General features: G+C 39.5%; 11 protein-coding genes and 2 long non-coding RNA genes across 25 annotated transcripts; 6 read left to right on the top strand and 7 right to left on the bottom strand.

Annotated features, from left to right (window-relative positions):
- Window positions 1-1,425: 1,425 nt before the first annotated feature.
- LOC134537529 (dnaJ homolog subfamily C member 3) lies at window positions 1,426-22,076 on the bottom strand. The gene is made up of 11 exons (XM_063378051.1): window positions 21,847-22,076; window positions 21,553-21,663; window positions 18,694-18,818; window positions 18,212-18,286; window positions 17,362-17,502; window positions 15,761-15,942; window positions 14,687-14,837; window positions 13,722-13,914; window positions 10,539-10,707; window positions 9,556-9,665; window positions 1,426-7,709 (listed from the first exon to the last, which is right to left on the bottom strand). The coding sequence occupies exons 1-11, from the start codon at window positions 21,923-21,925 to the stop codon at window positions 7,576-7,578; spliced, it is 1,470 nt and encodes a 489-aa protein (XP_063234121.1). The 5' UTR covers window positions 21,926-22,076; the 3' UTR covers window positions 1,426-7,575.
- A 358-nt stretch (window positions 22,077-22,434) lies between these two features.
- LOC134537527 (proline-, glutamic acid- and leucine-rich protein 1-like) lies at window positions 22,435-47,285 on the top strand. The gene is made up of 12 exons (XM_063378049.1): window positions 22,435-22,694; window positions 24,175-24,326; window positions 28,538-28,641; window positions 30,986-31,057; window positions 32,028-32,234; window positions 33,670-33,797; window positions 34,383-34,565; window positions 36,457-36,567; window positions 37,574-37,718; window positions 39,127-39,315; window positions 40,899-41,111; window positions 42,265-47,285. Exons 1-12 carry the CDS (start codon window positions 22,549-22,551, stop codon window positions 44,248-44,250), a joined length of 3,636 nt encoding a protein of 1,211 aa, XP_063234119.1. The 5' UTR covers window positions 22,435-22,548; the 3' UTR covers window positions 44,251-47,285.
- Window positions 47,286-47,415: 130 nt separating this feature from the next.
- On the bottom strand, window positions 47,416-68,079 carry LOC134537528 (carboxylic ester hydrolase). The gene is made up of 10 exons (XM_063378050.1): window positions 67,720-68,079; window positions 64,838-65,132; window positions 62,050-62,235; window positions 60,612-60,802; window positions 59,595-59,790; window positions 57,289-57,375; window positions 55,875-55,993; window positions 53,501-53,687; window positions 50,528-50,681; window positions 47,416-48,096 (listed from the first exon to the last, which is right to left on the bottom strand). The coding sequence occupies exons 1-10, from the start codon at window positions 68,050-68,052 to the stop codon at window positions 47,517-47,519; spliced, it is 2,328 nt and encodes a 775-aa protein (XP_063234120.1). The 5' UTR covers window positions 68,053-68,079; the 3' UTR covers window positions 47,416-47,516.
- A 4,362-nt stretch (window positions 68,080-72,441) lies between these two features.
- LOC134537525 (large ribosomal subunit protein uL2) lies at window positions 72,442-80,359 on the bottom strand. 4 transcript variants are annotated; one of them, XM_063378045.1, is made up of 5 exons: window positions 80,252-80,359; window positions 79,378-79,522; window positions 79,071-79,212; window positions 77,291-77,509; window positions 72,442-72,768 (listed from the first exon to the last, which is right to left on the bottom strand). In XM_063378045.1, the coding sequence occupies exons 2-5, from the start codon at window positions 79,513-79,515 to the stop codon at window positions 72,491-72,493; spliced, it is 777 nt and encodes a 258-aa protein (XP_063234115.1). In that variant the 5' UTR covers window positions 79,516-79,522; window positions 80,252-80,359; the 3' UTR covers window positions 72,442-72,490. The 4 variants fall into 4 exon arrangements, with proteins under 4 accessions (XP_063234115.1, XP_063234117.1, XP_063234116.1 ...); XM_063378047.1 differs by having other exon boundaries at window positions 79,378-79,545; window positions 80,252-80,298; XM_063378046.1 differs by having other exon boundaries at window positions 80,182-80,295.
- A 3,244-nt stretch (window positions 80,360-83,603) lies between these two features.
- LOC134537524 (ATP-dependent RNA helicase DDX3X) lies at window positions 83,604-129,832 on the top strand. 4 transcript variants are annotated; one of them, XM_063378044.1, is made up of 15 exons: window positions 83,604-83,726; window positions 98,479-98,575; window positions 100,413-100,517; window positions 100,988-101,111; window positions 101,439-101,763; window positions 106,137-106,352; window positions 107,435-107,559; window positions 109,381-109,506; window positions 111,019-111,163; window positions 112,739-112,898; window positions 117,743-117,924; window positions 118,398-118,515; window positions 118,895-119,057; window positions 120,541-120,635; window positions 122,722-129,832. In XM_063378044.1, the coding sequence occupies exons 1-15, from the start codon at window positions 83,682-83,684 to the stop codon at window positions 122,814-122,816; spliced, it is 2,121 nt and encodes a 706-aa protein (XP_063234114.1). In that variant the 5' UTR covers window positions 83,604-83,681; the 3' UTR covers window positions 122,817-129,832. The 4 variants fall into 4 exon arrangements, with proteins under 4 accessions (XP_063234114.1, XP_063234113.1, XP_063234112.1 ...); XM_063378043.1 differs by having other exon boundaries at window positions 120,535-120,635; XM_063378042.1 differs by having other exon boundaries at window positions 106,137-106,361.
- A 7,330-nt stretch (window positions 129,833-137,162) lies between these two features.
- Window positions 137,163-153,331, bottom strand: LOC134537523 (adenylyltransferase and sulfurtransferase MOCS3). Its single transcript, XM_063378040.1, has 8 exons — window positions 152,864-153,331; window positions 152,001-152,076; window positions 150,102-150,194; window positions 146,334-146,454; window positions 145,089-145,390; window positions 143,978-144,204; window positions 142,785-143,019; window positions 137,163-142,281 (listed from the first exon to the last, which is right to left on the bottom strand). The coding sequence occupies exons 1-8, from the start codon at window positions 152,960-152,962 to the stop codon at window positions 142,130-142,132; spliced, it is 1,305 nt and encodes a 434-aa protein (XP_063234110.1). The 5' UTR covers window positions 152,963-153,331; the 3' UTR covers window positions 137,163-142,129.
- Window positions 153,332-157,212: 3,881 nt separating this feature from the next.
- On the top strand, window positions 157,213-170,165 carry LOC134537521 (zinc finger protein 771-like). The gene is made up of 6 exons (XM_063378039.1): window positions 157,213-157,788; window positions 157,977-158,048; window positions 160,378-160,482; window positions 161,978-162,135; window positions 164,806-164,858; window positions 165,829-170,165. The coding sequence occupies exons 2-6, from the start codon at window positions 157,983-157,985 to the stop codon at window positions 166,485-166,487; spliced, it is 1,041 nt and encodes a 346-aa protein (XP_063234109.1). The 5' UTR covers window positions 157,213-157,788; window positions 157,977-157,982; the 3' UTR covers window positions 166,488-170,165.
- Window positions 170,166-177,539: 7,374 nt separating this feature from the next.
- Window positions 177,540-305,096, bottom strand: LOC134537519 (transport and Golgi organization protein 2 homolog). Of its 4 annotated transcripts, none has more exons than XM_063378035.1 (7): window positions 305,019-305,084; window positions 299,335-299,481; window positions 294,091-294,322; window positions 292,131-292,361; window positions 289,911-290,021; window positions 260,743-260,825; window positions 177,540-178,321 (listed from the first exon to the last, which is right to left on the bottom strand). In XM_063378035.1, the coding sequence occupies exons 2-7, from the start codon at window positions 299,474-299,476 to the stop codon at window positions 178,233-178,235; spliced, it is 888 nt and encodes a 295-aa protein (XP_063234105.1). In that variant the 5' UTR covers window positions 299,477-299,481; window positions 305,019-305,084; the 3' UTR covers window positions 177,540-178,232. The 4 variants fall into 4 exon arrangements, with proteins under 4 accessions (XP_063234105.1, XP_063234104.1, XP_063234107.1 ...); XM_063378034.1 differs by lacking the exon at window positions 305,019-305,084 and adding an exon at window positions 302,578-304,774; XM_063378037.1 differs by lacking the exons at window positions 177,540-178,321; window positions 260,743-260,825 and adding an exon at window positions 281,235-282,305 and having other exon boundaries at window positions 305,019-305,096.
- Window positions 256,265-280,117, top strand: LOC134537520 (uncharacterized). Its single transcript, XM_063378038.1, has 3 exons — window positions 256,265-256,450; window positions 270,794-270,913; window positions 278,664-280,117. Exons 1-3 carry the CDS (start codon window positions 256,362-256,364, stop codon window positions 278,806-278,808), a joined length of 354 nt encoding a protein of 117 aa, XP_063234108.1. The 5' UTR covers window positions 256,265-256,361; the 3' UTR covers window positions 278,809-280,117.
- Window positions 305,097-307,894: 2,798 nt separating the features above from the next.
- Window positions 307,895-833,749, bottom strand: LOC134537515 (stAR-related lipid transfer protein 13-like). 2 transcript variants are annotated; one of them, XM_063378028.1, is made up of 23 exons: window positions 833,481-833,749; window positions 743,186-743,325; window positions 663,145-663,380; window positions 659,783-660,182; window positions 651,993-652,189; window positions 647,426-647,619; window positions 644,394-644,875; window positions 639,597-639,639; window positions 351,699-351,770; window positions 336,687-336,829; window positions 331,139-331,265; window positions 328,334-328,535; window positions 325,928-326,054; window positions 325,232-325,519; window positions 324,104-324,269; window positions 322,677-322,800; window positions 320,340-320,626; window positions 318,226-318,540; window positions 316,047-316,393; window positions 314,754-314,905; window positions 313,581-313,862; window positions 311,352-311,531; window positions 307,895-310,228 (listed from the first exon to the last, which is right to left on the bottom strand). In XM_063378028.1, exons 2-23 carry the CDS (start codon window positions 743,279-743,281, stop codon window positions 310,114-310,116), a joined length of 4,575 nt encoding a protein of 1,524 aa, XP_063234098.1. In that variant the 5' UTR covers window positions 743,282-743,325; window positions 833,481-833,749; the 3' UTR covers window positions 307,895-310,113. The 2 variants fall into 2 exon arrangements, with proteins under 2 accessions (XP_063234098.1, XP_063234099.1); XM_063378029.1 differs by having other exon boundaries at window positions 651,993-652,186.
- On the top strand, window positions 530,686-535,467 carry LOC134537518 (uncharacterized). The gene is made up of 3 exons (XR_010075998.1): window positions 530,686-531,097; window positions 531,847-531,946; window positions 533,537-535,467. It is a non-coding gene; the product is annotated as an uncharacterized LOC134537518 (long non-coding RNA).
- LOC134537180 (uncharacterized) lies at window positions 692,805-693,704 on the bottom strand. The gene is made up of 2 exons (XR_010075967.1): window positions 693,603-693,704; window positions 692,805-693,511 (listed from the first exon to the last, which is right to left on the bottom strand). It is a non-coding gene; the product is annotated as an uncharacterized LOC134537180 (long non-coding RNA).
- LOC134537517 (proton-coupled amino acid transporter-like protein CG1139) lies at window positions 766,684-780,889 on the top strand. Of its 3 annotated transcripts, none has more exons than XM_063378032.1 (9): window positions 766,684-766,965; window positions 768,977-769,066; window positions 770,821-770,971; window positions 771,568-771,689; window positions 771,949-772,033; window positions 772,662-772,934; window positions 774,714-774,892; window positions 777,275-777,389; window positions 778,831-780,889. In XM_063378032.1, exons 1-8 carry the CDS (start codon window positions 766,895-766,897, stop codon window positions 777,378-777,380), a joined length of 1,077 nt encoding a protein of 358 aa, XP_063234102.1. In that variant the 5' UTR covers window positions 766,684-766,894; the 3' UTR covers window positions 777,381-777,389; window positions 778,831-780,889. The 3 variants fall into 3 exon arrangements, with proteins under 3 accessions (XP_063234102.1, XP_063234101.1, XP_063234100.1); XM_063378031.1 differs by having other exon boundaries at window positions 777,242-777,389; window positions 779,381-780,889; XM_063378030.1 differs by having other exon boundaries at window positions 777,242-777,389.
- Window positions 833,750-886,563: the final 52,814 nt, after the last annotated feature.

Genomic DNA, 886,563 nt, shown 5'->3' with positions numbered 1-886,563 from the left:
TAGTATTGTATCAAGTTGCAGCTCATGTGATTCCCACTCTCTTCCTTCTGCCAATTTCCCTGAATTTTCAGTTTTCCCTGTCCCATCTAATGTTCTCCACCCACCCCCCTCCTTAATCAGTCTCTCTCAAAGGTTAAAAAATATATTGCAATATACAGTTAACACTGTTATTTTTTTACACAACCAACACTATCAGTCTGAAAAACAAAATAAACATATTAGTTTCATCAAACTTTCATATGTTGTTTCAAATTAATACACAGTTGTTTACATCCCTTAAGTTTGTTAAGGACTATTAAAAATATATGAGTTTGACATTAAGATACTAGATAATTACCTAATTAAAACTACTGATAGCTACTGTTATACAACAAGGTTTTTTTTAAGACACTTTTTTTGTTTTTTACAGCTTCCCTGTCTTCACAAACCCTGAGCTCATATATAGCAATTGATGAGTATACTTTACAAATTGAAATTTTTGCAAGAACGAGCATAGCTTGCTCGACTTCCTTTCAAAAATGGCACATGAGTAGGGACAAGATTGTATGATGAATTGTAATAAAACCAAAATAACCCTGAAAAGCATGTCAAAACACAGGATACCACCAAAATGCAAATGTAATAAGACCATATAGCACCTAAATGCAAATTAGATTTTTGGAATTAACTAAGAAGAATTTAACAAAACTTAATTGAAATCATAAAAAAAAATATTTTAATGTTTCAAATTCAAGGATGCTCATTTTTGGACAAAAAAATTGTATTAGTATGTGCAGGAATCAGAAAATTTAAAATTTTCTGGTTTATTGCGTGTCTCTTATTGAATCACTTAAAAATTAATTAGCGAGCATTTGTGGTTTATTTTTCTGAATGAATCTGTTTTAAAGCAATTTATTACCAATGTTTTTTTCCCATAAAAATGCAGCCAATAAATTGATCACTATATTAGTGATACAACTTTTATAAAAATAAAAACAGTACATCAAAATCTTTTGATCTAAAAATGAAATTGGACTAAAAAGTAAAACAATAAAATCTTGTCTATCCGTGAGCCACTGGTTGGCCCGGACCAAGGTCCAGTTGTAACAACTGCAGGCTAACTACCTCAGGAGTGAGTACAACGGCTGTACCAGTGATAGTACTGACATGACTCCAGCTGTAAGCCCTTACTGCCAATTCTGCTTTTTTTCATTTGATCTGATACTGTGACCTGTTTCAGTGTAGTCACGAGACTTTTCAATATTTGAAGTTTCATTTCACTTCCCCAATTCCTTGACTTGTTCTCTCTTTCACCATAAAGCCATAGATCTTAAATCAAGTGGATTGCATGACTGTGCTAGTCTTGAAGCTTTCGTGTCTAAATAATAATAAAAAAAAATATATATATAAAAATTCACAAATGCTACAGGGAAAAAGAAAAAGCACTTCAACAATACAAAATATGAATTTTTATTCAACAAAATATTTAATATAATATTTACATAATGCTACATCATGCACAACTTCAAACATAACGGCAACACAAGCTTTCCAACACACACCATTATAAATATCACACAAGTGAAGCATCCGTCCTGACGGATACTCGTATTAGTCGCAGGAGACTAGTTCATAGAACCATTTCAAAGACGGTTCACTCGTTACGATAAATAGTAAGTTTCAAGTTTGTACATTTCACACTTCTCAAGTCCAAAATCGAAAATCCCACACGTCGACCAGATTTTATGTCAATTTGTTGTTATGGCACAGAGTCAAATTAAAAAAAATTCATGAGTGTTGGAAGTAACCAATTTAAATACTTACACTTACACAATTCTAGCATAATTATAATAAAACACTGTTTCATCCATAATAGACTGTCTTACCAGCAGATACAATAGACAGGAATATGTATATATTACATGTACAGCACTTACTTGTGGTAGTTGGTAACCTTGTGGATTTTAGGATATGTAAATATGTATATTATCATATTTGATGTAGAACTATGATTTTGGAGAAGATTACGAAAGAAAATAAACCTACCAAATCCACATTTCTATGCTGCACATGAAACAATTAAAAGTCTTGTATTCCAAATACTTGAAAATATATGACAAATATTAATTATATAGGCAAATTGATTTCTGTGGCAGTGCAGTTTATAACATCCAGTAAAAAATATACAATGATTGGAAATAAAACTAATAAAATACACAGGGGTTCAAAAAGGTTAAAATTGACACAATTATTAGTACATGTTTTTTTAGTGCTTCTTATATTCATAATGGTGATAATAATAAACAATAAAAAAAAAATTTTTTACAAGTAGTAATTTTGCTAAGAAAGTTAAAATCAGCATGTAACTTTCAACATTTTTCAAATTTAATGACAAAAAAAAATTCTGCTCAAAACACTTTTTAATATTGCCATGAAACTATGTATGTCAAAAGCAGATGTATATTTTACAGTAATCACTTGCTACTTTACTGTGAAGTCACACAAACTTGCACTAGCACAAAAAAAGCCTAAGTTAATTCAATGTGAACTTCTGTTGTGGTTACAAGCTGGACCAGTTATTCCGTAAAGAGTGACTGTGGCTACTGAGCTCAAAAACTACAAATAAAATTACACACTAAGTGCTTAATGGATACATTGAAAACAGAAAGTGTAAGTTGAGGAAGTGCTTGAATTCTGCAAGAAACTACTGCATCCACCTTTTAAGTGTGAGCTGCACTTAGCATAATCTCTGTATATGCATAAGAAATCAGATACGAACATTGGAATATTGTCATAACCTTTCTGAAGACACACATGAAAAATCCCTCTGGAAAAAAAAAAGTTTCACAATCACATGAAGGTATCTTACAAACTAACATATAATATTTAGGCTCTGTCTCAAAAGCTATGTTGATTTTTTGTTTTCTCTTCATTACTTTTTTCAAGGGAAATTTATAAAATTTTTACATGATACCTCCCTTGCATTTGATTTTGGGTCACAAATATTTTCAACAGATATTTTCACTTAGCGTAATATTGTGGGTTTAAAAAGGTGCGTGATATCACACTATACTATGTACATGATATTACATTAAGTAAATATCTGTTGGGAGGTACTGAGTTAAACATTTAGAAACAACCCTCTGGAAAAAAAAAGCAATGAAAAAAAAACAAATAATCAACATTGCGTGCAAGACCGAGATTTAAAACTAAAATGATATTTACATAGAATACGGTTAGAGGTGGCACCATCGTAAGACATTATACTTGCATTACAGAGTAACCGGGATTGTATCCCAATTTGGCCGTCCTGATTTCCGGGAATCATTGCAGGCCAATGCTGGGATGTCCTTACTAAAGGCTATCATGGCTGATTCCTTCCTAAATATTCTTGGTCCATGTTATTGTGTGTTCCTGTCTCAAGCAACCTCGCTAAGAGACAGACCATGGGAAAAAGTGTGTGTGGGGAAAGGGGGTGTAGTACATTATGTTCATAAAATATGTCCCATTTATAAAATTTAATATATCAACTATGAGCCTTGTATTGTGTGTGTTTAAGGTCACAATTATAGAATAACTCAAACAGTTTTACAAAAGCGCATGCACAAATACTGCTTTGTTGTTTTCTCACTTGCAGCACAAAAGAATGGCTCTCTCCCCAATTAGTAGACAGTGAACCTTTAAACATTACTTGGCAACAGGATGGAGTCCCTCCCCATTGGAATCTCCTTGTACGAGAGTGGTTGAACGTCTAAGTCCCCGACCGTTGGATTCTGTGTAATGGTCGAGAAGACACAGCTCTTTTTCATTGGCCTCCACGTTCACCTGACATAATGCCATGCAATTTTTTCCTTTGGGGCTTTATAAAAGATTGTATGTACGTTCCGTTGCTACCTAATGAGTTGTCAGATTTGAGACACATAATTGAAGAATTCCATTACTCTGGACGTGTTAACCAAAGTGTTGGATGAACTGGACGTTATATTGGATGTGTGCTGTATAAGTAAAGGTGCACATACTGAACATTTGTAAGAAAACCTAGGTTAGTTCCTTCAATTTGATGTATTATTTGTTGTAAATAGTCTAAATTAAACTGTTATAATATACCATTGAAACTGTCCAGCCTGTATTATTAGATTATTACCAATCTTAATGCAATTTTCATGTTAAGAAACAAAAATATAATGATGTCCATAACACATTAAAAAAAAATGTGGTTTACAAAATATTCCCAAAAATACTACTTTGGGTAGTCTGTGGCTTAGTGTATATTTTATTTTTAAAACTATTCAATTAATTTCCTAACATATTCTTCCATCACAAATTAAGAGATACAGTATTTACATTACACTTTTCCAAGTTCGAAGTGCAAGTTTGAATTTATGAATTTTTTGTTTTGTTTTAAATTACTTTCCAGCTTGAAACACACACAAAACAGACAATTCATTATTCCATACACAATATAAACAAGACCCCACCAGGAAGACTGCTACAATTTTAAAATTTGCATATTCTGGTTTTGACTTTACAGAAAATTCTTGTTACAGATGAAAAATTACATTATACCTGTAAAAACCATTATACAGAATGGAAGCAGGAAACAGCTAACAGCTCTGCAATAAACACATCAACTTACAAAAACCTCAAAATTAAAAATCTTTCAAAGGATAGAAACATTCATCATTAGACCACAGAACATAATATGAAATAAGATGTTAAAATTTTTTCTAATATGAGTTTGCAATACCTTGATATTCAGTTTCTGATTGGAACCTTTACTGATTGGTATTACTGGTCTTGGCACTCAATTAAAAAACATTACAGTAAAAATCTCTTTAATCAAGCGCTTTGAAAACCACATCATTGCTGGATAAGCAATTTTGCCGGATTAACAAAGGTAAATATAATTTTACTTGGAACGTCAAAGAAAAATTGAAAATGTGGGCTAAAGAAGTCTAACATAATGTTGCATCCCTGATATGGATCTCCTTTTCAAAAAATCATTATGATCATTAAAGACATAATTTATGAGTTCTTCAGAATTTTAGTTGGGGGGGAAATAAACTTGTGGGCAGTGCAGTGGCACAACTTGGCAGTCGAAGTAAAAAAAAAATGCCAGAATCTAACCGAAATAATCTGAACACAAGTGGCTCTGATCGGCGCCAAATTAAAGAATGCGCAGAACCGAAGAATGCCGGATTATAATGTGCCGACTGTAAATTTGAGATAAATTAAAAGAAACCACAATGTGCGACATTTGTACAAAAATCTGCAATACTGAGCATCGCTTTACTATAATAGTAAACTTCTCGATCAAAAGATGGCTGGTTAATACTAGTAAACATATGGTTTACATTTTTTGGACTGTTGTATGTGCAGATGAAACCTATGCTACTCGGCCCCCACACCGACAAGCAATTGATACTGACGCTACTATGCATGCACCAACCAGACCACAGCTGCAGGTGGCTAGAAATGAGACACCAGTTCAACACATCACTGCAGCTTGCATTGTGTGCTGCCTTTCACTATCTTCGGAGTGAAAATGATCGAAACGTTATGTTGAAGTCCAACAGCAATTGGCACAAATAAATAATATTATCAGTACAATATTCTCGGACCAAAAAGGCACTTACAATTGAACATTAATAATTTATAAACAGGTTGTGCTGACTACGAGGTGGTAATACATGCTGTGTTTCGTATTAAGTCCCCACTTAAATTTTTAATGAAAATATATTGGGACTATACATGTGTAAGTAGGTATAGTAGGTATTATCTTTGAAAGATTTGTGCAATGGGAGTGCATGACTTGATGAAAGTTTTTGGACATACGCCATTGCAATGGCGTATGTCCAAAAACTTACATCAAGTCAGGTATAGTAGGTATTTAAGCATAAGTTATACCTATTTGAAACAAAATACATTTATAAATGTCTATAAATTACCCATATTTTAGACTTGAAATTTTAATATTTGACATGTATAGAGACCATAACATTTAATCCATTAGGTTATAAACCGCCTGGTATTTAAACAGATACAAGGAAATTTCAGGTACATGCACATTCCTCATTTCCAATTTTAAAAGATATAAATTTTTGCACATAGTATATAATGAATGCTTAGTCACAAATATAAATTTTGTGATGCTTTAGTAATTACTTCAAGTAAAAATGCCTAAAATAAAATAACCATATTTTCTATATAAAAAAAAGAATAAAGGATTATACATATGAAAAACTAAAATCTGTGATGATCAATTTCAGAATACAATACAAAAAATAAAAAAAACTGCTGTGCCACAATAAAATACAATCAGACAAAGTCAAATTTGTTATAGGTTTAAGCGTTGGGTCGATTCCATAAATTCCAACAGTATCAAAGTATTCTGCACCCATTGGTTGTGGGATAGATGCTTGACAATTACTCTACAGCAAAATTTTGAAATTCGGACTAACATGTTTGGTGGGGCACCAAAGATGGTATGTTTAAACCGTAAGTGAGGATTTTCACAGGAGTATTTGGGAAATTTTCCATTAATCGAGCAATTCCTTATTAAACAAGATTTTACATCTAATATTGTTTCCATTGGCCACTGGGCCAATTTTATGGATTCTTGTTCAATTTATTTTATTTTTTTAAATATTTTATTTAAACAGAGTCTTGGGTAATGAATATCGATTTTTGGTTAGTCAAGATTATGATGAATTAATTAGCCTGTCACATAACTATAAAATTATTTGAAATTTTTTTTATATTATTTTTATTTTTTATTTCCATTTGATACACTAGGATTGTCTTTTGTCAGAAAAACATGATTCAATTATTAGGATTCATTTAAAAACAGATTATCAAAAGCTATAATTCATAAACTAATGAACACTGACATCACAATCAGCCAATTTATGTAATAACAAAAGTTATTAAAAATAAACACTGTCTTACTACACGTGTCATTGCCACAAAATTGCATTCATTAAGTTGTGAACAAGGTACCTCCCAATTTTTAATTTAGTCAATTAAAAAAATGTGTCACAGAGTAAAAAATACAGAAACTTTACTAATATTTTTATTAATTTTAATACATATTTTTTATTAACTCCAGTGATTTAAATTTTAAGTCTTACTGCACAATTTAATTTATTTTGTAGCTCTGTGGTACTTAAATGAAATTAAAGTGCTGTAAGTAAATAATAAATATAATTTGTAATTACATTAGTAAATAACAAACAGGTTTATGTATCTTAGCATACACAAATAGGAGGAGCCAGACATGCATGATCATAAAGAATATGGAATCTGATGAATCAGAATCTAAATCCAGAATCGGAATTCTTTTGGAACCGACCCGACACTAATTTGTGAAATTTCTGCACGGTTGGTCCAAGTAGTTGGACCATTTGGTAATGCTTCTCCGTCAGCGGCATGATTGGTCGGTAGTGAACTCACGACGAGGGGACAGCTCGGTCTCGACCGCTCATCGAGATGTGCGCAAACGAGCTCCGTGCACACGCCGGACACTCCCTCCAGGGTCGGGAGGGGAGGGAGAAGTACGGTAGTTAGTTGCCCACGAGCGCGCGGGGGCCGGCGCCCTCAGTTGAAGTGGAACTTGAACTGGAAGGGGCTGCCGTGGAAGTGGTGCTGGGCGAAGGGGTTGAACCCCTGGTTCTGCTGCTGGGACTCTGGGTCGAGCGGGTCGTCGCCCCGGTCGAACTGCTGCCTCTTCTCTGTGAACAATGAAAGCTACTTCAAGAACGACTCTTCCGCAGGAACGTCATGGGCAGTAGACAACAGTTAAAATGCTGCAGTCATATTCCTCCGTATACTCCTATGATTACACAGAGACAAGATTACATGGTGAACTGGGAAGAAAAAAAACCTACAACAACAGCGAAATGAAATATTATCTTTGAAAGATTTGAGTAAATGGGAGTGCATGACTTGATGTAAGTTTTTGGACATACGCCATTGCTAATTAATTTTGTGTTTTTTTTTTGTCTTTTTTGGGTATTTTTATTTATTTCTTTATTTTTTATTTTTTAGTTTTTCTTCAACAGAAAAAGTTCTTAGCAATGGCGTATGTCCAAAAACTTACATCAAGTCAGCGAAATGAAAGTTAGTACACAGCATACCACATAAATGCAAGGCAAAATCTCAAATCTAAAATTCAATTCGTAATATTCGTAATATCAGGCTTTTATTTAAAAACGTCAATAATTAGTTACTATGTGCAAAAAATTATTATATATTATTATTATTTAAAGTAAATAAAAGCAGTCTACAACTGATGTGATAATACACAGACGTGGTTAAAGGCCTCAACTGCATGTGCACTGCCTCTACGTGAGCATAAGGCAGTGGCGATCAGAAAGACATTATGTTTCAAGCGGTCAGTGTATGTCAACATGGGTGGATGTAAGGATGAGACAGAGTGCCGTGCCCATACGGTGCGTGAAGTTGCTAGATTTGTTGGTGTTTTGCACTGGACTGTTCTGTGTGTCTACAAGCAGTGGTGTACTACACGTGGCCACGAAACACTACGTCAAAATTGTAGTTGGAAAAAGATCCTGACTGAGAGGGACTGGAGAAGCGTTTCACGGCTTGTGAATCAAAATCGCTTTCAAACCCGACAGGAATTGCTGCAGTCAGCGAATGAGGTCCATCCCCGCTTGTAACTGAGAGAACATTGCGATGGGAACTGCATGCAATGAACATTTATAATCAGTCACCTCGCAAGAGGCCATTGCTCACACAGGCACAGAAAGCTGCATGTCTTCAATGGACAGTGGCTGACTCGCAGAACGTAACATGGTCAGACGTATCACGTTTTTGCCTGTATTCCAATGACGCACGTTGTCGAGTGCACCGAGGGCCAAATGAAGCATTTCATCCTGGATGTGTGCAAGGTCAGGTTCAAGCCAGAGATGGGTCTGTGATGTTTTGGGGGGTGTTTTTCGTATCATGGATTGGGCTCGCTCAAAACGGTGACCACTAACATGAACCAGCATGTTTATTTAAACATTCTAGATGATCAGATGTTGCCTTTCACTCAACATCTGCATAAAGAGTATACCCCGATTTTTTAAGATGACAACACCAAAGTTCATCGGGCTGGATGCATGTGACTGGTTTTCTGAACACTCCCCCACTCTATTACATATCGATTCACCTGCAAAATCACCTGACTTGGACCCCATTGAAAATCTGTGGGACATGTTGGAACTGCGGGTAAAATGCTAACATCACCATCCCTGCAATTTGGTGCACTTGGCAATTGCATGTTCAAATCCTCAGAGAGTGGCTTAACCTGGATGCGACATATCTGCATAACTTTGTGGACTCACTTCCTAACCGAATCCAGGCAGTTATGTCGAGAGGCTAAGTTATATGATATATGGTATTAAATAATGTTTGTATGATTTCTCCAGGGGTGACTAATTTTATGTCTCATGAGCTTATATGAGCTCTTTTTTGCCACTACCTCACAAATAAAGTCTTTTTCTTAAGCAAGGTCTAACCTACGTTCTTGCCATCAAACAACGCTGGAGCAGAACTGAGCAAGGCGACACTCACCGGGGTCCGTGAGCACTTCTTTGGCCGCTGCTATGTCTATGAACTTCTTTTCCGCTTTCTTCTTCTCCTCGCCCCGGTAGTTGTCTGGGTGCCACTTCTGGGCAGCTTTTCTGAAAGTTGCACACACTATGCTAGTTATGTACGTCTAAATGAACAATTTTGTGCCAAAATTTACAACTATGAAACCATAAAAATTTAACAAAAAAATTCCATTGTAAGGTTTTTCCCAAGAGAGAAAGTGAAGTTTTTAATTCAATACGTTTGTGACCACAGTCATGCTGGATTAGCAATTTTTCCAGATTACTGAACATCAAAGAAAATTTACTACACAGTGGTCACTCAATTGGCAAAACCGAATTACAGGTTTTTCCCCCAGAATTTTTAAGGTTTTCATAAAATGTTACTACGTTAATAAAAATATGTGTAACTTAGCTAAAAAAAAATGATAGTTGAATCAGAGCTGAAACCAAATTAATCATTTAATATTAAATACCAACCATTTAATAGTTATTGTATGATGTTTAAACTATGACACAGGAATCAACAGCAAAATTTCACAAAATAAAACAAACCATAAGGACACAACTAAAATTACTTCAGCAGCTGCAAGGGATGAAAACAGTTTATAGATTCAAAAAATAATTAGTATTAAGATGAACAATTAAAATTCTCAAAGTAGTTTTGTTAGCTGAGTGCTGCAAAAACACATTGTTTGAAACTTATGTATATGCTTGTATATGCTGAGCTTAAGTTTAATGGATTGAAGCCTTTTGGATGGAATTTTGTGAATGTCTTTCTTCATTACTTACAACAGTGGCTGATCTGTTTGAACGACAACCTCGCGTCCATATACGTATTGATGGAACTTTTTGCAAGCAAATAAAATTGCTAAAAACTCTTTGTCGATTTGTCCATAATTTAAGTTTATGTTTGAAACATCCTTGTTTAAAACTCTTCGCAGAGAACTTGCGACACAACAATACCTGTACGCCTTGATGATTTCCTGCTTGCTGGCACTGCGTGTGACACCAAGGATCTTGTAGTAATCCCGCCTCTCCGACTGCTTCTGGAGCTTCTGTGCTCGAGTCATGCCGTCCTTGGCTCGCGCAAAGTTCTCGTCTATCTCCATGGCCTCGTGGTAGTCCCTGATTGCTGCACGCAACAAACATAATTCACAGCTCAGTTTCACACAACAAGCTCAAACACAGCATTCCAAACACAGTGTTTGTGGATTTTTTTTTTTTGTTATGTCGAGTTTTAACAGTTTCACAGGTAAGTACTAAACAGTTGGTCCATTGATGTTTTGGTATCAATGAAAAGCATACTAAAACAAACTGTGTGCAATTCGAATTGCACACATCTAAGTATGAAAACGTTCTGATCTTGAATCTGAACATTTTACTTCAAATAGGTAGGTAATTAAGGATTTCTACTCGGAACAAGTTGTACAATAATCCAAGTTCCTCCCAACTATTTTTTCATTAGATTGCAAAAAACATCAGTGCATTCTACCCAAGGTACCTTAAAGATTGGCTGCTCATGAATTATTTGTAGGTTTAACTACAAAATCACCCTAACATACAATGATCTCAAGATTAAAATAAGCTTGTGTATATGTGCTATTTACTTTTCCACACTTATTTAACCGACATTGAAAAGCCATGCGCTTTGGATTTTTCTGGCAAAGTAAGGCATTCTTTAATGATTCACTATTACAATAAATATTTATGATCTCGTGTTTTTTTACTGTGTTGAAATACAGAAGCTGATACAGGATTGAGGGGCACAGGAAGTCTGTAAAATTGGAGGAACGAGACTTAATATTTAGATACTAATAACTGAGTCAAGATATTAGATCGGAATAATCTATTTACAGTTAAACATTTGTCTTTGCTAAGTATTTAATATAAAAATAGTAGGGATGTGCGAAAGTGACTTTATCCACACGAAATGAAAGTGAAAGAAAATTTATCAAGTTTCGCGAAAGTGAAACGAAAATGAATTTTTCTATGAGATAAATATATTCTTAACGAAAGTTAAGCGAAATTTTTTAATTAACAAAGAAAAAAAGTGCCCCAAAATTTGCTCTTCAGTAATAAATTCTATTACATAAATCATTTTGGTACCTTTTGATGTATATATAAAAATTACTATTTAATATAATCAACATCCGCCCTAGACCACACAACACAGCCCCATGTCACTCGTAAATTTCAAGAATCAATCCAGATCTTTCAGCGCACAGACTATTTCCTTTACAGTCGTAATGTCGCAGTCTATGATAATATATTTATCACGTGCATGGTACTGATGAAAAAATACGTGACTACTGCGGAACGGCCGCCATCTTGCACCACTGTCACACATGGCTAGCTCAGGAAGCTGTAGACCAGGCAAGGGACATGGTCAAAACAAAACATAACAAATGGTTGCTGCCAAGTGGTCATTACACGCAGTGACTTGTTGACCTTTTTGTCTAATTGGCTGTATATTATGAGGATTTTATATGCCAGTCAGAGTAAGTAAAATTTAAATAAAGCAGACGACAATGTTTTTGTTTGGCTGTGCGCGAATAAAAGTAGGTACGTTCTTTGTTTATGTGTATACGGTAAATACTAAATAGTGTACTAACAGTTCTGGAATGTATGTTTTACGAATATAGTACCTACACTACTGTTTGAAAGCAAATGAATCAGGTAATTTTTCAAATATTGCATGATTTTGTTTTGATACCTAGGCCTACTGTAATCACGGTTGAATTTTGTTTACTTTATCTGCCATGTTTGTTCAAATTATGATTTTACCGTATTTTCATTAACATGAGTTTTTTTCATCACCACGTAAATTAATCTTAATGGAAATCTTTTTTATAATTAATGTCTTTATATGATTTGCATATGTTATTACATTATTAGTAATAACAAGCAAATCATATAAAGACATTACAGTAGAATCTTAGTGCTAAGTACTTACAGGTACCTCAAGTTTTTGTACTTAGTACTGAAACATGCATACATATCTTTACAAAGAGAAAAATATATATAAAAAAAATAGCTACAGGAGAGCCGCAATGCCATATGTATTCGCAACTGCGACTTGGTTTTTTCCCCTTGTCTAGTTCTCTGAGTATATCCACTTTTTCCTTAAGCGTGAATTGCTTTCGTTTTTTTTTATCTCCAGGATCATTCATATTGTTGCACAAATACAATGCGGTGTCTAAATAACGTAACCTGATAATATACTCAACAATAACAATAAACAATCCCGGCACAGACATCAAACAGTATTTTTAGCGTAGCGTAACACTTTTGTCTAAATAATTAATACTTCTCTCAAACCTCCGTTTTTCGATGTATCGAATGGTGTTGTGTTGCTCACGTCGCATACTACGTGCGGTATAATCTATGGTTGTGCGCGAAACTGTTTGTTCACTTTGTTTTGAGAATTTAGAGGTTAGAAAATACGTTGCGGTGGTATTTGTGTATCTTTGTTCTACTACATTAATCATTTAGCTGGAAATTTATTTACCAGTTTAAGTAAATTTTGGTGTAGTAATGCCACGCTACTAGTAGAATTTATACGTTATAGTGAAAATATTATACTTTGAAACCGTTTTGCATGGCGAAGATACGATTTTTGGCGGGGACTTAAAAAAAATTCGTTAAAGTGAAATATACTTTATAATAAGGTACGTTATTGTACCGGTATTCTACTGTACATTTTTATTAAATTACGAGTTCTTTTTCAACTAGAACAAACGAACTTCGGTAAGCTATTGAACTTTCGTTTGGCTCGAAATATTTCGCTAAAAACGAACTTCGACAGATGAAATTCTTACCGAAATCGAAAATGAAAGTAGCAAAATTTCGATTTCGGTATCGGTATACCGAACATTCGCACAACCCTAAAAAAATAGCCTAAAATTTACTTCAGAAACCTTTTTATCCATTCCATCTTTTATACTTCTGGTGAAGGTTGAGGGTGGAGGGAGGTCAATGTGTCTCATGTCTTCCCTCTGAATACATCTCTGTTGAAATATAAGGTAATATTTTCCAGAAAAATAGTATACTCCAAACAGGAAAAAACACTGTCTCAACTTTTATGAAGAAATAAAAGGATATAATTCAAATACAAATTTCCGGGCGGGACACGGCTCGAAGACTCACCGTCGTCGAACTGGTCGGAGTTGATATAGGCCTCGGCGCGGTCGCACAGCACGTCGGGACTGCGGCTCAGCTGGAGCGCCTCGGTGCAGCTCTGCACGCTGAGGGACAGCTGGTCGCCGTGCAGGTAGCAGTGGCACAGCTTGCGCTTCGCCTCGAACACCACCATCGGCACTTTGGGCTCCACGACCAGCACCTGCGGCCGACCACCGACCCCAACGTGTTTCCCCTGCCTCCGAGACTGGGACTGCCACGTTATCCTTTCCCCGGGTGACCACAAGAACCAATACGCAATAAGCTCTAGACTTTAAGTCATTTTTAATACTAATCGACACCAAAATGTTTTATCGCAATTTATAGATAATATACGACCAATACCACTTTGCCCGTCCCCATCCGGAACGTAGGTAAAAAAAATTAGATTTACCATTAAAATCAATTGTCAAATTACGTGTCTCTATATGAGACTGTCAAATACACAGCTCAAAAAAAAGAGTTACTTTGCACCTTAATTTTCAGAGGCAGTGGCCGATTACTTCAAGAAGAAATACTTTCCATGTAAAAACTTCTCACATTGCTAGAAAACAAAATTCAAATCAAATTTCAAAATACAAATCACAATGTTAAGGCTCAGTTTCACATGCAGAGTTGGTAATTCTATTTTTTTGTCCCTACTATGTATTAAGGGAGTTTCCTGCAAATTTATTCCGATAGTATCTTGCACTTGTTAGGTCACTAATTTTTATCACAAGATATTTACTAAAGGTTATTTTCAAACTGTAAAAGTTCATGTAGGTGATCATAATTATTATATAATATTTATTAAATGGATATCTGTTGAAAACAATTAAGAGAAGACAAGTCAACAGAGATATCGTAAAAAGCCTTCAAATGAAACAAAGACAAGAAAACGGAATCACCAACTCATCGTGAGAGATGGAGCCTTAAAGTGGAAACTGCTCCAACACCTTCTTGGCCGCATTTATGCAGCTCTGGAAGTCCTTCGCCTCGACTGCTTGCCGGCAGTCCGTGAGATGCTTGTCCACCTTCTTCACCTTCTTGTAGTGCGGGAAACAGTCCTTGTGCTCCGGGTCCAGCTTCAAGCACTCACGCACTTCCCTGAAAGAAAATACATTTATAAACTTTGTAGATGTGTGTGTAGAAATTTTTTTTAAAAAAAAATCTGAATTAAAAACAGCCAAAATTACACAAAGTTTGAAACTCGTATTTCTCTCCCTTCAGTCCCTTTTACTAATCTGGTCCTTATACAAAAAAAAAAAACATTTTGGATCAGGAACAGTGCAATGTACAAACGACATTCCTGAAACGAGTTGAAAATAGTGAAGTCATTGAAGTGTGTAACTTATTTTTCTGCTATTACAATTATTAGTTTATACCAGTTTAAGTTAACAAAGGGCACAGAATGAATACATAAATGAACTGAGAATGAATACATAAATGAACTGTGAATGAATAAAGGCATCTCCTCAACTACCTCACGGTAACATCTGCCATGTTTCCTCCTAGTGAAAAATCTGGGCCTGTCACTGTCAAGAATCTAACCTGTATCACCTTGGTAGGAGACAAGTGATCTGATCCTACTAAGGGCACCTTTGTTTAAAAAAAATTTATTTTTACAATTTTTCAATCCCTGCAAATGTACCATTCCAACTTAAGACTCAGACTCACACTCCATAAGTAAATTGATTTAAAAGCTATTGCACGGTAAGTTTATCATGATAACTCTCTTTCATTTTATGTTTCGTGGCAACTTCAGCAGACATTTACGTACTAAGCGTTGTCTAATCGGGGTGACTAAAAATTCAGGCCAGTGTTCACAATTTTGATTACTTGAGCGACACTTCTCAGCTCGATAAATAACGTTCAGCTAACAACTGGTGACAAAAAAACTGCTACCAAGAACAAATGCCAAAGAGATATCGAGCTTGATTTACAGGAATAGCCTTTACAAGGAAATGAAAAAGGCCAACATGGCAGTGAACCACTAAGGTCGCCGGAGCCCGGAAGGGGCGGGGGCTCACTTGAGACTCTCCTCGGCGTTGCCCTGCTGGTAGTGCAGGGTCGCCAGCTTGAAGTAGCCGACGGTGTTGTCCGACTGCAGCTTGGTGGTGGAGCGGATGTCCGAGATGGCGGACGGGATGTTGCCGAGCGCTGCATGGCAGTCGGCCCGAAGCTCACGCAGCTCCGATGACCACGGGCACACCTGCAAACAAGAGACGCGCGTCACACAGTTGCGAGGCGAAGTGGACAGGGCTCTCGAGCTGCCCACGCGCTGGTCGCGGAATGCGGTGCGTGTCGGCAAGTTCTCGGGGGCAAAGCTCTGAACCCGCGCCGCAAGGTAAACGGCCCGCGGGAGCAACGACCCTTGGCAAATGCTAATGTTGATGGTAAATCCAGGTAACGCACCGGGAAAACTGAGGTCTTAGCTGCTGCCACCACAGGCCAGAGGCAACAAATAGCCTCCCAAGAAGATGCTGCAGCCCGACATCAAAGCCCGGAGGGAGAAGTGTGCGATCGTCAGTCGATATCCCATCGAAGCTGCAGTTAAGATTCATACGGCGCGTGCACCGTTGAGGTTAAGCCGTTGTTCCGATATGGAAGTAGTGATACTTATAATGTGATCAATGTCGATGATGCACCATCGCAGCTTAGTTTTACTGTAGTTTATGTAAAGAGCCATCTTCTGTAACTGTTGTACTTGTTAAACAGTCAAATTTTTATACAAAATTAATAAATCCAAGTTGTTGGCTCTTTAAACACCTGTCAACATTACATAATCTACTAGAATAATATATCTTAAATTAACAAGCTGTAAAAACTTGTATATTACTGGTGCATCAGGAAAGTAAGTGAGAATCTTTATGTGCTCATGACTTCAATAAGTATCCAAAAAGGGGGGGAAAAATTACCATCATAAATGTGCTATAATGAAAACTTTCTTTTACTATCAAAGGACAAAGAAATTGTGTTCAAAAAATTATACAGTGAAATGGAAAATGTGGGTTAATGGTGTAAAACAAAGTGTTGGAGATAACATGGTGTGAAATGATAAAACTAAGATAGATATGATTACATGAAAATTTAAACCTGTAGTTGCGACACAAGTAATGCAATTTTAAAATACTCAGCTCTAAATAATGCAAACCTTTAATAAGTCCCAAGCAGGGTTTCTAACAACTTGACTTTACTGTTTCAAGTTTTCCAGACTTGTGATAAATTTCCTTGATATTGTGTTACTTTAAAATAAGCAATTAAGCAAATCTTGGTAGATTGGGTAGGTATATATTATTTTGTGACCAGATACATTTTTATATCCCTTTCTAAGGGATTTTTATTAGAAAGATGTCTACCAAATAAAATTATGCCAGATGTTCATACAAGACAGTGAAAATAGACGTTATACATGAGCATCTCTTAAATTTGAATTTAGGCATTGCTTGGTGTTCCCGTCTTCTTTTTTTGTTTTTCCGGGACAATTTTTTGTTTTCCTTAACATTTATAGTTTTCTATTCTTGCGGCAACCCTGACCAAACTAACTTTTCACTGCACTTCTGCCAGTGATTGCAACTTTTGAATAAGTTGTGGATTGTCCAGTGGAGGTCTGATGGCAGGAGTGACTCACCTCTATGATTTTGGTCAGCAACTCGACGGCAGCGATGAAGTCTCGGCCCCTGATGTACGCCTTCGCCAGCTCGATGTCGTGGCGAGTGGGCGTGACTCGCATCAGGTTATGATAAGCCTCGTCGCTCTCTTCCATGCTGAGCTGCGAGAAAAGAAGAAATGGTTCGTATCCTCTTGTGCAATAGAAAATTAAGGAGTTAAGGTAGAAAACCATTTGTAATATCAGAAAATACCTCACAAAAAAAATGTTAAATAGTTAACCAGTTTACCAGTTCAATTCTTACAGATAAGCTCCTATTATTATCCAGTATTATCTCTGGAACAGATGTAAATCGAACCCAAGCATAATGTATCTGAAATTTACACCCCTAACATTCAATTTGATCACTAACTTAATTAAGTTTATAAATTATAAGTAAGAAATAAAACACACCTTTTAAGTTTTAAAGTGAGATTCTAATAATTATGAAAAACAAATTCAAAACTTTTTTAAACATAAAATTTGCAAATTGTACTGTGCATGCATTGTTTGCTGCCAAGCATGAAAAAAATAACATTAAAATATTTGCATTTATCAATTATTTGCACACGATCTGTCTTTGTTTAAGAGTTTTTACAGATTATACCTTAAATTTAAGGTTTTTTTAAGGGCCCTGTGAAAGACTTAACATCGACAGTAACCTTCGTTTTCTAACTTAAATGTTTTTTTTTTTTTTTTTTTCAGTATTCAAACCAAATCTTTTCAAGTGTTCATGTATGTGCACTCTAGAAACAATAATGGGCTAGCCGGAGGTCTCGAGTGTAACCACGCTAACGACATAGTTGTTCGGAACAACGAATGTGACACTCACCACCGCGCTGAAGTCGCGTTCCGCTTCGTCCAGCTGAGCTTGTTTCAAGTGAACCACTCCTCGCTGAAGCCTAGCCTAGAACAGCAATGTCATTCCACTGCATTTCAATGTCAAAACTAAACAATTTGCTGGAGGTTCATGCTTCAATCAGGCTTTAAACATCCGTGTGAACATATTATGAATTCTTAAATCAGGCATATAAATTAATCTGTTGGCCTGTTTATTTCACAAGTAAAATAATCCATAATTCCAAGACATCACTAACACTTTTTTTTCTCACAAATAATTAATAAACAAAGCTGGGAAACTCAAGCGATATAACAAGAACATATGATGTGCTGATTTCTCAAAGAAAAAAAAATTATGTTTATATACACCTTTCATTTTCACTAATTTTTATTAATAATGAATAGGAATTAACAGTTGCATTGGATGTTAAAAATTGGTGAGATGCAGTTGGCGTGTTAAGTAGAGCTACTTACTGCAGTGAAGTCTGGCTTCAGTTCCAACACCCTGTCTAGGTCCTGAAGCGCAAACTTTGATTTTCCAAGCGCTAGGTACACAGTCGCTCGCTTGAAGTGGGTCAGGTAGTTGTTCGGGTCGCCCTCTGCAAAGACGTCGAAGCACTATTACGGTCTCTCACACAACCTGTTCACTTTCCCTCATGTAAATTTCATTGTGAATCCCCCTCATGTTGAACCATTTTAACTGGGCTTTTTTTTTATTTCGGTACCCTGAAAGCTGACCAGCATCCAAGGCAGTGATTGAAACAGTTATTTAGGTACAAAACTTATAAAATTACAAAGTTGAATATAAAAATATTTTCGAGAAGCCACACAGAAGCACGCCATTTCCTATACAGCTCCATAACATTGCCTCATGTTGTTTTCCAGCCTAGATCAATTGAACTGACACATTCACAATAAGACAAAATTAATAGGTACTGATAGTTTATTTCCATGCACAACCCACTAAAATTCATTAAATGAATTTTGATCAATTGTCAGAATAACAAACATCAAAATAATAAAGACACAAATTTGTGTACAACTCCAAAGTTCATCACACGTAGCACTGGTACACGACACAAAGCTGATAAAAAAACATATTCACAATTAAGTTGTTTAGGCTTAAAATTATGTAGTGGAACGAACTGAGTAATAACATTAGGATGGGTAAAAAAAACCTATGTTTTGAGTACTGAATTCTAATAGTGTGGAGAAGTTGCTTATTTTGCATTGTAATAAAAGAAAAAAAAATTGAATAAAATTCTTAAATTTAATCTTTACTTTGCACGGGCCTTTTTAGTCTAGGTGTTTTTAAGTGGGACATTTCTCTCTTACAACTTTTCCCTTGCAGATTCAAACCAAAAATAATTAAGGTTATTTAAATTTGCAGCTGCAAGTTTTACAACATATCATAATTAAAGTATTTTATGTGATGCTGTATATAATGCACTATTTTGAATTATTCAATTCTGACTTGGTCATCTCTCTTAAATATATTTTGTACCATACCATACTCCAATTTTGAACTTAAGTTGCTTGCTATACAGTACATACTATATTGTGTAAAATGTGAACAATAACAAAAAATTAGTATTTTGGCTATGGCAACACTGTTATGTCACTCCTGGCAGTTGTTTTGATTGCAAATCATAACCTTACGATAGCCATTATTTACTGCTAAAAACCTATTCAATTATAATATTTTCTTTTTTTAGTTTATTTGCCAGATCTCAATCCCATTGAGAATTTGTGGGTGATCTGCAAGGCCAGATTACAAAAGATGGATAGTACGATGAAAATCAAGATGGTGGAAGCAGTAGTTCAAGTATGGTTTCGAGAGGAGGCAATCAAGAGAATTATACAAATTTAGTTGACTCCATTCTGAACCGAGTTCAAGCCGTGATTAAAGCAAAGGGAGGACATATTCCTTATTAAATAATAGTATTTAAGCCATGGTTATAGAATTTTTTATTTCGAATAAACAACACATACGAAAAAATCATTGTCACATTATTTCGCACAATAAATTGTGTTTAAATCTCAGAACAAAAGAAAATAACCAATAGAAATATTTACCTACTGTCAAGTTAGAAAATATTAAAAAATTAACCTGTACGAAAAAAGTACATTAGTCTAAAAATTGAAATAATTTTTAAATATGCTGTTGGTACATAGATACTATCAAAAAGTTTTAAATCTTAAGTTTCCTTATCAATTAAATTAATTCTTGAAAATAAAGTGTTTAGCACTTTTAACATACAACTAGGTATGACCGTTATTAGTGTTAAAGAATACGTGGGTCTTTGTCTTTCACTGTCCCAAGCATATCTTCTTTGAGAATTAAGAGGCGATGTAGATTCAATGAAGAGCAGTAATAAATTAAATAAGTAATTTCAAAAAGCTCACATACTTTCCTCTTATTTTGCGAGTTATGGATGATTTTGTGAAAATTCTCAACAGGGAACTGTTTTATTATCCAGGGGTGTGTATGTCAAAGAAAAAAAACAGATTTTTATTGAATGCAACCAATTAAAACCTTTGTTTTCATTTGTTATAACTTTAATAGAGGATATTACATACAATTAAATAAAGAATTTCAAAACAAATTTCAAATAAACCCTATTAGGAATAAATTTTCTTAATGCATGCATGCCTGTGCACAAACTTATCAAAACCAACTTCTTAGCTAAACAAAGTGTTTGTGGCTGACTGTAACAAATTCAGAAGCCAAAAACTTTCCTTATTTGCAAAATTTGAGCATTAAGGTAATATATATTTTTTGCAATGTTTTCGAACTTTAGGCCTATCTGTTACCTATCATGCAAATAAGCACAAAATCTGCACTATAAGAATTTTATCCTTAAAAATGTACTCTTTTGATCAACCCTAGTGAAATTTAAAATACTGTAAATTAAGTTAACACTGAAGATACTAAACCCCATTTTAAGGGCCAATAAAGGCATGTTAGCTAAAAAATTCCATTTTCAGAATTTTATATCGCTGCATTCTCTAACGCAGCAGTTCCCAAAAAGTATTACTTAGCAACCTGAGGTTCCATGGCAGGCTCACAGGTGTTCCGTGAGTCAGGACGAATGCCATATAAAGCAGGCACAATTATTGTCAAATAACTTTCTTTGAAGGAGTTGGGGTTCGCTGAAAAGAAAAGTTGATCATGAGGTTCCCTGCCTTAAAATAACAAATTATTTTGTACTGACATGACAATAGTATTTTAGTCCTGTTAATTACAGCTGTTATTCTTGAATGACACATACAAATATTCTAGCAAGCCCTTTTGAACATGACATGACCACCAACAATTTTTTATAAACTTACCTACTGCTGCATGATAATGAGACAATGCATCCTGAAGCTGACCACGACTCAAAAAATCTCTTCCCATTTCGAGGTGTTTGTTGATTTCAGCCTGAGACGCACCCTCCGACCCTAAAAAAAAAATTCAGAGGTTACACAACTTCCTTACATCTCCAAAAGTAACCTAGGCAGCCTTCTAATTATGTCGAGTGTTTTGACAATTTTTTTTGTACTATATAAAACTACTACAAACATAACATACATAGGGAAAATTATGAATAGAACCGGTGCAATGAGAAAAACCAAACCACTTACAATCTAATTTCAGGTCTAAAATCATCAAAACAATCCATGCTGTACAAACACGCAGACTCGATTGCTGATAGCAATCCATCACGCACACATCCAACTGACACAACACTTAAGTCACAACTATGACAATTTTACTCTCGTAAACACTTTTTTTTAACAAAACTCATAAGTCCTCCCGTTCATGGTGATCGTGGTCTTTTGTGATTGGATACGTGGTGTTACGTATCTCTGGTTTGTGTTTTGTGGAAACATCACAAAACTAAATTACCTTAAATAAGAGTTTGTGTGGTGACACTGTCACTAATCAATGGAATGGAAAAATCGAACGATCGCTAGAATCGAGCTTTAAATTAAAAATAAGAGCAGAATCAGTTTCAAGTGAACACTTGTAATGTGCAAACAAGCGAAAACATAATTAAAATGAAAGCCAAATAAATGCACTTGCATGAGAGTAAACGTAGAAAGTGGTAAAAATGCAGAAATAGGAATTTTACTCTACTTATAAAAGAATGCCAAGAAGAAAAATAAAAATTAAGTGAACAATCGAACTGTAACCTAGTGCTCGATTTTAACAATCGAATGGTTTTTTGTTCTATTCGTTTGTGGATTGTTTGTGCGTCTTTTTAGACAGTTTTCAACACGTGGGAAATGTTGAACATGCCAATGTAATTTTAAGGAAACGGTAGAGAAAACATCTACGGCAGAATGGACGTATATGAGGTCGGAACGCTTGATGCCAACTTTCTTCGATATGGTCTTCATAATGCGCTTCAAAAGTGTCCGCTTGTCGCGAACCGGGAAAATTGGAATGTTGCACGTATCAATGAAAAGTTGTCGGCGCCGGCAACCAGGTACCGTGTATTTTTGATGTTTAGTATGACAAATATTATGATAATGATTTAGTTTACCTATTTTCACATACTTTACTCAGAATATTCCACTGTATGTAACTGACCGTAACTACTTTTGACGTAGTGTTGCAACATAACCTAACTTTTGGTTACAACAGGTCCACTGTTCGCTGGCGTGGCAGTTTGCCTCCGACTTACACCTGTGCATGGTTGATGGAGTGGGATACTACCGTCTCCCCTTCTCTAACCTTTAGCATCACACATACACTCCCCTAATACTTATTAAAATATATACATAAATTGTTGAGACTATTTTGAAAACATGTTTTAAAATCTTATAGCTTTCTAGCAAAAAAAAATCGGCACTTTGTTATTATGTTTAATTTTAATTATTTTATAAGGTAATTATTCCGTATCACGTATCCTTTTTTTACCTAATTTTTACCTAATACCACGTATCCAAGTTATCCCTTGAGCCTGATAGCATTGATCCTGTTTTACATTATGCTTGCTGTCTTAACTCTGTATGCTGAAAGATCCTGGCCAAACAAAAACTCAAATATTACTATACTTAAACAACTTATGTCAGGTCTTTGGAAAGTTTTTTTTTATATATATTATAAAAGGTAGAAGTTTTGAATTGCCACTATCGCTGAATTGGCCAGGATAGATAGCAAAATGAACAGGAGATTTCTTTCGGAGATGATGCAGAGGGTTAGAGTGGGGAATGAAAGTTCTGAGATTGGGATTTGTGATGTCAGTTGTACCACAGGGGAGTATTCTGAAACCCCTAATGTTACAATCATGATGAATCACTTGGGTAGGGAGATGAAATGCATGTTAAGGTTGTTTGCAGATGACTGAGTGAGCTGTACAGGGCTGGGAGAAGGGACGGTTTGGATCGCTGGGCAGAAGAGAATGGAATGGGTTTAAAAGTCAGGAAGGCAAGAATCGGGTCACTGATCAGGCTGATGCTGTCGTATGTGCTGCGATATCAGTGATGGAGGTGCCTGAGTTAAGGTGCAGCATAAGGCAGCAATTGGTTCAGGGGATTGGTGTGATGGTGACGTAGGGTGGGGAAATCTGTAGGGGAAGGGAGGGGATCAAGAAAGGCTGTTCGGGGTGGCTACAGTAGGTGGTTCACAGGGACAAGAAACCATGGGTGAAAGCTCTAGTTTGGAGGACAAAGAAGGAGACATGCTTTCATGGTGAGTTATGAGTCGGAATATAACGAGCTTGAGGGAAAGGTGATATGAGTTGGAAGGAATGTTAAGCGTGGGAAAATTCACGAGGAATCTGTGATTGGAATATCTTTGCCACCGGGCTGATTCACAATTGCTGTAACATTAGATAAGCCGTGTATCAAATTATTAGATGATTACAGAAGCTGTGAATATTTATTCCCATCGTCTAGTTTGTAAAAACGGCCACCATTATTATGGTGGGCGCGCTGGTTTCGTAAACCACGCCAAACTTGCAGGCTGCAGGGGTTGGCCGTGCTGGAGGCGTTCCTGCCGCAGTGCCCCGACGACCTGTTCGGCGAGCACGCGGTCTCCTGGATGCAGCAGTGCCTGCACACGCTCGAGGCCCACGGCCGGGGTGCGGCCGTGCCCCTGGCGTTCCACGTCCTTGGTGAGTTCCCGCACCCAGCACGGCAACGTACCTGCTGACTGTCGATGGCTTAGAATGAAAACCTTGTATCTCATACCGAACATACGAGGTTTTCTCTCTACAATGTGGTGTGCTACTGATATACGTGGTTTCTTTTTTTTCCCCGATAGAAAGCATTATGATGCATATTTTATTTCTTTCAGCCAAACATTTAGTGAGATACGAGGTTTTCCAGCCAAAAACATAAAAAAACGTATTTTCGTCCAAAACTTGAGATACGAGGTTTTCATTCTAAGCCATCGTTGTGTGTTCTGCTCCGTGGCGGATTAAACTTTGGTGCGGACATAATGATTTGTACTGGCACGTGGGTGGGGTGAAACAGCTAGAAAACATTCGTGTGGATTGTCATTCCGCTTCAGATTCTAATCTCAACAGATAATTTGCAAACAATGGCACGGTAAGTAATTCTTGGACCCACGTTTTTTGGTGCTCTACCAACCTAATATTCATTCTCAGCGAAATACTCTTATTCAAGTTAGTGTCAGTACAGTGTGCAAATTTCACAACCCAAATGTGGGCATTCCTTTGTTACACAAATGACATTTCTTATTGTTAGTTTGTGCTAATTTACTGTTTACAGTTAATTATGTTTTTTGTTTCATTAGTGTTTGTTAGTGATGAGTAAAATTATTTTGTTCTGGTGACAATGGCTGTGATTGATCAAACTGATATTTTTGGCTTGGGGGTTCAGAACACGTGCCATTGTGTGTGTTTGGGCCTCATATTGGCATAAAAGTAAAGTAACGATAAATCGTGCACGAGGCTACAAATGTTTCTGTGTTTACCTTTCTATAGGAATCATCATGCATATGGTGTATTCCTGTCAGTATTCTACTTAAATGATGTAAGGCAAGTAATAATTTGTTAAAAAGCCGTTTTTTTATTTTGATGGTACTCTGCGGTTTTACGCAAAAGTTTGTTTCTCTTTTCCTTTCTTTTTGACTTTATTACAAATTAGATTGCTAGGATGAAAGATGACCTGACTTGAATATTCATAAAGCACTCTTCAAAAAATAAATTCTTAAAATTTTCCAGAAAATGTTCATATATATTTTGGGTTTCTACATTACATTTAAATTTGTTTAGATGGTTTTTATTGAAGAAAAAGATTATTAGAACATTTATGTAGATTTATTTTCAGTTCACCAGAAAAGCAAAACATCATCAGCCATTACATGATGCACAACAGTTCCACAAGTTTTCCATAGCAACAACACACATGAATTACCTGCTCGAAGAAATATCTACTTTGGTTGATTTTTTAATATAACCAAAAGCTTTCTAAATACTCATATTTAATCACATCTCGCAAATAAGTCCCAAGGTCTCTTGGTGTCATGGTACAGCCAAGCACAACCGTGTCCTCGGGATGGCTGCTTTTTCAAAAGGAAAAAAAAGAAAATGTGGGTTTATTGTGACGACTGTGGTCGTGAGATATTCTAGTTAATAGTTCTGAAAAGGTTTATTGCCTGTGAGCCAGGACTACTGTTGTTAAATTTGTCATTTAAAACATAGTCTTGACGTGAGCCACTGGCAAAACGTGACCTGCGTAGTCCACATCAATCAGAGAAATAACTATGTGACGCAGCTACATCTAACCACATGGGTGGGTGAGGGGGGGGGGGGGGGGGAGTAGCTGAGTGGCTCCATTGACCAATCAGGGTGTCGACAAATCTGGAAAACAGGGAAATGTCAGGGAATTATTTTTGTCTGGAAAAGTCAGGGAAATGTCAGGGAATTTTAACCTAGCCTCATAAGTCAGGGAAATTCTCAAGGCAATTAATAATTATTTTACTAAAATTTACAATTACTGCTTACTTGCGCATCAGTATTTTCTGTTGCGGTTTTTCTAGGACGTTTAACAAAATTAGTTGCATAGTACCGTACTTTCCGGTAGGGTGTGCTAGTGTGTTCCTTTTGTTCTGTGCCAGAGGCAGTTTCTTGTTATGTTTTGGTAATGGCTGCCGGCCGGATTCGTGTGTGTGGATGTTATTACCCTACAAAAATTGATAGTTTCAAAACTCTCTCTGCTGCTATTAAAGATCCCCTACTGGAAGCAAAGCTTGCATTCTTCATAACCCTGGCCAATCATGTTGAATCTTTTCTCACTGAATTCCAATCAGATCTACCTTTGGCCCCTTTTTTGCACAGTGCTCTCACACCTGTTTTGAACAACCTAATGACAAGGTTTGTAAAAGAAGAGGTACTTAAAACAGCAAGTAGTCCTAAATATATAGATGTAAAAGATACTAAGAATCTAACATCATTTGAAAAAATTGATATAGGGTTTGCATGTCGTGCTGCACTAAAGAAGTTGCCGAAATCCGTGAAAGACCTTCAGATTATGGAGTTCCATCGTGAGTGTTGCAATGCATTAGCGAAAATGGTGTCAAAGTTGTTGGAACGTAGTCCTTTAGGTTATCAATTGACAAGAGCAATTACATGCTTTGATCCTTCTGTCGCAGCTGATCCAAAACTTCGAGCACGGTGAATGACTTCTCTGCTTGACATTCTGACGGAAAATCGTTGGCTTTCTGGTTCAACTGCTGACGATGTTCTTACAGAATTTCAGCGCGTGTGTTCTCTTCCTTCTGTAACAATATCTCTTAAGAAGTACACAAGAAGTACAGTGCGATTGGATTCATTTTGGAATAGCATTTTTCAAGAGAATGGTAGTAATCCATCAGTTCTAAGAGTAATGAAGATGATCATGATTCTGTCACATGGAAACTCGAACGTTGAACGGGTTTTTCTGTAAATGCTGAGTGTTTAATGACGAATCAGAAGGAGACCTCATTGATTGCACGGCGTATCGTCTATGATGCTGTCCTATCCTATGGTGAAGTGAGAGATGTCCCTATCACCAAATCTCTTATTCATGCGGCCAGAAATTCTTGAGCGAAGTATGCAGAGGTGAAAGCTAAAGAGTCCATTTATGCTTGTTCCAAGGAAAAAGAACGGTGGAAAAAAAGGTATGCTGAAATTGCTGTGAAAGACTTGGAGGAAAAAAAAGCAAAATTGCTGGAAGATGCTGCAAAGGAAGCAAGTCGTTTGGAAGCTGAAATAGACACATTGAGGAATCAGTAATTTTTCTGCGTAGTGCTGTGTTATTTCAGTGTGGTCATATGTTTGTGTGTGGATTAGTACAGATGTTGGGATTACATTTAAATGGTATTGTTTATCTATATGCATAATATTTTATTGCTTGAAATACTTAAACTTATTTTGAAAGTTAAAACCTTTGTATTGCATGGTAAGTACACAATTGTTTACTTTGCCTTTAGTTTAAGTTTTTCATTATTTGCAAACATGTTACAATGCACCGAAGGTCTGTTCAGTTAAATATATAAGGGTTTTTTGTTTCCGTATAGATACTATTATGCAATCGCACACGCACACACACACTCCCACACCAAAACTAGGGAAACAGAATTAAAAAAATAATCTTACAATTTACAAGAAAGGTCAGGGAAAATCACAAATTTTGATCTGGAAAACAGGGAAAAGTCAGGGAATTTTGTAGAGCTGGTTTTGTAGACACCCTGCCAATCACAACATAGATCTTCACATATCAACCAATTACAGTTTATTTCACTGCCAAAAAACTTCCAGAAATCCTTGCAGGTTCTACAGAAGTACACTTTTTTTTTCCCTTTTACCATAGGCCTATCTCTCCAGCAAAGTGATAAACACTGTGAGAAATACACGAGTTGAGCTTTCCTATCATAAGAATACATAACAGAGAGCGTCAGAAAGTTTCTGTAACTGATACTGTATTTCTGTTTGTGTCAGAGCGTTGCACATCTGTCATTCCTTTACCAAAATACTATCTAATATTCTATTAATGTTACAGACACACTATGAAATGCACACGTAAAAATTATAGCTATAAATGAGTCATTTAAATAAAGTAAAATACAGAAAATCAAAATTTCTTACATAGCTAAACTCTCATCATGTATTTGGTATTGCCAAAGCAGTTTCACTTTTAGACTAACCTTCATTCACAGTTGCATTTTCACGACGTTTGCTTTTCTGCCAGGTTTCAAAAAGAATGACTAAGTTAGAGATACCAACTCTTTCTGCCTCAGGTTCATTTGTTCTCAACGCTCACAACTCCTGAGAAAAAAAAAAACCTGGCAAAATTAATGTGTTTTTCATTTGTTTTGCAGAGATGCTGTTGCAGATGTCGTCTCACTTTTCGGAACTGACCAAAGTGATATCCAGCACTGTTGTGTCGAAGGCTCTTGAGAAGATTGTGATCAGCCTGGATGCGGTATGATATTTTAATTTGAGATGGGCCAATAAAATCCTCAAATACAATAAAATCCTTAATATTCAAAAGATTCAATATTTGAGGAAAAAGATTTGAAGAAAAATATTAGCGGAAATAAAATAAATTTAAAAAATTTTACACTGATCACCTCAAACATTTACTGGGTAAATATTTTTCTTAATACTTATCCTGTTAGGATTTGCCAAGATATTTTTTTTAAACATGTAACTATATAAATAAAATTACAATATGAATTGGTTATGGGAACTTAGTTATTGAATAAAACATTTGAAGGATTAAACATTTCAACAATCATAGTTATTAATTTTCATTTTGTGTATATTATTTTATTTTTTCTCATAAACTTAGATTTGGATTCAAGGGGAATATTCAAAGTACTCTTTGCAATTCGAATTTGAGATTTGGATTCGAGAAAATTGGTATTAGACCCATCACAATTTAATATATTAAAGTGGTTAAATTATTTTGGTGGTCAAGCAATGTCTGGGTATATTTTAATGTGCAGTGGGCTGATTTGGCAAACTAATATCACTTCGTAGTACCTTTTTTTTTTGAATTGGTGGTTAACTTTTGAAGATCTAATCACTCTGCCTTTACAGAATTTGTCTTGTGACACATCTTAGATTCATTACTGGAGGAAGAATGTGTATTTTTGTTCTTCGTAATATACATGTTAAGAAATTTCACGAGCATTGTTACTCTAGGCTAGTGGTTGGAAGTCTACAATAATCATATACATCCCATTTCCATAAGTCTCTGTGCATGACGAACACAAAACATTATAGTTACAGTTTTATTTATACTGTTTGAGTTTTTATTTCTATAACAGTGTACACTACTTCCTTAGGTGACCTAGATTTTTTTATTATTATATGTGCATTATTTTTTTTTTTTGTTTTAGTTTAATTTTGTGCATTCTCTATTTTTTTTAGGGATAATGTGAGGCTTTGTAGTCAGCATAAGTGATTGTAGGCAATGAATATGAAAACTGTGAGCTAAATGCTACGTGTATTTACTGAGCTTAAAGGGACACTAATGTTTACAGATACACACTTTCCATCGTAAGAGCATAAAAATTAATTTTTTATTTTAAGCATTTGGTCACTAAAAAAACTTCAAGAAACAGACATTCATTCCAAGTTGTTTTGTAAACTGTCTCAAGTGTTTGCTACAATTGTACTGTCTCTAGTATGTGCGCCAGTTATTGTTAATGTTCTGGACATGAGTTTGTGTGTAATATCTTAAGCGCAAGGCAGCACACAACTAGACTACTTTCAAGTAGGAGTTCGTGAGTCAAACCGGCAGTATGCCTTAGTGTTGGTAAGGGTTCAACTTAAAACTAATTTTGTACTGTGTTTCATTACAGACACCAAAAATGTAGGCGAAATTCAACCCAAATATTTTTAAAGCCAAGATGAGTGTCTGACTCATTCACTGTATCATTTGCAGGACAATGACGTTGCCACGATTGTCTTCTGTCTCCATTAATAATGTAAAATAAAAATACTTTTAGTACTGTCTTGTCAGTAATAAATTGTTTGTATTGGTTGTTACGTAATTTTTTTTTTTTTAGTTTGCCCTTTTTTTTTGGTGTAAAATAGAGAATTATTTATTTTCATCTTCTTTTATTGGAGGTTTGGTAAATAATTGGGCAGTCTGAGTAGAATCACAAGTGTTTTTATATAAGTTTTAAGTTTTAGGAATCTCGGTTTCTAGTTATATGGTAATTGACTAATTTGATTGTGTCCGTTGGAGTTGAATGCACACGAGAAGTGTATCTTTTTTTAGTGGATAGGGCTACGTAATGTGATCTGGTGCATTTTACAGTGATATGAAGAATTTTTGTGTGATCATGCATATTAAGGTGCACTGTAATTAGTTTTTAACCCTTGCTAATGTGTGAGCTAGTGGAATATTGAAAGTGTATTGTTTCTCGCAAAATTGATTTTTTTTTGTACAGACTAGATTCAGAAAATTTGGTAGTTGTTAAGGGTTTTTAATTAGAGAAAAATTGTGTGGTTTACAAAATTAAAAACAAGCATGTATTAATGGATAAAGATTAAAAAGACAATAAATAATATTTCATAGCAATTTAAAAATTTTTTGCATTAAATATTTATTAGTGTTAGAGATTTCCCTGGACTTCATCCGCTTACCTGCTATTGTGTTTTTTCATAACCCAATTGGAACTCAAAAATACTGGTATGCAGAATAAATAAACTATGTTAGTAGTACTATAAAAACTCAATTTTTTTTAATAAGCTACGACTATCAATATTCGTCTGACAGTGTTTATATAACTGTGAACTGTTCACCCCTACAGGACTCTGCACCAGCTCTGAAGTGTCTGCGTGTTCTCATGACTCACTACGGCGGTGCTTGTGGCGTGAGCAAGGTCAGTTACGCTTCTCACTAAAGATGGTGAGAGGGAAATTTTTCTGGAGAAGTAAGTATAAGCACATATTTTTCCAGAAAATTTTCCTTTTTTTCCAATACCAACTCAGATTAATGATAAGTTGATATACCAGAAATGTAGTACAATCTTTCTATGCTTTTGTATTGTGTGTGTGTATAGTGTTCAGTATTTATTCTCTATTACAAAAATTTTATACAATTTGTAAAATTTTACGTTCCCATTTTAGTACTGTGCAGGTGAAAAACATTGAAGTTAAAAAGTATGTATTAGTGTTCATTTTGTCTTTACTAGATCACTTTTTTTTTTTGTTTTTCAATGTTTGTATAAAACAATTGATAACATTTATTTGTGTGTTTCTGTTTGAGTATAATTCCGAATTTTTTTTGTAAATGACTGGAAAATTTTCCCATAAACTTTTTTCCGGAAAAAAAAAAGTCTCCAATTTTCATGTTTGTTGCTTTGCAATTTACCTATGTTTAAAATAGTCTCTTGTTTTAAAAATAACTGAAGCCATCCTTGAACTGTGTTGTGTATTTGTCTCTTAATAACCTCACTGTGGACGAGAGGCTACTCTTAATAATGTGTATTAAGAAGAGAGTATCTTTTTTATTTTTTTATTTTTTTACACAAATCTGCATTTTCACTCTTGAGCTTGAAATAACCACCTTCACCCCTCTTTCCTATCCCTTAAAGCAGAAATTTGTTACTTCATGATGAAATTATGAACACTTTATGTTCAAAATAAGAGGAACATTTATGTCTACCTCTGATTTCAGAAAAAAAATCCACCCCCGTGTTCCTTAATGAAGACTCTTCGCTCTTGAGTAAAGCCCGGGCAAAGCCAGGGTACTTGTTCTGGTCCAAGATATTCCCCTGAACGCAGGCAGTGAATGTTCGAAACACAGTTGATTGCAGAAGTGTTGAGCGGAACGTGGTGTGGCGTGCGCAGTCTCTCCTGGAGCAGGCGCTGCTGCGCAGCGTTGCCAACCCGCAGCGAGCGGCACGGGCGGCCGGCTGCTGGGCGCTGCTGGCGGCGGTGGGCGGGGCCGGTGGCCAGCGAGCCAACCACAAGCAGCGGTGGGCGGACCTGCAGCTGCGGCTCTGCAACACGCTGCACCACCTGTTGGGGCGGCTGCTCCGTCGATACCGCGTCCTGGTGAGGCCCACGGGGCGCTTGCAACCGTCTGCCGACAGATTACTGCGATACTCAAACCACACTACGAAAATGTAGCCCATGTTTTTTGACGTGATAACGTCCTATAAATCGATGAACGCCGGCTTGCACGCGCGAAAAAAGCATGACTCATTGTCACGTTCCGCCTGAGCCGAGCGTGCGAGAACCTGCCAACCACCGTGCGAGAAAATCTTCTGTAATATCAAACAGGTTAAGGCGGTCTTTCTAACTAATTGTTCGTAATTATATTTCAACAAATTATTTAAATTAATTTTGCAAAAACTGTAAATAATATTTGAAAATTAAAAAGTATGCAATTTTCATCAATTTTTTCTTATGACGTTATCATGTAAAATTATCGTCCACAAACTGACTTTACAAACAACCCCTTTTTTTTTCCATGTAGTATTAGTTGACAATACATCCCAATATTTCTCACTCCTGTGACTACAACCCTTGTTTGAGGCCCTCCAGGGGGCGGTAACGAAATGCATAGGGGTATAGAAATTTATTTGTTGTGTAATATTGCGAAATAACACAAAAATTCACCTCAAAGCACAAAAGTAATTACTATGACCATTCAGTAAAGAGTGACAGGTTTTATGTTACAGATAATATTCTCACGTGCAAGTTCTGTAATTGCTGATTAGAACATGAAAGTATGGATACATTGAGAAAACATTTGGAAAGTGAGGAAAAAAAACTAAAACCAAAATATGTGGGAAACCTGGGAATATATACACACACACACACACACACACACACACACACACACACACACACACACACACACACACACAGACACACACACAGACACACACACACACACACGCGCGCACACACGCACACACACACACACACACACACACACACACACACACACACAGTGGTGTCTGTCAACTAAAGACCAAGTGACATTTTGCCATTTACCAAACTGCATTTTTAATTGTGTTTTTATTGTATTTTACCCAATGGTACATGGTAACAAAGTAGGCCTCTTATAAAGTAATTTTGTTAACTTCTTTTAATGCCATATTTTGAAGTTTGCAATGTTGTGCAAAAGCAGTTTAAATTTTTGATTAGAAATGGTTTGTTATTTATTGAAATCATGCACATTGTCACTGAAATAAATTTCAGTTTTCTTGATTGAGTTTAATATTTCTCAAGTCATTAAAAAATATTTATAACTTGAAACAAGAAAATATTGTGTAATAGCAAAATAAAACCAAAATGCTCTTGTGCATTATTGTTTATTGTGTTTGGAATAATTTTATTAAATGTTAACTTTAATAGTTAAGGTATTTCAATTAATTATAATTTTAACAAATTACCATAATCATAATTTATTTTATTATGATTATGAGTTTTTATTTATTTTTGGAAAGTACCACCTGCAACCTCTGCTTGCTTTTTTAAGCATTCGTGGACTGAAACTGATGACATACTCCCGTTGCCTGAAGTGAATGAAGCAAACCCAGTTGCTAGCTCGCAGCAACTAACGAAGCAGTTGTGCAGTGTTGCCAAGTTCTTGCAAGCAATGCTCAGGTACATCTCAGCCTTAATAGAACCAGGACTTGGTGATTTAGAATTTATTTACTGCCCAAACTATGTGTTAAAACAATTTTTCTTGCAAACTATAGACATTAAGGTGGTTTGACTATGTCTGCCTTGGATTTCCTAATTTTTTTTTAAAACTATTTTTGGGTGTATAGTATGTATAACTGTTTCTGTTACACGTAGTGTCATAGTACAGTGCTTTTCTTGAAAATATTTACGAAGGATTTTCCATGTTGATCCATAAAATTTTTGTTAACAGTAAAATATAGCAAAACCGATCCATTTCACAAAATACGTGATTTGATCAATTTTTTTTTTTCAAAAAAGTCATGTACAATTTTTTTATACAAAACTTTGGTACTGTTATTTTAAGGTATTTGTACATATGAATGTATATAAAATGTAAGTTTTAAATAAGTGCACGAAAAAGATAATTTTTTTTAATAATAAATGCTAATTTTTCCAGCCTCTGTTAATAGAACAATTTTGATAAGTCCAGTTGGTTGTACGATGTTCCGAGAAGGCGCAACAAGAGTACGTTGACTGATTGTTGCTCGCTGCTGCCGTGTCAAGGGGCGTGTTCCCGGCCGTGAAGAGCGTGTCGGCGGGCGAGATAATGGAGGTGGTGTGCCGCGGCCTGGCCGTGAACTGCTTCACCCCGCCGAGCAGGGACGCGGACAGGGACGTGGTGGTGGCGACCTGCCTGCCGGACATCCACGTCGCGATGCTCGGCGTCCTGGAGGCGCTGATCGCTTGGTGAGACTGCTGGTCTTCCGCCGAGCTGACTCGGGTCCGGTTCCTGGCGGGAGGGGTGTGCGAGTGTCACACAAATTTTGAATTGAATACCGTTCAATATACAACCCAATCATTAGTATCAATTAATTTTTTTTTTTTTTTTAATTATTCCTTACGATAGTCAGCTGTCACATCTGTCCATAGCATTGTCATGAGAGGTGAATATCATGTTACAGGTCATTATTTTATTTTTTATGTTTAACACAGTAAATATTATAGACTTTTTTGAGTGGCCGAACTTAAACAAAATTTTAAAAAAATATAAAGGGCATACTTTTTTCCCCGCCATTTTGAATTATGACGTCACCGTTGCAATTTCCGTTTCGGCCGCCATCTTGAAAATCTTCATTTATTATCCGATTTTTATGAAAAAAATTTCAAAATTAAAAAAAAAATTAATTAAATTTTAATAAAAAAAATTAAAAAAAAACCTTTTACGACATGGAGCTCGAAGTCCTCGGTTGGAACCCGGTGAGGGAAAAAAATGGTGACCGATCATTCCCTCACTGTGGTTGCTGGCAGACTGACCCCCACCATTTGTTTCAAATTTCAATTACTTAGCTGGCAAAGTGGAATTTTTAACATTTTTGTGCAGTGTGGCTAAGGAGAACCAAATAGGACACAGTGTTTTATCGTATAATCGTTGCACGTGCATAATCATTGCACCGTTATTTTAGGGCGTCAAAATTTGGAGGGAAAAAAATTCTTGCATAAAAGTTGCTTGATGTTTTTGGTCCCGATGTTAGATTCCGAGCACTTTGTGTGGGTAGTTTTTCCGTAAAAAAAAATGTATTTTAAAGTTAAAATCTTAATATTCATTAGGATATTACCGCTTATTTATTTATCAGAAATATGAAGTTGTCTGATGTGTAAATTTTGTTTTAAAGACTTTTCAAATGTTATAACCTTTATTTGCTCGTCTTAGTGTGCACGTAGTCGATTGCACTCCTACTTTCAAACATGATTTTAGTATAAAATGTTCGATGATAATGCAATATCGCGGCAAATTACTGCACATTTTTGTGTTTTAACGCAATGCTGATGGCTACTGTGTGGTATGGCTTCAAATTCATTCAGAAAAATTTAAGTTTACTTTGTCCTTTAATGTCATAGCAATTCTTATGATTATAAAAGGTCAGGTAAAATTAAATAAATTTTTTTCTGAAAGAAAATAAATCATGTCACATAGCAGGCTAGTAAAATTTATTTTATACATAAAAAGTTCCTGTTATATATTCCATTTCATTCTCCTTATCAATACTGCAAAAAAATGTTAAAAATGCAACTTTGGCATCTCACTTGCAAAAAGTATATTTCATTTTGTGAAAGTTCAGCCACTCAAAAAGTTAACAATTTCAACAGCGTGGAACGTTAGTTTAAAATAATTACCTGGAACAGGACGTACACCTATAAACACTCTTCGTCAGAAATTTTGATTCATATTCTGCAATGTAGTATAAAAAAAATTAAAGTTTAAATGGTTTAAGTAAATGCATTGCCAGTTTCTTCATTGACTTTCCTTTTACATCACACAATTATGGTTCAATATAAGGTTTTTCTAATAAGTATACATTTCTCTCCTTTTTGTTATACTTACTTGTTGTGGATAATTTTATGTATTTGGACTACTACCGTCTCAAGTTAACAGATTTTTGGAATAAAAATTTCAATGAAACATTTTATGGTCTATTAGTTTCTGGAACAGTGCTTAGTGAATTTTAAGAGTGTGATTTAGATAATGAAGTAAAGATGAGATAATTAAAAAAACAGATACATAACACTTTCTTGATCTTAAAAAAACAATGTTAATTAATAGCTGCACTTAACTATGCTTTTTGTTTCCTACTTGCAGCTGTGGCAGAAACCTAATTCCATTTTGTGGTGTGATTTGCGAGTTGGCACTACAGGAGCTGAAGTGGACGGCAACAGAGAGCTCGCACTACGCCTCGGAGAGGCCTTTTGGGTAAGTCTTGCTTCGTGATCCAATCCCAGAAGATGTGGTCGAGGACTGAAGTTAGAATAAGGTTCATTAATCCTCTTATGTTGTTGGATTCAATTTCTACAATGCAACAGCCAACTTCTGCTTGAGAGTTTGTGGGTTTGAATCCTGCGTGAAGCATGGATGTATAGGACTTTTTAAAGTAAGTTAAGTTTTGTATATTTTATCATCTGCTACATCCATCTCTTTTTTCCTGATTAGTTGTAAGCATAAAAATTAAAAAAATAAATAAATAAACACTGTTACACTTGCCTCAAACACGTTACATGTATTGATGCATGTATATTTAGCAACAAGAATATATTATTGGCATTATTGCTAGTCTTTGTTAATGCTGTGTACAATAAATTGTGTCTTCCAGCAACACACAATGCTTAGTTATAATTCCTGTCGTTTCATAGACGGCTTCTTAGTAGTTCAACTGAATATATTGTAGTAGTGAAGCTCATTCAAGATGAAGTGCTTCCGTCTATATCAAAAGCAAGACCCTGTGTTCTAAACGAAAATCTTTCAGTCCAAATTTTTTTTCATGCTAATATATTCCTAACGTAACAGCGCTCATAGAGCAATACATTACACTATCAAGAATTATCATTTTGCAAAGACAAAACGCCTTATGAGTAAACTACGTATTTACAAACTCTGGTTGAAGTTAAATAAAAAATCAGAAGTGATCATTTTTCTGTATAGATATTTCTCCACAAAACTAATACTGTGCAGCTGTGTAATGAAATGAGTGACCAAGGAAAAAAGAACTTTGCTACAAATTAATGAGTACACTAGTTATATTAAATTTTTATAAATAATATTATATTAAAATTTTTTATCTTCTTTTCCCACTGCATATATTTTACTTGGGGTATTATTTTCGTTTTATATGTATGAAGTATTAGGTACATATATTTTAAGTGTGTAATTTTGAAGCCGGTGAAAGGTGCGACCCGCTGTGATGTTGGGGTGATGTTGGCAGGCCTGTGAGGATAGCAGCGTGTAGGGCGCTGACAGCCTGGTGCGGCGTCTCCAAGGCTGCCAGCCTCGTAGAGAAGTACGCCGAGCAGCTGGTGGTCGTCTTGTTGCCGGATGTCCAGAGCAGCAAGCCAGGCATCTCGCTGTCTGTATGTCACAACTGCCTTCATTGTAGCGTCCAGATGTTCACGTCTCGTGTAGCGATACTGATGGGTTGAGTAGGTTCTTCTATTCAACTTATCATTAGTAATCACAATTGAATAATCAAAAATGTTAAGGCATTGATTTCAACTTAAAATATTTACCTGCAAATAGGACCTATAGTCAAAGAAAATTTTAAATATCACACATCCTCGATTATAAGATGTTCAGTAAACTCTCAATTATCCGTGTTAATTCGGACTTACCAAAGCCCGGATAATCGAAATACTGTAAACGGATAATCTGTTTCACGGTAAGGACTGCCCTCAAATTTTGATTGCGCCATATATTTTTCTTCAGTAGAATTCTGAGCATTTTGAGTACTGTGTCTCAGCTTATTGGAACGTAAATAATATGGCACTGTGTTGCCATGGGGTCTTTCTCCGTGGAGAGGGGGCAGTAACCCACTCTTCCTCCTTCTCGAATAGTAGTGTTCGGAATACACGCATACTGTGTCACAAAAACCTGTCAAGGTAGACACAAAGATTGTGTGTGTTGCCTGCTGTCTGACATAACGCTCAAACAATGTGGTCTCACATACACAAACAAACACGCACACGTGCAACGCACGCGGAAGTGCCAACAAGTAAAGTAAGCACTCATTATAACCAGTTTAATTTAGTATGATTTACGTAGTCAAACTGATGGTGCATTACAAAACTGTCATAATTTTGAAGGTCTCATAGTATCCCGTACTCATAATTACGAGGTTCCCCTGTGTTACAAATTTTTGTTCGTGAAAATGAAACAAATAAATTTCACTCCTATTTTGGTGGAGTTAGTACTACAAAACAGCTTTTATTAAAATAAAAACAGTAACACTGAAATCTTCTGGTTTTAAAACGAAATTGGACTAAAAAATAAAACCCTAAAATCATGTCTGTACTAATTCGACATGGGCGTAGTTCTGAATGTGCTGAATTGAACACCTTTTATGGTGTGATCTTTCTAGTATACTAGTGTATGATCTATTGATAGGGGCATGCAGATTTTGCGAAAAGATTTCGAGACTAGATGAAAGTTAAAACACTATAACAGTCTGTGTTTCGTGATTGGGTGAGTTTCTCCTAGGTACATATTTATTGTAACAACACCAATCGCAGTGATTCATCGCGGAAGTAAACAAGTCCTCAGTGGTCCGGTCAAATAAGGCAACGACTTCTCTCGCTAGACGGCCGCCAATCACAAGGAAGTAACCAAAGGTGCGGGTATACCTTGTTGAAGTCAAATAAGTGTTCAGATCTTTTCGCGAAAAATGCCTGCCCCTATCTATTGACCCTAACGTTAAAAAAAGTGGATATGTCTGGGAAAGTTAGGAGTGCTAATTGTGACTGACATGTGTATGTGTCTCGGGAGGTCCCCGCCAGCAAGGGCAAGGACAGCTCCAAGGAAGCACCCAAGGCAGACAGGCCCGGTGGCTCGCCGTCCCGGCGCTCCAAGCTGCGCGACAGCCGCGCAAACAGCGAGGTCTGCGCAGCCGCGCTGGAGCTGCTGTGCGCCATGTTGAGTTCTGCCGCGCCGTTTGTGCCAGCGAAACTACACAAGGTACCGTCTTCATCGCCTGTCACCTGCAAGACTGTCAGCTGATGAGTAGAGACGAGATTGTATGGTGAACTGCGACAGACAACACTGAAGATCATGTCGATATGCCACATTACACCATAATGCAAGTTGATACACATTTTCGCACAGAAATGCAACCAAAATCATGAAATCAACCAGCATTTTGACAACATCTAACTCAAAACACAAAAATATAATCTTTTATCATAGTAATTCCAATGTAAGTAATTTATTAAGAATGAAATATGTGCCAAAGGAAAAAAATAAAATTAAAAAATTTTAATTTTGTTGATCTTGCATCTTTTATTAGAAACCCTTTTTACATTAATGACGGCACATTTTTCGAATAATCAAAATTTGCTTATTTATTTTCATTTTTTCTGGGGATTTCTTTCTCAGACGTGCTTAGTATTACAATTTTTTTTAAGTGCATCATGTTTTCATGTATGTATCACGTAGCTGTATTCATGCAACATTTTTGTTGAAGTAAGTTTTGAAAAATATTTAATTTAATATTTTTTAAATAATACATTTATCTTAATGACTAAAGATAATGCATAAAAATAAATAACACAGAAATCTCCACTTATAAATACGAAATCGACCAAAAAATATAACTATAAAATCTCGTCCCTACCGAAAACCATAGCAGTATAAATTTGTATTCTAATATTGCATTGTTGATTATATTTAATATTTTTTTTTGTATTAATAAGTGTGTTTATGGTTAGAAATTCTTTGGCTACCTATTTGGTGCTCCTAAACCAATTTGATTAATGCTGAAGATGAACTATGAATATTTTTTGCAGTTGTATGTGGAATATAAACCCTGTTTTTATGTTTTATGCATTCAGTGAAAGGTGGTACGGAATTTACAAAATAAACAGCACTTCATACAAATAGACAGTTTCCTAAATATGTTCTTGTTGGGATCTCTTTGTATGTCAGGATTTTTTTCACAGTAACATTCCACTGTATTGCAGACAATGCCAACAGCCAGTTGTTCTTTCTTATGTAGAAATAAACTTTTTACTGCGTGGATTTAACTCTTAAACTGCGTTGTTTGACTTATCTCAGATTCATGAAGTATCGCATAACTTGCGGCATGTGACTTTTGTTGAGTGGCATGTTTTCCTTAGCTGCGATTTGTGTTTGTGGTTAACAGTTTTTATTTGGTAGTGCCAGCTGTAAAACCAGTACTCGAAGTGGTGTCTTTTTTTCTTTCCATAAGAAAGGATATTTTTACATGTTATTCTGTATTATAGGGTTATTTATTTGTGTTATTATTCTTGGCAGCAACTGCTGAATTTTTTTCTACACTTTCTGGGTTAAAATTGCATTTTATTATCTGCAAAAAAGTACGTAGTAAAGTATTTGAAAGTGACACGCAAATCGGTCAATTACTTTCGGAGTTACAGCTCTTGCCGACCAATTCGATGATCCCCACCCGCTCATTACGTCATCGCCTTCCAAACCTACGAATGGATGTAGCGAAACACACAATCTTGTATTGAGACGTGTACAGTGTACTTGACTGTTGCCTCGTCTGTGCTCTGCGCTCGCAGGTTCTTCAGGAAGCTGCGGCGACGTTGGTGCTGGACATCCAGCGCAGCGGTGAGCCAGGGGAGCTGCCCGTCCCGTACAGCGTCCCCGGGTGTCGACTGGGGCTCTACCGCCTGCTGGAGACGCTGGCCATGTGGCCCCACGGCGAGCGAGCCCCCCCCACCCACTTTGCCCTCGTCGCCTTCTCGCGGGGCCAGGCCGACAACGACAGTCAGGTCAGTCCAACACCGTGCACCTCTTCCCATCATGTTTCAGCAACACTGTGTGTTAATAAGCAATATTCATTCACTTAATACCCTCTTAAGAAAATCCCACCAAGAAAATTTCCTGCGTTATAAGTTTTAAAATTTTTTCCCATGAATTATTAATACATACAATTTGACCCTGTTAATAGGTTTTTCCTGATAGCAATTTTAGATTTCAAAGTGCAGTAAACTCCAGATTATCCATGTCAATTGGGAACCACTGATGCCCTGACAATTGAAATCCTGTAAAAATACCCAGATAATCTCTTTCACGGTAAGGTGCCGCCCTTGAATTTGGGCCACACCTTGTATGTGTCCGCAGTATAATTCTGAGCACAAGTGAAGTCCTTTTATGAACCGTGTCTTAGATTATTGGAATGTAAACAATACGGCACTGTGTCGCCATGAGGTCTTTCTCCGTCTGCTGGAGAGGCGGTAGTCACCGACTTCTTTCCCCCCTCCCCCCTTCTTTTATTTATTTTTTCTACCCCTTTGCAGAAAGTTATTCTTTCCAGATCCTTGTCCTTTCATAAAAGTAGCATGCAGGGAAACTTGTGCCAGGCTGGAGTAATATATAAGTAGCACTTCAATGCACCAACTCTCCGAGGTGTGCTTTTCATGGACCCAATGCAGGAAAGTTTTCATAAATTAAAGAGGGATGCAGCAATACTTGCGCATCTTGCAGAGCTGTGGCTGCAGCATCCGTCATGTAATGTTGCAGTTGCAAGGGTGGGAAATAAATAGCGCGAGAAAATGATATTGTTGGCGTCATGGAAACCTATTATTACCAAATACACAGAAAATCTTAAGTGTACTGTTTTTTTTGTTAAGTATTTAGCATGTAAAAAATGTCAAAAAAATTATAATGCTCAAGGTAATTGCAAAAATTCTATCAGTCAGCCTGAATGATAAAAAAAAAAAAAATTAAAACCGTAGGTGCTACGTGCTCGGTTAGCTCTGATGACAGTTTTTGTACTTGGAGAAGTTTCATTAGCTGTTAACTTCGTAATGATGTGTGATTTATTAAAATTGTTGCTGGTGTGAAACAGCTGTAAATGTGTTGGTGGCATTGAAAACTAGTGCAGGTAGTCAGTTTTCTTAACTGTGCATGTATTCTTAACAGGTCAGCAGTTTCTGCACCACAGCACTCTGCCACATGGAGAAGATTGCCCATCCTGCTTTTGCCAGCCTGCAGTTCCCAGTTGCTGCTCGTTCCGAGGGGCCAACAAAAGAATGGCGCTCCGAGATGCCTGCATCACGATTGGGGCTACAAAGCAGTCAGGTTGATGTGTCATCTTTCACAGAGGACAAAGGAAACACCATCTCGACAGACAGAGTTGAGCCAGGCCTCGACATCACCGAAGTGTCCAGCTCTGAAGACAACGTCGAGGAAATAGCGGTGGAAGCAGTTTCTCAGGAATCGGATAGCGATGATGTTGATGATGACGACGATGGCTTGCGCATCACCTCAGAAGTTTTGCCTAAGACCAAGCAAATTGCTCTTGACTCAAGTTCCTCATCTTCCACTCCAGTGCTTGTGGATATTGACGAACATAGCATGAGCCAGGATGAGGACGGCAGCGTGAATGTAGAGGACGTTGTAGTTCTCTCGGACGAAAGCAGCGACGGCATTGAAGGATGGACTGTAGTGGAAAAGGCAAAATCAAAGAAAATGAATTTGAAGGAAAAGGCAATGCAGAAAGCCGTATCCAATAAGGAAGTTGCGAATACTGCGACTGCTGTCAGGCAGGGTAATTTGACTGAATCATTATGTTTGAGTTCGTTTAAAGAACACGAGGGAGAGACTGATCATTGCTGGACTGCTGAGGAGGCTGCACTTGTGTCAGACATTGTCAAGGATTTTGAATCTGAGGTGGACAAGACAATCGACAGTCATAACAGTAGTGAGGCAATGTCAGAGGATGAAGGTGAAACCGAAGAAAGAGTAGACGTACCGGTTGCAGCCATTGCCGCCTCGAAATTCGAGGCCAGTCAGTCCAACAGAGCCGGTGAATGGGTGGCAAATAAGAAGAACCCTCAGAAACGTGACGCTAGTCCACTTCCGTCTTCAGCTCCGAAGAACAAGAAACAGAGAACAGACAGACATCAACTACGTGAAAATAAAAATGTGCAAGGTATAGATAGTGATGTGGAAGAGGTTGCACAAGTGGCCTCAAAGGAAATGGGAGAAGAAGATGAAACAGCTAAGGTAAAAAATAAGCATGCGAAGCTCAAAATGAGTACAAGTGAAGATCAACATGTGGAAAGTTTGGAGCAGCCAAAAAAAGTAGTGAGTGCATCGGAACAATTGGAAGAAGTAAAGGATCAAGAAATTCATTCATCACAAATGAACACCGAGAATGTAAATATTGAACATATCAAATCACAGGAGAGCATGCATACGGAGGAAAAACTTGACCCTGTTAAACAGTGTTCAGCACCGTTAGACACCAGCAGGGAGAGTGTTGAACAGGTCGAAGTACGGGTAGATGGCGAAACAGAGAAGGATAGTGATTCTGTTCGGAATCATCCTGCACTGTCAGAAACTAGTGAACAAGATTGTGTTCTTGTTGTCCCTGGACAAGGTTCTCCAGAGCAAATGGAAACTTGTGATGGAGATTCCGAACAGGTCACGGAACTAGAGCGTGAACGAACTGGGAAAGGAAGTGACTTAGTACAAACGTGTCTGACAGAAGTAGAAACAAGTGACAAAAATACGGACCAGGTGAAAGCACTGGAAGACGAAGGAAATGAGGACGGCAATGACAGTGAGCAAATGAGTTCCACGCCAATGAAGCCTGTTGAGATACAGGAACCTGAAGGTCCGGAGAACGAAGATGGCTTGGTACAAGCCCAGCCAGCGCAAGTGGAAACTTGCGAAGATAATCGCTGTCAGGTCATTGGACAGGGGTTAGTTGGAAGTCCAGAGTGTCACAGTCCCGAAGTTCAACTTGTGAAACAAGCGACACATGTTAACACAAATGACAGGGAAATTTCTCTTTGTGAAGGAAATGAAGAAAATTCAAAGATTCCAGAAGAACAGAGGAATGGTCATCCCGCAGTTCAGCTTCCACAAACCGTAGAAGAGAGTGCTTCAGAAAAAAATTAACTCATCGAGGTGACGTAGAGAATTGTTAAAAACAATTTGGGCTGAAAATCAAGCAGAGACTGCTATGTAAAGTCTTCTGTTGGATATATAGTAGTACTACTATAAATTTAAGACTGTTGTTGCCTTACATGCTTCTGAAAAGGTTATCATTTTGGAATGTACTTTATAAAATCTGATTTCATTTTTTTTTTCCCCTTTTTTTTTTTTATGAATGCATAATATGTATTGAGTAATGATAATTAGAGACAGTATGGCATAAGAATAATTTTTACTGACCTGTGAGAAAAAGAAACCACTGTTTTAGTAAGTTTCTCTTTAAAAGACAAAAGTAAAAAGGACGTACTACATACATACAGTAAATGCAATTGTTACAACCTGTCATGGTTCCTAAGAATACGTGTCTGAACCTGTAGGTCGAAATATATTAATTTAGTAAGTTTTCAAAAATAAAATATAATATTATTTTAATTACGTACATCTTCCAAAAAAAAAAAGTAACCAAGATTCATATTTGACCACATACTGTCTTCAAAACAAGCACCAACACAGTGAAATGTGCAACGCAACTGTATCTTTTTAACAAGTTCTAAGTAAATTTGACACTTTTCAATTGGAAAATGATTTTTCACTCTAGTGATAATTTATTAGTCAAGGTTTATAGATTATGCTCTGTATTAACACTTATTTTAGAAAGTACCGGATTTATTTTAAATAAATAATTGGGCTCTATATATAACATTATACCATAAAAATTACAAAAATAATCATGCATAATATTAATATTTAGTTATTTAGCATAAAAAAAACAAGCGGAGTGCCTTTTTTTTTGTTTTTGGTAAGTTACCAATTTTATTCAAGATAAGCTTATATAACACAAAAAACAAAATTAATTAGAAACTGTTTAAAAGCTTCATATCTGACGTGAAGCTTTACATCACAACTGAAGCTTCAAATTAAATGAACAGCATTTTTCCTTGCGAAGTCAAATTGAATATTGAAAAGAGCTTCGATTGATTCTCTTAGTTGAAGCTTTGTACAGGCCTAGTACCAATGTAATGGTAATGCTAAATGCGTTGGCTTACTATTAGATCAATGCTTATTGTGTAGACAAAATGTATTTTTTTTCCTATCCCTTTTCCTATTAATAATTTTTTGGAGATTACATCATTTTGAGGGCTGGAATTATATATTCACCCAAAATGTTATCTACGCTGACTGTGTAAATCAGCTGTTACTTATTATTTATTCACGCCATTTTTGTGGTTAATAAATACTCCTGAGGTCGGGTGTAAGAGGTCTTGTGCTTTTTTTTTTTGTGCTGATGTGTGTTGAGGGAAAGATACTTTTGAAAACAAGTCACGGAGTCACCTTGTTTCTGCAGAGCTAGCACATGAACATCGCTGGTGCGGAAACATTAATAAAGGTATACAAATATGAGCAATAGGACCCGCTTTTCAAATCGGTGGTTATTCACTAACTTGCTACAGCTGATTCTTTTGGGTGGAATTTTACAGATGTGGATGTTTTTATCAGGAGTGTAGCAGACATTTTAAGGATGGGAGGTATCTGCACTGTTTTTGTGTTGATAAACTGTTGGCACATTCTCCTTGTCACCAATTCCAATCTTTCGTCAGGAAAGATTTAGGTCATGTGACTACAACAGGCACCAGCCTAGAGTGAAAAAAATGTGCAGATGTTTAGTGCTTACCTTTAGTGCTTATGTACTCTTGAGAGTTAGATAGGATCAAAAAGTATCTTAGCAGAAAATGAACTCTCTTATGAAAAAAAAAAAAAGACAGGAATGCATTATTCTGTGGGGGAATCCTTTATTTGAGCAGCAGTGTTGACGTGTTCGTAATTACAGCTGAATGAGTCTGCAAAATTTGGGTGAAGTCAAGTCCAATTATAATAAGGATGGGCCAATAAAATCCTCAAATACCATAAAATTGGTAGTATTAAAAGGATTCAATATTCAAGGAAAAAGATTTGTAGAAAAATATTAAGAGAAAATAACGTACACCATAGATGTAGATTGTTTGAATGGGATTGTATGCAAAAACCAAATGAAAGTGTGCCATAACACTAGCGCTACATGACAGTGCTGGCTGAAGCTGTGTATTCGATACATCAAAGGTACATAACGTTCGTACCATACCATAATAAACACTTGTAGGAAACATAACTTACAATTGCAAAGTAGAGGCATTGGTTTTTATAATGCAACATTTTTATTCAAATCCAAAAATTTAGCAAACATACATTTTCAAGGGGGAAAAAAAAAAATATTTTTCACATATGATCTTAGCCAAGTTTGAATTGTCTTACATAAAAGATATCCTTCTGTTTTAAAGTCATCTTACAGTGGAGATGGTCTAGTGTTTGAGGTAGCCCTACATAATATTGTCCTATGGCTGGATTGATGTGATGCTTAACATTGAAGAATTGAAACTGACAGTTATAATTTTTTTTTCTATTAGAGAACAAAATATTTATTTGACTTCCAACTAATACAATTATTTTATGTAAGTAAAGTTAATACTCATTTGACATTTAAATAGACATTGATATTCTTAATTTTTTTTTTAATTGAAATCTAAAACGAATGTACTATTTGTAGAAACTGGATACTCACACAACCACAGAGAAATAAAAATCAAGAAAAATAAACCAATTCATATTGATGTTTCGAGTGAAACATTAGGAAAGCACGACTGGAAGCATACAGAGCAGGCTGGTACATAAAATCTATTAGTAAGAGTAAAAGGAAAACATTGAAGTCAATGTGAATCAAGGCTATGCAGTTCATCCCCGTGTGCCTAAGGACAAAATATGTAAGCTTATTAAGCCAGGGGAGTGTACAAAAGCTAGTTAATAAGCTAGATAAATGATTATACACATGCATAAATACTTCCTTAGTAGAAAATGTTCTTCGTATAGTCGAGTGACAAGACAACTGTAGTATTTTAATGTAGTTAAAAAGATCTATCATCACAGCGTTAGCTAAGTGCAGTTGAGCTCATGATAAACGTGACATTTCCCACCCATTCAGATAAAATTAAAAATTATGGCTATCTATGTGCTTCGGTTCTGAAAACGTTACATTCAACAAGTTTTGGCATTACAAACTTCCTCAAAAAAAAAAAAAAAAAAAAAAAAAAAAACAAATTAAAAAAAAAGGCAGTAAATATTTTATTCATTGTCAATGCTATAACAGTGTTTCTCCATAATGTTGTTTACTTTGAAGTAATTGTGCAAGTAGTTACAATCTAAGGGGGCCCCAGTAAGTCTCCCAGAGATATTTTTCTGGGTCCTGGTTTGGGAGGCCATGTCTGGACAGAGCCTCGTGGTCTGGCCTGGGACGCGCCCTGTACCGGCTGCAGCAAGGGTATGCTGATCGGTCGGTTACCGCCTGGCAGGATGTTGGGCACCCCTCCTCCCGGCAGGATGTTGGGCACCCCTCCTCCCGGCAGGATGTTGGGCACCCCTCCCGGGATGAGGTTCGGCACCCCTCCTCCCGGGAGGAGGTTCTGCAGGCCTCCGCCCGTGAGGATGTTCGGGAAGCTCGGCAGGAGGCCCGTGAGGTTGGCGAGGCTCGTCACGGAGTCGAAGATGGTGGCAGTGGTGCTCCCCAGGACCGACACGAAGTTCTGCGCGATCTTCTCGACGCCCTGGATGCCGGCGCAGGCGGGGTCCTGCAGGCGGGACACCAGCCCCGTCCACAGGGCCATCTGGCAGTACCGGAAGCCGCCGAGGACCTGCGGGCTGGGCGAGATCCTGAGGAAAGCGCTGGTCGAGTCCTGGAAGCTGGGCCACGCCCCTTGCTGGCCGCCCGGGAGACGCGGCGAGCTGCGGCGACGACACGAGTTCTCACCGTGGCCATTTGGAGGCCGTACGAAGGGAGGGGTTTACTTTGCGTGGCCACGCAAGGTGGAAAGGAGGTGCATGTAATTTTATCGATATAGAACTATTTCCTGAATACATACACTTAACATCTAGAATTTTGGCACAGGTAATTTGCACTAAAAATAAATAGGCTTATAAACACTTTTCCACTTCGACATTTCAACCCAGAATGGTTTTGTAATTAACTGAATCTCTATAGACCTGAAATTTTAATGCATACTAGTTTTCCGCCTGCAGAAATAGAAGCACTATTATTATAATGATTTTTATTAAATTTTTTGCTCTTTTATTCATGCCAAATGATAAGGGATAAGATTATGTGGTGAACTGTGATAAAACCGAAATAACACAGTAAAACATGTATATACACCAAATGCACACTGGAAGAGTAACCCTACTCAGTCGGTATTTCAAAAGATAATTCACAAGATGCGATAAAAAGTTTAGATGTAATATTCAAGTATTTGAACTGATTAATTTTATTTATTAAATGGTTTGCATTACTTTTTTATTTATTACGTTTCTCTAATTTATTGTGTTCTATAGTGTGGTTTAAATACTTTAAATGTCTAGTATTACTCTGATATTTTATTTTTGTACTTTGTATTTAAATGAGAAAATTGTAAACTGGCTTAGTGTTGGCTGAATTTTGTTTGAGTATAAATAATTCAATAAATAAATTTAAAAATTTTTGGTTTCTACCAAAAATATGTAGTACTTAATAGATTGAAATTTTTTTATGATTATTTTAATCCTGAAAAAGAAATTCGTAACTCATTCTTACATGATAGTAACTTTTTTAAACATATAAATTATAGCTGATTTATTTCTGAGAAATTATAACATTCTTATCACAAATTAATTATATTGTAAAATTGCATCACATATCAGTAAAATTATGAATTAAGAATCATTAAACATTTAAATGTCATATTTGTTGAATAATATGCTATCTTTATGAATAAATAGAATTAATAAATAACAAAAGCAATAACCCAGAAATCTCCTGTTTAAAAAAAAAATTGGCTTAGAAGTAAAACTGGAAAAACGTGTATCTTCGAATTGATAGAATTTACACTCTCAGTTTTATGAGTACTGAATGATGAATGAATACATAATTTAGGGCCCATTGCCTCATCAACGTCCTGGTCTGAAGATTTTGTGAATGTTGATAAGTTGAGAATGGATCATTGATGGCATGAATGGGAATCTGAATTATTGCTTACAGCAACATCAGCCACATTTCCCACTTTGAAAAATTCCAGATTTGCCAGGGGATAAACCCACATCGCCTTGGCAGGATCCTAGAGTTCTGAACGCCTGACCACTGTGGCACCTTTGTAAATGTAAATTTTGTATTATAAATTAAAATTTTTGATGATTTAAAACAAAATAATAGCTCACAAAGCTGTCTTACGTTGTCTCAGTCTCATGTTAATAAATAAGCTGGAGATTTAATCTACCGATAGGAATTCATAAATTCTTTATGGGAACCTTAAAAATATTATTTGAACTATTCCTTGAATAACACTTCTCACAAAATACATTTGAACCAAAAAATTAAAAAACATATGAATATATTGTTAAATTCTCTTTAAAGGTACAGAAAAGGTTTCAAGAATAGCAGCCATAATGGATGAAAGAGAGAGAGAAAGAGAAAAAGAGAGAGAGAGAAAGAGAGAAAAAGAGAGAGAGAGAAAGGGGGGGGGGGGGGGGGTATCTGAATTATGTATAAACAATTGAAGTGGTTGCTAGGAGGGTAGTGAGATTCTTGGAAGCCACATACCTATATCACACTTTAAAATTAACAGTAATTGATGAGAGACATGCGAAACAAATATTTCCACTTATATTTTATCTTCATAAAGACAACTACATAGTACAAGTACTTCAATTAGACATTAAAAAAAAGGATTGATTAAAGTTTACTAATTTTTATCTTGCAACTGTTATTAGTTAATCATTTTTACATTATGACCTTAGAACATTTCTCAAACACACAAATACTTATCAGATTTATTTCATTTGTTCTGAAAGTTATGCATGCTTATTACAAATCATTATATAAAAAAAAAAAAAAAAAAAATCAGTCAAATGACACTGTTTTGGAGAAATTAGTATCATGGAACCTTTATGTAATCTTACAATTACAAATAAATAAATAAATAAATAAATAATTCATTCAATAATATGCTATCTTTTAAAACGAAATTGGCCTGATAATAAAACCATAAAACCTCGTCTCTATCACACAGCCCTAGTTGCTGGCCGGAATCAGTAGGGGCAGTGATGAATCACGTGTGCTACCTATTTTGTACTAAACGGTTGGCTGCAGTGAGTGACCCCCAAGCTGAAGCGGGGGGATGAGACGTACCCAGTCTTCACGAACTGCGCGACGAGGTCCGTGTAGATGTCTCGAACTCTGACGTCGTCGGGGTGGGTGAGGTTCGTCGGGGTGGCGGCACCGGACCGCCCCGTCAGTGGCAGGGCATCGAACAGGTAGAGCAAGTCGTCACCGTGGGCAGGCCCTGCGGTAACCGGCGGCACAGTTTCAAACATGTGCCGTTTGCCCTGACAAGCAACTGGTGCAAGAACCAACATCAGTTTATACAGTTCAAGCCAACATGGGCGTCGCAACCGGGGGGGGGGGGGGGGGGGGGACACGTCCCCCCCCAATAATAAAAGTCTTCAACTTCGTCCCCTCAAATAATATATTTAGTTTCGTAGTTATATTAAAAATATGATTTCTGTGATACAACCCATATGTTGCGCATGGTGCATTTAGTCCAATCGTGGTAAAGTGAGCAATTTTTAATTCGATCTTCGTGTATAAACCAAAATCAGGTCCGATACTGAATACAGATATGTTAACTGTGTTTTTACAAATTTGTTCTCTGAAAATATTTTTTATTAAAAATAAATTATATATTGCAACCAACTATAATTATAATATTTAGGAAAGAAAAATGCCAAAAAACCACCTTTTTTGCACCTTCAAACCCCGAATTTTCCCGGGGGAGGACCCCCGGACCCCCCCCCCCCTTTTTTTTTCCCCAGGGGATGGATATTTTTCAACACTAAATCAGTTGAAGTCCTCCCCCAAAAAATATAGTATCCTTGTGACGCCCATGCAAGCCAAACATCTTGGCGCTATTGGCCCAGTCACAAATCGTTGGTACGGCACAGATCATCCATGCAGACTGCCACTGAAACACACGCTGATGGTAGCCTCTGTGATTTCCTGCAAAGGTGCACGGCCTGAACAAGAATTTTCACGCACAAAAACATTTAGCGCTGACAGTATAAGGCCTAGGATATCGTGGCGGGAAAGGGGAATAAAGAGCATGGTGCAATTTGTGAGCCAACAGCCATTTAGCTATATGTCTAAAATACAGCAATCTTTCTTTGTGTTACATTAACATCCATTCTCTGAAGAAGAATCATGCAAGATAATAAAAAAAAACATATTTAAATAATGCACTGTATAAATTCCAAGTACTTAAACACAAAAAAAAAGCATCTGAGAGTTGGGCTCATGCAATACACATTTTGTACAATACATGAAGGTTCCCCTTCACTTGAAAATTACTTTAAATGAAGGTACGTTTCTTGAAATGTGTTTTTAAAAATATTATGTCCTATTAAATACCAAATCCAAATATGTACCTATCATAACCCAATTTTCAGCTGGTCTTAATAGCCAAATTAGATGATTTCTCTTATCTTTACGATAGCTTGCATGGCATTGTAAAATAATTCTGACAATCTTTCACATGCCTGGACTACATTAAAAATAAACATTACAAACTATCAAACACAGTTTTATTTAATAAGTCAAAGAAGTACTTGAATTTTATTCATAAAAAGTACACAAGTGCTAATATTTGAATTTATAAATCTACCTTCTGCAAATATTTTAATCCCATTCTTTTTCCTTGAATATCAACTATTTTGAATGCTTAAGATTTGATGATATGATTAGCTCATTCCTAGTATTAATCCATTAAGTTTAATGAAATCCAAGGTTTTTCTGTATTGAAAAGGTAACAAAACACATGAAAATCATGTTTCATATTGCAAGATTGTAATTTTAATCTGTACTTTTTCTTAAATATATTTGGAAGAGATTCTTTAATGTTTTTTTTTTTTTAATAATCTAAATTTAAATATCAGTTTCGAAAAATACCTGTACAATCTTTTGGCATGTTTTTCTTCTTTTGAAGAACTGTGCTCAATGGGATATTTTAATCTAATTTGTTTTATGAATTTCACATAACTCTTTACAATGTTATTTTAAAAAGCACAATAATCCATCACATATGTCATGTCCATCAATCATGTGACCTGCATGCAGCCAGTCAGATAGCCTGAAAAATTCAATCCGTCCATCAAAATCTTCCAAATCTTTAACTTTCGGCAGATGGATGAAATTGTAGCCTCAAAAATGTCTGATAAGCATTGCCTTATTTTAAAAGGTTTTTAAATTGTTTATTTGTTTAGCTACTTTCATATTATGTTTTTAACTTGCGCTTGAACACGTTTTAAAGATTGATATTTAAAAAAAGGAATTAACGGAGACACAAAAGCGTAATTAATAACATACTACAACTATAAAATATATTAAAATAAATATAGAGCAGAAAAATTAGTTTTATAACTTATAAATGCTTAACGGTAACGAACATGATATTCAAACTAATGAACCTTTGTGAAAACTACTCACTTCACAAGTCAGAAACTAATGCACTTCTGTGAAAACTACTCACTTCACAACTTTGACATCCCACTCGGAGCAACTGTTGTGTGTTTCGAAACCAAATTAAACTTTACCAAACTACTCGGAACCACACACGTACTTATTACCTTGCCCTACCACCGGCAGGATGTTGAAAAAATAAAGATGTTATGATGTAAACAAACATAAAGTCGACGAAGCCGTAAATGTAAGGGCTGGCAGCAAAAAATTTTAAATATTATTTGTACTTACTATGCAAATTCTAAACTTTACTACAAATATTTTCACAAACGAGGTGGCAGTATCAAAGCTCTTTAATGAATAATTAGTAGAGACCTGAAAAATTCGCGGATTCATTTCGTGATAGTCTAGAATCCAAAAACGTTTGCCTTTTTACTGCATCAGTGATTGGGCCACAGTTTATCTGAATGACACTCGGCCAATGAACCAAAATAAGTATTGAATCACTAACGTCCCAGTTAACAGGTGTCACGAGTCAGTAGCCAATGGGCAGATGTAATTTTTCAGAGTGCATATAGGATCATGGAGTATATCCTACAGGTCATTGAAATCGCGAATTTTTCCGGTCTCTAATAATTAGCAAAGACGGACCGCGACTGGCGGGCTGCCCGCTCGAGCGGCCCCCTTGTGCGACCAGCGGCAGGCCTGCCAGGAACAACGGCCCGCCCCTCTCAGCCCCTTGGTGGTCGAAGCTGTACAGGTAGGTGCGCTTCGACTTCTTCGCCCAGAACTCCGCCATCTCGAATGCTTGGACGTTGAACAGGGCATCGCCGGTAGCCTGGAAGAAAAGATTCGGAAGTAAAGTTCACATTCCTTTGTTACGCCCGTTTAATAGTCGTTTAACTTCCACTTTATGTACAGTTAACAGAAACAATGATCTTATCTTTAGGCTGATAACCAACTTTAATAAATTTGATAAAGACTTTAATTTTTTTCCTTAGTTCTTAATGATCATGTGTGTTTTAGTTCTGTGTTGTCTAAATTGTAACATTTGAATTTTGTTTTATTGTCTTTGTTATGTGTGTTTTGATTTTATATTATATTCTTTTGTGTTTTTCATTTATGTTTATTATTTTGAGTGTATTTGTGTCTAATTGTGTGCCTACCATTAAAGGCTTTGTCCTGTTAGTTGGCATGTTACAATTATAAATAAATAAATAAATAATAACTATTTATATTGAAATGTATGGTGGTTTCGGCTCACTAGGTTGCTGGAAAGTAATTTAATAAAACATCAAGCCAATTTTTTTTTTATTTCTGCGTAATAATTTTGTTTTAAAATCATTCCAATAGGCTGTAAACCATTTACTAAACTCTGATTGACAGATAGCCATATTTGTTTCCGAGATGTAAGTGGTCATTCTTGATATAATGATACGGTGGTTTTGATATCTTGTGAAATGATTCCTTAAAAAAAAACACGCACATAATTATGTAAGTAGTTAAAGTTATCAAAGCTTACAAAATTAACTTCTGATGGTGAGTTAGAAAAGAATGGGAAATAGAAGTGAGGAGCCAACTCTAGTATTTCGTTGATTCCAATTCCTTTACTTTTTGAGGCGCCCACCAAAGCTATCTGGATTCAACTCCAGGTGGGGCCAAACCTGGATTGTTCGCAAGTGGATACATGGCTGACACCGTGGTGTGCCAGTGGGTTTTCACAAAGTACTCCCTTTCAACCACTTATTGATTTTGCCAATGCTACATTAGCATCTCATTACCTTTCGCTGTCTCTAATAACCTCAACGAGGCATTAAGCTGAATCCTTCTTCTTTTCCATTAGTTTATTTTGAGTTAGGTTTGCAGTCACACAAACTCATTTGATTAGTAAGTACAAACTTAAGTTTTTAAATCTAATACACATTATTGATACTTAATATTTTTACTGTTGTCTTCAAGGTACAGTAGAACCTCGCTGACCCGGATCAACTGTGGCCGGGTCCAATCTGAGCTAACGAAAATCCAGGTTATCCAGAGAATGAAGTAAAAAAACGATAAAAAAGAACATGTAAGTACTTACCAAAAACATTTCTAATGAAGTTTAAAAATTATTATCGGCACATTTTCACCTAAAAACACATAATTTGTATTTGCACTAGCCACAATAACAAAGTAGTCGGTGGTAAAAAAAGCAATTTATCGTATGTAAAACAAGTCTTCATTTACTAACAATTTTTTTCCTCTCCAAAACTGGTCTGGGTTATCCGGCCGTCCGTGTTTAAGAGGTCCCGGTTAACGAGGCTCTACTGTACCTGTTTCTCTCTTCCCCCCCCCCCCCCCCCATAATTAATTTTGCATCTCAGGTCTAATTTTGTATCTGAATACATCCTGGGTTGAATAATAACATGTTTGATTTAATTCTCACATTTATTTAAATATGTATTACATTTCAAAAATTGTCTTACATGCCAGATAAAATGTAACCTCATTGCTCATTGTAAAGTACCACTTTTTAAAGTGCCTACATATAATGTCTAACATCTAATTATGTACCGTAAAACGGGGTGAATAGAAACAGCTGTGTGAATAGAAACGGTCCATTTAGAGATTCAGAAAAAATAAATCTTCAATGAAAAATCATTCTTAACAATGTTGGCAAATTACTTTAAAAATATAAGGATTAAAAATTAATTGTTTTATTCATAAATACCTTCTTAGCAGACTGTTTCTATTCATCCCGCTGTATCTATCCACCCCGTTTTACGGTACTAACAGTTCAGCATAAAGTACTTTTTTTTCATTAAGTAATTTGGTTTTTTTTTTCCAGGTACGCTTAAATAAGATTTTGCTGTTATCTCACATCCTGGTAGATACGGTACTTGCCTGACGTTTTCAATTTTTTTTAGTAAATAGTTTAAAGTTCCAGTTGCTTGGCTACAAATTTCCCTTGGCAGAACAAAAAAGAATTCTAATCACTGACGAAAAGAAGAGACGAGGTGAAGTCCTGCGAGCGGGCGCCCCTCACCTCGATGAGGCGGGACAGGACGTCCTGGCTGCCCTGGCCGCCCCCTTGCAGGATGCTCTGGTAGCCCGTCGTCCACGTGCTCAGCCAGTCGTTGTTCACGTTGCTGAACAGCTCCACCCCTGCCACCACAACGCCCGCATTCGCACCTTTCATTCGCGTACAGGAGAATTCTGTTACAACATTTATTTGCTACGTGGAAAAGAAAGAAGAAAAAAAAATTTTAAATGCAGCAAAATGATACAACCAGGAACTAAATTTTAAGGAAGACGGTGGTTAACCACAGCAGAATCATCTCACTTAGTCATGTCACAGACATCTCCTAATGTCGATGAGTAGGGGTTAAAAACTGCCTCAAAGATGATCAATTTATCATCATCATTGTCATCATTGTTGTCTGTCGTCCATCATCAATCATCCATCATCCATAACCCTTTCATCCATCATCAACCATCATCCATCATCCTCCATTATCTATCATCTATTATCCATCATCATCATAAATGACAACACCACTATCACCATCATCAATTAATCCCAACAGTCCATTGTGCTAAAACAAAAATGTTCCACCCCCTATCTAATGAAATTCATTTCCGCTATTAGGATAAAAAAAAAATATAATGAAAAAGGTAAAACTGTGTTTCATGAAGGGATATCCATGTCTACCGGGCTGTGGGACATAAGGAGGTGTCTGTTTTAGGCATAAATTTTAGTGTTTGTCTGCAGTAGTTTGGTTAATTTTGTCTGGTGGTAGAAGCGTAATAGTTAGACTGAAAATAAACTATATTATGCAAATAAAAAAACAGAGACTTTAAAGCAAGGATGTAGTGCAAGCAGATAGTCTTTTCTATTCCTAAAAAAATACCACCAATTGGTAAAACATTTGAGTGATTTTTGTTGTATTTTTTATTTTTATTTATTTTTTGTTAAGGATCTAATAATATTGTTATATTGTATGCACTATATTGCATAAGTTATGAGGTTTTCATGTTAAATCTTTTGTTATCTGTAAGATGTAATTTTTTTTATTATTATTATAGTTCTTTCCTTTTTGTGGGTGTTTATTTTCTCTTTAGTATTATGATTATTCTGTCTTTGTCATTTGTGTATTTGAGTTAGTTGTATCGTGCCTACCATCCAAGACCTTAAGCCATAGGTAGGCATGTAACAAATGTTAAATAAATAAATAAATAATTTTTGTGTTGTCTCTTTTAATGTTTGTACTATCGTTATCATACATAAATTGTATTACCTCAATGGTATTCTTCTATTTGTGAAACAAGTGATTTGCTGTGAAGGAACTCAAGTCGTAAGACTCCTTGACGAGTGAAGGGAGACTGAACCATGACAGAGAGAAGAGGCCTGGTCGATCGTGAAGCTGTGCAACAAGGTAACAGTTGGCAGTCCTGCGAACCTGACTTCTTGGTGAGGCCCTGCAGCGCACTGCTCCAGAAGCCTGGGATGCTGCTGCTCTCGGCCACCACTTCATCTCGGTACTTCCCTACAACGTAACAAATGCAACAATCTTATAAATATCATGGTAGTACCTAACAAGTGACAAGTAAGTAATGCCTGAACCAAAAGCTACTTGGAGAAAGCAAATAGAGTGTGTATTTTATTATTTAAGTGAAAAAAAAACCTTAGCAGAAATTTTTTGACTTTCCACACAAATAACAAGTTTACTCAAATATAAGATGTCTTCAAATGTGTTTTTTTACGCTTCAATTCCATAACAAATTAATGATGACTCATAATCGAGAGGATTCAGAAAATGAAGGGTGTCATTGATTGAAACACAAATCCCATTATTAAGTACAAAGAGTCACAAAAAGGGTGCATCTTAAAACAAGTAAATTTGGTAGATTTGCACTTTTAAAGCCCTCATCTGTTTTTTTTTTTTTCAGGCACTAAGTAGGGACAAGTGTACATGAAGAATTGTGATAACATCAAAATAACAAGAAAAAACTTTATAATGCACCATATAACACCAAAATTCAACTAAATATCACAAAATTAGTATTTTAGCAAAAAATTAACTCATATCATAAAAAATGTGTTGCGGAAATGTAAATCCAATCATCGTCTACATAGATTGTAAAAAATTAATGTTGCTTTGTTGGAGCATGCATCTGTTATTAGTAACTCAAATTACATTCCTGACATTGGTACATCTTCCAAACACACAAAAACTTGCAAAATGATTTTTTAATTTGAAACAGCTCTTTCCTGGACATGCTTACTACAGGTTATTTTTAGGGATGTGCGAGTACCCGATATTTTCGGGTAAGGTTCGAATCCACAATTACCCGAACCCGGAATCGTTGTACGTACATGGATTCGAACAGTATTACGAATATTCACAAAAGTTTTAAATTAATTTAATACGGCTCAAAAATACTAGCAGTGAAAAATAAAATTAGGCTACTATTACGTAAGTATTTATAATATGATGTAACAAAGAAAGATATGTAAATTAAATAATTAACACAGTGACATTTAAAGAATTTCGAGATTCCAAAAACAACTACATACCTACAAGAAAAAAACATGTGGGCTATTTATTGGAGAAAAAAATGGTTTCATTTGCTGAAACGTTTATAAAACTGAGATTTCCCTGTGGCGTGCAGTTTATTACGATTGAGTTGGAGAATTGAATATGTTTTGGTTTTCATATTTTAAAGTGTTTATTATTAATTAAGTTTACATAATTATAAACATTTCAATCTCAGTGTAATAAATAATTGCCAGTAGTTACAGTTAGAAAAAAGAGAACACACATTATTTTTAATTATTCTGTGCTTAATATTCGGAATCGGATTCATATCTCAAATATTGCCAGGGATTCAAATCGGATTCGAACCGAACTGAAAATCAAGGATTCGCACATCCCTAGTTATTTTATTGTAAATGTGCATCATGTATGAATCAAAATAGCACTATTTTTTGTGAAGTTAGTTATTAACAAATATCTTAGCGTATTATTTGTTTAAATATCCTCCATTAATGAACTAAAAAAAAATTTCGCGTGCTGTTCAACAACACGTCACGTGCCAGTATGCTGGCGGGAGGTTAGAATGATGGGGGTTGGTGGATGCAGAGACAAGAGGATGACGGAGGGGCAGATCGGGCTCACAGGAGGGGTGTAGCCCCTGGTCGACGTCAACCTTAGGTGTTAAGGGAACGAAACCAACTTCCCAAATACATATTGTCAAATAGAACAGCAATGTTGTACGTCTGAGGTCTACAGATGGATTAATTCAGTAACGTAGCCAGGATTTCTGTATGGGGGTTTTAAGAAGCATCCTCCCCCCCCCCCCCCCGTATTAAAGTGGGGGGTGCGGGGGCCCCCCCCGGGAAAAATTAGGATTTTAAGGTGTAAAATAGTGCTATTTTAGCAGTTTTCGGTACTTAAATTTAAATATTGTAATGGTAAAAATTTTATTAATTTTAATACGAAATTTGTTTGACTGATGAATAAGAAATTAATTAAAGATTTGGTTCTAAGGGGGGGAGGGGGTTAAACCCCTAACCCCCCCCCCCCCCCCCCCTTGGCTCATCCCTGGATTAACTAGCACCTGATGTCTCGTCCAAACACGAGCAGGGTAAAGTGAGTGGGGGCAAGGAAACCTACAGACTCGATGGCAATGACCACCACATTCCCCACTTGAGAAAAAATATGGGTTTCAACCCCACGGGGGTCCACGTGAACACGAAAGCTACCGGAGATGGCGGTGCCGGTCTCGGCAGCGGTGACGCCCGTCAGGAGCGGGATGTCCGGGTACTCGGAGGACCGCAGGGCGTCGAGGGGCGACATCCTGACGAGTCCCGGCAGGGAGCGCCTGTCGTCTTCCCCGTCCACGACGGGTGCCGAGCCCAGCGGGTCTGCCAGGCTGTTCACGATGCCTTGCTCCAAGTCCTGCGCCGGGGCGACAAGTACCTTACCACGTTGCAGCATGTGACGAGACTGCTGTGGTCGGTTCACGGTATCCTAGTACCGATAACTAGAGACCGGAAAAATTCGCGGATTCATCCGGCGATAGGCTGGAAGTCAAATACATATACCTTTTAGATGATTTTGCTATTGGCTTACTGTTCATCTGTACGAATCTCAACCAATTATAAACCCTCAACCAAAGAAGGAACGAATCACAGACAAACCAGCTGAGACGACTACAAGTCAGCAGCCAATGAACTGGCGTTATTTGCCCGAGTGTACAGGGGCATGTGCAGTCTATCCTGAAGGCTATTGAAACCGCCAATTTTTCCGGTCCCTACCAATAACTCAAAAGAAATTCCTTCAGTTTGTTTTCTGCCTTAGGTGAGGCCAACAAATACGAGTACATACCACAAAAAATTTTTTTGCCACAGCTTATTAAAATAAAATTGGAAACAGCAGACTGTAATTTTATACGGAAAAAAAAAAAAACTTTTTGACCAGTTGTAAGCAGACTCAAAATTAAGAAGTTATTCCATACCTTAAGGTCAAAAATGTAAAGTTGTTAATGCTAAATCATTAAAAGTTAACGCTGTTTCATTTTTTTTTTAATGATTAAATAGCAAAGGGTGAAATAGTTAGATTAGTTGTATTTGTAATAGTGAAAATTTTCACAGTTGCCTGCGATTGATGCTCATACGGAATCTCAGTTGAAGGTCTGTGGCGATTTCAATTTCGCCACGTGAAAGAGAAGGAAGAGTCGTTGATCAGCCAAGCGCGTGACTGGCGCGCCGTCGACCCACCTGGCGCAGGGAGTCGGTCCGGACGAGCTTCTCAACGGGCAGCGCCTGCAGGCAGCGCACCATCTCGAGGGCCGGCGTCTCGGGGCAGCCGTTGCTCTCGGCGACGGAGCGGCCCGTGGCGGCCGGGCTCTTGTCCACGGCGAAGGAGGACAGGGGCGTCCCGCTGAGGGCGGCCACCCGGCTCACGCTGCCTGCCGCCGGGAGCGTCGAGCGACAATGAGAACACGGCGTTTCACGCTCCTCGCTGTGCGCAGAAGTGCTTGGAGTGATAGCACAGCGAAGAACATGAAGTACGCTCTGAAATACTCCGGGGCAAAAAATTTTAACCAGTTTTTTTTTTTAAATTTAAAGTGGGCGGGTGGTTGATTATGGTGATGAGTCGAATCACAATTTTCTCAAATCTGAATGTTGATCTCACAAAAGAAAAAAAGAAAAAAATACTAACTATGGTGTTGAAACAATCAACCCTTCTAATGGTTATTTTAAAACTAAGGTTCTTGAAACAATTCAAATTGTAATTTTATTTACATAATTAGGCCTACATACTAAAAGTACAATAAATGTTAGAAAACTGTAGTAAGACTTCCAGAGTTGTGAGTGTTGAATTTTTTGAATAAATACATAATATCCTATGATGTTTTTTCTTTAAATCTTTTAACTCGCTTATTAAATCTTTAGAATAATAGATAAATGATTGTTTTGAAGTTTTGATTAACCCATCCCTATTACTTAGTATACTGTACATGTTTTTTTCCCTTTATTTGCCCATCCCTTAACACTCGGCAAAATCAATTAACTAAAAGGTAATAAAATCCCATTACTAGCAAAACATGTATAAGTTTTCAAAAGAGAAAAGCTAAATAAGTAAATATTAATTTAGTAATTTAATTTAATGTACACATTCATTACTATTAAAAAAAAAAAAATTATTTTCACATTGGTATTTGAAATAATATTTAACTTACTTTTCAGCTTTTTGAGTTATTTCTATTTTATTGCTGTCAACCTAACAGTCTTGAGTTTCTTTGAAGTAAATCAATAACCTCCACAACACCATTCAATAAATATACTTATTAAAATATTTACAAACTAAGAAAATTGTACGATGTTTGACACAATATTTAAATAAATTATATTTATAATATTACTTGTAACATATATTAAAATATGTAATCATTTGAATTAAGAAAATAAATTACGATGTGTGAGTCCCTCCAGGGAGTGCGAAGCTTTAATGAGGAACCTCGGTGCTGATAGGTTCGAAACCAACACCTTGGGGTGACATTCACTCATCAACCCAAATGTTGGAAGCTGATTTTAATTTCGGTGGTTCTAACGTCTTAGGCGTCCGCGCACAACCGTGACCGACAAAACAAACGAGCTCCGCCAGTGACGGAGAGGCGGGGGGGCATAAAGGGGGGGGGGGGGGGAAGCTCACCGTTGGTGAAGGAGGACAGGGTCATGAGCGTGGCGATGCTGCCCCCTGACCCCTGGCCGGCGAGCGTGATCTGCCGCGGGTCGCCGCCGAAGTGGCCGATGTACTCCTTCACCCACTCGACCGCCAGCGCGATGTCGAACAGCCCCATGTTGCCCGGAACCTCCCGGTTGGCCGAGCTCAGGAATCCTGTGCAACCCGTAGCTTTTGAGAGCCTCACACCGCCGCCTCCTCGTCTTTTTTCACTTTTTTCTTTAATTTTCGTCAAGTATGTACTTTATCATATTTTCTGATTAATTTTTTTTTTTTTGTTTTTAGCATTTTGCTTGAACGTCTAATTTATTATTCAACTTTACAAGTTTTAAATTATTAATTGCTGCTGTTTGAATTTGTTTGCTACTAACAGTTTCTAATGTTTTTAGCTCAACTATCCTATTTTTTTATATATTTTTTATGTTGTACTCATAATCTAAATAGTTTTCATTTCAGTACCCTTTTGCTATTTGGTATCACTGTCTTAAAATCTTAGAACACTTTTTTCTCTGCGATTTGGAATTTGACCATGTCTTTGCCAATCTGCAAGTTCGCCCGCTCCAATCTACTATCTTTTACCGCCCCAGCTTTGTCAAGACAGCTTTTACTATGTCACAGAGTTGAGATAACTGATGCTGTAACTATGAATCAGTACTTTTGAACTTTTCATTTAACCATGGCAGTAAAGTATTTTTTTCCCGCCAAGGAGTTAGCAAGCCTGCATTTAGTACTTGTAAGTTTACTATACCCTATTTGACTGTCATTATTGCAAACTCTTACGTGTTAAAAGTCACTACTATCTGCCAGTGACACTTTGAATTTTGAAGTTTTTAAAATTTTGGTCTAAGATACAGTTCATCTTTAGAATACATACATTTAAAGTAGTGTATTTAAGTTGGGACTTATCAAAAAATTTCCAATAGAAGAGACTTTGATTTGCAGTTAATTTTTACGGTCTGACGGTACTAATTTTGAATTATAGTCATTCAAAGATTGAGCATAAACAAACTGGGTTTACTGGCATTTAACCTGAACTTTACGGATGCTATTCTCCAACATTTGCATTGTGGAGACCTAACGTGTCTGTTATGCCTATGACAGTGTGGTTCGATGTGCCGAAGTCAAGTACGCTTAAGTGCTTATGTAATGTGTTTGCAAGTCAGACGTTATGCACACTCACATTCAACTATTTGCTACATGAACTTAAGGTCATTTTCCCCTTTTGCAACCTGTGGAACTTTGCCCAGCGTACAAGTGCAGAAGATGTAGACTTTTTTTCAGAAACAGATGACACTTGTTAATGCTCGCCACACATTAAGTTTTTTTCATTGAGACTTGTTAATGTAATTTTTTTTGGAGTGACTAAAAAATTATGATTTTAAAATTGCAGGTCAGGGATTTCCCACTTGCGACAAGATTCTTTCTTGGTTTCAGGCCCGAGTGTTGTTTTGTTCCTTCACCACCATGACGCGGAGGGCAGCACAGAACCACTGCGGTATCATCTCGCTTGGAAAGACCCCGTCATGCCACGGCCATCTTCCCCCGGCAAAAGGCAGTTATGCTAAATGTCTCCCCGCCGGTCAACCCACCATCATGTGCCATTACATAATACTCGTTTGCAGTAAACTCATCAATGTGATTATGCAATAAATGCATAAATGTAAAAATAAAAATGAAATAAATAAAAACAAACAATACAGAATCACTATAACAAAATTTTTTGCAGAAACGCCTTCAGGCACCGTCTTAGACGTTCAAATATTAAACAAACCGGAGCTAACCGACAAAGCTCAGTGCATTAGATGCACAACAACGGTTTCGCTCTGCCAATCTCCACAGTAGCAACTAGCATATATGATGATGACACATATAGCATGTACAGAGTTGTTCACACAAATCTGTAGAAAAAAATTTCCTTGAATTTTTCCATGACCAAAATAACAAATATTCCTAACAGATTTTCACAAGTATTTTATTCTATTTTGCAATTACCTGAAAGAAATAACGACAATCCAGCTTCAGCGAACCCTATAGCTGTACTATATGCACTAACACAACATCTGGGAATAAAATGTGTTGAAAATCTGGGTGATGGCATACCAGAGCATGACATTTCCCCCTCAAATGAATATCACTGAAGCCCACCGCACACGGTACAATATTTTCTACTAGTTTGCTTACTAGAATGCTTACTGGTTTCTGTACTGTGTAGGCTACAAGCTGAAACACTAGGTGGGCTACAAGTTTCTGCTGCACACGATTCTAGCTGCCTTACTAGTTTTGTTAAGAGAATATTCTCCACAACAAATTTTTATTATGATAATTCACATTTTTTACTGCATACAAACAAGGCTCTTCTTTGTATGCATTTATTAAAACGAGGAGTTGGTCACTATTCCACTTCTTTCCGTCCATGTATATCACGACATGTGCGCTTAAAAGTGTAAACAACCCCTCATGCTGTTTTCGTGAGTTCTGATTGGCCACTCCTTAAATATTGGAACACACCAAGCAACGAAAATGTGACGCAGTCTATTACGCAAAACCAGTAGCCCAGCTAGAGTACAGCTACTAGTATCCAGTTTGAATTCGAGTGAAGAAACTAGTAGTGGAGCCAGTACGACTCCTAGCTTACAATATTGTAAGGAATATTGCACCGTGTGCAGCGGGCTTGAGAAGTCCCCGTTACTTCTCCGGGTCTGAAAGCGAATGCGCCGACTCGGGGGGGAAGGAGGGTGCAGAGGGGAAGGGGACTCACCGAGGGAGCCCAGGCGGTACTGCACCGGCACCAGCACCAGGCCCTTGCGGACGAGGGGCCCCGGGCCGTACTGGGCCGCGGAGCCCCGCCGGAACCCCCCGCCGTGGATCCACACCATAACGGGCAGGCCCGGGGGCGCCTCGTCGCCGGGGGCCGACCGGGGGGCGTACACGTTGAGGAGCAGGCAGTCCTCGCTGCCCACCACCTGGTCGCCGCCCGCCGGGCCGGGCTGGGGGCAGGGCGCTCCAGGCCGAGTGGCGTCCACCTCTCCTTCCAGCCTCAGCCTGCGCGCTCGCTGCGGGCCGTCAGAACACCCCTCACCACTCACGCACGTTCACACGTTACCTTTAGTGTAGTTCCTCCCGTCGCCTAGCAAGAGCTCAGGGTATTATCTTTGAAAAATTTTTGTGCAATGGGTGGGCATGACTTGATGTAAGTTTTTTTGGACATACGCCATTGCAAAGCACATTTTCTGTAGAAGATATCTAAAAAATTAAAAATAAAAATAAATAAAATACCCAAAAGACAAACTAAGCAAAATTGACCATATTCCTGCTACGGAATATTTTGTGGTGTTTATACCTTGTTGACAAATGCAATTTTTGCTTAATTTGCGTTTTTTGTCTTTTGGGTATTTATATTTATTTTACTTATTTTTTTTTCTACAGAAAAAGTGCTTAGCAATGGCGTATGTCCAAAAACTTACATCAAGTCAAGAGTTCAGGGGCCTACCAATTTGAATGGTAGTTGTAGCATTCTCAGTAAGAAATTGGCACAGACATTGAGGCCACTGGTGATAGTGCATGCATGCGATCAGCAATTTATATTACATCATCCAGCTGTCTGGATTAAAAAAAATAAAAAATTAAACAAAATAACATTTATAAGTGTCATAAAATGCAGGATCTGGATTAAGCCTTCTAAAATAATAGAGTAACTTCCCTTTAAAAAAAAAAGGTTTTTGCGTATTTTTTTTTTAATTCTTGGTGCTTTTCCCACAAAAAAAAATGTTTTTTTCCAGTTCTAGTACATACATACTTTGTTTTACTTTCTGTTTGGCAACAGGCATGAATAATCAATAGCTGCATCTAATGGTTGGTATCTTGATGTCAGAACACCCCTCATCAGTCCGCACTCACGCACGTTCACACGCAACGTTCTCCCAATTTTGATTTTAGGTCAAAATATTTCAACATTATTATTTTTAATTTTATGAATTCTGTTTTGTAATACTCATCCCACTGAAATAGTTTAATGTTCACGTGCTGCGTTTTAAGGATAAAATAATTTGTGATAAATTTGTATAAAACGGATACATTTAGAACAATGATAATAAATCAGTGAGCATTCGTAGTTTAAATGTGATTAAAAAAAAAGCTGCACGATCAAAGAAATGAAAACATTTATCATGCATTTAGGTACAAATTTTGCCTGAATAATAATTATATTTTAAATTTCAAACTCTAAAAGTTTTTTTTTTTTTTATTTGAATTAAGTTTTAGTTGAATTCAGCATAATTCCACAACATAAATTACATTTTGGTGTTATGTGATGTATTGGCAATATTTTTGATGTTATTTTGGTTTTATCGAAATTCACCATATAATCACGTCTCTACATATCGCGCATCAAACATTATTAGATTACTAGAGTATGATTAGAGTAGCAGGTGCCGAGGAATGTAAAAGTGTAATAATAGGTACCTATTAAGGTTGGCCTTCTGTCTTTTTTATAATAAAAATGACCAAAGCCATTGAGAACCTCTTAGAGATCAGCAATCTTGTCAAAGTAATTAATTTAATTTTAAGCTGTCATATCTAGTATAAACTTAAAATCACACCAATATGTAACAGAAGCTATACTTATTAATTAATTATTCGTAAAATTTTACATCTTGTAAATAAATGACTTGCTTGAAGTGCATACCCAACCACAAGTGTAAGGGGAAAAAAATTATCATCCCACGCAAATAAAACTGCTATCTCTTTCAGATAGAAACATCCGACTTGCTACTGATTAACAGACAGTGCTTCCGGGCAAACTGCCAGAATGTAGCCAGTCAAATTCACGCAGTCACAGTCACATTCATCCGGTGCACATTTTAAGTTGATAGCATTACACGGAAACCAATCTGTACCCCGAACGTACAGGACTCCATGTCACACAATTGTAATAATTCAGGAAAGTAAGTTTTCGATTAATTTTAAAATTTATTTTCAGGTTCCTTAGCTAGTTATAGGAATTGCTTTATGTAAAATTTAACACATTATTCTAGATATTCTTTATATACTAGATGATTGTTCAATGTTTTAAATATGTCTCAAATGGTTATTTTTATGGTAAATTCATTGAATGTAAATTTGATAGTGTGAAATTTGCATAAAAAATTACGAGTTAAATGTATAGAAAAAAAAACATTTTACATTGTTTGATCTTGCATCGCATTAGGAACACATTTTTGAATCAATGACATTGGAACATTCTTCAAACACACAGTAAAATTTGCATTTTTATTTTTTTTCTGAATAGTTATCTTCTAGACATGGAAATTTCACGGATTCATTTAGTCGCAAGCTAGAATGCAAACCTTCACACTCTCGCACTGTGCTCGTGATCGGCCCGCAGTTATCTGGACGCGCCCGTCTACGACCGTGAGCCAACGATGTCCAGTTAGGAGAGAAGTACCCAAGTGAATCAGGTAGTGCCAAATAACAAGGATAAAAATGTTCTCGCTAAGAAAAATAACCAATGGGAAAGTAAACATGGGTCGAGCACACCTATAACTTTGGATTCTATCCTGAGGCCAGAAGAATCCGCGAAATTTCCGGGTCTCTACTTATCACTAATGATTCAGAAATGCTATCCTAAGGACGGAGTCTCACCTGGAACCTGTACTCGCAGACGGGGGGCTCGGCGTATCGGATCCCCTCGAAGGCCACGTAGCCGTCCAGCCTGGTCCCGGTGACGGCCGCCACGTACTCCCCCTCCTCGTACACCAGCACGGCGGGCGGCGCTTGGGCCGGGGGGTCCGCCTCCGTGCCGCCCACGATCCTCTTGACCCTCCGGTGCGGCACGGGGCTCGCCAGGGCCGCCAGCGCCGCCAGCACCACCAGCCGCGCCAGTCCCATGGCCGCCAGTGGGCTGACGCGCTCGCCTCCCGCCCCGCGGCTATCTGCCCTGCTGCGATAACACTCCCCCGTATCCGCCCCCAACATCCTTCACAACCATCCTCACACCATCACTACTTGCCCGGCTGTCCAGATATTCCCGTTATTTCGGGAATCACTCTAAGCCAGTGCTGCAAACTCTATTCAAAAGACTAGTCCCAAGAAAAAAAAATTAGTACAAAAAAAATTTTAATTTTTTTTTTGTTAAGATAATAATACTCTGCCAATACAAGCACGTGATTCAATGAGAAGTCCAAAGATACAACTGAGTGTTTTACAATGCACTGTCCACCTGGCTGCATGCTTCGTCGCGAATTTACGTAGTACTGGTCGTGTGCCCAAAAAGATTTTCTCAAACTTTCATCCCCGATTCAACTCCCTTTAGGGGAACGTATTTTCAGGAATCCTTTCTTAAGAGCTCACGCTACGTCATACAAGAAACTCCTGCGCAAGGTTTCGCAGTGCCAGACCCACCGGTTCAAGCTGTGCGTTGTCCGTCGGGACAGTCAGTCAGTGTAGTGTTGGAGTTTTATCAAGAAGATTTACAAGAGTTTAAGTGGTAGCAGTTGATAAACACAGCCTCTTTCAAAACAGCAAGCAGCAGTCAGCTGAAAGAAAAGCGAGTTTGAGTCGTTCACCACATGTAAAGAATGCAATAATAGTGTGATGGTGCCAGGGAGGGCTGCCGTGAAGAGAAGGGAGGGGAAAGGAAGAGGATGAAAAGGGGGGATGGGGAGGGGGGCCACAGCCACAGGGCAGAGGAAGTCAGAAGGACCCACAGACTGATTATAAATTAATGACATCTAATAGCAAGCGATCACTGAATAATTAATGTGTTTGATCCATTAACTATTTTGTCAGTAAAATATGACCTTTACTATTTTACTGATAACTACTGTAATGCTTATTTGTAGTATTTTATCATATTATATTGTTATATTAAACTATAACTAATTTTGTGACTACATATTTAAATTAAGTATGCAGTAGAAAAGTTGCTCTCATTGTTTTTAACTGTGTGCATTGCCAAAACAAACACCAAACCATAAAATAACAACAAAATAAGAGTAAAAACAGAAGAAATTTGACAAATTCTTTGCTAAGAAATTATGTGCAAAGTAATAATTATATTTTTAAAAAACTAGTACACATTATAGAACATGTGTACTATATTAACATTATTTGAATTTGATTTAAATGTTGAACAAAAATCATGATAAAATTTTGTAATAGCTTTGTTAATACAAACTTTATTGCAAAGTTTGTATTATTGAGGTTTGACTATACGTTGAAAGAAAATCATGCTACTAAAATTTCAACCTATTTTTGCAATTTTCTGATAGAAATAAAGACAATCCAGCCTCCAACATTCCCACATCTGGCATTGTTCAAACATAGTCTTGCATACACCATTTTACAATGTGTACGACTATGCACTATAACACTATCAGGGGGGAAAATGTGCTCAAGGTCTAGGAGATGGCATACCGGAGCATGACTTTTCTTCCTCATATTACTATCACTGAGAAATTTACATGTCTTTTCTGGGTTTTAAAGCAAATTCCCTGACTTTCCAAAATGTGGACTCAATTAACTTCCTATAACCATTACACACATGGAAAGTAACATAGCAAATATGTGATGAATACCATCCAAAATGTGTGTTCACATTCGGTTATGGTACAGTCCGTCACATCAATATTATTCAGAATTCCAAAAAAACTGTTGCGTTCGTACATGTGTAGCTTCTTTCTCTGGTAATCTACATTACATTAAGTGTTTTTTAAGGTCTTGTATCGCAAAACATGTGGAAATGACCATCCTGAAGACGACAAACACCAGGTGGGACTTCTTTACTATCTCCCATTGCATTCCCGGGTGTTAGCAATGCTCACACCTTTGCTAGATTATTTTGTTTATCAACATAACTGTTTCAATTACAGGTGTGTGACTATTCCTACAAGTGTATTCTATACTTGTAAACATAGGTGTACCCAGGATTTATTTTCAGGAGGGAAAGGGGAATAGGGGAGTGGGGGTGGATTTAGATTTTTAATAAAAACTCCATAGACTGCAAAAATGAATTTTTACTATAATATATACCCTAGACTTTTCATCTGTAACTTTTCTTTCTCCCCATATTTTATTCTATAACAAAAAGCATTACTTATTATTTAAAAATAAAAAATTACAGAACCTAAAAAAAAAAAAAAATTAACCAGGAACTAGGGGAAATGCGATATTTTAGTTAGGTTAGTTTATACAAGCAAAGCGGTCCTTGGCTGACCTAGCTAAAAAAAAACAATTACTAAAAAAAAATTAAACTGGAACAAAACTTAACTTAGTAGAAAAAAAATCTCTTCAACACTTGGTTTTAATGCAAGTAATTTATTTATTTAAGTAAATAAATAATATCTGCAAATTTATTTGTTAAACCTGGGCTATTATACGTTTGAATGCAGGGTCTTTCAATTCACCAATACAATATTTAAATAACTACAAAACCCTAATAAAAAAATTTACACAAAAGAAGTAAATTGCTACTAGTTACCAAAAAATTAATTAACCACCTGACAGACATAAGTAGGCACTTCAGAAACTCATCCCTAATAAGCTGATGTTGGCAAGACAACACAATTGATGTATAATTTGATTGTAGGGGGCTGTTTAAGTGCAGCAAAACAGGATTTAAAAAAAAATAAGTTTTGAACCCAACCTCTCTTTCATGGGTTGCAATTTAGAAAGATTTTAGCAAAGGTGAGCCAAAGATGTATTTACAATCACAGGGCCAAAATTCTTAACTTGTTGCTCGTAGAAGATAAAAAAATATGTGCACTCCATTTAACCACCTAGCTATGATTGATCTACCGAATATGAACACCTACACATTGAGCTAAGGCCACTGAGCTACTGACGCAAACACACCACACCACACTCTCGCTCAATATGGCAGTTTCATCTGAGGGAAACTCAAGTTTCAGTTTTCCAATGTCTGTAACAGTCGTTTAAAATTACACATCTCACAATCATCGAACATTCATCTTCATGTTTTAAGTACAATACTGAAACGACTGAATCTGAATTTATAAACATAATGACCAAAAACAGTTTTTTCATGTTTTAAGTTTTGTGGAGTTTTGTATGAAATTACGTTCACTGCAGCAATCACTACTGCTACATAATGCGCACTTATGTTGAACAAAACAAAAACATAATGGTAGTTGAATTGTACTGATTAGTCCATAGACCAACCACCATGATTCAAAAATTTAGACTAACCGATCACAAACCAACCACTTTGTTCATGTTTGCTTACCAATTGGGCTGCTTGCTGACGTAATCTCACTCGTCACTCGGTGCAAAACTTCAATGAGCTTTAAATGACATGAGCGTTCACAATGTTCTTGAATATTGGAAAAGTTTGGGGGGTTTGAACCCCAGAATCAACCCCCCTACAACTATGCTTGTAATTACAAATTTTGATATATCCAATCAAACATTTTTAAAATTCATTACCAAAAAGATACTGCATGTGGAACATTCATAAAACTTTTTAATGATCAGTGTTAAATGTATAATGCTAAGAACATAAGGTTTATAGAAAAATATAGATTTGTTTCAAACGTAGTACACACACTTTTTGTTTTTAACAAATTTTCTGGAGTAAAGCACAAACAATATTCAAAATACTAAATTTTTGTGTACAATAGTTATCAACCAAACAGTAAAACCTTTCGTTAATTTCCTGCATGAATGAAAAAATTTCAGAAATTGACCCACAAATATGTACAATAATTACTTTTAAGTAGGTAACTTTTGAGTAGGTACCCTTAGAATCTTCTTAGCAGGGATTTACTGAAATTTCAAACTTACAATTTTAGCGATTCAAGAATATGCATTGCCAGGTTTTTAATTTTCTTTAATTTTACTAGTTAGCATTAATTATTTATGTACTCATTTAAGTGCAAAAATAAAGTTTCACTGTGTCCATGTTTAAATTTGATTAGAATTTTTTTTTTAAATTAAAACAAAATAAAGAAATCATCATTCACAGAAGCCTAGTTTCCACACCAGAGAATATATAAATTAATATGACCATTTTTTTATCTTTAAGTTAACCATAATTTCCAGTTTATTTTCCAACCATTACATAATATCCTTTGCACAATTTTGCAAGATACACAATTTTTCCAGATACGACCTGGCATTTTGACTTTCTGAAGGTGCGGGAATATAACTTTCGCCTCACGAATTCCACCAGTGTCAGAACTCACCGATACAACTTAGCTGCGATGTTCCACCAAATTCAGTTTCCTTCACTTCTATCTCGAAACTACATCAACGGCTGGCTTATTTTAAAATTGGGGTTTGATCATCATCGTTACTGAATCCCCGGGGTTAGGAAGGGCTGGGAGAGAAGAGAGAGAGAGACTGCTGTAGGTTTAGAAGAACTTTATTAAACACGGCGGAGGACAGCCGGAAAGGTCTAGTCGTCGCTCTTCTTGGTGTCCGTCTTGCCTCCGCGGATGCGGCCGGTCCTCCTGGCCGCGATCAGCCCCACCTTGCGCCCGGCGCTGGTGCCCCGCTTCACCGTCGAGGCCTTGCCGATGTGCTGGTGGTTTCCTCCGCCGTGGGGGTGCTCCACGGGGTTCATGGCCACTCCTCGCACCTTCGGCCAGCAGTTGCGCTTCACCTTGTACTTGTGGTAGGCGCGCCCCGCCTTCAGGATGGGCTTGTCGATACGACCGCCCCCGGCCACCACACCTGCGCACGGTCGTCCTCACTCTTTCACTTACTTGCCCACGAAACATTATTAGCGGGCACCGCACAGATTAACTCTCCCTGTTAATAAGTCTTAAATACCTCAAGAATATTCTTAGCAGGGATTTTGCAAATACAGCGAAACCCCTTATTTACGTTACCGTTATTTACGTTTTCCCGTTATTTGCACTATATTCTTCAGGTCCCGTTTGGTTCCCATATAGTCCAATACAATACTTTCCCGCGAATTACGTCTCAAAAATCGAATCAATCCCGCTATTTACGTCACGTAACAACCATAAACAACCAGAAAATACCGTGGAGCTAGTAGGCAATGAACATTTTAAATAGCAAAATATACATATTTTATAACATGAAAAGTTGCTTTTATTTCTAAACATGTAATAATTTAAGCCTAGGCGTGTAAAAGTACGAGTAATTATAGCAAGAGACAATCTAAAATGCACGAGGGAAAAACGTAAACTCATGAATGTACAAACATGGCTGCTTGTAAGTTCTGTTACTGTATTTATGTCACAACTTAGCCGAAATACTGGTACGAGACATAAACTTCACAAGATAAAATGAGCGGTGTCTTGGTAACTGTTTTATACGTCTTTTATAATTTGGGAAGTATTGTACAGTTGACGCCATATTTTTTAAACTAACCATTTATTTCTGGGGATCGTAAATAATTAATTATTGGTATCAAGACATCATGATAAACGTAAACTTGAACATGTCACGGCAGCGAGAAAACTGGTGCGTATACCAATAAACTGGTATTAGAACTGGATAAAATTGGTACACGGGAGGTGGAGCTTATATTTTTTTCCGCTAAGCTCGCATCTATTGGTTGGCGGCTGATGGCGTCATGAGTCTGGGCGGAGCATAGAGTGCGCATGCGCCGCCGCGTCGTTACAGCAGCTGACCGAGTACAATGACCTTTCTCCGCGTTTGGCGCGCTATTGACGGTAAATATTCATCAATTTGCGGCCTTTTCTTAAAAAATTTTTTTACTGTGAGCAATGTGTATGTAGCCCGTATTTGTTATAAACCCTGCCGGTTGCAACTGTATTTATAATTTGGAGAGGCAAATAATCTCCTTGAACAGCTAAAAAAGCAAGCAGAAGAAAATTTCAAATTTATTTTTTAGGAAGTAATCAGAAAAACATTTTGGCTTTCATTCTTTATTTATTTTTGTCAAATGTGGTAAATTAATAATTGATTAAATACTAAAGTAAAATTTGTTGTTAGTGTGTTTGTACCTGCATTGTAGTATGTGCTATTAAACAAAAGGAAAAAAATTCTAAATAAGGTAAACTGTACTCCTTTTTATACTTTTCCCTTTATTTACACTTTCCCGCTTTTTACACTTTTTTACTTTGTCCCCATGAATAGTGCAAATAAGGGGTTTTGCTGTACAAATACAATCAATGGGATGACAACTAGATATGTAACACAGACAAATAAAAAAATTGGAATTATATCAGATACATTATTATAAAGCTAATTACACTTAAATAGATTTTTTAAAATATATTTTAAGAAAAAAACTCTTTAACACACATTTTTATTACGGTTGGAAGGTAACTTATTGCTACATATTTTCTATAGAGATCACTATCTTTGTCTAATTAATTTGAAATTAAAAATTAATCTATAAATACTTTTTTGTTTTGTTTTGTAGAGCACAAATAATGGTCTGTAAACTGAGGTACTCTTAAGACCAGTATTTTCTAGAATATATTAGTGATTAATTTATTATATTAAATTCTTCCAATTCCTAACTATCTGAAACAAAAATATTTCACATGACAAAAGAAAGCTTAAGATTACAGTGCATTCCATAACATTTGGGTACATACATTACTATGAATATAATTACCACAAATCTAATCTCGAAGTAAAAACTGTTAGTTTCCTCAATTTTCTTGCAAAACATTAACAAACACAAACAGATGTCTCATCCTACATCATTTATTTTCGATTTCTTTAGCATTTTGAGAAAAGTTTTTCTTAAAAATCATAGTACATCGTGGGCACAGAAGTTCAGAAAGAGCCTCTAGAATGTTTTAACTTCACAGCATTCAGTTTTGAATCTAGAATCATCATGACTTTGTGGCCCACACATAAAATGAATAAACAAGAAGAATGATGGTACTTAAATCTCAAAAGTTTAAATTTAATTTCTCTATCACCCCATAAATGAAAACAGCAATTATTTTACAACCCAGCATAAAAAAATAATATAAAAAATAGTGTTTACGTAGTCGCTCTAGGCGCCAATGCAGACATTTTAAACCACCTTACATGAACTTTCACCAATCTGTTAGTTCATATTCTAACAGACCCTTGGTCAACCAAAGAAATGAGGGACTGACTTTCCTACCACTACATTAAAATTGTTACCATAAAGCGTAGAAGTTCAAGGACATTCAGAAAGAGCCTCTAGATAACATAACATCATGGTACTAGTATGAATCTAGAATCATCATTATGTCCCAGGGCTTACATCAACATACAACCATTAAACTTGACATCACATGAGCGTAGCAGTTTAAGGTAATGCAGAAAGAGCCTCTAGACAGCATAACATCATGGTAACGTAAATTCTCTATTTAACGTTCCCCCCATATACTTCAAATTCAACAACAGGTATAAAACGTCTCCTGTAAGTGCTTGTATAAATCAATGGGTGTGTGATATATTGTAGGGATTTTGCCATCAATACTCATATTACCTTGCTAGTACAAACATATTATCATATTGGAATGATTTTATTGGTGATTCAAAATATGTTGATGTACCTATTGAAGTTATACTTCTAGTGCAACTTCCAACAAGGTAGCGTTAAACGTTTAACGCTACCATGGAGAATTATTTGCATGCAATTAAAAACTTTTTCTTTTTTAATGATGCCAAAGAAGTATAACTTCTCATGCACGTACCTAAGTACACACACACATTTGTCTTTTTACAAATAACAGAAAAATATTCAGCTTATTTACAAGATTCAATGCAATTTTTTCTTCTTCAGTCAAAATAGGGGTTGCATACGCATGCAGTTATGGATAGTGATAGGAACCAAACAATGCCATCTTGGTTTAAACGGTCTTTAGCCTATCTAATTCTGTTAACAAAAAGTAACAAATCAAAAAATATGTAAAGCATTCTTCTCTCACTCAAAAAAAGTCTAAATGAGAACATTATGTTCTTATGATAGTAATTTTATGCATACAAAAACAAAAGACCAAAGTCAACCTAAACAGCAATAATAATTTGCCTGATATTTGCTGTAGGATGTTCAGAAAGAGCCTCTAGAATGCATAACTTCACAACATTCAGTCACCTCTAGAATCATCACAACATCCCAGTCCTATCAAGACAATACTTCAACAAGTAGTCCGGCAATGAATGCAACATGCATAGTTATTATTTATAGTCAAATTCAGTTAGAATGCTTTAGAGGGAGATTTAAATTTACATGTTTTAATAGAGCATGACCAATAAAATTCTCAAGAACTATTAATTCTATAGAATTAAAAAAAAAAATAGGGGAAAAAGAAGTAAGTAAATAATTCAACAAAAACAACTACTACGAAGTTCCCCAACATTTCGTACTTTTAGTAAGTACCTAACCGTGTCAACAAAATTACAATTTATAGTGTTTCTAAAACTTGGTTCACAATACAAACATTTAAAGGGTTAAATGTTTCAACACCACAAATAACATGTTTTATAAAATAAATATCACACATTTTATACTATATACTAAAATCAAGTTTTAAAAGTAGGGATGCAATTTTTAAGAGGAAAATAAAACAACTTTTTTTTTGTGTTATTCATAAAAACCTAACCTATTCACTGAAGTACATTTATTTAAAAAGTAGAGTATAAAAAAGCATGTAAACAATTTAATAAATCATACAACAAAAACATTTTGTTCAAACTGTATATATAAAAAAAAAAAAAAACTAAAACCGTGACCCGAAGGTGAACCGGAACTACCCGCATTACCGTCGTCGTCGCACACATCGACCGCGAAAGAGTGCGTGCTATCAAATGTAGTTAACTCTGCTCTAGACAGAGTGCACGCGTTGCATGCAATCGGTGAAATATCGATATTCGACAACGAGCGCGCGCTCTACACGGGAAGCAACACACGAATGATGCCAACCAGTGCTGGCTACATTTTTATACGGGGTGCACAGCGCAACACAGACGAACAGATGAAAATTTTTTGAAAACATTTAAAAAAGAAAATTTACCATCAGATAGTGAGAATGCGCTTTTCCTAAATTGTTCACCGAAGAGAACGCAGACATGTCATTTTTTTCCGATCAGAGGAAGCGTTTTAAAAACGCTTGTAGTGTTAAAAAAAGAAGCCAAGTCGTAAACAAGTGCTGCAAGTTCCTGAAATCCGGATATATATATATTTTAACTAGTATGCTAGTTAGTTTTTTTCCGTATATTACGAGTGATATTAGTAGTATAGTTTGGGGGCTCCGGGGACGACACTGACCGACCATGGCCCGGTTGTTGGAGGGGATGACCTTCTTGGCCCCCGAGGGCAGCTTCACGCGCGTCTTCTTGGTGTCCGGGTTGTGGGCGATGACGGTGGCGTAGTTGCCCGAGGCGCGCGCCAGCCGGCCGCGGTCGCCCGTCTTCTCCTCCAGGTTGCACACGATGGTGCCCTCGGGCATGGTGCCCACCGGCATCACGTTCCCGATCTGCAGGTTGGCTGCGGGCAGCACACACACACGCGCACTTACAAGCACGCCCGAGCTCACTGCATTATTTACAGGTAAAGGGGCCCTCGCACTGGCAAAAATTTCGTTCAATATTTTGTGCAAAATTGTTGAGCTCATTTTTGTACAACAATATTGAATGGTCTGGACCCCTCACACTACACAAAAATATTGCGCCAATATTTTGTCAGCCCCCTCACACGGCACTCTCGTGCTATAAAATATTGACGGGCCCGCAAAACTTTTCTATACTTTCAGAAAACTTTTGAACACGCCACAAAATATGGAACACCCCTTTTTTTGCGCAATATATTTCCTCACACTCTCAATACTTTTGTAAAAACATGACACCTTCAAAATATTGAGTAAAATTTTAGCCAATGAGAGGGCCCCTTAAGTTTCATTTTTAAGAAAGGAAGAATTTGGCTTTACTGTGATACTTATTTAATTTTCATGTAACAATAAAATGTTACTCAATTATTGAATAAATTTTTTTTTCTTAACAAATACATTCTAAAATTATACAAAAAAATTATAAACTTTAAAACACGTGAACTTGAACGTACCAACATCAGCAATAAAAAAAAATACAGTAAATATGTGGTTACAACCCATAATGTTTACTGAGAATAAGGTCGTAATAGAAAAAAAGGGAGGGGGGAAGAAACATTTTTAAACTACTGACTCATCCCCCACCAGCAATTGGCAAACATTTTAGGAGAGGGGGGCCAGGTGAAAAAAGAAAACTAACTAGGTAATATTCTTATGTCATGGCTTTTCCGTAATAAAAAATTAAATTCTGAAAATAAGTCTCTTTTAACATTAAACTCATTCCTCTACTTACCATGAAAACAGCATTTATAAATTTCTACTGGTTTCTGAAAAATTTACTTTTACCACACTGGTAAAAAAAAAAATCTGTATGCTTGGCTTTAATGCACAGCAGGGACTTGCATAATTTTTTCTTTACATTATTATTAATGTTCCATTGAGTCACAACGTCCAAACACAAAATATACACATTCCTATGCAACGCAATTAAACCACACGATGACAGCTGCTTCATTGCATAGGCTATCAAACGTGACCTACAAACAGTAATATCTCCGAAACCGGTAGGAATTAACACTGTTTACAGAGTAAATAGAGAAACTCCTGTGTGTGCGTGCGTGTATGTGTTGAATTTGTGAATAAAATATTTTGATTTTAAATCTTTTTTTAACATCCAAAGTTCAATGCAGAGATTTTTTATAATTTCAATATTCGTATGTTCGTAAGTATTGTATAAATATAAACTTTGCAGAACAAAAACTTATTTTTTTGTTTGAACATCGCATGTAATTGTACGCAAGAAATCTTTGCAAGTCTATGTACATCTATTGGTGGGTGATGAACTAGAAGTTAAAAGATGGAAGTTATAACCAAAATCATTAGGACTAAACCTAAGCATTTCCACCTGTTAACCATAAGTAAAATATTAAATTCAGAAGAAAAAAAAACTGTCTCCTAGTTCAACATTAAAGAATGACCAACATTGTACAAGACTGTGCTCACCTTTCTTGCCACAGTAGAGGAACTGGCCAGTGTACATTCCCTCAGGGGCAATAAACAACTCCTTGCGCGTCTTAAAGCGATACGGATCCCGGAAGTGGACCATGGCAAGTGGCGCCCCCCTACCAGGGTCATGGATAATGTCCTGCAAGCAAAGGGCAACAATGCACCACTTGCTCCTTTGCACTCTAATCTAGCACTTTTCCAAACATACATTCTTGTTCCGTCAGACTCAAAAAATTTCTATACCTAAAGAAACAACTGGAATCACAAAGACTTTATAACCTGCCTGTGCGAAATGAGTACTAACCTTCACAACTCCTTTGATGTACCCATGCCTCTCAGCATAATCCAGCGAACGCAACTTAGGGGCACCTTTCCTATGCTTGGTGTGTGACCTGAACACACTCCCCGCGCCCTTACGCTGTGCACGGATCACTCGCCCCATCTCGAGTCTGTGAACACACACCTCAGACACCTGTTCAGGTGACCAAGGAGCAGGGGGGGTAGGGAAATCTGAGAAACAGGATATACAAAAAATGAAACAAAATGGAGAGACCATGAGTGGAAGATACAAAGAGTGCATAATAAAACACAAAGAAAGAATTTATTTACGGAGTGGAATGAACTTAACCGGGTAAAAATAGTGAGAAGGGCGAGGGCAGTAAGGAAATAAAAAATCATAACTGTGGAAGATTAAGTAGGAGAGGACTCATACGGGAGCTTGTAATAAAATAAGTAAAACCTAAGCAAAAACTTTGCAGGTTAATAAGATAGTGACATCCCTTAGTTTACTTGAAGTCACGACTGTGCAAGCGGCCCGTCACGTAATGGAAGCCCAATTACAGGTTGAATAAATAAGAACTAACCTACATTAAAACAATGGCGTAATGACAATACATATATATTTTTTTGATTTAACAAATAGTATAAACTAAAATAACTTTCCCATATAAAACTCTTCTTACGTACGTAATAGAAAAAATATTTCGCAGTGAAATACACTTATGAAAACATTAAGGTTATATCATCCAAAACCAAGTATATCGTAATAATCATATTGCAAATACAATAGCTAAAGCAATCAAAGCCACTAAACAATTTATAATAATACCGTTTATAAAAAAAGAAGATACGTCACGTCTAGATGAATTCAGATTCTAGTTTACAAATAATAAACTTACGTGATCTACAACTTCAACAACAGGAAACTTGCATTATAAAAAGAAAAGAAACTTCCGGTAAGGGGTACTCTTCCGAAAAAAAGATGAATTTGTATCTTACTGACAATTTTTTTTCTTCCTAATCATTAGTGTATAACTTTTTCACAATAATAAAGGGGGTAGATATTTAATAGTCATAATATTAGCGTTCTTTTATAAATTACAAACCTATATATTCTTCTAAACCAGAACCACTCACATTACTACACTAATAGAGCATGTAGTATCTTATTTCAAATATTTTCTGAAATTAAAGAATTCGCTGGGATATCAGTTCAGTAACTCTAAATATTTATACAATTTTACTGATAAACACACACCCTGTGCAAAGTTAGATGGAGACTAATTCGCCTCTAAAATGAAATTGTATTACCCTCTGTCCATTACCATCTGTGTGCTTCGTTTCTTTATGCCCTACAGAGGTCTGAGCATCAGAGAAATTGTTTAAAATTAAAATTCTCAGGGTAGCAGAGAAGGGTCAGTTGTCTTCGTAAAATAAAGTGTGATATATTTTATGTTGATGTGTACCTCCATGATACTTAATTAAAACCAAGGTCTCAGACCTATCTGTACTGCCCACATTGTACAATGCTAACCCCCCCCCCCCCATCAAATTTAAGCATAGCGTTTACACAACAGTGGTCAGACATCAATGTTGTGTTATTAGTCATAGTTTGTTTAAAGACTGAAATAGGAAAGATGGCCAGATTTAATGTTCTATGTTATGTTTCATTATAGGATATTTAAGACAAATAATCTGAATTAATATTGTAATTTAGTTCGTGATGTCACTTCTGCTCTGTGTATATTGAAGTGGCCTCCCGGGGTCCTAGCCTCGAATCCAGTCCAGGCCACTGCCAAGAACAGATGCAGTCATGGGTGAATAAATGCACCTCTCAACTAGTAATCAAAGAACTAGTATAGGTGGTAGTGGAGCATATCAGGCCAGTTAAAGGGGAACTGGAAACTAGAACACTACTAGAACCTTCTACAGTCATTTATTAGTTTTAATTATTTGTAGTCAGGAATCAGCGCAGTATGCTGGCTAGGAACTGTGAAACCACACTTAGTTAGATTCTTACCTTTCGAGTGACACACTGGGGTCATTATGCTGGAGTTTTTCTGGACAGTTTCAACTATCCAGAATGTGTGACATCCATAGGCGTGCGCAGGACTTCAGTATTGGTGGTGCCAGATTACACAACAGCCCTGTCATTCACGGACCCCGAGCCTAAACGGGGGGTCCGGGGGTCCTCCCCCGGAAAAATTTGGATTTGAAAGCGCAAAATGGTGCTATTTAAGGTGTTTCCGAACAAAAACATTAAATACACAGATGTACAATTTTTAACATTTTTTATGACAAATAATGGCTTTGAACGTTATAATCACCAGGAAAACTACTAAACTATTTACAGTTTAAAGCTTTGTTGAGCCATAAAGTAAATTGCACAAATTGTTTGCACGGAATTCATGCTGGTGGCTTTGAAAAACCGTACTTATATGTTTTCTGAAGACACCAAATAAATGCTAGAAAAAACATTCTCAAATGTTAAGTTTTAAAGTCAACAAATTAAGGGAGTTTTTGTAACATACCTAAAATATGTAAAATAATAAAATAATAAAAATACACAAATAGGAGTGGGCAAAAGTTTTAACTTTTGGAATACAACAAAAATGTTTTGTCGGCGACTGCATATAAGTCATCGAGTAAGCCTATCCTTTTAACTAACTAAACTCTCTTTTTTAAAATAAACCCTGGCGGACGGCGGCTATTATTCCGCACGCCTGCCGAGTGGAGTGAACAGTGGACACCGAGCGCGCATTCTATGTAATTCGAGGAGGACTATGAGAAGTATTTACATTTCAGAAGTTTCGTAGCCGCGGCCCGCGTTTACAACACAAGTAATAATTGCAACTGGCTTGTTTCCGTGTGTATAGTTGGTTCGATTGATAATTTATATACTGATAGTGTTATGAGCACAATCTGTAACTCGACACGATTGGAAAACATATTTTTGTGTAAATAATACGGATCTTTGTAAGTATGTATTATTTCTGCTTGTAAAAAACAAAATAACGTTAACCCTAATGGTGGTGCCAAGGCACCTGTGGCACCTACTGTGCGCACGCCTATGTGACATCAGTATGGACACCCATTGTTTTTATTTCCAAAACATATATGATTACAACTGAAGAATGGTATGTAGTTAAATTTTTACAAGAATACAATGGCTAGAATAAGGAGGAGGAGGAGGAATATTTTAAAGGTACACAAGAGGTAAATTAGTATAAAAACCTGGGGGTGGACCTTTAAAACAACATGGGTTTTGTGGAAGCAGGTCCAGCATGTATTCAAAAAAGAAAATGGCTGGAGCTGATTGGCAGAACATTTAACACAAAATGGAATAGGGAAAAGGTAAAGGAATATTCCACATTGGTAAGAGAAGTGCTTGAATATGTGGTGGTGGTTTGGGACAATTAAATGGTGATGGAGATAAGAAAGCTATAGAAGATACAGTGCAGGTTAGAGAGATTTAACATACACTGAATGTTTTAATAAATGATTGCATTGCTGATTTTGATTGTTTCTACTTTCTTATTATTTACTTAATTGTAGCATTAAATTACTTTCTAGCAAATTTTTAAGTAATTGTATAAACAAGACAGAAAAATTAGAATCAAATAACATTTTTGAGTAATTTACGTAGAATGGTATTTAGTTGAATCATTTTTGAGTATGATGCATATTGTTTATTTTTATAACTTTTTAGACTAAATAAAATAATTGTTTCCCCTGCGGAGACGAGCCCGCATCATAATGACCTATACTGTCGAAACCAAGACAGCGAGATTTAGTTTCTATATCTTCCTTCAAGAAATAGGAAGTTCAGTTTATATTATAAAAAATACCTAAATATATTATATTGAATAAGTCTCCGTAGGACCTGTCACACGGTCTAATTTTTGTTTTTATCACCTTCCAATATGTTATGTCAAATACAGTTGATTGCTTAATTGTCTTAGATACTATTTTCTTTGCCTTGTTTTATAATTGAAAATTTATTTGTAGATTTGAACAAATAGTCTTAAATTTCTGAAAATTAATTTTGTAGTTTTCTGCCGATTGAGGCTTCCGTATAACTATATAACCTAAATGTGTTTATATTAATAATAGAAAATTTAAGAATGTCGTAAAATTCATTATTATTTTCGTGGTGCTATCTATTGAGGATATTCTCTAAACGTTTCTGTCATGAAATTTTTCCGCTGTTCGGTTGTTTTAGAGAACTGTTTAGTCAATGTAAACGTCCTTTTTGTGGACGTAAGATTTTCTTGCAGAGGAGACACTTGAAAGAAGTGCTCTAAATAAACGAACTGATTGTTTTGTACTATGAGTAATGTACCCAACCAAAATGGATCAGGTCTAGAGCAGCAGGTAATAATACAATAATTTTTTAATTTATACTTATATTTGTGGCATGTGTACGTTATTGGGACAAAGGAAGTGGAGCATTTCAAAAGTTCATCTTGACGGAATTGTTTTTGTGAACTGAAGTATTTTGGACTTAAATTTGTATTTCCGAGTTTGTTTTAACTTTAACGAACAGTTAATTTCGCTGGAGTTAAATTTTTTGGTTTGCAGTGACTAATTATTGATCATATTTTATTGGTTGCCTTATGTGCTGCAATGGCGATTCGGTCATTAGTTTTATATTTAAAAGTGTTTTTAAGGCTTGTATTATTGTGGCTTCGTAATGTAATGTATTTTCTGTAAGATATGTTTTACTTTAAAGCAAAAAAATCATTTATGCCTAATGTATGGAGATTTGTCAACGCATGTCCCGTTAGCTGCCATAGTTTTATGTCGACGTGAGTTTACATCCTGTTACACTTCAAAGTTAAAAAAAATTTCTGTATTGTAATTAATTGAAATCTAGATTGAGTGTTCCGAATTAATCATGACCCATAAAAATGTCTAAATTATTATATTCTTACCAATAGTAAAGTGTGTAAACCGAATTTTTATGTGCTGCATGGGCTTATATTTTTCATGTTTTTTTGGTTTTGTAATTTCTGAAGTGTAGTGACGTTTCTATAAATATATATAGCTATATTTATTGCTCATGTTGGTTTATATTGAAAATGAGAGAATGATATAGATAGACTGGTGAGCAGAAATAGGGAAGTGTTCATTTTTAGTTAGTAACGGTGGGAGTGGAATAAGCTTGAGGGAAAGGCAACAAGAAATTGGAAAAGCCCAATTGCATGTGTATATTATTAACAATCTTAAATTTAAAATCTGTAAAAATGTAGTTGGGTGTTATTTGCGAAAAAAATGTAAAAAATCTGAAAATACCTTTATTATATGCTCTTCAACTTCCTCTTTTCATTAAAAGCGGCGGAGATAATAAATTCCAAATACTTTAGGAGATATCGAATTTTTAAATTTCATTATATGTAGTTGAGCGGTATTTGCGAAAAAAAAATGTTAAAAATCCGAAAATACCTTTATTATATGCTCTTCAACTTCCTCTTTTCATTAAAAGCGGCGGAGATAAGAAATTCCAAATACTTTAGGAGATATCAAATTTTTAAATTTCATCATATGTAGTTGAGCGGTATTTGCGAAAAAAAAAATGTTGAAAATCCGAAAAATACCTTTATTGTATGCTCTTCAACTTCCTCTTTTCATTAAAAGCGGCGGAGATAAGAAATTCCAAATACTTTAGGAGATATCAAATTTTTAAATTTCATCACAATACCAGTGCCGTGATGTGGCGGTTAACGTTGTTTCTTGTTTACGTACGAGGTACGAGTATCTACTTTTTTTATTGGATAATGATGTCGCGTGATTGTTCGTGATAGGCCAGAATTCAAACGAACCAATACGTGATTATGTAGTTCATTTATTGTTTAAAACGGTGTTTAATTACCGCCTCCAATTTAGGTGAGTTTTTAACGTTTCTAATTTTAAAGTCTTATTTGTGTTTTTGATATTGTTGCGCAAGTAATAAGTAACAAAAAAAAATTTACGTGAGTTGTTACTGTGCATACTTTGTTACGGGTTTGTTAGGTAAGGTCATTTACATTATAAATAATTTAAAACTAAAGAATAATTAAAATTAATTCACATTATTTTTAATGTCGGCTTAGTTTGAAAGTATTAATAATGTAACTGACCTGACCTAATCAACCATTTTATTAATTACACATTGACGATTCACGTATTCACGAACACACGGTAAAATAACAAAAATGGTGTCGCTCGAATGGTTCCACAGGTCTTGTATTGCAAAATTAAAAAATTCGATATCTCCTAAAGTATTTGGAATTTCTTACCTCCGCCACTTTTAATGAAAAGAGGATGCTGAAGAGCATAAAATAAAGGTATTTTCGGATTTTTAACATTTTTTTTTGCAAATACCGCCCAACTACATATTTACCTTAAAATCTATGCAATTTTCCCTTGGTAAGTGCAAGCATGCTGATGTTCCCAATTGCATTTTATAAATTAACTGATCAATTTGTGTTGTGTCTATTGTTTAAGTTAAATGTGCGTAACTGTTGGTAGGCATGTAGCAAAAGTAATTATTAAATGAATGCTGCAGGAAGTAAGCCAGATGCTTTCTGCTCCCCCTACATTCAAACTTGTAGGTAATAAAGTGGCACAGGTTTACAGTTAAAGACTGCAGAAAGAAAAATATATAATAAAACTGTGCTTTGGTGTAACTATCAAAAAAAATTTGTAATACCAAATAAAAAATAATTTAAATTCTTTTATTTTCTGAAAAGCCTTTAAATTTTACGATTGGGGGATTCCATATCAAATCAAGCAATAAAATAATTTTAAACCTTGAGGTTTTCAAAATTTAATATATTTGGTGATTGTGTTCTACTCATCAGTATGACCAAAAATACAAAGTTTAATTTTTTTTTGATCTTTCGTTTTTGGTCTATAAATTTTTGAAAAATTAAAAAAAAAAAAAATATAGATTGTAGGAATGTTTTGAAATATTTAAATGCATGTAACTCTAAAACTGTTTGTCCTAGAAAGTGCTCAAATTCGTACCATTCTCTTAAAAATGTCAAGGGCTTTAATTTTACCAATAACTTGGGGGTATCTATCACTTTATATTTAAAAAAAAGTTTTATTATAAAATAAAAAAATAGGAATTATTAATTTTGATATATGTAATACATATATGTGTATATATGTATATATTATACCAAACCTCATAAGTAAGTTGTGTGCAAAGTTTGATTGTATTCCAATGGTATATTGAAATAATTTATGAATGCTGCAAATTCATGACTTGTTACATCATAAAAAACTTATCTAACTTTTTTTATTTAAACTTGTCTTAGTAATTGATTCTCCATTATACCATAAAAATTTACATTATAAAAGTTAGGTTTAAATAGGGTTAAGATAGTTTCTTTGGTAAATATAATTGGGCCAATGAGTTTCTTTCCTGTCTCAACTTGCAACCCTTGGTCAGCTTCTCCTACTAGGGCTCTTGCCTTCATTCATTGTGTTGTGAGTTGTCCTGAGCGAACAGTTGCTCTACATAAGTTCATAATAGACAAATGGATAAACAGTGAGATAAATATTGTTGCAATCCTTTTTAATAAAGACGGGAATTGGGTAACTTAAAAACCTAAGGAGGTAACTTAAAAACCTAAGGAATGTCACACCATGGATGAAAAAGCTAAATGATATTATTGAAGATGGAATGAAAATTTGCACTTCTTGTCGCTTAGAGTTAAAAAAACAATCATACTCAAGTTCTGATAGTGATAAAAATATTCATGATGAACCGTTGGCTGAAAATGAAAATACAAAATCAGGCTGCAGCAAAGATGAACCTAAGTATATGGATATAGAATCAGGTATATATTTTTTAGATGCCTCATTGACATTAATAGGAGAATCTCCTGTCAAAATAAAATTTGTATCAAAATAAGAAATCTTGCATAGAAAAACTTGACAAAGTTAAATTAAGATTTAATGAAATTTTTTTCCAACCTGGCAACATAGAAGAGGATAACAAAGAATCCATCATTCAACTAACAGACAGTAATTCTGAATCAGCTGAAAGAAAATTTTGCAACAAAAAGTAAGAGTGTAAAACTTCAGATTTAACAATTTTACAAACCAGTTGATCTTGTGCAAGAATGGAATGTGATTTTGGTATTAGTAATTATATGGCAAGGAAAGCAAGTAAAACTCTTTTCTCACCTGATTCAAAAACCTGGGAAAACTCTACCTCGCAAAACATGTGTGTTGGTAACTCAATTTTATAATTCCTTATTTAAGAAATTGCCTCTTAAATGTTTGCAGAACTGAAGCCCAAGAACTGCATTATTACTGGTACCAGTGGCACTCATTCTGTCTTGTGTTTGCACTGTACACCAGAATATGAAACTCATGTTTTTTCTGGAGGTATTTTAAATAAATTGACACTTCTTGTTTCTGAAAGTTCTTTATCCAGTTACAAGGAATGTATGGCCTAAGTTATATGTGCTATCCACCATTACAGGCATGCTTCCTAAATGAATGTGAATACCGTCCCAGTATTGAGGACTTTAATGATGCTTTAACCGGGTTTTTCGAGGAGGAAATGATTGAAAACATCACTTTCAAACAATGGTTTACCGTTGACCGATGCAATTTCAAAACATTTACCAAACCATTTGATGAGCTCGTTAAAGAATTTGGCAATCAGTTGAGTAACCTTTTAAAAACATGACTTTGTTGCTAAACCATGATCAAGGTTTTTGTTTTCTGAAAAAAAAAATCTTTGTTGCAAGAAAGTGAATCTGTAGTAACATTGGATTTTGCCAAAAATAATTTGTTCTACAAGATGTGAGGCTCAAGGGTTTCATTGAAACAATTCTACGGCTGCTGTGCACCCTTTTGTAGTATATTTCAAGAAAATCAATCGAGTAACAGGAAAACACGAGCTAGTTCACCAATTTTTTTGTATTTATTTCACACTGCCTAACACACAATACTGTCATTGTGCATGCTTTCCAGAAAAAAGTGTTCCTATTTCTGAGGAATTATTTGCCAAGTTTGAAAAAGCTATACTATTTTTCAGATGGTTCAGCAGCACAGTACAAATATTGTAAGAATTTTCTGAACCTTTGCTATCACAAAGAGGACTCTGATTGTCTTGAGTGGGACTTTTTTTTCTACATCACCTGGGAAGGGATTTTGTGATGGAGTTGGGGGTATGGTAAAAAAGGCTTGCTGCCAAATCCAGCCTCCAAAATCCATTAGAAAACCAAATTCCAACACCTTTTCAGATTTTTCAGTGTTGTAATCAGGTTTCAAACACAAAACATTTGTTGTGTCAACAGACGAACGTAACACATTTATCAGCTAGAGGTGAAAATAATTGTTACTTTCTTAAGGCAATCGGCTTGATTACATCATGGTCAACTCTTTGGAGCATAAATATAAGTTCTGAAAATTAAATTATACATACAGGCGTGGTAGAATAAATTTGGTTTTATTATATGTATAATAAACATTTTAAACCCAAAAAAAAAGTGTAAATAATGGTATTACTATAAATCTAGTGTGCCACAGAATTCAGCAATTTATGATTTGACTAGAAACACACTCCAGTATTAAATAATTTTTACAGTGAAACAAATAATCCTGATATTAAAGTTATTGCTAATTACCAAACAAATGCAAAATAAATTAATGATAGGTACTTAAGATGCATAAGATGGACATGTCACAAATTTAATTAATACTTAAATAAAATATTTGTTTGAATTTTAGAGATATTTATTTCAATATTTATGATTAATATAATTTTTATTACTATTTTTCAAAATTATTAAAATATACTGATTCTCTGCACTCCCTGATCTAGATAGATGTAAAATACAGTTGCCTGAGAGAAGAGCTTTCATTTCTCAGATCAACACAAACATATTTGTATGTTTGAATCTGAGTTTTGACAGTAATCAAAAATTAAATTTTAACTGGAAATTGTAGTCACTGACATTTAAAAAGGTAAAAGTCGGTCGGGATTATGGAAAAAAGAGGAATTTGCACCATTCGCCAAGTTGCTGTTCCTGTGAAGATGATGGTTTCAATCATGTTCATGAGTGCTTTTGATTTGCAATCTTGTCCCATTAGCATTACACATGTTTGGAGGGTGTAGGTTACGCAGCAAAATAATTGGAATTCCAACTTTTATTTTTAGACAGTAAGGTGGAGGGGATTGAGATATTCATGTTTGTTATAGAAACACATGTTATCTAAACACATGTTATTAAATTCTGTCAAATGATAATGCACTGTGACATTGGCTATACTAGCAATTGCAAAAAAGGAGTAACATATTGCCAATGTTTTTTCAATCAATTTTTTTTGTTTGCATATTGGCTACATTTTATAACTACATTATATTTATAACTTTTTACACAGCATAAGCTTGCAGAGCTCTGGTTTTAGTTACAAAAATTGTTATATCTTACGAAACCATAATTGTTTTTAATATCTAAAATGAAATACAGCCTATTTCAATTTCCTTACCTCAAGAGAAAGATAGTAGAAACAAAAAAGGCAACAAAAATTAGCTTAAATCATTGAATATACATATACTTATAGAAGTAGCCAAGCCATAACAAAATTTCATTGCACTTTTGAACACTAGTAAGGCTGCCCGACACGAGATTGCATTGTAATCCCCTCGAAACTGGTGGCGCCGTTGTGAGAATTACCTGAGAATATCTCTTTCTCTGTCTACAGAACACACAAGCAGAAAAATAAAGTGAAAGTGTATTTTTACAGAAGGTGAATAATAATTAATATTTTCACCGTTCTTTTTCTATTTTCTGCTGAAACATTTTAAGAGGGTATGGAAGTGATATCTAACATCAAGGCTAATGTTTTGAAATAGTAAAAATTAAATGGGGTCAAAAGCTGTTTGACAGAAGGGTATGGTAGAGTGAAAGTTGTTGGTATAGAGGCCATACACGGAATTTGTGCGTACAACGGCCTTCTTGTGTTCCTGCTAATGCTTTAGATTAAGTTCTGCATGACTGTTTACACCCAAAAAAAGCCTATAATGTTGTGTCTGGCAATAAAGCCATGAGATGTTTTGGACGGGATGCCTGAGGCCCAAGATGGTGGCTGGGTTCGATTAATGGAATTAATAAATTATGATTTATATTTATAACATCTTGCTGGCATGAAGTCTTTAGAGACGGTTGAAAGATACCACCAGTAAGGTGAAGCGGTGATAGAATGCATTGGTGGGGAAAACAGGAATACCAAATATACCCACAAAAAAAAACAGACAGCCAGACAAAAACCTATGCATTTTTTATAAATGTGAGGGGAAAAAAAAGGCTTCATTACACCATAAGTATCTTGGTTGAGATGGACTCTTTTTAGGAGCTGTCTTTTCGAACTCAAGCTCATAATGTCTAAGCATCAAGAAGCAAAACCATGTGGTTTATCGCTAGCTCCAGCCGCCCACGCCAGCAATACAGCAGAGCTGCACAGCTACACAGCGGACTGCAATTAGCCAATCATTACCCAAAAATAAATAGTCAATGAATGACCAGCCACGTCTTCATTGCCACATCATGTTATATTTTTATTACTGTTGCTCAAATCTCTGGGTCATTCCATGTCAAATCAACACACTTTTAATAACATTTTTACCCCACCATCTCAGATTTTGATGAAATTTTGCACAGATGTTACCTCCATATAGACTAACAAAAATATAAAATTTTAGAATGATATATCCATCCGTTTTGAAAATATTGCTTTGTAAATTTTTGAAAAAACACTCAAAAACGCACAACAGGCATATTTTAAAATTACCATAACTTCTCCAAATTAAGTTAGAAAGGTGAGACAGGTGTCATTCTGCAGCATTTTTTTTATGGCCTTTCATGTGATATGTAACACAATAATGTCTAGTACAAAAAATAATTTTCAAAATAATTTTTAAAATTTAAATTTAAAATTTTGAAAAAGTGCATTTTTAATTTTTTATGAAAAATTCTATAAAACTTTTTGTACGAATATAAATTGTCTACAAAGTTTCAAAGTGGAGAGTTAATAGGTTCATAGTAAAATTAATTGGTAATTGTAACCATATTTATACTTTACTTTATCCAATTATGATATTTAACCATTTTTTTTATAATTAGAATAAGTTATGTTGAAAGTATAAACACATAAAATTGATTAAAAATTACTAATAACACAATTGTAATTAATTGTAGTGCTACACTTTGCTTGTCTCTGATACAAGATTTTAGAGATTAGTTCAGACAAGCATCCAGCTACTGGGGATTCCCCTCAATTTGCTTTGGGATTTCCCTAGCTTTGGGATTCCCCTTACTTTGGGATTCCCCTTACTTTGGGATTCCCCTTACTTTGGGATTCTCCTTGCATTGCCTTGGGATTCCCTTAGCTCTGTGATACCCTTGCTTTGCCCTGGGATTCCCCCTAGCTCTTTCAGAGTACTGTACAGTAGTGGTTTCAGCTAGTTTATGCTAGGAGTCTGTACTTGCATGTCTGCATTTTTGAAGTTAAGGTAGATGTACCAGTAGTCGTCATGCTAAGAAGAGTTTTATAAAAAAAAAATTGTGTACATAACCTTGTAGGTGTATTACTGCCCCTACATGTTTGTTTTTAACCTCAAACTTTACTCTACAATGCTATCCAACACTCTTCGATAAACACAAATTATTTTTGTAGATTTATAATTTTGAAAAAAGTGTGATTTCGAGCCAGTAGTCATCATGCAAATTTTCGTGTTTGCCAGTGTTCGTCACATGTTTGTGCCAGTAGTCGTCATGTGCGATTTCGGCTGCATTAGTTTTAATTCATGGATCCAGAATGATAGTATTGTACTATTTGGGCTTCAAATTTTATTTGGTACTATATTTTAAACATCAAAATGGCATTTCATAAAGATCGTTCAGTAATATAATGAATAATCCTCATTAAATTTTGAATTTACTTACAGCACTCACGGAACAAAGAGGGACAGCACATAGAGCTGTAGCAAACCGAATGTATTCGTTACTGAGTAACGGGTGTGCCGTCTAGTAACGAGTAACGAACCGTTACACACGGCTGCATTTTGTTACTCGCATTTATCGTATATTTTACGCATGCGCGCGCATATTCAATGAATTTACGATACAAAGAACGATGTTTGTTTATTAATAAAGTATAATTTGGAAATTCCTCGTCTAAGTTTTTTTACTGTTTATTAAAGGTATTATGTGTGTAGACAAAGTTTGAGATTGGAACAGAAACAACGTAACAAAGTATTTTTTTACAAATTAGAAATATGTATGTTTTTGTTTTTCACTATCACGTATTTTCACGTTTTTTTTGTTCTTATCTTAAAAGAGATATAATAAAGCCGCTCTAATGAGATTTAATTGTTTCTTGGTTAACAAAAACTGTTTAATTATCAAATATTGTTAATTGTTTATATTCTATTTATTATTATTTACACGACGTCATACTGTACGCGTATGCAATACGACTCAATTCGTTGCTGCAACATAACATAGCATGTTATGCGGTATCACAAGTAAAATATAAAAATGAATCAGGGCCCGCCCATCTTCCTACCCAAGGGCGATTTGCCTTTGTGTTTATCGGACAATGTGTTCCTTGGCACACTATTTTTTTCCGCTGCTCATTTTATACTCATACCATTCGCTACATCTTTAAGAGCAGCTTCCATGGCTGACTCTTCATACAACAGTATTTTCCGTTTTGGCATTTTGCCCTGTAATTAAAGAACGAGACACATTACAATGTTTAGTTTACTTATTAATGTCAAAATATATATCGAATGACCCCTAAATTAATGTAAACAACAATGCCTACACAATTTTTGCAATCAATAAAGTAAAGTAATTTCCGACCCAGAAGTCGTCATACACATGCATCGGAAGTCGTCATAGGTGACGACTACTGGATCTGATCATAATAACGTACTTTGTCTATTAACAACAAAGAACCAATATTATTTAAGAACTTTAGGGTGTAACTTAGCACAACTTTAAATAAAATATTAAATGTACCAGTGCTCGTCAGGTATGACGAACACTAGCAATACAAGGTTTTTATTGATCCAGTTTTCGTCACCCTAACTAAATCATACAAAGAAAACAAATTTTTTTAAATAAACACTTTCACCTCTTCAAGAACATTTAACTAACACATTCAGCACAAAACATCACGAATAAACATGAAAATTTACAGAATTAGAAGTAAAAATGTGCACTAACGTCCTTAGTGTTTTAGTATAGGAATTCCCCTATTTATCTTCACTGCTCTACGAACTTTTGATGCACGGACTTTTTTTGATTGAAAATAGTGTTTGTTCCGAAAACTATTGTGGTAATTTCAGCTAGAACGTCGACCAAATTTTTGTCAATATTTAAGTTGGCGATATATTGAGCTACTTCTCTATTATTTACATTTGAAGTTGCTAGTGACGACCATTGGAGCAGTGACGAGTACCGGTGCACTTACCTTACAGTGTTTTAATCCGTTAAAAAAAAGCAATCACAACATTAAGGAAAAAAGAAAATTAAGGAATGTTACTAGTTGGATGTGCAGTTTGTTTTCTGGATCGCCAAAGGGAGCAAAAATTTGTGATAGCTGTAGAAGAGAAATTACAACATTACAAACTGCTGCTTCTTCTTCTTCTACTCACCAGGATAACGAATCAAGTTCAGATTCTGATAAAGATTCCAGTTTTTCAGCATCTTTTGAGGTGATTGGTACATTAAATATTTCACTACAAGGGCTAGGAAAATGATGAAGTCAGTAGAGCGATGCCTGGTGTTAAAGACTAACAGTCACTGAACCTAATAAAAATATATCAAAAAGACTTATTTTATGCAATCTGAAAGAGGGGATACACTTTATTCAAGGAGAAATTTCCAAATATTAAAATATTTTTTTTTCAAAATTTGCGTAGCTTCGTCCAAAGCTTTGTATTTTAGCGGGTTCTAGTGGGACACATGCAGTGTGTGTATGTACAATCCATCAAAATGTCAAATTGATGATTGAAAATGCAAGATTATGTGATTTAACAAATGGAGAATTCAAAACCTACAAACATTGCCTACCAAAAATGGTATGCAATCCACCAACAATAGATTGCAATATTGGACATTGTACAAATTGTCCTGGTACCTACTGCAGCAATACGGACCGTCCTTGAGAAGTCATTTGAAGAGCACCTGATACGAAAGATCACATTTCGGCAGTGGATTTCAGTTGACCGTTGCAATTTAGAGACACTGCAGAAATCATCAGCAGATTTCATAGATTTACTCTGTGACAAGCTGTCACTCTTAGTCCGCCATGACTTTATTGCAAAACAACAGACCTCTTTCATGAATCACTTAAAGGAAAATTTAAAAGAATCTGAATTTGCCATCACACTCAACTTTTCAGAAAACTACAGTATGGTTGTACAAAATGAAGCCCAGACTTACCACTGGACTAAGGGACATGCCACAGTTCACCCGTTTGTGATATATTATAAAGGAGAAAAAAGAATTGAACATTTGAACTACGTTGTGATTTCTGACTGCCTAGAGCACAATGCAGTTGCTGTTTACACATTTCAAAGAAATTTGGTTGCTTTTTTGATTACAAAATTTAAAAACGTTCCTCATAAGTTCTTTTACTTTTCAGATGGGTCTGCTGCCCAATATAAAAATAAGAAAAATTTCATCAATTTGTGTTTTCACAAGCAAGACTTCAACATATCAGCTGAATGGCATTTTTCAGCCACAGCTCACGGTAAAGGGCCTTGCGATGGAGTTGGAGGTACGGTTAAGAGATTAGCAGCTAAAGCTAGCTTGCAACGGCCCTACGAAAACCAGATCTTGACACCTTTCCAGCTTTATGAATGGGCAGTAGAAAATATTTCTGGTATTAATTTCACTTTCAGTACACAAGAGGATTACATAGTCAGAAATATTTTTAAAAGATCATTTCAATCAGGCAATTACCATCCAAGGAACTCAGCAATATCATGCATTTATACCTGTTGACTCGAGCACATCAAAATTTACTGTGAAAATATTTTCTGCAGCTACACATTCAACACAAGTAACTGTTACAAGATCACTACACAAACCACAAATAGGAGATGTAAAGGGCTATACTGCATTTGTATATGACAATAACTGGTGGCTAGCTTATGTTATGGAGAAAAACGAAGAAATTGATGAAGTGAAAGTAACATTTCACCATCCTTTTAAAAACTATTGAGGAATTTTTCAAGTATGTACTGTAATTGAAAATTGCAATCAAACATGTGAGTGCTAATTTCCTTTCTTCAATTTATTTCTCATTTTAAGTTATTGTGCAGGGGAATCATGCATATATTGTACTTCAGCATAAAGTATTTCTCATTTTAAATTAAATTCCCTGTAAAATTCAATTAAAAAATTGTTCAGTTTAAGATACTTTCAGTGTACAGAATATAAATATCTGATTTTTTTGGTGTATTTTACAAGATTTTACTGTATTCTGTTATGCTTTCCTTTGATGCCAACATTTAACCTGAGGTTTGACAAAAAGGGCCTTTGTTTTCAATTAATTTTACTATGAACCCATTAACTCTCCACTTTGAAACTTTGTAGACAATTTAATATTTGTACAAAAAAATGTATAGAATTTTTTGGAAAAAAATTAAAAAATGTACTTTTTCCAAAATTTTAAATTTAAATTTTAAAAATTATTTTTTTCTATACATTATTGTGTTACATATCACATGAAAGGCCATACCAAATGCTGCAAAATGACACCTGTCTCACCTTTCTAACTTAATTTGGAGAAGAGTTATGGTAATTTTAAAATATGCCTGTCGTGCGATTTGAGTGTTTTTTTTTATTCAAAAATTTACAAAGCAATATTTTCAAATGGATGGATATATCATTTTAAAATTTTATATTTTTGTTAGTCTGTATGGAGGTAACATCTGTGCAAAATTTCATCAAAACCTGAGATGGTGAGGTAAAATGGGTGTGTTGATTTGTCATAATGACCCCTCACTCTAAAAATCAAACAAATATTTTATTTTAAGTTTTATTTAAATTTGAGACATTTCTATCTTATACATTTTAAGTACCTATCATTAATTTGTGTAATTTATTTTGCATTTGTTTGGAAATTAGCAATAACTTTAATATAAGTTTTTTGTTATTATTCTTTAAAAGATTAGTTTTGCTGTTAAAAATATTTATCTCCTAGAGCGTGTTGCTAATCAAATCATAAATTGCTGAATTCAGTGGCACACACCATTTATAGTAACACCATTATTTACACTTTTTTTTCCTGGGTTCAATATGTTTATTATACTTATGATATAACCTAATTTATTCTATGACCTGTATGTATAATTTAATTTTCAGAACTCATTTGTATACTCCAAAGAGTGTCCATGATGCTGTCAAGCAAATTGTTGATTATGAATACTTGCCTGACTCTTCACCAATAGCAGTTAGCGTGCAGCATATGTCTGGCAAGAAAACATTTAATACTGAGATAGTTAGAATTCGATTGGCAAACTTTTGCTGCAGGTGCTTCATGAGGAAATAAAATGAAAACATCTATACTACTTATGTTCGAAAGTGCTTTCCAATGCTTTGAATTTAGTGGAACAAATTTTTTTATCAAGTGTAATAGAAAAAGTATTTAAGTTGGAACACTTGAGTAACTGAATAAATTTAATTGAACACACAACACATCAGAAAAAATGTATATGTTGTTACCCCCAATTATTTTAGTGAAATCGTTTTATGACGACAAAGTTTTGCAATAGCTTTAAAAAAATTTTGAAGTGAATTTTCTTTGGGCGTTTTTGGGAGTAAAATTTCAAGGCCGATTTAATGCAACATTTTCATGAAACATTGTTAATACTTTTCTGATGGAAACAGATGGAGAATGGGTTGCAGACGGTGCAGAAAACATGTTCCCTTGAGCGGGCTCCACGTGGTGGCGTGTGGCTCAGGTTCAACCCTGTATAGGTGGGTCGCGGGTGTAGGGACCCGCTTGCGCCTGACAAACAATGTAGGTAATTAAATAACTTAACATAAGAAGCTATTATAATATAAAAATTGTCTTAAACCATGCTATAAACTAAAATTATTACAGATCTTTAACCTGTGAGCACCCACAAAAATACTCATTAAAAATACACAAGGAAAAATACTAAAAATAATATAACAAGTTAAATACATTGCTAATGACTTGGGCATGCATCTCAAAGAAGTATTAGCTAAAATTACCAAAAAAAAATTTAATTATAAAAATGTTTTAAGCTACAGTTCATCTAGAAACTTTACTCTTTTACCGGTGTTTTGTCTAGAGACGTACGAGACTGTAAAATCCAGATAAAACGACACAATTAATGACGATGCACTTGCAAACAACTCGATTGGCAGCAAGCGTGCACGATAGCACAACTTACAGCCACAATGGTTCAACGACAACTGTTGCTTCGTTGCCGGAAGCTGCAGGGCTACCCACCTCGGCAGGCAGCCAACTGGCAAGCAGCGCTGGAAGTTCAAATTCAAATATTTCAAACACTATACACTAAATTACACACAATATTTACAAGTCCAAACAACCGGTAGCTTAAAATTTCGGTAAAACCAAATGTTCAATGGGACGCATGTCACTCATTTATACCTGTACACTTAAAATACATTTGATTTACGAACCAGTGCACACTGGAGGCCAGGGTTACAATATAACTTCCTTGACACACTTATTAGTTTCTTCTTGTAGTAGAAAAAATCAGCTATGATAACAGTTCAATAGAATTTTCAAAATTTTTATTTTTTAATGTAACTGACTTTTATTTAGTTAAATAGGTCCATTTAAAACTACATCAATCAGTTAGCGCTCCTCTCAGTTTGCCTGTCCCTAGACCATCTCAGGTTGCCTTGGTTAGAGTGAATCACTCTAGTTGTCACATGATTTTTTTTTTTTTGCCTGTTACTGTTTCTTTGTGGGGTGCACGTCGCCCGAAATGCCTGGTCGTGTGGCGCGCGTGACGAGGGGCTGGAACACGGCTGGTAAGCACTGCGAGGCTGGGAGTGAGCACCCGTGCTCACCGCGGCGTGTGGCGTGTTGCGTGTTGCAGTTTGCTGGTCTGGACTTGGAAGGTGGCCACCAGCAGTCCGGTGGCCGCTACGTACCTCCTCATCTTCGCAACAAGGCTGCGCCTGCCGCACCAACCGGTAAGCCCCGTCAGCTGCTGCCTCGCCTCGCCGTGCCTGGCTGCAACACTGGGTGTCTGCTCATTTTGTGAAACATTATGACTTCAGTACGCATGCCCACATGTTTTTGAAGTGAAACTTCTTTTGGGAGCGATGGGTAGAGACCTGCAAAATTCGCGGATTCATTCAGTGATAGGCTAGAATTCAAACACATATACCTCTTAGATGATTTTGCTATTGGCTTACTGTTCATCTGGACGAATCTCAACCAGTTATAAACCCTCAACCAAAGAAGGATCGAATCACAGACAAACCAGCTGAGATGACTTACAAGTCGGCAGCCAATGAGTGTACAGGGGTATGTGCAGTCTATCCTGAAGGCCATCGAAACTGCAAATTTTGCAGGTCTCTAGCTATGGGGGTAAAATTCCAAGTCAGAATCGTCATGCAACGTCTTCGCGAAACATTGCTGTGAAACGTTTCTGACGCGAAAAGAAAGCGAATGTGTTGCGGACGGGCCTCGTTCCCTTGAGCGGGCTCCACGTGGCGGCGTGCGGCTCAGGTTGAACCCCGCCACGCTGCAGGGACAGGCGGGTCGCGGCGGTAGGGACCCGCCTGTGTCTGACGCCACCCTGACTTGCTAGCATCTAGTAAGGAAGTATTTGAGCAGAGGACAGCACAACGGCTCTTGAGCTTATCTTGAAGTGAGTAATCACTTTGTTAATTCATGTTTATTTAGAAAATTGCCTTCTCTTTTTCTCTCTCTGCCATTTTACCCCTTACAACATACTTACGAGTCGAGGTTTGAATTGTCAAAGAAGTTTCACTTCTATCATGTGTACTTTTTTTTAAAAGATTAAATTAGTCAAATTTTACGTCGGCCAGAGAAAGTAAATACTTTATTCATGTGATGGCCATAGTGTTTGTATGGTTATAACTGATTACTGTGTGCTGTAGAGTACCAATTATTTTTCGACATTAAAATAAAAATATGGGTTTGTAGCAAAACTGACAAGATTTTATTTTATAAAAAGTTACCACAAATCCTTTATGTATTTTTTTTTGTAAGCAGTATATCTGAGGACTTTTTTTATTAGTGTCAATAAAAGTTCTGTTGCAATTATAAAGTGAAATTTTTTGATTCCACGATGACTAAAAGTTTATATCTAAACAAATTGGGTTTCTAGAATGCTTTATTAATTAAACTTGCATATTTTTTTTTAGAAATAAATTAAGTATTTGTAATAAATGTAATTTAACGCTCGGTACTCAAGTTAAGGTGATTTATAATCCATCATTTGGTAAAATGAAGTGGCTTATAAAAATTATTTTTATGGAGGTGTCTACAGGGTTATTCCATTGTCTCGATTGTGATGCATGAAATTAGACATTAAAAAAAATCAATATTCTCATTATTATTTCTACATTACTAGCTGAATCACATATTTTATTTTAGTACATGGCTTTATTGTTTTTAGTTATCAAACAAAAACTGTGTATTATGGATGTGATAAATATTGAAAGTTTCTAGTGGCAGTTATGCTATAATAGTTTAAGGCAATGATATTTTTACTAATTTTTAACATATTTACCCATTGTTTTATGTAAATTGTATCTAAATAAGTGAATTAGCTTCCCGGTGAAAGGAAAATGTTGTTTGACTGAATTTCTTTTACATTGCACAAAACGTCAGTGACCATTTTATTTTTTATGGAAATTCTGTCCGTGTCCCATTTTCATCTCATCACGCCTCGTCTTTAAATGATCACGATGTTGAGATGTTATGCCTTATTTTATTATTCATTCATCTGCTGCTCCTTTCACCAAATGTCTGTCTATACCCATGTGTTTTCCCCAGGAGATTACGAGGGCCGTGGCGGAGATTCGCAGTACGACAGACGAGACGCTCGGGACGACCGTGACCGAGACTTCCGCGGTGGCCAGAGCCGAGGCTTTTCCAGGGGTGAGTTATGACACAAATTTTTTTTTTTGTTCAAGGAGTATACATTGCATTTTATCCATTACTGGTACTTGTGTGGGGGACTTTGAGTATTAAAATTTGCTTCTCTGCAAATATGTTGTTATAAGTGGGATTAATTTTTTTTATATATAATTGCAACTAGTGACATGAGAAACAACTGTGCTACTTGGAGCTAGGTTGCTTGTTTGTGGTCTAATTATGGTTAAAGGGGGCTGATAAGTCCTGTTATCACACACACCATTTATTAGGGCATACCGTATCTTTGGTGTGACTTGAAATTGTATGGAGGTTAACCTAAAACTGAGAACCGAGAACAGAGAACCAGGGGAAAAAAAATAGAACGGACACATCACTAGTATGTACCTCCCTACCTTTTAAAACTTTCATTAGACAGTTGTTTTAGTGGTTTGTCCAGCACAAGTGTTCTGAGAGAGGTGTGTGCGTGTTGCCAGGTGGTCCACCTAGTCGCGACTATGGTGGCGGCGGCGGCGGCGGCGGTGGCGGAGGTGGTTTTCGCGGCTGGCGTGACTCGAATGGCGTGGAGCAGGGCGGAAGCTACCGCTCTGGCGGCAACAGGTGAGTGCGAGCCAGCAGGCCACTTGGTATCATGAGTCGTCTTTTTTTATATTTCAACATAACTAAAACCTTATTTCTTTTTTTTTTTTTTCTCGTGTTACTAAACATAGGTGGAAGTGTGGCGGTTGTGTGGTTAGAACACTCTCCTATCAATGGGTTTTGATTCCCGGCCAGGTCGATCCAGGAATTTTCGATAGTGGGAAATGTGGCAGACTTTGCCGTGGGCTGTGGGTTTTCTGAAGGTACTTCACAGTTTTCCCCACCCTCCACACCCCGTCTCACCCCATCTCCGTGTGGTGTGCTGATCGCGCCTGTGTGGGGCTGCAGGGACCGCGACCGGGACGGTGACTGGGGCCGTGGCGGCGGGGGCGGCGGCGGGGGAGGAGGGGGCAGGTGGCCGGACCGCAGCGACCCTCCCCCCGCACGCAACGACCGCTGGCAGGAGCCTCCCCCGTCGGGGCGGGGCGGAGGCGGCGGAGGGGGAGGGGGCCGCTCGCACGGCGGGGAGGCGGACTGGACCGTCCTGTCCGCTCGCGACGAGCGGCTGGAGTTCGAGCTGTTCGGCACCGGCAACACCGGCATCAACTTCAACAAGTACGAGGACATCCCCGTTGAGGCCACCGGGGACAACGTGCCTCAGCACATCTCATCTGTGAGTACAAGTGCTGAACTTCTTGGAAGTTAGACAAGTAATACTGTAAAGTAGACACCTGCGAGTACTCGAAATTCGAGTTTCGAGTCGAGTTTTTTAGTAATACTCGAACTCGAGCTCGTGTCTTTTCAACAACTCGAAATTCGAGCGAGCTCTACTTGCACTGTGCCTATAAAAAAAAAGACTCTCATTATATCGGAATAAAAGTCTTACAACACTATTATCCTTTACTTTATAATGTAACATGATCGACCATTTACATGAACACATCATTTTTACGTACCCGGGATTTACGAATTTCCGTGATTAATTTTTTTTACTTCTTTAATTTTCCGCATAGCATTAATGTATCACTTTACTGCTTTATGCGGAAGTATTTCCCGCTTTATGCGGAAAGATTTCCCGCATTTTACTGTAAAAAGCGTTTAAATTGTCCGGGGTCTCATCATTTACGCCATTAAATGTGTGATATAAAGTCCCGTTTAAAATTTTTATGAAAGTTCCTGCCAGTAATGGCGCACGTAAATATAAATATGAAGAAAAGACAAATGAACAACAACTTACGAATAAATATGGATGATGTACCATAACTACAGTACAATTCCAATAGTTATCTTAAGATAATTACCATAAAAAGAACTAAAGATTCTTTGTAGATACCATAACTACTGCAGAAGCATGATAGTTACCACATTTGCACTATAGTTGCCGTAATAACCGAGATGTGTATTTACCGTGATGGTAATGTATTTATTTAGGACATATTAAAATTAAAGAACATTATTGAAAAAAAAAAAGGATGTTAAATATTGATTTGTACGGTTGGCACATGTTGCTAAGAAATAATGTGATCTGAAAGAATGCAGTACTACTACGAAAAGTGAAAAGGGTACTCGTGGATTTTTAGGTTATGGCAGTCTCTTTCGTTTTTTAGTAATATCGGCCGAAAATTAACAAGAGTATTGGAAGTTGGCAGAAATGCCGATTCAACTAAATATTGGCAAAATCGGCTTCTTCAGTACAGCTCTACATTTGATGACATGAGTAAACATATTTCAGACTACAGGACATTGAAAAAGACTTTAATTTCCATGTAGGTTTATTGTGCGTAAGTTTTTTTTGCATGTGTAAATTGAATTAAGTAAAATGCTTCTATTTTTATTACTTTAAATTGATTAAACTTAATGACAAGTTACAGATATTTGACACTAATTTTGAGGTTAAACAATTTGGTAAATATGTAGAGTAACGGTATATGCGGAAAAAAATGCTAAAAATCCGAAAATACTTTTATTCTATGCTCTTTCACTTCCTATTTTCAAATCAACCGGCGGAGATAAGAAATTCCAAATACTTTAGGAGATATACAATTTTTTAATTTTGAACATGTAGAGTAGCAGTATTTGCGAAAAAAAAATTCTAAAAATCCGAAATTACTTTTATTATATGCTCTTTCACTTCCTCTTTTCATTAAAACCGGCGGAGATAAGAAATTCGAAATACTTTAGGAGCTATAGAATTTTTTAATTTTGCAATACAACACCTGTACAACCATTAGACCGACACCATTTTTGTTATTTTGCCGTGTGTTCGTGAATGTTTAATAAATAAAATGGTCGATTAGGTCAGGTCAGTTACATTATTAATACTTTCAAACTAAGCGGACATAAAAAATAATGTGAATTAATTTCAATGGTTCTTTAGTTTTAAAGTATTTATAATGTAACTGACCTGACCTAACAAACCCGGACAAATGATTAACATTAACAACTCACGTAAAATATTTTTGTTACTTATTACTTGCGCAACAATATCCAAATAAATAAGACTTTAAAATTAGAAACGTTAAAAACCTACCTAAGTTGGAGGCGGGTACATTTCCTTTGCCATTAGAAGGAAATGATGTAGTCGTTCACCTACGTCGCGATACCTCCGACGGAACATTAATAAATAAATAAATAATCACGTATTGGTTCATTTGAATACTGGCCAATCACGGAACTGTCACGTGACAAAATTGTCCAATAAGAAACATAATAGATACTCGTAAACCAGAAACAATGTTGATCGCCGCATGAATACCCAGGTATTGTGATGAAAATTTAAAAATTCGATATTCCTAAAGTGTTTGGAATTTCTTATCTCCGCCGGTTGATTTGAAAAGAGGAAGTGAAAGAGCATAGAATAAAAGTATTTTCAGAATTTTAGCATTTTTTTTCCGCTTATACCGCGACTCTACATATTTACCAAGAATTTTACTAAAGAATTCCAGCCACACAGGTTGCCAGCGAGAGACGCTTCTGTTCTGCTGTAAACACCATCTCCAATCGTAGAGCTAATTTAACTCCTGAACGTGCAGAACAAATTATTTTTCTGCATGATAGATTGAAGAACAGAATTTTATACTCTATGACAATCTCTCTCAGAATTTTTGTGCCGAAAAGTGGAAATGTTGAAACAATGTGAATGTACTTTTCAAACAACATGATTTTTGGTGCTCAGTTAGTTGAAGCTCAGTAAGGACTCCAGAAAAATTGACAAGGATGAAATTATTCCAAAGATATGTTACATTTACACAAACATATACGTACTTGTAAACTGTGGTTATGTTAGTTGGATGATATCAGTTACTAATGAACCAATGGAAACAGGTTAGATTCAATGGAAAACATGTTTTTTTTCCTAGCAGTGCAAATTATAAAAGCACTCTGTAAATAGTTACCCAAAATTAATAAGCCCACTTCATTTTAATACTTTATTCAAACATTATACCTACTAAGTTTAAGGTAAAAATAATTTCCCAAAAGTGTAACTGTATCACAAAAGCTCAAGCTTCGAGAACTTTCAAGTAGGCTCGCTCGAGCTTGGCTCAAAGTAAAATTCTTAGGCTCGCAGACCTCTAATGTAGGTCTATCTATTTAGTAGGCAAACAATGATAATGGTTTCTTTTTTTATTTCCATATTTTTCTCAAAAGTTCTCACATTTTATTACTCCATCACAGTAAATTTATGTGCAATAAACTTAAAAAAAAAAAAAACTCGAACTCGACTCGATACTCGCGAGTATTTTAGCAAACTCGCTCGAGCTCGACTCGAAGTGAAAATCTTCTGCTCGCAGACGCCTACTGTAAAGTGATAAGTTGGTTTGGTTACCGTATATACCCGAATCTAAGATGACATTTTTTACCATAATTTATAATTCTAAACAAAGGGGTCGCCTTAGATTCAGATACACTGATTTTTAGGTTAACATACCTATTTTAAGGACAATGTTTTTGGGTTGTGCAGTAGTTACTGACTGCAACATGTTATGGCCGATGTTTTTGGAATGTTCTATAGCACAAGATGGCGCCCATCTTATAGACTAGTTTCTTGTACAAAAACATGCATCAGCATAATGAAACTCAACAGTTTCCAACAGTTACAGTACCAGCCATATAGGTATTTATTTCTGTTTGTACACAAAACTGTTAACAGTATTTCAAAAGTGGTGGTTGAAATCCTTTGTAACATTCACATTTTCAATTTTATATCTAATTTGTTGGCATGTGTTTAATACAATAAAAAATTTTTTTCCTGAAAACATGAGGCTGTAAATTGGGGGTCGTCTTGGATTCAAGGTCGTCTTAGATTCGGGTAAATACGGCAAGTCAGCTGCATACTTTTATCGTTCAATTTTTTGTCCTGTTCTTGTGTTTTTATGTCGTGCACACCCCTTGAAGAAAGTAAAGGGTTTGTAACATGTTTTTTTTTATGGAGGGGGGGGGGGGGGGTAATCTTTTAATGTAGCTAACCTAGCCATCATTTCTTTTCAGTTTTTATTTGCATTATTTTCCATATCAAGTTACTCTTCTTAATGATCCAGAAAATTTTTGCTAACTGCAATTTTCAGAAAAATCCAATACATTGTGTGTGTAGCCTAATAATGCGTTCCCGTTGTTGACGACAGCACTATTACAAACGCATTTCTACTCGTTTACTCTGGAATCTGAAATGTTTGTTCATTTGTTTTTCAATCAAAATGAGTTGCATAGTAGTAGAGCGATTGCGACTATTTATTTGGCCACAACGGGTTACATTTGCTTGGCCTAATGTTTGCTGATAACAGGAAGCATAAATAAACTAGTCATGATAGTACAAATGTTCGTAAAATTTAGCTTAAACTATAATTTCTTCCTAGAATATGATAGAATTAATGGATAAATAATTTTAAAAAAATTGTCCTTAAATAGAATTAACATATTCCAACTTTTGAACATTTTTTTTTTTACAATATAGGTAACAGTTTTTAGGGTTTTTGCTAGTAATATATTTAGTTTTGTTGGCGGTAAGGAGGTTTACTTCAATGGTTAAATTTTTTTTCTCGCTTGCAGTTTGATGACATCAAGATGACTGAGATAATCTCGAACAACATAGCGCTGGCACGCTACGACAAGCCGACGCCCGTGCAGAAGTACGCCATCCCGATCATCATGGGGCGGCGCGACGTGATGGCGTGCGCGCAGACGGGCTCGGGCAAGACGGCCGCCTTTCTCGTGCCGATCCTCAACCAGATGTACGAGCGCGGTCCGCAGCAGATCAGCGGCAAGGTCAGCAATGTATGTGTTGCGGAGCTCACGGTAGTGGGTGTTTGACCAGTGGTAACACACTTTACTCTGCGGTCGAGTGGGTCAGATCACTCGCTGATGCAGGATCGTTCTGGGTGGGGTCATTTTTATAATGTTCAGAGGTGGGAAAGGTGGCAGAAATGCTGTCAGTGGTTTTTTTTTTTCTCGGGGTACTTCCTTACCCTCTCTTTTCCCTTTTTTTTATTCCATCATTGCTCTATTCTCTTCTCTAAAGTAACAAACAGCTTGATAAGCTGTTTTAGATGGTGAGGTAGAAAATTAAGTGCAAAGTCCCCCCCCCCCCCCCCCCCCCCCACCTATCTGTTCCCTTACACTAAGACTGGTTAATGGCCCGTTCGTATTACATCCAGATTTCAGTAGTACTTTTCAAACAAGTTTTCATAAACAAAAGAGGTAAAATCAAGTTCAACTACCTAAGAAATAGAAGTATTGATTTAGATAATGAATCTTCAAAACAATTTTTAAAACTGAACAACTGTTTTAAATATTTATTAAAAAATAAATAATAAATATTAATTTCTAAATGTTTCCATAAAAAAAATTCAAAGCAGTAATATGACTATGCAAAATTCTGCCATGAATATTGAAGATTGCTATTAAAGTAATGGCAAAATGGACAATAAAAATACATACTTATCTTAACCCTTGTAAACTTAAGTGATTAATATTTGGCTTGCTTCTGTAAGAACAAGATTATTTTTACAGGATGTGTTATAATTATGCTTGATGACACAATTTAATGGCAGGGTTGCTGCATTACCATTATGAATGTAAAAAAGAAGATAAAAATTATTTTCTTTCTAAATTATATTGCCGTTGCAAAAAATATTTTGACAACTATTTGTCAGGTGATCATGTTCATAATTATATGGGGTTGTGCCCAGGAATAGTAGAAAAGCTATATTTTTAGTAGCCTTGTTTTGCTTCTCTTTGAGTATCACTTCTCTGTATTAATCACAAAATTATTTAGTCTGTGCAGTGTACTGGGCTCAACAAGTTTGGAGCATTTGGTTAAGTTTTATGTGCTTTTGTTTTTTCGGCAGGGATATGGCCGACGTAAACAGTTTCCCCTGGGTTTGGTGTTGGCACCCACACGAGAACTCGCCACCCAAATCTTCGACGAAGCGCGCAAGTTCGCGTACCGCTCACGTTTACGCCCCTGCGTTGTGTGAGTATACCCGCTGACTTGCTATTAATGTTTCATAAATAGATGTTGAGGAGGTAATAATTTAACAGCATTGGAAGAAGATATTGCCAGTGCATTCTTCATCCATGTGACATTTATAATTAAAATATTTTTTGAGTGTTTGAAGTTAACCTATTGGAATTTCATTTCAGTAATTCTGGAGTAGTATTTAGCTGTTTTTTTTTTATAAGGATAATGTACCTATAATAAGCAGAATAATTATACAGCAAAACCCCTTATTTGCACTTTTCATGGGGACAAAGTAAAAAAGTGTAAAAAGCGGGAAAGTGTAAATAAAGGGAAAAGTATAAAAAGGAGTACAGTTTACCTTATTTAGAATTTTTTTCCTTTTGTTTAATAGCACATACTACAATGCAGGTACAAACACACTAACAACAAATTTTACTTTAGTATTTAATCCATTATTAATTTACCACATTTGACAAAAATAAAAAATAGAATGAAAGCCAAAATGTTTTTCTGATTACTTCCTAAAAATAAATTTGAAATTTTCTTCTGCTTGCTTTTTTGGCTGTTCAAGATTATTTGCCTCTCCAAATTATAAATACAGTTGCAACCGGCAGGGTTTATAACAAATACGGGCTACATACACATTGCTCACAGTAAAAATTTTTTTAAGAAAAGGCCGCAAATTGTTGAATATTTACCGTCAATAGCGCGCCAAACGCGGAGAAAGGTCATTGTACTCGGTCAGCTGCTGTAACGACGCGGCGGCGCATGCGCACTCTATGCTCCGCCCAGACTCATGACGCCATCAGCCGCCAACCAATAGATGCGAGCTTAGCGGAAAAAAATATAAGCTCCACCTCCCGTGTACCAATTTTATCCAGTTCTAATACCAGTTTATTGGTATACGCACCAGTTTTCTCGCTGCCGTGACATGTTCAAGTTTACGTTTATCATGATGTCTTGATACCAATAATTAATTATTTACGATCCCCAGAAATAAATGGTTAGTTTAAAAAATATGGCGTCAACTGTACAACACTTCCCAAATTATAAAAGACGTATAAAACAGTTACCAAGACACCGCTCATTTTATCTTGTGAAGTTTATGTCTCGTACCAGTATTTCGGCTAAGTTGTGACATAAATACAGTATCAGAACTTACAAGCAGCCATGTTTGTACATTCATGAGTTTACGTTTTTCCCTCGTGCATTTTAGATTGTCTCCTGCTATAATTACTCGTACTTTTACACGCCTAGGCTTAAATTATTACATGTTTAGAAATAAAAGCAACTTTTCATGTTATAAAATATGTATATTTTGCTATTTAAAATGTTCATTGCCTACTAGCTCCACGGTATTTTCTGGTTGTTTATGGTTGTTACGTGACGTAAATAGCGGGATTGATTCGATTTTTGAGACTTAATTCGCGGGAAAGTATTGTATTGGACTATATGGGAACCAAACGGGACCTGAAGAATATAGTGCAAATAACGGGAAAACGTAAATAACGGTAACGTAAATAAGGGGTTTCGCTGTAGTCTTAAAAATTATGTAATAGAAGGCCAAAACTTTTAATTACCACAAAAAATTTAAATATTTAAAATGATACTGTTAAGTAATCCCTAAAAATTATCAATGTGGAAATTTCCGTGTAAAATTGGTTTCATTTATTTATTTAGGGAGGTCATGTCAAATTTTTTTTTTCTGCTGAGTGATTTGTCTCCCCCGAAGCCCACTCTAAGCTACACTAGTGATACTGCCTGTTGTAACGGTGTCTGAGCCGTGCATGAACTGCTGCCGTGGCGTGAGGCACGTGAGGGGGTTGTGCGCAGGTACGGGGGTGCCAACGTGGGAGACCAGATGCGCGAGCTGGACCGCGGCTGCCACCTGCTGGTGGCCACCCCCGGCCGTCTGGTGGACATGCTCGAGCGAGGCAAGATTGGCCTCGACAACTGCTGGTGAGTGCACGTCGAACACACACAAGTACGCTCGTATCTATCTAAACGGATATTAACTTTTTTTTTTTTAGTTTTTATTTAATAAGACCACAACGAAGCAAAAACTATTATTAGAAAATTAGCATGCTTCGGACCCTCTTTTATCCCATAATGGTCGCACTCGCGTAATCGTCGCACCCATATTTTAGTCCGTCAAAATTAGGATGAAAAATCATCTCGCGTAAACTCGCATGATGTTTTTGGTCCCGCTAGTAGATGCAGAGCGCTGTGTGTAGGTATCTTTTCCGTATAAAATTATGTATTTTAAAGTAGAAATCTAATATTTATACGTAGTTGTCTGAAGTAGGGGGAGCGTGCCGGTTTTGGGACAGTGTAAACAAAGAAACAGGTGGTTGTCTGAGCGCGTGGCACCACGGGGCTCCCGGCAACGCCCACCTCTTGCCACACCCACCCCGGACACGCGCTAGACAACCACCTGTTTCTTTGTTTACGCTGTCCTAAAACTGGCACGCTCCTCCTACTGTCTGACGTGTAAATTTTATTTTAAAGACGTTTTTAAACGTTATTTCCTTTATGAGATCGTCTGCGTCGCCACGTTGTACCGCTTATAGAACTGTAGCCAGTGCATCATTCATGTTTGGTTAAGTTGCATCCCGTATAGAGCGCGCGCACGTAGTCTTAATATCGGTATCTCACCGATTGGATGCAACGCGTGCTCTCTGTCAGGTGCTGAGTTATCTACATTTGATAGCCCACATTCTTTCGTGGCAAGTGTGTACTATGACACGTTAGTTCACGTCAGATTCAAGTGGCTTGCGTTCACGTTAAGAGTTTTGATTTTTCTATTTAAAGTTGAAGAAAGGTTTCTGTTTAGTGAATAATTAATATAAATTGTTTGGCGTGCTCTTGTATACTCCACCTTTTTCTTTAAATAAACGTACTTTCCATGAACGGGGTTTTTTTTTTTTATGAATAACTTTACCTAACAAAAAAAAAATTTCCGCATAATCGTCGTTGCACCCCTACTTTTCAAACTTGATTTTAGAATAAAATGTGCGACGATTATGCAAGCATGTAGCAATCATGAATAAAGCAAAAGGTTTATAAACCACCTACAAAAATACACTTTTCTTCAACCTACATTGGATGAAATCAGTGGCATCAGTATTATTTTAGTTGCAACTTAGTGTTTGATTACATTATTATGGAATATTTGTATTAAATAATTAACAATTTATAGTATGTATTAAACAAATTAATTAGCAGTATAACCTATGTAATTTCTAGGGACTGTGAAAATCCTTTTGTTTTAATGAGAGTTTGTATTAACGGGTTTTTTATTAATGAGGTTTCAGCGTAGCAGGTACTATTAAAAAAAAAAAATCTTGATGAGGAATTTGTTTGTACGAAACCATTTTTGTGAAATATAGGTTTAACTGCAGACGTCAATTTAGATTCTGTTTTCAGCTAAACTGCTATGGATTTCATGACGAGCAATGCTTGTGCCTGCAGGTACCTAGTCCTGGACGAGGCAGACCGGATGCTGGACATGGGTTTTGAGCCGCAGATTCGGCGCATTGTGCAGCAAGACACGATGCCCAAGACGGGCGAGCGGCAGACCCTCATGTTCTCCGCCACCTTCCCCAAGGAGATACAGGTGCGAATATCAGTCGTGTAGTTCATGTTAGGGAGGGGCATGTATAATGAGTGGCGCAAGAATGATCTACCTGTGGACCGCCGTAGCGAAGTACGGTTACATCAGTTGTACGTTGCGTGCACGAGTCGGGAAACCATCGGTGCTATTCATTTTCTCTCCGGTACATTATACAGCGTTGTAATAAATTTTCACTGAATTTTTTTTTATTTACCATTACTGTAAATGGGAGATGTGGCTTAATTTTTTTCCATTAGTATAGCCGTGCGAAGCCGGGTCGGGCAGCTAGTGTTGAATAAAATGCAAATATTTAAGTACTAGACCTGTACAAATATATCAGTTTTTTTAGTTAGAATCTGATACAAATATTGAATTTGAATAGGAAGAATGAAAATTAGAATCCTAAAAAATTTTTTTTTGCTTCAGGTAACAACTTCTGGAAAATTAGGCAAATATAACTAAAGTGAAAGGTTGTTCAAGTTAAGTCAACTACAATAATTATACGAAAAGTGTTTGTTAAAATGATTAAACTGTTAAATAATTTTTTTTTATCGTGCGGCTAACCTAACTTAACCTAAATAACCAACCTACCTTTCATATCAGTTGAGTTACTGTTCACCTTATTTTTCATAACCTGCTACTCTGTACATATTGATCCAAAAAAAATTTGTGAACAGCAAATTTTTGTGAAATCAGTTGCAAACTATTTTATGAAAAACTTGATCCTTTTTTTTAAATAGTGCATTTCCAAATTAGTGATAAAAAGAGCTATTTATATATTTAAAACCTAGTTATTCATGAGTTTTCGTTCTTAATGGCTGCCAGGTAAATTGTATTTTTAGGTCAGCAATATTATACACACAAATTTTTCTGATTCCAACTGGAATCATAAACCATTATTTACGTTTTTTGAAAATATATTTTGTTCATTTTATCGTGACACCAAATAAGCTTCTACTGTATCACATGATGTTAGATCAATTGGGACTATTGGTTTGTACACCGTTTAAACTATAATTACTTCTTTTAATGCACATCTCAATGGAGTGTCCGTGTTTTGTGATGTTGTCCGTGGTTGTTGACATTTATTTTTACCACTTCTGGTGTGTAACAAAAAGAATACAAATATTTTATTTTCAAATTTGGAATGACAAATATGCCTTTTTTTTTTTTAATTGTTTATGCTATTCTTTTCCGTTGCTGTTTAGCTGGGGGGAAAAATTCCAATGCTTGTTGCATGTTTAAAACGTCGCTTATTCGTGTTTTTGATTATGAATTCCAATTAAACATCATAAAAGGGTATTTACATTGCACAAATGACTTAAATCTCTGCAGTGAACGTTGGTGTAGCAAACTCACGAGGTATGCTGTCTTAAGTATTCGTAAGCATACGCATATTCGTCATTTGGAAGTGTTAATGTTCGAGGTCGAAACAGCAGTTCTTTGCAGGTGTCCCACTCGTAAGACGGGTTGCTCTTCTTTAAAAATGTTTTTTTCCCCTTCTCTGCACGTGGGAGTTTGGAAGAAGGCTGTGTTGCTGGGCGGTGTGAGTGGCAGTGGTGTGCCTTCTCGCTGCAGATGCTGGCACGGGACTTCCTGGACAACTACATCTTCTTGGCGGTGGGCCGGGTGGGCTCCACCTCCGAGAACATCACCCAGAAGGTGGTGTGGGTGGAAGAGCACGACAAGCGCTCCTTCCTGCTGGACCTCCTGGCTGCCAACTGCCAGCAGGAGTCCCGTACGTATATGTCGCCCCCGTCGTCGGCAGGAAACACAAGACATTCCTACCTGTTGCTGATAGCATGGTGTCATAAAGAAGCAATTTTTTATCACAAAAATTGATAGTTTTTGTTTTTTTATCATCGTTGAAAAATTGAAACAAATGTAATAAGTACCGTATATACAGGGTGGCCACCAAACCGGGAAAACGGGAAAAACCGGGAATATGTCGGGAATTTGAAAGGGCCCGGGTAAAACCGGGAAACTGTCTGGAATTTTATTTCTTTCCTGGGCAAATGCTGCGGTGTAAATGCGCACAACTTATATAATATGTACATCGCGGCGTCTGATAATCACGCGGCAAATCTGTACAGTGTCATGTTGGCAGCGACTGTAGTGTTCCCAGGCGTGTCATGTTTCTTCTTTCCTCATAGACGCAATACGTCACTAAGAGGCGGAGGGGGAGGGGGAATATGAACCGCACTACGGCGTGCAACACGGGGTGTTGTTCTAATTTGTTCTGTTCAGTACAAGTCTTCGAGCGGTTTTAGTCTTACGCTGTGCAGTTTGTTAGGAAGCTATTGCTGCAATGTATACTAGGTATTCCTGTCGTTATGAGTCTTGAGATTCCATGGGCTACTGAGGATGCGAAAGACAGAACTTGTGCGAGATGCAAGATATGCAATAAAAGTTTCAAGATCGATACGATGGGTAGGGGAGCATTTACAAGCCATGCCAAATCTAAGAATTACAATAGAGTTATAAATAAGTTAACCAATCAAGAAACCTGCAAGTTACAGAATTTTGTTTCCACTCAACCTGCTCAGGATGAAGCCCACACTTCCTGTAACAAAGTTTTATTAGTACTTTAATTTATACTAGTAGCTTCCAATGGTTTAGCGGTGTTATAAACTACGACGTCTTGTAATCCATCGCTTATCAATAAACTGTCAAATATGTCCAGTAACTAACGACACAACACGTTTTTTTATAAATATTCTCAGCGTGTTGAGGCCGGCCGATAAACCTTCCGCATTAACTTACCTTTAACGTCGGTAATGCTATGTTCACTTACAATTTGTAAAATAATAATACTAAACATATAATTATTATGTACACCAGAACCCCGATTTCACGAACACCGGATTTAACGAAGCAGTGATTTTACGAGTACATTCTCGGGAACCATAAAAAAATTGGAAATTTTGACCAAAATGTGAAAAACAGAAAAAAATATTTAAAAAAAAACGCAATGAAAGATCATATATACCGAATAAAAGCATGTTGGACCTCCTGCGGTCACCAGCAAAGCATAAACACGACCCAATGCGTGGTGCAACTGCTACATCGCTTCGTTATTGCTCGCGCGAGAGGCGGGACGTGGAATGTTAGAAGAAATGAAGGGGGAAATGCGGGGGATGACAGACAGCAGCCAGTGTGTTTCCTGCGTGGGGAATAAGTGGCGTAGCTCCTTTTTTTATGCTGTGTGAAGCGACCTTTTTCTATCAACTCACGGGAAAAGATAATTGCTTGAGCTGTCAAAATAAACATCGCTGCGACAGTTAAAACAAGACGCGGGCGAGCATCCGGTAGGTCGATGTGTATATCTACTCGAAAAACATATCTCAATTCATGACACTAATAAGATTCCTTATAACTTACACGTGTAGCCTGATGTTTTCAGCTTGATCCATGCAAGTTCTTTAGCCACGTTTTGAATGAAAACAACCACCAGCCGGCCAGTGTTGTGCCCTGTTTAATATGCACAAAATATACCAAATATATTTGGTTAAAAAAAAAAAAAAAACAGAAAAGAACCAAGGCAAAAAGAGTTAAAATAATGAGTGATTCCTTAAAACAGACCGCTCTCATAGACGAAGAAATTTTAAACACAAAAAAGGTTAAAGTTATGTGGCAAATATATATTTAGTAAACTGCCACCTGTTTTTTTTAGTTGGGTATGTATCACATTTTGTGCATTTTTGTTTTATATTTAGTACTATACAGTTCCGTGTTTTAAAATGTGTGCTTTGTATAATGTATTACATAAATAAAAACATGTCATTTTGTATATATATTGCAAAACCTGGAAAATCTTGAAAATACCTGGAAAAACCTGGAAAAAACCTGGAATTTTTTATCACAAATGTAGTGGCCACCCTGTATATACTCGTGTATAGCACGCCCTTTTTTCCCCTCGAGTAAAGGAAAAAAATAAGAATGCGCGCTATACAGTGTGGGGGGGGGGGGAAGAGGAGTGGAAGTCGTTAACTGCCAGGTGACGTTTCTGGCCAGCCCCTACACATACGCACAAGCAACAAGGCCTCTCTTTCACACACACACGTGCGCGAAAAAAAGCGCAGCAGCTAGTAAAATAAAAAAGAGAGAGAAAGAGAGAGAGAATGTTGTCACCAGTCCCCCTCCCACTCCCTTTGCTTCCTCGCCCCAGCAGCTACCGGTGAGTCATCCAGTCCTCCGCGCCAGCTTAGCAACGTAGCGTGGCACGCTTCATTTTGCGGGTCCCTAAAAATATCTTTGCTATCAGTTGAAATATCTATGTAGAAGCTACGTGACGGGAGTGGTGGTGTTTAGTTCTGTCAACTGTCAAGGTTACTTGATGGTCATAGTCACGTTCCTGCCTGCTTCCCCTCCCTCCCGTCCACGTACCAGTTGTGACGATACAGCGCTTCATTATCTTCCGTCTACACAGCAGAGTTTAAGTATTTTCCTGACGCATCACCACACATCAATTTAAATAATCATTTGTTTCATATGTAATTACTTAACAGGTACCACAAAATGTTAGTAAAATTTATTTTTGGGAAAAAAAATTTAGGAAAAAAAAATTACATTTTTTTTCTTTGGAATTTGTTGCAAAAATCGTGGTGCGCGCTATACATGAGTAAATACGGTACATGTTAATAGGTGTTTGCTGAGACAATTTTTTTTTTTCAATTCCAATTAGTCGAAGTTTTTGGATGGAAGATGAATTTGAATTTTAAGATCACTTTGATGCATTAAAAAAAATATCCTTAGATACTACTTTGAAAGCTGGAGTAAGGTATTTTATCAGCATATTCTACATACCACACACTGAATAATATAAATGTGGGAAACATAATAGCAAGTTTCTCCAACTGTCTGCTCGTAAATAGAAAGTTAGATTTGTTCTTTATTTCAACAAATTTCTTCCGGAGGACCATAAATATATTAAAAGTCTGATTTAGTGAATACAAATATGACAACGAAACGATAGCCAAATACAAAACAAAAGACCCGACTGCATGCGGCCCGCCATCTTGCAGAACTGTTTATACGACACACAAAAGGGGCACAAGTAACACTTCACACAACAAGGACATAAGTCACAAAGTCCGAACAAGATTGTAAAACCAAAAAAAAATTACATATGTAATTGATTAACTTAAGACACACATTTGAAATAAAATTTATGTTTGTTGCATTTAACTAAGCATATTTTCATATACAGTACAACCCTGTTATAACATTCTCCAAGGGACCAACATAAAAAAATGTTATAAGCAGGAAATCATCTTCACTTTGTAAAAATTACACGTGGATTGATTAAATTAAAAAGTATAGGTAAAACAACACAAAATACAGGAGTATTACACTAAGTACAGCAATAGAGTGGAAAATTGGTTAATTTTATTTATAGATAATACCTAATAATATGCTAAAGAAAAAAAAATGTTTTGTACGATACAGTTCAGAGTCGAAACAGAAATATTCAACTCTTTTGCAATCACAACACACGTTTTGTTGGGGTTCCTGTCCACTTGGTTAATAAACTGAATTTTTTCAGCTACAGAATATATTTTCGCTTATATTTATCGGCCATCATAACCGTACAAAAACCTGAATAAAATTTCAATACGGCGTATTTTAATTAAATATGACCGTGACTACAATAAGTAAAAAAAAAAAAAAAAAATAATTACGGTAAAGGTTAACCACAAACAAAAGCCGTGAATATATCCATAGAACAGTTAACCATCTCAAGGTGTTAAACCTTTGAAACAAAAACCAGCACCATAGACTATAGTAGCACTGTTTCCGACCATGTATCAGTGCACAAAATGCGCATCATAAGTATAAAGGAACAAGTCATAGGCCAATAAGAGCGAACAGGACGCCATATTGATAGTCGATCCGGTGCAAGTTGTGGAGTGCGTGTGTACCACGTCTATGGTGAAATACTCAAATGTAAACATCTGATGTTTGTATATGCGTGCTGTATTTTCTAGCTATGGTTTCGCTCTAAATTATGACTTTGAAGGAAGGGATACTGCAAATTGTGGCAGTTATCAAAGCAAATTTGAACGTTAAAGGCGGGAATGTAGAAATTTTAATATTGTTACAGGCGGGAAATTAAAGCATTGTGATAAATGGAGAAATGACGGGACCATGAATAAATGGTGTTATAGGCGGGAAAATGTTAAAAACGGGAATGTTATAACCGGGTTGTACTGTATAGCTTGAAAACTGGCTATTAGGCAAAAACTAAAAAACTGTCAGAAATTTTATATTTCATGTTTGCTCAGATTTAACTGCTGTTATTAATAGTAAGATGTAGTGCTGTGTAAATTACATAATTATATTGTTATTTTTGTTAAATTTGAGGTAAATGTGCAAACTAAATCAGGAATCAACACTATTTTTGGCTTAAAAATAACACCACTTACACAAATGTATGTCTGTACGTCATACAGTGAAAATATCCATCACTTTCAAACTTTTTCTTTTTTTTCTTTTCTTCTTAAACATATTTTCTAGAGCTCTTAAAATGTAAGAATAAGCTCAAAACACGTAACGCTGTTCAATTTTTACTATGTTGTTTAGCTGAAGAATCTCTGACGTTGGTGTTTGTGGAGACCAAGAAAGGAGCAGACTCTCTGGAAGAATACCTGCACAACGAAGGGTACCCCGTGACGTCGATACACGGTGACCGCTCGCAGCGCGAGAGGGAGGATGCCTTGCGTCGCTTCCGCTCTGGACAAACTCCCATCCTGGTTGCAACTGCTGTAAGTATCGTGTGCACGTGGCTCAGGTAGTGGTTTATTCTTTGTGCTATCAACAAAATTGCTGTTTTTTCTGGTTAATCAAGTATGTTTCTTTAACTTTACTTTAAGAAATACATAAAAAAATCAAAAAGGGGACTTCACTCTTTTTTTTTTTTTTTGTGTGTGTGTGTGTGTAAGGTAGATGCACTTTCATAGTAAGGTTTATGTAAGATTTTCTGTGTATTATTTAGTTAAGATTTCTCATTTTGGTGAAATGACAAATAAGTTATTTACATTTTTTTCTCTCCTGTCTTACTCTTCAATTTATTCTCAGATTCCATATCTGTGAACTTTAAAAGCTACATGTGCCTGTAGGCCTAGCCGAAAGGGAGTTTTGTAATCATACTAGTGAAATTGTACCTTGATTTAGGAGAGGGGAAAGAGTTTATTTTCAGCCATTTACTCACTTTTACTGTCGCTAATGTGTTGTCCAGGTTGCAGCACGAGGCTTGGACATCCCTCATGTGACCCACGTAATTAACTTTGATTTGCCATCTGATGTGGAAGAATACGTGCATCGCATTGGTCGCACAGGGCGAATGGGTAACTTAGGTGAGTACGTTAAATGCACTAGATCATAGTTTTGTTTTTAAATGTGTTATGGGTAGGCATGTAATGACATGTATGGCCCCCAGGCAACTGCTCTTGTTTGTAGTGCGCGGTAATAGGGGTGAGGAGTGAACGCGGGACTCCCCACAACCCCCCCTGCAGCCTAGAAATATAGCAGGATACGGAACAGACCGAAGGACCTGCGATATCTGTGTCGTGTTTCTTACGTGCCAGTAACCCGAGTCGTGATACACATAAATTTTCCTTTGTTTCTTCCAAGCAGCTTCAAACTTGTGTAACCTACATCTGATGTTAGTTTTAATTTTACCGATAGTCGACATCGGGCCGTCACCAACTCACAGGGGCCGTCGTGCGATTGCAGGTTTGGCAACGTCGTTCTTCAACGAGAAGAACAGGAACCTGGTGCGAGACCTGATGGAGCTGATCGTGGAGACGAAGCAGGAGCTGCCCAGCTGGCTGGACGCCATGGCCTCCGACCAGCGCATGCCGCAGAGCAGCCGTCGCGGCGGGGGGTCCAGCAAGAGGTGTGCCTTCCCCTCCCCCTGGCTCTCCTCACACGTCGTCTGCCTTGCCACGTTCCGTGGTCGGCACTAGTCCCTTGCAGCATTAGCTCGGGGAGTTGCTGCTTTCAGCCACTGTGCTACTGGCTCGCTGTAGGAAAGGTTTTGATGGAGATTAAAAACTGACGAAAACTAGCTTCTACTGCGCTGCTTAGGTTCCCCCCCCCCCCTCCTTCTTTGCGACAGAGAGGGGAGTGACGGAAATTCTCTGTCGCTAAGAAGGGAAGGGGGGGGGAGGGAACCCCAAGCTGCGCAGTAGATGCTAGTTTTCGTCAGTTTTTAATCTCCATCAAAACCTGTCCTACAGCGAGCTAGTAGTACAGTCAAGTCGATACAATGTGCTGACTGCCGAGAACATTTTTTGTTACACGATAGAGCTTCCGTCACATCCAAGTTGTGCTTCATCGTAATTTCCAATGCCTATGCGTGAATTGTTTATACACACGAGAAAAGGAGATGGCTGTTAACTTGGATACAGTAATGGTGATGATTATCATTGATTTATTTGTTTATGCGTGAATCATTTCACCATTTCATTGTGTAAGTTTGAAAATCATGAGATCTGTAATGTTGTTTGTTGTGCTGTTAAAATGTTTGCTGTATTTTCTTTACTGTATTTTCATTTTTTATCATATGTGTACTGGATATAAAAACTAATTCCATTAAGCATGTTCTAAATTTGAGGATTTAGGATTTTTTTTATAGCTTGCATATAAGCACAATATCTGCACTATGAATACTAATCCCAGATCTCAAAATTATTATGGTCCTAACTGTCATGTTGTCAAATTAGAGCCTAATATTCGTTAAGTTCTTGGTGTACAAAACTTAACATACCGGTATATTTCTTCACTTGTCTGTTAGGAAGTCCAAATTAATTAATACACAACTTCAGCAAGTCTTAACATTATCCTCGATAATAATTGGTCTAAAAGATCATGTGGTCTGTAGATGCGTAAAATACAAAAGTAATGCATTATGAAACTTTCCTTCTGGTAACTACACGCTTTTAAGTTTTATATTTTATTTTGGCTCAAGATGAATTTATATGTTCGGCTATATGTGTCTGGTAAACTTCTTACTTTTCACTTGTGAAGACATTGTAATCCTGGCCTTACTAGCTGTGCAACATGCTCTTTAAAAACACTTCAAACAGCTGCTCATAGACACTCACTTAAGGCGTCAAGTTGTGAATTGGGCTGAATGATCACAACCATAAATCCTTCATTTTTTTATCACAATTCTTTTCTTCTTTTTTTAAAGAAAAAAAGATGTCCCCAAAAATTTAACTGATAGAAACAATATTTTAGTGAGTAAATGTATGTGAATGAACATAAATTACCATCCGCCATTGGTATGTCGAGAATTTGAGATGATGGTGCAGGAGTAGTGTGTCGTTTCAGTAGTACTGACAGAAGATTATGAGTGGGACTGCTTCCAGATTCAGCGGAGGGTTTGGCTCACGAGACTACCGACAGCAGGGCGGCAGTCGTGGCAGCATGTCCGGCGGGGGCCGTTCCAGTGGCTACGGTGGCGGCGGAGGTGAGCATTTGCCAGTTCTATGGACATTTAGATTAGATACAAATTTCCTTAAGCCGGTTTAGTTGCATTGAAATCAAGAAGTGAGAGGTTTTACCATACAAGTTTTTTAAGGTTTCTGGTTAATCAGTCTCTCAGGGTATGAATTAGGAGTAGGCACCCCAGAAAATGATACAATGATTGACCAAAACCGGGGTTGTAATAATGCAAAAGTGGTGCAGTAAGTCGATATTAAAACATAAAAACAGTACCAAATTTTTTTTTTTTTTTCTAAAATTTGGTAACAAAGGTTCATTTTTACTTTTATTCTTGTACATTTGTATTCTATGTATATGCTACCAGTTGAAACTTGCATATTTTTGTTTTGGTAATTCTGAGGAAAGATTCTGTTCCCCAGAAAGGAGTTAACAAATCTCAAATGCTTTTGTTTACATCTTAATCATTCTCTAAGAAGGTGTTTAGGTGCATTAAAAATACTATGAAATTGTGGTAACAGTTGGTTAGGTTTATACATAAAAATAGACTGTGAACTAGTGTTAACGGTTGGTTAGGTTAGTAAACACTATGAAGTAGTAACAGGGTGGCAACAGACCGGGAAAGTCAGGAAAAGTCAGGGTTTTTGATGGGTCAAGGAATTTTTCGAGATATAAACTTGTTTCAGCATTGTAATGGTTTCTTCAATGGCCGTTCGTTATTAGGGATGTGCGAATCCTTGATTTTCAGTTTGGTTCGAATCCAATTCGAATCCCTGGCAATATTTGAGATATGAATCCGATTCCGAATATTAAGCACAGAATATTTAAATATAACTGATTAATTTAAAAATAATGTGTGTTCTCTTTTTTCTAACTGTAACTACTGGCAATTATTTACTACACTGAGATTGAAATGTTTATAATTATGTAAACATAATTAATTATAAACACTTTAAAATATGAAAACCAAAATGTACCTATTCGATTCTCCAACTCAATCGTAATAAACTGCACGCCACAGGGAAATCTCAGTTTTATAAACGTTTCAGCAAACTAAACCATTTTTTCTCCATAAATAGCCAAGATGTTTTTTTCTTGTAGGTAGGTAATTGTTTTTAGTTTATAGTTTGCTATACGATGAAATTCGTAATTATAGTTTAAGATCTTGAAATATTGAAATTCTTTTGTCACTGTATTAATTATTTAATTTACATATCTTTCTTTGATACATCATATTATAAATACTTACGTAATAATAGCTTAATTTTATTTTTCACTGCTAGTATTTTTGAGCCGTATCAAATTAATTTATAACTTTTGTGAATATTCGTAATACTGTTTGAATCCATGTATGTACAATGATTCCGGGTTTGGGTAATTGTGGATTCGAACCGTACCCGAAAATATCGGGTACTCACACATCCGTATTCGTTATAAAAGGTGAGTTAGCTGTATCATTTTCAAAATTGTGTTTGCATAATCAGTCAATAATAATTCACTTGGATTCTGACCAAATTTTTGGTTATGAGCACTTTGAATTGAGGGTTTCGTATTGTACCTATGTTTCGTATAGGGTTTAGTGGTTTTTGCCACTTTGTAGAATTTGTCTTCTCATATCTAGTTACAGTAAACTCCCTATTATCCGCAGTGCATGCTACAAAAAAATACAGCACATATGTAAATTTGTATTTTATTACAAGTGAGCAAATTTGAACTCTACTGACAAGTGTGTTGTGTGCAGTATACAGTAAAACGCCACAGGCCTTCTCGGAACTCACACAGTGTCTAATGAAGTCTCTGAATACGTACAGTACTGTATTCTTGTTACGAAGCAAGTACCGAGCACTTTTATGTTTACATTACTAAAATTTTAGCATCATTTAAAAAAATTTACTTTTAATTGTAACTTTTACTGTACATAAATTTTTAGATTTTAAAGTTGAAACTAATGTTTCCTTTTTTGTTTCCCCATTTTCAGCTCTTTTGCGGATTATCCGTGATTTTCACTATTCGCGGTGGCCCTGCCACCTCATTTCGCGGATAATCGGGAGTGTACTGTACATTGGTTTTCAGGATCAAGATGGTGTGATACTGATAGTGTTTTCTGCTTGCAGGGTTCTATGGTGGTGGCAGTGGCGGGGGCGGGGGTGGAGGCTACGGGGGGTCGTACAGCAGCGGGAGTGGCACCGACTGGTGGGGGGGGAACTAGGCGCTGCCCCTTGCTTGCGTCGTTTCAACCAACTTCAAAGAAAAAAAATTGGTGTTTTTTGATGATTAGAACAGCCCCTATATTAATAGTCCAAATCTGAAGGTACATTGCACTTATATTTTAGAATTGAGGAAAGAAACTTGACCATTTTTAGGAAAAGGTCTCTTCGAAAAATTCTTCTGCAAAAATCTGTGTCAACTATTTATAAATAAAGAAGAAAAATAGTATAATTTATGAGTAATAGTTATATTTAAGGTTATTACCAGTTGTATTTAGTGATGTACATGTGTATGGGAATTTTTTTACTTGAGAGTAATAATTTTGGGCTAATCTTTTAATGAATTTTGTAGCTTGGAGCATTCATTTTAATGTATTTAAACATTTTTTTAGACTTTGTGTGAAAATGAACAACTTTTCAAATTGTTTCCAGTTGTCATTTGTTGCTGTTTTGTACATCACTAGGTGCTTATTAAGAATTTCAAGAAAAATACAGAGAAAACAAGTAAATAATTTTCAGTGATGCAATGAAGGGAGATAAAAATTGTTAGCAGCACCCCCTGCCTGCCAGAAAACTTTATATGGATCTGGTTTTAAAAAAAAATACATTTGTTTGGGGTACACACAATAAGTGTATGATGGCAGAAAATAAAACGTCTGCAGTGTCTTTAATTCGCTGGGACCATTCCTGTTGCGCCTCCCAAAGGCTGGTGCCGTCCACATTTGCGACACTCGTTTCCAACTGGCCAATGGACAGGTAGTTTTGTTACTTGTCAGGTGCTGAGGAAATCTCTTATGCACTTAGTACACAATTAGGCTTTCAGGAGTTTTTCGCAATTGACGTGCGACCAAACTGTTTACGGGTTCTTAACTTCGACTGGACTGCTCGAGCAAAGTCCTGCGTCGATCCTCGGTTTTCTGTTCCTTTTGTGACGGCCGACTCGCACGGCAATCGATTTTGCCGGTGGGTGTTGGCCGTGGAATGCAGGAAGAAAATAATGAGTATTATTAATTTAGGTCCTGTGAGGAAGTTCAAGTTGTTCAAGTTCAAGTTCATGTTCATGTTTTTACTAGTACCTAAGACTCATGTGATAGGCACCTACAGTAATGGAGAGTGCAATACTTGGAACATTTTAGTATCAGTATGAAAGTTTGTATGGAAGTGTTTGGCCTAACTTCTTTGTGTCAAAATGAAAAAATAAATAAATTAGAAATTAAACACCATTCATTAAAAGGAGTTGATCAAAAATAGCATAATTATCGATTTTTAACTTGGGCTTTTTTATTTTGTGCTTTTCCACTTTTCGTTGTGGACACACGTGGTACCCCAAGCGTTGCAAGTTATGTCGATGGCGTAGCAACTTTGCGTGGCCGAGAAGTGTTGTTTCATGATGCAGGACATAAAGTTGGGCAATCGGGGGGCTGTTGCGTGCCCTGAATGCGTGGCTCTGCCTCGCTGTTCTAAGAATTTCCCTTTTTAAAGTTTGTGATTGTGTATGATTATTTTTTTAAGGGGACTGGTGCAGGTAAAATAATTAAATGGATTTCAGCCTAATTTAACAGTTGATGTTCAAGATGTATTTGTTTATGCTCGTTTCTTGGATGCATTTGATGAATCACTGAATGGTAGATTTTGAAATTATTTATCTGACCGACTGTATCCTTTCAAGTGTAAAACAGAACATTGTTTTGCTCTGATATTTCATCCAAAGAATCAAGTGTTTTCGGTTAAGCAGCATGAGGTGTGCAGTAATTTTTTCTGGACAGAACAATTTATTTTCTAAAAACTGCAATTTTCCAATCTTTAAAAATTATTTGCTTTTAAAATGATATAAAATTATTGCTATTGAAAAAAAAGTGCTTAATTGCAGTTTGCGAAGCCTAATATATAATTAGATTTATTTTAAAAGAAACGTTTCTATTATTAATTTAAATTGCTTTGTATCTCTTACGTTTTCCAGGAATATAACTTTGAATTGGCATGATACGTTTAACATTTATTAAATCTGGCAACAATCGTAAATATCCAGAAAGGTGATGGACATAAAAATTAGTTTGTTTGAAAGAGTCACATTTCATGAAATAAGTTTATTGTTCACCTCATTAAAGTACTTGTGTACCTTCAGTGGCCCATAAAGGTAACTTTACCAGTCATTTCTCCAAGAAATAAGTGTTGATAATGTGGAGACCATCTTATATAATGGTAAGTATGATACTGAACATTGCACTTCAGTTTCAAGTGGTATTCAGTTTAGCTAGTTTTCAATTTCGAATTTTTAATTATTCTCGTGCCTCTAACAACTGGCATACTTTCTAAAGTAGCATGAAATAATTATTCTTATAGTGTTTTTAGAATATTATTTTAATTTACTTTGAAAGTATTTACTTTTAAAGTTATTGTTTGTTGCTAGCTTTATCCATGAGAACAGAAATGGTTAGCACTGTAATTAAGGTGATTGTATTTTCATGCACCATTCCTCTTGAACACTGCAATGCCTGGGATAGTGTTAAACTCTAAAGTGACAGTTAAGGTTTTTTTTTCCGGTGGAGAACCAATGTCTTCGTGCCTGGATAAAGGTTTGCGTTTGTGAATTGTTTTGAGTGGTGGTTGCCCCAAAAATTAGTTCTTTATAATTTATGCCCGGGGACTCTGCATTTGCTTAAGCAGCACACAGGTAATGTTATTGGTTCCAACATGAGTCATTGCCGCAACTTTCATTCGAATATTATTTTACACTGGGGTTACTTTATTCCTAAACGTGTCACCCAATGAAACTTGTTTTATTTTGTATGCAACATCATTGGAATGTCTGACATTTTGACATATTTATGCAGTACTTGAGTACTCCGATAGCGGTTTAGAATTTTAAAAATTCAAACTCTTTCTGAATGTTTTTGAAGAGTAACATTGGAACAAATAAATATCTCAACAAAAATTTTGTGACTGTGTATTCTATTAACCGTTTTTTAAAATTACTGATTGCAAGACTATGTTAGTTTATTTGAAATGTGTGTTGGCAAGCCTCGTGGGCAATGTTCGTCGTGCTTTTGTGATTGGCAGCACGTAAAGATGAGTAATTCTTTGTGAGAATGGGCAATGTGAAGTGTTTTGAGTATGGTTATATTTATCCTATCTTATTAGGCCCTGCCTTCAATTTTTTTTATGAATATAAATATTAATCCAAAGCTTGCATTACAGCTTTTTGTGGTATATTTATGGACTAATGGCTCTTCAAGGCATGGAACCTAGCTTTGGGCACTTATTGATGTTAATAGTCGTGGACTCGTGTGATGATCATCATAGTTTTAGTTTCTTAGCGAAATGTGTAATTTTCTCAGCCCACTGTAAATAAATAACGGGCTCTTGATTATAAAAAGCCTGGGAAGATTTTATTTATGCCTTGTCATGCCAGAAATATTGATATGTTAAATCAAGATTGAAATTACATCAAAAAGGAGTAAAAAGCCATTACGACGAGGCCGAATCCCCTGCAACGACTTAAATAGATCAGTTTTGAGTTTTGCTTATAGCAAATGCAGAGTCTGCAAGCGTAAGAGCAGGCCAAAGGCCAGGTACAACTTACAGTTAAAAAGAAAATATGCCTAAAAAAATTCAGACGTATGATAAATTGATGAATGTTAATTCGTAATATGGGCACCAACCTGGTATGGCCAAGTCCTGCAAAACCATAAATAAATTAGAAATGTTTGCCTGATTTTATTTAACTTCTTTTTCTTGAATACATTTGTCTTGTAAGAGACTATCAAACTTCTGCTTTGAGGTGGGCACAAATTAACCATAGACCTATTTATTGAATTTAAGAATGTTTTCTTTGCTGAAAAATATCTCTTATAAATAGTAGCAGTCCTAAATATTTATGTACTTTTTCTTTTTAGAAGTTTACTATAACTGTAGCAGGGGGAAATAAGACAGTAGTGAAGATGACAGGAAGATCTGATGAAAAAAAGAGCTGAAGTGTGCTGGATGAAGATTTCTATATTCTAAGACTAGTGTACAAAATAAATGAAGAGTGTCCATCTTATGTTTGTTAAGAATGAAATTTATTTGCTATGGCATATAATTTGGCACTGTTTTACTTTGTGAGACATTTCCTAATGTCACTAGGAAAAAAAAAATCATCTTAGAATTTTTTCCACTGATCTTAAATTCATTGTAATTTTGTACTCTGAATATATAATCACTAATGGGATTGAGTTTTTAGAAACATCAAGGAGGCAAGTTTCTCAAATATTAAGGAGTGAAGCTGTCGTTGAGGTGCAGTGTCTGTACTATTTGATTGTGGAAACCTTCATCTATGCTAGGATGTTTTCATGGTTACTTCAACATGAAAGTAGTTTTGTCATGGTCAGCAGGCTCATTTGCAGAATTTTTTTGCTTTCAATTTCTTTCCTTTTGTTGGTGGGAATGATTGGTAAATTTTTTTGTTTTAGGTTTTTAGGAGGTGGGGATATATTGCCCCTTATGGTCAGATACATAATGTCTGACAGAAGTATTGACACAGCTGCGTAACATTTTTGAGCATTATTATTTAACTAAACAGTTTTGACCAACCTGGTGTAAAATAAATCTGTGACATGTAAAGTGATGCACAACTGTGGTGAAAATTATAGTTTCATTACACTTTACCCACACATGTTAGTCGTGTTTGTGGGATTTATTTTAGTTCTGCTTTTATTTTGTTTGTGTAATCTAATCTTTTCCTATAGTGTAATTTCCTATGTAATAGATGTTTGTTATTTCTAATTGTTTTAATAAAAAAAACCAAAAGAAATGGGAAGTCACGGCTCTTGTTAGAAATATATTAAAGTAGTTCTGTTTCATTTCATGTTATCGCTTCGAAATTCAATTTGTCTCGAAACCAAATTTTCTAGCATGTTACATTTAGCTGCCGATAATTTTAGCGCCACTGATCAATGGTTCTTCCAAGTAAATGGAATTGTTGCAGATATGCTGATATTACATAGTGTTTGTGACAAGATGTTACACTAAACTACAGTACATTAGACAGATGAAATTGTTGTAATAAATTTAGAGAGGTCTATGTTATTCACATGAACCTAAGTTGTGACACCACTTTTTGAGTGCTTTATTTATTATGCAAGTCTTCTGTAATCACTTGTGAAAGTGCTCCGTTTTTAAAAAGGTTGAAAAAAATATTTTTCCTCCTTTTGCCGTCCCTACGGAACTATATACGTATAAAATAATTTAAGAGGAAGGTGGTGTTGGGGTTAGGATGGTGTGTAAAACAACGTGATAAGATAGTTTGTGACCTGCATAGTTTTTATTTCTATGTTGGCTGGGTTCTACCTTGTCAGCATTTATGTTTGTTCAAGATTTACATAGTTGGCACATACAAAAGTAGATCTAACTCAGTGATATTCGGTACATATTTTTGTGTTAAAAATTTGTGTCTGGTTCTTAGTAACATTTTGTTTGGGTGAAATCACAGTATTGTATTCAGATAGTAAACTGGTATAAAGGAAACTTTCTAATAGTTCATGTGATAAGTTACCTGGATAATTAAAAATAATTTTGCACCTTATCTTCAAAGTTCCCCAATGACCCGTTTAAGGTGATTTCCTGGTTAATTAACTTTTTTTAAAAAATAATATAATTATTTTGGGAGTGTCAAAAGTAAGAAATTTACATTTTAATCTGTATCCACACGTGCATTATCAATTTTGTTTTATGTGGAATTATCTGTTTCGAATGTCTAAATGACCTATTTCTTATCTTTTTGGTTCAGCCATATCTTATTTATTTATGTATTTAACAGTTAACACACTATCTATATAATTAAAAGTTCCTTTAATTAGTGCTGCCAATCATAGAAAAATTTTTATTATTAGGGCTATGATTACTACTATAGCATTGTAAACATGTGTGATTATTTTTTGTTTAGTAATTTTCTTCATTATTAGTGTATGTTATTTTTTAATATACAATATCTTTTTTATTATTAATTTTACAATTTTTTTTGTACCTTTGCTGGTTGAATGCTAAAGTATAGATTTTTCTCCATTTCCGCTTTTCTTTCGCATTTTCATAGGTACGAATGTGTTATGGTAGTTTGTGTGAATGAGTTTACAGTGTGCTTTAAGTTAATGCTTAAGTGTTGCTTTAAATATATTCTCATTACAATGAGAGGTTGGTAGCACTGTTTTGTGGAAAATTAATTTAGGCTATAACCAGTTGGGGATCCCGTGGTTTAAGGTAGGACTTTGAAAGTATTTGGAAGCAGTGAAGAATTACTGTGATTTCAACCTGATGCAAATCATGGTGATGTCACAGGTACAACACTTTGATTAATATTATTTATATATAGCTGAGAAATGCTGGGGTAGTATGTGACAGTTAACTTTTGTACTTTTTTTAATATAAAAATGTCTTTTTAACAGTCACTGCCATTGAATGGTGTGGTGTCTGTGTGGATTGTGTCTCCGGGAACTGTCGAATGTGTGTGTGCATGTTGTTTGTTGTATTAACTTGTGTGGACGAAAATCGTCTCAGCTATGTCGCATACTCAAATCGTGTGCAGATGACGTCATTCTTTGTACCTGTGATAGTCGCTCGCTCGTGGCAGCGAAGTGATTTATGGTGAGTTTTTTTAATTTTTTTCCTCCCTTTTTTTACTTAGAACACTCTTAAACCCCTTTTCTTAAACATAATTTTATCACCTGCTGCTAAAACGCGGGAGGCTAACTGGAATTTGTTTTATGTGCTGGTGGGACTTCTGAGGTTGAAACGTTGCCAGGCGTCTTCAACGTATGTCCCGGGAATTTACTCCGGCACCTTGCGGGTAGCATTGGAGTGCATTCGGCAGCCGCAGCTGTCGTTTGCCATGTCGACTGTTAACTCAAAGGGATGGCAAAACTTGGAGCACAGTTTTGCTCTTTAAAGGCATTGCATTTAACGTTAAAGGAATTACTTGAATTATCCTGTATTATTTGTAGAGTTGTAATTTTTGAATTATATAAATAAAACTACTGTAAACTAAGTTGATAGTTTTACTTTGTATGTATTAGCTAATATTCTTCCTGTATTAAGAATCTTTCTTAAGGAAGTAGGATTAATACTGGGTACTGCAGCATGTTAAAAAAAAAACTTTTTTGTGATTTGTCCCTAGCATGTAATCTCACCATACTCCTTAATTGGTGCTAGAATACTGCAATAATGGTTTAGTCTCACAACTATCAATATGTGAAAACCGTAGAAAGTTTTTAAAAAGTTGCTTTTACAAAAACAAAAGTGTTTACCTTAACTGAAGTAAAATCTACTAGAATAACAAAAACCAATTAGGCCAACATAAGGATAAATAAAACAAGCTGATTTTTTCATAGAAAGTTATCATTTTGTAATTATAAATATAATAACTAGTTTTTAATGTAATATGTAAAAGAATTCAGGCCATGTTGCACAAGAATTTGATTACATGTGTAATTAGCAATTTATTTTTAATTCAATCAAACAAATTTATGTCAGTTTTTGAATTAAGTTTGTTTAGGCCTAGAGTGCATCTCATTCTTAAAATTGCAGTGTGCATTTGAATGGGCATTAACTTTCTCTTTCCAATGCTTTATTTGTGCCATTGGTGCTATCCTTGTTTCGGTCTGCTCTGTTGCCAGATATAGAACACTATACAACACACATTAGAAACAACTGTATAAGGTAGTAAAAATGTATTAAAATATGTCTGATACATTGTATTTTGTAAAGGAAAAATAGGAATTAAAATTTTGCAAATATATTTTCTTGTATTTCACAAAGTTCTTAATCTTATTACATTCAATTTTTGCCTCTTAAGTTGATTTAACTGAAAGATGCCATTTTGGTTTCAACCATTTTGGACAACGAATTTGTTTGCAAGATTTATTAAAAAATTTTGGCTCTTGTTTGAGCACAGCACACAATTTAATGGAATGCCTTGTTGCTAGAAATAGATTTTTCCTGAGTAATTTCATTCTGGCAACATTGGTTGCCATTTACTCTGCACTGCAGTCTTAAGCATGAGAAACACTACAAATAAAATTCATTGATGGACACTTGCATAGCTTTAGCCAAAAAAAAAAAAAAAAAAAAAAAAAAAAAAGTGCACTACACTTTGTGCACTAGCTAAACATTCATTTCATTGCGTAATGCAAATCAAAATTTTTACAATGAAAAATTTTCACAACTATTTTGTCACTTATGTCAAAAATTTGACATTAATTTGATTTATATATATATGTACGTACATATGTATATGTATTTTTAGTTGATGGATGGGACCATAGCTATGTTTGGTAAGTTTAAAATATTTTTCGAAGCATGCAATGCACTTCAACATAAGTTTATTTAGTCACGTGATCAAAAATGCACCATTTACAGAACTTCAAAATCAAATCAAAAAATGATTGTGTAAAAATGTTAATAAGTACAATCAACAAACATTTAGACACTTTATTTTAAACATTCAAGTCATCAAATTCTGCTGTCTCACGAGATTGTAGCAGAAAAAAAACTGGCAATTTTTGAAATTTGATATAGAAAACCAACAATTTTTTAGCAATTTATATTTATTTTATCACATGTACAAGTAGTATGAAAAATAAGCAAAAGTCTATGACCTATGGACTACAAGAAGACAGAATGACCACTTTACCATGGACATGTGTAAAAATCAAGAGTTAGAATTGATCTACCACCATGTAGTAGCAGCCCTCTCGCTGCATTAACTATGACGAAAGAGACTTTACAAATCAAACCAAATAAATGTAAATAATGGTTCAAGATTAAAGATTATATAAGAAATTTGCAACAAATGTATTTGTAAAAACTCTGAACCAAATTTCAGTTAACTTTCACCTTTAATATCTAAACTAAAAAAGTTAATAAGGTGTTAATATGAGCTGATGCATGGCAAGGGTCAAGCTACGTATCTTGAAGTAGGCAATCAAATCATACAACAGTACCAAAATAGTATTTTTCAGTGTCAAATTGGCAGAATGTATCGCTTGACGCAATCCACAGTATGCAGTATTATAAAAGATTTCATTACAACTTGAATATCTGTATGGAAAAGGCTCCCTGTAAGAGGCGAAATTTACTGATCAGGAAGTACTCCTATTTTGTCCACAATCGAACAATGGACACTTTGTAGTCTCAGACATAGTTACATGGTCAAGACAAACATTTTGGAAAGACTATCTCTGAAGGACCTATGCAACAATATATCAAATGGCTACGCATTCTATAAAGCGAGACTTAAGCCATTTTCACTTCATTGTATAAACGGCACTTTGCGTGGGCCAAATCTCACCTCAGCTGGACTGCATCTCCGTGGAACAAGGTACTGTGGACAGATTAATATATTTTTCATGTTTCATATGGAAGTATTGGTCAAAAGGTTATTAGGAAACATGTGGTTCTTAAATCAAGCTCTGTGATGGTGTGGGTTTGCATGGCAGCAAATGGGGTTGGCAATCTGCATTTTATACAGGTATGATAAAGTCTACAGACTATATGCTGGTTCTTGATGTGAATCTATGTCCATTAGTGCAGCTATTGTTTGGCAGAAAACTACATTTTCCAACAAGATAACGCAAGGCTACATGCGGCGAAGGTAATTGAAACATGTCCACCTATGAAAGCGTCCATGTATTAGTGACCAACAGTAAGTTCATATCTATCTCCTATAGAGAATATTTGGAGAATTCTTACGAGGAAGATGGCCAAATGTTATCCTTGCAATGTACAACAGTTACGGGGTTATCTGCAGGAATAATTGGGAAAAATTCCTTCAGACACGTTGAGCTGTTTGGTATGGTCCATGCATCTTACTGTGTTTATCGGCTGTAAGTGTAGTCACCTCTTGGTAATTAAACTGAACTAATGTTTTTGACTATTGTGCAAGGGACACTTGCATCATTTTTCATAACTAGATGTTTTGCTGTAAACTGACACAGCTGTTCTGATGTTATATTGAATATATCAAATATTATGACATCGTCCGGGCCTGCGGCCCTTTTTAAGTCCGATTTGCCACCGCCCAAACACCACTTACCCTCCATTCAAATCTCCCGCCTACCCGTGCGTGTGTTTTCGCCTGGCAAGAGGGCGCTGTCGAGTCAGTGCGCCGCACCCCTAAAACATAATTAAATGTAATTGTATAATTTGTTTTAGTGTTTCCCAAGTGCAACGTGATGGCAGATCGGCCGGGAGGGTTTTATGTACTTTTAATTAAAATTTATGTATTAAAATATAATGTTTCCGTACATTCCCGAGGAAAGCCGAAGCCAGACATTATTTAAATGTAATTCTTAATAATTGTAATTTGTAGTACCATCAATGCTGGTGACTTTGTACCACTTAAGGCATGTTTACATGTATTTCTAGAACCTAATTTATTTAAAACTTATTTATTAAATACGTGTATGGAAGTATTTTTAACGGGCTTTCTGTAGCAATATAGAACTTAATTTTCTGTGTAGTTTTAGAAAATTAAAAAATAGTAATGTTGTGGTACAAAGTCACCTACATGTGTTGGGTGACTTTGTACCGTGTTAGTAGGTAATTGTCGCATAAATAGTGTTGTATTGAGAACAGTTGTACAGCAGGTGAATTTGTTCCACTTTAAATATTAACTCCACACACAATATTAATGTTTTGGTTTAATTTGACTTCAATTTATTGTAATGGTAAAAATTTTATTAATTTTAATATGAAATTTGTTTGAGTGATGAATAAGAAATTAATTAAAGATTTGGTGCTAAGGAAGGGGAGGGGAGGGTTTGAACCCCTAACCCCCCTGGCTACGCCCCTGTCTGTGGCTAGCTGTGCAATATCAAAAACCAACAAATCATTTTCAAAGCCTTAAAATTGAAGCGCCGAAAAGATTTGTAGGGTGGAGTATCGATGGACTTTTCATTTCCTTCCCCGTTACTTTTATTACTCTTTATTTATATGATATAATAATATAATAATAAAAATAATATGAAAATATTTATAATCCATGATGTAACGTTTCAAACATGTCTTCGCTTCTACTAAATTATTTACGTTTTATAACACTATCATCATCTTCTAACAATACATAGTGGCTAGATCTGCATTTACATGCAAAATAATTTTAAAATAATAAGAATATACTACTTACATAATTGTACACATGAGAGAGGTCTCGAAATTTGGCAGCTATGAAGCAGATAAATAATAATTATTTTTTCGCAAAAAGATTTCGAGACTAGATGTGCATCGAAACACGTTAGGCACAGTCTGTGTTTCGTGATTGTGATAAGCAAACGCATCCTGAAAAGGATAAGGCGTGGCTTCTCTTGCACACAGTTGCCAATCACATCAAAGATAGTGCTGGCGCGGGCATAAATTGTTGCAGAATTTTCAGGATTTTTTTTTTGTGAAAAGTACCTTCCCAAATATTAATATTTCAACTACACGTCCATTGCAGATAAATTAACAGTTACTGCAGAACAAACACACAGCTATACACAGCGTGAAATTTGGATACTTATTTAGTCAAGAACCACATGAATGGCAACCCTAGATGAAGTAAAAAAATTATAATAATTTGTAAACAAAAATAATTTTATTTTAAGTAGTATCAACTCTCTAAACAAAAAAAAAAGCATGCTCTGATCACAACTTTCATTGGTTTGTTTTGTATGCAAAGTAAAATTTAAATTTACTGTAAATCCCATAGTAACAAAACACAACAAGCAATACATAAGAGTTGCACAATCTCACAGAGTAGTGCAACCTTAATTTTTCTATGTTTGTGTGAATTGATTCCGTGTCTAATGACTTATGACCCAAAGGTTAGTATAATAGGAAGGGCAGAGCAAGAGCAGAGCAAGATGCATTGTACATGCATGTCTGATTAGCCTATCTCTCGGTGATCACAAATATGTTGCCGGGAAGATCAAGGCATTTATGTAGGAATGAAATCTTCAATTATGTTGGCCGCTGAGAGAAGAAACAGGTTTAGGAATTGAGCAAGAGCTGAAGTGTAGGACTTGAAAAATTTAAATAAAATACGTAACACCACTGAACAAGCACATACGGTCAGATTCTGGAGATAAGAAGGATGAGGACTAGGAGAAGACCCCACCCAGGGGGGTGAAGCAAAAAGAAGACAAGCTTCCAGAGAGAGAGAGAGAAGAAAAAATTATGTCGTCGTCTTCTCTCCCAATGTACCAGATGAGCACACTCAGAATGAAGTTTGCTGTGGAAGACCAGGAACTGTGATGTGCCGTGGTTGCAGACTGCCCGACGGAGCCCACTTGAGCCCACTGGACGGCACGCACGCAGAGCTGGTCAACTCCCGCTGGACGTACGGCGCTCGGAGGACCCTGGGCCCTGGTGAGGGACGTCCCGCGGCTGAACCCCAGCGGGGGAGTGTTCCCGGGCGACTCGCGGCAGCCGGTGGCGTGGTGCCTGAAGGCAGAGCTGCATGTTCCGGCAGCTGGGGCAGGAGGAGAGGGGCAACACGACGGCTCACCAGGGTGTCCACAAGGAAAAAATATTTCGTACCAACTTAGGCGAGAAAAAAGTACTAGATATGAAAAAAAAAAGTACTATATTATAATTTGTTATGGTTTTAACAATTTAGGAAGATATTATGACATTGCAATGCTCTAACTTAAATATATCGCACCCAATACACACATACATTCCATGGTTTTTAAAAATAATCACGCTTAATAATAAAACATATTGGAGTTATTGTAATAATATTATATTAAAGAAAAAAGTACTAGATCTGTACTTGACCACTAAAAAACTTATAAAAGTACTAGATCTGTACTTGACCACTAAAAAACTTATAAAAGTACTAGATCTGTACTTGACCACTAAAAAACTTATAAAGGTACTAGATCTAGTACGAAAGTACTAACTGTGGACACCCTGCGGCTCACCGGCTCTTCCGGGCGCTGGGGTGGCTCTCCACGGGAGACGTCTTCCGGACCGGACTCACGCCCAAGCCCTCAGCTGCTCGGTAGCGAACTACGCGGAGCTTGCCTTAGCATGGGTCACGATCAGCAGTCGCAACACGCCACTGCCTTTGTCGCTCGGGTAGTTGAATTTTACAAACTATATTACTTTCAGTTGTATAAAGATCAATGTTATAATAAAATCAAAACTAAAAACTAGAACCAGTTATTTGTAAACAGTAGGTTTTACTATTTCCTGCACATTAATATCACAAGGGGTTCTCGACGGCTGCTATCTCCAACGCGTTACGCTTTTGTGGCGAGGATTTTGGGTGCCCTCCCAACACTCGGCACGACTCTAGAGCACACAGCTATCAGGCTTCCACACATTTCCTACCAACATCGATCCAATGGGCAAACAAACAAAAAAATTATCTAGGAGTGCAGCTAAAGGAAACTATCCTATGATGATGTAGTAGGCTAGAACAAAACCTTCCTAACCCAAAATGTGTTAAAACTAACGGTAGGAACTGAAAATAAAAAACACCCTTAATTTTGGGCAAAAAAACTTAACATTTTCACCATAATGGTCGCCCTCAAATATGAGTTGCACCTTATAACTCTCTTCAGTAGAATACAAGTTTTGTCTTTATGTTATGCGTCTAAGCTTATTGCCACGTAAGAAACGGCTTTGATGTCCTTCGTCTTTCCCCTCTTGATCTTCCTTCCCCCTCCGCCTTCACCCTAACACTATCTAACAAAAAATCTAAAGGAAAAGGATGCTATTTTTTGTACCCATGTTTTCCTTCCTGTCTTCCCCACGAGAGAAAAGACCGCAGGCTATTTCCTTGTCAATTTTTTTTTTTTAGTTTCTTCAATAAAAAAAAAGCACGCCCTTTACAGCACTTTTGTCATGAATGAAATGTTGCAGTAGAAAGCGTAGGAGATCTCACGCAAAAAACAATCTTTGGACACAAATGCGTCACAAAAACCTGTCAAAATAGACGTGATAATTATTGTGTATGGTGCTAGTTCACAACGAAGAGTGGGGGAGGGAGAACCATTAAACACTGCTGCGTGGCCACACGAACGCGAACACACATGCACACACTCCCTTTCCCTCTTTATCACTCTCTGGCTGGTTTATTTTCAGATTCCTCCTTTCGCCAAGCAACACAGCCCGGCGGCAGACTTGTCAAAGTCACTTACTCACTCACCGGTGCCTGGAGGAGGCAGACGTAGCTTAACGGCACAGTTCATGATGCTTTACACTCACTGCTGAGATTTTTTTAACTACACAATTTTTTATTTGTTAAAATCAACACAGGCAAGTTAGCAAATAGTCAACCACAACAGTGCAATGTTAATTTTTTTTTACCCAAAATTAAAATTTTTGGCATATGGGTTGCAGTACATTTTATTAAACAAAAAATCAGCACAAAATTTGCGATCCATATGTGGTAAATACGATACAAACATTTCTTGAAATGAAATATACTAAAACTATCCATCAGAAGTAATACTGATAGTAAAACAAACAATAATAAATATAACTAACAAAAAAAGTACTGGGCAAGTTTATAAACCATGATAAATATATAACATACACAAATAAATGCAAATAATTGGCAAAACATTATTAAATACAGCAATACAAGTAAAATAACTGCTGTAATTAGAGCCAATGCTTGCATTCGCTCATTGGCACCAGAATGCCAAATTTTAACATAGCCAACAACATGATCTATCTCACACACAAAAATACACTTCAAAATCGCCCGAGCATGTGTCCACACTATCCACACTACGAGGTAATTGAACGTCTTAAATGAGAGCAACATTTCCTGCACAGATGCCAAAATTATCATCTTAAAATAACTGACAGAGCAACAGACAGGACAGAGAGAAAATACCGTGGTGCATCTAGCCACCAAAAGGTGAACGTGGTACGGCATTCCCTTAAAGGTGAACTTTAAGCTACACACTGTGCTCTCAGCTGAAATCCACACCTAATACGTAGGTCATGTATATTTGCCAACAGATTTCCCGATCAGCTGCATGTTAAAAACTTAGTAGCATTGTCTGTATTTCGTGGTTGGCTGGGTTTATTTCAGACGCATGTCTACTGTCAGCACACCAATCACAGCCATCCAGTGCTGAATGGCCCGGGCTAAGTAGGGCAATGGCTTCCCTTGCAGACGACAAGGGAATAAATACCTTACTGCAGTCTAATGAGCACACAGATTCTTTTTTTCACGAAAAATACATGCTCCTACTAATACGGAAAAGATAGAAACTACATAAACAGCTCAGGAACAATAAGTTGACGTCGACCGGGGCTTCACCCCCCCCTGCGCCTGGTAAACTCGGCTCCCTTCCCAACATTTGTACTGCCGAAGTACGTGAGCTAGTCAGTTTTGAAACAGCACGTCACAACTCCGGTCATACAGTGCTATGTCTAATTAAGTAAATTAATCGTTACGTATCTTTCTTTTTCGCAGACTGGCTCGAAGCGCCCCGTTTTAACATAATTTAAGTAAATATGCAGACTGGACAAAGATGGAGCCAAACTCTCCCGAGCGGACCCAAACTTGGCCAAAGCAGGCATTTAAAAATAATAACTATTAAATTGGTGTATGTTAATAGTTAGCAAGGGTGTGAGAGGACATGCCTCATTTATGTGTTGTTTTTTCTATGTTTCTTTTCAACTACCCATAGCAAGAATCGAATAATCGTAACGGCTTTCCTGTCCGACAAGAAGGCACCATGATGCTTCGGAGGGGCCCAGTCTGACATCACCACTGGCCAAGGTAGGACTCGCCAGCACCCCAGGGACTTCATCCTCTGCTATCGCCAAGCTGGTAATTCTGTTTCATGTGTTTGATTATCTGAACCACTTTCTTACTGTCCTCGGGCGGCAGACTGTTTAATGAATTTGTTTTAACTTAGCACTGAGACTTTGAAACCAACCTACGTAAATCTTCTGTGCAACCACGGAGGGTGGCTCGTAGCTCACTTGAATCGACTGGTGCTATAGTTATTTTCCACCAGTTTAATGTAGATGTGTACGAGGGCATCTAGTGTTTTTCAAGGGAAACTGAAAACACTGTTTGAGAAACCGTGTTACTCTCAGGACCACGTGCCGACCAACCGCAGGTAACGGATGCGTGGCATGCCTTAAGAGCCCACATCATCTTCCATCGGTGTAAGCATGCCCGATGCTGAGAGTGGGCCAGGCCCTGGTAATTTTTGGCTAATTAAGGAGGGTCTGAATCGTGCTTCCACATGGGCAACGTTTCACCCTGGCAGAACTCTCTGCCGGGTACTTGTGCCCTTAAACATACGGTGGCGCCCACACAGTAACTTGTCATATTAAAACCACTTTCTGAACTTGCAACAAAGTATGGTTGTCCTTCTAAAGTTTTATGTATATTTACTGTATCTCATTTTCGAGTGAACAACAAAACTAACTTTTACATTCCACAATCATATTTCAAAATAATGGTAGCCTAATAACTTCTAATAATGCTGAAAAGTTGCAATGAAATGCATATAAGTAATATTTTATTTCTTTATTGTGGTTAAACATTTGATACCGTCAATCAAGAACTGATGACATAACAAAATCTAAGTATTATTTGGTACATCTTTACTACAATACATAAAGGAAAACTCTTGGGTAATAACACACTGTAAATAAAAATGTTTTGCAATAAACAAAAAAAGATCCAAATGAACTCTTTTACGTATTATGTATTAAGAATGCTACAACACTATCATAAACAAAGTAATACAAAAAATATGTATATATATTTTTAAATTCTACACATAACTACTACTACATTCAATCAAATACTACATACACAAATTTCATTCAACTACAAAATTCAACTCTAAACTGAATATTTTTAAAATGTTTTTACTAAACATGTAAACAATTTTCAATAACAGCTTTGTTTGTGATAAAAACATATTATCCTTTTTGGGATTACATGGCAAATAACAAGGGTGCAAAAACAGTGACTGCTAGGAGCTAAAATACATAAGCAAATCAAACTACAACTAACTTCAATCTTGTAAAGTTTCAGTCAACCTCGACTCCCTCTTTAAAGATGGGCAACTGAGAAGAACCTACCTGGTACTCTTTCACCTACCAACATTGGCTACAATACAATTGAAAACATACTACCCACTTCAATTTTACCCATGAATAAATTTTAATTGTTCATGCTTGAGTTTTTAAAAATGTTTCGATTAAAAAAAAATTCCTAGGACTTACAACTGAAGTTTAGTTTGCGACACCTGTGCCTATCACTTGCACGTCACTGAAAAAGTTTTAAACGTGTAGCACTTTACCTACCGACATAGAGCCAAAAAACCCATTGGCACTCTCTCTGCCACTCCCCTCTCTCCGCATTCCAAAGTATTATCTTGTTTCATCTGTCACACCCCTGACAAGGTTCACGAGGAAGTGTAACAGCAATCAAAAATGGCATAAATGTCGCAGTTTCGATTATGAAACGAGCAGTTTTCCCCCTTTTGTTGTTCCATCTCTGAACATACATCTACACATTTTTCGAAGTTGTGGGAATCCAACTTAGTACTTAGTATCTTATCATTACTCAGCTGTTATGAGTACTCGTTTTGAGAAAATCTTCTGCCATCATCAGCTGTCGTAGTTGCAAGGCTCCACTTTTAAGTTGTCACATGTGATACTCATTTATTGCTTCATCCGACTAAGAATGGGTTTGGCAAGCATTATTCCTGCACCTTCTTTTTTTACTCTTTTAAAAATTTATCTTTGTTACTTAAAAAAAAAAAACTGTACAAAACCAAAAGTTTTGCTGTATACTTAATAAGTTAGTTTTAATGTTGGAAATAAACTCCTTTTGCAGGCCTGTCAAGTGTTTCAAACTAAATTATTCTTCCTTACTTTAAGCCTTACAGGTGCACAGCTAGCATTTGCAATAGCAGACATGCAGCCACATGAATGGTTCTCGACGACTGACCGTACTTTCACCCTAAATAGGAACCAAGAGTGGCCCGGTATTGACTGGCAGCTGCAAAACTGAGAACCAGCTGTAAGAACGGAGCACGTCATACAGCTAAACAGTAACTAATGTTTGGTTATTATTTCACAAGCTTACATCACTTGGGAACTCCAACCCCTTCATACCGAAAACACTCTTGCCTTTATTTTAACTTAAAAATTATGTATGCTAATGATATTACATACATGTGCGCTTGAACCCAGACACTTTCTGTAGAGGGGTCTTGCCAGTTGGAAAACCATCAGTAGGGCCTCAATACACCTGCCCATAGAAGTAATACCGTAATTCATTCTTGGAAAACAGCAGGCTAATCAAATACTTTTTTTTTATTAAGTGTGCATCATAATGATTGCTGACTACTATTTTAATCAAGACATTACTCCCGTTAAAATCAGTTTACAGTACTACTATAACTATATGTCTAAATACATTTGAAGTAGAAATAAATAAATGATGAATAACATTTAGAAAATAAACAACCTGAATTAAATTTGAAAATTTCACGGACTGCATTGTTTTCATAATAGGGTTTGGGCATAACATTCCTAAGTAGGCACTAACAAGATTTCTGAGTTACAAAATAACGATGTATTAATATAAGATATATATTTTAGTTTTAATGAAATTTAAAAAAGCAATTTAACATTTCTTGTTATTAGAAAGATTATTTAACGTAATAACGTAATTCACAAACTGTTGTTTGCGAAATGTGTGTCTGCCATGATTTACCACTAGCGCATCCTAGTAGGTGCAAAGTAAACTAGCTATGAAAGCTACTGCTCTATAGAGCTGCTGCTGAGATAAGGAATGGAGTACTATAAAATTTGGCTGAACACTTGGGCGTCGTCGGAGATAAACACATAATGAAGGAAGCACATACATGTAGCTATCAAGGAAAGAGCAAAATATTGTTTGCTGCTTCGTCACATTATTAATTTATTGCATTGTATTTAATGCTACATAAGTGCTGTTGCAATTGTGCGCCCACAGAAATAAAAAAAATTGTGTAAACGAAAAAAAAGCGCTACCTCAAATCATGCCGTAATTTATTGTTGTCGTTTCTTCAAAACCGTGCAAATCGAACAGCGCTACTTCGAGGGGCGGGTGTATTAAGTCTAGCTGTCCCACACCAATGTTAGCACTCCAAGCAGTTTAGAGTGTTAATTTTTTTCTCTGGCTCGATTGATATATATATAAAACAAGACATTAATATATATGTTACAAGAAACATACACCTGACAAAACTAAGGATACAATATACAAAACTCGCAAGTGGCAAGCAGCGGAAGGCACGAGAATGGCTCGCGGTCTCCGACGCTAGTAGACGGGGAAGTGTGGGTCCACGGCTTTGGCCCAGGCTTGCAGCCCGCCCGCCACGTCGCGCACGGAGACCGACAGATCGCTCAAGGATGTCCTCAGCTCCTGCACAGCCTTCTGGGAGTCGTTGCCTCGACGACAGACCACCAACACTGCAACGCATCGCAGCCCGTACAGTAACACTGCCGTGCAAGTCTGTTTAGAGTTTAAGTGCATATACCACTTCTGAACCAATTTTAACCACACACTAACGAGTATTGATACAATGTAAACCCATTTTTGTCTTCTATACAGTGGGTCAGCATCTGCTTTCAATTTGACAAATTCATCTGATGTGTTTGTTCACTAAACAAATCATGTTGATGAGACGGTTAGGTCGTGTAAGTTTTTCTCGCAAGACGTTTGCTTACGAAAATTAATTGATAACCAAATAAAACAGGTAAGTCATTTTCGTGCTAGAAAAGGTTGAACAGGGACTTCACTGTAAAAAAAAATGTGATTTTTTTAGTTTTGGGTGTTTGGGCCAAAAATAAGTTCAAATTCTAATGTAAGACAACTTTAAAATAAACAAACATTTTCCAAGAAAACCAGTGAAGGATCATAGACCCGAGAGTGTAATGCATGGCCAAGCAGGGTTGCCAGCGTACGGGCTCACCGGGGAACTCCGGGTCGCCGCGGTGCTGCCGGATGTACTCCCGGAGGGCGTCGAGGCAGGCCGGCCGTCCCAGGTCCTTCATGGGCAGGTTGGTGGCGCCCGGGATGTGGCACAGCTCGAACTCGGTCGGCGTGCGCACGTCCACCAGCAGGTGCTTCTCCCCGCCTAGCAGCATCTCGCTGAGGGCGCCCGCGGAGATGCGGTCGGCGTCTGACAGCAAGTGCAGGCTCTCCTCCTGTGAGCCCAGAGAGCTCCTTTGGATAGCAACACTACAATACACTTTTTGATTATGTCTTGCTGGCCTAAACCATAACCATCGCCATGAAGATGATGTTAATTGCATAACTGGGATGAACTAGGCGAGGTGAAACTGCCTTCTGCAATTTGTCTTAAACCCGGCAAGGAAATCTTCCACAAGTGAAAATTCTCCGGGCCCGGCCAGAAATAGAACCTGTAAATATGTTTTAAAAAAAATTAACTGAAAACTTAATTAGCTGTGGCAGTGTCTGGAGCAACAAACAAACAAAAAAAATTATGCATATACCTAAGACTTTGCAGTTATTTTTTTTTTCCCCGGTGCGACGTTCGATAATATGGAATATTATATGAGTGAACGTTGGATAAACGAGACACTACTGTTCACACTAATCATTTAAAAAAAAAAAAAAAAAAAAAAGGTTACATCTTGCAAAATGCCAGGTATCTCGAAAACATAATTCTCATCACTCATTTATGTTAAACCCACTGCCTCTCAAAATGAACAAAACTGAAGGTGTACTCACTGCTGGAATAAGACCTTCACACCTACATCCCCGAGTATTCCTCACGTACATCATTCACTCAGGACCAAATCTTTTGCGCAGTCTGGAGGCAAGAGACGCACGCATAATTAAATTTCAGGAAGGTTGGGATACAACCACTTTGCCTGTTGTTTGTTTTCAAATTTTTTCTATTTTTTTTTTTTAGGATTTCAGAAGGGGAAGGGGCAGTGGCGTAGCTAAGGTGACTGGCGCCCCTGGCCAAACTTGACAATGGCGCCCCCTCATGGATTAAGAAAGAGGAGGGAGGGTTCAGTAACCGCGGTGGCCTCCCCCCCCCCCCCCCGGCGGAGCTTGCTACGCCACTGGGAAGGGTAAGGGGAAGGAGGAGGAGATAATGTCCCCCCACACAGAGAGCGAGAAGCGGGGGCCGACCTTGTCGCAGGCCCGGGACCGGCAGAACTGCTCGTAGTCGACCAGGCGGGTGACGCTGGGCTGGTCGCCGCAGGCGGCACAGCCGGCGCTGCGGCCGCGCAGGCGGATGCTGCGGAAGGAGCAGTCGGCGGCGTCGAACACCAGCAGGCGGCCGCTCAGCACGCCCGGCAGGCCCAGCACCAGCTTGATGGCCTCCAGGGCCTGCAGCACGCCGATCGTGCCTGGAACTGGGGGCCGTCGAGAGTCAGTGACGGGCCAGGCCCAAATTATGTTAGAGAAGCGCCCCCCCCTCCTCCTCCTGAGCTTATGACTGGATTTGAACCACACCCCAAACTAAGATGAGGTGGTGGTTCTGCCAACACAGCCACGCAAAAAAAAAAAAAAAACATCTAAAAACAATTTTTGTCCCATCCTATCCTGAATCAGATCCCCCCCCCCCCCCCCCCCCCACACACACACAAAAAAAAGTAAAACGTTTTCATGGTGAGAGTGAAAATAAAATATTAAATTAATAAAAAAAAATTTGAAATTTTACAGAAGCTAATCATCACAACTTGCATATTCTCTTATAAACATTCCTACAAAGTTAGATTTTAAATGTTAAGTAATATGTATTCCTGCAACACAAACCCAGCCTTTTTATTATTTACCATTAAGAAATTTTTATATTTACTCAAATCATTTTCCATTCACATCTTTGAGATGTCAAGAAAATGATAAAATAAACAAGTCCAAATAACAAGCCGGCTATAAATAAATTTACCAGTTAGAAAAACTAGTTATTTCGTGAATGAAAAAAAATTTCATGTTTAAAATTAATAATATTTAAACCAGAAGACGGTATGCCGGACATTGCTGTTTTGAAACTGTCCGCGGCATGACCACTCAAATCATTTTCCATTCACATCTTCAAGATATCAAGAAAAGGAACAAAATAAATAAGTCTGAATAAATAACTAGCCGGCTATCAACAAATTTTTCAATTAGAAAAACTAGTTATTTTGTGAATGAAAAAAAATTTCATGTTTAAAATTAATAATATTTAAACCAGAAGACGGTATGCCGGACGCCCGCAGGTCGGGCCGGGAGGAAGGACCAGCGGGGGGCTCACCGACGCCCAGCACGCCCCCGTCCCCGCAGGAGGTGACGGCCCCGGGCGGCGGCGGCTCGGGGAACAGGCAGCGGTAGCACGGCCCGCCGTCGTGGCCGTACACGGTCAGCTGGCCCTCCAACTGCAGCGCGCTGCCCGACACGAGCGGCACGCCCGCCAGCACGCACGCGTCGCTCAGCAGGTAGCGCGTGGGCGCGTTGTCCGTGGCGTCCAGCACCACGTCGTAGCCCGCCAGCACGGCCGGGGCGCCGGCGCCGTCCAGCACGGTGCGCACGCAGTCCACCCGCACCGCGCCGTTCAGCCTGCGCGGCAACACGCCTCGCCGCTGTCCCAGACTGCCCTGGCCGGTGGCTCAGTGGCGTAGCCAGGATTTGTATATGGGGGGGGGGGGTGGTTAAGAAGCATGCCCCCCACCCCCCCACCCGCCGGTATTAAAGCGGGGGGGTCCGGGGGTCCTCCCCCGGGGAAAATTTTGGATTTTAGCAGTTTTCGGTTCTTAAATTTAAATATTGTAATGGTAAAAATTTTATTAATTTTAATATGAAATTTGTTTCAGTGATGAATAAGAAATTAATTAAAGATTTGGGGCTAAGGGAGGGGGGGGTTAAACCCCTAAACAACCCCCCCCCCCCCCCAAGGCTACGCCCCTGGCTGTGGCTTGGAGCCTCAAGTGGTGAAAATCTGTACCTGATAGACACTTATTTATAGAGAACATAATTAATTTCCAAAATTAAAAGTTTAATTAATTACAGCATTTATAAGAACCACATGACATGAAATAATAATCAAGGATTAGAAAAAAAACTATAAATTTAGAAGTATAGCTGAGGAAAATGTAACTTCTACATGCGTACTGTGATGGAGGAAATGAGGATATTCTTGTTACAATATTTTATGAAATAAAACGTCGGCTTACTTCTAAAACCTTGTAACTCCATTTCAGTCAATTTTACAGGAGAACTTATGATCTTTTGGAGCACGGTTTTGACTCACAAAGATACGAGGTTTTATAATTTGTGAATAGAAAAGAGACTAAGTAGTGTTGACTTACGAGGTTTTATCAGGATATGCACTATGAAAAAAAAAAATGAAAAAAAAAATACACCAAACACATCCGGAATATAGAACTGGGAAAATCTGGACTTAAGAGGTTTTAGCAGTAAGCCGACGATAACAGGGTGTCTACCAAGTCCGAACGGCAAAAAAATCAGTGACTTTTTGAGTGAGTTTCGGGGACTTTTGTACCTGCGCAGGCTGTCGGCGGCGGACTGCACCTTGGGCTGTCCCAGGCTCGCCTCCGAGTGCAGCACCTGGCGGTGGAGGTTGCTCAGCTCCACGCAGTCGTAGTCCACCAGACCGATGCGACCTGCCGTGCGTACACACACACAGGGGCGTAGCCAGGGTTTTTTTTTTTAAGGGGTTCAAAACCCCCCCCTTAGCGCCAAATATTTAATTAAATTTCTTATTCATACACTCAAACAAATTTCATATTAAAAATTAATAAAAATTTTACCATTACAATATTTAAATTTAAGTACCGAAAACTGCTAAAATAGCACTATTTTACACCTTAAAATCGAAATTTTCCCGGGGGAGGACCTCCCGCTTTAATACCGGGGGGGGGGGGGGGGGGGGGGAGGCATGCTTCTTAACACCCCCCATACACAAATCTTGGCTATGCCACTGCACGCACACGCACACACCCACACCAGGATACCTACAAATACCTCGTCAACCAATTTCACAAATTTTTCAATACATATTAAAAAAAAATTTTTAGACTCCTTGTTTTTAGACAGGATGACTTTCATACTCAAGTAAAATTGAACACAAGATGTTATGGTCCTATTTTTTAGCTAATTACATTTTTAAAACAGGAGATATCGGTGTTATGGTTTTTTATGTTTTATGAAATCTGTTTATTCATAAAGATAGCAAATATATCAAACAAATATGACACTTGAATATTTCATTATAGTTTTTTCACCAGAACAGTCTCATTTTGACTGATAAATGATCAATTGTAACAAATATGTCTAAATATTTAATGTGCGACAATAAACTGAAGTGAGGCATAAAAAAAATGCAAGTTCGAAGAAAGCTGCTGGAGATAAAATTTTTTGTTACTTTCAGCATAGTTACCATTTACTTTGGGAGTTTTTCGTGACTTTGGTGACCTATAGTCACCCTGCACACTCCAGCCTTTGGAAACCAGTGCATCGCCTACTGGCATGAGGGGGACGGACCATACCCTGCCACAGTTCGCAGTACCAGATGCTTTATTTAATTTCACGGCTCAGCAAATCACATGAACACTTTGTTGAAGCCAAATTTCTGGGCCTAGTGTAGCTGTTATGTCACCTGCAGTGCCCGCTTGAACCAATCAGTTATTTCTTCCCGACGATTTCTGTTTATTAAGGGGCCCGCCGGGTCGCTACCACAACGTTGAAATACCATAACGCCGAATGTCAAAATTGACCACAACGCCGACAGCTAGAAAACTGCTGTGTACCACAACGCCAAAATAACAACTGAATTAATTTGTGTGTGTTTATAAAATGTACCTTAATGCCGAAATACCACAATCAAACCTAACCTTACCTAACCTAACCTAACCTAGCGTAATATAACCTACCCTAACTTAACCTAGCCTAACCTAGTGTAACCTAACCTAGTGTAACCTAACCTAACCTTTGTGGCAGTCCTGCAATGACATTATTCAACGTTAGTGTATTTCGGTGTTGTGGTAATTCTGCGTTGTGGTACACAGCAGTTTTCTAGCTGTCGGCGTTGTGGTCAAATTGGCATTTCGGCGTTGTGGTGCGTCCCCGGGCCCGCCTAGTCAGAGGGGTATCTGTGTTAGTGAGGCGGGATGATAAGTGCGATGCTCGCTGGTGCTTCCTAACAAGGTAAGTGCACTAGGACAGCCACGAGATTTGAGAAGTAACCATTCCATTACAGCATAGAAATTAAGATAAAGGTGTAATGCAACTCCTTGAGTGCTTTCAAGAATCTATTCTGGATGTTTCATACTTTATTCATTTTGAAAAGTTTTAGCAATTTTAACTCTTCTAAAAATACAGTTTATATACTAAATACAGAAACAGAAACTAACTATCTGCCCTTAGCACATTCTTAAATGCTTTTCATAAACAAGACACCACTCAATCTAGGGTATTTTAAAATCAAGTAGTTTTTTTTCTGAAGCTCTGCACACAGTATGTATGCTAGGGTAGGCAGGGCCATTAATATGAGAGTATAGTAACGCAGATAGGATTGGAAATATTTTAGTTATGCTTTATTGAGCCAATAATTTATCAAAAACCCATTCAAAAAATTATATAAATCTAAACTGGCAAGATATATTCCCTTTTAAGGGCGCGGTTACACGGGAGTCTGAACTACTTCAGGTGAACATGTTCAGCTGTTGAGTGCGGTTACACACAGTCTGAACATGTTTCGTTCGAGGCCATTTCTCATTTAACTTAAACAGGTTGGCAAAGTAGTTCAGATCGACATATCTTCTACATTAGCCTCTGATTGGCTGGTTAGAATATAAACAGTCTTTTGCAGAAAGTCTAGATGGAAAGTGTTTCTGGCACAAGTTCGAGTAATATTTTACCGAATGCAACAAAAAAACCAACAGATAATTATACATATTTTTTAATTTATCCTGACCTTAATTTTCTTAAAACTGAGATAGGTACTCTCGCTCAGAAAAAAATAAAAAATAAGTTTAAAAATTTTACTGTGCATGTTTGAATTCCCGATTTGTAAAAAAATATTGAGCAATATGTAAACACATTTCATTTCTGCTGATAATGCTGTATAAACAAGTGAGAAAATCCCGCGTTTTCTGGATGCAATTAAAAAATAGAGATCAACAACACAGTCATTCGTTGACAGTAGACAATCGGTTTTAGAGCTAAACACACTTTTCAGCAACTACCGTGTAACCGCACACTTTCGCGTTTGTAAACGTGTTTACTTAAACATGTTCACCTGAAGTAGTTCAGGGTCCCGTGTAACCGCGCCCTTAGTCTCTGTTTTAACCCGCATGTTTTGATCTAAATTAATCCTCAAAGGATGTTTCGCCATATATAAGTACTGCAAATTACATATGTAGTTAAATGTTGTCACCAACTAAGATGCTCTAGTGAAACCTCATTATAAAGTACTTGGATTATTCAGAAATAAAACTTTGTGTTTTTTTTCAGGTACATAATGATTAGATTTCACTGTGCCGCCTGCTATTTATAGTCAGTTAGATAAGCATTTTTTTTGTTTGACTAAATATGTTTTAGTTTTTTATTAAAAATTTATTTTCTGTGGTTCCATAGCTAGATTATCATACAAATTAACACCTACAGTCCAATTTTCCAAATAATTAATTGTAAAAACCTAAAATGATCAAATATACAGAAACCTCCCCAAGACTAAATTACTTCTGAAAAAGATACTCTACGGAATAAATGTCTAGTTCACCAAAAACATATTGCATATCAAAAGGACCGAAATAAAAATGTATAGTAAATATATTGAGGCCAACATTGACATGTTAAAACATTTTAGTGGTATTTCTGTTCAAAGTTATCCTTAAATATTAATCATATATGTATCTTTCTATTACAAATTTAAAATATGAATGTTCAAAACAAAAACAAAATAAAATATATTGTAAAGCTACTATCACCAAATGTTGGCTAAAACTGTGTAATCGAAACAGTAGTAAAAGTGACGGTAAGGTAAGGTACCGAGGTTAGCTACATGCATCATGTAATACAGTCTTAATACATCTCAATCATAGGCAGATCCAAAAGGAAGTTAAGAGAGGCTGAACGCAACTTATATTAGTTAAAAATAAGTTTTTTTTGTGTGTGTGTTGGGGGGGGGGGGGGGGGGGGGGGGGAATTATTTCTGCACACGCCCTCATTAGCTCCCGGATCTGCCACTGATATCGATAAAACTAGTTTCCCCTGCCACAACGCCCTCTGGTTGGCGGAGGGTACCGACCCACGCCGGCCCCGGCGAGGTAGAGCGCGGCCGGACAGCCCAGACCTCCCACCCCCACCACCAGCACCGATGCCGCCTTCAGCTTCAGCTGCCCTGCAACAAGGTGGCCCGGATCGTCACGCCTCTTCCAGGGCGTACACAAGCACCAGCGCTCTTTCAGCACTTTTAAATAGTTCCAACAACTTTTCCATTTCATAGAACCATTTCTTTATACATTGTCCCCCGTGACTCAATGTCAAGCCAAGTATAGTTGATGGGACAATTAATAACAGTTTTGAATTTAAAAAAAAAAAATTAAAAAGTGTTTTAATTTTTAGAGTCATAGACATTATTTCATAAGTTTTAAAATCCCAACTTCACCCAAATTATAGGGGCGTAGCCAGGGGGGGGGGGGGGGGGTTAGGGGTTCAAACCCCCCCCTTAGCACCAAATCTTTAATTAAATTTCTTATTCATCACTCAAAAAAATTTCATATTAAAAAATAATAACATTTTTACCATTACAATATTCAAATTTAAGTACCGAAAACTGCTAAAATAGCACTATTTTACACCTTAAAATCCAAATTTTCCCGGGGGAGGACCCCCGGACCCCCCCCCCCCCCCCGCTTTAATACGGGGGGGAAGGGGGGGTGCTTCTTAACACCCCCCTTACACAAATCCTGGCTACGCCACTGACTGTGACTACAAATTATTTTTGCTAAGTAATCATGTTCGTTCTTGTTTTTAAAAGTATAGTACCTTTTGTTTGTTGTGTGTTTTGTAGTCCCTTCGGGTGTGGAATACCTGCTAGTGTCAGGTTGGCTAACTGCAGGTGGTGTCTACCTGCACTTAGTGTACGGCATGCCTATAGAGCCCACACCGTTCTTTGTACCGTTTATTTGTATGTCGGCCCAGGTACAAATTTCACAAACTGTTGGTGGGCAAGTTACAAATTTAAATAAATAAAATAAATGACGAAGTCTTGTATGCCGTTGGACTACATTAAACAGCAAGTTCCACATTTACTTAAAAAGGACCGGTAAATTACTACGGTACTTCAGTTCCACTCTTTGGGTAGTTTTACGCTAATTTTAAAATTATTTGAGTTATGTTTCCAACTGAAATCAAAGCATAAGTATTTGCTAAAATCAAGCACAGATATCAATAAAAAAATATTCAACTGAATCCCATAAATTTTCTTTGAATCAAAGGTTTAAAAAACCTGTTGTTTCCTGTCACTATCAAACTGTTTACTATCTATCTGCTGGATATATAAAGCAATATGATATATTGTTTGCGTGTGAAAATGAGTTTCTTCTTCTTCTTCCAATGACATTTTTTTTTTTTTGGTTGGGCTCAGCACTGCAGTCATTAGAGACTACACACTATAAATGAGGGAAGTTAAACAGAAACGGTAACGTTCCATCCCAGCATTTGCCTGGAGTGATGTAGATAAACCATGGACAACCAAAAATCTCTGAGATGCCAAACTGGGATTCAAACCCGGGACCTCTGGAACACAAGTTTTACATCTTAATACTGGGTCACCCTCACTCCAACCCAATGACTTAGGACAATCTCGAGTCAAGAAGTACAAAACCCGAAAACACTACAATTTTATTAGAGGATCTACTGCAATTCCTGCCTGATGAAAAAGGTCCTCACGGACTAAGTATGTTCTCCAGATACAGGTTTCGATAGTGCAATTGTAAAAAAAAAAAAAAAAAAACTGTAAGCAAAATGCAATACAAATGAATCATGAGGTACCGAATCAAACAAAGGAACAGCAGCTCACATAGTGACAGCTTGCCTTGTGTATACGTGTATGTAAGGAACACTAAAGTCTCGCCCGATGCCAAATAAATTTGCAAAATGTGCAGGCTATTTTCAGGTCACCCAAAGCCCTGGGCAAACTCACCCCTAGGGCCAATCTCCGGCATTATGATCTGCCTGCTGTACCTCGATATCTCCTCGTTGGTCAGGGCGTCGCCCACCTGCAAAACAGTATTTAATTGTATTTATTTATTTGCATCCTTGTACATGTATGGAATAAGTCAAACATCAAATACATTAAAGGGCATCAAGGTGATGAACTGAATAGACTTCCTTGGGGATAGGAGACAGTGGGTGAGGTTGAGTAAAGAAATACCAGAATCAGGGGAAGTCCTCAGGGGTCCCACAGCAGAAGTAACATCAAGTGTAACGCAGGGGATTGTTTTGTGTTTTAGGGCCCCTGTTGTTCACCATATGATGGCGATATGATGGAATTGGAAGTTAGCTGCCACCAATTGTTACAGATGACTGTGTGATATATGATACTGAGGGGGAAGGGGGACTGCTACAAGGAGATCTGAACTGGAGCATTGGTAGATGATGAATGGTAAGAGTTTAATCTTAAAACAATTGTGGTTAGGTTACAATGAAGAAGTTTATTGATGGAAGGAGCAGGAGATACTAAAGGCTTAGTAGTACAAGTATCTAAAGGTAATCCTATTAAAATAAAATCAGGGATGAGGGGAAACAGTTCTAGCAGGTGGTCAAACTGGGAGGGCGCTATGGCTGATTGAAAGAGAATTTAAAGGAAACAGAATTCAGGGTAAGGTCTTCCCCACCAGGTGTAAGACCAACTGCAAATTTACATCTTAATGTAATACAGATTTTAGATTTAAATCGGAGGGATCCATCAGAAAACCATTGTATTGTGATTAACAACTTAACACAGTACTGTAACGGTTAATTTTACAAGAAACCCAACGAAAATATACAATATGCGTCTTTAACCTTGCATTCTGCCACCTTTAACTCTGCCAGAGCTCTTTCTTTCTCGTTCAACTGCTTCCTAAGTAAATCTATGTCTGCTTGTAAGCTCTCGACGCTCATTGTGCAGTGTATTTATAAAAATTAAAACTGATTACGAGACAAGAAAAGAACTAGCCGTCAATTCGGCAAGAGGACTTATATAATATTTGTTTCTGGCGGCTTAAAGAAACTAATTTTCGAATGGATGAAAGCCACAACCATAACACGAACAGTTCCGAAGATTACTTAAGTATAAGGTTAAGTTCGGTCAGTGTAATAAATAGTTTTTTTTTTTTTTTCGGAGGGTATGTTAGGCTTGGTTATCGTTATTAAAATGAAAGGTTGGTTGCTTTAGATAAGCATTTTTTAAAATACTCTATGACAGTAAAATATACATCCTTGCAACGGTTATTTTTAGGAGCGATCGGCAAATTTGGGTGAACTTCGGAGATGTTCGGAAGTTCGAAGTTGCTGGTAGGCATAGATGGGTGGAGTGGATCCACACTATAAACAATAGTTCCGGAGATATATTTGGACCTTTTTCCAAAACGTTGCTTTAGTGCTATGATCACAACCAGTGTTACCAATGTAACTTCTTTGTCGCTAAAAAGATGACATTTGCTTAAGTTTTAGCGACAAAAAAAAAGAATGACTTGATTAAAGTTTTTGGAAATACGCCATTGCTAAGCAATGGCGTATGTCCAAAAACTTACATCAAGGGCGCGGTTACACGGGACCCTGAACTACTTCGGTGAACATGTTTAAGTAAACACGTTTACAAACGCGAAAGTGTACGGTTACACGGTAGTTGCTGGAAAGTGTGTTTAGCTCTAAAACCGATTGTCTACTGTCAACGAATGACTGTGTTGTTGATCTCTATTTTGTAATTGTATCCAGAAAACGCGGGATTTTCTCACTTGTTTATACAGCATTATCAGCAGAAATGGAATGTGTTTTCATATTGCTCAATATTTTTTTTTACAAATCGGGAATTCAAACAACATGCACAGTAAAATTTTTAATCTTATTTATTATTATTTTTGAGCGAGAGTACCTATCTCAGTTTTAAGAAAATTAAGGTCAGGATCAATTAATATATATATAATTATCTGTTGATTTTTTTTTTGTTGCATTCGGTAAAATATTACTCGAACTTGTGCCAGAAACACTTTCCATCTTGCATTTCTGCAAAAGACTGTTTATATTCTAAACAGCCAATCAGAGGCTAATGTAGAAGATATGTCGATCTGAACTACTTTGCCAACCTGTTTAAGTTAAATGGGAAATGGCCTCGAACGAAACATGTTCAGACTGTGTGTAACCGCACTCAACAGCTGAACATGTTCACCTGAAGTAGTTCAGACTCCCGTGTAACCGCGCCCCAAGTCATCCACTCCCATTGCACAAATCTTTCAAAGATAATAATAAAAAAAGAATGTTTAACGACAAAAATGATTAAGCTGCTTATCTGAAGACTTTGAAGTACAAATCAAAACAGTTTTAGACAATGGATACATTTTTGTCAACTTGAAAAAAAGGGGTGTTGTCTGTAAAGTCGGTTTATGGACGATAATTTTATGTGATAACGCCATAAGAAAACATTGATGAAAAACTGCAAACTTTTTAATTTTCAAATATTATTTACAGTTTTTGCAAATTTAATCTAAATAATTTGTTTAAATATAATTACAAACAATTAGTTATAGAAATAAACTGAAATCAAATCAATGTCAATAAATTGATAATTTTAAATGACGAAATTGGACAAATAAACAAATAATTTTAAATTGCTGTTTTTAATGCATTTATCCTGTTGAGAGGTCAGTTGGAAAAAAAAAGATTGTGCACCTTTGAAATACCATCGGAAATGCTGCAACACATTGGAACAAATAAAAGTTATTCCTTTGCAACAATAACCATTGAACTGCATCATCCTTTGAGCGACGTTCAAACCTTTACTTTGACGTCGTCCGGCTGACGACCCCCCCAGAGCCCGACCTGCACCCGCCAGTATACGCTCCCGCTAACGGAACACACCCCTGGCCATGACCCACCCGAGTCAGGCGAGCCGAACAGCGATTAAAGGCAAACCCGCGAAAACCTGAGTAGACAAGAGAAGAACCGTACCCATTCCTCCTGGAACATTAAATTAGGATTTTAGCGACAATAAAGTCTCTTCCAGACACACCCATTTAGAGTCTAGCGTAATGAGGTCAAACCTGGCGCAAGAGAGGCCGAGCCTCCCTCGGACGCCATGCCAGTTCGGCAGTTCAGCACAGCTCACGGACCGGGGCGGACCTACGTCCCACGGAGGGGCAACAACCTTTGTCTTCATCGAAAGTAACGTCCGGTAAATATAGTCACTAATTAACAGAACCCCTTTTTTTACTTAACCTCTCCGTGAGTACCCGGTCCCCCTTTTCGGTCCAGGACCTAATCCGACCCCATCAGTTTAAAGACACCCCGCACCACACTTGGCCAGCGGGGTTGATCTTCAGTATACGGCACGGGCCGCCTCCCGCAACTCACAGAACTTTACTTAAGGTCACGCGCACGGCGCTGACCACAAACCCGCAAGGGAGCTTGGACAAACTTAATTGCGGTGCGTGTTTCACCACAGTGGGCACAACACCCGCGCAGAGACATTCGTATACGGGATTGGCCGTCTCCAACCGCCCACCCCTTAACTCAGTGTATTTTTGTGTCCCGTATTTTGTATTACTAACTTACATTACCCGAGTAACGAGTGCCACGTAACTTGTGCGCGCCCCTTAATTCTGTGTATTTTTGTGTCCCGTATTTTGTATTACTAACTTACGTTACCCGAGTAACGAGTGCCACGTAACTTGTGCGCGCCCCCCTTAATTCAGTGTATTTTTGTGTCCCGTATTTTGTATTACTAACTTACGTTACCCGAGTAACGAGTGCCACGTAACTTGTGCGCAACCCCTTAATTCAGTGTACTTTTGTGTCCCGCCTTTGTGTTACGAAATTACGTTACCCGCGTAACCAGTGAGACGTATGAGACGTAACAGCGTCCGAGGCCCACGTAACGCGGAACACAAACAATACGGCGCCACGGAATAACGAGTAAACCCCCCCCCCCCCCCCCGGGGACCTCTGTAGAGTGTTGTATTGTGTACGACTCGCTCCTATGAATAAAAGGTACGACACCACCACCTCAAATCCACGTCTCTTATTTAAACATCATCTCACGCAACACCGCCGCCGGCCCTAGTGGGCCACGCAGGGGCACATACATCCACGACCCCAAACTCACGACTAGAGCCGAGCTAGTCTGGCGCCCACCCGGACAATACGTATCAAGAACCGCCTTTTCCCACTAGGAGCCACACCGGGACTCGAGCCCGAGACCCCGGACGACGGCAACTTCAACTACGGCCGTGTCAGATGAGCATGAGACCGAAGAATTATTTGATTTATTAATTAAGTGACAACGATGGATAACTTACATATATTTTTTAATCTGATTATATTCTTGTTACTGCTTGTTAGAAATGCAATTGCATATTTCTAGTATTTTTGGCTACTGTAATTTTAACAACAATTTATGTGATTGACACAAGAATGATAATATACTTAATTAAACATTAGCATTTTTGTATGTATGTTGATGCACAATATACATGATTTATTTATATTTTAATTGCTTACCAACAATTTTTTTTATTTTTGTTTCACAAACTCCTCCCCCTTTTTTTTCTGACCACCGCTGGCCTCTTGTGCCCCTCCCAAAACCAAATTCTGGATCTGCCGACCTCCATAGCGTAGTCGGATGCACACCGGCTTACGGTGCGAGGGGTCCTGGTTTGGAGTCCCGGGTAAGGCATGGGTGTTCATTTACGTACAGATATTTGATTGATGATATGAAAAATAAATAGGCTCCGGATAAGGAAATGTATCTAGTGCTGGTTGCGGGCGAAAGCCGATAACCATTCAATCAATTAAAAAAAAAAAAAATGGTAGTATCTGTTTTAGCGACTAACGTCCTTTTTGATATTGAGCCCACGGTCTTAGAAAACGTGATTGAGCCTATTGACTCGGATTGTTTTGAGTTGGCCGGCTTACGGAGCGAGGGGTTCTGGGTTCGAGTCCTGGGTAAGGCATGGGTGTTAATTTACAGTAAGAGATTTGATTGCTACGATATGATAAAGATTGGAATGATTTCGTTCTGGTTGTGGGCGAAAGCCGTTAACCATACAAAAAAAGAAAAAAAAAATTTGAGTTGGCATCCCTGATAACGACCAGCGAAGACTCTCATAACGACCTGGGAGCAGAAATATGTGTCCAATCGAACACAAAATTTAAAAATTGACCTCAGGCTTTCAGTCATATGATTTACCTTAGAAGTTAGAAACACACCAAACACAGTAATGTTTATTTACCTTAGAAATAATGACAAATAGAAGAAATACCTGTGTTTACGGCGTTGTAGTTGTAGAGACATCTGAGCTTATGATTCAAAAAATAGTATACATGATGAAAAAGTGTTGGAAGTGTCAGTAATAATATTTTATGTACAAGTATGATGAAAAAGAAGTACAAGAAAGGCAATTTTAAGATAAACTTGTACCAACTAATTGATGTTTAGGTAACATGTTTTAATAAGCAAAAGACGGTAGTTGTGATACATACTAAATGTTTTAGTTAAGTTTTAAATACACGGAAAGACTGCTGCAGTGTTATTGGAAGCATTTTATCTTTTAAATGTTTTAAAGTTAGGATATAGTACAAGTCTGTAGCAATGTGCTAATTGTTATATACTATGCTACGTGACAGTATGACCAGGAGGGTGAGAACGAAGAATCTTCATGTAGCAGGTGTAATATACTCGGACCACAGCTGACAAAAATGCTGTAAAGCAGGTGCTTAATGTCTTTTGTAAGGTAAATAAATTTATAAATACTTAATATTTCATTGTAGTTATCTAATTGTAGTTCATAGTGGTCTTAAAAGATGTAGTTACTAATGTAGTAACACTCACTAATTCACTAACACATAATTTATAAGCAGTTACCAACATGTAGCCATTTTTTTTAGTATTCGGTGACTGGTTTGTGGTTTACGTGCACAGGAAGCCATGGACTCCGGAGAGCAGAGCGAAATATCACAGCCAGCAACAGAATCTGATGCCAAGGACGAGGAGGTATGCTACACTTGTCATTCATCACGACCCTTCCAAGAGAGTTGGGTCAGCTTACGCTGGGGTCTGTGCACTTGATGTTAGTGTATTTACAAGTTACCCTGGCGGTCGGACTTCGCGGCGGTATCGCCTGGCGAAGCATCAAGTCCGAGTCTCTCTTCCGGTGCTCCACGGGTACAGACTCTCTTTAACTCTGTGTGATGTGGGTTCGAAACCCCCCTTTGGACACGTGTGTTTCTACCTCAAACTCGGGTATTGACCAGTATTTGAGTGCTGGGCCATTAATGTAACCGCCAAACAGCGATTAGAGCACCAGATGTTAATGGGCCAATTACAAACTTTTCACGATCAAAATAATATCTTTTAAGAGCCATTTAATATTTTTTTTAGGACAGCTAAAGAGGTTAAAACAGTTGTTTTCATGTATGTGTTGGTACACAGACATATGATGTGCAAGCCAGTGTTACCTTTGCGCCCCCTCATAGTCAGACATGCACTTAGCCAGGGTGCCACCTTAATTTCTGACGTCCTGCTATTTTGGTTTTTTTCTGCGTGTTTCTTTTCTTTTGACTTCTCTGCTGTGGTGGCCAGTCTATCACATTCTCCAGAGAGAAGTATAGAAATTGTGATAAGGAATAAGTATAAGGAGTGACGAACTGATGGTTGATTAAATTCGGCATCATCTAATGAAAGATTTGACTAAATTATGTGAACACAATTTTTTTAACTGACAAAAGGTATGTTATTAACTTTTTAACGTCTCGTCAACATTGGGGTCATTAGAAACAATGAGTGTTGTGATATCAACGGATAGAATGAATGGCTGGGGAAAACAGGAGTATCCCGAGAAAAACCACCGATATACACCAAAAGTCCACTCATTTATCACTTGCAAAAAATTAGTGTTTGACGCCATCAGGTATGACCGAGATTGCCACTCACCCATTAGGTATCCACATTTCTAAAAAGTCAGAGAAGTTGAAATTGGCCAGTTAAAGTCCAGGAATTTACTTCAAAACCTGGAAAAGTCACGAAAATTTCACAGTGATAGTAATTTGAGTGGGAAATGTCATGCTCCGATATGCCATCACCCAGACTTGGAACACACGTTTTTTTTTTTCAGATGGTGTTTTAGTGCATATTCACACACACTGTCTAATGGTGTATGCAAGGTTCTGTTTGAACTAATACAGCTATATTTAGAGCCAAGATTTGATGGCGTTAAAAGAAAGCAAATTTTGTCATTAAAAATAGTGGATTCCATCTTTAGTGTCATTAAAAATTATAACACATGTAAGCTAATAAGTACATATCAAACACAATTTGGTTGATCAATTGCTTCAAAATTTCATGGTTGGATACTTAAAATGTGTTCATAAAACAATTATGCATATACTTATTGATGAAAGTTAAAAAAACAAACTGCAACTAAAACATTCATAAATTCTTTAGTTTATGAGAAAGTTATGAATATGAAAATTAAAAGTACAGCTAAACTTAAAAAAAAAAAAACTGCAATGTATAAAGCCAAATTTTTATTACTATTAATATGAATAAAAAAATCACTATGCAAAGTTAAAAAGCCCAACTCATTATACTTACATGTTTACTTGTGATATTTCTCTGTAGGTCTTTAGCCACATCTGTATAGTATCAGCTTTGGACTTGCTTTTATTTACTTTGACAAAACCATAAATATAAACTAAATTAATATTTTTAGTTAGGACATGATATTTTAGGTTTTTGAATAAAATCCTAAACTAAAGATGTGTATGAAAATAATTCTATATTAAGAAAAAAAAAAGAGTTAACTGAGGTGAATTTTGCCTGAATTGTCTTTATTTTTTCAGAAAATTGCAAAATGAATAAATTATTTTTAAAAATTTGTCAGGGAAATATGTAATTTTTGGTAATTAAATTTTTTTATCAGTTTTGTGTGAATATCCTGTAGATGACTTGACTAGGAGTAAAGTGGCTCTTAATACTTGTAGTGAGGGAAGATGACCGGGGAAAGTGGTCTTGAAAAAACTAGTAACAGTAAGGTTGAGGATACAACTATGGTAAAGGCTTGAGAATATTTACTATTGAGAATGGAAGTGATCAGCAGGGAGACAGTGCTGCCCCACGGAAAAAGCACTAATAGTCAGTTTGTTTTGTTTCATCGACATCTTGCATTCGATTGCGTAGCGCAGAAGAATGTCAACAGCAGAGATGCAGCATAAACTTTCGGTTTTTCTCGTCAAGGAAATGTAAGAAAGGGTGCATATTCATCTAGAGTGAACTGACACATAAATTTTTATGAAAATTTGTGTAATTATGATGTCTGTTTCAGGAGGCTGCAAATCCTGAGACATCTGCACGAACCAGAAATCACAGCGGCTCACAAGACTCGCTGTTGGTGTACATCCCAAACATCAAAGAGGAGTTGGAACTTGATGTGAGGAATCACGTCTTTTGCACGTCTTCGTTAAGTTCAGTTTTTTTTCTTTCTAAACATTCTTTTACCTGGTCCTCAGTGACAATGATTACAGTGTTGACATGTTTGCGAGTTGACGAGACCAAGTACATAGATGATGGCAGATATCTGCTCGTGACAGGAGTTTAGTGTTTTTGAGAGCCTACCAAGTGATTCAGATTCATTATATCTTGTCAGTAAATTCTGTTTTTTTTTTAAAGTGAATCTAGGTTGTTTTTAAAGCATTAAATTTAGTTCAGGTTATCAGTTCTTCATGTGAAATGCTCAGGATTTTTTTTTTGTTCTAGAATTTTTCCATTTTAAACACTAGCAGATTTTTCATGGTAATCCATTTTTTTTCCCTCATATGCATCCCATCACTGTTTTATAGGGCTTTTCATTTCATTTTCCATTCGGGTACTACAAGCCTGTACAAGATTCTCCTTCAAAGCCTTTCATTTTGTGACCAGTCACAATCATGCCCGGCTAAGACGACGATTGTTCCTTGCAAATGCACAACACTTGAAAATTAATCAGGAGTTTCAGGTGCTTAGTTTGTGTATTATTGTTAAATGACTCGAAATTGTTGATGGTAACTCTCAAATGAAAGAGTCGAAATGAATTTAGGTAACTTATTCTTCTCACGCCGCAAAAACTTACATGTCCTTTTACAAGATAGCTGCTAACAAAAATACTCATTTACTTTCGCCGATCACTACTCACAGTCCTGTGCCTCAACGAAATACTGTCTCTAGCGACTCTGACATGTAGGTATGAATAAATGCAGGAAACTATGTGCCGTTGAACTAACGGACCACCCGGGCTGCGCAGCTATTCTGGGATCTAATTTCTAAATAAAAATGTCTGAAGGAAAAAAAAAATAATTTGAAGGTTCAAGATTACTCGCGGCATGGCCCCTGGCACCTATACGTGAAATTTTCTGCCTCTATGCACTCATATGTCGTGTGAACCACCCCCCCCCCCCCCCCCCCCCCCACCACATTCTTTAGGCACAGTTCTTGAACAATGACTGACGAGACAAAGCACAGAACAAAAAAACAGTCAAAATCTGGAGAAGACTTACCCGGATAAGCTGCCTTGCCGATTGGCTACAAAGATTATCCTTACAAATATTATTTTTTGATTTCCAGGATCCTGGTGAACGTCTGTCTCCCTTTTTAACACGGGAAGCGATAAACTACAGTCCATCATTTCGGCACCTCATTGTCGCGCATATTTTTTTTTTCTTTCTCAGAAACCATTGTACAATGTTCGTTACTCCACATTTTATGAGTGTCTTCAGAAAAATACAATTTTTTGTTATTTTGTGAAGTGTTGCAAAGTGGACAAATACGTAAAATCAGTGGCAGATATTGGGTACACTTGCATGTTCTCACCTGTGATGTCAGAGAGTTGAAAGAAGAGTGGGTAGTCTGCTGGCAAGCGACGGGGCTGACTGGTGGGGCGTGTGCGGCAGGAGGAGAGGCGGCCGGCAGCCGGGGTCCAGGGGGCCGCCCCGCGGCCAGGCGGGGAGGAGCCCCTCAACCTGGTGGTGCGAGGGTGCCCCGCCGGCCAGGAGTCGCCCGCCCCGGAGGACGAGGCCGGCGACGCTGACTACTGCTCCCCGCTGGCCGTGTGCGTCCGTAGCTCGCAGCAAAATACGTTACAGAACAATACCAGAAATTTTTGTTTTGGGTCCTCCTCGGCTGTGATCGCTCAGGCTTTACGCCCGTGAGGCCAAGGTCGTGGCACCCTGGCATGACTCACCGGTTCCGATCTCATTATAATCTCGGTCTCTTCGCATTAAGCCTCTATGCACAGCTCTGTGACGTAAAACTCTATTTAAAAGAAATAACAATCATTTTAATAGATGGCAGATGTGTGCAGTAAGAACACTATATTTTTGTTTGGAATTTACGATTTTAACGTAATGATGATGATAACCACTTTCTTCTTTTCTCTTAACGAAACCTTTTTTGTTTTTATTGTTATACAATTTATCTTTAAAAAAAAATCTCCAGTGCTTCAAATGTTCTAATAAAAAAATATCATTAAATGGGGTGAATAGGTACAGAAGGGTGAATAGGATCAAAAGTTGATAAAATACAAACAACATAACAAACAGTGAAAAACTGCAATGGTGTCTGTCCAAAAAACTGCATTAAATTGATAACATATTTTGAAACATAATATAGCAGAAAATAACTATACTTAGAACTATGTGTTATAAAAATCATTAGAACATTAAAGCAATATGTACTTCTTTTTTGTTTTATTTTTATTATTATTTGTTGTATTATTTTTATTTTATTTTTCTTATTTTTGCATTATATTGTGAAACATAATATAGAACAAAATAACTGTACTTAAAACTGTGTGTTATAACTATCATTAGAACATCAAAACAATATAAAATTCTTTTTTCTTTATTATGTTTCAAAATAAAATGTTACAAACTTTTGATCCTGTTCACCACTCTAGACCTATTCATCCCATTTTATGGTAATGATTGTTATCAGTTAGTAAAACATATAATTTAACTGTTCATTTATAAAATTGTATCATAAGGTGGTTTCTCACTTTGCTGCTAGTTTAAGTTTATTTTTCACAATCTCTTCTTGTTTTGACATAGTATATAGCTTCTCAGTATTGGTTTTTTTGTAATTGCTGTCAGTTCATTCACTATTATAGTCTTCTCTTGGGGAGCCCATTATTTTTTGTCAGCTATACTTTCGTCTCTTTGTGAAGGGCCACAGTGTTTGAGTTGTGAGGTCATTCACTTCCCATCAAGGGTTCAATGTCCGGCGAGGGTCAAAACTTGATTTTTGATGATTGTGGAAACGTGGCGGATGTTACCGTGAGCCAGTTTTTTTACTCCCATTTTTCATACCTATTCATTATATCTGCTCCATTCTCATTGAATCACTCATTCATTTATACAACCTATTTCCACAAAAACTTTTTTTTAGTACGATATTAGTTTTAAGGAGTCATTTTATAATTTAACATTTCCCCACTTCCCCCTCCAACTAATAGTTTTGACTTACAATAATATTTTAAAATGTTCAATCATATTATAAGATTTTCTGAGACAGGAAGTGACTGACATTATTTTTATTACACTTGTAGTCAGCCCTAGATTGGAATAAGCCTATTTAACTCAAAAACATTGACGGTGAAAAATATATGAGCAACAATCACTATCATTTCAAGAAGCTCCATGAAGTATTTTTTTTAATACCAAAACTAGCAACTCATAGATGGTGTTATTTTATCATCTTTCAATAAACTTGAGCGATTTGTTACTGTAATAAATACTGTGAACATTTTTTGTCAGAGAGTTTAAGTATGTGATAATTTTAAATGTGAAAAAAAAGGGAAAAAAAGATATTTAAAATAATCTTTGTAAGATAACAGTAATATTATATATATATATATATATATATATATATATATATATATATATATATATATATATATATATATATATATATATATATATTACAAGTGTAGCGTTAAGTGCAATAGATTTATATGTAAGATTAAATGTTAATACTTGGAAGTTCACATTAATTTGACAATTTTATTATTTTTACTTCTATATCATTATCAATTTTATATATAAACTTTGACATAAATAAAACATGATCACTGCAGAAGATAACTTAATGAAATATTTAAATATTATTAGCTAGCATTGCCTTTAACAGTTGGGCGCAAAATATAAGTTAAATGTTCTGTAAAATATATCAAAATTGATAAATTTTTGTCCGGCTAATTTGTAACTCGGTTGGAGTCATGAGTTCTTATTTCTCTACCACTGGTATTATGTCTAGTTGTAATTACTTATATTTGTAGCACACATACCTTGATGAAATTTCATTTCTCAATACATGTACATATAAATTATATCACAATCTCAACACTTATTCTTCATATATAATAGGTACCCGTTTGCTGATTTTATTTCAACTTAAATCACCTAGTTCTGGACATAAAAATTCATTAATCATTTCAAACAGAAAACCATTTTCTTCTTTTTTTTTAAAAAAACTATTTTATGCTCCTAGGAAGCAAAGATATTTCAATAATTTGCAAAACAAAGCACAAAAATTAACATTTACTCAGAGTTCATTCAAGTCCAAAGACAAAATAAACAATATTCAGATTCATAGTTGTGTAAATATTGCATATTTACAGATTGACAAACAAACTCTGTATGTGTCTTGATTGCATAAACAATCATGGTTGTGCCGTATCATTGGTGGTAGTTGTTTTATAAAATGAAGTAAATTTTGTTTCCAGGTGTTCTGTAGAACTGACTGAAGAAGAAGTGGCGAATAACATCAACTTGAATGGTATGCCTAATAGTTGATAGAATTATGATTGTAAATTTAACTAATTTCCATCTCATAGTTTTGGGTGTGTGAAAGCACCAAGAAGTTGATTTGCATAGGTACAGTATAACTTTATTTAACCAACACCATCTGGACCAGGGTTTTGATGGATAACGAAATAGTCTGATACCAGAAATCTATTCTACATATCGGATAGTCAGTCTTGCCACTTCACCTTACTGACAAAACTGCAATTCTTTGCTTGTCCCCCCCCCCCCCTCCTCCCAGACTGCTTTATCCGCCATCTCGGGTTGTTACATTTTCATGCCGTTATTTTTTATTTAGGGTGATTTCTACCAGGAGCGTATGCAGAATTTCATTTTAGGAGGAGAGGAATAGAACTACTTTGCCTTGTTTGCTTTCAAATTCGTTCAATTTTTTGGTGGGAATGATAGATTTCTTTTAGTGTTTCAGGCAGATGGGGGTTAACTACATAGTCATTGCATTTTGATTTTTTTTGCAGCAGATCTTCTTGCTTTTGCTAAATTAATTCATTTTGTATAATGGCATTAATGGCATGCTCATAAGTCATTATATCACGAAGGTATAAATATATTTTTCCACTAAGTTTTGTTTCAGCATATGTATATCCTTGAGAATTTTTTTTAGATATTAAACGTTTGGTGAATCAAAATCAAACCGTTTTTCAACATGGACCGATGCTCCTGTTATCTGCTGTTGTGAAAAGTCACAAACAAATATTCATAATTAGTAATTTTTGCTTAACTGCTGACGTAGTGGTCACTCACTAGAAGTTAATTTTTTTGCTGTTGCACAGCTGAGTAATGCATACAAAAACTCTTATGTAAACTAATTTTCTAAAACTTGTTAATAAAAATCTGAAATCAGCACATAGCTAAAATTTTAACATGGTGTGTGAAATAGAGTGTTAAACTTTTATTTGTGCCACACTTGGTTATGTTGGTTCCAGAACTGTTCAAGCCTGAGCAGAGGCAGTCGAAGTCTCCGAGCGCGGCGCCGTGCAAGTGCCGGGGCGCGAGGGGCGCGAGGGGGAAGAGACGGGCGTGCTGCCCGCGGGGCCCCAAGGCGACGGGGGGCCCCGCGGGCAAGCAGTTCGGCTGCCCCGCGTGCCCCGCCCAGTTCACCCAGAAGTGCCACGTGAAGCGGCACATGCTCACGCACACGGGCGAGCGACCGTTCCTCTGCCCCGTGTGCGGGGCCAAGTTCGCGCTCAACTGCAACTTCAAGAGCCACCTGCTGGTGCACTCGGGGGAGAAGCCCGCGACCTGCGCCGTGTGCGGCGCGCGGTTCGTGCGCGCCGGCGGCCTCAAGGAGCACATGCGGTTCCACAGCGGCGCGAGGCCCTTCCGGTGCGGGGCGTGCGAGGCGCGGTTCACCCTCAGGAGCCACTTGAGGCGGCACGCCTCCACCCACACGGGCGAGAAGCCCTTTGCCTGCGCGGTGTGCGGGGCGCGCTTCTCCCGCCGCGGGAACGTCAAGGACCACATGAGGACCCACACCGGGGAGAAGCCGTTCGGCTGCGCCGTGTGCGGGGCCAAGTTTGCTCGCCGCAGCCACGTGAAGGAGCACATGCTGACGCACCGGGGCAAGGCGCTTGCGGGGCGCTGACCGACTCCCGGGTCCCGCCTCGCCTTGCGCCCGACTGAGCCGTGGTGCGGGCTTGCAGGGCTGCGGAATGAACCTGGCTACTGCAAGGTGTATTCACTATGTCTTTTGTTCCTCTGATGGCCCTGTAAAACCGCTAGAGCCAAAACTGCAATTGCGTGTGGAAACCAACAGTGTTCAGCTGTAGCGTAAAAGGAGATTATTCAAATACATCAGAATAAATAGGTGCACTGTAACTGTATGGTAAGGGTAGGTGTTGTGAAAATGGCCCAATTCAAAAAAGTAAAATTTTCAGTTTTAAAACCCGTGTTTAATGATTTTACTTAACCTGATTCTTCAATGCTTTGAGGTACGATTAATTAAAAACTGATAAATAGTATAATTTTGAGGTTCAGTACTGCAGTATAGATATATGTAGAAAGGTATAAATTTATAAAGCACGTAACTAATTTTGCTATGCTTCACGTTAAGTTTAACAGTGAGACGTGCAAATACATTAATATTCATACCATTATAATCTGTTGAAATTTCATTTTATATATAAAATACTATCCATAAAATTTTTAAGGGGGGAGAGATAATAAAATTTATTGTATACTACTAAATTTTGTTGCTATATATTTTTTACCAGTTATCAATTGTTCTAGTGTTTTTAATGAAGAGCTTTCAAGGCTTTTATTTAATCTCAAAATGGTTTGTTACTGGACTGTAATAGGTTATTGATCTGTTACTAAAGCCAGATTCACACGTAATCTAGCCCCACTCAGAAAAACTGAGCAGAAAGCTGAACAACTTAACGTGTTTTTATCGCATAATCGTCACACATTTTATAAGAAAATTGAGTTTGAAAAGAAGGGGCGTGACTTATGTGCGAAAAGATTTTTCTTGAGGTAAAGTTCTTAAAAACGAAACTAAATGCATGGAAAGTATGTTTAATAATAACCACGAAAGAGTGCTAGCTATCAAATGTAAGTCAAAAGTCAAATGTAATGTCGGGTACGACATGAGACATAGCGCGCGAGTTGCATGCAATTGGCAAGCTATCAATATTGATATTTGACTATATGCGCGCACTATATATGGACATCAACGTAACCAAACATGAATGTTGCCAACTAGCGCTGGCTACATTTTTGTACGCAGTACACAGCAGTGACAAAGACCAACAGATAAAAGATAAAGGTTATGTTATAACATTAGAAAATGTTTTAAAAGAAAATTTACACATCAGACAACTTTGTATTATCTGTTAATTAGTAAATTAGTAAGCTGTATGTAATGTCCGAACAAATAATAGTTTTCAACTTTAAAATACATTTTTTATTTAGGAAATTAAGTTACTGTGCAACATCTTACATGGAAAATAAAATTCTTATTGAGAAAATGGTTGGACTGAAACATTTGACCATATTGGATGGGAAATCGTATTGTGCAGATACATCTTAAATGAGTTTTATTATAATTGTAATTACTGTATTTTCCCATTATAACTACCACACTGCCTGACAGCAACTTGAACACCAATTGCTATTGCACTGTGCTTTATCCTGTCGTATACTACCTACACAAAAGTGCTCAAAATCTAACAGCGGGACCTTAAAATAGTAATGGTGCAACAATTATGCGAGTGTGACTTTTATGCGATAAAAAATGGTATCAGAATGCCACCTCGTCGTCTGCAGAGTATCAAAGAAGAATATTTAGCATATTTTTGCCAGAAACGGGTAAATAATATCTATGACCAACACATATTAAGTATGCACTTTAAAATGCATTGACTTTATTGTATGGGGATAGCATAAACTGTGAAGAATTTCACAGAATGTGTCAGGCCTGTAAGTTTCATCCTAAGTAAGCTTATGAAGCAACGTTTTACTGAAGACTTCATTATACAACCTGAAATCTTATTATGTTTGTACACTTGCTGTTTGTTCCCAGGGGCAGCTTTAGGGCAGGGCATGCCAGGAAATCGCCTAGAGCTCCACGCCCATGGGGCCCCATGCTGGTGCTTTTAATTTTTTTTTTACTTGTTTGTCTAGTGTCTAGTGTCCTGTTAAAATATAGACATTAATGGAAAAAAGAAAATTAAAATTTTACTAGTGTGTAAATTAAAGCAGTGGTCAATAACATTTTCAATTTACAATTTCACATTTGAAAACTTTTAAAATTTTTTATTTCCACATATAGTTACGCAATTCCTCCAAAATATGATCGTAAGAATTTATGAAACTGACACGAAGATAATTCATTACGAAAGAATATTCAAATTATTAAGATTAATTAGCGATACCATTGTCGAAATTTATGTTCCTTTTTTGGCTTAAAAGATTGTTTGAAAGAGTTAATTTTTCAAATTTTCCAGGGCAGGGCCTCCATAAAAGTAAACAGTCCAGGGCCTGGCAAAGTCTAGGGCCGCCACTGTTTGTTCCTATACAATTGTGTGCAAATGTAGGAAAATTATTGCATATAATTTTTTGTAGTAATTATTTAAATTTATTACAATTCTAGCTTGCCTTCTGTGGGAAGTAATTCTCCAGCCAAGACTTATGATATTTAGTAATGAGAATAAGAATTTGTGATATGTATGGCTTCAAGTTTACAGCTGTGTATTTATATGTGCAGTCCTTGGTAACTTAAACCTGTGAACTATTTTTAGCTGTTTGAATTACTTGATAACAGAATCTGATGCTAATGGACTTTATACTTTAAAGTACCTTCCCAAACTCACAAAATTAATTTAATGAAACGTTTTGAATGAGTAAAAAATTATTTAAAGTAGATGTCTGACCAGTAAATATTGTTACAGCATAAGCATTATTTTTGCACTGATACAGTAGGTATTGTTTTCTTCACCATACTGGACGATGTCATGTATTCTGTAAATCCAGAACTAAAACATTTTATAGTTTTAAAAAATAACTATATTTTAATTATTTGCTATAAAATGTATTTTACCTGTCTACAGTATGTACTATAAAAATAAATAAATATGTCTAGAATTGTGATATACATCATTGTGATAGCTATTTTGTAATTTGTAGTAGTGTGAAAATATTTATTCTGGTTTTTATGTTTTATTTATTGTGAACTTTGTTATAATATGATTCAAAAATGAATTTATGTGATGTATTAACTGTTTTCTTATTTACATAATTGTTTTGAAAATTTTTTTTTATTAAATGTGTGTTGTGTAGGATGAAAATAAATTACACAATATGTTTTCAATTCATTTTGTATTTGATTTATTCATGGTTGGACATTCATTGGAAGATTAGTTAGACTAATTTTTTTTCATTATTACCTATGTTGGAAGTATTGTGTTTTTTAATATTGTTACTTTCATCTGTTCTGATTACTAAAGGTAGCTGGTGTTAGTCAAGAAAAGGAATGTATATAAGAATGAAAAGTCTGGTGAAAGACATTGTAGAAGAGTACAGTTTTTCCTAATAAAGGAGTGGAATAGAAATTTTACCATACTTTACCATTTTTGATCTGTCAGGGTGTCCACATGACATAAAAGTAACAAAAATGGAAGACTGGTCACAAAAATATCCTGAAGTAAAACAGGAACAATGCTTCAAGTCACAAAACTTTAATTTCAAGCGACATTTTGCTAACTTGAATTTTTTTATATACCTTCTGTCAGTCATGTCAAATTATATCAAAAAACCTATTTAGTTGTCTTAACACAAAAATCTGCATGTTCTTGGGAATAGTAGATCATCTCCATTAATGTTTAATTTTGCTTATCTACACTATTTTAAAACTGTAACAGAAGTGTGGACGATGTATCACATATTCACTGTAGCATGTCACTCGATTAACAAAAAAATATTCAAGTCCCTTTATTTTACTGTGGAACAAAGGTACAAATAAACCAGTGGAAAATATCCCGGGAGGGCGACAAATGTCACCCTGGGTCGATGCCGATGACTGTGGTCAAATTTTAAGTACTGACCAATCATCACAACACAGATCCAGAAGAATGGCCATATAAGGATAAATACTGGGAAAATTTATTTCTCTGAAAGTCTGGGAAGACACATCACACCACCTCAAGGCTCGCTCTGATTTTTTGTTGAGGCAGCGCCCAGTGAAAGTTCTGGTTCATTGCAGCGCAGTCATGCACTCACGTGTTGGGTTTTCCCAATAATTTGAGTTTTGAAATCTAACTTGCTGGCGACAGACTGTCACACCCGTGTATTCCTTTTTCTTTCATTTTTCTAAATCTTATAGAATATACAGTCTTACTACTCAGAATATGCTTTAAAATTTTACAAAATGTAATTGATACACACGTTAATTTTAAGTGATTTAAGTATATTACAGTGAAACAAATAATAAAACACACTACATTCCATTCAGTTTTATAGAACCTAATCCCAATCAATAATAAATAATATAATAAAGCACAAACAAAATGACTTAATTACTTACTATACATAATAGAATAAACATGAGTACAAAAAAAAATTATGAAACATTCAAAAAAACATCAACATAAAACTATTGGTAGAAGGGGGACGAATTCTTCGATGTTTTTTAGCACGTTTCAATTTCAAGGCTAACTAAATATAAAATAAAATAAATGCCAGCTCAGCTGTCCCGCACGGTTAAGACACCGCAAGTATCAGGCAGTCATGACCAGCAAGGAGGTAGCCAGGCCGCCCTCTTGCAAGCTACCTTCACGCCTGCTTATAAGCGCCTGATACTTTCTGTTACTTGGGCATCGCCGGCTAAAATTTTTAATGGCGGCGGTCGCTTTTCGTCGCCGGGCTTAACACGCTCTTTCGTAACCGGGTGTACATCATGCTTTCACACGACGAATCCTAGGGTGCAGTGTGGCCAGGAACGTCAACTAATTTCTGGTACACCCGTTTATTGACGTGGCTCGCGGCAACAAACCGCTGCCACTCCGCTCTGGTATCAGGCGAACATGTCGCGGCAGGAGGTTGGTTCGTTTCCCTCCGCGCCAGAGCGATATTCTGGTGCGTGCGCAGTAAGTATACGTGCAAGGAACTATTTAATTACTGTACGAGTGCAATATTTATGCTACACGTCCACCATTTTCTTTGTTTTACTCTTAATCGTTATTTACCTTACTATCCTATAAGTGGATGTGTATAATGTGTAATTATTTTATTTTGTCTACAATGTAAAATACATGATATTTGATTATACAAATTAATTAAAAATAATGTTTGTTTGGGTGCCATAGTTAAAATAACAACTAGTTATGTAAATTCTATATACTTATATTCATGTGTGATTAGACACTAGATACATATAGTAATACATAAAAGCTAGTGACTAAACTTTTATAACTATAAGTGTATTCCGGTTTTGCGGACCAGGTACACACTATACATTCATACTTCAGACACCATTGATATAAACTAGGATTTCGAGAAATACCAGGTTACTCTCTAGTTAAGCACAATGATTACAGTATTGACACTGATTATGTACATGTAGAATATCTTGGTACTTTTGGTAATAAATAATTTTTAATAGGCGACACTCGAATACTTGTAGACTTCATTACAGATTTTCGATTAATGTAATTTGATAACAAAGTTCGTTTACCTTTACCTCTAAATTAGCTGTCTTGCTTGAGAATTTTCATAAGGACCTCGGTTGTGTGTTATTTTCAATACCTAAAGACTTACAATTTAAACTAATATTTTAATTTAATGTGCCTAGATAAAGTTTATATCACCAAATGTATAATTTATTATTCTTTATATGTTTACTGTTCAAACATTTAGAATTTACATTGGAAAATATATGTCTTGCGACCAAAAGACATAACTTAGACAAAATGAGTATGATGAATACTTATCTTAACACCCATGCCTAACTTCTCAATAGTCGCTAAATGTACTGATGTCACTATCCATACAAAACTTTTCCTTCTTCTTATACCAATTAAATAACTATTTTCTACTCTTGTTACAGAAAATAATCGAGATTATTACAATCTCACCTTTAGATTCCTTAACTTTACAATATGGCGCAGGAAAAAGCCCTATATCAACTAACTGTTGTCCTTAGTCACCCATTTTTCGAAACCTCCCGCCAAAGACCAAACATAAAAACTTTACATTATACCTATCCAATATAAATTCCAAGGAAAACAAACTATTATAAATATGAAACACTTATAATACGAACTGCACTTTCGCGTAGACAAACAAAATACTTTAACTACTTGCGTGATCACCATAGTATTGTACTGTAGGTATCTAGCCTATACATTAATATTATTTTGTGAAAGAACTTTTCCCATTTGAAAGTAATACATATTTAATGACCCTATGAAATGAACGCCAGGAAATTATTCTATTAGTTTTTTTTTTTATGAAGCTTCGCGTTTGATTTGAAGCTGGTCGTATGTTGCAGAGCTTTAAAACATGGAATTCTAATAAGATTTGCTCATGAGAGTGTTAAGTTTATTTTTTTTTACATATGTTCTGCACAACTTACGCAGTGAATCAAGTTCACGACTCAAGATCTGGCGAAAGATGACAACAGAAGAACTTCAACTCATGAAAGTGTTAAGTTTTTTTTTTTTTGCATATGTTCTGCACAACTTACACAGTGACTCAAGATCTGGCGAAAGATGGCAACTGAAGAGCTTCCAGCGCGAATGCGAGAAGACCGGCAGACAGGCCCACCACGAGGAGCGCGAGAGGCATGGACACGTGCTCCAAGGTGATGGCGCTGGGTCCGGTCATCCTGCTGGAAGCCGTCTTCCTCGCCGAGTCTCCGTGGTCAAGCCTCGCCTTCCAGACGACCCCGGCTTCAACCAGCCGCACGGACAGGGCGTAGATCCTGTGCAGGAACGGGTTGGACGAGCTCCGGGCGAGGAAAGTCAGCGGGAACGTCATGGTGCAGACGTCGAGGACGTGCAGCAAGGGGAAGCCGTCCCGACTGTACTCGGGGCGGGAGACCTCGCGCATGGCGACGAACCTGTCCGACGTCCTGCTGACGTTCCTGTACGTCGCCATCATGCCGAAAGCTTCCTCGTCGTCGGCCATGTAGACCACCCTTGCAATTATCTCCAACAGGTCGTCGTCCATCTCGATGTTCTCGGCCATCTGAACTGAATGTTCGCTCGCCGGAGGTATCGTCGCGGCCATGTCCGTGGCGAGCAGCTCGTCCAGGGACTCCAGGTCGGGGTAGAAGACCGGCTTGGTGAGGCCGCTGCTGAGGCAGCCTTGGTACAGGCCGCTCATGACCAGGTTGCACACCAGGCACCAGAGGACGAACAGTCTCTGCACGACGGAAGCAGGAGCGTAGTCTGTGGCGCCCAACAACATCAAGCGGGCAGCGTCCGCGAATCTCGCCTTTCCCGCCTCGTCGCGATCGTAGCGGGAGGCCGCTTTCCAAATTCCGCCGATGATGACGGTGCTCGACCAGTACAGTATCCACGTGCCGGGGGAAAACGGCAAGATGATCTTCATGTAGTCGGGTATCTGCCTGGCTTTGGGAACGATGAAAGTGACGCAGGCTTTTTCGAACGGGTAAATGGCGTTCCTCAGCAAAGATTTCATTAGGTAGTGTTCGTTTGCCACGAAAACTTTTGAGTTGGTTGGACTGTCCATAAAGAATTCTTTTATCACTGGAAATTCCCGCAGTGTGCCGTTCATTTTCTCGAAGATTAAATTAATAATTTTTCCATTTGGACCATCAAAATATTGCCTCCCACTCGAATCGCTGTGGATATACAAAAGTGGATGATATGATGTCACGGACACATTAAAAACGTAATCATTTGTGTTGTACAGTTTTTTCTGACACAATTTTTCACTGGTCTCCGGAGTCAATGTTTCCAGTTTGTCTTCCGACGTGCTGCCAATTTTGAATGGATTGAAAGAATAAACTTTAAAATTATGTTTCTTGCTTGAAATCGCGCTTTCGTTGGGTGAAACAGTGTAGTACATTACAACGACAGTAAAAAGGTTATAATATTCCCAGCAATGGTGCAGCATTTCAGATACTCTTGCACGCATATCAGTAAGAGGAGATGTAACGATTAATATGAATAATGTTCTGGAGTTCCAGGAATAATTTGTTGGCGCTGACTCCAAGAAGCACAATTCAGTCAGAACTTCACTGATGAAAATATAAGCAATACTATTTTCAGTTGTATCAGATCTCTCGAAAGATAAGAAATTTTCACCATCAAACGAATTGTTTGTAGCTAAAACTGGAATAATCATGTCGTGTATGTTTTTAAAATGGACATCTTCAAATTCTCGTTGTCTGGAAGAATTTGTATGTATCTGAATCAAGTTAACATTAGTAAAATTATTTCCATTAAGGAGGGAATATATAAACTCTGTTTCATGGGAAATACAATCTTGATAGTCAAATACATTACTGTAAAATGTTTTTTCCGAAATGCAATTCACAAAGAGTATTATAAAGGTCCAAAAAATATTCATTTTCAAAGTTTTACCTGAAAGAAAAAGAACGGCAATCAAAACATTAATGTGATAATACAATTTTGGTACACATTCCATTGTTGGAAAGAGAAATTTCGCGGCGCGTAAAAGGCAAAGTCACATTAACTGTCAAATACTGTGTCACACAGTCTTCTGAGATTCGAACGAAAATGCAACAACTATAGCACAAAACTCTTTTTTTTAACGAAACAGTAAAATACATGTGTAAAAATATTATGTCCACTACATGAAACATTTTAAGAATTCTATACATATGGGTAACTAAGTATACCTAAGATGCACTTGTCAAATCTGCCTCATACGGACATAATGCTGCAACTAGTTTAGAGACATTACTGTTTCGTCGCTCATCGTCATCGTATAAATTTTCGAAAAATAATTTGAACGGGCCCGACAGGTTCATTCGGCAGTTAGACCTTCTGGCTGCTGAGACTAGGGTAGGCGATTTGTCAAGTGTGCAGAACGAGGGATATTAGCTTCGTTTGGTCATTAAAAAAAGGGTGTTGTCTGTAAAGTCGGTTTACGGACGATAATTTTACGTGACAACGTCATAAGAAAACATTGATGAAAAATTGCATACTTTTTAATTTTTAAATATGATTTACAATTTTTTTAAATTTAATTTAAATAATTAATTTAAATATAATCACGAACAATTAGTTAAAAAGCCCGCCTTAACCTGTTTGATATTATAGAAGATTTTCTCGCAAGGTGGTTGGCCGGTTCTTGCACGCTCGGCTCAGGCGGAACGTGACAATGATTCATGCTTTTTCGTGCGTGCAGCCGGCGTTCATCGATTAATAAAACGTCATCACGTCAAAAAAGTAACTCGTGAGAAAAAAAGAAGTTTTTATTGGCAGTTATAGTTTTCTACATATCTAATTCACATTTTCACATGATCGCGATTCAGTTACAAACACTTTTCGTAATGTTGTGCCAGTTTCTTTAACCCTCTGCGTAGAAGTTCGCAGCCTGCGAATGGAACGGACTCCTCGGCTGTAGGCATCACGCACTTCGAATACGCAATGCGTGTAGCCTAAGTACAGGCGCTTAGTAAACATCTCCGTACTCCGAGTCGAAAAATGATGGCTACCGTTTTTATTTAATTTTTTTTTTGGGGGAGGGGGAGGGACGAAAAGGGCGCCAGTTTGGTTGATTTAATGAACGTGGGTCAAAAATTTGAGCAAAAAATTACAAAAATTACGATTTTCAACTGGTTTAATTTCCAGGAACTGTATGGCGATTATGTGCAAATGTTAAATAGATATGTAGTAAACTAAAACTGTCAATAAAAAACTTTTTCTCGCGAGATAATTTTTTTAATGACCAAGCGGAGCTTACTTTACGAACAGCCCTCGTATTCCCTTACCGGGGCCGGATCTTTACTTCTGTATAACGGAAGGCAACGGCCAACCGTAGCGGAATCATCTCGCCCAGTACGTTCCAGCCACGTGAACACGGGTAAATATCCCCGTGCCGATGATTGAGAAGTCCACCCGGGACAATCCACCCATCATCACTAGAACAGTATCACAAGGCAAGCGTCTCTGGTACGCCATTACCGAAGCGCACGTAGTATGCCTGTATGGGTGACAGTAATCAATTTTTGACATGGTATCGTAAGAGCACGAGGATCAAAGACGAAGGTTCGCCCACTTAATATAGTATTTCGCGTCCTTGAATGTTAGTTTCAGGGTAAATTATATGTTTATTACCCTAAAATTTAACAAATCATCAATACTTGTTCTTTGTCGTTTTATTTTTAACAATGTAGTTTATGTTATTTTGAATAATCTTAATCATTGTTGTGTCGAATAAATTATTTTTTTTCTTGTATCTTTCTGAATGCTTTAGCATAAAGCTGGTTTGAGACCCCGTTTTTTTTTTTTTTTAACTGCACATTTTATTTTTGTTCTGCCAAAATGTTACGTCTAATATTTTATGCTGGAATGAAATAATTAAAAACTGGTACGCGTAAGAATTTTTCCTATTGAAAATCTTCTCCCACAAAAATAAAGTAGCATTCCAACTCATATTTGAAACACATGACAACAAAACTTACCATTGCGTTATACAGCTTCTCCTAACGTGCTAGGTTTGTGTGATTCTGTTTCTCTCTGGCGCGAAAATGGTAGCATGTGAAACATATATAGAAAGGGCATAAACAAATTTTGGTTAATTTTGTGTGTTGAATACGACTTGTTTTTATGGCAACGAATTTTCTCCATACTGTAAATGTTTTATACACGTGAAGTCAAAATGATGTTTTTGATAAAGAGGTACCGCAAAACTGTCAATTTTCAGTTTCCTGATGCTTCGTCGACGTCGAGGCAAAATTAAAGTTGATTGTTGTTTATCCTTCTAGTTGCAGAGATAGTGAGAAAATCGTCGTCTGTTATAGGTCATTTCATTGAACATGCGTATACAAATCAGTGTGTTTGTCCTCTACTCGGTATTATCCCCGGACAACAGGAAAAGTAAACAGTTCCACAGATTACTGATGGCCTGTAGTTCAAAACAATTATCTCTGTAGTGAACACGGATGGCTATAAAGCCAGGAAACAAAAGGTATCCAACAAAATAGTTAGGCTTTAACTGGCTTTACTGGTACATATTACCTATAACAAGAATATATTCTATTTTTAACCTTCCGATCATTAAAAGTTACATTAATAAATAGTTGTACTTATAAATCTCCAATCACAAGTCACTAGCACTTAAAAATGCTTATCCTCAAGTCACTCAATGTCTGTCAAGTTCCGCAGTTCGCACTCCTCGCTGGAGCTAGGCTCGACAGTGGTTCGCCCCTTACCACGTGCCTGTCCACACACACAGTCTCGCGCCACTCAAGTCGCCGCACTATGGATCCCGTCGCTCAGCGTCGAGGGGTGTCGCACTTCTCCTCGCTCGGGATCCGCTCGGAACTCACCGCGGAACTCTGTCACCAAGCTCCGTCGCCGAACTCTCGCCGCACTCGCGACACTCACCGGTCCTCACCGTCGCGAGGGACTGTCACCCCGCAAAAACTCCCGCGGAGAGGCCCGGCGTCCCTGCTTGAGTGGTCTGTGGCGTCATTCTATAGAACCGACGAGAGCAGCTGCGACGAGTCGCGTCATTCCGCGCCGAACTCTCGACGCTCGAAGAGTCGAGAATAGCGCGTCGCTCTTTAACGCGGAATTCCCGAGGCCGCTCAGCGATAGGCAGGGCGACGCGCGGTGGGGGGGGGGGGGGGGGTAGCGACGACCCTTGTAGTCCGGCCAGGCGCGCGTGGCATGCCTTACCGCACGCATGGCGCCAGTGGCCAGTGGCAGGACCGCCAGGCATCTCCGAACATGGCGCGCGTAGCGGTCCAATACTGTTGTAATTCTGAAAGCAAAAGAAATATCACAATGTTTTAAACACCAATATTATTTCACAGGAAAAGATTTGTCACTATTAATAACCAGCTATTCCGTTAAATTATATTCTACTCTTAAAAAGAAACAAATGTTTTATATAAAATTTTGTAAACAAATTTGTTGTCAAAAAGGGTTGAAACCAAGATGGCGCCTTTCAGTTTCCTTTACTTAGAGGTAAAAAATTGAAAATAATAAGATTATGCTCTTGATGAGATACAAGAAAATATATTTCAAAAATATGAATTTCTAATTTTACTATACAAATTAAAATGTTTCAGATACATTTTAAAAAAAACATTAGCAGTACATTATAATGTTTTTGAAACCTTTGTGTTCTTGGCGTATATCAGGCAACAGAGCGCGCCGAGACGACAGCGCTAATAGCAGATATCGTGTATCGGAAAGAGAGAGAGCACACACACTGCAATCTGAGGATGAGAACACGGATCAGAGTTGACCCAGCTGGTGCGGCGAACACGAGACACCAGTCCGTTATCGTGCCGACCGCCATCTGGACCCTAACCCCCCCCCCCCCCCGGTGCACCCACGCGAGAGTTTTTTCTGATAGCAATGTTTGAATAGCACGAGCATGATGGTTTAGTCATAATTGCGCGTGTGGTCAGTGATGATGGGTTGGTTCCAAGGAAGAAAAAAAAGGGTAAGGGGTGGGGGGGAGGAAATTCTCCTTCTGGAGTATAAAAGACTTTTTCTGTTGCTTTTTTTTTGTTGATTCTGGAATAATCTATAAGTAAGAGCGTTTGTAGAATTTCATTTCGTGTGGCAAGAGGGAAGGTTAGAATCCCTTTTAGACTGCTATATGATTTCAAAATCATTTCTCCTGTTGGTAGGAATGACATATAATTTTTTTTTAGGATATCGATTTAATTTTGATTTAATTTTCTTCCGAAGAGCTTAACATCGGTCGTTAATAAATACGGGTTAAAACAGCTGATACAAATAAAAAAGAACAAATTCCACCATTTTGATGTGTGAAAATCAGAAAAAAATGGGGGGGGGGGGGGGGACGGCTTCACGTCTGACGGCTAATGCTCCATCTGTATCCTTGTCTAATATCTGATAAATATTTCACCGCGTGATACTGTAAGTAGTTTTCGGCAAACTTCGGAAAACTTCGGAAGTGTTCGGGCGTGGCTCTGATCGTGGCCGCCGCTGCGGTCACGCGGAGGTTGGCGGCCCTGCGTCACGGGAAGCCTTCTTTTCACAGACGAGACAGCCAAACTCCCGATCGTGCATCTTCGGTTTTTTTATTTATTTTGGACAACTCATGATAACTAATGGTCTATTAGTAGAGACCTGAAAAATTCGCGGGTTCATTTCGTGTTATGCTAAAATTCAAATAATTATACCTTAGTGCTGCTTCTGCCATTGGTCCACTGTTAATCTTGGAGGACTGAGGGCCAATTAGAGACCCTCACTATAGAAGTGTCGAATCACAGACCACCCAGTCGAGACGACTCACAAGTCAGCAGCCAATGAACAGTTGGCATTTGCCCGAGTGTGTAGAGGATATTGGAGTCTATCCTGGAGGTCATTGAACCCGCGAATTTTTCCGGTCTCTATCTATTAGGTTAGGTTAGCTACATTATAAATACTTTAAAACATTGTGGACGGTTGATTTGGTTAGGATAGCTACATTAAAGATACTGTTAAATCATGTAAACGGTTTCCTAGCCCTGGATAGCTACATATTAAAAAAGTTATTTGCTAAGCAAGCTTCGGGGAACTTCGGGTGTGGCTCTCTCGTCTGTGAAATGAAGGCTTCCCCCGCGTCACGGCCACGCAAGCGGGCGGCGCTGTCGTCACACCCCGTGCGACTCGTGCAAACACGCTGCGATACGGAACGTGAACATCACGGCGGCGGCGGCGTGTCAAAAGGTCTGCCTAAGGCCCCCTCCCACCCGGGCATACACGCGGTGCGCAGAGCTCCCTGAAAAAAACAACGCGATTTCAAAACTGCCCAAGATATCCGATTGAGTTTCTGTTTACGAAAAGTATTTAGGTATTTGCTGAGCGCCGAAAAGTATTTTTGATTTCTGATTAAGTTTTTAAAATAAGTTTTTTAAAAGAGTTAATTCAAATGGCTAAAAGGGCGTGCTTTCAGGGTAATTTTTAGGAGTAAAACAACGGGTACATATTCTTGAAAGCACTTAAAGGACTTGCATTACACCTTTACCTTCATTTCTATGCAATACAATGTTACGGTCACCGCTCAACTTTCACAGTTGTATGGACGACGAGAAGACTGCGCGCCAGTCCACAGCCTTGGTCAAATATAAACACATTACGGCATTTCTTTTTTTTGATAAATTTGTTTTTTTATGTTCGCGCATGCGCAGAACAATGCAGCCATCAGACAGTCTGATCGCGCTCGACTTTTTTTGTGGCGTTGTGCCGCGTCTGATCAAGTATGCGTTGCTTTCATGTGGATACACGGAAGTAAAAAACTACAATCAGTCAAAATGTCACGCCGTGTCGTGTCGTGCCTCTTTCTGTGTGAGTTCGAACGAAGTTTTTAACCTACGTACTGATGCAGAATAAACAAAACATTCGGACAGCCGATGACCGAACTAGCGGTGGACTCTGCTGTAATAATAATAATAATAATAATAATAATAATAATAATAATAATAATAATAATAATAAATTTTAAGAAATAAAATGGCTCAAAAATTCTAATAATTACTATCACATTTTATTTTTCCTTCTTGAACAGAATGTATAAGGAAACGCGTTTTCATTCACAAAAGCTCCGCGACTCTAGAGCGTGGCGTGTTTCCTTTGACGTTCGAGATATCTCGCGAGACGACCAATCGAGAGCTCCTCGAGGCCTCGCGGGACGCATGCAAATATGTCGGCCATGTTTTATTTATCGCCGGCGCCGCGAGTACGACTCCAGGCACGTACCTCCTCCGCTTCCCCCCCCCCCCCCTCGCCGGTCCCGTCGGGCGTGTCGTTCCCGCCGCTGGCCTATTCGACACAATCGACGCCGCGAATATCGATAACCCGACGCCGCCGGGGGAGCGCGAGTCAATTTCCTGAGGCCGGGGTGCAATCGCAGGCGCACCGAGAATAGCTGAGTGAGGGCTGCCACCAGCACGTCTCCTTCCAAAGAACAGGATTTCTGGAATTGGATACACCTGGACCCGCACTTGGGCCGAGCAAGCAAGGACAGGAAGAAGAAAAAAAATATATGTGAGCCGAGTCTTTCAGTACCCGCCAGAGATATGTAACATGTAACCACGGTAACGAGCAAATTCATGTGTTCTCATGTTGCTAATAAGCTTATAATACAAAACTGACACGAAATTTAACGTAGAATTCTTTAAAATAATGCCGAGCGTGATAAATAGACGCAAATCGTTTTTTCTACTACTTTTCTGGAAGCGAATCACACGTAGTTTCCGCACCCGCCGCTAGAATTCGCTGCCGGAGCAGCTGCGTCGAATATCGAATCATTCCATTTGCAGACCAAAAAATTAAAGTGTATAAAAAATCGGCTCCGATAAAAGCGAAGAAAACTTGAAATTTTTTTTTTCTAATCCCCGGCTCTGGACCTGATTTTCTACAAGGAATATTAATATTACATATTATAATACCGTCCATTGATAGAATTCATTAAACAGTCAATAATACAGTTTCCCTTCGGCTTTGTGAACTTTGGTTTTCGCCATCAATCACAGATGGCAGCATCGTAGTTGGCACACATTTCCGTTCCTTAACTTCCGTCGCAATCACGAAATTGCTCTCACCGAATGTCGTATACCGACCGTTCAGATGTTACACAGCGATTTGCAAATGAAAAAAAAAATTGTTTGTCTGTAAAGTCGGTTTACGGACGATAGTTTAACGTGACAACGTCATAACAAAACATTGATGAAATGATTGCATACTTTATGAATAAAATTGAATTATTTTAATTTTAATAATAAAAGTACAAATACTTGAAATTATACTACTAATCAGATTTTTAAAATGCAAGAATAATTAACCTTTATTGCCGAAATTTTTGTTGTAATAAGCAATGAAAATCACATTAACTTTTCACTTCACTTTATAAACAGTCGAGTGGAAGAGAGATAGGCTACATGCGGCGCAAGCGTACAATGAGCGTAACGGGACACAGCGTAACGGAACAATGTGCGTAACGGGACACAGCGTAACGAAACAATGTGCGTAACGGGACACTTTTTCGTGCGTGCAGCCGGCGTTCATCGATTTATTAGACGTCACGTCAAAAATCAGTGAAGGCGTTGTGTTATTTCGGGCGATGCAAGGTGAGATGTTACAAAACTGCGAGAGTAGCAACGTCGCGCTACGGTTACTTCTGCAGGCCATATGTCAGTGCGTTAGTGCCAATAGTAATGCAAGTTTTTTAAGGCACGTGCTATAGTTCATTCTGTTCTCTTCTTCTTTTTTTTTTTCAATTCCACCCCGGAAAAAAAAATCACGTATACACTCAGCCCGGGGCCGAGTGTATTTATTCACGCGAAGGCTTGCAAATGTCTTTCCGTTACTTTCCCACGAGTATTTTCACACAGAGTGATACCAGAGTCACCACAGAGTGACAGGCTCGAGAAAACCTGCGTGACGCGAATATATATATTACTTTAGTAGCCAATCACGTTCGACGTCAAAATTCGCAGGCGCGACAGATTTGATATTTTCATCGCGTCGCGGGCACGGCCGTTATCGAAATGAGCGTCAGAATCTTGCTTAAAAAAAAAAAAAATCTGATAGACTGCTGAGTTGATATTATTATTATTCTATTTCAAATTCGAAATTTCGATTAATATTTTATTTCAAAGTTTTTAATTACTTATTTGAGTTGAAATGTGTATACGCACAGTGATTTTTTTTACGAATGAACGTTAATTTGGGATTGAGCGTATTTCTCTCAAACATGTCGATTGAAAAAACAAAAAAAAAACTTTTGACTATAGAGGACTGTCGTATCTGTGGTGCGTATGCAATGATAATGAAAACTTTATATGTAATAGTTTATTGTTTGTCGTGCAGGATAATCCATCCGCATGCTCAGAAATAACACACGCTATTGTGATTCCAGCGCGGAATGGTTGACGTGGCGTGTTGTAAACAAAATGGAGGGTGTACACACCAAACTAATACTTATTCCCTGATGTTTTGCGATCACATTCGACAGTTACTTTGAAAACCTAGAATTCCCCCCCCCCCCCCCCCGCCCCAACATTTTCCCCCATGGGTAGGGACACCTGTATTTCGAGAATACATTTCGTGTCAAGGTAGGCTATTTCACAAAATACTGTAGCTTCAGTGTTTTGTGAAATACCTTGACATGAAATGAAATCGCGAAATACAGGTGTCCCTACCCATGGGTCGTTAATCCCAACTTAGACAATAGCCTACATAAGCCAGCTAACCCACGCATGGGTATCTTCCCCGCATGCAGTGCTTGAGCCGTGTGACGTCAGCGCGTTAATTGCTTGAGCTCCAGACCACGTGGTGATGTTGTTGCACGCAGTTAGCTGGAAGCAGAATGACGTCAGCTGTTCACCGAGGCCCGTGTGTTGACATTCGAGGTTGTAAAACTACCTCATTTGCTCTCGCAGTGCGCACGTTTCAAGTGACGGTACTTAGAGCCCAATTCAAGGAAATAGCTCTGCTACTACTTCTCCTTCTTCATCTTCATCTTCAGATTCTGACCTTCTTTCGATCTTCAGACTTCTCTTTATTTTATTTTCCATTCTTCTGGGTGCAGTTTAAATTATGTCATTCTTGTACCACCGTCATTTCAATTCGCTTCTTGTCTACCTTTTTCTTCTTCTGTGGTTGCCATATCATCATCTGTTTCTCCTAATCAATTACACGTTCCTGTATCCTCTATGTTATGCATGATAACAAGCTTAGTAAAAATATCCTCAGTAACGGGACTGAAAAATAATAAACACGGGTGCGTGGTTACCACGTATGTTAGAAGTGAAAATTCACATATAAGAGGAATAGGACATTTTTAGGGTGCTATAATATTGTATACACACGTAGGTAGTCATGCTGAAAATATACCTTTATTTACTAGTGTCTGTCCTTGTCTTCAGTGGAATCCAGTAATGAATTAACAGATTTATGATAGCTAAAATATAATACATGGCCATGTTGGAAATGTCTGCGTAGATTTTCAATGCTAACACTGGATCCAACCTCAGAATCGATAAATTAAAGTTGCGAATTACAAGTTAAGAAAGTATGCGAAAGTACGCATAAGTATGTGAAAGTATGCGAAATTATGCATAAGTATGTGAAAGTATGAGAAAGTATGTAAATTTTTTTCAAAAGTATTGGAAAGATACGAAATCGTTCGCTCATGCTGCCATCTGTAACCGGCAGTAAATATGCTTCAATTCAAAACCTTTCTTTAAACCCCGCGCTATAGAGCAATATTCGTTACATACGTTACACACGTTAGCGTTTCCTCTTCATTTACGTTACCCCGTGGTTCTGATATTACATTACCGGCTATAAAAAAGTTTGACTTCAAAAATTTTTAAAGGAAAAAAATTCCCAGAATATTTATTTTATTGTGCGCTACAGCCTTCAATTCCTACCCATCTTTTTTTGTAATTGCCAGTTTAGGTTGAAGCGCCTGCAAGATGTTGAGCCGCAACCAGCAGTACAGCGGTGTTAGCGTAGGCAAACATTCCTACCAGGAGCAAGGAGCCTAAAGTTGAATAGTCAAACCCACGGTATATGAACACTATTCCGAAACCAAACCAGCAGCATTAATCTATACTTTACATCATTCTAATAATTTGAGATTTCAACGTTTACTAAACTGGCCGCATCAAGACAAAAATAGCATTGCCACTTTTTTTTTAAAATATATTAAAATATATTTTCATGCATTAAACGATCATGAAGAGTAATAATTGTACATGTTTTGCTTGGATAAATATCAGATGTCATTCAAACTATGGTGACATCAGAAAACCAGTTAAGGTAATTCCATTTTTCACCAAAATCTTTGCACGTGTAGATAAACAATTTTTTGACAGAGCAAATAGTCTTTTAAGAAGCATTGATATAAAACTGATTCATAAATTAATGCCAATTAATATCGAACTATCGATATTAAAATAATATATCACTGTTCTTCGCGATGATCTCTCGGCCTGCTGTCATGGAACAGGCGATACAGAATGGTATTTCACGGACGGGTATGAGGGAACATAGCGGACGTTAACTTGGAGATTTAATATACTGCAACAACATTTTTAATGTATAATACAGTCAGTTTGGAAGTTTTTCTCAGATTTGAGGACAAAATATTGCCATTTCTTAATAAATTTTCAATAATGTTAATATAAAACATAGCCGATGTCCAAATGGAACAATATAGCTTTATAAAAAATTAAAGATTCTTTGACATCGATCCAGTGATTTTCGAATTTACTACTTACAAACAAAAAAAAAAAAAAGCACATGGGTGCGTTAGAAGTTAAACTTCGCAGATATATAAGAGTGTATAATAATGTCACCTCGTATGCGAGTGCGCACATTAACGTGTACGCAAGTGCGCAATTATACAAGTGTGTCATCACGAAATTACGAAAATATGCAAGTGTGCCATCGAGCGCCACACTCCCGAGCCCCCTCGCCCTCTCAATCATCGAGTGCCCCACTCCTAGTCGTTTGAAATTAACCGTTGTCCTCTTGGCGTTACAGTTTCGTTACGTTGTGATGACGTCATCGCCTGGCCTTACCCTACGGTCTTTGAAGGAATTTCATATCTAAAATGCATAATTTATGACGTGACGTCTAATAAATCGATGAAAGCCGGCTGCACGCACGAAAAAGTGTCCCGTTACGCTGTGTCCCGTTACGCTCATTGTACGTTTGCGCCGCATCTCTCTTCCACTCGATTGGAACAACTATCGATTTGACTTTTTCGAGGCACATAAAACTTGAAACACACCCATTCGTTTCCTACTTTTCCTATCATCGTCCTATCCTTAACAGAATAACACAGATTGGAAGAAGTTAAATAGCAAACATGTATACAATTTATAGTTAAAATAATCTCTCCGTTAAAGTAATAAACATATTTGGATTAATGAGTGCAAATAAAAGTAAATTTATCAATTAAATTGTAGATTTCATTTCACTCCTTTGTATCCATACAAAATAGTGATAATTCAATAAAAATTATTCAATTTTATTCATAAAAGTATGCAATAATTTCATCAATGTTTTGTTATGACGTCACGTTAAACTATCGTCCGTAAACCGACTTTACAGACAACCAAATTTTAAAATGTAACTTATAAAACGGATGCAAAGACGTATTTGATATCTCCGCCTATGGTTCACGACTTTCATTGGCCAGGCGGGCGTACATCGACTCCTGACATAGAGCGCCTCTCTCTTAGTTTGCAGTACAGAGTAAATGGCGCGCGCTGTTGCCAGATATCTCAGCGACATGGATAATTTGCATTCCACTGATTAATCACATGGCTTATTTACACTAAAAAAAGTATTTCGTAAGCCAATGTAAATTATACAATATTTCATTTTTTTTAAGACTAACAAATATTATCTACGACAGTATCTAGCATTACGGGTGTACTCATTATTGGAAACACTAACTGAAAAAAATAACATTTTTTATTTGCTCGTATGTATGCGCTTGTAATAATGTAGAATTTGTGTAATCAATAATGTTTGTAAAAACTGTAATGGTAAAATGTCAATGAATGCAATATTTAATTAAATTAATATTTTAAGCCTTGATAAATTTTTTCTTTGAATAGAAAGGACCTCACACGATCAAATGAATCACTAAATTATTAGGTATAATACTTTTATTATTTTTAGAAATTTTTAAATCTTTTATTGATAATTTAAAATTTTAAATATGATGGCCAAAATGGCCGACAATATGGCGAATGCTACGACAGTCTGGTGATTGACGTTAGTGTGCTCTAACTGGTATTAATAAAACCAATATGGCGTCAGCGAACTCTAGCAAACAAAAACCAAATGGCGGCAGGCAATATGGCTACCATGACGTCATACTGGTTGGCGTTGTATATCTACACACAATTTCACACACACCTTTGCATTAGTGCTGGCCTTGAGTCTGATTTAGAACATCGATGAGGAAGGACCTGTCACCATTTTTAATCGAATGAATTCTTGGGGATTCAAACGGAGGACTCCAAGGCCCATGATGAAATTGCGTCTTTTTATAAAATGTATTTTTAACAGTAATTAAAATTTTTTAAAGAATTTCCCCAAAATTTTTATGTACAAATTAAATGTTTACGCTTGCCGGGAATCGAACTTAGAACCGCGATCGATGAAGTTATTAAATATTGAAAAAAAAACATTCTGTAATTTTTTACGGTGGTTTTGGTTTTCAAGTTTACGGTCAAGGTATATTGACTCACGATGGAGCTTCTGAGGAAAATTGGCCTCAGATTTTTTTTTTGTGTGGCAAAATATCAGATAGTTACTTTAACAAATACGAATTCTTCAAGTAAATTTTGAGGAAATTTTTACGTTAAGATGGCCGCCGTGACGTCCCGATCCAAGATGGCAGCCGGCTCCACAGCTGCACAGCATGAGGCCTGTCCTCGGATCGGCCAGGAGATACTACTCACGTGACGGCGTGGGCGGCCGGCGTGGAGCGACAGCAGCGCTCCCCGCGGCCGCGGCGGGGACCTCGGCTTCCCGGGAACCGGGGCGCCCCACCCGGGGCCCGCGAGGTCTTTTCCGGGAGTCACCCGCCTCGCTCTCAGGCGGGAAAAAGTAACGCCAGTATTCCCCAGCGGCGTAAAGCGAAACTGGGATCTCAAGGTCCGAAACCACGCAATCAAACACTGAGCTAAAACTCACACATTAAAAGCATGCGGAAAATATTTAGCTATCGACGTCAGAAACCCACGTAGAATTTCATTTCGGGTCAAGGGGAGGGAGATCTTTCCTTTTTTGGTTGAAATGATAACTTTAATAGATTTTTTTTTTTTTTTTTTTTTTAGGTTTTCAGGGGAAGGTGGGGGTGATATATCTCCCATCCCCATTTTTTTTTCCTTTGCCTATTTTTGTTACATTCCAGAATAGTTTTGCTACCACCACACCGATACGCTTGGTACGTCCCCCGATGCTCACGTAGAAAAATATATACATACTAGATAATGCCCGGCATGCGTTACAATGCCTCAATCAATTTTTTTTGTAATTTTTTAAACGTATACTAAGCATCTCTCTTTATCTCTTTAATTCTCTATATCTCTATAACTCTCTCTATCTTTCTATTTATATTTCTATCTCTCTATATATCTTTCTACATGTATCTTTCTAGCGGACCCGACAGACATTGTCCTGCCCAAATGTACTTTTTGTGAGATATGGATATGGCGGTAAGTATTTCTACGCTGGACATTTTGTATCTTCTCATTAAACCCGGCGTAGATAAAAATTCCATATATATATATATACATATATATATATATATATATATCCTCTTGGGCACGCCACTGCCGTTACCAAAAACCTTTCCCATGGTTACGCAGAAGGCAACAACAATGCAAAAGCCCGTTGCCATGGAGGCTAATTATCAACAATGCTTAGTTTTTTTGCTTTTAAAGCGTGTTTTTTTCGTTTTTTCTTAACTCAGAATCGAGATAAAATATCCAATTGTGAATCTAAACCATCCTCGAATACCCGTGAACTCTCACAAAAAAAAAAAATTATTAAAAATCGGTCCAGCCGTCTAGGAGGAGTTCAGTGACATACACACGCACACAAGAAATATATATATATATATATATATATATATATATATATATATAAAGAAGATATACGAATTTGGCTCGTGGCACAGCAAAAACGTGCGTGCGCTTTTGATTCCGTCGTGTGAAACTCCCGTCTACGATGCGCGCGCACTTGATTTGATTTCAGTTGCCTGCTAAAATGTTTGTATCCGCAAAGCGCCTTAACTAGTATAACTTTAAAAAAATCTACAATACATGGCTGAACGCACATTAATTATGGTTTCCAACGCTACTGTTAAAAGCAAAGTAAATAGTTGGTTGATTGGTTGTGGTAACTTTTATGGTCTACTGGTTTAGTGACCGGTATTTTCCGGTCAGAAATCAGACCAGAATATTGACCTGCATTGAAAAAACTAGTATTTTATGTTATTGATTAATAATTCATTTATTTTATTTTAGTTAGTTTCATTTAAAATAGTCTCTAGGTTTAGCCAGTTTAAAACGGTTCACTTATAATATTAATAGCTGTAGTGTTTTATTATTTTTCTAGTAATTAAATGTATTTTCCAGTGGTTAAGGGTGATCAATGCCTTAACTTCGCCACGTGTAAAGATAAGACGAGGAAATAAAATTATATAAAATAAACCGTTGCTGCATAGAGACGATACTGCATTACTAGCAACAGCGAGCGTCGCACCTATCAACCCGCCTCACAATCGCTATCACACCAATATATGTATAGGAAAGCGCTCGGTCTAGTCAAGATTTGAAAGCCTTACATACACAGAAGGGAGGAGGGGGTAATTGCCAATAGATACTACTGAGCCCAGCCTGACAAGCATTCTCCCTCCTCCCCTCTTTTTCAACAGGAAACGTGAATATAGCAAAAGGGGGGGGGGGGGGAGGAGGAGATTTCCAAGCAAAGAAAGCGGAACTAACAACAAAAAAATATACATTAAAAATCCCAGCGGCACAGGGAGTTAATTAAAATATTCCCTGACGTCCACAGCACGGGACTTGTTCTGATGTGTATCTAAATGATTACGTGTAATCTCTCGCGCGCAGCCTTTTATCGATTATCCTTTGAGTCGATTGCGCTGTCGTCGACCATAAGCTGCTCCCAGGGACAATGGAGCGACTACTGCAGTTGTGTAATGGGGAAAACAATGAAGCCAGCTTCCGTCCGACTCATAAATTAGTATGCGTCCATAAAATTGTGCTTTTTTTCTTCTTGTGATTTCAAATGAATTCAATATAAAAGGTACACAGTTAAACTTCGTCCGCAAAAAAACCTTGTTACTAATAAAACTCTCATTAATACAAATTCTTTTCAAGTTCCTAGACATTTCGTAGGAGTTATAGCGCTAACCAGTTTGTTCAAAAAAAAAGTGTGATTATTATGTGATATAAGGTTTCCTTTTGTCTCACAGGTAAAAAAATACATGTATATATATATATATATATATATATATATATATATATATACAATATATATATATGCAAAAAAAAGGAAAAAAATCAAGTCGATCCATTGCTCCGTTGCTGCGTGATGTATGCACGAACAGAAAAAAAACACACTTTCGCGTGTATAATGTTAGTAGGGGTTATTGTGACTGATATCGTTAGTTCATGGGTTATCTGCAGGAACTGGAAACATTCTAGGTTTCAATTACCTTCAGGATGGAATACACAGTCCTCTGTTATCCAGGGCAGATAACGCCAGTTCATTGGCTGCTGACTTGCAAGTAGTCTCAGCTGGTTTGCCTGTGATTAGATACTTCGTTGGTTGAAGGGTTCTTATTGGCCCAGAATCGTCCAGATGAAAATTGAGCCAATAGTAAAAGCAGCTTAAACATATATGCATTTTGAATTTTATTTTGTCGCGAAAGTTTATCTGACACCACCTGAAGGACTGGAAGCTGATGAAGGGTAGACTGTGGCAGCAGCCAACCAACATTACATTACAGATTCTCCTCTGGTGATGGATAGGGACCGGAAGAAGTGGTGGGTTCGTTGACCTCTAGGATAGAATTCACAAGCCTCTGTTCACTCGGGCAAACGCCACCCGATCATTGGCTGATTGTTTGCGGGAAAGTGTGATTCGATACTTGTTTGGTCGAAGATCTGTAAACGGCCCGCAGTCCTCTGTGCTAGCCGCGAGATATCAGCAGAAACAGCATGAGCGTACAAGTTTTTTTGACGTGATAACGTCTTATAAATCGATGAACGCCGGCTGCAAGCACGAAAAAGCATGACTCATTGTCACGTCCCGCCTGAGCCGAGCGTGCAAGAACCGGCCAGCCACCGTGCGAGAAAATATTCTGTAATATCAAACAGGTTAAGGCGGGCTTTTTTAAAAGCAGCATTTTAAAAAATTTGACTTATTTGTCCAATTTCGTCATTTCAAATTAACAATTTATTGACATTGATTTGATTTCAGTTTATTTCTATAACTAGTTGTTCGTGATTATATTTAAACAAATCATTTAAATTAAATTTGCAAAAAAATGTAAATAATATTTGAAAATTAAAAAGTATGCAATTTTTCATCAATGTTTTCCTATGACGTTATCACGTAAACCGACTTTACAGACAACCCCCCCTTTTTATTTTTTATTTTAACTCATCGCGAAGTGTATCCGCAAATTTTTAGGTCTCTGTTGGTGGAAAATGACACGGATTTCTCAAATCTGTACTTTCTGGTGGCCGAGGCTTCTTTTTTCCCTTCTGTGACGCAAAATGCAGCGCGTGATAGCTGGAAGTTTCTTTCATTTCCGTCGCACAACAGCTCCATTGTAGCAGCTGTAGGATGACTTCAGTGGGAAATGTTGTACTCCTACTGGCGTGTACACACAAGCGCTGCACACAACCAGGATGTGCCGCTGCAATCTGAAGCAATGGTTGCGTCACGTGACTTCTCAGCTTGGACAGAAGACGAGCACAGTCATCTAACAGGATTCTGAGAAAACCTTTCCTTCTTTTTTTTTTATTCGCGACTTTAGGAAGAGGTTTTGGTGAAAATGGTTAGCGGTTAGCTCGGATTTGCCTCAGTGGTTTAATTTTTTTTTTTTTTTCGTCTACGCCTCCTCCACCCGTCAGCATTACTCACCACTGTTCGTGAGGTGGGACGTTAAGTGCGACGTTCGCTGGTGCTTCTAGCGCGGTAGCTTCTAAGCGCGAGGCTGTGGACTCGTGCGTAGTCTTCTAGTCGTGCATATGGCAACTATGAGATCTGAGCGATATGGCGTGTATTGGTAAATGAAGATAAAGTTGTAATGCAAGTTCCTTGAGTGTTTTCTAGAATATCAAAGAAATTTTTCTCAAAATCACGCGTTTTAGTCATTTTCACTCTTCTAAAAATACAGTTTAAAAACGAACTACGGGAACATAACTACTCATCTGCCCTTAGCGTATTATTAAATACTTTTCGTAAACAGACACAACTCTGATATCTTGAGCAGTTTTCGAACCGCGTTCTTTTTTTTTTTTTTTGTTCTGAAGCTCTACACACCGTATGTGCGCCCAGTATGCGGGAGACTTAAGCAGTGAAATGTTTTTAACACACAAAAAAAATTGGTTGTCTGTAAAGTCGGTTTACGGACGATAGTTTAACGTGACAACGTCATAACAAAACATTGATGAAATGATTGCATAATTTTATGAATAAAATTGAATCATTTTTATTTTAATAATAAAAGAATAAATACTTGAAATTATACTAGTAATCAGAGTTTTAAAATGCAAGAATAATTAACCTTTATTGCCGAAATTGTTGTTGTAATAAGCAATGAAAACCACATTAACTTTTCACTTCACTTTATAAACAGTCGAGTGGAAGAGAGATAGATGCGGCGCAAGCGTACAATGAGCGAAACGGGACACAGCGTAACGGAACAATGTGCGTAACGGGACACTTTTTCGTGCGTGCAGCCGGCGTTCATCGATTTATTAGACGTTGTCACGTCAAAAATAATAATGTAAAAATACAATTACTTAACATAGAACGGTGAGGTAGGCCCTTAAAGCAATAGAATCCAACGCTGTAGAGTACTGTTATAGTGAGCTTGAGATGTCTCGTGCATCTGCCACAGTATGAGTGTTAGGGTTTTAAAAAAATTTTATAGGCGAGAGTTTAAATATACATCGGACATCTGGAATTAAGCTGTAGTTATTTGTACTTCCCAGCCATCTGGGGTTACGCTGCGCTGAACAAAGAAAACGCACGCCGGAATGACGACATGCAACCTGCAGTACACGCGTGTGGCGAGGCTTGCATCTCGAACCGCCTTTGGCGAAACTTACGTGCGACTCATGCGAACAACCAAGAATAACTTATTTGGGTGAAGTTAGAAAACAGAAAATGAATTTATCTGATGGTGAGGCTAGACTGAAAGACAAACCTTAAAAAAATATTTTTATGAGAAAAAAAACAAACATGTCCTCCATCGTTAGCACATTTTTTTTTTTTACTTTGTAACCTAAGTTGTTTTTGTTTAAATTTTTTGAAGTTTACGGGAGTAAGATTTCGAGGGTGAATTTTAATGGAACGTTTTCGTGAAACAATGTTGTGTAACTTTTCTGACACTAAAAGGGCAGGAGTAAGATTTCAAGGGTGAACTTTAATGCAACGTTTTCGTGAAACATTGTTGTGAAACTTTTCTGACGCTAAAAGGGCATTGGGATATGTTGCCGACGGTGCATTTTGTGAATCCAAATATTAGAGGCGGCATGATAGGGGCGACGCTCGCTGGTGCTTCTAGCGCGGTATCGCCTCTAAGCGAAGTATTCTCGTCGTGTGCACAAGGGGAAACCGTGATAATTCAGCGGAGAAATGAAGATAAAGGTGTAATTCAAGTCCCTTGGGTGATTTCAAGAATCTCTACCGGGCGTTTCACGTATAAGAATTATTCTGTGCACAGCCAATGGGGAATCAGCTTGTCTGCCATTGGCTGAGCAAGATGTAGTCCGTTCTCTGATAAATACCCTCATTTTTCCAGCCCCTACTCAGTCGCACCTGTGTTTTCGTACCATGTGCGTCTCTGCCTGAGGACGGGAGCAGATAGCAGTTCCCGAAACGTCGCTTGTTTCTGTTTTAGAAAACTGTTGTGTTTGTTTCGTCTTTTCGTTTTGTCGTGTTTTTTGTCTCGTTTTGACTGTTGTGCTGAATTTGTTGGGTTCGGTATTTTTGTGCTGTCATCATTTGTGAGTTTTTTTTTTTTCGTTCTGTTAATCCATTTTTCTTTGTTTTTCTTTGTTTGTTGACCATATTCCTGTTGTGGAGTATTGTGTGGTGTTTATGTCCTGACAACAGCAATTTTCTGCTTAATTTGTGGTTTTTTTTTGTAGTTTTCTTCTACAGACATACATGTGCATAGCAATGGCGTATGTCCAAAAGCTTACATCAAGTCACGCGTTTTAATCAATTTTCCTTCTCCGAAAATTACAGTTCAAAATTGCAGTCCGCCCTCGGCGCATTCTTGAATGGTTCTCGTAGACAGACGCCGGTGTGGTTGGCGCGCTTCCTCCCGGAGCTGGGGGGGATGGGGGTGGGCGGGGGGTACTCGATTAGCGAGACTCGCCGAGGTGTGAAAGCGCCGAGTCACCCGGTGACGCGGGTTTCGCGGTACAGGGACCGAACCCGTGGCTTCGGACGGGCAGAAGGGGGAGGGAGGGAGGGAGGGAGGAGGGTGCGGACCGCGGCTCTCGCTTCGCGCTAAAGTCGTTGGAAGCCCCCAGAGATGACGCCGTGACGGATAGCTGGCTCTCTTCTCGGGGCGCGGGGGTGGGGGGAGGCTGTGTTTGTCTAACCCGCCGGAGCAGGCGGTATAGTGCTCCCACTTCCCCCCTTCCCACTCGGTCGTAAACACGGCCGCGGCCCAGTCGACGCGCGCGGCTGCTTCAAAGGGCAGCCGAGTGACGTCACGACCGCCTGCCCACGTCTCGCCAGGGACAGACGAGCCCTGGTGTTCCGAAAACCCGAAATACAAGTTTCCACAAGGAACTGCTGAAGTCATTCCGCAATAACTGTAAGAGACCTGAAAAATTCGCGGATTCATTTCGTGATATGCTACAATTTCAAATAATTGTACCTTAGCCATGCTTCTACCACTGGTTCGCTGTTTATCTGGGGTAATGAGGGCCAATTAGAGACCCTCACTCATAGAAGTGTCGAATCACAGGCACTCGGTCGAGACGACTCACAAGTCGGCAGCCAATGAACAGGTGGCGCATTTGCCCGTGTGTGTAGAGTATAGTGAAGTCTATCCTGGAGGTCATTGAACCCGCGAATTTTTCCGGTCCCTAGCAATAAGGTTTATGAAGAAAACGTCAAAAAAAAGTTTCAAACTACGCGATAACCCTACTTTCAAGACATTTGGAGTTTGGTAAAAAATGAATTCCTAGATCTTAAACATGGCCTAAAAAAAATGCATTTTCACTGCTGTCTTATAAAAAAAACCTTCCAAATAAACAATTCAAGGAGTGTGAATCAAACTCCGTTGCATGCTTTAAAAAAACATATATGTAATGTCATGAAATGTAACTTTACATAGATTTTTGAAATAAAAGTCTTTGTGAAAGCAGAGACACGGTTTCGCACATAAACGGTGTGCATAGTTTCAGGAGAAAACACGCCATTAGAAAATTGTTTACGAAAAGCATTCAAGAACGCGCTGAGGGTAGACGTGGTAGTTCAGTTTCCGATTCTCGTTTCTGAACTGTTAGAGTGAAAATGGCTACAACGCATGTTTTCAGATTAACTTTTCGGTACGAAACACCTGGTACCAGAGTCTTTAAAGCACTCAAGGCCTTGCATTACAACTTTATATTAATTTCTTCGCCATACAATGTTATGGTTAGCGCTCAAATTTCATGGTTGTCCTATGCACCACCTATGTCCACAGTCTTGCGTTTAGAGACGACACCGCGCTAGAAGCACCTGCGAGCGTCGCACTTATCATCCCGCCTCGCCGACACAGATACACGCCTGAATCATGCCGGGATGATGGAATCGAAACTATGTACGACCATCGACCACGTGAGATTGCGTATTTCGTTAGCGATAACTAGCACCTAAGGCTCCTCCGCTCCATTTTGGATTTTGTGATTTTCATGTCATAGTTGATTCTATTTCTTTTTTTTTTTTTTTAAATCCATGGAATGTTTTAAAGGACACGTCGAAAATGTTATTTCGTAAAATTGGCATATTATTGTTACGAGGAGGCCAGAGATGGCCGGACCGGCGCGCTTATATATATGGGGAATACCTGCTGCGACCAAGTAATGCCCTCCATCTTCCCCCTCTCCCGACTTCTTCCAAAATAGTCTGGTACGTTCCGCGTGCCCCGAGAGCTCCGTCGCGTAAAGTGACGTAACTAGAACGCCATTGTTCTAGCAGCTTCGGGCGTTGAGGCGACTCTTGAGGACGCGGCACCTCGGAGGGCGGAACTTACCGGGGGTGTAAGACGACGCCACCCTCTCGCCAGAGGGTGTCAGAGGCTGGCAGAGGAGTGAAGTGAAGATGGCGAGCTGTGTTAGAAAACGCGAGCAAGGTTGCGCGGTGGACGGAAGAGTATTGCAAGGCAGAGTGTTGGAACCGAGGTGCGTGGTAAGAGACAAACGGGAGAGAGAGAGACAGACAGAGAGATTCACTGCCGAGAAGTTCCAGTGTGGCGAGTAATCTGTGGACTCATGAAAGTGCGACGATTCATTTGTGGACAGACATTTATATCGTTGAAATTTAATTAATAGTGTAAATACTAACTAATAAATTAAAATATATCCCGTCGCTGTTTTTCCCAACATGTAGCAATAAGTTTTGTTGCGTTTACATCATATATATCATACAAGTTAGTTATATGATATTCTTGGAATATTGGACATTAAAGCTTATTAATAATTAATTTTTTTTGTTTACTTATTGGGTCGTGACGTTTATATCCGTCGAGATATGGCACTGAAGATGGTAATGATCAACACAGGACACTATTAGGTTTATTTTTTTACAGTTTTTGACGAAAATTATTTTTAATTTAATTATGTACAATTTTTATGATCCATTGTGAAACAAAGTAATTTATATATATTATTTTCCAAATTAATACCCTTTTTTTACAGTACTGAAGTTATGGAAAATGATTTGAAATACAAAATAATATAACTGCTCAGGAATTTAATAAAATTTTATCTCATGCTTTTTTTGCACAAAAGTATCAAGATTTTAATTTTTTTTAATTAAATTTTTTCAAGACAAGAACACGCAATTACTACAATTTAATCAAAAAAAATTATTCATAAACTAGTTGCTAAAGCATTTCTTTATAACACTTGAAGTATGGCAGCAGAAATGTCATTATACATTGCTGCGAAATGTAAAAATCAAAATGTCAAAACATAAAAAAACTTAAACTGTGTATTTTCATTACACAAAATACTTGTAAATCTATGATATTGTACTTACGATTACAAATAGTTTTTTTTTTGTAAAACATATGGCAGAGGTTTGCTGTACGCGTAAAATTGTTCGTGGAAGCCATGAATTCGTATTACGGAATAAAAAAAAGGGGGGGAGGAATATGATGTGTTTCTTCCCAGATTAACTAATCTACTAATAGCAAATGTGAAAACGACACGTTTGCAAGCGGGAAAAGCTGGGCCTTCGCACTGCCCTCTCGTTATCGGCCGCGATAAAGCGACTGCACAAAGCACTCCGCGGCGCAAACAGTGCGAATGGACAATAGGTGCATTGGTGTGAAGCAGGAGTGATGTCGCCCGCTCTGTAGCGAAGTTAACCAAAAAAAGCTTTCATCGCGGGAGGAAATAGAGACCCCGCAGTGGACCTCGCGTCTGTCGCTTCCGAGAAGGCGGCGCGCTATCAGTTAACGGTCAATTAAAGCCCCACGGTTAACCTTGTGCTCCGGCGGCGCGTCCTAATGGACGATCGTTTGCTCGGGCCGTGTCTCGCCGCCTGGTTCCTCGGTGCTCGGGGATTTCCCTCGCGCGAAGTTTGCACCACTGCCACTTCCTGCGCAGAAGCTGTGCGCTGTCTGCGAGAAATCAGTACTCGCCAAAGACGTGTAACAGCTAACCTCGGCCACGACCAAATTCATGTGTTCTCACGTTGCAAAAAAAAAAAAAAAAAAAAAAAAACTCTTATAGTACGAAACACGGACACGAAATTTAACCTAGAATTATTTTAAATATTGCCTGCCAAATATGTTTCGAAACCACATTTCTGGACGCGAATCACACGTAGTTTCCGCATCCGCCGCTAGAATTCTCTGCCGGAGCAGCTACGTCGACTGTCGAATCATTCGATTAGCAGAACGAAATTTTAAAATTATACTATGAAAAGGCTCCGATAAAAGCGAAAAAGCCTTCAAAAAAATGAGGGTTGTCTGTAAAGTCGGTTTACGGACGATAATTGTACGTGATAACGTCATAAGGAAACATTGATGAAAAATTGCATACTTTTTAATTTTTAAAAATTATTTACAGTATTTGCAAATTTAATTTAAATAATTTGTTTAAATATAATCAAGAACAATTAGTTAAAAATCACGCCTTAACCTGTTTGATATTATAGAAGATTTTTATCGCACGGTGGTTGGCCGGTTCTTACACGCTCGGCTAAGGCGGAACGTGACAATTTTTCGTGCGTGCAGCCGGCGTTCATCGATTTATCAGACGTTATCACGTCAAAAAAAATACTAAACCACGTCCTGGGACCTGATTTTAGACTAGGAATTTTGTTAAAACACTGCCAATCTTGTTAAAATTCATTAAACCGTTAATACTTTAAAGTTTCACTTCGTCTTTGTAAACTTTGGTCCGTGCTATCCACCACAAATGGCAGCACCGTGGTTACACATTTCCGTTCCTTGACTTCCGTTGCGTTCACGAAATTATTCCAACCAATTGCCGTATACCGATAGCTAAAATGTCACACATCAAAACTGTGGAAACTATTCGCCAAAAATTAACATTTTAGTAGCAGTGCATGTGGTGTTTTCACCGCAAATTTACGCAGAATACTGATTCGTACGTTTACGGATATCTTCGAAAGTTTACGAGTGCAATGTTGAAACGAGAAAACTGCTGTGCTGAATTTTTTTGGGTTCAATATTTTTGTGCTGTCATCATTTGTGTTTTTTTTGTTCTGTTAGTCCATTTTTCTTTGTTTTTCTTTGTTTATTGACCATATTCCTGTTATGGAATATTATGTGGTGTTTATATCCTGTTGACAACATAAATTTTTTGCTTAATTTGTGTTTTTGTCTTTTGGGTTTTTTGTAGTTTTCTTCTACAGACATACGTGTGCTTAGCAATGGCGTATGTCCAAAAGCTTACATCAAGTCATGCACTCCCATTGCACAAATCTTTCAAAGATAAAAGAAAAGAAAATCAACATTCAGTAAGCAACTCAGCGAGAAATCAGGTCAAAAGTTGTAATCTGGCCAACTACAGAAGGGCGCAGAGAAACCTGCACGTGCTTGCAAGTCCCTTATCGACCGGGAAGACTACACACATAAAAAAAAAAACTTTTTTGTGCGTTTACAAAAGATTCCTTTGGAAACCAGTTCCCAAGACATAGTACTTATGTAATACTACAAGAAATATATCAGAGGTGCCCCCCCCCCCCAAACACTATGACTCACCCCCCCTAACCTAATGATGCGCACTCCCCCCCCCCGAATTTTTTTATGCTATTTTCTCAATGATTTACTCAATTATTTTATAATATACTTTTTTAGTATTATATTTTATCACATTTTGCATTAATTAAACCTGATTTTCTAATAATAATTTTGGTCATATCAGGTAATATTTCCATCCTGAACCAACAGATGCCAAACTGCTTTTGTTAAGGAAAGTGCGGGGTTTTCAATTTGATTTACAAGATCCCTTTCAATTATCAAAGCACCAGAAACGTATTTTCACATTATAAGCTATAATTATGTAAATAATATATACATTTTTCTCGTATTTTTACCACCCCCCCCCCCCCCCCCTGAAATTTTAATGACGCAGTCTGCGTCGTTACCCCCCCTTGTGGGCACCCCTGAATATATTGTAACTTTGCACAGCACTATGTTTGCGTATATGAAATACTTTTTTTTTTAAAGATAATGCTGAGTATTTCTTACGAAAATTGGAGAATTATTTTATCATTTAACTGATGTTTCATTCAAGCACCAAGAATATGATCAGCTGTAATTTATTACAGGCAGCTGTAATGTATCGCAGGCAGGAACAGTTACACGGTTATCTCCAACACAGTTTCACGTGGTGCCTACAGTGGAGAGTTGTCTGCACACAATTTCGCTCTCGGCGCAGCAAGGCACGAGGTTTCCGAGCTGCAGTGACGAGGCAGGAAGACAACAGGCAGATAACCCGGGGGAAGTCCAGGTAATATGGCCGAGCTGCGGATAAGCCGCGTCATGACGTGTCTGACACGAAACACGGCCGCGAGAGACAGCCCGTGATGAAAAGTTCGGACGAGTCGTCGGGGTCAGCATGGATGGCGTGATTCTGGTGATGGCTCCTCCTCTCTCTCTCTCTCTCTCTCTCTCTCTCTCTCTCTCTCTCTCTCTTGCACAAACCTCAATGCACTTGCTCTCGTAGGGGAACCACACATAACTTAGAAAGTCACAATTAGAACTGTCATAACTTAGAAAACTTGGAAAAATCCACGTAACTTAAAAACACACAACTTAGAAAGATCATAACTTAGAAACACACAACTTAGAAAGATCATAACTTAGAAACACACAACTTAGAAAGATCATAACTTAGAAACACACAACTTAGAAACACACAACGCAGAACCACACAACTTAGAACTGTCATAACTTAGAAACACGTAACCCAGAAACACGCAACGCAGAACCACACAACTTAGAAACGTCATAACGTAGAAAGTCACACCTTGGAACTATCACAACTTAGAAACACACAATTTAGAACTGTCATAACTTATAAACACGTAGCTTAGAAACACGAAACGCAGAACCGTACTACTTAGAAACGTCGTAACGTAGAAAGTCATAACTTAGAACTGTCATAACTTAGAAAATTCTAACTTATGTGTTTAGTGGTGTGTTTCTAAGTTATGACAGCACCCCCTCTCGTAGAAATTCTGGAGTGTCAAGGAGGGCGTCCAAAGTTTACAAGTTGACTCGTTATTTTTTTGTTCTGGTCGCCAATGTTTGTGAGCACCGAGCTTGTACCCAAGTGGCTAGATGTCCACTTTGGTGCACCCCCCCCCCCCCCCATATCTGATTTTCAAAAAAAAAATAATTTGCTACAGCGTGCAACGCAAATTCCTTTAATTAATTTCTAAGCTCTACTAAGCTTTGGGCTCTCGTGGAAGTGAACATCCGTGAACTGGTGTCATTATTTTATAACAGCTGTGTAGTCGCCCGATTGAAATATTCCGTTATTACCTCCCGCGAATTGGTCAACATCAGATTGTTACAAGGTACAAGAGCTTGGTGAGAAGTGGTTAACGCCTTTCCAAGACAAACATTTCGATAAATACTTCAAAATTGAAATTATAACAGAAAAATTAAAAAAAAATTACAATTGTGAGGGAAACAGTGAGACACTTTACGTTTCACAAGTCATTGTTTACATTACCTGTTTGTTACAGATTTCCGTACCTTCCTATCTTTCGCTAATCATTTCATCTTCCCATTGCTAGCAAAGTTCTACTTCTGCAAGTGTATAATATGTAATCAGGCGTTCTTCATTTCTTGTTTATTACTTCCCTGACCAAGTAAACGAACCCTGGCTGCCTTCGAATATCCTCAACAAGTTCAACTCTTTAATTTGATCACACACCGCCAAAAAATGTCTTCCATTTATTGAAACGTGAACTTCGTCTCCAAGCCATTTCTTTCGCGCGTTTTTAATTTCCGTTTCTAGACAGAACGTAAAACTTCACACAGGATCTACAACTGTTAAATTTATTAGTCATTAAATTCCGCCAGTTTTTGACGTGACAACGTCTAATAAATCGATGAACGCCCGCTGCACGCACGAAAGTGTCCCGTTACGCACATTGTCCCGTTACGCTGTGTCCTGTTACGCTCATTGCACGCTTGCGCCGCATCTATCTCTCTTCCACTCGATTGGAACAACCATTGATTTCACTTTTTCGAGGCACATTAAACTTGAAACTCTCCCATTCGTTTCCTACTTTTTCCTATCATCGTCCTATCCTTAACAGAATAACACAGATTGGAAGAAGTTAAATAGCAAACATGTATAAAAGTTATAGTTAAAATAATTTCTTCGTTAAAGTAATAAACATATTTGAATTAATGAGTGCAAATAAAAGTAAATTTATCAATTAAATTGTAGATTTCATTTCACTCCTTCTTTGTATCCATACAAAATAGTGATAATTCAATAAAAATGATTCAATTTTATTCATAAAAGTATGCAATCATTTCATCAATGTTGTGTTATGACGTTGTCACGTTAAACTATCTTCCGTAAACCGACTTAACAGACAACCCATTTTTTTTTTTGGGTTGATTTACTTGGAGACAGACACAGAGTTGCCAAGTAGTGAAACATGAACGCGCCACGAGTTTCCTCTGAACGAAGCCGTGGGGCGGGGCGCGCTACGCGAAAGGCCCCCTGGAAGGGGAGGGGGGAAGGTGTACCGGGAACACGTGGTGCCGTCTACTCGCGCGACCCGCTGCGTGATAAGGAGCACGCCGAAGTCTGCAGCGCGGCAGGTGGGCGCGTGCCTTATCACCAGCTGCGACGCCGCCACGTTCGCCAATCCACCGCCGAAGCAAGCGAAACATTTCCCCTCGCGCGGCAACTTTTTTTTTTTTTTAATGATCACTGGCTTGGTTGGCGGCTCAGCAAACAACGCTTCCTCGCCTCGAAGACTCAGGCGTAACTTCCCGACGCAGCGTTTCACCTCAAAAATAACGAATTTTCAGTTTTTTTTTTTTTGTGTAAAGAAGATTTTCGTTCGCTAAAAGAATTAAATAACTTAATACTAGTTGGAATCTATACTTTTTTTTTCCATTATAAACTTTATTCCCAAATTTTGTATCCGAACATTTAGCACTACGTTGCATAGTTAACTTTTTTTTTACATACAACAAACAAATATATACTTCCGAGAATAAGTTTTTACAGAGCCCAGTTCAAATGATACTATTCATTATTTGCTTACATAACAAGCATTCAAATGCAATCGTTCATAAAAAACCAAAATTTGGCACAGATGGAAAATATTCGTCGTGCAACCCCGAATAAATTACGAATCATACAAGTATGCACATGAGCTATTTCACAAGGAAATGAATGTTTGCTATGCCGAGAAACACTCTCCTCCCGTTTGCGAAGTTTCCGTATTAACCGGCTGTGGTTGGTGAGAGAAACTCTAACCAAGTTATCCTGGGCCAGTTGCTACTCACAGAACGAACGATCTAACCTCGTCTTGAAGTACACAACTAATCCTTGATAAAGTTAACTCTGGTCACACCAGGAACTAGACTGAGCTGCGAGACGGTTGGATAAACATTTTGACGGAAGACAGCTGACTGGAGATTCAAAAGTCGAAACAAAAAGTACCGGCCTTACGACGACGGATAAATTTGTAATTGTTTTACAAAAAAAAATTACAGTCGCCAAACGTTGGGTTGTACCAAGGCAAGAAGACTGAAGTGATATTCAGTCACATAAAATACATTATCATAATTTGATTAATTAAAAAATCGCTAGTTATATAATTCATTGCGACTGTTTTGGCAACACGGCAAAGGTTACGATTATGTATTTTGATCAATTATGTTTCATGACACCTGTTACTGCTCGAAAAGGACGAATTTTCGGATTTGCTAAGGCTCGAAAAGTGTTGATTTTATTTGCATCTCCCGGCATACTCACGACTGTCATATCGCTGATTTAACTCACGGATTTAATAGTATTTATATTATAATGTTTCGATATTTAGTTCTGATAGTGTAATACATTGATAATATATATTTTAGAGTACTTGACACAACACAGGATAAATATTTACCACAATTTTCCTATAAAATAAGTTACTCGTAAATACACTAATAAGAAAACATGGTATGGATGTTAAGAATACTAAATTTCGTGGGAATCAAATAAAGTTAAAAAAATTAAATATAAATTCATAAATGCAATATTGTCTACCAAGTTTTGTTTTACAGAAAACAAAGTGTTCTTTAAAGATAAAATACCTTTAAAGTGCGCATAATTGTAACAACGCAATGCGCAAACAATTTATAAAATAGTCGATTTGATACGTCGTAAACTTACCTTGGCTGGTTTATCGGAATATCGTAATAGTTCCATTATACTCCATGTGCATTAGGAGTGACTTACATAGCTGGCTTACCATACGTACGAAGGTTTAATTGGAGGAAAAAAATCAATGATGTTTAAAAGCATGTGTGTTATATGTAAACGTTATCGACGCGTTGAACTAGAAAAACTCAATAGTAATGTACGCAGCAAAAACTGAATAGTGTATCAACTGGTATCGTAATAAACTATAGAGTAGTGTAGAGCTTGATGCAGGGTTTTGACTGCGAACTAGTAGAAAAGTTTATTTTCTGCGAGTCTTCAAAGAGAGCCAACTATCATATACACACATAATAGTTCTAGCAAGTTTGTCATGAAAATGATCATTTCTCATACGGCATTTCGAATTTACCTTCAAGTACACAATGATATTCTAACTGTTTTCGAAACACCAAGGAAAATAATATTTTGTTTAAAAAAGGCCATCATATTGGTTTAGTAAAAAAAAAAACGCACACATGGGTGAGAAATAATAGATTGGATGAAAAAAAAAAGATCATGAAGGTTCGAAGTTTTACCATAACGTGCACGAAAACTCGTTAATCGACACGAAATGAAAAGTCACTGGCGAATTTATCGCCTATGGAGAAAGGTATGCCTATCATTGTTATTATTACCGTCAGTACACTATTCTCTCTCACTGGGTATTTTAAACATTGTCAAAAGTGCTGACATATCAAGAAGGGATTTATTACTCAGCTACAATGCCTAACAACAATACCCTAATACCCTAAATCCTGCTTAATTTTTTTCTTTCTTCTTACTTAATAAATATAAGAAACTGCTTGACATATCATGTCTGGGTATGTATAAAAGAAATAATGTAATATTTGTAATTCAGATTATCTGAAAATTTTTTTATCAATGTTTGTTTTACTTCAAAGTTATATGTTTGTAAAACTAAACATGTATGTGTATTTAAAACTGTGTATGTAAAACTGTATGCATATGTATAACTGTAAATGTGTAAATGACATATTCCATAGCCTTATGCGTTTCCACCAAAAGAAGGCTCAATGGAATACGAATAAATAAATTAAATAAATAAATATGCGTGTTATATACTGGACAAAAATTTTTTTTTAGAGGGAATTATTTTCTTGTGAATGAAGCAGATGAGTATGATGCGGTTCTCAGGTGCACGCGTGGCATTGTTGTTGGAGTCCCGGTGGTGAACGTGCGCGTGTCGGACCGCGAATAGCGAGTCCGTGCGACGCCCACGGACGGACGGACAACCACGAGGCCAGCGTTGGGTGCCTCACCCGGGTGTCTGCTTCGCCTCGGAGGACCGGACTGGACTGGACCCCCCAGGGCCTCTCTTCCTGCTGGTCGTGACGAGCCCGGACAGGGTCAGCGACGCGCAGCTGACGGACATGTTCCGCGACCGCTGGGACAACTACATACGACGTGCTCCACGTCGTGCTACTCTTCGCGGGAAGAGAGCGGAAAAACGCAGAACGCACCCGGGTCGTCGGTGGCCGATTACAACCCCATTCAGGGAGACCCGGCCAGAGATTACGCAGGATTCAGATTTCAAACGACGACGACGACGACGACGACGACGACGACTTCATCGACATCGGCAGGCGGAAACTGTCGTGGCTTGAACAACTACACGAGATTCCTTTCAGGGCTCAGTCCGACGCGTACCATCATTCGCTGTGACGAATGATTCGTCAGGTCACGCCAAGCTCGAGGGCCCCGAGGCGATGACAATCGGAACCGTCGCCGAGTTCCTGAATGCCACGCTGGCCTCCCAGTTCGTCGAGAAGGCATATTTTTTTTTCAATCAGATGCCAAATCATCGAAGGCCATTCGAGGCAATTCATATTTGGGATATTCAGAGTTGTTCAAGACGATAAGATGCTATTTGCTCACGACAAATTTTGTTTGACATTTGTCGTGCCCAAAGCCGGCCAAATTCCCGAACACTGGAACATAATTTTGCCTTTTTAATGCTGACACTTGGTGTCTGTATTTATCCATGAATATATTTTATTACTATCAGCTGGAAGTCCATTTCTCTGTTCGACCAGTTGGAGCACAGATCCTGCAACGCGAACCAAGAAACGCTTAGACCGATAGTGCTGGGTGGGACGAACTTTCTCTCCGAAGTTCTTCGTGCAAAGATTTTTCATCCTCGTTTGCCTCGTGTAGAACCTCGCGCTCAGCAACTCTTACCGAAGGCTCCCAAGCGAGCTACCTTACGATCCCCCCATATATTACCCGGACATGATGTCGTAAGTACCTAGTTATTTTAGTTATTTTGGGTTAGTATTAGAAATATGAAAATACTATAACTATAATTCTGGTATTAAATTGTATTATAAGCATAAGGTGAATAATGAGTAATGTTTCAATAGAGTGTTTCATGTCTTGTGTATCGAACGATGAGTATGCCTGTCGAAGGTTTACAAGCCTTCTACGTCAGTTGGCTAACCAAATGTTAGTTATGTGTGGTGGTTCAAACAGACTGTTTACTACAGAGGAAACTACGCATCACAAGGTTAAACAATGACTGAATCCTTGGACTGAACATGAAACGAGTGTGTAAATGAAAACGACGAATCACGAGAAAGGGTGGGGGGAGAGTGCGCTCTGCCCCGGCAGAAGGAAGCGGATGGAAGGGAGGGTGTGTCGGGAGACTCCCTAGGAGGAGGTCCTAGGATGGGGACTGAGAGCTTTGTCAGAAGGAACAGACTTGTAGAATCTTAAGTTCGTACTTGTAATTTCTATGTATCAAGAAGTGGATGTAAAAGCTTTGTAGAGTTTAATACTTGTAACGAGCCAAGAATGAAGAATAATAATAAGAGTTGTCCTGTCTGCAGTATTAAGTTATTGCTTTTAATCGCTCCGCTGCCCCACATAGCCTCACCTATAAGGAACCAGCCGCTCGGTCACGACAATGAAGACCGTTCATGAAATTGCTGGATTCGACACTGCCGGTGTCCACAGCCCGTTTCGAACCAAGACTTTGGAATACTTCAGCGAGTACGTGAACCTCGAAGACTAGCTCGCCAAAGACGTCCTGCCGGAAGTTGATCACGACGGGGGAACTTGCGACAGGCCGTGGGGAATGGACCCGCCGCGAACAGGAACTCGAGCGTGGCGTGGAATCGCTACGACGCCGACTGCCTGGTCGGCGGACCGCTCTGGTTGAATATATATATACTGTATAGAAGTCGCGAGTGGATAGGATTTACTCTACGTTTTTCAGAAGCGTATGATGAGCAGCTTGGGAACTTCCACCGCTGCAGTGCGCTGCCGTAACGCCCTGTATCGTCTTAGGTTGTTATTTACACGTTAGAGCGCAGCACTGTCACCCGCTGTCATTTCCCCGCACCCCTCCACCCATCTATCACTGCAGCTCAAGGTCGTTCAACGGGAGGGGGAAGGGGTGTTTGAAGAGTTCAACACTTGTCCGCTAGGGACCACCACAAGTCGATGCCCTAGAGATGGTGGCGATTGCGGCGGTGAATTAACCAACTACCTCAAAACCGTATTGGAAATGTTAACCTGGGCTGGCGACTTCTATACAGTATATATATATATATATTCAAAGGTCCCACGCTGCACGTCGTCGACGACGGCTGCATGATCGCGGCGACGTCCCCCCCCCCCCCCCTTCCCGGCGAGGTTCAGCGTGCTCGTGGCCGGGCTGTCGGCCGGGTGGAAGGACGATCACTGCCGCGAGATCCTTGCGCGGGTGCAGGACACGCATAGAAAAGAAAGGGAAGGATAGAAAGGCCACTCTCTGAACAACAGCTAGAACGCTATTTGCAGCGCTGTTGCGGCCGTGCACAGTACTAACCGTATAAACATTGGTGGAAGAATGACCTAAGTAGCTATTTATGCTAAAACCACCTATGTCACAAGCTAGCATTACTATTGAAGTTTGCAATTACATCTACAGCATTAAGAGGGTGGAGAGTTTTCAGCTTCTCGACGTTTATTCTTTGTATCCATTCATTGTATAACCGTTTCTTTGTAAACTGGGAAGCGGTGTCTAACAGCAAATTTATTATCGCAACCAGGCACACAGCATTTTCGTACACGTGGCGGCATTGTATTTTACTTAATACGTAATTTTATACTCAATTTAACAATCTTACCTCAATGAAAATATGACCACAAAATAATTGAATAAATAAACGCCAGATATTTTCCAGTTTCCACCTACGAAGCAATAAGAAAGTAGCACGCGAATAACCTAAAGTCCTAAACAAAAATACGAAAGAAAAATTGCCGCCATTACAATTGGGCCTTGGCAACGAATCGTAAACAAACATTGAGCAGTGGGCACACTAGCGCTCTTACGGCCGTGCACACAAACAAAACGTTGTTCAGGCATCTCTCTAATGAGTGCACATCCCGTGGCGACACGGTACCCCTGGCAGTCAACCACCTCCGGACCCCTCTGACCGCGCTCCTCGTCTGTCTCCTGCTGAGCGTCCTGGTCTTCGCGTCGGAACTCTGCAGGAAGTACGCGCGTGCTCACTTGATTTTACACCTGTTTCGGAACTGTTTGAGGCCTAGTTCCAGGTCGGTAACACTGAAGCATTTGTTGAATACTAGTTTTTGTTTCAAGCTATGTTAATAAACTGGGAAAAAAATAATGATTAACTTATCCTCTTAAAATTATTAACCCAAACAAATAATTATCGTTTTAAAAATACTAAGAGAGTATTCAACACAAAACTGGTCAAACATAATTTGCAAATAACCTCCAACTACACCCCTTCACACGGAAAAGGCCAATTTACATGGAACATAATATTTAGCATACGATTGTATGACACCTGTGTTTCGGATCCCTCACCATTTCCATCCCTACAACCAATCGGGAACATAATATATTGTTACGAACGCGAGAGACAAGACCGTCAGGTTCGGAGCGGGCTGACAGAGGCCGCCGCGGGGAGTGGGGTGAATGAGCGTCGCTGTTCTGGTTGTTTCGGGCGTTGGGTCAGCCCGGGATGACGCGACACGTCACAGCCACTCTCGTCCCTGCGAAAAATCGAGAAGGACGTCATGGGTATTTAGCAACGACGCCGGCCTCCGCAGAAGTTTCGAGGATTGGGATAGTTCTGAGAGCAGCGGAGAGATTCTCCCCCTCGGGGAGTGATACTGGCAATACCCGTGCGATCAGCGAGAGGTGAAGAGGGCAAGTGGCCCTTGCATAGCGAACCGGACCTATCAGGAGGCGATACTAGCGAGCCAGTCGGGTGCGACGAGCGATAGTTGAGGCATGTAGTGCGGCGCGGTGTGTGCGAGTGTGCGAAGGAAGCGGACAGAGGCGGACAGAAGAGCGAGCCACTGTCGAGCCAAGCTCCAGAGGAAAGTGTTAGTGTTTCAATGATCAGTGTAAGACTACTTGTTGTTGACAGAAATCTTGAGTGCAGCAATTAAATTTATGGTGTAGAAATTAGTAATAATAAAACTGTACTAGCTAATTGGGATAACCATTTTGAACGTTATGGATTTTAGCTATAACTTAAATTTATGTTAAGTTCACGAGGTATAATTAGATGTTCATTTATAAATCGCACCGCAACGAATCATTTACGCAGGTCATGTCTTTTTTTTGTAAAATGTATCTGCAATAAATATTACACAATTCGTAAATGAAACCTGGATGTAACATTATTAATCCCCAGCGACATTTCTATATACATACATAACATCCTCGAAAGACTTTTCATGATAACTATGCTGTATTATGCTAAGATCTCGTTTATTTATTATTAAATTTGTGTAGCAAATGTAAAACCCGCAAAAATACAGGTCTCAGTTCAGTGTTTAGTTTAGAAGTAATCTAGTTTGACTCATTTGAAATCAGTGCTAGAATATTTATTCTGCCTTTAATGTCACAACTTCTAATAACTCGTAGTTTAACGTGTTTTCCGTGATATTTCATCAAAACCAATGTTTCCCAGGCATTTTCTACAGTGCGGGAGAATTTGGAGACGAGAACTCGAAGACATGTGCGGGAAGGTAAGTGTTACCCGATTAGAAAGTACGCAGATGCAACAGCATGACTCCCGTTTAAAATCCCAGTCAGCTGACGGCTGTCAGTTCGTGGTCCGCGCTGACGTCACGGGCAAAGCCACTCCATTGTTCGGTGAGAGCATGACTGGCGACTGGCCTTCATTGGGGACGATAACCATACTAGGAGTGACGCAACCGCTCGGAATGACTCCTTTCCACCTCACCAATACCGCGAGCAGGAACGATGAATGAACGAACTAGGGCTTAACGTCCCGTCGACGATAGGCACGATGAGAGGTGATGAGATGCGAGAAGAGTTAATTGAATGAATTAGTGGGTAGAGGGGATACAGGAGTACACAGAGAAAATCCACCAGTTCAAGGAAACGTGGATCGATTTGGTGGATGAGTGTTATGACCACTCGACCACCCGTCGTCCCAGGGGGAGCAATATGAGGCCAAAGAAAATTAAATTCACACAAGCTAAGTCGTGTTACCTTTGATGTACCAGTAATCGATCGCTTATTGTATGTGCACGGCTCTGAAACAAGGGCAATGTGTATAGATTGGTCACCAAATGAGCTAAACGATTGTCAAACTGTTTAAGTTTTACCATATTTCGGGCCAGCACCGTAACATTTAATGTAGAGAGAAGCTAGAAAACGAGATGCATGCAAAATGTTCAGATGTGAATTTTTAAGTATTCTGTGCCGATTATGGACCACGAACAGCAAACATAGCAGAATTTAATAGGACAAAAGGACATGCCCGCCTGAAAACAACCCGATGCTTATAATGATTTGACGTGTATGGCCTGCAGACCTGCAATTCCTTCCGGCCAGAAGTGCATCAGGAAGATGGGCAGAAATAATCTGCGGCATACTTATATATTTTTTTAAACATATATTCGTTAGTCAAGTAATTAGGGATGAAAAAATACAAAAAAATTTTTTTTTGGGGATAATTAGCCTTGATATTTATTAAGGAAACATTCCAGAACTTTCAAGCACTAGCCAATAAAACCAAACGAAACGAGTTTTAATTGGCTTTTAATATAAAACTGTAGTTCGGAATAACGTACAACATGAAATACATTTTCGTTTATTGCCACCAAGTTTTAATTTATTCAAGAACAACAATCTAAAACTAAACAGTTTTATCATACAGGCTACACACAAGTGGTTCATTAAATTGGCATAAAGGTGATTAAATGATCTCAGTTCATGCTAAGATTAAAATATAAATTGGTTTTTAGGTTCTAAAAAACATTAAATAAGCACTCATTTGATAGGTGAAATCATTCATTGACAACTTAAGAATGTTTTATTATGACTTATACACAAATAATGAAAAACACAAAATTATGTAATTAAAATAATTTAGAAAGTCAATGCCAATTCTCAAGTATATCTAATGACATACAGCATTATATATTTGATTATGCAGAAGCAAACATCAGATAAAACAAAGTGAAAAGCATCAATAATTTACAGTTTCAAAAAAACTTCAGCTAAACCTCAATAAAATTTATAGAGTAATTTTACCATAGGTGATTTAAATATTAAAGTAATAAATTTAATAATTAAACTAACAAGTTAATTATTTCAATATCCAGTTCCACCACCAAATGAATTGACTACAGTTAATTATTTCCTTAATCATTACGTGGAAGTTGTTCCTAATTTCAAACACCCCCTGCTTTGACCAATTAAAGTATTGCATTTTAACATTTTCAGAAACATCTAGCTCGTAAAGAATAATTGACATAGTTCTATCACAAACACCACAAGACTAAAAAACAGACCAAACACAAGCATAATTAAAGGAGTCTGGAGGTGATTCACAGCAATAGGTATTGTATCGTAAACTTGGGTGATTTTCAGGGATTGCAGACGAATCTGGCGTATATGGTCCTTCTTCCATTTCGCTGGCATTCCGGCTTCAGATAACCTGGAAATGAGGACACTGAACCTGGCGAGAAACGGAGATGAAGCAACAGAAGCTGAAAAACCATAGGGCATTGCGAACAAACAACTTTCATCGATGATGTGTATTAGCGGACGTCCTTTTCTAAAAAAGAGTGGGTTGCTTGCCAAGCAAACACCTACGTAATGAATAACCATCGTTGTTGCATTTCTGTAGAATGCAACCCATTCAGTGGCTTGTTCGTAGCTCTTTACGTAAGTGATCTTTTCTACGAACTTTTGGATATCTTTGTCTTCCGAGTCAATATATTCGCTAAAAATTTCTAAATCGCCACTGGAAAAGTACATAGCGATCATCAAGTCTGAGTTGTACATATCATCTATGGTTTTCATGTCTGGGTAGAACTGGGGGATGGTGAGGAAACTTGTCAGAGAACCTTGGAAGGAGTTGCTGAGCAAGATGTTGTAAACGAGACATGTGAGGATGAATAATCTCTGTACGAAGAATTTTGGATGGAAAGTCGTCCCACCAAGCACTACCAGTCGCAGTGTTTCTTGAATCGTGCAGAACAAATTTTGCTCTGAAAGGTCAAAAAGTGAAATGCCCTTCCAAATGATTGATATGAAAAGGTTCATTGCTAAGTACAAAACCCACACATCAGAATGGAAGGGCATAACAATGTTCCAATACTCGGGAATTCGACCTGCTTTAGGCACAGCAAAAGTATAGCATACATGGTCGTGAGGAAACGTCATTTTGTCTTTGAGGTAGCGTGAATAGGGTAATCCGTTTCCACGCACCGTTTTTGACGAGTACACATCCGGTATGAAATATCTTTTCTCGATATGTTTAAAGGTAAACGATGCATTCAAGAACTCAGAAATGGTATACATGATATTAGCTTCAGGGCCTATGAACTGTAGGTCACCTGAAGAATAATTTCTTAATGTAAATAACGTGTGTGTCGGACTCAACTTGAAAGGAATTCGGTAGTGGTTCATACTTGACAATTTCTGTTCTTCAACACTTGATATGTCGTTAGATTTTGAAATTTTAACTTTCTTTAATCTGTTACCAAGTTCCCTGAAAGGATTGTAGGTCACCATAGATACACCTGAAACACTATTTTCGTTTTTCTCAGTGAGTAGGAGCACCATGTGGAGAATGTTATAGCTCTCCCAGCAGTCGTGGAACATTTCGATCAAGGACTGGTCGCTCACTGTTTCGGGGCTCGTCACAACCAGCAGGAAAAGCGCCCTCGGGTTCCAGATTTTAGAACTGATCCAGTTTTCAGACGCGAAGCACTGTTCAGAGTGGCTGTGTCGCACCACGAGGTACCCGACACTGGCTTCGTGGTTGTCCCACAGAGCGTGGGCCGCGTACATGCTTGCATTCCCACCTGCTATGTCGTACACATTCATCACTGGGACTCCAACTGTCGAGTGAATGCACTGGAGAAAACCAGATGACATCTGTGTGTCATCAGGATCTAGGACGTTCACGATGAAGTAATACCTTCCGAAATGCTTGTTTAACGTACAGCATGCGTACTTGAGCAGTAATTTCCATTTTGTTTGAATTGTACTTCTGCTGATGTTGGCAGTACCTTCCGAGAGAGAATACTGCAATGGCATTAGTAATAACAGGAAACTTAATCGTCCCCACATTTTTACAACTTATTATCAGGTTCAGAACTTTCTATAGTATGAAGTTGAAATATAAATTTTTGGCTGCAAATAGTTCTTGTGATTCTAGAGGAATACTTTCCGAAGTCTCAACATTCATAACAGAAAATATTAAACGGTTATGTAGTTGCGAACTAGTTCATACTGTCCACACTGCCTTTCAGAAATGCATCACTCGCGCCAATTGTTCTTCACCACAGAAGTAAATTTTTCCGATGCTAAGTAACAAGTCAATAATGCTCTGATGCATCCATTAGACGCATAAACCTAAACGCGAGTTTTTATTACTCTGATAAAATAATTCACTCTGGTAGTAAAACATGCACGTCATTTGCCGCTAAAAGAAGGTTTATACTAAGTTGTATGCATCATGATAAAGCTAATGTATTCCAGAAAAACCAATTTAGCAAACGTTTCACTACAAGAAAATTTGATTATTTTGAAAGCTTTTGTGCACTTTTTTGCTATGCAAAAAAATTTTTGTCTTAGAGTATTTTTTCGATCAAATGGTATAGCAAAAAAAGTGTGTGTATTGATTCTTGCTGATTAGGTATCGATAGAGATAAATTAATAGTATTTTGTATCAAACAAGAGTAAACTGAGAAATATACTGATCCAAGTAATGAAATGATTCCAATCAATCATTACTTTAATAGGTGGGGTTTTTATATGACTTTTAGTGGTGGTTTTTTTTTCCCGAATTTCTAGGCTAATTATTACGAATTTACAAGATGGCTGTCAATATGATATCATCAACTTACTGTAGTTTAGCAGATGAGGAATTTAAGCAGCTTTTAGGATTTTGACCATGTTTTATTAAATAAGCGTTCTTTACCCAGAAAAAACATTTTTGGATCGAGCAAGAAACGTACCAAAGACAGGAATCGATCGAATCAATCAGTAAATTAATGAGTGATTTGGTTATGATTTTGGAATTTTCTCTGAATATAAAGTTAAAAAACAACATATTTTTAAGATGGAGGTCAATATGTGATTGTCGACTTGCTGGAGGCTGTTACTAAAGGAAATTAAGCCTCTTATACGACTTTTCACCATATTTCATGTAATTAATATTTTTTATGTAAAATAATTTTTTTTCATCGATCTTGTATCAAACCAAGGACATGAACAGATGCAAACAATCAGTACTTAATGAGTGATTATTATGATGAATTTTGTAATTTTTCATGAATTTATAACTAATAATTACGAATTAAAAAGATGGCGGCCAAGACAGCCGACAATTTACTGTCATATAAATGTTTGTAGCGTAGTGACAATATACAAAGCTATATTGTTAGACTCAACGCAAAATAACAATATGTGCATTCAACTGGCACTAATACCTATATAAAATATTAAATTTAAACTTAATATTTTTATGACCTATGAAGGGAGAACTAGGTTCGTTAGGGATAGCCCAATTAAGTTTTCCAATTAAGTTTTATTACAATTTTATTAATTAATAATATTTAAATGAATAATAAATAATCGTACTTAAAAAATCCGATCAAAATTACTGACATTTATAAATGTTTATTCTAAAGTCACTCAATGTATGTCAAGTTCAACAATTGGCACTGCTTAACTCCTGCTATGCTCAACAGTGGTTCACCCCTTACCCCGCACCTGTCCACTCTAGCAGTCTCTAGCCACTCAGTCGCCGCACTCTCACGATACAGTTGAACTCCGCGTCACACAAATCTCAAGGGAGGGAGGGTTGACTCTCACTCTCTTGCCTCGCCCTCCACTCGTGAAACTCACGGAACTCTCGGAACTCTGGAACTGTGCGGGACTCGCTCGGCAGAGGCCGGCGTCGCTGCTTAAGTACTAGTGGGTCATCTTTCCAGAACCGACGAGAATAGGGATGACGAGTCGCGTCAACCCGGGCCGACCCGACATCCGAACAGTCCAGAAGGGCGGCGTCCATTCACTCTACTCCGCGCGGCAGCCCGCAGAATTCCAAAGGCCGCTCAGCGATAGACAACATCGCAGATGAAGGACGAATCGCGGGTAACTCCTCCTGTTACCAATTAATTATTTTTATTAACATACTAACAATATATTTAACACAAAATTGGTCAAACTGAATTGAAAATAACCTTTAACTAAACTACTTCACACGTACAAGACCAATTTACATGAAACATTAATATTTAGCATACGATTGTACAACACCTGTGTTTCGGATCTCTCAGAATTTTCATCCCTACAACAAATAGGGAACATAATATATTGTTACGAACTTGAGAGACAAGGCCGTGATCTGCGCCAGGTTCGGAGCGGACTGGCAGCCACGCACGCCAATTACATTACGTGCCATCCATTGACCTAAGGCATGGCCGGAACACGGGTCCTAACTACCCCCTCCCCCTCCCGCACCCCCGCGCACCATCATGCCTTGGGCTGCTGTCACATTTAGCTGCCTGGGGATTACGGGCTTACAGAGGCCGCCGCGAGGAGTGGGGTGAATAAGAGTCGCTGTTATGACGCGACACATCACAGCCGCCCTCGTCCCTTCGAGAAGGACACAACAGTTATATAAGCGACGACGCCGGCCTCCGCAGGAGTTCAGAGGGTTCGGAGAGTTCTGAGAGCAGCGGAGAGAGTCTCCCCCTGGAGTGATACTGGCGATACCCGTGCGATCAGCGAGAGGTGAAGAGGGCAAGTGGCCCTTAGCTGAGCGAACCGGACCTATCAGGAGGCGATACCAGGGAGCCAGTCGGGTGGGACGAGCGATAGTTGAGTTGAGGACTGTACTGCGGCGCGGCGGGAGTGACAGAGGCGGACAGAAGAGCGATCCACTGTCGAGCCAAGCTCCAGTGGAAAGTGTCAATGTTCCATTGACCAGTGTAACACTAATTGTTGTGGACAGGAATCTTGAGTGAACTAATTATATTTATGGTGTAGACATTAGTAATAAATAAAACTATACTAATTAATTAGGCTATCCCTTTTGAACCCAGTAGTTCTCCTCACATAAATCATAACTATATCAATATATAAACTGAAAGCTCATTTGACTGCGTTGAAGCTAGTTTGCTTTGCCAACTTTGTGAAGGGGAGGGAGAATATACTGAAAATGTAATTTATTTTTTCATACCAGAATTAAATTTTTTATTTGCAATCAAAGAGAAATATTTTTTAGTGCAAAAAAAATATTTTATCCGTAAATTTGGTTTTAGAGATATGTGATAAATATTAGCTATAATTTAAATTTATGTTAAGTGCACAACGTATAATTAGTTGTTGATTTATAAATAGCACCACAACGAAACATTTCCATAGGTAATGTGTTTTTCTTTGTGAAATGTATCTGCAAGTAATATTACACAATTTGTAAAATAAGCCAATATGTACCTTTATTAATGCCCAGCGACATTGCTATATAAATACATAACATCCTCGAAAGCTTTTTCAAGATAAACATGCTGTATTATGCTGAGCTCTTGTTTATTTATTGTTGGATTTTTTGTAGCAAATGTATAACTTACAAAAAAAAGTCCGTAGGTCAGTGTGTGGTTTAGAAGTAATCAAGTTTGCGTTGTTTGAAATAAAGCTATAATATTTATTCAGCTTTTAATATCAAAACTTTTAAAAACTTATAGTTTAACATGTTTCCTATGAAATTTATACAAAACCATTATTCCCAGGCATTTTCTACACGGCGCCGGCGGGAGAATTTGGAGACGAGAACTCGACGGTATGCTCGGGAAGGTACGTGTTAATCGATTATAAAGCACGCCGATACCAGGAGACTTACAGCAGCATGACTCCCGTTTTGAACCCAGTCAGCTGACGGCTGTCAGTTCGTGGTCTGCGCTGACGTCACGAGCCAAGCCACTCCATTGTTTGGTGCGTGCGTGACTGGCGACTGGCCTTCTCTGTGGACGATAACCCGACTAGGAGTGATGCAAACGCTCAGAATAACGGGCGTATGGGTCAAGATAACTCCCTTCCACCTCACCAATACTGCTACCATGAACGATGAATGAACGAACTAGGGCTTAACGTCCCGTTGACGAGAGGGACGATGAGAGGTGATGAAGATGTGACGTGATGAGATGAGCTAATTGAAGGAATTGGTGGGTAGAGGGGATACAGGAGTACACAGAGAAAATCCACCAGTTCAAGGAAACGTGTATCGAATAGGTGGATGAGTGTTATGACCAAACTACCACCTTGTCGTCCCACGGGGAGCGATATGAAGCCAAAGAAGGTTAAATTCGCAGAAACAAAGTCGTGTTACCTTTGATGTACCGACAATCGGGCGCTTATTGTATGTGCAAGGGCTCTGAACAACGCATTGTGTATCGATTGGTCACCAAATGAGCTAAAATATTTTCAAACTGTTTTATTTTTAGCATATTACAGGCCAGCACCGTAACACTTAATGTAGAGAGAAGCTAGAAATCGTGATGCATGCGAAATGTTCGGATGTAATTTTTAAGTATTCTGTGCCGATTATGAACCACGAACAGCAAACATAGCAGAATTTCATACCACAAAAGAACGTGCCAGCATGAAAACAACCCGATGCGTATTATGATTTGACGTGTATGGCCTGCAGACTTGCAATTCCTTCCGGCCAGAAGTGCATCGGAAAGATGGGCAGAAATAATTTGCGACAGACTAATATATTTTTTAAACATATTTTTTTAGTCAAGTAATTAGAGATGGAAACATACAAAAATAATCACGAATTTTCGGAAATAATTAGCCTTGATATTTATTAAGGAAACACTCCAGAATTTTCAAGCACTAGCCAATTAAACCAAACGAAATGAGTTTTAATTGGCCTTTGATATAACATACACCATAAAAATATTTTTAGTTTATTGCCACAAAATTTAATTTATTCAAGAACATTTTAAAACTAGTTTTATGATTAAGGCTACACACAAGTGGTTCGTTAAAATGGCATACCGTGTGATTAAATGGTTTTTAAGGTGCTTAGACACATTAAATAAGCACTCATTTGATTAATGAAATCATTCATGAACAACTTAAGAATGTCTTATTATGATTTATACACAAATTATGAAAAACACAAAATTATGTAATTAAAATAATTTAGGAAGTCAATGCCAAACCCTCAAGTATATCGAATGACATACTGCATTATATCTTTGACTATGCAGGTAAGTATACTTGCGAAGCAAACATCAGATAAAACAAAGTGAAATTCATCAATAATTTACAGTTCTAAAAAAACTTCAGCTAAACCTCAATAACATTTATAGATTAATTTTAACATAAGTGATTTAAATATTAAATTAATAAATTGAAGAAGTAAACTAACAAGTTAATTATTTCAGTATACAGTTCCATCACCAATGAATTGACTACAGTTAATTATCCCTTAATCATAACATGGAAGTTGTTCCTAGTTTCCAACACTCCCTGCTTTGACCAACCTAAGTATTGCATTTTAACATTTTCATAAACATCTAGCACGTAAAGAATTAATGACATAGTTCTATCACAAATACCACAATACTAATTAGCAGACCAAACACAAGCATAATTAAAGGAGTCTGGAGGTGATTCACAGCTATAGGTATTGTATCGTAAACTTGAGTGATTTTCAGGGATTGCAGACGAATCTGGCGTATATGGTCCTTCTTCCATTTAGCTGGCATTCCGGCTTCAGATAATCTGGAAATTAGGACACTGAACCTGGCGAGAAACGGAGATGTTGCCACAGTTGCTGAAAAACCATAGGGCATTGCGAACAAACAACTTTCATCAATAATGTGTGCCTTTGGTCGCCCATTTCTAAAAGAATTTGGGTTGCTTGCAATCAAAAGACCTTCGTAACGAGGAACCAACAGGGTTGCATTTCTGTAAGAACCAACCCAATGAGCGGCCTGCTTCCAATTGTCCGCAAAATACATCTTCGCAAAAAACTTTCGGACGTTATCGTCTTCCGCTTCCATGTATTCGCTAAAAATTGCAATATCTTCACCGGAAAAGGGCACAGCGATTCTAAAGTCCGAGTTTAAGACCTCGTCTATTGTTTTCATGTCTGGGTAGAACTGGGGAATGGTGAGGAAACTTGTCAGAGAACCTTGGAATGAGTTGTTTAGCAAGATGTTGTAAACGAGACATGTGAGGATGAATAATCTCTGTACGAAGAATTTCGGTTGGAAGGTCGTGCCTCCAAGCACTACCAGTCGCAGAGATTCCTGAGTCGTGCTGATACAACACTGCTCTGATAGGTCATAAAGAGAAATGCCCTTCCAAATGATTGATATGAAAATGTTCATTGCTAAGTACACAAACCACACATAGGAATGGAAGGGCATGACAATATTCCAGTACTCGGGAATTCTACCCGCTTTAGGCACAGCAAATGTAAAGCATACACGATCGTGAGGAAATGTCATTTTGTCTTTGAGGTAACGTGAATAGGGTAAACAGTTTCCACGCAATGCCTTTGAAGATTTAACATCTGGTATAAAATATCTTTTCTCGACTTGCTGAAAGATTAGTGAGGCATTCAAGAAGTGAGAAATTGTATTCATGATGTTAGCTTCAGGTCCTATGAACTTTAGGTGACCGGACGAGTCATTTCTCAAATCAAATAACACATGTGTTGGACTCAACTTGAAAGGTATTCCGTAGTGGTTCATACTTAACAATTTCTGTTTTTCAGCACTTGAGAGGTCGTTATATTTTGAAATGTTAACTTTATTTAATCTGTGACCAAGTTTCCTGAACGGATTGTAGGTCACCATAGATACACCTGAAACACTATTTTCGTTTTTCTCAGTGAGTAGGAGCACCATGTGGAGAATGTTATAGCTCTCCCAGCAGTCGTGGAACATTTCGATCAAGGACTGGTCGCTCACTGTTTCGGGGCTCGTCACAACCAGCAGGAAAAGCGCCCTCGGGTTCCAGATTTTAGAACTGATCCAGTTTTCAGACGCGAAGCACTGTTCAGAGTGACTGTGTCGCACCACGAGGTACCCGACACTGGCTTCGTGGTTGTCCCACAGAGCGTGGGCCGCGTACATGCTTGCATTCCCACCTGCTATGTCGTACACATTCATCACTGGGACTCCAACTTTGGAATGAATGCACTCGAGAAAACCAGATGACACCTGTGTGTCATCAGGATCTAGGACGTTCACGATGAAGTAATACCTTCCGAAATGCTTGTTTAACGTACAACATGCGTACTTGAGCAGTAATTTCCATCTTGTTTTGATTGTACTTCTGCTGATGTTTACAGTACCTTCCGAGAGGGAATACTGCAATGGCATTAGTAATAATAGGAAACTTAATCGTCCCCACATTTTTACAACTTTTTAGCAGGTTCAGAACTTGCTATAGTACTAAGGTGAAATATATATTTTTTTATGTATTCTTCTACTACTTTACAACATTTATAACAGAAAATATTAAACGGTTATGTAGTTGCGAACTTAGTACTGCTGTCCATACTGCCTTTCAGAAATAAATCGCTCGCTCCAATTGTTCTTCGCCACAGGGATAAAAATTTCTAATGCTAAGTAACAAGTCAGTAATGCTCCGATGCATTTAGTTGACGCATAAACATTATAGCGCATTTTTATTTCTCTCATAAAGTTATTTCACTCTGGTTGTAAAACATGCACGTCATTTGCCGCTAAAAGCAGGTTTATACTAAGTAGTATGCACCATGATATAGCTAATGTAATCCAGAAAAATCAGTCTTTTAAAATTTTAATTACATAAAACTAGATTATCTTGAAAGCTTTTGGGCAGTACTTTTTGGGGCTTAATTATTTTATGAATAGCAATAATATTTAATTAGCGCAGAATAAGAAGCATTCACATTTCATACTACATAAATTAATGGTAGAACAGAAAAAGGTAACACGAAATTTACATATTTGATTTAATTTTGTCATATAAGAATTCAATTTCTTTCATAAATTTTTATTCTAGGCTAATAAATAAAAAAATTACTAACAATATTTTATTTTTTGAAATTATTTTGGTCTTAAGAGTATTTTTTTTTCGATCAAATATAACAGCAAAAAAAAAGTGTGTGCCTGGAGTATTGCTTATTAGGTGATATGTAGAGATAAATTAATAGTGCGGGTGTGATCTCAAGTGAGAAACAAACAGTCCAATCGTACATGAATGCCACTTATAAAATCTGTCTCGCATTTGTCTTCTGGCGAATGGAACCGTGGCGGAGAACCACACACCCGCTCCGCGGCGTATCTCGCGTGGCCCGGCCTTAATTAAGTGGGAGAGAGATTGAGAATATTTACACATTCATGGCCTCAAATACTTTTATTTAAAAGTTTCAAATTACTTTTGACGAAAGGAAAGTTTAACACGTGAATTAAATCACTTAAGTTAACATAAATATACCGTTCAAAATAAAATTAATATATATAATTTGGGCTCGGAAGGGAAATCTCTCCCCCCCCCCCCCCACCACCGTGACACCCCACCCCCTCCCACCCTAGCCAACGAGAAACGCTTGTTTTGTACACGAGGTCACTGTTTTTTGAAGTCCGTAACATTTACTAACAGAATAAGTAAAGATTTTCCAATAATTAGTACAGTGTTCCCCTTAAAACAGCACAGAAGACTGTACGCAATTGTAGAACTGTTTCCGATGCGCAATGTTTTACTTATTTAAATTCATCGAAGTAGCATAGTATTTCTGCGGTGATGTATAATTCCAAGTAGATTATATTTAAGAATTCGATATTTTAACTGGAACCCTCGGGCAATGGTATATAAAACGGTAAGTAAGCAGTAATGGTGTTTGAATAATCACACGGAAACCTGGCCAGTACGACTGAGTCCATACAGTGACGACACGAATGTGCCTCTGAACATATATCACTTTTAGCGTTTTTACTACTATTTTCATGCTAACCACGAAAGCTATGCTAACCAGCTTAGCTTTACCTTCACCATGAAGTATGGATTTCCTTCCATGCAAGAACGAAACAAACAACAATACTGCCGAGGAAATAATTTAGTTGCACCCCATTTAAAATTATTATTTAAAGAATGACATTTACTTCAGAGTCGTTTGAGTTATTTTTTAGATAGTTTATAAATATATATATATATATTGGAACTACAATTATTTCCTTATATTAAAAGTACTGTTAGGCTACAATTTCATGATGAGCATAATAGTTTGCTTTAAATGTTTGTGTAGGAATTAAAAAAAAAAAAAGGTTGAACATTGTTAAATTGAGGGTTATTGCATATACATTAAGTACGTGCACGAAATGTTAATGAGACTGCGTGAGAGTTTCGTTTTTGTTTTTGCATAGTGAAGTCAATTTATAAACTTATGTCAGCAAAGTATTTTTAATCAAGATCTATAATAAGTATTATAAGTTAATTACAACAGCCCAATTAACTTTATCTGGTTTAGATGATTTAAATAAAGTAACTTTTTTAAGTGAACGCAAATGTAACGGATATTTGCTAAATATTTTGGCGGAAATTCTTGAGAGCTTTTCACATTATTCCATACACACACACGCTTCTGTCTCTAAGTGGGTTTACGGATACAGGCCAGTTTTACGACCGTCCGTCGTCTTGGGCCGTGCGTCAGGTTGGCCATTTGGCAGACAGATCTCTCCCTCGCTTTTCCCCCCTACAGCGCCCACTCAAGTCATTTGTTCCCTACGAGTTTTCCCATAGAGTTGGGAATTGCTAAGAGATGCTGTGTCGTAGTTGAAATCACTTCCTACCTCACCGTCGCCATATTGCAACATCCCAAAAAAAAAAAATTGCGGTAAATGTACCTTGAGCACGCCTGATGATACCAAGCATTGAATTATAATTACTGTAACTAAACACAGTCAGTTCCATAAAATACGTGCCTTTGAAACTATTTACACAATGCAACACTACACTTCACCACGTGCTGGATTCCCGGGGCCCTACACTTTGAAGAGCGGATTAACTGACGGGTGGGATAAGGTTTGGGGGGTTAGAATATCTCTTTGAAACAACATTTTCAAACCAACAAAGAACTTTTGTGCAACATGCGTTTATAAATTTGGTAAGAAGTATGTCTTGTGTCCTTGATAAAATTGTAGTAATTTGAAACGTCATCTTCATAAGTTGTAGGGAATATGGAGAATGAGTTTGTACAGTAAAAAAATTGTGAGTGAGTCTTTTAGCAATCGCTTGAGATATGTAACACCTAACCTTGGTAACGAGATAATTCGCTGTTCCTCATGTTCCAAATAACACTCGGACACGAAATTTAACGTAGAATTCTTTAAAATAATGCGGAATCGTATGGTGTCGCCTGGTATGATTCTGTGTGCGCCCTGCCTAAATTGCAACTACATTTCTTGACGTGAGCAGCTACGTCGACTACTGAATCATTTGATTAGCAGACAGAGATTATAAACTATATGATGAAACGGTTCTAAATAATGCGAAAAATGACTTTTAAAAAAAACTAAACCCCGGTTTTGGGCCTGATTTTAGACAAACAGTTTTTATTAAAATACTGCCCATCTCGTTAAAATTCATTAAACACATTATACAATGTAGTTACCCTTCGGCTTTGTGAACTTTGGTTCGCGCCATCCGCTACAGATGCCAGCACTGTGGTAACACATTTTCGTTCCATGCGACTTCCGTTCCATTCTAAATTACTCCTTACCAAATTCTGTAAACAGAGAGCTAATATGTTTACACATAAATTAAAAAAAAACAACCTGAATAACAAAAATAATTACAGTGAAAAATTTATATATTTAAAAGAATTATATGTTATTTAACAATTTCTGTGAAAATATGGTTATATAACGGTATACAAGCTTAAAAATTACAGTATACCTAACAATATTTATAGTATGATTATAATTGATAAGATTTCTTTGTTAAAAGGTCTTCAGGCGGTCCGTGGGTCGGATGTGGTCCGCGGGCCACCAGTTGGCTACCACTAGCCTTAGTCATTCAATGACCTTCAAGCCAAGATTCAGTAATTGACGTTAATGTGAAAGTTAGAGCCTATAAGAGGTAAATAAATAACTATTATGAGGGAACTCCGCTTCGGTACATACCGGATGTGAACTAGAATTGAATTCGTTCAGATGGTACAGTTAATGTTTAGCTTTTTTTCCCCTTCCACACGAACATTTTTTAACTGTTTTGAAACACATTTTTAGCGATCTCTTACTTGAAGTCCACATACAGGCAAAGCAAGACCAAAGGTACGGTTAAAACCTTCTGGAAAACTTTTCATATTTTGAAGGAAAAAAAATTATGTCAATAATATTTGTTTTAGTTAAGATTATTTCAAATACTTGTAGGTTGATATTGCAACTAACTTAGAGATAAGAGATAGAAACATACTGATGCCATCTTGGAGTTCCTAGTTTTTCAGTAATCCCTAAACTGAGTTGTATTTCAACTGCCGTTAAATGATTGCTTGCGTACATGACCACCCGCAGATCATGTTCAAGTTAAAATGGGAAAGTTTTTCCATTGTAAGAAACGATAAAACTACGGCGGGAAATTGGGAGTTGTGACACAGCCGCTAGTTTTCTTCTTATTCTGGTTGCTTTCTTAGAGCTTGCCGGGCACACACAGAAAGTGGCACGACACGACACTAAGTGACATTTTGACTGGTAGTCGTTTACTTCCGTGTATTCGCATGAAAGAATTGCCCACGGGATCACACACGGCACGACGCCACAAAACTGTCGCAATCAGACACGAGGCAACATCTAACGACTACTCCAACTTCGTCGCGAGCAGACCGTCTGATGGCTTGCGGTGTTCTGCGCATGCGCGAACATAAAAATATCTCTGTCATCAAATACATGCCGTAGTGTGTCTGCGGTAGTGTGTTTGTAGCTGAATACTTAGTTACTACTTATCATCGTTAATTTAATTTAAGTAAATATTCAATTGCAAAGTATTTTATTTGATTTTTTTCCCCCTCGTCGCGAAGCTTTGTCAAGTGCAGAAAGAACTATTTCATATAAACCATTTTGACGTGACAACGTCTAATAACTCGATGAACGCCGGCTGCACGCACGAAAAAGTATCCCGTTACGCTGTGTCCCGTTACGCTTATTGTACGCTTGCGCCGCATTTATCTCTCTTCCACTCGATTGGAACAACCATCGATTTGACTTTTTTCGAGGCACATTAAACTTGAAACACTCCCATTCATTTCCTACTTTTCCTATCATCGTCCTATCCTTAACAGAATAACACAGATTGGAAGAAGTTAAATAGCAAACATGTATAAAAGTTATAGTTAAAATAATCTCTTCGTTAAAGTAAAATAAACATATTTGAATTAATGAGTGCAAATAAAAGTAAATTTATCAATTAAATTGTAGATTTCATTTCACTCCTTCTTTGTATCCATACAAAATAGTGATAATTCAATAAAAATGATTCCATTTTATTCATAAAAGTATGCAATCATTTCATAAATGTTTTGTTATGACGTTGTCACGTTAAACAATCGTCCGTAAACCGACTTTACAGACAACCAATTTATTCTTTCCTCGTCACGAAGCTTTGTTAAGTGCAGAAATGAACTATTTCATGTAAACCATTTTTGAAGGAGTATCACGACAGCAATTCGATTCCACGAATGCGGTAAGGAATAACGCAGCGGAGTACGGTGTTGAGCCGTCGCGTGGCATCGCGTCGCGCCAAGTCGCGTCGCGTCTGATTGTGTGTGCGCCCTGCCGAAATCTAAACCTCAATGTGCCGCAACACAATAACATTTTCGTTCATCTCATCGCTCCGATGGGAAGTTTAACAGTGTTTTCCCTCACACAAAAGTAACTGGCCTATGGAAGAAATGCATTAAAGCCAAGACTTCGTGGTTTTATAGTTTAAACGGTTTCACTGTGAAAAAAAAAGTAATATGAATGATGTACAAATTTCATTAATACTGGGCATCCATTTAAAAAAAAAAACGCAAATTGTGACATGTATCAAACACATTTTTTTTATACGTAGACAAGAAACCTTGTTATTGGGGACTTTTAATATACTGGCATAAGTTTTATTAGCAGTAGGAAAAAAGTGTTTGAAGAATTGCTTGATTTTTATTCCTTTCTGGTGCTGACTTAGTTTCAGATTGGGATTTGAACTTTAATGGAATATTATTGCAATTTTAAAAATATAAATAAAAATGCAAGTTGTAAAACCCATTTTTGTTTTATTTTTCATTGACATGTCTCGGAAGTCCTTTAGCCATATCTGTATGACATCAGATATTGAATTATTTTATTTACTTACTGTTTATAAGGTTTTTGAAAAATATATATTATTCTTTACTTTTTTTGCTTTAATTAGCAAGATAATTTGTAAAACTTAAGATTATCAAACTAAAATTTAAAAGTTATTTGACAAATTGGGGTAATTTAGATTAGTTTCGTTGATGCTTTACTTTGCATCTCGGTGCTACGTGGTGTATTAACTTCCATTTAGAATTATTACTGTGTTACCGCTATCCCTCGTATGATCTAGAAATGTATTGGCTAAAAGCTTTTAAGGGAAATGCACTTTGCTTGTAATGAAATCTCGTTCGACTGATTTTTTTCTTTGTTATAGTTGCTATCAGTGATATAAATAAAATATGAGTAAATTATATACTTAATTAATCATCGAAGAACATAACATTACTTTTAAAAAATCCCATTGTCAAACCACAAGTTATTATCTAAATTCAGTTCTCGAAAAAATTATTATGATTTGCAGGGTATCTCAGTAGTAATATAAAAGGTATTTCGTGTAAATTTCATGATACATCTTCCTTCCAATAAACCTGTTTTGGGAGCCATTAACATTATTCTTTATCGCCCAGCGTTAAAGTCTGTCAGAGAAATAAAACCGTGTGGTAAAATTTATGCGTCCACTGCATTTATTAGATCATTATCGATACTTGCCACTTGTTGCATAGAGTTAAAAATTTTTACTCGTGTGGTAGAGAAAGCTTGAAAGGTAAGACTTACGGCAGTATAGACCGAGGTGCTATGATCAAAACCATTAAACTATTTGTAATTTTCTGTTAGGTTATTGTGAATTAGTGCTATATTTTCTTAGACGCTCTCAATAATATTTTTATAGCCATTTATTTCTATTGCGGCATCGAAATAAAAAGTACTGAGTCTGCAGGCAAATGATAAAATGAGGGTGACAAATATTATAGCATTTTTACTAATATCATTGCAGTATTCTCTCTCGGAAAGTACTGTCAACATCAGCAGAAGTACAATGAAAACAAGATGGAAATTACTGCTCAAGTACGCATGCTGTATTTTAATCAAGCATTTCGGAAGGTATTACTTCATCGTGAACGTCCTAGATCCTGATGACACACAGGTGTCATCTGGTTTTCTCCAGTGCATTCATTCCAAAGTTGGAGTCCCAGTGATGAATGTGTACGACATAGCAGGTGGGAATGCAAGTATGTACGCGGCCCACGCTCTGTGGGACAACCACGAAGCCAGTGTCGGGTACCTCGTGGTGCGACACAGTCACTCTGAACAGTGCTTCGCGTCTGAAAACTGGATCAGTTCTAAAATCTGGAACCCGAGGGCTCTTTTCCTGCTGGTTGTGACGAGCCCCGAAACAGTGAGTGACCAATCCTTGATCGAAATGTTCCACGACTGCTGGGAGAGCTATAACATTCTCCACATTGTGCTCCTACTCACCGAGAAAAACGAAAATAGGGTTTCAGGTGTATCTACGGTGACCTACAATCCGTTCAGGGAACTTGGTAACAGATTAAAGAAAGTTAACATTTCAAAATTAAACGACCTCGCAAATGTTGAAGAACAGAAATTGTCAAGTATGAACCACTACGGAATTCCTTTCAAGTTGAGTCCAACACATGTATTATTTGATTTGAGAAATGACTCGTCCGGTCACCTAAAGTTCATAGGACCTGAAGCTAACATCATGAATACAATTTCCCACTTCTTGAATGCCTCATTAATTTTTCAGCAAGTCGAGAAAAGATATTTTAACCCAGATGTTATATCTTCAAAGGCATTGCGTGGAAACTGTTTACCCTATTCACGTTACCTCAAAGACAAAATGACATTTCCTCACGATCGTGTATGCTTTACATTTGCTGTCCCTAAAGCGGGTAGAATTCCCGAGTACTGGAACATTGTCATGCCCTTCCATTCTGATGTGTGGTTTGTGTACTTAGCAATGAACATTTTCATATCAATCATTTGGAAGGGAATTTCTCTTTATGACCTATCAGAGCAGCGTTGTATCAGTACGACTCAGGAATCTCTGCGACTGGTAGTACTTGGAGGCACAACTTTCCAGCCGAAATTCTTCGTACAGAGATTATTCATCCTCACATGTCTCGTTTACAACATCTTGCTCAACAACTCCTTTCAAGGTTCTCTGACAAGTTTCCTCACCATTCCCCAGTTCTACCCAGACATGAAAACAATAGACGAGGTCTTAAACTCGGACTTTAAAATCGCTGTGCCCTTTTCCGGTGAAGATATTGAAATTTTTAGCGAATACATGGAAGCGGAAGACGAACATGTCCAAAAGTACTTTGCGAAGATATATTTTTCAGACAACTGGAAGCAGGCCGCTCATTGGGTTGGTTTTTACAGAAATGCAACTCTGTTGGTTCCTCGTTACGATGGTCTTTTGCTTGCAAGCAACCCAAAAAATTTTAAAAATGGTCGACCAAAGGCACACATCATTGATGAAAGTTGTTTGTTCGCAATGCCCAACGGTTTTTCAGCAACTGTGGCAACATCTCCGTATCTCTCCAGGTTCAGTGTCCTCATTTCCAGGTTATCTGAAGCCGGATTGCCGGCGAAATGGAAGAAGGACCATCTACGCCAGATTCGTCTACAGTCCCTGAAAATAACTCGATTGTATCACACGATACCTATTGCTGTGAATCACCTCCAGACTGCTTTAGTTATTCTCGTGATTGGTTTGTTAATTAGTAGTGTGGTATTTGTGGTAGAACTCAGTATAAATAATATACGTGACTTGTTTATATATTAGATGGTTAGGACACAAACCACTGATTGGTCAAAGAAGGATGTGTTTTAATTTTTAATCTATTTTATGTTTTAAGAAATAACTTACAGCACTGAATTCATTGTGGTACTGGAATCGTATAGTTACAAAATCTTTTCTTATTTCCTTATTTAATCAAAATCAATATATGAAAATTTAAACTTACTGGATGTAGTTTCACGGTTTCGATGATATTGTACATTGTTGAAGCAATACTCTTTATTTAATGCGATTGTTGTCTGCAAGTAAACACATATTATTTGTGTTAGTCCTAGTTATTAACAGATTTAATTTGAATATCAGTCAAATTTATTTCAGGCAGTCATTTTCTCTTATTATTTTTCTTCTTTAAGTTCGTTAAACTATAGTTCTTATACTTTTAAACTATAGTTCTTATACTTTTAATCTAATATATTTTAGTTTTTATAAATATTATTGCTTTAATAAGCAAATTATTTATTTAATGGATTTAATAACCATAAAATCTAAACTTATAAAATAAACTTTTGCATGATGTCATGTGGGATACTTGTTTTAAGTAACTATTTGTATGTAGCTTTACTCATAAACTCTTTAGTTTTAGGATAAGCCTACCATTACTATATTAATAAAAATTGTGTGGTAAATAAGGAAATATTTTTATTATTTTAATTACATTTGAGGTGAATTTTAAAAAATACAGAGATTTGAAACAATTTTCTTCTAGTCTAATAGAGTATGTAAATTGTATCTGAATTTTGTTTTAACAAAACAATGTTATTTCTAATATTTTCTCAGCCTCGCGCTATCAATTGGTGTATGGGAATCACCAAGCCCACGAAGCAGGGACTAACCCAGGAGGGGGGGGGGGTGAGATGTACGGGGGAAATTACCCCTCCTCCCTCTTACGTAATACTTAAAAATATCATTCTCCCCATTAAAAGGAAAGAACTTGAAAGAAAGCAGCGGGCAATAGGTCAAAGGACAACTCAAAACATGCAACTGAGTCTTACGGAAATAATCTAAGTTAGACCGTTAAATATCTCTCAAAACAGTTTTTTTTTCTGCTGAGAACACTCGCATATGAGGAGCATTAGATATTGGAAACATTTTAAGCGCTTCAGAAAATTATTTTATAAAGAATTGTCTAGGTTCTTGTAAGTATTCTATCGAGGAAGAAACTATAGTATTCTTTCAGAACAAGTTTACTTTTAACAGGAAGTTACGTTCTGCGGACTTCATGCTGTTGATTCCGTGGTGTAAATTCCTAGGCGAGAAGTGGCCCGTTTGCCCAGGAAACTAAAGCCTTCTATCCCCACACGTTAAAACTTCTGCGGTTATTCACCGCTAAGGTCACAGGGCATTTTTCTCTGGTGCCTGCTGACATTTTCCATCGCAGCCCAAATTACCTTTGTCGAAGCCACATCCAGGAGGCGAGCCAGACACCCGAAAATTTCACAAATTCATTCGGCGTGTAAAACTTTAAGGATTTTTTTTTACACGCCTGTAGCTTTAAAATTTTCTTTAATATAGCCTGGAACTATTTATGGATTATTCACGACAAACTTGATTTATAATGACCCAGTTACTGCACCAGTTTGATCGCGGCTGATTCAGCGTACCATATAGGGCTCTTTTTTTAAAAAAAAAAACATAACATAAAAAAACCCATATGCAATACTGCATAGAGACAGTAAGCGACCGTTTACTTTTTTACATTTCCGATTCGTCCCTAATTGGGGAGGCTTGCAAAAAAAATTCAAAGTCTTCCGGCTGTAAGTATGCATATATATCTTATATATAAAATTCTCGTGTCACAGTTTTCGTTGCCATACTCCTCCGAAACGGCTTGACCGATTTTGATGAAATTTTTTGTGCTTATCCGGTATCTATGAGAATCGGCCAACATCTATTTTTCATCCCCCTAAATGTTAGGGGTAGTCCACCCCTAAATTTTTTTTTTATTTCCAGTTTTTGGTCGGAAATCACCATGGCAACGGCTGTAGCATTGTTGATGCTTCATTCGTCTCCATGGCAACGACTATTTCATTGTTAGTGCAGTCCTCATCACCGTTGAAATTTTGCGGGTACTTTAAATATCAAAAATTGCCCTTTTTTTTTCAAGTATATATATTTTACAGACTTGAAACTTCACAGTAATGTTCCTTATGTTACGCAGGATGACATTTTCCGAAAATTAGATCCCATGGGTGGTTAAAACCAGGCAACAGTGGGTACTTTGTCTGCATGAGAACAGGATTTTCAATTGTTCATGCCTTCTGCGTCTCCATGGCAACGGACATCGCGCGGCAGTGGCGTACCCACAAGGAGGGGCATGTATAATGAGCGGCGCAAGAGTGATCTGCCTGTAGACTGCCGTAGCGAAGTACGGGTACATCAGTTTTATGTTGCGTGCACGAGTCGGGAAACCATCGGTACATTATACAGCATTGTAATAAATTTTCACGGAATTTTTTATTATTTACCATTACTGTAAATGGGAGATATGGCTAAATTTTTTTCCATTAGTATAGCCGTGCGAAGCCGGGTCGGGCAGCTTGTATATATATATATATATATATATATATATATATATATATATATATGTGTGTGTGTGTGTGTGTGTGTGTGTGTGTGTGTGTGTGAGTGTGCGCGCGCGTTTACAGTCTGCGCGTTGGTGGCGGTGTGGCGACAAGATAAAGTTACTTATAGCTGGTTCGCAACTAACTAAATAATTTCGAAATAAAATATTTCAGAAAAAAAATTATCCATGCACGTCACTGAAGTAACGCATCAGTGCTGAAGCCCAGATGTTTATTTCTCTTTGGAGTGCAACGGGGATAAATACATGTTTCAAATTTCAGCACTTTTAAAGAAGTGAGTTTGATAACAAATTTATCACACCTACAGGTGTGTTTGCTTACCAAAAAATAATTATTAATATTGCATGCAATCTATTGCATATCCTATCGTTTTAACCACTATGTATACTCGTGAAAGTAGGTGAGGGTGCTTGTCATTAAATCACGGCTTTACTACTGAACCGATTTCGATAAAAATTTGTTGCAAAGGTGGCCATCCAACTAAATTAACACGTAGGCTATTATTAATTACGAAATTCCACCCCAAGGAGGTTAAAATGGGGTAAATTAGGTTTTATAAAAAAAATCATTAGGCGGAAGGATATTATAAATGTGTACGCCAATTAAAAACGCGTGTGAATAGGAGTTATTCTGTTGTTCGCAGGAAGACACAAACTATGTGGTCGATCGGACGTTCAAAACATTAGGATTGTCATACGATTGAATGATTAAAAAAGGTGACTTCCACATTTATATATTTTTTTATGAATGCACGAATAACGTGTCTTCTCTTAAACTGTGATTGACTAGCGTTCAAAAACTGTAGGTGATTCGCAAAAAAAAAGGGGGGGGGGGGCTGTGTTATGGACACGGCCTTGTGTTGTGCGTGAATACATGTAAGTAAAAGGTAATATTTTCTATACAAAACATAAAATACGCTATTTTTTTCATTTAACACCATATATATTCACTGTAATAATTTACTATAATGTTTTATATAAGCAATCGATAGATTTTGACGAGGGCTGACAATTGAAACTCAAACGAACGTCGTAGCTTCTCCGAGCCAAAGCTATAGTACTAAATAGAAATCTCGAAACGCAGCAAAATGACCTTCTAAATGGCGGCGCTTCCCCCTCCACCGCGCGCGATGCCACAAAGTCTTCACTTAGCGTAACGAATTCTTTGATCCTTTAGCTATCCAGTGGTGTAATTAAATTTTGGATGGAGATGATAGATATGTAGCTGCAACACCAAACTGTATCCCTCGAATTTGTTTATCATTCGGTTTTTGAATTGCCTCCCACTATGGAAGCAATTTTGAAGACGTATTCCCGTAAGAAACCAAGGAAGACTACAGGCGCTCGAAATTCGCCTGGAGGAAATGAGCGACGTGCCGATGAGACGGACAATAAGGCGACAGGGAAATCCCCGCGCTGATTGGCCGACAGCGCGCGTGGCCTTGCATTGTGACCGCCCCAATTGCAGGAGGAGTGTGGGATCGCTTCAGCGAACAGGGCGCGATGTAAGAATTATTGCTCGCACGTCGGGTGGTTTTCTTTTTTTTCCTCCTCTGGAAAAGAACTGCACTCTCTCTTCGCGTGGAGGTCTCGGGGTCGAGTGAAGAGGCTCAGTCTGTAGTGAAACGTTGGTCAACGTCTGCAGATCCCCCCCCCCCCCCCCCCCCGATCATTCTGTGGGCCCCGTTGCTAACAGAGATAAAAAATTGTTTTTTTCCTTTATGTATATTGTCTTAGTTATATATATATATATTTAACCTTTTCACAATTATTTTTAAAACACATTAAAACTAGTTTTAAGTCAAGTGTTTCGATTGTCAATGTAAATTGATTTATAATAATGGCAAATAAATGAGTGTAAGTGTTCTGCACTGTCAACATGGTGTCACCTCACGTCAATTGATGGTGGTTTTGTTACTCACAGTTGTAGATTCAGACACGTTCTGAACGCACAGCATATTCTGAATAATATTACTTTGGTGTAATATTTCATCGGTCATAAATTTAGGCCTTACTGTTTAATTGTTTTCTATGATTTATTTAAAATTGTCTATTTTTTTTTTGTTTTGAGTTTTTTTTTCTTTCCTTCGCAGGCCCCCTAGACCCATGGGCCCCGTAAACAATAGCCACGGTAGCACCGGCCATGTGGGGGCCATGAACGTCTGTGCCGTGTAACTTGTTCTCAAATTTCTAACAGTTCTTGAGAGAAGTACCGGCGGCTACTCATTTCCGAAATGCCACTTGCAAAGCAACACACGTTACGTTTATCATTCCCATTTCACAGTTGCGATTTTGCGAGCACAAGCGGGCCCCCTCAGAGAGTATTTTTTATTCCTAATCCGGGGGCCCGGGGGGGGGGGGGGCTCCATGGAAGGAATAGCGATTTTGCGTAAAATATTTATTTAGTCGGACAGTTGTCTTGTATAGAATCATTTTTCGTAGCGAGTGTGATGAATGAACTCGACGAAAGATAATGAGAAAAAAAATTAAATAATGATTTTTAAGTTTTAATTACTCTCAGAACTAACAAGAGATCAAATCAAGGAAAACATTCGATCAATTCTATCAATATATAAATAAATTTTGTAATAATTGTTATAATTTGTTTCCATATTTTTTAGATTAATAATTACATATTTTCAAAATGGCTGCCAATATGACATTGGCGGCTAGTAAATGGGGAATTTTAGCAGCTTTGGGGACTTTCGCCATATTTTATTAAATAAGTATTTTTAGGCCAAATTACCATTTTCCCACAAACCAAGGATCAAACCAAGGAATAAAATCGATTGAATCAATCATTATATTAAAAAGTATTTTTTAAAGTGTTTTATAATGTTTAAATGTCTGGGATAGTAACTGAATATTTTTAATATGGCGTAAAATATGGGCAACCATCTGGTAATTGGCACTAATGAACTCTAGCGGATAAAAAATAAACCAATATGGCTTTAGCGCACTCTTGCAGACGATGTGAGCACTACGCGACACTAGTGCTCCTAGTAGCAAGTATTGAATACAAGATGGAAGCAGCACACTCTTACAGATGATGATGTGTGCACTACGCGACACTAGCACTCCTAGAAGCAAGTATTGAATACAAAGATGGAAGCAGCACACACTTGCAGATGATGATGTGTGCACTACGCGACACTAGCACTCCTAGAAGCAAGTATTGAATACAAAGATGGAAGCAGCACACACTTACAGATGATGATGTGTGCACTACGCGACACTAGCACTCCTAGAAGCAAGTATTGAATACAAAGATGGAAGCAGCACACTCTTACAGATGATGATGTGTGCACTACGCGACACTAGCACTCCTAAAAGCAAGTATTGAATACAAAGATGGAAGCAGCACACTCTTACAGATGATGATGTGTGCACTACGCGACACTAGCACTCCTAGAAGCAAGTATTGAATACAAAGATGGAAGCAGCACACACTTACAGATGATGATGTGTGCACTACGCGACACTAGCACTCCTAGAAGCAAGTATTGAATACAAAGATGGAAGCAGCACACTCTTACAGATGATGATGTGTGCACTACGCGACACTAGCACTCCTAGAAGCAAGTATTGAATACAAAGATGGAAGCAGCACACACTTACAGATGATGATGTGTGCACTACGCGACACTAGCACTCCTAGAAGCAAGTATTGAATACAAAGATGGAAGCAGCACACTCTTACAGATGATGATGTGTGCACTACGCGACACTAGCACTCCTAGAAGCAAGTATTGAATACAAAGATGGAAGCAGCACACACTTACAGATGATGATGTGTGCACTACGCGACACTAGCACTCCTAGAAGCAAGTATTGAATACAAAGATGGAAGCAGCACACACTTACAGATGATGATGTGTGCACTACGCGACACTAGCACTCCTAGAAGCAAGTATTGAATACAAAGATGGAAGCAGCACACACTTACAGATGATGATGTGTGCACTACGCGACACTAGCACTCCTAGAAGCAAGTATTGAATACAAAGATGGAAGCAGCACACTCTTACAGATGATGATGTGTGCACTACGCGACACTAGTGCTCCTAGTAGTAAGCACTGAATACAAAGATAGCCGCTCGGCCTCCAACAGGTGATATTATTCCTTCATATTAAGGATATCACAATCCGAATATGTGTTATTTATATATATACCTGTTTTAATTCTTAGTGTGGTATTTATGTCTTGGTGGCTGAGTGGTCAAAGGCGTACTTTTTCCGTTTCAGAGGTCCGAGCTGTCATTGTTCTAATCACCTCGCTTCCAATGTAAATAAATTTAATATGTTTATAAGGGTCATATCAACATTTATAGGCTTTGGAACATCGAATTTACATGCATGTATCAGAGCGATACTGGCGCACTCTAGGAACAAACAGAAGAAACAAATACGGCGAACATTATGTCATCCAAGATTGCAACTTCCAGCAGACGGAAACAAGATACCGGCTGTGATATCATAATCCAAGATGGCAAAATGTTTTATAAAACAAAATGGTGGATATGACATAATCCAAGAGGGCGGACATGAAGTCATAATCCAATATAGCAGAATAGAAGATTGTGGATGTGATGTCATATTTCAAAATGGCAGCTTTCAAGATCGTGAACGTTTAAAAAAATTAAAGTGCAGTAATTTCTAAAAAAAAAAAAAAAAAAAATTGCGGCCGGTATCAAGGTTATTCAAAATGGCAGCCGTGGCACATCCTATTGAATCCTGTTCCCAGATAGGCAATATTACACTACTTCCCAATTACCCTGAGTGCTCCCGTGTTGAACATCGTTGAAGAAACAAAATGGCGCGCATCCGCGAACTCGTAATCATGAGGTCGGAAGGTAACGAGTACGCGAACGCCTCTCTTGAGGTTCGCATAGTTTTATGAATGAAACTTTTAATGGTCTCTGACGTATTCTCGGATATGAAGGCGCGCGTTTTCCGTGTGACCTTGGCAGAGAAGCGATTACGCGCGACGAAACCAGGTTCGGGCGATTGACGTCACGGGAGCCACAGGTGTGACGACAGGCAGATAAGGCGGCGTGAACCGGCGCCGAAGTGTTTGAACTAGAAGCTTCTGCTTCGTGTCGCGAGACTCGCGTTGATTTCCGCGTGCGTGTATCGGCACGCCACGGAGCATACACTTACTTCGCTTCACTCTCACCTTTGAATATATATACTGTATAGAAGTCGCCAGCCCAGGTTAAAATTTCTAATACGGTTTTGAGGTAGTTGGTTAATTCACCGCCGCAATCGCCACCATCTATAGGGCATCGACTCGTGGTGGTCCCTGGCGGACAAGTGGCGAACTCTTCAAACACCCCTTCCCCCTCCCGTTGAACGAACTTGAGCTGCAGTGAATGATAGGTGGGGGGTGCAGGGAATGACAGCTGGCGACAGAGCTGCGCTCTAATGTGTAAATAACAACTAAGACGATACAGGGCGTTACGGCAGCGCACTGCAGCGGTGAAGTTCCCAAGCTGCTCATCATACGCTTTTGAAAAACGTAGAGTAAATCCTATCCACTCGCGACTTCTATACAGTATATATATTCAAAGCTCTCACCGTTTCCCCCCTCCTCATCGTCCTGGAAGGGTGTATACCATTTGTCCGAATGTCCACTTCTCCGAACGACCACTTCTCCGAGCACTCCCCTCCCCACCCAGGCGTCGAACCAGAACCTTCCAGGTGGGATGCAGTGCCGACGTTTCTGTGAAGCGGTGGCTCTTCTCTTGCAGTGTACAGCGCAGGGGGAGGGAGAATGGTTGGTTATACGGTAAATTCAACACCCACATTCCCTGTTTCTAAGTTGGCAAAATATGTACAAGATTACAAGCGTGCCTTTGTGCCTTCTGAATGTACGTTTTAAACGAACTTGTACAATTAGACGTGTTGGTTACAAGTTTGAACTTGTGGCCACAGGCGACGGGCGCACCTCTTCCACCCCCTTCCACCCTCCTCCCCCCCCCCCCTTAAGGCTCTCCTGTGGTGAGAGCGATGCCCTGTCGAGGTCGTCTTGTCGCCCCGCGCATGGGCGGAGGAAGACGTATCTCCGCGGTGACCGAGCCACCAGCCACCGAGAACAACACAACTGGAGATCTGTTGCGACAAGACAGATGAAGAACGAAATTAACACCACCACCACCTAGAGCAGCGATGGCCAACCTCGCTTTCTTTGAGACCCAGATAATACCGTTTTCTTTAATTAATTTGAGTGCTAGACGCAAACTGACATTGCAATTTTTACAACTTTACTTTACGTATTATATCATGTCATGGGCAGTGACAAAAATTAAATACGTGACACGTGTTGAAGTGACGGGAAATAAGTGATTAAAAGTAGTATTTTTAACACTCTAAATATACACACATAAGTATTATATAAAAATATTATTACATGAATATAAGTTATATATATATTATTTCCGTGTGAATACTGTGGCTTCTGAACTCTTGTCTGCTGACGACTGCATTCTACATGCATGCGAACAAAGACGGCTAGTGTCAGGAGACGTCATGCTTTAACGTACGGTTGAATTCAGTTTCCAACTCACCATCGCCATGTTTGCAACACCTAAAACATTGCGGAAATGGTGCTCGGCCGTGATTGGTGACAGGTAATGAGCATATGAATTATGAATTCGTGCATTGAACACAGACCTTTATAACTGTTTCCCCGGTGTGTTCCAGAAACATGGCTCAGATCATTCCGCAACTGGGCATAAAGTAGCTTCATGCCGTAAGTTACATATAGCAATGCACGTATTTGCACCGTCTCGTTAAAAGGGCAATGAAGATAGCAATCTTGTATGTGTCAGTTTTTTTTTTCTCTCGTTAATTTTTATTTTGAGATTTCTACCCAAACTATTAGCAGAAAAAAAAATAACTTCAAGACCTGTGTTTAGGATTTTTTTTCTAACAGTCCCAGACTGCGTCTGCTGGAATGACGTGAATTATTATACGTCTGTACCACAGCTATTACAGTAGGTCACAAGTGTTTGGATTTCAACACGTGTCAGACGCTAGGGTGCTGTCGTTCGTCGAATCACAAGATTAAAGAACATCTGTGTTGTGCATAACTGCGATAGTACAAAATGGAAGATGTTCGAAAAAAAAAAAATTCCCGCTGATGACAACGTCCGCCACGTTTCGCATTTGCGAACAAGACTTGGAATCGACCCAGTCGGCAATCCAACTCCAGATCGACCCGGAGGCAGGCGAGTGTTCTACGGGAAGCCTACGATTCACTCATCCTTCTGGACATACCCGAATACTCACGTTGGCAAGCCTTCTTTTCACAGACGAGAGAGCCAAATCCGATGTTCCCCGAGTTCATGCTCGCTTTTTTTTCCGTACCACAACAGATGTATTTATTTGGGGAAAAAAAAAATTCGCGGGCATGTATTCTCCAAATGCGCGGGTTTAAATTATAAGATGTCATTCTTAAAATTAGCAAGAAGTAATTATAAATACTTTAAAACATTGTGGTTGGTTGGTTATATTAGGTAAGTATAGCTACATTAAAAAAAAATGTAAAATCATTTTATGGATGCTTAGCAAATAACTTTCTATTATGTAGCCATCCAGCGCTAGGAAACCATTTCACAGTATTTTTAATGTACTATCCTAACCAAATCAACTGTCCACAATGCTTTAATGTATTTATAATGTAGCTAACCTAACCTAATTGATCATTAGTTATCATGATTTGTATATTTATTTACAATAAACAAAAAAAAACCAAGATGCACGATCGCGCGTTTGCCTCTCTCGTCTGTTGAAAGAAGGCTTGCCAACGTGAGTATTCGGGTATGTCCAGAAGAATGAGTGAATCGTAGGCTTCCCGTGTTCTACCTCCTCGACCACTGGGAAGCCTGATGTACATCGAGCTCTGTCCCTGCCCGAACACGCCCGAATATTCACCTTCGGCCAACCTCGGGTTTATATATGTATATATTTATATTTCTCTGTTAATTTTAATGTAGCTATCCTAACCTAACTACCCGTCCATAGTGTTTTAAAGTGTGTTAATGTAGCTAACCTAACCGACCACTTTTAATATTTGAATTCATTTTTCCTGCGCAAAAATAAAACAAATCCCGAGGTTGGCCGAAGGTGAATATTCGGGCATGTTCGGGCAGGGACATAACTTGATGGACATCTTAGGCTTCTCTCGACCACCGCGGGCGTCCCGCGTGTTTCAAAGCAACCCTCCCCCTCCTCCCCCCCCCCCCCCAAAAAAAGGGAACGCCAGAGGCGGAGCAGACCTGACCTGTCCCAAAGGCCGGGCCGGCGCACGAATACACCCGCGCTATAGTCCGTGCCACGCACCTTGTCTCAAACCTGGCCCCTTCTCTAAAGTAGTACATACCAGTGGCACCAATTTCCCAAATGACACTCGCTAAGGTCAACACGTTCGCTTCCGACGCCTTACAATATGTATGTTGTGTCAAATAAAGTTTGATGGTTGTGACGTCACCGAAAAAGTCACTGGCGAAGCCATTTTGGTTTGACAAGTTTGATTACTTTCGTTTTCATGACATATTTTGTATTTAGGACATGTTCTTTAACATGTTAAATGTTGGATGTAATCAGTCAATCAAAATCGTGCATATCGACCCCCCCCCCCCTTTTGCAAACCCTGTTGAGTTAAACTGAAAAAAAAAAAAAAAGATGAATTCAAAACATATACAAATTCTTGCGCAACTAAACTGTTAACAGTACATTAATTAAATAATGTTCTGTTGCCAAATATTGTTAGTTACATGTGTTAAAACTTCTACACTTGTCACACACAACCAAAACCTTTTACTAGCTAGTGATAATTTTATACACTCTTTGTGAAATGCCTCTTCGTAACAACTTGTGATTACAAATGCTTATTTCTTACAATTATTACTACAAGACTTTTGACTTCTCAGACCGTCTTCTTGTATGAAGGTGTAAGGTCGGGTTTATAAAATACTCAAGAAATGCAACACCGCAAGAATCGAAAATTCCAGAAAGTTTAAAAACTACGTTTTTAAAAATATTTGTTTATAAACTACGCAACGCGCAACTTTCAACTTCTTGCGTTTCGGCTTGCGTTTTCGCCTTCCGTATATTGGAGAGCAGTGTTCCGAAAACTTTTAAAGACGCCACTTTGTGTGTGTAGAAGGCCACGATTTGTTTTATATAAACATGGTGTTTTTAGCCTACTAATTAAACTTTCGCAGAGAGAACGAAAAAATAATTTATAAAATCAAATGATTGACAATTTTACATATATTCGTGATAAACGTGAATTAACAAAAATAAACCATGGAGAGAAACTGGTTTTCTACTGTTTTACAATTTCAAGTTGTCGGGTTGGTGACATAATGCGACTGGCGTGCTTTATAAAAAGAGACCGGTAAAATTCGCGGATTCATTAGATGATTTTGCTATTGGCTTACTGTACATCTGTACGAATCTCAACCAGTTATAAACCCTAAAGAAAAGAAGGATTGAATCACAGACAAACCAGCTGAGACGACTCACAAGTCAGCAGCCAATGAACTGGCGTTATTTGCCCAAGTGTACAGGGGAATGTGCAGTCGATCCTGAAGCCTATTGAAATCGCGAATTTTTCCGGTCCCTATTTATAAACGACGTGATTTTCTTGCAATCTTTTCGTAGTTTATAAACCTGTTCTAATCCCGGCAGTGGCGGTCGTATGGGAGGGGCGGTGGGTCATTCGTTCTCCCTCACCTTCACCCATAACATTTGAACAACTAAAAAAATAAATAAATAAAATACTGTAGATTTAACTAAAGATAACCTACTCCAGTCCACGCCTGACCTCTAAAGTCGGTTCAATAGTTTTTTTATAAAAATTTATTATTTTACAATTTTTTTTGTTGCTTCTGTCTTGTGTTCTTTTAATTAGTACTCTTAAAGATAAAATAAAACATAGTTATGATAATGACTTTACAAGACTTCAGAAATGAGTTAAGAGTAGTTGTTTAAGGGACTTCATTATTATTACTCAATATTTCTGACTTCACATTTAACTGCCAGGCAGGGGCGCAACAACTAAATTTCCAAAAAAGGGGGGGGGGCAATATACCTTTATATAAAGAATCATCGATCCCCCCTATTGAAGCGGGGGGTCCGGGGGTCCTCCCCCGGGAAAATTTGTATTTCAAGATGGAAAATGGTGCTATTTAAGCAGTTTTATTATATAAAAATTGATTACACAGCACACTTTCTTTGCCCCCGTTTGCCCCCACTTCAAGGTTTCAGAGGGGGGCAAAATACCCTTCCCCCCCCCCTCTGTGTTGCGCCCCTGCTGACAGGTATTCCTTACCAGCTGAAACTCTTCGGACATTCGCCCTCCCCTGGAATAGCAACCTTAAACCCGGGCGCGTCGCTGAACGCTGGCGTGCGTGCCGCACAGCCCGCACAGCTGGCGCGTATCAGACGGGACGTCTTGCGTCAGCCGCCCTCGCCCCGCGCCGACACGAGACCCGCGCCTGTTCCTGGAAGAGGGGTGGCACTCCCCCCCCCCCCCACACTCACACACACACACCTAACCCACGCGCGGCACCTTCTGTGATCTGCCGCCCGTCTACCCCGCCCGCGTCCGCGGGTTTTGGCTCTCGGTGTACGTGATTACGTGAACGGAACGCGAATGCGTAACAACGGTGCGCCTGCGCAGAAGTCTCAGAAACCTCGAGAATACGGCTCAAGGGCGTCGCCAGCCGATGGACTAGGAGGGGGGGGGGGAAGGCAAGTTGTGGGTAAAGTATGTATTTTTTATGAATTTGGCTACATTTTTTGGAATCACTAATGATCTAGGGGGGGGGGCGGGCAACTACCCCCCCCCTTCCCCCTTCCAGGCGACGCCCTTGGCCGTGTTAATTCATTCGTATACATATGTAAAAGTGGATGGGATTCCGATACTCGGGGTGTAAGAGTCGGGAAAAATACCGTGGCCTAGGATAATAAAAAAATTTCCTCCTCGGGATGATACCTCGGGGGAATTTTTTCTTTTCTTTTTAATATTAAGAACCTCCGGCAGACACATTGTTATACCATAAAAACAAATTATGCCGTCACCATCTCCGTCACGTAACAAAACCGCAACATGTATTGGACAGACAAAGCACAAAGATATCACAAAACCACGCATAAGAATTACCTGTGATAAGTTAATTCAACACTCGTTCCTAAACGCCGTTAAAAATTAAACTCTTGATTAAATAAAGTATTGAATGTGATCTAACTATATATATTTTTTTTTTTTAGTTTCGATTAACGTAAATATCTTTACAGTATTTTTAGGTTATGTTTGACAACGAACTTCACGAGAGGAGCAATGATCAATGTTGCCAAACGCGTGACATTCGAAACGATAACAAACGCAGTTTTTAAGGAAGAAACCGAACGACACCAACTTGGTTTCAAATATGTCATGTTCAATTTTTAAGATTTTGCAGTTTATAATCGCGTATGAGCAAAAGTAAATCACGGGAAATGAGAATATGTTTCAAAAAGGGACATGATAATTGTTTACGGTAAATTTTAGGAAATAAAATCATCATAACTGCATCACAATGTTCCGAAACTACCCGAAGCGCATAACAATTGTGGAAATAAATAATAATTAGCCTAACCTAACTGGAGTTCGATTCAGTTCACACAAAAGCACCGTAGTTGAGGTTATTAGCAACTTGTTAAACATAATTATAGCTAGGTTTTAAAAAAGTGAAATTTTTTTTACCATTTTACCCTCAAATGAATACCTTTTTGTATATTTATCACGCTCGGCATTATTTTAACGAAATCAGCCTTCAAATTTCTTTCGTATTTTCTATAGGCAAAAAATTTAACAGTTACATTTCCATAATGAATTTTTGAAAAATACAAACACAGATATGTTTTTTTTTTCTTTGCATAGTGGAGATTATTACAACCTGTTTAAAAAACATTTTACCGTACGTTCATTAAACTTTGGAATTCCTGTTTAAACTGTATTGACGTACGATAATCCGACAAAATCGCTAATATGGCAAGGCCGTGATCACGAATCTCTCACTGTAGTAGAGACGCTATCATTTCGCGGTACATTTCACCACCAAGCTACTCTCGAAATATATGTGCGCTTCTTCGTCTTCATTGGTTAATTTTACACGTTCTAGAAAACCTCTAGTCAATGATTTGATAATCATTTAGCCATAGTGCTGGCAAAACACACGTGGGTAAATGAAAGACTAAGATGGCGTCTAGAACAACCAATGAGTTCTCTTCAATGCTTCAAGTATAACTACAGGATGGTCAAATATACCGCGAAATAATAGGGTCTGTAATTTGTAGACATATTTCGGAATATTTGGCAAACAGGTTAGACTTCACATGTACTCGCTGATGGTAAACTAACTTTTCATTGGCTGACAATATTGTTCAAGTAGGAACAGGGCAACTGAATATGCTTGAATGTGTGTGAATTTTAATTATTATTAAAAAATTTTTTTTGTATTTTTTAAAACGTAACTTGGTTGGCTGTTATAAAATGTTTTGTCATGATAATTTAACTGTAGTTAGTATTATAGCATAATGTTTATTTGTTTTGTAATAATGTCAATTTTTAATGTCATCTATAATTTCTTAAACGTTAAATTTTATTTAGTATCTTATATGTTGAATTTTTATTTTATTTTAATACTCAGTAGTAATTAATTTTTTTTGTAATTTTTTTGTTTATTCTCTTGGCTATAGGTCATCTAGGTTAGATTTTTTAAAAGCCTATTAACGTGTACCTAGTTTCTATAAGTTTATGTGGTTAAGTGTAAGACAAGGCGGCTCGCCTTAACTTCGCCATATAAAATAGGTCCATAAAATAAAACTAATGAACAAATCAAATCGACTGAGGTACGACTGCGACAGCAGTGGCAACAGCATGTAGTAGTTCCGGAGTCCTGGCTGTTTGCGCGATGCATGATCTTCAGGGCGTCCATAAAGGAATGTCCCAATTTCAATGTCATATTACAAAAGTTTCATTTTGACTGTTTACAACAGATCATATATAAAATTGAAGGTAAACTAACCTAGTTTTTCTTACCAATGTTCAAAATACGGCACATACAATCCAACCTAAAGTCCAGTTCTTCACACACTTTGGTTAACAAGTCCGGAGTTCTATAAGCAATAGCCTCTTCATATCTGTGTCTCAACTGTGGCAGATCATTAGGTAGCGGCGGAACGTAGACACGATCTTTTATAAAGCCCAAAAGGAAAAAAAAAATTGCATGACGTTATGTCAGGTGAAAGTGGAGGCCAGCGAATAAGACCTCTGTCATCTCGACCATTACGAAACGCACGTTGAACCGAAATTACAGATTCACTCACTCTTTGCAAATTGCGGAACACAAAATGTTTTACGCTCTTGAGTCGCCATTTTGCGTAGGTGGCGCTGCAAGCGAGGAAAAAAAAAATTGGTTGTCTGTAAAGTCGGTTTACGGACGATAGTTTAACGTGACAACGTCATAACAAAACATTGATGAAATGATTGCATACTTTTATGAATAAAATTGAATCATTTTTATTGAATTATCACTATTTTGTATGGATACAAAGAAGGAGTGAAATTAATTCTACAATTTAATTGATAAATTTACTTTTTTTTTGCACTCAATAATTCATATATGTTTATTACTTTAACGAAGAGATTATTTTAATTATAACTTTTATACATGTTTGCTATTTAACTTCTTCCAATCTGTGTTATTCTGTTAAGGATAGGACGATGATAGGAAAAGTAGGAAACGAATGGGAGTTTTTCAAGTTTAATGTGCCTCGAAGAAGTCAAATCGATGGTTGTTCCAATCGAGTGGAAGAGAGATAGATGCGGCGCAAGCGTAAAATTAGCGTAACGGGACACAGCGTAACGGGACAATGTGCGTTACGGGACACTTTTTCGTGCGTGCAGCCGGCGTTCATCGATTTATTAGACGTTGTTACGTCAAAAAAAAACAAAGCCGTACTCGCGCATGCGCTTATCTAAAACTGTTTTGAGTTACTCTTTAATAAATTGTCACCGTGAACCAAAACTCTACAACGCTTACAGTTGATACTATTGAAATTTATAACCGGGGCATTCTTGTATGGAGATATGTATTCCACTCCCCCTGGCACGGAACAGAAGGGAAACACCAGAGAAACATGCAACTCAGCCATCAGCAGTCCGCGAGTCTTATCTCGGCAGTCTCCGGGTCTGGAGAGGCAGCGATTGTTCTTGTGTTTCTGTCGCCCCTCAAGTGTGCAGGCAGGCGTGACTGATAACATTCACGCCGGGGCCCGCCATTGTTTCGTGGAAGCAAATCGCGGACAAACCCCGAAACGAAGAAAGGCCGGGGATTCCCGCCAGCAATGTTGAGGTGGGTTAACGATTGATTAACAATCGAGAATTAGTGGTGTGACTCATGCAATCTAAGGGGATGGTTTTTGATCGTCGTGTATGAATTATGACGATTCGTCTGCGAATTATATGTTGACTTAAGATGTAACCGAGATGGTTATACGTTTATATTTTTATTTCCCTTTAATAATTATGGGAATAACCAATCAGAGCATATTTTGTTGGCGCGAAATAATGTTTCCTTGGGGAAAGAAACAGTAAGAATTAAATAAGGTATTATTATCATGTCAATAAAGACATTTTTATCATAATAAAATTCCACAAAATATTTTAAAAAAATTTTCTGATTAGAATCTTTAATTATTTTTACGTGTTTATGGTTATATTTTGCTATTGCATGAGTCTACAAAAATGTCTTCACAATTAATGAATATTTTTCTTTAACTGTAGGTATAGCCATTTTGTGTTGGCTCCAAATAGATTATATTGGCATTACTTGAAATAGTATTTATATATTAAAGTTGGATATTTGTGATTCGTATTTGAGTACGAATTCTAGGTTACTGGACGAAAGACTTTATCTTATGTCAGTATTGAGATTAGTGTGTATATATATATATATATATATATATATATATATATATATATATATATATATATCTTTACGTAAGTAGCTGGAACTTGTTCCTTCTGGAACAGGCTTCAAACTGGGGATCACGGAGCAGGCTATATATTATTATTTTTTAAGAATGCCAATTTGGCAGGTGGTGTCAAGGTGCTCATTGACTCAGATGGAGCCTTGTGAGAATGTAGGTCCCAATTTGAGGAATATGGCCCCTCTCCTAAGAAAAAACGGGAAAATTTTCCCTAAAGAAGGAATTTTTTTCTTCAAAATAGGGAAATATTGTGAATTTTCGAGGATTTATGAGTCATTGTTGAGGAACAACTCCCCGCTTCCAAGCCTGAAGCCTGTCTCAAAGGGAACCAATTCACACAACTCACAAGTCATTTTAGTGATCATAGGGAGGCGTACCAAGCGTGTTTGTGTGCCGAATGAAACTTTATGATAGCGAAACTATCCTGGAATACATTCTGTACACTTTAACGGCCATAACTTGAGAAAATTAGAAAGGCGGTTCTATTTTTGTGCGATGGTGCAGCTATCTCTAATATTTTTGCCGTATCGTTGGTTGAGAAACGTCCGCTAGAATGCGTTGCAACCAGTTTCTAGACCCGAGCAGGGGCACCGGTTGCCGATTTGCTTCCTTGACGGGAATCGGTTTGGACACGTTTCTGGAGTAGGTACGGCCCGCGAGTTAGGTTACGGTTGTTGTCCCAACGAGACATTGCTCATTCACTACCTCGCCCCTATCTTAACTCTAGATCAGGGGTTCCCAATTTTTTTTTTATTCTGCCAGGGAAGCCTATGTTCGACTTTACTTTTGGCGGAACCCCAACTCCTTCGAAGAAATAGCTTGGCTTATGGTTTGTAGCCGTGTCCTTGGCGAATAATTCACCGACCTTTCGGTAGACATTGCAGTCACCGTCATCAGGGAGAAGTTACCTACTACAGTAGTAGGTAACTGCTCCCTGATGATGGGTAGTAGGTACCTACTACTGTAGTAGGTAACTTCTCCCTGATGTATTAGGTACCTACTTCTGTAGTAGGTAACTTCTCCGTCATGATGTATTAGGTACCTACTACTGTAGTAGGTAACTTCTCCCTGATGATGTATTAGGTACATACTACTGTAGTAGGTAACTTCTCCCTGATGATGTAGTAGGTACCTACTACTGTAGTAGGTAACTGCTCCCTGATGATGGGTAGTAGGTAACTGCTCCCTTATCATGGCGACTGCAATGTCGACCGAAACGTCGGTGAATTATTCGCCAAGAACGCTGCTACAACCCAGAAGCCAAGCTACTTGAGACGATGGCCGTGAAAGCGCGCGACCATTATTCCTTCGAAGAAAGTTGTTTGACGGTAATCGCGCCCGACTTACGGAACCCCTGCGACAGGGTTCCGCGGAACACCTTGCTGGGGACCCGCCCCAGCCTCGATCTGTCGCCTGCAGTTTCCGCCCGGAGCTGAAAGTACAGGGGCGCGTGACGTCACCGGCGGCCTTGAGGATCACCGCGCCGCGACCCCGCGGGCCAATCACCTGCGTCCATATTTGGAGCTGTGGTGGGGGGGGGAGGGAGTGCATACCCCCCTGCCATAGCCGCATTCCACTGACACCTGGAGGCCACCGCGGGCCCGGATGTTCTTGGTGCAGATGTCGTCCGTAGCCAGTGGCGGATCCAGGATTTTGGTTTGGGAGGGGCTTGGCCCAGCTGAGGCTAGGCTTTATCAAGGCAAACACCAAAACAATAGTGGACCCAGATGCTTTTGGAGGGGGCTTGAGCCCCTTAGCCCCCCCCCCCTCTGGATCCGCTACTGTCCGTAGCTGGTCATTCAAAATGCTAATTTCCTACAGAAGTCGTTCTGAAATAAATTCAAATTTTGAAATTTTTTTTTCCAGTACTACTTGTCTCGTTATCTGTTTAGACTTCGTTAGGTTTTTTTTTACATGTCACTAACGTAACTTAACCAACAGTTTTCACCAATAAATGGCAGCCATTCTTATTTCATTGCTACCAAGATAATTCAACATTACCAAAAAAATGTTTCCAAAGTGTGACATACGCCACTCCGTTAATGCGCCGTTCCAAAAAAAAATCTGAACTAAGGATATTTTTTTAAATTACATTTTTTTATTTATGTAATTATGTCTAAGAATTTTATAAGTTTTCTTTACATTTAAAACTTAATTTTTGATGTTGGCATTTCTGGACCGCGCAGCGGCGCTCTGCTGGTTCCGCCAGCCGCCACCAGGGCCACATGCCTGGCATAGCTGGTCTCAGCCCAGCAATGACGTCACCAGGGACCGGCGCTTCGCATCCTTACTTCGTCGTCCGGTGCGCGGCTGAGATACGTGGACATTGACGGCCAAAGAAAAAAAAACCGACATTTCATCAGCGCGTGAACTAAAGTGCTGGTCACTACCAATTTCAATTCATGATTTCGCATTAGAAAAAAAATACTCGCAGTCGGTCAACTTAAGTTGTATTAGGTCCCGCTAAGTTGGATTTTCCCATATTTTTTTTTCTGTGATTTTAAATTTGAATTATTCATCCCAATTTTTTTGACCTGTCAAGGCATAAATCATACCTCACATAACTACTAGAGGTACCTCGTTGCAATCACATATCTACTAACAGGCTTAAGTCTGTAAGCGCCGCGATGACAACTGTCATTATAACCACGCCAGTTTACACATGTTAACTTCAGCAAGCAGCCAGAGCTAAGTCCTATGTCACTACAAAAAAAAAAAGCAAGGACGCTTTATGGCAAGTGGTATCAAAATATTTGTAATCGCGAGATGGCGAGGCATAATCCCCCTTAAAGCTCGGTCTAACACGCCATTTTGATTTTTTTTTTTTTACATTTTCTTGTCAATACTATTATCATTTAACGCCTATTTCTGAAATTGTTATGTCACAAACATTTCCAACAGATGTTCACTAACTGCAATGTAACGGGTGTAAAAAAAAAAAAAAAGTCGCGCAAATCGATCATTGGGACGATTCTCTACACCCAGCATATTGCACTTACTTATAACATCTGTATATATAATGTTAGAGACGGAAGCACAGATGCGAGGGAGGTCCTGAGTTGCTGTTAGCGCTCATTCCTCTGAGAAGCCCAAGATGTACATCAAGTTCTGTCCCTGCCCGAACACGCCCGAATATTCACCTTCGGCCAACCTCGGCATTTGTTTTATTTTTGCGCGGGAAAAATGTAATTCAAATATTAAAAGTGGTCGGTTAGGTTAGCTACATTAAAACACTTTTAAAACACTATGGACGGTTAGTTAGGTTAGTATAGCTACATTAAAATAAACAGAGAAATATAAATAAACCCGAGGTTGGCCGAAGGTAAATATTCGGGCGTGTTCGGGCAGGGACAGAACTTGAAGTACATATTAGGCTTCCCCATTCCTCTGTGGGCGCCGAGATGGAGTCGCGGAGGTTGGCACCCCTGCCGCGCGCGCTTCCGAAAGTAAACAAATCCGCCGGAGGGGTTAAAGAATAAGAGGGGGCAGCGGGGAAGATCCGATGACGAATGCGCATCGTAAACTCGGCTCGACGTCACGTCAGCGTGACTTGGCGGAAAAAAAAATTAGTGGCTAAATGTGGCGCTTTTCGAGGAACCGTAACGCTATATACTATTTGCAGCGATAACAACGGGAATAAGAAGAAAACGAACTATAAGAATACTTCTCTACAAGGACTGAACGTCATCCCAGCATATGCCTGGAGTGATTTCGGGAAAATAATCAGGATGGCCTGACCTAATTCGAACCCACGTCCCCTGGAATGCCAGACCAGTCCAGTGGGGTCTTTGGAATACCATGTACCTCAACACCAATTCGCGAAAGAAAACTAAAAACTAAACTGCTGAGAACGCCAGGAAAAATCCAGAAAATTCACGAAAATATTTTGAAAGAGTAAGAGCTTCCGGACAGTTTTCAAAGCTTAAAGCGCTCTTTGAATGACCAAGACAAAGGTGATAGATGGATCGACATTTCCAGTTCAGTGAGTGAAACATAGCCTAAGTTAACATACAAATCCACCCACTGATATGTGATGTGGACAGTAAGCCATTCACAAATTACGAAATGTGTCGATGATAGACAGGTAATAACGTTGCTTTTAAAAAATAATAATAATAATTTTTGTGAAGGCCAATACAAGAGAAGGATGATTATAGCAGAGCACCCACAACTGAGCCATTTTATTTTGCCTGGGTAAAATTACGATACCTACTACGTTGCTAACAAAGTTTCACTTCATAAAACTCACTTTACTGAAAAATTCATTTTCACGGTGTAACTTAATTATTTAAACTTCGAAACAGCTAATCTGCTTGCAGAAATATAAGTAGGGTCATGTAGATTTCGCGAAATGATTTTGAGACTACATGAAAGTTAAAAAAACTATAACATCGTCTGTGTTTCGTGACTGGGTGAGTTTCTCCCAGATACATATCGATTGTTACAACTCCAACCACAGTGATTCAGTGCGGAAGTAAAAGGATCCTGAGTGGGCCCCGGTCTAATAAGGCAACGACTTCTCTCGCCAGACGGCCCGCCAATCACAAGGAAGAAACCACAGGTGCGGGTACACCTTGTTGCAGTCTAGTAAGTGTACAGATCTTTTCGCGAAGAATGCCTGCCACTAAATATAAGCATCACACGGCGCGCAGCTATCAGTCTCGTCACATGAACGTAACGTGATGCAATTGCGGCTTACCGTTAGAACATCATCAGGTGTGTCAGCTCTGCTCACGGAGTATTGTGGCGCCTACCTTATCGGACCAGCTTATCGGAGGTCACCTGGCCAGATGGCTACACTGTACCGTCACAGAGGTGCTCTTGTTAGGAGTGCTTCGAGCCAGACAGCCGTCACACCGCAGTTGTGTTCAGCGGGAGTTTTCATACTCGACACACACGCGAAACTTCGTTTATCCGGCCCTCGTCGATCCAGATCAGATTTGTACACATTTTATTTATACAAGTTTTTACCTACGCTAGCAAGAACGTTAACTATAAGTACGCCAAATATTATCTTCTTTTTTTTTTTTGACGTGATAACGTCTTATAAATCGACGAACGCCGGCTGCACGCACGAGAAAGCATCACTCACTGTCACGTTCCGCCTGAGCCGAGCGTGCAAGCGAGAGCGCGGAACAAGCGGTAGAGAGGCACGATCGGCTTGTGACGGCATCTATCTATCTTCCACACCCATCGGCCGATGCGTCCGAGTAGAAGAGAGACAAGCGGCAGCACACAACCTACATCTACACGTGAACTGTTTTGTCAACTGTTTATAAAGTGAAGTGAAAAGTTAATGTGGTTTGCACGCAAATTTTCATCAATGTTTTCTTATGACGTTATCACGTAAAATTATCGTCCGTAAACCGACTTTACAGACAACCCCCCCCCCCCCTTTTTAGTTTGATTCTATATACAGTTCCTGCATAGATGGCAGAATCATGGTAGTAAAATTATTTTTTTGTTGAGTTTAAGAAAGCGCACCAGCTGAAAAACATCATGGCGTACGTGTCAGTCAGCCTGACACAGATAAAACGTTTACGTCAACGTTCGTCAATCACACGTCATACATGTTTGAAACAGAAGAAAGTGGACAAATTATTTGCTAAAAAAAAATGGCGTGTAAAGTTTTTTTAAATTATTTTTAATGTATTTTAAACAATACAGGGCACGTATACTATGTATTTTTGTTACAAAACTTAATTTTTTATCGTAATAAACGTAAAGTTGGCTCGGATTTTATTTTGCTTGTCACCCATGTCACACGGGTTTTCCGGGTTTCGGCTGTCCGGTCGGTCTTTGGCCCCAGTTGGTCCAGATAAACGAGGTTTAACTGTACCTGAACGCACTGCTGCTTCTCTCTGTTCCTCTGGTTTGTGCAGTCGAATGACAGACGTCTAAAAGAACAGAAACCGCGTCCTCATTGGACAAGTCATGTGCGGGATGAAATTCTCAAGTTCACAGCCAATGAAGGAAAAAAAAAATAACTCTTAGAATTATGAATGAAGTTTAGAGGTTCCGATACCAATCAAAATTGTCCGCGAAACCAGCAGTCTATATTAGAGCACTCAAGTGGGAAAGAGAGCCCTAAGTACAAATTTAAAAACCTTAAAAGTGGAAAAAAAGGGCGGGGGGGGGGGGGGGAGCATTTTTCTGAATTCAACCTCTTTCATGGCGAAGGCGGGTTTATGGTGCCATACAATAAGAAACAATAACAACAAAAAAGAAATAAGCTATTAAAAAAACTTAACAATGCTTTCTAAGGATGAGTTACAAATTTTCTAACTACAGCTTTTTGATATATATATATATATATATATATATATATATATATATATATATATATATATATATATATATTTTTTGCGAAAACGTATTGGTGGTGATGCTTTGTTCGACTAACCTAATTAACTTTCTTTCAAAAATAGTTCATCTAAACCATGTTTCAATACGCAATATCAAAAGGAAGAACACCAGTTTCCTACTTCTTGAAGGAAAAAAAAGGGGGGGGGGGGAGTAGTTCACTTACCCCTGGGCATGACATTTCATGTGAGATTGTAACTAGGCCTTCACATATCAAAGCACACATTTACGTGGTTTCAGATTGCAATGGACAAGGTTCGCAAGGTTAAGTCCTCAAAAAAGCCTATGATCCCTGTTCTATCACTATCATTCATTCAAAAACATACAGGCTTACTCATAATTATTTCATCCAAAAAATCATTTTAAAAAAACTTTTATAATTAAGAAACTTATATCAGCCATATAAATTAATTTTTGTAATTATTCTATATTTAACAAAAAAAAAGTACTCAGAATACTTTAATATAAAAATTTATATTTATGTGCAAATTCGATGCACCGAAACACACATACACACGCATATTCTAATTACGTCAGTATTATTTCCAAACTGACCAACACTTTCTTCAGCCTCAACTGCGCACTTGCAACTCCTTGGACACCTCTGTAGTTATGGCGAAGGATACTTCTTCGCGCAAGTAAAAACTAAATTTTTTTTTGTCCTGTCGTTTAAATTTGTCATCATTTCGATGCAAAATATTATTTTTTAAAATTTCATAAACGCCCAACAGTCCATTGTTTCCTAAAAGAGTAATTTAATGCAAATAAAAACCTTAAAAATCACGCCAAAGTTTACTAAAAACATTTTTGTGTCATAAACTGGTATTACCACAGCATTGACCTTCGCTAAGTTTGCAGCGAAAAACACTATTGGTACGTTTCACTTGATTTTTCAATAAGCCATGGCGTTATTTCTCACTTTTATTGCTAAAATCACTTTCAACTTAAACCCTATAAAACACTTATCTAGGATGGGAAAAGAAGATAATATAGTTGTCATCTTAGTTTCATTAGCTTTAAGCAATTTTTTATATTTCTGAAATTTTAAAAAATTTATAATTTAGTGGAATGCTTGAAGTTAACGACTGTTACAAAAGGTTTCTCCTATGAAATCAGTGGTTTTTAATACTGAGTTCATTTCTGATTATGACTACAGCTAATACTGTCAATATACACTATATTATAGTATTTTAAAATCTCTTAATGTGTGAGCTCTGTCTTAGAGAATAGAAAATTTTTAATATTAAAAAATAATCAATGGCATAAAAAAACTGTAAAAACAATGCTGGTTTTTCGAGTCTAAAAAAAGAACTCCGGAAGCTCCAAGTTGGGCTACTGGATGTATGCCGCGCGAGGTTCTTGCGCGCTACGCGGACTGCCTAACTCTCAGGCGTGGAAAAGCAGTTTGGAAACTATGTCCGGTGGACTCTACCGAGATCGGCTGATCGGTTCTCCAACGAACTTCGGTTCCTCGCCATCCTACCAAACAGAACGGCAGCACCGTCTTTACACATTTTCCGTTACACGTGACTACCGTTCCATTCACGGAAGGAGAAAAAAAATATAAAATCTCCCACCAAATGCTGTATACCTAGAGACCCGCAAAATTCGCGGTTTCGATGGCCTTCAGGATAGACTGCACACACCCCTGTACACTCGGGCATTTAACGCAAGTTCGTTGGCTGCCGACTCGTAAGTCGTCTCAGCTGTTTTTTGTTTCTGTGATTCGATCCTTCTTTGGTTGAAGGTTCGTAACCGGTCGAGATTCGTCCAGACGAACAGTAAAGCCAAAAGCCAAAATCATCTAAGAGGTACGTGTGTTTTTAATTCTAGCCTATCACCGAATGAATCCGCGAATTTTGCAGGTCTCCATAGTATACCGAGATCTTGAGATGTTCTTTTACGCGGCAATAGAAAAAACTGAAGGTGGAATGAATGAATGGCGGATGACGGGGGAGGGGATAGGAGTCGGGAAACCCGCGCCGCCGCCGAAAGTCACTGAACACTGGCATGGAGTGGGGGGGGGGGGGGGTTGTGTGGAGGGGAGTGGGAGAGACGTCGGCGCGTGGTCGGGCGGGTGTCGCGCCGTGGCGTAACTCCTCCATCCCCTCCACTCCACCTAACACCCGGTGGGGGGAGCAGGCGCGCGAGTATAAGTACCGGCGGGGCCCGGGTACCAGAAAGTCACCCGACGTCCACGAGACCGCGACCACGAGATAGCTGTCCTCGACACGAGCAGCAGAGCAGCAAGACAAGAGAGAACATGAAGACGTCGCTGGCGACCCGGGCTGTGGCGGCGGTGCTGGTGCTAGCGCTTCTGGCGGACCAGCGAGCACACGGCCTGCCCTACAGGTCAGTCCCGGCGACCACCCCGCGTTCTCCACGTCCAGCATATCCAGTGGCGGATCCAGGATTTTGGTTTGGGATGGGGCTTGACCCAGCTGAGGCTAGTCTTTATCAAGGCAAACACTAAAAACAATAGTGGACCCAGATGCTTTTGGAGGGGGCTTGAGCCCCTTAGCCCCCCCCCCCTCTGGATCTGCTACTGAGCATATCTGTGTGCACGCATGCCGTGTGCAGATTTTTTTTTTTTTTTTTAACCTACGTGAGCAGTCCAGTTTTCGATTTTCGTTTTCAAACTGGTAGAAAAGTGAAAAAAAAAAAAAAAAAATTGTTAGAACTCACGTGTTTATTATATTGTTGAAAGCACTCAAGCACTCTTCTTTTCTCCGCCACATAATGTTACGGTTACCGCTTCATATCCCCGTATTTGCCCTGTGCACTGCGCTAGAAGCCCCAGCGAGCGTTTGTATATACCCGTGGCTGTGCAGAGGCTTTTAAAAGGAATACACGGGATTCTTCTTCGCATTTTCGGACAACTGCGGGTCATCTTCGTGGAAGCAGTACCGCGTTCAGACCTTGGAGCTCCGGGTTAACGTTCATGAAACTCGGCAATCAGGCGCGTGGGAGGAAGAAGCGCGTAATGTTCCAAGACGGCCCTTGCGAGTTCATGTTCGGAGTAGGTGAACCCCAGTGCCAGGTGAATATTGACGAAGATGTCCATGAATTGACGAACATCCCTGGATAGTTTGTAACCACGACCACCCAGGACAGCGCCTAGCACCGCTACTGTTCTTCTGCTGCCGACGCACCTGTAATATCAACATTTCTTAAGACAAACTAGCAAGGCCATAGTCGAAATTTAATTTTCTGATTGGCTTGGAATAACTTGTTTCCAGTATTTTATTTTGGTTTTTTGAAGTCTAACAACTCAGCTCTCTATATACAGCATTTGGTAGGAGTAATTTCGTGAATGGATCGGAAGTCACAAGGAACGGAAATGTGTAACCACGGTGCTGCCATCTCGTGCGGATGGCGCGAACCAAAGTTCGCAAAGCCAATGGGAAACTTTAAAGTATTAACTGTTTAATGAATTTTTTTACAAGAAGGGCAGAATTTAAAAAAAAAAATCATTGTCGAAAATCAGGTCCAAATCCGGGGTTAAGGTTTTTTTTTTCAAGGTTTTTTTTTTTTTTTTCGCTTTTATCGGAGCCGTTTCATTACACAGTTTAACATTTCGTTGGTTTGCGTCAAAAAATGTAGTCGAAAACATATTTTGCGCATATTTATAACGCTCGGCATGATTTTAAGGAATTTTTTTGTTGCATTTTGTGTCCTATAGGTTCGTATTATAAGTGTGTTTGCAACACGTGAACACGTGAATTTTCTCGTTACCGAGGTTAGTACAGAAAGACTCTCCCACATTTTTTCCTTGGTTCATATTTTCTGAATGAGGGCCCTTTTTTTTCTCATGGGTTATTCCATAACCCCTCGGTAAGCCCCCTCTACAAAATATTCCAGCCTCATAAATGCACATGGTCCAGGACCCCGAAAAGTCCATGGCCGCCTCAGGCTACCAGTTTTCTTCATTCTACGGGTGAGAATGTTTAACAGGGTACAGTGCCAGGAGTAATATCTTGTACAAAACGTTATATCTGGATACAGGAGTCTATAGACAACGGTAGGAGGCGTTTCCCTTCGCTCATGCATGTAAAAAATGGCTTAAGAGGACAGTACCTGCAATATTATAGTATGTACTAGCGAACCAATGGCTTACTGAACTGATGATCAGAATTTGACATCTCCCGGGGCCTAGAATCGGACCTCTTTTAGTGATTACGGCCACCAAGTACTTCTCTCGCATCGGTAATGAGTAGCCGTAGGGGCTTAAGTAAGATTTTTCCAAAGTATAGTGATAATTATCTATAAAAAAATAAATAAGTAATAACAGTCTGACCATTCACTCAGGATATACCTATTTGATTTGTCAGACTTAGCCCAACAAGTAGATAAACAAGTTGTTTATCATGACAATGCATTTATTTTTAACTTTTTATTAACCTTTATCTCGCCATATCTCCGTTTGTGTGCATGCGTGTTCGTCTGTGTCTTGTACGGGCTGAAACATCGACCCTTAATTGTGCCACCTTTAGCTTTACCGATGCACTTCATGAAGCCTCATTTTTAACTTTCATCTTTATATAACTAATGTAAAGTTTCTTAGGTTATATTTTATATATTTATTTCTCAGCTATTATAAATTTACAAATGTTTACAATCGTCAAAATACCGCATGTAATTTGAAGTGACTAGATGCACTCACATACAAGCTTGCTTCCGTGAGTGCTAAATTGCATGGTTAATTAAACGAATATTGTTAAAAAAGTGTAAAAAAATGGGAAATAAATTATTATATATTATTATTTGGCACCACCTTAAGGCTCAGTTTCATACGTCGATTTCGCTGTTTTATTTTACAACCGAATTTCCCTGCAAATTTATTCTGATAGCGGTCTTGCACTTGAAGTTGGGTCGCGAAATTTTCTCGCCGCATCATTTCTAATCTGCGTTCTATCGGCGCCGTATCTGCGTCCGATGCGTCCAGTACGTCGAGTACTGCCAGGTACCTAGTGGTTGTGGGGAGGGGGGGGGGGCATGTGACGCGCGTCCATCTCGATAGCTATCGAGAGTGACGCTGGCGTCATATAGGCATCGGCGTCGCGTGTTAATCCAACAGCAGTTTCTTTGTATGCGACTGAAAAAGACGCAGCGCCCGAGTACTTTTTTTTTTGCAGCAAGCGTGCGCCGGGCCTGAACGTTATTGCACGAGCTCTACAGGATCGTGAACACTTGCGCGACTTTTTCTCCCCCGCTTGTCAAATGTTTGGGTCGAAAAAAATAAATATGCCAGTGAAAGATACTTTAACGTAAAAAAAAACATAAACATTCAAACATAGCAGCGACAAGGAAGTAAAATAACTAGCATGTCGTGTCAAACCGTGTCTTGACGCTGAAGAACTTTAGGTAATGTCTTCTAATTATTTTTTTTTCATGAAGTAAAATAAAGACTGTGTGTGGAACGATGTGGTACGCGTATCCTGCTCGGAGTAGATGGTCCCGCGGCAATCCTAACATCGTTCAGCTGCCCTGGGCGGGGAAGCCTCCTCTATTTCACAGACGAGAGAGCCACATCCGAAGTTCCCCGAAGTTCATGCTCACTTTTTTTTTTTCGTTCTATCTCATTGTATAAACCGGCGTGGCATTAAATTTTTCGGTCGATTAGGATAGGTTAGCTACATTATAAATACTTTAAAACATTGTGGATGGTTGGTTACATTAGGTAAGTATAGCTACATTTAAAAATACTGTAAAATCATTTTATGGTTGCTTAGCAAATAACTTTTTTAATATGTAGCTATCCGGGGCTAGGGAAACCGTTTACATGATTTCACAGTATCTTTAATGTAGCTATCCTAACCAAATCAACCGTCCACAATGTTTTAAAGTATTTATAATGTAGCTAACCTAACCTAATTGACCATTAGTTATCATGATTTATAATGAACAAAAAAAAACCGAAGATGCACGATCGGGCGTTTGGCTCTCTCGTCTGTGAAAATAAGGCTTTCCCCCCTGGGCGTGGCCTGCAGTCTAGTCTGCGCGCGCAAGGGAGAACAACCCCCCCCCCCCCCCGGGGGGGGACCTTAAGTCTCCCACGCACCATGTTGATTTTTTTTGACGTGAATACGTCTTTAAAATTGCTTCCATAGTGGGAGGCAATTAAAAAAAACGAATGATAACAGAATCGGGTGATTCAGTTTGGTGTTGCAGCTACATTATCTTATCATCTCCATCCAAAATTTAATTACACCACTGGGTAGCTAAAGGATCGAAGAATTCGTCACGCTAAGTGATGGACTGTGACGCGTCGCTCGCGGTGGAGGGTGAAGCGCCGCCATTTTGAGATCAACTTTCCAGTGTTTCGAGTTTTCCATTTAGTGTAACTTTTGACTCGGAGAAGCTACGACGTTAGTTTCAATCGTCAGCTCTCGTCAAAATCCATCGATTGCACATATAAAAGATTAGTGTAAAATATTTACAGTGAATATATATGATGTTTAAATAAAAAAATAGCGTATTATATATTTTGTTTGGAAAATATTACCTGTTACGTACACGTATCCGCGTACAACACACAGCCGTGTTCATGCCACAGTCACACCCCATCTTTTGCATTGCTTTTCTTATTGATTTTCTCCCCTGGATATTCGTTGTGCCACACATATTCTCAACAGCTGCCTTACCTGTACCAGGGGTGACCAGACCGCGGCTCGCGAGACACATGCGGCTCCTTTCGTGGGAATGTGCGGCTCTACAACTCACTGCGCTGCAAAAAAAAAAAACAACCTAAAATAGAGAAAATCATAGTATTTTAAACGTGGAATAGTCTTCCTGCAAACTATGACACAACAAAAACTACACAACAAAAAACTAGCATTTGCTAGTCTAACAATATTTGGCTCTACATATTCATGTGAACAAACATTCTCATCAATGAATTAAGATAAATAAATCAATCAATCAATCAAGAAGGAAATTACCCGACGACAACTTAAAATCATGCCTAAAATTATGGAAAATAAGTAGTTACATGCCAGACACAGCTAAGCTTTCGAAAGCGATACAGGGTTCCAACTAGTAATTAATTTTATAAAACCCAGTTGCTTTTTTTAAATTTTAATAATTAAATAATTAATATATTTTAGGTATTCTTGTTTTATCAGTAGAAATCTACTGATGACTATCAGATTTTTTACATTTGCGTTTTTTCCCCCTAAGTATCCTTTATTTTTTAAGACTTTATGTTTAATTTGTGAATACAATATTTTCTATTTTATCTCGTTTTTTTTATTGTCTTACCATGTACATATATAGGAAATAAATATTGCTGCTCTCTAAACAATTGGAGAATCGGTTTATATATATATATATATATACACACACATATATATGGCTTATCTGACTCGAAAGTCTTTCGACCCCTGACCTAATGTCGTATCAAGTGTGTAAAATGTCACGCAAATGATAATTAACGAATTCTTGCACGCCTTTTTACACCCGTGACATTATAACGAGTGATTATCTGTTAAAAATTTTTTTACAAAAGGGTGAGAGTTATTTTCTACCATGAAATAACACAAATTTTACTCTGCTACCGACTGAACCTTCCTACCCCTCGTGCCTCTAGCTGTGGTCCAGCCACTCAGTGAGAAGAAGCGCAGGAACAGGGCCGCTGAGAGAAATCTCAGATTAATGTATTTAATGTACAACTTGTTAAACCTCACAAATTTAAAAAATAATAATAATGTGCGCTAGTCCTTCCGTACTCGTCAGAGATGTGTAACATCTAACCTCTGACGAGCAAATTCATGTGTTCTCTTGTTGCAAATACACTTATAATACGGAACTCGGACACGTAATTTAACGTATAATTCTTTTTGAAAAATGCCGAGCGGGATAACTATACTGTAAGAAAATTTCTGGACGCGAATCACACGTAGTTTCCGCAACCGCCGCTAGAATTCGTTGCCGGAGCAGCTACGTTCGCCCATTGAATCAATCGATTTGCAGACCGAAATTTTAACCTATTTAACGAAACAGCTCCGATAAAATCGAAAAAAAGACTTAAAAAAAATATATATACTAAACTCCAGCTTTGAACCTTATTTTCGAACAGGAATTGTATTAAATTACTGTCCATCTTGTTAACATTCACTAAACAATCAATAGCCAACTATAAAGTCTCCCTTTGCTTCTATTAACTTTGGTTAGCGCCATCCGCCACAGACGGCAGCAACGTTGTTACACATTTCCGTTACATTCACGAAATATCTCCTACAAGATGCCGTACACCGAGAGCTGTTGATGTTACACATTAAAAAAATATCTAAAGACTGGAAACGTTACCGCGGCCCATATCTGTACAAACGTGATCTGCACGTTTCACACACTTGTAATAATTTCGTTAGCAGCAGTGCGTGATTTCCCGTCCTATCAGGATAATGGTCCTGAAAAAACTCGATAAGGGGTTCCGGAAGATTTTTAGAGTTGGCGCGCGGTTTTTTAAAAGTTGCAGTCTAGTGACAGAAAACACCGCGAGATGGCAGTGAGTGTTCTGCGCCGTGTGTATCAGCAGCTCGTCCTTCGTCGGCGAGAGAGAGAGAGAGAGAGAGAGAGAGAGAGAGAGAGAGAGAGGCCGACACCCGGGCGTCCCTGATCCACTCGCGACGCCGTCGACGGAAGCCACCCCGAACTGAGAACTGAGACCATCAGCGTCGTCGTTCCTCGGCTGGGCTCGTCCGCTCCACGCCCGGCCGACATCCGTCCGCGGGCCAACCAATCACAGCTCTCAATTAAAAAAAAAAAAAAAAAAAAAAACTCCCGCAGTTTCAGAGTTATCGCCATTTTTCATTAACTTTTTAAAAACCCCACTCTGCGCCAAATTATTAGACACTGCGACTACAAATTTCCAAACACTAATATTCTTTTTTTTTTCCCCTTCTTCACAATCCTGAATAACCCTATTATTGAAAAAAATTCAAAATAATTCTAGATAAAAAAATGTCTTGTGTACGTACGTCTTATACAAGATTTGTTTTTCAATCGGGTAACATCTACTATATTCATACAGAAAAAAAATGATTTAAGCAAGATTTAAAAACAGTAGCCACTTATTTTTCCTCCAAAATTTTTGCATGTTTGATTTTATTTTCAATTATCAATAGTAAAGGATTGCGTAGCAAAAAAAAAAAAAATAGTGTAATATGGAAATTTGTAGTCACGGTATCTAATTGAATCTTCAAGCTATCTAAAAATAATTTGACTAGTTTGTATAATCGAAACCAAGTAGTAATATTATGTTTTCGAACAAATTGTTCGTCCATCAACAATGTGAGAAGCTTGAAGCAATTTAGGTAGGCTATTATTTTAATCATTGCCTATTTAATGCATACATTAACCCCTAGGGCATCCTATATTCAATATAAAAGGTAGAGTATAAGTCATTAACTTTAGTAATCAGAAAAGTATTTTGATTTTTAACAACTTTAAACTCATAAATCAACGAACGATGCATATACAGATAAATGTCACAACTGTTCAAAAGTCAAACGTGGTCTAAGTATAATTAAATACTCTTAATATCAGTATTCTACATGCAACATTTGAGTTATTCGTAAAGTAAAACTTGTATGAACCAAATTAAGCCAGCATGCAGAAATACTTCCCGCAAGTCAGCGACGGTTACGTAAGCTAATGAAACACCAAAATCTGCCCAAGTGGGTTAAGCTAAACGATATTCGAGTACCGAAAGCTATTAGTGCGTGCGCTGTTGAGAGTTTTGTAAATGATAGGTTCACTTTAGATAACTTGAATTGCGCAACTCGCATAGAATGGTGATGGAGTCACACATTTTCGCCTGTAAAGGACCATGGATAAAGTAGTTACGTAACTGAAGTCCATGAGGAGATAGCCTTTTTTCCTTCAGTGCGTTGAATCAGTGATTGTCTTCGGCACCACGACCAACATAATTCGATTTCGAACAAGCAATCTTGATTTTTTTTCCCCCACTCTGTACGAAAGTGCTGCTGAGACCGTTACCATCGTATGTGATTTTAACTGGGCTGAGAACGCAACAAATTTACACCAGAAGGGTAATCGAGGAGCGACTGTGAACATTCTGAAAGTAGTTCCAACCGTCGGGCTTAGCTGGCATTCAAACCCGGAACCTGATTTAAAAAAAATTTAAGTCACAGTTCCCTCAGCCAAGAAGAGTTTCATGATAAGAGCTTCCAACGACGTCGTTTTTGCAGTTGCAAGACCTCAAATTTCTCAAAGTCAATTAAGTTAAGCCTATATTGCCCCGCTGCTAAATTTTGGATCCATGATCCTGTCGTATTGTTGCGCGTAGGTTCGTTTTACTCTAAACCAGGATGACCAACCTTTGAACAGTGAAAAATTCGCGCGTAAATTAGTTTCTTGTACTTTTTTTTCTAAAGTGAAACTTATTTACAGAATGTAGGGTAAGGAGAGGCGATGACGTCATCAGAGTGTAACGATTATTATTACTTATGCACTCTTCTGTACGCTTGTGCACTCTTCTGTACACTTGCACAATTTCTGTATCGTACATATTACCTATTCCTCTGTGCTGTTTTCGTTCGCGACGGGAACACAGGCACCATCAACAGGGCGTTGCATCAGCAAAGATTCACAGATCGCATCCACAGCAATGATTAGAAATTATTATTTACCAATATAAATTTTGGAAGGCTACTGCATCATCTCATTTTTATATATATTTTTTTTGTTTTTATTTAGTGGTCGAGAAGTTATTTCGTGTTTGTACACGGCGGTGAGGGGGGTTGACGGATTCCCCTCCCTCGGAATTCTAAAAATAATCTATCATTTCCACCAACAAATGGAAACAAAATTTCGAAAGCAAACAGCGGACAAAGTGGTTTACGATATTGGTGTGGCGTAGCCTCTTACAAGGCTTTACCAGGCTATACCAGGCCGGAGATAGCCAACTGACCACATGATGGTCACCGCTGCTCCAAACATTCCCCCCCCCCTCCCCCATAATTTTCCCTTTTCCGTTTGTTTTCCACCCGACAAACCCCGCACTTGACCGCTCCCACCGCGCGTAGGGCGAACTCCAGTTGCGAAAATAAACACTCATGAACTCCCGTGACATTTTTAGTTTTTTTATCATCTGTCCGCTCGAGAGCGGTCTGTGCTTTGTTAGCGTCCAGCACACGAATCCTCGAGTACTTCCCCGGACGGATACTGTCAACTCCAATTTCAAAACGAATCATCGTTTGAATAATAATAATAAAACATTTTTGCGTTTGCGAGTTTACCTTGAGCTTGAAAAAAATAAAAGCTTTGTTATCTTTCCTATTAAAGGAGGGGGGGGGGGGATACCGTGGGACATTGCTATTTCACTGCGTCATTTCCGAAACAACCCGAGAACAGAAAACATTTCAAACACCGGTTCCGTTGTCATTTTTTTTTTTTTTTAAGAGAGATGCTATTTTCGTGACAAGTGCGCTTGAATGTCATCCTATCTAGTAAAGACTTGGTGTGTGCTAACGACTCGTCCCGGCTTCCCACGGATGCGATCTACTAGCGTGACGTCATTTAGATTTAGATCATTTAGTAAATACTTTTAAGTATCAAGTTATCTTAAGTGCCCGGTGTTTTCAAGAATTACAGACATGGTTGGTTACTATTCGAGGTTTATTTCCGAATTTGAAGCCATTAGTGCTCCGCTTAACAAGCTGCGTAAGAAAAACGTTCCTTTTGTCTGGGGAGATGAGCAAGAAAGCGCGTTATCTAGGCTTAAACAGTGTATGTCTTCACCTCCTGTTCTCATCCTTCCCGATTTTGATATGCGCTTCGCCCATTACTAAAGAATTTCTTTTGCAAACAGTGTTGACAGTTTTTTTTTTAATGAGGCAATATGTGATTCTTCTATTATATTCATTTAAATGAAATGGCGTAGAGGTACATTTTGATATAAATTAGTGCCCAAGGTAACTAACATATTTAATTGGGGGGAAAAAAAAGGAATAAAACTATTTTCGGCGAAAAAAGCTTCGAAAATTATTTTTGAACCAATTTTGAAAGATAGAAATGGTTAGGTCCCGAACGACAAGAGCTACATATTGTGGACTTTTCTGAAGGTATTTTTAACGCCTACAATTCTATAGTTTAACGTATCTTTCCGCGTAGGGAGACCAAAGGTGCACATAAAGTTCTGCCATTCCCGATTACACCCGAACAATTCACCTTCGGCCAACTTCGGGATTTGTTTTATTTTTTTGCGCAGGAAAAAATGAATTCAAATATTAAAAAGTGGTCGGTTAGGTTAGCTACATAAAAACACTATGGACGGTTATTTAGGTTAGTATAGCTACATTAAAATAAACAGAGAAATATAAATATATAAATAAACCCGAGGTTGGCCGAAGGGTGAATTGTTCGGGTGTAATCGGGAATGGCAGAACTTCCCGTCAGCATAAGCCATGCAAGGTCCCTTAAAGTGTTATTTTACGACTCGATCACCAAACATCGAGATGACTCGACTATATTTAAATGCAATATGGACGTTTTACACGAGCAGGGGCAGGTATAACCAGCTGTGCGAGTGTCCTGCCTGAGAACTGCCGAGACGAAACACGGCCACTCTGGCTAGTATCAACTGCTTTAACTAAGCCAAATTTAGATAGCTAATTAATCGATCGAAGATTGTTTTGAGCTAAAAAAAAACCTATTGGAAGCAGGCCATTGGTTGCCTAAAAGTTTGAGACAGGACAGGACAGGACAGGACAGGCATGGAATAGTCCCGGGTTTCGAGGTCTTTTTTTTTCTTCAGAAAAATCTGAAGGAAAAAAAAGTTCTTTAAAACGAATTCTTAAGCCAAACAGAATTTAAATTTTGACGATGTATTTATTTGTTAGTTAAACTTTTAAATTTTTTTTTTTATAAAATTCGACAACAATTAAGTTTACGTTACATACCAAATACCTATGGGTGTTAAATTGAATGACAGACATTTAACACTGCAAACGCACCGCGGCTCATGGAGCCTGGCAGGCAGTAAGATTACGAATGTCGGTTTATATCCGCCCTGCTGGAGTGGCCGCCCCCCCTCCCCCCCCCCCCCCTGCTGATCAACGCGCGGAAGGGGTTCCTGCGCCACATCTCCCTCGACCATCGCGGGCCGGATGTCCGGCGACGCAGGTATCGCAGCGAGACCCCGGCTCTCCCGGGACCGAAACTACTTTCGATACAGCACAAGAACCGGCGAATTTTATATCGATTCCCGGTGCTTTCGGGATTCCACGTCGACAGCATAAAATTCCTTTTTTTTTTTTTTTTTGACGTGACTACTTCTAATAAATCGATGAACGCCGGCTGCACGCACGAAAAAATGTCCCGTCACGCACATTGTCCCGTTACGCTCGTTGTACGCTTGCGCCGCATCTATCTCTCTTCCGCTCGATTGGAACAACCATCGATTTGACTTTTTCGAGGCACATTAAACTTGAAACACTCCCATTCGTTTCCTACTTTGGTTGTCCTGTAAAGTTGGTTTACGGACGATAGTTTAACGTGACAGCGTCATAACAAAACATTGATGAAATGATTGAATACTTTTAAGAATAAAATTTAATCATTTTTATTGAATTATCACTATTTTGTATGGATACAAAGAAGGAGTGAAATGAAATCAACAATTTAATTGATAAATTTACTTTTATTTGTACTCATTAATTCAAATATGTTTATTACTTTAACGAACAGATTATTTTAAACTATAACTTTTATACAAGTTTGCTATTTAACTTCTTCCAATCTGTGTTATTCTGTTAGGGATAGGACGATGATAGGAAAAGTAGGAAACGAATGGGAGTGTTTCAAGTTTAATGTGCCTCGAAAAAAGTCAAATCGACGGTTGTTCCAATCGAGCGGAAGAGAGATAGATGCGGCGCAAGCGTACAATGAGCGTAACGGGACAATGAGTCATCCTTTCTCGTGCGTGCAGCCGGCGTTCATCGATTTATTAGGTGTTGTCACGTCAAAAAACCCACGCAGCTTGTTCTCGGAGTGGTATTTCCGCGTACCTGACGGTTGGGCGTGTGAGTTTGAACCGCGCGGCCGGCGCGAGAAAGTGCCACAATCACGCACGCGGCGCCGTCGCCCGAAAGAAAGCTGACGAAACGACTAGGAAGCGTTGCGTCCCAGCGGCGAGGTCACGTGGCAGCCGCCACAGAGACCACCAGTCACGACGAGATGAGACGAGATGAGATGAGACGAGATGAGACGGCGTAATAGCGCAGCGGCTGCTTGTCGTATCACGTCCAGCATCGCCGCGCGGCGTCTGGGCCGCTGGCCGCCACACACAGCCACACACGCAGGAACTATTTTAAAAAAAATGGGGGGGGGGGGGGTTTAAAGAAAAATATAAAAATTGGTTGTCTGTAAAGTCGGTTTACGGACGATAGTTTAACGTGACAACGTCATAACAAAACATGATGAAATGGTTGCATAGTTTATGAATAAAAATGAATCATTTTTATTTTAATAATAAAAGAATAAATACTTGAAATTATACTAGTAATCAGATTTTTAAAATGCAAGAATAATTAACCTTTATTGCCGAAATTGTTGTTGTAATAAGCAATGAAAACCACATTAACTTTTCACTTCCCTTTATAAACAGTCGAGTGGAAGAGAGATAGATGCGGCGCAAGCGTACAATGAGCGTAACGGGACACAGCATAACGGAACAATGTGTGTAACGGGACACAGCGTAACGGAACAATGTCCGTAACGGGACACTTTTTCGTGCGTGCAGCCGGCGTTCATCGATTTATTATACGTTGTCACGTCAAAAAAATTCCAATTTGAACAGCTGTATTTAAAATAAAACGCATTACTATTGACACTGACCCACTGGCCTACAGTAGCAGTCACACAGTAGCATACTGTCCTCACAGATATACATTTTTTCCCCATAACTTCTGGGGGATGGATATTTCCCCTCTATCATCCCCCCTACCCTCAAGTGACAGCCACTGCTACCAGGGCCGGTGCAAGGTAAATTGGCGCCCTTGGGAAAAAACCTTAATGCCGCCCCCCCCCCCCCCCCCCCCATAACCCGCCGGACACCCCAAAAAAAAATTTCCTTGCCTCAAAATGCATCACGTAAGCCTAAGATTTTGTCAACAATCAAATGTAAGCAGGCTTGTGGTTTTTTTTTTTACTTTTTTACTTATTACAAATTATAAACAGGTCACCGTGGACTTTAAATAATTACTTATATCAATATAAACATTCCAAACTGTTACAAAAACCCATTTTCATCTAGTTTCAATAATCGTTAAACTTATTATATGAGCTGTTATGTGTCGTGCTGCGCCGCCCCCAGCTACTTGGCGCCCTAGGCGGTTGCCTAGTTCGCCTATATGGACGCGCCGGCCCTGGCTGCTACTATTCACTGGCACCGAATCAGAAACCCGAATAATCTGCGTTCATACATCTTCGGCAAGTTTTTTTTACAGTAACATAAGACCTACAAAGTTCATTAAGTATTATAATTAATATATATATTTTTTTAGGATGGTAGGTTTTCGTACGTGATCACCACTACAGTGAAAAATTGTTTAGGTTAGCGACATTTAAAATACTCTTAAATCGTGAAATTGTATAACGAATTCGTGCGAAATGGTTCACAGAGTCTTCAAAATTTCTACCAAAACTGAGATTTTTTTTTTTAAGGGACAAAAGTTAACTGTCAACATTTAGGTTGGAAGTAACATATTTTAACTATTCCGTTAAGTCATGGAGCTGTTATAAACTACGGTTTGGTTATGGACTTTCTGGATGTTCTGTTGCTGGTACTGAAATTCGGTCAGTGTTTTCTTGTACACATGTTTCCATTTCTCTGCTAATTCTTTTCAGTGCAAGTCCAAATTTAGACGAAAAGAGGGGTACATGGTATTTGTTCCCTCTCCTCTAAACAATCAAACCTATCACCAGACATGTATTGGGCGCCAGGACATGAGACCAAAATATTTAAATACGGATTGATTGATTTATTTGTCTTATTTTACATGTGGTAAGTAAAGACGTAGAAATAAATAAAAAAACACTATTATTATATTAGAAAAAACAAATAAGTGATCACTAAAAAATTACTAAACTAAGAAAAGCGAACACTTATACTACGAAAAAAAAAAGAAACCTAATCACGCAATTAAATAATTCAATGTGTGCTTTTAAAAGGTGGTCTGATTTCTTACAGAGAAAAAGTGCACAATATGAATATAAAATTAAAAAAAAAGATAAACAAGGAAAAAATATAATTACAAAAAATAAAACTTGTAAACTAAACTACGCAATATTCTGAAAACTAAAAAAATATATATTATTTGACCATGCATATTAAGCTAGTTATGTCATCACATAAAATGTAAGATAGCTGTAAATCAGGGGCGCAACAACAGGGGGGGGAGGGTATTCCCCCCCCCCCTCTGAAACCTTGAAGTGGGGGCAAACTGGGGCAAAGAAAGTGCTGTGTAATCAATTTTTAGATAGTAAAACTGCTTAAATAGCACCATTTTCCACCTTGAAATACAAATTTTTTTCCCGGGGGAGGACCCCCGGACCCCCCGCTTTATAAAAAGGTATATTGCCTCCTCTTTGGAAATTTAGTTGTTGTGCCCCTGCTGTAGATGATAATGGTGCAAGTGAAGCTAACCCAGGTGGTTGTGTTGGTGTGTCCAGGAGGAAGCGAACGTCCGACCAGCGAATGGCCGAGCTGGAGGCGTACCTGGGCATGTCCAAGCTCAAGGGACAGATGATAACCGTGCCCATCGGCTTCGGGAGAGTCAACCTCGACCAGATGTAAGTATCGATTACAAACATCGACTCTTCGAAACACACAACTATAGCTACAGCTGAAGGGTGCGGGATGGGAAGCCTACAACTCACGTAGTTTCGGTTTCCTACCACGTTCGTGCAACTTCGGATTTCTCTCAAAAATTGAAATTAAAAAAAAAATCGAAGGGTTAGGATAGGTTAATCACAACATGCTTGTTTTCATTGGAAACTTTTGATTTAGCGGCTGAAGTGGCGTTAATACCAAAACGCAAAACTTCGGAAATCTTCGGAAATTCTTGTAGGGAACCTAAACTACGTGAGTTGTAGGCTTCCCGTGAGGGATACGATCCGAAACACGCCATAATGGTTTAATTTTTTTTTTAATGTGCAGGTAACATTTTAGATCTCGGTACACGGAACTTTGTGGGAGTATTTTCGTGAATGAAACAGAACTCGCAAGTTACTTTCGAAGTTCATTTTGTAACCTTTATGTTCAAACCAACATTTGTTCTAGGATAATTCTGAAGGATCAAATCGTACATTTTATCATATTCCATTCAGCCAAAATGTTTTTTTTTCTTTCTAGCTAATGCAGCCAGTATTTTAGTAGGATTTCTAGAATTCTTGATAATAGTATGGCCATGACCTTGACATTGACCCGGCGCAGATAGGTAGGTTATTTGGTGTGCCGCAAGAGAAAATTTACACGAAGATAACATGCATAATATTATGAACTGTCATAAGCTATGCATTAAACAAATTTATTAGCATTTTCCCAACAAACCTGTTCCATTTCTACCCTCTTGGTTTCGATTTTGCTCATAAATAAACTCGACTGAGATTTTTCATCCTTTTAATAAATTGATGTAGGTCTATCAATCTGAAAGTTATCGCGTCCACCTACAAAATTTTGAGTCGAGGATGGTTTTGGGGTCTATGAACCGCACGAAACGATAAATTACGTAGGAATTTTTCCGGAATTCGCGACATGGCAACAGTCTTTTTTTTTTTCCAGAGATCTTCCTAGAAGCATGTTCGTTTTGACCTCGTCTGGTGATGCGTGATTATTTTTATCTTTGGGCTGTCTTGACACTTCCCATCGTGCAGTTTTACGCCCTTGGGGGCAAGTCCAGAGAAACATTAATCTCCAACGTCCCAATTAATTAGCTCTCGCCACTGTAATTGGCATTTGAGACGAGCTCCTTAATTCCCATTTCTAATTTGCCCTCCCCCTCCCCCCCAGAGCGTGTCACCTTCGTGCGCACGTGACTCTTTCTGTCTTCAGCGGCTTGAGTCACCCAAGCCGTGTTCACAAACTACTCTGGAAACCATGGACGCAACAATTTCAACAACGACGTTTCCAAATACTTGCTTACAAACCACGCAAGACGCATAAACGCAACAACTTCCAACTCTTGCGCGTCTGCCTTCCTTATTTTAAGACAAGAGTTGATTAGTTTTAATGATGAACATGAAACATCAAAAAAAAAAAAAGTCCGGAGAAGACAATTTTTATTTTACCGTTTCACAACGTCAAGTTGTAGGTAATAATTAATGTTCGCAGGCTTTCACGGCCATTGTCTGAAGTAGCTTGGCTTCTGGGTTGTAGCCGTGTTCCTTGGCGAATAATTAACCGACGTTTCGGTCGACATTGCAGTCGCCATCATCAGGGAGCAGTTACTTACTTGTTAGAAGTAGCTTGAATTCTGGGTCGTAGCCGTGTCCTTGGAGAATAATTAACCGACGTTTCGGTCGACATTGCAGTCGCCATAATCAGGGAGCAGTTACCTACTTGTACTGCTCCCTGATGATGGCGAATGCAATGTCCACCGAAACGTCGGTGAATTATTCGCCAAGGACACGGCTACAACCCAGAAGCCAAGCTACTGCAAGTTGTAGGTAGTTGAAATCTTGGGACTATTGTGCTTCTTAAACAACCCTGGTTTTATTGAGATACACTGTAATTATTTCTTTGTGAATGGAACAGAAATATTCATGTGAAATATTAGATGATTCTTAACTTGTACATTTACATGAAGAAGAAAAAACTGTGTCACTACAAAATATAGGTAGTTGGCAGTAGTACTGGGCTCGGGTGTTTGTGCCGTGTGTTGTGCCGGTACCTACGAGAGTTAGAGGTATTTATGAATCGTCGTTTCTGCCGGTGGTTCCCCCCCCCCCCTCCCTGGTCGTCGTGGAAACTACCCGTCGCTAAGTGGTTTGTTTGCGGGCGGGGGCGGCGCTAATCACGAGGACCGGGTCATTAGCATTGGTCGCGGTGACCCACCTGTCTTCCACCCGGGTTTGTTAGTGACAGCAGACGCGTGTGATTGCAAAATGTCAAATGCCTCAAAACTCTTTTCTATGAGCAACTAAATCTGTTTTACCAAAGCACGTTTCGTCTTGAGCTCATTTGCAAATTTGGATTATCATTTTGAACTGGGATTCAACAATTTAGTGCTAAAAACACTATTTTTTTTAACCATTTAGGAATGCGTGCTTCGCTTTTAAACTTTATTTTCAGGCGGGTGACAAGGGGCTAACACGCGTGTTTTTCAGAGTACCTTATTATTATTATTATTATTATTATTATTATTATTATTATTATTAGACTTGAAACGCTTGGAACGGATTCTCGGGACTTGCACATATCTTCATTTCTCCACCAAGAAATGTTACTGTTACCGCTCCCTTATGTTCGGTCTCAACGCCATGTTAGTTTTCTCTCTCTCTCTTTTTTTTTAGTCATTAATTTCTTTAAGTGCAATTTCTAAAATTCCAACTCTATTCCTCTTTTGCATTTCGTTGATCTGCCGCAATTTTTTTTAACAGATTAGTCACTTAGTGTTAACATATTAGGTGAAACAAGACATTAACGTCAGCTTTATTATTTTTATTATTGCAATGGTTCCTGTGGATGCAAGGGTGCAGGCAGAGGGGGGTGGGGAGATACACAATTCCCCTGATGAGAGGGGGGCCAGACCCCCCCGGTACGGTCCGGGCCTACCCTGGAGTCCCGCCCCTGCTGAAGCAGCGTGTGAAGCTTGCCGCGGCCGCCGGAGGCCACGCGGCCACGTGACCATGTGACAGGCCCGGCCGCAGATCAGATAAGCCCCTCGGCGGGTCCTCTAGACCGCGCGGGGCGCTGACGCAGACGGTCGCGATGAAGGGTTCCTTCGCCCCGCGTGTCTGGGGACGCTCCAGCAGAGACTCCACGACCGGCCCCGAACCCGTCCTTTCCCAATCTTTCTATCATCCCCTCGTTCGTTTGGTTTTCCAAGTGCCAGGTACGGAAATAAACGAAGAGTTAAAACTGTTGTTATCGTGAATTCAAAAGTGCTGGTCAGTCAATGCGCGTCGATTTAAATTTTGAACTTTCGTAGTTTCGAATCAGAACAATTTTTCAAAATATTTTATTGACTCGTATAGTGACGCAGTTTCACTGAAATTTTATAATTAACAAATGTAAAACTTCTCCGAGTATATTTTTTATAAATTATAAAAGATAAATTAGCAAAACCAGTGTCAAAATTCGTGTTCCAAGATGACTTTTTTTTTTTTTTTTTTTTAATTTTCCAGGGGGGCCCCTTTCTTTAGAGGACTGTTCTGTATCTTTATCCACTACCCCCTTCCTCATCCAGAGCCGCCAGTTAAGCCTCTCATAAGCAAATTGTTTGATATTCAAATGTTAAAAACTTGTTATGGCATAGAAAACTGTTTAAAGCCAGTAGGTCATTTTGCGGTCTATATCTCTACCGTTAAGCATTAATTAATTTGAGTCTTATTCTCCAATGATCCCGTTTTAGACGAGGCATATAGCCAAGTAAAAACGCATAATCCACAACTAACACGACACGACAAATCTGAATAGCCGTCGAACATCGTTCCAGCACGACAGAGAGAACAAACAATTAGTCACATATTGCACAAAATGCGATTAAGTTCATTTCAGATACAAGGAAAAAATCTATAGATTTGTTAATAAGGGACAGAAAATAATTCCGTTGTAAGCTATGCTAAAAATAAAAAATAAAAAGAACGTAATAACAAGTTGAAGTCACACTACAAATTTGTAAGTGTACCCAAACGTAAAACTAATTTTCGTTTTTGAGCATAAATATTAACCAAGTATATATACATATATATGTGGTTATATATTTATTTAAAGTTTAGTTTTGCAAAGATTCCGTTTCGCTTTCCGTCGTGAAATAGAATCTACTTCTTTCTGGCCGCCGCGCCGGGGCGCGTGTTCCGTCGTGATGACGTCACGTTGACCTTGTATTTCATTGGCTGCTGGCATGTCGGGTTCGTCGTGTGGCATTGCGACCCCAGCTGTGGGCTGCCACCCTGTCGACAGCTTCCACGTGGGAACCAACTCGGGGAGAACTTAGGGCGCTATGACGTCTTCTTGGTGCCTTTAGGAAGAGCGACTGCTCTTCAGAGACTTGAAGGATGAAGGGAGGGAGGGCGGAGGAGCACGCCGTGTTTAACCACAGTCGCGTATCGATAATTCAATATCGACACTCGACAGCCGGCACGAGTGCCCCGCGGTCCTTGGAAAAGGTGGGGGGTGAGAGAAATTAGACTAGCCGGCGCGAAGATGAGGGGGTGAGGGAGGGAAGTTGAGCGCGGCGTTCGCCGAGGCGGAGGACTTGATAATCGCGTTAAGGCGGCGAACGCCTGGGAAGGTCGTCTGGGTCGAACACGTCGCCCCCAGGGCGCGACGCGGACTGACAATCGAGACCCGCTCGAGATATCGTTCCGCGCCGAGCGCGCACGAGCCACCGCCTTACCGACGCGACAAATGGATTAACGTTTACCACAGCCCCGTTCAACAATGACGCAGGAACGTAAATGGATCAGAACCCGATCAGCACTCAACACTATACGGAAACGTAACGAAACGCAACAAAAAAAAAAGTTTTTTTTTAAAATGAAATTTGAGATAATAAAACAAAATAAAGTCAGGTGTTATATGAGAATTTAAAACAAACCACGAATTAATGACAACAATGTATATTCTTGCACTTGAAACCATTTTTAACGTATTTAAAACGTACAAAAAAAACTGTGTTAAAAACATTTTTACTCTCTTTTTGACCATGTTAAAAATTTTTAAGATATTAAGTAAACAATTATCTTACGAGTCTTTGGAATACTAAAATGTTCGATCAAACATAACCTACAAAAAACGTTTTTTTTTTCAACATGGCGAAGTTTCTTAACCTACGAGTACGTACGCAGAGCCCGTGTTGCCACGTCGCCGAGAAAGGCGGTGTGGAAGTATCCGCCGCGCGGTCATGGCCTCGTGACGCGGCGCCCACGTGTGCCCGCGATGTGTACTCACGCATTGCACAACCGAAGATGTGGGGCTCCGCGCGACGGGGGGCTATTTTTAGAACCGAACGCCAGCTGCCGCGACGAACAGGCTTGAACCTTGTTGCGTGAGTTGTCTACACTCGAACTTTTCTCCAACTTCCTCGATAAGGCAGTGACTGGCAACGGCTATTTTTAACATCGAATCCGTACAGAAGTTGTCTCCATGGAGACCCATTTCATATTCGGAATGCGCGAACTCGCGAGTTTATTGATTTTTTTATTCGTAAAAAAGTACCATCATGCACTGGAGTGTACACAGAATTTTGTTTGGAGGTTATGAAAAGGGTGGGGAGAGGAGGGGGGAGTGTGGTATATATTTGACTGCTCTTTACTTTCAAATTCTTTACTTTTTGTTGGGTTGGGGGGGGGGGGGGGGTAATAAACACATTTTTTTTAGGATTTGGGAGAGAAAAAAAGGGGGGGGGGGGTAATAAACACATTTTTTTTTAGGATTTGGGAGAGAAAAAAGGGGGGGGGGATATATTTTCCCCAAATCTTCCCCCCTTGTGTATGAACACATGCCCATGAAACAGTTTCACTAAAACCTACACACCATATTATGCATAAAAAATTCAAAATAATAACTTTTGAGGTAAAACTTTCAAAAGCTTCTTATATCAGCTAAATAATTTACGTATCTTTTCAGCATCAGAAATTTATTTTGTACTTTAAATTACTTTTTAAAGCTTAATCTAAAAGAGCTTTTATATTTTACCTGGAAAGCCAAAAATCTATGACAGCTGTGTTCCATTTACTTTCCTAAATATCAAGGGATGGCCATATAGGTAGAATCTGGAGAGATCAAAAGCAACATAGCCATATCAGGCCGCACAAAAAAAAAATGTGATGATTAATAATAATCCCTTCTTCCACCGTCGGCTCAGTGATTCAATCTTCTGGCTTGTTCGATTCCCGGCAGGGTAGAGGATCTTTACAGTGTGGAAATTTTCCACACTGCAGAAGACAATGTTCAACCACTATAGAATTATCTTGCTTGGTTCATCTGTCACTCCATGGTCACCTCCCGGCGATATCTGAGCGCGGCACTATCAGCCTCCGGCTGATCACCCCACATCACCAATAATACAAATACCTTAAGCTTGCATTTATGCTCCTTTAACACATCAATCTCTACAGCATTCCTCTCCTTGGCCCTTATTTACTTTATAAGTACCTAGCATTTCTCTTTGGGCCTCTTCCTTCCAAAAATAAAAAGTGACAATAAATGTGATTCAACATGGTAGAGCTACGTTAAAATGGGATCTTTAGCGGCCCTATATTTTGCAAAGCCATGGGCTATTTTAGTTTTTAGAGCCCCCCCCACCGACACTAGAAAATTGGAAAAATTCACTCTTTCAAACATTCTTAACCCAACCTGAAACTTAAATTTTGATGATAATTTTTTTTTGCTAATTAAGCTTAAGATATTTTGATATTCTCCTGATAGTTTATCCTCAGGTTGGTTTTAATAGGTATTGACCAGTACACTATGTTACAATATATTAAAAATTAAATTTTCCTTTTCCAACTAATGTCTATATTTTTAACAGAACACTAGACAACAATAAATACAAATTAAAAGCATCGATGCGGGCCCTAGGCGATTGCCCTGAACTGGAGCCGCCCCTGAATGAGATAACAGCCTGCGAGCGAGATAATAGGCCTATTTATGTGAGATTGACTTTATATAAACATTTTAGCCAGGTTGCTTTAACCCCATGCCCTTTTTTTCCTGACGGCTCCATAGTAACTTCAGTAGAATTATCATCACGTTTCAGTCTTCAAGACAATATACTAAATGTTGCAATTGAATGACTATTCAGTTTCCTAATCAACATACATCACTTGACTTTGCACTGTGACATAAAAAAAACAAAGCATTATACAACCATGTTTGGAAAACACATTTTTCATTCATTGATATGGCAACAGCCTTACATCATTAGTTGGGATAAAAAAAATTTTTATATGATACTGCTCATTTCCAACTTTTGAGCTGGTTCGCAAACAAACATGCGCTGATCATCCGCTTTACATTTCTTCTATGACAAGCATGCCAACCACATAAAAGCTAACTTAAATATTACGGTTTATTAAATTACGCAATTTTTTGTTGGTCACTGTAGTTTTTAGAACGCTTATGGCTACACGTCTATTTTTTTTTGGGCTTTGCGTCTTGACGACATTGGGGAGGTAACACAAATGAAATACTTGAAGGTTCTGGAGAAGGAACTGGCCGAGGTCTATAGCAATGAAGCATTCCAGGGAACCGCGGAGAACTGAAGTCAGGTTGGCCATACTGGGATCCGAACTCTGATTCTCTGAAATGGGAGCCCAGGGTCCTACCCCTTTGCCGAGCCACCGACTGGACGCGCTTGTCCCCCGCTTGTTGCAGAGGCCGCCGCCGGCGCTCCGCGATACCCCACGGCCTGCGAGAGCTGATGGACTCGAGCCGGCCGCACGACGCCAGCGACGAGACGCTGGGCGACCTGCTGCAGGACGTCGAGAAGTCCAGGCCGTACCAGTGGGACGCGTACTGACGCGCTGGCCCCCAGCCGCTCCTCTGTCCCCCGAGAGTCAGTCCCTAATCTCCCCCTGTCGCAGGTCGCCTGCCAAGCTCTGTGTTCCGTGTGTACCTTCCCCAGTGCTGTCCTTCCATCTCGAACAACGTGCTCGACCTGCAAGTACCCTCGCTTCACGAGAGTGCTCACAGTTTACCATCATCTCATTTTCTGTAGTTTCATTCCAGTTGTTCTTTAAATGTTATTCATTACTTTGTAATGAGGTGATAGTACTTACACAAATGGCACATATTATTTTAAAAAAAAAAATCCTTAAATTATTTTATAGAATTATTTATTTCCTCTCTATGTGAGAAGATATTAATTGCTCTCTGGTTGAATGTCATTATAATGTATTTTATATGTCTTAAATAATTCAGTATTATCATTTTTGAAGTTTCATCAGACAGTAAAAATATATTGCATTACTTCTATCATTCTCCGAGGGATAAAAAAAAGAGCATCGTAGTGTTAATTTTTACCAATAGCAGCATCTATCAAAATTTTTTTTTTTTAATGGATAATACCAGTCAGAATTAAGTTCTGTATTCTGCACAAGTAAGAGGCCAATTTAAATAATTCCAGCAGTACAATACATGTCAACAGTCTGCACTGTATTGATTTTGTACCTTTGAAATGAAAAACACAGTAAAAACAAAATAAATATCTAGCATGATAATGTAAGTAAGCTCTTCACTGTTGTTCCTATTGTAAGATGTGAATTAGATGTGTAAAATCAGTCATCTTAAGATAAAATATTCTTGTATTAGCAATTACTTATAAAACATATTATGAAAATTTGTTTAAAATTAAGAAATGTACTTCTTAGAAAGCTTGTGTTCAAATTATGTTACATGTTTTGGAGAAAACTGCATTTGTACCACTACAAACACAGTATTTTAAGTGTCGCCAGTATTTCAATACAAAAGTTGTGAATTTGCAAAGTATTTTAATTGCAGGGCCGTAGTATGTCAAGCATTTAAATGGTTGAGGTTAAAAATTTTAAAAGGAAAAAAAGACTGAGCTACTAACTAAAAAATAATTATATTGTACTTGTCACAAGTTATGGAAGTATGTATTAAAATGTAAACTATCAGTATTAATTATGTTAATTTATATGTTTTTTACATAATTTAAATGTATGTATTTATTTAAGAACTGTATGTGATTATTTATTGACTATTTAATTTTCTTAGACTTTTATTATAATTTATTATGTATGTATTTATTTTAAATTTTTAAATGTACTATAAAACTAATGTTATATCAATAAATTATAAAACAAAAATTATTTAGTTTACTTTATTTAACACTATTTCTTTAATAACTGTTTATAAAAAAAATCTATGGGATATCCACTATAGATAAAGGCCAAGGGAACCGAAAAATGAAGAAAACCTTACGAGAACATTTCAATTGCCATCAATTCCACACACACACCTCTAAATTATTTGTTTACGGGATCTACTGTTCTTTCTGCAGGCATGTGAAATAATGTTTTTTACATTCACAAAAAATAAATTTTAACAACACCCAAAAATAATGTTAGCTTTAAACATGCTACTTTTAAGTGTATAAAAATATGTTATTGAATGATGACAGATAAAAGTCACAATGTCCAATTAACTAAAGCTATGTATGTCAAAAAGAAAATAATTTAAAATTATATTACAAAGCTTACATCAATGACTAAACAATTTTTAAAAATGGAATTTTCACTAGTCTGAGACTTTACTTAAGAAGAAATTTGTGTACACCATATCTTTGACTGGTTAGGTATGTTAATTATTTAATTAATGGTATGTAATCAATGCAGTTTGTGTAGGTTTCATTTTAACTTTCAATACCCCTGCTATTAACAGTTACAACTGTTATCCTAGCCCTGCTGCAATGTGCCTACCGAAGAAGAAAAAATGAAGCACTATAGTCATAGTGTATAGTGTTTTATCATTCTTGATAACCTTAACGATTTTTTAAATCAACCAGAAAAGTGTGAGCTGGGCTCAAGGATTAAAGTTTTGGTATTATTTCAGACCTCTCACAAACAATATAACAAGAAAAAATTAATCCTGTTTTTTTTTGTTAGTGAGTTCTAAAAACAATCACACTTAGCTAGGAGAGAGGAGGGGAAGAGAATGGGAAGTAATTTTTTCTTACACGTTTACACTTTTTGCTTGCATAAAGTCACTCCCAAGAAAAAATCTACAAAATGGAGTTTTAAGACAAAATTTCATGTTTATATCCTATCTAATTCACAAGCCAGAATAGATGGACAGCGTAGCAACACTAACAGTTTCTTTCCTCTGAGTAGACTTTTTAACAAACTTTTACCAAAATGAACTAAACGTACACTCTAAAACTTTTCATGAAGACCTTAAGTGAAAATATAAACTTTTCCCATCAAATGAGCTAAAATATTTTATTTGAACTTGACAACGTAATAATGAGAACAAGGATATATAATTTTTATTTACATATATACTCTTACTGTACAATTATCACAGATACTACACACATTAACTTACGGTTGGTTCAGAAAATCAAACAAAATTGTTATTCATTATAAAATTATTATAATGTCACATACTTTCAAGAATCTGCTGTTTGAGAGGAAACCAACTAGCAGTTGATTTACCTCTTTAATACTATCCTTAGCTTCCCATCTGACCTCCAATGGTAAACTTTGCTAGTTTTAACCCACGGAAACAGGTTCAGCTAGTAAGATCTTGCAACCATTTATTAGCACCTGTAATTGTACCCTTTTAGTAGTTAAGCAGCAGCCTATTATTCTTATTTATAACTAGATTAGAAAATTATAATTTTAATTAGTAATCTTGCTAAGTAGATTGTCAAATTTGAGGTAGTATTTAATTCTAACAAATACTGTACACTATACGCTGTACCTACATGACGGACACTAATTTACTTGGTAAATATCTTTCAACATAAAATTGTAAATACCTAAATACAGTATAGCTTTGATTAACAGTCAATGTGGACCAAGGCAACCTCAGATGAGCAAATTCTCTGATAATACATAATTTTGTGGGGTGATTTTATTCAATCCTTTCCTCAGTGTAGATTCTTTTTCGCCAGTCCATTATTTGCCCAACCAGTAAATGGCATGTTTGAGGTTAATTTTCTTTAGGCTTTCGACAACAGTTTGATAATTTTCAAGGTCCTCGAGCAAATGTTTGAACAGTGTCTGCCGGTAATGACTCTTTAGGTCGGTTTTGATAATACAGAAACTTGGTTATTCGTGACTCTACTGTATGTTATTCCTTTCTTTGCCCGTATGATACATCACAGCACATTATTCCACTTACGCCCCACAAAGGAACTAATTGTCATAGTCCAGCTGGAAGGTGTAGTGCTGTTTCTCCCACTGGGGGTTGTCTGGCTGTATTGGCTGTGCCATTGTCCATTCGAAGAAGTCAACTTTGTCGTTATAGTCAATGAGTACTACGGTGTGTGTCCTGCGAAAATTGAAACAAAACAAAAATTATTATTTTTTTCTTTAAGTGACTGATTATTATTCACAAAAAAAAATTATAATTAAGATCTAGTGAAAAGATTAAGTTTGTAAACTAAAAAGGCTTAACTGATCACACATAATCAAGGATTTTGGCAATAGTTTTAGAGAGTCCAGAATTTTTTTTGAACAATGTCATGTCTGACTTTTCAATATTTTTGCAAAATGTTTACTTTTTACTTGCCTTTCTCGACAATATACAACTAAATAATTTAATAAAAATACAGAGGAGATAGAAAAAAATATGTTCAAAACACTGGATTAATTCTTGACAGCCATAAAGTTATTAGTACCTATGTATAAATAAAGTTTCATATAAGCACACTAGTACTGCATCTCCTCGCAATATGTTTATAATTCCCCAATTAAACTTTCAGAATATAAAATGAACTTAGAAGATACTGGAAATAACAGCATTGCTAACAGGTGTTAAAAAATCCACATAGAAGAGAGGAAGGAACCAACACACAGCGAAATAGCAGAAACAGACCGGAGCAGCTCAGCATATGATGATTAAGATGTTGATGAAAGATGCTGTTTTCAAGAGGTAGGTAACCCATGGCCCAAGAGCCATTTTGGGCCCCTGAAGGTTCAAAAAATTGCCCACCACACCGACAGGAAGTCACTACTTGACCACTAAATACAGTTAATTTGAAAAATACATGCTGTCTAAAGTTCTATTTTAAATTATATTTTGAAATAACTGTAGATGAAGCTATGGTTTTTAAATTTAATGCTTGGTTATTTTTATTTATGTTCTTATCACAAATCAAAATAACATTTATAGATAGAGGAAAAATGAAATGAACACCCTGCTTACAAAAATTAGCCCAATATCTTTTTAATTTTTTTATAATTGTCCCTCAGAATTAAAAAGTTGGTCACCCCTGCGGGATGATTACCGACAATTGAAGAGACTGTACTCTCCACGCACCACCGAAACACGTACCACATTGGACGATTATGAACTAACTTGTGGTGTTGTGTTTAGTTATTGTCCATGAGACTTGTGAGCCACGACAAATACTATCTGTTGTTTACTGCCCCTAAGCACGCTCATGACTGTTTCAATTCCAATTAATTATGGTAACCGTTGTTACACATTCATTGTCCGTTCCCATCCGAATGTACACATCACATTGTTAGGGACTGGAAAAATTTGTGGGTTCAATGACCTGTAGGATGAACTCCATAGTTCTACGTACACTCGGTCAAATGTCACACACTCATTGGCTGCTGTCTTGTGAGACGTCCCAACGTAGCAGCCTGTGATTTGATAAAGCTTTGGTTGGGTGTTTCTCATTGGCCCAGAGTCATCCAGGTGAGTTGTGAGCCAATAGCAGAGGCAGCACTGACGTATAACTATATGTATTTTAGCCTATCGCGAAATTAATTCGTGAATTTTTCTGGTCTCTACACATTGTGCATAAGGAAAACAACATACGTGCCAAGCGTACTCTCCAACAGTGGGAAGGATGATATAGAGGTGAAAATACCGTCCAGATTCCATTTCTCTTCATAAATTTTGCTACTTCTTGTGATCTGAAATACACGTATGTCCCGTCGTCTGCTACTACCACATCGGGCAAGTCACGGCAACTAAACATGTCCCGTAATTCGTGCACAACTGCGGCAGCCGACATACCCACTATTTACCCACCAGACTTCTGGCCACTCTGAAAATGTGTCTATAACAATCATTACGATCATCCCTTGGAATGGCCCAGCGAAGTCAATATGCAGTTGTGACCATGGCTTCTCTGGGGCTGGCCATGATACCATCGTCAACTTGGGGGGATTGTTGTAACAACTTTGACAAGTAACACATTCCCTTACTACTTCCTCAATTCTTGCATCAAACTTGGGCCACCAAAAATAGCTTCTGGAAACTGCTTTCATGCGGACCATGCCATCATGTTTTGCGTGGAGCATTTTTTTCAATTATTATCAGAATAATTTTTATATGACTAACCATTACTGCAAGCGGAGAATAAACAAGGATTGAAGGACAAAAAAAATCATAACTCCCTTTCTAGGCAAAACATCAAATTCGTATGAATTGTGTATTAATCTTATAATTTTTATCTAAAACTTTTGTATGAAAACATTTTTGATTAGACGAACCATTGCAGCAAGGGGTTAAAAAAAAGGGCAGATTAAAAAAAATTCATAACTCCCTCAAATCCATTCAAATAGTTTGTAAATCTTAAAATTTTTAATTAAAACTTTGTCTGAAACAATTTTTAATAAAATGAACCATTGTTGCAGGGGGTTGAAAAAATAAAGGAATAATATTTAAAAAAAAATATCATCATTTACTTACCATGTGCACTGTTAAATCTGTTCTGTTTTACTGTTAAACCTTAAATTATTATCTACAATTTTTGTCTAAAATAATTTTTTATGTGGCCAAACATTACTGCAAGAAGTAGAGTGGTGGAGGGCTAAAAAAAAATCATAACTAGTAACTACCCTTCAAAAGACATAACATCTAATTTGTTCTGATTGTGTATTAATCTTATAATTTTTACCTAAAATGTTTGTCTGAAATAATTTATAATAATACAAACCATTACTGCAAGGGGTGGAAATAACATGGGTAGAAAAACAAAATGTCATTACTTTTGTTTTAATACATTTACTTTCATTTCTATTATAATTTATTGTTAAATGCTTAAATTTTATCTAAAACCGTTGGCTGGAACAATATTTGATGAAACGAACCATTACCATAAAAACTAAAAACAGGAGTTGAAATTTAAAAAAAAAAAAAAAAAAAATAGTATCAAATTTGTCAGAATTTATTAATAACTATCTTAATATTACCTTTAACCTTTGTCAAAAAACATTAATATGACCATGTATTAGTCCAAGAAATGTAAAATAGTTTTTGAAAATCAAAAATAATGTCATGACTACCTTACTAGGAAGATTATGAAATTTTTTAAGACATTGAATGCTGGATGCATTAAGTTAAAAAACATTCAAAATATTTTTGCTGCATGAATATGAGAAAATGTTAAATCAATATTTTTTTTTTAATATGGACGAACATATAGGATGTTATGTCAGCTAAATTAAGTTCTTAAAATGTTCCAGGAGTTTATAAAAGTTTCCAAAATATTTCCAAAAAAATACGTACATACTTCAAAATCTACCTACGCCTATGGGCTATAGGCTGTGCCGAAAGAGATGTTTTTATTAGAATTCATACACAAGCTTTTAACAATAATATTTCTCCCAGCCGTAAGTATTTATGTAATTTCCCTTCACTTTTCTAAACAAAGTTATACACAACTCTCGCAAGGCAGCACTAATGTCCATGGTTTCCATGTTTCTCCATGCTACACAGGCCAAGTGCCCAGTATTGAGTTCCGTAAAACGGGGGTGGATAGGATCAAAAGTTTTTAACCTTACATTTTGAAACCAAATATAGCAGAAAAAATTATACATTGTTCTAATAGTTCTAACGATAGTTCCAATACATAGTTCTATTAACCCGCCAGTGCACGGGTTGGGTCTGTGAGACCCAGCAGAATGTAATTCTTCGAATCGCCAAGAGATGGCAGAAGCTGTTTACTTGTGCAACCTGATAGCTTCCTATCCAAACCTGTTTAGTATCTCTGTGGACTTGCAGCAGAGTGGCAGTTATAGTTTCTGAAGTACTGTGCATTTTCTCGACTGGTGGGTCTGTGGGACCCAACCCGTACGATTATGTAAGTTTTTTTTAATGTATGATTTGACTGTTTTTTATTTTTCTTGCTTCTCTACACAGGATTTGAAATTAAATACATGTGTATTAAAATAATCTATATATGATGATGATTTTCTATTCTAGGTCCCGTAGGGAACAGTTGTAAAATTTGAGTAATCCATGCGATGTGGAACAAGTTATGGCACTTCTAGAAGAAACGTTGTCCGATGATGATATTTCTGACTGTACAGACACTGATGCCGATCAAGATTATGCAGTTAGCAGCGACCATAATAGTTCTTCAGAAAATGATTCAGATGAAGGAAAAATACAATCAAATAACACTGAGAACAGTTACTTTTTAGGGAAAGACAGGAAGATAAAGTGGGGAAAAAGTAGACCAATGCAAAGTGTTCGTACTAGAAGTCACAATATTGTAAAAAAGCTTCCAGGTGTTACAGGGCTAGGAAAAAAAGAAAAAAGTGTCAGTGGATGCTGGAGTTTGTTTTTTGACAACAATATGATTGAAAAAATTGTTGTGTTCACAAACAAATACATTTTAAAAATTTCTTCTGGTTATAAAGATCCTAGTGACTGTAAACCAACATCACTGACAGAAATAAAATCTCTCCTTGGACTACTCTACGGAATGGGTTTCCTGCATGGTGGAAGAATGAATATCCAAGACTTTTGGTCTACTGATGGTTTAGGAACGGAGCGGTTTCAAGCAACCATGGCTTTCAGACGCTTCCGATTTCTTCTGAAATGTATTCGCTTTGATGATATCGAAACCAGGCAGCAGAGGAGAGAGAGTGACAAACTGGCAGCAGTGAGGGAAATTTTTGAATCATTCAATGGAAACTGTAAAAAATACTATTCCATGGGCGAGTTTATGACATTGGATGAAATGCTTCTTTCTTTCAGAGGACGGTGTGGTTTCAGAATGTATATTCCGTCGAAACCAGGGAAATATGGTATAAAAGTTTTTGCACTGGTTGATGCTAAAATGTATTATACATACAATCTTGAAATATATTGTGGTAAGCAACCTGCAGGGCCATATCAAGATGTGAGCTTTAAACCGAGTGATATTGTTGAAAGAATGTGCTTACCTGTTTCTGGAAGAGGGCGTAATTTGACGATAGATAACTGGTTCACATCGTACGATATTGTTGCAAAAATGAAGAATGAACACAACATAACTATTGTTGGAACTGTCAGAAAAAATAAGAAGGAGCTGCCACCACACTTTATTACAGCTGCAAAACGGGAACCTCACAGCAGTGTATTCGGCTTTCAAGAAAACATGACTCTCGGTTCTTATGTTCCAAAACGAGGAAAAACTGTATTGTTGTTGTCTATGCATGCCGATGATAAAATTGACGAGAGCACAGGAGAAAAAAAAAACCAGAGATCATCACATTTTATAATTCAACCAAAGGTGGTGTGGATTGTGTCGATGAGAGGATTGCATTCTATAATGTTGCTCGAAACACTAGAAGATGGACAATGGTAATTTTCTACGCAATGCTCAATATTGCAGGTGTCAATGCTTATTTGGTTTATCGAGCAAATGATCCCACTTCCCAAGATGGAAAAAATAGAAGAACTTTTCTGAGAAAACTGATGTTCAACCTTAAGGAGGAGCACATCAAAGAGAGAGCCATGTGTAAATTTCTTCCTAAAAGCATTCGCAGTGCTGCAAAAAGAATATCTGGGTTGCCAGAAGAAGAAGAGCAAACAAGTGATGGAAACAAAAGAGGACGATGTGCTTACTGTAAAGACAGGAAAACTCGCTACTCGTGTTGCAAGTGCAGAAAATATCTGTGTTTAGAGCACAGTGCCATCATGTGCAGTGACTGTAAAAATGACATGTGAAGTGAAAAGTCATGGCAAAACTTTCATATCAACAGTAAATTTGTATTTTTATTCCATAATAGGTCTTGTGTGCAATATTACAGTGATTTGTAAAATAATGGCTAGGAATTGAGCAAACAAGAGCGCGAGAAAATTGTGTGTATTAGTGTGTGTGTGTGTGTATATATATATATATAATTTTTTTTTCAAACATTTTGTATTGCTGCAAAGGTATTATACAAGTTGGATGGAGGAATATTGAATCGAATAAATTTCATAAATGGGACGAGCTGTGAACTGTAAAGACAGGAAATCTCACTACTCATGTCGCCAGTTCATAAAAATTTATATATCTTTTTAGAGTAAAATGTGTTTATGTAATGACTGTAATGATCCTGTGTGCAGTTTAGTTAGTTATTGCTTCTCCCATAAAGGTGTGACAGAAGTTTCAAGTCAATTGTAATTGAACATTTCTGTTTTTTATGCTTTAGTGAAATATTCTGCAAAATAATGTAGTCTTTTACAAAAAAAAAATATCTGAAAATTTGTACTCCATTTTTTAAAAGTGTATGATTGCGTATATAGTACGTCAATTGTATCACAATTACTATAACAAATATTAAAAGACATAGTCAAAATAATAACTTTTTTTCAGCATATTTATTTATGGGCCTGAGAGACCCAACCCGATCAATTATGTAACTTTTTTTAACCCGTGCACTGGCGGGTTAATAATGTTCGCAGGCTTTTATGGCCATTGTCTGAAGTAGCTTGGCTTCTGGGTTGTAGCCGTGTAATTCACCAACGTTTCGGTTGACTTTGCAGTCGCCATCATCAGGGAGCTGTTACCTACTGTACAGTACTCTACAGTACAGTACAGTACAGTACAATAGGTGATTGCTCCCTGATGATGGCGACTGCAATGTCGATCAAAACATTGGTGAATTATTTGCCAAGTACACGGCTACAACCCAGAAGCAAAGCTACTTCACATAGTTCTATTGATAATTCTTTTCTACTGTATTATGTTTTAAAATATAATATTACAAACTTTTGATCCTATTCATCCTGTTTTATGGTTCTATAGTATTTGACCACAATATAAATCAGTTCTGTGAAAAGAGCACACAAATAATGAATAGTTAATGTATTTGTTGAATAAATTATTTCGTCAGTAAAATGAGACAATTATTTTTCACTGATAAATTAGACTATCGCTGATCTGTTTTATAATTATTTAAGATAAAGATACATTAAAATACATTAGTGTTATAATGTTGCAATACATGTATAATTGCAATAGCAAATATGAAACCCATAGATAAAATTAATAGAGTTAACAGTTCCTAACCACAATCATTGTTTACTTTAAACTTCATTGTAAATAGGTTTGGCTTCTTGACACACTCAACTGTTTTAAAAGAAAATCGTGCCACCAAAATTTTTCACATTTATTGTAATTAAATTACATCTCTAACCTCTTAATCGTTTCATACCACTAACTTATAACTACATGTGACAAAATGTAGCAACGGTGCAATAATTGCCATCCGAAATGTGTGTTCATACTCAAAGGTTAAAGTATGTACCTTTGCAACATCAATTTTGGGCGTTTAAATGAAAAGGTTGTGTTTGTGCTCATGTAGCTTCTTCCTGTGGTAATCTCCGCAAACTTCGTTGTTTACCGAGTCTCATGTGGGGATAATGTGTGTTCGTAATCACTCCGCTGTCCCAGACGCCAATTTTGTTACCCCGGCCATCAATGTGGTGTGTTGGCCACGGCATACATACTCGACATACGCGGAACGAGGGTGAAGGGACAAAACCTTTCATTAAACCCCGAGGAAGCAAATCATCCACAAGAGGAAAACAACTCCACTCAGCTGGGAATGAAACCCAGTAGCTCTAGGCCACCGGCCAAGCAGTCCTGACGCGTCCCGGCACAGGACTAGAAGACTGGCTGGAAGCCACGTGGCGCGACGGTGCAGGTGAACTAACCGAGTGCCGTAGGCCGCTCCCGGGAAGCTGATGAACACAGAGCTGAGAGCTTGCCGTTTCTCGGGGGAAGAATTCGAGGCCAACGACTCGAGCACAGGGTCAGGGTAGTGCCTGTAACAGTCGGTCCGTTCCATACTTGAGCAAAGACGACATGGTGGGTAGCTGTCAAACAGAAACCCAACCTGAAATGCAAGATAATGTTAAACACTACTGACACACTTGGAGAAACAATTAAATTGTTAAACTAAAAATATTAACCTTTGAATGTTAGAATTTCATTAATGGTCATAACCATTATTTAACTTTCAACTCTAATCAGTCAATTTTTTTTCAAAACCATCTACTTATTTTTTAAGCGAAAAATTTCAATGCCAAATTTTAATGCAACGTTTTCGTGAAACATTGTTGTGAAATATTTCTGATGTGAAAAGAAAAGTGAATAGTTTCTTGGCGAAAGAGATATAGAGACAGCTCTATGCTATATACGTTGCTGGGCGCGTTTTCGTTCCCCTCTTTGAGCAATGATTCGCACCCTGCCCAAAAAAAAAAATAGAACTGAGCGAGATAGATTAATGAAAGAATAAGACTGAGTGTGTGCACATGTGCGTGTTTCAGAAAATAGATATAGGTATCCTATACAGTCATCTGTGAGTGCCTTGAAATTTATATTTGCTACCAGCATGCTCGCGTTCCTCCTTGTTCAACCAGCAGCGTAGAGAGCAATGTTGAGACAGTCCCTGCATTTCCCACATTGATAGCGCTACCTGTTCTGAATTCCATATTTTGTTCGGAGATTTGGCATGTTTTAAGTGGCAGATTTGTTTGAAGAAACAATAACACGTACAGTTTTTCTATTGGTGTATTTCAACAAGGAGTAATATTTATTGTTAACTAATCATTACTGATTGATCAATAATTATTGATATTCTGAGCAGTTATTTTGAAGTGAGTAATAATATTGTTAATTCATATTTATTAATTATTTTTATTTTAATCAAATTTCTAATAAATACAAAAATTTAATTTTTTTAAATTATTGAAAAAGAAATGAAAGCTAAAAAAACCACACTGTGTTATTTTTAGAAAATTGTTTTCTTTCTCTCTCTGACATTTTACTATCGAGGTTTTAATTACCAAAGAAGTTTCATGTCTCTCATGTGTACTGAGTTACACGTGCCCTTTTTTTAATTAGATATTTTTGTTAGTGTATCCCAAGTAATAATTGAAAACATGCAAATATCACACCATGATATAGCAGATAGTTGTTAAAACCATAACTCTAATATTTGAAGAATTATTCCAAATTTAACCTAAAAACAAATCGGTAGGCTCCCAAAAAAATAACTATTGAACGGTAAGCACACGGTCACTTTTCATTCACTAAAGACTGATTCAAAAGACAGGGGCTCAGTTTTTTATGTAGTTATTTCTTTCGAAAACATTTATTCATATATTAAAGATCCTATTTATTGAATTACCCACACACTCTAAATGACTTATTTTGTATGTTGTTTTTAGTTCATTGGATGTTTGTCTATTTTGTCAGAAACAGGAAATTTTAAGCCTTTAAATAGATACAATTATTTCAATAGAATTTTTGCTTGAATTGGTTTCAAGTGAAATTGTCAGAAACAAGTTTTTTAATTAATCAAAATTATACAGGCATAGTATTTTCTTCAAATTTCACAGGAGCCCAAAAACAATTAATGCAAAATATGACAAAAAAAAATTAAAATTAACAAAACCTAAATAGTTTCTTAAGGCAGTTAAACTTTATTTTGAAATTAATTTGTTTATCTGATTATACATATAAAAAGAGAGTATTTTTAATCAAAATCACAATTTTGTTGTACAAAATGTGTGTACATACTATTTGCAAAAAACTAATCTTCATTTCACAATTAATCTACTTGTCTTTATTATTTTAGGTACACTTTTTTCATTAAATTTTTTTTTGTGAACCAGTCCCATAACTAATAATCAAAAACCATTAGTTGACTTGAAATAGTGATTCAAATATCAAATTATGTTTTGAATACTCAAAGCACCTAGGAATTAACATAATTGCTTATTTTTATCTTGTGAAGGAAGCGGCACATGAAAGAACACCCCTGTCACGTGGGAGAATGCTCCCAGCAAGGAGAAGGGCGTACGACCAGCAAGCAGGCCGGGCCACAACCAGGGGGGCTGTCAGCCGGGCGTCGCGGCCTTGGGTATTACTTCTCGTCCCACTTGAGCAGCGCGAGCAGCCCGTCGACCAGCTCCTCCTTGGCCGCGGTCGCCCGCCCCGGGCCCTCCACGACGCCCGCGAAGCGCGACAGCCCCGCGGACACCTTGCGGGTGGGGCGCCCCAGCCAGTGGTTCCCCACGCCGTGGAACCCCTGGCCGGACGCGTGCGTCCTCCCCACGTCGCCGGTGTTGGACAGCTGGTGCACGTCGATGCCGTCTCTCCTGCCGGGCAACACACGCCTTCCAGGTGCACTCTGGCATCGACTTAGCAGTGGTTTCTCCACGAAACCGGTAACAATTTAGAAGGGTGGCACTGTGACATTCCCACCCCCCTCCCTCTCCCACAGGGCTATCGAGAACAATTCGAGGGCCTGGGGGCAAATAATAAAGTTGGCCTCCTCTCCATTTTATAGTGTACTATTACTCAAAACCAACAATTAAAAAAAATAATCCTAAGGCTGTAAATGTTACAGTGGCTGTGACCTGATCGTAGCATTTAAGTTGTACGTTCACAATTAATTCCATAAGCAATGGACTTGTACTTTCATCCTAGTCTCAGGTAAACGCCTGCATAAAAAGAATTTTGAAACTCTACGGAACCCCCTCCCCCCTGGTGCCTGGCCCCCGGGCATTATGCCCCCTCTGCCGCTCCCTCTCAACACTCTAACAACTACAAAATACACTACCTGACCACCTAATACACAGTATATGAATGTAAATTAAAATGGCCACTTTGGTTTTAAATGATTAAATTGTGAAAATTTGTCACTCTGATTCACCTCTGCAACAACAAATGAACAAATTTTTACGCAAGAGAGAGGGATAGTTTCTAGGCCATAGCAATTTTTTTAAAAATTTAACTTCTTTAAGGCAGAGATCACATAAGAAGAGATACTGAAAAAACTTAAAAAAAAAAAAAAAAGTTTATTGACAGTATAACAATTACAGTCATTCCTGAGAATTATATAATTCAATATTAAATGCCAATGACTTCATAGGGGAACCTATATGTACTTTACAGCCACTATTAACTAAGTGTAGTTCAATAAATTATATACTATGCTTTAAAGAAAACAATTTGTGAAATTTGAACAATAGAAAAATGTTATGGCCAGAAAATGTTTAAGACATAAAGGCTTTTGCTTTCTGCCTTAAAAATAACCAGTGTTAAACATGTTTCAATTGTTAACAAATTATGACACGTAGCTTTAATATTTAAATGCCTTATTCACTAAAAGAAAACCATATAACAATTCGACAGACATATGCCCTTGCTCGTTTACGCTGAATGCCATAGAAAAACCTCAAAAGTCAAGTTAACAAATATTCAAGAGTGTTCAGATTAGCTGGAATGTAGGTATGTACTACATATTGCAGCTTTGTGAATGCTAGTTTTTTTTGTTTATGCAAAGAAAATATCAAATTTAATGTTTAAAATATTCACTAATCAAATCAAATTCCTATAAAAAAAACTGTATTACAATTATTTCATAAAATACAGGATTGAAGTTAAAAAAAAAAATTTGCTAAGCATGGCCTCAAAAGCAAAGTATCTGTATACGGGGTGAGTATTAATAGGTACAGGTATCCCTCTCTCCCCTGCAGTGGCGTAGCCAGGATTTGTGTATGGGGGTGTTAAGAAGCATAACCCCCCCCCCCCCCCGTATTAAAGAGGGGGGTCCGGGGGGTCCTCCCCCGGGAAAATTGGGATTTTAAGGTGTAAAATAGTGCTATTTTAGCAGTTTTCGGTACATAAATTTAAATATTGTAATGGTAAAAATTGTATATGAATTTTGTTTGAGTGATGAATAAGAAATTTAATTAAAGATTTGGTGCTAAGGGGGGGAGGGGGGTGTTTGAACCCCTAAACCCCCCCCCCCTGGCTACGCCCCTGCTCCCCTGGTAATGCCCCTGATCCTAATGCAGGCAGACGGTGGAAGGCGCTGCGCACCTCACGTCGACGGCCAGCAGGTTGAACCTGCTGTACTCGTGCGCTCTGCTATGCAGGCCGGACAGGTGGGCCCCCGCGTCGCACCCCGCAGCCAGGTACTCCGGCACGAGGCTCCCGCGGCCCTTCGCGTGCGCCGAGGTGCCGCCCATCACGTTGAGCAGGGCTGCGAGCCTGCCCTTCCTGGACATGGCGAACCAGGTGCCGCCTTCGCGCCCCGGCTCCATGTCCCGGCCTGCGACACGGGGACCCCCGGGCTACACAACCCACTTACAGTGCGAGAATCGAATTGGGAAATGCTTCCGTAACCCAAAGTGTAACGTAAAAATCCAAAACAGCTTTATGTCCCACCTGCGCAGTAGCGTAGCCAGGATTTGTGTATGGCGGGGGTTAAGAAACATGGTCCCCCCCCCCAATTAATGCGGGGGGTCCTGCCCCAGAAAAATTTGGATTTTAAGGTGTAAAATAGTGCTATTTGAGCAGTTTTCGGTACTTAACTTTAAATATTGTAATGGTATAAATATTATTAATTTTTTAATAAAAAAATTGTTTGAGTGATGAAGTAATAAATTAATTATAGATATTTTAATCAATCCAAGTGCCTTGTCCACATCCACTCAAAATCATAAATCATGCTCGAAGCTCGACAATACAAAAAAATGGAATAAAAATGGTTGGGTTTCGGCAGAACTGGCCTATTCCTGGAAAAAATTAGCTTTAGCTTGAAGAATTACCCAGTCACCATCTGCTTATAATTACCGCGCTGGCGCTAGTTAAATACAATCGGTGTAAGATATTTGTAAACTTGGGACCCGTCACGGTGTCACAACCTTGTAGCTTCTGCTCGCGACAGGGGTAGGGGAAGGGAAGGAGAATCGGTAGGGCTCGCTTACTCTATCCCCTCCAGTGCAGTGGCCGGTGATAGCAGTAAGACACCCAGGCTTATAGCTAATCTGCTTTCAGATAAGAAAAAAAATGGTGGTTAAGTGGGGTGTTAGAACCCCTAAACCGCACATCCCCCCCCCGGCTACGCCCCTGCACCTGCGACACTAATTCAGTTGCATTTTCAAATGTAAATGGAATTCCATGAATAAACATAGACGATGGAGGATGTCAAACATTATAACAACTTATAATTATTCATACACCACAGTAAATCTATGTAACTAACTGAAAACAATAATTTATTCTTTGAATATTCAAACTCATGGTAAAAGTTCCATATCACGTATCCAAGTTTATTCCTTCATCTTGATAGCATGCAAGGGCGCCCATATGATAATTTGTAGGGGGGGGCCAGACTTAGGGGTATGAAGTATTTTTAATATTTTGGAAGACTTAACTGCGGCTTGTTACTAGCCATAAAATAGTTCCAGTTCTGACCCTGTTAAAATTTTTTGTCCTGTTACTAAAATAATAGACCACAGTACTCATTCGCCATAAAAAAATCTTTATTGGCTACTTTATTAATTAAATATTAACTATTTTATTGAAACAAATGAATTTTTAGAAACACAAATGCAGGAATAGAGTCCTTATACTTTTGAAGCGTCTCGGGTACACGGATATCAAGAATACAGTCCTTCAACTAATTGCTCTCTTTACCCCTAAATAAATGTCGCGTACAAATTAAATTAAAATAATTATAAAGTTTAAAACGTGTTGATCAAAAGATTCAACTTTGGGAGAGAAACGATTTGAGTATGTTATCACAGTCAGAAAACAGTTGTTTTTAAATGTAACACCTGAACTACGCTTATAATTACAGTCAAAAATTGTTTCACAATTAAATGAATATTACTATGTTTCGATATGAATCATAATTGCTTATCATTTAAAATTAGCACAGATGGATTCAGTAGTAAAGCACAGAAAAAATTAGTTTATTATTAAACTAGACTATTTAACCAAACAGTATTTAGATGTTAAGGAATTAAGTGACACCAAAACCAATGAAAATAATCGAAAATTTCTAAATGCTGACATAACTCATATATCAGCTTTCCACAGAAGAGTTTAGTTCGGCGCAATTAATCCACACAAAACAACTGGACATACTATGTCGACGCGTATTTTAAGAATATAAGAAGATCCACATCGCAGTATAATTTTTTTTTTTCGTGTCGTGTGGTGCGGGCCCCCATTTGTGGTGCGGGCCCATAGGCTACAGCCTAGATAGCCTGCGCGTAAATACGGCATTGATAAACCCTTAAATAACATGTTCAGAACTTAACTTCAGAATTAAGAGTACATTAGAACCTCGATTTTACGGAGCCCGGACTGAACGAAGCCGCGATTTTACGAATACATTTTTTTCAGGAACCATCTAAAATTCGGAAAATTTGACACCAAAATATATTTTTAAAAAAATTAAAAAAACACTATGAAAACATATAAAGATATTAATTTTTAATGCACAGCGTATTCATATTTTAAAGCTAATACAACAGCCATTTACCGTTAGTGAATATTGTATAAGTTATTGCGGCATCAAACTCAAAATCGAAAAGAAAAAATGGACTAGGTACACTTTATTTGTCGCAAAGTTCGAAATTTCTTAGATTGAAAAATTATGCCAAGGCTGTAAAAATATTTATTTTACCGCAAATGAACTATACTCAACATTCCTTACCCATTCCAACATTTCCAGCTCGTGAACATAGCAACTGAGCTTGAAACCTTGAGAAGCGTGAGAGAAAGAAACGATATTGAGTAGCTACTTCCTCTCCTTTCCGCTAATATCCAGCAACCCAAGCCATTAGGCATTATCTTGACAATTTTCGCATTAATTACCTTCGCTGCATCGGTTTCCCAGTAAAAAACGCTCAAAAATGGTATAAGTGACGCAGCAAGTAGACGTGACGAGCGGATTTTCAACTAAGCTTTTTTTTAACTTACTATACAAACAAATAATTCCCTATGGCTATCACAAATTCAAGGGCTTCTCGCACTAAAATGTACTGTGTTTTTAATGAATGTCTGTCGTTAAAGAGCAGCGTTTTTTTTCACCAAATAAGCCTATGATTAAAGACCGTAAAAATTCGCGGATTCCTTTCGAGACAGGCTGGAATCCAAACTCGTTTAGCTTAATGCTGCGTCAGTGATTGGACCGCAATTTACCTGAAGGACTCTGAGCCAATGGCAAACACTCAACAAAAGAAGTATCGAATCATAAGAATCGCAGTAAACAGTTTCCCCGAGTCGGTAGCCAATGACCATGTGATAGTTGCCAGAGTACATAGGAGAATCGTTTAGTCTATCCTAGTGGTCATTGAAACCGCGAATTTTTCCAGTCCCTACCTATGATCACTTTTATGAAACAGTACAGGTGTACACTGAACTGTGTGCTTGTTCTCCTCGATTATGTTACTAAAAGTGCGTTCATTAATATTTTTCAAGCTGATTTGTTAAAGATTAACTGATAAATATGATAAGGTGAAGTCCATAAAAATGCAAGGCAGGGAATTCTTCCAGCTCATCAACCCGACCCTGGATAGTCTCGTCTGTGTTCAGTCGTCTCTGGCAAGGAGTGGACAAGTTTGCAAACTCAAATATAAATTTATTTTAGTAACACGCGTCTTACGAAAAGGAAAGATATCCAAGAAAGGCATGTCGGACAACCTACTGTCACCACACAAAAGTTAACATGATGCAATGCGTGGTGCAACTGTGTTTAGTCGCTGTGATGTCGCTTTTATATCACTCGTGCAATGAAGCAAGTTGTGGAATGTTAAAAAAAAAAATAAGGGGAGGGCAGAGGGCAGACAGCAGTCATTGTTTTTACTATTTAATATTATATATATTCCGTTCAATAAATTATAACATGTATCTTCACAGGGTGGGGTGTTTGAAATTTTATGAAGATAACGATTTTACGAATGCAATCCAAGCGACTGTGAGCATACGTAAAATCGAGATTCCAGTGTAAATTGCTTTCGAGTCTACTGAAGGTAGCGGAATCCTTATCCCTTTAAACACTTTTGAAGGGAAAAAGTGGTTTTCCTCTAAATTAAAAATTCCAACATAAATTTTACGTTGTAGACTTTTCTGAACAATAATTCTTATTTGAGTAACTTTAAAGGTGTTAGCTTACCTTAAAAATTGTGAATATTCTGAGCGGATGTGACGAATGAGGAAAACTAAGAAACACTACATAATAACAATGGTTTTTATCTTTACACTTTTCACTTATTTATTTGCACTTAAGTTATTTATACTGACTGAATACACTAAACTAAATCTAGACCAGATGCATTAAACTGTAGGTAGACCTAAAGACTATTGAAAAATCTCTGTTTTGAGATGTTATTTGTGAACATACACATTATTATGACGAAAAAGTAGCAAAACATTTCGCCGTCTACAAGCACATGTCAACTGTCGCGTCGTCTAACTCTGACTGGTCTAAATCTGTTGTGTTGTGTTATCGCGCGAGCTTGGGTAGGAATACGAAGGGGAATGACTCGCCACGGGCGTTGCGCTTGAACAGCGTTTTCTCCCTGTACACAACACCTTATATCGCAGCAGCAGAAACTAATGCTTGAACTAACATAACAAATGAAATAGACATGTAAAAAACGATATACAATAATATCTTCGTGTTGAATCACTTCTACATAATACCGAATTTAAATAATTTTCTTTAAAGTAAAACACCTGACTACACTATATTTTTTTCCTTCCCTGAAAGCTAGGGGGGGGCCACGGCCCCCCCCTGCCCCCGGGTATGGGCGCCCTTGATAGCATGATCATTTAGGTATACACTGATCCTTTGGTACATACAGTTGCAGTTTTAATTTAGTAAGTTGAAAGATGCTGGACATAATCTTAAGTTGAATTCAAAAAGAGAAAAAAATCTTCACAAAACCTGAAATTGTGATATAACAGTACGTACTAAGTTAAAACAGCAAGCATCATGTAGGCCTACCACACAATCAATATATACACGATTATGTCATCAGGATCAAGGCATAAATTTGAATACATGCTACAGAACTAGGTATTACCATAATATTTTATTAAAAAGATTTTTTTTAATGATTTGCTGTAGCCTACATTATAAAAATTATTTTTAAAAAATATCCATTCACATTAATGGTTACTAATTTCATATTTCACACTTGGTCAATTTTATTTTCATTTCAAAAATTTAAAAGGAGAAATAACTACTTTAACTAGTACCTACAGTATGCTATAAAGTAATGAGTGCAATTCTCAAAGAAGTAAAAAAAATTTTCATGTAGGTACCTCCAATGATGGTAGGAGATTCATCCCAAAAATGGGCTTGCTTGGCTGGTCGTTTGTAACTTTCATCTCGGTTGGTGGCTAGAATCAGTCGAAACTGACCGGCTTCAGCGTCAGGGTTGGTGTAAAGAAATATTACGCACATATCACCTGAAAAATGTCAAAATATTAATAATTAGGTTTGCAACACAAAAAAAAATTGTAACTATTTATATATTTTTTTAAATATTGTATAACAGGTTTTAAAACTTTATACAACCTACAGAATCCAGAAATAAATAATAATTTGCACACTGTATTTATTCTTAAAAGTTTGATTATGTACCTACCGTACTGTTTCATTTGGAATGCCTTGGTTAAAACTTAAAATTGGTACGCAAGGAGTTGAAATAAGATTGTTCTTATAATTACTGGTAATTGAATTCAAATGTGGATTTTAATTTAAAGTTTATTTTACTCAAAATAATTAAAGAAATTAAAAAATAAAAAAAAGTAGGATAATCCAATGCACTAATAATATGAAGATTCAGAAATCAACCATTATTTAAAGAATGTTTTCATAAATTTTACTTGGCTGCCTTACCACAAAAAAAATCTGTTATGTAAGTTATAAAAACCGAGTTTTAGAGTTATTAAAAAATATTTTCAGTCTTTTACTCATAAATTGCTCTAATATTCATGGCTTGGCTACATTTGAAAAAAAAAAAATATATTGGTCATAATTGAGTTTAAATAAAATATACTTAACTTTATTTCAAACATAATAAAATTTTTGAAGCTACTGATTTTAATCAAAATAATAACCCCAATAGAATGCGTTCGGGAGGAGTTAAACTTATCAGGCCCGCAACTTTCAAATGTGTGTAAAAAAAAACCACACACACCTCCCTAGTGAATACAGGCATAGAGTAAATAAAGTACTAATACAGTAGACTTGCTCATAATAGTTCGCGACCGGGAGCGCTCCTTTTAGTTCGCAGCTCCTTGGCGAACTAGGTCGCTCTTTTAGTTCGTCCGCTCCCATCTCGAATTCAAAGAAGACAGGTCACAGATAGTTCGTTCGCTTTGCCACCGCTACTGCAGGCGATCTTCTTTGTATGTTATAATAGTTATTTTTTATAATGATCAGTGTTGTGAACGCCTAGATTATTATCCTTTTTTGGGTTATTATACATCAAATGAGTAAATAAAACAATAATTTACATAATTGGGTAAAATGGCGTATATAACAGTTCTGTTTTTATTCTTCAATAATTAACATACACTATAATCGAAAAATTTTAACTTATAAAAGGATTTATTTTATAGCTAGTTTAAGAAATATTATTTATGAAATACGTTCATTTTAGTGAATAAAATACCGTTTTTTGAATATACAAACTATATTTTTTTTAAAGAAATAATCAACAAAAAATGCGTTATTATGTACAGGCTACAAATTTACGTAAATTATTAAGAAAAAAGACCCATTAGTCTTCTAATTTGTTACCTTACAATTAGACATAGAAAAACTAATAAAAACTCTTAGGTAAGATTGTATGCTAATATTGCTTAAGAATGTGTATGTTCATTAGGACCTTTATATAATTCACTAAATTTAGCAAGTTCAAAACACTTAACATACACTATAATCGAAAAATTTTAATTTCTAAAATAATTTATTTATTAGCTAGTTTAAGAAATATTATTTATGAAATGTGTTTATTTTAGTGAATACGGTATCGTTTTATGCCTATAAAAATACAAATTTTAATTATTTTTTTTAAGTTTTAGAAATAATCAACAAAAAATGGTTTGTCTGTCGGTTTACGGACGAAAAGTTTAACGTGACGTCATAACAAAACATTAATGAAATGATAGCATACTTCTATTAATAAAATTTAATCATTGTTATTGAATTATCACTATTTTGTATTTATACAAAGAAGGAGTGAAATGAAATCTACAATTTAATTGATAAATTTACTTTTATTTGCACTCATTAATTAAAATATGTTTATTACTTTAATGAAGATATTATTTTAACTATAACTTTTATACATGTTTGCTATTTAACTTCTTCCAATCTGTATTATCCTGTTAAGGATAGGACGATGATAGGAAAAGTAGGAAACTAATGGGATTGTTTCAAGTTTAATGTGCCTCGAAAAAGTCAAATCGATGGTTGTTCCAATCGAGTGGAAGAGAGATAGATGCGGCGCAAGCGTAACGTGACAATGTGCGTAACGGGACACTTTTTCGTGCGTGCATCCGGCGTTCATCGATTTATTAGACGTTGTTACGTCAAAAATAAGTTTTTTTAACAATGGTTTTATATAAGTCAAAATTTTAATATTAAAGTTATCAGCTGTCAAAATTATTTTATGAATATTGAAATCATTTTGTAAACACTGATATAACTACCTAATGTAATTATGTCTGACTTGTTCTCAGTATACACCACGGTTTCCCCACCGCGAAGTTACCGTGCTCGGACACGAGTATAAAGCTATCATCTGAAAATGTTTCATTGCAGTAAACATTTGCAGCGATCAAGAGTCAACATTTTTGTAAAGTCAGTATCCATTAGACGTCCGAAATTTCAGCTATCCGACCCGAGCAGATAACGATAGCCAGCCAAAAAGACCAGCGACAAAGCCGTAATTAATACCCGAAAGGGAGAACGAGTGACGACTTTTGATAAGAGCCAGATCATGTGCACAGAACTAAAAGAAGGAGATCGGAAAAAGAACGAACTAATGAACTGAGGAGCGAGGGATCTGGGAACTAGTTCGCGTAGTTCGTCTGTGGGAGCGCTCTTCCGAACTAGTTCGTTCGCGAACTACACAAGTCTATAATACAGGTATAAGTATTTATCGCATGCAGTCGGTGCGCCAGTTTAGGCGATATTAAAAGTGACAAGTCTTAATTATTATTTTATTTATTATTTATTTATCCATCAAAAAGTAGATAGGAAAAAGAAAACAGCATTACAGAAACAAATATGGCCCAAAAAAATGCTCTTTGTGTGGTAGAGAAACTTCTCCGAATGATAAGCACGTAATTAGTAACGGGATACAGTCACAATTTTAGAAAATTTTGTAACCACATTACATTTCGGAACACGCACCCTGCTCTTCACTCTTATGTAACATAACCTTAAAAAACATGTTACTACCTAGAGAGCGATATTTAAAACAATGTTTCTACGGTTTCTCAGCCGTATTTAGTAAGGCAATGATATACATAATATCAAACAGTTCTTACCTCATCAACTACTCCGCAGTACTTTTCAATAAGTCTTTGAAGGCGAAACACTCGCCAAATATGAAACTGATCACGTGTGAAACGAACGTAGAGCTGAACTGAACTCGCAGATATGGTGACTGCGTTACGTCTACGTTACGTGTGATATTTGCGCTACCTGTAGGAAGTGTACATTAACTAAACTTCAAAATCTCCGCCATATTTGAAGTCAAAAGGGTTAACAAAACTTTTGAAATGCAGTCCTCGACGTGTTGGGTTGTGACACGTATGAAAATGACTGTCAATGTGCACTTTAACCTGTAGCGTTATCAGTTACAATCTGAAGGATGCTGTCTGGCAGGTGTTTACCAGACTTTTTATTGCGTAATTATAACAAGGACGCATTTAACTACGATTTACAACTGGTCGTTAATTAAACAATTAAATCTTTGTTGGAACAGCTAATCTGTGTAGTTATTTAAGCTAATGAAATTCCTAGTTATTAGTTCATGCTGCAAAAATTAATAGTTCTGTTTTTGAAACATTTAATTAAATACACTCATCACCTTAGTGAAATAAAAAATATTTATCATTAGGTACCCACTATGCATGAACTGTTAGTTGTACCTGCAATCAGCCTAACATGGACGTACCGGTGTTAAGTTTTGAACTAGTTATGTTAATAGTGGTTGCCACCACGTGAGGGCACGTGGACCCGGCTAGAGGCTCTTACTCAAAGCGTTACGTGGCCCATGTGAGGCGAGATATTTGCCCTCCTGATCTCGAATTTAGCACCTGTTCCTAACCCAGCCCGCTCTCAGTGTCGGGCACGCTTCTACCTAACCGCAGTGGGCTCTTAGGGCGTCCCACATGCCGCTGGCTGGGTTAAGGACCCACGTGGCCCCCCGAACACAAAGACACGTGAATTAATTAAGCTGTATTTTTATTGATACATTACACGTCCTCATACAATCCTCCCTTTACACAGTTAAAACGCCCGAGGCACGAATCTGTGAGGAGGCGGACCACACACGTGGCCGCCTCAAGCTTTTACGTAAAACGCAGGTGGTGAAAAACTCCTGAGAGTATAAAAATTAATAATCACACAGCCCCACCGACCGAGAGAGGCCCCGAGGATGAGAAAGAAAACGATTTGAATTATTTAAATTAGCAGAACTACTTATCGGTGAGACAACGGTGATGTCCTCCGGGTGTCTGCAGAGACGTCAGCTCTCGGCCGGCTGTAGAAGGAGACTAGGGCGAGACAAGGCTCGCGGCAGGAAACATGGCGCCCTTCGCGCCGAACACAATTACCGTTAACATCTTTGCGACTGCGTGCCCCGGGTTATTATAGAAAATAACAGGAACTCTTTATAAATTTAACATACACACATCCACGACCCGACCGTCTGTAATAATTACTTGTGCATGAAATTAGTTTGAATAAAGTTATATATTAGTTCCGTCGTCGCCCGCTAGGGAGCGTCCTTGGCCGTGTTTGCACTTACTTTATTAAAAGAATATTATATTAGAAAACAAAAGACACTCACTTGACTGACCTGTCGTGACACTGTTTAGGGGTGAAAAGAAAATTATGGTTATGTTGTAAGGGCTGATTATTCATCAATAATAATGATCGCTGGCTTTCGTAGCCCTTGTTCGAAGCTTTTGAATTTAATTGAACCAAACCCTGTGCTGCTATTGGACACAAACTCGGTACCAAGCATGCCCCCTACTTTCCTTTTTCCTTCCTGAATTATACAACATTTCTTCCAACACAGTGCTAATTTATTTAATCCCCCAGTCATTCTTGTGACCAGAGTTTTTTTTTCCCCTTTTAGTCTCCTTCTCTAAAGTGTTTTCTGGAGTTCTCCCTCTCTCTACTACTCTAGATGTGTCAAAAATGAAGAGTAAAAGGATAAAAAAAAACAAAAATGTGAAAATATGAGAATAAAAAAACATGACCAAGCATCATTTATAGAACCCATTATCACAATTTAGTATTCAGCCTCACCTCCATTCCTTCACCTCCTCCATCTTGAATCAAGTAAAAAAAAAAAATGTATGTAAATATTCAACACAATTATCATCCAAATCAGCCTTCACTAATTTCTCAAATCACTTCAACACATGCTAAAGCTATGAATCAGCCCAGCTACATTTAACATAAAAAAAACAAACTTAAATAATCATTGATAGTGATAGAACTGCATACATTCAAAAACGAGAAAATGCATTAGCCACACTATTGGAAATTTTTTTACCTGCACATACTAAATAATCGTGGAACATTTTAACATGCATGGCTTTTTAAGTATTCTGATGTTGTAGTCTGCAAATACCTATATGTAAGTATATTTTACATAGATAAGTATTTATAACTTAAGCACAACATAAAAATAAAAATTGGCATGCTCAAAAAAAAAAATTGTAAGCGAAATAAATTAATGCTAGCAACACACCTTGATTCTGGCAACGCTAGTACTTGGACGGCTGAGCACACAATCATAACAGTGTTAGAGTGTATCGAGTGTCCAAGTGATGTGTTGAGCTTTTTTCCATAAGACTTCTAAGTGCAGGGAATCAAGTTTCAAGGATTTCTTTTGTTTGTGTTTGTTATTATCACTTTATGTTGAGCAGCACCTTTGACTGTTGATAACAGTCGGGTTGTTAAAGCGTAACGCTGCCACATTGTGTGATAACCACAGAGTAAATTAAACAACAGTAAACGAGAATCCATTGTGATAAGCTGCAAGTATATAATTTCACCCATAACTTACATATTGTGTTATACTACTGTATTATGGCTCACGAGTTTCACTTCAGATCTTTGTACTCAACATTTATGGTGCAAACAAACCTTGAAGTATGGAAATGTGTGTGAAAGGCCCTTTGAATTGTTTCTTGCATGAAATGCAGCAAATATGTTCATCATGTAGTAGCTGCAGATGCTTCATGCTTTAGATTGAAAAAAATGGGTGCGTGTACTAATGTACGTGCGTGATAAGTTATATTTCTTTGGCATCATCAAAAAATAGTTTTTAATTGCATGCAAATAATTAATTACAATAAAAGTATAAAAGGGCTGGAAAAAGATAGTCAACACAGTCAATTAAGTTCAGTTTAAATTTGAAAAATTAAATAAATATAATTTAGAGAATAATAAACATATGACATAGTTTGAACTAAATATTAAAGATTCTTAATTTTAAAAAATATATAATTTTTTTATAATTTTAAAAGAAAATAAATAAATTTAATAATAAATTCAAAAATTTAATTTAAGTTTGATCATTTTTTAAATATTTATTATTCTCTAAATTTTATATTCACTTTTAATTTTTATCAAAAAGTTTTCATTAAATTTGTTCATTTATTTTTATATATATTTACTATTTATTCAAATTAATAATAAAAATGAAAATTGAATATTTTAATTTTTATCACAAATGTTTTATTAAATGTTTTATTAAATTTATTTCTTTATTTTGTAAATATTAAATAACCAATAATAAATATTTAACATTTATAATTTAATAATATTTAGTATTTATTATATTAAAAATATTATATTAATTTATATCCATTAATCATACACACAGATACATAGTTAACCTCAATTCTATTTGAGCACTTGAAAAAGTATATAAGCACAATTTTTTTTACTAATATTTATGAATAGTAAATAATATTAATCAAAATATTTAATTTAAATATAATTTATTAGCACATATATAATTCGCACTTGTATGAAACTAAAACACGTGTTATGAATGTAGAAAACTAGAAACATGTGGATAAATATTATAAATATGAAAACAGTGATCAGAGGCGACGAGCGTGCCAACATGCGCGACTAATAGAGGTTCTATTTCTATTTTGTTGGTAGCTTTTTTTCGAGACTTAATGAGCGGTTTAGCGGGCAGCTTCAACCTTTTAATTTTGTGTTACAGTGATGCGCGCACATCTTAAAATTTCACTCTCATAATTTTTTCATAACACGCCTAAAGAAGTATGACTTCAAAAAATGTAAAAAAAAAAAAAACACCGCTGAGTTTTGAACCACGGCCCTTCAGCATATTAACCGTGCAGTATAACCACTGCTCTGACAGAAGGTTATGAGGAAAATGTGTATTATATTTGATGTAATACCAAAATAATGTGTTTTTTTTAAACCTTAGAATTTACTCTTTACTATGACTATTTTAGTTTACCTAAATAAATTCATGGTAATTTCACTATCATAAAGTTTTTATTTGGCATACCAATACGTTTGGTATGTCCCCTAATGTGGGTTTATGTTCATACACGCGGGTCTGCCATTTTCCTATGAAAATGTCGTTACATGGTGCACATGCAGCTTCAACCTGTTAATATTGTGTTACAGTGATGCGTGCACATCTTAAAAATTCATTCTCATCATTTTTTCATAACGTGCCTTAAAAAGTATAACTTCAAAATAAAAAAATAAAAAAAAACCTTAATTTTTGTAGCTTCTGAACTTTGGTTCTCGATAATTTTCGTAAAACTTTGGAAAGCAATTTTGGGTCAACGCCATTATGAAAGGAGATGATTGATTAATAGAGACAAGTTTTTATGGTTCCCTCATTAGTGGAACAGTGGCAGAATGAAAATTACAAGGAAATAGGAGAAAATTCCCCAGAGCTGCACCATTTTCACAGGGGCAGTTGGTACCTAAAACCTATTACAGGAAACCATGTAGTTAAATGTTGAATTTTTGCTGAGGAAAATTTGGTTAGTTGTATGTATTAGCTGAAAGGCTGTTGCCTGGTTTGCCCCAGGTAAGTATACAAACCATAAAGGAAAATCAATGTCAAAAGAATTTTTTTTTTTTTTTTTTTTTTTTTAAGAAATTCAGTATTTTTGGGAATTAAAGGAATATGCTCCTTAGAAGATAGAACATTAAATTCACTTACTAAAAGAGACTAATTTTTTTCCCACTCGACAAACTAAGATCACGATCATTTTGTACTGCTACTAACTCATTCCTTATCTTAACTCTGAAGAATATTAGGAAGAAATGGACAGTACATTAGTATATTATGATAGATTTTCCTTTATTACTTGCATGAACATTAATTTCTTTTATTACCATGTTTTTATCTGTTTTCTTTTAACACACACAAAAAAAAAGAATGATTGAAAATGATAACAATTGCAATAACTAGAGTAGTAATAGATCCGCTGGCATTACGAAAATATTTAAGTTATTACCTTACCTTCAGTGAGTACATACTGACAATCCTTAAGGTTGTTATTTTATTTCAGGAAATTTGGTTAAAGTAATGGCAAAACATTTGGCATAAAATTTTCAATATTTTTAAAATTGTATGTACATATTTATTAACAACAAATTTTGTAACATCACTTTAACATTTTATATAGTAATTTTTATATATATTATGTATATACACACTTCAACAGTACAGTGCAATGTATACATAGAAAAATATTTTAATAACTGTGATACATATGTCCAAGAAAACATATACATCCACCTTTCAACGAACATGTAGAATATATTATATTAAATTGGTTTATTTCTGTTTGAATATCATAACTGTAAATAATTATCATTGACAAGTAACAGACAGTTTAGTTTTCCATAGACTAAGGACACAAGTAATGTGATGTAACATTCATATCTTGCCACTTTACAAAAAAAATACAAAATCCCATTATTAGGGAACAAAAATATTATGAACATCAAGACAACATTTAGTTAGTTTATTTATTTATTTATTTTTTTTTTTTTTAGATAAGTGATGATCTTGTGAGTTAAGCAACAGGAATGGAACAAAGTAGATTTGACAGTGTAAGGGAAAGGTATTTTTATCATATAAATGCACTCTTCTTCTGGGTTTTGGATGCAAAGGTTAGGTACGTTTTACATTACAAGAGCCAAACTCAGGCTCATTAAATCTAATAAGTTGACATTTAAATACAATTAAATAATTGAGTATGTTAAGTCGATAGTAAACATAATGTAAAATAAAATACCCTTCTTTGAAAAATGAATGTCATATCTTTTGAAGCAAGATTTAACTTTAATCACGTAAATGGTAAGGTAACATGAAACCACCCATTAACATAGTAACAACACAAAGTACTGATAAGAGTGGCTACATATTGATACACAAATACTTCACAAATTTGATAGTTTTGATATAAATATCAATTTTAAACATGAGCTGCAAAAATTGCTTTAAAAATACCTGATATGACCTACATAATCAATTGTAAAAAATAAAATTACACTGTTTGCTTTCTTCAAAATTCCCCAAATGTTGATAGTAAAAATAATGGAAGCAGGCTTTAATTTATATTAGTTTTGTCTGTGTTGTAACCACAACAAAGGCACCAATTTTAATAAATAGAGTTAAACTAACAATTTTACACTCTTTGAACAAAAAAAAATAGTTATATTAATGATGGCAATTTTTATTCATGAATGTAAGTAGGGGAAGAAAAAATTAAATTTTGATTTTTCATGTAGTTCCTTTTGTGCACAAAATATAAAACTACTTTTGTTTTAATTCTGCTTCCTTTAATTTTTTTTATTTATAAATTCTTACGTGTATGTCAATAATGTATTAATGCCACTGATATCATATTTCCTAATATTCGGCCAGCAATACTATCAATAAATACCATTCTACCAACTTCAAAAAAATAACAACCAAATGTTCTAAGGGTATCTGTTATTAAACAAAAAATTATAGTGTGATGTATTTTTCACACATGTAACAGGCAAGGTAAACTACATACCCTAGGTGCTTAAAAAAAACAAAACAATTATGGTATATGGTAACGATTGGCCCCACTTGTAAATATATCAAGGAATAATTTTCCTCTTGACTCAAATTAAGGCTTGCTATTGAACATGTACATCTCTGCTGAGGCATTTTATAAAAAGTTTCAAAAATGCCTGGGCTTAAAATTAACCTTATTAAATTCATTACTTATGAAGAAAATTTCACAAATAACTTTATACAACACACATCTCTTACGAACACTTCTCTCACAGAAATTACATCAACTCGTTTAACATTTTAAACATACAAAAATACGTCACAAAAAAATTGACACAAAATCTCATAAAATTCCTTTATAATTATAAATCTTTGGTTGCTTCCTCCTATGCAATGACGATCATATAGGTACAGAAAATGCAAAGTCTTGCCTCATTCGACTCATCTGCGAATCGAAATATTTTAAAAGACTTTTCCTGGATGCGCTGTTAAGGCCTCACGCTAAATAAAAAAAAATTTGCGGTTTGGACCGTCATGACTATTGCGCCGGACGCTTGATCTAATGTGGAAGCCAACTGCGGTGATTGGTCGGTAAGCGAACCCAGCACGGTTTCACGGCATCCGCACTCGTCTGCGATACCGGCCGCAAACGTTTCTCGGGCGTGGGACCGTCCTTCCGGCCGGCAGCCTTCAGCGGCTGGCGCCGCACGGACCGAGTGAAGCGATGCGTTGCGCGCTAGCGGTGTTCCCGCGGCGAGAGCGTGCCGGCATCGCTCGGCTGGCCTCAGACCTTGCTCTCCGGGCCGTCTGCGCTGTGCTTGAAGGAGGTGCGAATCCGCGTCAGGTAGAGACCGCAGATGTGGCCGTAGCTCTTGTTGTACCACTCCGGAGTGCGGCCCCTAGGAACACGTCCCAGAGATCTCAGTTCGCACGTTGCGTTGCGCAAGAGATTCAATTTCCAATGCCACGAGCCAATAGGAAAATATCATTAAAAACACTAACAGTGTTTATGGCCACAGCCAAATAAAATAATTCAGTGTGCTGCGGAGACTTAAAAACACATTTCACAAGATAAGTTGGATTCACAACATCCACTCTGTAAACATATTTACGTATCTTTCTTTCATACATTCATACGAACACGTAACCACTTAACCTAAACAATCTAAAAAAATAAAAATAGTTTTCAAAATAAGTTTAGTTGAACGCATCTACTATTTATTATTTTGGTTTTTGTATGAAAAGGTGGTCAAACTCAAATATTTGTGTAAAAATGGTCTTTACATTCATATGCGAGATGTTCGTGGGTATGCGTGGAAGCACGTAAAAGTCAAGAGCTAAACCAACATCTAGGTACAGGATTATATGGTGAATTGCGATTAAACCGAAATAACACCACAAAGCACGTCTATAACACTGAAATGCAAGTTGATACACCAATTAGCACCGAAATTTGATCAGACATGAAATCAGCCCTTTTGCAGAACTTAATTCAAATTACAAAAACTTAATATTTTATCATGGTACATAAAATCATTGAATGTAATTTATTTTGCATGAATTTTGTACTAAAATGGATTGAAAGAAAAAAAATATATATTGTATTGTTTGAACTTGTACGTCTTACATTAACGACAGCAGATAGGCCGTAGGCTGGAATTAGTTGAAGATAATGATTAGAGACCCGTGAATTTCGCGGATTCATTTCGTGTTATGCTAAAATTCAAAGAATTATACCTTAGTGCTGCTTCTGTCATTGGTTCTCTGTTAATCTGGAGGACTGAGGGCCGATTAGAGGACCCTCACTCATAGAAATGTCGAATCACAGGCCACCCAGTCGAGACGACTCACAAGTCAGCAGCCAATGAACAGTTGGCATTTGCCCGAGTGTGTAGAGGATATTGGAGTCCATCCTGGAGGTCATTGAACCCGCGAAATTCACGTGTCTCTTGACATGTGCTCTAGCCTCTAGAACCACGGGATCGTCAAGTACACGCAACGGGGCTGGAACTGTGTACTCACTTGGTGTCGACGCGTGACAGGTGCATGATGCGGGACTTGCCCGAGCCGCACGGCTCAATGAGGTACCGCGACGCCAGCACGATGCCCCGCACGCCCCCCAGCATGGCCGGGCCGTCGGGGTGTTCCACTGAGGTCTCCACGATCACGCACGCTCCCTTCGGCAGGTCCGACCGCCACGATCTGGACACACGCACATGCACATACACGTCTCCGCTGCGGTTCCCCCGAAGCAGAGCTGGACTGTCAATGATCCGTCACATCCGTCTGCACGCCATCCCGTCTATCCGTCAACAAAACCAGTGATTCACAATGATTCGCATAACTATTGTAGTCAGGGGCGCAACAAATAAATTTCCAAAGGGGGGGCAATATACCTTATTATAAAGAATCATCAATCCCCCCCTATTGAAGCGGGGGGGTCCGGGGATCCTCCCCCGGGAAAATTTGTATTTCAAGGTGGAAAATGGTGCTATTTAAGCAGTTTTATTATCTAAAAATTGAATACACAGCACTTTCTTTGCCCCCGTTTGACCCCCCTTCAAGGTTTCAGAGGGGGGGAAAATACCCTTGCCCCCCCCCCCCCTCCCCTGTTGTTGCGCCCCTGATTGTAGTAGTTTTCCACTCAGATGCTGCCAACTAACTATAAATCCATGATAATTTTGAGGGTTGGCATACCTAGTTAAGTAATCTTAACTAACTGCATTATTTTTTTTTATACCGAGCGACGTGAAGCCGTGACAATCAACTGGAACTGTGATTGGTATGTAGGTATTATGAAATTGTTTTGTCGGAAAGTGACCGGACAGCTTTAAGAACGCTCTTACTTTGGAAAAAATAAACTTTACCAATTAATGAATTTTGTTCAGAAGACTGTGATTAATACCATATTTAATAGTTAATTTTTTTTAAGTTTAAAAACTCTTTATTTTTCACACTAAAATCTCTTCCGAGTAACTTATTTTTGGGTGAGAGTCGTAATTTCAAAATAACTTTGAAGTTACTGTATAATAAACATCAATTTTTCCTTTGTTAATGTTTTGGGTTGTCTTGCCTGGCCAACCTGGAATGTAACATTGTAAGTTAGTTTAGTAAAGAAAAAAAATATGAGAAAGTAAGTATGTCAGCCATTTCCCATCCAACCAATCAACATTGAAAGCAATCTAGACATATCAACCACGTAAAAAGCTAGGGACTACTTTCCCGTATTCATTTCAGTTTCCTTGACAAAAAAAAAATTCCATATTTTATTTAAATAAAGTAGTTACTATTTTTTTAAAAATAGACAATTTAACAAAGAAAATGTTAAAGCCAATATGTCCATAATGTTCCCATAAATATTTATAGCATAAGCAATATTTTATTTAATAACATTATCTTGTATTCAAAATTATTTCAAAGACACCTACTAGAATGGTTAATACAATTATTATAAATTTTTTTTGAAGATAAACACGAACTATAAATTTCCTAAAAGGAATTTACTACAGACAAGTAAGTTAACATAAAAGAACACACTACTTAAAAAAAAAGTTTTGGCGCCAATCAGTCATCTCTCAAGCATGATATGCACAAATTCCTTATTTTCGGCTTTGTTTTGGTTTCTGGACACAAGAGTATATATTATGGTGTAATTAAAAATGTGCACTTTTATTAAGTGTTTGCAGTGTTGGAAGTGTTGGTCATGTGCTTGCACAGATAAGGGAAGCCTACGATTCACCCGTCCTTCTGGACATACCTGAATACTCACGTTGGCAATCCTTCTTTTCACAGACGAGCCAAACCCGAAGTTCGCCGAGGTTCTTGCTCACTTTTTTTTCCGTTCTATCTCATTGCATAAACCGGCGTGGTATTCAATTTTGCGGTCGATTAGGATAGGTTAGCTACATTATAAATACTTTAAAACATTGTGGATGGTTGGTTATATTAGGTAAGTATAGCTACATTAAAAATACTGTAAAATCATTTTATGGTTGCTTAGCAAATAACGTTTTAATATGTAGCTATCCTAACCAAATCAACCGTCCACAATGTTTTTAAGTATTTATAATGTAGCTAACCTAACCTAATTGACCATTAGTTATTTACAATGAACAAAAAAACCCGAAGATGCACGATCGGGTGTTTGGCTCTCTCATGTGATGAAAGAAGGCTTGCCAACGTGAGTATTCGGGTATGTCCAGAAGGACGAGTGAATCGTAGGCTTCCCCACAGACAACGCTGCCCACCGACCTGAGCACGCAGAAGTCCTTGGCGGCCAGCGGCGGCATGCTGGCGCACACGTACTGGAACACCTCCGCCTGGGCGTCGAGGCGCGCCACGACCCGCCACTTGAGCAGCGCCGTGTCCCAGGCGTGCCGCTCGCGCAGCACGCGCTGCATCACCTCCTGGGGCGGGGCCTCCACCTCCGTGGACACCCGCCACAGCCGCAAGGGGTGGCCGTCGCCCACCTTCTTGTAGGCGATGTCCACGTGGGCGTCCCCGCCGCTCGGCACGCCGACCCACCCGCGGCTCCTGCGGGCCGGGACAAGCGGCGCCGTGACTCCCGACACAGGCCGGGGCCTCACACCGTGATCACAGCATGGAGGCGGCGGGGGAATCACAGAACCACTTTGACTGCTATTTGCTTTCCCAACACAGGCCAGGGCCTCCATTCGTGATCACAGCACGAGCAGGAGCATGTGGAGACGGCGGGGGAATGACAGAACCACTCTGACCGCTATTTGCTTTCCCGACACAGGCCAGGGCCTCCAACCGTAATTACAGCACGAGCAGGAGCATGTGGAGACGGCGAGGGGATGACAGAACCACTTTGACCGCTAATTGCTATCAAATTCTTTTCATTTGTTGGTGGGAACAAAATTTTTTTTAGGATTTCAGGGAGGAAGGGGAATATCCCTCCCCCCTGCCAGCTAAGTACGCCTGTGAGTGTAAAAAAAAATGGTCATTTAAAAATTACTTTTCGTGCTTTGTCGTAACATGACTGTTCAAGCTGGTTTGTTTTGAGGCTTATTTTAGTAACAAAAATCATTGGTACAGTGAAAGGTTAGAAAGCTAAAACCTTTTATATTTAGTGGCCGATTTATGAACTGAAACGAGGCATTAAGAGTTATAATGCATGTTAGCAAAAGGCTGCTGAATATATTGAACTTTAGTAACTTCCAGCAACATTAATGTTTGTATCAGGATTTATTCGTGACTGTCATTACCGCAGACTCCCCGTTATTTAACAGTTCTTGGTGTAAAGAATTTTTCCCTGACTTAAGGGCAATGTGGCTTATATTCCTAAACTTTCCCAGAATAGAAATTACTGTCTGACTCTTCCCTGTCTGCCAGACGTGCAGACACCCTGAACGTAGCATGCAAAACCGGAAACCCCCAATGAACACAGAGGATGGTACTCACTTCTCGCGTGCCTCCTTGAGCAGCGCGGTGGTGCAGGTGTAGAGGTAGCCGCGCCAGTCCTGGTGGAGCTCTGCCCCGAGCTCCTCCAGCGCCACCGGCACACTCTCCTCCATGTAGTTGAAGTGGCACTGTGTCATCATCTCCTCCGGCACCTGCGAGTTCACCACTTCACTGAACCCAAGCACTCGTGAGTTCACCACTAAGCTACTACGAGTTCACCACTTCACTGAACCCAAGCACCCGTGAGCTCACCACTAAGCTGCTGCGAGTTCACCACTTCACTCAACCCAAGCACTCGTGAGTTCACTTCACTGAACCCAAGCACTTGTGAGTTCACCACTAAGCTACTACGAGTTCACCACTTCACTGAACCCAAGCACCCGTGAGCTCACCACTAAGCTGCTGCGAGTTCACCACTTCACTCAACCCAAGCACTCGTGAGTTCACTTCACTGAACCCAAGCACGCATGAGTTCACCACTTCACTGAACCCAAGCACCCGTGAGCTAACCACTAAGCTACTGCGAGTTCACCACTTCACTCAACCCAAGCACCCGTGAGCTAACCACTAAGATGCTGCGAGTTCACCACTCCACTGAACCCAAGCACCCGTGAGTTCACCACTAAGCTACTATGAGTTCACCACTTCACTGAACCCAAGCACCTGTGAGTTCACCACTTCACTGAACCCAAGCACCCGTGAGCTAACCACTAAGCTACTGCGAGTTCACCACTTCACTCAACCCAAGCACCCGTGAGCTCACCACTAAGCTGCTGCGAGTTCACCACTTCACTGAACCCAAGCACCTGTGAGTTCACCACTAAGCTACTGCGAGTTTACCACTTCACTGAACCCAAGCACCTGTGAGTTCACTTCACTGAACCCAAGCACCTGTGAGTTCACCACTTCACTCAACCCAAGCACCTGTGAGCTCACCACTAAGCTGCTGCAAGTTCACCACTCCACTGAACCCAAGCACCTGTGAGTAAATTTTCTGAAGGAAAAAAATTGACAATGTAAGTGCAAGCTTTCGTCGAGAACTAGGAAAACTCATAAAATCCAAAACAAGAGGACGTCTATTACATAGAGGAAGAGACGAGCATGCTCGTGTGGTGTGTGGCTAGCGGGGCAGTGCGTAGAAAATGCTCACCTAGGGCAAGTCCGCTAGTGCATACTCCCATTTTCCCGCAACCATTCAGTCCATTTTATTCATTCATTCATTCATCAAACAATCCGTGCTGTCTTAGCCTGAAGAGGCACGCAGCCCTTGGAAGAGCAGCGCGGCGAACTCACCACGAACAGCTCCTTGTGCTCGCGCACCAGGTAGAGCAGGCAGTCGTGGGCGGCCTTGTTCTCGCTGAGCTCCCGCGGGTCCGGGATGCCGACGGTCTTGCGGCGGCGGGGGGACGCGGAGGCGGAGCGCACCGAGGCGGCGGGCGAGGGGGAGGGGGCGTGGTGCAGGTGGAAGAGGGAGGGCGCCAGGCACACGGCCAGGTTGCTGGCCGTCATCTGGTTGCAGGCGGCGCGCGCCGACACCTGCCCCAGGAACTCGAGGAGCGTCTGGAGCGCCTCGCGGTGCTCGTCGGGCAGGAGCAGCAGCACGCACTGGACCGCCTCCTTGCGCAGCTCGGCCGGCACGTCTGCGGCACACGCACGTTCCGCTAGCTTAGCAGGTTACGAGTCCCCTTCTCTAGATTACTGCTCCACGCGTGCAACATCTCAGCTCCCGTACACGGCATTCGGTAGGAGCAATTAAGTGAATGGAACGGAAGTCGCGTGGAACGAAATGTGAACCTCTGTGCTGTCATCTGTGACGGATGACGCAAATCAAAGTTCACAAAGCCAAAAGTAAACTATATAGTATTAACTGTTTAATGAATTTTAACAAGATCGGCTGTATATTAATAAAATTTCTTGTCGAAAATCATGTCCAAAGCCGGGGTTTAGTATTTGTTCAAGTCTTTTTTTGCTTTTATCGGAGCCATTTCATTATAGAAGTTTAACCTTTTGCTCTGAAAATCGAATAATTCTATAGTCTATGTAGCTGCTCCGGCAGCGAATCCTAGCGGTGAGTGCAAAAATTACATGTGATTCCCGGCAATAAGGGTAGTTCAAAACACAATTTGTGCATATTTATTACAGTCTGCATTATTTTTAAGAATTATACGTTAAATTTTTGTCCGAGCTATTTGTAACATGGGAACATATGAATTTTCTCGTTACTGAGGTTTGATGTTGCACATCACTGGCTAGTTAATAAAGTTAAAGGTTCTTTATTCCGGCATTCTATTGTTCGGCACTTTCTGTAACCCAGCACCAATTGAGTCGCTCGCGTCGACCTTGGCTGCCTGGTCACTTTAATGCACTGCCTGCGTTTTTAGTTCCCTCACAGTTAATCGTAACTGTCTGTATTCATTTCAGTAGTGTTTTCTGTTTTCTAGCGGGTTAAATTTCAAAATTTCACACTTGGTATTCCTATTCAAACTAATTGATGTTTGATAATCTGGCATGGTCGTGGTCCGTAAAGTGCCAGATTAATAACATTTCACTTTATAGTAATATGATCAGGGTTGTAGAAATACCAGGTATTTCAAAAATTTACAATTCACTAAAGAATTTAATTTTTGAGGCGTATTTAGCTTAATATAATTGGCAACTTATTCAGATGATTTAAATGATAAGATCCTGATTAGTATATAATAATTTGTTGCCGTAAATCACAAGAAACAGTAATTAGCAAACTATTATTGTTATTAAGAGTGGGATTTGACCTTTCATTAAAATGTATTAAGATATTCTATTTAAAAATACATTAAAAAAAAAAACCTTTTTAAACCATTTGGGTTTGAATCAGCCAACTCTGAATTAAAATTATTCTGCTTTTTCCATGGGTACCTGTTTTTTTTTTTTTTTTTTTTTTTTTTTTAAAAAGAATTGGTTGGAAAAAATTATAATCAACATCAATAAAATTGGGAATATCTGTGTTTACAGATAGATACTGAGAGGATCACATCGGTACATCACTAGTAATATAAGTGCTGTCTGTTTGAAAATAGTTTACACATGTCTAATTGGAATAACATAAACGTGCATGGAGTACATTTACATATTGTACGCATTCATAAATATATTTCTTCAAGGGTACACGTTTGCAAGATACGTGAATAGTTTTATAACGTTTTTGCCGTCATAATTGAACACTTAACCTGAAACCACTATGTGTACATAGACGATGAACGAAAACAAAACACATGCGCGATCCAACCTTTTCGCCAAAGATATAATAAATACTAGACTTTCATTTCGTAACGAAGCGTAACCTTTCTCATTACTTAATAGCAGTGGCGATGTAGAGAACTGTATTAGCACTGTGAAAAATGTGAAATCACGTAGTTTTACACCACTGCTCAAGAGTATTTACACATCTATGATTTTGCTTTGGGAAAAAATAAAATAGTTGTTTAGCACTCACGCTGGAAGATGGCGATGAAGGTCTCGGACAGCTTGTTGGTGAGCAGCGCCTCCGGCAGCTCGCGGAAGTACTGCTTCACCATGTCCGCCACGTCGTAGGCCTGCTGGCCCTCGTAGCTGACGTCCCCACCGCCCTGGCCCTCGGCCGCCGCCTTCAGCTTCTGGATGCGGGAGCGCACCCCGGACTTGCGGAACAGCCCCACCTGGTCGAGGGCGTTGGCCCGCAGCCAGCGCAGCGCCGCCTGGATGCAGCGCGGCAGCGCCTGGCCGTCCCGCTGCAGCGACAGCAGCAGGGGCACGCCGAACACCGTCTTGTCTGCCGGACCATTACAATAGCACCGCTGTCACCGCTCGGCCCCCGGACCCGAGGAAACAAGGGCTCGCGACAAATCACTTCATCGGCCCCCTTCACTAATACCTTTGAATATATATACTGTATAGAAGTCGCCAGCCCAGGTTAAAATTTCCAATACGGTTTTGAGGTAGTTGGTTAATTCACCGCCGCAATCCGCCACCATCTCCAGGGCATCGACTCGTGGTGGTCCCTGGCGGACAAGTGTCGAACTCTTCAAACATCCCTTCCCCCTCCCGTTGAACGACCTTGAGCTGCAGTTAATGGTTGGTGGGGGGGTGCGGGGGAATGACAGCGGGCGACAGAGCCACGCTCTAACGTGTAAATGACAACCTAAGACGATGCAGGGCGTTACGGCAGCGCCCTGCGGGGGTGAAGTTCCCGAGCTGCTCATCATACGCTCCTGAAAAACGTAGAGTAAATCCTATCCACTCGCGACTTCTATACAGTATATATATTCAAAGCTAATACTTAGGGACAATATTATACTGTGAATTGCAATAGAACCGAAATAACATGTTAACACCATATAACACCAAAATGTAAGATAAACACCATACAGTACAGAAATTCATCTACTATCATTAAACTAATCAGCATTAGTTCAAATCACAAAAACATAACATTTAATACCTATATTAAATTCAAATAATGTAATGCATTCAGCATTAAGTTTTTACAAACATGATTGTGCTAAGTATATTGTGATCTAACAACTGTTAATGGTAACTCATTTTTTTACATTACGACATTGGTACATTTCTCAAACAGGTACTTATAGATTTATTTTTATTGTTCCGAGTGCATCGCCCATCTGTCAAAATGGAACTGTTTTGGTGAAATAAGTATCATAAACATTTGTGTGTCATGTGGTTTCAATAATATACTATCTTTAAGATTAAAAATTTTTTTTAAAATAAAAACAATAGCACCGAAATATCCTGTTTTATGAACGAAAATGGCCTACAAATAAAATCATAAAATCTTGTCTCTACTAATATTTAATGTATAACTTTTCAAACCCCAACTAAAGACTGTAAACGTTGATGTGGCCATAACTCTAATATCATAATCTGTGCATATTTCATACTTGTAAGGTTTCTTAAAATTACATTAATAAACTTGTAATTTTCGTCCTATCAGAATAGACCCAAGCATTAAAGCAATCTCGAAACTGAACCGGGGCCCCTCTTAGTACCCGGGCCCCGGGGATCCCCCTCCTTCCCCTCCTCTCTCTCTCTCACTCGACAGCCCTGACTTACAAAATATTCCCAAATGTCACACTACCGTTATTTGTTTTTATATAATACTTGTTTTGCCCTAGATTATACTTGCAATAGTACTTGTCAGGCTACCAAATTTTAAAAACGTAAGTATGGTAGTAACCATTTTAAAGTACATAAATGTCTGGCAGACCTCACAAAAAATAGAATCCCGGTTACATGCCACACATTGTGTTCCGACTTGTTGTGTACGTATATAGTTTGAGCGTGTTTAGTGTAGCGTATAGACTTTGAACATTTTAAACTTCCCGCCCTGCAGGGCATTGTGGTTGGTCACTCTGGAGTGGGCCAGAAAGTAGGTTGGTGCACCTGCGCACAGGAAGAGGACAGTCTGATAATCAACACAGTGATGAGTGGACGTTGGCTACTATCGCGACATCGTTTTTAATCGAACTATGGTTGTTTACAAATGTTGCACATCTCTTCGTGCAACACATTGTGTGTGATCGCGTTGGCGTGGAGCTCGAAAGCCTGCCTCACCTTTGTAGTCGGGGGCCTTGATCTTGCGGATGAACTTGGGCAGCTCCCAGTTCCAGCCGGTGCGGTGCGTGGGGCAGTACCTCTCCATGCACGCCGTCAGCTTGAGCAGCGCGAGCTTGCGCAGCACCAGCAGCTGGCCGCATGACAGCGAGCTGACGGCCAGGGGGCAGGCGGCCCCTTCCGCCCCGCCCCCTCCTCCCCCCCCGCCGCCGCTGTCCTGCCGCACGAGCAGCGAGTCGGGCCGCGACGAGCCCCGCTGGAAGCTGTGCCACCGCACCACCACGGCCCTGCCGGCACGCGCACGCCACGTCAGCGGTCTCGTCTCGGCGCGGCCGTCCGTCAACCACGTGCCGGGCTTAAACTCTCGACGGGCGGACCAACGAAATAAAAAGACCTTCAAAATAAGTTATTTGGAAAGTAATGCCAGACCACTATCGTTTTCTTGGCAGGCTTTGAAGTGTAATATCCCGTTTAACTCTCCGCCATGACATGATTTAAAACATATATTTGGGTGCTGAAACACATTTTGAAGTTCATGCCAGACCACCATCGTTTTTCTTGGCAGGCTTTGAAGTGTAATATCCCGTTTAACTCTCCGCCATGACATGATTTAGAACATATTTGGGTATTGAAACACATTTTTGAAGTTCATGTTTGGAAACCTAAAATCTATTGAAATATGTATTAATATCTGAAATATATTAATTAATTAGTAACGGGATTGCAGTGCCCGTCAATAGCTGGCCAGTCAATCACGCTTAATCGTACGTAACCTGCTTGTTCGCCGAATTAACTTTCCTCGATATTCAGGAACCCGTCCTTTTCTCCGCTACGCAGAGAGCGGCACACTTCTTACGTCTTGCACGCCTATCTCACTTTCTCTGGCCATGGCGACGTCCATCAAAGGACTTGCAGACGCGCCTCGAGCCTGCTACGCTCAACTTTCTGCAGGGCCACGTGACCGCCGGGCGACACCCAAAGCTTGGAGCATATACTGAGGTTCACTGAACCCAGCTCCATCACTGCTAGACTTTGTCTGGTCACTGTTGCATCTCATCGCTGCCTGCTGCCTGCTGACACCTACTTGAAGCTGACATCCAACTTAAGTTATTTGAGGGATACTCTCTGTTCACAAAAATATAATTCTTTTAGCATTAGGTATATTTTCGTCAGCTACTGTTGCACCTAACAGTGGGAATTCTTTTGTCTATTGCCACTTCTATGTGTGAATAAAACTCTCTTAGCTTACAACATTTAATTTCTTTTAAACATTACACAGCCATGCCTCATCCCAGATTCGAACCCACATCATTTTCCTCTATTTCTGAGAGTCTTGTGCTTTGGGGTATTAAATCACTTAAATCTTTCTATTTCAACAGGCCCCGATAGAATACTGAATTTTATCTTAAAAGGGCTGTTCTCATTTACTTCTACCTTTGTTAAAATACATTTTTAATAATAGCATTAAATACAATGTTTCTCCTACGAAATGGAAAATAGCAAAGGTCATCCTATCCACAAAAAAAAAACTATTTGCAGTAGAATCCTGTCAATGTTCCTGCTATAATATAAACAGGTAAAATTTTAAAGTGGTACTCGACTACATACAGTCATGCACTGAGGTGTTTTAAGAAACAGTCTGATGCTGACAATATAGTCAAGTAAGTTGTTGCCAATCAAAAGAAACACAAACAATGAAGATCACTATATGTATATAGTAATTCTGAAGGCAAACTTTCAGGTACCATTATCTGAACAGAGAGTGACAGCTTAACATTTTGCTAGGTTTTTTTTATAACTGATGGGTTTCTTTCTAATCTATGATAGTATCGACAGAATTTATTTAAAATGCACATCGAAACTCTGGGTACGTATGCAGGGCATGTAGAAGAGGCATAAATATCAGTGAACATCGATTTGAAAATACTTCTGTTTATCGCATGTACACTGAGCTACACTGGACCACGGTTATGTGGGATGCCATATCGGCAAGATACCAAAATGTGTTTTTACAGCGCACATCATCACTGGACCTACGTACATTATTATTTCTGCCTCCTCTGAATTTTCTGCATGCATAACCACAATTTTGACATGTATCTCAAATATATCCTGTAATATTAACAAATTTAACTTGTACTTCTTATCATATCACTTCTCATGTATTTTATGTATTCCATTAGTTTAGTTTATACTCGTTTTGCAAATTAAATCTAATTACACATGAACCAGAGTATCCGCGCACATGATACAAAAAACAGTGCCGATAAAAGCAGGCCTAAGAGAACAACCATGAGCTCCGCTGCAGTGGTTCCGGGTCGTAACGTGTTGACTTACTTGTGACGGGGCGTGACGTCGACCTCGTCATGGTCGCTGTCTGGCTGCGACGCCAGCGTGCTGCTGGAGTCCTGGCTGCTCGCGTGGTCCGGGGAGGCGGACTTCTCCCGGTACACGGTCACGTCTGCGACCACACACATTCACGGATCAGCTTCGCTCAATCATCTCTATGTGTCTGTGCATTCCTGATAGCCTGTCCATTAGTTTGTGGAAATGGATGAAAAAAAAAAATATATATATATATATATTCAAGAAAGAACTGATGCAATTTTTCAATTTTAGAGATATATTCCAAAAAATTAATTTTAAACCACATCAACTATATTTGTATAAAATATATTTGTATAAACTAATTGTAAATGTAAACCTCAAACAATAATTTTTTTCTGGAGATTAAAGCCATCGATGGCAGAAAACTGTTTACAGGAGAGCTGAGAGTCAGATTAAACCTTTAGATAGGAACAAATGATTGGTGTTCATACAAAGCAATGTACCTTAGTGAAAGCAAGCAGCAATTTTTTTTATTTTCTAGTTTTTGCTACTTCCAGATATTTATTAAGATGTATATATTATAAATAAGAACGTAGAAGGAATCTGGTAAGTGTAATCTACATTTTAAAAGTCAAAAAAATTACTTATAGTCAATGATCACAGTGCAGTTATTCAGACAAACAAATTTAATTACAAATATTGGCCGGAACTTTCCGGAACTTTTAATAATAGCAGAAAACATGTAGCATTTTTTTAAGCTGGTGACATTGTGCAGTAAAGTGTTTCCGATGGGGGAAAAAAAAAGACATTGTGACAGCTGACAGTCCAGGGTTAGAAAATATGGAGCGTTACATGAAAGAAGAACATGTTTTCAGTGTTGAGCAAAATTTTAATCATAATTTATCTTTGGCAGCTACGGTTCACAATTACTTCTTGCGTGAATTTTGGGACCCCTTTTATCGCTAATCTGAGTCCCCTGTCAGGATAGAGATGTTACGTTTTCCAGAGAAGTATTTTCAGCAAAATTTTTTTGAAACAAATTAAGGCGTTACTTCAAAGGGGCGAGTGTAATCAACTTTTTTTTCATAATAATGCAACCAAATAAAAAAATACCTGTTTGTATATCTTTACCATCTTATGCCTCTCTTACCATTAAAGGATAAGTTAGGACCCATGCTACCCTCTACCAAATGATGGGAATAAAAAAATTGTTGTTTAAACAGCACCTACCAATCTGCAGAAAATAAATTATTGTGTAACAATATCAACCTAGCTATAAAAAGGAAAATTTTTTTCAGAAAAAAAAAAGTACATGGTTATTATTTTTCTCGAAAATTTCCCCACTCACATCTCTACGTGTCACCGTCTCCAAAGACCTTGCTTTCAAGGAGACGCTAAGCCCGGGTGGGCGTCGCGGGGCACAGAGGAGTGCCTACCTTTCCACAGGCTGTGCTGCAGCTTGTCCCGGTAGCGCTGGCTCTCCTTGCCCAGGTTGAGGCTCCCGCCGCGGCCGGGCGGCAGGGGCTTCCCGCCCCCGGACGCCCTCCGGCCGGGGTCCTGATCCCGCGGCCCTCGGCTGCTCCCGTCCACGAACTGCAGAACCTGTCGTGGGCACGCACCACAACGTGAGACAGGCCTCGCCGTGAGGGTCCCGTGTTACAGATGTCCATCCTGCTCAACTTCACCTGTTAGCTGTCTCGGTGATGCTCAGCTCCTGTCACTCCCACACGATCTGCGTCGCCTGTTATGGCTTTATATGTCTCCAAAGTCATGAAAAAGTAACTAAATCAAAGTACTTTTCACGCAAGTCACCAGAAAGTCCCCCAAATCATCGGTAGTGGTCACAAAAAACTTAAATTTCCTTAATCCTTTTACTGGCTTAACTTGCATTTTCAGTACTCATCCATTTAGGACTGGAGGGCCATCGACGGTAATATATAATTGAATTTTATGTTAATTGACACTTAACCATGTAAATTAATATTAGTAATGTGATTGCTATACTTCAGTTTTTAACTGTATACCTGGGTTTTAATTTTAATTTTACAAATACAAGCTGCTATATAAAAAAAAATATTGTTCAAATTTTTAGTTTTCAATATAAATCCTGCACTGTGGCACTCGGACTGATGCTTCGGGGAGGGCACTTTTCTCCTACGCTCTTTCCCCCCCCCCCCCCCCCCCCGATGGATCCTCCACCCAGTGGCGTAGCCAGGATTTGTGTATGGGGGGTGTTAAGTAGCATGGCCCCCCACCACGTATTAAAGTGGGGGGGGGGGGGGGGGTGTCCGGGGGTCCTGCCCCGGGAAAATCTGGATTTTAAGGTGTAAAATAGTGCTATTTCAGCAGCTTTTCGGTACTTAAATTTAATTATTGTAATGGTAAACTTTTTATTAATTTTAATATGAAATTTGTTTGAGTGATGAATAAGAAATTAATTAAAGATTTGGTGCTAAGGATGGGGGGGGGGGGTGTTTTAACCCCTAACCCCCCCCCTCCCCCCGGCTACGCCACTGCCCTCGCTGGACCACAGAATGGAAAGAGAGGGTAGTTGTTTTGCGAACCTTGGTGTGGTTGCTGTTGGCGTCCTTGAAGTACTGGTGCCGCCAGCTGGTGGGCTGGCACTCCGAGTCGGAGAGGGCGGCGGCGTCGGCGGGGCGCCGGCGGCCGTGCAGGCTGCGGCGGGTGCGGCTGGACTTGGGGCGCGCCCAGGCGTGGCAGCTGGCGTCCGAGCAGTAGCTGGAGCTGTCGTCGCCCGCCGGGAGCCCCGAGGGGGGCGCGGGGGAGGTGGGCGACACGTCCACGCAGTTCAGCTCCTTCATGCGCTGCTGCATCGCCATCACGTCCAGCACCTGCCAGGGCCAGCGAACACCTGTATGCCCTGGGGCACGGGTACCTAGGGGAGCCCGACCGAGTAACGCATGTTTTTTGGAATAATTTTTACGCAATGGTAACACCTGGTACAGGTTCTTGAAATCACTCAAGGGACTTGCATTACAACTTGATCTTCATGTTTACGCCATAAAATGTTCCGGTTACCATTAGATCTTCATAGTTTCCCTGTGCACTACGAGAAGAATGAGCCTCAACATCAAAAATACACCCTCAGACTAAATTTTAAAAATTTTACAGTCTAACGAATGCGTTAGTACACAAATCAATCATGTGGTCAACTAATTCATCATCTTTATCTTGGCAATATCCCGGGAGGTCTCGTCCCTGGACCGAAGGCCCGGCGCACGGACGAGCGTGAGGCTGACCTGCGGTCCGCTGATGACCACGCCCTCCCTGTTCTGCCGCCGTCTCCTGCGGGACTTGAGGCTCTCCATGCGCCGGAGCAGCGCCTTGGCGCCGTCCCTCAGCCGCTCGCTGCCGGTGCGTCTGAACCTGCGGGGCAGCGACACCTGGGGATCAGGCCTCGCCACCTTTGTGATCTCAAGCACTTTCATACCGCTCGCAAAAAAAGCTTCCGTGACAGATATTTCTGAGTAGACATAGCCTAGACCTTAGCTACGGCTACTTTTTGAATTCAACGCTTCTAAAACTGGTGTGATCATCATGATAGTTGTAGTCGCTCACGTAAAATAATAAGTAGGGACCGGAAAAATTCGCTAATTCAATGACCTACAGGATCCTCTATGCACTCGGACAAATTACATATGCTCATTGGCTACTATCTCGTGACAACTGTTAACTAGTGTGCTTTTGATTCGATACTTCTTTCGTTGAGGACTATTCATTGGCTCTGATTCCTTCAGACAACCTGTGGTCCAATCACTGAAGCAGCAAAAGGTTAAACACATTTGGATTCTAGCCTATCGCGAAACAAAACCGCAAATTTTTTCGGTCTCTAATAAGCTATTTATTACCTCACAGCGCGTACAGAATAGACCCTGTTAGTAAATATGTGTATAGATGGTCTGGAAAAGATGATTTATGCCTTGACATGCCAAAAATTAGGATAAATAGTTCAAAACTATAATTATAGCAAAAAAGGTTGGAAAAATCCGAAAGCGCGAGGTCTAAATACCTTTTCAGTCAACTGAGAAAAAAACCACCAAGGTAACTTAGTAGGGTAAAAGTTCCATATCACGTATCCAAGTTTATCCCCTCCCCTTCATCATGATGGAATGATCGTGTATACACTGACTTGTGGTACCTCATGCTTGCTGTTTCAATTTGGTACGTCGAAATATCCTAGACATAACAAAAACTTTCTAAGTAACAGTGAATTATGATCACAAGTTGAATACGAAAAAAAAAAAAAAAAATTGCATGGGACCTGACAAAAATTTGTTGGTATGTGTGTTATTCAGATTTTTTTAACCAAAATCTTTATACATACTATATTATAGCAAGCATCACGTACCATAAGACAAAATATACACTGTCATGTCATCAGGATCAAGGGATAAATCTACACATGTGATACCGAATAATTACCAAATAAAAAAAAACTGAGCTTGCATTCAGGAGAGCTCTGATATAATTTCTGATTTCTGTTTTTCATGGTTTTCCAAAATCACTCCAAAAAATTGCTGGATGGTTCTAGTTAATGGGCGATTCGTCCCCAATTTCTCTGACTTTAATGGATATGACTCTCTTTAAGCCTTTGTTGTAGACAAGATGTGAAATCAAATAATGATAAAAATAAATTGAGAACCTGGGTGGACTAACAACTACAGACGGCTTGAGTCATAGATCCACCAAATGTATGCTCAGACCCCCACATTTGTCATTCATCCTCCCTACAAAAATAGTTTTCTCAGACAGTCATAGATGGAGCTAAAGGCAAATATTTCAATCAGTGTGTCAAGTCGTTTGTCTAGTTTAAAAAACTTTATCTTTGAATATCTCAAAAAAAAAAAAAAAACTTAAGGCACGAAGTCTGCGGCTGTCATGGTTTTGTTGCGAGAAGTTCAGTCGACGCTAGAAACACTCAGTAAGACTCACAAGAGCTGAGTTTTAACCTCACAGGTCCCCGTCTTAAACACTGCTGTGTATCGCCGGATGATGTTAATATATTTTCTGGAAGGTGGAGCAGTTTTTTCAAAGCTAACAACAGTGCGAACGCACACACACGTTATGTAATTTAATGTACCAGCTACCAGCAGAGTAGTTTTAGGTACTCATCCTTGAGAAGTGACTGTGGGAAATGTTTAATCATGGACACACATAAATCAAAAACATAACTTTTCAAAACGAATATTCCTCATCAAAACCCAGATGATTGTTTTTTGAAAATGCCACGTCCAACACCACGCTCTGCAGCACTCAAGACGTAAGTTCAGAAAACACCAGGGGCGCAACAACTAAATGATCAAAGGGGGGGGGGGGCAATATACCTTTTTTTATAAAGAATCATCTATCCCCCCTATTGAAGCGGGGAAGGGGGGGGGTTGTCCAGGGGGTCCCCCTCCCCCCGGGAAAAATTTATATTTCAAGGTGGAAAAATTGTGCTATTTAAGCAATTTCATTATCTAAAAATTGATTATACAGCACTTTCTTTGCCCCTGTTTGCTACCACTTCAAGGTTTCAGAGGAAAGGGAAAAATACCCTTGCCCCCTCCCACCCTGTTGTTGCGCCCCTGGAAAGCCGCTCGAGACGGTGGCCTGGACCGCGGGAGAAGGGAAGGGAGACAGGTGAGACAGAGGAGTGGCCCCACCTGACGGTCAGCAGCTCAGGGTCCCCGGGGCCCGCGGCGCAGGGCGGGAGGCTGCCGTAGCGCGCGCCCAAGATCACCGGGATCTCCTCCGGGTCGTAGTCCTCCTCCTCCTCCTCGTCCTCCTCCTCATCCTCGCCGTCGTCCTCGCGCACCCTGGCGGGGCGCGCCTCCTCGTCGGACTTGTCCTGCCCCGCGCCGCCCGCTGCAGCACACACCACGTCTCTCGTGCAACACTGCGCTCACCCACTTACCGCTCACATCTCACACACTGAGGTTGTTTCGTCTTCTTGCCATTATTATGCTTGACGGACTATACTCACAAATTCAAAAGAATAGCATTTTTTTCCCCCCCGCAAATTTTTGTCATCAGTTACGTACCAAGTTTTACATAATAGTGGTGTAAAGTCGTGCAATCAGTTGTGTGACTTACAGCTTGAAAATAATGTATAGGTAGTAACTATCAAGACAAAAATTTGCAAGCAAAGGACTCATGCAAAAGTGCAAACCTAATTAATTAATTCACATAAAGAAGCTTCAAATGATAGAAATTAGAAGAAAAATAAACTAATCATGCTGTATGAGAACACGCCTTAATATTTGCTTACAACCGTACCAATAAGGTTTATGATAACAAAGCCACGTTAGATTTTTTTTTCTCTTGTGATATGCTTTCATGAAAAGCTATAATTTGACACAACATATTTAAGTGCACTAGTACTTAATGAGTGACTAAAGTGTGGAATTGAATTAAATCACTGTTTGAGCAAAACCTGTTGAGTGGTTCAAATAACACACAACAATGATGTGTTAGCAAAAAAAAAAGAGTGGTATATCCATGATTGAATGGTATAATAGACACTTCTGCCAACTTCAAGGCACACCCATCAGTAATCACAATCATGCATAGTCTACACTAAAACATGCGTAAAACAAATGCAATAAAGTTTACACCTAATACTACTCTATGCCAAATAATCAGCACTCACTCCTATACATTAATAATCTAATCCATCCATTAATTAATTTAAAAATCACACATGTTTGCAAACCACTTAATATATATATATACACACACACACACACACACACACACATATACATATGTTTTAGGATATGTTAAGTACTCTTGTACTTCTTGTTAGATGAGAAACTTGAACGATATTTATTATAAGAAAAGCTGATAAACGCAGTATTTAGAGAGAGAGATCTTTAAGTTTCTCTGTTTTTGTAGTCCATAACACTTTGTAGTTCCTTACCAGGAAGTCTTATAATAATTAAGGAAAAACAATAATCCTTAGCAGCACTGAATAGAGTAACTATATTTATGTTTTATCTTAACAGATGTTTCCCTGGAATACCACAGGACACACCAGTGTGCCCCGCCATCCGCCATTGCAGTCCATTGCCAACAGTGGGCCATCTTGAATATTGTCTCCACGCCCCAGTGGTCATAATAAGATGAGAATGGAGCATTGATGGGGAGGGGAGAAGGGAGGATGGCAACCCCGAGGAAAACCCAAAGGCTCATTGCAATGCCAGCTCTGTCTTTTCACTTTAGAAAGAAAAAAAAAATTGTGAGTGAGTCTTTTCATTACTTGCCAGAGATGTGTAACATATAGGTAACCTCAGTAACAAACAAATTCATGTGTTCTCACATTGCAAATACACTCATAATATGAAACTCAGACACATAATTTAAATTAGAGTTCTTTTAAATAATGCCAACAGTGATAAATATAAGCAAATTGTGTTTTTAACTACATTTCTTGAAGTAAATCACACGTAGTTTCTGCACTCGCCACTGGAATTCGTTGCTGAAGCAGCTACTTCGATTGTCAGATCACCTGATTTGCAGACAAAATTTTTAACTATATAATAAAATGGCTCCGATAATAGCGAAAAATATTTGGAAAAAAAAAATTCCCCGGCTTTGGACCTGATTATCAAAAAGGAATTTTATAAAATACTGCCCATGTTGTTATAATTAATTAAACAGTTAATACCATAAATTTCCACTTTGGCTTTGTGAACTTCGGCTTGCGCCATCCGCCACAGATGGCAGCGCCGAGGTTGCAACACATTTCCATTCCTTGACCTCCATCGCATTCGCGAAATGACTCCCACCAGCTTTTATGTACAGAGAGCTAATATGTTACACATCAAAAAGATCTCTAAGAGCGAGTTAAGATGTTAGACATCAAGAAGATCCCTAAGACGGAACAAAAATGTTACACATCAAAAAGACCCTTAAGTCGGAACTAAGATGTTACACATCAAAAAGACCTCTAAGACGTAACCTCTAGGAGCAATCTAAGATGTTATACATCAAAAAGACACCTAAGACGGAGCTAAGATGTTACACACCAATAACACCCCCTAAGACGGAGCTAAGAAGTTACACATCAAGAAGACCCCCTAAGACGGAGCTAAGATGTTACACACCAAGAAGACCCCCTAAGACGGAGCTAAGATGTTACACATCAAGAAGACCCCCTGAGACGGAGCTAAGATGTTACACTTCAAGAAGATCCCCTAAGACGGAGCTAAGATGTTACACACCAAGAAGACCCCCTAAGACGGAGCTAAGATGTTACACACCAAGAAGACCCCCTAAGACGGAGCTAAGATGTTACACACCAAGAAGACCCCCTAAGACGGAGCTAAGATGTTACACACCAAGAAGACCCCCTAAGACGGAGCTAAGATGTTACACACCAAGAAGACCCCCTAAGACGGAGCTAAGATGTTACACACCAAGAAGACCCCCCCCTAAGACGGAGCTAAGATGTTACACTGGGAGCTCACCAGTGAGCGCCTGCAGCCTCTCGGCGTGCTGCGCTACGTCGCACACCCTGGACCAGCGGCGGATCTCCGGCTGGAAGGTCCAGTTCTCGCTGAGCGCGCAGCTGTCGTCCTCGTCGGAGTCGTCCACCTGCGAGCAGGGGGTCAGGGGTCAGGGTCACATCCACGAGGTCTCCACAAACACAGGCCCCTCCCAAGTACCCTGATGATGGCGACTGCAATGCCAACCGAAACGTCTGTGAATTATTGGCCAAAGACGCGGCTGCAACCCAGAAGCCAAGCTACTCCAGACAATGGCCGTGAATAGCCTGCGAACATTATAGGCCCATCCCTCCTACTTAATACACATCTCTTAAAACTCCTCACCATTTGAAAAAAAAAAAAGTCTGCAAATATTTAATAGATTATAATGCTAAATAAATAGGACAGCATCAAGTGGTTTTTAACATCATTTTAAGGAAAAAATTTAAATTTTCATCCCTTTGTACCCTATGTATAATTTTTTTTATTTCAATTTAACAATTTACATAATACTGAACAACTTAAAAACAAATTATCCTAATACCGAATAATTAAAAGTCATTAATCATTTAAAATTAGTTTTTCCAAGCTTTCATATTAGCCTACGTTTCAATAGTAGAACAAAAATGCAATGTCTTCGCAAGGCTTGATTCAATGCATAATGTTCCTACGATCAGAAAGAATTTTTTGACCCACTGAAACAACATTTCAACTTAACTAACAAATTCGGGGAAAAAAAAACTTTAAGCCATTAGTACAGATTAGGCATTTACCAAGCAAGCACCCAAAATAATGAAGAAAAAAAATAGTAATCTGGGAAAAAAATTTCAAAAGTTGAGAAGTAATCAGGACTATTACCATATTTTTACACGAAACTATCATTTAACACAATGTTAAGTATGTGTACAACTACTACTAGCGTCGTTAGTTTCGCAGGCCGCCGCGAGCTTCACTGAGCCGACGAGACACGCCAAGACAAAACGACAGGAAGTTGCCAGACCTAACTACATGACCGTGGTTGTAACGGCATGATGGGGAGACGGCAGGGGAGAGGTAGAAATGACGCAGCAGTGATGCTACAAAATTATCGTAACGTTGATTGTGTTTGTCTACTCCTAGTTTTTTTATTATTATCATCTCTTGTTCAATTAATAAATACTAATAATTCTTATGTCTATACATAATAAACAATAAGTTTCACTTCTGTCGCTGGTGCACCTCACACGCATACTCACATTTTCTTTATATTAGTGGGTATATTTATTAACTAACAAAATGAAACCAAAACAATCTAGAAGCAGGTCATGAAAATGGCCTGCTCCTGCTGAGAGTGTAAATATACAGAATGAATCTGGGAACATAAAAAAAGAATTTAAAAAAACATGGGTGCGTGACCTCCACGCACGTTAGAATTGAAATCACAAGAGAGATAGGAGACGTGTAATCATGCGTTGAAAATAGACAGACCCTTTATTACTAGTGTCTGTCTATGGCATCAACGGGATCTAAGAATAAATCAATGGGTTTATGACAGCTAAAAATATGATACAAAACCCTATTGTAAATTTATGTACGAATTGCCACAATTCTAATGCTAAAGCCGTGCCCAACCTCAAGAGCTAAGAGTTTTTTAGAGTTGCGACAGTGTGGAAACGTTTACAAAAAAATTAGAAAGTATACGAAATCATGCGCTGCTGTTGCCATCTGTAAATGGCTGTCAAGTCGTTTCGAATAAAAAAACTTCCGCGTTATCGAGCAAAAATCCGTTACATACGTGCGTCGCACCACGTCAACTCCACTCACTTTCGTTACCCCGTGATTCCAATATTACTCCAGCGGATGTAAAAGAGTTTCACTTCTAAAAAAAAAAATTGGTTGTCTGGAAAGTCGGTTTACGGACGATAGTTTAACGTGACAACGTCATAACAAAACATTGATGAAATGATTGCATACTTTTATGAACAAAATTGAATCATTTTTATTGAATTATCACTATTTTGTATGGATACAAAGGAGTGAAATGAAATCTACAATTTAATTGATAAATTTACTTTTATTTTCACTCATTAATTCAAATATGTTTATTACTTTAACGAAGAGATTATTTTAACTATAACTTTTATACATGTTCGCTATTTAACTTCTTCCAATCTGTGTTATTATGTTAAGGATAGGACGATGATAGGAAAAGTAGGAAACGATTGGGAGTGTTTCAAGTTTAATGTGCCTCGAAAAAGTCCAAATCGATGGTTGTTCCAATCGAGTGGAAGAGAGATAGATGCGGCGCAAGCGTACAATGAGCGTAACGGGACACTTTTTCGTGCGTGCAGCCGGCGTTCATCGATTTATTAGACGTTGTCACGTCAAAAATTATTTTGCAACTGTAAGATTTTTTTCTCTCTTTGCAACCGCTGCAGCTCCCGGGACCCCGTGTCTGCCGGTGCGACCTCGCGGCGGGGAACAGAACACGGCTCGCTTTCACGCGCGCCGCGGCTGGAAACAAGGCCGGCGACGACCTTGCAGCGGCGAGGCGCGAGGAATTCGCCAGCCGTGGCGTTGGTGGAGGGGGGAGGAGGGGTGCGGCTCGCTCGCCAAACATCTCCCACTGCTGCCCGGCGCTCCTCGGGGCAAGAACTGCGCAAGTGGCGCCTACCCGTAACCCGGGCGCACGTGCGCGCGCGTATATCTCTAGGGGGAAACAACGCGATCTGAAAACTACTAGAGACATCCGAGTGGGGCCCTGTTTACGAAAGAAAAAAAAAATTGAGAATTCGCTGAGGGCCGATAAGTAGTTTTGATTCCGGATGAAGTTTTCAAACTGTATTTTTTTTTAGCAGAGTTACAAAATGACTAAAAGGCTTGTTTTCTTAGTAATTATTTAAACGTGAAACAACCGGTGCAGGTTCTTGAAAACACTTTAGGGACTTGCATTACTCATTTATCTTAATTTCTCCGCCATATAATGTTACTGTCACTGCTCAAATGTCTCATAGTTGTCTTGTGCAAGAAGAGAGGTCTGCGAGCCAGTTCAGAGCTTACCGCTTAGAGGCTACACCGCGCTGGAAGCACCAGCGAGCGTCGCACTAATCATCCCGCCTCACTGACACAGATACAGCCCTGACTTAAGGGGATTTTGATACCGCTTGCAATCAACTTTCATGCTGAATTTTTTTAAGTCGCGTGGCACAGAACTTAGCTTGCGTTACTTGTTCAAGTCAACACACTTGTAAACTGGTGTGATTATCATGATAGTTGTAGTAGCTCGCGTGAAATAAGTTAAGTTTCTCGCGGCGCTTACAGACTGGAGCCTGTTAGTACATATGTTGCCGCAACGAGGTATAGAAGGTCTGGGAGATATGATTTATGTCTTGACACCCAAACCATTGGGATAAATAGTACAAAATTAGAATTATAGCAAAGATGGAAAAATCCAAGATAACAGGGCCTAATCCCTTTAAGATGAGAGGACTTGGCAACACAGCATTATGGACTCCTCGACATATAAAAACTTAATTTAAAAAAACGAGAATTTTTTGTAAAATTAGGTTATAATTTATTTTCTTTTTTTCCTAACACGGTAAAAACTTAAAATGCTTTGAAGCACTGCAATTAAACTAACACTAATTATGAATTTTTTTTTAGGTACTGAGTAAACCCTAAAGTTTTTTTTGCAAAGACTTAGAATGTTTGTTTCAGTTTGAAAATTATTGATATTAATTATCTCGTACAGAGAAAAGTTATTTTAATACTCAAATATACGTACACTATAAATATTGCAGTGAAATTTCTCAATTAATACAATTAAAAGTAAACGATAAGTGCGCTAAAAATTAATAATTGAGTAACGTTTTATCTAACTTCATTTTCATGCATTTTATTTCATCAGTTCACCATTTTAACTCGATAGTTAGGTCGGTGTCGCGATAAGGTGACCGTAACTTTATCCTTAAAAAAACCTTAAAGTAAAGTTAGTTGTGAGTAACTTATAAAAACACTAACCACAATTTGCAGTACAAATTTATATAATTTTTGTGGGTTGGCAGAATAGCTTCGGCCATTTGTTGAATTAAACATTGTGGCCTTGTGTTAACATTCACGCAGCATCTGCAATCGCCCACAGCCATCAAGGACGTAGAGAGAAACTTAGAGTCAGGGTGCAGATAATTTTGTCCCCCCTCCCCGGTGCACCTTCCCCATTACTTTAAGCACAACTTATCTAATCCCATCATTTAAAAACAATTCAATGACTGTTAACTTTACCGGTAAACGTGATCTGGACATATCGTATAATTTGTAAGTTTTATAATAACATACTAACAATAATAGAATCGAGATTTTTCGTCCTGCTATCGAGGTGAACTTACGTACTGAAAAAATATAGAAACTCAACAAAGTCCATGCATGAAATAATCAGTTATTCCCTCCTCGGGGATTGCTTAATTTGTTTAAGCTTTACACATCCTCATCTCGAAAATAATTTTTTTTTTCCACTTTCTGAATCACAAAAACACATATATAACTAAACTTACGAAAAGCGACGAAATTAATTCAGTGACTTCCAGGTCTCCAAAAACTATTGTGAGGAGAAGCCAATGAACATATTTTCAAAATTTGCATTAGTTCAATCATACTATATAATTTAGTGAAATACACGAAGTTAATACTGACTGGCTGCAACAATTAGTTTTCTGTGTTACTGTTAAGTCATTGGCATTTAAAATTCAATTATATAATTTTTTGTCTATAAATGCAATAATACTGTTAACAAACGCTATGTTGTGGTCACTGGAAATCTCTTAAACTGAATTATTTACCTTAATGACAGCAAATTTTAATATAAAAAATTGGCTGTCTGTAAAGTAGGTTTACGGACGATAGTTTAACGTGACGTCATAACAAAACATTGTTGAAATGATTGCATACTTTTATGAATAAAATTGAATTATCACTATTTTGTATGGATAAAAAGAATGAGTGAAATGTAATCTACAGTTTAATTGATAAATTTACTTTTATTTGCACTCATTAATTCAAATATGTTTATTACTTTAACGAACAGATTATTTTAACTATAACTTTTATACATGTTTGCTATTTAACTTCTCCCAATCTGTGTTATTCTGTTAAGGATAGGACGACGATAGGAAAAGTAGGAAACGAATGGGAGTGTTTCAAGTTTAACGTGCCTCGAAAAAGTCAAATCGATGGTGGTTCCAATCGAGTGGAAGAGAGATGGATGCGGCGCAAGCGTACAAAGAGCGTAACGGGACACAGCGTAACGGTAAATGTGCGTAACGGGACAATGATCATCCTTTTTCATGCGTTAAGCTGGCGTCCATCTATTTATTAGACGTTGTTCACGTCAAAAATTAGGAGATTGTCATTGTTGGAACCAATGTGGTGTCCGGATCCTACCACTTTCACATAACAAAATTTTATTTAAAACAATTTAACGTTCCTTCAAGGTCGCAGAGACATGTCCACAGCAGTTGTGCTGCGGCTGTGCTTGGGCGGAGTCCAAGAGACCCACCTTGTTCTTGGGCACGTTGTCGACCTTCATGTTGGCGCAGCGGTTGAGCGCGTGCAGCCGGCGGAACAGCGACTGCAGCGAGTCCGGGTCCAGGAACGGATGGTCCTTCTGCACCCCGCTCACGTCGATGGGGAACTGCAGGTCTGCAACAAGCCCGCCCCCAACCTCATAGCGTCGTAGAGTTGGCCTGCGGTAGAGGGTAACTCCACGTGTGTGGTCCCAAAACTTAAAACATGGTCCTTCTGAACCCCGCTCACGTCGATGGGGAACTACAGGTCTGCAACAAGCCCGCCCCACCGTCAGAGCGTCGTAGAGTTGGCCTGCGGTAGAGGGTAACTCCACGTGTGTGGTCCCAAAACTTAAAACATGGTCCTTCTGAACCCCGCTCACGTCGATGGGGAACTGCAGGTCTGCAACAAGCCCGCCCCCACCGTCAGAGCGTCGTAGAGTTGGCCTGCGGTAGAGGGTAACTCCACGTGTGTGGTCCCAAAACTTAAAACATGGTCCTCGTGCACCCCGCTCACGTCGATGGGGAACTGCAGGTCTGCAACAAGCCCGCCCCCCACCGTCAGAGCGTCGTAGAGTTGGCCTGCGGTAGAGGGTAACTCCACGTGCGTGGTCCCAAAACTTAAAACATGGTCCTCCTGCACCCCGCTCGCGTCGATGGGGAACTGCAGGTCTGCAACAAGCCCGCCCCCACCGTCAGAGCGTCGTAGAGTTGGCCTGCGGTAGAGGGTAACTACACGTGTGTGGTCCCAAAACTTAAAACATGGTCCTTCTGCACCCCGCTCACGTCGATGGGGAACTGCAGGTCTGCAACAAGCCCGCCCCACCGTCAGAGCGTCGTAGAGTTGGCCTGCGGTAGAGGGTAACTCCACGTGTGTGGTCCCAAAACTTAAAACATGGTCCTTCTGAACCCCGCTCACGTCGATGGGGAACTGCAGGTCTGCAACAAGCCCGCCCCCACCGTCAGAGCGTCGTAGAGTTGGCCTGCGGTAGAGGGTAACTCCACGTGTGTGGTCCCAAAACTTAAAACATGGTCCTCGTGCACCCCGCTCACGTCGATGGGGAACTGCAGGTCTGCAACAAGCCCGCCCCCCACCGTCAGAGCGTCGTAGAGTTGGCCTGCGGTAGAGGGTAACTCCACGTGCGTGGTCCCAAAACTTAAAACATGGTCCTCCTGCACCCCGCTCGCGTCGATGGGGAACTGCAGGTCTGCAACAAGCCCGCCCCCACCGTCAGAGCGTCGTAGAGTTGGCCTGCGGTAGAGGGTAACTACACGTGTGTGGTCCCAAAACTTAAAACATGGTCCTTCTGCACCCCGCTCACGTCGATGGGGAACTGCAGGTCTGCAACAAGCCCGCCCCCACCGTCAGAGCGTCGTAGAGTTGGCCTGCGGTAGAGGGTAACTCCACGTGTGTGGTCCCAAAACTTAAAACATGGTCCTTCTGCACCCCGCTCACGTCGATGGGGAACTGCAGGTCTGCAACAAGCCCGCCCCCACCGTCAGAGCGTCGTAGAGTTGGCCTGCGGTAGAGGGTAACTACACGTGTGTGGTCCCAAAACTTAAAACATGGTCCTTCTGCACCCCGCTCACGTCGATGGGGAACTGCAGGTCTGCAACAAGCCCGCCCCCACCGTCAGAGCGTCGTAGAGTTGGCCTGCGGTAGAGGGTAACTCCACGTGTGTGGTCCCAAAACTTAAAACATGGTCCTTCTGCACCCCGCTCACGTCGATGGGGAACTGCAGGTCTGCAACAAGCAACCCCCCACCGTCAGAGCGTCGTAGAGTTGGCCTGCGGTAGAGGGTAACTCCACGTGTGTGGTCCCAAAACTTAAAACATGGTCCTTCTGCACCCCGCTCACGTCGATGGGGAACTGCAGGTCTGCAACAAGCAACCCCCCACCGTCAGAGCGTCGTAGAGTTGGCCTGCGGTAGAGGGTGACTCCACGTGCGTGGTCCCAAAACTTAAAACATGGTCCTTCTGCACCCCGCTCACGTCGATGGGGAACTGCAGGTCTGCAACAAGCCCGCCCCCACCGTCAGAGCGTCGTAGAGTTGGCCTGCGGTAGAGGGTAACTCCACGTGTGTGGTCCCAAAACTTAAAACATGGTCCTTCTGCACCCCGCTCACGTCGATGGGGAACTGCAGGTCTGCAACAAGCAACCCCCCACCGTCAGAGCGTCGTAGAGTTGGCCTGCGGTAGAGGGTAACTCCACGTGTGTGGTCCCGAAACTCAAAACATGGTCCTTCTGCACCCCGCTCACGTCGATGGGGAACTGCAGGTCTGCAACAAGCAACCCCCCACCGTCAGAGCGTCGTAGAGTTGGCCTGCGGTAGAGGGTAACTCCACGTGTGTGGTCCCAAAACTTAAAACATGGTCCTTCTGCACCCCGCTCACGTCGATGGGGAACTGCAGGTCTGCAACAAGCAACCCCCCACCGTCAGAGCGTCGTAGAGTTGGCCTGCGGTAGAGGGTAACTCCACGTGTGTGGTCCCAAAACTTAAAACATGGTCCTTCTGCACCCCGCTCACGTCGATGGGGAACTGCAGGTCTGCAACAAGCCCGCCCCCACCGTCAGAGCGTCGTAGAGTTGGCCTGCGGTAGAGGGTAACTCCACGTGCGTGGTCCCAAAACTTAAAACATGGTCCTTCTGCACCCCGCTCACGTCGATGGGGAACTGCAGGTCTGCAACAAGCCCGCCCCCACCGTCAGAGCGTCGTAGAGTTGGCCTGCGGTAGAGGGTGACTCCGCGTGTGTGGTCCCCAAACTTAAAACGTGGTCCTTCTGCACCCCGCTCACGTCGATGGGGAACTGCAGGTCTGCAACAAGCCCGCCCCCACCGTCAGAGCGTCGTAGAGTTGACCTGCGGTAGAGGGTAACTCCACGTGTGTGGTCCCGAAACTTAAAACGTGGTCCTTCTGCACCCCGCTCACGTCGATGGGGAACTGCAGGTCTGCAACAAGCCCGCCCCCACCGTCAGAGCGTCGTAGAGTTGACCTGCGGTAGAGGGTAACTCCACGTGTGTGGTCCCGAAACTCAAAACGTGGTCCTCCTGCACACGTTAATGGAGAAATATTTTTCTGCAGTAACCACCGTGAAGGGTCGGCGCCATAGTGTGTATGTGTGGTAGAGTAAAAAAAAAAAAAAATGTGGTAATAATATTTTTAATTGTCTGTAAAACGTTCAATGACGAAATCATTAAATCGCATTCGTTAAATTACTAATCTGAGTAATCTCACACTTGACATTGTTACGAAATGTTCCTGCATGTATTAAATCACTTATAAATGTGTTTGTAATTGTTTCTTATTGCGTATTCCGTTGTACTTTAAAATAAAATATTTAAAAGCAGAAAGGAATTGATTGTGTTTGTGATGCAAAGTTGTAGGATTTCAAAAATAGTCTTGATTTTGAAAATATGTATATAACTTTGAGGAAAATTGTTCCCGGTGGCAATTATTCTGTATAACATATTCAATTGTATTTTAGCGTAACATATTAAAATAACGTAAGCAATTGGATGTGTTTGTGATTTGAAACTCTGCAATTACCATTTTTTTTAAGATATTGATTCTATAGCTTTTATATTAACTGGATTAAAAATGAGGAACAATTAACCAGTATAATCAGTTACTTCCCCAGAAAGTAGCAACAAAAACTTTGATGGACGATATGTGGGGTCGCTTCAACCCCCCCCCCCCTATCACCCCTTCCTCATCAGGGTGGGAGGAATGGTTATCACAGAGCCCATTATGTTTTACCTTAAACGTGCCCCTGAAAGCTATACAAGCCTTGGGCGAAACTAAAGTGAGTACCCGTCAGAACACACAGAGACCACGCCTTGAAAAACAAGAGTGCTTGCAATAAGCTACGCAGACTTGTACTTCTGGAAGCCTGCCTTCCAGGGGCAAGAGATTTATCACCGGAACATTGGCACCGTAAACTTATTTTGAGTACGGAGGTGGACATCAACGACCAATTAATAACTACTTTTTTTATCTTTATCCGCCATCTTCCTTGCCACACTTTCACACATTTGCGTCCACTGACCCAGTTACACAGGTTATATACGCAAACACGTTCAGGCGGGGCCCGTATGGTGATTCCAAAGTTTAAAACGCTTTGTTATATTACGACAGTTTAGCGTGAGGTAAATAAAAATCACTACATATCCAAACAAAATACCAGGACCTTTATTAAACACATTTATAAAAATATTATTTACTAATTTCAAATACAAGTTGGTGCCAAACAAAATTTAAAAAAAAACTCAATTACGTATGTATAAAATCACGACAGTGATTGAATTTATTCTTTTAATATCTCCGAGAAGACTGCATTCTAATCGAACTAAAAATAATTATAATATATATTGGTGATGCGTCGAGATTAAACGCAAATCAAACACTGAGCCTCAAAACTTCACAGGCATCGAACATGATTTTGTGCAATTGAAAGTACATTCGCCCATGAAACTATCTGCTGACAATAATTTCAGGCACCGAACGCGTACGCGAAATACGACTTACGTGACGGATGTTTGCAGGTGCGTAACACCACTTTCGGCGAAGTGCGGATTGTCAGTTTCGAGTTCTGGGTAAAGCGTGGCCGTTATGCATATGAGTGTCGAATCAGCGCCTCAAAGACAGCCTTTAAGCATACCACGAAACCTCTCCGCATCTGCACGTTTACTTTTTTTTCTTCCCTGGTACAAAAAAAAACATATTCGTCGTAATGTGCGCTGGGGAGGTTACATCGACATGAGTTCCTGTCAACGAAACAAAGCAATTTTCTAGTCACAGATCAAAAGCAACTCTAAACAAAGCCCAACAGATAGACGATGGACGGATGAGGCGTGTGTAGCAATGCGGCTGGCATGATTCTCCAGGCGGTAGTTGGTTCAAATTCACAACTCGAATTAGAATTAATACAGCAAAATTGTTTTTTTTTCTTTTACAAGTATATCTTAAATCGTCTAACAAACTAACTTACAAAGTTCCAAGAAAAATTTCATCTCGCACACTCCTCAAGACAAGTAATTTATAAGTCTAGCACTATTTTTTTTTAAGAAAAAAAAAAGTATACAGGCAATAAAAACTAGCACGTTGCGAATAGTAAAGCTTAAAAAAATAGCGACCGGTTTTACATACATGTCTTACCTTAGAATCAATGTTAAGAAAAAAATGGATAAATAACTGAAGGAATGCGGGATTCAACGCAGCACGCTTGTGCAGAAGAGAAACCACCTGTTGCAGACTCGACCGGGCCAGAACCAACGACCCCACGTCTCGAAATGAGACTGGCGCGCCAGTAACCAACGATCAACAGGTGATCTGGGTTTAACTTTCGCTTCTAATCCCACATTCCCGGTGATTCCTTAAGTCGTTGTTGCGTGTAACGCACTCAGTTGTGGAGCTGCGCTATCAATGACACGGTTTCACGGGCGAATAAAAGGGCTTTTCTCACCAACAATTAATAAAATTACGATTTCTGAAACCCAGCCGCCGCCGCCCCCCCCCCCCCCACACACACCTTCCCGGCCCCTTCATTACACAACTCCACCACAAGCTAAGATTTTTCTACTAGGATAAAAATTGTCACGTGTGAAGGTGGCATTCTTCGAATGATCCTCGCAACGGAGAAGATAATTTAATACCTCGGACATTCGCCACTGCTGGTTTTGCACTGGCTGTTCCGTGCACTGATGACGGGGAACGTAGCCGACAGTTTCTTCACAAGAGACTCTACTGCTGACGTAGTTGTGTCGTCATGTTTGTCTGTGCGTCGCTGAGTTGTCCGGAAGGTTTTTTTTTTTCCGTCTGTATTTATTGTTCTTGTCGCAAGTGATTCGTCCGTTGTCAGCATACCATGCTCGTCTAACATGTCAGTGTTTTTTTTACCCCCCTTGCTAAATCCCTCGTACGTAACGCGATATTGGCTTGTCCTCCGAGCTATTCGCTCTTGGGGGGTTTTTACCAGAGAGTTAAAACCAGCACCGGCGCATGTCCGAGACGAAGAAGCGGTTGTCACTCACGGAGCGCAGTCGGTCCGTCGTGGACCATCTCGGAACGAGCCAGGCGGGCGGGGGCAGGAGACCTCCGCCAGCCTCTGCCGGTCGCCGTGGAACACACCCCGCGCACACGCTCACACACCACACGCGACCTCTCCCCTCCGCGGCCAGCCACCTACTGGGCTCCGCTTCGCGCCTCGCGCGTCACGGGCCGGCGGGGAGTGGTGGTGGTGGCGGTGGAGGGGGGAGCTCATTGACGTCACCCGCGCCAGCAGGCGGGAGAGGGGAAGGAGGGGAAGGGCCCGGCGAGCGACGCGTGGGGGACGAGGCCGGCGCTGCGTGGCCGGGGTTGAAAGGTCGCCGCCGTGTGAATCGCGCTTTCCACGCTCCGAGCGTTTTGACGGCGGGTGAGGCTGCGCCGTTCACACGAGGACGCTTCCTGCCGTGGTCCCGTTGCACTGCGCGGGCGACACGCCAGCTTAGCAACTCGTCCTGACGTCTGCCGTAAAAACAACGACGCTGGTTGTGCTGACAACTTAAGATGATAACTGGGACCAAAAATGTGTCAGGAATCACGAAAAAAACCTTGCCAAGTCTCAGTAAGCAAAAGTCTGTCTGTGCCTCGACACGGTAACAGATTCCGACTACCGTTTCCAAAAGGTAAACAGAAAAAGAACGGGCGAAGTGGTAGGAAAGGGGAAACCAAGAACACCAATACGAAATATTAGTTAGTGCTGACCGTTTGCGACTGGGGCTTTTCAAAGGCAAAAACACACTTCATGTTAGCCTTACCGAATAACTAAATAGTATTTAACTCTCGCAACTTTCACAAGTTAAACTAATATTCAAACCTAAGCTGAAAACTCATATTCAACGCGTAAAAAAAAATAAAAAAACTCTCGATAAACACCCATTTTGGTGTTCTATATTTACTGCGCTCTTGTGACTTAATTAGAAATAGGTGGATTCGGACATCGGACATCGAAAATGTAGACAGAACAGTTTTTTCCGTGCGAAAAAGTGACTTGTCATTCGCATTCGGATGGCAGCGACCGCCCAAAGAATCCGGTCTGTTGCAGACGTAGGTAGCCTTTACCGAGATGCGACAAAGCACAGCATCTTAGAGTCTAGCCTGCGGCGCACTGAACCAGCGAGATACTCGGGTCCCCACTCGTCGCGAAGGGGTTGCGACTTTCCCCCCCCCCCCCCCCCCCACAAAGCAGGGCACAGCCAGTACTCTGGGGTCACGTCCTCCTCCGCGGTCGACAGCCCTCGTTAGCGCAGTTTCCCCTGGGAGGAGGACGGGGTTGGGGGGGGGGGAGGAGACGGGTTGCCGTATATGCAACGCGCGGAATAATAAAAAAAAATCCGCCATTCCGCGAACTTGAAAAACAATTTTCACTCTCCGAGTTTCCAAAAGCCGCAACTGCGGTTTCGTTAAAAAAAAAAAAAAAAAAAAAAAAATCCTAGCATCGCCATTTTTCGTAGAAGTTTTTTTTTTTTTTTCCCCTGTTCCTGCTATCGGTAAAAGGTTACCTGTCATGCCGAATCCGCAATAACCGTACCAAAAGCCCAACGAATAGACTCGAAACAAAGTAACTTATAAATTTATCTCAGTAGTACTAAAAGATACATCGAAAAGGTATCATATTTACCAACGAAATGAGCTAACGTCTACCGAAAAGCTTTCAGCCAGCAGGGTTTAGGTCATTATTTTATAATTACGTTAAACCAGTATATATTTCGCATATCGAAATACGTATAAATTGTTTGCATGGTTAGCGGCCAAAGCTACGTTTTTTTTTTGGCAGTGCCGATGAGGCTTACAGAACTGGTACTTTTTTGGTTTAAAAGAAATGCTATTGGCTACTTCATTAAATGGTTGAAAAACAAAAGTACCCAGTTTTTTAAAATATTAAGAATTATGAAAATTTTCACAGATAAGTAAAAGAGAATGGAAATTTCTACCAGCTCTCCACGACTGTGTTCTGCTCGGTTGCCTACCAGGAACCCGAAGGAAAAAAAAAATGCATCTTACTGACCCCTAAATAATAAGAAAAAACTCTGGAGGCCACAAATTACGAACGGATGAATGATAAACTTAGAAATCCAAAATTCACCAAATCTCAATGTTAACACGTCTATTATTTCTTTTCTATTTCAGTGTTATTACAGAGAAGACAATCATGGCCCTTTTTTTAAAATATTATATTGATATTCCAATTATCCGTGCATTGATCATCATCACATAGGTAGGGGCAGGCATTTTTCGCGAAAAGATCTGAACACTTATTAGACTGCAACAAGGTGTACCAGCACCTGTGGTTTCTTCCTTGTGATTGGCGGCCCGTCTGCGAGAGAAGTCGTTGCCTTATTTGACCGGGGCCACTCAGGACTCGTTTTGCTTCCGCACTGAATCACTGCGATTAGTGTTGTAACAATCGATGTGTACCTGGGAGAAACTCGCCCAATCACGAAACACAGACGATGCTGCAGTGTTTTAACTTTCATCTAGTCTCGAAATCTTTTCGCGAAATCTGCATGCCCCTACGACATAGGGTGTAGGAGTGCCCAAAGATCGCGTGCTCACTTGTGTTGCAAGGCTTCTGGTTTCTGGTCCCGTGTCCACGCGAGAGCCGCCGGCTAATTCTGGACTTCGTCCCTGAGTGGCTGTGCCGCCGACGTTTTGAGATATACTCTCGGTTCGGGGCGATCTCTCAACGTGAGAGATGCAAATCGCACATGCAGGCGTTCCTTTTTTTCTTCTTCATCGTCTCTATTCTCGGCCCTGGCTCACTTTCAAAGAGTGTCTTGAGTTGGCTGCGTGGTCCGGCCCGCCTTAAAGACTGTCTAAGTTTTGGCTGCGCTTTAACTCTCGCGGGAGCTTCTAACCGTCCCTACTTTCCTTCCAGCCGGGCGCAGGGTGCAAACGTAACAGAAATACACATTCACGCGTATCTGTACTCTTACGTACGTGAAAACAAAACTGCATCAACACAGAACAGTGTCCGCTGGAAAGACGGCACACTGATTCTTACCCGGGCGTTTAGTGCTAACGGACCATTCATTTGGCCCGTGTGGTACATTCCCTTGTTTGCTTAATGCAGGCCGAGTCTGCAGCCCGCTTGACCCAAAAATCAAGGTATTCCTTAAAGTATATGCAGGTTTCACAATTGAATCTAGACTTATAAAAATAAAAGAGGAGTTCGTCACAGCACCATTCGCTGCTATGGCTGGCCATCTAAACAGAGCACACGATGTTTTGATACCCTTCCCAAGGGTTGTACCTACACCCGAATAATTAGGTTATATTTTTAAGCCAGAGACGTACCTATGTCCTTATCTAACACGGAAGCCACATCATTCACCACTACACTATAGTTTTAAGTTAGGTTGGATAAAACAAATCTGACAATTTTATAGTTATTAAATTAACATCTTATAAAAAAAATTTTAAAAAATGTAACCTTCAGTAGGTATAGTTCTAAGGTAATACAGCCACAGTAATTGTTACAAAAGAGAAAAATGAGATAATAATTATATAACGAAGCATGTCGCGTGAGACAGGCCTTTAACGACGTCGGAATTATCTCTACAAAAGCAATTACGTGATTGGGTCAAGTGAACATATTTGGCTCGCCACACACAAAAAAAAATTAACATAAAACGAGTTTAACGAGATCAGGTTTACAAAGGATACCTTTCAGGTAAAAATCACTGATCATACAATAATCGCTACTTGTGGTCGTTAGGAAAACAAGCCAATTTCCGAACCCCGGGATGACTAAAATATTCGTAAAGGCGTTACTTGTAAGACAATTTGGTTACTCTCCACTTTAATGTAATTACACGTGACCTCGTCGTTACAACGGGAAAGGAAATAGCATCTACGGATATGGGCATCAAGAGACGCTCGATATAATGTATCCAACACGTGAATACGTTTATGTGTGATATGTGTATGTGTGTATGGAGAAGGAGAGGGGAGGACAAATATTACGGCTGTAGAAAAAAAGGTCATTAAATGGCGTGGAATGATAGGTTTGGTTCTATGATGGGAAACTAGCGGTCTTACGTCTTACGATGACAATGTCAATAAATCCAATTACAGTTGGTTTTTTTTTTGGCCGGTGTCATGAAACCGTGCGTAAGAGAAGGGGAGGGAGGGGGAGAGAGAGGCAGACAGAGAGAGAGAGAGACTGGGCTAATGAGAGAAAAAAAACACGAATGGACTGATGCACGCAAGATTTTCGGATCGCCACGGTTTTTTTTTTTGTGAGTTCCTGCATCGGGCTGGAAGATGTACGATGCTTCGAGTGCAAGCGGGAAATTTTTTTCCCCTCCTCCCTCGTCCGTTTGCAGGAATGATAGCCTGCCACTTGGCGGAGAGGGAGGGGGATTGTTACAGTTCCGACGAGCCTGATTCCCGATTCGCCGAACGCTTCCGGGGTAGGGAGGGGGGGCAGGGAGGGGTATGGGATGAAGCGATGGGCGAAAATTTACCGCCACTGCCTAGTGCGAAACTGCAAAGGCGTACTACGTCCCAAGAAATAATTGTATTAAATCAAAATTCCCCATTGCATAAATCAGTTAAACAAAAAATAACTCTTGGTTTTTTCAGTTAATTTCTTTGTTGAAAAGTCTTCACATTCGCTGCAATTTGTAACAGTGTAGCTGTGGGCTGAAGTGCTGTGTTCCAACCTATGGTCGGGACCGTCCACCTGTCCTCCTAAGTATGCGCCCTTTAGGGTAGGTTGGGAGTCGGCTTGCAGATATTTTTTTTCTTTTTAACATTCCAGAACAAGTAACGTAAAATCACTCGATACAATACAATAGAAATAAAGTGATTTGTACCTAAATGTAATAAAATATAAAAAATGAAAATAAATTACATGAAAAACCACCAAAAGAACCCATTTATAACGAAATAAATATACTTTACTAGAAACTAATTTCAATGATTAAATGCATGAATGGTAACGAAATAAATAAAAGGAAAGGACTAAAATGTGTGGAAATGTTATCTACTGAACATATTAATGTGAAATAACCGAAAGGATCTTAAACGATACAAAAGGAAATGAAATAATTCCACATATACCGAAATAAGTCGGAAACCTAATACATCAAACAAAATCACTCGATACAATAGAAATAAAGTGATTTGTACCTAAATGTAATTAAATAAATAAAATGAATTAAAATTACATGAAAAAGCATCAAAAATATGTCTCGGACACAGACAGAACAAACACACGACCATGGCCTCCACATTAGATAACGGACGAGCCCTAGACCCAGGATCGGAGGACAACCCCCCCCCCCCCCCCCCCGGGCATAACTCACACACACGCGCACAATTTTACAACCACGTGCTACATTATGATCGCATGGTCATTTCTTACCTGCACTCTTTTTAGAATGTTATTTAACCTGGAAATACAGGGGTAAAATTATGGTTTACTATTTTATAAGTCCAAACTAAGCTCTATTTTAAAAAATTATTTTACTTTCAAATGACACACAGCGAGTATGTATATTTATTTCACACACTGAGATAAAAATGAAAATAGTTACAAAAAAAATAAAATTAGGATCTATGTAAATCATAGACACTGGCTACAAAATAAAGACTACTTAACTTTAATAACAGTTTTTCGAGCTTTCTTCGGCCTAAAATCATAAATTACAAAGTCAAGATTCGTGGCCCATTCATTCTCAACTGCTAAAATGCTAAATTATGATAGTTAAACATTAAAAAAATAAAATAAACAGGGCTGGGGTCCGGGCCCTGGATCCAGGGGTCCACCCAGCTCCACCCTTGTGGGGGCCATGCACACGACCCACCTTCGTACATCTGCGCATACTGGGGGAGACACAGACGGAAACAGACGGACACACGACTCACCTCCGTACATCTGCGCATACTGGGGGAGACACACACGGACACAGACAAACACACGACTCACCTCCGTACATCTGCGCATACTGAGGGACACACAGACGGACACAGGCGGACACAGACGGACACACGACTCACCTTCGTACATCTGCGCATACTGAGGGACACACAGACGGACACAGACGGACACACGACTCACCTCCGTACATCTGCGCATACTGAGGGACACACAGACGGACACAGACGGACACACGACTCACCTCCGTACATCTGCGCATACTGAGGGACACACAGACGGACACAGACGGACACACGACTCACCTCCGTACATCTGCGCATACTGAGGGACACACAGACGGACACAGGCGGACACAGACGGACACACGACTCACCTTCGTACATCTGCGCATACTGAGGGACACACAGACGGACACAGACGGACACACGACTCACCTCCGTACATCTGCGCATACTGAGGGACACACAGACGGACACACGACTCACCTCCGTACATCTGCGCATACTGAGGGACACACAGACGGACACAGGCGGACACAGACGGACACACGACTCACCTTCGTACATCTGCGCATACTGAGGGACACACAGACGGACACAGACGGACACACGACTCACCTCCGTACATCTGCGCATACTGGGGGAGACACACACGGACACAGACAAACACACGACTCACCTCCGTACATCTGCGCATACTGAGGGACACACAGACGGACACAGGCGGACACAGACGGACACACGACTCACCTTCGTACATCTGCGCATACTGAGGGACACACAGACGGACACAGACGGACACACGACTCACCTCCGTACATCTGCGCATACTGAGGGACACACAGACGGACACAGACGGACACACGACTCACCTCCGTACATCTGCGCATACTGAGGGACACACAGACGGACACAGACGGACACACGACTCACCTCCGTACATCTGCGCATACTGAGGGACACACAGACGGACACAGGCGGACACAGACGGACACACGACTCACCTTCGTACATCTGCGCATACTGAGGGACACACAGACGGACACAGACGGACACACGACTCACCTCCGTACATCTGCGCATACTGAGGGACACACAGACGGACACACGACTCACCTCCGTACATCTGCGCATACTGAGGGACACACAGACGGACACAGGCGGACACAGACGGACACACGACTCACCTTCGTACATCTGCGCATACTGAGGGACACACAGACGGACACAGACGGACACACGACTCACCTCCGTACATCTGCGCATACTGAGGGACACACAGACGGACACTGACGAACACACGACTCACCTTCGTACATCTGCGCATACTGAGGGACACACAGACGGACACACGACTCACCTCCGTACATCTGCGCATACTGGGGGACACACAGACGGACACAGACGAACACACGACTCACCTCCGTACATCTGCGCATACTGGGGGACACACAGACGGACACAGACGAACACACGACTCACCTCCGTACATCTGCGCATACTGAGGGACACTCAGACGGACACTGACGAACACACGACTCACCTCCGTACATCTGCGCATACTGGGGGACACACAGACGGACACAGACGAACACACGACTCACCTCCGTACATCTGCGCATACTGAGGGACACACAGACGGACACAGACGGACACACGACTCACCTCCGTACATCTGCGCATACTGAGGGACACACAGACGGACACAGACGGACACACGACTCACCTCCGTACATCTGCGCATACTGAGGGACACACAGACGGACACAGACGGACACACGACTCACCTCCGTACATCTGCGCATACTGAGGGACACACAGACGGACACAGGCGGACACAGACGGACACACGACTCACCTCCGTACATCTGCGCATACTGGGGGACACACAGACGGACACAGACGAACACACGACTCACCTCCGTACATCTGCGCATACTGAGGGACACTCAGACGGACACTGACGAACACACGACTCACCTCCGTACATCTGCGCATACTGGGGGACACACAGACGGACACAGACGGACACACGACTCACCTTCGTACATCTGCGCATACTGAGGGACACACAGACGGACACAGACGGACACACGACTCACCTCCGTACATCTGCGCATACTGAGGGACACACAGACGGACACAGACGGACACACGACTCACCTCCGTACATCTGCGCATACTGAGGGACACACAGACGGACACAGACGGACACACGACTCACCTCCGTACATCTGCGCATACTGAGGGACACACAGACGGACACAGGCGGACACAGACGGACACACGACTCACCTTCGTACATCTGCGCATACTGAGGGACACACAGACGGACACAGACGGACACACGACTCACCTCCGTACATCTGCGCATACTGAGGGACACACAGACGGACACACGACTCACCTCCGTACATCTGCGCATACTGAGGGACACACAGACGGACACAGGCGGACACAGACGGACACACGACTCACCTTCGTACATCTGCGCATACTGAGGGACACACAGACGGACACAGACGGACACACGACTCACCTCCGTACATCTGCGCATACTGAGGGACACACAGACGGACACTGACGAACACACGACTCACCTTCGTACATCTGCGCATACTGAGGGACACACAGACGGACACACGACTCACCTCCGTACATCTGCGCATACTGGGGGACACACAGACGGACACAGACGAACACACGACTCACCTCCGTACATCTGCGCATACTGGGGGACACACAGACGGACACAGACGAACACACGACTCACCTCCGTACATCTGCGCATACTGAGGGACACTCAGACGGACACTGACGAACACACGACTCACCTCCGTACATCTGCGCATACTGGGGGACACACAGACGGACACAGACGAACACACGACTCACCTCCGTACATCTGCGCATACTGAGGGACACACAGACGGACACAGACGGACACACGACTCACCTCCGTACATCTGCGCATACTGGGGGACACACAGACGGACACAGACGAACACACGACTCACCTTCGTACATCTGCGCATACTGGGGGACACACAGACGGACACAGACGAACACACGACTCACCTTCGTACATCTGCGCATACTGGGGGAAGCCCGCGGCTCGCAGCCACTTGCACGCCTCGGCCGCCTCGATCTCTGCAACAAGCGAGAAGGTGCGCCAACTGTCAGGACTGAACACCGTCCGAAGGCTGGGGTACGATCTAGTGCTAGGGGAATCGACAGTAACAACTGTTCCAGTACATGAAAAATACACGAGTGTGATCTCGTGGAGCAGCGGTTCGCAAACGGTGGGTCGCGACTCGATCCTAAAACTATCAGAAACCATCGAATAAACCACCAGAAAATATAAGAAAAATCGAAACAAATCGAATTGTGTGCAAATACATATCTATTGTTAAACAAATAACTTTTTTTGCCACAAAATGTTAATATTTTGTCAACCATTTTCAAATCATAACACAAATTGTTTATCAATAATCAATCGGTATCTTTATATATTATATATATTTGCAATATTTGATGGTAAATCATATATACATAAGGAAAAGATACGATACAAATAAGGTTGTTGTTTTTTTTACTCCACCATGGTCCGATGGACCGTGGAGGTATTCCTATAACGAAAGGTGGGTCGCCAGCTGAAAAAGTTTGGGAACCACTGTCGTAGAGTATGATTGTAAATCATAAACAGTTCAGCCAGACTAGCAATGATCCGTCAATCCGTCTGTTCGTCAACAGGCTGGGCGATTCACAATGATCCACACCTTAAGTCATTATATATTTTTTTAATTGGTTGCTGCCAACAACTATTAAGGCTTATATTTTCGAGGAAATTCAACTTGTAGAGGTTCGCCAGTCATGTACGCTAAGCATTTACAAAAATGATTAAACAAACTCTGAAATATTTATTCAAATATGTTTCCGAGTTACCGTTCATTATTAATTTATTTTGTGCCTCGGACAATTGTTGTTTCAAATATCAAACTTAAAACGTGTTCTTAGGCAAAATTTTAGAACGTAATCGAAAGCAGCTTAACGAATAAACAAACCAAATAAATATTTTAAAATAAAGATAATGCCTTTCAGACGTTTTTGTGGTTATGAATTGGATGAAATTTTTCGGGCCATCTGATTGGCTGAATGTCACGTAATTGACTGGTGACGGGCGGATGAGACGGATATTTGAGTATCCAGTACACTCGTACACACAATAGTCATATTTAGGGACAGGACTAGTTATCACTACGAATGCTAAAGTCCTCAATAGTAAATAAGTCGTACAGAAATATAGTATTTTTTTAACATGACATTCGTATGAATAGCATTGCAAATGAGTGTGGCTACCAAAATAGTCAATTCTCACTGGGTTTTTTTTTTGCCTAATAATAGCTGATGCACTACTTTTCGCAACCAATGTATCAACATTAGAAATAATGTTCGCAGGCTTTCACGGCCATTGTCTGAAGTAGCTTGGCTTCTGGGTTGTAGCCGTGTCCTTGGCAAATATGGCAAATAATTCACCGACGTTTCGGTCGACATTGCAGTCGCCAATCATCAGGGAGCCATTACCTACAGTAACTACAGTATGTTACCTACAGTAGGTAACTGCTCCCTGATGATGGCGACTGCAATGTCGACCGAAACGTTGGTGAATTATTCGCCAAGGACACGGCTAAAAACCAGAAGCCAAGCTACTTCAACGTTATTAATATATAATGAAAGCTGCTATCTAGCAGGTGGACCCGCAACTACATCAACTAGGGTCTCGGTCTCGGCAGTTGTAGGAGTTTCTCCCCCGTGACTGGAAGGGAAGCCTAAGATGTACATCAAGTTCTGTCCCTGCCCGAACACGCCCGAACAATTCACCTTCGGCCAACCTCGGGTTTATTTATATATATTTATATTTCTCTGTTTATTTTAATGTAGCTATACTAACCTAACTAACCGTCCATAGTGTTTTAAAGTGTTTTAATGTAGCTAACCTAACTGACCACTTTTAATATTTGAATTCATTTTTCCTGCGCAAAAAATAAAACAAATCCCGAGGTTGGCCGAAGGTGAATATTCGGGCGCGTTCGGGCAGAGACAGAACTTGATGTACATCTTAGGCTTTTCTGGCTGGGAGGTACCCACCGACGCAGCGGCGATAAGGTCGAGGTATCGACCCGGAAGTCGACCCTAGCGCACACACGCGCGCGTAAACAACGCCCGAACTAGGTTACGGGCTGTTCGCCCGTCGCTGTTCGCTCGAACGAGCCAACCACTACTCACCTTGCACGAAGCGCGTACACCCGAACCCAACACGCCAAGCAGGAACGAACTTTCTTCTTCTCGCTATTTTGAGGTGATATTTACTCTAGTCACTTTGCTCTGATAGTAGCCTACTGTGGCTGCTCAGATCACTTGCAAGGTATGCCGCAGACTGTAATGTCGTCATCGAATCACCACCCCAAATGGGTAAATGGAACAGAAATGTCTGTGAAAAATTAAAGATATTTGTACATTTGTACACGCGCGTGAAAAAACAACTGTTTACCACTACATAATAGTGTTCGCAGCAATACTGGGTTTGGATTCTCACCCGGGCATTTATGCTTTGTGTTGTCCCAGTACCTCCAATGGTTAAAAGTTATTTTAAACTGTACCCCGAATATATTTCCAGCATTAACTAACTACGCACATAAATAGGCATAAAAAAACCGAATAAAGTCAACGGTTTAAAACATTTATGCTTGAATGAACCATCAAATAAAATATAAAATATGCACCAGTTTTCGTAAAAGACACTAAGTATTAACTAGAAAAAAAAAACATATTTCATACATGCAAAAATTAAAATCATAGCCATGTGTTGTACGAAGTTAAAAAAAAATGTTTCTTGTAGTATCGAAAACTATTTATTGGCAACTGGATTCCAAAGTAATCTGATGTAAAAAAAAAGTACAGGAAATGTTTTTTTTTTATATGAAGCGGGACTTGTGGTCCGAAGGAGGCCCACCCACTACTGTCTCTGTGAATCACGTGATCTGAGTCTGACTGCGGTGAAAAGACAAGACGTTAAGATATATTATTGATATATTTTTTTTAATTCAATAAAGCTGGCAGCACTGGGGGGGGGGTCTAAAATCCGCGCTGCGTGTGTTCCACACATATCAGTATCACTTGTAAACCGCCGGAAGCGAGACGAATGAGATCCTGAGGGGTGTGGGGTTCGGATCCCAGTGGAAGAAGCAGTTTAAACTGTGCTGTTGCCTGTCCGGGCGGCCTGTTTTGCCTGTGATCCTGAATTCACCTGGCCGCTCGTCGGTAAAGGAAAAAAACAAAGGGAGGGGGGGAGGGGGGGTAAACCAGGAGAGCCAGAAGTGGAGGGGAGCTCGCGCCTCACCTTGGTTCAATGATATCTCTCTACTTACTTCTTGTCTTTTTTTTTTTACCGCGATCGTAACTCGGATCATGTGCATCACAAATAAGAGGCAGTCAGTGGGAGATTCTTCCTCGCTCGGGAATCTCCGTGGTTCAACGCTCGGATCAGGCCGTCCAACCACGAGTCACGCAACACACACACACACACACACACACACACAAAAAAGTGTTCTTTGAGTCCACGCGTGACAGAAGTGAAACTTCTTGCTTATTATATTATTATGTGTAGGAAACATAATTATAATTATCTTTAGCTGAGGTCGCAGATAAAAAAAAATATATATATATATAGGCTATACATGCGAGTAAACGAGCGCTAAATTATGATATTGCGCAGGTGTACAAGTGTACAGCGTGTTTGCTGCAAAGAATCTCATTCTGTGGTCGGAATGTTTGTGAAATTTGCACGAATTTAATATGTAATCGTGTGTAATACCACAAGGGCAGAAGACCAAGAAACAATGATATGCTTTCCCATCGTTTCATTAGTAGGGGCAGGCATTTGTCGCGTAAAGATTTGAATGCGTATTAGACTGCAACAAGGTATACCCGCACCTGTGGTTTCTTCCTTGTGATTGGCGGCCGTCTAGCGAGAGAAGCCGTTGCCTTATTTGGCCGAGCCACTCAGGACTCGTTTGCTTCCGCACTGAATCACTGTGATTGGTGTTGTAACAATCGACATGTACCTGACAGAAACTCACCCGATCACGAAACACAGACGATGCTATAGTGTTTTAACTTTCATCTAGTCGCGAAATCTGCATGCCCCTATTCATTAGCTAAATGAAATTTTACAAAACCATTTAAAATGTAATTCAAGGTTTACAACTCGACATGCTAACTAAAAAAAAAAAAAAAAAAAAAAAAAAAGTTTACGTGGAGTCCACGAGCGACAGAATTGAAACTTCTTGCTTGTTAGGTATAGATAGAGATAAATTATTATTATTTTTTTTAAATTGAACAATATAATAATTAAGAACAGTAAGGATCTCAAATAAAAAATAAAATGCCTTTTCCCGCGCGCTGTACTCTCGCATAAATTCACTGGCAATTTTTGGGCGCCTCTTTTGGCGGTTTATTCCCTCTTATTTGCTTCTGCCTTTTTATTATTATTATTATTATTATTATTATTATTATCATTATTATTATTAGGCATGATGTTAAATCACGATCTCCAACTGAATAATATGAATGAACAAGAAAAAACACCCATTGAAAACAAATTACACTTATAATGTGTATCTCACATTTTTATAAGTCCTTTAGACATTTCAAATCAGTGTTTCCATAAAAAAATATACACTTATAAAGCTAACCTCTTAAGTCTATGCGTATTTTTTACATTTTAAATCACACTTTCCACATAAAAATGAATTATACTTATAACTCTTTAAATAAAATAAAATAAATATGGCAGCGTCAATCGTCAGCCGTTAAGAAAACTGAGGAGTAAACAAAAACAAGCTGCGCTACGAGAGCTCCGTAGGATCACTGCTGCGTCATTTGTTCCTCTCCCCTGCCGTCTCCCCTTCCGGCCGTTACAACTAGCATACAGCATACTACGCTACGTACCTATCCCCCCTCCTTTTTTTCATCCCATTCGACCGCTAGTGCATGCGTTGGAGTGGCGTCGCCGCTGACGCACTCTCCTCCTCTACCGGTTCCCTCTCCACGTACCCAACTATTTCCCCTCATGCGATCGGAATTTTCGTAAGCTTAAGAACTGTAGCCCCTCGGCAAAAAAGTTTCAATGCAAAAATTCCTTTATTGCATACTTAAACACTGGACATTATTCAATTTTAACATACCTCAATTACTGGTCCGCGATCTTTATCGTATTAAAAAAAAATGACAAAACAGCTCTCGTGTTCGTTAAGCTTGCGATAACAAACAAAAAAAAAACAATAATAATCAAACCGCGAATAGCAATGAGTGTCCACTTTGAACTAGTAATTTATTTACTTTCTGTGCTTCTCATTTCCCACTTAGGGAAGGGCCACTCCAGCCACTATTGTTTGCTCGGTGATAAGAACACGCCTTATCTCTCCCCGCTACCGAGCGCATTCCACTCCACCCACCCGTCCCCCCACCACAGGCTGAACCCAGGGGTCGTTATCTCATTGTCCAACATGCCCCACATTGCGGCGCCACTGAGCCAACACCACCGAGACTCGGTGGTGTTGGGCATACCCGGGTACCAGGTCTCTAATGATCGCACTCACTAGGCACACACGCGTCCAATACGCGGTCACGTTCATAAGCACGCACCTGGAGAGACGCCACTCGAGATCTAACTACCCGCAGGCCGTTGCATATATTATATGTAGAGACCGGAAAAATTCGCGGGTTCAATGACCTCCAGGATAGACTCCAATATCATCTACACCATCGGGCAAATGCCAACTGTTCATTGGCTGCTGACTTGTGAGTCGTCTCGACTGGGTGGCCTGTGATTCGACACTTCTGTGAGTGAGGATCTCTAATTGGCCCTCAGTCCTCCAGATTAACAGTGAACCAATGACAGAAGCAGCATTAAGGTATAATTATTTGAATTTTAGCATAACACGAAATTAAACCCGCGAATTTTTTAGGTCTCTAATTATATGTCGAGGCCGAGTCTTTTTCGCGAAAATACTTCGAGATTAAGTGTGTGTCAACGTCGTTCGGGTTTCGTGATTGGCCGAGGTCTTTCAGGTGCATGACTACTTCCGACACACGAATCACTGTAGGGGCAGGCATTCTTCGCGAAAATGATCTGAACACTTATTAGACTGCAACAAGGTATACCCGCACCTGTGGTTTCTTCCTTGTGATTGGGCCGTCTGGCGAGAGAAGTGGTCGCCTCATTTGACCGGGGCCACTCAGGACGCGTTTTACTTCCGCTATGAACCACTGTAATTGGTGTTGTTAAAACCGATGTGTACCTGGGAGAAACTCACCCAATCACGAAACACATACGATGCTATAGTGTTTTAACTTTAATCTAGTCTCAAGATCTTTTCGCGAAATCTGCATGCCCCTACGAATCAGACATCCGGTGCGGAAGCAAACGCGTCCTGAATGGCCCGGCTGAATAACACTAAGACTTCTTTCGCAGACGGCAGGCAATTACAAAGAAGAATGAAACCGTTGGCACTCTGCATACATACCTTATTGCAATCCAATGAGCGTCCAGATTTTTTTTTTCGCGAAATATACGTGGCCCTACATACAGGTACAGACTCGGAAATTTCGCAGATTCGTTTGACGTCAGGCTAAAATTCATAGCCTTATGTTTGTTCTATGCTAACGTTTGCTTTTACATTGGGTGATTTATTAGCGAATAGCGTTTATGTTCTAATGAGCCGGCACTACTTGAATCGCTTTTCTCCTAGCTGGGCGTCGCTGGTCACGATCGCAGTAAGGCTCGTCCAAAAACTTGCGGTATAATTACTGTCTGGAAAAAATCGCGGTTTCAATGGCCTCTAGGATCGAATCCACAATCCCATACATACCTGCTCATTGGCTACTAACTTGTGAGACATGTCAACTAGGATGCTTGCGATTCGATACGGTAATCCATTGGTTTAAGATTTTTCACTGGTTCAGAAGTCCTTTTTAAGGACAGGAAAAATTACGGGTTAATGACCTTAGTGATGGACTCTGAATTCCTATGTACACACGGTGGCAAATGCCACCGTTCATTGGCTGACGACTTGTGAGACGTCTCAACAGGGTAACCTGTGATTGGTTGCCTCTTTTATAACTGGTCCAGTGATCTCCAGTTGAACTGTGAGCCAATAGCAGAAGCAGCACAGCAGTATAAGTAATTTGAATTTTAGCCTATCGCGAGATTAAAACGCAAAATTTTCCTGTCCCTAATAATCACAAACACAGTGGAGAAGTATGAAAATTTGCATTCTAACTTGCGACCAATTGAATTCTACTAAATTACCGTACCTCTGCAAACAGGTTTTGAAAAAAAAAATGTTTGCAGGCTCAGTGAAATTAGTGCTGGACTCCACACAGTATTAAGCGTAACGACGGAAGCTTAACTGTTAAAAACGTTCACGTCGTAGTGAACGTGAGTCAGTTGGCTGACGTGAGGGAAGTCGCGTAGGAATTCCGGAACGACATAACGGACCGTTCTGGAGACAAACACCGGACATTTATAATAGAACTAGCGGTGGGAAGGGTGCGGTATTTGGTGATGAGAGGCAAAATGGTGAAGGGGGGGGAGGAGGGGGAGTTAACGCAGCTCCAGACAGACGGTAGTTATCGGCTAGGCACACACGACGGCGATAGCGGGCACAAACACCGCTACTGCGGCGCTACGTGACAAGTGCACGCAACGGCCAATCCTGCAGCCTCTAACCTCTCCCTGACCTTCACTCTCGACCCGGTTCATCTGCAGAGCTGATTTCCAACACCTCTTAAATTTGTTTGTTTTAATATAAAAGTTTACTAAACTATTTTATTAATATTGACGTTACAGCGTCTAATAAATCGATGAACGCCGGCTGCACGCACGAAAAAGTGTCCCGTTGCGCACATGGTCCCGTTACGCTCATTGTACGCTTGCGCCGAATCTATCTCTCTTCCACTCGATTGGAACAACCATTGATTTGACTTTTTCGAGGCACATTTAACTTGAATCACTCCCATTCGTTTCATACTTTTCCTATCATCGTCCTATCCTTAACAGAATAACAAAGATTGGAAGAAGTTAAATAGCAAACATGTATAAAAGTTATAGTTAAAATAATCTCTTCTTTAAAGTAATAAACATATTTGAATTAATGAGTGCAAATAAAAGTAAATTTATCAATTAAATTGTAGATTTCATTTCACTCCTTCTTTGTATGCATACAAAATAGTGATAATTCAATAAAAATGATTAAATTTTATTCATCAAAGTATGCAATCATTTCATCAATGTATATCTACTACCCCACTTTCGCGGCGACGTGGCTAGTAGTAAGTGCAGCAGACACATTAAGCATCAAGCTAATGCTAACACCGAACATCTTCGGAACAACCCTGGCCACAAAAGGTGGACTGATTTTGAGCTTTAGACAGTTTTGTGAGTGATCGTTTGGTTATGTTGTGTCTACTGACTGGAAGAAAACAAAATTAACATGTTAAATAATTAAAGTTTTATCTAGTCGGAACAAAAAAAAAAACACATTGAAAATTCACTCACAACGACACGTTAGGATATATTTCTCTCTCGCTCTCTCTCTCGCCTTGATGTGTGTGTTAAACAGTTTCTTGACATTTGTCCTTTAACCGCTGCCATTTGACAGGATAGGTACAATTAATGGGTGCTCTCCTTAAAAGAAAAACTATTGCAGGTGATTTTTAATTTTTATTTGTCATTTCAGAGAAAATTATGCTCTCAGCTGTATACCTAGGGGCATGCATATTTCGCGAAAAGATTTCGAGACTAGATGAAAGTTAAAAAACTTTAGCACCGCCTGTGTTTCGTGATTGGGTGAGTTTCTCCCAGGTACATATCGATTGTAACAACACCAATCACAGTGATTCTGTGTCAACGTAAACGCGTCCTGAGTGGCCCCGGTCAAATAAGGCAACGACTTCTCTCGCAGACGGCAGCCAATCACGAGGAAGAAACCACAGGGGCGGGTATGCATTGTTGCAGTCTAATGGTCGTTCAGATCTTTTCGCGAAAAAAGCCTGCCCCTATCTAGGTATACCTAATGTAGGTTCTATCCAAAGCAGACTCTATGCCGCGGAGCGGACAGCTGTGGGTACTTGGCGGGCTCCTAACGGCGAGACAGGCATCTGGCCTGGTGGCCTCGTCAGCGGCCGGCTTGTGGCTTGCGCGGTAATTGGGGGAGGGGGTTGGAGGGGCGGGGAGAGAGTGAGAGAGAGAGAGAGAGAGAGAGAGAGAGAGAGAGAGAGAGAGAGAACATTTCCCGCCCAGCGGAAAGGCAACTGCACCCTTGGATGCGATTATTAGAGCCACGGAATTTTCGCGCATTCATTTAGTCGCAAGCTAGAATGCAAACCTCCACACTGTCGCACCGTGTTCATGATCGGACCGCAGTTATCTGGACACGCCCCTCTACGACCGTGAGCCAACGATGTCCAGCCAGGAGAGAAGTAAGCGAATCAGGTAGTGCCAAATAACAAGGATAAAAATGTTCTCGCTAAGAAATCAACCAATGGGAAAGTAAACATGAGTCGAGCACACCTATAACTTTGAATTCTATCCTGAGGCCAGAGGAATACGCGAAATTTCCGGGACTCTAGCGATTATTTATCTGTCCACAGTTGCGGATACGAGACCACGCCCTTCCCCCATACCCTTTACATTTTTCTGATCGCAACTTGTAGCATGTGCCACACCAGTTGCCAAGAAACGGTACGTAAAACTACAAGAAAGATATTTTAACTTCGTACAACACATAGCTACGGTTATTTTTTTTTTTTGCGTTTATGTAGTACGTTTTGCGATGTATTACCGAGTATTTCTTACGCAAATTGGCGCATAATTTTATATTTCAATTGATGCTTCATTCAAGCATATTGTTTTAAAACATGACAAAAGATAAACGAATTTTCAATAATTGGACTTTATTTGGATTTATTATATTATTGATGTGCGCAGTTAATACTTTAAAGCTATTCAGGGATCGGTTTACAAAATTTTAACTATTGGAGGTACTGGGACAACACAAAGCATAAATGGCCGGGTAAGAATCCGAACCCAGAATTAGGTACTGCGAACACTATTTTGTAGCGATACAGTGTTTTTATCAGTAAATGTACAAATTTACAAATATCTGTTAATTTTACACGAATTTTTTTCTATCGCCCTTTCGAAACTCTTTAAAACATAATGTTGGCAACACTAGATGAATAATTACAAAATTGATATTTAAAGTAAAAAAAAGAATAATCTGTCCACATTTTATTCCAAAATAAGCATACCATATCCTTTTTTTATACCCCTTAAAGCAGACTCATTGTACTAACAGAAAATGTTTGTCAAATTTGACATTAAAAATAAAAGAAAAATTGCTGTCTACATCTGATTTCCAAAAATATATCTCTCTCACCAGACATCCTGTACGGAATGACGAACCTATTCACTTCGATCCTAGGTACATTAAAGTATTTTATTAAGTTAAGAGGAATTATGACTAATGCCGTTCGCAAATTAAATTCCAAGCGAGTATGTCCTGAGTTACGGTTTCTCCCCCCAATGAAGTTGAAGAAAACTCATTATAGTTTTCGATGTATTTAGTTTGGTCATTTGAATTGGTAGATTTAATTTTGACTGAATATTTATTGAGCTATTTTTTTTAATAGATTTAAACCCCACGCTTGTGTGTGTGTGTGTGTGTGTGTGTGTGTCCATGTGTGTGTGTAGCGCAAAAATCACGAAGCTGCTCTGTTGTTGCGGTCTGATCTCCGGTGTATTCGGTTGCGCGGCAAGCCACAAGTCGCACACGAAACAAAAGAGAAACGAAAACTCCTAAGTGGCTGTGCCGCGACCTTGGAATGTAAATAGGCACAGGAATGCACTCGGGACTGTCTTTCCGTCTGCATTCCTTCACAGATCGCCCGAGACACTTGTCGCATAGCAACACTTCCCGTTCAGTCCGCACGACGCGCTGACAAGTCGATTCCCTTGCAATTGGTATCATCCGAGGGCTTTCACTGTAAGTTCACCAAACACTTCTGCATTTTTTGACGTGACAACGTCTAATAAATCGATGAACGCCGGCTGCACGCACGAAAGAGTGTCCCGTAACGCACACTGTCCCGTTACGCTGTGTCCCGTTACGCTCATTGTACGCTTGCGTCGCATCCATCTATCTTCCACTCGATTGGAACAACCATCGACTTGACTTTTTTCGAGGCACATTAAACTTGAAACACTCCCATTCGTTTCCTACTTTTTTAAGTTGTAAATTGAGGACATTGATTCGGATGTCATTGTGAAGAACTGCGGAGCACTGCTAGGACGCAAAGATAAGACAGTAAAAATATTCGCCGAATATAAGTGAAAATCGACTACTCTGACTAGCCATTGTATTAAAAGATAATGATAATTTTATTACGTACTAATACTTGTTATGATTTTATCACGAAGTTTTCACGAAAAAAAATTTACGGCGCCGACCCAAACTGCATTTTTCGAGAGGCCTTACCGGGTTGACCTATGGGGAGGGGGGGGGGGGGCATGGAATAACTCCCAGTGACAGACTGTGCTCGTTCAGCGCCCCCTTTCCCCCTCCCAGGGGAATTTTAAAAGTAAGATTTTTAAAACAATATTTTTAAGCCAATCTGAAAATTAAATTTCGACGATTTTTTAAAATCATTATTAAGAATATGCGATATTATTTTCCTGATAAATTACACTTGGATTGATTTTTATTAATTATAACGATTGAAATCCTGTGCAATTACGTCATTATATACCAGAATATAAATTTTGGAATTTTTTTAAAATGTGAATTTATGAAAATTCTATTGAAATCGAAAGGTATTGAGCAGCACTTGAAATTATATGACAAAAACAATCCAATTCTTCATTTTCCCAGCAATGCCCACAATATTTTACATAAAACAAGACACAAAAAAAATTGAAAGGCTGCCCCCAGGTACGGCCTGTACCACGCGACTTGAGTCAAGAATGTCACTTGCAAAGCAACGCATGACGTTAGATTGCCAACATGTTTACAAACAGTGTCGAGGTGCGCGATGCAGATAGTAGCGCCCGTCCCTCTGTTGCCGCTACACGGTAATCCTAATTAGCAGCAGCGCCACTCCGTCCCTCTCGAAGGTTCCGCAAGTCCCCAGAGCCCTCTGTCGCAAGAAGTGGCGTAACTGGGACGCCACTGTTCTAGCAGCTTCGACGTGTTAAGACGACTCTCATGACGCGACACTTCAGAAGGGCTTGGGACTTTCCCAGGGCGGGACTCGGCAGGTATGTGAGACGACACCGACCGACAGAGGCTGGTGAATCCTCGGAGAGACGAGAACAGTTGAAGTGAGGAGGGGAAGTGACCACTTGGCGAGCGATAGCGGGCGACGAGAGACGGGCTTCCTGTGTGAAGATCTGAGTCACTGCACGGACGAGTGAGTAGTGCGAGGCAGTGTGTTGGGACAGAGGTGCGTGATAAGAGACGAGCAGTAGACAAGCCACTGTCTAGCAGAGCTCCAGTGGGGATATTAAATAATGGACTTAATGAAGTTGCGATTCGTTGTAATTTAAGAATTAGTGTAGCTATTGGTAAATAAATACAAATGAAATAAATTAATTAGGCTATCCTTGCCGTACCTGTATTCCCAACATGTTACATTAGTTTAAGAAATACATTACTAGGAAAAAAAAAACACTGTATACACTTATAAAGCTAAATAATTTACAAAGATAATTTCCGTGTGATACAAGCGAACAGTTTCCAGATAGTGGCGTTTAATGTGTGAATACACGCCGAAGTGGGGCGTCGAAAAACAAAATGCAAGTTATCGAAAGACCGTTAGTATCGGTACAACTTTTCGAGAAACTGTCAGATTTGAGACAAAGTTACGTGAGACATGCCATACCTGTTTGTTTCCCCCCCACCCCCTAACAACAGTTCAGGGAATCACCGAAGAGTCGTCCACGGAAGCGCCGCGAATATTTATCTCGTCTATTACAATGCCAAGCGCTTGACTGTCAAAATTCTTTCGTGAATACGTGAAATTAGCAGGACGAGAGACTTGAGTGTATTTTTGTTTATCGTGTCCCCAGCGGGAGGGCATCTTGCTGCGGGTCCCCTGCTCTCTCAGGGTCCCCCCCTCCCCCCCTTCACGGGGTGCGGGGAGGCCAGACCACCCTATACTGTTAAAAATGTTCACCCTAAATTTACGCAGAACACTCCTCACGAATTATCCAAGGAATATAAGTAAATGAAATCGTTATCTTCGTAAATTCACGGGTACTAATATCCACGAGAGTAGCTAATCTTGGTATTCAAGCAAAACCTTCAAAAACCTGTTAGGATTACTGCGGGAAACACACATGAGTTTAACCTGTTTATAAAAACAACAACAACAAAAAACGTGAAGTCGAAATACGCCGTTGTTTTTACGAGGGCCCAGTTATCTTAACATACGGAGAACTCTTTAAGTTTATTCAAGGTGTATCAACCGTTGTGAAGTCCGTAAATTGACTGTGGTTTACGACGGTGTCGGTTGCCGCCTGAAACACACCAGGGTGCATCGTGGGAGCGGCAGGGGCTACACGACTGCCAGAGTTATGACTAGTTCCAACCCCCGCAACCCCCTCTTCGCGCGGAGGCCCTGGTGTCGCCGGCGGGCCACCGACCATTGTGCGGCGACCTCCCGCCGACGAGCGGAATGCAGTTCGCGACGACCGTGGGAGAGTCGGCGCTGCCTCATTTGTCCGTCTCCCACCCCCTGACCAGGAGATGAGGCACGCGTCTTAAGGCCGGTCCACGCGCAACGTTTTTTTACACAGTTTTGACTGCGCAGGCAAAACTGTGCAAACAAAAGGTTGCAGTTTAGCCGTGTCCACACAACACAGTTTGCAGCCAAGTTTTATCCTATCAGTTGCGAGAATTCCTTACTTTGGCCAATTCTCTCCGGTATACCGACCTCAAAGAATTAATGTTTTTTTTTTTTTTTTTTTTTTGTAATTTTATCTCTGTTAGCCGCGATGTCAACCTCTTTGTATTTTTGCACACGTGCTTCATACTCTTGACTTTTTTTGTCTCTATCGCTATATTCTTTTGATTTGACCCGCCACAAACACGGAAAGGACTTGTATACAGACCAATGAACTCTGTTAGAAATTCACGTGAACACTGTAGCAAATCGGTCATCGCGTTGAACAGATTACACTGTTCCGGCACAAATACCGAGGGAGAACTGAGCCCCGTGTACGGAGAAGACGGAGGAAGTATCCACACGCTACGACAAGTCTGTGCAGGTCGACTAAACTGCGCGGACATAAATGCTCTTGGCCACTGTTTTCCTTCTCCGTGTTCCGTCTCCGCGCAGTTCACAAAACTACGCAGTTTTCCTGTCTACACGCTACGTCTTGTCTACAATGATGTGACCTGCGCAAGTAAATCGTTGCTAAAAACGTTGCGTGTGGACCGGCCTTTACTTTACGCCCCAATCCACCCGGACACGTAGCATTACTTCAAAAATAATAAAAAAAACACGCGATTTGAAAACTGCTCCAAGATATGCGAGTGGTGTCTAGATTGCGAAAAGCATTTAAGACTACGCCAAGGGCAAATGATGAGTTCCGTTTCCGCATTTTTTTTTTTTTTTTTTTTTTTTTTTTAACAGAAACGTGTTTAAGCGTGAAACGCCCGATGCAGATTCTTCATCTCTCCGCCATGCAATGTTACGGGCACTAACCACTCGAATATCACAGTTGTCCCATGCACGACGAGAAGACTGCGCGCCAGTCCAGAGGAGATACCTCGCTAGAAGCACCAGCGAGCGTCGCAACATAATCATCCCGCGTCACTAATGGCCAATCTGTTATTCTGTTCTCAGCCCGATAATGATCTGAGGATCACTCCTCTGAACGTTGCGCCTACGCATACCTGGGACTACATACACGACCTTCGCTCGCGTGAACAGAAGTTGATACGTAATACACAATCTGCGCCAACCAGGCAGCAGCAGTGTTGAAGAAATGTTACGGGCATTTCTTTTGGTGAGCGGGAACGATTTGAGGTTGCTACAATCGATTGTCACACGGCGAGCAAACAGTTGATGAGTTTGCCACAAGATTGAAGCACTTTATTGTAGCTGCCTAACTTTTGAATTTTTATAATAACGACTGAAAACACGTACTGGTATTTTTATAATTTTATAAGAAACGAAGCAGTTGGAAGAAAAGGTCGTAACACTATAATAAGTAAACATTTTCGTGTGTTAAATATATGATCTGGAAGTATGTAAATAATACTTAAATATTTACATCTTACTAAATTTGCATGCAATGAAAATGCCGGCCATGTCAGCTTGCGCATTGTCGATCCGAGATCACTGCTATGAACCGACCCGGGAGTAGGTTCACATCGAAGAGTTACACATGATCATCGCTCAGCGCTCACTACGCGATGTAACAGAAAATCTGTACAAACGATGATCAAACTAGTTAATGACAAGAGATTACGCCTGAACTCTAATGGTGCAAATATCCTTGACTGGGCGGGCAACTTAATAATGGTATGTCAGTACCAACTAGATCGGATTAAAAAAAAAACAATATTTTTTATTAATCTTATTTATTGAAGATAAGCTTTTAATTATATTTATCCACATCAAAAGATTATCTGCCATTACATTACACATTTAGAAAAAAACTTGAAGTATGCCTAAAATAGATTTATCGACGAAGTAGTTAATATGATAGGAAAAAAATCACGAATGCTTACTAGTAGTGTATCATAGCCGATTCGGGGACAAAGCTATTATTATGGGACTATGGCTTGGTGGCTTACACAGTTGTGGCTTGCCGATGGTAAGGACTCTTGTTCTGTTAGATATTTACGCATGGATGTGATCGTCTGTGCTGTCTTCGTTGTGTTGCCCATAATACCTGTTTAGGTACTTCGTTGGGTTTACTTTGTACTTGTACTTTAAATACTATTTTTTATTGAATTATATTTTCATTTATTCATGTAAAAATGATATAATTTATACGTTTTTTTCTTTCGATATTGCTTTATAGAGTCTAGATTACATACAGACCAGGTAAATAACTATAAACTGGCAGAACAACGTCTGTCGGGATCTGAAAGTGATATAAATTATTTTGCACACTTGACATTCAAATTAAGAAGACAAATACTAACTACATCTGATCTCTAAACAGTTCCCCTTCACCCTGTGTTCAGCCCGGGCAACGCTGGGTACTGCAGCTAGTATTTTATATATTTATTTCTCAGTTATTATACATTCATAAATGTTTACATTTGTCAAAATACCGCATGTAATTTGAAGTGACTAGATGCACTCACATACAAGCTTGCTTTCGTGAGTGCTAAATTTCCTGGTTAATTAAGTGAATATTGTTAACAAAGTGTAAACAAAAGGGGGAAAGAAATTATTATTATCATCATCATCATCATCTGCTCGACAGCAAAGGAGGTTGTAATAAATGAAAGATGTGTTCGGTCCCGGGAGTAGCTCGCCAGCCAATGAGCGTCCGCCGCCTCGCGCGCTCCCAGTCCTCGGACGAGAACTTCAAAAACCCAAGGTCATCATTCAATGGCCCATAAAACCTCGATAACAATGGGCTTTTCTTCCTCTCAAACACCGTTCCACGCCTCGGAGGAGACAAGGAGAGAAAGCCAAAGAGAAGAGAAAACACATAAGTGTAGCGAGCGCAGATGATATAAAAAAACAACAATGGCCCAGGAAATATGAATGGCCCCCACACGTTGTTACATAAGCGCGCCACAGGTTAGGACGAACAGCCGATCAAGTTACTTATTTTAAATATCCGTCGGATCCAGTCCCGGTATTTTTTTTGTGGTAAATTATTTCCTAGTATTTTGAATATTCATCACGCTGACGAGAGAAGAAAAAAAATGATCATGACAAACTAGTTGTTTCATTAGACAAAGGGTTGTGTTGTCAGTGATTCGTGGAGATGTTGCTCCAGTTATGGCATGTGCAATTGTTTTACAATATTCCAAGTATAGCTAAAGTATTTTTTTTGTACCAAAAGGTTTTGATGCATTCGCACAGTGTCATATCCCGTGTACCGTCACGTCCATAAATGATCCTCTGGTGCAACTGGCCAAGAATGGGGACGACTCTCAACCGAAAGACGAGTAGCATTTCACTTGGCAAAGTAAGTCCCCTTGTTGTCGATGGTGCATTAATGATGGTCAAAACACCCGCGAAACAAGTATATTGTTACGAGGAGGCCAGAGATGGCTGGAGCTGCGCGCAGGCGCGCTTATCTCTGGGGGAATACCCGCTGCGACCAGGTAATGCCTGTCCCTTCCCCTAACAGTATATGGACCCCATTAGCGGGCTGCTTCCTGAAAACCACGCCTCTGCCCCGTGGAGTCCGAGGGGGGGGGGAAGGGGGGTGTCTTACTGCCTCGTCTGGTACACAAAGCAAGGTAGATAAATAGTCGCAACTCAATGCTATAACTAAAGCTCTTATTTTCTTTGGAAATCTGCGGAACTGTGAGGTATTTATCGGCAACCCAACAACCTAAAAGTCGTTAACGATTCAAAAGAAAAAAAGTTGGCTAAATGGATTTTTTTTGTCGTTCTTTGCTGGGAATATTCACCATAAATGTTACATATTATCTGTCTTTCCAATACGGAACAACCATAACACCATGTTTAAAGTGCTTTCTTCATCTTTTGTTTAAAAAATTAAAAAAAAAAAAAAACTGCACAGCCGCACAGATCAGTGTTGAAAATCGTAACTTCAGTTCCAATTGCAAAAAAAAATACACACGAGCACACACCTGCACCTGTGCACATGGCAGCCATGCATATTTCATTACTACCAACATAATTCAACTTTGCCAAATATTTTTTTCCTAAGTATAATACTTTGCAATTATACTTAATACGCCACTCCGTTAATACGCCAATCCATAAATTCTGAACTAATAATTTGTGTAAAATACTTTTTTTATTTTAAGGTATTATGTTTCAATAATTTCTATGTTTTATTTATATTTAAAACTTAATTTTTTATTTTGAAATTTCTCAACAGAACAGGTTTTTTTTTGCACACCCCTGGTCCCGTACATCCCCTGAGCCAGTGGTTGTGAGAACGATAGGCCGAGTTTGTCGCGGTTTTGTGTCACAATTATTTTATTTATTTCATACACAAAATTCCAGTTTAGCGCAATGGAAATTCATGAAACAAAACCCCTGGCGGCTGTAATCCAAAATACAGCATACCGAGGATTTTTTTTAAAGGTTTTTGTAGGTATTAGTCTATGGAGTGGATGCCTTTTCTGAAGTTGAATTCAACTAGTTAGCAATTTGATAAACAAATCGTAGCTGAATAAGATTTACATGGTATATAAGTTTCTTTAATAGCTTGAAAGGAACTCTTTATAATAAATCGTAAAAATTCCATCATGTAGTGAGACTTGATGTAAGTTTTTGGACATACGCCATTGCTAGCAATGGCGTATGTCCAAAAACTTACATCAAGTCATGCACTCCCATTGCACAAATCTTTTAAAGATAACATGTAGTGAGAGTTGTTAAACAAACACTATAACAATACATCTGCAAGGTATTAGCGTTGAACTGCCAACAATATGTTTGCTATCCAGATGGGAAATGTGAGGGTAAATCGTTTTCATTTTGACATCAAGTGTTACCATGGCAATCATTGCACGCACCACCTTCCTTTCTTATTATATCCATTTCTGAGCCACACTTTCACAAAAGGGTCCTCTTTCTTATGAGGGGAAAGAAATTGAAATAACTTTCTTCAGTCACAAATAAATGTAAGGACCATTCAAACACCAGCACCTTACGGACAATGTCGAAAGACTATCTAGCTACCTCATCGCGAGGGTTTGCAACGCACTTGTAAAAACTAAAAATACACAATATAAGTTGTAACTAAATTTTTAATGTATCTCGGAGACCAATCTCTGCCTATCATCTGAAAATTAGAACATAATATGGCAAAAATATATGCCGTAAGGCAGTTTCATTAATAATATAAGCGTGAATGAGTTTTGTCTTATTCAACCCCACCTTTAAAAAAATTCTCATACACAATGTACCTAATTTCGAGTTCAACGAAAATTTAATTGAAGCTTAAACATTGATTACATTTTCTACCGCAGATTGATTGATTTGTTTGTATATAATACTAGTTCACTCTCAGGCAGCAGTAATTACTTTTTCACTATAATAGTTATAAACTTTACAGACTTATAAATTCGTACGAAATTTTTAAATCATTTAAACGAGTATTTTAAAATTAATCACATTTCTAGGGAAACTGCCATTTTGTTGATGCGGTTTTTTGCTGTAATATAAACTCAAATACACCCAACCGCGTCAAAGGAAGAGTTAAATATAAAAAGCTTTAAAAATAGGAATAAAAAATATTCGGAGGTACACGATATTTTGAAAGCAAGCGTCATATCACTAAAATATCTTGAAAGCAAAATTAAATTTTTGGAACCTCGCTTTTTGTTTACCTTGATTACATTCATGTATTACAAACACACAACTGGCAACACCCACCAACCCCACCTTTTTTACATAACAGCATGCATCAGAAAATAATTAACTGTGAAGTAACAGTCAGTCAGTGTTTCAAGAACTAAAAGGAATTTAAAATACAGTTATTTTACGGAACTTCCAAGAAGATAAAGTGTACACGAGAGTTACTATCGATTAACGTTGAGAGAAAGTTACTGGTGATGCCTGATGTGTAAAACGTGTTCTACATTTGCCATTACTTGACAATTCAAGAAGGCTTCGTAGCTAACTATGCATGTTATGTTAAAATATTAACTATATATATTTATTTAAGTTTGTTCATTATGTGAATTTTTTTTAGAAAAAGTAATTTTGATGTGTAACAAATTATCTCTCGTTATTCGGCATTTAGTGGGAGTGATTTCGTGAATGCGACAGAAGTTAAGGAACGGAAATGTGTAACCGCGGTGCTGCCATCTGTGTCGGATGGCGCGAACCAAAGTTCACAAAGACAAAGGGAAACTTTATATAATTAACAGTTCGATGAATTTTTAACAAGATGGGCAGTATTTCAATAAAACTCATTGTCGAAAATCAGGCCCAAATCCGGAGTTTAGTATTTATTCAAGTGTTTTTTTCCCCTTTATCGGGAACGTTTCGTCATAGCTTAAAATTTCGCTCTGCAAATCGAATTTTCCGATAGTCGACGTAGCTGCTCCGGCAGCGAATTCTAGCGGCGGGCGCGGAAACTACGTGCGATTCGCGTCAAGAAATGCAGTTGAAAACACAATCTGCGTATATTCATCACGCTCGGCATTATTTTAAAGAATTCGACGTTAAATTTCGTGTCCCGAGTTTTGTATTACAGGAGTACTTACAACATGAAAACATATTAATTTTGCCCGTTACCTAGGTTACATGTTACACATCACTGGCAAGTTCTGAAAGATTCACTCACATTTTTTTTATTCCTGTTTGTCTATTAGTCGGTTTAAGTAAGACATGCGCCCATGAAACGCGATAGATATGGTTGCCGCCAAGAAGATTCTACAACTAAGAGTTTTTCTCACTTACGTGGTTACGGCAACAGGCTTCAGGAATGTTCAAATGCAGACAAAACTCACCTGCAACAATAAGAAACAAACAAACGCATTAGCACACGCATTCGCCCATTCAGGAAGTATTACATTCCAAATCAGTGTTGGTCAACTAGATGACAACTTCAAGAATCTTTCAACAAAGAAATATTAAGCATACAGAGGTGCATTAGCCGTCTTTGTAATTCTAGAATAATACCAATGTCAGAAAACACTGATCTAAAGCCGTGATACATAAACATTCAAACAAATATTATTTCTATTTTTGTAATCTATGTCATATTATGTATTTATTTTAAATAAATATTGTAGAAAATATTAAATGTGCCTGGCCCTCTGATTAATTACAAAACTGATTTATGGCCCTCGAAAAGAATGAAGTTGGCCATACCTGGTCTAAATTACGAAACAACAACGAATACACGCTTCCTTTTCAGTTTTTAATATAATCGAATTAGTCAATATTGCATTCATTTAAGAAGCATGTCCCTGCGATTGTATGAATTTAATTACCAGCATTGCTAGTGAATGCAGTCTGCCCAAATCGATCGAAAGTATGAAACGCTCAAATTCATTCAAGTGATTAAATATTAACAGGGTCGTAAGTATGTTTCATTCTCTCCTACGATACAAAAACGTTATTTCAACCTGAAAAAAAAAGTTGCTGCTTGTCAATACAGTTCTCACAAAATTAATTTTAAGATGGTAATAAATTAACTGTTGACAAATGTCTACAATTCGCTACAAAAAAAAGTATATCACAAATTACACAATTTTGTAGATTATATATTTTTTGTTCATTTACTACGCATGAATTCTGCGATAGTAATTTTAACAAAATACACAGTAGTTACGACAGTTCATATTATTTTCAGTGTGTTCAGTTTTATTCTGTTTTCCTGTCGCAAAAACTGCTGCGGTATATGCAGAACAGGAAAGAAAGTTGTACTACACAGTGAAATAAAAACATTTGCCACGCGTCTGTCAGAGTTAGAGTTAGAGTTAGTTTTGCTTCTTATTTCTACTGCTACAGAAATCGCGTGGCCTACAAAAGAAAATATGCAATTTCCCGGCTTCTTCTTAAAACATTCTGTGGTGAAATTTCAAAGGAAACTTTCCGAACTTATTAATTAGCAACGAACATTTCGAGTTTTAGTAATTAGCGTTTTCGAAGACGCACAACGGTTCTCGTCGCAGAAATGTTTCGAAAATCAAAGACTTTGGAACACGGTGCATTCAAAATTAAGTACGAAACAAAATTGTAGTTGTCATTTTCCAACTTGGAGCGCGAATGATCGTTAAAACTTGATAATTCCGCGAAGACTTTGAAAACATCGCGAATGAAAAATTTGATTCGCAGAATACGACAGCGCAATCATGTCTGTGCTTTATGCCAAAAATGGGACAGGATTCTGAAGCTGCTTGACATTTTGCTGCTTTTTTTCACCTTGTAAGTTATTATCGCATACGGAAAACAACATTCTCTGATCACCCAGACCAAAAAAAAAAAAAAAAAAAAGACAGCTGAAAAGAGGCAAGCTGGTAAAAAGATCATTTAGATGAACAGTTTACTATGAAAAATGACATGCTACCGGGGGAAACGTTTTCCGATCCATGTCCAGTATCCTAGGTAACATGTAGTCGGAATATAGATGAATTTGTGGAAAATATTTGGCACCACATTGAAAATAAATATTTTTCTTTTTTGTTTTTGTTTGTAAGAAAGCACTGACAACCGCCGTATTGGGAGGAGAAAAAAATGGCCTGTCGTTGCCTGAGAATGGTCCGGTTTGTTTGGCCTGACTTTCGCTAGCACATGCTCGATCTGGACTGTTCCAATATCCACGTTCCCATGCCGTTTCCCATCGGACAATTCTCCTGAGTTAAACCAAAGAGGATGCAAACGTTATTACATACAATTTCCTTAGGACGGAACTGATATTTTGGGGCACGTAGTTTTATAACTGCGTTCAAAAAGACAAGAAAATATATATGATGATACAATAGGGGATAAAAAAAAACTAGCACGTATGCAAGAGTAAGAGAAACGAATATTGTGTATACCAGTTTAGAGTACGATAGAAGTTTCTCAAAAAAAAAAAAAGAAGTATTCGGATGTCAACAAAGTTGAAGTTATCAGTTTTTCCCAGCGGTTACACTTTTTTTTTTGTAAATTAATAAAAAATATTCATGAATATTGACAGATATATGTAAATTTGTAAATACACACGGAAACAACTACATCACTACAAAATAGTGTTCGCAGTTGTACTGGGTTGTTCAGATTCTTACCCGGGCATTTACTCTTTATGTTGTTAAAGTACCTCAAATAATAAACGTTATTCGTAAACCGTTCCATGAATAGATTTCCAGCATTAACCGCGCACATAATAAGCACGATACAACAAAATAAAGTTCAAGCTCGAAACAGTAATTAAATCATATAATTATGCACCGATTTTTCGTAAAAAGAAAATACTCAGTATTACCACCAATTTTTTTTTATTATTTATGCAAAAATAACCATAGCCATGTGATGTATGAATACAAAATCTTTCTTGTAATATTATCCACTATTTCTTGGCAACTGGTTTCCAGATGAATCTTATGTAAAAGAAATATTGTTGGAGAAAAAAACATTCGTCAAGGTATAAAGTGGGGAACAAGATATTTCACAGGGCAGAGCAATAACAAAACACTAGAGACTGGAAAAATTCGCGAGTTCAACGACTTACAGGATAGATTACACGATCCTCTGTCTACTTGGGCAAACGGCGCCCGTTCATTGGGTACTGAATTTTGAGGCGTCTCAATTGGGTAACTTGTGATTGGATACTTATTTGATTGATTGTCTCTAATTGGCCAAGAGTCCTACATATTAACAGTGAAACCAATAGCAGAAACAGCACAACGGTACAATTATTCGAATTTTAGCATATCACGAAATGAACCCGCGAATTTTTCCGGTCTCTACAAAACACTAATGAATGTAAGATGTAAATCAAAGAGCGGCGCCGGGAACAGTTTCCCACGCGCGGCGAGTGAGGGCGCGCGTCACCGGCTCAGGTCGGGAGCTATAAGCGGCGAGGCGACCCAGTTCTCCGGGGGGGGGGGGGGGGGGACGTGATCAAAGCACGGCTCGTGTAAACCAGGCCGCATCTGGCCGCCGCGGCCCGCACAATGCCTTCCCGCGACACCGCGCGGCCAGCCGCTCAGGGTGTCCACAAGGTAAAAAAAAATATTTCGTACCAACTTAGGCGAGAAAAAAGTACTAGATTTGAAAAAAAAAAAAAAAGTACTAAATTATAATTTGTCTATGTTTTAACAATTCAGGAAGTTATTATGACATTGCAATGCTCTAACTTAAATATCACACCACACACATACATTCCATAGTTTTTAAAAATAATTACGCTTAATAATAAAACATATTGGAGTTACTGTAATATTATTATATCAAAGAAAAAAAGTACTAAATCTGAGCGGTAATGTACTAGACCACTAAATAAACTTATAAAAGTACTAGACCTAGTACGAAAGTACCAACTGTGGACACTCTGCAGCCCCTGCGCGGCCGAACACATTCCTCCTCCTCCGTCTCACACGGTCACGTATACACCGGGCTAAACAATTACGGGAGCAGGCAAAAAAAAAAAAAAAAAAAAGTGTGTATACAGCGGAATTTTTTTTCTCTTTCTTCCGTGAATGAAACAGAAATATTCATTTAAAATTTGCAGATATTTGTAAAGTTTTGAGTTTACACGAAAACAAATGCATCGCAATAATACTGGGTTCGGATTCTTAACACGAACGTTTAAGCTTAGTGTTGTCCCAGTTACCTCCAATAGTTAAAGTTATTTGTGAACCGTTCCCTGAATAGCTTCCCAGGATTAAAACCGCTCACATAATAAGCATGATAAAACGAAATGAAGTCCAATTATTGAATATTAGATTATCTTTTCCATGGTTCAAAAAATATATATTGCGGTTCACTTTTTGTCGGACTACGGAACGTGCAGAAACATACAATGCCGGCTTAGACATACCGATTGTATTTTGAAATTAAGTTTTAAAACAAAGAAATGAAATTGTCCTGTTCGTGATGCAAAGCTGCAGAATAACTGATTTTAAAGGTATGTTTTAAAACCTTGAGGAACATTGTTCCCGGGAGCAATAGTTCTGTGTAACATATACAATTGCATTTTAACGTAAAATATTTAAATAAAGTAATCATTTTAATGTGTTAGGAACAAATATCCTTTTATTTCACTATAAAAACCAAACACGTGACCCGCCCGTTGTGTATGCAACCCGTCACTCTCGGGGATTAGTCATTTTTTTCGTTGCCTACTATCACCCCCCCCCCCCCCCACCCATCAACTATCTCCAACTGACCAACCCCTCAACTCGTTAAACCGACTCGCCACCCTCCTCCATCAAAGGATCAATATCGACTGGGCAATTTGTAGCAAAGAGTTTCAATTAGGACAGCCATTAACCCTCAACCCCTAAAACATTCCCCCCTTCCCCGACGCAATTTCGCTCCTGAAACACCGCAATTAATATCTTCATAGCGAACTAATTGGCTGGTCCTGTCGAGGTGACCCCTGCGGTGTGAGGGGGGAGGGGGGGAGGTTCGTGGTTTCACCCTACGAATGCCGGTTCACGTGTGGTTGAACCTCATGATGATTACACATAGCAGCCACAGTGCTGCGGTATAACTAGATCAGCCTCCATTTCCTGGATGTAATGAACTTTCTTTTTTATATATATATACGCTTTCAGTCCCAAATTAATGGACACTTCTAAGCGATGCAGCAAATGAACTTTTGTTTGATTAACTTGGCCGGTTTTAAATTCGACTAAAACGGTGTTTCAGCTGGGCTACTTTTTTATCTGTGCACACACCACATCAGCAGCAGATATGATCTGTACAATTCAAAGATGAACAACGTTCTTTTTTTTTAATTCATGATATTGCAAGGCAGTGGATGCTTTGCAGTTAATCATTTCTAATCGTCAAAAACGAAACGGCAAAACTTGAAAATTTCGACAGAAGTAAATGACGCTACGTTGCGAATTTACCGAACATTAACACACGAAATGTAGTCTGCGTAAGTCGTTGTAGGATGATTTCGTTCAAAAGTCCCGGTTTAGATTCTCAACTGGTCGGCGATTTTTCATCAGAAAAATTTTTGACGTGACGTCTAATAAATCGATGAACGACGGCTGCACGCACGAAAAAGTGTCCCGTTACGCACAATTATCCGTTACTGTGTCCCGTTACGCTAATAAATTGACTGAAAAATTATGGTGATTCATATAATTGATGATAGATATTTGATTACAGTTTATCTATATGAAAAATTGTTCATAATTATATTTAAACTTTATAGCTAAACGCCAGTTTTTAAAATTAATTACAAGTCATCTACACGTGAACTGTTTCGTCGACTGTTTATAAAGTGAAGTGAAAAGTTAATGTGGTTTTCATTGCTTATTACAACATCAATTTCGGCAATAAAGGTTAATTATTCTTGCATTTTAAAAATCTGATTACTAGTATAATTTCAAGTATTTATTCTTTTATTATTAAAATAAATGATTCAATTTTATTCATAAAAGTATGCAATCATTTAATCAATGTTTTGTTATTACGTTGTCACGTTAAACTATCGTCCGTAAACCAACTTTACAGACAACCAATTTTTTTCCTAGTTACACAACTGGATGTTCTAACCTAATAACTTAAAACTAAAGTACATACATTATAAAAGTCTAGAGAACACAAACCAAACATAAATAATACATATAATACATAATAAGTGTAATAAAATAACAGAACAGAAAGGAAGATACACACAATACACATTGTCTATTTCAACGTCTCTCAATAAATTAATAAATCCGGTGTGGTTCTTGAATCATTGGCGACACTGAACGATGAATTCGCAACCTCACGTTCAAACTCAATGAGTGTGTTCTTCTGAGGTCTGAGCCCTGCAAATCTGAACACAGCCTGCGCCTGGCCAGCTGGCGATGCGCAGTGGGTTTCTGCGCATGATTCGCAGCGACGGTCACGTGACGATGGGGGGAAGGTGCGTGTTGTGTGCGCTCATGCTATTGGTCGGAGGGAAAAACAGTCTAGGGGAAGGAGGGTGGGGGGAAACAACGGAATGGTTAGAAGAAGAGGGGAGTGGGGAAACAGGAAGTTGGTAACGATTGCCATCCGGTGTTCGGAGTGTGTGTTCCTCGGCTGCCAGGGCCAGGCGACGCCCGCGGCACGCAGCGGACAGAAGCAGAAACAACGGCCGCGCATGCGCGCAGAGTACCAAGCTTGGCCCAAGGGAGACCTAAGATGCACATTAAGTTCTGCCATTCCCGATTACACCCGAACAATTCACCTTCGGCCAACTTCGGGATTTGTTTTATTTTTGCGCAGGAAAAATGAATTCAAATATTAAAAGTGGTGGGTTAGGTTAGCTACATTAAAACACTTTAAAACACTGTGGACGGTTAGTTAGGTTAGTATAGCTACATTAAAATGAACAGAGAAATATAAATATATATAAATAAACCTGAGGTTGGCCGAAGGTGAATTGTTCGGGTGTAATCGGGAATGGCAGAACTTTATGTGCATCTTGGGCTTCCCTTGGTCCAGCGGCGGCGCTGCCAACCGCACGGCAATTATTTAATTGCTTAGGAAGACCCTGGAATTAGGGTGCGTTTATAAACTACGCGAGAAACGCAACCCACACTAAAAAGACACAGTCACCAACCTAACAACTTAAAAATGTAATAAAACCGTAGAAAACATTTTTTATCCCGGGCTTCTGTTGATAATTCATATTTATAACGAAAAAAATAAATAAATAATTTGTTTTAAAAAAAATCATTTTATATCCCTGCGTGAAAGTTAAACACGTGTGAATATGAAAATTTATAATAAAAATAACACCGTGTTCTTATATGCACACAACGTCTGCGTCTTTTGGAGCACTTCCCTTAAAATATGGACGCAAGCCAAATGAAAGTTAATTGCGTAGTTTATAAACCAGTAAGCTCAAATGTGATACATGAATTATTTTACATATTGTGTGTCTTGCGCTCTTACGGTTTCTTGCGTAATTTACCAACACGACCTCGGTACAAAAAGCTAGACGAAGTCGTAGAGTGAACACAGGCTACGTTCACAAACTGATCATGCATAGACCCAATACTAAATTAGTTATTTAACAATGGAAAACTTAGAAAAGCGTACCATTAAAGACACAAATAGTACACTGTTGATGTTATAAAATCTCATGGCAGTAAGTTACTGAAAGTTAAAATACGTACTGCGTCAAATTCCTGTTCAAGTTTTAAAATCTTAAAAAGAGCACGGTTCTGATTCGAGTACCTACCACATGATTGTAAATAAACACATAAGTAATCATTTTACATGAATTTCATTGATAAAAGTAACGAAAATAGTATTCCGTTGGTTCCAGACTGAATACAAATCATTATTAATGAACCATACACAGTAAATTTGACAATGAGCATTTGATAACTAAATTACATTTTTCTATTACGGGCAACGCATTTTATTCTCGCGTGTGTTTGGCCTAGAGTTAATTCAATGATTGAACAAGAATAAAAAAAACAACGAAAATCAAATAAGTTAATTATTGGATTTAATGTATAGTCTTTTTCACGCATATGTTGTAGTACAAAGCAAATTGCATTCTCTGTCAGCAGATTATTACCCGTCTAGTTAACATTAAAATTCTTAATTTCAATAATAAGTTAATTATGATGTTTTAATATTTTTCAACTTAATTTTTTTTTTTGTTTTTATGACAAAAAATAGTGTCTTTTGATATTATTATTAAAGTTTAAGATATACATTCTGAATTAAAAAAATACCAATTCTAAACACCGATTATTATTGCATGGGAGAAACTATTTGTAACAGACGGTCACTATTAAAAACAATGCATTCCTTTAATTATATAACATGGTCAAAAATTCAGAATTTTAAATACTTTATTATATTTAAAAAAAGAAGAACGATTGAAACCAAGTTTCCGTTATTTTAGTTATGTTTTATTAAAAGTAAGAACTGAATATTTTTGAATTGGGCTCTTGATTAAATACAAGAAAATGCATTTGCAAAATAATCATTCCAAATTTTCCTTTTAAAAAATATTTTTTTATTTTTTATTACATTATAAAGCTGTGTATAAAACTGTTGTGTTCTTTGGGTATATATGGCAACACAGCACACTGAATAAAAAAAGGACAGCGCAATAGCAGATATCGTTCGTTGGAAAGAAAGAGTAAATGCCCACTAAAATACACACACGATTTCTGCTTGTAAGAGAAATCGATCGAACCTGACTTGTCGCAAACTTTGAAGTCGCCTGAGACAACGAGAGGAGACGCGGTGGGAATGGAGCAACGACGAAGTCAACTGGTGGGGGGGAAACGGGACTACCACGAGAAAAAAAAACCCTCAAGTGTCACGGCGACGTCCGTCACGTTTCCTACTCGCGAAAGGAAAAAATAAAACGTGGGTTCGACCCCGTAGGCGTAGGGAATCTAACCCGGATCGTGAATCTTCCAACAAACTCAACGTTGACCAGCTTATATATCTACCGCCTCCTCTCCTAAGTTAAAACGGAAAAAAAAAAAAAATGCACAGATTTTATTTTTTGCACAGCCGACATGTTACATAAAGCACCTAACCAAGAACGAGAAACCTTATCTGCAGATCACAGACACGTAGTCTGAAATAGGTTCTTCCGCGCTATTCATGCAAATTTCTTGTCTGCACAGCGCGTACACACTTCCTGTTTGGCCGTCCCCCCCCCCCCCCCTTCTCAACCATAACCTTTTTTTTTGTAGAGTTGGTATCACGCGTATCGGATGTCGGCGCGCGAGCAGCTGTGCAGATCTCCAGCGCTGAAGTGCTAGACGTAGTGCGTTGAAGGAGGGGGGGGGGGAGGGGGGCGTGCTGGAAGGGGGCAGTGACCCACATATCTGCGCGCGCACGCACGCACGCACGCACGCACGCACACACACACACACGCCTCGTCGTTGAACGCTAGGGCCGTTGGTCTCCGGCCGCGATGCCAGCCGGCCGGCCAGTTATTTAAATTACATCAAGTATTTCACAGGTGGTACTGACAAATTTAATGGTCCCGTATTTTCATTTACGTTATTTATTTATTTATTTACTGCCCTTATTTTAAGTGGCGAAGTTAAGGGGCCGTCGTCTCGTCAGGGGTGTATGTGCGTCAGTGAGGCGGGATGATAAGCGCGACGCTCGCTGGTGCTTCTAGCGCGGTGTCGCCTCTGGACTGGCGCGCAGTCTTCTCGTCGTCACAGGATAACTGTGAAATTTGAACCGTAACATTATATGGCCGAGGAATGAAGATAAAGGTGTGATGCAAGTCCCTTAAGTGCTTTCAAGAATCTGTACCGGTTGTTTTACGCCTAAAAATTACTCTGAAAACATGCGTTTTTGACATTTTAACTCATCTATATGTACAGTTTAAAAACTTAATCCGAAATAACAAGTATTTTTCGGCACTCAGCGAACTCGAATGCAATTCGTAAACAGATCCCCCTCAGATATCTTGAGTAGTTTTGAAATCGCGCTGTTTTTCCTGAAGCTCTGCGCACCGTATGTGTGCCCGGGTAGGCGGGGATCTTGTCTTACATATTTACTAACTAGGTACATGCATAATAAACCTGATAAATATTATAGCCTAGACATGACAAAAATTGTCACAAATGCATCTAAATAAAAACTGAATTAACATATCAGTACAAATATGAAAATAACAAAAAAAAAAAGCATATAAGGTACACATAAGCTACCTAAAATATAATCTCTGTTATGTGTCTATTCTTATTCTCATATTTTTCAACAGCATGACTTTACTTTGTTGTATCATGCTTATTCATGTAAGTTACGCAGTTAGTACTGGAAAGCCATACAATGAACAGTTTGCAAATAACTTTTAACCATTGGAGGTACTGGGACAACACAAAGCATGAATGTTCGGGCAAGAATCCGAACCCAGTATTGCTGCGATACAGTTGTTTTCATGTAAACGTAAAACCTTACAAATATATGCAATTTTACATGAATATATCTGTTCCATTTACATTTATTTTTTTAATTTTAAAGCATAGAAAACGGTTTCTTTTATGTTTGTCAAGCTGGTATTTTTCATAGCGACTACGAAGGACAAAAACGTTGAAGATTCAACCGGACTTTTGCCTGGTCGAGTTCTCTCGCCCCCTCCACCCCGAGGTTGCTGTAGGAGTGGGGAGTGGGAGGGGGGGGGGGGGAGTGAGGCTGCTGAGGCGAGGCCGCTGCCCCTGGAGTCCTTGGAGCGCATCTCCTGCCTCATGAGGCATCTGTGATACCGGCAGCTCCGCGTAGCACCCGCCTCACGACCTCACCACACGTCACCACCTCACCACACGTCAGGGGCGTAGCCAGGAGGGGGGGGGGTGGTGTTCCCCCCTTAGTCACTTTTTTTTTCTTATCTGAAAGCAGGTTAGCTAAAAGCCTGGGTGTCTTACTGCTATCACCGGCCACTGCACTGGAGGGGAAGAGTAAGCGAGCCCTACCGATTCTCCTTCTCTTCCCCTACCCCTGTCACGAGCAGAAGCTATAAGGTTGTGACGCCGTGGCGGGTCCCAAGCTTTCAAATATCTTATACCTACTGTATTTAACCAGCGCGGTAATTATAAGCAGGTGGTGACTGGGTAACACTTCAAGCTAAAGCTAATTGTTTCCAGGAATAGGCCAGTTCTGCCGAAACCCTACTATTTTTATTCCTTTATTTGTACTATCGAGCTTCCAGCATGATTTATGATTTTGAGTGGACGTGGACAAGGCACTTGGATTGATTAAAATATCTTTAATTAATTTCTTACTTCATCACTCAAACAATTTTTATTAAAAAATTAATAATATTTTTACCATTACAATATTTAAAGTTAAGTACCGAAAACTGTTCAAATAGCACTATTTTACACCTTAAAATCCAAATTTTTCCGCGGGAGGACCCCCGGACCCCCCCGCTTTAATAGGGGGGAGGGGGTTACCATGCTTCTTAACCCCCCTCCCCCATACACAAATCCTGGCTACGCTACTGCCACACGTCACTACCTCACCACACGTCACTACCTCACCACACGTCACCACCTCACCAAACGTACACAAGATTCCTTTGGAAACCAGTTGCCACGAAACAGTCTGTAATAATACAAGAAATATGTTGTAACTTTGTTAAACACTTGGATATGGTTATTTTTGCATATATGAAATATGTTTTTCGAGATACTACTGAGAATTTGTTACGATAATTGGCGCATTAATTAATATTTTAATGATGTTTCATTCAAGAATACTTTTTTTTTTAAGTCATGGAAAATATAAACGAATATTTAACTACTGGACATCATTTTGTTCTATTATGCTTATTAATTTACTCAGGGAACGGTTTACGAATAACTTTTAACTATTGGCGGTACTGGGACAACACAATGCATAAATGCTCGGAAAAAAATCCGAACCCATTATTACCGCAAAATCTTTTTTAGTGAGTGATACAGTTGTTTTCATATAAATGTAAAAATTTACAAATACCTGTCATCTTACGTGAATATTTCTGTTACGTTTACAGAGTTGCTAATTTTTGTGTCTACTGTTCTTGTTGCAACTGTCTCGTCGTTGTCAGAATTTCTTTGTGCTTTCCAGGCATGTAGCATTTGACCGTAGCTAATATCGGCTTTTTCTCCGCGTATTTATGTATTGATCTTTGTTGTCCGTTCCAGAAGGGTTTTTATATTCTATGACAAACCGGCGTAAACCAGACATTTTCTGTCGTTGTACAAGAATAAATACAATCGTTGCCAGGCTTTCGGTTGTACTGCATGTAGTGTGGCTGTAAACAACAGGGGTGACGAGAGAAACCAAGAGCCGCGAGGCAAAAAATAATTTCGTCTGGCCGCCTCCCTGTTATTTAACGTATATATGTCTCTTCAAAATGTCACAATTAAAAAAAAAATTAAGGACTGTAAACGTTATCTGCGCGTTTCGCATACTTATATGTTTTCTATTAACAATATATTTGGGCAACAGACCTAGGCTCAGAAACACTCTCCAAAGTTCAAGTGTGAGGTTGCGAAATACGTCGTTCGGTGTCGCCAATGATTCCACAACCGCAGCCGCTTACGTGTATGTGTAACGTTTGTAACCACACATCTGTTGCATATCCTGTTTGGGGTTCTTTTGATAATTAACGTAATTAACTTATGTTTGTTGTGCGTTTGAGTAGTCCAAAATGTCCGAATTTTAATTCTTCAGCTATTAGATTAGGTTAGTATATTATTATGAGTTTATGAAATATGAACTTTTGTGTAGTTATGTGGGTACTCTCGTAAAACGCTTTAACTTCGCCGTTAAGTCAATAAATAAATAAACAAATAAAACATAGAAAAAAAATACATCTCGAAATTCAACCCCCTACTGTCCAGGGCTAAGGTATTTTGCACTCCTTCTCCTGCTTATTTCTTTTCTCTTTCTTTCTCTCTCTCTCTCTCTCTCTCTCTCTCTATTTCTCGAAGGACGCGGACAGAGAGAACTCGGCGACAGGAAACGCAGCTAACTAGCGAGCGTGTGGGAAATGCGAGTCGATACGGGCACTAGCGTTGTTGCAGGAGAATACATGCGTAGACCGTGCGTTAACCTACGTTGCCGGCAGGGAAGGCGGTGGTTGTGGAAGAGAAATAACACGGGATGAAGAAGAGGGGGGGGGGAGGAAGGCATGGTTAGATAGGTGTAGCCGGAAACACGAGGGAGCACGATGGTAGAAGGGGGTATGAGACGAAACAAAGAGGAATGTGTGGGGGAAGGGAGAGGAAAGGGAGGATAAATGTCGGGAGGCGAACTCCCACAGCTCTCCCTGCGTGCGAAGCACAAACCAATCCCAAGCCAGCACGAGAACCAATTACTAGAAAGAAAGAAAAAAAAAACGTTTCTGGGGTTCTATTCCATTAACTCTTGTAGCTATTTATTTTAGGCTTTGAAATTCATCTTCAGCGCCCTCGGAATTCAGATGTGTACGTTGGAACAAAAACACAAACTGGTCTTCAGAACTGAAGTATTGGAAGGTTATAAGAGAAAAAGGAACCGCGATGGTAAAATATAACTACCTATGTACCGGAATGTAATGGAAACGTATGTGATCGTTATCTTCACTTGTAAGGTACTTACTTTAAATAACGTAATTTAACGAAAATTCCCATCTTTTGCCACATAGTTAACAGTGAGTGTCTCACTTTAAAAAAAATGACGAAAATGAAGTTTTTTGTCGGATGATATAAGTCCCGACAGCCTAAGAACGATAGAAACGTAAGACTATAAGAGCCCTTCTACAATAGTCCGAACCTGTGCGTGGTCCGTGTCCTTATCCGAATGTGAGTGACGTCACATTGTCTCACCGAAAACTGCCCTGTCCAAAATTGCGATGTCCGATGTCCGAATGTATTGATTTCTAAAGTTGTCACCAGAGCGCAGTAAATGTGCCAAACCAAATGTTTTTGTTTATTGTTTTGATGCTTTGTAGTTTGAGATTGAACTTATGAAAGTTATGTAAGTTATAAGTGACTTACAACACCTTCCATTTCCTTCAATAAAAAGTTTTCAAACGGGAACAGGAAATTCAAATATCGTGAGTGTTCTGTTCTTTTTCTGTGTTCGAAGTACACAGGTCGGGACAAAAAGTTCAAATTGACGAATTTCTTCGGACCAGGTAGGTTTTGGACCTTCGCCCATTCGACGCATGACGTCAGAGGGTCACGTGGACCAATCAGCGACGAGTGTCCTTCGGACACAGTTCAGGACATTGCTATTGTAGACGGGCCTTTTAAACTCGCATGGGGGACCCCCGTCGGAAATCCAACCCACGTCCCGGCTCAGAATGTCCCCCCCCCCCCCCTCCCCGTCACCGAAGCATCCCAAGGCCGGTCGGAGACAAAACAAGAGCCCCAAATACGGCGCAGAGAGACCGCGAGAGAATGTTTTCTGCGCGGTAATTATAACTGTCCTCGGCACAAGGTGGAAGGGGGGGAAGGGGGGGGAAGGAATGAAAAGAATCGGGAGGGGACTAACGACTCAGGAATGCTCCCTGGGTCGACGCCGGCCAAGCCGGGAGGCCGTCGTAAAGGAACTCAGCTCCGTCCAAGCGCAGCGCGCGCGCGGCATCTGTCACGGTACCACTGGCCTCCCGGGGGTAGAGGGGGGTACGTCCCGATAGGAATCTGACCTTGGTGGCTAAGAGAAGGAAGTGACAAGGAGGGGAGAAGGAACAGACGAATAACCCAGTGGAAAGACGTTTCGTGAAAAGAACCGATCTCCTCGTGGCGCGGACAGTGGCCGTCTTTGTGCCGGGTCGTCGGGGCGCGTCTGCCAACAACCCCTTCCCCTCGCCCTCGTCCTCCTGGTTGTCGAGACCACGGCGCTGCCCTGTGGTCGCCGTGGAGGGGGAAGTGAGGGGGGGGGGGTGCTGAGGGGTGACGCAGCAACGAGCAACGTAAATACACACGAATATTCTCTTAGTCACATCGATGGCAGGCCGTGTCATGGCCGACACAACCACGATCTGACCTCGTGGTTACAAAAAAAAAAAAAGCTTTCTTTGTGGCAAAGGAAAAACTATTTTTTTTTTTTGGTTCAAACAAAACCAATTCAAAAATTACATCAGCTGTAATTCAATTATTGCTCGTAAAATTTTTCCTCGCTATGTTTCGTCTATTTAGGTGTTAATATGTTATTTTAGGGTACGCTAGTTTGGATTGTAACACAAACATTTCTTTAAAGAGTATACACACTAAATCCGTTATTAATATAGTTCACGCACTATAGGATATGTGAAAAAAAAAATTAGTCAGTAGCAACATAACTTTGCTGTGGCTCATACTAAAAAAAAAAGTTGTTGTGGTAAAAGGCGCTTTTATAGTGTATTTTCAGTTATTCTGGTATTTATTTGCCTTCATTGAGTCGCCAGAACTAAAGATAAAGCAATTCAAGTAAGTGTTGGTCCTTATCAGAGATGTCTATTCAGCCTGTTCTGCATCTTAAAGATCTTTTTCGATATTTAAGTGATATGATGGTCAAATAGTGAAATTTTTGTTTACGGAATTCAATTAAATTAAAGAATAAAATTTCTCTTTTTTTTTTGGGGGGGGGGATAATCAACTTTTAAAATTTTAAGGAGAACTACTGGATTAAGAAACTTAATCTTCTCAGAGGATAAAAGGCAACACTACTAACTACTTCATGGAGAATTTATTATTCATCTCGGACATTTTTTTTTACTATCAAAATTCTCTAAAGACAATCTGCCACATTTGGAAAGTAAGAAGGCGCTTAGCATGTGTAAAATATTTTCGTCTCTGATTTATCGGACACCAGCCGGCCCAGCCTGTTACCAAGCGAGATTACAATCACGTCCGATCGTGACTGGGAGATGAGTTCCTCCTTTGATGCTGTATAAATAACTGGCTGGTGTCTTTTCCTCGTGACTCAGCGGCGAAAGTCGCCGGCGAGTGATTCGTTTATGGTCCGTCCCTAGATGGCCGGCCAGGGTCAATAAAAAAAAAAAGGCAGCATCACTCAAGAGACGAGATCCACAGAAGGGGGCAGGCCGGCTGGCTGTTTTTCAATCTCGTATAATTTTAGCGCTGACTGATGTTATGAAATTCCGATACGGAAGAGAAACTACTTTGTTGAAAAACCCATTGAAACGTTACTTGGAATTTTCACCGATGGATGGAAACTGTTAGAAATACGCGAGTTTGAAATTCATTATTTAAAAACTGGAGTTCTTGTAAATAAGTTTAATTTCAAAATTTTCAAAGAAAATTCCAGTTTTAGAAGATTTTAGGTAGTCGTGAAAATTAAAAAAATTAAAAAAAAAAAAAAAACATGCGACCATCTTTCATTACTCGCCAGGAGATCTGTAACTAACAAATCCACGTGCTCTCATGTTAAAAATACACTTACAATACGAAACTCGAACACGAGATTTAACGGAGAATTATTTAGAATATTTCCAAGCGTCAATAACATACATACAAATTGTGCTTTATAATACATTTCTTGACGCGTTACACACATAGTTTCATCGCCCGCCGCTAGAATTCGCTGCTCTGGATGCCGTGTACCGAGGAGCAGGGATTTTACACATCAAAAACATGCGCTTTGTGTCTGCACCTAATCTAAAAACAAAAAAAAAAATTGGTTGTATGTAAAGTCGGTTTACGGACGATAGTTTAACGTGACGTCATAAAAAACATTGATGAAATGATTGCATACTTTTATGAATAAAATTGAATCATTTTTATTGAATTATTATTTGGTATGGATACAAAGAAGGAGTGAAATGAAATCTACAATTTACTTGATAAATTTACTTTTATTTGCACTCATTAATTCAAATATGTTTATTACTTTAACGAAAAGATTATTTTAACTATAACTTTTATACATGTTTGCAATTTAACTTCCTCCAATCTGTGTTATTCTGTTAAGGATAGGACGATGATAGGAAAAGTAGGAAAAGAATGGGAGTGTTTCAAGGTTTAATGTGCCTCGAAAAAAGTAAAATCGATTGTTGTTCCAATCGAGTGGAAGAGAGAGATAGATGCTGCGCAAGCGTAAAATTAGCGTAACGGGACACAGAGTAACGGGACACTTTTTTTCGTGCGTGCAGCCGACGTTCATCGATTTATTAGACGTCACGTCAAAAAGGTTCGGAAATGTTGGATAGGAACGTGCAAATGCAACTGTCATCGTTCACATCGTACTGTCTAATCGGAAAAAAAAAACGCAAGGCTTTCGCTGAATGGTCTCTCGTGTCCCAGACGTCGTCGTTTGACTTTGTGTTGTCGTAGCAGTCCCTGCTGGCGAGTGTCGCACTCCCCCTGGCGCCGGCGTCAACAGGCTAGTGGAGGGAGGGAGGGGGGGGGGGGCAAAGTCGCGAGTTAAAAGTCACGCGGGAAACGGCTTTCACCTGTCGCGCGGCGACAGTGATTGCACCCTCCTCATTCGCTCCTCGGGCAGACAGCGACTCCGTGATTGCGAGTCATTGCAGCCATTTACGAGAGAGAGTGTGTGTGCGCGCGTGTGTGTATGTTGGGAGGGGGCCCTTCGTGATGCAGGAGTCGGCGTTGTCTGGTTTCATCGAGCAGAGCCGACAGCGTCGACCTTGGTAGGACAATGCTTGTCTAGGGAGGCGAGACTTGTGCGTAGACGCCATCACCATAGAGACAAAAGCACATCATGCGTTATAGACAAAATAAAACCAGTTTTATGTGCAGTGACTACATTATTTTAAAAAAATGTGTATATATATATATATATATATATATATATATATATATATATATATAAATATTGAAGTTATACTTCTTTAGCCTTATGAAAAAATGATGACAGTGAAATTTTAAGATGCGCGCGCATCACTGTAACACAAAATAAACAGGTTGAAGCTGCCCGCTAAACCATTCATTAAGTCTCGAAAAAAAAAAACTACCAACAAAATAGCATTATTTATGTGCTAATAAATTATATTCAGTAGTGATTTAAATTGAATATTTTCATTAATATTTTATACTATTTGTAAGTATTAGTAAGAAAAATTGTGCTTATATACTTTTTCACTTGCTCCAATATAATTGAGGTTAACTATGTATCCGTAGGTATTATTTATTGATATAAATTGAAATATTATTATTTAATATAATTAATACTAAATATTATTAAATTATTAATTTTAAATATTTATTATTGGTTATTTAATATTTACAAAATAAAAAAATGAATTTAATAAACCATTTAATAAAAAAATTGTGATAAAAATGAAAATCGAACATCAAATTAAAATATTAATTTTTAATATTTATTATTAAATTGAATAAATAATAAAATTTATAAAAACAAATGAACAAATTTAATGAAAATGTTTTGAGAAAAATGAAAGTGAATATTAAATTAAATAATAATAAATAATTGAAATTAGTAAACTTAAATTAAAATTTTGCATTTATTATTCAATTTATTTATTTTCTTTTAAAATATTAAATAATCAATAATAAATATTTAAAACTAAGAATCTTATAATATTTAGTACAAATTATGTCATATATAGTTATTATTCTCTAAATTTTATTTATTTAATTTTTCAAATTATACTGAACTTTATTGACTGTGTTGACTATCTTTTCCCAGACCTTTTATTATTTTATTGTAATTAATTATTTGCATGCAATTAAAAACTATTTTTAATGGTGCCAAAGAAGTATAACTTCTCACACGCGTACTTAAGTACACGCACTTATTATTTTTTTTTTTTTTACTAATCTTGGTTCTCGCGACGCAATATTTCTAAATTAAATCTACAGTTGTTGCTGTAATTAACCCTGTAACATGTGGTAACACGCAAAATGCACCTCTATCGAGTGATTGTAATTTAATTAGTCCAGGCAAAAAGTTTTTAATTATGGATACATAATGAAATTCTACAAATAATAAACAACATGTACTGTACAATGTGGCCACAAAATGAGTTTTGTTTGTTTTATGCACAATGTTTGTGCGAAGAAAAATAGTAAAATTACACTAAAACAATGGTTTTCAGGTTTTCACATAACAGGGTCAAAATAAAACTAATTGGCGAATGATGCTGGGATTGAAGTCATCGTCTGGTAAAAAAAGAAGTCAAGTTTTTCATTCTGGAAAACAAATCGTGGAACACCGATGGATTGTGTGAATCTTTTCATACTAAATAAAAAAAAGAGCGCGCGTAACTCCGTACACATGATAGAAGTGCAACTACTTTGGCAATTAAAACCTCAACTCGTGAGTATATCGTAAGGGGTAAACCAGTAAAGAGTGAAAAAGAGAAAAAAACCATTTTCTAATAATTACTAATAAATTAATATTACTCACTGTTGAAATAATCACACCATAAGGAAAAACTGTTCGTGTTACGGTTTCTTCAAACAATTCTGTCGTTTGGAACACGCCAAATCTCCGAACGAAATATAAATATTCATTATAGGTAGCGCTATCTATGCGAGAAATGCAGGGAATGTCTCAAGAGCGTTCTCTCCGCTGCTGGGTTGAAAAAGGAGGAATGCAAGCATACGAGAAGCAAATAAAAAATTCAAGACATTCACAGCTGACTGTAAAGGATATTTTTTCTCTCTCAAACAAGCGCATTCGTTTACTCTCTGTATTATTTTGTTTATCTCTCTCGGTTATATATATATTTTTTGGGGGGGGGGGGGGAACGTATATAACATAGTGATCTCTTTATATTTATATGGCCAAGTACCTATTCTCTGTCCTTTTGTAGTCAGAAACGTTTTACAATTGTGTTTTTTCAACATTTCAGAACCCTAATCACGCGTAGATTCCGCACCCATCGCTAGAATGCGCAGCCGGAGCAGCTACGTCGACTGAAAGTGTATACTATATAATGAAACGGCCCCGATAAAAGCGAAAAATACTTTTAAAAAAATTACCAAACCCCGATTTTGGACCTGATTTTTGACAATGAATTTTATTTAAATACTGCCCATCTTATTAAAATTCATTAAACATTTAATACTATAAAACATTTTCCTTCGACTTTGTGAACTTTGGTTCGCGCCATTGCCGCAGATGGCAGCACCGTGTTTTCACATTTCCGTTCTCTTCACGAAATTAATCCTACCAAATGCCGTATCCCGAGAGATAAGATGAAAAATGTTGCATCCTTAATTGATACCGAAGTTTAAATTTGTTACATTTATTTAGCAACAAATACAATTTAAATTTTTTTTAACGATGGCAGTGCCGATTTTTATTCAATGATAAACGTTTTAAATAATGATGATGAGCGTTTCACAATATGACGCTCCTAATACTATACTGCCCGGTAGCTTCGGCGCGGAATGTATAAAAGGGAATGTGCGACACGCATTGCTAAGCAGGAAGTCCTGGACTTGAGAGCGACAAGGAACCAGGCCTGACAACTGAGCAGCGAACGATGACCTCCGCCGCCCGCCATGTTTTCCACTCGCTCGCCTCGGCAGGTAGCTTTGTGTCAGCTTAATTCCTAAGCGAGGCGGCTTCTCTCAGCTCACATTAAAAGCTTTAAAGTTTGCTGAGCTGCTTGCGCATGAATTGCGCGCAAAGCTTCCCAAGACGTTTATTCAGAAATAAATGTCCGTTACATCTGAATTGTGTTTCCTTACCAGCACTTCAACAAACGTTCGAAGAACGTGTCAAAAAACACAAATCTCGAAGCAAAAATTAATTGTGTAATCATACGTAGTTGCAATACAATAACATACTTTCATGTCAGTAAAAAAAAATACAAGAACTAAAAGAGTTTCAATCCTCGTAAATCTCGTAACAAATAATTTGTTCAACGCAATTTACATAATAACAATGAATCTTAATATTAACAGTTGTTTACACATTAGTTTATGCCACCTAATCTACATTGCGATCTTTTTAGTTTTTGTTTTGGGAAAGTGTAGTGCTTGTGTATATTTTGGATGCATTTAAAATGTAGAAAAAAGAAAAATTCCTATAGTTTCACGGTTTGCTGATTTCTACATTTCGATTATTGCACTGAAACAAATCACAAGCTCAAGCTCACTAGATGCGTGGCGTTGATCCTTCGCTGGTGCAACCGCATCAGCCGCAGAGTGGACCAGAACCGACGTGCTCCCACTACTAACACAGGGTTGCGGCGCGGCATGACGCACACTGTGCGGGTTTGTTCTCGCGCCGAGGAGGGCCGGAAATGATGCGGCGGAGCGAACGAGCTGCCGACAGCAGCGTTCGGGGTGACGGGACCAGGCGTCTCCCTCCTCTCCCCGCCGCCGGCGAGATGCGCCCGACGAACCAATAGCGGGCCTCGGGAGACGGTCATCTGGCGCGTCCCGACCCACGTTTATCGCGAGCTTCCATCGCGCGGCTGAAGCTCCCGTCTCCAGCGGTCAACCGATGTAATGCGTCTTCCACTTAACCACGTTAACGTTTTAAAAAAAGAGGGCGGGGCGGCTTATATACCCCCGAAAACCTATTAATCCATAATCCAAAAAAAAATATTTGGTTGTCTGTAAAGTCGGTTTACGGACTATAGTTTAACGTGACGTCATAACAAAACATGGATGAAATGATTGCATTCTTTTATGAATAAAATTGAATCATTTTTATTGAATTATCACTATTTTGTATGGATACAAAGAAGGAGTGAAATGAAATCTACAATTTAATTGATAAATTTACTTTTATTTGCACTCATTAATTCAAATATGTTTATTACTTTAACGAAGAGATTATTTTAACTATAACTTTTAAAAATGTTTGCTATTTAACTTAGTAAGAAACGAATGGGAATGTTTCAAGTTTAATGTGCCTCGAAAAAGTCAAATCGATGGTTGTTTCAATCGAGTGGAAGAGAGATAGATGCGGCGCAAGCGTACAATGAGCGTAACGGGACACAACGTAACGGGCAATGTGCGTAACGGGACACTTTTTCGTGCGTGCAGCCGGCGTTAATCGATTTATTAGACGTTGTCACGTGAAAGCAGACAGCTGGAAAAGTGGTTCTTTCCCCCCCACCCACCCAACCCGTGGTTGAAATTCAGGGTACACACGTGGTGCATGGTGTATCCAACCCACTCCCGCGCACGAACGCCGTGCGCATGCTGTTGCCAAATGCAGTTACGGAACAGACAGCCAACGCGTACCGCAGTTGGCCTCAGGGGGGGGGGGGGGGAGAAGAAAAAAAAAAGAAAGAACGTCTGTGCCGCCAGGCGCGCAGCGGTTTCGAAAATTTAATTAGCCATCGCCGATCACTGCCGGGAAAAAAGACATCGGCGGTAGGGGTAGATTAATAACATGGACGTAACCCGTCAGTGGCGCGTCGCGGACAGATGCGCGGGAGGGGCCGGTGTAGCAGCTGCTGCGGCGGGAGAGATTTGTTTTGCACTACAGTCTGTTTCACGCTCGGATTGCAGCACAGAATAAGTGGCGAACACTGTTCCCGGATCGATGCTACCCAAGTTGTTAAAATTTAAAGGCTTATTTTGTATACAATCGTTAATCATAATAATTTTTTTCATATATATTTTTGAAGTTATACTTCTAATGCGACTTCCAACAAGGTTGCGTTAAACTTTTAACGCTACCATGGAGAACAACGCTACCATGGAGAATTATTTGCATGCAATTAAAAACTATTTTTTAATGATGCCAAAGAAGTATAACTTCTCACGCGCGTACCTAAGTACACGCACCCATTTTTTAATCATACTATTTCTTGATTTTATAAAGCCATTAAATAGTGTCTACTGATAGTATAACTACAGTTGTAGTCATTCTAACAGAGAAAAAAATTAAATGCTCAACTCCAATTATTAGTTCACGGGATAAACTATTTGTAACAGTCAGTCATTAGAAATAACAAGGCATTCCATGGAAGTATGTGCAATTCTGAAAAAAGCCTAACTTCTTAAAATTAAATGATATCAACGATATGTTAACAAAATACTGTTGAAAACAAATATGGCGTCTTTCATTTACATATCCTTAGAAATAAAAAATTTAAAAAAATTGAAATTATCACTTGGTGATAACACCAGGAACGTGTATTTTCACGAATCTCATTCCAAATTTTACCTTACAAAATACAATTTTTTTTCCGAAACATTAAACAAACTATCATTACGTTACAAAGTTTGTGTCTGAAACTTTTGCGCTCTACGGAGTGCATCTGGCAACAAAACACGCCGAAAAAAAGGACAGCGCTAATAGGCGAAATCGTTCATTGGAAAGAGAAAGTAAATGCCAATTTAAATGCACGCTGCAATCTAAGGATACATACTGAGCTATAGATGATGTAACCGCGCCTCGATGGCGCGAAATAACCTTTCCCGGTGCTGCTACATGAACTACGATGAAACCTATGTGCCTATGTTAGTTATATAAGCCATACAAGTGATAGGTCAGTGAGTGAGTGAGAGGGTTTTGGGAGTTCGCAGTTTGCACGCATATCTTCGTAACGAACACGTCCTTATTGGTAACATGGTCTCGAACGGTATTTCTAACAGAAATTTCATTTTATCGGTTTTGCAAAAAAAAAAAAAAAAAATGGAAAACAAGAGATTACTGTGTTTATGCCTTCGACCTTAACCGGGACTCGAACCCAGAATCCCCCTTCCCCTTCCCCTCACCTATACCCGGGGGGCAACCTTCTGCGTTACGAAGGTCGGCCGGCACCTGCGCCAACTCGCTTCCTAGCGGGAGTCAATCGACGAGCGAACGTCTGAAGTTTCCATTGGTGTTTGTAATTCAGTTAGCTTTGTTCAACGAAACCGAACATGGCCGCAACATGATGTCGCAACTGAAACTGGCTTCGCTCACGTGGGCTGTGACTTCTCACCTTCAGCGACTTCGCCAAACAAAAAACAGTGACTCGGCGATCTCGTCGTCAGATGTAGTGTGGTCTCAAGTTGCTATACGAGCATATTATAATCTTCCTGCTGGTCTGTGTGACAACGACTTCAGCGCCCGGGTGCTAACACCTGGTACACCAGCTCAAGAGACAGGGCAGAACGAGCAATTTAAATGTGAGCGGGCAGGAATGAAGCATTGTAACTATAATATTTCTAGAAATTAGACAATGTGGTGATTATAATATTGTTACGACAATACTGGAGATGGGGGAGCCAGCAGGAAACTAAGCTTTCTTATCCGTTGGCCACCGGGTGGGGCGCGGCCCATTGGTGTTATATCCCTCGTTGGATTAGCGGCAGCACTTCGCTACACACTCCTTACCCCGCTTCTACTTCCACGTCGCTTTCTCGTCGAATTCGCTATCCCTCTGTAGGGTTTCTGCGTGGAGTGGCGTAAGTAGAACGCCATTGTTCTGGAAGCTTCGGGTAGCAAATCGACCCTGATGACGCGACGCTTCAAAGGGGTGCGGGAACATTCCAGAAGCGGGCTGAGGGGTATATAAACGGCGACTCCAGCCTCTGAAGCAGTGAAGTGAAGAGGGCGAGTGAGACCTTGGCGAGCGGGCAACGGACATTGTGTGCGGAGACTGGAGCATCGGGCCAGTGTTGGGTGTGAGGCCTTGTATTGCGATGGTGGTGAGAGGTAGGAGGCGAGCAGTAGGGAGAGACACTATTTTGTCGATATCCAGTGTGGTTAGTAAACTGTGGACTAAATTAAATAGTGATTAATATGTGGACTTAAATTTTTAGTGTTGTAATTTAAATAATTGTGTAAGTAGTAGTTAATAAATAAAAGTGTACTTATTTAATCGGGCTATCCTTTTAGAATCTGGTTTCCCGCCCGGAACAATAATAAAACAAATTTTAATGGAAACAAAAAAAGGCTATAAAACAAATTACATTTTTTTAAATTTTTTTATAAACTTACAATACTTAAAAATAAATGTAAATTTAATTTCATAGTTGCAATGTTTACATCAAATTAATGAATATTTAAAATTTAACTGATAACAATTCTTCCTATTATTCGCGTTTTCTACTCCCGCGACTTTGTCATGCGCCTGCATACACCACACACCTTGGGTGCAGAAGGTGCAGAAGGTGCGGGCAACCCGAACGGGGCCTGGTCACGTGCCGGCGACCCGCGGCGTGAGAACTGAACGGCTGACAAGCTTCAGCGACATCGCTTTCGACCGAGCTGACGAAGCGAAACAACCACGAACCGCAACGAACGATATCACTCGAAGTGACTCACCAGAAATTGAATTTCTCCTCTTCTTGTGCATCGACGGAACGCGAAGCTGACCCGATTGCAGCTGCAGATGTATCTTGACAAGAGCGACTTCGCAAATACACCTACCACCAGGACTGACCGACAATGTCGCATTATGGTGTTTGGAAAAAAAAAACAGCTTATTTGTCGTACACACGTGGGGCAAAAGTGGTTTTGTTGAAGTTCACATTGCAGGAAAAAAAAATTAAAAAAAAAATATTTTTCGTTCCTATGCGGGATACCTAAAATAATATTCGACGCCGATGAGTAATTTCGTAGAGACCTGCAAAATTCGCGGATTCATTGACCTCTAGGATAGACTCCACAGTCCTTTAAATACTCGTGTAAATGACACCTGTTCATTGGCTACTGACGCGTGAGACGTCTCAACTAGGCTGTCCGTGATTCGGCACTTTCTTGGTTTAGTGTTTCCCATTGGCTCACAGTTCCCAGGATAAAATGTGGGCCAATCGCAGAAGCGGTACGAAGGTCTAGTTGTTCTGATGCTAGCCTATCGCGAAATGAATCCGCGAATTTTGCATGTCTCTAGCTAATTTGCTATAAAATAGGCCTACTTCCATCGTCAAAGAGAAGCAGTGTTGGTGGACATACTGGCTGGGACGACGTGGCTTGCACAACCACCGTGTGTTTAAAAAAATAAAATTTTAAAAAAACCTGCGCCCGTGTTGGTCTGCCAGAGAAGCGCACTGACGTTCACTAAAGCCCCACAATAAAGATAACGTTATCAGCCGCCGGCACAGCAGCACACGGATTGGCCCAGGTTCGGGAACTAATCCACCTTCGCTGCTCGTCAGCAGATGTCTCGCATGTCTCGCGGAAAAATGGTCTCACATTTAAGACACTTTTCGAAATGTATTGCCAGTGGTACAATCAACATTAAAATATTAGCATTATACTTACATACTGAAAGCTAAAATTAATCACTTTTATAATGGAGTAGCTTGGCTTCTGGGTTGTAGCCGCGTCCTTGGCGAATAATTTTCGACGTTTCGGTCGACATTGCAGTCGCCATCATCAGGGAACTACGACTGCGAAACGTCGCCAACGACGCGGCTACAACCCAGAAGCCAAGCTACTTCAGACAATGGCCGTGAAAGCCTGGAAACACTTCTATAATGGCACAAAAATTTCTCTAGAAGGGATGATATTACAAGGGAAATATTGTCATTCAGGGCCTACAAGAATCCCGCTATTTAATAGTGAAGTAATGTTTTATTTTGCCACGATTTAAAAATTAACTATGTTATTTTGCATGTGAATACACGATAATTAACTACGTGGTTTGGTTGGATATTACATAAGTGTTTGGATGATATTGCATTATAAGTGTAACTAATATAAATGCATTAAAAAAAACTCACAAGCTTACGACACCTAGGTCACAGTAATTTGATGTATCAGTCATGTATAAGTCAACGTAAGCCATGTAACTGCCCTAGAGATGTCTTTTTACTACTTGACTACAAAAACGTCGAGATTTCTCTAATATCTTTAAATATAATATGAATTTATTATAGACATAAAAATTCCAGAAAAAATTCTCGAATTGATGGCGAAAACCGCATCATAATACATTGTGTAGTTTAGAAAAAGTAAGCTAACAAACAAAAATACTCGGAAAGCGACATTGTTTTATACTATTAAACAATTAAGCATAGTTAAATTATGAATTCAGTTAAAATAATGGATGAAAACACGACACTATTACAGATGCACGATAACTTATAATACCATCCCTAAACGCAATAAAACCCTTAATGGACCATTAGACCAGTTTACATACTGACAATAATTTACTAACAGTCCAAAAGCCTGCATCGACTGTGCATTATCCAGGTACTGCACTCCTAATACCCTCAGACACGTTTGTACACGGGTATCTTTAGGACCAATTTCTCTCTCTCTCTCTCTCTCCCCCCCCCCCCCCCTCCATTTTCAACCGGGAAACCATCCAGAAAAACACATTAGCCTTAATATTTTTCTCAAATAAATAAAATTTCCGCAAATAAGGTAAAACAAATTCGTGTTATTTTTTTCTTTAAATGACATTCTTGAAAATTTCATGACCCAACTGGGCAAAAACGCCACACGCCAAATTTTTCAAGAAATTACAAGCTGTATTCTAAACAGCCCAAACGAATGAGAAACCACCGCTAAACTTTTAATGAACACGTTTCGTGACTCCGGTAGGCGGAAGAAACTTGTGCGTGTGTTACTTTTTTATTCCCTTCGCAGGATAATTCATAAAGTTGTAAGAAAAATAAAGTTCTGTACGCATAATATAGCAACAGCAATTCAGAGTACTGAAATTATCAAACCTTCGTTATAAAAGTATTTCGTTTTCGTCAAGCGAAGAACTGAACACATTTTTTTTTACAAAATAAATTGGAATACATAATTCGATGTTTATTTTTTTAGGTGAATCGATAATGTATCAAGTTCCGAGTACACTTGTGGTGTAACAGAACTGTAATGCCTCTTTGAGAAAATGTTAGAAATCACAAGTTTTGAACATTACTTGAGGAAATTTAAGAAAAAAATATATTTAAGTTATTACTTTTTTTTAACTTTCGTCTAGAGTTAAAAGAAAAATAACATAAATCATATTTGTTTATTGATTTTTAAATAGTATAAACAAAACTTGTTTTCAGAGACATTATGATCCATGACAAGTTAAAATATTGTGGAATAGTTGTTAATACAGTTACGAAATTTCAAATGTGTTGATAGCTACGCTACCACAAACAAAATAGGAAAACAAAAATTATCCATATGCTCGAACAATATATAACAAAACACACTGCGATACCAACAAACGTTTCAAAGTATGTTTAATGATTAATTGGGATGAAAAGCGCTAAGAATTTTCGCGTGGCGATTAATTTTTATCTCGTTACTCAAGCATGATACCTTGCTGATATCGGAACGCACACTCACAGCTTGATCCAATAGATATCCTTTAAGATAAACATGATGGCGTTAAAGGTAAAAAAAAAATAATACAAATGGAGTTGAAAAGGCAACAGTTACCAGCAACAGAATGGGCTGTACACAGACCAGTACACGCCAAAGTTGGTAACAGTTATATTTGTTGAATAAAAGGTCATGCAGTACAAACAACCCATCAGATCAGAATCAGATTTCGACCATGGAGGTATTAACTAGTCCACGGAGTGGGTGTACGTTCCGAATATGCAGTCAACTGGTTAGCAATTGAATTTTATGGCAAAACGTATCGTAACTCTATAAAGTCTTAATGCCAGACTTTTCTTTGATGGCTCAAAAGTAACTGCTAGGCATAGCGGTAAAATCGCCATCATGTAGTGAGTATTGCTATATAAAAAAAAACATGGCAACACATCTACAAGGAACTAACGTAATAATTCATTAAAATAAAAAAAAATTGTTTTGCTATGCAGATATGAAAGGCTGATTTGAGGGTATTGTATGTACATAGGTACTGTGACAACAAGAAGCATACATAAATTCCCGGGTAAGAATCCGAACCCAGTTTTACTGCGAACACCAGTTTGTAGTGACACAGTTGTTTTCGCGCAAATATCTGTAAGTTTACGTGGATATTTCTTCTGTTCGATTAAGGATACTAACCCCTTTAAAAAAAATTGATTGTCTGTAAAGTCTGTTTACGGACGATAGTTTAACGTGACAACGTCATAACAAAACATTGATGAAATGATTGCATACCTTTATGAATAAAATTTAATCATTTTTATTGAATTATCACTATTTTGTATGGATACAAAGAAGGAGTGAAATTAAATCTACAATTTAATTGATAAATTTATTTTTATTTGCACACGTTAATTCAAATATGTTTATTACTTTAACGAAGAGATTATTTTAACTATAACTTTTATACATGTTTGCTATTTAACTTCTTCCAATCTGTGCTATTCTGTTAAGGATAGGACGATGATAGGAAAAGTAGGAAACGAATGGGAGTGTTTCAAGTTTAATGTGCCTCGAAAAAGGGGTATTGTATGTAGGTAAACAACCCCCCCCCCCCCAACCCCTCACCCCCACCCAGCCCTTTGTTTTTCTTCGCCGGTCTCTCGACGGCTGTGGTTGCATGTCAGACTATAGAAAGGTGTCCTTATGTGCCGCGGAGGGCGCGACAGATGTCCTCAGCTCCTGGGAACAGGTCGAGGGGAGGGGAGGAGGTTAATGAGGGAGTGACCACGCAACTCTCTCCGGCGGACAATCTCCGGTGTCGCCAGACAGCGCGGCGGGTTCGGCGTCACCTCAACAATATTCCTCCAGGCCCCCGTCACACTCGTCAACAATCTCGCTTACAAACACACATCCGGTGAAGCTATGCGTAACGCACAGAGCAAGGAGGGACATGCAGAAGTGCGACTCTTTACAGTGGAAGCTGAAACCGTGTTTCGCGCGACATGTGGCGCCATCTGTTGGGTGCAATGGCGGATCCAAAGGGGGGGGGGGGGGGGAGGAGCGCACCAGGGGCAAGTGCCCCCTCCCAACCACCCCCGATAAACCAGTTGTCTGCTACATTAATATTGCCGACAAAAATGATTGTTTCTGAAACCAATAACATATTTAATATAATTAATGAATTTCTTGTAGAATCATAAAATCTGGTGGTTGGATGTTATGTGTAATGTGAGTAGATTTAACGCAAATTTAGTAATTTTAAGACTTTTTTTTCTCTGGCTACTCTGAAATCCTAGAGTGAACCTCTGGATCCGCCACTGGTTGGGTGGGCCCATAACTACTAGCAAAAAAAAAAAAAAATCGGGCTAGATGTTCCAATAGAAAGTCACAGGCTAATAATGTTAATTTATTTACTTGACGACTAATTGCTTAGTAAAAGTGATCTTAACTGTGCGAAAAAAACACTTAATTCTTTATTTTTAATAAAAAAGTAATGTTATATATATAAATGAGTGGGAGATGCAAAAAATATCTGGTGGCTACCCCAATAGAGTGAAATTAATTTTCACTGATTTGTTTGTCCGATAATAGCTTATGCATTACTTCTCAGAATCAATGTAACTACGTTAGAAATATATTATGAAAGCTGCTACGAAACCTAAAATGTTACAAACACAGCTATGCTTGTTTGACAATGAAGAATCATTAACTACTACAATGACGAATTTGTTTCGCAGACCCCTTTACGCTGTCATTAGAGCGAAACAGTGAATTAAATCGTTTTAAAATATTACAAATTAATGATCAGGTAGGTGTCACACTTCATGATCTTTTTTTTTATGTTTACGCTTTCACATTTATTTAATGGATATTTTTAAAATTTAAACTCGATACCTCCTGCATTTGTTGTTCTGCCACAAATATATTTTTTTTTTAACAAATGTTCTCTTCGTGTAATGTAACGGAAGTAAAACATCGCGCAAGTGATAGTAATTACGAAGACTTACGCGACTTTTTGCAATCACAATATTACAATAAGTGAATTAATGTTGCAAACATTTGTTGAAAAACAAAAAAATTCAAGGGAGGTCCCCCGATAACATTTTATAATCAGCCCTTTAAAAATATGTGCGTGAACTTATGTACACGCATTAGAAGTTACACTTACTTGGAGTAGAAAGTGAACTTCCCTTGGCGTAGTAAAAAAAACTAACGTTAATTTTCCAAGCAAATAATTAATAGAAATAAGATAATAAGAGGACTGGAATGAGATTATAAATACAGTTGGTAAAATATAAATGAATAAGGTTAAAAAAAATTCAAACAAATACTCAGTATTCAATATTATTATAAACACATTAATAAAATAATTATTTAATTTAGTAAAATAATCGAGATAATTTTATTTTTTACGTAAATCAATAATTTTGCTGAACGTTTATTCTAATTTATAAATTTTAATTATATATTAAAGAATTATGTAAACGTTGATAATGCAAGTAAATTATAGATACGGGAACATAATCTATATACACTTGAAAAAGATTATAAACACAATTTCTATCACTAATATTCAATATAAATATATTTTTGAGTGATATGGACCAGTATTCAATATCAGTGACTAAGTATAAGATTTAACACCACATGTATAATTTTTAGTTGTATGTAGCCTTTTTTTGTCATCCTATGAAAATTACGTTGCATGGTGTGCATGCATCGTAAAAATTCACTTTCATGATTGCTTCATAACGCGCCTAACGAAGTATAACTTCAATAAAAATAATGACGAAAAAATTAATAAAAATTAACATAGCGTGAGTCTTAAAAATATGAGTTTCAAACTTTTACAAACACGTTCTTGTTATAGACCTACTTATTGATTTTTTTTTTTTTAAAAAGTATAGCGGGCGATTTAGAGGGAATATTAAACTAACTAAAACAACTTTAAAAAAAAAACTTTAAGTTCGTTTGGCATCAACAGTACGAAGGCAAAACGGTAACTTAGTCACAAACCCACACAGAAAACGAGGAAAAGAATGACGACGATTGTTGAGTGAAAAATTAAAAATACGGAAACAGCGAAAAGAAGAGCAGAAGTAGGAGTAATAAAAAGGTATCATTACGTGTAACTTGTAACGGCGTCCGAAACTCAATACACTTCCCGTAACAATTTGTATCTCAGTCTCGTACCGACAGTAAGGAAAAAAAAAAAAACAGTCGAGGAATGAAACGTGTTTTTATTTCAAAATAATTCTGTCGGAGACCAGACACAACCACACAACCGTGTTCGTGATATATTCTATACGACTCGGTTACGTCTAAGGAAAACGGGAAGTTTAGACTCGGCAAGAGATTAAATTTTATTAAATGAATGTTCGGAAGTACGACAATGGGTTCTCAGAAGAGGAATCGGAGAGCAGTTCCAAACTAGATACTTGAAAGATAATTAAACTTAAACTTTACGAAGCAAAAATAAGAAAGAAAAAAATAAATTTTTAACTTCCTTTGAGATAGAAAGAGAGAATGTGGAAAAATCGTAAGTAAATAGAACACTACGAAAAGAGCGAAATATGAAGAGGTAAAAATAATAACACATAAGATACTGTTTTTTTTATAATACAGAAAAGGACGCGTTAAAAAATAATAATGTAAAAAAATATGTTTTATTTTAATGATTACACTAGTTTGTAGGGTGAAGTACATAATTATTATAAATAAATTAATTGGATTTGTAAGTGAAAAGTTCAGATGGTACCTTTGACGTGAGTATTGGCTGATCCAGAAACGCGCGTTTTGTCTCGTTACGTGATACTGCAAGCGCCTCCTGCGAAGTGAGACGGCATTCGCACTTGAAGCTGTTTCACGTCTGCACGGAGGAACTGTCTGTCAATCCTAGGGTTTCTCCACACTCCAAAAAACTAACCATTTCAGACAGAATTTTCCTAACTATTTGGAGTGTAAATATTGAATACGTCCAATATTGGAAGTGTATCTCATTTCTATAGCTATTGTTCTTTTTAAAGAGTGCAAAACCAAACCAAAATCACTCACACTACTTGCCAATTTCGATCGTTTTAATTCATTTATAAATACTATAAAATAAAAACATACCGCCATGTTCTACTTAACAGGCTCTTAACAAACTATTAGTCAAATGCGAGCGTATGAATTTTTTTTCCGGATTTGAGTCTTCACAACATTATGTGAAAATTAAAATACAATTTTAAATTTTTGGCAACTTTTCGATTTTGACAGCCATTCCCGTTAGCAATGGCACATTTGTAAACCGATCCCTGTATATCTTTCCAGCATTAACTACGCGCGTTAACAAGCACGATAAAACAAAGAAAAATCCAACTACTGAATATTCGATTATATTTTACATGCTTTAAAAAAAATTATGCTTGAATGAAACATTAATAAAAATATGAAATCATGCCTGCCTTTCCATCATAAATGGTCAGTATTATCTAGAAAAACGTAATTCATATAGATGCAAATTCTACAAAGTTACAATATATTTTAAGTAGTGTAACAAACTATTTCTTGGTAACCGGTTTCCAAAGGAATATTTTGTAGAAGTACAGGAAATTTAAACCAAGAGAACGCATTTCCGTTCATATCACTCCCTCTTGAAAAGGGCTAAGAACTGGCGTTTACGAATATGTTTTCAGACAAAAAATATTCAAAATTCTAAACATAAAATCATTTTCAGGTGTTTGTTTGTAGCGTGCAATAAAAAACTACATGTTCAATGCACTATGAAAATACTACACACACCAAATAATTTATACTAGGTAGCTTTCCCAAAAATTCACACGTGATCTTCTCACGCATACTTTCTCTGCCAACTTGTAGCCCCACAAGACACTCCATGCACCCACGGTGAAAGCGTTGGATGTTGTCCTCCAGATGACGTCACTTTGTTTACTTTACCCCTTCCACGCCCGTGGCACACACGTGCGAGACCGACTATTCACTTACTCCGAGTCAGCTGACCGAATAATCTGACTTCGTGCACAATAAGTATTTTTTATGTTGAAAAAAAAAAATATAACTACGTCAGGTTAGAAGTGCTACGTGCATAAAATTCCTAAAAAAAAAAAATTGTTTTTTTGGAGAGTAGTTGGTCGTAACTAAAATTAAAGTTAGATTAGGTTAAGTTCAGCTACATTAAAACTATTCAAGAATCGTTAAAAAATGTTTGCAATCTTGCATAATGGTCCTTTTTAATTGTGCAAACATCTAAGCTTTTGGTTGGAGTATTTTCGTGAATAGAACGGAAGTCAACTGGAAAGGAAATGTGTAACCACGGTGCTGCCATCTGTGGATGTCTCGAAAATTACGAAGAGAAAAAAGGACCTGCGTGTTTCATCCGTATATATTGCCTTCGTGAACATCGCGGAATTTACATCGCGCATAGGTATTTAATTAATTAAACTTTATAATATCACAACTATCATTTATGTTATGTTATAATTATGGTCATAAAAATTATTACAACTTAAAAAATAATGCTTTAATGCTGGCACTACAATCCTTAATTAACATTTAAATTCGAAGATATCGCAACGTTCATCATGCAGAAGAGACACAACATATCGTTAGCCTACACATATTCGACGCCATGAAAAATAAAAATTTCGTGATGAAAACTTTACCGTTAAATCCTAAATGTTGAAACAGCTCAATAAGGTAAAGTTTTGTTTGTCGTTTCAGCAAAATTGAAAAATTCGTGCACACATACAAAATTTTTACTTTATTTTAAATATCACAGATATAGTAGACACAAGTATAACACAATCAGATTTCAGCCTTTTCTGACTGTGCCAAAATTCTTCTATTGTCCTGGATAAAGCTCTTGCCACTTACGAAGCTCCTTGGTTGGCTGTTCGTCGCTGGAAAACAAACGGAAGTATTACTATTTTCAATTAAGTTGGTGTGTTTAATGATAAAAACCAATTTGAAATTTTTGAAATGATGCAGGTTAATAGATTATTTTTAAGAATTCTACGTGAAACATCGTGTCCGAGCTTCGTATTAGTGTAACCTGCAACATGACAACACGTGAGGTTAGCTGTCACACATCTTTGGTGAGTACGAGTGCTGAAAGACTGGACCACGTGTGTTTATTATTATTTCTTTAACTCCGCCCGCGCGGGGACTGATCAGGGGTCGGTGAACGCACGCGCGAAAGGAGGACTGATCAGGGGTCGGTGGACGCACGCGCGAAAGGAGTCGGTGCAAACAGAAAGGCGGCGAAAGCTGAGCGAGGCGCTCCCTGACGCGTGGACTCGCAGACAATCTCCGAGGCGGATGTGACGTGGTCGTGCGGAAACAGGGCGAGAGACGACAAAACTCGCGAAACTGGAGAAACTGGCCGGTTGCAATGTACTACGTACAGGTCATTTATTCTAGTATTTTTCTTAGTATCTGCAATGTTTTTTTTTTGACCTGACAACGTCTAATAAATCGTTGAACGCCGGCCATAACGCACGAAAAAGTGTCCCGTTACGCACATTGTCCCGTTACGCTCATTGTACGCTTGCGCCGCATCTATCTCTCTTCCACTCGATTGGAACAACCATCGATTTGACTTTTTCGAGGCACATTAAACTTGAAACACTCCCATTCGTTTCCTACTTTTCCTATCATCGTCCTATCCTTAACAGAATAACACAGATTGGAAGAGGTTAAATAGCAAACATGTATAAAAGTTATAGTTAAAATAATCTGTTCGTTAAAGTAATAAACATATTTGAATTAATGAGTGCAAATAAAAGTAAATTTATCAATAAAATTGTAGATTTCATTTCACTACTTCTTTGTATCCATACAAAATAGTGATAATTCAATAAAAATGATTCAATTTTATTCATAAAAGTACGCAATCATTTCCTCAATGTTTTGTTATGACGTTGCCACGTTAAACTATCGTCCGTAAACCGACTTTACAGACAACCAATTTTTTTCCCCCTGTGTAGTCGCGCCAAACAATAAGGAGACTGTGTCAGGTTCAGAACTGTTCCCCAGATGGCGACACAGACAGACAGCCCGCAGCAAGGGGTGGACCGGGGCCTATTTGCGGCGCCTCGCGGTGGTCCAGAGCATCTCTGGCGGGAGCGAGGCTGCGAGGAGACGGAGGCAACTCACGACGGTCATCGCAACACAGGCGCGCGCGCCTGCCGTCAGGACAGGACAGGACAGGATCGCCCGAGACGAACGCGCGGTCAACGTCCTTCTCCACCCATGCAGCAACATTTACGAGCGCTGGGTTCGCAGTTTCTTCAAAACTGCAATTAGGCGTTGTGCTATTCCCTGTTTACTGAGTTTCATTTGTAAAGAAAATATTATTTTGAAGGGTAACTTTTTTTTTTTCGAGCGTTACGAAAATTCCCATCGCATGAGGGGAACAGTTAGGTACGTGGTGGGGGGAACGGGTAGATGAGGAGACGGCAAGGGAGATATAATATCACGCAGCATATAGTTGCATACTTGCATACTTTCACTACTCGCATATTTGCGCAATAGAATAAATTACCACTCGCGTACTTGCATAAATATTAATTGAAATACTACCTATTGTAGTAGTTACCTTGATGCGTCTTTCGAAAAAAATTTATATACCTAGTTTTTTTATTTCACGGTTCATAGTTCCCAAAACCATCGTCAACTCATATATATATATATATAGATGTATATAACATTTTTATCAAGAAAACTGAATTTTAGGTAACACAGTAAAGATGACATACCATTTATTTCTCCGTTGCTGAAAGATGTAAAAAAATAAAAAAAGCAGGCACAAATATTTGAAATATGTTGTCTCAGTATGTTTGAAGTGCTCGTGAAGCCGTAAAGGAAACCATGTCAAAAAAACACTACTGCTACCTCGCCGGACTGACGCCAAGGCTTTTAACTATTATTGTAAATATTGAGTCAATGTTAATGTGTTCGAAGCGAGCGAGGCCGCTTTTAGCATGAGCGGTCTTTTGTTCGGGTCTACACATTGAACTACGCCATTTGTAAGTAAACGCCAGTGACAATGTTTATTTACATCGGCTCAGTTTTTTTTGACAAGAATATATAATCGCACATCGAAAACAGTACTGCCACAACTCAAAAAAAAATGTCAGATTTCAGTTACCAAAACGTGGTAGTAGCATTGAATATATATATATTCAATGGTAGTAGTTACCAAATGGTCTATGCATATATTTTCTGCCACTGCCTAATCTGTCTGTCTGTCTGTCTGTCAACAGTGGCTGTAAACAAATTCACGTGGTTGTCACCGTTCGCAAACAAACATCTGGAAAGCCTTCTTTTCACAGACGAGAGAGCTAAACACCCGATCGTGCATCTTCTTTTTTTTTTTGTTCAAATTACTCATGATAACTAATGGTAAATTAGGTTAGTTTAGCTTCATTATAAATACTTTAAAACATTGTGGACGGTTGATTTGGTTAGGATAGCTACATTAAAGATACTGTAAAATCATGTAAACGGTTTCCTAGCCCTGGATAGCTACATATTAAAAAGTTATTTGCTAACCAACCATAAAATGATTTTACAGTATTTTTTAATGTAGCTATACTTACCTAATATAACCAACCATCCACAATGTTTTAAAAGTATTTATAGTGTAGCTAACCTATCCTAATCGACCGCAAAATTAAATGCCACGCCGGTTTGTACAATGAGATAGAACGGGAGGGAAAAAAAAGCGAGCATGAACTTCGGGGAACTTCGGGTGTCGCTCTCTCGTCTGTGAAATGAAGGCTTCCCGTCTGTCAACACAGATGGCTGTAAACAAATATCCACGTGGTTGTCACCGTTCGCAAACAAACATCTCGTTCCCGATGGTCGTACTGTTGTGTTCGCGACGTGCGAACATCTATTGCTGGCGAGTGCTGTAAGCACCGGCTCCAGGCGCGGGGGGAAAGGAGCGGGGACGGAACACCGCGCGCCTAGGCGTCTCGGCGCGGCCTCGCCCGACGCCGGGTTCCCCTACAAGGAGGCGTCCAGGCGCCGCGCGTCCAGGGGAACGCGTTAGTGACGCAACACTCCTCAGCCACGCACCAAGACACGCAACTTCCCGCCGAACTAACATAGTTTCTGGCGTGAACAACGTCTGCTCCACTCGTTAACGGGAGCTAACTTTCTTCTGCGTCAGAGATCTGACCCGCCGACAACTACCGAGACCATGCAGATTTCGCGAAAAGATTTCGAGACTAGATGAAAGTTAAAATACTGTAGCATCGTCTGTGTTTCGTGATCGGGTTGAGAGTTTCTCCCCAGGTACACATCGAATGTTACAGCACCAATCACAAGTATTCAGTGCGGAAGCAAACGAGACCTGAGTGGCCTCGGTCAAATAAGGCAACGACTTCTCTCTGCATACGGGCCGCCATTCACAACACGGTGCTAGTATATACCTTGCTGCAGTCTAATAAGTGTTCAGATCTTTTCGCGAAAAATGACTGCCCCTACCAATAACGCGACGACAACACTGTTGAGCCCACAGCAGACAGATCATGTCTGTACTTATTTGTAGCGCCTGTGACGTCATCGCACTAGTTTAGATGCATTGTTACGAATTAGCTTTTTTGTAAAGTTATAAATTGGCGTAGCGTGGGAACGCGTTCAGCTGGGACATTCGATTCGGGTGTCGCATGCGAACTTGCGGAGCACTGCTAGGACCCAAAATTACACAATAATTAAAAGATGTCGTCTCGTATGACTCGTAAATGTGCTCGGAATCATAGAAAACGCAGGTCGGAGGAAAGCCCGCGTTGAAAGGAAATAAAAAAAAATCCAGTGCCGAGCGAATGCGAGAGCTGTATCAGCGTCGAAAAAAAAAATTAGTTGTCTGTAAAGTCGGTTTACGGAAGATAGTTTAACGTGACAACGTCATAACAAAAAATTGATGAAATTATTGCATACTTTTATGGATACAATTGAATCATTTTTATTTTAATAATAAAAGAATAAATACTTGAAATTATACTAGTAATCAGATTTTTAAAATGCAAGAATAATTAACTTTTATTGCCGAAATTGTTGTTGTAATAAGCAATGAAAACCACATTAACTTTTCACTTCACTTTATAAACAGTCGACGAAACAGTTCACGTGTAGATGTCAGTTGTGTGCTGCCGCTGTCTTTCTTCTCCTCGGACGCATAGGCCAATCGAGTGGAAGAGAGATAGATGCGGCGCAAGCGTACAATGAGCGTAACGGGACACAGTGTAACGGAACAATGTGCGTAACGGGACACTTTTTCGTGCGTGCAGCTTGCGTTCATCGATTTATTAGACGCTGTCACGTCAAAAAACGGCGCAAAGCGGAAGTGAAAAGTTAATGTGGTTTTCATTGCATATTACAACAACAATTTCGGCAATAAAGGTTAATTATTCTTGCATTTTAAAAATCTGATTACTAGTATAATTTCAAGTATTTATTATTTTATTATTAAAATTAAAATGATTCAATTTCATTCATAAAAGTGTGCAATCATTTCATCAATGTTTTGTTATGACGTTGTCACGTTAAACTATCGTCCGTAAACCGACTTTACAGACAACCAATTTTTTCCGAAATAAATCTTCTTTACAGCCGGTAGACTTAGTTGATATCACACGAGAAGTGCCATGACTTGGGAAAAAGGTGATGGGGGAGGAGAGAGGATAAGTAATCAGACAACTCTCAAGACCTCTTTGCAGGTTTTTATTAGACTTTATTTTTCATCAAATGTGATTCTTCAATTTTACCTCCACTGTGTACTTTCTTGGAGGCGAATTTGTTTCATATTTTAGCTGTCAGGTGACGTCGAAAACACACATGTCAGCAGCCGCGCTTGATGGCATGATTGCGTTACATCACGATTTGCATACTCGGCGCACTTGCGTCGTATCGCACTCGGGTACATACTTGCGCGCGTTATTATCCACTCGAATACCTGTTCGTTTGTCTGGACGCTTGTACACTTGTACACTCGTACGCGTGGTTCAATTATTTGTGTACTGTGAACATTTACCTATCTTAATACATGTAAAGTTTCTCTCCTAATGAACGTGGCGACCAGGCAACCATTTTGTTTATAATACTCAATACCTCTAGAAAGGTACCTGTGTATTAGATTTCCCTGTACAGTTTCTAGTTCTATGCCATAAAAATTAATATTGTGACAGATAGCCTGAAAACCACACATTCAAGAACCTCCGAGGTCCTGGTGCACACAGTAGGGAGGTTGTCTCACTAAATAACAGTTATTTTGTAGTAAACACGCGCAGAAAGGTACCCATGTATCATGTTATACGTGTGACCATGATTCCGTGGAAAATAACACAAATTTCAACGTGCCCGGTACCAGAATTTCGTCTCCTCCATCTGGCAGCACTGTGCTGTGTAAGTATGACGAACAGCCAGCAACTAGCGTACAGCCACCGCAGAGGAGGCTTGGGAAAAGGAGGGGGGAAATGCGAGTGGGATCGAAAATGACGGCAGATGAACAGGCGAATGAGAAGGAAAAGCAATTGGGGGGGAGGGGGGGGGGGGGAGTCGTCTGGTGATGGATGAAGCGGACCGAAAGAGAAGAGGTCTCCTATGTTGCGGCGGGAGAATTACAGCGCGAATAGTAAAAGAAGCAAAATGCGCAGGCGCGCCTGGTAATATTTCTACTTATTTCCGGTCACTCGGTAACTCACTCATACCGCCATTTTTTTTTCCTGTCCAAAGACTATTTATAACCGTGAATTATCTCAAGTCTTTCCTTTCCTCCTCCCCCCCCCCCTCATCTTCCCCCCCTTTTTTTTCCAGCCTGACCATAGTTATTCATCACGTTCCCTTCTGTGCCTCGAAGAGAAACGCGAGCTAGAAATTAAACAGCCTAGGATCGAAGGCGAGGTAAACCAGCGAAAATTACTATTCATTGACCCCGAGTCATGTGTCCGAATAATCCGTTCTCGTGAATCCTCGTTTATTTTTCCGTTGTAGAAGGAAAAAAGACATGTTATGTTATGTTAGGTATGGTACATAAATAAAATTCCAGCAAAAAAAATTTTTTTTCTCTCGGGAAAACACATTTTTTCTCATCTAAATTACCGTAAATGAAATAAAATTTTGGTCAGGATTGGTCAGCGATTTTTTTTTGTTCCACCCGCAAAATTTCGCGAGCGAGTAATTAACTTCGGATGCGTTTGGGAATTATCGGAGAACAGTGATACTTAGAATATAATCGCTCCCCCGGTATGCCTACGTAACTAACCAGTCTAAACAGGAAGCAAGAACAGGCTTGGTTTTAATGTTGTGCCAGACAAGTCTTAACACTCAAAGATTGGGTAAAAAAAGTGAAAACTGTTCAATCTAAACTTCTAGAATCAAACTAATTGGCTAAGCGAACGAGTATAATTTTTATTCATGCCATATTTATATCCTGAAATTCCTATTTATACTTAGCTATTCAAAATTATCGACTTGTCAAAGCATGAAAATAACGTATTAACAGACTTTTTAAACATTTTCTTTTATTATTAGGCCTCCTATTATTAGGGATTAGGCCTCGTCATCTTGCAATTTCAAGTATTCTGATACTGCCTAAAATAAAGCTTCCATGATAATTTTTTTTCTTTGTTTGAAAAGGCATAGGACATAGCCTAGGCTATTTTTTGAGGTCAACACTTGGGAACTGGCGTGATTATTATCATGATAGTTGTAGTCGCCCGGTTGAAGTAATAACCGTATAGACCTGTAAAATTCGCGATTTCAAATCCCTAAAGGATAGACTCCATGATCCTCTATGCACTCGTGCAAATTACATCTGCTGATTGGTTACCGACTCGTAACACCTGTTGACTGGAATGATCGTGATTAGCTCATTCTTCTGTTAAATATTTTTCATTGGCCCAGAGTCCTTCAGATAAACTGTGGCCTAATCACTGAAGCAAAATAATGTCAAAAGTATTTGGACTCTATCCTATCGCGAAATGAATCCGCTAATTTTACAGGTCTCTAGTAATAAGTTATTTCCTCGGGGAGCTTACAGACATGAGCCTGTTGGTGAATGTGTGGTTGCAACAAGGGATATCGGCAGTAGGTCGTGCTCCATATCTTCGTCTTTAATTATGGAAAGGGACACGTATTTTTCGTGGAGGAAAAAAAAATCTCACATTACACTGAAATAAGGATTGCCATTTATTCTAGGGATTGTTTCCTTGTGATTGGCGGCCGTCTGCGAGAGAAGCCATTTTTCCCCTATTTTTCTTAGGCCAACCCCTAAACACGGACGAAGCTACAAAGTGTCAACACACAGCAGGTCTTAATATATTTTCTCAAAAAAAAAAAATGCACGGCTCCAATGATGAATGACAACGATGGTGATAATGAAGATTATGGCTCAATGACGAAACACGTTAACGGAAGATAAAAATGTTGCTGCTGCTAATTTTCACACACACACACACACCTGTTAAAATAAATTGCAACAGGTTGCTATTCCAAAACCGAAATCTCTAAATGCGAAGCATTTCGTTTGATAACACTTGGAGCTCAGCCAGAGAGAGAATGAGAGAATGAGAGAGAGAGAGAGAGAGAGAGAGAGAGAGAGGTGCAGTTATATATATATCACGAATGTTTTGGGCAGGTTGGCAGGTCGCCACTTCTAAAAGGCGCAAACAGAAACAGCCACGCAGGAGGAAAACACCAACAAACAAGAGGGACGACCCCTCCACCTGACTCCGTTTCCCAGTCCCAGACGACCACGGAAGGACAAAGAAGGGAGGGGGAGTGGATGGGAGAGGAGGGGTCCAAGTCGTTCGTCAAGAGACCGGGGGCCTAGCCGCCCGAGCGACGTAAATATCGACCCGCGACTAATTTGTGGCCCGCGGACGGGCGCTATCTCGTGCCTTGACGAGTACAGTCTGACCACGTCGGGTGCCACACTGCATCCCTACCAACCCGAGCCACCCTTTCAAGCCCTTCCCTCGCCTTCTCTTTCCTTCTGCGATGCCTGGGCCTGCGTTAAAACATCAAATAACCTGTAATACAACGAACAGCGCTGGTGACAAAACTATCTACGAGCATTTGTAAATTAACGGATAACCTCGTGAAATTGACGATACATAGGGGGCATGCTGATTTCGCGAAAAGATTTCGAGGCTAGATGAAAGTTAAAACACTTTTAGCATCGTCTGTGTTTCGTGATCGGGTGAGTTTCTGTGAGGTACATGTCGATTGTAACAACACCAATCACAATGATTCAGTGCGGAAGCAAACGAGTCCTGACTGGCCCGGTCAAATAATGACAACGACGGCTTTCGCAGACGGACGCCAATCACAAGGAAGAAACATCAGGTGCGGGTATACCTTGTTGCAGTCTAATACGCATTCAAATCTTTTCGCGATAAATGCCTGCACCTAACGATACATCGTTTTATTTACTTTTCAAAATCTACCTACAAAACCTTTTATTCTTCCTTCTAAATGAAAATTTTCTCAACAGAACATGGAACTCGGAAGTTCAAATCCAGCGAAGTTTCCACGAAGATCCAGCTATCTTAGTTTATTTGGGGTGGAATCTTCGTTGGTAAGTTACTTAATTCACTCTTACAAAGTAAATGCATGTATGCTATTGCCAGGTTAAGATTAACAAAAAAATTTTGATCTTTCGTGTACTTGCGTTATTATTTTTTTTTTTGGAAGTTCATTCCGAAGTGTGCAAATAACTAGCTTTGGCTGGAAAGAAAGCGCATTCTAAATGGAACGGAAATGTGTAACACCCGCGGTGCTGCCATCCGTGGCGGATGGCGCGAACCAAAGTTCAGTATCTTAAGTATATAAAAAAAAATTGGTTGTCTGTAAAGTCGGTTTACGGACGATAGTTTAACGTGACAACGTCATAACAAAACATTGATGAAATTATTGCATACTTTATGAAAAAAAATTGAATCATATTTATTTTAATAATAAAAGAATAAATACTTGAAATTATACTAGTAGGCCTAATCAGATTTTTAAAATGCAAGAATAACTAACCATTATTGCCGAAATTGTTGTTGTAATAAGCAATGAAAACCACATTAACTTTTCACTTCACTTTATAAACAGTCGAGTGGAAGAGAGATAGATGCGGAGCAAGCGTACAATGAGCGTAACGGGACACAGCGTAACGGAACAATGTGCGTAACGGGACACTTTTTCGTGCTTGCAGCCGGCGTTCATCGATTTATTAGACGTTTTCACGTCAAAAAATGTATAACTTCTAACGCGTGTACACACTTAAGAAAAAAGATGTCATTCTGGGTCTTCGTCGACGGGACACCTGGCCACGCGGTGTCACGGTACACGGAAACACCATCAGCCCGAGGACGGGAACAGGAAGAAGGTGGAGGGGTGAAAGGGTGGGGGAGGGGCAGTGACCCCCTCACGAGCGCATAATGACGCGCTAAGCAGCCGAGATAAAACCCCTGCCACCATCCCCCCCCCCTCCTTCTCTTAAGGACCGTAGACCAGCCGAGCGTTAAATCACAGTCGCCCGGGGCCTCGGCCGGTTTGAGACCAGCGCGCGCGAGTGTACACTGTTAGAAGGTACAGCACGGTGATCAAGAACTCAACCTCCGACGAGCAGTCCATCGTACTTCCGTGCAACTTAAAAAAAATCTTCCTGGAAACCACGGGAGGGGAAATACCGGCTTCATAGTTCTGTGGCACGTTGCCAAACGAGGTAAACGATGACAGTAGGTGCATGGCAGATTTCGCGAAAAGATTTCGAGACTAGATGAAAGTTTAAACACTGTAGCATCGTTTGTGTTTCGTGATCGGGTGAGTTTATCCCATGTACATACGTCGATTGTAAAAAACACAATCACGGTGATTCATTGCGGAAGCAAAACGAGTCCTGAGTGGTTCCGGTCGAATAAGGACAACGACGGCTCTTGCAGACGGGCCGCCAATCACAAGGAAGAAACCACAGGTGCGGGTATGCCTTTTTGAAGTCTAATACGCATTCAGATCTTTTCGCGAAAAAATGCCTGCCCCTAAAAATAAAAGTGATTTAACCGTGTACTTGAGGTACAGATTGCAGAGAACCAGGTACCAAAGCGGAAATTTACAGTTTCACGATTTATTAAAGTGTCTTGATTACGAATAGCATAAAAAAAAATTGCACCTGTCTGTACATGTTTCGTTCAGTGGGTTCGTCTTTAGTGTGTACTTTTAGGAGAGCGGAAAAAAAAATGCTACTTGTGTTTTCACGGTCTTAAAACGGTATAGGGAAGTGCAAGGATCCTTCATCTTTAATATTCCAGCATAAAATTTAAGGCACGCCGCTTAAAGTCTCATTCGCTTTACCGACGTGAAGAATGCGCGCCAGTCCGGTGCCTGGCGCGTAGGGGCGAAGAGGCTCGTGATGCGCGAGCCATTGTCGCCCTTAGCGAACCCCGCGCTTTCAGATATCGCGCGACCACCCAGGCGGTCACTTTAACAATTTTTTTCTAATTTTTTCTCAACGCTCCGTGTCCAGAGGCGAATACAGGATATTTTTTCGGGCGAAAAAATAAGGGAGGGGGAGAAAAAAAAAACTAGAATTTACGTATTTTTTAAAAAAAATACGTAAAAAAAGGGGGGTTGAACAGTTAATTTAATATCCTCAACATCCATTTGTAGTTCCAGGTGTTGTTTTAAAAGTTCACCCATCTCCCAAGATAACATACTGTCTCAACAGAGATCTCGTGTTTGTGTGTGTGTGTGTGTGTATATATATATATTTTTTTTTTTTTTTTTCAAAATTTTAGCCGGCAGGGGAGAGGGTAAATATCTCCCTCTACCCCACCCTCAATTACCCTTCTCCTCGAGTCCGCCACTGGCCGTGCCCGTAAATTACCGAAGGACCCCCCGGAGATACTTTGTAATAGGTGTTCGTCCGTGAGCACACAAGGCGGACGCTTGCAACAGTGTACGTGAGCTAGGGACGCTGTATGAGGAGGTGGGGTGGAGGGGGTGCGCGTCTCGCCGCGGACAGACGCCCGCCCGCTGGTCGGTGGTCAGCGCCGGGTCGTTACCACAACGCCGAAATACCACAACGCCGAAATACCACAACGCCGAAATACCATAACGCCGAATGTCAAAATTGACCACAACGCCGACAGCTAGAAAACTGCTGTGTACCACAACGCCGAAATAACAACTGAACGAATTTGTGTGTTTTTCTTAAATGTACCTTAACGCCGAAATACCACAGTCAAACCTAACCTTACCTAACCTAACCTAACCTAACCTAGCGTAATATAACCTAACCTAACTTAACCTAGCCTATCGTAATCTAACCTAACATAGCCTAGTCTAACCTAACCTAACCTTTGTGGCAGTCCTGCAATGACATTTTTCGGCGTTAGTGTATTTCGACGTTGTGGTAATTCGGCGTTGTGGTACACGGCAGTTTTCTAGCTGTCGGCGTTGTGGTCAATTAGGCATTTCGGCGTTGTGGTGCGTTCCCGTCAGTCAGGGCTTTGAATATATATACTGTATAGAAGTCGCGAGTGGATAGGATTTACTCTACGTTTTTCAGAAGCGTATGATGAGCAGCTTGGGAAATTCACCGCTGCAGTGCGCTGCCGTAACGCCCTGTATCGTCTTAGTTGTTATTTACACGTTAGAGCGCAGCACTGTCGCCCGCTGTCATTCCCCCGCACCATCCCACCCATCATTCACTGCAGCTCAAGGTCGTTCAACGGGAGGAGGAAGGGGTGTTTGAAGAGTTCGACACTTGTCCGCCAGGGACCACCACACGTCGATGCCCTAGAGATGGTGGCGATTGCAGCGGTGAATTAACCAACTACCTCAAACCCGTATTAGAAATTTTAACCTGGGCTGGCGACTTCTATACAGTATATATATTCAAAGGTCAGGGCGCGCTCCGGCGTCCACTCGCCGACGAGGCGGTAGACGTCGACACCGGCCTTCATCGTCTCCACGCACCGCTGAGCTCGGGCCCTGCGTGCGGGCCCGTAATCACCTGCGATCCCTACACAATTTCAAATCTTCTTCGGGTAAACACCATTTTTTTTTTTTTACAGTTTTATTTTTGGCCTGGATGTTGGGTCTCAAATTTCATATATTTACATACAACGAAGAATAATAGCCTGTAGGAGTCTGAGTACACTGTAATATTTTTGTCGTTGTTGTTGACGCAAAATGGAACATAAATATTGATAGAAATTGTGTTTATAAACCTTTTTCAAGTGTGTTTATATTAGTGAGGTTAGGTTCCTGTACGTATAATTTATCTGGATTATAAATTTCAAATAATTACATTATTTAATAAATAATTAAAATTATTTACAATAAACACTCAACATATTTACTGAGTTTAAATATTAATTAAAATTGATATAGATGTTTTTTTACTAAATTAAATAATTAATTTTATACACGTGTTTATTAATATTGAATACTGAGTATATATTTTAATTTTTCTTAATAATTGAATTTATACTTCACCAAACGTGTTTTTAATATCACTCCAGACTTTTTTATTCATAATAATTATTTGCAATCAAAATTAAAGTTAGTTTTTTTTATTACGCCCAGTAAGTTAACTTATAAGACGCGTACATTAAGTACAAGCACCCTTAATAAGGTTCGCAGGCTCTCACGGCCATTGTCTGAAGTAGCTTGGCTGCTGGGTTGTAGCTGCGTCCTTGGCGAATAATTCGCCGACGTTTCGGTAGACATTGCAGTCGCCATTAAAAAGGTAACTGCCCCCCTGATGATGGCAAACTGCAAGGTCGACCGAAACGTCGGTGAATTATTCTCAGTAGGTAACTAACTGCTCCCCTGATGATGGCGACTGCAATGTCGACAAGAAACGTCGGTGAATTATTCGCCAAGGACGAGGCTACAACCCAGATGGCAAGCTACTACAAGCACCCTTTTTACGTGACAACGTCTAATAAATCGATGAACGCCGGCTGCACGCACGAAAAAGGATGACTCATTGTCCCGTTACGCACATTGTCCCGTTACGCGCATTGTACGCTTGCGACGCATCTATCTCTCTTCCACTCGATTGGAACAACCATCGATTTGACTTTTTCGAGGCACATTAAACTTGAAACACTCCCATTCGTTTTCTACTTTTCCTATCATCGTCCTATCCTTAACAAAATAACACAGATTGGAAGGAGTTAAATAGCAAACATGTATAAACGTTATAGTTAAAATAATCTGTTCGTTAAAGTAATAAACATATTTGAATTAATGAGTGCAAATAAAAGTAAACTTATCAAATTAAATTGTAGATTTCATTTCACTCCTTCTTTGTATCCGTACAAAATAGTGATAATTCAATAAAAATGATTCAATTTTATTCATAAAAGTATGCAGTCATTTCATCAATGTTTTGTTATGACGTTGTCACGTTAAACTATCGTCCGTAAACCGACTTTACAGACAACCAATTTTTTTTTTTTTAATTTTAAAAAACATAGGCTGGACCTAATGTCCAAGACGACATGCTGAACTACTACCACACCCACTGCAAGAGGCATGGCGCGGGCAAGCGAAGAGCGCTCTGGAGTTACAAGAACAAGCGATCCCCTGGAGGGGTGTTCGAACCCGGGCTGTCTTGTTTACGGCGACTGCGCGCAAGAAGAAGGAGAAGAGAAGCGGGGAAGGGATGGTCAGCCACGGCTCCGAGGAGGGGCGTAACTCAGGCATCGGCCCGGCTTGGCCCAGGAGGTGCTGCGGGGGGTTGAGGTCCGAGACTGGGGGGAGACTCCGGGAGACACCCGGGTGAGACACACGGAGACAGGCGAGACACGCTCCGGCGAGACGCGGCGACCACAGGTTTCCTCTCCTCCCTCCCCTGGCCCAAGTCGGCGAGCATGCGTGAAGAGCTCCGGGAGAAACAACACGCGCGGTCTGAAAACTGCTCGACGCATCCCGAGTGTGGGGTCTTGTTTACGAATAATCGTTTCAGAATGCACTGTTCAGTTCCCTTATCTCGTTTATAAGCTGCATTTTTTTTTATTTTTTAGAGATGTGGAAATGGCTAAGGCGCCTTATTTATAACAATATTTCAGCACTGGCTAATGCCCTACACGCGTTGCAATGTTTCAATCTTTTTTTTTTTTTTGTAATTTGTTTGAAGTACGTACACACATACAATGCATATATATATAATATGTATCCCACCTCTATATCTCTCTATCTCTCTACTCTATATTCTCTGTATCTATGTATCTCAATATGTCACTCTATATCAATGAAAATATTAAAAATCTATATGTTTTACCTATATATATTTATCTACCTTTTTTACCTGTCACAGGTGTGGCACAGGTATATAAAAAAAAGCACGCGTATTCGAATGCAACGTTGTTTCAAAATTTCAAAGCAGCCGGTGAAGAACTTTCGGAGATTTAAGATGACGAACGAACATTTACATTTTTTATGTGTATAAATGAAACTCCTGAGACAGATTCTTGATAACACTCAAGGGACTTGAATTACACCCTTATCTTAAGGGGCCTCCCTAGTAGCATCAGAAGTTAGCGGAACACTATGTTTTTAAAATAATGATGGGACTTTATTAATCGACACTACGAATCTGAAAATTTTTCACCCACGAGAAGATAATACACGAATTGTCTGTATACTTTTACATTTTTGTTTTTTTCTATCAAAATATGAAATAAAAAATCACCAACTTGTCCAACTTTGGGGCCATTTTATACTGCTTAGGAGAATGACAGAAAGAAAGTACAAGTCTAGAAAAAAAGATAATTTTTTTCTGAAGAAATTCATGTATTTAAAACATATAGTCATCGCTTTGAATTCCGAGATATCTTTTCCACAATTTCTGCAAATCCTGAAAGTTTTCCACCGTCTCGTGCTGCCGCTCGGCGAAGCCAGCTCGCCGCCCACGGCTCAGGTAGCGTGGTGGAGGAACCCGTTCCCGGAGGGGAGGCAGGCTACCTGTGTGTGCGTGCGTGCGTGCGTGAAAGGGAGACAACCCACAACCGGCACCGGTAAAAGATAATCCCCTGACAGAAAGAAATTCTCAGAATTGCTTTTAGTGTGCCTCGCCTCAGTACCATGTGCTCGACTTACTCTGTGACTATATTCGTGTATCTCTAAAACATTGCTTTTGTTTAAACTACAAATATCCTAAAGCTTACCATACTAGATCATGTATTACGAAATAAAGTATTGAAACTAATCAATCAATACATTGAAAGTTGTCCTACAAACTATTTATTGGTGGCTTTACAGACTCGCTAGATAATTCGACAAAATTTATATTTAATTTTTAACATGAAAATACACTTCATTGTTTTTCCTTTTATTTTTAATAAAAATTCAAGAAACAATTATTATTCTACCCAATATTTTTTAAAATTTTTTTAGTTTTCCAAAATGATTTTACACATCTTACAACGCCGGGGAAAAATTTTATACTGGTATTAACCAAATGGTTAACTATTTACAAAAGTTTTGATACTTAAAAATGTAGGTTTTATATAAAATGTATCTTAAATTAAAAGAAAAATCGTATTTTGAAAACTAAATGTCATTTTGCTATGCTTTTTGATTAGATAGATATCTGATTGTCTGCACTGTTTTAAAAATGTTCATTGAATGATAAATAAAAAATAAAAACTAGGGAAGTTCTATATTAAATAAGCTAGTCAGAATTATGTAAATGTTCCTCCTGGCGCAGGAATCACGAGGAGGATTGAAGATGAGGTCAGTGACCGATCGCTCACATATGTAGTTATGGATGGTACGTTATTAATTACAAAATTCAAAAACCATTTTGAAGTTAAAAAGTATAATTAGTGGCAATGTTTAATAAAGATGACGTAAATTTTCAGATAAACTTATTTCTACAGCTCAATTAATTAATAAGGGCAGGAAATAAATTTTTTACAGCAATTATACAAAATTATTAAAAAAATTTAAACCACAATTAATTTATCCAAAAACCAAAATTAAGTAAATATTGCCCACACATTACAACATCCACGAAAGAACCTTAAAAAATTATTTTTGATAGATGCATTATTTTGCATTCAAGTTCTTTATTTTTTAATACTTCACCTACTTATAATTGTTACATATTTGGCACATGGTCCGTCACGCCCAATTAAAGGGCCTGAATAAGTATCAACTTAAATATTTATGAGTTAAAACAAAACATAACTACCTATATGTAACGGATGATCAAAGAAATTGTGAAATTTTGAAAGCTTGTTCTGTTTTTATATAGTACACAAAGCAGTTAAACCATAAATTATTTGTTGCTGAAAAAAAATAATCCTTAACCTTTCATGCTTTTTTCATTTATTTTTATTACCACATATTTCCGTTGAAGTAATACTTATATATATATAACAATACAGCAATCTAGAAAAAAAATTAAGGTAGCCTTATTTCAAATATGTTATGATAGACGTTAGTTAACTAAGAATATAAATTCGCTTTACAACCACAGCTTGTACACAAGTCGTAAAAAAAACATGGTTCTACTTACAGGCCGTATTGAACGTAGGGTAGGTTTATGACAAATACAACAGCAATAAACATATGGCTGAGTCTGCTTTCATGTACACTTTTTTTTAAGTTATCACTTTTAAAGCGGGTAAAGGGTACCTATCAAGTAGCTTAGCATTACCCAAAGTGAATGTCGTGCTCCAGAAAATGTTCGAACTATGTAATATTTGTATCACTGTTGCGTTACAGACCTGCAACTTTTTTCAGTGCGCGATGTCACTCTCATGTAAAAATATGTCGTGTTTAGCGCAAACGTGTTCGAATGAATCCACATCGAGCTGCCAAAGAATACCTATCGATGTCGGCAACATACATAAGTATACAAACCAACGTTTACAAGTGTATTCATACGTAAGTATAAAACTGGCGGTGGGCCATGATGCAGTTGGTTCTTCGCGTACAGTCCACTGACGGGATAAGAAGCGTCAAAGATCTTATATGGCTATTCTGTAAACTTGTATGTCATTTCACTGCCTGCTTTAGACAAACAACATCCATTACTTTTAGCTTTGGCTTGAAAAGAATTACTCCGGCCGGCTTTCTTATATGACTTATTTCAGCTCCTCGTGCGACCAGTGTGTATAATTTGTCCGCGGCCTTATCTTTGGGTGAAAGTTATTTGTAAGATAATTTGTATCGGTAATGTTCATCATGTATTACATAACAATTCGACTTAGATACGCACATGTGTTTTTAAAATATATGTTTAATAACTTGCAATACAAAGTATGTGTTGAATTTCATGTATTGAATTTTTTTTACATTATGTACGAACATAATAATCACAATATTTCATGAGAAATTTTTAAAACATTTTACAAAGCAATCTCTAATTTCTTCCACACCTCATGGTTAACCTTACTATTTTATTTCATGTTTCAGTTGATTTAAACTGTTTGGAATCATAATATGACGGACATGAAGAATATTAGTTTTAGTAAATTTTATGAGAGAATTTACTTATTACATTAAATATACCTCAATTTTTACCTCAAAGGAAAATAGTTGCATATCATTAAATGATAAATATTTGTTTCCCATTAATATAGTTTATGAACACAACTTATTGTTATAATACCTACATTAGTTAAATTGTGTTTTTGTAATGCTCTCCTATTTCAGTAAAATTTTTGGGCAAATTGAATAGCATATAGTCGATCTTTAACATAAGCTTTTGGAATACATAAATATAATAAATTATGTTCTCGTGATTTTAACAATTAAATATTTCTTCGCATGAAAAAATTAACTAACTAAAAAATATTTCAGTAATTTATACTTAAGGACTAAAAAATTTTATTTTTATAATATAATAATATTGTATGTATGTATACTTTTCTGAAAAAAGTAGATTCAAGAAAACAAATTTTCTTTTTTTAATTTTGTTCTTGAACTTACTTGACAAGCGATATTGAACTTCAACTTTATACTTTCGGTATAGCACTTTTCGATTTATTTTCTCCAAACGGGAATTAAAAGTAAAGAATAAATAACATTTTCCTCTATAATTATTGCAGCCGTATACTGAAAAGTTTAACTTTCCTTTATTTGCATGATGCGGAGCTCCTAACTACACAAAATTTTTGTTATTTATTTTGAACGTTGTATTTATGTTTCCTTACAAACTTAAATGAACCTCTTAACATTTAATTTCATCAAAAGTTATACAATATAAGTATCAAGTTAAAATATTTTTAAGTGTAGTTGTGGCTATTTTGTTGTTGAAAATGACAATCTTAAGTTTGAATGAAAGTGAGATATGATAAAATTATATTTGTAGTTAAAAACATATAATTCATTTCAAATTCAATCTTTTGTTACATGCATATTTCCAAATAAATTTGACAATATATTAAATTCTATGCATTTGAATCTATTCGTATATTCTGCAGCATTAATTCCTATAAGCAAATACTTATTACGTACAATGTACTTTTAGTCCTGTCGTATAGTTATGCAAAACATTGTATCAAAAGTATTGTTTCTTCTATGCGGTTATGGTTGAAAAAGAAAAAAAAGTAATTTAATTTATTTTTAAATTGGGTTGTCAGTAAGAACACGTATTTAGTGTAATATGACATATATTATTCTGTTCATTGAAACATTACTATCGATAACTCTATTTTAGATTTATCTGTCTATGTTATATTTCAAATTGATTCTTTTTCTTCGGCTTATGACAGCAGCAAATTTTGTTTTATCGCATATGTAATGTTTTTATGTTTTGCATATTATAATTAATGAGTTAGTATTGTTGGCGGGTGAGGCTTTTTCACAAATGGACGCGTTCTTGGCGGCTAGCAGGTAGGACGCGTGTATTACGCAGGCTGGATAGGGAAGTACGACTGCGGGCGAGCTCCATGATAGAAGCAACGGGAGTAGTATCACTCGGCTACTTGTATATGTTGGGATAGCTGTGCGAATGGTAGAACAGACCACGGGACTATGGTGAGGAAAAAGGTCCCAAGCTCGACATCCCGACGATGAGACCGTTTACGAACTGTCGATGGATCATCAGGAAAGTTAACAACTTCTTCAGAAACTTGAGTCCCTCTTTCAAAATTCAGTTTAATACCTGGAGATGACTATATTCGGTGTTCTACCAAGCGAAGCATACTCTTAATTCATTACTAGTTGATGTTTAATATTTTGACGCAAAATAAAATTGTGAATCAGCTTACTTTGCTCATGCCAGCTTTTACAAGTTTTGTCAAAGTTAATTAAATGAATAAAAATTGTGTCCCTTTGTTGCTGGCTACCCGCAAGAAATTATCATGGTGAATAATAATAATTTTAAGTCGACATGTAATATTATGATTTTTATGGGATTGTGTTTTGGAAATGGTATGTGTAACTGTCTTGTGTATTTTATTACATTCATTTCACGTAACGAATTGTCTGAACGTAATATTATTGTTTGTTTGTTTTAATATTTCGTTTTATTGAACAACGATACATAGTTTGCCGCTTCGAGCGACTACAGAAATGACAATACAATTAGTTTACAGTGTTACAAACATTTTAGTTTCCTCTACTGTACATGGGGCGAAATTTTTTTATGTTATGTTTACTGAAACCATTTTACGCGCTAAGTGAGATGTTGCGATTGAGTAGAAGGGAAAATATGTCTTAAAACCCTGCGTAATGTTATGAATTCCATTCATTCGTTTACTCTGTGATCCGGAGGGTCTAATGTTAAGACTGAATACATGTGCACTTCCTCTATGTAGAGTGGCTTCATTGAGATGAAAGCAAAGCTCACGTTGATGAAATACTTATTAATTAAAAAATAAAAATGTTGTTTTATGCTTCAATTTCTGTTAGTGTCGTACACAGATTAAAAATGTAATGCAGAGTTCCTCAGTTTTATGTATATTGAAATTTGCTCATGTGTAGAGTAGTTATTAAAAGCATAAAAAACATATATGACGAATTGTTGTGTATTATTTCCATTAGGCGTGAGGTGACCATGAAAATAGATAAGATTTTATCATTATGTGAAATCTACATTTTAAATGTTGGCGTTTAAATATTTATGAAAGCGTGTGATCTTAAAGCACTATTTATCTATTTAGGAAGTAGGTAGTTTCTTTGATTTTAGAAGGTTTTTTTTTAAATAAACAACTAAATTAATTCAAAAATTTGAACTACTGCAAGCAAAAAATACTTTATTCCATTTTTATTTTAAAATTAGCCATTGTATTCTACCTTGCTTACACTATATTATCGAAAAAGATTTTTTTTGACAGAGATGAATACCGTAAATTAATACACAAAACATACATGTTTTCGTATGATACAATAACAGCTAGTGACAGTGACGAAACCAAAATTATTTTGATAGTTTGTATAGAAAATCCCCAACAGTAGTGGTGGTATATTTAGGGATTTCTTTGTAGATGGGTACTATTCCACAATAAAAAGGAGTTATCGTCAATTATCAAAGCAGCCATATTTCGTATCTTCTTTGACAGCCTAAATACAGCACCAAATGACGTACTTGGCTAAAAATTAATTCCAGCTGCATGCGTAGATTCCGGGAGGAGGGGAGAATCTCAGGGTGGCCCGAACCTCCCTGAAATAAAAAAGTCCGTCTGAGGGGGCCCGCTTGCATTTGCAAAATCTTCACGTTATCCCGTGGGCCTCATGGGAATCCTACAAATTTTCGCCCGTGATTCCAGCTATACATTTCACTGACACCTTGAGCACAACAGTCAGTGCACACTGAGTTCTTCCATACCACCCGCACTTGTCTTCGATAAAATCTGAACTCAGGTGGATTCAGCGTGACTGACTAAGCCTGCAGTCTGAATCCACCTGTAGGCCGCTGTTGCAACAGCTAAGAAATTTACACTGCTCGTAGTGAACAGTCTGTATGTAACTCGAAACGGGATTCCAGTTCATTCGTATATACTTATTCATCTTATTATGCAACGTTAAAGTCATTAAAAAAATATGCAAAAATAAAATAAAATGCTAAACATGTAATAAGAGCCAGAAAATAATAATATGCAGTAATATTTAGTGTAACTAAATACGACGTGAACCCTAGAATACAAAGTTGACGATGTGTCGTTGGTGGGAACACTTGTTTGTTCCTGACATTTTTTTTCTTTACAGAATTTAAAAGTGAGTTTGACATGCACTTTTTCTTCAGGAAGTAAGTTAAAAATTTATTTGTCGTTATTGTGATTTAAAAAGTTGATTTGTGTCTAAGAGTAAAAATAAATAATATTATTTTCATCATTTTATTCCCAGTTTTATTACTCAATTATTAGTAGGACGTGATTTCTCGTCGCGGTGCGGAATACTTTTATGAATGAAAGCACATCTGTTCGTGCAAAACCATTCGTCACACAAATGTCAGTTCGAAAGTATAATGTTGGAAATTTTTTAAATGATATAATTTTTGCATTTTTCCCCCACTGAAAACACAAGCTAACACATCGATTGTTGGTGACAGCATTTTTTGTAGTGTATGTAAATCTCTTAATTATGTAGAACGTTAATTAAAAAATAAAAATACATGTTTTAAACAGAATTGACGATTGTTTGCATTTCATGGATATGGACTGGATCGCAACACTAATATAATGTTTCGAGTTAATAAACACTGTCAGGAAGCAAGCAAGGCAATGCGAGAACATTATCCTTTTGGTTGAATGTAGCGAAAGGGAAAAACAGTCACCTTTCTTGCCACGATCTTGTTCGCAGATAACGCAGGTATAAGTAGTAAATGGACTCCACACAATGACAACCCTCCCATTATTCCGCCCCCCTCGCTAAAACGCCCTCTCCCCCCTCCACCACGGCGCAGGCGACAAGCTCAGGTATATCGCCCCGCCCAACCACTGGCAGTAGCACGTGGCCAGTGGCCCACCGCGCTAAACATTTTTACTAGGGAGGCCCCTTAATTTCTTCTCCACGTAAAAGTATTTCTTGGCAAACTGGTTTCAAAAGGAATCTTGGAAAAATTGCAGAAATTTTTTTTCTATGTATGGTACTTCACCCCACAATATAAGTTCACAAAATAAAAATTAAAATAAATACAATTTTTAAGGTGGTCGTGGTTCGTTTCCCGACCGGTGGGAGGGGGGGGGGAGGCGCTATCTGTATATTCTGCAACTCTAGTCTCTGCTACAAAAACACTCGGTCGCTGCTTAGTGACGATGAAAATATTCGGTTCGCAGGCCAACGAACCAGTTGATTTCTTTTTCTTTTTTTTTTCCACGCATTCCTAGCCAAACGGGGACTTTCGCCGTCGGATGCAATAAAGCACGACCGACGGAAAGCTACGACAATGTTTCACCTCCGCGTCGTCTGTTAGAAAGTCCGCGTCGCACGGAAATTTCCGCAGCGCACGTTTCCGGTTCAAATAATTCGAACAAAGAGTGTTTTCGGTCGGCGCGGGGAAAAAAAAAATCCGTGAGAATGCTGCTCACGCTACGCGGTAGGCCCGAACAAAAAAAAAATAATCTGAACTAAATTGGCGGTATTATTTAACTGTTCAATAGGGACAGGCATTTTTCGTGAAAAGATCTGTACACTTATTAGACTGCAACAAGGTACACCCGCACCTGTGGTTTCTTCCTTGTGATTGGCGGCCTTATTTGACCGAGCCACTCAGGACGCGTTTAATTCCGCACTGAATTACTGTGATTGGTGTTGTTACAATCGATATGTACCTGGGTAGAAACTCACCCAATCACGAAACATAGAAGGTGCTAGAGTGTTTTAACTTTCATCTAGTCTCGAAATATTTTCGCGAAATATGCATGCCCCTACTGTTCAAGCATCGTCCTTAGTGCCGTGATTATATGCGGACACGTAGAACACAATATAAAAAAAAGTGAGCTAATCTTTCTTTCGCCAGAGACGTGTCACTTCTAACCACGGTAACAAGCAAATTCACGTGTGCTCAGTTGCAAATACACTTATGTACAAAACACGGATACAAATTTTTATAATTCTTAACAAATAATGTTGAGCGTAATAAAAAATATTTGTGTACGAGTGTGTGTGTGCAGTTCATTCTGGCGACAGAAAACAATGCCGGTTTTGCAAAAAAAAAAAAATTGTAATTGGAACAGAAATATCCACTTAAAATTACAGATATTTGTGGATTTGTACATTTATTTTAGACAACTGTATCGCTACAAAAAATAGTGTTAGCAGTAGCACTGGGTTCGGATTCTTTGTGTTGTCTCAGCAATACCTCCAATAACTAAAAGTTATTTTGTAAACCTTCCCCTTGAACAGCTTCCCAGTGTTCACTGCGCATATTAATGACCACTATATCAAACGAAATAAAGTCAAATATTTTTTAATATTCGATGATTTTTTCAGCAGTTTATTTAAAATTATGTTTCAATGAAAAATCAATTAAAATATAAAATAACGCCCCAAAATGTTTGTAAGAAATACTGAGCATTGTCAGGAGAAACGCATTTCTTTGACAATTTATTTTTCTCCGGTGCGTGTGTCAATACTCGTTACGTGAGAAGTCAGGCGACCGGGGAACCACAAATAACTTAGAAACACACAATTTAGAACAGGCATGATTCAGAAGATTCTATGTTGTGTGTATCTAAGTTGTGACATCACCCCAACCTCGCGGGGAGACGCAGCGAGTGTCCAGGCGCGCGACTGTCAGGTGCCCGGGCAGGGCCGAGAGTTTAGAAAGGCAGCAGGTAGTAAGAGGAGGGGGGGCAGAGGGCGTTTTAAGTTACGAGCCGGCCCCGAGACTTTGATATTCAAATGACGGCGGCGGTGATTCAGTAGTGGGCAAGCAGGCCTCGCTCTCGCCGGCGGCCAAACCCCGCGCCCAGTGGCCCAGGGCAGCACCCAGCGCCCATGTCGGCCGGCCAATGAGAACACGTCCACGTGTCTTTCATGTCCCTCCCCCTCCCCCTCCTCTTCCCTTACAAGCCCTGCACGCTGCCGCGAGAGAGTCGTTCACCCGTCTCTGCAGCCTGCGTCACGTGACTTGACTCAAATTTCCAAACATCATGCTCTGCGTTCAGTGGCGTAGCCAGGATTTGTGTATGAGGGGGTGTTAAAGAAGCATGCCCCCCCCCCCCCGTATTAAAGCGGGGGGTCAGGGGTTCCCCCCCGGGAAAATTTGGATTTTAAGGTGTAAAATAGTGCTATTTTAGCAGTTTTCGGTACTTAAATTTAAATATTGTAACGGTAAAATTTTTATTAATTTTAATATGAAATTTGTTTTAGTGATGAATAAGAAATTAATTAAAGATTTGTTGCTAAGGGGGGGGGGGTTGAACCCCAAACCCCTCCCCCCCTGGCTAAGCCCCTGCACTGAGTTCCTTTCTACGCCTAGTATTTATTTCCCTTTTTTTTAAAAATAGTTTACACTTGTCCACTGTTAAAGAAATTTGACACTCATTAAAAGCTAGCTTGTGCGTGAGTTAAGTCTCTTTATGCTACGTGCGGTATTTAAATTCCATCAACCATACTTATTATTTTAAAAAAAAAGGAAGATCCATTAAAAAATTTAAATGATTATTTTGTTAAAAGAACAAATGTGTGTTAAGTAAGTTCAAGTATAACATCAATTCACAAAAAAAATTAAGATAAAAAGAAAAACTTAAGCTACCAGAACAAAGCAAATCTTACTTAAATAAACATTACTGAGATATCATCAGTTAAATTATCTAGCCAAAGATAAACATATATTTTTTTTAGGGTTTATTTTTCTTTTTTTAATAAGAATCGTTAAAAATTTTCGGAAGCAATTTTTTTCTCTGTTAACAATATTTGTAAACAACTTCTATGGTTGTAAGTGCTCTCAAACATCACGTGATGCTCTGCAAGTGGCAAGTAGCGCTACTTTTGAGAGAACTGTCTAGTTTCAGAAAAGTCGCATGACAAATCATTTTTAACAACAAACCGACAACTAAACGGTTCAATCACATTCAGGCCTCCAGGACTAAAACATATTCCGTCAAAGACAGCAGCAAGAACAAATGAATAAAGTTACTAGTTATATATAATTATGGATAGACACCTAAAAAACTTAGTAATCGAAGGATTCGATATTCGAGACAAAAATTTATTCGAATAAAAATATTAGAGGAAATACATAAATTAAATCATTCAGCACGGATAACCTCTGAAGTTTAAGACAAATTTTATCATACCTATCAGGTTAGTATTCCTCTAGATATTGTAACTAAAATATGTAATTATAGAAATAAAACTATAATATGTATTGATTCTGGAAACATAGTTTGTGAAACCACCATTTAAAAGGTAGAATGTTTCTGAACCATAGCTTTTATTTTTCGTTTATTGTACCTACGTTATTTTATTTTTCACCCTTGGCACCTAAATTCGGATTCGAAGGGTATATTCTAGGTACTCTCTGACATTCAAATTGGATATTTGGTGTCGCCTCTGAACTGGCACGCAGTTTTCTCGTCGTGCACAGGACAACTATGAAATTTGGGCGACGACCGAAACATCATATGACGGAGAAATGAAGATAAAGTAGCATCGGTTGTTTTATGCCTAAAAATTACTCTGAAAACACGCCTTTCAGCCATTTTCACTCTTCTAAAGATACAGTTTAAAAACTTAATCCGTAAACCAAACTACTTTTCGGCCCTAAGCAAAATCTTAAATGCGTTTCGTAAACAGACCCCACTCGGATATCCTGAGTAGTTTTCAAATCGCGTTGTTTTTTTTTTCTGAAGTTCTGTGCACCTTATGTGTGTATCGTGGTAGGGTTCAACCACTGCCATGACCAGCCAATCCCCGAACGAAGCACACGATGCATGTGACCCTCTTCCTGCATGGCTAAGCCCAGCAAGACTGGGCGTATAGGCTTCGGCCTGTGACGCACCTTGGTCCCTCCCTAACCACTCCTCCTACAAATACACTTAGTTTTATTTGGGTTAGTGGGGGAAAAAAATGGATACCGAAGCGAAGGTGCGGAAAAAAATAAAGGCTTGAATGCACTGCTGGTGTTAATTTCAAATTAAGTGGGGTCAGGTGCCTGCGCGCCAGAATCAGATACCCGGGGACCGAGCCGTATTATTTTTTAATTTTTTTTCCCTTCCCCCTGGATAAAGGGACACAAACTGACTAAATCCTGTCAAAGAAGAAACACGAACTTTTAGAATCGGCTTCTAGCATTTAATCTGCTTTGCCACTCGCTCGGCACAGCCCTCGTGATCCGATTAGCGCCCTTTTGGGTGTGCGGGAGGGGTTATTGGAGGGGGGGGGGAGGTGGTGGTCTAGCCTAGACGAAGGTCTCGGGTGATAAAATGAAACCAAAGTAGCAGAGGGGGTACGAAGGACCCTCATTGCCCGGAGACCTGCCGGGAGCCAAAGAGTGTTAGTGGTTCGGAAGAACAAGCTGGGTGTACTGAAGGCGCGCGTTGCACCGAGCTATGCATTAAGAATAGAATATCATGGAATCAACCTAATTTAAAAAAAAAGAGCTAGTTTGTCAGTACTCGCCAAATACGTGTAACATCTAACGTTGGTGACGAGAAAATTCATGTGTTCTCATGTTGCAAATTCACTTATCACACGAAACTCGGACACGAAATTTAACGTATAATTTTTTAAAAATCATGCCGAACGTGATAAATATACGCAAATTGTGTTTTTGTCTACATTCCGCACCTACTGGAGCAGCTACTCAACTATCGAATCATTCGGTTTGCAAAACGAAATGTTAAAACTATATAATCAAACGGCTCCGATAAAAGCGAAAAAGGCTTGGAAAAAATAAATACTAAACCTAGGCTTTGAATCTGATTATATACAAGGAATTTAATTTAAATACTGCATATTTTGTTAAAAATTCATCAAATAGTTAATAATATAAAGATTCCCTTTGTCTTTGTGAACTTTGGTTCGCGCCATCCACCACAGATGGCAGCACCGTGGTTGCACATTTACGTTCCATGCGACTTCCGTTCCATTCACGAAATTACTCCCACCAAATGCTGTAGGCATACCGAAAGCTAAGATGTTACACATTAAAAAAATTATGAAACTAAGAGATAATAGGTATATAAGCATGGAGTTAGGATATGTCGGAAGACGGAGTACTGAAATATCCTAAACATTTCGGAAATGTTGCCTGACCAGGTTTTATTATAGTTAATACGTATGGATTACAAATGTCGTCTTTTATAAACCAGGTCTTAATAATTAAAATAAGTGTTATGACTCTATTTACCGAAAAAAAAGTTTTGCCTTAATATAAGAAATAAACGAGGGATACTAATACACAGTATGAAACGCTGATTTTGAGACGTCCTTTAAGTTTCTCTGTTTTTGTAATAAATACATAACACTCCGTAGTTTCGTAACGACGTCTAAATCAGTAATGAGTACTGAAAATCCGTAACACTTGGCAGTAATGAATATGAATATCCATCCGGCAAGCAAAGGAAAGGGGTCTCCCCGAGAATTTTTTTTAAGGACGATGCTAGAAAACATTTTTTTTTAGGCTTTATGAGAAAGCTTAATGAATTTTCTTTCTTAAAAAAAATTGAAATTCTTAGATATAAAATGACACGTATGCAGATTCTTAACACTGACGCAGTTTATTAATTTGCTTAAAGAGAAGGCACCTAACTGATTTTGGTTATTTAGTGGTCCTCAATTGAGCTCTGTTAGCATGAACCGGGGAAGGGGGGGGGGGGAGGCGCTAAGGGCGACACTGACTCTCACATCACACGTCTTTTAGACTCTATGCGCCAGACACAGAACTGGTGAGCATTCCTCTCGTCGATAACTATTCTCTATGGGGCTTTAAGTGGTGACTCTATAATGTTATGCTGAAACATTACACATAAATGCTTCCCTATATCACTTAGGTTTAGAATTTTTCAAAATGTACGTGTTAAAGAAGAAACTATCTACAATCAGCTACTTTCGGGCACAATAAGTTCTAAGTTCGGATGTCATTCAGGTACATACACAAAAAAAAAAGTATTAAAACAAAATAAACGCTGTTTTTTTAATACAAATATTACATACACCGTTCTGTTAAATCCCATGATAGCGTGACAACATAAAAATTTTGTAGTTTAAACGCAGTATTGGCTTTACTGCTAAGGCAAAAGCGTAGGATATTAAAATGCATCGTTGGGGGGGGGGGGGGGAGAGAGAGAGAGAGAGAGAGAGAGAGAGAGAGAGTTAATGTTACCGTTGAATTATATACTAGCCACATGTGAAAAATTGTATTTTTAGGTTAAGGGTTGTAATATAATAAATGGTACGTGTACCCGAATTCTGGTACGTCTGGCAACACTGGTTGGAAGCGGGCCGGGGCGTAGTAGCTCGGTAGCCTACAACTCACGTAGTTTCGGTTCCCTAACACGTTCGTGCAACTTCGGATTTCTCTCAAAAATTGAAATTTAAAAAAATCGAAGAATTAGGTTAGGTTAGGTTAGGTCGGTCACAACATGCTTGTTTTCATTGGAAACTTCTGATTCAGCGGCTGAAGTGGCGTTAATACCAAAACGCAAAACTTTGGAAATCTTCGGAAATTCTTGCAGGGAACCGAAACTACGTGAGTTGTAGGCTTCCCGTAGTAGCCACGGTGTTCTCTGTGACGTCACCGAGTCGCCAGTGGCTGGTTCCCACGGGGGGGAAGGGGGGGGGGGGCGTGCCACGTGATCAAGTGGTGCGCTCATCTCCTCCCCTCCCTTCCCCCACCCCCAACCCTCTGGCTGTCCAATTAATTATCAAAATACAACGTGTGCCTGCGTGCGCGCGAGCGGAAAAACCGCACAACCGCCATCTCCAAACAATTGTCGTTACTGCTCAGCCCCGTGAACAAGCCAGTAGAGAGCGTCACAACCGCTGCACCGAACACATTCTCAAGAATTTTTAAATATACAAATATATGCATTAATATTTTTAATTGGTTGTAGGCTAATATCTGCTGTGCTGGTGTGAAGAGGTTCGTAGATGTGATTCAAACCTGGCATGATATAAACTTTATAAACACACCAAGTATTATGACAAGCAGTTAGCAGATAGCAAACTATGCCTTTATCTTCCGTGCGCAGAAGCAACCAACGCGCGTGAATGTGTGTGGTATACGTATATCCCAATATTAGGGCCTTACGTACATCGAGGAGCTAATTGTTGGCTGAGACTCAAAGTAATCTAAGCCCAACAACATACATGTGTGTGTGTGTGTGTGTGTGTGTGTGCCAGTGTCGTTAAGGGGCCCGCCTCGTCAGGGGTGTATGTGTGTCAGTGAGGCGAGATGATAAGCGCGACGCTCGCTGGTGCTTCTAGCGCGGTGTCTCCTCTGGACTGGCGCGCAGTCTTCTCGTCGTCACAGGATAACTGTGAAATTTGAGCGGTGACCGTAACATTATATGGCGGAGAAATGAAGTTAAGGGTGTAATTCAAGTCCCTTAAGTGCTTTCAAGAATCTGTACTGGTTGTTTTACGCCTAAAAATTACTCTGAAAACACGCGTTTTAGCCATTTTAACTCTTCTAAAAATTACAGTTTAAAAACTTAATCTGGAATCAAAAGTCCTTTTCGGCCCTCAGCGAACTATGAAATGCTTTTCGTAAGCAGACCCCACTCGGATATCTTGAGTAGTTTTGAAATCGCGTTGTTTTCTCCTGGAGCTTTGCGCACTGTGTGTGTGCCCTGATAGACGGGGGCCTTAATGTTTGACCCTGGACCGAGTGAATTTGAGAAATTTAACAAATATCTGACCACGAAGCCTTTGAACTGAACTGAATGTATAGTCACTGTTTTTTTTTTTTTAACAGAACATGTAGGTCCTGAAGTATAAATATATATTTTTTTTATCGGAAATAGAGAACTTATTTAAGATGAAACACTAAACTTCTGAAATACGTTTTATTAAATCTTGTTCTGAAACCACAGCGAATTTTGTGCAACGTTATTTCATTTAAATGATTGAGTTAAGCACCATCCCCCCCCCTCCAAATTTGGTTGTATAATTCGACTCAGTTAAAAATCTTGAATACTAGCACTATTTATTATTTACGATGGGAATTTTTGTTTTCAGCCCCAACTTCAAAGACGTCTACCAGACTTAGGAAACTCTTTTAGACCACTGAGTCGTCCGGACGGTCTCCAACCCGGAGCAGGAGTTGGTCGGTCGAGTGTAGGTTCAGACACGCGCAGCTGCCGACGGGAGGCGCGCTGTCGGATTTGGAGCCCTAAGGCGTCCTGATTGGCTGCAGAGCGACCGTGCTCGCGCGCTCACGGCGCGGCGGGTCCCGAAAAAAAAAAAAAAAAAAGGCCATCATCACCTCTCGGACGGACATTTCGAAAGAAGGTTTCCTCGTCCCACTGCTTGCTGCTCCAGGTGTGGCCGAAGAGCCGGGGCGGTGGAGGGGGGCCAGGTCGACGACTCCTAATTAGGCATGCCCTTGTTTTGGGTTCTCTCCGGTGGGGAGTAGAGGGGGAAGGAAGGAGTGTGGGAAGAGCAAGAACAAGACAATCGCGCTGCCGAACCCCCAGCCCGAGGAGAAAGCCGTGTCTTTGAGCGCCTGTTGTCGAGTCCCCCGCGTCTTCTCTCCTTTCCTCGTCGCCCGCTACCGTCGCTGAACGCCACCACTCAAGGGTAAACGTCGCTCCGGTTATGGCAGGGCGAAAAACAGGCGGCCGTTACGAGGGCAAAAGGAAACTCCCTACGGAAGAATAATCGAGCCGCGACGTGAACAACAAAAGTTATCAGCCAGGAACCAGAAGGTGTTTGGTGATCCTACTGAGAAAGGGGTCGTTCTCAGGTTGAATTCAGTTACTAAACACCTTTGCCCTTCGCGGCGCCAGCGAGCACAGACGTCGCATCACGAGAGTTCGGCAAGCTCGTCCTATTCAAGGAGGGGTGGGGGAGGGGGGGACACTGGGTGATGTGACTCGGCCGGGAGTTCTGGCGAAAGAGTATCGAGAAACCGCAAGGGGTAACTAACTAGCTTACCCTCCAACCCCTCTCCCTACAAGGGACCGTGAAAGGGCTGATTGCTGAGAAGGTAAAGGGGAGTTTGTTACCTTACGAACTGCCAGCAAGTGGCGCTAATAGTCCATTTGGTCCTGATTTTCGACAAGGAATTTTATTAAAATACTGCCCGTTCAATGCTATGAAAATGTTTGCCCTTTGGCTTTGTGAACTTCGCTTCACGCCATCAGTCAGCGTCTGTTAAAACATTTCCGTTTCTTACTTCTGTTGCACTCAAGAAATTATTCCAAACCAAATGCCGTTACCTGGAGTAAATTTGCATTATTTGTTACCTATTAGCTAATATATTTCTGTTTTGTGTGACAGAAAATTAAATACAGGAAACATACAACCAGTAAAGAAAACAGGCAAGCATCATAATTATAATTTATTTAAAGAAACAAAGCACTGTTTCAAATAGAATGGATGCAATTAAAAAAATCTAACGGTAAACAAACATGCACATATGTTGTTAATATTACTTTATATCAGGTTTGTTTTATTTTAAACAAGAAAAAGAACAGTCTATTTAATCCATACTGAAGGGAACCGTGTTTTACTTGTAAAAATAATTAAAATACGGTGGTAATTGCAAATAACTCAATGCAAAAAAAGCTTTCAAAACAATATATATTAATGAATTTACTTACACATCCACACTGGAGGAGGAAGAATCATTATCTTACCTGAAACAAAAAAGAAAGACAAAAGGGATTAGATACGCATGAACAGCAACTGCAGCTTCCAAACAAAAAAGTGAATAAGAATATGTATATTTTTATTAAAAAATATTACGCAAAAACAATTTAAAAATAAGAGGGATTTAGAAAAATTACTAGCGTAATTCAATGAATCTGTATGATTGCGATACTGTACCTATGTTCGTTATCGTGTTATCGTGTTATCGTGTTCAATTTAACTGTAATGACGTGAGGTGTGTAATTATACACATATACAGACATGGTACTTCACAGCGTTATTTGAACGCAGTTTGCCCTTGCTTAGCTCCAGTTCCGGGTTAACTATTTGCGTTGGTTTCTTTATCTACGGTCAGTTCCACGATCACCGCCTCTATTTAATTCTTTAGAATATTGTTGTTAACTGTAGTGACTTAAACTGGAGGGTTCGCAACTCTCGAATTTTGCAAATTGCCCTGTTTAACAATAGAGTTGGAGCGGTAATATTGGGCGAAAATGGCTTCCATTTTATCCATCAAATAAAGTTAGGACGGATAAACTTAAATGTTTTATATCATGTGACACAATAAAAACTTTTTTTTGGACTGAACCATCTCAAACGTTTTTAGTTTTAATCTAATTTTGATATTAAATAATGCGACACGGTGCTGGATGGAAATTTTGAACTCGTAAGTTTTCATAATTTTCAACTTTAAAAAAAAAAACGTAAAAATTTAACTAACATTGATATCATAGGACATTTTAACCCCGAAGATGCACGATCGGGCGTTTGGCTCTCTCGTCTGTGAACAGAAGGCTTCCCGACTCTGGCGCTCCCTAAGTCGTCGGCTCAGCGGCAGCCTGAGGCGTCCGGCCAATCCCTCGAGATTGCGGCCTCCGGAATAATAACGATGAAAGAAAAAAAAAAAAACCGCCGCCCGTTGGTCGACGGCTTTCCGGGAAGGGGTGGGGGAAGGAAGGGTGGGAGGAATGAGCCGTCTCGGACTCTCCGAAAGGCACACATCTTTCTGCCCGGGAGGAATGGGAGCTGAAAGCCGCGCGACGGTTTGACTCGCCAGGTCTCGCAGGGTTTCCGGTCGGAATTGGAAACGGGGGGGAAAAAAAAAAAGGGTTGAAAATCGCGCTTGAAATGGTTCACCACCAGCGGTGTGAATTTTCCCCTGCTGAAATTCTCCCCGGTCTCCCATTTTTTTCCTGCAAGACTGCTGCAGCAATCCGACAGCTCAATGCGTGTTCTATCTAAACACGGGTTTCTCCCTGTAAACTTTCTCGCATATTGGACCCTCTTTCCCGCTTCGGGTATTAACAACCATCGAAAAGAAGCCACTTGCGCCAACACGTGTCTCAATATTTTTTTATATATCAATCTTACGAAGTGTCCACAGACAAGTTAAAAAAAAAAAAAAAAAAGTAATACGGAAGCAGCTAAACAGATAAACAAACAAGATAAAAAAAATCTTAAAATAAAGGGAATACCTTTCAGACATTATTTTTGAGGTTATAAATTCATTCAACCGTCGAAGGTTGAAGCTTGGTAAGGTTTTGACGGACGGAAGGTTTGAAAATTTCCGTGCCACGTGATTGGCTGGGGGTGAAGGAAGTGATTGACGGACGGACGAGTCGGGTCATTGTGAGTCCATCCATCCATTCTTTCCCCGCCGCAGTTCGGTAGCGGTAACAGCGCCTCAGTGACCGTTACAGGTCCCACGCCCTCTCCCCCCCCCCCCCTCGGCCCTGCAGGTGATGAATGTATCAGACGTGCCACGAGAGAAAGATCTGGAAAGGGGAGGAAGAAGGGGGAAACGCGTGTTCAGCCACCGGTGCTTACATAACGGAACACACTGTTACAAAACCAGAGGCCATTAGAGACAAGGGCGCAGGCGGGAGGCGCGCTAGACAGGCCGTCTCCCTGGGACCTGCCCCCCCCCCCCCCCCACCATCATATCCACTTACCTGATACAAACAAGTGTACCACTACTCACTACCATGCGGCCATGTCCAGAGAAACATAACCTGTCTCAGCACTTTTACACGACGAAAGAAAAAAAATTGATTCTTTAACAAAACCCAATGTTACAAAAAAATTGGTTGTCCGTAAAATCGGTTTACGGACGATAGTTTAACGTGACGTCATAACAAAACATTGATTAAATGATTGCATACTTTTATTAATAATATTGAATCATTTTTATTGAATTATCACTATTTTGTATGGATACAAAGAAGGAGTGAATTGAAATCTACAATTTAATTGATAAATTTACTTTTATTTGTACTCATTAATTCAAATATGTTTATTACTTTAACGAACAGATTATTTTAACTATAACTTTTATACATGTTTGCTATTTAACTTCTTCCAATCTGTGTTATTCTGTTAAGGATAGGACGATGATAGGAAAAGTAGGAAACGAATGGGAGTGTTTCAAGTTCAATGTGACTCGAAAAAGTCAAATCGATGGTTGTTCCAATCGAGTGGAAGAGAGATAGATGCGGCTCAAACGTACAATGTGCGTAACGGGACAATGTGCGTAACGGGACACTTTTTCGTGCGTGTAGCCAGCGTTCATCGTTTTATTAGACGTTGTCACGTAAAATATTAGGATGAATGATGGTGTGATTCTGAAGCGTAGATCCCCATGAGGGCCAGACACACCCCACCCCACCCCTACTCCCCGACGAATCGAAAAGCGCCTCTCTGAGGGGACCCCCCTTGCGTAACTGTGAAATGGGAATGCACTCCGGGAGCATTATATGTAGGATTCGCAAGGGAGACCCCCGCGCGCGGGTTTTAACCGATACACAGACATTTCTGGATACGTAGAGACCGGAAAAATTCGCGGGTTCAATGACCTCCAGGATAGACTCCAATATCCTCTACACACTCGGGCAAATGCCAACTGTTCATTGGCTGCTGACTTGTGAGTCGTCTCGACTGGGTCGACTGTGATTCAACACTTCTATGAGTGAGGGTCTCTAATTGGCCCTCAGTCCTCCAGATTAACAGTGAACCAATGACAGAAGCAGCACTAAGGTATAATTATTTGAATTTTAGCATAACACGAAATGAACCCGCGAATTTTTCGGGTCTCTATGGATACGGTGCTTTTATGTTCTACACTGCCCATATGTCGGCCTTATGGGCATGCTATAATTAGAAAACTTTAAAACATACAGAAAAATTGTCCATTGCACGTAGTTTCGACGTTTACATTTATTAACCGCGTTTCACAGTCAGTGTTGAAAGTGCAAGTGCATGCGCCGTAGAAAGCCCCCCCCCCCCCTCCAAAAAAAAAACAACATAGATCCACACAAATTGCTCTCCCTCTCCGCGAATTCTACAGATTTTCGCCCATGGTGTGACTGATGTTACGGCATGCTTTTTTTTTTTACAACTACTATCTCAATGGACAGTTAATCTGGTGCCTGTATGTTCTTTCTCGCTGTATTTATACAGGACCGTTCGCGGGAACGTCGGAACGTCAGGCCTACCATCTTCATTTCCACAGATGACGTCTCGAGCCAAAAGCCAAGACCTGGTTGGTAACTGGAAACGAAAGATGAATTTGTCTACCTAATATTCCTGGAAAATATTTATTTTTGTACTGTTAAAAGATGATGTTTGTATTTTGACATAAAATATACGTGACGCCAGAAAAGAAGCTGCATTTAATAAAGATTAAAAAAAAATTGCACTCCAAATAAACTCGTTTCTCTGATGATTTATTTGAACAGGTCCAATTTAGGATCACCCAAACCCCTTGTTGACAGACTGGCCAAAATTTTAGAAAAAAAAATTTACCGAATCATTTCGAGAGAAAACGAAGTCGTGCCATGAAAAATGAAAACAAACAGCGCCGGGTAAAGATAGGCAGCTACTAGTGTGCAATTTTTTCTTTAGTTCCTTTTATGTATATTACATATCGTCCATTCGACCATGCAAGTGTTTTCAAACAATGGTATCGGACACGTCACATATTTGATACAATTATTTGATACAACATGTGATAAAAATAAACAAAGACATTAAAATAGTAATACAGATAATATACGTGGTTTATAAAACATTGATAACTAAAACTATTTAAAACATTAAGAATTATTTTTGTAAGGATGTTTTTTTTTAGTTTAGAAGTTTAATTTGTACTAAGTTGTTTCAGTGAAGCAAAAAATCTAAATAAAAAAAAAAGGGCCAAGTATTATATTGTTGGAAATAATTAATTTATTTTAAGAAACTACGGCAATTTATTGTACAACTTTCCTCCTCTAACATACATATATTGCATTATAAATGGTGGTATGGTTCACCATTTTGGGTGCAAATTTTTTTTTTGTTTACGCCTCATGTTGGCCTGATGACCAAGACACGCCAGTTCAGTTGGTTGCACAGTCCGTCCAATCTGGCCGCCCGGCAGGCTTACTTACAAAACGGGAACAAGTTATTATAAAATTCCATCCCCCCCCCCTTCTTTTAAGTCGGTCGAGGCACACAGCTTGTTATTGGAGAAAAAAAAGGGAAGAGGGGGGGGGGGGGTAAGCCAGTCGCTGAGACGTGCAGTCTCTTCATTCCACGTCCCACCAGCGCCGTTCAAGATCATCCAATCCAATCATTCCCTATTTCCCTTCCTTCCCCCACTCTTGTCCTCTCGTAAGGATACTCCGAATAATAAATAACTTCGCCGTCCAGCTCCCAAGCCGACAAGGAAAGAAAATAAGCAGTCAGGCGAAACTATTCCTAACCTCACTGTTATCTGTTAGTTTACGTTTACTTATCCTAAAATACGCAATGGATTTGGATGCGGTTTTTCACCATCATTTAGCGGATTTCTTCCGGAAGGCTTTACGTGGATAAAACATTCATATTAAATTTAAAGGTAGTAAAGACATCCCGATGTTTTGTAAGCAAAGTCGTTAAATGAGTCTTTTATGGCGCTTACGCGGCTTACGCTGGCTAATACATAAATGACACATCAAATTAAAGTACTGCAGATTTGTAGGTCTTAAAAAGGTCTACAGAAAAGTCAATGATAGCATATGTCTATCTTCTAAGGATGACCCACAGTAACCATTTTTATCTTCAAAAATTGGTTTTAAAAAAATACGTTATTTGTGGAGATATTTCTACCGGCGTAATGAAAATCATTATCCAGTTAAATATGTTATTTAACTAAGACAATTAATTTAAATCAAAACGGACTTTATACCACATCACATGCAATCCATCAAACTGTGCTCTTAATATTGCTGTCGGTTTATCTGCATAAGCCGGACTGATATTTCTCTACTTCGTCGTGTGTTACTTCCAAACAAAATCTGTTCATATTTTCTCGTGAGAAAAAAAAAAGGCTGTCAACATTGTTTAGAAGGAAATTTTTTAGTAATGAGTAGTACGTGTTAGTATGCACATGTTTCTTGAAAACACTGGACACTTACGAGAACGTGACACGTGTAAGTGCAAAAGACGCGACGTTAGTAGATCGCAACCGTGCCAAGTCAAAGCAGGTCGCTAGTTAAGAATATTTGAAGAATCCCGATTATTTTCGCGCCAGTCTCTATAATCTGCGAACAAAAATAAAACTGATGCTATGTAACCTGAGCCTGTGACAAACCCACTGTCTCACGGTCGCTGATCTCGTCTGTATAGCAGGCTCGCAGCAACATCATATAACTATCAACTTCCTCAAGTGTATTCGGGAAAATACCGTGTAACGGGGTTTGGGGTTTGTGACTTGGGACCGCGCGAATACAGAGTCCAGCTTTTCACAGACTCAAAACTATTAACTCGTTTTCTAAGCTCTGATGTAACCAAAATGGTTAGCGATATTGTTATTAACGTAGTAACATTTCATAAAACAAAACCTTGGAAACACCTTAAAAATTTCTGGGGGCGGGGAGGAACATGGTTGTTTGGTTTTGCCAAAAGAATGGCCACCCGACACTGCTGCCCTGAAGATGGCGACTGCAAGGTTGACCGAAACGTCGGTGAAGTCTTCGCCTTCAACGCAGACAGCTCCCAGAAGCCAAGCAACATCAAAATAAATTATATTTCACAGATTCATCGTATTCTAGATTATTTGGGGTTAGTGTATGTATGAAAAAAGTTATTTATTCAGAAAAAAAAATTGAACCATACAAACAAGCATTTTTTATTTTGGCGCACAAACAAGCCCTTTACTTCACCCGGAATATTTATTTTTTAGTCAGCGAAATTTAATTATCGTTACGAGTTTATCTTGCGATACAAAATATTTTTTTTTTGCCGTTGTCAGCACTTGTCGACGGACACGGAAAAAGAAAAAAATAACAGTTTGTTCTCTCCTTCCCCCCCCCCCCCCCACTCCATGGCCGCGCGCGTTGTAACCTGATTTGCCAGTCACCAAACTGTAATGAACTTACCTCCGGGAGCTACCGGGGAGCTACCAGGGGGAGCTACCAGGAGGGGGGGGGGCGGTAAGGCGGAGGGGAGGGCAACTAATTACACAACTGAGACTACTCGCGCGCCGAACCCTAGAGCGCCGGGCCAGACCGCCTGGCGCCAGACAGCCCTCGACGACGGCAATGAAGATAGTCGCTTTCCGACCTCGCGTCAGCACGTCCTAACCTCCCAGCGCGAGCTGTAAGCCAAATCTAAAACTTCTACGTGAAGGGTTTGGATAGGGAGTAAATTCATGTAAAGTCGTCATCGACGTGGTCACGTGACGTGTTAACGATAATACTTTAAGATACCGGAAAAAAATTCGCGGATTCATTTCGTGATAGGCTGAAAATTCAAACACGTGTACGATTCTGCTGGTTCTGCTATTGGCTCGCAGTTTAACTGGAGCTCTCTGGGCCAATGCGAGACTATCGACCAAAGAAGCGTCGAATCACAAGCTACCGAGCGGAGACGCCTCGCAATTTAGTACCCAAATGAACACGCGTGTTTACTTGCGAAGTGCAGAGGATAAATGGAGGCTATCCTAGAGGTAATTGAATCCGCGAATTTTTCCGGTCCCTAATAATACTATATCTGTTCCTACTAGTATAACTAGAGACCGGAAAAGATCAGCGAATTCATTTCGCGATAGGCTAAAATACAAATCGTTATAAACTCAGTGCTGCCTCTGCTGTTGGTTCACAACTCACCTGGATGACTCTGGGCCAACGAGAAACACCCGACCAAAGCTTTATCGAATCACAGGCTGCTACGTTGGGACGTCTCACAAGACAGCAGCCAATGAGTGGGTGGCATTTGACCGAGTGTACGTAGAACCATGGAGTTCATCCTACAGGTCATTGAACCCGCGAATTTATCCGATCCCTAAGTATAACTTATTGCGCTCTTAAATCTTAAGTATACGATTACTGTGCAGTGAAAAGTGAGTATAAAATATATTAATATTCTCATATAGATATATAGTTTGAATAACGAAGAAAACGGAGTCTTTGTAGCAATACAACCTAAAAATTAAGAACATAATTATTTTTTTTAATACCTACAGTTACTATGCAATACGTATTTTATAGTAATTTAGGAGTTATTTTACTAACGTGATAAAACAAATTTGTTGTGTGATGATATTTTTTTCGTAAAAATTGCGAAAATGTTTTCACTTCTGTCGGCAGTCCTCATGACTGCTTTGAAATTTTGTTTGTTTGTTTGCATTGAGCCCCGAACATATACTCTATTCAGTATCGCCCAGGGACCCTTTGCATTTTGCTATGGAGTACCTGATCCAATGGATCTTTACCTCCTGCCTAGTCCGAGTAGCTAAGAACGTACTTCTCATTTTAAATGGTTACGAAATACTCCCCCTCCCCTCCTCCCAACCCGTTAACCCCCCCCCCCCTCCTTTTTTAGTCTAATTGCCCCTAAGAAACCCGGAGGTCTCGAATTAGATTGCAGGCTGATCGGAAATTAATAATTTATTTAATATATCATTAATACAGTGTATATGTGTGTTACGAATAATGCTAAAAGAAGGTCAACCTTAGTTTATCCCGGGTTAACTTAGAATTATCCAAGTTTGTTTACTATAGTCCGAATATTCACTCAAATAAATTTGAGTTCGACGTTTACCCGTGTACACCTAGGTCTACCGAACGCTGGCTGGCATTACCCACAACTAGAGACCTGCAAAATTCGCGGTTTCATTCGGTGATAGGCTAGAATTCAAACACATATATCTCTTAGATAATTTTGCTATTGGCTTACTGTTCATCTGGACGAATCTCAACCAGTTATAAACCCTAAACCAAAGAAGGATCGAATCACAGACAAACCAGCTGAGACGACTTACAAGTCGGCAGCCAATGAACTTGCGTTATTTGCCCGAGTTTACAGGGGTGTGTGCAGTCTATCCTGAAGGCCATCGAAACCGCGAATTTTGCAGGTCTCTACCCATAACATATTATATATATACATATTTTATATAGGTACATATATGTGTGTGTATGTGTGTAGGTATGTATGGGTTCTAAAATCAGTCTTGCCCCCTTACTGTAGTGGTCCGAGGTTCTGACATCACCAGAGTGAACTCTGAAAAGAAATGGGATAGAGAAGATAGGCGGGAAGTTCAATATTGTATTGGGATATCTGGGGATCCCTGGATCTTCGATCTTATCGGTTAAATCTATGGGAGACCTAATATGTACTCAAGATACCACTTTCATTGTCTTCTCGGTTCCTTAAACTCTATTTCGTCTATGATACGGATCTGTCGCTGGATGTTCCTTATCTATCTCTCTCTCTCTCTCTCTCTCTCTCTCTCTCTCTCTCTCTCTCTCTAGCTTCGAATCGGAAGACAAACACCTTATTTCCCTCGAGTACGCGACCCAACTGCAACTCCCCCCCCCCCCCCCTCCAAAAAAAAAAACCTCGTGGGGGGTCCACACATTCTCTCCTCCTCCTTTCCTTTCTCTTTTCCCCCAATCGCCTGCCACAACTACCTGCTACCTGTGTGGTCCGTCAGTCCATCAGCCGTCCGGCCTAAATTCTAAATTCTGATGTGGCGAGGGCGAAGCCTATATTTGTACCGAACCCACGTGATATTACCTAAACTACCCCCCTCCCCCTCCCCGAAAAAACACATAAACCGCACACCTTTTTATTACATACATCGTGCTGGCCTTTATTCTCAAAGGACCCGCGGGAAAACTATAATAATGAAATTTCACAGGGAACAGAGATAGGCTAACAACAACAACAACAAAATTGTAGGGTCTACCAACACTTTCTTATAGGGACTTTTTTTTTTTTTCACGAAAAGATTTCGATGCTGTGTGTTAACACTGCATGCAGCATCGTCTGTGTTTCGTGGTTGGTGGAGCTCACTCCAGGCGCGTCTTATCTCCGCACGCGAATCACAACAGTCTGTCGCGAAGCAAACTCATCCTAAATGCCGTTTAAGCGAAAACCGGAAAAAAAAAATTGCGGATTCGTTTCGCTATAGACTAGAATCAAAATACTTTTAACTTTTTGGTGCTTCAGTGATAGGCCCCTAGTGATAGGGCCACAGTTTATCTGAAAGACTATTGAGCAAAAAAAAAATAACCCTCAATAAAAAATCGAATCACAGGCAAACCAACTGAGACGACTCACGAGTCAGTAGCCAATGAACTGGCGTTATTTGCCCGAGTATACAGAGGAGTTTTTTTTCTTCTTTCTCTAAACTAACTTAAACCTTTGAATATATATATATTCAAAGCTTAAACTAAGTGTGAGAGGTCTTGGTAGGGAGGGAACTGCAGTCTGTTCTGAAGGTCATCGAACCGCGAATTTCTCCAGTCTCTGAAAATAAGCCTTAAGTAGGAGCATTCAGATTTCGCGAAAAGATTTCGAGACTAGATGAAAATTAAAACACTATAGCATCATCGTCTGTGTTTCGTGATCGTGTAAGTTTATCCCAGGTACATTTCGATTGTAACAACACCGATCACAGTAATTCATTGAGGAAGTAAACGCGTCCTGAGTGGCCCGGTCAAATAAGGCAACGACTTCTCTCGCTAGACGGCCGCCAATCACAAGGAAGAAACCACAGGTGCGGGTATGTATACCTTGTTGCAGTCTAATACGCATTCAAATCTTTTCGCGAAAAATGCCTGCCCCTAGTCTAAAGGATGTTCGGATTGTCTTCACAAAAAAAAAATCCTCGGGGAGAGGAGTGACGTGACCCCTTGGCGAGCGATAGCGGGCGACGAGAGCGGGCTTCGTGTGCGACGACTGGTGCAGCGGGGACCGTGTCGCGGCGCCGACGAGTGAGTAGAGAGAGAGAGAGAGAGAGAGAGAGAGAGAGAGAGAGAGAGAGAGAGACCGGCTCCAGCGGACCTGCGAAAGCGCTATAAACAAAACTGTATTCAATTAATTCGGCCATTCTTCGAAACACATGTGCCCTCGCAACAATAGAGTACACGGCCTCCGCTAGCTGCTGCCGGGAAAGACGACGACGGGAGAGCCGGAAGTGGTCCCGGTTTTTTTTTTTTAAACGGGAGAGCACGGCGGCCATGTTGCTTCCGGCAGCGAAAGGCGTAAGTACCTCCGCTCCAATGGCGCCCTGCGACACGCGGTAATTGCGTTAGGCCTACTTCCTCGCTTCGCCACAACCCCTCCCTCTTCCTCCTCCAACCCCCCCCCTCCTCCCCGACAATCCTCCAGCCACGTGACCCGGCCGAGCCGGGTGGAGGGGGGTCGTGGCAAGCTTCCAGCGTCAACCCCTGGTAGGAACTGCGAAAACTATTTTGTGGCGATACAGTTGCCATCACGGTAAATGTACGAATTTACAAAATACCTGTAGTTTGAACATAAATATTCCCGTTCCATTTACGACGGAAAAAAAAAAAAGTACACACTGAGAGAAAGGTTTGTTTGCCTCAACGAAATATTTGTTCGTATATGGTGAAATAAATATATTTTGTTAATTCAAACAAATATTTGTTCGTGTATGGTGAAAAAATATATTTTGTTAATTCAAACAAATATTTTCTAGTAGGAATGATTCTGTTGACCCTTGTCCCACCAAGTAAAATATTTGTTTCGCCATATATATAAACAAATATTTGTTTGATTCAAAGAAAGCTTTTTCCCTGTGCAGGATAGCCAATGGAATGGAGCATGAACATAGGGTCGTGAACACTCGCTAAGCCCGCGCGGAGTCAGCGCCGGCGCAGCAGCGCCGAGGCGGACAGCAGGGGAACTACTACTGACCGGCATCGCCGCGGAACCAGTAGTTACGTCCAACTGGCGCGCGGCCCGGCCTGGCGGCTAGTCACGTGCCGCGCGCTTCGTTTGTTTCGACTGCTCCTTAATTACCCACCGGCGAGCACCAGGGATGACCCATGCCTCATTTTATAATTTGAATCCTTTAAAGGAAACTCTTCCCGTCACTAATTTCCATTCCGAGTAGAATTCCATTCCTGTTAAACGAGTTTTAAAAAAAGTAATAAGTAGTATGGCAAAGAGAGCTTTCTTAATTGTATCAAATACAATTAGAAAAAAAAACCCATGAAAACGTGGTATTTGTGCGTAAAATCTGCCGTTGTTATCACACCGTACCGGTAAATGGGAGAAGATTATCACCGTAATTGTTAAAATTTACGATACCAACATGTTTCGACATTTAACTGTAAAGTATTTGTTACTGTAGTGTCACTCCACGGCACAAGGTTATATGTCGCAAGCACGTTTCAGGAATCGATTTATAGCGTGTTTTGTTATATCACTTAACTCTCTCTCTCCTCTTCTCTCTCTCTCTCTCTCTCTCTCTCTCTGGGTGTGTTCCTTGTTTGGTATTCTTTGATCGGTTTGCCAAACTACGTATCTGAACTTACACAGCAGAAGTTGGTATTATTATGACCCATCACACAAACTTTACTACAAACGAACACCAACACACAAACAATCGTACATAAACAGCATTAACTAATTATTTTGATAGTTGTGACTTAGTTCTAATTATTATTACGTTTTACTTTCTTCTGCTGACATTCTTTGTTGCGTGTTATTCACACGACCTTAGAACTACGTCGTCCTGGAAAAACGCGAGAGCGCAGGTGTTGCTAGTCCAACGACTGGGCCTTCTCGGGAAAAACACGATGCATCGACGCATCGTGTGTAGCGGGACGTCCCGGGTGATTGGTTCGTGTGCGCCGGAAATCCCGCAGGGGGCGGGGCTACGTTAATGACCCGAGGAGAAAGAGGTGGTGTGGGGGGCGGGGAGGCAGGGGATAATGATGACGCAGTGCGCGTAAACGCGGCCGCGACTGTGATCGGTCGGCGCACTTGAAAGGCACGCACCGCGGACTCTATAGTCCGTCCCACGTACGTTTACGAACAGTTCCCTGCTAGAGAAAAACAATGTGGAAATGTACTGAAATTTCTTCGCGCTAAATAGTTAGGGACACCTGTATTTCGCGAATACATTTCGTGTCTAGGTACATCGCAAAACACCGTAGTTTTTTTCTTGTAGTTATTGGCTGTGGTCGGCGAGAGGTGTTTTCCCGCCCTTAACGGGGCCAATGGGCATGTGGATACCGTACTGCTGCACGCACACGATTCGCCATTACTCTAAGAAAAAGCTACAGTGTTTTGTGACATACCTTGACACGAAATGTTTTCGCGAAATACAGGTGTCTCTATAAATAGTGAAGTTCCGCCGGCCGACTGAACTAACACTGCAAGAAAAAAAAAACACAGAAAAGTTCAACAACTTTAACGTAGCACATCCATAATCATTTGAGAAATATGAATTGGAAATGAAAAAAGTTAACACCCCTCTCCGGTTAAAGACCTACCACAATGGCCGACAAGTCATTTTTTTAAAAGCTACTCTTCTAACAATGACAGATAGATGTCGACAAATAAGACTTGAAATAATTTCTCTCTTAACAACATGCCTTGGAGGTAGGGACCGGAAAAATTCGCGGGTTCAATGACCTCCAGGATGAACTCCATAGTTCTACGTACACTCGGTCAAATGTCACCCACTCATTGGCTGCTGTCTTGTGAGACGTCCCAACGTAGCAGCCTGTGATTCTTATAAAGCTTTTGTTGGGTGTTTCTCATTGGCCCATAGTCATCCAGGTGAGTTGTGAGCCAATAGCAGAGGCAGCACTGATGTATAACTATTTGTATTTTAGCCTATCGCGAAATGAATTCGCGAATTTTTTCGGTCTCTACTTGGAGGTCACCTTATCGCGCGTCCTACTGTCCTTAACTTAACGACAAGATCGAAGGTGTGGTTAACTCGCTACTGAGTTCAACTCTGGGATAGGGTCAATTTTGCAAGTTAGTGAACATCAACCCCGCTGGTGTGGCGGATCCGACAGCGCGCGCAGCGGCAGATCTGGCAACCAATCAGGTTACAGCATTTTCGCACGGCCGATGTATCTACGACCGAGCACGTAAGTATAGGAGCGTGCGCAGAATTTCATTTCGTGTTTGGGTGGGGGATAGAACCACTTTACTCAAGAGTTTGCTCTTTCGACTTTTGATTGCGTTAACATCTTAGCTCTCGGTACACGGCATTCCGGAACGAGAAATTTCGTGCAATGGAACGGAAATGTTCAACCACGGATGCTGCCATCCGTGGCGGATGGCGCGAACCGAAGTTCACAAAGCCAAAGGGAAACTTTATAGCTCTTAACTGTTTAGTGAATTGTAACAAGATGAGCAGTTATTTAATGAAAAAAAAATTACTTGTCGAAAATTAAGGTCCAAAGCTGGGGTTTGGTATTTTTTTTCCAAGTTTTTTAAACGCTTTTACAGGAGCAGTTTAATTATATAGTTTTAAAATCTCACTCTGCAAATCAAAAATGATTCGAAGGTAGTCGACGTAGCCGCGCACATAGCAGTGAATTCTAGCGGCGAGTGCGGACACTACGTGTTATTCGCGTAGTTGGAAAACACAATTCGCGTGTACCTATATTTATCACGCTCGGAATTATATTAAAAGAAATTTCCAAGATAAATTTCGTGTCCGAGTTACGTATTGCAAGTGTATTTATAACATGAGAAGACGTTATTTTTTGGGGGTTGGAGAAGGAAGAGAGGGGGGGCGGTGGCGGCATATACCCCTCTCATCTCCCGAGCGACCGCCACGCGGTTTTCGCTCTTTCTGCGAGGACCTGGTGAACCGCGCATGGTCGATGTTCAAAGTTGGTATAGGCCTATCTGCATACCAGCACAATTTCTACTTGGTGCATGGTTACAAGACCCTGAAAATATGGTACGTGTACCAACAAGGTGGTACGTCTGACATCCCTGTGTGGTGAAGTTACGTGGGACGAGCCGTAACGCCCGAGCGTATCGGCGACTGCATGAAGAGGATTCAGGGAGTGGGGGAAGGGAAAGAAGGGGGAAGAGGAGGAGGAGGAGGAGGAAAAGAGCCACGGCGTAAAGCAACAGGTTTTCGTCATTATCATACAGATTGCCGCGGCGGGCTGATCGCGTGCACGTGAGTAAGAGAGGAGGACATCGCGGGGAAAGGAGGGGAAGGGAGTGTGGTAGGAGGTGACCACACACGATCCGGCGATGGAAGAGGCCAGACAGCCGGGCGCTGGTGTCTCGGGAGCCATCTCAATGCCGACAGCCGTGGGGCCCGTCCGGCCGGGGAAACGGTTTCCAGCTTTCCTCTCTTTTTATACGTTCGTAATAGATCCCCTACCCTCCCCCTCCCCCTTTCCCAACCCACTTAAAACCCCAATATCCATCCCATCACGCCACACCTTTATTTCCTCAGAGTTCGCCTAATCTCTCTCTCTCTCTCTCTCTCTCTCTCTCTCTCTCTCTCTCTCTCTCTCTCTCTTTCAGTCCCGGTGGCCTAGGTATCAGCGCATCTGGCTCGTAGCTCTGAGATCGTGTGAGTTTTTCCTATATTATTATTTATATTATTCCCATCAATAAATGTTTAAATGATCAATAATCTTAAATTGAAATATGTTATTTATTTTTTTTTTTGTAAAAACTGTTAAGAAATTTTTTTTTCATCACACGTCACATATTATAGCCTATTTATTGCTTATCCTACAGAGTAATACATTAAAATAATTGTTATTGTTTATTAATGATTATCTGGCCCCAAGGATTATTTTTAAGAAATATATCTGACTCTCTAAGAGTAAATAAAGTTGGTCATCGTTAATGTTTTTTTTTTGTAGGATAGACGCCATACCTTGCCATCCTACTAGAGTTTCGGTGCAAAGTTGATTTGATAACCTCTTAAAAATATTCTCTTTCTCACATGGAATTCACAGTTATGCTTTACTACATCGTGGGCGAGGTAAACGGACGCCAAAGTCACCTGGACCTAAGGAGATGAAAAAGTACGGGACTTGGCACGGAGAAGAAAGGGCCCGGATAAATTTGCTGTTCATTGTCTCAACTGGATAGCCTGTGATTGGTTTCCTTTTTTGGTTGAGTGTTTCTAATCGGCCCAGTGATCTCCAGTTGAACTGAGAGCCAATAGCAGATGCAGCGCAGCAATACAAGTATTCGAATTTTAGCCTGTCGCGATACGAAACCGCAAAATTTTTCTGTCTATTTAAGTACTGGTCATGTAACTTATCTCAAATTTGATAGCTCTCAAAAGTAGTACCGAAATTATACTTATCATTTTGCCATTGTGTTTTTTTTTAATCTGTCAACTGTGTTTGCAATAAAATAAAATGAAATAAAATGTAATTAAAGTAGCTAGTGAACTAATTTAAGTACTTTTTAGGACCCTTTTATCAAAAGTTTTTTACATGTTATTTTTATCAGGTGATATTTTTATATACATAATCAAAATTTAACATCAGCGAATACTAAATTATCTACAATTCACAGGAATTTACACATTTTGAAGTAAAAAAAAAATTAATACATTTTCAGAGATAATTTTTTACTGTGATTTTAAACTGCAGTGACGCGTCAAAAAACTAAATGTAGGTTAGCATAAAACTGCTGTAAAACAAATATTCTTGAGTTCAACACCATTGCTGCTCAAAACGAGAACAATTTTTCGTGACTTTCGTGGCCATTCCTTGAAGGTTTCTTACTTTTGTGACCAGTCCTTCAATTTTCTTACTTTTCAGTGACTTTCATGACCAGTCCTTCAGTTTCCTCACTTTCAGCGACTTTCGAGACTTCCGTGACTAGTACTTCAGTTTGCTTACATTTCAGTTTCTTTCGTGATCCGTCCCTTCAGTTTCCTAATTTTTTTTCCCCCGTAACTTTCGGGTCTTTCGCGAACAGTCCTTCAGTTTGCTTACTTTCCCGTGACTTTCGGAACTTTTCGTGAACCTGAAGATACCCTAAAATCAGGGGCGTAGCCAGGGAGGGGGGGTTAGGGGTTCAAACCCCCCCCCCCTCCCTTAGCACCAAATCTTTAATAATTTCTTATTCATCACCCAAACAAATTTCATATTAAAATTAATACAATTTTTACCATTACAATATTTAAATTTAAGTACCGAAAACTGCTAAAATAGCACTATTTTACACCTTAAAACCCAAAATTTTCCCGGGGGAGGACCCCCGGACCCCCCGCTTTAATACGGAGGGGGGGGGGCCATGCTTCTTAACACCCCCCATTCACAAATCCTGGCTACGCCACTGCCTAAAATACACCTTAGATGGCCAGGCTGAAAATGAAGGGTCTTTGAAAAACGACGCGTTTCAAGCACGCCTCGCCGCGGCAATCTTCAGCTGCTGCTGATCGCCCTCGGAGCCGAGTGGTTTCCGAAGACACGTGACCTCGGTCCAGAGAGGCCGCGGTGTCACCAGATGCCCCACGGTGGACCGCAGTTCTCGCCGAAGCGGCGCAGTTCTCGCTGACCGGGGAGTCATATCAGTTAACGGAGAGTCGAGCAGGTCGCTCGCTGCGAGAGAGAGAGAGAGAGAGAGAGAGAGAGAGAGAGAGAGAGAGAGAGAGAGAGCACGTGAAGGAGGAGGGTAAGGGGGAGGTGGGCAGGTCCTTAATTGCTCCCTGCGGCTCCTTTGACGGGAGTCGAAGCGCGCGCGAGTCCAGTTTCATTACCGACCCCGGTCAGCGCGGGCGAGGGAAGACAAAGAGAGGGGCAGACAGTGATGGAGGGCGGACACGAGGCGAGACGCGGACCGCCTGGGAAAAGTCCCTGTTGGTGGTTGACGAAGCTGCTTCGACCGAAGAAGAAAAAGAAAGAGGAAACTGTTCCTATTCAGACTGCAAACAGCTCTAAGCACGAGCTCGGTAACTAAGAATGCTTTCCAACCTTTCTTAGCTCCACGTTTCAGGCCTTTAAAAGTTGTACCCACGGAGGTAATACATACGTTAGCGAGTTTTATTTGTGCAGTCTTTAACCGTGTTAATAATTGAATTCAAAATAAACCCTTCCCATCGACACTTTCCTATCTGTATGGCATTTTATTTTGTTATAATGAAGTCTAACGCTAATCCCTTGTTGATGTTTTATTAACACCTTTGTTTAACAACACTCACTTCAAGATGGCATTTTACGATTATTCCTAGAGAGGTCCGTTAATGGACCTCTGGCACTAGCCTCTCGAGTAGCTACTGTTTGTTTCGCTAATAAATTTCAAACCAGAATTACTTCAACTGTAGAACAGACACTTGTCCCAGACTAAATACTTCCATAGGTGTGCCGAATTATATATATATACATATACTATATATATTATACATATATATAGTATATGTATATACACATACACATTTTTTGAGTCTACAACATTTTTTTTTAAACCTTTGTTGTGTGTGTTTGCCTTGTTTAAAACGTAACACAGAATTCGAAATTCGGAACGCGCCATTAGTTTCTGCGAAGATTCGACTGAGATTACGAAGAAGTCATCGTTTACTTGAGGTTAACTTAATTCTTCATTTCAAAGTCTGTGAATTTAATGTCACTAGTATGTCGGTGACGCGAACCCGTAAGTTTTGCCCCTACCAAAATTCGCCCAACGCGGCTAAAGAAGTTTTCCCTTCAAAAATAATAAAAATTTATTTTAAGGAAAATTCGCGGATTCGTCTGGCTTCGGGGTAGAATTCAAATTCATAGGTCACGTTTGATTTCCCGTTGGCTAATTTCTTAGAGAGAAAACAATTTAATTTTTTTTGACTTGTTAGTCGGCACTACCTGATTCGCTTGCTTCTCTCTTAGCCGGGCATCGTTGGCTCACGGTCGTAGAGGGGCGTGTCCAAACAACTGCGGTCCAATCACGAACACAGTGAGAGAGTGTGAAGGTTTGCGTTCTAACTCGCGACTAAACGAATGCGCGAAATATCCGTATCTCTACCAATAGACTTTTAATTCCCATTTTATCAGGGGGAAAAAACGCAAACATTTAATACATTTTTGAAACTCAGCTCTCTCTCTACGTCCCCCCTTTTTTTTTTACCTTCTCTGCGTCCCGCATGCAATAACACACCACCTGATTAACAGTTTGTTCTTTAGTTGGTACTTAGGTTTGTCTGCTCTTGCATTGAAAACGTGTACAGCTGTCCTGTTATGTGTCCTTGTTATGTCCACAAATTTTTTTAACGTTGCGTATTTCCGGGTCACGTGACACAATGAACTAAGAATTCTCCAGCCAAGGCCAGCGGGCTGCGTTGAAGGGAAAAACAAAACAATGAGTCCACAAAACACGCCCAGGTACCGCATTGAAATCGGGTTATGATTGATAAAGGTCAGTTGGGCAGTTGGGCTGGGTCTCAAGGCGGAACGAAAGACAGAACAGAATATATAATATATACTGCTTGGGTTTTGAAGTATGTGGGCCCACACCGGCGTTAATCTCAAAAGATCATCTATATATTTTTTCAAGTCTGGCAGGTTTATAATTACAATTATTTATTACGTTTACTGATTTGCGTTTGTCGGGTTCGGCGACGTGGTTGAGGAACTATGTAAAAAAAAAACAGCGAGCGATCTACAGCCTGATAGGATAGGCCCACACGGCGGGCCTACAGTGGCCTTGGGCACTTAAACCACTACGCTAATGTCCCAAGCTGAGACTCAACTCACAACTAATAATTTATGAGCTCGGTCACTACCCGACCGCAAAAATTATTTTGCCGCCACATCATATTAACTGCCAGACTGAAAATTTTGTGACACTCACAAAACTCGAAGTTGCGTGACTTGTGAGTTCCAACCACGTCGAAGGCAAAGAGTTCACAGAAGTTTCGTTAGACCTTGCAGTCGCCATCTTCAGTTTTGTCAATGTTCTACTGAGGGTTTTGGAAATATCTCTTGCCTTTAAATACTGGCTACCTATGTGGACCAATCAGAGGTTTCTTTACTTTGCTTTAGATGAGTGGTTTAGCCAATCAGAAATGGGCTTCTGTGATTGGTTGGAGCTGTTTGTTGGCCACGCCCAATAAGGTTGGTGCCGTGCAGCATATAGTTTTTGCAAGTGCCGATTTAATTTTAAGGCAGGCGGTTCAAGATGACAAAAGATGTACTAAATAAGCATGACTGACATGAAGGAGCAAATAACATTCCGAAAAAAAATTGTGAGGTTAAAAATGTTCGGAGAACATTAAATAGAATGGCTAAAAAAATTTCAGATAGCGTGTATTGCAGTAGGAAGACGGAATTAGCAGGTTGACAATTTATTATTTTTAATTTAAGTGAAAATTCTTCACAGCCGGCAAGGTAAGTCAAGGAGAACAGAGAGTAACGACGACAAAAAGTGCAACGATCAGCAGAGGAGGGAAAGGGGAATAAAGAATAAAGTAGAACGTGAGACAACTGTAGGATTTTTCGCAGATTTTATTTCGTAGCCATGTTTCTTACAATAAATGTAACCCCCAAATGAGAACCCCTCTGGTATTTCTTTTAGTTTTATCCTTCAAGTGAAATTGTTAATATTTTGTATTATGGTTCAAGTTCAATACTATTGGAGATTGAAGTTTCACTTGTAACACGCGGCGGCCACGCACCCAATTTTTTTAAATCTTGCCCGTACTGTTGACTGTTTTTCTAACCTCTTTTTTGTTTGAAAGAGAAAAGACTAATGTATCAAACTAGCATTGTTTTGGAATTTTTTTTTAAAGTACAAAAGGCGGGGAAAAAAATACTTTGAATTAATTTCAAGACGGTTTTTTTAAAATATGTATTAAAGCCCTATTACGACTCACTATACTAGATTGAACTGGTGCTCAAACAATAACAAAAAACAGTATATAGAAGTCAGTTTCATTTTAAAAAGGGTTAACCAGCAGCACTTTTATCGGGGAAAAAAATTTGTTTCATACTACAGTTTTTGTTGGTTTACGTACTTCATTATCGTTGGAAAATGTATAGAAGCAAACGTTTGGCTCATTGAAATTAATTAAATTATAAGCCAGTGAGAAAAATAATTAAACATTTCCCTTCATTTACCCCAACACAGATTTAACCCGCATAACCAACTGTATATTGAGTAGATGCGCTCTCCGTTTAGTTTTGTTTGCAACACGCTGCAACGGCCGTTCCGTCAACCCACCACAAACACGCTCGCAGAAAATAACGGAACAACTGTCGCGAATATGCGTGTCTGTGCCTTCGTGCGCGTAACGGGAACTCGGCCTAGACGAGGTGCGTGTTCGTCTGCTCGCGGTAACCTGTAACGTTATCCTCGGAGAACTGCATTCCCGTTAATCTAAACAACTATAGTTGAATTTGGCGGTCATTACTGTCAAAAACTGTAAAAAAAAAAAAAAAACTCAAATAAAACCTTGTCGATATGGACCTGTTGCAACCTGCAAACAATGGGAAGACAAACATTTTGCCAATCCTTAAATAATATTTCTGCAGTGGTACAACAAAACTGTGTAAACCACAAAATTTTGTCACGATGGTTATTGGTGAAATAATTTTTGCAATAAATCGGAAATAAAATTTCAATGGGGAGTAAGTGCGAATCTCTCTAGATCACCAGTCACATTGTCAGCCATATTGGCCACCATCTTTTGAAAACTTTATTAATCATTTCAAAAAATTCGGGAAAAATTCTAAAAATTACAAACATTTTTTTTAAGATAATTAGAAAATTAATACATGTTACTTCAAATGCTCTTTTATTGTTATCACGATAAGTAATAAATAATGAGAGAATTTTTAATGTCAAGAAAATCACAACTAAACGCAAGCCTTCTCAGTTTTTAGTTATTCTTCGAAACTTAAATAATTTTGCAGCTAACATCTTTTAGACAAGGAATTTTATTAAAATACTGCCCATTGTTTTAAAATTCCCCCAAAAAAGTTAAAAACCATAAAGTTTCCCTTTTGTGTCTGTAAACTTTGGTTCGCAACATCCGCCACAGATAGCAGCACCGTGGTTGCTACACGTTTCCATCGCCACAACGCCGAAATACCACAACTTCGAAATACATTAACGCCGAAAATGTCATTGAAGGACTATCACAAAGGTTAGGTTAGGTAAGGTTAGCACACAAATTCATTCAGTTGTTTTTCATTTTGCTCCTGTGGCCCCCCCCCCCCCCCCCAACCAGCAGCAACATTTTTCGGCGTTACTGTATTTCGGCGTTGTGGTACACAGCTGTTTTCTAGCTGTTGGCGTTGCGATCAATTTGGCATTCGGCGTTATGGTATTCGGCGTTATTGTAAGTTCGGCGTTGCATTCACTAAATTACTGCCACCCAACGCGGTATCCCGAGAGCTAAGATATAACACATAAAAATATATAGGTGCCTGTACTTATGTACGCGCGTTAGAAGTTATAATTACTTAGCGTGATGAAGAAGTAACTTTAATTTTGCATTCAAATAATTAATAGAAATAAAATAATAAAAGGACTGGAGTGATATTAGAAATACGATTGGTAAAGTATGATTTCAATCAAACTTAAAAAAATTCAGTATTCATTATTAATATAAAATCTTGAATAAATTAAATCACTTATTTAGTAAAATACTCAAAATAAATTATAATTAATAATGAAAATCAATAAATATGCTTATGGTTTATTCTAATTTATTAATTTTAATTATTTAACAAATAATAATTTTATAATTTATAATGCGAATGAATTATACGCTTGAAAAAATATATATAAAAAGAATTTTGTTTGTATCACTAATAGCCTATTCACAATAAATAAATTTTATAAATTATATGGAACAGTATTTGATATAAAAAAATCTCTAAAGTATATGATTTGAAATTACGTAAAAAAAATTTGTTTTTATGTAGCTTTTATTTTTATCCTGTCAATTTTTGTTGCATGTTGCGCGCGAATCGTAAAAAATTCGTTTTCATATACATAATATACATATTTTTTTTCCACTTCATAACTAGGGACATCTGTATTTCGCGATTTCATTTCATGTCAAGGTATTTCACAAAACACTGTAGCTTTTGCTAAGAGTCATGGCTAGACAGACCTACAAAATTGGGTGCAGCAGTACGGTGACCACATTCTCATTGGCCCCGTCAAGAGCGGGACGACACCTCTCACCGACCTCAGCCAATAACCACAGGAGGAAAGCTACAGTATTTTGTGAAATACCTTGACACGAAATGTATTCGCGAAATACAGGCGTCCCTATTCACAACGCGCCTAAAGAAGTACAAGTATTCGGGGCGTGTCCCGCGGGACGCAACGCACTAAGGCACGCCAACCTTCTCGGCACACAACAGCCGCGAGAGCTACGGTTTTTCATTACGCGGCGGCGGGCCCGGGGAAGAAAGGAGCTACGGCGCTACGAGATTAAGCCCCGCCCACAGCGCTTCGCGAGCTCCGCTGGACCAGCTGGTAATTAAAACGCCCGCCGGTCGGTGATGTCGTAGGCTGGGGGGAAGGGGGGGGAGGGTGGAATAAAGGGTATCCTTCGTCACGCATCTCTCGCATTCTACACTCCGTTCCAGCCGACCCGAGATAAGCCAAATGGCGCAGCGACTACACACCGTAATTTGCTGTAATTTTATTAAAAATTCCTTAAAGAAACAACTTGCCAAGAAATCATTTGTAATACTACAAGAAATACACTGTAACTACGTAAAACACATGACAATGGTTATTTTTTTTTTAATATACGAAATACGTTTTTCGACATAATACTGAGTATTTCTTACAAAAATTCTAACATAATTTTATATTTTAATTAATGTTTCATTTAAAATACTTTTTTTTAATCATGGAAAAGATAATCTAATATTCAACTGCTTGACTTTATTTTGATTTAATATGCTTTTTAATGTGGGCGGTTAATACTGGAATACTGGAAAGCTATTCAGGGAACGGTTCACAAGTAACTTTTAACTATCGGAGGTATTGGGACAACAAAAAGCATGAATACCCGGGTAGTAATCCGAACCCAGTTTTACTGCGAACACTATCTTGTAATGATAATGTTGTTTACATGTAGATGTACAAATATCTGTAATTTTACAAAAATATTTCTGTTAAATTTACAAAGAAAAATAATACAGCGAAAAACATCGATTTCGCATTCGGATACAGTTTTCCGGTTCGCCGGAACCCTCCCAGGAGCAGGTCCAGGATTAGTTCGTGGACAGAACAGCTTATTAAACTTTTACAAATAAAAACACAAGAGCTAAGACGTTCTTGTATTAGTTCCGGCAAAGAAGATAGTTTTAAATTTTTTTTTACAATGGCCAAAAAATATTTTTTTATCAAATCGCAAGCTAAAGTCTGAGATTAATTCAAAGCAATAACGCATGTTTAATTGAATTTCCATGCATTTTACAGTACAGCACTGCATCATACTGTCAAAAAATAATTAGCGTATTTTAGGGTCTGTTAATTAAAACGATATCCACAAATTTACTAAGAACCCAGGATGATTTCTTACCAGTGTTTTTCGTTAATGAAGGTAAAATTTGAACCCTGTCCTGAATTTTGGTTCTTGCACTATTACAAACTAAAGTAAATTTACGGACGTTTCAAAGAAAAATGCACTAATGCGTGAAGTTCCAGATAACTAGATCTCCGAAGAAGGCCGGCCCGAGTATTCCGTGAAAGGAAAGAAAAGCTTTTTTTTGGACTCAACATTTTTTTTTAATGTTTTGTTGATGCTATTTGATTTTAATTAAAAGAATTTATTTTAAAAGTTAGTAAAACTGGGGCCACTAAAACTGAAGGAGAACACTGGATAATTTTTAAAAAAATGTTCTTAAATGTTAGATAAAAAATAATAATTTTTTTAATCAGTGTGCTAGCTTGTTTAACGCCTTGCAGAACTGTGGTGTAGTCCATTCTCTGGTCGCTTCTCTCGGTGTAACGAGGCTCGGTTGCTTGGAGAAATGACTCCCGCGGCCCGGATGCTTGGAGAAATGTCTCGCACGGAACATAATCCTCTGTGGCGGCAGCGGCCGGGAAAGCTGCGCGAGTTTCTACCGCGGGAGGCGGCCTAACAAACGCTCACTGAAACTGTGACTTGACGGCCGAACAGTTCCGAACACGGCGGAACTTCACAGCTCGCGCGTGCAACTACGTAATCTCAAATAATTAAAGAGACACCAGTTTGTATTTACTGGAGGCCCGTCCTACAATGGAACGGGAACGGAGATGGATCTCGTGAACAGACATACACGGATCTCTCGGAAGATTTTACTATCGCGTCTGCGGCTTGCACTACGCACGGAAACCTAACAAATGTCAACTAATGGTATTGCATTCATAGGTAACAAAATATTCATTCAACGTATTTCATATCAGCAAAAAATAGCCATAGCCATGTGTTGTATGTACAAAGTTTATATATATACACATACATACGTACACATGGCTATGGCTATGTTTGCTGATATGAAATACGTTTTTTCCAGGTAATACTATTTCTTACGGAAATTGGCGCATAATTTGATATTTTAATTGTACGGTAAAGCTAAACGAATATGCAATATTTTGAATATTTTGGTTTATTATATATATCATATATATTATTTTGCAGTGTTAAAATTATTTACTGACAACTGGTTTCCAAAAGAATCTTTTGTAAAAATATAGTTGTTTTTTGTTTGTTTTTTTCGTTTTTTTTTTTTTTGTCATTGTACATGCGTGAACACATTATTCGTGCGTCCGACTCGGCGTTAGTGAACAGTTGTAGATTTCTCTTCTACCACGATTGTGCAGTCCTTATTGATGACGTCACACGAGGATTTCTTTTTTTTCCTTTTTTTTTCCCCTTCTTCTGCGGTGCGTGCGTTAGTTTCTTCTGCGGTCCGGGAGACGACGGGGCCACTAGGACGGGTTTACCTTCCGCGGTCTGTTCCCGGGCCGCGCCGTGACCTGGTTGACGGTCACTTCCGCGCGCCGGGTGTCGAGAAGAGACCACGTCACACGTCACACGTCACACGTCACACGTCGAGAGGCCGGGGACGTGAGACGAGGGAGACGGCGGCACACTGGACCCAGCCGTCTCCCCGGCGCCGTGTGTCGCGTCTCTGTAGTTCAGCGGTAGGCGGACCTGACCACCCCAGGATAGTCTCCTCAGGCCTGCTCACAGCCGCACAGTGTGTGTGGGTTGGGGACCGGAAAATTTCGCGTTTTCAATGACCTGTAGAATAAGACTCCATGGTCCTCTATGTACTTGTGCAGATTACACCTGCTGATTGGCTACTGACTCGTGACACGTGTTAACTGGGAAGCTTGTGATTCGATACTTCTTCTGTCCAACGTTTTTCATTGGTCCAGAGTCCTTCAGATAAACTGTGGCCCAATCACTGATGCAGCAAGGAAGGCAAATGTATTTGGATTCTAGCCTATCGCGAAATGAACCCGCGAGATTTCAGGTCTCTAGTGTGGGTGTGGGTGTTATTTAAGGCGGGATGATGATTACTAGGGGCAGGCATTTTTTCGCGAATAAATCTGAACGCCTATTGGACTGCAACAAGGTGTACCATCAGCCGTGGTTTCTTCCTTGTGACTGGCGGCCGTCTGGCGAGAGAAGTCGTTGCCTTGATTTGACCGGGCCACTCAGGACTCGTTTGCTTCCGCACTAGATTACTGCGATTGGTTGTTGTAACAGTCTACATGTACCTGAAAGAAATTCATCCAGTCACGAAACACAGACGATTCTACAGTGTTTTAACTTATAACTAGTGTCGGAATCTTTTCGCGAAATATGCATGGCCGTGATGATTAGGAACACTTGCGCGCCTTTATTTACACCCACGATATCACACGGTGTGAATATTTGTTGAAAATAATTATGGAGGAACATTTTAGAAATAGCCATTGGTAGGGGCAGGCAATTTACGCGAAAATATCTGAATGCATATTAAGCTGCGTCAAGGCATACCCGAACCTGTGGTTTCTTCCTTATGATTGGCGGCCGTCTGCGAGAGAAGTCGTAGCCTTATTTAACCGACCCACTCAGGACTCGTTTACTTCCGCACTGAATCACTGTGATTCGTGTTGTCACAATCGATATGTACCTGGGAGAAACTAACCCCATTCACGAAACACAAACGATGCTACAGTGTTTTAACTTTCATCTAGTCTCTAAATCTTTTCGCTAAATATGCATGCCCCTAGCCATTGAATAAAAGTAATGAAAAGTGTAGGTACATATCTAACCTCGGTAACGAGAAAATTAAAGTGTTCTCGTGTCGCAAATACACTTATAATATGTAAATCGGACACGTATATATATATAAAATGTAGAATTCCTTAAAAATAACGCCGAGAGTGATAAATATACGAGAATAGTGTTTTCAACTACATTTCTTGACGCGAATTACACGTAGTTTCAGCGCCCGCCGCTAGAATTCGCTGCCGGAGCAGCTACGTCGACTATCGAATCATTCGAGCTGCAGAGCGAAAGGTTAAACTATATAAATGAAACGGCTCCGATTTAAGCGAAATAGTCTTGAAAAAAAATGGTGAACCCCGGCTTTTTACCCGATTTTAGACAAGTAATTTAATTAAAAAATATTGTCATCTTGTTGAAATTCACTTAACAGTTAATGATGTGAAGATCCCTTTTGTATTTGTACATTTTGGTTCGCACCATCCGCCACATGTAGCAAGCCCGTGGTTGTTACACATTTCCGTTTCTTGACTTCCGTCGAATTGACGAAAACCAACCAAATGCCGTATACCGTGAGCTAAGATGTTACGCATCAGAAAAAAAAAACAACATGGCGTGTGAGACCGAACACATTCTTCTTCTTTCCACGTGCAGTGCCGGTTTATCTTGTTTACACCAGAACATGGGTCTCTGAAGTAGAATTCCGGGGCAGTTCATCAGAAAGTACAGTTATATATAGGGATAGGAAAAATTCGCGGGTTCATTTCGCGACAGGCTAAAATACAAATAGTTACACCTCAGTGCTGCCTCTGTTATTGGCTCACAACTCACCTGGATGACTCTGGGCCAATTAGAAACGCCCGACCAAAGCTTTATCGAATCACAGGCTGCTACGTTGGGACGTCTCACAAGACGACAGCCAATGGGTGGGTGGCATTTGACCGAGTGTACGTAGAACTATGGAGTTCATCCTGCAGGTCATTGAACCCGCGAATTTTTTCTATCCCTAGTTATGTATAATAGAGACCGGAAAAATTCGCGGATTCCTTTCGAGACAGGCTGGAATCAAAAATCGTTTAGCTTAATGCTGCGTCAGTGATTGGACCGCAATTTACCTTAAATGACTCCGAGCCGATGGCAAACACTCAACAAAAGAAGTATCGAATCGTAAGAGAATCGCAGTAAAACAGGTGTGTCCCCGAGTCGGTAGCCAAATGACCAGGTGATAGTTGCCCGAGTAGGTACATAGAGAATCGTGGAGAGTCTATCCTAGTGGTCATTGAAACCGCGAATTTTTCCAGTCCCTAGTTATATAAAAATTTTTTTTTTTTTTAGGAGCAACCCTTTGTTCAAGACTCCGTCAATTTACTCTCGTTATTTATTTATGTAATTTTTTTCCCGCACGTATCCTCGCTGCTCGTCGCAACGACAGACTCGGCCCGCGTGACGCTTCCGCGCGGAGATTCGCGAAGGTGTCCCCCCCCCCCCCCCAATTTTGCACGGCCCCGTTCAAAAAACATAAACTGCCTCCCGAAAGCAAGACGGCGCCAACGGCGGTGATGAAGCGTCCCGTCTAGCGTACCGTCGACCTTGCTGCAGTTCGACAGTTATCTCACAATGAAAAAAAAAAAAAAAAAAAATTGGTTGTCTGTAAAGTCGGGTTTACGGACGATAGTTTAAACGTGACAACGTCATAACAAAACATTGATGAAATGATTGCATACTTTATGAAAAAAAAATTGAATCATTTTTATTTTAATAATAAAAGAATAAATACTTCAAATTATACCTACTAGTAATCAGATTTTTACAATGCAAATTATTGCCGAAATTGTTGTTGTAATAAGCAATGAAAACCACATTAACTTTTCACTTCACTTTATAAACAGTCGAGTGGAAGAGAGATAGATGCGGCGCAAGCGTACAATGAGCGTAACGGGACACAGCGTAACGGAACCATGTGCGTAACGGGACACTTTTTCTTGCGTGCAGCCGGTTGTTAATCGATTTATTAGACGTTGTCACGTCAAAAAAAATTTTCAGACTGTTGTAGACATCCTGATGATGTCGATTGCAACTTACACCGAAAAACGACGGTGAATTCTTCGCCCCCCTTCCACGCGGATGAAAAACCTCGGGCAATGACCGCGGAAGCCTGCGATCCTTTAAAAAAAATAAAAAAATAAAAAAAAAATAAAAAAATTTTTGTTGCTCGCGCCGCAAGGAAATCTCGCACTACGTCACGGACGGAGCACCAGAGGCGCGCGGTCCACGCCGGCGGTTTCTTGTCGCGCGACTCCAGTTCGCGTCATCGCCCGCCCGCGAGAAGCGATCTCCGCGCTTCATCGATTTCCCGAGCGTCGCCAATTTTTCTCTTTTTTTTTTTAATATTTTTTTTATTCCCCCAGGACGAGGAAGGGGAACGAGGAAGAGAAGGTTCGAGAGAGAGAGAGAGAGAGAGAGAGAGTGTGAGAGAGAGAGAGAGAGAGAGAGAGAGAGGTAATAGTCGCGGCGGGGAGCAGGTTCGTCGCCCGGCGCGATGAATTGCCGTGATCATCGACCGGGCAAGCTTTGCTTCCCAAAAACCCGAAAGAGTTATTTCCCCCTGCTTCTTTCTGCCGACCGCCGCGATCCGGGACGAGGGAAAATAAAAATCCATACAGCCATCTTCCCCCCCAACCCCCCCCCCCCCCCAAACACCATCCCGTCTAGGTAGTCCGAGAAGAGTGCGACATCCGACGCTGGGGCAAAGAGTTCAGCGCGATGCAAGAAAATCATCATCTTGCTTGGCTTTTCTGCGTTGCAGCCGCATCGAAAGCGAAGACATCACCGACGTTTCGGTCAAACCTCGCAGTCGCCGTCGTCAGGGAACAGCAGAGACTGCTTCCTGATGCCAATGTCGACAGAAACGTCGATGATATTGTTGCGAACACGAGAGACAAGACCGCGATGCGCGCCAGGTGTAAAAAAAAAAATTACTTAAATCAGTGGAATTTCACTGTGAAACTGTTAAAATAGCTCAATTCCAATTCAAAGCTAAGCAAATATTATTGTTATTAACACAGTTTCGCGGTAGATTGAAACAGTTTTGTGTCCACAGTGTATTAACCCAAGATGGCCTAACCCTAGAGACCTGAAAAATTCGCGGGTTCATTTCGTGTTATGCTAAAATTCAAATAATTATACTTAAGTACTGATCCTGTCATTGGTTCACAGTTAATCTGGAAGAATGAGGGGCAATTAGAGATACTCACTCACAGAAGTGTCGAATTGCAGGCCACCCAGTCGAGACGACTCACAGGTCAGCAGCCAAATGAACAGTTGGCATTTGCCCGAGCGTGTAGAGGATATTTGGAGTCTATCCTGGAGGTTATTTGGACCCGCGAAATATTTCCGGTCTCTACCTAACCCCCCACGGAGCTAGCGGACGAAACAAGGGGGAGGCAAGAACAACGCGCGCCGCCAGTATACAGTCGCAGGCCGCCGCGCGCCGCGCAGTAGGCGCGCCGCCCGAGACGGCCTGGCTGCGGGCTCGGGCGGGGCGTGGCGGCCCCGGAATGTGGATACGCCGCGCCTGTCGCCCTGGCGGAGCGTGCGAGCCGGCACGCATGCTCCTTGGACACGCTCCAGCCCCCGGGAGGGGCCGTCGTCTCCTGAGCCTTCCGAACAGGGGTTGGCGAGTTTCACTGTACATCAGGACTTCAACACATTTTGTAACTGTCTGCAAAAAAATTATTTATAGCTAAAGATAGGGAGTGTTCACTGTAGGGGCAGGCATTTTTCACGAAAAGATCGGAACACTTATTAGACTGCAACAAGGTATACCCGCACCTGTGGTTTCTTCCTTGTGATTGGCGGCCGTCTGCGAGAGAAGCCATTGCCTTATTTGGCCGGGTCATCCAGGACGCGTTTGCTTCCGCGCTGAATTATTGTGATTGGTGTGCTGACAATAGACACGTACCTGTGAGAAGCTCGACCAATCACGAAACACATACGATGCTACAGTGTTTGAACTCTCAGTTTCGAAATCGTTTCGCGAAAAGTACATGCCCCTAATCATCATCTATGCGTAGGGACACCTGTATTTCGCGAATACATTTCGTGTCAAGGTATTTTACAAAACACTGTAGATTTTTCTTGTAATTATTGGCTGTGGTCGGTGAAGGCTGTTTTCCCGCACTTGACGGGGCCAATGAGGACGCAGTTACCGTACTGCTGCACGCCCGCAATTCGCCAAACCTCTAAGAAAAAAGCTACAGTTATGTGTGAAATAGCCTGACACGAGATGTATTCGCGAAATACAGGTGTCCTTACTATGCGTAGAGACCGGAGTAATTCTCCGATTCATTTCACGATAGAGTGAAAATCCAAAACCCTGTAACTTTGCACTGCTTAAGGTATTGGCTCAGAGTCTGGACCAATGAGAAACACCTAACCAGGAAGTGTCGAATCACAGGCTACCTGGCTGAGACGTCTCTTGAGTCACCAGCCAAAGAAAAGGTGGCAATTTGCTCGAGTACGTAGATGACTGTGGAGTCCATCTTAGAGGTAACCGAATACTAGAAATTTTCCAGTCCTTATATTCCATGCGTATTAATTCTTAAGTAGCTTGGCTTCTGGGTTGTAGCCGTGTCCTTGGCGAATAATTCACCGACGTTTCGGTCGACATTCCAGTCACCATCATCAGGGAGCAGTTACCTACTGATGTTCTTACCAGTTATCCTGCCTTTATATATATACTCTCGCCTGGCAGGATAACTGGTAAGAACCTCAGTAGGTAACTGCTCCCTGATGATGGCGACTGCAATGTCGACCGAAACGTCGGTGAATTATTCGCCAAGGACACGGCTACAACCCAGAAGGCAAGCTACTTCAGACAATGGCCGTGAAAGCCTGCGAACCGTATTAATTCTTCATCGTCGCCTGTCCCTACGACCGCAAGGGCCTTACGAAGTTGACGAAGGTGGAAGAGGGGATGGGTGGGTAAGTGGAAGGAGGAGACGGAGGTAGTTCCATATTCGCGAAAAGGTTAACATAAATCAAGTTTTCTTTTCCCCTCTCCGCCCCGTCTTTTTACTACCTTTCGTGCCGATGGCCAACCTCGTACCCATTTATCTTTTTTTTTTTTTTTCACTTTAATTTTATTTCGTTTTGCCGTCCCAGGAAGGGGGAGACCCGCGGGCGAACCCAGCGCCGACATGCCGTAGCAGAGCTCGCCCGTCGAAGGTTCAGGAGCGGGGTTGTGGAGGGGTGGGGGGAGGAGGATTTATGGACAGGTAACGCGATCCGCTCGTACGGGGAAGCGAACTTCACGGCACTAGCTTCCAGAAGGACCCCCTCCCCTCTCTCTCTCAGCGGCGTGAAGAACACCCGCAGAGGTTTCCCGTCCGCCGCCCGCCCGGGCAGGTCTTCAGAAGAAAAACCACGCGAATTGAGTGCTGCGATATCACAAGCAAAAATAATGTCTAGGGGCATGCAGATTTCGCGAAAATATATCGAGACTAGATGAAAGTTAAAACACTGTAGCATCGTTTGTGTTTCGTGATTGGGTGAGTTTATCCCATGCACATATCGATTGTTACAACACCAATCACAGTAATTCAGTGCGGAAGCAAACGAGTCCTGAGTGGCCCGGTCAAATAAGGTCACGACTTCTCTCACAGACGGCCGCCAATCACAAGGAAAAAACCACAGGTGCGGGTATACCTTTTTGAAGTCTAATACGCATTCAGATATTTTCGCGAATAATGCCTGCCCCTAATAATGTCCACTGAAGGTGCAGCGGTGTCTTCCCAGCATCGATGTCCCACCGTGATAAAATGTTCTCCAACAACAGTAATGTCTGTCGACACGAGAAGAGAAATGTGATAAGAATACACGTCGCAAAATGTTTGACTGTGATAAATGCTGCAAGCAGTTAAACCCAGAAAAGATATTACGAAAACACACATGAAGACAAAGGACGTGCTGCACGAAAAAAAAGTAAGGGTTTCGTTCCAACATCGTTGTATCGACGCGCTTTAAGAGTACACCAATAATATACCAATAATACACCAATAATTGGTACAACAGCAGTAACATCAGCAATCACTAGTCCTCGACTTAGATGTTATGTCATGCATCAGCAACTGTTCTGAGCCCAGAAAGCTGTCTGTTTGCGAAAAGCGTTTAAGAATACGCTTAGGTCGGATGAGTAGTTCTGGTTAAGTATTTCGTTTTAAAAACTATTTTCTTTAAGTTAAAAGGATTTTGAAAGCGTGTTTTCGGGAAGGTCTTTAAGGCTTGAAACACCGGTACAGATTATCGAAAACACTCAAGGGACTTGAATTACACCTGTATCTTCATTTCTACATATATATTTTTTCAGTTTTTTCTTCTTCCCATAATTACTAATATTTGAGCGCCTTTTCTGAAAGCTTAACTCTGTACCTTCATGTGTAAAATCATAGGTATTCAAGTATTCGTAATTATCATCACTTGCGCAAATTTCTACACCTATGATATTACACAAGTGAATATATGTTGAAAATACTGCCAAATGTAAGGGTGGTACTGAGCTGAAGTTTTTAAAATAGTCTTGTAATGACGAAAAAAAATTAAGAGATCCACATGTCGTGAGGAACCGAGCCTGAAACGTTTGCTTTCTGTGGAACCATGACTCAGAAAGTTATTCTCGATCTGCTCACTCACTTCGCCACTGTTCCATATCGTGGGGGCTGCGGCGCGCTCTTCACTGGACACACCGCAGTCGCTCCTCGGGAGTGAGTGACGCAACCAGGACTGCGCATGAGCAATCCGCCATCACAGTCCGGCATTCCGTGGTTCGGCGCATTGTGTAACACGGCATTCTATGGTTATACACATTATGTAATACGACATTCTGTGGTTGGACACATTCTGTAATCCGGCACCATGGTTCCGCACATTCTGTAATACAGCATTCTAAAGTTCGGCATATTATGTAATAGACATTCTATGGTTATACACCTTCGGTAATCCGGCATTACATGGTTAGGCGAATTATGTAATCCGGCACTTTATGGTTCCTCACATTCTACAATAAAACATTCTAAGGTTCGGTACGTTCTTTATTCCGGCATTATATGGTCCGGCACCCACTGTGCAACAGTTTGGAATTATACTCAATAAGACTTCGTTAGTTACACCATTCCATAAATTCTGAACTGATAATATCTGTAAAATAATTTTTTTAAGGCATTATGTTAGAGAAACTTCTATGTTTTATTAAGTAGCTTGGCTTCTGGGTTGTAGCCGTGTCCTTGGCATATAATTCACCGACGTTTCGGTCGACATTGCAGACGCCATCAACAGAGACAACAGTTACCTACTGTAAGTAGGTACTGTCAGGTTGAGTAGGTAACTGCTCCCTGATGATGATGGCGACTGCAATGTCGACCGAAACCGCCGGTGTATTATTTGCGGTGTCACGGCTACAACCCAGAAGCCAAGCTACACGTCAGACAGTGGCCGTGAAAGCCTGCGAACATTCTATGTTTTTTTTAAATATTTAAAACTAAAATTTTTAGATGTTGGCATTTCTCAGCCGCACACATATATTTTTTTTTCCAGTGGTCCTACTCCGCTTGTACGGTTGTACAGTTAGTTGTGGCCACAAGACTGCGGGCTAGAGCTGGCGGCACAGAGCGACGACGGACTGCCAGGCGCCAAGCGGCCCAGAGAAGAAGCCGAAAGGAAGGATACCCGGGTGTGCCGTGGCGCTACAGCGACACGGTTCTGCACTCCAACCCGGGGGGGAGGGGGGAGGGGTGTGTGACGTCGGCGCCAGTACCCGCCGACCCGACCAACCGATGGCGACTTCCGGGACGCCGGCGGGGTCTCTCTCCCCTCCCCCCTTTACCACCACCACGCACGGGTTCGATTCCCGCGCGCGCCGCTTCACACTGAACACACCACTTATAAACAATAACGAGATAATCCAGTCACCGAGAAAATTTAAAAAAAAAAAAAAATCACAGGTTTGAAAACCACTTAATAATTTAAAAAAGCTTGAAATAAGTTTATGGGTTCGTGTTCATGTGGAAAATTTTTACATGAAATATTAACTTTCATGTTACAAAGAGATAAACGAGCGATATTCATTCGTACGAAACGCTGGTTTTGAGACGTTCTTGAGTTTCCTCTGTTTCCCTTTAAAATAATAATAATAAAAAAGCTCCATAGTACCGTAATACTTGGCAGTACTGCCACTTTTGAAAACTGAACTGTTGAGTTCGTCATGAGATTAGTTGCATGACTCAAGAGAGCGGTTAGGAAATGTCCTGGTTCGAGGATTCGACGAATGGTAGAACGCCCCGGTCGTCCCACAACCCCCTCCTCCTCCCACACTTCCGGCAAACTGCTGTCCCGCCGCGGCATCCGATCTCTCCCGCTGACCGCCCGCTGACCGCCCGCCCGGCCGATTGATTTCCAGCGAACCACGGAGCGGCGTGGCGTGTTAAGGTGGGTTTACGATTGAAAATTAAGAATTAAGAATTATTAAGACTTAGTCGTGTACTTACCATATGACTCTATGTAAACTAGTGGAATGGTTTATGATTGTCGTGTGTGGATTTTGACGGGTCGTGTGCGAACCATGTGATGACTTAAGACTTAACATGAAATGGTTATATTTTATATTTTTTCGTTAAGACTTAAGGGAAGCGACCAATCACAACAAACCGGAACCTTTCAACCGGAAGTTTATGTATTATTATTGGACCGAGCGAGGCAGTATTTTGGGTTAGAATTCGTATATTTGTAATTTGTAATCATCATCCATTTCGGAAAATAGATATCACATTTGTCAATAACTTAAATCAAACCTGCTTCTCCATTTCGAACAATGGCCGACCATGCGTTTTTGTGCTGTGATTGGTTGGAATTAACGACTTCTATGTCAATCATGAACTGGAAAATTGTAGTTTTGACTTAATCGTGTGCTCGATGTGAAGTTAAAATTCTTAAGGAAATCAACCGTAAACCCAGCTTTAGGACGCGCGTGAGCAACACACCTGGATGACGCTCCTGTTTTCCTGGTCGCCCCCCGTACAAGGCGGGAGACGAGGCGGGGCGACAGTGACTCACGAACCATCGACGGGAGCAACGAGGTAGTCGCGAGGTCGAGGTACCCACAGTCCTGCGCCCAGGACCGCCGAGAGAAACCGAGAACCGCGAGGAGGATTCAGTCGGGTCCGCACTCCCATATCAGGTCAAGATTTCATATTTACAGTAATTACAGATAGACTTGTCAACTTTTTTCAATTGTTTAACTTTCACGAAATGAAAAAAATATATATACAGCGCATACTTTTTGCATGATTGGCTGGCAAAGTTACATTTTTAACGTTTTTTTTTTGGGCTGTACAAATACGGATAATTTAATTTATTGCAGAACTAAAACTTTGCAGGTTTAACTGCACTGCCAAAACTTCATTTCATGTTTCTTGGCTGTCAGAATCGTACCAAATTTGAAAATTTTGAAATGCCAGATAGAATTAATTAATATTTTTTTCTGAAAGAAATTCAAACCATTTCTTGAAGTAGCCAGTGGCGTTGCAGTTAAACCTAAAAAAGTTTCAGTTCTGCAATGAATTAAATACTCCTTATCTGTACAACCCAAAAACGTTAAAAATGTAACTTTGGCAGCTAACCATGCAAAAAGTATGCGCTGTATATATATATATATATATATATATATATATATATATATATATATATATATTTCATTTAGTGAAGTTAAACAATTGAAAAAGTCTACAAGTTTATCTGTTATTACGGTAAATATAAAAGCATGACCTGAAATGGGAGGCACCCCCTTAACGGACCACTTTTCAATTCCACAGTTTTAAAAATGATCTAGAGACGGTAAACGCTACCGTGGCAATAACTATCGACGTGATCTGCACGTATTGCATTTCTTATAAGGTCGATTATCCGGCATCAGCGACATGACAGTGCCACCGGCCGTGATCTGATATCGATTTATATCGTGTCTCGTCCGTTGTCTAGCAGTGCGTTTGAGTGGCCGATGGCGATGTTTTCTGGGGAAGAACTATTGGATGAAGAAGAGGAAGAACAAGCAGTTCAAAAACGGATGTAAACCAGAGCAGTAGATGGAGAATTGGCCACACACTGCAAAGAATTGATGGACGATGGAGCGAAGGTTTTTGAATACTTCAGAATGTCTTTATCCAGGGGATAATTTGGACGATCGCAAAAGTAACTTTAACAATCGTTTTGAGTCGTGAGCCAGGAGAACATCAGAAAACACTTTTGGTATTGTGACTAACAAATTTAGAATTTTCAACAGGCGGATTCAGGCCTTTCCAAAACACGTAGATTACATCATTGTTGCAACTTGCTTACTGCATAAACTCATTAAAATGTATGATAATCAAGCGTACAATTACATTATTCAGCAAGTAGATTTCGGGAGTGTGGGATTACAAACTACAAATTTTTACATTTGCAAGGACGGAACGCTGCATTTCGTTTTTTTGGGAAATATTCAATGAATACTTCAACTTTGATGCTGGGTCCCTTCCTTGAAAAAGTCTAGATATAAAAGACTTTTCATGGTTTGAAGTAAACTGTATGAAACATAAACTAACTTTTAAAAAAACATTTCATACCTAGTATTAATTCATATGATGTTGTTATACATTCTGTAGAACCATTGAGATGATAAATAATGTATTTCCTACCAGTTGTTTCCATTTCCACTCCTGTTTTACTCCAGATAGTATTCTTAAAATCTGTGTTCGTGTATTTAGGATTGGGCAGATCGTATAACACAGGATACTTGCGCACTGGCTCAATAAGTTTGTCATTCATGTTCACTCACAAGTACCCACCAGTGTGACGGCCGTGGAACGAGGTAGTATATCGCCCGCAAGTAATCCGTAGAGACCGGAAAAATTCGCGAATTAATTTCGCGATAGGCTAAAATACATATAGTTATACCTCAGTGCTGCCTCTGCTATTGGCTCACAACTCACCTGGATGACTCTGGGCCAATGAGAAACACCCAACCAAAGCTTTATCAAATCACAGGCTGCTACGTTGGGATGTCTCACAAGACAGCAGCCAATGAGTGGGTGACATTTGTATGGAGTTCATCCTACAGGTCATTGAACCCGCGAATTTTTCCTGTCCCTAGCTATTCGTATATTTGTTATTGGCGTTTGTTCCTTTGGGAAGCGACCATTCACCGGTTATCCAGTGGTAAAGTTCCTTCAAATGTAACAGGATTTGCGTTGTAACTTGCCACGAAAAAAAAAAAAAAAAAAAAAAAAAAAAAATTACGCTAACATTGAAAGCCATATTGAATTTTTTTAATATTTTGCTCACATTTAAATTTTGGGCAGTACATTCAAAATTGTGGCATTACAAGGGCAAAGACGAAATCTTGCCGTGGGTTTATACCATGTAACATACACATGATTGTGAGCAGGCCCATGTAGTCTGTAATGCTGAAATAAAATTAATAACTGATTATTTGACGTGGTGTATTTCAGTATCACACTAGGCTAGGAATGTCAACTTATGTAAGTGTCTAAAAGTAGGTCTTGCTGTTTGTCAAGGTAAAAAAAAAAAAAAGTCAAAAATCTGTACTGCGAGCTGTGGCTGATATTTTAAAAATTCAAAAATGTCGGGATACTGATCTCTACCCGTCAGCATGTCACACTCCCGCGTGATGACGTCACACCGGAAGCAGGTCACGGGAAGCTCGGTGTCACACGCGCGCCGGGGAAGTAGGTATCTCCCAACTCGGGCACCGCGACATGCGCCAGGTATTCCAGGGCGAGGGTGGCGCCTCCACTCCCGCAGTAACCGACTACAGGAGTTCCGCCCCCGGACGCGCGGGGGAGTGCGGGGGGTTTGTGGTGACGACAGGAATAGGGTGGTTGTGGAAGGAGTACCCCGGAGGTGGTGGGATGTCGAAAGCAAGCCCTTGAGAAATTATCCCTTCCAAGTTCCGCTGCCGCACACGCCCCCGCCCTTTGCGCGAGCACAAAGGCTATTTTTGCGCTGTCGCGTCGCCACACCTGCGCCCGCGACGGACGCGACGCGACAAAAATATCGCGCGACGAAAAAAAAAAAACGAATGACTATAAACAAAATGATTCTTGCCGCTACACGCCCTACAATCATTCGACGGCCATCGAAATTTGCAGTTTTATTGTTTTAATCAACGTGTTTGAGAGGAAAAAAACTTTAAAAACTACGCAAATAACAATAATTACTTACGCACCATTTCAATTATCTTAAGAAAACCAAAATCTCAAGTTCATTTCAGTTACGTCACGCCGCGATGGTAATCGGGAAGTCTGTTGCGTCCGCAATTTATGTCGCGCTGACGTCACGGATGTGTCGAACGTGATTGGTTAGAAAAATATTCTCGACAACTCATCGCACCCGTCGCAATACTGTGGATCCAGCATTATGCCGAAATTGCAACAGCGCAACGGACGGGACACTATTAAAATATTTTACTGCCCAATCACGTACGAACATACATGTGTTACATCAGTGCCACGAAATTATGTAGTTACAAACCTTGTCACTAGATTTTTTACCCAAATGCATTTAATAGCTGTAAACAAGATTCGCCAGCGCTCATTGCAATGATTACTTACGTTGCATTTTACAGCACGTAAATAACACAGTAAACATATGGTGATAAAACATTGAACAAAAAATAAAATAAAAAATACTATAGAGATAACTTTACATAATTATGTAAAAAAAAAAACGTTTTCGATGTGAGACTGAGCCTATTTTAACGAGAAAAAAGCGTCAACTTTAAAATGACACCATTAGTTTACCATTAGACAGAATATATTAGTTTCAATGCATAAGAGTCCATGCACAACTGAATATGTGATAGGATACAACGTATATAGGATACATGATAATTGGCGTGTTTCAAAGCTAAACATAGCACAGGTTGCGTAATGTTAATTGGGAGGTGTCAATGTTAAATATTGGGTATGGGATGCTAAATGCAATGTGTCAGTGTTTAATAGAGCATACCGATGCTAAATGTAATGTGTCAATTTTAAATTGAGCATTCATGATGCTAATTGGAATGTATAAGCATTAAGACCAATGAAACATGTGTCATATTTTAGGACTATAATTTTTGTGAAGATATGTTGTTGTTTTTATTCGGCATCCCCTTAAAATTAAAATTTTTTCACCAAACCAAAGCTAAGTTTTCAATCTCTGTTACGTCGGAGAGTAGCAATGTACAGAAGACGAAATTGTACACCACGGTTGCGACAGAAAGTAGCGATGTAGAAACGACATTGTCAAATTCGGTTGTGACGGAGAGTAGCAATGTACGTACGCATCTTTGGTTGTGACAAAGAGTAGCCATGTACGTACAAAGCTGTCATCTTTGGTTGTGACGGAGAGTAGCAATGTACGTACGACGCTGTCATCTTTGGTTGTGATGGGGAGTAGCAACGTACATACGAAGCTGCAATCTTTGGTTGAGACGGGGAGTAGCAATGTACGTACGCATCTTTGCTTGTGACAAAGAGTAGCAATGTACGTACGAAGCTGTCATCTTTGTTTGTGACGGAGAGTAACAATGTACGTACGAAGCTGTCATCTTTGGTTGTGACAAAGAGTAGCCATGTACGTACGAAGCTGTCATCTTTGGTTGTGACGGAGAGTAGCAATGTACGTACGACGCTGTCATCTTTGGTTGTGATGGGGAGTAGCAACGTACATACGAAGCTGCAATCTTTGGTTGAGACGGGGAGTAGCAATGTACGTACGCATCTTTGGTTGTGACAAAGAGTAGCAATGTACGTACGAAGCTGTCATCCTGTCATCTTTGGTTGTGACGGGGAGTAGCAATGTACGTACGAAGCTGTCATCTTTGTTTGTGACGGAGAGTAACAATGTACGTACGAAGCTGTCATCTTTGGTTGTGACAAAGAGTAGCCATGTACGTACGAAGCTGTCATCTTTAGTTGTGACGGAGAGTAGCAATGCACGTACGACGCTGTCATCTTTGGTTGTGATGGGGAGTAGCAACGTACATACGAAGCTGCAATCTTTGGTTGAGACGGGGAGTAGCAATATACGTACGCATCTTTGGTTGTGACAAAGAGTAGCAATGTACGTACGAAGCTGTCATCCTGTCATCTTTGTTTGTGACGGAGAGTAGCAACGTACGTACGAAGCTGTCATCTCTGGTCGTGACGGGGAGTAGCAACGTACACACACAAAGTAGGCCAACCTCGGCTGCGACCGAGAGTAGGTGACGTGGTGATAACCGCGCGTCCAAACACACGGGAGACGTCGCGGTCGCCAGTGGAAAACTACCGTCAGAGGGTGATAACTGGCGTGTTTGTGCCCTCGGCGGGCACCGGGTGGCGGTTCGCAGAAACGGGCGTAATTAGAGCCGCGCCAGCTGGTGGCTCGGCTCTCGCGCCGCGCGAAAACACACGCCGAGCCGCGTGCGCTGAGACAGACATCGCGCATTACAGTCCCCCCTTCCCCTTTTCCCAGGGCACACACACGCTCATTTATATTACAGACAGCTGAGTTTGTTTCATTTTTACGTTGGTCGGTAGGGCAATCAGCCAAATAGCCTGACGCAAGTAAATAAATTACTGCTGGCCAATGCATTGAATAATTTGCCAAAAACGACCGCAGTCCCAAAATTTTCTATACTGCATTTTCTTTTTGCCCATGTCTACTTTGGTGATTTCCGGTGGGCTGAGATTAAGACGCTTTGGAATATGGTGCGTTCAGCAAAAAACCAAAATTTTGTCCACATATTTTCAGCAGAAATAACCATTGTCCACAGGTTTGTATTATCATTGTAACCTTTTTTTTTTAAGTGAGTTAATAACCATTATTGTGCTCTTTATTTGTTGGAATTCAACTGTTTTCATATATCAATAAATAAAGAATGTTCTTTTTTAATTCTCTTTTGCATTCAGACGAATTTTTAATGGACGAAACCACCTTAGTACAGAACCAAGGAAGTTCCAAGCTTGCTAGCTTGCGATCGTTAGAAACCCACGTGTGGTTTCATATCTAACAAAAGTTAAAACAGATAAAGTTACGATTAAACGTAATTGGACAACATTTTTATATTTGTTTGTAATCATTCCGCATTTGTCAATAAAGATAAAGTGGTGAAAACGGAACACATACAAATGCATTTATCCCCCATCAGAAAATGAGCATTAAGAGTCAAGTGCGTATTTTCATCCAGGGGATTCGTGTATTATGCATAGTACCTACTCTTAAAGCAAGGTAAATTCTTTAAAATTTGACCAATGCACGGAAACGTAACAAACGGCAACCAACAAGATTGCATTTCAAGTTTGCAAAACACTTAATTTTAATATATATATATACATACACACACACACACACACACGTTTTGAGATCACAGCACGGGTAGAATTTAAACTTGTGTAATAAAAATAAACAACAACTTAATTATATAACACTAGATATTCTTATAGTTGAAACAATTTTCAACATATTTCGAACAAAAACAAAAAAGGTCACCACCGCAGGGAAATACTCGGCTTCTACTGGCCGCACGGATAAATATAAACGTAAGAGCAAACAAAGCATTACCGACCTAATCCGTACGGGCCTGTCTCCTTCTACGTGCTGTTGTATAACGGGCCCAAATATTTATTTTTTTCCATAAATTTGTAGCTTATATCTTTATCTGCTTCCAAATACCTCCATTTCCACAACAAAAATATTCACAGTCTCTTCTTTCCGGATACGTACGCGTTGAGGAACAATGTTCGAAAACCGTTGGAACGAAGTTGCTTCCATTTCCCGGAACGCGCGGTTGTCGGATGTGTTCCGACAGCGACCACCCTCAAAACAACAACAACAACAACAACAATAATTTTTGTGTAACTCTTGACTGGAAACAGTTCGATAGGTTTTATTTTTTTCTTCTTCTTCCCCCGGTGTGTGTTGGCAACGGACGCGCGGGGAAATGTGGCATCGCTGGAGGAGGGAGGGGAAGTGTTTACTTTCCTCGTCCGCGCACTCTTCCACAGTTCCGGCCCTGGGTCCGCGCGGTTGGGGGGGGGGGGAAGGGGGGGAAGGGTGGAGGGGGCATAGAGGGGAGGGGAGGCGAACATAGATGGAAACGTTGTAGGCAGTCGGCTGGAGCTGATGTCTTCCAGATGCTGCCGACAGGAGCAGCTCAAAGCCACGGGCGCAGCGCGCGAGATGTAGTAGGAGTGAAGGGGAGGGAGGGGGTATGGAAATCCTCGCGCTGAAATGGAAACTAGAAGACCCAGCAGGCGCGGCGAATCTCTGCTTCTGGCGGCAGGAGAGTTCACCAAGAACGCCAGCGACCTGTGCGCAGATATCCCCGTAGACCTTCACGTCTTTCCTTCGGTGGCACGACAAAAATTTATGTGTGTGTGTGTGTGTGTGTGTGTATATATATATATATATATATATATATATATATATATATATATATAGTCGGTTTACGGACAATAATTTTACGTGATAACGTCATAATAAAACTGATGAAAAATTGCATACTTTTAAATTTTCAAATATTATTTACAGTTTTTTGCTAATTTAATAATCACGAACAATTAGTTAAAAAAGCCCGCCATTAACCTGTTTGATATTATAGAAGATTTTCTCGCACGGTGGTTGGCCGGTTCTTGCACGCTTGTCTCAGGCGGAACGTGACAATTTTTTTTGTGCGTGCAGCCGGCGTTCATCGATTTATAAGACGTTATCACGTCAAAAAAAAAAGTCAGTCATGGGGACCGTCGACAGAAGCGAAAAACTTAAAATTTTGTTTTTAAATGAGTAAGTAACATGAAATCATTTCTACGTCAAATTTAAGCGAGAAAATGATTTTGGTATTATATCACTAGCATGTCGTTGACGCGAACCCATAAGTTTTGCCCCTACCAATAATAACTTTAAAACTAGAAAACATGAAGTTTTTTTCATTGAAAGAATAAAAAAAATTATTAACTTAAATATACAAATATTCAACATTATCTCTAATAAATCAATAAGCTGACATTTGAAGAAATTCACATCGTAAAAATATAAACAAAGAAAAAACATAACCTCAACTTAACTACCTACTAAAAAATAGCCAATACTCGCAAAATGTACCACACATTAACATTAAAATTTCCTTGGAAAATAAAGATAAAATTAAATACTTGTATCTTTGAAAATAGAATAAATTAAGTTTTATCCTTGAAATATAAAAAAAAATTAACACGTCACGTGACCATGTCGATGACGACTAACATGAATTTACTCCCTATCCAAACCTTCCTATAGAAGTTTTCACTTCAAAAAGTTCAAAATCTGATTGGTGTAACTTTTAGAGTTATGCTCTAAAAGAGCTACCAATGGTTCTACTTATCATTCTGCCATTGCTGCTCCGTCAATGGCGTTTGTTAACAATTTCATTTTTAACTGTGAAAGTTTTTTTTTTTTGTAATACTGGGTTCGGATTCTTACCCGGGCATTTTGTGCTTCGAGTTGTCCCTGTACCTCCAATAATTAAAAATTATTTGTGAACCGTTCCCTGAATAGCTTTCCAGTATTATCTGATTACATTAATAAGCATGATAAAAAAAATTGTCCAATTATTGAATAATCGATTATCTTTTCCCATGGTTTGAAAAAAAAAATCGCTCCACTGAAACGTCTATTAAAAACTCAATATATGGGTCGCATAGTGAGCGAAGCAAGCAAACATATTTTTTTTTGTAATGCACATAACCACACGAACAAAACCAGAGACTTGATTCGAGGAAGACGATGATAAAGAGGAAGAGCTGTGTATACAAGGGGAAAAAATAATAATAAAGGCGTAAAGATAGCCGCGAGCATCAAGGAACTAATAAAGAAAGCGCTAAGTGTTCAGAGAAGCCGCTCGCTTACGTCATAGTGTTCCAGCTAACAAGGGAGCATCACGTGATACAGACACTTAGCAGATGAAAGAGAATTAAAATAAAGAAAAAACATGTTTATCCTGTGACCGCACGAAAAGAGGGAGTATCGTAAATAACTTATGCGTGTTTATATTTTGTTAGTTTGGTTAACAAATTTGAAAATTATGACTGGATAGAAAAATGGCCTCTTCCTTCCGCAATATCGATAATAATTGTCTCCTCTCTCCTTTCCAGGAAAGGAGAAACCATGGAGTTCACGCATTGTCCTCCGCTGAACAATACAGCGTGTGCGACGTAAGTTTACCAAGGAAATGTTCTGGAAACTGTGTTACCATATACATATTAGTAATTCCTAAAAAATTTCTTCGTTGAACTAAGATTTTTTTGCAGCGTTTTTTGCACGCGACTGGCCTATAACACAGAAGGTCACTCTTAGATTGCAGTACAGAGCAAATGGCACCCATCGTTTCCAGATTGATACTTCACGGCTTGTTAATATTAAAATATATTATTATTTATACCATCGGTAGTTCCAATAATATATATTTACGGTTTAGTATTTGGTGATTTTTCTAAAATCATTAAATATTTTCTTTTTTTTTCTCAATAATATTATATTTGTATACATTCTGAAAGGGGAAAAAAATTGCAATTCAAAACACCAATTATTATTTCAGCGGAGAAAAAATATATTTGTAGTAATCGGCCACCGTTAATAACAAGACATTCCTATAATGATATACTATAGTCAAACAGAGCCAACTTTTCTAATATTAAATGCTATGGAAAAAAAAGGTTGGAACCAACTTTTCCTTAACCAGAAAACTAAGGTGACAATATTACCGGGAAGACGAAAATACGGATAATACACTTACTCTTCATGCTGTGGAAAATGTTCGCGGAAGTTGGACTGGCATTTCGAAGCACGCAGTTTTTACTTCGCACCACTAAAATTGCAAATACTGCCAATAAATGACGCAGATATGGCAAAAAAAAAAAAAAAAAACAACAACATATATTTAGTACATTCTACGCAAAACATGAAAGTTTTCGGGAAACATTCGACTGTGAATAAAAAAAAAATCTCAATTTGAATTCCAATCTAACGCAATGCTGAATTTTTATATTGTTATTAAAGGTGCGAGTATATGTACAAATAACGAACGCTCCACTGGTTAATTAACTACAGAATCCTGCATGTAACGGCGGAGTATAACCCCCCCCCTTTTTTTTTCTCCTTTTTCCAATGCTTTTTAACGAAACCTAAATACTGCAACACAAAGCATACTTTGCAGTGTTAGAAATTACAGTAAATTTAATGACTTTTCACGAAGAATTTGATTTTAAAAAAAGTAGAGTTCTTCGTTATAAAAAAAAACATTATAACACGGAGAAATGAAGATAAAAGTGTAATGCAATTTCCCTTGAGTGCTTTCAAGAATCTCTAACGGATGTTTGATGCCTAAAAATTGTCCTGAAAAGACCCGTTTCAGCATTTTTCACTCTTCCGAAAATATAATTTAAAAACGGAAACAGCCCTACGCGTATTTTTAAAATGGTTTTCGTGAACAGCCCACTCTGATATCGCAAGCAGTTAAAAAAAAAAACAACAACATCGTATTTTATTTTCTGCATGTGTGCACAAATAGACGAGGGCATTTTCTAAGATTGTCAATAAGTGACCACTGATGAACGAGTTAAATACTGAATCACACTGATTTAACCGGGAGGGGAGATAAAAAAAAAACTAACAACTTAAGGTATTCCTTGAAATTATAACGAATTAAAATTTTGGATCATGACCCAATACATTTGACATATGAAGCCAAGATGGCGTCTATATACATATATATATAATCCCTCAGTACGTACCTTCCAAATTCGTCACTAATCAAAGTTCTGGTCATTATTTTGTGCAGATTTGCTTGTTAGTACTCGAAACAAAAACAATCAGCATGCGTTCTTGATACTATGTCGCCCTTCCAGAAACCTTCTCCTGACCTCCGGCACAAGCCGAGTGGTAGGAGGCGAATGAAGGGGAAGGGGGGGGTGTCTGAGTAATGGGTGAAGGATGGGGGGGAGGGTTAAGGGCCTGCACTGTCGTCCATTGTAGTCCGGCCTCCCCTGCCGGTCGGCTGGGCAAGCGCGCATCGCCTCCCACTATCTGAATGAAGGCTGTGATCAGATAGGAGGAGGGAGGGATCTCGCTGCCCGCCCTCTGCGCGCTCCTTTGTTCCCGCACGCCAGACCCGATCGCCAGCGTCAGAATAACAATAACAAAAAATAATAATAATTGTAGAGAGGGTTTAAGCCCGAGAATTGGGCAAGGCCCAATGCGCAGGGAGTTAAATGGATGCAAAAATATGTATTTCACAGGTAAACCCACTTAAGGCCGCCTACCTACCCGGAGACACACACGGTGTGCAGAGCTCCAGAAGAAACTACGCTGTTCGGAAACAGCCCACGATACCAGAGCATCATCTGCTCACGAAGAGCACTTAAGAATGCACTTAACCGCCTCACTGAAAAAAAATACACCTATAACTAATCGGGCCCTCTGAAACTTATACTTACTAAATGCAAAACCAAAACATTTCTGAGATCAATTAAATTCATCTACATGGAAATGGGGCAATTTCCAGAAGTTGATTTAACGTGAACGTAAATATACACTGTTACGAACGCCAGACACCAGACCGCGATGCCAGGTTCGCAGCTGGCTGGCGGCCCCCGCACGGCCACTGACGTCACGCGCCATCCATTGTCGTAGGGAATGCCACGCGTACCTGCCCACACCCCCCCCCCCCCCTTCCTTTCCGCTCCCCACGCATGTTCCTGTCTCGGCGCTGTTATCTATCGCTGAGCGGCCTTGGGAATTCCGAAGGGCCGCCGCGCGGAGCAGCGTGAATTTACGCCGCCCTTCTCGACTGTTCGGGGCTTCGGGTCGGCCCGGGATGGCGCGACTCGTCAAAGCTGCTCTCGTCGGTTCGGGAAGGGACACCCAGGTATTTAAGCAGCGACGCCAGCCTCCGCGTGAGTTGAGTTCCAAGCGGATTCAAAGCGACGGGAAAAACGACATGGGCGAGGAGGGTAAAAGACAACCCCCCCCCCCCCTCTTTTTCCGGAGATTGGCGCGACGTGGAGTTCGACTGGATCGTGAGAGAGCGGTGACTGAGTGGCGAGAGACCGTGTGAGTGGACAGGTGCGAGGTAAGGGGGCGAACCACTGTTGAGCATAGCTCCGGCAAGGGATGCGAACTGCGGAACTTGACATTTAGTGACTTGAGAATAAACATTTTTAAAGTGTCAGTGATTTGTGACCAGGCATTTTTAAGTACAATTATGTATTATTAACGTAAATATTAGTAATCGATAAAACCCAGTTCTCCCCACATTATAAATCGTAACAATACTACAAATACAGATGATGATTCATAGAGAAAATGTTTTCGAGAATATTGTCACGTGCACCTAGCCGGTGCCACCGCCATTTCTGTCACGATCCACCTTCAGAGGGGGGGGCGAGAATCGTAGCTCTTTACATAGAAACAACTCGCTTGGCATCAACTAGTCTTAACTTCATAAAATACTTTACTGTACCTAGGATCATAGGTTCGTCATCCCGTACAGGATGTCTGGTGAGAGCTGAACTAAGGAGATTTTGCAAAATAACATAATACTTAATTAAAATTATTTTATTCTTAAAGTCAAATACTCAACATCATTTTAAAGAACATTTAAATAGCGGGATTACAATTTAAAACAATAATCTCTTTACTTCCTTAACGATTGAACGACCTTACAAGAGAGAGAATGAGAGAACTTCACTAAACACTTCCCTAGTCCTTCCGAATACCTCAAATCATAATTAATACTTAAAATTAAAACAAAGATAAGTCCATACTCACATTTTCCGAAAAGCCTTTCTTGATCGATTACTTAAAACTAACGTAGGGGCCTCTCCTGCCCTTAAAATCCGAACGAACATTACATTTTAAAAATTATAACTAAACGACTAGTGACGAAGGCCATTGCCTCCGCCCGAAAGCTTGAAGATGACTACATTATGACCTAACTTAAATTAAACGACTCGTGGCCTCTGGCGTCGGCCATAGCTTCTGCCCGAAAGCTTGAATTCCTACATCACGAACGAACTAACAACTCGTGACCACAGGTGAGACGCATAGCCTCCGCCTGAGTGAGCCCCGAGTCACCAATCACTTGCGCTTAAATTCGCGCGCCCTGCCGCGCCTACCATAACAAAAGCTCGTTATTGAAGTCAAATTTACTAAACAACTAACTAGAACATCTGGGAAGACTACCCCCCCTCTACCCCAATGTGCAGGCCACACCGCGCGGCTTGTTACGACAGCGCGCCCCAGTAACTGCGGCCCGTGGCTGCGCCAGCGTGCGGCCAAACAAACAAACAAAATTCTGCAAGCCCGCAGCGCGCCGCGCCGGCCCCGTGCCCCAATTACATGGTCACGCCACTTGCGCTGACGAGTGAACAGAGCAGCCAGCCCAGAGTCCCGTCAGTAAAGTCCCTAAATTTGATTTCAACAACCCTGCAAAATTTCAACCCGCGACATAACCCTCCCCTCACAGAGCTCGAGCCCCATCGAGCTACCTCAAAATTACAAATTGTCTTTTTCCATTAAACCATAACTATAAATTCCTCATTTCACAAAAATAATAATTTTCTTAGTTCCTTGCTGTCTGAACATACATCTAGATTCTGCATAAGATTTATTTTAAAACAACAAGTATTCATAAAATTAAATGTAAAACTTTTATCTGGTTTGTTCTCACAGGAACCTTCAGAGGCTCGAGTTCTCAATTCTAAAAAAATTGTTCTGTTAGTGAAGCTCTCTTTACAAATTAAATTACTGTTCTTAGTTTCTCAGTATTCGTTAAACAATGTGCAAATTCTTGATAATTATTATTATTTTTTTTTTTTCGGTTTCCGTTTATTACCATACTTCTTTCGTTCTTCAAAAAAAATTAAGTGTCCTTACAGTGTTTCAATTAATTAAACTCTTATCTCGTGAAGGTTGGTGCAACTCCTCGAAGTCAGTGTTGTCGAGAAGAGTAGCTCCCTGGGCTGGCCATCAGCAAACACCACTCAACTCCAACAGCTACTGGACTGGCTTCCAGGGCAGCTCACAACTTCTCCCCACATCTGCTTCGGAGTTGTGCCATCCTCATCACGAACAGATTACAATTCTGAAACATCATCAACAGGCATTACCATCACGCCTGACAAATACAAAACTAACTACTAAACTGCAATCGATGGGCAAGGATGCAAACACACAAAAAAATAAAATTAATTAATTCAACTGCTAACATAAAGTATCCCACCCTTAGCATAATCTAATCAGGCAAATAATTTGATAGGAAAAACTTAAGGAAGGGAAACATGACCTCCAATAATTTTCCCTAACTCTTGAGTCTTGATCTTCTCTATACAGCAAATAGTCCCCACGAAGTAACTGGGTTGAAGGTCAGTTCACATGACCCACCCATAACCTCTTCTACTCTTCTTTTCTTCTGGGGGCAACCACAATGCCCACCAATCTCTCTCCATGGTGCCGAACCAGCTATCCCATGAGAGTAAACAACGTAGTCAATAGGAGCGCAGAGGGGAAACACCAATCTCTGGCTTGTCGAGTCATAAAACTGCTTTATCTTCTTCTTCTTCTTCTGAGTAAAACATCTGATTAATCTTGCTACTATTCTTCCCAACAATAAAAAAAAAGTTCATCAGGTATCTTCATAAAAAAACATTCTAACTAATAATAAGTCTTCTTTTTCTTCTTTTTTTTTCTGTTAGATGTAATAGAAGGCCATGTTAGGGAGGTTATAGGGAAAAAGAGTGGCCAATTCCCACCCCATCACCCACCTAGATCATGACTAATTAACTTTTAAACTTTCTATTTCAAACAAATAAAAAAAAACATTTTTTTATTCAAACTTTTAAATTATAATTACTTTTACTTCATAACCTCAAAAGCTAATCAATAATTCTAAATGAAATTGTGATTTACTGCATCCTTGTTCCATCCGATCTGTTTGTTTATAACCTTTCTTGTAAAGTATAAAATTTTCAAACATTACTAATTCAAAAAAAAAATTAAATTCTGGTGTCCTTTGAGTTACAATTAACTTTACTATTTCTTAGCTTGAAATAATTTAAGTTTTCAGAACTATTTCATTGTCTAATTCACAACACCTAAAAATCAACTCAAAACAACAAATCATCAAAATCAATAAGATCATCTGACCTACCTATCAGTACTGTGAACTTGAACTGTTCGTACACATTTATAATAAGCTATTGTATTTAAATTCCAACCTAAATAAGGTTTAAAAAAAACTACTAATCCCTCTGTAAATTAAGAAAATTAACTTTAAAAATTAAACTTAAGGTATTAGTTCTTTTTGACAGCTACCACAACTCACTAGTTCCATTACATTACTATAACCTAAAAAGTTCTGTAAATAATGTTTATAACAAAAAAAAACTCCAGTTACTGTCTTCCATAAAAAAAATAAAACTTTACATGACCTTATTAATCTCCACTTGTAAGTCCATGGCTGCCAGCTTTCTCTTCTCTTGAATCTTCAGTCTTGGCTCTTGTTTCAGTGATCTTGTATCTTGTCTCTCGAACTCTTGTCATCTTGTAAACTGGACTGCTGCTCAGCTCATCTTAAGGAATCTGTAACAGTTTCAAAAATACATGTTAATTTAAATTACATAATTCCTGTTCTTTGGTCCTAAAAAAAAAATTGTATTATTAGTACACATTACCCTGAAACAACATTATTATTCATTGTTTATTACTTAAAAAAAATGCTTTACCATAAAATCCTTTTTTGTTCTTTTCATTAGGCCTATTTATTTTCCTTCTTCTTAATTAAATTCTGCTTCAAATGTTAATCCTAACTTAAGACCTACCATCTATTTATTATTCATTACCTACATTATTTATGTTACCCTAAAATTCCCATAAGTTTCTAATACTTCCTATCAAAGACATTCTCTCTAAAAAAAAATTTACTTGTGACTCTTAACTTAACAAACTTAAAAAAAACTTTTACACTAGACTTAACTTATTATTCATTCTTAGTTACTAAATTTCTATTTGTAAACTTTAGTACTTACAAACAAAAACTGCCTATTTCTCTCTACCTCTTAATCTCTTTCAATTATTACAATAATAATGTTACCTTGCATCTTTAAACTTTCTTCTTTTCAATTAAATTAGACATCTCATAACAATAAAAATTCTGCCTATACTCTTCTTATGGGTGTCCAACCCAACAACAAAATTTCAAATTCTCAAGTTTCCTTATATTTAAATTATGCAATGCACATAACCTCTGTGGTGCCTGTACCCTTTTAGGCCTACCACCTTCTCCTCTCACAGCATGACAACTCTTATTCCTCGGGGTCTGTATTCACTGTTACAAATCAAATATCTCAAAAAAAATTAAAAACAAATTTATTATTTTAAGAAAACAAAAATTTACATTGAATTTACTATGGAGCCTGGAAATCTTAATGTCTCACAGCAGCTAACATGACTAAATCCCATGGAACCCCAGGTTTACATAACCTGTGCCCAAAAATTTAAGCATACCAGGCTTTCTCTGCACTGGTTTTACAGCATCACACACTATTTAGGGCCCCTGATCTGCCATCAGTCCCAAGGAGTTTTCCCACAACCCCTCTCTACACAAGCGCCTACCGCATTCCTCTCAATTGGCTATCGGTTTTACGGCATTCTTTTGGGATCCGACCATCAAGTTAGGGCTAATCGAACACTAAACCTCCATACTTCCAAACTAATGTAAATCAATTAAATTTTCTCTGTAAATTCTAAAAATCAAAAAAAATTATTCCAACATGCCAAAGAAACTTCCAAAAAAAATTCATAATCTTATCTTCAAACCATTAAAATAAAAATAAATAGATTACTCTGTTTTCTCCTTAATAACTGTAAACTGTCAACAAATATCATGTCGTAAATTTTAACTATGCTTACTGACTCTTAATCATAAAATCTCATTCGTCCTAATTAATAAACAACCAATTTCCTTGAAATCTCACTGTATCTCTCATACTCAAACTCCACTGGCTGAATATCTCAATAAATTCAAAAACAATTATCTAAACTCTTAAAGAAATTCCTCCCCAATTATTCAAACTTCTTCACATTATTTTATTTCATTACTTAAAACACCTTACTCAAAAAAAATTAATTAATTATCTAGCTATCTTCCATTATTATTTATTTACCGAACAAAACTTTCTCCTAAATTAATTTAGTAAAATTCAATTTCACATTAGGCAAGTACACTAACTCTCTACAGCAATGTTTCTCATTTCCCTCCTTCCTAACTGAATCCAATCTTACTTAACCTCCAGGGAATTTACCTCACAAAATAACCAAAAATTTCACTGTAGTGCCTATCTGCTATAGGCCCACTACACAGGGGGCTCTAACCCCACCAACAAACTTCATTGAAATGGTACCCTATCCCATACAGGATAGCCACTTCGGTACTACCATGGGGAACTCCTGCCCCAAACTACTCACAACTCTCAGGATTCTCCTGACCCTTAATTCCGTAGTCAGCCCATCTCCTATGGTCTGCGCTACAATTCCCTTTCTTCCCAGGGACACAACGCCTCACCTTAGGGTCCCTCGCCCTAATGAAAACATTAATTTTGTCTCTCTGTTCTTTTGGAGTAAATTCCCTCTATACACAAAAACTATCCTTCCCACTTTTCTCAATGCTTATCGATTTTATAGTGTACCTCCTTAATAATGTTTACAAATCCCAAAAAAATATTTTTAAAACCGAGGTAGAATTTAACTAACAAAAACATAAACAACTTACAACGAAACACTTCTAGCCTATACATCATACACTTCTTAAATTAAATTACTTACATACTGAAAGTTCCTCTTCTCCTAAAACACACTTAAATTTAAATTTATTTAACCAATAGTCTATTTTCTTATCGCTAAGTTACCGTACAGCTGATCAAAACAAGGTCACGGCCTGTCCACGTCTCCGTATGAGCCCGTGACGTCACCGAATTCCATCAGGTGCGCCAACCCTCGCTTGCGGTTCCTCCGTTCTCCGCTAGGTCTCAGCACCTCCCCGTCACGTGTTCATTCTGCCACGTCCACTGACGTGTCGTTCTGAAACAACTCTCAACATTTTTCTAATTAAAACAAAACATCACTATAAATTCTATAACTCTCTTTTACATAAACTCTCGTTTTCTCTTTAATTCCTTTCTAACGTTTATCCTTCCCTCGACTGATTTAATTCGTACGTCTCGTCTCCTACGCGCACGAAAACAAAACAAACTTCTCTTGAAAATAATTCCTATTTACGACAAAAAACTTTATTTTAAATTATAATTCTCTTAACCTACAATCTTAAAATGAACTTCAATTAAATTAAACCACTTGCATTATCTCTAATAAGCATTTAACTTATAACGTATTCTCCTCACGTAATAATCCCCGATATAAATCTACAATAAATTCAACGACTTAAAACAACTTATCACTATAAACTTTATCCTTACAAGTATCCTCAAATAAACATCTGTTACGTCAAAAAAAAAATCTCAAAGACTTCCTCCACTATAGACTAAAATTCCGTAATCCTCTCCTCAAGTAAACTCTTAATAACCTGCTATCAGAAGCTGAAACTAACTTAATAATAAACATAAAAATCTACCTCTCTCTCTCTCCAGAAATAGAACCTATCCGGCGAACTCTACCATTTCTGTCACGTGCACCTAGCCGGTGCCACCGCCATTTCTGTCACGATCCACCTTCAGAGGGGGGGGCGAGAATCGTAGCTCTTTACATAGAAACAACTCGCTTGGCATCAACTAGTCTTAACTTCATAAAATACTTTACTGTACCTAGGATCATAGGTTCGTCATCCCGTACAGGATGTCTGGTGAGAGCTGAACTAAGGAGATTTTGCAAAATAACATAATACTTAATTAAAATTATTTTATTCTTAAAGTCAAATACTCAACATCATTTTAAAGAACATTTAAATAGCGGGATTACAATTTAAAACAATAATCTCTTTACTTCCTTAACGATTGAACGACCTTACAAGAGAGAGAATGAGAGAACTTCACTAAACACTTCCCTAGTCCTTCCGAATACCTCAAATCATAATTAATACTTAAAATTAAAACAAAGATAAGTCCATACTCACATTTTCCGAAAAGCCTTTCTTGATCGATTACTTAAAACTAACGTAGGGGCCTCTCCTGCCCTTAAAATCCGAACGAACATTACATTTTAAAAATTATAACTAAACGACTAGTGACGAAGGCCATTGCCTCCGCCCGAAAGCTTGAAGATGACTACATTATGACCTAACTTAAATTAAACGACTCGTGGCCTCTGGCGTCGGCCATAGCTTCTGCCCGAAAGCTTGAATTCCTACATCACGAACGAACTAACAACTCGTGACCACAGGTGAGACGCATAGCCTCCGCCTGAGTGAGCCCCGAGTCACCAATCACTTGCGCTTAAATTCGCGCGCCCTGCCGCGCCTACCATAACAAAAGCTCGTTATTGAAGTCAAATTTACTAAACAACTAACTAGAACATCTGGGAAGACTACCCCCCCTCTACCCCAATGTGCAGGCCACACCGCGCGGCTTGTTACGACAGCGCGCCCCAGTAACTGCGGCCCGTGGCTGCGCCAGCGTGCGGCCAAACAAACAAACAAAATTCTGCAAGCCCGCAGCGCGCCGCGCCGGCCCCGTGCCCCAATTACATGGTCACGCCACTTGCGCTGACGAGTGAACAGAGCAGCCAGCCCAGAGTCCCGTCAGTAAAGTCCCTAAATTTGATTTCAACAACCCTGCAAAATTTCAACCCGCGACAATATAGTCTGCAAGCGACTGTAAGTTATTTAAACTATTATGATTGGAAGATGGAAGGTATGACTAGTCCTAACATGACGCATTTATTTTAGGGCGAATCACGGACGTTCTGTACAGCAGTATGTCTTTTATTGTTGGCTGAGTGGCGGGATGATAATTGCGAGCTTCGCTGGTGCTTCTAGCGCGGTATCGCCTCTAAGCCCAAGGCTCTGAACCGGCGCGCTGTCTTCCCGTCGTGCATGTGACAACTGTGGGATTTTAACTGTGACCATACCATTAGATGAAGGAAACATGAAGATAAAGGTGTAAAGGAAGCCCCTTTGGGTGCTTTCCAGAATCTGTACCGCACGTTTAAGGCCATATTTCAAAGATTTTTTTTTTAATTTTTGATGTAAAAGAGTTTGTACATGGACACTTTAAAATTGTAATTATTTTTTGATTTAAATTCATAATTTTTAGAATATTTCATTCAAAGTTGATAAATCATTGCTTTTGGGTACTATCTTTTTTATTAACTATCCATTTTTTCCCCTAAGAAATTGTATTTGATGTGATCTGTACAAAATGCCCAACAAAATAACTTATTATGGAAGAGAAAAATCAATTACCGAATGTTTTCTGTAATCATTAGTGTCACTTGAATTAGACTTTATTATTTTGATTAAAAGCACCATTAATCTCTCAATGGAAAAATGTCAGATTTTGCTAATTGCTAGTTTGAAAATTAATCTGTAAAATAAAAACAATTTTGATGTTTTAATTAATTTGCAACACTCAAAAAATATCCACTTTTGCAACACTGTTTTTGTTATATGTCAGATGCCTACAACACACTTCTCTTAGACTGTACAGTCGTTGTGCCTGTGTTGTGAGCAACCCGCTGGCACCCCCTGCCGTTAAACCGCACGGAATTGTCCCCCCTCCGCTCTCCCAAGCATGTTTATTTCCGGCGCAGAAAACTGGTTAACTGATTAATTAAAAGTTAAAATTGGAGAATTGAAAATAGAGCGTCTGGGCTGCAAGCAAGGACATTACCACTTTTGTTTTCTGAAAAATAGTTTTAGGCAACTGCCGAATGGAGCGTGTACATTGGGACATTATTGGGCAGAGGCTGACTACCCATGATCAAAGTTTCCTCATTCTACATTCACAAGAGCATTAACATTTCATGATTGTATTTACAGGAGGGAAAAAAAGTTATGGCAAAAACTTTCGTTGAACAGTTTTGGTTTTGATCATAGTCCATAGGGCACTACGAAAATTGTCCACTAAAAACTAGTCCGCTGAGCCTTTGGTCAGAGTGAAACTTAACTATAATATAAATTGTGCTTAAATTTTCAAAGTTTTTTTTTTCTCGGCCAACATGTAAAAATAATGCATTATTTTTACAACTTAAATTTTTTTTTACTGAATAAATATTTCCAAGTAATATAATTTTTTTTAAATCGATCACATATGAATAACTAATTTTAAATTTTAACAAAAATTATTAGAAAATCAATAAAAATTAATTATCTCTGTAATAATACATTAACAGTTCTTAACATTTATTATTGACTTTTCAAAAGTTTAAAACCCAAAATATTGCTGCTATCTTGATCTACCAAATGTTCTGGAACTTTTGGTGGGATATGTAATGCTGTAGGCATGTCGAGCTAAGCAGAAGGTTTATCACGTGACTTGACTCACACGTCACGCAACTTGTAGTGTAGGCCTAGTAGCTGTCGAAAGTGTTTAAAAGTCCTTTATGAGCACAGGTCGGGTTAGAACGCACGGTCAAGGATTGAGTTCAAATATTTGCGTCCGTGGGCCAAGACAAATAAATGTCCACGTACTTCGCATTTGAATGAGTTTTTTCTGTTACAATTCACCACGAAAGGATTTCCGCTCGCAGCACAAGGTATCAGCTGTTGGGCCAGTGTAATGCGCCTGCTGCCTGGTTGAGAGACATCAGGTTTCATCGTGCTCTGTGCAGGCGACAACCGACAAAGTTACACTGCGCGACATCACAGCTCAGCGAGAGGCAAGTTTCCTGCAGTAGGAGTGCTTACACTGGGCCAGTCCGAGACCGCCGAAAAAAACAGTAGCAAAAATATTCTTTAAACTAATTTAGTTCGCAAATATGCATCTACGAGCACGCCCAAAATAAAATTTAAAAGAAAAATTAATAGAAACTGCAGTATCTCGTGCGGGGACATGGCAAGTTGTGATTAAAGTCTTCTCAATAATTTGAAGTTCATACAAATTATCTTGCATATAAATTTCGTAACTTCAGAATTAGAATTACGTGAATATGATTGTTACGTGAAAGTTCTCAAGACAACTGAAACCTTCGGAAATATTTTCGCAACTAAATTTGCTGACGAAAGCTTTTGCAAAATAAAATGGGAAGACTCTCGCAGATATGAGGTAGATGCCGTTGCTTCTTTTACAGCTGAGTTTGTTACGGCCACTTTTATGGTGTTTTACCACCTCAAATTATTTCAATGAAATAGTTTTGCTACAAAGGCAGAATTCTTTAAAATAATGCAGAACTTGAAAATATAAAAAAACAAATTTATTGTTTTGAACTATATATCTTGGCACGAATCGCACGTAGTTTCCGCAACCACCGCTAGAATTCGCTTTAGAAGAAACGGCTACGTCGACTAGTTGAATCATTCTATTTGCAGAGTGAAAACTGAAAACTATATTAACTAAACGCTCCGATAAAAGCGACAAAAAAAATACTTCAATGACTAGTGAATGTTATTTAAATAACTGTGAAGTATCCCTTTAGCTTTGTGGATTACAAGCAACGCGTTTGCGAATTTTTTTTTTTCCGTTTTCCAAGCGACTCCCGTTTCCAATTCACGAAATCACTGCAATGTCCGCGAGGTAAAGACGTTGCACGTCTGTAGTTGTCACCTGAGTCACTCTTGCACGCTGGCAGTTGGGCGAAATGCGTTAGTGAGGCGGGATGATAAGCGCGAAGCTCGCTGGTGCTTCTAACGCGGTGTCTCCTCTGTGGACTGGCGCGCAGTCTTCTCGTCGACTAGAGTCTAGCGGCAGCAATGCTACCTTCCTGCAACTGGCTGCAAATGCCGATCCTCTCCGAAGTTGGCCGATCGGGAGCGCCTACCCCCTGGATGTTTTTATTTTTTATTTTTACGCGCGCGCGTTTTTTCTCTCCAGTATAAAAATGCCACATAGACTGTTTAGTGGATGGTTGGTTATATTAGGTAAGTATAGCTACATTAAAAATACTGTAAAATCATTTTATGGTTGCTTAGCAAATATAATATGTAGCTATCCAGCGCTAGGAAACCGTTTACATGATTTCCAAGTATCTTTAATGTAACTATCCTAACCAAATCAACCGTCCACAAAGTTTTAAAGTATTTATAATGTAGCTAACCTAACCTAATTGACCATTAGTTATCATGTCCTTACCTGAAAATTACAATTTAATTAATAAATTTACTTTTATTTGCATTCATTATTCAAATATATTTATTACTTTTGAAATGTTACGTGCTCGTATTTATTTTTACAAGTACAAAAAAAATTCGCACCTGCCGGGATTCGAACCGCCACCCTTTCAATTAGATGACAGCGCCGCTGAGCGCTCAGCCACGAGGCCAAATTTGATATTTAGAAGTTTCAGATGACATACATGATCGTGCCGCCGGCCCCGGAACGAGCGTGAGCGGTGCGGATTTGCAGCCAGTTGCAGGAAGGTAGCATTGTTGCCGCTAGACACTTCTTTCTCGTCGTCACAGGACAACTGTAAAATTTGAGCGGTGAACGTAATATTATATTGCTGAGAAATGAAGATAAAGGTGTAACTCAAGTCCGTTAAGTTAGTTCAAGAATCTGTATCGGTGGTTTTACACCTAAAAATTACTCTGAAAATATGCGTTTTAGCCATTTTTTAAGTGTTCTAAAAATACAGTTTAATACTTTTCGGCCCTCAGCGAACTCTTAAATGCTTTTCGTAAACAGACCCCCACTCGGATATCTCGAGTAGTTTTGAAATCGTGTTGTTTTTTTCCTGAAGCTCTGCGCACCGTGTGTGTGCCCGGGTGGGCGGGGGCCTTAAAGGAAGAACGTAGCGCCTTTGAATATATATACTGTATAGAAGTCGCCAGCCCAGGTTAAAATTTCTAATACGGTTTTGAGGTAGTTGGTTAATTCACCGCCGCAATCGCCACCATCTCTAGGGCATCGACTTGTGGTGGTCCCTAGCGGACAAGTGTCGAACTCTTCAAACACCCCTTCCCCCTCCCGTTGAACGACCTTGAGCTGCAGTGAATGTTAGGTGGGTGGTGCGGGGATTGACAGCGGGCGACAGTGCTGCGCTCTAACGTGTAAATAACAACTACGACGATACAGGGCGTTACGGCAGCGCACTGCAGCGGTGAAGTTCCCAAGCTGCTCATCATACGCTTCTGAAAAACGTAGAGTAAATCCTATCCACTCGCGACTTCTATACAGTATATATATATATATATATTCAAAGGTAGCGCGGAGTCGCGAGAGTGTGTGACGGCTTGCGTCAAATGGGCCACGTCGGAGCGAGTCCGCACGCGCTGAATCAGTCAGTTTCAGTTGCGCTGCTGACGGGGGAGACGTTCCACAGGTGAGTGAATCTTTGAGGTCACACCACAGTGCGTTTAAGCTAACACTAACACGTTCCAATAATTCTCTCTCTCTATATATATATATATTTTTTTTCTGAAGTGAAAACTTCTTTAGCCGCCTTGAGCGATTATTTTTGTAGGGGGCAAAACCTAACGGGTTCGCGTCACCGACATGCTCGTGACGTGTTGCGCCAGACTGGCGAATCGCAGCGGCCTGTGTACATGTACACGCATATATACATTAATACATTGTATGTACTCGACTGTATCATGTGCGTGTTGGGACTTTTTTTTTCGGATGGGTAATAATTTCGCGAGTTCGCGTCACCGACATGCTGTAGTAGCAGTAAGTGAAAGTTAAATTGACCGCGTGAAAAGTTTAATCTGGGGAAGCCTACGATGTACATTCTGTATTGCACAGACCCGAATACTCACGTTGGCAAGCCTTCTTTCAACAGACGAGAGAGCCAAACTCCCGACCGTGCATCTTCGGTTTTTTTTTTGTTCATTGTAAATGAATAAATATACAATTCATGATAACTAATGGTCAAATAGGTTAGGTTAGCAACATTATAAATACTTTAAAACATTGTGGACGGTTGATTTGGTTAGGATAGCTACATTAAAGATACTGTGAAATCATATAAACAAAAAAGCGAGCATGAACTTCGGGGAACTTCGGGTTTGGCTCTCTCGTCTGTGAAAAGATGGCTTGCCAACGTGAGTATTCGGGTCTGTGCAATACAGAATGTACATCGTACGTAGGCTTCCCTTTAATTTGTGTGTATACTGTGCATTGCTCAGTGAATACATGATCTAGGTCTGACATCACTGGTAATGAATTTTTACGTATTTTTGACATACCACTGACATCTGTAGTGACTTAAAAATAATGTAAGGATAAATGACATCATACTGATACAATACCAGAATCATTTTCGTACGTACATTTCACGTAGAAATGATGACATAGTACACATTTAAAAACAAAGTTTTAAGTTTTCACTTAGCTCGCTGTGTACGGCATTCTGTAGGAGTTAATTTCCGTGAACGCAACGGAAGTCGCGCGGAACGGAAAAGTGTTGCCACAGTGCTGCCGTATGTGGCGGAAGAAGCGAGCCCTAAGTCCGCGAAGCCAAAGGAAAAACTGTTTTATGAATCTAGCCAGATGGGCAGTATTAAAAAAAATAACAGTCCTAGTAAAAAAAATATGTTCACAGCTGGGGTTCAGTATTTTTACATGCTTTATATTAGCTTCACCTGTATGTTTGTCTGTCCGTCTGTAACTCTTTCAACTAAGAGTGAGTGACTCATCACTGTAAAATGTCCCACCAATTTCATTACATTCGTTAGCCGAGCGGTCTAAGGCGCGCGACTTCTGTGACGTCAGCTTTCGGATTCAGCGATCGTGGGTTCTACTCCCGGCCACGCCGAAAAAAATAGGTTTTTTTTTTTCCGGTAAATTCTAAGATTATATCCATACATCTAACTGTAAATGATTCGGAGAGACTTTACCATTTCTTTGTGACGTTGCAACTCCAAATAGTTATCTCAGATGGTAATAGGTAGTGTCGGTAACTCATTTCCCTATGATAATTATACATAAATATAGTTTAAAAAACTAAAAAAAAACATGCTTTTAAAGAATATCAAACTAAAAAGTTAAAATTAAATATAGTTTAAAAAACTAAAGAAACATGCTTTTAAAGATTATCAAACTAAAAAGTAAAAAATAATTTTAAAATTTAATTTATGACAATAATATATAAGCAATACTAGTTTAATGAGAAAAAAGCTTGAGGCGCTTTGTGCCATATTTTTTGTATATTAAGCGCCCCATGGGTTCTACTCCCGGCCACGCCGAAAAAAAAAGTTTTTTTTTTTCCGGTAAATTCTAAGATTATATCCATACATCTAACTGTAAATGATTCGGAGAGACTTTACCATTTCTTTGTGACGTTGCAACTCCAAATAGTTATCTCAGATAATTATACATAAATATAGTTTAAAAAACTACAAAAACATGCTTTTAAAGAATATCAAACTAAAAAGTTAAAAATAAATATAGTTTAAAAAACTAAAGAAACATGCTTTTAAAGATTATCAAACTAAAAAGTTAAAAATAATTTTAAAATTTAATTTATGACAATAGTATATAAGCAATACTAGTAAATGAGAAAAAAGCATGGGGCGCTTAATATACAAAAAATATGGCACAAAGCGCCTCAAGCTTTTTTCTCATTTATACTAGTATTGCTTATATACTATTGTCATAAATTAAATTTTAAAATTATTTTTAACTTTTTAGTTTGATAATCTTTAAAAGCATGTTTCTTTAGTTTTTTAAACTATATTTATTAAATGTCTTTTTATCTTGAAACTGTAAAACAGTAGAAAACATAAATGCATGGTGTCAATAGTTATAAATATTTTATTGACATATATTATTAGAAGGATTATCATTTCGATAATATCTTAAAAAGCACCCCACGCTTTTTTTAAAATAAAATACATTTTTTTCTTATATACACTATTATTTTATATTTATTAAAAATGTTTACACTATTCTTAATTCAAATTTATTAAAATTTATTTTATATTTTTTTCAGTTTGGTTTTCTATATAAAGCGTGTTTTTTTTTAGTTTTTTTAAACTATTATTTATTACAATTACGGTTTAATATTTTCTCTCCAATATTTCTCGCTCATGTTTGCAAATACGAAGCTGGACCTGAGAACCTTTTTTATGTATTTTTAAATTCTCCACAACATTTGTTTGAAACTTGTTTCGCTTAAACGCCTAGATTCTGAGAAAAACTGAGTCAAACCAATTTTTAGCCCTTTTCTCTAAATCATTACGTCCGATTAAAAAAAAAAAAAAATTAACACCATTCGATTCAGCGTCCTCGAATTACCCTTATTTCAAGTTTTCAGGTCTGCTGGTAAAAAGTGCTTACTTTGCCTCTTGTTGACTGGCCTACGCTCGCGTAATGGAGGAGCCTTAAATTCCAGCGACCCTCCACAGGACATTACCGAACTAACTGCAAGTCTCTCGCGAAGTTTCGCTGTGGGAATAGCGCGTTACAAGTTAACATTTCCTTCTGGTTTAGAGACACTGAACTATTTTTATGTTTACTATAACAAAAATTGAGTAAATAAATACTCAGTATTGAATAATTCAACAAACATGTGTATAAAGCTAATTATTTAATTTGGTAAAATAATCGAGATAAATTTTAATTAATAATGAAAAGCAATAAATAATTTATTAAATGTTATTATTTATAATGTAATAATTTATAATATGCACAAATTAAACGTGAATACAGAAACATATACTTGAAAAAGTTTATGAACACTATTTCTATCACCAATATTCACAATAAATTTAAGATTTTTTTATTATGTTCATACACGTGTTGGTCCACCGTCTTCCTGTGAAAATTTTCTTTGCAGGTGCGCAAGCATCGTAAAAATTAACTCACTTTTATTTTCATAACGCGACTAAAGAAGTATAACTTCAAAAAATCAAGCACCATTTGACTTGTTTTATCCCCCCTCCATTTAAGAGTAACTCAAAATCACTTTTTTTTATGACCAAAGATCGTCAATACTAGCGATGACTACACTACTAAAATTTTTTAAAAAAATTAGTTTAGTTTAGGCTGTATCGGTACGAAGCCGCCATTTTTTTAATGTGAGTACGTCGTGTAAATGGGAAGTTCAAAACTAGGCAAGGGTACGTCCGCCATCTTGGCTTTCAGAGTCTGCACCGGTGAATATCACAAGCTGTTCTTTCTTCTAATCGCCATTTCTTGCAATTACGATCGTATAAATTCGCTCTGTGCCCCGACATTGTAATTTTTGGTACAATTATTTCGTAATTTATTTTCTCGCAGTTTTACCAATAAATTTTATTTTAACCTTTCAAACGTGGTTTGTGTAGTTCTTTATTTTTATGTGCAAAATTTATTTTATCTCGTTCAGTTTGGCTAACGCGTGTGTCAAATGTCAGCTGTCAATTTATATAAGGCAAACTGACACGATCGTTCTAGAAACTTGCCTAATACTCGTACAGATTTATAAGTATACCAAATCTGTTTATAATAGCGACTGAAAAGCCATTAATCTCTCAATCCCGGTATATTTTTTAACGTTTAAAAATCCATCGTTATATTTTATTTAAACTTTGAAACTGGTATCCCGATTTATATAAGACGTGGTATTGAAGTCTAAAAAGCGAATTTTGCCGAATGTGATGTTTATGTTACAGGCCTTACCTAACCTACCGCTAACCACAAAAACACAACAAAAAAAATCTGCCTCTTTCGTTTTTTTCTCGTAACGGTTTTCCCCGTAAAAAAACTCTTCTCTCGTCCAGATAACATTCTAAAACAAATCGCGAGGCAAAGATTTTACTGCACCATCATACGAAAGCTTTTTTGAACATATTAACCTAAATAAGTGTATATACAACGATATTTAACTAAATAAAATACAAAATGACTTTCATTGTATTTCAGCGAGAACATCAAATACTTTTCCTAATTAAATAGAAGTTTTCGTTTTAACGTTAACTTATTTATTTCTAGTTACGTTAGTATTTTAGCACTTATAATTAATATATTTTTTGCCCTTTTAATAAGTTAATTTTTATGTTAAGTTATAATGTTTTATTTTATATGTAGCGATTTATCTGGAAACAGGCTAAGAAAAGGAAGTTAAGTTGGCAATACCTCACGTGATCCGAAAGCTACGAACACTTTGTGGTTTGTTACAAATCGTGTTGTATTTAGTATGCTTAAAATATTTTTCACATATAATTTTAGCTAGAGACTTTTATTACTTATTAATTACTTGGCTACCTGAGTCATAGGCACGTGTTATTATAAAAAAGGGCGGTTTGAACTATTTTCTTGCCGTGTGCGCTGACGTCAATTTGGTCACGTGTGCTCACGTGTGCTTCCGTACGTTGGCGTGATGGAGGGCGGGAAGCCTAAGATGTACATCAAGTTCTGTCCCTGCCCGAACACGCCCGAATATTCCCCTTCGGCCAACCTCGGGATTTGTTTTATATTTGAGCAGGAAAAATTAATTCAAATATTAAAAGTGGTCGGATAGTTAGGTTATTATAGTTACATTAAAATAAACAGAGAAATATAAATTAATATAAATAAACCCGAGGTTGGCCGAAGGTGAATATTCGGGCGTGTTCGGGCAGGGACAGAACTTGATGTACATCTTAGGCTTCTCGTTGGGGGGTTGGGAAGAGGAGGGCGGGAAGGTCGAGTTGACAGTTAGCCAATGGCCGCCGCGGATGACGTGTGCGCTGTGGCGAGCGCTCCGCGAATATACGTGTGCATTACGTTTCGGGATGGCAAACTGGACGGAGTTTTTTATTTTTACCCCGAAGTGACGAGCCTTCAGAATCGGCGGGAGCGCTGACTTAGCGTCCTACAGAACTGGGTGCAGTCGGTGCTACATCAGTGTGCTGCCCTGCCAAGCAAACACCCGGAAGAAGAAAACTTCAAGACGCCACGGACTCGAAAGTTAAGTGTTGGCCGGCCATTTCATCTACGTCCCCCCCCCCTCCCACTCTTTCCGGGGCACTAGTGTTTTGCATGACCGTGTCTGTTACGAAAGTATTTGTGATTTTACAAGTACACTGAAGAGAAAATCGACACGGTTTTTGGTCATGGTTTCGCTACGCCGTCGTGGAGTGTATTTAAAAATCCCCCCGGAAATGACTTGAACGCAATGGTCAGCAAAGAAAAGCCGCCATTTTCCGGACCTGTTTAACGGTTTTTTTTTTAAAATAAACATTCTTTTTTGCACACGCGAAAGTTCAAATGACTTGATTAAAAAAATCATGTATTTGTTTCCGCCTGGGCGTAATTAATTAATTTTTAATGTCTAGTATTTTAACAGGTTGCCGTAATGCTTAGTGTTTTTTTATATATTTTCTGTAGTCATATTTTAGACGCAAGTTTATAATGGGTTTAAGTCTTATTAAAAAGTGTGTGTTTCAGAACTATTCAAGGCCATTTGAATTTTTTTTTTACTGTAAGAGAAGTTATTTGTTTTATAGTAAACGTTAAACATATAATTTTGAAATTTTAAAAATGCTATCGCTTATCCGTACACCCAATTTGGTCTGCTGAGATTTTTTTTAACATAAATATCGATTTTAGGTATAGGTTTGCTGGCACCCTAGAAGACTCTAGAGATACTTTTTTTTAATTTGTGCGGCAGTTAAAAAAAAATCGGTTGATGTGTGTGACGCCATTGCTTAATGTAGCTTCCCTCAAAGCGCTGTAGTTTTTAGCACTGTCTCAGAGAAAGGGCAATGGTAACATAATGTTTTCTTTACATTATTCTTGAGTTAAATACGAATAAATTAAATTTATATAACGTCCTATGTACTAAGCATGATTTGCATACACATTCTGGATGCAAGCCATACAAATATCTTGTTTCTGTGAAAAATAAACGTACTGGGGATGTTTATATGATCATTTATCAACAGCGTTCTACTGCTGAAGGAGTTTTAGATTAAATTTGGAACAGAGGCTATGATATCGTTACGAAATTTTGACTCCGAGGGGGCTAGTAATTCTAAATATAAAAAAGTTGTGTTCTTTAACTAGGTCCGCCAAGAAAATCCTGTGAAGCGTTAAAGTTTCTTTTAATGCAAGCAATGTCGTCATAATTATTTCTAAACATTAATTTTCATATAAGCCATCTTGGTTATGTTAAAAGTTTAGATGCCCCGGACGTGTTAATTAATAGCATTGTTATTATTTAATGAACCAATATATTTGGTAATCATGGGGTAATCTTCATTCCTTTATAAGACAAGAGTTCATTGTATTACAAATATTACAATTCATTTACAAAGATAACCCATGTTAGCCCAGGTCACAAAAAAAAGTTAACACTCATTACTCGCCAGACATGTGTAACATCTAACCTTGATTAACGATCCATTTCATGTGTTCTCACGTTGAAAATAAACTTAAAATACGAAACAATCACTCAAAAATTAATTCTTTAATTTTATGCCGAGTGTGGTGAAAATTTAAAAGCCGTTTCCCCGTTTTAAAACTTGACTATAATTCTGTTAACAATATGATAATAACTTTACCTTACTGAAACGAACCTAACCCCAACCACCTAACCCAACCCATTTTGTTACGTAAATATATATATTATTTATATTCCTACAGTTTATCTCAGTCAATACATTTGATGCGCTTCGGGTAGTTTCGGAACAGCTACGATGCTGTTCTTCCGCACAGTGGAAGCAAGTGTGTAGTGGCTTCATTGTGGTATTCAATTCCGTGCGAAAATATACTCACATACCACCATGGACGGGAAGAAAAAAATTATTAAAAATAGCGCAATTGCAGAAAGCACAGAAGTTTTCTTGGAAAAAAAAAGACCATTACGTAAGACACAAGTAATAAAAACATGCAAATTAATGTCAATCGAAAAGAAAAAAAGATATATGATTGACTTGCGACAAAAACAGAATAAAAATAAATGTATGTTTAACTGTAGGTTATTGTGTTAATCTTGGTAATAAACAAAAAAAAAATTTATACGTGGGTTCGACCTATTTTCAAAATTTCTGAGACTTCCGGGCAGATGCAGCACAGTGGTTAAGCGTTTCCGATCACTTCACTGCCGTTCCATTCACGAAATTACTCCTACCAAATGCCGTATACCGAGAGCTGAAATGTTTACACATCAAATTCGAAAGCAAAAAAATTGGTTGTCTGTAAAGTCCGTTTAAAGACGATAGTTTAACGTGACCACGTCATAACAAAACATTGATGAAATGATTGCATACTTTTATGAATAAAATTGAATCTTTTTTTATTGAATTATCATTATTTTGTATGGATACAAAGAAGGAGTGAAATGAAATCTACAATTTAATTGATAAATTTATTTTTATTTGCACTCATTAATTCAAATATGTTTATTACTTTAACGATGAGATTATTTTAACTATAACTTTTATACATGTATACATGTTTGCTATTTAACTGCTTCCAATCTGTGTTATTCTGTTAAGGATAGGACGATGATAGGAAAAGTAGGAAACGAATGGGAGTGTTTCAAGTTTAATGTGCCTCGAAAAAGTCAAATCGATGGTTGTTCCAATCGAGCGGAAGAGAGATAGATGCGGCGCAAGCGTACAATGAGCGTAACGGGACAATGTGCGTAACGGGAAGATGTGCGTAACCGGACACTTTTTCGTGGGTGCAGCCGGAGTTCATCAATTTATTAGACGTTGTCACGTCAAAAAAATTAACCTACTGTAAATGTTTACGTCAGCATTATTGAATTCCGTAACAAGACGAACATAAATGTTTTACTTTTCCCGGTAAGAGACAAATATATATATATATATATATTTTTTTACTTTTCCCGGATTCTATATGGTGAGGATAATGCGAGTATCTGGTGTTATCATAGAGATACAGACGTGCATATATGATGTTGAGAGCAATATAACGCCGCATAAATAAAACAGAAATCAAACGCAGTCAATTATGGGTACCACAGCGAATTATTCTTTAAATTAAAATAAAATAAAAATTAAAATAAAAAAATTTATTTTTAAAAAAAAATTGCACAAACGCTGTCGCCAAGCTACAGGCGTAAAGAGAGTGAATGAGTGAGTGAACTCCATGCATGAGTGGTGGGGGTAAGTACCTGCGTACGCAGAGCATGTTCGCGAAGCATGACCTCACGAGAAGCAATGCAGTGGAAGCATTTAGCTGGGGGCTTTGTTCTACGAGGACGCATGGCACGCAGCATGTCCGGTGACATGTCTGGACGCATGTACGCACTCGTGAAACGCAAAGACCCCCGAACAGCTAAAACATGCGAGTAGCCGCGCTTCCGTGTAACCATCGCCGAGCGATTCACGCGCTCTACGCTTGTCACGCCCATGCAAGGACCTGGTGCATGTGTGAGTGAGTGTGTGAATATCGACTGCATGAATGCTTAACTTTTTAAGAAAGATTCAAATCGTTAGTTACGCGACGCGTGACGTCACACAATGCGAGTGCGCTGAGGCACTTCAGCAAGCATGTCCGCAACCCAACGACGACGCATGCATGCAACGTGTCGCTGACATGTCTGGACGCATGTACGTACTCGTGGACCGCGGGGAAAAAAAATGCATGCAGCTGAACGTGTTGAGCAAACGAGCAAGTGTATAAACCATAACGGAGGGATTTGTGATCTCTCATTCGATTGTCAAGGCCGATGTGGTATAAAATGTTCAAGCGAATCAAATTAAGCCTGTGCGTGATATATTCGTACAGTTCCTTTTGAGCGCGAAACATCAGATGGCGACGTAGGAAATATCGGAATTTGTAGATATTTTTAGTGTGATAACATTTTGTTTTGCCCACAGTAAACCAGTGACAACGATCACAAAGGATGACAAGCGAATAACGTTAACTTTGTCTTGCGTATTTTTATTTAAACATACGTTAAAAGTAAGAAATGTAAGTGTTGTATATGTTTTTTTTTTTTTACATTTTCGGTGGTACCCAACGGTGATGGTTTAGAATTACGTTTCACAATTTTTTTTATAAAAAAATAAAGTTTAGAAGAATTAAAAGGGAAATAATATATATTATTCATATTATATTAAATATATAAATATAAAAATATATTAAATATAAAAAAATATATATTATTTTACTTATTTGAAAAATGGGGTTGTTAACCTTCTCTAGGAGACGGACTACGGACTGACTTAAATGTTTTTTGTTAGGTAAAATAAAAATGATTTAAAATTCCTGGTATTGTAGTTCTGTGGCAGGAAATCTATACTTTAAAATGTGTTTTCCACTCGGGTATCCTGTGAAACTTCGCGTCACACTCGATGCAGAAGGGGTGAAGTGTCGTGGAATTCTCTCAACGAGGATGTCGACGAAACAAGCGGTGAGAGGGTGTGAAAAAAAAAAAATAATTGCGCTGTCATGGCGCGGGATTGAATAGATTCCGGCGGGTGGTACAATTGATCTCCCCTCGGTGGTCTTCATCCATTTCGGTCCCCGTCTCGTGTCTCAACGTCTCGCGACGCGTCTTGATACTTCCCCGACAGGCTGTATCCTTAGATTCTGTAGGCATGGTCCGCTGACCCGTCTTCATCTCGGACTCTAGTGGCCGTCGTCCTAGCTGTTTCACTGTGGACACACTTGTTATAATATAAAGAAAATAAAACCGTTTGATGTGTAACACTTCAGCTCACCTTACACGGCATTTTGTGGGAATGATTTCCTGAACGTAACGAAAAATACGTAGCCACGGTACTGCTTTCTGTGGCTAGCGGCGCGAACTGAAAGTTCACAAAGCCAAAGGTAAACTTCGTGGCATTAACTGTTTGATGAATTTTTTTTAACAAGATAGGCGGTATTTTTATGAAATTCCTTGTCGAAAATCAGGTTCTTAACCGTGATTTATTTTTATTTTATTTTATCGGAACCTTTTTATTATACAGTTTAATCTTTTCGTTCTGAAAATCGAATGATTGAATAGTGAGGTAGTTAATTGCTCCTGCAACGAATTCTAGCGGCGGGTGCGGAAAAGTTCGTGTGATCAGCGTCAATAAATGAAGTTAAAAAAATCAATTGGCGTGTGTTTATTACGCTCAACATTATTTTGAAGAATTCTACGTTAAATTTCGTTTACGAGTTTAGATTTATATAGTGTTTTTGAAACATGTGAACAAATGAATTTGCACATTACCAAGGTTAGATGTTACACATTTCTGAGGAGAACTGAAAAACTCTCTCCCCTTTTTTAGATTTAACCTTTTACTATTACACCAACAATTCTCTCGTGATTAATGGCTTTCTGGACGTGTTATTGATTTAGTTTATAGAATATTTTATTTCGATTAGTCTAAACATTACTGCAAGGGGTTGAAAAATTAAAGGGTAGAATTAAAAAATTATATATTTAACTCCATTAGTAGGTACACTATCAAATCCGTTCAAATTGTTTGTAAATCTTATAATTTTTATATAAAACTTTTGTTCTGAAAATTTAAAAAAAAAACCATTGTTCCAAGGTGGTTAAAAAATAGTTGTAGAATTTAAAAAAAATTCATAAATTACTTACCATGTACACTGTTAAATCCGTTCTGTTTGATTGTAAAACCCTAAATTATCTACAGTTTTCGTCTGAAATATTTTTTTATATGACCAATCATTGTTACAAGATGTAGAATAAAATAGTGTTGGTGTAAAAAAACAACCGTAACTCCCTTCGTAGACACAACATTGAATTCGTTCAGATATTTTGAAAATCTTATAATTTTTATCTAAAACTTTTCTCTGAGACAATTTTTGATTAGACCAGCCTTTGCTGAAGGTGGGCGGGGCACCTAGGTGCGAAACGAGCTTCTTTCGCCGATAAGCAAACACATGTTGCAAATACGGGCTAAACGTACCGAAAGATAACTTTTCCCTCGATAAATCATCTTCTCTAGCAATAAACTATACACATTTGCGTGACATCATTTCAACGAGCATTTGGTGAGAGTGAGAGTGTGTGATAGAATGAGAGAGATGGATTAAAGCACATGCCACGAGGACTCCAGCAAATCCTTTAGCACTTAGCCGGTATGTGTGTGTACGTAGAGATGCATTAAGGGGCATCCGCTAGTAATTAGCATACCCATTAGCGACCGACATCTGTTGTTAACTAAAGACGCTCTGCGTGCCAGTCCTGTGCACGACACGCAAACTGACAAACAAAAATATCAAAAATACGTTATTATCGTAAGAGAGAATTCAATTTATGCAGCATACCATTAAATTGCGTTGGTTTTCTTTAAATGAACTAATTTTTTTCCCCCTATAATATCCAGATCCCGGGCAGAAAATTTCTTAGATTTGAAAGTTTTTCTTTGTGCTTTATTTATTTTATGGTTTTACGATATAACCGTGAACTAAATTATATATAAAAAAGGGTTGTAAAGAGCCAAGGGAATATACAGAATTTATTAAAGTATTTAATTAAAATTTAAAGCAAAGTAGAGTAGAATCTTGTATATAAAATACTACTTGTCAAATTTTACGCTAAATTTATTTTAGGGTACAGGTAAAAAAAAAGTTGAATATAAAGTTAGGCATAGAACTGTGGAGTGTACATTTTGTCTTTCTTAACTACCTAATGACTCACTTATTTAATTTGGTTATTTTGCATAAAACTGCTGATAAAATTTTATTTATATGTTTCTATTAAAGTATAACTGGTTGGAAAATTTTCTGATTCAACAGTAACTTTTCCGTTTTTTTTTTTTTTAACTGTCATCTCTAGTTGAAAGTCAGATGGAGGCGATGTCCTCCGAAAGTAGATCTACGATAGAATAAAACGGGACAGATACATCGCTAAGGGGGCTCCGAGCATGAATCAGGTTAGGATTGAACATTACATCACAGCTGGATACCTTCCCCCCCACTCCCCCCTTCACAACGCAACCCTTCCTTTGACGACCCTGACACGAGACCCCTCTCTCCGGAGAATGATCGAATTACATCGGAAGCTGCTGAGGTTTTATGGTAGAGGAGGCGGAGAGGGTGAAAGGTGAATGAAGGAAAAGGGAGGGGGGGGGGTGGTAAGGGGGGAGTGAGATGGTGCGCGATGAAGTTATCAAGAAATCAGAAACCGACGCCGTAGCGATGTGACCTTCCACATGAACCTTCTTGTCCTGACGACGAATTACCATCTCCCCTCGCGCGACACTCCCTTCCCCTCCCTGCCCGTATAGCCCGAGCCCACTCTACGATGAATAAAACATGACGACAATGGTTTCCCTTCATGACGCGGTGGTGGAAAGATGAGGGGGAGGCAGGGCATTAAAGGCAACCTTGCTCACGGGCTACTTGGTCTCTCGGTTCTCGCCACGCAGTCGCATGAATGAGCCGTCATCACGTGGCGCCCCTGATGCACCGTCTGAACGAATGAGCCTCAAGAGGGAAGCAGTTTCGGCCACGGTCATCAGGCAGCCTACGGAACGAACGTCTTTTTACTTTAAAATACACACGTACAGAAATCTTGAGTGTGTATCTGGTTTGTGCTTTAAATGCAGCATCCGCGTCAACGAAATGTGAGACAACAATTGCTCACACCTTTCACCCGCAAACCTTCCCGCGTGACATCCGATTGAAACAGGCATATTATCTGCTTGAGCAGCGAACCTGAGAACCCGCGCGTGTCAAGTGTCTTGAGAGACTCAGAGCAGATGTCGCTCGCCGCGCCACCGGAAGTGGCGTGTGGACAGCCCCAAGCCCAATGGCGGCTTTAGGATGACTTTTCGGGAGGGGCTATCGCACAAAGAAAGGTCGTAGTTTTAAAAAAAATGAAAGTGGTCAGATATTGGCCTTGGAATATTATTTACAAATTACAGGTTTCAAATACAGAACCTTAGTAGCTCCGTGCAACTTTGGATGAGATGAAAGTTTAACATATGAAATTAAATATTTAAGTAAACATAAATATACACTAATCAATAGAATTGGTCTCAGGAGGGGCTATCGCCCCCACCGCCCCCCTTCTGGAGCCGCGCTTGCCCAAGCCACGTCGTGGCGCGGCTGAGTCGCGTGGACATGCGCACGAAGCAAGGAACTATGTTGTTAGGAACACTAACCGCATTACGTTTAATGTAATATAATTTTTTTTTTTCCACTACGTAACAACCAAAAACATTACTACCATAAAATTATTTACCTTTTGTTACCTACAAATATTAAAATCATGCATAGCAGCAAATTTATTAGTGCTGAAAATTTTAACTTCAGTTTCTATTGCAAAAAAAAAATAATAATTGCACACGAGCACATGCTTATTTCATTTATAAAAAAAATAATTTAATTTGAGCAAAAATTATTCCAAAGTATATAATATTTTGCCGTTCTAATCAATACGCCACTACGTTAATACACAATTCCACAAATTCTTACCTAAGGATGTTCGTAAATATTATTATTTTTTATTTATGTTATTACTTTTAAGAAATATTTTATGTTTCCCTCAAATTCGAAACTTAAATTTCGATGTTGGTATTTCTCAACCGCGCAGTTTCTTTGGTGGTCATGTTCCGCCCGTGCAGTTGCGTTGTGTGTGTTGTGTTTGTGTGATGTGTGTTTGTGTTTATTGTTTTTTTTTAGTGTTGTGTGTATTGTGTTGTTTTTGTTTTGCATGTGGTGTTTAGTGTGTGTTTTTTGTGTGTTGTTTTGTGTGTGTTTTTTTGTGTGTTGTTTTGTGTGTGTTGTGGGTAGTGTGGTGAGGATAAGGTGTAGTGAGTTTTGGTGTGTTTGTGGTGTTTTTTTGTTTTTTTAATGTGTTTTGTGTGTGTTGTGTTTTTGTGTTTTGTGTAGTATGTTTGGTGTTTTGTGTTATGTTTTTGTGTTATGTGTTTTGCGTGTGTTGTAAGTTTAAGGTGGTGTTGTGGTGTGTGTTTTGTGGTGAATGGAATGTGGTGTGATGTGTGCGCAGTGTGGTGTGATATTGTGGTGTGCGGAGTGTGGTGTGCGGAGTGTGGTGTGATATTGTGGTGTGCGGGGTGTGGTGTTATATTGAGGTGTGCGGGGTGTGGTGTTATATTGTGGTGTGCGGAGTGTGGTGTGATATTGTGGTGTGCGGAGTGTGGTGTGATATTGTGGTGTGCGGAGTGTGGTGTGATATTGTGGTGTGCGGAGTGTGGTGTGATATTGTGGTATGCGGAGTGTGGTGTGATATTGTGGTGTGCGGAGTGTGGTGTGATATTGTGTTGTTTGGTGTTATGTGGTGTGTGGTGTTTGTGTGTATTGTTTTGTGTGTGGTGTTTGTTGTGGTATTAGATGTGTTGTTGGTGTTTGATGTGTTGTGTGATAAGGTATGTGGTGTCTTGTGGTGTGTGTTTTGCGTTTTATGTTTTGTGTTCTGAATTTGGTGTTTTTTGTGTTTGTGGTTTGTTTTTGTGCTATGCGTTTTGTGTGACTTGTGTGTTTTAGGTGTTCTGGTGTGTGTTTCATGTGTTGTGGTGTGTGTTTCATGTGTTGTGGTGAGTTTTGTGGTTAATGGAAAGTGGTGTGATGTGTGTGAGGTGTGGTGTGATATTGTGTTGTGTGGTGTGTGTTTTGTGTTTCGTGTTATGTGTTTTGCATTTTATATGTTTTGTTTTCTGTGTTTTGTGTTTCGTGTTGTGTGTTTTGCATTTTATATGTTTTGTTTTCTGTGTTTTGTGTTTTTTGTGTTTTGTATTTTATGTTTTGTGTTGTGTTTTGGTGTTTTGTGTTTTCTGTGTTGGTGGATTATGTTTTTGTGTTATGAGTTTAGTGTTTTGTATGTCTTGTGTGGTTTAGGTGTTGTGGTGTGTGTATAGTGTGTGAGTTTTGTGGTGACTGGATTTGGTGTAATTTTGTGTGCGGAGTGTGGTGTGATATTGTAGTGTGCGAGGTGTGGTGTGATATATTGTTGTGTGGTGTCTGTTGTGTGGTGTGTTGTTAGATGTGGTGTTGGAGTTTGATGTATGGTGTGGTGAGTAAAGTATGTGGTGTCTTGTGGTGTGTTTTTTTGTGTTTCGTGGTGTGTGGACTTTTGTTAGATGTGTGTGTGGTGTGGTAAGGTATGTGGTGTCTTGTGTGGTAAGGTATGTGGTGTCTTGTGTGGTAAGGTATGTGGTGTCTTGTGTGGTATGGTTTGTGTGTTGTGTGTTTTGTGTTGTGTTATTGTGGAGTGTGGTTTTGTGTTTTTGAATTTTGTGTTTTAAGTGTTTTGTGTTATTTTTAATGTGTTTGGTGTTGTGTTTTGTGTGTTTTGTGTTGTGTTTTATGTGTAGCATCTTTTATGTTTTGTGTGTTGTGTGATTTTATGTGTTGTGTTTTGTGTTTTTATGTGTTTTGTTTTATGTGTTTTGTGCTGTATGTGTTTTGTGCTGTATGTGTTTTGTGCTGTGTGTTTTGTGCTGTATGTGTTTTGTGCTGTATGTGTTTTAGTGTTGGTGTTTTTAGTGTTGGTGTTTTTAGTGTTGTGTAATGCATTTTGTGTTGTCTGTTGTGTAGTGTGGTGGGGTGTATGTAGTGAATTTGGTGTATGGTGTGGTGAGTGATTTTGTATGTGGTGTGGTGAGTGTTTTGTGGTGTGTGTTTTATGTGTTGTGTGTTTTGTTTTTTGTTTTGTGTATGTTTTTGTGTATGTGTTTTGTGTGAGTTTTGTGTATGTGTTTTGTGTTTGGTGTTTTTTTTCGTGTTTCTTGTGTGTTATAGGTGTTGGGGTGAGTGTTTTGTGTGTTGTGTTTGTTTTGTGGTGGTTTGTGGTGCATGATGTGTGGTGTATTTTGTTTTGTCTTTTTTTTGTGTTTGGTGTTTCGTGGTTTATGGTTTTTGTTATGCAATTTGTTTTGTTTGTCTTGTGTGTTTTGGTTGTTTTGGTGTGTGATTTGTGTGTTGTGTGTGAGTTTTGAGGTGAATGGAATGTGGAGTGATTTTGTGTGCGGAGTGTGGTGTGATATTGTGGTTAGCAGAGTGCTGTTTGCGGAGTGTGGTGTGATATTGTGTTGTGTGGTGTGTCTTATTAGATGTGGTGTTGGTGTTTGATGTATGGTGTGGTGTGGTATAGTATGTGGTGTCTTGTGGTGTGTGTGGTATGGTGTGTGGTTTATGGTATGTGTTTTTTTATTTGGTGTGTGTTTTGTGTTTTAAATGTTTTGTGTTTTATGTGTTTTGTGTTTTATGTGTTTTGTGTTTTATGTGTTTTGTGTTTTATGTGTTGTGTTGTTTGTTATGTGTTTTGTGTTTGATGTGTTGTGTGTATTATGTGATTGTTTTTATGTGTTTGTGTTTTATGTGTTTTGTGTTTTATGTGTTTTGTTGTTTGTTATGTGTTGTGTTGTTTGTTATGTGTTGTGTTGTTTGTTATGTGTTTTGTGTTTGATGTGTTGTGTGTATTATGTGATTGTTTTTTATGTGTTTGTAATTTATGTGTTTGTGTTTTATGTGTTTTGTGATTTATGTGTATTGTGTTGTAATTGTTTTGTGTTGTATGTGTTGTGAGTTATAGTTTTTAGTGTTGTGTAATGGGTTATGTGTTTGTTGTGTAGTGAGGTGGGGTGTATGTAGTGAATTTGGTGTGTGGTGTGTGGACTTAAGTATGATGTGGTGTGTGGTAGTTGCTGTGGTGTTGGATGTGGTGTGTGGTGTTTGCTGTGGTGTTGGATGTGGTGTGTGTATTGTATTTCCTGTTGTGTGTTTTGTGTCGATTGTTTTGTGTTGTGTGTTTTGCATTTTATGTGTTATGTGTTTGTGTTGTGTGTTTGCATTTTATGTGTTATGTGTTTGTGTTGTGTGTTTTGCATTTTGTGTTATGTGTTTGTGTTGTGTGTTTTATGTGTTGTGTGTTTTATGTGTTGTGTGTTTAATGTGTTGTGTGTTTAATGTGTTGTGTGTTTAATGTGAGGCGTGTTTGTGTTGCGTGTTTGTGTGTTGCGTGTTTATGTGTTGCGTGTTTGTTTGTGTTGCGTGTTTATTTGTTGCGTGTTTATGTGTTGTTTTGTTTATGTGTTGTTTTGTTTATGTGTTGTTTTGTTTATGTGTTGTTTTGTTTTGTTTATGTGTTGTTTGTTTATGTGTCGTGTATTTGTGTTGTGTATTTATGTTGTGTATTTGTGTTGTGTGTTTTGTATGTATGTTTTGTTTTGTAATCAGTTATGTGTTTGTGTTTTGTGATTAATATGTTTGTGATTTATGTTTTGTGATTTATGAGTTTTGTGATTTATGTGTTTTGTGATTTATGTGTTTTGTGATTTGTGTTGTAATTGTTTTGTGTTGTGTATGTTTTGTGTTGTGTATGTTTTTATGTGTTTTGTGTGTTGGTAATTTTAGTGTTTTGTAATGTGTTGTGTTGTCTGTAGTGTAGTGTGGTGTGGTGTATGTAGTGAATTTGGTGTGTGGTGTGGTGAGTTTTTTGTGGTTTGATGTGTGTGGTCTGATGTATAATGTGGTGTGTGATGTTTGCTGTGGTGATGCATGTGATGTGTGTTTTGTTTTGTATGTTTTGTGGGTGTGTTTTGTGTTTCGTGTTGTGTGATTGTGTTGTATGTTTTTCATTATATGTAATTTATGTTTTGAGTGTTTTTTGTGTTGTGCGATTTGTTAGTTGTGTATTTTATGTGATAAGTGTTTTTGTGTTGTGTGTTTTTTGTGTTGTGTGTTTTTTTTGTGTTGTGTGTTTTTGTGTTGTGTGTTTTTGTGTTGTGTGTTTTTGTGCTGTGTGTTTTTGTGTTGTGTGTGTTTAGTGTTGTTTTGCATTTTGTTTTATCTTGTGCAGTGTGGTGGGTTGTAGGTATAGAATTTAGTGTGTTGTGGTGAGTGTTTTGCGGTGTGATGTGGTGTGTGGACTGATGTATGATGTGGTGTGTGGTGGTTGCAGTGGTGTTGCATGTGGTGTGTGATGTGGTGTGTGTTTTGTTTTGTATGTTTTTTGGTGTGTTTTTGATTCGTGTTGGTGTTTTGCATTTTATGTGTTTTGTGTGTTATTTGTGTTGTGTGTTTTTGTGTTGTGTGTTTTTGTGTTGCGTGTTTTTGTGTTTCGTGTTTTTGTGTTGCGTGTTTGTGTTGCGTGTTTGTGTTGCATGTTTATGTGTTGCGTGTTTATGTGTTGTGTGTTTTTGTGTTGCGTGTTTATGTGTTGCGTGTTTATGTGTTGCTTGTTTATGTGTTGTGTGTTTATGTGTTGTGTGTTTATGTGTTGCGTGTTTATGTGTTGCGTGTTTATGTGTTGCGTGTTTATGTGTTGTTTTGTTTATGTGTTGTTTTGTTTATGTGTTGTTTTGTTTATGTGTTTTGTTTATGTGTTGTTTTGTTTATGTGTTGTTTTTGTTTATGTGTTGTTTTGTTTATGTGTTGTTTTGTTTATGTGTTGTTTTGTTTATGTGTCGTTTGTTTATGTGTCGTGAATTTGTGTTGTGTATTTGTGTTGTGTATTTGTGTTGTGTATTTGTGTTATGTGTTTTGTAATCAGTTGTGTTATGTTTTATGTGTTCGTGATTTGTGATTAATATGTTTTGTGATTTATGTGTTTTGCGTTTTGTGTTGTAATTGTTTTGTGTTGTGTATGTTTTTATGTGTTTTGTGTGTTGGTAATTTTAGTGTTTTGTAATGTGTTGTGTTGTCTGTAGTGTAGTGTGGTGTGGTGTATGTAGTGAATTTGGTGTGTGGTGTGGTGCATGTAGTGAATTTGGTGTGTGGTGTGGTGAGTTTTTTGTGGTTTGATGTTGTGTGTGGTCTGATGTATAATGTGGTGTGTGATGTTTGCTGTGGTGATGCATGTGATGTGTGTTTTGTTTTGTATGTTTTGTGGGTGTTTTTTGTGTTTCGTGTTGTGTGATTGTGTTGTATGTTTTGCATTAAATGTAATTTATGTTTTGAGTGTTTTTTGTGTTGTGTGTTTTGTTAGTTGTGTATTTTATGTGAAGAGTGTTTTTGTGTTGTGTTTTTTGTGTTGTGTGTTTTATGTGTTGTGTGTGTTTAGTGTTGTTTTGCATTTTGTTTATTCTTGTGTAGTGTGGTGGGTTGTATGTATAGAATTTGGTGTGTGGTGTGATGAGTGTTTTGCGGTATGATGTGGTGTTTGGACTGATGTATGATGTGGTGTGTGGTGTCTGCAGTGGTGTTGCATGTGGTATGTGATGTGGTGTGTGGACTGATGTATGATGTGTGTGGTGTCTGCAGTGGTGTTGCATGTGGTGTGTGATGTTGTGTGTGTTTTGTTTTGTATGTATTGTTGGTTTTTTTTGTTTCGTGTTGTGTGATTGTGTTGTATGTTTTGCAATATATGTAATTTATGTTTTGAGTGTATTTTGTGTTGTGCGTTTTTGTGTTGTGTGTTTTTGTATTGTGTGTTTGTGTTGTGTGTTTTTGTGTGTGTTTTTTGTGTTGTGTTTTTGTGTTGTGTGTTTTGTGTTGCATGTTTAATGTGTTGCGTGTTTGTGTTGCGTGTTTGTGTGTTGCGTGTTTATGTGTTGCGTGTTTTTGTGTTGCGTGTTTTTGTGTTGCGTGTTTGTGTTGCGTGTTTTTGTGTCGCGTGTTTGTGTCGTGTGTTTGTGTGTTGCGTGTTTATGTTGTAAGTTTTTGTGTTGTGTGTTTTTGTGTTGCATGTTTATGAGTTGTTTTGTTTATGTGTTGTTTTGTTTATGTGTTGTTTTGTTTATGTGTTTAGTTTATGTGTTGTTTTGTTTATGTGTTGTTTTGTTTGTGTGTTGTTTTGTTTATGTGTTGTTTTGTTTATGTGTTGTTTTGTTTATGTGTTGTTTTGTTTATGTGTTGTTTGTTTGTGTTGTGTATTTGTGTTGTGTATTTGTGTTGTGTATTTGTGTTATGTGTGTTGTATGTATGTTGTGTTTTGTAATCAGTTATGTGTTTGTGTTTTGTGGTTAATATGTTTGTGATTTATATGTTTTGTGATTTATGAGTTTTGTGATTTATGTGTTTTGTGATTTGTGTTGTAATTGTTTTGTGTTGTGTATGTTTTTATGTGTTTTGTGTGTTGGTAATTTTAGTTTTTTGTAATGCGTTATGTTGTCTGTAGTGTAGTGTGGTGTGGTGTATGTAGTAAATTTCGTGTGTGGTGTGGTGAGTTTTTTTGTAGTTTGATGTTGTGTGTGGTCTGATGTATAATGTGGTGTGTGATGTTTGCTGTGGTGATGCATGTGATGTGTGATGTTTGCTGTGGTGATGCATGTGATGTGTGTTTTGTTTTGTTTTATTTGTGGGTGTGTTTTGTGTTTCGTGTTGTTTGATTGTGTTGTATATTTTGCATTAAATGTAATTTAAGTTTTGAGTGTTTTTTGTTTTGTATGTTTTGTTAGTTGTGTATTTTATGTGATTAGTGTTTTTGTGTTGTGTTTTTTTGTGTTGTGTGTTTTTTGTGTTGTGTGTTTTTGTGTTGTGTGTTTTATGTGTTGTGTGTGTTTAGTGTTGTTTTGCATTTTGTTTTATCTTGTGCAGTGTGGTGGGTTGTAGGTATAGAATTTGGTGTGTGATGTGGTGAGTGTTTTGCGGTATGATGTGGGTTGTGGACTGATGTATGATGTGGTGTGTGGTGTCTGCAGTGTAGTTGCATGTGGTGTGTGATGTGGTGTGTTTTGTTTTGTATGTTTTGTGGGTGTGTTTTGTGTTTCGTGTTGTGTGATTGTGTTGTATGTTTTGCATTATATGTAATTTATGTTTTGAGTGTTTTTTGTGTTGTGTGTTTTTGTGTTGTGTGTTTTTGTATTGTGTGTTTTTGTGTTGTGTGTGTTTTTGTGTTGTGTGTTTTTGTATTGTGTGTTTTTGTGTTGTGTGTGTTTTTTTGTTGTGTGTTTTGCATTTTATGTGTTTTTTGTGTTGTGTGTTTTTTTGTGTTGTGTGTTTTTTTGTGTTTTGTGTTTTTGTGTTGTGTGTTTTTGTGTTGTGTGTGTTGAGTGTTGTTTTGCATTTTGTTTTATCTTTTGCAGTGTGGTGGGTTGTAGGTATAGAATTTGGTGTGTGATGTGGTGAGTGTTTTGCGGTGTGATGTGTGGACTGATGTATGATGTGGTGTGTGGTGTCTGCAGTGGTGTTGCATGTGGTGTGTGTTTTGTTTTGTATGTTTTTTGGTGTGTTTTTGATTCGTGTTGGTGTTTTGCATTTTATGTGTTTTGTGTGTTATTTGTGTTGTGTGTTTTTTGTGTTGTGTGTTTTTGTGTGTGTTTTGTTGTGTGTTTTGCATTTTAAATGTTTTGTGTGTTTTTTGTGTTGTGTGTTTTTGTGTTGTGTGTTTTTGTGTTGTGTGTTTTGTGTGTGTTTTTTTGTTGTGTTTTTTGTTGTGTGATTTTGTGTTGTGTGTTTAATGTGTTGTGTGTTAGTGTTGCGTGTTTGTGTAGCATGTTTAATGTGTTGCGTGTTTATGTGTTGCGTGTTTGTGTGTTGCGTGTTTGTGTGTTGCGTGTTTATATGTTGCATGTTTATGTGTTGCGTGTTTATATGTTGCATGTTTATGTGTTGCGTGTTTATGTGTTGCGTGTTTATGTGTTGCGTGTTTATGTGTTTTATTTGTGTTGTTTTGTTTGTGGTGTTTTGTTTATGTGGTGTTTTGTTTGTGTTGTTTTGTTTGTGTTGTTTTGTTTGTGTTGTTTTGTTTGTGTTGTTTTATTTGTGTTGTTTGTTTATGTGTTGTTTGTTTATGTGTTGTTTGTTTATGTGTTGTGGATTTGTGTTGTGTATTTGTGTTATGTGTTTTGTAATCTGTTGTGTTATGATTTATCTGTTTGTGATTTGTGATTAATATGTTTTGTGATTTATGTGTTTTTATGTGTTTTGTGATTTGTGTTGTAATTGTTTTGTGTTGTGTATGTTTTTATGTGTTTTGTGTGTTGGTAATTTTAGTGTTTTGTAATGTGTTGTGTTGTCTGTAGTGTAGTGTGGTGTGGTGTATGTAGTGAATTTGGTGTGTGGTGTGGTGTATGTAGTAAATTTGGTGTGTGGTGTGGTGAGTTTTTTGTGGTTTTATGTTGTGTGTGGTCTGATGTATAATGTGGTGTGTGATGTTTGCTGTGGTGATGCATGTGATGTGTGTTTTGTTTAGTATGTTTTGTGGGTGTGTTTTGTGTTTCGTGTTGTGTGATTGTGTTGTATGTTTTGCATTATATGTAATTTATGTTTTGAGTGTTTTTTGTGTTGTGTGTTTTGTTAGTTGTGTATTTTATGTGATTAGTGTTTTTGTGTTGTGTTTTTTTGTGTTGTGTGTTTTGTGTTGTGCGTTTATTGTGTTGTGTGTTTTTTGTTTTGTGTGTTTTATGTGTTGTGTGTTTTATGTGTTGTGTGTGTTTAGTGTTATTTTGCATTTTGTTTTATCTTGTGTAGTGTGGTGGGTTGTATGTATAGAATTTGGTGTATGGTGTGGTGAGTGTATTGTGGTATGATGTGTGTGGACTGATGTATGATGTGGTGTGTGGTGTCTGCAGTGGTTTTGCATGTTGTGTGTGATGTGGTGTGTTTTGTTTTGTATGTTTTGTGGGTGTGTTTTGTGTTTCGTGTTGTGTTATTGTGTTGTATGTTTTGCATTATATGTAATTTATGTTTTGAGTGTTTTTTTGTTGTGTGTTTTTGTGTGTGTTTTTTGTTGTTTGTTTTGCATATTATGTGTTTTGTGTTTTTTTGTGTTGTGTGTTTTAGTGTTGTGTAATTTTGTATTGTGTGTTTTTGTGTTGTGCGTTTTTGTGTGTGTTTTTGTTATGTGTTTTTTGTTGTGTGTTTTTGTGTTTGTTTAATGTTTTTCATGTTTAATGTGTTGTGTGTTTGTGTTGCATGTTTAATGTGTTGCGTGTTTATGTGTTGCATGTTTGTGTGTTGCGTGTTTATGTGTTGCATGTTTATGTGTCGCGTGTTTATGTGTCGCGTGTTTATGTGGTGTTTTGTTTGTGTTTTGTTTTTGTGTTTTGTTTATGTGTTGTTATGTTTTTGTGTTGTTATGTTTATGTGTTGTTAGTTTATGTGTCGTTTGTTTATGTGTCGTTTGTTTATGTGTCGTTTGTTTATGTGTCGTTTGTTTATGTGTCGTTTGTTTATGTGTCGTGTATTTGTGTCGTGTATTTGTGTTGTGTATTTGTGTTGTGTATTTGTGTTATGTTTTTGTAATCAGTTATGTGTTATGGTTTGTGTTTTGTGATTAATATGTTTTGTGATTTATATGTTTTGTGATTTATGTGTTTTGTGATTTGTGTTGTAATTGTTTTGTGTATGTTTTGTGTTGTGTATGTTTTTATGTGTTTTATGTGTTGGTAATTTTAGTGTTTTGTAATGTGTTGTGTTGTCTGTAGTGTAGTGTGGTGTGGTGTGGTGTATGTAGTGAATTTGGTGTGTGGTGTGGTGTATGTAGTGAATTAGGTGTGTGGTGTGGTGTATGTAGTGAATTTGGTGTGTGGTGTGGTGTATGTAGTGAATTTGGTGTGTGGTGTGGTGAGTTTTTTGTGGTTTTATGTTGTGTGTGGTCTGATGTATAATGTGGTGTGTGATGTTTGCTGTGGTGATGCATGTGATGTGTGTTTTGTTTTGTATGTTTTGTGGGTGTGTTTTTTGTTTCGTTTTGTGTGATTGTGTTGTATGTTTTTCATTATATGTAATTTATGTTTTGAGTGTTTTTTATGTCGTGTGTTTTGTTAGTTGTGTATTTTATGTGATTAGTGTTTTTGTGTTGTGTGTTTTTGTGTTGTGTGTTTTTTGTGTTGTGTTTTTTTGTGTTGTGTGTTTTTGTGCTGTGTGTTTTTTGTGTTGTGTGTTTTATGTGTTGTATGTTTTATGTGTTGTGTGTGTTTAGTGTTGTTTTGCATTTTGTTTTATCTTGTGCAGTGTGGTGGGTTGTATGTATAGAATTTGGTGTGTGGTGTGGTGAGTGTTTTGCGGTATGATGTGGTGTGTGGACTGATGTATGATGTGGTGTGTGGTGTCTGCAGTGGTGTTGCATGTGGTGTGTGATGTGGTGTGTGTTTTTTTTGTATGTTTTGTGGGTGTGTTTTGTGTTTCGTGTTGTGTGATTGTGTTGTATGTTTTGCATTATATGTAATTTATGTTGAGTGTTTTTTGTGTTTTGTGATTTTGTGTTGTGTGTTTTTGTGTTATGTGTTTTTGTGTTGTGTGTTTTTGTGTTGTGTGTTTTTATGTTGTGTGTTTTTATATTGTGTGTCTTTGTGTTGTGTGTTTTTGTGTTGAGTGTTTTTGTGTTGAGTGTTTTTGTGTTGAGTGTTTTTGTGTTGAGTGTTTTTGTGTTGAGTGTTTTTGTGTTGAGTGTTTTTGTGTTGAGTGTTTTTGTGTTGTGTGTTTTTGTGTTGTGTTTTTTTGTGTTGTGTGTTTTTTTGTTGTGTGTTTTTTTGTTGTGTGTTTTTTTGTTGTGTGTTTTTTTGTTGTGTGTTTTTTTGTTGTGTGTTTTTTGTTGTGTTTTTTTTTGTTGCATGTTTATGTGTTGCATGTTTATGTGTTGCGTGTTTGTGTGTTGCGTGTTTGTGTGTTGTGTGTTTGTGTTGCATGTTTATGTGTTGTTTTGTTTGTGTTGTTTTGTTTATGTGTTGTTTTGTTTGTTGTCGTTTGTTTATGTGTCGTTTGTTTATGTGTCGTTTGTTTATGTGTCTTTGTTTATGTGTTGTGTATTTTTGTTGTGTATTTGTGTTGTGTATTTGTGTTGTGTATTTGTGTTGTGTATTTTGTTGTGTATTTGTGTTATGTGTTGTGTATTTGTGTTGTGTATTTGTGTTATGTGTTTTGTAATCAGTTATGTGTTATGTTTTATGTGTTTGTGTTTAGTGATTTATATGTTTTGTGATTTATGTGTTTTTATGTGTTTTGTGATTTGTGTTGTAATTGTTTTGTGTTGTGTATGTTTTGTGTTGTGTATGTTTTTATGTGTTTTGTGTGTTGGTAATTTTAGTGTTTTGTAATTTGTTGTGTTGTCTGAAGTGTAGTGTGGTGTGGTGTGGTGTATGTAGTGAATTTGGTGTGTGGTGAGTTTTTTGTGGTTTGATGTTGTGTGTGGTCTGATGTATAATGTGGTGTGTGATGTTTGCTGTGGTGATGCATGTGATGTGTGTTTTGTTTTGTATGTTTTGTGGGTGTGTTTTGTGTTTCGTGTTGTGTGATTGTGTTGTATGTTTTTCATTATATGTAATTTATGTTTTGAGTGTTTTTTTGTGTTGTGTGTTTTTTTTGTTGTGTGGTTTTGTGTTGTGTGTTTTATGTGTTGTGTGTGTTTAGTGTTGTTTTGCATTTTGTTTTATCTTGTGCAGTGTGGTGGGTTGTATGTATAGAATTTGGTGTGTGGTGTGGTGAGTGTTTTGCGGTATGATGTGGTGTGTGGACTGATGTATGATGTGGTGTGTGGTGTCTGCAGTGGTGTTGCATGTGGTGTGTGTTTTGTTTTGTATGTTTTGTGGGTGTGTTTTGTGTTTCGTGTTGTGTGATTGTGTTGTATGTTTTGCATTATATGTAATTTATGTTTTGAGTGTTTTTGTGTTGAGTGTTTTTGTGTTGAGTGTTTTTGTGTTGAATGTTTTTGTGTTGTGTGTTTTTGTGTTTTGTGTTTTTGTGTTGTGTGTTTTTTGTTGTGTGTTTTTGTGTTGTGTGTTTTTGTGTTCTGTGTTTTTGTGTTGAGTGTTTTTGTGTTGAGTGTTTTTGTGTTGTGTGTGTTTGTATTGTGTGTTGTTGTATTATGTGTTTTATGTGTTTGTTTTATGTGTTTTTTTAATAATGTGATTTGTGCTATATGTGTTTTGTGTTGAATATTTTGTGTTGTATGTGGTTTATATTGTATGTGTTTTATTTGTTCGGTGTGTTGTGGTTTTTAGTGTTGTATAATACCTTTTGTGTTGTCTGTTGTGAAGTGTGGTGAGGTGTATGTAGTGAATTTGTTGTGTGGTTTGGTGTTTTGTGGTGTGATGTGGTGTGTGGTGTTTGCTGTGGTGTTGGATGTGGTATGTGTTTTTTTGTATGTTTTATTGTTTTTTTGTGTTTTTTGTGTTGCATGTTTTATGTGTAGTGTGTTTTATGTTGTATGTTTTTTGTGTTGTATGTGTTATGTGTTGAATGTGTTTTGTGTGTTGGTGTTTTTAGTGTTGCGTAATGCATTTTGTGTTTTCTGTAGTGTGGTGGGGTGTATATAGTGAATTTGATGTGTGGTGTGGTGAGTGTTTTGTAGTGATATGTTGTGTGTGGACTGATGTGAGATGTATGTGGTGTTGGATGTGGTGTGTTTTGTTTTTGTGATGTGTTTTCTATTTTGTGTTTTATGTGTGTTTTGTGTTGTCTGTTTTGTAGTGTGGGGGATTATATGTAGTGAATTTTTGTGAGGTTTTTTGGTGAGTGTTTTGTGGTGTGGTGTGGTGTGATGTGGTGTGTGGTGTGTTGACTGATGTATGATGTGGTGTGTGGTGTTTGCAGTTAAGTTTGATGTGGTGTTTGATGTGGTGTTGGATGTGGTGTTGGATTGGTGTGGGTTTTTTTTTGTGTTGTTGGATGTGGTGTTGGATTGGTGTGTGTTTTGTGTGGTGTTGGATGTGGTGTTAGATATTTTTGTGTGTGTATTGTGTTTCGTGTTTGTGTTTGTTTTGTGTTGTGTGTTTAGCATTTTATGTGTTTTGTGTTTGTTTTGCGTTTGTATTGTGTTTCGTGTGTTGTGTGGTTTATGTGTTGTGTAGTTTATGTGTTGTGTGTTTTTGTGTTGTGTGTTCTTGTGTTTTGTGTTGTAATTGTTTTTGTTGTATGTGGTTTATGTTGTATGTTTTTATGTGTTTAGTGTGTTTGTGTTTTTACTGTTGTGTAATGCATTTTGTGATGTCTGTTGTGTAGTGTGGTGGGGTGTATGAATGAATTTGGTGTGGGGTGTGGTGAGTGTTTTGTGGTGTGATGTGGTGTGTGGTCTAATGTATGATGTGGCTTGTGCTGTTTGCTGTGGTGTTGCATGTGGTGTTGCATGTGGTGTTTGATGTGGTATGTGATGTGGTGTGTGTTTTGTATGTTTTGTGGGTGTGTTTTGTGTTGAGATTTTTTGTGTGTGTTCTATGTGTTGTCAGTTTTGTGTTGTGAGTTTTATGTGTTTTGTGTGTTTTATCTGTTGTATGTGTTTTGTGTTGTATGTGTTGGTGTTTTAGTATTGTTTAATGCCTTTTGTTTTTATGTGTTTTGGGTTTTAGTGTGTTTTTTGTGTTTGTGATTTATGTCTATGTGTTTTATGCATTGTGTGTCTGTGATTTGTGTGTTTGTTTTAAGTGTTTGTGTTTGAAGTGTTTTTGTTTTAAGTGTTTGTGTTTTAAGTGTTTGTGTTTTAAGTGTTTTGTGTTTTTTGTGTTTTAAGTGTTTTGTGTTTTTAAGTGTTTTGTGTTTTAAGTGTTTTGTTTTTTAAGTGTTTGTTGTTTTTATGTGTTTGTGATGTATGTGTTTTTTGTGTTTGTGTGATTAGTGTTGTGTAATGAGTTTTGTGTTTTTAGTGTTTGTTTTATGTTTGTTTTATTTGATGTGTTTTGTGTTGTATGTGATTTGTTGTATGTGTTTTGTGTGTTGGTGTTTTTAGTGTTTGAAATGCATTTTGTGTTTTCTGTAGTTTAGTGTGGTGGGGTGTATGTAGTGAATTTGGTGTGTGGTGTGGTGTGTGGACTGATGTGTGATGTGTGTGGTGTTTGCTGTGGTGGTGGATGTTGTGTGTGTTTTGTTTTGTGTGTTTTTTGTGATGTGTTTTGCATTAAATGTTTTATGTGTTGTGTGTGTTTTAAGTGTTGTGTGTGTTTTATGTGTTGTGTGTGTTTTGTGTTGTGTTTTATATGTTGTGTGTTTTATGTGATGTGTGTTTTGCATTATATGTGTTGAGTGTATTGTGTGTGTTATGTGTATATGTGTTGTGTGTGTTATGTGTATATGTGTTGTGTGTGTGTTATGTGTATGTATTGTGTGTAATATGTGTTGTATGTAATATGCGTATGTAATATGTATTGTGTGTGTAATATGTGTTGTGTGTGTAATATGTGTTGTGTGTGTAATATGTGTTGTGTGTGTAATATGTGTTGTGTGTGTAATATGTGTTGTGTGTGTAATATGTGTTGTGTGTGTAATATGTGTTGTTTGTGTAATATGTGTTGTGTGTGTAATATGTGTTGTGTGTGTAATATGTGTTGTGTGTGTAATATGTGTTGTGTGTGTAATATGTGTTGTGTGTGTAATATGTGTTGTGTGTGTAATATGTGTTGTGTGTGTAATATGTGTTTGTGTTTTATGTGTTCTCCTTGGGGAGGGGGGAGGAATGCCGCGAAGGAGGCGCCAGGCCGTTTGACGGCGGCGCGGCGCAGAGACTCGCTGTGGTAATGGTCACGTGACGCAACAATCAGGCGCGTTGACCTGGTGGGGAGGGTGGTTTGCACGTAGAGCGAGGACCGAGAAGAGCAGCCACCCAGGGAAACAACGCGATAAGAAAACTACTACACATATACGAGTGGGGTCTGTTTTTTTGGTGGTTGGGGGGGGGGGGACAGAAGGAATTAAGAGTTAGCAATGCCGATAAGTTTTTTGGTTTCCGGATTAAGTTTTTTTGGCTTCAAACAACAGGTACCGATTCCTGAAAGCACTTAAAAGGAACTTGCATGACACCTTTATCTATGTTTCTCCGCCACTTACTATTACGGTCAACGCTCAGTTCTCACAGTTGTGTCCCTATGCCCTACGATAAGACAGCGCGCCCAGTTCAGAGGCGACACCGCGCTAGAAGTACAAGCGAGCGTCGCGCTTATCACCCCCGCCTCGCTAACACAGGGGAGCTGGCCTTATTAGTTTTATTTATTTATTTATCGTATTTATTGGTGGCGAAGTTAGAGCGCTGAGATTTTACTTGTACTTAAACACATCAACAGATTCTCTACACAAAACATGTTGACTTTTTTTATTTTCTCTTCGTTACCAGTAGAATATTTAAGTGCTAGTTCTGAAATTTCAACTTGATAACTATTCGATGTTATGTCACTAATATATTTACTGAGGCACAGGTGATAGTAATTACGAACACTTGCGTAATTTATATTATTTTCCGTACAAATTACGGGAAAACCATAAAAGTTGATAGATATGAAAGATCTTAACAAATCATGTTACCAAAAAAAAGTTTGGTAATAATGAAGTTTAATGATACTACCATGCTGATGTGTTGTTAATATTTTTTTTTTAAATATTGCTTCATCATGGCAGTTTTACATTTATTTCTAGCGAGTTATTTTCTGTAACAGGCGTTAGTCTTAATACATCTACGGTTTGTTTTGCTAACCGAAGTGACTTCAAATTTTGAACAGACTTTACAATGGACTAAGGGCCTGTCTACAATAGTGGGCGGTCCGTGTCCTTGTCCAAATGTGAAGGACGTCACATTGTCGCACGGAAAACTGTCCTGTCTACAATTGTGATGTCCGATGTAGAATTCTATATTCACTTCGGCGCAGTAAATGTTTTTCGATTTTTTTTTTGTTTATTGTTTTCATGCAATTTTTTTTTTTTTTTTTTTCAAACGGGAACAGGAAACTCGAATATCGTGTCTTGTTTGCGGTTCTATGTTACCAAAGGACAAATATTGGGACAAAAGGTTCTAGCTGACCAATGTACCTATTCGGACCATATCGCCTTCACCACGAATGACGTCAGAGAGTTACGTGAGCTTATCAGTGATCGGTGTCCGTCGTTTTAACAGTTTACGACGTTTGCAATTGCAGACGGGGCCTTTTACACATCCAATGCTCCGCGTGGAACAACGAACTCTGGTGCAATTCACGAGCCCATAGAACACGGCGGTCGACAGCCACGTGACAACGGTCGCGCATGCGCGCCGGGTCGGTTGTAAAAATAACAGGCGCTGGCATTCTCGCGTACTTACCGCGCGGATGGTGGACGAAGGGGGGGGAGAGAAGAAGTTCTCTCTCTCTCTCACTCACTTTCTGGCGGGCGACTTTCTCAAGGTCGTCTACCAGGCTGGCAGATAAAGCACACGCTGGAAAGACGATCCCTATTCTCACTCGCCAGCGAGGAATGCGACGTACCCCGCGGCGGATGCCGGAAGCGCCCGAGATCGGCCGAGGACGCCCGAAGCGGACGGGAGGAGAGACTCCCGCGCGCCCGTGCAGCGGAGGAGAGACTGCTTGTTCGCTCTCTTCGTGTTGTTGTCCGCGGCGCGGCGTGGTTCGGCCGGCCGCCGCCAGGATGCGCGCGTGTGGCTCCGCGGAGCGTGACAGACGGGCGGGCCCGACTGCCGTGACGTGACGTGACGTGACGTGCGTGAACTAGCGATGAGGAGCGTGCTGCGCAGTAGACACCTCTCTGGCTCCATCCGTCGAACGAGTCACTCGCCAAAACAACCATTGAAAAACACACGTCACAGATGGACGCGATTTTCACAGTCCTGAAATCAGGGACTGATAGGGGAAGGCATTTTTTCGCGAAAATATATGAACGCCTATTAGACTGAAACAAGATATACCCGCACCAGCGTTTTTTTTTTTTTTGCCAAGATCCCTTGCTGGTGATAGTTGTTTGCTCATCTTGGTGGATGGTTTTTCAAAACTTTGTTTATTTCTTCCTTTGCGTAGTATGAAAAGTGAAAATATTATAAAAGCTTAGGAAAGTAAGGTGTGGAGCTTGTTTGGTAGCCCGGAACAGATTGCGTCGGACAATGCCACTTATTTTACTAGTAAAATTTTTGAAGTCGTGTGCCTCGATTGGGGTATCAAACATATCACTACCAGCCCTTATTACCCGAATCCAAATTTAGTGGAAAGAATGAACAAAAATATCAAGATCTCTCTTACTATTTTTCATCAACGCAATCAGCGTTTTAAGTGGGATAGTATCATCCATATTTTAAATTTTGCTTTCAATATGACTGTGCATAGCGGTACTAAATTTACGCCGTCAGAAATATTTTTGGGGAGAAACGTACCGCATCCTTTACTTAACTGCTAGTGTTTGCATCCGAAATGTTTGAGTACTCAGTCCTCGTCTGCTGGAAAAAATGTGGGGCGAAGCAGCTGATAATTTGCAAAAAAACTTAAAATAAAATGAGTACATATTATAACAAAGGACGGGTGAATAATGAATTTAAGATAGGAGATGAAGTTTTATGTAAGCAATTTGTACTAAGTAATAAAGCTATGTACAAAACTGCGAAGTTAGAATATGCGTATGATGGACCTTTCAAGATCATTAAGTTTTTGGGACCTGTAATCGCTCTGTTGCAAGACGTCGAAAGGCTAAATAAGATTTTAAAAAAAGGCCCATTTAAGCCACTTAAAGAAATTTGTAAGGCGGGACCTAAATGTCTGATTTATTTTTGGGTACGTCTTGTTGGATCGAAGTGTCTAATTTATCGATCCTGAACTGTTGGACTATACCATTTAAATTTTTGCTAATATCATGTTTTTGGACTGATGTACGAAAATTTGGAATTTTTTTGTCTTAGCTTTTAAGATTTACCTGCTGATATGTAGTTATTTGTAGTGCTATCTAGTCATATCTTCTATGTGCTTTGTGATGTTAAGGTTTTCTAATCTTTTATATTTTTCTTAATCTTAACTTTTCCTATTTGTATATTTTTTTCTAGGTCTCTTTTGAGCTAAGCAAAACATTTTTAGTTACTAAATTTGTAAACGTAATGTTTGTCTCACCTATCAAATTGGTGTTTATCTTCAACTAATTTATCTACCAAAGTTTTTTTTTTGTTAGGGGCTGTTGTAGCCACCAGGCCACAATTATTATTATTTTTATTTTGGCTATTCTGATTTTTCTCAATTATTTCAATTTTAAATTACAGTTTTAATCTTTAAAAGTCAGTCGCAGTATTTTTAATTATTTAATTTTTGTGAATAGTTCTTTTATTTATTATTCATTTGTTTGGTTTGATTCAGTTTCTTTCATACTGTACATCGATATTTGTTCTATGGCCGGCTACTGGGCGCGGTATCGTCGCTTCCCGGTCTGACGTCACCAGCGCCATAGCGCGGGTGTGGGAGTCGGCTGTGAGCCTCGGGGAGCGATGGACTGCGAGTCGCCGCCGACGCACGTGCGGAGGAACTACGCCGCGGGCAGAGGTGTATAATTCCTTCGACACAGCACCAGGCAGTCCGTGCCTGGATTGGCATGGACGAGGCCGTACCTTCAGCTGCTACAAAAGGAAGTGCCTCGCAAGAGAATACTTCGATAAGGTAAAGAAAGAGGCGACACTTAGTATTGTTTGGATTAAGCACAAATCTTAATTTTTTAAGCACTATTAGTTCACGTGCGTGTGTTAATTAACTATGTCTATGCTATTTACAATTACGTTGAGCAAAGTTAAGCGGTCCCGCAATTTCGTACGAAGTTTAAATTTACGTCAAGAATCTTTAAAATTTGAACTTTGTCTGGAAATAAGTTTGTCAGTGGAACTCAATATTTTTGTCAGAACACGTAAATAAGATGCAATCACAAATTGTAAACACTCATGAGGCACTGGCAATTATGAGCAACACTATTTTTGTTATAAACGAGGGAATGACAGGAATTCTAAAAAGAGTACACTCAAAATTCACAAATCTAACTAATTACTTCAAATACTTTCGGGAGGCCATGATTACTAAGTTTTCAGGAATGGTTCAAGACATAGGATATTCATTTCAGTTTCAGGTACTGTTGACCTCACAATCAGCCAAACAAGCTCATACATTTACAAGATTAGAGATTCTGGACCAGTGCTGGTCGAATAAGATACCTGCCATTGCAGTTACACCAGCTCAGTTGAAGGAAAAATTAAATATGCTAAATGTAATTCTTAATAGGGATTGTCAATAAGTGTGTCAGAAGTTCAGAAATACTTTAATTTACCCATTTGTAGATGTCAAGTTCACAAGGAAAATTTATACCTTCAAATTAAAGTACCCATTGTTAAACTAAATTCCAATATTGATGATTGTTTCAGTTCGTCGCAGACCCATTTCATTGGAAGAACTCAACGTGTCATTTGGACCATGCTCCAAATTTTCTGGCAGTGGATGGCGACCATCTAATCACTATTCAAGGTAGAAATTTATTGGATTGTAGACCATTTGAAGACAAATAGTGTTTTGTTCCCAGTTTCTCCGGAGACTCCCTAGGTAGTTCTTTGTGTCCAAAGGCTCTTTTTCAAGGGATTACAGTTGAAAACCTTAGTAAAACATGTGCTTTTCGATGCCATTCCGAAAAACCAATTGATGATCACTCAGGCGGGACCAGAACGTTACTTCCTAACAAACCATTCAGGAAAATTAGAATTGCAGTGTATGAAACACAACAATGAATCTTTATTTTTAGGAAGTGGAGACATCCTCGGAGCTTTGGATATATAAGTACCTTGTGATTGTCGTTTGTATTTAAACCAAGAACTTAAGATTAACGAGCTGTACCCATGTGATTCTTTAAGGAAATCTAAATTTCAATTAGTACACGTAATACCCGCTGCTTGGACGAAATTACGCAAATTGAAATTTTTCCCTCATCCTAAGTCAACGCATACAGTTTTTCCATCTTTAATGGATTGTTTAGATGAAAATTGACCAGCTTTAATACCGCATTTAAATTTTTCTTTGTCCAAATTTGGAACTCCTTCAGACCCGATCATTTAAGAGAACCAAAAAAAATACCTAGATTTTTTATTAAAAACTTGCAGAGTATTGCTCTTTCCATTGTAAGTATTACTGATTATTGTCAAAAATCCGTATCTAGTAGGGATTGGAACGCTACCAAAAGCATCCGCCTTGGACAATGTTACTACGCTTGGCCTAGAAATAAGTGTAACTTTGATTACTATAGTTGTAATATTTGGAATGTTATTATTTCTGTTACTAAAATATCTGAGGAATATGAAACCCCTCAGTGGACCTGTAGAGATATCAGCTCCCGTAGCACATTGTTTGTTCCTTCTACCAGTGGAACGGTAGAATTAAAGGAAATACTAGCCAGAGATGACTGTTGTGTAGCAAAGTTATCCAGTTAAACTGGTGAAGAATTTAAAGTAACCATCTCTGTTTGTGATGATACGTAGTAAATTAATTGTGTTTCATGTAAAGCTTTATCTATGATTAGAGAATTAGAATTTTAGTGATGTTGAGGTGAAGGGGCATGCCCATATAAATACCAAATAACGATGGAAGGAGGATACCAGGTTTAATAATGGGAATTATGACGACATGAATAATAAAAAAAAAGTGTACAGCAAGATAAGGTCAGTGTAGTTATGAACCTTATGAACTTTCAACCTACACGCGGGCGCATTCAAGTTTTTGTTAATCTTCCTCTTAAGTACCTTACCTTATCCTTCGTCTACGAAATGTGGGTAGGCTTTTCAAGATTTTAATATTGCTGAGGAGTTGTGAGTTTTTTATGAATAGTTACTTGTTTTAAGAATCTTAACAGTTTTTTTTTAATACCTGGTATTGCCCCCCTTGGTTAGTTGTGTTGATCTCTTGTCTAATTCATGATAAACAAATGAAAATACGTCATTGATTTAAAGAAGATAATTAAATTGTTTGATTTGTTCACTTTTACTTGGATATTTGAGAGTTTTTTTTTTTGTGTATTATGATTTGTTTGTAATTGTATGACTCCTAATGCTGCTCATGTACTTTGTGTAGGGAAGGTGTCGTGTACCGGGGATGACGAGCAGTTGGGGCGAACGACATCGAGATGCACCGGCTGGGAGAGGAAGAGTTTGAATGGGGGTGTGATTCTGCAGCTCACGGTTCCGCATTCTGTTCCTGCCTCTGCCCTGAGTTGGTGCATCTCTTCCGCCGTCTCCCTCCTGGCTGCTTGCTGTCCCAAGCAGTGCTAGCATGTGAAATTATGTAGACCGCACTTGTCCCTCGAGAAGAAATTGTCAATAAGTTATAATAGAATTTAGATATTATCTTTGAAAGATTTGTGCAATGGGAGTGCACGACTTGATGTAAGCTTTTGGACTTACACCATTGCTAAGCACATACAGACATACATGCATGTGCTTAGCAATGGCGTATGTCCAAAAGCTTGCATCAAGTAGAATTTAGAGTTGGTATTTATATGAAAGCATCAAACAGTGTAATCACTATTTTGAATTTATGACTGTTAATGGATCACATTGATGTCTTATAGAAATGATAAAAAAAATTTTTTTTTTAACTTTAAGAAGTGAATTTGAGCATTCCCAAGCATTGTTGTAAGCTTGTGGGATACAAGCTCCTGCCGCCCGGGGTGATGTCACGTGGTTAAAAATTATCATTAATTAATTATTTTATTTGTCGGAAAGAATATTTAAATCTTTTCTCTAGTTCGGGACTTGGTTTCCCTCAAGCTCAGATGTTGTAACACCGCGGGGCTGGGAGAGTGCGAGTCATGCACGTATTTGTCTGGTGGCGCAGGGGTGACCGCGTTTCAGCCAGGCCAGCTGACGCGTTGTTGTGCTGCGGTTCTGGAGAAATTCGGCGCAGGCTTGTTTACCGTTCTTTTGAGGCTAGCTGAGAGCGCAGATTGTGCGCAGTCGCTGTGCGCAGGCGAGTGTCGCAATCTAGCGGCCGGTTTTCTGACTACGTGGACATCACAGCTTGGAGTAGGCGCGCGCGGCCGGCTTGTTTTAATAACTTCACGTTTTTGGGAAACACAGGAAAACTTCCCGTCAGGATGTTTTTTCCCGTTGGGGTTTTGGGGCCAAGTAATTTGGTTAAAAGGGACGTGAAATGTTTCTTCGCGGCTGTAATCCTGTGAAAGGCTGTTATGCTGCCCGGCCGTGCCTCGTAGGAGTGAGGGTTAGGTGAGTGAAATGGCGTCTGGATGATGCCTTGGTCTTAGTCTTCCACAACTTATGTTTCTTCGTAGTTAACTTTAAAATTCACTTTTGACGTGGTAGTTGCTCTTAAATAATTTTTGAACAATGGTTTACTACATTTTAATGAGGTCAGAACTAAAGTTTTTTTTTATTTTCTATTATAAGCTCTGTAATTCGTTTGTATCACGATCCTTTTCTTACGTGTTTATGATGACGTTATCGAACTAAACTGAGTAATTTTTAAAGTATTTTTCTTGTTAGTGAATGTTCTTGATAATTTTAATACTGAAGTTGCGGAATAACTATTGACGTTTGGCATCACTAGGTGGCATGGAAACTTATGATAAGAATAAATTAATTATGTTTGTGGGTTGAATAATGTAATCATAATAACTACTGGTTTACTTTACAGCGACCAAGCGGCTTATTCCTTTTATTATTGGGTTAACTTTGTTTATGAGTGTTTTCCTCTCATGTTGAAAGGAAAGCTTGACTGTGTTTATTTATTTATCTATCTGTATGTATTTATTTATTGTAGAGGACATGGAAGGTTCCACCTCATTTGTTATCACTATTTGTTTTCTTAATAAATGTTATGTGTTATATTGTTTTCAGGGTTCTTATTTTTCTCAGTATCATGATTTTTCAGTTCTTGTACAAGGATAAACCTACTAAAATGATTCTAGTGCCGAGAAGCTCTATGGTTAGTTAAAATAAAAACTTTATTATTTATCTGAGCTACACAAGAAGAGAAACACCCTCCCCCCCCCCCCCCCCCCAGAAAGTGAGACGTGACAATATAAATACGGTTGGTAAATTATTAATTCAATAAAATTATTCTTAATCAATACTTAAGTTTTCAATATTACCATAAACATGTGTATACAATTAATTATTTAATTTAGTAAAATAATATCTATATTTTTTTAAAATTAATAATGATAATTAATAAAGGTGATGAATGTTTATTCTAACTGATTAATTTTAATTGCATATTAAATTATAATGTCAAACGTATCATTTATAATGCAAATAAATTATGCATACGAGAACATAAACTCACGTACCTACATAAATACACTTGAAAAAAAGTGTATCACTAATATTCGCAAAGAACAAAAGTTTTTAATGATATGAACCAGTATTCAATAATAATCATTAAAGTGTATGATTTAAAAGCGCACATATGTAATTTTTATTTGTGTGTAGCCCTTTTTTTTTTTCTTCATCATGTCAGTTCTTGTTTGCATGCTTCGCGCTCATCGTAAAAAAATTCACTGTCACCGTGTTTTCATAACGCGCCTACAAAAGTATAACTTAAAAAAAAAAAGAAATCTTTTGCTATTATTATTTTCTTTTGTGAAAAAAAAAAGGGTGGGGAATGTAGAATGTAATCGCCAAAACCCAGGTTACTGGGCAAGTTTTGAGGGAAAGGAGTTGTGTTGTCAGGTTGGTAAATTTAAAAAAAAAAAAAAAGAAGAGTGTGAAAAGTGTGAAGGATTTAAGATAGTAGTATGTATATTGTGGAAGAAAATGTGAGAGAAAATAAAGGTGATATAGTTTGAGAAACTGTGATAGTTATTTGAAATAACAGGGAAGTAGGTCGTTCTCTTTTGGACTACAATTACTGACACGGCAAGTATCTGGCGTGGTCGGAAAAGACGCTGTCAGGCGGCCAGTCATCGCCGCTGAAGCTGTCCGCGGCCGGCGGAGGAACAAACAAGAAGAGATGACTCACGCTAGCAGCTCTTCCCTCCAGTTGGTAAACAAACTAATAACGTCCGCCAACTAACTCCCTCCCGCACTGGAACCAACTCATCTCCAGGCGCTCCCCCCCTCCCTTTCTAGAACAGCTGGCGGTGAGTCTGTCCCCCCTCTACCCCCCCCCCCCGCAACAAGGGCTTGCTCTTTCTCCGCACGTCCAGCTTACAGCAAGCTTGCTACACTTGGGGATCATTGTAAAATTACAGACTTTCCTTCGAACAACGTGTCGAAATATTCTTCATCCCTACTTCTACCGCTCTACCTTGCCCGTTAGCTTTGAATATATATACTGTATAGAAGTCGCCAGCCCAGGTTAAAATTTCTAATACGGTTTTGAGGTAGTTGGTTAATTCACCGCCGCAATCGCCACCATCTCTAGGGCATCGACTTGTGGTGGTCCCTAGCGGACAAGTGTCAAACTCTTCAAACACCCCTTCCCCCTCTTGTTGAACGACATTGAGCTACAGTGAATGATAGGAGGGCGGTGCGGGGAATGACAGCGGGCGACAGTGCTGCTCTCTAACGTGTAAATAACAACTAAGACGATACAGGGCGTTACGGCAGCGCCCTGCAGCGGTGAAGTTCCCAAGCTGCTCATCATACGCTTCTGAAAAACGTAGAGTAAATCCTATCCACTCGCGACTTCTATACAGTATATATATTCAAAGCCGTTAGGTTAGGTAAGCCTTTGGTGCAAGGTGAGCAGAGGAAGCCCAAGGAACATGGGCTCAACAATGTCTCTTCCAACAAGCACAAAGGGGGCCGACTGAATGCTGCCTAAGAACAATAGGTGCTTAACTATGTATATAAGTATATATATATATATATTAATGGTCAAACAAAATTTTTTGCTGTAAAAAAAAAAAAGATACATTTTTCAGAGGGCAGCCATATTACAATTTACTTTCGTTCCTTTATAAATAAGTATAAATTACAAAACAAAATTACAGTTATAAATATAAACTCTTTAACACATCTGACATGAGTATTAGTAAATATCGTAATTGATCATAAGTTTATCTCTCTCTGGGGCCCCAACTAGTAGTTAAATCAAGAAAATAATTAATTATTGTACAAGACAATTAAACATTTTTGTTAGGTCCGGATTCGATTTTAATTTGGGCAGGTTAATGGATCGAAAGAGAAATTTAATTGTCCGAAGAATGCATGCTGCATGCGGAGAACACAAGAGTAACTCTTATCCGGTGCACATCCTGAGGCCGTAGGAGAGAGGAGGGAAATCCACTCCTAGTAGATAATCAGGTATTCATTTCAGACACGGCTCGGCCACACCAGGACGCCCACCGCTAAACAGATGGCAAGTCCATAAATAATTAATTGAGCATGAAAATAATACTTTAAACACGATTCTCAAAGGAATCGTGAAATAACTCGCCCCTTCAGGCGGTTAGATGCACTTGAATTACTTCATAATTTTGTGATAGAGCAGAAGCTACAACTAGAAAATGTTCATTATGGCTGCCAAGACATGAAGGCAGATACAGCAAATTGCTCGGAATTTAGAGGTGACCAAAGAGTCACCACTGTATAGAACAGTGCAAAACAAAAGTTCAGTTCCTTAATACCTATGACATAATGCCTTACAAAGAAATACATTAAATAAATACCTTTTGATATTTCAATAGTTCATACCATATTGTAAGTTCAGAAATACATTACAAATTTCAGATATCATAAAGCAAAAGATTACAAACAATCCACCATAACAGTTATATTATTTTGTCTACAGTAACAAATATATTAGGAAATATAAATGATAAAAAAAAAATAAGTAGCTCTTCAGTTTGCCTTTAAAACCAAAAATACAATATGATATTGAGCATATACCCAGAAAATGCTGAATAGTGGCACACTATATTAATATTATAAATTCTAAAGTGTGTTTGTCTATCCTTCTTTCACGCAGTAATAGAGCTACGGATCGACATGGATTTTTTTTTGCAATAGATAGTTTATTGGGCCGGAGTGACATAGACTGCATATAATTTTATGAATTTCCATCCCTAAGGGAGTGAAAAGGGGGTAAATTCAGTTTTACGATAGACAATTATAGGAGGTATACCATAGACACACAAACAGCGAGTGTGTGTCATTTCTCTGTGCCCGCCACACGGTCATACAGTAAGGTCTGGAAAATTCCTTACCTTCTCCGTGGCGAAACCCATCCGCTTGGAACTTCCGTCAATATATGGCGTTGCTTTGAATTTGTAGCGCGCTATCGTTTGACGTGTCAGTCACGTCATGCCTTGGGGTTTACCCGCCTTCACACAAAATGAAGCTGAAGATTGGCGTCGCGGTTTTGCTGATGTTGTAGCCTTCATGCACCGAGGCACTGCAATCGGTGGGATTTTGAAATCAAAAATAGTGCGTGGAGTCCCTCCGCGCGGAAGAAGTGAAACTTCGTTAAGTGGAAATGAAAATAGGAAGGGGCAGAAATTTATTTTTAGTGAAATCATATTGTTTCTTTAAGACAAACTTTATTAACATTGCTTACAATGCATAGCAAGAATACCACGCGCATGTGCTTGGGATCTACCGACTCACTCTCTTTCTCTCTCCTACTTTCTACCTTTGTGTATCTTTCTTTCTCTCTCCCTCTTGCGTTGGAATATTGGACGCTACTCGTTGCTAACGCTCGCGCATGCGTTCGAGTGCCACGCATTCACTCTCACTCTGTCTCTTTCTATTCCCCCTCCCCAGGAGCGTTGAACGTTTAACGCAACCTTGTTGGAAGTCGCATTAGAAGTTTCACTTCAAAAATTTCCCGTTTTTTCAAGTGTATGTCGCGGAGTGGCTACTATTGAACCATTTCCTAACGTGCTGGAACCGTGACGAACAGAAGTTCACTGATATTTTCCTTGATCACACCGACTTCTGACATTACGGCACCACGTGTCTCCCATTGCTAATTGTTTAGCGTTATTTATGCAAATTCATCACTATAGGCCTACCTCTCTCGTATTTGTTGTTCTGTCACAAAATTTTCAACATGTATATTTATTAAGTGTGATATATTGGGCGTAAAAGGTCGCGCAAGTGTGTGTAATTGTTACTGCTTGCGCGTATTTTTTTACAGCAATTATATCACACTTAGAAAACATCCATTGAAAAAAATGTGTAACAGGACGACAACAAATTCAAGAGAAGTAAATTTACAGAAATATCCCTTAACTAATAGAAATGACGAGAAGATGAAAAAATAAATCAACATGGCGTGTGGTCCTCGCCTTAACGAGCGACAAGCGCACAGCTCTGCGTTCTATTTCGATCCAAAACACAGGTAGAATAAATATAGTTTAAAAAACTAAAGAAACATGCTTTTAAAGATTATCAAACTAAAAAGTAAAAAATAATTTTAGAATTAAATGTATGACAATAGTATATAAGCAATACTAGTATAAATGAGAAAAAAGCTTGAGGCGCTTTGTGCCATATTTTTTGAATATTAAGCGCCCCATGCTTTTTTCTCATTTATACTAGTATTGCTTATATACTATTGTCATACATTTAATTTTAAAATTTTTTTACTTTTTAGTTTGATAATCTTTAAAAGCATGTTTCTTTAGTTTTTTAAACTATATTTATTTTTAACTTTTTAGTTTGATATTCTTTAAAAGCATGTTTTTTAGTTTTTTAAACTATATTTATTTTTAACTTTTTAGTTTGATATTCTTTAAAAGCATGTTTTTTTTTAGTTTTTTAAACTATATTTATGTATAATTATCATAGGGAAATGAGTTACCGACACTACCTATTACCATCTGAGATAACTATTTGGAGTTGCAACGTCACAAAGAAATGGTAAAGTCTCTACGAATCATTTGCAGTTAGATGTATGGATATAATATTAGAATTTACCGGGGAAAAAAAAACATTTTTTTTTTCGGCGTGGCCGGGAGTAGAACCCACGATCGCTGAATCCGAAAGCTGACGTCACTGAAGTCGCGCGCCTTAGACCGCTCGGCTAACGAACGTAATGAAATGGGTGGGACATTTTACAGTGATGAGTCACTCACTCTTAGTCGAAAGAGTTACAGACGGACAGACAAACATACAGGTGAAGCTAATATAAAGCATGTAAAAAAAAACTTTAACGAATTAACTGCTGAGCTCGTTAAACAAACTATATTTAAAACAGTCTTATCACAAATGTCTTGAATGTGACAGCGAGATATTACTGTGCTGGGAACAAAATAAATTAAAACTTTGATTTTCCTTAAAGAAGTATCTCATTTTCGAGCTTTTAAAAAGTCTCTCTCTCACCGAAACTGCCGTTGCTTATTTAAATTACTTTTTTTTTTTTTTTGTTGAATGAACGGAAAAGCATTCTAAGTATTGCACCGCTCTTTGGAAAGGCTTAATGGAAATTCATCTGCAAGAAGCTGTCATCTGAGTGTTTTATATTTCGAGGGGGGAAAATTCAAGGAATGGAAATTGTAGGGGAAAAAAAAATTTGAGAAAAACCTCATCAAAGAAAACTTAAAGTCAAAGGACAAGTTAATACGCCAGCTGATCTTCCTCAAGGCTGAAAATGCGAGTTCAAGCGAGAGGTAGAGATGAAGAATTATGGAACATTATTTACAACTACGAAAATGACGCAGTTTAGGGGGGGAACAGGACGATTGTGCGATGCTCATTAAGTAAAATAATTAAACACGAAGGTGAGTATGTTAGTATTAATTAAAGACTGTTCTTTTTTAAAGTAAAACTAGCAACCATGTTGGGAACTAATAAAGTTTTTTTACAAAGTTTTACAGACGCATCAAGACTTCCAATAATAATAAATTAAACTAGATCATACTCATATTATTTTGTAATCACTAACTGGAAGACTTTATTTTAACTACAAAATTGTTTTGTAATCACAGCCAATATATGTTTTTTATTAAATGTATCCTCAAACATACAACCTACATCGCGGAGGCATACAATATATCTTTACTATTTTTTTTATTTGTATCAAGACCAAATAAAAATCACAATCACTCTTGGGTTCCTCTTTCTATTTTTTTTTTTAATTTTCATGTAATGAAGATATAGGGCCTGTCATTTTAACAACACTACATTCCAACAAACCCTTAATGAGCATACAAAAATAAAACTAATCTACTTACGTGTCTGTATGAAAACGAAGAATTGAGCATTTGCTTACCTGCAAAGAAAGAAAGAAAAACATTATCTCCCAAGCGTTTGACAACCAAAGATACGAGAAAATATAATATTTTTAAGAATTAAAAAAATGAAAGTATTATATTTTAAAATTAATTTAAGATACACACACACCAATCAAAAATACATACATATATATGTATGTTTGCATATACATACAATATTCGTAAAGAATGCATACACAAATACAAAAACCATTTTTTTTATACATTTACGAAACAAAATTCCCTAGTTCCATGTAATATTTCAGCTTAAAAATCAAAGATTTTTTTAATACAGTGTATTTTTTTTTTTAAGTTCTGGTCATAATAGGAAGTTAGTTAAAGGTATTTGCTAATTATTAAGTAACATCATATACATGCTAACCCTACTGGGGAAAAAAAAATTGTGAGCAATTGCTTCAGAGATGTGTAACATCTATCCTCGGCTAACGAGCAAATACACGTGTTCTAGTGTTGCAAATGCACTAAACGATAATACGAAACTCGGACAAGAAAATTTAACGTAGAATTATTTGAGTGTGTTAAATATAAGCAAAACGTGTTTTCAACTACATTTCCTCACCATTCGTTGCCGGAGCAGCTACGTCGGCTATTGAATCATTTGATTAGCGGACAAAAAATTTAAACTGTATAACTAAACGGCTCCAATAAACGCGGGAAAAAAAAAAACTAAACCCTTGTTCCGGACCTGATTTTCGACGAGGAATTTTAACAAAAAAATATTTCATTAAAAAGTTAACACCATAAAGTTTCCGTTTGGAATTTTTTGAACTTTGGTTCGCGCCATCCGCCACAGACGGCAAGCACCGTGGTCACGAATTTCCGTTCCAACCGCGACTTCCGTTCCATTCGACTGTCACCAAATGCCGTGCACCGAGAGCTAAGGTGTCGCAACGTCAAAAAAAAAACTTTCCCCGCGGGACTTGGAAAAAACACCTACCATTACTTCGACCGCACCAAAAAAAAATACGTGGTTGTTCGTGCGATCGGCTGCTCGCCCCGTGATTGTTCGCAAGTGGTTGGTTGGTTGGTTGGTTGGTTGGTTGGTTGGTTGGCTGGTTGAATGGTGGATTTGTTGGTTGGTTGGTGGATTGGTTGGTTGGTTGGCTGGTAGGTGGATTGGTTGGTTAGTGGGTTGGTTGGCTGGCTGGTTGGTGGATTGGTTGGTTGGTTGATTGGTTGGTTGGTTGGTGGATTGGTTGGTGGATTGGTTGGTTGGTTAGTGGGTTGGTTGGCTGGCTGGTTGGTGGATTGGTTGGTTGGTTGGTTGGTTGGCTGGTTGGTGGATTGGTTGGTTGGTTGGTTGGGTTGGTTGGTTGGTTGGTTGGTTGGTTGGTTGGTTGGCTGGCTGGTTGGTGGATTGGTTGGTTGGTTGGTTGGGTTGGTTGGTTGGTTGGTTGGTTGGTTGGTTGGTTGGTTGGCCGGCCCGGCAGTGGACCGCCGGCTGCAGGGCGTGGTTGGTCTCCGCAGGCAGAAGTGCCCGGCCCCAGCCGTGGAGTCGGAGGGGCGCTCTGGAAACAATGGGGCTGTCCCCCCCCCCCTATACCCACGGGGCGAGACTGAACAATGGCCCCCGAGGTCTGGACCAGCGGCGGAGCAAACACTGTGCCTCTCCAGCAGCAGGCCTGGCTCCACTCCGTACAGCTCACCCAAAAAATAAAAAAAAAATAAAAATTGGTTTTCTGTAAAGTCGGTTTACGGACGATAGTTTAACGTGACGTCATGACAAAAAATTGATGAAATGATTGCATACTTTTATGAATAAAATCGAATCATTTTTATTTTAATAATAAAAGAATAAATACTTGAAATTATACTAGTAATCAGATTCATTTTCTTACGTACATTTTACGTAGAAATTATTTCATATTACACATTTATAAACAAAGTTTTAAGTTTTCACTTCTGTCGGTGCGGCGCAAGCGTACAATTGGCGTAACGGGACCCAGCGTAACGGGACAATGTGCATAAAGGGACACAGCGTAACGGGACAATGAGCGCAACGGGACACAGAATAACGGAACAATGTGCGTAACGTCTAATAAATCAATGAACGTCGGTTGCACGCACGAAAAAATGTCCCGTCACGTCAAAAAAATTTATATATTCATTTTAATTTTATAACAGTTAGGGTGGAGTAAGGGAGTCTTAACAGTACTCGGCAGATATGTGAAACATCTACCCTCGGTAACATGCAAATTGGTTATGTTCTCGTGTGTTGCAAACAAGACTCGCAACACGTAACTGGGAACACGGAATTCAAACGTGGTATTCTTTAAAAAAATAATTCCGAGTGTGATGAATTCAAGCAAACATGTGTTTTCAACTTCATTTCTGGACGCGAATCACATGTACTTTCCTCACCTGTCGCTAGAATACGCTGCTCGGAGCAAAGATAAAAGAACAAAAAAGACTTCATTAAAATACTAAACCCTGGCTTTGGACCGGATTTTTCGACAAGGAATTTCATTAAAGTACTGTACATCGTGTAAAAATTCATCAAGCAGTTAATACGATAAATTTCCCCTTTGGCTTTGTGAACTTTGGTTTGCGCCATTCGCCACAGATGGCAGCACCGTGATCACACATTTCCGGTCCATGTGCCTTCTTTTTCATTCATGATATCACTTTTGCCAAATGCCGTATACCGAAAGCTAAGATGTTTACACATCAAAAATAGAAATGTTTAACACAGTTATGAAAAAACATACATTACTATTGACACTAACGCACTGACATATGCACTAACATACACATGGCAGTTGTTAAATTATTACACTTTGCATCACCCATCACTGTTTTTTTTCTTCCAATTTTAGGACTAGGGAGGAAGGATAAAGCCCCCGAATTCCCCCCTCCACAAAAAATTTTCTGCGTCCAACACTGTAAATCAAACTTATTTTTTAATATTTAAATACCCAAACACAACAATAGAGAATATGGCGATATGCTTAGAAAAACACGGACACCACTCATGGAAAACAAAACACTAGATCTCGGTTTTAATGTTATTAGATAATATATAAGTTTAGTTTTGTTGTAAGCTTATGTTGAAATATGTTTATTCGCGGCTGCATGAATTTGCGAACTGCCTGATAAACCCTGACTGTGGAAATACATGCACAACTTGCTTCCTTAAGTCATGCTTTACTGACTGCACTTTAAGCACTTAATACGCAGTGGAATTTTGATGATAAAACTTTAACTAGCTTTATTATAAATAAACACTTATGAACTTACGTGCACGCATTTATATATGAACTTTCACGTAAAGCTTGTATAATTTATTATGTAGGTAACTGCTCCCTTATGATGGCGACTGCAATGTCGACCGAAACGTCGGTGAATTATTCGCCAAGGACACGGCTACAACCCAGAAGACAAGCTACTTAATTTATTATGTGTTTATTTCTGTACTAAGTTAAGTTTTAGATAGCACGTGGTTTTCCGTGGTATTTTAAGTTTAATTTCGCTATCAAAAGGGTTACGAATTTTGTCGAGCGATTCGTGTCGCTTAATTTTGCGTAAACACTATCAAACTCTTATCAGCAACATATCCGTATTTAAATTTGGCTGGGGACACGACAAAGCTTGTTGAATTTATAATAAAGAATCTTTGCATTTACAAGAGTTTTTAAAATGTATTCATTAGCTTTTGGTTGGCGAATAATCTCGCCCTGCGCGTTATGGTAAAAGGCTGAGGACTCGCTATGCGATTTTTAATTATTTTCCACGAGATCCAGTGCGCCTCAATGTAAACGTGAATTTGTGCAGTTGGTACAAACAGTAACGCGATAAAGTCGTTAATAAAAAATAAATATACTCAATAAATAAAACTAACACCGATGACTGACTGACAACGCACAGCTTAAACAGGTGGGTCTGGAAGAATGAAATTTAGCATAGGAGTTATTTATATATCGTATGTGAGCACTAAGTAGGGTTAAATAGAGGACGAAAGTTTTTTTTTTTAAGTTTGAAATATGAAAATTGGTGTTTGGGCTTTCAAAAATAGAGGATCAAATACCTTTACCGAAATATTATGCCTTTAGCTAGAGGAAATTTACATTTCATGTTGCCGATGGGCTACTAGCAAACAGTCAACGGTAGCAAACGAGGGAGCGGGTCTGGCTTGTACTTGGTCCGCTGTTGCGCGCAGCGGAGGCGGTCGCGCGTGAGGCCTACCGCTCAAGGGACCGGCAACAATGGCCACGTTCTACGGAGGAGAGGGGGAGATAACACAGAATCGGTTCAACAAACCGCCACACAGGCGGCGCAGCAGGCCGGAAAGGCGGGCGGGACTCTCGATATAGACTATCGACGCGCGGGAGAGCATCGCAGGATCGATACTCGCGCCGACACCGCGCCCACCCCGACAGAGACGCGAGCTCGCCAGCCTTCTTGGATCGATACCTTCTTTTTTCTCCTAGAGGAAAACATACATCGAATAACATTAAAGTAAACTGACCAGAGCAAAGGTCATATAGAGCCTACAAAAAAAATAATTCAGTAAAACACAAACCTTTAACTACTAGAACAATTTTTTTTTAATGGCCAGGGATATAATTATAAATATTCATGTAAAATACAACGTACGGTTTCCTAACAAAAAAATTATCAAATAAATGCATTTAAATATTTAATCGATTACAGGTTTTCAGCAAGGTACGCGAAAGGACAAATTAAGATAAACAGATGCAGATGGGTAACTTATTCAATCAGTCCAAACAGATGCATAGATGCCTGATGTTTTTATGTAAGCGCGTTAGAAATTATACTTACTTGGCGTAATTAAAAAAAAAACACTAACTTTAATTTTGCAAGCAACTAATTAATATACATAAAACAATAAAAGGACTGGAGTGATATAATAAATACGGCGGTGAAGTATAAATTCAATCAAGTTAAAAATAATTGTATCAATAATCAGTATATAATATTAATATAAACACGCGTACAAAATTAATTATTTAATTTAATGAAACAATCCAGATTATTTTATTAATACTAAAAACCAATAAATACGCTGAAAGTATATATTAATTATATATTAAATAATAAAGTGATAATTCTAAACGTAAATAAATTATACGTTCAGGAACAAAACCTCACTAACATAAACATACTTGAATAAGTTTATAATTACAATTCATATCGCTAATCTTCACAATAAATAAATGTATTCAATATTAATTACTAAAGTATATGATTTAAAAGCACATTCATAATTTTTATTTGTACGTAGCCTTTTTATTTCTTTTCGTATGTAGCCTTTTTTTATCCTGTGAAAATTTAGTCGCATGGTGCGCGCGCATCGTATAACTTAAAAAAAAAAGCGTACTCTCCAATCAGTTTATTCAGAAATGTTATCCGCCAATCAGTGATATGCTGACGGTAGTGGTAGGATCACTCGCCTCTGGCCAAGGGGCGCTGCTCAAACACCCGGATTGCTCACACGCGGGTAACGCCACTGTATTGTCGTGAGATCGCCTAGTCACGTATGTGCTGGTGCTATAAGCGCGACATCGCCCCTAAGCGCAACACTGTGGACTGGCGCGCATTCTTCTCGATATGCATAGAGCAAACGTGAGATCTGAGCGGTGACCGTAACATAATATGACCCGGGGGGGGGGGGATGACGATAAAATGTATAATGCAAGGTCCTTGAGTGCTTTCAAGAATCTGTGCCGTGTTTTTGGGCATTTTCACTCTTCTAAAAATACAGTTTAAGACAAAAAAAAGACTGAAAATAAGGAAAGTGAACTACTCATCCACCCTCAGAGTATGCTTAAATGCTTAACGTAAACAGACCCCAGTGGGGTGTCTTGAGCAGTTTTCAAATCTTCAAACCGCGTGTGGTTTTATTCTGAAGATCTGCACACCGTATGTGTGCCCGGGAAGGTGTAGGGGATATAAAGGAGGGCGGGGGGGGGGGGCGGCTTATGTACTTAAATCCCTAATGATCTTTTAAGACGACGAGATGTGTAGCTGTATTCAATTTCGTTTCCATAACGACCCACACTGCCTTCCAACAACGGGACTGGATACAGGGAGGGAGTAAGAACTGTACACTGATACGCTTGTTGTATGCTGCTAATTGATCACGTTGCTTGCATTGTTTACGGGACCCGCGGTGCAGTACTTCGTTGTTTGCGAGGCCTACCAAACACGGTTCACTGTTTACGCGGTGTGCTGTACGCGGCCCATCGTTTACGCGGCCTGTTGTACAAGTGTCTACACCACACGACCCTGAAGGACACACTTCCCACACCCAATGAAGGTACATGCATTGCGGAGTAAAGTGATACTACAAACTGTTTGATATGAAAATTCCTGTAAACAGATTTTTAACTCCTTCAGTAGTAGACTGTTACCCTGATGATGCCGATTGAAATGTCTACCGGAACGTTGGTGAACTCTAAACTTATGACGCGGCCAAAACCCACAAATCAAGACACCTGAGTTTTAATGATACGTGTATTATTTAAATAGCCTAAGTTCGGGCAGAGAATTTAATCAAGTTTCGTTTTAAAACAATAATAATTTTATTTACAGTCACACAGCCTTTAATAGGTAGGCACTTAACAACTATTACACAACGTACGGAGACAGTCACAATAATGAATAAAGGGTAACAAAAACGTAAATTATGATAAGGACATAAATACATGACAATGACACTAAAATACCAAAACAAAGGAAAAAAATTAGCATAATCCTATTAAAATAAATGTCAACTAATGAAATAATAAAAAATATATAGGAGTTACTCAACTGAACTAAAATAAGGATTCAAAAAAGAGTCCAGATCATTAAAACAATCATTACAAATATCAGTGCAACGTTAGGACAACTCATTGTTTCCGTAAGTTGTTTCTGTGTTTTAAAAAAAAAACAGGAACTTTTAAGTCCAATTTTGTTTGATATTGGACTTGAGGTTTCTTGCGTTTAAATGTAATTTTATAATAATTCGTTTGAAAGAAAGCGTTGACTTGTATTCTTCTCTTTGCAGGATCATGCTTGGTTCTTGGCGTTGCAGCTGGGAAGACAGATAATTCGTCATCTCTCGGGACTGAAGTGCCGGAGTTGAGGACGTCTGCCAGGAAGAAACCAGGATTGATGAGACGAAGTCAAGAGCTCCGGAGAGCAAGAGTGTGAGGCTCGGAACAATGAACAACGCCGAAGAGAGGAAAGCACAAAAAAAAAAAAAAAAAAAAATGAGGCACAAGAGTAAAACTTAACAAAACAAAAACGTCGTTTAAGAAAACGAACCAACAAAGCGTTTCCGCTTTTAAGGAAAGTTAGTAAATGTTATTGAAAGTCTCTTTAAGGATTTTTAAATATTGAACAACATAATTCGTGAACAGTTATCGATTACATGTCATTTGATCGAAACGTCATTTGATCGAAACGTCGTATGACCGAAAGTAATTTCTTCAACTTTCTAACAATCGACTTTCGATCTATATGCTATTCGGTCTGTATCGTTGAGTGTGGATTTAGAGTAGAATTATCGTACGATATAAGAAACACCTATGGATCATGGTTACTGGTGAGAATTCAGACCTTTAAACGAAAGTGGATAACACTAGTTCAGTTTTTCCAAGAGTATAAATTATGAGACAACTTAACTAATTAAATACCAAATTAGCGCAACAATAATCACGATAGCACCCACAAGCGTTTAGCTATGCGCGGTTATTTAAGTTTTTGTTCGAAGATAAATGATAACAGGATTAATTTTTAGTATTCTTTTAAAATAAGTTTTTAAATCAATTTTAAGCTAGCTATTTGCTCTGACATGTTGCCAAAAGAAACTTGCTAATGTTTAAGTAAAATGTCGAAAGTTTAATTATAAAGCAACTTTGCTAACCAAAAGTTTATATTACGGGGAATATAGTTTAACAGGGGTTCACGAATACTCGAAATTTCGAGTCAAGTCAAGTTTTAAGTAATCGACTCGAGCCTATTTTAAAGCTCAAATAATTTGAGTAGTTCACTGCTTGGTCGAGAGAAATAATAAACATTCATGAAACATCACTAATACAAACCTGGAGTAATCTAGGATTATATACCTAGAAGTAGCTTGGCTTCTGGGTTGTAGCCGCGTCCTTGGCGAATAATTCACCGACGTTTCGGTTTAAATTGCAGTCGTCATCATCAGGTAACTGGTCTCTGATGATGGCGACTGCAATGTCGACCGAAAAGTCGGTGAATTATTCGCCAAGGACACGGCTACAACCCAGAAGCCAAGCTACTTCAGACAATGACTGTGAAAGCCTGCGAACATTATATACCTAGAAATTGTGAAAATCATACAATGCAGTTCAGTAAAAACGTGATTAGTTCATGCAGAATTTATTAAAGAGATATTTCGTTACAATTTATATTCGTTACAACTTATATTCTCCAGCCGTTTCATTATTTTTAACAGTGTGCATATATAATTATTGAATTTGCTTGCTATAGTGGCTGATTTTACATAATCTCTTACTGTATTTATGATTTTCATTTTTGTTTGGTCATTTAGTGCATCGTCGTCATAATTTTGTTTAATTTAGCCTATACTACAAAAATAAAAAAATAATTTTTTTTCCGAATTCGTTGCAGTAACAGCTGTTTCTTAAAATATGCTTCGAATATCCTTTTCCACATAAATAGTATTTAAACCGTCCGTCATTGAAAATAAATAAACGTAAGATATAGACGTATATTTTACCGTCTGCATAACTGAACTTAATAATGGCGCTCATAAAGTGAAAACAAATGAACGAGTGACGAATAAACTTGGACGAAGCACTATAGTTAGCGCACAAACACACTAGTTACCCCATAAAAAAATTACAGTTACTGTAGAAGCCACATAGCTACTACAGAAGAACAATAACTACTAAAGATGCACAATAGTTACCGTTCATAACCTGAGATGTATTGGACGAATTAAATGTTAAGGCACAAGCACAAAATTATCGTACATACAGCCTGAATATTAATCTACTGGGTGTATAGTGTATAAGGCAATAAAGAACTTGGATATTTAAACAGCCCTAAAATAAGAGTGTTTGTGTGGAAAATTGTTTTCATTTTAATGTCCCACAAAAATCCTAAATTTAATGTCTTTGACTGCAATCCAACTGGATAAACATATTTTAGTTTCCTTGAACTTAATAATATAATTGGAAATAGTTTATTCTATTTTTTTTAACAGGTACTAGTTGCTTAGAATTTTTGTGGTAAAAATAAACACAGCTTAAATACTTGCAAATATACAGTTATAAAATTAGTTTTTAAATGTAAATACTGTAGGTATGGACTGTGAGCTATTACACATTAGCAATATGATAGTGAGTAAAGTGTACAGTGTGTACTTTTGTACCACTATTTTATGCTAGTTAAGCTTAAAAGGAAAATGCAAAAAAAAAAAAAAAATACTGACTACTCGACTCGAAAATACTCGATTTTTTGCACTACTCGACTCGACATACTCGATTATTTGCACGACTCGACATTAAAACGTGCTACTCGCGCACCCCTAGTTTAAAATATCTCCACGAGCACAGGAGAGATGTGACACAGAGGCGCGAATGTGCACCTGTAATTTCGCAATGGAATAAAGCCTCTTTACTGCATGAATGCTTTGTTGCGTTGGTCTCTGCATCTTGGGCTGGAGCATGCATAAATCGCGGATTATTTAGGAGGGATTTGAAAACTTTTCTCGTCATTGATACAATTGGTGTAGCTGTTCGCAACTCCAACGTCCCGAGTTCTGGACTAGAATCTCGAGCAAAGTTACAGACTGTGGGGGACATTTAGAATAACATTGCGGTTTAGTCTAGCATGAGAGATGTCCCTTCTCACGAAAAACCTACCTGAAAATGTATTTTACAAACTTCCAGCACAGGAATAAACAAGCTCGCGATAAAAAAAACAACGTAAAATAGGTACTTCTTATAACCATCGCATTGAACAACAGTAAACTATTTAGTAGGTACCAGGAAAAACTACCAAAAGATAATATTTGATGACCAATTAGAAGGGAAAAAACATTTTTCGTAGTTTGGGTGGTGGTTGCGGAGAGGGAGGAAGAGGTGTGAGAAAGAAATAGAGAGAGAGAGAGAGAGAGAGAGAGATGAATAACGATTAGCACAAGAGCGCGACCTCTTGGATTCTTAAGCTGACAAAACGTTTGTGAAAGCTCGAAAAAACAAAAAAAAAAAAACAAAAAAAAAAAACAAGAGCGGCGTTACAAATTGAGAGCGCGAGCATGTAAATGCAAAACAAAAAGAAGAAAAAAACAAATGACGAGGAACCACGAAGGAATGCTAGGAATACCAGTGACAATAACCCGAGAGACGTTTCACGTGTACCAAAGCTGGATTACGAAGGAAAACGTACGACGGGACGTAAAGAAGGGAAGAAGTGTGGTCGCAAGACATAGAGAGAGAGAGAGAGAGAGAGAGAGAGAGAGAGAGAGAAAGCAGAACAAGCGACGTACGCGATGGTGGCTGGCGGATGTAGGCCTTATCTCTCCATCTCTTTGAAAAAGAGCCGCCCCCGGCACTAAACCGAGGTCCGAGTCGTATAAAATGTGTATCAAAGCATAGCCGTCTCTGAGCGGGTATGGCAGGAGGATGGTTAAAGGAACGAGGGGAGGAAGTAGTGTAGGAAAGAAGAAGTGGTGCAGGGGGACGCAAGGAAGGTCGAGACACGAGAAGCCACTCCTCGTAACAGTGTTGCCACACTTGCCTTCAAATATGGTACGTACACCAGAATTTGACTCTTGGTACCGGGTACTAGAATTTTTTTTTACATCCCGGTATACAAAAGCAAAAAATAACAGATTCTCTCTCCCTGTCTCCCCATTTCTGTCTCACTCTGTCTCTCTCTCAGTCCATCGCAAATTATGAAAGTTATTACTAAAACAGATGCTAGTTTTGTTGAGCATATTTTCAATGGTAGAAACAATTTACTTTTCTCAGCACAAATACGATTGTTACAAGTACACTATTTTTTTCAGTTTCAACTGATTGTGATTAATTCTTCACAAATAAAAAATAAAAAATGTGAGCCGAGTCTTTCAGTACTCGCCAGAGATGTGTAGCATCTAACCTCCGTAACGAGCAAATTCATGTGTTCTCATTTTGCAAACATACTTATAATACACTCAATCAGGACACGAAATTTAATGGAGAATCCTTTAAAATAATGCCGATCGTGATAAATATACGCAAACTGTCGTTACGACTACATTTCCTGACGCGAATAACACGTAGTTTCCACATCCGCCGCCAGAACTCGCTGCCGGAGCAACTACGTCGACTATCGAATTATTTGATTCGCGGATCGAAAGGTTAAAATATACAATGAAACGGCTCAAATTAAAAAAAAAAAAAAAACGAAACAAAAAAGACTTGAAAAACTACTAAACCCTGGTTTTCGACATGATTTTTCGACAAAGAACTTTATTAAAATTCTGCCCATCTTGATAAAAATTTATTGAACGGTTAATACAATAAAGTGTCCCTTTGGCTTTTGAAAAAAATTGGTTCGCGCCACAGATGGCAGCAACATTCCATTCCACTCCGTGCCAAATGCCGTATACAGAGAGCTGAGATGTTGCACATCAATAAGTAGTGTGCATATTTTAGTTAAATATTAAGGGGGGCCGCCTCGTCGGGGCTGTGTTTGTGTTAGCGAGGCGGGATGAGAAGGGCGACGCTCGCTGGTGCTTCTAGCGCGGTGTCGCCCCTAAGCTCAAGGCTCTGAACTGGTGCGCAGTCTTCTCGTAATCACAGGATAACTGTGAAAAACGAGCGGTGAACGTAATATTATATGGCCGAGAAATGAAGATAAAGGTGTAATGCAAGTCCCTAAAGTGCTCTCAAGAATATGCACTGGTTGTTTCACGCCTAAAAAGTACTCTGAAAACATGCGTTTTAGCCATTTTAACTCTTCTAAAAATACAGCTTAAAAACTTAGTCTGAAATCAAAAGTACTTTTCCGGCCCTCAGCGAACTCTTGAATGCTTTTCGTAAGCAGACCCCACTCGGATATGTTGATTAGTTTTGAAATCGCGTTGTTTTTCCTGAAGCTCTGCGCACCGTGTGTGTTCCCGGGTAGGCGGAGCACTTAAGCACTACTTATTCGTAAAGCGCCTGGTAGCAGGATAAAATCTTTTTAGCTCTGCGGCGACCCTGCTCGCGCTACCGACTGAAGAAATCTGATCCTCGGACCGCGGGCGACAGAGACATAACGACTGTAGACGTCATGCACCTTCAGTGCTTCTTCAGGATCGGCCCCGCCCACCGACACACTCTTCATTACCACCGACACACTCTTCATTAACGATCATCGCTACCACATTAAATTCCAGTCAGAAAAAAATTATATATAGCAATAAAGTAACTAATTAAGTTAACTTGGTTTATATTATAAGTTCGGTTTACGCGTCATTTGATTATTATTGGACCGCCTCTGTAAACTAAAAAATTCTGGCCCACCCCGGACTCAGGTCAGGTCGACGGCCTCTGGCTGAAAATAAAGCCCTCGAACAAATTTGTTAGTAGCTTGGGAAGAAGGAGGGGGAGTTAATAACGTATTCCCCCCCTCCTCCCACCCATACAAAAAAAAGTTACATATCCTCGATGCGCTGCCATCACACACGACGGCCAAAAAAAAATTTTTATTTATGTATCTATTTACTATCGTCTTTATTGGTGGCGAAGTTAAAGACGATACGCCTTTTCTTTAACTTAAATACATTTTCTTCTATTACGTCATACATTAAAATGTTGAAAAAATAAACATAATAGATGATAAAATAGTTAGCCGAATTAAAGCTTTAAATAAAATTCTCAAAGTAAGAAGTTTTAACAAAAAAACAAAGGCTGATAACTAAACAAATGCATACACGTGCTGGAAAGTGATTAAAACATTTTAAAAAAAATTCAGCGATGCCAAAATGAGACAACAATAAAGTAGTATTGCGTTAAAAATTAGTCACTCACAAACAATCACACACAGATTCATTCGATTGATCATGGTTAAGTAGGTGTCCAGCCTGTGTTTGAACTTGGCTACTTTTTTTTGTTGCCTTTGTCGCCGTCTGGTCTCGTTCATTCCAGAACCTGCCGCTCGCGGGCTGGAAAAAAAAAAGGTCCCGGCAAACATTTGGTTAGTAGGAGGACACGGGTGGTTCGGGTCCACAAGCTTGGCGAGTCGAGAGAAGGGGGAGGGGGGACGAGCAGGTTGAATTATGCAGATGTAATTGGTTTAGGGCGAGGCCGCGTCGATGATTGCCCCCCTTACCCTTCCCCCTCCACTTCTCCAGACTACGCCCGTGCCGCCAAACCCACCCTACCCCCCGAGGGGCCCGAGTGATTAGGGTGATGGCGGGTTCCGATTGCGCGGTTCACGAGCCAAGGTCGTCACCGGAGGCCGCGTTCCGAGAAGTACTTCCCGTCTGCGGAGACCGTCAAACGATGCTGCTCACCCACCGCGGAATAAAATTAGCTCCAATGTGCTTAAAATTAATCTGGAAAAAAAAATGCTCAAACGTTATTTGGGACAAACAAGAATTTTTTTTATATGATAATACGTTTGGGGAAAAAAAGTATAATTTCTTTTTTCATTTAATAGAGTGCTTGTCTGGATTTGACTAAAAAAAAAAAAAAAAACACCTCGGTGTAGGTTCAACACGAAAAAAAATAGGTTTAAAAACATGTACGACTTATGATCCAAAGCAGGTTGGAGCTCAACTGTTTTTCGGACGTGTTGTTACCCTAAATTGTTTCATAGAAATAATTTTACGACATTTGCTGTGGATGTGGAACTTAGTTAAATTAAAATTCTATCCATGTGAAAAGTGTTCACTCTTAAATACATATTCTACCATAAGTACTCAATAAATCAATTATTCCTATCCAACTTCAAAGGCGTAAACCAGCCTTGTAATTAATTAGACTATAAGTCGTATTAAATGTGTTACACTTTTTTTTTCGTGCTGAACTTGTAGCCGAAATTTGTCGGTAGAATTCTGACTCAACGAGCATTATTTTTTTTTGTTATACGTTTATTTACGTTTTCTGCCAAAATCTGATTTGTATTTTATTTTATATCTTTATACTATGTAATTTAAATGACCGTTTGGATAATTTTTAAATCTGGAATTGAAAATAATCGCAGAGAGACAAAATTACCTATTTTAACTACAGCGACATTTTGACGTTTGTATATTTTAAAAAAAATCATTACATTATGAAGTTGTGTCTAAATCTTTTGTGCTCTTTGGGCACATCTGGCAACAAAGCACGCTTAAACAAGGACAGCGCTAGTAATAAGGAGAGTAAATTCCCATTGAAATGCACTCAGCAATCTGGCTGTGTTCACAATTAAAAATACGTAAGCAAATGCATAGCAGGCCACGCGCACGAATGTGCACATGATTTGCGCAAAGTCGGTTCACAAATTAAATCTTACTGTTAATTTCAGCCAATGAAATTTTTCGATGCATCCGACATCATTATGTTGGCAGTGTTAGCAGTAACTATACTACCTACCAGATGTTTATCCCGTGACATCTGACCATCAATTTGCGAGCACAGATTTTCGACATATAATAAATAAGGTTTCTATAAAAAATTTAGTTAACCATTCAAACGACACATTTTTTTTACTTACAATTTTTTTCTAGGGACTTATAAGTAATAGCATTAATAAATTGTTAAAGCAGGAATTACACCTGAGCATTGTAATACCTCGATAATTTCTTGCCAAAATACGATTGATAAATGTAAACAGTTATCTATTTCCACCGAATTGGCATCCTACACTAAGCTCATTGGTTGTTGCGCAATTCATCCGTAAGAGAAATAAAAAATATTCATTTCCTTCCCACGAAAGACCGTCATGTGCGCAATTGTGAATCAGTAGGTTAGAAAACACGGCGGTCAAATATAGTGCGCGCGACGTAATGTTACTGTTATTTTATTTTTTCAATTGTGCACCCAGCTTAAGGGGCCCGCCTCGTGTGTGTTATCGAGGCGGGATGATAAGCGCTGATGCTCGCTGGTGCTTCTAGCGCGGTGTCTCCTCTGGACTGGCGCGCAGTCTTCTCGTCGTGCGCACGACAGCTGATGAGATCTGAGCAGTGACCGTAACATTAAATGGCGCAGAAATGAAGATAAAGGTGTAGTGCCTGCCTGTCCCTTGGGTGCTTACAAAAATCTTTTATTATGAAAACACACTTTTTTATTGCCATTTTCACTCTTTTAAAAAAAAAAATTCCGTTTAAAAAAGGAAGTACGGAGCCAGCGTTTAAACGCAGATCAGTGATCGCCCAGTGGAAAAAAAATCGTTATTATTTAATTGTTCACGCGTATGGAGTAAATGAAATAATATTCATCTGGCTATTGCGTAAGAAACTTGAGAAGCACACAGTTTAATCGCGAACGGGATCAAGAACGTGTGGTGCAATGTTGCAGGCGGGCATGTTCTCCGAAGTGAATCGATGCCATTTGCATATAATCGGAGTAATTCCCGTGTCGGCGCAGCTCCAGTAGGTGACTCGCTGGAAGCGGTCCTCGGCGGAAATGTTCCAGGAAGCCCTACCCCCCCCCCCCCCCTCCGGCGTCGACGCCAGCAAGGAGCACGCCGCGTGTGGAAGTGAGGTGATGAGGCGTGGGACGCGCGCGACTCCTGCCTGCTTCTCCCGGCGGAGGGCGGAGCTGCGTGAAGGGCTGTTCGCACCGACCTCACAGTCGCCGTAGCGCCGTAGCGCCGTAGCGCCGTAGCGCGTCTTCTTAGAGCCCGCCGTCCGCCCGGACACACACACACACACACGCTCGGTGCGCAAAGCTATCTCAAAACCACTCAAGATAACTGATTACGAAAAAGCATTTAAGAATTCGTTGAAGGGTCGAAAAGTACTCTTGATTTCGGATTAAGTTCTTAAACGGTTTTTTTTTAAGAGTTGAAATCACCAAAACACGTGTTTTAGGAGTAATTTTTAGGCGTTAAACAACCGGTACAGATTCTTGAAAACACTTAAGGGAACTTGCATTGGACCTTTTATCTTTTCTCAGCTATATTTTGTTACGGTCACCGCTCAAATATCACAGTTATCCTGTGACGACGAGAAGACTGCGCGCCAGTCCAGAGGAGACACCGCGCTAGAAGCACCGGCGGCCCTAACTGGGCTTAGTTCAGAGTCAAAAGGGATACAGTCATCTACGGGCCAAACTACGGAGTTAATTAATCCAGATTTTAATTTACGGGGCCATTTTATATCACGAACTGTCAGGGCCTTCACGGTTGAGCCGCGACGCAGTGGTGTTGTGCAACTACGTTTTTCCCTGCACTGCAGAAGGCAACGTCAGGTACAACCAAGATAAAATAATCACGTAGAACCACCTAAAAGGACGTTACCTTGTTATCGAAAAAACGAGCAAACTTTATTGCATGCAGGCAAGTTGAGTCTAGCCTAAGGTGAAATGAACCCGCGGGAAAATCGCGTGGCTCCAGCGATAGGCAGGGCGCCGTTTTTTTTTTTTTTTTTTTTTTTTGCGAAACGATTTTGAGACCAGTTTTCTGTTAAACCTTTTGTAGCATTGTCTGTGTCACGTGGTTGGCTGGGTTAGTTCCAAGCACGTGTCTACTGTCACCACACCAATCATAGCCATCCGGTGCTGAAAGCAAACGCGTCCCGAATGGCCCAGGCCAAACGGGGCAATGGCTACTCTTGCAGAAGACCTCTCTTGCTAGCGCGGGCATCCCTCATTGCTAGGGGCACGCATTTTTCGCGAAAAGATCTTAATGCGTATTAGATTTCAGCAAAGGTATACCCGCACCTATGGTTTCTTCCTTTTGATTGGCGGCCGTCTGCGAGAGAAGTCGTTGCCTTGTTTGACGGGGGCCAGTCAGGACGCGTTTGCTTCCGCACTGAATCACTGTGATTGGTGTTGTAACAATCGATATGTACCCGGGTAGAAACTCACCCAATCACGCAACACAGACGATGCTACAGTGTTTTTAACTTTCATCTAGTCTCGAAATCTTTTCGCGAAATCTGCATGCCCCTACTCATTGCAGTTAAATGAGCGAACAAATAATTTTTTTCAAGAAAATATATAGGTATGCCCCTAGTGAATGTGTTTTATTATTATTATTATTATCATCATCTACGCGGCTGATATCCGCGGGTTTCAACTGACCCGGGGCGCGCCAATTCTGGAACGCTTTGTCCGCCGAAAGCGCCACGCCTCCTTCGCGGCGCGGCGGAAAGGCAGACAAGGGCTTCCAGCTGACCTCCCGACCACGGCCGTCCTCTTTGTGTCACGGGTTGAGGCTCCAGGGAGCGGCTAGGGCTATTCCTGCACGCGCGGCGGGTTCCGCCTCGCCTCTAAGCGCGCGGCGCCGAAACGGCTTGCATCCTCCTCCTCTTTGACGACGCGGCCTCTGCGGAACTTTCAGTTTCTCTTTGACGCAACGATAATAACAACAAGAGCCGGAGATTGAAACACAAAACTGACGAATAGGAACAAGGTCGCAAGTTCGTTTAACTTCACTGTTAAGAATTTTTAACCTTAAATTTACGAACAACATTGGTTACAAGTTATCTTCGTAAATTTACGGATACTAAGTTAAATGACTTTGAACATGAATACACGAAAGTAAAATTTGCATACTAGCAAAATATAAAAAAACTTGTTGATACTTCTGCAAAAAAAAATGGGTGCGTGTACTTAAATGCGCGCGTGAGAAGTTATACTTCTTTGGCATCATTAAAAAATAGTTTTTAATTGCATGCAAATAATTCTCCATGGAAGCGTAATTCTCCATGGTAGCGTTATTCTCCATGGTAGCGTTAAACGTTTAACGCAACCTTGTTGGAAGTCGCATTAGAAGTATAACTCCAAAAACATTTATTTCGTCTACGTGTGTGCTTACCCTAAAAACAGAATTTGGAAGTCGAGATACGGCCTGGTTTATACAAAGAATCAGTTATATGAAATTACGAACAACTCTTCGTTTACTTGAGGTGAATTATTCGTTGAAAAGTTCGTAAATCTACTGTAATTTCTAAGTGTGTGCAAGATAGACTCTATTTGTCCTCTCTACACTCGGGCCGATGGCATCCGTTCACTTGGATGCTAGCTTTGTGAGTCTCTAGCGGGTCGCTCGTGATTCGGCACTTCTTCAGAGGCGGGATTGCTATTGGCGCAGAGGTCTCCGTAAGAAACCCCCCCTCCCTCCTCTTTCTCGTACACGTAGCGCAATGGTGCATGTTAGTCGCGAAATACAATGCAGATAAATGAGAGACGAATAACAGTAGATAGTTGAATGAATTAATGAATGAGTGAATGAATGATTTACGCCTCAATTACATTCCCCATCAGACCGGCCGAATACTTTAAACTCGGCAGGGACCAACTGAGAACGAGGTTTTCCGAAAATCATCTCCCAAAGGGTGGTTTATAGCACGAGGATTTTCCGGGTACTTCAGCTAGGTTGTAATAAATTCTGATTCGCAGCTGTGTACTGACCTATTTCTAATAGTGATTCAAATGCCAAGCTACTTATTGTAAGTGCCTAGTTCTTGAACTCCTTAACTCTTCGTTATCCAAAGGTAGAGACCGGAAAAATTCGCGATTTCAATGACCTGTAGGATATACTCCATGATCCTCTATATGCACTAGGGAAAATGACACCTGCTCATTGGCTACCGACTCGTGACACCTGTTCACTGGGACGCTAGTGATTCGATTCTTCTTTTGTTTGAGGTTTTTTTCATTGGCCGAGCATCATTCAGATAAACTGTGGCCCAATCACTTGATGCAGTGAAAAGGCAAACGTTTTTTTGGATTATAAGTAGAGACCGGAAAAATTCGCGAATTCATTTCGCGATAGGCTAAAACACAAATAGTTATACCTCAGTGCTGCCTCTGTTATTGGCTCACAACTCACCTGGATGACTCTGGGCCAATGAGAAACACCCAACCAAAGCTTTATCAAATCACAGGCTGAAACGTTGGGACGTCTCACAAGACAGCAGCCAATGAATGGGTGGCATTTGACCGAGTGTACGTAGAACTATGGAGTTCATCCTAGAGGTCATTGAACCCGCGAATTTTTCCTGTCCCTAATTATAAGACTATCACGAAATGAATCCACGAATTTTTCAGGTCTCTATCCAAAGGTTGTCGTCGCGGCAGGCACCCGGCGAGACAGCCCGCCAATCACCGGCCTCGGAGGAGACAAGACAAGTCTTCAAGGGGGTTTCCCCCCCCCCCTTTTCTTTGATAACCCAGCGCTCTTAGCCGTGAGGCCCTACCGCCCTGGGGCCCCCATGGGCATGGATGCGGATACGCCGCATATGCAACCGGGAAGAGCGTTAGAGCTTTTGGCTATGCAAAGAGACTGAGGCTACCCATCCCAGCTTATGCACCACCTCCGGCCCCCTACCCCACTCAGCTCACCAGCAAGTTGGATGCTCCCTTAGCCCTCCGGAGTTGTCATCACTTCTGGCGCCTACCCCAGTCTCCCGCCTCACACTGGGACTCCTCAATCACCCAGCGAACCCGCGGTCCGGTGGAGGCCTACCCAACCTCTGCCAGCTGTGGCCTCGGAGCAGACGCCCAGACATCGCGGTGGTCACGTGGGCCGCCGCCTGCCCAGGCCTCGTGAGCGTGACAACACCCGGGGATTACAGATTTGTCGTGCCGATACGTGCGTCGGCCGCCAAAAGCGGTCGCTGCGAATAAGGAAGGTGGAAATTACAGGGAAGGAAAAAAATAAAAAACAGAATTTTTTTCCGAGTGCGTGATTTTATTTTCCTTTCCTTCGTCGTACCACTAACACCCGGAGAGACAACACAAGACTATTGATCATACGCTCGGAACCTAAAGACCACTTAATAACATACAACAGAAAGCGCCTACAATGACATCACCGGCCCAACCTTAGCGTGGACCGCGCGGAATTGACAAGCGCACCCAGGAGGGAATGCCTGCACGTGGCTCCCGGAACTGCGCAGTATGGATGTGGCTTGTCTGGCAACCTCCACAGGCGAGCCACCTCCGCAGACAAGCCAACTCCGCAATTTAGCCATCTCTGCAGGTTTAGCCAACTCGGCATGCAAGCAACCTCCGCGGGCAAGCCAACTCTGCAGGCAAGCCAACTCCGCAGGCTAGCCAACTCCGCAGGCAAGCAAACTCCGCAGGCAAGCCACCTGCACATGTGAGCCACCTCCGTTGACAATTCACTTTCGCTGGCAAGCCATCACCGCTTCAATAAACCTGGACGGTCTGCGGAGGAGGTTGTGTGCGGAGGTGTCTTTCCTACGGACGTGGCTTGCTGCTTGCGGAGGTAGCTTGTTGCGGAGTTGGCTTGACTGCGGCTGTAGCTTGTCTGCGGAGTTGGCTTAACTGCGGAGAAAGTTTGTCTACGGAGTTGGCTTTACTGCGGAGGCGGCTATTTTACCGAAATGCATATGCATATGCCACTTCAGAACATTGACACATGAGTAAAAATTTAATAACGAGCGTGAACATGAAAATATGAACAAACCTGGTAACAGTTTATTCTTTGCAGTGTCTTTCCCTTTTGTCGAATTATAGTACGAAAAAGCAAGAGGAAGTGAAGGAAAAAAGTAATTTTATTTTAGAACTCGCCTAAACTCGATACCAACCAAATTCATGGCTTCTTATGTTGCAAATAAACTTACGATACGAAAAACCGGATACGAAATTAAACGATTTGTATACCGAAATTTTAAACTGTATAACGTAATGATATCCGAAAAAACATCAAAAAGACGTAATAAAAAAACAAATCCCTTGCTTTGAACCTGAATTTCAACGAGGAATTTTATTAAAATACTGCCAAGCTTGTTAGAATTTTTAAAACATTTTATACTATAAAGTCTTTGTGAACATTGTTTCGCGCCATCCACCACATGTCAGCAGCAGCTTGGTTCACGTATTCAGCCGTATACCGAGAGCTAAGCACGTCCGAAGAGAGACCCGTGGATGTAGTTCAGTGTACTGGACCCAGTAACGGGGCCGCACCACAACGCCTAAATACTACAACGCCTAACGTACAATAACGCCGAAAACCATAACGCCGAAAACCATAACGCCGAATGCCAAATTGACTACAACGCCGACAGCTAGAAAACTGCTGTGTACCACAACGCCGAAAAATGTCATTGCAGGACTGCCACAAAGATTAAGTTAGGTAAGGTTAGGTTAGGTTAGGTTAGGTTAGGTTAGGTTAGGTTAGGTTGTGGTATTTCGGCGTTAAGATACATTTAAGAAACACACACAAATTCATTCAGTTGTTTTTCATTTTGCTCCTGTGCCCCCCCCCCCCCCCCCCCCCCCATCCGCAGCAACATTTTTTGGCGTTACTGTATTTCGGCGTTGTGGTACACAGCAGTTTTCTAGCTGTCGGCGTTGCGGTCAATTTGGCATTCGGCGTTATGGTTTTCGGCGTTATTGTACGTTCGGCGTTGTGGTAACGACCTGCGGCAGGGCTCAGGCAGCCTTGACAAGGTCAGGCGCCGGCCTACCTGAGGGAGGGCGCGCCCCCAGGGGAGGGTGACTTGGGCGCCCCGAACAAACACCGCCCCTCCTCCCAGGCTAAACAGCCCGACCCTCGGCAGGTCCCTTTAGGCCCCTTCTACAGCGGCACGTAGAAGGAGACGGACCACACATCTCCCGCATCATCCCACTATTGCTGCTTCCACAATGCACGGAAACCTAACCTAACAAACGGCAACCAATTTCAGTTGCAACTTAAAAATCGTACTAAACTTATTTAGACCAACATCTGAAATAATAATTTTACTTATCCCTAATCCTTTGGTAGTATTTTAATGTGTACTTCTTGATAATGTTGCTTTTCGTACATCACTGAATTATGATTATTAGTAATCCTAATGACATAACTAAATAAGAAATTTTTGTTTTAAAAAAACTTGTACCATGGCACACTTGGTGCAGTTGACTTCAACTTTTAGGAATAAGACGTTAACGCTAATGCCTACATGCAAAGATAGTCATACATTTTTTTTCGTAGCCGTACTCCCATTTCTGTCAGTTTTTCAACACGATACCTCGCTTGAATTTGCTGTGTTGTTGAAAATATTGTCAACAGATATCAGCCAAGTGTAATAATTGTAATGGCTGTAAAACGCCGCGCAGGTCATAGTAGTAACACTTGCGAGACTTTTTACACCCCAACGTACTTGTACACTTGGTAAATATCCGCTGAAAATATTTATGACAAAAAAAAAACGAAAGCACTTTATCGGGTTTACTTTACTTACAATACTTAACTAATAGTAAATACGATACAAAACACGCCGTGTGAACCCGGGCCTGAGGTCACAAAGCTCCGACCGAAACGCCAGAGACAATCGACAATCGACAATCGACCCTAAGGAACGAATAGAGAGCAATAACGTTGTGCCCTCTCGACCGGAAGAAATTTCTCATTAGTTACGAGATGATACCCCGGTTTATCTGGAATTGGCTTTCGGCAAATTTATGTCCTGACGTAATGGCCCCCTAATTTCCTCCCTCCCCAACCCTCCTGTTCATCGCTATCGGGCAACATCTTGCGGTTAAGATAGCCAACTTAATGAGAGAGTATCGGAATTTCAGCTCCAAATAAGTTTACTGCCGTACTGAAATAATCCAGTTGGTCCCGATTCTGTTTCTAGTACATTTTTTCAGGGATAAAGGAGGGAGGGGGAAATGTGAGCGAGTCTTTTATTACTCGTCTGAGATGTGATGTGTAACACCTAACCTCGGTAATGCACAAATTCATGTTGCCTCACGTTGCAAATACACTTATAATACTTAACTCGGGCACGAAACTTAACGTGAATTCTTTTAAAATAATGCTGAGCATGATACACAAACATTGTGTTTTCAACTACATTTCTTGACGCGAATCACATGTAGTTTCCGCGCCCGCCGCTAGAATTCGTTGCCGGAGCAGCTACGTCGTATGTCGAGCCATTATATTTGCAAACCAAAATTATAAACTATAAAATAAAACAGCTCCGATAAAAACTATATCGACTTGAAAAAAAAACGTAAACCCCGGTTTTGGACCTGGATTTCGACAATGAATTTTATTTAAGTACTGCCGATCTAGAAAAAATTAAACACTTAATACTATAAAGTTTACCTTTGGCTTTGTGAACGTTAGTTCGTGTCATCCGCCACAGATGGCAGCACCGTGGTTGCACATTATTTGTTCCATGCGACTTCCGTTCCATTCAAGAAATTACTCCTACCAAATGCCGTGTACCGAGAAATGACGTTATACATTGAAAATACGTGTATCTAATCCAATGAATTGATTTAGGTACCGATATGTTACATATAAATCCCAAGTAGCATGTCAGTTATCAATATCTTGAGTGAGCATATTCTTATGCTAGGATCACGTGACGGCGCGACATGGATGATGCAATGCAATGCACAAGCAATAAACCAACTTTAAAAAAAAATCTAACCGACTTTAAAGAAAATCCCTACACTAAAGAGCGAAAAATAAAAAAAAATACAGATTTAATCCAAAATACAACAATGCACGTAATACTTTTAATTTATTTTTGTCTTATTTCGTTTAGTACACATTATTATAATTACTTATTAATAAATTTAGCTACATTTATGTTTTATTTATACAATTACAATGTGCCAATTCTTGTCCAAACCTATTACATATCATTTTAATAAAATATTATTATTGGTATGTGCTACCTACTGATAGGTTTGAAGTGCATTTAAGAGCACATTTAAGAGCTTTCACGGATAAATTTAGTAAACAAACCCTTGGCAATACACGAATCATTATTGTATTACCAATCCAACAGTCCAACCATCTTTCGAAGAAACCAAAGTTCCGAAAATCCTAACAAGAGCGGCGCTATGGAAACAGAAAATATTCATAATCTGCAAGCCCGTCGCGTCCGTCATTTATGTCGCGGTGACGTCACAGATGTGTCGAACGTGATTGGTTAGAAAAGTATTCGCATACAACGTATTGCGTCTGTCACGCTATTGCGATCTCAGCGCAATATAGGATTGCACATAGCAAAGTATCATACTGGGCATGGAAAAATAAAAATAGTGTTTTCAGGTGAACTCTGAAACACAGTTTTTTCCTTCCTTAATACGAAAATTGCATTTTCTGTGCACGACAAAAAAAAAAAAAGGAAGAAGCGACGAAGAGAAGATGATAAGCAAATATCAAGCTTAGCTTTTTGCCTACGAACCTGCGTTAACAAGAATAAAAGAAAACCGAGAGATTAATTCTCTGTCGCGTTCGCTCACGGTAGTAAATCCTTTTAAATCTACAAGAAGAGCCAAACAATTTACTTTAGAAAAGTTAAACATGTTAAAAAATAACGCCTTTTAATAATAGGGCGCAAGCGAGATAAAGTGGATTGCAAAAAAAAAAAAAGATAGATGAAAACCACGAGTAAAAATAACAGGAATGGCACAATAAAACAAAGAAAGTGGGGGATTAAAAATTTTTTTTTTCAAACATAACGCAGTGAAATGTTTTAAGTACATTAGTTTAATTACTCCCAGTATCCCTCACGTATGCTTGCCCGCAATAAATTTATTACGGTGAAAATATCTCAGACTACTAAGCGAAACGATACGTTAAAGCCTCCCATTAGTAGGAAAAAAAGTTGGCAGTTTATGATGTAACAAGTGAAGGTTGAGGAGTCATCAAGTTCCAGACTGCGTTTGAAGCGCTAAGGGTCTTTAAGTTATTTTTTTGGGGGAGCTGAATTGTTGTCCCTTGGAAGGGCAGCCCTTCAGGATATTTCTGACAGTGGTTAGTTTGTAAAGCCCTTCCAGTATATTAAAATGTGTCTATTTTCATAATTTTATAATCCTGAATTGTTGCCCCTTGGAAGGGCAGCCCATCAGGATTTTTCTGACAGTGGTGTTTTTGAAAGGTTGTCTGAATTGTTGCCCCTTGGATGGGCAGCCCTTCAGGATTTTTCTGACAGTGGTTAGTTTAGGTTTAGGTTAGGTTAGGTCAGGTCAGGTCACTTTACAAACTAACCACTGTCAGAAAAATCCTGAAGGGCTGCCCATCCAAGGGGCAACAATTCAGACAACCTATCAAAAACACTACTGTCAGAAAAATCCTGATGGGCTGCCCTTCCGAGGGGCAAGTTTTCAGGATTATTTAAACACTTAAAGAAACATGTTTTCAGAAATTGGAAGGGCTGCCCTTCCATTCGCTGTACAAACAAACCATTGCCAGAAAAATCCTGAAGGGCTGACCTTCCAAGGGGCAGCACTTCAGTGGCCCCATTTTTTTAAATAGAACTGACATATAAAATTACATATATTTGTAAATTTCTATAATTTACATTAAAACAACTGTATCAATAAAAAAAAATGTTTCGAGTAACACTGGGTTCGGATTATTATCGGGTATTTTTTGTGAACCGTTCCCTGAATGAATAGCTTTACAGTATTAACTGCGCACATAATAAACATGATAGAACAAACTAGATTCCAAAATGATGAATATTCTATTATCTTTTCCATGGTTTCAAAAATTATGATGTTATCAAACGTCATTCAGTTTTCAACAACTTTCGCAAGCGCGAAATATATCCAGTATTGTTTCCAAAAACGTATTTCATACATGTAAAAATAACCATAGCTATGTAAAAATTTACAGTGATTTTTGATACAACAAATTAAAGTCCAATTATTCAATAATTTAAAAAAAAAATACTTGAATGAAACATCAATTAAAATATATAAAACTATGCGACAATTTGCTTAATAAATACTCAGCATTATCTCGAAAAATGTATATCATATATGTCAACAACAAAAATAGAGCCAAATGATGCACAAAGTTACAATATTTTTCTTGTATTATCAAACTGTTTCTTGGTAACTGGTTCCCAAATTAACATTTTTGTAAAAGCACATAATTTTTTTTTCTGTGTAATGAATTTCAGCTGACATGAACAGTTATTTTTTTGTCAAGAAGACGTTAAAAAAATCGACGTGCTTTAACTAATAATACGTAATCGGTAGGGGCATGCATATTTCTCTAATAGATTCTGAGACTAGCTGAAAGTTAAAACAATGTGTCATCGTTTGCGTGTCATGATTGGATGAGCTTCTTTCAGCTACATTGTCGATCGTTGAACCACCAATCAAAAGCTATTCATCGCGGAAGCAAACGCGTCCTGAGCGGCTCGGCCAAATGAGGCAACGACTTCTCTCGCCAGACGGCCGCCAATCACAACGAGGAAACAGCTGGTGCAGGTATGTATACCTTGTTGCAGTCTGACAGGCGTTCTGGATTTATTCGCGAAAAAAATGGCCTGCCCCCTAGTAATCGGGTTGGCAACGGGCTTTGAAGAAGTTAATGTTCGGACATGATTTCGTGCGGACGCGGACGGAAAAGGTTGGCGGATGCTGATTTAAATAAAGAGTTCCGGCCACCAGGGACGAGCTGCGGGAGAACTACTCGGGGTTGAAGTAGCGAGCGGCCGGGAACGGCATTTACGACGCGGGTCCTCTCGGCTGGTGGCCGTGACACATGGGACATGGAACAGGGGGGAAGAGGGGGGGGGAAGAGAGCGAAGAGGTGTAGGGGAATGAGATGGGGCAGTAAACCACGAACACCAATCCATCGTCGTTAAACCAGCGCCCCGGCGCGCTCGTAAAAAAAAAACCAAACACCTGCCGACTGCTCTTCGCTCCAAAGGGGCGCTTCCCCCCCCCCCCTTACACAACCACGCGCAAAAAGTTTGTCTCCTCTTCCTTTTTTTTTTCGCGAGCATCCAGGCCCCGCGCGGACAGCTGCCGATTCCAATGTCATTGGACCGGTTTTGCTATATAAATAAACTTATAGTTAGGGCCATGAATATTTCGCGAAAAGATACCGAGGCCAGCTGAAAGTTAAAACACTGTATCTATCATCGTCTGTGTTTCGTGACTAGGTGAGTTTCTTTCAGGTACATGTCGCTTGTTACAACTCCAATCACAGTGATTCAGCGCGGAAGCAAACGCGTCCTGAGTGGCTCGGTCAAATAAGTCAACGACTTCTCTCGCAGACGGCCGCCAATCAGAATGAATAATCCGATGGTGCGTGTATACCTTGTTGCAGTCTAATAGACGTTCGGATTTTTTCGCGAAAATTGCCTGCCCCTACTTATAGTTAGTAAAACCTAAAAATAAAATAAAACTTATCATTGAATGAACTAAATCATTAAAAAATATAAAATTGAAATTTTAAGTATTTTGTCCAACAGCCAAATAATGCACCACAGCTCTGTATAACAAAAAAAAAAAAAAACGCGGCGGTGCTTGGTATAGGTAATTTGTCTTAAAGTTTTGTATCAGTGAAAACAATATTATCTGTAATAGATTTTCCATCACTAATTTCAGGATATAGTCATTACGAAAATGAATATATGGACTTAATAACAATAATTAACTTAAAATTAGTAATGGCGTGATTCAATGGCGCAAATCTGTAGGATTTTCAAGTGGGGCCCGCGGAAATATAGGTACACGAGGGGGGCGGGGAGGAAGAGACGCGCGGCCCGAGAATTTTGCACGTGCAGCTAACCACACGTCATATCTGGATGCGCTGCCTGTTTGCTGTACACTGCTCACATTTTGGCCTACATGCGTGCAATAAGAAGAAAACTTTAAAATTTACAGAAAGTTTTCCATAAGACATCAACACGTTTCACATTAACGCCTTATTGTATTGTCAGAGTTTCTTTATATGTAGAGACCGGAAAAAATTCGCGAATTCATTTCGCAATAGGCTAAAATACAAATAGTTATACCTCAGTGCTGCCTCTGTTATTGGCTCACAACTCACCTGGGTCACACACAGATTGGAAGAAGTTAAATAGCAAACATGTATAAAAGTTATAGTTAAAATAATCTCTTCGTTGCAGTAATAAACATATTTGAATTAATGAGTGCAAATAAAAGTAAATTTATCAATTAAATTGTAGATTTCATTTCACTCCTTCTTTGTATCCATACAAAATAGTGATAATTCAATAAAAATGATTCAATTTTATTCATAAAAGTATGCAATCATTTCATCGATGTTTTGTTATGACGTTGTCACGTTAAACTATCGTCCGTAAACCGACTTTACAGACAACCGATTTTTTTTTCCTGTTCCCGTTATAAGCTGTCTGAAGCGAATGAGTCACGCGTTTGCTGACACGGGTTGTTGGATGTTAGCCGCGAAATTTCCCCGGAGCGTTGAGCGCCCGCGAAACCTCTACACCCACTCCACGCCTCGAACAATCGATAAGCCCGCGCTGCACGCAGGGCCCTCGACGTACCGTTAACCCAGTCGGCGGAATTGTTCCCTCTCTAATGACCGGGCCGGCCGGCCTCGTGTCGAGACACTAATTAGCTGAGCGATCTCCGCCAGCGAGCTGTGATACCAGATTACTGAGACTTTATAAGCTTTTTTTTTTTCCACCACTTCCGCAAGCCTCGCCGTTTTGTCACGACCAACGACAAACATTTCGCGGAGTCAAATTTGCAATGACGTAAAAATTGAACATTATTCCGTCATTATTGGCAAATTCGCGCAAAAAAAACTTTTGCCTCTCGTACGAGATTTTATTTAACCAATAAACATATTAAACATGACTCCAATTGAACCAAGGATAGTTTCACATAAAGTTATAAATATAATGAAAATTTACCTTTATTTTTTTTATTATGAACATGTGAAGTGGTCCAGAGATTAAAAAATGAAAAGTTCCAAACCTAACCAACAATGGTACAGGAAGACTAAACAGATGCAAGTTGACTAGTGACTGTACGGCGTATCTCACGAGTTTTCCCTGTTCCACACGCAACATTAAAAAATATATATCTAAAAACAATAATTCTCTAACTTTTGTTATTATCAGCCACGCATCAAATAGAAAACTTTCTGGGGATGACAAAACTGATAAAGATGTTTAATTTTTACTGACGAGAAAACTCATGTGTTCTCATGTTGCAAATACACTTATAATACAAAACTCGCGACACGAAATTTAACGAAGAATTCTCTAAAATATTGCCGAGCTTGATAAACATATCCGCAAAATGTGTTTTCAACTGCATTTCTGGACGCGAATTACACGTAGTTTACACACAAGCCGCCAGAATACGCTGCCCGAGAAGATACATTGACTATTGGGTCAATTGATCAGCACATCGAAATTTTAAACTATATAATGTAACGGATCCAATCAAAGAGTTTTTAAAAATTATAAACCATTTCTTTGGACTCGATTTTCGACGAGGAACTTTATTAAAACGCTGCCCATCTGGCTGAAATTCATCTAACAACTAATACTATAAAGTTCACCTTTGTATTTGTGAACTTTGGTTCAAGCTATCCGCCACAGACGGAAGCACCGTGGTTGTCAAACATTTCCATTTCTTAACTTCCGTTCCAATCCCGTAATTACTATCACAAATGCCATCACACCTAAAAAAAAAATGAGTTCAACTTGTCCCGACGTGATACGGTGAACCATAATCAAATCCAAACTGCAGCTTGAATACACATCCGTGTGTACTCGGATGTGTCATTGAACCCGTGGACTATCAAACCCCTCCCTTCCTCTTCCCCTCCTCTACCCTTCTCCTACGAGCGGTGACTGTGGAAGCCTACTTTTCACAGACGAGAGAGCCAAACGGCCGATCGTGCATCTTCGGGTATTTTTTTTGGTTCATTGTTAAAGGTTAGGTTAGCTACGTAATAAATACTTTAAAACATCGTGGACGGTTGATTTGGTTAGGATAGCTACATTTAAAGATACCGTGAAATCATGTAAACGGTTTCTTAGCCCTGGATATAGCTACAAATTAAAAATGTTATTTGCTAAGCAACCATAAAATGATTTTTTTACAGTATTTTTAATGTAGCTATACTTACCTAATACAACCAACCATCCACAATGTTATAAAGTATTTATAATGTAGCTAACCTATCCTAATCAACCGCAAAAATTTAATGCCACACCGGTTTTATACAATGAGATAGAACGGGGGGGGGGGGGGGGGGGGGGGAAATAAAAGCTAGCATGAACTTCGGGTAACTTCGGGCGCGACTCTCTCGTCTGTGAAAAGAAGGCTTTCCCGCGGGGACTGCACTACGTTCCGGAACCAGCGCGGTTATGCTCGATGAAAACAGGTTGACGCGGTGAAGGTATGCAGGGAGATGTGATCGATCTGCGAGGTCGGGGTGGTGGTGGGGGTAAGGGGAAGGAGGGGCGGAGGCTCTCGACTAGTCGCGTCGCCCTTGGCAACTAATCCGACGAGCGATGCGTCCACAGGCGCGCGCGTGAACGCTGCGGTGAGCTTTGAAAGAGTTTCGGAGGGGTGGGGGTATATGGGAGAAGGGAAAATGTGGAGGGAGGAAATAACGACATGAAGGGGTGGATAACCGCGGGCGATGACCTCAGACAACCCCCCCCCCTTACCCACCTCTTCAGAGGGCGAGAATCCAGGGCGGGTTGATTTAAAACGTGGGTTCAAAACAGACTGAATTCGCACTTTATTTAAGATCTTTCGAAAATGAAGAAAATTTACCCGTGAACCAAATACAGATTAAATGAACTTTGTATCAAATTAAAAAAAAATGACGCAAGCGAGCATTTCTGTACTCGCCAGAGATGTGTAACATCTAACCTCGGTAACGAGCAAATTCATGTGACCTCGTGTTTCAAATACACTAAAATAACGAAACTCGGGGTCTCGGACACGAAATATATCGTAAAATACCTCAAAATAATGCCAAGCGCGATATATATACGTAAATTCTGTTTTAAACTACGTTTCTGGACGCGAATCACACGTAGTTTCCGCACCCGCCGCTAGAATTCGCTGCCTGGGCAGCTACATCAACTATTGAATCATTCGATTTGAAGAGCGAGATTAAATATATATATATATATATATATATATATATATATAAATATAAAGGGCTACGATAAAAGTGAAAAAGACTTGAAAAAAATATCCAAACCCCAAATTTGGAACTGATTTTCGACAATTAACATACTGCCCAAATTGTTAAAATTCAATAAAAAGTTTATATTTTAAATTTCCCTTTGTCTTTGTGAACTTTGGTTCGTGCCATCAACCACAGATGGCAGCACCTTGGTTGTTACACATTTCCGTTCCTTTTCTTGCGTTATACATTCAGGAAATAACTCCCAATAACAAGAGCTAAGATGTTACACATAATAAAAAGGATTTGTCAGCGCAACAAAAAAAAATCCAGTTGAACTTCACTGCACCGTTTGTTTTGTAGTAGTAAAAACAAAATAATTTTGTGTTAAAAGCGAGGCGATCAGTGATCACTCTTTGTAAGCAACGGTTAAGTCTCCAATGGAGATTCCGGGCACTTGCAACTTCAAAGTTGTAGCTGAGTACCTATTTATTCCTCAACTTCAGTTGTGGTGATACCCTAGAAGTATGTTTTAAATGCTTGAAAAGTCGATCACATCAACAGATGTGATCACATAGAGGGTGATATTTATAGCAAATATTTTGTTCTGAGTTTCACTCAAACATCCCCCCCTCCCCGAGGGGGAGTGGTTCTTATTTTTCCAAAATGCAGAAGCTTCGTGTGGATTGCATGAGACACGTGCTCCCGGACTGAGCGGAAGGGATTGAAACGTTCATTAGACTCCTGCACGCCCGACTAATCCCGTGCACAACTGTGCTGCGGGTTGCCCGCGCTGAACAATGCAGGCGCACAGAACATTCGGGGACAATGAAAGCGGCAGACTATCGAATGCTCTGTGGTTGGAATCAAAACCACGCGACGTGAGCGATTGTCAAATAACTACGTTATTTTTAACACGCAGTTCTTAATTTGCAATACAAACCAATAACAGCCAAGGCTTATGGAAGCGTTAAAGATTTTGGGGCTTTAATACTTCCCCTGACATATTTTCCACCATATACCGACCTATTGAATCGGAAACACTCCAAATAATAAAAAAGAATACATTTTTAAAATTTTCTAAATTTAGGGTTGTTGGCCCCTCCCCATTTCAAAGGAAAAAGTCAAACCCCGGGCACATTTTACACCATAACCCGACCTCGCAAACACACTAAAATAAAAGAATATATTTTTTAAGTTTTCAAAATTTAAGAGTCATAACCCCCCCCCCCCCCCTTCTTTTTTCCCAGGGCACATTTCCCACCTTAATCCAACCGGATCGGATACTCCAAATCCAAAAAGCATTGATTTTTTTAATTTTCGAAACTGACCCGACCTCATGGATACACAAAAATCATGGTATAACCCATAGCTCGAAATTAGTCGTTTTTTGACCCTCTGAATCCCCCTCCACCTCCCCCCCCCACTTTCCACTAACTCTAAGGTTTTAAGTTATCCAAATTTTCTATTGCCAGAGGTTCTTTATATGTATGCAAAATCTCAATACATTCGACGTCAAAAAGTGGGTAAAAATTGAATGGCAAGATTTTATTGCATAGTCCATTCAAACACACAGGTCAAGCTAATAAAATCGCGGTAAAGAGTAACTTAATATAAACACCCTATTTTGTTGAATCAGCGAACGACAGAGACCACATTCAACACAAAGTTCCAAGAAATATTGTATGTATTTTTCTGGAAGAAAATATTTTATGTCGTTTGGAACGTATGTGTATATTTTTGTGCAAACAATATTTTTTTTACGCATCTCAAAGTATAGTTTCGCTGGAAAAAAAAAAAAGAATTAATAGCTTCAACAATGAAACACACAGACCAGATATTTATCAGTAAAAAAAATGGGGAGAGAGCGGAAAAACTAGCGAGCGTTCACGCGAAATTTTCATTACGCAATTTTAAGGCAGGCCGCGAAGATAACCACGCGGCAGGCGTTACCAACTGTTGTTCTTCAATATTAAAAAAAAAAAGGCAATTTTCGAGAAGAAACTAAGCGGGGCGCAAGGGACTGAGGGAATTAAAAAAAAAATGAAGTGGCGTATCATAGTGGGGGGGGGGGGGGGGGGAGAGAGATCGCTCGTAAGTAGTGAAATGGGGCCAGTGGGGTAGGGAAGGACAGAATGTCTAGGAAGGAGTTGGAAGGGTGGAGGGGAGGCGAGACTAGGAACTGTTTTCCGATAAGCCCTCTTCACATCGGGAGTCCTTCCTTCGTTAACTCCCCCCATCCCCCCCCCCCCCCCCACCGTCACTCTCCGGGCAAGCGCCAGGGACCCGGAGGGAAGTAACGCGAGTTTGAACCGTCGCATCGGCGAAGGGGGACTTCACCCCCCACCCCCCCACCCAAGGCGAGGCCACGACGGCGGGCAAGAGCGGCGCAAGGGTCGCGGCTTCGATCCCTGCCGGTCAGCGAAATGCAGAGATGTCCGTGTCAAATCGCCGACTCGATTTGTCACTTTTGCGAAAAAATTTCTCTCTCTACCGACCGCATGCCCACCGTATTATACATGTTAGTTTCCCGAGGATTCTTTTGTGGGTAATTTACTGGGAAAAGTTTCTGCAAAACGGGAACATTTTCCAACGCGTTATAACTGACAGAAACACACAAATAACTTTTTATCAACTTTTTTTACACATTTTATCTTTTTTTTTTACGACCTAGTGGCTCAGTTAACAATTTTTGAGACATTGGTAGGACCCATGCTACCAACTGATAAAAAAAGAAAAACAATCTGCAGAAAATAAATTATTGTGTAACGTATATAAAAGTATCTTCAGTTATTTAAATCTACGTTGGTAATGGAAAAAAAAAAGTATTTTTATCTTTGGAAAAATATGTGGTTAAATTTTTCCAGAAATTTTCCCACTCAAATCTCTAGCCACCGGGTTCCGAATTTTCTATAGGGGCCTAAGTGAGATTTATTTATTTAAGTTTTGCATCTCGTCATAAGCGACATGTTTTGAGGATGAAACCTACCACACAATTCAAGGAAACTTCCGATCGGTCAAGAACTGCGGTCACGTGACAGCTAGTGGCTCGGCCGTGCTTCTAAGCCACTAATTGCAATTATAATTAATTACTACTGCTTCACTTTGCTCATTCAATTACATACTTTTACGCTTTCGTACATTATTTAAACATTTTTTTTTAATTTTTTCTAATTGGTGAACTGAGTTTTATTTTAAATGTAGGGTGGTTTTATAAGTCAGCAAGCTTATATATTCGGTTAGCGAAACAGTGCGGGACGTGGACTTGAATTAAATTCACTGTAAATCAATTTTTTTTTAAAGATCGTCGTCAAGTTGTGTGACAAGGAGGTAGCGGAGATGAAATGGAAAAAAAAAATGGTGCACATTTCACGGTTGGTTGAAAGTGAGACTAATTAGGTCACAAAAATAACCCCTCTTTGACAAAGTCCTTCGTCGTTAGCTGTAATCACGAATAAAATAATGAGGCTGTTCTCCTTGTTGGCCGATACTTTGTTAGGATCGACGAGGTTATTAATGAGCAGACGTGCGAGAGACAGCTTTTTAATAACGCTCGTTAATCAGTTCATGGGCGTTTTTCAGGCCGATTCAGAATAATACAGGACAAGCTCCGCATCAACAGCATCTACAGTGGCGGCAATGCAGCGACGTGGTGAGAACAACCGCATGATCCGTGATGCTTTAGTGTTAAAAAAAAATTAACAAGATTTTTGCCTTAAACTTTTACGTGTTTTTTTTTAAATATTACTGGCTAATTGATTAATTTATACCAGCGATCGACAAAAAAAAAGGTGATGAATTATTAATTTTTACTGTAATAAACCGTAATTCACTTTAAATCCTCATAAAGAAATATATGTGTAGTTCGGACTTCAGGTTGGATGTGTGCCGTATAACTTAAATGTGCACATATGGAACGTTTGTAAGTAAGAAAAAAAACTATATTAGTTTATTTTCAATCTGATGGTTTTTTTTTGACGTGACGTCTAATAAATCGATGAACTCCGGCTGCACGCACGAAAAAGTTTCCCGTTACGCACATTGTTCCGTTACGCTGTGTCCCGTTACGCTCATTGTACGCTTGCGCCGCATCTATCTCTCTTCTACTCGATTGGAGCAACCATCGATTTGACTTTTTCGAGGCACATTAAACTTGAAACACTCCCATTCGTTTCCTACTTTTCCTATCATCGTCCTATCCTTAACTGAATAACACAGATTGGAAGAAGTTAAACATCAAACATGTATAAAAGTTATAGTTAAAATAATCTCTTCGTTGAGGTAATAAACATATTTGAATTAATGAGTGCAAGTAAAAGTAAATTTATCAATTAAATTGTAGATTTCATTTCACTCCTTCTTTGTATCCATACAAAATAGTGATAATCCAATAAAAATTATTCAATTATATTAATAAAAGTATGCAATCATTTCATCAATGTTTTGTTATGACGTTGTCACGTTAAGCTATCGTCCGTAAACCGACTTTACAACCATTTTTTTTTGCTGTAAATAGTTAAAAAAATAACCTGTTTTAATACACAATTGAAACTGGTACATTCTTTAAGGACAGCCCGTATAATATACCATTGGGAAGTCAGCGTTATAACCGACACTGCGCACGAGTCCCAGCCAAAGACCTACGATAAGGCGCGGGAACCTTACAGAAGGCGACGCAAATCCTCTTATGACTCCTCCTTCCCCCCCCCCCCCCCAGTGACACCCACCCGGCTCGAGAAGCCAATAAGAATGCCCCGCTCCCAGACACGGACCGCTCAGCCACTCAGCGGCCCCGAGAGACGCGCGTAAAAAGGATTTCCGCGGTGAAGGAGGGGGAGAGGAGGCTTTGATTAATAGGGCGTAGTGCCTTGCGGCGAAATAATTAAAAAAATAATACCCACACTGTCTTCCTCTCCGCAGACGCCAGGGTAAAAATTATTACACAAGCTCGCCTGCTTTGTCTGTCGTTTACCAGAGGCATTTCCACGAGTATAAACACATTTTTTCCTCATTTTTTAATATTTTTAATCGACTTCAGCGTTGATCGCTTGTATCCCCGTGAGCTAAGCAAACATAATAGAAGCGTAATAAATTAACAATCCTCACAATGATAAAGAAGATATAACGTTAAAAAAAAGGGGGCACTAATACATTTTTAAAATTATAATAACGTTTCATATACGTTTGCATCGTAATCAGTTTTGAAACATATCTGTCTTTCGACATGATGTTTAGACAATTTAATAAAAGTAAAACTTGTCAGCTATTTTTTAACTACGTAAATGTATCTGTGTTTATGTGTTATGTTGTAAAGTGTGTATTGTCAATATGAGTAGGTATCTTTATATTCTTATACTAACAGTGTATGTATGACATGTTTAATTGTATGTCATGTTTAATTGAAGGTGTTATGTGTGATTTATGTTATATGTGATTCTGTAGAAGGCTTCAGCTGTTGTGTGAAAAAAAAATAAACAGATGGAAATCATAATTTCAGTGAGATTACACAAACATTGCTGTAATATATATATATATATATATATATATGTGTGTGTGTGTGTGTGTGTATATATATATAATTTTACGGCAGTACATGAAGAATTTTGAATCAGTAATTTTCTGTGATTTCATTGAACTGGGACAACAACACAAAGCATAAATTCCCGGATAGGGATCCCAAATACAGCATTTATGCGAACACTTACTTGTAGAGACCGGAAAAATTCGCGATTTCAATGACCTGTAGGATATAGCTACTCCATGATCCTCTATGCACTCGGGAAAATTACATCTGCTCATTGGCTACTGACTCAGTGACACCTGTTAACTGGGACGCTAGTGATTCGATACTTCTTTTTTTTTTTTTAAAGGTTTTTCATTGGCCGAGTATCATTCAGATAAAATGTGGCCCAATCACTGATGGAGTAAGAAGGCAAACGTTTTTTTTTGGATTCTAGACCATCACGAAATGAATACGCGAATTTTTAGGTCTCTACTTATTTGTAGTGAAACACAGTGGGTTTTCGTGTAAACGTGCACATTTACAAGTATATATATATATATAAAGTTTCCATTTGACAAAACAGTTCCGACGTCGCGGGAAGACCCATGAGAAGAAGCAGGATCGTGGAGGAGGGCGGTGACAGTCGGGGACCGAAGCGGTGACGTCACGATCTGTCCTGCTCTCTCTCTCTCTCTCTCTCTCTCTCTCTCTCTCTCTGCGGGGGTCGGGGGGGGGGGAAGGGAGGGAAGGGACTGGGATCTCAGCAGAGGACACAGAAAGAAAAAGAAAAAGAAAAAGACAAGAGCTTCTCGCTCCTCAATTAGCAGGCGTAACAAGGGCCTGCTAAGGTCGCTGATAATTAGAAGGGGGGAAAAAGAACATGAATGCCATGGCGCGAAAACGTCTGCTCTTCGCCTTTTATAATCACACGCCTCGTCGTGCGGAAGATAAAACTAAAAAAAAATAATAATAAATGATTGTATTTGGGACATGATCTCTCGAAGCGTCCTTCAAACGCAAGGCCCTTGTAGAAAAATATCAGAAATAACAGAGGAAGGTAAATAATTGTCATAACGTTATGTTTTTTTTAGTAATTGGTTTTATCAAATATTTCAATAGGGACAATACAGGAGAAAACTCGCAAGAAATACGCGAGGCGAGTGATGTCAACGAACCTGGCGGCGTGGAGTGTAACTACGTTTTTTTTTTTTTTTACAATGCGTTCCAAGTGCGTAAGAGTAATGACATCTAGCAGCGTGGAGTGGAAATAACTTGAAAAGCAATGCAGTAAATTGTCACGCGCTTCGCGATAATTGGCCAGAGTTTCCCCATGTTGTCGTCCCACGATACTTGGCTTTATAAATTTAAAAATCGCGGCTTCTCTCACGCATTTCAGAGTAGCCTATTGCTAAAATCTCAACATTGAAATAAAAGTGTGTGTTTAATTCCAAACATTTTTACTAAATAAATGGACACAATAAAATCGTCAGGTGCATAAAATATTTATTTCATAACAAAACCTTCATAATAATGATGTTTTGGATAAGCGTAGACATTTTTTATTTAAAGTATAGATATAGTGTCTAATTTTAAAACTTCTGTTTTAGAGTGTTCGAGTATATATTAAACCTTGACGAAATCACACTTACCTCGTTTTTTTTTCATTTCGTGAGGTAGACAATTAAAAAAAATTGCCAAACACGTACCTAATTCATTTTTAACCAAGTTTATGCCATCGTTTACACTGTTTCATTTACTATGGTTAAAGGTATAACTTAGTTAAATATTTCACCTAACTACAAATACTTCCCATTATTTAGGGATATTTGATACAGCCGCATCTTTATTGTAAATAGCCGTGTGCCCGATGTGATTTCCCATCCTCGTTTCTTGATGACTTTCCAAAAACCTCATACAACTTACTTTTATTTATTAACACAATGGAACGGTTGCCTCAGCTATAGGCATCACGTACTTCGAATACGCAATGCGCGTAGCCTAAGCACAAGCGCTCAGTAAACATCTCCGGCAAAAACTCAAGTAATCTCCGTACTCCAGTAGAAAAATGATGGCCACCGGTTTTTTTTTTTTAGGACGAAAGCGGCTTCGTTTTGGTTGATTTGATAAAAAAAAAAGTGAATAAAAAGTTACAACAAAATATACAAAATTACGATTGTCAACTGTTTTCATTTTCAGGCGGCGAACTTCTATGCAGAGGAAACCGGTACAGCGTTGCAAAAAGTGCTTGGAACTGAATGGCGACTATGTTAAAATGTGATGTAGATGTGTGAGCAACAAACACATTCAATAAAACCTTTTTTTCCATGAGTTTATTTTTTTTAATGACCAAACGGTACTTAAATTTCCGGACACGCTTCGTATTTTCCCCGCGGTTTGCTTTCAAATTCTTTCCATTTGTTGGTGGGGATGATAGATTTTTTTTTAAGGAGTTAAAAAGGGGGGAATTATATCTTATCCCCATCTCACCCTCTCCTCCATACGCCCCTGCGGTCAAGATTTACGCCCAAACGGCATTCATAGAATCTAGACTTGTTTACATTGCGCAAGTGAATAACTACTTCTCAGTGTTAAGCTATAAACTCTAGAAGTTTTCGTATACTTAATGTAGGCTTAAAATGTTTAGGTAATATTTGTATATTTTTTCTGTTACCGTTGATTCCCATATTCTATAAAATTTCAGTGAGAAAACTAATAGCAGTGCGTAAATTTATATTTTGTTCAACGGAAGTTTTCGATAACCGCAGTTCTTTGGCGAGTTCTAACTTGTTCCTATGCATATTTAGTATACGATGCTTGCATAATAAAGGAACACCTCTCACAAATGTTAAGTTTTTTTTGTGATGATATCATATTAATTTTTATCTTTATTATGGTATTTGACGAAGCTTAACATTTCTTTAAATTATTTTATTTATTTAAGTATATTCTCTAGACCAGGGCCATCAGAGACTACCACACACAACTACACAAATAAAAGATATTAAAATGAAAAAATCGTCCCTTGAACATTTTAGTATTTATCGGACTGATTAAAAAAAAAAGGGCCAGGTTTTTGAAAAACATCATTTGTATTGATTTATTAATGGTATAGTAAAAATAAAGAATATTAAAACGAAGGATACATAAGCAAAACTAATCCAAAATTGTATACTACAGTATTTCATGGTTTTAGTACTTGTTGGAACTGACAAAATTTTCCATTAAAATCATAAAAAAAACATTAAATTAGAACTTTTTGTAGGAAAAGCGTTTATAAATTATTAAATGTGGTTATATAATGAAGTTATTTAAAATCACGATCAAAAACACAAAATATTTTAAGCAAAATATTTTAGTATGCTACCCCCTTAACACACTCACTCCACGCCATGTGATACATGAACACTACTTGACACGAAGTAAGACGCCTACCGCTACGCAACCCGCTCTAGCAACAGTGCGTAGCGGGTGGAGTGTATGGTGAATGCAGGCGTCGCTCACAAATGCACTCAACTGCAAACATTTAATCCTCGTCGTAATCGATGAAATACGCTCTCGTTTGACATCCAAACAGGTTATTTGCCACTTCCGCGGTAATGTATGAAGACATGTCGAGTGTTACGACGGCTAGCAATCACAAGTCTCAACAGTAAACTGCGCTATAAATCACTGCTAAGACATGCTGCCACTAACAGAATTTTTTTTCTTTTGCATACAAATTTACAGTAAAAGCAAGCTGTAACTGTCATTGCAAGAGTGCAAAAACATGTTTTAATGAAGTAGTAACTATTGCTATAAAGGTAACTTGTGTTACATGCCAAGTTATAGTAAACATTAAAATAATATAAACGCCCCAATAAACCAAATAATAAAATAAAATTTTACCACTAATAATTGCACGATAACTGATTTAATTTTACAGTTATTTAAATTATTCTAAAACTTTATTTCAACATTTGTTTTGTCACAAAGAAAATGGTTTTACAGTGTGATGTGTTGTATTTGGACATGGTCCTATACATTGTATTGTATATAATAAAATAAGAAAATGATTTATTTGAAATTAGACACCACGGATTATTTTCAACGGTTTATAAAGAAAAACTCATTTCTTTTTGAAAACCAAAGCAGATAGCGTTGTAAAATTTCTAGAAACTTTTACACCAAATGCCTTGGCAAAAAATTCACTAAAAAATTTAATAATTTTATATTAATTTATCTTCTGTATGTTTAGCGAAGCATAAATTCTGCTGATAGATTTCGACTGGTTTGGATTTTGTATGCAGAACGTCAAGTTTTGAATCAAAATTTTACCAGAACTAATTGATAAGCCATAAACACATAAAAATAATTGATGCAATGCAATTGCAGTTTTCAGTTAGCAAGCCGCCAAAAGAATAATACTGTAACTTTGTACTACACATGACTATTGTTATTTTTGCGTACATGAAATATGTTTTTCGTAATAATATTGAATATATTACGAAAATTGGCGCATCATTTTATATTTTGATTGATGTTTCATTCAAGCATAATTTTTTTAAACCATAGAAAAGATAATCTAATATATATTAATCAGACTTTATTTTGTTTTATTATGCTAATTAATGTGCGCATTTAATACTGGAAAGCTTTCCAAAAAATGTTTACAAATAACTTTAGTTATTGGAGGTACTGGGACAACACAAAGCACTAATTCCCGGGTAAGAATTCAAACCCATTATTACTGCGAACACTGTTTTGTAGTGACACAGTTGTTTGCATGTAAATATACAAGTTTACAAATATCTGTAATTTTACATAAATATTTCTGTTCCATTTACAGAAAATAAAATACACTGTATATATTTTCTACGACACTTTCATTTCTTTCATGAAAATCCATTCAAAATACGATATGGGATTAGTATAAACTTGGATGCGTCATAGCCAATACGAAGGACGTTATGTGTTTTCCAGTGAGCTGATAGGCTACAGCTGAATGCGTTTGATGAAGCCAGTTGTGGCATTTGAACACGTTATGATAACACAGCTATCTGATATGCGTGGAGTTAATAATGGGAATTTACCGTAATACGCGGATATAGACTACGCTATAAACACAGTTGAGAGAAAGAGATGCGCGTATGCCGGACTACGTACACAAACTCTAGCAAATTGGGCCTCGATAAAAAACAAAATAAAAAAAACAAAAAACAAAATGTATATGCGTTGCCTGACAACATTATTCCTTGATAAAGAAAACTAACAAGCATAAAATTATATTTTTAATTTAAATAAAAAATAAAATAAAAAAGTGCTTCTATAAAATGGCTCTCACCAAGGCTATAAGGGTTCGATTCTCGGCTGGGCCGAAAAAAACGTTAGGCCCTAATTCATTCATGCCATTAAAAAAAAACTAGTTTCGCTTACTTTGACTTGGTGTAAGTTTATCGAGGGTTTTAAATGTAACTTTTACCTCAAAAATCTTAGCTATTTAAAATCTAGGGATTGTGTTAGTCCAATGTAAACACATGGCAAAGAAGTTATTGGTTTAATGTGTAATTGAATGTACTCACATGTCCGCGGTGAACTGGACAGATAAGCTGACTTACCTGGAAAGAAAAAAAGAAAGAAAAATTAAAAATAGACAAACAAACATATGATTTTTGCAAAAACCTATTATTATTTCTTAATTTGGGTCCAAATAAATCTAAGAAATCATGTTAAACATTTGGAATCGTACAAATAAAGATTGTATTTATATTTTACAGATAAAGTCTACTTTTCTCGGATGCGCCAAGTCAAAACTCTTTTAAAAATGTAAAATCTCTTTGCACAAGAATTATCAAAGCGCAAAGATGTTTGGTGAAAGTAAGACTGCCTGCAGCCGATCATAAACACAACACGCACAAAATATTACATATTTCACACGCCTAATCAAATGTTTCGAAACAGTGTTGTTAAAAGTTTCGGTCTACTGATGCGCGCTGCATCACAACAGCGCAAAAGCCCGCCTCGTCAGGGGTGTATCAAGGGTCAGTGATGGGAAGGGAGGGGGCAGATGATAACCGCGACCTCGCTGGTGCTTCTAGGGCGCAAGGCTCTCGGAGTGCATATGTCAACTATGAGATCTGCGCGGTGACCGTAACATTAGATGGTGGTTGAAATAAAAGTAAAGGCACACAAATCACTGAGCGAACTCAATAAATTATTTTCTCCCAGCCAAGAAGTCAAATACAAATAAAACCTATCGAAAGATGCAAAGCCATTTCGTTGAGTTTCTAATATCCAAAACTCAAAGCGAAAACTGTAAATCCGTATATTCGAGCCAAGTAATTTCAATGTTAGTTTGTATACGTAAATTCGCTTAATTTGTCACTGACGTAAACTTACGAAAATACTTCTATCACTGAGTTAAAAAAAAAACTTAACAGCGCTATCTATTGGTTCTTTGGTGTACTATGCCGTGTTGATCGTGTCGTTGTAATGCAAGTCCCCTTAAGTGCCTTCAAGAATCTGCACCTTTTTTTCACGCCTAAAGGTTACTCTGAAGACGCGCCTTTTAAGCCAGTTATAACTCTTCTAAAAAAAAAAAAAAAAAAAAAAAAAATTGGTTGTCTGTAAAGTCCGTTTACGGGCGATAGTTTAACGTGACAACGTCATAACAAAACATCGATGAAATGATTGCATACTTTTGTGAATAAAATTGAATCATTTTTATTGAATTATCACTATTTTGTATGGAGGATACAAAGGAGTGAAATGAAAGCTACAATTTAATTGATACATTTACTTATATTTGCACTCATTAATTCAAATATGTTTATTACTTTAACGATGAGATTATTTTAACTATAACTTTTATACATGTTTGCTATTTAACTTCTTCCAATCTGTGTTATTCTGTTAAGGATAGGACGATGATAAGGAAAAGTATAGGAAACGAACGGGAGTGTTTCAAGGTTTTAATGTGCCTCGAAAAAAAAGTCAAATCGACGGTTGTTCCAATCGAGTTGGAAGAGAGATAGATAGATGCGGCGCAAGCGTACAACGAGCGTTACGGTACACTTTTTTTCCGTGCGTGCAGCCCGGCTTTCATCGATTTATTAGACGTTGTCACGTCAAATATAACTGTTCCAGACACCGAACTGCTTGTCGGCCGGCGGATATCTCGGGTTGGTTGTTCCCGGGGGTGGACAGGGGCCTTAACGGGACGCCCGAGCGCGCCGAGGAGTCGTCGCCGCGGGTGGAAGGGGGCGCGCCTCCCGAAAATACCCTCCGCAGGGCTATTCCTGGGGGGGACCGGCCCCGCGTGACAAGCTGGCTGTCGACACGAGGTTGAGTATGGTGGGGAGGTGGTGGAGGGGGGTGGAGGAGGGAGAGAGTAAACCCCGGGGTATCAGAGAGCCCCCGGGCCCCCGAAGACGCCGAACAAACAAACGGCTTGTCCCCTCTGGTACCCCGCGCCTCTATGGCGGGAGTGCCTCTCTCTCCGCCGCCGGACCCACCACGTCTTGGAACAATAAGCCCGCGAAGGTGGAGGGTAGAAGTGTGAGGGGGGAGATAAAAGGCGTAAACAAATCCGCCGGAAAAAAACGACGTAAACCCCCCCCCTCCCCCCCACACACCAACCCGAAGAGAGTCCGATATCCCCCGAGTCGACAGAGCGCGCCTTTGCGGTTCGTTGTAAACTCTCTCACCACCACCCCCCCCCCCCCCTCCGCGCGATGACCTAAGGACGTTCGTTTCCTGCCACTCTGCCCATTTTCCTCCCCCGAGGACAAGGGAGTCAGTCGTCCTTCGGCGAAAAAAAGGACACTTCAGTTCCACGCTATACATATAACACGGAGAGAAAAAAATCCGCGGAAAAAAAAAATCCGAATTATTTTCGACGCCAAAGCAACCCTGGCGTATCAACAAATTATTTCCCTTTTTCGACAGTCAGTTTGCTGGCGTTTTACCACTGGCTTCAGGCTACAAGAAAACGCTCCAATCCTCCACACCTCCCCCCCACCCACCCCCCTAGGGGTAAACTAGGAAGGGAACGTGAAAGCTGGTGTGGCGCGGAATGCTGTTTATTGTTGGAGAAGGGGGGGGGGGGGGGGGAGAGAAAGATGCTAAGTTGGATATTTTTATAGATTTTTGAGAACAGGTCTTTATTTAAAACTTTAGAAGAAAACTTGTGTGTATTGCACAGCTACGGAATAAATATCGGGTAAAATGTTTTATGCATTAATATTTGCTTGATTTCCTTTACAAATACAAAAAAAAAAGTGTAGAACACATCGGCATGAAAAATTAATTAACAACACAGAAAAATGTGCAAATGCTTATGTAGAGAGGCACGGGCAGGTACTGCAATGAAAGTACATAAGATGACGACGTGAAGACGCAACACGACCAAGGTGGATGGAGGGTGGAGCCGGGCCTTAACGGCGCAGAGAAGAGGTGCATCTGGCTGGCGCCGCCTCTCACCGCGATTACGTTTTGTTTAAGCGCCGCGTGAGTTGGAGGAGCCGGGGGGGGGGGGGGAGAGATTCGTCACCTCCTTCCCCTTCACCCGTCCGAGACGACAACGCTGAAAAAGAAAAAGAAAAAAAAGAGGGATGATCTCTTTTTTTTTAGGTGCTGCTCAAGGCGATTGTTTTCTTCTTCTTCTTCTTTTTGTTTCTCCCGCTGCTAGAACAAGCAAGCGTTTGCTATTTTCGAAAAGTGTTGCTTTTCTTGCGATACAAACTGGGCGATACCGGGTATTTAGTCCGGGTGAAGTCTACTTTTCACCCCACCACTCCACCCCCCACCAACAACCAAGGATCACTAACCCATATTATTTATAGTACGTCGTTCACTCGTGCTACTACTAACGTATCATATTTTAAAATAAAAAAGCGTATTTCATATATATTAACAATTTTAAAGTATTTTTACATGTCGCTGACCTTTAAAACCGTCCACTTCAGCTACAGTCACCAAGACCTGTGATAGCCAACTTCATTCCTTTTAAAATTAAAACTTTTATCAAGTAGAAATTTTCTAAATCAAGTAGGTCCATGATGACGACCAGGTGTCAGTCAAGTTGATCCCCAACATGGGGACGTCAGCGCAAGCAATGACGTCATTCAGGGTAGCGGCCGTCTCCTCTCTCTCCGAGCAGTGGGCGCCAGACGCAGAACCGACCGAATTATACTACTACTGCAGTGGCAGGTCTGCGTGTTGTCTGTGACGTCAGAGGACGCAGCTGGCACCGCGGCAGGACGAGGGGAGCGGGAAGTGCTATCGGCAGGAAGAGGCCTCGTCCTCGCGACTGACAACCACTATCTATCCGAGAGAGAGGGAGAGACGGGCTAAGGGAGGGAGGATGTTTGTTTGACGTCACACCACCCTCGAAAGGAACAAGAGAGTGACGCCAAACCCGTGATCTCAAAAAATGGTCCACCACTTACATACACAGGGGTGGGTGTGTTTGCGTTTTACGAGGTGTGCAGGGCCGTGTACTTTACCGCGAAAATTATTTTGTTTTTCGGACCAGATGCGTGTTAAAAACTTTTATGGCATTGTCTGTGTAACGTGGTTGACTGTTTTTTTTTTTTTTTTTCAGGTACGTGTGTGTCTATTGTCAGCACGTTCGTCATAGCTAGAGACCTGCAAAATTCGCGGATTCATTCGGTGATAGGCTAGAATTCAAACACATATACCTCTTAGATGATTTTTCTATTGGCTTACTGTTCATCTGGACGAATCTCAACCAGTTTATAAACCCTCAACCAAAGAAGGATCGAATCACAGACAAACCAGCTGAGACGACTTACAAGTCGGCAGCCAATGAACTTTGAGTTATTTGCCCGAGTGTACAGGGGTATGTGCAGTCTATCCTGAAGGCCATCGAAACCGCGAATTTTGCAGGTCTCTAGTCATAGCAAACGCGTCCTGAATGGCCCCGGACAAACAGAGCGATTGATTCTCAATCACAAAAGTACAATCGCTAGCGCAGGAATTCCTTATTGCAGTATAATGAGCAATCATATTTTCCCGTGAAAAATACATGGTCCTAGTGAGGCGTGATGATACGGGTAACGCTCGTTGGTGCTTCTAGCGCAGAATCGCCCGTAAGCGCTATCTTCTCAGCGTGTACATGACAACTATGCAATTTGAGTCAAAACCCTAATTTTTTGACGTGACGTCTAATAAATCGATGAACGCCGTCTGCACGCACGCAAAAGTGTACCGTTACACACATTGTTCCGATTCGCTGTGTCCCGTTACGTTCATTGTACGCTTGCGCCGCATCTATCTCTCTTCCACTCGATTGGAACAACCATCGATTTGACTTTTTCGAGGCACATTAAAATTGAAACACTCCCATTCGTTTCCTACTTTTCCTATCATCGTCCTATCCTTAACAGAATAACACAGATTGGAAGAAGTTAAATAGCAAACATCTACTTATAAAAGTTATAGTTAAAATAATCTCTTCGTTAAAGTAATAAACATGTTTGAATTAATGAGTGCAAATAAAAGTAAATTTATCAATTAAATTGTAGATTTCATTTCACTCCTTTGTATCCATACAAAATAGTGATAATTCAATAAAAATTATTCAATTATATTCATAAAAGTATGCAATCATTTCATCAATGTTTTGTTATGACGTTATCACGTTAAACTATCGTCCGTAAACCGACTTTACAGACAACCAATTTTTTTTTCTTCATATAAATGAAGATAAAGATGAATTATAAATTCCAGTAGTTTCATGCACAAAATATATTCTGATAATCACGGTTTTTAACCATTTTTAAACTCTTCCAAAAATTTGGCTTAAAAAAGGAAATACGGAAACATAACTACCTATCCTCCATCAGCATCTTCTTAAATTCTTTTCCGTTAACAGACACCACTCTGATATCTTGAGAAGTTATCAAATAGCGTAGGTCCCCCCCCCCATCCTCTTTGGAAGCTTTGGACACCTTATGCGTGCCCAGATAAGCGGTACCCTTAAATATCCCAGCACACCCTCACCCAGGGGGCGCATATCTGTAGGATTCGCATGGGGAGGGGGGGGGGGGCCGTAGGAATTCGCAGAAGGAGGGGGTGGGTGGGCAGGTGGGTGGCGGCCCTAGAGTTTTGCGCGTGGGTTTTAACAGAAAGAGATCGTCTCTGGACACAGTGCTCGCATGTTGTAAATTGACCACAATTTTGGCCTCCATGCATGCAATAAACAGGAAACTTTGAAATATACAGAAAGTTTTCAGTAAGACATAGTTTTTAAGTTTATGCTTATCAACACAATTTTTACAGTCACGATTTTTGAAGTGTAAGCGGGCCCCCTCAGTAAGGATCTTCTTAATTTCCGGGGGGAGGGGGGCCCCTGCCACAACTCGGGATCTATGCCCATGCCTCACCTATTATTGTGACCGGCATATTCCACTTGTTAAAAAATGACTAATGTTATTCATCTTTCCTTTTAAAAAAATCGACATTACACTTCGCCGACAAGGTCATTGGATGAGCGTTTACATAACAGTAAAGTTCAGGGAACTAGCTTAACTGCTCGGGTATGACGTATGCCAAAGAACCATATAAATATATTCTCTGGTGTGTTTTCAGGAAACCACCGCAAACCTACCAGAATAATGGTGCCTGATATTCTGCTCTTCCTCCTCTCTTTTCTTCCTTTCATCCATTATTCTTTTATTTTCTCTCCCAGCTCTACCCATCTACCCCATTTCCCCTCTTTCCTAGTGGTTTCTACTGTTGTCAGCCATCAAAAAATTTGCTGGTAGGTGGCGCGAGTGTCGTCAGCCATCGTGGATGTCATCACGAATTCCATAATTCGGGTACCGCGTGACGTAACTATCAGGCGTACAGTAGAAACGGCTCCCCCTACTGGTCGAGACTCGAATTAGTGAAGGTCCACCCGGTGTACTTACGTCGCGGGAAAGGCATCCAGTCGCTGTTGCTCCAAGGGCAGGAATATTTCCACGTCTTCTGTGGTTCGTCGGTAGCGGTCGAAGGAGGAGGTTCGTGGATGGACGAGAAGGTCCCGTGGGTGAAAGAAAAAGGGGGGGGGGGGGGGGGGGGGAAGTGAAATCCGAACGGAGAGGCGGTGAGGGAGTAAATAAAGATGACAGATGGCCGCAGAAGGTAAACAAGGGAAGAGCGAGAGATAGAGAGATGATGTTTCGGAACTCGGATCAACAACACTTGGCGCGCTATCTCTCTCGAGTGGAGAGGTGGTGGGGGAAGTTTGGCACGGCGGGGTACACTCGGATCGGCGCTGCTCGGTGTGCCATTCCTCCAGTCACACACGACATCTTGGGAGTGGTCCTGACTGCCTGCGGGAGGGGCAGAGATGCTGGGACGGGTGGCGTCGGCCTTTTCGCTGTAGCTCCTTCCTCAAACATCTCCAAGTCGCGATGAAACGGCGTATCCGTTTCCCCATGGCTCTAGAGAGCTTGTGTTGGTGGCGATTCGGCCCTCACCACAGAGTTCTTGCGTTCAAATCCAGCATTTTAAACACCGGGGCAGTTTTTAGCTGACTTAGGAGTCGCATACAACTAAAAAAAAAAAGGGTAAAAATGTAACCATTTTTTCGCCACGATGTTTCGCACAATATCTCAAGGAGACAGGAGTTCAAATATTATGGTGGCTCTGAACCACCTGGATGCCGACTCGGTGTTCCTAAATTTGAGATCTTTTTTTGGGTATTTTCTCTGTAACAAACATTTTAATTTCCAAAAGAAAAAAAGTAAGTGACTTACAACTAATAGAACGTAACATATGAATGTCTTACTACTCATACTGATAGTAATTTAATCGTGCGAACACGTATTATGTTCTCTCCAATAGAGAAAATAGGCTCTTTAGGCCATCTCGTACCGTAACCAACGTGCAACCCAAAAGGAAAAAAAAAAAAAAAAAAAAGAGCTTGAAGAGTCCACAAATTTAAATATCACCCGATTTTATAGCGGTTTTGAAGTGAGCAGTTACGAGCACACTTACGTTTCAAACCTCGACCGTTGGTTTTCGAAATGTTCAGACCGACGTTAGTACGCAATAAAACCAGTCCGTAAAGTGAGGAGAAACGAGGGCTATAAACTCTCGCTTGCATAAGAAGGGATGATGTGGGAGAGGGAGGGGTGGAGAAGAGAAGGTACCGCTGATGAGGGGGGGAAGGGGTGGCAAGGGTTCTTGTTGGTGATCGCTAAAGTGTTGTGCTCACGCGGCGAGGGTCGCTAGTTCAATACCAACACCCCGGCAATACTGTACTTCCATTTCAGAGCACCGACTTGGTAGACGGAGACCACTGTTATAATCTACCATCACGTCAAGGGGCCCGCCCAGTCAAGGGGGTAATCCGTGTCAGTGAGGCGGGACGATAAGTGCGACGCTCGCTGGTGCTTCTAGCGCGGTGTCGCCTCTAAGCCCAAGGCTCTGAACTGGCGCAAAAGTCTTCTCGTCGCGCACAGGGAAACTGTGAGATTTGACCCGCAACCGTAAATTTTATGGCGGGGAAACGAAGCTAAAGGTGCAATAAAAGTCCCTTGAGCGTTTCCACGATTCATTACTGGATGTTTCATGCGTAAAACAAAAAAAGTCTGAAAACATGCGTTTCTCAGACTTTTTTTAAAAAAAACCATTCAAAAAATGCAGCATGCGGAAACAGAAATAATCACCAGCCTTCAATGTACTGATGAATGCGTTACGTAAACAGACGCCACTTGTATATTCTTTAGTAGTTTTCAAATCGCGTCTGTTCTCGAGAGACTGCATCAGTGACTCTGTAAGAATCCTCGCAACTATTCGTAAGACCTACAAAAATGGTCGGCATGCGTTAAGATGCACTTTCCAAAACTCCTTTACGCTAAAGTGTACTTCAAAGAGGTATTCGGAAACAGCAAAAGTTTTTAATTGCTGAGTTTTAACTGTTTGTTTTCGTTGGGGTCGAATAATTGTACAGTCGCGTACGTGGTGGCTTCAACATAATGCCCAAGGCACACTGTAAATTTGTACATTTGCATTAAAAACAAGCGTATCACTACAGAATAGTAACACTGGGCTCAGATTCTTCTTACCCGGGAAATTATGCTTTTGTGTTGACCCAGCACCTCCATTAGTTGACAGTTGTTCGCAAACCGTTCTCAGTACAGATTTTCAGTATCAACAGCGCACATTAATACGTCAAAGTTATTGAATATCCAAATACATTTCCCGTTGTTTGGAGAAACAAAATTTTACGCTCGAATGAAACATCAATTAAAATATGATACCCAGTACTATCTCGAGAGAGGGGAAAAAAAAAGTATTTCGTGTGTGTGCACAAATAGCCATAGCCACGTGTTGTACTAAGTTACAGTATCTCTCTTGTAGTATTGAAAAAAATAATTCCTGACAACTGGTTTATAAAGGAATTATATTTTGTAGAAGTTACCGCGCCCTGCACGAGACCCCAGACGCTCGCGACGGCTGGGGCGTCCTAAACACGTGGTCTCCCCCTCCCTCCTGCCCGAGCACCACCCTAGGGGGAGGGGGGACACCGCAGTTACCATGACAACCGCCGCGGCAGCCTCGGCTGTGAGTGAATACACAGCGCGCGCAAACGCAGTCTCAGCTCAGCGAGCACTCCAGCGCCGCCTGGTCGGTCGACATGTCACCTCGACTTCCCGTTCCCACGCAAAGAATATATATATATATATATATATACATACATACAGAATGTATCAAAATCCATGTTACAACGCTTGAGGGTAGAAAGCTCTTATTATTTGCAACCATTTTTGCCAGTAAACATGTTGCCGGAAACGCGTAGTTAAGCCCCTGTAGCCCCAGAAAGAGTCAGCGTAGGCAACCCGTTGTAGAGTGTTATGTTGTGGATGTGTGGGCGTTCGAGTAGAGAAATAACCTTTTTAATCGTGGCACAGATTTTAATTTCACTCTGTAATCAATCTCAGCTTCGACTTTGTTTCACAACATTGAAATTGTTGCATACGTTTTAACAGCGTGACAGCCTAAAGCAACGGCTCAAAAACACGCCCACCTTGAGCGACACAGAGATGGCAACGGCGAATCATGTTTTCACGGATACGCTGGAGCATGTGTGGAGTCGACCTAATGATTTCGAACGCTCCAATGATTCGCTGTGTAAGCTCTTCTACCGTTTCTACTGGCGTAGCGTAGATAAGCCCTTTTACGTAACCCCACAGAAAGAAATCTAACTGGGTTAGGTCCGATGACCTTGGCGGCCATGCGACAGGGCCCGCTCGTCCAATCCATCGGTTTGAAAATGTTTGGTTTAAATACTCTCGCACTTGCAGGGAAAAATGAGGTGGTGCCCCGTCATGTTGGTACCACATCACACGTCGGACACGCAATGGAACCTCTTCAAGAAGACCTGGTAGTTCGTTCTGAAGGAAGTGGAGGTATCCGGCGCCGGTAAGTCGTGGCGGAAGTAAAAAAAGGCCCGATGAGTACGCCGTCAACAATACCGGCCCACACATTAACTGAAAAACGTTCAAATGACAATACGTGTTTGCTTGTACGACAGAACAGTCAACGACAGACCACCAGTGATATCAAAACACACTGCGACACTGCGATGTCACGCTGCGCAGTGCTATGACACGGCATGAACGGAAGAAAATAGGTGAGGGCGCCCAGTGGCGTAGCGTGCCATCTCGGCGCCTGGGGCGGGAGACCCATTTTGCCGCCCCCATTCTATAGGTGCTTAGTTAAAATTAAATTTCACATGCAATGAGGTACCTTTTATTGAAGTTAAAATAGGATGAGTGGTTTTACAAGCGGATTCTACGGGCCTTATGAGCAGCGAAGTCAGAAATAACTTTGTCAAAATCAATATTAGCAGCCAATTCTTGTTCAATCGACAATATAGCCAAGTTTATAGTCTAGCGGAAATCATAGTAGATCTGAGGTAATTGTGCCACTGCCACGTTGACCCTTTAGACCCCTGGTGCGAAACTATAATTTGTGGATTTTTGGGATTTAAATTAACGGACTAATAAAACTGAAACTGGGATTTTACGTTCAGCGTGTTTCATCCAATCCCTGCCAGACCTAGAAGAAAAAAGGCGTCGACCGTTAGAAAATGATTTAACTGAGAAGGGCTTGTAAACCCATAATTTGTAATTTGCTAAATTTTTGGTATATTTATTTGCATGTTAAGGTGTGTCAATTTTTTGCTAGATTTCGCCTATGTTAATTAGTATTTACAGCGGTGATACGCCCGGTGCGTATCTATATTTGTATTTGTATTTGTATTAATATGTTCTTATATATTTTTAATGCCTTTTTGGTAATTATATTTAATTTTTGGAGCTCCGAAGTATATGATCAAATTATAATTTTTTCGGGGAATTGTTAAAGTATTTTTTTAGTATTATTATATAGCTATTTTTTTATAAGTAGTAATAGGGTAGGTATTTTATGATGGATGCGCCGATTTGTGATGAAACGATTTTATGATATATATATATATTTATTAAATGTTGTCATATAAATTTTGCGTCTTTTTAACTTGCTGCCTCCTCTCACTGTTCGCAACCTTATTAGTATTTTTTAAGCCTGCTATTAGTTTGGGTTTTAATATTTTTTTGGGTTTACCTGCGCTCGCGGTACGGGGCAATATAGGAGTTTTACTGTGTCCCGGTTCGCGGAAGTTGTTTGGTTTGCCCTGGGTTAAGGTCAAACTTTACAGTACAATGCGTAGTACTAAATTCAATGAGTGCGAAAGAGAGGCATCGACACGGGCCGACGCGTGAAACAAAAGATTTTGTATGAGTAATTAACATAATAAGGAGTGCCGCTCAACTCGGCTCGCGCGCGCCGGGCGGCGCGGCGTGATGCGATGTTGCCGTTCGTATGTAAACAAACAAACGTTATAAAGAGCTCTGTCAGTGATTTCGCAGTTTTTCTTTTAAATAAATATTAAAAAATAGTTGGTGCGCAAAATGTTAGATAAAATAGAACATTATAGTGTGTCTGACACATGTAATGAATGAATCATAGATCAGATCTCAACCCGCTTCACCGGTGACCCGCCCCCGCGGGCTGCCGCCCGGGGCGGGCCGCCCCCTCCGCCCCACCCACGCTACGCCACTGAGGGCGCCACCAACGGAAGTAAAATGGGGCGGGGGTCAGCATTCGACATCGTACAGTCCTCTCGAGCGCTGCCCGGCGTCGTAAACACGTAATTCACCACAGCATCGTCTGTCTCGCACAAAGCCCAACGGGTTGCCTACGCTGACTCTTTCTGGGGCTACAGGGGCTTAACTACGCGTTTCCGGCAACATGTTTACTGGTAAAATTGGTTGCAAATAATAAGAGCTTTCTACCCTCAAGCGTTGTAACATGAATTTTGATACATCCTGTGTGTGTGTGTGTATATATATATATATATATATATATATACACATACATACACACACACACATATACACATACACACACATATACACATACACACACATATCGTCTGTACTTTTACGAAAGATTCCTTCGTAAACCAGTTAAGTTGCCAAGAAATTTTTGTTGATAACTAAAAAAAAATATATATATATTGTAACTTTGTAAAAGCACATAGATGTGGTTATTTTTTTTACAAACATGACATACTTTTTTCCCCTTCGAGATATATGTGAATGTTTCTTACCAAAATTGGCGCGTAATTTTGTGTTTTAATTGATGTTCCATTCAAGCATACAAATTTTTATAAACCGTGGTAAAGCTAATCGAATAGTTGGAACTATAATTTTTTTTATTACATATTTCTAAATTTTCAATAAGATTTTCGTTATAATTTCTTTAATTTTTGACGTGATAACGTCTAATAAATCGATGAACACCGGATGCACGCACGAAAAATTTTCACGTTCCGCCTGAGCCGAGCGTGCAAGAACCGGCCAACCACCGTGTGAGAAAATATTCTATAATATCAAATTATTTTTAAACAGATTATTTAAATTAAATTTGCGAAAACTGTAAATAATATTTGAAAATTAAAGAGTATGCAATTTTTCATCAATGTTTTCTTACGACGTTATCACTTAAAATTATCGTCCGTAAACCGACTTTACAGACCACACACAACCCCCCCCCCCCTGCCTTTTTAATGTGTTAACATCTGAACTCTATGTACACGGCATTTGGTAGAAGTAATTTCGTGACTATAACGGAAGACGAGACACGGAAAAAAAAAATGTAACCACTGTCACTGCTGCCATCTGTGCCACAAAGCCAAAGAGAAAATTTGTAGTATTAAATGTTTAGTGAATGTTAACAAGATGGACAATATTTTAAAAAAAAGTCTTTTTTTTTTTTTTCGCTTTTATCGGAGCCGTTTCATCATAATATAGTTTAAAATTCCGCTCTGCAAATGGAATGATCAGATAATCAACGTAGCTGCTCCGGCAGCGAATTCTAGCGGCGGGTACGGAAACTACGAGTTATTCGCGTCAATAAGTGTAGTTGAAAAAAAAAATTTCGTAAATTTATCACGCTCGGCATTATTTGAAAGAATTCAACGTTAAGTTTCGTGTCAGAGTTTCGTATCTATTATGAGTGTACATATCTGCAAACACGAGAACACATGAAGTTTCTCGTTACCGAAGTTAGATGTTTACACATCACTGGCGACTATTGAAAGACTCACAATTATTATTTTTTTCGTTATTTTTTTCGTTATTTCAGTTATTTTTTGTTAGTGCATAGAAAATTAAAACTAACGCACATTGCGGATGAATGCATGTGAATTCTTTTGGACACACAACCCACTAGGACGTTCAAGACAGCTACACTGTTAAAAATTAAACTAAAAGAAAGCACGGACCGGTATTCGATACCGGGTCCTTTGGAGTAAAGTCAAGTGTCGTAACCACTACCTCTCATCGCTTTCTGTGTTCATTTAAAATACAATTACTGAAATAATTATATCTTTGATTAAAACAAACCTAGTTAAAACTGAAACTAACTTATTTTTTGATGGCTTACATAAATTGCACCGTTAGCAGGCCACAAGTAAATTGTTAAAAATATTCGTCTAAACAGTTACAGTAGTTCTTGAATTATTTGACAATAGTTCAGAAAAAAAGAGATAGCCAATTCTCGTTTTTTTTTTTTTTTTTTTTTAAATTTTTTAGGATGAAATATTTATACACTACTTGTAAATAGCATTAAAGGAATTTCTTAGTCTGAATATATATACATTTCGTAGATCCAAAGTAACGACACCTCAAAGACTCGTCACGCGGGACCCGTTCTCGGGGACCGGGTCACGACTCCGCGACATTTCAACACGTGAGGGTGGAAGGGGCTCTTCACACCGCGAACACTAAAAACTCAGCTTTAAGCACCGCGAGCTACTGAAGTGGCCTGTGCTGATCCTTGGGTTTACGGGTTCACAGAAAACTACCGCCAGCAGCGTTCGCGGATTTGTTTTTCGTTCGCGCTTAAAAAACTTTTCAAGTACAGATTGGAGAAGAGCTTTCGGCAAAGAAAAGAAAAAAAAAACCATAGTCCCAAAAATTCAATGGGCTATTTCGTAATTTTTGTTATCAACCCTTGTTACTGCTGGAGTATATTTATTAATTCGATTTAATCCTATATATGTTGCTAGATCTTCACTACAAAGTATAAAACAAAGTCGCTTCCCACTGTCTGTCTGTCCCTATGTATGCTTAGATCTTTAGAACTACGCAACGGATTTTGATGCGGTTTTTTAATAGATAGTGATTCAAGAGGATGGTTTATATGTATAATACATGCATAATATAGTAGATAAACATTGCAAACGCTGGCTGAACCCTACGAGATCAAAATAATGTACTACAGTATTGTACACCTTAAAAAGGTCTACAAAAAAAAGTCCGCGATGGTATATGTCTATCTCTTAGGGATAACCCACAATAACCATTTTTTCATCCTTTACTTTTTACGAGAAATAATGGCTTATTTACGAAGCGATTTTAAGCAATACAACATTAATCCTTATCCAATTAAGTACCTTAAATACATTGTGCATTTAATATAGATCAGTATGGCCCTTTACAGCGTGTAATTTAAATGAATATTTTCGAAGATATTACAGCTTTAAAATGCAGGGTCAAAGCGGTTGCGGCGGTACCAGCCGGGGGGCCGGCGGCGCGTGCCTATATTGCAATGACTAGAGATACGGAAATTTCGCGGATTCATTTAGTCGCAAACTAGAATGCAAACCTTCACACTCTCTCACTGTGTTCATGATTGGCACGCAGTTGTTTGGACACTCCCGTCTACGACCGTGAGCCAATGATGTCCAGCTAGGAGAGAAGTAAGCGAATCAGGTAGTGCCAAATAACAAGGATAAAAATGTTCTCGCTAAGCAATCAACCAATGGGAAAGTAAACATGGGTCGAGCACACCTATAACTTTGAATTCTATCCTGAGGCCAGACGAATCCGCGAAATTTCCGGGTCTCTAGCAATGACCATTAATAAATCGCAGGGTAAAACTTTCAACGTTGCAGGCTTAGATTTGAGCGTTGAGTTTTTTTTCACATGGCCAATTATATGTCGCTCTTTCAAGAGTAACCTCTAAAGAAAACATGTTTGTATCGTCTAATGACAAAAAAAAGTTGTGAACGTTGTATATAAAGAAAGACATTCTGTAGTATATTTAATATCAGCATTGCACACGTGCGAAGTCGGGGCGGGTCGCTAGTTATCTATATTATTAATATGCATTGGGTTAGTTACTATGCTTACAGGCAATGGCCGGATCCTTTCCCATCATCCTTCAAGTGCGACATCGAGTGCATCAACTCCAATGACCTCGTTGTCACCGAAAATTTGAGCCCAAGTGAGAGATAAAACATCCATAGCTTCCGCTACCCTTGTCGATTTAAAAATCAGGTGTGTACAGTCAGATTTATATTAATATTTTTGCGATCATGTACGTAGAAACTAATTTCTGTATCTTTACAAAGATTTCTTTTGGAACCAGTTGCAAAGAAATAGTTTGTAATAATACAAGAAAGATATTGTAACTTTGGAAAAACACATTGCTATGGTTATGTTTGCATATATGAAATACATTTTTCGAGATGATACTGAGTATTTTTACGAAAATTGGCGCAAAATTTTATACTTTAATTGATGTTTCATTCAAGCATATGTTTTTTAAACCATAGAAAAGATAATTGAATAGTCAATAATTACACATTATTTAGTTGTATCATGCTTAATAATGTGCGCAGTTAATACTTTAAAACTATTCAGTTTACAAATTATTTTAACTATTGGAGGTACTGGGACAACACAAAGCATAAATAATGTCCGGTTAAGAATCCGAGCTCAATATTACTAGAACACTATTATGTAATGATACAGTTGTTTTCATGTAAATGTAAAAATTTACAAATACCTGTAATTTTACATGAATATTTATGTTCCATTTACAAAAAAACATGCAGTGTAACGAACATTTAGTTTATATAATTGCGTATAACAGTTCATAGTACAAATTTTCGAACAAAATCTTCATACAATGTTACTCCAGTCGAGGTTTTTATTTCGCTTTCGAAACGAGCACACACGTTACAGTGAAAAAGGGGAAAGAAAAAAAAAAAGAACAAACAAATGGGATATCAGTGCCATCGCTTTGACGCTTTGGAAAGAACACATGCCAAATTCAAAACGCGTAGAGAGGAACAAAAAATACAGCATCTGTTTTCATAATCACCCCCTCCCCCCCTCCTCATTTTAACGTGGGTGTGCTAATGAGTACGCAATATTCCCTCACGAACAATCGTCAAATCATGACGTCACATTTTCTCTTTGTGTTTTATGTGTGTGTGTGCAATTTCGAGGGTTAATATGTTGCAGGCATTTTTTTTACCGACGCCGAAGCCGTTCCTCTCTCGATCTAGGACCTAAAAAAATTCGTGTGGACGGTAAACCAAAACAAAAAAAAGAAGTTTTTTCTTATGTGTGCGAGCAAAAACAGCGTTGGAGAATACATCAAATGTACCGCCGTTATTTCAGTTATGTCCTGTTTCCTAGCCTCACTATCACAAATACGCTTCTGAACAGGTGGGCATCCTAAACTTATAAAATTGTATGGGAAATTAACCACACAGATATGGTACGTTTACAATGCATTTGACCTTTTTACTAAAAACAAATAAGGGAGAGATACCATATTCGTGTGTTAAATCCCATTCAATTCTTTCTATTAGATTAAGTCTGAATTCGACCGACACATTTCGGCTGCAAGTTCGTCAAGAACAAAAAAAAAAGTTGGAAACATCTATTCGACTTCTGGTATAAACTATTCCCAATCTGATATACGTCTTTGAAGTTTAAAGCTGTATAAAAATTTTTACTGTACATAATAGAGAAAATATTTAAGATAGGTGTGTGGAAAATGTTTAATTCAACAAAGTTCTGCAACCAGTCAAAACTCGCCACTGTCGTGAAATATATTTTCATTGGAATAATAAGGGGTAACACTTTTATTTTCCAATATTTTTCTTGACATGTTACCACCCTCAATTATTTCAATGAAATCATTTCAAAGACTTATAGACCACCAGCCTCGGGAAGCAATTTAGTTAGGGAAGCCTTCATTTCACAGACGAGAGAGCCACACCCGAAGTTCCCCGAAGTTCATGCTCGCTTTTTTTTCCGTGCCACAACAGGTGTATTTATTTGGGATGTAGCTTACTCATACGTCATACGCCGTTCTATCTCATTGTATAAAACGGTGTGGCATTAAATGTTGCGGTCGATTAGGATAGGTTAGCTAAATTATAAATACTTTAAAACATTGTGGATGGTTGGTTATATAAGGTAATTATAGCTACATTAAAAATAATGTAAAATGATTTTATGGTTGCTTAGCAAATAACTTTTTAATATGTAGCTATCCAGCGCTAGGAAACCGTTTACACGATTTCACAGTATCTTTAATGTAGCTATCCGAACCAAATCAACCGTCCACAATGTTTAAAGTATTTATAATGTAGCTAACCAAACTTAATTAACCATTAGTTATCATGAGTTCAAAATAAACATTCACGGACACACGGCAAACGAAAAATATGGCGGCGTACAAATAAATATCGTTGCCTTGTTTATGGTCTTCCCTATTATCACCACCATATTTATTTACAATGAACAAAAAAAAACCGAAGATGCACGAACGGGCGTTTGGCTCTCTCTTCTGTGAAAAGAAGGCTTACCTTTTAGTTTAGACCACAAGCAGTATCGATATTTCCCCTAAAATATCTACAGGCCACGGGCTGATGGCAAATCACTAACGGAAGCAGGTGGCGAGTTTCTTGATTACTGCTAGCAGTTTTCAACCGCCGCCCCCCCCCCCCCCTCTTAACCCCTTCTAACTACAGTCTATCTTGCTTCCGCAGAGGAGCAGGTGGTTAATAGCGTTCCGGGGGCGGGGGGGGGGATGTCTTTCGGAGGAACACGTCATCGATCTCTCGCTTCGCCGTCGTCTCGGCTAGGGAACCTCCGCCATTAGCCCTGATGGCATCTCCCCGGCTCTGGGGAACCTGTCCCTAATTGCCGCCGGCACGCGCACGAAGACGCTGCAAGATCATTCCGTTCCCTTCCCTTCCAGGCGTCTGTGGCGCACAGCGCGTTTACGGCCATCAACAGACGGTTCAGCAAGGAGGAGAGGGAAAGTAAACGAACAATACACAAAATTCACTTTACGTTCTTCGAAATTATTCTTGCAATGCGGTATATTGATATACATTTATTTATTTTTACGCGATAACTTTTTTTTTCTCGTTACAGTGATGGTCAAACTTTCCTGTGTGACTAATTTTCATTCAGAATTAAATCACTAAGAACTACGATGCAAATAACGCGTCGATAATGGTTGAGCCCACAGCGGATGGAGCATATGTATGTACATGTTTGTGGCGCAGTATTTTGTTTTTGCCTGTGACGTCATCGTAAAAGTGTAGGAGAATGAGCGTGACTGCTACGAATTAGTTTTTTTTTGTGAAGATATATATTGGTGTAGCGTAGAAACGCGTTTAGCTGGGACTTTGACTCGGGTGTCACTGTGAAGAAATTGGGGAGCGCAGCTAGGTACCAAATTGAGACAATACATTAAAGATAATTGATAATTAAATTGCATATCAACACGAAACACTTATGAGTTAATCCCCACGTTTTCTCTCTCTATGTTTTAACGATGACTTTGACCAACTTGAATTATGAGTAGGTAGAGACCGGAAACATTCGCGGGTTCAATGACCTCCAGGATGGACTCCAATATCCTCTACACACTCGGGCAAATGTCAACTGTTCATTGGCTGCTGACTTGTGAGTCGTCTCGACTGGGTGGCCTGTGATTCGACACTTCAATGAGTGAGGGTCTCTGATTGGCCCTCAGTCCTCCAGATTAACAGTGAACCAATTGCAGAAGCAGGGCTAAGGTATAATTATTTGAATTTTAGCATAACACGAAATGAACCCGCGAAGTTTCAGGTCTCTAGTTACGAGAGGCAGGCTCCACACAAGGGACTCTGCACATACAAACAAACAGCGAGGGGGCGAGGGGGGGGGGGGGCGGATAGCCAACTCACCGGCTATCTTCCGCTCCCTCATGCGCCTCCACAGCTGCTCGGCCTTCCTCAGGGGCCAGTTCTCCACCTTGGCGCTGAAGCTGCGGAAGAACTTGTAGTCCTTGAAGTGCGACATGGCGGACCGCCACGTTCGGCCGTCGTTCACGGTCATGCGACGGTGGTCTCCAAACTAACCCCCCTACCCCTCGGGCTAACGTTTCTGTTTGGGAGGGGGTTCTCACGCCCGGCGCCCGCGGCGGCGGCGGAGGCGTCCTACCTCGGCGGTCATCGGCTCACTCCGCGAAGACGTTCTCCCTGGGGGTCCTAGACGCCAGGTCAGCTGGGGCGATCACGTCCTGCCTGAGGAGCAACGCGGTGCAGGATGACCAAAAAAAATATATATATATATATATATATATAAAATAAATAGAGCAAGCTCGGCGGGATCGCGGTTTCTCTCTCTCTCTCCCCCCCCCCCCCTCCTTTTCCACCGTCGACCGAAACGAAAATTTTCTCGACACTGAACGTCCCTCTCGCACCATCCGGCAAACGACCACCACCACAACGATCAACTGAGTTTGGTCCAGGCTTAAAGGAGGGTAGTGTCTTAAATCATTATCACGATATTTGAATTATAATATTTTTTTTTTTTTTTTGGCAAATGGGATGGATAGATTTTGAAACATTTTAATGTAAACATGAACCATTGATGGTTTTCACTGCATATCACAGAGAAACTACAAGAAGGGCTTTTCTCCCTGTTTTTTTTCTTTTTATAATCATCTTTCTTGTCCACTCTACTGGTTTCTCTAACACATACAGTGAAAACTAATGATGGCGTATGTCCATTAATATGCTTTATATTTTTTATCATTTTCCTAGTATAAATTCGAGTTTGTGCTCATTAGTATTATTAAATTTTTTTAAATATTTTTATAATTTTAATAAGTTTTTATTTAAAAGTTTTCAGAATTTAAAAGGTTAAAAATATATATTTACTTTTAGCATGAAGATAGAACATGTATCATGTGGTAAAAAAAAAGTTTTGAATTAAAATTTGTACGTGACCATAGTCGCAATAATCTATATTTTTGGAATATCATTAGTAGATAAAAAAATAGTTTTTAAAAAGCTTGAAAACATGAAATTTCACCAATGTTATTCATTAATTACATACTTATTTACTATACAGAATTTGGCGACAAAGATTACATGCAAACGATGAATTCAAAATTGTGTAACACGCTTTTTTATGCTCTATTCAACATGTTAAGATGGAAAATAATTTGATTTTAAACGTTCCTGAAACCATTAAATAACACTTACTGAAGTGATAAAAGCATTTATAAACAATCAAATATAGTTATATTATAGATTCAAAAGAAATCACCTGGAAAAATACAAAATTATAGATCCATAATAATTTGGGAAACTACACACTTAAATAGCCATGTTCCCGAAGCCGTGCTTAAAATTTTCTTTAGGTATCCTTCCGCCAAACGTCTAAATAGCATTTTCACGAGCACAGGCAAGGCAAAACTGTTACCTTACTATAAATATGAAAATTTGCCTTTCACGCTGATTCTTCATTTGCCTTTCACGCTGATTCTTCGAAAGTAAGTAAATAAATTTCTCCGGAAACGACATATTCCAAAATTATACTTTTTTTTTTAGAGAAGTTATGTTAAATAAATAATTTTTTTGTATTTTGCCACCTAACTGGTTGTACCCAGTGTTCTTTCATTTCCAGTGTAAGGACATAATGACTTTTATAATAAGTTGATTTCAATAAATGTTCACATAAACGAAAAATAACTGTAATGGGATATTCCTGATTCTCAAATCCTATCCCCTAAACAATAACTAAAGATGTTCAAAAGTATACAGAAAACTAGGACACATACACAGTTTAAAATAACAGGCTCAAGAATCGGTTTTATGTATTGTTTCGTGCGTTAGTTATAGATAAGAGCAAGTATTTTTCTAAAAAAAAAAAAAAAAAAATCAAACGCTTTTTAATCTATCCACGCTGTTTCCTCAATTTAATTAGCGGCCATACAACCAGATAAGCCATTCCCTTATTTTTCCAGGCTATTCAGGACGCGTTTGCTTCCGCACAGAATGGCCTTGATTTCGCACGCCATCTGCAGGAATGTGCCTGAAAAGAACCTCAGCCACGAACCACTGGAAATGCAGGCAGTTTTTATTTAACACAACAGCTGCTCTGGAAATCTTTTGGCAAAACGTTACTTCCCTATTGTTACAGAACGAACTGTCGCAATAGCAGTGTATCGTATAATAAGATCTTCGAACCCGATAGATGTGTGTGTGTTTATTTGTTCCATTCCTGTTTTCGCAGGGTGCATTCAACCACGGCTTAACGGAACACTGGTTTTGCAGTGCTTTGCGTCTGCGCTTGATGGGATTCGTGTCAGGCCGAGTGGGGGGGGGGGGGGGAGGGAATAATAAAGTGCACGAGAGAACAACATGGCGGGAACGAAAGAGGCGAAAGGGTCGGCAGAGTTGGCGTGTTCTTGCCACGCGATCGATTTGGGAAAGGAGGGGTGGGGGGCGGGGGGGGGGGGGGGGCCGCTATCAGCGAGCATTTCGCCAGAAGACCGCGGCCAGTTCCAGAATGTTCCCGCAACACTCGAGGCTCGGAGCCGCCGCCATGTTTGTTATCCCACTTCAACTGGTCGCCGCTACCGTGCATGGGCAACCCCGTGTGAATTTAACGCGCACTGTAACTTTTTTCTCCTTTTTTTCTGTAAATGGAACTTGAAATTTTCATGTAAAATTACAGACATTTTGTAAATTTGTACGTTTACATGAAAGCAACTGCATCGTTACGAGAAAAAAAATTGTTCGCATTTTCAAATGGGTTCGGATTCTTGCCCAGGCAAGCACCGCCAGTAGTTCAAGTTATTTGTAAACCGTTTCCTGAATACTTTTCCTATATTAACTGCGCACACTAATAAGCATGATTAAAAATAAAACAATCGTTGAATATTCAATATTCTTTCCCATGGTTTAAAAAAATATATATAATTGTATTAAACATCATTCAATATTTGACAATTTCCGTAAGCGCGACTTTATATATTCAGTATTGTTTCCAAAAACGTATTTCATACATGCAAAATTAACCATAGCAATGCTAACCACAGAAAAATTAACCATAATATGTACTGTAGTTTTCCTGTATTACAAATTATTTCCTGTCAACTAGTTTCCAAAGGAATCTTTTGTATAAGTATAAAAAAGAGGGTTTACATGCGAAAGCTTTCGCATGGTTCGTCACAAACTGAGTCTCGCCAGATATTCAGAAATAGAACTCAAATAGCAGTAAAACGCCACGCAAGTGATAGTAAGTATGATTATGTGTGACATTTTAGAACTCGCATACAACGTTTAGTAAACTATTTGAATAATATTAACTACTAAATTTAAATATGTATATTTAAAACAATAAACGCGAGAGCGCTATCGTGTTAAATTTACGAGAATAGTCCTTTTATTATAGCCATGACAAAAAAAAAAAACTAAAAACATGAACTGTGAAACCGAGCCATAACGCATTCCGGAGGAAGTATAAGTATATATGAAGTGCGATAAAGAAAAATACTGTAAGTAATTTTATTATGAACAAAAGTATTAAAATTGTGTCACATTTGACCATCTCCTTAGAAATACTCTCCTTGTCATCCCAAAGTTGATGCCACGATTGGAAGCGTTTCTGGAAGGTTCTTCAGTAGGCCTTCAGCTGCTCTGTCGTGGCCCTCTAAGATCATAAATACGGAAAAATTAGCGCATTCGTTTTAGTCGCGAGTTAGAATGCAAACCTTCACACTCTCGCGCTGTGTTCGTGATTGGAGCGCGGTTGTTTGGACACGCCCCTCCGCGACCGTGAGCCAACGACGCCCAGCCAGCAGAGAAGCAAGCCAATAAAATAGGTAGGGGCAGGCATTTTTCGCGAAAAGATTTGAATCCGTATTAGACTGCAACAAGGTATACCCGCACCTTGTGATTGTCATCCGTCTGTGAGAGCCGTCGTGTCCTTATTTGACCGAGCCACTCAGGACTCGTTCGCTTCCGCACTGAATCACTGTGATTGGTGTTGTTACAGTCGATTTGTACCTCTGAGAAACTCCACCCAGTCACGAAACACAGACTGTGCTACAGTGTTTTAACTTTCATCCAGTCTCGAAATCTTTTCGCGAAATCTGCATGCACCCTAGCCATAACACATTCCGGATTCACTGCGATTTCTAACAGTGCAGCCAAGATCGCGGTCGGACGTGTGTCAGAAAACACCCTATACGTGGCCCTAACAATGCGCGACAGACACGGTAAACACGCAAACACGACCCCACTCTTCCGGCTCTGGAAGTCGACTGACAAGTCACAACTTGTTCTAACTGGACGCTGACTATCTGAACGGATCAGGCTGCCGGGCTCATAACATCAAACAGATGTAGCGTCAGCAGTTGCCGCTATAACCATTCATTCAACGTATTTTTTTTTTTGACCACACCTCGTACGTATGCGGGTGTTTTCTGACACGCGTCCGTGAGCAATCTTGGCTACACTGTTAGAAATCACAATAAATTCCCGGGAAATTACAAAGAAGATCCAATCTCAACCAAACGTAGATTTGTTTGTAATCTCAGATGACTGAATCTTCGGGTAAACTACGCCTAGTATCCAACTTCCTAGTTCTGTGTTACGTAATATCTTAAACGAGGATAAAAACACACGCGGAAGAGAGAAAAAAAAAGTTTTTTTGCTGATGTTTCAGAAAATTTTTGAATGTTTTGTTAGTATAATATGCTTATTAATAATTGAATATTGTTCAAAGTAAGTGAACTCAACACCCGTAAACTTAAGAAGATGAATTTAAATTTACGAAGATCCCTGAACAATATATAACCAGCATTCTTCGTAGTTTGTTTCATATTGTGCGCGCATTTCGTTGCATGGTAAAATAGTTCTCCCCCCCCCCCCCCTAAACGCACATTAAAACTGTAGGGGCATTAAATACGAGGATGACATGGCGGTTTTAGCACGAGGGAATAAGTATTCATAAACCACGCACGCAATCAAGTAGCGTTTCTGCACTGTGTTAATCGTTGCGGGAGTAATTACCAAGTCATTGAAAGGGGTGAGCGTTAGGGGGGGGGGGGGGTGGAGAGGGGGAAATGAGTCAAACATCATATTTCAAGGGCCGCGGTACCGTGTGATATCCCAATGACTGTGAGGAAGGTAGAAGGGGGGGGGGGTGACGTTTAAAAGCAGATGCCGTCAGCTAGACGAGAATTTATGGTCTTGTACGTGGGAGGAAGGAATGGTGTATGCGCGGGGAGAGGGGAGGGGGTATCTGGCCTGCCAAGAAGGTCGGGTTTATTTTCGCTCGTCGTTCGAGACTCCCGCGTCACCAAGAGCAACATTTTCCCTGCGGCAAACGGTTGCAGCGAGGTTGCGACGCGAGGCAAGTAGGCCATTTACGCCACCTTTAGTTTACTTCAAAAAATACCATTTTTTTAATTTATTTATAATAAATCGCATTTTTAAAAAAAAATATCTTATAGATACAAAGATTATTATATTATATTTTGCATTATCAATAATTAACTTAATATTTTTACAAACTAATTTTGAAAATAAAATTTTAATCAATCGTGGACCACGATTCCATTTCTGAATGTGTTTTGAAGTGGCAGTAATACTACAAAACTATTTCGAAATGCGTCACTTTTTTACTATAACAATAATACTAACAAAATTGCTATAACCACAATATGAACAATATTTTCGCTAAGTAACGAATTTTTATTTTTATTCAATCTGGTTTCATCTATCTTGAGGGAATAAATAAATAAATATTAAAAACTTTGGTCAAACTTGGTATGATAGAAAATTAAATTTCTTGAATATTTTCAATGTAATTTTTTGGAAATTATAAAATAATTATGATTGCAGATTGGTTTCATTTTTATTTTTACGGCTCTTACTAATCTTGGGACGCTGAAATTACTTTGAATGCGTGAATGCGTTATCAAACGAAAACATAAACTATGAAAGTAATTTCGCGTTGACGGTTCATTATTTTCGAAAAGTGTATAAATTATTTGGTCGACAAATTTCCTTAGACTTATACTTCCTATAAAATTCAACCATTTTTGACATAACGTGCCTGCAAAATTTATTCGAGAGTGTTAATGAGAACGCGTTTAAAATGAGAACTTTATGCTCGGATATACAAGCCATATGGAATTTTTTCCCGTCAATACTTCTATTTAAGGGCTACTTCTAAAATTTTTACTCTATTCATTCATCCCTTAAATTTGTTTCTGTTCTGCCACAAATATTTTCAACAAATATTCACTTTGTGTAATATCAAATACAAGGGAGGTACCGAGTTAAAAGTTTTTAAAATGGCCCTTAAAAATAAGTCATGACTAGAGGAAGGTATTTTTCTAGGAAAAAAAAAGTGAACGCCCAATAGACTGCGATATGGTATGTCCGAGCTAAGCGGTTTCTTCCTTGTGATTGGCGGCCGTCTTAAAGAGAAAGCATTGCCCTATTTGACCGAGCCACTCAGAGCACGTTTGCTTCCGCGCTGGATTATTGTGATTGGTGTGTTGACAGCAGCTATGAACTAAAAAAAAAATCTAAACACAGACGATGCTACGAAAAAAAAAATAACAATACGTGTGGAACCAAGCCTTAAAATATTGAAGAACAGTAAAGCTGAAGGAAATAAAAGACTGTGTTATGCAATTCGTTGTCCCACCTATACATGAAAAGCGACTTTGTATTTATCCCACGAAGCTCTAGAACGATTTTGCAAATTACAGTAAACAAAATGTAAAAGAACACGCCCATTTCGTTAGAGCCGGCGAAGGCAGGGAATGTGAGGGGGTGGGAAAGGGGGGGAAGTGCTTCGCAATAAAGGAGCTTTTAGCCGCTCGCTAAAGAGAGCGCCAGGCGCTTGTTCGTGAAAGAATGGACGTCGCTGGAACAAATTAAACTCCGACGACCATCAGCGCAGCCGGTGCGGGGATAAAGGCGAGACTTGCGTACAAGTGCCGTGGGTTCCAGAAGAGAGGCGTTCCGTTCATTTCTGAACAGCCGTCGTGGTCACTCTGTCTTTTCCCGCTCTACACCGGTCTCTGGGCAAAACGAGTTCCGTACGTACACACAAAAACGAACTCTGTCTTTTCCCGTTTTACACCGGTTTCAGGGCAAAACGAGTTCCGTACGTGCACACAAAAACGAACTCTGTCTTTTCCCGTTTTACACCGGTTTCTGGGCAAAACGAGTTCCGTACGTGCACACAAAAACGAACTCTGTCTTTTCCCGCTCTACACCGGTCTCTGGGCAAAACGAGTTCCGTACGTACACACAAAAACGAACTCTGTCTTTTCCCGTTTTACACCGGTTTCTGGGCAAAACGAGTTCCGTACGTGCACACAAAAACGAACTCTGTCTTTTCCCGTTTTACACCGGTTTCTGGGCAAAACGAGTTCCGTACGTACACACAAAAACGAACTCTGTCTTTTCCCGTTTTACACCGGTTTCTGGGCAAAACGAGTTCCGTACGTACACACAAAAACGAACTCTGTCTTTTCCCGTTTTACACCGGTTTCTGGGCAAAACGAGTCCCGTACGTACACACAAAAACGAACTCTGTCTTTTCCCGTTTTACACCGGTTTCCGGGCAAAACGAGTTCCGTACGTACACACAAAAACCGAGCCTGAATCCAACCGAACAATTTCAGCTGCACGTTCGTGTCACGACAAAATAGGTTTTTAAACCCCTATTGCAACATATGGTCTCAAGGGCTTTCCAAGTCTTCGAAGTTGCAGACGAACAACATTTTGAATTGTAAATAATAGTGAAAGTATTTAAGAGGACACACTAAGCGTTTATAATTATGTTTAATTGAATGAATTTCTACAACCACCACGAATTTTGTCGATGTAGCAAATATTTTGATGAAATTATTTTGCATACAGCAACAAAATCCGCGGTGGTTGCAAATATTCATTTAACTAAACATTATACAGACGGTCAGTGCTCCATTATGAATCATTCATTAGTTAACAATAAAACAAAATATTGTTCATCTTCAACTTCAAAGAAGTATACCAGCTTTGGGAAGCACTTTAGATAATAAGTATGCATATTTCGCGAAAAGATTTTGAGACTAGATGAAAGTTAAAACACTGTAGCATCGTCTGTGTTTCGTGATTGGGTGAGTTTCTCCCAGGTACACGCGTCGATTGTAACAACACCAATCACAGTGATTCAGTGCGGAAGCAAACGCGTCCTGAGTGGCTCGGTCAAAAGGCAACGACTTCTCTCGCCAGACGGCCGCCAATCACAAGGAAGAAACCACAGGTGAGGGTATACCTTGTTGAAGTCTAATACGCATTCAGATCTTTTCGCGAAATATACCTGCCCCTACTAATTTGTAATACTACAATAAAATATATTGTAACTTTGAACAACACATGACAATGGTTATTTTTTTTTTGCATACATAAAATAGTTCTTCGAGATAATGCTGAGTATTTCTTACAAAAATTACCGCCTAATTTTATATTTTAATTGATGTTTCCTTCAAGCTTAAATGTTTTCAACCATAGAAAAGATGATAGAATATTCACTAATTGGACTTCATTTTATTTCATTATGCTTATTAATGTGCGCTGTTAACACTGTAACAGTTTACAAATAAATTTAATTATCGGAGGTACTGACACAATACAACGAATGAATTCCCGGGTGATAATCTGAGGCCGGTATTACTGCGAATTTTAAATGAATATTTCTGGTTCATTTACAAAAAAAAACTTACAGTGCAAATACAAAAAGTTAACTAGGTAAATAATACAGTATTTTCTATTTGTATGTTTGTTCTTGTTGACAATTAAACGGGGTGCGAATCACGGCTGTAGTTACTATGTTTACTCTTGCATGCAGCAATTATTGCCTCCATACCAGGCGTGGAATTGCTTCCGCTAAATTACATGCGTTGTGCGTCGAAATTAAGTGTGTGTGCTGTGCGTCAAGATGACCTTTAAGAAATTATTATTTCTAATTTCGCGATAAAAACAGCATCAAGTATCAGCAACATCAAAAAACCACGAATTTTTTATGCAAAAAGAGGATACCGCCCTCTATTATTTTGATGAGAGGCTACAAAATAAAATATTTTTAAAAGGGTGGAAAACCTTATACGTGATTTTATTTCATGTTTTTATTTAATGTTTTAGTTTTGGATACGTATATATTTTTAAACTTATTATCTAGGGTGAATATCAACCTTAATAATTTAAATAAGATTAATAAATGGTTAAGACAATTTTATTCTTCCTCAGTTTACGAAAATCAGTTCTTGAAATGTTTCGGGTAAGTTTTCGAATAACTTTGTACAACCAGTGACTAGTGACATTTCTTGGTATATTCTTCAGTCTAGACTCCACAGTCCTACTAACACTCGGGGGATGGTAACACGTTCATTGGCTGTCGCTTACGTTAGACGCCATTTTAATCTTTGACTCCCGCCACACGGAATCTGCACATCCGAGATCTACGTGTTTACCATTGGCTAGAGAGAGTCTAGTGCGTGACAAAGTAACGACCGTATAATTAATAGGGACAATATCATATGGTGAATTGCGATAAAGCCGAAATAACAGCGAAAAGCAAATCAACACATCATATAACGCAAATATGGAAATTAATACACCACAGAGTACAGAAATGCAACAAAAAATATCATGAAATTAATCAGCATATTTAATCAAATTATTTAACTCAGATTACAAAAAATTAATCTTTTCATACAGGATTAAATGCAATGAATGTAAATTATTAGCATGGAGTTAGTATCAAAATGTAAATACTAAATATATTGGGGAAAAAAATTAATTTTTTTTATACTCCAACTGTTATTAGTAACTATTTTTTTGTTACATCACGCCAGTGGCACATAACCTAGTTGATTTATTTTTATTGTTCCCAGTAGTTAGACATGCTTTTTAAAAATTATGGTATTGTAAAAGTGCATCATGTATTAGTAAAAATGACAATATGTTGGTGAAGTATCATTGAACAAGTAAGAGTAATATTTGTTAAAAATTGCACTATCGTTATGAATAAACTGAGTTAAAAAAACGGAATCGGCCTAAAAATATAACCAATAAAATTTTGTCTCCACCAATCACACACCGAGACGAAACTTGCAGATGTTTGAAAGACACCCTGGTGGTGAAATATACCGCGGACAAGGTAGGGTCACTAAAGTATAAAGATAAGGTTAGATATATGGCCCTATACTTGTCTGCCTCTGCTGATATAGCCGTTACATGTCTGTCATTCAATCAGGAGTGGTGAGCAGCGAGTTACGTTAAACAGCGGTCGCATCACACAGTTGGAATGAACGCACAGCTGTTTCAAGTCCACGCCGTGAGCATACGGAATGACTAGAGACCGGAAAAATACGCGGGTTCAATGACCTCCAGGATAGACTCCAATATCCTCTACACACTCTGGCAAATGCCAACTGTTCATTGGCTGCTGACTTGTGAGTCGTCACGACTGGGTGGCCTGTGATTCGACACTTCTATGAGTGAGGGTCTCTAATTGGCCCTCAGACCTCCAAGATTAACAGTGAACCAATGACAGAAGCAGCACTAAAGTATAATTATTTGAATTTTAGCATAACACGAAATGAATCCGCGAATTTTTCAGGTCTCTAGGAATGACACGTAAATCATTCCATTCTTATCTTTGCCGCAACGGGGGAGAAGTTGCAGTGTCAGTAGGCTATTCACAAATATATTCCGCGCAGGAAGGAAAACACGAGAAACGTTCTGTAGTTTCGCGAGCTCCAACTCTCACGACAGCGAAAATGCGCGCTGTCTTGTCACGAAAACTATTCCGTCCACGCGGCGTAAGGTCCGTGCTCTTGGCCAATCCTTCGCCCTAAATGCAAGTCTGGAAAACCAAACCTTACGTTATCAGACCTCACATAATTTATTACAAACGTGTGCGTTTATTTATTTCCATCCCCCCCCCCCCCCCCCATGCATGCATCGAAACCTGGACCTTCACTCAGTTCAATACATGGTGTGTGTGTGTTTCCACTTCAGTCAAGTACATACACTGATCTATAAATTATCAGCCTACCATTGCTAGATTGACATCAATGTTTTGTACACATATTTAATATGATAAATGCAATATATCATTCACAGGTTTAGTGTGCGAGTGTCCCGTTCAACGCCCTTGTCATTGCTGTGGCAGTTCTCACTGTTGTCTGAGCTAGATGGCTGGCAATTAGCGTGACGTAGTGTGTCTACTGGCTTGATTAACCCGCCGTTTGAATGACCATGCACGAAAAAATAAAATTATTCAAAGGAGCCGTCTACCTGAGCACACATACGGTGAGCAGAGCTTCAGCAGAAACCTCGCGATCTGAAAAACTGATCGAGAAATCCGAGCTGGGGGGGGGGGGGGGGGTCTGTTTACGACAACCGTTTAAGAAGGCGCTGAGAGCGGATGGGGAGGTTCTGTTTACGTATTTTCGTTTTCAAACTGTGTTTTCAAAAGTGGTATTTTTTTTTTTCAGAAATAACTTTTTAAACATGGAACGCCCCGGTAAAGTTTCTTCAAAGCATCAAAAAGGGCCTTCATCTTAATTTCTCCGCCATGTGATGCTATGGTTACCGCTCAAGTAGCACGACCAGAGGCGAAAACTCACTAGAAGCACCGGCGAGAGTTGCACCTATCATCCCGCCTCACCAGCACGGATACACCAATTACTGACACCTGTATGAAACATAGAGGACACTCGCGATTTTTTTTTTTTTTTTTACGAAGCACGCATTTCACCGTTCCGTTGACCAGAGTCGAGGAAGAAGGAGAACGAGAGCGGGAGCTATCGTGCGCGCGCGCGGACAGGGTGTAACGGAACACGGGCCAGGGCGCGCCCGTGCGACGCGGGGCGACGGGACGGCGCGGCGCGACGCGACACTCGCGGCGGGGAGCGGGCGGCGACTGACGGGGCTGCCCCGACGCGCCGCGACGCCCCTGTGCGCGGGGAGGGAGGGGGTGACGCCTGCGCCGTGGCGACGCTCCGACCCCCTCCCCCCTGCACGCTGTCACTCCGCGCCCAGAAGCAGCCTGCAGCTGCACCGGTAGCTTTTACAACACTAGGTTTACAAGATGGCGGGAAATCATGCAAATAAATCTGACCGAAGCAAAAAAACTGGATTAACAGGTCAGAACTCAACCGGAGGGGCCACCAATTTTTTTTTTTTTTTTGGTGTTGATTTCAAAATTTTGGTTTTTTCGTTTAGTACCTACCTACTGCAAAACCACTGACGCCCAACATTCTCAGGATCGTGAGAACGTGAACCGATCAGTCCTGGACCACGAGGCGGCACTGCTCAATGAAGCAACACCACATTCTGATGCGGGGAGACTCCGAGGGTTCATCTCGCGTTATGCTGGTGTCCATCATGGTGCTTCTGCGACTGGCTCATAGTTTAGCTGGAGGACTCTGAACCCAGGGACGCAGCCAGGAGGGGGGGGGGGGGTGGGAGAGTATGTCCGTGTGGTCCGGGACCCCTTCACTTCCAGGATATAACAAATAAAAATAAAGCGAAGAAAGAATAAGAAAATTATGCAACTTTGCTTCAAAAATTACAAAAAAAAAAAAAACTGGCTTGTGCTAGAACTTTCTGAACAAAACAGTTCACATGCTGGCAGAAACTGTTTTTGTAATTTACTGATGTTGATTTAGGAAAGAAAAAAAAGTTCGTTAGTTTTCTCCGTGTGCTCCTGAATATTCCTGCCAATATTTTGATGGTTTTCTCCGTGTGCTCCTGGGTTTTTCTGTCAATATTTTGTTGGTTTTCTCCCCTTGCGCTCCTGATTATTCTTGTCAATATTTTAAAAGTTTTCTCCGTGTGCTCCTGAATATTACTGTCAATATTTTGTTGGTTTCTGCTAGTTCTTCTGGTCATTCCTAGCGAGACTGGTGTTGGTTTTCTCCGTGCGCTACTGGTTATTCCTGAAGAGACTTCTGCTGGTATTCTCAAAATGATTACCTATGTATATTTCTAAGAAAATTATCCCAGCATGTTTTTTTTTCCGTAATGAAACAAACAATTGTATTCGGAGTTTCGTTTGGTTATTGAATTTCTGTTACCAACCAGCACTTACAATATTTTATCAGATAGACTTCAGAAAAAAAGAATTTCCCGTCCCCTTTAGGCGATCGTGAGTAAACACAAATGTGTAGAACAATATCCCTGACTTTTCCATCACCAAAATCACCAATTTTACTGATAATTTGATTTTCCAAATTTTTTTACCTATTTTGCTATTTTCTGGAAACAAAGAAAGAAAATCCAGCATCATCCATCCCTGCAGCTGTACTAGTTCAAACAAAACCCAGCATACGGTATTTTTCAGTGTTTGTGAGTATGCACTAAAACACCATCCGGGAAAGAAATGTGTTCAGAGCATGTCATTTTCCCTTCAAATTAATATCACTTACGTGACTTTTCCAGGTTTTACAAGTGAAATCCCTGAGCTGACCAATTTCAACTTCCCTGACTTTCGAGAATGTGGCGGGCACCCTTTGACAGGAAGAAAAGTTTCCGTCTCTCATATAATTTTTTCTTCTTCTTTTAACCGTTTCGATCGCAGTAGTTTGTAGTTGTTAGGACCAGAGAGCGCTTTGTTTCACACGGACACAAGTGTCTCGCGCTGGGTTCATTAAACAGCCGAAGCGAAGTTAAGGTGAATCCCCGCTCGTGACGAAATGCGACTCTGCTCAGAGAGAGAGAGAGAGAGAGAGAGAGAACTGTATCGTCCGACGGAACAGATGAACATGGCAAGGAGGAGGAAAATAAAGGGAGGGGGGGGGATGAGAGAGAAATGTCCCTCAGGCCAACTACGTGTTGACTGCGGCGCACATTCATCCGTGCTGCGCCTGAGGACGCGAGTGAGAGTGAGCGCATGCGAGTGAGAGAGACAGAAGGAGGAAACCCTCCCCCCACCCCCAAATCCTCCAGTCAGAGCAGGGAAGAATGAGGAAATGGGCAAAACTTTCCCCCCTCTCAGCCGACGTGCTGCGATGTCCCCCGGGCTTCGTAATCAATTTGAGCAGCCTGTCTGGTTTCCCCCTCCTTCCCTGCGTTATACATGCTCGTATGTATATTCTATGTCTCTTCCACCTGCATTCCAATTTTACCTTTCCACCACCCCTTTTTGTGATAACTAGAGACCGGAAAAATTCGCGAATTCATTTCGCGATAGGCTAAAATACAAATGGTTACACCTCAGTGCTGCCTCTGCTATTGGCTCACAACTCACCTGGATGACTCTGGGCCAACGAGAAACGCCCGACCAAAGCTTTATCGAATCACAGGCTGCTACGTTGGGACGTCTCACAAGACAGCAGCCAATGAGTGGGTGGCATTTGACCGAGTGTACGTAGGCTATGGAGTTCATCCTAGACTTGACTAGTTCATTGAACCCGCGAATTTTTCCTGTCCCTAGTGATAACTATTTATATTTTTGGCATAATTTTCGTGGTAGAATGCATTGTAGAATTGTATTCGCCCACAATTTTCTGCAAGATATCCAAACACTTGTAATTTCCATTTGCTGTAAAAATGCGTATATAAATTAGTCTTGATTGTACGAATTGCACGTTCAGCAATTGATACCTCGACACTGCTAAACGTAGAGTAGTGATTAATATTGAACTTCATCAATGTCTTGAACGGTGCATTAAAAAAATCGTTCCCGTCGTCCATCTGCAATAATAAGGGCTTACGTCTTTGTTTTAAAATATAAGACATTGCATTCGTAACCATCATCTGCAGTCTTTCGTTTCAATTGCCTAGTCCAAATATATTTTGAATAAGTGTATTTAACAAGTAAAATGTATTTGAAGCCTTCGTTCACACGTGAATATGGAATCATCAAGATAAAATGATTATTAAACTATTATTTTTTTTAACTCTACAACTCTTCTGGTGGATACATCATTTTACACTATAAAAATAAATAACTTAAATTTACGAAGAATTCTGGTTTAAAATTAGCCAGAGATCTTCGTTAACTTAATGCTACCTTCGTAAATTTATCGGTACTGTATTTACACAAAAAAAATATGTACTTTTAAGAAAAATTTCTTTGAAAACCAGTTGCCAAAAAAATTGTTGGTAATACTACAAGAAATATATTTTAATTTTGTAGAAAACATGACTATTCTCCAAGCATATTTTTTAAACAAAAAAAATGAACATTCAAATTTGAACTTTTTTTTTGTTTTGTAATGCTTATTAAATTGCGCAATTTATACTGAAAAGCTATTCAGGGAAATTTTTAAAAATAGCTTTTAACCATTATAGGTACTGGGACAACTCAAAACATAAATTCCCAGGTAATACTCCAAACCCAGTACCTACTGCAAACATTATTTTGTAGTGATACAATTGTTTTCATGTGAATGAACTTACAACATATCTGTAATTCTAGATGAATAATTCTGAGTTTTTAGAAGAGTGAAAATGACTAAAAAGGCGCGTTTCCGGCGTAATATTTAGGCGTAAAACAACCGGTACAGATTCTTGAAAGCACTTGAGGGGCTTGCACTACACCTTTACCTTCATTTCTCCGCCATGTGATGTTTCTGTCACCGCTCAAATTTCACAGTTATCCTGTGACGACGAGAAGACTGCGCGTCAGTCCATAGGCGAGACACCGCGCTAGAAGCACCAGCGAGCGTCGCGCTTATCATCCCGCCTCACTGACACACATATATACATACAGCCCTGACTTGGCAGGCCCCTTAAATCGTAGTCGATTTTCGGGTCACTAAACCTTCTCGGTTCGAGCTCTATTGTTTTTTTTTTCTCATTTCCCTTCGCAGCCTGCTCGCCCAACGTTCTTACACACGAGGGCTGAAACAAGGCAAGGGATGAGATTGCGAGAAGGGGGGAGGGGGAGTATTCCCACATGGCGACGCGGATGGATACGAGGCGGGCGGACGGAGGAAGAGAGATGGAGACACTGTCGCTGGAACCAAGGCCGAATACAAATAGCTTCGCCGTCGAGACAGGGGAAGGAAAGGGAGAAGGATGAACGCGATGGGATGAGAGAGAGAGAGTGTGTGGCAAGGGGCGGGGGGCGACTCGAAGGTCCTATCTGCAGACTGTCCCTCGGGGACACCCGGCCCACACACAGCCGCCAGGATTGACACACAGACACAGACACAGACACACACTACACTACACCCACGCACATAGGATTACATTCAGCGTGCCAACTTGAAACGTATGTACACCACCAAGCAAAATCACTTAACCGCCTTTCTTTTTCTCGTTATAACTTGACCTTTATAGAGTTCAAAACAATAACAGCTAGGTTACAATTTGAGATCGAAATTAAGGAAATTAAAAAAAAGAGAGAAATTGCAAGGCGAACTAAAACAAAACTACAAAGGATTACCAAGTATGTCAGCAAATCCCATACAAGAAACCGCGAGAACTTAGAAAGTGTGCATGAAGAAAAATGAGACCTAAAGAAAAAAAAAAGCTGAAAGCTGCTAATGCACGGGGGACTCTAGAGGGTCAGTTAGAAACTCTTTAACAAGATAAATAATTTGTGAAACAGATATTGGATCAAAACAACCAGCAGAAAAATAATTTTCAAGAGCCCAAACTTTTTAATGTTGCTGTGGTTGAATGCATTATAGATAAAAAAAATTCTTGTGTGTGCCTTCTGTGGTAATGTAATCTGATACACACACTGCAAAAATAACTCCCAAATTAAACTATACCAGCAGTACAGAGTGTCGGCATCACTACGTACTTAGATACTTTCCTACTTCATTAAATTGCTTTACTCTGGAACCTTTTGAAGTAGCTTCGTGTTGTAATAATTATTTAAATACTGTGTTCCGCCAAAATTAATAATTTTTCTATCTTCCAATAGTCAATGTTTATGCACTACTCAATGTTGTTTATGTTTAACTTGACAATCAAAAATAAAAATTTATCAGACTAATAAATCTGAAGAATATATCTTATTTTAAATGTTTGTTTTTATTTATATTGTTACGAACGTGAGCAAGGCCGCGACACGTGCAGGTGCACAGCTGGCTGACATCACATGTGGCCGCCGCAACATGAGACGTGCCGCGCGCGTCTGTAGATTACAAAGGTCGCCGCTTTCCCCCCCCCCCCCCACCCCCTCCATCCCTCCGCTCACCGCGCGGCGCTGTTAACTTGACACCTCGCAGCTGGGGTGTTCCGCGAGCCACCTGGCAGCTGCCGACGTGTGTCTAGAGATTTCTGCCGTCGGGTAGGCGCGGAATGAACGCAACTGGTCCCAGCCGCGCTCGTGAATTCTAGAAGTGGCGCCTGTGATATATAAGCCGAGGACGCCGGCCTCCGAGTCAGTTCAGCTGGGAGCTGGGAGTTTTCCCGCGGCGGAGTTTCCGGGGCGATAGTGCCGCGGGTGCGGCAGAGCGGCGAAGTCCTTGGTCGAAGGTTCCAGGGCGGAGAGTGAGGAGTTGAGTTCAGTGGAGTCTGTAGTTTTCCTGCGGCGGAATTTTCGGGGCGATAGTGCCGCAGGTGCGGCAGAGCGGCGAAGTCCCTGGACGAAGGTTCCAGGGTGGAGAGTTCAGTTCCGGGCGATAGTGTCGCGGGCGCGGCGGAGTTCCGAGCGAAGTTCCGAGCGAAGCGTCGAGCGGATCCTTGGAGAAGGCAAGTGCGTCGGTGGCGGCGGAGTGCGGCGGCGGAGTGCGGCGACGGAGTCCCGCGGCTGAGACCCACGAGGGGTGCTGCGGCGAGAGTTGCGCCAGAGGTGCGGCCCAGCGAGGTGTGCGGTGTGTAAAAACAAGTGACTGGGGAAGCAAAATTTTTATTGATTATTTGGCATTTTTAGATCATTTGTTAGTGAAGTAAATAGTGTAAATAAATAAAACTGTGTGGTAGTAAAATCTGTAATTGGGTTATCCTTTACGAACCCAGTAGTTTTCCACGACGATTTATTATTTCATTCATTTTAATAAATCGCAACAATATTGAGCAGACAAACCTGTCAGATCATAGTTGAATCAACTGAAAAATATCGTCACAGTTCACTCATATTTTATAGATGGCGCCTAACATAACCAAGCTTATTTTTTTATTTATTCATTACAGACTTAGTGTTTAACCGTGAGTTTAATAATAGCGTGTTTCACCACACTGTCATTTCATTTAGTTATCGCACAGGTGGTGCTAATATTACTGTTATTAACAACTCACTGAACCTGTATGCCAACAGTAGTGTCTACTACAATGATGATGAGGAATCATCAAACTCCAAGTCATAAATCATCAGATAAAGCGCAGAAATTTTACTCACATTATTTGGTTAAATAAATTATGATTATTATTGCGCCAGATGATGTTACCTAAACATGCTTGAGTAAATTAAATTAAATTATGTTGTCCGTATTGAGAAAGGTTATGACTGTATGCTCTAATCGCAACTATTCCAAGTCAGCGAGACAAAAGGAAGTGAGGAGAAAGTGCTGAATCACATCAGTGGAAACAACGTGAACGAAGAAATGTAAAAACCTAAGTAAACCCTCCATTCAGACAACTGACCACGAAAAACGCGTGGGTTTGAAACATTTCTAGGCCCCGAAATACGTAGCAAAATAATGTCAAATGTTCAAAGCGCTTTTCTCTCTCTCTCTCTCTCTCATTAAAATACCGCACAGAAAGTTCTGTGATTTTGTTAGGGTTTTTTTTAGTTTAATTCTAGGTTTTTTGCAATTTGTCAACGACAAAAGAGCTGCGAAGTGTTAATGGAAATGCAGGAGAGAGAGAGAGAGAGAGAGAGAGAGAGAGAGAGAGAGAGAGAGGATTGGTTTAGCTGTTTGCTTTATTTCCTACCTCGTACCCAACAGTCCAATTGCTGGAATGCTGAACAAAAATATAGTCCATTACATGCTGCTCGCTGATTAATTGGTAGAATAATAACTGAGAATCGGCATTCGGGGCTGAGATTTTACTGGAAAAACCACTGAGCATGATCGGTCATGCGGCAGCAAGCTTGAATTGCATCACAGAAAACGTAGGTTCGATGCGGATAGGATGCAATGGAGGTTTGTCTTTCTATAGGTTGTCTGCCCTGCACAGGCAGCTGCTGCAGTTCCATAGAATATGCCTTCCCGATTTCCTAAAGTGGCCCGCCTACCCGGGCACACATACGGCGTGCAGAGATTGAGAGTACACCAACGATTTGAAAATTGCTCAAGATATACGAGTGGGGTCTGCTTTACGAAAAGCATTTAAGAATGTGCTGGAAGCTGATGACCGAATCTTCAATATTTGAACATTATTTTGTTTCATTATGCTTATTAATGAACGCGGTTAATACTGGGAAGGTATTCACGAAACAACGGTTAACAAACATATTTTGACTAACTTAGGTAATGGAACAACACAAAGCATCAAATCCCGGGTAAGAATCCGAACCCAGTATTACTACGAACACTATTTTGTAATGGTTAAGTTGTTTTCATTCAAATGTACAATTTCACCAATATCTGCAAATTTACACAAATATTTCTGTTCCATTCACACAAAAAAAATACAGCGGGTACAATTCATTTCCGTGATATTTCCGGAAGCTTTTTAGAAACAAGGGAAGCGGAGGAATTCGTTGGCAGCGACGCGAGGACGACGGGGCGCTCGCCAAAGGGCGTATTTACAGAGACGAGATGCTAGCGGGCGTGGAAAACAAAACGTTTGTTCCGTCGGGTGACGCGAGCCGAGCTGTCCGGAGCTGTCCGGAGCTGTCCGGAGCTGTCCGGAGCTGTCCGGAGCTGTCCCGCAAGGCCAGGGCGCCCCACGCCGCGCGTCATCCTAACAGTGACTGCGGGTTGGTGGGGAGGAGGGGTAGGGGGCGCCCTCGTCTTATTTTTGGTGGAGGCGCCGGGAATAACCGGGCTCGGCGGGCTTGATTGACAGCTTCCCCCACTCCTGCCGCCTCTGCCTCCTCCCTCCTCCCCACCCAAACACACACAAACTAAGCCACTACGCCTGCTGAATATTTCCTCTCACCCTTGAGAATCTCCACGGGGCCTGTTCACGAAGAGTCTCTCTTGTGCGACCTGAATACAAACTTACAAACTCGCCAGACATTTGAGGCGTGTATTTTGTTTGTGTGTGTGTGTTTTGTTGTGGCCAGTCGCACCATTCTGCTCTTCGATCTGCGATCCCTTGATCTTGGACCCAAGTGTGATCTAACGATCATTCTTATAAACGTTGCGCCCAACACGTACTGGGACCTGCAAGATCTTAGCTTGCGTGAACTATATATACTTCTTCATTACATTTTCCAATATAAGAAAACAGGCGGCATCCAGCGTCGAAGAAATGTTACGTGCATTTATATTGGTGGGCTGGAACGAACGATATGTGTCGCTGCAATCGATTGTGCCACGGCGAACAAACGGTTGATAGCGGTTACCACAAGATATATAGTCCATGCCTTAACATTTTTGAGTTTTAATAACATATGAAAACACATACCGATACTTAAAAGTTACTACAAAACGAAAGTCTGAGAAAATAATTGCTTTTGGCTTAAAAAAATAACTGTTTTATTTAATATAGAAATTCTAATCAAGACGAAAATATTTATACATTAAACTAAAATAACAATATTTTCATTAATTTAAAATATGGTTATTTCGCGTGAGAATAGGTCGTACCATCAGAAAAAGTAAAATTTTTGATGAAAGTGTTATACACGATCTGCTGTGAAGTAGTTTTGGGTACTTGTAAAATATTCGGATGAACACTGATAGTCGCGGTACAAGTGGTTAAGTCGGATCCGTATTTTAAGTTTGTGGAAATATAAGGCGTGGCGTGGCGTGACGTGACGTGACGTGACGTGAAAATTAAAACGAAGAACCCTGACTGGACTTTAACTTATCGCAACACTTCGCGAAAACAGTGGGGCATCGTTTGTCGAAGTTTCAGTTCTGACAGTTTGGCTAGAATAGCGGTGGCAAGTAACAGGGTTGATCGTGTTGAGTTCAGTGCAAAACAGGAGATACGAATTTCAAGTCACTCGCCTGTGTGGGAATAAGGGTATTGTGCACAACATGTTTAAGGCTACTTAAGGCTGTTAATGACGACATTTTGTGCTGATTTCAGAGTTATCGTGAGAAATGTGTCAACCGAATGGAAGACATTCGCGACAAGAACTTTTGTCATTTTCAACTATTTTTGGATGTTACGTTAAATAAAAATTGTTTGTGTTTATCAATAACTTTGTACACACTACTGTGTATGCCAATATTCCCTGTGACCGCTTTCTATCAGCGACAGGGGTTGGTAACAACTTTTGAAGTCATCTGATACTAAAATTGCCATGAGTGAAACTTATGGGGCTGTTACAAAAAGTAACGGTTGCTGTAACGCCAATTTAGTTGATCATGTGTTCGTATGAAAAATAAAATTATTTAAATTGGTATATTAGTTTTAAAAGCAATTTTGAACACATGCTGCAAGAATCATTCGAATAACATGATATATTATAAACTATAAATTTAAAATGTATGAATCCACGAAAAAATTTGTTTGTCTAACAGTTTAATTTTTTTTTTTTAATTTGCACGCATTCACAAAGCCCACAAAAAAAATAATAGAAGTTTACTCCGCAGATAGCATACAACCAACAAACGACAACCGGTTTAGTATGCGGAGAACTTGTTAGATGTTCATGTTCTGTGAACGCGCCCTAAAGTTTCCAATAAAACTCCAAACCCACTTCCCCCACCCTCTGGGCTCCAGCCACGGCAGGGCCGGCACGCACCTGGACCCCGGAACGAGCATGACGCCGTGTGGGCGGGAACACCGCCTGGGTGATAGCGGGAGGGGGGAAGGGAATTCCTTTCCAACATGGCCGAAAGTGACGGCAGCGGGCACCAGACAGCTCACGAACCACCTGCCAAAAATAAATAAAAATGAGCGGGCCTTAAGTGCTCCATTTCCGACCACTCACGCCTCTTGTTTTATTCTTTTGCCGGACCAGGAAACGTTCAGACGGTCGAATGCTATTTTTAGTTGGATGTGGCTTTTAAATCAGTTTTTTTGGACAAGATTTTAAAAAAAATGACATGCTTTATGGACACGATAACTATCATAATTTTATGAAAAATCACTTCCAAACCGATACATATTATATAATCATGGAAAATCTCGATCGAGTTTGTTAATGGGCAATATCCGACCAAAAGGGTAGAAATAGGAAAGGTTTTTTAGAAAAACAGAAAAATCGCTACAACTCCCATATGAGTTGTAACTCAAGCCTGTTGCATGCTTTCGAGAATCTCTAAAGGGATGTTTTATGCCAGAAATTATCCCAAAAACACTCTCCTAAAAATACAGTTTAAAAAATGAAATACAGAAACAGAACTTTTCATCAACCGGGAATATTCCTTAAATGCTTCTCGTAAACAGACACATCTCGAGCAGTTTTGAAATCGCGTTGTTTCTTTCGAAGCTCTGCGCACCGCGTGGGCCCGGGTAGGCGAGGCCCTTAACGAAGGCAACGTACAATTTCAAACGTAAACGCGCTTTTCGGCGTTGACGCCAAATTGAATATACATCATCTATATAAATAAAAATGTAAATGTCCGTTCGTTCAAAATATTAAATATCCGAAAGTTCTTCGCCGATTGCTTTGTAATTTCGGCACAACGTTGCATTCGAATACGCGCAATTTTTTATATATATTTTCAACGCTAAAGAGTTACACATATATATAGGTATATAGGAGAGATATAGAAAGATAATAGAGGGAGAAATATATATATCGAGAGATAGACAAAGAAATGTTTTGTACATGTGTACCCACTTCAAGCAAATTACAAAAAAAAAATTATTCAGGTATTGCAACGCATGCCGGGAATTAGCTATATATATATATATATATATATCTGTGTGTGTGTGTGTGTGTAATATATCTACCCGACCCGGCTTCGCACGGCTATACTAATGGAAAAAAATTAAGCCACATCTCCCATTTACAGTAATGGTAAATAATGAAAAATTCCGTGAAAATTTATTACAATGCTGTATAATGTACCGATGGTTTCCCGACTCGTGCACGCAACATAAAACTGATGTACCCGTACTTCGCTACGGCAGTCTACAGGCAGATCACTCTTGCGCCGCTCATAATACATGCCCCTCGTTGTGGGTACGCCACTGCCGCGCGATGCCTGTTGCCATGGAGACGCAGAAGGCATGAACAATGCAAAATACTGTTCTCATGCAGACAAAGTACCCACTGTTGCCTGGTTTTAACCACCTATGCTATGGGATCTAATTTTCGGAAAATGTCATCCTGCGTAACATAAGGAACATTACTGTGAAGTTTCAAGTCTGTAAAATATATATACTTGAAAAAAAAGGGCAATTTTTGATATTAAAAGTACTTGCAAAATTTCAACGGTGATGAGGACTGCACTAACAATGAAATAGCCGTTGCCATGGAGACGAATGAAGCATCAACAAAGCAACAGCCGTTGCCATGGTGATTTCCTACCAAAAACTGGAAAAAAAAAAAAAATTAGGGGTGGACTACCCCTAACATTTAGGGGGATGAAAAATAGATGTTGGCCGATTCTCATAGATACCGGATAAGCACAAAAAATTTCATCAAAATCGGTCAAGCCGTTTCGGAGGAGTATGGCAACGAAAACTGTGACACGAGAATTTTATATATTAGATAACAACGTATCTGTGTACTTAAGACACCAAGTATGTCAGGCATTAAGGTTGAACTGAGTAAAATAGTGATACTTTATCTAGTAATGGGTGGTGTTATCAGAACCATCTGTTTCTTTGATGTCGCAAGTTGCTAAGAAATCTTGATTGCTAGCCTCTTCGAAACGCGTATCATCAGAAGAAGGAAGGAAGGGGGAAAGAAATAACCTCTCGAGTGTTCATCAACTCGCCTGAGTACTTACATCTTCCTCGTTTACCTGCGCCATCACAGTTGTGACCTCGAGCCGTCTCTGTAATTTTACCCCCCCCCCCCCCCTTTTACCCGCTCGACCTATCCTCCGGTTCCCGTGATTAAATACATATGGGTGTGCTGTCACGTGACGTTGCTCGGCCCAGAAGCGACCACAGTCCCCGACATCGTAATTTCCCGGCGGCAGCTCCATGAATATTTCAGACGCCACAGGAGCGCAGCCTTGTGCAAGCTACATTTACAAATGGTTCACGGCTAATTCAACTGTTTCGAAATCCACCTCGTAAAAAAAAGGGGAACCTCATTGAAATGCAAATTAATTTGCGTTAAACACTGCTCAGCGCACGGCCATTTCAGCTGATGGCAGCACGGCGATGAGAACAAAATAGGGCCTCATTCCAAGCACCGGCGTATTATTACATGTTTTACAGTCGTAAGATGTGTGACATTGGAAATCGTCCATTCTTGCGCACGTTTCGGAAATAATCTACGTGTTATTTACGTCCCAAACAACCAAATTAGCCGTTTGGCCTTGATGTCACTAGATGTTTCATTAAATGTTGACAGATACAACGGCTGATTTTGTATCAAACCAGCTTTGCGGCAGACACACACGTACACACACCTATATATATATATACACACACACGCATACATATACACATATATATACACATACAAAATCACTGTAATAATTTCGTATTCCACAAAAAAGACCTACACGAAATGTGATCAAAAATACTGCGAATGGATTATTAAGGCAGCAATTTTCTGACACTGTCTATTTATAGAAAAAAAACCGAAAGCCTGGTCTGTTGAGATAGTCAATGTCCAGTTTGAACAAGTTGTGACTTGTCAGTCGGCTTCCAGAGCCGGAAGAGTGAGGTCGTGTTTACCGTGTCTGTCGCGCATCATGGATAAGAGACCCGTCTATTCGCCTGGCCTCAGGGTAGAAATTAAAGTCTAAGGTGTGGCAAACCCATGATATTTTCCCCCATTGGTTGATTTCTTAACGAGAACATTTTTATCCTTTTTGATTGGCACTACGTGATTCGCTTACTTCTCTCCTAGCCGGGCGTCGTTGGCTCACGGTAGTGGAGGGGCGTGTCCAAACAACTGCGGTCCAATCATGAGCACAGTGCGAGAGTATGAAGGTTTGCATTATAACTTGAGACTACATTTACGTATCTCTAACCATTAGAGACCTGCAAAATTCGCGGATTCATTCGGTGATAGGCTAGAATTCAAACACATATACCTCTTAGATAATTTTGCTATTGGCTTACTGTTCATCTGGACGAATCTCAACCAGTTATAAACCCTCAACCAAAGAAGGATCGAATCACAGACAAACCATCAGCTGAGACGACTTACAAGTCGGCAGACAATGAACTTGCGTTATTTGCCCGAGTGTACAGGGGTATGTGCAGTCTATCCTGAAGGCCATAGAAACCGCGAATTTTGCAGGTCTCTACGTAATCATGAATTTCGAACAACGCGTTAACATTAAGATTTGTTTGCGAAACGGAGACCCGAAAAATGGTTCTAGCTGAAAATAAAAAAAGTTCTGACACCGTCACCGACACCGAGAGGTCAGCAACAAATCAGCTGAAGAAAAACTTCTGAAAAACCTTCAAAAATGCTTCCAATCATGGAATCAACCTTGGGATAAATGCGTATCGCTAGCCAAGGAGAGCATTTTGAAGGAGATTTTTTTTTAAATATGATGTAAGCCTATTACTTTGTTTGTAATAAAATTATCAAGCATAATTATTTTCATCACAACTCGTACACATACGTAAAAATTATATTATTTAATTTTGACAAGTCACAACTTGTTCATACTTGACACTAACTTTTTTAAAAAGATCAGGCTATCAGGCTTATTACTTCAAATGAATGTTGCCTCAGTAGTTTCTGGTATAAAAAATAACCCAACATTTTTTGTTATGATATCCTGTATTTAAAGACAATTACAGTACTGAAATTTTAAAAGATACTTCCATTGAATTTGTTGTAATGTCACTATATGTTTTCCGCAGATATCCACCAAGTGTAATATAGTAGTCGTCAAATGTCGTTCAAGTATTCTTACTTAATTATTATCATTTGCGAGACATTTTACACTTAGTGAAGATCTGTAGAAAATATGTCATAACGCCAAATTAAAGGGAGTTGTCGTGTTCAAATAACAGAAACAGCCCTTCACTAATAGTAATGATGAGAAAATGAAGAAACAAAATCAAAATTACCTGTGAGACCTAGCGTTAACCCAAGGAAAAAAAAGTGGAGGAATATTGGCCACGGTAATTAATAACTAATAGAATACATCACTAATGTTTAAGTTAAAGAATAGTCCCACTATTATGCCTAATCATTAGGGGCAGGCATTTTTCGCGAATAAATCTAAACGCCTATTAGACTGCAACAAGATATACCCGCACCAGAGGTTTCTTCCTTGTGATTGGCGGCCGTCTGCGAGAGAAGTCGTTGCTTTTTTTGACCGAGCTACCTCAGGACTCGTTTGCTTCCGCACTGAATTACGGTGACTGGTGTTGTAACAATCGACATGTACCCGAGAGAAACTCACCCAATCACGAAACACAAGACGATGCTACAGTGTTTTAACTTATAACTAGAGAGACCTGAAAAATTCGCGGATTCATTTCGTGTTATGCTAAAATTCAAATAATTATACCTTAGTGTTGCTTCTGCCAGTGGTCCACTGTTAATCTGGATGACTGAGGGCCAATTAGAGACCCTCACTCATAGAAGTGTCGAATCACAGACCACCCAGTCGAGACGACTCACAAGTCAGCAGCCAATGAACAGTTGGCATTTGCCCGAGTGTGTAGAGGATATTGGAGTATATCCTGAAGGTCATTGAACCCGCGCATTTTTCCTGTCTCAACTTATGATTTATGACTAGCATCGGGATATTTTCGCGAAATATGCATGCCCCTACTAATCATTAGAGACCGGAAAAATTCGCGGTTTGAATGACCTCTAGGATAGACTCCATAATATTCTATATACTGGGACAAATTTCACCTGCTCATTGGATACTAACTCGTGACACGCGTCAACTGGGATGCTTGTGATTTGATACGTTTTTTGTTTAAGGTTTTTCATTGGCTTAGAGTCCTTCAGATAAACGGTGGTCCAATCGCTGACTCAGCATAAAGGTGTACGAGTTTGGAGTATAGCCTATCACGAAATGAACCCGCGAATTTTTCCGGTCTCTACTAATCATCATTGAACCATGGTGTAGCAAAGCACTGTAGCGGAGCCTTCCCGAACTCCACTTACGTACGTTTCAGTAAACCGTCGACGGAGTTAAGTGTCGTAATTTATTTCTCGCAGGCCACACACACCTTGTCAGCGGGGCTAAACCGGCCGCCACTACCAGCCGGAGTCGACAGCGACCGAGAGGAGAGCTCGCGACGACAGGGATGGTTCGCCGGGTCGTGAGTCAGCCCCTGGTTCGACCGGGGGGGGGGGGGGCCGTTAAGCCCTCGCTCATGCGCGCTCTTGTTTGGGTCGTAAGTCGCGCTGGGGAAACAACCCGCGACACGCTCTGCCGACCGCTAACCGCCTCTTCGCGCCGCTCGCGTCGGCCAGTGTTTACAGCCGCCGGGGAGGGCTTAAGGGCGCACACACACACACACACACACACACACACCCGGTGCGCGGAGCTCCAGGGAAAAAAATTGGTTGTCTGTAAAGTCGGTTTACGGACGATAGTTTAACGTGACAACGTCATAACGAAACCTTGATGAAACGATTGCACACTTTATGAATAAAATTGAATCATTTTTATTTTAATAATAAAAGAATTAATACATGAAATTAAACCAGTAATCAGAATTTTAAAATGCAAGAATAGTTAACCTTTATTGCCGAAATTTATTTTGTAATAAGCAATGAAAACCACATTAACTTTTCACTTCACTTTATAAACAGTCGAGTGGAAGAGATATAGATGCGGCGCAAGCGTACAATGAGCGTAACGGAACAATGTGCGTAACGGGACACTTTTTTCGTGCGTGCAGCCGGCGTTCATCGATTTATTAGACGTTGTCACGTCAAAAACAACGCGATTTCAAATCTACCCAAAGACATCCGAGCGGGGGTCTGCTTACGAAAAGCATTTTAGGAATTCGCTGAGGGCCGAAGATAGTACTTTTGATTTTGGATTAAGTTTTCAAACCGTATTTTTTAGAATAGTTAAAATGGCTAAAACGCGTGTTTTCAGAGTAATTTTTAGGCGTAAAAAAACCGACACAGATTCTTGAAAGAACTTAAGGGACTTGCGTTACATCTTTATCTTCATTTCTACGCAAAATAATGTTACGGTCACCACTCAAATTTCACAGTTGTCATGAGACTGCGCGCCAGTCCAGAGGCGACACCGCGCTAGAAGCACCAGCGAACGTCGCGCTTATCACCCCTGCCTCACTGACTCACATACACCCCTGACGAGGTGGGGCCCCTTAGGCCCGCTCCGCTTCTATTGGCTGCTTGTCAGACCCCCCGGGCATCTTCATTTCACAGTAGAATCAACTTTTTCGGTATTTTTAGAATCCTCATCGGACGATGGCAAAGTCTCGTCCTTTGGCGTGTTGCATGTGATTGGGTAACCACTTCTTCTCCTTGTTTAGAACTGGCTAAGAGTCACCAAGGGCGTGTCAAGCACTCTGTAGTCCAATCATCGTGAACCATATATATATATATATATATATATATATATATGCTTCATGACTACTTTGCTACCCAAGATATCCCGAGAAATAATAGTGGCACTATTCTCTAACATCTAGATAAAATTTGATTATTGTAAGTTTTAGGTAGATTTCGAAGAAATACTACCTATTGTAGCCGTTACCATGGTGGGACTTTCGGAAATTTTTATGTAGTTTTTCGTTTCATCGTCAACTCAAATTTATATATATATATAATATCGATTTTTAATTTTAAAAAAACTCCATTTCTACCCTTTTGTTTGGATATTGCCCATTAACGACCGAGATTTTCCACTGACTAGATTTTATGTATCAATTTGGAAGTGATTTGGAAATGTATTTTGTGGCTGTTATCGTGGCCATAAAATTAAATATATATATAAAATTTTATGGCCACGATAACAGCCACAAAAAAAATTTCCAAATCACTTCCAAATTGATACATAAAATCTAGTCAGTGGAAAATCTCGGTCGTTAATGGGCAATATCCAAACAAAAGGGTAGAAATGGAGTTTTTTTTTAAATTAAAAATCGCTATAATTCCCATATTTATGATGAATATCACACCCGTTTGAACGTATTATAACTCGTAGGAGTTACACCAAAAATCTTTGTCCAAATAAATTTTTGCTACGCCCAACCATAACTGCAAGAGGTGGAAAAAACTAGGGTGTGAGAACTAAAAATTCTAAACCTTCCTTAGTATGCACACTATTGAATCCGTTTAAATTATGTATTTGTAAATCTTATAATTTTTATCTGACGCAATTTTTGATAAGATGAGCCATTTCTCCAAGGGATTGAAAAAACCGGAGTGGAAATAAAAATAAATTCATAATTTCCACATCATGTACACTATCAAATTCTTTCTAATTTATTGTAAAACAATGAATTATTATCTACAACTTTCGTCTGAAATAATTGTTTACGGCCTATTTTTACTGCAAGGGGAGGAATAAACAAGGGTTGAATGACAAAAAAAAAATTAATAACTCCGTTAGTAGGTACACAATCAAATCCATTCGAATTGTTTGTAAATCATATAATTTTAATCTAAATATTTGTCTGAAACTAGTTTTGATAATACAAAAAATTATTGCACAGGATAAGGAAAGCCTGGGGTTGGAATAAGAAATTAAATAAAACTTCACTACCATGTACGCTAACGAATCCATTCTTAATTTTGTTTAACTTTATAAATAGTGTCTAAAAATTTTGTTGAAATAAATTTAATATCTAACAATAATTATTGCAGTTGGTTTTCAAAAAAAAGATCTTTTGTAAAACGCACAGTTTTTTTTCCTTCCCTGTGTACATGCAATTAGTTGTTGGTAACGTTCAGGAGTGTCTCGTCGAAGGGTGTGGCGAACACCCTTAAACAGGCGCGGGCCTGGAGGAAGCGCCGCGCTTTACGAGCCGGTGCGGGGTGCGGGGTGTTTGTTGCATCTGGCGGCGGGGGCAAGGCGACCTGCGGCGACCGGGGGGCGGCCGCCGCCGCCGGGAACCCTCGCATCCGGGGCATCCGGGGCATCCGGGGCATCCGGGGCATCCGACACTCTGCTGTCTGACGTGAACACGTCTTTGAAATTGCTTCCATATTGGTACGGACTGGAAAAATTCGCGGTTTCGATGACCTTCAGGATAGACTACACAGACCTCAGTATACTCGGGAAAATAACGCCTTTTCCATTGGCTGCTGACTTGTGAGTCGTCTCAACTAGTTTGCCTGTGATACGATATTTCTTTGGTTGAGGGTTTATAACTGGTTGAGATTCGTCCAGATTAAAGGTAAATGTATTTGAATTCTAGCGTATCGCGAAATGAATCCGCGAATTTTTCCGGTCTCTACATATTGGGAGGCAATTAAAAAAAAAGGAATTAATAACAAAACCTGCGGGATACAATTATGTGCGCAGGCTTTCGCGGCCGTTGTCTGAAGTAGCTTAGCTTCATTCTGGGTTGTAGCCGTGTTCCTTGGCGGATAATTCACCGACGTTTCGGTCGACATTGCAGTCGCCATCATCAGGGAGCAGTTACATACTGATGAGTGGTAACTGATCCCTGATGATGAAGACTGCAATGTCGACCGAAACGTCGGTGAATTATCCGCCAAGGAACACGGCTACAACCCAGAAGCCAAGCTACTTCATCGGGGGATAAAGTTTGGTGTTGCAGCTACACATCTATCATCTCCATCCAAAAAATTAATTACACCACTGGACAATCAAACAACTCGTCACGCTACACGAGGACTGTGACGCATAGTGCGCGGTGGAGGGGAAAGCGCCGCCATTTTGATGTCATTATGCTGAGTTTCGATATTTCCATTTAGTGTAACTTTAGACTCGGAGAAGCTACGATGTTCGTTTTTTAAGTTTCAATAGTCAATCTAGCGATTGCATACTTAAAACATTAGTGTAAAATAGTTACAGTGAATATATATGGTGTTAAAATACAAAAATGGAAACCCGAAGGACTTCTTAGTGTTGAAACATTATTATAACATACATAAAATAGCGTATTTTATATTTAGTATAGAAAACATTACCTGTTACGTACACGTATCCGCGTACAACACACGGCCGTGTCCATGACACAGCCACACCCCATTTTTTTTTTGTAATTGGAACACAAATACATCCCGTAAAGTAGCTGACTTTTTTTTTTAATTTGTACGTTTACCTGAAAACAAACAACTGTGTCACTACAAACTGGTGTTTGCCGTAATACTCGAGTTCGGATTCTTACAGGTATTCTTTTGTGTTGTCCCAGTACCTCCAATAATTGAGCAATGTGTAAACCGTTTCTCTTGAGTTTCATTTCCAGTATTAACTGCGCACATTGATAAGCGTAATAAAAAAGTCTAATTAAAGAATAATTATTTTTTCCGTGGTTTAAAAGATATAATTTAATGCAACATTATTTAAAAAAAAATTATGTGGCTATTTTTTTTAAAGAAATACTCAATATTACCTCGAAAAACGTATTTCATATCATATACAAAAAAAACCACAGACATGTGTTGTACAATGTTACAATATATTTCTGGTAGTATTATAAAAATTTTCTTGGATACTTTTGTCGTCCACAATCAACATTCCGGATTCTGGATCCTGCGTCAGGAGGAACCATTAAATACTACTATTCTTTCATTCAAAAATAAAAATAATTCTGAGAAGTGTACAGATATAAGCACGTTACGAGAATTCCGCAGCTTCGCTGCTGCGTCATTTCTACCTCACCCCTGCCGTCTACTCATCCGGCCTTTACAACAAGCATACAGCATTCTACGTTACGTACCTAACACCCACCCCCTTTTTTTTTCTCCGTCTTCTACCGCTAGTGCATGCGTTGGTGTGGCATCACTGCTGACGTACTCTCTTCTTCTTCCGGATCCCCCACGACGTACTTAACTATTCCCCTCGTGCGATCGGAATTTTCGTAACGCTCGAAAATTGCAGCCGCCCCCCCCCCCCCCTAAGCAAAGAAGTTTAATTAAAAAAATAGCCTTTCATAAATAAACATTGTTATTTTATGAATTTACTAAAATAAAAATGCAACGACCCGAGATACTAGAAGAAATATAATGAACGATACTGCTCCCTCGATCCCTTGTAATGTACCTGCGTGGTCCGGGTGGTCCGGGTGGTCCGGGTGGTCCGGGTGGTCCGGGTGGTCCGGGTGGTGCTAAGTGGGGCAGGTGGCGCCTGCGGGTCGGCGCGTAGGCAACCCCGCAGCGCACCGCCGCCGCGCGGGCTGCCTGTCGTCCCGTCCCGCTCGCCATGAGACCAGACTCGCCCTGTAGCGCTCGTTCAGGGGGAGGGGGAAACCACGTTGTTACGAAGTACCGGCAACTCGCACGCTCTGTTCGTGACGGACAGTTCTGGGTCGACCGCTAGCCCCGTCTGCTGTCCGGGACAGACCCGGCCAACCCCTGGTCCCCGGTCCACGACAACCCGGCCACGCTGCTGAATCAATTACACAAACCGAACAACACGTCGTTTCACGATTCTCAAACTAACCACCTACTTTCCAATAGCCACAGGAAGAGCGCCGTAATTATAAACTAAAATTACATCAAATCAGGTATGGTAACAAAAAAAAAAGGAATGGCTGTAAATTGTTGATACTAAAAGACCACACACGACATGACAAATCGGCTCGTCATTTTTTTTGCAACAGGCCATCGCAAATTAATTTATGATCACCCTGGTATAGAGGGGCACCATGTTGGGTTATTGTAAATGCATTCAAATTATTTTATCTGGGCCAATGCCTTCGGATACTCAACTATATATGCATTTTATTTAGTGGTTTATAGCATTTTTTTTTCTCCGTAAGGTACGTTCCTGTTCGTTACGTGTTTTCGTAAAAAAGAGACATGTACGTATCCGTAAATAAAGTATTCATCTGACCACTTGTGTCAGTGCCTCTGACAAAATAAGTTCTTTTATGTGTTTTTCACAGTTGGGTATCGCATACAGCAGCTTCTTCAGTCTCGTTTTCGAAATATTTGTTCATAAAAACCTTATATAAGCAACAAAAAATAAATAACACGGCGGGTGCAGTCCACCAAAAACATCAAAATCAAACATTGAAAAAAAATCACCGCCCGTAAACTCAGAAGAATTTAATGTGTGTGTGTTTTTTTTAAAAGTAGGTTGTTCCCAATTAGATTGTCAGATAGCCAGTAGCAATAGTTAAACCTAACAAAGCCCTATAAAAAGTTTTATTTCAGAGTTTTTCACATGAATCCGTTCTGTCTTGCGTTTCACATTTTAAAACAGGAACATATTGGTGAATTGGATGGTTTTACTTTTAACAAACATTATCACAGTTAAAATTAATTAACGTATCGACAAAATTCGTTAGGATCATTATCAATGATAGGCTCGGTATGGAACGGAATAATGTTAAATGAAACTGGCTTATTCACAAAATAATTATAATCGCTCTGAGTAAAATTTATGAATTTTTTTATTTTTGAATAAAACTTCAAAAATTCTTTACACTTTTCACAAACTGATTTATCCAACAGCTAACTACGCAAAAATTTCCTGCGGAACATTTTTTATAGCTCTCGTGAAAATTACGTCTTTAAGAACCTTACAAGTTAAACAATGTTTGTGTTTAAACAATAATTATGAGCTGAAGTGATGCAAACCATAAATGTTGAGATATTTTGTATTTACATTCAACGTTGTTTAAGAGCTTCCTTAAAAAGTTATATATATATATAAAATTATTTATCAGAAAAACAAATTCTTTTTTACAATTTTTTTGGCCAAGCAAAGTTACAGAACTGCGTGATTTTGTACCTGAAACTTAAGATTTAGTATTTGCTTTGAACAGTCAAGTCGACGGAAAAGTTAATTGAAAGATTACGAAAATATCCATGTTTATGGAATAATACGTTGGAATAAGGCAGGATATGCAGGACAATGCCTGGGATTTGATTCCAAAGAGGATGCTATCAAACTGAGTTGAATTTATCCTGAAACACTCCATAAATCTGGTTTCGTCCTCACCAGTAACTGCTTCATGAAATGATGAAATATTTTCTATTATTTTATTTTTTAAATTAAATTCATGAACCCCAATTTTATTAATTTATTTTATTACGTTTACATACTGTCAGAACCAGCACAATGTCATCAATGATGAGACCTGCAAAATTCGGGGATTCATTTCGTGATATGCTACAATTCAAATAATTATACCTTAGCGCTGCTTCTGCAATTGGTTCACTGTTAATCTGGAGGACTGAGGGCCAATTAGAGACCCTCACTCATAGAAGTGTCGAATCACGGGCCACCCGGTCGAGACGACTCACAAGTCAGCAGCCAATGAACAGGTGGCTCATTTGCCCGAGTGTGTAGAGTGTAGTAGACAGGGGTGCCCACAAGGGGGGGATAACGACGCAGACTGCGTCATTAAAATTTCTGGCGGGGGGGGGGGGGGGGGGGTTGGTTAAAAGACGAGAAAAATGTATATATTATTAACATAATTATAGCTTCTAATGTGAAAATACGTTTCTGGTGCTTTGATAATTGAAAGGGATCTTGTAAATCAAATTGGCAACCCCGCACTTTCCTCAACAAAAGCAGTTTGGCATCTGTCGGTTCAGGATGGAAATATTACCTGATATGACCAAAATTATTATTAGAAAATCAGTTTTAATTAATGCAAAATGTGATAAAATATAATACTAAAAAAGTATATTATAAAATAATTGAGTAAATCATTGAGAAAATGGCATAAAAAATTTCGGGGGGGGGGGGGGCGCATCATTAGGTTAGGGGGGTGAGTCATAGTGTTTGGGGGGGGGGCACCTCTCTAGTAGAGTCTATCCTGGAGGTATTTGAACCCGCGAATTTTGCAGGTCTCTAGACTCATCATCGTCGGGATCATCACTCTTAATCCCACGGCATGCGCGTCTCTCCCGACGTCGCGAGCTAGATGGACTTATCCCGTCTGGCCCGACTGGCGCAGCTGTCTGTGTGGTCCCGGCCTCATCCCGGCAGCCGTCTGCGCTTCTGCGCGGTGCGCTGCTCTGTGCCAGGGCCACGCGTCAGCGCCCGAGGTCCAGGGCGGGGGGTGGGGGGGGGGAAGGGGGTCGACGAGGCTATTCCAGGACCGGGGCCTGCTGCTGGGACCGCCACATAGACTGACGGACCACGCAGACCGATCATCGTTCTCCCCCGTCGCCGACTCCGCCGATCGAAGCATCACCGTCGAGATCTACCGACGGCTCTGGTCGCTCGGAGCACGTCTGGAAGGGTTGTGAAGGGCGGACGCCAGGTGCCGACCTTGCCTCGAGAGCTGGTGCCACGGCCGCATCACAGGGCTCTCTGGGTTCAGGGCCGCAACTAAGGGGGGGGGGGGGGCAAGCGGGACATACGCCCCGGACGCAAAGCTGTGGGTTGCGCCGAAATCGCTTGCATTTTAATTCCTACTACAACTGGGTAACTGGTAAAAAGGTTTTTTTTTTTAATTTGCATGCCAGGAATGTCTAATCTGATTTACAATATAACGTCTCAACATATTTATTTTAAATTACTCTGAGAAAAATGTTAAGTAATAATAATAATAATAATTTATTTCCCTTTTTTTTTTTTTTACACTTTGTTGACAATATTCACTTAATTAACCAGGACATTTAGCACTCACGAAAGCAAGCTTGTATGTTCAACATTAACAACGGACCACCCCCCGCTTTAGTGGTGTGGTATGTGCAAAATATGAGGGGGGGGGGGGCCGCATGAATCCATTCATGCCCCGGGTGTCAGAGACTAGTTGCGGCCCTGTCTGGGTTGTTCCGGGGGAGTCGCGGATATGTGACACACCTGGTTGAACGCCTCGTGATACTTGTTTGGATGGGGGATTCCTCTTGAGTCAACCACAGGAAAACGATCCTGGGATGGGTTTTCTCAGCCTCTCATAGTTAGTACCCCCCCCTCCCCTACCTCAAACACCCGCAGCACGTCGACTGCATCTTCTGCTGGACATCTGAACGGGAACGAAAGGCGGAATAGAACCCGCGAAACAAGGAAGGCTCCGGAAAAACAACGCGGCCACGCCAGCTTTAACTTGTGAAGAATCGTCGAAAGCAAACTGACGCAAACAAATGAAACCTGCGTTCACTCACAATTTTTGGTGTCCAGGCATGCGCTTCTGTTACAATTTAATTATTCAAAGTAGAGCAAGGGTGGGAGGGAATATATAATAAACACAACAGAAACATTACATCCATTTATGATTTTTATGCGCTCAGAGATAACGATGCGATAAAATGGCCATGAATGGATGGTAATTCAGGATTTTTTTAAAAAAAATTACTCAAAAGATTACGTATGCAAGTAAAAACATGCATCACGAAGTATAAAACAAGTTCTCAGATTTTAATTACGTAATAGGATTTCACTTTTATTGAATCGATTTTTTTTTGAAATCGATTATTTAAAACACACTATTTTTCCGAATTCTGTTTCGAAAGCCAAAAAGCCGGAGCGATAAGGAAACCAGGCGCCTCACTCACCTGAGATATGTCTCTCGGACTGCGAGCGGGGCTGCTTCGTGACCTGTAACAAGGAAGAACCACTGTCACGTGTCTGAGAACTAGAGAGGGCATCGCCGGAATTGTCTTCCCCCCATTCTGCTCACTGCCCTAACTAGAGGTGTGGTTCCAAGTGGGTGGAATTGGGAACGAAGCTGATCGTTTAGGGGCATGCAGATTTCGCGAAAAGATTTCGAGACTAGATGAAAGTATAAAAACACTATAGCATCGTCTGTGTTTCGTGATCGGGTGAGTTTCTGTCAGATACATGTCGATTGTTACAACACCAATCACAGTGAATCAGTGCGGAAGTAAACGCGTCCTGAGTGGCCCAGGTCAAATAAGGCAACAACTTCTCTCGCTAGACGGCTGCCAATCACAAGGAAGAAACCATAGCTGCGGGTATACCTCGTTCAGTCTCATAAGTGTTCAGATCTTTTCGCGAAAAATGCCTGCCCCTACGTGATCGTCAATGGATAGAGCATGGAGATAGAAACCGTCAGGAGAGGGCAGGCCTGTGACAGCAGTTGAAGTCACTCTCTACCCCACCATCGCCAGGTATAACAAAACCGTGTTCGTCGGTGCTGAACGCAACACAATACCCTTGACGTCATTATAATGTAATGACTAACGTTTCATTACGGATTTCGATTGGAATAGGCATTAACGCCACGTCGCCATCTGGGGGTCGTTGAAGGAGAGAAGCCGGCGGTGCGGATGTCGGTCGACACACCCTTTTTTTTACCAACGGTTTTTTTTCCTTTGATCGTAAGCCCGCGTAGTCCAAACAGTACACGAACAATTAACTCGCAGTTCGTTAACGACGCACTTCCACAAAGCGTATATGCTGTACCAGTTTTAACAATGGTTAATTTTAATCCGCGAGCCGTTTAGAATCCTCTCTGACACAAATACTCGACAGCCCGCACGTGCACTCCATCTATCTCTGTCTCTGTCTCTGTCTCTGTCTCTCTCTCTCTCTCTATCACTGACGTCATGGATCCCGCAAAGACGTCACGGCCGTAAATCCAATAGCGTGCAAGGCTCCGCGCGTCAGAGGGGAGGGAGAAATGATGGCTTGCACAGAGGAATTGGAGGAGGAGGGGAGGAGAAAATGGGAAAGTAAGACAGCTATCCTCGTGACCATCCTCCCAGCGTTAAATGTATGGAAGCTAATTGTGTAGTTTGCAGTTGAACAAGAAAAAGATGATAAGCTTTACCATGCTTGTTAGAAAACGTAAATGCAGCCAGGTATTCGCCGCCCGATGATCGATAGTGGCGTTACCGAAGGCCGTTCGAAATTTTCTGTCTACTCCTGTTCAGAAATGTGCCACCCGGCGAGCAATTTTCAACCCTTTAAATATTCTTGGTTCTGCCAAAACCAAGAGCATGCTCAAGGGAGTCAGAGGATGGGCGGATATATCCAGGACCGTCAAGAGAAGGGCTCGGATGCAAAACTTTTGTCGATATCCCGTGCCGTTACAATTTATACAATTTTTTCAAACCCAAATTTAAATAATATATATCTAAATATTAAATATTACTAAGGCCATAAATGGTGATCTAGGCTAATCGCATAACTTATATTTCCCATGGATTTTATAAACAATAGACTTATAATTTTCTGTCCTACTATCAGGGTAAACATACGTATTAAAAAATATTTCTAAACTTAACTGGAACCTCCTCACCCCCTCCCTCCCAAATACTCGAGCACAGGAGATTTCACCCTTTTTCGACAGAACTGTACACATCCAATTTCCCTAGAAATCTTTAAAAAATCTACCGTTCTTACCAACAAATGGAAAGAATTTTAAAGAAAACAGCGGGCAAAGTGATATCCCCCCCCCCCCCCCAACACACACACACGCACGCATGCGAAATTAAATTGTGTGTACGCTCCTGGCCAGATCATAATTGCTTGTTATAACAAAAAGTCACTTTGTGGCAGTAACAGAATGGTAGAATTTGCATTAAAATAGCGCAAAAACTTTCTAACAGTGAAGTAAATTACAAGTTCTGTGATCTATTGAAAACAGGATTAACAGTCACGTGGAAGGAAGGAGTATATGTTTGCTGTTGGTTTAACATGTTATTGTGAGTTTTGTTAAAGCTAATAAGATGATTATTGCAAGTCCATGTTAAAAGAAAGTAACCTCAGAAGACTTGCACCTAAAACTACGAAGAAACCCCATAAGTTTGGAACAACTATCTGTGGATATTTAATGAATATGGCCATGTATTTTTAACGAAAAGATTTTCAGACCAGCTGTTAGCTAAAACTTTTTAGCATGGTTCGTGGTTGGCTGGGTTTATTTGAGGGTAATGTCTAATGTCACACCAATCATTGCGATACAGTGCGGAATCCTGGTACAAATAGGGCGATGGCTTCTCTTGCAGACGGGAGCCAATCACAAGGAAACAGTTGCTAGTGCGGACATTATTTTCCATTATTCTAATGAGCGAACGGATTTTTCGCTAAAAAATTATGACTTTATTATTAAACAATTTTTTTAGTAATTTTGCGGTGAAAATATTTATAAGGCCGGTATTCCAAGACACAAAAATTAGGGTTCATAAGTAGGGGCAGGCATTTTTAGCGAAAAGATCTGAACACTTATTAGACTGCAACAAGGTATACCCGCACCTGTGGTTTCTTCCTTGTGATTGGCGGCCGTCTGCGAGAGAAGTCGTTGCCTTATTTGACCGGGGCCACTCAGGATCCTTTTACTTCCGCACTGAATCACTGTGATTGGTGTTGTCACGATCGATATGTACCTGGGAGAAACTCACCCAATCACGAAACACAGACGAAGCTATAGTTTTTTAACTTTCATCTAGTCTCAAAATCTTTTCGCGAAATCTGCATGCCCCTATTTATAGGTGTTGAATATGTTACATCTGTAGCATTCCTAGTGCACGATAGGACACGGCCGGTAAATAATTTTTTTGGGGAACATATTTAGTGTCCTATTCATTGACAATCTGTTGCCCAAACTCCGCGAATGCGCAGAGCTCACTTTTTTCGTTGATTCGCGTAGATGGCGGACCTGCCTCTTGCGCCATTAACTTGTGAATATTTAATTTTGTGATCATCGAGGGACGTTCCAAGCGTAGGCTATTGGTGTGTCAAATGAAACTTTATGATACCGAAACTATCGTAGAATACATTTTGTACACTTCTAATGGTTATAACAAGACATAATCGCAACGTTAAAAGTACTCGAAAAATTAGAAAGGGCGTTTCTATTTTTGTGCGATGGTGCTGCTATCTCCAGTATTTCTGCTATCTCCAGTATTTTTTTTCCCCGTAACATTTGTATCGAAGGTTGCGAAACGTCTGGTAGAATGCGTTGAAGCCAGTTTATAGCCTCGCGCAGGGGCACCGTTTATTAAAATGGTTGCTGAATTTTTTTTTCTCTTTACTGGGGTTCGGTTTGGAAACGTTCTGGAATACGGCCTGCGAGTTGGGTTACTATTGTGTACCAACTAGGCAGTACGTCTTGGAATACCGCCATAAGAGTGAGATTATGATGATAAAATATTAAAATACTAATTTTTAATTAATTATATTTTTATTTATTCATGTAACAATGTTATAATTTATACGTTTTTTTGTTTAAACCTTATATTGAATTTTAATAAATTGCTCTTTTTGACTTTCATCTTTATAAAACTAATGTAAGGTTTCTTAGGTTATATTTTATATATATTTATTTCTCAGTTATTATACATTTACAAATGTTTACAATCATCGAAATACCGCATGTAATTTGAAGTGACTAGATGCCACTCGCGTACAAGCTTGCTTTCGTGAGTGCTAAATTTCCTGGTCAATTAAGCGATTATTTGTTAACAAAGTGTAAAACAAGGGGGAAATAAATTATTATTAGAGACCGGAAAAATTCGCGGTTTCAATGGCTTTCAGGATAGGCTGCACATTTCCCTCTACACTCGGCCAAATAACGCCACTTCATTGGCTGCCGACTTGTAAAGTCGTATCAGCTGGTTCGTCTGTGATTCGATCTTTCTTTGGTCGGAGGTTTATAATCGGTTGGAGATTCGTCCAGATGAACAGTAATCCAATAGCAAAATCATCTAAGAGGTGTATGTGTTTGACTTTCTAGCCCATCTCCGAAACGAATCCGCGAATTTTTCCGGTCTGTAATTATTATTATAATGTGACTAGATAATGCCCGGCATGCGTTGCAATGCCTCAATCAATTTTTTAATTTTTTAAACGTATACTAAGCATCTCTCTTTATCTCTCTAATTCTCTATCTCTCTATGTATATCTCTATAACTCTCTATATATATCTTTCTAGCGGACCCGACAGACACTGTCCTGCCCAAATGTACTTTTTGTGAGATATGGATATGGCGGTAAGTATTTCTACGCTGGACATTTTGTATCTTCTCATTATACATACCCCTCCTCTTGGGCACGCCACTGCCGTTACCAAAAACCTTTCCCATGGTTACGCAGAAGGCAACAACAATGCAAAAGCCCGTTGCCAAGGAGGCTAATTATCAACAATACTTAAGTTTTTTTTTGCTTTTAAAGCGTGTTTTTTTTTTTTAGTTTTTTCTTAACTCAGAATCGAGATAAAATATCCAATTGTGAATCTAAACCATCCTCGAATCCCCGTGAACACACAAAAAATTTTCATCAAAATCGGTCCAGCCGTCTAGGAGGAGTTCAGTGACATACACACGAACACAAGAAATATATATATATATATATAAAGATTTTCAGGGCGGGGAGGTCTGAGCGCTCACCCTCTTCTTGGCGGCGGCGTCAGTCCCGCAGGGCGAGGCCCGCTGCTTCGCCAGCAGCGGCGCCGACGAGGACTTGTTCCCCAGGTCGACGGCCGCCGTCGGCGACAGCTTGGGCGGCGTGTTGAACCCGCGCACGGGCCTCAGCGGCAGGCAGCGCGGCCGCGCGGGGCGGCGGCCGGGGGGCGGCGCGGCCAACGCCCGCCCCCGCTCGTCAGACTCCTCCTCGTCATCCTCCTCATCCTCGTCGTCGTCTTCGGGGGCGGCCGCGTCCTCCACCCCGCTCGACGAGTCCGCGCGCGCGAACGACGCCGTCGTCTGTGTCTCGACACTCTCGCGCCGCACCCACACGTCCTGGGCGGCGGCGGCGGCGGCGCGGGGGCGGGGGTGGGCCGGGGGCGGCCGACCGGCGGCGGCGGCGCTGCGGCGGCGCAGCCGCTCCCACGTCTCCTTGCGCCGCGGCTTGTTCCCGCCGCCTCCGGGAGCTGCGACGTCAAACAACACCAGCCGAACACTCGTTAGTGACAGTTAACTCCTTCAACAGTTACTAAAAAATAAACATATTTATAGTACCTAAAATTAATGCCGTAATGATGTGGTGGTCACGCCACTCGATTCCCATCATGGAGATCCGAGTTTAATCCGGGATAATCCGACACGGTTTCATCGCAAGTAGTTGCCGCTACCAGGTTGGCTTTTCTCCAATTGCTCTGATTGATCTTGTTTCTTGAACTAAATTAGTTCCATCACTGTTCTTCTTAACTTAATTCATCTAAGGACATTCAATTATTTCTAATTGTTTTTTCTTATTTTCTGAGTATTTTATGTTTATATGACGTTACATAACATTGTGATTTATTATTATTATTTAAATACCAAAGCAACGAAAAACCACATAATTTTATGACTTTGAAGTATTGAATCTAATTTAGAGCTTCAAATTTATTAAACTACGAAATTATTAAATTTTAGAGAAGGGGAGAAAAAAAAATTGAACATGTTGGTTCATGGGAGCACGCACTAAATCAGCCTGAAGAACCCTTACTAGCATGTCTCGCATTGATAGCGAGTTGCCAACCTTTCAGGCGCAGACTGCAGTCGGATCATGAAGTCGCTCCCTGAATGAAACGTTGCATGCGGACATAAGACGTCAGCCTAGTAGCTTCCGAAGGAAAATTCGATGGTTTAGACCTGGCCATACTCGTTGGCGGTTCACGTAATTCGCCTGGTCAGCACGACTAACTGCAGGTGGAGGAAACAAAGCGGCGTGGTGCAAGATGGGAGAAACCGGCGCTGCGAGTCAAAAGAACCAGTAAGTTGCGTCGTGTCCCTACTGCCAAGGGTACAGAAGAATGACAAGTCACCCCGACTGTGTTACAAATCTGGTGACTTCAATGTACGTGAAGAAACAGAAACCTTTTCTAAAGAGGATTCTTGCAAATTTGATTTAATAACATGGTGGTGACATGTAGATTACACATTTACTTTACATCATTACACATTCAAATATTTTATATAAGTTGTATTTTAAAATAAATAAATTTTATGCATTAAAAATATACCAAAATGTACAATAAATTAGGCATAGGCATAGAGATACACAACACGGCAGATAACAATATATTCACAACACCGACGGGTGTAACTGTTTTCAGTTTTAATAAACGGAAACCCCAACAGGAAAATTCAGAATTTAACTTGGAATTTCCAAAGGCTGGAGCCCCACTGACCTGCCTAAGATTCACTGACCCCCAGTGAGACCCCGAACATACCCAAAGTTCGCCGCTTGCTCATGCAAATTCGCGGTAGGAATAAAAAACAAGCACACATTTCCTGAGAATTAATGCAGGCTGTTTCCGAATAGTAGTCTAATGAAACCTTTAGATAAGAAATACACTAAAATAGTATCGCAGTGGACGAAGCCATTTTTTTGCGTTGCTTCCGAATTATCATAAGAAATACTTACGCATCCCTACAAGCGTTCACTGATGCATCCCTACATCCATTAGATTTGGAATTTGAATTTATATAGTATGTACATAATCTTACTTCATATTTTGGCATAAAATTAGTTTTAAACGTAAATAGCGTAAGATATAACTCAAATAGACCAACAAACATGTTAATAAAAGTGCCACTGATAGGTTAACATAAACTAGTAACTTTATTAAATGCTCATTATCAATATTTCGACTAGGAATATCGTTAAAATACTATCCATATTGTTAAAATAAAGTTTCCTTTTGTATTTGTAAAACATTTGGTTCGCTCCATTCGCCACAGATGGCAGCACCGTGCTTGTTAAACATTTACGTTCCTGACTTCCGTCACGTTCTTGAAGTAACTCCTGTCAAATGCCGTTTACTGACAGCTAGGATTTTGTTAGACATTTAAGAAAAAAATTGGTTGTCTGTAAAGTCGGTTTACGGACGATAGTTTAACGTGACAACGTCATAACAAAACATTGATGAAATGATTGCATACTTTTATGAATAAAATTGAATCATTTTTTATTGAATTATCACTATTTTGTATGGATACAAAGAAAGAGTGCAATAAATCTACAATTTAATTGATAATTTTACTTTTATTTGCACTCGTTAATTCAAATATGTTTATTACTTTAACGAAGAGATTATTTTAACTATATAACTTTTATACGTGTTTGCTATTTAACTTCTTCCAATCTTTGCTATTCTGTTAAGGATAGGACGATGATGGGATAAGTAGGAAACGAACAGGAGTGTTTCAAGTTTAATGTGCCTCGAAAAAAGTCAAATCGACGGTTGTTCCAATCGAGTGGAAGAGAGAGAGATAGATGCGGCGCAAGCGTACAATGAGCGTAACGGGACACCGCGTAACGGGACAATGCGCGTAACGTGACACATTTTTTTCGTGCGTGCAGCCGGCGTTCATCGATTTATTAGACGTTGTCACGTCAAAAAAAAAATCTGAATAGGGACGAATGCGAGAATATTCGGGCGTCATGGACTCGGGCTCAATGAATCTCTTGTTGGTTCGCGCACTGCACTGACCGGCGGACTTGGACCGCGGCGGCGAGGCCGTGCCGATGCCCGACTCGGGCTCGTCGCGGTCGGGCGACTCGGGCGACTCGGGCGACTCGGGCGACTCGGGCGAGCCCAGCGGCGAGTCGGACAGCGAGTCGCGCGAGCTGGAGCGGTCCCGCAGCGCCGGGAACACGGCCGCTTCGCCCGAGGAGGTCGTCGACCTGCAAGAGCACACACCCCCCACTTCTTACACTCATTCCATCCTCCCCACCCATTTATTTCAAGTGCCTGCCGCTTAGCCAAGCAAATTGCAGTCACGATATTTTCTTGGCTATAGATTTTATTAAGGTCATATAAGTTTCGGTTGGTTATAATTAGGGGCATTCAGATTTCGCGAAAAGATTTCGAGACTAGATGAAAGTTAAAAACACTATAGCATCGTCTGTGCTTCGGCGAGTTTCTACCCAGGTACATGTCGATTGTCACAACACCAACCACCGTGATTCAATTCTGAAGTCAAGGGATCCTGAGTGGCCCCGGTCAAATAAGGCAACGACTTCTCTCGCAGACGGCCGCCAATCACAAGGAAGAAACCACAAACCATAGGTGCGGGTATACCTTGATGCAGTATAGTAAGTGCTCAGATCTTTTCGGGAAATATGCATGGCCCTAGTTATAATTTATATGTAACGACTTTGTAAACGTTTATGTGATCTAAGTGTAAGACACTCGCCTTTTACCGGATAAAATAAAAAAGTAAATTAAGTAGCCTACATAACAGCAAACAACGCAAACTAAATAAATATTAGAAAATAAAATATTTAAAAAAAATCACATATAATATTATGAACAAAATTGTATTTTTTTTACAAATTAGACATTTAATTAAAAATAAATTAATACACACAATAGCAAAATTAATATTACAAAAAAAAAGTTTAAAATCTACCATAAACAATAATCCTAACTTTCTTAAAACTTGATATTGCAATTATAAAATTAATACATATCATAAAAAGACTAATATACATTTCCTGATAATCATTCACTCACATGCACACATTTATATCACACTGTGGTTTAAAACATACCAAAGAGGTAATTTACGAGTTATAACAATGTATTTTTAGTTGTTAAAATGCTCACCCTGCACCAAATTATTATATATTTTAATAATAAATTTTGTTAAGCAATCCTGAATAACCCTAACACCGATCAAATTTAAAATAAAATCATACACGCTATACTTACAGGAGAAAAAAAAATATTCGCACAACTTATGTGGCAAAAATCTTTTAATCGGGTACCTTCAAATAATAATACTGCAAAAAACTGAACTGTACTATATTGGCAAGTTATTTTTAATATTTCAAATATTTACAAAAAAAATTATAATCTTTTTGCAAAAGACTTAATTTTAAAACAATTTTGTACTGTGATAGTTGATACCTGCAAATAAAAATATTCAAAGTTCATATTCAATTAGACTGAGTTAGATGAAAAGTGGGGCCATTCGATGTGAGAGAAAAATTAGCGCAAAAGATGAGACGCGATGATACTTAACACATTATTGAGAAAATGAAATAATTCAATGGCCTGACAAACAAAATCAAACACACACACACACACACATACATATATATATATTCGCTGTGGTGTAAACGGACGCCATTTCCAACTTTCCCTAGGCACGATATTAGATGATTGCGTCGTATGTGCAAAATATACAGTATGTCCATAAAATAATGTTCCAAGTTATAAAATTTAATAGTATCAACTGTAAGCGTTTCAGAATGTTGGTTATAGCTCACAATTAAAGAGTAACTCAGAAACAGTTTTAGATAAGCGCATGCGCGAATACTGCTTATGTTGATTTCTCGATTGCGGCGCGAGAAAAAAAAGGCTCTTTCCCCAATTAGTAGACAGTGGAACCTACGTTATTTGGCAAAAAGACGGAGCCCATCCCCACTGGAATCTCTTTGTACGGGAGTGGCTGAACGTCTTGGTCCCTGATAGTTGGATCGGTCGTTATGGTCGAGACGATGTCACCTGAACATAACGCCAAGCGTTTTTTTTTCCTTTGGGGCTTTATGAAAGATCGTGCCTACGTTCTTTGCCAGAGTTGAGACACAGAACTGAAGAGGCTGTTGCTTCCATTACTCCGGACGTGTTAACCAAAGTGTGCACATATTGGACACATGTGAGGAAAACTTAGGTTAGCTTACCTTATATTTGTTTTTTTAAATAGTCTACGCAGCGCCAAAGAATGGTTCTTTCCCCCCAATTAATAGAAGGTGAACCTGCAAACTTTATTTGGCAACATGGATGGAGCCCCCTTCCCAATTGGAATCTCTTTGTACGAGAGTGGTTGAACGTCTAGGTCCCTGATAGTTGGATCGGTCGTAATGGTCGAGACGATGTCACTTTTTTCTTTCCTTTGGGGCCTTATAAAAATAATATGGTGTCTACGTTCTGCCGCTACATGATCATATGCCAGAAATGAGATAGAGGACTGAATAGGCTGTTGCTTCCATTACTCTCCGTACTTGTCAACCAAAGTGTGCACATATTGAGCACTTGTAAGGAGAACTAGGTTAGCTAACCTTCTATGTGTTGTTAGATAGTCTGCAAGGAAGTGTTTGAAAGGGGAAACCTTCATTTCACAGACGAGAGAGCCACACCCGAAGTTCCCCGAAGTTCATGCTGGTTTTTTTTTTTAATTTTTGATTTCACAGTATCTTTAATGTAGCTATCCTAACCAAATCAACCGTCCACAATGTTTTAAAGTATTTATAATGTAGTTAACCTAACCTTATTGACCATTAGTTATCATGAGTTACAATGAACAAAAAAAATTGGTTGTCTGTAAAGTCGGTTTACGGACGATAGTTTAACGTGACAACTTCATAACAAAACATTGATGAAATGATTTCATACTTATTATGAATAAAATTGAATCATTTTTTATTTTAATAATAAAAAAAAATACTTTAAATTATACTAGTAATCAGATTTTCAAAATGCAAGAATAATTAACCTTTATTGCCGAAATTGTTGTTGTATTAGCAATGAAAACAACATTAACTTTTCACTTTACTTTAAAACAGTCGACGAAACAGTTCACGTGTAAGTAGATGACTTGTAATTAATTTTAAAAACTGGCGTTTAGATGCGGCGCAAGCGTACAATGAGCGTAACGGGACACTAATTCGTGCGTGCAGCCGGCGTTCGTCAATTTATCAGACGTTGTCACGTCAAAAAAAAACCGAAGATGCACGATCGGGCGCTCGGTTCTCTCGCCTGTGAAAAGAAGGCTTCCCGTTCGCAAGCGGGAGGTGTGGAGGGCAGAGTGCGACAGCGGAGGTGCGGAGGGCAGAGTGTGACAGCGGAGGTGTGGAGGGCAGGGTGTGACAGCGGAGGTGTGGAGGGCAGAGAGTGACAGCGGTGGTGCAGAGGGCAGTGTGCGACAGCGGAGGTGCGGAGGGCAGGGTGTGACAGCGGAAGTGCGGAGGGCAGAGTGTGACAGCGGAGATGCGGAGGGCAGTGTGCGACAGCGGAGGTGCGGAGGGCAGGGTGTGACAGCGGAAGTGCGGAGGGCAGAGTGTGACAGCGGAGATGCGGAGGGCAGAGTGTGACAGCGGAGGTGCGGAGGGCAGAGTGTGACAGCGGAGGTGCGGAGGGCAGAGTGCGACAGCGGTGGTGCGGAGGGCAGAGTGCGACAGCGGAGGTGCGGAGGGCAGAGTGTGACAGCGGAGGTGCGGAGGGCAGTGTGCGACAGCGGAGGTGCGGAGGGCAGGGTGTGACAGCGGAAGTGCGGAGGGCAGAGTGTGACAGCGGAGATGCGGAGGGCAGAGTGTGACAGCGTAGGAGCGGAGGGCAGAGTGTGACAGCGGAGGTGCGGAGGGCAGAGTGCGACAGCGGGGGTGCGGAGGGCAGAGTGTGACAGCGGAGGTGCGGAGGGCAGAGTGCGACAGCGGGGGTGCGGAGGGCAGAGCGCGACAGCGGAAGTGCGGAGGGCAGAGTGCGACAGCGGAGGTGCGGAGGGCAGAGTGTGACAGCGGAGGTGCGGAGGGCAGAGCGCGACAGCGGAGGTGCGGAGGGCAGAGTGTGACAGCGGAGGTGCGGAGGGCAGAGTGTGACAGCGGAGGTGCGGAGGGCAGAGTGCGACAGCGGAGGTGCGGAGGGCAGAGCGCGACAGCGGAGGTGCGGAGGGCAGAGAGCGACAGCGGAGGTGCGGAGGGCAGCGAGCGACAGCGGAGGTGCGGAGGGCAGAGTGTGACAGCGGAGGTGCGGAGGGCAGGGTGCGACAGCGGTGGTGCGGAGGGCAGAGCGCGACAGCGGAGGTGCGGAGGGCAGAGCGCGACAGCGGAGGTGCGGAGGGCAGAGTGTGACAGCGGAGGTGCGGAGGGCAGAGCGCGACAGCGGAGGTGCGGAGGGCAGAGTGTTACAGCGGGGGTGCGGAGGGCAGAGCGCGACAGCGGAGGTGCGGAGGGCAAAGTGTGACAGCGGAGGTGCGAAGGGCAGAGTGTGACAGCGGAGGTGCGGAGGGCAGAGTGTGACAGCGGAGGTGCGGGAGGATGAAGGAAGAAGAGACCTGTCGTCCTCGTCCAGCGTGTCGGACACGGAGCCGGCGGCGAGCAGCAGCGAGGACGAGCAGTCGGACGACAGCCACGTGAAGCTGGAGCTGCGGGAGATGGGCGGCGAGGTCTGAGTGCCGGTCTCGACGGGCGGGCTGCCCCTCCTGCCGGGGCGCATGCGCGTCAGGAAGCTCTGCAGCACCACCGGCAGCTGCTGCGAACAACCAACACACCTCGGGCGCTACAGCCGACATCGGGGTGGAGGGGGTTTGTCTTGAAAGTCCGGTTTACGGACGATAATTTCACGTGATAACTAGAGACCTGCGAAATTCGCGGGTTCAATGACCTCCAGGATAGACTCCATTATCCTCTACACAATCGGGCAGATGCCAACTGTACATTGGCTGCCGACTTGTGAGTCGTCTCGACTGGGTGGCCTGTGATTCGACACTTCTGTGAGTGAGGCTCTCTCTAATTGGCCCTCAGTCCTCCAGATTAACAGTGAACCAATGACAGAAGCAGCACTAAGGTATGATTATTTGAATTTTAGCATAACACGAAATGAACCCGCGAATTTTTCGGGTCTCTGATGATAACTGGAGACCTGCAAAATTCGCGGTTTCGATGGCCTTCAGGATAGACTGCACACACCCCTGTACACTCGGGCAAATAACGCAAGTTCACTGGCTGCCGACTTGTAAGTCGTCTCAGCTGGTTTGTCTGTGATTCGAACCTTCTTCGGTTGATGGTTTATAACTGGTTGAGATTCGTCCAGATGAACAGTAGGCCAATAGCAAAATTATCTAAGAGGTATATGTGTTTGAATTCTAGCCTGTCACCGAATGAATCCGCGAATTTTGCAGGTCTCTAGTGATAACGTCATAAGTAGGGACCGGAAAAATTCGCGGATTCAATGACTTCTAGGATGAACTCCACAGTTCTACGTACAATCGGTCAAATGCCACCCACTCATTGGCTGCTGTCTTGTGAGGCGTACCAACGTAGCAGCCTGTGATTCGAAAAAGCTTTGGTCGGGTGTTTCTCATTGGCCCAGAGTCATCCAGGTGAGTTGTGACCCAATAGCAGAGGCATCACTGAGGTATAACTATTTGTATTTTAGCCTGTCACGAAATGAATTCGCGAATTTTTCCGGTCTCTAGTTATAAGAACACATTCATGAAAAATTGCATACTTTTTTTTAATTTTCAAATATTATTAACAGTTTTTTGCAAAATTTAATTTAAATAATTTTGTTTGAATATAATCATGAACAATTAGTTAAAAAGCCCGCCTTAATCTGTTTGATATTATAGAATATTTTTCTCGCACGGTGGTTGGCCGGTTTATTGCAAGTTCGGCTCAGGCGGAACGTGAAAAATTTTTCGTGCGTGCAGCCGGCGTTCATCGATTTATAAGACGTTATCACGTCAAAAAAAGAAGTCAGTCATGGGGACCGTCGACAGAAGTGAAAACTTAAAATTTTTGCCTTAAAATGTCTAATATGAAATCATTTCTACGTCAAATGTACGCAAGAAAATGATTTTGGTATTACATCACCAGCATGTCGGTGATGCGAACCCATAAGTTTTGCCCCTACCAATAATAACTTTAAAACTAGAAGACATACGGTTTTTTTTTTCATTGAAAGAATAAAAAAATAATTAACTTAAATCTACAGATAATCAACATTATCTCTAATAAATCAATAACCTGATATTTGAAGAAATTCACATCTTAAATAAATAAACAAAAGAAAAAACATAACCTCAACTTAACTACCTACTAAAAAATATCCAGTACTCGCAATATGTACCACACAATAAACGTTAAAATTTCCTCGGAAAATAAAGATAAATTTAAAAACTTGTATCTTTAAAATAGAATGAATTGAGTTTTATCCTTGAAATATAAAATAAATTAACACGTCACGTGACCATGTCGATGACGACTTACATGAATTTACTCCCTATCCAAACCTTCCTATAGAAGTTTTCACTTCAAAAACATCAAGCTATTTCATTTTCCTTATACTTAAAGACACCTGGTAGTGCAACATCTTAGCTCTCGGTATGCGGCAGTTGGTGGCAGAAATTCCGTGAATGGAACGGAAGTCGCGCCACCACGGTGCTGCCATCTGTGACGGATGTAATTTAATAAAATTCCCTTGTTTAAATAAGGTCCAAAGCCGGGGTAAGTATTTATTTTTTCAAGTTCTTTTTTTTACTTTTTTATGTCGGAGCCGTTTCAGTATATCTTTATATATATATATATATATATTTCTTGTGTGCGTGTGTATGTCACTGAACTCCTCCTAGACGGCTGGACCGATTTTGATGAAATTTTTTGTGTGAGTTCACGGGGATTCGAGGATGGTTTAGATTCACAATTGGATATTTTATCTCGATTCTGAGTTAAGAAAAAACTAAAAAAACACGCTTTAAAAGCAAAAAAAACTAAGCATTGTTGATAATTAGCCTCCATGGCAACGGGCTTTTGCATTGTTGTTGCCTTCTGCGTAACCATGGGAAAGGTTTTTGGTAACGGCAGTGGCGTGCCCAAGAGGAGGGGTATGTATAATGAGAATATACAAAATGTCCAGTGTAGAAATAATTACCGCCATATCCATATCTCACAAAAAGTACATTTGGGCAGGACAATGTCTGTCGGGTCCGCTAGAAAGATATATAGAGAGATAGAGATATAAATAGAAAGATAGAGAGAGTTATAGAGATATACATAGAGAGATAGAGAATTAGAGAGATAAAGAGAGATGCTTAGTATACGTTTAAAAAATTAAAAAATTGATTGAGGCATTGCAACGCATGCCGGGCATTATCTAGTAGTATATAATTACGGTCTGCCTGATCAAATGAATTCAAAAGTCGAAGTAGCTGCTCCGGCAGCGAATTCTAGCGGCGGGTGCGGAAAAACTACGCGTGATTCGCGTCAAGAGATGTTGTTGAAAACACAATTTGCGTATACATTTTATCACGCTCGGCATTTTTTTTTGGGAAGAATTCGGTGTTAAATTTCGAGTCCGAGTTTCGTATTTTAAAGGGTGTTATTTTCAACACGAGAACACATTAATTTTAACATTATCGAGGATAGATGTTAACACATCTTTGGCGAGTACTGAAAAGACTCACTCACGTTTTTTTTATTTAATTTAATTCAAAGTTACGAAACCATTGAAATGTCATTTTTTTTTTTTAAATATGAGAAACCCGATTATTGTAAGTGTTTATCACACTTCACACGTTGAAACTTGAGGGAAAAAAATAGAAGACAACATGGCGTGGTGAAAGTGATGGGCGTGCCAGTTGCAGTGAATTTCAATCTTGATAAGTATTTTTTGTAAAAATATGCGGGAATTTATATGTGATGTGTTTGTCATACTAATTACTCAAGGGACTTGCATTAAACCTTTATCTTCATTTCTCCGCCATGCAATGTTATGGTAACAGCTCAAATATCATAGTAGCCCTTTGCACGACAGTGAATCAGTGGCGGATACAGAAAAATCTCAAGGGGGGGGGGGGGGGCAGGTCTACCTCTTCCACACACTCCCTTGTTACGTCACCTTGGTTGCTTGGATGCAGCCAGAGATCTTTTTCCAAGCTCCATCCGTTTCATTTACGTCTCGCCCGAATATTTGCTGTTGTTGGTGCATAATTGTGTGCTATAAGTAGTTAAAATGGCCAATTGTGCAGTATACAAATGTCAAAATCACTACAGAAAAAATAAAGCTTCTGGAATATAATATTTCTCTTTCATCTTGAGCTATTGGTGTAAAACAAATCAAGTCACATGCAAAGCTTAATAAAACTTTATTCAAACTGTTTCTAAGACATGAAGTCGTTAAAGGTAAGTGTATGAATGTGTATTGTATAACATCGGCGGCCGGGTGCGCACCCTCCCCTTGCCAAGAACCATGTTTGGTGCTGGGCTTCCGTGGTCAAGGGGGGGGGGGGGCGCCCCCTGCGCCCCCCCCCCCCCCCATGAATCCGCCACTGCAGTGAAGACTGCGCGCCAGCCCATAGCCTCGCGGCTATAGAGACGACACCTCGCTAGAAGCACCAGCGAGCGTCGCGCTTACGACCACATCCAAACACAAGTACACCCCTGGCCAGGCGGGCCCCTTGATTATTGGATTCCAGCGACACAAGCAAGTAATGGATTCACGAAGGTTTGCATGGCCAATACCAGGCGTCCGTGTTCTCAAGGCCACCCGCGGTAACGACGAAGTACAATGGTTTATTTTCAGCACCTGACACGAGTCACTACATTATGCTGATTTCATGGGCCCGTTTTTACCTGGTATGACGTTGTTGAGGCTTGTTTGCCACTTAACCTTTAAATACTTCCAAAATACAGGAGATGATTAAAACAAATTGTATGTTAATGCTAACCTAAATTTAAGCTACTACCAATAAAATGAAAGCACCATTCAAAGACTACAGTATCGTACTGGAAAAAAAGTTTAAAATGTATCTAACACGATAATATTAACTTAAACACCGTGTTTTTTTTTTTTTTTTAGTTAAGTTACGCGCATTCACTCACATTACAGATACGATATCATGCTAAACCGGAGTGAGGAATACTACTAAATTCCACTAAGTAATGTCCAAGTAGTTATGAGCGCACTATCCTAATGTATTAATTTTGGAGGACCCTCTGCCTTGCGCTTCTATAAATAACCGGGCAGAGTAAAAAAAAAATTGTGCTTTAAACTGATAAAGCTGTGAAATCTATGTCACTCTCGAAGTTCAGTGTGGTTAATTTCTGAAATGCTAGCTTAGTTTAAGACTGTTCTCCTTCTCCCCCTCCCCTTTTTAAAATCCACGTAAAATTTTCACTTTCAAAATATCTTTTAACAAAAATTACAGTAAATTGACGGGGTTATTTCAACGAAGCATTCACCTCAAGTATAAACAGAATTATAATTTTTGTTATTTCAGATAACTTGGATATTCGTAGAAACTAAGCTCATTTCCGACATCCTTGTTATGTTTAGTTGTAAACTAGGTAAACACAAACGTGGAAGATACATGAACGAGTTTTCTGAACGTGCGTTCAGAATTAAGAACCAGGGAATCCACGAAGAATAACTGCACGTTTACGAATCATCCCCTGGATCGTTTTGTAACCAGTAAATAAATAAATAAATAAATAAATAAATTCAAGACGGATATTTTTTTCATGACGATATTCAGGGGACGCACCACAACGCCGAACGTACAATAACGCCAAAAACCATAACGCCGAAATGCCAAATTGACCACAACGCCGACAGCTAGAAAACTGCTGTGTACCACAACGCCGAAATACATTAACCCCGAAAAATGTCATTGCAGGACTGCCACAAAGGTTAGGTTAGGTAAGGTCAGCACACAAATTCATTCAGTTATTTTTCATTATGCTCCTGTGCCCCCCCCCCCCTTCCCCGCAGCAACATTTTTCTTCGGCGTTACTGTATTTCGGCGTTGTGGTACACGGTAGTTTTCTAGCTGTCGGCGTTGCGGTCAATTTGGCATTCGGCGTTATTGTACGTTGGGCGTTGTGGTAACGACCCCGATCTTCAGGGCTTGACAGGAACCTCGCGACCGAGACGTCGAAGATGTCCGGGCGCTGGACAGCCCTGCCCGCTGACGCGCTGACGCGAGGAACTCGAGAGATCAATAGGTCCATGTTCGCTCCCAACAAGCCGGCGATTAGAACACGCGCCGTCGCGCATGTGAGAATTAAGGGCAGAAGCGACGCCGGCTGGCGGTCTCTCTGATGTCAAGCGAACCCGAGCTCTGGTTGGTCGACAGGTTAAGGGGCCCCGCCTCGTTAGGGGGTGTATGTGTGTTAGTGAGGCGGGATGATAAGCGCGAAGCTCGCTGGTGCTTCTAGCGCGGCGTCTCCTCTGGACTGGCGCGCAGTCTTCTCGTCGTCACAGGATAACTGTGAAATTTGAGCGGTGACCGTAACATTATATGGCCGAGAAATTAAGATAAAGGTGTGATGCAAGTCCCTTAAGTGCTTTCAAGAATCTGTACTGTTTTTTTTACGCCTAAAAAATTATTCCGAAAACATGCGTTTTAGCCATTTTAACTCTTCTAAAACTACCGTTCAAAAACTTCATCCGAAATCGAAAGTACTTTTCGGCCCTGAGCGAACTCTTAAATGCTTTTCGTAAGCAGACCCCGGTCGGATATCTCGAGAAGCTATGCGCACCATGTGTGTGTATCCGGGTAGGCGGGGGCCTTAAGACCGGCCGCCACCGGGGGTTCAAAAAATAGTTCGCTGCATCCTGTCGGACGATCAGAGGCTGCCCTGAACTCTGCGGGGCCCTGTGGCCAATTATATCATGAGGGGCCCTGATATCTTACCAGGAGAGCCTTACCGGCGGCCTTACCGGGGGAGGAACAGCCCCCTAAGGAAAGGACGTTCGGGGGTGAGGGGGGGGGGGCGCCGCCTCCACCCTGTAAAATTCTAAAATTAAACTTTATGAAACAACATTTTTAAAGCCAAAACTAGAACTTAAACTTATGATTATGGGTTCCTTTATTCTTCTTGAGAAATTCAAATTATTATCTCGTGCTAAGTAATACTCCGGTTGGTTTCAACTCTGTTGGAAGGAGAGAAAAAAAAATAATGTTAACACGCAATCATGTAAAACCCAGTTGCAATCGAAAGGAAGGTATTGGCCAGCATTTTAAATTACGTGCTGTTTGCAGTTTAATTTATTGTTCTTTTTCCTCGTTAATTTTTGTGATTTTAAAAAGTTAAATTAATTTAAATAAATTCTTCTGGAGGAATTTCTAACCATATCATGCAGTAGCCACCCGTATTGCCTCTAAACATTAAAGTTTTCAGTTATTTATTCCATTTGGTTCTCCTTATCCATACTGCACAAAAATGTTAAAAATTAAACTTCGCCAGCTGATTATTCCATAAGTAAGGACTATATATATTATTCATTTTGTTAATGTTCGGCAACTCGAAAAATCTACAAGTTAATAATAAACCCCAGTTTTGCACCTAATTTTCGACAATGAGTTTTATTATAGTACTGCACATCTTGTTAAAATACACTAGACAGTTAATACTATAAAGATTCTCTTTGGCTTTGTGAACTTTGGTACGCGCCATCCACCAATTTATAGCAGCACCGTATGTTCCACATTGTGGTTTACCTTTACTTCCATCGCATTCATGATATTACTCCGACCAAAAACCGTATACTGAGAGCTAATATGTTACACATCAATAAAAGTTTATGGCATAAAACCTGTAGAAACGAATATGGCATCTCTCGCACTAAACTAGATCGACCCAGTTTGCGAACCAGACCCGAACCAGGGCAAGTCGTATACTCGACATAAAGGTTAACAGATACTGCCAACAATTTTATTGCAAAAGGCGCAAGAGACAAATGGTGCTAAGCGCATACGTATACATCGCTTCGGATGGGCAGTTTATCTGAATTGTTTCTGGCATATTTTCAAATGGCTTTATTTTCGGGTTGATTTGCCTTATACTACTTTTAAACATGGAGGTAACGCTATAAAATGCTATCCTATCCTGTCCTATATCCAAATTATTTTATGGACACTCAAGTCGTTAAACTTGTGAAACCAACATGGCTACGATTGCGACGTTTTCGGTGACGTCATAACCATCCAACTTCATTCGACGGGACACATTGGAAGGAGCTGGTAGCTAAAATTGGACAGCGTGACAGGGCGTTCAGCAACACGTCTAACGACGCCCACGCTATATTATTACAGAGTTTGGCAGCCGTGCGGAAGGAACGCACCATCCCGGACGCGTTCCTCTTGAGCGAGCCGCCGCCGTCGACACGCGGCCTGACCGGGGGCGGCTCCTTGCAGGGGGGCGGCGCGAGCGCTCCGGCGGACCCGCACTTGGACGGGGGCGGGGGAGGCGGACCCGCCACTCGCCGCGGGACGTCCGAGTCGCTGGCCGTCTCGTGCAGCGGCGCCACGCGCACCAGCACCGCCGCCGCAGCTGCAGCTGCAGCCCGCCGCCGCCGGCGCCGGCCGGGGGCCTCGCACACCACGTAGTCGTCCCGGCTCGGCCGCATGGCGGGGGCCTGCAGCTGTCTCAGCTCCTCGGCTATGATGCTGTTGAACTCGGCGAGCAGGCCTTCCGACCAAGTGCTCAGCGAGAGCTGCTCCTTGGCGCTGCGCTCCTTGAACCTGCGACACGTCGCCGCACCGGTCACTCCAAGATGGCGCGACACGTCACTCCAAGATGGCGCGACATGTCACTCCAAGATGGCGCGACACGTCACTCCAAGATGGCGCGACATGTCACTCCAAGATGGCGCGACACGTCACACCAATATGGCGCGACACATCACTCCAAGATGGCGAGACACGTCACTCCCAGATGGCGCGACACATTCACTCCAATATGGCGCGACACGTCACTCCAAGATGGCGCGACACGTCACTCCAAGATGGCGCTACACGCCACTCCAAGATGGCGCGACACGTCACTCCAAGATGGCGCGACACGTCCACTCCAAGATGGCGCTACACGTCACTCCAAGATGGCGTGACAAGTCACTCCAAGATGGCGCGACACGTCACTCCAAGATAGCGAACAAGTCACTCCAAGATGGCACGACACGTCACTCCAATATGGCGCTACACGTCACTCCAAGATGGCGCGACACGTCACTACAAGATGGCGCGACACGTCACTCCAAGATGGCGTGACACGTCACTCCAAGATGGCGCGACACGTCACTCCAAGATGGTGCGACACGCTACTCCAAGATGGCGCGACACGTCACTCCAAGATGGCGCGACACGCCACTCCAAGATGGCGCGACACGTCACTCCAAGATGGCGCGACACGCCACTCCAAGATGGCGCGACACGTCACTCCAAGATGGCGCGACACGCCACTCCAAGATGGCGCGACACGTCACTCCAAGATGGCGCGACACGCCACTCCAATATGGCGCGACACGTCACTCCAAGATGGCGCGACACGTCACTCCAAGATGGCGCGACACGTCACTCCAAGATGGCGCGACACGTCACTCCAAGATGGTGCGACACGCTACTCCAAGATGGCGCGACACGTCACTCAAAGATGGCGCGACACGCCACTCCAAGATGGCGCGACACGTCACTCCAAGATGGCGCGACACGCCACTCCAATATGGCGCGACACGTCACTCCAAGATGGCGCGACACGTCACTCCAAGATGGTGCGACACGCTACTCCAAGATGGCGCGACACGTCACTCCAAGATGGCGCGACACGCTACTCCAAGATGACGCGACACGTCACTCCAAGATGGCGCGACACGCCACTCCAAGATGGCGCGACACGTCACTCCAAGATGGCGCGACACGCCACTCCAAGATGGCGCGACACGTCACTCCAATATGGCGCGACATATCACTCCAAGATGGCGCGACACGTCACTCCAAGATGGCCTGACACGTCACTACAAGATGGCGCGACACGTCACTCCAAGATGGCCGCCAGGCCGGCGCGCAGAGCTCCAGGTGTCAACCAGCCATTTACAAACCACTCAGCATTTATTAAAAAGTGTCTGATTAATAGTCGCTGCACTTGTCTATACAAGTTTCCTTCCATGGTTTCGTCTTTAAAGTGTACGTTTACGACAGTAAAAAAAAAAGAGCTAAAACGGGTGTTTTCATGGACATATTCTACACTCACTATTGCAAATTATACTGGGGAGCGCAAGGTAGCTTTATCTTTAATAATGCAGCTTACAATTATAGTGCGTTTATTAGGTGCATGGTGTGTTTAGGCCAATGTGACCCTTAGCGCCCCTGCACTTTCAGAGCTCGTGCGTCCAGCCAGGCACCCTATTGGTTTAACAGTTTTTTAATGACTTTTTTATGGTGTAACACTGATAAAGATTTTCGAAGACAATAACACTGTCTACAGCAATTATAATAAAAATAGGTTAAAATTAGTTGCACTACAGGTCAAACTGTGTAGTAAATGGTAGTTTTTTTTAAATTAATATATGAATAAGTTTTTGGTCGGAATGTCTATGTCACATTAAGGCGGCAAAAATCTTTTGTCACTATCACATAAAGTTTTTTAATATACAAAAGTAATTTTCGTAAGTAGCGGCTTCTGGGAAATAAGTCTAATAACTTAAGTAACATGTTCATTAGGTTAAGTGAGCTACGTAATTAATACGTAAAATCATTTTTAAAATATTTGATTTCTAGGATCTTACGTATTATTGATGTAGCTGACAAACCTTTTACTTAAGTTATTATTATTATTATTAGCCTTATTTTTCAGAAGCTGCTAGTCTAGGAAATTACCCTACCAATTATTTTGAGGTTGACAGCGACAATTTTTTTTTCTAGTGTTTACCAACTGCCTTATTAGTGTCAGTAAATTATATTGTCACTAATAAATGATTTTATCCAGACTACGATTTTTTTTGTTGGCACAAAAAATATATTAGAGAGCGCACATGGTACAATGCGAATGATTTGGGGGGGGGGGGCAGGAGAAGGGACGTGTAGAAAATAAGGGGGGGGGGGGGGACAGACGGGGCATTTGCCCGTGCATTTGGGGGTAGTGTTTAGAACACAAAAAAGAAAAAAGGTTGGAGGGCAGATGAACTGAATTATTTGTATTACATACATGTAGGCCTATAGGGACCGGAAAAATTCGCGGGTTCAATAACCTGTAGGATGAACTCAATAGTTCTACGTGCACTCGGTCAAATGTAACCCACTCATTGGCTGCTGTCTTGGGAGAAGTCCCAACGTAGCAGCCTGTGATTCGATAAAGCTTTGGTTGGTTGTTTCTCATCGGCCCAGAGTCATCCAGATGAATTGTGAGCCAATAGCAGAGGCAACACTGAGGTACAACTATTTGTATTTTAGCCTATCGCGAAATGAATTCGCGAATTTTTCCGGTCTCTATACATGTATATCGTCAAATATTAAAACTACAAAAAACAATAAGTATTTTGGCTTACTATCCAACTTGAGATACCTTAAAAAATGAAAATTTCTGCCTATACATCTCTAAGTTTACCATTTAAGTTAAAATCCAAAAAAAAAGTATGATATTGGAATTGGTATGAGGTGCTGCCGGGAGAGGAAAGGGGGGAGGGGGTGGACACCAGTACTAGCAGCGCACCTGGCGGGCAGCGACCTGGTGTGCAGCAGGCCGTTGGGCGGCGGGGGCAGGCGGGGGCGGTCGCCGGGGGGCGGCGCCGGGGGCGGCTCAGCGCGCCCGCCGAGCGCCCGCAACGACGGCGGCGGCGGCGGCGGCGGCGGCGGCGCGGCAGAGCGCGCGGGGATGGGTATCGCCGGCGACCGCCTCTTGCCCGGCTCGGCGCTGCGCCATTGGTCGAACACCTCGCCTATCTCCTCCTGCAAGGCATCCCCTCAATGACTTCAGAGAGTCTCACAGCTTGGAATGGTCGTAACACTAGAATTAGAATTCCTGAATATAAACCCCACGTCAACTCAGAACTGTCATGAGTTAAAACGATCACAACTTAGAAAAATCATAACTTAGAACTTTCACCATTTGGAAACACACAACTGTCATAACTTAGAAAAATAAAACGCTTTATATCAATTAATTTATTACAATGTCAAAGTTTTTACTTTTTTTTATTTATAATCCCTTTTTGTTATTATGGTTTTTGGACTTAGAAATTACTACATGCCGAACTACACAGCTCAGAAACGTCAAAACGTAGAACCTTCACCATTTGGAAACACACAACTGGCATTACTTAGAAACATAAAACGCCGAATCTCACAACTTAGAAAGTCATAACTTTGGACTTAGAAACAAAAAATGCCGAACCACACAGCTCAGAAACGTCATAACTTAGAACTTCCACCATTTGGAAACACACAACTGTCATCACTTAGAAACATAAAACGCCGAACCACACAACTTAAAAAGTCATAACTTTGGACTGTAATAACTTAAAAAAATTCAACTTGTGTGTTTTCTAAGTAGTGTTTTTTCTAAGTTATGACAGCAATCCCCCCCAAGAACAAGAACTGCCACGTAGAAATGAAAGATACGCTCGCTTGGGTCTCGTGTGCTTTGCAAGCAGTGCGGTCGGTACAACCTATCAAGGTCGCGAATCTGTGAGAATTAGCAGGGGGCCAAGACGGAGTCGCGGAATCTGCGCTCCAAGGGTTTTGAGCGTGGTGAGGTGGCCGACATAAGTCATCTACGTAAAAGTACAGATATTTGTCAATTTTTACATTTGCATGAAAACTACTGTATCGCCACAGAACAGTGGTCGCAGCAATACTGGGTTCGGATTCTTACCCGGGAATTTATGCTTTTTGTTGACCAAGTACCTCCAATAGTTAAGAGGCCGTGTCAGTAAATGTTTATTTCCAATATTCTGCTCTAGAAGTTCTCTCTTTTAACAGTGAGATTTAGTGGCTTTTTCAACCGAAGGAACTGTAGCCGCAGCGCGTGATAAAGCTACTATACCCTTATCACAGGATTAGTGGGACGGTTGACAGCTCGAGTTTACTCGACGAAAAATGTATCTGGTTCCTCGACAATCTAAGAGGATGACAATCTGACCGGCGGCTCACTAGGAAATTGCGGATGCAGGGATTCAGAATCAAGAAACCTCACTTTAACAAATGTAGTATGAGTCGTATCTAAAACTAAAACTAAAAATTTTAATACTTTAAACGTATCGGAATACAATTAATCTTTAAACATGTGGTAATTATTCTTTATCTGGATGTAATAGTCCGTGAAAAATAATGTTAGTTGACATTAAAAAGTATACGAAATTCATCATGTAACGTTTTAAAAGGATAATAACATAAATGCATATGCTTATATATTGCATATGCATCACACACAATCTAAATACAATATCACTTAAGTCAGACTACCTAATTTTTTACAATGCACCATCATACAGTTTAACAGAGGTAGGTGAACCTCTTATCGACGTTGTTTCAAAGAATTTAAATTTACAAATATTACTATTTATCTTAATACGATATGTAGCCTACCTTTATGAATACGAACTTACAAAAAAATTATTGAATTTATCACATTACACTTTAACATTACACAAGACTAAAAAACTAACAAAACTTAATTTTATACATTGCTGTAGCATATTAGAAGACGAAATAACTCACAAGACTAACATTAAGAGGGCTGCATTACAAATTTACTTTACAGAGAAGAAAATATCCTTTCAAGATATTTCATTACCTCATTGATTACATAATACTGCCGTTGATGTGATCGTAGATATAAAGTATTTAAAAAATATATTCCATTATGTTTATGTAAATATTTTGAAAACGTTATTGCTTAAAGATGCTCATTATTTAAATAATAACGAATCTTTTACTTTTATGTACTGAACAAACAAAATACTTATAAGTTAATAAGAATAAGCTTAGTTGAGTAACATCTTCAATTTGTATTGAATTCAATGTACATATCGAAAATCATGTACAATGAATGCAAAAGATTGAATTCAATAAATATTTGATCTTGTGAAACGGCCATAATATTGATGTAGATTAGGGACCGGAAAAATTCGCGGTTTCGACGGCCTTCAGGATAGACTGCACATTCCCCTGTACACTCGGGCAAATAACGGCAGTTCATTTGCTGCTGACTTGTTAGTCGTCTCAGCTTGTTTGTCTGTGATTCGATCCATCTTTGGTTGGTGTTTTATAATTGGTTGAGATTCGTCCAGATGAACAGTAAGCCAATAGCAAAATCATCTAAAAGGTATATGTATTTGATTTCTAGCCTATCGCCTAATGAATCCGCGAATTTTTCCGGTCTCTATTAATTATAGATGCTCACATGCATCGTGAGAGTCCGTATAAAGCCTATTACAATTCTATAAGTATACATTAAAATGATTTTAAAATATACATGTGTAATATAATTAAAACTTGTTTAAGTAAGATCATCACCAAAAAAATGAAAATCCTTGAACAGTAAGTGATGTTTTATAAGATTTTAACAAAACACACTTACAATAAGAGAATACTAATCATACCACATAATTCAACACAAAATATACATTCCAGTAGGCGCTACGTAAAAACAACTTCTATTTTTATGCTGATAACTCTGCATTGTTTTATATATATATCATTATTTCTAACTTTTAATATTCTCTACACATTAACTGAAATTACTTATTTACAGAGTCTTAGCTAATGTTGGTCTGTACCACATACAGTTCGTACGATATCTCTACGCAAAACACATACAGTTCATTATTAGTAATATCAATTATATTTCATGAACATAATGAAATTAGTATAGGCCCTAGGTTGTTCACTGTTAATTGAGTACTTCTGAAGTATTTTCATTGTGAGTTAACATACATACCAAATGCCATTCTTCCAGTAAAGTTACAAAGAAGACAACAAGATAATATAAATATGTATGTAGTACCATATTTTAAACCCCTATTAAATGAATAATAACTCAATCTCTATTCTGGACTATTAAAAAATAATTTTTATTACTGTTATTTATAACTTAAATAAAATGACAACTAACAAATTAGTAAAAAATATAATTACGTGCGATATAGTGTGACATTTGTACTTGGACGGCAAACGAATATAATAAAATGTCTATGACAATGTTAACTTTACTCATTAGTATGGAAAGAAACAAAATGGGCAGATAAGCATATTCTACGCTGACATTTAAAAATGCTCAATTCAAAATGAACATTCCCTAGCAAGAAAATTTATTTAATATCACCACAAAAAATCAAACTGCGGCGTCATTTTCCCGATGACAAACAAAAAAGTTGTATGGTCGCAAATAATACATTCGTATGGCGTCACATCAGCGGAATATTCCCTTGGCATAAATGTGTGAAGACTGTGGCACTTATGGAGAAGTAAACCTTCGCTCGAACACAAAAACAAATGAACGAACAGCTTTTTTTTTTGATAAGATGTGCAATCGGAGACCCCTGGGGTGGTTGAAGAGTGTCAGGTCGGTCGCCAGACCAGATAGTAAAAGCTCAGGGGCTGAGGATAGAAAAGGCATATCTCCAAATTATTAAGTATAAATGTTGTCATGTAATAGTTAAAGACTTGATTACACCCAGGTTTATAAACCCATCATGATCATGAAGACACTGATCGAAAGGTAATGTGCAATACATTTCAATGGCGTTTTCAGTTTTTGCTAAATAATTATAAATATAAGCAAAATTTCAATGTATCTGGACAAATCAAAATATTGATAATATTATTTTCATCACAGAAATAATATATGATATGATAACTAAATTTGAAAAAAGCGGTTATGTTAAATGTATTGTATACTTTCAGTAGGCAAAATTTCCGGCCCCTACCTCTTATAGACTTTGAGAAAAACTGCCTTTTAAAATAACATTGATATAGATAGGAGCGCAAATTTGTGACACGGCCTCTTAAAAGTTATTTTTTAAACCGTTCCCTGAATAACTTTCCAGAATTAACTTCGTACATTAATAAGCATGATAAAAAAATTATATTATTGAATATTATATTATCTTTTCTATGATTTAAAAATACTTTCTTGGTTGAAAACATCAATAACAATATACAATTATGCGCAAATATTCGTAAGAAACAGTATTATCTCGAAAAACGAATTTCACATGTGCAAAAATAAGTATAGCCATGTGGTGGAAAAAATTGCAATATATTTCTTGCAGTAAAAAAAACTACATCTTAGCAATTGGTTTACAAGGGAATCTTTTGTAAAAGTAGAGAAAAAGGTTGTTTTTTTCTGTGTGACTAGCAATCAGCGAATAACTTTATAATATTAACAAAGTTTTTTCCATAATATATAGTTTTGGTGATGTTGTTACGTTTATCATCTCCGTTTTCCAATAACAACTGTCTGTCCCACCGGTCATTAATGCCTTACGGGATCCACACCCATCAAAACTATTGCTATAAATTATTGTTCAGCAAGACTATGTTTTGCGCCAAGCAACTTCTCTCTTGCGACTGAAAAAAAAAATTATTTTTTGTTATGGTAATTTTACTGCGGCTCACGGACTTTTCCATTGCTATGTGTTATTTTCTCATTGGCCTAGTTAGATGCGGAACGAGTTTCTTTAGCCGATAAGAGCGAAATTATGTATGTACTGGTTGCAAATATGGACTAAGTGTATTGAAACATATCGATCGGTAATAATTCCCAGGGATTAACGATTATCTCCGCTTATAGTCCGAGTCATCTGACTTGTTTGTAATTTGACAGTTACAAAAGTGGTTCCAGTGGTACCCATTTACCAACTGTCACTTGCAAAGAAACATACGATGTTATTTTTGCAGTATAGCCAACTTCCCTGCACAGCCATCAGTTATCAATTTTTTTTTTTTAAGATTACGAAAAAAAAAAACGTAAATCAAGCTCTATAGTGTTCACATTAAATATTGTAGACTTCAAAACAAGTAACACATCCTTATTTCGTAATACCCACTCATCCATAAAAAGTTTAAAAAGCAACCTAAACAGGCCTAAAAATGACTTGATATGCTTGGATACGTGATTTCTCTGAGTAAATTTGTTTTCGTAGCACACCAAATAAGCGGAACTGAATTTTTTTAAAAAAAAATTAATGTTACCAAAATCGTTGTGCCATATATGCAACCAGCAGCTAACTGACTAAAAGCGCAAGATTTATGGTACGAAACGCTAAGCTAAACACACGCGATATTTCTGACGTGTCACATAGTTTGGTTGTTTCCGCAGTAAATAAACCGCACTCCGTGATTCTGTAAATGGGCGTCTAAAATCAGTAATAATTACTTTAAACTCCGTAACACTTGGTAGCACTGTGTTTTGTTATCGAACACTAATGATGACCACATGAAGTTGTTAACAAACAACAATGGTAAAAAAAAATTAGATCCTTGGTAGGTTCTATTGTGCGGCGTTAATCCACGTGATTCCAATATTCAGTAACATTTTTTTCAAAACTGGATACGACTTTTTCTAGCTTTCTCCCCGCTGCCCTTCATAGAAAATCGCAATACTCTCTCTCTCTCTCTCTCTCTCTCTCTCTCTCTCTCTCTCTCTCTCTCGTCCAAGAGGACCAATCACCGCTTGGCGTCTCTCCAAAAGTCGCACGAGACCCCCCACGGAGGAAGGCGTGGTAGCACTTTACCGCACAAGGATTACGGCAATTGGTGTTCAGTTCATTTAATCCCATTACTTTGCTTTCACTTGAAACAATGTTCAGCTTGGTAGATTTTTTTTTTAAATTGAGTAAGGTATTTTGCATCAAAAATTTAAAAAAAAAAAAAAACATAATCAACGGCCGATCTATTTTTAAAGTGGAGCTTTTTTTATTATTAAATTAATTTTCTTATATTTTTTGCAACTTTGACAATAATTCACTATAACAAGAAATCTATCACTCACAAAATCCAGCTTGTGTGTGAGTGCAACTAGTCACTATGACATATATGCATTATTAAGACTAATGTAAACAATTTAAAATTTGTAAAATTAGACCAAAAAAAATGAAAAACCTAAGAAAACTTAAAATAGTTTTTATAAAGTAGGAAGTTAAAAATAGCAATTAATTTAAACACAAGATAAAGTATAACATTGTTTCAGAAAAAAATGTATAGATAAAAAATTCAAAAATTTATATTCAAAGGAAAAGGTACAAGTACAAGGTTACAACTGTATATAAAACATTACTTAAATATTTTAAAAATCTCTTCCATCGGTTAAATTATCCAGCCAAAGTTTGATGCATTTCCTTATTTGAAGATTTTTTTTTGTTTTTAATTTTTCAGCATTCTTTACAGCCGGTAGGGTAAGTAAAAGCGATCACTCATCAGTAGAGACCTGCAAAATTCGCGGATTCAATGACCTCGAGGATAGACTCTACTACACTCTACACACTCGGGCAAATGCCACCTGTTCATTGGCTGCTGACTTGTGAGTCGTCTCGACCGAGTGTCTGTGATTCGACACTTCTATGAGTGAGGGTCTCTAATTGGCCCTCAGTCCTCCAGATTAACAGTGAACCAATTGCAGAAGCAGCACTAAGGTATAATTATTTGAATTGTAGCATATCACGAAATGAATCCGCGAATTTTGCAGGTCTCTACTCATCAGAGCGTAACGAAAAATGCGACGTTCTGTAGCGTGGCGCTCGATACCGCAGCAGAGAATCAGACAGCTGTAGGACCCGCACACCTGAGTCCTGAGTGTTTACCATCGGCTAGAGGGCTACCAGGGTGTGTCCAATGGAGAGGATATGAAAGGTCGCATCCTGCATGAACAACGGGAATATAAAAAAAAATTAATAGAATCTGAACGACTGGCAGAATCCCCGATGGAGGTTTGTTTTGTCAGCTGGATATTTTCATTGCGGAGACCTGCGTGAACATAAAAAGTCAATACAGTGTATAGTTTCGAAAAAATTGCAAACTGTTTTTCATTAAAATAAGGGCTCATAAAAATGAACACTATAACCAAATATAAACGGAAAAAAATTTCATTTTTTTAGCTAATTTTAAATTATTTAAACATTCAATTATGCAAATGTAAAAGTAAAATCAAACATATTTCTTTCTAAGATTTTGTAGATAGAGAGGTTTTCCTTGTGTAATTTTAATAATTTTACAGCTATTTTTTTTTCATATTTGTTTATTTTTTGTTTGGTTTCAAGCCCTTATTTTTTTAGTCCCGTTTGATTTTTTTTTAAAAAACACTCCAATGACTATTTCTGTACATTCAGGTTTCCGTAATGAAAATATCTAGCCGACAAAACAAACTCCCATCGAATTCTGTCAGGTCGTTCAGATTGTATTATTGCTTTTTTGTGTTCTCGTCACTCATGCTCGATGCGATCTTTCCTGTCCTCTTTAACTTCCGTCCAATCATACACCAAGGACAAAACACACAGACGTTTGAAGGGCATCCTGGTGGTAGAACCGACCGCGTACCTGCAAGGTCTCTGAATCATAAATGGAGAGGGGCGTGTTGTTTTCGCGAAGATCATTTCAGAACTAGCTGCGTGTTAAAAACGCTGTGTTTCGATTCTTCTCTGGCATGTCCATCGACGGAACACACGAGATCACAACCATTCAGTGTGGCAGCAAACGCGTCGTAAATAAAAACAATGGACAGAGACCTGTAAAATTCGCGATTTCAAATCCCTAATGGATAGACTCCGTGATCCTCTATGCACTCGTGCAAATTACATCTGCTGATTGGTTACCGACTCGTAACACCTGTTGACTGGAATGATCGTGATTCGCTAATTCTTCTGTTAAAGTTTTTTCATTGGCCCAGAGTCCTTCAAATAAACTATGGCCCAATCACCGAAGCAAAATAATGTCAAAAGTATTTGGATTCTATCCTATCGCGAAATGAATCCGCGAATTTTACAGGTCTCTTCAATAGATTCTCTCTCGGACGACCGGCAGTTACAAGGAAGGCGTAGGTTCACCCAATTGCAGCCCAGTATTCGTTCGCGATACGTTACGGCCTGCAAAGTACATTTGTTTTGCGATGAAACATAAATATTAATGTGGAAGTACATATATTCGTACATTTGCGTGAAAACATATGTATCAGTACAAAACAGCGATCGCAGTAATACTAGGTTCGGATACTTAACCGAGTGTTTATGAGCTTTCGCAGGACCGTAGCGCAGATATTGTGAAGGAGGGAGTCCAGTAATGCCATTGAAACATTTTTATGATGAATAATTTTTTTTTAACTGTCACACTAACTTCTAGGAAAACATATAAATTTTAGTGGAACGTTTACACAGAGACATTTAAGTGAAGATTTTAATTTTCTTCGTGTTTTCGTTAAAAAAAAAAAGGTCATAAACACACACACCAACACACACATACGCGCGCATATATATAAAGTTATTGCTTGATAAAAAAACTGAACATTTTATATTATTAATTTTATTAATATTTTTCAGTATTTTCTTAAGTCAATTGTTAGATGTTTTCAGTACAAGTCATATATAAAGGTTTTTATTTATATATGTTTTCATGTATATATAAATGTGTGTTTCTTGTACTGAAAAACACACACCGGCATTAACTATAGACTTATTTTAAACACAATTCCTGCCGCTTCCGTGTATAAAGTATGTTGAACTAGATGTGGGAGGAAATGCATTTATTGTAGCCCACTATAAGGATTATAATAATTCTTCCAAATATAGCTGTCTGTAACCTTATGTAGGTAAGTCGCTGTCATTATCTTTTTCTGTCTTAACATTTTTTTTATTAAATCCTGGAAGAGAGGGATCAGTCCCTGCTTTGTGCTGTCACAGTTCCTCCGATAAATATCTGAATACCTTGACAGTATTAACTGCGCACCTTAATAAGCATAATAATCAGAACTTCAGTCAAATTATTGAATATTCGAATATCTTTTCCTTGTTTTTTTTTTAATATATGCTTGGATGAAACATCAATAAGAATACAAAATTATGCACCAATTTTCGTAAAAAAAATAAATATATATATATATATATACTCAGTTTAATCTCGAAAGACGTATTTCATATATTTATGCAAACATAACCATAACCGTGTGCTGTACAAAGTTACAAAAATTTCTAGTAGTATTACAAAATATTTCTTGGCAACTGGTACCCAAAGGAATGGTGGTTGTAATAGTGGTGGTGGTGATGGTGGTGGTGGTGGTGGTGGTAATGGTGGTGGGAATAGTTGTGGTGATGGTGATGGTGGTGGTGGGAAAAGTGGTGGTGATAATGGCGGTGGGAATAGTGGTGGTGATGGTGATGATAGTGGTGGGAAGTGGTGGTGATGGTGATGGTGATGGTGATGGTAATGGTGGTGGGAATAGTGGTGGTGGGAATAGTGGTGGTGATAATGGCGGTGGGAATAGTGGTGATGATGGTGGTGGTGGTGGGAAGTGGTGGTGATGGTGGGAATGGTGGTGATGATGGTGGTGGTGGTGGTAATGGTGGTGGTGGTAATGGTGGTGGGAATGGTGGTGATGATGGTGGTGGTAATGGTGGTGGTGGTAATGGTGGTGGTGGTAATGGTGGTGGTGGGAATGGTGGTGGGAATGGTGGTGATGATGGTGGTGGTAATGGTGGTGATGGGAATGGTGGTGGTAATGGTGGTGGTAATGGTGGTGGTAATGGTGGTGGTGGTAATGGTGGTGGTAATGGTGGTGATGATGGTGGTGGTGGGAATGGTGGTGGGAATGGTGGTGATGATGGTGGTGGTAATGGTGGTGGTGGTAATGGTGGTGGTGGGAATGGTGGTGATGGTGGTGGTCATTGTGGTGGTAATGGTGGTGGTGGTGGTGGTCATTGTGGTGGTAATGGTGGTGGTGGTGAAGTGAGGGGAGGGGGGGCACCGGTGAGCGAGGCCCTGCCGTTGTCGGCAACGCCGCAAAGCCGCAGAGGGACGAGGCACCTCCGCCTGTTAGGTTCAGTTTCCTTATAAAGGCGCCCCAGGAGTGCAGCGAGGCCGACCGTCAAGGAGAGGGGCGACAGGAGAGTGCAGGGGGGAGAGAGAGAGATACACAGGCCCCAAGGGCACAACCCGTCACATACTTGAGGCCGGGCGAGGTGGACACGGTCCTTACAAACTGGATTTATTTTTTTAAATTAAGGAATTGGACCACTTTCCGTGTTCAATGACATCTAGAATAAATTTCGTACCTCTGGTAAATATTCCCGTGTTCATGGGATTTCCTCTTGAGAGATGTTCTAACTGCTCTGCCTGTGATTCAGTTGTCAATTTCTTAAGGTTTTTTTTCATCGTTGGCAAAGTCCTTTAAGTACGTGCCTATCTCAGAAACAAGACCGAAGTTTTAATAGTTTTATTTCCAGCCCATCACTGTATGATAAAGCGAAATTTTTCCGGTCTGTAGATATTTTTTGCATCCTTGCATACATTATTTCACAAATTATAAATATTTTTACTAGTATAATGTGAGGGGAAAAATTGGGTTCGTAAGTGATAGCCCAATTAATAAGCCCAGTTTTATTTATTACTAATGTCTACACCATAAATATAATTAGTTCACTCAAGATTCCTGTCCACAACAATTAGTGTTACACTGGTCAATGGAACATTGACACTTTCCACTGGAGCTTGGCTCGACAGTGGATCGCTCTTCTGTCCGCCTCTGTCACTCCCGCCGCGCCGCAGTACAGTCCTCAACTCAACTATCGCTCGTCCCACCCGACTGGCTCCCTGGTATCGCCTCCTGATAGGTCCGGTTCGCTCAGCTAAGGGCCACTTGCCCTCTTCACCTCTCGCTGATCGCACGGGTATCGCCAGTATCACTCCAGGGGGAGACTCTCTCCGCTGCTCTCAGAACTCTCCGAACCCTCTGAACTCCTGCGGAGGCCGGCGTCGTCGCTTATATAACTGTTGTGTCCTTCTCGAAGGGGGACGAGAGTGGCTGTGTCGCGACATACGGGCTCAAACCCGACGCCCGAAACAACCAGAACAACGAACACTAATTCACGCCACTCCACGCGGCGGCCTCTGTAAAGCCCGGAAATCCCAGGCCGCTAAAGGTGGCAATAACCCGTTGCGGGGAGCGGAGGGGGACAGTGAGGACCCTTGTAATCCGACCAGGCACGCGTTGCATTCCTTACGTCAATGGACGGCGCGTGACGTCAGCGGCCGTGCGGCGCCCGCCTGGCGCGCATCGCTGTCTTGTCTCTCGCGTTCGTAACAATATATAACATAATTTGATCACAAAATTGGATTCTGGGACACAAAAAAATGCGTGCAAGTAACGCACGAGCCGCTACATCGCGCTAGAAGCACCGGCGAGCGTCCCGTTACCCTGACAAAGACGCGTCCCTGACTGGGTGGGCTCCTGGAGCAAAAAATAAAAAAAAAAATAGCTGGTGGAACGGGGCTATCGCCGGGGCCGGAGCTGTAAATCCTGGAAGAGCGCGAGACACCGCTGACCTTTCCTGCCCTACGGACCACCCCCCACCCCCCCTCCCCTTCCCACAACAAAACAGACCCTGGGAAGGGGGGGGGGGGGAGAGCCCCGAATAAGGCAGCGCCGCGACGTCCCGTGTCTTCCTCGGCGCTGAGTTACGGCAAGTCCTGGTCGCCGGACCTCCCTCGTCTTCACCGACGTCGTGACGTCACGAGCTGAGACGCTGTCTGTCCGCGGCAACCGCTATTTTCTTCGGGAAGCCTAAGATGTACATCAAGTTCTGTCCCTGCCCGAACACGCCCGAATATTCACCTTCGGCCAACCTCGGGTTTATTTATATATATATTTATATTTCACTGTTTATTTTAATGTAATGTCCATAGTGTTTTAAAGTGTTTTAATGTAGCTAACCCAACCGACCACTTTTAATATTTGAATTTCATTTTTCCCTGCGCAAAAATAAAACAAATCCCGAGGTTGGCCGAAGGTGGAATATTCGGGCGTGTTCGGGGCAGGGACAGAACTTGATGTACATCTTAGGCTTCTCATTTTCTTCTCACTCTCTCTCTCCGGATCGCACAGTCGGCGCATGCGCGCCACGTGACCGGATGTGGTCGCGGCTCCCGCCTGACCATGTTAGCCAACTGCCCGGCGTGCTGCCGTCCGAGCTAACTTGGTCCCGCCGCGCTGTAAGGGCTGCCAGCGTGCGCAGATTTGTTAAACCCGCCATCTTTCCTCTATGGCTACAGACTGGAAATAATCCTCCGGTCCGACGACGTCTGGAAATTCAACCTAAAATACCATGCACATTCGAGGCAAAAGTCTCCCCTGCTCATTGATTTGCTGACTTCTGATATTGTGCTGCGTGAGTCGGACGTTCAAATAATCCGCGTTCGTGCATCTTCAGTTTTTTTTTACTCCCTGTTATAAAAGTACAAGGTAGGTTAAGCGTGTTTCACAAAATTAATTGTCGCGATAATGCCTTCTTTATTTTTTCCGCCAGAAAGGTAGGTTTTTCGCACGTGTAGATATTCGAAACTAAAATGAAGTTTTGTTATGCTAGGTCAATTACATAAAAAAAATACCTAAAATCGCCGTGAAGAATTAAAATTCTCAAATATTAATACGTTATTTAATTATTTTTTTATTCGGAAGGGTAGGTTTATAGACGTCTAGGTGATCGTAAATAAAATTAAAGGTTCGTTGAGTTCGGTTAAACGAAATTTAAAATACTTTAAAATCGTGAAAATACATGAATCACCGCCCACTTTTTGTTATTCCGACCGCGAAGTAGCACGACAGAGCCGCAAAGATCGGACCTGATCGGCAGTATGTGAATCTTATGTTACCACTGTATTCACATATTCCCCATTCACAGGGTCAGGTTACTTTCCACTGATACATGCAATTTTCGTAGGTGTATTATTTATTGTCTTCTATAGATCTCCAGGGTGTATCGTAATCTAAAGATAAAGACTAGGCGCAGGGGATGAACAGTCTTTTTCAATAACTGCGTTGTGGCGTCATCAAACCACGAAAGCCCGCGCTACCGTAACGGAACAGTCGCAACGCACACCCGTGAGTATTTTCGTTGAGTCGAACGAGAGCAAATATTGGGAAGCCTTCTTTTCACAGACGCCCGCCCGATCGTGCATCTTCGGTTTTTTTTTTTTTTTTTGTTCATTGTAACTCATGATAACTAATGGTCAATTAGGTTAGCTTCATTATAAATACTTTAAAACATTGTGGACGGTTGATTTGGTTAGGATAGCTACATTAAAGATAGGTACTGTGAAATCATGTAAACGGTTTCCTAGCCCTGGATAGCTACATATTAAAAAGTTATTTGCTAGGCAACCATAAAATGATTTTACAGTATTTTTAATGTAGCTATACTTACCTAATGTAAACAACCATCCACAATGTTTTAAAGTATTTATCATGTAGCTAACCTATCCTAATCGACCGCAAAATTTAATGCCACACCGGTTTATACAATGAGATAGAACGGGGAGGGGGGGGGGGGGGGAGCGAGCATGAACTTCGGGGAACTTCGGGTGTGGCTACTCTGGAGTGTGCGGATTTCCATTCACTTGGCCTCGAATTAATTCGCCCAATAGGGCAGCCCAGCACCAAGCATGGTTCTTGGCAAGGGGAGGGCGCGCACCCGGCCGCCGAAGTTATACAATACACATTCATACACTTACCTTAAACGACTTCATGTCTTGGAAACAGTTTGAATAAAGTTTTATTAAGCTTTGCATGTGACTAGAAACTTTAGTTTTTCTGTAGTGATTTTGACGTTTGTATACTGCACAATTGGCCATTTTAACTACATATAGCACACAAGTATGCACCAACAACAGCAAATATTCGGGCGAGACGTAAATGAAACGGATAGAGCTTGGAAAAAGATATCTGGCTGCATCCAAGCAACCAAGGTGACGTAACAAGAGAGTGTGTGGAAGAGTTAGACCTGCCCCCCCCCCCCCCCCCCCCCCTTGAGATTTTTCTGTATCCGCCACTGCTCCCTCCAGCCGTTGATGTTATCCTTGAAACGACGCCCCCTGGCGGGTGACGAGTGTTTTCCGGACATGTTTACTCGCCCTGAACAAACTGTTTACGTTCCTGCTCGCTTGTGGGACTGCGCACAGAGGGGAAACGCTGACACCAATTACGCAATGTTGTCGCGAAAAACAAAATGAACATGTCAGACCAGACAACTTCTAAAAAACTTTCCATCAGTGAGGTTTTTTTTTAATGTTTCAAATGTTGCGTAAACTGGTCGCGGCATTTCATTACTTTTTTTTTTTTTTTTGCATTCGTAACACGTCAGAATCGACACGTGGAGGAACATTACTAGACGAATATTTAGTCATAAAATAATACATAAACTTAGTTGTACATACTAAACCACTTTAACGGTTTAAGTAGTTGGGCGAACTTAATCATCCAAATAATGGTTTTATACAAAAACAAAACAAAAATAATAAAATTTTCAACGTGTGAAGAGTTTAACGGGCACATCTAGCCAGGGGTGTATTTGTTGTGGTCAGGCGAGATGATAAATTCAACGTTCGCCGGTGCTTCTAGCGCGCTCTAAGCGCATGACTCACAAAGCCAGCGGGAAATTTTAAAAAATTAACTTCTTTTAGTGAATTTTAACAAGATGGGTAGTATTTTAATAAAATTCCTTGAAAATCAGGTCCTAAGCCAGTACCTTCTTTTTTTCTCCAAGTCTTCTTCGCTTTTGTCGGTGCCGTTTCATTGTATGGTTTATAATTTCGGTCGGCAAATCTAATGATTCGATAGCCTGCTTAGCTGCCCCGGCAGGGAATTCTAGCGGCGGGTGTGGAAACTACGTGTGATTCGCATCCAGAAATTTAGTTAAAAACACAATTTTCGCGTGTATTTATCACGCTCGGCATTATTTTTATAGAATTCCAAGTCAAATTTCGTGTTCCGAGTTTCGTATTATAAGTATATTTCCAACACGAGAACACATTAATTTGCTCGTTACCGAGGTTTAGATGTTACACATCTGTGGCGAGCACTGAAAGACTCGATCACGTTTATTTATTTTTTTTTTCCTATTTCCGGTGACGTTCATTACGACGGGGAAAATGGAACATGGGTGGAGGGAGGGAGGGGTCGAGAGAGAGAGAGAGACTCTACTCTGACGTCTTTTGTTTCGCCGGCGAACGATTGAAAACGCATGCAACCTCACGAGAATGGGCGGGTGCGTTAGCCCACTCTTGCCCCCAGCCGCGCCGCTGGGACGTGGCAACAATGCAGGATCGCTGCTGGCGGACCCACGGAGAGTTGTGAAGGGGGGGGGGGGGGAGTGGTAGGGAGGGGACTGTTGTATTTAGGAGTGTCTGCTTCGATGAAGAGGGAAAAGAGACACATGAGAGAGTTCGCGCTTTTGTTTCGACCGCGGAGGTAATACGTATACATAAAACATGAAACAGACGCCACATACGTACTTTAATATCGTTCCCGAACGTAACAGTTAAGTTTGATTTTTACAATTAGTTTACTCGTTTAATATCTGCAACATTTTATTAAATTATCCGATGCACCCCCGTGCATCGATACGGAAGTTTACAGGCACAAAACGCAATAATCCCTCCTCCCCCATCAGGTGTATAGCCATGTATATAATACTGAGGTCGCAATTCAATTGATTTTATTTGAAGTCATGTCTATCAAAATAACGATAAAATAAACTTAACACTGTCATAGACTGAGTACTTAATTTAAGATTTTGAAAACGCCTATTTGCAAACAGTTGTTTGAATAGCTTTCCAGTATTAGCTGCGCATATTAAACACGGTGAAGAAAAAAAAGAGCCAAAAGTGATATAAAAAAGTTAACTTTTCTGTGACTTTAAAACAAAAAAAAAATTGTTATACAATAACTTCATGCTTGTAAGCACAAACATATTTTAACTAAACAAGCTCTTTTAATATCTAACATTTATTACAAAATAACTTTACCATCGACAGTGCAAGCTCTTGCATATTTTTTTGCTAGTCTTTATATCTGTATTATTGTATTAATATTGTAATAATAATTATATAATAATTATTATTGTACAGCGGGACTGTAAGTTTTTTTACAGGAAATCAACTAAAAAGTTGCCAGACTAGTTATACAAATTATATTTCACTATTATGAAATTACATAATTCATGCTGAACGAACAACATAAAAACACATAAATTTGTTCGTTACCAAGGTTAGATGTTAATGACACACGAAACTAACGTAAACTCGTGGAATAACATCATGTCAGTGTTAAGAAGACTGCAAGTATCCGCTCTACCACTCTGGTTCTGGGGTAGAGCGCCTGCCTTGTGACTTGTAGGACCCGGGTTCGCGCCCCGGCTCCTCCAAGGCGGATTGCCCAGATAAAATGGTGGCATTTTTCTGGTATGAATACAATCCCTTGCAACAAGTCAGGCTACCAAAAGAAACGGTGGGTGGAACAGAAAAAAACCTTCCAGGTGGCTTCCAAATGGGGAGCCCGTTTCTTTTCTTGGGCTCCCCATGCGGTGGCCATTCCGGGGGTTTCTCCGGGGGAACGGAGTTTTGCAAAAAAAAATTTTTGTAGTTTTGTAGCGTTTTATTTTTTAATAACTGTAGCATTATCATTCCAACATGTTATAAATAAAGCTCAAACAAACAGTTAAATTATTTTTAAAACATTTGCTTTTGTACAAAAATATTTTAATTAAGAGTGCATCAGTCAGTGAGTGGTTGTATACCGATGTTGTGTGTTCAACCATTTATCGGTATATAGTTTCTTGAATTATTATTGACAGTTAAATTTTTGTCACAAACTATTGACCAATACCTTTGTTATGTAATATTTTAGAAGTTTTCTACGAAAAAATATTCCTAAAAATATTATTTCTGAAAAACCACATAGTTTTCAATCAGGAAGATCGTCTTTAACACACACGTGTATGTAGGTGTGTGTACCAGTATAACATCCAAATATAAATAAAATATTCTATTTATTTCAACACAATCTTATGATTAAAAAATTATAAATTTTAGGCCTCGTCAAGCAATGCGTGGTATATATTTGTTTTAATTATCTTAAAAATAGACGCTTTTCAGTCAAATTGCAAATGCAATTTCATGGTATTAGGTGTTCCGCAAATTAGTAGTTTATCTCAACTACTCTTTAATATTTAACAAATGTTATTCCAGCTGTAATAAGAATTTATCAACAAAATATGCTGATGAAAAAAAATATGATTGGGAAATATATTTGTGAAACTATTCAGCAAGATATTTCAGCTGTCCGGATCTGATTTTCAAGTCAACAAACATCTCTGAATTACGATAGCATTTATTGTATAACCTTTAGTAAAAAAAAAACTAATATAATTAATCAGAATTATCACATAGTAAGTATTGAAATTAAACGTTGTGTCCTCTTTTAAGACCTTCGAGGTATATTGGATGCCAAACGTTTTTTCACATGTAGATAATACTATTAGCAACATATGAAGATCTTTAGGTATTATTCAATTTATAACTTTCTCTGCATCAACTAATTTTAATTAGAAAGGAATTAAAAGTATGCAGAAAAAATTTCTCAAATTAATATTTAAAAATTTCAGCCATTTAAATTATTTTTAATATGCTACATTCCTATATAAATGCTTTGCATTTTCTATTTAATAGACTTCAATCAGTGATGCACTTTATATTATATACATTTTATTACCATTTTTGTTGGTTCAGACATAATATCTTGGTTTGGATTAAGAATTCCAACTTGCAACACTTTTAAAACCATTAGTAACAAAATGTGTAAAAAATTATAACTCTTTTTGAATAATCTAGAAACATTAATTAGTAAAAAAAAGTTATTTTAAACTTTTGTAATCTACATATTTATTTTGTACTAGCTGACCCGGCGAACTTCGTACCGCCTTAGCGTAGCAATGATGCACTACTTTATTTTGTATAGCTGACCTATCTTAGGTATGAGTACCTATTCAATTTGAACTGGAATCTATAATATCCTCCATATAAAAATGAATCCATAATTCCCTGGTATCACTATAACTGAAAAGGACCTTACTAATTAAAATTAAATAAAAAACAAAATATATATTGTCAAAATAGTGTTTATTCCATAGGATTCAATAATTCCACTAATGTTTTTACAAATTGCTATTGAACAACTTGGCATTTTTAAGTAAACAATGAGCTCAATACCACGCGCGCTCTATAAATCAACTAATAGTCTCTGTACCCCTCACTGCTTCTCTCTACTCTAATGCTTTTTGATAAACTATATTTTTAGTTTTATGTTCTGGCACGTAAATAAATAATGTTGATGGTTTTCCGACACGGGAACAGGCGACATATAATTGGCCATGTGAAAAACATGGATTTTCTAGGTTGATGCCACATACACTTAGCGACTGCCCTTGCGATTTATTTATTGACATTGCAAATGCAACCCGCACTGGAAACTGTAAACGCTTAAAGCTGAATGTCATAAAGTTACTTTAAAAATATTTATATTGTACAAAGTGTTGGGTTAGTTTGGAAATAATTTTATATATGGTGGTTCAGTATTCTTAAATTTTCTAATTTTCCGTTAAATTTTTTCTTTCATAAGAACCTCCTCGTGACAATAACAAACACAACAAAAAAAGAATTAGAGAAAACGGTTCAGTCATTTACGCGTGATGGCGTGACCAAGGGAAATAGGAATTCATTATTCTTAAATTTTCTAATTTTCCGCACAATTTTCTTAATTTTTTCTTTCATAAGAACCTTCTCCTGACCATAGCAAACACAACAAAAAAAAATTAGTGAAATCGGTCCAGCCGTGACCAAGGAAAACGGGTTTCATTTTTATATATATAGATACACCATTTTAGTTTCTTTTTAACACTTTTGTGAAAACCAAAGTAACCAATTAGTTAACATTAACTTTATCTATCTGTATGTTGTGTTGTTTCGTGTTTTGTCGCAAACTTATTGATATGTATTAGTGTATGTCTTGTATTTTTTGTTGTTATTTTATGTGTCATAATTCGTTTATAGGTGCTGTAAGGCACAAAAAAAAATCGAATTCCAATTGGATCTGACAGTTTTAATGTAGCAGAATAATATGCTACGCATACGAGGGTTGTCTGAAAAGTGTCCGACCTCAACATGAAGATGGCAGCACTCGTCAACGAAAATTGGGGAATGTGTTTAGTCATGTTTTTGAATATTACTGTCTGAAATGTCAGCCATTTTTGACGTGAATTGATTTTTTAATCATCGTTTGCGTGAGTCGATGCGCATGAAAAAATAAAATGCGTATCGAAGTGTCATAAAATATTTGTTTTTGAAAGGCAATATGCCTACGCTAATTGAAGACGAGTTGGACGGTGTGAACGGCGACTCTGCGCCATCATTTACCAGAGGCAGGGGCGCAACAACTAAATTTCCAAAGGGGGGGCAATATACCTTTTTATAAAGAATTATCGATCCCCCCTATTGAAGCGGGTGGTCCTCCTCCGGGAAAATTTGTATTTCAAGGTGGAAAATGGTGCTATTTAAGCAGTTTTATTATCTAAAAATTGATTACACAGCACTTTCTTTGCCCCCGTTTGCCCCCACTTCAAGGTTTCAGAGGGGGGGCAAAATACCCTTGCCCCCCCCCTTGTAGTTGCGCCCCTGGCCACAGTGATATTTCGGGCAGCTCAATTCAAACATTGCCACACCAGCTCGGGTGACGATGAAAGTCTGCGACACCAAAAACCGCGAAGGGAGAATCAGCTCCAAAAAAATAGAAAGACTGTTCCTTTGGCCGGAGAAAAAACAGAGATACTGTTTTCTAGGCTACTCTCATGGAATTGTCTTAATAAATTATTTTGGAAAAAGAATAACTTAACTACGCAATCTGACGGCAGAAATTGCAGAAAAATGTCACATTTGCAGAAACAAAAAAAAATTTCACCAGAACAATGCACCAGCTCACACCTCAGCGGTTGCCATGGTGAAAATCTACGAACTGCGGTTTGAACTGCTTGACCACCCTCCTAACTCACCAGATCTAAACCCAATTGACATTTTTTTTTGTTCCCTAGGCTAAAAGTTGCACTCAAAGGACAGACTTTTGTCGAATGAGGAGGCCATCACGTTCGTAAACAACTATTATGCACAGACTCAAACAAACAATTGTTAAAAAACAACTGCTCGATGACGAACTACAGAAAATCACTGCCGAAGTGCTATCTGTAGCCCTTTAAATTAACCTAAGAAAATACCTAACGACGTATTCTATACGCTACTTCGAGAGCAAATCAGTTGTACTCATTCCATGGAGTGTATAAGAAAATATTGCAGAATTCCATTTTAGACATTAGTTTAAACATTATGGTATTTTTCCATTACGTCAGTCTTCCGTCGCCCCCTTTTTGTCTCCGCGTTTCGTGTACTACACAGACATACTCTATATTCGATTATATATTTTTGGGATGGTGTGGTGTTGCTGAGTCTTTTGGAAAAGGTAAAGGTAAAAAAAAAACTCAAATACATTTCACTGCTAATACATTAAGATGACTGAGAGTTTATCCCCAAAACTTCACGTAATTTATTCATTGGTTGATGCCACATTACGACTTTTAGCCTATTCGGACATTATTTGGCCATGCGTGTGCTAAGCGTTCGTTTTTATATCGGCTTCTGACCTGTCAAGTGGCGTTTGAATATAATTAGTAGAGACCTGCAAAATTCGCGGATTCATTGACCTCTAGGATAAACTCCACAGTCCTTTAAATACTCGTGGAAATGACACCTGTTCATTGGCTACTGACGCGTGAGACGTCTCAAATAGGCTGTCCGTAATTCGGCACTTTCTTGGTTTAGTGTTTCCCATTGGCTCACAGTTTCCCGGATAAAATGTGGGCCAATCGCATAAGCGGTACGAAGGTATAGTTGTTTTGATGCTAGCCTATCGCGAAATTAATCCGCGAATTTTAATAAATAGAGACCGGAAAATTTCGCGGATTCATTTCGCGTTGCGCTACAATCCAAATCCGCGTACCATCGTACTGCTTCTGTGATTGGCTTACAGTTTATCTGAAGGAATCTGGCCCAGTGAAAAAACCAAAGGAGTAACTTGATCACCAGCATCCCAGTTGACAAGGTCTCAGAAATCAGTGGCCAATGAGCAGGTGACATTTGCCCGAGTATGTAGGGGATTGTGGAGTCCATCCTAGAGTTCACTGAAAAGTGGCGCTTCCAGCGAGAAGACCGGCTAGGTCCGGGCCTACCGAACATTTTCAAAATTGAAAATTGTAAATAAGACTTTTTTATAAAAATAAACAATTCACATCAAACGTTAGGTTTATTTTTAAAAGGGCAGTCTGCAATGAAATGAAACTATACGTTAAGCCTGCAGATTTGTGAAATTTTACATTAACGTTCAAGTTGCGTTGTAGTATTCGCCTTATATTAACACAATTTTAATCCTAACAATTTATTTTGTGACCTTTATAGGTATTTATAGTTGAGATACAATCAAAAGATTAATATATTTTACATATTGGACTTCAGATAGAAATAAATTACCGTCGTAAAGCCACAGAACTTACTATTTTGCACCTGAATCTTATAAAATTCCCGGACCACCCTATGATGCGGGGGCGAGAACCCCCGGTGGAGCCCGCCAGGCTCCCAAAACTGTGCGTACGCCCCTCTGCGGTACGGTCCGGGCCTACACACAAAACTTAATCCTGGAGCCGTCACTACACTGAAACAGCGAATTTTTCCAGCCACCGCCTTTTTTTTTCTTTTGTCGCGGTACATTTTATGTAATTGCGCGACCTTCGCCAGGTCTCCGCCGCTGCTCCGCCTGCATCTGCGGCTTTGCGGGCAGCGGGTCAGGGGGCAAGACGCCCTGGGGGGGGGCAGGGGGCACGACGACGATGGGGGGGGGGAGCAGGGGGCAGCCCCGCCCAGTCGGGCGCTGGCTCGAGCGTTGTTACATGCATATCTCTCTCTCTCTCTTTCTATCTGTCTGTCTGTCTGTAGTAACGAGTGTGGACGACAGGCCACGCACCGGTCGACAGGAAACACGACCTGTTATTGCGTGCGCACGCAGAGTAGGGATAAGCAATCTTTTTTTTTTATATAACCTAACCAAGACTAGATATATTTGTTTTGGGGGCCTGGGGGTTCGGGTGTCTCGAGTCGAAGCCTATACGCCTAATCATGATGGGGTTCAGCCATAGAGAAAATGTATAGCATACATCATGCGCCTTGTTTGAGAATTGGATATCCATGGCAGCAATTGATGCCATGACTAACTCCTCTATCTTAAACATTCTAGTTAAATTGGGGCCAGGTAAAGCGTGCATAGACACAAGGAAAACCTGGGGGTTAAATGATTGCAGAACAGGACAAGAAGGATGGTCCGGAAGAAGAGTTGGACAGGGGCAGAAAGTTCTAACCATGCTGGGGTCGGGAGCTTGGACCTTGCGGTCTTCATTGGTCTCTGTGCGCGTCTGGATAAAATATAGGCCATTCGAGTTGACTCACAGGTCGGCCACGGGAGAGGAGAGAGTGTCTCGTGCCCTTTTTCGACCGACAGGCGGTACACCGATAATCGTTTTACCGACAACAATATGCTAGCGACCCCAGGATTAAATTACGTGTATTTTTAATTCCAATATCTCAAACCATTCAGAGAATATGACAACGTGAGTATTAGTTGTGGTGGACTTTTTTTTTGTCTAAAGAAAATACTACTGTTTTTTTCTCGTAAAATTCGTCGATGAACGTTGTTTGAGTCACGGACAGCTATATGTATGTAGCAAGTGTTCGATTTTAGAGATTCTACTTAATCATTTATGTTTGCTCCTGAACGTTAAACAAAACACTAGTTCACAGACATTTTGGCTTTTAACTTGATGTTTTTTTTTACTAACACTGATGGTTACAGATACAAATAATTCGCGGGTTCGTTTCGCGGTATGCCAGAATCCAAATAAATTTACCTTTATATTGATTCTGTGATTTGCTCACAGTTTACCTGAAGGACTCCGAGCCAGTGAAAAACATTCAACCAAAGAAGTATCGAATCGCAAGCATCCCAGTCGACAGGTCTCACGAGCCAGTGGCCAATGATCAGGTGGCATTTGCCCGGGTGTGTAGGGGATTGTGGAGTCTATCCTACACTGTTACAAATTTCTAGAGACCTGCAAAATTCGCGGTTTCGATGGCCTTCAGGATAGACTGCACATACCCCTGTACACTCGGGCAAATAACACAAGTTCATTGGCTGCCGACTTGTAAGTCGCCTCAGCTGGTTTGTCTGTGATTCGATCCTTCTTTGGTTGAGGGTTTATAACTGGTTGAGATTCGTCCAGATGAACAGTAAGCCAATAGCAAAATTATCTAAGAGGTATATGTGTTTGAATTCTAGCCTATCACCGAATGAATCCGCGAATTTTGCAGGTCTCTACAAATTACAAATAATTTACGAACTTTCCAAAGGAGAATTCGCCTCAAATAAACAAAGAGTACCTCGTAGAAACTACACCATATTCCAACTTACTAGTTTTGCTTCATGTCGAAAACCAGGCAAATATTAACGTATTAGCGGGGGGGGAGGGGGAATATTTTTTGCCTTCGATTCGAAAAGTTTAAAAATTCTTTGTTGGTATAGCAATATTATTAGAGTTGATTCATGTTCGAAGTGAATTAACAAACCTGTTAACTTACGAAAATTTTAGACGATCCCTGGATAGTTTTTAACCAGTGTTCTTCGTGAATTTAAGGTGTCGAGGTAGTTTTAGAGTCCCTAAACGACGGTTGTTGACAGAACAACTGTTGGTGTGCGGCAGATCAGAGAACTGTCAAATTGGGGACAAGCTACACGTCACGGACTGTACCCGCGTGTAATGAGATAATGATGATGAAGGGGAGGGAGAAAGCGACGGCAATGGGCTCCGGCAGGTCTGCGCGGCGGTCTCTGGGTGCAGCGCGCATGACTGCAGGGGGGCAGTGTGAGGGGGGGTGCGCCCCCCCCCCCAGGCCAGACATGTGTGTCAGGGTCGGCGGGCCGCGGAGGTATGCGCTCCCGTCGCCGGTCCGACACCTCGGCCGCTTCTGCTGCCCCGTTTTCCATCTCCCTTGCCCCATTACCCCACGGCCGCGTGATGCGTGCATTATTTAAAACTGTGTTTGCACTCTACAATGTGAAGAAAAAAAATAGTGTGAGCGTGGAGTGTACACGCGACAGAAGTGAATCTTCTTACTTATTACGTGTAGGTAGAGATAAATTATTTACGCTTTCAGTAACACCATTCACATAAAAATGAATGTTAGGGACAGGAAAAATTCGCGGGTTCAATGACCTCTAGGATGAACATTTTATTTTAAGCTTTCAATATCATGCTGACATCGTACTGATATAATACCAAAATCATTTTCTTACGTACTTTTGACGTAGAAATGATGTCATATTACTAGGAACTGGAAAAATTCGCGGGTTCAATGACCTGTAGGATGAACTTCATAGTTCTACGTACACTCGGTCAAATGTTACCCACTCATTGGCTGCTGTCTTGTGAGACGTCCCAAAGTAGTAGCCTGTGATTTGATAAAGCTTTGGTTGGATGTTTCTCATTGGCCCAGAGTCATCCAAGTGAGTTGTGAGACAATAGCAGAGGCAGCACTGTGGTATAACTATTTGTATTTTAGCCTATCGCGAAATGAATTCGCGAATTTTTCCGGTCTCTAATGATAGTTATAAAGTTAATAGCAGCTATTTTCCACACGAATAAAATAACAGAAATCTGGTAGCGTCAGTCTTTAGCCGATATAAAAACTCAATAATAGACAAACACAAGCAGTGATTCGAGAATTCCGTAACATCACTGCTGCGTCATTTCTACCTTTTTCCCCTTGCCTTCTTCCCATTCTACCGCTAGTGAATGCGTTGGAGTGGCGTCGCCGCTGACGCACTCTCCCCGTCCACGGGTTCCCCCACCACGTACCTAACTATCCCCCCTCATGCGATCGGAATTTTCGTAACGCTCGAAAATTGCAGCCCCCTCAGCAAAGAAGTTTCAATTAGAAAAAAAAAAGTAACGCTTCTAGGGTACGTTATGTACACAAACTAATTTTATTCCCAGTTTATTTTTCCATTGTATCATGTGTAGGGCCTAAGTTGCGATCAGACCCGCAAGCCCTCCTCTTTGATCAGCCACTGAACTGACTGAAAACATTTGATAGAATTTACTACCCTAACAAAGACCGCGAAACTTTCCTAAACAAGAGTGGCACATGTCTTATCTGTTATCTGTATCTTTAAATACCACGGATTCATGGGAAATATTAGCTACTAGTGACGGGTGAAATCACCATTTTCTCGAATCTGAATCTCGAATTCCAATCCCAAAGAGTACTTTCGAATGTATGTACACCTGGAATCCAAATATAGGTCTACAGGGTCCAAAATAAGATTATTGTACAAGGAATGAAAAGTATTAACCGTGGTTTTAAAACATCAAACGTTTTAAACGTTTTATTCGTGACCTTTGTTTCCAGAATAATTATATATTTTTTTCTTATATAAATACATGTTTAAAATACAACATTTGGAGTTGATAACAGGATAGATATGAAGAAAAAAGTCACCATTGGTGCGGTGCGTGTGAGCGTGTAGAGGGATGGCGGTAATTACAGTGAGAAACACTTGCCGACTAACGGTAACGTCCGCCACATTTCCCATGTTTTTACCCACAAGGAATCTAACCCGGGTCGTTTTGGTAAGAGGAGAGGCATCTGAACTCTAAATCAAAGTGCCGCCTCCCCCCCCCCCCCCATTTTTTAAAACTCTTTTATTTTAAGGTACAATAATGACACAAGCAAAAAAAAAAAATATGGTATGCTATTAAAAGCTATCTCTCCATGTTTATCATAAACGCATAAACGAAAACTATTGTCCCGACTAAGCATACGTTTCGTAAACTTTCATAGCAAAACTTTAAAAAAAAATTACTCATTTTTTGTAGTGCTACAATAAAAAAAATGCAACTTGTTTCATCAGAGTTTTTAAAAAGCGTGCAGATATAAAGAAAAAATTCTGCGGGGTAATCCTCGTTTATTTCGGCGGACCGTGGCGCCACCCACGCTGACTGGCGGTAAGGTCGTAAATCGCTCGGAACTAATTTAAGCATTAAGCCGCGGTCATAAATCCCAGCACTGCGGCGCCGTTCGAAACAGCGCTTGTGCATCGCGATAACATCTGCGATGCCCACTGGTTGGATCAGTGTTCACAGGTAAGCTACCTTGCACGCTCTGAATCTCGAATCGTGAAAACCGCTTCAAATTAGAAAAATATGTGTGCATCAGTCGTAACCCCTTCCATCTTAAGCAATGAAATCTTAACAATTTTTTTTCAACTGAACTGTCTTATTTATTTGGAAATCCTACTAATCCTGCAAATTATTCCCCTTGGAATTTACGGTAAATAAATAAATCCTAGGTATCAATTTCATGAGAAGTCCAGTGATTGGTCAGCCTTTAAAAAAAATTTTTTTTTAGCTGAACGTTAGGTGAAAAAAAAATAATTTACGGTCACGCTCATTTATTCATATTCAAGGACATTGTATATTGTAAGTCGTTATTTCCTTATAGATAGCGAAAACTAAAATTAAGCCTAATTTATAGGCAAGTGTAATAGTTACTTTGAATCAGCTCGTAGCAATTATTACCTACTATTAAGTGGTTTATCGTTTAGACAGGATTTACGTGTTCTTGCGGTTGCAATGTAACCAAGGACCACTATTCAATTAAATTTAACGACCGCAATCAGCTAATTCATTTGGCAAGGTTGCGTCATGCAAGCGTGAAACCTCTCAAGGTTCTCCTAAAAGAAGAAAAATAAAAGCGGGTGCGGAGGTAAACTCTCGTTTGCGAATTGCCGATATTTAGATAACCTATCATTAATTGTGACCGGATAAATTCGCGGATATATATGGTGACAGGTAAAGTTCTCTAAACACAGTCGCTCTTATTAGATCACGTTTAATTTTAACTAATAAAAAATTGATTGTGTAAACATTGTGTAAACCAACAATGGCGTATGTCCATGAAAATGTTTTAAATCTATCTTCCACATAGCAGGAACCATTCAAAGAACGTTCTCAGAAAAAAAAATTCTTTACTTTAACTAAAGATTCCTTTGGAAAAAAGTTGCGAAGAAATAGTTTGTAAATTTGTACAACACATATCTATGGTTATTTTTGCATATATAAATAAGTTTTTCGAGCTCATACTGAGTATTTCTTACGAAAGTTGGAGCATAATTTAATTTAATCAATTAAAAAATTATAATTTATTTTAGACGAAATAAATTTAATACGGAATACAAAATTAATAAATTCAACATAATGGAACAGAATAGTGGACACAATTGCTAATGTCTCAAATAGAAATAAGCTCCATAAAATAGGTTTTTAAGATAAGAAGGCACAAGAATATATAGTTTAAATAAGATTAAACAGGAAACTAGTGACCTTAGGTATACCCTATATTAGGTTCGGATCTTAAGTGGTTGGACTAAATAGAGAGAATATATATTATATCTATCCTCAGTAATGCGGCATCTGTCCTATAGGCAACGTTTTGCTGGGGGAAAACTAGACCTAGAAATTGTTTACTTATCTCGGTAAATATTGTTATTCTTGTAAGTATATGTATTTTTTCTTATAAATGACCAATTGTAGTGTATGTAACATTGTGTATATCAAATTTTTATCGAATAAATTTTTTTCACAGATTATTTTCAAAATGTGTGGCGTCTCTCCTCGATTAGGGTTATATTGTGAATTTATTTATGATCATCGGCCAAAATACGAAGTGATAGAAGCTACATAATGCATGATACAACCACCGCCTTAAATAACAAAATATGTTTCCAAAGCGCATATATCTTATATATAAGTATATGGTTGTATCATGAATTATTTAGCTTCTATTACTTCATGTTTTTGCCGATGAGCATAAATAAATTAACAATATAACCCTATTTAATTTTTTTTAATGTTTTTACTACTAAACCATTTCTAATTAATAGTTTTCATGAATTAAAAGCAAAATCTTATGTCAGACATAGCATGAGATCATGTGGCCTACAGTTTTGGATCAACCCTAGGAATCGTACACGTCGCTGGGAGTGAGGCGGTACAGTCCGAGACACAAGAGCCGGTACAGTCCGAGACACACGAGCCAGTGCTGCCAATCTGCGCGGCGGTTGTTGTTGGGACCAACAAGCCCGGGAAGTTGTTGATGGGGAGGGGGGGACGACAAGTGGGGCGTCCGAAGCGACCCCGAGTTAGGAGGAAAGAAAAAAAAAAGCAAACTGGACGAATGAGTGAGTCATCCGCGCTCGCGGGGCCATCTGTCGGCTGGAGTGAGGAGCGACCACGCCGACCAATCCCGAGCCATACAGGCCGGTCACGTCTGGAGTCCGGCGGACGCGAGCTGGGGAGAACTCACGGCCACGTCACGAAGCAAGGAACACACAGAGAGTCGCTACTCGATGCTACAACTAGGGACTGGAAAAATTCGCGGTTTCCAATGACCACTAGGATAGACTCCACGATTCTCTATGTACTCGGGCAACTATCGCCTGGTCATTGGCTACCGACTCGGGACACACCTGTTTACTGAGATTCTTATGATTCGATACTTTCTTTTGTTGAGTGTTTGCCATTGGCTCAGAGTCCTTCAGGTAAATTGCGGTCCAATCACTGACGCAGCATTAAGCTAAACGAGTTTGGATTCCAGCCTGTCTCGAAAGGAATCCGCGAATTTTTCCTGTCTCTAGCTATAACTAACACTAATTATTATTTATTTATTTTTAAATCAGCGAACTTCACGGTATTTATCGGCAATTTAACAACCCTAAAAGTCGTTAACTTCTTCGAAAAAAAATTTTTGGCTGCTTCCCCCCCCCCCCCCCCCCTCGGTTTGTTGCTGGGAATATTCACCATAAATGTTTCAGACTTGTCTATTATTTTCCAATACGGAACCACCAGAACACTATGTTAAAGTTCTTTATATATATATATATATATATATATTTTTTTTTTTTTCAAAACTTAAAATCTGCTTAGCCGAAAATCATAGCTTCAGTTTCAATTGAGGTTAGATTTTATACATCTCTGGCGAGTACTTAAATACTTTGATCACAATTTGTTGCCATTATTATAGCCAGATATGTACTACAAAAGCGCGTAATAAAATAGTCTCATTTTTAGAACATTCCTTCAAAACAATTAGCACAAAAATCAATTACTGTAATGCTGGAATGTAAGTAGCGATCGGGGAAATGCACGAATTCACTTCGCGTTGTGACATATTGTTTTGACTGAAAGGTGTTCACCTGCTATAGCATTTTACCCAAGGACACTATAACACATGAAAGTTTCAGATAAGTCGGATCGTTTACATTTGCTGTACTATGCTATTATGTATTAACCAAAGGATTAGTATAAATTACAATAGAGACATGAGAATATATTTTCTTTTAGATTAACTTGGGGGTAATATTTAAAAATAGAAACTAACTCATTTTCAGACCATCAGTTATATTTGATATAAAAAAAAACTTTATGAGTATTACAGTATTACTTAGTTATTTATAAATCTTCATAAACAATAAATAGAATATCACTTGTTACATTTGTTACTTAAATTAAAAAAAGAAAATAAAAATATGGGGCCCCAGAATATTAAATAAATATTAACGTTACTTTAATTCATAAATTTATGTTAGCAAAACAAAATAAAAAATCAAACGATGAAAAATTTATAAAATGAATTTAGGTAGGTTGTCCACATTTATTGCCGAACACATGCTTCATGCGAAGTATGAAAACGAAGAATCACTTTCCTGAATTCATGAGTGAGTGAATCCCGTAGCCGTCAGAAAAGAGAGGAGAACATCCTCTACTCCAAACAAAGGGTTACAAGTAGTTCATAGCATGGCCGGCATAGGGAAGGACTCCAGATCCATGACTCGTGGGCCGCTATAAAAACATTTCAAAAGACTAATTACATGGTGAAATATTTAAAAATAAATGTCCAGCATGATTTCCAGAGAAATCTGCGAAAACTCACCCAATAGGCGGCTACCCAAACTTGAAACTACCGCATGGATGCGGTGGATAAATTAAGAGCAGAAAATTAATACAGTTTTTCACATGATGGTCAACAAGAAGAAGGAAGTGACCATAGATGGCATAACACAGTTAGCCAAACATAGTTACAAATGCACCATTTAAAGAATAGTTCCGAAAACTGAATAGCACACTGCCTTGACGAAAATATAATAATTAATTAAACTTCAAAATAATTAAATTTGTTCAGAGTTCTTTTCTTTGATTCTTGATGCACTTAAATTGGATAATAATTATGTGATAATAAAATACAATACAAATGGTTAGAACAAAACATACCTTCACTTAAAGACAAAATTACAAATAAATTACCCCCATAACAGAAATTCTTAAAAAAAAAATAAACCAGCGTTCAGTTTGCCGAAACAAAAAAAACAACACACAAATAGTTAAGCAAAAACGAGTGTACGCCCAGCTGAATGCTGCAATGGCACAGCGTTACGCCAAAATTCAAATAACTATCTATACCTTTGTGCTGCTTCTGCTATTGGTTCATTGCCCTCAGTTTGTTCAATGAAAATAACATTTGTTTTTATATTACAAATAAAAATATTTACTATATTCAACCAAATATATTGTTGTCCTTCGAAATCTACCTACTCCTGTAGGCTGTGCCGAAAGAGATTTTTTTTTTTTTCGATATAGCCAAATATTGTTCTGGCAAAAAAATCCTTTCTCTCGGTGCAGGTCGCGTGTGGTCGCCGCGGTAGAGGCGCGCCCACACGGGCTGACGGCATCCCCTGCCTTGTGATCAGCCGTCCGCCGCCAGCCAGCCCGGGGCGACACTCATAGACCATCATATTGCGCCCCGCGCGGGAGCTTGGGCGAGGCTCTCTCTTCCTCTAGCTCTTCCAATCTCTTTCCTCTCTCTCTCTCTCTCTCTCCTCTGTCTCTTCCTCTAGCTCTTCCACTCTCTTTTCTCTCCCTTCCTCTAGCTCTTCCACTCTTTCCTCTGTCTCTTCCTCTAGCTCTTCCACTCTCTTCCTCTCTGTACTCTCTTCCTCTAGCTCTTCCACTCGCTACCTCTCTTCCTTACTTCCTCTAGCTCTTCCTCTAGCCTTTCCACACTCTTCCTCTCTGACCTGTCTTCCCCTAGTTCATCCACTCTCTTTTCTCTCCCTTCCTCTAGCTCTTCCACTCTCTTTCCTCTGTCTCTTCCTCTAGCTCTTCCACTCTCTTCCTCTCTGTACTCTCTTCCTCTAGCTCTTCCACACTCTTCCTCTATCTCCTCTCTTCCTCTAGCCTTTCCACACTCTTCCTCTCTGACCTGTCTTCCTCTAGTTCTTCCACTCTCTTTCCTCTCCCTCCTCTGTCTCTCCCACTCACTTTTCTCTCTCGCCTCTGTCTCTTCATCTAGCTCGTCCACTCTCTTCCTCTCTGTCCACTCTTCCTCTAGCTCCTCCACACTCTTCCTCCAGGTATTCCACTCTCTATATCTCTTCCTAACTTCTCTGTTCCTCTCTACCTCTCACTGCTCTTTCTTCTCTCTTTCTTCCTATCTTCTTTCTCTTCCTATCTCCTCTCTCTACCTCTCTTCCTATATCCTCTCTCTGTTTCTCTCTCTACCTCTCACTGCTCTTTCTTCACTCTTTTTTCCTATATCCTCTATCTTCCTATCTCCTCTCTCTACCTCTATTTATATCTCTTCCTCTCTCTACCTCTATTTATATCTCTTCCTCTCTCGCCTCTCTCTACCTCTCTCGCCTCTCTCTATTTCTTTCACATCTCTCTCTCTCTCTCTCTCTCTCTCTTACCTTTCTCTCACTCTATCGCACACGTACACAAGTTTGCGTTTCGCGCGGAATCTGCCTGCTTGTCACCGAGCGCGAGCTGGCTTAGCGGCGACAGTTTGGACTCGCATTCGAACGGACCGTCCGTTCTGATCTCGGTTTTCCGAAACTATCCACCCTGAATGGAGACCTCTGCTTATCGCTAGAGACTCATGCATTTTACGCGTTATTTTGATCACAAGATAGAATGTCAAAACTTATAACTTTGCATTGCTTTGATGACTGGCCAACAATCATTTCGATAGCCCCCCTCTACAACTGCGGGCCATTTTAACTTTAAGCTAGCATCAGAGACACCGAATCATCGACTCAGTCAAAAGAAAGAGAGATTTCGCAGTTCTCCATCAGCCAAAAGAAAACCACGTGTGTGTACAGAACTCTCATGAATGTGAATTTTATCCTGACACCAGATTCAATCGCAAAATTTCCGGGTTCCTACTTATCGCGAGAACATATATCGTGTCAGAATATGATTGAAAACACTGCGTCTTTCTTTCTTCTTGCAATTATGGCGAATCATTTACGTTCTGTATTTATATTTTTACTAACATTTTTCATAAAAATATTTTATGACTTTTTAATTTTTTTTATTGATTATTACAAGTTCACCCCCATCGAACCGAGGACCCCAAACTCTAAAGCCTAATTCTTTTTTTTAATTAAAGACTTTCATAATTTAAAAAAAAAAATATTTATTTTCTTAAAACAATGGTTTACTGGCAACTACATAGATATAGGAATATTAGGCCGCTTTAAGAAAAACTATGTCTCTTTTGGAAAGATCAAGTGCCTCAGACATTTGTAAGAGAAAAAACAGTGCAGTTATCCCTTAAAACAAAACAAAAAAATTGAAAATTTCGAACGTCATAGTCACCAAATGGCATCCGAGACGTCACAAATCCAAGACAGCTGCCGGTCATTGGTTCCCATGCCTATCCCCACCCCTGATCCCGCGCCAGACTCGGACAAACGACAATACTAATCCACAGTTCAAAAAGAGTGCTAGCTTTTAAGTGCGTTTGCGAAAAACGATTTCGTCAACATATTGATGCCTGAATTTGAGAGATTTTATGAAAAAGTACCATCACTGTGTGTGACTATAGAACACTCTTAAAAAAAATCCTGGAAACTGTACTTTGCGTGTTTGATGCCCAAGAGCAGAGAAGCGATAAGGAATACGATACGCTCATAAATTTACAATACCATCACCTCTAAACACGTGCTACTTAACTGGAGAGTGTTTTTTTTTTCCGCTGGGCTGCGTTCAACTATGGGATCTACAGCGGCAACCCTATATTTTTATCGCATGCGATGAACGACAAGTGTTTTTATCTACTAACCTATAAAAATTCTGTTCTCGAATATGAGTTTCACTATCCACTAAATAAATCTCCTCTAAAATACCCGTATTCCCCAGATTGCCTCTCGTATGAATACACTTAAGAAAGATATTTTTTTAATATCTGATAAACATATAGGTACTTAAATTCTTTACGGAGGTACGCCCGTAAGGAGAATTTTAGAGAGTATTTAAGCTACATGAGGGCAGCTGGGATCTTTAAGATTATCTGTGATATCAGTGAAAAGCCTACCGATCCGCGGTATATTTCACCATCAGGTTAGCCTTCACCGTCCTGAACATACTCTATAGTAATGAAATGTTTCTTTGTACGCTGCATGAGTTAGACGCCACGTTTTTTTTTACTCGAGAAACACGCAATTAATACAGATAATTAGGGACACCTGTACTTCGCAAATGTATTTCGTGTCTAGGTATTTCACAAAACATTAGCTTTTATTCTTAGAGTTATGACTAGGGACTGGAAAAATTCTCGGTTTCAATTATCTCCAGGATAGACTGCACAATCCCCTACACGCTCGGGAAAATGCCACCTGCTCATTGGCTACTGACTCGTGAGACCTTTCGACTGGGATGCTTGCGATTCGATACTTCTTCGGTTAAAGGTTTTTCATTTGCTCAGAGTCCTTCGGATATAATGAATTTGTTTGCCAATCACAGAATTCGTGTGAAGGTAAATTCTAGCATAACGCAAAATGAATCGCGGAATCGGTATCTAGTTATGACTAGGGGCAGGCATTTTTCGCGAATAAATCTGAACACTTATTAGACTGCAACAAGGTACACACGCACCAGGGAATTCTTCCTTGTGATTGGCGGCCGTCTAGTGAGAGAAGTAGTTGCCCTATTCGACCGAGCAACTCAGGACGCGTTTGCTTTCGCACTGAATTACTGTGATTGGTAGAGACCTGCAAAATTCGCGGATTCAATCGGTGATAGGCTAGAATTCAAACCCATATACCTCTCATATAATTTTGCTATTCGCTTACTGTTCATCTGGACGAATCTCAACCAGTTATATACCCTCTACCAAAGAAGGGTCGAATCACAGACAAACCAGCTGAGACGACTTACAATTCGGCAGCCAAAGAACTTGCGTCATTTGCCCGAGTGTACGGGGGCATGTGCAGTCTATCCTGAAGGCCATCGAAACCGCGAATATTGCAGGTCTCTAACGATTACATTATATAATTATATTTATATTTCACGAGCGAAAACCCCTAATTGTAAAAACCAAATAATCGAGGATACATGCTACACAGTTAAGAACCCGCACCGTCAGGTACAGGGGCACAAATCCGTGGGGTTCCCCAAGGAAGGGGGGGGGGGGGGGTTGCACCGCGAAAATATCTAGAGGGGAAGCCTGCACGACCCGAGAGTTCTGCACGTAGGATTAACCAACACGCCACCTCTGGACACGGTGTTGTATGTTGTATACTGCCCTTAATTTGGCATACATGCACGCAAACATTTAAAATACACAGAAATTTTTTTTCATAAGACATAGTTCTCACACAAACGCGTTCCACAATCACACATTTTCAAGTACGGGTAGGCCCCCCCTCAGTGAGGGCTTTAATAATTCCAGGGGGGCTCGGGCCCCCTTCGCCATTAACAACCCCCCCCTCCCCCCCTTCTTTCCAAGGATTCTACGTTCATGGTCAGGAATGTATTTGTGTTGAGAGAGGCGAGATGATAAGTGCGACGCTCGCTGGTGCTTCTATCGCGGTATCGCCTCTAAGCGTAAGGCAATGGCGCGCAGTCTTCACGTCGTGCACAGAGCAACTACAAGATTTCAGCGGTAATCATTAAAACATATGAAGTCAAAATAAAGTTAATGGCGTAGTGCAACTTCCTCGGGTGCTTTCAAGAATCTGTACCGGGTGTTTCATGTCTTAATTATTATTGTGAGAGGGGCAAGAAAAACGCCATTTAGCCAATTTCACTCTTCTAAAAAAATACAGCTTAAAACTAAATACGGAAACAGAAATACTCGTCCACCCTCAGCGAAATTATTTAAAGCTTTTCGTAAACAGACTTCACAATCGGATGTCTTGAGTAGTTTTCTAACCGCGTTGTTTTTGACTTGACAACGTCTAATAAATCGATGAACGCCAGCTGCACGCACGAAAAAGTGTCTCGTTACGCACATTGTCCCGTTACGCTCTGTCCCGTTACGCTCATTGTACGCTTGCGCCGCATCTATCTCTCTTCCACTCGATTGGAACAACCATCGATTTGACTTTTTCGAGGCACATTAAACTTTAAACACACCCATTTGTTTCCTACTTTTCCTATTATCGTCCTATCCTTAACAGAATAACACAGATTGGAAGAAGTTAAATAGCAAACATGTACAAAAGTTATGGTTAAAATAATCTCTTCGTTAAGGTAATAAACATATTTGAATTAATGAGTGCAAATAAAAGTAAATATATCAATTAAATTGTAGATTTAATTTCACTCCTTCTTTGTATCCATAGAAAATAATGATGTCAATAAAAATGATTCAATTTTATTCATAAAAGTATGCAATCATTTCATCAATGTTTTGTTATGAAGTTGTCACGTTAAACTAACGTCCGTAAACCGACTTCACAGACAACCAATTTTTTCCTGAAGATCTGCGCACCGTGTGTGTGTGCACAGGTAGGCGGGACCCTTTGCCGAGAACGCGTCTCCGAAGAAACAGCTGAGACAACACACACACACTCGCGCGGTGTGTGGACTGCAGGTGAAACTCGCCTTCAGCGCAGAGGCTGTCTCGCAAACACACGTAGAGGTAACACCCCCCCCCCCCCCTCAAGCCCCATCAACGGGCAATGTGCGGATGATGAATTGATTATTGCCGGGTTGGGTTTCTCGCATGAAGGTTGGATAGGGGGGATAGTGACAGAGAGAGAGAGAGAAAGAGAGAGAGAGAGAGAGAGAGAGACGAACGAAAACGGCGACAGTGTCGCGGTGGCGACAGAGGAAAATAAAATTTGTCACAGGCACACGCATCAACGGCCCCTTGCCAAGTTAGGTACGATAATTTCCGGGCCATTATCGGGTTTTGCGGCCTTTGGACATGCAAATTATTGAGGTGGAAACCTCCTCTCCCCACCCGCCCCCCCCCCCCTCTTTTTTTTTAAAGCAGACAAAATAATATACTTCATAAATATTCAGTGTTTGTTTTAGATCTCAATTTACGTATCAGGCAGCAGGGCGCGCCAGGTGCGGGACCCGACCAGCGACACGACGTCCCTGTGGTAACGGAACACAAGCAGCTACGAGCACACACGAGCACACACGCGCACACACGTCGGTGTTCATCTCGAATTGAAGGTGCCAGACAACAGTTAGAAAACCCACAACGAGCGTGAGACGGTGCTAAAGTACTTGTATAAAACATTTAAAATAACAATATAGAAAAAAAAAATCCATGCTATTTACCCACATATGTATGATTATTTTAGATCAATTTCTCAGTGTGAATACGTACAAACACATACAAAGCAGATAAATGAAAACTAAATCAGCGGATGAGTAATCACAAGCTTGGGATTCCAAAATTCCCTGACTCCCTCAGATCTCAATCGACAAGTTTTCCTAAACTTCCACACACAAATAATTCCGTAATCCACTTGTTCATATATTTTTTTTGTTTTGTTTTTGGGAAAGGGAGAGAAGATGTTTATTTTGTCCAAATGTGTCACCTCTGCAAAACTAATGCCGTTTTAGAAGGATACACGTGTTTGTAAACAATTACTATCGATTCACCATATTCTATTGAATATAGGCTATCGAATTTTTGAGCGAACACGCGGAGATACTATTTTTTCTTCACTATTTCTGTTTAACTGCAAAATTCCCTGGATTTCACGAAAAGTTAAAATAAAACCAATTTCGTTAAATAAATCTAAGAGTGTCGGTGAAAGCGGTAATTTTTTTCTTTCATTTAATTTTTCTGTCACAAGAAAAAAATGCAAGAATAATTATTGGTAATACCCATGACTTTCCTGAGCACTTTAATTTACTTGATTTTTTCCCCGTTTCCTATACTCGTAGCAACCCTGGTACAATATCTGTCACTGAAGAAAAAAAACCGGGGAACAGAATGTTACAGCCTGTGTCACGTGCGCCCCTAGCTCGTCTGAAATCTTGATTTCTCTCAGAATCAGTACCAGTGGACTACGAACGTATGCTTCTGCCAATGTCGTTCTCTCAACCTCGCGTAGTTGTGCTCAGGACAGCTGCTCAATGAAGCAGTCTCAGGCTGCCATTGCTGGCAATAATCATCACGACAGACCAGGGGTCGGCAGACCGCATGCGGCTCTTTTCGTGGCATTTTGCGGCTTCGCAACTCACTGCGTTGCCCACAGCACACAACTTAAAGCCTAACAAAATGAAACGGCGCAATCACAAGGCATGTCCTGCGCTCACATCTACCATCACCGCCTGCCAGCACTCGCCAGGTGCTTTTGTATTTTATTAATTAATTTGAATAATTCAGGTTTTCTTGTTTCATCAGTAGTGCTCAAATAATGACCACCAATTTGTGTTTTACATTTACGTGTAAATTTTTTTTTCGTAAGCAGCCTTTATTTTTGAGACCTTTATGTTGAATTTGTGAAAAAAAAATTACTTGATTTCATCTATAATTTTTTTTTATCGTTCTAAAACTTTCCATGTAGATGCTGAGGAAATACGTGTTTCGGCTACATTTACGTGTAATTATTTTTCGTAAGCTGTCTTTATTTTTATGACCTTTATGTTGAATTTGTGAAAAAAAATTGATTTTATCTCTTTTTTTTATCATACCAAAAATTTCACGCAGATGCAAAGGAAATATGTGTTGCGATTATCTAATAAAAAAATTTGGAGGATGTGTTTACTTGATAACTGACTCATCTGACTCGGAAGTCTGTCGACCCCTGCAACAGCCGAGCCCCGAGGCCCGAATGCCAGACGAGGGCATCGAACCTCGGAGCCCGCGAGGAAGCGACAGTGACACAGACTCTTGTGGCTAGATATCAGCGCCGCGGATTGAAGGGTTTATAAGAAAAGCACTGAAACCTCTGTTTTTTTTAAAGCTATTATTGAGAGCTCGACCGTGGCACGCGCCTATAGTTTCCAAGTAAACAGGGGATATTAGCGAATTCACTGTGTGTTTATTAATCACGAGTTGGTAGTAAGTTTTAAGTATTAGATATTTTAGTTATCTGCGCCTTGAACAGTTTTTTTTTGTAATTAATTAAAGTTGATAGAGACTTACTGCAGGGGTTGTGCGGTGTTTGTGTGCTCTGAGTGCTGTGTAAACTGGAGTGGGGGGGGGGGGGGGAGTTTGCGGTTGTCGATGTTCGCACACACAAACATCGCGTGATGTTCTTGCAAAGAGCTTCAGTGTACGTAGTCTTGAGACAAGTTGAAGAGACGCAGACTGCGAGCTCGTGGGTTTTTTTTTTTTTTTTTTTTCTGGCGCGGGGCGAGGCGGCACCGGCGGCGGGGTAATCAGGGGCGTGCGATTCGCGTAATTGCGACCTCGTGGCTCGAGGGAGGCACATCGGGAGGGGAGGGGGGGGGGGACACACCGGGAGGCGAAGGCAACGACTCTACTACCCGCGCTGCAACACTGCAGACTCGCGGCGCCAAGTCTGCAACTGCCTCGACGATCCCTTCAGAAACCAGCTTACAAGAAATAGTTTCTGAATACTGCAAGATATACATTGTAACTTCGAATACAACACATGGCTTTGGTTAATTATTTATTTTTTGCACATACAAAATTAGTTTTTCGAGTTAATACTGCGGCATTTGCTATGCAAAATTGGAGCAAAATATTATATTTTTTAATCGATGTTTCATTCAAACATAATTTTGTTATTCAGACCATGGAAAAGACAATCGAATATTCAAAATTTAGACTTTATTTTGAAAAGCAAGTCAGGTATGTAACGGTTTACAAGGTACTGGGACAACACAAAGCATAAATGGCCCAGTATTACTGCGAACACTATTTTGTAGTGATACTTTTCAGATGAATAATTCTGTTTCATTTACAAAAAAAAAAAAAGTTATGGTGTTCACTCACTTCGCGATGTTACAATGCAATTAACTTATAATTTTGTGCTGCTTCTGCTACTGGCTACCGGCTAGTACGGAGGACTCTGGGCCAAACAAGTATCGAACTAAACGATATACCGAGAGAGACGTTTCACAAGCCAGCAGCCAGTGAGTAGGATGACATTTCTCTGAAAGTATATCGGCAGTTTTTGACTCCATCTTAAAGGTCACTGAACCCGCGAAATTTTCTGGTACCTAATTACATCTTTACGTCTCCTCAACTTCGGTGTCGTATCAAGGGCGAGAAGGTGGGGATGAGAGATGTAGAGACCCAGGAATTTCACAAGTCCTCTGTATACTCGGGCAAATGCCACATTTTCATTTGCTGATGGCTTGTGAAACGTCTCAACTGGGTTGTCTGTGATTGTTGCTTTTTTGGTTGAAAGGTTTTTTTTTTTTAATTGGCTCAGAATTATCGATATGAACTGTAAGGACATCACAACAGTATGAGAATTTTAATCTTAGCTTATCGCGAAATTAAACACGCGAATTTCTTCCGGTCTATACTTGTTACTCGGCAAGAAACTATACCAATCATGACACACAGACGTAGTTAGGATTTTTAATACACATACAGATGGTCTTGAAATATTTTCGCGAAAAAATGCATGCTTATACGTACCCTTATTATTTTTATTTTAATAAAAGCATCGCGGATTCACGTTTCAGAGCGAATCACGGACATTATTACGGACGCGTTTCCTGGTTGGGCGATAACAGCCAATAGAAAAGGAAATAATATTCAAATATGGACAGATTGCAACGAAGCCTATCAAAACAGTCCAATTGTCCTGCAATAATTCGTCATCTCTATGCATCTGGTACGCTAACGCACCATAATGCAGCGTGTTCTGGCAAAATATGCATTTTCTCTCGGAATACATCATCTCTGTAAAAAAAAAACCACAAAAAATTTCAGTAACCATTTCAGCTCACACCATAGCAGAAGGGGAAAATTTTGACTGGATTTCATACTTTACTCTCTTCTCGTATTAGCAACTTTCTTCTTTTTTTTAATTTTAGTAACTAATATAGTGAAAGAAACTATAGAATAATGATCACAATCGTCTGCACACTGTGTCAAGTCACCTAATGCCTGACATACGTCGCAAAGCCACAATAATATATTTTTTTTAAATTTGTTTGAAGTAGGTACACATCTACAATGCATATAATTATTTTATCTCTCTATGTACATATCTATATCTCTTTATACATATCCACAATTCTCTGTATATCTCTATCTCCTCTATATACCGACATCTATACATCTTACAGCAATGAAAACATTAACAGTCTAGGTTTTTACCTCGATATTTTTATCTATCTTTTTACCTGTCACAGGTGTGACACAGGTGTATAAAAATCACGCGCGTATTCGAATGCAACGTTGTGTCATAATTGCAAAGCAATCGTTGAAGAACTTTCTGTGATTTCAGATTTCGAACGATTTGTGTGTGCGAATTAAAAAATATATCGAAGCGAATATCAATTTATAAACGAAAATCTATTTTTTTTTCCCCGAATACTAGCAGACCCATATTCATTTCCTTGGAAATTTTTTTTTTTGCCATTGAGTGGATCCTCGGTGGCACGGGCTTAACTATATCCAGTGCGGCGAAGGCTGATCGAATCACGCCCCTCCGACACCCCGGTAGAGGGGATGGGAGAGGGATGGTGAAGGGGGGGGGGGGACTATTTTCGGAGCCGCGCGAAGGGACGGCATGGGGAAAGGGGGGGAGACCCACACAGTTTCCGAATGAGAGGCGGTCACTGGGGCGTCAAAGCCCGCGCCTCGCAGCACTACCCCCCCCCCCCCCCAATTCCCTCCACCCAGGGGGAACAAGAGAGCGCGTATTCCGGAAGGATGGAGGGTCTGTTAGGGATGGGGGGGCGAAGGGCGGGGGGCACGCCAGCTCGCGTTCATCAGCGAACACTGATTAGCAAACCGCCCGACCAATGGCAGGCGGCAGTCAGGGGCTTTGTCGCAAGAACGCGGTGTCGGCGGTTCGCTCCATTCGGGATTGATGGAGGAAAAGGGAGGGGGGGAAACTAAATGAAAAGAGGAAAAAAAACACGTGGGACGGGAAAGAAACGGCCACAGGGGTAAATCCCTAAAATATCGTTGGGCGTCAAACGCATTGGCTTAAATCAAATACACTTTAGAGACTAAATACAGGACAGCTCGATACTAAAAACACAGGCAAAATAACCTAGTTGCAAAAGGTGTGACTAAAGAAATATTTTATATATAAATTGTTAAATTATGTATTATGTTATCTGGTGCCAAACGTGCTAACTTAGTTTTAAGAAATCTGAAGCACTAGAGGTTTATTTTACCTCATAAATCTTTATAGTGAATTTAAAAAAAATTCTAAGCGATAACAATTTTTTTTTTATGTTTCCATAATGTTGCTAACACATGTATTACTAAACCGAGATATTGTTCATACTGGGCAAATTACCTGTCATCCATTGGACTGACGGAAAAGCAACGCCAAGGTTTTACCACAAAAAGCTTGGAGCTGTTCCTACTGCACTGGTCGACACGAGATCGACAGGAAAATGGCATTACGGTGTCATAACTACGCCTGCAGACGGTTTTCAACTTCGTGGGAACGTCTTGACGCTTGTCGGACAACAACATACTGTGATTGTCTCGTCGCCATCTTCTCCTCGATCAACGGAAGAATTCGCGGGTTCAGTGACCTCTAGGATAGTCACCGCAACACTCTGTATACTTGGGCAATTTCCATCTGCTCATTGGCTGCTGTCTCGTGAAAAGTCTCAACTCGGAAAAATGTAATTGGATGTTGGTATGGCTGAGGGTTTTTCATTGGTCCAGAGTCCTCCCAATTAGCAGTTTTCCAATATATGAGAAGCAGTGGCACAGAAGTATAATCATGTATATACATACACTGAAGTATACCTACTCTTATTCTTTCCAGATGAATTTTTAGATAATTTACTGCAGATAACATGACTAGGAAGCCAGAAACTCACCAACTACACGTATTACGAAGATTGCGTCGTCCATTAAAGAGGCCCGCCTCGTCAAGGGTTTATTTGTGTAACGTACGGCGGGTTAAGTGCGACGCTCACTGGTGCTTCTAGCGCGGTATCGCCTCTAAGCACAAGACTCTGAACTAATGCGCAGACTTATCGTCTTGCATAGAACAACTATGGTATTTGAGGGGTAACCTTAACATTATATGGCGTGGAAATTCAGATAAAGGTGTAAAGCGAATCCCTTGATTGCTTTAAAGAATCTCTACCGAATGTTTCATGCCTAAATATATTTTTCTGAAAACACGCGTTCTAGCACTATTCACTATTATAAAAAAATACCGTTTTAAAATTAAATTCGAAATTATAATTACTTAGCCACCCTCTGCGGATTATTGCGTGCTTTCTGTAAGCAGACCCCCTAGGATATCTTCAGTAGGTTTTTTAAATCACGTGACGTTTTTCTTTTTCTGAAGCTCTGCACACTACGTGTGTCCGGGTGGGTGGGTGGAGGGAGTTAAAAAGATTTAGTTCTTCCTTGAAATCAAACTGTCATTTTTGACAGTGTACCCGCGGAAACGAAACATGCTAATGTCGGGCGTTCCTTCATCTCCCGCCGCGCGTTGCGCCGCCAGCGAAAGCCGTTTCCATGACAACGTGTTCACGGTTTGTAAACAAGTTTAATGAACACGTGTTCTTTAAAGGGACGACGTGTTGGTAAGGGGGGAGCCGTACAAACATGCGAAGACAGATGGTGGCTATCCCTGGCTGAATCATTCCTCGCGTTGTTAATCTGGGCCAACCGTTTTTTTTCCTCCTCTTCTTCTTCTTCTTCTTCTTCTTCTTCTTCTTCTTCTGTTCGTCGCGTGAAGCCGCGGACCCATGACTAACCTCACGGCGAAGCGACTGGTGCACCCGTTCCAGGTCATTATTTTATATTTGCGTTCCACACGGTCGAATTTGCGAATTTTCGAATGGCTGGACTTTCACGAAATGAAAATATATATATATCATAATTTTTTTGCATAAGTAGATGATTACATAATGGATCACAAGCTACATTTGAAAATTAATTATTTTACTTGGTAGATGTATGGGAAAAAAATGTAATTTCTTGATATGCAAAATAATATTATACTTCAATATGAAATATATACAAACTTAAAATCATGATACAATTAATATATAGGTATTCATAAACTACGAGAGAAATAAAAATCCTACTTAAATATCAGAAACATCTCGTCATTAATTCACGGGTTTTCTCATAAAATTATTTTTGTAGTATAATTTTTCAGGAAGAATAAGGATCTAATTGAAACGGCTTATCTATACACTCGACGCTATTTTTTTTTTTTTTCGAAATTAGATTGGTGACATTAGTTCGTCGGTTGCTGCCGCCCTTCACGTTACGATCCATGTTGTGTTTGTTCAGCGTTCTTTATTGGCTTGCAATGCTCCGGGGCGTGCCAAACAGACTGCGAGCCGATATTAACGGTCATTCAAACACGCGCCTTTATTGATCCGAACTACCGCCAGATCACAAAGCGATATTTGCCGGTCTTTGTGGCTATGCCTGCATGTATACCGTGTGGCCACATATCTGCCAGCCCGGCTGACACAAGAGAGCGGCGTAATGTTGTCAATGCATGCACTAACACCTGGTTCAGTTCAAGGAGAGATGGCGTAACTACATAAGTCGATTGAATACTTCTGTACCTAGAGACAGCAAACGCAATTATGTGATACGCTAAAATTCTAACACAAATTATACTTTTGTGCTGTTTCTGCTATCGGACAACAACATATTTAGAGGACTCCGGACCAATGAGAAACCCTCAACCAAACAAGTATCGAATCAAAGTCTACCCTGTTGAGACGTCACATTAGTTGGCAGCCAATTTGGCCGAGGACTGTGGAGCCCATCCTGAAAGTCACAGAACCAACCAACATTTTCCAGCTCCTAACTATACCACGTAAAAAAATAACACGAAACATTGCATTTAAAGACCACAGGCTTATTTTAAAAAAATTACCGTAGTTTTTTTTAATTTTTTAGTTATATTTCATAAATATTTTTTGAATAGTGCAGATCATAAGATATCTATCCATCCATAACATATTGCGATACGACATTTAGATTTCACGGTACAATTTATTTTTAAATTTTCGGTACTTATGATAAAAACCTATATTTTTAAGTATAAAAAATGTTGTAAGTGCCAAACTATTTTATTTATTTCAGTATTAGTTTTATTTCTTCAGTATTTTAAGATGTGTAAAATCATTTAAAAAATAAAAATTTTCAAAAAATTGTTTAGATAACATTATTTTTTGGAAAATTTTGAAAAAAAATATAGGGAAAAAACAATTATGTTTATTTATTTTCAGCTAGCAAGACCGTATAGGCACCAATCAATAGCTTGTATAGCAAGCTATGAAATGGTTTCCATAAAGATTCGCTAGCTTAGTCTGCAACATTTATATTTATATTTAAACCTGCAAATGCAATTAATTATCCCCCTATATTTTCATAATGTAAAAAAAAATTAAGAAAGCAAAATTTTGCAAACCTTTTATTTTTTCAAAATTATTTTTCACATTTTAAAATACTAGAAAAAATTTATACCGAAATCAACCAAATCGTTTAGTATTTACAACAATTTTTTATACTTGAAAATGTAGGTTTTTATAGTAAGTAACGTAAAATTAAAGAAAAACGTATCTTGAAAACTAAATGTATCGTAAGAATTTTTTTATAGATAGATGTATCATGATCTGCACTATTCACAAACTATTCATGAAATTATAACTAAATTTTTTTAAAAAAAAACTAGGGTAATTTATATTTTAAATAACCCTGTGGCCAAAACTTTTGTCAGGCACTGTAATCATACATAATTAGAGACCCGAATTTTCGCGGACTAATTTCGCGATATGCTAGAATCCAAAAAAAAAAACATGTACTTTCATGTTGCTTCAGTGATTGGGTCACAGTTTATTTGAAGGTCTGTTTCACAGCGAGGAGTCAGCCAACAGAAAATCAATAATTGTGGGCTTTATCATTGACACGACTGTGAATTTTAGCCTGAAGCCAACTGAATACGCGAAGTTACCGGCTCCCAATTTATAATTTAATTAATTAAACTGTTGGCGTCTGTGTTCTGGGAATGTAACAGCCGTTTACCACAACTCCAGCCACGGCATGTCGAGTCCGTGAATGGACGATTCGCGACAGTTAGAGACCTAAAAAATTCGCGGGTTCAATTCGTGTTATGCTAAAATTCAAATAATTCTACCTTAGTGCTGCTTCTGCCATTGGTCCACTGTTAATCTTGGAGGACTGTGGGCCAATAAGAGACCCTCACTCATAGAAGTGTCGAATCACAGGCCGGCCACCCAGTCGAGACGACTCACAAGTCAGCAGCCAATGAACAGTTGGCATTCGCCCGAGTGTGTAGAGGATATTGGAGTCTATCCTGGAGGTCATTGAACCCGCGAATTTGTCCGGTCTCTAGTGACAGTGAACGCGGAACGCAAGTCTTGCCGCGGTGTCTTCTCACAACTACTGTAAACCCCCCCCCCCCCCCCCCTTTTTCCATCCTCGAACCACCCCGGGGTGACGTCACACCTCGGCTAGCGTGTCGAAATTGTCCGGAGGCGACAACATGATCGTGTAACACGGCACACCGCGCGCGGACACCTTTTTCCCTCCGCCTTTTGGCGTCCGTGACGCGCGACCCTTCACCCACCAAACCTCCCCCCTCACCCCCCCCCCCCCCCCAGTGTTCCTTTGGCCATTCCTTCCACGCAGCCTCCCGCGAGAGATGGTCCGGAGACACAGGCTGCCCCGAAACTCGATCCTCTCACGAGCGGAGTTGCGTCTTCGCCCGGGGTCGGCCGTGCTATATAAGGCAGTGCCGAGCCTAACTGACCAACACCCGTCCTTTGAAATACTACACACATGGCCGCGCGCTATGTAAGGTAGTGTGAAGCTTTTATTGACCCACGTCCGTCTTCTAATTTGTGTCTGTCTGTATGTGTGTCTGTGTGTGTGTGTGTGTGTGTGTGTATGAGGAGAGACCCAAAAAATAATCGGGACCGCAAAATGATTTCGCCGCTAGGGAGCTGTTGTAAGATCACTTGTGAGTCAGTATTCCAAGTAGCGCCGCACCCGCGAAAACGACGAGTGCTGTTTGTCCGGCGGTTCTGTGTGTGTGTGTGTGTGTGTGTGTGTCTTTGGTGCACTCGTGACACGATAGATAAAAATTGCTGATTCTCACGAACAACGTGCAGCTGTGAAGTATCTTCTGCGCTCCTGCCAATGAAAAAAACAAAACTTCACACTCGCACGTTTTTCGTACGGTTCAGTTTTTTTTTTTTTTTTTTTTTTTTTTTTTTCGTGTCACGAGAGCACTAAAGACACTCGCACAGAACTGCCAGAGAAGTCACACTAGTTGTTTTCGGGTGACGCCACGTGGCAGACTGACCCCCAGGAGTGGTCCCACAGCAGCTCCCCAGCGACAACTGGTGCTACAAACACATGACGCGAAACATTACCATTGCGGTAACGCCGAAATACCATAACGCCGAATGTCAAAATTGACCACAACGCCGACAGCTAGAAAACAGCTGTGTACCACAACGCCGAAATAACAACTGAACGAATTTGTGTGTGTTTCTTAAATGTACCTTAACGCCGAAATACCACAATCAAACCTAACCTTACCTAACCTAACCTAACCTAGCGTAATATAACATAACCTAACTTAACCTAGCCTAACCTAGTCTAACCTAACCTAGTCTAACCTTGTGGCCGTCCTGCAATGACATTTTTCGGCGTTAGTGTATTTCGGCGTTGTGGTATTTCGGCGTCGTGGTGCGTCCCCGTTACGAGGCTGCTAGAGACGAGGCCGGCCAGCCTGCGGGATCCCTAGGGGACATGTACGTGGTCCTCCCGTTAGCGACTGCTTTCTAACAACCACGGCCCGGCCTTTTCTCTCTCCCTCCCAGCGCCTGCCCATGGAGTCCGGACGCCTCTCTATTTCTCTAGCGGGTTCGGCGGGTTCCCAGTTCCCCAATCCCATTGTTCTCGCGGCTTCGGGCGTCCAGTCGTGAGGTTTCGATGACGCGACACTTCTGGGGCCTGCGAGACCTTTCCGTTGACGAACCCAGAGGTATAAAAAGGCGGAAAGGGGGGAGGGGAGGATGCCTGCGAAGAGGAGTGAAGCGAAGAGGGTGAGTGAATGCCCTTGGCGAGCGATAGCGGGCGACGAGAGACGAGCTTCGTGTGCGAAGATCTGAGCATCGGGGACGATGTTGTGTGCGCGGCGGACGAGTGAGTAGAGCGAGGCAGTGTGTTGGTACCGAGGTGCGTAGAGACGAGCAGTAGAGAGAGCCACTGCCGAGATGCTCGAGTGGGTAATTTGAATAGTGGACTAATGAAAATGTGATTAATTGGGAACAGTCATTTATATTGTTGTAATTTAAAGAAAATTATACGTAATAGTTAACAAGTAAAAATGTAGTTAATTAATTGGCGTTTACGTGTTTCGGGCCCGTATATTCAATCGTAACAATATGGACATTCATTCGCTAATTTAAAAAAAAAAAAGTGTCTTTCTCAGCATGTCACTTTTAACTTAGTTAGGTACCTAAAAAGTGTGGATGGAATTTAAATTAATTTTAAACTATCCGTACACACAATATAATTCGTGGCACTCAAAAAAAATGTTTTTTATCACGCTTGGAATGAAATTCATTAAAAATTGCGAACACATGGAAATAGTCAATTACAGTGATTTTATTTCGTGGAATTGTTTACTTTTAGTTTCTACATTTAATAATTTTTTACTCTTAATGGATTTTTTTTTCTTGGTACCTTCTCAGTGCTTCACGTTGAGCCTTTTACGGACCGGGTCCAGAGCAAAGTGCAGCAACGAGTCACAATACACAGTCCTTTTCTCTCTGTGGAGGCACGTCGAATGTAGGACGAGTTTCGAAGTTTTGAAGGATAGGCGCGCAGCTCGGGAGGAGAAAGTTTCAGGGACTTCCTTCTGGTCGACTCCGAGTGGAAACTGCGTGCCTCCAGACGTCTCCCGGAGCTACCCCGCTCCCCTCAGCCGGCGAAGAGAAATGCAGGGCGACAGTTTAATGCCTCCTCCTTTAGCTTCGGAGGTCTAAAAAAAAACCGGTGGTTACCAACTACTCCCAGGCCGAACCACCCTTTCAAAGGCATTTTTAAAAGATGAGAAAAACCGGAGGTTCCTGGTCGCAACTGCCCTCTCAGACCCGACGCAACGCCAGAGCACACTGCGTCGCAGAACAGGCGGGTCTACAGAAGCCAAACTGCACGTTCTGCACCATCCTGTTCTCCGATACGCGATCCAATGATCTTCCCCCAGGAACGATCCAAACGATCATTAGAGACACGGAAATTTCGCGCATTCATTTAGTCGCAAGTTATAATGCAAAACTTCACACTGTCGCACTGTGTTCATGATTGGACCGCAGTTGTTTGGACACGCCCCTCCGAGACCGTGAGCCAACGATGCTCAGCTAGGAGAGAAGTAGGCGAATCGGGTAGTGCCGATTAACGAGGATAAACATGCCCTCGCTAAGAAATCAACCGATGGGAAAGCGAACATGGGTTGAGCACACCTATTACCTTACATTCTACTCTGAAGCCAGACGAATCTGCGAAATTTCCGGGGGTCTCTAACGATCATTCCTCTGAACGTTCCGTCAAACACATTCTGGAACTAAAACGAACTTCGCTCGCGCGAAAAGGAGTTTGTAATTTTTTTAAGAATGCGGCAACAGGTAGCAAGCAGTTTCGAAGGAGTGCTGGGCGAATTTCTATTGGTGGACTGGAACGATGTGAAGTCGCTACAATTGAGAAATTGTTGAAGTTGTCTTCAAAAAGATGGCAGCTCCTAGCAGCTCATGTGGTCAACTGTCTTGTCCCTTTTAATTTTTAGTTACTACCGGGAGAAAAAAAAACATACTGGTAGGTATTTAAAAACTGTTGGAAACAAATCAGTCTGAAATATGAATAGGTTTTTCTATGAATTTTTTTTTTATTTAATTTTAAAGTAACGTAGATGAAACAATTAATATAAAATATAAAATAATATAAAACTATGCGCTAATTTTGAAAGAAAAAAACATACCCAGTATTATCTCGAAAAAAACATATTTCACACGTGCGACAATAACCGTAGCCATGTGTTCTTTTGTAAAAGTACAGAAAATATTAGTTTTCGTGCGTGTGGATGAGTTGGTAATTTTGAAAGCCAGGTGTCCCCGGCAGCTGGTGGTCTCCGAGGCATGACGCGTGGTGCGGGGTGCGGGGTGTGGGCTGGGGCGGCGCGCTCTCATGAGCCACGTGACCTGCACCGCGTGGTGGGAGGAGGGGGGAGGGGTAGGGGGGCCGACCAACTGCAGAGGAGCGCTGCTCCCCCCCCCCCCCCTCCCTAGTTCCTCACGTGCGAGTCGACACTCTTGCCAATCGCAGCTCAAATCAACAACACAGGGAAGAAGCGGATGAAAAGAAAACCACAAGTCCAAAAAAAAAAAATACTACGCCAACTTCGAAATAATATTTTTTTTGTGTGTCTGTTTTGTTTTACATCGTAATTTTAATACAATGTAATTTTTATTTTCGTTGATAAAAATATATATATTTATTTTTTTTGGAAAAAAAATTCCCTGGATAGCTTTCCTGTATTAGCTCCGCTCAATAATAAGCACAGTAAAATCAAATTAACTCAAAATTATTGAATATTCGATTATATTTGCCATGGTGTGAAACAAAATTATGCTTAAATGAAATCAATGAAAATATAAAATCATGCGCCAATTTTCTTTAGAAATAGGTACTCAGTATTATTTAGATTAACGTACTTCGTGTATGCAAAAAAAAAATCAAAGCCACGAGTTTGTACAAAGGTACAATATATTTATTGTAGTATGACAAACTATTTCTTTTCAAAACTGGTTTCCAAAGTAACATATGTGAAAGAAGAAAAAAAAAATCTGTGTATGGTAACGAGGATATTCAAGTTGACTGCAAACTTTTGCGTTCATTATCTAACAAACTCTATTGGCTTTCTAAGTTGATGCTGTGTTTAAGTGTTAGATTGTTCCAACGTTTCGCTCTGCATCGCAGCAGGCATCTTCAGGATTTAAACATTACCTCTCAACCCTGAAGATGCCTACTGCAATGCAGAGCGAAACGTCAGTACAATTTTAATTTTTCTACTTGGCATCAACCTCGAAAGTCGATAGTTTATAAGGATAGTTCTCTATTTATAGTCTGTTTTTTAAGAACGCCGTTCTATTTTTAGGACTGTTTTTGATAGCTTTCCCTTTACTCGTCAATCTTTGTCATCGTCCTAACTTTTGTTTTATTACGCGTGCTAACTAGACTATTGAATTTTTAAATTTTTAAAATTAAATACACCCACTGATTCTCAATACAATTTAAGCAAAATAAGACATTTCATTACGGCTCGTATCTACATGCCAAGCTGATTATTTTTATATTAAATTTTATTGAAGAAATATTTGTCAAATGGGATATAGTATGTAATTTGTATCCATTTACCGGAGGTTTGAGCAGTGAGAGTTAACTTCTTGAGCAAAATTATGCAATCAAGAAAGACAAAATATATTAAAACCAATACTTATTTAATTTTAATATACAGCAAATAATACGCATCATATATCTGTACCTGTTGTGGATAAGTAAGTCTTATAATTAGAGACCCGGAAAATTCGCGGGTTCAATGACCTCCAATATAGACTCCAATAGCCTCTACACACTCGGACAAATGCCAACTGTTCATTGGCTGCTCGTCGTCGTCTCGACTGGGTGGCCTGTGATTCGACACTTCTACGAGTGAGGGTCTCTAATTGGTAGAGTCACGGAAATTTCGCGGATTCCTCTGGCCTCAGGATAGAATTCAAAGTTATAGGTGTGCTCGACCCATGTTTACTTTCCCATTGGTTGATTTCTTAGCGAGAACATTTTTATCCTTGTTATTTGGCACTACCTGATTCGCTTACTTCTCTCCTAGCTGGACATCATTGGCTCACGGTCGTAGAAGGGCGTGTCCAGATAACTGCGGTCCAATCATGAACACAGTGCGACAGTGTGGAGGTTTTCATTCTAGCTTGCGACTAAATGAATCCGCGAAAATTCCGTGGCTCTACTAATTGGCCCTCAGTCCTCCAGATTAACAGTGAACCAATAACAGAAGCAGCACTAAGGTATAATTGTTTGAATTTTAGCATAACACGAAATGAACCCGCGAATTTTCCGGGTCTCTACTTATAATATAAGATATCGACTTAGTTATTCACACTTGATACAGATATATGGCAACATTATTTGAAAAAAAATATGATATGTAACGCTTACGTAGCGAAACAGACGTAGAAATCGCTCTCTACAAAAACAATGACATGACAATTCAACAACCCAACACGGCCTAAGTACAGACGTTCAGCTGAGTGACCGTTGAATAATGGAAGGCATTTAGTTCATAGGTTGTACTGCTTATCCATTAACTCAGTTATTTTGAAAATTTTAAAACCTGATTAAATTACTGAAACCGGCTCTCGACACAGGTGTTCATCCTGAAAGCAGCCATTCGATGCATGCCTGCAAATTAGCATGCGACATGAATATTGCATTGCTAGCTAGCTTGGTACAGCTGGTTAAACAGAAATTCAAATGAACGCTAATGTAGCAGCAGTAATTCTCGATGCGATTAAGCACTTTATGTCGGACATGTCCATTAGATATCCTCATGCGTTCGTTATTCATTAGCTGCAATGCATTCCAACAATGGCCACGTCCGCAGCAAAGCTCTTGCAAAAAGCTACTTCACGCCTCAATTCGAAAAAAAAATAATACAAATGACGAAAACCCTCTATTGTCGAGGATTCTTTTAGAGACATATCGGACTGCAATGTTCTATAGCGGAGACAGGGACTAGTTGTTGCCCATTACACTTTTGATATTACAAACACTCCATTGGAAGTAGTTAGTCCGTTCAGTCAGAGATATCAGTACACGTCGGGTTCTCTCGTTCACGAGCCGACAGTTGCGTTATGATGTGTTTGTTGTGCGCAGCTTTCTTTTTTCTGTAAAATGGGTAACATGCAAAAACTCAATGTACATACTAAATCCAAGAATTTAGATGTTATTTCATTACATGATATTTATTAGGATTTGTTCTTGGAATCTGACTTTAAACATGGTGCGCGAAAGTCTATGTTTTTACAACCACGTGGAGGTTACATGTTAAAGTGTAGTTACAATACATTATTAGTGTGTTTTTATACGGCATATCATATTTTTACTTCTATCAATTTTTCTTGTGACTTGCTGTAAATACGAAATATTAATTTTGCTAAACGTATTATCAAAAATTAAAATTAATTAAAAAATACTATATTGTGTGTAATTTATATGCGAAGGTAATCTTTATAAAAACAATTATTATACATGCTACTGTATTACAAAAACTCATTTCATGTTTCTTGGCTGTCAAAATCGTAACAAATTTGAGAATTTTGAAATTCCAGGTAAAATTAATTAATATTTTCTGAAAGAAATTCAAACAATTTCTTGAAGTAGGCAGTGGCATTGCAGTTAAACCTAAAAAGTTTCAGTTCTGCAATAAATTAAATTCTCCTTAATTGTACAACCCAAAAAACGTTCAAAATGTAACTTTGGCAGCTAATTATGCAAAAAGTATGCGCTTTATAACTTTTTCATTTCGTGAGAGTTAAACAAATGAAAAAAATCTACAAGGTTTTTTCTGTAATTACTGTGAATATAAAATCTTGACCTGAAATGGGAGGCACCCCTTAAAAATATCTGAATTTGTTTTTTTTTTTACTCCCATAGCGTCCAATCAGGTTTCACTTCAAAACTAGCTCCGATTTCCCACGATCAAAACTTTTTCTCTGATAACAGGGTCCTTGCTCGGTAGCCAAGTATGCTGAGCGTGATAGTCCGCTCGGTGATCCAGATAGCGCATGGGTTCGATTCACCGCAACGAAATGAACCTTCCACAGCGCACGGCAAAACTGGCAAAGGTTCACCCTACTAAACCGCAAGAATGAAGATTGGGCACGTTAACAGATCCCCAGACTACCTGTGTAGTTCAGAAGCGTGCATTAATTTAAATATTCGTACTTTATTGAGAGAAAAAAACTGATACTCGCGCCGATGACAGGTCTGGCTTCGAAATAAATCTTTAAAACGTTGCACGCGCATATGTGTGTTTCTTTCGCGCTCGCTGAAGTAAGAGTTGGGTGAGTTTAAAACCCTGTTACTTTTAGTTACTCTAGTGAAATATTCAGACCCCATGAACACATCAAACAAAGCATCTGCGTTTTGACGTGAATCGTTAACGACATTTACTATCTTATCAGTCACTAAGAGATAAACTAACTCCCGTTTATTTTTCCCAGTGTTGATGGAATATTAGACTGCCATTAAATGATATATATTACCTTGGCGTTGCTCAAAAAATATTTCTAAACAAAATTATAATAAGATTTCAAACTTACTACAATCTGTAGAACTGACGACTCAACTAACATCCACAATAGTTATTTAGTACAAAGAACCGAACTTAGTCTTATAAACAACGAGGTAATCGGAGTCGATGATGGGAGATGGGTGATAATGGAGCATTAATGCAACGAATGGGTGCAGAACACGGGAGTACTCCGAGAAAATCCACCAGCCATGACAGCGTCCATCACGTTAGCCACTTGCGAAAAAAATCCCGATGGGAATGGAACCCGATTGACCTTGGTGGGGAACGAGTGATATGACCATTCTACCACCGCTGCCCCGCCATGTTAGTGTTTTAGTGACGCTGCCTTTGTCTCTGTGAACTTTGGTTCGTCACAAATGGCAGCACCGTGGTTACGCATTTCCGTTTCCATGCGACTCTCGTTCAACTCACGAAATCACTCCTACCAAATGCCGTATACCGAGAGCTAAGATGTTTACACATCAAAAACTATTCAGTTTTAAAAAAAAAGATAGATGAAACAGAATCAAACAGTTAGCAAGCTTCTAAATGAAAATTAGGCTTCCAGGTGCGATTTTTTTTTCTTCTTCTCGGCATAGTTTCAACGACGCGCGGCGCTGAATTTTAGAACGCATCCTTCTTTCGTTTTTTTTCCCCCCCTGGCCCGTGTGTTTGCGCCTGCCGCAACGCCTGACAGCCGCGCCCCAGATCGCGTTCGCGCCGCTGCTACTTACTCCACGCCCCGGGCATAGACTAATGATGATGTAGACAACACCTGCAAGCTGCGCCGCAAGACTTTTATTGATGCCGACATTCGCAACGCTGAGCGGTCTATTAGCCGACAACACTGTCAGAAAACGTGTCTCGTGGCGGATGCAACTGAAACGAGTTTTTTTAAGTCTCATATCACGTTGTACACCTTTGTTTATTTGCAGTAAGTGTTAAGTATTTGGTAACTACTACTTTAAAAAAATTAATATTCCAAAACGTTTTGCACCACCCAGTTATCTTGCAAGCATGATATCAACGATTTTCACATTTCTGGCTTTGTTTCACTCAGGTCTGTAAAGTAAAGTGTGTATTTTGGTATCATGAAGTGTGTACTTTCATTGACTGTTCCCAGCAAGCTGCTGGCCACATTTACACAGATATTAAGGTAGCCTAGTTCCAAAACTTTTAGTGGTGGTTGTACTTCGTCGTAATACAAATTATCGTTGGCTAATTATAACAAAATCGCGTGTTTGATAAGAGTACGACATGTAATAAAAGGCGCGTGGCATTGTTTACATCCTTTGCTCAATCGTATAAACCACGTATTGTTGGACTCGTGTGCAGAAGACAAGTCTGTACCGATCATTGCTCTATGGTTACAGCCACGCATATCCCTGCACGATCCCGCCACACGGGAACACGACAGCTAACAATAAACGCTTCCAAACGCGCGAAAAATTGGTGTTGGCAGCAGACAACACAACACCGTGCTTGTCCGAGGGGCCGAGATAATTTAATCCGGCAGGCGTGATACGTCAAGAGGAGGGAGAAGGAGTGAAAAAAAAAAAAAAAAAATACCTGTCCTAACACAGACGCATAACAAACATGCAAAATAAAAAAAAAGCTATGAAAGAAAACAAGAAGGCTTACCTGATATTGTTACAATCCGTTGTCATGTAACACTTCCCCACATAAAAATAAAAAAAATTATATACGATGCGAAGAACGAATAAATAAAACAATGGCGGGGAAGAAGGATGCCGCTACGCGTTGGTTCCAGCGCGGGACTAAAGAGTGAGGTTAGGGACGTCGGGGAAAGAGGGCGACCAAGCGGCGGTGATTGGCGGCGATAACGAGGTTGCGACGAACAGGGGAGGGAAGGTGGATGCGAAGAGGAAAGAAAGAGCTGAGCCAGAACGAAGCGCGCGCCGCGCGGATCACGAAGATACTGAGTTGACTGGCGTGTGCGGAGTACGAGGCGTCTGAAAGAGGAGTGAGGGGGGGAAGTGACCCCCTCGGGCGACAGACAGTGTGCCCCGCACGCAAAGGGGGTACCGGGTGCCCCGCAACCGTCACTCCGCCTGTCCCATGCCGCGAGTTGCTTGCCCTTGAAGATGGCTGCAACGAAACGTCGGCACGAAAGCCTACCTACGTTCAAGATTTAAGAAAAAAAAAGTAAACGCGAGTGTTTAAAAAACTGATACCTGTGATTCTGAAATATTCTTCAAAAATCATTAATGAATGTGCACAAATTTATGATTGTGCAGTGTGATTTGCTCATGATCGGTCGGTGCCGGATTACGGATGTCGCATAATAGAGCGCCGACTGAATTCTAATTGGTGGTCTCTATCAACATCATCAAAGAAGGCAGACCTGATAAAGGTCAAGGGTTGAGGATATCCCATACGGCGGCCGTTACAGAGTCCAAAACTGCTGCAGTGACGTTACAAATTCGAGATAGTGGTCGGAGCCGAAGTTTCCCGTGAATTTTCGGTCATTCCGAAGGGACTAACTATTAATACACTTTTGGAAAAAACAACCATTGTCCAAAAAAAATTATATTTTGCATATTTTGATCCATCCTGTGGTGATCCCTGGTGGGCATGCATAAAACCAACTGTTAAAGCAAAAACATTCATAGTCTGTACGAAATGAGATCTGAAATATTGTGCGTTCAGCAAAAACAACCACTGTCCTCATATTTTCAGAATAAAATACCACTGTCGCAGTATTTTAAACAAAAATAACCTTTTTCCACAGTATTTTAAGAAAAATTACCACTGTCTATAGTATTAGTAAACTTTGTATTTATATTTATGCTATCCTATACACGTTGCCAAACTTTTTTTTTTTTTAATTTACAATGTTTACTTGTTGGTTTTTAAAACTGCTTCTCTTGTATCAATCAATAAGGAATATTCTTGTAATTTTTTTTTACTCTTGACGAATTTTTTAAAACAAAAACAACCTTATTTCAGAACTAAGAAAGTTTCAACTAATTGTTTATCTATATTTGAATATCAATTTTGATTAAAACGTCGAAGGGGAGTGGGGAAGTGCTGTTTGTGTTACAGTATGTTTCACATCAATTAATTATTGGACTATGGTTGTTTTTTACCAAAGGCTCTTAAATTGCTGGGTAGTGGCCAGCGTTCCTCACTTCCGATCTAGTTTATGACCTCGGGCGCGTCTGTATTTAGGATCTGCTGTGTTGTGAGATGGCATCCCGATCCCCAACGAGTCACGGAGTTTATCGGAGCTAAATAGGAGAAAAAAATTGGTTGTCTGTAAAGTCGGTTTACGGACGATAGTTTAACGTGACGTCATAACAAAACATTTATGAAATGATTGCATACTTTTATGAATAAAATTGAATCATTTTTATTGAATTATCACTATTTTGTATGGATACAAAGGAGTGAAATTAAATCTACAATTTAATTGATAAATTTACTTTTATTTGCACTCATTAATACAAATATGATTATTACTTTAACGAAGAGATTATTATATCTATAACGTTTATATATGTTTGCTATTTAACTTCTTCCGATCTGTGTTATTCTGTTAAGGATAGGACGATGATAGGAAAAGTAGGAAACGAATGGGAGTGTTTCATGTTTAATGTGCCTCGAAAAAGTCAAATCGATGGTTGTTCCAATCGAGTGGAAGAGAGATAGATGCGGCGCAAGCGTACAATGAGCGTAACGGGACACAATGTAACGGAACACTGTGTAACGGGACACAATGTAACGGGACACTTTTTAGTGCGTGCAGCCGGTGTTCATCGATTTATTAGACGTTGACACGTCAAAAAAGGAACATCAAAACTCTTGAACAAACTTCGCGCCTGGAAGCAGGCATCTCGCACCCCGCCAGGGTGCGTCAGGCCGCGCGCCAAAACGACGTGCAAATGTCGGCCCACAGACGCGTCACGCGGCTGGCGGGATGGGCAGGGCGCGATTGCATGCAAATTACATTCAACCCGGCGATGGGAAAATAATAAAAAAATTTAAAAAAAAAATCCGTGGGCCGCGTGGTATCTTCTACGGCGACTGAGGTCTAAGGCCGGTCGCACACTGTGTCACTCCCACAGGGGCGAGCTTAGGAACACGCACGTTACACCCGGGAGGAAATTTTTCTGACGTGACAACGTCTAATAAATCAATATACGCCGGCTGCACGCACGAAAAATTGTCCCGTTACGCACATTGTCCCGTTACACGGTGTTCCGTTACGCTCATTGTACGCTTGCGCCGCATCTATCTCTCTTCCACTCGATTGGCCTATGAATCTACTATTATATTAAATAGGTTAAGGCGGGCTTTTCAAAACTAGCTTTTAAATTTAGTACTGTAACTAAACTATCATTTCATCAATGTTTTGTTATGACGCTGTCACGTTAAACTATCGTCCGTAAACCGACTTTACAGACAACCATTTTTTTTTTCACGTGATCGACTACAAATGACTTAAACTGACACTAAGCCGCTAATATTTGCTATTTAACATAGGTTGAGTCACAAAAAAAAATACGGACTGACATATGTGATGAAATATTTTAAAAGTCCAAGATTGTGTGAATTACTTGACTACCGACCAACTATGTATAGTGTATTTGACTATATGTTTTCAACGTGCCTATTGCAAAGCAAATATCATTGCAATTAAAAGCAGTATTGGAAAATCATCAACTGACTAACAGCCTTAGCATCATGAGTTTGACATTCGTAACTTAAAAAGCAAATTTAAACAAGCATTTTCTAGCAGCGCCTGTGATCGTGTGTTACGTCACTTCGCAATGTAAGCAACTTCATGGGCGACAAGAAATGCTGGTCTCTACTTAAAGGAAAAATGAAATCATGTGTTTCCTCTTAGTTCTCCGGGAACGTCTCTATAAAAAAAATTGGTTGTCTGTGAAGTCGGTTTACGGACGATAGTTTAACGTGACAACGTCATAACAAAACATTGATGAAATGATTGCATACTTTTATGAATAAAATTGAATCATTTTTATTGAATTATCAGTATTTTGTATGGATACAAAGGAGTGAAATGAAATCTACAATTTAACTGATAAATTTACTTTTATTTGCACTCATTAATTCAAATATGTTTATTACTTTACCGAAGAGATTATTTCAACTATAACTTTTACACATGTTTGCTATTTAACTTCTTCCGATCTGTGTTATTCTGTTAAGGATAGGACGATGATAGGAAAAGTAGGAAACGAATGTGAGTGTTTCAAGTTTAATGTGCCTCGGAAAAAGTCAAATCGATAGTTGTTCCAATCGAGTGGAAGAGAGATAGATGCGGCCAGAGCGTACAATGAGCGTAACGGGACAATGCGCGTAACGGGACAATGTGCGTAACGTGTCAGTGAGTCATCCTTTATCGTGCGTGCAGCCGGCGTTCATCGATTTATTAGACGTTGTCACGTCAAAAGTAAAGAAGACAGAAAGAAATACCGCCAACACATTGTTGACGACGACCAAGGGTGCGAACGACATTGACATACTCAAACCTCGAGAAACGGGTTATCTTAAACTCTTATGCGGAGATAATGTGCTTGCACACAACCGAATGGTATTTACATAGCTTATCGAAGCGTGTCGGGTGTGATAAGAACGTGGAAACTGCAGAACTTTCTCCCGGTGAAATAGAGATTAGTCTGTCGCAACTTTGAATATATATACTGTATAGAAGTCGCGAGTGGATAGGATTTACTCTACGTTTTTCAGAAGCTTATGATGAGCAGCTTGGGAACTTCACCGCTGCAGTGCGCTGCCGTAACGCCCTGTCATGGAGCTAATATACAGTAATACATCTGGAGAGGACAAGGGAAGGCCAGCAAAGGATGCGAGGTGAAGCCGGGTAGCGGCGTTTGTTCCCTGCTTCCTACGCTGAAAGAAAACGAAAACGAGCCAAACTTGTCTCACGCGGTCGAAAAATCCTCCAAACTAAACTCGCAACAGCTCCGAAACTATCAAAACAATCAAACTGAAAATTTTACTGGATTATCTGTAAACATTCTTCCCCACACCGCTTTAATATTTTTTTCGAAAAAATGAATACTTTCATTTTTAAAAATTAAATACATATTTACTGCCAAATTTTTTTGTGAATACGCAGAGTAAATTTCAACATCGAGGAAAAATTTTTGTTTGCAACTATAGGTGGGGGACACCTGCGTATGAAATTAGGAAGAAGCTTCAAATTTTATTTATATACCACTCTAGATGCATTCAACCCAATACTTTTATTTTTACAGAGAGTTGAAGTGGGAATAATGTTTCAGTGGGTAACACTACCGACATATGTCTTCGTAACGCACTTCTTTTTGTTATTATACTTCTCAAATTTTATAATTTCATACACAACGTTTATAAAAAACGAATTCTTACTTACTTCATTTAATCTATTACAAATCTCTTGTAATATACGTGTATTAGTAGAAGTTAGAAGTCTTTTCAATATCATGTTCATGTTCCAGTCTACTTACTCAACCAACGTAACATGCAAACCTTAGCTTAACACTGGTAGAGAATTGTTTGTAATAACTGTAATGCTATGCATATCCTGACAATGTAAGAAACTTTCAATTTTATTAATTGTTTGCATAAGAATTAATAATTTTAAAAAATCATAGAATAGGCATTTATAGACTGAAAACCTTTCACGTAGTTTCAAGTAGCGTACATAAAAGTTTTTAAATATATATAATTACCAAATATTGTTGAATATATTTAACATTTTTATACATGTTACAACACACATACAATAACAAGCCTATATAGGATATAAAAAGACAGATGCCAAATTTTAGCATTTTGTATTTCTTTTCTCTGTGTGAATAAAATAACAGTTCTTAACGTATTTGCTAATACATACTGTACTATATTTCTAAAAAAAATACGAAAACCCCTGACATCGTCACCATAACAATGATAAATTTGCAAAATAATTAAGGCACGTCTTTTAATGCTACGACGCACACTCTTAAGAGAAATGTTTTAAACTTATGTTGGGATTTATCTAATATCTTAAAAGCATTGTGAAACCGTTCCTTTGAGGGAAACCTTAATATACCGAACACCGTATCATCCTTTAATCGAGTTAGATTTTCGCTTCTTAAGACCCATTTGTCTTCAAAATGCACTGTACACAATGCATTGTTCGGAGACGCAGTCCAATTTTTCCGCTTTGTCGCTTTTTCCCAGATCTGTCGTTGATCGTCACGTTTTGGAAATCTATGAAAAAAGTAAAGAATTATACAACTGAAACTACTTCTCTTTGTTAAATAGTTTTCTTAGGTTTTTCGAAAAGTTCGAAGATTAGTTACTTCTGTTTAAAACATTTGCCACTTTTTTCTGATGCTTCAAAAGTTTTGGGAATTAATTTAGTTAACAAATGAAAAAAAAAACTTTAATACATGTGAAAAGCAACGCCATCCGGCTTGGAATTCCATAGATTTGTACAGCCATATGCGCTACAGAAAATCACCATTGTAGCCGCACACCAGCGCCACTCAAACCTCAAGGACAAGTGGGCTGGGGCTGCGTTTGCAGTAGAAATACGCTCTCCTCCTCTTTCTTTTCAACCCTTCTTCGCAACCGGCTGGCTTCGCTCTCGCCCTACACATGTCCACTCCAGATCTTCTTACATGCTCCTTGCGCCCTGTATCGTCTTAGTTGTTATTTACACGTTAGAGCGCAGCGCTGTCGCCCGCTGTCATTCCCCGCTCCCCTCATCCATCATTCACTGCAGCTCAACGTCGTTCAACAGGAGGGGGAAGGGGTGTTTGAAGAGTTCGAGACTTGTCCGCTAGGGACCACCACAAGTCGATGCCCTAGAGATGGTGGCGATTGCGGCGGTGAATTAACCAACTACCTCAAAACCGTATTAGAAATTTTAACCTGGGCTGGCGACTTCTATACAGTATATATATTCAAAGGTTGCAACTACCGTTTACGTAACGTCGAAATGTCGTTCTCCGCGGAGTTGTCGGGTGCACGCTGACTTTTGGTGCGATAAGTTGCGGGTTCGAGTCCCGGGAAAGGCGTATTTCAAGTTAATGCGAGCGGAAAAAAATTTTTTTTACCGTGGTAATTAATTAATGACTAGAGACATGCAAAACTCGCGGTTTCGATGGCCTTCAGGATAGACTGCACATGACCCTGTACACTTGGGCAAATAACGCAAGTTCATTGGCTGCCGACTTGTAAGTCGTCTCAGCTGGTTTGTCTGTGATTCGATCCTTCTTTGGTTGAGGGTTTATAACTGGTTGAGATTCGTCCAGATGAACAGTAAGCCAATAGCAAAATTATCTAAGAGGTATATGTGTTTGAATTCTAGCCTATCACCGAATGAATCCGCGAATTGAATGGGCGGTGAGAGTTGTTAGATTGGAAATGATCGCTGACGCAATGAATGGGTGGTTGAGAAAGGAGTACCCCGAGAAAACCAAGGGGCCCGCGGCGACATCCACCACGTTTCCCGCCTACGACACATCCCGGCTTTACCCCGCTGGGGAAGAAAAAAATAGGAGATGAGTATGTGAATACGAGAATGGAGCATGTCTGAAAACGATTACGTATCCTTAGCTGATTTCCAAAAATAAATTCTGGAAAAGTATTCAAGCTTCTAGTGATCAGGAATATAAAGGGGGCGGGGAATGGGAGGGTGAGCGGGAGCACTGGTGAATCTAGAAAGGGGGGGGGGATGGGACCATAGCACCCCGGGTACATGAATAATTTATTAAATTTTCTCCTAATTCCTTATCATAGTTTTACAAACTTACTTAAATATTAGTTTAATGCAGTGCTATAGGTAACAGGACGTTTATGAAACACAAAAAAAAAATGTACTATATATTTCAACTTTAAATGTACTAAAGCTGTATTAGAAAAATTAATTCGACCTTCATACTGGATCCGCCTGGGGGAGGGGGGGGGGGGGGGGGAGCGCTGTTTTGAAATGTCCCTGGGTGATGAACACTTTCCCTCCCTTTCCCCTTTTTCGAGCCAACCCGTGCGTCAATTGGTTGGTTACCCCGCGGGGCGGCGGTTAGGCCGCTGTCGCACGCAGTCCGAATCATTCAATTACCGGTTGCCTATCTGCATCGCCGCAGGGGTTTCTCGCGCCGCGCTACCGGGTGTGCAGCAAGCACACAACTGCATTTCCCCTCCCTCCCTCCCTGCCGCAACCCTCCTGGAAAAAAAATTGAAAGCGCAACCTGGTGTATGTGCATTCGCAGCTCATCTGAACAAATATGTGCAAACATCGTGATTCCCAACACGACGAATTACCCAAATTAATTTTTTTTAAAAATTGTAATACTATTTTACAAAACATTGCTTGGGATACACTCAGTTTAGCAATTAATTTAAGCCTGTGATTAAAAAAAAAAAAAACAAGAGTGATAGTAACAAACTCGTATTTTTTTAAAAAAAGTACATAGCAACATTTGGCTCGTCAACAATGATAATTGAATGTTACTCAGTGGATCTTAAAGAATAACACAAAAGTATTATTCAAAGTACCGCAATTTTAAGTTTTTACAATACTTAGCGACAGTTTGCCGTTAGATTCTTGTACTACATTGTCTTGTTTACCAAAGCATTGGGCATTTCTTTGTGCCATTTTTAGTGGTATAAAACCATTATCAATGACGAATTTTGTAGATGCAGGCATGAAAAAACAGTTAATTTCCTGTCAGTGGTCCCAAATTGGAGTCTACGAGAAAATTAGGAAAAAAGAACAAGGATCATTTAATCTATTTTAACCACAAGCGCGAACTGCGTTTATCTACGTATTTAACGTCATTTCATATTATTTTGTACACAATGTTTTACTTCGTGTCATTGCGTATCCTAATGCCAAAAATAACATTGGCTTGAAATATTGCACTCATCACTTTGAACTGTTTAATGTTTTAAAAAAATATATGTTACCAACTCTAATCAAAATAGTGCAATCTCCGTACGTATAATTAATTCAAGCCTGGCAGGGGTCTAACGACTTAAAAACCACGCGTTCATCAATGGTTAAAAACTGATTTGTATAAAACAAAACCCAGGACATTTCAGTGGTCATCAATTTAAATAATGCCCTTTCGATAAGGCGTTGATCCAAATAGGCTTATTCAGCTGAGCCTGCGTTATTTCAGAAAAAATATGCGACGTGTTTGATAAAAAAAAAAAGATCCACCATGTTTAGCATCATGCTCTACCATTTTTCACTCATCTTTTTTCTCAGACCTCTCAATTGGCTGTTCCTGCGTTAGTTACGTATTCAATCTGTATAAACTACGTCACAGTATTGCAATAAGTTGATCACTAACTTGTATATTTCCCAGTTCGGCCGACAACGGACGTCAACAAAAAAATTGGTTGTCTGTAAAGTCGGTTTACGGACGATAGTTTAACGTGACAACGTCATAACAAAACATTGATGAAATAATTGCATACTTTATGAATAAAATTGAATTACTTTTATTTTAATAATAAAAGAATAAATACTTGAAATTATACTAGTAATAAGATTTTTAAAATGCAAGAATAATTAACTTTTATTGCCGAAATTGTTGTTGTAATAAGCAATGAAAACCACATTAACTTTTCACTTCACTTTATAAACAGTCGACGAAACAGTTCACGTGTAGATGACTTGTAATTAATTTTAAAAGCTGGCGTTTAGCTATAAAGTTTAAATATAATTATGAACAAGTTTTCATATAAATAAACTGTAATCAAATATCTATAATCAATTATATGAATCACCATAATTTTTTAGTCAATTGTAACATAACCTATTATTACTGCACTCGCCGACAGCGTAACGGAACAATATGCGTAACTGGACACTTTTTCGTGCGTGCAGCTGGCGTTCATCGATTTATTAGACGTTGTCACGTCAAAAAAAAATCCAAGTCGTCTTCTAACTGGCTCATTATTATTATTATTATTATTATTATTATTATTATTATTATTATTATTATTATTATTAAAAAAGTGCGCGGAGTCCACGCGCGACAGAAGTGAATCTTCTTGCTTATTAGGAATTGATACAGATAAAGTATTACTATTTTTTATTGAACAATAGATAATAATTGAGAATAGTAACGATAAATATATTATCTTAAATAAATAAAAAAAATGTCTTTTTCCGCATCCTGTACTCTCGCATCCTATAACTGGCACTTTTTTGTGCATCTTTTGGCGGTTTATTCCCATGTTGCCTTTGATGATACATCTTATCTGCTTCTGACTTTTTATTATTTTTAGGCAATCGTTCTATATAAATAGCTTTAGTCGTATATTGCGATAAGCATATATACACAAATGTGGTGTTATTAGTAAGTAGAGATTGCTATAGGCTTAACTCTGGCATAATACTGTGTTAACACCAATCCCGTGTTACGTTTTCCGTCAATCAGAAGCTCTGAATGCCATACTACCTAGTTATTTGATATATTTATGGAATATCTTCAGTTAATAAAATGCCGTTGTTGATTAGATCGTATCCTATACTTTGCGGGGCTTATCATTTTCACAGAGGCCCTCCGCCAGAAAAATTGAAAAATCGACTCTTTCAAATCAAATTTTAAGCCAACCTGGAACTTAAGTTTTGAAGATGGTTTCGCTAATTTATCTTAAGAAATATTGATATTCTTTCCGATAAATTATCTTCATATCAGTTTTATAAATGCTTAAGATCAAATTCCGGTGGAATATACGTGGCAATAAAATATTTGAGAGTTTTTCTAATACGAAATCATTAATTGAAATTTGTACTGACCAGCACTTTAGTTTACATGCTAATATAATTTTGATTTTCCTTGCTTGCCGTGCCCTGTAGCCGCCCCTGATTCTATAGAATATTAGCTTTGTTTCATGCATTATTTTCACACCATTGAGTTACGCCATGCCATTCAAACAATGGTGAATTTTCCTATTAATAAAACATTCCTGTCTGATTTTTATTCCAAATTTATTGCAAAGTTATAATTATTTAATATTGTGCAAACACGCTTTTTTTTGTAGTATGATTACACATTACCAATCACAGCAGAATAGATTTCCTGCAAGCTAAAACAACCAACATAAAGGATTTTGGTCATGTTTAAATTGTAGCCAGGCACTATATTATTGTGTGTTGTGTAAATGCTTATTAGCGTTGGAGAATCTCGTTCAGCTACGGTTATTAAAAAAAAGAAAGAAAATAATACTTAGTTTATGTATTTTGGTCATTTATCAATAGTTCCGTTGCCAACTACACCGTTTATCAATAAGACCATAAATACGTACATACTGTGAAGATTTTAGTCCAGACTTAACTGAACAGATTACCACACACAAACTTCCAAATCGTTGTCACGTGTGTTTCTCCCCCAAGTAAATGTTCAGTAGACAATATGCACGAATAAATTTATTGTAACCGACAAATGCACCTAGTAATAATTTTTTTTAAAATTAACATGAATCGTTGCTTTACAACATAATTATATTATGTATGTAGGAATACGTTATTTTATTTACTGTATTTCATATATTAAAAAATATATGTTTTACGGCGAAGACAACAATACTGAAAAGGTAACCTTCGATTGTTCCTTTTTTTTTTTTTTTTCACAAGTACAACACAGACCTAAAAAATAAATAAATGAATAAATACAAATTGAAACACGGCTTGTTATTCCATGGTTCTACTGAAAAGGCCTAGTAGCGACCCAGTAGTAATTCCAGGCGCCGTTTGTAGCGCTACTGCTCAGCTACAGGAGCAGTACACTAGCGACATCTGTCCCCAGTTGATGAACTTGGTGGAATGTAGCCAGAGCGCAGCACCTGTTATGCGGGAGACGCTAGGCGGATATACGTTTTAAATAAAATAAGTTTTTTTTTTTAACCACAATATACCAATATTTTTTTTAATGTCTGCAGAAAAGCGATCTAACAAACTGAATTTAAAAGATCATTAAACTAAACTGCTGTAGCTTATTAATATCCCAACAATTTATATGCCATGTAACAATTAAAATAAATAATTTAGGTAAATATACGTTTACAGTTGACATCAGTAACAATAAAACAGGAATGTCTTCTAAATAATAGAGCATACTAAATAATTTTAATTTTTCATTGTTAAAAAAAACTTTCGTAAACATACATTTCTAGTCATTAATCAATTTATCAGCGTTTTTCTCTCCTTTATACGAAGTTATTTCTTTTCCTTTTGTGTCCACGAAGTTCACATATGCACCAAATGTCGATATTTTTTTTTATTTGGCTAATATTAATTATATGGTAAACGTAGATAATTGATTTTCAAGAATTATTTCCACAGCCAATTCCAGCAAAAAAAAAGGCAAGTATAATATTGTATTTCAACCAATTGAAACAAGAAATAACATTGTTTAAATTACGTCATGCAAACAAGAAGCAATAATCACCAGCCGCCATTGTACTAGCATCTCATGTTTGGAGGGTAGGGTAGGAATAAAGGTTATTTATAGTGCAAAGGAAGACCGAGGTCGTCATTTACATTTTGCTGTTTTAAATTCATGTCCGCTCGAGATTAATGACATGTGTGTGATTACACAACATTTAGAGAACTTTCGCCAATTCCTTGTCAACTAGTTTCCAATATAATTATTTTGTAAAAGTACTGAAAATTCAATTTTGTGAGTTGTCCAAAGTATTTTTCGTCTTTATTTACGGTTCTAGTTGCTACTGTCTCGTCGTTGTTAAACCACTTTGTCTGCTGTGCTGTAATAATACCAATTATTTCTACGTAATTCTTTCTACGTGATTTTCTGTGCTGTCTATGTTTGGTAATGTTACGTTTGCAAAAAAAAGTATTTAAAATAAAATCACATATATATAAATATGTATATAAAATGTTTATACAAAAACTTAATGCTTGTAAGATCACATATTTTAACTAAACACACTCTTTTAATATGCAACATTTATTTCAAAATAACTTTACCATCGACAGTGCAAGCTCTTACATATTTTTTTACTAGTCTATATTTCTATATAATTATTGTACAGCGGGACTGTAAGCTTGTTTGCAGGAAATCAACTAAAAAATTTCCACACTAGTTATACAAATTATATTTCACTGTTAAGAAATTACATAATTCATGCTGAACGAACAACATAAGAACACATAAATTTGTTCGTTACCGAGGTTAGATGTTAATGACACACGAAACTAACGTAAACTCGTGGAATAACATCATGTCAGTGTTAAGAAGACTGCAAGTATCCGCTCTACCACTCTGGTTCTGGGGTAGAGCGCCTGCCTTGTGACTTGTAGGACCCGGGTTCGCGCCCCGGCTCCTCCAAGGCGGATTGCACAGACAAAATGGTGGCATTTTCTCTGGTACGAATACAATCCCTTGTAACAAGTCAGGCTACCAAAGAAACGGTGGGTGGAACAGAAAAAAACCTTCCAGGTGGCTTCCAAATGGGGAGCCCGTTTCTTTTCTTGGGCTCCCCATGCGGTGGCCATTCCGGGGGTTTCTCCGGGGGAACGGAGTTTTGCAAAAATATTTTTTGTTGTTTTGTAGCGTTTTAGTTCCAGCTTCCAACATGTTATAAATAAAGCTCAAACATTTAAAACATGAAACATTTTGGCTTTTGTACAAAAATATTTTAATTAAGTGTGCATCAGTCAGTGAGTGGTTGTGTGTTCAACCATTCATCGGTATATATTTTCTTGAAGTATTATTGACCGTAAAATTCTAGTATTGTTTTTTTGTAGTTTGTTTTGTAGTATGTTAGCAGTTTTTGACGAAAAAAATATTTATAGGCACATTAATTTTATTCCTAAAAATATTATTTCTGCTGTAAAACCACATAGTTTTCAATCAGGAATATCGTTTTTAACACACGCTTATATATATGTGTGTGTGTGTACCAGTATTAATCCAGATGTAAATAAAATATTCTATTTATTTCAACATGAGCAAACCCTTTGATATTTTCCAACATCTTATGATTAAAAAATGATCAATTTTAGGCCTCGTCAAGCAATACGTGGTATAAATGTTTTAATTATCATACAAATAGACGTTTTTCAGTCAAATTTGCAAATGCAATTTCATGGTATTAGGTGTTCAACAAAGTAGTAGTTTATCTCAACTACTCTTTAATATTTAATAAATGATATTCCAACTGTAATCAGAATTTATCAAGAAAAGATGCTGATTAAAAAAATATATGTTTGTGAAACAATTCAGCAAGATATTTCAGCTGTCCGGATATGATTTTCAAGTTATCAAACGTCTCTGAATTACGATAGCATTTATTTATAACCTTTAGTCAAAAAACTAATTTAATTAATCAGAATTATCACATAGTAAGTGATGACTTTCGAGTTATATCGATGCCAAGCTTTTTTTTCCACCAACTTGTACATAATACTATTAGCAACACATGAAGATCTTTAGGTCTTATTAAAATTAAAACTTTCTCTGCATCAAATGATTTTAATTATAAGAGAATTGAAAGTATGCTGAAAAAGTTCTTAAATTTATATTTAAAAATGTCATGCATTTAAATTATTTTGAATATGCTATATTCCTATATAACCTATTTGCATTTTCTATTTATTAGATGTTCGATCAGTGATGCACTTTTTATTATATACATTTTAATACCATTTTTGTTGGTTCAGACATAATGACTCGGTTTGGAATAAGAATTACAACTTGCAATTACAGAATTAGTGACACTTTTAAAACCATTAGTAACCATAAAATGTGTAAAAAATTATAACTCCTTTTGAATAATCTACAAATATTCACTGGTAAAACTTTTGTATTCTACAAATTTTATTTTGTAGACACCATTTTAGTTTCGGTTTCAGATTTTTGTGAAAACCAAAGTAACCAATTAATTAACATGAACTTTATCAATCTTTATCTATCTGTGTGTTGTGTTTTGTCACATTTATATGTATCAGTGTATGTCTTGTGTTTTTTTTATATATTTTATTTCATAACTCGTTTATGGGTGCTGTAAGAGACAAAAAACTGAATTTCAATACTCAAATTTTGAAAGACTGCAAGCTTGTGCAAAGCTCATCAACATTCGATGTACGGGCCTATGTCTCCCCTAGGGCGCCTGTGCTGCTTGCCCTGTGCCAACAAACTACATTACACAAAAATATTTCCCTCGCATTTTAGCATCTTAAAAACATATTTTGTAGACTTTAAATAATTTATTATAGACATTAAAAAACTTAATATCTGAGTTTTTTGTGTTCAGTCACCCTAATAATGAAAACATTACATAAGAAAATATTTTCGTTAGATTTGCACTCATTAAATAATGATCTACCAATTACTTCAATTATTCCAGTGTGCAAAAATGTAAATTCTATGAAGCTAGTTACATTACAATTTTACGAGTAAGCCCGCTTTTCTCATTCCGTGGAATGTATAAGAAATGTTGGTAGAATTCCCCTTCATGACAGTCTTCCATTATGGTACTTTTCCGTCGCCTCCGTCAAAGCAGGAGAAAAAATGCCATAAGGAAAACTACCATATATATATTTTTTTAAGTCGTCGTAATAAGAATACAGTGCTACCTATACTACAGTTTTTGAAACATTTCTGTCTTCTCGTCCGCGATCTGGAAGTGATTTGTTATTCCAACTATCACCGTCAGAAACGCTGTCTGTAATCTTTAAAGTTAACCTGAAAAACAGCTAGAGGGTTGACAGCGCTACCTACTGCTGTACTCATTCCATGGAGGGTGTAAGAACATATGGCAGAATTCCGTTTCGTTGTTTGGACGTATGGCACTTTTCCGTTAGGGTACTTTTTCGAAGAGGCCAGGCGGAATACTGTCATTATGGTAGTCTTCCGATATGGTGGTCATCCGTCGCCCCCACAAAACCACAACCGGAAGTAACCTCGTATTAAATGACAAACCAAACTACAGTAAACTCGTGGATAACAGTGTTTTAGTGATAAGAAGACCGCAAGTCACCACTCTGGCTCTGGGGTAGAGCGTCTGACTTGTGACTTGTAGGACCCGGGTTCGTGGCTCGACTCCTACAAGGCGGATTGTCTCAGGCAGATGGTGGCATTTGTCTTGTGGAATATAATCCCTTGCAACAAGTCACGCTACCAAAGAGACGGTGGGTGGAAACAAAAATTTTCTAGGGTGGCTTCCGAATGGGGAGCCCGTTTATTTTCTTGGGCTCCCCATAAGGAGGCCATCCGGGGGTTTCTCAAGTTATAAATAAAGCTCATTCAAACAAAATATATATAAATCATTTGCTATTGAATAATGTTTATAAAACCTTTTTTTGTACATTTTCTCAATCACCTACCAATATAAGGCACACATCCAACCTAAAGACTAATTCTTCCCAAACTTTGGTTTAAAAGTTAATATTAATGGAAGCAATAGCCTCTTCAATTCTGTGTCTCAACTCTGACAAATCATTAGGTAGCAGTGAAACGTAGAACCCCAAAGGGAAAAAAAATTAATCTCATGGCGTTATGTCAGGTGAACTTGGAGACCAGAGAAAAATAGCTCTGTCGTCTCGACCATTACGACCAATCCAACGGTCAGGGACTTCGACGTTCAACCACTCTTGTTCAAAGATATTTCAATGGGGAGGGACTCCATCCTGTTGCCAAATAAGGTTTACAGGTCCACCCTCTACTAATTGGGAAAGAGCTATTCTTTTACGCTGCAAGTGAGAAAACACCGACGCAGTACTCGAGTTATGCGCTTATCTAAAACTGTTTAAGTTAATCTTTGTGACCTTGAACCAACACTCTACAACGCTTACGATTGATTATATTAAATTTTGTAACTGGAACATTCTTTTATGGACATGCTGTACTACCAAATGAAACATGCTCGTGCTGCTGCCTGCAGCTAGATGTGAATTACATTTTGATATATTTGGACAGGTACTCAAAATACATTAGTTCCCGCACGAACCACCAGATCGCGCACTGATCGAATGCAAGATGGCAAGCCGTTTCACATCAAGCTGCGGCCGGACTACTAGCAAATACGGTTTATTCGGTACAAGCCTGCTCCAGGGAGTCATCCGTTGTTATTCGCGTTCTACTTCTGTTCATAACCACAGTAACAGCAGCAGCAGTAAGTATCATTACACTTCGTCCTCTGCAAGGCAAGACATTTGTTGCCAATGGCCAGGAAATTCTCGCTCTCTCTTACGCACAAACACACCACAGAGAACATTTTAACCAAGTGACAGAGATTCTACAACGACTGTACAAAGCGGTGTTCCCTGGAATATGGCCGCATTCTCCGGTGGAGGGGGAGGGGGAGCCGTGAAAATTCATCCAACCACCACCCGCGGATATTTTACGTCCTTTTTCCCTCCCTTCCGCCAAAGCCACGAGGCGTCGATGAAGAATTGATGGGGGAGGGGGAGGAGGAATGCGTACCAGTAAAATAAATGGAACACTCGAGGACCGCATGTGCGACCTCGCTTCTTCCCAGGAAAACCGGGCCGTTATATTTTTTTTAAACTGCCCTCGACGGTTACGCCATCGCGTTAAAACGCTTTTTACGGTCGCGTTGTAAACAACTCCGCGACTACCCTCCGCCGACGAGAAAGCGAGAGTGTGTTATGTCGAGGGAGAAAGGGGAGGGGGAGAGTGTCATATCTGGGAAGACGTTATAAACAAGTACGTACGACGTATCTGTCCCTCCCCCCCTCCCCCCCCCCCCCCCATCAACACACTCCTTTCCTTACTTTTTTAAACACTCTTGTGAGGCGCGCTTCTGTTGCCCCTCTTGTCTTCTTCTCCCACGCGCTCCTTCAACCCTCTCTCTCTCTCTCTCTCTCTCTCTCTCTCTCTCTCTCTCTCTCTCTCGCTCGTTCGGCCCGAAAAGGGGAGCAACAGCTGGCCGTGACGTCATCGACGCAGCGGCCACACGCACCCGCACGCACGCACACGCACGCACGCACACGCACGCACGCACACGCACGCACGCACGCTGGGAACTTGTCAGCGCGCGCTCCCAGAAACTTGTCAGAGGCGGGCAGGGCTGTCCAAACACGCCGCGCCTTCTTGTACGTCCTGCCTGTTCAGTTGTCTCGTCTTTTTTTTTTTTTTTTTTTTTAAATTTTTTCCTGCTCCGTGTTTTGCTTTGATTTACCGCCTCGCGTTTCAGCACCATGGCTCTGTCTCACACCGCACGTGTGTTGTTTCATTTCCTTGTCATTGTCGCTATTTGTGGAGCTTTTCCTGTTAATTTATCCCGATTTTATGTTCCGTCTCAAAAATTTCTCAATATATATATTTACTAAAACAAATTATTCAGCAGTGGTAAAAAGGTGACGCAAGTATCTATTATTTTTATGACCAATTGTGTTATATCTCACAGCTAGAAAAAAAAATTAGTACATATCTGGTGAAAAAATAAATGCAAGAGCACTACCACCATAAACTTGACACAAATTTCCTTAATTAATTAGTTGATTATAAAATGTGAGACGTGCCTTAAATCTGGTTATTATCCTGACCGGCCAGTCTGACATCGACTCTGCATAGTTTCCCCCAAATGTATCCATGGAAATTCCTTAAGAGTCGACTTATCACGGGCCAGGGGCGAATCCTTTCCTATAGATAGGGCCATTCACATTTCGCGAAAATATTCTGAGATTGGCTGAAAGTAAAACACTGTAGCATCGTCTTGTGTTTCGTGATTGGGCTAGTTTCACTGCTGTTATAACACCAATCACAGTAATTCAGTGCGGAAGCACACGTGTCCTGTGGCTCGGTCAAACAAGGCAACGACTTCTCTCGCAGACGGCCGCCAATCACAAGGAAGAAACCACAGACGCGGGTATACCTTGCTGCAGTCTAATGGACATTCAAATTTTTTTTTTCGCAAAAAAAAATGCCTGCCCCTGGCTACAGAGCGTCCCACTTCCCAGTGTGGAAGTACAAGGGCGATTTCTCTCTCTTTCTAACACACACCGACCTGTCCTTTTCCTGAATGCGCTGTGTGCCAATCAACATACGTACTTGAAATTGAAGAAATGTGATATTAATTTCTTCATCAAGTTGACATTAAAACTTTCATATGAATTCGTATCAACGGACGTGAGTGAAGCACATATATAATTTTTATTTGTATGCAACTTTTTTTTATCCTGTGAACGTTTCTTTGCTAGGTGCGCGCGCATCGTAACATTTCACCGTAATGATTTTTTTTCCTTCATAACGCACCCAAAGAAGTGTAACTTAAAAAAATATAAAATAATAAATAAAACAGATTTGAACACGAGTATTCAGCAAAAAAAAACTTGCATTGTTATTGGCACTAAAACTCTGAAATATGGGCCTACATATTTAACCGTTTAAAACGCGGCTTCTCATACAATTGAAAATGCAGGTATTGCAACAGCTCACCTGGAATTACCTATCGTAAAAACAAAATCCCGACTTCTTTCGTTGTGGGGGGGGGGGAGAGTGGGGTAGGGCATATCACCCCCCCCCCCCCCTTTCCCAATGAGTAAACCACTGAATTCAGATAACAAAAGTTCCTACCAAGGCGTTCCGGGTTTGAATCCCAGCCGGGATCATGTGGGGAAACGTGACGGATATTTCCTCGGCTGGCTCCCGTCATTTCCGTCGGCGGTTCATCCACATCCCATCACTCCCTCACAGTCTCCAACCAGGGGTGTACGCAGGGGGAAAGATGGAGTGATACATCATCCCCACCCCTTCCGAAATTTAAAAAAAAATTATAAAAATCTACCATTTCCACTAACAAAAGAGAAGAATTTGAAAGCAAAACTGTCCTAAAATCATACGCGCATGCGTAATTTGGACGCCATCTTTTGCAGCCCCAAGGCAGGCGCTCGGGAGCGAACACACGCGGACGTCGTGAGGAGAGGCTCTTTCCACAATATCGCCCCCCCCCCCCCCCCCTTTTTTCCCCCTTTTCCACCCATCTTTTAATTCACTCTCCTCCTCGAATTCATTCCACTACTTCATAAAAGTTTACGAGCGACTTTTTATTCTGCGCGATTACGGTCGTATTTTTTTTTTACTGCGCGCAGTAAAAAGAGCTGCTGCGCGCGCATACTTGCAGTAACGTCTCTCGGCTGTCCTACTCGTGGGGCGAGCTGGCGTCGTGGTTGTTCGAACACTGGGCGAGCGTTCCAGACGCACGAGCAGTTCCGAACACATCCGAAGTTCGTAAGCTAGCTCGTTCTACATCGCAGGCGGAATATTATAAAAAAAAGTCTGCAATTTTGGGAATTTTTCATACATTTAAAAGATTTTGGGGTTTATTTAATGCAACTGACCTAACCAATCCTGCAATTTACATACGATCGAAAATCCATATATCCGGGGGGAAAAAAAGAACATTTTTTCTGCAGTAATTTAATTAACGTAACACAGCTAACCTCACCTACCTTTAAATTTTACAGCAGCCATAAACTAATTATAATTAGTTCTTTGAATGGTTACTGCGATGGGGAAAATTGATTTAAAATGTTGTTTCGGACATACGCCATTGCTGATTACACTGCATGTCATCAGAAATCTCAATATCAGACAGGAAAGATAAATATGCAAACAAGCAGAAAACAAGTCATACATACATACATACATACATACATACATACATACATACACATACATACAGGTGAAGCTAATAAAAGCAAAGTAAAAAATTAGGGCGTGTAACTCAGTAAACATGATAGAAGCAATTCAAACCTCGACTCGCAAGTGTATCGTAAGGGGTAAAACGACAGAGAGAAAGAAGACAATTTTATATAATAACGATTAATTAACAATAAATATTATACAGTGTAACGTGCGTGTTACCATTTCTTCAAACAATTCTGCCATTTGGAACAAGCCAAATCTCTGTGCGAAATGTGAAATACATAACAGGTAGCGCTATCTATGCGGGAAATGCAGGGACTGTGTCAACAGCGCTCTCTACGCTGCTGGTTGAACAAGGAAGGAACGCGAGCGCGCTGGTAGCAAATGTAAAATATTCAAGGCACTCACATCTGGCTGTGTAGGATACCTATACCTATTTTCTGAAACAAGCGCATACGCGCTCTCTCTCTCTCTCTCTCTCTCTCTCTCTCTCTCTGTCGTGTTCTTTCGTTCAGTTTTTTTTTGAGGAGGGGGGAAATAGGGGACGAATCATCGCACAAAGAGAACAAAAATGAGCCCTGCAAAGTATATACCATCTCTTTTTGGCCAAGTACGTCCGAAACGTTTCACAACTATGTCTCACGAAAACGTTACATAAAACTTCGGCCTTGCCCATTTTACTCTCAACATGCCCGAAGAAGTTTCACTTCAAAAACGTTATATAAATACTTGCGACGAAGGAGGTCCAGGAAGAAATTCGGCGACGGCGGCGCTGCGGAAAAAAAAAAGCGGGGGGAGGGGGATGGGGGGGGGACACGGGGAACGCGGGGCAGTGTTGCCAACTGGGTCAGCCGAGGAGAACCGCCCTCGTTGGCCATCCCGGCCAGCGAGTCAGCGACCTCTGACCCCGCGGCCCGGACAGGCCCGTGACGGGACCACACGCGGCGACCACCTCTTCCCCAGTCGACGTGCGACAGACGGGCGAACCCGCGTCCGCCCTGTGTCTCACCACCATGGCCCCCCGCAAGGGCGGGGCTGGGTGGGCCCTTGGGTCCCTCCAGGCCCGGGCCCAGCCCCGTTTATTTTCAAATGTTTAACTATTATAATTTTTTACAAACTAGAAAAAAAATTGAATTTGTTTCATCCAATGAAATTTCAGAAGATTTTACACCTACGGCTAATTTTATTTTCTGTAACTATTTTATTTTTTATCTCAGTGTGTGAAATAAATATAAATAATAGCTGTGGTTATTTTAAGGTAAAATAATTTTATAAACAAAGCTTAGTTTTGACTTATAAAATAGTAATCATAATAATTATACTCTGTATTTTCAGGTTAAATAACATGCTAAAAAGAGTGTTGGCAAGGAATAAACATGCAATTTTAATGTAGCGCGTAACTGTAAAATTGGGGGTGAGGGGGTGTCCACCGATCCTGGGTCCAGGTCCCGTAATCGAATGTGGGGGTCATTCTCACCACTGCGCGGTCTGTGTAGTGGGAACTTGTCCCAACACTTGAAAAGTTCTCAATTAGGTAGTACCATTTGGTTGAGACCGAAAAAAAAAAAAAAAAAAGACGCGAGTTCATTTCGTGATAAGGCTGAAATTCAAAATAGTTGTACCCCCTCTGCTGCTTTTGCTGTTTTGTTGACACCACATCTGGAGGACTCTGGGGCCGATGAGAAACACCTCAACCGAATCACTGTAAAGAATCACATGCTACTACTACGCTGGGACGTCTTGTCTCACAAGACAGCAGCCCATGAGTGGGTGGCATTTACCCCAGTATACGTGGAGCTGTAGAGTCCATCCCAGCGGCTATCCGCCATAAATTGTTTTGATGACAGTATAATAATTTTGTGTTTAACCACATTCCTCTGTTTTATTTATACTAAAAAAGCCTACGCTTCCTGGTGTCACTAACGAAAAGATTTGTTGTATAACTTGAGGGAAATATTTGACAGGATAAAATTTCACTCGTTATTTTGTGGGAGCCTCTGAAGAATGCCTTTAAATAACTTCCCTCACTTTGCCCATCGCTCATTATCGGCGTGCGTAAACAGTTGAAGAAATTTACACTTTTTTTTTTCGCCGAGAGGTTGAGTACAACACTCGTAATTTTTTTTTTAAAGACCTACCTTAAGGCATTTTAAAAATGCCAAACCACGTCGTAATTCCTAAACAAAAAAAAACATTTCCTTTGGCGGGTGAATGCCGAAGGCTCCGGTAAACATAGTCTTGAGAGTTCGCCAGTCACTTCCAAGTCGTACAATAGAAGTACGCATAATGACACGTCCGGACGCGTTGCTGGAACTCGCCAGTGTAAATGTCTCCTCTTTTTTTTCCCCCCTCTTCCGCCCAACCACCCCTACACCCCTCTCCACACCGCGCTGCCAACAGAGCAAACAGACACACAGCGCCGTCGCGGTAACGCGCGCTTGAAGCAATTACGTCGACAATGACGGCGACCACGCCCTCCCGCGCTTTTCTCTCCGGTGCGTACACTTCAATATTCATACGTCCGTGCGCTGCGGCGGGACGGGGGAAAACATTGCCAAATTTGCATATGAACGTTATGTAAATTTCGAGACAATGTTCGGGGAAACATAGTTAAACAATGCACCTTTATAATTATGGGTACTGTAACTCAGAAATGTTTAATTTTTTTTTTCATAATCTATTAGGCTTGGATTCTCAATGGACTATGCCTTAAAATGCATATCAATTTTTTTTAAAATTTACTAAACATAAGTCTTTAGAACTGGTAGATGTTTAATCTTACCATATTTATTAATTTTTTTTACAGGGAGATGTATATTATCTACTGATAAAGCCTCCCAAATAAATGACTAAAATTAAAAACTCATACATCAGTGTGGATGTTATGGATTTCACCAAGTAGACTTATTACAGTAAATCAATGATAAGTGTATAAAATTATATGAAATGAACAGCTATGCAAGTTATTTCAATACATTTTTTTCCAAGTTATAAACAAGGTAATGCGGTCTTTAAGAATAATTTTAAGTTTAACTTAGTTGGCGAAACTATATTAATTCTGCATTGAGGCGACAGTGACACTGTTAATGTTACATAAAAAATCGTGATCAATTAATGATGCATATTATTATTTTAATATAAAATATATTTGTAACATAATTCCTTTATAAACATGAAAAATTACCGATGGGACAATTAGGTTTAAACACCTTTAAGTCATTTCATAACCCATTTTCCCAAAAATAAATAATTTATACCTATAATTTTGATAAAATCTAAATTGTATGTTAAGAAGACTGAAAAATAAATACAAACAAAACCGATCGTACTTGTAATTAAAAACACCATTTAAAAGAAAAAAAATTAAATATTCAAATTAATATCAGCCTCGATTTCTACCCACAATTATGTAAAGAATAATAGGAAAATTTATAAATTTAACTTCCTTGTACAATTTAGAGAATGTTATAACCACTACTTAACAATTACTAACCAAATAAATTGAAAAAATTAAAAAACAAAAACAATTTTAAAGATTTTAATGTAAATGATACCTTCAATAATTGTAAAATGCATCATTTTAAGGACTTTATACAGTAAAACTAAGGTATATTAATATTTTGTGCAAACAATGGGCAATATCAGTACTACAGTATCAGGTATTGGTAGCAGGGCATGGATAAACAGGAAGCAGAGCTAGTAATGGTAGCAGAGTGTGGTTCTGCTGGAAGCAGGACGAGCAGCGGTAAACATGGAGAATATTTTGTAGCGGGGCATGGCTATGCTGGTAACATATATATAATTGATAGCAGGGCATGGGTCGACAGGAAGCAGGGCGAGTATTGATAGCAGAACATGAATCAGCTATAAAGAGCATGAGTATTGGTAGCAAGGCATAGCTCAATTGGAAACTGCGAATATTGAAGAAAGGGGCATGGCTATGCCGGTATCGGGGCTAGAATTGGTAGCAGGGCATGGGTCGAAAAAAAGCTGGATGAGTTGGTAGCAGAGCGTGGCCCTGCAGGAAGCAACGCGAGCGTATCGCAATGGTAGCAGAGTGGGGTCGCACTCACGTTGACCTTCTCCAGGTACAGCTCCAGCTCCCGGTAGGGGTCCGAGCCGCAGATGACCCCTGCGGCTCGCTCGTCGGGCCTCATCATGGTGTCCATGTCCGGCCCTCAGGCCCTCACGCCATCGTCATCCCCCTCATCACCTGCAACACACACGCCATACATCAGTTCCTGTCAGCTGTGCCAGTGTTCCCTAACGAAGCATGCTTTGCCCTTCATTATTAACATACTGTCGGAATTAAAAAATCTCACAAAAATGTAAACAATCATTAAATGTTTTTTTTAAAACATCTATTGCAAAGTATCGGGCAGAGGCATATCAATTTTTTTCTAGAGATAAATTGCCTAACATCCTAGTGATAGTCGAGTGGGAGGGAGGAACCAAAAGATGACATATTGATTTCAACATTCAATATACCATTAAAATATTCTATCGTTTAATGTCGAAATTTTTATTTCGTGAAAGCATAGATCACATATTTAAAGATCCACGAAGACAATATCAGTATATTTTAACAGTATTACTATGTTTGATGGCATCCTCAAAAATAAATTAAATGCTAAAAAACCTAATGACATCCGAGGGTAGACTATCTGTGGCAGCCAGTCACCACAAACTTCAGGCATCCCATTAAATTATAAACAATGCTTTAATGAGGACAAACTAAAAATAAATTGTTATAGACTAAAATATTTCAAAATATTTCAGTTTTTTTCTCTCTTCCTTAAACAGATGCAATATAGCAATAAATAATTGGCTTGAAAGCTTCAAGTAATCTTACAAAATATTGTATAAAATTGGTGTTTTAAACCAAAGTCCAATTAAATAAGGTCATAAGGAAAGCTCACTGTTACTACGTTTGCCTAAAACAGCAACTGCTATAAATATCACCAAAATCGATTTATTCGCATACCAAAGAATAATATGCATACTAAATAATGTTGTCACAATGTTATTTAGTGCAAATTTAAATGAACTTCAAATAGTAGGAAAGAAATGTCTGAAAATGTCCTGAAATAATTTACTTAGCATATCATTATTTACTGCTTGTTTTTTTTTAAACTATTTAAAGAAGGATTTTGAATGAACGCGAACACTAAAACACATCTCTACACAACAAATTAATGTTATTAGAAACTGAATATAATATTTCATGGTACATGGGTAACAAAGAAATGATAATGCTTTCACATACGATATAGAACAAGAAAGTACTGTGGGCTGGCAAAAATTAATGTGTGTGGAAAACACCAACTAATTTACAATATTAACGAGGTTCGAGGTAAGAGGAGAACCACTGTCGAGCCTGGCTCCAGTGAGGAGTGTGCACAGTGGACTGGATTAATGAAGAGACACTTTTAAGTGCTAGTGATTTGTGAACATACATTAAGTGATGTGATTTAATTGGTAACGTAAATATTAGTAGTAAATAAATATGTATAAAAATTAATTGGTCTATCCTTACAAACCCGTTCTCCCCCAACCACTCGTAACAGTATTAGAAGTGTATTTACAACATGATCGTTATCGAGGTTAGACAAATTGTTGTTTCTTCATTTCATGCTATATTTTGTATTGATTGATTTCCATGCAGAATAATTGAAGAAGAAAAAATTTGTTAAAAATTAACATATGCGTGTATGACTCTCTGATATGTTTTGGGAAATGATACCTGGCCCTCGAGAGGAATGAATATTGCCATCACTCTGCGTACAAGCAGATACTCGAACGAGCTCGCGCGCGACAATGACCTCCAGCAAAATGCCAGCGGATGGATTCATCAAGAGACGAGAGAGAAAAGAAAAAAAAAATATCTGGAGAGAAGCCAGAGCACGAACGAGGCGTGACGCATGCGCAGAGCCAAACGTCGGAGGCGTGAGGCGGTTGCAGACCGGAGCGAGCCAGCGAGGGGTCCGGCTGCCCCTGGGGAGGTGGGGGGGGGGGAGACCGCGTTAAGAGGCACATAACCGCGGCATTATGTCATCCCGTGGGCCCCGCCAATTGCTTGATGGACGCTTCCTCTTTGAGCGGCGATGAGCGTCCTGCGCGCCGCCTTCCCACCCTTGGTTGGGGGGGGGGGGGGGGGGATAATCGCCCACCGCGAAGCCGTGCAGAAACTGGGGAATTTGGAATTTCGCCGAACCCTCCCACCCAAAGATGGCCTTCGCCCAAGAGACCCGCCTACCCGGGGCCCGCACATACATTTGTTGTGCAGGAGCTTCAGAACAAATAAAAACGATTTGAAAACTGTTCCTGCTACTGGAGTGGGCGTGTATGTTTTTACGAAAAGCGCAGTTAAAGAATACGGCGAGAGCGAAAGAGTAGTTAATGTTTCCGTATTTGATTTTCAGCTGTATTTTTTTTAGGAGAGTGTAAAGGGCTAATAATTCGCCTATTTTCAGAATAAGTATTAGACATGAAAACGCCCGGTGAATATTCTTGAAAGAAGCCCAAGGACCTTGGATTACACCGCCACATAATGTTCTGGAAACCGTTAAAATTTCATAATTGTCCTATGCACGACGAGAAGACTGCGCGCCAGTTCGGAGCCTTGAGCTTAGAGGCGATACCGCGCTAGAATCACCAGCGAGCTAACATAGACTTTTCCGGTCTCTATCAATAACTTAGTCTGGATCTATTGTCGAGACCAATTTATTTGCATTTAAACATAAAATTAATTAAGCTGAATATCGGTAAATCACTGAATAGTTAATCTTTTATAAATTATTCACGTTATTTCTTTTTTGTTTTTTAATATTATATTTATAAAGCTTCATGGGTAGGAGCATTCATATTTCGCGAAAATATTTTCAGCCTAGCTGTGCGTTAACACTGTAGCATCGTCTGTATTTCGTGGTTGGTTGAATTTCTTTCTGGTACACGTATACCGTCGGTACAGGAATCGCAGCAATTTTGTGCGGAAGCAAACTCTTCCTAATTGGCCTGGTCAAATGTTGCAACTGCTTCTCTTACAGACGGCCGCCAAATCATGAGCGTAGCCAGGGGGAGGGAGTTGAGGGAGTTTAGGGGTTCTAACCCCCCCCCCCCTTAGCCCCAATTATTATTTATTATCTGAAAGCATGTTAGCTAAAAGCCTGGGTGTCTTACTGCTATCACCGGCCACTGCACTGGAGGGGAAGAGTAAGCGAGCCCTACCGATTCTCCTTCCCTTCCCCTACCCCTGTCGCGAGCAGAAGCTATAAGGTTGTGACGCCGTGACGGGTCCCAAGCTTTCAAATATCTTACACCTACTGTATTTAACCAGCGCGGTAATTATAAGCAGGTGGTGACTGGGATTCCAAAAGTGTGAGGATCGCTGTGTGTGTATAGAATTGAGACGATGACATGGTGTCATGTAACTCTTCAAGCTAAAGCTAATTGTTTCCAGGAATAGGCCAGTCCTGCCGAAACCCAACCCTTTTTATTCCTTTTTTTTTTGTATTGTCGAGCTTCGAGCATGATTTATGATTTTGAGTGGACGTAAACAAGGCACTTGGATTGATAAAAATATATTTAATTAATTTCTTACTTCATCACTCAAACAATTTTTTTATTAAAAAAATAATATTTTTACCATTACAATATTTAAAGTTAAGTACTGACAACTGCTAAAATAGCACTATTTTACACCTTAAAATCCAAATTTTTTCCGGGGGCGGACCCCCGGACTCCACAGTTTTAATAGGGGGGGGGACATGCTTCTTAACCCCCCCCTCCCCCCCTAAATTCACAAATTCTGGCTACGCCACTGCCGCCAATCACAAGGAAGAAAATGTTCGCTCGGGCGTACTTAATTGCAGTCAAACCAGCGCTCAGATTGTTTCGCGAATAAAAACACAAAGGGGAACGGAAAAATTCGCGTTTTCAATGACCATTGGCTGTGGACTGGCGAGACATAAGTGGGCAGCATGTGGTTGGATAATAATTTAGCTGAGAGTTGTTCATTGGCCAAGAGTATTCCCTATAAATGGTGTGACGAACAGCAGAAGCAGCGTAGAGATATAAACATTTGAAATTTATCCTGCCACGAAACGAAACCACAAATTTTTTTTCCGGTCTCTATTCATAGGTAGGGGCATGCAGATTTCGCATAAAGATTTCGAGACTAGATGAAAGTTAAAACATTATGGCATCGTCTGTGTTTCGTGATCGGGTGAGTTTCTCCCAGGTACATATCGATTGTTACAACTCCAACCACCGTGATTCAGTGCGGAAGTAAACGCGTCCTGAGTGGCCCCGGTCAAATAAGGCAACGACTTCTCTCGCCAGACGGCCGCCAATCACAAGGAAGAAACCACAGGTGCGGATATACCTTGTTGCAGTCTAATAAGTGTTCAGATCTTTTCGCGAAAAATGCCTGCCCCTATTCATAGGATATTCGTACGACTGACAAAAAAAAACTTGTTATGCTGTTAACATTTTAAAATTTTTCCCGAGGGAGCATCATCGTTCCCTCAGTCTAAGTAGTCAAGTGTTTTCTTCGCGAGGTTTACGTCGCACTCCGCGGGCGTGGCGCTAGCTGTGTTAAGGGAGGATGGGGGGGAGGGGCTGGCGGAAGATCCGACTCGGACGGGGAAGTCTGTCGCGCCGGAAGCAACCCTCTCCAAATATAGCCCCCCCTTCCCCTTTTTTTTTTTACCCCGCCAGCCCCTCGCCAAGTAACGGCCTTCGCCTCTTGTAACGAGTCACAAGGGGTTGCAAATGTCTGAGGGAACGGGAGACGTTCTCTGGCTCAAGGACCGGAAAAAAGTTCACGGTTACGTTCTGCTATATGTAGAGACCGGAAAAATTCGCGAATTAATTTCGCGATAGGCTAAAATACATATAGTTATACCTCAGTGCTGCCTCTGCTATTGGCTCACAACTCACCTGGATGACTCTGGGCCAATGAGAAACACCCAACCAAAGCTTTATCAAATCACAGGCTGCTTGCTACGTTGGGACATCTCACAAGACAGCAGCCAATGAGTGGGTCACATTTGACCGAGTGTACGTAGAACTATGGAGTTCATCCTACAGGTCATTGAACCCGCGAAGTTTTCCAGTCCCTAGATACATGTAGGGGACTGCAATTTTTTTTCGTGAAAAAAAAAATCAAAACGATGAACAAACTGCAATTAGGTCTGTCCGCACCTTGTAATTGGCGACCTTCTTGTTGTAGGCCCTCCTCTACTCTAGAGTGGCTCGATGCGATTCGGCAACTCCACTACAGGCTGGTAGTTTTATTGGCCCCACAGTCCCAGAGGGGCGTGTCCAAACATCTGTGATCCTATCACCACAACAATATGACGGTAAACATGTTAGCATTTAACCTTGCGACCAATGGAATCCACGCAATTTCCGGGTCTCTGCCAAAACATTATGACGCGAACAAGTAGAATGCAATCCGAGAGGGAGGTAGAATGTGGAGGCAAATTGACAAATGACCTTCGACATTAGAATGAACTGTACAGACTACTATGGCTAGAAAAAAAATTTGAGTTTGACAGGTATTCTACCAAATTCCAGAATCGGTAATATAAAACTATTTGGGACCTGCCAAATTCGAGTTATTATTTGGCTAGAATCTACATTACAAACGTGCGTATGAAATGTGATAAAAATAATACGGTGAATAATTTTATTACGAACGAAGTAGTTAAATTTTAACTAATCTCCTTCTAAATACTCTCATTGGTTAGCGACGCGAACCTATCCCAATGTTGATTCCATGATTGGAAGAATTTCTGGAAAAAATTTCTGAATGCCTTCACACTCTCGCACTGTGTTCATGATTGGACCGCAGTCGTTTCGACACGCCCCTCTACGACCGTGAGCCAAGGTTGACCAGCTAGGAGAGGAGTAAGCGAATCAGGCAGTCCCAATTAACAAGGATAAAAATGTTCTCCCTAAGAAATCAACCAACTGAAAAAGCAAACATGGGTTAATTTCGAACCTGAGTCCAGACGAATCCGCGAAATGTCCGGGTGTCTGTCTACCCATGATGCGCGACAGACACGGTAAACACGACCTCACTCTTCCGGCTCTGGAAGCCGACTGACAAGTCACAACTTGTTCAAACTTCACACTGATACAAATACACTAAAGACTAATACCATACAGCTCTATAAAAACTAGACGGGCGATAGTGTGAAAAATAACCTAGCGGCAAGAGGTGTGACTACAAAAATATTTCATAGATAAATCGATCAATTATATATTATATTTTCTGGTGTCAAGGGAAAACCCCCCGCTTTTTTTTAAAATATATATTTGAAGCATTGGAGGTTAATTTCTCGCCATAAAAATGTGTAAATATTAATAAGTTTTTCTGAAAGATTATAAAGTAATTTTCGAAATTCAGTCACAGTAATTTTTTTTATCACACCTCGTACAATTGAACGGATTTTTGTCATATCACGAGTTATAAATATGCCCTAGCGGACAAGCAACCAATTACAAACACCTCAAACCATCTGACCGAACAATGTGTTCATGGAGTATGTATGTGGCAGCAATATATGAACACACGACAACAAGATAATTGCGCAATTGTTTGTAGAGTCTTTAGCCTGACACCAGAAAATATACAGAATGTCGCACGTATCTGCCTGTTGTATTAACAATGGTACACTGATATTTTTTTTTATAAATGGACCATAAATATTCATGAAAAGTTACATATGTATTCTTTTAATGTAGAGCTTCAGGAAAAAAAAAAAACGCGATTTGAAAACGACTCAAGACATCAGAGTGGGGCCTGTTTACGAAAAGCATTTTAAGAATTCGCTGAGGGCCGGAAAGTAATTTTGAGTTCGGATGGAGTTTTAAAAATTTATTTTTAGAAGAGATAAAATGGTTAAAAGGCGTGTTCCCAGAGAAATTTTTAGGCGTAAAACAACCGGTACAGATTCTAGAAAGCACTTAAGGGACTTGCATTACACCTTCACCGTCATTTCTATGCAATATAATTAGGGGCAGGCGTTTTTCGCGAAAAGATCTGAACACTTATTAGATTACAACAAGGTATACCCGCACCTGTGGTTTCTTCCTTGTGATTGGCGGCCGTCTGTGAGAGAAGTCGTTGCCTTATTTGACTGAGCCACTCAGGACGCGTCTGCTTCCGCACTGGAGCATCGTGATTGGTGCTGTTACGAAATACGTGTACCTGAAAGAAACTCACCCAATCACGAAACACAGACGATGCTACAGTGTTTTTAACTTTCAGCTAGTCTCGAAATCTTTTCGCGAAATCTGCATGCCCCTAAATATAATGTTACGGTCACCGCCAATCTTGAGGAGACACCGCGCTAGAAGCACCAGCGAGCGTCTCGCTTATCATCCCCCCTCACTGATACACATACACCCCGACTAGACGTTCGATACAGTATGTAGTGTTTGTAATGTGGGCAGCCAAACCTAAAAACCCCCCTTTAAGAGTGGGTCTCCTTCAGAGTTAATTATCAGAAACCAGCTCGTACCTGGAAGAGGGGTGGCATCGAACTCTTGCCTCACACTTCGCGCACACGACACACGCGACACACGCGACACACGCGACACACGCACCCGCGCGCCCAAGAACAAACCGACTGTCGCGGAACACACGAGTCTGTCTCCGCTCCTCGCTTGTTTCACGCTCGCATCCTCGTTCTTCTCCCCTCCCCCCCCTCACCCAACACAATACACGCCCTGCACGCACGCGGCGTGGTGACATGCCGGCAGCTGTTCCCTTATTACACTACATCCCCCCCCCCTTTCCCGCCCACCCGGATACCCCCCTCACACGCGGGAGGGCGTGGCCCCGTGGCTCATCCCTTCCCTTCCCCCCCCCCTTTTTTCGTCCTTCAACCAGCTGCCTACGTCATTCTTCGGGCGTGTTCCGTTTCCCTACTACGCGAATCACTCGACTGACATGAACACACGACATTTCAAAAGCACACAGCTTGTGTGTTTCTTTCACGCGGGATCTGTCGGCGTCAGGGTCAACTACATCGACGAGTGCTTTTCTAAAAAAATAATACTCGTATTTTTCAAAAGCTTTGTTTCTAGTGTTAATCATGCACTTACAAGCACTTTTTTTTCCCCCCTTCAAACATTCACTTCAGGCTTCATTATCGGATTTACTGGCCGTTCGCGGAAAACTTTATAACCGTTAGTTTTATACATAAACAATAAAACATTGATTTTTTAATTCACGTTTAAGGTACACCGGCAGTAATCTCCCCCCCCCCTCCCCCAAATTAATGGTTGATTATCAAAAGTGTTTCTATAAAGCTGAATGAACTGTATGCTTCTAGTCTCGGTTTCAAAAACATTCCTGTCAAACGGTCAGACGGTGTCCGAGTTTATCGACGTCATACATACATACATACATACATACAATTTATATATATATGCATACAGGGGTGCCCACAAGGGGGGGGGTAACGACGCAGACTGCGTCATTAAAATTTCACGGGGGGGGGGGGGGGGGGGCGTGGTTTAAGAGACGAGAAAAATGTGTATATTATTTACATAATTATAGCTTCTAATGTGAAAATACGTTTCTGATGCTTTGATAATTGAAAGGGATCTTGTAAATCAAATTGGCAACCCCGCACTTTCCTCAACAAAAGCAGTTTGGCATCTGTCGGTTCAGGGTGGAAATATTACCTGATATGACCAAAATTATTAGAAAATCAGTTTTAATTAATGCAAAATGTGATAAAATATAATACTAAAAAAAGTATAATATTATAAAATAATTGAGTAAATCATTGAAAAAATGGCATAAAACATTTCGGGGGGGGGGCGCATCATTAGGTTAGGGGGGGGGTGAGTCATAGTGTTTTTGGGGGGGGGGGGGGGGGCACCTCTAGATTTCTTGGCAACTGGTTTCAAAAATGAATCGGTTGTAAAACAGAGTGCATGGCGTGCTAGCAGGGGAGACGAGAGAGCCCCGGCACGCACGCACGCACGCATCAGATACGATCGCGGCGTTCCGTCTCTCTTTGTCGCCGCCGCGCCGCGCCGTCTGCGGCTGACGTCCGGTCGCCGGGTCCGCCGCCTTCACAGGCTCGGGCCGGCGAGGTGAACGTGACACGCAAAAAAAAAAAAAAAGCTGGTGCGTTAGAAGTTACTCTTACTTGGCGTAGTAAATAAAAAATTATTTTTCGTATACAAACAATGAACAGAAATAAAATAATGAAAGTACTGAAGCGATATTACAACAATACGGTTGATAAAGTATAAACTCACTCAAGTTTTAATTTTTAAAAAAATATATATATATTCAATATTACTATTAAAAAACAACAAAAAATATATTTAATAATTAAATATTTAGATTTCCGAAAGACGTCTGTATAGTCACATGCATACGCCGGTACACATCTCTTGCAACAGGATTTTTTTTTTCCTATAACCCAAATAAAACTATGTTGATGTGTTTGCGAAGTGGCTGGGTTAGGGGAGACTCTAGGTGCGTCCCAGGCCGAAGAAGGCTTTAGGCCTTAATCACGCTGGAGTTCAACCGTGCAGGTAGTGTAGCTTTGTTCGGGGACAGGCGAGCCACGGTAGCAATAAATTGATGCCATCACTAACACCCCGATCTTAAACTCTTAAGACTATAACTAGTTAAGTTGAACCCAGGTAAAATCTGCACAGACACAGAGAAAAAAAACTCTGGGATCATTCATGCAGGGGTTGAATAGTGCAAGCAGTAAGCAGGCAGGTTTAGTACAGGACAAAAAGGTTGGCCCAAGAAGAGAGTTCGTCGGGGCGGAAAGTTCCAACCGTGCTGGGGTCGGCAGCTATGGTTGTTTGTGCGCGTCTGGATTGGTACCGTGGCGCATTCGCCCTTGGCTTCATTCAGGCTGCCAGTCAGGAAAAAAACGATTGGTGTTGAGCGCATGTCAGAAAAAAAAAACAATTGTATTAAATGAGTCACTCCAGAAGGGATAGAGCGGCCGATCACCTATAGCCAGTAGAAGGTTGTCTGTCGTTAGCGAAATTATCACATGTGTCTCTGCGAAACCCTAGCCCCAGCATCTACGCTCCAGGAGCCACGAGATAATTAATTTTAAATACTGTTACGAACATGAGCAAGGCCGGGACACGTACAGGTGCAGAGTTGGCTGGCGACTGCCGCAACATGATATGCGCCGCGCGCGCCTGGAAGATAACAAGGATTGTCGCTTTACCCCCTCCATCCCCCAGCTCACCGAGCGGCGCCCTGCCTTTGAAAAGTAACTGACGCCGGACAGCTGCGGAGTTACGCGAGCCGCCGACACATGTTTTGAGAGATTTCTGCCGTCGTGTCGGCGCGGAATGACGCGACTGGCCCCGGCCGCGCTCGTGAGTTCCAGAAATGGCGGCTGATATATAAAAAGAGGACGTCGGCCTCCGCAGTACAGTTCAGAGAGAGAGAGAGAGAGCGAGAGAGAGAGAGAGTTCAGGCGGGAGCCTTCCCGCAGCGGAGCTTCCGGGGCGATAGAGCAGCGAAGTCCCTGGACGAAGGTTCCAGAGCCAGTTCCGGGCGATAGTGTCGCGGGCGCGGCGGAGTCCCGAGCGAAGTTCCGAGCGAGGCGTCGAGTGGGATCTCGGCGAATGTAAGTGCGTCGGCGGCGGCGGAGTGCGGCGACGGAGGACCATGAGGGGCGCTGCGGCGAGAGTTGCGCCAGAGTTGCGGCCCAGCGAGGTGTGTGGATTGTACGAAACGAGTGACCGGTGAAGCAACATTTTTAAGTGCAATTGATTATTTGGCAATTTTATAAGATTAATTGTAAGTTACATAAGTAGTGTCCATCAATAAAACTGTGTGTATGATAAAAATCTTTAATTGGGCTATCCCTCTACGAACTCTGTAAATCGTAACAATACGTATCCGCGAGTTGGTGCATCGGGGCATACTCAGATCTGTCGCGAGCAGGCGGTCGGTCGGTCGGTCACGAGAAATTATCCAGTCCTTCATCGAGAGGTCATAGCGTTGCAACAGAAGCAGGCTGTCCAAAATCTTTAAAGAAAAAAATCCCCTTCATTGTGCTTTTTTCTTTTGTCAGCAATCGTTCCCGGTCGCGCGCGTTCATGGATTTATCGCGGCGGGCCTAATTGGGGGGAGACCCCCTGGCGCGGTTGCGATGTTCAACTTATTGTTTATTAGGGCGCAGGGCCACGCGGCCACCCGCACGGGGCCATAAGTCTGCCGAGGATACGCCGTGCTCTGGCGCGCCAGCAGTTCTCTCTGTGGATGAGGGGGGGGGGGGGGGGGGGAGGGGGCAAGTTACACCTTCGCCCGCCGTCGACCAGTTCACAGTTCACCGTCGAGTCCTGCTCCGTCTCTGCTGGCCCGTTCTGCTGAGAGCTCCGTGCGACCAATAGAAGCCGAGTACCTGGCTGCGGTGGCAGCCATGTTTGTTTGAGTGCTAAATACGTTAAATATTGTTTCAAGTACAAGTATATCTAGTGTTCTATTATTACTTTGAGGTTTGTTTTTATTATAAATGCAAATTATACCATGCTATAATCTCGGAGCACAATTTTTTTTTTAATTTTTCATCTAGACAGGAAAAATTCGAGAATTCATTTCGCAATAGGCTCAAATAAAAATAGTTATACCTCAGTGCTGTCTCTGCTATTGGCTCACAACTCACCTGAAGGACTCTGGGCCAGTGAGAAACACCCAACCAAAGCTTTATCAAATCACAGGCTGCTACGTTGGGATGTCTCACAAGATAGCAGCCAATGAGTGGATGACATTTGACCGAGTGTACGTAGAACTATGGAGTTCATCCTAGAGGTCATTGAACCCGCGAATTTTTCCTGTCCCTATTCATAACCTTGAAATGCAATCTCACTGGCTGCATCGGGAAAGCAGCAGACGTGGTGGTGAAATCTTGCGGGGGATCCGTCTCCGTTTACGTGATCCGCCTACGTTTCCGTGCCGTTGTAGAGCGGACCTTAACCAGAGCCCCGCCTGCCCGAGCACACATGCGGTGTGCAGAGCCAGAAATAAAACCACGCAATTTAAAAACTGCTCAAGATATCCGATTGATGTCAGTTTACGGAAAGCATTTAAGAATACGCTGAGGGAAGATGGGTTTCCGCTATGTATTCATGAACTGTGCACAGAAAAAAAAAATTGGTTGTCTGTAAAGTTGGTTTACATACGATAGTTTAAAGTGACAACGTCATAACAAAACATTGATGAAATGATTGCACACTTTTATGAATAAAATTGAAACATTTTTATTTAATTATCACTATTTTGTATGGATACAAAGAAGGAGTGAAATGAAATCTACAATTTAATTGATAAATTTACTTTTATTTGCACTCATTAATTCAAACATGTTTATTACTTTAACGAAGAGATTATTTTAACTATAACTTTTATAAATGTTTGCTATTTAACTTCTTCCAATCTGTGTTATTCTGTTAAGGATAGGACGATGATAGGAAAAGTAGGAAACGAATGGGAGTGTTTCAAGTTTAATGTGCCTCGAAAAAGTCAAATCGAGGGTTGTTCCAATCGAGTGGAATAGAGATAGATGCGGCGCAAGCGTACAATGAGCGTAACGGGACACAGAGTAACGGGACAATGTGCGTCACGGGACACTTTTTGTGCGTGCAGCTGGCGTTCATCAATTTATTAGACGTTGTCACGTCAAAAAACATTTTCTGTACTTTTACAAAAGATTCCTTCGGAATCCAGTCACCAAGAAATAGTTTTATAATGCTACAAGAAAGAAAGGTTTCGAAAAACCTTCCACTAATTTTTCCAATCAGGGAATCAACATTGGGATACGTGCGCGTCGCTAGCCAAGGAGAGTATTTTGAAGGAGAATCGTTCAAAATTTGATGTAGGCGTATTACTTTGCTCGTAATAAAATTATTCCCCTTATATTTTTTTTATCATACCTCGTATAGTTTTCGTCGGTTTTTTTATTTTTTGCTTCCTCGTGCTCTTGTGAAGCATGCCCCACCCAAAAAAAAAAAATACGCGAGAAAATTTTACCCGCCAGCAAGTGAAACATCCAGGTTACAAGGCCCTTGAACGAAGATTTACGTTGCGACCAAGGCAAATAAAAAGAGTAATTCAAAAAAAAAAAAAGCAACAGTAACTGAAATCGCCGAATTTCACGAGTCTGTGACGGTGAATAACGGTAGTTTTTTTTATTTTTCTTAACTGGAAAGCACGTCTGCTAGGGACTTTAGAAGCTCTAGTTTTTTCTTCTTCTTCTTCTTCTTCTTCTTCTTCTTCTTCTTCTCTCTTTGTAAAAAAAACGCCGAGCTGAGACACTTCAAGGATAAACATTAAAATAAAAACCACTCCCCCCACCCACCCACCCAGTCACTGACAAGATCAGGTGCTCCAGATACGCGGGCAAAAAGCAGATGTGTCTTGTATACTTATATCATGTTTGGCAGTTTTCAAAAGTAGCACCAGTGGTATCAGCTTCTTTGTTCTCACGACGTTGGAACCTCCGTTTCCACCGGAGGACCACGCCATCTATTGCAATGAAAGATTTTAATCCATGGGATCGTACACGTACATACACACACATACGCACACACACACGTCAACACATCAGTTTCGTCTGCGCACGGCACCCCCATTGTTCTTCGTAACGTTACAAGCTAGAGACCTGTAAAATTCGCGGATTCATTTCGCGATAGGATAGAGTCCAAATACTTTTGACATTATTTTGCTTCAGTGATTGGGCCACAGTTTATCTGAAGGACTCTGGGCCAATGAATAAAATCTTTAACAGAAGAATTAGCGAATCACGATCATTCCAGTCAACAGGTGTTACGAGTCGGTAACCAATCAGCAGATGTAATTTGCACGAGTGCATAGAGGATCATGGAGTCTATCCTTTAGGGATTTGAAATCGCGAATTTTAGAGGCATCTAGTTACAACTTACAACCTGACCTAATCACACCATGTTCCGCACGTGACTGAATCTAGAAAACAAAATCTGAACATTCACAATGGCGCCCGGTAACGGTTTCTTTTAAACGGTCAGTGTCACCAACAACTAAAAAAAGATTAATCACTTCCTAAATACCCATTTTCAACCTAGTTTATACACAACAGTAACCAATTTCCCAAAAGTCACTTTTCAAAGCACCACGTGATAGCTGTTTACGACCGCTGATAACCACACGAAGTTGTTTACAAACAATGTCGGCAGAAGGATATTGCCAGACTTTGTACGCTGAATATTGTGATGTAATAAACATAACAAACACAAGTAATTGTTTTAACATAAATATTTTTGTTAATATTGGCGGAAGTACTTGACGTTACCAGATCTAGAAATTAATTAGACGAAGACGGTGATTTTCCTCACAATCCGAACGTCAAGTTTGTACAATTCTGTTTAAAGGGAGTGGGAAAGGGGGATGAGGGTGTTTTTCGAAATCTCAAGTAGACAGTGAATTTCCGTTTGTTTTGAAACTGCAGTATAACTGTGTATATATATGTATATGTATATATATGTATGTATGTATATATATATGAACCCACAGACCCACAAACATAAAATTTGCATTATTATACGAAGGCCTTCGCAAAAAAAAGAGAAGATTACAATGCTTGATTAAACATTCTAGACTTCCATAATCCTGTGAAAATTGTTACTGCTCTTAAGGTTCGGGTTTTTTTTTTTTTTTTTTAATTTCTTCGTCATAACCATTTTTTTTAAAGATCTATTTCTGAAATTTTAACACAACACCTCCCTTGCATTTATTGTTCTGTCGCTAATATATTTCAACAGATATTCAAAAAGTGTGAATTCACGGGTTTTTAACGTATTTTAACGTACATGGCGTTAGAGACCTCAATGTGCGAGCAACACCAGCGCCAATCCATCATTCACGCGTTGCATTGAAAGCAATTGGTCGGCGGGAACTGCACTCACATTGACCAATCCCTTGCTTACCGCTCCGATCAGAGGGAGAGAGTGAGAGAGGGGAAGGGAATAGGGGAACCCTGAGGGGTCATTGTGGAGGGGGGACCATCGACAGTGCGCGGCAAGTTTTTAATTTTGTTTTCGACGGCGAAGGCCGCAACAGAAGGATAAATAAAAAGGTCCTTTTCCCTTTATATTCACGACAGGCTGTCAGGCGAATGAATAGGAGGCTGTACATTTAGAGAAGGAAATATTATACGTCAGGTGCCCGTACATTAATCTCGCGTGCTGCGCACGTGTGTACAGAATTACAATAACAAACAGTTGCCTCATGAATATTTGTTTTATTTTTTTATTTTTGGATTTGTAACATCCAGCTCTTGGTACGCGGCATTTGCTAGGAGTAATTTCGTGAATGGGACGGAAGTCACACGGAACGGAAATGTGTAACCAGGGTGCTGCCGAAGTTCACAAAGACAAACGGAAACTTTAAAGTATTGATTTTTAATGAATTTTAATAAAATTCGTGGTTGGAAATCAGGTCTGAAGCCGGGGTTCGGTATTTTTTTCATCGGAGCCGTTTCGTTACATAGTTTAAAATTTCGGTCTGACAATCAAATGATTCGATAGTCGACGTAGCTGCTCTGGCAGCGAATTCCAGCGGTGAGTGCGGAAATTGCGTGTTATTCGTGTCAAGAAACGTAGTTGAAAAAAAACAAAACAATGTGCGTATACTGTCAAGCTCGGGATTACTTTAAAGAATTCTACGTTAAATTTCGTGACCGAGTTTCGTATTATTAATGTATTTGCAACATTAGAACACACGAATATTTGCTGTTTACCGAGGTTAGATTTTACACACCACTGGCGAGTACTGAAAGACTGGCTCCCTTTTTTTTAAGTGTGAAGGTACTTTTTATGAGTTATCTTGGCAACAAGTGGCATGCTGCTTGCTGGACAGTGCAGCGATGGGTAACACAATTTTTTTTTCTCTCTCTCTCTCTGTTGTGCGCGGCCGGTCTACATCCATACTTAGTCCACGGCGTGTATATTCTTTACGATCCAGCCCCTGCCAACAAGACGTGTGCGTGCGTGTGTTATTTTTTTTTCGTGTCAAGTTAAACGAACCGTCTCGCAGCGAGATACGGGCCTCTTGTGGGCCTGAGCAGTCACCCCGGGCAGCTGGCGGAGCCGCGACGGTCAGGGAGGGGGGAGGGGGGGTGGAGTCCAGCCCGAGAGAGCGCCGCAGTCAATTGTCTGATTGATTACCGGAATAAATTAAGGGGACGGCCGAAGAGTCGGCGACACTTTGGATACAGACGACCAAAAAAAAAAAACACGAACACGCTCTTTTTTTTTTTTTGTCGTGTTGGCACTACTAATTAGTAGTAGGGACGGAGTCTGGAGAGGTCTGAGAGGATTATTCAACAACTTGGGTCGCGACCCGTCGTCCCCCTCCCCCCTTACACCCCTTCGCACCAAAGTATGTGCAGTGCTACCAACGTCGCGCATGCCTAACCAAACTCAAACTACGCGTCCCGGCACCCAACTTGACGGATCGTCTGGTTACGTGACCCCGTCTGACCCCCCCCCCCCCTCCAACCCGACCGCTAATAAATAATAACTCCGGAATTACTCTTGATGTCCCGTTACATTCGGCCGTCACGCTGGTCTGGAAACCCCTCTACGTTTATGTATGCGCGTGTGCTTGAGCACCTTTAGATCTGAAGAATCTAAGTAAATAATTAAATTTTAAAAAATTGCATGTTATTTTTTACACAAAATATCACGTGTATTTTGTAATATCGGCAAAAACTGTGGGAGACGCGATATTAATTAATCGAAATTATCATATTTTTCAACAACAAAAAAAAAGGAATCAAATTGTACAGACTCCAAGCAATTTGTTTATTTTTGTTGGGTTGGTTTCACGCTATGCGTTTCTGCCAATGAAGCTAAAACTTCCGCAGTGTTTTTTTTTTTTTTTTTTTTTTTTTTAAGGCTGAATATTCTATCCGTCATTTTACTCAGCGTGTGCACGAAACAAGTGTCTCAAGATTTCACAAGTATATTTATCAGAATCGAACATGTGAACAACTGATCTGGAAGAAATCACCGACGAACAGAAAACGGCAACCCTGCTCCTGTTCAAGAGGACAGCGTGACACGGGCCTCACGTGTTCATCTCAAACAAACGTCGCATAATTTTTAAATTTATTTTAACTCGATTAAGCTGGGTAACTCAAGACACAGTCCGTTTAAAAAAATAAAGTAAATAAACTATCACGTCGAGATGGTTCAATACAAGCGCATCTTTATCGGGTTGACCGGTCTCGTCGATAGCGGTGTTGAAAGCGACGGCAAAGACAGAACAGGACGCTTACAGAGGAATCGAGGAATGGCCTGTTCTGACGAACCATCCCTGTATATAACTGTAGTGACTTCGAGAAGATGTGAGGGAGGCCAACCCAAGCACTTCTCTCCGCAGTTTCACTGAACCAGATTGAATTTTTAAAAAATTGGTTGTCAATAAAGTCGATTTACGGACGATAGTTTAACGTGACAACGTCATAACAAAACATTGATGAAATGATTGCATACTTTTATGAATAAAATTGAATCATTTTTATTTTAATAATAAAATAATAAATACTTGAAATTATACTAGTAATCAGATTTTTTAAATGCAAGAATAATTAACGTTTATTGCCGAAATTGTTGTTGTAATAAGCAATTGAAACAACATTAACTTTTCACTTCACTTTTTAAACAGTCGACGAAACAGTTCACGTGTAGATGACTTGTAATTAATTTTAAATACTGGCGTTTAGATATAAAGTTTAAATATAATTATGAACAAGTTTTTATATAAATAAACTGTAATCAAATATCTATCATCAATTATATGAATCGCTATAATTTTTTAGTCAATTGTAACATAACCTTTTATTACTGCACTTTCCGACAGCGTAACGGAACACAGCGTAACGAAACAATGAGCGTAACGGAACAATGAGCGTAATGGGACACAACGTAACGGAACAATGTGCGTAACGGGACACTTTTTCGTGCGTGCAGCCGGCGTTCATCGATTTATTAGACGTCACGTCAAAAAAGGCCACTTGTTTTATTTGACTGCTGGAGGTTCAAACTTGTCAATGTTTTAACATAATAATTATAAATTTTCATACTTGGATTCTATAGAAAATAACGGACGGACTTAGTGAATCAGTGATTCAAAACCTTTCTCGTACCCTCCAGACGCCCGACACAATTTCCCTGGGTTCTGGCCGCAAGAACCGAACCAAACACAAAACAGCGCAATCTTATAAAAATTCACGTTCGTTGATCTTCAATTTTTTTCTTCCTTTTCTTTAAAGTAAAAGACAGGTTAAGGTTGGGTTAAGAACGGTGCATAAATAAAATCATCAAAAATAATTCGTAGGTAGAAGAACTTGGGGGTGATCATACCTAAAACGAAATGTCGGTTATGTTATATCACTTATATGCCTAAATAATAAGTCAAAAGTATTGAAATTCTCGCAAAAAAAATTGGTTCTTTATTAATTTTTCTTCGTAAAGAGAGATTTTCGCTTTTCTAGATCATCGTTAATAAAACAACAACAAAAAATCGGTTATACAGTATTAGATCGGATACGTTCATAATTCTCTAAAAAATCATGATAGTGTATGAAATATTGTAAAACTGTTTTTTTATTGTTATGACCGATAACTTTCACGAGAGAGCTGTGGACTTCGGATATGTTATCTTATATTTGTTTATCTCATATAATCTTGTATTGGTAATGACTTGTAATGACTTTTAACCTTTAATTGCAATCCAGCATTATAATTACTTTCCTGTTTATCTTTCATCTTTGAACATTTAGTTAACATTCAAGTTCATTTTCAAACAAAGGTAGTAATTTAACATAATAATATTCTTGTTTGCTCTGTTATTTCTTTTTTTTTTTTTTTTTGAATATGCAATGTTAATGAAGAGAATCTTTAAACGCGGTTAAGCGAACGAAAAAACCACATCGCCTTAACTTTGCCACCAATAGAGGATAAATATAATAAATAAATGTTCGGAATCTGATCGGAGGTTAGTGAATCTTAGTCTTATCATTCCTGACAAAGCATTCGGGATAGCCTACAGTTCTCAGGGATGAAAGCCACCGCCACAACCCGAACAGTTCCGAAGTTTACCGAAGTAATGGTTCGGTTAGGTAAGGCTCAGTCAGTGTAATAAATAATAGTTATTTTTTTCCCGGTGATGTTAGATTAGTAGGGCCATGAAAATTTCGCGAAAAGATCCCAAGAGTAGCTGGAAGTTAAAACACTGTAGCATCGTCTGTGTTTCGTGATTGGGCGAGTTACTTTGAGGTGCATGTCGATTGTTACAACAACCAATCACACTAATTCAGTGTGGAAGCAAACTCGTCCTTAGTGGCTCGTGCAAACAAGGCAACGACTTCTCTCGCAGACGGCCGCCAATCACAAGGAAGAAACCGCTGGTGTGGGTATACCTTGTTGCAGTCTAGTAGGCGTTCAGATTTTTTCACGAAAATTTGCTGTCCCTATAGATTAGGTTAGGTTAGCATTATTTAAAATACTATATAGTGTAAAATACATAAATTCTTGCAATATGGTGTTTTTTTTTCACGAGCTATTGGAGAATTTTGGAGAACTTTGGAACTGTTCGGGTTTAACTCCCGCTTTTCTACTGTCCAACTCCTCGTCTAGACTACAATCTCTGTCTCCTGTATTCACCTACACAATTAACCCATGCCCTTGCAAACCCGCACGTCTGTGCCCAGGGTTTTCCACTGTGTCGATGGAGGTTTCACCCGCGCCCAACTTAGCACGGTTTTAACCAATCTCTGCCACGGCTTTGCCAATTGCTGGCCAATCCCCGAGCAGAGCGCACACGATGCATGTGACCCTCTCCTTGCACGGCCAATCCCAGCACGACTAGGCGTACAGGCTTCAGCCTGAGACGCGCCCGGGTCCCTAACCCGGACTCAAAACCTACGAACACACTTTTAAGTTTCAGTTGTGGTTGGGGGGAAAAAGAGAAAATATTCCTCTCATCCCTGTGAACTGCAGGATTGCGGTGATTTCGGCCCGAGAAGGAGAATGGCCGAGCTCGTGTACAAATGAAACAAAAAAAAAAAAAATTGGTTGTCTGTAAAGTCGGTTTACGGACGATGGTTTATAGTGACAACGTCATAAAAAAACATCGATGAAATGATTGCATACTTTTATGAATAAAATTGAATCATTTTTATTGAATTATCACTATTTTCTATGGATACAAAGAAGGAGTGAAATGAAATCTACAATTTAATTGATAAATTTACTTTTATTTGCACTCATTAATTCAAATATGTTTATTACTTTAACGAAGAGATTATTTTAACTATATAAATTTTATACATGTTTGCTATTGAACTTCCAATCTGTGTTATTCTGTTGAGGATAGGACGATGATAGGAAAAGTAGGAAACGAATGGGAGTGTTTTCAAGTTTAATGTGCCTCGAAAAAGTCAAATCGATGGTTGTTCCAATCGAGTGGAAGAGAGATAGATGCGGCGCAAGCGTACAATGAGCGTAACGGGACGCAGCGCAACGGGACAATGAGTCATCCTTTTTCGTGCGTGCAGCCGGCGTTCATCGATTTATTAGACGTTGTCACGTCAAAAAATGAAAGCGGGAGGTACCTAAACACTTGCCCTTGCGGGCGGGAAAAGAGTGGTCGTGTATTCATCCGCCTCCAGTTCGCCGCGGGCACGACGGAAGCTTGGGAACGCTCCCAGGAGGGTCGTATCTCACCGCCCCCCCTCCCCCCCCCTCCACGGAGCTAGTCACCGCGCCGTAAATACGGGGACGAGACGGCGACGACTCGAGGTGTCGGAACACAGCCAGTACCCGGGCCCTCTCTTCCGGGATCACCACGCATGCGCAGACAGTCACGAAATTACAAGCAACTTAGCTACATGATTTTCAGGGCTGGCTGGTTTAAACTACAATGGTTTAAATTAAGTGGTTTTTATAAAAAAAAAATATTTTTTTAAATAGAATGTCTTAATTTTTTTTAATGAAAGGTCTGATTCCAATCTAATAGCAACAAAAGTTAGGTCATTAATGTTGCTCGTGATTTATAAGAACTAAAAAAATATATATATAAAATCAATATCTCATCATTTCAATTATCTGAATAAGTTGTAAATCATACCCAGCTAAATGCTCCTCTAAAATTAATTAGTAAAAAGTATTCAAAAATTTCTATTATGTGGGAAATACCCTGACTATAATGTAAATCCCCTTTCTGTGGGAAGCACCCATTCTATGGAGAATATTCCTCCTGTGGGGGAAAATATCCTTTCTGTGGTTAAGTCCCAGACAGATGTGCAGATTTGCTGGACTTCAGTTCTTTGATGTTATAACTTTTCTGGTTCAACATGAGTGGCAGAGAGCGGGATGTTGTATGGTTTCCATTTGAACATGCTGAGAACCAAAATAACTAACATAATAAAAAAAAACCGGTTTAAACAAAAAAAAAGTTGTTTCGTTTTTTAAACAAAATCCTTGTTTTGTTTTTTTTTCGATCTTAATAATTTTACAAAGAGATTTTTATAGAAGGATTAATGTAAAGCTTATTGGATTACAATAATGTGTTTCCTTCCCATTATAAGACCGACATGGCTTCGCAGAAAAAAGCTGCAGGGATGGTCTTCACAAGTAAATAATCAATATATTCAATGCAGGTTTGCACGCGTGTTAGATTCGTACAAACTTGACACCCGTGTTTCATTTATCTAATAACATTAATATATGTGAATTTATGACTTGTTTTAACTAAATCAAACAGTTTATTTTAAAAATATATTAAAAAATACTTAAAAAATAAAAATATAAAAGGTTCAGTTTTTTTTTTCTCAGGCAGAAATTCATTCTTACATTTTCAAGTGCAAACATTGGAGTTCTAAGTTATGCTATTAACTGAGATTTTTAATGTCAATAAATGTCCTATTAAAACTAAATTATAAAGAAAATTTACCCATAAAAAATAATGGTTATATTGGAGCCCCTCCTTCACAAAATCCTGGCTACGACAATGCCTGTACGGAATCTAAAGTCGCCATCTTGGTTCCATAGATTTTTTTAGGTCACGACAATTTTCTATTGTTTATTTATCATAGTTTGACTTTGTTAAAGCATTGTACATTATTTAATGGAATGAGAGAAGTTAATAGTTTTAAAACTTTTGAAATAAAAAATCTTCAACTTGAAAACAAACACTTTTTTTTTTAAAGTCAGAGATGAGAGTGGACCATTGGTCCATGGGTGTTAGAAACTAAAAATTACATCCTAATAGATTCCGTGCTAAAAACGTTTTGGGTCAAAAACATCCAAACTTTCAAATTAAGATACAAGGACAAGAAAAATTAAAATACCCACTCCTTATAAAAAAAATTTGAACAACAATTGAACAAATAGCATGGCTCCTCATGAATGAAAAAATTTTAATTTATACAGAACCGTCATTGATTGGTCCTTTCAACTGTCCTAGGTAACAGTTGACTGGAGCACCCTAAGGCAGACGTCACTGTGTTGTTGAACCGGAGTGGTTGCCATTTTCCACGCGGTAAATTATTCTAGATCAATAATTGTTTACATGTTCGATTTTGATGAATTTTCTTGGTGCATTCTTGAGATACTTACCTGAAATTGTGCACACTAATAAAAACCTAATAAAATAATATTTTGGCAGAAGACGCTGCGGAAGTTTGAGCCACGACGGCAGAAATGCATAGTATGACACCAGTCCAAGTTTCAACAATCTGCCTTTAGAAATCGGGAAGCTGAAGAGGGGAATCCCCGAGATAAACAGCTCGCGAGTTCAAGAAGCAGCGACTTTGGCGGCCAGCGATCAAAACTGGCTTGTGGTAGCTGATAAGCGTCAAGAGGTTCTATGGCGACGCCTGCGACTTAGAAATATGTTCTTACGAAAACATATCCACGCTCCTTTCATTCGAAAACACCAGTTTTCGGCAAATGAGTAGGTGTTTGCTCTGCGGCAGTTCACAAAAAAAAAAAGAGCAAATTCCAAAATAAATTCTAAAATACCAAGTGCGAGTAGAAAAAAAAGTCGATCTTATCAACAAACATGGCCGGAAATTGGTGTTTGAGTAAAAGAGTGGCTACGCACCCATTTATTATTTTTTATTGTATAAAAATTTTTTTTTAATTTGTACGTTTATGGGATGGTTGCAACCTTTTTTAAGTAGCACTAATTGAAATTTATTTGGTAGTCTAACTAGAATATTATGTAGTAGGTATACTAAAAAAAATTTTTAGAATTTGTAAAATTTATATTTCCCTTCCTTTACTACAAATTACAGACAGAAGTTCGCTTTCGGGGCGTAGGCGAGTCGATAAGCAGAAAAACCCCTCACCGTGCCAAGTGATAACAATAATGCAGATATGGTGTTCTTTAGTCATGCAGAACACAGCTGGAAATTTTACCTCGCGAGATAACGTCAGATAAACGAAGCGCTGTTCGTGATGGCCACACTTCAACCTGCTTAGTCTATTTTTTGTTTTCCTCGTCGGTCTCAAGTGTTTGCTTAAAACAAATAAAAGCCACGTAGGAGTCTATGGCAAGTCAGTCGAGCATCAGAATTTATTTGCAGGCGTCGAAATCAGAGCGAAAATATTTTACCGCGCACAGATGTGCAGTGATCAATTCTTCAGAGATTGTTCGTCGCTTTTCTTTTGTTCCGTCTCATCTCCATCTTCTTCTTTAGACATCACTTGAAATAAAAGACAATATGACTAAAGGAAGAAAGAGTTCGCTGGAAGAAACAATCGGAGGTGTAAACAGTGACGGATGCCCTGCGAGGTATGTTTAAAAATACTGCATCTCAACAAAAATGACTTACGCACTTGTAGGTTTTCGAAGCGGAATAATTTTTTGGTTACTTTAATGAGTTAATTGTCTACATAAAAAAAATATTTGCACAGTTGACTGGAAGTAATGTACGATATGACTGAACAATGGTCGAATCCCATTGGTAAGTAAAAATTACTTCAGGTTATCTAGGCAAGTAACGTGAATTTCCAGGAATATAAACCAATAATCAGAACTGGCTTAAAAATACTACAGAAAATGCCATAATTGTTACAAAAATACTTGTACATAATACTGATTATACTATTAAAAAAATTGTGTACGATGTTAAAACATGTAACAAAATAAAATTTAAAAAAAGGGTGTGTGCATAAACACACGCGTTATCAATAACACTTACTTGGCATGATTAAATAAAGCATAAAGGAAGAGATAGCGTAGCGTTCGTCATACTAAAGAACCAATGAAGTGCGTTAAATATGATCGACACTATGTTTGCCAGCATGTTTGTTCCAACACCATTTACTCGGCAAATAAATGATAAGTAAACTTGAAACAACCAAAATTGCAGAAACTGTGTTCGCTGGTTCCACTTGCGGATCTTGAATAAGGAAGGGGCATAGCGGTATTGTCAACCCCTGAACCCTGGATATATATTTTTTTAATTTTCTATTAATTCCATATTATAGTTTACCAAACTTACTTAAGTATTAATTTACTAGTGTTATAAATAACATACGTTTTTGAACCACAAATAAAATATACTAAATTTTTTTGATTTTAAATGAACAAAGAAGTGTTTTTTTTTTTTTTTTTTTGAAATTTTTAATTGGGCCCCTCCGCTGATCTTCATTCTGGATACGTCCTTGGCTGGTTACAACATAAAATAAATAGGTGGTAGTAGTTGTAGTTATTAGTTGAATATATGTGAGCACAAGGTTTTTTTTAATTTGTTTGATACATAAACCATTTTCAGTACGTTTTAAAATAAACCACATGCTTCTTGGTATACCTTGCGTTTAACACAACCTGAAGAAACACGCATGCACATTGGACTTCAACCTGTGAAAATTTCAGTTGCGTACTAAAATTGTGCCCGGGGGGTGGGGGTATTTATAATCAATGAAGATAATGAAGAGTTGATAACAAGACGATTTCTACACTTATCGTAAAGGGAGTTACTTTGTTTGGAATTAAATATTTATAGTCTACCTAGTATGTGTGTAAAAAAAAAAAAAGGTAAATATTTGAAATCATATTTGGTTGAAGGCGAAAGAACCTCTAAAATCACAGTTCTTTGCAAACAATTGCACTGTTAAAAATTTTCATTTTTAATTTACAAAGAACGCTGGTTACAAATTATACGAGGATCTTCGTAAATTTACGGCTATCTTCGTGAATTTACGAACACAGAGTTCACTTTACTTTGGACATGAATACAAAAGAATATTCTCGGTATACTAACAAAACATTCAAAAACTTGTTAAGTCTACAGCAAGAACGTTATTCTTTTGTCAGCGTGCGTAGTTTCCACGAAGATCCAGTTATTTGAAATAACGGAAAACTCTTCGAAATTTTTTTTTAGTTAAATTAATCTTTGAAAACCCGTACGTTTACTGTAATTTCTACTGGATAGTCACTCAGTGCTCAGAAGGTGGGTCTTATCACGTGGTTGGGTTCAAACTAACGACCTTCGTCCCTCAAGGTTCAGCGACCAATGCCACCAAGGACACTAGTAACAAATATTTTAAACCATGTTTTTGTTTAAGGTAGTATTTACAATGGTTCCTCAAACACGTTTACTGTAATTTCTACTGGATAGTCACTCAGTGCTCAGAAGGTGGGTCTTATCACGTGGTTGGGTTCAAACTAACGACCTTCGTCCCTCATGGTTCAGCGACCAATGCCACCAAGGACACTAGTAACAAATATTTGAAACCATGTTTTTGTTTAAGGTAGTATTTACAATGGTTCCTCAAACACGTTTGCTGATGTGTTTCAGCGGCATGGCAGTCCACGTGACCGCGGTACACAATGGACCGCTCAAGGAATATGATCCTTTTGAAGAGATGTCGGCGGAGAAACCAACCACGTAAGCGAATACTGCATCAGCGTTTTTCAAACCGTTGAGTACGAGCATGAAGCTGATATTAAGGCCCCTGTCTACCCGGGTACACACACGGTGTGCAGTGTTTCAGAAGAAGAAGAAAAAAACCACGCGATTTGAAAACTGCTTAAGATATCAGAGTGGTGTTTGTTTAAGAAAATCATTTAAGGATGTGCTTAGGGCGGGATAGGCCATGCTCACTGCATGACGAGAAGACTGCGCGCCAGTTTAGGGACCTTGCGCTTAGAGGCGATACCGCGCTAGAAGCACCAGTGAGCGTCGCACTTATAATCCCGCCTCACTCACACATAATACACCCCTGACCAGCGCGCCCCTTAGGGTGTATTTGTGTTAGTGAGGCGAGGTAAGCGACGCGGTGTCGCCTCTAAGCACAAGGCTCTGAACTGGCGCGCAGTCTTCTCGTTAGGTTAACTATGAGATTTAAGTGGTGATCATAACATAATATGACGTAGAAATGAAGATTAAGGTGTACTGCAAGACCCTTTGTGTATACTTATTTCAAAGATCTATATCGGCTGTTTCATGCATTAAAAAAAATATTTTGAAAACTCGCGTTTTAGGCGTTTTCGCCCTTCTAAAAATACATTTTATTAACTAAATATGGAAACAGAACTACCCATCCGCCCTCAGCATATTCTTAAATACTTTTCGTAAACAGACACAACTCGGATATGTTAACCAGTTTTCAAATAGCTGTGGTTTCTTTTTTTCTTTTTAAGTTCTGCACACAGTGTGCGAGTCCAGGTAAGCGGAGGCCTAAAGTATGTTTCATCTCAACTGAAAGTTCGTGGAGAACATAGATAGTTGAGATAGGTTTAACAGGACGGCTTTCCGCGGCATTAAAGCGATTGAGAAAGTCCAACGTCCATTGCCGAAATAAGGCATGCAAATGTCCATCCTTAAAACATCGTTGACCCAGCCTGGAACAGAACCCGGGAACATCTTGTCAAACGTCCGGACCTTTGGGCCGATTGGTTCGACGACGGTTCCGTGAATACGCTTACGAAACATCTGCCTGATCAATAATTGCACTGAAGATTGATCCTCCGTGGATACAACAGCAGCACCTGAACGCTAATTTTCAATGTCCAGTGTTTTGTATCAATATTTGTAATCTTTGCCCTGGCAACTTCATTATCTACCAAGACATAAGGAACTCACTGGATGAAAAATGTTTAAAATAATCTTTTGTAGAGAAATTTATATCACCAACAAAATTTTAGTACCTATCAGTCAGTCACAGCGGTTTTGCAATCAGAGATATTTAATGAAGAGAGATTACATAGCTAAATATTTACAAGACAGTTCGATCAGATGCTTTTATGCTTTACTTGTTGAACGAATTTGGATAAACTTTAAAAAAATTCTTCATTCCAAAGTCTGCATACAAACACCAATTAAAATGTTCGTAGGATAGTAATAAATAAAGTTATTGCTGCTTCCATTTTTATCCCTTGATAAATTAAGGATGCATGTATGCCTTTTATAAATGAATTGATATAAAATAGCATGGTGTTGAAGTTAACTGCAGAGAAAGACAGTTTGAGGATATAAAGTTAGATTCCCAAACGTGGTTGGAAAATGTGTTCTATTTCGAACCGTAAAAAAAAAAAAAAAAAACTTTAATTAGTAATCAATGTCAAAATGTACTTAATATGCATACACCCCGATTTAAAGATGAACTAAGGAGCATTTTTGGGTGAAAATTGTGTTCACAGGTATCAGGAGACACTGTTCAACTTCGTGAAACAGAACTTGGGAACAGGCATCTTAGCAATGCCCAATGCCTTCTACCACTCTGGATACCTGCTGGGACCCATCTGCACGGTTGCCATTATTTTGTTTTCTGTCTACTGCAAGCATCTGCAGGTCAGAGTCCAATTCATAGAACAGATGGCAGTGCGATCATACCTCAGATTATTTAGCCAACAAACTTTCAAGTGCTGTCTCACCTATTCTATGTTAATGAGCAACCAGTCGCCAGCAACTGTGTCGCTGGTAGATTATCATGAACAATCACATCACTTTAGCTGGACATCTGAAATTAGTCTCGACTATTAACACGAAGAAATAGTGAGGCAATCGAAAAATCAACCAACTCGTGATATAAATAATACAAAGAAAGTGTCACAAGTTCAAATCTGTCACTCACACTTATATCTTTCAGTGTTTTTCAATTTGACTTTTGGTTGTTGCCGAAATATATTTTCTAGCAGCTAGACGGGAGCCAGGCCACTGAAAAAAATTCTAAAAAAAAAAAAACAGGTTTCAAACTTCACAAAATGTGCTCCATCCTGCTAGCAAAGTAGCAGAACATCATTTATCACTTACTACCTGGCGACGAGCATTATAGAAACTAGTTGCACCAGCGTGAAATGTTAAACGTACTGAAATTTTAACATAGTAAACGTGCTGATATTTTGAGCACTTCCCCAATGCAGGTTTCGGTGAACGTGTTGTTTCAGCTTAGAGTGAACTACTCGCTGTGCAAGAAGAAGAAGGTGGCTAGCATGTCCTTCAGAGACACGATTGGAAATGCTTGTGCCGAAGGACCGCCGTTCTTCCAGAAACTTGGCCCACACATGCAGTGAGTTGTTCATTTCAAGTACTACAGATCTTCGAACGAATAAAAATTCATCAGTAAATGCGCATTTCTTTTCAAAATGTAACATCTCGCGGGAATCACTGGTGGCCGATTGGAAAGAGATCAGAACAAATCACATTTGCGCATCTCTGACACCAAGGCATCCAGAATTTCCCCGTCACCTTGGTTACGTATGGACTTAGGAATCGCATGAAATTTCGTTATCTTGGAGACTACAAAACAAAGCATTTCTTTGTTCCAGAGTTATTACGGATATCGCTATTGTCGTTGGCCAGATGGGGACAGGCATCGTATACTTTGTATTCATAGGATCTAATCTAAAAAAGGTAATTCGTCTCAGGTGCATTTTCGTTTACTATAATTCTTAAGTTATTTGTTGTTAAGCCTAAGCACTAAAAAAAAATTTTTCGAGCTACTTTACAATTGTGCTACATATGGTACTGTATGTATGCATTATTATTAATTTGCATTATAAATACCATTTTTATTTAATAAATAATTAAATTAATAAATTGAAATAAACATCTAGTATATTTATTGATATTCAGTGCCAATAAAAAATTTTCTCGAATATTCTACTAAATTAAAAACAAAATAATTTTATACGTGTGTTTATATATATATATACTGAATACAGAGTATTTATTTAATTTTTTTTAATTTGAATGAATTTACATTTTACCAACCGTATTTATATTATCACAGCAATCCTTTCATTATTTTATTTATATGAATTATTTGCATGCAAAATAAAAGTTAGATTTTTTTTACTACGCCAAAGTAAGCATGACTTCTAACGGGCGTACGTTAGTACACGCGTCCATTTATATATATATATATATATATATATATATATATATATATAATAAAAAAGCTATCGTTTTATCTATTTTATATATATATATAAGTTAGATAAAAACAATCGCTGTTTTTTTTTTTTTAATTTCTCCACAGGTGTGCGATGAGTACTACGAGCCGCTGGACCAGAGGCTGTACATGGCGGCCATCTTGGTGCCGCTGGTCTTGATGAACTACTTGCACTCCTACAAGTTCCTGGCGCCCATCTCGCTGGTCACCAACGTCGTCACGCTGGCCGGCTACGGCGTGATCCTGTACTACATTTTCACCGACCTGCACCCTCTGGCGACGAGGAGTGCCGTGGGAACCATGGCCAACATACCGCTCTTCCTGGGCACCGTGTTGTTCGTCTACGAGACGGTTTCCTTTGTGAGGAAAAATATCTATTACGCGCCGCGATCCGCCTTCCAGCTATTAAAAAAAATAGCCAGTCATGGGGACTGTCAACACAAGTGAAAACTTTAAACTTTGTTTTGAAATGTGTAATATCGTAGAGACCGGGAAAAATTGGCGAATTAATTTCGCGATAGGCTAAAATACAAATAGTTATACCACAGTGCTGCCTGTGCTATTGGCTCACAACTCACCTGGATGACTCTGGGCCAATGAGAAACACCCAACTAAAGCTTTATCAAATCACAGGCTGCTACGTTGGGACGTCTCACAAGACAGCAGCCAATGAGTGGGTGACATTTGACCGAGTGTACGTAGAACTATGGAGGTCATCCTACAGGTCATTGAACCCGCGAATTTTTCCAGTCCCTAGTAATATGACATCATTTCTACGTCAAAAGTACGTAAGAAAATGATTTTGGTATTATATCAGTACGATGTCAGCATGATATCATTTATCCTTACATCATTTTTTAGTCACAACAGATGTCAGTGGTAGGTAAAAATTACGTAAAAATTCATTAGCTAGCTATGACTTACCAGTGATGCTATGTAGGTCATGTATTCACGTGGTCAAATTAACTTCACTTACTGCTACTACAGCATGTCGGTGATGCGAACTCAAATGATTTTACTCATCCAAAAAGAGTCCAACACGCACATGATACAGTCGAGTATATACAATGTATTAGTGTATATATGCGTATACATGTACACAGGGCCGCTGCGATTCGCCAGTCTGGCGCAACACGACACTAGCATATCGGTGACGCGAACCCATAAGTTTTGCCCCTACCAAAAATCGCTCAACGCGGCTAAAGAAGTTTTCACTTAAAAAAAATTCTTCTTGCTTATTATTTATTTATTTATTGCCTTATTTCAAGTGGCGAAGTTAAGGCGTACCGCCTAGTCTTGCACTTGAACCACATACGTCTCTACGAACTAGGTACACGCAAAGTAAACCTGATAAATATTACAGCCTACACATAACCAAAAATTGTCACAAATACATTTAAATAAAAACTGAATAAACACATCAACACAAAAATGAAAATAACATTAGATATCGATACGGATCAATTATTTACATTTTCAAACATAGTTACAAAGTTAATTGCACAAATCAATAACTATTTTCCACACGAATAAATAAATCATAGATACTGTAAAAAAATTAAAGAAATATGGTAGCGTCAATCCTTTGCCGTTGCGAAAACAAAGTAGAAAAACACAAGCAGCGTTACAAGAATTCCGTAGCTTCACTGCTGCGTCATTTCTACCTCTCCCCAGCTAGATATAGCATGCTTGCCGTCTTCCCATTCGACCGCTAGTGCATGCGTTGGAGTGGCGTCGCCGCTGACGCACTCTCCTCCTCTACCGGTTCCCCCACCACGTACCTAACTATTCCCCTCATGCGATCGGAACTTTCGTAACGCTCGAAAATTGTAGACCTCTCACCAAATAAGTCTCACTAAAAAAAAAAATAAGTGATGGTTTTAAGCTTTTGAAAGTAGTGTGCTAGCAGACATGACAATGAAAGAGAAAATTTGGTTTTTGCTACCTACTTAAGATCATTATTTGGTGTCTTATGAGCAGCTTAAAATGTGAATGTTTATGATTCCAACCCAACTTAAAATGTTACTTTTTTTTAAGTTAACCTGACGTTGAATAATAACACGTGGAGAATAGAAACCACGTTATTTCTGTTAATTTGGTAGCATGCAGTGTATTACAATATACTAATCATGTGTGCAGGTTATTCCAATGAGGAGAGAAATGAAGCATCCCCGAAGATTTGCGTCCAAACTTGGAGTCTTCCACGTGGGCACAGTCGTTGTTTCTGTCCTCTACTTGACGATAGGATTCTTCGGATACCTCGCGTACGGCGCTGATGCCTTGGGAAGTGTGACCCTCAACCTGCCTCTTCGAGAAGTGTGAGTCTTCCGCAGAACTTGTTACCAACAGGCCACTAATTCAAAGCAGGTGGTTACTGATAAAAAATTGGTTGTAAAGTCGGTTTACGGACGATAGTTTAACGTGACAACGTCATAACAAAACATTGATGAAATTATTGCATACTTTTATGAATAAAATTGAATCATTTTTATTTTAATAATAAAAGAATAAATACTTGAAATTATACTAGTAATCAGATTTTTAAAATGCAAGAATAATTAACCTTTATTGCCGAAATTGTTGTTGTAATAAGCAATGAAAACCACATTAACTTTTCACTTCACTTTATAAACAGTCGACGAAACAGTTCACATGTAAATGTAAGTTGTGTGCTGCCGCTGTCTTTTTTCTCCTTGGACGCATAGGCCAATCGAGTGGAAGAGAAATATATGCGGCTAAAGCGTACAATGAGCGTAACTCGACACAGCGTAACGGAACAATGTGCGTAACGGGACACTTTTTCGTGCGTGCAGCCGGCGTTCATCGATTTATTAGACGTTGTCACATCAAAAAAAAATCAGTATTCGTGCGTGTAAGATTGAAAATACTGTGAGATTTTTCCAGCAAGCAATAAAGAGCCCATTTTCGTAATTATATGCATCAGCTGCAGCAATGCGCTTGAGAGATGCAAGTTTATGCAAGAAATCATTACAATTGCGTTCTCAGAGCAATTTTCCCCTCTTGCAGGATATTTCTTATGGTGGGAAGATGTTCATGCTGCTCATAAGAAATATTTTTTAAAACTCTGTTGCGTTTTAAACGTCAGTTATAGTTTAGGATTTTTAATTTATATGGAAGCTTTCAGGGGTTCAATGCATAGTAACTTGTATTTTCCGCAGTTGTCAGTTAAAAGATGGAGTGTTGAGAATGCAGATCCCAAACAAACTGGTGTAACAAACTGGTGTAATAATTTTAAATGTGAATAATTCTTTTTTTAATATAGGTAAATAGAATTCCTTGTGTTTAGTCATAGCTAAAGGCCAACTGATAATGCTCTAAAATTTAGCGTTTTTATTCAAGAGCTTCGTTTACATCTATTAACATTTTTAGGATTTATAATTAATGGAATGTATTATCGTCCTTTGAATAAATGATATTTTTATATTGTGTCATTTTCAAGTTGCACTTTGTTCCTAGAATGTAATTTTCATCTCAAATTAATTTGGAGATATTACTTGTGTTAAAATTTAAAGACTTTTTATTAGGAAATTAGTATTGCTCACTTTAACGTATGGTTGCTGCATGTATGCTTGTAAAGAAAGCTAACACATGTGGTGGATTACTTTGCAGATGGATTTATATGAGAATCGTAACGTAGATTAATTAAAAACAATAATGAAACCAAAAAAAGATTCACATTTATTACTACGTATGAGATTTAAAATTTAAGGGGTAGCAGAAACATAACGATTCTGAGCCGTAACAGTAACCTTCATTACAACCAGGCACAATACAAGAGCTAGGCTTTCTCTCTCACCTCTTCAGCTTAACTGACAAATGCGGTGAAAATTTTAAGGCATTGGTAGGGATTAGGCACTTACAAAGAACCCAAACGAATGAAAAAAAAATACTAATCCGGAAAATAATTTGAAAATTGAGACGGAATTAGGAATAACGTTTTATTATATCGAAATGCCAATTTGACATAATGCTAATAACGGGCTTAACTAGCTCCGTTAGATGGCGGGCCGCAGCGAGCTTCACTAAGCCGACGAGACACAAGACAAACGATAGGAAGTTGCCAGACCTAACTGCATGACCGTGGTTCATTAGGTTATTTTAAATCGAGTTTTTTAAACTTTTTTTATACATATCAAGATTATCCTTGCGTATTTATGTTCAAAGTAAGCGAATTTAAGGAGATTGATAAAGATTGTTGGATGATTCATGACTAGGGACTGGAAAAATTCGCGGTTTCGATGGCCTTCAGGATAGACTACACAGTCCTCAGTATACTCGGGAAAGTAACGCCTTTTCATTGGCTGCTGACCTGTGAGTCGTCTCAACTAGTTTGCTTGTGATACGGTACTTCTTCGGTTGAGTATTTCCCATCGGCCCAAAGTCGTCCGGATGAGCAGTGAACCAATAACAAAGGCAGTTTAAAGGTACATGTATTTGGATTCTAGCGCATCGCGAAATGAATCCGCGAATATTTTCCGGTCTCTATTCATGACCAGTGTTCTACGCAAATTCAAGGTTAAATGTTTTAACAGCGCGGGGTCATGGAACTTGGGAGTATGTGTGTGTGTGTGTGTGTGTGTGTGTGTGTGTGTGTGTGTGTGTGTGTGTGTGGATTCAGGCCTGCCACCATCGCCAGGCTGACGCAGTGCGCGGTCATCTTCATGTCGCACGCGATCCAGAACTACATGGTGTTCGACATCACGTGGCACCAGTGGCTCTCCGGGAAGTTCAAGGACCAGAGACGGAGGACGGCAGCGGAGTACTGCTTCCGGACAGCCGTCATAAGCCTCGAGTGTGAGTACTGGAGACCTGCGAGACTGCGCGGATTCATTTCGCACAAAATACTCATACACACTTAACTTGGTGAATTGGAAAGATTAAGATGTCGCACACAACAATAAACAACTACTACTCATCAATCAATTAAAATTTATAATATACTGAAAGATGTAACTGTGGTGTCGCTAAAACTGCTGAAGGGGCCCGCCTCGTCAGGGGTGTATGTGTGTCAGTGAGGCGGGATGATAAGCGCGACGCTCGCTGGTGCTTCTAGCGCGGTGTCTCCTCTGGACTGGCGCGCAGTATTTACGTCGTCACAGAATAACTGTGAAATTTGAGCGGTGACCGTAACATTATATTGCAGAGAGATGAAGATAAAGATGTCATGCAAGTCCCTTATGTGCTTTCAAGAATCTGTACCGGTTGTTTTACGCCTAAAAAGTACTCTGAAGTCATGCGTTTTAGGCATTTTAACGCTTCTAAAAATACAGTTTACAAACTTAATCCGGAATCAAAAGTACTTTTCGGCCCTCAGCGAACTCTAATGCTTTTCGTAAGCAGACCCCACTCGGATATCTTCAGTAGTTTTGAAATCGAGTTGTTTTTTCCTGAAGCTCTGCGCCCCGTGTGTGTGCCCGGGTAGGCGGAGCACTTAAGTGTTTTCAAGAATTTGTACCGGTTGTTTTATGCTTAAAAATGACTCTAAAAAACACGTATTTTAGCAACTTCAACTCTTCTAAAAAAAACAGTTTAATAACTTAATCCGGTAACAAAACTATTCACTCACCCTCTCGGTGGATTCTTAATGATTTTCGTAAACATACCCCACTCACATACCTTAGTAGTTTACAAATCACATTATTTTTCCTGAAGCTCTGCACGCACAAGGCTTCAGAAGAAAGCACGTGATTTGAACACTGCTCCCACTATCAGAGTAGTGTAGGCAGGCAGTAGGCAGGGGCCTTAAGAGGCCACTCCAGTGTTTCAGGGGCACTACGCAACCCGCGTCAACCTCATAAGATTCAATGCTATTTCCATTTTGCTTATAACTAATTAACTAATATAGATTTCGAAATGATGCTTGCTTGATATGCAAGACAACGATGATCTTATCAAAGCCCCTTTCTTCAAAAACGTGCATAAATTACGGTTTTGTACTAATCTTTACTAATATGCATAAGTGTATTGTCTAGGTTTGAACCATAATTTATGCTCGTTTTTGAAGAAAAGGGCTTTGATAAGAGCATCGTTGTCTTACATATCAAGCAAGCATCATTTCAAAATCTATATTAGTTAATAAGTTATAAGCAAAATGAAAATAGCATTGAATCTTATGAGGTTAACGAGGGTTTCGTAGTGCCCCTGAAAACACTGGAGTGGCCTCTTAAGATTTGAATATATATATATACTGTATAGAAGTCTCGAGTGGATAGGATTAACTCTACGTTTTTTTCAGGAGCGTATGATGAGCAGCTTGGGAACTTCACCGCTGCAGGGCGCTGCCGTAACGCCCTGTATCGTCTTAGGTTGTTATTTACACGTTAGAGCGCAGCGCTGTCGCCCGCTGTCATTCCCCGCACCCCCCCCCCCCATCATTCACTGCAGCTCAAGGTCGTTCAACGGGAGGGGGAAGGGGTGTTTTTAAGAGTTCGACACTTGTCCGCCAGGGACCACCACAAGTCGATGCCCTAGAGATGGTGGGGGATTGCGGCGGTGAATTAGCCAACTACCTCAAACCCGTATTAGAAATGTTAACCTGGGCTGGCGACTTCTATACATTATATATATATATATATATATATATATTCAAAGCCTTAAGGGACGTGCATTGCCCCTTCTCCGACGTAGAGGACCGCGCGCCTGTTGTCCTCCCGTCCGGCTGTCATCTGGATGAAAAGAAGAAAAGTTAGTGCTCCTGGCTATACCCTAACGGGTTCAGACCTAGGAGGTGGAGGTGGAGAGGCCTGGCCGGGCTTCGGCCCCAAACAACTTGTCCTCCCGCGCAGGCCTGCTCGCCGCGGCAGTGCCCCAGCTGGAGCTGGTGATCTCGCTGCTGGGCGCGCTGGCGGGGCCCCTGGTCGGCTACGTGGTGCCCGCGCTCGTGCACGCCTCCCTAGACTGGGGGCCAGCCGCCGGGCGCCGGAGGGGAGTCGTCGCGCGCCTAGGCGCCGTCGCGATCCTGTCCGCCTGCGTCACCTGGGCCGGCGTCGCCGCGACCTTCGAGTGACCCCTCCCTCCTCCTTCACCCTCGAGTCTCTCGTGACCCCCCTGCCACTGTGAGACCATCACCAGGGGCAGGCATTTTTCGCGGAAAAAGATCTGAATGCATATTAGGCTGCAACAAGGCACACCCGCACCTGTGGTTTCTTCCTTGTGATCGGCTGCCGTCTAGCGAGAGAAGTCGTCGGCCTTATTTGAACCGGGGGCCCACTCAGGACTCGTTTACTTCCGTAGTGAATCACTGTGATCGGTGTTGTCACAGTCGACGTGTACCTACCTGGGAGAAACTAACCACAATTCGCGAAACACAGACGATGCTACAGTGTTTTAACTTCCATCTAGTCTCTTAAATCTTTTTCGCGAAATATGCATGCCCCTAACCATCACGCGTGGTAACCTGTGGTTGGCTTTTGTTATTCCGTAACATTGCCGAAACTAAGAGAAGTAGCCGAGTGGTTAAAAGGCAACATGCTTGTAAACCGAAGGTCGTGAGTTCGAATTCATTCACCACCGTATTATATTTCTCTAATTTAAAAATTTTTAGGATACCCTATAATGCCTAGTGGTTGGCTTTGTTATTCCGTAACATTGCCAAAACTAAGAGAACAGAGGTTTGTGGAGGTCCTCCCCCCACGGGGCGTATATCTCGAAGGGCCCTCCTGTAATTAAATTCCCCCTCACTGAAGGGGACACCCAACCCACCTGCTTGCGCTTGCAAAAAAAAAAAACGTGACTGTGAAACGAGTTTTGACGTCAAAACTACGTCTTACGGAAAACTTTCTGTACACATTTAAGTTTGAAGTGTCGGTTAACCCCGGTAGCGCTCAAACTCTGAAGCCGCGCGCGAATCCTCCTAGATAATCCTACAGATTCGCGCCACTGGGTAGGTCTGTCAACTTTGTTGATGTGTGCAGCTGCAATATGAAACACTCGCATCATAGTTCCTCTAACCGTAAGCACAGCCATCGTTGTGTCCGCGGTGTGCGCCGACGAACCAACACCCCCGCTGAAGAGTTGTGTGGTCAATGGATCTCTGAAGAGTAAGTGGGACTGTTGTTGCCCGTACCCACGTCGTGATGTGATGCCTAACTGAAAACCCACTGTTTCAGCGGTATAGTGTTCTGAAACAAAGTTCAGACATAGGTGCACCTCGTAGCATCTGGTATCATGTCGACGGAATCTCAACTTTTCGCCCCCTAACACGTGCCTCTATTGCCTACTTTCTGATAGTCTATATATGTACATATTCCATTCGTTGAACCATTTGTACTTTATTTCTTTTTTTTTCCTTTCAAACAGTGATTTTCAATGAATAAATCAATAAATTTTAATAATTATCTAAATTGTTTTTTTTTTCTAAATAGATACTACAAATATGTTTGAAACTGCAACTGAGAGAAAGGTTTGTTTGCCTAAACAAAATATTTTTTATATATATGGCGAAATAAATATATTTTTTTTAATTCAAACAAATATTTTGTACTTGGAAAGATTCTGTTCATCCAACAAAATGATTTTGTCTACTCAAATGTACATATATTTGGTTAGGTGTAAAAAATTATTTTTGTTAATTACCGAGTTTGGTTAAATTAACAAAATATTTTCTTCCACCAAGTAAATATTTGTTCCACCATATATAAATAAATATTTGTTTGATTCAAACAAACCTTTTTCTCTGTGTGAAACGTGTGTTTTGTAGTCTAGTAAAGGCATATCGGTGTGGAGCTCGGAGCCAGAGCAAGAACTCAGAGTTCACAATCTGGAGGTCAACGACCCTCAATAGCAGCCAATGGCAGTTTAAACAGAGCTGGGATCCTGAATCGACATAAACATATTTTGAGAGAATAATGATACCTTAAATTCATTAATGGTTTCATTATAGAAACCACATTTGACTTTGGGGGTTGTTTTCTTACCTATTTTTAAATGTCTGTTTGAAGAGGGCGTGATTTTCTTACATTATCATGGCGCTGGACAACAGTAACAGCGAGGTTAGCGCGTGGTTCCTATACTGATATCATTTTCAGACTTTGACGACAATATTTCCCCGAGATAACATGAGATATACGATCTAACTATGCTTGAACTCATCGAACTATCCCCCCTCCTTCTCAGCGCTGTAAATAATGCTTACATGAACCTATTTAATTTTTTTAAGAGGTTTGCTGAGAAGGAAACATTGAGTTTCATAGAAACATTTCTCGGTTATAACACTTGGGGAGTACATGCAGAAAATAATTCCGATGAACATAATGGAAAAAAAATTGTAAAAATTGACAATATTGACGATAGAGGTTTGTTCATTAAAATAGTACCTAGTTATGTCAGGATAATGTAACAAAATAACTTTTCATCTATTAAAATGGGCAAGAAACTATTGGAAACCACTCAGGAAGTGTCTCGAGGTTGACCGAGGCCAAACACTTAGTAGGCGTAAACGAAGAAAAAAAATGGGGAGGACGAGTTAAGTGTTCAAATCTGTAAACATGGCGCCGACCTGTTCGCCTTACACTTCACTCACCGCAGAGTTATGCCAGAGAAATGGGATTCAATCAAGGTTAAATTTGCCTCCTACGAATTCCTATTAACAAAGGAGTTCTTCGACACCGCGAGTAAACGTGATAATGGGATGCTGATGGATTTTTATTTCCAGATGTTGGCACGGAAACTGCAAGTCTATTTCAAACAAACTGCAGACGTGCACTTATGAAAACTTCTCGCAAATGAATACGCCGTTGTCAAAAGCTGGAAAGTTCCTTTTTTTTTGCTAACCCAACTATACTTCGCAAGCAATATTTCACAACTAAGCATAAATTAAAATGTATTTGTAATCATTTCAGTCCATCCAGTACTTTAGTACAACAGCTTTAGTGATATTTTAAAAATACTCTTCAAACTACACAAAACCAAGGGAAACATCTAGGCGAATCACGTCAACAGCCTTATGTACTAGTAGTGAAGACATTGTTCTGTGTGTAGCATATAATGACTTATGGAAACATAATTTATGCCGGAAAAAATGATTTCAGTAAGATAATATAACTGATTTGTTTTATCATTTTGATGTAAAGCTGTGTCTACCTACATAAAACTTTGTTGAAATAAAATTAATAACACGCCTAAAGCACATTTTTAAGTACATTACTATCATTGACTGCTCGTTATTTTGAAGAAACTTAGCTTATTTATTATTTATTAAAATAATAATCCCATTGTAATTTTAAAAAAAACACTCTTAACACAACATGAAAGAGAATTTCATTTGAAAGTGGAATTGACATGATAACTCACGTGATTAAATATTCTGAGCAAAGTAATAACTTATTTTGACAAAAAAAAATCGTTCATACCATTAACATATTTTTTAAAACATAATTCAACTGAAAATTCCAACTGACATATATTACAAAACCACCCGCTACAACTACACAGTAAAAAATATTTTTTTACGATAGAAAATTTGAAAATCCACCAAATATGGTAACGTAAACCTGCTAAGTAAGAATACGAGACCAGTAAATTGTAAAACCACTACAGGAGGGAAAAAATTGCAGTAAACTAATGACAGCATCCAAGAAATTCAAGTTTCGTTTTGTACTGATGACAGGCGAATCATAACAACCGCTGACCAGTCAGTGAGCTATGCACATTCCCCGGAGACCGTTTGCTGCATATTACGGCAATACATGGTACAGGACAAGCTGTATAAGTAACAGATTACTCTGATATGTTAATGTAGATATCAACGTATTAATTTCTAAGCGGAAAATTAGTGTGCATAGTTTGTGATACTTCTTGGTAAATTTTTTGACTGCTAATTTCAATTTTTTTATATGGTACCATTTTTGGTACCATATTTTTCGCTTGCTGCAAGAAAGATTGGCACATAAAAAAGGTGGATGATGTTTTATTTTATTATTTTTTACCCTCCAGCTCGGTGTATCTTTCCCCACCGATCAGTCACGACAAATTTGTGTTCGCACGGCGAAAGTGGTTTGAGAAGAGACGGGTGATTAGGTAACAAGAGGAGGTGGAAGTGATGAGGAGAGGGGAGGGGGGGTGTGAGGTACCGACCGGGATGCCACGAGAGCAGTGGGACCGAAACCGGTTGTAATCGATACGGCGACAGACCGCACGTCTGTCGACCTCACTTCGGTCGCGGCTATTAGGAGGATGTGTTGGCCCGCGCGCCGGAGGCTAGCAGCAGCGCCCCCCGGGCCGGTGTCGGAAACCGGCACTAAGGCCCCCGTCTGTTCCCGGCGCGCGCGACGGGGCGACTGAAATGCTGCCCCTTGAAAGGGCAGCCCTTCAAGATTTTTCTGACAGTAGTGTTTTTGAAAGGTTGTCTGAATTGTTGCCCCTTGGATTGGCAGCCCTTCAGGATTTTTCTGACAGTGGTTTGTTTAGGTTAGGTCAGGTTAGGTTAGGTTAGGTCACCTTACAAAATAACCACTGTCAGAAAAATCCTGAAGGGCTGCTCATCCAAGGGGCAACAATTCAGACAACCTTTCAAAAACACCACCGTCAGAAAAATCCTGAAGGGCTGCCCTTCCAAGGGGCAACAATTCAGACAACCTTTCAAAAACACCACTGTCAGAAAAATCCTGAAGGGCTGCCCTTCCAAGGGGCAACAATTCAGACAACCTTTCAAAAACACCACTGTCAGAAAAATCCTGAAGGGCTGCCCATCCAAGGGGCAACAATTCAGACAACCTTTCAAAAACCCTACTGTCAGAAAAATCCTGAGAGGCTGCCCTTCCAAGACGCAAGTTTTCAGGATTATTTAAACACTCAAAGAAACATGTTTTCTGAAATTGGATGTGCTGCCCTTCCAGTCGCTGTAAAAACAAACAATTGCCAGAAAAATCCTGAAGGGCTGCCCTTTCAAGGGGCAACAATTCAGCTCCCCCCGCGCGACAGCAGACCTGGCGGAAAATACGAACAGCCAATCAGAGCGCCGCAAATTTCGTTCGCGCGAGCCACGCGCCAAGTTATTACCTGGGGGAACACACACGCGGAGTGCAGAACTTCAGAAGAAGGGGGAAAAAAACACGTGATTTAAAAAACTGCTAGAGATACACCTAGTGTTGTCTTTTTACATTGCAAACATTTAAGAAAACGCCGTATTTCGTTGTTACACTGTATTTTTTACAAGGGTGAAAAACAGCTGAAACGCGTGTTTTCACGATCTTTAGGCATGAAACTCACGGCATCCGCGCGAGCACGGCCCCCCCCCCCCCCCCCCTTTTTCATTCCCGCCAGACCAGGCGCGAGCACGGGAGGGCAGTGATGCCAACGCCTACAGACCAACTTCAAATCCCCCTAGATTTCGAGTAAAAACCCCTAAAGTTTTCATTGTGCACCCTGTTTGAGAGCTAAAATTATTTTATCTTGAACCTTACATTGCCTTATTTTTCTGCCCAAACAGAGCATAATAATTTTGAAAAATAACATTTTGTACCTACAATTTTATATATGTACGAATTTAGCTTTGGTTTAAAGAATACATGTTTACTGGCCTTCTGGATCGGTCTCCCAACATTTCGTATATTTTTGCTGATATATATTTTTTGGCATTCTAGAAAAGATTTGAACACGTAATAATTAATTATTATTCTTTTTTTTATTATTCCTTGGCACCACCCTAAAAACATAAACGACTTAAAAACTTGCGGGTATACAACAAACTAACGGACACAATCTCAACCAGACAACTTACAACGTGAAAACGTTGAACGGTAAGAGAAAAAAAAAACTGAATTCTCTTGACCAGCAAGTTGTTGTTGGTCGTAGTGCGAAATGCAGCCACCGGCACCACTTGTGTTGCTTTTCTTTTCTTTTTTTTTTCCACTTTGTTTTCAAAATATACACTTTTAATTTCACGCCGTCAAAAAATTTTTCTTAAATAATGTACCCGTTAAATAATCCCACAAAATAAATGTACCCCCTAAAAAAAATACCATTACATTATGGTTCCCCCTAAATTTGGGGGGGAAAGCTCCAAGTTGGCATCACTGCGGGAGGGGCCGTGCAGCGCGCGGCCCGGCTGTTTGTTTACGCCTTGGTTCCATTTCCGGCCGGGCCCCCCTCCTCTAACATCACTACACCAGAGCCACCGATGCACGCGAGAGAGGGGAACTGGCGGGAGATGGCGGGCTGCAACGTAACTACAGTCAAATGCACGCCTTAAAAACTCGCCAGTACCGTTCCGCTCTCGAAGCACTGCGGAAATGATGCTTCGGTAACGTCGAATGATGGTAAGTGAAGAACCAATCAGAATCTCCGTCGTTAAAAACTATTTCAGGTGAAACTATTTTTTTTTTCAATGCGAACGCTACACTTCAGCCGATGTTTTGAGCGTCCTAACCAATATGGCGCAACAGTTAACTGATCGCACGTAGTCTTTACGCGAGATTATCCCTCTGATAAGGTTGGAGCTTATAAAGACAATTCATTTATTCTTTTTTTGATGTGACCTCTAATAAACCGATGAAAAAAGTGTCCCGTTACGCACTCCGTTGCGCTGTGTCCCTTTACGCTCATTGTACGCTTGCGCCGCATCTAACTGTTTATAAAGTGAAGTGAAAAGTTAATGTGTTTTTCATTGCTTATTACAACAATTTTGGCCATAAAGGTTAATTATTCTTGCATTTTAAAAATCTTATTATTAGTATAATTTCAAGTATTTATTCTTTTATTATTAAAATAAAAAAATGACTCAATTTTATTCATAAAGTATGCAATCATTTCATCAATGTTTTGTTATGACAATGTCACGTTAAACTATCGTCTGTAAACCGACTTTACAGAAAACCAATTTTTTTTTAACATTTCAAAACTGTCCCAATGGCAGGAATTCCCCAACAATGTAGATGGAACCCACGACCCAGTGCCCACGAGAGGTGCAGTTTCGCCTCGTGACAACCAGCACGCCGCCCGACAGAGCGGTGGCAGTGGCGTGAGCAGCGAGGAAGCAAGGGTGGGGGCAGAGGCGCGCGGAACACAACACAGCAAGCGACGCGCAGCTGTGCAGCAATTATTTTCTCACGACCCAGGAACGGGTCGGCGCGCAACAAGGGCACAAGTCTTATTACACTTGACACGAGCTCAACCGTGCCAGAGCCAGCCAGCCAACAAAGAGGCGCGACTGCTGTCTGGAATCTGGCTCCGAAGAGATAGGGTAGTAGTGTCGATTAACCTAGCTTCGATTACACGAAGCTCATTTTATCCAGCCCGACCTAAAAAAAAAAATTGGTTGTCTGTAAAGTCGGTTTACGGACGATAGTTTAACGTGACGTCATAAAAAAACATTGATGACATGATTGCATACTTTTATGAATAAAATTGAATCGTTTTTATTGAATTATCACTATTTTGTTTGGATACAAAGAAGGAGTGAAAAGAAATCTACAATTTAATTGATAAATTTACTTTTATTTGCACTCATTTATTCAAATATGTTTATTACCTTAACGAAGAGATTATTTAAGTATAACTTTTATACATGTTTGCTATTTAACTTCTTCCAATCTGTGTTATTCTGTTAAGGATAGGACGATGATAGAAAAAGTAGGAAACAAATGGGAGTGTTTCAAGTTTAATGTGCCTCGAAAAAGTCAAATCGATGGTTGTTCCAATCGAGTGGAAGAGAGATACATGAGGGTCAAGCGTACAATGAGCGTAACGGGGCAATGTGCGTAACGGGACACTTTCGCTCGTGCAGCCAGTGTTCATCGATTTATTAGACGTTGTCACGTCAAAAACCATTACTGGACTGTTGAAACATTTCTTTCAGGACATATAAAATTATCTAAGCCTCAATAATGCAATTTACTAATTAAGCGAATCATGAAGTAGCGCTAGAGAATTTACATTGAAAAAAAAATGCGAACTGGAAATTATTATAATTTTCGAATTTTATCCGTGACCGTGTTATCCGAGATTTTGCTTATTTGAGGTTGACGTGGCCCACTTAAAACTCGGTTAATTGGGACTCTGCAAATGTAATTCCTTTGTTAATGTTATTAATATATTGATTATTATTTTTTAGTGAAAATACGGGTATGGAGTTGGCATAATGACGTGCTTGTGCCGCCAATATCACCCAATATCAGGGTCTAATAATGGCCAGTTGCACAATTCCGCTCTTCTATCCGCGATCCAATGATCTTAGCCCAAGAATGGTCTAAGGATCTTTCTTCTGAACGTTCCGCAATCACTAGAGACCTGCAAAATTCGCGGATTCGATGACCTCCAGGATAGACTCTACTACACTCTACACACTCGGGCAAATGCCACCTGTTCATTGGCTGCTGACTTGTGAGTCGTCTCGACCGAGTGTCTGTGATTCGACACTTCTATGAGTGAGGGTCTCTAATTGGCCCTCATTACTCCAGATTAACAGTGAACCAATTGCAGAAGCAGCGCTAAGGTATAATTATTTGAATTGTAGCATATCACGAAATGAATCCGCGAATTTTGCAGGTCTCTAGCCATCACATACTGGGACTGCCAGATCTCGCCTTGTGTGAACGTGTGAACTCTAGTTCATAAATTTACAATCTACGACAACAGGTAGCAGCAGTGTCGAAGAAATGTTAGGTGCCTTTCTATCGATGAGAGCTGGAACGGCATGATTCGCTGCATTCGATTGTGACTCGGCGAAAAAATTGTTGATGCGGTTATTACAAGATAGCAGCACGTATACCTTATCTTTTGAATTTTAATAACAACTGAAAACACCTACTGGTATTAAAAAAAAGTTAAAACCAAACGAAACCGTTGAAAAAAATAGGTTTTGTCTATTAAAAAACGACGAAATAGAATATTTAATACTAAACAAAAATAACAAGTATTTCATTAATTTAAAATATGGTTATTTCATGTGAGACTACTACTAGAATAATCAAATTATTTTATACATGTTATATATAAGCTGCAATTTTTTTTTAAATTCTCCAATATTTACATCTTACTAAATTTACATGCACTAAGTCAGTGAAAATGCGGGCCATATTAGTTTGCGCAGTGTCGATCCAATATCACTGCTATGAACCGACCCTAGAGTGTGTGTTTGCATGGAAGAGTTCCATAATTATGATCTTCGCTCAGCGCAACAGAAAAATGTGGTCGAACGATGATCAAGGCCAGCGAGCATTCTTCTTCTAAACGTGCGCCTATGGTGCAACTGGCCGTAAGCCACGCTATCTAGACATGCTCTGACTGGCGCCACGACGAGTCAAGCCCTGCGCCAGGTAAGTTACACAGGATCAATCACTGCTGAGATACGGCTCAGGTGTTCTCCGGGGACCGTGTAAAGGTAGAGGTGGGGGAGGGAGGGAGGAAGCTGCTATCTCTCTCGAGGCAATATTGACTCGCGGAGGCTGCTAGCGCCACCACTGTCGCGCTCCTTCTCCCTTCTCTCATTCTCTCCATCCCCCCCTTTTCCTCCTCTAGATGCCTCATGCGTCAAGAAAACATCTACCGAAGCCATTGTCAAGACAAGGGCAAAATCAAACGGAAAAAAGTGGGGGAGGGGGGTAAATGGAACTTGTCTACCACATAAATTTAAGAGTTTTAATTTATACAATTAAAAAACCCCCACCAAAACTAACACCAAAACATCTTTAATAAATTACTAACATAACATAATAGTGTTCACCACAACCCCACACCCCTCCCTTTTTTTCATAGCAGTATGCCGCCCGAATCAGGACACAGCGTTATGACAACTTTCATTTCACCGACGACGACTTAGTAAAAGGGACAACCGACGTGATCACAATTGTAACATATACTCTTATGAAGATGAAGAAGTTAAATGTTTCGCCATGACTCGTCCGAATCCGAGATTTTTTTAATTTTTTTTTAATGCATTGCGTCATGATATCTTGAAGCATTCACTGAGGCCGACATCTCTTTCTTTTTAAAAACAAAAAGGTAAAATTCCGTAATACCGTCTACGCCTTTTGCATACGTACAAAAAATTTTTTTTTAACAATGGAAGGTTAGCGTTTACGTTGCGGAACTGCGGCGCCACCCGGGATAGCGACGCCTCTGCCATCTAGCGGCGAGCGCTGCAACCAACTCGGAGCGCGCCCGGTACGGTTATACACACGAGCGTAAATGCCGTAGATAGGAATACCGGAGTAAACTTTGTTCAAGATGAGGTAAGACTTTTCTTGTCAGGTGCTTCAGCAAACTTTCAGATTTTGGTAGCTGTACATTGTGACGTAGTAAACAAAACTATATAATCGTGTGGAACCAGACAAGCTATCATGTATCTACGACTATTTTGATAATTGTCTTAAGAATAGGTATTCATCTGTCAAAGTCCGGATGTTCGCTGAAGCACCGGTCTTAAAAAAGTCTCAACTTATCTCAACTTATCCGAAAGACAAGATACGCAGAAACAAATGTGTCAAAAACATGTCACAGTTGGCACATGTTCGATATTTTGAAATTTCATAGGAATTCGTTAAGTTCGAGTTTTAATGCATAAAGTGGTTAATGGTCAGGGACGGTTGGAGATAATGCCCCAGGTGCAAGGTGAGCTGACAATTTTTTTAGTATACTACAATAAGTGTGAAATAAAAGGCGAATAGAAAAAAGAATACAATAGCTAGTAATGTTTGGATTTTACTCATTCATTATCAATAATCATGTTTTTAAAGTGTAGAATGATTGCGTAGAGGCCGTGATGTGTACAATATTTTTTTCTTTATCGCAATTTAACAATATAACAATTAAAACTATTTTATTTGTTGTGTTGCCATTAACTCTTGAACACTATAACATTGCTATAAATACTGCACGTGAAATAAAAAGAAAACTTTAACACTGGTAAGTACACGGAATTTGATAAAAATTTAAACTACATATGTAATGAGCACAGATGCAAAAAAACATTATGCTAGGTAAGAATACTGCTGTGGAACGTAGAAGTGGAGGGGGTAGCGGTAATCACAATTTCTGCCCCGGACTACGGAAAACCTTTTAATAGTTACTGTGTCGGACAATAAATCCATACATGATGATCAATTCGTCACCTTGAGAAAAAAAGAAAAAAAAGGTTGGCTTTGCTTAAATCAGCTATCTTGACTGTTATGATGGAAAATCGATAAGCCAAAGATAGGTGCGAGCGCATGAGACGAAAATTTATCCTACCACGCGTTTAGTCTAGATGTCTCCATTTACCTAGTGAACCATAATCAGCACTTTTTCAAAACCTTTTAATAAACCTTTCTTACCTTTTTTTTAATCACACGTTATTTTATATATAATAAATGAAATTTATCATAATGCAAAATATATAGACGTACGGTATACAATTCGTATAAACTGAAATGTATCTGTGAAATCTCTTAAATTTGTTTTAAAATTCAATGTTAAAAATTTGAACATTACAAAATTTCTCTCAAACTTATCGATAAAAAATAAAATAACTGCAAGCGTTGATGGCTGACGTATGTTTCGGAGGGAATGTAACAGCAAGTGACATTTTCATGCACAAGCGTTTGTTCCGGGTCACCGCGCGGGTGAACACTGCGCATGCAGAGACCGGAAAAATTCGCGAATCAATTTCGCGATATGCTAAAAATACAAATAGTTATACCTCAGTGCTGTCTCTGCTATTGGCTCACAGCTCGCCTGGATGACTCTGGGCCAATGAGAGAAACACCCGACCAAAGCTTTATCGAATCTCACAGGCTGCTACGTAGGGACGTATCACAAAGACAGCAGCCAATCAGCGGGTGACTGACCGAGTGTACGTAGAACTATGGAGTTCATCCCTACCAGGTCATTTGGATCACGTGAATTTTTCCGGTCCCTATGCACGCGTTCACAGAACGCGATATGTACTTTTTTGTCAGCCCACCTTGCACCTGGGGCATTATTTCCAACCGTCCCAGACCATTAACCACTTTATGCATTAAAACTCGAACCTAACGAATTCCTATGAAATTTAAAAATCTCGAACATGTGCCAACTGTGACATGTTTTTGACACATTTGTTTCTGCGTATCTTGGCTTTCGGATAAGTTGAGATAAGTTGAGCCTTTTTTTAAGACCGGTGCTTCAGCGAACATCCGGACTTTGACAGATGAATACCTATTCTTAAGACATTTATCAAAATAGTCGTAGATACATGATAGCTTGTCTGCGGTTCCACACGATTATATCGTTTTGTTTACTACGTCACAATGTACAGCTACCAAAATCTGAGAGTTTGCTGAAGCACCAGACAAGAAAAGTCTTACCTCATCTTGAACACAGCCCGTTGGCGCTGTTTTGAGTTCCCGGGCTCGCCTTCCGGAGGCGAGAATGGGGGCCTTTCTTGAGGAATTCGTCAAGTGCGGCCATCTGGCCCGCTGACGCGAGGGTTCGGTGGGGTCAGGCGAGGGGGGGGGGGGGGAGAAGCCACACGTGGCCCCCACGTGGGCCCCCGGGGTCGCGGGCCACGCCCGAAGGAGCCCCGGGAAGTAAGCCCCCCGGAGGGCGTGGCGGCCTGTCCCTCGACTCCGCCAGTCCGCTGCGCAGTCTTTCAACAGTTATTCATTCATAGGGATAGGGAAAATTCGCGGGTTCATTTCGCGACAGGCTAAACATACAAATAGTTAAACCTCAGTGTTGCCTCTGCTATTGGCTCACAACTCACCTGGATGACTATGGGCCAATTAGAAACGCCCGACCAAAGCTTTATCGAATCACAGGCTGCTGCGTTGGGACGTCTCACAAGACGGCAGCCAATGGGTGGGTGGCATTTGACCGAGTGTACGTAGAAGTATAGAGTTCATCCTGCAGGTCATTGAACCCGCGAATTTTTCCTATCCCTATTCATTTATCATGCCCGGCATGAGTTGTAATATCCCCCTTATTATTAGAGACCCGGAAAAATTCGCGGATTCATTTCGTGATAGGCTGTAAATTCAAACGTGTGTACAATTCTGCTGGTTCTGCTGTCGGCTCGCGGTTTAACTGGAGCTCTCTGGTTTCAATGAGAGACTATCGACCAAAGAAGCGACGAATCACAAGCTACCCAGTGGAGACGACTCACAATTCAGTAACCAATGAACACGCGTGTTTACTTGAGAAGTGCAGAGGATAATGGAGGCTATCCTAGAGGTCATTGAATCCGCGAATTTTTCCGGTCCCTACGTATATTTTTTTTTGTTTTTGATGTGACGTCTAATAAATCGATGAACGCCGGCTGCACGCACGAAAAAGGATGACTCATTGTCCCGTTACGCACATTGTCCCGTTACGCTTTGTCCCGTTACGCTCATTGTACGCTTGCGCCGCATCTATCTCTCTTCCACTCGATTGGAACAACCATCGATTTGACTTTTTCGAGGCACATTAAAACTTGAAACATTCCCATTCGTTTCCTACTTTTCCTATCATCGTCCTATCCTTAACAGAATAACAACACAGATTGGAAGAAGTTAAATAGCAAACATGTATAAAAGTTATAGTTAAAATAATATGTTCGTTAAAGTAATAAACATATTTGAATTAATGAGTGAAAATAAAAGTAAATTTATAAATTAAATTGTAGATTTAATTTCACTCCTTTGTATCTATACAAAATAGTGATTATTCAATAAAAATGATTCAATTTTATTCATAAAAGTATGCAATCATTTCATCAATGTTTTGTTATGACGTTGTCACGTTAAACTATCGTCCGTAAACCGACTTTACAGACTTTTAAGTAGGCACACAAAGACCAAACGTTTCCAAAAGATGTTCCGCGGAAATCGGGGTTCAGTGGCAGGGTCAATGGGGTTCCGTGAGTCCTTTAAGTACAGGCTGAAAAAAACATATTTGTAACAACTGCTTACCATGACCACTTCGCCGCTACCCTACTGCTTGAATCTGTGTGTGAATGTGCGAGTGACTGGTTTTAATGTAGTAGCACCTATTTATTTATTTTTTCAGGTTTTGATACTATTTGCTGTATGTTTAATTACTTTCCTTTTTATGTATGTGTATGCTTAATTTTTAATTGCTTTCAATTAGTTATGGTTGACGCTTTTGTAAAAGTTAGTATTTGAACATTAAGTTAAAATTTTAATTTGTTCTCTTAATATTTAGTCAACATCTGCTTATATCAGGATTAATTTTTAATATTCCACTATTTGATGTAACTGCAGAAAAGTGGTTAAGTGTAAGATAAGGCGTACCGCCTTAACTTCGCCACCAGTAAAGACGATAAATAAATAAATAAATAAATAAAAATAAAGCAGGCACAATTATCGTCAAAAAACTTTCTTCGAGGGAGTTGTGGTTCCGCGTGAACAAATAATAAAAAAAATTATGTACTTAAAAAAAACTCTTTGTGAACCAGCTGCCAAAATATAGTTGGTGACACTATAAGACAGATATTGTAAATTTGTACAACATATGGCTATGGTTTTTTTTTAACATACATGAAATAACATATTTTCGAGATAGTACTGAGTATTTATTACGAAAATTTGCCCATAATTTAGTATTTTAATTTATGTTTCATTCAGTAAAATTTTTTTTAAAACATAGAAATGATAATCAAATATTTAACAATTTGACTTTATTTTTTCACCGTGCTTTTTAATATGCGCAGTTAATACTGGAAAACTATTCAGGAAACTGTTTATTGGAGGTAATAGAAGAACATAAAGCATAAATTCTCGGGTAAGAATGTGAACCTAGTATTACTGCGAACACTTTTTTTATTGATGCTGGGTTTTACATGAAAATGTACAAATGTACAAATATTTGTAATCTTACATGAATATTTCTGTTCGTGTATAACAGGCGTTTTTCATATAGAGTTTTAGGCACGAAAAACCCGGAACAGGATCTTGAAAGCATTCAAGGGACTGTCATTACACCTTCACATACTATTTTCCGCCATTTATTCTCCATTACCGCTGAAATCTCAAGTTATGTAAGACGAGAAGTATGCGAGCCAGTCCACATAAAAGTCTTGCGTTCAGAGGCGATACCGCGCTTGAAACAACATCGAATGTCCTTCTTATAATCCCGCTCCACTAACACAAATACGCCCCATGCTAGGTGAGTCCCTTAATATGTTAATTTAAAAAAAAACTCTCTTATCATTTGTGTAACTGAAATATAAACAAAATGCGAAGCTTATCGCAACATCCAAAATGACACGACGCCACTACAACAGTATTGTATTCTTGAAGAGCAGTCTGCAAAGCGATACCACGACACATCAGATAGCGGTATGTATCCAGCGGCGGAAGGCACATTTGCCAAGGGTATCTCGTTTACCGCCTCTGATCTCACGAGATCACGTTCTGAGAACGCAAACACGAGAGTAGCGCGTCTCAGCGTTAGATAGCAGTGTACGTGCGATGCACGATATCTATTAGCAACCACCCATGTTTCGGTGAGCTCTGTTGCCAGATGTACTCTAAAGGCACCAGAGTTTTGGACGCAACTTTATAATGTAAAACAAATTTACATATGTACTTATAAAGGAAAATTTGGAATGAGGATTTTGGATACATGAATTTTCTTGCTGTGTTTCATCAAGAGCATCTTGTGATAATATACAATTCTTACATCTAAGGAAACGTAACAGAAAGGCACCATCTTAGTTTCAGCAATATTATTTGTCACTAACGTTTTTTCTAACATTTAATACAAAACATTTTGGCTCTCTCTGACCATAGAACATAATTAATTGAATGCCTTGTTATTAATGGTGACCAACTGCTGCAAATAGTTTCTACTGTGAAATAACAATTGTTTAGCATTCTTTTTTTCTTTCGGATTGTAAACAACTGTCAACAAATAGTTAAATTTAAAATATATATGAAAGCTTATTATAATTATTATAGCTGGTATACAAGCCAGGTAGAATCAATCTGGCAACATTAGACGCCATTTGTATACTATACTATAGTAACTACGTAACTATTCAAGTACAGTAATAAAGTAATGCAGGGTGTCCATAAAAGAATGCCCCAGTTTTAATGGTATATTACAACAAATCATACATCAAATTGCAGGCAAACTAACCTAGTTTTTCTTACAAATGTCCAATGTGTGCACCTTTAGATATACGGCAAGCATCCAACCTAAAGTCTAATTCTTCCTCCAGTTAGGTTAACAAGTCCGAAGTAATGGAAGCAATAACCTCTTCAATTCTGCGTCTCAACTTTCCCCTCTCAGATGAAAAGTTGGCTCATCGCTGAACACCACACGATCGAGAAAGCTCAAAAACACTAGAAGTGCAAAGTTACAACGTACACCAAAGTCATCTGACTTTAAAGCATGTAGCAACGGTAACCGGAATTGACGCATGTGCAAGCGTGTTCTTGAAACCTTCCGCGCGGTCGTCTTTGGCAACTTAAGTTGGAGACTTGCTTTCCGAACAAATTTTTTAGCACTACGCAGGTAAGATGCTCTGTCTGACAAGGTCAACATCCTGTAGATACTTCTGGTCGTCCCGTGCTTCTCCCATTACAAAAACATCCGGTCGTTTAGAGTCGCCCAAACCATCGGCGGATGTTTTTGCCATACACAAAATCGCTCAGGAGTGCCCATTTCGCGTAAGTGGCGCTGCAAGCGAGTCAAACAACAAAAAAGAACTCGCGCATGCGCTTATCTAAAACTGAGTTACTCTTTACTTGTGACTTCGAACCAAAAATTTACAACGCTTACAGTTGATAATTATTAATAATTTATAACTGTAACATTCTTTTATGGATATACTGTACAATTCTAACGTGTTTTAGTAGCAGTTGGAGAAACGCTTAGTGACCTGCTGCTTCTGTAGGGCGAAAAAAGGTTGTACGGCTCTTGAATGGGCCAACTGAAACGCTGCTACTGCCTCACAGAACATCTTTTATTCGTCTGAAAATAACTACATCCTATCAAAAAAAAATCGTCTAACCATTTAAGAGCCACGAAGTATCACTGGTTTGTAGAAAATATTTATTCACAACTTTTTTCCATTTTTACCATAAATCGTTATGGGCAATAATAATTTTTTTTTTTTTTTGCGAAACAATTCGAACATTTAAGTTTGGTTTGTAAATCTGTAATACTTTATCAAAGTATACTCTCGTTATTCTTTAAAATTTTCTTTCTTAATATGCAAAACTTAATGTAGCGAAATTTCTTCTGTAGTTAAGTGTAAGAAAAAGAGTATCGCCAATAAAGACGATAGATGAATAAATATAGATACCTGCAACAAGGAATGCCCCGCACCAGGTTTCTCTTCCTTGTCACAGGCAGCCATTCTGAAATTGTTTGCTTCCGCACAGAATTCTTCTGAATCGTGTTCTGACAGCAGCAACGCACCTGAAATAACCTATACCGATCAAGAATAATCATAGACAATTTTAACACAGGCTTGTCTCAAAATCTTTTCGCGAAACTTCACATGCTCGTGTTAAGTCATCATTAGAGACATGCATATTTCGCGAAAAGATCCCAAGTTTATCTGAAAGTTTAAACACTGTAGCCTCGTCTGTGTTTCGTGCGGAAGCAATAGCGCCAATAGCGTCCTGAGTGACTTGGTCGAATAGGGCAACGACTTCTCTCGCAGACGACCGCCAATTACAAGTACCTACACCTTTTTGCAGTATATTAGGCGTTCAGATATTTTTTTTTCACGAAAAAATACCTACCCCTAGGCATCGTCTCTAGCCACAGGATAAAAAAAAATTGCTGATTCACTTCGCGTTATGCTGGAATCCAAACACACGTACCTTCATATAGCTACTGTGATTGACTCACAGTTTATCTGAAGGGCTAAGCCAACGGAAAAAAAAAATCTTCAAACAAAGAAGTATCGAATCGCAAGCAACTCAGTTGACAGATGTCACAGGTCAGCAGCCATTGAGCAGGTGACTTTTGCCATTGAAACTGCGAATTTTTTTCCAGTCCCTACACTCTAAAAAAGTTTTTGTACTTTTACAAGGGAAATTCATGGAAACCCTGTTGCCAAGGATATTTCTTACAAAACTACAAGGCTGAGCCTTGCAAAATCACACATGGTACAAAGCTCTGCCTTGTAGTTTTATAAGTAATATCCTTGGCAACAGGATTTCCAAGGATTTTCCTTGTAAAATATACAAAAAATTTCTTTCAGTGTAGCCTACCACGCGTCTTTTCAGCACATTTTGGGGACACTCAGCTTTCTGCTGTAAAGACATTTCTCGGCTGGATGGATGGGACTTTTCAGAACTCAGCTCGGGGACCTTCTCGCACGGAGAACTTGCGACACATTCCGGTGACAGCAGCGGCGAGTCCCATAAACAAGACGCGAAGTCACCGCGCCTTTAAGTGGTTCAAGGCCGCGACACACGAGTGTTCCGCGCGTGCGTGCGTGTGTGCGTGTGTGCGTGTGTGTGGCACACGAGCCGTTACGGGGTTGGTGGAGCTCCATTCTTATCGCACTCCGGAGCTCAGCAGCCTTTTTATTTCTTTTTTTTTTTTCTTTAACTGCCCCGCTCGCGATACGAGGCGGCCGGAGTAGCTCGGCCCATTCATCTCTTCTGCACTCTTGGGCTTCGCTACGCCCCGGGCGACAAACATCGCCCCGCGACGTTATTCTTCCAGGGTGTCCACAGTTAGTACTTTCGTACTAGATCTAGTACTTTTATAAGTTTTTTTTTTTAGAGTTCTAGTACATTTACGCTCAGATCTAGTACTTTTTTTCTTTAATATAATAATATTACAGTACCTCCAATATGGTTTATTATTAAGCGTAATTATTTTTAAAATCTATGGAATATATGTGTGTGTGTATTGTGATATTTAAGTTAGAGCATTGCAATGTCATAATAACTTCCTAAATTATTAAAACGATAACAAATTATAATTTAGTACTTTTTTTTCAAATCTAGTACTTTTTTCTCGCCTAAATTGGTACGAAATATTAATTCCTTGTGGACACCCTGTATTCATCCCGTTTGTTTAGTCCCTCCAGATACACTGCGGACTAAATATCAGACAGCTTCGTACTAACTTTGAATATATATACTGTATAGAAGTCGCGAGTGGATAGGATTTACTCTACGTTTTTCAGAAGCGTATGATGAGCAGCTTGGGAACTTCACCGCTGCAGTGCGCTGCCGTAACGCCCTGTATCGTCTTAGTTGTTATTTACATGTTAGAGCGCAGCGCTGTCGCCCGCTGTCATTCCCCGCACCCCCCTTCAATCATTCACTGCAGCTCAACGTCGTTCAACAGGAGGGGGAAGGGGTGTTTGAAGAGTTCGACACTTGTCCGCTAGGGACCACCACAAGTCGATGCCCTAGAGATGGTGGCGATTGCGGCGGTGAATTAACCAACTACCTCAAAACCGTATTAGAAATTTTAACCTGGGCTGGCGACTTCTATACCGTATATATATTCAAAGGTACTAACAACACAGGCGTTAGTGTGAAAAATAACCTAGCCGCAAGACGCGAGACTACAGAAATATTTTATGGATAAATCGATATATTACGTTTTTTTTTTCTGGTGTCAAAAGATTAACTTTTGTTTTAAGAAATTTCAAGCAACGGAGGTTTATTTTCCTCCATAAATATGTATAATTTCTAAATACGTTTCTCTAAGAGATATAAAAGGTTATTTGCGTTGTTGGTACTATATGCATTAAAATGCTACATTTTAGAGACCCGTGAATTTCGCGGATTCATTTCGTGTTATGCTAAAATTCAAATACGTATACCTTAGTGCTGCTTCTGTCATTGGTTCTCTGTTAATCTGGAGGACTGAGGGCCAATTAGAGACCCTCACTCATAGAAGTATCGAATCACAGGCCACCCAGTCGTGACGACTCACAAGTCAGCAGCCAATGAACAGTTGGCATTTGCCCGAGTGTGTAGAGGATATTGGAGTCTATCCTGAAGGTCATTGAATCCGCAAAATTCACGGGTCTCTATACATTGTTTATACCATGGAATTATTATTTTCCATGAGACGGAATACTGTGACGTAGATGGTCTCTTTTTAACTTCGCCATCGCCATATGGTTCCGCCTAAAACATTGCGGAAATGGCGCTTGACCAAATCCAATGATGGTTAGTAAGTATTGATTAGAATCTCCGTCGTTAAAAACAGTAACTTCAATAAACAAGTAATAAGACTAATACCTCCATGGTTCATACTGGGCGTACCGTCTGCCAAATATCAAACTGACTCGAAAAAACAGGTTTTCACACAAAAATCTTGGATCTGTCGTTATTATTATCCAGTGTATTTGGTCCCTCTTATCATCTGCTTAGAGTCCATCCTGCACTATTTTTTGTTATTTTATGATTCCACTACTCAAAGTTTCTACAACTACTTAGTGATCCAATTTCAAAACTTTTTTTCTCCACATATTTTTAGGTTATAAAGCTAAAACATTTTCAGAGATAATTTCTACTTGATTCAAGCAGACATTATTTAACTATTTATATTTGATATATTAACAGAAGTGAGAAGTAAAAAAAAAAGTAAGTTAGCAAGAGACCGCTGAAAATTAAGTTCCAATACTTCTAGCAACGTAACCAGTTCTTCAGTTCCGTTATTTATATGTGACCTGAAGACAACCTGTTATTTAGACGCCATTTTAACATGTAAACAACTTAAGTGTCACTTGTTCATGGTCAGCATGCTGTTTGGTCGTACTTTCTGAAAGTTATTCCAGGGGTGTAAAAAAAACGCTACATGTAACGTTCCGCTTTACGTGCAAGAGTTAAAAACCTATCCTAAGGCGTAATATTACTATATAAATTAAATATATCTCTTAAAATATATAGTGGAATTATATTATAATAAAAACGAACCCTTTACTAACATATAATTTTGTTATAGTAAACACACACACATATATATATATGAATTTATTACGCATTAAACGATATTCATGAGTCGTGAGTCTCGTGAGAGTAAGTGAGCACAAGGTTGAGCTTGCGCCTCGTGAGAAGTGCATGGAGCGAGGTGATGCTGCAGTGGCTTACAGTTGCCTTCTGCAGCACGAAGACGTGGAAACAGGCTGCCCTCTGTACCGAATCATGAGAAAGAGATAAACCTTGTTAAAAAAAACCTTCGGTACAAACGGAATTCGAACGCGGGAATTCAGGGAAGCGTCCTGTTCCAGCCGAACGGGAATTCAAGAGCAGATTTTAATCCAACGTTGAGCGTAAGGATGCTGCTCACCTTTAGGAACAGTTAATTGTTCCTCCGCGAACCAAAATATCTTATCAGTAGAGACCTGCAAAATTCGCGGGTTCAAAGACCTACAGGATAGGCTCTACTACACTCTACACTCTCGGGCAAATGCCACCTGTTCATTGGCTGCTGACTTGTGAGTCGTCTCGACTGAGTGTCTGTGATTCGACACTTCTTTGAGTGAGGGTCTCTAATTGGCCCCCTGTCCTCCAGATTAACAGTGAACCAATGGTAGAAGCAGCGCTAAGGTATAATTATTTGAATTGTAGCATATCACGAAATGAATCCGCGAATTTTGCATGTCTCTACTTATCAGTAATAGCCAGAGTCTAGGAAATTCTGCGTATTGGCTTGTTTGTCATGTTACGGTACATTTCAAACATTTACACTTAACGCGGAACTTTCGTCTGGCCAAAGTTCTGTTGGCACGCCGCCAACCAGCTCTGGCGTGACACAAACTCCGGATCGAAAAACGTCAAGTATCCCGTGATAAAAGTCTGAGGCCGGTTATTCCAAGACACAAAAATAAGGGGTTTAGGTGTAGAATCTGCTAAACGTATTCCTAGTGCACGATAAGAACACGCCCCAGACCCTTATTTAGAGGGAACGGATTTTGTTGTCCTATCCGTTGCCGATCTGTTGCCTAAATTCCGCGCAAGCGCAGAGCTCACTATCTCGTTGATTTCGACCAGATGGCGGACCCTCGTCTGGTGCCATTGGCTCGTATATAGGCCCTTTTGAGGTCATCGGGGGACGTACCAATCGTGTTTGTGTGCCAAATGAAACTTCGTGATAGCGAAATTATCTTGGAATACATTTTGTACACTTTAATGGCCATAACAAGTAATAATCGCAACTTAAAAAGCACTTGAGAAAATTAGAAAAGCTGTTCTATTTTTGAGCGATGGTGCTGCTATCTCCAGTATTTTTGTTCCGTCACAATTATGTGGATGGTTGCGAAACGTCCGCTAGATTGCGTTGGACACGTACTAAAATACGGCCCGCGAGTTACGGTATCGAAAGTCTTGGAATGCCGCCCTGAGACTTCTAACCAATTAACGGAAAGGTAGAGACCCGGAAATTTCGCGAATTCGTCTGGCCTCAGGGTAGAATTCAAAGTCATAGGTGTGTTAAACCGATGTTTGCATATCCATTGGTCGATTTCTTAGTGAGAACAGTTTTATACTTGTTAATTGGCACTACCTGATTCGCTTACTTCTCTCCTGGCTGGGCATCGTTGGCTCACGGTCGTAGAGGGGCGTGTCCAAACAACTGCGGTCCAATCATGAGCATAGTGCAAGATCGTGAAGGTTTGCATTCTAACTTGCGACTAAATGAATGCGCGAAATTTCCGTACCTCCACGGAAAGGTATTCCGCGAACATTACCCGTGTCAGTCTGAACACTGAGCAAATGTTTTCAGCGACAGAGTATATAGTGCTGTGGCGGCGGAATGTTATCAGGTTCGTTAGTAGCGTGCCATACTCGCAGGCCTTGCGTGAAGCCGAGAGATAACAAACCGACCTTGAGTTCACATCCACCCCTCCCGCTCCTAGAGACCAACCTAACTACAATACCGTTATCGGCCAGCGTCGGTCCTACCTGTGCCAATACAACCTGGCGCTACGCGCTACTTGGGCGACGCGACAGCAAAATATCGCGTTATTGTGAACATACGATTTTGTTTTTTACCCGCGCGAAAACCAAAAGTAAACGATTGTACATATACTTTTTGCTTTAATTTGTCCAGTTTGCCTGCTATCGACGTAAATTAACTATTTATATCATAGGTAACCTACTTTTATATTTATCACGGAAAAAAGAGTTCTCAATTACATTTTCTGAATTTTTAGATCGTTGAATAGAAGGAAAACAGCGTTCTTAGTTTTTTTAAAGAAACAAAGGAGGTATTATTTATAAGTTTTTTTTTTAAATTCAAACTATATTGTAATAATTGATTAAAATACCGAACGTTGTCAGATATGAATAATTATTTTGTGCACAATTATTTTTGATATTCCGTACCATAAAACACTGACATCCGTACCATAAAACCCTTTTTTTAAATTCAAATCGCATTAATACCGGTCATGCTAATATATTTTTAAAATTAATTAAAATAGAAAACCGATCTTTGTCAGAAACGTACCATTATTTTGTGTACAATTATTTAAATATCATGTACCATAAAACACTGACGGCCGTATGCCGGTTCCCACGCTGCTAACGCGCCGATTTCGCTCAGGCCGTGACTGAACGAGAGTGGACAAATAACAAGTTACCGAAGTTTGGGTTTAGGAGGGGGGGGAATGGGTGGCACCACGCGAAATACTGACTGCGGGGGTTATTTGAAAACAATCATGTTTGTTTGCTTGTCTGATTGTTTTGCTATCCCTCCGTGTCTTTCCCATGAAGTCGAACCGAGAACGCAACGGTAGAAGTAGGTTCGTGTTTCAACGAGGCAGATGAAAACCGTTACCCCATTGGTTACCATCATTGCAGCTACAAGTACAGTTGAACTGCTTCGTGCGTCTTATTTTTTTTTTTATTTCTGTGTTTAACATCTTAGCTCTCGGTATACGGCATTTGGTAGGAGGGTTCATGACATAAGTGGGAAGGGGGGGGGGGGAATAAATGACAGAATTAAACTTAATCAGCCTTTAAACTCCAGAAAGAGGGTTTTTGACGTGACAACGTTTAATAAATCGATGAACGCCAGCTACACGCACAAAAAAGTCCCGTTACGCTATGTCCCGTTACGCTCAGTGAACGCTTGCGCCGCATCTATCTCTTTTCCACTCGATTGGAACAACCATCGATTTGACTTTTTCGAGGCACATTAAACTTGAAACACTCCCATTCGTTTCCTACTTTTCCTATCATCGTCCTATCCTTAACAGAATAACACAGATTGGAAGAAGTTGAATAGCAAACATGTATAAAAGTTATAGTTAAAATAATCTCTTCGTTAAAGTAATAAACATATTTGAATTAATGAGTGCAAATAAAAGTAAATTTATCAATTAAATTGTAGATTTCATTTCACTCCTTCTTTGTATCCATACAAAATAGTGATAATTCAATAAAAATTATTCAATTTTATTCATAAAAGTATGCAATAATTTCATCAATGTTTTGTTATGACGTTGTCACGTTAAACTATCGTCCGTAAACCGACTTTATAGACAACCAATTTTTTTTTTATTACTCCCAAGTGCGAAGCTGCGAGAGCGAACGGCGAACTTCGGGTATGTTTAGGGACTGATTGGTGGTGAGTGAAAGCCCCAAATGGCGGGAGGAGATAGCGTCGCCCGGGCCCGCCCAGGAGGAGGGGGATAGAGTGTACAGGGGAGAAGAGGGGAGGAGAGGGCGGCCAGCCACTTGCCTCCGGCATTCCTCCACTGACCTCGCCACCGGGCCGAAACGCAAGCGCGGCTGACTGATACCAGGGTGTGGAGGGGGTAGACCGCGGATAGGCGCCGGGGATGCGATACGAAGTTACAAGACAGTGAATCATCCCGCGAACCCAGCGGCGAGGGAGGCTCCGGCTGGCTGATAGCGGAGACGTGCGGTATTCCCTCCACGCTCCGCCGAAAACACGCACCCGCCATTTGACGATCACGAACCAACATGGCGGCGCATGTTTAGTTAACGATCCTCGATATTTGTGTGCCACGGTAAAAAAAAAAAAATCAGTGACGACATCAGGCCAGCAACCAACTGAATACTCAACGTGTGCGTCAAATAAACCATTTTGTCAAAGAAATAAATATATATAAAAAAAAAAAACATTTTTTTTTATTTCGGGCATTTAAAATATCGATGATTTATTTGATAATTTTATAAACTTAAGGATGGAGTGAAATAAATTAGTTTCGTCAATATCTGTGTATTGCCATGGCAAACATGAAACAGTAGATAAAAATACTACCATAATGGTTCCTAACCTCAAATATTGTTTACATTAGCCTCGTTTATTAATGCATGAGTAACTGCACCCCTCATGACTGAGCCCACCTTAACTCGTTGAAGTCCATGTAGTCAGAATACGTTAGTCATTGCTACAACCGTTGCCGTGGCTGGCCAATCCCTGATTAAAAAGATACTGCTCTTCCTGCATGGTTGAAACCAATCATGATAGTCTTCAGCCTGAAACGCAGTACGCGTTTTCCCTAACCCAGACCCCTTCCAACCCAGTACACTTAGAATAAGTTAGGTCGTTGGGGGAAAAAAATCCACATCATTCATAACAAGGAACAGGACATTTTTTTTCCCGGATTAATTTAGCGTTACGCTAGCATCCAAACGCACGTACCTTCACATTGCTTCTGTAATTGGCTCACAGTTTATCTGAAGTACTCTTGAGCCAATGAAAAACCTTCAAAGAAGTATCGAATCGCGAACATCCCAGTCGACGGGTACTCACACGTCAGTAGGACAATGAGCAGGTGGCATTTACACGAGTATGTAAATTCATGTGAGGTCATTGAAACCGCGAAATGTTCCCAGTGCCTTAGTCATAACTAGAGGCCGGAAAAATTCGCGGGTTCAATGACCTCCAGGATAGACTCCAATATCCTTTACACACACGGGCAAATGCCTACTGTTCATTGGCTGCTGCCTTGTGAGTCGTCACGACTGGGTGGCCTGTGATTCGACACTTCTATGAGTGAGGGTCTCTAATTGGCCCTCAGTCTTTCAGATTAACAGTGGACCAATGGCAGAAGCAGCACTAATGTATAATTATTCGAATTTTAGCATAACACGTAATGAACCCGCGAATTTTTCAGGTCTCTAGTCATAACAGCCCAAGGGTGAGAGTGTAAGGGCCATATTCCAAGACACAAAAATAAGGGTTTAGGTGTTGAATATGCAATACCTGTACCCTAACCATATTCCAAGTGCACGATATGAAACGGCCAGTCCCTTATTTTTAGGGCACTGATTTTTGGTGTCCTATCTGTTGCCGATTTGATCCATAACTGTATATATTTTTTTCATTTTTAATGAACTTCAACGGAACTTTTACGATTACAATTCCCCCCCCCCCCCCTAATATCTAAAAAAACAGCAAACATAAATACGGCCAAAAATTCAGCGTTTATTCTTGTACAACCAAAATTAAATATTTTATTTCACATTATAATTCCATAGTTTTAAAAAATAAGCTAAAATTACGATGGATTCCACGAAGTACAACTGTTTATAGCCTCGCACAAGTCCTCGTTTATTAAAACGGCTGCCGATCTGATACCTTACAGGGGTTCAGTTAGGACACGTTTTGGAATATGGCCCGAGAGTTAGGGTACGGCAGTTGCCCGACAAGGCAGTGCATATTCGCTACCTTACTCAAACGTCTTGGGATACCGGCCTAAGAGGTGGGTGTGGGGACGGAGGGAGGAGACACGCAGTTGCTCGACCTACATTCCGGCAAGGGAGACACCCGGGGCGGAGGGGAGCTTGTTTTCGGGGGTGAGAGTCGCCGACGCAGGCGCATTCCTCGCGCGGGAGCCGCTGTAAACAGCACCGACCCCGGCGTCGCCGCGGGGCAAACACTCCAGCGAGGCGGCGGCGAGGTGCCTGGAGACGCCGTCACTCCGCGGGGGGCTCCCTCCCCCCACCCTGCCATCAGCCGGACACGTTATCCGGAGGCAAGGACCGCGAGAAATTCTCGGATTCACTTCGCGGTGGACTAAGGTTCGAACACCCCCATAACAAGGGCCTGCAAAAATTCGCGGGTTCAATGACCTGCAGGATGAACTCCATAGTTCTACGTACACTCGGTCAAATGTCACCCCACTCATTGGCTGCTGTCTTGTGAGACGTCCCGACGTAGCAGCCTGTGATTTGATAAAGCTTTGGTCGGGTGTTTCTCATCGGCCCAGAGTCATCCAGGTGAGTTGTGAGCCAATAGCAGAGGCAACACACTGTGGTATAACTATTTGTATTTTAGCATTAATTCGCGAATTTTTTCCGGTCTCTACCCATAACCTACGGGCAGGCATTTTTCGTGAAAAGATCTGAATGCGTATTAGACTTCAACAAGGTATACCGGCACCTGTGGTTTCTTCCTTGTGAATGGCGGCCGTCTGCATGAGAAACTTAGCGTTACTATTCTGGCTTCAGGGTAGTCTCCACAATGTCGTACATAATCAAGTCTGGGCCACTTTCCCATTGGCTACATCCAAATTTTAACTTATTTTCCCGATTGCACGTCATTTGGTCGTGTAGTTTTCGTAAGTTTATATTTGGCTTGTAATTTTTCAGTTTGTTAGAAATTTCCTGTTTTAAATGTAAACGTTTTAACTTGTCGCTAAAAAAAAAACTAAAAAAAAACTTTTTTTCTGCTTTCCACTTATTCGTGGGGACCGTAAAAATTCGCGGGTCCAGTGACCTGAGTGGGAGACCGAAAATTCGCGTTTTAATGACCTTCAGGATAGAATCCACAGTCCCCTGTAAACTCTGGCAAACATCACTTGTGTACTTTCGACTGGTGAGACATCTCAGCTTGAGAGCACATGATTGGGTAATTAATTATTTAGTTGGTTTCGCAATGGGCAATATAGTAAGGGACCCGAAAATTTCGCGTTTCCAAAGACCTCTAGGATGGACTTCACAGTCCTATGGATACTCGAGAAAATGTATCCTGCGTATTGGCTGCTGACTTGTGTGACGTCTCAACTGGTTGGTACTCCTGTGATTCGAGACTTTTTTTGGCTGAGGATCTCTCATTGGTAGAGACCTGAAAAAATCGCGGGTTCATTTCGTGTTATGCTAAAATTCAAGTAATTATACCTTAGTGCTGCTTCTGTCATTGGTTCACTGTTAATCTGGAGGACTGAGGGCCAATTAGACCCCCTCACTCTTAAAAGTGTCGAATCACAGGCCACCCAGTCGAGACGACTCACAAGTCAGCAGCCAATGAACAGGTGGCATTTGCCCGAGTGTGCAGAGGATATTGGAGCCTATCCTGGAGGTCATTGAACCCGCGAATTTTTCCGGTCTCTACTCATTGGTAGGGGCAGACATTTTTCGCGAAAAGATCTGAACACTTATTAGACTGTAACAAGGTATACCCGCACCTGTGGTTTCTTCCTTGTGATTGGCGGCCGTCTGCGAGAGAAGTCGTCGCCTTGTTTGACCGGGCCACTCAGGATTCTTTTATTTCCGCACTGAATCACTGTGATTGGAGTTGTAACAATCGATATGTACCTGGGAGAAACTCACCCAATCACGAAACACAGACGATGCTAGAGTTTTTGAACTTTCGTCTAGTCTCAAAATCATTTCGCGTAATCTTCATGCCCCTACTCATTGGTCATTGGACTGAGAACCAATAGTAGAAGGATCGCAAAGGTGTAAGTGTTTGCATTTTAGCTTATCGCGAAAATAATCCGCTGATTGTTCCGGTCTCTTAACAATAGTATTTATTTATTCACTGTGAACCGTGTGACAATAGCCGATTGCAAGACTTGCATGCAGCTCGCTCGGGTCGCGGCTGCAGCGATAAAATACGCGAGCCAGCAACAGGTATCAGGGAGGCAGGACAGACGGGAGGTTCCGGACTTCTCTCTCTGCTTCGCCCGGGTGGGCGGCGGAGGGCGGCGGAGGGCGGCGGTGGGCGGAGGGCGGAGAGCGGAAGGCGGCGCCCGCCCAAGGCCGCCCTGTCCCGCCCGAAGGAGCGCGGACGAACAAAGCGTCTCGCACGTCTTCCACGCGCCTACTGGCGAACTCCCCCTCCCCTCCACACCCATACCCCTCAAACGCCCTACGTCATAAAAGTTCTAGCAAGCACCCGCGACAGCTGCGCGTATTTTTTTTTGTAAACGGAACATAAATGGTCATGTAAAATTACAGATGTATGTACAATTGTACGTTTACATGAAGAAAAAAACTGCATCACTACAAAATAGGGTTCGCAGTTATAATAGGTTTAAATTTTTACCCCGGGAATTTATGCTTCGAGTTGTCCCTGTTCCTCCAATAGTTAAAATTTATCTGTAAACCTTTCCCTGAATAGCTTTCCAGTATTAACTCGTTAATAAGCACAATAAAACAAAATGAAGCCCAAAAAACGTGTTTCATGTCTGCAAAAATAACCATAGCCGTTTGTTGTACAAATTGACAATATCTTTCTTGTATTACAATCTATTTCTAGGCATATGGCTTCCACAGCTTAGAGGTATATCTACACATTTGAATTATTATCATATAACGAAATGAGTCCCCAAAATTTTCCGCTCCCTAGTCATCTCATATACCTTAATATAAAGCGCAGAATTTTGCGGATAAGTTTCGGGAGAAGCTAAAATTAAAATCCTTGTAAGTGTGTACTGCATGTACAGTTGGTTCGCAGACAGAATAAGGAACCACCCCTCGTAACTAAGTGCCGAATCACCTGCAATCCATTACAAACTCTTACAAAGTCAGCAACCAATCAACAGATTGCATCGGCCCAAGAATCCTGAGGACCATGGAGTATTTCTTGCGAGTCACTGAACCTGTGAATTTTTCCAGTCATTGCACACGTATAGCCTGGCGTCCAACCTTGAAGCAACACAAACATGCCAGCATTCGTAGTTTTTGCCAAATCGAATTGCTAAATTTCCCACTTTATGCGTAGGGTCCCAAAAATTTTTTTCCGAATCATTTGGCGTCAGACGTCCTATGAATAAATAATATTCCTTAAGTGCTGATTTCTGACTGCGAAACACCTCCTTTAAATGGGTTAGCTTGATTTGGGTTCAGCCATAAAGGGAAGTGTCGAAACAATTTGTAGTCAAAATCATCAAAGCAATGCAAAGGCATGCATGTTACTTTAGGAGAAAAAGAATCCGCGAACTTTCCGAATCTGTATTCACGCGTCTACGGAGAATCCGCAACTTACATCTGAAATAAAAAAAAAGAATTAATGGGTTTCAATTAGCCAAATACTTAAATACAAAATGCATTACATTTCATATGCGTCTTGTATTGATGTTCGGTTAATGACTTCCGCGAAAACATCTGTAAGCTCATTAGGATTCAAAGCAATACGCTCGCACCACTAATTGCTTTCTTATGATTGGTTGGCCGTCTACTAGAGAGGCCATTAATTACCTTAAATGGCCAGGCCATTCAAGAAGGGTTTGCTTCCGCACTGTATGGCTGGGTTCACAATTTAAAAAAAAAAAAAACAATAGGCGAGTGCACAGCAGGCCATGTCTGCACATGACCTGTGCGAAATCGGTTCACAATTGAAATCTTAAATGTTAATTTCAGCCCAATTAAATTTCGGGATATAAGTTTCCGACATCTGTTAACAGTGTAAGTAAGAAACTATATTAAATACCAAAAGATTATCCCGTGACATCTGACCAGAAATTTGTTAGCACAGTTTTTTAACATACATAAAAAAAATGTTACATAATTTAAATTTAAATTTACAAAAAATTCAAGAACGCAAATTAAGAATTAAAATTTAATTATTAATTTGCGTTCTTGAATTTTTCAATGACAAACAGTGCAAAACTTCAATGGCTTATGTCTACGAAATTGCTTTAAATCAAAATTCCCCATTACATTAATCATTTAAAGAACGCAGAGACAAGATTTGATGGTTTTACTTTTAGTCCAATTTCGTTATGAAACACAGGATATCGGAGTTATTGTTTATATTGTTTTCAACGTTGTTTTGTAATACTTACTCCAAAAAAAGTATAATTTTTAAGCTGTATTTTACGGTAAAATAATTGCTAATGAATTAATGTAAAACAGATACATTTAGAACAATAAAAATAAATAAGCGAGCATTTAGGACTTAAAAGTTATACAATAAGAGATGTACAGTAAAAAAATTATATTAATTTTTCTGATACACGCAATTTGGTACTTTTTTGTCCGGAAATAACGACATTCCTTGAATTTAAAACCTTAAAATATACCTCTTTATATGATTTGATTTTAAGTTTTGGTTAAATTATTCTTAATTCCATAATATAACTTGTATTTCGGTGCTATATGGTGAAATAACTTTCTGTTCGATGTTATGCGGTGTTTGAAATTATTTTCGGTGTGATTACTATTTTATCGCAATCCACCATGCTAATCCTGTCCCTAGGTATAAGTGTTTAAATTTTAGCGGAGTGAGTCCGCAAATTTGTCCGGTATGTGCCTACTACAGCAGTAACGGCAGAGTCGAATAATGGCGGACGTAGGAAAAAGGGCGTGTGTTGGAAAAGCTATCTCTCTATCTATCTATCTCTCTCTCTATCTCTGCTCGCACACAACACACGTCCGCTGACAAATTCCGCCGCCGTACAATTGGCTGAGGTCACCGGCTGGGAACGCCCACTGCTTGGCGGGTCAGATCGCGTGGTGCAGGGCTGTCCAAACCTGCCACTCGTCGGCACAGACCGGAAACATTCGTGGATTCACTTTCTCGCGATCCGCAAAATTTAAAAAAAACTTACAGTTAGGGGCAGGCTTTTTTTTTTGCGAAAAAATAATCTGAATGCCTAATAGACTGCAACATGGTATACACGCACCAGCTGTGATTGGCGGCCGTCTAGCGAGAGAAGTCGTTGCATTATTTGACCGAGTAACTCAGGACGCGTTTGCTTCCGTACTGAATTATTGTGATTGGTAGAGACCTGAAAAATTCGCGGGTTCATTTCGTGTTATGCTAAAATTCAAATAATTATACCTTAGTGCTGCTTCTGTCATTGGTTCACTGTTAATCCGGAGGACTGAGGGCCAATTAGAGACCCTCACTCATAGAAGTGTCGAATCACAGGCCACCCAGTTGAGACGACTCACAAGTCAGCAGCCAATGAACAGTTGGCATTTGCCCGAGTGTGTAGAGTGTAGTAGAGTCTATCCTGGAGGTCATTGAATCCGCGAATTTTTCCGGTCTCTAGTGATTGGTGTTTTTAATAATACACATGTACAAAAAAGAAACTTACCCAGTCACGAAAAACAGACGATGCTAGAGTGTTTTAACTTTCAGCTAGTCTCGGAATCTTTTTCGCGAAATGTGCGTGTCCCTACTTATAGTACTTCTAGGCTGCTTCTGCTATTGATTCAAATCGAACATGGATGACTCTGGGACAATCACTTAACCTCCAACCAACCAAGAATCAGTTCGCATGATTCCCGCAGTTGTGACTTTTCACAAGTCAGTAGCTAATTAACAGGTCTCGTTTTCTCGCGTACGAAGAGCATTGTGCAGTCTATCCTTGAGGTCAATGAACCCGCGTATTTCCCAGTCCCTATTCGTTGGTAGGGGCATGCAGATTTCGCGGAAAGATTTCGAGACTAGATGAAAGTTAAAACATTATGGCATCGTCTGTGTTTCGTGGTTGGGTGAGTTTGTTCCAGGTACATATCGATTGTTACAACACCAATCACGGTGACTCAGTGCGGAAGTAAACGCGTCCTGAGTGACCCGGTCAAATAAGGCAACGACTTCTCTCGCAGACGGCCGCCAATCACAAGGAAGAAACCACAGGTGCGGGTATACCTTGTTGCAATCCAATAAGTGTTCAGAACTTTTCGCGAAAAATGCCTGCTCCTACTCATTGGTAGTGACTGGAAAAATTCGCAGTTTCTGTGACATCCAGGATAGATTCCACAATCCCTTACATACTCTGGCAAACGCCACCTGCTCACTGGCTACTGACCTGTGAGACCAGTGAACTGGGATGTTTGCGACTGGAAACTTCTTTGGTTGAAGGTTTTCACTTGGCTCAAGAGTAGAGACCGGAAAAATTCGCGAATTCATTTCGCGATAGGATAAAATATAAATAGTTATACCTCAGTGCTGCCTCTGCTATTGGCTCACAACTCACCTGGATGACTTTGGACCAACGAGAAACACCCAACCAAAGCTTTAAACGAATCACAAGCTGCTACGTTGGGACGTCTCACAAGACAGCAGCCAATGGGTGGGTGACATTTGACCGAGCGTACGAAGAACTATGGAGTTCATCCTGGAGGTCATTGAACCCGCGAATTTTTCCGGAGCCTACTCAAGAGTCCTCCAGATAAACAGTGAGCCAATCACAGACACAATATTAAAGTACACGTGTTTGGATTCTAAAGTAAAGAGACACGAATCCGCGAGTTTTTCCGGCCTCTGCTCATTGGTAGGGACACCTGTATTTCGCGAATACATTTCGTGTCAAGGTATTTCACAAAATACTGTATCTTTTCTCCTGTGGTTATTGGCTGAGGTCGGTGAGAGAGGTGTCGTCCCGCTCTTGACGGGGCCAATGAGAATGTGGTCACCGTACTGCTGCACCCTCACAATTTGCCACGACTCTTAGAAAAAACTACAGTGTTTTGTGAAATACCTTGACATGAAATGAAATCGCGAAATACAGGTGTCCCTACCGATCACACGTAACACCGCCAAAAGACGTGACTGTTATCGAACCATTTTTCGAGCAAAGTTTCTCACGTTAAAACTTGATACGACAGTCTTGGCTGGGTTTTATTTCAGGAGCGTGTCCACTGTCGGCACGCCAGCGCCGAAGAAAACGTGTCCCGAGTATCCCGGCCCAAATACGGCAATGGCTTTTCATCGCAGACGGCCGCCAATTGCAAGGGAATAATCGCCAGCGCAGGCATTTTAATGAGCCTGTATTTCGTCATGGCTAGAGACCTGAACAATTCGCGGGTTCATTTCGTGTTATGCTAAAATTCAAATAATTATACCTTAGTGCTGCTTCTGTCATTGGTTCACTGTTAATCTGGAGGACTGAGGGCCAATTAGAGACCCTCACTCATAGAAGTGTCGAATCACAGGCCACCCAGTCGAGACGACTCACAAGTCAGCAGCCAATGAACAGTCGGCATTTGCCCGAGTGCGTAGAGGATATTGGAGTCTATCCTGGAGGTCATTGAACCCGCGAATTTTTCCGGTCTCTAGTCATGGCAAATTGTGAGGGTGCATCAGTACGGTGACCAAATTCTCATTGACCCCGTCAAGAGCGGGACGACACCTCTCACCGACCTCAGCCAACAACCACAGGAGGAAAAGCTACAGTATTTTGTGAAATACCTTGACACGAAATGCATTCGCGAAATACAGGTGTCTCTAGTGATCGGTAGGGACTGGAAAAATTCGCGGTTTCGATGACCTTCAGGATAGACTACACAGTCCCCAGTATACTCGGGAAAATAACGCCTGTTCATTGGCTGCTGACTTGTGAGTCGTCTCAACTAGTTTGCTTGTGATACGATACTTCTTTCGTTGAGTATTATTCCCCATTGGCCCAGAGTCGTCCAGATGAACAGTGAACCAATGACAAAAGCAGCTTTGAGGTATAAGTATTTGAATTTTAGCATATCGCGAAATGAATCCACGGCTAGTGATCGGTAGAGACCTGTAAAATTCGCGGATTCATTTCGCGATAGGATAGAGTCCAAATACTTTTGACATTATTTTGCTTCAGTGATTGGGCCACAGTTTATCTGAAGGACTCTGGGCCAATGAAAAATCTTTAACAGAAGAATTAGCGAATCACGATCATTCCAGTTAACAGGTGTTACGAGTCAGTAACCAATCAACAGATGTAATTTGCACGAGTGCGTAGAGGATCATGGAGTCTATCCTTTAGGAATTTGAAATCGCGAATTTTACAGGTCTCTAGCTGATCGGGTAACCATGAACGCGGAGCAGATGTGACGTCCGGAGTGGAGGCTTCACTTCTACAGCGCTCGGCTCTTCCGCGCCCGTGGGAGGGGGCGTGCCTGTGTCGTGTCCCCTCATCCCCCTCTATCCCCCTGACCATAGGATGACCGCACAGGAGGGGGGAGAGGAGGGGGTGGGGGAGAGGCTTTGTAATTAGCCGAGCCGTCTCGCGCGCCGGCCACGTGATCAGCCGAGCCGCGATAGCCATCTGCCGCGCCCTCGCCAGCGACCGGGGAGAAACACGTGTCGCAAGGCGTGAGAAGGAAATGCCTTCCGCAGTCGCGCAGTCACGTCTGCTACATCCGTCTTAGCCGATGTAAATATGTAGATATGAGATTTTTTTTTTTGCTACAGTGGCCTATGTCGAAAAAAAATTGTGCACTCGGAGTCCGCTCACGACAGAAGTGAAAATACTTTTTTTAGGTAGTATATAAAGAGATTAATTATTTTTTTTTTATTTTCTATTGAACTATCGATATAAAAATGAATGACAATCATAAACTCAATTGCACAAATCAATAAATATTTTCCACACGAATAAATATATTGTAGATTCTTTAGATAAAATAAAATAAATATTGCAGCATCAATCGTCAGCTGTTATGAAAACTGAGGAGTAGACAAACACAAAAAGCGTTTACGAGAATTACGGAGCTTCACTGCTGCGTCATTTCTACCTCTCCCCTGCCGTTTCCTCTTTAGGCCGTTACTAGCATATAGCATGTTGCCGTCTTCCCATTCGACCGCGAGTGCATGCGTTGGAGTGGCATCGCCGCTGACACACTCTCCTCCTCCACGGGTTCCCCCACTACCTAACTATTCCCCTCATGCAATCGGAATTTTCATAGCAGCAACTGCTGAACGCTGCATCTATTTGAAGTAATATGTTTGATAGCCTGATCCATTTAAAATAGACACGTGTCCAGTTAAAACAAGTTGTGACTTGTCAGTCGGCTTCCAGAGTCGGAAGATTAGGTCGTGTTTACAGTGTCTGTCGTGCAACATGCGGATACAGGCCAAAAGATTTCAAGTATTCGTCTGCCCTCAGATTAGAATTCAACGCATGTGTGCTTTCTTATTTGTTGATTTATTAGCGATTTATTATTAGCACTACCTGAATCGCTTACTTCTCTCCTAGCTGGGCAGACATGAAAAGATTCGTGAAAGAACCTAACGGACTTGCACTACACCTTTATATCCATTTCTATGCCAATTAATGTTACGGTCACCGCTTAAATTTCACAGTTAGTTGTCCTATGGATAGGGGCAGGCATTTTTCAGGAAAATATCTGAATGAATATTAGACTGCCACAAGGTATACCCGCACCAGCGGTTTCTTCCTTGTGACAGGCGATCGTCTGCGAGAGAATTCGTTATCTTATTGGTAGAGACCTGAAAAATTCGCGCATTCATTTCACGATAGACTAGAATCCAGAAAGTTTGCATTTTTGCTGCTTCGGTGATTGGGCCACAGTATATTATAAGGACTTTGGGCCAATGGAAAAAATGTAAACACAAGAAGTAGCGAATCACGAGCATCCCAGTTAACAGGTGTCACGAGTCAGTAACCAATGAGCAGATGCAATTCGGCCGAGTGCATAGAGGATCACGGAGTCCATCCTAGAGGTCATTGAACTCGCGAATTTTTCCGGTCTCTACCGATCACTAGGGCCATGAAAATTTCGCGAAAAGATCCCGAGAGTAGCTGGAAGTTAAAACACTGTAGCATCGTCTGTGTTTCGTGATTGGGTGAGTTACTTTGAGGTGCATGTCGATTGTTACAACAACCAATCACACTAATTCAGTGTGGAAGCAACCTCGTGCTTAGTGGCTTGTGCAAACAAGGCAACGACTTCTCTCGCAGACGGCCGCCAATCACAAGGAAGAAACCGCTGGTGTGGGTATACCTTGTTGCAAGTCTAGTAGGCGTTCAGATTTTTTTCGCGAAAATTTCCTGCCCCTACCGATCACGAAAGACATACTTAACTTTCATCTAGTCTCGAAAGCTTTTCGCGAAATCTGCATGCCCCTAGGGGTCGTACATTAATCACGTGATGTTTGTTTTCGCAAATTTTTAACCCCCCCCCCCCCTAGTGATTTGTGGTGAGGTTTCAGACTAGCCCCCCCCCCCCCCCCAACCCAATAAATCACGTGTATTTTTTTGGTACAAAATATTTTGAAAAATTTCAGAATATTATCTTTAAATAAAGGTATAATCTAATTTAATTCTGGAAAATTAAGCACAGTGATAAAAATGTCCAGACACACATTAAGGTTGCAGGTTTATTCTCACTGGCATAAAAATAATAAAGGAAAGGCTTATATGTGATTTACGCATGTATTCGGCGCCAAAATCACAGTCTTGCTGGCGACTGGCAAGCCGAGCCGGGTGGTTCATGTTGCGGCGGGCGGGGATATTGTTGCCTGGCTACGGCGAGTCTAGGTCACGCGTCGCTTTTCGGTTTAGTAGAAATCGCGCGAAAAAATAAATACACGTGATATCTCTCTGAACCCCCCCCCCCCCCCCCCCCTTGTGATATTTCGTGATTTCCCCCCCCCCCCCCCTTTTCGAGCCTCACGTGATTAATGGACGATCCCCTACCTATGGACGACGAGAAGAAGACTGCGCGCCAGTTCCACAGTCTTGCGCTTATCATCCCGCCTCGTTTATAAACACACATAGACCGGACCCAGCGAAACTGTATCAGTATTTCAATACTAGCCTAACGCGAAAATGAACCCGCGGATTTTTTTTTTCTCAAAGCACCGCGCGCGCGCGAACTATGCACCGCACGATTCGCTACCAGAAAGGTTGATGGGGTGGGGGGGGGGAAAGAGGCGGCCGGAAGTGCCGTGGCCTCGAGAGAGATAGCATCTTATCTGCCAGCCTCCCCGCGGCTGCAGCAGCTGATAACAGCTTCCAACAAACAGCGCTGGCGTACTTCCCCGCTCCGCGGACAGACCGCGCAGTATCTCGCCCTGCCGTTTCCAACCTTCGTCGCCTCGCAGCCTGACTACACACACATAAAGGTTCAATACTTAGGGCCATGAAAATTTCGCGAAAAGATCCCGTGAGTAGCTGGAAGTTAAAACACTGTAGCATCGTGTGTGTTTCGTGATTGGGTGAGTTACTTTGAGGTGCATGTCGATTGTTACAACAACCAATCACACTAATTCAGTGTGGAAGCAAACTCGTCCTTAGTGGCTCGTGAAAACAAGGCAACGACTTCTCTCGCAGACGGCCGCCAATCACAAGGAAGAAACCGCTGGTGTGTCTACACCTTGTTGCAGTCTAGTAGGCGTTCAGATTTTTTCGCGAAAATTTCCTGCTCCTACCAATATTTAGAGACAGGAAAAATTTGCTGATTCATTTCGTGATATGCTAACATTCAAATAATTATGCCTTTGTGCTGCTTCTGCCATTGGTTCACTTTTAATCTGGAAGACCGTGGGCCAATAAGAGACCCATAAGTATCTAATCATAGGCTACTCAGCCGAGACGACTCACAAGCCAGCAGCCAATGAACAGGTGGCATTCGCCAGAGCAAACACAGGATTGTGGAGGCTATCGTAGAGGTAATTCAATCCGCGAATTTTTCCGGTCTCTACCAATAGTCTCGGACATACGTCATTGCACTTTTGCACTGTTCTGTCGTAGAAAAAAAATCTCTGTTTGTGCCTGATGACACCAGGGGCAGGCATTTTTTTTCCGCGAAAAGATTTGAATGCATATTAGAACTGAAACAAAGTATACCCGCACCTGTGATTGGCGGCCTTCTAGCGAGAGAAGTCGTTGCCTTGTTTGACCGGGCCACTCAGGACTCGTTTTTGCTTCTGCAACTGAATCACTGTGATTGGTGTTGTGACAATCGACATGTACCTGGGGATGAAACTCAACCCAATTCACGACACACAGACGATGCTAAAGTGTTTTAACTTTCATTTAGTCTCGGAATCTTTTTCGTGAAACCTGCATGCTCCTACGTGATGTCTAGAGACCGGAAAAAAAATTCGCGGATCGATGTTAGAATTCAAACGCATGAACCTTCATACAGCTTCTATTATTGGCTCACAGTTAGAGACAGGAAAAATTCGCGGTTTCATTTCGTGATAGGCCAGATTCCAAATGCGTTTAACTTTCTGCTGCTTCAATATCGGACCACAGTTTGCCTGCAGGACTCTGAGCCAATGAATAACCCTTGACGAAAGAAGTTTCAAATCACAAGCCTTCCAGTTGACAGTTCTCACGCGTCAGTAGCCAATGAGCAGATGCGATTCTTCCGAGTACATAATAGGTAGAGACCTGCAAAATTCGCGGATTCAATGACCTCCAGGATAGACTCTACTACACTATACACACTCGGGCAAATGCCACCTGTTCATTGGCTGCTGACTTGTGAGTCGTCACGACTGGGTGGCCTGTGATTCGACACTTCTATGAGTGAGGGTCTCTAATTGGCCCTCATTGCTCCAGATTAACAGTGAACCAATTGCAGAAGCAGCGCTAAGGTATAATTATTTGAATTGTAGCATATCACGAAATGAATCCGCGAATTTTGCAGGTCTCTAATAATAGGATCTTGGAGTCTGTCCTAGAGGTCATTGAAACCGCGAATTTTTCCAGTCCCTACTCACAGTTCATCCGAAGGACGCTGAACCTATGAAAAAAAAACTTCCACCAAAGAAGTATGATTGTGGAGTGTATCCCAGAGTTCACTGACACCGCAATTTTTTTTTATTTTAAATCTTGGCTACGGGTAGAGACCCAGTAATTTCGCGAATTCGTCTGGCCACAGGGTAGAATTCAAAGTCATAATTGTGTTAAACCGCTGTTTACTTATCCATTGGTTGATTTCTTAGTGAGAACAGTTTTATCCTTGTTATTTGGCACTACCTGATTCGCTTACTTCGCTCCTAGATGGGCATCGTTGGCTCACGGTCGTAGAGGGGCGTGTCCAAATAACTGCTGTCCAATCACGAACACAGCGCGAGAGTGTGAAGGTTTTTGCATTCTAACTTGCGACTAATTGAATGCGCGAAATTTCCGTATCTCTAGCTACGACCTTGGTGAGAGGTAAAAAAAAAATCCGTTATTTATTGTTTTGTCTAAAAAAATTTTTTTGGGTTAATCTGGAGTTAAAAAATTATACGCTCCCCCTCTGACGAGTTCAAGGGGGAAAAAATGTCGTGCGGCGGTCAGCTGACGATCAGCGCCGCGCAGCCTAGCGGCCGCGGGCAGCACCTTCTCAAGGTCACGCAACGCGCCCGCGACTCCCCCCTTCGACGGGGGGCTACGTCACGAGTGGGCAGGAGTCAAGGTCGTCCTTCCCTCCTTCCCTCCCCCTTCATCAACCAGGCGGGGGGACCAGGAATGCCTGCGGTAATTATCCCGCGATGCCCGGGCCGGACCGGGCGGTGGTGTAGTGTGACCGGGGCGGAGAAGAGGAGAGGGGGAACAACTGAATGAGCACATACCTCGTTAATAACTCCTCCAGAATCCACGCGCCAACTCGCCGTTCGCGCATTTCGGCGTGGGGAGGCGAGTGGGTGGAAAAGGTCACGGAACCCTCTCACAGCTCCCGTTTATCCCTAGCTATTATACCTCCAGCTTCCCCTCTCCCCCACCAAAACTTTCCCCGTCCTCCTCCGCGAAACGGCTCGTTCTCTGGTTTGCACAGGCATCCATCCGTCTTCACAGCGTAAATCCCAGGTCGGAGGGGATTTAACTTCGAAACGGTAAAATAATATCCTGGCGGCTTCGCTCGCACTATCTCAAGGTATTTTTATTTTACATTATAAAAAACGTACGTGTGTAATTCCAAACATTTGTTTGCTAAAGTATATTGACGCATGTATCTCTATATCGCATATTTATGTACCCTTATGAAATGGAACGTATCCCCACTACAACAGGATAATGGAACATTTGAGAATGTTCCATAAGGTTCTCGACTTATATTTAAGCTTTCTCGAACATTCCGGAAAAGGAAGTTCTATTCGATGGTCCAGAACCGTCGAGAACATTCTATAACATTAACGATCATTCCGGAACAGGAAGTATACCTTCGAAGGTCCTGGTACGTTCTGGAACATTCTCGAACATCCTGGAACATTCCGAACATCATGAAAAATTATTGAATGGTCTAGAAAAACTTTGGAAGAATCTAAAACATTCAGGTCAATCTCGGCCTTTTTCGGCACTCGGAATTCCAGCTGCTACACCGACTTTCCATCAGAAGTCCGTTGGTGAGATTTCTTCTTTTGACACCCATATATTTGAACCATATGTTTGCAGTTCCAGACCGAAACCTTCTTCATGGATGGAGGATGGAGGTCTACCATACCATAAACCACCATGGTGATGCGGGGGTGGGTTGCGGAGTTATAGTGTCATGCACGGAAAACCACGCTTTCATTCATTATATATAAAAAAATTTAAGTCAATTTTAGAAATTCTGGAAAATTCGATAAGTTTCTCAAAAAGTTACAAAACTTTCTAGATAACATTTCGTCATGTTCGTACCTACATATTTGCCACTCACTGGTACATTTTCGCTACTCAGTTAGTGAATCAATTCTAAAACATCCTAAAATGTTCTCGGGTTTCTCATGAGAAACCAGTGTGTTATGAAGTTATTTTCACCATCCACTCCTACTCACCCTCAGATACTGCAACCAAACTCTAATTATCAGTGGAAGATCAAGAGCGATCTACCACCTTAACCGCGAGTGGAGCTATATATATATATATATATATATATATATAATGTACTAGCCATGTGCCCAATTAGAGAAAGCATTTAATCCTCAGTTTTTTATGAATTACTAAAAACGCTGACACAACTGACATGTATTTACAAACAGAAGCCTAAACACCAATTTCCATATTTCTAACTTCAAAAATGACCACCTTCCAAACAAACCTCCATCCCCTATTTAACCCCCTTAGAGAATGAATTTTAAAAATATAATTGTGCTTACCTAATTATATAAGGAAATCCTTTGGAACATTCCATGCTACTAGACCCACCGGTTTAAGCTATACATATGTTGTCAGTCAGTCAGTGTTAGAGTTTTATTAAGTACGTTTATTGATTTTTACAAGTAGGCAAAACAGTTTCCAAAAGGATACAAAAAAAATAATTAGAGTTTACCTATTATGTACTATATAATATAATACAATAATCTGAATGGCTGTCCACAAATCAATCACACTTTGTTGTCCCCGCTGGAGCTTTTTTGGATGTCAAGGCATAAATCATATCTCCCAGGCCTTCTGTACGGTGATGCAACCTCATATTTACCAACAGGCTCCAGTCTGTAAGCGCCGCGAGGAAGTAAATTAATTATTTCACGCGTGCGACTACAACTGTCAAGATAATCACACCAGTTATTGTGTTGACTTCCTATGCCTAAAGACTTGCAAAATTCGCGGTATCGATGGCCTTCAGGATAGACTGCACATACCCCTGTACACTCGGGCAAATAACGCAGGTTCATTGGCTGCCGACTTGTAAGTCGTCTCAGCTGGTTTGTCTGTGATTCGATCCTTCTTTGGTTGAGGGTTTATAACTGGTTGAGATTCGTCCAGATGAACAGTAAGCCAATAGCAAAATTATCTAAGAGGTATATGTGTTTGGATTCTAGCCTATCACCGAATGAATCCGCGAATTTTGCAAGTCTCTACACGCCATGTCAAACAATAAAAGTCAAGCGGAGTCAAAATATTATAAATTCCAAGATGGCGAGTCCTAATCCACTTCAACCAAAGAAGTGTCGAATAATGGGCTACCCAGTTGAGGTGTCTCACCAGACGACAGTTAATGTACAGGTTACATTGCCCGAGTTTACAGAGAACTGTGGATTCTATCCTAGAGGTCATTGAAAACGCGAATTTTTTTTCCCCGTTCCCTACGAACGGATTACTAATCTGTAGGGACCGGGAAAATTCGCGGGTTCAATGACCTCTAGGATAGCCTCCATTATCCTCTGCATTTCTCAAGTAAACACGCGTGTTCATTGGGTACTAAATTGTGAGGCGTCTCCACTGGGTAGCTTGTGATACGACGCTTCATTGGTCGATAGTCTCTCATTGGTCCAGAGAGCTCCAGTTTAACTGCGAGCCAATAGCAGAACCAGCAGAATTGTACACATGTTAGAATTTCAGCCTATCACGAAATTAATACGCGAAGTTTTCCGGTCTGTACTAATCTGATCTGCGTCATGCGGTCACGCGGGGTTAGCTTGTTTTTTTTCCCGCCTCTCTTTCCAGCTACAGGGGTGAGACTGCGGAAGACAAGTCACGAGGCAGACGCGACGGGACACTGCTGTCTGAAGCAGCGCGTGACGCTGACGCCACAATTACGTGAGTCACGTGGTGTGGTCGGGTGCGCCTCTTGACTGGCGCACAGGCGTCCCTGCGATGACTAACTTCCCCGGCGTGATGCGCGTGGGAGCGCAATTTGAGGGACGCGACAAAACGGGGGCTTAACTAACAAAATACACAAGTCGAAGCTTAACTAACAAAATACAAAAAAATTAGCTTAACTTACAAAATACAAAATATAAAGGTCCTTGTGATTGGCGACCGTCTGGCGAGAGGAGTCGTTGCCCTTTTTTTGACCGAGCCACCTCATGACGTGTTTGCTTCCCCGCTGAATCACTGTGATTGGAGTTGTAACAAGCGACATGCGCCTGAAAGAAACTCACCCAATCACGAAACACAAGACGATGCTACAGTGTTTTAACTTATAACTAGCGACCGGAAAAATTCGCGAATTCATTTCGCGACAGGCTAAAATACAAATAGTTATACCTCAGTGCCTGCCTCTGCTATTGGCTCACAACTCACCTGGAAGACTCTGGGCCAATGAGAAACACCCAACCAAAGCTGTATCGAATCACAACCTGCTACGTTGGGACGTCTCACAAGACAGCAACCAATATGAATGGGTGACATTTGACCGAGTGTACGTAGAACTGCGGAGTTCATCCTGCAGGTCATTGAACCCGCGAAATTCTCCTGTCCCTACGTTATAACTAGAGACCGGAAAAATTCGCGGGTTCAATGACCTCCAGGATAGACTCCAATATCATCTACACACTCGGGCAAATGCCAACTCTTCTTTGGCTGCTGACTTGTTAGTCGTCTCGACTGGATGGCCTGTGATTCGACACTTCTATGAGTGAGGGTCTCTAATTGGCCCTCAGTCCTCCAGATTAACAGTGAACCAATGGCTGAAGCAGCACTAAGGTATAATTATTTGAATTTTAGCATAACACGAAATGAACCCGCGAATTTTTCAGGTCTCTAGTTATAGCTAGGTTCGGAATCTTTTCGCGAAATACGCATGGCTCCACGTCTATTATCGTTTCGCATGGACTGCGGGACGACAGCAGTAGCAGACCAGAAGGCAAGACGTGAAGAAGGTCGAAGAGCGGGCGAGGGGAAGGCCAGACAGCCGTGCCCAGCCTGCAGACCAGGTTGCTGGCTGTCACCACAGGTTCCCGCTGGGTCCGTCCCACGGGACTCCTCCTCGCGTTGCTTAGAATGGCTCAACTCAGAACCGTCATTACTGGAGACCTGAAAAAATTCGCGGGTTCATTTCGTGTTATGCTGAAATTCAAATAATTATACCTTAGTGCTGCTTCTGTCATTGGTTCACTGTTAATCTGGATGACTGAGGGCCAATTAGAGACCCTCACTCATAGAAGTGTCGAATCACGGGCCACCCGGTCGAGACGACTCACAAGTCAGCAGCCAATCAACAGTTTGGCATTTGCCCGAGTGTGTAGAGGATATTGGAGTCTATCCTGGAGGTCGTTGAACCCGCGAATTTTTCCTGTCTCTAGTCATTAATTATTTGCAGGGACTGGAAAAATTCGCGGTTTCGATGACCTTCGGGATAGACTACACAGTCCTCAGTATACTCGGGAAAATAACGCCCTTTTTCATTGGCTGCTGACTAGTGAGTCGTCTCAACTAGTTTGCTTGTGATACGATACTTCTTTTGGATGAGTATTTCCCATCGGCCCAGATTCGTCCAGATGAACAGTGAACCAATTTCAAAAGCAGCTTAAAGGGATATGTATTTGGATTTTAGCGTATCGCGAAATGAATCCGCGAATTTTTCCGGTCTCTACTTATTTGTAGGGGCGTGAATTATTCGCGTAAAGATTCCGAGACTAGTTATAAGTAGAGACCTGCAAAATTCGCGGTTTCGATGGCCTTCAGGATAGACTGTACATACCTCTTTACACTCGGGCAAATAACGCAAGTTCATTGGCTGCCGACTTGTAAGTCGTTTCAGCTGGTTTGTCTGTGATTAGATCCTTCTTTGGTTGAGGGTTTATAACTGGTTGAGATTCGTCCAGATGAACAGGTAGCCAATAGCAAAATTATCTAAGAGGTATATGTGTTTGAATTCTAGCCTATCACAGAATGAATCCGCGAATTTTGCAGGTCTCTAGTTATAAGTTAAAACACTGTAGCATCGTCTGTGTTTCGTCATTGGTTGACTTTCTTTCAGGTACAATGTTCACTGTCAGCACACCAATTACAACAATTAAGTTCGGAAGCAAACACGACCTGAACGGTTCGGTGAAATAAGGCGATGGCCTCTCTCTCTCAGACGGCCGCCAATCACGAGGAAAAAACAGCCGGCGCGGGCATACCGTGTTGCAGTCTAATAGGCGTTCAGATTTTTTTTTTTCGCGAAAAATGCCTGCCCCTACTTATTTGTCATTGGAAAAAATCATCGTCTCTTAGAAATGTCATAATTTAGAACGATCATATCTAATAAAATCGCAAGTTAAAAATCATTGTAAAAAAACAGATTTAGTAACTTGGAAACACCCAACCAAGAAATATTTCACAGCTTAGAAATGCACAACTTATAAATGCCACAGCTTAGGAAAACGCAACTTTGAACTTTCATGAATTATATGCAAACGACTTAGAACTCTCATAGCTTAGAAACACACGGCTTATGACTAACACCAGTTGGAAAAAACACAATGTTAGAACTATTAAAAGTTAGAACAAATACCACACAACGTAGAAATAATATCTTGCGTTTTTTTTTTCTCTAAGTTGTGCTCTTCTAAGTTAAGACACGCCCCGGTGTGGCTCTTCTTCACACGCAAGCAACCCGCGCCGAGCCCAAGGCGTGGAGATCTAATTGGTAGAGACCGAAAAATTCGCGGGTTCAATGACCTCCAGGATAGACTCCAATATCCTCTACACACTCGGGCATATGCCAACTGTTCATTGGCTCCTGACTTGTGAGTCGTCTCGACTGGGTGGCCTGTGATTCGACACTTCTATGAGTGAGGGTCTCTAATTGGCTCAGTCTCAGTCCTCCAGATTAACAGTGAACCAATGACAGAAGCAGGACTAAGGTATAATTATTTAGCATAACACGAAATGAACCCGCGAATTTTTCAGGTCTCTACTGATTGGTTATTTCATTTCACGACTCGGCGAACCTTCAAGACCAAGCTCTCGACACTTGCTGAAGTCAACACACGTGGCAGTGTCAGTGTAATGTGCAGTTATCGACTAGAAAATAACTAGCTGTTTCTTTTTGCCAGTTACATTATGGAGCCTGTTAACAGGTACCTACCTTTCAGACTACAACATAATTTTTAATGCTCTGTGACGTTTAGAATTGGAATAAAAATTCCTAATTTTTAATTTATGTAAAAAAATAATGAATAAAAAATGTCTATGAACCACAAAATTAAAAGACAAATGCAAAAAATCTTCGATTACTTGTAAGTTAAAAAATATGAAGTTTGAACAGCTATCTATATTTTAATGAATTAAATAATGTACGCGGTGGTAAACAGGCAGGTGCAAGGAAAAATGGTTTTCTTGCTGTTTGACTTCACAAGTTTTCGAATGTTTTTTGTAGCTGTATTCTAAGATTGCTCTTTGTGGCTTCATGATCAAAATGCAAGTGAAATAATCTGAATTGGTAAACTTACGAAGATAACAGTAAGTCAACAAACAAAGATGCCTGGATCATTTGTAACCGGCGTGAATTTAAGATGAACATTGTCAACAGTGTACACCCGCGACTGCCGACGGCGATGTCGACCGAAGAAAGCGTGTGTCCGGGGAAGAAAACAGAAAACATTTTAATCTGGTTCCCGAGAGACGTTGTTTCGTGACACAAGCCAGAACGCGGCGCCTCTGACAAGACGCGCTCTGACAGAAGGCATAAACATCCTGCCCTGCCTTACCTTTCGCTGCCACGGCGCGTCACGAATACACACACGCATGCTACGTCGGTACATGCCCATCCGAAAAAACACTGACTGTTAAAAAAAAAAAAAAAAAAAAGCAGCTTTTTTTTTTTAGACCAGGCAGGCGGCACGAATCTGTAAATAGTACAAAACAAAGTCGCTATACCGCGTCCGTCAGTTTGTTTGTTTGTTGTTTGTTCGCGAGTACTTTATTCTAAAACTACACAATGGATTTGGATGCGGTTTTCACCATCATAAAGAGAATTTCTTCCGGAAGATGGACGTGTATAATATATTCTTATTAAATTTAAAGATAGTAGAAAGAAACTCGACGTTTTGGGATCAAGTCGTAAAAAGACGCTTTTAGGGCGTTTACGCTGACTTATGCATGACTGATACATCAAATTAATGTACTACAGCAGGGCTTCCCAAAGTTTTAGCACATGCGTGAGACTTTATATTTTTAACTTAGATATTAATATATAAGCTATGGTTATATAGAAATCTAGGAAAAAAAATATAATTTCTATTGCAAAATGACAGTTTTGTGTATAACACATAGCTCTGAAAACAAACAATTGAATACATTAATTAAAATTGAATAACGTTGCAAACAAGTTTAGACAAGTATCTCAAATTGAGTCCAAAAATCAAGATTCCTACAAAGAATCTGCTATTTTTGACGTGACAACGTCTAATAAATCGATGAACGCCGGCTGCACGCAAGAAAAAAGTGTCCCGTTACGCACATTGTTCCGTTACTCTGTGTCCCGTTACGCTCATTGTACGCTTGCGCCGCATCTATCTCTCTTCCACTCGATTGGCCTTTGCGTCCGAGGACTTACATCTACACGTGAACTGTTTCGTCGACTGTTTATAAAGTGAAGTGAAAAGTTAATGTGGTTTTCATTGCTTATTACAACAACAATTTCGGCAATAAAGGTTAATTATTCTTGCATTTTAAAAATATGATTACTAGTATAATTTCAAGTATTTATTCTTTTATTATTAAAATAAAAATGATTCAATTTTATTCATAAAAGTATGCAATCATTTCATCAATGTTTTTTTTATGACGTCACGTTAAACTATCGTCCGTAAACCGACTTTACAGACAACCAATTTTTTTGTGGGAAACTTGTAGCTGATTGTACATTATAAAGATTTCAACATCAGGTTAAATGGAACTTAACTTGACAGCATTCGATCGCGTTCCACCTGCAACGTTGCCACGTACCACTAGTGGTACGCGTACCACCGGTTGGGAAAACCCATACTACAGAAATATAGGTCTTTAAAAATTTTCAGCGTTGAGTGCTTTTCAAGTGGATGACTTTATGTAGCCCTTTCGCGTGTGAATTATAAAAAAAAAATCTGTTTGTGTTTTCTCGTGAGAAAAAAGCTGTCAACATTGTTTGCAAATAAATTCTTTAGTTATTGACAGTACATGTTAGTATTGTATTTTTTTAAAGGACACTTACAAGAAAATTATTCTTATAACCACTTGCTTATTAAATCCAAATGATGCCAAATTCGTAGATCGCATCTGTGCGATATTTCAATATTTCAATATTTAAATCTCAAGTCAGTTATGTAGTCGTGATTCTGCAGGTGGTCCAATCGAAACTTTAGCAAATAGACACAAATAATTTTGAACCTTTCGCAAAATTAAATTTGTAAAGTTTTCTGGTCTCTATAGAGATGTGACCCATTCGCCTAGTTTGTGAATTTTTTTTTATCTAATGAACTTATTTAGTGCGACGAAGTTAATGCGTTGCTTTGTCTACCATTTTTTAATTCAATCTGTCGTTGAACCAAATAACACAGAAATATCTCGCAGGGTGGCTGCTGTAAGAGTTGCTACAGATTACACAAATCACGAAAGCAATTAAAAAAGTAATGATGGGTCAAATCCTAATATTTTTTTTTCGAATTCAAGAGATTACCTTGAATATACCCCTCGAATCCGTATCTAGGAGTAAAGTCAAAAATAAAATAATGTACAGTAAATTATAAATATTAACTATGGTGTTGAAACATTCTAACCTTAAAATGGTTATTTTCACAAACTGTTTCCAGAATCAATACATATTTGAATTTTATTTAAATAATCACACGTTAAAAGTACAATATATTGGGGAATTTGTAAGAGGATAGGTAAGTATGAAGGAAAAAAAAATTACGTGGTAGATTTCAGAGGTTATCAGTATTGAATTTTTTGATTTCCTCCATTTCCTCTAATATGCTTCTTCGAATATTTTTCCTTGAATATAGAATCCTACGGATTTAATGTTATTTGAGGATTTGATTGACCCATCCCTACCTAAAAGTATAAAGAAACTGAAGAACTGGTCAAGAAAGTCACTTAAAAGTCTCGAAATAAAAGACTAGCGGTGCTGGAGGTCACAAAAAAATTTAATTTCCAGTAGCTAACTTACATTTTATGTGAACAGAGTTGAAGACCGTCCACTTAAATAGTGTAGAATGTTTTTCTGAAATAATTTTAGCCCTGACGTAACACTCGGAATTTTTGCAAATAGTAGATAGATCATTTACGTACAGGATAGTGACATTTTACGTAATTACTTTTTACGTAATTGATCTATTAACAGGAGGAAAGTATAACTACATTTTACGTAATTGATCTGCTATTAATAGGAACGTACCGATATTTATTTTAGAAAGCTGAAACCTTTTCAAAGACAATTCCCGCATTATTTAAGTGGACAGTCTCAAACTATTTACATGTTATACATGTGACTACTGACTGAAGTGAGGTGCCAAAAAAACAAAACACAAATCAGTAAAAAGGCTGCTGGGAAAAACATTTTTGTGACTTTCACAGGGTGGTCACACAAATTTGTGATGAAATTATTTTCTCCCTGACTTTCCTTAACCAAAAGTTCAAATTTCACGAGTTTTTTAAATTTATTTATTAACGATTTACCTAATGATCCAATTTTCTGAAAGAAATATAGAAAATACAGACTTCACCATCCCGTATAGCTGGCCTCGAAATATCGCTACTTTCTTTATTTCAAACAGAACTCTGGATACGTCACTTCATATTGGGAATGACTACGTACTAAAATTATGAAGAAAAAATTATATCACAGTCCGGGTAGTGGCAGACTGGAGCTTACTTTATTCCCCTCAAATTATTATCACAAGGAAATTCCCTTGGCACTAGGGTATTTCCCTAACGCATTTCAATTTTTCCGTGACCCTTTCCCTGACTCTCAACAACGTGTACACAGTGTTCCAGCACCGCTTCTGTTCATTTCGGGACATTTTGTGGCCTACAGGCGCCCTGGATGAAAGTTCTGTTCCCGGAGGGCGTCTCGCGGAATGACGGTGCGGGACTGGGAAGTGGGGTGGGGGTGGGGGTAGGAGGAGGGAGGCTGATGACGTCAGAAGCGCTGGGCGGACCGGACCCTAACCTCAACTAACGCGACGGGCAGTGTGACGCCCGGGCTGGCTGCTCGCTCCGCCATCCGACCGGCGCGCATGAAGAGGCATGGCTCGAATCCGAATCCGAACTCAAGTATATACCCATACGTACTTGTCCCCAGAAGTGACATCACAAAGGCCGCCCAAATTCGCCTGCAGTATTTATGCTTATACAGGACTGTGCCAACATGAAAAAAGGAGGGTGGAGAGGGGGGGAAAATATGAGAGGGCAAAGTTATAAACACGAGAGGGCAAATTTATAAATAAAACTCCACAACAAAAACACTTTTTTTCCAATTAAAAAAAAGAAAATTGCCCGAGACTGTTTTTTTATTTAAACAAAGATCAGATTATTTGTTAAATTTTTTTAATAATAGCAAATATTTGCTATTGCGATGTTTATAATATGTAATTAAACATTTCACCCCGCTATAAACATCATTCAAAGATATCGAAATTTTAAACCCCCCCCCCCCCTCCTTTTCCAAGCACAAGGGTTGTAAAGTGAAGTATGCATGTAAGCAAGTAAACGAATCTGTATACTTCCTGCGTACACTTCGAGAAAAGGAAACTATCGCAATTATGAAAAAGTTTTCTGTTGGATATAGCCTACTTCATATAAAATTTAATAATTTAAATACTTGTAAAAGACATTTATTCCATATAGGTACGCCTGTTATTAATAAATCGAATAAAAATCAATATCTTGACATGTTTATAAGGAAGTTTCAACAAATACATGCACACATGTACTGATCGTAACTAATAAACAAAGGTAGAATAATAAATTAAACTGCCAAAAATTCGTGCAAAAGATTTTTTATGTTAATATTTACTAATTTCAGTTAAATATTGTTTTTCCAATAACATTTGTTTCTTGAAAAAATAATGTAAGCAAACTGTTCGGCTGACTAATACCGTTTGAAGATGTCAAATGTCGACCAGATACTTCAAGTACGTTAGTTCGGAAGTACATAACTTGGTAGTTCTACTCGAATTAGGACACGGCCTAAGGCTCGGTTACACACGTCGAGTAGGTCATTTCATTTTCTTGTCGTTACTATTGAGAGATTTTCTTGAACAATTATCACGATAACTCTCTTGAATTTGTTGTCAAAAATAACTCACCAGATATCTACTTAACATTGTTTTCGAGCTGTAATAGGTCATGCAAGAAGAATAATAACATATGAACATTTGGGCGACTTAATTTAACCGCTATTACACAGTAAATTGTGATGGGTCAAATCCCAATTTTCTCGAATCGATATCTCAAATTTTAATCTCAAAATAGTACTTCAATATACCCCTTGAACCAAATCTAGATCTCAAGAGTCCAAAATAAAACGATGTACAATAAATTAATGAAAAACTCACCTATGGAGTTGAAACATTTAATCCCTTACATGTTTTATCCATAAGCAAAGTTTCCAGAATCAATACATATCGTATTGTTAAAAGTACAATACCTTGGGGAATAGTAACATGATAGATATGAAGAAAAATTTTACTTAGTAAACTTCGGAGGTTAACAAAATTGATTTTTTTTTTTTAATTGACCTTATCCTCTAATCTTTTTTTCTTCGAATGTTTTTTTTACTCTAATATCGAATCCTTCGAATACTAAGGATATGATGGTATTTGAGGTTTGGAGTATTTGATCGTCCCATCCCTACATTTATGTTTAGTAAATAACTAATTTAGAAATTTTGAGGCAGGCGAAAAATATAAAATTTAAGTGAGATATCGTGATAAATTTACGAAAAGTAAAAAAAAAAAAAACCCTTAAGAATAAAGACAAGTTGTCTTTAAGACCACACAGCGTCGTGGCTGGCACAGAAGGAAGCTTTGTAACCCCCCCCCCCCCCCCCAACCCTTTTCTGAAAGCCGTTTCACTCTCACAACGTTCCGCAACAAGCGAGAACACTTGTGGGCTGTCAACACACGGTGTACCACGCAACACTTAACAGAACATTACAGAGCTACCTACCTTCAGACGATGGGAACCATTGGAGGTGCCCAGAACTGGCGAAATTGTCATTCAGTTTTTTATGTCATGCGTGAATTCGAACATTACATTATTAAGGTAACCATTAAATTTCATTACAAACTAAAACCAGAAGATTTTTTTTTCTAATCGGAATAATTGCAATCAAAATTAATTTATTCTATAAGTCACAAACAAAAAGTGAACACATGCATAACTAAGCGCATGAAATCACGTCGTAAAACCTGTTACTTTGTAAATTAAGAAACAAAAAACAAAGCAAAAGACTTTAAAGTCTTGATTCCTGAGCTAATTAAAAATGTTCCTGAATGACCAAATATGTAGTGCACTGGCTTGACCAAGTGAACGTCTTTAAGGGCCTAAATGATTTCAGTTTTGAAGATACAGGCGGCTGTTTTCTAGCCAACATTGCAACATAGTTACAAAAGTTCAAAACAAAACAAAAAAGTTAACCTTTAGAATGTCGTTCATGAATCACCAGAAACAAGGTTAAAAGCTACATTACTTTGCTGTTATCTTCACTTCCAATGTAAATTAACACGTTTTGGAGGCAAACAAAATCGATCTGGCCTACGAGAGGGATACATGACCTTCCTCACAGCAGAGGGAAAGCGTTTAACCACAAAACGAGAAAGGGGGAAAAAAAAAACATTCGAGGCCAACTTGAAAAAAACTGCTGACTTAAAAACAAGCAGTGATTGGAAAAAACCATGCGTTTTAAGTCCTGATATAGTAACTTCTATCATCACTTTAACTGTTTTCCGGGAAGCGACGACCTTGGAAGAGTACGCAGAAGTAATAACTAACTGCAGATAAGCAATATAACGAAGCGCTTTTTTTTTTCCTGCAGCAATCAGAAGCCAGGCCTTTTCGCAAGGAGTACCAGCGAAATATTGTAACGGTGACAATATGGGAAACTGGTAAATGGAGCGTGAAGTGTAAAAAAGCTTGAAAGCAATGCCGTACAAGTGTCTCGCACTTTGCCATTGCTTAATTGGCCAGCATTTCCATTTGTTATTATTACAATGTTTGGTACTACGTGGTTTTTTTTCTTTCAGGCAACGCCCCCTCCCCCCCCCCCCAACCCGACTATTTTGTCTGGCGGATAACAAGTCAGGGCGGACCGGGCAAAGCGGAAAATGCACCGGAAGCAGGCGGCGAGGTCACGTGCGCATCACTTCCGGTTGCGGCGTGCACGAGGATGGGAAAAGGATGTGACGAGACGGGGAGGGAAGGGGGAAAGAGAGATGAAGATGGAGTCACACATGAACACAACGCGGCAGATGAAGAGAAAGGGAAGGTCAGCTGCTACTCACTGGAAGTTTTTTTTCGGGAGGCGGCATGACCCGCGACGAAGCACGTGTCTTCCAAGTTGCCGAGTTTCCGTCTTCTTTGAAGGAAAGGCGCGCGCACGCCGCCACTCCTCCACACACGCGCACAGTCACACCCGTCGAGTCGGGCACGGACACTTTTCCCGGGGTGAGAGGGGGAGAGAGACAGTCTCTCTCTCTCTCTCTCTCGCACGCGCGCGCACGCACACACACACAAACACACACTCTCGCCCGTCCGGTGACAGCCGCCGCACTGGCGTCTCGTTGTTTGATGCCGGCAGGTTCCCGCGCTGATCGGGCCGCAACGCCTTCCCCTCACTTCCTCCACCCCCCTCCAACCGACGAAAACTCCTTCCCCTCCGCTGGCGCCCTCCGACGCCGCCCTCCCCCTCTCCCCCCTCGCCCGTGGCAGCGACAGCTTCCCGCGGCAAGCGGCGTCGAGTTCCCGCCCGGACGAAAAACACGAGTCCCCTTCGCAGGTAAGGCGCGGGACACTTCCTCATCAGCGACGGTGATTTACCGCGGGGGGGGGGGGGGGGGGGGGGGGGGATTTAACAGTTACCTTTCTGGTTCTGATCGGCGAAAGAAGATCGTTCCGCCCTTGAAAGTAGATCTACAAAAAATGAACAAGGATGAGTAGGGCCATGCATATTTCGCGAACAGATTCCGAGAATAGTTATAAACTTATAAGTAGAGACCGGAAAAATTCGCGGGTTCAATGACCTTCAGGATAGACTCCAATATCCTCTCTACACACTCGGGCAAATGCCACCCGTACATTGGCTGCTGACTTGTGAGTCGTCACGACTGGGTGGCCTGTGATTCGGCACTTCTATGAGTGAGGGTCTCTAATTGGCCCCCTGTCCTCCAGATTAACAGTGAACCAATGGTAGAAGCAGCACTAAGGTATAATTATTTGAATTTTAGCATAACACGAAATGAATCCGCGAATTTTTCAGGTCTATAGTTATAAGTAGAGACCTGCAAAATTCGCGGATTCATTGACCTCTAGGATAGACTCCACAGTCCTTTAAATACTCGCGGAAATGACACCTGTTCATTGGCTACTGACGCGTGAGACATCTCAACTAGGCTGTCCGTAATTCGGCACTTTCTTGGTTTAGTGTTTCCCATTGGCTCACAGTTCCCCGGATAAAATGTGGGCCAATCGCAGAAGCAGTACGAAGGTATAGTTGTTTTGATGCTAGCCTATCGCGAAATGAATCCGCGAATTTTTCAGGTCTCTAGTTATAAGTTAAAACACTAGAATCGTCTGTTTCGTGACTGGGTGAATTTATTTCAGGCGCACGTCAATTGTTACAACACCATTAATAGTAATTCAGTGGGGAATTAAACGCGTTGTGAGTGGCTCGGTCAAACAAGACTTCTCTCGCAGACGGCCGCCGATCACAAGGAAGAAACCACTGTTGAGGGTATACCATGCTGCATTCTAATAGGCGTTCAGATTTATTCGCGAAAAAATATTTCTGAACGCCCATTAGACTGCAACAAAGTATACACACAACAGCGGTTTCTTCCATGTAATTGATGGCCTTTTGAGAGAGAAGCCGTTGCCGTATTTTGCCGAGCCACTCAGGACTGAGTTACTGTGGTTGGTGTGCTTACAGTATAAACGTAACTGAAAGAAACACGCCCAGTCACGAAACACAGACGATACTACAGTGTTTTGAATTTCAACTAGTCTCGAAATCTTTTCGCGAAAATTGGATGCCCCTAGTTATAGATAGATAGGAAATGGAAGAAAAAAATTCGCAAATTCAAATGACCTCCAGGATAAACTCCACAATCCCCTACACACTCGGGCAAGTACCAACCTGCTCGTTGGCTACAGACTTGCGAGACCCCACATCTTTGGCAAAAGGTTTTTCATTGGCTCCAAGAGTCCTTCAGATAAACAATGGGCCCGTCAACAGAAGCAATATGAAGAAGGTACACGTGTGTTTGAATTCTAGCGTAATCACGAAATTAATCTGCGAATTTACCCGGTCTCTAATTATTATTATTATTATGTTATATTGCTACATTTTTTATATAGCTATAGGCATTGAATATATATAATGTATAGAAGTCGCGAGCCCAGGTTAAATTTTCTGTCCGGTTTCGCAGACGAATTGTTGTAGTTCCAAGCTCCGCCGCTGCGATCGCTTTCATCGCTGGGTATCGGCTGTATACGCCCCTGGCGGTATTTGGCAGAACTAGGTTAACCAGCCCAGTCGTGACATCATCCTTCACCCCCCCCCCCCCCTCGAAAATCCCAGACCAACGATTCAAATTACCCGGCAGGTCTTATCAACATCGTTAGGCGACCTTGAAGAGGAGCTTCCCTTACCGTCGTTTGAGAATGATGAAATCCCAAAAGAAGCTAGCCACGGAAATCACTGAATGATGGGATTCTGTACCCGAGTGAAGTGAAAATTAGCTATTAAAACTTTGTATTGGGCCAATAGTCAGTGTTCCGTTCAAAATATGGTTTTATTTTAAAAGTAAAATACTTATTTATACTATATTTCGCGTTTTTACAAATTTTCTTTTAGATATTGGCAAGGAAAATCAACATACCTTAAACAACCTTCTCTTATTCAACGTTATCTATTAAGTAGTAAAAGGGGTAGATATTATTTTTAAAAATAAAAAATAAAAATGTAACCCACTAAATCAGTATTGGCAAGATATATATAAATTCAATATAAAAATACGCACATTAAAATTTTTTGTAATTAACTTTTTTCGGTAATAAAAATTCAGGATGATTTTGGTTTAATTGGTTTACGTATATTGCTATATTTTCTAAATCACATAGAAAAGGGAAAACAGTGCATCAGTGAAAATTCAAAAATTTAGTTTAAGTAATACTAGCCATACCAAAAGATCAATATGCGAGATAAGAAATTTGGTAACTGCTCTACATTTCAAATAAAAATGCACTGGTTTCATGAATACTGAAATGTATGCGTAATAAGGCATATTATGTTATTATACTAAGCATGACTATAACTAAAAAAATTACAGTAATTTAAAACGATGGCAGTCTTAACATACAATAAGTGCGCGAGTCTTAGTTTATTTTTTAATTGGCTTCTTCGTCAGATGGAAAAGAGTTAAGATTTCATCAAGGAAAAATATATTCTCAAAGTCACTAAACCGGGAGATAGAAAATAAGGTAGGTACTTAATTTTAAATAAAAGTTAAAATAGACTTACGCTAAACCAATTAAAAATAAGTCGTAAAAATATTTTTATTTATTAAATATGTTCTATACTTGACAGTTCTTTATGTATAATTCTTCAAAAATCTTTGAAATTTAATACATATTTTCTTAAAATGGTAGAATATCAGCAATACCCGGAAATTACGTGAGCAAATCCACGGGTTATTAGATACACTTTTATTATAAAATAAAAAACAATTATGCATTTGTAGTTCACGAATGTGATATTTTGTTTATTGCTTCACAACATTCATTTGCCAGTCTCAAATTTCATTGTACCACTTGTCAGAAATGTCACCAAAAATGAGAGATAGTTTTTTTTTGACGAATTTCAATTACGAGGAAACCTTTCGCAAGACTTTTTTCTTCGCAGTAGTCACTGGGACACCATTAATTTAAATCCACTAAGATAATAAAATTGTATGTATAATGATTTGTTTTTGTATATTTATATAACTTTCCAACCAATTTTTAATGATTTTCATGTGAATAAAAACTTGTAAAGCAATTTAATTAACTGTGTCATAATACTTCTGATTAGATGGAAATACAAACTTTTCATCATTAATATACGATGATAAAAATATTTATTATTGCAAAATAATATTCACTGTTCAAATGCTAATTTAAATAGATTATTCATACATGTTTCCTGCTAATTAATGGTTTAAAATAATAATTTTTTAATATAAAATCATTTTTCTCTTGTGTTAAAATGGGTTGCTAAAATGAGGAATTATAAATATGTCACTTACTAAGTCCGTGCACAGATTTACACAAAACAGCAATGTAAATAATCTTTTTTGGTAGTTTCTAATTTTGTGCCCTGGATAACATGAATTTGGTTTAATTCATACCAAAGTGAATTTTTTGAACAACTTAAATTGATGTCATAAATAAATATTTATTTTATATTAAAAATCCACAAACAGTTTTTAAAATATAATATTTATCACGCCAGATGGAATAATAAACAAAAAATAGCTCTTATATGTTGTCTGTGTTTAAAGAATTGTATTATATTTCATGGAAATAATATTTACCTTTCGGTTATTAAAAGAAAATATATTTGTATTCAAAATACTTGCGCATCGTTTTTACGAGCATAAAGGCCGGGATACATTCGCAATAGCACGCAAACAGCACACAGATAGCACACACGCACAGAGATAGCACAGAGCTTGATGCTACATTCACGCACAACACAACACAAAATAATACCGGAAGCATTCAAAAAAGTTTTTTAAATGTAAAACTCCCGTTCACAATTTTGGTCACTGAAGTTGGCATACGTGACGTTCGTTTAGATTCGTGTGTTGTTATTGTGGTACGGTTTTCGTTAAACCCAGAAATATTTTAAATATTTCAAAGTTTACGTACAAAACACAATGAGCATTCAAAAATATATATCACTGTTTATTTCAAATCCGGCTTCTTTAACACATTCAGACACAGACTTCCAAGCATTTAATTTAGCTTCTTCATTTTTGTATCCTGCGGATCCCCTGTCATACAAAATATTTTTACTTTCTATTACAGCTATCAAAAAGCTATCAAATGTGCCTTCCATTTTTATGTTATCGCGTGTTTGAAAACAATAACAAACTACTCAAGTCAAGAGCACCAATACTTTCGTGACAATTGTTCTTTTATAAGCCCACTCGAGTAGTACTTAAACTGTTTGCTGATTGGCTACCACCATGGTCGCGCACAGAAAATAACCTAAAAGTTAAAAGTTAATGAACTTTCTGTGCGCCGATCCTGTGCTATTTTTCTGTGCGCGTGCTATTTGCCAATGTGGCAGCTCATATCTAATAGTGTATGTTGAACTTCTGTGCGTCTGTGCTGTTTGCTTGCTATTGCGAATGTAGCCCGGGCTTAACTTGTGTATCTAACCTCAAAGCAAGGAATATAAAGAGTGGGAACTCAATGCTATAACAAACACTCTTATTTTCTTTGGCGATCCGGGAAATGTGCGTTATTTATAAGCAACTTAACATAGTAAATCGTTAACTTTTCAGATCTATGTTGGCAAAATTGATTTTTTTTGTGGTCATTCGCTACTGGGAATATTCACCATATAACGTTTAAGATTATTTATTTTGAATAACGAAACAACCAAAACATTATGTAAAAATGCTTCATCTTATGTTAAAAAAATTATAAACTGCATAGCCACAAAGTACGACATCATACCATTAGTTTCTGTTACTAATAACAACACGTGCACGCGTTTGAACAGTCATCGCAGCCATAGTTGTTTCATAGCTACCAAAATCATTCAACGATGTCAAGAATTATTCCAAATTATGTTTTGCCATTTTACTCAATGCACCACTCCGTTAACACAACATTTTATAAATTCTGAACTACGAATGTCAGTTGTTTTTTTTTACGTTATTACGTTTAAGAAATTTCTGTAGTTTTCTTATAATTAAACTTAATTTTTGATGTTGGCATCTTTTAACCGCACATTTTTTTTCGGTGACCGTACTCCTCCAATTCAGTTGCGCCCGCCCGTATCTAAGCGCTCGGATTTCAACAAAAGGCACCGCCTCTCGATAGAGTGAAACAGAGAATTACGCGCACGACCTTGAAAAAAGCGACGCTACAGCGCTCTGGCGTGGAAGCTGGTAACTACGAGTACCCTCTTGTGGAAAGAAGAGCTGTCTAGCGGCGGAGCTAACAACTACCTCAGTTTTGGATCCGAAAATTGGAATAATAAATCCTATCCCCTCGCGACTTCTATAAGTTATATATATTCAATGCTATAGGTATAGACCTGAAAAAATCGCGGGTTCATTACGTGCTATGCTAAACTAAAAATAATTATACCTTAGTGCTTGGTTCACTGTTAATCTGGAGGAGTGAGGGACAATTAGAAACCCTCACTCATAGAAGTGTCGAATCACAGGCCACCCAGTCGCGACGACTCACAAGTCAGCAGCCAATGAACAGTTGGCATTTGCCCGAGTGTGTAAAGGATATTGGAGTCTATCCTAAAGGTCAGTGAACCCGCGAATTTTTCTTGGGTGGGGGATGGGGGGGTGATCGCCTCCCACAGGACCGCCAATTTGACGTGATGCCTCTACATCTTCACGTATTTTCCTTTCGTACTATCCTCGACAAATACATCAGCCCCGCCAGCGAGCACCAGAGGCGCCTTGCAACACGGTGCCGGGTCGCCGAAACTTATCACCTGCTATTTATAGGCTTCTGGTCGGGAGCGGAAGAGACGAGAGTCACTGACCGGCGCCCGGTATCGCGAGATCTTCGGAGGCTGCGGTCCGGAGCGCGTGGTTGCCAAGGCCGATCGGCCATATGTATGGGTGTGTGTGTGTGTGTGCGTGTGTGTGTGTATGTTACGGGTGATGCTAGAAGAAGTAAAGTAGCTTGGCTTCTGGGTTTTAGCCCAATGGCGGCTTCAGGATGACTTTTCGGGAGGGGCTATCGCACAAAGAAAGGACGTAGTTACAAAAAAATGAAAGTGGTCAGATATTGGCCTTGGAATATTATTTACAAATTACAGGTTTCAAATACAGAACCTTAGTATAGCTCCATGCAACTATTGATGAGATAAAAGTTTAACATATGAAATTAAATATTTAAGTAAACATAAATATACACTAATCAATAAAATTGGTCTCGGGAGGGGCGATCGCTCCCCCCCCCCCCTAGGCCCCCTTCTGGAGCCGCGCTTGTTGTATCCGTGTCCTTGGCGAATAATTCACCGTCGTTTCTAGTTAACTGCTCCCTGTTGATGGCGACTGCAATGTCGAACCGAAAAGTCGGTGAATTATCCGCCAAGGACACGGCTACAACCCAGAAGCCAAGCTACATACTTCAGACAATGGCCGCGAAAGCCTGCGAACATTAAAGAAGAAGTAAACTAAGGTTTACCCGGCTTAACTTAGCATTATCCAAAGGTGTCGGATGATGGCCGAATGATCACTAAAAAATCAATTTGAATCCGGGGATTACCCCATGTACACCTTAGGTCTACTACCCCCAGCGCTGGCTGGGTAACGTTAGGTGTTGCGTCCCTTTTGAGCACGATAGGTTGGTTGGTTAAGGTATCATAGGTAGAGACCCGGAAAATTCGCGGGTTCAATGACCTCCAGGATAGACTCCAATATCCTCTACACACTCGGGCAAATGCCAACTGTTCATTGGCTGCTGACTTGTGAGTCGTCACGACTGGGTGGCCTGTGATTCGACACTTCTATGAGTGAGGGTCTCTAATTGGCCCTCAGGCCTCCAGATTAACAGTGAACCAATGACAGAAGCAGCACTAAGGTATAATTATTTGAATTTTAGCATAACACGAAATGAACCCGCGAATTTTCCGGGTCTCTAATCATAGGGGTATGCATATTTCGCGAAAAGATTCCGAGACCAGTTGAAAATTAAAACACTGTAGCATCATCTGTGTTTCGTGATTGGGTGGTTCATTTCCCTATTTATGTCGAACGTTTCATAACCAATCACAGCAATTCATTGCGCAAGCAAACGCGTCCCGATTGACTCGGTCAAACATGGCAACGACTTCTCTTGCAGACGGTCGCCAATCACAAGGTAGAAACCGCTGGTGCAGGTACACCTTTTTGCAGCCTTTTAGGCGTTCAGATGTTTTCGCGAAAAATGCCTGCCCCTAGGTATCAATTAACTAACGTTTTCAAATATTTGGTTTTTTTCCAACGCAATTTCCCTTCCGAATTCACGAAATTACTCCCAACAAATGCCGTGTGCCGAGAGCTAAGATGTTTACACAAATAAAAAAAAAACAACTGTTGTAAGCAACCTGTCGGCTTGCTAATGCCGTCTGATGAAGAGAGTCCAAACATTCAAACGTCAAGTACGTCACAAGGAGCACAAGGACTGTTGCGATCAAGTGAGTCTGAGGGTTGGCGTGTGCCCTTCTCCCCCCCCCCCCCCCCAACACCGTGGAGGCCACCGGGGGGCGGAGAAGTGTCGAGACAGCAAACACGGGATCCTCGCTTCGCGCGAACTCCTTCACGGGCGAAGGGGGGGGGGGGGGGGGTGGCAAAATAACGCGGTCGACGGAGACGCGGTGAAGGTCGTAGGAAGAGGAGCACGTCAGCTAGCGAGCGCGCGAAGCAAACAGCAGCCCGTTCCCCCTCCTATCCACATACACACTCCCCTCCCCCTCTCTCCGCGCAAACCATCAGCACACACGCCCTGTTGCCGTGCGCGGTTTTCCCCGCGGCCTTGGCGTATTCGGGATATTTCATCCGCGTCCTCTTTGAATTTATATATATATATATAAAGGGGGTTGTCTAAAGTCGGTTTACGGACGATAATTTTACGTGATAACAAGAGACCCGGAAAATTCGCGGGTTCAATGACCGCCAGGATAGACTCCAATATCCTCTACACACTCGGGCAAATGCCAACTGTTCATTGGCTGCTGACTTGTGAGTCGTCTCGACTGGGTGGCCTGCGATTCGACACTTCTATGAGTGAGGGTTTATAATTGGCCCTCAGTCCTCCAGATCAACAGTGAACCAATGACAGAAGCAGCACTAAGGTATACTTATTTGAATTTTAGAATAACACACGAAATGAACCCGCGAATTTTTCGGGTCTCTAGTGATAACGTCATAAGAAAAACGTCATTGATGAAAAATTGCATACTTTTTAATTTTCGAATATTATTTACAGTTTTTGCAAATTTAATTTAAATAACACAAGCCGAACGCGTGCCTCTCTATGGCTTGTTCCGCGCTCTCGCTTGCACACTTGGTTCAGGCGGAACGTGGCAATGAATCATGCTTTTTCGTGCGTGCAGCCGGCGTTCATCGATTTATAAGACGTTATCACGTCAAAAAAAAACTTGTGATGGGTGATTCCTAGGGACAGGCATTTTTTTGCGAAAAGATCTGAACACTTATTAGACTGCAACAAGGTATACCCGCACCAGCGGTTTCTTCCTTGTGATCGGCGGCCGTCTAGCGAGAGAAGCCGTTGTCCTATTTGACCGGGCCCACTCAGGACGCGTTTACTTCCGCGATGAATCACTGTGATTTGTGTTGTAACGATCGATATGTACCTGGGAGAAACTCACCCAACCACGAAACACAGACGATGCTATAGTGTTTTAACTTTCATCTAGTCTCGAAATCTTTTCGCGAAATCTGCATGCCCCATAGTGATTCCCAATCTTCTCAAATCCGAATTCGAATCCTGAAGAGTATCTCGATACACCCCTCGAAACAGGAATCTACGTCTCAACGGTCAAAAATATAATAATGTAAAAGCTATGAAAAAAAATTATGAAATTAAAAATGAAAAATACTGCAGTGTTGAAACATTCAACAGTTTTAAATGTTTGTTTCACAAACTAAGTTTCCAAAATCACTAAATGTTTCAAAAGCACACTAATCTTGAGGAACGGTAACAAGATAGATGTGAAGAAAAATATTGACCTGTTAAACTTCAGATATTTTTTTTAAAATTTACTTTCTTTCCTCTAATATTTTCGTCTAGTCATTTTCCTCTAATACCGAAAACCTCCGAATACTAAGGATTTGATGGTATTTCAGGATTTGATTGGCCTGTCTTTGATTAAAAACTTATTCTAATTACATGCGATTAAACCATTTTTTTAATCTTCCAAAAAAATAGTTTAAACGCGAAATTCGGAAACATAAATAACTAGAGACCGGAAAAATTCGCGGGTTTCAATGACCTCCAGGATAGACTCCAATATCCTCTACACACCCGGGCAAATGCCAACTGTTCATTGGCCGCTGACTTGTAAGTCGTCTCGACTCGGTGGCCTGTGATTCGTCACTTCTATGAGTGTTGGGTCCTCTAATTGGCCCCCAGTCCTCCAGATTAACAGTGAACCAATGGCAGAAGCAGCACTAAGGTATAATAAATTTAATTATAGCATAACACGAAATGAATCCGCAAATTTCTCAGGTCTCTATAAAATAACTACTCAGCCGTCCCTCGTCGTATACTGGAATGATTTTCTCGTGAACAGACACGGTGGCCTTTCGGTTCGACGCTACCGAAGAGGGGGGAACACGAGGGTGGGATGGGTCCTCCACAGGTGGAGACGCGGAGACGGAGGTGAGTATACCTCCACGAGAGCCGCGGCTGCTGCGAGGAGTAGGGATGGAGCAAGGGTGAGAAGGGGGGGGGGGGGTGTTGGTCCATCTGGAGAGAGGAGATAGAGAGTGCCTCCCCGCTCGTTATCAGCGCAATAGGCCGGGATCCTGGGGTCGGTCGCGCGCCTCCTGGTAGGGAGTTCTCGTCCGTCAGCCGTCAGCGGAGTAGTTCAGGCGTTCAGGCTGGCTCCAGGAGAGATCTGGAACCCACTGGGTCAATGACCTGCAGGCTGCAAAGAAGGGGGGGGGGACCGGTTGTCTGTAAAGTCGGTTTACGGACGATAATTTTACGTGATAACGTCATAAGTAGAGACACCTGCAAAATTCGCGGATTCATTCGGTGATAGGCTACAATTCAAACACACATACCTCTCAGATAATTTTTCTATTGGCTTACTGTTCATCTGGACGAATCTCAACCAGTTATAAACCCTCAAACCAAAGAAGGATCGAATCACAGACAAAACCAGAGCTGAGACGACTTGCAAGTCGGCAGCCGATGAACTTGCGTTATTTGCCCGAGTGTACAGGGGTATGTGCAGTCTATCCTGAAGGCCATCGAAAACGCGAATGTTGCAGGTCTCTAGTCATAAGAAAACATTGGTGAAAAAATAATTGCATACTTTTTAATTTTTAAATATTATTATTTACAGTGTTTTGCGAATTTAATTTAAATAATTTTTGTTTAAATATAATCACGAACAATTAGTTAAAAAGCTCGCCTTTAAACCTGTTTGATATGATAGAATAGTTTCTCGCACAGGGGTTGGCCGGTCCTTGCACGCTCGGCTCAGGCGGAACGTGACACTTTTTTGTGCGTGCAGCCGGCGTTCAACGATTTATAAGACGTTATCACGTAAAAAAAAAAAACATTTTCTGTACTTTTTACAAACATATCCAGCTGTAAATAGTTAGTAATATTAAAAGAAAGATATCGTAACTTTGTACAGCAACTGGCTATGGTTATATTTGCATACATGAAATACGTTTTTATTTTTAGATAATAATGATTATTTCTCAACAAATTTTGCGCATAATTATTTTAAAATTTAAATTTATTTCAAACCACGGAAATGATAATCGCATCTTCAGTAATATGACTCTATTTTTTTTGTATAATGTTTATTATGTGCGCAGTAAATTCAGGAAACGGTTAACAAATAAATTTTAACTATTGGAGGCACTGGAACAACATACTGCGAACACTAATTTGTAGTGATACACAGGGGCGTAGGAACCGGGGGGGACAGGGGGTTCGTGTCCCCCTGAACTTTTTGGGTTGAGGGGACTGTCCCCCCCAACTTTCTAGACCGTGATATTTTTATTTTATAATATTATTCTGCCCAACTTTATTTGTAATTTCTTCACTCTCAAATTTTATCTTAAGGAAACAATAATAATTTTAACATCGATGTAGCCAATGGCTAGATACAAAAACTGCTTAAAAAGCGCTATTTTGCACTTTTAAAATCAAAACTTTCCCGTGGAGGACCCCCGGACCACTCGTCTTAGTAGGAGCGGAATGGGTTTTCATGACATCAAAATCATTATTTGTCCCCCCAACTTTATGAACACAGCTACGCCAATGGTGATACAGCTATTTTTCATGTAAATATGCAAATTTACAAATATATGTAAATATTTATATCACTGTTTCTGTTCAAATTAAAAAATAAATAAACTACAGTGTCGAATTATTTCAGCTGAGGTTTCTTGAACCCCATCTCAGCTGTCTTCGAGAGAAAACATTCAATGTCTTCTACTACCTGGATGCGATTCCACAGTTTCAGTTTTTTAATGTGTTATTGGTTCAGACTATACTTTGGGGCGTGTCAAAACAAAAATTCAATTCAGAACTAATTGCGCATATGCGATGTTTGCATTTGTGGGCCTGGCTAGCTCATAATTATTTTCTTTTTTATATTTGAGAACAGTGAGAAACTAAGGGCTCAGGGGGTAAACAATTTTGTGGGTCTTATTTTTGTTATTTAGTGTACAATTTTTCAATTTTCAAAAAAAAAAATTGTTGTCTGTAAAGTCGGTTTACGGACCAAAGTTTAACGTGACGTCATAACAAAACATTGTTGAAATGATTGCATACTTTTATGAATACAATTGAATCATGTTTATTGAATTATCACTATTTTGTATGGATACAAAAAATGAGTGAAATGAAATCTACAATTTAATTGATAAGTTTACTTTTATTTGCACTCATTAATTCAAATATGTTTATTACTTTAACGAAGAGATTATTTTAACTATAACTTTTATACATGTTTGCTATTTAACTTCTTCCAATCTGTGTTATTCTGTTAAGGATAGTACGATGGTAGGAAAAGTAGGAAACGAATGGGAGTGGTTCAAGTTTAATGTGCCTCGTAAAAGTCAAATCGATGGTTGTTCCAATCGAGTGGAAGAGAGATAGATGCGGAGCAAGCGTACAATGAGCGTAACGGGACACCGCGTAACGGGAAAATGTGCGTTACGGGACACTTTTTCGTGCGTGCAGCCGGCGTTCATCGGTTTATTAGACGTTGTCACGTCAAAAACACCCCGAATATGCACGATCGGGTGTTTGTCTCTCTCGTCTGTGAAAAGAAGGATTCCCGTCGTTCACAACCGGCGTCTGGGCGGCGCGTGGGAAGAAGAGACGCTATTGTCGGGTCCGCGTGTGGGAGCCGCCACGTGCTCCGGTGCCAGGAGGGAGGGAGGAGGGGGGACTGTCGCGCTGGACCGCCGCGACCTTGACACCGCGTCACGACCAGACCGCCGAAAGCAGGTGGAGGCAGGCGCGGCGGTCAAGACACGTGTGCGCGGCGCGACACAGAACACGCGACCTCCCAGAAGCGCAGTCGCGGCTCCAGGATCTCGGCGTGGCCGCGTCGATGAAAGCAAGGGCGCAACAACTAAATTTCCAAAGAGGGGGCAATATACCTTTTTATAAAGAATCATCGATCCTCCCCCGGGAAAATGTGTATTTAAAGGTGGAAAATAATGTTATTCAAGCAGTTTTATTATCTAAAAATGGATTACACGGCACTTTCTTTGCCCCCATTTGCCCCCACTTCAAGGTTACTGACCCGGGGGGGGGGGGAGAGGGGGCATAAAATCTTGCCCCCCCCCCCCTGTTGTTGCGCTCCTGAATGAGAGGAATGTCCCAGTTTCAAGGGTAAACCAAAAAGTTTAATTTAGACTATTTACAATAAATCGCACATCAAATTTAAGTTAAAACTAACCTAAGGTATCTTGGTTTCTTGGTTGTAGCCGCGTCCTTTGGCGAATAATTCACCGACGTTTCGGTCGACATTTCAGTTACCTACTCAGTAGGTAACTGCTGGCTGTAGCCGCAGTAGGTAACTTCTCCCTGATGATGGCGACTGCAATGTCGACCGAAACGTTGGTGAACTTTTTTTTCGCCAAGGACGCGGCTACAACCCAGAAGCCAAGATACTTCAGACAGTGGCCGTGAAAGCCTTGCGAACATTAATTAAACTAACCTAGTGGTTTTCTTTTTTACAAATGTTTATTGTGTGCTCCTTTATAGTTATACGATAAACATCCAACCTAAAGTCCAATTCTTCCCACACTTCTGATGAAAAGAAGCCAGACCCAGGAAACTCCTTTTCTCCCCGTTCATCCTTAGGCTGGGGGAAGCGACCGTCGCACTTTATCATCCCGCCTCACTGACACCAATACACACCTGGCCATTAGAACCCCTCAAAATTCACCAGGTTGTTGATTCGCGGCCCAATCTCTATGACTAGAGACCTGTAAAATTCGCGGATTCATTTCGCGATAGGATAGAGTCCAAATAGTTTTGACATTATTTTGCTTCAGTGATTGGGCCACAGTTTATCTGAAGGACTCTGGGCCAATGAAAAATCTTTAACAGAAGAATTAGCGAATCACGATCATTCCAGTCAACAGGTGTTACGAGACGGTAACCAATCAGCAGATGTAATTTGCACGAGTGCGTAGAGGTGATCACGGAGTCTATCCTTTAGGGGTTTGAAATCGCGAATTTTACAGGTCTCTCTATCTATGACACATAGGGGCCACCGAGGCTCGCATGGAAAGAAAAGAAAAAATAAATAAAAATAAATAACCGCGAGGGCGCGTAACGTGTTGTTGTAATCCGAGCCCGAGCTTTGATCGCTTCTTAACGTGGCGCGACGAACAGCTAGATCGGCGTCACGGCCCGCTTGCGAGAGACCTTAAGAGCGATTTCACGGCTACGCCGACACCACCGGGTTTATCCAAGGCTTCCAGTTACCACTGGCATGTTTAGTTTCTTTCTCCTCTCTCTCTCGCACTCCTTTTTTTAAACAGCTCAAGCGAAACATCCTGGCTGTGTAGTAATAATCACTGCGAAATTGTAAAGTACTTTTTTTTTTAGGGAAAATAAATGATTCGCGCAAAGATAAGTTTGCAAATCACGGCGTGATGTGTTCTCCCGCCTTCCCGGTCATACACACACACACACACACGGTGCGCTGAGTGTCAGAAGAAGAAAAAACTTGAGAAACCAGCTGCCTAGAAATAGTTTGTAATACAAGAAAGACATTGTAACTTTGTACAATATCTGTGGTTATTGTTTTCATATAAGTTATATGAAATATTTTTTTTCGAGATAACACTAACAATTTCTTACAAAAATTAGCTCAAAATGTTATATATTATTTGATGTTTCATTTCAGCATAATCTTATTATACCACGGGAAAAATTAATATAATATTTAATAATTTTACTTTATTTTGCTTTATTACACATATGCTTATTAATGTTAGCAGTAAATACTTGAAGCTATTCAGGTAACGGTTTACAAATAACTTTCACTACTGGAGGTACTTAGACAACACAAAGCATTAATGCCCGGGTGAGATTTCGAGTCCAGTATTACTGCGAACACTATTTTGTAGTGATACAAATGTTTTCATGTAGATGTATGAATTAACTAATATCTATAATTTTACAATAATACGTCTGTTACATTTACAAAAAATAAAAATACTGCATATGGAAGGAAATCTTCCCCCTTTTTTTAAAATTAACTTAATTATCCCATACGTTGCGTTTACTTTGAAAATATAGCAGAGCAGCTTATAAATTCGAAATTATTATACGGTGAAAATGAAGAGTGGAGCATAAAATATTTCTACGTGGAATGTTTTCCTCTTATTTGAATTAAAAATGTTTATTAACATAGATTAAAGTTTTCATTTAAGGAAAAATATATGTGAAAAAAATTGGTTGTCTGTAAAGTCGGTTTACGGACGATAGTTTAACGTGACGTCATAACAAAACATTGATGAAATGATTGCATACTTTTATGAATAAAATTGAATCATTTTTATTTTAATAATAAAAGAATAAATACTTGAAATTGTACTAGTAATCATATTTTTAAAATGCAAGAATAATTAACCCTTATTGTCGAAATTGTTGTTGTAATAAGCAATGAAAACCACATTAACTTTTCACTTCACTTTATAAACAGTCGAGTGGAAGAGAGATAGATGCGGCGCAAGCGTACAATGATCGTAACGGGACACAGCGTAACGGGACACAGCGTAACGGGACAATGTGCGTAACGGGACACTTTTTCGTGCGTGCAGACGGCGTTCATCGATTTATTAGACGTTGTCACGTCAAAAAATTGATAAGAGGCCTAACACTCCACCCAGTGAGTTATCAAGCACCTTTCCCTCCGGAATACACATCCATGTGTCCGTGGCTGTCAAACGAGTCGGGTCAAGAAAACGTTTTCGCGACGGGTAGTAGATGTGCATGACAAGGCGGGAGATACGTACGTCACCCACAGTATGCTTCAATGGCGTCTGACGGCGGCTCACCGGAGGAGGATCGGAAAGGTGTCGTGAGGTCCGCATTTCATGCCGTCTGTTTTTTTTTTATTTTATTTCCCCTCTTCCCCCTCTCCAAAGCTCGAACCGCAGCTAGTTAGCGAAGATTAATTCCGAGAGGTTGGCTCCTAGCAGCGAGCCGCGCCCGTAGCGCTATCTGAAGCGGGCGAGAGGAATCAGACAGAACCTGTTCACTCAGGAGTCCGCGTCGTGATACGAGGCTTCGACTGGGGAAGCCTGCTTTTCACAGACGAGAGAGCCGAACGCCCGAACGTGCATCTTCGTGTTTTTTTTTTGGTTCATTGTAATAGGTTAGGTTAGCTACATTATAAATACTTTAAAACATTTTGGACGGTTGATTTGGTTAGGATAGCTACATTAAAGATACTGTGAAATCATGTAGGAACGGTTTCCTAGCGCTGGATAGCTACATATTAAAAAGTTATTTGCTAAGCAACCATAAAATGATTTTACAGTATTTTTAAATGTAGCTATACTTACCTAATATAACCAACCATCCACAATGTTTTAAAGTATTTATAATGTAGCTAACTTATCCTAATCGACCGCAAAATTTAATGCCACACCGGTTTATACAATGAGATAGAACGGGGGAAAAAAAAGCGAGCATGAACTTCAGGGAACTTCGGGTGTGGCTCTCTCGTCTGTGAAAAGAAGGCTTCCCTTTCGACTGCTCCATAAGCCTGACATTCATTGAACTCCGATCAGTCCCCGAACATATACGAGGTTCGCCACCGGGTATAATAACAATAAAACATTTTGTGTAAATTCATAAGTATTTACGATTTAAGAAAATTTGAAGCTATACTTCTGTAGGCGCGTTATAAAAAAAATGACGTGAGTGAATTTTTTTTACGATGCGCGCGCACGATGTAACGAAATTTTCACAGAACGAAAAACGGGCTAAATACAAATTCAAATCATATACGTGCTTTATATCATACAGTTGAGTGATTGTTAGTGAATCTGGATCATATACTTAAAAAAAATTATTTATTATGTAAATTAATGATCGAAATCGTGAACATTTTCAAGTGTATTTATATAAGTGAGGTTATGTTCCCGCATGTATATCTTAATTTCATAATAACTTATAAATTATATTTTTATTATTTAATAAATAGATAAAACTAATAAATGAGAATAAACATTCGGCATATTTGTTTATTCTAATTATTAATTAATAAAATTTATCTCGTTAAGTATACAAAATTAAAAATAATAATTTTATACACATATTTATATTAATAAGTATAAGTTGAATTATATTTTTAATTTAACTATTTGATGATTCTTGTAAGGCCTAAGATGGTGTTTTTTGATAGTATTGTTAGATTTGTATAGGTACATTATGAAATACAAAATACATAAATTTTATTCAACAATTATAACTGTGCCAAAATGTTTAATATTAAATGTTATGAAAAAAATTAATGAGAAAAACGGTTGAAAATAATACGGCTTCTTTCTGTAGCGTTTCCTTAGAAGTGAGAATTGAATATTATCAGAAGTTGGTCTTGATGAAATTCAACAAAAAAAAATATATTTTGAAAATTATCATTCCTAATTTTACTTTACAAAATACAATGTTTCAGATACAAATTTAAAAAAAAAAATTCATTACATTATAAAGTTGTGTCTAAAACGTTTTTTGCGTGCGCGGAAAAAATGACAGCGTTAATGGTAGAAATGATGCATTGGAAAAAGAGAGAGAAAGAGAGACGCACACTGGAATCTAAGGCCGAGACGCGCTACAGCCACGCTCACAGCAGGGTCGCGGTACGTCTGGCAACACCGCGCAACACCGCACAGGCGGGTGCGCGGGTGCGGCGTGCTGCCAGCGGGCTCAAGCGGTGGTGGGGGGAGGGGGGTAGACGTGTCGGCACTTGGACGCCTCTGACCGCGCGGGTGGGCCATCGGGTAGCACACGATTCACTGAACCCCGATCAGTCACGCTTAACACATTCCAAGTAATACAATTCTTTGGACGTACGCCATTGCCGTTATGCACAGTTTTTTCATGGAAAAAAAATTTGAGAATGAAAAAAAAGAAATGAAAATCAAATCATAAACCCATAGAGAACAAAACCTAAATCAGCTGATGTCGATCAGATGGACCTAACCATGCAGGTGTTACGGACAACAAAATGACGACAGCTCGCTCGGCATTATTTTAAGGAATTCTACGTTAAATTTATTTTCCGAGTTTCGTATTTTAATTGCATTTGCAACATGAGAACACGTGAATTCGCACGCTACCGAGGATAGGTGTTACACATCTCTGGAGAATACTGAAAGACTCGTTCACATTTCTGAATTTGTTATTTCATTCGTATTAACGACAAAGAAAGGTTAGACTCGCAAGTAGCTTGTTCGATCGGGATAATCGTCTCCGTTTAGTTGCGTCACGGAACCGGGAAAGAAAGACCGAAGTGCAGTCGTTCCAAGAACGTACACGCGGAGGTTCTCCGGACAACATCACAATCCGTCGGCGACCCGAGGATATCTCGCGACCTCTCACATAATCATCGACATTAAATTATCCCCTCTTCCTCCCCTCCTCACGCCTCTACAGACGCTGTCCATCAAGGATCAACTGTCGCATCGATACGCACAGACCAGACAAAACCATAAATACCTAAAAAAAAAAAAAAATGGTTGTCTGTAAAGTTGGTTCACGGACGATAGTTTAACGTGACAACGTCATAACAAAACATTGATGAAATGAATGCATACTTTTATGAATAAAATTGAATCATTTTTATTTTAATAATAAAATAATAAATACTTGAAATTAAACTAGTAATCAGATTTTTAAAAGGCAAGAATAATTCACCTTTATTGCCGAAATTGTTGTTGCAATAAGTAATGAAAACCACGTTAACTTTTCACTTCACTTTATAAACAGTCGACGAAACAGTTCACGTGTAGATGACTTGTAATTAATTTTAATAACTGGCGTTTAGCTATAAAGTTTAAATATAATTATGAACAAGTTTTCATACAAATAAACTGTAATGAAATATATATCATCAATTATATGAATCACCATAATTTTTTAGTCAATTGTAACATAACCTATTATTACTGCACTCGCTGACATATACTACTTTTTTTTAATAATAAAAGAATAAATACAGCGTAACGGGACCATGTGCGTAACTGCACACAGCGTAATGGAACAATGTGCGCAACGGGACACTTTTTCGTGCGTGCAGCCGGCGTTCATCGATTTATTAGATGTTGTCACGTCAAAAATATTCATAAACGTGACGGTCATGCTTATATTCAATGGTTCAATTCCTGTGCAGACACCTGAAAATCCACGTTCCTTTTTTTTTTTTCTCTCGCGCCACGTTGTAATCTATGAAAGTGTGCATAATCAAGTCGATCAGTCTGTTTGTGCTTGAGGACGAGAACAGATGTCAGTTCCCGAAACGTCGCAACCGTTGTCTTAGGGAAGGCCCACCTGTGTTTAGGGTTACCAGACGTCCGGCAAAAGGAGGACATGTCCTCCTTTTTATGTATTTTTTTGCGTCCGGCCGGATTTTCCTTAATGCTCCAAAATGTCCGGCTTTTTTATAAAGTGAGATAATTCCTGCAGTTACACTCTGAGTAAAGCGCGCGGTGCGTGCTAATGCGCTGTCCGCAGAGTCACCCCACTAGTTAGTAGTTCTATGACAGCTTGACAGGTAGCAGCACATGCAGAAGCACGTGTTTTTAATATGCTGTATATGCTTAGTTTGTTTGATTCTTTATACTGAAACTGTATTAAATGCCAAAACATTGTAAAAAAATCGTACTCCATTGTAATTAATTCATGACTTTTAAAAAAAAAATATATTGTCCTCCTTTTTAGTGAAATGTCCTCCTTTTGCGAGGTGAATGTCCTCCTTTTTTGTTATCAGTGTCTGGTAACCCCACCTGTGTTCGTCTGTGCTGTCATCGTTGTGGTGTCCAGGTCTTAATCGCGTCGACGGTTCACATGCGCGTCCGTGTTGTCGTTGTTGCTGTCCACATCATCTGATTAGTAGGGACTGGAAAAATTCGCGGTTTCGATGACCATCAGGATAGACTACACAGTCCTCAGTGTGCCCGGGAAAATAACGCCTGTTCATTGGCTGCTGACTTGTGAGTCGTCTCAACTAGTCTGCTTGTGATACGATACTTCTTTGGTTGAGTATTCCCCATTGGCCCAGAGTCGTCCAGACGAACAGTGAACCAATAAAAAAAAGCAGCTCAAAGGTATAAGTATTTGAATTTTAGCGTTTCGCTAAATGAATCCGCGAATTTTTCCGGTCTCTGCTGATTAGTATCATAAGTTGGTTTCGTCTGTTTGTCGCTGTGTTGACAGCTGTCTTCATTTTGTCTTTATTTACTGTCATCGTTGCAACTGCCTCGTTGTGAGCTCACTGCATCTGTCTCTGGTGTTATAACGTTTTGACTAATTCCTTCCGTGGAGTTTTCTGAGCAGTTTATGTTTTTAAATTTTTTTTGACATCGGCTGATTTTTGCGTAGTTGTATGTAACAGTTCCTCCGGCGCCAGGGTTTATGGTATGGCGTCGGTGGTGTCGGCTGACATATTGGATTCTGACGTCACGGCGGCCATCTTGGATGACCTTAACCTTTAAAATGTGAGAAAATTGCCAAAAATAATTTAGAATTCCTCAAAATTTGCCAAATATTCTTCAAAATCCGTCAGAATTTCCAGTTTTTTTTTAAAAAAAAGATTCCACCAAAAAATCTCGAAAAATAGGGAAAATAAAAATTACCCTATTTCGAGGGAAAATTTGCCTTCTGAGAGATAATTTCCTTATTTTAAAATTAATAACATTTTTAATTAATTAAATTTTAATAAAAAAAATTCCGCTCTTTGTAAATCATCAAACATCTTTAAAATCTGTAATTGTTATTTCAAAAATTCGGAGAAAATTTTAAATTTATAAAAAATATAATTTACATATAATTTTAAAAAAATACTCAAAAAATACATTATGGAGTCTTATGTTCTAACCTGGTGAGAGCCAAAAAAAAAAGATCCTTCCTCCATGGAGATGACCTACAGACTGACTTCCCAACACTAATGCCAATGAATTTTAATTGGTTAGTTTTGTTAATAATGTTTATTGTTTGGTTTATTATATTTTAGTAATTTAATTTAGGTTAATTTTTTTTGGCACTTAAGCGCCGATAGAAACAACTGACCAGTTATTTTTAAGGTAAAATTGGCAGCCTGGTTCTTTTTTACGTTAAGTTTTTAATGCATTTTTAGTTTAAATTGTTTTAAGATATTTTGTTATTTTTAGTGTAACGTATATTTTACGTGATGCCTAAAATACGCGAACAAGTAAGACGAACTATAAATTTCGCGCCAAAAAGAAAACTGTTTGAACTTTTCCGCCGCCATGCGCGGTAGGAGCAAAGGGGTGAAGAGTGACGTAGTGACGTGTAGACGTGTACGAACAGGCACTCGCGAGCACCCGGCTGACTGGTGCGGACGTGTCCGCGTGTGTTCGCCGGCCCCGGAGCAGGGCGTCCACAGTTAGTACTTTCGTACTAGATCTAGTACTTTTATAAGTTTTTTAGTGGTCTAGTACATTTATGTTCAGATATAGAACCTTTTTCTTTAATATAATAATATTACAGTAACTCCAATATGTTTTATTATTAAGCGTAATTATTTTTAAAAACTATGGAATGTATGTGTGTGCGGTGTGATATTTAAGTTCGAGCATTGCAATGTCATAATAACTTCCTAAATTGTTAAAACCATAACAAATTATAATTTAGTACTTTTTTTTCCATCTAGTACTTTTTTCTCGTTTAAGTTGGTACGAAATATTTTTTCCTTGTGGACACCCTGCCCCGAAGGGCGGCAGACGCGATCGGGCCGGGGGCTGTGCGGGAGTGGCGGCTAAACTTTTAAAACAACTTTTACGTAAAAGTTACGCGTTTTCGAAAACTGCACGAGTCGTGAGTGTTACCGGACGGGGATTCGGTTTAAGCGGAATATTTCGTGGCGAACCAAGTGTGCGTGTGCGTCGTCCGACCAGCGGGTCCCAAGAGCCGGGCAGGCCTTCAAGTATGTGGCTGCTCGGTGGATCGCACCGGGGTCAGGAGACCTGGTGTTCGCAGCGACGTCTTCAACGAACAAGTAAGTCATAACGTAGGGGCATGCAGATTCGCGAAAAGATTTCGAGACTAGATGAAAGTTAAAAAAAACTATAGCATCGTCTGTGTTCCGTGATCGGGTGAGTTTCTGTCAGGTACATGTCGATTGTTACAACACCAATCACAGTGATTCAGTGCGGAAGCAAACGAGTCCTGAGTGGCCCCGGGTCAAATAAGGACACGACGGCTCTCACAGACGGCCGCCAATCACAAGGACGAAACCACAGGTGCGGGTATACCTTGTTGCAGTCTAATACGCATTCAGATCTTTTCGCGAAAAATGCCTGCCCCTAGTCATAAGCCTCCGTCCCCTAAGCCCTTTGCATTCCCGTGGATCGGGTGTCAGCTGCTGTGTTATGTTACATGGATGTCCCAGTTTGACTGTGCGAGTGTCGCGACTTCATGCCAATTGGTCGCTCGAACGGTACAGCCCGAAAACTTGAAGTGAAGTCCATCTCCAGTAGAATTACTTTAAGTAAAAAAAGGAAACACGTACATGTCCGCCGAAAGGAAAATATGAGGCGCATATATAAAAATGTATAGTATTAGCAAATATTTTTGTAGCTCTTGCTCAACGCGGGCTGATCCATTGCACGCTGCAGGCACACTACGTTCGAACTCAGGAGTCATTTTTGAATAAAGCGATGAACGTAATTTCTTCTAATAAGGTGATTGCATTTGGTTCTCACCTTAAATTTTGTGTATTCGATTGTTTTTTCTCTGCTTTTCGGTGCACCTGCTTTTGGGAACAGCGAGAAAAATCACATTCAAGAATTAGATAAAACTAAAAAAATTAAATAATTGTAATTTTTAAAATTATTTTAGAGGCCGTTCCCAGGCGGTTGGTTTATCCTGGATTGGGTACCCTACGACAATGGCGTATTCACGTGTATGACCATGGAACCAAAAGTATTGGTGTGTCAAATGAAATATGATAGTATAACTACCATGGAATATATTTGGGAAACCAAAATATTAATAGAAAAGAATATATTTGGTCAACTAAAATAGTCATAGTAAAGAATTATTAGAGTTTTTAAATCACAGGCTTTGTAATGTAGTGGTTACAGTGCGCGGTTTTTAAGCGGTTCATAATTCGGTATGTTGCAGATTACTGAACATATACGTTTTATTTGTTTATCATAATAATTAATATTATGTATAAAACATATAGTCAAATATTACGTACAAAACATATAGTCAAACTTTTGCGGAAACTATGAAGTATTATTTTTTAAAGTTTTTTTTAAGTTTTTTATTGTGAATTGTGTTTATAATTTTATAGAAGTGTATTTATATAAGTGAGGTTCCCGTATGAATAATTAATATTTTTAAAATTAAATTTTTTATCAATTAATGAATTAGAATAATCATTCGGCATATTTACTGATTAAAATTAACTAATTTATTCTACTAAATAAAACAATACATTTATACATGTTTTTGTTTCAATAAAACCATTTCACTGTCTTCAACAAAAAAGAAGTATACATGGTGGGATGAAAAATAATTTGCAAAACTCCGTTCCCCCGGAGAAACCCCCGGAATGGCCACCGCATGGGGAGCCCAATAAAAGAAACGGACTCCCCATTTGGAAGCCACCTGAAAGGTTTTTTTCTGTTCCACCCACCGTTTCTTTGGTAGCCTGTCTTGTTGAAAGGGATTGTATTCCTACCAGAGAAAATGCCACCATTTTGTCTGGGCAATCCGCCTTGGAGGAGCCGGGGCGCGAACCCGGGTCCTACAAGTCACAAGGCAGGCGCTCTACCCCAGAACCAGAGTGGTAGAGCGGATACTTGCAGTCTTCTTAATACTGACAAGATGTTATTCCTGGAGTGTAATGTAGTTATTAACACGTTTTTATTTCTAGCAGTTTATTTGGGAACACGTGAGCGAGTGTTTTATGTGTAACATCTAACTTCGGTAAACAGCAATTCTCATTTTGCAGCATGTGTTCTCATTTTGCAAATACTCGGACACGAAATTCAACGCAGAATTCTTTAAAATAATGCCCGAGAGTGATAAAAATACGCAAAATGTAGTTTTCTTCACCCGCCACCAGAATTCGCTGCCGGAGCAACTAAGTCGACTATAGAATTATCCCATTTGCAGAGCTAAATTTTAAACTATATATTGAAATCGCTACGATAAAAGTTATAATGACATAAAAAAAATTAAAACCCGGTTATTTACCTGATTTTTGACAGTGAATTTCATTAAAATTTAACAGTTAATTATATAATTTTTTCTTTGCCATCGCCACAGATATCACATTTCCGTTCAATTCACGAAATCACAACTATTAAATGCCGTATGTCGAGGGCTAAGATGTTACCCATAAAAAATTGACAGTATGAAAAAAGACTACGTACAAATAATAATCATATACGTGTTATTAAATCTTATACGTTAGTGATTGATATTGAATATTGGTCCATATCTTTAAAAGCATTTATTTATTGTTAATATTAAATACATAAATTGTTTTATAAACTTTTTAAAGTGTATTTATATAAGCGAGGTTATGTTCCCGTATGTACAACGACGTCAGGATGCTTGTAAGCTTCCATTGTCGCTGGCAGTGAGTATCTGGTGGGTTTAGCAGTCTCCTGACAGTTTTCATTGGATTGTTGTACCCGTTTGTATAATTTATATGCGTTATAAATTATTACATAATTATTTAATTATTAATTAATTAGGATACAATTTCGGCATATTTTTTATTTTCAATATTAAGTAAAATTTATACACTTTTATCTTAATAATGAATACTGAGTATTTATTTAAAGGTTTGTTGATTGAATTTATAATTTACTAACCGTACTTTTATTATTTTATTTATAAATATTATTGGCACACGATATAAAATTATTGTTTTATTACGCCAAATCTAACGCGCGTACGTAAGTATACGCACCCATTTTTTTTTAAGAATTATTGTATTATTTTAGGATACGAGATTGGTTTGATGACTGTCTCTGTAGTTAGTAGGCCTATTGTTTCAAATGTCTAATTTATGTGATATGTAATTTATAAATACTGCACGTTCTTGCACTGGCTAAAATTGATGTACGTTAAGCTGTGATGGATTACCCACATGAAGTTTTATGTGTATGTATACACATAATTTCATTAATTTATGTAATCTATCTTCATCACAAAATTTTTATCAGATTTGGCAACAGAAATATAATTAGTTAAAAAAAAGAATTGTTATAGATATCTAATTATATGTAATTATATATTTACAATTCTGACTACAAACACGCCTAAATGAACTGGAAATTATTTCTGAATTGTTTATATCATAAATGTCTTTGTGAATATTGTGTTTTTCATGCAGATTTATGTAGTATTTCCACTTCAAAATTAATTATTAGTTTGAATAAATAACATATATAAATAAACTTCAATTTCTAAATAAAAAGTGCGTTGTGAAATTGTTTATTTAAATACAATCTTCACCTAATAATTGCATTTCTCACTCCAAATATCCGTCGCATTTAGTTTACTCAGTCTTGGAAATAGCACTAAACTAAAACCTTCACTTTTCATTTATTGTTAATCATTTTGAATTTTGCACCGTCGGAGTCTTCTGAAATAATATTTTCTAAGTCTACATCAGAATCTGCAGCAGTATTTTTTTTTCAAACCGACACTGGCTTTGTGCTCCTTAGCCACGTAATGATGGCATCTTTCTTCCCCTTCCCCCTCAAAGATCAAGACAACCGTTACCATTATAACAATTCGCCAGAGCGCGACCTCCTTCCCACGGCAACCCTAGCCGCAAACACCCTCCTCCTCCCCCGCCAGTGCCGCGACCAATCACAGCGCACTTCAAGGGCTAGCGCGCGGGTCAATCTAGGGTTTGGAAATACTTAGCCCGGGAGTTCTGTAATGCGACAAACTCTAGATAGTGCACCCCGCGGACCTTTTGAGTTGGAGTAAACAACTCTACAGCAAGACAAAATTAGTTACGTGTTACGTACAACAAACTATTAACCTATCAGATGTTTTGTCCCGATTTCATTCCAGAAAAGTCACGCTGTGTATAAAGACAGTTCCAGAACTCAAAGAGTAGTTAGGCAGACCAATAAACTATGGTTCTAAATTAAAAAAAAAAAAAGGAATTACTTATAGGAACTTTTTTTAAAAGTTGAAAAAATCCCCACCCTGCACCACGTTATTAGATACCGTTACTACAAATTTTCGTAACGCAATACTAAATACTACAATACTACTATTGAAAACAATTCAAAATAATATCAATGTATTGTATGTAATTTTGGGTAAAAAATTATTTGCATTGCTTATATTTAGCATTATTAGCTATAATTTTGCAAAATTTTAAAGAAGTGGTCAGTGTTTTACCATTTTGTAATCTTGCTTAAATGAGCAATATTTTCATGTAACTTGTTAAGTTAGCATAGTTAATTTTTATACAGTATTAATAGTGAAAGTTACCCGATTAAAATTTTTTTCCACATAAGTCGTACACAGAATTTCTTTTTGATTTTATTTTTAATTGTTAACAATAGTAGGAATATTCAGAATTGCCTAACAAAAATTTGTTGTCACAGTACCTAATAATATGATGCAGGTTGGGGATTTCAAATCTATGAATATTGCATTATAACTCAAAACTATGATACTTTATTTTTGAATTTAGTTTTTTATTCAGAGCCATGATTAACTGGCCTATTAAATAATTTTGTCCCGCAGCTGAGTTCTGGGACACTCTATACGTCCGATGTCGCTCATTAAACTCGGCATTGTCGGGATTGCTCTTATCACGAATTCTAAACAGAAACAAAGCAATAAATTACGAAAAAGGCCAGAGTTAAGCTTTGAAGATTCGGCATGACTTTCAAAAAAAGCCCCTAAAATATCAGAAGCGTATTTTTATTTGGAGGCAAAGCTCTTGATTAAGTAATTCACTTATCTGCTTCGTACCAGATGTGATTTATTACAAATGACGAGAAAATAACGACTATGTGTATATATTCATCCGTTGACCACGCACTCGAAATGTAGCGAAGAGGAATAATTGTTCTTAGCAAGTGTAAATTTGAATAATTGGCTGTTTCGACTGATTGTGCGTATAGACTTAGCAGCGCATAGTAAAGATAAAACAGAGGCTTCGAATTTTTTCAATGTGTACATATATTGATAAAATTTTTAAAATTCGTCTTATGTCTTGTCGACAGGCACTGCACGCTGACGCGTACATCGTAATGCTAAGAGAATCGAGGCAGGAATCGACTATGGCACGCGGCCTGTGGTTTTTGAATAATCGAAATAAAGGATGGACTTGTGTTGAATTCGAATTCAAGTCTTTCATTTGGATTGCCACTGTGCCAGCTTACTCCATCATTGCTCTGACTGTCCATGTTCCTGGTTGTCCCCCATGACAGCTTAACCAGTGGCTTCGGGAGTCAGTGGCGTAGCACGGTTACGTCAGCCAGGGGCGCAACAACAGGGGGGTGGGGGGGGGGCAAGGTTATTTTGCCCCCCCTCTGAAACCTTGAAGTGGGGGCAAATTGGGGCAAAGAAAGTGCTGTGTAATCAATTTTTAGATGATAAAACTGCTTAAATAGCACCATTTTCCACCTTGAAATACAAATTTTCCCGGGGGAGGACCCCCAGACCCCCCGATTCAATAGGGGGGATCGATGATTCTTTATAAAAAGGTATATTGCCCCCCCCCCCTTTTTGGAAATTTAGTTGTTGCGCCCCTGACGTCAGCAGAGGAGCCCTCGCTTCTGAAGACTCGGTTTTCTTTTTCTCGTGATGGGAGTAGAAGATGAAGGATCTTCCCTCTTCAAGGACGCGCAGTTACGTCAATTTATCAACTTGCTACCGCTGGAGGGTCAGCCGTTGCAGACACAGCCATCCCCCCCTTCTTTTCCCCCACCACTACTAACGATGATGCTAGAAAACTAACGGCTCGCAGGGGATATTCTGTCCCTGTCTGCATTCCTCTGCCGCACTATCAATACCGCCAATTAAGAACGCTATGGGTGTTAGGTTTCCGGAAAGACGGATTCCTGTGGTAGGCTTCCACTTAGATACCCTCCCTCTCCCCCTTTCCACACGTTGTCTTTCGTTACGACCCTTCCGCGAACAGACTTTAACAGCATTTATTTTGTCGGGGCCCTGATATTTTGAAAAAGATGTCAGACTGGGGGAGCCTGAGAGATTAAGAACCGCTTCCAGAGAGAAAAAAAATTCGAAATATTATCTTTTTAACATTTTAAGACAACATGGAAATCAACTTGAAGATTTCTAAGAAAAGTAGGCGTAACTAGACACCTGAAAAATTCGCGGGTTCATTCCTCGATAGGCTAGAATCCAAATACATTTGCCTTTTTTGTTGCTTCAGTGATTGGGCAACAGTTTATCTGAAGGACTCTGGACCAATGAAAAATGTTCGACAAAAGAAGTATCGAATCACAAGCTTCCCCGTTAACACGTGTCACGAGTCAGTAGCCAATCAGCAGGTGTAATCTGCACAAGTACGTAGAGGATCATGGAGTCTATCCTAGAGGTAATTGAAAATGAGAATTTTTCCTGTCCCTAGGCATAACACACTCGCACTGTTCATTATACAGGCGGGCAGACAAACACAGTGACAAACATTTTTATTATTAGAGATAAATCCGTGATAGCAGAGAGAAAATATTAAAAATGTCAATAACGAAGATTCGTCACTGACTGCTCTAGACAGATTAACATTCCCTGCGGCATGAATAGCTAGAAGGAAATGAATTCCAGTTTGACGTCCTGTTGATGAACGCACAAGTGACGTACAAGTGCTGGAAGTCCATCCTGGCTCCGAATATTCTCTCTGCTTAGGGGCATGCAGATTTCGCGAAAAGATTTCGAGACTAGATGAAAGTTAAAAAACTATAGCAACGTCTGTGTTTCGTGATTGGGCGAGTTTCTCCCAGGTACATATCTATTGTTACAACTCCAATCACAGTGATTCAGTGCGGAAGTAAAAGGATCCTGAGTGGCCCGGTCAAATAAGGCAACGACTTCTCTCGCAGACGGGTCGCCTATCACAAGGAAGAAACCACAGGTGCGGGTATACCTTGTTGCAGTATAGTAAGTGTTCAGATCTTTTCGCGAAACATTCCTTCCCCTATCTCTGCTCTGAGTTAGCCTCGTGGAGTTAGGGAAATCGAATGAGCGGCGGCTTTATTCGAGGTCACAATAGCAGTTGGCCAAACGGGGCGTAAAAATGTTAAGGATCCAACTTTATTGTCTAGTGCAACACTATTACTCTTACAATTTATTAAAAAAGACACTACTTTTATCGCATTATCGGACCACGTGTCGTGACTAAGCCACGATATTTTCGCAGATTCATTGGGTAGCAAAGTAGATTTGAAGCACATATGTTTATCTGCTTCACGCAGATGTTAGAACCACAGTTTCCTTGACGAGCATTAGCCAGTTGTAAACAAGTAGAAAAAGTGGTTACCCAATCACTAGAGACCTGCAAAATTCGCGGATTCATTCGGTGATAGGCTAGAATTCAAACACATATACTTCTTAGATAATTTTGCTATTGGCTTACTGTTCATCTGGATGAATCTCAACCAGTTATAAACCCTCAACCAAAGAAGGATCGAATCACAGACAAACCAGCTGAAACGACTTACAAGTCGGCAGCCAATGAAATTGTGTTATTTGCCCGAGTGTACAGGGGTATGTACATTCTATCTTGAAGGCCATCGAAACCGCGAATTTTGCAGGTCTCTACCAATCACTTGTACACTCTATAATTACAGTAAAGTGATGGACTTTTAAAAAAAGAATCAACCTCAATTAAACGGAGTTTTCTTTCGTAATTTCAAATAATTTATTCTTCGTAGAAACTACGCCTATTTTGATTTCCGAGTTGTGTGTTTCGTTATAAACAAAGACAAGCATACACACGGACAAAAGAAGAATGTTCTTAACAAGTGTTGGAAAGTTTTTTTTTATATTCTTTTAATATTCTTTTGGATTCATTTTTAAATAAATCGCCGGATAATCTGTACCCAGTGTTTTTCGTAAACTGTAGGTGAAAATTTTAACAATGTAACCCACCAAAGGATTATGACCTTGTAATCGACCAATGAGCACTCTTAAAAGGATTGATTATGTATAGGCACGTTGAGTATTGCCTTGAGTGAAAAAGAATCCACGGAAATAGTGTCGTTATACTAATTACTAGGGCCATGTATTTTTTGCGATGAAAAAAATCTGATCGCTTATTAGAATGCAATAAGGCATGCCCCCACGCCAACGGTTTCTTCCTCGTATATGGTAATCTGCAAGAGAAGCAATTGCCTTATTTGATCGGACCAATCAGGACACGTTTGCTTCACCGACGAATAACTGTGATTCGTGTACCAACAATTAACATGTACCTGAAAGAAACTCACCCGATCACGAAACACAGACGGTGCTACGGTGTTTTAACTTTCAGCTATAGCGTGTCTGATCCTTAGACTGGAGCGTTCATTTAAATCTCTTTCCAACGCGCGATATCTTCTATTGGCGTTGTCCTTGTTTCAGTGTGCTCTGTTACCAGATAGCCTACACGCAAACAGCACAAAAGTTTTAAACGCAACCTTTTAATTCATTGAAAAAAATTTTAATTTATTTTAGAAAAACAATTGTTGAGGGAAATTTGGTATGAGAGTTTAGGGAAAACATTTTCTTGTTGTATTTCATCAAGAGAATCATCTGATTGTATTCAATACTATCTTATAAGGAAACGTAACAGAAATACGCCATCTTGGTTTCAACCTTTTTGATCGTCAAACTTCTTTAATCTCTTAATATTGAACATTTTGGTGTTGTTTGACTACAGAAAATAATAAATGGAATGCCTTATTATTAGAGACCTGCAAAATTCGCGGTTTCGATGTCCTTCAGGATAGACTGCACATACCCCTGTACACTCGGGCAAATAACGCAAGTTGATTGGCTGCCGACTTGTAAGTCGTCTCAGCTGGTTTGTCTGTGATTCGATCCTTCTTTGGTTGCGGGTTTATAACTGGTTGAGATTCGTCCAGATGAACAGTAAGCCAACAGCAAAATTATCTAAGAGGTATATGGGTTTGAATTCTAGCCTATCACCTAATGAATCCGCGAATTTTGCAGGTCTCTACTTATTATTAATAGTGATCGACTGCTTAAAATAGTTTCTTCTGTAAAAAAAATTTCATAACGTACCTACACAATTCTAACAAAAAAAAACACATTTTTTTGGTGTTAGAAAAATTAACAAATATATATAATTAAAAATATAATAACACTTATTATTTATTAGGTATAATATATATTGTAATATAACATATCAATATATTATATATTATACATATTATACAAAATAATATTTTCAACGTTAAGCCGGGTAGTATCAATCTGTCAATGGTGGGCGCCATTTTCTCAATACTGCAATTCAAGCGTGAGACGGACTATAGTTTCGAAATCTTTTCGGGAGAGAAAAAAACATGCTCTTACTAATTACTAGAGACCTGAAAAATTCGCGGGTTCATTTCGTGTCATGCAAAAATTCAAATAATTATACCTTAGTACTGCTTCTGCCATTGGTTCACTGTAAATCTGAAGGACTGAGGGCCAATTAGAGACCCTCACTCATAGAAATGTCGAATCACAGGCCACCCAGTCGAGATGACTCACAAGTCAGAAGACAATGAACATTTGGCATTTGCCCGAGTGTGTAGAGGATATTGGAGTCTATCCTGGGGGTCATTGAACCCGCGATTTTTTCCTGTCTCTACTAATTACTCAGCTGAAATCATAATTTCCCATACATGCCCGCAGATTTTGGTTAGGTCACCTCGATGAACTGTCAAATACCATCACATTAAATCCCCCCCCCCCCTTTTTGCCCTTTCCGGACAGGCGACCACTTCAATTGCGACCAATTACAGGCTCGTTAAAGCGGCGCGCGCACTCTGATGGCCAGCCAATCACGGACTCGACCCACGCACGCACACGCACGGACGCATGCGAGTGAGGAGTGTTGTGGAAGGGTCGAGGGGGGGGGGTTGGGGGGGGGGGGTTATTTGTCCGTCGCTCCGCCAGTCACCGCGCAAGAAACGACGGGACCCGTTACATGGTGACTAGAGACAATGATTAGAGACCTGCAAAATTCGCGGATTCATTTCGTGATATGCTACAATTCAAATAATTATACCTTAGCGCTGCTTCTGCAATTGGTTCACTGTTAATCTGGAGTAATGAGGGCCAATTAGAGACCCTCACTCATAGAAGTGTCGAATCACAGACACTCAGTCGAGACGACTCACAAGTCAGCAGCCAATGAACAGGTGGCATTTGCCCGAGTGTGTAGAGTGTAGTAGAGTCTATCCTCGAGGTCATTGAATCCGCGAATTTTGCAGGTCTCTAACAATGATTCATCGCTAGGGACCGGAAAAATTCGCGGGTTCAATGACCTGTAGGATGAAATCCATAGTTCTACGTACACTCGGTCAAATGCCACCCACTCATTGGCTGCTGTCTTGTGAGACGTTCCAGCGTAGCAGCCTGTGATTCGATAAAGCTTTGGTTGGGTGTTTCTCATTGGCCCAGAGTCATCCAGGTGAGTTGTGAAACAATAGCAGAGGCAGCACTGAGGTATAACGATTTGTATTTTAGCCTATCGCGAAATGAATTCGCGAATTTTTCCGGTCTCTATCATCGCCGTCCTTTTTTTAGTTTTTTGTTCCGTGGGCGGCCACGCACATTCGTGAGCTGCCGTGCCAATGAGCACAGGAACCAGAGGGGATAAGGCCGGACTTGCAAACTACGCAAGGGACGCAACGACGTAACACGTTACCAAACGCGAGAAAATCACCACCCCTTCTCTTATCTTCTCTTATCTTCTCTTCGGCCGTCGAGCGCTCCAATCCCGAGCGTTGCGCTTTTCGTTACGTTCAAGTGAGTCACGGCCTCGTTTCACCCTACCTGCTGCAAAATTAAATCTCCAGCGGGACGTATTCGACCGTGAACACAAGGTAACCAATTATATATATATATTCTCTCTCCCCTTGGCAGGTAATCTAGTAAGAAAGGAGGCGGCCGAAATTACAGTCGTTATTAGGGAGCCCGAAGGAATTTTTCACTCGTCAAAAGTAAACAGCCCGTCCCACGGAGAATCCACGTGATGATGTGTGATGCGGCGTGAGGCGACGACCATCGTTAACGGCCACTTTGAGGGCAGCTGATTGCCGGTTAACACCTCCAAGGGTCGTGTCTGAGGGAGGACTGTGCCTTGAGGTCGACACTCATCGTCTAGGGTGGGTTACGTATCACCTCGAAGACTGGTTCACACCTTCCTGGTCCAGTAGGCTGAAACTGCTAGCGGCGTCTTCCCTGAGGATACGAAAAAAAAATATATATAGTTTTTTTTTGTCAAACTACGTATGACGTGAGAAAAATTAGTTACACTTCGTATTTTATTCATATGAGTTCAGTAAGTCCTGTCAGTTTTAAGACAAATATAACGTAACGTTTTTTCACACTGTAGGCCTACTTGCCACACAGCTAACCGGCCTGACCACTAACAACTCAGGATGATTACTAAAATATAATTATAAATGAAGCATTCTTTCAAATTTTCAAGGGATTTTCTTTTGTAGTGGTTGCAAACTACCCATTAAATATTTTCCTGATTACAAATTGTCCCCCAGTCTGAACTTAACAAATCTCTTGTTCACCGTCGTTCACTCTGGGTAGTTACGTCATGCCCATCAATACATTTAAACTGGAATTGCACATAGGTATATATACATTTTACATAATTTTACCTTTAACATCAATTTAGATTGTTAAACGAGGTGACGTGAAAAAGCTTCACTACACTTCGAAGTAATAATGCAAACGAATATTCGTTATTTCGAAGTGCAAGCATTAAAAATAGAATAGAATAGAATAAGTAAACAAAACGTTCGTTTGATATTTGAATACTGGAATATCCGAACAGGCCCATTGGTGGCGACCCTTGCAATGTCGTTGGGCGCACACGCTTCGGAGCGGCTAGTGTGTTGATGTGCGTTAAAGAGCCCTTCTATAGTCAGAGGTGTATCTGTGTTAGTGAGGCGGGTTGATAAGCACGACGCTGGCTGGTGTTTCTAACGCGGTATCGCCTCTAAAGCGCAAGGCTCTGAACTGGCGCGCAGTCTTCTCGTCGTGAATGGGCCAACTAAGAAACATTATACGGCGGAGAAATGAAGATAAACGGTGTAATGCAAGGTCCTTAAGCGCTTTCAAGAATATTTACAGTTTGTTTTACGCCTACAAATTACTCTGAAAACATGCCTTTTCAGCCATTTTAAATCTTCTAAAAATACAGTTTAAATACATACTCAATCCTGAAACAAAACTATTAAGCGGCCCCTCAACGAATTCTTAAATGCTTTTTGGAAATAGGCCCTGGGCAGTTTTAAAAATCTCGTTGTTTTTTCCTGAAGCTCTGCACACCTAATTGTGTGTCCAGGCGGGCGGGGCCCTTAAAGGAACGTGTGAATCACCCTTAATTTAACTCCGATGCTTCTGTCCCTACTTAGCCCGATACCGTGTTCCTCTCTCCCCCTCCCTGCTCGATCCAGAGATTCATCGCTCAAAAGAACATTTTCCAAGAAGAACGGGTCGCTTCTAATTAGCAGCGGACCGCCCCACTAGACGGTGTCGGCGCGAGGTAACTTAGGAAGGAACCCTCCCTTTGTTTTTGTTTTTTGGCTCTCTTTCACCGTCGTTGATTGCCCGTCACGTGATCGACAGAAGGTAGCGCTGGGCCCCGCCCCATGTTTACCCAAAAATGGGCAAGGGGGAAGGGGGTAGCATCAAAGCCCCATGCCTTCCCGTTCCTTTCCTTCCCTCCCCCCCTCCCGTCTTCTTTGGTAATCTTTTTCTCGAAAGCTTTTTTATTTTATTTCAGCTCAGCTGACGGGAGTTCCAGAAAAGAACCCCGTGATTACTCCGTCATCACTTCCAGTCCCTTGTGTGGTCCTGCCGCCATGGTGGGGGTTGAAGGGGTGGGGGGGGATAGAGGTCGGCAACTAGTGGCTCGCCGGCCAGCTGCATCCGCCCGAGGCCAAAGAACGGACGGACGTACAGAAGAGCAACTCGCTCTGCAACTATACGAGAGATCGCGATCGACAGAGATGTGAATTTTTACTGAAAATAATAATAATAATTATTATTATTATGCACTCGCGCTAGAATTCGCTGCCGGAGAAACGACGTCGACTTTAGATCCATTCATTTCGTACGCAGAAAATTTAAAATATAACGAAAAAAGACTTGAAAAAATATTATGCTAAAACCGGATTTGGACCCGATTTTTCGACGAGGAATTTTATATAAATGCTGCCCATCTGGTTGAAATTCATTAAAAAAAAAATTGTAAATGCTGTAGAGTTTCGCTTTGGCTCCGTGACCTTTGGTTCGCACCATCCGTCACAGATGGCAGCACCGTCGTTACACATTTCCGTTCCATGCGACTTCCGCTCGATTCTCGATATTACTACTCCCACCAAACCTAGTGTACCGAGAGGGCAGATGTTTACACATTAAAAAAAACAAAAAAAAACATACATTTCTCCGTAGGCGAGGGTTTGAGTGATGTCTTCCTGTTCGCGGAAACGCAAAAAAAAAAAAAAAAAAAAAAAAGTGAATGTCAAGGCCAACACGTCGTGGTGTTTGTTTTGGTCAGCGGAGAGATAACGAAGCGGAGGTCGCGAACAATAGACCACACGCTCTCTCTTCTCTCTCTCTCTCTCTCTCTCTCTCTCTCTCCATCTTCCCTCTTCTGGCAATATTATCACAGTGGCGGCGGCGACGGCGGCGGCAGTCGGCGGCGGCAGAAGATTCCATTGTCGTCGTTCCGCCGCGGCGGACGTGACGCGCAAAGGAAAAAAAAACCGTGGCGTCAACGTCGACTGAGCCATTTCATTTCGTTGCGTCTTTGATGTTTCGCCGGTGGAGTCAGGACATGTTTCTCCTGCCAGCCGCTGCATCTTAATTTATCCGCAGAACCACATGATTGTTTCGCAGATTAATTTGCACTCCAGGTGAGACTCGACTGTTTCATGTACAATCAAAATCTTTTTTAGAATGCTCATTGATCGATGAAAAGGTACCGTTTGGGTGGGTTACTCGTGTTTGGGTAATTATTTATTCTCTTAGTTTATAATTAGCTTAAGGTCATCAAGAGCACTGTAACAAATACTTTAGTGACTTAACACCGGACAGCTCCAACAATTTTGTGTGAAAACCTCATGTTTTCACGTAATGGCTAGGGACCGGAAAAATTCGCGGTTTCAATAGCCTTCAGGATAGACTGCACATTCCCCTGTACACTTGGGCAAATAACGCCAGTTCATTGGCTGCTGACTTGTGTCGTCTCAGCTGGTTTGTATGTGATTCGATCCTTCTTTGGTTGAGGGTGTATAATTGGTTGAGATTCGTACCGATGAACAGTAAGCCAATAGCAAAATCATCTAAAAGGTATATGTATTTGACTTCTAGCCTATCGCCGAATGAATCTGCGAATTTTTCCGGTCTCTAGTAATGGCAGATGGCATGTCCAGTATGAACAATATAGCTTTTTAATACGTATGGTACCAACATTATATAACGAAAATTACCTTCTTATCTCTTAGAAAAAACACATTTTAAAAATTATACAGAATTATTGTGGTAATAAACCTCAAGTGCTTAAAATTTATTATAACGAATTTAATCGTTTGACACCAGATAATACATAATTTAACGTTTTATCTGTAAAATATTATGAATTCAGTACATCTCTTACAGCTAGATAATTTTTTTTGTGTTGTTAGTACAGCGCTAGTGTATTTGACTGCAATTTCATCATAAACCTGAATCAGATGTAGGTATATATGCTGCGTTAAGTCTTCTTTGTATTCCCAATAAATTTAGAAAATATTCGTGGCTCCAACCTAGCTGATTCACAGGATTTTGAATACGAGAAATTTCCGGGTCGCTAGCGATGCGGGGCGACGCAGCTGGTAGGGCCAGGGGCGAGCGGAAGGCAGGTGCGAATGCCGGCTGACGTTCCACGTCAACAGCGGCGGGGGGAAGTGTCGGGGGCGATAATTGGCGGCTTCCTGCTGCCCCGGGTGCTGGGAACCTCGCGGCTTGCAGCGGAGGGACTGCCCTGAGGTGTTGACGTGTAGGAGGACGGGGAAGGGGAGGAGTTAGGTCACGTCGCGTGGCGGTTCGCCGGGACGTCTGTCTGTCCGCGAACCGCCAACACCTCCCTCCTCTCTGCAGCCGCAGACCGCAGCAGGCCCTGGCTCCGTGCACCTAACAGCCTTCCGGGATCCCCCGGCGTGGACTCGCAATCACACACCTGCGAAACTTCTCTTGAAACTGCAGACCTGCAAAACTTCGCTTGAAACTGCAGACCTGCGAAACTTAGCTTGAAATTACAGACCTGCAAAACTTCGCTTGAAACTGCAGACCTGCAAAACTTCGCTTGAAATTACAGATCTGCCTAACTTCGCTTGAAACTGCAGACCTGCAAAAAATCGCTTGAAACTGCAGACCTGCAAAACTTCGCTTGAAATTGAAGATCTGCTATACTTCGCTTTACTAACAGACGTACGGAAATTCACCCCCTCCCCCCCCAGGATTCACTTGGCCGCAAGATAGAAATGCTTGGCACATGTCCCGTGATTTGGACCGCAGCTATTTGGACAATGATTGTTCATCAGCTGGGATAGAAAGTAAGCGAATCAGCTGGTGCCGATTAAAAAAGTATACGAAAAAAATGTTTTCTCGCTAATAAATCGTACCAATGGAAAAAGCAAAACTTTGATAGTGCAAACATAAAGGAGAAAATCATAACTTAGAACTATCACAACTTAGAAACACACAACTTAGAACTGTCATAACTTAGAAATACACAACTTAGAACAGGCATAACTTAGAAGATTCTATCATGTGTGTTTCTAAGTTTTGTGTTTCTAAGTTGTGTGTTTCTAAGTTGTGACAGCACCCCGGCGCAGACGCTCGTCGCGCGCACGTGGTCGCGATGGGCGGGCCTCGTCAAAGCGCGCGCGGCTCGGCGATTGGCCGTAATTGAAAGAGTAGGTCGCGGGCCCGGGTTGGAAACGAAGAAGGGGCGGGGTCCGATGACTGGGTCACGGCAGGGACCACCCAGCGACGGGTAGTTCCGTTCGCCGCTGGTGATGTTTGTCCACCGAGTTCGTTCAACCCACAGAAGGAGAGTTTTTCGTCTTCGAAACAGCATCAGTTACTCGCCACTGATGTGCAACATCGTACCACAAACTGTGCATTAACCCAACACGTATTTTTAATACAACACTTACGAAATTATTGAATTTACATTATGCATTACTTTTTCACAATGTTCTTATAACTAGAGACCGGAAAAATTCGTGGGTTCAATGACCTCTAGGATAGACTCCAAGATCCTCTATGTTCTAGGACAAATTAATTGCACCTGATCATTGGATAATGACTCGTGACATGTGTTACCTGTAGGGACTGGAAAAATTCGCGGTTTGGATGGCTTTCAGGATAAACTACACAGTCCTCAGTATACTCGGGAAAATAACGCCTTTTCATTGGCTGCTGACTTGTGAGTCGTCTCAACTAGTTTGCTTGTGATTCGATACTTCTTTGGTTCAGTATTTCCCATTGGCCCAGAGTCGTCCAGATGAACAGTGACCCAATAACAAAAGCAGATTAAAGGTATATGTATTTGAATTTTAGCGTATCGCGAAATGAATCCGCGAATTTTTCCGGTCTCTAGTTACCTGGGATGCTTGTAATTTGATACTTCTTTTGTTGAAGGTTTTTCACTGGCTTAGAGGCCTTCAGGTAAACGGTGGTCCAATAACCGACTCAGAATGAAGGTGAACGAGTTTGGAGTCTAGCCTACCGCGAAATGAATCAGCGAATTTTTCCTGTCTCTACTTATAACATAACGTATTAGAAAAGCCACAAGGAAATGCGACGCGCTGTTAGCCCTGTTCATGTCTCCCGCTACCGGAACGAACAGTGCAAAAGCTGTCTCTCATTTCTCTTTCTCTTTTTCTCTTTCAAACGCCTCGGGAAGTTTGAGCTCTCTGACACGCTGCAGCACGAGCGCCGATTGTAGGCCGCACCGCTTCTCCCTGCTTCCTTTTACACATTTCCGTTCCTTGACTTCCGTCGCATGTTCACGAAGTTACTCCCACTGAACGCCGTAAACCGAGAGCTAAGATGTTACACATAAAAAAAAATAATAGTTTAAAAAACTAAAACACGCTTTATATAGAAAACCAAACTAAAAAATAGAAAATAAATTTTAATAAATTTGAATTAAGAAGACTGTAAAAGTTTTTAATACATATAAATTAATAATAGTGTATATAAGAAAAAAATGTATTTTATTTAAAAAATAAACAATATAAACAAAGCCTACTAAAAATTGTGAAATTATATAAATTGACAAAAATCTTATTTTGCAAATTGAATAATGGAATAATATTATCAAACTAGTGTATTGTCATCGGTCCTCAATAAATCTAGTCGTTTAAAGTGGGTCAAAATCGCACCCAAAGGAGTCGGTTACAAACATACAAACAAACAAACATACAGGTGAAGCTAATATAAAGCGTGTAAAAAAATAAACAACCTACGTACATTAATTGAACTTTGCGATATTTAAAATTAAGTTAATATTGTATTTAATTAGGCAAATCGTTGAAGTTCATTCGGGTTATCGTTATCGAGGATAAAGTGTGAGGCTGACACCGAGTTAGGTGGTGTAAAAAAGCCGTTCTCCGCAGAGCAGTTGAATGCACACTAGCTCTTCCGGTGCGAAGGATTATGGGTTCAGGTCCTGGTTAAGACATGTGTGTAAATTTGCATCATATTATTAAAACAGGAAAAAAAATTAGGCGTTGAAACCGCTTCAATAGTGCTATTTGTCGCTCCCAACCCCCTCCCCCACCCCCCCCACCCTTGGTTAAAATCACGGCCAAAACCTTAATTTTAGGGAACTGATTTTGGTGTCCTATCCGTGACCGATCTGTGCCCAAATTACTGCGCATGCGCAGACATCACTTTTCTGTAACGCCGGACCCGCGGCATGAACTCGTATAAATTCACTTGGCGCCGCGTGGAGGATACTTTTGGCCAACTGAATATATCACAAGGAACAATACTCACAGACAATTTAACCAAACTAAATTTTGGAGGTGGCTGGCCGAAACCAACAATTTATAAAGAAAAAAACGCATTTACTGTAATATCAACTTTACAACACTATGTAGGCATATGGCTACCGCGTACCGACTTAAAACCACGGACTAGAAACAAAGTTACACCAAGCCTCACCTCGCTACACGCACGCCGCAGCACTGGGATTTAAAAAAAAAATAAGGAACACCAAAAGCGCATGCTTAGTCCACTAACAAAAAAAGGGGAGGGGAGAGCAAAATACAAGAAAGGAGCAAGCAGCCATCGGGATTGTGCGGGAAGAGGGGAAAGACACGGAAAAAACAAATGCGCCCAGGCAAAGTCTAGAAAACTTCTGTTCTGATGTGTTGACCCGGTGCATACCTATGATGCTGACTTCGTTAGAAGATGCTAGCATATTATGTTAAGCCTTTTTTTTTATTATAAAAAAGTTTTTCGTCTGAACTAAGGCGTTGAGCTCGTGAGCCACACGCAGAACCGACCCAGCGATGCTTCGAGCTTCAGGACGTCTCAATTTGCAAGCACGCCGTCGTCGTCGGGGCTACGAAATAGCCCGGATGCCACTATAATCTCAGAGGCAATAATAGTCTGTCATTGCGGGAAGCCACGAGACGTTAAGCTCTACGTCAAGTAGCGACAAGATCCACGTGGGAAGCCAGCCGGACACCTCCTCACCGGAGGTGATGTTAACGGTTGAGTAAGACACTAACCCACGGAGTCACCTACAGTGCGTTCCAGCTAAACTGAACACTTCAGATTCTTGCGTGGTGTTTATTCCATTCAAAAATTGCACTAAGAATGAAATTTAAAATAATGAACCTAGTGTGGGACGGCCTGTGTTATGGTCGAGTTCTGTGCAGTTTGTGACAGGAATGCCTGTTAGAAGCCAGCTCCGAAGTATGTACTCGGATCAGCTGGGTTGCACTCAAGAGATCAAAGACGTCTCACGCCTCCGGGGAAAGAAGGGGACCTCTGACCTCGCCGGGTGATTGCGTCGTCGTCGGAGGCGCTGGGTGCAGCCCGAGACCTCCATCTTCGGGGTCAGCGCGCGCTTGGGTGGAAATATTGCCGCATTATCGCGTCGTTGAGACCAACATAAAAAAAAATTACTGCTGTTTGGAGGACTGTTCACAGTGTTTAGTGTGTAGCCCCACCTGCGAACAGAGAAATGACGCGTACTTGCCAAACGTTGATTTTTTTTTGTATTCGCGAAGCTGAGTTTTTGTTAGATCACTGCGCATCCAACTGCTGCCAATATCATCGAACATTAGCGTCTTGTTATCTAACATACGAGTGCAATGAAAAAAAAGTAGTAGTCGCCATGAAAAAAAAAATATATATATATATTTCACTTTTGGTGCTGACAATCAAATTACTCTGTTGTTTCAACAAAACCATTTATTAGTGACAGACAAATGTTTCTGCCAATGATAAGCCTCAGTACGGTTCGTCTACTCGTTCCCATAGCCTGTTGACGATCTTGTGGCATGATAGTGCAGTGTAGTTTTATATTTATTTTATTAGTTTCCGTATTATTATAATTAATTGGGTGGTACGTCTGGCAACACTGTTTTAAACTAACTATATCTTTTGACAATTCCTAACTCCTTTGTCCTACGTTACGGGTGGTACGTCTGGCAACACTGTTAAAAGGTGACTTGAACTAACTGTCTACTAACAATTCCTAACTCCTTGGTCGTACGCTAAGGGTGGTACGTATGGTAACACTGTTAAAAAGTGACTTCAGCTATCTCCTGACAATTCCTAACTCCTTGGTCGTATGCAACGGGTGGTACGTCTGGCAACTTGATGTAAGCTTTTGGACATACGCCATTGCTAAAGCACATGTATTTTTTCGTTCTGTTAGTAAATTTTCTTTGTTTTTCTTTGTTTGTGACCATATTCCTGTTATGGAATATTATGTGGTGTTTGTATCCTGTTGACAACAGCATTTTTTTGCTTAATTTGTGTTTTTGTCTTTTGTGTTTTTTGTAGTTTTTTCTACAGACATACATGTGCTTTAGCAATGGCGTATGTCCAAAAGCTTACATCAAGTCATGCACTCCCATTGCACAAATCTTTCAAAGATAATACGTCTGGCAACACTGTTTTAAAAAGTGACTTCAGCTATCTCCTGACAATTCCTAACTCCTTGGGTCGTGCGCGACGGTCTTTTCCCGGAAAGCTTCCCCGGGGGCTGGCGTGTCGTAACGTTTCCCCGCGGCGACTCCTCGGGCGCCGGGTTTTACGGCCGGCCACGCGTCCCGCGGGGGGAACAAGCGTCGGTCCGCGCCGCGTGTTTACGACGTGCTTGCGCGAGCAGGCACGCCGGACGTGCTTCGTGAGCCGAGGACTAGCGGTGGGGACGTCTCTGAAGTCTGGGTCACTGGGGCTCCCCGGGTGCTGCTACTGGCTGCTGGCGTTCTGCGGGTTGATCTGTACTTTTACAAAAAGATTCCGTTGGAAACCAGTTGCCAGGTATTACCACGAGAAAGATATTGTAACTTTGTACAACACATGGCTATCGTTATTTTTGAAATATGAACTGCGTTTTTACGAATATTGGTACATAATTTTATATCTTAAATGATGTTTCATTCAAGCATAATTTTTTGAAATCATGGAAAAGACGATCGAATATTCAACCGTTTTGCTTTATTTTGTTGTTATGTGCGCAGTTAATACCAAAAAGTTATTCAAGGAAAAGGTTTACAAATGACTTTAATAATAATTTTAACAAGATTCTTTGTTAATACTTAATTGTTGCAAAGTTTTTTTTTTTTTTAACTGTTTTCACGGTTAGAAAATCCTTTCAGGCTGTACTCGTGCTGGGTTTGATTACGCTGGGTTTGCAAGGAAAGCTCCAGCAAATAAAAACATTTCGGCAAATCTAAATGAAAAAAAAAAAACTGTTTTATGGTTTACAAAATGTGTTAAGGCCAAATCAGTACTGATTGATTTATGTTAAACGATCGGCCTGCCATGGTTATCATTTTAATGTCACTGATTGTCTGTTTGATGCTAAGCTATTGTATCCGTATGCTCCTGGATACGTCAAAAAAATTCTGTAGGCGGCGATCGGCAAATTACGAACCGTTAACCCAAACACGTCCGTTAGGTGAAAAACGGTGCGTTAGAACTTCCTGACGGTGACATTCAGGAGACCAACGAGTTCCTATAAGTAGAGACCGGAAAAATTCGCGGGTTCATTACCTCCAGGATAGACTCCAATATCCTCTACACACTCGGGCAAATGCCAACTGTTCATTGGCTGTTGACATGTGAGTCGTCTCGACTATGCGGCCTGTGATTCGATACTTCTATGAGTGAGGGTCCTCTAATTGGCCCTCAGTCCTCCAGATTAACAGTGAACCAATGACAGAATCAGCACTAAGGTATAATTATTTGAATTTTAGCATAACACGAAATGAACCAGCTAATTTTTCAGGACTCCACCTATAAGAGACTAAGCTCAGGACCTAATTTTTCCCAAAAAGTCTGCACTTCCCGGTGTGAGGAACAGGTACGAAGGTTACCGGGGGAGAAACCGACATTCAGAAACCCTCGTTGCTATTAGCGAGGGCTTACGTAAACGATGACGTGTGTTTAAAAGTCGAGGAAGGACGTGGGGATAGGAACCTCCCGTCCCTCTCCTTCCAGTATTCATCGGACGAAAACTGCGCATGAGCAAACACAACTGGTTCTCTCTCTCCCCTCCCCCTCTATCCCCGTCGCACTCCGACATTAGCATTCTGCATGTTGACATCACTCGCTGAACGAGTCGCGGTGGAGGCGCGGCGCGCGTGAAGAATGAGGCGATGTGGTCCTGCTCGACCGCCCGAGGTCAAGGTGCAGAAAGCTGCTACGACGCCATCCCCCGCGTTGGACGGACTTATCTATTTTTTGACGTGACAACGTCTAATAAATCGATGAACGCCGGCTGCGCGCACGAAAAAGTGTCCCCGTTACTCACATTGTTCCGTTACGCTGTCGGCGAGTGCAGTAATAATAGTTTATGTTACAACTGACTAAAAAATTATGGTGATTCATATAATTGATGATAGATATTTGATTACACTTTATTTATATGAAAACTTGTTCATAATTATATTTAAACTTTATAGCTAAACTCCAGTTTTTAAAATGAATTACAAGTCATCTACACGTGAACTGTTTCGTCGACTGTTTATAAAGTGAAGTGAAAAGTTAATGTAGTTTTCATTGCTTATTACAACAAAAATTTCGGCAATAAAGGTTAATTATTCTTGCTTTTTAAAAATCTGATTACTAGTATAATTTGAAGTATTTATTATTTTATTATTAAAATGATTCAATTTTATTCATAAAGGAAAGCAATCATTTCATCAGTGTTTTGTTATGACGTCACTTTAAACTATCGTCCGTAAACCGGCTTTACAGACAACAATATTTTTTTTGTTGTTACGACATTTCATTGCGTCATTTCACCGACCCGCGTACGCTCAGAAGTTTTCCCGGTTCAACATCGACGCGAATGGATTTTGTTTCGGCATTTCACCGCGTGGAGCCCGCCCGAGGGAACGAGTTTTCTTCGCCGTCCGCAACCTATCATCGTCAGAAATCGTCTCTTGTGTCTATGCAGGTTTTACCTAAGACCCAAATTAGCTAGTGTTAGGCTAGAGTTTGAGATAGGGAAGTTAGTCATGGCACCAATCACTATTGCCATGGCTGGCCAATCTCCGAGCAAAGCACACGATACATGGCTTAACCCCCGAGCATGATTAGGCGTAAAGTCTTCGGCCTGGGACGCGCCTAGAGTCTTCCCTAACCCAGACCCGTTGCCAAACAAATACACTTAGTTTAATTTAGGTTAGGAATTTTAAAAAAAATCAATGTTTCACGTTAACTTTGCATTCAAATTCGACCTTGAAATTTTATTCCCATCACGCCCAAAGAAGTTTCACTTCATTAAAGCCTAATTATTGAATATTAGATTATGTTTACCGTGGTTTCAAAAAATTATGCTTGAATAAAACATAAATTAAAATATAAAATTATGCACCAATTTTTGTAAGAAATACTCAGTAGTATCTCGAAAATGGCATGCATGCAAAAAAACAAATAACCATAGCTATGTGTTGTACAAAGTTTCTTGTAGTAGGTATTACAAACTGTTTCTTGCCGTGTGGTTTCCAAAGAAATCTTTTTTAAAAGTACAGGAAATTTTTTTCTGTCTAGTGCCATGCTACTTAATGTTTTGTTTGGCACCCGACATTTACAGTCAAAAATGTTTAGTACGTATGTAGTCTGATACCCGGAAATATTGTGGTTTCCATTTGACGCTTACCTGAAATCGACAGTCCGTATACTCAGGCCTACCTTTCGCAATTTGCTAACGGTTGTCTTTAGGTGGTGTCAAACAAAGCTGCTCTTCCAAGTCGGTTGTCCTATTGCTAGGGATAGGAAAAATTCGCGGGTTCATTTCGCGACAGGCTAAAATACAAATAGTTACACCTCAGTGTTGCCTCTGCTATTGGCTCACAACTCACCTGGATGACTCTGGGCCAATTAGAAACGCCCGACCAAAGCTTTATCGAATCACAGGTTGCTACGTTGGGACGTCTCACAAGACGGCAGCCAATGGGTGGGTAGCATTTGACCGAGTGTACGTAGAACTAAGGAGTTCATCCTGCAGGTCATTGAACCCGCGAATTTTTCCTATCCCTACCTATTGCTAATTGGTTTGCAGTTGTTACATTATTAACTGGCTATCCACGGTCATTGCGTGCAACATAACCTCAACAGTGATATTAGAGGTTACTGAAACCACAACCATCGACAAAAAAGGACGAACCATGTCGGATATTTTGTTTTACTGTACTGCGTCGTTAATAGCAAAAATAATTTTTACATAATAAAAATTAATAAAACTAAAATCAATATGAGCAAAAAATAAAGGTTTTAGCACCAAAAAACTGCCATTAATCCGGTTTCACGGCCTTATATGAATAGAAGTCAACATAAAACAACACACGTATTTTGACATATATTGAATATCAGTAATTTACGAAATCATATAAAAATATATATAATTTCCACCAACAAAACGAAAGATTTTGAAAGTAAACAGCGTGAAAAGTGTCTCCTCCCCCCCCCCTCCCCTAACTCCTTATGAAATTCTGCGTAAACTCCTGTTGAGTATTATTGATATCTTGAACAAACTTCAAAAATTAAAATATATATATATATATATATATTCATGTACGGATGAAAGGTGGATTCGCTATTAAGGTTTTATATATAGTTATAAATATATTAAAAACTATGATTTGGCAACAACGAAATAAATAAATAGTAAAACAATAAAACATAAAAAATAAATTGACGTTCAAGTTGCAAACTTATTATTTTATCAAGATGAAATATCAATAATATTCAGTAACACAGCATAACGATGTTAAAAAAATTTCTAGAGATTTGTGTGGTGCCGCTGGGAGGTAACGAGTTGTACAAACAAGTATTTTATCTTGTTAGCAATCGGGAGGCGAATGGTAAGCGTAGGTGATGACAGCTGTTCGAAATGAAATAAAATAAAATAAACCTTGTCACTTACACGAGAAGGCCCTGACACGGAGGACTGCGTGACAACACTCACAGCTGCAGGAAAGCTACTCTCAACACCCGCGAACCACCACGCAGAAAACTAACAAACAAAACTTACCACAAGACGGTAACAGAAGTAGGTAGATGGACTGCATAGTCCAGAAATTAACAGATAACAAAATTAAGTGAGTCATGTTGTAGCTCGACAAATAGAAAAGAACCCAACGGAATAATTATATATATATATATATATATATATATATATATATATATATATATATTGTGTACCGTACAACAATGTACATCAAATTGAATACCAAAGATCATGGCATAAGTATACAGGTGTGCCCGATCTGCTGACTTATTTTCTCGTGTTGGCGCAACTTTCAGAGGATTGATCGTCGGACTATTCTCGGGCTAAGACCAATGGATAGAGACCTGCAAAATTCGCGGATTCATTGACATCTAGGATAGACTCCACAGTCCTTTAAATACTCGTGGAAATGACACCTGTTCATTGGCTACTGACGCGTGAGACGTCTCAACTAGGCTGTCCGTAATTCGGCACTTTCTTGGTTTAGTGTTTCCATTGGCTCACAGTTCCCCGGATAAAATGTGGGCCAATCGCAGAAGCGGTACGAAGGTATAGTTGTTTTGATGCTAGCCTATCGCGAAATTAATCCGCGAATTTTGCATGTCTCTAACAATGGATCGCGGATCAAAGAGCATTATGGTGCAACCGGCAATTAACAGGAAAGCCTCAATCAAAATACCGGGAGCAAGATGAATTTATGTTCCGCTGTTGAAGAGGAATTTTGGAAATCCGGCATAAAGTTTTATGATCGTGCGAAATATCCCAGTGCCGGAGACGCGCGGCTATCGCCCGTACGTACGGGCAGGAACGGTGCTTTATCGCCTCTCCGCCCGGAACCTGTTTGGTGAAGTCGGGTTCGAGCGAGTAACGAGCGCACCTTACAAGGCACTATATCGCTCCTGTTGCGCGCCCGCAGACCGGACCTAGGACGCGGGGAACTGAGGTGGCGACCGGACAACGACGGTGTAAACTGTCAGACTGTCGAACTGTTTCGGTTTCCAGTCAAATCATTAGCAGGGACTGGAACAATTCTCGGGTTCAATGACCTGTAGGATGAACTCCATAGTTCTACGTACACTCGGTCAAATTTCACCCACTAATTGGCCGCTGTCTTGTGAGACGTCCCAACGTAGCAGCCTGTGATTCGATAAAGCTTTGCCTGGGTGTTTCTCATTGGCCCAGAGTCATCCAGGTTGAGTTTTGAGCCAATATGTAGCAGAGGCAGCACTTGAGGTATAACTATTTGTATTTTAGCCTATCGTGAAATTAATTCGCGAATTTTTCCGGTCTCTTTTTTATTAGATAATCGACGTATCTGCTCCGGCAACGAATTCTAGCGGCGGGTGCGCGTCAGAAAGTGTAGTTTGAAAATACAATTTGCGTTATATATTAATTTATCACGTTAGGCATTATTCTACGTTAAATTTCGTGTCCGAGTTTTGTATTATAAGTGTATTGGTAGAGACCGGAAAAATTCGCGGAATAATTTCACGATATGCTAGAATCCAAACAACTGTGCCTTTATATTGCTTCTGTGATTGGCTTACAGTTTATCTGAAGGACTTTGAGCCAATGGAAAACCTTCAACCAAAAAAGTATCGAATCGCAAGCGTCCCAGTTGACAGGTGTCACGAGTCAATAGCCAATGAGCAAATGGCATTTGCCTGAGTATGTAGGGGGTTGTGGAGTCTATCCTAGAGGTCATCGAAAGCGCGAATTTTTCCGGTCTCTATAGTATTGGGCAATACGAGAACACATTAATTTGCTCGTTACCGAGGTTAGATGTTACACATCATCTCTGGCGAGTTTTGAAAGACTCGCTCACGTGTTACCTAACCCCCCCCCCCCCCTCCTTCCTTCGATTCTTGGGTTTGCCGCGCGATGCGACACGGGTCGCTCTCTGAGAGAATCGACAGTCGCGAAGAGACAAGTCGTCGACAGGAAGGAGTTCCGCTGGCACGTCGTGTCGGTGAGGTTGTGATGGTATGATGAAATGAGGGGGGTGGGGGGGGGGGGGGGGTTGGAAGCGGCCAACCGGAAACACATGCGATGGTAGGGAGAGTTGCACAACTTATCTTTAATCTCCTCGCTGACGTCTGGCGTGTTTTTTCGGGCTTTGACACTCTTCTTTCTTTTACCCCCTCCCCACAAAAAAAAACGTGGCGGCACCTCCTTTGTTGTCATATTCACATCCTTGTTGAAACATGTTCGTAACGGCTAAAAGAGGTAACCGATGTATATAGACATTCCCTCCCCCCCCCCCCCCCTCGCGGATTCATTGTACTTAAGGTACATATACATCGGTTTCACGTCCATGATTGTACTACAGTGGTCTTTACACGCCCTCGATCCTCGAAGACCCTGGGCCAGTTTGAACAAGGAGAAGAACTGCTTACCTAAACACTAGGGCCATGGGTTTTTTTTTTTTTTTTTCGCGATAATATTTCCCGTCCAGCTGTGTGTTAAAATTGTCTAGCAATAGGTGTGTGTTTCGTGGTTTTTATTGTCAGAACACCAATCATAGCTAGAGACCGGAACAATTCGCGGATTCACTGACCTTTAGAATAGCCTCCACTATCCTCTGCATTTCTCAAGCAGACACGAGTGTTCATTGGGTGCTAACTTGTGAGGCGTCTCCACTGATAGCTGGTGATTCGATGCAGAATTGTACACGTGTTTGAATTTCATCTTGTCACGAAATGAATTCGCGAATTTTTCCTGACTCTAATCATAGCCATCCAGTGCATAAGCGAACGTATCCTGAATGGTCCGGCTAAATGGGGCATTGGTTTCTCTTGCAGACGACCGCCAATTACATACAAGGGAACGATCGCTAGCCTAGGTTTTTTATTTTACCCGCGAAATATGCATGCGACTACCAGTCACGTAAAATGAATCCGCGAATATAATTGTGGATCTACAGATGCAGCTTTAATCCTTCCGGCACCCGACATTAGTTTTAAAAACGTATTCGAAAGTTTCATATATATATATGTGTGTTGATGTAAATGTAATCAGCGATCAAGCTGTGAGAAATGAAAAACTAGGTTCATTTCAATATAATTAATTTTTATAGGAAACAAAAATGAATAACATAATGCTTAAAAAAATTACAGGCTGGTAATTCGGTCGTGTACGTATACATATATGATGTATCGTTTCATCGTAGAATATGGAAGAAACATTGGGATTTTGCAGTTGCAGTTGAACTTTTTAGTTATAAAAAAATCAAAGAGTATAAAGAAAGTTGTCTGCCACGACACTCAGCAGCTGATGGACTGATTGTTTGGACTGGCGGGACGCGTGTTCCCATGCACGGGGCAGTTCGGACCGAGGGTTCTCGAGTCCACAGTCCTGATTTGATGGAAAGCCTTCAGTTGGCCAGTCCATCAGTACCGTACTTGCTCACACACGGCATCCGAACTGACAGCTCAGACTGATCGGTTAGAGACCTGCAAAATTCGCGGATTCAGTGACCTCCAGGAAAGACTCTACAACACTCTACACACTCGGGCAAATGCCACCTGTTCATTGGCTGCTGACTTGTGAGTCGTCTGGACTGAGTGTCTGTGATTCGACACTTCTTTGAGCGAGGGTCACTAATTGGTAGGGACCGGAAAAAATCGCGGGTTCAATGACCTGCAGGATGAACTCCATAGTTCTGCGTACACTCGGTCAAATGTCACCCACTCATTGGCTGCTGTCGTGTGAGACGTCCCAGCGTAGCAGCCTGTGATTCGATAAAGCTTTGGTTGGGTGTTTCTCATTGGCCCAGCGTCATCCAGGTGAGTTGTGAGCCAATGGCAGAGGCAGCACTGAGGTATAACTATTTGTATTTCAGCCTATCGCGAAATGAATTCGCGAAGTTTTCCGGTCTCTACTAATTGGCCCTCACTACTCCAGATTAACAGTGAACCAATGGTAGAAGCAGCGCTAAGATATAATTATTTGAATTGTAGCATATCACGAAATGAATCCGCGAATTTTGCAGGTCTCTACGGTGATCGTGTGCTTGGCGTTGGGGAGGGGGGGGGGGGGCTAGCACACCCGGGAGCCACCACGAGGGCGTACCGCCGGATTGGGGGGGGGGGGGGGGGCAAGGGCAGTCCACGCGGGGCTCTGTCCGGACGGCCAGACATGTAGCGCACGGGGGGGATATTTACAACCCTGCTCTCCTTGCGACCACTTGCGTAACCCCCGGACACGCACACGCGCACGGGAAGGATAGCCGCGTGGGAGTGACCTCCGGCGGCCGGCGGACGAAGCTTTGACCTCGTGATCTCTCTCCCCCCTCCCCCCGGTGTAGCAGCGTCGGCTCGACCCACAAGGCGCTCTCCGAGTCGGGAATCCAAGCATAACTTAGTAACACACTACTTAGAACAGTCACAGCTTAGAATTCTCGAAAAAAAAAAAAAAAATTGGTTGTCTGTAAAGTCGGTTTACGGACGATAGTTTAACGTGACAACGTCATAACAAAACAAAACATTAATGAAATGATTGCATACTTTTATGAATAAAATTGAATCATTTTTATTGAATCAATACTATTTTGTATGGATACAAAGAAGGAGTGAAATGAAATCTACAATTTAATTGATAAATTTACTTTTATTTGCACTCATTATTTAAAATATGTTTAATACTTTAACGAAGAGATTATTTTAACTATAACTTTTATACATGTTTGCTATTTAACTTCTTCCAATCTGTGTTATTCTGTTAAGGATAGGACGATGATAGGAAAAGTAGGAAACGAGTGGGAGTGTTTCAAGTTTAATGTGCCTCGAAAAAGTCAAATCGATGGTTGTTCCAATCGAGTGGAAGAGAGATAGATGCGGCGCAAGCGTACAATGAGCGTAACGGGACAAAGCGTCGTTACGGGACAATGATGCCGTACATCAAGAGCTAAGATGTTACACTAAAAAAACTGTGGAAGTCCGATTCAATTTTTAATTATGATAAGTGGTAGGTAGAGATCTGAAAAATTCGCGGGTTCATTTCGTGTTATGCTAAAATTCAAATAATTATACCTTAGTACTGCTTCTGTCATTGGTTCACTGTTAATCTGGAGGACTGAGGGCCAATTAGAGACCCTCACTCATAGAAATGTCGAATCACAGGCCACCCAGTCGAGACGACTCACAAGTCAGCAGCCAATGAACAGTTGGCATTTGCCCGAGTGTGTAGAGGATATTGGAGTCTATCCTGGAGGTCATTGAACCCGCGAATTTTTCCGGTCTCTAGTGGTAGGGAAGAGAGAGACAACGGATCTGAAAGATAACTGGAAAATATATTTTTTTTTACAATAATGTTAAAGCTAGCGCGAATTAACGATGGTTGGTTTCAACCGTGAAGAAACACATTAACAAAGCAAGCACGTTCCTGCTAGTAACATACACGAAGACTTGATTAATGAACTCCCCGAGTTGTCCCTGCGGTTGTTCAACCCACGGGATATTTCGACATCTTAAGTTGACCGAACCCTGGGTTTCGGTAAACTTGACGGAGGAGTGGATAGCGGGAGGGAGAGGAAGGAAAGAAAAAAAAAAGAGGGGGGGGCGCAGTTTTTTGGCTCCGGCCCGAGTGCAACATGCTGGCCGTTGCGAAAGATTTTTTTTTCTTTTTTTTTTAACGGGAGATTACGTGGGAGTCATCATGGTTACAAACGGGCCTATAATTAAGATTGATGGACGCAGCTGCTGCTT

Source organism: Bacillus rossius, chromosome 12 (assembly GCF_032445375.1).
Source record: "Bacillus rossius redtenbacheri isolate Brsri chromosome 12, Brsri_v3, whole genome shotgun sequence".
Taxonomy (NCBI): Eukaryota; Metazoa; Arthropoda; class Insecta; order Phasmatodea; family Bacillidae; genus Bacillus; species Bacillus rossius.
This window is presented reverse-complemented; position numbering and strand designations above follow the sequence as displayed.

What these genes read in the sequence shown, in the direction of transcription:
- LOC134537529 (XM_063378051.1), bottom strand. Translation starts at nt 21,925, where the DNA reads ATGGATTGCTATCAGCAATCGAGTCTGCGTGTTTGTACAGCATGGATT. An exon ending in TGAAGCCAGACTTCACTGCA is followed by an intron (nt 18,287 to 18,693) that starts GTAAGTAGCTCT and finishes TTGCTGTTCTAG; the next exon opens with GCTAGGCTTCAGCGAGGAGT. An exon ending in AACGCCGAGGAGAGTCTCAA is followed by an intron (nt 14,838 to 15,760) that starts GTGAGCCCCCGC and finishes ATTTTCTTTCAG; the next exon opens with GGAAGTGCGTGAGTGCTTGA.
- LOC134537527 (XM_063378049.1), top strand. Translation starts at nt 22,549, where the DNA reads ATGGACGTATATGAGGTCGGAACGCTTGATGCCAACTTTCTTCGATAT. An exon ending in TTGTGATCAGCCTGGATGCG is followed by an intron (nt 28,642 to 30,985) that starts GTATGATATTTT and finishes TCACCCCTACAG; the next exon opens with GACTCTGCACCAGCTCTGAA. An exon ending in TGCCAGCGAAACTACACAAG is followed by an intron (nt 39,316 to 40,898) that starts GTACCGTCTTCA and finishes CTGCGCTCGCAG; the next exon opens with GTTCTTCAGGAAGCTGCGGC.
- LOC134537528 (XM_063378050.1), bottom strand. Translation starts at nt 68,052, where the DNA reads ATGTTGGGGGCGGATACGGGGGAGTGTTATCGCAGCAGGGCAGATAGC. An exon ending in GTACCGCCTGGGCTCCCTCG is followed by an intron (nt 62,236 to 64,837) that starts GTGAGTCCCCTT and finishes CGGGTTGCACAG; the next exon opens with GATTCCTGAGCTCGGCCAAC. An exon ending in CCTGTCCTCCTTCACCAACG is followed by an intron (nt 60,803 to 62,049) that starts GTGAGCTTCCCC and finishes TCCCGGCGGCAG; the next exon opens with GCAGCGTGAGCCGGGTGGCC.
- LOC134537525 (XM_063378045.1), bottom strand. Translation starts at nt 79,515, where the DNA reads ATGGGGCGAGTGATCCGTGCACAGCGTAAGGGCGCGGGGAGTGTGTTC. An exon ending in ACATCAAAGGAGTTGTGAAG is followed by an intron (nt 79,213 to 79,377) that starts GTTAGTACTCAT and finishes CTTTGCTTGCAG; the next exon opens with GACATTATCCATGACCCTGG. An exon ending in CCTCTACTGTGGCAAGAAAG is followed by an intron (nt 77,510 to 79,070) that starts GTGAGCACAGTC and finishes TGCTGCCCGCAG; the next exon opens with CCAACCTGCAGATCGGGAAC.
- LOC134537524 (XM_063378041.1), top strand. Translation starts at nt 83,682, where the DNA reads ATGAGTAATGTACCCAACCAAAATGGATCAGGTCTAGAGCAGCAG. An exon ending in AGGGCGAATGGGTAACTTAG is followed by an intron (nt 118,516 to 118,894) that starts GTGAGTACGTTA and finishes GTGCGATTGCAG; the next exon opens with GTTTGGCAACGTCGTTCTTC. An exon ending in TGGCTACGGTGGCGGCGGAG is followed by an intron (nt 120,636 to 122,721) that starts GTGAGCATTTGC and finishes TTCTGCTTGCAG; the next exon opens with GGTTCTATGGTGGTGGCAGT.
- LOC134537523 (XM_063378040.1), bottom strand. Translation starts at nt 152,962, where the DNA reads ATGAGCGTCGAGAGCTTACAAGCAGACATAGATTTACTTAGGAAGCAG. An exon ending in CGGGGGCGTGCTGGGCGTCG is followed by an intron (nt 144,205 to 145,088) that starts GTGAGCCCCCCG and finishes GACGGCCCCCAG; the next exon opens with TTCCAGGCACGATCGGCGTG. An exon ending in CGGCGACCCGGAGTTCCCCG is followed by an intron (nt 142,282 to 142,784) that starts GTGAGCCCGTAC and finishes GATGCGTTGCAG; the next exon opens with TGTTGGTGGTCTGTCGTCGA.
- LOC134537521 (XM_063378039.1), top strand. Translation starts at nt 157,983, where the DNA reads ATGGACTCCGGAGAGCAGAGCGAAATATCACAGCCAGCAACAGAATCT. An exon ending in TACTGCTCCCCGCTGGCCGT is followed by an intron (nt 162,136 to 164,805) that starts GTGCGTCCGTAG and finishes TTTTGTTTCCAG; the next exon opens with GTGTTCTGTAGAACTGACTG. An exon ending in GAATAACATCAACTTGAATG is followed by an intron (nt 164,859 to 165,828) that starts GTATGCCTAATA and finishes TGTTGGTTCCAG; the next exon opens with AACTGTTCAAGCCTGAGCAG.
- LOC134537520 (XM_063378038.1), top strand. Translation starts at nt 256,362, where the DNA reads ATGAAGACGTCGCTGGCGACCCGGGCTGTGGCGGCGGTGCTGGTGCTA. An exon ending in GCACACGGCCTGCCCTACAG is followed by an intron (nt 256,451 to 270,793) that starts GTCAGTCCCGGC and finishes TGGTGTGTCCAG; the next exon opens with GAGGAAGCGAACGTCCGACC. An exon ending in AGAGTCAACCTCGACCAGAT is followed by an intron (nt 270,914 to 278,663) that starts GTAAGTATCGAT and finishes CGCTTGTTGCAG; the next exon opens with AGGCCGCCGCCGGCGCTCCG.
- LOC134537519 (XM_063378035.1), bottom strand. Translation starts at nt 299,476, where the DNA reads ATGTGCGTAATATTTCTTTACACCAACCCTGACGCTGAAGCCGGTCAG. An exon ending in CTGCTGGCCGTCGACGTGAG is followed by an intron (nt 292,362 to 294,090) that starts GTGCGCAGCGCC and finishes GTTGCCCGGCAG; the next exon opens with GAGAGACGGCATCGACGTGC. An exon ending in TCTGGTCACCCCTGGTACAG is followed by an intron (nt 178,322 to 260,742) that starts GTAAGGCAGCTG and finishes TTTTGCTTTCAG; the next exon opens with AATTACAACAGTATTGGACC.
- LOC134537515 (XM_063378028.1), bottom strand. Translation starts at nt 743,281, where the DNA reads ATGGACACCATGATGAGGCCCGACGAGCGAGCCGCAGGGGTCATCTGC. An exon ending in GAGGCTGCAGGCGCTCACTG is followed by an intron (nt 328,536 to 331,138) that starts GTGAGCTCCCAG and finishes TGTGTGCTGCAG; the next exon opens with CGGGCGGCGCGGGGCAGGAC. An exon ending in CTCAAGGAGGCACGCGAGAA is followed by an intron (nt 313,863 to 314,753) that starts GTGAGTACCATC and finishes CCCGGCCCGCAG; the next exon opens with GAGCCGCGGGTGGGTCGGCG.
- LOC134537517 (XM_063378031.1), top strand. Translation starts at nt 766,895, where the DNA reads ATGACTAAAGGAAGAAAGAGTTCGCTGGAAGAAACAATCGGAGGTGTA. An exon ending in AGTGACGGATGCCCTGCGAG is followed by an intron (nt 766,966 to 768,976) that starts GTATGTTTAAAA and finishes GATGTGTTTCAG; the next exon opens with CGGCATGGCAGTCCACGTGA. An exon ending in TCTACTGCAAGCATCTGCAG is followed by an intron (nt 770,972 to 771,567) that starts GTCAGAGTCCAA and finishes GTGTTGTTTCAG; the next exon opens with CTTAGAGTGAACTACTCGCT.